Source organism: Lutra lutra, chromosome 17, assembly GCF_902655055.1.
Source record: "Lutra lutra chromosome 17, mLutLut1.2, whole genome shotgun sequence".
NCBI classification, from domain to species: Eukaryota; Metazoa; Chordata; class Mammalia; order Carnivora; family Mustelidae; genus Lutra; species Lutra lutra.
Genome location: NC_062294.1, coordinates 35,187,441 through 36,340,873, shown reverse-complemented (window position 1 = coordinate 36,340,873; position 1,153,433 = coordinate 35,187,441). Strand labels below are relative to the sequence as shown.

The following is a 1,153,433-nucleotide window of genomic DNA, read 5'->3' as shown; positions in this document are numbered from 1 at the left end:
AGATTAAGTGGTTGGGCCGAGACAACTTGGCAAGACCAGGAATAACATGGTCCTCAAGCTCCCCTAACTTGGAAACAGATGGAGAAGCATTGCTGCCTTCTGGCCTGAACCCTCAGGATATTCCCACAGGCTGATGTAGGGTTGTTTTATAGTGCTAAGCTCTCTACCGTGGGAGTGTTATGATTTCTTCCTACATAAAATATGATGTGTCTTTATACATAGTAAAACACTCATTATTTTGCATCTTCATTTTACCTTGGTACAATTTAATTTTTTATTTCCAATGTCAATCTAGGACCACTTTGGGTCTTACAAGTCAGACACCTTTTAAAATTTGGGGGGAAGTGGGTAGGCAGAGGGAGAGAGGGAATATTAAGCAGTCTCCACAGACAGCACAGAGCCCCATGTGGGGCTCAGTCTCACATCCCTAAGATCATGACCTGAGCTGAAATCAAGAGTCGGACACCTAACAGACTGAGCCACCTAGGTGCCCCACTATAGCTTTATCTTTAAAAGAATAATAATAATAGTAATGTTTGAACAGTGGCAAAAAAATATACATACCCAAGTTGTATGTGATCGCTTAAGCTTACATCACCTCTTGGCCAGGAAAGAACAAGAAACCAACAATGACCATCCCCCCAAAACTACATCCAGTGAGAAGAGGAGGAATAGTTTCTCTTAGCAAAATCAGGGTGCTTTCCCAGGTGACCTTAACCACCCATCCAAAGACAGCCACACTGATTCTGAGGCAGGGTATTTCATGGCTTCGCATCTAAAACTACTCATTCCAGAAAGCAGAGGATGATATGGAGCTGAGACTGCCTTCTCCTTCCCACCTTTCTTCTCAAATCCATGCAGAGGTGATGGGGAGATCAGATGTAGAGAGACACTTAGGGGATGAATGTGGGGTCATATTCAAAGTTCAGTGCAATGTTCAAACAACTTATTAGTGATTGCCAAGTAAACAAGCAAACAATGAACCTGAACTCAAAAATTTTCTTGGAGAATTGAAAATACATCCCTTGGAAATTCGAGATTTCAAAAAGTCTTCAGAGTCAGCACCCTGGCTGGCACCCCCACCCACCTGGTCGTGGCCCAGGGTGGTAAGAGGTGATCACACCTTGCATCTGGACTGCCAAATGGGGCCTGAGAGAGTGGCTTCCTAGTCAACAAAAGTGGGAGGCTTATTGAGTTAATGTTTTCAAAAGCTTTCCTAGCGCTCTGATGGGAGCAGCTGGACCACGGCCAAACAGCCTTTCATCTCCCAAAATAGTCTCTCTTCCTACCCCCTCCATCCAGCTGGTTCTTCTAACTTTACCAAAGACCATCGCCTCCAAGAGAAGAGGACAGGAGTCAGCTAGTTCACAGAATGTGATGTATGAACCTCCCAAGATCTCTGATCCTTTGTTCCTTTGCCTAATGCACCTTGGCTAGTTTTGCCTAAACAGCATCATCAGTGGCACATGTGGCCCTGCTCCGAAGCTGTGCCATCTGAGAAAGCAGAGAAACCCTTCTTCTGGAAAATGAATGCAAATAGATTCAAATCAACAGGAAGAGCTCAATTAGAGCCAAGTTCAGCACACTTCAGAGGTATTGCTATTTTCTCCCTGGCTAACCCCACACAGCCCTTATGAAGCAGTCTCTGACCTTGGGAGGGTCTGGGCAACAAGAGCTCCTCCAGGCAACTCTGTAACCAGGCTGGCAAACTTCCACCCATCTTGGATGTCCTCTGCAAGCCAGAAAAGGAGAAAGACTCCCTGCTTAACTAAAGATGTTTGAGTTTAGAGCCACATTTCTCTTCTTGCATACCCACAGCAACTCTATCAGGGCTAGGGTAGAAAAGGGCTCAGTGAAGACATGAGTATGGCCACTGATCTGTAGGGCCCTGGGCCCTAAGAGCCCAGGTAAACATAACCACCTGCAGAATGTCAGCTGTTCTGCCAAGCTGCTGGGAACAGACTCCTGTTTAAGTGACCTCAATTAATGAAGGGTTAGAGCCTGACAGCTGGAGAGGTGAGGCAGGACAGGAAATACAGCCTGAATGCCAGGCAACACATTTGGGGTTCAGATCTTGACACCCACTACTTGTTTAATCAACTGTGTGATCTTAGGGAGATTTTTAAATATTTTTAAGATTTTATTTATTCGAGAGAGAGAGAATGAGAGACAGAGCACGAGAAGGGAGAGGTTCAGAGGGAGAAGCAGACTCCCCGCCGAGCAAGGAGCCTGATGTGGGACTCCATCTTGGGACTTCAGGATCATGACTTGAGGCAAAGGCAGTCAATTAACCAACTGAGCCACCCAGGTGCCCCTTGAGGAGATTTTTTTTAACAATCCCGCAGGTAGGTACCACTGTTATCCCAGTTTGTAAAGGCAACAATCCTCACGTTATCTAGAAGCATTAGCAAGAAAAGAGAGGAAAAGGGATCAGCACAGTACCAAGTACCTAGTAAGTTCTCATTAAGTGTTAACTAGCAGTACCATGCTTTCTGCAATTCTTAGTTAACACTGGTATGCTAGGAAAGGTCTGGAAAAGAGCTAGTGACCAGACATTTGGGGAAGAGCTGCACACATCCTCCTCTGGGAGTCTGTCAAGACACTTTTCTGAGGGACTTCTCCCAGTCTTTAAAATGTTAAAGGCAAGTGTAATTTTGAGAAATATATTGAGTGAAATAAATTAACTTACATATTTGTTGTCACAAAGAATACTTGCAAACATCAAGATAGAGAAATATTATGAAGATCAAATTGAGAAATGCTGAACTCATACATTCTCAGCTCATTCATCTCTCCCTTCAGTAATATCCTACATACACACTCCCCCAGGCACTGGAGACCTTGGACAGCCAAGGTGCAGGCTGAGGGGTGTGTCCAGCTCACTGTTCAGATATTGAGTTCCTCTCTAGCTCATTTCCCTCCTTCCAGATGGGATCATTCCAGGCTGGAGGCCACTGTTCATTGATCCTACGTTTTGCTTTTGGACTTAGTAAGTTTTTAGTTTTGTTTTTAAATATCTAACCACATCTCTCTTTCTTTCTCTCTCTCTCTTTAATAAAAGACAAAAAACATGGAAATTGGACTGAGACAATCAGGTTGTTCATTCCATCAGTTTCATCTCTGCAACCTTTTTAAAAAAATAAATTAGGTCAGTTCGTTCACTCTCCCAATATCTGTAGACCCAGTGGAGAGCCTGTTTTTTTATTACAAAATCTAAATTAGGAAAGCACTTCCCTCCAGGAAGGAATGTTTCAATATATGGGAGCTGGGCAGTGTCACCCCCATGCAAGGATGGTCCTAACTAGCAAAGTGAGCTCCAGGACCCCCTGGAATGTCACTTGCACTATTTCTTGTGCAAAAAGAGGCCTTAGCACCTGTAAGCTAGACTCAGCCACTTCCCAATTCATCATTCCATTCCTGTCTTTCTGAATCTCCATGCTGAGCCCAAAGTCTTGCTTTACCTCACCAGGGATTATGGGGGTTCCCAGAGGTTTCAAAAAAAATCCTTAGAGGGGCGCCTGAGGGGCCTTTGGCTCGGGTCATGGTCCCAAGGTCCTGGGATCGAGCCCCACATCGGGCTCTCTGCTAAGCGAGGAGCCTGCTTCCCCCTCTCTCTCTGCCTGCCTCTCTGCCTACTTGTGATCTCTGTCTGTCAAATAAATAAATAAAATCTTTAAAAAAGATCCTTAGAAACTTGGGTTCACATCCTAAAGATGAAAAGCGGCAAAGCAGCATTTCCAATCCCTAATGCCTTTTAAACTTTCACCCCTAACAGAAAACTCAAATTTATGCCCATAAGTGGCTTTCTTTTTTTTTATTAATTTTTTAATTCCTTTTCAGTGTACCAGAATTCATTGCTTATGCACCACACCCAGTGCTCCATGCAATACATGCCCTCCATAATACCCACCACCAGATCCACCCAACCTAACACCCCCTGCACCTTCAAAACCCTCAGATTGTTTCTCAGAGTCCACAGTCTCTCATGGGTGGCTTTCTTAAGGATAAGCTGGTGACATGAGTTGAGACAGACTGTGGTGTGTAAAGAAGTCTCAATTGGCTTGTCGTATAAAGATGGTTGTATAAAGCCATTGCATTATTTCCTTCCCAGACCCCAAGCCACCTTCTTTTTTTTTTTAAGATTTTATTTATTTATTTATTTGACAGAGAGAGATCACAAGTAGGCAGAGAGGCAGGCAGAGAGAGACAGCAGGCTCCCCGCTGAGCAGAGAGCTCAATGCGGGGCTCGATCCCAGGACCCTGAGATCACCACCCGAGCTGAAGGCAGAGGCTTAACCCACTGAGCCACCCAGGCACCCCCCAAGCCACCTTCTTATAGTCAGATCTGACCCAAGTTCAAGCCAATAAAAGGGGCTAATATTTCAAGCTCTAGAGTCAGCCACTCTGGGCTTAACTTCCAGTTGTGTGAACCAAGGAAGGTAGCCTAAGATCATGGAGGCTCACTGGCGCAGGTTCTCAGACAAAAAAGCTAACAACCATCCCACCAGCCAACATGACAGATCTTAGGTCAGTTCCTGAAACATATTTATTTAGCCAACATTTATTGAGGACTGAGTATCATCATCATTAGTAATTAACTAAAGGGCACTTAGCTGCCCAAAAGAAGATGAGGTGAAAGAAAAGGCTTAGAATCAATCGAGAAACTAACATCAAATCGCATGTTGCTTTTGGGTTGGAGAGCCCCCACACAGATATTACCTCCCTTTATTTTGGTAAATTATTCCCATATTCCCGTACCACAGGGAGGAAAAACTGCAGGGGGGATGTGAAAAGATTTCCCAAGAACATGGTCAGGCAGCAGAAAATCCAGGATTAGAGGTCCAGATCCTCTGACCCAAATCCTCTGTTCCTCCCACTAAACTAAATTGTTTCCCATTAAAAACTGTGATCTCCATTCTTCATAATCTTCCCTGAGGGCCAACATTTTCACCAAGCTGTTCTGAAGGTAAGTTGGCTAATGAAGAATCACCTTGAGAAAGGCCAAAGGAATCTTGTACAAGCGACCTTCATCCTGACCCCATGTCCTGGCCCCCAAAATGATGCCGTTCGTCAGAGACAGTGAAGTAAGATTTGCCCCCAAATCTTCCTGGTTCCTTTCCCATCCACCCTGCCCAGTGGGATGGGAGCTCTGGAGCAGGTTCAGGGGCCCATTTCTTAAGAAAACTGGTGATTTTTGCAAATGGGTTAATGAAAAAAGTCAAGCCTCAAAAACAGAAAAAAAATCGGATGTAGTAACTTAAGATATAATAGGCCTGTGTGATTTTTTTAGATTAAACGTGAAACATATCTTAGAAAGAGATTTACTTGATATTTGAGGCTCTCCAGTGCAGTCGCTATAGACTACACCCTTGTTACAGCTACACTTTCCAGCTTGGGCCTTTTTGGCTCACCCGGAGACCATAGTGAAGCTCCAGAGCTGTAGCGAACAGAGGTCTGCCAGGGAGGACCTCTGCTTAAATGGCAGAGGGAAGTGTTTCCAAAAGTCCACGAATTCTTCTCCCTGCCACCAAGAAAAACCTATGACCAAGTAAGCTTGGGAAATGTTGTTCACTGCCCCTGTCCCTCACATCCACCCTTGGGAACTATCTGTGCACGCCAGCATGTTAACCATGAGCCAGAGAGGTACTCTGGAACCTTTCAAGCCCAGGTTCTCTAAACTTATTTCCCCCAAGCCCTTTTCGCAGGTAACACCTACAGAAATGGTATTCCTTGAAACACCCTTTGAGAAATACTTTCATAGTGGTCAAGAGAAATTTCCTCACCTTTTCTGGGCCTGTTCTATAACCTGGCCAATACCTACACAGCAGGATTGCTGTGAGGATTAAAATGCTTAACACAGGGCAGGGCACATGGGTAGTGCTCAATAAATAGCAGCCTTAAAACAATTGTTTTTGAGGGCGCCTGGGTGGCTCAGTGGGTTAAGACGCTGCCTTCGGCTCAGGTCATGATCTCAGGGTCCTGGGATCGAGTCCCGCATCGGGCTCTCTGCTCAGCAGGGAGCCTGCTTCCCTCTCTCCCTCTCTCTCTCTCTGCCTGCCTTTCTGTCTACTTGTGATCTCTCTCTGTCAAATAAATAAATAAAATCTTTAAAAAAAAAAAACAATTGTTTTTGAGAAATATATTCAATAAAGTGCACAAATCTTAAACCAACGCCTCAATGAATTCATATATATATATGCTCATTACCCAGGTCAACTACCCAGAACCTCTCCAACCTTGAGGTCTTCATCAAGCCCACTTCTAAAGAGCCCCACAAAAGGTAGTCAATCATTGTTCTATCATATAGATTAACTTTCTATAAATAGAATCATATAGATCTTATTTTTTAGCTTCCTATACATGGAATCGCATAGACCCTGATATTTTTTTTATGCCTTGCTTCTTTTACATATTATAACTGAGAAATTCACCCATGTCGTTGTTATGTAATGGTCTGGTCTATGAATATACAGGTGTACGCCCGTTCTCCTGTTGGTAGATACTTGGGTTGTTTGCTGTTTGGAGCTAGTATGAACAATGCTGCTATGAAATAATTTCTTGTGTCTACAGCTAGGATAAAAATGGCTGGATCTGGGACGCCTGGGTGGCTCAGTTGGTTAAGCAGCTGCCTTCGGCTCAGGTCATGATCCCAGCGTCCTGGGATCGAGTCCCACATCGGGCTCCTTGTTCTGTGGGGAGCCTGCTTCTCCCTCTGCCTCTGCCTGCCACTCTGTCTGCCTGTGCTCTCTCTCTCTCTCTCTTTCTGACAAATAAATAAATAAAATCTTTAAAAAAAAAAAATGGCTGGATCATGGGAGGGGAAATAGAGGGATGTTGAGATACAGTAGTGAGGAGCTTTCCTTTTACCAACACCTAAAATGCCCCTTCAAGACACATTCCAGTCACTGCCAAGCCTTGGTGACAGCAAGGTGACCAGCTTTCCTGGTCTTCTGAGGACAGAAGAATTTCTCAGGACATGAAAACTTCAGTGCAAAAACCAGAAAAGTCCCCAACAAACTTGGCTGAGCTGGTCATCCTACCACCCAGTCTTCAGTGCCCTCTCCTCCTCTGTATGCCTTTAATTGATCATTCCCACACTTAATGTGACTTTTTTCTAGGTGTTTCTCCACTGACAAAAGCCCCTTGAAAGCAGGAGCTAGGTCTTACACATTCTTCATGTTCTGACAATAACCAGGAGAATGCCTTATGTAGAGCACTCTCCCCGTAAGTCACTGGGTGGATAGTGACATTATTATGGAAAAGCACATCAGCAAAGCTGTATTATTCCCATTCCTCAAATGAGAACACATTCACATGGGTCATTCACGTGCTCACTGTCAGGTCATAGGAGTCAGGAAAAAGGAATTTTCACACAATTCTAGATATTGGGTTCTGGACTCTCTGCAAACATGGCCAACTGAGGCAACAAAGCAACAGCTGTGGAGGAGTTAGATGGAGGATTAGCAGATCTGTTTCCAGGCTTGAATATTAACCAGACCCATCACTTCTACAGAACACAAAACACGGTGTTAAGAAATAATGCAGCACCCACCCCACTACCTTTATCCTCTACACAGTATTAAGGTGCTATTCCCATTGCCTACCTTCCCTCATAGCAGTGATTAAGCTTCCCAGCACATCAGAATCTCCTGGGGTGTTTTTAAAAATTATCTATCCCTGAACAGACGCTAGACCAGTTGATTCAGAATTCGGGGGGGGCACTTAAGGTTGGGTTTTTTTTTTAAGCACACAAGGTCATTCTAAACCAAGTGCTGAGAAACATCATCTAATGCTCTAGCCTGGTGTCATTTTATTAAGCTGGTATGGAAACAGAACTTAAAAGGGGCTGAAACAATGTCCCTACTTGTGTGGTCTCTAAAAGTGTCTAGAGCAATAATGGGAGATTCAGACTCACATGAATTCATAACCAACCCCATGAGTGATGAAACTGAAATAATTCTGCCTTCATGTTCTAATGAAATTAGCCTTAGAGACTCTTAAGCAAAAGTGCTGGATAGACATGAGATATTCAGACATTTCCACAATCTCTAAAGTAGTATCTTCTGAGATACCTGCCATTTCTATAACCTTAAATCTTCAACAGTTGCATGTGAACAGTTGCATGTGAAAAGAGAACAATCTCTTTCCTCAAACGACTAGGTGCCCTAACACGTACTACAGAAAACTACCTGTAAACCAACACTTCTATCTTGGGGAAAATGATTTAGCTTTACTGTTGTCAATATTTGCTTTAATATTCTCAATTCTTTCCATAGGACATTATGCATTTAATTTCATAGTGTAAGCACATGTCTAATGTTACCAGTTCCTATCAGCCTGCCCTCCAGAAAAACTTTTCTGTATAGTGTCCTACAGAGCAGAATTCCACCCTTCCCCCACCATAGAATAACACCATCAGCAAATTAGTCATTACATTCCACAGAGCCAGGAAGAACCCTCCCCTGTCAATTGCTGAATCGTCAATTACAGTCTGGACACACACGCTTTACACTGATTAAAAAAAGAATTACAGCCGTTGATTCTGCTTTTGAAATTAAGGGACAACATCTATGTAATATGGAATTACAGAGACTTGGCTTAACGAAATGGTTATTTAAAAGAACAGAAAATTGGATTTAGAGGAAAACTCTGTGACCAAGACAATGTGACTTTCCAAAAACAGAGAGTATGAAAATCTGTTAGCCTTTCTAAACCCATAAGATTGAAAGACTCTAGGGAACCATAAACTCTAACCCAATATCAATACTATGTTGAAAGGCCAAAATGTTAATTTCCTTCAGCACCAGAGAGGATTTGTCTCACTAGCAAATTTTAGATATAAACACCGAGTCAAAAATAATTCTCCAATGTCTCTGAGCATTTTACCACTACAGATTTGAAATGCATTTTAGAAGCAATGACAGGGAATTAAATAGATTTCTAGTGCTATAAAGCTTAATATTACTTTAGAAAGTGTTAAACTGTCTGCTCATCTTCCTTGCAGCTCATTTGGTATCTTGTAAGCGCTGAAGAATAGCTAAGTGCTGGAGCACTTTATTAATGTACCAAAAGCCACATCACTATTAGTATGCCTAACACCTTCAGAAAGTTTTTTAGAGATCTAAAATAAAACAGTATGTGAGTTCCTAAAAGCCTTGCTGGAAAATATCACCAGCTATCATCTAGAGAGCTTCCTCTAGCTCAAGGACCAACTATAAATTAAGGATACTTGATTTTGCAGGAACATTCACAAGTAACTGCAAAGTATTATGCTTCCCATGAAAATAATGCATAGGACTTAATTAGTTTTTGGTTTTTTTTGGTTTTTTTAAAAGATTTTATTTATTTATTTGACAGAGAGAGATCACAAGTAGACGGAGAGGCAGGCAGAGAGAGAGAGAGAGAGAAGCAGGCTTCTTGCTGAGCAGAGAGCCCGATGTGGGACTCGATCCCAGGACCCTGAGATCATGACCTGAGCCGAAGGCAGCGGCTTAACCCACTGAGCCACCCAGGTGCCCCTAACTTAATTAGTTTTTAATTGCTTGTTAAATTGGTCCTTTTATTCAAAATGACCTTTAAAGAGCTATACATGATTATTTCTAATATTTCAGTAAGAAAGTTGTCAGCCCACTTGGCCTGAAAGTAGTTAAAGCTAAACTCCAGAAGTATGTACATCTGGTGAGCTCACACAGGCTTCTTAGTAAAGTAAGAGTTTGTTTGCCAACCATCCATGACCTCATCTACATAAATAAGTCTGAATGCAGAAAACTCTTAATTTTGGCAGGAAGCCCACCAAATTAGGGTTGGCTGAGATTCTGGAACATGTATGTGATCAGCTGAAAGACTTAATGCCCTGTGATACCACTCTACCCACATTCCCCATTTATTAAACATTCCAAAAATGTTATTTTGGTCAAATACTAATTGGTCTAATAAATATTTCAACAGAAATAAGCTAGAGAAACTCAAAAATTTGAGCTGGTTAACAAATGGTTATTAATAGAGTCCCTCACTTCCTTTGGCAATGGTTCCAACCAGGAAGATTCAAAAAGACTTCCAGCTTTAGTCAAGATTGAGTAACAAATACCAGATTTACCCTCCTGCCTGAGATAACTAGAAAACTGGACAAAATAAATGAGACAATGGTTTTCCAGACATCAAACAACATAGGACTGCGTGTGATACCTGAGAAGGGAAAAAAAGGGAAGTTCTATAATTACTCTACTTTTGTGCCTAGAGGCAGTTTTCAGGCCTCAATACAGGGAAGGGAAACAGACCCCAGTTGATTCATGAAGGTAAGGAGACAGAAATCAGAGTGTAGGAGACAACCAAAATTTTCCAGGGTGGAATACTGGAAGAGGGAGAGGCACAGAGAGCTCTGGAAACCTGCAGTGGGTCCCCTTGAGTATTGGTTGAGTACCAATCTATATATATGTGAGAACCACCCAAAGCTGGGGAAAGACCACCAGAAAGGAATAAATGAAAAAAAAAAAAAAAATGATTCCTACCAGCCAGAGTGAAAGAGTGAAAAGATGTTACAAGACATGGGGCACAAAATAGAATTCTAAAAGGGATAGGGGATAGGGGATGGAGCAACTAGAATAAAAGTCGCTCTGGTCCTGTCAAAACAAACCTTAAAAACAAGCACTAAAAAGATCCAACTGATTCTAAATAATGACATTCCAGAAAAATATCCCACACTACTTAGAGGAATAAAACAAATCACAGCAATAGCATAAAACTCATAATGTCCAGCACCCAATTAGAAATAATGAGACAGCAAAGAAACCGGAAAATATGATCCATAACCAAGAGAAAAATCAATCAGTAGAAACAGACCCAGAAGCAGTAGAGATGATAAAGCTAATAAATAAGGATATTAAAATAGCTTTTAAATATGCTCTACATATTCAATAAAGTAGAATATGATTGTGATGAAAAGAGAAAGGGAATATATTAAAAAGAGTCCCCCCAGGGGCACCTGGGTGGCTCAGTCAGTTAAGCATTTGCTGAAAAAAATAAAAAAAATTAAAAAAAAAATGTCCTCCTAAAATACCATCTTGGGATAAAAGATATAATACCCAGGGTGCTTGGGTGGCTTAGTCTGTTAAATGACAGACTGTTGATATCAGCTCAGGTCATGATTTCAAGGTTGATGAAGCCCCACATGGGGCTCAGCACTCAGCAAGGAGTCTGCTTGAGATTCTCTCTCCCTCTCTCCCTCTGTCCCTCCCACCCACTCAAATAAATAAATAATTTTTTTAATTGCAGAAGATAAGTAAACTTGAAGACACAGCAATAAAAAATGAAACACCACCCAAAATGAAACACCAAAAAAGGACTGAAAAATAAATAAAGCGTGGGTGACCCATGGGACAAAATAAAACAGAGTAGCATGAATGTATTAAGAGTCAAGGAAAGAAATGAGAGACAGGAACCAAAGAACAACAACAACAACAACAAAAACCCCTCACACAATGAAGTACAATGAACTCCACGCAGAATAAACATAAAGAAGTGCACACAAAATACAGGATAATGAATTGCTGACAACCAGTGATAAAAACTAAAACAGCCAGGAGAAAAAATACAGGACAGTAATCTACTTGTCAGAAACTATGTAAGCTAAATGGTAATGGAACAACATCTTCAAATACTGAAATAAACTATCAATTTAAAATTCTCTAAGCTGCAAAATTTATCTTTCAAAACTGAAGAGAAAACAATAACATTTTCACAAATGCTAGAAAAATTCACTGTCAGCAGACCTGTACTGAAAGAAATGATAAGTATCAAAGTATAATATGATACCAAATGAAAATTTGGATCTACACAAAACGAAAAATACCAGAAATGGTATATAACTTAACAAATATAAGAGATATTTTAAAGATCTTTTTGAAGAATAATAATGCAAAAATAACAGCAAAATATTGAGGAGCTTATAACATACATAAAATATTTGACAGCAATAACACAAAAGATGGAAGGGGGAATGGACCTTACATATAAGGTGACAAAATATTATTTGAAGGGGGCTGTGGGAAATGGGTGATGGACATTAAGGTGGGCAAATGATATATATAACAAGCACTGGGTATTATATAAGACTGATGAATCACTGAACTCTACCTCTGAAAATAATGATACACTATATATTAATTAATTGAATTTAAACTTTTTTTAAAAGGAAAAAAATAAAAATATATAATTTTTTTTAAAATATTATTTGAAGGTAGTACATGTATATTTTAAAAACTAGGGCAGGGGTCAGCAAACTGAAGCCACAGGCCAAATCCAGGCTGCTACCTATTTTTGTACAGTTCACAACTAAGAATGGCTTTCACAATTCAGAAGGAGTAGAGGGTGGAAAAGAGATGCAAGACCATATATGTCTATTTATTTATTTGAGAGAGAGGCAGTGAGAGAGAGCATGAGCAAGGAGAAGGTCAGAGGGAGAAGCAGACTCCCCGTGGAGCTGGGAGCCCGAAGCAGTACTCGATCCCGGAACTCCGGGATCATGACCTGAGCCGAAAGCAGTCGTCCAACCAACTGAGCCACCCAGGCGTCCCGAATATATGTCATACAGAGCCTAAAATATTTACTATCTGTTTCTTTAGAGAGAAAGTTGCTGAGCCCAGTCCTAAAGCAGGATTTCTCAGCCTTGGCACATTTGACATTGGGCCAAAATGCCATTCCATGATGGGAGGACAGTCTTGTGCATTGTAAGATGCTTAGTAGCATCCCTGGCCTTACCTAATCAATGCTATTAGCACCACTCCCAGCTGTGACAATAAAAATGTCTCCAGACACTGACAAACGTTCTTCTGGGACTGGGTTAGGAGCCCAAACTTGTCTGTGGTTGATAACTATTGCCCTAGGGCACAACTTAAAAAAAAAAAAGTATAGCTAATAAGCCAATGGTAAAGATAAAAAGGATCCATTAAAAAAATATCAATCCAAAAGAAGGCAGGAAAAAAGAAAATAGATTTTTCAGAGAAGGCATAAAAAACTGGGGTGCCCAGGGGGCTCAGTCGTTAAGCATCTGCCTTCAACTCAAGTCATGAGCCCAGGGTCCTGGGATGGAGTTCCGCATTGCACACCTCTTCTCAGCAGGGAGTCTGCTTCTCCTTCTCCCTCTGCCCCCGCCCTTGCCCATGCTTGCTCTCTCTCACACTCTCTCTCTCTCTGTCAAATAAATAAATATTTTAAAATATAATATATATAGTATAATTTTTTTAAAAGACATGAAAACTGTAGAGAGAGTCTCTCATGTCAAGCAGGAGCCCATGTCAAGCAATGACACAAGCAGTTAAGGTAGTGCAGCTAGGAGATATCTCTGGGACCAATGTCAGCTGACACCCCAGAACTGGTAATGAGCAGAACCAGAGGACTTCTGCAGAGACCCAAAACCAATTAAATCCCTTTAAAAAGCGGAGGGTTTGGGGAGCAAATTCAGACTCTTCAGACCTGACCCCACTATGTCTGACCACTTTAAAAAGGCAACTGCCAGATGGGTCTCTGAACAGAACCGAAGCCTTCCCCGCTTGAACATCAGAAGCAGTAAGTACCAAGAGCTGACCCAGAGCAGACCAAGGCCTCATCTCAGCAGCAGGCCTGCAGACCAACTTTGCGTTTGATTCGATCACTTCCTGCGCCATTCTGTTTTCTTGTTTGTTGTGTGGCTTGTCTTCTGTACTGCTTGGTGTGCCATGTAAGAAGCCAAGTTTCATCACACAGTGAATTATCATAGAGATTGGAATCCTGAACCTGCTTTATAGTTGTGAGCTAACTTTGCTTTATGATTGAAGAAAACTGATGTAGTGGAAAGACACAATTCATGTGTGCGTCATCATAGTGTGCTCATGACAAAAACACAAACCATAAAAGAAAATATGGATAAACTGGACTTGATCAAAATTTAAATTTCGGGGCGCCTGGGTGGCTCAGTGGATTGAAGCCTCTGCCTTCAGCTCGGGTCATGATCCCAGGGTCCTGGGATCGAGCCCGGCATCGGGCTCTCTGCTCGGCGGGGAGCCTGCTTCCCTTCCTCTCTCTCTGCCTGCCTCTCTGCCTACTTGTGATCTCTGTCAAATAAATAAAATCTTAAAAAAAAAAATTTTAATTTCTACTACTCAAGTTTTACTGTTAAGAAAATGAAAATCCAAGCCAAGTTAGAAAGAAAATATTTGCGGGCGCCTGGTTGGCTCAGTGGGTTAAGCCGCTACCTTCGGCTCAGGTCATGATCTCAGGATCCTGGGATCGAGTCCCGCATCGGGCTCTCTGCTCAGCGGAGAGCCTGCTTCCCTCTCTCTCTCTCTGCCTGCCTCTCTGTCTACTTGTGATCTCTCTCTGTCAAATAAATAAATAAAATCTTTAAAAAAAAAAATAAAAATAAAAAAAAAGAAAGAAAATATTTGCAAAACATATATTTGATTAAAAACTTGTATCCAGAATTAAAAACAAACAAAACTTACTACTCGATAAGACAAATAACCTGATTGGGGTGGGGGAGGGAATAGGCAAAAGATTTGAATACACACTTCACCAAAAATAAAGAAATGGCCAATAAGCACATTAAAAAGATGCTGAACATGGAGGACAAGGGGAGATGGAGAGGAGAAGGGAGTTGAGGGAAATTGGAAGGGGAGGTGAACCATGAGAGACTATGGACTCTGAAAAACGATCTGAGAATTTTGAAGGGGTGGGGGGTGGGAGGTTGGGGGCACCAGGTGGTGGGTATTGTAGAGGGCACGGATTGCATGGAGCACTGGGTGTGGTGCAAAAATAATGAATACTGTTATGCTGAAAAAAAAAGTAATAAAGTGCAAAATGTCAAAAAAAATAAATAAATAAATAAATAAATAAAAAGATGCTGAACATCATTAATCATAAAGTAAATGCAAATTGAAAACACAATGAGCTATCACAGCATACTCATTAGAATACTTAAATTTTTTGTTTGTTTTTTGTTTTGTTTTTTAGAATACTTAAAATTTTAAAGGTTATGTCAAATATCAAATATTGGAAAGGGTGTAAAGCAACTAGAATTCTCATATACTGGTGGTAGAGAAGCAAATGAGATAGCCACTTTAGAAACCAATTCGGGATTTTCTAACAAAGTAAAATGCGCACTTACTATACAGGCTAGCAATCCCACTTGTAGCGGTTTACCCCCAGAAAACCTTTGTTCAGACAAAAACTCTTACTCAGATAGTCTTAGCAACTCATCCATAATAACCAAACACTACAAACACTCACCATGGCTCATCAACTGATGAATAAACAGACAATATCCACACAATGGAAAACTACTCAACAGTAAAAAGAAACAAACTAGTGACACATTAAACAATACAGATGTATTTAAAGCACATTATTCTAAACTTGAGAAGATGGACACAGAAGATTACATATGAGTCATTCTTTTTATTATGTGACTCTATAAAAGGAAACAATGGGAACAGAAAGCAGGTCAGTAATTTCTAAGGTGTAAGCACTGGGGCAGGGGATTGCAAAGGAAAATGAGGGAAATTTTAGAAATAATAGAAACATTCAACATTGTAGTTTTGGTAGTGGTTACACAGATACATACATTTGTCAAGACCCAGAGAATTATTGACTTAAAATTGATGATTTTTTGGTATCCAAAAAACTGATAAGAGCAGATTTAAAAAAAAAAAAAAAAAAGGTTCAATAGCCAAGGTTTTGAAAAAATAAGAACGGAGTGGGAGTAAGACTACATTTTTCCCAAGTTACCTTACTAGGAAACACCTTGCTATATGGAGGGTAACCAGGAAACAGTTTTTCCAGCCACATTTGATTGAGTACATTTGGATCTAGGTAAAAGAATCTACATTTTGGGCGCCTGGGTGGCTCAGTGGGTTAAGCCGCTGCCTTCGGCTCGGGTCATGATCTCAGGGTCCTGGGATCGAGTCCCGCATCGGGCTCTCTGCTCGGCAGGAAGCCTGCTTCCCTCTCTCTCTCTCTCTCTGCCTGCCTCTCCGTCTACTTGTGATCTCTCTCTGTCAAATAAATAAATAAAATCTTTAAAAAAAAAAAAAAAAAGAATCTACATTTAGCTGGAGATTATTAGTCAGTAGTACTGAAGCCAGAGAGTCAGAAGTAGACAAACAGGGGAACTTAGCAAGATTCCTAGTAAGTGGGAAAAGGATGAACTATTCAATAGATAGTATGGAGAGAACTCACTAACCATTTAGCAAAAAAGAGTTCTGTATCATACCATACACAAAACCATATTATAGATACAGAAATGTAAATTTAAACAAGATTATAAAAGTACTGAAATATGAAATATTTTTATAATCTGGCGATAGGTAAGCTTTATGTAAACAAGTCACAAGACCCAGGTACTCCTGGGTGGCTCAGTCATTAAGCGTCTAACCTCAGCTCAGGTCACAATCCCAGTGTCCTGGGATCCAGCCCCACATCGGCCTCCCTGCTCAGTGGGAAGCCTGCTTCTCCCTCTCCCAGTCTCCCTGCTTGTGTTCCCTTTCTTGCTGTCTCTGTCAAATAAATAAATTAAAATCTTTAAAAAAAAATGTCACAAGGCCACGAAGAGCAGATGTGACTACAATTAAAATTTTTAAATTTCAGTAAAACAAAATATCATAAACAAAGCTCAGATAGCTCAAGAGATTATTTTATGTATATACATGTATACTACATATATTTATAAGCCTATATACTTTTATGTAAGTATGCTTATATGTAATATGTATAAATGCATTTATAAATCCATTTATATGTATAAATGCATGTATAAATCCATTTATATGTATAAATGCATGTATATATATATACATGCTTGCAATATAAAGGATTAAAAACACCCTATATAAAACTCCTTTTAATCAATAACAAAGTCAAGCCACCCAATAGGACAATAGACAAAAGATAACAACAGGCAACTTTCTGAAAAACGGATATATGAAAATATAGTTAGCGATAAAATATTAAATCAAATAGTCATCAGATAAACATAAGTCTAAATGATTTTTTCAATCATGAGATAAGTAATATTTTTAAGATTTTTTTAAAAGATTTTATTTATTTATTTGACAGATAGAGATCACAAGTAGGCAGAGAGGCAGGCAGAGAGAGAGGAGGAAGCAGGCTCCCTGCTGAGCAGAGAGCCCAATGCAGGGCTCCATCCCAGGACCCTGAAATCATGACCCGAGCTGAAGGCAGAGGCTTTAACTCACTGAGCCACCCAGGTGCCCCAAGATTTTTGTTTTTAAGTAATCTCTACACCCAAAATGGGGCTTGAATTTACAGCCCCAAGATCAAGAGTTAAATACTCTACTAACTGAGCCAGCCCAGTGTCCCAAGCTATTTTTTTAATTGACAGTATTATCAGAATATGGCAAACTTGTCACTCCCATATACTGTGGACAGGAGTATAAGGCAGTGCTCGTTTTCTTAGAGAACAGTCTGGCAATACCTATCAAAATTTAAATCCACAACCCATGACCCAAAAAGTCTTCAATAATTTTTTTTTTTTTAAGTTTCTATTCATTTGTCAGAGAGAGAGAGCACAAGCAGAGGGAGAAGCAGACTTCCTGCTGAGCAAGGAGCCTTATGTGGGACTTAATCCCAGGACCCTGGGATCATGACCCAAGCTGAAGGCAGATGCTCCACAGACTGAGCCACCCTTCATTCAATAATTTAACCACAGAAAATCTTAGAGATGTCACAAGTGTTGCATTGCATCCTTTTAGGTGTGTCTATTTGTTGTTTTTTGGTTTGGGGGTTGTTTTCTGAAACAAGAACTAAGTTTATTTTTTCATTTCTTACATTTGAAGTATTCCTCGATGACATCCTTTGCCTAGGTGTGTCTTTTCGTAATAAAGAAAAACTGAAAACCTGAAAGCCCATCAACACAGGGGACTACGTTAAATTATGCCTCATCCATCTCTGGTGAAACATCTGTTTTTGCCCCTAAAGCAGCCCTTCCATCTGCTTCTAGAAACAGAACCCTTTTCCTCTAGAAACTGCTCTTACACCACCTAGAGCATGAGTCAATCACAAAGCTCCACCCCTCTTAGAATGTGACTCAGTGAGAACGGAGGGTACCTTCCATCAGGTTTCTAGTGTCTGGTCAAAGGACAAGCAATACTGGCAGAACCCACCATACCCTAGAAGGTCTCTCTCCCTTCTGGGACCATAAAAACGGGCTACAGAGCGCCATTTTTCCACCACATGAGAAAAGCCCACCTGAGGATGAAGCCAACGCCAGGAATGGCAGAATTAAACGATGTAACCCCCCAACCATGCCCAAAATCAGACCTCCTGCTTCCAGCAACCAACCCTCACCAGCCTGTCTGAATTGGATTTCTATCACTTATAAATGAAAGAATTCTGATAATGGGGCGCCTGGGTGGCTCAGTGGGTGGCTCAGTGGGTTAAGCCACTGCCTTCGGCTCAGGTCATGATCTCAGGGTCCTGGGATCGAGCCCCGCATCAGGCTCTCTGCTCAGCGGTGAGCCTGCTTCCTCCTCTCTCTCTGCCTGCCTCTCTGCCTGCTTGTGATCTCTCTGTCAAATGAATAAATAAAATCTTTTAAAAAAAAAAAAGAATTCTGATAATGGAGCTTAACATAGTCAACAGAAAGACTGAGATGGATCTGTACATACATAGATTTCTATACTATGTTAAGAGAAAAACAGCAAGTTTTTCAGAGCATTATATACTATGCCTTTTTTATTGTTTTTAAAGGATATATATTTTTCTATTAATAGTGAGAACTGGGAAGAGGAGAATGTTCACTTTAACACATATAAGACTTTAAAAATAGGGGCACCTGGGCGCCTGGGTGACTCAGTGGGTTAAGCCTCTGCCTTCGGTTCAGGTCATGATCCCAGAGTCCTGGGATTGAGCCCCGCATCAGGCTCTCTGCTCAGGAGGGAGCCTGCTTCCCCCTCTCTCTCTCTCTCTGCCTGCCTCTCTGCCTGTGCTCTCTGTCAAATAAATTAATTAATTAAATCTTTAAAAAAAAAAATAGGGGCACCTGGGTGGCTTAGTAGGTTAAACATCTGCTTGTTTATGACTTAAAAAAAAAAAAAATCCCTGCTCAGCGGGGAGCCTGTCTCTCCCTCTCCCACTGCAGCTACCACTTCTTGGCTCTCTTGCCCTCTCTCTCTGTCAAATAAATAAAATCTTTTTTCAAAAAAAGACTTTAAAAATTTTGTACATTGGGGCACCTGGGTGGCTCAGTGGGTTAAAGCCTCTGCCTTCTGCTCAGGTCATAATCCCAGGGCCCTGGGATTGAGCCCCACATCAGGCTCTCTGTTCCCAGGGAGCCTGCTTCCTCCCCTCTCTCTCTGCCTGCCTCTCTGCCTACTTGTGATCGCTGTCTGTCAAATAAATAAATAAAATCTTTAAAAAGAAAATTTGCATTAAGGCCTTATCATCAATTTCCATAAAGCCTATGGAATTTTGTTCCTAGAAAATAATAAAAATAAAAACATCAAATTACAAAGCAACATAAGTAGGATTACTTCTAGGTGCTCATGAAAGTTCTATTACATTTCCTCAACCTCCCTTCAAAGAGCCAAGTCTGATAAGTGGGTATTTCTCCAATCTCCTACAACTAAAATTTGCAGAAGTTCTAGAAAATTGGGATGGACACACTGGAGAATAAACGACCTTAGGCTGAATGAATGAAAACACATTCATGAACATATCTGTGGCATAATAACAGAATAAGAAACCAAAGGAGATACTTCTAGAAAATTTCAAATACTCAAATCAAGATACAGAACTTTGCTACCTGCCATAAATCCAAGGTTACACTAAGAGCAGACCACAAGGAGAGGACATATGGTAATTTAATCAACATTGAAGACAGTCCTTCCATGTCAGTATTTTCACCTCAAATGTCAAATCCACATCCCTTCAGAGCGCTCTCTCTACCTCCTATACTAAGTCATCTAAGGTGTTCAACTCTTCACAACTGAGGGAAAAGGTACTCTACATAACTTAAGTAAGAATGCATTAGGCCTACTCACTAATAACTTATCACGTGAATAAAAATGTAAGTTTAGATTTAACTAAAATAGAAATAAAATCCAGGGCGCCTGGGTGGCTCAGTGGGTTAACCCACTGCCTTCGGCTCAGGTCATGATCTCAGGGTCCTGGGATCAAGTCCTGCATCGGGCTCTCTGCTCAGCAGGGAGCCTGCTTCCCTCTCTCTCTCTCTCTCTGCCTGCCTCTCCGTCTACTTGTGAGCTTTCTCTGCCAAATAAATAAATAAAATCTTAAAAAAAAAAAAAGAAATAAAATCCAAAAACTATCATGCTATAAAAAGGAATAAAGAAGGTATTAACTTTACTTATCTTGCTACTTGTCATTCTCTTGACACTCCAGCAAGTTACAATATATGAAATCTAAACTCCAAGATAAAGTGGAAATTTGATTGGAAAACCAATCTGATTTTTTTTAAAGTTGAATAAGTGGTTTTTAAATCAGTATTTGACTCAAGTTGATGCAGAAAACTGGGGAGGGTATGTGCTATGGTGAGTGCTGTGAAGTGTGTAAACCTGGTGATTCACAGACCTGTACCCCTGGGGATAAAAATATATTATATGTTTATAAAAAATAAAATTAATAAAAAAAATGTCATCAATATAAAAAAAATAAAAATTTAAAAAAAAAAGAAATAATTAGCATTACCTCTGCAACAGATTTAAAAAGAGTAAAAGAAAAATGCCTTTCAATGATCAAACAAAATACCCAACATAAATTCTTCCACATTTAGTAGCATCTGAAAATTAAAAATAATGTATATAAATATAAGAAATAACCATACTGAAGAAAAATTTAATACTCCTGAAACACTAAAAAGATAAAAAAAAATTTGTGTGCATTCCAAAGGACCACATATGCTACATAGCACTATGGACCAAAAGGCGTCTGGAAAAATATAACAACATTCAATTTATTATTTCATCATTTTAATTTTAATAAGTAATCATATTAATGTCCCATATACTTTTTAAAAATATAAATATTTTTCAAAAGCTGTGTTTTACAATACAACATTCAAGAACACAGAATTCAAGAACACAGAGCTGATACAGATTGTAAAAGTAATCACTGTGTGTAAGACATTAGAAATTTGATCAGAATACTGTTATAGCAAAAGAAAAACACCTTCTTTTTAATCAATCATATTCAGCAACAGTGAAAATGCTCTACAGACACATCGGCTGTGAATAACACATCTCATATGTTTCAGACCTGCCGTGCTATCTATTACTGTTTTAATGATTACACAGTTCAACATAAAAATGCACCCCACTCAGATTCTCAATAATAAGTCTGATTATGCAGATAACATCCCAATCATAAAAGCTTTTATTTTAAGACAAGTATTATGCAAATGCGGCATGGAAATCAGACTTGCTATAATTTGGGGAAAAGACAAGTGTAAGAACACTGCACATTTGATACTTACTGCATTTCTGGGCACTCATCTTGCATCCCCTGACTTTCTTCCTCATCTTTGAAGTGCTAGGTTAAAAAGTGTATTTACACTAGGAAGTTACTGACAGGCTTAATAATATGACAGAATGACATGTATGAAAGCAAGACTTTCTAGATAATTAATCTTTAAGTATTTTCTATATTATATGTTTTCATGACCCTCCTTATATAGAGGGAATGTTTCATGTGCAACATCTGCAATAGAAATAGATGTACATTTCACTCAAACCCAATCAAATTTATCAAATATAAAATATAGACATGAAGCAAACTATGATAGCAGCAGTGATTTTCGGGGCAGCATGTACAAAATCCAATATTTTGCTATCTATTTACATCATGGTGGTCAGAAAAGAAATGTGCCAAAACTCCCTTTCCCGTTCCACTTGAACTGGTTCCCCACAATTGAAACAAACATCTCCTGTGACATTAAGTTGTCATCAGCTTGCGTGATCCCCAGTTCACTCAACCTCTTCTTCTTCATCTGGCCCTTCTGTGTGGAGGCAGCAACTAGTTCATTTACAATTTCACAGTTGCCTTCGACTTGCTCAGAAAGGCTGGATCTTGCATAAAGCTCCATTTTGCCAGTTGCACACTGAATCAGCTCTTCTAGATCCACCCTTTCCGCTGTGCCTGCCTCCTCACTTGTCGGAGTTTTAAGTGCTCTATCTTCTGGAGAAACAAACAGATTATAACAAATAAAGTTAAATGTACAAAATAACACAATGAAAAATATATATATATTTCTACATTCTATTAGAGCTTTCAAGTTTTTTTCTGCCAAGGACTCCTGCTATCATCCAACTGGATTCTATAAGCTCTTTGCCATCAGTATCTCAATGAACAGCTGTCTTACCCTTTGTACCAAGGCTTTCTGACCCTCATACAGGACTACCAATTTTGAATTCTTTTCTCTTTATATCCTAGACACTCATTCACTCAACAGACCTTGTCTGGGTATTTACCACCCACAAAGCCTGATGTTAGGAGCCAAATGCAAAGATTAATAAGACAGTGCCACTCTTCCTAAAGGAACTCCCACTCTAGCAGCTAACGCCAGCGCCATCAGCGTTTATTGAGGAGCAGAATTCTAGATGGTCCTGATGCCCAAACCCCAGTGTTACTCTCATGATTGTTAAATGGCAAACTGGTTTTGCAAATGTAATTAAGGTTACTAATCAGCTGATTTTAAGATGGTAATTCAGGTGTCCCTAACCTAACCATATGGACTCTAAAAGGAGGGTTTTCTCTGGCTAGATGAAGAAGAGGAAAGCAGGAAGAAATTCAAAACCTGAGGGAGATTTGAAGCACAAGCAAAATTTGCTTTGAGGGAGGGTTTCTTAAGGAAGGTTGCTGAGACAGAGAGGTTATGAGGCAAGCACCTGAGAGCAGCCTCTTTAGAAGCTGAGAACAATCCCCGGCCAGTAGAAAAAAATGGAGAGACCTCACTCCTACAACCTCGAGGAAATGGATTCTGCCAATGATATGAATGAGCTCAGAAGCAGATCTTCCCCCCAGAGCTCTCAGATAAAAGCTCATTCACCTCAATTTCACCTTCTGAGATCCTAAGTACATAATGCACCCAAGCCCACCTGGACTTCTGACCCACAGAACTGTGGGAAGAAAAAGAACTCAGAGAAAACTGAAGTGGGTCCGAAAGGCTGACAAGGACTACTTTCCTCCCCCCATGCCAGTGCTTAATCCCTCTGACTGAGATTTCATAGTAATCTGGGTCATGGCTTGAAACTCATGAATTTCCTACTGAATTAGCTCAGCTTTGTCGCCAAGAAAAACAGCTGACAGGGAGGCATTATTTCTGCCAATAAAAAAATAGAGATAAACTCCATGATCTCCTCCAGGAAATGCAGGCTTCAAGCTGGCACACGCACTTCTCTGCCTCCATCCTTAACAAATGCCGGTGGGAGCTACTCCTGCTGTCATGTGCCCAGCTTTATTCCAGAAATGTACAGAAAGCCAAGCATGATAAGGGAACTGGGCAACCAAAGAAACCACACACCAGGGTTTTGAATGAATAGGTGAACTAGTTGACCTTGAAAGTTTCTTCACCCTGAGAGTCTATAATGTAACAGCTCCCCTAAGCTTCTCTATCTCCATTTCCAAGCATATGCAAGTTATCTTTGTTAAGGAGGAGAAGAAGACTAAGATCCTAAATCAAAGTTTAGTGCTGAAATAAAATAAACTAGATCTGGTTTTTATTTTAAAAAATCACTAAGTATAGCATACCTTTAGTTTCATCTTGGACATTTTCCTGCAGGTCAGAGAAGATTATAGGTTTCACCAAGACAACACCATAACCTTCATTATTATGTATGACATTATTCACCATGGATATTTTGGGAATGTCATAATGCTCATCTAAGAAGTCCTGTGATATTGAAAACAAATGTTTTAAGGAACTGTCATATTCAACACACCTGATTTTAAAAATCTTCTCACTTTTTTTGGGCTATTCTAAAAATAAAGGTGAGAGCTACACTTATTAATAAGTGGTAGCACAGTCTGTCTGTAAAGTCTGAGTGACACAGCATTCCTCTGTCATTTCTACAGACCTATAGACATCAAGGTATTCTCACAAAGACCCTCAGTCACCAACTATCAACATCAAAATAATTATTAAGATATATATACTGTTTGTGCTTTTCAAAAACAGAAAACAATAGAACTCAACATGGGAATTTAATGAAACATAATTATTTCTTAAATGAAACCATTCCAACTCTTTAGAAAGAGGGTGTTTTAGCAGGTACACTCACCTTAATGAGTATCCCTTCCTTGCAGTGATGGATTTCATTGTCAATCAAGGTGCACTTACTTCCAGGATATATTTCTATACCAGCACCCTACAAGTTACATTTTAAGGTATCACAATCAGTTTTTTAAAGGCAGGACTACAAGACAGGACTATTACAATCACTTCTTAAAACTTAACATGGTGTAAATATAAAGTGTTTTACAGAAAGCTTATTAGATATTTCTAATCAACATTTCCATTTGTTCCATTTCCAGAAAGTTGTCTATCATTTATCACTTTCAAAAACCATACACAGAAACACACACAAAACACTGGCTAAGATTATCAACACCTGATTACTGTCCCACTCCCTTTCATTCTGGACAAGTCAGTTTTCTGATTCTGCCAAAGAAAAAGAACAAATTATTTAACAATTTTGCACTTATTTAACGTGAACATCCTCTCTGAGAGAGTCAATTAGTTGGAGAACAGTATGAGTCTAGTAAAATATTGTAATGTAAGGATAGAAAAAAGACCCATTATTTTTAAAAACACCTTAGTTTTAAAATATTCCATTGTAACTTAAAAATCACTTCTATGAGCTAAACAATTAATGGACTCCACTACTACACACATTAAAATTAGCAGCCAATTCAAGAGTCTCATTTATATGAAGTAACCAGAAAGATCCATGCATGGCCCAGCCCTTTCACACTGTGCCTTGGGACCACATGGTACCAATTAGTAAGAAGTAATATTACTTCTATTACCAAGAAGTAATAGTAACAGGAAGAATTTATTTCCTGAAGTTATACTAAGCACTTTGGGAAGTAAAAATCATTTATTCAGGGGTGCCTGGGTGGCTCAGTGGGTTAAAGCCTCTGCCTTCGGCTCAGGTCATGATCCCAGGGTCCTGGGATCGAGCCCCGCATCGGGCTCTCTGCTCAGCAGAGAGTCTGCTTCCTCCTATCTCTCTCTGCCTGCTTCTCTGCCTACTTGTGATCTCTGTCAAATAAATAAATAAAATCTTTAAAAAAAAATCATTTATTCAAACCTCTTCTATAGTTATTTAAGAAATAATTTTTTGGAATAATTTCATACACAATATCAGATATGAAGAAGAGTTGTTATTAACCATTTATAATGCATCTATTGCATGTATATTGAGTTGTTTTTCTAAGAGTAATATATGCCATGAGAAAACATTTATTATTAATTCCCCTCTTGGAGATACAAGAACATATATGCCCACATGGCCCACGTCACAACAGTCTAATTCTCTATTAGGTAAAAGATCTGCTAATTGGGCTTTCTTCCCCAAACTTGAGGGTGAAGAATTTGGCAATCCATTAACACCAGACACAGACCAGAAAGGCCCCCTGAAAAGCTTGCTCTCTCTAGCCAGAGGACCAGGCAGCCTAGACAGACAGAAAACTTTCAGACAGTTATAGCTCTATGCCAGCCAAATAGCAAAGATAAAAACAGTGGCCCATCCCTATGCATGCTGGCAAATGCCAAGAGGAGACAATAGACTTCCACCTTCTCAAGGCTGGTGCCTAGTGGCACCCCAACTCTCCCAATGGTGTGGTGTCAGAGAAGGCCAAGCAAGAAGCCAGGATTTGCATCCCACCAGCCAGTAACAAGGCCCTACCAGCATCAGTGGAGACTACACACTCCCATCCAACAGTAACAAAGTGCCACTCCCCCTCCCCACTAGAGTGATATCAGAGCAGGCCATGTAGAAAGTCTGGACTTCCACCATTGCCCAGTGATAACAAGGCTACTGCTGTGGGGCACAGTGTCAGCAGACACCATGTGAGAAACCAGAATTTCCACCCTCTCCCAGCAGTATCAGCTCCCGCATTCAAACTGGGTATCAGTGGAGGCTAAATGGAAAACCTAGACTTACAAGTTCCTCCACCTGGCAGTAACAAGGCACTAACCTCCACTCCACCGTTTCCTATAGTGTCCAAAGCTAAAACAGAAGATCCAGGTTCTCATAATACAATACAAGATGTCCAGGTTTCATCTGAAAATCACTCACCATACCAAAAGTTAGGAAGATGTCAAACTGAATAAGATGGTCAACAGATGCCAAAACCACGATGTCCAGACATGTTAGAATCACAATGATTTTAGAGCAGCCATGCTAAAAAATGCTTAATGAGCAATTATGAACATACTTTAAAAAAAATGAAAAATGAAAGGCACATACAGAAATAGAGAGCCTCAGCAAAGAAACAGAAGATATAAAGGACCAAATGGAAATTTCAGAACTCAAAAATAACTGAAATTAAAAGCTCCATGAATGGGTTCACTGGCAGAAAGGAAAAGACAGAGCAAAGAATCAGTGAACTGGGAAGACAGAACAACAGAAATTACCCAATCTGAACAGAGAGAAAATGCACTGAAAAGGAAAAGTGAATAGAGCCTTAGGGACCTGTGGGACTATAACAAACTACCAATATCAAGAATGAATTGAGATAGCAGCACTGACCCTGCAGAAATCAAAAGATTAAAGGAATACTACAAATAACTCGAAATATGTTAATTTGACAACTTAACAGAAGAGCTGTCACCTGCCTCCCCAGGCTGGTGTGAGGCCTAATGGGCTGGGTGGGAGGTGGTACATATGACACCTGTTACACCAGCGGCCACTGCCGCCACTGCCACCAGACAGGAAAGCCCTTCACCCACTGACCTGATGCCCACTCATAGGAGCTCTGTAGCCTATGAACATATCTGTTAATTCGCCTCATACAGAATAGGTCATTTTAACAGCCCTATAACTACTAAGGAAACTGAATTCAAAATTTTAAAACTGCAATAAAGAAATCTTCAGGTCCAGATGATTTCACTGGAAAAATCTACCAAACATTTAAAGAATTAATGCAAGCTAGTGCCAAATTTGTTTTATGAAACTAATATCCTGATACCAAAATTTGACAAAGATAGTGCAAATAAAGAAAACTTCAATATCCCTCATGAATACAGATGTAAAAACTCCTCACAAAATATTAGCAAATATAATACACCAATATATAAAAAAATATACACTATGACTAAGTTGTGTTTATCCTAGGGATGCAAAACTGGCTCAAAATTTGAAAAATCAATGTAATCCACCATTTTCTTTCATCCAAAAAGAAATATCATGTAGTCATATGAAATGATGCAGAAAAAACATCTGACAGGGACACCTGGGTGGCTCAGTTGGTTAAGCAGCTGCCTTCGGCTCAGGTCATGATCCCAGGGTCCTGGGTCAAGTCCCGCATCAGGCTCCTTGCTCAGTGGGGGAGCCTGCTTCTCTCTCTGCCTCTGCCTGCCGCTCTGCCTACTTGTGCTCTCTCTCTCTCTCTGACAAATAAATAAATAAATAAAATCTTTTAAAAAAAAAATCTGACAAATGTCAATATACATTCATTATATAAATTCTTACAAAACAGAAACAGAGAACTTCTTCAACTTGATAAAGAATATCTACGGAGCACCTGGGTGGCTCAGTCAGTTAAGCGTCTGCCTTTGGCTTGGGTCAGTATCTCAAGGTTCTGTGATCAAGTCCCATGTCAGGCTCCCAGCTCAGCAAGGAGTCTGCTTCTCCCTCTCCTTCTGCCTCTCCCATTGCTTGTGTTCTGTCTGTCTCTCTCTCTCTAATGAATAAAATCTTAAAAAAAAAAAAAAAAAAAAAAGATTATCTACAAAAAGCCTACTGTTAGCCTTGCACTTATTGGTGTAATATTGAATACATTCTCCCTAATATCAAGAACAAGGTAAGGATATCCACCCTGACCACTCTTATTCAACATAGTGCTAGAAGTTCTATCAGTGCCATAAAGCAAAAAAAGGAAACAAAACCATACATATCAGAAAGGAAGAAATAAAACTGTCTCTATTTGCAGATGTCTACGTAGAAAATCCCGAGGAATCTACAAAAACAAACCTAGAACTAAGAAAAGTCAGGAAGGTCACAGGATATAAGACAAGTCAATTATATTTCTATATAGAAATGAACACGTGGAATTGAAATTAAAAACATGAGATGACTCACAATCACCTAAAAAAATTAACTATTTACATATAAATCTAACAAAATACATACAAGACTTGTATACTGAAAATTATGGAAATGCTGGTGAAAGAAACCAAAGATGTAAATAAATGGGAGAGACATAGAGTGTCCACAAGATTGAAAATTTTAACATTAAAAAAGATGTCCATCCTGGGACGCCTGGGTGGCTCAGTTGGTTAAGCAACTGCCTTCAGCTCAGGTCATGATCCCGGCACCCTGGGATCGAGTCCCACATCGGGCTCCTTGCTCAGCGGGGAGCCTGCTTCTCCCTCAGCCTCTGCCTGCCATTCTGTCTGCCTGTGCTCATTCTCTCTCTGACAAATAAATAAAATCTTTAAAAAAAAAAAAAAAAAAAAAAAAAAAAGATGTCCATCCTACCCTAATTGATATAGAGGTTTACTAGAATTCATATCACAATCTCAGCTAGATTTCTTTTTTTAGATAGAGACAATATTTTTCTAAAACTTTCAGGGCGCCTGGGTGGCTCAGTGGGTTAAAGCCTCTGACTTCGGCTCAGGTCATGATTCCAGGGTCCTGGGATTGAGCCCCGCATTGGGATCTCTGTTCAGCGGGGAGCCTGCTTCCTCCTCTCTCTCTGCCTACTTGTGACCTCTGTCTGTCAAATTAATAAATAAAGTCTTTTTTAAAAAAATCTTTTTTCTAAAACTTTCACTGAAATCCAAAGAAACTAAAATACCTGAAACAATTTTGGAAAAGACAAATAAAGTGGGAGGAATCACTCAATCAGATTTTAAGACTTTACAATAGCAGGTATTGGTAGAGGGACAACTATACAGATCAGCAGAACAGAACAGAGAACACAAAATGGGCCCACACAAATTTCCCAGATGATTTTTGACAAAGGTGCAAACCAATTTATTGGAGGAAGGACAACCTTTTCAAGAAATTATGTGGTTACAATTGGACATCTATGGGCAAATAAATAAACCTTAACCTAAAACTCACATTTATACCAAAATTTACTCAAAAATGGATCATGACCTTACGTGTAAAATGTAAATTATAAAATTTTTAGGAAAAAAAATAAGAGAAAATCTTTGAGATCTAAGGCTGGGCAAAGAGTTCTTACACTTAACACCAAAAGCACTACCCATAAAGGGAAAAATTGATATCTTATACTTTATCAAAATTTAAAACTTTGCTCTATAAAAGCCCATGTGAAGAAAATGAAAAGACAAGCTATAGACTAGCATAAAAATCTGCAGGGGTACCTACCTGGGTGGCTTAGTGGGATGAGCATTCAACTCTTGATTTTGGTTTAGGTCATGATCTGAGGGTCATGGCATCAAGCCCCAAGTAGGGTTCTGAGCTGGACATGGTGCCATGGCTGGACTTGAGATTCTCTCTCTCCCTCTCCCTCTGCCCCTCCCGCCCTGCCTATTCACAGATGTGTGCGCATGTTCTCTCTCTCTCTCTCTCTCAAAAAAAAAAAAAAATCTGCAATCCAAATACCCACCAGAGTACTAGTATCTAATATAAAAAGAACTCTCTGGGCACCTGGGTGGCTCAGTGGGTTAAAGCCTCTGCCTTTGGCTCAGGTCGTGAACCCAGGGTCCGGGGATCGAGCCCTGCGTTGGCCTCTCCACTCATCGGGGAGCCTGCTTCCCCCTCTTCTCTCTGCCTGCCTCTTTGCCTATTTGTGATTTCTCTCTGTCAAGTAAATAAATAAAATCTTTAAAAAAAAAAAAAAAAGAACTCTCAAAACTCCACAAGTTAAAAAGAACAAATAATCTAGTTAGAAAGTGGGCAGAAGTCACAGACATTTCACTGAAGAGAAGGATGGCAAGTAAGCATATGAAAAAATGTTTCACATCACTAACCACTAGGTAAATGCAAATTAAAACCATACACCTATAAGGACGCCTGGGTAGCTCAGTTGGTTAAGCGGCTGCCTTCAGTTCAGGTCACAATCCCAAGGTGCTGGGATCGAGCCCCACATCAGGCTCCCTACTCAGCAGAGAGCCTGATTCTCCTTCTCCCTCTGCCTGCTGCTCTGCCCACTTGTGCTCATTCATTCTCTCTGTCAACTAAATTAAATCTTTAAAAAATAAATTAAATTAAAAAACCATACACCTATCAGAATGGCTAAAATTAAAACAGTAAAAATACCAAATGCTGGTGAGGATATGGAGAAACTATCACCCAAACATCACTGATGGGAATGAAAATAATATAACTACTCAGGAAAAGTCTGGCCATGTCTTTAAAAAAAAAAAAGTAAACATGCAACTACCATGTGTCCTACAACTGCACTTCTGGGCATTTACTCCAGAGAAATAAAGTGTTCACATAGTAACCTGTATGCAAATATACTGCAGCTTTATTTACAATAGCCAAAACCTGGAAACAACCCAGATACCCTTCAACAGGTGAACAGTTAAATAAACTGCAAGAACCATATGCTGGAATACTATTCAGCAATAAAAAAAGAACAAACAATTGGTACCTACAACTTGGATCAAGTTCCAGAGAATTGTACTGAGTGAAAAAAGCCAGTCCCAGAAGGTCATGATGATTTACAGTTACATAACATTCTTGAAATGGTGAAATAATAGAAATGGAGAAGAGAATGATTAAAGAAGTCTGAAGGAGAAGCAAGTGGATGCCAGTCCCAAAAGGTAATATGCAGGATCCCTAGAGTGACGGGAATACTCCACTTGACTGAACAGACGTTATCCTGTTGTACTATAGTTTTGCAAGATGTTACAATAACAGAATATACCTGATCATAGTCAAAAAGCCAAGAAGCAATAGTAGTAACAGAATACAATGCAGGATTTCTCTGTATTACTTCTTACAACATTTTATCTCAGCAATTCTCTCAAAATAAAAAGTCTAATTAAAAAGCAAAAGCAGGGGCGCCTGGGTGGCTCAGTGGGTTAAAGCCTCTGCCTTCGGCTCAGGTCATGATCCCAGGGTCCTGGGATCGAGCCCCACATCGGGCTCTCTGCTCCGCAGGGAGCCTGCTTCCTCCTCTCTCTCTCTCTCTCTCTCTGCCTGCCTCTCTGCCTGCTTATGATCTCTGTCAAATAAATAAATAAAAATCTTTAAAAAAAAAAAAATAAATAAAAATAAAAAAAAAATAAAAAGCAAAAGCAACTAAACTTCAATTGCTATAAAATCATTTATAAAGTTAACAAATGTGAAGGGTCTAAAATTCTCAGAGTTAGCACAGAGTAACTGAGATTTCTTATTTTTCTTCCTTATACAACTGAACCTGGCTGAATTAATACCTAAAATTGTCTGAACCCTTTGAAGAAAGAGAACAGGAGTATGCATTTACATCTTGGTCCCACATTTTGTTTACATATTTAGAACTTAAACCTAAATTATTTCCCCAAAGGATAAGAGATTATCCTACCTTGGCACCATATAAATCCGAGTTCTTCATTAAAAATTCTGCTGATGTTCGCACTGTGACTCCTGTAGTTTCACACTGCAGCACACAATTTTCCAATGTGGTCTTACCACGGTGAATGACTAGGATGAAAACATGCAATCAAATGCTTTAAGTACTGTGTGTTTTCCAATATTAGAAATGGTCTAGAGGTGACATTAGGTGGTCTAAATATTTCTCTAGCTACCATTTAAACTTTGATACTAGAATTACGAACTCATAGTTTATAAAATAATGACTAAAATTTAAAAGCAGCATTCTTAAAAATGATTGAATTGATCTCAGAAATGCAAAATCAAGTTAAAAAGCACTTTTCATTACCAAAAAAAGTATCAGAAAGTAACTTTCATGAGTATCTTGGAAGGGAAAAGAAAAGGAGACCCAATTTAAGATTCTAGAAAACCAGTACCAGCACAATGTGAATAAACCTGTACTGAGTCTAGGGCTAAATCGAATACAAAGAACACAGACCACAATATTGGAATCTTTAAAAGGGGGGGGAAAAAAAAAGATCACAAGGAAATCAATATTAAACTAACAAATTTTTAAGAATAGGCTGAACTATTTTTTACTTTAGAGTAACTTCCTAAGTCATCATGTTATGTACATAAATAATTAATCAGCCTTTCACATACTCAAACGTGGTTTGTTAAACTGCATCTTCTAGGAACAGTAAAGTTTTCTTTTAAAACCTGGAACAAAATAACACAGGAAATATTCAGATACTTACTCAAGATTCCTTCTACAGCATCATGCTGGATAAATTTTATGCCTGAGATTTTAATATCTACACCTGTACAATCCACAAAAGTATCTCCTTTGCCCCTCTTTTCTATCACAATATCATCTGGTAGACCATACCCTAAGGAAGAGAACAAGAGCATTTAAGATGAGTGAGGGGAAATGTCTACACTAAAATTACTACAATAGATTTCTCTATTTCAAATGGCTCCAAATAATACGAGACCAGTCAACCAAGTTGCATTTAAATAAAATCTAATTATCTCCCTACATATCTTGTTTAATTTAAACTAGGGTATAAAATTTTTAATAATAACAATTCCTCAATTTGCCCCCATTTCAGGAAGACTACCCTATCAACCCTCTCAGACCAGCTCAGCACTAAATTTGTCTACAAAACTGCTATATAAAAAATAATCCTAAATACAGCTGGTTCAAAAAGCTTTAAAGCACTTAACCCTTATAAATTTTTTCCCAACTCTGAAATTCTATTATTCTAATATAAATTAGGTTTAAAAAAAACCTAAGCATTTCTCAAGATTTTCTAATTTTAGTATTCTTTTTTCCTTTACTTTTTCTTTTTTTTTAATTGTGTATGGTGACTAACAGAACACAATAATTTTAGTATTCTCTTAAACAGACCGACTTCCAATCTAATAAACTTAAAACCATTTTAATTATTGAAGAAATAGGTCTACCTTGTGAACCAATAAAAAACACTGTATCGGGGCGCCTGGGTGGCTCAGTGGGTTGGGCCGCTGCCTTCGGCTCAGGTCATGATCTCAGGGTCCTGGGATCGAGTCCCGCATCGGGCTCTCTGCTCAGCAGGGAGCCTGCTTCCCTCTCTCTCTCTCTCTCTCTCTCTCTGCCTACCTCTCCGTCTACTTGTGATCTCTCTCTGTCAAATAAATAAATAAAATCTTTAAAAAAAAAAAAAAACACTGTGTCTCTACAAATCCCAAACTAATAATACAGGCCAGACCTCTGAATGGGCTTACAAAAAACTGAAGTATCAGAAAACTAGAGAAGTTGCCTGACTTTTATCATAAAACAAAAGCACATAAACAAAGCTGTAAGAAATAACTCTCATTGTCTAAGATGAGCCTTTGCTTGAGTAAATGAAAGCAGTCACCACATCAAAAGACACAGACAAGATTTCAGGGACACTGGAGAAGAATCCCAGAGTACTCCATACTTGGGAATGCTGCCAATGATAGACTGGATGATTGGATTTTGAGTATTTTTTTTCCCTGATTCTTTTTGTCTGTAGTTGGAACATTTCTATAATAACCATTGTTTTTTTATCACCAAAAAAATAAAAAATAAAAGAATTGTCATACTGAGAAAAAAAAACAGATTATTGCATAAACATACTACATATTCTGAGTAGGGTTTTTAAGATTTATTTATTTAATTGACAGAGAGAGACAGGGAGAATGGTAACACAAATGGGGGAGTGAGAGAGGAAGAGCAGGCTTCCTGCTCAGCAGGAAGCCTGATGCTTTGCTGGGTCCCGGGACCCTGGGATCATGACCCCAGCCGAAGGCAGATGCTTAACGACTGAGCCACCCAGGCACCTATTCTTAGTAGTTTAAAACATAAAACCATCACTTAAGTGAAGATATGTTCTAAACAAGAAAGGAAAACCCTACTATAAGTACTAGTAACACCCTAAACACAGTAGGTACTCAATTATATATCTCCTGTGATAAGTGTTAGCTATAGATCAGAAAAGATATCAGATAACCTTTAATCTTACTCATGAACAAGTACTCCATAAATTCACACTAGAGATACCATAGGATTTCTCAAATTCTCAGAAATACCCTCTGTCAGTAAATCTACTAATCTTTATACTCAACTATCAGAATTCTATATAGTTATTTATTATACTTTGACAATTTCATTATTAATACCCTCACCAATCTAGGAAGAACTCTTATCCACCATAAAATCTATAATATCAATGTTATTTTCACTATGCCAAAAAATAAAGTGTTTTTATTGCAGTGATTTATCCTGCAGATGTGTTATTTATACACACACATCTATTATATATCAAATATTGGAGAGGAGAAAGAACAAAAATTATATACATAAAACAAAAAAGGGGGTGAGGTGATGTACTAGTGAACAGCAGGAAATTAAACTCCTAGCCTTGTTTCCATTAAGAAGTTTTGACAAGATAAAGATAAAGAACATAGCTTAAGCAGTTTGTGAACAGCTGCACAAGTCCCAAAATGATAAACGATTTTTTACATTACAAGCTTTATTGCTAACTTGAAGCTCTTTTGGTAAATAGTTGAACAGGTGCATCTAAATTTGACACGTTATGGAAATACACAGGACCAAGATGAACAATTGTAAAGTAACCTAAATTTAGGAATCTCTCTAAATGTACAATATGATGATGCCTGTTAACAAGTTATTTTTAATAGAATCTTTCAACATAAATGTTCTCAAAAGTACACTTTGGTCAAGATATGGAAGTGTAGAATTTGACATTCAGCAAGCTTTTAATTTTTTTTCCCCCTCTGGAGAGAGAGCACAAGAGCACAAGTTGGAGAAGGGCAGAGGAAGAGAGAGAGAAGCAGACTCCCTGCAGAATGTGAAGCCCATAGCTGGGTTTGATCCCAAGACCCTGAGACCTGAGCCAAAACCAAGATTCAAACACTTAATTGACTGAACCACCTTTAAAAGCCCCTCAGCAAGCTTTTAAAGAATTAATAAGGGCACCTGGGTGGCTCAGTTGGGCATCTGCCTTCAGTTCAGGTCATTGTCCCGGAGTCCCAGGATGGAGTCCCAGGATGGAGTTCCTGCTGGGCAGGGAGTCTTCTTCCCCCTCTGCCCCTCCTCCTGATGGTGCTCACTCTCTCTCACAGTCTCTCTCAAATAAATAAATCTTTGAAAATAAAATTAAAAGTAATTTAAAATAAAAATAAAGAATAAGATAAAAGATTTTTGGTCCACTTTCAAGTTGGACCTATACCTATGCAAAAATATGTTAAATTTGGAAACAAAAAACCATGCATCAACATATCCATAACATATAAGAAATAAGAGTAAGCAGTTAATAAAAATACTAAACTTTAAAAAAATATTGCTAGGAAAATTTTTTTTTTTTTTTTTTTGACAGATAGAGATCACAGGTAGGCAGCGAGGCAGGCAGAGAGAGAGAGGAGGAAGTGGGCTCCCTGCCGAGCAGAGAGCCCGATGCGGGGCTCGATCCCAGGACCCTGGAATCATGACCTGAGCTGAAGGCAGAGGCTTTAACCCACGGAGCCACCCAGGCGCCCCGAAAAATTTTTATTCTAGAAATGAGATTTCCTCTCCATGAACCACCTATAATCTGGAAAATATGCTTCTTCCTAATGGTCTTTTTTTCTCTATATGCTTATTTTCCCAACACATACAAATAATCATACCTCAAGTTGCTCAAACATTGAGTCAATCCCCCATATACTTTCAAAACTCTTAATATTTTAGGGCAACTCATTTGAAATCAAATGGATTAAATCATATTCTTGGAGCTTCAGCAAGCTCCAAGTGACTTACTGTTTTCTTAAGCGTATCATGCAAGAGAGTTTGGTTGCATGTTATTCCAGACTCACCTTCAAGCTCAATGGAATCAGCAATGGAGAATGTACCATGTACCATGTAATGGCCAGGACAAACAATCACAGTATCACCTTCATAGCAGGCATTTATAGCAGATAACGGATCACTATGGAACTAGAAAACAAAAACAGATTGCTAATATACACCTCCAAAATGGCAACCTACATATCACTCTAGGTACCCTCATGCTTCACTTTATAAAGGGAGCCAAAACTACATACTTAAGTATCTCCTCATAATCAACACATGCTTGGTAAGTTCCTAATGCTGATGACAGGCAGGGCTCTCACTACTACCCATTTCACAAAAGAATAGTTCTGGTAAGCTCCTGTAAATGCTTTGTAGAATTCAGGAAAACCTTGGAGTGAATTCGAAGAAAAAAAGCCACCTCAGGCAAAAAACTCCTTTTACCTGAATTTCTGTTTCCTCCTTACAAGGCTCCTGACAAAGCTTGTCCCTGAGCAGAGACCGTAGCAGACCAGTCACCATGCTGGAGGAGACCACATGCATGACCTTCTGACCATTTGGACGAATGCCCTTTGCTTGGATATTCGAATTCTTCTGATAGCCGAACACGTATCTTAGAGAAACCAACAGACCTGTCAGTTCTTAGTAAGACAGCTGGTTAGAAAAGATGCCAACTAACTAGGAATAGCAAAGACACACATACCTCAACAAAGGATTCTCAATGAGTTTTAGCTTTTGTTTCAGCTGTTCAATCTCTGAATATAATTTTAACCCTTCAACCATGGAGATGTTTTCCTGCTCGGAATCAGAGTTACAATTTGACAAACTGCTTCTCAGATTTAAAAATGTCCTGTAACTCTCCTCACATTGGGACAACAGATTGCGGTAATCAACAACAAGTCCTGAAGGAACTCGGTCTTCAAGGATATCATAATGCCTGAAAGTTTAAAAGCAAATTAAAATCCACTGCCTTTCTGACACATTTTCCTATCATTAAAACAGCCCATTTGGTCCTCAAAGACCAGGAAGAAAAGCATTTTATCGTACATAACTCAGGTACATGTAAAGTCTTTCTGAATAGCACTCTATTATAAGTGGAAGCTATTTCAAGTTTTAAGGACCACTTAGTTAAAGTCACTAATGTTTCTTGCTTTGGGGAGTTGCTGGGTTTTGTCCTTAGATTTGTGCTTTAGAAACACTGAAAGTTCATGTTTTACCATTTGTATCATTATTTAATAAAAAATTATGTTCTCATATATTAGATTCAAAATCTTAATAAGCAGATGTCGGGCGACAATCTGGGAGTGTGGGGCAGGGTGGGGAGGGAAGTATCCTAATAGTTTCATAATAATTTTGAAGATTACCATATTTATAGGATCAAAAATTAAAAATGATTCAAGCATTGGCTTTAGTCCTTCCTCACATTTAAAGCACTACAACACAAAATTATGCTGAATATTCCCTTAGGAAGATTATTACAGTATGTTTCAAAAAGGTAAGACTTTGAGAGTTGCAGAAAAAAAATATATAAAGCCGCCATTACTAAACTAGAGAGTGATTAAAACAAAATAACCTTGTATTGGACAACCTTATTGGCACTTAAAATTTATTATTAGTTTATATACCTTCTCAAACATATAGATAGAACAAAAAATATTTCTAGATGGAATAAAATAATTTATGAATGTAGTACAATCACGTTAACAGATGTGAAATTAATGGATTTGAAAATAAACTGCAATATTCTTGTCATTACCTATAGTTTTAAATAATTGCTTCATTTCTCAGTTAAAAGTTTATTGACTAGCTATGCCTGAGGCCAGAGTTTTTCAACCTTGACTGCATATTAGAATCACTGGGGAGCTTTTAAAAATACAAATGCTTAGGTCCCCATTCAGACCAATAAAATTGATCTCTAGAAGTAGAGAGGTTTTTTTTTAAGTTCCTTGGGGATTCTAATGTGCAGTCAAGGCTGAAAACTATTGCCTTAGATGATGTTTTTTCAACTTAGTCATGCTCTAAATAAGATGGGGGGAAAAAACAGAACTACATCCTAAACAAATTTTTATGAAATTACAGTTAACATTCAAACAGTATTTAAAATGAATAAAAAATAATTTTTTTCCACTTTTCAACTAAATGAATTAGGTGAAGCTTGAAAAGCATGGATTTTGTCTGCTTTGGTTAATCCATACTCATTTAAAGATATTCTAGAAATCCACTCTGCAAACAAAAAATTGGGAACCAAACCACTGACTGCTTGATCAGGTCTATTAAGTTATGAAGATTAAGACTCAAATTTTAAAATAAGTTTCTTAGCATTTCCAATATCCATGCCAATCAGCTTATTTCTTTTCATTAAAGTGATACTTTGTGGTCTAAAAGCAATGAACCAACATCTGTGTCTCAGACACAGCTTTGAAGCACAGCGTTTTGAATTAAAAAGGAAAAACATATACCTCACAGTGCAAAATCAAGACAATATGGTTTGATTCCCTTTAAATCCTGCCTGTTGATAACAGTACACCTATCTTTGCCCAGGGACCTTTTATAGTCTGCCTACATTTGATAACATTCCAGTTTCCCTACCAAGTACCATAGTTTCTTCTCCATAACTGAAAACAATTCCTCCCTTATGCTTTCCCATCTGCCAGTGATGTACAAGGTAAGTATGTAAATCATTTCTTGCTGTTTGAACATGTAAAGCTGTCAAATCAGAATACATTCCTTTCCAAGATCAATTTGCTAGATACACAATATTCACCTACCATTACATTTCACTTCAGTCAAAACCAATCATTGCTTTCTAAGGCCAAGTGTACCAAAACTAGAAAATATGCAAGCTTATTGAAATCCTGGCATTTTATTGACTACACTATGGGAAAATAGGAAATGCACAATGGAAAAATTGGAAAGGCTAAATAGAAATCATACATAATTCTAAATCAGGTAGAACCATCAACCAGACTTTTCACATATTTTTTTTTTTTACTTCGTATTTACCATATAAACCAAGAGAAACTTACTAAATCTAACTGGGTTCCACAAAAATGTAATGGGTTACTGCTTTATCTTATGTAACTAAATCATCTTTCACACAGGAAAAAAAAAATTACCTTCTACAAAATTTTCTTGAGTGCCAGTTCTAATTTTATTCTTATAGCAGCACTGCCTTTAAATTACCACTTATGAATACAAGAAAAATTACCTAGTCTTAGAGTACCATCTAGAGGAAATGTGAATGCCACATTTAACAAAATCAGTGCAAAACAACTACTTGGGTTGCACCATTAAGCTAGGGTTTTTTGTAACGTAAGCATTTTTCCCTATTAAAATATGACAAATTAGAAGAAGAATGTGTTTCACTATTTAGGAAATTTTTATGCAGCACCAATATTAACTGTTTCATATTTTCATCCATTTGTCAAATAGGATTCAAGGACAAGAACTTGACAAAACCCCCTGAAATAATTCTGTTAGTTTAACCTAGTGTGTTTTACTGTAGAAACTTAGAATAAAGCCAAATATTTTTTAAAGTTCTCTTTTAAAAAATTAAAACAAAAGAAGTCTTCTATAATTCAACCAATTTCACTATTTTTTAAACAACTGTCTTTGAATTTAACACAGGGAGGTTTTTTTGAACACATCAGCTCAACTGAGTTTTATTTTATAAAAGTTAGCTCTTTAACTTCAGTGTCCCTGAACTCTGCTGTTACTCACTTTATAAACTAAAAGTAGGTTTCTCTGCACTTGCACAAGTTTCATTTAATAACTTTTTAATGGGTTATACTATTTGTATGGTGGCCTGTTCTGTGTGTGGGCCCCTGAATATACACATACACCAGATGGGTAAAATTAAACCAGGGCAGCTATTTTTCCAACACGTACAGGTCACTAACTTACAATCTCAATCGAGGTTCAACACATCGGACAAAATAATCATACTCATCCTCCTCTTCTTCATCCCAGCTCCTCCAAATGTTTTGATAGAAAAACCTGAAATATAAATTCAAATCATTCAAATTTAATCACTGGCTCAGTGTTAAGGTTCTGGAGGTGTGCAAGCTAAAGACTAAATTGAAACAACTGTATCAGCTACAATAGAGAAAGCTGCATACATGCTAGACTTCAGTCATGAGTCATAGAACTTCTATGGATTGGCCGAAGAAATTTTTCTACAATACTGGTTCCATTATGATCTTTAATTAGAACTATTTATTGGGGTGCCTGGGTGGCTCAGTTTGTGGAACGTCTGCCTTCAGCTCAGATCATGATCCTGGAGTCCTGGGATTGAGTCCCAGGTCGACTGAGTGAGGCATCTGCTTCTCCCTCTCCCTCTATCCCTCCCCCCACCAGCTTATGCTCTAAATAAATAAAATCAAAAAAAGAGGAAAGTTTTATTGACCATCTATAATTGGGTGGATGGTAGTGCCATTTATTAAGACAGAAAAGACTTGGAGAAAAACAGGTTTAGGTTAAAAACAGAGTTGTTTTCTCCACGTTTAAATTGAGATGCCTATCTGACCTCCGAGTGGATGCTGTCAAGAGTAAAGATGAATATAACAAACCCAGAGCCCAAGGGAAAGGTCAGGGCTAAAGATATAAGTCTGGGAGTTGTCAGCTTACTGATGGCATTAAAGCAACAGATGAGATCATCTAGGGAAATAATATAAGGCAGCAGTTCTCAAACCTAGCTACATGTTAGAGCCGTCTTGGAAGCTTTTAAAAATTGGTTCTCAAACCTATTCCAGACCAGTAAATCAGAATCTTTGGGGAGGGTGGGAGGTAGATACAGAATCTAATTTTTTTAAACCTATCCAAGTAACTAACAAATTTTTATTATGGAAAATTTCAAACATATACAAGAGCAAAGAGTATCATGAATACCATGATACTATGATGAAGCTGCCTCACCCAGCTTCAACAATGATCCACGCATAGGCAATCTTATTTCATCTCTACCTTCCGCACTCACTTCTTTGCTCCTCACCCCCACATACCGACACTGGATTACTTTAAATCAAATGTCAAACATATAATATCATTCACAAATTTTAGTATGTAGCTCTAAAATAAATCTTTACATCAAGAAAAAGTTAAAATTCTTTAATATCCAAATATCCAGTTAGTGTTGAATTTTCCCTGTTTGTCTCTTCTGCTATTGTTGCTGTTGTTATCATTGGCTTGTTCAAATAAGGATCCAAACAAGGGTCAGCCACTGCACTTAACTAAATCACTTTTATTCTATAAATTATCCTTCCCTCCTTTTCTCCTTGCAATTTATTTAAGTTTTCCACACTCTGAATTTTATTGATTGCATCTTCATGGGGTCATCTAACATGTTCTTCTGTTTCTTTCACTTCTGGTAAATAGTAAGATCTAAAGACCTGATCAGGGACGCCTGGGTGGCTCAGTTGGTTAAGCGGCTGCCTTCGGCTCAGGTCATGATCCCAGCGTCCTGGGATCGAGTCCCACATCGGGCCCCTTGCTGGGCAGGGAACCTGCTTCTCCCTCTGCCTCTGCCTGCCTCTCTGTCTGCCTGTGCTCGCTCGCTCTCACTCCCTCTGTCCCTGACAAATAAATAAATAAAATCTTTTAAAAAATAAAAGTAAAAAAAAAAATAAAGACCTGATCAGCTTTAGGAAAGTTTTTTTTGGGGGGGTGGGGCCGCAAGGATACTTAAAAGGAGACACAGTGTACTTCCATTAGGAAGTATATGACACCTGGTCATCTCTTCTGATGATGAGGTTAAGAAACCAGTGGATTCAGTTTTGTCAGCCTGATCCATCCACTATAAAGTTCCCTATGAGTTTTCAACCAATGGTTGTAGCAGCCAATCATGATCATTGCCTAGAAACTTTATTTATTACAGATTGTAAAATATTGATATTCTGACCCTATCATTCTTTCCTCATGTATTAGTTGGAATACTCTTATAAAAAAACAATTCCCAGGTGATTCACCTGATCCCAGGTGAATCAGCTTCCAAGGCTGATTAAATAGAGGGAAGGGGAGCTAGCCTAGGATGGATCCCTGGGTAACTCCAACATTTTAAAGTTTTGAGCAAGAGCCAAGGTGACTAAGAAGATGGGAGGAGAGTGTGTTAAGAAGATGGGAATGACCAAATAACTAGAATGTGACCAAGAGGGAAAGCTCATCTTGCTTTAGATCAGAGAAGAGATGATGGGGAAGGAGAACAAGGAGGACTTTGATGACCTCAAGCACCTTCAGTGGTGCTATGGGGCAGAAGCATTACTGAAATGCCACGAAGTGCAGACTGAGACTACACAAAACTCTGCCAGGAAGTTCTGCTGTGAAAAGGAGCAGTGAAAATGAAGCCATCTCTTAATCTTTATTGATTAGACTGCCAGTCTCTTCATCCTCTAGAGTCATCTTTTTATGTTGTTGTTTTGTTTTGTTTTGTTTTTGTTTGTTTGTTTGTTTGTTTGTTTTTTTGAGACGGGGAGAGAGCAAGCAAGAGCAGGGGAAGGGAGGAGCAGATTGCCAGCCAATCAGAGGGCCCGATGCAGGGGTCCATATTAGGACCCTGGCCTTGGACCGAAGGCAGAGGCTTAAAAGACTGAGCCACCCAGGTGCCCCCTCTAGAATCATCTTAAAGGAAAAAAAAAAAGAAAAAGGAACCTGAGCATGCCTTTACTCAATAAAAAAAAACTGCTGGGGCGCCTGGGTGGCTCATTGGGTTAAAGCCTCTGCCTTCGGCTTGGGTCATGATCTCAGGGTCGTGGGATCGAGCCCCACATCGGGCTCTCTGCTCAGTGGGGAGCCTGCTTCCCCCTCTCTCTCTGCCTGCCTCTCTGCCTACTTGTGATCTTTCTCTCTGTGTCAAATAAATAAATAAAATCTTTAAAAAAAAAAAAAAACTGCTGGTTCCTACTCTCAGAATGAAGTTCAAAATCCTGAGCGTGGAGGTATTCCATGGGTTCACAATCTGGCTCTAGAGCACCTCTCTTAAATTCAGACCTCTTTTATGCAAACTCCCATTTCAGAAACTCTTTCAAGCCTCCATGCAACATGCTGGCAGGCTGTCCACCTTCTCCACCTGGTGATCTTATACTTACATTTTTAAGACCCCCTCAAGTAGTAAGCTCACCAGTACTGTACTGGGCATTCATACATCATTCACATCTGCACCTCCTCTGGTGTTTATTCCCTCAAGACAGAAACCTTGACTTCTGCCATATCCACTCATTATCTCCGCATTCCCAGCTCTACTCTACCACCAGGTCCCAGCCATCCCACCTTCTCAGGAAGCCTACATGTGTCCTCTCCATACCCCACTCTAGTCCACTCTCTTGTCCCTAACCTGGGCTTCCTAGTCCATCTCCCTGCATTTGTTTTCCAAAATACAAAGCTGATCTTATTCACCTTTGAATAAAAACATTTTGGTGCTTCCCCAGTGCTCTTAAAGACAAAAATGACTAACCGGCTGGCAAAGCCCTACATCTTCTAACTCTTGACAACCTCTAAGCTGGTTTCCTAAGCCTCCTCCATTACTGTCTGTTCCAGCCACACTGGCCTTTCAGCACCTTAAATTCATTCAGCTCCTGAACCTGTTCCCTCCCTACCCATGCCACAGCCCCTCTCACCTAGCCAATACTTCAGATCCAAGTTCAAATGCCATCTCCTCAAGAGACAACCATGTAATTGCCACCTAACCTAGCCTTAGGACACTCTACCTCTTCACTGCACTCATTGCATTTTCCAATCACATATGCTCTTTTGTGTGATTAGGATTCATCTCCCACCTCTAGACTGACAGCCCCTGGTGATGGTGATTGTATCAGCTTCATGCTCCAGTCACATCTACCCCTCAACTCAGGACCCAGCACTTGAATATTTATTGAGTAAACAAATGAGAACCTGCATAATTTGAACTTTTCTGGACATTAACCAGAATCTGAGCCCTCAAAATGAAGAATAAATTTGCCAGGCTCACCTTCAAATAATATCATTACTAATTCTAAATACTAGTCTTTCTACCAACTTCAATACCTCTAGAGATTAGCTCCCTGATTCTTAATTTCCTAAACTCATCGATTATCCCTTTACCTTCAAATGCTTCAAATGAAAGATTTTTTTCAAGTGAGAGAAACATAAGAGAATTGATTATATTGGTTCTGGACAGAGGCCAGTTCTTTAGATTTGTATTGCTAGGCCTAATGCTGAACATACAGGGTTAAAATTTCTTGGGTACAATTAGAAATTTTCCATAACATCTTGGAAGCAGGGCCTGAGATACCCTGCTTCTTTGTAGAACATTCAAATTAAGCTCAGCAAAAACAGGTTAACTCACTAATGGTACAAAAACTGAAAACTACAAGACACTATGCCACACTAGTTCCTAGAGAGTTCTCTAGGAACTCTCCCAGTCCCTAGAGAAATAGAAGTCCATTTTTAAATAGACAAAAGTCAGCCTTCCTTAGTGAATATACTTATAACACAGAGGATCCAAAAGAAGTACCTGTATCAGGAACTACATGACAAAAGATGATCGTTATCAAAGGGGAGGTGATTGGGGGATGGGTGAAATAGGTGATGAGAGCTAAGGAGTGCTCCCTTGATGAACACAGGGTGATGTATGGAACTGCTGAATCACTATATTGTACACCTGGAACTAATATAACACTGTATATTACCTATACTGTAATTAAAATTTAAAAAAAAAAAAAAAAGGTGTACCGTTTAATCCAGGTAGGAGCTTTCCTCCTCACTGAAAGGACAAGAAGAGCACATGTTCAAGTATGCCAAAAAAGGTGGAAAGGCATGAACATATCCCCTAAGGATCCTAGAAATGACCTAAGAAGAAACCTTCTTTGGCCAGATACATTCTTGAGAAATAGGGGCGCCTTGGTGCCTCAGTGGGTTAAAGCCTCTGTCTTCAGCTCAGGCCCTGATCTCAGGGTCCTGGGATCGAGCCCCGCATCCGGCTCTCTGCTCAGCGGGGAGCCTGCTTCCTCCTCTCTCTCTGCCTGCCTCTATGCCTACTTGTGATCTCTGTCTGTCAAATAAATAAATTTTTTTTTAAAAATCTTGAAAAATATATATATATATGTCTTATCAGTGCACAAGACATGGTGTACCACCTCCTTCACTTTCTCTTCTTTCCTCATATTCAAGTATATCAACCATAAGCCTTAGCATCCAGAACTTTTAAGGGTTTCTAAACATATGCAAATCAAACAAAGAATCTCCTATCTTTTGTTAACATTTGGGATACTGAATGAAATCCATACAGGAATTCTTAGTATTTTTTTTCAACTTTTCTGTAAGTCTGAAATTATCTCAAATGAAAATTTAAAATGCTTTTTAAATCTTTTTAATTTAAAAAAGATTCCCGGGGCGCCTGGGTGGCTCAGTGGGTTAAGCCGCTGCCTTCGGCTCAGGTCATGATTTCAGGGTCCTCAGATCGAGCCCCACATCAGGCTCTCTGCTCAGCAGGGAGCCTGCTTCCTCCTCTCTCTCTGCCTGCCTCTCTGCCTGCTTATGATCTCTCTGTCAAATAAATAAATAAAATCTTTAAAAAAATAAAAATAAAAAAAAATAAAAAAGATTCCCCTATCTTTGAATATTTTAAAATACTGCAATGACCAAATTTACAGTATGAGTTTTAAATCTGGGTATATAACACAGACTAGAATTACTGCATTTCATCCATAGTTTCTGGCGACAAGGTTATTTTTATCAACTCTCCTCTCTTCTTACCTGACATGCTCAATTGCAAGGGCTGTCTGGTCAAATATTCCAGAATCATCAAACACCACCCACAGCTCCTGCAGGGGCAACCGATGTTCCTTCAGATCGAGGAGCTCATTCATACATTCCAAGGTAAAAGAGCTCACTTGAGATTCACAGAGGTATGGGTCTGCAAGCCTCACCACTGCCTTCAAGGCTGCAAAGTCCACATCTGTGACCTGAAATTTAAAATAATGTGACTTATATGGAAATCAAAATTAAGATACATACAAAACACTACTAATAGCTTGATTTTATTATGCAGGTAATGGGAACAGGGAGCCTTCCTCCATAATATAGAAAATAAACAAGAAAGGCCTGGCTCTTACCCAAATGGAGCTTACACTGTAATTGAGACAAACAAACAAGATGGTGATGAGCATGTGACAAAGTATAACAAACAGGGGTGGTGGTCTGGTTTTGCTGGGATGGTCAGTCACTTCTTAGCTGTGATGTACAGGATGAAAGGGAAGCAGCCATCTGAAGAGCAGGAAGGTAAAAAGGCCCTGTGGCAGAGAAAAGCTTGGCTGCTGGAACAGCAGACAGGCAGTATTTTTTGCTGGAACCGAAGGAAAGAAATGGGCGGGGGAGGGGCAGCAGGAGATGAGGCGAGAGAAAAGGGCAAAGAGATGAAGACAGAAACAGCATTGGAAGGAGCTTGGATTTTGTATTCTCGAGACAATGAAAAGCCACAAAGCCAACACCATGGCTTTGGTAAATGCAATGCATTAGAGATTTTAAGCAGAAGAATGATACATTCTCTCTTTTCTTTTCTTTTTTTGACACATTTATCTTTTAAAACAATGACTTTGGGGTTGCCTGGGTGGCTCAGTGGGTTAAGCCTCTGCCTTCGACTCAGGTCATGAGCTCAGGGTCCTGGGATCAAGTCCCACATGGGGCTCTCTGCTCAGCGGAGAGCCTGCTTCCCCCTCTCTGCCTGCCTCTCTGCCTACTTGTGATCTCTCTCTCTGTGTCAAATAAATAAATAAAATCTTAAAAAAAAAAATGACTTTGACAACTTTGGGAGAGTGAATCAGGGTGGAGGTTGAGGGTTGGACATGTATGGAGGACAGGACCAATGACAACACTATTATAACCAAATTAATAGGCCTTTCCTGTCACCAAACATATTAACATAATACAAAACTTAAGTCACCAGAAACAGCTGCAACCCACTGCCTCATCCATAATCACTGCAGTAAATGATGTCATTTTCTCAAAGAGCTGCAGCAACAACTTGTATTCTCACTCCCTGGTTTAACATTTTAGGTTAGGGGCGCCTGGGTGGCTCAGTGGGTTAGGCCGCTGCCTTCGGCTCGGGTCATGATCCCAGAGTCCTGGGATCGAGTCCCGCATCGGGCTCGCTGCTCAGCGGGAAGCCTGCTTCCCTTCCTCTCTCTCTGCCTGCCTCTCTGCCTACTTGTGATCTCTCTCTGTCAAATAAATAAATAAAATCTTTAAAAAAAAAAAAAAAATTTTAGGTTAACGGGGTTTTCTGTGGTCCAGTTAACAAACACTGAGAAAAATTCACAGCTGTAATTAGAGTGCAAATTTAGTGTAAAAGGCCCAGTCAGTTGAAAAATAAGATCGTTTTTACTTTTGACAATGGGACACATTATCAAGAGATTAACCACACATCTACAAATTTGTTAGGCAAAAAAATAGGCCAGTTTTAAAATGCCTGTTTGGTTTGAGCTACTTAATGAGCTACATCTAAGAAGGTAAAAAATTAATTGAAACTCCGTTGACTTCATAATGAGGTCTCTTTATTTTTTAAATGGTCTCAAATACCTCCTCCACTTCATAGGTTTATAATCCATTCCCCTTGTCAAAGGACACTGGAACTTTAACCACCTCAATTCCCAAGTAGCTCCTCCTTGGCTGCCTTTAAAATTTGCGGAACGCTTCATACACCATGACAATTAGATGTGAAAAACATGCTATTTTCAATCAGCTCATAAACTTTAATTAAAAATAAGCACTTTGGCTCTAACAGTCTGAAGGAAAGTGCTTTTAGCTAGAGACAAATGTCTTAACAACAGAATTAAATTTACCTCAACCAGCACCTCAAACACATTAGTGTGCCAGACTGCCCGCCATCCAGATGGTTCAAGGACCTTCTCCAAGAACTCAGCTGTGAATTCTCTTACTTCAGAGGCCTTGCAGTCAGCTACAAACAAATTAAACACAGTAAGAATTGAGACTGCATAAAGCAGAGAAAAGTGAGTAAATCCGTTTTCTCAGAACTAATTGGCAATCTGGAGACTGAAATCTACTTGTAAACCGGAAAGATTAAAAGCAGCAAAACAAAAAACAAACAAACAAACAACAACAACAAACCTACTCACCTAAAATGTAATCTTGATAAGCTCTGAATCGCTCATAGAACAAAAGTTGACTTGTCTGGAATATTTCTGGAAAATGAGTCTTTCCTTCAGGCACAAAACTTGGTAAACTAGAACCTGGCTTATCATGATTGCTGCAATCACTGCATGAATCTTCATCTTGGAACAGAGCTAAAAGAACGAAAATAAGCAGGTTTAACTATCCCAGACACTTCCAGTGCTTACAGACAGCTTCTAATTTCATATCCTTGCTCAGAAATTCTAAACAAAATACAAATAAGGATTTGGGTGTGATGCTTTAGTTACCTTTATCACCGTCAGAAGAAATCAGTTTTCCAAACTTGAAAATATCTCAAAATCCAAGTTCTACTTTGAAACAATAAGAACTTAAAATCTTTCATAGGTTAAGTCTTTGTTGTTCTGTGAAGTTTTTCAGGAAGGCAGAGAAAAAGGGTTTTTTTGATTCACTGGCAATCACTAAAAATATCCTTCAAAGGATAAAGTTATGATTCTTACTATAGCTACCAACTTACAATGGTCAAATAGCTTACAGTTATTTTTTTTCCCCAAAACAATTCCATAAAGCTGCATTAAAGTTAGGAGCTAGTTTCCTATATTCCTTCACAAATGAGCTGAAGCCGCCCTTAATTTTCTGCAATATCATTCTGTCAATGGTCCCTCAATAAACAGGGATGAGAGATGCTTAATAATGCATAAGGTTTACTTCGCTAAAGGTACTTTACTAAAGGTTCCTCCTCACCAATTTCAGTGACTGTGTCTAAAGAAAGGATTAGAAAATGCTAATCACATTAGGTTTGGGCTGTATGTAATTATGTTCCATAAGGCATGATTTGATCAGTGGCATATCTAATTCTGTATAATATGATATTTTTAATAGACAAAACTACTAAATAAACAATGCTGAGGGTAACATTTAAGCTGGCAAAATAGTTTCCACGGGTTGTTTCAGGGAGAATATCTGAGACTGTTATTAACAGCAATCTTTCTCTCAACCACACCACACCCCACTGCCCGCTGCTCCTCATATTTTCTCCTTCCTTCGAATCTTTGCCTCTATTCAGGCCACCAGAACTACTTGACCCCACAAATGACCCATAGTGTACTCAAGTCTACTGCTCACATGCCAAAGCACATGAGCCTCAGAAAACATCAATACCTCACTAGCTGCGTGGCAATCTCTCTGTGCCTCAGCTTCCTCTCCTTTAAAGTGAAGATGAAGATAGCATGCCTGTTTCAATTCATTAATTCAATAAATTATCTGTCAATCACTTACCCATCAAATAGTATATATAAATGTTTATTAGAGAAATAATGCCCTCCCTGCCCACCCATTAGGACAGTTTTTATCAAAAACAATTAAGAAGGGGTGCCTGGGTGGCTCAGTGGATTAAAACCTCTGCCCTCAGCTTGGGTCATGATCTCAGGGTCCTGGGATCAAGCCCCGCACGGCTCTCTGCTCAGCAGGGAGCCTGCTTCCTCCTCTCTCTGCCTGCCTCTCTGCCTACTGTGATCTCTGTCAAATAAGTAAATAAAATCTTTAAAAAAAAAATAAGAAAAACTATCAAGGAAACAAGTGTTGGTGAGGATGTGGATAAATAGGAACTCTTATACACTGCTGTAGGCAACAAAAATGGTACAGGGCTATGGAGAACAGTATGGTGGTCCCTCAAAAATTTAAAAATAGAATTACCAGAAGACCCAGCAATTCCACTTCTGAGTATAGATCCAAAAGAACTGAAAGCAGGATCTCCAAAACATATTTCTACACCCATGTTCATAACAGCATTATTCGCAATGACTAAAAGGTGGGAGCAACCCAAGCGTCCATCAGTGGTTGAATGGATAAGCAAAAGGTGATATCTCTATACAAAGGAATATTTTTCAACCTTAAAAAGGAAGGAAATGCTGACACCTGCTACACCATGGATGAACCCCGAGGACATGATGCTAAATGAAATAAGCCAGTCACAGGAAGACAAATACTGTATGAATTCATTGACATGAGGTACTCACAGTAGTCAAAGTCATAGAGACAGAAAGTACAATGCTGGTAGCCAGGGGCTGAGAGAGGGGAGGATGGGGAGTTATTGTCTAATGGGTACAGAGTTTCAATTTACAAGAAGACGAGTTATGCGGATGGATGGTGGTGATAGCTGCACAACAGTGTGAATATATTAATCACTGAACTCTACAGTTAAAAATGATTAAGATGGTATAAGATGGTAAACTTTATGTGTATTTTAACACAATATAAAAAAGTAAAGACTACCTTACTTCGCCACAATTCTTTTTTTTTTAAAGATTTTATTTATTTATTTGATAGGCAGAGATCTCAAGTAGACAGAGAGAGAGAGGAGGAAGCAGGCTCCCCGCTGAGCAGAGAGCCCGATGCGGGGCGGGGCTCGATCCCAGGACCCTGAGATCATGACCTGAGCCTAAGGCAGAGGCTTTAACCCACTGAGCCACCCAGGCGCCCCCGCCACAATTCTTTACAGCACTTTGAAAGTACTACTTTTCACACATTATTTCACTTCATCTTCACCATTCTGAGGACCACTGGCTCTGTTTTCCAGATAGGAAAACTGAGGCCAAGTGATTTTTGCCGGTTCACAAGAGGGATCAGCAGTGGAATTAAATCACATGTATGTTTTCTTCCTTTGCCAGGACTCTTTCCACTACACAATCTAACTGAAAATGTTAAAGGAAAAGTCTGAACAGCTTAAAACATCAGGAAAGAAAATCATAACGTTATCTCCATAAAGAGGTACACAGCACTGAAAATTACACTTGGGCTCTATTTTTAGACTCTGCCCCACCCTGGCTCCCTTAACTTTGGGCGTGTCAGCTACCGTCAGTGCTCAGGGCAGCTACTGAGGCCAAGAGTTTACTATCTTCTCTTTTGGGAAAGGATTCATGAGCTCCTCTGAGATTGAGAAGAAAAAGAGGAGACGTCTCTCCACAGATGAACGCAAACAAACAAACAGACAAACCGGAAGCCCACCCAGACATCCCTGCTGGGAATTCCTGAGCGGGCCCAACCCCTTTCAGTATCCAGGAAGCGGAAGCCCGATGGGGCGAGGAGAAGGGGAGATGCCCAGGGTACCTCCCGACCATGACGTTCTGAGAAGGGGTCGGTGCCTCTCACAGTCACCGCCGCCACCCTGGCCAGCCGCTCCGGAAGGCCTATGAGACCCAGGCGCCCTCGGAGGGTCCCGACTGCCCCAAGCCACCGCGGACACGGTCGGCTGCCAGGAGGCGGCTCCTCCGGCCTGACAAGACGGGTGCTCACCTTTCTCCAGAGGCGCCGGCTCCTCCTCGACCGCCCAGCCCGTGCGTTCCGGCTGCGATGTCATTGCCTGCGACCCCAGCCCGCCACCCGCCAGCAATCCGTCAGCCATTTCAAATTTCCGCGGGCAGCCGCCTAGCTCGGGATCAAAGTGACGCAGACGCTTCTGATTGGATGGTGGGCCGAGGAGCTCAGGCCAATTAAAGGAAAGAGTACGTTGCCCCGTTTCAGAACGAGCTCCGCCCTCTCCAGCCGTCTCTCACCGGATAACAGCGCCTTTGCGCCACCCAGTGGCCGGACGAACCTCTGCTGTTCTCGCCCAAGCTCTTGGTTTTTCGTTTGCTGTGATTAACATGGACAAAATTGAACTGGAACATAATCTGAGATGACTTCTGAAACACTACCAAGCCATGCCTGGAAATGGGTGTTAGCATTAGAGGCACTGAACTGGGGATCAAAAAAAGTATTTAGACTTGTTTCCGTCATTACTAGTGGTATTACCTTGAGCAAGTCCTTCACCTGTCAGAAACTTATCTTCCGTTGTAATAGTCTATTGACCTAGGGGGCTGTGAATTTTTCATCACTACAAGTAAGACTCAGTCTTTCTCAACATCCCCCCACCTCTCCCTCATTTGCTGTGTATGCACACACAATATTTTCAAAGAATGTCAAATCAAATTTAGTAAGTAAAAGTATGGTTTATGCATAATTATTAATCAAAGGCAACTGTAATCTCCAGTGATAACTGCTAACATGTTAGTATGTTAGCAATACTGCTAACAATATTGAGTATTGTGTGCAAGACACCCTCCTGCATGCTTTACTTATACTATCTTTTTTTTTCCAGTTTTACTGAGAAATAATTGACCTACATCATCCTCTAAGTTTAAGGCATTCAGTGTGACAATTTGATTTACATATATTGTGAAATGATTACCACAGTAGGCCCAGCTCACATCCATCTTCAAAGATAGATACAATAAAAATAAAAGAAAGGGAAAAAAAAAATTTTCTCCTTGTGATGAGAGGATTTAGTCTCTTAACTTCTCTATAGATAAAACAGCACTGTTAGCTATAATCATCATGTTGTATATTACATACCTGCATTATTTGATTCAATCTTCAAAAAAAATACAATGAGAGAGGAAATACTATTATTCTCATTTTACATTTGAGGAAACTGAGTTACCAAGAAGTGAACTTGGTAACTAACCAATCTAACCCAGCACAGCCAAGATTATAAACCAGCTGAACTGTAGAAACCACCCCTTTATGCTTCAGCAGGACCATGACCCGTCAGAGCTGAGGTGGGCGGGTAATGGCAAGAGGTTACCAGAACACTATGTGGGCTGAATCCCACAGAAGGACAAGAGCCTGGTTGTGACAGTTACGCTGCACCGTGTTGTCATAGGGAAAATGTATCCACTTACTGGCTAGGAGGAAGACCTTGGGCTAATGTCCCTCAGATCCCTTGTGACTGAAATGAAATGGAGCCAGAGGAGGCATCTGTGGAAACTTGCACTTAATTCCACTAGCTTTTCCAGGAAATACGATTTCTTTGACTCATGTACAGTGTCTGACCTTAAACTTATTCATTCACTGAGCAAATATTTATTGAATTCCACAAGGTGAAAACACACAAAACAATAAAATCAAGACAAGCAACAGGCCTTGAAGATGAAGCTAGCTTTCTCATTATTGTCCCTTTAACCTTCCTGCCCACAAACACCACAGGTAGCAGGATTTCTCCTCACCTTTCTCCCTCAGCCCTGGAGACAATATAGCTCTCTTCTTGTTCAATTACCAAATATTTCATCAGCTGTCAATATATTATCCAAGCCAGTGCTTCTGGAAAAATCTTGGAAAGGGACAGGAGGCCACAAGACTTGGAGACGAAATACCTATGCTGCTGCAAACTCCATTAAGAACAAATTGTTCATTAAACTGGATGCATTTCCAAAACTTCATCAATGTTTATTCATTACTTGCCTAATTATATCAAATGTTTTTAGACTTTTCCCCTAAATGGAGACCTGTAAGTTGCACCTATTTCATGGGAGTTTGCCTTCCCTGCCCCCTCTCCCTTAGACTAAGGAGTGGACTTTTTTTTTTCTTCCTTTCCACTTGGGGCCTATCTCAATCTTCCACCTATCCTAAGTTGGGATGGCACCCATTATTCCCACTCTTTTTTATGTATTTTTAAATTTTTTTTATTTATATGAGAGATTGAGAGCGAGAGAGATCAAAAAGGGAGAGGGAGAAGCAGACCCACAGCTGCCCAGGGAGCCCAAGATAGGGCTCGATCCCAGGACCCCAAGATCATGATCTGAGGGGAAGCTAGATGCTCAACTGACTGAGCCACCCTTTTTTATATCTTTGCTCTCTTTCCCACCACTAGGTCCTTGTACTATGTCTATACAAGGACTCAAAACTAACTGCCTTCCCCAAAAATCCTTCCAAAGCCCCGTAGCAATCTTAAGATACAGCCTACGTGCTTTCCTTCTCTATAGTGCCTTCCTCTCCTGCTTTCTTGAAGGCCAGTAACTCCCTCTATCACCCTCCACCTCATAGGAGCACTGGCTGCCCAGCACCCCTCCTCGTAGTCTTTCCTCCCTTGGCCTCTGGGTGCTCACTCTCCTAGTCTTCTTTCCTGCCCTGGTTCCTCTTCCTTGCCCTCAGGTTCCCTAAACCTAGGGGTTTCCCAAGGGCATGTCCTGACTCCACCTTTCTCAGGAGGTAACATAAGTGAGTGAAGAGGGCCAAGTACGGACTGTGGCAATCACTGTGACCACACAGGAAAGTGGATTTGCTGATTCACTTGACAAATAATAAACATATAGAGTGTAGACTGTGTGCCAGACTAGATTCAAGGGAAATGGGCAAACAAGACAGCGTGGAATTCACAGCCTTGTGAGGATACACAATGAACAAATGAAAAAGGCAATTAACAAGAGTCTATTATGAAAAACAATAAAAATTAAATTTAGTGATATGACAGAGAATGATAAGTGAAGAGAAAAAAATCAGATTTTTATGTGAAAATGCCTGGTTTACAAGTAACAACTATTTTTTTTTAAACTTAAACATTATGTAACCCAGAAAAACTTGTTTCCTAGGCCACATCTGACCCATGGCCCACTAGATTGCAACCGGTGTTCTAAGCCCCAACAACTCAAAGTATAGCCCAGGGACCAGGAGCTTATTAGAAATGCAGAGTCTCTACCCCACCTCCAGATCTGCTGGATGGGAGTCTACATTTCAACAAGATCCCTAGTCCCCAAACAACATCATTCACATTTGACACAAAGCCCTTCACACATAACATCTCTCCTGAGGCCAATTCAGTTTTCATCTTCCTGCTGGAACATTTGACCTGGAATTCTTGCCCAAGATTCACATTCGCTGTGCTGTAAAACCAAACCCAAGGGCAGTTTACCTTCCAGCATACATGACACTCCTCTCACCCCACCTTCCCGGCCACAGTCCCATAGGGCCACCACCATCGCCCATTCAGGCTATCAAGATGGCATCTGGGAAGTCACCCTGTCTGAGAAGACTTCACCCACCCTCTCACTTGCTTCCAAAATTAACTGCTCCCCTTTTGTTGCTCCTACTACAGGGTCACAAGCAGAGAGGCCCAGAATGGCCAGGAAAGTGACATAAGAAAAGAAGTGGATTCTGGTGTAAGTCCTATGGGAAGTAATGAGGGACTCAGTGTTGCCATGTTGGTTTTCCAAGAGAAGTCAGAAACCCAATTTTTATAAGAAATCTCCCATATTAAAAGGTTGGCAACTAATTTTAAAAACTTAAACACTGGGCCAGCCAAATAAACATATCTGTTAAACATCAGTTTGCAACCTCAGAGATTTAATCGACTTGTGACATTGCAATAGAGACAATGCTGTAGGTTCTCTGAAGACAAGGACTTCGTCTCATCCATCTTTGTATTGCTGGCACTGAGCATTAAACTTCACTTAGTAAAGGGACAAACTAAATTAAGACTGTTCTTTTTATATATAACGTGTTAAGAGAGATAAATAGACAACAGGCCCAAAATGGAGTCACTTGGGCTAAATCCACATCACCAAACCTAGATTTAATACCTAATTGAACAGGATTATAATCGTAAGCCATTAAATCTGGAACTTTCTGGTTAGCACTAGTGAGGTAATCCGCTTGATAGACCCCTTCTGCCCCCAAAGAAAGATGAGGTCACACTTTTTCCCTGCCCCTGTCCCCTTCTGCTTATAAAATCCCCCATTTTTTTTTAATTTTTTTAAGATTTTATTTATTTATTTGACAGACAGAGATCACAAGTAGAGAGGCAGGCAGAGAGAGAAGAGGAAGCAGGCTCCCTGCCGAGCAGAGAGTCCCGTGTGGGGCTCGATCCCAGGACCCTAGGATCATGACCCGAGCCGAAGGCAGAGGCTTTAACCCACTGAGCCACCCAGGCGCCCCAAAATCCCCCATTTTATTCAGCTTTTTGGAGCTCCTTTCTACCTGCTAGACAGGATGCTGTGGATTCATGCATCATTGAATAATGCCCATAAGAATAGTCAAATTCTGACCATCACAGAGGGTAGGGAGAGGCTCCAGAGCCGAGGAGACCTCATGAATGAAATCAGGGCCCTTTTAAAAGAGAACCCAGAGAGATCCCTTCCACCTTCCATCATGTGAGGCCACAGCAAGACAGCCACCTATGAACCAGGAAGCAGGCCTTCCCCAAGCATGCCTTGATCTTAGGCTTGATCTACCAGTCTCTTGCTCTTGAACTTCCAGCCTCCAGAACTGTGAGAACTACAGTTCTGTTGTCTCTAAGCTACCAGTCTATGGCATCCTATTATAGCAGCCTGAATAATCTAAGACAGAAGCAGAACTTTCTTCAGTCCTCCCCGGCATTCAGACTATGCCTAGTTTCAAATCCTGTATCTGCCACTGACTAATTATATGTGGCTTTGGGCCAGGTGCTTAATCCTGTAAAGAATAATAGAACATGGGGCGCCTGGGTGGCTCAGTGGGTTGGGCCGCTGCCTTCGGCTCAGGTCATGATCCCAGGTCCTGGGTTCGAGCCCCACATCGGGCTTTCTGCTCAGCGGGGAGCCTGCTTCCTCCTCTCTCTCTGCCTGCCTCTCTGCTTACTTGTGATTTCTCTCTGTCAAATAAATAAATAAAATCTTTAAAAAAAAAAAGAATAATAGAACATATTTCTCATGGAATTGTCAGGAGATAGCATGAATTCACACACAGTTCCTTTATTAAGAGAGCCTGGCATGTAGTGAGTAGTGTGTGAGTGCTGGCTTCATTGTTCTGTGGCTATGTATAACTTCCTTCTCAGCCTCCCCCTCTTTGAGTGACATGGGCACATTAGTACCTACCCCAGAGGGTTCTGGCACACAGTAAGCATTCAGTAGTTACCCACTATTATCATTTTCACTGTGATTTCCAGATCCAAAGAACTGACTTTAGAAAAGAAAGATTCCAGACACAGTGCCTTTGGCTCAGCATTGTGGTCTGGTGTCCTAAGGGAGCCATTGCAAAGAATGATAATCCTGGATTCAGAGGCCACAGTTTGACCTATGACATAGCCAAGCTCACATGACAATGAGGATGGAGATGAGTCTGACCAAACTGACTGGTACATAAGCGGCCATCATATTCAGAATACCAAATACTCTACTTTCCTGCCTGTCCCTGCCTCACACATCCTTCCACACTGTCCAGAAACCCCAGTCTGGCTACTCCAGCCCTCAGGATGGAACCCCTGTTGTGAGGTTCTCAGCCCTGGAAGTCCACACCTCAGCACTGGGTCTTCTGTTCCCCCTGAACCAGTCCCCAAGCACCTCAAGGGCAAAACAATAGCTCCCCTGACCCTTTGTCTCATTGATACCTTCTGGAAGAGGGCATCTATAATGCACTGCTTACATAATTCATTCATGATAGATTGATTAGTTGATCAGTTGCTGGACTGGCGGCCAAGAATAGCAAGAACGTAATTAGTGACACTGAGCCTCAGGTTGGAAACATACAGTATCTATGCTGCGTCTGGCTTATTGACTTACCTTTATGAATGAGATCTATGTTGTATCAGCATGGATAGACCCTAGAAACACTGTTGAATAAAATTAACAAATTGCAGGGGCGCCTGGGTGGCTCAGTGGGTTGGGCCGCTGCCTTCGGCTCAGGTCATGATCCCAGGTCCTGGGTTCGAGCCCCACGTCGGGCTTTCTGCTCAGCAGGGAGCCTGCTTCCTCCTCTCTCTCTGCCTGCCTCTCTGCCTACTTGTGATTTCTCTCTGTCAAATAAATAAATAAAGTCTTAAAAAAAAAAAAATTAACAAATTGCAGATGATATGCTAAACTTACCGGAGTGGTCATTAATGCTGTCCACCACCAAATATTTCCCATTCTCCCAGGCACAAGATTCTCACTCCTTGGAATTAGGTGAGGCCATGTGACTTGCTTTGGCCAAGACATGACTTGCTTCTGGATAGAAGCTTTAAGAGACAGTGCAAAATTCATCACTTTTTCCTTCTTCCTCTCTTGGGTTCCATCAGCCTGAGTCCCTCAGTGATGCCAGTAAATAGATCCCCATTAGAGATACTTATCAAGCTTGTGTCAGAGTAAGAAATAAATGTGTGTTCAGCCACTAAAATGTTTTAATTATCTGTTATCGGAGCAGAGCCTAGCTCATGGACATGTGCTCCCACACACAAACACATACACAGCAGTTGATACAGCTTTTTAGTAAACGAATGAAATTTTTAAGTATTATTCAATAGGCCAAAGTTATAAAACTGGTGACAGGAGTGAGTCATGAGATTAGGGGTGGTAGTCGAAAGAGATTTTAGCTTGTATGGAAAATGATCTACTTTTAAAGGTAAAATAGATCTTATTTGATTTTATAATTTTTTAAAGATTTTATTTATTTATTTGACAGAGAGAGACAATACAAGCAGGGGGGAGCTGCTGCAGAAAGAGAAGCGGCAGCAGGCAGGGAGCCCGATGTGGGGCTTGAACCCAGGATCCTGAGATCATAACCTAAGCCAAAGGCAGATGCTTAACTGAATGAGCCACCCAGGGCACCCCTGATTTTATAATTTAGAAAATTACAGAATGACATGGTTATGCCCTATCGTGTCTTCAACATGTCCTTTCTTTGCTGTCATAGGGTCAAGACCATATCCTTGTCTGTTGAGCTTGCTCAACATGAGGTCTCTGTGTTCACTTAGGGCTACTAGTATTTCCAGCCCACTGCAACAGACAGACCCTGCTAATCACGGTAACAAGTAGAGGTGTCTAGCCAGCACTGGAGACAAGAATACTCCCTTGGGTCCCCAGGCAAGGAACCTCTTTCAGGTTCAGGATCCACTGCGGGGCAAGGAGGGGCCGCGAGCAGGAGTTCTTTCTGGGCATATCAGCCATATAGTGGCTGTACGTTCTCTCTCTGCACAGCATTTTTTGGGGGCATCACCTCTCACCTTGTTCAGTCCATCCACTTTAGGGATAGGCATATGAGCCAGGCCAAGCCAATCAGGGAACCCCATTCCCCTGGGTCTAGTGATTGGCTCAGGCACATGACCAAGGCTGACCTGTCAGAATTCTCTCTGGGACTTTGACTAGAACCAGAAAGAGAAGTTTTGCCTCTGGGACTACCAGCTGTGAGGGTAACATAGCTTAACACTGCCAGAGACATATTTGCCTGCCCGTGGAAGAGTCTGCCTAAATAAGAAGACACAGAAGTCAGCCAAGAACTACAGAAACAGGGAAGATTCCTGGGAACAAGAATTCATTCCCTGGATCCACCTGTGCCTAAGCCAGATTCACACAAATACATGCACAAACACACACGCAATAATCTTTCTGACTTCATGAATCAGTAAGTTCTGTTTTTCTATATTGTTTAAATTAACTGAATTGGTTTTCTGCAGAGAGGTATGTCCTGATTCATACCATGCTTCATCTTTTTCGAAGCTCCTTTGCAGTTCATGTGGTCCTCAGCATAGATTCTTCCACTATTTTACCAAAAGGGAAGCTGAGGCTCAGAAAGAAGCAACTTGCCCCAACCCTACAACACTTAGTGTCATTGCCAGGGCTGATGTCAGCATCTTGACTCCCTTGTGCAACCACACTGCCCTTGAGTCCCTATTTATTTTCTCTTGCCAAGAGTCTCTTGGCTGCCGGTTGGTGAAGGCAAGCAGGAGAACCACACTCTTCCTAGCCGGAAGTGGGACAGGCACAGCTTCCTCACATTAATCTCTCCAGTTCCGGGATTTTGGATTCACAGCTACAATTAGCACAATCCTTCTTCCGCAAGTAAGCCTCTGCTGTTAATCATTAGGTCATTAACCTTCACTCCGATAACAAGCTCATGTTTAATTCAAACAGGTCTGTTACTAAGGCAATCAGAATCTCCATCGCCTTCTGGGAAGGCATTGAGGGTGGGAGTGGTGTGGAGGACGGTGGGAGGGAAGGTTCTGGACCTTTCTCTGACTTTCAGTGAGTTTTGTCTGATCTCGAGAAAACAACACTGGAAACCTCAGACAAATCATTCTGGTGAACTCCTGGGCCTCAGTTTCTCCAAATGAAAAATGAAGAGTTTAGACCAAACTCAGCTGCAAGATATCAGAGAAGTTTCCAGAGTGGGCCATGGGCACACAGCCCTGCACCCTCCCTGTTCCTCCTCAACAGGGCAGTTATATTTTTATATGCCTTTTAAATTTTATTTTTACTGTAATATCATCAGAAACATAACCAATACATTCCTATTGTAAATTTTCAACCAACAAGGGTAAATTTCCTTGGCTACCTCTCAATTCCATTTCCTGTCTCCCTACTCCCAGAGGTAACCTATTAGTTTAGAAGAGTTTTACCCTTCCAGAGAGGTCTGTCCTGATTCATACCATGCTTCATCTTTTTCGAAGCTCCTTTACAGTTCATGTGGTCCTCACATCATCACTATAGAGTGAATGCAGCATAGATTCTTCCACTATTTTACCAAAAGGGAAGCTGAGGCTCAGAAAGAAGCAACTTGCCCCAACCCTACAACACTTAGTGTCATTGCCAGGGCTGATGTCAGTATTTTGACTCCTGATTAGTTGAAACCTATTAGTTTAGAAGAGTTTTACCCTTCCAGGCCTATTACTACATATATGCATACTCTGAGAAAATGGACAGTACTCCTTGATGTGGAGGTTTTTTTTTAAGATTTTTTTTTTTTTTTAATTTGACAGATCACAAGTAGGCAGAGAGAGACAGGAGGAGGCAGGCTCCCCACTGAGCAGAGAGCCCAATGTGGGACTCGATCCCAAGGCCCCGAGATCATGACCTGAGCCGAAGGCAGAGGCCCTAACCACTGAGCCACCCAGGCGCCCCAATGTGGAGTTTTTTTAAAATAAATATATTTAAGTAAATATATTTAGTTTTTTTTAAATAAATATAATTTTTTAAAATAAATATAATTTTTTTAAGAGTTTATTATTTATTTGACGGAAAGAGAGGTCACAAGTAGGCAGAGAGGCAGGTAGAGAGAGAAGGGGAAGAAGGCTCCCCACTGAGCAGAGAGCCAGATGCGGGCCTCGATCCCAGGACCCTCGATCCCAGGACCCTGAGATCATGACCTGAGCTGAAGGCAGAGGCTTAACCCACTGAGCCACCCAGGCGCCCCACTGAGCCACCCAGGTGCCCAAATAAATATAATTTTGAAAATTTATTTTTTTAACTTGTTATTTGAACAATATATGTTGAATATAGCCCATTTTAATATCTGGAATTCTACATTATCCTTTTCACAAGTCACTTCATTGTCAAGGCTCTGAAATAAATCCGTAAAACATTTCCGACTTTCCTATAGTTGGTCTGTTTTCTTTCACGGTTTTCCAAACCAGAAAACCACAGAGAATCACATTAATGGGTTTAACAGATAATGAAAGCAGTCATTTGTTCAAGGTGAAGGTCATTATTGCATATATTAGTTAGAATCAAAATTGTATCTGACTTTTATGTGCCTGTCTCAAAAATATCAGAAAGAAAAAGTGGAGAGTGTTTTAATGATCCCCAGAGGGCAATGTCATCCTCAGCGGAGCAGACTCATTAGCTTCTCACCAGCTCTGTAAGGTCGCTCCTAGGGAGACCTAAACTCATCGGCCCTTCATCTCCTTGGTGATGATATAACTTCCCTCCAGACTGGCAGCTGCCTTGCAGGCTCACCTCTCAATCTGGCCCTGGCTCAGTCTTTCAGATAAAAAGACAAGAAGATGGACTACAGAGCAAGGCCACTCACTGATTGGGCAACGCTATGAGCCAAACTGCTACTTTTCCAAAATCTGGAACAAGGCCCATACCTCCAGGCTATAGGACCTGGAACGACTCAATGAGGGAAGCAGGAGATGAACACCTCTTCTTTGTCCGTCTGAACCAGTTACAGAGCCACTGAGGCAACCTCTGTTGCTGTTTGGCAATACACAACAAAAGCAGACTGGTCAACTGAAGCAAAACTCAGCAACAACAGAAATAAACCATGGGAGCATAAAGAATATCTCAAAGAACTGAAGAAACGCAAAAGGACGGGAATTTGGAAAGACAGATTCCAAGGAAGCTCTGGGTTTGGAGTCAGCAGTCTCTTTGAAGGTAAAGTCTCATCCTCCCTCAGGGTGATCCTCTTCCCCAATTTTCTATCCTTACGCCATCTGCTCAAGATTCAGATTCCTAGTAGGTTTCAACTAGCTAAATTCAGTCCCATGCCTATCCTCTGTCTGGGTGAAGACAGGCACCCAGAGCAGCCCCATTAGCTCCCATGGGTAGAAATAGTTTGCAAAGAGAACTCAAGATTATACTGTTAACCAGAAAGGGGGAAGATGTATGCTGGGGAAGGGGGGAAAAAAAAACCCTATGCCCACCCTGTTAAACAATCATTTTGCAAATACTGAATTGACCCCAGTGCCCAATAGAGGTTGGATAGAAGAGGAGAAAGAAGAGGTTAGGGGAAGAGAAGAAGGAGAGGACAAGGTGAGACAAGGAGGAGGAGGGTAAAGAGGAGGAGGAGGGAGAATGAGAAAGTTGCTCTGAGAGCCCCAGGGGCCACCTCAGGCTGTAAAGCCTCCCCGTGCTAGTCCTGGGCTCAGTGACCATCCTTATAGCTGGAAATGGTGACGTTGATCTGCTGTCCCTCTGACCCACCCCCTTTGGAAGATCTCTTTGCTACTGGACATTTTTCCAACTTTCTGTGGGTTTTGTCTGGTCTTAAGAAAATAGCACTGCGGGGCACCTGGGTGGCTCAGTGGGTTAAGCCGCTGCCTCCGGCTCAGGTCATGATCCCAGGTCCTGGGTTCGAGCCCCACATCGGGCTTTCTGCTCAGCAGGGAGCCTGCTTCCTCCTCTCTCTCTGCCTGCCTCTCTGCCTACTTGTGATTTCTCTCTGTCAAATAAATAAATAAATAAATAAATAAATAAAAGAAAATAGCACTGCAGTAGAATATTCTGATTACCCATAACCACAGACTCAGATCTGCACCAAGTTGACAATCTTTTTTTTTTGACAATCTTTTTTTTAACTTGTAAGTACAGAAAAGCAGACAGTAGAATATTCTAAAAGCCCTAATTTTCTTCCAGTCTTTTTTGTTTGCAAAGATATAAAAAAAAAATCACATCATGTAATTGGAATTATGTAATATACATGTTTTGTGACCTGCATTTCTCACATTTTCCTGTCACTAAAATTCTTCATAAACATAATTTCAATGTCTGTAGAATACTCCACTTTATAATGACATTATAAATTCATTTAATGTGAATTGTTAAGAGCTTAGAGTATCTATTCAGAAGGACCTGAGGTGAAATCCCAGGTCTGCCATTTACTTATTGACCCTAGGCATATTGCTTATCTTACACGGGTCTCAGTTTCATCTGTAACTTCGAGATAATAAAGAGTGCCTCCCTCCTAGTTTGTCAAGAGGATTAGATAAGAGGACACACGTAAAGCTCTTGGCACAGGGATACCCAGGGTAAGCATTTCCACTGACTATCATTAGTTTTTTTTCTAAATTTTCATTGGTATTATTAGGGGACTTTTTTTTTCCTTCAAATTTTTGCAAATGTAAATGGTTCTGTAATGAAAATCCCAACACAGATTCCGGGAATTAGAATTCCTGAGTATGTACTTTTTCAAGGTTCTCAGTACAGTTTGCCAGACTGCCCTCCTGAAGGTCAGCCAACACCCCGCTGACTTTCGATTATTGGCAATGATGAGGGAGCAAAAGGCAAGCTGAGGACAAAAGCACAAGCTGACACTCTACAAACCCTGCCCCCCACCGCCCCAAGGTGGGATCTGTGTGACATACGTCAAGCACTCCTGGTTGCCCTAAAACTAAGGGAAGGAAAAACAAATGGTTAACTAATAGAGATCACAGTCCTGCAAGACCCGAGTCAGTTTACAAATGTCTTAGAGATTTACCAGGAAAAAGCCTTCTTATCAAGAGCCTAACTTTCAGAAACCCATGGACTCCATTTCTTGGAGCCTTAACATCAATCCCCGTCACAGTGATGTGGGAAACAAAGGAAGAAGGGAATGTAAATAAAATTAAATTTCCTTATAACCTGCAGCCCAATGGACAAATGCTTGTGCTAGGTAGAGTATAATATTCCTCCAGGAAACTTTCAACTACCCTAATGTTAATGCTTGGCTGTAGGGGGGGAAAAAACAACCTTAACTTCACAATAGCCACGCCTCCAGTAGCCTGAGGGTCTCCTTTACTATATGAAATTCCTTTGGGACACCTTCCTTTTTCCTTACCTCCCCCAACTCCCAAGTATGTAATCAGCCATTTTCCTCACCACCTCCGAGTAGCATTCTTTCTGCCCACAGGTCTTGTCCCCGTGCTTTAGTAAAATCACCTTTTTTGTACCAAAAACGTTTCAAGAATTCTCTCTTGGCTGTCAGCTCTGGACCGTAATAACCTGCTCCAGAAACTGTATCAGCAACAAGGTCTGATTTTGTCTCTCTGTGTTTCTTTGTGTACCTCTCTCTCTGTCTCTTTCTATGTCCCTGTCTCCCTCTTTCTCTCTCTCTCTCCCACCATGTTATCCAGAATCCTATTTGGATGGTGCCCTGACCCCAGCCCACTAGATGGTGGCTTGCTTATCCGAAATGCCAGAGGAAACCAGCACCTGGTGCCTGGTCACAGAGGAAGAGCCAAGATTCACATACAATTTTTCCTCTGCGATTTGAAGGCTGTTTCAATCAGCCGCATGAAGTGTCTGCATTGTACCCCGCTTGTTACCTTCATGCTTTCCTCATTTATCCATCCAGAAGGAGCAATTTCAGGAACATTCCTTACCTTCTGTGAATCATGTTAATTTAGTCTTCCTTTCTTTTTTTTTTTTTTTTTTTTTTTTTTTTAAGATATATGCCTGCCTGGCCCCATCGGTAGTTTTTCAAAGAGGTGGTTTTGTTTCTATGGCAACTGAGGGGTCTATTGTAATCAAATATTAAGCCCCATTCAATCGCAATCTTCTCATCCCCCTGCCGTTTGCTCTGGTCGTCATGCTGTATTTTCTTCCACATCCTCAATCAGGCTGTGGCATTCATTTCCCTGTATTGGGCAGGGGCCGCTCAGAGCGCTACTTTAGATGGCTTAAGAGTAGGCACTAAAAACTTTATGTCCACCTCAAATGCCAAAGGTTTCTGCATGTGCCTAATTGCCTTTTTTTTTTTTTTTTTTTTGACAGACCAAGATCACAAGTAGGCAGAGAGTGAGAGAGAGAGGGAGGAGGAAGCAGGCTCCCCGCCGAGCAGAGAGCCCGATGCGGGGCTCCATCCCAGGACCCTGAGATCATGACCTGAGCCGAAGGCAGAGGCTTTAACCCACTGAGCCACTCAGGCGCGCCCCTAATTGCCTTTTTAAAAGAGCAAAAACCTCCAAGAATTTTTCCCTCAACAACATTCTCCTGCCCTAATTGCCTTTGATTTACATATCTGACTCCAAATTGTACTAGGTCTTTCTGAGCCAACAACAATAATAATATGCTACCATCTATTGAATTCATACCATGTGCCAAACACTGTGCTGTTTTATTGTTAGTTATAATTTAATTTTTGAATAAACAATGAACTTGAAGGTTCCAAAAAATGTTTTTAAGATTTTATTTATTTGGCACAGAGAGAGAGAGAGAGTCCACACAAGCGGAGGGAGCAGCAGGCAGAGGGAGAAGCACGGTCCCTGCTGAGCAGGGAGCCCAATGTGGCGCCTGATTCCAGGCCCCTGGGATCATGACCTGAGCTGAAGGCAGACACTAAACAGACTGAGCCACCCAGGCACCCCGAAGTTTCCAAATTTTTTTTTTTTTTTTTTTCAAAGATATTGCTCCTCTTTTTTTTTTTTTTTTTAAAGATTTTATTCATCTATTTGTCACAGAGAGAGAAGCGAAAGTGAGCACAGGCAGACAGAGTGGCAGGCAGAGGCAGAGGGAGAAGCAGGCTCGCCGCCAAGCAAGGAGCCCGATGTGGGACTCGATCCCAGGACGCTGGGATCATGACCTGAGCCGAAGGCAGCTGCCCAACCAACTGAGCCACCCAGGCGTCCCCGAAGTTTCCAAATTTTAAGTGTGGTGCATTTTCAGTAAAAATATCCCTGCCCCCACTGTCCCTCCGCATGAACAACTGATTTTACATGCTCCCAGAGATATGCTATACTGTACTAGTGATGAGGGAGCAGGAGGCTGACTGAGGACAAAGCAAAAGCTGGCACCTTGCACCCCCTCTCCGTCCGCTCCCCCTCGGTAATATGGGTAGCATTCCTCAGGCACCCCTGACCGCCATAAGAAACAAATAGTTAACTTGCAGAGATCACAATGCTGCAAGATAGGAGTCTCCCTTGGTTTACAAATGTCCTGGAGATTTACAACAAAGAAGTTACCTATCAATAGCACAATTTCCAGAGGCAAATAACTCAGTTCCTCAAGCCCTAATGTCACCCTCCCCTCCATAAACAAAACTGAAGGAGGCTGAGGTGGAAGGAAATGTAAATATAGTTAAATCTCTTCTGAACTTAAATCTCACTAACAAAGACGCTTGATAGCAGGATTGTGACATCCCACCAGGAATCTCCCAACTATCTTGATGTTAATGGCTGGCCAAAAGACAACACCGATCAAGCCACAAGGCCTCTGGTATCCCGGCACCTTGTAGGCCCTCTTTAGCATATGAAAGCTCCGTTGAAACCTTCTTTCCCCTCACCTTCCCCCAACCGCAAGGTACGTAACCCGCCATCTCTCACAACCCAGGGCAGCCGCTCTTCCTGCCCACGGGTCCTGTTTCCGTGCTTTAATAAACCACCATTTTGCACCAAAGATGTCTCAAGAATTCTTTCTTGTCATCGGCTCCAGACCTCAGCCCACCGAACCTCACCTAGGTTCTAGAACTTCATCACTAGCAAATATATATGTGTGTAACCTGCACCTGACATCTCTCAGAAATCATTCCATATCAGTTCATAGAGAGCTTCCTAATTCTTTCCATGGCTAGATATCATTTCATTACATGGAAGTACTATAATTTATTTAAACAAGTATATGCTGATGAGGGAACAGAAGGCAAGTTGAGGACAAGCTGACACCGGGCAACAGTCCCCCTTGTTGGGGTCTGCCCGACATTCCTCAGGCCCTCCTGGCTCCTGGCTGCCCTAAAACTAAGGGAAGGAAAAACAAATGGTTAACGAATAGAGATCACAGTCCAACAAGACATGAGTCTCCATCAGTTGACCAATATCTTAGTGATTTACAAGGAAAAAGCATTCTTATCAATAGCCTAACTTCCAAAGACCCATAACTCAATTTCCTGGAGCCCTAACACCACCGTCCCTTCCCTGAGTGATGTGGGAAACAAAGGTAGAAGGGAAAGTAAATAAAATTAAATTTCTTTTATGAACTCCAGGCAATGACAAGGACCTAAGATAGACAGAGTATACCATTTCTCCAGGAAGCTCCCAACCTCCTTAAAGTTAATGCCTTATAGAAAGGAAAACAACCTTAGCTCGACAGTAGCCAGGCCTCAGTATCCTAAGGGTCTTCTTTAGCAAAGGAAATTCCTTTTGGACACCTCCCTTTTTCCTTACTTCCCCCAACTTCCAAGTATATAATCAGCCATTCTTCACAGCCCCATTGTAGCAGCTCTTTTTGCCCACAGGTCCTGCCCCTTGCTTTAATAAAATCACCTTTTTTGCACCAAAGACATCCCAAGAATTCTTTCTTGGCTGTTGGCTCCAGATCTCACCAACATTCCAAAACTACATCATATACTAATGAACATTTGGGTTGTTTTTTAATCTTTTGAATATTTCACGTGTATGCAAGTATGTATGGAAGAAAATTCTTAACAGTGGAATTGCTGGGCCAAAGAGTAAGTGCATTTTATCTTATTTAATTTTTATTTTCTTTTTAATTTTTTTGAAGTTCAACTTAATTGATATATAGTATATTATTAGTTTCATAGGTAGAATTTAGTGATTCATCAGTTGCATATAACACCCGGGATAAGTGTGTTTTAAATTTAAATGGATACTGCAGAGGTCCCTGGGTGGCTCAGTCAGTTAAGCATCTGCCTTGTGCTCAGGTCATGATCCCAGGGTCCTGGGATTGAGCCCTGAGTTGGGCTCCCTGATTATGGGGGATCTGGCTTCTCCCTCTCCCGTCTGTTCATCTTCTCTCTCACTGTCTTTGTCTCTCTCTCTCTCTAATAAATAAAAATAAGTAAATAGATACTGCAAACTAGCACCAAGAATATAGAAGAATGTGTATTTCCCCATTTTTTTAATAGGAGAGTAAGAGAGGAATTAGTTTTTCTGAGGTGCAGATTGTATGGCAGAGGAAAGGACTGAGGAAGGTGGCAGATGTCAAAGGAAAAAAAGTTCATTCTATCTGGTAAAGAATAAATTATTCAATGACACCTGCTCAAGCACCATAAAGAAGACTTCATTCAAGGCAAGGGCGGGCTATCATGATGAGTGTAGGGACCACTGAGGTGGGAGTTTGCAGCGGGAGGAGAGGTTGGGCTCAACTCTGATTTCAGCACATGCAGTGGAAATTTATAGCCAAGGAGCAGGCGGAGATCCATGAACAGATAAAGGAAACATCAGGTGTTGGAGGGGATTCTGGCTAAACCTGTTACAGGACTCAAACTTTTCCATGCACCTGATGTACAGTAAGCCAGTGCCTGGGACATCAGTTTTGAAGCAAAACAAATTTATCAGAAGGGCAATCCAGGGAGAAGGCAGGGGATCATTCCCCAAACTGCCTTGCTTTGTTCAATCTAGGGCCAGTTTATACATAATTAGGTAGGAATGTGAACAACATGAAGGGAGGTTTATGGGCTCCTTGGAACTTTAGGGGAAGTCTTGAAACCACCCATCTGAAGGTATGCATTCTTCTGGACAGTGAGGCATCATCTGGGACCCGAGGACCTCAGACAGTTTTAAGACAAATGTTACTGCATTGCTGGGTGGCTGTTGGTTAAGCATCTGACTTGAGCTCAGAGGTCATGATCCTTGCGTCCTAGGATAGAGCCCTGTATCGGGCTCCCTGCTCAGCTGGGAGTCTACCTGTCCCTCTCCCACTGCCCCTCCCTCCTTCTTGCATGCCCTCTTTCTCTTTCTCAAATAAACAAATAAAATCTTAAAAAAGAGAGAGAGAAATGTTACCATCTGTTTTCCATCAGATTCTTATAATCAGTGTGCAAACAAGGGAGAGAGTGAAAAGGGCAAAGTTAATAATTAACCATGCACAGAACTTAAGGAAACATAATTAAGCAAAGAACATGAGGCTAGGTTAATAATACAACTATAGTACACCTTATACTTTCTAAACGGGTCCAAGAACCAAGTGTGTGGCTTCAGACCCACCTATCATGGTTCTTGCTGAGGGCAGGGCGGGGGAATCATACCTGATCAGTGATGGTGGGGGAGATGAACCAGATTTGGAAGGTAATTAGATATCCAGGATGGGGGGAGGCAGGGTTCTGGTTAAACTGACTTAGCAAGATTCTTGCTAAAGTTGGACAATGCAGAGATGAATATGAAGACCAAAATTCAGGCCTAGCTAAGAGTTGAAGGGAGTCTGAGTGGGTTTGGTCAACGAAAGAATCTTTGTCATAGGCTCCATGACGTGTGATCCTCAAATCTTCAGTAAAATGTATTAAGCTCATAAAGTGTCTGGTGGGAATGAGTTTATCTTGGAAGTCAGTGGAAAAGTTTATTTTGCATCCAGCTGATGTGAAGCAGAAGCAGCCCTAGAGATCCAGGCATGAAGGCAGAGGACATGAGGACCCCACACAGAACATGGAGAGAGGGTTCTGGGCTTCTAGGGACTGTTATTTATGGAGTCCTAGAAGAGCTGAGTTGCTCTCCAGGGGCAAGGGGGATATTTAGGACATAACACACACAGCTGGTAGTTCATTTGGAAATAAATCTGATGCTGTCTGGAAAACATATCTGTGAATGACAAGACAGAAGTCTGTCCACCCTCCCCAAGTCCTCTCTAAAAAGATGGCTCCACCTTCTTCCTTGGAAATGCTCAGGCCAGTGGCCTGATTGAGTTTGCAGAAGAAAAGTAGTATGGAGCAGGGCAAAAGTCAGGGCGTGGGACAGGGTTGGTCACTCCCTTTGGACGTCTTGAGGTCAAACATGACTTCATCTCTTTATTCCTAACAGCGGCCTTTGCTGGCGCTGCCGTGCCACATGGGCAGCTTTGCATGCGTTGCTGAATATAATCCCCACAGCCAAACTCTATTACACTAGTTCCCAAACTTGCTTCATGCCAGAACCTCCTGGGGAACTTTACAAAGTCCCAGTGTCCAGCCATAGCTCATGCCATTAAATCAGAATGTCTGGGAATGAAAATCAGGGTCAGTATTTTTTTTTTTAAAGATTTTATTTATTTATTTGACAGAGAGAGATCCCAAGTAGGCAGAGAGGCAGGCAGAGAGAGAGAGAGGAGGAAGCAGGCTCCCTGCAGAGCAGAGAGCCCGATGCGGGGCTCGATCCCAGGACCCTGGGATCATGACCTGAGCCAAAGGCAGCGGCTTTAACCCACTGAGCCACCCAGGCGCCCCGGGGTCAGTATTTTTTTAAGACCCCTAGATGATGCACTGAGCAGCCACATACGGGAAGCATTGCTCTAGTACTATCCTTCCTTAGAGATGAGCAGACTAAGACTCAATGTGATTAAGAGCCCACAGCTGATAGCAGTTCTAGAGCTATACCTTCTAAAACCACGCATTAGCCAACAAGTGGAACTGTCTCAGATTTTCCACAGGGTAGGATTGGAAATTCTGGAGATAGAGGAGGCCTCCGAGTTCATTTTGGCATTTTACCTGTGACATTGTATTAGGGTTCTCCAGAGAAACAGAATCAATAGGACATTTATTTATATTTGTTTATTTTCAGGAACTGGCTTGCATTGTTATGGAGGCTGAGAAGTCCCCAGATCTTTACTCAAGAAGCAGGAGGCCTGAGATCCAGGAGAGCAGATGGTGTGAGGTATAGGGCAAGTCCAAGTCTCAAGGTCGGAAAAGACCCACATGCCAGATCAAAGAGTAACCCAAGGAGAGAGAAATCTCCCTTCTTTGGCATTTTGTTCTGTTTGGGCCTCCCACAGATTGGATGAGACCCACCCACACAGGGGACAGCAATCCTTTAAGCAGATTGCCAATTCAACTGTTAATCTCCTCCAGATACACCTGCACAGACACACCCAGGAAAATGTTTTTTGTTTTTTGTTTTTTTTTTTAAGATTTTTATTTATTTGACAGAGAGAGAGAGATCACAAGTAGGCAGAGAGGCAGGCAGAGAGGGAGAAGCAGGCTCCCTGCCAAGCAGAGAGCCCGATGCGGGGCTCGATCCCAGGACCCTGAGATCACGACCCCAGCCGAAGGCAAAGGCTTAACCCACTGAACCACCCAGGTGCCCCGAAAATGTTTGTTTTAATTTTTTTTTAAGATTTTATTTATTTATTTGTCAGAGAGAGAGAGAGAGAGAGAGAGCACAGGGAGACAGAGTGGCAGGCAGAGGCAGAGGGAGAAGCAGGCTCCCCACAGAACAAGGAGCCCGATGTGGGACTCGATCCCAGGACGCTGGGATCATGACCTGAGCCGAAGGCAGCTGCTTAACCAACTGAGCCACCCAGGCGTCCCTGTTTTAATTTTTATTTAAATTTTAATTAGTTAACAAACGTGCAATATGGCTTTCAAGAGTAGAATTCAGGGGCGCCTGGGTGGCTCAGTGGGTTAAAGCCGCTGCCTTCGGCTCAGGTCATGATCCCAGGTCCTGGGTTCGAGCCCCACATCGGGCTTTCTGCTCAGCAGGGAGCCTGCTTCCTCCTCTCTCTCTGCCTGCCTCTCTGCTTACTTGTGATTTCTCTCTGTCAAATAAATAAATAAAATCTTTAAAAAAAAAAAAAGAGTAGAATTCAGTGACTCACCACTTACATACAACACCCAGTGCTCATCATAACAAGTGTCCTCCTTAATACCCATCACGCATCTAACCCATCCTCCACCCACCTCCCTCCAGTAACCCTCTGTTTGTTCTTTATCCTTGAGAGTCTCTTACGGTTTGGGTACCTGGGTGGCTCAGTAGGTTAAGTGTCTACCTTTGTCTCAGGTCATGATCCCAGGGCCCTGCATCAGGCTCCCTGCTCAGCGGGGAACCTATTTCTCCCTCTGCCTGACACTCCCCCTGTTTGTATTCTCTCTCTCTCTCTCTTTCTCTCTGACAAATAAGTAAATAAATAAAATCTTTAAAAAAAAAAAAAGAGCTTCTTATGGTTTGTTTCCCTCAATCTTTTTTCCCCTTCCCATATTTTTTTGTTTTGTTTCTTAAATTCATATATGAGTGAAATCATATGATATTTTTCTTTCTCTGACTGACTTGTTTTGCTTAGCATAATACACTCTAGTTCCATCTAGGATATTGCAAATGCTAAGAGTTCATTCTTTTTGATGGCCAAGCAAAACTCAAATATATATATGTATATACCTATATATATGTACATATATATGTATATATATATACACACACACATACCACACCTTCTTTATCTGTTCAACAGTCGATGGACATTTGGGCTCTCTCCATAGTTTGGCTATTGTTGATAACGTGCTATCAACATCAGGGTGTATGTACATCTTTGATTTGTATTTTTGTATCCTTTGGGTAAATATCAAGTAGTGCAAATGCTGGTTTGTAGGGTAGTTCTATTTTTAACATTTTGAGGAACCTCCAAACTGTTTGCATTCTCACCGATAGTGTAAGAGGGTTTCCCTTTCTCCACATCCGCACCAGCACCTGTTGTTTCTTGTATTGGTGATTTTAACCATTCTGGCATCTGGCATCTCATTGTAGTTTTGATTTGTATTTCCCTGAAGATGAGTGATCTTGAACATCTTTTCATGTGTCTGCTAGCCATCTGGATGTCTTTTCTGGAAAAATGTCCATCTGTGTCTTCTGCCCATTTCTTAACTGAATTTATTTGTTTTTTGGGTGCTGAGTTTGATAAGTTCTCTATAGATTTGGGTACTAACTCTTTATCCAATATGTCATTTGCAAATATCTTCTCCCATTCCATAGTCTGGCTTTCAGTTTTGTTGATTGTTTCCTTTGCTGTGCAGAAGCTTTTTATCCTGATGAAGTGCCAGTAGCTCATTTTTATTTCTGTTTCCCTTGCCTCTAGTGATGTGTCTAGTAAGAAGCTGCTATGGCCGAGGTCCAAGAGGTTGCTGCCTCTGTTCTCCTCCAGGATTTTGGTAGATTCCTATCTCATATTTAGGTCTTTCACCTATTTTGAAGTTATTTTTTGTATGGTGTAAGAGAGTGGTCCAGTTTCATTCTTCTGCATGTTGCTGTCCAGGTTTTCCAGCACCATTTTTCCATTGGATTTGTTTTCCTGCTTTGTCAAAGATTAGTCAACCATATAGTTGTGGGTCCATTTCTAGGGTTTCTATTCTGTTCCATTGATCTAGGTGTCAGTACCTTACTGTCCTGATGATGACAACTTTGTAAGTGACTGTGTTAGCCTACCACCCAGAACCACACATCCACCTGGCTCTGCTCTACCCTTTCTCCTTGCTGCAGCCAAACTACAGGTCCAGTCATGTCCTCTCTCCTTCAGGCCTTTCAGAACTTCCCCACTGGTGTCACAGGTAAGTTCTGCATCCTGATCATGGCCAGCTGGACCGTATGCATGCTACTTTTTGCCTCCTCCAACCCATCTCCACATCTCCCTCATTCACTTCTTTCAGGTGCTCAAACATCACACTCTCCACCACCATAGGGCCATCATGCATTCTATTCCCTCTGCCTGGTATGCTCCCTTCTCTGCCCTTTCCCTTCAGCCCCAGTAAATGCCTACTCCATGTATAGGTCTGGATTAGAATGAAACTTTGACAAGGCAAATTCCTACCACAAGCATTCCTAGCACAGACAGTGGTCGTGTCCTTGATTTCACTGTAGAGAAGGAGCCACCTGCCCACACACTTTCCTCCCCACCACCTCTCGGGCCCCCCCATGCAGAAGCAAATCTCCTCAGTGCAAACACCCACTTCCAGAGGGCTCCTGGCAGGCCCTGGCTCTGCCTACTTGCATGGCAGATGAAGGCAGAGCCTAAATCCACGCATCGGCCTAGGGAGGTGACATATGGACCATGTTCCCAGCTGGCACACACTGCAGACCTGAGCTCTGAGGATAGGAGTTTGGGATCCCAGCACCTCACTGCTAAGACATTACCTGAGAGATGATATCATCCACCTACCTCATCATGGTTCAGATAGTTCTTGGAACCTAGCAGGGGGAAGGGGTTCACCCAAGGACACTTTGTCAACAACAGATTCCAAATGGGAAGCAAGTCTCTTTAATCCCATTTCAGTGCTCTTCCTCATCAACGAGGAGAGAATGACAATGAGAAGATATACCATCAAGAGGCTTCACAAGAAGGAGATACAACAAAGGAGGTGAAGCAGAAAAACATGGGACTGTTCTTGAACTCACCGGAGACAGCCCCACAGTATAAGAAAGAGCTGGATGAGACTTTGTGGTGGATGAAAGACAGACTGTGACTACGAGAGGTGCTGCTCCATGCTGGTGAGGACCAGAACTGGTGAAAAATTACTGGTTATTACCATTCATAGGACCTCTTCCAGTCTGCAGTTGGGTAAGGTCTAGGAAAACCCAGTTTCCATGTTAGTAACAGCAACTTGTATGCAGAACTTTCTGAGATGAAATTGGAAATGTCTTTTTTTTTTTTCTTTTCCAATCTTTTTTATTTAATTTTTAATTTTTTAAATAAACACATAACGTATTTTTATCCCCAGGGGTACAGGTCTGTGAATCATCAAGTTTACACATTTCACAGCACTCATCATAGCACATCCCCTCCCAGAAATGTCTTTTAAAATATTTTATCTGTTTCAAGTTTGGCAGGGAACATCCTGAAACAAAAAAGATCTTTATTCTTCCATCTTCCAAAAAATCTGGAGGACGTTTTTAAGGGTTGTTTAGTGGCTCAATTAGGTCATTAAGGTCCAGGCTCTCTCCATCTTTTCATCCTGCTGTCCTCACCAAGATGATGATGTTCCCCTCATGGTTGCAAGACAGCCAAAGTATCTCCAAGGAATCACATCACTACACAGAGAATTTCTCCTCCCTCACACCTCTATTATCTTGGATTGGATTACATTATCTTCTAGGAGCTCCCATTTTCCCCAAGAAACTTCCCTTAGGATGTGGTTGGCTAGGTCATGTTACATACCCATGTTGCAAAGGACCCCTACAAAGAAGTCCCTCAATGTTTCCACCTGTATAAGTGGAAGTGAGCTCTGGTGAGTAAAAAAGAAATGATAGTGGGCTGTTTGGATAATCAATGGACAGGTTCTGCACTACTGGACAAGTCAAGAACAAACCCATGCCCACATCATGCCAAAATCCAGAAATTTGCTAGAAAGAACTGATTATCTCCTAACAAGGACTTTCACAAAGATCATTGAATCTAAGACAAGCTTGACCTTGTGGGTTGACTCACCCCATGAACAACCAGATATCTGTTCAAGATTTTCCTCCTCCTCCACCTTTCATGGGGCTGTTTACATCAAGTTCATTTAAAGGCCCTCTGTCCAAGACTGTGCAGAAAGATGACTAAGCCTCCTTGTGAAAAGGACTAACTACCCCATCATCAGTTTCTCCTTTGGTATGGGGAAGATAGTCCAAGAGAGCAAAAGAAGCAAATAGAAAAACCTTCATCTTCACCTTAAAGCATAGTATCAGGAGGCACAGTGACCATGGAGGATTGGATGTGAATGACACTTGAGTTTTAGGCTCTGTAACTTCAAGCAGATTCCTCCCCCTCTCTGAGCCTCCATTCCTCCACTTAGAAAATGACTTCCATAATCCATTCCCTTATTGAACTGATATTATACAACTTCAGGTATATGGAAAAGCTTTGTGAAGCAAGAAGTATTGATCAGTCATTCAACAAATATTAAGTAAATACCAATTATGCACAAGATACAACACAGTGATGGATGTCCTTGTTCTCATGGAACTTCCATTTTAGTTGGAGAAAATCACAGTTAAACAAGTGAACCAATAAAGAATGTACATCTGAGAAGATATTCATAAAGAAATGTCCAAGAAATGGTTAATATCCAAAACCATAAAGAACTTATACAATTCAACACCCAAAAAACAAATAATCCACTTAAAAATGGGCAGAAGACATGAACAGACATTTCTCTAAAGAAGACATCCAGATGACCGCCAGACACATGAAAAGATGCTCAACAGCACTCATCATCAGGGAAATGCAGATCAAAACAATGAGATCTCAATGAGATGTCACCTCACCCATGTCAGAATGGCTAAAATCAAAAATACAAGAAACAACAAATATTGGTGAGGATGTAGTGAAAAAGATGCCCTCTTGCACTATTGGTGGGAATACAAACTGGTACAGCCACTCTGGAAAACAGTATGGAGGTTCCTCAAAAAATGTAAAATAGAACTAGCCTATGATCCAGTAATTGCACTACTGAGTATTTACCTAAAGACTACAAAACACCAATTCAAAGCCATACATGCATCCTGATGCATTATTTACAACAGCCAAATTATGGAAGCACCCCAAGTGTCCACTAATAGATGAATAAATACAGAAGATGGGAGATTATATGTATATATGTGTATATATAGTGGAAAATTATTTATTTATTATATATGTACTTTATATAGAGAGATATAGTGGAAATTTATGTAAGTGGAAAATTATTCAGCCTTAAAAAAGAATGAAATCTTGCTATTTGCAATGATGTGAATGGAACTAGAGTATATTATGCTAAGTGAAATAAATCAGAGAAAGACAAATACCATATGATTTCACCCATTAAAGGAATCTAAGAAATCTAAGGAACAAAACAAACAAGCAGAGGGGGAAAACGAGAGACAAGAAAGAGACTCTTTTTTTTTTTTTTAAGATTTTATTTATTTATTTGACAGACAGAGATCACAAGTAGGCAGAGAGGCAGGCAGAGAGAGAGAGAGAGAGGAGAAAACAGGCTCCCTGCTGAGCAGAGAGCCTGATGCAGGACTTGATCCCAGGACCCTGGGATCATGACCTGAGCCAAAGACAGAGGCTTTAACCTGCTGAGCCACCCAGGTGCTCCAAGAAAGAGACTCTTAACTATAGAGAACAAACTGATGGTTACCAAACAGGTGGTGGGTGGGGAATGGGTGGAATGGGGGATGGACATTAAGGAGAGCACTCGTGATGAGCACCAGGTGATGTATGGAACTGGTAATTCACTAAATTGTATGACTGAAATTACTATAACCCTGTATGTTAACTATACTGCAATTAAAATTTAAGAAATACATTACTAAAAATCCAAAAATAGGGAAAAGGATGTACATCTGGGTAGTTATAAAGACTATAAAAAATAAGTTCTGTGATGTTAGAAAGTGACTTGGTGACTTGGAAACAAGTGGGCCTTTGACATTTGACTGAAGACCTAAAAGATTTGAAAGAACCAGCCAGGAACTGATGGGGCACAGCAGACAGTACTCAGGCAGCAGGACAAGGGCTGTGCAGAAAGGCAGGCCCAGGCAGGACAAAGGCCAATGTGACTGGAGTGCAGTCAGCCCAGAGAGCAGAAAGAGGAGGTCAGAGGTAGGCAGGTCCAGGGTCACACTGGGTCTCTAGGCCTGGACTTCAAACTTTGGGTCACAGTCAGCGGTATCACGATGTGCTTTTCAGCTTCTTTATAGTTTCTGTGCTTTCTCTTATCTGCAATGAGTGTATTTAATTTTTTTTTAAAGATTTTATTTATTTATTTGACAGAGAGAGATCACAAGCAGGCAGAGAGGCAGGCAGAGAGACAGGAGGAAGCAGGCTCCCTGCTGAGCAGAGAGCCCAATGCGGGACTCGATCCCAGGACTCTGAGATCATGACCTGAGCCGAAGGCAGCAGCTTAACCCACTGAGCCACCCAGGCACCCTAGTGTATTTAATTTTTATAGTCATAAAAATAAGTTTAAAAACTGGAAACTGGGGCCCACAGAAACCTGGAGGAGCAGAGAAGGCATGAAGAAAAGGAAATTGTTCAGGGAAATCCTCTGCTTTTCCTCCAGCCTGCCCTGCCCTGCCTGCAGGTACCCTTAGCCCCTCAAGACTCCCCTGCCCTTACCTCTTGCCCCCCTCCCTCCCTCCTTCCCTTTCTCCCTTCCACCCTTCCTTTCTCCATCTGTAGAATTGTCTTTTCCCTCAAGTGGAAAACCAAAAGTCCTTCCTTTATAGGCTTCATGAACCCTAACAACCTGAGCCAGTGGTTAGATGAGGACATCCAATTCAGTCCCATCCATATTTACTAAGTATGGCCTTAATATGTGTTTCCTATCCACCTCCCAAATAAACGGTTGTCTTTCATATGCCCAGCGCCCTCACTTCCCGATAGGAGAAGAGGAATTGGCTAGAAACCAACATTCAGGGAAAGAGGCAGAGGTTGGACTGACAGCTCCTTTCTTCCTGATGCTGAATGTAATTATGGGTCTCAAACTCACAGGCCTAAGTCCCTGGAAAGTATCATCAGTTAGCAAAGACCTGATGTAAGTGGTGAGGACTGTGGAACCTCTCACTCATTTTCATGGGCATATTTATCTTTTTATTTTTTTTATTTTATTCTTTTTTTCCATGGGCATATTTATTCATTCATATCCCCTCTTCTGGTAAGAGTCAAAACAGTAAATATACAGAAAATGGAGAGAAGTAGACTTGTTGGAACTCTTTGGATCCAACCCTCCCTAAAACTAAATTCCTCATGGATATTTCATTTATGCAAATACACAGATTCCTATTTCATTTTAGCTAGGTCAGTGTGGGTTTCTGCCTCTTAGAGTGAGAGGGCTTAGGCAGATCCCTACAGATACTGTGCTTTGTCCTTCACAAGGCACTTTCATCCCCATTAACTTATCTGAGCGTCAGAATGTCCCTGTGATAGGGACAGTATTACCACCCTCATTTTATGGACAAACTGAACAGCCTAGTCCAGTTGCTGGTATACCTCCCAGCCCCGTGCTCTGAGTCCTTGTATCTCTCTGCTAATAACTTCTCTGTCAGTGCCATGAAAGCCAAGAAGTGACTTACTTCCAAATATGAATTTTTCACCAAGTTCTGTGTAGGGTAGTATGTGAATTGGTTCTATTCTCTAAAACAGATCTCCTTTGCCCTGATGTGTGGCACATTTGATAAAGGGATGATTATGCGCCTACATGAGGAATAATATTAATGTGGAAAATTAGGGGAGTGGATTTTTTTTTTTTAAAGCAAAGACCATTTTCTATTGACTTTAATTATAATGGGTTCCTGGCAATAAATTTGTAGAAAGTGGGACAGCTGACTCAGCACAACACACAAATGAGAAAGGCTTCCAGAAAAATGGCAGGTAGAAATGGCAGAATCCTTACAGCCATACTCATTTGTCACAAGTACAAATAGGACAGAGTTTCCCAGAGTGTGTTTATACAGACCATTAATCTCTCTGGACATTAGGGCAAGGTGGGAAATTTGTTAATGTCAAATAACAATGGACAGCTGCCCATACTACCCCTTTTGAAAGGATTCACTGATAAATCCTGAAGTAAAGAGAACTATTTTATTTTTTTAAATAATGATTGAGCATATAGATCTTTTTTCTTCTTTTTTTAAAGATTTTATTCATTTAGTTGAAAGAGAAAGAGTGAGTGAGAAAGAGCATGAACGGGAAGAGAAGGAGAAGCAGACTCCCCACTGAGCAGGGAGCCCAATGCAGGGCCCAATCCCAGGACCTCAGATCATGACCCAAGCCAAAATCAGACGCTTAACCGACTGAGACACCAACGCACCCTGAAGAGAACTATTTTACATGGGGTTTTCCAGACTTATTTTACCAGGGACATCTAGGAATAAAATTATTTGGCTACAAACAACAGAAACCACAATAGCTAGCTTAAGAGGAAGAAAAGAGAACTTATTGGAGGACTATATGATAGCTTGTAGAATTACAAGGTCTTTGGTTTTGTTTTTTTTTAAGATTTTATTTATTTATTTGACAGACAGAGATCACAAGCAGGCAGAGAGAGAGAGAGAGAGAGAAGCAGACTCTCTGCTGAGTGGAGACCCCAATACAGGGCTCGATCCCAGGACTCTGAGATCACGACCCGAGCCGAAGGCAGAGGCTTTTTAACCCACTGAGCCACCCAGGTGCCCCGTCTTTGGTTTTTTAACTAGCGTCTGGGAGCTTTCCATGTTGGTTTACTACTATACGTGTATTCATCTCAGTCTTTCAAATTGCTTCCTGGTATTTCATCGTATGGCTGGGTATCAGTATCTATGGCTACAAAACTTTGTGGTTTCCAAGACCAGCTGCACAGTTCTTCTGGTTTGATCCAGTTTGATACCTGACGAGCTTTCTCATGTACCTGTGGTCAGCAGGCAGGTCTTTCAGAGGCTGGATGGTCGAGGGTGGCCTCATCCATATTCCAAAGGCAGCCAGGGTGCTCCGGTTCTCTACATGGCTTCTCATCCTCCAGCAGGCCGGCTTGGGTTCACTAGCACAGCAGTGTCAGGGTTGCAAGAGAACAGGCCCCAGGGCACAAGCGCTTTCCAAGCATCTGAGTGTGTTGTGTGCCATTGGCCACGGGAAGTCCGATGCCAAACTAGATTCAAAGGGTGGAGACGCAGACTCCAACTTTGGTCAGGGCCACTGGCAACACCACATCCTAAGAACACAGATGCAGGGAAGGGAAGGATTTGGGACCAAATTTCCAATTTGCCACAGGATGGATCATGTTTTATTTATTCACTTTTTTTTTTAAGATTTTATTTATTTATTTGACAGACAGAGATCACAAGTAGGCAGAGAGAGAGAGAGATGGGGAGAAGCAGGCTCCCCACTGAGCAGAGAGCCTGATGCGGTACTTGATCCCAGGATGCTGGGATCATGACCCAAGCCGAAGGCAGCGGCTTAACCCACCGAGCCACCCAGGCGCCCTATTTATTCACTTCTATATCGATGGACATTTAGGTTGCTTCCAGCACTTCATCATTATAAGAAAGGTTGCAACAAACATCTTCTTAAATATATCTTTATATACATGTAATTATTTTGATAGATTCCAGCACTGAAATTGCGGGGTTAAAAACTATGGGAATTTTTGCCTTTTGACACAGATGTATACTGCCATCCATTAGCGAGAGCCCATTTTCCTGCATCTTTTTCAATCACAGCTCTTATCAATCACTTTAAATGATTCCAATCATCATGGGCTATAAAAGCTATCTCATTGTTGTTCACATTTGCATTAATTTGACCGCTAGTGATGGTGACATTATTTTGTATGTTTACAAGTCATGTGTGGGTCTCATAAAATACATTCCATATACACATGCTCCGGAATTCTCCATTTTGCTTCATTATTATATTTTTTGATTCCTTAACACTCTATATTATGATATTTTGATACACAATAGGACAAGTTTCTCCCATTTTTCTCAAAAATGTTTTGCCTATTTTTGTGCATTTTTCCTTCCCATGTGAATTTTGCTCAACAAACTTGGGATTTAGTTGGGATTTAATTGAATTTACAGATTAATTGAAGAATTTTTTTTTTTTTTAAGTAGGCTCCATTCCAAGTGTGGAGTCCAGTGCAGTGCTTGAACTCACCAGCCTGAGATCAAGACCTGAGCTGAGATCTAGTTAGGCATGTAAGGGACTGATTCACCCAGGCTCTCCTAATTGAAGGATATTTATATATTATACTGTTGGGTCTTAAATATGAGGAAACATTTGTCTCTACATGTATTTAGTGGTTCTTCTAAGTCAATAAAGTTAACATTTTTTCTTCACACTTTTCTTGCACATTTCTTGTTGGGTTTATTCATAAATATTTGTGACTTGTGTTGCCATTGTTAATGGGATTTTTTTGCAACAAACTTCTAATTGGTTATTGCTAGCATATAACAGAGCTATTGATTCCCATACATCTTTGAGAGGGACAGTCATCTCCCCACTGGCCATGTCTGTCAGCATCAGTCTGGAACCAGGTCTGTTCAACCATAACTCCCTGGATGTCCTTGACTGAGTCTCTTCCCATTCTGGCCTGTTTCCCCACATGTAAAATGAGTGGGTTCAACTGGATTAACTAGTTTACTGTGTTTCAAATGCAGGTTGATAGCCATTTGAGGATCACGAAATAGAAGTAGTGGGTCGAGACCAGCATTTAAAAACTAAAAATAAAACATATAGTAGAACCAAAATACCAGAATTCATCATACTAAGGGCAGTTACTATTTTTGTTAAACTGTTTCCTCACTAATATGCGTGTACATGCACAAGTGTTCAGTGTGTGTGTGTGTGTGTATACACTGGGTTATAATGTAAACAGTATTTTCTAGGTGAGTTGTGATTCAAAACACTTGAGGGGCGGCTGGGTACCTCGGTCAGTTAAGTATCTGACTCTTGGTTTCAGCTCAGATCATGATTTCAGCGCTGTGAGATGGAGCCCCACCTCTGGCTCAGTGCTCAGCATGGAGTCTGCTTCAGACTCTCTCCCTCTGCCTCTACCCCCCATGCACTCTTTCTCCAAGAAAAATTAAAAATCTTAAAAAAAAAAAAAAAAAGCTTAAGAGTCACCTCATGGTGACCCCCAAGGGCCCATCCCTGCTCTGTGGTCCAAGAATTTACATCCATGACACTGGGCCAGTTTTCCCACCACCAGAACAAACTGGTCTACGAGAGGCAAATAACAGGACAGACAAAGCAGGTATCATCTGCATAATTTATACACATCCCCTCTTCACACACACACACACACACACACACACACACACACACACACACACCCCAAACCTCAGGGAGGAGCTACCTAATTCAGCCCAACCCAGGAGATAAAAGCATTAACTGGTAGTCTCCCAACCACCTCCCCCTCACTAAGGGATTATCACTCCCTCTAGGGAAAGACTGCTTCTCCCCCATGACAATCCTGTAGTCACAACAGGTACCCAACAGGTAGCGTGCTCTGAGCCAGTTCCCCACAAGGTAGGATTTTCTATGTTGGAGAAACAAAGGGGCCCAGGTGAGAAGTAGGGAGCTTTAGGAGACCAAACTAAGACCCCACACAATTACTACCTACTGTCAACCTTGAAAATGAAGCAGCCAGTTAACTTTACCAGCAAAATGGATTTATTCAGAAATGGCAGAGAAATTGCAATTTCGACACGAAAGCTATGGCAAAACCACTGGCTGGTCCAGAGAACAAAGGAGAGGAACATTATAGGGGGAAAAAGGAATTGGGGGCCGGGGCTTTGAACAAAAGTCTATTGGAGGAAAGTGAGAAGAGTGATGACAGTTTCTCATTGGCTGGGCTGTAGTTGGGCAAGGAAAAAGAATCTTCCTCCTGTGTGCTGGGGTAGTAAAGTAGGCTTCTTCCTGCTGGAAAATGCAAGATATGAGTTGGGATCTGCAATTGCCCTAGAGTTGGTAGGGGGTGAAAGCTCCCCTTTTGGTATCCTGCCTCTATTTTATTTATCTTTTTTTTAAAGATTTTATTTATTTATTTGACAGACAGAGATCACAAGCAGGCAGAGAGGCAGGCAGAGAGAGAGAGGGAAGCAGGCTCCCCGCTGAGCAGAGAGCCCAATGCGGGGCTTGATTCCAGGACCCTGGGATCATGACCTGAGCCGAAGGCAGAGGCTTTAACCCACTGAGCCACCCAGGCGCCCCTCCTGCCTCTATTTTAAATGAGGTTTCCTCAGTTTCATACCACTGTTAAAATGTGTAAGTGGCCGGTTCAACGATGAATTAGAACAACTTTTTAGAGGCAACCTGGCAACCTGCTATGAAACAGTAACTGCATTCCTTTTGTCCCAGCAATTCTGCTTGCATTAGTTTCTCCTGAGGAAACTGTGGGACAGGTGAGAAAAGATACACAAGCAAAACCAAGCAAAACTTAGAAACACAGTTTCTTAGAAACAGATTGGGCAAATGTATGCTTAACCATACGATGGGAAAACAGTATCATTAAAGATAATAATAGTGATCTGTATTCTATATGGATGTGGAAAATGTCCAGATTTATTATTTTGTGGGGAGAAAAAGCAGCTTATACGTTGGAACAGCCAAATCCCATTTTTGTTTTTGCAAATCTGTGCGGTGTTCTGTGTGTGTGTGTGTGTGTTTTCTGTTTTGTCTGTCTAGTTCTGTGGGGGAGGAAAGAGTTGTGGGGGGTGGGGGGTGGGGGCAGGGGGCTAATTTAAAGAAGGGTCTGAAGCCTGGAAGGACTTAAGCCAAAATGTTAAAAGTGGAAGGAGGATATCTGGTAGAAATTTTACTTCCACTTGATGCCCTCTATATTGTTTGTTTTACACGTGTACATGTTACTCTTATGATAAAACATAATGAAACAATTATTCCTTTTCGGGCGGGGGGTGGGGAACAGTATTTACAAGTTATTGGGAAGACTCAGTTCTCCCTGCCTTCGTAGATGGGAGCCCGCACAGCGAGAGCCGCTCGCCGGGGCCCCTCCCCGCCACCCCCGACCTCCAGCAGTACCCCCCGACTCCTCCCAGCCCACTCCCAAGGCAAGGCCCCACTCCCAGCACGCCTCATCAGCAAGGCCCCACTCGCCGCCCGCCCGCAGGCCCCAGCCAGGGCGCCCCGCCCCCAGCGTTTCTGTCCCACCCCACGGACCGGATCCCAACCCCAGCGCCCCGGCCTACTCTCGGTCTTGCTCCGGCTGCAGGAGGTCCCCTCTCCAACCCGTTTCTAACCTCTGTGCCCCCGCGCACCTCTTGGGCCCGCGCCCGCTCCTGCCCCGCACCCCACTGCCGCGAGCTCCCCTAGCCAGCCCCGCGTCATCTCTGCCACCCACCGCAGGGAGGCCAATGCAGCGGGCAACGCGTGTGCCTGTGGGCTGAGGCACCGGCTAGGGCTGCACCCCAGGCCACACGCCTGTCACTTCGCGCGGGTGGCCGCCCTGCTGGCAGCGCTCCTGGCGCTGCCGGTGCTGGGCCACGCGCTGATCGTGGTGGCCCTCACCGTGGACCACAGCCTGTGCTCCAGCGGCAACTTCCTTAAGTTGGCCGTCGCTGACCTGCTGGTGGGTCATAGCGGCACCTGGGCAGTCCTGGAGTGCGGAACCCGGGGCTTGCAAGTCTCCCTCGAGAGCTGGGGCAACTTGGGGCACCTCAGGCCAGGACGGAATGAGCAACCCGGTGGCAGCCACCACAGGCGGCTTCTGCATCCTGCTGGATGTCCCCTATGTCCTGACCAGGGAGTGGAAGTTCAGGAGGAATCTGTAAATTGTGGCTGGTGTGCACCGCATCGGTCTTCAATATTGTCATCATCAGTTATGACATGTTCTCCTCTGTCACCACGGCAGTGAGTAGAGGCTCGACACAAATCCGTGTGGGGGACAGCCAGGGACACAGGTGGGTTCAGAGTTGCTGGGCTAGTGGGAAAAGGGAAGAGGGAAAACACCACACAGCTTCCAGATGTTTTAGGACCCCACATATTCAAAGGGAAAAGAAAAAGTTGCCAAAACTAAGTTACAAATACTGATGCCTGTTTTAAATACTTTATATAAAAGTTAAAATGCAATATAAATTGTGCCTTTCACATGATTTATTTTTATCATTATAAATTATACCCTAGGTGTTACAGTCATGAGTATGATCAGGAAGGATCCAAACCTAGGGGCCCCTGGCTGGATCAGTTGATGGAGCATACAACTCTCCATCTCAGGGTTGTAGGTCTGAGTCCCAGACTGGGTGTGGAGATAAATTTAAAAAACAAAATCTTAACAAAAAAAAAAAAAAAAAAAAAAAGAGGGGGCGCCGGGGTGGTTCAGTAAGTTAAGCATCTGCCTTGGGCTCAGGTCATGATCCTGGGGTCCTGGGATGGAGCCTATGTCAGGCTCCCTTCTCAGTGGAGAGCCTGCTTCTTCTCCCTCTTCCTCTGTGTCCTTCTCTCTCTCCCCTTATCTCAAATAAATGAATAAAATCTTAAAAGGAAAGGAAGCAAGTCCTATTGAAAGGGTCCATAGACAAAAGGACGAGACTGATACAAGGCAAAGGTCAAGCAAAGCTTTGTTTCTCGCCAAGCATCGAGAATCAAACTGACCTGCCAGGGCCGTCTCTTGCAAAGAGGTGACCCCTCCCAGCCTCACAGACTAACTTTTATAGAGTAAAGGCCATGTGGTTGAGCCTGGCCACACACAGGTGGCCAATTGAATTACATTCTACCCCATAGTAGTTATTTGAACTAGCCTATCACCCTGGTCAGAATTGGCACCCAAAAGGCAGGGCCCACATTCTTGGGTGGTTAGGGAGGTGCTTTCCTGATTGGATGTCTCCACCTGGCCGAACATGTCCTTGGCGGGTAGGGAGGTAATACGTGCGCTTTCACTGATTGGACGTTTCCAACTGGCTGGACACATCCTTGTATCTGGGCTCTGTTATTTTTGCCCAGCCTGACATGTCCTGGTATCTGTGCTCCGTTATTGGGGCTATTTAGCCGTATTTCACCAATTCTGTTTCTAAGCGCTTTCTTCTTGGGGGGGGAAGGGGCAGGTTCAATCTAAGTTTACTGCATAAACAAAATGGCTCGCTCTGGCTAAGTAGGCCCTTACACTATCAAGGCACCTTTGTCTTTCCACCCATTGTTCTCACCTTGAGTTCAGCTGTCACCCCCCGCCCCCGAGAGCCTTCCTCAGTCACCCATGTCAAATAGCAGCCCTCACACTCTCCAGTTCTCCCATGCTATTATACTCAAGCTTGTCACAGCCTGACAACTATATTTGAGGTCTGTCTGTCTTCTTCACTAGTCTCTACCAAGCTCTAAGGGGGCAGGAGTGTTGTCTTGTTTCCTGATGTTTTCCCAGTGCCTGGACCTGTACTAGATGTATGTGCTGATTTAATGTAAGCATAATCTTATCTGGAGATGTGATCGTATGTCCACATTCAAGGCCCAGTGGAAAGGTGATACGAATGCCAAGTGGATTTTTGTCCTCCCTGGTAAGTGTTCATGGCTGCCTCCCCAAGAACAGTGCTGGGTGGGAAGAGAAAATGCCCCAGCATTTCCTGGGCAGACAGCAAAGGGAAGGGTTTGCATGAGCAACCACAAGTATGGTGCGTTCACAATGGTGCTCTTTAGGCTGGTCCAGGAGTCCAGAGACCGAGGGTCCACTCTTGATTTAAGTCACTTAACACATTGTGTGATCTTGGTACATCACAGAGCCTCTTGCACCTGTTTTCCTGTAGGAAAGTGAAGGATTAAAAGCCCTTTGGCTCTAACCTCTATGATGGCTAATTCTTTTGGTCCTTATCTCCTATAAGCAGAAACTAAAGTTTTTTATCCGTGTTTTGCACATCTAGATAAGACCCAAAGAAACTAATCAGCTGCAGCAGAAAGAATCTTAAGTGAGACAGAGGGGAAAAAACAGCAGTAAAAAGAACTTTCGTTTGAGCTTTAAAAACAAAAACAGAAACAAAAAACTCCTTATATCTTTTGTCCAAGTAAACGATGTTCACTATAGAAAAATTAGAAGCTTTGGCAGGTAGGCTAAGCCCACTCTGTGGCACTTTATTTGCCTCACTTTCGGCTGGAGTTCTCAAACCATTTGGGGAGCACTCTTCAAAAAAATACCTTTTTAGATTAAATGGGCTTGGAGGGGGGCCCAAGCTTGGCATCTTTAAAAATATCTTTGGGTGGGGCGCCTGGGTGGCTCAGTGGGTTAAGCCTCTGCCTTCAGCTCAGGTCATGATCCCAGGCTCCTGGGATCGAAGCCCACATCAGGCTCTCTGCTCCGCAGGGAGCCTGCCTCCACCTCTCTCTCTGCCTGCCTCTCTGCCTACTTGCGATCTCTGTCAAATAAATAAATAAAATCTTTTAAAAAAAATGTCTTTGGGTGATTATAGGGTATTATAAGAAATAGCTGAGGACAAGACCCATTGCTTTCCCCACTATTCTAGCCAGCTCATCCTGTCTCCCATCTGTTACTATTTCTTACATTTTCACTGTATTTGACCAAAACCATTTCCCAAGTACCATTTTAAAGTGCCATTTTCTAAATTTCCAGGAGCTCAGAGTAAGCATTACTCTGGGGCCAGCTCTCCTGAGGTGCTCCATTGGTGATTAGGTTTCCTTTGCTATGAATTAAAAGCTTTGTGTACATTGCAGGCATACACAGTAAAATCACTTAATTAGCAGTATTAGCAGCACAGGACCATGTAGAGAGTTGTGTCTTCCACTTCAGTGACGTACATTCCCAAAGGGTCTTCAGTATGGCAGCCCAATTGGTGTAAAATGTCCATCTTTCGGATCTTCAAACAGCCTTAAATTTCCTGTTATCTTTTATCTCAGAACTTTTTCTGCACACCAAAAAGATACGGGGGAGGGGAGTCAAGAACATTTATTTTGTGCTTCTGCCTTTACAGATATTTTTAATATCCAATAAGAATTGATAGTTAACCTTTGAGGGTTTTTCTTTTTTAAAGATTTTATTTATTTGACAGAGAGAGATCATAAGTAGGCAGAGAGGCAAGCAGAGAGAGAGAGGAGGAAGCAGGCTTCTTGCCAAGCAGAGAGCCCGATGCGGGGCTCGATCCCAGGACCCTGAGACCATGACCTGAGCCGAAAGCAGAGGCTTAACCCACTAAGCCACCCAGGCGCCCGAGGGCTTATTTTAAGTCAGATACTGTTCAAAGTTTATATGGATTATATCCAAGAACCTATATAGATAGGGTCATGACAACCCTGTGGCCCAGGTAAAAGTGTCCCATTTTACACATGAAGAAACTGAGGCCCACAGGGGTTAAGTTGCCTAGAACAAAGAGCTAACCAAGTGGGTTTTTTAATCTAAGCTACCTCACTCCAGACAGAACCTCTGGTCTTGGTCACAGCAACATAGTGCCACCTACAGGAGCAGTAAGGGGGACTGGCTTAGTCAAAATAAAAATACTGGGGCACCTGGGCAGTTCAGTTGGTTAGGGGTCCGACTCTTGATTTCAGTTCAGGTCATGATCTCAGTGTTGTGAGATCAAACCCTATATTGGGCTCTGCGTTATGCATGGAGCCCGCTGAAGATTCTTTCTCCTTCTCCTCTGCCCCTCCCCCCTTCTCTATAAATAAACCTTAAAAATACTGAGTGAGCACTTAAGTACAAGATGAACTTAAGGCTGGAAGACGCAGTGCAACCCAGTGCTATTCTACTTGTGGATGCTGAATTGTGTAGAACATATACATGTTCCGGGAGGTGTTCCACTTACATCACCTTCCTAGATGTGTACTGACTGTTCCCTAGTCTTGGAATTCCCCATTCAACATCAGGCTTCTCTCCACCTATGAAGGGTTGCTCTCCCCAGAACCAGCATTTCGGGGGTACCTGGTGGCTCAAGTCGGTTGAGCATCTGACTCTTGATTTCAGCTCAGATCATGATCTCAAAGTGGTAACTGAGTCCCAGTGTTGGGCTCCATGGTCAGTGGAGCCTGCTTAAGATTCTCTCTCTCTGCCCCTTCCACCTCCTGCTCGTGTGCGCTCTCTCTCTCTCTCTCAAAACCCAAGAACAAAGAAAAAGGACCAGGGGAACAGACCTACAAAACACAAGCCCTAATTCATTAGATTCTAGACATAAAATTGCCAAATTGGTGTGTGTTAATTCTTAGTCCACATTTTCTTTGCATTTCTCTCATTACAGACAGGTTAAGAGTTTAACTTGCTTCAGTCCATGGAACACTGCTGGACAGCCTGGCTCTAGCTATAAAATATGGGACTGCAAGTCAAGCATTAGCGTCACGAGGCTAAAAAAAAAAAAAAAAAAAAAAAAAAAAGGCTTCATGACGCCCTGTGACTTGAAGTCACATGAAGACTCATAAAACCCTCTCTAGGCTGTATTCCAACACCCCTAACACCTGAAAGTCCTTCTGTGCTCTCCTAGAAATATATTTTATTATTGCTGGTCTGTCTTCATACCAGAAGAAAATTCTCAAAGCTAGGGACCATATCTTGTTCACCCTTATACCCAGCGCCTATGTATGGCGCATAGCAGGTGCTCAACTTTTGTTCAATAAAAAGAAATCTGCAAATTAAGATTAGCCAAACTCTGGTTAAAAAAAAAAATCAGAAGACCTTTGGTTTCTTAAATCTGGTCTCTTCACCTCACCAAAAAAATGTGAAATACTTTATACTCTATACTAACATTATTTTACCGCTGAACCTTTCTGAATTCAAATTCAAGTATTCTCAAGTCAAATCTTTACCCTTCAGCTGTATTTCACGGAACACGTGAATAAAATGAACATGTCAACTTCACTCCACAATCAGGTTTAGAGTAAAGTGACACCTGCAACGTACAGAAAGGGTTTGCTAGAGTAACAGGTTCTACAGAAAAGCTAAGCATACTTGATAGATTTTAATGGCACTAATACTACAACTTTATAGACACTTATTCCTATAAAACCTGATGTCTGTTCAGACTGCTGTAACAAAATACAATAGACTGAGTAGCTTATAAACAGAAGTTTATTTCTCACAGTTCTGGAAGCTATTAAGTCCAAGATCAAGACACTAGCATGGCTGAGTGAGGGCCCTTCCCCAAGTTCCTTACTGCCAACCTGTGTGTCCTTACAAATGAAAAGGGGCAAGCAAGCTCTCTGGGGCCTCTTTTAATAAAGGCACTAATGCCATTCATGAGATTCTACCCTCATGACCAAAGCACCTTCCAAAGGCCCCACCACTCAACACCTTTGGGGGTCAGGTTTTCAACATTAATTTGGGGGGGGGGGGGGTGGAGGGAGGACACAAACATTCAGACCACAGTATCTAACAAGTGCCAGACATCTGTCAATGGCAGGGGGAGGGACAGATGGTGAGGTGTTAAGTGAGGTGGTCATTTGAAAATGCCCATAAATTTGCAACTTCTCACTTCAAGAGGTAGAGCTTAATTCCTCTTACCACTGAACTGGACTTAGTAACTCCCTTCTAACAAACAGAATAAGGCAAAAACAACAGTATGTTCCAAGGTCAGGTCATAAAAAGGCATGTGGCTGCCTCTTTGCCCTGTCTTGTGGGTCACTCTGGGGAAGGCAGCTGCTATGTCATGAGGACACTCAAGCTGCCCTTGTAAAGGCCCACAAGGAGAGGAACAGAGGTCTCCAGATAATGGTCATGTGAATGAGCCTGGAAGCCAGCTCCAACCAAACCTTCAGATGGCTGCAGCTCCAGCCAAAATCTTGAAACACCCTAAGCCAGAACCACCAGCTAAGCTGCTCCTAAATTCCTAAGCCAGAAAACCGTGAAATGAATGTTTTTTGTTTCAAGACACTAAATTAGCCTTCTGAGAGTTTAAGTGGAGACATCATGCCTAGGAGAACAGGGTAAGGCCAAAGAAAGCAAATGGGTATAAACCAAAGAGCAGATGGTGCCTTGCTCAAGAAGTGCTTAAGTTGGGGCGCCTGGGTGGCTCAGTGGGTTAAGGCCTCTGCCTTCGGCTCAGGTCATGATCCCAGGGTCCTGGGATGGAGCCCCACATCGGGCTCTCTGCTCAGCAGGGAGCCTGCTTCCTCCTCTCTCTTTGCCTGCTTCTCTGCCTACTTGTGATCTCTCTGTCAAATAAATAAATAAATCTTTAAAAAAAAAAAAAAAGAAGTGCTTAAGTTGAGAATTGAACAAGTAAATGCTGTAATGTAAGATTGTCTATTAAACTCCATAGGCATTCTACTAGCTCCTTCTACACATCTAGCATGAAAGGGTAAAAGTCCAAAATTGTTAATAGCAACTTTATTGTTCCACTGGTGCAAAAAAGAAAAAAAAAAAATCATAATTGTATGATGCATTTCCCCTTAAATTTACAATAATGAAGGTTATACATAAATTATATCGATCACAAATTTCCTATTTTATACTATTTAGAACAAAATTATTTTGATAAATATGCCCAGAGGACAACATAGGTTCTTAATTGATGACTGAATCCAAATATGCAAAATAGAGCTTTTGGCGTTGACCATGGTGTTTTAAAATTCTCAAACATGCACTAATATATTCTAGTTTTAGGGAAAATATTACACATGGCCTTATCTTGCAATTAGAGAAAAGCCCAAGCTGAATTTCACATACAGTATCCCTTTCTTCTAAATTAATCTCAAATTGGACTAGAGAACAGAGAGACAGACACTTTCAAGTTAGTACTCCCAAGTAATGAAGGAAATTACACAACCAACAAAACAGAATAAAGGAAGAAGAGCTTCATTAGTAGCTGAGATAAGTGGTGGTTTGTTTCTGCTTTTTTATTTTAATAGACCACGTGAGTTTTAAATAGCAGATCAATCATGCTACCTGGGGTGATCAGACAGATTGAACACTTATGAAGTGAATAACTTTATTAAGGTCCTGAAGGTGAGTGTCTGGAGGTGCTGGGTAAAACACATCACAGGTAAGAACAGGAAACCTACCTCAGCATTTCTGAAAGGCACAATCTATGGAAGGGAAACCTAGTGTAATAAAACCCTTACTGGATGTACATGGAAAAGAGTATGGTGAGCCTGTTTCCTTTTTAAAGGATGAGACCTTCATAAATTGGCCCCTCAGATTCTGGTGATTCCCGCCTCAAACGCAAATGCTCCAGTGTGTTATGAAAATGTTTGTTAATCTGCTCTGTTTCTTCACTGGACTCAAGATTTGGAAGATCTTCTCGAATCTTTTGGATAAGCTGGTTCAAAACCTGAATTGTGACCTACAAGAGAATATGTACAGTTACATAATCAAGCATGTACCATATAAAAAATATAATTTAATAAAAATGTTTTGAGACTCTTGTGTTACTCTCAATAGTCACCGAAGTAATTATAAAAAGAGAGATGAAAACATCATTCCTGGTTTGAGCAACTATTGGCAATTCACCAAAAAAACAAAAACTAAAACAACAAAAAGAAAAAACAAACAAAAACAATAAAAAACAGAGCATCATGAACCAATAAAAGAAAAGCAGTATTTTATTTAACCAACAAATCTTAACCAACACTGTATTATTGCTAAAAGGATATTCCATTTAGGAATTATTCTAAATTTGTACCTGATAACCAATCAGCCTACTGTGTGTTTTTCAGACAGTGACTATTTTTTATAAAATATTCATGAACAAAAGAGATGAGAATTTTCTTACACACAATGAGTTCTTCTCTTAGAGAGATACATCTATAGACAGAAAAGGATACTAGAGAATGAAATTACCAAGATGATAAGTTTTTCTATATATCAAACCTCTGAAGAACAGGATGGAAAAATATTACCTCACTAACAATATTTTATTATAGTTTACTTACCGCATCATTTTCCTTTTCATAAAAATAGATATATCTGTTCAGAATTTCTATAAAAAGTTGCACTTGTAAAGAGGGGTCCATGCACTGATTTGCTATTTTCAGAGCTTTTTTAAGGCATTCCATTACCCTCTTGCCTCCATGAAGCTAGAATAAAAGAGTGAGGGGGTTGAGGGTGGGGTGAGAGGGTCTATTAAAGAGATTAATGGATTATAAATGTCCCATTTCACACAAAGACATAAACATAACCCTACAGTGGCTCTTAAGACATACAACAAATTTAAATCCTCTTCATTTTTTTTTAAAGCACACAGCTATACTCTACAATTATAATTTGTTTTTACATATTTATATGTTAAATGTTTTATGTTTATTACTTATATTTTTTAAAGGCAGTGGTATAAACTTGCTATATCACAATATACTCAAAGTGGGGCTTCACCACAGGACGTAACTCTCTATACATTATACATTACTGTCCATTTTATTTCTTTTAATTAACAAAGCTATTTCCTTTGTCCAAATGTTTCACCTCTAGCACACAAGGGCCATGGCAGCTATTCCCTCTTAACAATCCCCTTTCCTATAACATGGTCAGGAATGACCTCCCTCCTTACCTCCTCTCCATTTCTGTCTGTGTTTCTGCCAGACCAGAAGAGATGTGCACAGGTGCTCACAGCTCGGCCCTGGTCAGGTTTCTTCAGAAGTTTGGATGCAGCAAGTGCACACTGAGTCCTCAGAGGTTCATGATTCTCTTCACTGAAGCACTTCATCCTCTCAAAAGTACCAATGATCAAGGTGATGGCAGCCAGCTGTGCTTTGGAATCACTGATTTCATCTTCATACAGAGAAAATGCCTGGTGAATAAGAAGGAGAAGAGACCTTTACTACCATCTATTGGAGCACTTTCTAAAGTACTTCCTACCAAAACCCCCATCTTGTGAGATCCTCTGCAGTCTCTTCATATCACAACAGGCTGACTCCTCCCATGGAGAGGAAAAAGACAGCTGATACAGGAAAGAAACTGACAACCTGCAACAAGAAACTTGTTTTACCTTTTGTTTAACCCAGAGTTCTCAAACTGAAATTAATAAAGGAACTCTTCACTCCATGAAACACTTATACCAAGACCCACCTGGAAATCTTAAATCTCTTTATAGCACCTAGTAACTGATCTATTTTCCTACTCCAAACCAATCAATATAGAATTAAGTATTATAGTATTAAGGAGTTCCAAGATAGTGGGAAAGGAGTAGTTACAAATTCAGTGAAGAGAAAATCCATGTGCACTACCACTGTAAGTACAACAGGTGACTGAACATAGCAAAAGTGATTAAACAACACAGAAAGGAGAAAAAGACCATCACCTGGGACATAAATTCGTATGCCACTGTTTCATGATTTTCAAAACCAATTTCTCCAGCAGCTAGAGCCCCTTGAAGAAAAAGTCTTAAGGGTAATTCTGCCAGCTCTGCTTTGATCAAAGCACTAATAGTCTGGTGAGCAAATGAAAAAATCTTCTGGCATTTCTTTTCCCATTTGTCATCCTAAAAGAAAAAAAAATAGTTTCAATTACCTTAATTTCAAGATTAACTTGCTCAAGAATATTCATTTTATATGAAACTTCTATAGAACAAACAAGAAAAGCAGGAAAGCTGAGCTCAAGGTTCTATCATCCTCCTCCTTCTCCATTTCATTTATGAAGCACACAAGTCAAGCACATATCCACTTGTGCTTACTGGCTTTGTAATTTTTGTATATTTGGCATTTTGCTTTTTTCTCATCAGAAAATCAACACATATCCCAACTGCACAGAATTAGGAAAATAAACAAATAAATTTTAAAAATTGTAATCATCCCTAAATCTACTACCCAGCAATAAACACTAATAACATTCTGATGTTAACACCTTTTTTCTATGCAAATGTAATGTAACTGAGATGTCTACTCTGGTTTTGTTTTCTACTTTATAGTAACTCACCAGAAGCGTTAAATTGGGTTCATGCTGCATCATGTTGCATCAAATTTCTTTTTCTTCACTTATTTTGTCTTAACAATTTTCCTCATGATACTAAGTTACTGGAAATCACTTTAATGACTAGAAAATACTTCACACACTGAATATAGCATAATTTACTTAACTATTTCCTTTTGGATAATCTGTAATACCAATGAATACTAATGCTCTATATACACGCAGTTTACTGAATCCCTAATTATGTCTTAGTATAAATTCTTAGAAGTGGAATTATTAGTTCTTTTAAGGCTCCACTTACACACTGACAGTTTTTTAGAAAAACTGTAGTATTTCACATGCCCACCATTACTAGTTGAGAATGAATTCCCATTACACCACTGCCACCGCAAACCTTCTTTTTCTTTTCTCTTTACCACTATGATTTCTAAAACAGAGGTTCATTGTTGAAATTACTAGTGAGGTTAAAGTTTATCCATGTTTGACCATCCAAATTTCTTATTAAAGCAATCAGTTCTTTTCATTTTTAAGAGGGTAATCATTATAGACTCGCTGCAAGGATTAAATGCAATAATCCAAGTATATAGATAGTCTTTGGCACAGTATACGACACACAGTGAATGCTAGTTGCTACTTTCATTGTTACCAAAATCTATACATAGAATGCTAGAAAAGGGACTAAATGAACAGGTGGCATAATATAAATTGGCCAAAAGCTGCTGTGTCAAGCTGGCAGGTATACGGTTCTCTATTATTGGAAAAGTAAGTTTACTGAGGTTTATTCGTTAACACTATCCTGACTGTCCAAATTTCAGGTACACCATATTATAAGTATTTTCTATAAAACTATTGAAGACTTAAGCCACGATTCTGCTTAAGGAGTAAGTGCATAAAAATATACACAATTCATAAAATTATTCAATTTCAGGGTTTTGGAGAAAGGTTATAATGCAATGCTAGGCACTTTCATGAGTCAAAACTACCTTAAATTAGATCTCACCTGTTACGTACTTGCAACCTCTGCATGAAATTACTGTATCACTTTAGAATTGGTAAAGACTCTAAGAAAGTAAAATCATTCTTAAACTGAAGCAGTCTGAGCCAATTCTGTCATAAACTTATCAATGTCTCACAAATAATCTTTATTTTTTTATTTTAAGATTTTTAAGAATTTATTCATTTGAGACAGAAAGAAAGAGTGCATGCATGCACATGAGCAGGGGAGAGAGGCAGAGGGAAAGGGAGAGGCAGACTCCCCGCTGGGCCAGGACGACCCCTCTCACCACCCCCACCCCCATGTAGGGCTCAATCCCAGGACCCAAGATCATGGCCTGAGTTGAAGGCGAAGCTCAACCATCTGAGCCACCCAGGTACCCCTCAAGTAATCTTTAAATTACAGGAAAACTTTTGGCAGAAATCTGAAGTGTTTTAATCTTTCATTTCTAAGTGTTTTTACGTGATCGCTCAGCTAGTATATGCAATCTACCAACACCATTAGGGAAACTTAATACAAGATGTATAATGAATGATTTACTGAAACTGGAATTTTCTTATACCACTATTTTTGAATGTTTGAAATTTTCTATAATAAATTACATACACACAGAAGAAAAAAAGAAAAAAAAGTAGTGACATACTTAAAAGTAAACCCACCACTTTAGAATTCTCTTTGTAGCGAAACGCCAGCTGATAAGCTGCAAATACCAAGGGTGGCAGTGTGAAGCGAATCCGCTGATTTCCACCAGCTCCAAAATGTTTTCGTGCTGTGTTTAAAATCTGACAAAAAAAAACACAAAAAACAAAAAACAAAAAAACCTAAACATTAATCTTTCCTGCACTATAATTAATCATTTATAAAATCAAATGAGGGCTCTAAACACTGTTATTCCTAACATTTTTTACTACATCTGATGTAGCAGGCTTTACAGTAGATGCTTTGTATTTTTTAATCTCATGGAGTCAATGTAATTGATATCAGAACAGAGACAGACAGTAACCCCATTTCACAAATAAAGAAGGCTGAGGTTCAAAGAGGCTACATAATGTGTCCAGAGCTACACAACTAGGCAAGGGCAGAGACAGACAGTAACACATTGTCATACACACATGTACAAAAAAAGTCTGCTATGTTGACAGAGATTGCAGACTCTGAAGACAGACTTCTATTTAAAAGGAGATTCTAACACCTACTGCTTGAGTGACCCTGAGCAAATTATTTACCTTCTCTTAGCAGTAAAAGTTTCATTTGAAAAGCGCAGTGGTGGTTGTTATTGTTGTTGGGAAGATCAAGTAAGGCAAGTGAAGAGTTATAACACCTGACCCAAGGAAAGGGCGCAAGGGCTCAGAAAATGTTGGTTATTACTATGATGCAAAGTAACTATGTGTGTATTGCTGGTATGTCTTACCTCCTGATTCAGAAAAAAAAATGACCATTAAGTAAAAGGAAATGGCAATATACTTTAAAAGAGCCATTGTGAAATAAATGTCAGATTGTTTCAGAAAAACCACAAGTATTCATGAAAGACTTTTTAATATGTGTGACACAATGTGTGACATATTCAGGTTTTGTGAATTTCTCTAACATAATAGATGAGAATGCATTCCCCCTTGGGGAAATCAGAGCTAACGATCCTCCCTTAAAGGTCGTTCAGTGCACAGGTACAATCAATTGGCTACATGTGGAAGGCATACTTCCTACTAACGCATTTGGAAAGCAACAAAAAAAGAAAACATAAGGGAATCAGTTAAAATATCTGAACACTCAGCCAATCACTGCGTACAGATCACACACAGTGCGAGTGGGACACTGGAGTGCCCAGAATGTTTATCAGGCAAGTCAAAGATTATCACTGCCAGAAGTCAGCTTCTTTTTCACCCTGCTTATGAAGGAGTACAAGAGTGTCCTATAACAAAGTCAACAGGAGAAAGTCAGGACTCAACCTCAAATAAAAAAGTTCCTCATTATATCAGCCTATGAATCCAACAAGTTAAACTACACTTTGCCCAAACAATAATTAGACAGCCATCTGTGCTACCTTTCATTAAAATAAATCATCCAGATCAGTCACCAACATTCCTACCCAGGCAACATGTTATTCATTTCTCAAACATTTACTGAGACTAAAGATAAAGAAAGGGAAAACCTCAACTGGTTGTTCTTTACCATGAAAAAAAGGTTAAGAAAAAGCCCATTTGATTCAAGTCTTTTCATATATTTTCAATGTGGCAAACACATACAACTTTTATTTTCAAACCTTGGAAACATAAATACAACTGAATATAAGGACTGCTGCTTATACTTTAAATTTTATTATGATAAGCAACTGGACAATTCTAAAAGCAGCATAGTTCAAAAAGAAAATGAACATGGAATGAGTACTGAACATCCAACTAAAGGAAAATCGGTTTTCTGCAATTCTTAAGAAGTCTTGAAAGAAACTAGAGCAACCAACTTGTTTCCCGTGAGCTCACAATTATGCATTTCTATACAAAGTGAAACTCCGTGAATATCACTTATCTCTTCTTCAGTTGCAGTTTTTTCAAAACCTTCTAAGACCAAAGGGCATCAGACCATTTGAGGCACATCTACATGGTTTCACTAAAGCTATGAAGGTGTATGATAACTGAGTTAACTCATACCAAGTACTGCTGGTCGGGGTCCTCAGACCGCAGAAGATGAATGAATCTGCCCACAAGGCTCTGCTCATCAGCAAAGTCTTCAGGATCAGGGTCTTCTATGGGCTGATCTGGCTGGTCCTGAATCAACGTGGATACCAAATTCATTATGGAATCCACCTATAAAATGAGAGGCAGAAATCCACTGAGGTGAGACCATCAGCATGTAAAGTCACTATTAAAAGTGTTTCCAGTTAAAGACCCTAGATGTCCATCAACAGATGAATGGATAAAGAAGATGTGGTATATATATATATATATATATATATACACACACACACACACAATGGAATACTATGCAGCCATCAAAAGAAATGAAATCTTGCCATTTGCAATGACGTGGATGGAACTAAAGGGTATCACGCTTAGCGAAATAAGTCAATCAGACAAAGACAACTATCATATGATCTCCCTGATATGAGGAAGTGGAGATGCAATGTAGGGATTTGGGGGGTAGGAAAAGAATAAATGAAACAAGATGAGATCGGGAGGGAGACAAACTGTAAGAGACTCTTAATCTCACAAAACAAACTGAGGGTTGCCGGGGGGAGGGGGTAGGGAGAGGGTGGTGGGGTTATGGACATTGGAGAAGGTATATGCTACGGTGAATGCTGAGAAATGTGTAAACCTGGTGACACAGACCTGTACCCCTGGGGCTAATAATACATTATATGTTAATAGAAAAATTAATTTTAAAAAGGGGTTTCCAGTTATGGAAAGTTAACCAGTATTAACATAATTCCTCTTATTTTTAAGGTTTATGTATGCTAATACACATACAGACAAGAGTCTAAAAAGATATACCAAATATTAATTAATAGTAGTTATTCTCTTTCTGGTAGGATTATAGTTTTATAATTTCGTCTTTATAGACCTCTAATTTACTTTTCTGTAGCCCACACTTATTTTTTACTTTATTAACATATAATGCATTGTTTGGGGGTACAGGTCTGTGATCCATCAGTCTTACACAATTCACAGCGCTCACCATAGCACATACCCTCCTCAATGTCCATCACCCAGCCACCCCATCCCTACCACCCCCTTCCACTCCAGCAATCCTCAGTTTGCTTCCTGAGATAAATAGTCTCTTATGGTATGTCTCTATACACTTCTAATTTCTAATTTATATAAGTAAGCTCATTGTAACCTTTTTAAATTTTTATTATTATTTTTTTAAAATTTTATTTGACAGAGAGAGCACGCACATGCAGGGTGAACAGCAGGCAGAGGGAGAAGCAGGCTCCCCACCAAGCAGGAAGCCCGACATGGGGCTCGATCCCAGGACTCTGGGATCATGCCCTGAGCTAAAGGCAGATGCTTAACTGACTGAGCCACCCAGGCACCCCATAATCTCTTTTTTTAATATTAAATTACACTCTTCTTCTGTTTAATGTGTGAGTCTCAGGATCTAAAATCATTACTACGTTGTCTCAGTTTTCCTAATATATAGCACACTGGTATTCTCTTACCTGGTCTTGAGAGACAATTTCTGTGTTATAATCCAGAACATTACTAAGCACGTAACAACTCATGCTCTTTCTGGACTCATAGTCAAAGTACTCAAAAAGTGGGTGAAAATGTTTTAATTTCAAGACTGTTAAAATATTGTTGTAAGTGTCAACAGGTATCTTCAAAAGTCTGGTGAGCTCCTTTGAAACTGCACTACTGGTAGCAATACTAAAAAAGAAAAACAACAGCTCTTTAATGAGTAAAATTAACTTTCTCTATATACGAACATACTGATGGTATCAAAACTTGAAAGTTTTCATTTATACATTAAAACAAAGAGGTCAGGTGGATCACACCATCTCAAAATACTCCAATGACTTTCTGAGAAGATAAAGATGCCTATCTAAACACAAACACGTACTCACCTCTTAATGTTCTGTTAATACAAAGTAAGATGTAACATCTTACCGGTTGTACAGCTGGAGTTAAAATGACTGTCTAGAATTTGACATTTTTAGGAAAGCATTTTAAGTGGCAGTTAGGTTGCTAGGCAGCCAATAAACACTGTATATTCATGATGAAAATAAGTAGGGAGAAAAATCCATGCAAAACTAGCAACTCCACAAAACAGAAGAAAACCTGCTTCTTTTGCATCAGATGCTGGCACTCAAGGAAAAGCAGGCTGGATTTAAAGTAGCAGCTCATGGGACGCCTGGGTGGCTCAGTTGGTTAAGCAGCTGCCTTCGGCTCAGGTCATGATCCCAGAGTCCTGGGATCGAGTCCCACATCGGGCTCCTTGCTCGGCAGGGAGCCTGCTTCTCCCTCTGCCTCTGCCTGCCACTCTGTATGCCTGTGCTCGCTCTCTCTTCCTCTCTCTCTCTGATAAATAAATAAAATCTTTAAAAAAAAAATAAATAAATAAAAAATAAAGTAGCAGCTCACAGGAGCATTCTGTGGAGATGAGGCATACCTGGGCATTTATAAGATCTTTAGAGGTAGGGATTTCTAATTCTTTGTCTAATTTTACTTTAAAACGTACTTGGTGGGAGAAGATACAGACACATGATTTAATTTTCTCTCACATTTAACATTCGAGATCTGGAATATTTTTCAGTTCACAAAAAATGGAAGTAACCAAAAGAAGGCGGGATGGTGATTAAAAAGAGTTATAGGAAAATAAGAAATCTTCCTAATGTGGCTCAACCACAAGAAGGGAGATGAAAAAGATTATATGAGGCAAAATTATGAATAATAAGGATAAGGGGAAAGGGACTAGCTTGACCCCATGTTCAGATGCAATACAAGACAGACAATGAGGGGACTGCTGAGAAAAAGATAAAGGGATCAGAATTACACACAGTGGCCACTAGAGGATGCCACAGACTAGGACAGCACCTTGAGGCTCTCAATTAGCAACAAAATAAGACTTTTTTCCTCAATGGTATCAAAATCAAAGGTCAAATAGAGAAGTATTTTAAGCCAATTTAATTTCCACACCTTAATTATACATGTGCTCCTAATTTTTTAAAACCTATTCATCTCTAGGAAACCACTCCCTACAGAAACACTGCTTACCACAAACACAGCTGACCCATGAATATGGATTTGAGTAGTGCAGGCTGACTTACACATGGATATTTTTCTACAAATACAGTACAATAAAATGTATTTTCTCTTCCTGTAGTTTTTTAAATAAAATTTTCTTTTCTCTAGTTTACTTAATTGTAAGAATACAGCATATACTATGTAGAATGTACAAAATATGTGTTAATTGACTGTTACTGGTAAGGCTTCTGGTCAATAGTAGGCTATCAGTAGTTAAGTTTTAGGTAGTTAAAAGTTATAAGCAGTTTTTCAATTGCACAGAAGGTCAGTGCCCCAACCCCAACATTGTTCTAAGGTCAACTATTAACTTCCTTACTAGTTTGAAAACTAACTCATTTATATATCAAAGGGGTTTGAAATGGAGAGACTCTGGTCCATAGACTACTTCTAGTCCTTGAGTGCCACTACTTGATCAATGTATACAACCAAGAAATTGATTGCTACTTTCTGCACTGATTAACACCAAGCATACCAATCTAACAAATGCTAACATTTCAAAAAGCAATTAAGAAAAACAAGTCTAGGATTAAAAAGTGCTTGATGAGGGTTTTTATAAAAATATAACTTTGACTTACTGTTCAAGGTTGAGCTTATTAAATATTTCCACTGTAGTTTCTAGAACTTTATCAACATAGTCCACACGATCAGGGTAACACTTCATAGCAAGATTAATGAGAGAAACTTGTAAAGATACAACATCCTCTGAAGGCATGTCTTGTCTAGACTGAAATGTTGAGAAAACCACAGAATTTATCTTAAACAATCACAAAAGGTTCTACCAGCTCAGAAGTTTCAAAATTTTGAGAATGTAGGAGAAAAGCCACACAAACCTGTATTACTGTAGCCACCTGCTGTGAAAATATGTCAAAAAGTTTAATATCTGCTGGGATTCCAGGTCCATCTTCACGGTGGGCAAACAACGCTAATCTGAAAAAGAATATAATCTTTATTTCAACAAATACAGGGATTTAGGTAGTGGGATTATGGATGACATTTATTCTTTACACTTTTCTATATTTTCTACAAGGTATTTCTCCTACAACATTAAAAAAGATTTTAAAAAAGGACACGGAATGGAGCTGATCATTCCCTCAATTCATTTTTTAAATAAGTTTTTAATTCCATTAGAGTTAACAGTGTTTTGTTAGTTTCAGGTGTACAATACAGTGATTCAACGCTTCCACACATCACCACCCATTGCTCATCATGACAAGTGCACTACTTAATCCCCATCACCTATTCCCCCATACCCCACACTGACTTTCCCTCTGGTAACCATCAGTTTGTTCCCTAGAGTTAAGAGTCTGTTTCTTGGTTTGTCTCTCTTTTTTCCTCTTTGTTCATTTGTTTCTTAAATTCCACATGAGTGAAATCATATGGTATTTGTCTTTCTCTGCCTTACTTAGCTCAGCATAATACTCTCTAGCTCCATCCATGTCACTGAAAATAGCAAGATTTCATTCCTTTTATGGCTGAATAACATCCCATTACTTATATACCATGTCTTCTTTATCCATTCATCTATCCACAGACACTTGGGCTTCTTCCATAATTTGGCTTTTGTAGGGAATGCTATTAACACAGGGTTGCATGTATTCCTTTGAATTAGTGTTTTTGTGTTTTCTGGGTAGATATCAAGTAGTGTGATTGCTGAATCAGAGGGTAGTTCCATTTTTAAGTTTCTGAGGAACCTCTACACTGTTTTCCACAATGGCTGTACCAGTCTGCATTCTCACCAACAGTGAAAGACGGTTCCTTTTTTTCCACGTCCTCGGCAACATTTGTTTTTTGTGTTTTTCATTTTAGCTATTCTGACAGGTGTGAAGAGATACAACTATTTTAGTTTTGATTTGCATTTCCCCTGATGGTAAGTGATGTTGAGCATCTTTTCGTGTGTCTGTAGGCCATCTGGATGACTTCTTTGGAGAAATGTCTATTCATGTTTTCTGCCCATTTTTAAGTCAGATTATTTGGTTTTGGGGTATTGAGTTTTATCAGCTTTTTATATATTCTGGATACTAACCATTTATCAAATATGTCATCTGCAAATATCTTCTCTCATTCAGTAGGTTGCCTCTTAGTTTTGTTGATTGCCTCCTTCATTGTGCAGAAACTTTTTATTTTGATGTAGCCCCAATAGTTTATTTTTGCTTTTATTTACCTTGCCTCAGGAGACATATCTAAGAAAATGCTGCTATGGCCAATGTCAGAGAAATTACTGCCTGTGCTCTCTTCTAGGATTTTTATGGTTTCAGGTCTCACATTTGAGGTCTTTAATCCATTTTGAGTTTATTTTTGTTTATGGTATAAGTGGTCAATTCATTTTTAACTGAACAGTTTTGTCAATGATGTCGTATTTCACTGAATTCTTACTATATGCCATATTTTAAACCATACATAAGATTTTTTTTTTTTTTAAGATTTTTTTTGTTTATTTATTTGACAGACAGAGATCACAGGTAGGCAGCGAGACAGGCAGAGAGAGAGGAGGAAGCAGGTTCCCTGCTGAGCAGAGAGCCCGATGCGGGGCTCGATCCCAGGACCCTGGGATCATGGCCTGAGCCGAAGGCAGAGGCTTTAACCCACTGAGCCACCCAGGCGCCCCGATACATAAGATTTTTAACAGCCTGATTTTGCCATAGTCTTTGAAACTTAATCAAGTAGATCACAGATAAAAATGCATTAAAGGGACATATGTATTTGACAGCCATGATTTTAAAGAACAATCTTTAAAAGATAAATCCCATTATAGCTTCCATTAAGAGTATGCCCAATTCACATATAATTCTTGCTGTCCAGATTGAAACTAGTGATTTGGAGAATCTGCTACATCTTAGACTTTAATAACTTAGGTATTTAAAATCTAAAAAAAGGAGCACCTGGGTGACTTAAGTGTTAAGTGTCTGCCTTCATCTCAGGTCATGATTCCAGGGTCCTGGGATCAAGCCCTGAATGGGGCTCCCTGCTTGGCAGGGAGCCTGCTTCTCCCTCTCCCACTCCCTCTGCTTGCATTCCCTCTCTCGCTGTGTCTCTCAAATAAATAAAATCTTAAAAAAAAAAAACATATATATATATATATATATATATATATATATAAAGGTATTTGCAGAAATAAATCTTTACTTGGGTTCCTGGTTTCATAAGGTCAATGATGTGTAAGCTAATGAGAAGGACACATGTTATATACTAGCACTCAGCACAGTTGCCAAGAAGACACATTAGAGTCATTATCAAAAGCCAAGTTTAATATTTTTAACCAAGACCAATGCCGAAAGAAGTAAAATTTAAACCTAAGGGGCATATACTAAACATATTTAATACTTCAAAACTTTTTTTTTTCTTTTAAATTTTATTTATTTATTTGACAGAGAGAGAGAGATCACAAGTAGGCAGAGAGGCAAGCAGAGAGAGAGGGGGAAGCAGGCTCCCTGCTGAGCAGGGAGCCCGATGTGGGGCTTGATCCCAGGACTCTGAGATCATGACCTGAGCCAAAGGCAGACGCTTAACCCACTGAGCCACCCAGGTGCCCTCAAAACTCTTTTTTAAAAAAATATAATGATAGAATGATTACCTGAACATTCTTTTTTGTTAAAATTTTAAAAATTATTTTACTTATTTATTTCAAAGAGAAAGAATGAGTAAGAGAGAGCACAAGCCAGGGGAGGGGCTGAGGGAGGAAGAGTAGATCCCCTGCTGAGCAGAGAGCCCGATGTGGGACTCAATCCCAGGACCCTGGGATCACAACCTGAGCAGAGGGCAGACTGTTAGCCGACTGAGCCACCCAGGTACCCTTACCTGAACATTCTTTTTAAAACTTTTTTTAGATTTTATTTATTTGAGAGAGTGAGCAAGTGAGAGAACATGAGCAGGGGTAGGGGCAGAGGGAAAGAGAGAAGCAGACTCCTCGCTAAGCAGGGAGCCCAACGAGGAGGGGTTCAATCCTGGGACTCCAGGATCATGACCCAAGCCAAAGGCAGTCATATAACCAACTAGTCACCCAGGTGCCCCCTTTACCTGAACATTCTTAATCATCTATATCTAATGGCTACTTGATAAAAGAGACTCCAAATCAAATCAGTGCCCAATAAAAAGTAACTTTCATTACCGTAAAAAACAAATTTTGTTCTCTGAATATGTAAGAGTTAAATAATGGATCTGTATGACATTGCCAACTAAATGTCTAGGTTAAAAATATTCATTATCAGGTGCCTCGGTGGCTCAGTTGGTTGAGCGACTGCCTTCAGCTGAGGTCATGATCCCATGGTCCCAAGATCAAGTCCCGCAGCCCCAGGATCAAGTCCCACATCAGGCTCCCTGCTCAGCAGGGAGTCTGCTTCTCTCTCTGACCCTCCCCTCTCTTATGCTGTCTCTCTCAAATAAATAAAATCTTAAAAAAAAAAAAAAAAAAAAAAGAATGTTTAGGGGCGCCTGGGTGGCTCAGTGCCTTAAGCCTCTGCCTTCAGCTCAGGTTATGATCTCAGGGTCGTGGGATCGAGCCCCACAGCAGGGAGCCTGCTTCCCCTTCTCTCTCTCTCTGCGTGCCTCTTTGCCTACTTGTGATCTCTGTATGTCATATAAATAAATAAAATATTTAAAAAAAAAAACTCATTATCTCCATGCCTCCTGCTAAACCTCCTTCATGCCTAACCTAGGCAAGCACCTGGTAGATACTCATACTTACAGAACTAAACTGTTCATAGTGTAATTGCCTTAAAATCATTAATATAATAAGATGTAACAGAAGTAATTCACAAAGATGTTTTAAATTCATTAGTCCCTGGTCAGAACACTACCCTCCAGTGTTGGAAGCACTTACCTATCAATTAAAGCAATGATTATGTTCTTCACATTTACATTTTGGTGTAACTCAGCACAGGCCCGGAGAAAAGGATTCAAAGTTTGAAGGTGGAATTCATCAGGGAAAACCTGAAAATCAAATAATAATTAATTGACACAAGTAAAAGTATTTCACATTATAATCTGGACTTATGATAAAGTTCGTATTTGTGGAAACAATAGTTTTAATCTTACACAACTAAATTCAAACACATTACTTTTGAGTCTCTTTAAACATTAAACCCAAGTAGAAATAATCCACTAGACAAACTACATCTACAATTAAACTAAAACTAATGAGAACTAAAGAACTTGGAGACTACTCTTTCCTGCATTTTGGGGGGAGAAAACATATCAATACAAAGACCAAGTTATCAGTAAGAGAAAATAATTCTTTTTAATCAGGACAGCTTGTTTTTTTTTTTTGTTTTTTTTTTTTTTAAGATTTATTTATTTTAGGAAGAGTGAGTGAGTGTGGGTGAGCATACACATGGGGGGGGGAAGGGGCAGATGGAGAGGGAGACCAGCAGCAGACTCCCCACTGAACCAGGAGCCCCACATAGGGCTTGATCCCAGGACTCCCAGATCCGAAATCAAGAGTCAGATGCTCAACCCACTGAGCCATCCAGGCACCTCAGGATAGCTTCTTTTCTATTCTATCAAGACTTTTTTTTCAAAACAATGAAAATTAATGAAGGACAAAATGAGTTATTTATAAAATGAATGTCCTCACTTACCTGAATAATACACTCCATGAGGTATTCTTGAGCCAATGCATCCCTACAATTCACAACTTGCTCCAATATGCCAGTCAAAACAATCTAAAAGAAAAAGGTAAGAGTTAAAACATTATTTTTAAGTCCTAAGAAACTCCTCTAATAACATATTTAAGCTATTAATTTGAGAATCTAATTTTAGATTTTTCCAACTCATACTCACTTTTTTTTTTTTTAAAGATTTTATTTATTTATTTGACAGAGAGAAATCACAAGTAGGCAGAGAGGCAGGCAGAGAGAGAGGAGGAAGCAGGCTCCCTGCTGAGCAGAAAGCCCGATGTGGGGCTTGAACCCAGGACCTGGGATCATGACCTGAGCCGAAGGCAGCGGCTTAACCCACTGAGCCACCCAGGCGCCCCTCATACTTACTTTTTAAATTAAACTTCAACATTTTACAGAAGCATTATTTTATTTTATTATTTTGAACAGAAGAATTTTTTTAAAAAATTTAAATAAATTCTGGACTTCTCCTTAATAAGTCATTTAGGATGAAGTTTAGGAATTTTTTTTTTCCTTTATGATTTGTGCCTTTTGTGTCCTAAGAAATCTTTGCCTAATCTAACACTATAAAGATATATTTTGTATTTATTTTCTAAAAGTTTATAGTTTTAGGTTTTATCTTTAGGTCTGTGATCCATTTTTTTAGTTTTTCTGTATGGTATGAGAATGGGTCATAGTTCAAGGGTCTTGTTTGCACACAGATGTCTAATTTTTCCAGAAACATTCGCTGAGAAGGTTAAGATTACACTTTTATCAAAAGTAATCTACTATATATATGTGAGCCTATCCTGTACTATCTTTTCCAGGGCTGACAAATCTAGTTCAATGTCTGCTTTTGTAACGGACTCCCATATTGTCTGTTACTGCTTTTCACTACAGCTGCAGTTTAGTAGTTGCAGACAAAATCAAACAACATTTACTATTTGGTCATTTATAGAATGAGTTTGTCGATCTCTGCTTAACTCACCCCACTGATTTATTTATCTCTTCCACCAACATCACATTTTTTTTAAAAATTTTATTTATTTGACAGAGACCACAAGCAGCCAGAGAGGCAGGCAGAGAGAGGGGGAGGCAGGCTCCCTGCTGAGCAGAGAGCCAGATTCGGGGCTTGATCCCAGGACCCTAGGATCATGACCTGAGCCGAAGGCAGAGGCTTTAACCCACTGAGCCACCCACATGCCCCCCGATATCACATTCTTAATGCAGCTTTAGAGTAAACCTGGAGTTAAATACAGTCAATCTCAATTTAAGAAAAATTGGTATCTTAATAATATTGAGTCTTCCAATCCACAAATACAAACTGAAAATATATCTTTCAATTTACTTGTCTTTAATTTTAAAGTGGTTTTCAATGTAATATTTTTTAATAAAAATATTTTAATTTTAAAAACTCAGACTTCAATTTATATCTCATAGGAAAAGGGGACAAGTAAAAGGATATACACCTGTTTGTAACGTTCCACATTCACGCCTTCCAACTGACTGAGGCGCACCAAATTTGTTCCCACCAAAATTCTCAGTTCTTGTCTTTCTCGTTCTCTTTTCTCTCTATCTCGGCTATGTCCCTGATGTTGCATTCGCACCCACAGCTTGTTCATCTCTGCAAAGTTAAGTAGTACAAAATCCATGGAATCACTTATGTCGCCAGTTGTTTCTTCACTGCAAAGAGAGAGTTGAAACAATCTTTACATACACTATTTACACTAGAGGACCATCTTACTGTTATTGTTCACCTTTGTGCATTTCATTCTTGTCTCTTTAATACACCGATATTTCATAGAAGAAACTTTCAAATTCACTGGCTTAGTGTTCAATTTCAAGGGAAACAGACTCAAGAGAAAAAAGATACCAGGGAAAGGACACAGAACAAGTGTAAAAGAACAAAAAACTTTCCCCCATTCCCTATCCTAGGTCAACTTGTTCTCACAGCAATTCCATTAATTCAAAAAGCCTTTTAAAAAAATGATACTTAAAATGTACTGCTAACTACATCATTTTAAAAAAGATTTTATTTATTTATTTGACGAGAGAGAGAGAACGCGCACTCGCATTTGCACAAGCGGTGGGGAGGAGGGGCTGATGAAAAGGGAAAAGCAGACTCCGTGGTGAGCACAGAGCCGGATGTGGGACTCAATACCAGGACCCTGGGATCATGACCTGAGCAGAAGGCAAACACTTAACCTCTGAGCCACTCATGTGCCCTAACTACATCATTTTACTGTTGAACATTTTATGTTTTCAACTGGAATATAAGCTTTGTGAGGGAAGAAACCATGTATTTCCTGCTTATTTTTTATCTCCTGGGATAGGGAACATAGTTTTCAAAAATTTTTAACGACTGCCTAATTAAATGCTTAAAATTTGCAGTCAAATTGTAATAAAACAAAGAACCTCATCATCTTCTCACACTGTTAAATTTTTACCTTTTCTACCTTTAACTTTATTTCTACCTTTAACTTTATCACATGCATGGTAAATTTTTATATTTTTTTCTCTTAAAAAGGAACTGATACAGAAATACTAAAAACTACTGAACTGTACACCTTAGAAATAAATGAATAAACGAACTTAAAGAAGGAGTGCCTGACTGGCTCAGTCACTAGGACATGGGACTCTTGATCTCAGGGTCCTGCGTTCGAGCCCCATGATGGATGTAGAGATTACTTAAAAAAACATTTCTTTTTTAAATAAATAAACTTAAACAAAAGGAATTAAGTTCCTCAATCTAGGAACTCTGCACATAAATAGTTCACCTAGCTGCTTGCAGACTATAGCTGGCTGACCATCTACCCCTATGTGAAATACAAGTGCAATGGACGTGGATACTGGAACACTGGTCACAGCAGAGACAGGGCTCTCATTTTGAAAGGCTTTTGTTTTTTCTGTTTTGGACTTAATATGTAATTTGTGTACAGAGATAATTTAAACCACTTATATCCAGGGTATCTAGCAGTCCATAAAAGACAAAAACTGATAAGAGACATTCAAGAAACAACATGAAAATTAGCTAGTTCACAGAGTAAGTTAAGGATATGTCAATATTTCATCACAAATATAACTTCAAAATATAACCCATTTTATTTTACCTTTTTTTTTAAAGATTTTATTTATTTATTTGACAGAGAGAGATCACAAGCAGGCAGAGAGGCAGGCAGAGAGAGAGGAGGAAGCAGGCTCCCTGTTGAGCAGAGAGCCCGACGCGGGGCTCGATCCCAGGACCCTGGGACCATGACCCAAGCCAAAGGCAGAGGCTTTAACCCACTGAGCCATTCAGGCACCCCTATAACCCATTTTAAAAAATCAAATCTTCAAAGAATACTTAATGTAATGGAAAAATGCTCTCATAAAATTATATTTAATGAAAAAAACAGGTTCTAATAATCTACAATTTTTAAAAGAGCACATTTTGCATCATACCCCATATGCCGAAGAAAATATCTACATGAAATGCTACAAGTACCGGCTGTGGGTGGGAGAAATATTGATATTTTTTTTCTCTATACACTTTTCTATTCTTCTTATATATTCTACAACAAGAAGTATAACAACTAAATCAAAAGAGAAAATCACTTACTCTGTTGGCTCTCCTTCATCAGGCAAGATGTTTCTGGTACACTGAAGAAGATAGTTCCGAAGAAATAAACCTCTCAAAGGATGCTGCACACCCCGACACATTTCTACCAAATCTTTCAAAATATCTTTCCTGGACTGAGGAAATGACTTGACATATACAACTCCAACTGTGATCAACAGATAACTAGGGGAATTATAAGGGAATATCTGATTAAAATATTAATAAATAAATACTCAAATCAAGAATTTGATTATGTCTAAACATACTGAATCCAAACATATTAAGCAAGACAGGGACCAGGTTTTTCTTCTGCACAATGAAAAAATACCTAATTTAAAATATAACCCTTCCCACTCACTGACCTCCCCCAATCTATGTATGTTTTTACATGCAAATTATATACATATATATTTATATACATATACAAATATATGTGTACATACAAGTATATAAATATGTACACAAATACATATACACATACATAAGTATCATTACCACCTTTAAACATACTAGTAAGAGAATGTCACATTAATTTCTCTAGTAGTCAAGGCATTAAACAAAATAGCATGTCTACTTTTTCTATTTCCAAAATTCCTCAATTATCCATATAAAAAGTAAAATTAATTTTACCTTAAAACCTTTAAAGAAAACGCAGAATATCTACCAAAATGTTAATCTCAATTTGTTAAGAAATTAAAGAATCTTAAAATTGGTTTTTAAAAATCAAAGTGGAAAATGCAGATATCCGATTCTCAATTACTTACAGCCTTGGGATAATGTTTCCAGCATACTGTACAAGTTCATAAAGATCTGCCACTTTTCTTCCTTTAGCAAATTCATCTGTCAGGTAGACTTCCAAGTAGTGTAATTCATCAGAAATAGCCATATCTTTTAATTACGATTAAGGACTCAAATAAAGCTAAGCCAACCTAGGCAATACTCTGGAACTTTTTGGAGTCATTACACTATTGGGCAGGTATCTTAAATGTTAGTCCTTTAAGAGAACAGGTTTAAATGAAGACAGAATTTCATTTAGGCTTTCCTTATTTAAAATCAGTGTTTTTATTCACTTACATGTAGAATTTAAGAAACAAAACAAATGAGCAAAGAGAAAAAAAAAGAGAGAGAGAGACAAACCAAGAAAGAAACTCTTAACTATAGAGAACAAACTGATGGTTACCAGAGGGGAGGTTAGTGGGGGATGGATGAAATAGGTGATGGGGAATAAGGAGGGTACTTGTGATAAACACCAGATGATTCAAATAAAAACTTAAAAAACAAATAAAATAAAATGCTAAAAAAACTGAATAAGGGTTTTTAAAGATGTCCAGTAAAGCAAAGCAGTAAAAATAAGGATTACCCATCAGACTACTAGAGGGTTGTTGGTTTTTTTTTAAAGATTTTATGTATTTGACACAGAGAGAGAGACAGCAAGACAGGCAGAAGGAGCAGGAGAGGGAGAAGCAGGCTTCCTGCTGAGCAGGGAGCTAGATGCAGAGCTTGATCACAGCACCCTAGGATCATGACCTGAGGCGAAGAGAAACACTTATGGACTGAGCCACCCAGGTGCCCCACAAGAGGGTTTTGAAATGGCAAATCACTGAATTCATTTTCATTCTGGAGTCCTGCATGACAATCATCTAAGCATTAAAGAACCAACTGCCTAAAAGCCTCAATATCCTTCATGAAGGGAAAAATTAAAATGTAGCAACAAAGAAGCTTAAGCATAGAAAAATGGTTTCTGATATTAAGTTTTTCTTTTTCTCATAAAATTTACATGGAGGAGTACTATTTGGTTAAGAAAACGAAAAATAATGTAATGGCAGGAAAACACAAGAAAAAATAAAATATGGCCTCATCAAGAAAAAAGTATGATCAAAATGGCCTTCAATATTCAAAAGATACAAAGTTCATAGTAGCTCTTTGGTGATAACATAGAAGTCCGGAGCTCACCAAGCATATTAGAAGCATGTTTCAGAGCATCCATAAGCTTGTTTTTGTCCTACAGAAATACCAAGAGAATTGATGGGAATGTTTTAGTTTAAGTAAACATTTAACTTGGATTTGTTACACAGTATATAGCACTTAAATTACTTTAATCACTTATCAGGTTTAGTTTCACCTTGCCTTCTCTACTGAAAGAAAAAGATTCATGGTTCCTCATCCAGACTGCAAAGCTTTGCAAGTCTTAGGTAACTAGGACTACAAACTTCCTGGCATAACTCTAATCTTTTAAATCTCTAGTGACTATAAAAGTAACTCCATTAATTCACACTTACCTGCAATCCAGGGAGCTGGCATATTAATTCTTTTAAAGCAAGCTACTATCCTGACAATGGCTTTGTCATAGGTAAAGACTCCTCAGAGATGTCTGAATTGACCGTCCCTGTCTCTAAGTATGCTTTCCTCCTCACAATGCCCATGTGTCCCACTGAACACATATATGAAGACAATGCCTTTAAATGCAGGAAACAATATTCATACTCAGAAAGAGACAGAAACAAGCAATAACCAAGTTCCATACCCACTCATTTTCTCCATTCCAAGACATTTTTTTGTAAGGAAAAAATACAATACATATAATTGGTTAAAACAGCATATTACGAAGCTTTAGAAATTGTGAGACATTTTACAAAGGTAAGATATCATCATCAGAACAACTTATAACTTCAAGTACCAGCCTATTTGGTTCCATTTCTTAAATTTTAATGCAGAGATTCTATAGTTTCTACACAGATTACTTCCTACCCTGTCTTTTAAAATATGACAACACAGAAATTGGTGTAAGTATAATTTTCAAGCCAGTTGCTGCAAAATATAAATATAAATATATATATAGTTTCAGGATGGAAACAACAGACTTCAAGATAGAAAAAAAGCCAAAAAATCCAAAATGAAAGCATTTAAATACATTCATTCAACAAATATTAGGTACCCATTATATGTCAAGTACCCCTCAGGTTTGAGGTATAGAAGCAATGACACTAGTAACTGAATCAGATATTGGTATGGTGATAGAAGGTAGGGTCTCTTGTCCTCGGGGAGCTTCCATTCTGGGAAGACAGACATTCCTAAATCATAAATGCAAATGCAAGTAAACAGGGCTCTCTGCCGGAACTATTCCATGCAGTGCTTGAAGGAGGTGAGATGCAAGATGTATGCCAGAAGACACTGAAGATTACATTTAGTAGAAGCACTGGTGCTATACAACCTTACAAAACATACAGGTTGTATTCTGCCTCCCATATTGACATTCTTACCAGGCATCTCTTCATCTGGAATGATTGGACCTTCACAGCCTGTATGGCTTCATCCAAGAGCTTTTCCTGCTCATCCTGAGGTGACTGCTGTGTTGTAGGCTGAAAAATAAAAAAATACTTCCACTTAATGTCTCATTAGCGCTCTCTTCTAAAATAATCTGTTATTTCTGTACTTCTAGACATAGCCCTTCTCCAAGGCTTTCATAAAAGGCACATTCCAGTTCTAGATCTCAAACCCGTTTATTTATTTTTGACAATTACTGAACAAGAGCTATACCCAGTCACCCAAGTTAATAGCATAATAATCCTGAAGGGAACAGTAACATGGAGAGAATCTCTACTCTCTCAGAAACTGATCAACATTCTTGTAGCAGGTTGGCCTCAAAAAACATGTGGTGTTAGTGTAACTCCAACAACAATCCTTATGATAGGTATAGTCTTATCCAAATCTCTAAATGCCTCTTTTTTCTCTATACTACTTTTCATCTGCATTTTAGTCTAGTCTTAGATCAAGAAACCAGTTTATGAAACACTACATTTTAAGGCAATATGTAACAAGACACTAAAGAACTTAGAAATAAAGTAGTTGAAATTATTAATAGTGACTGATAGCAGAAAACCATTAAGGCATACTCTCCTCAAGTACCCACCTTATCACTTCAAATTGAGAAATCTACAGCTATAATGGACAAAACATATCTTGATATTCTTCTCTTTGTTATCAGCAAAACGCTGCTTGCAAAATTAATTAGATCTACTGGTCAAACAGAATTAACCACTTGACCCTTTACATGTATAAACACTATTTACACCTCTACTGCAGCATGCATTATACTGTAATTATAAATGATAGCCATTTTGCTATCCCTGGGACCCAAGACGTTGCCTAAGACATAATAGATGCTTCATAAACGTTCACTGTATGAACGAATGAGCTGGTTTTAGAATGTTTAGGTCATATATTTAATTTTAAAAATGCCTAAAGAATTAATATATAAGAGTGTCTGGGTGGCTCGATGAGTTAAGTATCTACCTTTGCCTCAGGTCATGATCTCAGGGTCCTGGGATCGAGCCCCGCATCAGGTTCCCTGCTCAGCAGGGATTCCACTTCTCTCTGCCCCTCCCCCCATTCATTCATTTTCTCTCTCTCTCTCTCTCTCTCTCAAATACATAAAATCTTTAAAAAAGGGATGCCTGGGTGGCTCAGTTGGTTAAGCAGCTGCCTTCGGCTCAGGTCATGATCCCAGCGTCCTGGGATCGAGTCCCACATCGGGCTCCTTGCTCATCAGGGAGACTGCTTCTCCCTCTGCCTCTGCCTGCCATTCTGTCTGCCTGTGCTTGCTCTCTCTCCCTCTCTCTCTCTGACAAATAAATAAAAATAAAATCTTAAAAAAAAAAAATCTTAAAAAAAAAATCAACAGATGAATGGTTAAGTTGTGGTATACACATATATATAAATACATATACCGGAATATTATTCAATCATAAAAAGGAACAAAGTAGTGATGTATGTGACATGAATGAAACTAAAAAACATTATGCTAAGTTAAAGAAGCCAGACACAAGACCATGTATTGTATGAGTCCATATGAAATATCCGGAATATGCACATCATCCACAGAAACAGAAAACAGACTTTGGTTCCTAGAAGAGAGAGTGGGGTAATAACTACTTAATGATACAGGTTTTCCTCTGGAAGTGATAAAAATGTTTTGGAATTGGACAGAAATGGTGGTTGTATAACACTGCAAAAGTACTAAATGCCACTAAATTGCTCACTTTTATTTTTTTTTTTTAAAGATTTTATTTATTTATTTGACAGAGAGAAATCACAAGTAGGCAGAGAGGCAGGCAGAGAGAGAGGAGGAAGCAGGCTCCCTGCTGAGCAGAAAGCCCGATGTGGGGCTTGAACCCAGGACCTGGGATCATGACCTGAGCCGAAGGCAGCGGCTTAACCCACTGAGCCACCCAGGCGCCCCTGAATTGCTCACTTTTAAATGGCAAATCTTGGGGTACCTGGGTGGCTTGGTCGGTTGAGCAGCCAGCTCTTGATATCAGTTCAGGTCATGATATCAGAGTCCTGGGATAGAGCCCTGAGTTGGGCTCCATGCTCAGCAGGAAGTCAGCTTGAGGAGTCTCTCTTGCTCTGCCCCTCCCCCCACTGGTTCTCCATCCCCTCTAAAATAAGTAAATAAATCTTAAATGATTAAAGGTAAAATGCCTCTTACACAATGAGATGGAAAGGAAGAAGGCAAAGAGTTACATATAAACATAAAAGTTAAATTTGTTCTATTATCTAAGACAATCAAAACCGCACTGAATTTGAGATTAACAAAAAACACACAAAACCCATTTTTAAATTAGAATCACTTATAAAAATGGAAAACTTTTTCTTCATCTAATTTTGGAAAAAGAAAAAACATTAGTAATATGAAATACCAAATATCTTTATTTTTTTCCTACAGCAAATGTAATAACCTATGATTCCTTGTGACTACCCTTCTTCCCAAGCATATACAAACTTCAAAGAAAAAGTTATGTCATTTAAACTAATCTTTTTTTTTTTAAAAGATTTTATTTATTTATTTGACAGAGAGAGATCACAAGCAGGCAGAGAGGCAGGCAGAGAGAGAGGAGGAAGCAGGCTCCCTGCTGAGCAGAGAGCCCGATGCGGGGCTCGATCCCAGGACCCTGAGACCACGACCTGAGCCAAAGGCAGCGGCTTAACCCACTGAGCCACCCAGGCGCCCCCATTTAAACTAATCTTAAAGGGAATCTTAATTTATATAGCAGAACTATTAGTGTAAAATGTTGGTCTTTGAGGCAAAGACAACACCAGCATCTGAGGATTCTGACTTAATGAAATGCACTAGACATCCTGGGCTAGTCCTCTGAGAACTTCAGTGACACCAAGCTATGGTCTGGATTTCTTCAGCTCTTTATCTCTAGATGCAGAAGATTTAATAATTATTAGAATCAATGGATTTCATTAAGTTCAGATGATCAACTTAGAGATAAAAATTGATACATCAGGAAATTTTTACACTTTGTCATTGTGGTAAAATAACATAATTTGCCATTTTAACCATTTTTAAATGTGCAGTTCAGTGGCATTAGGTACATTCACATTGTTGTATGGTCATCACCACCACTCATCTCTAGTATCCTTTCATCGTTCTCAAAGGAAACTCTGTACCCATAAAACAATAACCTGCCAATCTCTACCGCTACCCCAGGCAACCACCATTTTACTTTCTCTAGGAATCTGACTTCTCTAGGTATCTCATGTAAGTACAATCACACACTTTTGTGTCTGGCCATTTCAACTTAGCATAATGTCTTCAAGGTTCATCCATGTTGTACCGTTTGTCAGAATTCCCTTTTTTAGGGCTGAATAATAGTCTATCGTATCTATATACCATATTTTATTTATCTATTCTTCTACTGATAGGAAACTTGGGTTGCTTCCACTTTCTGGCTATTGCATATAATAACATTAATATAGCAAATAAAACTGTGGTTACAAAGATACTAAAGAGATGCCTGGGAGGCTCAGTCACTTAAGCATCTGCCTTCAGCACAGGTCATGATTCCAAGACCCTGGGACCGAGTCCAACATCTGGCTCCTTGCTCAGTAGGCAGCCTACTTCTCCCCCTCTGCCTGCTGCTACACCTGCTTGTGCTCTCTCTCTCCTCCTCTCTGGCAAATAAACAAATAAAATCTAAAAAACAAAAACAAAACAAAGAGACTACAAACAATTCTAAAAATATTTGTATAGAATCCAAAAGATTCTCTGATCTATAAGCAAAACTGTAGCAAAATTCTATTTTGTATCAACTGGAATTAAAATAGAAACAAATACAATATAGAAAATTACAGACTTATTACAAGATAAGCTACAAATGAAGAACTAAAGCTGTAATAAAGAAATGTATTTTTAGATCTTACTCCCAAGACAATGTAGTTATTACATAAATGTAGCCATTATGTGGCTATTCTAAGGGAGTGTCTTGATGCCTTTCCTGGGAAGTGTCACATAGAATAAGAACAGTAAGAACAGTTACGAGCATGCTCTCATTAAACACAAGCCAGGTAATCAATGTCTCCTAACTTATGGAAGTAGTCCTTCATTTACAAATGACTTTGTATTTATCAGTTACATGGATAAGAGAAAAATGGAAACACTAAAGAACCAAGATCAAATTAACGTTTGTAATTAGGCTAACGTTAGCCTGAGACCCAGGTCAAAGAGCCCCCCTAAATTCATATAATTGTTAAGTTCAGATTAAGTAATCCATCATAGACAGATCACTTATAAAACCACTTATTCAAACAACGTGCATTCGTTTCCTCTTCTATTAAACAGGGCAATAAGAGTACTTATATTACTATTATGAGGAATAAATAAAATGACCCAGAGCTCAGGACATGCTTAGTAATATGCACTTTATAAGTGTTACCATTATTATTATACACCCTCAGATACAAGCAATTACCTCCACCCATCCTAGCAACTTAGTTGCTGATCCATCTCTTCACTGATATGCTGCAGATGTAATCTAATAACACAATTATATCAACTATAAAACAAAAATAACCAATCTCACAAAGATACAGAATTTCATCACATTTAATTAAAGTACTATTTTTAAAATTATAAGGCACAAAATTACAATTGAAGTAGGGAGCATTAAGGATGATGAGGGCTTGGGAACTTCAAAATACAATCTGAACACAAAACTGGCTCCAACTTCATTTACCAATACATTTCCCCAGGAATTCTATGGTACACACCATGAATATTTACTTCTCCCAGCTTCATCTATAGGCAACACTTTTTCTTCTCCACCTGGAGAATTTTTTTCTTTTTAAAATTTTATTTACTGACAGGTGCCTCCTTAGCGCAGTAGGCACAGCGTCAGTCTCATAAAATTTTATTTATTTATTTGTGAGAGAGAGAATGCACACACAAGCAAGGGTAAGGGAAGAGGGACAAGTAGACTCCCCATTGAGCAGGGAGCCCAACTCAGGGCTCAATCCCAGGACCCCTGGATCATGAGGTGGGCCAAAGGCAGATGCTTACCCGACTGAGCCAGCCGGGCACCCCTCCACCTGAAGAATTTGTGCTTACCTTCCTCACTGTATCAGTTCACATGTTACTTTCTGCAGTCTTTTTCAAGCCCCCTGTGCAGAACTCTCTCCCTCCATGACCCCAAAACACTGAACTGACAGTGCTAATAAAGCAATCCTCTGACTGTATTACTTTAAGTTCCACAAGCATATCTCCCTCCATAGACTCTTTTTTTTCCCCCTCCATAGACTCTTAAGCTATTTGACAGCAAGAACTATGTTTGTTTCCAGTGCCCAGCACAGTCCATGATATTAGAAGGCATACAATATGTTTGATGAATTGGATCCCAGAATATTAGGACTGGAAAGGGCCAAAGAAGCCAACAGTTGTTTTCAGATGCAAAAGTGAGACTCAAAGACTGAATGACCTGCCCAAGTCACAGAAACAGTGACTGTGACAAGACTGATAATCAAGTTTCCTTTCTCAAAAATGTTCATGAGGACAGGACTGCTCATTGCTCCAAATTAATTCATCCAGCACAGAACAGGTGTATAGCAGATCAGTTAAGTGCTTTCCATTATAAAATACTGCAAATATCAATTCATAAATGTAGGGAAACAGACAAAACCTAGTTAAATTTTTACACTGTCCTTGTATCACTTCCCAATCGTAAAAATTCTGAGAAATAAAATCATCTTGTATGGCAATATAGTATATGAAGTAATACATGTCAAATATTTAATTCTACTTTCTGGCGTTAACACATCTAAAGTGAAGCCTGTTTCCAGACTTAGAGATTTATAGAAACCTGTCTACACGAAGTGAATAACGAGATAATTAAAATTGCCATACAGGACACCAACATTCAAAAACATAACATACACTGCAGACTATGTCAAAAGCCAATGAAATGCAAGTGACAACTGCCTTTGTGGAAACTTGGCACATGGATTCACATTTTGAGGAAGTTCAAGTTTACAGGCCAACAGCCACACCACGATTTGCTGCCATCACGAAGAGGCACTAACAAGAACGAATGCCTACTTCAAGCAAATAAAATACCTGGATTTCATCAATGGGGAGACAAATAGCAGAACCAGGGTGTCCAATGAACAAATACTAAAGGAAACAAAGTCTCCTTTCTCTCTGTCAGAATTCATGGATATCAAATAGCCTAAGTACTTCCAGGAAATTCACGTAAGCGAGTCCTTAGAATTCGCTGACAAACACCGCTGTGGAAGGGGACTATGAGGCCGAAAAAGACCAGGGCACCATTTGGACCCTCCAGCAGGTATTTCTTGCACAAGAAAAGGGCGTGGGGCCAAGAGAGCACTATCAAGCACAAAGGTGGAAACGCACGCAGACGAGAGAGCAAGCCGTAGGCGGGTCCCGACGCCACCCCGAGTCTCGGGCCCTCCGCACGCCCCCGACCCAGCCTGACTCTCAGACCCGTCCCCTCAAGGCGCGGCGGTGGCCGACTCCACTCAAAGGCGGCGGCAGGCCTCCACCGACTTCAAAGCCTACAGGCCGAGACACCCCCTCAGAAAGGCCATCCATTCCTGGGCAACCGCCGCGATCAGGAGCCGCCGCCCACCCCGATCTCGGATCAGCCCGCCTGCGGCCTTCCCCGGCCTGTCCTCAACCCGCAGGCCAAGCCCGGCTGGTCTCAGTCCCGGTTGGGCCGCGGGGTACCAACTCTACCCGCAAGGCTCCACGACGGTGGCAGAGCGCAAGGGTTGGGAGAAGGGTCGGCCCAGGACCCGCAGCACCTCAACACTCACCATGGCGACTCCTCTAAGCCTGCAACAAGCAGCACCCACCCCGCGCGGAGCCTCCCGTGGTCAGGTGACGCTGCGGCCTCTTCAAACCCCGCCCTCCTTAGCCCCGCCCCCGAACCCGCTTGGGGCTCTTCGATTGGCCTGCTTCTAGGAACTCAAGTCTCGCGTGTTTATTGGCTCTTCCCACTTATCCGTGAACTGACGGACCTGGGTGCCAGCCAGTCTCTCCCCAGTGTGTGAGAGAGGGCGGTAAGGTGCAGAGTAGCAGGGTATCTCTCGGCGGCAGGATGGAGCCAACAGGAAGTAAATACATCGTTTGAGGACTCTGTCAAGACGGGAGAAATGGAAGAAGGGGGAGCCGCTAGTCCGAGTTCACCTGCCCAGGAGCGTGCGGTCGTGGTGCGCATGAGCAAGAAGAAGACTAGGCTTGATTTGCGCAGCGGTCGCGGCTTCTCGTCCCAGCCAATCCAGATGCAGCAGAGGGGTGGGGCCTGGCCCTCACTGGCGGGCGCGGCATTTGCGCGCGGGTTTCGTCGCGCTGCAGCGGTTCACGCGAGTGGTTCTCGGTGCTATGGAGTCGGGGCTGATCCGGCGTTTAGCGGCACGCTTGGGTATCGCGGAGCCAGATGTGTTGAGGTGGGTTTGGCGGCGCAGGCCTCAGCGGCCTTGGACTCCTCCGGCGAGGCTCGCATGACGGGCGGCGGCGCCGCCGAATGAGGGGGGACGCTGGAGCCCGGTGGGATCAGGCCCGGGAAGAATGTCCCGGCAGTGGGCTTATCTGAACTGGCAAGAAGGGGTGATTGTAGACGTCCCTGGGGACAAATGGCTCTGTGGGATGCACGGTAGTGGGACGAGGAAAGTCGAAATTCCGGTCGTTTCGCAGATACTTCCTGAGGGTCTGTTTACAGTGGTGAACCACACAGACGGGGTACAGACCTTTTTGGAGGTCACTATGCAGTAAATATACGCCAAGAACTAGGAGGGAAACGAAACTAGGTGGTGAGCCGAGTCGAGGGAGGGAGGAGCACAGAGCACGTTCTGGCGTCTGCTTTTCCTTAAAAACAGCCACCTCCTAGATATATGTTAACTAATTAGAATTTAAATAAAATTTTGGAAAAAAAAAATATTAGAAAGGCCTCGGAGGGGGCTGCCGCTTGTGCTGAGACCCGATTGATAGAAGGTGCCAGCCATGGGAAGATGTGGGAAGAGCGATAGCTTGTGTATAAGCCCTTTGCATAATCTAGCGTTAGAAATAAAGCTACTGTGGCTGAAGTGTGAACAAGACTAGGCCCTGCCTTGCTGCTCAGTTAAATGAGGGAAGGGGAGGAAAGGACTTGTTGAAAGAGTTGAAGTAAAGACCTCCTGAACGCCGTAATCATTTAGAACAGCCGTTCTCAAAGTGTGGTTGGTTCCTGGACCAGCAACAGCACTCGTTAAAAATGCAAATTCTTGGGTCCCACTTCACGCCTACTGATCACAAACTCTGAGAATAGGACTCAGCAATCTCTTTATACAAGCCCCAAGGTGATTATCTTGTACCTCAAAGTTTGAGTACCACTGATTTAGAGGAACAGATAAAGAAAGGAAGAAGGAACCCTGGTGTAACTGCCAGCATCCGATAGTTTATGTTTGTCCCAGTAATGGAAGGATGAAAGCCGGTGTTTTTTTGTTTTAAGAAATTGAAGAACTGGGGCACCTGGGTGGCTCAGTCGTTAAGCGTCTGCCTTCTGCTCTGGTCATGATCCCAGGATTCTGGGATTGAGTCCCGCATTCTGCTCCCTGCTCAGGGGGAAGCCTGCTTCTTCCTCTCCCACTGCCCCTGCTTGTGTTCCCTCTCTCACTCTTTCTGTCAAATAAATAAAATCTTTAAAAAAAAAAAAAAGAAATTGAATAACTTAGTTTTCCTTAAATGTAGTTGGGCACAGTGGAATCTGAAGTCAGGGCTGGTTCTGTGTTAGAAAACATTGTTCCACATCCCCAAAGGATGTGTTTCTTGTTCGGATCCCCACATAAACTTGCCTAGGAATTATGCCCAGAATGAAATCTACCCTGCTGTATTCATTGTTGACCAGAATGTTAGGCAAACGTCTGGAAAAGTTTTAGTGAGCATGTTGCCCTTATAACCAGGAAAGCTGAGGAGTACTTGCGGCTGTCCCAGGTGAACTGTAATGGCCTGTCTGCACATACCACAGAAACCAGCAATGCAGTCATGTGTCTGGACCTTGCAGCTTCTTGTATGAAGTGCCCCTTGGACAGAGTAAGTAGGTCCCATTAATGTCTAAATAATCCTCTGCAACTTTGAAACTTAATTATACCTTGTAATTTCTGGTTGGACTAGACTCAAAACGCTTGTGTTTTAGAATTTTCCTGGCTATAGTGCTATATAATCTAGATTAATTTTAAAATCATTTTTGTCGAGTTGCAGAAAATTACCTTTACTATCTCGTTTCCTTGGCCAGCTCTTTCTTTACTCAAGACCATCTTTCATGCTGCTGCTAGCATCTTCCTAAAGTGCATGCTTTTAAACTAATGTGTGTTTTTCTTCTAGTATCACAGTGGTTGAGAGTACAAGCTAGGATTCAAGAAAAGTTAGATGTTAAGACCAGATTTTAATATCACTAGTTACTAGCTCTGTGAGCTTGGATTCCTCATTCATAAAGTGGGGATAAGAATATCCATTTCACTAGATTGTGAGGATTAAACCGTATACTGTATGTAACACACTTAACAGTGCATATCCCATTAAATGATGGCATTAAAAACACCATTAGCTCCCAATGGGTTGACTCCCCATTACTGTCACCTTCTCCAGCTTCTCTTGAACACTAACCTCAAGCTATACTGTTTACTTAACAGACCATGAACTTTAATGACTTAGAGCTTTGTAAATGCAACAACTTTTTTCTTTACCTGCATTTCTTTTCTGATAAGCTCCTATTTGTCTTACATGACCCTGCCTTGCTGTTATATCCTTTATGAAGATTTCCTTGACTCTCCCAGGCAGTGTTGCTTTCCCTCAGTTGTTGATCCTTCTGTTTCCCAGTTTCCCTCTCTCCCTTTCCCTGCACACATTCATCCTTCCCACCTCTACTCCACTACTTCCCTCCTTCCTTTTCCCAGTGAATTGCACATTGACATTTTCAGTGAAAAACAGATGACCATGTATGTGTCTCCTGTGTTTTTATTCACAGCTTGGCTGTAGTAACACTTGTTTTTTAAATTATCTGTGCTTATGCATGACTGTCTAGTATGAGCCCCTTGAGAGCAGTACTCAGCTCTGCTTGATGGGATTACTGACTTGACTAAATGAAGCTAAATGTTTAGATAGAGCCACTTGCCACAGAATTAATTAATTTTGAAAAGTTGACTTACTAAACAAATGTTTAAGGCCACCAATATATAGAATGATTGTGATTATGATTTTTATGATTGGTGCATTTTTTTTTTCAAAGGATTATTTAATTAAACTTTCTGGTTTAAACAAGAAGATGTATCAGAGCTGTCTTAAATCTTTTGAGTGTTTACTGGGCCTGAAATCAAATATTGGAATAAGAGACCTAGCTGTACAGTTTAGCTGTACAGAAGCAGTGAACATGGCTTCAAAGATACTGCAAAGGTATGAAGCATAAAGAACCTTAATTGAAAATTTATACTGACACATAAAGCAGAATTATCTGATGTTTTATATTCAGTCTTAAAAAATAACTAATATGGTAAGGTGACATAATGCATTATTTCATACATTTAAATAGCTTATAAATTCTGATTTACATTTTCAGTCTTTTTGAAATAATATTTTTTAACAATTCCGCAAACACTGCTTTCCCTTAGCTATGAATCCAGTCTTCCACAAACACAGCAGTTGGATCTCGACTTATCCAGGCCACTTTTCACCACTGCTGCATTACTTTCAGCATGCAAGTAAGTGTGCCTTTTAACGTTGAGAAAAGTCCACAATTTAAAAATAGATTTCTCTTTCCCAAAGAGGACTTCTACTTAGTTTATTTCAACTCAGAGTGTATTTTCCTATATAAATAATATTAGAGGGGCGCCTGGGTGGCTCAGTGGGTTAAGCCTCTGCCTTCACCTCAGGTCGTGAGCTTCAGGGTCCTGGGATCGAGCCCTGCATTGGACTTTTCTGCTCAGCAGGGAGCCTGCTTCCTCTTCTCTCTCTACCTACCTCTCTGTCTACTTGTGATCTCTCTCTCTCTGCCAAATAAATAAATAAAATCTTAAAAAAAAAAAAAATATTAGAAACAGGGGCCAATGACCCCCAGGCTCCACCTTTTATAAATGATGAAATCTGTCATTGAAACTGTAGTTTGTGATTTTTCCAGTTATATATTTTCTTAAGTACTAATTGCAACTATGTTTCAAATAATTTACGAAACACCAATGATACATTTTTACATCTGGATCTAAAATTTGGTGTTATCTTTTTGCATACTGAAATGTTACCTTGGAAATATTAATAATTGTTATTTTTGTCTAAAGTTGTCTTGTTTTATCTTGCTGGAAAACTACTTATGAAATGTAGGGGTGCCAGGGAGGCTCAGCTCAGACAGTTCAACATCTGCCTTTGGCTCAGGTCACAATTCCAGGGTCCTGGGATCAAGCCCCACATCTGGCTACCTGCTCCATAGGGAGCCTTCTTTTCCCTCTCCCTCTTCCTACCACTCCCCTGCTTGCTCTCTGTCAAATAAATAAATAAATAAAATCTTTAAAAAAATAAAATAAAATGTAGTTGGCCCTTAAAGAATGGGTTTCTTACTACCCAGCCTATTTTGGTTTTTTAGCTCTCTTAGCCACATACCTGGAAGCAATTAATTGGCATTCATAGAAAATGTCCCCTTGATTCAACAAAGATATGTATATAGAGAGGAGTGTGGCTGCTGTTGGAAAAAACAATATGACAACTCCACTTTTGAAACCAAATTATGCTGAGCAAAGAAAGGTTTGACTAGATCTAGTATCCTAAATAACAGACAAGAAGTCTGTTTTGTGTATTTCATTAGTAGTTGTTGTGGAGTGGTAATTAGGGATTTTGGAGAGGGGAAAGTAGTTTACATCCCTGTAGTACAGATGTAAGCTTCATGGATTAAAATGAGCTGAATATTTTAAAATGCTATGATCGTCATTCAGCAAATCAGTAACCTCTGAGATTTTTTTTTTTTTTTAAGATTTTATTTATTTATTTGACAGAGATCACAAGTAGGCAGAGAAGCAGGCAGAGAGAGAGGAGGAAGCATCATGGGTTCATGACCTGAGCCGAAAGCAGAGGCTTTAACCCACTGAGCCACCTAGGCGCCCCACCTCTGAGATTTAATAGGAATTCTTCGAGGCATGAAACACCAGAGCAAATGTCTTCTATGCATCCCTTTTCTTACGTAACAGATCTCATGTATATTTTTGACTCAGTCCCATAAACAGCTAAATAAATAAATTCAAAAGGCAGATTTACATAGTTATAGCTAATAATATATGTGTGGAATAAAGGGAAAACTAAACAGTTGGGAACTCTTCATAAAACATGGGCAGAAAGGAAATAAGTTAATAATCTGGTTGACCAGAGAAGACAACTATATTGGTCTTAAAAACCATAATTTGTCAAATTCTTTTGTAGGATTCTAAAACTAAAGGTGGATAAAAACAAAATGGTAGCCACATCTGGTGTAAAAAAAGCCATATTTGATCGACTATGTAAACAATTAGAGAAGATTGAACAGCAGGCTGATAGTGAGTATTCATACCGTATTTCAAGAATGTGTCATTTGAAAATGTAAACCAACTGGTAAAAGTCTAATATTTTTAAACTTGCAAAATGGCTGCTCTCTGAATTCTGTGTTTAATGTGGACTAGGTAAGTTTTTAGTGAGAAATTTTTTTGTTTTTCAAATAAAGTAGCTTAATAACCTTTAAAACAGCTGTGACTATATGACTCCATGCCTGAAAAATAGTTTCTCTGTTAACATGCTCCAGTGTTAAATGCCAGTCTCCATATACATAAACTTGAAAAGATTCTTCAGTCTGACAAGAGAAACCAAGGAAGGGAAGGCATTTGCCTTCTCCTTATCCTTATATTTGGTCAGTCAAGGTGTCTTATTTTTTTGTGTGTGTGATCCAAAATAAGCCCAACTACTAAAATTGAGAACAGGCAAAAATTTAGCCCTGATGACACTTTTGTGTTTTTTGGGTTTTTTTTTTAAAGGAGAGGCTGGAGATTCAGCTACTCCACCACAGAAGAAAAAGAAAACAATGGCTGAACCTCTAGCAAAGGGTAAGGCGTACTAACACTGGACAAAGTTTGAAATTAGTGCAATGGGATTAGTGTACAGTGGGTTTAATGCAGTGACTAGTCCTGTGCTACTTGTATGACAAGAGTTAGGTTTTAAATAAATCTGGAAAATCATTTGATAAGACCAGTTTTCCAAGCAGTCATTATAGAACTTAATAGAACTACTATGTAAGAAAACATCTAAAGCCAAACTGCTTAGGTTCAACTCCTGCCTTACCACCCACTGGCTCCATAACTTTAGGAAAGTCACTTAATTTCTATAAGCCTCAATTTCCCAATCTATAAAGTTGTAATTAATATTAGCACCCACTTCATAGAATTGTGGTGAGAGTTGAATGAGATGATGCCGTTGAAGTGATTGGTACAGCGTCTTGAAGCACAAGATAAGTGCTTGATGAATGCTAACTACAGAATGTTGTGGAGAGCTTGGAGTTTAGAAGCAAAAAACTGATGCGTTAGCTGCTGTTTCCACTTCTCATTTTAGCATGATAGTACCTATTTTTAATTAACTAATTAGATATTTCAAACAAGTTTACTTGTCAGTATAAGAATTTTGAAACACTTTGAAAATTTTCTCTCACAGAAACAGAGAATGTAGTAGAAAGCTCACATAAACTGCAAAAAGATGAAGATCTGCCACAGGATTATGAAGAATGGAAAAGGAAAATTTTGGAAAATGCTGCCAAAGCACAAAAGGCTACAGCAGAATGATTTCAGCTTCTAGACTACCTTGGATTGTAAACCAACAGTACATCTGCCACCTCAATGAAGATACGAGAGCTTTAGAATTTTGTTTAAACTTTTATAACAAGGATCCTAAGACTGTTGCCTTAATAATGAAGAAGCCAGCACTGGGGCTGAGCTCAGACTGGCTGGTGACATGAGCAACAAATTCATTAGGTCAGGCACAGTGCCTTGGCTCCCCACAGGTCTGCATTCCTACAAAATGGAATTGAAGCAATTTTGCTCTTTTGTTTTAAGCAAAAGACAGTTTCCTGTCCTATCCAGAATATCAAATACAGGCTGAATGGAGTCTTAAGAATTTTACTTGGGTTTTTGTGTAAGTTTCTTGGTTTGACTAAATCAGCATATGATACAACCTAAGTTAATAAATGTTATTTTTAAATACATTCAGGTTGGGCACCTGGGTGGCTCAGTGGGTTAAGCCTCTGCCTTCAGCTCGGGTCATGATCTCAGGATCCTGGGATCGAGTCCCGCATCGGGCTCTCTGCTTGGCAGGGAGCCTGCTTCCTCTCTCTCTCTCTGCCTGCCTCTCTGCTTCCTTGTGATCTCTCTGTGTCAAATAAGTAAATAAATAAAATATTTTAAAAAAAATAAATACATTCAGGTTGCCCTTGTCATCAGTTTGTGGGGTCATTGCTATGCCAAAAGCTAGGTCTACTCTAGTAGAAAAAAGCCATATGCTGAACCATGCTGTTCACCAGACCACAAACTCTGAAATCAGACTTCTTGGGTTTAAAACCCCACTCAATGACTTACTACCTGTCAAACCTTGAGCAAATTAATTAACTTCTTTATACCTCTTCTATAAGTAGGACTAAAAATGGTGTCTACTTCATAGAATAATTTGAAGGTGCATCGGAGCTGATACATGTAAGACATTTAGCACAGTACCTGGTATAAGTATTTAGCAAATGTTAGACTAGAGAGAGAAAAACTCACATATAAATGCCTCATGTAATGAATTACACATTAGCAGCATATTAAAAAGTCGGATGGACTGAGGGTTATTTTCTTTGACATCCACATCCTGAAGAATGTAACCTTATTAAATACTCCGTATTTTAAAACTAGAGGAAAGGGCCTTTGTGGAAGATACGTTGCTAGGGGATCTGAGGCATGCCAGGCATGATTTTAACTAAAATTAAGAATACGTGGTCTAGGGGCGCCTGGGTGGCTCAGTGGGTTAAGCCACTGCCTTCGGCTCAGGTCATGATCTCGGAGTCCTGGGATCAAGTCCTGTATCGGGCTCTCTGCTCAGCGGGGAGCCTGCTTCCTCCTGTCTCTCTGCCTGCTTGTGATCTCTCTCTGTCAAATAAATAAATAAAATCTTTAAAAAAAAAAAAGAATACGTGGTCTAATTAAATATTCCAGTACTGTAAAGAGGGACGCCTGGGTGGCTCAGTGGGTTAAGGCCTCTGCCTTCAGCTCGGGTCGTGATCCTGGGGTCCTGGGATCGAGCCCCGCATCGGGCTCTCTGCTCGGCGGGGAGCCTGCTTTCCCCTCTCTCTCTCTGCCTGCCTCTACCTACTTGTGATCTCTCTCTTTCTGTCAAATAAATAAAATCTGTAAAAAAAAAAAAAAAAAAAAACTTCCATAAAGAATGTAATAAAGAGACTACATCCAAATTTTGAAAACCTATTTAGAATGGTATCAGTAGTACTAGTGGTTGCATTTTATCTGCTCAAAGTAAGGCATAATGCCTGCTGCATAGACCTGGAGTGCTAAACAAGTAATTTCTCGTCTCCCCTGCCTTTGTAAATTCTAGATATTTAGCAGCTAAGGTCAAAGAAATACCACAATCAAATGATCCCAACATAGGCTCAATGTCCAGCAAGCCCTATGGTAGAGGGGAATAAACCTGAAAGCAATTACAGTGCATTTAAATTCTGACTCTGCCACTTTCACCCTAGGGAAATTTCAAAACCTTAAAGAGCCTCGGTTTCCTAATTTATAAAGTAGAGATACTTTCTACCTTGAAAGGATTAAAGGTAATATTTCTAAAGTAAGTGGCACTTAGAAGGTGTTCACTAAACAGTAGGTCTTGTTATTACTTTGATCTGAAATGGGTAAGTGAGGTTTTTCTTCATTTATTAAGATTTTATTTATTTGAGAAAGAGTACAAGGATTGGGGGTTGAGGGGATGGCAAGGGGAGGAGCTGAAGGAGAGGGGAAGCAGACTGCGGAGCCCTGCATGGCACAGGGTTCAATCCCACAACTCAGAGATCATGACCTGAGCCCGAATCAAGAGTCAGACACTTAACCAACTGAGCCACCCAGGAGCCCCTTTCCTCATTTTATTTTAAGAAAGTGTATAATTTTTTTATTTGGTGCCAGTATTTAGATTTCTGGCTTTGGGTCAAAAGCAGTCTATTCATTACCAAGTAAAATTAGGCACATTCACTTTTTCTTTTATTACTGTAAAATGCACCTAACAAAATTTACCATCTTACCATTTTTTTTTTAAAGATTTTATTTATTTGACAGAGAGAGAGGACACAAGCAGGCCGAGTGGCAGGCAGAGGGAGAGAGAAGCACGCTTCCCACCAAGCAAGGAGCCTGATGCAGGACTCGATCCCAGGACCCCGGGATCATGACCTGAGCTGAAGGCATCCGCTTAATGACGGAACCACCCAGGTGTCCCTACTATTTTTACCATTTTTAAGTGTACAGTTCAGTAGTGTGAAGTACATTCATATTCTTACACAACCAATCTCTAGAGCTCTTTCATCTTGCATAGCTGACTACAGCCATTAAACAACTCTACCTCCCTCCCCTAACCCTTGGCAATCACCATACTGTTTATGTCTGAATTTGTCTATTCTAGATTGGTACCTCATATGAATGGATTCATATGTCACTTATGCTTATTTCACTTAGCATTATTCCTTGAGGTTCATTCTTGTAGCATGTGTCAGAATTGCCTTCCTTTTTAAGGCTGAATAGTAGTCCATTGTAAAGATAGACCACATTTTATTCATTCATCTGTAAATGGATACTTGGTTTGCTTCCACTTTTTGGCTATTCTGAATAATACTGCTATGAACATGGATGTACAACATCTCTTTGAGACCCTGCTTTCCATTCTTTTGGATGGATGTCTACTCAGAAGTGGGATTGCGGGATCATGTGCTAATGGTATTTTTAAATTTTTGAGGAACTATCATACTGTTTTCCATAGTGTCTATACTATCTTATATTCCCACCAACAGTACACAAGAGTTCAATTTCTCCGCATCTTTGCCAACACTTTCTGAACACTTTTTATTTTCTGTTTTTTTTTTTTTTTAATTCTAATGGGCGTGAGGTGGTATCTCATTGAGGTCTTATTTGCATTTCTGTAATGATTAATGAGCATTTTTTCATGTGCTGCTGGCCATTTGTTTATCATCTATAGAAAAGTGCCTACCTAAGTCTTTTGCCCGTTTTTGAATCAGATTGTTTATTTTGTTGTTGAGAATGTAGGAATTCTTTTTTTTTTTTTTTTTAAGATTTTATTTATTTACTTGACAGACCGAGATCACAAGTAGGCAGAGAGGCAGGCAGAGAGAGAGGAGGAAGCAGGCTCCCTGCTGAGCAGAGAGCCCGATGTAGGGCTCGATCCTGGGACCCTGGGATCATGACCTGAGCTGAAGGAAGAGGCTTTAACCCACTGAGCCACCCAGGTGCCCCAGGAATTCTTTATATAGTCTAGATAATAACTAGCAGATACATGCTAGCAAATATTTTTCCTACATCCTAGATTGCCTTTTCACTGTTGATTCCATGAGAGTAAATAGAAGTTATGTTTGTGACTTTTTCCTCCTTTATCCTTAAAAGCAGGTAATGGTAATTATTTGATTATCTGGAACATTGTTATTTCTTATATGGTTATTTCTTAAGTTAATTGGGGTCGGGGAGTAGGCATTGCCTTAAAGCAATTCTTTCAAAACAACAATTTTCCAACACATTTATATTTCCAGTGATGGATGCTTACTACCTAGTGAGTACATTTCAGTGCTACTGTGTAAAGACTTTGTGGAAGCTCACTTCTTTAACACCGCCTCATGGTATTCATTTAAGTGATTTAAAAAACTTTTTATCATGAAAATTTTCAAATGAAAATGTAATGAAACCCTGTATTGATCATTCAGACCCAATAGTTAACAAAGATTTTGCCACATTTGCGTAACTGTATCCATTTTTCCTAGTCATTTAACCTACATTATTACTGCATTGCCATTATCATAACTCTCAAAATTAATAGAAATTCTATGTATTATTTTTTCAAGGTTTATTTATTTTAGGGAGAGAGAAGTAGCATGAGCCAGGAGAGGGAGAGGCAGAGAAAATCTCAAGCAGACTCTGTGTGAGTGTCAATCCCAGAACCCTGAGATCATGACCTGATCTGAAACCAAGAGTTGGGCACTTAACTGACTGTGCCACCCAGGCGCCCCTGAAATTCTATGTATTATTGAATATGCAATTTAGCATTTTATTTTCCTGGATGCCTCTAAAATATCCTTTTATTGTTTGTTCAAATCAAGGTCAATGTAAGGTCCACATTTGACATTGCATTGCTCATTTTTTATTATAAAAGCAATACATGCTCATTGTAAAAAAAAATTTCAAATTATTCAGAAAGTTATAAAGTGAAAAGTGGAACTGCCCTTACTCCCCATCACCCATACTCCACACCCCACTGCTAAGTTTCTTGCATATCCTGGAAAATTTTAATGCAAGTATAAGCATATGTCTCTCCACAAATGAGATGATACTATATATACATATACATATACATATATATATATATATATATATATATATATACACATATACATATATATATATATTCTGTAATTTTCCTGTAATAAAAGGTGGTGGTCAGTACATCTCGATCTATGTTTAACAGCTACAAAGTATTTCCCTATATGGATGTGGCAAAATTTATTTAACTAAATTCATACTGATAAGCCTATGAGGTTATTTTCGTTCAGCCATTAGCAGCAGTGCTACAGTAAACATTTTGCACAAATCTCTGTCCACTTGTTCAAGAATTGCTGAGGGATAAATTTCTAGAAATAAAATTGCTGGGTGAAAGTGTGGGTATGACTTTTATTTTTTTTTAAAGATTTTATTTATTTATTTGAGAGAGAGACAGTGAGAGAGAGCATGAGCAAGGAGAAGGTCAGAGGGAGAAGCAGACTCCCCGTGGAGCTGGGAGCCCGATGCGGGACTCGATCCCGGGACTCCGGGATCATGACCCGAGCCGAAGGCAGTCGTCCAACCAACTAAGCCACCCAGGCGTCCCAAAAGTGTGGGTATGACTTTTATTTGGACACATACCCAACGAAGGTGGAAGAATTCCATTTCCCCACTCCACCCCCACAAGCACACCAATCTAACAGGTGAAAAAAGTGGGTCCTATCTTTTAGAGTTTCTCTGCCCAGCAGTTTCCAATGACTATTCAAATGGAAAATCCATTAGAAATAGTTGATACCAGCACAGTTGCAATCTAAAAATACCAGCAAAGTAGAGAACTAAAAATATCCGAAAAATTTAGAGCTTTGAAATTTCCCTTGAATTTCAGATAAGAGAGGCTAAAATCACATTACTTCTCACTTGTGTGGGCTTGACCTAAACAAAGCCCTCCTGAGGGGATTCTATGTAAATAATAACAGCATACAGGGGGAAAAAAAATCTGATAGGTAAAGGATTCTCTCTGTATCTGCCCTGTCCAATGTAGAAGCAACTAACCACATGTGGCTAATTTATGGCTAATGCAACTCTAGGACCGAATTCCTGTTTTTATTTAAGTTAAATGTGAAAATGGATAACCTCGTTATTAGAAAACCTTTGAGGTGTTTCAAACAACTTGAGTATGTGAGTATATTTTTCCACAGTAAATTTCATGAACTCTAAATACAAACTAAGCATGTCTGATGAAAACCTCTTATCTGAACTGAAATGTATTTTAAGTGTAAAATACATACCAGATTTTGGAGATTTGTGTGAAGAAAAATATAAAATATCTCATTAATAGTTTCTATGTTGATTATAAATTGAAGTGTTTTTGATCTTACTGTGTTAAATTATTAATTTTACCAGTTTTTTTAGGGGAGCTATTAGAAATTTTTAAAGTGATGTATATGGTTCGTATAATATTTCTGTCAGTGGTGCTCTTAGATCAAGCAAGGTAGCTAACTATGTTTTTCTGGGGAGAAGATTCATAGCATAGAAATCCCAAGGGATGTAAGAATCACAGTACCTGACAGAATTATAAGGTAACTCTGGCTCCTTCTGGAGGTTGCCTTCCTAAAACCTTTTCAGAGAAGTAGCTTGTTTTAAAATAAGGCATTATCTTAAATCAGGGTACTCTCCCATGAAAGGGAGATTTTCAGCAGCTCTCTGTTCTGATGTTCATCCACTAGCTGGCCAGCTTGGAGCAGGCCTGCATATGCTGGTACTGAAAAATCTTAGTTCTCGACAAGAGTTAGCCTTCTGGAGAAAAGTTACAACTTGAGAACTGCAGCAGTAGGACTCCCCTCACCTCCTTCTGCCTCTCTCCCCACACCCACGCCCTCTGCCAAAAAAAGCAGGGTCTTTATTTGAACAAAAATCCTGAAAGGCTGTGAAACTGTTGCATGGCTAATTAAAAACTAAAAGTAAAAACAACAACAACAAAAACTAAGCTAACGGTAATTAAAACTGCTGACCTGAGAAGTTCATGAGGATAGCACAAAAATCAGGTTAGAAGCAAGAAAATTAAAAGCATTTGTTACTTTCAAATAATAAAGTGCTTCTTGTTACTAATTTTATAAGTTAAATGACAACACTGAAAGTGGGATATCCTTTTTTTTTTTTTTAAGGATTTTATTTATTTATTTGACAGAGATCACAAGTAGGCTGGGGCATGGGGTGGAGCAGGCTCCTGCTGAGCAGAGAGCCCCATGCAATGGGGGGGCTTGATCCCAGGACCCTGAGATCATGACCTGAGCTGAAGGCAGAGGCTGAAGGCAGAGGCTTAAAACCCACTGAGCCACCCAGGCACCCCTGAAAGTGGTATATCCTTACTAAAGCTGTAACAGAGCAGTTTGTTGTCTCATGATATACCATTTGTGTTTCTCTCAGAAAGCTGAACATCATTACACTCTTACCCTCTTTTCCATATTGCCTGTCAGTTCCAGATTTACTAGACCCTAAGCTTGTAACTGAAGAAGGGAGTTCAGGAGTGAGACTACCAATGCCCTGACAGGGCCAATTAGAAGAGGGTGGAGGTGTGTATAGATTTAAAAAGCACATTCAAAATAATCATAGTTCTGATTTAGCCAGGATAGGTGGTATATTTTGAAGTTTCAAAGAATATTAAAGGATGCATGGTTTGATTCTCAAAAGAGAACACAAGTTAAAACAAGTTTGAGGATCATTGGCCTAAATCCACATTGCTTTCCACAAGAGCAGGGTAGTATAGTAAAATGTCAGCTCACTCTCGAGCAAATCAAAATTCTAAGAATTCTTTGTACTGGAGGGAATAGCACTGAATAACATGCCCCGTGTAATAGCCTATTTAGTTCTTTAATCAGAGTAAGTTTAGACTTTAAATTTGATGCATACAAAGTAGAAGCTTTCCTACCTACCTAAAGCATGCCTACGCTTATCACCCAAAGTAGTTATACTTGAAAAGTAAACACAGCATTTCATCATATATGATCTTATAAGGCAGAAAAAAAGTTTGTAGGTCACTTTCCTTACAGCCACTTTTCATCCAAAAGGAAGGCAACAGCCATAACCTTTCTTTACGAAATAAGAGGAATCAATATTAGTACAAGACTGAATTATTAAAAATCTTGAATCATCACTTCATCACCAGTCTCAATAATTTCTGGGCCCATGGGAGCAGCAGTGTTGAGAATTAGGGACTAGTTGGAAATTTCCTTAGCCTGTTGGCAGCTGTCACCACGTAGAAATGTTTCTTGACGTTAAGGAGAGAAAAGAAGGAAAAAAAATATTTTTAGACCAATTGCTTTAAGAACAATAAAAGGACTTAAACAAGTTTAGCCACTTGGGCTTGTTCAAAACTGAGAACTTAATGGAGAAAACAAATTTGTGGCAACCTTCTAACAGAAGCCACATGATTTGGGGGCATTCTGGAGCAGGTATGAAGTGAGAAAATAGGTTATCCTGCCCTTTTCACATGAAAAATGGAGTCCATTGGAATACTGTTTTTCAAGTTGTGATTCACAATCCACCACTGGGTCATGAAGTCAAATTGGTGGGTTATGACCTGCACTTTTTTGAATGAAAACAAATACCACAGAATAGAAAATATCTGAGTGCATCACACTCTGTTTAGCCAATGTTGGGGTATTTTTATTTCATAGCATATGTATGTGTATGTATATTTGTATACTGGCTGGCTTTCTAGGTAAAGGCTTTTGGTTTTGTTCTTTAGTGAGGATCTGAGTTGATATCAAGATGCAGGAAAGCCACTTTCCTGGAGGACAAATGTTTTTGAGACAGATTTTATGTCCATAGAACCAAAGAGTTCGGTTTGTAAACAAAATTATGAAGCCTTTAAAACCTAATAGGGTTTCTCCAGCCCTTCTTCCTGAAACATGCATGAATCAGATCTCAAGCTGCCAGCAGGAAGTTCCAAACACTTCACTACTATTGTCGCTGGGAACATATGCTCAAACTTCATTCTGTTATTACGAGTGTCCACCTAAGTATGAACTTAATGCCACTTTTATGCCAGATGGTTTTGGTAGGTGGCATTTTTAATCAAGATAACAGGTTTTGACATGAGACACTTTTTTTCTCCTAAATCTATTTAGAATGAAAATGTAAGTAAAAACAGCTACACTTCTTTCAAAGGACACATTAAAGACACATTCTGCCTTCCTAAGAAAAAACAGATACCTTCCATTTTCTCTGAGCCATGTATTTTTGCAGTAATAACTGGGATTTGAGACGAACTTTGGATTTTGAAGCTTTGGCAGGCAAATTATTCAGCCACTCATGTTTCAGGCACTGTGTGGCACTCATTCTGCAGCTGTGAAATCAAAGAGAAGTTGAAACTTTTAGTTAGGGTTGCCTTTTCTGGTTGTCCAGAAGATAGTTCGGCTGGCTAAGAAGCCTGAGTCAGTGGAACAGATTAATCATTCAGGCAGATTTGTGCCACGTACTAAAAAGGAACTCCTCATGCCTAAAATTCCCCTCCTTAGAAGTATGAGAAAGTCATCGGCAAAATGCCCCTGCCCTCTACAGAGGGAAAGTAGCCCAGTGATTAATCACCTCTTTCAGAGGGAGCTGGGGAATCAAGGCAGGGAGTAGAAAGGCCAGCTGGGCCTGGAATTGCTCTTAAGAGTTGCTCTTAAGGGACGCCTGGGTAGCTCAGTTGGTTAAGCAGCTGCCTTCGGCTTGGGTCATGATCCCAGCGTCCTGGGATCGGTCCGCATCGGGCTCCTTGCACAGCGGGAGCCTGCTTCTCCCTCTGACTCTGCCTGCCACTCTGTCTGCCTGTGCTTGCTCTCGCTCTCTCTCTCTCTGACAAATAAATAAATAAAATCTTTAAAAAAAAAAAAAAAGAGTTGCTCTTAAGAACATGAGCCTTGAAAGAAGCTTGTCTCTCCTTCTAGAGAAAAATGTCAGTTTTGTTCATCTGAATTAAAAATATTTTTCCTCTCATAACTTTTCACAATCGTAAAGAATAAAATAGGAAAGGCCAAGGAACTATGGGCTGTCTCAGAGCTCAGATTCTTGGACCTCGCCCTGGGTTGTTTGCAATTATTTCTTAGTGTCTGATTATCAGAAAACTCCATGGTTCCACCCATGACTTGGATAGGGCTGCTGAAAACGAAGTCGGCCTTCATTATCAACAAAAGGTTTTCTGGCCTTTATTCTGGGGAATAACATCTGCATGTCTCAACTTTCTTTCAACATTAACCTACTAGAAGTGATAACTTAGTAGTAGGACTAATTTATATGTGTGGTCCTTTCTAAAACTCTGTCTAGATTTTATGCTCCTAGTTGTTTATTTTTTTAATGATTTCCTTCATCTCTTCCCCTGCTACTTTTTTAGCTCCAATGAAGTAGCAGACTAAGTAATCTTGGACAGAATTGGTAGAGGAAACCCAGCATCAGCCTGACCTTCACAGCACCCAGGTGGGTGGTCATGGTCAGAATGGCTTCAGAATGATGAGCAATGAAAGGTACCTCTTCTCTTTGACAAGCAGACGGGAAACAAAGTCTTTGGCCTCCTCCGACAGCCCTTCAAAGGTATCAGCGTCAAAGTCCCAGCTACAGTTCACAATGAAATTCATGGTCTCTGCATCTGTTTCCCCTAGAAATGGGGATAAACCACTGAGTCTACAGAGGAGAGAAAGGACCATCAGTGTGTAGAAGCCATATATGCCAACATGCAACAAGAGGGTAGAGGTCTTACAAGGTTCAAGAACATTAACCAGAACCAAGAGGCTCCCCCATTTCTTCTCTACAGGAGATAGTCCAGTGTGTTCTGTTAGGGGAACAAGCAGCAGGACTGAAAATTTAGAGGCATGAAGAGGGTTTGAATAAATCCCCAGTCATGCTCATCTATTTTCCTTTTAGCCTGAAGTGAAGAATAAACTGAGACCCAGTCCAGTATGTCCATTTATCAGGTACATATTGACTTAATTTTAAAATACCTTAGCATGTCTCCGAGGCAGCCTGGTGAGCTGAGAGACTACCCCAGGTTTTGGGGGCCAAAGGAAAACTGGCTTCATTATGCCCCTCTAGTGTGAGGGCAGAGGGACAGGACACTCTAACTGGCTGGCCTTGGGCTTCAAACTTCCCCCACCTGATGCAGTACACCCATACAAAGTGTGGGGATGCACAGTAGCAACTGCACTGTAATGATAAGTCTGGGAGCAAAGCATGACTTGATTGGGCCTCTGAGGAAAAAGCCAAGGGAGGTCACAGAGATGAGAATGCTTAGTCAGTGCACATATCTCATCTCAGTCCATCCTAACTCTGCTTTCCTCAGTCCAGAGAAAACAGTGCAGGGCAGGAAGGACAAGGTTAGATGATGCAGCAGCCCGTGTCCTGCCCTGTGCATCTCCTCTCCTTAGCGCTCTGTTGTACTACAGCACCTGTATTTCCTTGCTAGAGAGCTTTCTCTCCAGTGGAAGCTGCTTTATCTGCCCAGAAGTTTCAGGGAACCAAGGTCCTCGGCATCAGTCACAAGCAATGACTGATAAGAGTTGGTGTATAAATACCCTAAGTCCCTCCCCCGTCAGATAGAGTAATTGTGAAGGGCTGTTCCACGATGGGAGCCAGGCTCCTGGGCACTCACAACATGTAGGTAATGACTCCCACACTCCACATGTCCGTAGGGAAGGACACAAATTCATAGTTGACGACTTCCGGGGCCAGGAACTCTGGAGTGCCGAAGTTCACCTTCAGCTTCTCCCGAGGCTTGTACCTGGCGAAGAGAGGGTGCACAGGACCATGAGAGTGAACCTGGAGAGAAGATGTGGAGGCTGGTACTAATTCCAGGTGGGAGCTAGACATTCCCAGCCCTTCCTGTCTGCCATGTTGTCTAGACCTCATATCCCACCACATAATCATCATAACTCTGCCCCAACTTCAGACTTTCCTAAGTCACTAGGGAGAATCAGAAAACCACAGCACTCTTCCTCCAGGCAATTGCAACGTGAAAAGGAGAGAAGATCAATATATCTTATTCGTCATGCAGCCACACAAACAAGCACAAACAAATTGGATAGCAGCTGTCTGTGGAGGCCTGCTCTTGTGGTGTGAGCAGTTTGGTTGGTGAGATGACGGTAAGAATTAGAAAAAGCAAATATGCTCAATATCACTAATCATCAGGAAAATACAACTCAAAACCACAAGGAGATATCACTGCACATCATGACTACTATAAAACAAGCAAACAAACAAAAGACCAGAAAATAGCAAGAGTTGGCTAGGGTGTAGAGAAACTGGAACCCTTGCTGGTGGGAATGTAAAATGGTGCAGTTGCTATGGAAACAGTATGGCAGTTCCTAAAAAAAAATAAAATAAAAATAGAACTACCATATGATCCAGCAATCCGACTCCTACATATATATCCAAAAGAATTGAAAGCAGAAACTTGAGGAGATATTCATACACCCATATTCATAGCAGCATTATTCATAATAGCCAAATGGAGGAAATAAAGTAAGTGTCTACTGATGGATGACTGCATAAGTAAAATGCGGTAGACACATAGAGTGGAATATTCTTCAGCCTTACGATATAAGGCAATTCTGACACGTGCTACTTATGGGTGAACCTCCAGGACGTTATGCTAAGTGAAACAAGTCGTCACAAAAGACAAATGCTTTTGTCTTTTGGTATGGTTCCACCTTGAAAAGGCACCTAGACTAGTCACAGTCAGAGACAGTGGGTAGAATGGTGGTTTCCAGGGGCTGGAGGTAGGGGGAAAGTCACCAGTTACTGTTTAACAGGTACAGAATTTAAGTTTTGCAAGATGAAAAGGGTTCTAGAGATCGGTTGCACAACAATGAGTAATACTTAACACTAATGAATTAATTCAAAAACAGTTAAGATGATAAGTTTCATGTGTGTTTTACATAATTACAAAAAGAATAAGAATGAGAAAAAATTCTGGGGCGCCTGGGTGGCTCAGTCAGTTAAGCAGATGCCTTTGGCTCAGGTCATGATCCCAGGGGCCTGGGACTGAGCCTCAGATGGGCTCCCAGCTCAGCGAGGAGTCTGCTTCTCCCTCTCCCTCTGCCCCTACCTCCTGCTCATGCTGTCCCTCTCTCTCTCAAATAAATCAATAAAATTAGGATTTATTTGAGAGAGAGAGGGACAGCATGAGCAGGAGGTAGGGAGAGAGAGAGAGGGAGAGCATGTGTGGAATGAGAGAGAGAGCACAAGCAGGGGGAGGGGGAAGGGCAGAGGGAGAAACAGGCTGACCCGGGGCCCAATCCCAGGATGTTGGGATCATGACCTGGGCTGAAGGCAGATGCCCAACCACTGAGCCACCCAGGCACCCCAATAAATAAAATCTTTAAAAAAAGAAGAGAGAAAAATGGTTCTGAATAGGAAGATTAATAAAGGTTAGAAAAAGAGTTGATGGATGAGTGGGAAAGGGGGTGGCCAAAGGTGGTTTTTAGAATTTGTGGACTTTTAGAAAGTCTCTAGCTAAAATGTAATTAGCAACATCAAAGATGTCCTTTAGTAGGTGAGTAGATAAATAAACTGTGGTACATCCAGACAATGAAGTAGTACTCAAAGCTAAAAAGAAATGAATTATCAAGCCATGAAAAGACATAGAGGAAACAAGCCCGCAGTACTAAGTGAAAGAAGCCAATCTGAATGGGCTACATACTGTATGATTCTAACTATATGTCATTCCAAAACAAGCAAAACTATGGAGACATTAAAAGATCAGTGGGGGGGGGGGGCACCTGGGTGGCTCAGTGGGTTAAAGCCTCTGCCTTCGGCTCAGGTCATGATCCCAGGGTCCTGGGATCGAGTCCCGTATCGGGCTCTCTGCTTAGCAGGGAGCCTGCTCCCTCCTCTCTCTCTGCTTGCCTCTCTGCCTACCTGTGATTTCTCTCTGTCAAATAAATAAATAAATAAAATCTTTAAAAAAAAAAAAAAAAGATCAGTGGGGACCAGGGGTTGGGGTGGGGAGAGGAAGGGAGAGATTAATAGGTAAGAGAACAATGGATTTGTAGGGCTTAGAAATACTCCAAATGATACCAAAATGATGGATACATGTCATTACACATTTGTCCACACCCAAGAGTGAATGGTAATGTAAAGTATGGACTTTGAGTGATAATATGTCAGTGTAGGTTCATCACTGGTAACAAATGTACTGCCCTGTACTACCCTGGTCGCAGTGGGGGAGCTTGGCTGGGGGTAAGGAGTATATGGGAAATCTCTGCACCTTCCCTTCAATTTTATTGTGAACCTAAGATTGTTCCTAAAAAAAGAAAATAAAGTATTAATTTATAGAATATAATGGGCACATCCTATTTGCTAGGTTAAAAGTTTTCCCTATATATAATCTCTTCTCATTCTTACAATAGCCCCATGAAGTCTCTAAGATTACTGTCCTCATCCTACAGATAATGCAATTGAGAATAAAATGAAAATTCTGCCAATGTGTCCTGCTTCCCTTAAACCAGGGAGGTGACTTGTCAAAGAGCTTTCTCTTCCAAATTTACTCAGAGCCAGATAAGCGCAGGCCTGTGCCAACACAGCCTACACTCATCCAGTGAAGGAGCTACAAGGATCATCTTGGTAGCCTCATTGAGCTCAAAGCAAGGAGAGAGCAGGATCCCTCCTCTGGTAAACCCTGGCAACTGACTCAGGGCCAAGGAGCCCAGCTGAAAGGGACAGCTTTCCCCTGGACAACAAGCAGCTACTCTGCTCAGACAAGTCCCCAGGGAATGCCACAGCATCCTCCAGCATCTCAGGACCGATAAGAAGTATTTGATTCATTGTGTAGGGAAAGTATTTGATTCATTGTGTAGGGAAAAAAATCTGTTGTTAAGAAAATGGATCCAGAAGACTTGATGAAGATCTTAATTGTGGTTTTGTTGTAAAACAGTGTGTTGTTTTCTTTTGAAAATGTACAAAATATCTATCACTACTGATAGTATATTAATATTTGTGTAGAAATCGGTTTGGCTTGCATACTAGTGTAGATACACACATTCTAGCAAATGTATTTGCAACTATGATGTGGTCAGTGCTTTGTGATATAAATATACGTTTTTAAGTGTACTTTCGCTTTTAAAATCATGTTTGGTGTTTCACAATAAAAGATCTGAAACCTCCCTCCCTCCCCCACATAAAAGGAGAGAAGAAAAGAGAGAGGAGAGAAGACCCAGGCTCTCAGCCCCTAGAAGCCACTTTCCCAGAGGCTGCATTGTTCTCACTGCTTCATCTCGCCCCCGAGCCACATCCTGTGTCCTGTGACTTTGTCACTCACTCGCCCCACCCCACTGACACTGGCAGGGGGCATGATAGCGGGCCCATCCAAGCTAGACCGTAATAGCTTGCCTCTGGTTCCTCGGCCACCACCATGAGGAGAGAACGGGAGACACATAGAGCAGATCTGCCCTCACTGACCTGCGTCTTTAGATCCAAGCCGGAGTCCACTCGGTGATCGGGAATCAGTGATTCCCAACCATTGGCCCATGGATAAATGTTTAACAACAAGCTATCTGATTAAGAAAAAAAAAAAAAAAAAGTCCCGATTTGCAGCATTTGCCATTTTCAGTGGTATAAATACTGATTTAATGATGGCTGATTTCAAACATGATGAATGTCTGGATGCAGAGTTGGGAAGCGACGAGCTGTAACGCTCCATCCCATGGTCTTTCAACAAGCACCAATAATTGCAGGAGCAGTAAAATAATTAGGAAGTGATAACGTTTGAAAATATAAGTTCTTTAATTGTAAGTTCATACAATTTAATTGCTAATTAATGGTACGTTTTCACAACGGTTTACAAGGTTCCTTATCATGAGCTGCTATGAGTGGGTCCAGCATACCACACCCCCAGATGACTCGAAATGAGTGGATGAGAATAAATGACGGCTTTAAGCCTCATTTTGGGGGGGGTTGTCACATAGCAGTACTGTGGCAGTAACTAACACCAAAGCTGTTTCAATATATCCACCAAGACCTCCTCTCCAAATTCCTAAGGCACTCTGTGACCATAGGGTCACATATGAGGTTGCCGCCTCACAGAGGCTGGGGTGGGCACTTCCCTGCCCTGCCAAAGGATCTGATGAAATAGGTTTGTATTTCAATCTGAGCACTGGACTGGTAGTCAGGAAGCCTAACCCTGCACCCAACATTCTGGAGACCAAACTTAAACAAGATACTTCCCATCCTGCCCCCATCCTTGACCCATTAGGCCCCTACTTAGACCCACTGAAGGGTCTCACTGCCCACTGGTATAACGCTGGTCCCTCTGGCTGGATGTTTTGGCCTCTGAAGATCTGTGTGTGCCAACCCCCCCAGACCCCCACCCCTGCCTACATGATGGGGGCCATCCCCCCACTGAACACCTCAGCATCTTTAATAGCTCCACCCACAAATACCACTTTACTTCCTACAGTTTGTATTTTAGGGGGAAATTGGCTTTTCCTTCTTCTCTACAAACATTGCTTCTTCTAGCATATAAAATATACTCTCTCAACCTGCACATTCCCCCCACAGATTCCTCCTCTTAGAAGGACATGCTTCGCAGGAAGCAGACCAATCTGGCAAAATCCAACTTGCCAAATAAACCTTTTGCCCAATGGCCAGCTTGCCAGACTGCTGAGGATGTTTCTGATGTTTTCCTTTTACCTCCCAGCTGGAGTCAGTGCCTCTTCAGCCCAGCTCTGCTGAGTGCGGTTTCCTAAGTACCATGTGTTTCAGACACCTGCACTTCCCCCGTGCCCAGCAGTTTCACATGGGTAGCCTTCTCTTCAATGTGGTTCCCCGTGTTTATTGTCTTGAACTTGCCCTCCGCCTCTGGGCCATCAGCCAAATTATTGTCATCAATGCCTTTGACCAGGTTAATGAATTTATCTGACAGTTTGAGATGGACTGCCTGAGAGTTTGGGGATGGATTTTGACTAACACGTTTGGTAGGCTGTCCTACACCCTTTTTCACCTCCCCACTAGGTAACTTGATGCCTGATAGGATGATGTTCCAATTTCTTAGCAGGACATTTAGGACTCCCTAGTAACACCCTCATCTTCACTGTATCTGCCTCCCCCAGTCCCACCCTAGCTCCTCCCTTCCTGTGTGTGCCTGGTGTACATTCTCTACCAGCTCCCATCATCCACACACCCCCACCACTCCCACCCCCACCCCCGTGTGCTGGAGCTGGTTCTCAAGAGTACAGGAGAGTCAGTTGTACACATCTCCTCCCAGGAGTTGTGTTGGTAGGTTGAACTCAGCTGAAATTAGCAAAGGCTAGAAGTCAAACCCCATCTCCATCCAGCCCCCCAGAGCTGATAAACATTTGCCAGCATACTACTGCCTGCAGATAACAACACTCTGTCTATCCCTCCTTTCCAGCTGCTCAGAGAAGACTTCCAAGAATCCAGGAGCCTCAGCTGGTAAATCCTTGCTCTGAATTCAGTTTGTCACTGTAAATACTCATTTGGCAATCGGACATCTGGCAGTTGGGAGGGTACCACATACACACTGTGGGAGGCTGTGCATTCTCAGTTTGCCTCACTTACGTGAGCGTTGGTTCCTGGAAGGGCAATGTTTTGTGGCTCTCCAAAGGGCTATGATACATAAACAGATACAAAGGACAACTGCAGCATTTACTTCCATGAGGAGGGGGCCTGATGCTTAGGAAAGAAATGTCTAAAAAGACTCTTTGGAAGGCAGGGCAATGATAATAAAAAAAAATAGATTCAGGGACGCCTGGGTGGCTCAGTCTGTTAAGCGGCTGCCTTCAGCTCGGGTCATGATCCCAGCGTCCTGGGATCGAGTCCCACATCGGGCTCCTTGCTTGGTGGAGAGCCTGCTTCTCCCTCTGCCTCTGCCTACTACTCTCTCTGCCTGTGCTCTCTCTCTCTCTCTCTCTCTAACAAATAAATAAATAATCTTTAAAAAAATAGATTTAGAGACATTGCTATAGCATATAAGACATGCAAGCATATAAGGTGTATCCCAACTTTATAAGACATTATTTACAAAAATATTAAGTAATTTTTTACATCATGGATTGAATGTGATTTTGAAGCATTTGGGTTGGGGGCTTTGGCATATCGTTCATGAAAAACAGTACATTGTGTAATAGGGATCCTAAAGGTACAGTAGGAATATATGAACTTTCCTCTGCTGTTACTCTCACATCACCCTTGGCCTCATCCATCATGTTGGCATTGAAAAATGCATCTTTTGCACCTGCAAAAGAAGCAAAGTTATCACTTCACCAATGGGGAGGGACCTAGGAAGATGCCACTGTGGTTTTGACTAATACTTCTGGGAGGCAGGTCTGGACAGCAGAGACTGAGCTCAGGCAAATGGCTCTGTCTCCGCGGGGACAAGGTTTTGCTTTCTTCTCCTGTGGTGGATGGAGTGGAGGACACTGTTAGGCTTACAAAGGGACAAAAACAACTTCTTTGTGGTAAATGTCCAGCAGGGTGAGAGAAAATTTGATGAGTTGAAAATTCAGCTGCACTATGGAGACCTACCTAAAAAAATATGATTCCCAGAGAAATGTGATTCCTGGTGGAAATAGAATTCTGGAGGAAGTAGACTGTGGGTGCTTGAAGGTTTGGGGGACAGCCCTACCCAATGCCATTGTTAAGAACCCGCAGACCCAGCTGTGTGTGCCAGGGGCCAGAGTGTTCATCACACATATGACTGGATAGGATCATAAAACTACTTATGGATAAACCATCCTTCACTAGGCTTTAGGCATTTTAAGGGATTTTAAGATATTTTTTAAGTTACATGTTTACTTTGTGTAGTCAAACTGGAGAACCTAGCCACCCTCCTAGGCTGGGTCTGCACTGTCGACATATTATTCCATTTAACCTTCAAAACTGCCCCATGTCAGCAGGCATTTCATTTTATCATCATTTTACCAAGATTTAACTCAGTCTTGAGAGGCCCAGAACCACTCAGCTGGACACCACCCTACACTACTCTTATTTAAACTACTCGCTTCCCAGAGGGCAGGGATGGTTCTGGATACCTCATATAGCTCAGCACATCCTAGCTCCAGGTCTGGGGGATGAATAGAACTGATCTGACACCCCCCACCCCCCTGCACCCACGCAGTGGTCCTCTTTTAACCTGTCACACGCTCTCTGCTCAGACAGGGGGATTGAAATAAAATGAATCCCACAGCCTTTTAAGGAGAAGCAGAGTCTGAAGCATGAAGCCACCCCCACTCCCCTGGGTAGTAACAAGGCCTATCTCTGCACAATCAAAGGCTACCAGCCTGTCAGGGACAGAGCTTTCTGTGTCAGTTCCAAAACTAAAAAATCAGAGAGGATGAATACCCAACTTTTATATCAACATGGGTGGGACTGGAAGAGATTATGCTGAGTGAAATAAGTCAAGCAGAGAAAGTCAATTATCATATGGTTTCACTTACTTGTGGAGTATAAGGAATAACACGGAGGACATGAGGAGAAGGAGAGGAGAAATGAGTTGGGGGAAATCAGAGGGGGAGATGAACCATGAGAGACTGTGGACTCTGAGAAACAAACGGAGGGTTTTGGAGGGGAGAGGGGTGGGGGGATGGGAGAGGCTAGTGGTGGGTATTAAGGGGGGCATGTATTGCATGGAGCACTGGGTGTGGTGCATAAACAACGAATCTTGGAACACTGAAAAGAAATAAAATTTTAAAAAATGAAAAAAATAAAAATAATGCTAGCACACTAAAAAAAAAAAAAAAAAAAAAAAAAGAAGGCTGAACTGTGGGTAACCACATCCAAAAGAGCCACAAGCAGTCCCCCAGGAGTTTTGTCAAAGTGCCAAAATATAACTGTCTTACCTTCTGGCCAGCCCAAAGTCAATGATCTTAATTTGATGTCCGGTCTGACTGACACACAGTATGTTCTCCGGCTGGGAAAGAAAGAGAGGTCTGCTTAGCTCAATCAGCAGCCAAGAAGGTGCGCAACTCCCACACTTACGTCAACAGGCCTCAGATTCCCAGCTTCAAAGAGAATGAATGGGTCAGGACAGTGCTCCTACAGGAATTATGTAGATCACAAAAACAAAGTGGATTGGCATGAGACAATAAGGAGTGGTATGGATTGTAGGGAACTGGGGGACTTCTGCCCTGTGTAAAGCAGCTCCAGCCACTGGTCACCATGCAGGAATGCAGGCCCAGTTGCTCAAGAGAAACCAGAGTATATATCTTTATGTGAAAATTCCATGCTTTTAAATATTGACAACTCAAGTTTAAACATACGTCCATGTGCGGGAGTTAAGTAGAACACCTTTGTGATGCAGGCTTGACCCATAGGCTGCTTGTTTGAGACTGCTGGCCTGGGGTCATGGTTCTAAACCCCCACTTCCCATTAGAATGATCAGGCAAACTCTCAAAAGTCCCACGGTCTAGGCTCTAACCCTGACTAATTACATCACAGAATCTCAGGGATGGGGACCAAAGCTTCAGTAGTCTGTTCAAGGGAATCAGAGCTGCTCAACGTCAATCTCCCATTTTGTGGTGATAGCTGTGACCCATGGGATGGAGGTGGTGGTCTTGACAGGCCTCTCCTCTCAAGTTCTTCAGATCAGCTCTGAGGCCCAGAGGGAGCATGGAATGATGCTTGCTGCTTGTGCAAAACAAATTTGGATGAGGTGGAGGTGGGTGCATGTGGAGGGTTTATGGTAGAACAGCCCTGGAAACCCAAGGCCTAGTACATGAGGTCTAGGGTCTATTATCTAGGTCTGTGTCCCTAGGTGGGTCCCTTCTCATTCCTGAAACCTCAGTGTCTCCATCTATACAATGGGAATGATAACCACTTCCTGCCTTCCTCCTGGGAAGGTATGAGAATCAAATCACATAACATGGATGAAAACACCATATGGCTTTCAAAGCAAATGCCAGGTACTATTTCACCCAACAGAAGGTTTTATTGTTATTTATGGTACAATGAAGTCATACAAGTTCTCAGATAGGAGCAGGAGAACGGTAATTTAAAGTCTCCATGTCTTCTTTTTAAAGTCTAGAACAACACTGCCTGATAGAACCATAATGTGTGAACTACATATATAATTTACAAAATTTTCTAGTAACCACAATAAAAAGGTAAAAAGAAATAAGTGAACTTAATTTTTATAACAGCATTATTGAAATATAAATAATAATATAAATAATAATGATGATATCATAAAATTCATCATTTTAAAGTGTGCTATTCTATGGGTTTTAATGTAGTCAGAGAGTTATGCAATGATTATCACTATCTTATTTTAGAACATTTCTATCTCTTCCAAAAGAACACAACTCATACCCATCTGCAGTCACTCTCCATTCTCTCCCACCCCTAAATCTTATAACTACTAACCTATTTTCTGTCTCTTTGGATTTTTTGTTCTGGACATTTCATATAAAGGAATCATACAAACGCCAACATTTTTGCACCTGGCTTCTCTCATTTAGCATAGTGTCCTTCAAGTTCATTCATATTGTAGTATGTATCAGTACCTCCCTTATTCCTTTTCAGAGCTGAATAATATTCCATTGTATGGATATACCATATTTGTTTATCTGTTCATCTGCTAGAGAATATTCAGGTTGTTTTCACTTTGGGGCTATTATGCATAATGCTGCTAAGAACATTTATGTGCAAGTTTTGGTGTTGACTTATGTTTTTGATATTCTTGAGCACATACCTGGAGGTAAAATTACCAGGTCATGTAGTAACTCTACATTTAACATTTTAGGAACTGCCAAACTGTTTTCTAAAGTGGATGCACAACTTTACAGTCTCATAAACAATGTATGAGAGTTCCAGGGCGCCTGAGTGGCTCAGTTGGTTAAGCAACTGCCTTCGGCTCAGGTCATGATCCTGGAGTCCGGGGATCAAGTCCCACATTGGGCTCCCTCCTTGCCAGGGAGCCTGCTTCTCCCTCTGACCTCTCACCTCTCATGGTCTTTCTCTCTCATTCTCTCTTTCTTTCAAATAAGTAAATAAAATCTTTAAAAAAAAAAAAAAGTATGAGAGTTCCAATTTCTCCACATCATAGCCAACACTTCTTATTGTCTGTCAGTTTTATTTTTTATTTTAGCTTAGTCTAATGGGTGTGAAACAGTATGTCACTGTAGTTTTGATTTGTATTTCTCTAATGACTAATGATGTTGTGAATTTTTTCATGTACTTATTGTCCATTTGTATATCTTTATTGGATAAACATCTATTTAAATCCTTTGCCCATTCTAAAATTTGTCTTTCAATTACTGAGTTGTAAGATTTCTTTACATATTATAGATACAAGTCCCTTATCAGAGATATTGTTTGGAAATATTTCTCCCATTCTGTGGGCTGTCATTTAACTTTCATGATGATATCCCTTGAAGCACAAAAGTTTTTAATTTTGGGGCGCCTGGGTGGCTCAGCGGGTTAAGCCGCTGCCTTCGGCTCAGGTCATGATCTCGGGGTCCTGGGATCGAGCCCCGCATCGGGCTCTCTGCTCAGCAAAGAACCTGCTTCCTCCTCTCTCTCTGCCTGCCTCTCTGCCTGCTTGTGATCTCTCTCTGTCAAATAAATAAATAAATAAATAATCTTTAAAAAAAATTTTAAAAAAAGTTTTTAATTTTGATTAAGTCTAATTTATCCATTTTTCTTTTCTAGCTTTTGCTTTTGAGTCATTTCTAAGAAATCACTGCCTAATAATACAAGGTCACAACGATTTACTCCTATGTTTTCTTCTAACGATTTTATAATTTTAGGTCTTACATTTAAGTCACAATCCATTTTTTTGTGTATAGTTTGAGTGTATTATTTTGCATGTGGGTACAAGCATGGTGTCCATTGAAAAGATTATCCTTTCCTCATTGAATCGTCAGGGCACAGTTATCAAAAAATCAATTGGCCACAAATATAAAGTTTTGGTTCTGGACTCTCAGTTGTATACAATTGAGCTATCTATTCATCCTCATACACATAACCCATTGTTTTTGTTGCTGTAGCTTAGCTGTAAATTTTGAAATTGGGAAATGTGCATCCTTCAACTTTGCTCTTCTTTCTCAAGATTGTTTTTTGCTGTTCTGCCACAGAAGAGCAGGAACCCTGTCTCCCCTCTGTACCACCACCAGCACCACCACCACAAGCCCAGGTGGAGCCTGACCTTGAGGTCCAGGTGCAGGATGTAGTGTTGATGGAGGTAATGCACCCCCTCGCAGATCTGCTTGGTGAACAAGATCACATCCAGTTCGGTCAGCTGGTACTTCTCCTCTGTGATCCGGTCAAAGAGTTCACCCCCATCCACACTGCCAGGACAAAGAGAGAGGCAAGCACTGGCCTAAGGAAGACTCTCAGAGGACTAGTCCACTCTTATCACCAAGAGTCAAAAGAGGCCAACCCAGATAAGCCTGAGGCCACTGCCATCTTGGATTTCTTGGAGATCTTTGTTCTAGGCCTATTCCCAGCTCAGAGGGCAGGAGGTAAAAAGGAATTGATGGGCCGAAAGGAAGACTGGGAATTGTCTTCAGTGTTGATAATCCAGGCTCACTCTGGATACTCTAGGTCAAGGTAATAAACTAATTTGCCTACAGGAGCCAATTAGTACTTACATGGCAAGAAACCAAAATGAGCAAAAAAGACCAGATCTGAGTCAAAAGTTTTCATAAAATACAGCCCCTTAGTCTATCTTTGTTTTTTCACTCATGGTAGAGACATGACATGACAAACCTTACCAGAAGGAAAATAGCAACACAAGCACAAAAATAGATGGCCTCTGAGCCCCTGGCCTCAGCTTCAGGGGTAGTTGGGAATGGGGGGGGAGCTGTGGCAAATGAGACACTGGTTGCCCTGTCTACAAAGGTCAGCCATTAGGAGTTCTAGCACACCCTTTCTAGCTGGAAACACAGGTCTAGCATTACTAGATCTTTCACATTTTTAAGAAAAAACAAGATATCTGTGTTTCAATGTGAAATTTCCCAATTTCCAATTGTTAACATCTAAATCAAAATTACTGAAAACTGTAGGCCAAACTGACATATATCTGAGTGAGTGAGTCAGGTTTACTGCTGGTTTAGAGCAAATGGCTTTGTCCTCCATGCTCCATATTGGAGGTGATGATATTCCCTAGATAACCCAGAGAGGGCAAGGGGAAGAGGAAGGGAGAGTTTTGCCTAGAACTATGGCTCCAAGCCCCAGTCCTGAGTCCTGGCCCACAGAGAAGTCACTACTCCACCTCCCAAGATACTCACTACTCCATGACAAGTGTACAGCTGTTCTTGCTCTCAAAGGCATCATAGAGCTGGATCAAGTTCACATGGCTGAGCTGGTTCATGATGTTGACCTCATTCTTCACATCCTCCTTGCAGAGTCAGACAGGAGAGGAGTTTCCAAGAAATGGGTCAGAAAGATGAGCCAGCTATGCCTCCCAGGACACATGCATGCCCACCTCCTCCTTTTCTGCTCTTACATCAGGTCTCCAACTCATGACCCAAACCAGTTCTTAGAACAGAAGGGACTTTACTTCAATCCCCCATTCCACAGATAAGGAACCTGAGACCCAAGAAGGAAGCTTGGAAGTCCAGAGGGACCCTGCTGCCCAGGGTATGAGGTGATGTGCTGAGCAGAGTGTGGGAATCATGGAAAAGAGACAGGGAAGTTGACAGGGTTCCTGATCAGCATTCAGGGGTCTGGGGAAGCATGGGGCCAGGGAGCCAAGAAGGAAGTATAGGAGCCCTGAACGTGACCCAAGGTACTAGCTGGCCCAGGGCAGATGCCTCACCCGGTCCTTGGCACTCTTCACTTTGATGATCTTGGCTGCCAGCGAGAGCCCTGTGGACTTCTCTGTGCACCTGTGGACCTGGCCAAACCGGCCCCTGCAGAGACATTATGGTAAGGCAGGCTGAGAGCCCAAGGTGAGCCATCCTGTATCCCTGGCTTTCTGGTCCTGCCCTTTGTTCATAAACACCATGGCGATCACCTGTACCCCGGAGGCACTTTAACCATCACCCCTATATCATATGGGTTATCCTCAAACCTAGAGAAGATCTTCTTCACCCTATTGTAAGTGGTCTATGACATACCCCAGGGAACAACTGCCCTCACTCCACACCCACCCAGACCGCCCTACCGTCTCCAGCATATGGCTCCCACCCATGCCCATATACCATGTGGGCTCCCCTGCACTCACCTACTCTCTGTAGGCTAGCCAGTCACTAGCATGCTCTGCGCTCTATCCCACCCCGGGCCTTGGCTCTCGACCAACCCCCTCCTGAGAAGCATCCAGCAGCATGCCAGCTCAGGTGTCCAAGTGTCTCTGCCCCCACCCCTCCTGCTCCTGCCCCTCATCAAGGCAGAAGCCCACCTACCCTCCCAAGACATCATGCTGACACACTGTGTAACCTGCCGAGGTCGAGGTCTCCTTGACACTCACCACCCGGTGTTCAAAGGGGGCTGGTGGGGCTGGGCTGTCATCTGTTTGGGAGACAATAGGATGTGAGCCTCTAAGTGCAGCCTGCCCCACTCAGCCACCCGCTTGGGTCAAGTGACAAGCCCCTCGCCCTTCTCAAGGATCACCTCATTGGAGTCACCCATATGGCAGAGGAGCTAGCTGAATTTCAGAGAGGTGAGGTGACTGGCCCCATGGCATACAGTGAGTCAGTGACAGATGGGAGTCAAACCCAAATCTCCCATCACCTACAGTGGTGCTCTTTGCAAGGTGGAGAAGTTCTACCCAGTCTGTTCACTGATGTTGAGAGGGGATCCAGGGTGGATGGGTGCAGCCAGCAGGAAACGGAAGGCACCCTTGAACAGGGTGATCAAGCAGAATTTAATGATGGAACTGTATTTGAAGGCACAGTCTGCAGACCCCCGCCAGGGTGGTGTGACAGGGAGGCAGCTGGAGAAACAAACACTCCCTCCCTCCCTCCCTCCCCCGGAGCCCTCTGATCTCCTCACAGGGCGAACAGCCCACGAGGTAGCCCACAGCAGGTCAGCTTCGGGGGAGGTGGCTGTGTAAGTCAAAAGAGCCGAGGATGAGGACGCCCCCCAGAGATGGAAGCCGCAGACGATGGACCCCGCTGACCGTGGACTAAAGCTAAGACTCAAAAGACTATGAGTTTATTGTTGCTCCTATTGTTACCTGTTTGTGTATTGTTGCTCCAATGTTACCTGTTTTTGTAAAGTATAGGTGGGAAATTAGATTAACGGAATTAGGAAAAATGGAAAAGGTTATATAAAGCAGTGAATGGCTAACTCATCACCCGACCGTGCTTTAACCTAATGTAACCCTAACATTACTTTTTGGCCCCTGCATTATAAACGCCCTAATGTCATTTGTAAATGGTTAGTCTTACATGCTCAATATAACCCCTTACAACAGAACATAGAACTGGCTGAAAAGTCAAAGACTTGACTAATCTCCAAAGAAAAGGGGTGAATGTAAGAGCCTACTTAGCCTGAGGGAGCCGTTTTGTTGTTTATGCAGTAAAATTAGATTGACCCTGCCTCTCCCAGAGGAACTTACTTGCAAAGCCCAGATACAAGGGCAGGTCAGGCCAGGTGGAAACATCCAATCAGTGGAGCGCGCATACTGTCCCTAGCTACCAGGGAGAGTGGGCCCTGCCTTTTGGGCACTAATTCTGACCAAGGTGATAGGCTAGGGTAAATTGTAATCTCATTGGTCACCTGTGTGTAGCCAGGCTCAACCACATGGCCTTTGCTCTATAAAAGCTAGTCTGTGAGGTGGAGAAGGGTCGCCTCTTTGTAAGAGACGGCCCTGACCAGTCGGTTTGATTCTCGATGCTTGGCACGAAATAAAGCTTTGCTTGACCTTCGCTTTGTATCAGTCTCGTTCCTTTGACCATGGACCCAACAGGCTGGAAGTGGACAGTGGGCCTGGAGGGGAAACCGAGGACACCAGCATTTGGAAAAATAAAAATAGTCTAAGTTTTTGGGAAAAATCTTGCACTTCAGAGGTAGTATGAACCTAGGAATGTTGCCTGAAATAGAGTAAAGGACTAAAACAGAACACCAAACACAATGACTTGAGTGGGTTTGCATATTAAGGATTGGGCGACTCCATGGCGGGCAGTCAGCAGCTTGCATTGGGTTTCTCTGGGCTTGTTATGGTTCACTCAGAGTGTTCCACCTACAACTCTCCTGCCTCTGAAACCATATACCCCCTGCCATGAAAACATGGCTATTTGCTCTTAGTTCATCTTAATAAGAGCAGTTTTTGCTCCCCAAAGTAGAAGCTTGAATTTGCCTCGAGAGAATATTGCTCCTTCCTTTTTGTATCTGCAAAAGCAAGCCCTGAGCCCCAGATCACAAAGGTAACAAGTATGGGCTGTTGTTCCTGCTGCTGCTGTTTTCCTGGGACCTAGAAAGGCTGAGAGAGCCTGGATGCTGAGTGTGTGCCACAGAGATCCCAAATCTAGAATTTGCCTTGAAGTTTTCTTTGCTGTGCACTACGGGCCTTCTGTTCTGAGGGGCTGTAGAGCCACAAGGTTTGCACACAGGTTCTGGAGCCAGACAGGGCAGCACTGTCTCCGTGGCCCTGAGCATGTTCCTTGACCTCCCCTGTGTTTCCATTTATCCCCCCTCCACCAGCCCATGAGGGGAAACACCGGCACAAAGGCACGTGGCTTGGTACACAGAGAACCCAAGTTCACGTTGGCTTTATTACCACCCCAAGCCCCAGAAAGGACTCTGAGGTCTCCATCTGGTTTCAGTGGTGTTTTAGGAATGAAAGGAGGCCTTTGTCCACACTTGGACCGAGTCATACAGGTGGAGAGGAAGGAGCTGGAGATGTCACTATGACAGGGCAACTGCAGACCCCAGAAGTGGCAAGGGGCCCCAGGATGACCTGCAGAACACACAGCCCTTCCTTGGGGACTTCCTGAAATCCTAGGGCAGGAAATCAGCCTTCCGGCCACCACATGGGATGAGGGTTCTGACCAAGGAGAGTGTGGCCCTAAGGGCTGGAGGAGTTGAGGACACTTGGGTCACAAGAGCACAAGGATCCCTCCCACCACCACTGGGACAGAAAGCAGGTCAGCAGCCCCTGCACACCCTTCTGTACCCCAGGACGAGAACTCACTCACTGGGAGTTGGTGGCAAATATTGACATCAGTTAATAGATGTTTTTTTTTTTTTTTTTAGCAGGAACCTTCTCTGGCTCAATCCAGAATGCCACCCATGGTGGAGAGTTCAGTCAGGCTGGTGGCTTTGAGAAATCCACATGGGTTCCTTCCTCCCCTACTGTTATAGTCACCCCAAACTCAGCCCACTGCCTCTCCAGGCCTTATTCTCCAGCCCCAGCAGGTACTGGTAGGCTGTTCCAAGTCTTGGACTCTCCCAGACCTCCCTGGAAGCTGCAGGAAGGCACCCTAGGAGTAGGCGCCCAAACTCACTCACCTCGAGGCACCCAGCAATGGGTTCACTTACCCAGAACCACACTCCCAGCTTCAGCTCCAAGGGGCGTGCTCCTTCCTGCTTCAGCTCTGCCTGCACCCCCGGCTGTGCAGTCCTTCCCAGGCTCAGGATTTCCTGCTCCCATGCCTTTGTCCTGCTGCCAGCCTGTGGCTCCAGCATCACTTCCTTTGTCCCTCATGGCCCCGCTTGGTCCCGTGGTGGACTCAGCCCCAGGCCCCTGCTTCTCCTCTGGCTTTACTCCCTCATGGCTGCTCCGTTTCCGCAGTGGGGAAATCTTGCTGGCTCCTTTTGAGATCTGTTCTTCTGACTTGGTTGCAGGGGTCTGGGGCGTGGGCCCAGATGGGTCCTGCTCACCTGGATGGGCAGCTGTGGGAGCCTCCACAGGGGGCATGGGTCTGAGGCTGTCCCCTCGTGTCACAAGCATCTCCCCAGGGTTATCTGTCTCCTGTACATGGATGGAGATCCTGGGGCAGAGAAAAAACACGGCCTTAAAAGCAAGGACTTTCGAGTCACCCCTGACTTGGGTTCAGATGCCTGCTGTTGCCACTCAATGATCATGACTTATTGGTCTCAGTTTCTCATCCGGAAAAAGGGTCCTTGCATTAATTATAATAGTAAGGTAGGTTGTGTTTAGAACCAGCAGACCCCAATACCTGACTACCTCTGCCCGGACAGGACACCAGGGAGAGGCTGGATTCAGTGAGATGGTACTCTCTGCTCTCAGGATTCCAGGGGATAAGCGGCCAAGGAAGGCTGAAGTAACCTGTGATGGACGCTGGTGGGCACCAGATGTCTATGAAGGCCTTAGAAACCTGCTTTGGCCCCAGGAGGACTGTGGCCTGGAGGCAGGATACCTGGGCTCCCCTCTCTAGGCCTCAATCTCCCTTTCAGTTAAGTGAAGAAAGGGTGAACCAAGCCAACTATCCCACGGGAAACCCCAGGTCAGACATATTTTATTAAAATCAGGCAAGAGTGGGGGCCCCGGGTGGCTCAGTTGTTAAACATCCAACACTTGATTTTAACTCAGGACATTATCTCAGGGTTGTGGGATCAAGGCCTGTGTGAGGTTTCCCCAGTCAGTGGGGAGTCTGCTTAAAACACTCTGCCTCACCTCTTCAACCTCAACCACAGCAACTTCTTCCTAGGAACATTGCCAAAGGCAAGGGAAGCAAGGGCAAAAATGAACTATTGGGACTTCATCAAGATCAAAAGCTTTTGCACGGCAAAGGAAACAGTTAACAAAACCAAAAGACAACTGACAGAATGGGAGAAGATATTTGCAAATGACATATCAGATAAAGGGCTAGTATCCAAAATCTATAAAGAACTTAGCAAACTCAACACCCAAAGAACAAATAACCCAATCAAGAAATGGGCAGAGGACATGAACAGACATTTCTGCAAAGAAGACATTCAGATGGCCAACAGACACATGAAAAAATGCTCCACATCGCTGGGCATCAGGGAAATACAAATCAAAACCACAATGAGATACCACCTCACACCAGTCAGAATGGCTAAAATTAACAAGTCAGGACATGACAGATGCTGGCGAGGATGCGGAGAAAGGGGAACCCTCCTACACTGTTGGTGGGAATGCAAGCTGGTGTAACCACTCTGGAAAACAGCATGGAGGTGCCTCAAAAAATTGAAAATAGAGCTACCCTATGACCCAGCAATTGTACTACTAGGTCTTTACCCTAAAGATACAAATGAAGTGATCCGAAGGGGCACGTGCGCCCGAATGTTTATAGCAGCAATGTCCACAATAGCCAAACTATGGAAAGAACCTAGATGTCCATCAACAGATGATGGAAAAAGAAGAGGTGGTATATATACACAATGGAATACTATGCAGCCATCAAAAGAAATGAAATCTTGCCATTTGTGACAACATGGATGGAACTAGAGGATATTATGCTTAGCGAAATAAGTCAATCAGAGAAAGACAATTATCATATGATCTCCCTGATATGAGGAAGTTGAGAGGCAACGTGGGAGGTTTGGGGGGGTAGGAAAAGAATAAATGAAACAAGATGGGATCGGGAGGGAGACAAACCATAAGAGACTCTTAATGTCACAAAACAAACTGAGGGCTGCTGGGGGGGAGGGCAGTAGGGAGAGGGTTATGGACATTGGGGAAGGTATGTGCTATGAAGTGTGTAAACCTGGTGATTCACAGACCTGTACCCACTAATAATACATTATATGTTAATAAAAAAAATTTAAAAATTAAAAAAAAACACTCTGCCTCTTCCTCTGCCCCTCCCCCCCTCCCCCTCCCAGATAAATAAATAAATAAAATCTTTTTTTAAAAAATCAGGAACTCGTCGTAGAGACTAGACTTCTTGTTTCTCTTGAACAAATAGGTCTGGCTGTGTTGGGCATGTCTGCATAGCCAAGAAGCAGCTCCCCTTCCTGACAGACCCTGCTGTACCCTGGCAACGACACTGGGCCCACTTCACATCCATTTTCATTACCCAGACATTGCGACATTGGGTTTGGGACCCCAGCTAGAGGTCAGGAAGGCCTTCTGAGTCCTAATGACGTTCAGAGGAAAGGACCTGACCCTGGGAACCATTACCCCCAAGGGTTTAACACTCCCTCTCAGAGTTGCCCCTGCTGTGACTGCTCTTTACAACCCCACTGCTGGGGTCTATGTGTATTGGGGTGGGGGTGAGTGTCTGGCATGGACTGAGTCTCACAAGGGAGCCCAGCAGCCTCCTCTCTGGTCTTAACTCGGGACCATGTTGCTGGACAACCTTGGACAAGGCCAGCATCAGCTCCTTCTTCTGTCAAACAGAGACGTTGATACCTTACAGGAGTGCCGAGAGGCCACGAAGTGGGGAAAGCCCCAGGGATCCCAAAATGAGGCTCAAGACGGTGCAGCTGCTATGTAAAACCCGCTGATGGTTCCTCAAAAATTTAAAAATAGGACTACCTTATGACCCAGCAATTTCACTTCTTAAAAAAAAAATCTAGAAGAATTTATAACAGAGTCTCAAAGAGATAACTTGTACACCTGTGTTCATAGCAGCATTGTTCACAACAACCAAATGTGGAAGCGGCCCACGTGTCCATTGAGGGATGAATGGATAAGCAAAATGTATAACATCCATACAATGAAACATTATTCAGCCTTAAAGAGGAAGGAAATCCTGTTACATGCTACCACCTGGGTGAACCTCAAGGAAATTATGCTAAGTGAAATAAACCAGTCACAAAAAAAAAAGAAAAAAAAAGAAAGAAGGAAAGAAAGAAAGAAAAAAAGAAAAGAAAGGAAAGAAAAATCCTGAGTCCATTTGTACAATTCCACTTATATGCAGTACCTACAGTAGTCAAATTCAGAGGCAGAAAGTGCAGTGGTGGTGGCCAGATCTGGGGGATGGGCAAGATGGGAGTTGTTTGATGGTTACAGAGTTTCAGATTTGCAAGATGAAAGATATTCAACCCTCCTTCACTGTACACTTGCAAACAGTTCAGTTGGTAAATGTTACTTTATGTGTTTTTTCACCATGATGACCAAAAAAAAAGTGAGGCTTTTCCCCAGCCGTTGAAGGCCCGGCCCCCTCCCTGAGCTGCAGCCAGTCCTCTGAAAGCAGCACCTATTTCTGGATGCACCTGACTCGGTGCAAGCCTGTCTACAGCCAGCCTTGGGCAGGAGGCAGCCGAAGCCACACACCCCGCAGCCCTGCACCCTTTGGGAGGAGTGAGTGTGGGTTGGTGATGACAGGGTAGGTGCGAAGGGTGGCATCCAAGCCTGGCTCGGGCCTCCTCTCTGCTGAGGGCCATGGGAACTGCAGGAAGCCGGTTGCTGGAAGAGTATCCAGGTGGTCAGGTGACCGGCTGATAAAGCCAAGAGTCACTGCTGTCCCACTTGGTCTTCACACCGAGCAGGGCATGGGATGACCTCAACGCACGGCCATGCATTCCCAAGCCGTCGAGCGCCCAAGGCTTTCCGTCCTGCTGCTACACGGTGCACCCAGGGCAGGCACTGCTGACCACTTCCAGCACTGTGCTCTTCCACCTGCTGCTAGGGCCTTAGCAGCCTCGACACGGGCAGACATGGCCCATCAGAGTGGATGCTTGACTTTAAACTCATCTTCTCAAAATATACTTATGTGCTAGCTGAGGACAGGCAGGTAGTGATCTCTCCACTTCCTGAGCCCGGTGGCAGGTCTAGTGTTCCTGAAATTCAGAGAACGGCTAAAAACTAACATAGAGAACTTTCCCCTCGTGCAGAATCTTTTGGGAGTCCCTAACAAGTTCATGGAAAGTCCACCCCTATCCCTAGATTCCATGTTTACAGCCCTGACCAGGATCCAGGGAAGCCTACCAGGAATCCCTCCTTTTAGTTGGTTAAGCTCTCCCAGAGGCTCTCATTTCCTTCCAGAACAAAGGCAGACAAATGATCGGGGCTTTTCTGCCAGTCGCCCTAGCACACAGACATCAGCTCCCCTCCCTGCAGCAGGCCTAGAGCAGGGATGGGGCTGTGTTACAGATAAGGACAACCCGGGGCAGGTGCAGGAGGGCACCAGACCCTCTTAAGACAGGGAAGCACATGGGCTTCCGTGGACTGCCCTGGGGGCCCAATGCACTGTTCCACAGGGCTGGGGAACATAGGACTAGAGAGAGCTTGGCAGACAGTAGCCTCTGGCTCTTTATTATCCTGCCCTGTGTCTGCTGAGGGCCGAGCGCTGGTCCAGAGGCTGTGTTCCGAGGGCACAATCCCACCTTCATGACCCCAGGTATAATCGTCTTGAAAGCCCTACTGGATGGACTCAGCCTATACCAGTCTCCCTATGAATCCCCATCCTTCTCTCCCCAACTTAGTATTTGGGACCTAATTATATGCTGACCTGAAGAGGCAGGGTGGTACAGTGGTTGGGAGCAGATTCTGGAGTCCAGAAACCTGGATTCAGATTTCAACTTTGTGAATCCCTAGCTGTATGGCCCTGGGTGCTCTCAGCCCATTTCCTCATTTCCACACTTTCCTCCTGGGATGTTGTGAGAATACAGCAAGATGATGTCTGTGAAACATGTGGCCAATGCCAGCTCCTAGGATTGTGCCGTGAGCCCCAGCTTGTAGCTATTATAACTGCTCTGAGAGCTGGTGGTTCTCAGCCCTGCTCTATATAGGAATCACCCAAGGAGCCTGTAGAAAAAAAGACAGAGAGAAAGAGAGAGGGAGGAAGGGAGAGAAGGAAGAAGGAAGGAAGGAAGGGTAGGTGAGCTGCACTCCAGACTGAATAAATCAGACTCTCTGGGCATTGGTATTTTAAAAATTGCTTTCAGGCAATTTGAATGGGCACCAGGTGAGAAAGAGTGCTCTAAATTCCCCAAAGCAGTGCCTACACCTTCTCCTGTCTTGCCCTCAAGAAGCTAGCCGGCGCGGCAGACAGTGGAACTAGATCTATCCCAGCAGCTAGCCCCTTGGTCGTGCTCCCGCCGAAGGGCTGCCATTAACTCCGTCCCTGCCCAGCTCGGAGGAGCATCCCCTTACCTGGCAGGTGTTTCTCCACCACCTTGAGCTGCCTTGGCTTGGGCTGGCAGCCCTGGAGTGAGCCTCATGCCTGGCTCTGAGGGCTGCGGGTCAGGCCTGCTGAATGATGATCCTTGGTCTGTACTGGGCAAAGCTTCCTGGCTGGTGGGGGCCTCACGGACCCTGTTGGATGCTGCAGACAATTCCAGGCCAGTCCCAGGGTTCTCAGCGAATGCTCCAGGAGCTTTGGCTTCCGCCTCTGTGTGCAGCGGCAGGAGGCCAGGGGGCACTTGGGCTGGGCCAGGAACAATTCCTTCCTGCTCTGGTTGGGCCTCTGCTTGGGTCAGGAGGTCAGATCCTATCTCGGAAGCATTGACGGGGGTCAGCCTCTCCTCTGTCCCCTCTGGCAGGTTTGTCTTCTGGCTCTCTACAGGAAAATCAGCAGCATAAAAATGCATTTCTATATGGATGAGTCCAGCCTAAAGGTACTGCAAAGGATATGCAAAGGCCATGCAGGGAAACATGTTTATAATAGGCAGAATGGAAACAACCCAAGTGACCAAGAGCAGGAGGTTGGTTGACTAAACCACGGCCCAACACCCAGACACTGCACAGCCATACACACGAGTATCTCCAGATGTGGCCATGGACTGATCTCAAGATATACTGTAAGTGGAAAAGAGCCAGGCGGGGTGCTTCTGGGGTGCTTCTGTTTCTCTAGGAAGGGAGGATGCATGTGTGTTTGTGTGTGTGTGTGCACACGCGCGTGTGCGCGTGAACGCACATATGCAGGTGCATGTGTATAACCACTGATAACATGGCCTAAGGACACACAAAGAAAGACAAAAAATTTTGTGAATGGTTCCATATGCAAGGGAGGAAAAAAGATAGAAAAGCCAGACTTCTCTTAATACCCCTTGTTTTGTCAATTTGACTTCAGAACCATGTCAATATTACCCAAAATTGTAAAAGAAAATGAAACTTGAATAAAAGCAATCCACAAAGATGTAAAGCAAAGTGAAATAGACCTGAGATTCAAGTTGGTGGAATAGCTTATGCAGAAAAGAGCTAGTCCAAGTGACTTAAAACAGCAATATATAGTGGAATATATATATAGGATAAAAGAAAAATGAAAAAAAGGAAAAATAAATAAAGGAAATTTAAAAATTAATTAAATAAATTTTAAAAGGAAAAAATAAAAAATATATTTTTATTCTGAAACCATTATGTGTGCAACATGGAACACAGCAAACAGGGCCCCACTCACCTTCCCAAGGCCCTCTGATCTCAGCTTGCACAGCTCTGGTGCTCAGCGCACGCTTTGGCTTTGCTCCTTTCTCTTCCACTCGATCTTTGTTCTGAAAGAACAATCATCATCATCAACACCATTGTTCAGGCCACAGACATTGGCTGAACACCTACCATGTGCTTAAGGTAGAAGTGTTTAGATTACTTCACCTGGTCTCACGGTAATACTAGAGGATAGATATTGCTACTGCCATTCTAGAGATAAAGACACAAAGTCACAAATTCTTTCTAATGTGTCCTTACATTGCCAGTAAGGGAAAGACCTGACATGGCTTCTTAATTGGATTGGACGTCAAAATACTTAGACCAGGGATGGAAGATCAATTTAAAGTGTCAATTCAGATCATTCAGTCATGGCTATTACAGTGCTGGCTTGGCTTGGATTCTAAAGTCAGATTGACCCATGCCTGATTAGGGTGCTAGGGGCAAGGAGGAGGGTTGGAAGAGTGCCCCCATCAATTAATAATGCCTGCCAGGGAGCTGGGTGCCTCCTACCGTCACCCCTTTACTACACAGCAGCGTGGCCGGAAGCACAGCTTCTCTTGACTCTAGAGCCAGACCCTGCTGGGTTTAAACCCCATCTTCACCCCTCAGCCTCCCTTTCCTCATCTGTAAATGGGGAGAATAATACTATCTGCTTCGTAGAGTTAGTAAGAGGTTTGGGGGAGTTGATCTGTGGCATGTCCTGACAAATGTGCCCAGCACCTGGTAAGTGCTTGGTAGCTCTAGGGATTTTCTCCTGCCTGAGACAGGGAGCGCTCTGTGTTCAAGGAGCGAACTGATTGAGGGACAGATCAAATGTGTAAGGCCCAGAGAAGCTCTCAGCAGCTCTTCCTTTAACACTGAGTGCTCTGTACCAGGCCAGTGCTCTTACTCCTGAAATGGTAGGAACATTCAGTATTTCTAAGTATAATTATTTCTATAGGACCTGACTCCTTGCTGGGTCCCTCTGGTGCTTCTAAAGGTTTTAAGACTTGGGTACAGCCTCTAAGACTCCTCCTGATCCTTATCACAGCAGCAGGTCTGGTCAAGGCACTCACCCCTGAAGGCCCTTTCCCTGGCCTCACCCACAGATGCCCCAACTGGAGCCAAAATGAGCTTGAGACACATTTTGTTTGGCCCACACAGCATTTTCAATTTTTAAATTTGTTATCAACACTTTAAATCTAGGAGACTTTTACATTAAAATTCTAAGTTCCCTTTTGGGGCTTAGGATTGTTCTCTATGCTCATTGTGGTGTATATACTTGTTGAACTGTGTACTCACACGTACTTTGTGTGGTGTGTGCCATTTATTGTATGTAAATTATGCCTTAATAAAACTGATTAGAAACAATTCTAAGTTCTCTAAGATTCTCCTGAAAAAAATCTGAAAATCTGACAACGTTAAGCTCATGGCAAAAATCAGCTGGAGCAGTTCTCGCTAATTGGAGCACCAGTCCTCACAACTTTGGAATGCCTCCCCGGCACTGAGAAGGGTTGGTCCCACTGTTTTTCCTATGCTATACCCACTTCTCCCAATCCTACTACCTGCTCATCCCTTTGGGATTCCAGCACACCAAGTTCTGTCCTTTTGAGGGTAACAGCACACTGGAACACCTAGCTTTGCACCTGGCATGTGCTAGGCACTTAATAAATAAACACCAGCTGTTGTCATCGTGATTAACACAGCGCCATCAATGTGACCCGGATCCCCTTACTCAGCAGAGACCGCTCCCTGGACCTCTTTCTGCAGACTCTGTCCTGCCACCCCCGTAGCTGGGGGAGCTGGAAGCATTATCACGGGACGCCTCCTGTTTCACCCCGGTAGAGAGGGACTCGAACAAACTGTCCTTTGGCAGACCTTGTTGGGCTCAGCATGTCCTCTCCCTCCCTCTGCTCTTGGTGTAGGTAGGGGCACACACACACACACACACACACACACACACACAGGCAAACACACACACACACAGCTGCGTCATGTCTTCAGGGCTCATTCAGAGGAAGGAGAAGAGACCCTCGACACCATTCTAGAGGACTGGTGTCTTCTGAACAGCTTGCTTATGATTTGGGCCCAGGCCTGGCTGAGCCTGACCCTGTCCTTCAGGAGGAGAGAGCAACTAGCTTTTAGTAATAATCTAATTCATTGTTACAACCAAAATGACATCCCACTGGGCACTTCAGAAAACCCAAGGAGGACCTTCACAAACTCCTGACATCATTTTCTTTTTTTTTTTTTTTTTTGACTTCTTAAAAATTTTTTAATTCCAGTAGAGTTATTATACAGTGTTATGGGACACCTGGGTGGCTCAGTGGGTTAAGCTTCTGCCTTCGGCCCAGGCCATGATCTCAGGGTCCTGGGATCGAGCCCCACATCGGGCTCTCCGCTCAATGGGGAGCCTGCTTCCCTTCCTCTCACTGCCTGCCTCTCTGCCTACTTGTGATCTCTCTCTCTGTCAAATAAATAAATAAAATCTTAAAAATATATATATAGTGTTATGTTAGTTTCAGGTGTACAATATAATGATTCAAGGGGTGCCTGGGTGGCTCAGTTGGTTAAGCGTCTGTCTTATAGGTCATGATCCCAGGGTCCTGGGACACAGCCCCACATCGGGGTTCCCTGCTCAGTGGGGAGTCTGTTTCTCCCTCTCCCTCTGCCCCTCTCCTCCACTCATGCTCCCTCTCTCTGTGTCTCTCTCAAAAAAATAAATAAAATCTTTAAAAAAATAAAAATAAAAAAGCAAAACAAAACAATATAGTGATTCAACACTTCCACACATCACCCGGTGCCACAGAAAAATACAAAAGGTTTTAAATCTGTGAAAGATGCTGAAAATTCCATAAACAATGAATTCTGGAACACTGAAAAGAAATTTAAAAATAAATTTTTAAAAAAGATACATTAAAAAAAAGTCAAAACATTTTTAAAAAAAGATGCTGAAACTTCTAATAAAAGAAATACAAATTAAAACTATAATGAGGTAGGGGTGCCTGGGTGGCTCAGTGGATTAAAGCCTCTGCCTTCGGCTCAGGTCATGATCCCAGGGTTCTGGGATCGAGCCCCACATTGGGCTTTCTGCTCAGCAGGGAGCATGCTTCCCCCTCTCTCTGTCTCTGCCTGCCTCTCTGCCTACTTGTGATCTCTGTCTGTCAAATAAATAAATAAAATCTTTTTTAAAAAACTACAAGGTATATCATTCTATTTCTTGTTATGTTTGATATTTTCCATAATGAAGAGTTTTAAATTTTTTATGAATTAAAGAAAAAGAATTAGCACTAGAAGGCAGCTAATCAGTTGTCTTATTTGAATCTTGATTCAAATAAACAAACTACAAGGAAAATAAAGCATAAGACAATTAGGAAATTCGAACACTGACTTTGGTAACATTAAATTACTGTTTACTTTTTAGTCATGATAATGGTATTGTAATTACATTTTGTAAAAGATGCCTTATCTTCTAGATATAAATGCTAATGTTTGTGGAGGGAATGATCCAATGTCTCAGATTGGCTTCAAAATAGTCTAGAGAGACGGAAGTCAGTGGGGAAGAGATGCAATAACATTGGCCTCCTGTTACGGGTTTATAGGGTTCATGATACTAATCTCTATTTTTATAAATGTTTGAAATTTTTCATATAAAAAAATTCGTATTTTGCAAAAATTTTCAAACTGTTAAAAAAAAAAACACACGCTCAGTAAGATCTCAGTTCTCAATCACCACAGAGGCAAAGAATTAAAAAGTTGGATAATATGTTTTGTTAGCAAAATGGGCGGCAACAAGCACTCCCATATGCTACCGACAGGAGACTAAACTGAAAAAACTCCTTTGAAGGTCAGTTTGGCTCTATGTACACAACTTTACCCTTTGACTTCACCCTGCCACTTCTAGGAGTGTATGGTAGAGATAAGCTCACACTTCTGTGGATATTCACTGCACCATTATTTATATTAGCTAAAAATGACAAATAATATAAGCAAACAATGATGTGGGGCTGGTTAACAAATAAAGACACATCCCCCAACTAGGGCACACTACAACTTTAAGAACGAGGAAGCTTTCTATGTGTACATATGAAATAGTGCCCAAAATACATTAAGTTAAAAAAAAATCAAGGCCAGAATAAGGTGATTAATATTTGAGTTAAAGTCAAGAGGTGGTGCTTACAGATAAACAGACTCTGTCTGGGAGGTTCTGCGGGAAACAGGCACCTATAACTGCATGGGGGAGGAGGGTGGTCCTTGGGCCTGAGGGCTGGAGTAGGAGGAACACATGCTCTTTATACTACATGAGGCAGGCGCTTAACTGCTTAGCCATTTGAGCCTCCCAGGTGCCCCCCATGAATGTCTTTTACCACATGCATAAATCATATTACAGTGATTTTCTTTAAAGCTGAGGTTGATGGGAAACCTGGGTGGTTCAGTCAGTTAAGCGTCTGACTCTTGATTTTGGCCCAGGTCATGATTTCAGGGTTATGAGTTCAAGCTGGGTTTGAAGCCTGCTTAAAATTCTCTCTCTCTCTCTCTCTCTCTCTCTCTCTCTCTCGGGGGCTCATTGGGTTAAGCCTCTGCCTTCGGCCCAGGTCATGATCTCAGGGTCCTGAAATCAAGCCCCTGCATCCGGCTGGCTCTCTGCTCAGCAGGGAGCCCACTTTCTCCTCTCTCTCAGCTTGCCTCTCTGCCTACTTGTGACCTCTCTCTGTGTGTCAAATAAATCAATAAAATCTTAAAAAAAAAATTCTCAGGGTGCCTGGGTGGCTCAGTGGGTTAAAGCCTCTGCCTTCGGCTTGGGTCGTGGTCCCAGGGTCCTGGGATGGAGCCCCGCATCGGGCTCTCTGCTTGGCAGGTAGCCTGCTTCCTCCTCTCTGCCTGCCTCTCTGCCTAATTATGATCTCTGTCTGTCAAATAAATAAATACAATCTTTAAAAAAGAAAAATTCTCTCTCTCCCTCTGCCCCGCCCCCACATCACCTTCTCCCCCTTTAAAAAAAAAAAAATAAATAAATATAAAGTCCAGGTTGCTTATCAGTGAAAAAGCAGAAGGTCACATCTCCCCTGCAGGCAAGACTTGTAGGAGAGGTGCAGAAAGTGGGGAGCTGGATGGGGGAGGGGCATACCTTGGCCAAGGCTGTAGGGCAGGGGTGGGGGAAGGGGTCAGCAGGGTGAGCTCTGGCCTGGCTGGGGATGAGGAAAGAAGACACACTCCTGAAGCCTTGCTCCTGTGAAAGCCTCGGAACTGACACAGAGTCAAGCACAGCCTCCTATAGACCCCATCTTCTCTCTTTCCAGCGGTTGGTGGATAACTACAGTGATCTGAAATGGTGGCTCCAGGCCGTTTGAGGGTTGCTAAGTGGCTGACTCTTAGCTCTTCCCTCCCAAACAGTATTGCCTCCATACACCACACACATAAACACACACACACACACACACCCCAGCCAAACTTCCATTAGCCAGCGGGTTTGATTATGCAATCCTAGGGAACAGCCGCTCCCAGAAATGCCACACTCCACCCCCAGGCTCCGGCTCCTTCATGGCCTTTGTCCCCCAGGGGTCACTGTCAACACTCATCTTCCAACAAGCAGCTGCACACTCTGCCCACTCTGGGACCCAGCATAGGTTGGGGACAGGAAGGGGAGGGTTCTAAAAGGGGGGTTCTGTTGGGGCAAACTGGCTCCCACCTGTTTCTCACTCTAGGTGTGACAAAACCGAAAGGAGCAAAAAGAAGTCACTAGTACATCCAATAAGCTTAACTGTCCTCCTCTCCCTAATGACCCATTTACCCCCACTTCTAGTTGCTCTGAAGCTGCCCAAGTCCCCACAGACCTCACTGAGGCACTGCTTCTTCCTTTCCCTGGGAAGAGCGGCCTGTCAGGGACCTGTCTGGAAATCTACCTGTGACCATTAAGGTTCAGTCTCTCCTCTTCCCCATCAACAGGTCATGCAGATGGCATAGGAAGGGAACAACAGCTCCTAGTGCTTCTAAGCCTAGCCGTCTGGCTAGTGTCCCCACCAGGACCACTGGGTCTCCCTTTCAGCCAGAAGGGTACAGGGGTAAGGAAGCAGGAACCAACCTCCAAAGGGCCATCAGCCAGGCTTCCTTTCCTCCAGGGGACACTCCCTTGCATGATGAAATCCACCACCTTCGAGTTCTGGAACACGGCCCCCACCAAAGCTATGGCCTTGTCCACAGCCACTACCATCCTGAACAGGGCTTCAAGCCTGGCACCATGCTGGGCAGCCTCCTGCCGCACAGCCCTCACCAGCTCCAGGACCTCCGGCCACCCAGCCTGTGAGTCAACGGGAGGAGTATGGTCAGCCCCCCCCGGGCCCAGAATCTGAGAGGTCTCCAGCCGGTGTAGGCCTTGCTCCAGGTGGCCCATTCCCTGGTACACACACTGCAGTTTCTCCGTGACATCTTCTTGGAAATGCAAGAGTTTGTCCACCTTCTCATTTAGCACATTAAGCTTTTTGTCCATGGTGGTTAAGCAGGCCTTGCCTGACACCGGCAGCCCTCGGGTCTCCAGGCCCTCCTTGGAGGCTCCGGACATCCTGATGCAGGGTTGACAAGGGCGAGGAATCAGAAGAGCCTCAGACTCCTGGCTTTTACTTGGGCAGTGGTACCTGGCAGTTCATTGTTCTTGACAGCTAACCGTCTCGCCCTGCAGCGCCAACCCGCACAGATCCTCTGGGTGGTTCAGGGAGCCCAGGGAACCAGTCTCTCTCTGAGCCTTCGCCTTTGCTTATCTCCCGCTCTGCCGTGGCCATGAGTGACAGGCTGGGTCTGGCAAGACGCTTCTCCTTGGGGCCCTTTTGACATCAGGGCAGCATTTGACATTCCTCTCTGAGAGGGTGCTGATGGGCAAATATTTTAAGAATCTGCCCAAGGCAGGCAGGGGTTTGGATTGTTGAAATGAAAGGTTAGAAGAAAGGGGGTCCTTTAGGTAATGAACCAGAACGCTGGACTTTACAAGGGGCCTCAGGGATCCCAGGGCAGGGTAAGACCTTTAGTGGTCCAAAGCTCTGTGGCGCACGCGGTAGGTATCCCGCCTGCCCCAAACACTGAATTCACAAAGAAAAAAAAACAAAAATAAATGTGAGGCCATTCTGATTTTTGCCATGATAAAAGTTTTGATGCTTCTGCAAATTAAAATCAAATTTCTGGTGTCCCAACTTTGAAGGTGCCCCAAATAAGTGTTTCGGCTGCCTGTGGGGTGTACCTTCAGGTCCCTCCCCACAAGGGGCCCTCAGTCACTAGTTGCTTGTACCTAAAAATAGAAGTGAGGGAAAATGGCTTAGGCTGCTCGCCAGGTGCCATCCCTCAGGTCATGTTCCGCACAGATCTCTCTGGAGCATAGCTGCCAGGGGTCTCCTGCTACCCCCCACCCCACCCCACCCCTACGCTGCTCCTCCAGCACTGACCACACATGCAGGTGTGGGGCACCCAATCTCTCTATGCTTAAACAGACATAGTAGCAGCCTAGAGGGCAAGGGGGCCTGTGTTTCCTGTAGTTTCCAAATGTTTTAGCTTCAAAACCCTTGGTTCAAATGGAACTGTTACAGAAGCATCGATAAATAAAGCAAACAAAGGAGATGCTCAGGCTGACACTGAGGTGGGGCACCAGGAGTCACCACAGAGTCCCTAGGCTGCTGGGGAGCAATTGACTGACACCATTTTTTTCCAGGTCCTCCTACAGAGAAAGTTAAGGGAGAGGGAATTCATCCAAGGTCACCCGAGCACAAGGCCTCCTGAGGCTAACACAGCTTTGTCAATGCTGGCCCCGTGGTGTGGGGGCAGGGAGGTGTCTTTAGTGACCTGCTGAGTTTCCTCCTTCTGAATAAAAGCAATCATGAGAATAAACTTTGACCTGGAAATCTGACATCTGAAAACACCCTTAGGTCATTTTGCTATTTTAAGCTACAGGGGACTCACAAGCACGGGGTGCCAGCTTGACCACCCACCCCTCACTACCCGTCGCATTGCCGGGATAGCTGCCCTCAGCCGTCCATGTAGAAATCCAGACCCATTTCTGGGGCACAGTCCTGGGTGTCAGTGGCAGAATGGCCTGGAGCACGCTCAAAAGAACCCTGGTCTCTTAGAACAATGTGATTTAAAACAAATACATAAATAAACTCTCCTTGGAAAAAGAAATTTGGGGAACGCTGTGCTCCAGCTCCTCTAGGGGATTCACAATGCCCCTTCATGGACTCATCTGCAAAAGAAAGAAACCAGCGCCTGACCAGGGAATCCCTCCTTCCCCTGCACCTACCTCCTCATACCGCTCTGTGGGACTAGGGGTCCCTGGATCACTCTTTGGGAAGCGACGGCCCAGAGAAACCTCTGGGTCTAACACCAGCTCAACATCTGCCCTACAGCAGGTAGGGGTAATTGAAAGAGACAGACCAGCTTCCAGAAGGGAGTTTCCACCAGCGTGAACCACAGGCAGCTGCTGCGGGGACCTTCTGAGCAGCCTACATCCAGTCAAGCCTGGGCTTAACAAAGTCTGGACACAGATCTTGAAAGTCCAGCTGAACCCAAAGAAAAACAAATATCCCAGACACACATCTATAGTGAAAGCTAATTATTTAAATTACAAAAGGATTTGTCCCAGGTCTCCCTGAATCAACAAGGGGTTGCAAGTCAGCTGGTGTTGTAGAAATGTGCCTGCTGCATTCGCCACTGTTCTATGCCCGGCAAGTGCGGGGTATTCAATACAACCGGATGGAAAGAATGAGCTAAGGGGGGCCCTGGCTGAACAGGAGGCTGGACTGAGTGTCGGGAGACTTGTGGAAGGGGGAGACTGCAGCTAAGGTTTCCCAGAACAAAAAAGTACAGGGCAGAACACCTTGACAATTCCCAGAAGTAAGCCCTGGGACCTTCTGAGGAAAAGTTCGAAATATGCCAACAGGTGAAATCCTTGAGGCTTCTTTGATGGAAAGGAGCAGCCAGGAGGACCAGCTTTGAATCCCTTACATTTCTCTGCTTAGAGGAGAAATGAGTTCTGTGAGGGCTGAGGCATGGCTTCTCTCCAACTCTCCCTGATGTACAGGACACAGCAAGAACCATGGGCAATTCTTTTGGAGGCAATGGTGCCTGCCCAGAGGAGAGGAGAAGAGAGGAGGCATTCCACCCCTCAAGCCAAGTGAACACAGACCAGAGAAGAGGCAGTCCTGCTGGATGGGTACAGAGTAGCAAATCCAATGACACTTCATCTTTCTTGGGTGAAGACAGGACAGCTGATGCACTCCCAGAAAAACACGGACTGACCTCTGTTTGCCATAGGCTGGGATCAGCCCGCACCGAACCCAAGACTCTGGCCTTTCTGGTGACAGCCGGCTTTCCCCGTACAACCCCAGAGGCACTGTGGACCCTGAGGCCCCAGGTGGACTAAGAGGGGAGCAGAAATGCAAGGCTAAGGAGTCCATTCCAAAGCAGTGACTCTCCCCCTTCTCCACCTCTGCACAGAACAGGCACAGCCAAGAGAGGCCCCGCTCTCCCTGGAGAAGAGAGGTCTGTTTCTGGAGAAATTCGATGGTCCATAATACAACAGTTCTATATGCTGGCATTGGCGATCCCTGGGATCCCCTCATCTGATCATCCTCAACAAGCCAGCCAGTCAACAAGTTTCAACCTCTCACCCAGTTTTTTTGTACCTTATTCTGAAATATGCACAGATAAGAAATGATCGCCAGGTAGTCAAACAAAGCCCCCGTGATGAAAAGGAGAGTCTCCCAAAACAGAAACATAACTCTGGAGAAAATCCAGAAAACAAGAAGCAGAAGAAACAGCAGAAAGTTTCAAAAAGCCTGTCCTTAGTTGCCACAGAAAGTGCAAAAGGCTATCCCACCCATTAAAAAAGAAGGTGTTATGGGGAAAGAACAGGCATAGAATAAAAGAGAGGTCTTGAAAGTTAAAAGTATGTGGGTTAAAATTTTTAAATCCAATACGGAGATGAGAAAACAAAGTTAAGATAATATCCCAGAAAGGAGAATTAAAAGATGGTGATGCCTACTGGGGAGAGAAGAGGTGATAGACAATGGACCCAACCCCACATTTAGTTCGCTGGAGTTTCAGAAGGGGAAATGAAAGAGGGAAGGAATTTATCAAAGAAATAGTACAGTCATTATGCAGTTTTAGAACACAGGGATAGGGGACGCCTGGGTGGCTCAGTTGGTTAAGCAGCTGCCTTCGGCTCAGGTCATGATCCCAGCGTCCTGGGATCGAGTCCCGCATCGGGCTCCTTGCTCGTCGGGGAGCCTGCTTCTCCCTCTGCCTCTGCCTGCCACTCTGTCTGCCTGTGCTCGCTCGCTCTCCCTCGCTCTCTCTGACAAAAAAATAAAGAAAATCTTTAAAAAAAAAAAAAAAAAAAAGAACACAGGGATAAAGAGAAGATTACAAAGCTCCCCAAAACCTGAAAGAAAAAAAAAAATCACATACCAAGGAACTAGACTCAGGATGACATCAGACTTCTCATCCTAAAAACAACTGGCCTCTGGAATACAGGCAGGACATAGAATTCTAGGTTAGAGATTTAAAGACACTGCATCTTTGTCAGAGGACAGAAGGAAGCATTTTAAGACTTGCAAAGATGTAAAAAATGTAAGCGCTTTTTGAAAGAGACACTAAAGTGATTTATTTTTCAGTAAATAGCATTCACGGAATATTGTTCACACTATGATGCCATAATGGGGTCAACACTTCACGAGGTTAAAACAGTAATGTTGTAAGGATGGGAGAGGGAGGGGGGGAGAGTGACAAAGCTGAATCGTTTCTCTTCATAGGAAGCACACAGATCTGGTACAAAACTGATGAGGAGGAACGCAGAGGCAAACGGAGGCAAATGCCAGGAGAAAGAGCTGAAAGGCAGCCGGTGTTTGCCGCTGGGAAGCAGGACGGGAAGCAGGTTTTGCAGAGGTCCGGGTACTGCATGCGAGGGGATGTGAATATTTATAACAAGGTTGCAGCATGCCACAGTGCGGGTCTTGTTCTAACAGAATCAGATATAACCATTTTCTGAGAGATGGAGGCCAGGGGCCTTCTCTACTTCCCACGAAACGGCTGTAGGGGCCAGCTGCATACATGGAACTTCCTTAACCTCTCTGAATGCAGCTTCCCTCATCTCGAAAGGCGGCACATGACGGTGCAGTAACCACAGGGCTGTTTGGGTCCCCATGTAAGTGAAACACCTAGCACGGGGCCTGGCACATGGTAAGTCCATGAAAACAGGAGACAATCAAACTCACTAGCCCGCACCCATCCCCCGCTAATCAGCCAACAGGACAACAGTGTGTAGAGCCACCTCACTGCAGGGTGGGGGCAGGCGGGAAAGGAGGCATCTCCCCAGGCCTAAATCAGCCCCCAGGTGCCCGGCCCACCCAGGCCACCTCCCTTGCAGGCACCATCAGCTGATGTGCACTCACAAAGTGCCACCCTGTCCTCCATGAAGCCGAGCTTATTCAGAAAAGGAAATCAGAGATGAAACAGAGCTGCAGAAAGCCTCACTGGGTTCAACGCAGACAAGCTGGGGGTTAGCAGCTGCCGGGCCTTGTGTGCCCACTACGCCCTGCGTTATCTGGGGGAGGCCCACACTGACCGTCCCCAGGCTGTACCCATCAACCAAAGCTTCCTGCTGACTGCGGTTCTTGGTCCAAGAGGACCTACGTCTGGGGGATAATTGTCACCAAGGCTCCCTTAGTCCCATGACCCTAACAATTGTCCCTGAGGGCTCCTACTTCAAAGCAGACCCGCCTGGAGCCGCGCTTACCGCAAATATCTGGATGTAATCTGACGCCCGCTGCTGGCCTCTGGCGCCGGGACTGTGAAGTACCGGCGTGGGGCACAGAGTCCCCATCCTGGGGCTGCGGCCACGGTGCCAACTCAGTGTTTACTCTGCCTGGAGATGCCCAGCAGCCCGGAGTGCTGGGAATGAGGTGGGCTGGCTAGCCAGGGAGATTTCTCCAGAACTCAGGCAGCAGCGATAAGCCTGGCATTTCCGCTTATCTCTGACCCTGCCCCAGGCCCCAGAGGCATCCAGAGGCTTCACTCAGTTATCTGGTTTGCGAGGCGGTATCTGCTTCCCAGGGGCCTACTTCCTGCATCACTTAGTGAAGTGTCCAGTTGTGAAACAAACACTGTGTGGTCCAAGGAGGGAGGAAAAAAGGGAGGGGGCCTAGGGCAGAACTGACCTGCTTTCAAAACCCAGAATCATGGTATCAGAGCCCAGGAGATGAGCTGGGAATCACTGCCTTCAGGCAGCCCTCTGGGATAGAGGAAAGCCCCGATCAGCCAGAATGGGCTGGCGGCCCGCTTTTCTTCACTGGGGCTGCTTGCACGGCTGGGAACCTCGTCGGTCATCTCCAGGCCAGGAAGGTCCAGCCGTTGCCTCTGCAAGTAGAACTATTCAGGAAGCAACAAAGACACACTGTGCCCCAAGACTGCAGCATGTTGCAGTGAGGGAGAAGATAAGACCTACAGCTCCTGCCGGATGAGGTGCGGGCTCCAGCTCGGCTTTCTCCAGCGGGGGGGCTCCCTGTTCAGATCTTCCCAGAGCACCACGTGGGAGGGTGAGCCCTCCATACACCCTGGCGCACACACACGCATACACAGACACACACAGATGCTTGCACATACCCATCACTTAGAGCCCCGTGGAAGACTGAGCCCTCCACACACTGGGGCACGCGCGCGCGCGCGCGCGCACACACACACACACACACACACACACACAGATGCTTACACATACCCATCACTTCGGGACCCCCACTTACCTGCCCCCCCACACACAGGAATCAGACAAATGTCACACAATGCTTTTACTATTAACTTCCCTTCTGAGTGTAACCACAGACAGACCCTGTGCTGAGCATTTTTTTTTTTTAAGATTTTATTTCTTTATTTGACACACAGAGAGAGATCACAAGTAGGCAGAGAGGCAGGCAGCTCAGCTCAGCTCTCTGCTGAGCAGAGAGCCAGCTCGGGACTCAATTCCAGGACCCTGAGATCATAACTTGAGCCGAAGGCAGAGGCTTAACCCACTGAGCCACCCAGGCACCCTGTGCTGAGCATTTTTAGCTGCAGTAGCTTACTTAAACTTCACTACATCCTTATAGGGTAGATTACTATTTGTCATTCCCATTTTACAGAGGGGATTAATCTAGAAATTAAGTGGTTCACCCAAGGCCACCTAGAAAGCAATGGAGCCAGAATTCCAACCCTGTGGTTATATCTCACACAATCCTGCCACTTTTGGAGATGGGAGGGATCTCAGAGACCACAAAGGTCAACTCCCTCAGTTTGAAGACAGAGAATTTGAAGCGCAGAGAGGGGAAGGGACTTTCTGAAGGTCACACAGTAAGTCAGTGGCAAAGACAGGACAGGATAGCAAAAACTGTCTCCCTCAGAGTGGCTGTGGAACTCCTGCCCCACTCTGTGGGTTTATGAAGGGTGTGTGTGTGTGTGTGTGTGTGTGTGTATGCATGTGTATGTTCATGCATGTGTGTGTACATGTATGAGTGTGTGTGTCATGCGTGTGTGTAGTCAGATTAGCTTCTGTCCCACAGGCTTGACTCTGTGGAAATGAGGAGGGGGTGAAGGGGCTCGGGCTCCCAGGTACCATATTGGATGCTTATTCTTTCATAGAAAAATTTCTACAACTTGTCTCACCTGGCTATCTAGAGAGATACTAAAACAACAGCCATCAGTCTACCAAGATGAATCCAGGAACTGCGCTTAAGAACAAAACTAAAGTCAAATGGAAGGAAAACTTCCAAACTCATTTTATGAGGCCAGCATTACCTTGATCCCAAAACCAGACAAGGATCCCATCAAAAAAGAGAACTACAGACCAATATCCTTGATGAACACAGATGCAAAAATTCTCACCAAAATACTAGCCAATAGGATTCAACAGTACATTAAAAGGTTTATTCACCACGACCAAGTGGGATTTATTCCAGGGCTGCAAGGTTGGTTCAACATCGCAAATCAATCAATGTGATACAACACATTAATAAAAGAAAGAACAAGAACCATATGATACTCTCCATAGATGCTGAAAAAGCATTTGACAAAGTACAGCATCCCTTCCTGATCAAAACTCTTCAAAGTGTAGGGATAGACGGCACATACCTCAATATTATCAAAGCCATCTATGAAAAACCCACCGCAAATATCATTCTCAATGGAGAAAAACTGAAAGCTTTTCCGCTAAGGTCAGGAACACGGCAGGGATGTCCGTTATCACCACTGCTATTCAACATAGTACTAGAAGTCCTAGCCTCAGCAATCAGACAACAAAAGGAAATTAAAGGCATCCATATCGGCAAAGAAGAAGTCAAACTATCACTCTTCGCAGATGATATGATACTATATGTGGAAAACCCAAAAGACTCCACTCCAAAACTGCTAGAACTTGTACAGGAATTCAGTAAAGTGTCAGGATATAAAATCAATGCACAGAAATCAGTTGCATTTCTCTACACCAACAACAAGACAGAAGAAAGAGAAATTAAGGAGTCCATCCCATTTACAATTGCACCCAAAACCATAAGATACCTAGGAATAAACCTAACCAAAGAGACTAAGAATCTATACTCAGAAAACTATAAAGTACTCATGAAAGAAATTGAGGAAGACACAAAGAAATGGAAAAATGTTCCATGCTCCTGGATTGGAAGAATAAATATAGTGAAAATGTCTATGCTACCTAAAGCAATCTACACATTTAATGCAATCCCTATCAAAATACCATCCATTTTTTTCAAAGAAATGGAACAAATAATCCTAAAATTTGTATGGAACCAGAAAAGACCTCGAATAGCCAAAGGAATATTGAAAAAGAAAGCCAAAGTTGGTGGCATCACAATTCCGGACTTCAAGCTCTATTACAAAGCTGTCATCATCAAGACAGCATGGTACTGGCACAAAAACAGACACATAGATCAATGGAACAGAATAGAGAGCCCAGAAATAAACCCTCAATCTATGGTCAACTCATCTTCAACAAAGCAGGAAAGAATGTCCAATGGAACAAAGACAGCCTCTTCAATAAATGGTGTTGGGAAAATTGGACAGCCACATGCAGAAAAATGAAATTGGATCATTTCCTTACACCACACATGAAAATAGACTCAAAATGGATGAAGGACCTCAATGTGAGAAAGGAATCCATCAAAATCCTCGAGGAGAACACAGGCAGCAACCTCTTCGACGTCAGCCGCAGCAACATCTTCCTAGGAACATCGCCAAAGGCAAGGGAAGCAAGGGCAAAAATGATAAATTAAATAAAATTGGGATTTTATCAAGATCAAAAGCTTTTGCACGGCAAAGGAAACAGTTAACAAAACCAAAAGACAACTGACAGAATGGGAGAAGATATTTGCAAACGACATATCAGATAGAGGGCTAGTGTCCAAAATCTATAAAGAACTTAGCAAACTCAACACCCAAAGAACAAATAATCCAATCAAGAAATGGGCAGAGGACATGAACAGACATTTCTGCAAAGAAGACATCCAGATGGCCAACAGACACATGAAAAAGTGCTCCATATCACTCGGCATCAGGGAAATACAAATCAAAACCACCATGAGATATCACCTCACACCAGTCAGAATGGCTAAAATTAACAAGTCAGGAAATGACAGATGCTGGCGAGGATGCGGAGAAAGGGGAACCCTCCTACTGTTGGTGGGAATGCAAGTTGGTGCAACCACTCTGGAAAACAGCATGGAGGTTCCTCAAAATGTTGAAAATAGAACTACCCTATGACCCAGCAATTGCACTGCTGGGTATTTATCCTAAAGATACAAACGTAGTGATTCGAAGGGGCACATGCACCTGAATGTTTATAGCAGCAATGTCTACAATAGCCAAACTATGGAAAGAACCTAGATGTCCATCAACAGATGAATGGATAAAGAAGATGTGGTATATATACACAATGGAATACTATGCAGCCATCAAAAGAAATGAAATCTTGCCATTTGCAATGACATGGATGGAACTAGAGGGTATCATGCTTAGTGAAATAAGTCAATCGGAGAAAGACAACTATCATATGATCTCCCTGATATGAGGGAGAGAAGATGCAACATGGGGGGTTAAGGGGTAGGAGAAGAGTAAATGAAACAAGATGGGATTGGGAGGGAGACAAACCATAAGTGACTCTTAATCTCACAAAACAAACTGAGGGTTGATGGGGGGAGGAGGGTTGGGAGAGGGGGGTGGGGTTATGGACATTGGGGAGGGTATGTGCTATGGTGAGTGCTATGAAATGTGTAAACCTGGCGATTCACAGACCTGTACCCCTGGGGATAAAAATATATTATATGTTTAAAAAAATAATAATAGGGGCACCTGGGTGGCTCAGTGGTTAAGCCTCTGCCTTCAGCTCAGGTCATGATCTCAGGGGCCTGGGATCGAGTCCCACATCGGGCTCTCTGCTCTGCAGGGAGCCTGCTTCCTCCTCTCTCTCTCTCTGCTTGCCTGTCTGCCCACTTGTGATCTCTCTCTGTCAGATAAATAAAATCTTTAAAAAAAAAAATAAAAAATAAAATAAAATAAAATTTAAATTAAAAAAATAAAATAAAAATATTTTAAAAAAAAGAATACTAGTAGTAGGAAAGTAAAAATAAAGAAAAAAAAAGAACAAACAGAAAATGTAACCCATAGTAAAACTATACTTCCTTAGGCCATTCCTATTTACTGCCGTGACTAATAAATCTGGGAAGGCCTGTGGAAAATTCTTGTGGGCTGATATTTACCTAACCACTATTCAAAACTACTTTAAGTTGATATTCTAAGCTGATCATTTCATTGATATTAAACTCTAGAGCATGTTCCCCCCCCCAAAAAAAAAAAAAAAAAAAAAAAAGAACAAAACTAAAGTCAAGCTGGCCTCTCTGAAGAAGCAGAGAGGGAAATGACAGCTATGTGGAGCCTGGCCTGGGCTTGAGGGGTCCCCTGCAAGCTCTCAGGTGCCCAGTAGGTTTGTCCCCGACATGTCCCTATCTTCTGTGGCCGACATTCCTACCCTGGCTTGAAACCCTTCTATTTGGTCAATTCCTTTCCCCCATCCCTTGTCAACATTGTTCCCTGCCTAAACAAGGGACCAGCCTGAAAACACTAGAGAAGAACAAAAAAAACACCCTCAGGAGCCAAATCCAGACCAGTACCCATTCATTTGTTCCTTCATTCATTCAGCACTTACTGGGCAACACTTATTAGGAAATAATAAAAGCACTAATATTTATGAGCACATCTTTGTATCAGGCACTATGCTACAACTTTATATAAATTATCTTTTGCCCCTCAACATTATAAGAGGAAGGGACTATTATCCCCATTTCACAGACAACTGAGGTTTGAGCCACTTTCCAAAGTCAGTGTCAGACCCTGTATATAAATGCAGGCAGCCAGCCTTGGAGTCAGCTTACAACTGCAAGGAGTCTAACTAAAACATCTTCTGTCTAGAACCCGGCTTTGTCTCTGGGGGGCTGCCTTTGCCAAGTGCCAATTCAGAAACATAATTGTATGTGCAATTTGGAATCAGGCCAACCAGTTTCATACCGAGACGTTGTATTGCTGGTCATTCTACCAGCTCACACAGCAAGATGTCACCACCTACAAAATACTTTGACATGTGCTCACATTTACACTCATGTGAGGCGGACGGATTATAGCCCCCATCTTCCCCATGGAGAGACTGAGGCTCTCACTATGAGTCTATGCCACTTTGGACCTTGGACTTGGCTCTATAGCTCTCGGGCCTGTGTCCACAGCAGGGCAGGGTTTCTGGACCCCTCCCCACCACGACACACACACACACACACACACACACACACACACACACACACACATCAGTTTGGGGCCCTGACTCACCTGGCTTGACTGGGAGGAATCAGAGAAGGGGTTGCAGGCCTTTAATAATAGCTCACTTTTCTGAGCCTTACCAAAAGCAGACCCTGTGCTAAGCAATTAGCTGCAATATCTTTTTTAAACCCCTTGATTGTGCCAATGCTTGTGAGCTCAGAGCTCTTGTTGTGTTGTGGGAACTCAGCAAATCTGTGCGGGAGCAAAGTTAACACCTCAGAACAACAGAGAAAGTGAGAAAGTCACCAACTCCTTGACTCAAAGGATGTAGGGTGTAATGGGGCAAAATCGGAAGCTCTATCAGTATTTTCAGCCTTCCTGTATCTGATAAAAAGAATTCCTTCTTCATCCACTCAAATTCTCCCCTCTCACTCTAGCCCTGAGGAAAGACTGGTTTCGGGATTTTTGGTGTCAAATCTGACACCAAATCATTTCGGTGTCAAACGAGTGGTAAGATGTGACCTGAGGTCTGGAAGGCTGGATTTAGCTGAGCTGGGGAGCAAAGTACCAAGAGCAAAAAAGAAAGAAGGGGAGAGATAGATAGCACGCAGAGAGCAGCATTTGGCGTTGCAGAGTAGAGACTGGGGACAGTCTCAAGATGCAAGAGAACGGGAGTGAACGGAAGGGAGGGTTTGGGAAACCGTCTGCTGCAGGACAGAAATGCTCACCAGGGACCATAAGTAGGAACAGCATAGTGGCAAGGCTCCCGTGGCCCCAGCTCTCTATGGAAACTCAGTCACATGGTGTTAACTAATTCAGGTGTAAGAGGGAGGCAAAAACATGGGGGAAAAATTTGGCAAAGAGGGAAGATTTCATGGAGGAAATGGGACTTGAGTTGAGCCTTGGTGAATGGGTGAGATTTGGGGAGGCCAAAGAAAGGGCAGTTCTCGTGAGGACTCAGAGTGAAACAGAGCTCCAGATGGAGCCTGGGAGGTGGGGGTGACCGTGCACAAGTTAGCCTCAGGTCAGGAGGTGTCAACGGAGGCCCAGATGATTCAGCAGGCAGGACCCCAAAGAGAGTGGACACAGAAAATGAGGCAGAGACATTCAGACCCAAAGCAGCAAAATATAGGAACAACAATCCTTTGGAATGTTTTTAGGTAGGAAATAACACGATTAAATTAGTTAAAATTAATTAATTGGTTAGTTAACTTAAGTAATATTCCATACATCAGGAATGTATGCAATAATTACTGAGGCATGGGGAACCGACTTAGAGAGGACACAAAGCCACTTTGGGGATTTGGGAGATGTTTTATATCCTGAGTGGTAGTCAGTCACACCGGAGTGTGCATGTGTGCATACCCGTCTGCTGTATTCCACAGGCTATAAGATTTGTGTTTTGTACTGTATATAAGTTATGCCTTAATCAAGTTCGGCTAGCAGGAAAATAAGGGGGGGAGGGGAGACTAATGCACATGACAGCAGGGTGCAAATGGATTGGAAGGGCATAGGATCATCATCCACACAGAAGCTAAAATCAGCAAGTGTTTACTAGTTCTGGGGTGTACGCTGTTGCCAAAACATGGGACTGCTAAGGAAGTGGAGTGACATCTGCGAGAATAAGTCTTTGAAAGTCTTTGAAAGCAAGGGCTGACTAAAGCTCTAAGGTCCTCATTCCCTGCACAGCCTCTAGCCTGCAAGAGAAGCAGGACCCCTCCCCGCTGCAGAGACTCGAAGGACTTACGATGCTCTCCCCAGATCCACTAGGTGAAGAGTTCACCCCCCAAACTGGTCATAAAACAGCAGGTACATACATTAGAATCCCATGCTTGTTTGAAATCTACCTATGTGCCAGTATGGTGAATTGTGCATGAGAGAATTATAGGTGATCTTTATTTTCCATATTGCTTTCACGTAATTATTCTAAATTTTTTAATGTGTATTATTTGTGTTATTAAACAAGTTTGTTTTTCTATAATAGTTACCTTTTACGTGGACCCACAGGAATTACTAGAGAGACAATATGTACCAGAGAGGGGTTTAATTAACCAAGAACAGAGTCATAGACTCCCTCGGGTCCTTCCCTGACAGAAAACAACATTTAAGAGCCTTCCAGGGAGGTCTGAGATCAATTGCTTAGCCTTAAATGAACAGAACGCAGGAGGTATAACAGGTTCAGAAGGACTCCTCAGAAACAGCAAACCCCAGGTGGGAAGAGCAACAAGTCCTCTTCGCACTTTGTTTTCGAAGCAGATTTTTGGCCCGTTGCAACTTGGAAACAAAAGTTCCAGATTCCACGCGCAACTCAGAAACTACACAGTGAAAGTAACTTGGGGTTTGTTTGTTGTTTGTTTTTTTTAGAGAAAGGTTAGCAAACATTTGAGAACAATCCCCAACTACAGCATTCTCAAAAGGATTGAAGGACCCATAAACACTCATCACAGCAATAAGTTCGGACACGGTTCTGAAGTCTGAATTATACATGCAGCTCCCCAAACCTGCACAAAACCATAGACAAATCCATGCATCTAAAACTGTTAGCTTTTATTGTCACTTGTTGGTTTCGATCAGACTCTACAGGTGTTTTCCGGAGGGTCTACATGCCTCTAATACACCTGCTAAAAGCACAAACACACAGGAAGTTTATTATCTGCACTTACATACCACCTTCCATCCATGGATCCCAAGTGGTCTGTCAGAAATATTGTTTTCCTAAGTCCCCAGTGAGATGTGTAAATATTGTTGCCTCCATCTCATACTCAGATAAACTTAAATATGTGGGCAGTGAAGTGGCTTGTCAACGGTTATAACCCAAGACAAAATCCTTGCAAGCCGCCCTCTGGTCTCCCTTCCTCTGCCGACTGTCCCTTTGAGCTTTCTTGTTGGCCCTGGCTTAAATCATGCACGCAGGCCATTGTTTCCCTGGTGATGGAGGTGGCGTTCTATTTCCTGCCCTGAATTTGGCACCAGGCCCCCAGCTACAACGCATTTAGCCACAAGTGCATCAGCCGTGCGTGAGTGGGGACAGCTTGGCTCCTTGGAAACCTAAGTGGCGTGTGTCAGCTGGCTCCAGCCCACCGAGAGCCACTCCAGGCCATGCTGCTAACTCCTCCATCATTAGCCCAGAGCAACCCACAGTGCAGGCAATGATGTCTCTCAGAGCAGGGTGAACAAATGGAGACAGCTCAAAGGCAAAGGCTCCGGCCCCGCTCCAGCGCAGCCCTCTGGGAGAAATGATCCATAGCTCTCTGGCACCCCAGCCCTTAGACCAGTACGGCCCACACTGCGCTCCTTTCTATGGACAACACAGCAAAGTGTGATGGCTGTCGATTACATTCCTCGATAGGCAACTGAATTTACACTTCCAATTCCCAGTTGCACTGCTTATTCTTATGTTTCATTCATTAATTAATGTGTCCTGGAATGACCATTCAGAATCAGATCCAGAAAAATAGGAAAGTTGTTGGGGCACCTGCCATGGGACAAGAGTGACCACTTGAAAAGCACATCTCTGATGGTCACAGTCACTCTTAGAAATTGGGGGTGGAGGGGCGCCTGGGTGGCTCAGTGGGTTAAAGCCTCTGCCTTCAGCTCAGGTCATGATCTCAGGGTCCTGGGATTGAGCCCTGCATCAGGCTCTCTGCTATTCGGGGAGCCTGCTTCCCTTCCTCTCTCTCTCTGCCTGCCTCTCTGCCTACTTGTGATCTCTGTCTGTCAAATAAATAAATAAAATCTTTAAAAAAAAAAAAAAAAAGAAATTGGGGGTGGAAAATTTTTTTACGGTCAGTAAATGCCATATATTTTAACTTTAAGTTAATTTTAACTTCTTTGCCTCTCAAGTGTCTTGTTAACCTTCCAGGATGGTATGTGCATCATATGAAGTAGAGGCTGGATTAGTTGCCTTTCTTCTCATATGCTTCCAAAGCACCTCATAGGTGTTCCTATCAGAGCCCATTGCTAATAATAACACCTAATCTCTGCTGAGCATTTACCTTGTACAAGGCATCCTGCCAGACAGTTTAAATTCATTAGTTTTTTTTTAAGGTTCTAAGTATTACCATTAATATCCTCATTTTGCAGATAAGGAAACTGGCTTAGAGAAGTCACAAATCACTGTGTTCGTTTCCCATGGCTGCCATAACAAATTACCATTGATTTGTGGCTGTAATACTTAGTCTCTGCCTCTATGATCTCACTGCCTTATCTGCCCCTTTGTGTGTCAGATCTCCTTCTGCCTCCCTTTTATGATGATACATGTGATTACATTTAGGGCCCATCTGGATAAGGTCCTTCACTTAATCATATCTGCAAAGTTCTTTTTTTTTTTTTTTTAAGCTATCAAATGCAACATTCATAGGTTCCTCGGTGTGAATGTGAATGTTTTTTGAGGGGGCCATGATCTATCCTATGATTCACTCATCTAGTAGGTAGTGTCTTCAAGTTTCCCTTAACATGGGCTCCTGAAGATTCATCAGTGAAGTAGGGGTTGGAGCCTCGAGAGTAGGAGTGTGGGCTCTGGTGCATGAGGCAAATGCATAAGATTGTTCTGAGGATTAAATGAGAGAATGAATGTGAAATGCATACAATGGTGCCTTGGTGTAGTTTAGAGCTCAGTGAATTGCAGCTGCTGTCCTTTTTGTTAAAAGCAGGGGCTAAGCTAGAGTTCTGACCCAACCTGGCAGATGGAGGTCAGTGAACACCAGGCTTCTACAGATGAAGAAATATGAAAATGAGGAGAAAAGTTAGTTCTGCCACAGAGCCAAGGAAAGTCAGTGCTAACCAAACACAGTAGAATTTTCAAAACCATTTGGCATGGTACACTATAAAGATCTACAAGAACTAGCCATGCAAAGGATTTCTGCTCTTCAAAAGTGGAGAATGTGACCTTTCTCCAAAGTAGAGCTCTGGGCTGCCAAAATTTGTATTTTTGTCAATAGATATTCCTACACATTGTTATAAATAGGAGTCACCTGGAAAGTCACACTCTGATGCTCCTCTTGAGGTTAAAATGATTCCAATTTCAAGACCTATAATAAAGAGAATGACCAGTAAACCAAGAGTTTAGAGCATGGAAAGGAAAATGAGAAAAATAGGCAGGAAATAATAGGAAAAGGACAGCAGAGGGGAACAAAAACATTTGAATCTGGGTGTTTATTAGGATGATTGAGAGACGTCATGCAAGCTGCCTTGCCTCCTTGACACTGAACAAAATAAATGTGATTTGGTTCTGTTCCATTATTTAGCTGGGATAGGATAACATGAAGTTGAGCAAAGAAGTTTTAGTACTGCACCTCTAAATGTGGTCACATATTATATGTTCAACTTGCTATATTTCATCCAATCAGGTTTTTTAGTTTAATATACTGGGATTCTGGGGCACCTGGGTGGCTTAGTGGGTTAAAGCCTCTGCCTTTGGCTCAGGTCATGATCCCAGGGTCCTGGGATCGAGCCCCACATCGGGCTCTCTGCTTAGTGGGGGAGCCTGCTTCCTCCTCTCTCTCTGCCTGCCTCTCTGCCTACTTGTGATCTCTGTCAAATAAATAAATAAAATCTTAAAAAAAAATACTGGGATTCTTTGCAATACGACAAGGTTTCTCAATTTGGGTAAAACATGTGAAACAGGAACATTAATAGATTTTGTCTTTTTAGAAAAAGAAAACCCCTAAATTACTTAAATGTCAACCAGTAGGGGAAAGAATGATAGCTTTACATCCACTGCCATGAAAAGACATACAACCAAGTTAAAATTCACAGAACAACACATAAAACTGGATCCTATCAAAATTAAAAAGATAAATAACCTGACAACCAGACAGATGGACAGAGATATGTAAATCCATTAGCAATAGTTGAGGATATACACCCAATTATTAACAGCCATTAATTAGTTCCTGGGCAATTCTAGAATTAAGTTAGGGGAAAAGCCAATTTCCCTTTACAGTCTACAAGCTTTTGTATTTGCATTTTTATAAGTAACGTGTTTTTGTACATTACTTGTTTATTTTTAATAAAGATTTTTCCTTATTTATAAGATAGACGGAGATCACAAGCAGGTAGAGAGGCAGGCAGAGAGAGAGGGGGAAGCATGTGCAGAGAGCCCAATGTGGGGCTCGATCCCAGGACCCTGAGATCATGACCCGAGCCAAAGGCAGAGGCTTAACCCACTGAGCCACCCTGGCACCCCAACTTGTTTACTTTTTTAAGCTGTAAAAGATAAGTTATTTATTTTAATAGAAATATATCATTAATATACAGGGTTTTGCTGGAAATATTACTTGTGGAATAACAAACAGTAAATGTGTATTTTTTTTTTTACCTTTATTAATGAACCAGACATGCTCTCTCTGCCTTGACTCTGTATTAAAGGAACAGAAGTACAAAAGAAATACACCCATACATGAGGGAGAACAGGGTAAGAGAATGTCATATTGGGATGAGAGAGTGGGCACATAACTGGAAGCCAACAGGAGAGGGTTAATAGGTAAGGGACACCGCAGAGAGGGGATGAATGAGGGCTGCAGAGGAGGGCAGTCAGTCAGCCTGAGGGGAACTGGGCAGGCTCCCACAGTGGATCAACTGTACCCACCTGCTTTTTTTGCTGTCACTCCCTATATCTCCCGGTCCCCTGCACAACACCCAGCAAGTACAGGCAGCTGGCATCTACCCTCAGGCAAGACTGGAGTCCAAGGTTTTTAGTCCTCAACTTCATGTCCCACAGTAAAGTTCTCACTCTGGCAATCAGGGGCTCTCAGGGTCAAAATGAGTTGCCACTCCCCTCCCCACCCTCATGCCCAGAGCAGAACATGCAGTCAGATTTCTCACTGGGAAGACGATGGAGCCCAGCTGCATGGATGGACCTTCTTGCCGCCTCCTGACGGTGCATGGGAGAAGAATGAGGCACAATCAAGTCAGATGCAAGAGCATGGGAGCAGGGGCGACAAGGAGGCGACACGTGGTGCCTGAACAGGGACTTGAGAGACCAGCCCCAACGTGAGTTTTGCACGGCAGTGCCTCCCCCCACCGCCCACCCCGCTGCTGTGTTGTGGGTACTTACCCAGGGTATGGGTAATCTGGAGAGCACAAACGAGTATCACCCTTAGGGATGTTTGTTGAAAAGGTTCCTAAGGTGGGAGGAGCAAAACTCAGCGAGGGCAAACTGTTGGAGCTTTTAAAGGTAATTAAAAAACATTGCTCCTAATTCCCTATATTAGGGACTTTAGATTTACAAACATGAAAAAAAGTAAAACATAAGTAAAACTTTTCCCTACTAAAGAAAAACCAATTCCAATTACTATGCGGTCTACTGAAACTCTTATTCGCTCCATTCTGTAGCTTTTACAAACCCCTGTCTCAGGTAAAAATTAAAAAATAGGGTGGGCCCAAATAAAACAATAATCAGTATTTAAAGAAAGTTAAATTTATTGGTTTCATTAAAATAGACATGTCTTTAAAGTTATCAACATTAAATGTAAAACTTATTCTCTTAAGGTTTACTAAAGGTCAAATAAGCTCCTATTATCTCTGCTGGAATTTGTTAACAAAAAGATAACTAAACTGATAACTCATTGTCTGTCTCAGAGTTTGCATGGGTAATTGTTAAGATAGCTTTCAAAGTCTTTGTAACCTAAAACGTCAAAGTTTTACTTAAATGATAAATAAAACTTAAAAGATAACTTAAATGATAAATAAAATAAAATTTGTTGGACACCTAGGTCTTTCCCGAATAAAATAAGGTGCTAAGTCTTTTCTACTGTCGCCCCCTGCTCCCACTCTGTTGCAGCTGACTTGTTTGTGCCTCATTCTTCTCCCATGCACCACCAGGAGGCGGTACCTTCTTTCTAAAATATGACAAGACGGGCGCCTGGGTGACTCAGTGGGTTAAGCCGCTGCCTTCGGCTCAGGTCATGATCTCAGGGTCCTTGAATCGAGTCCCGCATCGGGCTCTCTGCTCCACAGGGAGCCTGCTTCTCCTATCTCTATGCCTGCCTCTCTGCCTACTTGTGATCTCTGTCTGTCAAATAAATAAATAAAATCTTTAAAAAAATAAAATATGACAAGACACATAAATATCACCAAGATATCAGCAGATCTGGAAGCTTGAGAAAGAAAGACCGAGACAAATTCTGGTGGAAACAAACATAATCAGGGAATAGAAGAAAACTTGACTCAAAAAGATGTAACAAAGATTTTATAAAACCACATGAGGTTGATTTGAAAAAAAAAAAATCAGAAAAGCAATTAGAGATTTAAAATACAACAGCTAAGGGGCGCCTGGGTGGCTCAGTGGGTTAAGCCGCTGCCTTCGGCTCAGGTCATGGTCTCAGGGTCCTGGGATCAAGCCCCGCATCAGGCTCTCTGCTCAGCGGGGAGCCTGCTTCCCACTCTCTCTGCCTGCCTCTCTGCCTACTTGTGATCTCTCTCTCTCTCTCTGTCAATAAATAAATAAAAATTTAAAATAAAATACAACAGGTAAAATAAAATGCTCCAAATTAGAATCATAAGATAAAATAAAGGAGATCTTCCAGAGCATAAGATAAAAAAAGAGAAAAATGTGAAAGAACAGATAAAATCCAGAAGTTCAATGTTCACCAAATGGAATCCCAGAAGGAAATAGAGAAAAGTCTGGGAGTGAGAGATGAGGGCTGAATGAAATCCAGCCATTTCCCCATCTCAGGGTCAATGTTTTCCAAGGGAACTCTGATGGGGGCCTCTTGGACCCCCATCAGTCCCATCAAGACTTGGAGTGGGGCTGCCAAGGCAGCTCAGATGGTTGGGCATCTGTCTTCGGCTCAGGTCATGATCCCGGGGTCCTGGGATTGAGTCCACGTCAGGTGACCTGCTTAGTGGGGAGTTTGCTTCTCCCTCTGCCTCTCTCTCTCTCTCTCTGTCTCTCATGAATAAATAAATAAAATCTTAAAAAAATAAAATAAAATCCTAAAAAAAAAAGGACTGGGGAATGGTATATTCAGGAAAGGTAGTTGAGTGTGGCCCCAAATAATAAATGTCTACTACTTTCTTTCTTTTTTTTTTTTAAATTAACATATAATGTATTATTTGTTTCAGGGGTACAGGTCTGTGATTCATCAGTCTTACACAATTCATAGTACTCACCATAGCACATACCCTCCTCAATGTCCATCACCCAACCACCCCACCCCTCCCACCCCCCTTCCCTCCAGCAACCCTCAGTTTGTTTCCTGAGATTATGTTTACTACCTTCTTAATGTAGCCTAACAGCACCAAGGAAGCCAGGACATGACCTTTGTTCATGTGGGCATTTGGACTCTAAGGATAATTCACTTGACTCATTGAGAGAAATGCTAAAATCAGGAAAGGGTGAACAGAACCCTGAAATTATTATCACTAATGACATTCCTCCAGGCAAACATCAGTCCACCTTCTTTGGATCTGATTGTTCAATTGCTTATAATTTCATTTGAACCCCTCAGCTCATTTCTGCATCTTGTTTATATGATATCATGACTCTTTCCAACACTTTGTTCTACAGAGTGTAAGAGGCACGTCTTAGGTGAATGCCTGGTTAGAAAGCATTCTGACTTTTCTAGGAATGTCCCTAACATAGTTTACATTAGTAGATGCCTGCAGCCATGTCTGTACTATGAGATTCTGGTGCCCACCCAACTAGTCATGACTGATTAACCCAAGAGCAGATTTCTGATCAATTCAGAGCAATAGAATCTTCCATCCTAGAAAGCTGAAAATTGGTCTGGTAAGAGAGAGATTCAAGAGACAGTCTTTAGGCTTCAACCTACAAAACAGGACCATAAAATCCTATATATTGACAAAGAAAGGGTAAAAAGAAGACAAAAACAAAAAAGGCACAAATGAAGAAGTATAGGACAAAAGGCACAAAAGTATTTTTATTTGTTAAGAATCAAGAACTATGATATAGGCAAAGGTAGATTCACTGGAGACTTTCAGACCTCAGCTGAAGAAGTGGAATCCATTAAAGACAGGTTTTAGGAAGCAGTCAAGACATAGAGTTGAAAGATGAGGGCATGGTAAGAACTCTTAGGGAAAGAGACTTTTGAGATGGCATCTTGTTCAGGGAAAGGTGGTAAGGTCAATGAAGAGACCATAGTAATCAAGATAAAAGCCAGCCAAAATATGAACAAAATATTTTTTTTTAAAGATTTTATTAATTTACTCGACAGAGATCACAAGTAGGCAAAGAGGCAGGCAGAGAGAGAGGAGGAAGCAGTCTCCCCACGGAGCAGAGAGCCCAATGCAGGGCTCGATCCCAGGACCCTGGGATCATGACCTGAGCCGAAGGCAGAGGCTTTATTTAACCCACTGAGCCACCCAGGCACCCCTTTCTTTCTTTCTTTCTTTCTTTCTTTCTTTCTTTCTTTCTTTCTTTCTTTCTTTTTTTTTTGAACAAAATATTTTAATCCAAAATTTGCATCTGAGGGGCACCTGGCTGGCTCAGTCAGTAGAGCATGAGACTCTTGATCTTGGGGTTGTAGGCTCGAGCCCCACATTGGGTGTAGAGAGTACTTAAAAATAAAATCTTTTAAAAATTGCATATGAAAGAAACCCTGCAACACACTTGGAAGGACACCTGCATTGATCAGGTGAGATGAGTACTCAGCTTTCTGCACTTTTATGTAATATTCCAAAACAGTTTTTTTAAAAAAGGCCTTTCTACCTACTTACTTAAATCTCCTATTTTCCAGATGATATCCATGTTGCTTTCCTGGTCACTCACAGTAATACTAAGCTATTTGAAATATATTGCCCTGTTTCCCTCCTCCTTATAAGTTGTTGTACTTCTGTTAGGGAAGTGGGGTCATACTGGCTTAGCTTTGTATCCAGACTCTGCCATGTTCCAAGTACTGACCCTGAGCAACTTTCTTAACTAATTATTTGAGCTTCACTTTCCTGATTTACAATTATTAAACACAAGCATACATGGAAAGTGTGTGGCATAGTGCCTAGGACATAATAAGTACTCCATAAATGGTAGCTCTTTTCTATTGTTTTCACTATTACTCTTTTTAATCACATTCACATGTTGCATTACCATGAAGACATAAATAATTGTACTCAGATGTGTTCAACTGATTTTTTTGTTACAAACATGAGTTGACATTTTTATGTGTTTTATATTTTTATAACCTCAAAACCACACTTAAAATTTCTAATTCTGAACTTTTTTTTTTTAGATTTTTTATTTATTTATTTGACAGAGAGAGAGAGATCACAAGGAGGCAGAGAGGCAGGCAGAGAGAGAGGGGGAAGCAGGCTCCCCGCCGAGCAGATAGCCCGATGTGGGGTCGATCCCAGGACCCTGGGATCATGACCTGAGCTGAAGGCAGAGGCTTTAACCCACTGAGCCACCCAGGTGCCCTAATTCTGAACTTTTTGATGAAGGGCAGAAGCTACATTTATCCCTTTATCTCTAACACCAAATATATATGTACCTCTCAACCCAGAAGAGGCACACAGCAAATTTGTGTCAGAGCTCCTACTACTGGAGTTGATACAGATTCACTTAATGATGACATTTGAAATTTACAAAGTAAAATTTTTCATTTGCAGGTCTAATTCACGACCATATACCAGAGAGTGAAGGTGTTTTGTTTGTTTTATGTTTTACATTTCATTGAGAGAGAAAATTTTTCAACCCAAAGAAAAATGAAGGATAACAGTGTATCACTGAAGCCCTAGGGAGCCTCACCCCAAAATCTTGTCCCATTAGTCCAGTCAATCACCCTTTTCTTTTTTTTAATCTTTTTTTTAAAGATTTTATTTATTTATTTGACAGACAGAGATCACAGAGAAGCAGGCAGAGAGAGAGAGGAGGAAGCAGGCGCCCTGCTGAGCAGAGAGCCCGCACCCCCAATCACCCTTTTCTGAAAGTTGCCATGTAGAAAGAGCAGAAGCACTCTCTGAAAACAGCCCACATACATGGGAAGCAACTTGGAATTACTGTCTGTTTCATCTATTACAAAGAAAGATCTTTCACATATGTTACACAGTTATCATAGAAACATGAAATGTTTTCCTGTGGAGCATTTTCTAGAAATGCCAGTTATAAAATATTAAAATAAATATCAAAAATTCCAGAAGATCATTTGGAGAGCAGATAGATTTGGACATTAAAACATAACTCACTCCCCAAAACAAACAACCCAATTCAAAAATGGGCAAAGTTTTCGAATAGGCATTTCTTCAAAGAAGATATATAAACAGTGAGGGAGCACATGAAAAAATGATCAACATCACTAGTCATTAAGGGAATGTAAATCAAAACTACAGAATACCACTTCACACCCATTAGGATAGATATTACAGGAAGAAAAAAAGAGAGAGAAAAGTACACACACACACAAACCAGATAATAACAAATGTTGGTGACAATGTGGAGAAATTGAAACTTTTGTGCATTGCTGGTGGGAATGTAAAATGGTGCAGCCACCATGTAAAACAGTCTGGTAATTTCTTGAAAAGTCAAACATAAAAGTATCATATAATCCAGCAATTTCACTCCTAGGTACATACACAAAAGAATTGAAAGCAGGAATTCAGACAAATACTTGTGTGCTATATTCATAGCAGTATATGCACAATAGCCTAAAGGTAGAAACAACCCAAGTGTCCATCAATAGAGGAACGAATAAACAAAATGCATTATATACATAAAATGCAATATGGCTCAACCTTAAGAAGGAATGGAATTCTGATACATGCTACAATATGGATGAAACTTGAAAACATTATGCTAAGTGAAATATGCCAGATAATAAAGGACAAATTTTGTATGAGTTCACTTATATGAAGTACCTGGAGTAGGCAAATTCAGGTAGACAGAAAGTAGAATAGAGGTTACTAGGAGCTGGGAGGAGGAGGGCATGGGGAATTATTATTTAATGGATAGTCTATTTGGGATAAAAAAAGTTCTAGAAATAGTTGTGATTATTATACAAGACTGTTGTGTCACTGAATTGTACACTTAAAAATGATTAAAATGGTATATTTTGTTATGTAAATTTTAACCATTTTTATTTAATAATTTAAAGAATTACATAAATCTGGGGTACCTGGGTGTCTCAACTCTTGATTTTGGCTCAGGTCATGATCTCAGGGTTGTGAGATCAAGCCCTGCATCAGGCTCTACGTTGGATTGAATCTGTTTAAATCCTCTCTCTCAGGGTGTCTGAGTGGCTCAGCTGGTTGAGTGTCCAAGTCTTGATCTCATCTCAGGTCTTGATCTCAGGGTCATATGTACACACACATACACACACACATATAGGGAATATTATTCAGCCAGAGAAAATAAGGAAATCTTGCTATTTGCAGAGACATGGATGGAGCTAGAAAGTAAAATGCTAAGTGAAATAAGTCAATCAGAGAAAGACAAATACCAATATGATTTCACTCATACATAGAATTTAAGAAACAGAACAAATGAGCAAAGGTGAGAAAAGGAGAGACAGAGACAAAGAAACAGACACTTAACTACAGAGAACAACGTGATGGTTGCCAGAGGGGAGACAGTTGGGGGGATGGGGGAAAGAAGTGAAGGGGATTAAGGAGAGCACTTGTGATGAGCATCAAGTAATATAGGGAATTGTTGAATCACTATATTGTACACCTGAAACTAATGTAACCCTGTATGTTAACTGGAATTAAAATAAAAACTTTTTTTTAAAGATTTTATTTATTTATTTGACAGATAGAGATCACAAGTAGGCAGAGAGGCAGGCAGAGAGAGAGAGAGGAGGAAGCAGGCTCCCTGCTGAGCAGAGAGCCAGATGTGGCTGGATACCAGGTCCTGGGATCATGACCCGAGCGAAAGGATGAGGCTCTACCAACTGAGCCACCCAGGCGCTCATAAAAAAAATTTAAAAACAAACAAATAAACAAAAGAAAAAAAAACGAAACAAAAGTATTGAGTACCTGATTTTGTGAGGCTCTACCATTCTGAACATTACTAGGCTGTCAAGGAACCCAGCAAGGGACAGCTGGGATCCAAGCTAAAGATCTAGCTGAATATAACCTGGTTATAACCCAAGCTTTCCTTGATCTCCAAAATAAGAACAGAGACCGGGAAGTTTATACATTAGGTGGATTCCCTTGTATCCCTACTTAAAAAGGAATACATCCATGTCAGATATAATGAAGGTAGACTGGTAAAAAGATTAACTTCATGACTCTAAAAGTCTGTTTTTGCTCCTCTTTCTTTTACATAATAATTATAGATGTTATTTCTTGAACACACACTTTGCTTCTCCAAATAAGTTCAATTATGGACAGCTCTATCACTATGCCCAAGTTCTAGCCTGCCCTTGAAGATGGCCTATCATATTGATTTTGGATTTGCCTGGTAAGCCCCCTCAATCATGTAAGCCAATTCCTTTGCATACATTTCTTAATATATATATTATCTAGTTCTGGTTCTCTTTCCCTGGTTGAATCTTGACTGATACAGACTTTGGTACCAGAAGTGGTTCTAGAGGAACCGAATCTTTTTTTTTGTTTTAAAGACTTTATTTACTTATTTGACAGAGATCACAAGTAGGCAGAGAGACAGGCAGAGAGAGAGGAGGAAGCAGGCTCCCTGCTCCCCGATGCGGTGCTCGATCCCAAGACCCTGAGATCAGGACCCGAGCCAAAGGCAGAGGCCCAACCCTCTGAGCCACCCAGGCACCCCCTAGAGGAACAGAATCTTAAAGATGAATTTTCTGAATTGATTCTGGGTTTTCTGGAATTGATTCTCTAATCTTATTAAAGACACTAATGACTCTATTTCTAGCACTAAAGAGGACACTAGTAGTCCATGACATGATGTGACAAGGGATATGCAAAATATTATCATTAGATACTCCTAATCGAATACCTAGAGGAAGTGAGATTCTAGGTGACCATGTATTTGTTACATTAGAATATTTTAGTGGAACTAAGGAGTGTAATGAGATTGGCTGATTGTCCTAACTGTGGTGGAGAAAGTTGAGAAGGATGAGCTCAGGGCCTCTGATTCCCAGCTTCAGTGTCACATTGACCTGAAAGGTAAATCTGCCCTTGGAGGAACGCTCATCTCCTGTAGCCTACAGTGGCTTTTCTTGCAAGTGGTTGAACTACAGTGAAAATTGAACTCTTTACCAAAAGGGTGTTTTCCCTTCAAATGAGGGCACTGATTGGGAAGGAATGGGATCTTGAAAATTGCAAGGGGGAGATGAAGCCAAGTACATTGAATCTCTCAATTCTTTGAGATCCTCTTTGCCAGCAGAATCAGCTTTTTTTTTTTTTAAGATTTTATTTATTTATTTGACAGAGAGAAATCACAAGTAAGCAGAGAGGCAGGCAGAGAGAGGAGGAAGCAGGCTCCCTGCTGAGCAGAAAGCCCGATGTGGGGCTCGAACCCAGGACTTGGGATCATGACCTGAGCCGAAGGCAGCGGCTTAACCCACTGAGCCACCCAGGTGCCCCAGAATCAGCTTTTTAAAAAATTTTTTTAATTTTTATTTTTTTTTAAGATTTTATTTATTTATTTGACAGAGAAAGATCACAAGTAGGCAGAGAGGCAGGAAGAGAGAGAGAGAGGGAAGCAGGCTCCCCGCTGAGCAAAGAGCCCGATGCGGGGCTCCATCCGAGAACCCCGAGATCATGACCTGAGCTGAAGGCAGTAGCTTAACACACTGAGCCACCCAGGCGCCCCCAGAATCAGTTTTTTGACCTTTGCTAGTCCTTCATTTCCTGAAGAAGTTGTCTTAAAAGGCACTGTTGATTCTCTTCAGGACCTGCCTCTCTCCTTACTTCAAGGCCAATAACTCGGTATAAGTCCCAGCAGGTACCAAAGGGTGAGTTACAAAGTATTACCTGCACACTGAAAGATGCACTAACACACTAAAAGACCTGTGTGACTTTTTTCAATTAATAGAGATGCAAAATATGGGTCATATGTGTGGGAATGGATCTTAAGGGTGTGGGATCACAGTAGAAAGAATATAAAGTTGGATCAGGCTGACTATATTGATATGAGTCTCCTAAGCAGAGATTCTTTTTTTTTTTTTTTAAGATTTTACTTATTTATTTGACAGAGAGAGCGAGAGAGAACAAGCAGGAGGAGCAGCAGAAGCAGAGGGAGAAGCAGACTCCTTGCTGGGCAGGGAGCCTGATGCAGAGCTTGATCCCAGGACCCTGGGATCATGACCTGAGCTGAAGGCAGACACTTAACTGAGCCACCCAGGTGCCCCCTAAGTAGAGATTCTGAATTCAGTGTTTTAACTTAAGGGGCTTGGAAAAGGATGTAATAGTATGGCTGGTTGGGTGAACCATGGATCCAAAGGTTTCGACTACACCAAATGAAGCTGAAACTTGCCTTAGTATATTATAAAGAACTGCCTTGATATACTATAAATGAAAGTATCCAAAAGCTAGGAGATATTGTTTTCTTCCTTCTCTTAGCCCCTTATCATCTCTAACATAGGATGTATTAATAATAGATTTATATCACAGAATTTAAGTTACAGGATCAAAGGAGAAAGCTCTTCTGGAATAAGAGCTAGCACATTTTTGATTGTATAAAAGGCAATTGTATTGATGAGAGACAGAAGCAGGAAAATGTTTACCTTTAGCTTGGAAGGCCGACTTAAAGTCTGCATAGTTTTGATAAGGATCAAATATATGCTGGTTGCTACATTCTTTAAGAGTATCCTGAAAGGGCCGCCTGGGTGGCTCAGTGGGTTAAACCGCTGCCTTCCGCTCAGGTCATGATCTCAGGGTCCTGGGATCGAGCCCCACATCGGGCTCTCTGCTCGGCGGGAAGCCTGCTTTCCCCTCTCTCTCTCTCTCTGCCTGCCTCTCCGTCTACTTGTGATCTCTCTCTGTCAAATAAATAAATAAAATCTTAAAAAAAAAAAGAGTATCACAACTGCTTATATATCTCACAAATAGTTAATATCAAACTGAATGAAATGTGTGGTGTCTAAATGGGATGTCTGTTCTGATTGGATGGGGGCCTCCAAATGTGGGGTGATGATTGGGTGAAGCCAGTGGTACAGGTGGCAAAAGAATTCATCTGAGGCAGAACAAAGGAGATAGAAGTTTATTGAATGCACTGCAAGGGAGCCGTGGACAGAATAGGAGAGGAGAGAGGCTGTCTGCAAAGAGGCAATGGACGGGGGCTGTTTTTAAACGGGGGAGGTGAGGAGGTATGACGATGTATAGAATTCTCCCTTTTTGGTAACTCTGCCTGGTTGTAAGTAGACCATTGGTCAGTTAGGGTCTATGGATATTTTGAGGTGGGCCACCTGATGGGCCTGTCTGTATTCAGCCAGTTGGTCACTATGGACCCTCTCTATATTCCATTGCTCGAGTCTGCCTAAAAGTGGCCTCTACAATATGTACCAGATGAATCTTGCAGAAGTAGTTTTCCAAGTAATAATTCAAAGAAATTTTTATAATCTGATATGCCCTGCATGCCCCCCTTTCCCTTTGATTGCTAAGTATGTAACCACCAGCGTCACACAGCAAAAAGTGCAGCTCTTTCTGTCCATAGGTCCTGTCCCCATGCTACTTAAATAAACTTACTAAGTTGCCCTGTAAACATCTCAAGAATTCTTTCTTGACCATTGCACTGGAAGACTCCACATCAGTATTATTTAGGCAGAAGTATAACTTTGTTATTACCTTTATTTGAGATAAAGTATAGCTTGAGATGTATAAGGGTAGCAAGCTGACAAGGGGTAGACCATGCTCTGTGTGTTCACTTGACTAAGCTATAATCCCTAGTTATTCAGACGTGAATCTAGGTATTACTATGAAGGTGTTTCATAGATAAGGTTAAAGTCCATAATCAGACTTCTGGTTTCTGACATGTAAGAGTTCTGACATATAAAAGTTCAGAGATCATCACTCCCATCCTCACAAGATCTGAAGAGACTGAAAAATCAATGACTTTTCTTGGGCTGGTTGGAGAATTGAGGTTGTGGGACAAATTGCCACCCTAAAATCTGAAGAGATATGCAAATATAGAAAATCATGTAATGATCTGTTTACCTTGAGCAGAAACTCTGATGGCATAAACAGAACATTTACATGGTAATTTCGACAGATACTGGAAGCTGTATAGGCTAGTGTGAAAGTGAGAAACTCCTGGGACTGAAGTCTTGGTGGGGAGAGAACACAGCCCAGGGTTTTCCTCATCTGCTGAGTATAACCAGTGACCTCACCTGACCATAGAATTCTGTGTTCACTCTCGCATGATTTGGGTTCCCAAACAATGTACCATACATGTTCTGGGTCATGTCCTGCTGCCCTGCCAGGGTAGGGAAGTTGATTCATGGCCCAATATACTAGCAAATATAGCATTCAGTTACAACCATCTGGTAAGCCTGACCAGAGAACCAGGCAACCACAGAGTCCATCCTCCAGGCTCACTTGGGTAGGGAACCAAACCAACTTAGCTAACTGTTCTCCGCTAGTGGCACCCACCCTCCCAATCCATCAACCCCAGAAAGGGAACAAAAAATAGACCACCTGCCTAACAACATTATCAGTAGATACACCCAGAAACCCAAACTGAGCTGGCTGATGAAGAATTGTCACTGACAAAGCAAATCTCTTAAGGAACCTGATGACTCAAATGTACAGACACCAATGTAAGGAATCAAGGATCACCAAAAAACAAAACAAAACAAAACAAACAAAACAAAACAGGTAAATATGACACCAATAAAAGAACCCAATAACTGATCTTTTTTAAAAAAAAATGGAGACCTATAAAGCATTCAGACAAGAATTCAAAATATCCTCTTAAAAAAATTTAATGACCTACAGGGCACAGAGATAGCTGAACAAAACTAAGAAAACAATGCATGAACAAACAAGAAGTTCAACAAAGCTATAGAAATCATTTTAAAAAATCAGAAATCCTAGAGTTGAAAATTACAATAATTGAACAGAAGAATTCAATAGTTTCAAAGACAGACTTAAGCATGCTGAAAAAGGAATCAGTGAAGAGGAGGATAGGACATTAGAAATTATCCAGGCAGAGGAGCAAAAAGAAAAAAGAATGGAAAAAAAGCAAAGTCTATGAGACTTATGAGACACAATGAAACAAAACAACATTCACAATATGGGAATTCCAGAAGGAGAAATGAAAGAAACAGAAAATATATTTAAAGCAAAAATGGCTGAAAAATTCCTGAAGGAGAGAAAAATGGACATCCAGATCTGTGAGGCTCAAAAAACTCCATATAGGTTGAACTCAAATAGGGCTACACTAAGACACATAATTGAATTGTAAAAAATTACAACAGAAAAAAATGAAAAACAGCAAGAGAAAAGAGAAAGAGTTACAAACAAGGGAACCCCTGTAAGACTATGGGCAGATTTATCAACAGAAATACTTCAGACTGGGAGAGAGTGGGATGACATATTCAAAATAAAAGAATGGTCCAACAAGAATACTATAGGCATCAAAAGCTATCCTTCAAAAACAAAGGAGGAATAAGAACTTCCCTGAACTAACAAAAGCTGAGGGAGTTCATTACCACTAGACCTGCCTTACAAAAACAGTAGAGGGCTCTTTGAGTGGAAGTAAAAGGAGGCTAATTAACATCATAAAAACATTAAAAGGTAGCATAAAACTAACTGGTAATGGTAAATATATTGTCAATGTTCGACTCCAATTTGGTAATGGTGTTGCATAATTTACTTATAATTCTAGTTTAAAAATCTTTTAAAAATATAGTGATGGGGCGCCTGAGTGGCTCAGTGGATTAAGCCGCTGCCTTCTGCTCGGGTCATGATCTCAGTGTCCTGGGATGGAGCCCCGTGTCGGGCTCTTTGCTCAGCGGGGAGCCTGCTTCTCTCTCTCTCTCTCTCTCTCTGTCTGACTCTCTGCCTACTTGTGATCTCTCTCTCTGTCAAATAAATAAATAAAATCTTTTAAAAAAATGAATATAGTGAAAACAACCATAAGTACAATAATCTGTTGCTAGGTATGTGATATAAAAATATGTAAATTTTAACAGCAATACCCAAAAAAGTGAGAGAGAAGTAAAAGTGTTTAGAAATTCTATTATCAGCTTAAAATAGGGTGTTATAATTTTAGGATGTTTTCTGTACCTCATGGTAACCACAAGGGAAAAACTATAGCAAGTACACAAAATAATATGACAAATAAGTCAAAGCATACTGATAATTAAAGAATCAAAACACAGAAGAGAGCAGGATAAGAAAAGAGAAAAATGAATCTACAAAACAACCAGAAAACAATGAACAAAATGGCAATGGTAGGTCCTTACCTATCGATAATTGTGTTAAAGTTTATTTGTTTAGTAATCTCTACACCCAATGCGAGTTTGAACTCATGACCCTGCAGGACACCAACGCAGGGGAATTTGGAGGCACCAGGTCCTCATGTGTAAGATGTCTCTTTGGCCCAGGCCACCGGAGTCCACAGTATTGACAACTGTGTAGTTTAGGGCAAGAATTGAAGGAGGTCCACAGTGGCTTCAAGGGCCGTTGGGCTCTTAAGTGGCACCTCCAAGACTGGTAGAAACCACTGCAGGTAGTGTTGGTGATCAGAGCCAGTGGTGTGCACACACTTGACTATAGAGGCCAGCTATAGGAGCCTATGCAGTTGCAGAAGTCACTTATAGACACACTCATAATAATGGGGGTCAGGATGGGTAGAAAGAACTAGGGCTAACTATGGGTTCACTGGGATCTATGGAGGTCTGTTTGTATGCCAATACTATATTATTTTGATTATTATAGCTTTATAGAGTTGGCTTGAAATCAGGAAGTGTGATGCCTCCTGCTTTGTTCTTCCTCAGGATTTCTTTGGCTGATTTTTGAAATTTTGTGGTTCCATAAACATTTTAGGAGTTTTTTTTCCTACTTCTGTAAAAAATGCCATTGGAATCTTGACAGGGATTGCTTTGAATCTATAGATGGCTCTTGGTAATATTGACATTTTAACAGTATTCTTATTCTGCATGGGGTATCTTCCCATCTTTTTTGTGTCTTCTTTGATTTCTTTCATCAATGTCTTGTAGTTTTCAGAGTAGAGATTTTTCATCTTCTTGCTTAAACTTACTTCAAGTATTTCATTGTTTTTATGCTATTATACGTGGAATTGCTTTATTTCTTTTTCAGAAAAGTCATTCCCCACAACTATATGGTCAATTAATCTCTGACAAAGCAGGAAAGGATATACAATAGGAAAAAGACAGTCTTTTCAACAAATGGTGCTGAGAAAACTGGACAGGAACATACAAAAGAATGAAACTGGGCCACTTTCTTACACTATACACAAAAATAAATTCAAAATGGATTAAAGACCTAAGTGTGAGATTGAAACCATCAAAATCCTAGAGGAGAACACAGGAAGTAACCTATTTATCATCAGCCATAGCAACTTCTTCCTAGATATGTCTCCTGAGGCAAGAGGAGACAAAACAAAAATAAACTATTGGGACTTCATCAAAATAAAAAGTTTCAGGTCACCTGGGTGGCTCAGTTGGTTGAGTGTCTGCCTTTGGCTCTGGTCATGATCCCAGGGTCCTGAGATCAAGTCCCACATCGGGCTCTCTGCTCAGCAGGGAGTCTGCTTCTCCCTCTGTCCCCACCCCTGCTCATGTACTCTCGTGCGCTCTCTCTCTCAAAAATAAATAAATAAAATCTTCAAAATTTAAGAAAATTAAAAATTAAAAGTTTCTGCACAGCAAAGGAAACAAGAAAACTAAAAGGCAACATACAGAATGGGAGAAGATATTTGCAAATGACATATATGATAATGTGTTAGTGTTCAAAATATATAAAGAATTTATCAAACTTATCGAGTTCACCTCCAAAAATAATCCAATTAAAAAATAGGCAGAAGAGGGGCACCTGGGTGTCTCAGTTGGTTAAGCAACTGCCTTCAACTCAGGTTATGATCCCCAGGGTCCTAGGATTGAGCCCCACATCAGGCTCCCTGCTCAGTGGGAAGCCTGTTCCTCCCTCTCCTACTCCCCTGCTTATGTTCCCTCTGTCGCTGTCTCTCTCACTCTCTGTCAAATAAATAAATAATCTTTTAAAAAAAAATTGGCAGAAGATATGAATAGACATTTTTCCAAAGAAGACATACAGATGGCCAATGGACATATGAAAAGATGCTCAACATCACTCATTATTAGGGAAATATAAATCAAAACTATAATGAGATATCACTTCACACCTGTCAGAATGGTGAAAATCAACAACAGAAGAAACAAGTGCTGGCAAGGATGTGGAGAAAGGGGAAGCATCTTGTGTTGTTGGTGGGAATGCAAACTGATGCAGCTACTCTGGAGAACAGTGTGGAGTTTCCTCAAAAAGTTAAAAATAAAAATAAAAAATTAAAAAAATTTAAAAAAAAAAAGTTAAAAATAGAACTACCCTACAATCCAACAACTGCACTCCTAGGTATTTACCAAGAGGATACAAAAACACTAATTCAAAAGAATACATGTACCCCAATGTTGATAGCAGCATTATCTACAATGGCCAAGATATGGAAACAGACCAAGTATCCATCAACAGATGAATGGATAAAGCTGTGGCATACATATATAATGGAATATTACTCAGCCATAAAAAGAATGGAATCTTGGCATTTGCAATGACATAGATGGAGCTAGAGAGTATGCTAAGCAAAATAAGTCAATCAGAGGAAGATAAATACCATGATTTCACTCATATGTGGGATTTAAGAAGCAAAACAAACCAACAAAGGGGGGAAGAAAGAGAGAGAGAGAGACAAACCAAGAACCAGACTCTTAACTGTTGAGAACAAACTGATAGTTACCAGAGGGAGTTTGGTGGGGGCATAGGTAAAGTAGGTGATGATGGATTAAGGAGTGCACCTGCTGTGTTGAGCACTGCATATTGTATAGAAGTGTTGAATCACTATATTATACACCTGAAACTAATATTATACTGTATGCTAACTAACTGGAATTTAAATAAAAACTCAAAAAAAATGGGAGTGCCTGGTGGCTCAGTCGGGTAAGCATCTGACTTCAGCTCAGGTCATGATCTCGAGGTCCTGGGATCAAGCCACACATCAGGCTCCCCCTAGCCCCCTGCTCTTCCCCTTCTTCATGCTCTCACTCTCTCTTTCAAATAAATAAAGTCTTTGAAAAAATAAAGAAAATTCATTATTCTATTAATTAATGTACAGAATGGTACTGATTTTTGTCTGTTGATTTTATATCCTGAAATTTTACTGAATTTATTGATGAGGTCTAACAGATCAAACAAAGAATTTAAAGTAATAGTTCTACAAATACTCAGAGAGCTACAAGAGAATCCAGGTTTGTTTGTTTTTTTTAATTAATACCAGAAAAATAATACAAGAACAAAATACAAAAATTCAACAAAGACTCATCAAAAGAAATACTATGTATACTATTGGAGTCCCATAAGGAGAAGAGAAGTTGAAAGGAGTAAAAACTTATTTCAATAAATAATGGCTGAGAACATTCCAAACATGGAGAGAGATTTGGTCATACAAGTTCATGAAGCAAATAGCAAACCTCCCAATAAAGAAATTTCCAGGACCAGGTGGTTTCACTGCTGAATTCTATGAAAAATCTAAAGAATTAATACCAACCCTTCCCAAACTCTTCCAAAAAGATGAAGAGGGGACACTTCCAAAGTCATTTTATAAGACCAGCATTACCAAAATAAGAGGACACTACAAGAAAATTACTGGCCAATATCCCAAATGAACACAGAGGCAAAAATACTCAACAAAATATTAGCAAACCGGGGTGCCTGGGTGTCTCAGTGGGTTAAAGCCTCTGCCTTCGTCTCAGGTCACAATCCCAGGGTCCTGGGCTCGAGCCCCTCATCGGGCTCTCTGCTCAGCAGGGAGCCTGCTTCCCCCTCTCTCTGCCTGCCTCTCTGCCTGCTTGTGATCTCTCTCTGTCAAATAAATAAAGTCTTTTAAAAAAAATTAGCAAACCAAATTCAACAATAGATTAAGAAGATTAAATATCCTGATCAAGTGGGATTTATCTCGAGAATTCAAAGGTGGTTCAAAATATGAAAATCAGAGAAAGGAAGATGCTGGAAGAGTAGGGGACCCTCATTTCATCTGGTCCCTTGAATTCAGCTAGATATCTATCAAATCATTCTGAACACTCGTGAATTCAACCAGAGAGCTAAGAAAAGAACTGCTGCAATTCTACAAATACACAAGCAACCACTTTTGCAAGGTAGAAGCTGTGGAGACCATGAATCTGAGGGGATATATTGGAAGATAAACAGCAAGGGGAGGGATCCTCCATAAGTTGGCTATAGGAAAGTTGACACAGCAGTGAAGCAGAAAATTGGAACTTTCAGAAGTCTGCTCGGTGAGGGACATCCCTGCCTAAAAGGTGCTCAGGTGGCAACACAGGGCAGAATCCTTAATGGAACAGTGTGGTCTCTGGATCCCTGGGGTCACAGAAAGAATGGGGGTGCCTGAGTCAGCAGAGTTCCCAAGCAACAGAACAGGGAAGCCAGCTACAATCAGAGAGCCCCAGAGTGGGCTCTTAGCTCAGTGTTGCCATAAACCATCAACCGCAGCACATTCCAGTGACTGCACTCCAAGCAGAGGCCAAACAAGTGGCAGGACCAACGTGAGACCCTGGTCCTTCCCCCAGGAGGACTGACAGGGGTGCACACCACAGGAGCCTGCAGAGTTTGGTGCACACACACGATTGACTGCTTTTCCCTAAGGGTTTAGTGAAGAGAAGGGGCTGGGATCTTTCAGCTCTGGGGCTGGAGATTGGGGCACCGCCATTTTTCTTTTTATCCTCTGAAGTGGCTTAGAAAACCTTCAGGGAACAAAAGCCATGTAGAGCAACCGGAAACAGTTTATGCTGAGCCTGGCCTCCTGGCAAAGGGCGGTGCAGCTCCCCGAGACCAAGACATCTGAGAATCAGTGCAGCAGGGCCCTCTCCTAGAAGACCAGCTGGAACATCAGACTAATACCAAGTTTATGTAGCACACAGAACTGAAACACTCGTGCACTAGGAGAAAATTATACAATATATAGAATTCAAGGCCGGGGCTCAGGCGGCAGTGGTGGCTGTGGTGGCACAGCAGCGAGGGCTGGGCGGGGCGTAGTTGTGGGGAGATGGACCTGGCGGGGCTGCCACAGCGGAAGGAACCAGCACTTGAGCTCAAGCCACTGCACTGGCAGAGATGCTGGGTGCTCTTCCTCTCCCTGCAGCTTGTCCTAAAGGATTCCTGTACACCTTAGAAGTGCTTGAGGCAGAGTGATAAAGATAGGCATGAAGCCTCTGCCGCACAGCTGCATGTGTAGCTACTGTTGAAGCAAATGCCTACCTAATTTTTTTAAGATTTTATTTGACAGAGAGAAAGCACAAGTAGGCAGAGAGGCAGGCAGAGAGAGGGAGGGGGAAGCAGGCTCCCCACTGAGCAAAGACCCCAATGCCGGGCTCCATCCCTGGACCCTGAGATCATGACCAGAGCTGAAGGCAGAGGCTTAACCCACTGAGCCACCCAGGCACCCCAATGCCTACCTAATTTGACAGACTTGGTGTGTTTAAAAGTTTTTGAGTTTGCAAATAAGCATATTAAATTTATTGACGGAGCCTTCAGGCAGTGAACAGTTATATGAGGACCCTGCTCCTGGAGGCAAATCCCAAGATGCAGAGGCCAAAAAGCAAACAGAATCAGAACAAAAGTTTTATGAAATGACCCACAATGCTTTGGAGAACATTAATGTGATTGGCCAAGGTTTGAAGCATCTCTTCCAGCGCCAGCACAGGAGGTCATCAGTGTCTCCACACAATGTGCAACAATTTCCGGTAGATCCAGAACCTGAAATTGATCTGGAAAACCAGAACGCATGTGCTGAGATTGATGGTGTCCCCACCCACCCCACAGCTCTGAATCGTGTCCTGCAGCAGATCTGAGTGCCACCCAAGATGAAGAGGGGGACAAGCTTACATAATAGGTGGGGCAAAGACCCCAAAGGGAAGTCCCCAAATCAAGAGGAAATCTGGTCAGGAGATGGCAGCTGTTATACTGCCGGGCAGAGCCAGGTCTTTATCCACAACTGATACTCCAACCAGCTCTGCTATGATGGAAATAGCTTGTGCTGCTGCTGCTGCTGCTGCCTGTCTGCCAGGGGATGAGGCAACTGCAGAGCAGATCCAGCGGATGGAAATAAGCAGCCTCGCCCAGACTTCCAGAGCAGTGGCCTCCAGCACCGATGGCAGCTTCCACACAGACTCTGTGGATGGAACACCAGAACCTCAACACACAAAGGCTGCTCTTGCTCACCTGCAGCAGAAAATCCTGAAGCTCACAGAACAGATCAAGATTGCACAAACAGCCCGGGATGACAATGTTGCTGAGTACGTGACTTGTCTGCCAACAATGCAGACAAGCAGCAGCCTGCCCGCATCGAGCAGGTCTTTGAGAAGAACCAGAAGTCTGCCCAAACCATCCTCCATCTGCAAAAGAAGCTTGAGCACTACCACAGAAAGCTCCAAGAGGTGGAGCAGAATGGGAGTTCCGGGCAGCCGAAAGATGTCTTCAGGGACATGCACCAGGGTCTGAAGGATGTGGGAGCAAAGGTGACTGGCTTCAGTGAAGGTGTGGTGGACAGTGTCAAAGGTAGACTTTCTAGCTTCTCCCAGGTGACCCATTCAGCAGCAGGGGCTGTAGTCTCAAAACCCAGAGAGACTGCCTCACTAATTTGGAATAAATTTGGCAGTACCGACAATATCCCTAACCTGAAGGACTCTTTAGAGGAAAGACAAGTGGATGATGGTGGGGGAAGGGTTGGGGGGGTGATTTCAAACTTTCAATCAAGCCCAAAATATGGTAGTGAGGAAGATTGTTCTAGTGCCACTTCAGGCTCAGTGGGAGCCAACAGCACCACGGGAGGCACTGCTGTAGGAGCGTCCAGCTCCAAAACAGACACCCTGAACATGCAGAGCTCAGGATTAGATGCACTACTACATGAGATCCAGGAGATCCAGGAAACACAGACCAGGCTAGAGGAATCCTTTGAGACCCTCAAAGAACATTATCGGAGAGACTATTCAGTAATAATGCAGGCCTTACAAGATGAGCGATATAGATGTGAACGATTAGAAGAACAACTAAATGATGGAACTCCATCAGAATGAAATCTTAAACTTGAAGCAGGAATTGGCCAGCATGGAAGAGAAAGTTGTATTTCGGTCCTATGAACGGGCCTGGGACATCCAGGAGGCCCTGGAGCCGTTCCAGACCCGCATCTCCAGGATGGAGCTGCAGCTGCAGCAGCAGCAGGTGGTGGTATAGCTGGAAGGGCTGGTGAATGCCACTGCCCGGAACCTTCTAGGCAAACTCATCAACATCCTTCTGGCAGTCATGGCGGTCCTTTTGGTTTTTGTCTCCACAATAGCCAACTGCATGGTTCCTCTCATGAAGACTGGCAAAAGGGCATTCAGCACTTTATTCCTTGTGGTTTTCTTTTTTCTTTTTTTTTTTTTTTAAGATTTTATTTATTTATTTGTGAGAGAGCGAGCGAGCAAGCACAGGCAGACAGAGTGGTAGGCAGAGGGAGAAGCAGGCTCCCTGGGGAGCGAGGAGCCCGATGTGGGACTTGATCCCAGGATGCTGGGATTATAACCTGAGCCGAAGGCAGCCGCTTAACCAACTGAGCCACCCAGGTGTCCCATCCTTGTGGTTTTCATTGCCTTTCTCTGGAAGCATTGGGATGCCCTCTTCAGCTATGTGGAATGGTTCTTCTCCTTCCCCAGATGATGCTGGAACGAGAAGGCAGTGCTCCCCTACCCTCTGGAGAGTGCATGCAACAAAGAATTAACAACTTACCTACTCTGAAGTTTTCTACAACAACGAAAGAGATGAGTGAATCTGTTTGCACTTAGAATGTTTTTTTTTTTCTTCAAGAAACGTAATTGCAATAGTATTTTTTAGATTTTATCCAAGAAGTTTTTTGGGCAAAAATCTTGAATCATTTTTATGTAGCATGATATTCCTTGGGATGCAAATCTTAAACAGTCCTTTAATATGAACCAACAATCTGGAGCACACTGAAGGGCATTCTAAATTGTGGCTTGAAGGACTGCACTAAAACCCACTAAAAAGATGCAAAAATCTGATTAGGGGAAACCAGTTAAACCTAAAACCTTGCCTCATCTGGGCTCTCCCCTAGCCCAGACTAACTTTACTGTGAAATCCTGCTACATTCTATGGCTGAATTTTTGTATTCAGGGTGGACTGTCCTTGTCTGTGGAAGAACGCATGGATCTCTCCCTGGCTTTCTCATCCAAGTTGGCCACTCATGCTAACCCTGGAAGTATGATCACTTTTGAACCTCGTCCCTTAACCTTTGCTAGGATACAAAAGTGAGAGCATCATGCCCCAAAGGATCACTGCAAGTAGTCCTCTAAATACTTAATTTGAAGCAAAATCCCTTGGCCACACTTTTAAGGTTTTTTTAAATATGTGTATAGTCACCAACTTAAAAAAACAAAAAATCCAAACAGCATACTTGAAGAATGTAATACTCAAACTCTCAGTGATTGCTTATGGTTTCTAATAGGATTTTTTATTGTCATTATTATTATTGGGTTTTTTGGAAAGGGTCGGAGGGCCTTTTATTTTTCTTTTGAAATAAAGAAGTGATGTTTTTAAATGACAAAAAAAAAAGAATTCGAGGTTTTTTCAAGTCCTTACTCTTTCAGTTTAAAATTTTACTTTTTCCTTTTCAACTAGCTTATTTTATCAACTCTTTTTTATGTCTTTTTAAAATTTTCATTTTTACATTTTATAGATATAGTCTTCATTTTTGTGTTCTTTTCACTGTATTCAATTTTATTTTTGTATATATGTTTTTCTTTCTTTATAATTCTGGGATGTAGTGTCTGTTAGATTATATTCTCTCTTCACCCCAGCCCTTTTTTTTGGGGGGGGGGGGGTTCTGATCTCTTTGGATTTGTCTAGTATATATTCCTGTGGGGTCATGGTTTGATATTTTTTATTTTGTTCTCTCATTCATCTATTCTTCTCTAAACAAAATAACTAGAAGGTGAAATTTGCAACAAAAGAAAGAACCAGAGGCAATAGTCTCTGCCACAGATTTAATAAATATAAATATAAGTAAAATGTCAAACCTAGAATTTAGAATAATGATTATAAGGATATTAGATGGGCTTGATAAAAAGCATAAAAAATGCTAGAGAATCCCATAGTGCAGAAATAAAATAACTAAAATCTAATCAGGCCAAAATTTAAAATGCTTTAACTGAGATGCAGTCTAAAATGGACGCTCTAATGGCTAGGGTAAAATGAGGCAGAAGAGATGGTCAGTGGCATAGAAGACAAGATGATGGAAAGTAAGGAAGCTGTGGAAAAGAGAGAAAAACAACTAATGAATCATGAGGAGAGGCTTTGAGAAATCAGCCATGCCATAACTGAAACAATAGTAGAATAATTGGGGTCCCAAAGGAAGAAGAGAGAGAGAGAGATAGAAGGTATATTTTAGCAAATCATAGATGAGAACTTCCCTAATCTAGGGAAGGAAATAGGCATTCAAGTCCAGGAGACACAGAGAACCCCTCTCAAAATCAGTAAAAACAGATCAACACCCGGATGCCTAAGAACCTTGCATTTTAGGGGTGCCGGGGTGACTTGGTGGGTTAAGCCTCTGCCTTTGGCTCAGGTCATGATCTCAGGGTCCTGGGATTGAGCCTCACATTGGGCTCTCTGCTCAGCAGGGAGCCTACTTCCCTCTCTCTCTGCCTGTCTCTCTGCCTAATTGTGATCTCTATCAAATAAATAAATAAATTTTTAAAAGGTTAAAAAAAAAAAAGAACCTTGCAAATTTATATGAAAAAAGAGAAAATCTTGGAAGCAGCTCAAGACAAGAGGCTTCTTACCTACAGAGGAGGGGACATCAGACTAATATCAGACCCATCCACAGAGACCTGGCAGGCCAGAAAAGGCTGGCATAATATATTCAGGGCACTAAATGAGAAAAACATGCAGTCAAGAACACTTTATCCTGCAAGACTGTTATTCAAAATGGAAGGAGAGATAAAGAGCTCCCAGGACAAACAGAAACTAAAAGAATTTGTGATTACTTAATCATTAATATTAAGGGAGATCCTCTAAGTGGAGAGAGAGCCCTAAAGTAACATAGACCAGAAAGGTACAGAGACAATACACAGAAACAGTGATTTTACAGGCAATACAATGGCACTAAATTCACATATTTCAATAGTTGCTCTGAATTTAAATGGGCTAAATGCTTCAATCAAACGACACAGGGTATCAGACTGGATAAAAACAAAAGACCCACCAATATGCTATCAAGAAGAGATTGATTTTAGACCCAAAGATAGCTCCAGATTGAAAATGAGAACCATTTATCATGCTAATGGACATCAAAAGAAAGCTGGGATAGCAATCCTTATATCAGACAAATTAGATTTTAAACCAGACTGTAGTAAGGGATGAAGAGGGACACTATATCACACCTAAAGGGTCTATCCAACAAGGAGATCTAACAATTATAAATATTTATGCGCCTAACTTGGGAACAGCCAATTATATAAACCAATGAATAACAAAATTAAACACACTGATAATAATACAATAATTGCAGGGAACTTTAACACCCCACTCACAGCAATGGCGATCATTTAAGCAGAAAATCAACAAGAAAACAAGGGTTTTGAATGACACACTGGACCAGATGGACTTCACAGATATATACAGAGCATTCCATCCTAAAGCAACAGAATATACATTCTTTTTTTTTTTTAAGGGATATTCAATTTGTATTTTATTTTTTTATTAAGATTATTTATTTACTTATTTGACAGAGAGACAGAGACAGAGAGAGGGAGCATAAGCAGGGGTAGTGGGAGAAGGAGAAGCAGGCTTCCTGCTGAGCAGGGAGCCCAATGTGGGCCTTGATCCCAGGACCCTGGGATCATGACCTGAGCCAAAGGCAGATGCTTAATGACTGAGCCACCCAGGCACCCCACAATATACATTCATCTTGAGTGCACATGGAACATTCTCCAGAACAGATCACATATTGGGTCACAAAGGAGGTCTCAACTGGTACCAAAAGACTGGGATTATTCCTTGCATATTTTCAGACCACAATGCTTTAAAACTTGAACTCAATCACAAAAGGCAATTTGGAAGGAATTCAAATACTTGGAGGTTAAAGGGCATCCTACTAAAGAATGAATGGATCAACCAGGAAATTAAAGAAGAATTCTAAATATCACGGAAACAAAAGTGAAAACACAACTGTTCAAAACCTTTGGGGTGCAGCAAAGGCAGTCTAAGAGGGAAGTACATAGTAATACAAGCTTTTCTCAAGAAACTAGAAAACTCTCAAATACACAAGCTAGTCTTACACCTAAAGGAGCTGGAGAAAGAACAGCAAATAAAGCCTAAACCAAGCAGGAGACAAGAAATAATAAGGATTAGAGCAGAAATCAATGAAATAGTAACCAAAAGAACAGTAGAAGAGATCAATAAAACTAGAATGGTTCTTTGAAAGAATCAGTAAGATTGATAACCCCTCTTCAGACTCATCAAAAACAAAAGAGAAAGACCCAAATTAATAAAATCATGGATGAAAGAGAAGAGATCACAACTAACACTAAGGAAATACAAATTGTTATTTTAAGAATATAATATGAGCCTGAGTGTCTCAGCTGGTTAAGCAACTGTGCTTGGCTTAGGTCATGATCTCAGGGTCCTGGGATGGAGCTCTGGGTCAGGCTCCCCGCTCAGCGGTGAGCCTGCTTCTTCCTTTCCCTCTGCTCCTCCCCCTTCTTGTGTGCTCATGCACTCCATCTCTCAAACAAATAAATAAAATCTTATTTAAAAAAAAAAAAGAACAGGGGCGCCTGGGTGGCTCAGTGGCTTAAGCCTCTGCCTTCGGCTCAGGTCATGATCTCAGGGTCCTGGAATCAAGTCCCGCATTGGGCTCTCTGCTCTGTGGAGAACCTACTTCTCCCTCTCTCTCTGCCTGCCTCTCTGCCTACTTGTGATCTCTCTCTCTGTCCAATAAATAAATAAATAAAATCTTAAAAAAAAAAAAAAGAACATATTATGAGCAATTATATGCTAACAGATTAAACAATCTGGAAGAAATGGATAAATTCCTAGAAACTTAGAAACTACCAAAACTGAAACAGTAAGAAATAGGGAACAGTCAATAATATCGTAATAATATACCGTGACAGATGGTGGCTACACTTATTGTGGTGAGCACTGAATAATGTATAGAATTGTCAAATCAGGGGTGCCTGTGTGGCTTACTTGGTTAAGCGTCTGCCTTCAGCTCAGGTCACAATCCCAGGGTTCTGGGATTGAGCCCTGCATCAGGCTCCCTGCTCAGTGTGGGGCCTGCTTCTCCTTCTTCCCTCTGCTGTTCACCCTCCTCATGTTCTGTCAAATCAATCAATCAATCTTTAAAAAAGAAAAGAACTGTCAAATCAATATGTTGCACATGTGAAACTAACATGACATTGTATCTTTGTTATATTTTAAGAAAAAACTTAAACCTGTGCATCAAGGACATTATCAAGAAAGTAAAACAACAACAACAACAACAAAGTAAAAACACAATGTACAGAATGGGAGGAAATATTTGTTAATCACCTGATATGCAGAAGATATAAAGAATTCCTATAACAAAAAACCATCCAATTTGAAAGAGGCAAAGGAGCTGAACAGACACATCTCCAGATATATAAAAATGGTCAATACGCACATGAAGATGTTCAACCCCATCAGTCATTAGGCAAATGTACATCAAAACTATAATGTGATACCACTACTAGGATAGTTATAATACTAAAACAAACAAAAAAGCACTGGCCAGGATGTGGGCAAATTGTTGAATCATGTACATTGCTGGTAGGAATCTGGGGTAATCAGTTCACCACTATGAAAAATAATTTGGCAGTTCCTCAAAAAGCAAATATAAAATAATCATATGATCCAACAATTCCACTCCTAGGTTTATAACCTAAAGAGGGATTCCAACATGAATTTGTATGTCAATGTTCTGTAATGGCATTTTCACAGTAGCCAAAAGATAGAACCCAAGGATCAATAAAAAAATGGATACATGAAAATGTAGTAGTACATAATTACATATATATAATTGTACATTTAAAAATGGTTAAAATGGGGGCATCTGGGTGGCTCAGTGGGTTGGGGTCCCTGCCTTCGGTTGTGATCCTTGTTCAGGTTGTGATCTCGGGGTCCTGGGATCGGGCCCCGAGTCGGGCTCTCTGCTCAGCAGGGAGCCTGGTCCTCCTCTCTCTCTGCCTGCCTCTCTGCCTACTTGTGATCTCTGTCTGTCAAATAAATAAATAAATCTTTAAAAAAAAATGGTTAAGGGGCACCTGGGTGGCTCAGTGGGTTAAAGCCTCTGCCTTCGGCTCAGGTCATGATCCCAGGGTCCTGGGATCGAGCCCTGCATCAGACTCTCTGCTCAGCGGGGAGACTGCTTCCTCCTCTCTCTCTACTTGCCTCTCTGCCTACTTGTGATTTCTGTCAAATAAATAAATAAAAAATCTAAAAAAAAAATGGTTAAAATTGCAAATTTTGTTATGCATTTTTTAACTTTTTATTTTTATTTAAACTTTATATATATATATATTTTAAGATTTTGTTTTATTTATTTGACAGATCACAAGCAGGCAGAGAGGCAGGCAGAGAGAGAGGGGGAAGCAGGCTCCCTGCTGTGAGCAGAGAGCCCCATGCAGGGCTCGATCTCAGGACCCTGGGATCATGACCTGAGCCGAAGGCAGAGGCTTTAACCCACTAAGCCACCAAGGTGCCCCTAAACTTTATTTTTTACTTTATCTTTTCAGTGTTCCAAGATTCATTGTTTATGCACCACACCCAGTGCTCCATTTAATATGTGCCCTCCTTAATACCTACCACCAGGCTCACCTGCCATGCATTAGGCTCTCTGCTCAGTGGGAAGCCTGCTTCCCCTTCTCTCTCTGCCTACTTATGATCTCTCTCTCTCTCTCTGTCAAATAAATAAAATCTTAAAAAACAAAATCAATGTGACCTACCATACTAACATTCTAAGGGGAAAAAAAACTTTTCAATTTACATGAGAAATACATCTGACAAAATTTAACAAATTTTCACAATAAAAACTTTCAGCAAATGAGAAGGGATTTTCCTCAATTTAATAAGGAGTATTCTACAACACAAAAACTTCATACTTAACGCTGCAAAATTGAGTATGTTTCTCCCATGACTGGAATCAGGCCCGGGATCTTCCTCTTATACTTTTTCAACATTGTGCTAAGGTCCTTGCCAGTGTAATAAGGGAAAGAAATAAAAAGCACACTGAGAAAACATTAGGAGGAGGGGAGAGACACACTCAACAAGAGGATAAAATATTCCTTAATAATACAAAAGGAAAATTTTTGAATGTGGTAAAAAGAATTTTTCCAGTTCAGCCTAGAGCCTCTATATGTCCATATTTCTCATTCCAGAGAGTTTGATTTGTATGTTAGAATACTCATTATTATAGTTGTTATCTTTGAGCATTGTACACTAACTAATAAACTAAAATAAGCAGATTAAAACAGCACAAAAAACTAGAAAAAGTATAATAGGTGTGTATGTGTGTATATGTACGTATGTGTGTGTGTGTGTGTATATATATATATGGATATATCCATATATATATATGTATATATATCCATATATCACCAAATGTAAAAACAAGACTCATAATACTCAAAGATGAAAACAAAAAAACTGAACACAAAAAATTAAAAATTCTACATATAACATTTTTTTCAACATTTTAAAAAATATTTTACTTATTTATTTGACAGAGAGAGAGATCACAAGTAGGCAGAGCAGCAGGCAGAGAAGAGAGGGGAAGCAGGCTCCCCGCTAAGCAGAGAGCCTGATGCGGGACTCGATCCCAGGACCCTGAGATCATGACCTGAGCCAAAGGTAGAGGCCTAACCCACCAAGCCACCCAGGCACCCCTGTAGAGCATATTTTTGTATAAGAAGCAAACAAATTTGATTAATTCTTTTTTTAAGATCTTATTTATTCATTTGTGGGGCACCTAGGTGGCTCAGTTGGTTAAGCCTTCCACTCAGGTCATGATCCCAGGGTCCTGGGATAGAGCCCCATGTCAGACTCCCTGCTCAGCAGGGAACCTGCTTCTCCCACTCCCCCCTGCTCTTGCTCTTTCTATCTCTCTTTCTCTCAAATAAGTAATAAATCTTTAAAAAGAAAAAAGATTTTATTTATTCATTTGTGAGAGAGCAAGAGAGCAAGCATGAGAGTCGGAAGGGTCAGAGGGAGAAGCAGACTCCCCACTGAGCAGGGAGTCTGACAAGGAACTCGATCCTGGGACTCCAGGAACGTGACCTGCAGATGCTTAACCGACTGAGCCATCCAGGCACCCATTTAATACTTTCCTATTAAGTATGCAAAGAGCTTAATTTTTCTAAATTTAAAGGATAGACATGGAGGTTGGAAGTAAAAATTACATGTGTTACTAAGACATTTTTACAGTCATAATTAGAGATCAAATGCAATTAGCAGGGTTTAGAAAGTCAAACACTTTCCAAATTGAATTCTTATGTCAGAGAAAACAAATGTTTACTTTTAGGAAACATGACAGATGTCACGACATACTGAGCATTGTTTTTTAAACTACTTTTGAAATTTCAAGAAGTACCAATTAAGTCTGGGTAAATTTTTAAGTCATTTGTAATTTTTAATTTTATTTCATCATAATATAAATTGTCTCAAGATGTTTGATCATTTCCACTGATTGCTACAGAAGAAATAATTTGCAGTATTTCCTTCTTTTTAAATACCTTACATTGAACATACCTAAGCCTTCTCTGCCCATAAAAACTTAAGAAATGTTCATGTTTAAAAAAACAAAATCAGGGGCGCCTGGGTGGCTCAGTGGGTTAAGCCTCTGCCTTCGGCTCCCAGGGTCCTGGGATTGAGCCCCGCATCGGGCTCTCTGCTCAGCATGAAGCCTGCTTCCTCCTCTCTCTCTCTCTGCCTGCCTCTCTGCCTACTTGTGATCTCTCTCTCTCTGTCAAGATAATAAATAAAAAATAAAATCTTAAAAAAAAAAATCAAATTTCAAAAACTTAAGTGCCTTCCCCAAAACATTTTTACTAGAGTAGGGTGGGTGGGGAGGTAAACATACAAATTTGTATTGTTAACTCCCAAATACCTTTTATTTAATCTTGTTCACGTTTAAGAATGAACATACCTTCAACAGATCTAATCTAATTATGGAATCATTTTAGGGCATTCTGAATAATCATATCATTTATAGGTATTAAAGCAGAATAAATTTTAGATTATGTAATTAACTTATTATAATTATGTTCTTGGGACATCTGCCAAGAGAGGTTTCTTCAACACCAATGAATGACAAGCAATATGTTCCAAGACCTTTACAACATTCTTAAGACCAATTCAGCTTTATACTGAGATAACTTATAAAAATATCAGAGAACACAATTTTAGAGAAATTTCCTGAATAGGTTACATCAACAAACAGAGAAAGCCTAATTTGCCCCTCTGCCAAAGAACTTTTTAAATAACAATTAACATCATAAGCACCTGAAATAAATTACTTCTTTACATGGTAAATTCCAGCCTAGTCACCACTCTCCTTCCTTATTGTATCTATGACTATTCTAACATGACTTTCCTCTAAGGGTCTTCAGCTTTAAAGAAACAGACTCTGACATTTTTAGATATTAATTACCTTTACAATTTTTTGTAAAGCATTTTTAGATATTAATTACCTTTACAATTTTTTGTCAAAATGAAAATAGTTTTCTTATAGTTCAAAGACAAAAATCACATTAGCATGCTTGGGAATAAACTTTATTACTAGGGCTTTAAAATGCATACAAAGAGGCGCCTGGGTGGCTCAGTGGGTTAAGTCTCTGCCTTTGCTTGGGTCATGGTCTCAGGGTCCTGGGATCGAGCCCCGCATTGTGCTCTCTGCTTAGCAGAGAGCCTGCTTCCCCCTCTCTCTCTGCCTGCCTCTCTGCTTACTTGTGCTCTCTCTATCAAATAAATAAAAATCTTTGAAAAAAAAAGTCTGTCTTTAAAAAAAATTTTTTTTTTTTAATGCATACAAGATGATAGTAGTACCTACAGGTAAATCAAAGGACTGTGGGAAAAGAATTCTTAGAAAAAAAATTCTGCTTCCTACCTACAGTACCTCTTAAGCTCCCTCTGCTGGCTACCATTTAAATAAAGTAAGAAAAAAAATAATCTTTCTTTTGAGAGGTGATGAGAGAGGCAGGATGAAGCTGACAATGCAACTATTGGAACTCAAAGGGAAATTTCTCTTAAAGCTAAATCTGACTGATAAGGCTTCTAGACTGCCAAACAGATTCAGCCACTGGGGTGGGTGTGGGGGGTACCTGAAATATGGGAAATTACTGTCAAGTTTGAATATTAAATTGATATGCAAAAATGCAAAAGCATTTACTGTAGATCAACTATAAGTAACTAGTTATCATTTATTACCAGAAAAATTAAGAATTTAAATATATTTCACAAACTTCATAGAACAAAAACACTATTAATCTATTAGTTTCAATATTAAGGTTTATTTTTTTCCAGAGTGAGATTAAGTAACAATTTAAATAATCATCAGGATGTATAAATGAACATCCACTCAGATAAAACATTACTGCTTTAAAAGTGGCTATCTAAGAAATATTTTGTATGTAATAAATATATTTTATGTTTAGGTTAACAGGCACCATCTTGAGAGCAGAAAAGGTATTTTTAACCAATAAATAAATTACATTCAAGAAAACAAGATGTTTATATCTGAAGTATGATATATCCTTAAATGTTTTTCTTCATATAGCACCCAAACTTCCCAAATGTCTAGAAAGTATCTCCCAAAATATAACTCATACCTTAAGTCATAAAAATAAAGGCCAAGAAAAAATCAATTTAAGACAAAATGTACAGTTTATATTCTTAATTCCCCATTCAATAAAATATCAATTGCCAATTTATTAAAAGTAAATGAACTGTATATATGCAATCTGTTAGTGCTGAAAATCTGAAATATAATATTTTTAAAAGTCACTCTTCCTCAAAGTACTTAAAATATTGCATCTCTGGTGGCAAACCTGAAAACTATCAAGCATTTTACTTCCCTAGTTTTCATTCTTCCACTCCCTCCTCTACCCCTGTATCCTTTAACAGCCATCCACTGTTTTTTTGTTTTTGTTTTTGTTTTTGTTTTTGGTAAATATACTTACTTATATCTCAAACACAAAACACTGACAATACTCCTTGGTAAACAAGGAAATCCCAGAACAGTCCAAGCCTATAGCTTTGCTCCCAAAGTGTGGCGCAGGCTAAATGACAGGGAAAAAAAACAATCAATGGCCCTTATTGATGCAGTCAGAATGCTCCTGAGAGTCCACAACTGTGTGAGAATTTGCTGATGTAATCCTGAAGACAGTTTCAACATATTTTGCAGACAAATATCAGAGAATAAGTCTTTGATTGATAATTTTTCTATTTATTTCTGCCAAGGCAACTGAAAACACAAAAGCCTTCTCATCAGAGAGGTTAGCATAGATGTCAATTTCCTTTTCCTGTTTCTCTGTTAAAAAAAAAAAAAGAGAAAGCTTAATGCAAATATGGTAATTAAAAAATACTTGAGGCTTTTAAGTATTTCTTTAGATGACAATAAATATACATAATACTAACAACATATATTAAATGTTATACAATACCACGCTATTAAACTGAAATTTTAAAAAAATTACACAAAGGAGTTATTGAAATGCCATGAACTAAATGGAAACTCTGTGTGTGTGTATCTGTGTGTGTGTGTGTGTGTGTGTGTGTGTACACACACTGTCTATAATATCTACATCATTTCTGTAAAAATCTCAAATATTTCTTTCTCTTCAGTAGGATAAGCTCACTGTTCCAATCAAAATGAATTTTCTCACCCTAACGATGGTCCTTTCTGAAAATCCAATAGTGCCTTTATGAATATATTAACTTCTTTACCTTAGCCCTGCTATAAAAAATAAGAATAACCAACATTTAATTCAATTTTCTCCCCTGCTGATTACAAACGCAATCCAAGTTCATGGTAGAAAATTGGAAAGTACAAAAAAAAACAAAAAAGAAAATAAAAACCACCTACATTATCTCAGAGGTAGTTGAAAACACAATAAACATGGGGTGCCTGGGTGGCTCAGTGGGTTAAGCCTCTGCCTTCGGCTCAGGTCATGATCTCAGGGTCCTGGAATCGAGGCCCGCATCAGGGTCTCTACTCTGCAGGGAGCCTGCTTCCGCTTTCTCTCTGCCCTGCCTCTCTGCCTACTTGTAATCTCTCTCTGTCAAATAAATAAATAAAATCTTTAAAAACACACACACACACACAATAAACATCTTTGTGTACATTCTGCCAATTTCTTTTTTCAGGCTCTTTTATGATTGTACTTTGGTCTGCTTTTTGTTTTGACTTTTTAATCAAAGTTAAATATATAGAGTCAAATCGTTTTTATTCAACTTGCTACAAAATATAGAAGTCTTCCTTCCCCCGTGCACGTTTCCCACACTTGACGTGCAACTACTCAACTACTTTTTTCCAGTTGTTTCTTTTTGTTTTTACTTCTCTAAGCAAAGTTTTTATGTGGTGCTACTTCTTGGTTTTAGGCATTAACTGACCTTCCACCATGAAAAGTCAGGATCTTATTGTTTTCCATATTTTAAGCCCCATACTCTTCCTATCCCATCTTCCCATTACAGTTACATCACAATTTTAGTGAGATCAATATTCAATGTTTACATTATTCTTCTATGTAAATGATTTGACTTTTACTGCACATTGTTTTTTTCCTGAAGAGATTCTTTTTCCATCTGCTTAGTTTTCATTAGTAATGAGTTGTATAGATCTTTCAGAATGTTTACACATACTAGGTATTATATCAATTTTATCTTCTTGAGTAAGTCTCTCCAGGTCTTCTGCTCCAATCTGAAATGGTTGATTTCTAGACCTGCTACACAATTAATTATCACCAAGATCTCTCTTCAACATCATGCTGGATATAAATGTCTTTCTCTTGAGTTGGACCCTGTGTCCTGGATCCCAGGACACTTTCTTGGTTTACTTCTTCCTTTTGATGCCAGGTATCCTACAGTAGCTTCCTGAGAAAGGGAGTTTAGGTAGCAAAATTTTTGAGACCGTGAATGTTAGAAAGTGTCATTAGTTTACCTTCGTGCTAATTCCTAGTGTGGTTCACTGAAGACTGATAGATTTCCTGAGTAGTATGAAGGCAAAAAATTGTCTTCCAACTAATATGCCACTGTTAGAAAGAGCTAATACCTTTTTTAACAGCTATTTAAAACATTATTGCTAAATTTACACATAGTGAAATACACAGATCTTAATGTACAAACTGGATGAGTTCTGATAAAATGTACATCTACATAACCCACACCACAATCAAGATACAGGAAATTCCTCACGCTCCTTTCCAGTCAATTCCTCCCCACCTCACCAGCAACTACTGTTCTGATTCTATCACCACAGATTCATTTGCCTGTTTTTGGACTTCATATAAATGGCATCATCTAGCATGAACTATTTTATGTCTAGCTTCTTTCATTCAACATGTTTTTAAAATTCATGGATGCTATTTGCTCTTATATGAGAGTTTGTCCCTTGCTGGGTAGTACTCCACTGTATTAATTCCAAATACCACTTCCTTCTCTTGTTCTTTTCTCCCTGAGCACTTGAAGGAGTTTCCCTTTAACCAGAGATAGGATTACGGACGATATGCTTCAGTATAATCTATACTCTTAATCATCCACTCATCTGGGAATTTGGTGGGTCATTTCATTGTGGAAAACCAATGTCCTTCGGGTTTGGAAAAATATCTTGAATTATTTCAGCGATGACTTCCTTCTCCTCCATCTTCTATGTTCTTTTTTGGAACATCAGTTATTTATAAATGTTGACCTCAAACTGATCCTCTAAATTTCTTATCTTTCCCATTCTATTTTCTCATCTCCCTCCCTTCCTTCCTTCCTTCTTTCCACCTGCCTGCCCTCCCTCCCTCTCTCTCTCTTTTTAGGGAGAGAGAGGGAGCAAGAGATTCCTAAGCAGGCTTCCCACACAGCACAGAGCCTGACATGGAACTCAATCTCACAACCCTGAGATCGTGACCTGAGCCGAAATTAAGATGGATGCTTAACCGACTAAGCCATCCAGGCACCCCTTTCATCTCTTTTTCTATTTCTTTACATTCTGGTACAATTCTTTAATTCTGTCAATAAACCTGTTAAAGTTTTTCATTTCCGCAATCTTAATACACACACATTTTTTTTAGATTTGTATTTATTTATTTGACAGAGAGCGAGAGAGCAAGAGGGAGAATACAAGCAGGTGGAGTGGGAGAGGGAGAAGCAGGCTTCCTGCTGAGCAGGGAACCCTGGGATCATGACCTGAGCCGAAGGCAGACACTTAACTAAACTGAGCCACCCAGGCACCCCTAGATTTGTATTTTAAAGTTCATTTTCTAGTACTTTTTTGACACCGCTATTCCATTTAAATATCACCTTTTTCTTGTTTTATGACTACAGTATCTTCTCTTGCTAAAAACATTAAAAATACACCTTCGTTGCTCAGTCAGTTAAGCATCTGCCTCTGGCTCAGGTCATGATCCCAGGGCTCTTTGCTCAGCGGGAAGCCTGCCTCTCCCTGCTTGTACTCACTCTCTTGCACTCACGCTCTCTCTCTGGCTTATAAATAAATAAAATCTTTTTTAAAAAATCAACAATAGTTTTAATTTTTTCTCTTTCCTGCAAAAACCTCTTTTATCCAAGTTATTGTTTTTATTTTATTTTAGTTATTTAGTTATTTTAGTTATTGTTTTATTGTTTGGTCTTAGCCTTTCATATAGATACTTTCTTCTGTATATCTGAGTAATTCTTGATAATAGTGCATATTTAAGAACGGGATCTGAAAAGCTGATGAGCTCATACATATGTGGAGCCTGACTGTGATCACCAATTTAGGATGATCTGACTGGGCCATTTGTGAAACCCCTAATAAATGTATCCTTATTTTAGGTCCTTTCTCTTGGGTTTTTCACATTTCCTAGAGAAGGTGCTGCTAATCTCCTAACTCGAAGATTCACGCCTGACCACAGATTTCAGTATTTACCCTCTCCAATTCTCAAGTAATCTTCCTGATCTCAATATAGTATCCCTGCCCTCAGTGATACCTGGTGTTACTAAGTCAGAGACTCTGTTTTGTCTAATCTTTTTAAAAGGATAAATCTGGAAGGAGGGGAAAATGAGGTAAACAGCCCTAGCAGGCCATTAAAAAACAGACTTCCAAACAATCTCATTTTTAGCCACAACTTTACCCCTATACTTCTAAACATAACTAATCCACCAACTCCTGACCTTAGGGGGCAGTTGTGTAATAAAAATCAGGGTTTTTTTTTATTAGTTTTTCCTAAAGGGGCAAACAATTTAGGTTTCATGGGTCTACTAAAGCAGTTATCACTTTCTAGAATTTTGTTGCTTTTCCCATTCCTTGTCCTTATGGAATTTGGTCCTTTAAAAAAATCCCTTTACTAATAATTACTTAGGATTTGAGGATGATGGAAAGCTTGGTGGGGTTATTCAATCCAACAACTTTAACTTGAACTCTACATAAATTTTGTATGTTCATTAATAAGATATTCAGAATTGCCCATTATATTTTAATCTTAATGTCACTCCTTTAATATCCAAAATAATCATATTTTCCTCATATAAAATGGAAACTTATCTTAAACCAACAAAAATTTTTAAGTTTAATGATTTGTTTTTATGATTGTATAAAAATATTTTGCTATCTAGATGTCTAACAAGCTTTCCTTTTCCATTCTTTCTTCTTCCTATTCTTTTTCAAAATATAGAAAAGAAAGTCAATTAAAAATGTGATTTTTATACACAAACTGTCCTTACTAAAGGTAGGGCTTGCTTCAAAGTTTTCAAGTACCCTATGAGCAAGAAATCAATAAAAACTGAATTACAGTAAATAGTTACTTAATACTAAGAAGCATACGAAAGAAGTCTGTTCTAAAATACACAGAGATTTCAAAAGTTCATATTTCTTATCCGTATTATATTTAGAGAACATGGTCGGCCTCAAGAGTTGGTAAAATGCAGCCCAAAGTCAAATCTGGCCTGCCACCTGTTTTTATAAAGTCTTACTGGAACACAGCCATGCCCATTCATTTACATATTGTCTATGGCTGCTCTCCAGCTACAATGACAGGGCAGAGTAGCAGCAACAGAAGGCTGTATGGTCCACAAAGCCTAAAATATGTATTATCTGGCTCTTTACAGAAAAAGTTTGCTGACCTCTTCCCCACCCCGACCCCAAAGCCTACCTGAAAAGATCCATTTATTCTACAAAAATTGTTTTGAGTGCCTTCCTGTTTGTATTAAAAATAAATCAAAAGTGTGTCTTACTCCGGATATAGCTTAAAACTTTTCTATTAATAAGCTCAAAATATCTGAAAAAAGATAGCTAACTAAATTCTTTTCTCAAGTTAATATGAATAAAAATTTAGACTAGCATATAAAAACTTCTAGCACAACTATCTAGATTTCATTTCCCCAAGTAAAAGACTGTCATTATCTGTTTTCTCTTCTCCTCTCACTCACCACCAGAAGCATTCCTTCTCCATTCTTTGGGTTATATTCCCTTTACTTCAACCCGAAAGAATGTTCTGTTTTCTGGGCCAAGCAGTATTTCTCTGTTTTGTTTTTTGTCTTTTTTTTTTTTTCTGTTGATTTTTTTTTTGTCAAGTTTCCCTCCTGAAGCAGTTTTTAGCATAGATTTTTCTGATCATCCCATGTTAAAAAACACATTCAAATTTTAAAAATAATTCAAACTCTCTGGAAGAGGAGCATAAGAGAAGGAAAAAGGAAATGGAGTAAAATTTCCCCAGGAATTAAGGAGTATCTAACTATTCTGCATGGAATACTGTCAAATATGATATAAGCCTTATTCCTTTAGACACACAATAGTAAGAAACCATTAACTCTGAAAAAGCTAAGGACAGCTATACCAGTGAAGTTATTTTCCCTAACAGTCATAACTTTATTGAAATAAAAGCATACAAAGCAGAAAGAAATGGTAAACAGGCTTAAAAAAGTTTTTCAATGTCTAAAATTAGAGAAATTTAAATTTATGCTTGAATATAAAAAACTGAGTGTCTGAAAAAGCAAAGCATAACTCACCAACAAGGTAAGAAATTATAAATGCATTTCACTGAAGATGAAATTATTTTGATGGAGGTTTTTAAGTAATTATAAAGAGTATGCATCCCTTTTTTCCATTAATTACAGGCTTGAAAGTCTCAATTGCAAAAGATACTCATTCAAGGCCATACAGGGTTTCATTATCCTAGTCTAGTCTCTCTACTCTTGGGTCATCTTTGAAATTTTCCATGATAAAAGGTTTTTTAGAAGATGTACAAAAAAAGAAGCTGAAGTTTTAGTTAATGTTTAAAAACAATTTATTGGCAGACATATTACTTATCAGAAAAAAGGAGAAAACCTGTAAGGAGAAATTTGAATATATTTTGGACCAAGAAGAATTTACCTAACTACCCAAATTCTGCCTCAAAGTAGAGAGGACACAATGAGCAATTTTAAAAATTCATACTGAAGAATATTTCAATAGTAATTTTAAAACTCATAGTGTAACAGTTTGAAATAAGTCTAACAGAACTCAGATTTATCTCTAAAAGCAAACCAAAAACAACCATTTTAACAGGCTTCTCTAGGTTGTCATATACAAATTATTATCTCTGAATAAACATTAGTTTATTGCAAGGTGAATTGTTCCCAATTTGAGACTTTAGCTTTTCAATAAGAATTAAATTCTGTGATTTAAAACAAAAACAAAAAACAAAAAAACAAGCATCTACCCTGGAGGAAATGTTTTCAAACTAAAATATGAGTTGTGATTTTAAGTCCAGGAGCTCATTGCCTACCAAACACTTTCTTTACTATTATCTAATTAAGATCTAGAAAAGTTTAATACTTGAAAAACAAAACTGCTTGGATTTATTCATACCTCTTTCTTCCTCATGTTTTTTGGCAGATGCAGTTTTAGGTCTTCCTCTTCCTCGTCTGATATGATCTGAATGGCTGTTACTTCGAGACCTCTTTCTGTTTTCTAAATCCTTATTTACTGTAGAATTTATCTTCTCTCGCCTAACTCTCTCTGTTCGCCTCCTCTTGGCCTCATGCTTGTTTTCTGTATGGATGAATAAAAGTGATATATTTTAGGGCTTAGCAAGAACTGTTTGCCCCAGTTCTCATTGTCTTCTTTTTCTTTCTAAATAGCACTAGAGTTTGCTGCCTGGCATATTTTATAAAACTACAACCATAACATCTATGTTCCTCACGCCCACACAGGAAAAAAAGAAGTTCAACAGAATTCAGATCCACATTAAGTCATGAGGTAGGAGGAAGTGTAACAGAAGACCAGTTTCTTTATTTGACGCCTTTAATTTCAACCCCTACATGTTCACACAATTTCACAGTGATCTTTCTGCCTTTTTCCTTCTCTCTGCTTCCAAGCTAAAAATGGTAAAGTATTAGAAAAGCAAAAAGAAAAAAATTCCATTCCTTTTTGTCCCCTACTCAAATTATAGACTGAAATATGTCAAATATACAGAAGCAAAACTGACCTTAGCCATAATACATTAAGGTCACCAATAAAAAGCAAACAGAAAACATCCACAAAAAATATACAAACACAGGGAAGTAATAAGTAGTTTTCACTTTAGCCACAGATGAGATCATTTCTGACATTCTCAGGGCATGCAGATCCCTAAATGGAAAAGCAAAAGAGGAACTTTACTCAATATGGTGATTTAATTAATGCCAAGAAGCCATCCTTTTCACTCCAAACAATTCAAAATGTTGGATAAGACAAACAACAAATTAAAAAACAAAAAACAAAAAACAAAAAACTTGCTTTAATATATACCTGAACGCAAAAGCAACAAAGAGAATTCCCCAAAACCTAAAACCACATGGTAAAGGGCCAAAATAGATAAAATTCATATTCCAAGAAGGGAGCAACTTAAAAGACTGTAATATAAGTATAGGCTCTTAATAGGCTATTAATAGTATAGATTTTTAAAAAAAGACTTTTTAAGTAAAATGGTAATGGTTATTTCCAAATACTGTACCCTTATAGAATTACTTAATTCTTTTTTTTTTTAAAGATTTTATTTATTTATTTGTTAGAGAGAGAGAGGGAGCGAGCATGAGCACAGGCAGACAGAGTGGTAGGCAGAGGCAGAGGGAGAAGCAGGCTCCCCGCTGAGCAAGGAGCCCGATGTGGGACTCGATCCCAGGACTCGATCCCAGGACGCTGGGATCATGACCTGAGCCGAAGGCAGCCGCTTAACCAACTGAGCCACCCAGGCGTCCCGAGAATTACTTAATTCTAATCTCAGACATATACCAGATGATACAAGAACACTTAATTATTCCAGATTGCAAGACAGTTGTCAAAGACAACTAGGGTCTTGTTAAAGAACCCAAGGATAACTTGAAAAGGCTCCCACTGACCACTGTAGGACAATTTGAGCATCAGTACAAACAGTAACTGTAATAATAAATTGGAACATCAGATATACTTAAAACCACATGACAGGAGCGCCTGGGTGGCTCAGTTGGTTAAAAAACTGCCTTTGGCTCAGGTCATGATCCCAGAGTCTCGGGATCGAGTCCACATCAGGCTCCCAGCTCCTCGGGGAGTCTGCTTCTCCCTCTGACCTTCTCCCCTCTCATGCTCTCTCTTACTTGCTCTCTCTCTCAAATAAATAAATAAAATCTTAAAAAAAAAAAACAAACAAACACATGACATAAATTTAAAAAAATACAAGCAAAAACGACTTGGCAACCATAAGAAGATGTGTAAGAACCAACTCCCTATTTTGAAAACTTAAATAGAATAGAAAGAAGAAAAGATTTTATCCTGCTTTTTCTATTCAAACTGTATCACTCACTGGGTAACAACAGGACAGATAAAGAGAAGTTTCTAATTTAAGAAGTACTGTGGCTAAAAAACGAAGAACGACAATAAGATAAAGATTTTATTTATTTATCTATGTATTTGAGAGAGCGAGCGAGCGAGCAAGTGAGCACAAGTAGGGGAGAGAGGCAGAGGGAGAGGGAGAAGCAGGCTCCCCACCAAGCAGGGAGCCCGATCTGGGGCTGATTCCAGGAGCCCCAGGACCATGACCTGAGCGGAAGCAGATGCTTAACTGACTGAGCCACCCGGGCGCCCCAAGTATCACCATTTTCAACGAGAAATGAACTAAAGCATGTAAGTGTTAAACATAAACAGCTGCTAAAATTACAAAAACAGAGACAAGCGGACTTTATTTGTCACCTGACAGAATACCTATTAGGTAGTCTTGTCAAGAAAATCAAATCCCATCAAGCCTTTGAATCCAAATTATAATTTATAGGAAAAATAAAAGTCACTTGAGGAACGTGTTATCCTACATTCCTACACCATGAAGACCCAAATAGCACATCCAGATGTACATGTGATAGCTTCTTTAACACACAATTTGCATGGAAAAACAAGAAAGAAAACAATAGATGAAAGAGAGCTAAAAAAAAGACATCGCCCATACATAATGTATGCACCTTACATAATCTGATTTTTAAAACTTTAAAAAAGTTTTTATGAGAAACCTGAAAATGTCAACACACGTTGGGTATTTAATATTAAGGAATTATAGGGGCACCGGGGTGGCTCAGTGGGTTAAGCCTCTGCCTTCGGCTCAGGCATGATCTCAGGGTCCTGGGATTGAGCCCCGCATCTGGCTCTCTGCTCAGCAGGGAGCCTGCTTCCCCCCTATCTCTCTGCCTGCCTCTCTGCCTATTTGTGATCTCTGTCAAATAAATAAATAAATAAATCTTTAAAAAAATATTAAGGAATTATTGTTAATTTTAATTGTGCTTACATTTTTAAAGGTCTATCTTTTAGAAATATAAGAAATATATAATAAAACATCAATAACAAATTATATGAGATTTGCTTAAAAATAATATGCAAGGGAAGGAGTAAACATGGGTATGAATGGGGCCAGGTTGGCCATTTTCTTCCTGCTCTTGAGTATGCCTAGAATTTCTCAAAAAAAAAAAAGTGATAGGTAAAGCTTTTTATAGTATGCCTTTTAAAGTTCAACAATGAATTTAGATTTGTTCCTCCGGCCACCCACCCAATTTTGTAGAGACAAAATTCTCAAAAAAGAGCTATCTCTACTTTCTGCCACTACAATATAGATGCCCACTCAATGAAACTGATCATCAAGAAGGACAAAAAATCTGTTATCAAATCTAGTAGTACCTCTCTTTAACCATCTTAATGCCATCTCTCAAAAATTCAACAAAGATGACTATTCTATAAATTATTCTTCATTTGCTTTTCAGGTTTCCAGGTTTCCCAGCTCACCAGTCATTTCCTCTTTATCTCCTTTTGCTGTCTTCTCCCCCAGGTTCTTTCTCATCTTTAATATTACAGCCCTAGACCTCTGACCTGAGCCCTCTTCTCTCACTTACATTCTGTCAAGATAATCCATAGAACCAAACATTACACTCTTATTATTTATGATGGTTCCAAAATTTATACTTTCAACTCTGGCCTCTTCCCAAAGTTCCAGACTGCCTACTTGACAGCTTTACTCTAATATCTTCCAAATATTTCAAATATATAAAAAAAAATCACTCTTGATTTTCCCTTCTCCAAAGCTTCACTATATTAGTAAGTAGCAGCACCACCCAGTTGCAAAAGCCAAATAATTTGTGATTATCTGTGACTCAGCCTGCTGTTTCTTGTATCATCACAAATGTCCACAGGTACTCCTTGCAAAATATATCGACAATTTCTTCATCTTTCTACCTCCATGGACAACACCCAAACCAAATATGTTTCCTACATAGCTGCCAAAGCTATCTTTAAAAAATTCAAACTGTATAACCCCCCTTCTAAAATCTTTCATTAGCTTTTCATTGTATTTAAAAATAAAGTCAAATTTCCTTACCAAAGACTACAGTGTCTATAAGATCTGACATTTGCCTCTCTCTCCAGTCTTCTCTCATACTGCAACATTTTGTTCATTATACTCCAGACATGCCTTCCTTTTAATAAAACAAGTTCCTTCCTCCCTTAGGTATCTGCATTTACTAATCCTTCTGCCTAGAGTTCTGATCCCAAAACTTTTAATGAGACTAGTTATTTACTCCAAATGTTGATTTATAGGTTACCTTCCCATGAGTCTTACAGCCCAAATTACCTTTTATAATCTAATATTATAATCTGTTATTTACTTATATGTTCAATCTCTCATTAGAATATAAACTCCATGAAAGTTGGGATGCCCCTGTCTGTATCATTCACAGAATCTAGAACATTATCTACACATATTAAGTAGTGCTGAATAAATAAAATCAGACAGAGCACATGCATCTACCTCCCCCTTTCTGGAAAATCCCACTGAAAAGAGAATAAACATGGGTAAAAGATAAAGAGAAAAAGGAAAATAGATATGTACTGATGGAAACAAGGATACTATCATGCCCCTGAAATTACAGAATTTCAGCAAATGAGCAAGTTCATAGATTCTGATTAAGAAACCAGAACAGTGGGGCGCCTGGGTGGCTCAATGGGTTAAAGCCTCTGCCTTCGGCTCAGGTCATGATCCCAGGGTCCTGGGATCAAGCACCGCTTTGGGCTCTCTGCTTAGCAGGGTGCCTGCTTCCTCCTCTCTCTCTCTCTCTGCCTGCTTCTCTGCCTACTTGTGAGCTCTGTCAAATAAATAAATAAAATCTTAAAAAAAGAAAGGAAGGAAGGAAGGAAGGAAAGAAAAGAAAGAAAAGATAAGATAAGATACCAGAACAGGGGGCACCTGGATGGCTCAGTCAGTGAAGCCTCCAACTCTTGCTTTTGGCTACTAAGGTCATGGTCTTGGGATTGTGGGACTGAGCCTGGTATCAGGCTCTATACTCAGTGGGGAGTCTGCTTGAGATTCTCCCTCTCTTCCTCTGCCCCTCCCTGAGCTCTCTCTAAAATAAATAACTAAATCTTAAAAAAAGAAAGAATGGAAGAAACCAGAATAGAAGACACTATAATCCAAAAGAGAAACAAAAGATGGCTCCTATAGAAGGGAGAGCTGTTCTTCCCCAAAATACTCCCAGGACAGAACAAAAAGTACAATAAGGGAGAACAGGCCACAGAGTGATAATCAGAATAGCTACAAGACTACTGCATAGAAAATGATACAAGGAAGTAAAGCTCTCAGGAACCAAGCAATGTTCAAAAGAACAGTGAACCTCCAAAACATAGACAGAAGACACAAACAAACGACAGCTTCTCATAAAAATGAAATAATATAAGGAATGTCACATTCTATCCCAGGATGAAGCTTCCCTTAATTTGGTCATCATGGAATTCAACAGTGTCTCCCAGCTCATGTAATTTATACCCAAAAGTCTGCCAACAAGCTCCTCCCAACTATACACTGAAGAGATCTATAGTCAAAACAGACTTTTAAAACAATGTAAGATAGTCATGCAAGTTATCTACACTGAAAAATCCTTCATTTATAAATATCAATAGGCAATTAAGGATCACCAGCAATTTAAGGAAAATAGAAAGTGTAATAGAGAAGGAACAAGTTAAAACAGGAAGAACAAACATAGTTCAAGAAACACGAAAAAAATAGGGGCGCCTGAGTGGCTTAGTTGGCTGAGTGTCCTGTCCAATACTTGGTTTCAGCTCAGGTCATGATGTCAGGGTTGTGGGATCCAGCCCCACGTAGGGCTCGGTGCTCAGTGTGGAGTCTGCTTGCTCCACTCCCTCTGTTCCTCCCCTATCCTCTCTCTCTAATAAATACATAAATCTTTAAAAAAAAAAAAAAAAAAAAACAAGAAAAGATAATCTAAAAACATTCTAATGCATACCTTCAGAGAGATCTGATATGTAGATTTATATCATTATATCATCTTTATATCATTAAGAATAAGATCCCTTTGCAAAAATAGAAAACTCAATCCTAAAATTCATATGGATTCTCAAGTGATCCGAAATAACCAGAAGAATCTTGAAAAACAATGTCAGAAGTCTCACACTTCCTGATTTCAAAACTTACTACACAGCACAGTAATCAAAAAAGTGTGGTACTGCCATCTGACAGATACACAGACCAAGAGACTAAAATAGCCCAGAAATAAATCCTTGAATATTTGGTCAAATGATTTTCAAAAACAGCACCAAGATGATTCAAGGAGAAAAAGATAATATTTTCAATAAGTTGTATTGGGAAAACTGGATATCCACATACAGAAGAAAATATAACTGGACCCTTATTTTATACCACATGCAAAAATTAATTCAAAATAAATTGAATATCTAAATATTAATGCTAAAACTATAAATTGTTTAGAACAAAAAGAAGGGAAAAGCTTCATAACACTGGACTTAGCAATGATTTCCTGGATATGACACTGAAAATACAGGCAACAAGAGAAAAAACAGACAACTTGGATTTCAACAAAATTGAAAACTTTTGTGCATCAAAAGACAGTATCAACAGAATAAAAAAAGGCAATTCATGGAAGGGAAAAAATATTTGTAAACATTTATCAAATAAGGGATTAATATCCAGAATAAAAAGAACTTCTACAACTCAATAACAATCCAATTCAAAAATGAGCAAAGAACTTGAATAGACATTTATCCAAAGATGACAGGCAAATAAAAAGATGTTCAACATCACTAATCATTAAAGAAATACAAATCAAAACTAAAAGTTATCACTTCATACTGATTAGAATGGCTCTTATCAAAAGCACATAAAATAAGTGTTGATGAGGATGTGGAAAAATTGGTAACTCTGGCCACTGCTGCTGCTAACTTAAAATGGTGCAGCTGCTGTGGAAAACGATATGGCATTATCATATACATAGAAATACCATAACATCCAGCAATTCCACTTCTGGGCATATATACAAAAGAAATGAAAGCAGGAAATTGAATAGATATTTGAACACCCATGTTCATAGCTGCCTTATTCACAATAGCCAACAGGTGAAAGCCACTCACGTGTCCATCAATGTATGAATAAACAAAATGTGGTATATATGTACAATGAAATATTAGAAAGGAAGTTCTGACACAAGCTACAACATGGATAAAGTCTAAAGACATTATGCTAAAGGAAACAAGTCAGACACAAAAAAAATAAATGTAGTATGATTCCAAATAGGAAGTAACTACACTAGTCAAATTCATAGGTACAGAAAGAATAGTGGTTGCCTTGGAGCAGTGGGGAAGGGGAATGAAGAGATTATTGTTTAATGGGTATAGGGTTTCAGTTTGGGAAGATGAACATAGTCCTGGAGATTAATAGTGGTAATGGTCAGGTACACAATATGAATGTACTTAATGCCACTGAAGTGTACATTTAAAATGATTTAAACAGAGGGTGCCTGGGTGGCTCAGTTAAGTCAGCTCAGGTCATGATCCTAGGATCCTGGGATCAAGTCCAAAATGGGCTCCCTGCTCAGCAGGTCGTCTGCTTCTCCCTCTCCCTCTGCCCCTACCCCCTGCTCTCTCAAATGAATAAATAAAATCTTTAAAATTATTAAAATACTGATTTTATGTTATATGTAATTTACCACAAAAATATGAAAAAAATATGATTCAATGAAAAAAGAAGAAATCAGAAAACAAGATGAACTACTCAAAATTAAAGTGCAAAAGACAAGCTAAATAATGGATACCTCTGAAAGACAGAATTATAGCTCTAGAAAAGGAAATCAATGAAATTTCCTGGAGCCCCAAAAACAACAAAAAAAGAGAATAGGTGACACTAATTGAAGAAAAACGAAGGAAAGATACAAAAAATCTAATATTCATCCATGACATAATTATTAATTATCTACCCAATATTCATTCCCCCCTCTTCATTAAGAACAGAATGTTCTGATCACAAGGGCAATGGGTCCAGCTAAAATACATACATTCAAAGACCTTCTTGCAGATGAAGTGGCTATGGAATTTTGTTCTGGCCAATGACAAGTAAGTGGAATTGGGTAAGATTTCCAAAACAATTTTTTTAAAGCTAGAATGTTCCTTTCCCTTTGCCCTTCCCTCTTCTTCCTATTGGAATGTGTAAGGAATGCCTATGGGTACAATAGCTACCTTGTAACAATAAAGATGAAAGCCAAATCTCAGGACAGAAGGAAGAAAGGAAAATAGGTCCTTGATGATACTACTGAATCACTAGTCTTGTAGTGCCAACTTCATCTTTCTTCACTAAATAGTGAAAAAAACCCACAAACTATCTGCCCAATCCAGCGTCTGTCTCTGTGGATGGTAATCCTGATATATCATCCAACAAGTATGCAATCAGTATGCCAGGAGGAAGAAAAAAAGAGAATGGGGAAGAAATAAATAATAGGTAAAAATTGCTCTAAAGATTTGAGCCCTCAGATGGAAAGGAAGAATGAGAATGACATTTAAATGTGAGTATAGTGGGGGCGCCTGGGTGGCTTGGTTGGTTAAGTGGCTGCCTTTAGCTCGAGTCATGATCTCAGGGTCCTGGGACTGAGCCCCGCATCAGGTTCCCTGCTCAGCGGACAGCCTGCTTCTCCCTCTCCCTCTGCCTGCTGCTCTGCCTACTTATGTTCTCTCTCCATCTCTCTAATAAATAAATAAAATCTTTAAATAATTAATGTATGTATGTATGTATGTGAGTAGTGAGTAATGAATGTATGTGAGTACAGGGCTCCCAGGTGGCTCAGTTGATTAAGTGTCCAACTTGGTTTTGGCTCAGGTCATGATCTCAGGGTTGTGAGATCTAGCCCCACAACAGTACCCATGCTCAGGGAGGAGTCTGCTTGGGATTGTTTCTTTCCCTTCACCACTGCCTCCCCCACAACTTGCATGTGTGCACGCATACTCTCTCTCTAAAATAAATAAATAAACAAACAAATAAATGTGAGTACACAGTAAAGGCCTTCCACACAATGGAAAACAGGAAATGTATCACCACATACTTTCTATGAAAAAAATTTTTCCCAGGTCTGAAGAAACTTTCTGGAAAATTTCTTTCATAAATAAAAACACACGAGTTAAAGAAAAAATGGTACTGAAGAAAAATAGGATTATCCTAAGAGTATGAAGGAAGGAAATCTGAGTATAACAGCTATGCACCAGACCTCAAATCAGTCAGTCTTAATCAGAAGAAGTCAGAAGATTCCACAAAAAAGTCTGAAAAATGAATATACTCATCATTATATAAACTACATGATCAAAAATGTAAAAGTACAGGCACAGAGGTAAATAAAGGTATGCATTCTTCCACCAAAGGCAAAAAAAAACACCTAAAGCCATGTCCCACATATGAATGTATAGCAATTTTAAGTGATTAGTGTTTTCTGAAATAATAAAACTAAACCTTTATTGCCAAGTAATTCAGAATTAATGTTTAATCACTGGCTTTAAAATACTACTGACAACTGGCAATAATCATTTCACTTTTTTCTCTTAACTAAAAGTGAGTATGTCATTTATAGACTTCTTGGCTTATTTATCAGCCTTTGCTTGTTAACTTATCTTAGACAATAATTTGAAAAGTAAGTTTAGGTTTAATTTTTTTATGCTTTTTTCCTTCCCCCAATTAAAAATGAGGAGGTTTGGGGTGCCTGGGTGGCTCAGCAGGTTAAGGCCTCTGCCTTCGGCTCAGGTCACGCTCCCAGGGTCCTGGGATCGAGCCCCGCATCGGGCTCTCTGCTTGGTGGGGAGCCTGCTTCCTCCTCTCTCTCTGCCTGCCTCTCTACCTACTTGTTATCTCCATCTGTCAAATAAATAAATAAAATCTTTAAAAAAAAAAATGAGGGGGCGCCTGGGTGGCTCAGTGGGTTAAATCCTCTGCCTTCAGCTCAGGTCATGATCCCAGGGTCCTGGGATCGAGCCCCACATCCGGCTCTCCGCTTGGTGGGGAGTTTGCTTCCCCCTCTCTCTCTCTGCCTGCCTCTCTGCCTACTTGTGATCTCTCTCTCTCTGTCAAATAAAAAAAAAAAAAAAAATCTAAAAAAAAAAAAATGAGGAGGTTGTTATTTATCTGACTAAATTTAATCTAAAACTCATATCCAATGAGAAACATACAGTTAAATACTAATAAGCTACTGAATTTCTTACTGTTTTAAATCTTTTCTTCTTACCTTTAGAGGAAGTCTTTTATGAACTAGTATGTCATTTAGAATTTCAGCTTACTTTTTTTAATAGTTTTTATAATTAAAATTTTAGAAGGAAAAATGTATACCCATAATTATTAAACGCAAAATAGCAGCCTTGATATCACAAAACACCTGGCATAGCCATCAGAAAAAGACAAATTTAGGGATGCCTGGGTGGCTGAGTTGGTTAAGCATCCAACTCTTGATTTCGGCTCAGGTCATGATCTCAGGCTGGTGAGACAACCCACTAGCAGAGGAGGCGGACTCTGTGCTCAGCAGGGAGTCTTCTTGTCCCTCTCCCTTTGCTCCTCCCCCGACTCTCTCTCAGATAGATAGATAGATAGATAGATAAATAAATAAATAAATATCTTTTTTAAAAAAGGAAAGAAAAAAGAAAAGTCAAATTTAAACAGTTGGAACAAAGCAGAGTTTGTTCTCATCAAAAACTGTTTCTGTCAGAATTTGGTGACTGATCAAATATTTGAAGAGTGCTCAAGGTTTGGTCTATAGTATGGATATTCTCAATTTTAGGAAACACAGTATTTCCTTTAATCCCTTTTTAATTTTATATTTTATCTTTTTAAAGATTTTATTTTCAAGTAATCTCTAAAACCAAAGTGGGACTCAAACTTACAAACCCAAGAACAAAAGTCATGTGCTCCACTGAATGAGCCAGCCAGAAGCCCCTTCTTCAATCTCTTTTTAAAGAAATTGCTTCAAATTGACAGTTTAGAACTTAATCTCAAGGCTATTTTTTAAACACTTAGGCAAACACTCAATTTAGAAATGAAATCCTGCATGAACAAGACAGTCAATTTTTAAAAATTTATCTCCATTTTATACCAGCCCCCCAAAGACAGTAAAAGAAACAACACATACCTAGCTCATTTGGCAAGTTGTCAAAGAATTAATAATTGCCTTGAAGTTCTAGGGCTCCTACAAAACACTGAGCATTTCTTAATACAGATTTATTTGTAATACTCCTCTCTTCCCCTCATCAAAATTTAAAAACTTTTAAAAATCCTTTAATTTCCGGGCGCCTGGGTGGCTCAGTGGGTTAAGCCGCTGCCTTCGGCTCAGGTCATGATCTCAGGGTCCTGGGATCCAGGCCCGCATCGGGCTCTCTGCTCAGCAGGGAGCCTGCTTCCCTCTCTCTCTCTCTCTGCCTGCCTCTCCATCTACTTGTGATCTCTCTCTGTCAAATAAATAAATAAAATCTTTAAAAAAAAAAAATCCTTTAATTTCCATAATAAGTTTTATTTAAATTTATTTTGAGCTAGATAAAGTTTATACAGGTCTAGTGTGCTCTCTATTTCTATTGCATTGTGAAGATACACAGAACATATTTGAAAAATGTGAGTTTTGAGCAATTCAAGCTTAGGTAAATTTGACTTGACAGCTTATTTTCCTCCTACATGTCACAAAGTTACAAAAGAAATTTCAACCCACTGAAATTTAAAATTATCTTTTATAGCTTTGATTTCACTTTTAAAATAAATGCAATTTGAACTTTACAGATGGCTCTCTTTCTTGTTTTAAATGTTTAATTATGTAAGTAGAAGTCTTCCTTGATTCTTTTGTTATTTAGTGATCTATCCATTTATGCATTACATGTAGAAATAATTTTGTGGGGTCTTAAAAGCAAATGGAAAATAGAATGAACATATGATACAGCAATTCTAATTTGGGTATTTATCCAAAGAAAATGAAAACACTAACTCAAAAAAATATACATATCCTATGTTCACTGCAGCATTATTCACAATAGCCAAAATATGGAAACAGCTTAAATGTCTGCTGATGGATGAATGGATAAAGGTAATGTGGAGTTTTATTCTATAAAACTGAAACCTTGCCATTTTTGAAAACACGGATGGACTGTGAGGGCATTATGTTATGTTAACAAAGAAAGATTAAATACCATATGATTTCATTTATATGTGGAATCTTAAAAAACAAACTAGAGCTCATAAATAACAGAGAACAGATTGGTGGTTGCCAGAGGTGAGGGTTGGAGGGGGAGGAGGAGGTGAAATGAGTGAAGGGAGTCCAAAAGTACAAAATTCTAATATTAATAAGTCATGATTGTGTAAATACAGCATGGTGACTATAGTTACTAATACTGTTCTGCATATTTGAAAGTTGCTAAGAGTAAATTTTAAAAGTTCTCATTACAAGAAAAAAAATTTTGTAAAACAAAAATGATTTCATGCAAGTACTGTTTTATACTTTTCCTTAAATTAATTCTTCCTTAAATTAACTTTAGAGATTTCTCCATGTCAGTATGTAAAAATCTGCATCATTCTAATTAGCACATACTGTTGTTCCCTAAAAGATGTACTTAATCATTCCCCTACTGATCATATTTGGTTTAACTTTCTGCTATTATAAACAGTTTTGCTTATAAATCCTAATAAATATTTCATGTTTATTAAAAACAGTTGTGTCTTGAGGATACATACTTGTTGATAAAATGTCTAGATTCTAGGTTTTGTGCATTTAAAACTTTTAACAACTACAGTCAGAGTGTTCTGCAAAAAAGTTATGCTGATTTACAACTTCACCACTAGTATGAGACTTCGGATTCTGCCATACTCATAAAAGCACTTGGAAATCCTTTACATTTTTGTCAGAATATGGGTAAAAAGAATGGTATTTTAATTAAACTGCATTTCCCTATTAGGGAAGTTCACTATCTTTCCAAATATATATTATCCATTTTCATTTTTCTTTATAAGTTCTCTAATTAAAACGTTAGTTCTGGATCCCACTGACAATGTTCAAGTACTTAATATAATCACAGAGATATTAAAAATTATGTACTCAATCTCCAACATACTACAAACTATCCAAGGCAAATCATACTTTTAAGAAATTTAATTGTAGAAATGAATATTTTTTTAAAGATTTTTATTAATTTATTTGACAGAGAGATCACAAGTAGGCAAAGAGGCAGACAGAGAGAGAGGGGGAAGCAGGCACCCTGCTGAGCAGAGAGCCCGATGCAGGGCTCCATCCCAGGACCCTGAGATCATGACCTGAGCCGAAGGCAGAGGCTTAACCCACTGAGCCACCCAGGCTCCCTAGAAATGAGTATTTGAGTACCTATAACATACTAAACTTTGTTTACATTAGTGATACTCATCTGCATATCATTTGGACTTCAATCCTCTAAGGCTTACATTATAAACCTATCTTATACTCAAATAAATAGCAGCTGTTCACAGAGGTTAATTAACTTGTTAGAGAGTAACAAAACTGGAATGTGAATCTGAACCCAAGGTTTCCAACCCCCATGTTTGTGCTATCCCAAACTGTTCTCTAGGCTTTGAGTACTCTTAACCCTTCCTTAAAACCCTTTCCTCCTTTAGTTTCTATGGCACAGTCTACTCCTGATGTTCCTCCATCCTTTTAAACTATTTTTTCTGTTTCTTTCCTGGTTCCTCTTCCTCTTCCAGGGAATTTCTAGGCTTTAACGTCTCGTCTTTAAGGTTGCAAGACCACTCTCAGTAAACAACAGAACCTGAGGAAATTCTAAATATAAAATAATAATGAACTGCTTCTTACTCATCACCCTGACTTATGTAACACCACTCTTCATTGGCTGTTCTCCTACAGCTGACATGTACATGTACATCTTCTCAGTTGACCTAAACTCCCTATCAACCTCCACCCTTTAAGACTGGAGTTTGCCAGAGTTTAGTTGCTGAACTTCCCTTCCTACCCTACCAACCCTCTGGGCACAAGCTCATCCATTTCTATGAGATCAACTACTATCTATTCACTGACAGCTCAAAAGATTTATCTCCAGTTGAGGCTATTCTCTGAGCATCAGACTATATGCCTAACTGGGGGGGAAAAAAATCCACATGGATGATATTTCCTAACCACATCCAAAACTTAATTCTTCATCTTTCCCTCTTCCTTTTTACATTTCCTTTCTAACCAAAAATCCAAGTCATTGGGAATAATTGTAAAATTCTTCCCTCTGGTTCAAGTGATTCTGATTCCTTAATATTTGCAGCATCTGTCCCTTCTCTCTGTCCTTGTTGGGTTTCTTCTTTACCTCGTTTCTCACCTGAATCATTGGTATATAGAAGGAGCTTGAAAATATTTACTGAATAAAAAAATAAATACATTTGTCCTGCTAAGGACAAGAACCGTCTTACTCATTTTGGAGACCCAGAACTGAGCCACCCAGATATCTACTGAATGATCATTCAGGGTTCTCATACCTGAATCAAACACTTAGGGAATAAGACCCAGAAATCCATTTTTAACAAGCTCTCTGATTCCTATATAGTTAATCCAGCCAAGTCTTTATTCTCATGATGAAAGGGAACAAACTCAAAGACAGAAATGGAATTAAATAACTTTCTTGCCACTTCTATACAGACCTAGGATAAAGAGACCTCTCACAGACATAAATATAATTTTTGAATCATCTGCTACTATAACCTAAGCACTAACTCAGCTTTCTCACTTAGTTAACATACTGCAATAGCCCACTTCTATCTTGTACACCCAATAAACTATTCTCTAGACAGCAGCCAAAACAGAATTTCTAAAAGACAAATCAGAGCATGCTACTTTCTCCTCACCACATTCCACATTCTAGGAATAGTTTGTACTCATATTTTAAGAAGAAAACCCAAAACTTCTTACTCTGGTTTATAAAGCCCTACACAATCTGGCCTCTGCCTTTCCCTCTGGCCTCATCTCCCACACTCCCCTGCTCTTACTGTCTACACTGCAACCACACAGGCATTTTAGTTCCTAAAATACACCAAACTTTTTCCAGCCCTACCATTTTTGCATTTGCTATTTCATCTGTCAAGGATGTTCTTCTCCTTGATCTTATCATGGGTAGCCCCTTGTTTCAATTCAGCCTCAGTTTAAATGTCCCTTCTCAGAGAGGCCTTCTCCAACCACTCAAAAGTAGCCTTCCAGTCACAGGCTAGGACAACAATCTATTTTAATTTCCTACAAGGCATTTATCACAAGCTGGTATTCTCCCTGTTTATTTGTTTATTGCCTATCTCATTCCCACAGACTGTAAGCTCCATAACAGTAGTGAACCTGCCTTGACAGTAGATTCATTCGTTCCTTTATGCTCAAGGCTTGAACAGTGCATAGCATGCAGCAGATACTCAAAATTTATTTGTAATCAATCTACTCTTATTTGGAGATCATCACTGTTCTGATTTTATCTAATTTCATGTTTTTGAATTTCAAAATTTAATCCATCGAATAAATCCAATTTGTCTGCATTAACGGGAAAGCAAAATGCAAAAAATATATTTTTTAGATATTCTAAATCAGATAATTATAAAAAAACCCAATACGTCTAAAAATTATATTCACATTGTTATATTTTTCCAGTCACTAGTTCAAAAAAACTTTTTAAGTCATTAAAAAGTTTACTAGCACTGAGGAGGATAAAACCAAATGTCCATCAACCAGTGAATGGATAAATAAATTGTGGTATATCCATATAAAGAACAATACTAAGCAGTAAAAAGGAATTAATTCTTACTGATAGACACAAAGATATGGCTGAATCTTAAATTATGCTCAATGAAAGAAGCCAGGCAAAAAAAAAAAAAGTACAAACTATATGATTCTATTTATATGTAAAGTTCTACAAATAATGACAGAAAGCACCTCAGTGGTTATCTGGGGGTGGGGGTATCCAGGAGAGAATAACAAAAGGGAACTAGAAAACTTTTGGGAATGATAAACATTATTCATTATCTTGATTGTGGTGACTGGTATAATCATAGGACAAAACGTATCAAGCTGCATACTTTAAATATGTGCAATATATTGAATGTCAATTACACCTTAATTAAAAATTTTTTATTTTTAGAAATCAGATCAGATCACTCCCTCACTTAAAACCCTTCAATGACTTTCCATCCTCCAATAATAAAAAACAGAAAATTTGCTGTAAGATTTATCATTATAAGGGAGTTAACATTTAAATGGAATGAAGAGCAAACTAATGTCATAAGCTGGTTACCAACAGCTAATAAAAACCAAAGGCATACTTCAATAGGTTTTAACTTTTACATTCAAAAAAGATATAAATAATATATTCACAAAAATTCATTTTACACTTCTAAATCAAAAAGCTAAATATGTGGTAAACTCTCACAATTACCTGTAGAAGGTGGTGATTTCTCTGGGTGTTTTGCATTTAAAAGTTTTCTGCTAATAAATATATAACCACAGGGACACGATTTACATGCAACAGGAACCTGTATAAAAATAAGAAAAAGTGTATTATTATTATTTTTCTATTAAACTTTTCAGTGTTTATGTAGTCTTCTGAATTGAATGATAAATTACCAAAGCAGGAATCATGGACTTATTTAAATACCACTTCCTTACTCAAATTGAGACTGGTATTGTGTCTTGTACATCTTCACATTCTCCTAATACTTTACAATACCATGTATATAGAAAATGCATGATAGGGGCACCTGGGTGGCTCATGGGTTAAGCCTCTGCCTTCGGCTCAGGTCATGATCTCAGGGTCCTGGGATCGAGCCCTGCATCGGGCTCTCTGCTCAGCAGGAAGCCTGCTTCCCCCTCGCTCTCTCTCTGTCTGCCTCTCTGCCTACCTGTGATCTCTGTCAAATAAATAAATAAAATCTTAAAAAAAAAAAGAAAATGCATGATAAACATGTGCTCATGGGAAAACAGTAACAGAATCAGAACAAGGGAAAATATGTGGAAAAAGGTAGTATTTCCTAAAATATCTGTTTGATAGCAGTTTATTAGCACCAACTGGAAAAGGGAGCATGGCTGGGGAAGTAATTAAAGTAATTCCAGAATAAAAATGAGGACCAAACAGGAAGAGTGAGGATGGAAATAGAGAAAAGGTAGATGGGCCAGACCTTTCAAAAGGGAAAATACTTCCCAAAAAGAACAAAAACATTAATTTGAAAAGATATATGCACCTTTAGGTTTATTGCAGCATTATTTATAATAGCCATGATATGGAAGCAACCCAAGTGTCCATCCATAGATAAATGGATGAAGATGTGAAACACGCACGCGCACACACACACACACACAGGAATATTACTCAGACATAAAAAAAGAATGAGCTTTTGCCAGTTGCAACAACATGGACAGATCTAGAAAATATTATGCTAAGTGAAGTACGTCAGAAAATGACAAATATGAAATTATGAAATCTAAAAAATAAAACTAATGAACAAACAAACAAAAGCAGAAAACAGACCCATAAATACAGAGAACAAACTGATGGCCCCTTGCGGGGGGGTGGGTTAGGGGAACAGGCAAAATGGGTGAAGGGAGGGGGAGGTATAGGTTCCTAATTTTAGAATACATAAGTCACTGGGTTGAAAGGTATAGCACAGAAAATACAGTCAATGGTACTGGAATAGCCTTGTATGGAGACAGATGGTTGCTACATTTATCGTGAGCAGAGCATAACCTACCTATAGGATTGTCAAAACACTATGTGGTACACTTGGAACTAATGTATGCCAACTATACTTTCCTTAAAAAATTTTTTTTAAGGGAAAACACTGAAAATTACTCTGGTTCTAATAGGAGAGGACAATTACCATTAACAAATTAGAGAGGACAAATTACCACTAACAAAAAAAGAACAGTTTACAACAACTACTTTGTGGGACAAAAGTATAGCACAAACAGAAGAGAATGTAGGAGTCAAGATCAAAGATCTTTTAGTCTCAGCTCCAGGAAGGACATTGGATAAAACTTAAGCTTTTCAAACTTCTGTTTCTAAATGTGTACATTACAAGTAGCTCCTTTCTCTATTTCAAGTCTATGATTTTTCAAAAGCCAAATGTCACTAAAAATCATTTTAAAAATGTTTTGATTTCTCCACAATCATTTCACTCATATTAACTTTAATGATCCTTGAAATCAAGACATGTCAACAAAAAGTACTCACAAAATACTTTATGGTCAGAAAATTGCAATTCATCTTTTTTTTTTTTTTTAAAGATTTTATTTATTTATTTGTCAGAGAGACAGAGGGAGAGAGAGCAAGCACAGGCAGACAGAATGGCAGGCAGAGGCAGAGGGAGAAGCAGGCTCCCTGATGAGCAAGGAGCCCGATGTGGGACTCGATCCCAGGACGCTGGGATCATGACCTGAGCAGAAGGCAGCTGCCCAACCAACTGAGCCACCCAGGCGTCCCTGCAATTCATCTTTTAAGATAAATTCCATTTGCCCACTGTTCTGCTTGTGTAAAAGTTTAGTTACAATTATAAAGCTTTTTATCCAGGATCGCCTGTGTGGCTCAGTCTGTTAAGTGGCTGACTCCTGATTTTGGCTCTGGTCATGATCTTGGGGTCCTGGCATTGAGCCCTGTGTAGGGCTCCATAATCCGTGGGGAGTCTGCTGAAGGATCTCTCTCCCTCTTCCCCGACCTCAGTGCATGCTCTCGCTCTCTCAACTAACTAAATAAATAATAGTAATAATAATAAAGCTTTTTATCCATGTATGTAAAGAATGCTTCACAGTCTGAAATATAAATACTTGATCTAATTAAGCTAAATTAATATTTTGGCAGAATTCTTTTTCTTTTCATAAAAACACTGAACAAAGGACCTCTAGTTTGCGTTTAAGAAAAATAACAATGACTCCTATAAAAATAATCACACTCCAGATAGGTCAAATAGCATGCTTTATTAAAAATGTGATGATGGGGCACCTGGGTGGCTCAGCGGGTTAAGCCGCTGCCTTCAGCTCAGGTCATGATCTCAGGATCCTGGGATCGAGCCCCACATCGGGCTCTCTGCTTGGCAAGCAGCCTGCTTCCTCCTCTCTCTCTCTGCCTCTCTGCCTACTTATGATCTCTCTCTGTCAAATAAATAAAATCTTTAAAAAAAAAAAAATGTGATGAGATGGGTGCCTGGGTGGCTCAGTGGGTTAAGCCGCTGCCTTCGGCTCAGGTCATGATCTCAGGGTCCTGGGATCGAGTCCCGCATCGGGCTCTCTGCTCAGCAGGGAGCCTGCTTCCCTCTCTCTCTCTGCCTGCCTCTCTGTCTACTTGTGATCTCTGTCTATCAAATAAATAAATAAAATCTTTAAAAAAAAAAAATGTGATGAGATTCTTTCATGCCAGGACAGAAAATGAAATGTTACAAATGTACCCAAAATAGATGTTTGTCATTTTAAAAATTTCACATCTTCATAGAAACTAAACTCGAAGGTACTGACTCATTTCCTTTATACTTACACACATTATTAAGGACATTCACTGTAATATAAATTGTTTTAAATTACTGTTATCCAAAAAACACAGAGTCATGATGTTCTTATTCAAAAGATCCTTTGCTAATTTGCAAGCATTTTCTTCCAGCTACTAAAAATGAACAAATTTAAATTTAGGTCTCTGTCTTACACATAAGAAAAAAAATCAACACATATCCTAAATTAACAGAGGGCTGCACTTAGGTATCTGAGACATGTACATATGGCTTTGGGATGAAAGAATGCACAAACACTAATTGATAAAGCTGATTTTCACTCCTTAGAGAGTGTTTTCTGATTAAGAAACATTTATGTGCCTGAGCTGAGTCACCCAAATAAAATTTTAAAATGGAAAGCTCCTTCTCTCAATCCCAACTCTAAAAAAAATACAACCAACCACATCACAACCCAAATCCTAGAAAAAGAAATATTAAATAGGGTGGACTTCAGTAATATTAATCTCTTCACAGTTTAATTTGGTTTCAAACAAAAAACACCCCTACATCTCCTTCAAATTTCAGTTGTAATGCCAACAATGATACTAACAAATGTTCTAATGCTATACTCTCAGGGTTTTGAAATAGGGGGGAAAAAAACCCCAAGGTTTTGTTTATTGATGACTTATTAATAGTTAATCAATTTATTCCTTGAAAAGTACATTCAGGGGCGCCTGGGTGGCTCAGTGGGTTAAGGCCTCTGCCTTCAGCTCGGGTCGTGGTCCCAGAGTGCTGGGATCGAGCCCTGCATCGGGCTCTCTGCTTGGTGGGGAGCCTGCTTCCTCCTCTCTCTCTGCCTGCCTCTCTGCCTACTTGTGATCTCTAGCTGTCAAATAAATAAATAAAATTTAAAAAAAAAAAGAAAAGTACATTCAGGTTGTTTTTATGTTTACAAGTAAAACAGCTAAAAACAAGTAAAAGGTTAAAAAAAAAAGGGTTAAGGAAAAAGTGCAAGAAACCAGATCCTGGTCTTACATTGTTTCACTGATTCTTAAAAAAGTTTAAAATAACCACATTATAGAGAACTCATTTACATTCTTGCTGCTAAGACAATCAAAGTGACCTACAGTAGACATATTTGCTACATAACACATAAAATTTCCTATAAATGGAAAGAAAAAGCTGCTCTATTTTTAAAAAAAAATTAAGGCAAAAACAGAAACATACACAAAAGAGACATGAAAACTAACAAGAATCTTGAATATTGCTACACACAAAATGGTTCAGTAATTTGAGCTACTGCATGTGAAACCACTCGAAAATGAAAAGTATTGTGGTTTAGATGTTTCAGAATGGTATTTTCAACCGAGACATGTAAAGGAGATGTTATAAAACAACTGAAAATCTAGTTCTTTCTTGTTTGCTGATCTCTGTACCTGTTTTTAAACCTACACACAGACACAGAACATATGTAAATCTATTTAAGTGGTGCAATCGCCTCAAAATTTAAAGATTTTACATACCCTTTTATGTTTATAAACTATTCCTAAATTCTATTTTAATATTCATCAAACAACTTAGAATAACAGTAATCTAATTATGTTTAAAAAATGACCTCTGGATTATAATTTTTTTTTAAGATTTTATTTATTTAGGGGCGCCTGGGTGGCTCAGTGGGTTAAAGCATCTGCCTTCAGCTCTGGTCATGATCCCAGGGTCCTGGGATGGAGCCCCGCATGAGGCTCTCGGCTCAGCAAGGAGCCTGTCTGCCTACTTGTGATCTCTGTCTGTCAAATAAATAAATAAAATCTTTAAAAAAATTTTTATTTATTTATTTATTTAATTGACACAGAGAGAGACAGCAAGAGAGGGAACACAAGCAGGGGGAGTGGGAGAGGGAGAAGCAGGCTTCCAGCTAAGCACGGAGCCCAATGTGGGGCTCCATCCCAGGACCCTGGAATCATGACCAGAGCCGAAGGCAGATGCTTAATGAGTGAGCCACCCAGGTGCCCCTATAATTTTTTTCTTATTTATAACTACAAAGAAGCTTGTACTCTCCAATAATTAGAAAGTTAAAATTAATCTTTTGTTTCCTTCAAACCAGTCACTTTTAGTAAAAGATATATCAATTTTAAGAATCACCGAAAGTTTTAGGGATGCCTGGGTGGCTCAGTTGGTTCAGCCACTGCCTTAGCTCAGGTCATGATCCCAGGGTCCTGGTATGGAGTCCCGCATCGCCTCCTTGCTCAGCAGGGAGCCCGCTTCTCTCTCTGCTTCTGCCTGCACTCTGCATGCTTGTGCTCTCTCTGACAAATACATAAATAAATAAAAATCTTAAAAAAAAAAAAAAGAGGGGCGCCTGGGTGGCTCTCTGCCTTCAGCTCAGGTCATGATCCCAGGGTCCTGGGATCAAGCCCCACATCAGGCTCTCTGCTCAGCGAGGAGCCTGCTTCCTCCTCTCTCTCTGCCTGTCTCTCTGCCTACTTGTGATCTGTCAAATAAATAAATAAAATCTTAAAAAAAAAAAAAAGAATTGCCAAAAGTTTTAATTAGTCCTTATATTCTCTTAAATATTTACAATAAAGAACAAAACTAACATTCAAAATTATGTAGTAGCTTCCCCCCACTCCCAAAAAATTCATATGTTTAAGTCTTAACCTCCAATCTCAAGGTATTTGGAGGTTAGATAATCAGATTTAAAGTCATGGTGGTGGGGCCCCTCGTGATGTGATTAGTGGCCTTATAAGAAGGGAACCAGAAAGCTCTCTCTTTGCCAGATCTTGGACTTCCAGCCTCCAGAACTGTGAGAAAATAAGTTGCTGTTGTTTGAGCCAGTTAACCTATGGTATTTTGTTATGGCAGCTGAGGGAAAGGGAGGACATATTGTGTGTTTATAACAAAATTAATGTATGTTTATAAACAAACTGCTGATCACATTTTGTTGTACGATTACAGGGACTCCTAACAAGTTTATTGTCCTTTCCTTTTTCTTTAACCAGGATATTAAAAACAGGTTACTTTTCCCAAAAGATTACTTTATGCCAAGTAAAACAAGGTCAAGATTTGCAGTAACTTATGCCCTACAGACACTGGAATACATAAAGCATAACATGTCAACCTTATACTTCAGCACAGTTAATTGGAACAAATGGAAATGATTTAAATATTGATACAATGTCCTGCAAAGAGACTTAAATCATGAAGTCCATTTTTCTTAGAATTTAACAAATTTAGTTTATGTGGTAAACTAAGTCAAATGGTAAGAATGGAAGTTTAACTCTACTTCGGAAAACATAACTAAATTGGTTTTTTTTTACTGCATATTCAATAAACTCATAACATCAATAAACTCTAATTCTCCTTGCACAATCTTCCTTCCTTGAATTTCTACCATGCCCATAAAAGATACTGAATAAAACATGTAACATTTTCGTTTACAAGATTTGATCAAGGCACAAGATTGCTCTTAAAGAATGTTCCGACATCAGCATGCTATTTTTAAAAAAGTCTCCAGCCATTTCAAATTACTCCTGATTTAAAGAAAAAAAAAAATTAAGGGGGAGGAGACAAGTATTCATTTTGAGAAAATTCTCTTAGTTGAAAAGAAAAAAATCACACCCAGAGCTGCACACTGGCATGAAATAAGGGCCTTCGGATGGTTTTAATTGAGAGTTTTAACTCAATAGGTTGTAAGGAACGTCCATTATTCCAGTAAAGAATGAGACATGCATAAAACTAAGAAACTGTAAAATGAGATTTTTAAATTACAACTATGACACTATTAATTTTGTGTAGAAATAAGTCATTTAAATTTCATGAAACTACATATAAATTTTTAAAAAGATCATGAAGCAGAAACGCCAAATTTTTAACAGCGGATACGGCGGCGGGTGCGGGAAGTGAAGAGAGCCCAGAAGGAAAGGGCTTCAATGGGGGCGTTATTCAATAATGTTCCACAAAAACAATGTAAAGATCCACGATTATTTCCATCAAAAATATAAGAAATATATTTAGGAGGGAAAATGTCCAAATTCACCTAAACTTCAAATCATTGATTGCGGCCCCTTTTGTCACATTTAAGCGTCCGCCCAGGTCGCGGTGGAACAGTTTTGGGGTTCACAGTATACATCTGATGGGAACAAAGCAACCCTGCGTGGCAGGAGGGGCTTTCAGAGCCAGGAGCCTGGAGCCTGGTCTCGGGAGTCGGGCACACTGGGCATTCTCGTCGCGGCAGAAGGGGACTTTAGGGGCCGTGCTCGTCCACTTAGGCCACTGCCCCCACACTCCCGCCGCTGTCACCCAGAGCCGGCCAGGCGATTCTGGGAGGCTCCGGACAGGGCGCCCGGTCCGCTCCAGACAAACCCACGCCTCCCTCCCGCGCCACGGGCCGCAGGACACACACAGTTGCCCAGCTAACGCCTCCAGGTGGGGACCAGCCACTGCAACCCCGGGAGTCCCCCTGGCATCCCCTCGGCTCAGCCCGGCCTCCCACCATGGACACCGAGCCCAAGGGCCAGACCACCCGGCGAGGCGGCCTCTCCACAGCCAACCGCCGCCGACAACGGCCGCCCGCCCGCGCACCCGCCCCGCTGGCCCCCGGGCCGGCCCCCGGAGCCCACCTGTTGGTCGCACTCGGGGCACGATTTGGTGGCCATCTTCACTTTCTTGGCTCTAGTTGCAGACATGCTCGTCTCCAGCGGCGGCGGCGGCGGCGGCTGTGGCAGTGGCTGTGGTGGCGGCAGCTCCGGCTCCTCCGGCTCCTCCCCTCGTACCTCAGCGGCCCAGCCTCCACCCGCCCGGTCCCCGCGGGCCAGACCGAGGCTTGAACGGGAGCGCGCGCGTGTGCGCGAGCCCGGGCGGAGCCTGAGAGCAGCGGGGGCGGGGCAAGGCGTGCGCCCGCCGCAGCCACGGGCCTCTCGCGCCTGCTCAGCGGGACCGCGAAGCGCGCTCCCACCGGCACAGCTCTGGTCCTCGAGAGCGTCCGGATTCTCACGAGAGGGAACCTCCTGAACCGTCCGGCAGCACGGTTATAGCCACGCCTTCTCATGGCCCCGCGGACGGCGTGGGGGCGTGGTTGGGGCGGGACTCGGCCGTAACGGGCATCGGGTTTGACCAACGATTGCACAGAAGGGCGGGCCTGGTACAGAAGGGCACGCCCTCTCCCCGGGAGGAAGGAGAACGTGAGTGAAAGAGGTGGAAAGGAAAGTGCTTACACAGGTCCTGGCATTTAAAACACTTCAATAAATGTTAGCAACTGTAATCACTGAGGAATTGTAAAGCTTTTTTTTTTTAAAGATTTTATTTATTTATTTGACAGACAGAGATCACAAGCAGGCAGAGAGGCAGGCAGAGAGAGGGAAGCAGGCTCCCTGCTGAGCAGAGAGCCTGATGCGGGGCTCGATCCCAGGACCCGGGGATCATGACCTGAGCCGAAGGCAGAGGCTTTAACCCACTGAGCCATCCAGGCACCCCATCACTGAGGAATTGTAATAGACACCTGCTGAGTCTGCTATATACCAAGCCCTAGACTCTACACTAGGACATAAAATTCATCGTTAAGTCAAATATTTATTGAAGAAAGGCCAATACTGCCCGACAACTGTAAATACTAGGAAATGCTCGCCCTCAAAAAATATCCAGACTACTGTGGTACATGGTCTAACTAGAATACAGCAGAACTGGATTGTTGATGGGAGGAGTAAATCGGTTGACTTTTTGAGCTGTATATAAAAATTTACAATCCTCAGGATGCGTGGGTGGCTCAGTCGGTTAAGCAGCTGCCTTTGGCTCAGGTCATGATCCCAGGGTCCTGGCATCAAGCCCCACATCGGACTCCTTGCTAGGCGGGCACCTGCTTCTCCCTCTCCCTCTCCCTCTGCTTGCCTGCCTGCCAATCCCCCTGCTTGTGCTCTCACTCACTATCTCTCTGTGTCAAATAAATAAAATCTTAAGAAAAAAAAATTTACAATCCTCTTGGTCTTTGACCTAGCCTTATAATCTAGCAATTCCGCCCTTAAGAATCTGTGCAAAAGATATTTTCCACCTGTACTCAAATCCATTTGTGCAAAGACGATGTGCTTTGTGGCACTGCTTGTCAGAGCAAAATGAGAAACACCCCAGATGTCTAACAACAAATTGCTTGAGCAAGTTAAGATATGCATACAACAGAATATTGCCTCAACTCTTTAAAGAATGAAATAGGCCTATGTGAACTGATACAGAGATCTCCAAAATACACTGTTAATTGGAAAAACAAGGTATAGAACTCCCTTAAGGTTGTGCAAAAATAATGCGAAAATATATTTATACTTGAATATGCATTAAGAAACTGGAGAAAAGGAACTGGGGGACAGGCATAGGACAGAGACTTATTTTTCATTTTTTTTTTTTAAGATTTTATTTCTTTGACAGAGAGAGAGATCACAAGTAGGCAGAGAGGCAGGCAGAGAGAGAGGGAGAAGCAGGCTCCCTGCTGAGCAGAGAGCCTGATGTGGGGCTCGATCCCCAGACCCCGAGATCATGACCTGAGCTGAAGGCAGAGGCTTAAACCACTGAGCCACCCAGGTGCCCCTTATTTTTCATTCTATACCCTATTGTTTTATTTGATTTTTCTACTAGGTAAACCTAGTATGGCCTTTTCCCCCACAAAGGGAAAAGGATTTGAACACAACTACTGAGGTACTGAGGGAGCCAGCAGACCCACCGTTGAAGGAGTTAGTAGTCCTAGAAAGCTTTCTAGAAAAGTTGTCACAAAAGCTGAATCCCTAAGGATGTCAAGTGGTGTTCTTAATCAAAAGTGAAGCCGTACTGGGCAGATGGGACAGTGTAAGCAAAGGCAGAGAGGTCAGCAATTTGGTGTTGTGAAACGCCAAAACCAGAGCAAAGAGTTAAGGCTGGGGAAGTGAGCCATATCTACTTATGCAGGTTTTTGCTACCATGGGAAGAAGTTCAAGCCTCATCCTGAGGGCAATGGGGCAATAAGCGTTTTAAGTTAGGGAGTAATAGGATTCTATTTGAATTTGAGAATGATTGGTCCTGCAAAATACGTCAAGTATCAGACCTGAGGAAAGAAAGGTCAGGGGCACCAGGATATCTCAGTTGTTAAGCGGCTGCTTTCCAGCTTGGGTCATGATCCCAGAATTCTGGGATGGTGCCCCACATCCCACTCCTGATCAGCAGGGAGTCTGCTTCTCCCTCTCCCTCTTTGCCCCTCCCCCATGCTATGCACACACACACTCTCTCCCTCTCTCTCTCTCTCAAATAAATGAAATAAATATAATGAAATATATATATAATGAAATCTTAAAAAAAAGAAAAAGTCAGTAAAGGAGGAGAGAGGAGGGATTAAAAAAAGAATGAAGTCCATAGTATTAGAGCTTGAGGAGCCATTTTGCTGGGGCAGGGAGTGATTAGAGATATTTCCAGGATGACTCTGAAGTTTCTACAGTAAAGGACTGGAGGAATAGAAGTAACAGTGGAAGATAGTGCTGCAGCTTTCCAAGAATGGTGGGGGGCATAAATCAGAAATCTAAGCCCTGCAATCCAGACCCTGAGGAGTTTTCTGAGAGTTTCATTTGAATAGGTCCGTTTTCTGGAAATTTCCTCAAAAGGCCACTTGGCTGGCGTAGGTGTTAAGGAAGAGGTCTTTTTTTTTTTTTAATTTATTTATTTGACAAATAGAGATCACAAGTAGGCAGAGAGGCAGGCAGAGAGAGAGAGAGGAGGAAGCAGGCTCCTTGCGGAGCAGAGAGCCCGATATGGGGCTCAAACCCAGGACCCTGGGATCATGACCCGAGCTGAAGGCAGAGGCTTTAACCCACTGAGCCACCCAGGCGCCCAAGGAAGAGGTCTTTAACTTTATGGGGTTTCTGAAATGGTTCATGTGCCAGAGACTGAGAGTTGGTTGATGTAAACTCCATCTAGGTCCCCCTTTCTCTCTAGCCACCTTCTAGCTAAGACTAGAAGATCATGGCCATGATCATATATGTGGTGTTATCTCTGGCCTATTAGATATAAACCTGTCTGCTGAGTGGGATTTTTTTGGGAAAGGTTCTGAGTTCTTGATAAAATGAACAGATTAATGTCAAAAAACTTTGTCTTTTGCCTTTTGCATTTTTTGTGCTTTGCCTTTCACACTTTTTCTTACTATCTGTGGAGTAATGAACCAGAGACCCTAAAGGTACAGAAGCCATCTTATGACATGAGACAATGAGGTGTCGTGCTAGTTATCTGCTGTTATGTAACAAATTACACCAAATTTGGTGGCTTAAAGCAGCAAACACTTATTATCCCACTTTCTGTGGGTGAGAAATCCAGGTGTGGTTCTACAGTCTCACCTGAATGCTCAGCTAGGGGGAGATCTACTTCTAAGCTTACTCTTTTGATTGTTGGCACTCCCCACTGTCCCTCATCACATCCACATAGTCTCTTCACAACATGGCAATTGTAAGCTGTCTCACAATATGACAATTTGGCTTTCCCTAGAAAAAAGAATGAGAAAGGGGCACCTGGGTGGATCAGTGGGTTAAGCCTCTGCCTTCGGCTCAGGTCATGATCTCAGGGTCCTGGGATGGAGCCCCACATCCAGCTCTCTGCTCAGCAGGGAGCCTGCTTCCCCCTCTCTCTCTGCCTATTTCTCTACTTGTGAACTCTGTCAAATAAATAAATAAAATCTTAAAAAAAAAAAAAAAGAAAAAAGAGAAAGAACGTGCATGAAAGAAGCCACATTCTTTTTATAACTTAATCTCAGAAGTGTCATCCCCTTACTTCTGCTATATTCCATTAGAAGCTAGAGGTGCCTGGGTGGCTCAGGCAGTTAAGTGGCCAACTTTGGATTTTGACTTAGTCTTTGATCCCCCCACCACCCACAGGAGTCAGGCTCCGTGCTCTGCAGGAAGTCTGCTTGAGGATTTCCTTCCCTCTGCCTTGATACACCCCCTTGCACGCATATGCTTGCACGCTCTCTCAAATAAATCTTGTTTTGTTTTTTTAAAAGATTTTATGTACTTATCTGACAGAAAGAGACAGAGAGATCACAAGTAGGCAGAGAGGGAGGGGGAAGCAGATTCCCTGCTGAGCAGAGACCTGAAGCAGGGCTCAATCCCAGGACCCCAAGATCATGATCTGAGCCAAAGGAAGAGGCTTAACCCAGTGAGCCACCCAGGTGCCCTCAAATAAATCTTAAAAAAAAAAAAAAAAAAAAAAAAAAGCTAGTCACTAAACCCAGCCCACACTAGAGGAGATTACACAAGGGCAAGAATACCAAGAGGCAGGGCTGTCTACCCCAGATGTCATGCATGGAACTATGATCAATCCACTAAGGATGAACAAAAAGCTAGGAAGTGGGGCGCCTGGGTGGCTCAGTAGGTTAAAGCCTCTGCCTTTGGCTCAGGTCATGATCCCAGGGTCCTGGGATCGAGTCCCACATCGGGCTCTCTGCTCAGCAGGGAGTCTGCTTCCCTCTCTCTCTCTGCCTACTTGTGATCTCTGTCAAATAAATAAATAAAATCTTAAAAAAAAAAAAAAAAAGCTAGGAAGTGCCTGGGTCCCTGACTGCATTGTTAAGTAACTACCCGTTATGGCCTATCTCCCTAGATTCCTTATAATGTGAAAGAGGGAAAATAGTTCAAAATAAGACAGTTCCACCCCCACCAGAATAGATAAGAAGAATAACATCAAATGTTGGGGGGGAGCAGGTATAAAATGGTGTAATCTCTTTGGGAAAAGGTCTAGGAAACTAAATATACACATAGCCTATGACCCGGTATTGACAATCTTAGGTATTTACCCAAGAGAAATGAAAACAAATGTCCACAAAAAGACTTGTGCAAGAATATTCACAACAGCTTTATTTATAATAAGATCAAACTGTGAAAAAATTTCCACAAATGTTTCAAAGAGGTAAATAGAAAAATTGTTATATTCATTTCATGGAATACTAGTCAGCTTTTAAAAGGAATGAAATATTGGTACATACAACAAAATGGATTAATTTCAAAAACATGATGCTTAGTAAAAGAAGCCTTACACAAAAGAGCACATACTATACAATTCCGTTTATGTGTAGTTCTAGAACAGCCATAACTATTTCATGGTAGAAAAAAATCAGAGCAGTGTTTGCCTTTAGGGATAAGAGTGGGGATAAAATAAAAAGGTATCAAAGAACTTTCTGGGCTGACAGTAATAGTCTGTATCTTCATAGGGGTTTGTGTTACACAAATATTTGCATTTATCAAAACATACTAAACAGTACAATTAAGATTTGGACATTTTATTGAATTTAAATTTATAAGAACAAGAGCCTGAAGGCAATATTGAACTCTAGGTAGTGATAGGTATGTTGAAGTATTTAGGGTAAAATGTGCTAATGCCTACTACTTTACATTATAGTGCATTTTTAAAAAAGGATAGCTACATGAGTAGATAAGTGATAAAGCAGAGTGAAATGTCAAATGGTACAATCTACGTGGTTGGCATACAGTTGTTCACTGTAAAATTTGGGTATTTTGTATGTCTGAAAATTTTTGTAAGTTACAGTAAACAAAATCTACTTATTTAAGCCACGGTTCATTAGGTTTTCAATGATCTGCTATCAACATATTCCTTACTTAAACTCATACCAAAACAACGGTTTTCTACAAAGTGGATGAGACTGGCCCTAACACTTATTCATTCATTCAACAAACATTTACTAGGTACTTACCATGTGCTGGACCTTGTGCTCTTGATAGGGGTATGATCTTGTGAGCAAAAAAGTCCCCGCTGTTGTGAATTTTATAATCTAGCACAGAAGATGACAAACACATACTATCACACAAATAAACATATAACTACTGTGGTTATAGTTATGAAGGAACCATCCTGGATTCCTAAGGCCATGACAAGGGACCTGACCTACGGTATGGTGGGGTAATCAGGTAAGACGTCCTGAAGGAAATGTGTGTGACAGGCAGAGTTAATGACATGAAGACCAGTAAGCAGCATGAACAAATTAACTGAGGTCAAAGGAAGTAAAAGGAGGCTACTGTGGCAAAAGCACCAACAGAAAGAGGAAGACAGAGTCCAACACACTGACAGGTCCTAGAAGAGTCCACTTTCCACTGGCTTTGGACGCTATCTCTGTGCCCAAGATCTTTCACGCATACTATTAAAGTGGCTATAGGTGCTCTAGTCTCACTTAAGCAATTAGATCAAGGCAGGAAGTTCTTTAATAACAGCTATTATGTATATAATAAACCAAAATTCAAAGTCACTTTTTTGTTTTGTTTTTAAGTAAACTCTACCCCAGTATGGGGCTCTAACTCATTACAACAAGATCAAGAGTTGCATGCTTTACTGACTGAGCCAGCCAGATGCCTCTGAAAGCCACTACTTACTCCTTTTTTTTGGTTGTTGTTAATTAATTTATTTGACAGACAGAGATCACAAGTAGGCAGAGAGGCAGAAGGGCAGAGAGGGAGGGAAGCAGGCTCCCCGCGGAGCAGAGAGCCTGACTTGGGGCTCCATCCCAGGGCCCTAGGATCATGACCTGAGCCAAAAACAGAGGCTTACCTCACTGAGCCACCCAGGTGCTCTGCCACTTCTTACTCCTTTTGCAGTCAGGACCCAAGCTACCTAAGGGACATGGTGGGAAGATGAGATGTAGCAACCTCCACCTCCACTCCTTTCTTTCAACACTCAACCAAGGAGCTTTTGAAAGCTTTGTTTTTGGAGCGCTAAAAGGGTATTTACTATCTCACATAACCAAAATACACTAATAGTAGTTCAGGCACAACTCATTCCGTGTGTTTGCTCACAATGAACAAGGGTTCATTTCTGCCTCTCAAGTCTACACCCCTTGTTGGAGGGGGTAAGGATAATTGATAGGATAATTCAACATCTTATAACTGCTCCTTTCCCTCTCTCATCACATTTCACTGGCTCTTCTTGGAAGAAACCACTCATTTGGAGTGAACAGGGATATGTGCTGACTTTTTTTTTTTTTAAGATTTTATTTATTTGACAGAGATCACAAGTAGGCAGAAAAGCAGGCAGAGAGAGGAGGAAGCAGGCTCCCTGCTGAGCAGAGAGCCCGATGCGGGGCTAGATCCCAGGACCCTGGGATCATGACTGAGCTGAAGGCAGAAGCTTTAACCCACTGAGCCACCCAGGTGCCCCACTGCTGACTATTTTAAACCAAAGTCCATCATCCAGCCCTGGAAGTCTAACGAGAGGTCTGAGAAGTGAGGGAAGGATGGATGGTCACAAAGCAACTACTACCCAGACAAAGTAACTATACAACACCACTTTCTTCCACATTGGCCAACCTTCTGTGACCATTTGACATCACCCTTGTGCTTGCTGACTTTCATATAAAGTCCTTCCCACACCTCTGGTTTTAGCCTTGTTACCCTATCAGTCTGAGCTAAGTCTCAGGCTTCATTCTTGATTCATTCTTCATTCTTGAGAAGGAATTCACAAAAACATTGACTAGATTCCTTGACTACCCAAGGATGGAGCAGTAAAATCAGCAGGTGACTCCACAGACCAGGGCACCCAGCCAGGGGAGTAAATTAGAGCTGAAAGACAAAAACACCTGCTCACAAAGCTTTGTGTCATAGTACTTGGGCTGCTTCTACCCAAAGGAAGGGACATCTTTTTTTTTTTTTTTTTTTAATTTGCAATAATGCATCCCGTGGCCTTTAATTCTTTGGCTCACAGTCAAATTCTACTTTAGGGGATTTCCATTCCATCTTTCCCTCCATTCCTTGCCCTCCCTCCTTCCCTATATGTCTCTCAAGTAAAATCCATTCCAGATGCCTTTTTCTCACCTCTTAGCTTTTAGGATTCCTTAGCTATCCTTCACAGATTAGACACAGTAGATCATCAGAAGGGAGAGAAGCAGGAAGAGAACTATCCCAGTATCTTTACCCCAACTTAATCCATGAATGCCAGAACTGCAATCTAGCTACATAATCATAAAAAGGCCATTAATTATGGTCTCTGATAGGCCACTTACATTTTTTTTTTAAATAATCATGGACGAAGGACTGGCTTTGTGTGACAGAATAAGTATTATCACTCAAAAGCACCAGTATGCCATGTCTTCTGTGTGCACGGCTCTTGTATCAGAAACATGCTTTCACTTCTTTATTCAAAAAATATCTTCCGAAAGCCTGAGAGCTTTTGCTTATTCCCCTAAAATCCTCTTTACCCAGATTTTTGCATGGCTGAGTCCTAAGCATCTTTCACACACACATACACTCTGGGTTGTTCCACATTCCTCCAATGAAGAAGCTCAAAACTCAGGGGCAGCCTGTAGTTTTCTAGTATATTAGGTATCTTTCAGTCTTCATGTTCTGCCAGGGTCTGGGAAGGTATTAAGTTGAGCCATATGAAACTGCCTTTATATAAAAATGAAAATGTTGTGTTTTTCAGAAAAAGAAAAAGATTTTATTCAACCAAAATATACACTATTAGCATTAACTGCTTTCCCTCGATGATAAATTTCTCCAAATATATTTAAAATTCAGCATTATTAAAATTTATTCAAATCCTTCCATTACTGTTCTCTATTACAGAATGCTCTGTTTTTTGGAGTTTCAAATGATGACAAATGATACATAATTTCAACTTCTTTACAATAAGATGCTACTGTTAGTTTTGCCTGAGTTAAAAGAAATGAAATACTCTCTTTGCAGACCACCATACAGTTACCAGAACCTTCTTTTTGGTTGCAATGAGGGTTTTAACACACTTGGTAACTTCTCCAACATCCAACCATCATCCAGACCATTTTCATTTTTTGTCAAAGTTTATGATATTCTCTAAAATAGGTCTCTGCTCTTTAAAATCTTAAGGTAGGAGCACATCTCTAATCATCTCAGTTTGTGATCATCCATCAGTTGGTGTTACCTACCCATTTGTCCAACTTTTTCACCTTTCCTATTGCAGCCAGGTGTCGAGAAATTGTTGTAGCAGAAACTCCTAAGTCTGCTGCAAGGCCTCGAATTGCTGTTTTGGGATTAGCTTCCACCATGGCTCTCAACTGATCTTCATTTAAAACAGATCTGGGTCTCCCTCGAGGCTCATTTTTCAGACTCAGATCCCCAGAACGAAATTTTTCGAACCACCACCGGATAGTCCTTTCACTAACAGAGCCTTTTCCGAAGACAGAATTGATGTTTCTACTTGCTGTGGCTGCACTGTGTCCTAGTTTAAATTCATATAAAAAGAGTATTCGCAAATCTTTCAAAGATATGGTACTATTCACTTCTGTGGAGGAAATAAATAATAAAAATTCAGCCATCAAAGAAAACTGAAGACCATAATATCATTATGAATACTAAACAACACAACTGAAAATAGACCTGACATCAACTTTATCAATCATGGTCAAGTTTCAACTAGTCAAATATCAGCAATTTCATCTGAAGGATACATGTTTTCATCACTGTGTTCTGCTGCCATCAGTTTATATCAGGCAGATGACTTTACAGTAGGAATACAATTTCCAGTGATTTTATAAGCATCACCATAAAAGAAATACTTCTGAACTAAAATATGAGTTCTGCTTTTAAATCTAGGAACTTAGGCCTGCCACACAATTTTTTCAGTACTATCAAATTAAGATCTCAAACCAATTTAATGCTTGGAAAAAACTTCTCCCATAACGGCTTGATAAATACCTGCTTCTGATGTTTTCTGACAGAAGTATTCATAGGTTTTCCTTTCCCCCATTTCACATGATCTGAATGACTGCTACTTCACAAGTTCTTTGTATTTTCTAAATCCTTATTTACTATGGAATTTTTCTTCTTTTGCCTAGTTCACTTTTTTGGGCTTCATAGTTAATTTTGGTGGAAATGAATGAAAATAATATTTCAGGTATATGAAAGAACTGGTTTCCATTTTCTCCTGGCCTTCATGTATTCTAATGGCCCTAGGGTCCACTGTCCAGTGGACTTTTTAAAAACTACAACCATAACATACATGTGCCCTAAACCTACCAAAGGTTAAAAAGGAGAGGGAGAGAGTTAGAGGGATTAATTCAGCAAAATTCCAATCTAGACAATGTTTGGGAGAAATCTTGGGGTAGGAAGGGGAAGTTTTTCTTTTCAGCAGCTTTAATTCTAGCCCCTTTTAAGCATATATTACTCCAATAGTAACTTTTCTGCCTTTTTCCTCCCCTATGCTTCCAAGACAATAAAGTGGAAAAGAATTACATTTCTTTCTACCACCACTTGAGTTCTAAACTGTTTGAAATAAGCTGATAATCTTCTTTACAAAAGCAGAAAAAAAAATTCTGACCTCAAACATAATATATTGTTACAAATATATATATATTGCAATTGTAAGATAAATATTAGGAAGGTGAGCAGCTTTATTTCAGCCCCTAGGTCACTGAAAGCAATTACCCTATTATTCATAAAGGGAACAGGAATAGGGAGAGAGGTTTCCCATCATATACTACTATATTAGTAGGTTTAATTAATGCAAGAAGCCACCTCTTCCACTTCTAACACACTACTTGAGATATAACCAAAAAACAAAACTTGTTTTAATACAGAGCTAAATCCAAAAGCAAAAGAGAATTTCCCAAGTGCAAAAAAGTAGGAAACAGTAAAAAAAAAAACCCACAGTGGTGAAGGGGCACATTAAGAGAATTCATATCTCAGAACTACATACAAATAATGGAACAATCTGAAACAGAGACATTTTAAGAAAAAAGTATGACATTTTAAAGCATGCCTTTAATGTTCAAAGAGAAAACAAAGAAATAGATTTCACTAAGCAAGAACAGGCCATTGTAAAAGAAAAAAACTCCCACATTATATTTAGTTGTCACATTTCCTTAGTTTCCTCCAATATCTGACAATGCCTTGGTATTCCCTAATTTTCATGACCTTGACTCTTGAAGAGTACTGATTGCTTTACCTTGTCAAATACATTTCATTTGGGTTTGGCTAATGTTTTCTAATGACTGAACTAAGGTTATACATTTTTGGCAAGAATACAAAGAAATGATGCATCCTTTATCATGGGTTTCAAGATGTGAATATGTTTTGTTATTGTGATGTTCACCTTGATCACTAAGATAAATTTTGGCAGGCTTCATCCCATTAAAATTACTATCTTTGTCTTTGTGATTAATGAAGATCTTGGAGAACATACTTTGAATCTATACTTTTCCTCAAATTTTCACTCACTAATTTTAGAATCAATTGGTGGATCTTGTCTGCAACAATTATTACTGTGTTTAGCTAATGCTTATTTTCTACTTCCCTCAATCCATCCAACCTTCCACAGTTATTAACTGGAATTTACTATAAGTGAAAACTGTTCATTTCCCCATTTATATCTATATCAGTATGGACTCATGGATATTTACTTTATTATTCCATGGGTTATAATCCAATGATTTCATTATTTCTTTTGCTAAAATTGCTCCAGCTCTGGCCATTAGAACTCTTTCGGTATGGTTCTCAAGTTCTTTCACACTATCCCCCCATTTTTTTTCTGTAAGCATTTTGTTACCTGGCATACATCAAGATGGTCCAGGCACCTTTACCAACCACTTCTCTAAGAAATGGAGAATCAGAAATAAAAAACTGGAACCTAGGTTTGTTCATTAGTCACTCTCAGTGGAAACAGCTAAGAAACACGCATAGTAACCAATACATATAATATCTCAGATTCCAAACCAACCCACCAGAGTTCATTTTAGCCTTCTCCTTTCTCTATTTGTGAGAAACCCAGTTTTTGTTATCTAAAACATATTTGCCTATTTGTTCAGTTAGAGTACACACAGAATTGTTAATCTATGCCCTTGTGACAAATATATTTACTGACTATATTACAGCATTAATGTGCAATTCTTTTTATCTTTACCATTACAGTATCCAATCAAGATGTTATTTTCCAAAACAACTTGGAATAAAGTTCTTTTCTTCCCCATCCCCTCTAATGTCACTCCTTCCTCACTAGTTCCCATATCCTCACTTTTTGGCACTCCTTTCCCACCTACCCCCTGTAGATTACCAATAATCACTCTGGTTTCCATTTTATCCTCCCAATATTGATTCTACAAAAACAAGCAGATACACATGTACTGTCTCATATCTCTTTCTTTCTTACACAGAAGACCATATACTATACTCTTGTGTTTTATTTTTGTCATTTAACAGTATATTATCTCAGAAACACTCCATATTTGTTGATACAGACCATTCTCATTCTTTCTTTTTCAATACCGCCCCATTACTCTACTGAATGGATATATCACATTTTAATCACTTTCTATGTATGGACATTTAAACAGTTTCCAATATTTCGCAATTACATTGTATAACACTGTGGTAGTGAATATCTGTGTGTATGTATTTTTATATTGTTAGAGGTGTATCTAAATGGTAGAGTCCCAGAAATGGTTTTGCTGGGTCAAAAAGTAAATATATATATATATATATATATATATATATATATATATATATAGTATTTTTTTAAAAGATTTTATTCATTTGACAGAGAGAGAGAGAGATCGCAAGTAGGCAGAGAGGCAGGCAGAGAGGTAGGGGGAAGCAGGCTCCCTGCTGAGCAGAGAGCCCAATGCGAGGCTCGATCCCAGGACCCTGAGACCATGACCTGAGCTGAAGGTGGAGGCTTAACCCATGGAGCCACCCCGGTGTCCCCATATACAATATTTTTAAGTATTGCCACATTTCCCTTTGGAAGGGCTATAACAATTCACATTTTCACCAGCAATGTATAACAATTCTCATTTTCACCAGCAATGTATGCCATTTCTCCACAGCTTCACCAACAAAGTATATTGTCATATTTTAAAGTTTTTGCCATTAATAGGTATTATTTTAATTTGCATTTAATTATGAGTAAATTTGAACTTTTTTCCATATATTTTAGGCCATTACTATGTGTTATTTTTTTGTGAGTTGTCTCTTCATATCTGATTCCCATTATATCAGACTTTTGTAACTTTGCCCTCAAATTTTTTGTTTTGAAAATCTCAAAACCACTGTTTATTATCAAGGTGAACTCCAGGCTTCATGACGGACTTATCAATAGAATTTCTGGTAGCAAGTATGAGCACCAGGGTCCCCAAACTTTTTGAAGTCACTGAGACAGGGATCAGCTTCCCCCAGCAGGGTTTGGTCATACTGAATGAAAATGGCTTTGAGCTCCTTCTTGGAAGTCTCATCAATGTATTTCTGATAATAAGGACCCCAGGGCTTTGGAGTTGTGCTAGCAGATTGTGCAAATCTGGGTCATGTGACCACTACCCTTCACACAGACTCAGATGCCCACCCCAAGAAATCATTCCCTGCCCAGAAGCAGAACAGATTCCAGAACCTTGTACTGCTGTGTGCATTGCTGGATCGTCTCCAGGGGCTGCCCATTCACCTGATAAGGCTGCTGCCCCATCTGCTACCACAGCTGTGGCCATCTGCTTGTGTCCAAGGACCTGCAGAGACTGCAGAAGGCCTTGGACTGCACAGCTGCCAATGTAGACAAGAACTCCTCACCACATGGTGACACAACCAGAAAACCTTTTGTCCCTCAAATTTTAAGAGCTGTTTCAATATTTAAAATATTGTCCTTTTTGGGCGCCTGGGTGGCTCAGTGGGTTAAGCTGCTGCCTTCGGCTCAGGTCATGATCTCAGGGTCCTGGGATTGAGTCTCTGTCAAATAAATAAATAAAATCTTTAAAAAAAAAAATATTGTCCTTTTTATGTGGTATATATTGTGAATATTTTCTCCCAGTTTCTTCTTGACAAACTTTTATTTATAGGATTTTTTACTATCTAAGAATTTTTTATAGTGAAATTTATCAGTCTTTTGTTTTACTGCTTCTGTATTTTAAGTAACAGCAAGCCTTTTTCTACACCAAGATTATAAAGGAATTAACTCATAGTGGTGGATAAAGATAGCCATTTTTTTTTAAAGATTTTGTTTATTTATTTGACAGAGAGAGATCACAAGCAGGCAGAGCAGCAGGCAGAGAGAGAGGGGGAAGCAGGCTCCCCACTGAGCAGAGAGCCCAACGCGGGGCTCGATCCCAGGACCCTGAGATCATGACCTGAGCCAAAGGCAGAGGCTTAATCCACTGAGCCACCCAGGCACCCCAAAGATAGCCCTTTTAATAATACTGCAGGGACAAGTGGGCAGATTTGGAAAATGCTAAAAGTGGGTCACTCATTATTCCATGAAAAAGAAAGTATATCATCTTTCAAAGAAGTTTCCAAAAACTTTCCAAAGTTTAGCAAAGATGTAGGGTACAAGAGCAAAAATCAGTTCTGTTTTTATACACCAGTGATGAATAACCTGAATAAAAAATTAAGAAAGCAATTCCATTTATAATAGCATCAAAATAATAAAATACTTAGGAATAAATCTAAGGAGGTAAAACATTTTTTTAATATTTTATTTATTTATTTGACAGAGAGAAAGAGAAAGAACACACAAGCAGGGAGAGGGAGGCAGAGGGAGAAGCATAGTCCCTGCAGACCAAGAACCGGACACAGGGCTTGATCCCACACCCCTGGGATCATGACCTGAGATGAAGGCAGACACAACCAACTAAGCCACCCAGGTGCCCCAGAAGGTAAGACTTTTATGCTGAAAACCCTGTTTAAAGAAATTAAACAAGATCTAAATAAATGAAAAGACAATCCTATTCATAGGCAGGAAGACTTAATATCATTAAGATGTCAATATTATCCAAATCAATCTAAAGATTCAACACAATCCCTACCAAAAATCCAACAGCCTTTTTGGCAGAAATGGAAAAGCAGATCCTCGTTTTCATAAAAAATTGCAAGGAATCCTGAATAACCAAAATAATCTTGAAAAAGAGTAAAATTGGTGAACTCACACTTCCTAACTTTGAAACTTACTACAAAGCCACAATAATTAAAACAATACGATATGGACATAAGAACAAACATAAAGACCAATGGAACGGAAAGCCCAGAAATAAACCCTACACATATGGTCAACTGATTTTCAAGAAGCGTGTGAAGATCATTTAGTGGGAAAGGATGGTTTCTCAACATGGCACTGAGAAAACTGTATATATACATGCAGCGTGAAGCTGGACATAAACCACACCACGTACAAAAATTAATTCAAAAATTGATCAGAGACCTAAATATAAAAACTAAAATTACAAAAGTCTTAAAGAGAACATTGAGGAAAATGTTCATGGCATTGGGATTTGGCAACAATTTAATGAATATGACAACAAAAGTTAAAAAAAACAAAAAACAAAAATGGGTAAACTGGACTATATCTAAATCTAAAACTTCTGTGCCAAAGATTCAATCAATAGTGAAAAGGCAACCTACAGAATGGAATATTTGCAAACCACGTATCTGATAAGGGGTAAATATCCAGAACATATAAAGAGCTCCTACAACTCAAAAACAAAATACAAATAGCCTGATTTTTAAATGAGCAAAGGACTTACATAAATGTTTCTCCAATAAAAATATACACATGGGGGCACCTGGGTGGCTCAGTGGGTTAAAGCCTCTGCCTTCGGCTCAGGTCATGGTCCCAGTGTCCTGGGATCGAGCCCCACATCGGGCTCTGTGCTCTGCAGGGAGCCTGCTTCCCCCTCTCTATCTGTCTGCCTCTCTGCCTACTTGTGATCTCTGTCTGTCAAATAAATAAAATCTTTAAAAAAATATATATATATATACACATGGACAAGGATTTGAAAAGATGCTCAATATCATTAATCATTAAGGAAAGGCAAAACAAAACCACAATTATCAACTTACACCCATTAGGATAGCTACTAACCAAAGAAAATAACAAGTAACAGCAAAGATAAAGAGAAATTGGAACGCTTGAGCACAATTGTTGGGAATGGAAAACGGTGCAAACCTCTATGGAAAACAATCATGTTATTGGCTTCTCAAAAAATTGAAAATAGAATTACCATATGATCCAATAATTCTACTTCTGGGAATATATGCAAAAGATCTGAAAACAGAGTCTCAAAGAGGTATTTATACACCCACATTCATACCATCTTTATTCATAACAGCCAAAAGGCAGGAACAACCCAAGTGTCCATCAACCAATAAATGTATAAACAAAACATAATAATTGCATATAACAGAGTATTATTCAGCCTTGAAAAGAAAGGAAATTCTGACACATGCTACAACATACATGAACTGTGAAGACATGATGCTAAGTAAAATAACCTGGTCAGAGAAAAACAAACACTGTCTGATTCTACTTATGACATACCTAGAATGACATACCTAGAATAGTCCTATTCTTAGAGACAGAACATAGAATAGACCTTAGCAGGGAGCCAGGGGGGTGAGGGCAGGAAGGAATGGGAGTTGTTTAAGGTTACAGAGTATTCAGTTTTGGGAGATAAAAAAGTTCTGGAGATTGATAGCACAAAGATGTGAAACTACTTAACACTACTGAACTACATACTTGAAAATGGTTAAGATGGCAAATTTCATATTTTTGTATGTTACAATTAACAATAAAAATCAAAGAAAAATTAGATAAGTTGGATCTCATCAAAATTAAGATTTTTGTTCATCAAAGGACACTATCAAGAAAGTGAAAAGAGGGGCACCTGGGTGGCTCAGTGGGTTAAGCCTCAGGTCATGATCTCAGGATCCTGGAATCGAGCCCGGCATTGGGCTCTATGCACAGCAGGGAGCCTGCTTCCCCCTCTCTCTCTGCCTGCCTCTCTGCTTGCTTGTGATCTTTCTCTGTCAAATAAATAAATAAAATCTTTAAAAAAAAAAAAAGAAAGTGGGGGCGCCTGGGTGGCTCAGTGGGTTAAGCCGCTGCCTTCGGCTCAGGTCATGATCCCAGGTCCTGGGTTCGAGCCCCACATCAGGCTTTCTGCTCAGCAGGGAGCCTGCTTCCTCCTCTCTCTCTGCCTGCCTCTCTGCCTACTTGTGATTTCTCTCTGTCAAATAAATAAATAAAATCTTAAAAAAAAAAAAAAGTGAAAAGACAAATGGCAAAAAAATACTTGCAAATCATACTTCTGACAAGGGCTTAATACAGAAAATATATAAAGAGCTTCTATAGCTTAAAAAACAACCAAAACAACCCAATTAAAAATGGGCAAATGAGCTGAATAGAATTTCTCCAAAGAAGATATACAAATGGCCAATAAGCCCATGAAATGATGCTTAACACTGTTAGTCTTTAGGGAAATGCATATCAAAACCCAGTAAGGTGACACCTGGGTGGTTCAGTCAGTTAAGTGTCTGCCTTCAGCTCAGGTCATGATCCCAGGCTCCCAGGATCAAGTCCTGCAACAGGGTCCTTGTTCAGTAGGGAGCCTGTTTCTCCTTCTGCCTGCCGCTCCCTCTGCTTGTGGTCTCTCCCTCTCTGACAAATAAATAAAACAAAATAAAATAAATCTTTAAAAACAAAACAACAAAAACCAGTAAGATTAACAGTTACACCTACTAGGGTGGCAATAATTTAAAAAAAACAAAAAACAAACAAACAGAAAAAGACATCAGGGGCACCTGGGTGGGTCAGTCAGTTAAGCATTAGACTCTCAATTTCAGCTCAGGTCATATCTCAGGGTCATGAGACGGAGCCCAGAGTCAGGCTCCTTGCTGGGCATGGAGCCTGCTTAAGATTTTCTCTGCCCCTCCCCCACCTCCTCCCACCTCTGCTTACACACTCTTTCTCTCTTAAAAAAGGAAAAAAGGGGCGCCTGGGTGGCTCAGTGGGTTAAAGCCTCTGCCTTCAGCTCGGGTCATGATCCCAGTGTCCTGGAATCGAGCCCCGCATCGGACTCTCTGCTCCGCAGGGAGCCTGCTTCCTCGCGTCTCTCTCTGCCTGCCTCTCTGCCTACTTGTGATCTCATCTGTCAAATAAACAAATAAAATCTAAAAAAAAAAAAAAAAAGAAAAAAGAAAAGAAAAAAATTGGAAAATCTAACAAATTTGGTAAGAATAAGATAAATTGGAACCTCTGGGCCTTGCTTGTGGGAATGTAAAACAGCACAACCACTATGGAAAACAGTCTGGCATTTCCTCCAAAGGTTAAACTCGGAACTACCATATGACCCAGAAATTCTACTCCTAGGTATATATCCAAAAGAACTGAAACCAGGGGTTTGAACAGATATCGCTACACCAATGTTCATTACAAGAACCCTAGTTGTTGCACATCAGCAGATGGATTAAAAAATGTGGTATATACATAAAATGGTAATTTCTCAGACATAAAAAATAATGAAATTTAAATATATGCTACAATATAGGTAGACCTTGAAAACATTATAATTAATAAAATAAGCCAGACGTAGAAGGACAAATATTGTATGATCCCACTTACATATGAGGTGCCTGGAATAGGCACATTTACAGAGATACGAAGGAGAGATTGCCAGGGATTTGAGGGAGGTGTGTGGGGGTGGGGCAGAGGTGTGGAGAAAGAGATTGTTTAATGGGTACAGGGTTTATGTTGGGGATGATAAAGTTTGAAGTAAAACAACAGTGATAGAGACACAGTATTGTGAATGTTTTTAATGCCACTGAATTGTACACTTACAAATGGTTAAAATGATAAATACGTTATATATATATATATTTTTTTTTTTAAAGATTTTATTTATTTATTTGACAGAGAGAGATCACAAGTAGGCAGAGGCAGGCAGAGAGAGAGGAAGGGAAGCAGGCTTCCTGCTGAGCAGCGAGCCCGATGCGGGACTCGATCCCAGGACTCTGGGATCATGACCTGAGCCGAAGGCAGCGGCTTAACCCACTGAGCCACCCAGGCGCCCCTACGTTATATATATTTTACCACAATAAAAAAAAGAAGTTGTTCAACTTTACCCTAGTGGCCTGAAATACCGCCTTTGTCATATACTAACTTTTCATACAAATTTGGGTCTAATTCTACACTTTTTATTCTTCTCTACTGGTCTATTTGTCCCTGCCAATCCCACAACAATGTTTTAATTACAGAGGCTCTATCATATATATATATTTTTTAATTATTTTAATTACGCAGGCTTCACATACCATGTGGGGCTTGAACTCACAATGCGGAAAATCAAGAGTTGCATGCTCTACCAACTGAACCAGCCAGGTACCCCAAGGCTTTATATTAATTTATATTTATTTTAATGACTAGTACAGCTATCCAACCCTGATAGTTTTCTGTTTTTCAGTATTTTCCTGGTTATTTCTAAAATCAGTTTTATTGGGATGCCCAGGTGACGCAGTCAGTTAAGCAATCAACTCTTGATTTTGGCTCAGGTCATAATCTCAGGGTCCTGAGATTAAGCCCAAAGTCGGGCTCTGTGCTCAGCATGGAGTGTGCTTGAGATTGTCTCTCCCTCTCCCTTTGCCCCTCCTTCTCATGCTCTTTCTTTCTCTAAAGTAAAAAAGTCTTTAAAAATAAATAAGTAAAATATGGGCGCCTGGGTGGCTCAGTGGGTTGAGCCGCTGCTTTCGGCTCAGGTCATGATCTCAGGGTCCTGGGATCGAGTCCCACATCAGGCTCTATGCTCAGCAAGAAGCCTGCTTCCCTCTCTCTCTCTCTCTGCCTGCCTCTCCGTCTGCTTGTGATCTCTCTCTCTGTCAAATAAATTAAAAAAAAAAAAAAATCTTTAAAAAAAAATAAATAAGTAAAATATAATCGGTTTTATTGAGATATAATTCACATCCCATACAATTTACCCATTTAAAATGTACAATTCAGTGGTTTGGGTTTTTTTTTAAGATTTTATTTATTTATTTGACAGACAGATATCATAAGTAGGCAGAGAGGCAGGCAGAGAGAGGAAGGGAAACAGGCTCCCTGCCGAGCAGAGAACCCAATGCAGGGCTCAATCCCAGGACCCTGGGATCATGACCTGAGCCAAAGGCAGAGGCTTTAACCCACTGAGCCACCCAGGCGCCCACAGTTCAGTGGTTTTTAGTACACTCACAGGATTGTGAATCCAATTTTAGGACATTTTTCCACCTCCAAAAGAAACTCTGTATCAATTAACGATTGTTTCCCATTCTCCCCCATCTCTTTCCCAGCCCTAAACCATTAATCTATTTACTGTTTATAAATTTGCCTACGTGGACATTTTCTATAATTGGAATCATAAAAGTATGTGATCTCTTGTGACCGGCTTCTTGCACAAAGCACATTTTTGAGTCATTCATGTAGTAGCATATAATAATACTTCCTTTCTTTTTACTGTCAGATATTATTCCATCGTATGGATATACATTTGTTTTTCATCAGTTGATGGATATCAGGACTGTTTCTACTTTTTAGCTATTATGAATAAATCTGCTAATAACATTCATGTATAAGTTTTTGCATCCACTTCTGTTTTCAACTCTCTTGAGTTTAAACCTAAGAGTGGAATTGTGGATCATAACTCTATATTTAATCATTTGAGGATTAAATCATTTGAGGATTGTTTTCAAAGTATCTGCATCATTTTGCATTCCTAAAAGCAGCATATGAGAGTTTCAACTTCTCTACTTCTTCATCAATACTTGTTATTTTCTCTTATTATTGCATCTTAGTGGTATGAAGTAGTATCTCGTGATTTTGATTTGCACTTCCCTAATGACTAATAATGTTGAACATCTTTTGGTGTACTTACTGGTCATTTGTAGATCTTCTTTGGAGAAATTCCTTCAAATCCTCTGCCCTTTTTTTAAATTGGGTTATTTCTATTATTGAGGAGTAAGAGTATATATTAGGGGGGCACCTGGGTGGCTCAGAGGGTTAAGCCTCTGCCTTCTGCTCAGGTCATGGTCTCAGAGTCCTGGAATCGAGCCCTGCATTGGGTTCTCTGCTCAGCAGGGAGCTTGCTTCCCTCTCCCTCTCTGCCTACTTGTGATCTCTCTCTGAATCAAATAAATAAAATCTTAAAAGAAAAAAAAGAGTATATATTAGGGATACAAGTCCCTTATCAGATATGTGATTTAAAAATAGTATTTCCGGGGCACCTGGGTGGCTCAGTGGGTTAAGCCGCTGCCTTCGGCTCAGGTCATGATCTCAGGGTCCTGGGATCGAGTCCCGCATTGGGCTCTCTGCTCAGCAGGGAGCCTGCTTCCCTCTCTCTCTCTCTCTCTCTCTTTGCCTGCCTCTCTGTCTACTTGTGATCTCTCTCTGTCAAATAAATAAAATCTTAAAAAAAAAAATAGTATTTCCCATTCTACGAGTTGTCTTGATATCATCTGGAGAAAAAAAAGTTTTAAATTTTGATATAGCCCTATTTATTTACTTATTTATGTCACTTGAGCTTTATATCTCATATTTAAGAAACACTGCCTAACCCAAAGTCACTAAGATTTACTGTTATGCTTTCCTCTAGGAGTTTTATAGTTTTGTTAGCTCTTACATTTAGGTTTATAATATATTTTGATTAATTTTAAGTTTTTTTTTAAATTTATTTTAGAGATACAAAGTGAGAGAAAGAGTACACAGCAGAGTGAGAGGGAGAAGCAGACTCCATGTTGAGTCCAATGCAGGGCTTGATCCCACAACCCAGAGATCATGATCTGACCTAAAATCAAGAGTTGGATGCTTAACCAACTGCACCACCCAGGCATCCCATATTTTGAATTAATTTTTATGTATGGCATGAGATAGGGTGCCAACTTCATTCTTTTGCATATCCAGCATGGTATATCAATACCATTTGTTGAAAAAACTATTCTTTCTCATTTTATTTCCTTAGACCTTTACTAAAAGTCAATTGACAATTTTTGTGGCTATTTTTGCGTGTTTATTTTTCCATTATGAACCTTAAAATCAGCTTGTCTAACTCAATAAAACAACTTCTTAGGATTTTTATTAAAATTGCATTGGGGTGCCTGGGTGGCTCAGTTGTTAAGCATCTGCCTTTGGCTCAGGTCATGATCCCAGGGTCCTGGGATCTAGCCTTGCATCAAGCCCCACAATGGGCTCCCTGCTCAGCCAGAAGCCTGCTTCTCCCTCTCCCACTCCCTCCCCTTGCTTGTATTCCCTCTCTCACAGTCCCTGTCTCTGTCAAAAAAAATAAATAAAATCTTTAAAAAATAAATAAATTTTAAAGAATAAAATTGCATTGATTTCATAAATTAATTTGGGAGGATTAACATCTTTATGATGTTGAATCATCCTATTCAAGAACAAGGGAGGGGCGCCTGGGTGGCTCAGAGGGTTAAGCCTCTGCCTTTGGCTCAGGTCATGATCTCAGGGTCTTGGGATCAAGTCCTGCATCGGGCTCTCTGCTCGGCGGGGAGCCTGCTTCCTCCTCTCTCTCTGCCTCTCTCTCTGCCTACTTGTGATCTCTGTCTGTCAAATAAATAAATAAATAAATAAAATCTTAAAAAAAAAAAAAAGAAAAAAAGAACAAGGGATGTTTTACCATTTGCTTAAATCTGCTTCAGTGTCTCTTAGGAGTGTTTAAAATTTTCCTTGGATAAGTTTTAGGCCATTCTTACTAAATTTATTCCTAAAGATATAACTCTCCATGTTGCTATTGTAAATAGGCTTTTCTCTAACATTATGTTCAGTATAAGCTATTTCTATATAAGAAAGCTGATTTTTATGTTAATTTTAAATCCTGATCCTTCACTCAATTCTTTTACTATATTGAGGTACTTTTATTATTGATTTCCTAGAATCCAGCTATACTATGATCTGCAAATAGATATTGTTCTACTTGTTCTTTACCACTTCTATGCTTCTTCTTGATTTCTCTTATCTAATTGTCTTGGCTACTTTACCTCTAACATAATGCAGAATAGTAGTGAAGATAGTGACAATGTTTGCCTTGTTCCTGATATGAAACTGAAATGGAAATGTCTGTAGAGGTTCCCCATTTAAATAAGATACTACCTTTAATGCTAAAATATATACTTCATCAAGTTAAGTAAGTACTCTTCAAATCCTCTTCTCTTAAGTGTCTTAATTAATTCTTCTCTTAAGTGTCTTAATTCTCTTAAGTGTCTCTATCATGAATGGGTACTTAATTTTGCCAAAGGTTTCCTCAGAATCTACAGAGGTAATCTTATTGTTTTTTCTTTATATTTATTAACATGGTATATGATACTAATAGGTTTCCTTATATTGTACTAAGACTGCATTCCTGGAATAAATCCTGCCTTAGAACTTCTGCCTTTGTTTTTTCCTCTGCCTAGAATCTACTTTCTCTGGTTTTCATATGTCTAGCCCCTTCATCTATTCAGACCTTATAAAATATCTCCTCCTCAGTGATGCATTCCCTGGACCACTCAATCAAAAGTAACCTTCTAGTTAATCTATAGGACAATACCCTATTTTAATTTCCTACCCAGCACTTATAACTATTCTCCCTGTATATCCCATATGTATACTCCTATGCAAATATCTTCAACTACTACAACAGTACTAAACCTGTCTTAGAAGTAGATTTATTGCTGTATGCCCAAGATATATAGTACCTGGCATATGTTAGGCGCTCAACAGTTGTTTGCAATAAATCTACTATCATTATGGGCTCACTACTGATACAACATGTGATTTTATCACAGGAATAAAAAAGTAGTAAATAAACTCACCTTCAAATACACTTAGGGCATAAGTCTAGACTTAACATCAAAGAGAAAGCTAGAAACTCAAACAAAATTGAAGTGGGCAATTTTTTAGATAGTCTAAATCAGCGAATCAAAAAAAAACCCTGCTAATTAAAAAAGTATGATACTAAAATCAAGGTTTCCTTTCTTCCAATTAACATTTTCTAATTAAAATTTCTCATTAAGGGGCACCTGGATGGCTCAGAGGGTTAAAGCCTCTGCCTTCGGCTCAGGTCATGATCCCGGGGTCCTGGGATCGAGCCCCGCATTGGGATCTCTGCTCAGCGGGGAGCCTGCTTCCTCCTCTCTCTCTCTCTGCCTGCCTCTCTGCCTACTTGTAATCTGTCTGTCAAATAAATAAATAAATAAATCTTTTTAAAAAATTCTCATTAAAATTTGTTACAAAATTTGGGGCACCTGGGTGGCTCAGTGGGTTAACCCTCTGCCTTCGGCTCAGGTCATGATCTCAGGGTCCTGGGATCGAGCCCCACATTGGGCTCTCTGCTCAGTGAGAGAGCCTGCTTCCTCCTCTCTCTCTGCCTGCCTCTCTGCCTACTTGTGATCTCTGTCAAATAAATAAATAAAAATCTTTAAAAAAAAATTTGTTATAAAATTTATCAGTAAAGGAGTTAACATTTAAATTGGATGAAGAATAAATCAATGTAAATGACTTATTGTATCTAATAAAAACCAAAGGTACTGGGTGTATAAGCCTAATGATTCACAAACCTGTACCCCTGGGGCAAATAATACATTATATGTTAATAAAAATAATTAATAAAAAAACAAAAGTATTCTTCAATAGATTTTAGTATTATAATTCCACCAGCAAAAAAAAAAAAAAAAAATTTAACTCACAAAAATTAATTTTAACTTTATATAATGGAAACCATAAAAAACAGAAAGGTGGTAAACTCTCTCAATTACCTGTAAAAGATGATGATTTCTCTGAGCATTTTACTTTTAGAAGTTTCCTATTAATAAATACATAACCACAGGGACAAGATTTACATGCAACAGGAACCTGGAGGGGGAAAAAAAGGGAAAAAATATTACTGCTTTACTATTTATAACTTCTGAAGTATTTATGTGTCTTTTCAACTAAGCAATAACTTACTTGAAGGTAGAGATCACACTTTTATTAAAACTCCACCTCTTCATAAAAATTATTCAAGATAGGAAATCACACCCATCCCATTCTCCTAATCCTTTATAGTTCCAAGCATATGGTAAATGTTTAATAACAACTAATGTGAGTGGCCACAGGAAGAATGTAAAGTAAAAAAAACTATTTGCTGGCTAGGGTAGGAGTCAAGATGGCAGAGGAGTAGCAGACTGAGATGACATCAGGTAGCATGAGTTCAGCTACATAGTTATCAAATCATTCCAAACACCCACAAACCCAACAGGAGATCAAAGAGAAGAACAGCAATTCTAGAAAGAGAAAATCGACCACTTTCTGAAAGGTAGGATGTGCAGAGAAGTGAATCTGAAGCAACAGAAAGACAGACCGTGGGGGGAGGGGCCAGCTCCCAGAAAGTAGCAGGGCAACAAAGCAAAAAATCTGAACTTTTAGAAGTCTGCTCCACTGAAGGACATTGCTCCAGAGGTCAAGCGGGGGTGGAGTCCATGCGGGGACAGTATGGTCTCAGATCCCACGGGGTCACAGAAGTATCGGGGGTGTCTGAGTGTAGCAGAGCTCGCAGGTATCAGAGCAGGGAAGCCAGCTACAGAGACGGAGCCGAGGAGTGAGCTCTCAGCTTGGGGTTACCTTAAACCGTAATCCGTGGCACAATTGGGCCACTGCTCTTCGAGAAGGGACCCCACAAGTGGCAGATCTGGGGAGACCCACTTTCCTTCTCTGAAGGCAGGAATCTGCTGAGTTTGGAGACTCCAAATGGACCTGTGTGCCAGAGACGGAGGTGCTTGATCGCAGGCGGGTGAGCTCAGAGTCAGCGGAAGACCAGGGAGATGGGAGTGACTGAATGCTTTTCTCTAAGGGCACACTGAGGAGTGGGGCCCCGAGCTCTTAGGTCCTCCAGGCCAGAGACTGGGAGGCCACTGTTTTCATTCCTGTGCTCCAGAGGTCTAGAGAAAGCATTCAGGGAACAAAAGCTCCCCAGAGCAACCCAAGCAGATTATTTAGCCCTTAGCTGAGCCCCTGGTAAGGGCAGCACAATTCCGCCTCAGGCAAAGACATTTGAGAATCACTACAAAAGGCCCCGCCCAGTAGATCAGCAAGAACATCCAGCTAAGGCCAAGCTCACTGATCAAGGAGAAGAACGGAATTCCAGAGGAGGGGGAAGCAAAGGATGGAATTCATAACTTTGTACCCATGATTCTTTAGTCTTGCAAAGTTAAACTTTTATTATTTTTTTTAAGATTTTATTTCTTCCTTTGACAGACAGAGATGAGAAGACAGTAGAGAGAGGCAGGCAGAGAGAGAGGGGAAAACAGGCTCCCTGCTAAGCAAAGAGCCAGATGCAGGGCTGGGTCCGCAGGCTAGTGCCTTGCCACGTCCACCGTGAAGCCCTGCAGCAGCTCCCACAAAGTTAAATTTTTTTTAATTTTACTTTTTTCTTATTCTAATTTTTTTTAACTTTTCCTCTTTTAATGTTTTTTTAACTAGTTTATTATAACAATACCTTTCTTTTAAAAAAAAAAAAACCTTTTTAAACCTTCATTATGATAGTCATTTTATCCTTCATTGTATCTAACTTAATTTTTTGAATACATATAGGGTTTTTTCTTCTAAAAAATTTTTGGGATACAAACTCTTCTAATAGATCAAAATATACCCTAATCTAGCACAGGACTTTGTTCTCGTCTCCAGCCTGGGCAAATTCTCTCCACTTTCTTTTTCTTTCTTTTCCTAACCAACTTATCAATACCTTTATTAGAATTTTTTTAAATTTTCATCTTTACAGTCATATTCCATCCCTCCATCATGTTTATCCTCATTTTTGTATATATATAAGTTTTTCTTTCTTTAAAATTTTGGGAGGTAGTTTCTTCCAAGAGACCAAAATACACCCAAAATCAAGTGGGTGGCTCTGTTCTATTCACTAGTCTAATATATATTTTTTTAATTTTTCTTAAACTTCTTTTTACCCCCTTTTTTCTCCCCGATTGGGGTCCCTTCTGATTTGGATAGCTTACATTTTTTCTAGGGTCTTTGCCATCCTTTTAGTATTTTATTCTCTCGTTCATATATTCTTATCTGTATAAAATGACAAGGTGGAAAAACTCACCAAAAAAAAAAAAGAACAAGAGGCAGTACCAAAGGCTAAGGACCTAATCAATACAGACATTGGTAATACGTCAGATCTAGAGTTCAGAATGACAATTCTCAAGGTGCTAGCTGGGCTCGAAAAAGGCATGGAAGATATTAGAGAAACGCTGTCTGGAGAAATAAAAGCCCTTTCTGGAGAAATAAAAGAACTGAAATCTAACCAAGCTGAAATCGAAAAAGCTATTAATGAGGTGCAATAAAAAATGTAGACTCTTTAAAAAAAAAAATGGAGGCTCTTACCGCTAGGATAAATGAGGCAGAAGAGAGAATTAGTGATATAAAAGACCAAATGAAGGAGAATAAAGAAGCTGAGCAAAGGAGAGACTAACAACTACTGGACCATGAGGGGAGAATTCAGAAGATAAGTGATACCATAAGACGAAAAAATATTAGAATAATTGGGATTCCAGAAGAAGAAGAGAGAGACAGGGGGGCAGAAGATACATTGGAGAGAATTATTCTAGAGAATTTCCCTAATATGGCAAAGGAAACAAGCATCAAAATTCAGGAGGCACAGAGAGCCCCTGACAAAATCTATAATAGGTCCACATCCCGTTATCTAGTAGTAAAACTTACAAGTCTTAGTGACAAAGAAAATCCTGAAAGAAGCCGGGACAAGAAGTCTGTAACATACAATGGTAACAATATTAGATTGGCAGCAGACTTATCCACAGAGACCTGGCAGGCCAGAAAGAATTGGCATGATATATTCAGAGCACTAAACGAGAAAAACATGCAGCCAAGAATAGTATATCCAGCTAGGCTATCATTGAAAATAGGAGAGATAAAAAGCTTTCAGGACAGAAAAAAACTAAAAGAATTTGTAAACACCAAACCAGCCCTATAGGAAATACTGAAAGGGTTCCTCTAAGGAAAGAGAGTCTAAAAGTAGTAGGCCAGAAAGGAACAGAGACAATATACAGTAACAGTCACCTTACAGGAAATACAATGGCACTAAATTAATATATTTCAATAGTTACCCTGAATATAAGTGGGCTAAATGCCCCAATCAAAAGACACAGGGCATCAGAATGGATAAAAAACCAAAACCCATCAATACGCTCTCTACAAGAAACTCATTTTAGACCCAAAGATATCTCCAGATTTAAAGTGAGGGGGTGGAAAACAATTTACCATGCTAATGGACATCAAAAGAAAGCTGGGGTGGCAATCCTTATATCAGACATTTAGATTTTAAGCCAAAGACTATAATAAGAGATGAGGAAGAACACTATATCATACTTAAAGGGTCTGTCCAACAAGATGATCTAACAATTTTAAATATCTATGCCCCTAACATGGGAGCAGCCAACTATATAAACCAATTAATAACAAAATAAAAAAAACACATCAACAATAATACAGTAATAGTAGGGGACTTTAACAGCCCCCTCACTGAAATGGACAGATCATCCAAGCAAAAGATTAACAAGGAAATAAAGGCTTTAAATGACACTCTGGACCAGATGGACATCACAGATATATTCAGCACATTCCATCCCAAAATAACAGAATACACATTCTTCTCTAGTGCACATGGAACATTCTCCAGAATAGATCACATCCTGGGTAACAAATCAGGTCTCAACTGGTACCAAAAGATTGGGATCATTCCCTGCATATTTTCAGACCACAATGCTCTGAAGCTAGAACTCAATCACAAGAAGAAACTTGGAAAGAACCCAGATACATGGAGGCTAAAGAGCATCTTACTAAAAACCAAATGGGTCAACCAGGAAATTAAAGAAGAATTGGAAAAATTCATGGAGACAAATGCTAATGGATACACAACTGTTCAAAATCTGTGGGACACAGCAAAAGCAGTCCTGAGAGGAAAATATATAGCGATACAAGCCTTTCTCAAGAAACAAGGGTCTCGGGGCGCCTGAGTGGCTCAGTGGGTTAAAGCCTCTGCCTTCAGCTCAGGTCATGATCCCAGGGTCCTGGGATCGAGCCCCGCATTGGGCTCTCTGCTTGGCGGGCAGCCTGCTTCCCTTCCTCTCTCTCTCTCTGCCTGTCTTTCTGCCTACTTGTGATCTCTGTCTATCAAATAAATAAATAAAATCTTAAAAAAAAAAAGAAAAGAAAAGAAAAGAAGCAAGAAGGGTCTCAAATATACAACCTAACACTACACCTAAAGGAGCTGGAGAAAGAACAGCAAAGAAAGCTTAAACCCAGCAGGAGAAGAGAAATAATAAAGATCAGATCAGAAATCAATGAAATAGAAACCAAAAAAACAGTCGAACATATCAAGAAACTAGGAGCTGGTTCTTTGAAAGAATTAATAAGATTGATAAACGCCTGGCCAGACTTATCAAAAAGAAAAAAGACCCAAATAAATAAAATCATGAATGAAAGAGGAGAGATCACAACCAACACCAAAGAAATACAAACAATTTTAAGAACATATTATGAGCAACTATACACCAGCAAATTTGACAATCTGGAAGAAATGCATGCATTCTTAGAGACATATAAACTACCACAACTGAACCAGGAAGAAATAGAAAACCTGAACAGAACCATAACCAGTAAGGAGATGGAAGCAGTCATCAAAAATCTCCCAAAAAACAAGAGCCCAGGGCCAGATGGCTTCCCAGGGGAAATATACCAAACAATTGAAGAAGAATTAATTCCTATTCTCCTGAAACTGTTCCAAAAAATATAAATGGAAGGAAAACTTCCAAACTCATTTTATGAGGCCAGCATTACCTTGATCCCAAAACCAGACAGACCCCATCAAAAAAAGAGAATTACAAACCAATATCCTTGATGAACACAGATATAAAAAATTCTCACCAAAATACTAGCCAATAGGATCCAACAGTCCATAAAAGGATTATTCACCATAACCAACTGGGATTTATTCCAGGGCTGCAAGGTTGGTTCAACATTGCAAATCAATCAATGTGATATAGTACATTAACAAAAGAAAGAACAAGAACCATATGATACTCTCAATAAATGCTGAAAAAGCATTTGACAAAGTACAGCATCCTTTCTTGATCAAAATCCTTCAAAGTGTAGGGATAGAGGATACATACCTCAATATCATCAAAGCCATCTATGAAAAACCCTCCATGAGTATTATTCTCAATGGAGAAAAACCGAGAGCTTTTCCGCTAAGATCAGTAACTCGGCAGGGATGTCCATTATCACCACTGCTATTCAACATAGTACTAGAAGTCCTAGCCTCAGCAATCAGACAACAAAAAGAAACTAAAGGTATCCAAATCAGCAAAGAAAAAGTCAAACTATCACTCTTTGCAGATGATATGATACTTTATGTGGAAAACCCAAAAGACTCCACTCCAAAACTGCTAGAACTTGTACAGGAATTCAGTAAAGTGTCAGGATATAAAATCAATGCACAGAAATCAGTTGCATTTCAGCTGCACAACAAGACAGAAGAAAGAGAAATGAAGGAGTCAATCCCATTTACAATTGCACCCAAAACCATAAGATACCTAGGAATAAACCTAACCAAAGAGGCAAAGAATCTGTACTCAGAAAACTATAAAGTACTCATAAAAGAAATTGAGGAAGACACAAAGAAATGGAAAAATGTTCCATGCTCATGGATTGGAAGAACAAATATTGTGAAAATGTCTATGCTACCTAAAGCAATCTACACATTTAATGCAATCCTTATCAAAATCCCATCCATTTTTTTCCAAAGAAATGGAACAAATAATCCTAAAATTTATATGGAACCAGAAAAGACCTCGAATAGCCAGAGAATGTTGAAAAAGAAAGCCAAAGTTGGTGGCATCACAATTCCAGACTTCAAGCTCTATTACAAAGCTGTCATCATCAAGACAGCATGGTACTGGCACAAAAACAGACACATAGATCAATGGAACAGAATAGAGAGCCCAGAAATAGACCCTCAACTCTATGGTCAACTAATCTTTGACAAAGCAGGAAAGAATGTCCAATGGAAAAAAGACCGTCTCTTCAGCAAATGGTGTTGGGAAAACTGGACAGCCATGTGCAGAAAAATGAAACTGGACCATTTCCTTACACCACACACAAAAATAGACTCCAAATGGATGAAAGACCTCAATGTGAGAAAGGAATCCATCAAAATCCTTGAGGAAAACACAAGCAGCAGCCTCTTCGACCTCAGCCTCAGCAACTTCTTCCTAGAAACGTTGCCAAAGGCAAGGGAAGCAAGGGCAAAAATGAACTATTGGGACTTCATAAAGATCAAAAGCTTTTGCACAGCAAAGGAGACAGTCAACAAAACCAAAAGACAACTGACAGAATGGGCGAAGACAGAGGAATGTTGAAAAAGGGCTAGTGTCCAAAATCTATAAAGAACTTATCAAACTCAACACCCGAAGAACAAATAATACAATCAAGAAATGGGCAGAGGACACAAACAGACATTTCTGCAAAGAAGACATCCAGATGGCCAACAGACACATGAAAAAGTGCTCCACATCACCCGGCATATGAGATACCATCTCACACCAGTCAGAATGGCTAAAATTAACAAGTCAGGAAATGACAAATGCTGGCGAGGATGCGGAGAAAGGGGAACCCTCCTGCACTATTGGTGGGAATGCAAGCTGGTACAGCCACTCTGGAAAACAACATGGAGGTGTCTCGAAAAGTTGAAAATAGAGCTACCCTATGACCTAGCAATCATGCTACTGGGTATTTACCCTAAAGATATGAATGTAGTGATCCAAAGGGGCACATGCACCCGAATGTTTATAGCAGCAGTGTCCACAATAGCCAAACTATGGAAAGAACCTAGATGTCCATCAACAGATGAATGGATAAAGAAGAGGTGGTATATATATCCAATGGAATACTATGCAGCCATCAAAAGAAATGCAATCTTGCCATTTGTGACAACATGGATGGAACTAGAGGGTATTATGCTGTGTGAAATAAGTCAATCAGAGAAAGACAATTATCATATGATATGAGGATTTTGAGAGGCAAAGTGGGAGGCTTGGGGGATAGAAAAGAATAAATGAAACAAGATGGGATCGGGAGGGAGACAAACTATAAGAGACTTTTTTTTTAAAGACTTTATTTATTTATTTGACAGACAGAGATCACAAGTAGGCAGAGAGGCAGGCAGAGAGAGAGAGAGGGAAGCAGGCTCCCCGCTGAGCAGAGAGCCCGATGCGGGACTCGATCCCAGGACCCTGAGATCATGACCTGAGCCGAAGCAGCGGCCTAACCCACTGAGCCACCCAGGTGCCCCTATAAGAGACTCTTAATCTCACAAAACAAACTCAGGGTTGCCCGGGGGGAGGTGGGGAGGGAGAAGGTGGTTGGGTTATGGACACTGGGGACAGTATGTGCTATGGTGAGTGCTGGGAAGTGAGTAAGCCTGATGATTCACACAGCTGTACCCCTGGGGCTAATAATACATTGTATGTTAATTTTTTTAAAGATAATTTTATTTATTTATTTATTTTTAAGATTTTATTTATTTATTTGACAGACAGAGATCACAAGCAGGCAGAGAGGCAGGCAGAGAGAGAGGAGGAAGCAGGCTCCCTGCTGAGCAGAGAGCCCGATGCGGGGCCCGATCCCAGGACCCTGAGATCACGACCTGAGCCGAAGGCAGCGGCTTAACCCACTGAGCCACCCAGGCGCCCCGTAAAAGGTAATTTTAAAAAAACCTATTTGCTAAAATGTCAGTCTCAGAATAGTTACAACATGGATTAGAGTAGGAAAAAGTGACTAGGAAATTATTACATTAATCCTAGGATGAGAGGCTGTTGGCCTGTTCTGCAATGCTGGCAGGGTAATGTATTTCCAAAAAAAAAAAAAAAAACAAAAACCACAAAGAGTATATTTGACAGACATTTTAAAGGGAGGAAGAAACAAGAAGTAGACACAAATTGATTACTAATGATAAAATAGAATTGAAAACTTGTGATTTCTTTTCTCATCCACCAGTTTTTCAGAGTATGTTGTTTAATTTCTACAAATTTTTTGAATTTTCTAGTTTTCCTTTGTTGTTGATTTCTAACTTTATTCTGCTGTGCTTGGAGAAGATACTTTAAATGGTATCAGTATTAAAAAATTAACTGTGGGGGCACCTGGGTGGCTCAGTCATTGGGTGTCAGCTCACGTCGTGATCCCAGCATCCTGGGATCAAGCCCTGCATCAGGCTCCCTGCTAGGTGGGAAGCCTGCTTCTCCCTCTTCCACTCCCTCTGTCTGTGTTCCTTCTCTCACTGTGTGTCTCTCTCTCAAATAAATTAATTAATTAACTTTGATTCTCACCTTATGCCACATACAAATATGGACTACAGACCTACATGAAATATTTTAAACTATTAAACTTCTAGAAAATACAAAAAAAAAAAAAAAAAAAAACCTGCCTTCAATAGTTTGAACATGAGAGAAGAAGAGGGCCAGTACTAATTCCTGGCAAGGGATCATTTACAATAGCCAGTTTGAGGGAAAGGAACATGGAAAACTATAAAATAGGTGCCAGACATAGGTTCTCCTAGTCTCCGGCAGAGGAAAGACCCTGAGCAAATCTCATAAGCTCTGCAGTTTTCTGTTTTCTTTTCTAAGGTCTTTACTACCTGAAGTAGTCTGTGATCTTCACATAGTTTTAAGTGAAAATCGATTATCATGTGACAGCTTTATTGTTATAATAAACATACAATAAACTATACATATTTAAAATGTACAATTTGACATGTTGACAATTGTATATGCCCATGAAACCATCAGCATCAAGACAGTCAATATATCCATCATCCCTAGGTTTCCTCATATGCCTTTGTAATCTACCTCTCCTTAGCATCTCCCTCAATATCCCCAAGCAACTACTGATCAGCCGGCACTATAGATCAGTTTGAATTTTCTAGAGTTTTATGTAAATGGAATCTTAAGTACATGCTCTTTCTTTGTTTAGCTTCACTTAGCATAATTATTTTGAGATTTGTCCATGTTTTTGCATATAACAAGTTCTTTCCTTTTACTGCTGAATACTATTCATATGATGATATACCACAGTTTATCTGTACATGTTGACTGTTTTCAGTTTTTAGCTATTACAAATAAAGCTACTATGAACTTCCATGCAAAAGTCTTTGTGTATATGTATATTTATTACACACACATGTGTATACACACACACACACACACACACAAACACACACACACACATTCTTTTCTCTTGAATAAATAGCTAAAAGTGGAAATGGCTGGATCATATGACAGGTCTAACTTTTTAAGAAAACTGCCAAACTGGGGTGCCTGGGTGGCTCAGCAGTTAAGCGTCTGCCTCCAGCTCAGATCATGATCCCAGGATTCTGGTCATGATCCCAGGACTCTGGGATCAAGCCTCACATGATGGGGCTCTCTGCTCAGCAGGGAGCCTGCTTCTCCCTCTCCCTCTGCTTGTGCTCTCTGTCAAATAAGTAAAATTTCTTAAAAAGAAAGAAAAAAAGAAAAAAAAACGATCAACTATTTCCCAAAGAGGTTGTACCATTTTATATTCCCACCAGCAGTGTGTGAGATGTCCAGTTCCTCCACATACTCATCAATATTTGGTATGTTCTTTTTTAGTTATTCCAGTAGGGTCTCACTATGGTAATACACATATCCCTAATGACTAATGATGTTGAGCATTTTTCTATAAGCTTATATGCTGCCTGTAAGTCTACTCTGTTGAAGTATCTATTCAGATTTATGCCTATTTTTTAATTGGGTTGTTTGTTTTCTTATTATTAACCTTTGAAAGCCCTTTATGTATTCTGGATACAAGTTCTCTAGTACATATATATGCTTTGCAAAGGTTCTTATTTGTTCTTATCTTCTTTTCTTTTTCTAAACAGTGATTTTCAAAACAGAAGTTTTCATTTTGATTAAGTCCAATTTACCATTTTTTCTTTTATAGGTCATGCTTTTGGTGTTGTAACACCAAACAATTGCCTAACTTAAGTTCACAAAGATATTTTTAGTATTTTCTGGAAGTTTCGTAGTTTAAAATTTTTCATGTAGGTCTACAAATCCATCTTGAAATATTATTTGTATATGGCGCACGTAAGAATTAAAGTTCTTTTTTTTTTTTTTTAAAGAATTATTTACTTGGAGAGAGAGAGAACGGGGGAAGGGGCAGAGGAAGAGGGAGAAGGAGAGAGAAACCTAAGCAGACTCTGGGCTGAGCACAGAGCCTGACACTGAGCGCAGAGCCTGACATGGGGCTCAATCTCACCTGAGCTATTACCACTGAGATCACAACCTGAGCCAAAACCAAGAGTTGGATGCTTAATTGACTATGCCACCCACGTGTCCCAAGTTCATTTTTTAAGATAGATATCAAAGTAACTTCTCCAAACACAACATGACAAAGTTAGAAACAGAAAGGAAAACTAGAAAATTCAAAAAATTTTAGAAATTAAGCAACATACTCTGAAATAACCAATGGATTAAAAAAACAAATCATAAGGAAAAATAGAAAATACATAGAGATGACTGAAAACAAAAATATAACCTACCAAAACTCAGGACACAGTTAAAGCAATGTCAAGCAGGAAAATTATAGAGCTGTAAAAGCTTACATTAAGAAAGAAGATCTCAGGGTTCCTGGGTGGCTCAGTGGGTTAAAGCCTCTACCTTCCACCCAGGTCATGATCCCAGGGTCCTGGAATCGAGCCCCGCATCAAGCCCCGCATCGGGCTCTCTGCTCAGTGGGGAGCCTGCCTCCCTCTCTCTCTCTGCCTGTCTCTCTGCCTACTTGTGATCTCTGTTAAATAAATAAATAAGGGGCGCCTGGGTGGCTCAGTGGGTTAAGCCGCTGTCTTCGGCTCAGGTCATGATCTCAGAGTCCTGGGATCGAGTCCCGCATCGGGCTCTCTGCTCAGCAAGAAGCCTGCTTCCCTCTCTCTCTCTGCCTGCCTCTCTGTCTACTTGTGATCTCTCTCTGTCAAATAAATAAATAAAATCTTTTAAATAAATAAATAAATAAATAAAATTAAAAAAAATAAAAAAGAAAGATGATCTCAAATCAACAATCTAACTTTACAACTTAAAGAACTAGAAAAAGAAGAGCAAACTAAACCCAAGCCAACATAAAGAGGGAAATATTAGTATTAGAGATAAACAAAATAGAGAATAGAGAAATAATAAAGAAAATCAATAAAACAAAAGTTGGTTTCTTTGAAAAGATGAACAAAATTGACAAGCCTTTTGCTAGAGACAAAAAAAGAGGGAAGGGCACCTGGGTGGCTCAGTGGGTGAAAGCCTCTGCCTTCAGCTCAGGTCATGATCTCAGGGTCCTGGGATTGAGCCCCGCATCCGGCTCTCTGCTCAGCGGGGAGCCTGCTTCCTCCTCTCTCTTTGCCTGCCTCTCTGCCTACTTGTGATCTCTGTCTGTCAAATAAATAAGTCTTTAAAAAAAAAAAAAGAGGGAAGACTTTATTACAGATATACCTTATTTTTTTGCACTTTGCTTCATTGTGCTTCACAGATACTCTGGATTTTACATATTGAAGATTTATGGCAACATTTTGTGGAGGAAGTCTATCACCACTATTTTTCCACCTCATCTGCTCACTTTGTATCTTTGTCATGTTGTGGTAATTTTTGAAATATTTTAAACTTTTTCATCATTATCTTGGTTATAGTGATCCGTGATCAGTGATCTTTGATGTTACTATTTTAATTATTTTGGAGTGCCATGAAACACACCTATACAAGACAGCAAACTTAATCGATAAATGTGTGTGTTCTGAATACTCTACCAATTGGCCATTCCGTTTACCTCCTTCTCCTCAGGCCTCCCCGTACTAAGAAGCAGCAATATTGAAATTAGGCCAGTTAATAACCCTACGATGGCTTTTAAGTATTCAAGTTAAAGGAAAAGGTACACATTTCTCATTTTAAATCCAAAGTTAGAAATGATTAAGCTTAGTACAAAAGGCATGTCAAAAGCCAAGCAAGGCCGAAAGTTAGGCCTCTTACGCCAAATAGCCAAATTATAAATGAAAAGGAAAATTTCCTGAAGGAAATGGTGCTACTCCGGTGAACATACAAATGATAAGAAAGTGAAACAGCCTTATAATTGATATGCAGAAAATTTTGGTGGTTTGGAAAAAAAAAAATCAAACCAGCCACAACATTCTTAAGCCAAAACCTAATTCAGGGCAAGGCCTGAACTTCATTCAAGTCTATGAAGGCTGACAGAAAGCAAATTAGTGGTTGCTAGTAGCTAGGGACTAGGTGGCATTGAGAATGACTGTTTGTTTAATGGAAACAAGGTCTCACCTCAGAGTGATAAAAAGTTCTGGAATTCGATAGTGGTAATGGTTGTACAATGCTGTAAAAATATTAATGCCACTGAAGTAGACCCTTTAACATGGTTCAAAGGGTGAATTTTATCTTTTTTACCACAATGAAAAAAATCAATTGTATTTCTATACATAATGAAATTGATAAAACGAAAATTTTAAAACAATTCCACTCACAAAAGCATTCAAAAAATTGAACTGATAGGGAAAAATTTACAAAATATGTTCAAAATCTGTACAATGAAAACTACACACACTGCTGAGTGAAATATTTAGAGGCAGTAAATTTCTCTTACCAAAGGAGGGAAAGTAAAATGAGGCAATTATGTTGAAAAGATAGACACTGCATTATGACATAAAAGATGTCTTACAGATGGTTTTAATTGAAGAACTTTTCAATGAACTCTACTTTTCCTAGTTAAGAATAACCAAACTTTATAGACCAAGGAAACCATTAAAAAAATTTCATGGCGGGGCTTGGGGGCTCTGGGTGACTCTGCCTTCGGCTCAGGTCATGATCCCAGGGTTCTGGGATCGAGCCCATATCGGGCTCTCTGCTCAGCAGGGAGCCTGCTTCCCTTCCTCTCTCTGCCTGCCTCTCTGCCTACTGTCTGTCAAATAAATAAATAAAATCTTAAAAAAAAAAAAATTTCATGGGGGGGCGCCTGGGTGGTTCAGTAGTTAAGCTCTGCCTTTGGCTCAGGTCATGATCCCAGGGTCCTGGGATGGAGCCCTGCGTGGAGCTCCCTGCTCAGCAGGAAGCCTGCTTCTCCCTCTCCTACTCTCCCTGCTTGTAGTCCCTCTTTCACTATGTCTCTGTCAAATAAATAAATAAAATCTTAAAAAAAAAAAATTCACGGGACTATGCCATGTTAATAAATAAATAAATAATAAAATAAAATAAATAAAAATAAAATATTTTTAAAAATTAAATAAATAAATAAATAAAGAACCTTTGCGTAAGTCTAGCACTCCCACCCTGGCAGCCTAATCGAATAACATTATTAGACAATATTGCTTATGGTAAAAATGACACGTAATTGGCATCTGGACTGGAAGGCATGAAGTTTTAGGTTTCCCTAAGTACAATAAATATAATCACGCCATTCCCGGGGGCTAAGAAACATGAAATTTCCAAGCTATGGTAGGTCTTGGAACCACTCCCGACCATCTTGTTTTCACACCTGAACTGTCATTTGGGGAGGCAGAGAAAGCCCCTGGTATGCTGTGGGGATCCTTACTGACCACAATTCTAATGCTGTTCTGATTACATACAGTGTTTCCATCTGGGTCCAGGGCAGGCCTGAACGGCTAGCAGAACCCTAGACCCCTGGTGGTCATAAAACCATTGCATGACCTTATGAACTGAGTTTATAAAACAGATACTAAAACTTCAAGAAGCCGGGGTGCCTGGGTGGCTCAGTGGGTTAAGCCTCTGCCTTCAGCTCAGGTCATGATCCCAGGGTCCTCGAATTGAGCCCCGCATAGAGCCCCGCATAGAGCCCTGCATCGGGCTCCCTGCTCAGCGGGGAGCCTGCTTCCCCTTTCTCTCTCCGCCTGCCTCTCTATTTGTGATCTCTCTCTCTCTCTGTGTCAAATAAATAAACAAAATCTTTAAAAAAATATATTCAAGAAGCCACACACAGGTAGGAATGGCAAATTCATCTTTTTAAAAAGTTAGACAAATACATACCATCTTAAGAGAGGAGTGCCTAGAAAAGTAGGGCTTTAACAGGGACTTAGTATTCAGTGGTGTTCTAGTAAAAATTTAGAACAAAGTAATGATTATTTGGGCTATGTAAAGTATTAAAAGGCATATTAAGATCACCAATTTACTGACATCTAAAAGGAAAATGTCATAATCGTTGCGGCCCCCCCCCCCTTTTTCTTTAAAGATTTTATTTATTTGACAGATCACAAGTAGGCAGGGAGGCAGGCAGAGAGAGGGGGAAGCAGGCTCCCTGCGGAGCAGAGAGCCCGAAGCGGGGCTGGATCCCAGGACCCAGGGATCATGACCTGAGGCGGAGGCAGAGGCTTAACCCACTGAGCCACCCAGGCGCCCCAGCTGCGGCCCTTTTTGTCACCGCACGCAGCTAATGAGAACAAAGCAACCCTGCACGGCAGAGGGGCTTTCGGAGCCAGGAGCCTGGTCTCGGGAGTCGGGCACACTGGGCATTCTCGTCGCGGCAGAAGGGGACTGAAGGGACCGTGCTCGTCCACTTAGGCCACTGCCCCCACACTCCCGCCGCTGTCGCCCGCTCCAGACAAACCCACGCCTCCCTCCCGCGCAGGACACACACCGTTGCCCGGCTAACGCCTCCAGGTGGGGACCAGCCACTGCAACCCCGGGAGTCCCCCTGGTATTCCCTCGGCTCAGCCCGGCCTCCCACCATGGACACCGAGCCCAAAGGCCAGACCACCCGGCGAGGCGGCCTCTCCACAGCCAACGGCCGTACACAACGGCCGCCCGCCCGCGCACCCGCCCCGCCGGCCCCCGGGTCCGGCCCCCGGCGCCCACCTGTTGGTCGCACTCGGGGCACGATTTGGTGGCCATCTTCACTTTCTTGGCTCTAGTTGCAGACATGCTCTTCTCCAGCAGCAGCGGCGGCTGTGGCTGTGGCTGTGGCTGTAGCTGTGGCGGCGGCAGCTCCGGTTCCTCCGGCTCCTCCCCTCGTACCTCAGCCGCCCAGCCTCCACCGGCCGGGTCCCCCCGGGCCAGACCGAAGCTTGAACGGGAGCGCGCGCGTGAGCGCGAGCCCGGGCGGAGCCTGAGAGCAGCGGGGGCGGGGCAAGGCGTGCGCCCGCCGCGGCCACGGGCCTCTCGCGCCTGCTCAGCGGGACCGCGAAGCGCGCTTCCACTGACACCGCTCAGGTCCTCGAGAGCGTCCGGATTCTCCCGAGAGGGAACCTCCTGAACCTTCGGGCTGCACGGTTACAGCCACGCCTTCTCACCCGCGGACCGCGTGGGGGCGTGGTTGGGGCGGGACTCGGCCGTAACGGGCGTCGGGTTTGACCAACGAATGCACAGAAGGGCGGGCCTGGTGCGGGGCACGCCCTCTCCCGGGGAGGAAGGAGAACGTGAGTGAAAGAGGTGGAAGGGAAAGTGCTTACACAGGTCCTGGCATTTAATACACTTAAAAAATGCCAGCAACTCTAATCATTGAGAGACTGTAACAGACATCTAGTTAACGGTGTGGACCTAGGGTCAGGTATTGAAAATTCATTCATTTATTTAATTAAGGCCCACTGTCAGGCAAATTAAATGCAGAAGAGCACACTTTAGGTATTTATAACCAGTACTTACTGTCCACGATGAAAGACCACTTTTTAAAAATCCATAGGTCACTGATAGTTAACTAAATTAAGATTAAAAATAAGTTACACATAGAGGCGCCTGGGTGACTGAGTCGGTTAAGCGTCTACCTTCTGCTCAGGTCGTGATCCCAGGGTCCTGGGATGGAGCCCTGCTCAGCAGAGAGCCTGCTTCTCCCTCTTCTGCTCTTCCCCTGCTTGTTCTTTCTCTCTCTCTCTCCCTCTGTCAAATAAATTAATAAAAAAAATAAATTACTCATAGATTGGAGAAAACTATACAAAATGCAATTTCATTTTTTAAATGTGAAATTCAGCAGACATAAAATTACATTTCAACAATCAGAACAGAGAGGAAATAATTTAAGAAACTGTTTACTTTGTTTAGAGAAAATTTGTCAATTGGCATTTGTTACAGTGAATGGCTATTACCCTAAGTTTTTGTTCTACAATTGTAACTAAAGCAGATATGAGTGAAATTCTATTCCCTTATTAAATGCCTGTAAGCACACTTTGAATGAATACATTGAGCATAAATATTTAAAGATTTCAGTGACAAATGATACTGTTTCTTGTTTGGTCATTTATCTAAACTTGGCTGGGTTGATAAAAGCGTTACTTACAGAGGAAAATTTATGTCTAAACTAGTTCTAAGTTCTCATCGTAAAAAAAAGCAATCTCATGGACGTATGTTAATGGAAATGGAAGAATAGATTTTAAAGCAACTTCAGTAAATTCATGGTTCATTCTTTTTTTTTTTTCATTTTTTTTCATCATGGTTCATTCTTAACCTTTACCGAAAATAAACCAATGATGTATCTTCAAAATTCATATTCAGTCCTCATAAGTGGCTAGGTCCAACAGTTTATCCCATACAGTAATAATTAAAATTTTAAATACCTTTTAATAAGAGAAATGTGTTCCAGATCTATGATTTTGCTTTGCAGCAATCTTCTTTTTTTTAATAAAGATTTTTATTTATTTATTTGACAGAGAGATCACAAGTAAGCAGAGAGGCAGGCAGAGAGAGAAGGGGAAGCAGGCTCCCCACTGAGCAGAGAGCTGGGCTCATGACCTGAGCCCAGAGATCATGACCTGAGCCCCGAAGGCACAGGCCTAACCCACTGGGCCACCCAGGTGCCCCTAGTAATCTTCTTTTAAGGGAAAGTACAATTCAAACTGTTCTAACATATTTGTAAAATATTTAATTATGTATTTTCACAGGTGTGCAATGTCAAGTCTTATTGATAATGTTTTTTTAATTTTTTTAAAGATTTTATTTATTTATTTGACAGATACAGATCACAAGTAGGTAGAGAGGCAGGCAGAGACAGAGAAAGAGGAGGATGCAGGCTCCCTGCTGAGCAGAGAGCCGGATGTGGGGCTCGATCCCAGGACCCTGGAATCATGGCCCAAGCCGAAGCCAGAGGCTTTAACCTATGCCACCCAGGAGCCCCAATAATGTTTTTAAAATATGAAAATAACAATATATAAAATCTGTTCCTCCAATTCTTCTAAGTTCTATTTTTGTTCTTCCATCTTAACTGCCATATGTTGCCTTCCTTTCTCCATTAAAATAGTAAGATCCAAATATCACCCACAAAATACTAGCAAACTAAATTCAGCACATATTAAAAGATGTATAGATCTGGAAAAAAACACACTGTTTAATACGATAACATTTTTCCAAAAAAAGAAAAAGAAGTTTTTACATCATGACCAAGTAGGATTTATTCCCAGAGTGCAAGGATGGTCCTACATACAAAAACCATTCAATGTAATAAACTATAGGAGTAGTAGTTTTCTAATATCTTTCCCTCAAAGAACCTTGATTTTGAAAACACTGGTGAGTAAGAGTATCCATTTTGGAAGTCCAACAGTCCAGCGGAGAAGTTCTAGCACATCCTCGGAGAAAGAAAAAAAAAAATCCAAAATTGGATCTGAAGAAATCCATTGCACTGAAGAAAGTAAGAGAAATAGTTTTAATTTATCTGTGTCTCCATTCCCACAGAGTGGCACAGCTTAGTATCAAGAGGAACACCTTGGCCTGCAGTTTCTCCCACAGCAGAAAGTGAGAACATATGAGTGCCCATCCTCCCCAGCTATGTGAGACACTGCCAAAGAGGTCCACCTTTTTCTTACCCCATCTGGAATACTGAGGTAAGCTGTACACCTGAACATGAGGAGAGAATAGGAACACATCAGGCAGGGCTTAGAGTGCATCATAGAGACATGGAATATGCTTAACTATTTTGTGGACTCCATTACAAGGGCCACCACAAACCACTAGTGAGGTCTTGCCTGAAGATTCCCCTACTGGCCCACAGGCATCCCTAATGTTCTCCACATAACCTGCCCCCCCTCCGCAAACACACGCACCTTGTGGTCAATTCCCTGTGTGTGCCCGTGACAGTGGCAAGTGAAAGCATTGGCAGAGGGCTCATGAACACGGAAAACTGTCCCAACTCTGCAAGACTGTGAAAAAGCAAACAAATTAGAACATTCACCGTTATCTTAGGGAAAGTAAAGCTAAAGCTGTCAGCAGTAGGTCCAGCTTTGCAAAAAGAAGGCATATAATCTTAAGAATGCCACATACACACACACACACACACACACACACACACACACACACACACAAAGAGAGAGACAAAGGGAGAGAGAGAGAGAAAGGGAACAAGAAGTGTAGAGCAGGCATACACATAGAAAAGGTTTGAGGAAATCCCAGAATCCCTAGACAGGCCGACAGAAATTATTTCTCTCCCAAAGCCAGACAGTAAAGACTGGAGGAGGTAATCACTTTTTCAAATGACAAGACAGTAATCCAACACTTCAAGGAACATGAAAAATCAAGGAAATATGAAACTACCAAAGGAAAACAATAAATTTTCAGTAACCAACCCAAAAGAAATGTAGATCTATGATTTGAATAAGATGAAATTAAAATAGTTGCTTTAAGAATCTCAGTAACTTACAAAGAAACAAAAACAATTCAATAAAATCAGAAAAACAACACGGGAACAAAATGAGAAGTTTAACAGAGAGACAGAAATTGCAAAAAAAGAACTAAACAGAAATTCTGGAGCTAAAGAACACAATGAATGAAATGACAATTGCAACATCAACAACTGACTTGATAAAAAAAAAGAATCTCAACTTGAAAACAAGTCACTTAAAATTATCTATTCAGAGATCAACAACAACTAAAAGAATAAAAAGGAGTGAAGAAACACTACATGGATTATGAAATACCATCAATTGAAGCAATTTCTAAATTTTGGGAATACCAGAAGGAAAGAGAGGGAGAAAGGGGCAGAAAACTTATTTAAAGAAATAATGACTGAGGGGACACTTGGCAGGCTCAGTAGGTTAAGCTTCTGCCTTCAGCTCAGGTCATGATCCCAGGGTCCTAGGATCGAGTCCTGCCTGGGGCTACTTGCTCAGCAGAAAGCCTGCTTCTCCCTCTGCCTGGCACTCCCCTGCTTGTGCTTTCTCTCTCTCTCTCTCTCTCTCTCTCTCTCTGACAAATGAATAAAAATATTAAAAAAGAAAAGAAAGGAAGGAAGGGAGAAAGGAAGGAAAAAAGGGAGGGAGAAAGGAAGACTGGGAACTTCCCATATCTGGAAAGAGATATAGGCAGCCAAGTTTATGAAGCTCATAGGTCCCCAGACAGATTCGACCCAAAGATATTTTCTACAAGTACATTATAATAAAAAAAATCTCAAATCGAAGAGAAAATATAAAAGAAAAAAAAAAAATCTCCTCACATACAAAGTAAACTCCATAAAGCTATCAGTGTCATTCTCAGCACAAACCTTGCAGGCCGAGACAGAGTAGGGTGAAATATCAAAGTGCTGAAAGAAGAAAACCAAGAATATTCTACCTGGCAAAGCTGTCATTCAGAAGTGAAGAAGAGATAAAGAATTTCCCTGGCTATTTAAGGCTGAGGGAGTTAATCATTAATCATCACTAGATCTGCCGTAAAGGAGTTCCTTAAGCTGAAATGAAAGGATACTAACTACTGACATGAAAACATGAAAAAAATAAAACATATTGGTAAAGGCAAGGATACAGTAAATTACAGAATACTCATCCTATAATTTGATGTTTTAGAAATCACTTAACTTTAGGGGTGCCTGGGTGGCTCAGTGGGTTAGGCCTCTGCCCTCAGCTCAGGTCATGATCTCAGGGTCCTGGGATTGAGCCCCGCATCGGGCTTTCTGCTCAGCGCGGAGCCTGCTTCTCCCTCTCTCTCTGCCTGCCTCTCTCTCTGTCAAATGAATAAATAAAACCTTCAAAAAAAAATCACTTCACTTTAATGCAAAGGTTTAAGGACAAAGCATTAGATAATGATTGCTACAATAGTTTGTCAATGGATACACAATACAAAAAGACAGATGTTGTGACATCAAAAACAAAATAGAGGGAGAAAAAGGGTAGTTTCTGTATGCAATTGAAGTTAGAATACACTGTTATAACTACAAGATGTTATATGTAAACCTCATGTGAATATTATGTGAAATATGTGAAAAAGAAGGAAATCCTGCTATGTGCAATGATAGGCAGGAGCCTAGAAAACGTAATGCTTGGTGCAATAAGCCAGACAGGTCAACACAAATACTGTATGATCTCACTTATATGTGGAACCTAAAAAACAAAACAGAACCATAAAAAGGTCTACCTCATAGAAACAGTAAAATGGCAGTTATGAGGATCTGGGGAATAGGGAAAGTGGAAAGATGCTGGTCAAAGGGTACAAGCTTGCCACTGAAGGATAAATAAGTTTTGTGGATCTGATGTACATACATCACGATGATTATAGTTAATAATACTGTCTTGTATACTTGAAATTTGCCAAGAGAGTAAACCTTAAGCATTCTCATCTCTAAAACAAAAGGTAACATAAATATGCAACATGATGGATATGGTTTTTTTTTAAAGATTTTATTTATTTATTTGGCAGAGAGAGATCACGAGTAAAGAGAGGCAGGCAGAGAGAGAGAGAGGAGGAAGCAGTCTCCATGCAGAGCAGAGAGCCCAATGCGGGGCTTGATCCCAGGACCCTGAGATCATGACCTGAGCCGAAGGCAGAGGCTTAACCCCCTGAGCCACCCAGGCGCCCCAACATGATGGATATGTTAATTAATCTGGGTGGTAATCATTTCACAAAGTATATGTATATCAAGGTACCACATTACATATGGTAAATATATACGATTTGAGTTGTCAATTATATCTTAATAAATCTGGGAAAATGGAACATACCAGATTAATAGAAAGAAGGGGGAAACCACATGACCATTTTGACTGAGGCAGAAAAAGCATGTTGACAACAACCAACACCCTTTCATGATAAAAAGACTCAACAAAAAACAAGTGTTGCTGTGTATGGGAGAAATTGGAACTCTTGTGCATTGCCTCTGGAAAGGTAAAATGGTGCAGCTCCTGTGGAAAGCAGTTTGGAGCTTCCTTAAAAACTTCAACATAACATTACCATCCAATGCAACAGTTTCATATGTGGGTTTGGACACAAAGGAATTTGAAGAACACACTCAAACAGATTTTTTTTTATAGAGGGATTTTTATTCTTCCAACTTTTCATATTAAGTGACTTCATTTTTTTTCTTCAAATTTTTATTTAAATTCTGGTCAGTTAACATACCTTGTAATATTTGTTTCAGGAGTAGAATTCAGTGATTCATCACTTGCATAAAACACCCCATGCCTAACATGACAAGTGCCTTCCTTAATGCCCATCACCCATCTAGCCAATCCCGCAACCATCTCCCTCCATCAACCCTCAGTTTTTTCTCTATCTTTAAGAGTCTTTTATGATTTGTTTTCCCCCTATCTCTTTTTCCCCCTTCCCATATCTTCATCTGTATTGTTTCTTAAATTCCACATATGAGTGAATTCATATGATATTTATCTTTCTCTGACTGACTTATTTTGCTTAGCATAATACACTCTAGCTCTATGTACATCATTGTAAATGGCAAGACTTCATTCTTTTTGATGGCTGAGTAATATTCCATTGTGTATATATACCACATCTTCTTTATCCATTTCACAGAAATCTTGGCTCTTTCCATACTTTGGTATTGTTGATAATGCTGCTATGAAATTCGGGCTGCATGTACCCCTTTAAATCTGTATTTTTTATCCTTTGGGTAAATACCTAGTAGTGTAATTGCTGGATCATAGGGTAGTTCCATTTTTAACTTTTTGAGGAAATTCCATACTGTCAAACAGATATTCTTATACCTATTTCCAGAGCACCATTCATCACAATAGTCAAAAGGTAGAAACAATCCAAATGTACATTTGTGAGTGGATAAGCAAAATGTGATATATACATATAATAGAATTTTATTCAGTCATAAAAAGGAATGAAATTTTGATATATGCTATAGCAGGATAGATCTTGAACACATGCTTAGTGAAGTAAGACAGACAAAAAAAGAACAAATATTGTATAATTCCATTTATATGAGATACCTAAATTAGTCAAATTTATAGACACAGAAAGCAAAAAAAGTAGTTACCAATGTCTCAGGGGAGAGAAGAGGGGAAATTTTTTGTGGATCTTTCCCAGTCTTATTGAAATGTACTTGACATATAACACTGTATAAGTTTAAGGTGTATAACATAATGATTTGCCATGTATATACATTGTGAAATGATTACCAGAATAAGTTTAATTAATATCACCCCACATACTGACATTCTTTTCTTGTGATGAAAACTTTTAAAATCTACTCTCTTAGCAACTTTCAAATATATGATACAATGTTGTTAACCATAGTCAACATGCTGTACATCACATCTCCAGAACTTTTTTATCTTACAACTTAAAGTTTGTATCTTTCGATCTCCTTCACTCATTTCTCTCCTCCCCTACCCCCCACCATTGGTAATCACCAGTTAATTCTCTGTTTTTATAAGTGTGTTTGTTTGGTTTTTTTGTTTAAGATTGCACATACATGGTAAGATCGTACAGTATGTTTTCCTCTGTCCGTATGACCCTCTCACCCTACGTAGGCTTCGACATCTCACTCTGACTCATACTACCTCCATCTCCATTGCATGTGTGCTTCTCACACAGCTCAGGCTCTAACACTCCACACCAGCTGCGGCTGCTGCTATTGCCCCAACACACACTGTTGCTCTCCTCACCCTTCTTAAACCTGAACCCTGTGCTGACTGCTGCCACTCCACTTTATGGATGCCTTCTTTACCCAGCTGGATCTCCAACACTCCACATCGGGTTACCATAGTTGCCCTCTTCATCCCACTTGACACCTAATAGCACATGGACCTTCCTATTATTGCTCCAACCCCATGTGTGGATACATTCTTTATTCTTAGAACCAACATCTTGCCCTGGGCCTTCAACACAACTGTTCCCACCCCCATTTGCAGACTCCGACATTCCACCCTATGCTGCAAAGATTTCTTCCTACATTTACTTGTGCAACCTCTGACCAGGCTGTTTCTCAACCCACATGGATTTAATTCACTTGGACTCACCTAATGGTTTTTGGACTGAACTGTTCAGGAAGAAAGAAAGGAAGAAAGGACAAAGGGAAGGCAGAAAGAATTGAAGGATAGAAGGAAGAAGGGAAGGTAAGAAGAATGGAAAGAAAGAAAGTTATTTTCTGTTATAGCTAACATGATTTTTTAGTTACAGGATATATAGAGTACAATTTCTGTTTTTAAATCGAGCAATTTTAGAGCAATTTTGAGTTCACAGAAAAATTAAGCAGAAGGTACACAGATTTCCCACATACTCTGCCCCCGAGTACACAGAGCCTTCCCCACTGTCAAAATCTGTCAACAGAATAATATATTTATTATAATCAATGAAACCACATTGCCACATCATTGTCACCCAAAGTTCCTAGCTTACATTATCGTTCCTTCTTGGTATTGTACATTCTATGGATTTGAGTAACATGTGATGACTTATATCCACCATTACAGTATCACACAGAATACTTACACTGCCCTAAAAATCATTCATGTTCCGTTTTTCCCTCCTCCCCCCTAATCCTCAGCACCCACTGATGTTTTTACAGTCTCCTTAGTTTTGCCTTTTCCAGAAGGCCATGTCATTGGAATCATGCAGTATATAAATTTCTAAGATCAGCTTCTTTCACTGAGTAATGTGCATTAAAGTTTTCTTCATGTCTTCTTAGGGCTTGATAGCTCATTTCTTTCTTTCTTTTTTTTTAAGATTTTATTTATTTATTTGACAGACCAAGATCACAAGTAGGCAGAGAGGCAGGCAGAGAGAGAGGTGGAATCAGGCTCCCTGCTGAGCAGAGAGTCTAATGTGGGGCTCGATCCCAGGACCCGAGATGAAGGCAGAGGCTTTAACCCACTGAGCCACCCAGGCACCCCAATAGCTCATTTCTTTTTAGTGCTAGATAATACTCCATCATTCAGTAATCATGCTATTAGCATTTATCCAAGTGACTTAAAAACTTATGTCTATACAAAAACCTGCACATGGATGTCTATATCAGCTTAATTCATAATTGTCAAAACTTGGAAGCAGGTAAGATGTCCTTCAATGGGTGAATGGTTAATAAATGGTGGAGCATCGAGGTGATGGAGTATTACCCTGAATGTGTTTAACTTCGTAAGAAACTGCCAAACTGGGGCACCTGGGTGGCTCAGTCAGATAAACACCTACCTTTGGCTCAGATCATGATCCTAGCATCCCTGGGTCAGGCTCACTGCTCAATGAGGAGTCTGCTTCTCTCTCTGCCCCACTCCCTTCCTTTGTTCTTGCTCTCTCTCTCTCTCCTTCTTTCCCAAATAAATCAATAAAATCTATTTGAAAGAAAAGAAAAAGAGGGGCACCTGGGGGGCTCAGTGGGTTAAAGCCTCTCCCTACATCTTGGGTCATGATCTCAGGGTCCTGGGATCGAGCCCCGCATCAGGCTTTCTGCTCAGCAGGGAGCCTGCTTCCCCCGACCCTCTCTGTCTGCCTCCCTGCCTACTTGTGATCTCTGTTTGTCAAATAAATAAATAAAATCTTTAAAAAAAAAAAAAAAGAGAGGCGCCTGGGTGGTTGAGTGGGTTAAAGCCTCTGCCTTCGGCTCAGGTCATGATCTCAGGATCCTGGGATAGAGCCCCGCATCAGGCTCTCTGCTCAGCGGGGAAACTGCTTCCCCCTCTTTCTCTCTGCCTGCCTCTCTGCCTACTTGTGATCTCTGTCTGTCAAATGGATAAATAAAATCTTAAAAAAAAAAAAAAGAGTCAGATGCTCAACCAACTGAGCCTCCCAGGTACCCCCTTCTCTTTTCTTTTTGATGAGTCTTGTGAAAGGTGTATCAACTTTGTTTATCTTTTCAAAGAATCAGCTCTTAGTTTCATTAACCTTTTCTATTATTTTTTGAGGATCCCATTTCATTTATTTCTGTACTGGTATTTATTTCCTTCCCTCTACTAACTTTGGGCTTTATTTTTTCTTCTTTTTCCATCTCCTTTAGATGTAAGATTAGATTGTTTGAGATTTTTCTTATTTCTTGAGGTAGGGCCTTTATTGCTACATAATTCCTTCTTGCAACTGTTTTTGCTGTATCCCATAGATTTTTAGAGTGTTGTTTTCTCATTCTCATTTACCTCAAAGTATTTCTTATTTCCTCATTGATTTCTTCATTGACTCATTGATTGTCTGAAAGCATGTTTTTTAGTCTCCACATTTGTGTTTTTTTCCACTTTTCTTCTTGTAGTTGATTTCTAGCTTCATACATTGTGGTTGAAAAGGATGCTTGATATGACTTTAATCTTCTTAAATTTATTGACACTTGTTTTGTAACCTAATATGCAATTTATCTTGGAGAATGTCCCATGTGCCCTTGAGAAGAATGTGTATTATACTGTTCCTAGATGGAATATTCTCTCTCTGTCTCTTTCTCTCTCTTTCTCTATTTCTCTATATATAAATAGGTAGATGTAGATATATAGATATTAAGTCTATCTGTTCTAATGTGTTGTTCAAGGTCAGTGTTTCTTCCTTAATCTTCTGTCTGGATGATCCATCCATTGACATAAGTGGGGTTTTAAAATTCCCTACTGTTACTGTATTACTGTCAATTTCTCTATGTCTGTTAATTTATATATGCTTTATATATTCAGGTGCTCCTATTTTGAGTGCATAAATATTTATAGGTGTTATCTCTTCTTATTGGTTTGATCCCTTTATCATTATATAATGCCATTCCTTATCTCTTAATTACAGACTTTTGGGGTTTTTTTATATTTATTTGACAGAGAGAGAGAGAAAGCAAGCACAAGCTGAGGGAGAGGGAGAAGCAGAGTCCCTGCCAAGCAGGGAGCCTGATGCAGGTTTCAATCCCAGGACCCTGAGATCATGACCTGAGCCAAAGGAAGACACTTAACTGACAGAGCCACCCAGGCAACCCAAACTATCCCCATTTTTAAAAATTCTTTTTTCTTTCTGCTGTTCAGTTTGGGAGAATTATACTAGCTTGTCTTCCAGATCACTGATTTATTCTTCTGCATCATTTTTAAAAGATTTTATTTATTTATTTGACAGAGAAAGACAGAGAGAGAGGGAACACAAGCAGGGGGAGCAAGAGAGGGAGAAGCCAGCTTCCTGCTGAGCAGGGAACCTGATGCGGGCTTGATCCCAGGACTCTGGGATCATGACCTGTGCCAAAGGCAGCCACTTAACAACTGAGCTACCCAGACACCCTTCTTCTGCCTCATTTAATCTGCTGTCATCCCTCTAGTGTAATTTTCATTTCTGTTGTTATAGTCTTCAGCTCTGATTGGTACTTTCTTATATTTTCTTGAAGTTTTTGCTGTGTTCATTGAAGTTTTTGCTGTGTTCATTCTTCTTCTGAGTTTGGTAAACATTTTTATGACCATTACTTTAAACTCAGGTAGATTTGCTTATCTTCATTTCATTTAGTTTTTTTCTGAGGTTTTGTCTTGGTCTCTCATTTAGAACACTTTCCTCTCTTTCCTCATTTTGCCTAACCTTGTGTGTTTGTTTCTGTGTATTACGTAGTAGAGATATGTATCCCAGTCTTGAGGGACCGGCTTATATTAGAGATGTTCTGTGGAGCCATCAGGAGCCATCACTTCTAAGCATTCAGAAGTGCCATCCCTGGCCACAAAAGCCACGTGCTCCAACTATGTCCCCTTTGTGGGCTGCATGTACCCTCCTCATATGGCAGAGCCACAGTTGTTGTGGCCACACTAGTGGGGGAGGGGTGTGGCCCCTGTCTCAGGTGGCTATGAAGACCAACTTTGACTGCTGCAGGTCCACTGGTAGGCACAGTTATCATTCTGTCAGCTGTGAGGGCCAGCCAACCCCAGCAGGGTACTGTGACGCTTTCAGCAGGTCATGCCCCTTGGCAATAGCAATCCAGAGGGAAATTCCAAAATGGCACCCACCACTGCTGGGATCAGCACAGCAGAATGAGCTGCAAAAAAGGGTGCTGCCAGTTTCAGTCCCTGGAGAGAGGCCCAGCTGCCTCCTGCCTTTCCAGCAGGTTCTCTGATTCATAAATGGGTCTCCTTCACCTATGATCTATGCACTTTCCCATCTGATGTTTTTCTGCTAGTTCCTAGATCACAAGCCCTTCAAGAGGGGATTTCCTGGGTACCTGGATGGCTCAGTTGGTTAAGCAACTGCCTTTGGCTCAGGTCATGATCCTGGAGTCCCAGGATCAAGTCCCACATTGGGCTCCCAGCTCCACAGGGAGTCTGCTTGTTCCTCTGACCTTCTCCCCTCTTATGCTCTTTCTTACTCTCTCTCTCTCTCTCTCTCAAGTAAATAAATAGAATCTTTTTAAAAATTAAAAAAAAGGGGGCACCTTGGTGGCTCAGTGGGTTAAGCCTCTGCCTTCAGCTCAGGTCATGATCTCAGGGTCCTGGGATCAAGCCCCACATCGGGCTCTCTGCTCAGCGGGGAGCCTGCTTCCTCCTCTCTCTCTGCCTGCCTCTCTGCCTACTTGTGATCTCTGTCTGTCAAATAAATAAATAAATAAATAAATAAAATCTTTAATAAAAAAATTTTTTTTTAAAAAGAAGAGTAGATTTCCCTAAGTTCTGTAGTTTTCCTTGAAGTATTCCCTGTTAGTTTTCAAAGACAGGTTTTTGCCAGCTCATCTCTACTGTGTAGGATTTGTTTGGGGTGCCTGATTTGGAGCTTGAATCTCTCACTCCTCACAGAAAAATTCTATGTAATTGTGTTCCCTTCTGACAGTGGAGCACTGCACCTGGAATGTAGTTTTTTCCTTAGCATCACCACATCTCTGTCTCTTCTCTCCATCTCAGTGCCATCCTCTTCATTCTGTTCATCCAAGTTCTAGGTTCTCCTTAGAGACAGTTATTCTGAATGCAGGTGTGGATTTGTTGTACCCATGGGAGGAATTTAGGTCAAGATCTTGCTAGCTACTATCTTAAAATTTCTCCTGATGTTTAACATTTTAAGGAATTGTCAAACTGCTTTTCAAAGTGGTTTTTCAAAGTACTATTTTTCTGTTGTCTCTTTAATCTAACAGTCTTTCCTTAAAAATATTGTTTTGAAAAAAAAAAAAAATATTGTTTTGAGATTCTCCTCGTCTAGCTTGAAACCCGGGCACCTTCAAGATGCCGGCTTACCACTCATCTCTCATGGATCCGGACACCAAACTCATTGGAAACATGGCACTGTTGCCTATCAGAAGTCAGTTCAAAGGACCCGCCCCTAGAGAGACAAAAGATACAGATATTGTGAATGAAGCCATCTATTACTTCAAGGCCAATGTCTTCTTCAAAAACTATGAGATTAAGAATGAAGCTGATAGAACCTTGATATATATAACTCTCTACATTTCTGAGTGTCTAAAGAAACTGCAAAAGTGCAATTCCAAAAGCCAAGGTGAAAAGGAAATGTATACGCTGGGAATCACTAATTTTCCCATTCCTGGAGAGCCTGGTTTTCCACTTAATGCGATTTATGCCAAACCGGCAAACAAACAGGAAGATGAGGTGATGAGGGCCTACTTACAGCAGTTGAGACAAGAGACTGGACTGAGACTTTGTGAGAAAGTTTTTGACCCTCAGAATGATAAACCTAGCAAGTGGTGGACTTGCTTTGTGAAGAGACAGTTCATGAACAAGAGTCTTTCAGGACCGGGACAGTGAAAAGAGCCTGGGCAGACACTTTCCACAGTCGTGAGCAGCATTTTACAGCAAGATGTACACAGTTCTTTGCCTTTATTTGATAAAATTTTATACAGAAGAGAGAAGACAGCCAAGTGAAGAGAAGTTTCTTCACTCGAAGAGCTCTTTATCAAGAATTTGGGTGGGGGAGGGAAGAATGGGTTATTGAAGGGTGATTTGAACTTTCTGTAGTATTAAGCTGGTGCTTAATAAAAATTAAGTAAGAATAAAGAAATTTCTAACAAAAAAAATAAAAAATAAAAATATTGTTTTGAAAAGAAAAAAAATTACAACTATATGGTGACAGATGTTAAGTAGACTTATTGTGGTGATCATTTAGCAATATATACATATACAAATCATTATGTTGTACATAACCTGAAACTAACACAATGTTGTATGTTAATTATAACTTGTTGATTTTTTAAAAGATTATTTTGACTTTGAATTTATTTCTTTGTGGGTTGTTTTAATGTTTGTTTGTTTGTTTGTTTGTTTATTTTATAATCTTTACCCCCTGTGTGGGGCTAGAACTCACGACCCCAAGATCAAGAGTCACATGTTCTACTGACTGAGCCAGCCAGATGCCCCTTCTTTGTGTTCTGTATGTAAATGTCATTTATGTTTTAACAGTTTTATGGTTTCATTAGTTAGTTTACCTCCACAAATAATACACTACAGTCCTTGCTATTGATTGTTAATTTTGGCTTTTCTTGACAAAACAAAACCAAAAACAGTAAAGTTTCTTTTGTCATATTAGGGTGAAAAATAATAAATTTTCCTTTTTTAACTTAGCCCATGATATTAAACTGCATATATTGTTTAAAACTTAATTAAAAACTTAAATGATTACCAAGTTAGGATCAGCTTAACTGGGTAGTTCTGGCACAGAAATTCTCATGAGGAGGTTGCAATCAAGCTATGAGCTAGAGCTCAGCCATCTGAAGCCTTGACTAGAGCTAGAGGATAGGCTTTCGGGATGACTCACACACATAGCTGTTGACAGGAAGTCCTAGTCCCCTGCCCCATGGATCTATCCACAGCGTCCTCATAACATGTCAGGGGATTCCCTCCAGATCAAGTGATCTAAGAGAGACAGCAAGGGTAAAGTTTTGTTTCCTGGGGTGCCTGGGTGGCTCAGTGGGTTAAGCCGCTGCCTTCGGCTCGGGTCATGATCTCGGGGTCCTGGGATCAAGCCCCGCATCGGGCTCTCTGCTCAGCGGGGAGCCTGCTTCCTCCTCTCTCTCTGCCTGCCTCTCTGCCTGCTTGTGATCTCTCTCTGTCAAATAAATAAATAAAATCTTTAAAAAAAAAAAAAGTTTTGTTTCCTTTCATAACTAAGTCTCAGAAATCACAAACCATCATGTGTGCTGTATTCTATTCATTAGAAGTGAGTCAACAGGGATGCCTGGGTGTCTGCCTTTGGCTCAGGTCATGATCCCAGAGTCCTGGGATCGAGTCCCAGGCTCTTTGCTCAGTGGGGAGCCTGCTTCTCCCTCTGCCTGCCGCTCCCCCTGCTTGTGCTCTCTCTCTCTCTCTGACACATAAATAAATAAATAATCTTTTTTAAAAAAGGGGTGGGGGAGAAGAAGAAGAAGCGAGTCAACAAGTCCAGTCCTCACTCAAAGAGAAAGGAATTAAGCTCCATTTCTTAAAGGGAGGTGTATCAAAGAATCTATGAACTTCTTTTTAAAACTATCATACTGGCTGGGGCGCCTGGGTGGCTCAGTGGGTTGGGCCTCTGCCTTCAGCTCTGGTTGTGCTCTCAGGGTCCTGGGGTCGGGCCCCACATCGGGAACTCTGCTTCCCCTCTCTCTCTCTCTGCCTGCCTTTCTGCCTACTTGTGATCTGTCAAATAAATAAATGAAATGTTTAGAGAAAAACAGAAAGATAAAACTATCACACTGGCTGACGACAGGGGGCCCCATTCCTCACCATGGGGGCCTCTAAGTAGGACTGCTTGAGTGTCCTTTTGACATGGCAGCTGGACTTCCACAGAGCAGGTAATCCAAGAGAGAACATGAAGGAATCCACTGTCTTTTATGGCCTAATTTCAGAAGTTATACTCTGTCATTTCTGCAATATCCTATTGGTTACACAAGTCAGCCTTTTTCAGTGTAAGATGGTACTAAATAAGGGCGCATATCCCAGGAAGCAAGGATTATTGGAGGCCATCCTGGATGCTAGCTACCACAGGTACCCAAAAAAAGCAATAATTAATTCTGCCAGGGCATGCAGAATAAGCAATAATTGATTCTGCCAGGTCTTTCTCTTTATGTCACAAGGGAAGTGACATAAAGATGGGCTTTTGGGGGGCACCTGGGTGGCTCAGTGGTTAGGCCTCTGCCTTCGGCTCAGGTCATGATCTCAGGGTCCTGGGATCGAGTCCCACATCGGGCTCTCTGCAGGGAGGGAGCCTGCAGGGAGCCTGCTTCCTCCTCTCTCTCTCTCTGCTTGCCTGTCTGCCCACTTGTGATCTCTCTCAGTCGGATAAATAAAATCTTAAAAAAAAAAAAAAAAAAAAAAAAAAAAGATGGGCTTTTTGGGTCCCACTACCCCTAAGAAAAATGGGAGAAATCAGGAGAGATCATCTAGTCTGTCCCTGACTTAAAGACAGAAAGACAGGTGTTAGAGGAGTCCACCTTCCACTGGCTTTTGATTCTATGCCCAGTTTTGCTCAAGATCTTTTATGCATGCTACTGAAGTGGCTGTATGTGCTCAGTCTCACAAGAAGCAATTAGACCAGGCAGGAGCTTCTTTAATAACAGCTATTAAGTACCTGATGAACCAAAATGGCTATTCAAAGCCACTTTTTGTTCTCTGGAATAATTAGGACGTGAGCTTCCTCAGGGAGATATGGAGAATTGAGATGCAGCAGCCCCACCTTTATTCCCGTCATTGCTTTAACATTCAGAACAGAGTCTCTACCAACCTGTCTTTTACAGCTTTTACATTTTTGGTGGGAGAACAGAAGAAGAGCAGTGGGAAGCTCAGCAGATTTTTAAAATACAAAATTTCCCATTTCTCTCAGAAAACTGAAAATAGCTCTTGAGTTATAAATTAGAAGTCTTTGTTCTTTCTTGTTTTGCTTTGTCTTTTTCCACGCCCCCAAAAAGCCTTGGAATTATCACAAGGCTTCCAATGTGGTCGTGTTTATGCTTTTTATTTTGTTATGAACTTTGCATACTTCTACGAAGGAATAGTTTGCAAACAATAATAACAAATATAAATTCAAAGAACTGTCCAGGCAAAGAAAAAGAGGATGAAAATCCTCATCTTTGGCCAGAAATAAGACTTTTTTTTCCCCTCCTACACAGACAATAATGCCCTGGGTCAGGGAACACTCATTGCAGAAAAAGCCTCAGGCTCACAGTGACTCAAGAAGCCCGCCCTCCCTTACGGGTGGATACCTCTGGACAGTCCAAGCCATGCACCAGTCTTTGCTGAGCACTGAACTCAGCCCACTGGCCTGCCCTGGACACAAAGGGGCCTCCAGAGATATCCATCCCTCGCTTTGCCTCCTTTGCTTTTTCCTCTCATAATATTAGATTCTATTTATCGGGCACCTACTCTGTGTCTCTGCTTTACATTAACTGTACCTCTTCTTTCTCAAACCCTGCAAGGTGGTATCTTGAACCTCATTTTACAGTTAAGTAAAGTGAAGCTCAAGGGGTACATTAATCAGGAATCTTTCTTTTGCTGAAACAGAAAGTTCAAACTCAAAATGGCTTAAGCAAAGAGTATTTATTAGTTCATGTAACCAAAAAAAGCTAAGCATATGATGGGCATCAGGCACGCCTGGGTCTATGTGCTCCTGTGAACCACCAGGGCCACATTTCTCTCCCTGACCCTTGTTCCTGTGCTCTTTGCAAGCAGGCTCTTCCTTTCTGGTGTTATAGAGATGTCTCAGGCAACCAAATATGCTACATTGCATTAAGTGTGGCAGCTATGGAGGTGCTCTATTTGGATTGTCCTTCTAAAAGAAGTTGCCATCCAGCGGTAAGAAGCCTCCAGTTGTACCACCTTCGGGATCCATGCCCTTCCTTGTCAACTACTAGCCAATGGCTGGGCATGGCATGAAGTCCTAGCACCTGGTCACTTCTGCACAGCACAGGACTCGACTCCTCTCTTGGTCAATATTTGCTCCAATGCTCCCTTTGGATTGGCTGAGAATGTCAGGTCTGATTGTGCCTGAAGGCTCCCTCTTTATCTTTCACATGCATTACCTTCTGCTGTAAACAAAGCTGTCATACCTCAAAACCACCTCAGCACCTTCCTCCTTCCGGAGTCAACTAACATCTCTCATCTCTCTGGCTCCAAACCCCACATGAAGCCGGTGTCCTTGGTTCACCAAGATCCCCTTAGATCCCTTTGAACTTTCAATGTGCTCCTCTAACACCCATCACCTACAGCTGTGCTCAGGCAGTGTGCTCAGAGCCTCAGTTAGCCCTTCACCCTACCTGAACATTCAGAAGGTCCAGGGCCTAGGTTCCTCCCATGCTTCCTCTCCTGACTGATAACTGGCAGATTGAGAGTTTCAAAGCTAACGCTCTCTGCTTCTAGGCAGACCTTCTTTTTTTTCTTTTTTCTTTTTAAGATTTATTTATTTATTTGAGAGAGAGAGTGAGAGCATGAGAGGGGGGAGGGTCAGAGGGATAAGCAGACTCCCTGCTGAGTGGGGAACGCAATATGAGACTCCGGGATGGTGATCTGGGCTGAAGGCAGACGCCTCACAGACTGAGCCACCCAGGCAGCCTAGGCAGACCTCCTGAAACATAACCTACCCTCCAGGGCTCCTCTGCAGCCTCAGGTCAAAACTACTACCCTATATAGGACCTTGTCTGGGATCACACCTTGCCTGACTTTCTTACCTACACTACCCTGCTTCTCCCACTTCACTTCCCATCTGCCCTGAGAGTACTTCCTTAATAAATACCCACACATGAATCCTCTTTTAGCGTGCTTCTCAAGAATCCAACCAAGAACCGGCAGCTGGGACCACAGCACCTGTCACGTGGCCTCTTCCACAGAGCAGCTCCTACTGGGTCCTCTTCCTATTTTTGCTCCATCAGGCCTAGGGGTTGTAGCGGCTTCCTACTGCCACTAACTTTAGCATGCTTCCCCAGGCTTTGATTGTTTGCCTGGGTTCCTTCCCAGTCCTTTGTAAGTTGACCTTTCATTAAACTCTCCCCAGTTACTGCTTTGGAGTGTGCTACCTGTTTCTTGACAGAACGCTGAATCATAAATACGACCATTACAGGATTTATTTTTTTAATTACCTATCTATCTATAAAATTCATAGTACCCTAGAGGTTTGAAATGAGACAGAAGTTTAACATTGTGGAATGATTGCCCTTTTCCCCTAGCCAAACACTTAGGCTCTGGGACTGTATCTCTAATAAGCCAAATTAGAGATAATATCGAAAATCTTATTTTGAAGTTCTTCCTGACGTGAAGACAGAGGTAATGACCTCCTCCTTCCAATTGGCCCTCAAAAGCCTTCCAGCTGGAAATAAGCAATAAACAACTTGCAAAAGGTGACCTCGAGCACTAGATGGCAGCCATGACCCACCAGTGCTTTTGCTCACTGAGGCCGTGGACCAGCCTGGCGCGTCGGGCTCTGCAGGTTCAGCAAAGACCAGTTTGCCGGCTGGCACTCCGCTTCAGTCAGGGTTGTTACTCCTTCAACACAGAGGCAGTCTGTGATTTTCAGGCACCTCGGGTACCTGGGCAAGGTTTCTGTTTGGATCTCCCTATACCAGCCCTCCCTCAGTGCGTCTGTTATTAGACACTCAAACCCCGATGCAGAGCCAAGGGTCTGGATCTCTGAGGAAGATAAAGGCTTGGGGAAATCCCTCTCAGTACAGGAAATAGGAGTGTGTTTAGGCTGCCTTTCCTGGCGAACTGACCTCCACAAGTGCTTTGGCTGACTTCTCCCACCCACTTTGGCTTTATTATTTTTTTAAGATTTGTTTATTTATTGGGGCACCTGGGTGGCTCAGTGGGTTAAGACTCTGCCTTCAGCTCAGGTCATGATCTCAGGGTCCTGGGATCAAGCCCCACATCAGGCTCTCTGCTCATTGGGGAGCCTGCTTCCCCCTCTTTCTCTGCCTGCCTCTCTGCCTACTTGTGATCTCTCTGTCAAATAAATAAATAAAACCTTAAAAAAAAAAGATTTGTTTATTTATTTTCTTTTTAAAATTAAATTATTTATTTTTTAATTACTTTTCAGTGTACTAGAATTCATTGTTTATGCACCACACCCAGTGCCCTCCACAATACCCACCACCAGGCTGGCCCAACTTCCCACCCCCCGCCCCTTCAAAACCCTCAGATTGTCTTCCAGAGTCCATAGTCTCTCATGGTTCATCTTCCCCTCCAATTTCCCTCAACTCCCTTCTTTCCATCTCCCCATGTCCTCCGTTTTATTTCTTATTCTCCACAAATAAGTGAAACCATGTGAGAATTGACTCTCTCTGCTTGACTTATTTCACTCAGCATAATCTCTTCCAGTCCTGTCCATGTTGCTACAAAAGTTGGGTATTCATCCTTTCTGATGGAGGCATAATACTCCATAGTGTATATGGATCACACCTTCCTTATCTATTTGTCCGTTGAAGGGCATCTTGGTTCTTTCCACAGTTTGGCAACTGTGGCCATTGCTGCTATGAACATTGGGGTACAGATGGCCCTTCTTTTCACTACATCTGTATCTTTGGGGTAAATACCTAGTAGTGCAATTGCAGGGTCATAGGGAAGCTCTATTTTTAATTTCTTAAAGAATCTCCACACTGTTCTCCAAAGTGGCTGCACCAACTTGCATTCCCATGTTTATTTATTTTAAAGCAAGAGAGTGCAAGAACACATTCTGGGGGGTGAGGGGTAGAGGGAGAGGAAGAGAATCTAAACCAGACTCCACACTGAGCACAGAGCCTGATGCAGAGCTTGATCCAACAACCCTGAGATCATGACCTGAGCTGAAACTGAGAGTCAGATGCTCAACCAACTGAGCCACCCAGGTTCCCACCTCCTTAGGCTTTAGCAAATAAGTGATAGCAGTTAAAATCATTGTACTAATAAAGACACTTTTAGTTACAAGTAACCAAAGCCCTGTGAAAATGAGCTTAAGCCCATTTAGCTATAAGCCTTTTTATTTAAAAAAATGGGAGAATTGTTTAGCCAGTAACTATGAGAGCCATACATGTGTGAATTCATAAGATTTATTTGTTTGAGTGAGAGAGAGAGCATGAGGGGGGAGAGGCAGAGGGAGAGGGAATCTCAAGCAGAACGCCTGCTTAACACAAGGCTTGATCTCATGACCCTGAAATCATGACCTGAGCCGAAATCAAGAGTCGGGCACTCAACTGACTGAGCCACCCAGGTACCCCTATACATATGTGAATTTAGACACAACTATACCCACATGGATTTTAGGCATGGTTGGATCCAGGTGCTGAAAAAAGATCATCAGGAATCTATTTGTCTCCATATCTCTTTTCCCTTTTCTTTTGAACACAAACTCCTAAGTGGTGAAAGAAATGCTTGTCTTTCTTCATAGTTTTGCTGAGACTCCCAGACTTGACTTAGGTCCAAATTCATCCCTAGACTAATCACAAGATCACTAGTCAAATGCCCATTACTAGAAGAAGGCATAGGTCAGGATGGAAATGAGGAAGGCTTGGATTCTCATGAAGAAAACTCAGGGTGCTATTACCTGGAGAAGGACACAGGACAAGCCACATCAGCAGATGCCCATGATGATCAAGCAGGCTAGTTCCCTTTTCCCTCTCCCACAATCACTTACATATCTACTGACTCATTCAGTACACCTCAAAGTCTCCTGCCAGAAAGCCCTTCCACCTTTCCCTCTACACTCTTACCCAGGCAAAAGTCCTGTTTATCCAACCTCTGTGTCCTCCTACCACACAGTCTCCTAACATCCTGTTGTTTTCCTTCAAAGCACTGATCAGTTCAAGATTGTATAGTGACATGCAATTATTAACCTAGTGTGTATCTTTCCACTACATTATACTCTTTAAAGAAACAAGATTTTGGTGTCCCAAAAGCCTAGTACAGTACAGTGACTGGTGCAGTAGTACTCAGTAAGTATGTGTTCATTCATTCACTTGATACTTATCTGTAAGACACTGGGGATAGTAAGTCCCATCAGACATGGTCTCTGCCTGGTTTCTACCCTAGTGAGGGAGACAGAGGAATAAATCGGTGCTCACTATCCAACTGCAACACTTTCTCCAAGAATGGTGGACTCAAAGGAGCCAAGGGGAGGAACATATAAATCAGAAGGATCCAGGAAAGTTTTCCTGAAGAGTCATGATGTTGACCTAACTTTAGAAAACAGAAAAATAAGCAAGATGAATGAGAGGAGGAGGATAACCTCAGAATCATGTTAGGAAACACAGAAATATAACCTAGCCTAAAAATTTCCTGGGAGAATTGATGGCCTCAGTCTCATTTCATTAACTGTCTAGACTAGGGATAACTATATAAGAATTAGGCCTTTAGCTAAAACTATGCTTTAAGAAAAAAAAAAAAAAATGAAAGAAAAGTAAAGGAAGGGCACCTGGGTAGTTCAGTTGCTTGAGCGACTGACTGCCTTCAGCTCAGGTCAGGATCCTGGAGTCTGGGTTTGAGTCCCCCATTGGGCTCCCTGCTTGGCAGGGGGTCTGCTTCTACCTTTAACTTTCCCCCTCTCATCCTCGCTCTCTCTCATTCTCTCTCTCTCTCAAATAAATAAGTAAAAGAAAAGTAAAGCGGGCAGTGTCTAAAGTAGAATTTTTTTGGAAACAAAATAAAGTTAAATTTTTTGGACTTAAAAAAAAACTAGCTTAAAAGGATAGGAAGAAGCTCTCTGATTACATCAGGAACTGGCAAGGCAACTGCCACATAGTAGGTCCTCAATAAATGTGTGAATGACTAGATGAAAGTCACTGGAATCAGTATGTTTTACTTAAAAGCAAGAGCAAAGCCAGCCAAGGATATGGCCCATTAAGAATCTTAGCAGAGGGATGCCTGGGTGGCTCAGTGGGTTAAAGCCTCTGCCTTGGGCTCAGGTCATGATCTCAGGGTTCTGGGATGGAGCCCCGCATCGGGCTCTCTGCTCAGCGGGGAGCCTGCTTCCCCCTCTCTCTGCCTGCCTCTCTGCCTACTTGTGATCTCTCTCTCTGTCAAATAAAATAAATAAAATCTTTAAAAAAAAAATCTTAGCAGACCCCTAAAGGCACACAAAAGAGATAAAGGGCAAAAGAAATTACTTTAAAGCAGGAAGATTTATATAATGCTGTGTGTGTAGAATAAAAATGTGCCCGGCTTCACATGCCATTTGCTGCCAGAATCTGAGATTGTTACTAAGAAAAGGGTGGGAGGAAGCTGTTGAGGGGAATCAGATACCAGGCCAAGACACAGCCACAGAAAATTCAACATTCGGGGTTTGAAAAGAGGGCCTGGAACACAAGCCTCTTTTGTTTTTCTGGCTTCTGTTAATTACCATGTTTGAGACCTGAGATTTAAGAAAAAAGCACTAATCAAAAGGACAATTTACACTCCATTATAGAAACAGCTCAGTCACAGTCCCCAGTTTCCCCTCTGGTTGCAACCTGAGTCATTTGTGGAATGGCCACGTTAAGCGTGGAGGAGAGCTATAAATGGTTTATAAATCAGCGTGTTGCATCACAAACCAAAGCAGTTGCTGCTCCCAAGGCTGGCAGCAAAATCATGAATCAGAGTCTAAAGTTCTAGAACAATGTTTGTGAATCAAATCTCACAATGGGTTGTCCTTAATGGCATTCTATAGCTATGCCCTCATCCCAGATCTCCTCCGTGCCAACCACACCCCGTCACAGATATGCATGGAACCTGGAAGCTCTTCTTTCCATACTAAGATGGATGAGCTAATGAAAGGGGTCACTTTCCATCACTTTATCTCATAGCCTTTGGTCAAAGGAACCCTACCCTTTACTCAATACTTGCTGTGTGGAACATTTCCTCTACTTTGTCCTCAGGATCATTAAATCTCTCTCAATAATGGCAAAGACTTTAGATCTTATCCCATGCCCATCCCTGTTCTAAGTGCTTTATGCACATATCATCAAATTTATGTCACAACAATCTTAGGGGGGAATCTTGCTATCATCCCCCACCTTTCAGATGGGGAAGCTTTGGCTCACAGAGGTTTGGTAACTTGCCTAAAGTTACCTGGCCCTTAAATGGTTGTGCCAATATTGAAACCAAGGTCATTAGGTTCCATAGTTGACACTCTCATCTACTATGTTATGCTGTCATGAAACAGAGGGTGCCATCTAAGCTAGACAGAGCTGACCCTTGTCACAGCCCCACTCTGTTAACCATGACTGGTCCCAGGTACCCCCCCACCCCCACCCCCACTCACAAAGTTCTGAAGAACCTGCCAACCTTGACCAGGCATGAGCCAATCAGAACATCAGTGTTCCCTGATCTTAGTTATTAGCTCAGAGCTGGGTCTGTGACCCAGTCAGAGCCAGTGAATGATGATGGGACTTTTCCTGGGGCTTCTGGGAGAAGGTAGTCATCTGTTCTCTCCAGGTACTGGTAAGGGGAGGATGAGGGGAGAAGCTACTACAGCACTTTCACTGCTATGAAAGGAGGCCCCCAAGAGGGAGTCAACAATCACAGAATACAGAATAAAGAGAAGAACCCTGCAGCACAAGACTACCAGGGCATTGCCAAGAGTACATAGTGTTGGGCTCATGCCATGCGATATAATGAGGGCCCCTGAAGTTAGGGAAGGCATATTGCCATGACCTAATTGGAGCCCTGAAGCCAGCAACTCTTGAAGTGCCAAATACCTCCACACTGTTCGGTTCCATGAACAAGTATATCCTTTTTTTTTTTTTAAGGAAATACTTTTTTTTTTTCCTTAAAGATTTTATTTATTTATTTGACAGACAGCAAGAGAGGGAATACAAGCAAGGAAGTGGGAGAGGGAGAGCAGAGCAGGAAGCCTGATTCGGAGCTCGAACCCAGGACCCTGGGATCATGACCTGAGCCAAAAGGCAGACGATTAATGACTGAGCCACCCAGGTGCCCCCCGGTGTATCCCTTTTTAGAAGCCAAAATGAGTAGGGCTTTTTTGCAACTTGAATCATAATGCACTATAAATCAAAATTATTTCAACAAACCTTGTAAAAAACAAAACAAAAACAAAAACAGAAGTACGTGATAGCAAAGCCAAAAAGCCCGCTAGTTACTGTGGTGTAACAATAAGATTACTGATAAAGATGGAACCATGACTCAAGGCCCTTACCATGCTAAAGAAGAGAGAAAGAGCCAAATTTCTTAAATCCTCAACCATTCTACGATTTACATTTTTGTACAAATGGACAACAGCACAGATAATCCTTCCCAACTGGCCACTAATAGATTCACTTTCATAATTACATTTAACTTTAGTTAATGTTAAAATGACTTTAAATGCTCCCAGCAAAGCAGAAAGTTGTGGACCAGACCTCTATTGAAGATAGGGCAAAGTCAGCCAGGCATCAAAAAATAACCAGGGGATTTGGGTTGGTGAGGTGGTCAAAAAGGACTTTAGCCTTATGTATGTGTTAATCTCTTATAAAGGAATGCATTTGTAAATCATTCATATAATTAAAAGTTAACTTTAAAATAGGGTTAAAGGACAAGTCATGTAACTGCATTATCATACTTTTTTGGGGTAGTGTTACGGTTTTATTAATATACATGTGACGCACACATATGCTCTCTGTGTATTCACTTCCCTCACTGTGCAGGCTGGCATTGGTCTTGGTGACTCTTATGGCCAGGTGGGCTGCTCTTTCCGTAGTGGCTTTGCGGTTCTTGGAGGAGACGTTGTGAGCAATCTCTACGCAGTGAGATTTGTTGCACTTCAATCTCCTTGACGTGTACTGGGAATTTCCAGAAGCCACTGGGTGGCATGTGCTTTGTTTTCTTGTTGCTCTCGTAATCAGCGTTGGGCATCAGGATCTGGCCCTTGAGTCTTCTGTGCCCATATTGTCAATGCTCTGGGTTTCTGCCAGTTAATGCTTAACTTTGACATATGGGTCTAGCTGATGCTGGATGAATTTCTTTGTCCTCTTTTGAATGATCTTGGGCTTCACCAGAGGTCTGAGGATGGCCATTGATGCCAAGTAGGAGATGGCTGCCACCTCCGCAGGCAGTACCAAGAAAGAGCTATCATATTTTTTTTTAAGTAGTGGAGCCCCTCAAATGGAATGTTTTATAAAACACTGTAGTGAACATCTGTTGTGTTTCCCTTCTTTGGTATAGAATTCAAAAACATGATAGCTTAAAAAAAAAATATGATAGCTTGCTTCCTGGGAACCACCTTCGCCTATTCACGCTCAACTTTGGTTCAGACGCATGGTCTTGATGAGAATATAATAAATTGATTCCAGAGCTCTCCTGGCTCTTTTTTCCCCCATGACAATTCTGGAAAGAGACAGCAGTGGCATAGTTTTTTAATCTCCCTGAATCTTCTCCCCATCTTGAAAAAAAAAAAAAAAGCAGACAGAATAACTAGATGGTAAAACCAAAAACAACTATAGACAACATCAACAACAAGGTCAGATGGTAGGGTGTCCCCACAAAATTCAAAAATACGAGAGAGTGAGCACAACCAGCACCACCACTATGAGATCTGCATTATATTCACGTTTATACAGGAGAAAGCTGAGGAAAGAAACAAGGCAACTGATGGGCAAGCAAAATTGTACTCATGGAAGGCAGAGTGGACTGATTGGAGCAAAGCAGTTGAAGTGATAGACAACTGGTTTGCCTGCTCCAATACTAGATGAGTACAAGGGGTCTCTGATAAGATCTGAAGAGACTGGAGCAGTTAGAGCAAAGTGGATTCATAAAGCTAAGTGACCAAGTTGCCTTCCACAAAACTGATGAAAAGTATAAACTAGTATTTTTTTTTAAGATTTTATTTATTTATTTGACAGAGAGAGAGATCACAAGTAGACAGAGAGGCAGGCAGAGAGAGAGGAAGGGAAGCAGGCTCCCCGCTGAGCAGAGAGCCCGATGCGGGACTCGATCCCAGGACCCTGAGATCATGACCTGAGCCGAAGGCAGCGGCTTTAACCCACTGAGCCACCCAGGTGCCCCCTAAACTAGTATTTTAAAACTAGCTAAAAGATATCTCAAAAGATACAAGATATCAAAGATTAACATGAATTAGAACTGGAAAAATATTGCAATTAAGTGACAAAACTTAGGGAAAATTAAGAATAAATAATTTATTTCAGAAATAAAGCTAAACTAGAAAAAAAACAAGAATGAATAGATATTACAGATATTGCCTTTTGAGAAATAGAAGGTGAAAAAAGGCTTTTAAATTCAGAATAAAGAAAGAAAAATAATGTGAAAGAAATTGATACATATTGGGGGGCCTGGGGGCTCAGTCAGTTAAGTGGCTGCCTTTGGCTTGGGTCATGATCCCAGGCTCCTGGGATCGAGCCCTACATCAGGCTCCCTGATCAGCGGAGAGCCTGCTTCTCCCTCTCCCTCTGCCTGTTGGCTCTGCCTGTTTGTATTCTCTATCTCTGTGTCAAATAAATAAAACCTTAAAAAAAAAAAGTGATACATATTGAAGCCATGTAAATAAGATATAACATGTTATATTAGGAGTAATTGCAAATGAAAACAAAACCAGTGGAACATGACAAACACTAAAAATATAATTCAAGAAAACTTTCCAAAATAAAGATTTGAAACAAGGCACCTGGGTGGTTCAGTTGGTTAAGTGTCCATCCAAGTCTGGATCTCTGCTCAGGTTATGATCTCAGGGTCATGAGATCCAGCCCATCTCTGGCTCCATGCTGGGTGTGGTGTCTAAGATTCTCTCTCTCCCTCTCCCTTTGCCCCTTCAACCCCCTTAAAAAAATAAAAAATAAATATTTGAAACTACATTTTGAGAAGGCACACCTTAAAACTGAAAATATTGACCCAGAAAGACAAATACTAAGATATACTCTAAACTTTAAAGAAAAAGAATAAAATTGGCCCTTTTTGTAACTAGGCCAAAAATCCAAGTGAATTATAATGGAAAGAAAATTAGATTTTCATTAGACTTTCAACAGCAATTCTTTATGTTGGAAAAAAATAGAGTTACAGATTTAAGAAATCTAGGAAAGAAAATGTGAGCCAAAGATTTTGTATCCAGCTGAATATAAAGGGCACAGAAACAAACAACCTGTTCTTGACATGATGAAACTCAAGGAATCTTCCTCAGAATTGTGGGCGCCTGGGTGGCTCAGTGGGTTAATAAAGCCTCTGCCTTGGGCTCAGGTCATGATCCCAGGGTCCTGGGATGGAGCCCCACATCGGGCTCTCTGCTCAGCAGGGAGCCTGCTCCCCCCCCACTATTTCTCTCTGCCTGCCTCTCTGCCTACTTGTGATCTCTGTCAAATAAATAAATAAAATCTTGAGGAAAAAAAAAAGGCAAACAGAATTGTGGTCACCTTGAAAAAGGGTTGGTTGTGATTGAGATGAAACATAGGAGTGCTGGGACCCCTGGGTGGCTCAGTTGGTTAAGCCGCTGCCTTCAGCTCAGGTCATGATCCTAGGGTCCTGGGATAGAGTCCCGAATCGGGCTCTCTGCTCAGCAGGGAGCCTGCTTCCTCCTCTCTCTCTGCCTGCCTCTCTGCCTGCTTGTGTGTACTCTCTCTCTCTCTGACAAATAAATAAAATCTTAAAAAAAAAAAATAGGAGTGCTTCTGAGGTAGCCAGTAAAGTTTTATATCTTGTCATAAGTGGTGGTTATGTATGTTTGGTATAGTTTTCTGTATATGTGTTTTATTTTCTAATAAAAAGTTTAAAAACAGCAAACAAAATATTAGACAATTACATTTAAATAAATTTGAATATGAGCCAAAGATGAAACTATTGTTAAATGTTTAGGTATGATATAATGACACTGGAGTTATATAGCAGAATATTCTTATTTTTTGGAGATGCATGATGAATTTACTGTAATTTACTTTTAAAATGCTCTATCAGGGGTGCCTGGGTGGCTCAGTGGGTTAAGCCGCTGCCTTCGGCTCAGGTCATGATCTCAGGGTCCTGGGATCGAGTCCCGCATCGGGCTCTCTGCTCAGCAGGGAAACTGCGCCCCTCTCTCTCTCTCTCTCTCTCTCTCTGCCAGCCTCTCTGTCTACTTGTGATCTCTCTCAAATAAATAAATTTTAAAAATTTAAAAATAAAATAAAATAAAATGCTCTATCAAGGGGCGCCTGGGTGGCTCAGTGGGTTAAAGCCTCTGTCTTCGGCTCAGGTCATGATCCCAGGGTCCTGGGATGGAGCCCCACATCAGGCTCTCTGCTCAGTGGGGAGCCTGCTTCCCCCCTCTCTCTCTACCTGCCTCTCTGCCTACTTGCAGTCTCTGTCTGTCAAATAAACAAATAAAATCTTTTTTAAAAAGACCTAGAATAAACACTCCTAAAGGAAGCAATCAACAAAATCAAAAGGCAACATACAAAATGGGAGAACATATTTGCAAATAATATACCTGATAAAGGGTTACATCCAGAATTTATAAAGAACTGATACAACTCAATATCCCCTCCAAAAAAATCCAATTTAAAATTGGGCAGAAGGCATAAACAGACATTTCTCCAAAGAAGACATATAGATAGGGAATAGACACATGAAAAGATGCTCAGGATGCCTGGGTGGCTCAGTCGGTTAAGCATCTGCCTTCGGCTGGGGTCATGATCCTGGCGTCCTGGGATCGAGTCCCACATCAAGCTCCTTGCTCCTCGGGGAGCCTGCTTCTCCCTCTGCCTCTGCCTGCCACTCTGCCTGCCTATACTCTTTAATCTTTCTGACAAATAAATAAATAAAGTCTTTAAAAAAAAAAAAGATGCTCAGACATCACACATCATCAGGGAAGTGCAAACCAGAACTACAATGACAGGTCACATCACATCTGTCAGAATGGCTAAAATAAAAAACACAAGAAACAACGTGTTTGTTGCTGACAACGTGGAGAAGGAAAGGAACCCTCTTGTTGGTGGGAATGTAAAGTAGTGCAGCAACTGGAAATTGGTATGAAAGCTCCTCAAAAAGTTAAAAATAGAACTACCCTATACAAGGGGCTCCTGGGTGGCTCAGTCATTTTAAGCATCTGCTTTGGCTCTGGTCATGATCCCAGTGTCCTGGGATGGAGCCCCATATTGGCTCCCTGCTCAGCAGGGAGACTGCTTCTTCCTCTCCAGCTCCCCCATGCTATGTTCCCTCTCTCACTATCTCTCACTGTCATAAATAAATAAAATCTTAAAAAAAAAAAAAAAACCACCTTATACTCCCAACAAAAGAACTTCCAGGTATTTACCCCCCAAATACAAAAATACTAATTCAAAGGAATGCATTCGCCCCTATGTTTATTGCAACATTATTTACAATAGCCAAACTATGGAAGCAGCCCAAGTGTCCATTGATAGATGAATGGATAAAGAAGATGTGGTGTATCTCTCTAATGGAATATTATTCAGCCATAAAAAATGAAGTCTTGTCATTTGCAATGACATGGATGGAGCTAGAAAGTATAATACTAAATGCCAGTCAGAGAAAGACAAATACCACATGATTTCACTTATGTGTGGAATTCAGAAACAAAACAAATGAACAAAGGAAAAAAAAAAAAGAGAGAGACAAACCAAGAAACAACTATAGAGAACAAACTGATGGTTACCAAAGGGGAGGGAGTGTGGGTGAAATAGGTTATGAGGTTTAAAGGGACATTTGCCATGATGAAAAAAAAGTAAAAGAATAAAATGAAATATATTTGGTCTTTGCTCTCAAAGTTCCCTGCACAGAGCTTCAAAACCTTGGGAATATCCTGAATGTTAGGAGTGTCTTTAGTTATTCATAATGAAACCCTTTTAACCTTATCTGAGTTCATGCTAACAAGGTGGCTCAAAGTGAGCCCTTGCTGGTTTCAAGGGAGTTGCCTAGAGGGTTGGAACTTTCAGCCCACCTGGCAAACTCCAGGGAACTGAAGGAGTATAGAGATTGAGTTCAATGGTCAATGATATTAAGCAGCAAGCCCAGGCAAAGAAGCCTTGATAAAAACAAGTAGGCTTGGAGATCTTATGGGTGGGGGAACAATACCGATTTGCTGGGAAGGTGACTCGCCCAGAGAAGACATGGAAATTTTGTGCCATTGCCTCCCAACCCCCACAGCGTGCCTTATGCATCTCTTCCATTTATCCATTTAGCTGCTCCTGAGTTGTATTCTTTCTCTCTCTCTCTCTCTCTTTAGGATTTTATTTGATGGAGAGGGAACATAAGCAGACTCTCTGCTGAGCAGGGAGCCCGATATAGGACCCTGGGATCATGACCTGAGCCAAAGGCAGACGCTTAAAGGACTGAGTCTCCCAGGCGCCCCTGAGTTGTATTCTTTATAATGAAATTGTAATCGTAAGAATAGTGCTTTCCTGAGTTCTGTGAGTCATTCTAGAGAATTACTGAGCCTGAGTGAGGTGTCGTGGGACCCTTGAGTTTGTAGTTGTCTCGGCAGAAGTGCAGGTAGCTTGGGGACTCTACTGTGACTAGTGTCAAAGTGGGGGCACTTTTGTGGGACTGCGCTTTTAACCTTTTAGGTCCTAAGTTCAAATTCAGCTCTGCCACTTATTAGCTGTGGGATCTTCACAAGTAGCCCAATCTCTCTGAACATCAGTATTCCTATCCATGTAATGAGCACAGTGACAAGTATGTCATCCCTACGAGATGATACAGTAAAGTGCTTAGCCCAGTGCCCGACACATTAAAAATGCTTAGTAAATATTGGCTATAATTTTTAAAATATTTTTATTAATAAAGAAGGCTTTGTACCAGGACACCCTGGTGCTAATCCAAAATCACAGATAATGTTGTAGGTAAGTATCTCTGCCTGTCACCCCAGGCATAAAATAAGAAACTCATTTCCTTTCTTAAAATACAGAGGGGTCTGAAGAATGAACAAGAACTAGAATTTTAAAAGCTAAAAGAATAAATGAGAACTATAAAGAATAAATGATGTAGTTTTGGAATATAGGTGAGGTTCAGTGGGGTTCAGTCCAGAACCGACCACCAAGAAAGAATTCTTGAGATGTCTTTGGTGCAAAATGGTGCTTTATTAAAGCACAGGGATAGGACCCATGGGCAGAAAGAGCTGATGCTCTGGGGTTTTGAGGGGTGGCTGATTATATGCTGTGGGGTTAGGAGAGGTAAGGAAAAACAGAGGTTTTTTGTTTTTGTTTTTTAAAAGATTTTATTTATTTATTTGACACAGAGATCACAAGTAGGCAGAGAGGCAGGCAGAGAGAGGGGGAAGTAGGCTCCCTGCTGAGCAGAGAGCCCAATGCAGGGCTCCATCCCAGAATCCTGAGATCACAACCCAAGCCAAAGGCAGAGACTTAACCCACTGAGCCACCCAGGTGCCCCAAAACAGAGGTTTTTTTTTTAAAGATTTTATTTATTTATTTGACAGAGAGAAATCACAAGTAAGCAGAGAGGCAGGCAGAGAGAGAGGAGGAAGCAGGCTCCCTGCTGAGCAGAAAGCCCGATGTGGGGCTCGAACCCAGGACCTGGGATCATGACCTGAGCCGAAGGCAGCGGCTTAACCCACTGAGCCACCCAGGCGCCCCCCAAAACAGAGGTTTTGAAAGAACTTTCATGTTTTAAAAAAGACACACAGGATCCCGGAAGCTTTGCTATTTATCAAGTTAAGATTGTTTTTCCTTTTAGTAAGGCATTAACAATAAGATAGTTGGGAGCTTCCTGGAGGAATGTTACATTCCTGCTATCACACGTCCTTGTCAATGAGCTTTTTTTTTTAAATTTTTTATTTTTTTAAAGATCTTATTTAGGGGCGCCTGGGTGGCTCAGTGGGTTAAGCCGCTGCCTTCGGCTCAGGTCATGATCCCAGGTCCTGGGTTCGAGCCCCACATCGGGCTTTCTGCTCAGCAGGGAGCCTGCTTCCTCCTCTCTCTCTGCCTGCCTCTCTGCTTACTTGTGATTTCTCTCTGTCAAATAAATAAATAAAATCTTTAAAAAAAATAAATAAAGATCTTATTTATTTATTTGACGGACAGAGATCACAAGTAGGCAGAGAGGCAGGCAGGGTGGGGGGGAAGCAGGCTCCCTGCTGAGCAGAGAGCCCAATGTGGGGCTCTATCCCGGGACCCTGGGATCATGACCTGAGCTGAAGGCAGAGGCTTTAACCCACTGAGCCACCCAGGCGCCCCGCAATGAGCTTTAAATCTAGAAGAAATTCAACTTTATTTACATTTCCTTCTGCCTCAGCCTCCCTCAATTCTATGGAAGGGAGGATGATGTTAGGGCTTCAGGAACCGAGTTATGGGTCTCTAGAAGTTAGGCTATTGATAAGAAAGCTTCTTCCATGTAAATCACTGGGACTTTGTTTTGCTTTGTTTTGTTTGACAGAGATTACAAGTAGGCAGACAGGCCGGGCGGGGGTGAGGGGAGCAGACTCCCTGCTGCGCAGAGAGCCAGATGTGGGGCTCCATCCCAGGACCCTGGGATCATGACCCGAGCTGAAGGCAGAGGCTTTAACCCACTGAGCTACCTAGGTGCCCTCACTAGGACGTTTGTAAACTGAGGCAGACTCAGGTCTTGCAGGATTGTGATCTCTACAAGTTAACTATTAGTTTTTCTTTAGGGCAGCCAGGAGTGGCTGAGGAATGTCACATATATTCCATGGGGTGGGGGTGGGGGGTGGGGGGGAGTGTCAGCTTCTGCTTTGTCCTCAGCTTGCCTTCTGTTCCCTTATCATAAGGCCTTGCATAAATAATTTTTTCTCTTAATTTCCTAGGTCCTAAGACTGTTTTGCAAGCCTCTCTAGGTGAAAGATTCTGTGGCTTCATGAAAGATATCTGGGAAAAGTTGGAGAGGGAACCAGCTGGAAATGTTGATTTGAGCCATTGCTTCATATTTTGTCTGTGCTTTAAGGCCCTGAATGGCTAAAAAGTCACTGAATTTGCTGCTAAGAATTCTTTATGTTGGTCGCTTGGACTGTTTCTGAAATCTTTCCCCATGACTGAAGAAGTCAAGTCCAAGAGTTCACATCCTGGCAGGATCAGGAAGCAAGCAATCAAGGAATGTGGAACAACAAACACTGTGAATGAAGGAGGCTGGGTTTGCTCCTGAAGCTTACACAACAGGCTCCTTCTCCTTCCGTCCCCTACCCTTTCCTCTCCTCAAGCTCCCATACCTCCTGGATTTCTTTGAGTCGGTTGCTAAGACCACAACATGCTGACTCTGCTTTGAAATGGTATCAATGCAATGCTGAACTCTAAGTACTGCTTTTGTGAAGTGTCTTTATTCTCTCCTGAGCTCTGTAAATTACACTTACTTTGAACATGCTAGTTGCCTTGTCTAGCTTGGCTTTGTATTTTTACGAGTGTATCTTTAACCCACTTTGCAGGTCATTTTGAAAGCTTTACTGATACGTGAGTTCTATTAGTTCAACTCAACTAATATTTGCATGTTATGGAGGCAATAATTTGCCTCAAATTGACTCAGAGCAGATGGGATCTCAACCAAATCCCCCCTAATTTTATCCTAAAATCTCAAGCCTTTTTTTTTTTTTTTTTTTTTTTGAATGAGGACTTCATTTAGAAAGGGAATCATGGAGGGCAAGGAAGGGTGCTGTCTGGTATGTGGCAGAGAGATGGAGAAGCCTGCCTGAGCAAATGCCTCCCAGAAACGCTCAGTACCCATCTCTGAAACAAGGCCATAAGCACGCTAAGATTTCCATTGTTTCCCTTTTTAAATTTTGTTGCAACATAAAGGAAATCCTTGTGATTGTTTTTTATTATGGTAAAATATACATTAATACAATTGCTATTTTGAGCCTTTTTAAGTGCATAGTTCAGAGGCATTGAGTACATTTACATTTTTCTGTAGCCTTCACCACTGTCCATTTCCAGAACATTTTCATCATCTCAAACTGAAACTCTATACCCATTAAACAACAACTTCCATTCCACCTTTCCCCCAGTCTTTAGTAATTTAATTTCTGTTTCTGTAAATTTGCCTATTCTGGGTACCCTTTATAGAAGCGGAATCACAGTATTGTCCTGCATAATGTGCCTTTGTCCTTTCTACTTAGCATAATGTCTTTAGGTTTCATTTATGTTGCAGCATGTGTCAGAATTTCCTTCCTTTTATTTTTATTTTTAAAAGATTTTTTTAAAAGATTTTATTTATTTATTTGACAGACAGAGATCACAAGCAGGCAGAGAGGCAGGGGTGGGTAGAGAAAGCAGGCTCCCTGCCAAGCAGAGAGCCTGATGTGGGGCTCAATCCCAGGACCCTGAGATCACGACCTGCGCTGAAGGCAGAGGCTTAACCCACTGAGCCACCCAGGCACCCCAGAATTACCTTCCTTTCAAAGATTGAATAACATTCCATTATATTTTGTTTACCCGTTCATCTGTCAAGGGACAGTTGGGTTGTTTCCACCTTTTGGCAATTGTGAATAACGCTTCTATGAACACAGGCGTACACTATCTGTTCAAGTCCCTGCCTTCAAGTCCTTCATGTATACAGTTTACCCAGAATGTGGTAATTTTATGTTTGTTTTTCTTTTAAACTTATTTTTATTTTTTAAAACATTGATAATACATTAAGCATAAGGAAAGATTAGTCACCAATAAGCCCATTAATAATAGAGTGCTTATTTTTCCAGACTTTCTAATCTACCCTAATATTCAAAAGGAAAAGAAACTTTAAAAATATCATTTTAGGGGCACCTGGCTGGCTCAGTCTGTAGAGCATGCAATTCTTGATCTTGGGGTTGTGAATTCAAGTCCCATGTCGGGGATAGAGAAGAAACAAAGAGAAAGAAAGATAGAAAGACAGAAAAAAAAGAAGAGAGGAAGGAAAGAAGGAAGGGAGGAAGGAAGGATGGGAGAGAGGAAGGAAGGAAGGAGACAGAGGAGTAGAACTGAGGGAGAGAGGAAGGGGGAGAAGAGGGGAGGGAAGAAGGAAGAAAGAGGGATCATTTTAGTCCTTCTAGCCTCAGGCCATCTTAGACTGCTCTCAGTTGGGGCCATCCAACACCTATGGCAAGAAGGTGGTGGCCACAAAGAAGATGAAAAAGTTGCTAGAGGCTCCAACTCATTAAGAAAAGTGAAAAGTACATGCTGGGGTACAAGCAAACTGTGATGATCAGACATGGTAAAGCAAAACTGGTCATCCTCGCCAACAACTCTCTGGTCTTAAGGAACTGAAATAGCATACTGTACCATGTTGGCCAAAACTGGTGTCCATCACTACAGTGGCAATAATATTGAATTGGGCACAGCATGTGGGAAATACCACAGAGTATGCGCTCTGCCTATCATTTATCCAGGTAATTCTTCTTTGTTTTTTTTAAAGATTTATTTATTTATCTGACATAGAGAGCACAAGTAGGTAGGGAAGCAGGCGGGGCGGGGGGCCGGCGGGGGGAGGGAAGCAGGCTCCCTGCTGAGCAGAAAGCCCCATGCGGGGCTTGATCCCAGGACCCTGAGACCATGACCCAAGCCGAAGGCAAAGGCTTAACCCACTGAGCCACCCAGGCACCCTCGGGTGATTCTAATATCATTAGAAGCTTGTCGGAACAGACCGATAAAAAGTAAATCGTGCAAAATTTTTCTTTAATAAAACAGGCCAGAGCTTGTTTTAAAACTGTTAAATATATAAGTACATATTTATAACTAAATATGTAAGTATATATATTTAAATATATAATTTTAATTCTCTCAGCAACCCTCTGAGGAAGACACTGTCATCACCTCACTGACAGGTAAGGAACTGAGGCTCAGTGAGCAGAGGTTTGCATCTGTGACTGAGGGAATCAGCTGGGCTGGAAGGGGAGGCTGGAATGTCTTCAAGCTAGAGCCAGTAACCCAGAAATCAGGTAGAAATGCAGGTAGTTCTGCAGATGAGGAGGCTAAGGCTAGAGAAGAGGACAGCGCTGGCTCAAGGTCACGCAACAGATTAGTGACAGCTTTGGAACCAGAATTCAGAACTCTGATCTATGCTTTTCCCCCTTGCATTGTACCTGTGGTTCTCAAACTTTGGTACATCAAAATTCTGATTATAGGAGGGGTGCCTGGCTGGCTTAGTCAGTTAAGTGCTGGACTCTTGATTTTGGCTCAGGTCACGATCTCAGGGTCATGAGATGGAACCCCATGACTGGCTCTGGGCTGTGTGGAGCCTGACTAAGATTCTCTCTCTCCCTCTGCCCCTCCCCCTGCTCATGCTCTCTCTCTCCAGAAAAAAAAAATAATAATTTTTAAAATTAAAAATCCCAATATAGGAAAATTCCTGGGCAAAACCGCCGCTAGAGTTTCAAAACCAAAAAGTCTGGAATCTGCATTTTAGGCAAACACTCAGGGGCTCCTGGGACAATAGAATCATTGTCGTGGGTCAAGACATTTGTTTATTGACAACTTCCACTAACTTCCACCGAGCTCCCCAAGTGTCCTTGGGAGTGAGAGATTAAGAACTACCTTTAAGTCACCCAAGCACCCAGCCTGAGCATGATTTGACATTCTGGAAGGTCATCAGTCCCTCCTTGTAGCCCCATAATGCCCATCTGTTCTTCCAGGAAGACCCTCTCATTTTTGAGAGGTGGACTGCAGCCACCTTGAGAGCACAGACCCTACAGAGTCTATTTCATTTACTCATTCACTCATTCACTCATTCATTCATTCATTCAGCAAAAATTTACTGGGAAATTTTGTGTGACAGGTAATATACTAGATTCTGGGGATGCCAGAGAGCCTGTCTGTTTCTCATCATTCCCTAGTCCAGGCCAACCCTGGACATTGTTGGTGCCATAGTCCATCCTCCTGCAACCTCAACTGCCCCTCTCCAATCCATCCTCATGCAGCAGAATTTCAAACAGGAATATGATCATGTGACTCCCTTACTTTAAGCCTTCCAAAGGCTTCTAATGATTCTTAGGATGAAAACTGAAATGCTTACATTTAGGACCTTAGGCTGCCTGTCCCAAACTGCTCACCTCTGACCCTTTTCTTCCAGCCCTGCTCCTCTCCCTCATAGTTTGCCCTGCAGTCACCGTAGCCTTCTCGGAGCTTCTCAGCAGTCCCTGGCCTGGGACATTGGTGCCTCATCACTGACACTGAGATGGAGTGTGAGATGCAAGATGGATATTAGGAATCTGCTTCTGTAGGAGGAAGTGGGAGGCAGCAGGATTGGTCAGAGAAAGAAAAACCATGAAGCAGGCCTGCCAAAGCCTCAGCCAACCTCCTGGGAAGCCTTGCAGCAAATACCGCCCCAGCACTTGCTGAGTCTCGCTCAGTCACTGAACCCAGGCTTCTCCTGCCAGGGTGCGACGGCAACCTCAGGCCAGTTCTGTGCAAGTGAGGCAGACCCTGATGGCACTGGCAGGTGGAGGCAGGCTACGGACCACACCCCTTAGTTGAAGGTAAATTCTCTCCGATTTTTTTCCAGGCAAGTTTTCCCTTGATGGGTTGAGGGCACATCCCCGTGTCTACCACACCCATCAGTACTGCTAACCCTTATCATCCTGCCAGGCTTCTCTGGGCAGGTCATAGGCTACTTTGGGAAACCTTCGCTCAGACTTACGGACTGTAAGTACTCATAAAACTGTCCTTTCTCTCCCGACCCGTTATCACAGTTTGCAATCACATGCTTGTGTGTGTGCTTATCTATGGATGTCCACCTTTCTTTCTTTTTTTTTTTTTTAAAGATTTTATTTATTCATTTGACAGAGAGAGATATCACAAGTAAATGGAGAGTCAGGCAGGGAGAGAGAGGAGGAAACAGGCTCCCTGCCGAGCAGACAGCCCGATGCGGGGCTCGATCCCAGGACCCTGAGAACATGACCTGGGCCAAAGGCAGAGGCTTTAACCCACTGAGCCACCCAGGCGCCCCTGGATGTCCACCTTTCCTAAGAAATTGTATGTCTGTGTAGGCAAGGACCATCTGTGTGACTCACTATAGTCCCAGAGTTCAGGTCAGCACCTGGCACATGGGAGGTGCTCAGTAAAAACTTGTTAAAGAATGGCGAGCTGTACCATGTCTTGCAAACAAATGACTCTTCCAACTGTGGATCATCAGGGATTTGCTGTGTATTTGGAGCTCTTGTCGCGCTCACAGAGAGACTTTCATGACTGTTTCAATGAGGTTTTCTCTTTAATATTTAGAAGCTGCTCCTGCTCCACGCCAATCTGGTGTAGAGGGCAATTTTTTTTTAAGATTTTATTTATTTGACAGAGAGAAACATAGCGAGAGAAGGAACACAAGCAGAGGGAGTGGGAGAGGGGGAAGCAGGCTTCCCACCCAGCAGGGAGCCCGATGTGGGGCTCCATCCCAGGACTCTAGGATCATGACCCAAGTTGAAGGCAACTACTTAACTGACAGAGCCACCAGGCACCCCTGTAGAGGGCAAAATTAAGCCACAGTTCACTCTATTACCACCATCATCATCACAACTACCACCCAAAAGCTTTTCTAGGGCTCAGAGCATTACAGTGGCAGTGCAAATTTCCAAACCCACAGAGCTACACAAGCCTGGTCCCTGCATGTATGGACTGAAGCGCTGGGTTAGAAATCACAGTTCAGGCTCTGCACTTGACTGTGCCACCTGAATAAGTCACTTAATCTCTCTGAGCTTCATCTGCAAGATGGGGATAATGCCTGCCTTTTTCACTTCATTGATGTCTATCAGGTTCAAATGCAGTGATAAGTATGAAAGTGCTTTGTAAATTGTAGTAGTGTGGTTCACAGGAAAGAAAGAGAGCTCTCTTCTCATGCAGTCATCACAGGTTGGCTAAGGACATAATTTGGACATTAACTTGTTTTCTACAATGATGACGTGTGAGCCCACGTAGATGGATTGTGTGCTACGCATTGTTTTCCCCAGTTTTGCAATTGGATTTGTCCTCACCTCTGTACGCCCACCCACCCTCCCAACTCCCCTGCCCCTTCTGATCTGGGGTGGAGACTACAGGAAGTGCACCAACCTGTGGGTGAACAGTGAGGGACTGTGTTTACATTTTATGTGGGTCAAGGTTAAATGTGTTTTAGAGATGGAGGTGTGTGGGTGTGTTTCTCCACAACTGAGCAGAGCAGATGAGAACATGACGTTGAAGGCAGTGGTGTCCTTAGAGAAGTCAAGCTCCTGGAGGGTATCTTTGCTTGGAGACTGGATACCTAGCCACTGGGACAGAGGTGGGGAAGCAGACAGTATCAACAGAAGTGCTGGGGGTGGAACCATTGATAAGAAGCCCAAATAACTGTCTTTGGTGGGCAAGCCAGTTTATTAATATAGGAATATTCAGAGATTTTCGTGTCTGCTGCTCCCTCAATCCGCTTTTCCCCTTTATTGGTAATCAATTTATCTAATCCAAGTATATGGCAATCTCTTGACAAGGATGAGTAAGAGAGACTCATAGCAATAGGTTCCAAACTCTTGGCCTTTTCAGAGTTACCTCACTGAACTATCCTCACAGTCCCAAGAGGTTAAGTGTGTTACACCATTTTACAGATGGGGAAACTGGGCTTACAAATGCTAAGTAACATGTTCAAAGTCAGCCAAGAGGTAAGTGATTATATGTATCTACATTCAAACCCAGATTTTCTAGTACCTTTTCCCTGCACTGCTGTGTGTGTGTGTGTGTGTGTGTGTGTGTGTGTTTAAGATTTTTTATTTATGTATTTGACAGAGAGAGAGAGATCACAAGTAGGCAGGGAGGCAGGCACAGAGAGAGGGGGAAGCAGGCTCCCTGCTGCGCAGACACCCCAATGCCATGCAGGGCTCTATTCCAGGACCCTGGGGATCATAACCTGAGCCTAAGGCAGAGGCTTAACCCACTGAGCCACCCAGGCACCCCCACTGCTGTGTTTAAAGTGTCTCCTGCCCCCTACTTTCACAAATCTAATACTGAGTGTGTGTGTTTGTTGGGGTGAGGGAGCTTTGGGCTGCTTTTCTGCAAGAAAACACCTAGACACAGAATTTCCAAGAGGGGAAGGGACCTTGGGGGCATTTAACCCAATTTACTTTGCAGATAGACATCTGAGGCCCAGAGAGGGAAAGTGATTTCTCCCTGGCTCTCTGGATTTTGGTGTCTCAGACTGGTGTTTTCCATTCCGACTCTTGCCACTCACTCTGGGGGAGCCAAGGTGCCTTTGCCTAGTAATACCTTTGTAAAAAAAAAAATTCTTCGACAAATATTTACTAGTGCCTACCTATCTGCCGGGAACCCTTAAAGGTGCTATGAATAGGATGAAGAGGAAACACGACTCTTCTGGAGCTAACGTGGTGAATGCAGGAGGTGGACCATAAGCCGGTAAGAGGTATCTAAATAAGATAATTTCAGATGCTTGCAAGAAATAAAGAGGTAATGAAGGTAGGGAGTCAGGAAAAGGCTGACCATCTGGAACCTGCCTGGTGCAGGTTTAATTTTAATTCTTTAATTCTCACAACCACCCTTAGAGGCTGACCCTTAGGGTCAGATCTCCGCTTTGCTGACAAGGAAGCTGACGTTCAGAGGGGTAAAGAGTGGCAGTCCAGTCCCAAACTCCTAAGCTCCACTTCCTACCAGCTCCCGTTGAGCGGCCACTGCCACCTTCGGGCCCTGGATGATGAAACCCGGGGCGAGGACTGCACCATCTCTCAGCCGTCTCCTCGCAGGTGCTCGGTAGTGGGTGGAGAGCGGGGAGGGGTCGTGGAGGGAGGGATGCGCTTCCAGACACACTGCAAAAAGCTCAAATTCGTAGGAGGCTGAAAGAACATTCCCTGGCCCAAACCCCCGCCCAGCTCCCCAGCCCCAGAGCGGGGGACAAAGAGCCCGCCCAGCCCCTGGCAGAGTCTGCAGACCGTTCCCGCCTCCAGCCCGGCCCCCTATCTGGCCAGCGCGGAGCACTATGGGACTTGTAGTTCAACCACTTTCCACATCGGCTCTGGAAGCGGACTGGGGAACTACAAGGCCCAGGAGCCAGTGGGAAGGCCCGGGGCGGACCCGCCGGCTGTGGGTGTGCGAGCGCAGGGGGCCGGGCGGTGCTGGCTCTGGGTGCTGAAATGCGGCTGCTGGCGCCGAAGCCCCGGGCCGGTTTCAGGCGCGCGCGGTAGCTGGGCGCAGCTAGGGGTGGCCAGGCGGCGGCAGCAGGCACGTTTCATTCGTGCATTGGGCGCAGCTTTTGCAAAACTGCTTTGGTTCTGCGGTAGCGCGGTGAAGGGTTCGAGTCGCCGGGGGATGGGCACCCGGCCCCGGAGCCAAGGTGGCTCCGCTCGCTGAAAGGGCCCTTTGGCTGGGCTTGGGGGTTGGGGCACTGGTGCCCGCCTTGGACTGTGCGCGACATATTTGTTCTTTTTCTTTTAGTGTCAAGGTTCTCCTGGGCGGGCGCGCGATGCAGCGGGCAGCGGCACTGGTCCGGCGGGGCTGCTGCCCCCGGACCCCGGGCCCGTGGAGCCGTAGTCAGAGCAGCGCGGCCGCCGAGGCCTCGGCAGTGCTCAAGGTGCGGCCCGAGCGGAGCCGGCGCGAGCGCATCCTTACGCTTGAGTCCATGAACCCGCAGGTGAAGGCTGTGGAGTATGCGGTGCGGGGACCCATCGTGCTCAAGGCCGGCGAGATCGAGCTCGAGCTGCAGCGGGTGAGCGCGGGCGCCTGGGGCCGCGGGGCGGGAGGGCCCAGGGAGGCTAGGGTCGCCGAAACCGTCAGGGGTTGGGGAGAGGGAGAAGAGTAGTTGTTCGAGGCTGGGGTCCACCCGCTGGGTCTTCCTCTCACCCCGGTGGCCAGCTCCTTCGTTCAGCCAAGGTTGGCTAAAACAAGAATGCTCTCCTCCTATCCCTTCACCCACTGATGCCCGCCCGGCACCTGGCACAAAGTAAGGCCCTCAGATACGGTTCACTTGTTGAATTGAATTCATCAATTATAATTGAGCGACCGGTAGTGCCAGGCACTGCACGTTATGTGGTTGTCCTACCCGCGGCGGAACCAAGGTCCGTGGGGGGAGGTTAACAACAACCAGTAAAGAAAGAGACAAGAGAATTTCAGATAGTGAATAAGTGCTTTGGAGAAAATAAAATGGAGGAATGGTGTAAGGGGGTGCTGGATGGGAGTGTTGGGAAGGATGGCATGTTAGGTAGGAGGAGAGGGAGGAAGGCTCTAAGACTTAGGTTTGTTCCCAAAGCTTTTTTTCTTTCTGAGACCTTTTTGGTCGTTCTGCCAGTACGGATTCCATGACAAGAGTGGAGGTGTGGAGGAGGGTCCTGAAGGATTCCTGCCTCACTGAAACCTTGATTGGCCACACATTTTGGTCTCTGGGGATACATTCCTCCCCAGTGGGTAGTCAAAGTCTTGAGCCTTTGGAGCCTTGGTAGGATGGCCCTGGACTTTCTTTGTCTTGGTGGCTGGCTGACTGTGATCTTGTAGTTTGTAGTTGCATGTAAAAGTGGCTGCATGCCCGGGAGTGATTTCCTACAACCAGGGTGACTGGGTGTTTTTAAGAGATACCTCTGTAAGATACCAGTTCTAACCTGAGTGGAATTCAGGAGGCTGAGTCAAGAGAGGCAGTGTAAAAAAAAAAAAAAAAGCACACACTGCTAAGATTTCTAAGATCTGATGAAACAGCTGCTTGCTTAAGATAGTTCTAACCCAGAATGCCGGTGGGGGAGGGTTCCTTGATCTTGTGCTCTCAGAGGCTCTAGAACTGGGTGACTCTGGGGCGAGTTGATCACTTAGTGTCCCATGAATGTATGGGAGGAAGCAGTGGTGGGATGCCCAGTTCTCCTGACGGAAAATAGTGAGCTGAACTAGTCAGAGTCCAGTGTCTCCCTCTGACTCCTTTCACAGCTAAGTTTAAGGTTTGGCTCACAGAAGGCTGGCTCGGCTTCTGTGCTTTCCTGGCCCGAGGTGTGAGGTGGGCCAGAGACAGAAAACACGAGTTTTGCCACTCTGCTCTCTGTGACTGGCCGACTGGAGTTGCCTGTCCTTGAGACAACAGTTTTCCCTGTTCAAGCAAAGCTGAGATTAAATTGTTGTGGGCTTATCACTTAAGCTAATTCCTCTGGTTTCAGAGCTGGTAAAGGCTCCAGGGATTCTCTCCCCCTTTTGCTAAATAGCAGCTTGGGTGTGGGCTCCATGAAGTACGAGGATGATTAGGACAGAAAGGTGTCCTGTCTTTGTCTTCAGGAGGCTGACTGCACACCTATTCTGTGGACCTGAGCCTCTCCCCCACCACTTTTTTTAAGGACTGGAGGGATTTTTTAGCAGGCAGAGAAAAATGTGAGAGCATTCCAGGTGGGAGCTGTGAGCAAGGATGGAAGGTTGGGAAGTTCTGGCATTTGGGTCAGGGGTTGGTGCTGTTTGAAGAGCGGAGCTATGGCAGGAGGTTACAGGAGATGAATGAGACAGAAAAGGGGGGCTGGGCTCAGGACTTTCTGGGGGTTTTGATGTGAAGTGGGGAACCATGAAGGGGTTCCAGTAGGGCACAGTTCCATGATTGCGGTGAACAAATTTCTTGATCATTTAAGCTGGAAGCACTGTGTGATTTCTGGGAGGGACGATGATGCACATTCCCATAGCCTACTCCTAAGTAAGTTGAGTTTTGTGTACACCTCCTTTCTGGTGCTTTCATTCAAACTTAACGCCTTCTTGTTTTATTCTCACATTGTCCCAGTCTAGCTGCTAGAGACATAGCTCAGCCAAGCCAGCATAGCCTCCCTTAAACCTTTCATTTTGGGAGACCCCCTGTATCTACTTTGCTAGCTTACACAGTGCCCCTTCTGAGAGAGCCATATTTTTCCCAGTCATTTTTTTTTTCGTTTTTTGGCTTGGCTCTGCACAGCTTCATTTTTTTTCTACCTCTGTTTTGAACTGCAGTGATCAAAATGGGACTGATGTTATAAAGAGTTTGATTGGGTAGAGATGGGACGGGTGAGGATTTATAGGGTGACTTGGGGTGAATCTCCTATCATCTCTTGGCTTTGGTCTTCCCTAAAAGGAGAGAGGTGGCTTGGTGGGCCCAGAGATCCCCCCCACCCAATTCCCTGCCCTGGCTTTTGTATCTCTTGTCCATCTGAAGGGGTCCTGGCCTTTATGCTGCCTTTTGGAATGATTTCCCCAGGTGCTCTGCAGATGGTACTCACTGTTTGGCTGGACACGTGGTTCTGGTGTTTGACTTTGAGGTGGCTTGCGGGGCAAGTCCCATCTTCCTTCCGTCAGTGATAGGAGTGGAGAGTGCTCAGGAAGGCCTGAGGGAGGGAGGAGAAGTTGGTTAAGTGGGTGTGAAAGGGGCCATTCAACTCCAGTCCTGTCTGTGTGCTCTCAGAGAGGCCCTGTTTCTCCCTGACCGCAGCTCCAAGCTCCAAATGGGGAGAAACTATTAGCTTTTCAGATCCTGGTGTTCACTGGGAGCAGCACTTAAAAATAAGCTGCAATTAGTAGGAGTTTTGAAAAGATCTGTCAGTTCTTCCTCAACCTACTACTTTCTTCCTTTATTGCAGGAGGGGAGGAAGTTGGCACGAGTAGAGACAGGAATGGCTCTACTTCTGTTTGTAAAGTACACATAGTTGGGGCAAAACATTCATAAATAGAGGGAAAAACTGATTGTGACTGTTAAAATCAGTGTGTGCTGCATCTACGTTGGTAAAAATGGAAGGTGCTATATAGCACATGGTTATAGTTAGCTGAGAACTAAGGGCCTATTCCCATATCCCTACTTAAGCTGAAAGGAGGGGAAGGAGTTCCCTGGGTAGGACATTGTCTCAACTGCCTGCCCCCTCCCCCCGCCCCTGCCCCCAAGCCTAGGGAGGCAGCACTGGGTGGGATGTAAGCAGGTGGATTATCTAGATGTGCTCCTGGATACTGTGAGAGGGAACTGGGATGCTATCTGCTGACCTGATGGCTCCTGGGGCTGGGCTGAGGCAAGGTCACTATTGGGTGTGTTGATCAGACCTGGATGAGTCACTGTGGGCAGGAGTCAGTCCCTGGCTCCTTGTTATTTCCCATCCTGTGTGGACCTTCAGTGCTTTTTTGGTGAGAATCTGCTCCAGAACAGTCTCCTTTATATGGGGGCCTTTGGCTGGGCAGGCTGATCTGCTGCCCATTCAAGGGAGCCAGCTCATCCCCACCCCCACCCCCAGCTCATCCATCACAGCAAAATGTCTGGGGTCTGTGGGCACCTATACCCAAGAAAAGACATGCGCAGTGTTCCCAGGCTTCTTGTCAGCAGGCCCTGAATTGGTTGAGCAGTGCAGGGGGCGGGCATGGGAAAAGAACATCCAGGGCCCTGTTCCAGGCATATTCTCTCCCTGCATTGGGCTGGCTGAGGGCCCACAGCTGTGTGTTGGTTCCTGGCCCTCAACTGTGATGGATTTTATCCCTACCAAAGAATGAACTGTGCCCATACCATGGAAATCACCTGTGCTCAGCTGGCCAGGCCTAGGGGGCTGTGGCAATTCACAGGCTGACAGAGAGACCTGTGCCAGGAGCTCAGGCCAGTGCCAATGGGGGTGAGTCAGTCCTACCCCTTTGTATACTGTGGCCTGGTCCCTCCTTCACCCCCCCCCACCTCCTGCCTGTGGGGTGAGCCCTGAGGCCACATGCCTCTCAGTCTGTCTCCAGGGTCCTGCTCTCACTCCTGTTCTAGCCCTGGAGCAGAGGGTGGTGCCACCCATGGGCCTTGGCCCTCAGGACACTTAAGCTGGGACCTCTTTGCATACTGACCAGCCCTGAAGAGCTGTGCAGAAGGGACACAGGGATTTAAAAGGCCTCTTTCCCCCCATAGGCTTTTAGAGACTTACCAAGCCCTGTTTATGAAGGTCCATGGCCAGTTCTGAGACACCCTTCCCAGCCGGCTCTGCCCGCCACCCCATGCCTTCTTGCTCCAGAATAGCCAGATAAATGGAAGGGTCTTGGAGGTGGCAGATGAGGTGGCAGAGAGACAAAAGCTACTTTTGTCCCTTAAGATCACTGTTTTTTACTTAAGGTGTATATTATTGATTTTGAAAAGGCAAAGTTTTCTAAAGGTGATTTAATTCACACATTGTGGGAGTTGGAGAAAAGACAAGGGTCAGAACCTTAGAAAACAGGGAGGCAAACCCTAAGAGACACTTAACTCTAGGAAAGAAACTGAGGGTTGCTTCAGGGGGATAAGGTAACTGGGAGATGGGCATGAAGGAGAGCGTTTGATGGAATGAGCACTGGGTATTATATGCAACTGATGAATCACTAAATTCTACCCCTGAAACTATAATACACTATATGTTAGCAAAATTGAATTTTTTATTTTATTTATTTATTTTTAAGATTTGATTTACTTATTTGACAGACAGAGATCACAAGTAGGTAGAGAGGCAGGCAGGGCGAGAGAGGAGGAAGCAGGCTCCCCACCGAGCAGAGAGCCCGATGTGGGGCTCGATCCCAGGACCCCGGGATCATGACCTGAGCCGAAGGCAAAGGCTTTAACCCACTGAGCTGCCCAGGCACCCTGAATTTATTTTTTTTAAAGATTATATTTATTTGATAGATCACAAGTAGGTAGAGAGTCAGGCAGAGAGAGAGGGGAAAGCAGGCTCCCTGCTGAGCAGAGAGCCCAATGCTGGACTCGATCCCAAGACCCTGAGATCATGACCTGAGCCGAAAGCAGAGGCTCAACCCGCTGAGCCACCCAGGTGCCCCAGCAAAATTGAATTTAAATAAAAATACATAGAATTTGTATTTTTAAAATTTGAATTTAACATGTCCTTGAGGAAAGGGCAGCTGGAGATGGGAAGGTGGCCAGGCTTTCCATCCAGGCTACCCCTTGGTCCTGCCCCCTCCTTGCCCCACAGTCGCCTTTCTCTGCCACAACCCTCCCAACCTCATCCTTAGTCCGGCTTTGTAAGATGATGATGTTTGTACTCTGCCAAGTGCTTTCGTACTGTTTGTCTCAGCCACCCTGGGTGGGGGGGGTGGTCATTGAACTTGCTGCTGATTCTTAACGCTTCTAGTGGCAAATTCTGGACTTGGGAGCTCTGTGGAATCCCCATATTTCCAGATCCCCAAAACCTCCGTCCGGAGTGCATTTTCTCATTCTCAGCAGCCGGGAGTCCTTTAGTCACCCCACCCCTGTCACGCATGACGTTGAAGTTGGCAGGTCTCTGAGTCCCTCCTCTCTGGGACCTCTTTCCTGTGTTGAACACATTGCTTGGGCGGTGACTGAGAGTTCTGCAGCCATTCTTTGCATCTTCGGTACCTTTTTTTTTTTTTTTAAGTGAAAATCAGCCCACATTCTTCTGCAAAACCAGGTTGCAAGGGAACAAGCCTAGAAGTCCCTGCTGATTGGGGGTCTTCTGGAGGGGAGGGTGGCTCTGGTGCCCTGGCCATTTATTTAGGCTGTTGAGATGGAGCCATGCTTGGGGGAAAGTTGTGGGGGCCTTTCCCTGATGTTTGGGGGCCTCTGCTACTGACCCCTGCCTCCCACCACTTTTGCCCCAAGGTCCTCTTTTTAGTCATCCTTCCTAGGCCAAGTTGGCTGGCAGGCCCTGGACCTGCAGCTGCCTCGGGGTGCTTGGTAGCCCAGGAGAACTCCTGAAGCCTTCTTAGAAAGTGGGTGGTGGTGAGCATAATGGTTGAGAAGAGTGATCTTGGAGTCTGGCTTCAAATCCCACTACTTGCATTTATCAATTATGTGATCTCAGACAAGTTGCTTAGCCTTTTGAAGCCTCGTTTTCCTCATTTGTAAAATGAGATTAATACTAGTTCTTCATGGGGTGGTGGTTAAGGTTAAATGGGGCGAGCCATGTCGAGGGCTTGGCACTATGCCTGACACCTGGTAAGGCTCAAAATAGGAGTGTTTATTAATATCCTGTGGGGGCATTGCTTGGCGAATCCAGGATCTCCGAGTCTCCAAGTAACCACCTGTTGTCTTCTCTGTGCTTAGGGTATCAAAAAACCATTCACTGAAGTCATCCGTGCCAACATCGGGGACGCCCAGGCCATGGGCCAGCAGCCAATAACCTTCCTCCGACAGGTAAGCTGGCGCTCAGGAGCAGAGGCTGCTGGGAGAGCAGGGAACTGGAGCCGGGGTGGGCCAGCCAGCTCCTCTCATTCCTGCTTCCTCCCCTGTCTAGCCCCCTCGGGACACAGCAGGCGCCAGAGTCCCACAGGGGGGTGCCATGGAAGTAGAGGCCCCCTCCAGTGCCTGATGTGCCCTGGGCCTCTCACTCAGTCTCCTCCCCTTCCAAAGTTGTCTAGAATGTCTAGACTCACTTTGGGGTTACTCTTGCGTATGAGGCTCCCAGGGATACCCTTCCATAGTCTGTGGTCTCGGATACTGAGATCAGAGCTTGGTTCATCAGCGTGTCAGAGAAGCAGCTTGGAGAGGTAGAGGCCCAGTGGGCTGGGAGGTGATACGTGGGGGTCCAGATACTTTCATCCCAAGTGAGACACCCCCCTAGTTTGAGCGTTGACTCTGCCACTTACCAGCTGGGTGGCTTTGAGTAAGGGCAAGTCACCAGAGCATTGCCTTGGAGGACAGCTGGGGGCCTCAGTGTGACATTGAGTATGAAGTGCTGACCCCTGGCCCACAGGAGAGTGTGCGGTTGGTGACCACTGTTAGCTGCTGCTCTCCTGCTTGCCTTGCTGATGTGACCCATCTTGCTCCTGAGGTCTCCAGGAGGTGGGGTTTAGTGTTTCCGTTTGGGCACCAACTGCAAGGATGCTGCATGGGCTGAAATTGTGGGATCGGTGGGCTGGTGGGAGAAAAAAATGCCAAGGGCCTCCTGAACAGAGGGAGAGACCAGCGGTGGCGAAAGCTGCTTCCTATGGAGCAAAATGTGGTCCTTAAGTGGTTAAGGTTCGCAGGCTTGGGCAAGCAGGGCAGCTGAGCCCCGGAGACCCCCGCCCTTTTCGCCTGCTGCAGGGGCTGGCGTGGCGGGGGTGACCCTGCCCTATTCTCTGGTGGAGGGGTGCAGGGACCTGACTTAGCTTGGGGAGTTCACATCGGGTCTGGGGAAGAGAACTGAGGCTGGCATTGAGCCGAGGAACGTCACTGGGGCTTCCCTCCCGTGGCCACTGCTGGTGAGCTGAGGAGCATACCAGCAGCTTGTGAACAGATGAGGCCCCAGACTGGGCCCGAAGCTGGGGAAATGGATCAGACCAAACAGAGCAGCTCTGCTGGGGAAGCGGAGGCAGAAGGCTGGACCGCCCTGAGTGTCCTAGAGTCACACAGCTCTGGAGGAGAGAGTAGAAGCCGTTCGCCACACGTGCCTGGGGCTCTGGGCATGAAGAGGCTCCTGCTGACTCAGCCTCCTCTGGCTGGCTGACTTGTTCCCAAATCCGGCTCCGGCTCTGGCTGTGGCAAATCCAGCGTCTCCTGCCTGGTGCTGGCATCCTACAGCCTTCACACGTCTCTCCTCTTCACAAGTGCCCGTGGGAGGAGGGCAGGCTGGGTCACTGCCCCTTGTACTCATGAAGAAGTGAGGCACCAGGAAGCCAGCTCCCACCTGAAGTCACCCAGCTGGTGTCAGAGCCACGAGCCCTCGCGTCCCCTCAGGGCTCTTGGCACAGCTTTTGCGCTGCCAGCTTAGGCTTGCCCGGTGAGCTGGGGTTTACCGGCACTTTTGCAAACACTTCCTTGTTTAATCCTCTTAATTTGTGAGGTTAGGGTGATTTTCTCTGTGATAGAGATGGGGAAACTGACCCGGCCTTCAGTTCTGGCCAGGAAAGGGGATGACGGTGAGAAAGGGGGCAGGGGTTGAGAGTGTGGGGGGAGGACACTCAGTCTGTGAGTTAGGAAGGGGTCTGTGCTCCTTTCAGTTGGGGTTCACCTGTTTGCTCAGCCCTGGCCCCTGCTCAGGAGCCCCCTGGATCTTGTGGCCTTGGGTGTGTGAACTGCCGAACTCTTTGGAAGAGTTAGGGCCAGGGACTGAGGGGCAGGCTCTTCCTGTTCCCCGGCTCCTCTTCTGGCAGCTCTCCCTTTGGGTCCCAAGCCCAGGTCATGATGTACCCCACCTTTCAGCATCTCCTGCTGCAAAGAGCCCAGCATGCTCCTCCCCAGCCACCCCAAGCTCCCCCCAGGCTGGAGCCCTCGTGGAGAGGCATGTACCAGAGTTGTGGTCGTCACAGTGTCCATGCTCAGGGTCCTCATGGCCCTCCTGGGGCTCTGGGGTTGGGGGTGCTGGGAGCCCAGCCCACGCCTCTCTTCCCCCAGGTGATGGCACTCTGCACCTACCCAAACCTGTTGGACAGCCCCAGCTTCCCAGAAGATGCTAAGAAGCGAGCCCGGCGGATCCTACAGGCTTGTGGTGGGAACAGCCTGGGTGAGCACCCTCCCCCTGCCCCCCATAGTCAGGTCCCGGAGGGCATGAGATGAACATGTGTCCTGAGCGTGGGCTTGGGCCCTGGCCCCGAAGGGAGAGTTATCCATGTGAGTGTGTGAATGTGTACGGGATGGTAACACGCAGAGTAAATGAAAAACAGTCTTCCTCTTCGTGTCTGCTCTGTTAACCTCCTGTTAGCTGAGCAGTGAGGTAAATGCCATCTTTTGGAGGATCAGGGCACTTGAGCTGCAGGAGCCTCCGTTGGCCTGGAGTTTGGTTTCACACCTGGGAGCCAGCTTGAGTAATTGACCCTTCTGTCAGCAGAGCGTTGGTGTGTTTGTTTTAAAGTTTTATTTTTTTTTAGAGAGCATGAGCAGGGACAAGGGGAGAGAATCTTCAAGCTACTCCCCGGAACCCTGAGGTCATGTTCTTGGCCAAAGTAAAGAATCAGGGTAACCTGAGTCACCCAGACACCCCTCAGAGCGGAGGGTTTAACCCAGTGATGGGCCTCAGTGACGGGCTAGATGAAGTGCGGTGCGTGGCTTTGTCCAGTCTTCTTGTCTGTCACTGCTATGGCAAGAGGTGATCAGTTATTGGGGAAGGGGAGTCCTGTGAGGTGCCTGTGAATCCTGTGTGATGGCTTCCTTCCTTCTGACAGTGCTGTCCACCCTCCCATTCCTTGTGTTCCCACCTCCCTGGCCTTTGGTCCCCTTTGCTGGAAGCCCACGCCCAGCCATCTGCCTCCTTAAGGAGGGAGCACTCCATGGAGGGAGGCCCTGGAATTTGGCCCCTGCAGATGTGAAAATGATACTCTCCCTCCCTTTGCTGTTGAGATGGATTTCCAGTCTCTGGGCCTCTGGCTCTTTGTTCTCATCTCCTGTTCTTTGTTCTGTTTGCTTTTGCCCCATTCCTTTGCCCCATGCCTACAGAGGGATCCAACTTTCCTCACCCCAGGAAAAATAGTTGTTCTGAGAATTTTTTTAGGACACGTGCCTGAATGCTCTGGAACGTGGGAGAGGGATTCTTGTAGCTTGGCTACGTTCCGCTTCTCTGCCACTCCCCTATCCCTCCCCTCCCTTTTTCTGCTCTTTCCCTTTAATGAGAGCCCTGTGCTTACTTTCCTTGCTGTGGTTACCCCTCCATGCTCTGCCCGAGTCTGGTCACTGTCCTTCAGGGTGTCCCTCTCAGGAAGGGACCAACTCCCCTTGCTTTCCTGCCTGCCAGACTGGGGAGGGTGGGGGCTAGCACCTTGTATGGCAAGGCCGAAACCACAAGCTGTCAGAGAACAACCCAGCAGCCCGAAGGCTCAGCCTGCAGGCTCCTCTCCTCCTGTGCCCTCTGCCCAGGACAAAGGCACCAAGACCCTGTGGCCATGGGCCTAAGATTCCTGGAAGCTGCGAGGAGAGGTAGGGTAGGGAGTGTTTGTCGTCCGCATGCCTGATGGGAATCCGTCTGCCACGGCGGGGAGGGGGGGGTTCTCTGTTCCCTGCAGGAAGCCTCGAGTTTTTGCAACTCTGTCAGCCAGGGCTTTGGAAAGGAGTTGGGGAGGCCACGTTCATGTGAGTCCCCACTTGGGGTGTTGCAGCAAGAGGAAAGTTGGCCTGCGTGTGGGGTTTTGGGGACTTGCACTGAGTTCCGAGGACCCTTTGAGGATAGGTGAGGTGGGTACTCCCTGAGCCTCTCTCCTCCTCCTTGAGCTAGGAAGTACTCTACTCAGCTCCTGGGCTTTTGAAGGAGGTGGATGTATATGCTAAAGCCCCTTGTCAGGTGTGGAGAGGCCCTGTCCTTGGGGGTCACCACCAGTCCCTGCCCATTGCAAGAGGTAGGGCAGTGTCATCCTGCGGGAGGTGTTCTGTCAACTAAGCCTACCAGCCCACAGAAGTAAGGGAAATAGAAAATGTCAGTGTGCCCAGGACAGCCCTGACCCAGGTCGGGATTATTAAATACATACACAAGGTCTTAGAGCTCATCTGGATGTGTTTTAATCGTGCCCTTTAAAATGACTTTTTTTGATTGGGAGGGACACAAACCATAAGTGACTCTTAATCTCACAAAACCAACTGAGGGTTGCTGGGGGGAGGGGGGTTGGGAGAAGGGGGAGTGAGGTTATGGACATTGGGGAGGGTATGTGCTATGGTGAGTGCTGTGAAGTGTGTAAACCTGGCGATTCACAGACCTGTACCCCTGGGGAATAAAAATATATTATATGTTTATAAAAAAAATAAATATTAAAAAAATAATAATAAAATAAAATGACTTTTTTTGGGCACCTGGGTGGCTCTTCCTTCGGGTTAAGGTTAAGCCTTTTAAGTTAAGCCTCTGCCTTTGGCTCGGGTCATGATCTCAGGGTCCTGGGATCGAGCCCCACATGGGGCTCTCTGCAGCAGGGGGCCTGCTTTCCCCCTCTCTCTCTCTGCCTCTCTGCCTACTTGTGATTTCTCTCTCTGTCAAATAAATAAATAAAATCCTTAAAAAAATAAAACGACTTTTTTAAAATTTAAGATTGATTTATTTATATGAGAAAGAGCATGCACAAGTATGGGGAGGGGCAAAGGAAGAGGGAGAGATAATCTCATGCAGACTGGGTATTTGTTGTGCACAGAGCTGGACTTGGACCTCAGTCTCACAACCCTGAGATTATGACCTGAGCCAAAATCAGGAGTCAGATGCTCAACCAGCTGACCCACCCAGCCGCCCCTAAAATTCTTCATAGAGTTCATCATTTTCTGTTCCAGGAGTAATTCAGTTCTCAGGTTGTATCTTGGATCTTAATAGGATTAAGGTGGAATCTAGACGTCCAGGGAGGTGCAGGTCCTTATCTAGCCCTCCCGGAGCACCACTCTAGGCACTGAGGGACACTGGTGAACCAGGTGGATGGAATTTCTATGCTCACAAAAGTTCATGATCGGATTTGGGAGAAACAAACATTAAAAAGAATTCAGACAAAAACTAATCTCTAGTTTTCATGAGTTCTTGGAGAAAAGGCAGAAGAGTTATGCTGTGGGTCTGTAACTAGGGATTCTAATGTAGAGGGAGGGTTTAAGCAGCAAATACGATTCAAATTCATGGGGATGGTGAGTAATAGAGAACCTGCGAATGCATGCCAGCCAGAAGAACTGTTGTGTGCCAAGGCCCTGAGGTTTGAGAACGGAGTGTAATCCAGTGAAGAGGTCTGGATGGGGCGGTGTGATGGGGCTGGGAAATTGGGCGGTGGTGATGATGGCGGTTTGTAGGCCCTGGGAGGCAGGTTGCCATCTGTCTGAGGGCAGTGGGTCCTAAGCAGGGGTGTAGTGGGGTGGGCCAGGCAGGGGGATAGGTGTTCTAGCAGAGATGCACAGAAGAAATAGGTAATGGCCCCTGCCCTCAAGGAACATACAGTCAGCATGGGGAGGCGGACTTCATGTGTCTACAGTAAATAACTGGGGAAAATGCAGGTCAGGAGAGCGGCTCAGTATGGGTCGGCATCTTTATGACCGGCCCCGAGAGAGAGACTAGAGTTGAGCTTTGACGGACCAGTGTGGTTTGGAGCATAACAGAAAGGCTGAAGGAAAGGCTGGAAGGTCCGTGGCCTGCAGGGGCAGGGAGCTTGCCAAGGGTGAAGGCCTGGGAACTCGAGGAGGGTGAGCTAGAGGCAGGAAAAAGGGGAGGCTTGGCTGGTGTGGGAATGGACAGGCCCCATGGATTAGAAGCGAGGGCATTGAGAGAAGGCAGAGGGAAAGGTTTCTGAGTATGGGAGCTCAGAAATAAGTCAGTCACTCCGTAGAGGAGGGATTCTCTAATACCAGCATTTGTACCTCTCCATTATTTTAATTTGCAGAATATTTCAGATGCAGTAGAATACTCCAAATAATGTAACAAAAGACCTTGAACCCATCACCCAGACTTGATTCATGTTCATGTTTGCCCGTGGGACCTTAGAGAATTGGCCTAGGCTCCCCTCCCTTCCCTCTCCATCTTAGCAGCTGGTCAGAAGGGAAGGCTGAGCCCAGTGATGCACAGACGTTGAGGCAAACGAGGGCTTCCAGGGTACAGGGCCTGGACTGATACTCAATGAAGCCCTAAGCCTCCTGGTGGTGGGTTTGTAGTAGTCTTAGAAGGAATAGCCTGGTTCTCTTTAAATGTGGCGTAAAATTCAAACAGTGTCCAAGGATATAGAGTGAAAAGTCGGCCTCCCACCCCTGACGCCTGGCCTCCCCTTCACTTCCCCAGAGAGCTCACCCTCACCACTTTGGGACTCCTACCAGATGTGCCTACACAAGTATATATACTCAAATTCTTCCTAAAAATAGTGGCCTGACATTAAAACAAAACAAAACAAAACACAACAACACTCTTTATAGAGATATTACCAAACCTATAATAAAATGAACCAATATTAGTATACAGCTTGGATAGTTTTTGCACATGTACACACCTGTGTAACCTTCACCAGATCATGACACGGAACTTGTGCAGTGCTGCAGAAGGCTCTTGCCATTCTTCCGGGCTTTGTGGGACCCTGTGCAGGCAGCAGTGATAAAGACACAGCAAGTCTAGCAGTAGCGATTACATGTTAACAGAAAGTGTATAAACCCCAGGAGGGTGGATTAAACAGGTATGGGCACATTTGACTGATTGGAAGCCAGGACCTGGAGTAATGCTTGACGTCTAACAGCTTCTCTGTGAATACTGAGTGTGTGAATGGGTAGGTGGGTGGACAGGTGGATGGGCAGGTAGACGAATACATAGATAGCAGATGAGTGGATGGGTGGATGGATAGGTGGTTAAGCAGCCTGCCATGATTCCACAGCCTAGAATAGTGGGAGTTGGGTCCTAGAACCCCTCCCACCTCCCTGTCCCCACCCCAGGTAATTACATGGGTGTCGCCAACTCCATAGAGCCAGTCATCCTGCCTCTAGTGACTGTCTTCCTTGCTCTCTTACAGGGTCTTACAGTGCTAGCCAGGGCGTCAATTGCATCCGTGAAGACGTGGCTGCCTACATCACCAGGAGAGATGGCGGTGTGCCTGCAGACCCGGACAACATTTACCTGACCACAGGAGCCAGTGATGGCATTTCTGTACGTGTGAGGGTGGCTTGCTCTCCAGTGTTTACCCCCATGAAGAATAGCCTTCCTAGTTAGGGACAAGGATGTGAGCCTGTGCCAGTAGGGAGAAACAGGCCTGGGAGGAGGGGTTGGCTCTCTGCAGGTCCAGCTGGAGAGGAGCCATGGGCACTCGAGGGTGCCTGTCTTTCTGGTGGCATTGGCCTTTCTCTCGCTTAGTTCCTGCTGGTGTTCCTCCTCCTCAAGGTGCTGTACTAGGTGTTCGGGAGACCGTGGGAACCGAACACACTTGGCCTCTGCTTACACCCTAGTGCCTGATCAGACCAGCATTGATATCACATAAATAAATGTCATATCACAAGCTTTCAGTTTCTCTTCTGGGTGAAGAGGACAGAGTGCCCCAGGAGGAGCAGCAGGGTGTGGGGGTGGTTGTGGGGAGCAGAAAGGTTTCTTCTCAAAGGATGACTGAGCAGAGGTCTGGGGGATATGTAGGCATGAATGGGGAGGCAGGGGATAGAGTGTGTTCTGAACAGAAGGTCAACATGTGCAGAGGCTGTGAGCTGGAAAGAGGCTGCGCATTTGCAGAAGGAGAGTCAGAGTGAGCACATGTAGCAAGGGCCAGAGTTTCCAGACGTGGTCTAGAGAGGCAGCCGGGGCCTGAGTCCTACAGGGCCTTAGTGGCCATGCTGAGGATTTAGGTCATTGTCCTAAGAACAATGTCCATTGAAGCATTTGAAGGTGGGGGGAGAGACGGATGGATAGGGGATAATTAGATTTATGTTAAGTTTTAACTTGGGCTGGGAAGGGGATGATGGATGTGAGGGAGTGTTTAGGAGATGAGGGAGGAGGTGGCTTGGGCTGGGGGTCAGCTGTGGGCGGGGTGAAGAGGGACTGTTGTCAAAATGTGCTTAGCAGAAGGGCTCTGAAGTCCCGGGTCTGAGGGAGCTGTGGTCTTGCGATCCTCTGGAGCATGCTCCTTCCTAAGCCTCATCAGTGCTGGTGCCTTCAATTCCTTTATTTTCTCTCCTCAGGGAGTGTGTGCGGACCCTTCCTTTGATGGGGTCATCTTGGTCTTTTGACCTCCAAGGCTCTTGTTTCTCCTGTTCGTTGAGTGCTTTAATCCTTTCAGATGCATTCAGCTCTTACTGGAGCCCAGGAAACGGGCCCAGCAACATTACATGCGCTGCCGTCTTTAAGTCAGCCTCTTGTGACAGTTGGGGTTTCAGTGTTGGGGCTCAGGTCTCCAACCGTCACATCTTCCACTGTGTTGTGCTGTCAAGGCCTCTCAATTCCCAGAGAAGCCCACATACACGCAGAGGTCCTAGAGCAGCCGAAGGAGGTGTCCTCAGGATTTTGTGAAAAGAATCAAGTTGTTGAGCTTCTGAGTCCAGTGGCATTCTTGCAGCGAGGAACTGGCCTGTGTGTAAGGTGGGAACTCTTCCAGAACAGGGTTTGCAGTCAGTTATTGCCACCTCCACCCATATCCCCATGGGGTTCAGGTGGCCTGGTTTCTCAGGAGTCCTGCAAACCTTGAGCCACACGGCCCGGGAAACAACCAGGTTGAAGCGCCACCTGGTGGTAGTACATAGGTATTTTATCCTGATTCGACAATCCCTTCCTTGTTCAGGGTCTGCCTGGGCACCGGTAATTACTAACAAGACAGATTGCTGGCCCTCCTCCCCTCCAGGACGTACAGAATGAACTTAAGGGCAAAGACAGGGCCAGTTTGTGGACTACTGTTTCAAAAGGCCTCTTCAAAAAACATAGGCATTGAGTGTTTTAACTACCTTGTTAAGAACTTGAAAGCATTTCATTTTGCTTACTCCTCACAGCAGACCTCGTTTTAAAGATGGGGGCAGCGTGACTCAGGGAAGTCAAGCAGCTCACATGGGGCTGCACTGAAGGAAGGCAGCGGGGTGGCTGGTAAAAGGCTAGGGTCGGGGCCTCTGGGGGAGTCTTCCTGGCAGCCCACAAAGGGTGGAGATGGGCAGGGTTCCTGGAAGCCGTGACTTCTCTGTTGCAGACAATCCTGAAGATCCTGGTGTCCGGGGGTGGCAAGTCGCGGACCGGTGTGATGATCCCCATCCCACAGTACCCCCTCTACTCGGCCGTCATCTCTGAGCTCGATGCCATCCAGGTGAACTATTACCTGGATGAGGAGAACTGCTGGGCCCTAAATGTGAATGAGCTCCGGCGGGCCGTGCAGGAGGCCAAAGACCACTGTGACCCCAAGGTGCTGTGTATCATCAACCCCGGGAACCCCACAGGTCTGTGCCCCACTTCTTTGCCAGTTTCTTGGGCGGTAGGGGCAGGGCAGCTGGTGTCCTACATGTCTGGTCACTAAAGAGTTAATGTGATGTTCTCTCTGCTCCCAGCTTTCTTGCATTTGCCAAGACTCTCCTTGAGGTTAATTATGCACAGCCTGTTCCCATTAATCACAGGCCTCACTTTACCTTTACTCCTAGTTGTTTTGCTGAACCAGTCGTCAGAATGCTGGTGTGTGCGTTTTTGTTTATCTTTGACACAGCGTTACTAGTGTACTTTGAGACTTGAGGAGGAAATGCCTTGTTAAAAACAACAGCAAACAAACTGAAACACCCTGCTTCCAGAAGTCGAAAAGCACTCCTATTTTTACATATTTAAAAACAAAAACGAAAACCCCCACCAAACGCCCAGCCCTCCCTGTTTTGATCTTTCTGGGCCACTGGCTTCATTTGCCCCCACTGCTATTTGGATGCTGAGAACAAGGGCTCCTCTCTCCTCCTTTGTTGAGATAAATTGGGTCAGGGCCAAATCGCATTGGAGTTGATTGTGGAGTCTGCTTCTTTGGAACATCAAATGATGCTTCAATCAGCTGAAAGCAGCACTTGAATTCCAGAGTGCAGAAAATGGGTGCGGCTGGCTGGGACACTCATTTATGTACATCAGCTCCCTGGAGGTAGGGGCGCAGTCTAACCAGAATGCGGGAGGAAGGAAAATGACTACAGCTGGGCTCTCTATTGAGGTTGCACATTAGAATCACAAAGGGAGCTTTTAAAAAAAATGCCAAAGGCAGGGCTGCCTGCCAGAGTCTCTGGGTATGCACCCCCCTACCCTGCCACCCCACCCCCATCAGTCAGTATTCCCTGTGCCTTGAAGGAGAACCACTACCCTGGGACAGTGGTTCTCAGACTGTAGCTTGTTAAAAAACAAACTGCTGGACCCCGCTCCAAGGTACTCTGATGTTATCAGGCAGGGCTGCAGCTTGAGAATTTGTTTTTCTAAATGAGCTCCCAGGTGATGCTGATGCTACTGGTCCAAACTTGGGTTAGCAGGTCCTATATTTTGGGAAATACTCTGTATGCCTAGTTTCTATTAGAGGGTCGGTAACTTTGTAGCCAGGCATTTACTATATCAGCTGGCTGTCTGGGAAGAAATATTTGCATTAAAGACTTCATTATTTTAGGTAAAGGGATCATGTGAATGTATATTAATATGAGTAATTTTTAAAGAGTGACTTCATGAATGGGCAGAGGCTGGTTTTGCTCTCTGGGTTCTAAATGTGTGAAAGACCAGTCAGCTCTTGGAAGATGGGGAATGGAAAATAGAAACCTACCTGAGATAGCCGGGTATCTTGTCTGGACCACACGCTGTGACCACTTGGGCTGAAAGGTGTCAAGATGGAGTGGAATGATAAGCCAGGACTCTGAGTTTTAAGACAGAAATGTAGCTCAAGGCTGAAGGGTTTGGATCCTAGAACTGTAAAGACCAGGGATAAAGCAGTCCACCTGAATCAGCATCCTTGCCCTAGGAACCTCCATCACTTCCCCAGGTCTGGGTTGGAGTCCTTCCCAGGAAGTCTCTGTCCTTGGAGTGACCTTCAGCAGCTCTAGCCCTGGTCTGCCCGCTGAGCGACCTCCCCGGAGAGCATTGCCCAAAGTTTTAAAACAAAAATTCCAGGCCAGGTTCTCTTTGGCCCAAGTAGGTTCACCTGCCTGTCCCTGAACCACTCAAATCACCAAGATTCTGGCCATGTATGTGTCCCATGCCCCTGCTGGAGTGCAGAGAGAGGCAATTCCCTGTAGAACAGCTGAGCTCTGTTACTCAAAGAAGAGAAGGACCCTGGGCAGGCTCAAACAACAGATTTTCTGGGGCGCCTGGGTGGCTCAGTGGGTTAAGCCGCTGCCTTCGGCTCAGGTCATGATTTCGGAGTCCTGGGATTGAGCCCCGCATCGGGCTCTCTGCTCTCTCGGGGAGCCTGCTTCCTCCTCTCTCTCTGCCTGCCTCTCTGCCTGCTTGTGATCTCTCTGTCAAATAAAAACAAAAACAAACAGATTTTCTCATTAGGTTTGGGAAATTGGCTTTGGTTTGGCTCAGCCTCTGGAAGACCCCTCTCCAGCCTTTCTGTGTCCCAAGCCATCCCTTCTGTAAGGTGGCCTCATGTCTCCCCCTGCTGGGCACAGCTGTGTCCTGGTCCCTTAGATACCACCACATGTGTGTAACCAGCCACTGGCTCTGGGGCATGTTCTGAGTGACTCCCAGGCACTAGAGAGAAACAAGCTCTGTCCTTGTCCTCAGGTCTGCACTGCACACCTCAGTGAAATTACTTGCATATAATGGATCTTTCTGAGGCCCTGGTCCTTACTTAGTTCCTCTTTTCACGCTCCTTGGCACTACGTGCCTGTGGTTTTGATATTCTTGCTGCTCAGATCTTCGTTTGCTTTCTAACAGGATAGTCTGTGGGATCAGAGGCAAGCCTCGCAGGGTTTGCAAGCAGGCCCGGCCCCCCCAGGTAGCCACCACCTGTCAGTCTGTGGGAACAGTGGCTGGTTCCTTGTACAATCCAGGGCCGCTGCCTTTCCGGAATCCCAGAATGCTGAGCTTCATAGGAAGCCCGGTTTGGCATTTGCTTGGCAAGAGGAGAGTTGAACCTATAGTAAAGGAGTTGATTCATTGTTTTGATAGTTCAGAGCTGAGATCTGGTTGAATCATACCGTTCTCTCGTAAGACACAACTTTTTTCCACACGTGTTCTTAATATTCTCATACAGGGAAGAATGTAGGTATTTTTATTTTTTAAAGATTTTATTTATTTCTTTGAAAGAGATCACAAGTAGGCATAGAAGCAGGCGGGGGAGGGGTGGAAGCTGGTTCCCTGCTGAGCAGGGAGCCCGATCAGGGCTCGATCCCAGCACCCTGAGATCATGACCCGATCTGAAGGCAGAGGCGTAACCCACTGAGCCACCCAGACACCCCAGTGTTTTTATTTTTAACAAAAATGTAACATAATCTACGTATTGCTCTGCATCAAGGTACATACATGTATATAAATAATGTGCATATTAAACACATATATACATATGCACATAGTTACAAGTAATATCCGTAGACTCACATACATGCATAGTAAGGAAGCAGCCTTCTTTGGTAAGTAGTCAGCAAGCTTGACTGTAGTGTTGTTCCCTGCAGGGTATGGGAGCAACTCTCACACTCCCATTGCCACACCAGTAGTAGGTGTCAGGAAACAGGAGAAGAGTTCAGACCATTTCCACCTTGCAGCATTTATTCCTTCCCCACCTCAACCCGTGGCATTTCCTGTGAACTGGGAGAGGACCGTTTTGCTTTTTGTACTCATTTCTGTAACATTGCGGGGGGAGGTATTTTCCACTGTTCATGTTGAGTCAAGTTCTCCAGGGGAGACCTCGAAGGGAAGACTGCCACGCGCTCCCCATCCTCAGTCAGCGATGCATAGCTCCCACGTGGCCCCTGACAGGAGACCCCAGAGCTGGTGCTCAGGCTGGTTCGTTCAGCACACACTCTGCAAATACTTCCTGAGCACCTGCTGAGTATTGGCTTTAAGGAAGCCGATGAGCCGCACAGACCTTGTCCTGACTCACGGAGCTTGTGTATGCCTCTTTGAGACGTTGTGGGAACTCTCCATCAGCCAGTGTGATCTCTCCATTGGCTGCTGTTGGTGTGTGGTAAGGTGTGGGGGCCGCAGAGCTGATTCACTGAACCCTTCAGGTTTGTTTGCCTGTTCTGGGCTCTAGCCCAGACAGACATTCCCCCGCGTACACACACACATACCCCTCCCGAGTTGAGTGTGAAACACATCTCCCTCCATGTGCCTGGCTTAAGTGAGTCAGACAGGTGGGGCCAACACTCAGGGGTCCCTAGAGGTTGACTACGCCTTGTCAGGAGCAGTAACTAGGGAGGGTGATCCCAAAGGGTCATGTGGGAACACAGAACACCTGAGTGATTCTTGGTGGGGTTCATTCCAAGGGACAATTTAAACAGCATTACAAGCTGCATTCTGGTTTTGTTGGGGATTTTTTTTAGGTCAGGTACAAAGCAGAAAGTGCATAGAAGATGTGATTCACTTTGCCTGGGAAGAGAAGCTCTTTCTCCTGGCTGACGAGGTAAGAGTTGCTCAGCGTTCTCCTCTGTGGGGAGTGAGGCTGAGCTTTCTCTTCTGAGGGAGAGAGCCAGACTTGACTCTTGTGTAGCCAGAGAGAACTTTCTAGGTGTTGGAGGAGTGACTCTCACCAAAGGTGAGGATGTGCCAGCCTATGAGACGGTGACCTAAATCATCTCTATATTGGTTTGGGTCTTTGGTTATAAACTTCAGAAAGTTAACCCAAACCACTTTAAAAAGGATGGTAGACATAACAGGTGTGGGTTAAGTCCCGGGGCTCAAACCCTATCTCAGATTCTCTCGGCTTCCTCGTTGGCTTCACACTTAGCCCTGCTTTCTTCCCAGCCTAGAAAGAGCATTTCCTCCTGGTGATTCCCACAAAAGTCTCAGAATCGAACCTCGAGCCTCGTTGGTGCAGCTTGGGTCACACACCCCTCACTGAACCAGTCACTTTGGCCAGTGGTTGTAGTATGCAAACTAACCAGGCCCCAGGCAAGGGGTGAGGTCTCTGCCTCTGAGAGCAGGGGAGCAGTCTTCCTGAGGGCAAGTGGAGGGACTCTCTGGAGGGGAGAGTGGATGCTGGGTGGGCATACTGCTGCATTCGTGTGCCTGCGTGTGCTTCTCTGTTTACCATCCCATTTATAGCAGCCTGTTGGGGGGGAGGGGAATCTTAATTTCATGATTGCTGCTCCTCGAAACCCCAGTTGTGGAGCCGAGGCTGCCCATTCTTTTCCTGCTTTGTGAGGAAGAAACTCAGGCTTGTCAAATTCAATTTTCGTTTCTTCACTTATGCGTAATTTCTGGTCAGTGGTTGCTTCTACCACATTGGTTTCATTTCTTTCCTCACTAGAGGAACACTCTCCAACCCCCACGTGCATACACACACTCATACTCACACAATCACAGCTTATCCACTGAATGGTTGCCATGATTAGCAGATGGGTCTAAAGTTTTGTTTTGTTTTTAATTCCAGTATAGTTAACATACAGGGTTATATTAGTATCAGGTGTTAAAAATCTTCATTTCTGAAGGAGAGAGGGGGCAGCAGAGTGACCTTGGTGCGGTGCGCAGACCTCCTCCCCTTCCCGTGTGGGAAGGGGTGGGGGGAGGAAGAGAAGGAGGGCTGTGCCTAGCTTGTTGAAGGTGGAGCTGGGCTGACTCCCCGTGGGCCCACAGGGTCCCCGAAAGCCTCAGTTCCCTAAGCTCCAACATGAGTGTGGGAAGCTCATCTCCAAGGGCAGAGCAGGGTGCTTGCCTGCTGAAGGTAGACTATATGGACAGGAAGGAAGTATGTGTGGGCGTCGCTCATGTGTACAGTCTTGAAGGCTGGCGGTGAGATGGACAGAAAAAACAGAATGGTTCCAAATGAGGATGTGGGCATAATGGGCAAGAGAGCAACACATTCGGCTCTTCAAGTGGGGACAGGGTCAGAGGACAGCTACATGAACTGCTTTCATTATTAGTCTTATGGAAAGAGGGTAAACATTGAGGGAGAAAACTTGCTTGGGCCAATAGGAGTCCCTGATGCCATCATAGGTCAGATGAGGGAGAAAGGTCTGGAGGTTGGGTGGAGTTGAGTGTGGGTGAATGGGAGAAATCAAATGGACATACAGCCCAAAAGCCTTTCCTCCTGACATGTTCTGGAAGGTTCCTTTGGTATGGCTCGTTTTGGAAATAGCATCAGAGGTTGGGCTTCATAGCATACTAGGCTGAGCCTGAGCACCCGTGCCCTCCCTGGTTGGCAGCCTGCATGGGCTCGGGCCTCTTGGGGAAATTGGGTGACTGTCCTTGTCCTGTCCTCTCCCCCAGGTGTACCAGGACAACGTGTACTCTCCAGACTGCAGATTCCACTCCTTTAAGAAGGTGCTTTACGAGATGGGGCCCGAGTACTCCAGCAACGTGGAGCTTGCATCCTTCCACTCTACCTCCAAGGGCTACATGGGCGAGTACGTCGGCTTCTACCTCCCTCCCGCTGCCTCTGGGCCTGCCCCATACCAGCGCTGCTCTGCCCTGCCCCACAGCCAGTGAACACCCTTACGACAGCGTCTGCTGATCCAAGAAGTAGGAAGGAGTCAGGCCACATCTCCCCCCCCCCCCGCCGCCAGGAGAGCCCTGTGGTGTGAGGACGGCCCTTGTGCAGAAAGGTTCTTAAAAAATAGGGTCCTGCTCGAAAGAAACGTGAGCACAGTAAATGATGCAGATGAAAGCCGGGCCTACAACAGCTTCCGGTGCTAGTGTTTTCTGCCAGCCCTGTGGCTGCGGCTCCAGCATTGGAATCTTGAGTGGCCTGGGAAGGCAGGTTAAGTGTGTGAATGCCATGAGGCCAGGGAAGCAAGCTGTCTGTGCCCCCCACCCTAGCACTGGGGGCAGAGTCTGCTTCACTCCTGTCGTGGTTCATCCAGCTAATGCTTACGGATGACCTGCTGTGAGTCCTATACTGATCTCGGCCCTGAGGGGACAGCAGCCAGCAAACTGTGGCAGTCCCTGCCCCGAACACCTAGGGCCTAGTGAAGAGAGAGAGGCAATAGACAAAGTCGTGTGTCAGGTGGACAAAAACCTAAGAAATGGGAGTGCCAGGTGGTAGGGGCAGGGTCGCTGAGGAGGAAGGAGGGAGCTGTGCAGGTATCTGAGGGAGGAGCATTCTAAGAGAGGGAACAGCGTGTGCTTTAACCCTGAGACATGCCTGGAATGTTCAGGGAAATGGGGCTGAAAAGCAGTGCATGAGGGGGAAAGTGGCAGTTGTTGAGACCAAAGAAGTCCTGGGAGTCCAGATCACTGGGCAAGATGGGAGCCCTTGGAAGATGAGAGCAGGGTGTGAACTCACCTGACTGAACGTTTTACTAAACGCTGTCTGGTTGCTGTGTTGTAGGGGCAGGAACAGAGACTTGCAGCCAAGTGAGGTACTGTGGGCCAGGACAGAGAGGCAGGGGAGACCCTGGGTCCTGATGTGTTTGAAGGTGGAGTGGACTTGATGGACTTGTGAGAGAGGAGGCAAGTTTCATTCCCAAGTTTTTTATTATTCAAACAACAGGGAAGATGGAGTTGCCATCAGTGGATGAGGAAGGCTGTGGCTGAAGCAGATTTGGGGGAAAGATGGGAGTTGTTTTTTTGATCTGTTAAATTTTCAAATGCCCATTGGATGTCCAGGTAGAGATGGATGTGTGAGTCCCCAGCTCAGGGCCGATAGCCTGCTGATTGAAGTTTGGGAGATGCGGTGAGTATGTTGTTAGATCTCTGAGCCTGGACGTCCCACAGGGAGGGAGTGTAGATAGACAGGAGGTCTAGAGACTGATCTAGGCCCTCACTGCTCAGAAGGTGGGGGAGAAAAGGAGAAACTGCAAAAGCGCTGAGAAGGGAAGTTTAGGGCATTCATGCCCCCGCCTACACTGGCGGGGGAGGGTTCTTTTATGCACCAGGTGTAAGGATGGGGGAGGAGTCTCCCTTGTTAAGCTGGAAGCCAGTGGAACTGTGAAGCTGGGAAAAATATTTTGGCCAGATGGCGACAGCTGTACCTTTGGGATGACCGCCCATCTGGCTTTATTTGATGTGGGCAGGGGTTAATTCATGCTGGTCTTCTGGTCCACGTCCTAGCAGTGCTTTATCTTTGCTAGACTCATGTGCTGTGTAGCTCTTTTCCTAAATAAGTCTGTTCTCTGTGAACTCATTTTTCACGCTCCAGTGTTTTTATCACATAACTAGCCATCTGTCCGTCTGTGTTATTGATTACCCTTTTAACAGTCTCCTGGACATAGGTGTCCTGAGTTAGGCCCTGCAGTCCTCAGATCTGCTCACTTGAGATTAGACTGCTCTTCTCAAGTGGATTTTCTGCTCATCAGCCAAGGATTAGTCAGGAAGTTCTTTCTTTCAGCCTCTGTTAGGGGAAACCTCTCCGAGATTCCAGAATTTATCTTCTTGCTTCCAAAGACGCAGCTGAGAGCTGAGATGGGAACTTGCCTTTGCCGGGTCAGTTCTGCAGGCTGATTCCAGTGGCATTTTACTGAGTGTCTCGTTGGGTCAGGGGCTCTGAGGCTGAGGGTATCGGGTACACAGAGGAGGGTGAAACTAGGTTCCTGCCTCAGGGAGTCTGCGTTTCTGTGGTCATTCGTCTGAACTTACCTATCACAGGCCAGAAGAGGGGGCATGGCTCTGGAAAGTGTGACTGCTTGGGCCGAGTTCATTCTGAAAGGTTTTTTGTTTTTTTTTAACTCAGTGCATATCTCCGCTCCCATTCATGTGACTTGACTCTGTATCAGTCAGGATCCTTGTGGTGACAACTAATGGAAAGTCCACCCGAACTGACCTATACCAAGGAGGCTTTTTCTTTTTTTTTTAAAGAATGTCGGTGAGAAGCCATGAGTCTTGAAGATGCCGATGGGCCTGGTCTCTGCTCTCTTGCTTGGTCTCATTGTCTTTCTCAGCTCTGCTGTCCTTTGGGTTGACTTTGTTTTGGGGCAGCAGGAGGTTCCAGCAGAAGTCTTCAGGCTCTGCTCATGGCCCCAGTGAATTTGGACCCGTCCCTGGAGCCAGTGTGGGCCTGAATTGTGGGCTGTTGTATTAGCTAGGCCTCAGACGAAGCTGCTTTAACAAAGAGGCCCCTAAGTACAGGGGCTAAAACAAGGTGAAAGTGTATTTGTCTGTGACGTAATAGCCCAAAGGCAGGGGAGGTCAGGACAGGCTGACCTTGAGGTCATTCACGGAGGAGGCCTCTGCCTTGTTGACATGCGGCATCTCCAGACTGCGGCTGCTCCTCCAGCATCTCCATGTCTCGGGAAGTGGGAAAAAGGCAAGAAAAAAGAGGGGAGAGCATGCTTTTTCCTTATAAGGAAGTGATATGGACTTTGCCCATGTCACTGCCGTTCACCTTCCATTGCGAAGAACTCGGCCACACCTGGCCACTCAGTGTTAGGCATGGGGATGCTTACAGAACTTTCTGGCTGACCGACTGCCCGTAGTTGAGGCCTCTCTGTGACTGGTGGGTCCTTCTCCCTTCTTCACCCCTGCAGGTGTGGCTACAGAGGAGGCTACATGGAGGTGATCAACCTGCATCCTGAGATCAAAGGCCAGCTGGTGAAGCTGCTCTCCGTGCGGCTGTGCCCACCAGTGTCTGGGCAGGCTGCCATGGACATCGTCGTGAACCCCCCAGTGCCTGGAGAAGAATCCTTCGAGCAGTTCCACAGGGTGAGTCGCCGTGTCCTGTGGCCCCTCTGTGTCACTGCCACAGCCCGGGTCCTGAGCATTCGCTTTTGACTCTGGGTCACCATGGCCAGCCTCTCTCCAGATGGCCTCCCGGGGGCGCTCATGGCTCCTCTTGCACCTGAACCACCGCATGAGGTTAATTAAAACGTGTGAAGATGCTCTGAAATGGAGGACCTCTTCTTTGTCACCTGTGAGCACATGGACACGGGTGGGCCGACACCCCGAGGGTAAGGCCTTGCGTCCTGAGAAACCTGGGCGGGGGCTTCTGTTACTAAACTGAAAAGAAGAAATGATGGGCCTGGCATTGCTTCCAGGCCATAGGCCTGCCTTTGGCCTAACCGCTGTCCTTGCAGCTCGAAGTGATCCACTCAGACCCTTTGAGCTGCAAGGGAAAAAAACCCAGCCAGCTAGTTTAAACAAAATGTGTGGGTCATGTAACCAAAAGTCAGTTCCCAGCTGTTCCAGGCTCGCATTATTTTAAAATGTGGTAAAAGACACAGAAGGTAAAATTTACCATTTTAACCATTTTTAAAAAGCTGAACAGTTTAGTACATAAAATCCATTTACACTGCTGTACAGCCGTCACCACTCTTGATCCCCAGAACGTTTTCCTCATCCCAAACTGAAACTCTGTCTCCATTGAACACCAACTCCCCCATTTCCCTGTCCCCCCAGCCCCTGCTAAACCTCAGTTCTGCTTTCTGTCTCTATGACTGGGACTCTTCTAGGTACTTCGTCTCAGTGGACCCATACAATATTTGTCTTTTTGTGACTGGTTTATGTCACTCAGCGTAATGCCCTCAAGGTACATCTGTGTCATAGCATGTGAGAATTTGCTTCCCTTTAAAGGCTGATTGATACTCCCTTGTATGCGTGGACCATGTTTCATTCACCTGCAGGCCACAGCTTCATTCCCCGGTGCAGCGGCAGTCCTGGAAATGGTTCACCTCTGAGCCAGTCACTGATTTGCTTTGCCTGGGTCACGTGCCCTATGCACAGCACACAGGCTGAGAATGGCGCCCAAAATAAAGAGTTTGGGCCATCTCTTAGAAGCATGTTCTAGAGCATTCCATCCAGGGCCAAGTCCATTCACACTTCTGGGCTGGGATGGGGTTTTCTTGTTTTCAGGAAGGACCTCCTATACAAGAACAGAAGCCATGACATAACCTATATAGGATCTACCTATTGCCCAGAACCCCCTGAACTTGGGTGCTTTGTGTGCCCTGGGGCTGTGGGCAGCCTTCGGGGCTGAGCACCCAGGGAAGAAGTTCCTGGAGGTGGATGTGTTTCGCCCACCTCCCTGGTTTGCTGTATTCATGCACACACGAGCTCACTTTTCACCCTGCTGCTCCGTTGCCCCCGCATTGAAGAGACCATTTCTAGTGGCTGGAGCCATTCCATGATGCCCAGAGATATTCTGACTCCTGTGTTTTCTGTGTCTCCTCAGGAGAAAGAGTCTGTCCTGGGTAATCTGGCCAAAAAGGCTAAGCTGACGGAAGACCTGTTTAACCAAGTCCCGGGAATTCATTGCAACCCCTTGCAGGGAGCTATGTATGCCTTTCCTCGGATCTTCATCCCCAGCAAAGCCGTGGAGGCAGCTCAGGTCTGGGGTGCTGGGCTGGGGCACACTTGAGTTTGCTTGGAATTGCTGGATTAGGGGCTGTTCTTGTCTCAGGGAGCACAAGTGCTGGCTCTGGGGACTTGGAATATTCCAGACTGTTCTGCCAGCTGGTGCATACAGCATAAAGGTGGCAGGCTCTCGGAGGCCCAGCCCTGCAGCATGCTGTGGTGAGGGGCAGAGGTGAGGTCAGCCCCAGGCGGGCAGACCCAGCGGATCTGGGCTCTGTGAACTCCAGTGTTAAGAAGGCAGGTGCCCCACGTGTGACATGATGCATTTAACGATGAAGAAGCCATGACAGCATCTGCTCTGTGCAGCGACTGACCTTGGGCAGCACCTGTCCAAACTGGAATGTAAACACGAAATCACCTGGGCGGCTTGTTTGAGTGCCAGAGCTGGCGCAGGAAGTCTGCGGAGGGCCCGGGATTCTGTGTGTGCAGCATTTTCAGGCCATGCCATAGACCGTACTTTGAGGATCAAGGGACAGAGCAATATATATATTTTTAACTTTATTTTATTTTTTCAGTGTTCCAAGATTCATTGTTTGTGCACCACACCCAGTGCTCCACGCAATACGTGCCCTCCTTAATGCCCACCACCAGGCTCATCCATCTCCCCCGCTTCCCCTCCCAAATCCTCAGTTCGTTTCTCAGATTCCACAGTCTCCCGTGGTTTGTAGGGTGTGGCAGTATTTCTGAAAGTGTTGTCCTCATACCCCCCAGACCTCCTCAGTACCCACTAAACATTCAGAATCTGGGCCCTCCCCCACTCAGCCCTACTGAGTCAGAATCCCAGGTGCTGGAGCCCAGGAACCCATTCAGCAGGTACCGCAGGTTGTCCAGACCAGAGGGGAGAAGCTCTGTGAACTAAGCCCCTGTGGAGCTGATCTCTGAAAGCCACCCTGGGCGCAGCGCTCGGGGCCTCGTCATCAGAGGCTTATGTGCTCGGCATATAGGAGCCGCCAAAGCCTGCGGCCAAGGTGTGGGGCCCAGAGGAAAGAAACGGTCAGTCCCGGGCGAGGAACAGAAGTACCATCGCCTGTGGCCATCCTTTTTTTTTTTTTTTTTAAAGATTTTATTCATTTATTTGACAGAAATCACAAGTAGGCAGAGAGGCAGGCAGAGAGAGAGGAAGGGAAGCAGGCTCCCCGCTGAACAGAGAGCCAGACGTGAGGCTCGATCCCAGGACCCCGGGATCACGACCTGGGCCAAAGGCAGAGGCTTAACCCACCAAGCCACCCAGGCGCCCCGCCTGTGGCCATCCTGAAGTAGCCTTCAGCTTCCTTGTTCCTTGCATCTGCTTCCGGCCACATCCACGGTCCTGCCTCGATCCTTGTGGGGAGGGGAGAAGGGCCCCGCTGTGGGGGAGAGCCTGACGCTGCAGTGGTTACTTGCCTTCGGGTGTTCAGTGGTGTGTTTTACAAAGCCATACATGAACCCTGAGTTCTGCCCTGCTCCCACAGGCCCATAAAATGGCCCCCGACATGTTCTACTGTATGAAGCTCCTGGAGGAGACCGGCATCTGTGTCGTACCTGGCAGCGGCTTCGGGCAGAGGGAAGGCACCTACCACTTCAGGTACCTCTGTCTCTGCACCATGGGGCTGGTCTGAGGTTGGTCTTGGAAAACTTGGGCATCTTGTGGCAGAGCACAGGCTGGCTCCAGGATGGCAGTGTGTGCAGTTCACACCCCTGCTGCAGACCCCCGCCCACCTCCATTTTGCCTTGCTGCAGAGCCATGCTGAGACCTGGGTCTAGGGATTCAGGAACACTGTGGGTAGATCCCAAGGTCATCTGCTCGACCACTCTTGCCTCCCCCAGCCCACCCCACCCTACCCCACCCTGCCCCGTCTCCATCTATATTATACCATCTGAAATACTCCTGGTAGGATGTTTCGTTTTATCTCCCTGTCCTTTCTCAGTTGCACGCAGTAGCATACTGTGTCCAGGTGCTCACAGAGCTCATCCAGAAGTCTGCAGAGATGTTGCATCTGAAACAGTGGGATGAGTTTTGCTTACTGAGACGCACTGCACAGTGTGTGCCGACCCTGCTGGGATGGCGGCCTGGGGAGCAGGGATTTCCCCACCAAGGCCTGTTCTGTTCAGAACAGCACCTTCTCCACTCACAGTGCTCTCGGATGTCTCCTGCAGCAGATGCTAAAAAAAGAAATGTCATGAGCTTAGTTAGCACCTTGGAGCCAAGACCTGACTCGGGTCGTGGGCTGTGTGCCCCGGATGGACAGACGTGTGGTTGGCCTCTCCCCTCCAGTTAGGTTCACCTTGGCAAGTTGTGACTCATTCAAGAAACAGTTAACTGGAGAGGGCTGCCTTTTGGGGATGAGGAGCATAATGGCAGTATTAGAGGAAGGAGTTAGTTACCATGGCAACTTGGGGAGTTCCTTTGGAGGGAGACTTGTGACAGAGGTTCGTTCTCCCTCTAAGATTTTAAAAGGGCCTGCCTAGCAGGAGGAACAGCTCATTCTGTATCTGTAGGAAAACGAAGTCATTCTCTAGAGAAAGTTGTATGGACCGGTCAGAATGTCGTCCTGGCCTGCCATCACAGGTGGACATGTCAGGGAGCCTCTGCTGCCATCTTACTGCTTTTGGTCCTATGTGTTACTTGGGTAGAAAGAAAACGTATGATTTGGGGTGGGGGATGGTTTAACAAGATACAAGTTCTGTCCTGGGGCTGGTGCTTTCACAGCGAAGACCAGCATCCCCCTCCCACTGCTTTCCTACACCTCCTCCTCTCTACAACTCAGGTGAAGGAAAGAGCTGCTGGGTTCCTTCCTCTCCCCTTTTCCAGAGCAACTTGTGTCCAGGCTAACTGCTGTCCTATTTCCTGACAGAATGACCATCCTCCCTCCGGTGGAGAAGCTGAAGACGGTTCTACAGAAGGTGAAGGACTTCCACATAAAGTTCCTAGAGAAGTATGCATGAGGACTGCTTGGGCCCAAAGGGAGACCCGCTAGTCAGGCCTTCCCCCTGATGCCCACCCACGCCAGACTGAACTTGCCTTCCCTGGCGACTCTGCCTCAGGCCTCACAAAGGTCACTGGTCGCTTTCATTGTCATTCTGCCCCAAGAGACTTCTTTCTTTGTGCCTTGATGTTGGGAGCACTTCTCTTCTGAGCAGTGTGATTGGGGATATCTCACAAGTCCTGTTTTTTTGAAGCAGCCAAAGTAGAGGAGACTTGCTCAGCACATGTGGCCGGCGTTCTCTGAATCCATTGTTGTTCTTTTGGAAAGGTCATTGGAGTTTAAAACAACCAGGGTATGTTGGGCGAGAGATGTTTCGGATCTGAAGAAACAAGGTGTGGGGAATGTATGACAATCATGGCGAGGACTGGAAATCCTAAACTCACCACCGTGATCTATGAAATAAAACCCTTAGTGGTGTGAAAATCTAGTTCTTCAAACAGGAGAGGCTGGAAGTCCACTGGAGGCTCAGAAAGGGCCCACCATTCTGGCCTGCTGGCAGGTGGCCTGTCTCTCAGACAAGAATGGTGAAAGTAGGAGCAGGCTGGTTACACTGGGTGCCAGGCTAGGTTGTGACAGGTGCTGGGGGCTACGGCCAAGGTTGACGGGTCCTGCAGGGGAAGAGTGGGTGTGAGCCAGGCTCCCAGTTGAGCCAGGTCTCCCCTTGGGAGCACACAGCAGGTAGTGAGGACTCTGCACAGAGAGCAGCAGGTAGTGAGGGCTTTGGGGGTGAAGCAGGCTTAGGCTGGGACCCCCGTCTGACAGTTCTCCCTGGACTTCGGGGATGCAGGGTACAGCCCAGCAATATCCCCGTCGTGTGACAGATCTGTCTGCTGTTGTGTGGATGCATCCTGCTGTTAGCCGGAAGCCGGTCTCTACCAAGGGCTCCCTTGAGCCTTTACACACATCGCCCCCTGTTGGTGACAGCGGGGACAAGGAAACACTAAAACTGTCCAGATGAGGGAGGGGCATCCTCAAGGCCTTGAACACAGTCAAGCCCTCCCCACCAGTCCCCTCCTGTAGTGTCTGTTGTTTCAAACTGAATTCAGCCCATTTCCTAGCTCACAATTGGCCAAAGTGCCTGGTAGCTTGGCTGCTGTGGACAAGTACATGTCATTGGATTGGAAGTTTATCAAACTATTTTAACTTAATGCCAAGTGTTTGCCTCCACGTTTGCTGCTGGCTCCCCTCCCAGACTCTGCATACTCTCCTGGGGCATCAGTCCTTTCTCCAGCCAGGGGAGTATCCTCCACCAAGCCTGCCACTTCCATGGCATTAGCAGAGCTGGGTGGGGCGCTGCTGACCTGCACTCCCCAAATGTCGGGGCTCTGGGAACAGCAGGCTTCTCTGAGAGCCCCTTCCCTTAGGGCCCCCTCCTACCAGTGGCCTTCCCCAGCAGGCAGTGAGGGAAGCCAAAGCCAGCTCAGGAGCCTGGGGACCCACAAAGTCCCAAACTGGAATCAAAGGCACCAGAGACACGAATATGAAGAGGCATGAGCTTTGAAGGCAGCCTCCTATGCTGAACTTTCTGTGCTGGGCCCATGCAGGGGAAGGCAATAGGAAACTGCAAACTGTCCCTACTTGCTAGCATTATAGTCCCTGTGAAGAAAGTAGCCACAGTCCCCAGTAACAAAGGGAATGTTTTGGAACTTTTCCTTCCTTAAAAATTGAGAAAATTGCACTTGTGCGTGTTGGATGGTATGTAAAAGCAGAATGTGCCCCAGAGTCATGAGGTTTCTGGTGGAGAGGTTACATAGTAGAAGCTAGTCTATTTTTTATATTTTTTGTAACAACTGCTTTTTTCATGGGGGAACAAGGGGGCTAGTATTTGTAGTCTTAACAAGTCCAGTAGTTTTTTTATGAATCTCTTCAGATTATAAATAACACCTAAAAACTTTGAAACGTTTACAAGACTTTTTAAAAGACGCTGTATGCACTTGGTTTGCTTTTAAAATAAATAAATAAAAACGTAAGAAGGTCAGCTGGCTTAGGAGGTTAACTTCATCCAGGGGAGGAACGCTGATCGTGATATATTGGGTACCGCCAAAGAAAGTCATTTGTCATTTGGGGTCGCACTTTAAATCTATACCTGCAGAGTTTCGTTGTTCACCTAGATCCACACATGGGGGATGTGGGACTGTACCTTGAGTGGCCCATCACCTCGTACCTTGAGGCCCAGCTGGTGGTTGTCCCAGTATTGTGTGGTTTTGCAGGAAGAGCTGACAGGCCTGCCTGTCCCTGTTCTCTGACTTAGATTCCCATAGGCATCTCCTGACAAAGGTACTTAATGCTAGCTCTGCTGGAAATTTCTATACAATAAAGTACATGTCCAAAATGGTGACTGTGTTCAGTTTTCCTTGTAGTTCATGTCTACCTAGCAGATCCCAGTCTAAACGCAAGCATATGTCACCAATTATACGTCTTCACTCTGTAATTTACGTTTCTAGCACTCGAATGAACATTTTCCCCCAGTTCTACAGACTTCAGTCACCGCTTCTCAATCTCCATTTCCTTCTAGAGGTCAACCCCCCAGCCCCCGCCTGCCTAGGGCTTTCTCTTGTTTGAGGTGGGAAAATGTGGATTCTTTAAATGCGATGGTGTTAAAATGAATGCAGCCTTGGCTGTCCAGTGAAAGAATGATGAGCTGTGAGGCCAGTGGGGAAAGGAGGAGTCATCTATACGGGGGATTTCGTTCCTTTTCCTCAGCCTCTCCCAGATCCGCATCAGTTTTGATGTGTGGTTTTGAAATTCAAAACTTATTTTTCACTAAACTAAACTAAAATTTGTATGTCTTTATTAAAGAAAGATTGGGAAATGGAGAAGGAAAAAAAAAGTAGGATTCTTTCAGCTGGAAGAAATGGAACCCTTGGGGTGCCTGGGTGGCTCAGTGGGTTAAGCCTCTGCCTTCGGCTCAGGTCATGGCCTCAGGGTCCTGGGATAGAGCCCCACATCCAGCTCTCTGCTCAGCAGGGAGCCTGCTTTCCCCTCTCTCTCTGCCTGCCTCTCTGCCTACTTGTAATCTCTCTCTCTCTCTGTCAAATAAATAAATAAAATCTTTAAAAAAAAGAAAAGAAATGGAACCCTGAAGTAGGAAAGAGGAATTTATTCAAGTCATGGAGGGAAGCTAGCTTAGGTTTTCCTGTTCAGTCTGTTAAATGCAAAGACTGTCTTGTCTAGCTGCGTGTTGAAAAATTCCAGGAAAGGATGTTGGCTGCCTTGGTCCATGTGCCCTTCCCTGAATCAGTCTCTGTGGCCCTGGGGGCTTCGTCTGGCCCTGTGCTTGCTCATGGAGGTAGAAAAGGGGCTTGGAATTGCCACCCCCATCAGAACCATAGGACAGGGGTGCATCATTTATTATAGGTGGCTCTTTAGAGAGGGACTGGGGGAGGGAATAGTGTGTGTTGGGTGGGTTGGTTAAGGGCCATTACCGGTTGATAACCAAGGGGACTATCTTCCCTCGTCATTCATACACTTTGGGAACGTATACATCTTGTCTGGAGACTAAACTTGGTGTAGCGTATTACATAGTTTATTAAATAGATGGGGATTAGACTACTCTATTATTTCTGGTATTGATTTGCTGTAACACACCTAGAAAGCCTTCAGCAAATGTTTGATAAGTACCCATGAGTTACAGACTCCTAGGGAATGGGGAGTTAGTAAGTTAGTAAGATGTGGTCACTGCCCTTGAAAAGCCATAGATAGAATGGCCACCAGACAGTTCAGTACTCAAATTCTATCCACCCAGTGTGCTGGGCTTGAAAGCAACATGTGGGTCAGGCACAGGAGAAGGAGGAGATGCTGTTCTCTACTGATTTAATGCCTTTGCCCACCTCTCAATGCCTTTGAGGAATGCCAGATATCTTTTGCCTTCATCTTGCCCCCAAGCCAGGAGATACCCTTCTCCCCAAGAAAAAAGAAGATGGAACTTTCAGCTAGGCACCCACCCAACTCTCTAAAGAGGCTCAGGTCAGCTGGAGTTTCCTATTGAGATTCTTTTCTCTCACTTAAAGCAAACAAACAAACAAGCACAAAAGAACTTAGCATTTTTTTTTTTGTCTCCTATGCAATTTCATCTGCCTTTGCTCTGAATGCAAAGACTGCGACCATCCCTTTGAAGTCCTTTTAAAGATACTAAATTTGAAGATATTAAAAGATTTTGAAGATTCTTAAGTATCTAGAATCCTAAGGGTAACTGACAAGTTCAGACCACAAAAGTATCCATTACACAAAAGTGTAAAACTCAAAAATACTCTGATTATCAAAGTAAACAGTCATGTGGAAAAGCTAGAAAATGAAGAAAAGTTCAGAAAATTTGAAATCCCCTTAAGCAGAGTTAATCAAGCCTAGCATTCTGGGAGATTTCCTTACTGTCCTTTTCCTGACAATATTTTTAATGTGGTTGAGATGTGTATGTGTGTGTGGTTTGGATCCTAACTTTGTCCCCCTTCAGCATCATAACATGCTAATAAAATGCCTAATGAGAAGTTTCCATGGCTACCTCATCTGCTCTACGGATTATTCCATCATTTAGTTAGCTGCACTCATAAGCATTTAGATTGCACATAATTCTTGGTTTTTAAAAATAATGATGCATAGGGACGCCTGGGTGGCTCAGTGGGTTAAAGCCTCTGCCTTCAGCTCGGGTCATGATCCCAGGGTCCTGGGATCAAGTCCTGAATCCGGCACTCCGCTCAGTGGGGAGCCTGCTTCCCTCTCTCTCTCTGCCTGACTCTGCCTACTTGTGATCTCTGTCTGTCAAATAAGTAAATAAATAATCTTAAAAAAAAAATGCTGCATAATCAGCATCCTTACCTTAAGAGGGTATCACACCTCCCTCACCCTTGTATTTAGGCTTATTGGGGAACATTCTTAGGACTGGGTGTTTGCCATAAGTTTCAAGGGCCTCACCCCCAGGCAGAGCCCAGAATGTGAGAGACCATGGAGTATACCTTACTGGTTACAGGATCACTGAGCCCCTGTTACCATCTATAAAATGGAGGTAATAAAATCCACTTATGGAGCAATAGGATAAATTATGAGCATTATATGGGGAAAAAATTGAGTGTGAGACAGAGTGTGTGAGAGTGATTTAGAATAGTTCTTGGCAAGCAGCGCTTCCCATGATTATCTCCATTTTAGAGCAGTGCTGATAGAATACATGTTTGATGATGTTGAAATTGAACGGGAAAATATGCCCTTGATATGCCAGATGCAATATGAAAATGACATTTAGAAGAAGTGAGGACCATTTGCCAAAACTTCGGAACATTCTGCTAGGCAGAGTACACTGGTTAATTATTTTTTTTGTCAGTGGTAAGTTTTTGTTTTTCGGTTTTGTGGGTGTTTTTTTTGTTGTTGTTTTGTTTTTTTGAATTTTTTTTGGTCACAGTTTCTGAAATAGAAATGCCTTGAATCCAGTTACACTAGAATCTTTTTTTTTTTAAGATTTTATTTATTGGGGCGCCTGCGTGGCTCAGTGGGTTAAGCCGCTGCCTTCGGCTCAGGTCATGATCTCAGGGTCCTGGGATCGAGCCCCGCATCGGGCTCTCTGCTCAGCAGGGAGCCTGCTTCCTCCTCTCTCTCTGCCTGCCTCTCTGCCTGCTTGTGATCTCTCTCTGTCAAATAAATAAATAAAATCTTTAAAAAAAAAAGATTTTATTTATTTATTTGTCATACAGAGATCACAAGTAGGCAGAGAGACAAAGAGAGGAGGAAGCAGGCTCCCTGCTGAGCAGAGAGCCCGATGTGGGGCTCGATCCCAGGACACTGGGATCATGACCTGAGCCAAAGGCAAAGGCTTTAACACACTGAGCCACCCAGGCACTCCAGTTACACTAGAATCTTTATGAGATAGGTCCAATTTAAAAATCACGTTTGACAACTCTAGAGTAACTTGTTTTCAGTGTGGGTCCATCTTGACTGGCTGACACCAATTAGGAACTGGGGTTACTGGACTCCTCAGTATTTAGATGGGACTGTGCTCTTCCCCACAAGACTTCTGTGGGCCTGTATTTCTTTATGGTTAAGGTAAGCTGCTATTTGCCATTGCTGATTTTAAACTTTAAAACAGGATACCCTCAGTCTTTTTGGGTACCAAAACCCAAATACACATTGGGTACCAAAACCCCGCTCAAGGAGATAGAGTACGTAAGTTAGGATTCTTTGGGCTCTACATGACAGAAGAAGAAGTTAAGAACGGGGTAAATCAAACCTGCATTTCTCAGCCTCCCTCGCTCCTATATGTGGGCATAAATGCCATAAAAAGTGGCCATAGGGACGCCTGGGTGGCTCAGTTGGTTAAGCAGCTGCCTTCGGCTCAGGTCATGATCCCAGCGTCCTGGGATCGAGTCCCACATCGGGCTCCTTGCTTGGCGGGGAGCCTGCTTCTCCCTCTGCCTCTGCCTGCCATTCTGTCCGCCTGTGCTCGCTCTCTCTCCCTCTCTCTCTGACAAATAAATAAAAAAAAAAATCTAAAAAAAAAAAAAAAGTGGCCATAAATTTAATAGGACATAGTGTCAGGTGGTAGCTGCTGGAAACTTCCCTTGCAGAAGGCTACCTCACTTTTGTCCCTTTACTTCCTTGTCCTCTCCTGTAGCTACTTGAAATGTAGCTGTAATGGGGGGCATCTAAGCCATGACAACAAGGACAACATGTCTGTGTGTAATATATACTGTGTGAGATTTAGCTTTCATTGTTGCTATTGTTTTACTCCCCCCTAGTCTGAGGACACGATCTTTTGGGCTTTCAGAAATGTTTGCCTAGATGGCTTGATTGTCTCATCATAATGTTACTTACTAGGTGAGCTTAATAAGTGTTGGAAACATTCATAGATAGCTTAAAGCTTCTCATCATTCATGCTGGGTACATTGCTCAGTCATGGAGACACAGTGGTGAATAAGACATAGACCCATGATTTATAAGGTTAACAATGACCTTCCTAAGAGAGAGGAATGAATTTGTACAACCTTTTGGAAGGACAATTTGACACTGTCAACTTTAACTATGTACATGCCAACTTTAAAATTACAGGAAGCAAGACAGTAAGGCATTACTGAAAGGACAGATGAAATCCAGAAATAGACTCGTACATTTATCACTGTAGCTTAAAAAAGACCCCACACACACATATGTACATATATATCTTTGATAAACTTGTATGGACAACATACTTCTCAGTACAAAGTATCAAGTGGAAAGAAAAGTCTCTTCAACAGATGGTGTCACAGCAAGATTTGAGATGGATCAAGATGTGAGCTAAAACTATAAATTTTCTAGAAGAAAATATAAGAATATCTTATGCCACTTTGAGGTAGGTAAATATTTCTTAGCACAAAAAGGCACAGATCATAAAAAAAATTGATAAATTGAACCACGTCAAAATTAAGAACGTCTGCTTTTAAAAGAACACCATTAAGAAATGAAAAGACAAGCCACAGAGAGAAGACATTCTCAGAACATAAATCTCGTAAAGGACTTGTATCAAGAATATACAAAGAGGGACGCCTGGGTGGCTCAGTGGGTTAAGCCACTGCCTTCAGCTCAGGTCATGATCCTGGGGTCCTGGGATCGAGTCCCACATCGGGATCCTTGCTCGGCAGGGAGCCTGCTTCCTCCTCTCTCTCTGCCTGCCTCTCTGCCTGCTTGTGATCTCTCTCTCTCTGACAAATAAATAAAATCTTAAAAAAAATATATATACAAAGAACTTCAAAATGTCAGCAACAAGACAAACAACCCAATTAAAAAACAGAGGAAAGACTTGAACAGACACTTCACAAAAGGAGATACACAAATGGCCAATGAGCACATGGGAAATGCTCGACATCATTGGTACTTGAAGGAATGCACTTTAAAACTACTGAAATACCATTCGAGTGACTAAAATGAAGAGTATTGACACTACCAAATGTCGAGGAAGAGGAACAACCACAATCTTGATCATGGGAATGGAAAATATTCCCATCACTTTGGAAAACCAGTAGCTTCCTCCACGGTTAAATACATCTACTCTATGTCCCAGCAATTCCACTCTTAGCTAGGAATTTACCCAAGGGAAACGAAAACACTTGTCCATGAAAGCCTTGTGTAAGAAGGCTTTGTTTGGGATTCCCCTCCCTGCACTGTGACCTAAATAAAACCTCTTGCTAGGCAGAAAGCTGGGGCGCCCTATAGCCCACTTCATTTGTTTCCCATCTCTCAGGAAACACTATCTTGTGCTACCTATTGTTTAATGTCTGCAAACTATTATTTGATGTGGATTTTTCCCCCAGCTCTTTAGGTTGTTTAAGGTAGTCAGGTAAATCCAGTCCCTGTTACTCCATCATGGCCTGGAACAAAGTTCTATTTCATGTCCTCACAGGGTCATGGGTTACACTGGTATACTCGTGTGTCTAAAACATACTGAACTGTCCACTTACGACTTGTGTGTATTTCACTGTATGTAAATTATAACTCAATAGACTTAATGGGGGTAGAGGGAATATGTATGTCCCTTGATCTAAAAATTCTACCTTCAGGAATTTATTCTAGAACATTTTCTCACAAGTGAAAGATATATGTCTAGGGATGTTCTATGCAGCATTGTTGGCCATAGAAAAGGGGTGGGAAGACCTAAGTATGCATTAATAAGGAATTGGTGTGTCTCTTCAAAGGAATATAGGAATAAAGGAATATAGGAATACCATGTAACTGTTCATCCAGATGAGTATATCTGCCTCTACAGACATGAGAAGTCATTCAGGATACACTATTAACGGGAAGCACCACTTGCAATTGCCTTACATAGTATGGTGATGGACAGTATTATCTGATCAGACTCCCCTTGTCTATATTCTTCCCTGGGAATATTCTTCCCTCCCTCAAGTAAGGGAGCTGCCTTACTCTTAAGTCTGTAAACCTCTGATCTTGGATGGGTCAGGAAGTCCATTCTGTAACATGAAACAGAGTCTAATTCTCCAAAAACTGTAATTATTAAAACAAAACCATGGAACTCAAGCCCCAAAGACAACATGAATCTTGCTTCATGGAGGAAGAGTGGTCTCATCAGAACCGACGTTCACAGAGAATCCGAGATGAGAGTCCATGGCCCAAAGACTCATCTCTAACTCTGCACTCCTGATTTCTTGTATTTTGAGAGCTGGTAAATCCTCCCATTTGCCCACGTTAGCTGGAGTTCAGTTTTTATTGCTTGCAGGCAAACCACATCTTCGTACATACACAGGGGAGAAAGGAGTTACCTAGATCTGGATTGTAGATGCTTAAACTACTCAGCTTGTTTTTTAGCAAAGAGAACTGGCAGGAGGAAAGGGTATGGCCACAGCTGTCCACAGCTGTAGCCAGTTTTGTTAGAGCAGGAACTGAAGCTGGGGCTTCAGCTGTTTAAAGGTAGGTCATGTGGAATTTTTAAATTACTATTATTGAAGTATAGGTGATGTGCCACATTGTATCAGTTTCAGGTGTACAACAGTGAGTCGACAATTCTGTTCATTACTCAATGCTCACCCCAATCAGTGTACTTACCATTTACCATCTGTAACACATAAAGTTATTACAATATTATTGACTATATTCCCAGTGTTGTACTTTCCATCCTTGTGATTTACTTATTTTATAACTGGAAGTTTGTTCTTCTTAATCCCTTCTATTTCATTTATTCCCTTATCCTCTCCCCTCTGGCAACACCAGTTTGTTCTCCGTATTTATGAGTCTGTTTCTGTTTTTTGTTTGTTCATCTGTTTTTGAGATTCTACATATAAGGGAAATTATATGGTATTTGTCTTTCTCTGTCTGACTTATTTCACTTAGTACAATACCCTCTAGGTCCGTCCATGTTGGTGTAAATGGCAGGACCTCGTCCTTTACCATGGCTGACGGATATTCCATTGTATATATCTCACATCTTCTTTATCCATTCGTCTATGGATGGATGCTTAGTTTGCTTCCATGTCTTGGCTATTGTAAATAATGCTGCAGTAAATATAGGGGTGCAAATATCTTTTCAAATTAGTGTTCTGTTTTCATTGGAGAAACACCCAGAAGTGGAATTACTGGATTGTGTTTTGAGCAGGGAGCAGGAACCTGAGGGGGAAACTTGAGATAGCACTGTACCTCCACCGTGTCTGTTACAGAAATCAGTCTCTCTCACTTTCTCTCTCGGTCTTTGTCTCTCAGTCTCTGCATCTCTCTCTCTTTTAAAAAATATTTTATTTATTTATTTGAGAGAAAGAGAGATGAGAAGGGAGAAGGTCCGAGGGAGAAGCAGACTCCCGGCAGGGCTGGGAGCCTGATGTGGGACTCGATCCTCCAACTCCTCCATCAAAACCCGAGCCAAAGGCAGTGGCCTAACCAACTGAGCCACCCAGGCACCTAATCTCTGTATCTCTCTTAAAGACAAGGGATTTCCCACCATAATGTTGTTCTGTCCTGAATACTTAGGCGGCAAATCCTTGAGAAGAATTCTGAGGAATTCTGAAGAATTGTTAAATTGGTAAAAAGTTGCAAGCTCTTATTTGTGATCAGGGTATTGTGTATCTGTCAGACTTAGTATTTATTTATTTATTTATTTATTTATTTTTAGATTTTATTTATTTGATATACAGAGATCACAAGTAGGCAGAGAGGCAGACAGATAGAGAGGGGGAAGCAGGCTCCCTGCTGAGCAGAGAGCCCGATGCAGGGCTCGATCCCAGGACCCTGAGATCATGACCTGAGCTGAAGGCAGCGGCTTAACCCACTGAGCCACCCAGGTGCCCCCAGACTTAGTATTTAATTGCTTAATGTAATCAGTGTGTTCCGGCAGGGGAGGGGAAGGAATGTGTAAATCAAAGAATTTTTCAATTTTTAAAATTGCTGCTTTTAAATAATAGATGTTATGCTTATCATAAAAATTAGAAGACATAGATTAGAAAAAAGAAGAGAAAATCACTCATGAAAATGTGAATATAATCTGAGTAGTTCAGAATGCAGTTTGGTGTTCATTTTGTTAGGTGTGATAATGGTATTGTAAACGCATAAGAAATGTCCTTTTTATATTTTTAAATTTATTTTATTTTTTTAAAGATTTTATTTATTTGAAAGAGAGTGGGGGGAGAGGCAGAGGGAGAGGGATAAGCAGACTTTGGGCTGAGTAGGGAGCCTGATGCAGGTTCAACCTGGGGCTCGATTGCAGGACCTGAGCCAAAGTCAGGATCATGACCTGAGCCAAAGTCAGATGCTTAACCAACTGAGCCACCCAGGCGCCCCAAAATGTCCTTTTTAAAGATGCATGTTGAAGTATGTAGGGATAAAATCCAAAGATATCTGATACTTGCTTTAAAATACTTCAGGAGAGAGGTCAGTTTTTAAAAAAAGAATAATTGAAGCAAGGTCAGCCAAATGTTGATAATGAATGACCTAGGACAATGGATGCAGAGCAGTTCATTATATAATTCTATTTGGGTGTATTTTTTGTAATAAAAACATTTTTAAACATACATAAATGTGAAACACAAAGAAAACCATCATTTTCAACTTTGTGTACCTTCTATCTGAACACTTATGCAGGCATGTATTTTCATTTTATTTTATTTTTTTAAAAGATTTTTATTTATTTATTTGACAGAGAGAGATCACAAGTAGACAGAGAGGCAGGCAGAGAGAGAGGAGGAAGCAGGCTCCCCGCTGAGCAGAGAGCCCGATGTGGGGCTCGATCCCAGGACCCTGGGATCATGACCTGAGCCGAAGGCAGAGGCTTTAACCCACTGAGCCACCCACGCGCCCTGCAGGCATGTATTTTTAAAACAGTACCATACTGAAGGCATTTTCTATTACACAATTAACATCATGTCATAAAACGTTCTTTAAAACATTGTGTTTTAACAACTACATATGATGCACTGAATGGATGTAACAAAATTTAATGGGGGCATTTTCGTGTAATTTCCAGTTTCTCACAATCATGAATGATCTTTCAGGGAACATTCTTGTATTGAATCTTGTTGCACAGTCATCATTTCCCTAAGATAAAGGTCTCAACAGAGATTGCCAGCTGGAGAAAATGTTTAGCACCAGGGGGAGCTGGTCACCTACAGGATCCCCACAGCCAGTGTTTTTTTCTTGTTTGTTTTGTTTGTTTTTTAAAGATTTTTATTTATTTATTTGACAGACAGAGATCACAAGTAGGCAGAGAGGCAGGCAGAGAGAGAAGGAGGGGGGAAACAGGCTCCCTGCTGAGCAGAGAACCCGATGCGGGGCTTGATCCCAGGACCCTGGATCATGGCCTGACCCGAAGGCTGATGCTTAACCCACTGAGCCAACCAGGCAACCCTGTTTTTGTTTTTTTAAAGCAAACCTTCACCCTCAAACTAAGCAGCTGAACCCATCTGCAATTTCCTATTTCAGCTTTATGTGATGAAAGTATGAAGGTGGGTGCGGGTGTTGCCTGGGTGGCTCAGTCGTTACGCATTTGCCTTTGGCCCAGGTCATGATCCCAGGGTCCTGGGATCAAGACCCTCAGTGGGCTCCCTGGTTAGCTCCCTGCTTCTCCCTCTCCCGCTCCCCCTGCTTGTGTTCCCTCTCTCGCTGTCTCTGTCATATAAATAAATAAAATCTTAAAATATATATATATATAAAGCAGTGCCTGGGTGGCTCAGCCGATCAAGCTAAGCATTCAGCTCAGGTCATGATCCCATAGTCCTGGAATCCACGCAAACAGTGGGCTCTCCACTCAATAGGGAGTCTGCTTCTCCCTCTCCCTCTGCCTGCAGCTCCCTCTGCTTGTGCTCTCTCTCTCTCTGTCAAACAAATAAAATCATTAAAAAAAAAAAAGTGCCAAGGCACTTGAACGATGCCTGGTACCCAGTAACTCTTAACGGAGGCCCTGGACATATACCAATTATATAATTATATTGATCTGGAGATCCTGTGTATTGAGGGGGTGAAATGGGTGGTGGGTGGGGTGGACATGAATACCAGAATCTAGTGAGAGGTGAACTTGAACTTGTTTCCTTCCTTATTACTTAATTGATTTTAGCCCATAGATGATTCTTTCTGGCACATTCCTGTACATTCACATAAGCCTTGTGGTTATTTTGATACTTCTACTGGTTTTGAGGACTAAATCAGACTCGAGCAGAAGGAAACTGAGAGACGCCTTGCTGGCTTAGTTGCTGGAGCATGCGACTCCTGATTTTGGGCTTGTGGGTTTGAGTCCCACATTGGATGTAGAGATTGTTTAAAAATAAAATCTTAAAAAAAAAAAAAAAAAAGGAACAGATGTTTAACAACTGACTTTGCTCAGAGATTGTTGAGATCCTAATTCAGAGTGCCTCAGGCCCAGGTGCTGCCTATAAGTCCCATCCCTGATAGATACACGGTTCTCTGTCAGAAAAGGTGCTCTAAGGATGACGTCTCAACATCTCATCTGGTCAAAGATGATAGTGGAAAAGGACAAAAGCACTAAGGCCAGGAGCAGAGACAACACCAACTCCCTACCCACCCCCAACACATGTGGACAATTGAGGTTTCTCAAACCCATAAAATAAAATGCTGTCACCTTCCATTCCTTTCTATATGGAAATGCTGGCACTGGCATTGTCTGGGTCATGTAATTTAGGTGAGCATGGCCCCATCTCAGGCTCACAGTTGGGCATGGAGGCCAGGCCCAGCATCCCTGCCCCCAGAGATGGGCTCAAGGATGGTGTATGACCCACATAGGACAATAAGTGCCCCATAAGGGACTTTTGCTGGCAGTGTGGAGAAAGAGTTGCTGCTTTGATGGGGTTGCTGACTTGGTTGTATAGCATCAGGTTGAAGGCCAAGCCCTCCTTGGAGTTTGGACTTGAATGAGAATCCCGTCTTCATCACTTATTGGCTATGTAATCTTTATGAAATTCCTTAATATCTCTGAGATTCGGTTTCCTTATCTATAAACTGGGGCAACAATAATTTCTACCTTCCAAGGTTGGTGTGGGGTTCGTATGACATAACATATGAAAACACTGGCATGTACCAATCATTCCATGATGTTGATTGGCTGTTATGACACCATCCACACCCTGGGATGTGGAGGCAGCAAGCTTCCATCCTGTTCAACCTGTTCCTCCACAGCACTGCTGCTCTCTCACCAAATACATATGTGTCTATGTGTATCCTTTTATACTGTGTGTACACATACACACACACACGCATATACGTATATCGACATATATATGTCGATGAGGCATCACCAGATGGTGACAATACACCTGGGATTTTAGAGGAAACCAGTTTCAAATATTTGATCCTGTTGATGGAAAGCAAGTGGCAGCTTCTGGCCACAGGAGCATAGTTCCCATCCATCTACGATACAAAAGGATCATTGCTGCTCTGGTCATGTGTTTTAAGCCCTGTCAGGAGATAGATTTGAGCTGGGCCACCTTTACATCAGGTAGGACTCAACTGGTTGCAAAGTGACAGAAAACCCAACTCAAATCGGATCTAATCACAAGAACTGAGAATGAGGAAGGTAGTCGTTTATTGGACCAGAAGTAGGCTAACTTTTCCTGCATAGGGTCAGATAGTAAATATTTTAGGCTTTATAGACTATATGGTCTCTGTTGTGACTGCTCAACCCTGCTAGTGTAGCAGAAAATCACCACATAAAATATGTAAAAGAATGAGTATGGCTACATTCCAGTAAAACTTTATTCACAAAAACAGGTGGTAGGTTAGATATGACCCATCGGCTGTAGTTTGCTGACCGCTGGTTTTAGGGGAAAACCAGAGTATAAGTACCCAGAGGAGATAGAAAAAAAGTAGCCAAAATATAGAAAATGCCCATTATAAGCCTTTAATGCTCCTGACATAGGCTTCATTTTCTGTCCTCTTCAAGCTCACACAGGAAAACGATGCTGACTAGCTGGGCTAGGGATTAGTCTACATGGAAAGAACAGAGAGATTCTTTCTCTCTTGAGTCTACTGTATCAGGAGTTCAAACTCAGGACCTGGAAGAAGGGTAGACTGCAAGCTGGGGAGCCTATGTGCTGAGGTTTTACTTCTTTTTTTTTTTTTTTTAAAGATTTTATTTATTTATTTGAGAGAGAGACAGTGAGAGAGAGCATGAGCGAGGAGAAGGTCAGAGAGAGAAGCAGACTCCCCATGGAGCTGGGAGCCCGATGCGGGACTCGATCCCGGGACTCCCAGGATCATGACCTGAGCCGAAGGCAGTCGTCCAACCAACTGAGCCACCCAGGCGTCCCTGAGGTTTTACTTCTTAATAAGCTGATTTCTTTCTTCCTTTTTAAGATTTTATTTATTTATTTGACAGACAGAGATCACAAGTAGGCAGAGAGGCAGACAGAGAGAGGAGGAAGCAGGCTCAATGCTGAGCAGAGAACCCGATGCGGGGCTTGATCCCAGGACCCTGGGATCGTGACCTGAGAGGGAGGCAGAGGCTTTAACCCACTGAGCCACCCAGGCGCCCCAATAAGCTGATTTCTTTTGTGCCAGTTCTAATTTCTTAGGCAGACCACTGGAACCATGATTGTCCGTGGATCAAGACTCTTGGACTTTCAGTGATAGGTTATTATGGACTCCTCCCCTTCCAGAGGGGTCTCACTGCTTCTTATGCCTGGTGTGTCTTTGTTAATTGCAATTACAAAATGCTTTAGATGTAAGTATGTACTCATCAGTGTTAGTAGGACGTTAATCAGCCATTGTACACTCATGTTTTGAAATGTTTTGGTGAGATAAACAGGTACACCATTGGCAAAGGCATTCTAAGGATTTTATGTGGACAATGTATTAAATGGTTTAAGGAATCTTGTGTTGAACAAGTGTAGTCATTAGTCCTCTGTGAGTAAATATGCGGAAGGACAAGGAAACTCGGTGGACAAACTCTTTGGGACCAAAGCTATTCTAATAATAAGGAGTCAGAAGGTTTCCAAAGGAGATGTCAGAGCCGGTTAGTGGAGCACTGCTTCTCCATCCTTGAAGTCTTGGATCTTTCTCATGTCTGAAACATAAGCTGTGACAAGAGCCTAACCTATGGTTGAATCTCTTCTCTTTGAGAGCAAGAAAGGAAGCATCCAAAGCATAAATTCCTATAACGAGGCCACTATAGTGGACGTCTCTAGATTGTTGGGATACTCAGGGAGGATCCAACACTGTCTTTCTGGGTACCCAGCTACCAACCCTCTCGGATCAAGCCACAGAGGACCTAGAATTTAAAGAGCTTTAGCTACGAGACATCCTTGGACCAGGATGCCTGGGTGGCTCTGTCAGTTAACCGTCTGCCTTCAGCTCAGCTCACAGTCTCAGAGTCCTGGGATCGAGCCCTGCATCAGGCACCCTGCTCACAGCAGAGAGTCTGTTTCTTCCTCTCCTTCTGCTGTTCCCCTGCTTATGCTCTCTCATGCTCTCTCTCAAATAAATAATTTTTTTAAAAAAAGTTTATAAAAGAAAGACATCACTGGACAGCGTGATGAGAAAGAGAATGGGATGAAGTGTCACCATATCTGTCATGCACTGTGACCCATATTGACAGAGCTTGGTCATTGAGAGCGTGGGGCAAAGTCTCAACTATGCCTTCAAAGAAATAGCTCAGGTCTCAATCTGCTTTTAGATGCCTAAGCAAGGCCAAAACCTTGGAGACTTGAGTCTAGCTGTATTTTTTTAAACATTTTATTTATTTATTTGACAGATAGTGATGACAAGTAGGGAGAGAGGCAGGCAGAGAGAGAGGGGGAAGCAGGCTCCCTGCTGAGCAGAGAGCCCCATGCGGGGCCCCATCCCCGGGCCCTGGGATCATGACCTGAGCCAAAGGCAGAGGCTTAACCCACTGAGCCACCCAGGCGCCCCTTGAGTCTAGCTTTAATCAGTTGTCCATGAGGGAAGCCCAATTCCCACTGGTATCAGGATTAGTACATAAGGCTTGATAGGCAGGTGCTTCCCTGGAACAGTACCTATACTGTCTCAGGAAGTGGCATTCCCAGGCATTCTGACTGACTCTTGTGTCTCCTAAAGTTAAATATATGTTAAATATAGACCCCCACTTTAAATATAGATCCCTGTTTTATGGATTTTGGTTCTACAGGGAACTACATCATAGATTTCAGGACTGAAAATTATGCCTTAATGAAGTAAAAAAGTAAGTAATCATAACTTATTTGGCGAGGAAAGTATTTCAGCATGAGATCTTTGGTACTGAAGAAGCTGAGAAACTCATTTTGGCTCTATCCTCCAATTCTAATAGGGATCTATTATTTTTTTAGAGTCCTTTTTCAGATTTAGGTCATTATTTCATATCTTCCAGATTTTAGATTAGGTTCAAAGGTCAAGAGGAACTCCTTTCATTCAATAAATAATTATTTAAGTTCTACTATGTGCCAGTGTTTTATGCATTAGAAGCTTAACTTTGTAATCTGTGCTTTGTGTACAAATGCACAAAGACATATTTATGAAGTTATTATCCGTATGATTGTTTGTAATAAGAAATAATTGGAAGCAGCCTAAGTATCTATTGTGAAAATTAATGAAGGGAAACCTCATTTAGAATGGAGTCTGGGAAGGATTCCTGGCTGGCCCAGTCGAGAGAGTGAGCAACCCTTGATCTCGCAGTTATGAGCTCAAGCCCCATATTGGGTATAGAGATTACTTAAAAATAAATAAACTTGGGGTGCCTGGGTGGTTGAGTTGTTAAGCATCTGCCTTCAGCTCAGGTAATGAACCCAGGGTCCAGGGACCGAACCCCACATCGGGCTGCCTGCTCGATGGGAAGCCTGCTTCTCCCTCTCCCACTCCCCCTGCTTCTGTTCTCTCTCTCTCACTGTGTCTCTCTCTGTCAAGTAAATAAATAAATAGAATCTTTACTAAATAAATAAATAGATAGATAGATAAACAGACTTAAAAGAAAAAAAAAGAACGGAGTTGGGAAAAATTGAAGGGGGAGCTCTCACAAACTTCTGTTACAGTTTACTTTACACTCCTGAGCAAGAAGTTCACCTTACTTCCTCAACAAGAGGGTGGAAAATTACCTCCTTGCCCACCAACACCCCAGCTAGTGAGAAACTGTCACAATTCAGCCAATGAGAAATCATCACCACCCTGAACTCTTGCTTTCCTCCAATAGACTTTCTTTGAAAGCAACCCCTCTTAGCGTCTTCATTTTTCTCTATAAAGTAATATTTCTCTCCTTTATTGTCCAGACTTGCCTATGGTTTGCCATTGTTTGTATGTCACGAATTGTTAAGTCTTCTGCTATTTCCCAAATGAACTTGATTTGTTGGTAAAATAGCTGGCTATTTGATTTTTAAGGTCAACATTATCAATAGAAGATTAGATTATGGTCCATCCAAACATCAGGACTGTGAGGTCATTGAAAAGACGACATAGATTATTGTGTCAGTATGCAAATATGGCAAATGAATAAAAAGACCTAAGAAAAGTTGTTAAATAAATTGTATCCCATTTTCACATACACAGTCACGAGAAAATGGTAAAAGTACATCTGCGAAGAGGACTAAAGATGGAAGGTTTGCTTCTATATACATTAAAAAAATCTTAAAGAATGAAGACCAATCTGTTTGCATGGATAGTCCCATTAGTATGGGATTTGAGAAGGGGATTAGTCATTTTTCAAATCTCATTTTTTTAAAGATTTTTCTTTTATTATTTGACACAGAGAGAGAGATCACAAGTAGATAGAAAGGCAGGCAGAGAGAGAGAGGGAAGCAGGCTCCCTGCCAAGCAGAGAGCCCGGGACCGTGAGACCATGACCTGAGCCGAAGGCAGAGGTTTAACCCTCTGAGCCACCCAGGTACCCCTCAAATCTCATTTTTTAATGATCATGGGCTGCCTAACAGAAAATAATTTGTAGATCACAAGAGGGGATTGGCTGTTTACACACAGATGGGTAAAATACATCAGTAATGAAAGTCCTCAACTTACCACTGTTAAAGAGCTTCTTCAGGTCCTTTTCTTTAGCCTGACTTACAGTGGTACTGGAAATTGGTTCACTTTGACCAGAGATTTAACTGAACTTCCAGAAATTAAAAACAAATGCAATTATACTAACATTCTCTAGAAGTCTGCACCAGACTATGTGGGCTTCAGAGTTCTATCAAATCCCTTGCAACTGGGGATGAATTAATCACAAGACTTTTGGAGTAATTATTAGATTACATGTATTTCTTTGTAATCAAACTCCCAGCTATTGATACTAATATAAAACGTGTTTACTTGAAACCGAAAGAACGTAAGACTTGCGAAGTAGCAAGCCAAAAAAGGAAGTCTGGGTTTATGGATCTAACTTACTCTGTGTGGCATTAAGTAAATGGGTTGGCAAGGAGAGACAAGAAAGTGAGTCAGTATAATTAGTACTTCCAGCAAAATACATAAGACCTAATTGATAAAATTGTTAACAGTAACTTTGTGTGGGTTTCCCAAGTAAAATATCAGTTACCAGGTAGGATCCACAATGTCCTTCCTACTCCTCAGAACCAGATGATTATTATATGCAAAAAAACAGCCACTGTACCAAAATAAACACTGAAGGTTCCATCCCCAGTGTTATACATTTTAGTTAAAATTCCAAAAGCACAAGTAACAAAAGAAGAAAATAGATAAATTGGACTTAAAATTAATAACCTTTGTGCTTCAAAGGATACTATCAAGAAAGTGAAGACAAGGGGCGCCTGGGTGGCTCAGTGGGTTAAGCCTCTGCCTTCAGCTCAGGTCATGATCTCAGGGTCTTAGGATCAAGTCCTGCATCAGGCTCTCTGCTCATTGGGGAGCCTCTCTCTGCCTGCTGCTCTGCCTACTTTGACCTCTTTCTGTGAAATAAATAAAATCTTCAAAGAAAAAAAAGCGAGGACAATCCACAAAATGGCAAAAAAAATTTGCAAATAAAAAATCTTGATAAAAGATAAACTGTAGGGGTGCCTGGGTGGCTCAGTTGGTTAAGCGCCTGCCTTTGGCTCAGGTCATTTCAGGGTCCTGGGATTGAGCCCCGTGCTAGGTTCCCTGCTCAGTGGGAAGCCGCCTTCTCCCTCTCATTCTACCACTCCCCTCCGGTTGTTCTCTCTCTCAAATAAATAAACAAGATCTTTAAAAAAAAAAAAAAAAAAAAAGATCAACTGTGGTATACCCAAAAAATAGAATCTTACTCAGCAATGACAAGAAATGAGTTATCAAGCCACAAAAAGATATAGATGAATCTTAAATGCATATTGTTAAGTGAAAGCCAGTCTGAAAAGGCTACATGCTAACTATATCACTCTAATTATATGAAATTCTGGAAGAGTGAGAAACAGAAGAGGTCACCATGGGTTCAGGAAGGGTGAGGGGGGTTGAACTGGTGAAGCACAGGGCTTTTTTTAGGCTGGTGAAACTATTCCATATGACACTGTAATAGTAGATACATGACACTATGCATCTGTCAAAACACAGTGAACTTTATAGCAGTGACCCTCAATGTATGCAGATTTGAAAACATCATATAGAGGTGGTGGGGGGTGGTTCCTAGGATGAAATGCAGAATATGCAACACAATCTAACTATATTACAACATATTAACAATCTCCCTGAAGGGGGTGAGGTTACTAACCTAAGTCACTTTGGAAATGAAATCTGTAAAATTGAAAGAAACTATTCTTAGCACTGTACACTAGTTCATAACTTGTTTCCCAGGTGGGCATTGGTTTACAGTTCTGCTATCATCAACCACGTATCATCGTGGAATTCAAAAACTAAGCACAAATGGTAGTAGGTAAATGGTGGGAGCAAGCTTTCTCAATGTTTCACTAAAGTAACACCAAACTGATTCATGCAAGTCGGCCAGTTAGAAACAAGTTCTATGCATGTGCCTTGAGAGTTTTAATGTTCTGCAGTGTTTCACTGAGAGAACACTGTGAAATTGTGATAGAATAAGAAATACACATTTGGTCTTTATTCCTGGTTCCCAGCACAGAGCTCTTAAAATCCTTCAATTTCCTGATAGGGGTGGGAAGAGTGTCTTTTTTATACATAACAAGATCTTTTCACCCATACCTGATTTTATGCTAATGAGATGAGTCTTGAAGGATGTTAGCTGGTTACCAGAGGAACCAACTGTGTGATTAGAAGGTCGGAACTTTCAGCCTCACCCTCCAGACCTCCAGCAGGTGACAAAGGCTGAGGTGAAGTTCAATCACAAACGGTCAAGAACACAAAGAGTTCTAAGACCATTCTTCCACCACTGGTTAAGACTGGAGTGGCAGGTAGTGGGGATAATATTCATTTAGCCTTCTGAGCTTTCTGGGCATAGTTGGTGACTTTGCCAGCTCCAGCTGCCTTCTTGTCCATTGCTTTGATGACACCATTTAATGGTAAAAGACCGGTTAATGATGATACATTGTAAGACCAGGACAATGTTTTGTGAACCATTTTGTGTGTGTGTATGTGTGTGGCAGTTTTAGGTTATTAGTTTTTTAAAATCAGTATTTTTTTTTTTAAGATTTATTTATCTATTTGACAGACAGAGATCACAAGTAGGCAGAGAGGCAGGCAGAGAGAGAGAGAGGAGGAAGCAGGCTCCCGGCTGAGCAGAGAGCCCGATGCGGGGCTCGATCCCAGGACTCTGGGATCATGACCTGAGCCGAAGGCAGAGGCTTAACCCACTGAGCCAACCAGGCGCCCCTAAAATCAGTACTTTTTAATGGAAACAACTTGGCCAAATCTGTCACTGAATTTTGAGACCCTACATTAAAACAAAAGGTTAATGGGACAAACAAAAATAAAAACCCCATAAATGGCCAATAAATTTAATCAGTTGTGCCTATGAATGAAACCTCCACAGAAACCTTGAAGGAACAGGCCAGAGAGCTTCAGATTGGCAAACACATCAAGGTGCTGGGAGAAGGATGTGCTCAGAGGCATGGCAACTCCCACATCCCTTGCTTTGGGCATCTCCTCCCTGGGGGTGTTCCTGTGTTGTATCCTTTATGATAAACTGGCAATCTCGTAAGTAGTGTTTTCCTGAGTTCTATAAGCCATTCTAGCAACCCGAAGACGGGGTTGTGGGTAACGCTGATGAGCAGTTGGTCAGAAGCATAGGCAACAACCTGGGACTCGCGACGGACACCTTAAATCGGGCAGTCTAGTGGGACTGAGTTCTTAACCTGCGGGGTCTGCCCTAACTCCAGGTAGTGTCAGAAGTGTTATGAGCAGAGGAAACAGGTTTTTCAACATGATAACCGATTCATTCCTGCAACTAGTGCTGTGAGAAATTTTACACATATAATCAAGGGACATTTCTGCAAAATAGCTGACCAGTATTCCTTAAAACCATGTAGGTCTTCAAAAACAAAGGGAGACTGTCACAGCAGAAGAGCCTTTGCAGATATGACTAAATATAATGGGATATCCTGGAACAGAAAAAGATAAAAACTAGGACAATCTGAATAAAGTATGGGGTGGGGAGGATTTGAAAACATTTCTCCTAAGATATACAGTCAGTAAGCACATGAAAAGATGGCTAATATCATGAGACATTGGGCAAATGAAAATAAAAACTGCTTCATTACCCACTAGGATGACAGATACTAACAAATGTTGGCAGTTAAAGTGGAAAAATTGAAATCTCATACGTTACTGGTAGGACTTAAAATGGTACAGACTTTCTGAAAAAGTTTTGGCAGTTTTTCAAAAGATTAAACACTTACATGTGACCCAGCAATTCCACACCTGGAACAGATCTTAAAGAATTTTAAGTACGTCCACACAAAAATTTATACGTGAATGTTCATAGTAGCATTATTCCAATGGAAAAAGCCCCAAATGCCCATCAACTGATGGATGGGTCAGCAAACGCATGGTATTGCTAGCTACACAACAGATTACTACAAAGTACTGATCCATACTATGACAGAGATAAACCTTGGAAACATTACTAAATTAACGGCTTACAAAAGGCCACATGTTGTTATGAGCCCATTTTATACAAAACGAAACTAGCTTAGTGATTGTACTAGGGGCTGGGGAACAAACAGAATGAGTAAATGCTAATGGATTTGGGTTTTTTCTTCTGGGGTGATGAAAATGTTCTGGAACTAGTGGTGATGGTTGCAAACTCTGTAAATATACTGGAAACCACTGAGTTGTACACCATTTTTTAAAAGATTTAATGGCACAGGAGTTATTTCAATAAAGTTGTTAAAAAGACTCTTTGTAATGTCAATACCATACACGCTTATTCTGTATACAGGTGCTCGACAAAGCAGAGCACGGCCGAGTGCATAACAGATTTTAACAAGGTTGGATTCTCCTTCCATATGGTTTTCACTATGGCCAAAAAAACCTGGGTAGAAGAATTAAAAAAGACTACACTGAACAACTCTAATGTTTTATAAACCTTTATTGGAAAGGCTACAAACTTTATATTGCCACTGCATTTCTTACCCTTAAAGTGGTTGTGGGGAAGTAACCTTGGATACAAAACTACTATGCTGTTGAATCTTGCCCAGGCTGGTTGTAAAATATTTTTTGTACAATGGAGGTAGAGAGGATAGGGCAATAATTTAAACCTCACAGGCCTTGATTAATGCCAGGACCCTTCCCACCCCCACCACATGCCCCCATTCAGGTTATGGTAGACCTAGAAATAAACTACAAGTACTGTGTTGAGGCTCAGGGATGGCATAATACATTTTTAAATTTTAGTTTTCACTTTTCCCTCTTTGTTCTTTTACAAATGTAAAATGTACAACTAATGTTTCTTCTCCCTAAAATTAAAGTGTGTTCTAAAAATATCTACTCTGGGAATGAAAAGAAGGTAATAGAAGATGGAAAGAGCAACACAACATCCTCTTCATAGCAGTTTTACCTGATTTTTCTCACACCAGCCTAAGAGTCTTACTTTTCTATAAGACATTAGTGATCAATGCTTCCCCCAATCTCAAATATTCAACTTAATGGAGACAGAGAATCTTTAACTTAACATTTAATGAAAACAGCATTTTAACAGGTTCTATGCAGACATGGTTCTAATATTGATTTGCTGTTACCTTATTTTTAAAAGGGGTGGTGGTGGGGAGATACAGAGGCTAGGTTAACCTGGCCCCGATGCTCAGGATCGTAACTTGTGAGTTACATAACTCAGATGTCCTTGACTGTACAAAGCATCAATTGAAGCCAATAAAGCCTGTTTCTACCAACATACCAAACTTTCTTTTTGCCTTTTAATACTATAAAATGGGCACATACCTGAGGCATAAGCTTCAGGCCAATGGGTTTTTAAGGGCTGCTTAAGAACCAGAATGAAGGATACATTCTCCAGTTTAAGGATACATTTTACAGTTCAAAGTATGTTCTTCCTTCTAAAAATGTGACACAAAGAATAATTTATACCAACTGCTTTTTATTATCGAGTTTCAGAAACCTTTCACAAGATGGTAAAAAAAAAAAAAGTGGGGCGGGACTTTACAACCACAGCTAATGTTATTTTTTTCCATTGTTCCCAGTCAGCTCCAAACCCATTGTGTGCAAAGCCCATTTTCCATGCATCTAAATGATAGATACAGGCTATGAAATTCTTTATTCTATTTGTAGCAGCTTACGCAGGTGCAGCCAAACACAAAGCTTCAGGACAAATTGTACACAAACTTTACAATGTGGGATTTGGATTTAAAATATGAAACATAAAATCTACACAAAACTGATAAAAATCAAGCACGGATACCAGGACTGAAACTTATAACCCATGTGTGAAAGGGAGTCTTATCTCCTTTCAAGTGCTTTATTCTGCTACAGAACAGTCAAAATGAAGATGTAAAGCTTTGTGGTTAGTTTAAATTATACACTCTGTAGATACTATACCAATTTTAAAAGTTACACATAGACCAACAGATGTCCATCAGTTCATCTGGACTGACCAGACACTCCAGCTGGATCGCTGAAAGCAAACCGGGCAAATGTGGAAAGAAAATCCACCTGTGCAATTTGTTTGCAGAGTTTACTGATGGGCACATTGCACTCCTGGTCCATGATGGCTGCTGCTTTCTTCATCAGAGCTATCATTATAGGCTTCACGCCTCTGACCACCTCCCGAGCCCCGAGTGCTATCAAATTCTTGAAGCTCTACCTCCTCTGTGTCTCCAATTATGTTTGGAACTTCTGGTCTAGACGGCAGAAGATCTTCTAGTTCCTTAACGAAAATCAAAATGAAACAAAAACGTTAGTTTGTGAGCTATCCCTTGGCCTTCCCTCTGGATACAATCCAAAATATATGCTTCTTTGAGAGTTAAATAAATCTAGTGTACTTTAAAGCCAGAGATGACTAACTGATGACCCACCGGTCAAACCTGCAGACATCTTTTGTACATCCCATTATTGCTTAGGACACAAAACACCAGAATTAGTTGCCAACAATTAAACACTGGAAAATTTTACCTAAGACACGCTTTCCTGCATGGAATAACTAATGCTAACCTGGGAGGCTGCCTCTTCAGGTAAGGGATCTGGTGTTCGGGGTGTTTCAATCCTCCCACAAACTTACATCCAGTCTGCTTTAATTCTTTACTATTCCCTGCTTGGCACCATCAACATTTACACCAGCAATTTTTTTTTTTTTTTTTTTTTTTTTTGAGAGAGAGAGAGAGAGGGCGGGGGGTGGGGTAGGGAGAGAGAGAATCTTAAGCAGGTTCCATATCCAGCGAGAATCCTGACATGGGGCTTGATCTCACAATCCAGAGATCATGACCTGGGCTGAAACAGAGCTGGATGCTTAACTGAGCCACACAGGTGCCCCAAGCCTTGCCTTTAATAATCACCAGGTCAGCCCAACGGTCACTCAAATGTTAAAATAGCAAAGTTTTACAAATTACATGTTCTAAGCACCAAAAACAAATCAAACGTGACAAAGGACCACCTCATTATTAAACTTTTAAGTAATTTGTCGCTTATATATAGAGAGAATACTTACAGAAAGCTTGTCTGGGTTGATCCAGTTGTTTTCAGGAAACTGCACATCAAACTTTATGTAAAGATCACCTTTTTCAAAGGGATTACGATACTGTGGCATTCCTTCCCCTCGAACTACACGGACACAACCTATTATTTGAGTAAGTAAAAAGAAAACTATTAGAATTTTAACCAAGAAGCAAGCTGCTCAGTACTTTTTTGAAAGTCACCTACTATAAAAATTTACTAACTGCAAAAACAAAACAAAACAAACAAAACAAAAAAATCCCTCCACATGGAATCCTGGATCAGACAAAAATCAAGACTTACCTGGTTCAATTACTTTTCCAGGGGGGTATTTCACCACAATCTGACGTCCATCAAGGTGCTTAAATGTGAACTGAAATCCACACAGAGCTTCAACGAGTCCTATCTTATATGTCATGTGCAAATCATTCCCATCTCTCTGGAACACCTATAAATAAAGCAAACAAAACACATTAAAAAAAAATTATGGAGCCATACCCTGTTGTGCTGTATTCCTTGAAACGATTTCAAAACCTTCATTCTACCATTCATTGTAAAAGCCAAACTGTCATCATCCCTAATTCCATAAATTTATATAAGGAAACCGAGCTATTCTCATGTAATATGCTAGAAACACCTATCAGAAAAGCGTTGGAGTGACACCTGGGGGGCTCAGTCGGTTAAGCATCTGCCTTTGGCTTGAGTCCTGATCCCAGGGTTCTGGGATCGAACCCCAAGTTGGGCTCCCTGCTTGGGAAGAGCCCGTTTCTCCTCCTCTGCCCATACCTTCCCTCACCCTCCACTGGGCTCCTGCCTTCTTTCTCAAGTAAATAAATAAAAATCTTAAAAAAAAAAAAAGGAAAGCAAAACAATGGAATTGGGAAAACTGGCTGATAAAGCATAGCTGAGGCTCCAAAAACCACAACCAGGGATATTCTGCAATTGTGGCTTATTTTCTGGCCCTGCCTCTGAGCAAAAAGTGTAGACAGTCCAGGGGGATTCTATAGAACAGATTCACCAGACATGATCGTAACAGGGGAAGAGGAGAGCTTATGTTCAACATAAAAAGCTTAACCAGGGGGCGCCTGGGTGGCTCAGTGGGTTAAAGCCTCTGCCTTCGGCTCAGGTCATGATCCCGGGGTCCTGGGATGGAACCCCACATCGGGCTCTCTGCTCAGCAGGGAGCCTGCCTCCTCCTCTCTCTCTGCCTGCCTCTCTGCCTACTTGTGATCTGTCAAATAAATAAATAAAATCTTTAAAAAAAAAAAAAAAAAAAAGCTTAACCAGTAATGCTCGGCCACTAAATGGACTCAATATCATGCTTTACACATGTTTAAGTTTTACATTTAAACTCTGTAAATGTGGGGCGCCTGGGTGGCTCAGTGGGTTAAGCCGCTGCCTTCGGCTCGGGTCATGATCTCAGAGTCCTGGGATTGAGCCCCGCATCGGGCTCTCTGCTCAGCAGGGAGCCTGCTTCCTCCTCTCTCTCTGCCTGCCTCTCTGCCTGCTTGTGATCTCTATCTGTCAAATAAATAAATAAATAAAATCCTAAAAAAAAAAAAAAATAATAAACTCTGTAAATGTGAAAAATTTGCTTAGATGAACGTAAATCAAACAGCAGTGCTAACAGTGACTAATTACACTATTAGCCTATGGCTTAAGTAATGCAAAGATAATTTAATAAACATCAAGTATGTTTCTGAGCTTTCAGTGTGTAGCAAAAATACATCCAATTGCACAAATACCTAACATAATTTTTGCTTATTAGAATTTACAACTATCTGTACTTAGCTCTTGAAATTTAAGATGAAGCAAAATTGCAATGGAAGGTCTCACCCAGATTTTTTTTCAATATGAAATAGTCTCTCCTCCAAAGAATAAAGTAGATGAACACAGGGAAAGGGAAGGAAAAATAAGACAAAAATAGAGAGGGAGGCAAACCACAAGAGACTCAGCAACAGAAACAAACTGAGGATTCCTGGAGGAGAGCTGGGATAATTGGGTGATGGGCATTAAGGAGGGCACTTCATGTTATATGCAACTGATGAATTACTGAATTCTACCCTTGAAACTAATAATACAGTATATGCTAACTAAATTCAAATTAAATACATTTTTTAAAAAAGATTTTGTTTATCTGACAGAAAAAAACAGTGAGAGAGAGAACACAAGCAGCAGGAGAGGGAGGGGGAGAAGCAGACTCCCTGCCGAGCAGGGAGCCCAATGTGGGGCTCAATCCCAGGACCCTGATGAGCCAAAAGCAGATGCTTAACTGAGCTACACAAGCGCCCCAAACAGGATGTTTTAATGTTTTTATAACTGCAAAATGCTAGTGTTTCTGAACATCTTGTAACATTATTGTTCCAGATGGCTCAGTAGGTTAAGCCTCTGCCTTCGGCTCAGGTCATGATCTCAGGGTCCTGGGATGGAGTCCTGCATCGGGCTCTCTGCTCAGCAGGGAGCCTGCTTCCTCCTCTCTCTCTGCCTGCCTCTCTACCTACTTGTGATCTCTGTCTGTCAAATAAATAAATAAAATCTTAAAAAAACATTATTGTTCCAAGAACCATCTATAACCAAATACCCTTCGGTTAAAGCTATATCAGAAGTAGGGAACAAGAGGCACCATGTTCTTAGAAGGGAGCTCAACTTAAAATGATTCCAATTGAAGATGATATCGGGGTTGTTTCAGTGGACAGGGAACTCTGGTGGAGGGGTGAGTAGGATAGAAAATTTGAGGCTAAAATCTGAACAGAGAACAAATAGGAATTCAGGGAATTTTTGAAAAACCAGGTTAATGAGGAGGAACTACCAAGAACCAGACAGTAAAAGACTTAAAGTGATGATAATTTCTGGAAAACAAAGCATAAAGAAGGGAATAACATCACCAGATACTGTGGTTCCTTGCTGTGCAAATGCACAACTGTAGCCATTATCACCAAAACATACATACACCTGTACTGAAAGATGAATCCACATGATATAAAGCAGTCTCAAAATTGAAATGTTTTCTGACTGGAAGATTTGTATGTTCTGGCTATAACACTCACCCTAATCTAATGGCCTGACAACTCCTTTAGCACAACTGCTGGTAGTGGAAAAAAAAAAAAAAGCCCCAAAGTAACTATAAGCTTTTTCATGAACTACTTGAGACTAGCCAAATTTTCTTAGAAGGTTAACATTTTCAGGGCACCTAGATGGCTCAGTCGGTTGAGCATCAGACTCTTGCTTTTTTTTCTTTTCTTTTTTTTTTTTTAAAGATTTTATTTATTTATTTGACAAAGATCACAAATAGGCAGAGAGGCAGCCAGAGAGAGAAGAGGAAGCAGGCTCTCCGCCAAGCAGAGAGCCTGATGTGAGGCCCGATCCCAGGACCCTGGGACCATGACTCTGAACCAAAGGCAGAGGCTTTAACCCACTGAGCCACCCAGGCACCCCAGACTCTTGCTTTCTTTAGGCTCAGGTCCTAATCTCAGGGCTGTGAGATTGAGCCCCATATTGGACTCTGCACTGACCATGGAGTTTTCCTGAGATTCTCTCTATCCCTCTGCTCCTCCCCCACCTCTCTGTCCTTCTCAAATAAATAAATAAGTAAGTCTTGGGGTGGGGGCCCTAGGAGGAAAGGAGTTACAAATATTTCAACCTATAAGATCCTAAGGCAGAATTCTAGGAATTACTATTTTTTACTAAGCAAGGAGCACTTGCTATCTGTAGGTTTGGCAATATCCACAAAGGGCCTAAATATATATGGTAATTTATAGATTTGCTGAGGTAAAAAATTTATCCTGAGAAAGGCTAACATAGGAGAGAGCAAGCTACAATCTAGTTAGGGAATTAATCCAACCAATCAAATTCCTAGAATCAACATTTCAATATAGCTTTACTCTCTATTAAATTCTTTAAATGATTTTCAAAATTCACTTTATTTGTAGAAATCACCATCAAATGAGGAAAAATTTTTAGTACAAACTAAAAAGGTGCCCTCTCTCTGCCTGCCTCTCTGCCTCCTTGTGATCTCTGTCAAATAAATAAAATCTTAAAAAAAAAAAAAATAATAAGGCAGGGGGGCAGTGCCTGGGTGGCTCAGTGGCTTAAAGCCTCTGCCTTCAGCTCAGTTCATGATCTCAGAGTCCTGGGATCAAGCCCCGCATAGGGCTCTCTTTCTGCCTACTTGTGATCTTTGTCAAATAAATAAAAATAAATAAAAAATAAATAAATAAAATCTTAAAAAATAACAACAACAAAAAACTAAAAATGTGGTTGACTTGTGATATAAGAAACTTTAGAGAAACTCAAGTCAATGTGATCAAGTATGATGCCAGAACCCTGTGGAAAGCTGCTATAGTCAAGAATATGGGTGATTACTAAAAAGAGGTTTCCTGAATAGCTCCAAATACCGTCTTCAAGAATAAAGGCCCTCAGTACATGCACTGGACTCCCTGCTTGGCAGGGAACCTGCTTCTCCCTCTCCCTTTGCTGTTCCCCTTGCTTGTGCTCTCAAGTTCTGTCAAATAAATAGATAAAATCTTAAAAAAAAAAAAAAAAAAGTGCAATGGTATAATCAAAATAATACATACTAGATCACGTCATTGGACCAGTTAATTATGCCTTGTATATAACATACAATATGTATCCAAAATAATTATTTTTACTTTTTTAGCATTTTATTTATTTGAGAGAGAGCACGAATGTGAGAGCACAAGCAGGAGCAGGGGGGAGGGGCACAGGGACAAGCAGACTCCCTCCCATCTGAGCAGGAAGCCTAATGTGGGCTTGATCCCAGGACCCCACGATCATGACATGAGCCAAAGGCAGATGCTTAACCGAGTGAACCACCCAGGCACCCCCAAAATAATTTTTTTTTAAAACTGCAGAACCTTTTAAGAAAAGGTCACATGGTAAACCCAGAATGTAAAACAAATCAAGAGAGCAGCACTGAAGACTGAAGTCCTATCCACCACTCACCACCCACCACCCATCAAAGGAGTTTCACAATGAAAAATGAGCTGCCTTAGATCATCTGGTCCAATGCCCTTATTTTCATAAACAAGGAAACTGGGGTATAGAGACAACAGGATTACTTAAGATTATAGTGCTAACCAATGGCTGAGCTGGAACTAAAACTGACTCCTTTTCAGTGCTTCTGACTGTACCTGCTTTGTTGGTCTACTAAACAGTCAGTTCTTATAAACTTAGCCCAACCACATAACTTCTATGTTCAGTGTTGTTCCAGAGAACCCAAAAACATCTAACTTGTATCTTAACCATGAGACCCATTTCCGAATAAAACAAAAATTAAACAAACAAAAAGGAAATTACCTCATGTTCCTTCTCTTGTAGCAAAAGTACAATGTCTCCTGGTTCCACTCCTGGGGCCTGATCTGCTTCCCCAGTGAATGTAATTCTCTGTCCATGTTTCATGCCTTTGTCTACGTGGACTTCAAGAATCTTGACTTCTTTAATCACCTTCTTCCCTTCACATTTTTTACAGCGGTCCTTTTCATTAATTACCTCTCCTAGAAAGAGAGAACATTTAAACTCTCAGCAAGAGTATTACATTGTACTCTTAAATATTTTTATTAATTAAATACATGTTTTAGATTTAACTGCTATGTAAAAAGTTTTGTTTAAATTATCATTCTTAATAACAGAAACTCACATCTTACTACAAGTTACCTGAAGGACCCAGCTACCTGGTTCCATTTCAAGAAGAAATGTTACGAGAAATGTAATACATCTTAAACAATACTTTCCTGACTCCTGACTACATTTCCTAAAAGTTAAAACAAAGCCTAAGGATCAAGGAAACAAAATGGGTAGTCAGATGCTAAAGCTTCTACAAGTGCTACTTCATTTTTTGTCCTCAGTCTTAGTTTCATGTAAGTTTAACTCTACTGCCAGAGACAGCCCAAATAAAAACTTAAAAAAATCTTTTATGGCTCATTGTTACCTTGTATATTGGGTATATGATTTTATTTATTTCCTAGACTAACCCCTGCCCAGACATCCTATTATAGATTTCCCTTTTATTTAGGTACACTATCACTGAGATATTTCCAAAACCAATAAAGAGATGGCTAAATTTTAGCTGACACTGAGTATCCCCAAACCAAGTTTAGGACAACACAGTTTCTTTTCTAAGCATTCTTCTGAAACATTTAATTAGTGGTATAATAAAGTAAAACTGAAGCTCTACACAGTACATTGTGAAAAAATAGCATTCATTTTTACTGGCTGATTACTGGCACACTTTAATGCTTAGGTAACAAGTATAATTAATGACTTCAGGGACTATTTCTAGAACACTACTCTCAAAAATTATGTTCTGTAAAACACCAGTTCCTCATAATGGTACAGAGGTAAAGATTTCAGTAAACTTTGGTTCCTTGATAGCAGGAACTGTCAGAGCTTTTAATAAGGTAAAGTGCACTAAGACGTTCCAGGAGGGGAATATAATATACAGTTTCTCCATTATTTCACCACTTCCTGGACCAATCTGGGAAAAAATGCTCTAGAACTATGCTGCCCAATGGTAGCCATCAGCCATCTGTGGCTATTTAAATTTAAAATTCAGTTGCTCAGTCACACTAAGCTACATTTCACATACTGAACAGTCTCAGGTGGCTAATGGTGACCATACTTGACACTGCATACACAGAAAAATTTGTAGAAATATTTTATTAGAAAAATTTTGTAGAATTTTTGTATATCATTGTACATCATTGTAGAAAAAATTTATTAGATGGCACTGCTCTAGAACAGGGTCTGGCAAACTAAAACCCACAGGCCAAATTGGGTATACCCATTTTTCTAAGGAATGTTTAACTGGAAGTCAGTCATGTCCATATGGTTATATATTGTCTGTAACTATAAAACCACTACAAGGACAGAGGTGAGTAGTAGTTTCAGAAATCACTCTGAGGGGGCGCCTGGGTGGCTCGGTTGGTTCAGCCACTGCGTTCAGCTCGGGTCATGATCCCAGAGTCCTAGGATCGAGTCCCGCATTGGGCTCCCTGCTCTGCAGGGAGTCTGCTTCTCCCTCTGACCTTCTCCCCTCTCATGCTCTCTTTCCCTCTCAAATAAAGTCTTTAAAAAAAAAAAATAAGAAAGAAATCACTCTGAGCCCAAGTATTTCAAAGCCATTCAAAACCTGAAGTAGTAAAAAAACAAAACCAAAAACACAAAAACCCTGAAGTATTTGCTTCTGTGAGAAGAGCTTCAATCCTCATTATGCTTAAAAGCTAGCTAGCTAAAGCGTACAGTAAAACCCTCCACTTATCAGAGTAACTGAACAATGTGCTGTCTCCCTCTTTATCAAATATAACCTTTAAAAATATAAAGGGACAAAAAACCTTTGCCCATTCTTTTGAAACTAAAGACTAACATTTCACTAAACAAATTTAGTGTTGTGTTCATTCCGCCTATGCATAACAGAATAATTACTTTCATATTTGTCTTTTAGAACTCTGTATCTTTAACAAGATGAATACAAACACATGTTAAAAAAGAAAAATTATAAGCCTCTCCAATTCCTGCATTTCCAATCCATTTCAACATAAAAGCAGAGAAGTATTGGCATGCATACCTTCTCCATTACAATCAGAACACACAGACTGCATCTGTTGTACCATTCCTGGAGCCAGCTGTCTGATCATGATGCGTACACCTCGACCCCGACAAGCACTACACTTCTGAACAGCTCCAGACTTTCCGCCTTGGCTAAAGGAAGGAAAGATGTAAGTTAGATTTTTGCCCACAGACCATTCCATTGGCCATGACAAACAGGAAATGTGCTTTTCACCTTCATCTTCAACCTCCAATGACTAGTATTTAAACTTTCAAATGTATCAGAAAATGTTCTATTTGGGTAGTTTAAATCATGAATAATTTTTACCTGGTATAGACTAAATGTGCCACTGAAAGAACAGAAATTAATTTATTTCATAAACCTGAACACACACTTACCCACTGCATGCACTACAGAGTACATTCTTGCTAAGTTGTAGTTTGGTTGTCTTGCCATTATACAGATCTTCTAAAGACACTCTGGGAAGAAAAGAATTAGGTCCAATCAAATTCTGCCAAATTCTTCTAAATATAAGATATAAATGACAGCTTGTGCAGCAAATTCTACTATAACCTTTTAAACAATTCAAAATCATCTTACATTAAGTCAACTGACGGAACTTTTATTTTGTGGCTCAAATTAGCAGAAGAATTTTATGATTATGGACAGTATATACGGTGCTCAAAGCCACAACCTATAGGATCAGGCCAACAATTTGCTACGTTGTGTTTTCTGATAGAGCTGATAACTGAACAAACTCTAGCACCACAACCTTATTCTGGCCTCAGGCAGGAGCCTCCATCTAATACAACCCTCTGAATGAGATACAATTATTATCCTCATTTTACAAGACAAAACTGAGCAGAGGTTAACTTGCCTTACTTGGTCACACAGGCAGCATAGCTCCAGAGTCCACGCTCTACTAAAGGCTCTGCTCCCCCCAAGAACAATTTTTAGAATGGTGACAAAGTTATAACTTATAGGAGTTGTATGCAACTTAGCTTGCATATGTCTCAAGAACAAAACAAAACAAAAAACAAAAGTGACCTTATCAACAGTGGGACAAAGAGGAGGAAAAGAACAGGTTTTCAACAGAGCCAAGAAGTTTAAGAGGTCTCAAGGAACCACTGACTTAGAACCAAAATTATACCTTTGAACAACCTTTTTATTTTATTTTTTTTTTAAAGATTTTATTTATTTATTTGACAGAGAGAAATCACAAGTAGGCAGAGAGGCAGGCAGAGAGAGAGGAAGCAGGCTCCCTGCTGAGCAGAAAGCCCGATGTGGGGCTCGAACCCAGGACCTGGGATCATGACCTGAGCCGAAGGCAGCGGCTTAACCCACTGAGCCACCCAGGCGCCCCATCCTTTGAACAACTTTTAACAAATTTCCAAAGGAGTCTATGATTTTTTAAAAAAGGACAGTTTAAAAGCCTATTAAAAATACAAAACTGAGGGCGCCTGGGTGGGTCAGTTGGTTGGGCGGCTTCCTTCAGCTCACGTCATGATCCTGGAGTACCCAGATCGAGTCCCGCATTGAGCTCCCAGCTCCATAGGGAGTCTGCTTCTCCCTGACCTCCTCTCTCCTGCTCTTTCTCATTGTCTCTCTCTCAAATAAGAAAATAAAATCTTAAAAAAAAAAATACAAAACTGATAAAATCCAATTCACCTTTATACAGCATATTTAAATTACAGGACTGTTCATTTCCAAACTAATCTCAAAACAATCTATGTGTATCAAGTCTCAAAAATACTATTCTTTAGGGTCTGAGAGCAATTCTTTTAATGTGGTTTTACTATTCTCATTGTGTTTTAAAATCTCCTTTAGCAGTAAAGAATGCACCTATACTATTTATTTTGTGGTATTCAAACCTTCCCAAAATCATTACCTCAAGCTAAAATTTGTATGTTCTAGGCAGTGTAAGAATAAAACACTACCAACACTTCCCAATGAGATAGCTACAACTTAATCAGACGAAAGCAATTGGCTGCATCTGTCTTTTATACCCATAACAATCTTTAACCAAATCATCTACAAAAAACAAATAGGTAGCTCTTTTCCTCCTTACATATCAAATTACACATAGTATACAAAACCACTACCTAAGAGGCCAGAAAAATACAGACACTTCAACAAACATGGCTTATGAAGGAAAAGTATGGGTAATGGTCTGGCCAAGCTGGCACTCTCCACCAATGACGCTAAACTGGCACAATCCTTTATAAGGCAATTTAGTTGTAGTTATCAGCCTCAAAATGCTGAAGCCTGCCTGGATATCTCCGCCAAGAAAAGACAATGCTGTATATAAATACAGTCAAAGCAGCTATTTATTACAGAAAAAAATTGGCAACATCCTCTAGAAAAGGTGAATGCTTAAATAAATCATGGAATGGAATATTATAAAGTCACCCAAAATGAAATCCTGTAACAACAGGTAAATTTTAATACTGTTAAAAGAAAACAGCATCTACTGTATACGTTGAAAAAATTTTAAAGTGAGTATTAAGATTTATTAAGGCACAGCAAGTACTCTCCTGATCTTATTTACCTCTTAAATCACTTCTGTATCAACTAACCCACTGTACTTGGAAGAATATCCAACTGATAATTTATTTCTAAGGATAAATTCTTTAAAAATACAAACAAATTTAAGAATGAGATTCAAACAATGTAGAAGTTTACACTTCCTCTTATCTACTCAAATATAGAAATCAGGTAATAATGAAATATTTTAAATCAACACTTGAAAGTCTCTGGTATTTGCTAGTAAAACCATTACTGATTCACGAAAAGATAAAAGACCTCACAAACTTTGCAAAGTAAAATAGCTATTTTCATACTGTAGAGGGCTCATGGGTTCACAGTCTAAGACCAAGGTCAGACACCATTCATACGCTGGCAGGTTAATGTCAGGCTAGAAGCCAGCAAGCTCCATGGAAACCAATTTAGGAGAGTTCACACGGAGGATCAAGTAATGAGTGACTGTAACATGTAAACAAACTAGTCACAGTCCCTCACTTTGTAAGTTTTTAAATAAAAAGTAACTTGGAAAATTTAAATACTTAAAAGAAAATAATCTTCATTATTGTAATTTTAAATTATATAGTAACAAGTGGCTTCAGACCAATATAACAAAACCACCCGCCTCCTCAGTAGAAACATCAACCATCCTTTAAGATCTGTAGCAAAATACAAACACCCAGGTTATCAAATTCAATTTAGTCATCCAATGAGGACAGGAAGGAAATGGAAGATTTTTTTTCTGACAAAAGACAGAACATTTTTGATACCTTTAGCTTTACTAAGCATTACTACTTGAAAAAATAGTACTCAATATTTTTTTAAAAAGAAAAATAAAAGATATTCACTTAAGTGGATGCATCATGTCTTCTCCTCTTCTTCTGCCATTTCGACTTCTACTCTGATTGCCCATGAAGCCGAACAATCCCCCACCAAAAATGTGAGAGAAAATATCATCCATGCCACCACCTCCACCGCTACCTTCCCGAAGACCTTGTTCTCCATATCTGTCATATAATTCACGCTTCTCAGGATTTGACAGTACTTCATATGCAAAACTGATTTCTTTGAACTATTATATAAAAAAAAAAAAAGGCAACAAGGAAAACAATTAGATTTTCAAGTAGAGGAGTGGGGGAAAGGCTACTGGAACCTGGAACCCAATTATTCTAACAAAAGCTATAAATTACCTTTGGTTTGATTCTGGTCTTATCTCCCACCTACGACTGCCTGGAATGTTAGCATTCCCAATACAAAACCAAAATACTCTTCATGTAAAAGTTTGGCTTAATGGGAACAGATGGGACTTTTCTTTACAAGATTCCTTTTTTCAAGCAGGGCAATTTAAAACTTAAACCTCTAAGGAAAAGTCTCAAGTAACTTACTTTGTCACCAGCATTTGGATTCTTATCAGGATGGTATTCCTTGGCTAACTTTCTGTATGCCTTCAATACAAAAGAAAAATTTAAAAAAGGTTACATACAAAATCTGATTTAACGATTTATGAATACTAAATATTAATTTTTCTGAGAAGCAATGGGTTAAAACCACAACCTTCCAAAAACATCTTTTATTCATTGAGATTGTTTGACAATCTGGATTCATAAACCGAGAAAATCTCAATACTGTTTACTAATTTATTCACCTCAATACTGTTTACTCACTAACCAAAAACAAAATATCGGAGAAATCGGTATTTTCATTATTGTCAAATGTCTCTGATGGCCAGTAACCATACCAAGACGACTCCAATGAAGGCTAAAGAAAAGATCGTTAAGTTTGTTAAAACTGTGAAACATTTTAACTAAAAATTAAGCTAAGGTTAGAGCCTCTGCTCAGGATGGCTCCTACCTTCGCTCTAGGGGAAACATCAGCCAAGAGAAGCTCCTTTTACTTTTTCATGTGGAGGATTAATTAGGGTATTAGTTAATTGGAGTGACTTCAGTTTTCGTGAAGTTGCATACATTTAGGTGGCTAGGATACACAGCACTTAAGTCTATTCAGAGACACATGAATTATATAATACAGACCAGCATTTCCGGTAAGGTAACAGGAAGTCCATTTTACTCTCAACTCTACCGTCCCAAGGCCTAAGGAGCAGTCTCATTTTTTCTCAGCTTACAAATCTGGATACTTGAAGCTCGGTGAAGACTGTGTAGGGCTCAGTCACATGCCGCAAGTGCTTTGAAATCTCGAGATCAAAGATTCGCAGCACTGCAGAGCGCAGTAAGACCTTATATTTATTTTTAGTGTACACTCAGGTGTTTGGCTGGGACCCACGGGCTACTCCTGAAGCGGGTACAGACATCTAGGCTACCTGCCCACAGAACAATACACAGACGCACGGGTCGGTGGGCGAAGGAGGAAGAAAGGGAGGCGTTTCTGCGGCTGCGGCACCCAACTGCCCGGAGGCACTGGCGGGGGCGGCCTCAACCCGCCCGCCAGGCCCTAGACCCAGGCCGGACTCGGCTCCGAAGCCAACGACCGCGGCGTAGACAACTTCTACCCCGAGGCCGAGATGCGCTGTGCGCCTCTGTCCAACCTGTTTTTCCAGGGTGATGACCTCCGCGCGGGGAGGGCCGCGCAGGCTGCAGCCTCCCGGGAGCGCCCGGCCTCCGGCGCCTGCCGGGGTAGGGAGGAAGGAAGCGTTCCCGTCGTGTTTGCGCAGGGGTGGGTTTTATTTGCTGCATTTGCGGGCGGGCGGGGCCGACAGCCCAAGGTCAGCCGAGGCCGATCTCGCTGCCGCTGCCGCCCCCCAGCCTGAACCCGCAGCGTCCGGCGCCGGCTCGTGGGCAGCCCCGTAGCGCGGCCTGGCCGCCTCAGCCGAGCAGGCCCGCGCCCCTCACACCTTGCCCGGCCGTCCCGCTCCCCACTACCTTCTTTAGCTCGTTCTCGCTGGCGCCGGGAGGGACGCCCAGGATGTCGTACAGCTTGGTGTCGGCCACGTTTGCCATGGCGGCCGGCCCGGCAGCGCTTAGGGAAGAAGGCGACGGAGCAGACGGAGCGCAGCCAGGCCCACAGCGGCGTCGGCGGCAGCGCAGGCCGAGGAAGACAGCGAGGGAAAGAGGGGCGGGGCTGAACTTTGACCCGGCGCATGGCGCGCCGTGACGTCGCTGCGCGGAGTCCGCCCCCAAGCCCTCGGCCCTGGCGGTTGGGGGTCGTGGTGGAGGACCCCGCGATAGGCTGGATTTTCGTCGGGGTCCGGTCACGCGGGCGGGGTCCAGTGTAGAAACTGAAAGAACTGTGACCCGCGCTTTCCAAGAATTTCAGCTCTCTGCGAAAGGCATTTATGGAGAGTGCTGAGGGGGATGAAGAGGCTACCCCCTCAGTCAGCTTCGCGGGCAAGAAAACCAGGCCGGGCCCCCGCGGGAGGCCCCGCAGAGGTCGTCCGCCGAATCCGAGATGCCGCAGGTGGACCCTCTGCGTCTGGTTCCCTCGGGGTTTAAGATGAAAAACAGCACCTGAGAGAGTGTGTGTGTGTGTGTGTCTTTGTGTCTCTGTCTGTCGTGTGTGTTTTGTATTAAGGAATTTTTAACCATCACAGCAAGTAGTATGTTGCATCGCAGAGTACAACAGTTAGCTACATTTTACCGATTTTGTTTCATTTGTCTCCTCCCGCCCGTACTCCCTAGTCTCCAGTGTTTTAAGGGAAACCATTTTATTCATAAGTGTATATACCCGACATGACTTTTTTAAGGCATAGCCACATTTAATGAAATTAAGTCTTTCATCTAATTCTTTGTCCATGTTTGGATTCTCACAGTTGCCTTAACGACCTTTCACAGTTGGTTTGTGGCATCCGGGTCCAAATTAGGGCCGACCCGTTGCCTCTGGATCACATGTTTAAGTCTCTTAACTTTATAGCATTAAAATGAGCCAACGCCAGAGCTCTAAAGGGTATAAGGCAGCCTGGCTGGACAGTTACCTGGTGATTGATGCCCATCAATTTACGTTCCTTTCAGAAAATGTTTGCCGTGCACCCACCACGTGCTACGATGTACAGTCACCTGGACTAGGGGAGGGGAGGGTTACAAGAGAATAAGCCACAGTGTCGGCCTTCAACTCTAACGGTTTATGGAGACACAAAAATAAGATGTTTTTATCCTTTGGAACGCAAACTCGTCGTAAAGACTTCAGCATAATCATCTCAGAATAATCTCTCTTCCTTGGCATTCCTCCAGCCATAGTTGTGGAGGGCCTTGAGTACCCTGCCAAGGAGTTTGCAATTTATCCTGAAAACTCTGGGGAGTAATTGGTGGGAAGACATGGTACTCCTTCCACCCAACTCTTCCCTTTTCTTTAAATCCTATCCAAAATGCTCTTCTTTCAGTGAAGTTTTACTTGATTCCACAGCCTGGTGAACACCACTTTTCTCATATGAGTTTCCACTACTCTTGTTGTGCCTTCCCTAGTCGTGTCAGATGTGAAATTTGAACAGTATTTTTGTGTGAGTCTGAACTCCATTAATAGGCTGTAGATTACTTAGGGGAAATTCATTCTTCTGTACCCCACAAGGTCTGGTTTTGAATGCAGTAGGCCTCAGTAATTTGTTTCCTCACTTCCTTTTCACATTCTGAGACATTCATAAAAAGCAGTATAAAGTTGTGGTGGAGTTAGATCATGTGGGTTGGTACCCTGGATCTGCCACTTATTAACAATGTGACCTTGAGCAAGTTATTTAATTTTTCGGAGTCTATTTCCTCACATGTAAAGTTAGGTTTAATAGTATTTATGTCATTGGCTTGTTTTGAGAATTAAAAGAGTTAATAACATACTTGGAACAGGAGCTAAAGCCAAATTTTAGCAATTGGTTTTTACCCATTTGCCTGTAGGCTGTTTCCACATGTCTATTCATTGTTTTTCATTTAAATACCTGCGTTTCCTGAGCGGAATTCCTCAGCTTCCTCCATTGCTTATGTGGAATGCCCCTCAGTCCTTTTTCATGATCTTACCTCTCCAGACCTCCCTGCTTGCCAGTTACCATACTTTCTTCTTCATTCATCAGTTCTCGCTTCACATGAGAATATGAACTGAAAACTGTATTGCAACCTTTATGTAGTTTACCTTATTTTACCTTTCTTTCTGCTCATAAAGAGTCAAAAAGAGCTGGACTTTTCTGTTTGTTTCAGTTTTACTCAACTTTTTCTTTTTAAAATTTTTTTAACAAGTGGAAAAAAGTCCTCACTTGGTTCAATTTTAGATATTTTAGTGAATAGCCGGGTAAATTCTCTCCTTAGCTCTAAGTTATTTTTTAACCTGTCTCTAAACTAGCAACATAGTTCACATTTTAATTTTGTTGTCATTTATTTATAATTCATTTATGAGTGTTAATTGTGATCAGTATTGTTATTTGCTAATTTTATAAGTCAACAAGTTATTTCAGAACAGTTCTGTGTGTTTCAACTGGCTTATACTCTCCTCCCTGTCATCACATGTGAGCACTAACATTTCAGCTACTGACTTTGTGTTTTTAAGGTAGCTCTTTCATTTTAGGTCCATATTTAGCTAATGCCATGAAGGGAACAAGACCTTTATCTCACTTCATGTCTCAGGCACCATGAAATGCTGAGTCATAGTCATCTGAGGGCTGTTCTCTCTGGGCAAATGATTTAAAGTTTGAGGCTGGAGTGATTTCAGATTTCTGCCAGGCTTATATTGTTGTTCAATTCCTTTTTTTAAAATTAATTAATTAATTTATTTGATAGAGATCACAAGTAAGCAGAGAGGCAGGCAGAAAGAGAGGAAGGGAAGCAGGCTCCCCACTGAGCAGAGAGCCCCATGTAGGGCTCTATCCCAGGACCCTGAGATCATGACCTGAGGCAGAGGCTTTAACCCACTGAGCCACCCAGGTGCCCCTGTTCACTTCCTTTTTAGAAATTTTTAAAATTTGGTGTATTTATGTAATTGTGAGGGGTTGAGGTGGGGAGGAGGTATTTAAGGACTAGGGAGGAAGTATATGAATTGTAATAGCTTTAAGGCCCTTTATATTGTTCACAACTAACACAGTACAAACCATGTAATCAATCCATTACTTAACAGACAGCCCTTGTATGTATGATTCAGTCAGGTCAGTTTTGGTTTTAGTCTTTTTTTTTTTTAAAGAAAATTTATTTATTTGAGAGAGAGAGAGAGAGGGAGGGTGGGAGCATGCGTGTGTGCATGCACACATGGCTTTTGGCGGGGCAGGGAGCAGAAAGGGAGGAGAGGGAAAGAATTTCAAGCGTGTGCTGATCAGGAAGCCGGTGGCAGGGCTAGATCTCAGGACGCTGAGATCATGACCTGAGCTGAATCCAAGAGTTGGATGCTTAATTGATTGAGCCACCCAGGTGCCCCTTTCAGCCTTTTATCGAATTAGTTTTGAATGTATAGGGCAGGTGATGCCAGTTAAAATATTTTTCAGGCGATGTGAAAGAAGGTGCTCATGGCTCTTGTCAAGACGATGTTAGGACTACAGGACTGATGATGGTACTACTCTGGGCAGAAAAAGTTGTGAGGTTTAGATCACTAAATTCTTTGTGCTTCCTAAACAAGATTGTTCAGTGATGGGGCAACTGGTTGTATATGGTGTATACACATGTGTGTATACATATATATATATGTATACACACATACGTGTATATAATTGTATATGGTGAATAGCCCCACTGCTAACCTATCAAACCATGTCATGTCAGACCTTTTGATGTCAATTAGCACACTGTAAACGTCCAATTTGTGAATTAAAAATGGATGTTTATGGGGCGCCTGGGTGGCTCAGTGGTTTAAAGCCTCTACTTTCATCTCAGGTCCTGATTCCAGGGTCCTGGGATCGAGCCCCGCATAGGGCTCTCTGCTCGGCGGGGAGCCTGTTTCCTCCTCTCTCTCTGCCTGCCTCTCTGCTACTTGTTATCTCTGTCTCTGTCAAATAAATAAATAAATAAATCTTTAAAAATGGATGTTTAGGGGCACCTGGGTGGCTCAGTCAGTTAAGTGACTTTTGATTTTGGTCATGATCTCAGGGTTGGGAGATCAAGCCCCACTCCACACTGGGTGTGGTGCCTGCTTAAGATTCCTTTCTCCAGGGGCGCCTGGGTGGCTCGGTTGGTTAAAGCCTCTGCCTTCGGCTCAGGTCATGATCCGGGGTCCTGGGATCGAGCCCTGCATGGGGCTCTCTACTCAGCGGGGAGCCTGTTTCCTCCTTCTCTCTGCCTGCTTCTCTGCCTACTTGTGATCTCCGTCTGTCAAATAAATAAAATCTTTAAAAAAAAAAAAAGATTCCTTTCTCCTGGGGCGCCTGGGTGGCTCAATGGGTTAAGCCTCTGCCTTCAGCTCAGGTCATGATCTCAGGGTTCTGGGATTGAGCCCCAAATGGGACTCTGCTCAGCGGGGAGCGTGCTTCCCCTTCTCTCTCTGTCTGCCTCTCTGCCTACTTGTGATCTCTCTCTCTCTGTCAAAGAAATAAATAAAATCTTTAAAAAAAAAAAAAGAAAAGATTCCTCTCTTCTTCTCCCTCTACTCCTCCGCACTGTTCACCATCAAGTGTCTGATACATACAGACCGAGTATGTATCAGACACTATTCAGGGTTAGGGATACAGTCATAAATAAAACAAAATCCCTGCTCTCACAGAACTTATATCTAGTGGGGAAGATGGATAATAACAATAAACAAGTATATAGTATTTCAGATAGTAACATATACTCTGGAGAAAAGGAAAAGGGATAAAGAATATTGGGTTAGATACTATTTTTTTAAGATTTATTTGACAGATCACAAGTAGGCAGAGAGGCAGGCAGAGAGAGAGAAAGGGGGGGGGGAAGCAGGCCCCCCGTGGAGCAGAGCACCCGATGCGGGACTCAATCCCAGGACCCTGAGATCACAACCCTAGCCGAAGGCAGAGGCCTAACCCACTGAGCCACCCAGGTGCCTCAGGTTAGATACTATTTTTATTTAGGGTATTTGGGGAAGACTTAATTGATAAGATGACATTTGAATTTCTTTTTTTTTTTAATTAAAAAAAATTTTTAAGACTTATTTATCAGACAGTATAAGAGGGAGAGTAGTAGGCAGAGGGAGTGGGAGAAGCAGGCTCCCTGCTGAGCAAGGAGCCCGATGTGAGACTCATCCCAGCACCCTGTGATCGTGTCCTGAGCCGGTCAGATGCTTAACTGACTGAGCCACCCAGGCATCCTGACATTTGAATTTCAATCCAAGAGAAGGGAGAATATTTGAGAAAACTTTCCAGGCAGTGGTCCTGCAAAGTTGCTAAGGCAGAATAGGCCTGGCTTATTAGAGGAGGAAGACCAGTAATGGCTGGGCACAGCAAATTACACAGACAATGGAAGGAGAGGTGATGAAATCACAGAAGTTATGGGAGACCCAATCAGGTCCATTACAAAGACTTTGGCTTTTATTATGTAATGAAGAGCCATTAAAAGATTGTGAGCAGAAGAAAGACCTAAACTAAGTTGCATTTAAAATGTATCACTCAGATAGTTGTGTTGAAAAGCTATTGCAGTAAAACCCAGGCTGAGAGATGACTTGGGAGAAGAGGTGGGGTAGTATTGGTTGGATTCTGGAAATATTTTGAACTTGGAGATGATAGAATTAAATGTTGGGTGGAATGGAAGTGTGGTAAAAAGAAAAGTTTACCTTAAATTACAGATGCTTGATAGACATTCAAGGAGCAGTGTTAAACGAGCAGTTAAATTGATAAGAATGGAGTTAGAAAGGGCCGTGATCCAGGCTAAAGATGTATTTGGAACCCTTTCAACATATTGATGGTGTATAGAGAGAGAAAACTGGGTAAATTCACCTTGAATTTCGCTCTTGATTCACTCTTGATAATTGCATGTTAGAACCCCTGGAGGAGGGACGCCTGGGTGGCTCAGTTGGTTAAGCAGCTGCCTTCGGCTCAGGTCATGATCCCAGCGTCCTGGGATCGAGTCCCACATCGGGCTCCTTGCTCAGCAGGGAGCCTGCTTCTCCCTCTGCCTCTGCCTGCCACTCTGTCTGCCTGTGCTCGCTCTCTCTCCCTCTCTCTCTCTGACAAATAAATAAATAAAAATCTTTAAAAAAAAAAAAAAAAAAAAAAAGAACCCCTGGAGGAGCTTTGTAAAATGGCAGTGTCTGAGCCTCTCCTCCCAAAAGACCAGACTGAATTGATCAGAAGTAGGGCAGGGCACTGAACTTTTTTTTTTTTTTTTTAGAGAGTGGAGGGTATAGAAGTAAGGGGAGAGAGAGAATCTTCAGTAGGCTGTCTGTCCAGCATGAGCCCAAAGCAGGGCTTGATCTCACCACCCTGTGATCATGACCCAAGCACAAGTCAAGAGTCAGGGAAATTTTGAGCCAAAATCAAGAGTCAGAAGCTTAACCAACTAAACCATCCAGCTGCCCAAGGGCACTGCATTTTTTAAAACAGTCTAAGATGATTCTGTTTTTGAACACTTTGTTTATACTTTTTTAAAAAAGTGTAAACAGTGTTTCTAGGAATACCCTTATAAGTCTAATTTTTGTGTATACTTTTAGTTGCTCCAGTGGGACACATTTCTAGAATATTATTTTGTCAGTTTCACACATGAAGAACATGTAATTTTGTTCTGGAGCACAGTTCTTAAAATACTCCAAAGCTATGAATTTGCTTAATAAAATTTCCATGCCTTAAACATTAGAACAATTAAACAATTTTATTAAACAATTGATAATACAGATTAGGAAAAATATCCAAAATCGTAGTGACATTTAAGTGCTAAATCTTTCTCTTAGACATAGTGCTAAGAGATTTCAACATTGCTTAATCAGAAAAAAAAAATTATTGGGCGCCTGGGTGGCTCAGTGGGTTAAAGCCTCTGCCTTCGGCTCAGGCCATGATCTCAGGGTCCTGGGATCGAGGCCTGCATCGGGCTCTCTGCTCAGCGGGGAGCCTGTTCCCCCTCTCTCTCTGCCTGCCTCTCTGCCTGCTTGTGATCTCTCGCTCTCTCTGTCAAAAAAAAAAAAAAAATATATAATTAAAAAAAAGCAAAAAATGAGTAGAATACAGAAAGCTCATTCAATTTTGATTTAGTCATCAAGGAATTCACAATCTTGGATTCAGTTTTCCTTATCAGGCACCTTCTTTCGTAGTGAATTTCATCAAGGTAAAAAATCACAATATCAAAGATACAGAAAATAAAATGTTGGTAAATGAGGATTAAGGAAACCAATTAGGAAACTTAATTGCAGGGACCCAGGAGAGAGAGAGAGAAAGATAGACAACGTAGACAATGTAGGGTAGGATGGTAATAGTAAAAATGGGGAGGAATACTGATATAGATCGATCGATCCTGGAGGTAAGATGGGTGATCCTCATAGCTGTTTCCAGATACTTCTCTGTCCTGAATTCTTAAAATTCTTAAAAACATAAAGCTTTCACTATCTAGTCATTAGACCGTATCCCCTACTACCCCATATTGCATTGTCAATTTATTCCCACTAGAGTCACTCCCCCTTATCTCTCAAAAATTTTAGCTCTTGGCTCACTCTCTCCCAATTCCACTACTGTCTTAATTCTTGACTTGAAATATACCTGCAAATAATCCTTCCAACACCCTGGCCTCTCAGTTAATTGAACTCACATCCAATGATCTTGTCCTCCACTCCCTTGGAACTACTCATTTCTGTAGTTTTATAACTTTGTCATTGCCAAACTATCCTTAATCTCATTCACTATCTTTCCATTCCTTCTAATACTCTGACTCCAACAATCTTTCAGCCACACCAGCATTGGATTTAGCAAAGTGGAGACCATTAGTGAAAAAGGAACAAGGACTTTGAAAGTATGCAGGGGAGTGATGATAAATTTTGACAGATTTGAGCGAGGATCTGTCAATGAATGGATTTTTTTTTTTTTTTAAGATTTATTTACTTGACCGACAGAGATCACAAGTAGGCATAGAGGCAGGCAGAGAGAGGGGGGGGAAGCAGGCTCCTTGCTGAGCAGAGAGCCCAATGCGGGGCTCGATCCAAGGACCCTGGGATCATTACCCGAGCAGAAGGCAGAGGATTTAACCCACTGAGCCACCCAGGCACCCCAGTGAATGGATTATTGATCTTGACCCTATAAAACTTGCTGATGGTTTTGATGTGGCTATTGAAAAGAAAAGAAGCGACAAGGTGAACCTCTAGATTTTTGACTTGACACTAACCTGGTGGTAGAGTCATTTACAGAGATGAAAAAGACTAAAGGGAGAAGCAGATTTGGTAGTTATGTGAATCAAGTATTCTATTTTGGGAGAGTTAAATTTGAAATTCTAATATTTAACTAGAGATATAGGCTAAAGAATCAGACTGAATGAATCATTTGGAACTCAGGGAAGAGGTCAGAGCTGAGATACTTCTGCAGCAGTTACCCTCTGAAGGCATTCAAGGTCTAGGGACTAGGGGGTAAGGAGACACAGGAGGAAGGAGGAGAAATAGCCACGGTTTGAGTGGCCTGTAGGTTTTTATTTGAATAGGAAGGCAAAAGTAAATTCAGAGAAGGGGATGAACATATGGGAATTTTGATGGACAGTGAATTCCAGGGGAAGAATTTCAATTTTATGGTAATTTTGGACCCATTCCACAGGAATTTAAACTTAAAGTACCAGCCAATATTGCTTTGAAACCATTTCAGATCTGCTGTGATACACTTCATAAACCCTAGGATGATGTATTACAGAACTTTAATTATATTAAAAGTTTCCAATTCTAGCCTGATCAAGAGTCCTAATACTTTCTTTCTAAATTTCTGGATCTAATAAATAAATAAATTCATTTCTGGATCTGAGGGATTAACCTGTTTCTTAAATGAAAAAGGGAAAAAAGAACTTGATTTAATCTACCATAGAAAAATTTCATTAAATGACTTTCAGAATCAACTATTTTTTCAGTTTTATCTATATATATTTATTTGAATGTTTCTTAGACTTATAAGTCCATGAATGTAGATGTCTTGCTAACAAGAAAATTAAGATTTAAAAATTTTCTTATTAATACATTTATGTAATTTCAAAGTCTAAACTATATAAAAATTATACAAAGAGAGCTCTTGGTTCCACTCCTGTCCTTTCAATCCCATTTCCCTCACCCTACATTGCCCATAATTCTTAACTTATCCTTCCTGTTTCTCTTGATACAAGTCAAACGAATACAAATTTATATTCTATTTTTACTTTTTGTTAATATGAAAAGTAGAATACCACGTGCATTGTTCTACATTGGCTTGATCACCTAATGAATCCTGAAAATTCTTCTACATCAGTACATAGAGATTTATTCAATTTTTTTTCTCATTTTTTATAGGAACATATGTTGTGAAGGCTGTATCATGATTCATTTAATTATTTATTAATAGATACTTGACTTGTTATCTGGTAATTAAGATATGTGTATGTGCCAAAGATGAAAGTGCCTTAGAAGTTATTCTTTATTTCCCATCCTTTAGAAAATAAGATCCAATTCATCAGGGGCATTCTATAAGGCTGAATCAAGTTTTGAATTTATTTTTGGTAGTTTAATTTTTAAAGGAAGTGCTTTAATCAAAAGAAATTTTCAAATTTTCTTTAGGACAGAAGGCATTAATTTCAAATATTGCATAATTAAAGAGTTCCCAGGGGACTATATAAAGTCATCAGCATCAGCATTTGCCATTTGAGCTCAAAGTCATTAGCTTTCTCATATGATTCAGGGAAAGATACCTTGAAATTGAAAGAACACTAGCTTTGAATTACAGTTTCTAGGTCAAAGTAATGGAGACTACTTGAGCTGTGGTTTAGCTGTGGACTTGGCTAGTGGACTTTCCCTACTAAAGAAACAAGCTCAGGTCAAACTAGCAAAATACACAGCAGTCCAGAGGAATTTTGGTCTCAGGAATGGAAGTCCTCTTTTCCTCTTAAAAAAAAACCATGCTAAAATACTGTGTCTCCTTAGAAAGAAGAATGCATTCTGAAATGTTAGTTCAGCAAACCAAAGATAAGCCATTTAAATGCTTCTTACCTGCCTTACCTGCTTAGTGGACTAGCAGACTAAGAAGGACCATGAATGAATAACCCGCCTTATCTAGAAAGCCATCATTTAAATGGTGGCCTGGAGTGAAGTGCCACAACCTAACTCCTGCCAGAAATTTAAGAGTTCTTTTTTCTCTTTTCTTAGCAGGATTAATGAAGGTCTAAATGTTAGCTGTGACAACGTCCCTAAAAGTTGCTCTGGGAATCCCTGCAAGTTATGGCTGCTCTCTTTTGCTGATGTGGTCGTCAGTAGCAACAACTAACATTTATTGAATACTCACTCTTGCTAGGTACTATCGAATGGGCATGACCTCTTTTCTCAAAGGTCATGCCCCATGAAACTTCCACACTGCCTGTTTTCCACAAGTTGGATTCCTGAATTGGAAGGACATTGAGAAGTGAATGTGGTTTACCATTGATATGAAGGATTCCATTGCTCTTTGAAGATGGGAGATAAGAAATAATTGTTAGGCTCCAGGATGCTCTATAAGGATAAGGGAAATGCCTAAGGATAAGGGAAATGCCATCTGTAGATATGTGCAGACCAAAGACCATGGTTCTTATGTTGTGCAGTAAGTGTTCTTATAAAAGATTTCTTTTCCCTTAGTGCCTGTGGTTCTTGGTCATGGCACTTCGAAGAATGAACAGGCAGACAAGACAAAGAGCGGTGGGGTGGGCAGCAAAGCAAAGTTTATTGAACAATAGTACAAAGCTGAAGAGGGAGGGAATCTGAGAGGGTTGCCACCAGTTTCTGAGTGTAGGGGTTTTTAGGGGTTTGTTGGTGGCTCTTTTAATCTGATTAGCCTTGCATGAGCCTGTCACCCATTCAGGTTTTTTTCATCTACCTATCAGGTGGGAAAGGGTGGAGGACTCCTTTTTAAGAATGAATTCCTCTTGGGGCGCCTGGGTGGCTCAGTCTTTAAGCTTCTGCCTTTGGCTCAGGTCATGATCCTAACATCCTGGGGTCAAGCCCCACATTGGGCTCCCCGCTCAGCTGGAAGCCTGCTTCTCCCTCTCCCGTTTCCCTTGCTTGTATTTTCTCTCTCTCTCTCTCTCTCTGTCAAATAAAAAAATAAAATCTTAAAAACAAAAAAGAGTGGTTTCCTCTTAGGGCAGGGCCTGTTGTCCCTGTCTGCCTTTCTTCCAACTATCCTTCATTATTCTGAGTGTGAAAGTAATTTAAAGTTTCCTTCCCATTTTTCTCTAAGTTTCATGGGAGCAAGAACTTTATCTCTCTTACTTGTCAAAGCATAGTAAGGAAGACTTTAATCAAGGTGGGGATGGGGGACTATATCGGGTGTGATAGGTATGGGGACCACTGGGATAGAATTTTATAGTATGAGAGAGAGATTGGGCTCAACTCTGAATATAGCATGGATAAGTGAGAATTTATAGCCAAGGAGCAGGTTGGGATTAGTAGAATGAAAATCACTAAGAGGACCCATCTGAGCTGAGGGAAGCTTCTGACTGAACTACCTAACAGGATTCTTGCAGAAGGCAGGCCATAATGGTCAGACATCATCTGGGGTATAGTGGAGGATGAGGAATCTGATGACATACTGAGGGTGATGAGATATGGAGGATGGGGGATTCTGATTAACTGATTTATCAAGATTCTTGTTTAAATTGGACAAAGAGATGACAGAAGTAAAAAAGTCAGGCCTCATTGAAAAAGAGCTCGGGGCAATGGAGTTTGCACTAAAATACTGTTCACATGTGTATAAAGCAAAAATATAAAACCCCCTGAAGAAAGGTAATGCATGCACCAATCAATTTCTTAGCTTTAGAGTATGTGCATGCTAGCATTTACCACACTGATTATGTGCAACTTGAATGTCTAACCAGTAAGCCTTAGGCTCGTAATGAGTAGAGTTTGTGGCTTTTGTCTTTCTGTTTCCTAACAGAACACCTGGCCTAGACACTGAATACATGTTTACAGAGTGAATGTATTTTTTCAAATGTATTATGTTCCCCAGCCTTTTCCATAAGAGGTTTTGTTTTATTTTGCTTTGCTTTCTTTTGAGAGAAAGTGTGCAAGCACACACACAAGAGGAGGAGGAGGGGAGTGGTCTCGCGACCCTGAGATCTTGACCTGAGCTGAAACCAGGAGTTGGACGTTTAACCCATTGAGCCACCCAGGTGCCCCCATAAAAGTATTTTAAAATCTTTTTGAGGGGTGCCTGGGTGGCTCAGTGGGTTAAAGCCTCTGCCTTCGGCTTGGTTCATGATCCCGGGATCCTGGGATCGAGCCCCGCATCGGGCTCTCTGCTCGGCAGGGAGCCTGCTTCCTCCTCTCTCTCTCCTCCTGCCTCTCCGCCTACTTGTGATATCTCTCTGTCAAATAAATAAATAAAATCTTTAAAAAAAATCTTTTTGATTATAATGTAAACACAAAGTTTTTTTTTTTTTTTAAGATTTTTATTTATTTGACAGAGACAGCGAGAGAGGGAACACAAGCATGGGGAGTGGGAGAGGGAGAAGCAGGCTTCCCACTGAGTGGGGAGCCGAACATGGGGCTCAATCCCAGGACTCCGGGACCATGACCTGAGCCGAAGGCAGATGCTGAACCACTGACCCACCCAGGCACCCCCAACACAAAGTTTTTTGTATTAAAGAAATAAACAGGGGCGCCTGGGTGGCTCAGTGGGTTAAGCTGCTGCCTTCGACTCAGGTCATGATCTCAGGGTGCTGGGATCGAGCCCCGCATTGGGCTCTCTGCTCGGCAGGGAGTCTGCTTCCCTCTCTCTCTCTGCCTGCCTCTCTGCCTACTTGTGATCTCTCTCTGTCAAATAAATAAATAAAATCTTAAAAAAAAAAAAGAAAAAGAAATAAACACATTACAAATGAGAATGGGGTTCTGCTCAGTCTGCTCTTGTGCTTTATCTATGTATGTTATAATTCAGTAAAAATTTCTTTAGATTCCTATTGACCTTTTATTATTAATATGTTCCCTATCAGTTATAAGTTGTGCATTTGAGGATTTACTTTGTAATAAGTTTGATTTCTCTTGGCTAAGAGCTTTCATGTTCTAAGTTTATAAAGTACAAAAATGGCCCTGAACACACTCAGGTCTCCACCTCCCCATTGCCTCAGCACTTTCACCCTTATACCTAGAATACCCTCATCCTTCCAGTTGCTCCCATCACAGACTCTCTAGTTTCACCCTGAACTCCCAATTTTCCATTTCCATCCACTCATTTTATTTGTTGCCTAACTCTTAAAACCAGCCAAACGAAGTGGCTTCTAACCTACTTGTCAAATCTAACTTGGTGACTGTTATCAGAGATAACAATTTTGAAGGAAAATAAAATTAATTTTTTCTGGAACTCTTTCATTTCCCACCTCCCCTACAATAGCTGACAATTGAAAGGCAATGGAAACCTTTCCCTCACTGTCTGTCCCAGCAATTACTATTCAGATTCTCCTATGGAAAGTACTGAACCCTGCCTAGCAGACATTTTTCTTCCTAAATGTTACTAAGTCTTTTGAACTATTTGTTACTTCAGGAAGTATGTGGAGTATTTATTTATTTTTTATTTATTTATTTTTTTTGGTGAGCTTTCGATTTTATTAGAAACGTATCCTGAGAACAGTTGAGAAGCTGTGCTCGTGGATGCGACAGGTCATGTTACCGGTAAGTATGTGGAGTATTTATAAAACAGATCACTCTGAGAAGACATATAAAATTTTATATTAATCTTTAGAACATCAGCCATGCTATAGTAAATACCAACCACCTTTATTTCAAAAGGCTAAATTAAACATGTGCCCACAGTCAACATGTAGAAGATTCAGATTTGGTCTAAGACCGGAGTTCTTGGGGAATTAACATCTCAGTGAGACCTGTAGACATGGTGTATATAAGGATAAAATCTACACCTACCGAGCATATTATCTCCTAATGTACAGCCACTTGATTTTCCTTTGTATCATCTATACAGCACAAGGATTTATCTCATGCATAGCAGGGAGCGTATATGGAGATTTTCTAGCAATTTTGTACAACCTATTTGTGTGTCCTCTTTTCAATATCCAGTCATTGTGATTTCATTCAGTCTTTCCACAAATTTTTGTTGAGCACTTAGTCTGTGTTAGATACTACTGGAGACTAGAGATACAATTTGTGCTTTCATGAGTAAAATGGCAAATTCCTTGCTCTCAGAACTTGTATTTCAGTTGGGGGCTGGGGAAAAATATAAAAAACAAAGAATATCTAATAGTGTCAAAAGCTAAGGAAAAGGGGTGGCTGCGTGGCTCAGCTGGTTAAGCTTCTGCCTTCGGCTCAGGTCATGATCCCAGCCCATGAACATTGGGCTCCCTTCCCTGTTCAGTGAGGAGTCTGCTTCTCCCTCTCTCTCTGCTCCTCCACCATGCTTGTGCTCTCTCTCTCACAGATAAATAAAATAAAAACTAAGGTTAAAAATAGAGAGTGGGACTAAAGAGGGCTGGGAAGGCATGGGACTGGGAGCAGGAGAAGCTCTCTTAAACAGGGTAACCAGGGAAGACCTTGCTATAAAGAAGACAACTGAGCAGAGACCAGAAGGAAGGTGAGGGAACTCACCATGCTGCTGTTTGAGGAAAGAATCTTCAAGGTAAAGGGAACAGCAGGTGCAAAGGCCCTGAATGCTGGAATGTATTACTGACCTTGGTTGATTAGTTAGTTGTTTTTTGTTTGTTTTCTTTTTTTCTTCAAGAAAGCAGCCTCTTCTGACAATCACACTGAAAGAAAATATTTGCTGTTTCAGCAGGTCATTCCCATTTAGTTACCATATACATTCTACTTTCTTTTAACTTCAGAAAGGTTTAAATGGATCACCAAGATCACAAAGTCCATTTTCAATGGAAATACATTAGTAAATAAAACACATCATCATATTAATAGATATAAAGATAGAATAGAGCCTATTAGCCTATAATACAGAATTCGGTCCATCTGTTAGAACCATGACCAAAATATGGCAGTCAAGAGGCAAGTTTGTTGCCTAGCCATAAAGGGTGAAACACACAGGGTAAAAAATGAGAGTTAGACTCTTTCCCATTGTTAGTGGAAAGTAGATGAGCTGGAAGTACATGATTTAGATATTTTGTTTTCAAATCAGCCTTTCTTCCCAAGGGATTGGTGATTTCAGTTAGGGTTCTTTGGGTGGCAAAGATCCCCTTGAGCTTTCTCAAGGTTTTATTATAAGGACTTACAAGGTTTGACCCCTGGCATCCCAGACCAGGAGCCACCACCAGGAACCTGGGACCAGGAACTATACAGCTATGGGAGCTGCATGCCCCCAATTCTAGTATCTTGCTCTGCCCTACTCTCCTTGCTTTACTTCACTTTATCTTCCTTTACCTATTCACTAATAAATAGCTGTGACTTACCAATAGCTTTGGCTTTTTGTTTTGGCTAATTGCTAATATTGCTTTTAAAAGTAAAGTAATAGGGGCGCCTGGGTGGCTCAGAGGGTTAAGCCTCTGCCTTCGGCTCAGGTCATGATCTTAGGGTCTTGGGATTGAGCCCCACATCAGGCTCTCTGCTCAGCAGGGAGCCTGCTTCCTCCTCTTTCTCTGCCTGCCTCTCTGCCTACTTGTGATCTCTGTCTGTCAAATAAATAAATAAAATCTTTAAAAAAAATAAATAAAAGTAATACACTTGGGGCACCTGGGTGGTCCAGTCAGTTGGCCATGCGACTGTTGACTTCAGCTTGGGTCACGATCTTAGGGTTGTGAGATCAAGTCCCACATTAGACTGTTCAGCGTGGAGTCTGCTTGAGATTCCCTCTCTCCTCTCCCTCTGCCCCTCTCCCCACTTATGCATGCTCTCTCTATATAAAATAATTATAATCTTAAAAAATTAAAGTAATACATTCATGAGTAAGGAATTCTTTCTTTCTCCAGACCCTTAGCCTTCTCACCCAGGAGGCAATTTCTGTTGATAACCGTCTCTTATGCTCATCACAGACATTTCCTATGTACAGATAAGCACATATGTCCCCATTTTATATACAAATAAGGGCATGGAATGCAGTTTCCCATTTTCACCAAATTTTAATAAAAATTGTACCCAGAAACAGATTGGTTTACTAATTTACCTTGCTTGGCTAAAGCAGAGTTCATGTTAGAAAAAATTCAGTGAAACAGTTTCTATTTTTTCTGTATTCTTACTCATTCTTCACTTTTGCTTCTTACATTTCCAAATCCAGTGACCAACACCCCCCCAAGATCACATGTTGAAGGGTTTAAATTTTAGGTTATAAAATAAGTCACTCGTTTTCAATAAGCAACACAACACCATGCATTTTTCATTTCAGACAACTTGACCACAGCTGTGTGTGGCCAGGAATGTTTTATGATTTCAGCTTCACACATAGGCTTTGGCAAAAACCAGATCTATTTACATTTTTGTACTGGGCATACAACTGAGGTGTGCAAGAAAAATAACTTTTTCGGGGTGCCTGTGTGGCTCAGTTAAGCATCCCACTCTTGGTTTCAGCTCAGGTCATGATCTCAGGGTTGTGAGATTAAGCCCCAAGTCTGGCTTCGTGCTCCGTGGGGAGTCTGCTTGGAAATTCTTTCCCTCTGCCCCTCCTACTGTTTGTGTACTCTCTCTTCTTCTCAAATAAATAAATCTTAAACTTTTGTGTTATTCTATAACTCAGTTTCTACCAAGACCCCTATTTGACTGACATTATGGAAATGCGCAGTTCCTCCCTTTCCTGTGGTTGTGTCTAGGTTCTTAGGGGCTTTTGTCATACCAGGAATTGAAGTGTGTTGCCCACCAGTGTCCATGAACCGTCTTTCCCCCCATCTGCATGGTCATTTGGTGGCATAGTGTGGTCCACACTGTCAGGGCCATTCTGCCTCTGTTTCCGTTGTATGCCTGGGTTTGAGAAGTAACTGTCTCTCCACAGCCGCATCCTATCAGACTCCTATGTGGCCATTTCCTTTCTTCAGTTTTGCAACTTTCCCACAAAGTGGGTCACAAGCCTATCTGCTCTTAGATTCTTGGGATTTAGTGTGATTCTTTTTGCACTTTCTGCTGGACAACATTGGGCCCCCTTTATCCAGATTCCACTCATGTCTAAACCTTCATCACCTTCCCTATATCTCTGTTACCTCCATGCCCCACCACCCAGTCTACCAGCCCTCCGTCTTTTAGTCCAGGATAGATGGAGATAGGGAGGGGGTGAAGAGCAAAGTCATTAGTTTGCTGCAGTTATTGCTCTGTTAGCATTGCTTTTAGGTTTCTGTCCCTGCCCAGCTGGCCTTCCTTTCCACCTACACCTGACCCCAGCTGGCCACAGCACATCAGCCCCCTCCTGTTATAGCATGTAAAGAAAAATCCATTAGAAATGCTCCACTTGTAAATAAAATCTTAAAAAAATATTTTTAAAAAGGGCACCTGCGTGGCTTAGTGGGTTAAAGCCTCTGCCTTCGGCTCGGGTCATAATCCCAGGGTCCTGGGATCGAGGCCTGCATCGGGCTCTCTGCTCAGCGGGGAACCTGCTTCCTCCTCTCTCTCTGCCTGCCTGCCTCTCTGCCTCTCTGCCTACTTGTGATTTCTGTCAAAAAATAAATAAAATCTTTTTTTTTTTTAAGATTTTATTTATTTGACTGAGAGAGATCACAAGCAGGCAGAGAGGCAAGCAGAGAGAGAGAGAGAGAGGAGGAAGCAGGCTCCCCGCGGCCGGGAAAGCCCGATGCGGGACTCGATCCCAGGACCCTGAGATCATGACCTGAGCTGAAGGCAGAGGCTCAACCACTGAGCCACCCAGTTGCCCCCAAAAATAAATAAAATCTTAAAAAAAAAAAAAAGAAAGAAAGAAATGCTCCACTTGGTCTGCATTATTCTCCAGAGGGCTTGACTTAATAAAATTTGGCATTCTTTTTTCTATATCACTTCAGAGGGTTAAAAGGGGCAGGGCACTGGGCACCTGGGTGGCTCAGTTGGTTAAGCCACTGCCTTCAGCTCAGGTCACGATCCCGGAGTCCTGGGATGGAGTCCCATATTGGGCTTCCACTGCTCCGCAGGGAGCCTGCTTCTCTTTCTCCCTCTGCCTCTCTCCTGCTTGTGCTCTCTCTCTCTCTCTTTGTCAAATAAATAAATGAAATCTTTTAAAAAGGCTGGGGCATGGCACTGTGTAGGCCTGAACCAGAGGGCAGTAGAATCTGTTCTTTGTCTACTCAAAGGAGGACAGAAACTCTAAGAAGAACAGTTGAGAAGGCCCAGGCAGGAGGCTGAGCTGCCAGGCCCAGAAAGTGTCCTGGATCAAGTCTTTGATACCAGGAAATGAACAATTTGGGGCTGGGGTGGTGTGGGGGGGTATGGGTGGCATCCACCTATGTCTCCCCAGGTCATACTGGTCCTCTTTACTTTCTGGACAATTGGCCTTTGTGATTTCCTGCCTTCAAATCAACTTCCCAGATATATCTTCACCCACTCCTGTTGACTTTAGACAGAGGGATATAAAACATCATCTTGATTCAGGGCTCTAAGATATGGCGGATAATTTTAGAAATACTTAGGAGAAAGTGAATTTTATTATAAAAATAGAGAAAAAGCAAGATATACATCCTATTAGGCCAAAAATAATCAGTTCCTTTTTTGTTGTTGTCTAGCCTTACCATAGATTAAGCTTTCAGGAAAATGTGAAACTATGTACAGTTTTGTTCATCATGGCATAGACATTAAAAAGTCAATATCCAGGGGTGCCTGGGTGGCTCGGTTGGCTAAGTGTCCGACTCTTAATTCTGGTTCAGGTCATGATCTCAGGGTTTTGAGACCTTTCTCCCTCTGCTCCTACCCCCCTCTCTCCCTCCCTCTCTGAAAAAGAAAAAAAGTCAATGTCCAACGTAAGTCTAAGAAGTCAGGATGAGAATATGCATCTCTGTTGTACTAGTGTTCTGCCCCGGGTGGGCTCTGTCTTCATAGCAGCAAAGTCTCACATTTCTAACTGTGCTGTCACTGCAGTAAAGGATGCAGAAAAGGCACTCTTCTCTTTTCCTCCTTCAATGCCTTTGATCCCACTATACCATCTGAGAACAGATATTATCCAGTCACAATGACCCTTCCAATTTAGGAAGTCTAAGCATGTAGTCTGAAGTCACTAGGATTACATAGCATCCCATTGCAACTGCAAAGGTGGGTGCTGGTTAGGAAGTGGCTTTACTTCTTGCCATGAGTACCAAGACCCAGATTTTGGCTGGTAGCTTCAAGAGTATTATTCCAAAGGTAGCACACTTTTAATGAAATGGTTTAATGAAATAATTTATTACTTATTCCAAACGTGTAAAGTGATGACTTTAAGCTGGTTCATTTTGCTTCATGCTTATTTTATTTTCTCTTTCTGTTTATGATACTTCAGAGAAAATAATTTAGATCAAGAGAGTAATTGATACTCTAAATCAGGACCTGGAAATTCAATTAGCTGCAGAGATACATGAATGGGGTAAATTGAGTGTCTTACCATTTGGATTGTGGCATTCTGGAGGACCTGCATGTCAACTGGATGAGGAAGCCCCTTTTCAGGCCCAGATAATTGTAGCCAGATGGAAATGTGAGTCCCATGTTGCCAGACTGCTCTTTTAGAAGAATATGAAAGTCTAGATTTTTATGTGAAAAAAAAAAAAAAAGTTATATGGGACGTACCAAATATTTGGCCTATGGGTCACCAGACTGCAACTTCTATTTTAGACTATCTGGTTTATATTCCTTTTGTTATAAAAACAAAACCAGGAGGGGCACCTGGGTGGCTCAGTCATTAGGCATCTGCCTTTGGCTAAGGTCATGATCCCAGTGTCCTGGGATCAAGCCCCGTGTCTGGCTCCTTGCTCTGCGGGAAGCCTGCTTTTCCTTCTCCCACTCCCCCTGCTTGTATTCCCTCTCTCGCTATGTCTCTGTCAGATAAATAAATAAAATCTTAAAAAAAAAAAAAGAAACAAAACCATGAGACTCTATGAGCAAGCTTCAGTAGCATGTATCAAATCAATACAAACAGAGGAATTATTTTTAATCCAGGAAAGAGAGTGGGAAATTAAAACTCCTTCCAAGGGTACCTAAGTGGCTCAGTCGGTTAAGTGTCTGCCTTCAGTTCAGGTCCTGATCTCAGGGTCCTGGGAGTGAGCCCCTTGGCTCCCTGCTCAGCTCAGTGGGGAGTCTGCTTCTCCCTCTGCCCCTCCCTTCCTTGTTTGTGTTCTCTCTCTCAAACAAGTAATGTTAAAAAAAAAACAAAAAACAAAACTTCCAAATGGTGGCAATATTGACACCTTTCTTCAGAGAATAAGAATAGAGGGAAAATTTCACTGAAAAAATGTGCACATCTTTCAGAAAAGGACATGATAAAAGCTACTTAAGGTACCCTTGGAAAATCTGAATGCATTCTAGCCACAAAGTACAGAGGAAATGCATTTGAGGATACTAATGGGATTTAAAAATTGTTTTTATAATTCCCATTTAACTAAAAAAATCCACTCCAAATCTTGGCAAATTAGCAAATGTAGTATTGATTTATTATTAGTCTTTCCATCAGACTTCAAACTTATGGTTGCGTTGCGTTTCTGTCATTCTTCAAAAACTGATAAATGAGGGATTATGGATTCCACTTTCTATTTTTTTCAAATTAAATAATAAATCAAGTGTCAAAGTCTAGAAGACAATGGGATCATGAATAACAAATATTAGGATCATATGGCCTCAAACCACTTAAGAACTTAAGAACACTTAAGAACCACTTAAGAACAATGTTTCTTCTTTCTGTTACAATTATAAAATATATTTATGAAGGAAAAAGGTATTTTGTACCTAAGCACATGATAGATGTTTCAAAGGTATTTTATGAATTATTTTAATAAAACTTGGATAAAAGTGCTCACATTGAAAAGTGGCTCAAAGGGCATAAATGGAAGGACACTGATAAATGGCAAGTAATGGGAGCACTCAGTACTCATCAACCCTCCCATAGTGTTTATTAAAAACCCAAATGCTCGAATAAGGAACAGACCATGCTGAATCTCTAACTGAGCAGACACCCTGAAGGAAATAATTATTTGGCCACCTTTTTTTGGAGGGAGGGCGGGGATAAGAAACAGTTTGTTCTATAATAGTTTTAGATTTAGAGAAAAGTTGCAAAGAGCACAGAGAGTTCCCATAAACCCCTCCCCCAGTTTCCCCTAAGATCTTATGTTGCCATGGTACATCTGTCATGGTTAAGAAACCAACTTGTTACATTACTATTAACTAAACTCCAGATTTTATTCTGATTTCACTTGTTTTTTTCTACTAATGTCCTCTTTCTGTTCCAAAGTAACACCTAGAATATCAGATTACATTTAGTTGTTCTGTTTCCTTATTCTCCTCTGGTCTATGAGAGTTTCTCAATCTTTCTTGTTTTTCCTGACTGACAGTTTTGAGAATTACTGATTATGTGTTTTATAGACTGTCCCTTAATTTGGATTTGTCTGATGTTTTCCTTAAATATAGGATTATGTGTTTTTAGGAAGAACATCACAGAGGTGAAGTGCCCTTTTCATCACATTCTATCTGGATACATGATATCAATAGGAATTATCATTGATGATGTTAAACTTAATTACGTGGTTCAGGTAGGGTTGGTCAGGTTTCTTCACTGGGAGATAACTCTTCTGTGCCCCCTCATACTCTCTTCTTTGGAAGAAAATCACTAAATGCAGCACATTCTGGGGGTGGGGTGGATGTTACCCTCCACTTCCTAAGAGTGATGGTTATCAATATAAATTCAGGGAAAAAAAATTTTTTTTTTTTGCAAGACAGAGAGAGAGATCCCAAGTAGGCAGAGAGGCAGAGAGAGAGGGAAGCAGGCTCCCCGCTGAGCAGAGAGCCTGATGTAGGGCTCGATCCCAGGACCCTGAGATCATGACCTGAGCCAAAGGCAGAGGCTTAACCCACTGAGCCACCCAGGCACCCCTAAATTCAGGGAAAATTTGTCTCTTCTCTTCTACTTATTTTTTTTTCAATTGTTTGTATCATTATGGATTCATATATATTTATTGTATATTTTTGGTTAAAATTCAATACTATTCTTTTTTGTTGTTCAAATTATTCTAGCATTGGCCATTAGGAGCCCTTCTGGGTTGGTGCCCGTGTCCCTTCGACAAGTACCCACTCTCATTTTTTTGAGTGTGTTCTGATATTATAAGATGTTCCAGACTTCTCTTGTAGTTTCCCAGCTCCAGACCCAGAACCAGCCAGTTCTCCAAAGAGCCCTGGTTTCTTTTACTGGAGAATGGTGTGTAGAAAACAAGATCTCAACATAGGATGTGCTCATTGCTACTGAGGCTCTTTGAATGGGCAGAGCTAGGAAAACTATAGATGTGTACTAACCCAGGCATGTACACAAATCTGTAATTATATCTCTGTATTTTAAGCTACCCATGAGTTCATATTGATGCTAACTGTCCTTTCTAATGCATGCCTCTACAACACCAAGTACAATACATTTTCTGTTATCTGACATGGTCAAGGAAGGCAGTGCCCTGGTTAATCAACTCTCCTAGATAAGTGAGAGTTAACAAATGAGGCTTACATGTATTTTTGATCTTCCAAAATTGGGCTAAAATGTTAAAAGGATTTCTAAGATAATAACAAATTTTCATATTGCACTTACTGTGTGCTTGGCACTTTACATTTATTACTCATTTTGTCTTCACAACTCTTCAAGTAGTTACTGTTACTATCCCAGTTCTGCAGATGAAGAAACTGAAGTGCAGAGTGGTGAATTTGCCACTTGCTACACGGTAAGTGGCCGAGCAGCCATCAGAGTCTGCTATGCTATGCCTCCTTAGCAAGCTTTAGTCCTTTTTTGAGGTTCAGGAGACAGTGGAGAGTCATGATTCTGTTCCTCAGTCCTAAGTGTTCTGCAGATGCACGGATATGCCACAAACAGGGTTATGATTGACTGAATGCCAAATAGCCAAGAGTTTTGTTTCTTTGTGGTTATCTTGAGTTGCCACACTTTCTACAATGAATATTTAGTAATTTTATTTTAAGTAAAAGCTGTAAGCATCATCCACATATGTAAAATAACAGTAGCAGGCTGTGCTGCTTCACTGGAGAGTCTCCTTCCATGTCTAATACTGGAAGGTCAGGGTTTAATTTTAATAAGGTAAAAGGCAAGTTTTTCTTATACTTGATACATTTCCTTATTTTTTTTTTTAAAGATTTTATTTATTTGTCAGAGAGAGAGGAGAGCGAGCGAGCACAGGCAGACAGAATGGCAGGCAGAGGCAGAGGGAGAAGCAGGCTCCCCGCCAAGCAAGGAGCCCGATGTGGGACTCGATCCCAGGACGCTGGGATCATGACCTGAGCCGAAGGCAGCTGCTTAACCAACTGAGCCACCCAGGCGTCCCCATTTCCTTATTTTTTTGATAAGAACCTTATATATCTCCCATTTCCTTTTGCCTGTTAGAAAGCTCATCATAGCAATTGCACAGGTCCTTATGGCCAACTTAAAAATATTAACTTTAACTTGGGTCTCAGAATATGACATAATGAGTGAATATGGGCCTCCCTCTTGCTTTAAACAGTAGATTAAATTTTTTTTTTTAAAGTTCAAATCCGGGCGCCTGGGTGGCTCAGTGTGTTAAGCCGCTGCCTTCGGCTCAGGTCGTGATCTCAGGGTCCTGGGATCGAGTCCCGCATCGGGCTCTCTGCTCAGCGGGGAGCCTGCTTCCCTCTCTCTCTCTCTCTCTCTCTGCCTGTCTCTCCGTCTACTTATGATCTCTCTCTGTCAAATAAATAAATAAAATCTTTAATAAATAAATAAATAAATAAATAAAAATAAAGTTCAAATCCAAGACCACCCTCAAAATAAAGAATTTCCCCGAGTGCCAGAAATGAAGGAAAACTCACATCAGAGTGGTGCTCAGGCAAGTCAGGGCCATGATGGCCCAGGAGACAGTGGATCTGGATATCAGCCCAAACGTTTTATTGGCCACAGTGGGATAGGAGACAAGGCCTCCGGTCATAAGTGGTGGGGGTGTTGAACCTGATCCCTGGATGAACCTGGGGTCTGGAATGGCTGCACCTTGTGATTAGGGGACCAAAAACATTGCCCACCTACCCAGGCATTGGAGCTTATCTTGTCAGGTCTCTGAGTAAAAGAAAAAAGACCAACTTGAGAAGTTCAACCCCCAAATTTCAACACATGCAACCTGATTTTACTCCTCCTGTTCGTTGTAGTAAAACAGAGTGATATAGTGACATGAAAACTAATCACAGAGAGTTGAGATGTTTTAGTGTTCACAGAAGCAAACTCAGACCTGCTCTGGAGGGAGGTCATTGTCTTATGTCAGAGCTCACAGGACATTTGCCTATTTACACACACACATGCACACACACAAACACACACACACCTGGAGAAGATGAGCTCACATGCGGAATTGATACACCTTTGGAGAATATCAGCAGACACAGCATCAAAAGAATGAGTGCCCCTGAGAACTTGAGATAATTAAGAAATGTGAGAAATGACTCTGAAGAAAAATAAAGACTTGGCCAAATACATAAGTCTTCACGTTGAAGCAGGACCTGGATGCCGAGCAGGATGAACAAACGGGACGCACCCTTGAGGTGTTTGCTTTATCAGCTCAGTTTTCATAAATTGAGTGTTCTTTTTTTTTTTTTTTTAAGATTTTATTTATTTGACAGAGATCACAAGTAGGCAGAGAGGCAGGCAGAGAGAGAGGAGGAAGCAGGCTCAATGCTGAGCAGAGAGCCCGATGCGGGGCTCCATCCCAGGACCCTGGGATCATGACCTGAGCCGAAGGCAGAGGCTTTAACCCCCTGAGCCACCCAGGTGCCCCTAAATTGAGTGTTCTTAAAGTAGAGCCCGCCAGACACAGAGTGCCATCTGGAAGGTGGGGAATGCCTTTGGGCAGCCCGGACAAAAGAAGCCTCCCCTTTCTAGATGCCTAAACAAAGAAAGATTCAGACCACAGAAGTCCCTATTACCTGAAGGAATCCTCCATAACACTCTGTCCCTCAGGGCTTGGCAGACAGCTGAATGTCTGCACAGGACACTGGATTAAGTGGTTATGGGTTGACATAGGAGGAAAGATGGAAAGAACTGAAAATGAGTACTGGGTGCAGAGACCTAGCTGAGCTGACGGGAGAGCTGCCCGCTCACGTCCTGCGCTGCATGGAGCCGTCCATGAGGTTAGCAAAGGCAGTCTCAGAAACTGAGGACAGGAGGTTGAGGATATTTGCCTGCAACACTTTCCTCAAGAGGAGACGGTGTTTGTAAGAGAGAAGACACAGCACTAAACGGTCTCTGCTGTATATAATGTGACGGTGCCTCAATTAGCTGGTTAATTTGGTCCCTGAGACAATATGATCTGCCACTTGTTTTCTTACTCATCCTTCAAGACATAGCTGCAGAGTGCCCTCTTGGAGAAACCTCTCTCCCTGCCCCCATCCCAGGTTCGGTGGTGCCCCTTCCTCAATGTGCCTTTGGTTCATGTCCATAGAGGGTCTGTCTAGTAATCCTAACAAAAAGGCCCAGTGACCTGGCATGACTTTGGACAATGGGGCCAAATGATGGGATCTCCAGACAAACAAGGCTCCCACACTCCACCCGTTATTCACTTGGTGCCAGACAGGCAGCCGTTAAGTCAGTTGCACTAATAGAAGTTGATACACATACAGTTGATTCCAGTCAGGCAAATTGAATCAGTTCATTAAGAAAAACCACAGGGGCGCCTGGGTGGTTCAGTCGTTAAGCATCTGTCTGTGGCTCAGGTCATGATCCCAGGGTCCTGGGATCGAGCCCCGCATCAGGCTCCCTGCTCTGTGGGAAGCCTGCTTCTCCCTCTCCCACTCTTCCTGCTTGTGTTCCCTCTCTCGTTGTGTCTCTCTCTCTCTGTCAAATAAATAAATAATCTTAAAAAAAAAGAAAAAGAAAAAAGAAAAGCCACAATTCAGGGACACCTGGGTGGCTCAGTCAGTAAAGCAACTGCCTTCGGCTCAGTCCTGGGATCCAGCCCCACACCGACCTGAGCAGGAAACCTACTTCTCTCTTTCCCTCTGCTTGCCACTCCCTCTGCTTATGCTCTTTCTGTCAAAAAAAAACAAAAACAAAAACAAAAACAAAACTCTTAAAAAAAAGAAAAAAATCACAATTCAACAAGTGTCTTAACTTGGTATAGACAAGAGTTAATTGTAAGTTCTGTTCTTCATTAACATGTTTTGGCATCATGTACATGGCTGTAATCATTTTATCTGCCTTTCCCAGCAGTTTTGTTTTTTTTTTTAATTGGTTTTGCAGGGGGCGCCTGGGTGGCTCAGTGGGTTAAAGCCTCTGTCTTCGGCTAGGGTCATGATCCCAGGGTCCTGGGATCGAGCCCCGCATCCGGCTCTCTGCTCAGCAGGGAGCCTGCTTCCCTTCCTCTCTCTCTGCCTCCTTGTGATTTCTGTCTGTCAAATAAATAAATAAATCTTTTTTTTAAAAATTGGTTTTGCGGGACTTTTAAAAATATATTTTCTGAAAAAAAAATTTTTCTGGCCAGTTCTGAAGAAAAGAGACAAATCAGGAGGCCCAGCAATCTATTTTTAATGTTTATGTACAGCTATATTATTATTATTTTTAACAAAAGATTTAAGCATTTATTTTAGCTGTTAAGTTATTGTTCCTAAAGGCTTTCTGTGGATGTTGGTGGAACACAAGAGGTATATACTCTTCGAATAGAGATAAATACAGCCTGTATGAAATAAATCACTGCTTAAATAGATTTCTTGACTTATTAAAAGTGGTTCTTATCATAAGCCCAAGTTTTGAATTGGGAAACGCATTTGTTAGAAGTGCAATCTGGCATGCTCCAGTACTGAAATCAGAAGCAGGGCAAGAAATTCATGAAAAATCCATTTATAAGCTCAGCGACTCTACTTTTCATAAGCAGCAACTTCTCTCCTGAATTGGTTCATACTCACAGCTCTTAGTGCAGGGACGGTTCTGCTCTAGAAAGTGCCAACACGATTCCAGTCTATTAATGCCTTGGAGAGCACAGAACTGTATTTTTAATGCAGCTCTTGGTCTAATCTTTCTGCCAGAAAGGAGCCTACAAATCTCTAGGAGCCCCAATTGTTGCTGTAAAACTGCAGGAGGACAAGGCGGTTTTTTTCTCTTGAGCCACGTGTGCTGGGCTGGGGCATGTGTCCAGTGTCTCTCTGTGCAGATGAGATGATAGATGTTCAATTTCTGCTTCTAGGAGGTTATGGTATGAGAGGGGGAACAGGGCAGGGAGTTACAGTACCTGTAGTCACAGAATAAATGCTCTCTTGGGGCAGAAATTAGTCAATAAACAAAGGACTTTCTCTATTGGGATGATAAAAGGCTTGATTTGAAATAAGACAGGCATGATCTAAAATAAACTGGTTAACTCAGTTTATTTAAAAGCAATTGGTGAAATTGAACCAAGGTCACAAACTGAGGCTTTGGGGGGCCATTTTGTTTGGATTCGGGGGAATACAATGGCTCTTTGTAAATGGTTCTCAAACCTAGCTGATCTTCAGTCACCCAGGAAACTTTTAAAATACAAATTGTTAGGCCTGTCCCTTGATGTACTGAATTAAGTGTGGGAGGGTGGGACCCAGGAATTTTGAGTTTGGGACACACGGGACCTTGGAGAAAATGTTCAAGCTTAGGACTGGGCAGATCTGATTTTGAATCTTGCCTGTGTGACCTTGAGCATATTTTGAGTCTTCTAAAGCCTCAGAACCTCTAAGAAGAACATCTTCGGGGTAAATCAATGAGACCCCAAAGATCTCAGAGGGTTGGCACAGAGGCTGGACTTTACTGGGTATTTGGTAACCGTCTTAGTTCATTTGGGCTGCTGTAACAAAAATACCATAGACTTAAACAACAAACATTTGCTTCTCAACGTTCCAGGGGCTGGGAAGTCCAAGGTCAAGGTCCTGAGAGATTGGGTTTCTGACGACAGCCCTCTTCCTGGCTCATGGATGGCAGTCTTCTGGCTGCAACCTCACATTGGCCAAAGGGGCGAGGAAGCTCTCTGTAGCCTCTTTCATGAGGGCAAGAATCCCATTCATGAGGGCTCCACCCTCATGACCTAATCACCTCCCAAAGGCCTCAATTCCTACTACCATCACTTTGGGTCTTAGGATCTCAGCATATGAATTTTGTGGGGACACCAACATTTAGTCCATAGCAGTAACTGTGGGCTGCCCTCCCCTTCTTAACTTCAGCACATGATGGCCTTTAGGATGTCCGTGGACTTGATGATACTCAATTAAAGCATAATTAGATGACAATATAGCAGGTCAAGAAGCTGTCTGAATCACAAAGAGGAAGTGTGTGACATCCTGGTGTGTTATGATAAGCTCAGGGTGAACCTGCTTAAAAATGTGGCCGCCCAACCAGCCAAGCAAGGCATAAGCCTTGAGGCTTCTGATTCACTGAGGGACAGCTGTTGCTGTGGATCCCCCAAGCATCTGAAAATCATGCTTCATGCTTATAGGCCCTCAATATTTTCAAGGTTCACTTGCTTCTCACCATAATTGGGTGGTGGGTGCCTCCAGCTACCAACCCCTGGACAGCACTTTGCTGGCCTAAGATCATCTTCAGCATGCAGAAACTGAGGGAAGTTAGGGGTATGTAGAGCCACAGAATAAACATGGCTTCCTGGATTATTCAAATCCTAGAGAAGCAGCACTATTTTTACACTAATAACAGCTGGTATTTATTGAGTGTTTACTTTGTGCCAGGCACTTTTATTCTAATAACAATCTTATGAGGAAACCCTGCAAGGTAGGTACTGTTATCATTCTTGTTTTAAAGGTGAGGAAAGGGGTGCCTGGGTGGCTCAGTTGGTTAAGCATCTGCCTTCAGCTCAGGTCATGATCCCTGGGTCCTGGGATTGAGTCCTGCATTGGGCCCCATGCTCAGCCGAGGCTTGCTTCTTCCTCTCCCTCTGCTATTTTCCCCTGCTTGTGCTCTCTCTCTCAAATAAATAAATAAAATCTTAAAAAAAAATAAAGATGAGGAAAAACTGAGAAACAGGTTAAATAACCAAACAAGTTTTTTCTTTTTTAAAGGTTTTATTTATTTGTTAAACAAGCATGGCGAGTCGTGGGCAGAGGAAAAAACAGGTTCCCTGCTGAGCAAGGAGCCTGCAGTGGGGCTTGATCCCAAGATCCTGGGATTAGGATCGGAGCTGAAGGCAGATGCTTAACCGACTGAGCCACCCAGGTGTCCCCAGACAAAGAAGTATTGAAGGGGAGTGAGGAATATGAAAAGAAAGGCCATTCCTAGCTGAGGGCACAGCTTGTGCAAAGGCCCTGGGGCAAAAAGAAACAGTGCATCTGAGGAAAAGAAAGGCCGGAATAGCTGATATACCGAGAATAAGAAAACAAGAGTCACCAGATTACACAGGTCCTCATGGTAACAGTGATTTTGTCTGTTACAAAAGTAGCAGGAAGCAATTGAGATTTCATTTTTAACTTTTTAAAAAAATTTATTAAATTTTATTTTTTTCCAGTGTTTCAAAATTCATTGTTTATGTACCACATTACATTAATTTTAATTTAATAAAAATTATATTTTAATTTAATTTTAAATTAAAAAAATTAACTTTTATTATGGAAATTTAAAAATATGTATACACAGAAGCAGAAGAAAATAAGAAGCCCCTAGTGCATCGCCGAGCTTCAACAATTAGCCATTTATATGTTTCAAGCAGGAAAGTGACATGATTCGCTAGCTTTTTATGTTCAAACCAACCAACCAACAAACCAGCCAGCCAACCAACCAACCAACCTACCTACCCCCGCTCTGGCTACCGTGGAGAAGGAATTAGAGGGAGCAGAGTGTGCATGGAGAGGATGGCTGGGAGGCCGCTCTGGTGGTCCATGCCACGGGGAGTGTTGTGGCCCAGTGAGGGTAAACACAGGGCAGCAGACAGATAAGGAGAAATGGCAATGAGGGGCTCAGGGGTGGGCTTTCCCCAGAAGCAAACTCTGATACAAGGATTTGAGTTCAAGTAGAAGACTTGGGGTTCAGGGAATACTGACAGAGAAGTGGGGAAGAGAGATGAAGATTCCAGGACCCAGCGCAACACGAATATGTAAGACCTATTGATCATAAATTATTAAGAATTTAAAAATAATGGCAGTGGGGTATTCAACCAAGCACAGAGCCTTTTAGCACCGGTGCCCTAGGCAGCCATACATGTTGCACGCTCATGAAGCCCATCCTGCCTTTGGGCTTAATCCTGCAGGAAACTGGTGAAATGATATAAAACATACACCTCAGAGAGATTGGGGGGGGGGTGGTCATTGCTTGAAGGCTGCTTCTGGAGAGGTCTAACCTCCTGGCACTTCCAGCCTGCCTTGCCTAGGAAAGATAGCTTTTCCTGGCTTCTTCCTGTAGATCCTGGCAGTTAGAAGATGAGTATCATTGTCACTGACCAGAGGTGATCAGTCCTGAGGGACACTAGCTGGATGCATCTCCCCGGGGGCGCTGAGGTGGAGGGGGTATGTCCAAAGAGACATGAAACGACTTCTAGATTTCCAGCTTATCCATTGGAAGATCAGAGGGTCCTTCACTGAGACAGGGAGCACTGAAAGAGGAGCAGGTCAGGGAAACAACTGAATATGGTTTGAATGTGGTGAGCTTGCCTCCTTCACATGGAGCTGTTGAGAAGGCAGTTGGGGTTTGGCTGTTAGGCTCAGGGGCTCTGCTGGCTCTGGGCGTGGACAAAAGTGCCTGGGGAGGATGTGCAGGGGGTTATGGAGATGCCTGGTGTCTGCAGTCCATAGGCTGAGGTCAGGCCACAGGCCAGCACTGGGGGCACTAAAACCAAAATCTGCTCCCTCAGTCCCTGTTCCTGTACCACCTCTCCAGGGGGCAGCTGGGGCCATCGCCCTCCCCAGGCTCCTGTAAGTGGCTTCTTGTTCCAGCCATGGTAGAAGCAGAGAGCAGATCCTTTAAAAACATCAGTGTCAGGCTGACCTCTTGCCGATCCCCCGTGCGCTCTCCCCAAGCCAGGCCAGGGGCTCCCTGAGGGGGAGAAGGAAGTTCTAAAATCACCGGTACAAACCCTGAAGTCGTTTTCCATCCTTATCTCCAGTATCTGTTTCCTGGGTTCTCTCTGTGCAAATAAAACCCTAAGTTTACCCATGGATATTAGAACAATGAATTTTTTCTCCCCGGATGGTGACATTGCAATGGCTGGAGTCTCACCAAATCTAATTACCAGGAGCAGTTAATGTATTCAAAACTTAGTGCGTGGGCGTCCCGATGACATAGGTATTCTTGCATATTTCAAAGTCTATTTAAAGAAAGGGTGCCCAGGCTCCATTTGTGTGAAGAGATGCTCCTGGAAGCCATTTTATTTCTCACCATTAAAGTCAATCTGAGTTTCTAAATAAAGAGGAGGATAAATGAGTTGGACCTGCCAGGCCCAGGCAGCCCTGGGCTCCCGGGCCCAGTAATTGCTTCCTTATTATTCTTTCTCATTAAAACAAAGGTCAAATCACATGGCATACAGTGTTCTCCCTTCTAGGGAAAGAAATCTCCCAAGGGGATCCGGGGAGTGGTGAGGTCCCCAATGGCAATGTGTTAGCCCAATAGCAATGCTGCTGTCCTGTTCACTCTGGAAGTGAAGGGAGGAAGAGGGGACATCAAGGCAGGGCTTTAGGCGTCATTTGCATTTGTCCTGGTATCTTGCTGTAAACCACAGGTGACCTGATGCTGGGGGAGAGCATTAGGTTACCATGGCATCCCCTGGAAACTCAATTCCTGGGGGCTGGTGTCTGTCTGCCTGCCTCTCTCTGTCCCCCTGATACCAGAGCAGGAGAACACAGATACCAAGGACTTGGAATCTGAAGATGGATAATCTGTGATATCGGAAATGACAGTCTAAATTGGTTCCAAACACAAGGATGTTGAGTAATGGTGCTGGCGCTGATCGTCTCCTGCGGCGTCACGCTTCAAAGGTTTTTCAGCCAAATAGAGAGGCCTAATAGCCATCAAACTCTTGTCCAGTCTAATTACCATAAATCATTATAAATGGGATCTAATATTGCTAGAAACATAGATGCACAGCCATGGTCCCGGGGCAAAGGGGCCAAGAGACTGTTTCGCTGAGGGAACGTGACATCATACTGTGTTTGAGGGACCAGCCTGCGCCCTTGCTCAGGAAGTGAAGGAAATCTACAAAATGTTTTGTGGTTGTTACAGGTGCCATCGAATGTGGGAAAGAACTGGAATGCAGTACCATTCCAGGAGAAAAGTCAGGGGTGGTAAGCTCTCAGTAGACAGTGTTGCAGCAGTAACCATAAAGCTAAGAGCTACCATTCTCTAGCACTGGCTTTGTTGACAGGCTTCATTCTAGGGACTTTACATCAGTTAACTACCTTATAAGGTAGGCGTGGTTTTCATTCCCATTTTACCAGTGAGGAAGTATTAAGGCATCAGTAGGCACCACTGGGTCACAACTTTCTTTAATCCATTTCACACAGTTGTTGACACCTTCTAGGTGCCTTGGGGGAAACACAGTAGGAGATCCAACTTTAGCCCCTAAGAGTCTGCCACTGTGTCCGGTGCAGGCTCAGCCCTGGAGAATCTCCTGTTCAGTGAGAGAGAGGGGACACGTCCATTTGCAACATCGTGACAAGATGGGAAGTACTAGGCTGAGTGGACGGTTCTGGGCGGACGTGGTCTTGGAGGGGACGTTGCGGGAGGGGCTCCACCTGGAGGTGGGGGAGAATGAGGGCTGGGTCCTCCAGGGCACATCCCAGGGCTCAGTCTCTCCCAGGAAGCTTTTGTTGAGTAGAAATAAACACAGCTGGTCCCCAACGCCGGCCACCAGAGGGCGGGCTGGCTTATGAAATGACTTTCCTCCACCCAGGGGAAGAAAACCGACTGAGCTTCGTGGGCAGTTTTCCTTTTTCTGTGCTCTGAAACCATGTTAAAGAGGAGGGAAAAGCAAGGGCACATCCCCTCCTCCTTGATGATAGAAGGTCTTCCTGAAAGCCCCACAGGAGCAAGGACGGCACCTTCTCAGGTCAGAGGAGAATCCCCAGCACCTAGTGCAAGGCCTGACTCCCCAAGGGTGCTCAGGAAATGTGACAAGAAAGGGAAGAGGAAAGAGGGAGGAAGACAACAAAGAAGGGAGGAAGAAAGGAAAGGAAGGAGATAGGAATAGACTGAGGGAGGAAGAAAGGAAGGAGGGAGGGAGAGAGAAAGGAAGGGAGGGAGGAAGAAAGGAAGGAGGTGGAAAGAGAAAGGAAGTAGGGGAAGAAGGAAGGAAGGGAGGAAGGAAGAAAAGAAGGCAGGGAGTGAAGGAGAGAGGAAGAAAGGAAGGAGGGAGGGAAAGTGGGAGGAAGGGAGGGAGGAAGGAAGGAAAGGAGGGAGGGAGGGAGGAAGGAGGGAGGGGGAAGACTTCCTTGCTGGGCCAGGGGCACACCTGCAGGTGATTTAAGTGTATCTAGCCCAGGGCTTGACACACAAGACTCTTGATGAAATACTGTTTGAAAAAGAGAATGAGTGGCCCCTAGGAAGAGAAGCTCCTAGCATCATTTCCATTCATACATTCAGGGTATTGAGGTTTGGTCAGCAATGAAACCTGGGGAGGAGAAGTGGGAGGGGAAAAGAAGGAAGAAAGCAGGATGGTGGAAGTGATGGGAGAATGGTGCTGTGTGACTTTGGAGAGGCTGTGTAACTTTTCTTAGGCCTCCGTGTCCACATCTGTATAATGGATGTACTTCCCACCTTGTTACGGTGTTGGAAACGGATGCGTCCCCTTTCTCCCACTGAATAGGAGGTTCTCCAGGGCTGACCCTGCCAGCTCATCTCACCACCAAACTGTCTGGCATGGGGCTTTCTTCAGGGTGGGTACTCGGACCATTTCTGAAGAATTAGATGAACAAATTTCAGGTAGACCAGAGAAGGGATCTCTGGGAGGGTCTGAGTGCAGGGCTTGGGCCAAAAGAGGTCTCCCGGAAGCTGGGTATTAGACTGTACAAAGAAACACATGACGGCCCAGCTCAGTTTGAATTTCACTGGTCAAGTGAAAAAAATAGGTGTGATCATGGTCCAGTGCTTTGTAAACTGTTAAGAGTGTACAAAAATGAGCTATTGTCAGGGTCATTGTAACTCTCTCTCTTCCCCCTAAGAAATCAAGGGACAGAATATGTGTTGAATAAAAGAAGATTTTTTAAAATAAAAGATTGTTTTTTTATAAAACAACTTGGAAGTGAAAGTTAACATCCTGTTTTAGAAGGTGACAACGAAACAAAGAAATCATCCATTGCTCTGTATAAGAAATGGCAGAGGATTTGGGGTGGGGGTAGATAGTGCAGAGAAGAAAGAAGGGTAGTGTGCCGTGGGCACTATGGGACAGAATGGCAGGAAGCTGATTTCTTAGTAATAATCAGACACCCTTACGCACACTTACTCTGTACTGGTCACCGTCCTAAATACTTTCACTGTGTACACACACATACCTTACAAAATCATTTAATCCATAAACGGTTATTTGTGATGGACAGTGTACACCTCCTTTCCCCCTACCTCCGCTTCAGTGAAGATCGTCTGGTGGAGTGTTTACGGAGGGGCTGAGTTGCATGTTGGGGTCAGCTCTCAGCAGACACACAAAGAACAGACTGGAGTGAGGCAAGAGTCTCACTCAAACTTCAGATGCCAGAAGTGGCAGGAGTAGGCCCTGAGTGCAACCATCCCCAAGGAGTCATTTGTGGGGGCAAATATCAGATTTCTCATTGACAAGAGATCTGAGACCCCCGCAAACTTAATTTAAATTTCAAAGAACAGAATGGCTTCAACTGGCATCTGGGTTATAGGAAGCCTCCGTGATATGCATTTCGCAGAATAAATTAACCCAGAGAGATTAAGAAACTTGTGCAAGGTCACACAGTGAGTGCCATGGAATTTGAACTATGTGACCTAAAAAACCCCTGGGGAAGATTTGTGCCCTAAAAATACAGTTTCTCTCACCTGGGTCCCCAGGCTGTACCACAGCTGGAAAAATTCCTTTAGCCCTTTCTTCTTATCAGTAAGCTTCCTGGATCTTCAGGTAATTTACGTTCTTTGGCCTGAGAAATGCAAAAGTGTTTCTTAGCTTGCCATGAAATACTACAACAAACATACGGCTATGAGGCCTGTCCTGGGCATGAAGACCCAGCCCGGCAGGAGGGGAGGAAGCTGCTCTCCTCAGGAGGGAGCTGATGAGAGGGTGTGGGCATGTGAGTTCTAACACCCAAAGCCTCCTCCAAGTTTCCCCAATGACCGTCATCCTCCAGGAGCTGGGGCAGGAGCAGTGGAGCACGGGGGAGGAGGAAAGTGTCCCTCATTTGCAACGACGGAACTTGGATCTATAAATAGTCATCAGAAATAGAGCAGAGAGAGAAGTCATTTGCGGGCTTTCATTAATTCAGAGTGGCCTTTTTCTTCCTGATGAGATGAGCTATTTGGTTCTCTCCAAACTGAAAAAGACAAAAACTACCTTGTGTCACCAAAACGTCTATTTCCCCTTGATGCCTCTTAGGATGGGGAGTCCCATCTTATGAGGCCCTTGTCAAGGGGCGTGTGCAGGCAGATGGCTGACGATGTGGAGGAGGGACAATGAACACCGGGGCTCCTTCCCCCCCTTCTCCTTCCAACAAGGCACCAGAAAAAAAAAACTAATCAGCATCAGCAGCCAGAGGGGGAAAATTCATTAGCAGATCTGGTTTTGCATAATTTAGTAGTTGGCATTAGCAAATTAAGTCTGCTTGGCTTTCCCCATTGTGATGGTCATTAGAGAAAACGTGAAGAAAACACAGGCTCATAATCCCAGCAGTTTTCTAGAGATGATAATCAGTAACAGCAATAATAAACTGCTAATAAGACTTCGCAATTTTCCCTTCAACTCATGTCACCCTGCTTGTTCCTCACCAACCGTAGCAGAGGAAAGCAAGTCCGGATTATTGTCCTATTTGATGGACAGTGAAACTGAGGTCTGGGAGTTGTGTGCAGCTGGGGAGGGCCTCCCTGCCTGCCTCAGGGGTGGCTGTGCGCAGGAAGTCATGACCAGGGCGTGGTCTCAGGAGAACCAGGCTCAGGCAGGACCTTCTCAGTGGGAACCTCAGTTCTCCCCAGGCCAGAACAAATCCTATTAACAGCAACAGCAACAATCATAAAGCTAACATTTGTTGAGTTACTTCCAGGCACCAAACACTTTACATACATACTATCTCAACAATAACTCACAGCCACCCACTAGGCAGTGACATCAGCCTCATCCGCTGGTGAGGAAATTGTCTGAGAGGTGCAACAGACACCAGCTGGAGTGGCTTCCTGGTCCCTAGCGAATCTCTTTCTCTGGGAATGATCGGACACACGGGGCCAATGGCTCTGCCTTTGTCACGTGGCCCTTGGCAGACCTGATTGGGCCAGGAATGGGCAGCTGGCCTGAGCTTGGCCAATCAAAGCCCCTGTCTGGGATTTGTCAGGTTGGAACAAAGGCAGGGGGAAAGTCCCCCTCTGGCGATGGCTGGCACCAGGGCAGCACCGTTCTTCCCACGTGGAAGAAGTCAGGAAGGCAGATGCAGTGATGGGGCGAGGAGGGGCAGCACCCTGTGGTGTTTGAGTCCTTCCTTCTAACTGTCCCTGAGGCACATGGCTGGTAAGAAAACTCCTTGCAGTAGAACTCTTTTTCTTTGAGCTGGCTAGATTTGGGGTTCTGTCTTTTGAAACCACAAGGCCTAAGCTAGGACCTTGCCTGGGGTCGCCCAGGAAGTATGTGGTTTGAGAGAGACTGCAGGCTTGTCCCTTCCTCACCATGGCATCCAGGGTCTCCTGGGGCTTCCTTTTCTAGCCATGTCTGGGAGGATGGGAGATAGCAGGGCAGACCTCTAGTTTTGATGTTCCGCTGGCAGTGGAGGTCTGTAGGTCCCACGCCCTGCAGGGGAACCCTAGGGAAGGGAAAATAAGTGGAAGCCAAGACTTTAGCTGACCCCCAAGCAATACACTAGTGTGGCATGGGGCTCGATCATGCTGCCCCTGTGTTCTGGGCAGGACTGGCAGAACTGGTTATTTGGGACTTTGAATTTTTGAGAAAGAGGAGGCCATGGTCATCTTGGGATTGAAGGGAAGAGCCTGGCCTTTACTCTGGATCCCAACCTGTGACCATGACTCTGGGGGCTCCCACTCCGTAAATCAGCATGAAGAGACTCCCTGCCTTCTTCCCCTACTCCCGGGCCTCCCTAAAGTTCAGGAATCTAGCAGGTGCTCTCCGGGATCTCTCTCCTCCCCATTTCCTAAGTCCTTTGTAAAAAGTTGGCCCCAGGCTCCTACCGGACCACAGAGTGCCCCCAGTCTGGCCTCCTGAGGGGGCAGCCTGAGGCATGTACCACAGGAGGTTGGCACACAGGGGCTGCTGTTAGGCTGCCGAGGCTCAGACCGTGGCTCTGCCATTGCTCCTCGTGTGATCTGTAGGGACATTCTTCAACCCCTCCATGCTTCTGGTTTCTAAATCCATAAGGAAGAAAGGGACAATTAACAGTTAGTATCTACCTTATAGAATGAGTGTTAGGACTTAAAGTCCTATTACAAGTCAAGCGCTAACCCCAGTGAGTTCAGCCAATGTGGTTAGCAATGATGGGGAAACTGAGGTAAAAAGAGGGAAAGTGATTCCTCCAAGGTCACACTCAGGTCACAGTCAGAACAGGGCTGGGACCAGAAGCCAGCCCCCACCACCAGTGAGTTAGCTCCTAGAAAGCTCCAGAGAACACTGTCCTCACCCCCAACCCCCATGCCCACCTCCTCAGATGCCTCCCACTGGGGTTTTAAATTTGGCAACTGCCATGGGAAGAGCATGGCACTGTGTAGGGGCTATGTTTCTTCAGACTGGAGTTCATGAGGTGACTGAATCTATCCTGGTGAATCAGCAGAAATTTGTGATTCACTGACATTTAGGAAAAAGCCATCAAGCCACCCCAGTCAGCTCCCTCCCTTGGAGATACAGCAACCAGGAGGCCCTATCTCCGTCTCCAGGTGGAAAGACACAGGTAAAGGCCCTAGATGCCCCTCTGGTGGGGGACCGATGGAGTCCATTGTCCTGTGCTGAGGGGGTTGCCGTGTGCACTCAGTGGCATGTGTGCAAGCTGATGTCTGTGAGCGGGACAGGGTGGGGGAGCCAAGCCAGGAGCTGACTTGCGGGAGGGTGAGGCTGAGTGGCTTGGGGAAGGGAGACCTCTCCTTTTTGTCTTCTACTTCAGAAAGCTGCTTGAATTTTTTTTTAACCAGTTCTTTTGATTCTTTTTACAATAATTAAAAAAAAATCAATTGATAAAAATAAATTTAACAATAACCCGAGAAGAGGTCGAAGGAGAAATAAAAGGATGGAAGGGTTCCAGAGGCCCTGCCAGGTCCCAGGAGAGGAGCTGGCCTTGGCTCTGGCATGCCTGGAGGTCTGGTGTGGCCACAGAGAGCCTTGGGGGGGCGCCTCCTCGGATGGGCCGAGGTCTCTGTTTCAGGAAGAAGTTTCTAGTGCACTGCATGCACTGAGGGGTGGTTCTTCCCTTGATAGATTCACTAGTCCCTAGTCCAACCCTGGTTCCCTGGGCTGACGGTCTGTATGTGGTTAGCCCTTCTGAGCACACAGGACTCAGGGAAGCTAACCCAATCCTAGAGTCCTAGGACACTGTGGTAGAATCATACATTCACTGATTAGACATTAGTGAGAATTCTAACCGGCAGACAGAGGTCTGTGTGGCCTGGCCAGCGCCTTTCTTCCCTGCTGGCTGGTGTGATGTGGCAGGTCTGGTTATCAGAAGGAGTTGTGGGCACAATGCCAGTGACTTGAGCATTGGGAGATGGTTGGCTGAGGCAGCCCCCATTCCCGGTGTGGCCCTGACATCCTCCATAACCCCTCAGGTCAGGCATTGCTTCTTTTAATTAACTGAAACTGGGCCCCCATTCCAATGGACACTGCTCAGGAGGGCATGGTCTGTCTTGGTTGCTTTCAGAGCCAGCGACCCCCTGTGACAGAGACATTATGTCTTTAGGCATGTTACTAGCACTTGTCATCAGTTTCTGATGGTTTTTGCTGACCGAGGGTCCATCTCTCGATGGACAGACAATGCATTGATTCTGCTTTGCTCTGAGAAAATTTCATAGTTTAACTCTCAGAGAGTGAACTTCCTCTTTGTTTTCAAGTCTTTGGGTGCACCCTACTTCACCCAAATCACATCCCCATTCGGCATGAGGAATATAGAGATGAATAGCACACGGTCCCCGCCTTCCTTACAGTTGGAGAGAACACAGGCCATGCTTATGACTAATGAACTACATTTCTGGGAGTCTCTTCCTGGTACAGAGGCCAAGGGGGCCAAAGGGGGCAGGAATGACCCACTTCTACTCTGTACACTGCCCAGAGGGCGTCCACAGAGGCTCCCCACTCCTGGTTCCAGAACCCGCTGCAGTGAATACACACACACACACACACACACACACACACTCACACACTCACACACTCACACACCCCAGCCCCTACCCCAACTCCCTATGCACTGAAGGCATATTGTCTGCTTGCAAGGAGGCAGGTGGCCAGTGAAAGTCATGACTGGCCCTGGTTAGGGAAGACTCCTGCAAATCTTGGGAGATTAGTGGGGCCACCATTCTGGCATCCAGTGTGCAGGGTCTTTGGCTCACCTTCCACAACTTCCCTGGTATCCCCGCTCTCAGGCTGCCCTCCCCAGGTGACGTGAAGTCCTAGGGTCACGTGGTATCTGGGTAACGCGGGCTCCAGTTGCTTTTGGGTCCTAACTCCATCTATGCTCAGCCTGGAGGTCTTAGGGATGGGAAATGGGGCTACTGTGTGCATTTTAGGAGACTGTTTTTCATGAGTTTGGTCTCAAAATGAAGGAATTGAGTTCCTAATAGTGCAATTTCACGCTTAGGCCTTCTTAGAGCTTTCAAAATCTCAACAGGACGTAGAACTTCTCTCACTGGTGGGACCTGGGGCAGACCATTTATCCCATCTGAGCCTTGTTTCCATTGTCTGTAAAGGGGAATGGAAACACCAGAACCTACCCCACAGGGTCTTATGGGAGTTAAGTAAGGAGATCCACGTAATGGCTGAGAAGTCAGTCTGTGGCCTTGTGAGGCAAGGACTCAAGAAACACCAGCTCCTCTTGTTCTGAGGGTGTGGCCTCACTGAGTTCACTGGGTAAGGGGCATCCCTCTTTGCTTCTCTGTCCCTCTGGCTGTCCTCTAGCTCATTAGTCCCCCTCAGCCCATTTCTCAGGAAGTGTGGCACTCCAGAAGGGAGGTGTCCACAGAGGGCTTGGGAGTCTCAGCTTATGGGTCACTGGAGTTGATTTGGGTGGTGATGCCCCAGCCCAGAGAAGGCCCCACTTTCTTCTTTTAATTAACTATATAATCTTTGCCTCCTGATGCACTCTCGTCAAGAAAATTACTCTTAATCATTTATGGCTATTTTCCTTTCCAATGAGTTTCTAATTCCTGGAATGCTGCCCTAATTGTGTTGGGGTCACCAAGGAGGTAATGATGGGCTGGGTGTGTGTGTGTGTGTGTGTGTTCTGGAGGGGGTTCTGGAGCCAGGAGTGGGGATCCTCTGTGGACACCTTCTGGGCAGTGTACAGGGTAGAAATGGGTCCTTCCTGCCCCGTCTCGGTCCCTCTTGGCCTCTGTGTTGTGTCTGATGTGGGGCCTGAGAGACCTGGCCATTCTCCTTGAGTCACATCAGCTGACCTAAGACATGGGCTGGGAAATAGGCCTGGGTCACCTGGTGTGGCCAGGAATGAGCCAGAGGTGGACTTGAACAAGAGGCCTTGATTTCAGCAGGTGCCCAGAGAAGACTGAGTATGACGCTCTATCTCTGGGCTCATGCCTGGAAATGCCACAGGGGTGCACCTGGGTTCTGTAGAGCAATTTCCTCTCTAGTCTCCTGGCCTTTCCTCAGCCCTCACATAGCCAGCTATTGTGGTCTCATCTGAAACAATGTCTGTGAAACCATGCATTTAATGAACTGGCTGGATTTTTATATTAAATATATAACTATTGCAACAAAATAGTTCATGTTGCATTTCACCTAAAATCATCCCATGTCCTGGCCATGGTAGCTGCCACTCTTTGAAAAATCCCTGCCTGAGTTCCAGGTGAGGGAAGAGGGGCAACAGTCCACGCCGCATGCATCTGCTAAAATACCTTTTTGCTCGCCTGGGAGCTGGGTGAGGACAGAGGCTGGGTCAAGTCATCTGCTCAGCACAGAGTGAGCACTCAGGGTGTGGGTACAGGAAAGAAATGCAGCTTTGCATTCAGATCTGGGTTTAAAAACAAGCTTGTGCTTTATTTTCTCTCCAGTTCAGGGGACGCTAATTTATTTTGATTTTCTAGTCTGCAGAGTGGGGATAATCTCTATCTTACGGGGGTGTTGGGAAAGCCAGCTGGGATGGTCTATCCAGTGCTTAGCATGGGGTGAACTCTTCGTAGATGCCAATTTCCTTCCTTTCTCTCTTCTGATATTTGATTAATCAATTTGTACCAGGCTGTTAGTGAGGAATATACCTACCTCCTCCTTCCCTGAGGGAGTCTGCATTTGCCCTCAAGGGCGAATCTCCGGCAGGGGATTCCCAGGCGACAACAGGACAGTGGGAAGGCGCTCCGGCTGAGCCTGCTGGTGGGCACCGGGGTCTCACTTCTCACACTCGCGCCATCGCTCCTGCTGGCCTGGGGGGTAAGAGTGCAAACGGACAGTGCCTGTCTCTGGGGTTGCAATCTCAGGTCCTCGGGGGCCGGGGCAGGTAGTGAAGCTGAGCACGGGCCGTACTATGCATGTGGTGGGCTGGCGGCCCTGGAGAAAGCCGAAGGGCACTGAGTTCACAGGAAAGCAGCAGTCCTTCACTGGCCAAATAAAACAGGTTTGACAACACAAACAAAGAAGAGCAGAAACAGACCCATAAATGCAGAGAACCAACAGACGGCCCCTAGAGGGAATGGGCAAAGAGGAGTGAAGGGGAGTGGGGTGAATAAGAAAAAAATATAAAGCAAACAAACAAATCAGGGGGCTGCTCGCTTACAGTCTCTCAAAGGGCTATTCCAGGCAGGAATAATGATCACAATATTTAACCACCAGAAGGCCTGGTTATGAGACACAAGCAACTCCCCATTTCAAGCTTTTCCATCCCCTAAAACTCTGGGTAGAGAGAAGAATGAACTTTCCCCCAGGCCCCAAGGCCTGAGCTGCATTTTACATCCAGTCTGTAAAGAGTCACTGTCCTCCTGGGCTCCGGCGGGGCTGCTTTCTGGGCCTCCTTGCCGGGGGCAGAGCAGCTGGGTGGTAGTTGCTTCCAGACTGTGTGGGAGCCTGAGCACGTATAGCCAACCCTCGGGCGGGGGTTGGGGGGTGGTTTCTATCCCAAGATAGCCTGGCCTGACTGCAATTCCAGTCCACTCTGCCACTCTAACTGCAGTTACAGTTCGGTTTCTGGGGCTCAGTCCTTGGGGATCTGAGGCCTCTTTATTCTGCCCTCTGAGCTCACACCTCTTTCTGAAGGGCAGTTGAGCTGGACAGGTGTGGCAGACCAGGCTGATTTAGGACCTTGTCTGAGACTTGGCTTCCTATATGCCAGGGGTGGACTGACTAAGATGCCGATCTGCTTTGGACAGTGAGAATCATGAAGGTCAGGTACTAGGGTGTGTGTGTGGCTTATATTCCCTCTGACCTGGCTATTGCCGGTCGGTGATTCCCTGTGACTGGTGACTGACCTAGCTCCAGGGATCAGCTCCTGGGGATTATCTGGCCCCTGTCCTGCCCTCCTTGAATGAAGAGTCCCTCACACCTTATGTGTCCCAGTGTCTACACTCCATGAGAACCTGTCTCTGCCACCAGTGTAGGCAGGGCAGGGAACATTGTATTTGTGTTTTCAGTAGGAGAGGAGAGGTCAAGGGGCTTACCTAAAGTCTTACAGAAAATCGAGGATGGAGTCAGGATAAGAGCACAGATCTGCGTCCAGCGCCTTTCCTCACTATCCTCCACCCTTCTTTCCCACGTCTGATGCCCCTGCTGGGTTTGAATAGACATTCCTTTCTTTTTTTGGAGGGGAGGCCAGAAGGAGAGGGAGAGGAAGAATCTTAAGCAGGCTCCACACCCACCATGGAGCCCAGCATCGGTGGGACTCGGTCTCACCACCCTGAGATCATGACCTGAGCCAAAATCAAGAGTCAGACGCGTAACCGCCTGAGCCAGATGCGTAACCGCCTGAGCCATCCAGGCGCCCTAGACACATTCCTGGGCTTCTATTAAACAGCTAGAGGGGGACAGTGAGCTGTGAACAGAGGAGAGGGGAGACAAGAGGACGGAGGTCAGCATTGTCAGAAGGGGAGAAAAGGCTGTGCCCCGAGGGAGGAGGGGTGGAGAGAACAAGGAGCAGATTGGCTGCATAAGAGAAACCAGGCGGGGGAAGGAACGGAGGCAGGTGAACGTTCAAGCAGATTTCCCACGCCAGGGTTTCCCCTTCATTTCTGCCTGCGCTCCGGGCCTCTCACCCCGTTCTGTGGCCCAGTGCTATGTGTAACGCCTGCCTTGGTTAAGACACTGCCTGATTTTGTGGCCCAGCCCTTGGAACAATCATCAAACAATCAACAAATATTTACCACTCATTTCTTAGCTGTAAGGTGCTGGATGAAGCCTTCTTAGACAACCAAGCTGACCTTTCTCTGACACTGTGCCCTGTGAGGCGCCACCAAGGATAGCAGGCCATTATTGACCTTTGATAAACTTCTTGTGTCCTGCCAAGGCCACTCTCGTCTCTTCAGCTGGCCTGATGTCCTGGATGACAAACTTGTATGTGTCTGTTTCACGTTCAAGGTGAACTGACTGAGGACAGGGCCCTCAGGTCTGTGTTGCTGGGATCCTGGGCACGGTGTTGAGTCTGGGTGGGAGAAGCCTACACAACCCAAAGTGCACGACAGTCACTCGGGGTCTCCTAGGACCTGTGGACCCAGAATGTTCTGCTTTGAGGTCATCATGTGTTCAAACTCACTTCTGTTGGTGGAGGCCTTTCCCAAGCTCTAGACTTTAGGACCTTGCCCTGTGCTCCGGCTGGTCCTTCTAATTCTTCTGCATCACTCATCACTTTTTTAAAAAACTGCTTGTTTAACACAAGCCTTCTCTAAGAGCTTCTATGTTCATGAGGACAGGGACCACGTCTGTCTAATTCACAATGGGTCCTTTATGCCTGGCAGTTGGTAACTTAATATTTGTTGAATGAACGGCAGAATGAAAATTCAAGTCACAGTTCGAGAGAGAAGTCGGAAGCCCGTCCAGGGAGAGCAGCAGCCTCAAGCACAGGTATGACATGGAAGCCAGAGAGAACATGAGGGAGAGGGAGCCACAGTCAGGTATGGGATGGGAGGTGGGGCCAGAAACTTATGGTTTGGGCCATAAACTGTGGCCCAGGCTGGATGCTAGGACGTGACCATAGTGGCGATAAATCTCGTGATGAGCTGGCCAGCTTGTCAGGGACTCCGGCTGGAACGGGTATCAGCTCCCCTGTTGTCAACCACCCCACTGGATCCTCAGGTGTTACTAAACACGGGGTCCCAGGGGGCTGATTCTGCACCTATAGATTTTCTCTCTTGGTGTGCGTGGCAGTGCTCCGCACAGATCTTGGCATTTAGTGGGACTCAGGAAATAATTGTTGACCTAAAATGGACAGAGCAAAGTTATATTATCCGTATAAAGAGAGACAGCTGTATCTGTTAGGGTTCTCTGGTTACAAGCAAGAGAAACTGACTTTGGCTAAATTACATACAACTGGAGAAGTGGAAGGAGCGCTCTTTGGGACTGATGGGAATGAGCACAGCTCTGGGAATGTGGTATCAGAAACAGTGAGGTGTCCTCATAAGGAAGAATTTGCTTCTTCTGTCCTTAGTCCTTCTAACATGAGGCCCAGGAGAGACAGCCTCCTTGACAGTCTGCCTGCAGTGGGAAGGGGGGAGTGGTCCCCAAATGAAAGGGGTGTAGCTGTTCACACTCTCATCTTCTGTGCTGACTCAATGGGAGTCTTTCCCGGCACTGACTGGGTTGTCTTGCTTGATCTATTGTCAACTCGTCCTTCCCATTGGGTTGCTGTCCTCTCCCCAGGTGTTGGACTATATACCTGAAACTTTTTGGCTTCCTGAGCTACCCTGACCTGATTCCCCCTTATTTTACATTAGCATTCATGGGTCTAGCCTTCCAACCCTTAGTTCCAGAAACTGATCCCCTCCTTGGTCAGACAAATTCCCAGGAAATCTGAGGTGTCAGCAACCGTAAATGTGACCTGGAAGTCAGAGGCCCAGTGGGGGAAAGACATGTTGTCAGTGTTGGTGAGTGACTTAACCGTAGATTCACAGGAATAGCCTTAGGCTTCTCTGTTTCCTGGACAATACATTTTTGTTTTTTTAATTATAGAAGTAACATATGTTCATGAAAGAAAATCTAAAAAGTATGTGAAAGTGAAAAGTACCCACCCCAATACACCCACCCATTTATATTTTAGACCCAAGTCTTTTGACATCTAGTTTAGCTGGGGAGGCAACGCAGCAAACTTGTGGAGAGAATGGGCTCAGGAGGTGGTAGGATGAGCACAGCCAGGTAGGAGCTATGTGACCTTTCAAGGTCGATTAGCCTCCCTAAACGTCACCTATTCTGGAGAAAAGGCAGATTGACATTTGTTATATAGTAGGTACTTAACAAATCTTGGTAAATGCTCAACAAAACTTTAATTTTATTAACATTTGATGCCCTGTCCACGCTGCCATGCTGTCTGGCCCAATTATTTCCCTGAATTCCTTAGACAACTTCTCATCTCAATCCTGGCCTTGGGGTACTATCCTGTGTCTTGGGGAGTAATTTTTTTTTTTAAGTCACTCCCTGCCTTAAAAGCAAATCTAACATCCAGGAGATGATATGGAGTGATCTGGGCACAAGTGTGGGGAGGACAAAGGCAGAGTGCATGGAAGCATCACGCTGGCCCACAGCAGCTCAGAGATGACTGCTCTCCCCTTCTTACCCCCTTTCCTTCGGAAAAGTCTTCTCCCACACTAAGTGCTTTGAAGGGGGCAGGGCCACATCTCCTGGTCCTCCCTCTCCTAATCCACAGAGTAGGCAATCAGTCCAGGTCTAGTCAAAGAGAGTATTCCAACCCGCTGCCTCAGAACGTGGTTCAGTAATTGGCAAGTGATCTCAGCTGAGCCCATTAGATTCTTCCTCCAACTTTGTCTTTGAAATCAAGGTGCTGGAAGGATGTAAACATGTACTTGCCATGCGGAGGAAACCTGCTTGCAGGGAGAGAGAATGAGATTGGTACCAAGAGAGTAGACACACACACAGATGAACCTTCAAGTGTCAAGTCCTGGGTTCCAGTCCCTGAATCCCTGGTTCTTGAAGAACTTCTGAATTATGTGAATCAGGATTCTTCCCAGCCAGGTGAGTCATGTAGGTTTCCTTTTTCTCCTCCCTCCCCCCTTAACTGAATTGTATTAGGCTGTTGTCATTTCTAAGTCAAAGTGTCCTGATTCATACAAATGTTGTTTGTAAAGGTGGGAAAGCAGTGTGTAATCATTTGTAATTTTGTCCACTCTGTCTCTGGATGAGAAGGAACATTCTCCCCAGGTGGGTAGCACTCCCAGCACACTGACCAAGATCAAGAGAACCCCAGTCTTTTGGGATTAGAGGTTGTTGATTACTTATTCAAGGCTCTCTGGAGTTGCACTCTGTCTTATTGATTGCTGATATGCTCTCTGCAGCATTCACTTCATCAAGCAGAATTTGAGTCTCTCAAGTCTTTGGAGTTATTTGAAGAAACTGTGATCCTTTCATCTCTTCCAGTTTCCTTGGAGCTTATTCTATTCCCTTTCATCTCAGGCTCAGCACTATGAAAAGGTGTAATCGTGTGAGATCCTGGAGTCTGGATGTGTATGAAAGTATATTGGCATATTCTGAGCAATCAGAATTAATAATGTGGCATCCATATCCTACTTGCTTTATCATCACAGTCTTTTTTTTTTTTTTTTTTAAAGCATGCCTGGTTGAATGGGACATCCCGGGGAGGCTTGTGTAATCCTCTCTGTCTGGTGGTGGTACAGGAACAAGTTTGGTCACATGTAGTCAGGGACACAACAGGCTCCCACCTTATTGCCAGTTTGAGGATTCCTCTGCAGTCCGAGACTGTCTTCCCATTGTCTGGGAATTCCACCCACCTTCTCATCAGGTTGTCCCTCTCTCCTTTAGGAAACTGCTCAGAACACTTCTGAAAGCCTTCTGGCTTGATTCCTTTCAGCGCCAGTAAATCCAGCATTTGTTTTTTCTTATATGTGCTTTTTTTATTTCTTTGAGCCACCGATATATTACTTAGGAGACAAGAACAGTGTATCCTTAGATTTCCTTTAAGAACATGATAGAAAAATCCAGGGATAGGGCTCAAGACCAGTTTAATGGGTTCTAGGGTATGTCTAGATTCCATCATGGAGGTGAGGATATAGGACTGGAAGGAATATGCTTTGTGGTGTTGTACTTTCTAGGATAGAAATGCTGAGAGAGCTGTGACCAATTTAGGGTTTTCAGTTTCATAAAATTCATAAGAAGAAATAAAAAGGATGTTTTTCCTACTCTTTATTTCATTTATCTCTGCTCTAATCTTTATTATTTCCTTTCTTCTGCTAACTTTGGGTTTGGTTTGTTCTTTTTCTAGTTCCTTGAGATGTGAAGTTAGGTACTTGATCTGAGATCTTCTTTTTTAGTGTAAGAGTTTGTGGCTATAAACTTTTCTCTTTGTATTGCTTTCACTGCATTCCATAAGTTTTGGTGGGTTGTGTTTTCATTTTCATTTGTCTCAAGTTACTTTGCAATTTCCTTTATGAGTTCTTTGACCCATAGTTGTTTGTGTGTTAATTTCCACATTTCTGTGGATTTTCCAGGTTTCCTGCTGCTGTTCGTTTTAGTTTCAGTCTATTGTAGTTGAAAAAGATTGTATGATTTCAGTCTTCTTAAACTTGTTACAAATTGCTTTATGGCTAACATGTGGCCTATCCTGGGGAATGCTTCATTGTACTTGAGAAGAGGTATGTTCTACTGCTCTTGGTGATAAAGTCTCCCTCCTCAACTACCCCTGTAGTTGGGTTCCTCTAAGGTGGTGATTGTCCTTAACCTTAGTAATTGTCCTCTTTGGGGCTGCCTCACCCAGTTGTAGCAATAATCTCGTGAATAGCTTAGAGAGAATCCCCCCACACTTGACATCTGATCACCCTCTATCTCTGATCAACTTCCTTATCCCCCTACATCACTCCCAGGTGACATCTGGTCACTTCCGCCTGCCTTCCTGTTCAAGTCTGTTTACTAGAATCTCTCCTTATGTCAGATGTTTCCTTTTAGTAATTTTCTATCCACTGACCCCACCCTGCTCCTCGGCGATAAATATTCACTTGTCCATGTTGTATCTGGAGTTGAACCCAGTTCAATACTGAAGTCTCTTTTCTTTGTTTGCAACAGTTCATGAGTAAAATTTGTTTTGGCAGGCTTTGTTTTTCCTTAACATTGGGAAGAGGAATTTTTTGAATATTCACAAAGATACATATAAATGTGCAAGTGACTTTTTGGCTTGATTTGTTGGCATTTGCAAATATAAATGCTACTATGATAACTTCATTGCAAACCAGTCAACCAGTGATATCTGAACAAAAAAGGATCAAGACTTCCAACCAATGTCCTAGTGGGTCTCTCTAGAGTCCTAAGGGGTCAGCGGAAGTTGTGGACCCCACCAGTGATAAAGTGATAAAAATAAAATCTTAAAAGCAGTCAGAAAAAGAGCCTCATTATATATAGAAACAACAAATGGCCACAGACTTCCTGCCAGAAATGATGCAAGCCAGAAGACAATAATAATCCATCTTTAAAATGCTGAAAGACAAGAAAAATCTGTCACCTTAGAATTATATAACCAGCAAACATATTTTCCAAAAATACTTTTTCAGACAAACCCCATGAGACCTATACTACAAATTGTATGGAAGTTCTTCAGGCAGAAAGAAAATGATCCCAAATAGATACTTGAATCTTCACAAAGAAAGAGTGCAGGAAATAGTAAATATGTGGGTAAATGTAAGTGATCTCCTTTCAATAACATTTTAAAAAAATAGTTGACTACTTAAAACAGAAGTACTAACAATGTATTGTGGGTTTTTAGCATAAATAGAAGTAATATGTATAATAACTAATAATGGAAAGGATGGAAGGGAGAAAAAGAATGCTACTGGTATAAGGTTCATATATTACACATAAAGGGAAATAAAATTATTTGAAGGTAGACTGTATAAGTTAAAAATATGTATTGAAAACCGTAGAGCAACCACTTAAAAAAGAAGCAAAACTGTAACAGCTTAAGCCTTTAAGTGAAAATAAAATGGAAAAATTAAAAAAAAAAAAACAGCCTAATACAAAAGAAGGCAGGAAACAGAAAAAGAATAAAGAGCAGATGGGACAGATAGGACACACAGAAAACGCATAGCAAGATGGTACATTAAAACCTAACTATATCAATAATTACATTAAATGTAAATGGTCTGCATTGTCTGGGTTCCAATGTGTAGGTCTATAATCATTACATTGTCAAGGATAAACGGGATAATTTCATAACAAGAAAGGGATCGATTCAACAAGAAGGTAATCTTATATGAGTTATGCATATAACAGAACTTCAAAATACATGAAATAGAAACTGACAGAAGTGAAAGAAAAAACAAGGCAAATGTACAAGTATAGTTTAAGATTTCAAAACACTTCCCTTAATAATTGATTAAAAACCAACAGATATAGGGGCACCTGGATGGCACAGTCGATTAAGCAACTGACTTTTGATTTCAGTTCAGCTCATGATCTCAGGATCATGAGATCAAGCCCAGGACTGGGGTCCATGCTCAGCAGAGAGTTTGCTCCATATTCTCTCTCTCTTCCTCTGCCCCACACTCCACTGCCTCTCTCTCTCTCTTTCTGATTAATAAATCTTTTTTAAAAAGCAGTAGATATATAGAAGTCTTAAATAATGGAATGAAGACTATCGATCAACTGAACCAAACGATATTTATAGATCACTACACCCAATAACATACAGCATGCATTCTTTTAAATTTCAAATGAAATGTTTACCAAGAGAGACCATATGCTGGGCTGTTAAATGAATTTTAACAAGTTAAAATAACAGAGATCATACAAGGTGTGTTTTTTAACCACAAAAGAATTAAACTAGAAATCAGTAATGGAAACTGCTAATAACAAAAGTCTAAAGCCAATGGTCAAAGCTTCCATCTTAAGAAACTAGAACAATAACAAATTAAACTGAAATCAAGAAGAAAGAAGAAAGCAAAATTATAGGAGTAGAAATCAATAAATAGAAAATAGACAAACAATAGAGAAAATCAATTAAATCAAAGGCTGGACCTTGGTAAAAATCAATAAAATTTAATCTAGCTGGACTGATAAAGAAAAAAGGAGAGAAGATATAAAATGTTAATATCAAGAACAAAGGGGAATCAACAAAATTAAAAGGCAACATACTGAATAGGAGAAGATATTTGCAAATGACATGCCTGATAAAGGGTTGGTATCCAAAATATATAAAGAACTGATACAACTCAGCACTCAAAAAACAAATAATCCAATCAAGAAGTGGGCAGAAGGCATGAACAGAAATTTCTCCAAGGAAGACATCTAGATAGTCAACAGACACATGAAAAGATGCTCAGTATCACTCATCATCAGGGAAATGCAAATCAAAACTATGATGAGATATCACCTCATATCTCTCCAGTTAAATGGCTAAAATAAAAAATGGAAGAAACAACAGATGTTGACGAGGATGTGGAGAAAAAGGAGCCCTCTTACACTATGGTGGGAATAGAAACTGGTGCAGCCACTATGGAAAACAGTATGGAGTTTCCTAAAAAAATTAAAAACAGAACTACCTTATGATCCAATAATTGCACTAGTGTGTACCTACCCTAAAATACAAAAGCACTAATTCAAAGGGATACATGCACCTCTATATTTATAGCAGCAACATTTACAATAGCCAAGTTATGGAAGCAGCCCAGTGCTCATTGATAGATGAATGGATAAAGAAGATGTGGTATATATACACAACAGAATATTATTCAGCCATTAAAAAGAATGGAATCTTGCCATTTGCAAGGACATGAATGGAGCAAAAGAGTATAATGTAAAGCATTATTTGATTTGAGTCATATATGGCATTTGAGAAACAAAACAAATGAACAAAGGAAAATAGAGAGAGACAAACCAAGAAACAGACTCTTAACTCTAGAGAACAAACTGATGGTTACCAGAGGGGAGATGGGTGGGGGGGAATGGGTGAAATAGGGGATGGAGATTAAGAAGAGCCCTTGTCATGAGCACTGGGTGATATGTAGAATTGTTGAATCACTATATCGTACACCTGAAACATATAACACTATATGTTAACCATACTGATATTAAAAAAAAAAAAAGAATAAAAGAGGAGTGCTTGCTTTGGCAGCACATTACACTAAGAACAAAAAAGGAGACATCACAAGAGATCTACAGAAATCTAAAGGATAAAAAAAAGAGATTATGACTGAATTAAGTGAAATGCTCACATTCTTTGAATTCCAGAACAAACCCAAGAAGAAACAGAAAAACGAAATGGTTCTGTATCAATTTCTAAAATGAATTTTCCGGGGGTGCCTGGGTGGCTCAGTGGGTTAAGCCGCTGCCTTCGGCTTGGGTCATGATCTCAGGGTCCTGGGATCGAGCCCCGCATCGGGCTCTCTGCTCAGCAGGGAGCCTGCTTCCTCCTCTCTCTCTGCCTGCCTCTCTGCCTGCTTTTGATCTCTCTCTGTCAAATAAATAAATAAAATCTTAAAAAAAAAATAAAATGAATTTTCCATTAAAAGTCTTTAAACAGGTTTAGTCATGGCTTCACTGGTGAATTTTATCAAACACGTAAGGATGAAATAATACCAATTCTATGCAAAATCAGAAAATGCAGGAAGAAGTAAATTATTTCCCAACTCATTTCATGAGGCTAGTCTTGCCCTTACACCAAAATCAAAGACATCACAAGAAATATTATAATTCAATATTCATCAACATAGATACAAAAAAAAAAACCCTTACTAAAATATTAGAAATTAAATCTAGCAATGTATGTGAAGTATAATACACTATGAAAAGTGAATTAATCCCAAGAATGCAAGTTTGGTTTAACATTTGAAAAATCAATGTAATTTTCATATAAGAAAGAGGAAAACCATATGATCATCTCAATAGATACCAAGAGAGCCTGGATAGAATCCCACACCTCTGTGTAATAAAATCTCTTAGTAAACTAGGGACAGAAAGGACCTCCCTCAACCTGATGAAAAGCATCATGAAAAATGTATATCTAAATAATACTAAATGGTGAAAGACTGAATGTCTTTCCTCCCAGATCAAGAACAATAAAAGGATATCCACTCTCACTATTTCTTTTTTTTTTAAAGATTTTATTTATTTATTTGACAGAGAGAGATCACAAGTAGGCAGACAGGCAGGCAGAGAGAGAGGAAGGGAAGCAGGCTTCCTGCTGAGCAGCGAGCCCGATGCGGGACTCGATCCCAGGACTCTGGGATCACGACCTGAGCCGAAGGCAGCGGCTTAACCCACTGAGCCACCCAGGCGCCCCCACTCTCACTATTTCTATTCAAAATCTTACTGAAAGTCCTAGCTAATGTAAAAGGCAAAAAAAAAAAAAAAAAAAAAGAGAGAGAGAGAGAAAATGCATGCATAATGTAAAACTGCTTTTACTCACAGATATTATGTTTGCATATGTAGAAAATCTAAAGGAATCTATAAAATACTACTAGAATAAGTGAGTTTAGCAAGCTTGTATATCAAGGCAGTATATAAAAATCAACTTCATTTCTATTTATTAGCAACAAGCAATTGGAAATTTAGATAATGAATCATTGAACACAGAATATGATTATATTTAAATGTTTAAAGGAAAAAAAGAGAATAAAAATCAGGAAAATTTCACATGCCTATATCTGATATAGGACTTGTATTCAGTATATATATAAGTATTATTGCACTTAAAAAGAAGACAACCCAATCTAAAAAATATATATTGGCAAAATATTTGTATAAAAGCCTGACCAAGGGAGGTAAAGAAGCACAACATCACTAGTCATTGGGGAAATACAAATTAAAACAATATGGTGTCATACTCATTAGCATGGTTAAAATTAAAAAGACTAATCATACCAAATGTCCATGTGCCGTAGAGCAGTTGGAATTCTCATACATTGCTACTGAGGTTGTAAAATGGCACAACAACTTTGGGAAAACAATTTGGGAATTTCTTAAAATGTTCAACATGTACTTATGCATGATCTATTAATCCTACACTTTGATATTGATGTGAGATATATACATATATATGTCCACAGGAAGAATTGTAGGTGAATGTACACAGAAACATTCTTCATAATAACCAAAAATTGAAAACAATCCATATGTTCAACAAAAGAATGAATAACGGGGTATACCCAACTATGGAATACTACTCAGCAATCAAAAGTTATGTACTCTTGATACACACAATAATATAGATTAATGGGAACACTATCTTCAATGAGAAAGCCAGACACAAAAGAGTACATAAGATACAATTCCACTTATATAATATGAATCTGTACTATGGTGACAGAAAGCAAATCAGTGGTGCTAGGGGTTAAGAGTTTAGGTGCTCAAGGGAATCTTTTGGGGGTGATAAAAAGGCTTTATATCTTGATTAATATGGTGCCTAGATAGGTGCATACAATTATCAAAACTCATACAACTTAAATTACATGCATTTTATTAAATGTCAATTACACTTCAACAGAGTTAATAAAGAATTTAATAATATCTGTGTTTTTTGAAAATCCCAATATGAGAATTAATCTAAAGTTATCCTGGGTTGAAAGTACCCTGGAGGCATCTCACAGAAGCAAATACAAATCCCTTGGGGGATTCCCAGAGATATAAAACTTTTTCACAGATGCATTCACAATAAAAAGAAAATTAGCAGATAAGCCACCCACAAAAAACAACTACCATGTGTGCAAGTCAACAGAAAGAATAAGTAACTACAACTTTCAAGGAATTTTGGTAATGAAATTATGGAATACAGAATATAAAATATGTATAAATTTGTTTAAAAGAGAAAAGAGAATAAAAACACAAGAAAAGAAAAAGGTACCATAGAAAGAAGAGCAGATAGATTTGGAAAAGAACTAAATTTCTTGAAGTAGTCAATATAATCATTCAAGATAAGTATTCATTGGGATCCAAGAAAATAAACTACCATGAGTTAAATAGAAGTTAGAAGTTAGATAACATGAGCTAAATAGAATATGTAGCAAATGGAAAATATAAAGAGATAGAAATACTACTGAGAGATTAAGAGACATGAAAGATAGAATTTTCTACAACAGAAGCATTTGGAACCACAAGAATAATATAAAATAAATCCATATGTAGACATATTATATTGAAAAGGCAGGGGCAAAAAAAAAAAAAAAAAAAAGAAGAAGAAAAGAAAAGAAAAGAAAAGGCAGTGGCACCTGGGTGGCTCAATTGGTTAAGCCACTGCCTTTGGCTCAGGTCATGATCCCAGAGTCCTGGGATCAATTCCTGCATTGGGCTCTCTGCTCAGTGGGGAGTCTGCTTCTCCCTTTGACCTTCTCACTTCTTATGCTCTCTCTCACTCTCTCACTCAAATAAGTAAGTAAAATCTTAAAAAAGAGAAAAGAAAAGGCACAATAGTAAAGAATATTGTATAATCATTAAAAAGGAAAAGAGGTTATAAATAAAGGAATTTAGATTTATAAAAGAAGCCAGATCATCCTGTGATAAACACTGGGGGAAAATAACTGGCAACGTGACTTTTATACCCAGATAACCTATCATATAACAATGAGGAAGAAATAAAGTTTCAGAAAAGCAAGAATTGGACGATCACTAGGTAGAGTGTCCATAAATAACTTCCAAAGAAGACAGAAGGAAAGCGAGCCAGATGTGAAGTCTGGGATCCAAGAACATATGAAGAGCAAATGAACTGAAAAACATAGAGAAAGGTCTATATATTCACTATAGAAACAAAAATATTGACCATTTGGTGGATATATAAACAAGTTAGAACTAAAATAACATGTAAGATGGAAGGGGTGACTGAAGATATTATATGATTCTTGTTCTATCAGGAAGAAAGTAGGTAGATTAATTTTAGACTTGATGCATACATGAGAAAACATGAAGGTCAGTCACCAAAGTAAGAGGTAGATATATAACTACTACTTCTCCTCCTCCTCCCCCTTCTTCTTCTTCTTCTCCTTCTCTCCCTCTTCCTCCCCTCCTCCACTCCTCCTCCTCCTCCTCCCCCTTCTTCTCTCCCTCTTCCTCCCCCTCCTCCACTCCTCCTCCTCCTCCTTCTTCTTCCTTCTTCCTCCTTCTCCTTCTTCTTCTTTTTCTTCTTCTTTTTTCTTCTTCTTCTTCTTCTTCTTCTTCTTCTTCTTCTTCTTCTTCTTCTTCTTCTTCTTCTTCTTCTTCTTCTTCTTCTTCTTCTTCTTTCTTCTTCTTCTTCTTTCTTCTTTCTCCTCCTCCTCCTTCTTCTTAAGATTTTATTCATTCGGGGTGCCTGGGTGGCTCAGTGGGTTAAAGCTTCTGCCTTCGGCTCAGGTCATGATCCCAGGGTCCTGGGATCGAGCCCTGCATCGGGCTCTCTGCTCAGTGGGGAGCCTGCTTCTGCCCCTCTCTCCGCCTGCCTCTCTGCCAACTTGTGATCTGTCTCTCAAATAAATAAATAAAATCTTAAAAAAAAAAGATTTTATTCATTCATTTGACCCACAGAGAGAGTACAAGCAGGGGGAACAGCAGGGAGAGGGAGAAGCAGGCTCCCACTGAGCAGAGAGCCCAATGCGGGGCTTGATGCCAGGCCCCTGGAATCATGACCTGAGCTGAAGGCATATGCTTCACTGACTGAGCCACACAGGCACCCCTATAACTTCTAACCAATGTAGACATGGGAATAATAAAAACCAAATTTGGGACCTCTGAGGGATGGGGTCAGAAGGAGGGAGATGAAACTGGGCAATGTTAACTAGGAGTCTGGATATGTGGGTACTCACTATTCTTTATAACTTTCCAGAAGTCTGAAGTATTTCTTTAAATTTAAATTCAACAGCTTGTGGCACCTGAGTGGCTCTGTGGGTTAAGCCTCTGCCTTCAGCTCAGGTCATGATCTCAGGTCCTGGGATCGAGTCCTGCATCGGGCTCTCTGCTCAGCAGGGAGCCTGCTTCCACCCCCCCACCCCTGCCTGCCTCTCTGCCTACTTGTGATCTCTTTCTCTCTCTCTGTCAAATAAAATAAATAAATAAATAAATAAATAAATAAATAAATAAATAAATAAAAGACTCCAACAGCTTCTGGTTATTATTTGTTAAACCCTTTAATCTCTCTACAGCAGTGGTTCTCAACCAAGGTTGATTTGATCTCTCTCCCCCATGATACCTGTGCCCATATCTGGAGATATTTTTGTCAACTGGTGGCCAGTGCTACTGGGTGGGACCTAGTGGGTAGAGGCCAAGACTGCTGGTCGATATCCCACAGTTCACAGAACATTCCCCCCCATAACAAAGAACTATTTGGCCCCAAATGTAATGGTGCCAAGTTTGAGAAATACCACTCTTTTAGGATAAGAAATTTTTTTCCTCCCCCTCCTATTTTGTATTTTATTTTTAAAGATTTTATTCATTTGACAGAGAGAGATAGACAGCAAGAAAGGGAACACAAGCAGAGGGAGTGGGAGAGGGAGAAACCGGCCTCCTGCTGAGCAAGGAGCCTGACCCAGGGCTTGATCCCAGGACCCCGGGATCATGACCTGAACTGAAGGCAGATGCTAAACCAATCGAGCCACCCAGGCACCAGTCTCCCTTCAAAGGAAATGAAAGGAAATGAATCTCCATTTTGAAAATCATGAGAAGCAGAAATGCTATCAGATGGTGACTTCATTCACAATAATTTCATGTACATAATTATTTTCAGAAAGTAAAAGTGTTTGATCAAGTCTTCAGGAAAAACATGAACTTTGTAAATAAGCAGTGTTAAAAATTAATTTACCTTTGGTTGATTGATAAAGTGCCATGAGCAAACCACCAACTACTATAGGTTGCTTTCGACTGGAAATTATGAGATGAGGTTTCTATGAAATAGTTCATTGCTTTCATTTTCTCCGTCAAGTAAGGGACAAAAAAGGTAACCGAGAAAGAGGTCTTTTGTTCTTTTGTTTTCTTGTTAGTGGCACATTAGTATTCGACAGTGGTACTGTACTAAATTCTGGGGCTGCTACTGAAATGTCGTCATTAAATTCTGAGTTTACACATCTGGCACGCTGCCGAAATGCAGCTCAGTGTGTTATAGTGTAGATTACAGTCCAACAAATCAATGCTTTTCGATTGTGGCTTTATGTAAACCTGCAATTAAAAACAGTGTGCAATCACTTCTTTGCCTACCTGATGAGGGGACGAGGAGCAAGTTGTTTTCCAGGGTGAAGAGGTGAGAATTCCATCTTGAAATAGAAGCATTCTCTAACACATCCTTGAAGACATGGCTTTTGATAAAGGCAGTTTCTCTGTATACATCTTAGCCTACTACTACCCATACTGTTCAGGGAAGTTCCTTCCTTTTCACTGACAGACTTGGAAGTTTCTTTAAAGAACCGGTTTGGTGTTTCAGTATTTCCTTTAAAAATCTCTGAGTAATTGTGGGCAACAAAACAAGAGCCATGAGACCTATAGTAGAAAGGCAGACAACTTCTAATCCCACAGAAAATGAAAAGCTTCAAGCAGCATAGTATAGTCTCTGACTACAATCTAGCATTAAGAATGGCAGGACGGGGGATGCCTGGGTGGCTCAGTGGGTTAAAGCCTCTGCCTTCAGCTCGGGTCATGATCCCAGGGCCCTGAGATCGAGCCCCACATTGGGCTCTCTGCTCAGCAGGGAGCCTGCTTCCCTTCCTCTCTCTCTCTGCCTGCCTCTCTGCTTACTTGTGATCTCTGTCAAATAAATAAATAAAATCTTAAAAAAATTAAAAAAAAAAAAAAGAATGGCAGGACGGGGAATACCAAGATTCATTTGATGCCTCTTTTGCAGAGATCAGAGTACAAGGAACAGGTACCATCCTATTTCTAGAGGCTAAGGTTTCATGGATTCATATTAGAAAAAGATTTAGGACACAATTATACCCACAGGGCAGAACAATGTCAGTAATAGCTGGCTTCAAATTCAAAGGAAAAATTTACACACAGATACAATTAAAGATACAATTTTAGCTTTATAGCAGGTAGCTGTGGCTGTCAGCCAGCTATTGAAAACAATTTCAGAAAGAAAAACTCTCCAGGGTTGGTCTTTCAATCACTTTGGCCAAAATAAAGCAAAGAAAGCCAAAGCAAAGCCAAACAAAGCAAAAAAAAAAAAAAAATCATTTTTCCAAGAAATCTCTTTTCTATCACATCAGGAAGATCTCTGTATGGAAATGTTTTGGCCACATTTCTTATTTGGGGGTTAGGGAGGATCTGGACATGAAAGGCTAGTGACTGTCCCCTCCACCTTTTTTTTTTTTTTTTTTTTTGCAGGGCATTTTCCATTGCCTTCTAAATTAGTTGTCCTAAGAATCACGTTTTTGGGGCGCCTGGGTGGCTCAGTGGGTTAAAGTTTCTGCCTTTGGCTCAGGTCATGATCCCAGGGTCCTGGGATTGAGCCTTGCATCGGGCTGTCTGCACAGCGGGGAGCCTGCTTCTCCCTCTCTACCTGCCTTTCTGCATACTTATGATCTGTCAAATTAATAAATAAAATCTTTAAAAAAAAATCACCTTTTCATGTAATGATAGAGTTGTAACCAGTCCTGCAGTCTATAAACTGTTAATGTGATTGGGAATGACCAAGATGTTGACTGAATTATGGGAATACCATATAGAATTTGAATAGAATTTTATCCTTTACTCATTTTTAGATAATTTTATTTTACTCAAAGGAGACTTGATGAGTCACTTAAAAGGGGCACTATTCAAGAGTTAGGATTTAATATAATTTACAATTCAAATGTAGAATCAAATTCCAGTATTTTACCATATTTGGGAGAGAACAGATCTAGGTAAGAGTTTTTATCTGTGGCTAGGGAGGTAAGGTAGCTGACAGGTTCATGTTGGAGGAAAACCAACTCTCCTTATTCCATGTTGCCAGATTCAAGATGATATGCCCATTGCTTTGAGGACTTTTTTTTTTTTTTTCTTTTCCAACTTAAAACATCATGTTAAATTTCATCAACTACTTTTCCCCCAGGGGTCGAGTTGGGATAGCCATTGTCCTTTTCTAGCTTTGTATTAGTTATTGATGGCTGTGTAACAAATTACCCCAAGATTCAGCAGCTTGAAATAGTACATATCTTGGATTTCTGATCAGTGATCTCTCTTGGTATTCAAGGTCTTTTACAAGATACAATCAAGGTGTTGTCTGTGGTCATCTCAAGGCTCCCGTGAGCGGAGGATTTTCTTCCAGGCATGTTGCTGGCAAGATTCGTTTCTTTGAAGGTGGGTGGATTGAGGGCCTCTGTTCATGTTAACTGTTGGCTTGAAATCCCCATCTCTTGTCCCATGGGCCTCTCCATAGAGGAGCTCTGCATATGGCAATTGGCTTCCATCTGAGTAGGAAATCACAAAACTACTAGTGGGTGAGCAAGACAGTAGCCAGCCTGTCACCTGGTCTCAGAAGTGACATGGCACTTTCGGCACATTCATTGGAAGCAGTTCCCAGATCCAGCTCACACTCAAGGTCAGGGAATGATACAGTCTTGTGAACACTAGGAGGCAGGGATCATGGGAGCCATCCTAGAAACCTACCACAAGCTTTATTCATTTTTTTATATTAAAATACATGACAGAGGAAATAAGATTGCCTTTAGACTATGAATGTAAAAACCAGAGGAAGCTGCGGCAAGTTCACTATTGTTAGCTGTGAACATTTTCAGAGCTTAACTGTCTTCTAAGAGTCTGGAAAGAACTTCCCTACAATTCATGTGACTATTTTTTGGTTCAAAACTTGTGAATACTTCTCTGAAACACTGCTTAATACAATAGGACAAAGTCATCAGTTGAAGAACAGAACATTTGAAAAGCATGGCTCAATACCTAGATTTCTGATGAAAATTCCTTCTAGCAATCAACAGTTACTCATAATGTTTCAATAAAGTATGTACCGGCTCAGTGGCCTGCTGGCACCAGATGTTACAGAGTATGACAAAGCTGGGCAGGTGAAAGCACTTTCAGATAAAAGCTGTTTCTTGATCCTAAATAACACAGAAAGTAAAATTGCTCTGTAGCTATTTGCAGAGACAGGCCAGCAGTAACTACCTTTTTCTTTCGTCTTTCTTTGCTCCTTGATCTGTGTCTGTATGATTGCAAAGCTCGGAGTTTTTGCCTTCCTTTGCTTTCTCCTCAGTGTACACCTTTTGAGAAATCTACTCATCCATCTTTGAGAAGCTGTGGCCGTGACTGATACTCTCTGCACCTCAATAGGACACTGTGTTCTAACAACCATCTCAGAAAGTCCTCACTGCCATGTTGGTGACTGGGTGTAGCACACTGCATCGGTAGGCAACCTAACACTAAATTCACCTTAAAAATTTTTTTTTAACTTCACTGGCAGATTAATTTGAAAACTTAAATGGTCTAAGAGCCTGAGGATGCTTTTACTTTTTATTGTAACTAAGATTATTTTACTTTGGAAGCTGTTGGGTAGGAAATGCCAACTTCTCCCTACAAGGAAATAAGGATTCTTTGTTAATTCTACAGACTCTGGAAAATGAGACAAGGAAATAAAAAAATAAGGTCTATTTCCAGTTCAAGGGTCATATTCTTTACTGTGAAGCATCCAATCCAGGATTCCACATAGAAGAATTCTTACATGGTCTGGATATTCATCTCTATAAATTCACTGCTTATTTTTTATTTATTTATTCATGAGAGACAGAGCGAGAGAGAGGCAGATGCAGAAGCAGGCTCCCCGCTGAGCAGGGAGCTCAATTTGGGACTCGATCCCAGGACCCTGGGATCATGACCCTAGCCAAAGGCAGACGCTTAACCGTCCGAGCCATCCAGGCACCCAAAATTCACTGCTTTAAAAAAACATATACTCAAGGGACACCTGGTGCTCAGTCAGTTAAACGTCCAACTCTAGGTTTCGGCTCAGGGTTGTGAGATCAAGCCCTGTGTCGGGCCCCACACTCAGCACAGAGTTTGCTTGAGATTCTCCCTGTCCCTTTCACTCACCCCCTCCTCTCTCTCTCTCTGAAATAAACAGAATCTCAAAAAGAATTTACTCAAGACAGTATATACTAAACATGCACCCCAGCCATTAACTTCTTGGGCTTTTGTAGTCATTAAACAAATCACAGAAGTATATGAAAAGTGACTAAAAAAAGCAAATTCAGAATTTTTAATTTGTTGAGGTATATAAAACATGGGAAATTGATTTTGCAGGGACCTAAAAAGGTTATCTGAGGTCAACTTGTCACCGTGGCTCAGAACTCAAATCATTCGCCAAACTCAAGAGATACAGCACACAAATCTTTAATTTCTAGAGTATACATTGTTTCCTTTAGATTTAATAGATGACAAAAGCAAAACACTGAAGCTTTTTAAAAAATCTAGTGCCAAACCTATAAATTGTTAACATTGTTTATTAAGAATTCACAGTAATTGTCTTGCAGTTTGCAGATGCCAAGAAGTCATGGCAACAAAATTATAGAATAGTGTTACATAGATTTAAAATAAAAAAAGTAAAATGCTTTGAAAAAAATTATTATAGAATAAATTACATTTTAAATCAGAATGACCGACAAGCTTACGTGGGACATCTGGGCTGCCGTTTAGAGCTGCTTGACCTTTAAAACTTCCAGCTAAAGCAGGGGAAAAGCAGCAAAGGCAAGGCAAGAGCACGGGACTGGTTCTGAGATGTGGGTACTCACTCCTCTTCTCTGGGCCTCAGAATTCTCCTTCGTGAAGTTGGAACAGATCATCTTTCTTAGATCTTAAAAGCCCCCAAACTCAAGGTCCCTTTCTAATCATGAACAGCATAGCAGACACCATTTTGGATGGGGGGCATAATCCCCTTTGAGAATCACTCCTGGAATCACAACTAGGCTTTTCTCCTGTCCTGTTTCATCACTCCACACACTCCTGAAACCTAATTTATCCTGTTCATCAGACAACAGCAGAACTATAAAAACGTTCAGAAGCAGGCATTTAGGAGGTTCTTTTAATGCCTAATAATTACATGAAACATGACACAGACAGACACAAAAGCTGTTAACAAGTCAAAGTGAAAGGAGCCTTTTTAATCTCTTTTGTGTCGTGAAAGGTGGAAAATCTTTTGCTTTTTGTTAAACCTTTACGTTGAAGACTTCCCTCCACAAAAGGTGCCTTTATTTGTACATACTTTAGATGTTGGGTTCATAGTTTCCTGCAATTTGTGGGCACTTGAGTGTTGAGATCTTGTGTTAAACTCAGGATCGTAGGTGAAAGGAAAGCTAGGATTGGAGATGTTCTTAGGGCCGCTCCTGAACTGAAGATATTCTCCCCTCCAGATTTGCATTTTTTCCACTGTATGGTTAACAACTGGCTTCTATATTTTCTGTGAAGGGTGTAATAACTTCCACAAGATGGCTAAAGTTCATCTTCCATTACTAAAATTTATGGCTTTTACTTTAGTAAACAATTTGTAAAGTTTTCTTACTGACCTCAAAGATGAAAGACTATATAATACAGCGATTAGCATTGTGCTGGTAATAATGCCTAAGAAAAGTTTCATTCTCTTCTCTTCCTGTAGTTGTAGTGTACCGCCAAGTAAATGTTTGGCTAAAAAATGTTTAAACAAGGCCTCATACCCATCTATACTTCGATGAAGGCCTACACTATGTGGCAGTTTAAGGCTGGCTCAGCGGATACTGATCATCTGCCTCTTCAGTTCTAACCCCCGTAAGACACAATGATCCAAACCCGATGATCCTAGACTGTATTAAAATGTGCCTTCACTACATAAAGATTTACCGTTCTGACTTCTCTCTGCATTTTGCATCTTTTTTTAAATTCTGAGGAAATGTTCTATATAAAGATCCTCTTTCTTTAGTTGAGGAGAAAACTAGTCTCTGCAGATAAGTTTGGGTCCTCTACTGTGAAAAACAAAAACTATTTCATTTCTTTTAGCAGCCAGAAACTTTAGAATCAATATTGTTGTCCAAGCTTTACTTGCTAAGTGGAGTTGCCTGAAGCTATGTAGTTCTATGCTGTTTTAATGTTGAATGTCTTCTTTAAAGGCTCTATTTTGTAGGCCTCTTCATGCCCTTTTAAAAGAAAATAGGATACACATTTCAAAAATATAGTTACAAGTGACTACAGTTAATGTAGTTAAGCATACTGTATTAGTTTCTATTACAATGTATGTGTTAAAGATGGACTTAACAGCTGTTTTTGTAATGGATATAATTTTACATAGAAAATATGCTAGTTTTCTTTCATGAGCATGAAGAATGAGATCACAGTTATATTAAATATTTACTATGCTGTTCAAATGTTGGCTGGCTACTAACTACTAGAATGCCTATTCAACATAGCTACTGAAAGAATTTCTATCTAATCTGGCTCTGGCTCATTAGTTCAATGAATACTACATTCATTTAGTCTTTCTACCTTCCAAAATTGTATTTTTAAAACAGGAAATTATGCGGACTTTAAAAAATGTTAAATCATGAATATATAGTATTTATAGGTTTTTTTAATCTCCTGGATATTATGTACTTTAAAAAACGAAAAATGTGATATAAGAAACATTTTGAAGGGGTATTTTATATGTATATTTAAAGGTCCCAGTTTTCACTAATCTGAGAAAACCCATAGATGTGGTATCTTAAAAAAATCAATGAAATTCAGTGAAACTTCAATCTCTCATTTCATTGAGAATTTACTACAAAAAAATATCAAAATGAGAATTGACCTCTTTTAAATGGCATGTCTGTATTAGTTATAATTTGATAAACAGATTTCTTTCCATATTTATCTTAAGATTCAAAATCTCAGTGCAATAACATGATTGAAGAATCATGTAACAATGTATATTTTAATATAAGATTTGTGTAGTGATTTAGAATAAATAACACACAGTGAAAAATTTATCAGAAACTAAATGCAATAACAAAAGGAAACAAAAGCTTATGTACACATTACCAAGGTCTTTACAATAAGTTAATACGTGTAGTTCCATCACGGCACATTTGTATACAAAGCCACTAATGTGAACACTGGAAGAAATCTCTCGTGTAGGTCTTTAATCTTGATTTAATAAAGTTTGTACAGTATCAAATAATATCAAAAGTCTAAAAAAACACAATGAGTTTTTATATCATGTTTATAAATTATTGTTTATAGACCATAAAAAAACATAAGGTCAAAAGTGCAGTTTAAAAAAAGTGGAAGTTGTTATTCTTGGTAAGAACTAGAAAAATGTATTGTCCCAAGTAAGAAGCAATCTGAGGGCTCTTAGAGTTTCTTAGGAATTTTCCTTTAACTATCATACAACCTTGGCTACTATATGCCATAACATAAACCAGTACAAAGGGAGCAAAATCATCTTCTTATAAAAATATCCGGAAACACAAATCTGGTGATGAGAAATGCTGTAAAGAAACATAATTACAGGCCTCCCCCAAAATGAAAGAAATGACATTGCGCACAGGAATGAATAGGCCACCACTGCATGTGACCAAATTTGGGAAAATTCAAAGAATTTCTAGAAGTTTTAATCTTTTTCAAGTTTTTAGTCATGACTGGCAAGGGTGCATATATCCCAGGATTATGAAATCTTCTACTGTAAGACAAAATATGACTTAAAGGTGATAAATCTTATCATCTACTATTCACAAAAGATAAGGACTAAGGATCCAGTAATTAAAAGGCAGCAGTATAGAAATTAGTCAAGAAGAAACAGATGGGTGCGACAGAACTCTAAGTCTTCATTGGCACTTAGCATAGTAACAAGTTATATTTTGACAAATTCTAGAACAAATGCCTGTACTGAAATATGTGTGGTACAGTAACCATTTATATTTAAGAAACCAAAATGGTAAAATCATGGACTTAAAAAACAAATTAAATTTAAAGAAAAGAAAAACAAAAGGAATGTAGAGACGAATCTTATTTTTAAACTTATTGTGGGATCAAAATGTTGACAAGCTGTATCAACCAGAGCAGTTTCTTGTTCTAAGCCTAACAGGCAGTCTGAGCCAGGCTCAGCACCACCATTCCCCTCTTCGGATACTATTTTGCTCATACCTTGTGTGTGTGTGACACCAAGCAATAGTGACTGTTACTTTGTTCATGGACTGGAGTAGGTCCCTTGATTGGTTTAACACATAGGCTGCCTGAGACAATAAAAGCTTCACCATTACAGTAGGTTAGTGGGAATGAAGGTCTTCCGAGTTCTGATAGGAGAAAAGGGTTGGCGGCTGAAGAGTATGGGTGCTCAGTAGACTGCATACGTACACACTTAATAACTAATGTCCCCTTAGTAGAAGATTAAAAATCAATGGATATGGACGCTTGTGCAGAATCTTCTCGCCCCCTGACATAAATCTCACAAGGAATCTCCTCCATTACTCTGTCTTCTAGGGCCTGTTCAGGGCACTCATGTGCCTGTTTGAAAGTGTAGCTACTCTTTTTGAAGGTGCTGTTAAATGTTTTCATTGGCTGTGGTTGTGCAAAATCATTTCGGAAAGGCAGTTCCATGGAACTCAGGTTGGTCCTGCTCTGTTTGACACTGGATGCTTGTGACCCACAGTGATGGTCATGAATGCAGCGGGAGGCGGTGGAGGAGCGCCGCATCTTCTGGTAGTTGTCCAGTTCTTCTGACAGGTCGGCCAAGTCTGCAGAAATCTCTTTGTCCCTTAGGGAGAACAGCTCATAATGAGGAGGATCAAACACTTCCTGAAATCCAGTTTTATTAAATGCAGTTTTGCAAGCCATGACCTTTTTTCGAGGCTGTTTCACTTGTACTAAAATAGAAATAATGAGAAGGACCAAGACAATCCCTGATGTGATGCCAATAATTGTTCCATGGGTTTTAGTGACTTGTTCAAACAGTCCTGCTTTTTTCTTTTCTGTAGAAAGAGAAACAATAAGCCTTTCAAAATTCATTGAGTTCTGTCACAAGTTGGCAAAATATTTTTAGGTAAAGCAGAACACGTGGGTCAAATATACTATAGATGATGCCATTTAAAATTAGGTTTTTAAACAAATAAAACAATCCCATTATGATTTCTGGTTAAACGAACCAACGACAATATAGTCGGATAGATTACCTAAGAGAAAAAGGACTTGGTTCTTTACTCAGAAGGTACATGAAGGCATACAATTTGCAAATCAAATTAAAAACATGAATCTAGGGGCTCCTGGGTGGCTCAGTTGGTAAAGCATCTGACTTCAGCTCAGGTCATGATCTCCAGGTCCTGGGCTCGAGCCCCGAATCGCGTTCCCTGCTCAGTAGGGAGTCTGTTTTTCCATCTCCCTCTGTCCCTCCCCTCACTTGTGCTCTCTCTCTCTCTAATACATAAATAAAGTCTTAAAAAAATAAAATAGAAAAATAAAAACATGAATATAGAGAAAATGCCCAAAGAAATAACTCTTGTTCTATCAGGTCAGGTGAGCTTTCTGCTCTGTGGTGTTTGGCCAACTGCCACGCTGAAGTATATCCACAGTATTCCTTCCCCCCCGCCCCCGCCCACTGTATTTCTACTGATGGCCATCAGCAAGACAGGACTAAAGTGATCAGGCTAACCCACTGAGGTATATCATCAAGATCCTACCTTTGAATGATTATCTGATAATACTTTAAGTCAAGTACTTAAGAAGCCATATCAGATCACACTAAATTCTCATAGTAAGATATTCACTGAACTCTTGGAGGATAGAAGGCAGGTAAACTTTAAGACTGAGACAGTGATTTGATAATGCCTGCAGATATTCAGTCATTACCACAAGTCATGTTTACCTTAGGTATACACTAGCAATACAGCATAGAAAATTTTATAAAATGAAAAAGCAGTTCTTACCAGCCTACTTCTACTGCTTTGTAAGACTGAATCCATCAGTACTGATTAAATAGTATTACTGTACAATTTTAAAAATACTAGTATTCCAGGTCACTTTCTAAATTATTCTGAGAATAAGGTATCTTTACAATACGAATGACTAAAATAACACATGAAATATTATGGCAGACTTTTGAACAACTTCAGATAAAAAACATAGTACATAAAAAAAAGAATACTTTCATTGAGAATAAACATTTTTTCTTTGCTTTTACCACATACCAGAGATGCATGATCTATTTAAAGGAACAGTTATATTCTATGTTTCCATTTTGGCCAAAGCAGCTATGCTAAGCACAGTTATAGAGGACATTTTAAGTGTTTCTTAATGAAGGGCAATGGCCACTTTTCTCTCAAAAAGGTTGGCCTTTGCCAGCACACTCACCTTTACAGTGATTTTCATCCCAAGGGTATGCACAGTTCTGAACACCGTTACAGACTAAAGAATTATTGATGCACATGTTGCTGTGGCAGAAGAAAGTGCTACCTGTGCAGGGAGCTGCAGGAAAGAAGAAGTTTGTTGCTAAGAACTCATCCTGGTTTACTGATCCTTCCTCCTTCCATGAGTACCCTCTGTACTAGAGACGCAGTTAAGACAAGGGCCAGTACTCTCTGACATGGTCTGAGGTAAACAAACACTTTTTACTCCAGCTGGGTGCCAAATGTCATTTTTAGTGTAATGAGAGTATGAATACATTTGCCGTGGTGCTTACGGAACTAGCATACAGCCTGGTAAGTTTTTTCAAAATGTTAAAAGAAAATGTTGGTGAGGATGTGGAGACTCTGGAACCCTTGGTGCACTGCTGGGGGAAATGTAAAACAGTACAGCTGCTATGGTAAACAGGATGGGGTTTCCCCCAATTTCCCACCGATTACTGTCTGCTCCAGCAATTCCACGCCCAGGTGCATACCCCAAACACCTGAAAGCAGGGGCTTGAACACAGAGTACACCAGTGATCATGGCAGCATTAGTCACAAAGCCCATAGCAGCATTATTCCACCAAAAGGCGGAAACAACCTAAATAAATGTCTGTTGATGGGTGAATGGATAATCGCAATGAGGTACACACATAAGTAATGGACTATTATTCAGGATTAAAATTCAGAAGAAAATTCTGACAAATGCTACAACATGGATGAATCTTGGAGACAACATGCTTGAAAGAAGCCAGACACGAAAGAACAAATTATGTATGAGTCCAGGTATATGAGGTACCCAGCGTGTCAGTTCATTGAGAGGAAAAGAGAACATCAGCTACCAGGATCCAGCAGGAGAGGGGAATGGGGTGTTTAATGGGACAGTTTCAGCTGGGGATGATCAAAAACTTCTGGAAATGGATAGTGCTGATGGGTGCACAAAGATATGAATGTACCTAGTGCCACTCAACTATGCACTTAAAAATGGTTAAAACGGCAAATTTTATGTTACATAGATTTTACCAGGAAAAAAAAAAATCACTCCTTGGAATTTGTAAATTAAAATTTTTTAAAATGATAAAGATATATGGATTATATACCATGTAACTTCGTGTTTTATGTAAACTGTTCTTCAGCCTGAAATGTCTCCTCCTTCCTTCCTGGTGACTACCTGCTCATCTTTCAAGATCACACTGAAAATGCAGCCCTCTCTGTGAAGATTCCCTCAATTCTCCTAGGTACCTAGTGTGACTCCTGTGTTCCTGTCATACTCTAAGATGTGCTTCTATTTAACACTTCTCCTGTATATGTAAACATTTGTTAAACTACATTGTGACTCAGTGTGTTTACTTCTGTTAAGAAATAAAGTCCTGGATTGGAGACAAAAGTACCAACATAGTAATAGTGTGTTTTTCAGTATAAAGACATACACACAAGAATCTGAAAGCCAGGAAGCATGATGGCTTTTCTCTCACATTCACAGAAGCCCGTAAAAATCAACTAATCATTGTGACTTCCAGAAATATAATAAAGCAAAATGTATTTCCTAAAAAATTCTACATTTAAGACAGGTATCTCATCAAAGAAAGAAAACTGAATTCCACTCTCTATTATACTGATAGACCTCAAATATTTTTATATATTTTTTAAAAGTTTATTTTCAAGATGAAAAGAAATACATAAAATTTTATAGGACTAATAATAACTGGATTTCCTCCCCTAAATATTATCTTTTTAAAAAACAAATATAGGGGCGCCTGGGTGGCTCAGTGGGTTAAGCCGCTGCCTTCGGCTCAGGTCATGATCTCAGGGTCCTGGGATCGGGTCCCGCATCGGGCTCTCTGCTCAGCGGAGAGCCTGCTTCCTCCTCTCTCTCTCTCTTTGCCTGCCTCTCTGCCTACTTGTGATCTCTCTCTGTGAAATAAATAAAATCTTTAAAAAAACAAAACAAAACAAAAAAAAAACAAATATACAATGAACCTTATCAAAACAGTGAGTTTAGTATTTCTTTCCCCTCTAAAGAGAAGGCTCTCTCTTTAGGTTACAAACACAGGAAGTTTTGGAATACAACACGATACACACTGTCCAATTGCATCACCAGTAATAAAACTGACAGTTTGGCAAACACAAACAAACAAACAGGACTGTTTGGTATCCACCTGCTTGACCCCCCCTTTGTCTATTTCTCAATTTGGCTCTGAAGATGGGCTGTAAAAATAGGTATTTATTGAGACCCCAGGAATATTATCAAAAGGATAAGAAATAAGTGTCAGTGGAGATGTGGAAAAATGGAACCCCTTGTGCACTGTTGGTGGGAATGCAAACTGGTGCAGCTACTGTGGGAAACAGTATGGAGGTTTTGAGGTTCCTCAAAAAATTAAAAAGTAAAAATAGAATTACCATATAATCCAGCAATTTCACTCTTGGATATTTATCCAAAGAAAATGAAAACACTAATTCAAAAAGATAGAGACACCCCTATGTTCACTGCAACATCATTAACAATAGTCAAGATACAGCAGAAACCTCAGTGTCCATAAATGGATGAATGAATAAAGATATAATACATAGGGGCGGCTGGGTGGCTCAGTGGGTTAAGCCTCTGCCTTCGGCTCAGGTCATGACCCCAGGGTCCTGGGATCGAGCCCCACATCGGGCTCTCTGCTCAGCGGGGAGCCTGCTTCCTCCTCTCTCTCTGCCTGCTTCTCTGCCTACTTGTGATCTCTGTCTGTCAAATAAATAAATAAAATCTTAAAAAAAAAAGATGTAATACATATATAAATTGGAGTAATGGATGGAACTAGAGGGTATTATGCTAAGCGAAATAAGTCAATCAGAGAAAGATAATTATCGTATGATCTCACTGATATGAGGAATTTGAGAAACAAGACAGAGGATCACAGGGGAAAGGAGGGAAAAATGAAACAAGATGAAACCAGAGAGAGACAAACTATAAGAGACTCAATCTCAGGAAACAGTGTTGCTAAAGTGGAGGGGGATGGGGGAATGGGTTAGGCTGGGTGATGGACACTGGGGAGGGTATGTGCTATGACAAATGCTGTGAATTGTGTAAGACTGATGAATCACAGACCTGTACCCCTGAGACAAATAAAACGTTACATTAATAAAAATGAAAATGTTTCTACAAAACAAACAAAAACTGGAGTATTACTGAGCCATAAAAAAGAGTGAGATCTTGCCATTTGTGACAACATGGATAGACTGAAAAGGTATGCTAAGTGAAATTAGTTAGAGAAAGACAAATACATATGATTTCACTTATATGTGGATTCTAAAAAAACAAAACAAATTCACAAACAAAACAGAAAGACACACAGATATGGAGAACTAATGGTTGCCAGAGGGAAGGGGATGGGGAGACAGGACTAAGTAGGGGAAGGGGACCAAGAGGAACAGTCTTTCAGTTATAAAATAAGTAAGTCACAGGGATGTAATGTACAGCACAGGGAATATAGTTGATAATATTGTAACAACTTTGTATTGTGACAGATGAAACCTAGACTTATTGTGGTGATCATTTCATAATGTATGTAAATATCAAATCACTGACACTAATACCATATTGAATGAATGTCAGTTATTATTCAATTAAAACAAAAAATAACATCCAAAATTGCTTTGCAATTAGAGGGCAAATATATAATCTCTTTAAGGCAGAATCCCCAAAAGGTAAAAGTCACCCAAGTTCTAGTTCAGCAGGCTAATCATCTACGATTAATTACTATGAGCCAGGATTTGTGAAACCCTTCTCCTTCCCCATTATAAACTAAATTGAGTTTCAGCAAGAGTTTTATCCAAATACAATTAAATATTCTCTGTAAAAAACTTTTAGACTTTCTTATTTGCTGGGTACTTACCCACTCCTGTTCAAGTATAATAACCCCTAGGTGGCTCTAATGACTCAAGAATTTAAAATAAAATACTAAGAACTGTGAGTTTGGGAAATCGTGCTATGAAACAGAGAGAAGAGATAATGATGGACTAGTAATTAATAAAAATTGTTTCTGTTATTAGTTAACCTAACTTAAAATTTTAACTGACTCCCTGGGTCTCTGCTTCCTCTTTTTAAATGAGTGGGATGGACCACCGGGTATTTCAGACATCTGGTTCTCAAAATGAGACTGGGGCACGTGGGTGGCTCAGTCAGTTAAGTGTCTGCCTTCAGCTCAGGTCTTGATCCCAGTGTCCTGGGATCAAGTCCTGTGTGGCGGGGGAGGGTCCCTATTCAGTAGGGGGTCTACTTCACCCTCTCCCTTAGCCCCTCCCCACCATTCGTGTTCTCGGTCTCTCAAATAATAAAATCTTGAAAAAAAAAAGACCCCCCCCCTTTTTTTTAAAAGATTTTATTTACTCATTTGACAGAGATCACAAGTAGGCAGAGCAGCAGGTACAGAGAGAGAGGAAGTGAAGCAGGCTCCCTACTGAGCAGAGACCCTGAGATTGTGACCTGAGCCGAAGGTAGAGGCCCAACCCACTGAGCCACTCAGGTGCCCCTCAAATAAGAAAATCTTTTTTTTTTTTAGTTAATAATCCATATTTATTTGATTTGATTTTTTTATTCATTTAATTTTTAATTTTTATTTTCTAATTAACATATAATGTATTATTAGCCCCAGGGGTACAGGTCTGTGAATCGACAGGTTTACACACTTCATAGCACATACCTTTCCCAATGTCCATAACCCCACCACACTCTCCCTACCCCTCTCCCCCCGGCAACCCTAAGTTTGTTTTGTGAGATTATCAAATAATAAAATCTTTTTTTTTTTTTTTTAAAGATTTTATTTATTTATTTGACAGACAGAGATCACAAGCAGGCAGAGAGGCAGGCAGAGAGAGAGGAGGAAGCAGGCCCGATGTGGGGCTTGATCCCAGGACCCCGGGACCATGACCTGAGCCGAAGGCAGAGGCTTCAACCCACTGAGCCACCCAGGCAACCCCAAATAATAAAATCTTAAAAACAAAAATAAAATCGATGAGACTGAAATTAGTGGTCTCAATCATGTTGATACTTCTATTCTCAGAAGAATCATGTATATAACCAGTAATTTACTCAGAGACTGAATCCACCACATGGTATCATTTAACCTTAAGTATTTCATGATTCTTTAAGAAATGCTTGGGGGCGCCTGGGTGGCTGGGATGGAGCCCTGCATTGGGCTCTCTTCTCAGCAGGGAGCCTGCTTCCTCCTCTCTCTCTGCCTGCCTCTCTGCCTACTTATGATCTCTGTCAAATAAATAATCTTAAAAAAAAAAAAAAAAAGAAATGCTTGATGGTTTCAAAGCTTATCGTTAAGGACAAAAGATACCAGTTATGTAAATAAGCCATTAGGTTGAAGACAGAAAAGCCAATGAAAAGGTATGTTGGTATTTTATTTCAGTACACAATCAGCTAGTGTACCTACCTCAGCTGTGTCCCATAGATCATAAAATTATATTACACTCAGGTGTGCACTTTAACATAACCAATGGCCTAGAGAACACACAGTAGTTTTGGATACTTCTAAAAACTGGGATTTTCTGTTTTGTTTATATGTCATACCACAACTCTTTTTCATACTATATCATATTACCTACTGACCTCTCTAATTTTACTAGTCTTATCTAGTTCACAAATGAAGAGACAGGGAACAGAAGCTATTTTCAAGATGGGCTGAGTGAGGTTATAAGCAGCACTGTGGCTTCTAGGTATTCTGATTTTGAATCAAACTATCATTAGGTCTTAAAGTTTATCCACAGAACATTGTGTGACACCGAATATTTTGATGTCTCTTTATAATCCTCAAAAGAGGGGGAAAAAAAAAAAGGTTTTCTGGTCAGTGTTTCTCATTGATTGAACAGTAAGTAGAAAACAACCTCAGTTTTTTATTAAATAATTCTTTACAACTGCTTCTCCCATTATTTAAAGCAATTAGAAAGCAGCGCTGACATCGTCAGATATTGTTTTGTAGAAATGTATTATACTCATAATTATAGATGTATTAAGCTCTGTGGATTTGCAGTGGACAAGCAGAGCTGCTTAAAAAGAGAACTGAAGTATCAGTTACTGACATGGGATGCTAATGACATACTTCAACTAAGAACTATAAAAAATGGTTGAATTATTGGAATTTATAAGTAAGGGACAAAGAGAATTGCAAAAATAGTGCCAGTTATAAACTCTTTTCTACTTACAGCCTGAGGACTTTCTACTGGGTCATGGCGTGAGAAAGAAGAAGGGTTAGGCTTTCAGTTCCCCTCCCTTTCTCATGAGATGTGGCAATGATGCTGAGAGATGGTCTGTCCCTCAATGAGGCCTGCAGGACCGCCAAAGGCAGTATGTTACTGCGAATCCCATTATGGATTTATTCTAACAAAAATAACTTCTGCTGCTTTCACAGTTGTAGTCCTAGAAATTATTTTCCTAAAACTATATCCTGTCTTGAAGAGTGAGATACATATTAGTATTCAGTGCTTGGGAAGTACTGTTCTGTATCACTCATTTTAGCCAAGTTATATTATTTTAGTCATATCTGTAATCTATAATGGGTAGAATTAGTCCATCCATATAAACCTTTTCTCAAATATTGATTGTTTTCATGAATGGATTCATAACAATTACACATCATTAATAGCTTAGAGAAAAACAAAAGAGTTTAACACTTTGAATCAATGATGAGCATATAAAAATGTACTATTTGGAGCTCTCTAATGTGCTTATTAAAAGGAGATTTCCAAACTGGGACTTTTGTTTTATAAAAACTTACAAAGTCCTTTATTTGATCACATACGTGACTTTTTTTTTTTTTTTTTTTTTTTTGGAGGGATCGTTTTCCTGTTCTTCATGGATAATAAAGCTAAATTTAGGATATGGAGCAAAGTCTTATATTTAGTGATTATTGTGAAGATATAACTTGAGGGAGACTTTCCACATATTTACTTATCAGATCTGGACTGATGGAGAAATCATTAGTGTATATAGAGAAATACCTTAACTAAAACACATTAGAGAAGAATTTTGCTTATAAGATTTGTATCAGTGATGCCCAAAATAAATATAATGTGAGCCAAAATGTGACCAAGTAGCCACATTATAAAGATCTTTAAAAAGAAGCAGGTGGAATGAATTTTACTAATAGCTTATTTAACCCAATATATCTGTGCAGAAAAGAGTTACTACAGCGGGACAGAGGCCACTACCTTTAGAAGGGTCTGTGTGCAAGGTTGGCCCTTAGTTCTGACTGATAAGGTTCATGGTGCCTAGAGTTTGTGTGAACGTCATTTATGCCGAATACCTTCTTTCCTTCTGTAGGTCCACAATTTTGGTACAGGCAACGCAGAAAGTGTCTGTGAGACCAGTTCCTAGTAAAAACCTTGGGTGCTGAGCTCGAATGGGCTTCTCTGGACAGAAACATTGTTTGTTACTGCATTTTTTGTTGCTGGAGAAACACATGCTCAGTGTGCCCTTCATACGAGGGAGCGAGTGTTGAGGAACGCTGTGAGGACTTCCCTGAGAGGACTCAGACAGTAATTCCCATTTGTTGGTCACATATCCTTAGCTGTCAGAAATCTCAGCTGTAACTATTCAAATACATGTGGAGTCCTGTGAGTCTTTCTAGCAAATCACCTAACATATGGGTGGTGTTGGGGAGCCCTGATACAATCCCCAAAACACTCTCATTTAACACATATAAAATATTCATGAGGTATTTGACATTATTTCCTACCAAGTCTTTGAAATCCAAGATTTATCTTTATAAATATAGCGCATTTCAATTTAGATGGGCCACATTATGAGTGTTCAACAGCCACATGGGGCTGCTGGACACCACTGGAAAGCACAGGTACAAGACGCCGAGAATAAATAAACTGAGGAGAAAGGGGAAACGGCTGAAAGGCTTTCTTGCTAACTGAAACTATATCTTTTTATCAAGCACTGCTTTGTAGTTATTTGAAGAAGTGAAGCAGCCTTTACATAGCGATTTTTTTTCAAGTGTGAAAAGTTGATAAAAAATTTTTTTTGAAACAGCTTATATGCATCCATAGGGCAACAAGAGGCAGCAACAGAGTTTGCTCCTGGTAAATATCACTGCTGCGCTCCTGACATTTCCAGCTACTTGAGAAACTCAATAAATCCAAAATAACTCAATACTTATTCCTCTTATCTCTCCAATTTTTATTTCCAAGTCAGTCAGACCGAAACTGTAGGTATCTTTGACTCATTCTGTTACTTTTCAGTCTGGTCAGTCACCAAATCTTGTTGCTTCTACTTCCACAACTCTCCCTCTGTCTCTGCTCTAGTTCAGACCATCTTCGTCTAGCCCCCTGACTATGGAAGTTAGCCTCCCTTCTCCATAACCTCCACACTCCAACTGAAACAAGGTTCTGATTATGTCATTTTATAGTATGAAACCCTTCAAAATTCCCCAATGCCTGTGATAGGAACTCTAATTTTAGCCTTTAATTTAAAGGCTGTCTAACTTTGGTTTTAGTCTACCTCTCTTGACATATTTTTCCTCTCTTCTTTCTTCTACTACTTCTTCTGATCAAATAAGCCTGGGCTGTATGTGTTTTGTTCATTCCATAACCTGTTTGGAATAACAACCTCAGTTATTCAACATTTCTACCTTCTAAAATCTACCTGCCCTCAAGGATAAATAAACTCAAAGCTTCAAGGACTACTTGCTTCATAATCGATGCTGTCTACTAGAAATAACCTAGATATTTAATCAGTAAGCACTTGTTTTCTGTCTCAAATAGTCTTTGTCATTGTTATTCCGGCAACTGCCCCATTTACATGTATGTTACCTCACTTGAAAGACCATCCTTTAGAGCAGGGACTGTTTCATTCATTTTCGTATCTTCATAGCAAACACAGTATCTCATATGATAAATGTTAAATAAATGAATGGAAGGCAAGTAGGAAGGCTGATTGGCTGAATTGCCTTCATAACCCAACTAGCCATCTGGCAATTCATCAAGTCTTTTAAAATTATAGATGGAAGAGTTCAGCTATGATAAAGCTTATGTAGGTCACATACGATCATGATCTTAACAAAGAATCCATGGAATAATAATATAATATCTTAAAATTATATCTCCTTCTCTTATGAGGACAATACAGAAGATACACACTTATTTTTAAAATATACGTGGCGGGACGCCTGGGTGGCTCAGTTGGTTAAGCAGCTGCCTTCGGCTCAGGTCATGATCCCAGCATCCTGGGATCAAGTCCCACATCGGGCTCCTTGCTCATCGGGGAGCCTGCTTCTCCCTCTGCCTCTGCCTGCCATTCTGTCTGCCTGTGCTTGCTCTCTCTCCCTCTCTCTAAAAAAAAAAAAAAAAAAAAAAAAAAAAAAAAAAAAAAAAAAAATTGACTATATTCCCTATTAAAAAATAAATAAATAAAATATACGTGGCATGAACATACATAGTCACCTATATTGGGGCAGTGTGGATGAGTCTTTAAATGGTAATTTTCTTCATACAGAGGTGACTGTGAGGAAAGGGACTAGTCAGAGGGATTAATCAGCACTATCCAAATATAGATTAAAGTTAAACCAAGCCACTCAAATCCAAGCCAAAAACATGATGGTATTTTTTTTTTTTAAAGATTTTAGTTATTTGACAGAGATCACAAGTAGACAGAGAGGCAGGCAGAGAGAGAGAGAGAGGGAAGCAGGCTCCCTGCCGAGCAGAGAGCCCGATGCGGGACTCGATCCCAGGACCCTGAGATCATGACCTGAGCTGAAGGCAGCGGCTTAACCCACTGAGCCACCCAGACGCCCCCATGATGGTATTTTTGAAAGCAGTTTTTCAAAAAAAAATCAAAGCTAATTAATATGATTTGTATTTATCATAAGCAAAATCAACAAAATAATTATTAGGAAGTACAGACAAGTCACTTGGATTTTTATAGGAGATAGAAAGAAAGGCAACAGAACCAACTTTTCCTGGGATTTGTTCACGTGAATTATCAGGAGTTAAAGAATCCTAAAATCTGTTCTCGGACATTTTCCACTTTTAAGCTGGGTCAGTATCTATACATGAGTTACCCCATTCTTTAATATAAAAAGGTTCTCACATGCTCACAAAATAGTAAAAATGACTTTTAAAGACGTAACCAACTCATAGAAAGACAAACACATAACCACACACACACACACACAAATCTAAAGAATATACACAAAAGGAAATTCAAATGTGTTGCCACAAAAAAAATCTAACCACAAAAGAAGGTTGTGATGAAGAAAACGAGGGACAAAAAGCTTTAAGACATTTAGAAAACTAACAGCAAAAGGGAAGAAGTCCTTCCATCTCAGTAATCACTATAAAGGTAAATGAGTTAAACCCTCCATTCAAAAAGCAGAGATTGGCAGAATAATTAAAAAAACCCAAAGGATCCCACTGTATACTGTTCTACAAAAGGCTCACTTTAGATCTAAAGATATAAATTGGGGGCGCCTGGGTGGCTCAGTGGGTTAAAGCCTCTGCCTTCAGCTCGGGTCATGGTCCCAGGGTCCTGGGATCGAGCCCCACGTCGGGCTCTCTGCTCAGCAGGGAGCCTGCTTCCTCCTCTCTCTCTCTGCCTGCCTCTCTGCCTACTTGTGATCTCTGTCTGTAAAATGAATAAATAAAATCTTTAGAAAAAAATAAAGATATAAATTGATTGAAAGTGAAAAAATGGAAAAAGATATTCCATGCAAATAGTTACCAAAAGATAGCTGGAGTGGCCATACAAATATAACAAAAAATAGATTTCAAATCAAAACTGTTGCAAGTGACAAAGAGGTACACTATATTGGTAAAAGGGGTCATTAAGAAGATACAACAATTATAAAAAAATACAAACCAAAAATCAGACTCCTAAAATATAAGAAGCAAACACTATCAGAACTCAAGGCACAATTAGATATTCTACAATAATGGTTGGAGAGTTCACTATCCCACTTTCAATAATGAGTAGAACAACTACACAGATTAATAAGCAAATAAAGAATAACACTATAGGGGTGCCTGGGTGGCTCAGTGGGTTAAGCCGCTGCCTTCGGCTCGGGTCATGATCCCAGGTCCTGGGTTCGAGCCCCGCATTGGGCTTTCTGCTCAGCGGGGAGCCTGCTTCCTCCTCTCTCTCTGCCTGCCTCTCTGCCTACTTGTGATTTCTCTCTGTCAAATAAATAAATAAAACTTAAAAAAAAAATAACACTATAAACCAACTAGACCTAGTAGATATATACAGATAGTTCCATCCAACAGCAGCAAAATACACATTTTTTTCAAGCATATATGGAACTTTCTCTAGGATGGACCATATGTTACACCACATACACACAAAAATCTTAAAAGACTGACATCATACAGAGTATCTTTTCCAATCACACTAAAATAAAACTAGAAATCAATAAAAGAATGAAAACTGGAAAATTCATAAAGATGTGGAAACTAAATTACACATTCTTAACCCACTAACTGGTCAAACAAGAAATCAGAAGGGAAATTAAAGAATACCTTGAGATAAATGAAAATGAAAACACAACACAGCAAAACTTTATGAGAAGCAGTGAAAACAGTGCAAAGAAGGAAATTTATACCTATAAATGCTACATTAAAAAAGAAGAAAGATCTCAAATCAGTAACTTAACCTTAAAGAATGAGGAAAAAAGGAAAAACTAAACTTGGAGTTCTATGCCTTTGTCAGAAATGCTAAAATTATAGAGAAGAGAAATAGAGAATGGAAAAATTAGAGAAAAGAAAAAAAAGGTTCTTTGAAGAGAACAAAACTGGCAAAACTTTAGTTACAATGACTAAGGTAAAAAGAGAAACAGATGAAAAGATTCAAATTACTAAAATCAGAAACTCAAGTGGAGACATTATTATAGATGTTACGCTATAAAAGGGATTAAAAGAGAAACTTAAAAACAATTCTACACCAACAAACTGCTAATCTAGATGAAATAGACAAACTCCTAGAAACATACATTCTACCCAAACTGAATGAAACTAAACAGAAAATTTGAATAGCTCTCTAACTAGGAGTTTGAAACAGTAATCAAACTATCTCCCAACAATGAAAAGCCCTGGACTGGATGGCTTCACTGGGAAATTCTACCAAATGTTAACAGAACATCAATTCTCAAACTCTTCCAAAAAGCTGGAGAGAAAGGGTTACTTCTTTTTGATTCTATGGACCAGCATAACCCTGATATCAAAGCCAGACAAAAATACTACAAGAAAATAAAAGTACAGACCAATATTCCTTATGCATATTGATGCAAAAATCCTTAACAAAATATTAGCAGTGAATTCAGCAACATTTTAAAAGGATCATACACCATGACCAAGTGGGACTTATTCCTGGAACATAAAAATGGTTTTATATACAAAATCAATCAATATAATATAACACATTAACAGAATAAAGAGAAAAAAATGACATAACCATCTCAACTGAATCAGAAAAAGCTTTTGAGAAAATTCAACATCTTTGCATGATGAAAACACTCAATAAACTAGGACCAGAAGAAAACTTCCTCAACATGATAAAGGCTATATATGAAAACCCCACAGCTAAAACCTACTTAAGGGTAAAAGGTAAAAGCTTTGCTCTTAAGATCAGAAAGAAGACAAAGGTGTCTCCTTTAGCTTCTATTCAATATAGTACTAGAAGTCCTGGCAAGAGCAATCAGGCAAGAAAAGGAAATAAAAAAATAAAATAGTACCCAAAATTGGAAAATTACCTGTTTGCAGACAATATGATCTTATATGAAGAAAACTTTAACAAGATTGCGTGCACATGCGTGTGCCCGTGAGTGCGCACACACACACAGCTAATAAACTAACTCAGCAAGTTGCAGGATACAAAGATAACACAGAACAATCAGGTGATTTTCTACACACTAACAATGCAGACTTGTAGACTTGCATACTAAGCAGTACAAAACACTCTTGAAAAAAATTAAAGACAACAAATAAATGGAAAGACATCCTGGGTTCATGGGCTGGAAAACTTAACATTTATTAAGATGACACTACTAAACTACTCAAAAGCAATCCACAGATTCATTATAATTTTTATAAAAAAAACCCCAAAGGTGTTTTTAGCAGTGCCTTCTGTAAGAGAAGTAAAGGGCTTCTAACCCTTTTGGTCTCAGGGCTGGGCTAAGGAAAACACAGCTGAGCCTGGGTCATCTTGTGGTGACAGGAAGTAAGAAAGTGATTTAATTAAAAAAAAAAAAAAAAAAAAAAAAAAGGAAGGGCACATCAAAAGTTGAAAGTGACAACTTGAAGGAGCTCCCAAGGGCCAAAGCTGGGACTTTGAGTAATAAATTATTGTTAGTATTATAATAATTACATGTTATATATAATTATATATACAATAATGGCATAAAATAAATACCTATAAACTCATACTGATATAAATCATTGAAGAGATAAATGAGGGGAAAAATAACTCTTCCTAATAGTAGAATTACAATTAATAAATAAAATAATAATGGAAGCAGAAAACTACCATTAGGTAAACATTACAATAATTCCTATCTCAAGCAGAAATCATTAACAGATGCTAAAATTAGTGAGCAAAGGGATATTTGCATAGTCTCAAAGACAATTATTACCTAGAAATGAAAATATCAGTAACTTTATGGTGGAGAAACCTGACAGACAGCACCTTAAGGAAGTGACCAAAGTTAGCATGAGACAAATCCACATGTACCCCCCTACCTCACTGGTGTGATGAGCTAAGAAAGGTGTAGTATCATTTCTGTGATATTGACAGAAATATGTAACCTCAAAAGAATCGAGGAAACATCAGACAAACTCAAATTGACATTCTACTAAATAAATGGCCAGTGCTCTTCAAATATATTAAGGTCATTAAAGACTGAGAAACTGTCACAGATTGAGGAGACTCAAGGACAGATATTCAGTAAATGCAGTGTGGGATCCTGCATCAGAAAAGGACATTAATGAAAAACTAGTGACATGTGGATAAGGTCTATATATATATTGGTCGATAATACTAAATCAGTGTTAATTTTCAGTTTTACCACATTATTAGGGGAATCTGAGTGAAGGACATAGAGAGGGAGGAGCAAGATGGCATAGGAGTAGGAGACCTAAATTTCACCTGGTCCCAGGAATTCATCTAGATAGTTATCAAACCATTCTGAACACCTATAAACTTAACAGATTGTTCAATTCTATGAACAGAAAAGAAAATTTGAATAGATCAAATATTTTTGATATATATTTGAATAGATCACATAAATAGATACTTTCTAGAAGGTATCATCTGACTTGGTTAGTGTGTATTTTTCTGGGGTTGTTGTTAGCCTTCCAGCACTTTGTTCTGTCATTCATCTATTCTTCTCCAGACAAAATGACAAGGCAGAAAAACTCACCTCAAAAAAAAAGAAGAGGCAGTAATGACGGCTAGGGACCTAATCAATATGGACATTAGTAAGATGTCAGAACTAGAGTTCAGAGTGACTATTAAAAAGATGCTAACTGGGCTTGAAAAAAAGCACAAAAGATAGTAGAGAATCACTGGAGAAATAAAGTCCCTTTCTGGAGAAATAAAAGAACTAAAATCTAACCAAGTTGAAATAAAAAAAAACTATTAATGAGGTATAATAAAAAATGGAGGCTCTTAATGCTAGGATAAATGAGGTGGGAGATTATCACTATATTAGTAATATAGAAGACTAATGATGGAGAATAAAGAAGCTGAGATTTAAAAAAGAGAGATAAACAACTACTGGATCACGAGGGGAGAATTTGAGAGATAAGTGATACCATAAAACAAACAATATTAGAACAACTGGGATCCCAGAAGAAGGAGAGAGAGAGAGGGGCAGAAGGTATATTGCAGCAAATTATAGCAGAGAACGTTCCTAATTTAGGGAAGGAAACAAGCATCAAAATCCAGGAGGCACAGAGAACCCCCCTGAAAATCAATAAAAATAGGTCAACACCCCGTTATCTAATGGTAAAACTTACAAGTCTCAGAGACAAACAGAAAATCCTGAAAGCAACTCGGGGCAAGAGGTCTGTAACCTACAATGGTAGATAAGTTAGATTGGCAGCAGACCTATTCACAGAGACCTGGCTGGCCAGAAAGGACTGGCATGATATATTCAGAGCACTACATGAGAAAAATATGAAGCCAAGAATACTATATCCAGCTAGGATGTCACTGAAAATAGGAGAAATAAAAAGCTTCCAGGACAAACAAAAACTAAAAGAATTTGCAAACACCAAACCAATCCCACAGGAAATACTGAAAGCGGTCCTCTAAGCAAAGAGGGAGCCTAAAAGTAACAGACCAGAAAGGAACACAGACGATATACAGACAGTCACCTTACAGGAAATACAATGGCACTAAATTCATATCTTTCAATAGTTACCCTGAATATAAATGGGCTAAATACCCCCAATTAAAAGACACACGGCATCAGAATGGATAAAAAACCAAAACCCATCAATATGCTGTCTACAAGAAACTCATTTTAGACCCAAAGACACCTCCAGATTTAAAGTGAGGGGGTGGAAAACAATTTACCATGCTAATGGTCATCAAAAGAAAGCCAGAGTGGCAATCCTTATATCAGACAAATTAGATTTTAAGCCACAGACTATAATAAGATACGAGGGAGGACACTATATCATACTTAAAGGGTCTGTCCAAAAAGAAGATCTAACAATTTTAAATTTCTATGCCCCGAACATGGGAGCAGCCAATTATATAAACCAATTAATAACAAAATCAAAGAAACACATCAACAATAATACAATAATAGTAGGGGACTTTAACAGCCCCCTCACTGAAATGGACAGATCATCTAAGCAAAAGATCAACAATAAAGGCTTTATTTTTATTTATTTTTTTAAACAATAAAGGCTTTAAATGACACACTGGACCAGATGGACATCACAGATATATTCAGAACATTCCATCCCAAAGCAACTAAATACACATTCTTCTCTAGTGCACAGGGAACATTCTCCAGAATAGATCACATCCTGGGTCACAAATCAGGTCTCAACCGATACTAAAAGATTGGAATCATTCCCAATGAAATGCACTTGAGAACAAGTGCATGTTTTCAGACCACAATGCTTTGAAACTAGAACGCAACCACAAGAGGAAAGTTAGAAAGAACTCAAATACAGGGAGGGTAAAGAGCATCCTACTAAAGAAGGAATGGGTCAACCAGGAAATTAAAGAAGAATTTAAAAAATTCATGGAAACAAATGAAAATGAAAATGCAACTGTTCTTTGGAATGCAGCAAAGAGAGTCCTGAGAGGAAAGTAGATAGCAATACAAGCTTTTCTCAAGAAACAAGAAAGGTCTCAAATACACAATCCAACCCTACACCTAAAGGAGCTGGAGAAAGAACAGCAAAGAAAGCCTAAACCCAGCAGGAGAAGAGAAATAATAAATATTAGAGCAGAAATCAATGAAACAAAAAAACAGTAGAACAGACCAATGGAACTAGGAGCTTGTTCTTTGAAAGAGTTAATAAGACTGATAAAACCCTTGGTCAGACTTATCAAAAAGAAAAGAGAAAGGACCCAAATTAATAAAATCATGAATGAAAGAGGAGAGATTACAACCAACACCAAAGAAATACAAACAATTATAAGAACATATTATGAGCAACTATACGCCAGCAAATTTGACAATCTGGAAGAAACTGGTGCATTCCTAGAGATGTATAAACTACCACAATTGAACCAGGAAGAAATAGAAAACCTGAACAGACCCATAACCAGTAAGGAGATTGAAGCAGTCATCAAAAAATCTCCCAACAAAACAAACAAGAGCCCAGGACCAGATGGCTTCCCAGGGGAATTCTACCAAACATTTAAAGAAGAATTAATAGCTATTCTCCTGCAACTGTTGCTAAAAATAGAAATGGAAGGGAAATTTCCAAACTCATTTTATGAGGCCAGCATTACCTTGATCCCAAAGCCGGGCAAAGACCCCATCAAAAAGGAGAATTAGGGCGCCTGGGTGGCTCAGTGGGTTAGGCCACTGCCTTCAGCTCAGGTCATGATCTCAGGGTCTTGGGATCGAGTCCTGCATCGGGCTCTCTGCTCAGCAGGGAGCCTGCTTCCCTCTTTCTCTCTCTGTCTGCCTCTCTCCTACTTGTGATCTCTGTCAAATAAATAAATAAAACATTTAAAAAAAAAAAAAGGAGAATTATAGGCCAATATCCCTGATGAACATGGATGCAAAAATTCTCACCAAAATACTAGCCAATAGGATCCAACAGTACATTAAAAGGATTATTCACCACAACCAAGTGGGATTCATTCTTGGGCTGCAAGATTGGTTCAACAACTGCAAATTAATCATTGTGATACACTACATTAATAAAAGAAAGAACAAGAACCATCTCAGTAGATGCCAAAATAGCATTTGAGAAAGTACAGCATCCTTTCTAATCAAAACTTGTCACAGTGGAGGGAGAGAGGGTTCATACCTCAGTATCATAAAAGCCATCTATAAAAAACCCACAGTGACTATCATTATGAATGTGGAAAGACTGAGAGCTTTTCCCCTCAGGTCATGAACAGCAGGACTGTCCACCATCACCACTGCTATTCAACATAGTCTAGAAGTCCTAGCCTCAGTGATCAGACAACAAAAAGAAATAAAAGGCATCTGAATCGGCAAAGAAGTCAAACTCTCACTCTTTGCAGATGATATGATACTTTATGTGGAAAACCCAAAAGACTCCACTCCAACTAGTAGAACTCATACAGGAATTCAGTAAAGTGTCAGAATATAAAATCAATGCACGGAAATCAGTTATATTTCTACATATCAACAACAAGATAGAAAAAAGAGAAATTAAGGAGTTGATACCATTTCCAATTCTACTCATAAGCATAAGATACCTGGGAATAAATCTAACCAAAGAGGCAAAGAATCTGTACTCAGAAGACTTACAGAGTACTCAAGAAAGAAATTGAGGAAGACACAAAGAAATGAAGAAACATCCCATGCTCATGGATTGGAAGAACAAATAATGTGAAAATGTCTATACTATCTAAAGCAATCTACACGGTTAATGAAATGCCTATCAAAATACCACGAAGGTTTCTCAAAGAAATGTTGAAAAAGAAAACCAAAGTTGTTGGCATCACAATTCCAGACTTCAAGCTTATTACAAAGCTGTAATCATCAAGATCGTATGGTACTGGCAGAAAAACAGACACATAGATCAATGGAATAGAATAGAGAGCCCAGAAATGGACCCTCAACTCTATGGTCCTCTAATCTTTGACAAAGCAGGAAAGAATGTCCAATGAAGAAAAGACAGTGTCTTCAACAAATAGTGCTGGGAAAATTGGACAGCCACATGCAGAAGAATGAAACTGGACCATTTCCTTACACCACACACAAAAACATTCAAAATGGATGAAAGACCTCAGTGTGAGAAAGGAATCCATCAAAATTCTAGAGCAGAACACAGGCAGCCACCTCTTCGACCTCAGCCACAGCTACTTCTTCCTAGAAACATTGCCAAAGACAAGGGAAGCAAGGGCAAAAATGAACTATTGGGACTTCATCAAGATCAAAAGCTTTTGCACAGCAAAGGAAACAGTCAACAAAACCAAAAGACAACTGACAGAACGGGAGAAGATATTTGCAACTGACATATCAGATACAGGGCTAATACCCAAAATCTAAGAAGAACTTATCAAACTCAACACCCAAAGAACAAATAATCCAATCAAGAAATGGGCAGAGGACATGAACAGACATTTCTGCAAAAAAGACATCCAGATGGCCAAGAGACACATGAAAAAGTGCTCCACATCACTCAGCATCAGGAAATACAAATCAAAACCTCAATGAGATACACCTTACACAAGTCAGAATCGCTAAAATTAACCAGTCAGGGAAAAACAGGTGTTGGCGAGGATGTGGAGAAATGGGAACCTTCCTACATTGTTGGTGGGAAGGCAAGCTGATGTAGCCGCTCTGGAAAACAGTGTGGAGGTGCCTCAAAAAGTTGAAAATAGAGCTATCCTATGACCCAGCAATTGCACTACTGGGTATTTACCTTAAAGATACAAATGAAGTGATCCGAAGGGGCATGTGCACTTGAATGTTTATAGCAGCAATGTCCACAATAGCCAAACTATGGAAAGAACCTAGATGTCCACCAACAGATGAATGGTTAAAGAAGATGTGGTAGATATACACAGTGGAATACTATGCAGCCATCAAAAAACTCCGAAGTCTTGCCATTTGAAATGACATGGACGGAATTAGAGGGTATCATGCTGAGCAAAATAAGTCAATCAGAGAAAGACAATTATCATATATGATCTCACTGATATGAGGAATTTGAGAAACAAGACAGAGGATCATAAGGGAAGGAAGGGAAAAGTGAAACAAAATAAAACCAGAGAGGGAAAGAAACTTTATCTCAAGAAACAAACTGAGGGTTGCTGGAGGGGAGGGTGAAGGAGGGATGGGGTGATGGACACTGGGGAGGGTATGTGCTATTCACAATGCTGTGAATTGTCTAAGACTGATGAATCACAGACCTGTACCCCTGAAGCAAATAATACATTATATGTTAATTTTAAAAAACTTAAAAAAAAAAAACCTCGCTCTATTTTTATAATTTTAAATAAGCTTAAAATTATTTAAAAATAAAAAGTTAGAAACAAAGAAAACCTAGACTTTCTGAATTTTGATGAGCATAGTTTGGTAGATTCATAATTATACACCAAACTGAATTAAACCACTGGTAATTATTTTTAATTTTGAAAATCTTGAAAGGAGTTTCCACTTTCTGCGTTCCCTATTCTGTTTACACCTCTATAATAAGGCAGTGTTGCAATTTATGTTTTAACATGGTTTTTCACCTAGGACAGTTAATTCCTTGAGAATAGGGACTCCGACTTAGTTATTTCTACATTCTCTTTGACTTGCAGTCTTTGTCAAAAGGAAATGCTCAATAATTAAATTCTGAATGAATGAAAATTATGTAAAAGATCTCAATGCTATAGGATTTACTTACGCTCCACAAAGGAAGTAAAGAGCATTCTGAATCTGCTTAGCCGACTACCTTCATCTGCCCACATTCGGATCACTCCAACTCCTGTTTTCAGCATCACATCATTGGCCACAGTGCTGCAAAATTTAGCCTTCAGATTTTCAATAGAACTGCTTCCATCATAAACTGCAACGAAGTTTCTCTTGCATTCATTTGAGTGCTCCATTTGATAATCTAGGAACCTCAAATAAATCTGTAACATTAAAACAGAGAAAAACACTGCTTTTGAAAAGATTAAAATTGAGTGTTGTATTTCTGACTATCCAGTCGACATGGTAGAAATATAGAAATATGACAGCTGACAGGAGCACAAGAGTTAAAGGCTGGAGCCTAAGAGTCAAAAGAACCAACACTGATGGTTTCCTTCTTAATGGGACCAAGCATTAAGGAACCTAAGTTTGTGTTTTGTCTATAAAGAAACTTTTTGCTCCACGAGGCTCACTGGGTCTCTTAGATAGTTTTCTTATTACGAAAGCAACCTCTTGGTACTGACAAATTGGGAAAATGAAAGAATCACTCTTGCAATCGTTGCGATTTTTTTTCAGTTTTTCTTCACATTTAAAAAACCCAAGTTTAATTTTAAGATACATACATCCTGTAACACACTGAAACCATTTTTGTCTTACCTATACTCCTCAATACCACAAACGTTTCCATGATGTCTTGTTTGTTTATCTCCTATTCTATATTGGACATTTAAGTGATTTTAAGACTTCAACCCATAAATAACAATTTTTATGTTTTCAGTCAGGAAGATATCAACTGTAGTATCAAAATAAGCACTATTAGTATCTATTTTATTTAGCATCCTCTTTCTTGAAATTTTATAGGCAGCTTGCTACCTGGTACTAAGTTCTTAAAATATGCTTGGCCCACTTTTGTTTGAAGATTTCCTTTAGACTGTAGCTTTAGAAATACTGTGAGCGGGGTGCCTGGGTGGCTCAGTGGGTTAGGCCTCTGCGTTCAGCTCAGGTCATGATCTCAGGATCCTGGGATCGAGTCCCGTGGGCTCTCTGCTCAGTGGGGAGCCTGCTCTCTCCCCTCTCTGCCTGCCTCTCTGCCTACTTGTGCTCTGTCAAATAAATAAAATCTTAAAAAAAAAAAATACTGTGAGCATTACTGCTCAGGTTGTGGACTCAGAAACACATTGTACATATCTCTAGGAGAACTGAATGAAATGATGAAATGGCTATTATTCCTTACAGGCAGGGAGAAAATGAAGGCTCAGTTTGTTAAGAATTTGCCCAAGGTTACTCAGGGTGAGGATTTGACCTGGGTTGGCCCGACTCTACCATTCGTGTTCTTTCTACCCTCTGGGGTGCCTTTTCTGCACACACGCACAGACAGTTCCCTTTTTGCTCTAGTTGCTCCTCTGTGACTCTACAATTGAAATCTTAGTGAATAGAGAATAAAAATTTCCTTTGTCGTTAAAGACATGAGTATTCATTCTAGTTTCTATTTCTGAGGTAGCAATGTGATGCCACCTCCAACTCTCATTTTAAAGATTTTATTTTGGGGGCACCTGGGTGGCTCAGTGGGTTAAAGCCTCTGCCTTTGGCTCGGGTCATGATCCCAGGGTCCTGGGATTGAGCGCCACATCGGGCTCTCTGCTTGGCAGGGAGCCTGCCTCGCTGCCTACTTGTGATCTGTCAAATAAATACATAAAATCTTAAAAAAAAAAAAAAAGGTTTTATTTTTAAGTAATCTTTATACCCAACATGGGCTTGAATTCACAACCCCAATACCAAGAGTCACGTGGTTCTACTGACAGAGCCAGCCAGGCACCCCAGCCCCTGCCTTTTAACTTAAAAGACTTCATGGGGCGCCTGGGTGGCTATCATTAAGCGTCTGCCTTCCGGCTCAGGTCATGATCCCAGGGTGCTGGGATGGAACCCTGGATTGGGCTCCCTGCTAAGCGGGAAAGCTGCTTCTTCCTCTCCACTCCCCCTGCTTATGTACCCTCTCTTGCTACCTCTGTCAGATAAATATAATCTTTAAAAAAATTAAAAATAAAAGACTTCATATAATAAAAATGTAATATCTGGTATCTCTTCCCACTAAAATACCTTGATGGCATAAAACTAAGAGCAAACAACTAAAAAATATACCTTAAAGGGATAACTTTTGACCAAGTAACTTTGGCTTATTTGAAATGATCAACTTGTTACTTACTTCCAGGAGAATTGTAGAAAATAGGTAACTAAATAGGATTACCAATTCAAAACTTCACACAAAATCTTCATGCATGTATTACATAGAAACAATAACTTTCCTTACATGTATCATTGTACTTGTTAATTTCTCTATTTTTTACATAATTTTAACATTCTGCCTATGGTTTTGTGGTAATGGGCAAGTATCACCAATACTGTGACTGTCTTCTCTATTACACTGTGAGGCCTTCCAATGAGAGAATCATGTCTTATTCTATCTAGTGTAATTCTTGCTCATAGCAAGTAATGAATATATGACCGGGTTTATAAAACTATGAACTTGGTAGATCTAAATATAAGAAAAACAAGAAATCTAAAGTCTATCTTCTCTGTTTTTTTAATCCAAAGAAACATGGTTCTATCCAAGGCCATAATAAATGCTCTTTAAAGGTATTGAACTTAAAAGGTTTAAGTCATAGGACAATGACATTCTATTGTGAATGCAGCTCAATATTGAAACAGTTCAGTTCAACTAATTTTCAGAAATTATTTCTAACAAGGGGCACCTGGGTGGCTCAGTTAGTTAAGCATCTGACTTTAGCTCAGGTCATGATCTCAGGGTCCTAGAAAATGGCCCTGCATCTCCAAGTCCAGCTCCCTGCTCAGCGCGGAGTCTGCTTCTCACCTGCCTTCTGCCTTCCCCCTGCTTGTGCTCTCTCCCATAAATAATCTTAAAAAATTTTTTCTAACAAATAAAACTGACAAATTGAAACAGGGAGGAGACACAAACTACTCTTCTCTCAGCCAAACTGCAAGACCACAGATCTGCTAAAGGCTCCTGGTCTCTTATCACTCCTACACCCTCCTCAGGGAGGTGGAGTGAGTTACCTTAATGGTGGGGAGGGATTCTAATCTCTTTTTCCTTCCCTCTTTCCCTGGACTGGAGAGTAGGCAGCAGTTACCTCAACAAGTGGGTTTTCTCTGCATATGTAAACTTTCCTTGAGCTGGACTGGCCCAGGCTAGACTTAGGTGGGAAGTCGAACTGGTGGTGGCTAGGGAATTAGCAAGTCTGATACAACTCTCTCATCAAGCTGGTTCCTCTAGCCCTCTTTTAATAAAGGAGCTATTTGGAATCTCCACATTCTTCATGTGGAGGGGAAAAAGATGCTGTCTATTGGAACAACCCTCCACCTGCCCCCGCCCAATGCAATGAGATCCTCAGAGAGCAACTATGGACATAACCTGGTAGTTACTACGTTTGGTTCCAGACGATAATAAAAAAGTGAACACTGCAATAAAGTGTGTCAAATGAATCTTTTGGTTTCCCAGTGCATATAAGTCAGCTTCTACTGTAGCCGGTTAGGCATGCAATAGCATTGTCTAAAAAAAAAAAAAAAAAAAAAAAAAAAAAGTAAATGCCTTAATTCAAAGGAAAGTCTTGGAGGGTCTTGCCTCCATGTGGATGGCTGCTGACCAGGGTGGTGGCTGCCAAAGGCTGGGGTCGCTGTGACAATTTCTTCAAATAAGAGAACAATGAAGTTTGTTGCATCAATCTTCTTCCACAAATAGTTTCTCTGCAGCATGTGATGCTATTGGTAGCATCTTGCCCACAGAACTTCTTTTATCTTTAAATTCAATTAATTGACATGTTATTTGTTTCAGGGGTACAGGTCTATGATTCATCAGTCTTATATAATACCCAGTGCTCATTACAATGTCCATCATTGTAATTTTTTTTTTCAAGGAGTGACTTTCCTAATTTTAAATTCAAAAAGTTATATGAACACAAATCTCATTTATAACATTGAGAGAAGTAGGCAAACCAGTGGATAACACAATAAGGGAAATACATTTAGAAGATCTGGTATGAAACCCAGGAATTAGCGTGTTGAACAAGCTGTACGGTTGTTTCTAATGCAAAGAATTTACCCTTTGAGAAAAACTAGGTGAATAATATTCTACATTTAAGTCCAGACCTTTTAAAAACCAAGCCAAAATCCCTGATGTGCACGGCAAACATAAAGAAGACCTTTTGACAACTCAAATTTCTCAGTGTCACATTATTTGACCATAGGAAAGGGATTTTCCTTCTTCCACTCAATAAAGTCCATCACCCCTCCAACCCCCAGCAACCCTCGGGTGGTTTCCTGAGATTAAGTCTCTTATGGTTTGTCTCCCTCTCTGGTTTTGTCTTGTTTCATTTTTTCCTCCCTTCCCCTATGATAATTCCCTTTCTCTTATTTCCCTTAGCATAATACTGTCTAGTTCCAACCATGTTGTTGGAAATGGCAAGATTTCATTTTTGATGGTTGCATAATATTCATGTGTGTGTGTGTACATGTACGTACATATACCACAGTAGAACTCCTTTTAAAATGGAGTCAATCTTCTTAAACCTGCTGCTGCTCCTTTATCAAAGAAGTTTATATAATATCCTGAATCCTCTGTTGTCATTTCAACAGTCTTCACAGCATCTTCACCAGGAATAGATTCCATCTGAAGAAATCACTTTCTTTGCTCATCAAAAGGAGCAACTTTCACATGATATAATGAGCAGTGGGCATTACAGAAGACTGATCAATCACTGACCTCTAACTCTGAAACTACTAATACATTATCTGTTAATTAATTGAATTTATTTTTTTTAAAGATTTTATTTATTTGACAGACAGAGATCACAACTAGGCAGAGAGGCAGGCAGAGAGAAAGAGGAAGGGAAGCAGGCTCCCTGCTGAGCAGAGAGCCCGATGAGGGGCTTGATCCCAGGATGCTGGGATCATGACCCGAGCTGAAGGCAGAGGCTTTAACACACTGAGCCACCCAGGCGCCCCTGTTACTTAATTGAATTTAAATAAAAAAATAAATTCATCCTAAATCCAAATTAAAAAAAAAAAGATCAACTCCTCATCAGCTCAAGTTTGAGCATGAGATTGCAACAATTCAGGCACATGTCCAGGCTCCACTTCAAAATCTAGTTCTCTGGCTGTTGCCACATCTGCAGATACTTCCTCCACTGAGGTCTTGAATCTTTAATTTGTAAAACATGCAGTATTTGTGAAGCACAGTAAAAGGAGGTATGCCTGCATAGCATTCCAGATCAAAAGGAGATACTGGATAATTGGCAATGCAACGGACTCCCTGACATTAGATCCCTGTCTTATGGTGGACATAAAATCAATTCTTAAATGTAAAATCTAACACACACAGATTAAAATTATAGAAGTGTAGTTCTATGACCTTTGGTTAGGAAAGTTTATTTAAAGCAAACACAGAAGACACAAAGTATAAACCATAAAGATTATCAATTTTATTATATAAAATAGATTTGACTTTGAGAACCAGCCAAGATGAAACACAGTATGGCTTATTTCTCTTATTGCAACTAAAAACTGAGGATAAAATATGAAAAGCAACTACATGAGGATTCCAGAAAGTAAAAGGTGGGCGTTGATGGGAAGTCAAACTTGAAGGACCCATAAAGAGGGTGACACTCAGTTTTTTCCTGGTCTCCTGGGCTGATATTCATGGAATTCAGGGAACTCAGAGAAAGCACTGCAGCCATAAGACTGAGAAAGGGATCCTTCCCAGCTGAAGAGCGCGGTGAGGCAGAGATTTCTGGCTTGTTTTTCCCACTCTATCAGCTCTGCTCAAGGTCAGCACCAGTCAGGGATCTGCATGCAGCAGCTACAGAGCAACTAAAACCCAAGAGAAATCCCATCTCTTTAATTAGCAGAACTGAGAAAGGATAGGATGTTGGGAGATTATGGAGGGAATCATCATTATTTTTTTTCTCTTCTCTTAGTCACTCAAAACTCACAACAGTTAGGAGGCAGAAACTGAAGGAAAGTTATCTTTCTGGCCACCAGAGGAAATGAGAAAAGGAAACCATGTTATCCAGAGAATGTGAAGGAACTCTTGGAGAAGAGGGAGTTAAAGAAAACGCACTAGTTCTGGCTTACCCCTAAGCTGTGTATTTATGAAACAGAACTAAAGAAACATGACAAAGGTGTTGAGAATGAGATTCTAGTACAAGCCACTGTCCAAGTCCCTGAGTGGGGCATGGCCTGGGCAAGTCGACACAGCACAGCAAAGACTATGAAGACGACAAACACTGGAACCACCACCCACATAAAATGACAAGGTTCGTGCAATCTGAATCTAATTGGGTAGTTGGTCTGACAAAAATAAAATGAATAACAAAAATCAACATTTTCCAGTACTTTTAACAGGACCCAAAGTCTCACAGTGTTATATTTAAACTGTCCAGGACATAATAAAAAAAAAAAATTACTCACATATAAAGAACAAGGAAATGTGATTAGTTCTGAAATGAAAGAAGAGTCAAGAGATTCCAGCCCTAAGAGGACTCAGATATTGGAAACTGCCAAAGCCTGGAAGATTTTTTTTTTCCTAAGAGAGAGAAAGAGAGAGAGACTTTTAAGCAGGCTCCATGCCCAGTAGAGAGCCAGATGCTGGGCTCACTCTAATGACCCTGAGATCATGACCTTAGCTGAAATCAAGAGCTGGATGCTTAACTGACTGAGTCACCGAGGCGTCTCAGAATTGCCAAACTCTTTAAAGCAATTATATAAATATGCTCCATGAGGTAAAGGGAAACACTAAGGGAGTAGAAAGACCACAGTGGAGAAATAGAAATTATGAAAAAGAACCTATAAGTTTATGAAAACTTTAAAACTGAAATGAAACTTTAAAACTGAAACTGAAAATGAAAAATATCTGAAATTAAAAAAAAATTCATTCTATGGGCCGAAGACGAGAATGGGGATGACAGAGGTAAGTCAGTAAACTGGCAAATGACTCAGGAGAAACTATCTAATATGAGATACTGAGAAAAAAGGATTGAGGGCAAATGAATACAGTCTTAAGGACCTGTGGAACTATTTCAAAAATGTCACTTAAGTCTCAGAGGGAGGAGAGGTTGCTACAGAAAAAAATATTTGAAGAAATAACTGCTAAAAATGCCCCAAGTCTGGTGAAAGGCAAAAATTTACAGATTCAAAAAGCTCAGCAAACACCAAACAGGATAAAAGCAAACAAAAAAACATGGCCTACAGACATCAAAATCAAACTACTTAAAATCAGAGATTTAAAGTCTTGAGATCTGATAGAAAAATGATGCATTTTGTAGAAGCAAACAATTTGAGTTTGGATTGCTCTTCAGAAATCATCAAAGCCAAGGACAGTGCAACAAAATTTTTAAGAAAAAAAGAAAAAAGAACTTGTGAACATCAGAATTTTGTACCCAGCAAACATATTCTTTCAGGAATGAGGGCAAAATAAGTACACACCCTGGTGAAGACTTAAGAGACTTAGAGAATTTGTTGTATACAGACCTGCAATAAAAGGAATGCCAAAGAAAGTTCTTTAGATAAAAGAGAAAGGATACTATAATGAATCTTGGAACTTCATGAATGAAAGGAAACATAAATGGTAAATATCTGGATAAATATAAACCATCAAGGATAAAAAAAGAGGCTATCACTATAGACCTTACCAACATTAAGGGAAGAAAAAGGGCACTGGGCTGGTTCAGTCAATGACGTGTACAACTCTTGATCTTGTGGTTGTAAGTTCGAGCTCCATGTAGGGTGTAAACAAGAATAAAATAAACAAACCAGTGAACAGCTCTATGACCCCAAATCAGATAACTCAGATGAAAATGGACTAATTCCTTAAAAGGAACAAACTGCCCGGATACTTCTAACAAGAAATATGTAACCTGAATGGCCATATATTTATAAAAAATAATGAATTCATAATTTAAAACCTTACAAAAAAGTCTCCAGGCCTAGATGAATTCATAAACAAATTATAACAAACATGTAAGGAAAAAATTATGCTAATTCTTCACAACCTCTTCCAGGAAGATGGTGCACTTCTAAACTCACAAGACCAGCATTACTGTGACACCACCAAAGACAGAAGAAAACTACTCATCAATATTCCTCTGATTTATAATAAAAAATATATATATTTGAATTTTGTCTCTGTTTCTGGCTCAGACCTCCCCAAACCCTTGGAATTTCCTGAGCAATAAGAGCAGTGGGAACATGCTCTATTTGGTCTCTCGTCCTCAGTTCCTGAAAATATTCCAGCCATTGAGTTGAAACGGGCATCCTGTTAATCATAACAAGTCCCTTTCAATGACAATTGACTTCCTATTAATGAGGTTATCTTCTGGAAATCCCTTAAGGATGGGGACTAGTTACTAGGGGAAATAACCATGAGTTGAGGGCTTAAACTTTCAGTTCCATGGCGATTTCCCTGGAGGGGAGAGGGGTGGGGATGGAGGTTAAATCAAGCACCAATGTCAGTGATTTAATCAACCATGGTTATGTAGTAGCCTCCATAAAAACTCAGAAGGATAAGGTTTGAAAAAGCTTCCAAACTGGTGAATCAGAATGTTTCCATATGCCATCGTGCCAGGCCCCCCACTCCATGGGGAGAGAAGCTCCTTAGTTCACAACCTCACTGTGTCTTTTCATATGGCTGTTGAATCTTACCCTTTAATATGCTCTGTAATTAACTGGTAATTTAAGTAAGAACACTGTTTCCCTGAGTTCTCTAAGTCTCTCTAGCAAATTAATCAAACGAAGGAGGGGCTCCTAGAAACCTGATTTCCAGCCAATTGGTCAGAAGCACGGGTGACAATGACAACTTGGGACGTGAAACTGGCATCTGAAGTAGAGGCCAGACTTGTGGTGGGACGGAGCCCCCAATTCTTAGAATCTGGTGCCATCTCCAGATCGATAGTGTCAGATCTGAGCTGAATTGTAGGACACCCAGCTGGGGTCTGAGAACTACTTGGTAGTGTGGGAAAAACCCCACAAGTTGGAAGCGGTATCAGAATCATCAGCCAGAAAAGCAGCAACATATAAAAAGTATAATACTTTCATGTAATCATAACCAAATATAGTTTATCCTAGGAACACAAGGCTGGTTTAAATTTTGAATAATCAATGTATGTCACCATTATAAATAGACTAAAAAAGAAAAGTTATATGATCAAAATCTCAGAAAAACCGAGAACTTCCATAATCTGGCAAAGGGCAGCTACAAAAACCCAGAGCTGACACCATACCTCATGGTGAAAATCTGAATGCTTTCCCCCTCAAACTCCATAACAAGTTAAGTCCTAATCAGCACCATACCAGAAGCTACAGAGCGCAGAAGTGTAGACTTTAAAGCTCCAATAATCAAGACAGTGTGGTATTGACAGAAGGAGACCCATACATACAAGAAACAGAATGCAGCCCAGAAAGAGATATAAAGGCAATTCAATGGAAAGGATAGTCTTCAACAAATGGTGCTGGAAAAATCAGTCATCTCTAAGAAGGAAGGAAGGAACGAACGAATGAACGAACAGCGGAACCTTGAGCTATACCTAGTACCTTATACAAAAATCAACTCAAAATGGGTCATAAATATAAAATTATAGAAGTTTCAGAAGGAAATACAGGGAACAAATCCTTATGACTTGGGGTCAGGCAGAGAGCTCTTGGAATACATCAAAGGAAAATTCATTAAAAAAATTTACAATTTGACTTCATTAAAATTAAACTTTTTCTCTGTGAGAGATACTGTTGAGTGAAAAGAAAAGAAAAGCCACCGACTGGTAGAAAATGTCTATAGATCACTTGCCAGAACAGTTCTTTAATCCAGAACTTAAAAGTAAGAGTACAGTAAGAACAGTAAGAAAACTACCCAATCTTAAAATGGGCATAGGAGACACTTTACCAAAGATTTAGACATTACAAAACTTCAAGTTAAAACCTGATGATAACTAAGTGCTGAGAACTATGTAGAGCAATTGAAAATCTGACAACACTTCTTGTGGAAATGCAAAACAAAATAACCACTTGGGAGAACAGCTTGGTGGTTTCTTACAAAGCTACCATGTGAATCAGCAGGCTCAGGGATGGATATCCAGAAAAATGAAAAAAAAAAATGTTTACACAAAACCTGTACGGAAATGTTTATAGCAGTTTTATCAATAATAACCCAAAACTGGAAACAGTCCAAATGTTCAGATGGTAAGAGTAAGCTACAGCATATCCATATAATAAAATCTGCTCAACAATAAGAGGGATAAAGCTAATTGGTCCATGCAGTAACAGGAATCTCAAATGCACCATATTACATTAAAGAATTTAGAATCACACAAACTGTGTGATTCTCTTTATATGAAGTTTTGGAAATGGTAAAACTATAGAACAAAAGATCATTAATTGCCAGGGATCAAGACTGAAGAGAACGCCTGGGTGGCTCAGTCAGGTAAACCTCTGCCTTTGGCTCAGATCATGATCCCCAGGTCCTGGGATTGAGTCCCACATCAGGCTCCTTGCCCAGTGGGGATACTGCTTCTCCCTCTGCTTGTATGTTCTCTCCCTCTCTCTCTCTGACAAATAAATAAAATTCTAAAGAAATAAGTAAAGATTGAAGGTAGGTTTTGACTGCAAAGGAAGAGCATGAGATAATTTCCCTGGGGTGATGGAACTGTTCTTGATTCTGGTGGCTGTCAAAAAATTTTCCTGTAGGTTGATATGACTGAGTGTCCTGACACAACCAAGTGTCAGCAAGGATTGAGTAAAGGAAATGCTCTTAACTTGCTTTAAAAGGATAAACTGCCAAAAACACTTTGGAAAACCTTTTGACATGCTCTGGTAAAGCTGAAAATGGTCACACTCCACAAGAACTGCACTTCTGGATATATAACCATACAAAATCATCATAGATGGGCATAATGAAAATATAAAAATCGCTACAGCATTATTTAATATATTATTAAAATGTGAAAGTAGGGGTGCCTGGGTGGCTCAGTCGGTTGAGTAACCGACTCTTGATTTTGGCTCAGGTCATGCTCTCAGGGTTGTAGACTCAGTGGGAGTCTGCTTGAAGTTATCTCCCTCTGCACCGCCCCCCATAAGCAAATCTTAAAAAAGTAAAACTAAATGTCTAAAAGGAGAATGGATAGTGATTTCTACAATTGATACAAAACTTTAAAGTATAAGAATAATGTATATTTTCATAGGACATAAATATGAAGATATAGAACTGCATATAGGAATTATAAAACTCAAACTCACAATAGGGTATGTAAGAAAGATAATGGGAACATAGATTTCCTCTATACCTGTAATATTATATAGCTTTTACTTTCTCATTTGATAGTATTTAATTTTCTAAGTGTTTAAGAAATTAAATAATATTTCTCAGATCTTGATTTTTCTTTGCCAGGGGGAGGTGGAGAATGAGATGGGCAAGAGATCCTGCTCTCTTTACCAAGAGGAGGTGGGTAATATTATGTTATTTCAAACACTGAATATTGGAGAATGTAACTTCTTTTTTTAAAGATTTTATTTATTTGACAGAGAGAGAAGAGAGCAAGCACATGCAAAAGCAGGGGAGCTGCAGAGGGAGAAGGAAAAACAGACTCCCCATTGAGCAGGGACCCGACACAGGCTTCGATCCCAGTACCCTGGGATCCTGACTCAAACTGAAGGCAGACGCTTAGCCGACTGAACCACCCAGGTGCCCCGAGAATGTAACTTTTAATAACTAAATTTTTAAAACTGAAAAAGTTCAAAATACTATACATAGTTGACATGGGAATTGTATCACATTTTTAAAACTATTGTTAAACTAGATGGGTAAATAAATTTTAGAAATTTAAAGGAAAAAATGTTAAAGACTACCTTGAGAGCAGAATACTCAAAAATGGGATAAACTAGTTAATGGGTGATGTTTCAGAAAAATCCACTTATAAATATACAAAAGAAGTCACTGGTGTTCAAGTCCATTGTTCTCAATGGCCCTTCCATAAAAATACAGGCATACTGTATTTCTCAGATACTGCATTTTTTACATATTGAAAGTCTGGCAATCCTGTGTCAAACAAGCCTATCAGTGCCATTTTTCCAAAAGCATTTACTCATTTTGTGTCTCTGGGTCACATTTGGTAATTCCCACAGTATTTCAAATTTAGAAATTATTATATGTGAATTGCAACAATCTCATGATGAAGTGTTAACGGGTGAGGAGTTTCTCATGGATGAGCAAAGAAAGTGGTTTCTTCAGATGGAATCTACTCCTGGTGAAGACGCTGTGAGGACTGTTGAAATGACAAGAGGGTTCAGAATATTACATGGACTTAGCTGATAAAGCAGCAGCAGGTTTAAGAGGATTGACTCCATTTTAAAAGAAGTTCTCTGGGTAAAACGCTACCACACAGCATCGCATGCTGCAGAGAAGTCGTCTGTGAAAGACGAGTCGATGGACGCAGCAAACTTGATTACTTATTTTAAGAAACCGTCACAGTGACCCCAGCCTTCAGCAGCCACCACCCTGATCAATCAGCAGCCGTCCACATCGAGGCAGCAAAAAGATATAGGATTTGCTGAAAGCTTAGATGCTGGTTAGCAATTTTGAGCAATAAAGCATTTTCGAATTAAGGGATGTACGTTGTTTTAGACGATACTATTGCATACTTAACAGACTACAGTACAGTGTAAACGTAACTTCTGTATGTACTGGGAAACCAAAAAATTCTTTGAGTCACTTTATTACAATATTCGCCTTACTGTGGTCTGGAACAGAACTGGTACTATTTCCAAGGTGTACCTGCACATTTGTTATGTACCAAGCTTCCATACATGTGTAGTTTTTTTTACTTAAAAAAAAAAAACAAAACAAAAACCTGAGATAGAGTTCACATATAGTGTTCTATTAGTTTCAGGAGTACCACAGAGATTCAACAATCCCATACATTTTTCAGTGCTCCCCCACGGTAAGAGTAATCACCAAACAACATTATCACAGTATTATTGACTATACTCTGTATGCTGTCCTTTTCGTGTCTGTGCCTTATTTATAACTCAAAGTCTATACCATTTAATTCCCTTTATCTACTTCACCTATTCCCTTACCCACCTCCCCCCAGCGACCACCATACATGTATAGTTTTACCTTCTAATTTTATCCAATTTTATTAGTTTGTATATCTCAGACAGTTCCATTCCATCCAACTACCACAACTTTATCTTGAAGGGTAAGCAGCCCCACATGTTTTTACTCAAAACTGTTATGGTTCTTGTGAACACTTTCTCTTCTATGTGAATTCTGGAATTAGCCTGCCATCTTCCCTAGAAAGCCCTACTGGGATTTGGACTGGAATTACTTTAAATTGATAAATTAGAGAACAATGAACATTTTTATGATATTGAATCTTCCCATCCATGAAAATGATCTCTATTTCTGTAGGCCTTCTTTTATGCATTTCAACATAATTTTAAAATTTGCTTCCTGATACCTGATTTGTTCTTATTGTAAATTGTGCTTTACAAAGTTTTATTTTCTAACTGCTTTTGGCTGTAGTATAAAGAAAAGCAACTGATCTTTACAACCGATGAACTTTTTTCCTTTCTCTCATTTTGTTGCACTGACTAGGATTTCAGAACACCAAACAAAACCTTGACAACAGGCATCCTTGACTTGTTCTGTGCTTATAGGAAGTGCTTTTAAGGTTTTACCATTAATTACAGCATTTGAATTAGGGTTTTTGTAGATATTCTTTATCATGATTAAAATGCATTCTCCTATATTGCAGTTACTGTGAGATTTTCATCAATAGGTTTTAAGTTTCATGGAGTATTTTTTCTGCCATCTACTGATATATCTGGATTTTCTCCTTTAATCTGTTAATATGGGAAACTACATCATTCAATTTTCTAATATTAAACTGTCTAAGAATTCTAGGTCATGATTTCTAAAAAAAACTTTACTAGGTTTAGTTTGTTATTGCTTAGTTTTTAGAGTCTCCCCCCCTCTCCACTCGACAAATAATCCTGGTTTATAACTCTCCCTGTTGGGGCGCCTGGGTGGCTCAGTGGGTTAAAGCCTCTGCCTTCGGCTCAGGTCATGATCCCAGGGTCCTGGGATCGAGCCCCACATCGGGCTCTCTGTCCCGCAGGGAGCCTGCTTCTTCCCCTCTCTCTCTCTGCCTGCCTCTCTGCCTACTTGTGATCTCTCTCTCTGTCAAATAAATAAGATCTTTAAAAAAAAAAACAAACCAAAAAACTCTCCATGTTGTTTAGTTTTAATAGAAAAGGCTGGGGAATGTTCTTTTTTTCTTCAATTTTCTGAAACCATTTATATAATATGTTCCTTGAGTACCTGATAAAATCCAATTTGACCAATTTTTTTGTTTATATATTTTAAGTACAAAATCAATTTTGTTAACTTGGTAAGATTTTTCAGGTTTTCTATTTCTGATTTAGTTTCTGTAAATTTTATATAACTGTATATAAATATGTGTGTATATATATAAATATATACATACACATACACATTATATATTTCAGGAAATTGTCCATTTAGACTACTTACAAATTTATCAGCAAATAAAATTACTTATATTCTTACAGTCTAAAACAGTGTGATTATGGAAAATTTCAAATGTGCAAAAGCAGACAAAATAGTATCATAACCTTGTCCTCATCCCCTAGCTTTACCAGTTATTAACTCAGCCAGTCTTACTCAAACTATAACCCTCCCACATCTGCCTCTCATATACAGAAACAAATCCCAGAGAGAATTCACATGTCAACAGTTCTATGTGTATTGCTAAAGACCACTTAAAATATGATCAGTTATATTATCAAACCAAATAAATAATTTCTTCATATCAAACACCAGTGTTCAGACTTCTGTCTTGTAGTGTTTCCTACTTTTATACTTTGAATCCACAAGTTCATTTGACTTTACATTTCTTTTAATCTATATTCACTGCTTTTTTTTTCCCTTTGTCATTTATTTATTGAAGAAACTACAGGGTTTTTTTCTCTTTTGTTCAGCAGGTTTTCTTCATAGTTTGTCATATTAAGAATTTTTAAATCTCCACTATAGTAGATTCATGACCTTTTCCATTTTTTTTTTTTTTATTTAAGATTTTACTTATTTATTTGAGGGAGAGACAGAAAAAGGGAGCACAAGCAAGAGGAGAGGCAGAAACAAACTCTCTGCTGAGCAGGGAGTTGGACCAGGACCACATGTGGGGCTCAATCCCAGGACCCTATGACGCTGAGATCATGACCTGAGCCAAAGGCAGTCACTTAACTGACTGAGCCACCCAGGCACCTCTATGACCTTTTCCATTTCTAAATATTATTTAGGTCTTTCTGACTCAATAGATCTTGGCAGAGGTGTACCTATAGTTATTTTTTACAAAGGGCCAGCTTTTGGCTTTGTTGATTCTTTTTAAAATACCATTTATTTCTGCTCTCATTAATTACCTTTTCTTTGGATTTCTTTGGTCATTCTTTTTTTTTTTTTAAAGATTTTATTTATTTATTTGACAGACAGAGATCACAAGTAGGCAGAGAGGCAGGCAGAGAGAGAGGAGGAAGCAGGCTCCCCGCTGAGCAGAGAGCCCAATGTGGGGCTCAATCCCAGCACCCTGAGATCATGACCCGAGCCGAAGGCAGAGGCTTTAACCCACTGAGCCACCCAGGCGCCCCTTTGGTCATTCTTTTAACTTGAGTTGAAACTCGCTCATTAAATTTAAACTTTTTCTTCTTCTAAAAGAAACATTTATGAAAACTCCCTTATAGCACTTTTAGCTATATCCCACACATTTTGATATTCTCAATTTTATTGTTTTAAGTGTGTTTAAATTTCCACCCTGATTTCATCTGTGACCTATTAATTACTAACTGGTATATTATTAAATTGCCAAACATATGGATTTTAAAGTTATCTTTTGGTTGCTGGTTCCTGATTTAATTGTATTTTTGTCAGAGGGTGCTCTGCATAATACGAAGCACTGGTATTTCAGACTTCTGTTTGTAGTCTAGCGTATGGATCAGAGTTTATAAGTGTTTCATGCCTGCTCGCAGAGAATGCCTATCTGCTGGGTGTTGGGAGTAGGCATGTCTCATCAGGCATACTGTGTTGTTTAAATCTGAGCCTTACCACTTTTTCTGTATGCTTGATTAATTACTGAGAGGTGAAATTAGTGACCCACTATAATTGTGGCTCTGTCAATTTTCCTCAGCAAATGTCAATTCAATTCTGTAAATTTTGAGGTCATATTAATACATAAAATTGAAAATTGTATCTTCCGGGGTGCCTGGGTGGCTCGGTGGGTTAAAGCCTCTGCCTTCGGCTCAGGTCATGATCCCAGGGTCCTGGGATCGAGCCCCGCATCAGGCTCTCTGCTCAGCAGGGAGCCTGCTTTCCCTTCCCCTCTCTCTGCCTGCCTCTCTGCCTACTTGTGATCTGTCAAATAAATAAATCTTTAAAAAAAAAAAAAAGAAAATTATATCTTCCTTGTAAATTGGTAGCCTTCTTGATTTCTATTTTAATAGCTATATCAGATCTTTTTTGGTATTTGTCTATTATTTCTTTCTTCTTTCCTTATTTTCAAAATTTCCCATAGTTATCCTAAAGCAGAATATACTTGGATTTTAATTGTAGCATGTGGTCCATTTATTATTTTTGCCCAGGAATATCTTAATTTACTCACATTCTTTTTTTTTTTTTTTTTAAGATTTTATTTATTTGTCAGAGAGAGAGAGAGAGAGCACAAGCAGGCAAAGCAGGAGGCAGAGGCAGAGAGAGAAGCAGGCTCCCCACTAAGCAAGGAGCCTGATGCAGGACTCAATCCCAGGACCCTGGGATCATGACCTGATTTGCTCACATTCTAAAATGATAGTTGAGTACTGAATTTTAGATTGGCAGTTACTTATTTTTTTTCTCAACACTTTCAAGACATTACTCTATTGTCTTCTGGCTCCTATTTTGCTATTAATGATTCTCAAAGCTCTTTTTTTTCTCTAGTTGTTTTAAAGATTTTTTTCATTGTCTCTTGTGGCCAATGTAGTGAGGTGTCAATATAAACCTTTTTCTTGCTTTGGGAGTCACTTGGGTCAATGCTTTTTGTCAGCTTGAACATTTTCTTGCTAAAATCCCACTACCCCACTACCCACTACCCCTCCCCGACCCCCTGAGCTACATTCTGGGTAATTTTCTCAGGTCTATCCTTTAATAACTACTTGAGGAAGTTCTACTTGGTGATTTGTAAAGTATACCTGGTCATTTTTCTTTCTCGTTTTTTTGATTCCTTCTTGTAAGATACTTAAAACACCTAACTTCTTAGGCATCAAAGAAACTTCTTGCTGTTAGGTCTGCTAATTCACTCATGATGGGTTGTTTCTTTACGTTTTCTAATTTTGGGTTGTGAGCTTACCTTCAGCAGTATTTTACTGATGGCAATCCTACAGCCTCTGTGGTTATTTTGAAGATTTATTTATTGTGTCTGTGTATGAGAGAGAGCACAAGCAGAGGAAGCAGCAGAGGGAGAAGCAGACTCCCTACTGAGCAGGGGGCCTAATCCCAGGACCCTAGGATCATGACCTGAGCCGAAGGCAGACACTTAACTGGACCACCCAGGTGTCCCTCTGTGGTTATTCTGTATTTATTTTTGCCAGGTGTCTAAAAAAGATTTTTGAGGCCAGGGCCGTTTTGTTAATTTGTAGACTAAGTGGTTCCTGGATTGGGCCTGGAATGTAAATCATGTATGTCTCAAATTCTAGTAAGAACATGTTTCTAGGTAAAAGCTTTAGGGGAGACCCCAGCCTTATCCTGGGACTGAGCCCAGAAAGGTAAGCTTCTTCACTGTTAACCTATTAGTGGAAGAGGTTTCTAATCTACCACTTCATAGCAATTATATATCCTTTTGAGGGTTCCAGTTTTATGTGAGGGATCTCACATAAACGTCACACAAACTGCAGGCCTTTTCTCACTGTGGTTAGTAATACCAAGCTCCCGGCAGGTCTACTGGTGAGTAGCTGGAGGATACTAAAATCAGCAAGAGGTATTTGTACCATCAGTTTCAGTTTTCAATTTATTGGTCTGGTTTCTATTTCTCTCTCTTCATTTCTAGTCCATAAGAATTACCTTTTTTTGGGTGGGGAAATCTTACCTATGCTTTTAAAAGGGTATCTGTTATATTTTACCCAATGAATCCAGATGTTTCATAATGGTCAGGTTTTCACGTTATCTAATCTATGCTATTACCATAACTCTAAATTTGATTTTTGCAATTCTTTTTAAAAAAATATTTTATTTATTTATTTGACACAGAGAGAGAGAGAGAGAGATCACAAGTAGGCAGAGAGGCAGGCAGAGAGAGAGAGAGAGAGAGGAAGCAGGCTCCCTGCTGAGCAGAGAGCCCGAAGTGGGGCTCGATCCTAGGACCCTGAGACCATGACCTGAGCCGAAGGCAGAGCCTTTACCCACTGAGGCACCCAGCTGCCCTAATTTTTGTAACTCTTTAATGGTTTATTCTCTTATCCTCACTTTCTCTTTTCACATATATCCACATTAAATATAATTTTCACTGTGAATATTCCTAGAAGTATAAATTAAGAGCAAAAAGCAAAAGTAGTCAGCAAACCAATCCCAATCTGTCAGAGTTATTTAAAAACATCTTTTACTGCAGTACTTTCCAATAACAGCTCCACATCGTTAGCAGAGGACAGCATGGAAAGAACACAGAAGCAAGACTTGCTACATTTGTGTTTTAGTTTAGACACTGCCATGACCAACTCTAAGAACTCTGACAAGATGCTTCATCCTCTTGTGGTCTGTTTTTCCTCCTCATAAAGTTCTTTATGAATCGGTAATCATATGGATCAAAACTTGCACCCCTGATCTAGGAGTACAAAGATTTTAAGACTCTCAATGTTTGTGTCATCTTCCTGAAACTATACTGCAGTGTACTTAGATCTTAGGTGGCCAATCCGATTGAAATAAAAGTTGCAGTATCAGTTTCTATAATAGTAAGTATCTCCATGAATCAAAACAATACATTATGCTAATCAATGTCTTATTATGTTCTTCTCTAAAGTGACTCAATGCATAATAATACCTTGGCTTTTGGAGTAGCTTTAATTGTCCATATGCAATCAACAGCTTGACCAGGTTTTGTTTTTTCTTCTTGTTCTACCTGACTAGAACGCACTATTCCATCAGCTCCCGAGAGCTCAAACTGGCAATCTAGAAAGAATAGAGGAACGATGCTCAAAGGAAAATATAACTGATCAAAATGCCATGAGGAAAAAGAGGTGATATACTAAACCTGGGATGGGATTTAAAATACCTCCTAGGTAAGTAAAGTCTGGATCTGTAATAGAAAAAAGAAGAAAGTGATTGGCATTGAGATAGTTTAGAGTTACATTAAGGCTTCATGTCTTATGTCTAATCCTTCATTTAAAAACAAAGCAAGAGAAAGCTTTCATAGGTGTAGAATACAGAGCACTGTTTTAAACCTGGGCATGTTTAGCTGCCTTATTTATAGGAAAAGTTTTTTAAAAATGGTAATGTTTATACTTTTGATTCCATCATGAATAACTTATTTATGCCACCTGAAAACTTGCAACCCTCTGTCAAGAACAATGGCTAGACCATTAATGGATGCATGAATCAACATAATACAGTACACACAATGGAATATTTTTTTAGCCTAACAGAGAAATAAGATTCTGATATATGCTCTAACACCGATAAACCCTGAAATGTTAAACTAAGTGAAATCAGACACTAAAAGACAAATATTAATATTAATATGGAAATAAATGATTCCATTTATCGAGATCCCTACATTAGTCAAATTCATATAGACAGTAAGTATCAGAAGCTGGAGGAAAGGGGGAACGGGCAGTTCATATTTAATGGACACAAAGTTTCGGCTTGTGTTAACAAAAAAGTTCTGGAAATGGATGGTGGTGATGATTACACAGCATTATAAATGTACTCATACACTTAAAAAGGATTAAAATGGTGAATTTTATGTTATTTGTAATTCAACACACACACACACACACACACACACACACACACACAGTAGGAGCTAGTGAGCAGTGTTTTCAAAGTGGCAGGGAAAAAATGACTACGTGATATACAAGATATTCTGTCCAGTGAAGTGGTTCACAGAAGACCAAGAACCAATAGTTCATATCAAAATAACTGATTTCAGCAAATTGGTCAGGTATTTGATTTTTATGAACCAAATCAATTAACTGAAATAATGAGACTTTAAGTGTCAAAAAGATGTTAAAAAATCTTATATATGAATCAGATCTTTGTTAACTAGTTTAGACTACCTGAAAGAAAAAAGCAGACATCAAAAACAATGCTCTTAATTGAATACTGTTTTTAAATATTAAAAATCAGGCTTTTTAATACATAAAGATTCTTGAAGAAAAGTAGCTCTTTTTCTATTAGTTTATGTATCAGAAAAGCAACGTCATATGGATTATGATTAAAATACAGACAAATTATAATAAAACACTAAGGATTTCTAGACTATATTTCTAGACTATATTCTAGACATTTGCATTTTATATTACTACAGAGTTTCTACATACATTGTGCTTAGTATCATGCTCAGGAAAACTATGTAATATTTCACCTTGAAGATGAGGAAACTGAATGAGAGAGATTATGATTTTCTTAGACCATATTTATAATGGCAAAGCCAGGACTAGCTTACAATTCTCCAGACAATTTTTCTTACCCTATCATATTGCCTCTATAATGTGGGTGACGAGCCCACAGTTTAACCATTAAAAGAAAAAATATCAAAATAAATGGGTAGGGGCACCTGGGTGATTCAGTCATTAAGCATCTGCCTTCAGCTCAGGTCATGTTCCCAGGGTCCAGGGGCCGAGCCCCGCATCAGGCTCCCGGCTCAGCAGGAAGCCTGCTTTTCTTCTCCCCTCTCCTACTCCCACTGCTTGTGTTCACTCTCTCTTTGTGTCTCTCTCTGTCAAATAAATAAATAAATCTTAACCCCCTCCCCCAAATCAAAATAAATGGGTAATGCATAACTGGCTAATTATGGCTGTGTCTAGTTATTTCAAGTCATACTTATAAAATAAATTTTGTTTAGGGATCAGTAAATCTAGAAGACTACTACTACTAATAATGAGAAGTTGGTATATTGTAAAGATTTCATATATTTGTTTGTTTTAGAGAGACAAAGAGAGAGTGCACACAAGAGGCAGGAGAAACACAGAATCTCAAGCAGACTCCATGCTGTGCGTGGACCAGCCCCCGTTGTGGGGCTTGATCTCACAGTTGAGATCATGACACCTGACTGACTGGGCCACCCAGCACCCCAAGAAATTAGTATATTTTAAATGAAATTCTCTGGTTACTGGTTATCTATTGGTTACTGGTGTTATCTATTGAGGATAGAGAACTCTTAATGAATTGTTAATACCTGGAAATAACTGGGATAATTCTGGAAATTTTAATGCAATAATGACAACATCCTAGAATAATTGTCTACACATGAAGAAATTCTGATTCATTTGGCAGGTAGCTCCTATGACTTTTTATTCCACTGCAGTTTAATTAAATTTGTCTTTGACACTTCTCTACAGAAGAGCTGAAAATGTTGTTGTCCCCTTTCAGCAAGGCTGGGTTTAGTTTATTAAGTTAAAAGAGGAAAGCCTCTGAGATGTATTCTCAATTAAGCTAAAAAATTTCCCCCCCTACTTTTTAAAATATGATAACTATGAAGAAAGTATCTGGAATTAAGGACAACCTGAACAAGAATTGAACATCCAGTTAAATACAATAAACTGTACATTGAAATAGGTTTTGCAGGATATTTAAAGATCTCGAGATATTTTAATCTAGCAACTTTCGTTCTGGCAATTTGGTGTATATAATTCCTATTTAAACTTTCAAATTAAGTTTTTTTGGTAACTAATTTTTAAAAATTTATTTTTATTATAGTAAAATATGTTATCTTTTCAGCATTGAGAACATAAACACTGAAACAACACTTAAAAATTCCCATGTTTTCAGTAAAGACAAGAAAAAAAGCTGATTATGTTGTTCAGGCAAAAAAAAAGGTAATATAATTGTTGTCACTTATGTAAAACAAAATAAAGAGATACAGAAAAACATCTGAAGGGACAACACACCAAATTGTTAAAGTGTTTTTTTATATATAGGATGGTAAGATTATAGATTTTTCTTTTCATTTGGATATATATTTTTTTAAATTAACAAATTTCTTACATGAAAACAAAAGCAAAGAGATGATATAATTGGTACACTGTTACTTTTTCATCTTGTTGGTCTATAAGTTGTTTGAAGACAGGAGCAATAACTTGTAGATCTTTGTGTTTCTGCATTAGGGATATGCAGTTTTACACCAGAGAGGCTTTGCAGGTCTCAAAGTGTTTGCACATACTACAGGGCAGAGTAAGATAGGCAGAGTGGGTTGAACGGAGACCCTAATCCAAATCCTCAGAACCTGTATTACTTTATGTGGTTAAAATTAAAAAAAAAAAAAAAAAAAAAAAAAAAGAAGAAGAAGAGTGAATATTACATTACAAAACAGAAGATGGGATTAAGTTAAGGATTCTGAGAGGGCAATGTGAGGACGGAGGCAGGGACTGGAGTGATGTGGCCACAAATCCAGGAATGCTGGGGAAGCCCCCAGGAGCTAGAAGAGGTGAGCAATGGATTCTCCCCTAGAGTTCCCAGAAGAAATGTGGAGCTGCTGGGTTTTCTGCCCTCCAGAATTCTGAGAGAATAAATTTCTATTATTTTCAGCTGCTGAATTTATAGTTGGTTAAGGCAGTCTCAGGAAAGTAATACACCAGGTATTCCCATTTTACCAATGGCAACCCTCAGGTGCAACCGTGCTGTCAGGCAAGAGAGAACGGATCTTTTGATCCGTTTGAGAGAACACAGGTCTTTTGCTTCCAAGTGCAGAGCAGTTTCTATTGCTCAATATTTTCTAGAGATTATTCAAATGAGTGGTTAATTCAAGCATTCCAATGGAAAAAACCTGCCAAAATAATTTTTGGTAAGGATTATGAAAATAAGACCATTTGTTGAATTATCTTTTAAAATACATTTATCTTGATGCTTTTAGCCTTGATATACATTATAAAACATAAAGAAATCTAAGAAAACTGTGATGCCATCTATGAAATGCTTCAAAATTCAAGTGATATAGTTCTATTTCCAATTTTTGGTTTTATTTATTCATGAAGTGATTTCCCTTTGGCCTTGCTAATTTCTTTAAAACCTTGATTTGATTAACTTGACTAAATTCTCTCTTTTCCAGACATAAGATTCTAAAACCAGAGTAAACCCACCAAAAAAAAAGACAACTTCATTACCTGGAATAAATGAATATTTTGCTCGAAATCCCAGTCCTTCAAGTTCTTCATCAGAACTAAACTTAATCCACATGAATCTCCCTGTTGATCTAATTAGTGGAGGGCTTTTCACGCCACAGTAACGATCTATAAGTGGAGAGAAACCAAATGGCCCATCTCGAACTTCCAAGTGGTCAAACCGACATTCAAATGATGGTTCTATATAATAATGTTCATCAAAGGTCAACTCTATTCTTTGACGTGGAGCAGCTAGAAAACAAGAAGCAAGCAAATCAGGGCAACACAAAGTATAAATGTCCTGACATGAGTGGAAAAAGCAAAGCAACTGCTGTTACTGTTCCACAGATAAAAATCATGAGGACTGTTATACATGAAATTCATAATTAATGTTACACTTTACATCAGTAGTAACAATGCTGCTCTGCAGAACTACAGTTATGTTTCCCTGTGGAATATGCTGTTTATTAAATTAGTTACGTGTACTTTATTGATTAAAATTAGACTACAAAAGCTACTGCTTAGTTCATGAGATACAATGAATAGAAAAACAGAAGAAATGACACGACCTAATGTAACTATGGACGTAAATTTGCATTAAGGCGTAAGAGATGCCAGTAAGTTTGAGACCCTCCCTCCCTCCCTTCCTTCCTTATTAGAGAAGTTTCTCATTTACACTGATGCATCTGGTTGAATTATATTTTAGGAGATTCAAAATTCCTATAAAATTTCAACTATTATTTTGTTATTGTGTTCCAGACATATTTATCCAGACATAATATATCCAGACATAATCTGGATAATAATTTATCCAGACATAATAAATATATCCAGACATATTTATAATTACTAGAGTTTAATTCAAATACATGTATAAATTTTGTTCAAACTGGCTTAAACTGGGCATATTACCAATGTACTCAGTTTTACAATAAAAATTCATCTGTTAAAAGACAGAAATTGGTTAATACCTTCCAAAATGTAGATACACTCCTTGTTTGGTGGATAAGAGTCAGGATAATTTGGTGAAGCAAAATGACCTCCATTGCTGGTTCGAACCCAAATGCCACACTGGGTTGCAGGAATATGCTTGATTCCAATATTTTGTCCATCTTAGGGAAAAATGGCATTTAAAATATGAATTACAGCAAAAGAGAACAGCATTCTTCTCTTTCCCCCACAATTCAGCCATACAATTGCCCACTCTATGTTACACAGATAGTGTACATAATTTTGCAAGAACCACTGCCAAGTTTAGCGCAACAAACTGAATACAGCGGAAGTGTGAGAAAGGTAAAATTGTATGCTGTGCTGGTGGGAAGAGCTTGCTGCTAGAGGACAAGTTTGCCCTGTAGGAGAGCAGGGAAATAAAATGCTTATATTTTACAAGGGCAAAGCTGTGTGGGAGAATCTGATAAATCAGTGCAACTCTATAAAATTCAGTTCCAACATAAAAATAAAAGGATCCCAGGGGTTTATCTCCGGTATGGTACCTCTATATTTAACACAAAAGCCAAAAAGGATCCAAAGATGACAAAGGGATTTTAGTTAAAGATTATAGATTGAATACATGCATTTAGTTCCCTCTCCTTAAACTCCTCTAACAGTACTGGATTTTTTAAGGGCAAAAATAACCCCCTGAAAAGGGACAAAGAGGTGCAAACACAACAACTGGCAGGATTGGTGAGCAGGAGAGGGCATGACAGGTGGTGGTGAAACTGTCCTTTCTAAAAACAGGAGGCCTGGCTAAAAGTCTTTTCAGAATCAGTCTGATTTCTAAGACCCTCCCCTACTCTACAAATCTAGGAAGCTGCTGCTCTGTCGCCACATCAGAAAATGAGATGATTCCTTTGCAGAGGATAAAGCAATGTTACAGGACCAGGAGACACCCGGCACAGCTGGGGGTGACCACACCAGCCTGCAAACAAGGAGACTAGGAATGTTACACTGCGAATGGCATTCCTGGCCTCTTCCCCCACTCAACTCCTTCAAACCCTCTAGGTGCGATGCAGAACGTCTGTCTGAGCTGGAAATGGAAAGCTTCCTCTCTGGGGATTCTCAAGAGTCCAAAGGAAAAGTGCCAGCAATACGGACTCGGAATTCCCCAGTGCTGGGTCATTCACCAGCGAGGGCCGCAGCAAATGGGTCCTTCTACACCTACAGACGGCTAGTCATCAGATTTTAGTGCGCCTCTCATAAATAATCACCAGATATTTGAGGAAAGCCTCTAACACAAACAATGAATAAAAAACAAGAAGAAAGCAAATCTGAGGAAACAAAGATTATATAAAAAAACAAACTAAAAACTAAACAAAACTGTCATTTAATCCCCTTGGATTAAAAAGAGGATATTTATAAAACAAGAATAAGGATACTTTAAAAATATTCAGAAAACAAAAATTTTCTAAAAATAAAAGAAGAAGAAGAAGAAGAAAGGAAAAATTAGTAGAAATTTTAAAGCAGAGGACCGCAAAGTATAGCTCTGGGCCAAATACAACCTGTAGCCTGTCACCATAAGGCAAGTTTACAAAGGAACACATCGATGTCCATTCATGTGCCTATACGGTGCATAGTTGTTTTCATGCTACAACAGCAAAAGTGAGTAGTTGCTCCTGAGACTGTAAGGCCTGTAAAATCTTAAATATTTACTGTCTGGCCCTTTACAGAAAAAGTTTTCCAATTCCTGGTTTAGAGGGTAAAGCTGGGGAAGTCTCAATACAGACTGAGAAGAAAACAAGAGTAGAGAGACAGATGGAAAATAGAAAAACAACCACAAGAATATTCCATAACCAAACAGAATTTTCTTAAGAATAAAACAACAACAACAAAAGAAAGAAAAAAAGGAATTTAAAAACTTAAATAAGGAGAAAAATAAAAATTTCCTAAATGGAAAAACAAAATTTTCATATGGAAAAAGCTCCATGAGTGACTTAAATTCTCAATATAGGTGTGACCAGAATTATGACAGAATTACACCAAAACAGGTGGTACAGAGCAAAGTAATAGAACACTGGTATATAGTCAGGGGTAGAATAAGTAGGTGCATGAAAGAGCTAAATTTTCATCTTCTGTGGTGGGAAAATATTGCCTAAACATGTAAAACTAAAATAATTAAGAAGTAATAGTATAACATATTATTTAGAAATATGCAGGGAAATACCAAGATTCAGCTAAAATTCTGGTTATCTCCATGGAGAAGGAAGTAGAGTAGCAGAGGAAAGAAAACTATTTTTTCATAATTAGCTATTCAGAATACTTTGATTTTTGTCATGTGTATGTACAACTTAGATGAAAGTAAAAAGTAAACCAGTAAATGTTCTAAACTCTGACATGAAAATCTGGTTTGAAAAGCACACTAGCTTATCTTCTTTCATAAACAAGGATAATGAGAACAGGTCCACAGGACTTTTAACAAGATACTGATGGAAATATTTCATTTGTCTACATTGAAAAAAGGATTTTTATTTTTGCTGAGTGATAATGCATGAATCTCATTTAATTATGGGACATAATCCATAGTGTGCTAGGAGCTACTAGTGATGCCCATTAAAAACATTTATCAGCAAGTCTTTATGTTGACAATTTACTCTAGTTAACTGCAGCTGAGCCCAATAAAATTGAAGCTGCTAGGTTGACAGAAAGCCTTAGGTCATTGGAACACCCCAGAGGGATTATGGAAATAGTATTCAAAAGTTGCAGTCCTTTCCAATAAGCCATCCCACTCACAGTCCTGAATATGTGATAAGTTATCACTGAAAGTACTTTACCTTGGGTCTTTTGGGCCACAGCAATCCCTTCGACTACAAGTATTGTTATTAACAACACTAGAGAAATAATAGAAAAGAAAAGTTAAAAAACTGAATCTATATTACATTTTACTAAATCTATAAGGAAAATCAGATGGTAAAGAAAAGATTAATTAAGGCTCCTATTTCTTACTGACAGTCAATCTCAAGATTTTTAAGGGTCAAATGTTATGTTTTGATTTACTATTCGACACTTAAGACAACCCAAGAAAAACCACAATTGATACTGTAGTCATTTATACAAGCACTAACAGTATATGGCATTTAAAGCATTTTTCAGTTTATGATAGATTTAAAACATAGTTTTTTGCAAAAAACTCTGTTGACCCCAATTATACTACATTTACTGTACTTCATCTCAAAAAGAGTTTACATGCATTATATGGCTAGCTCTACAATGTATTATGCCAGTAAAAGCTCAATTAGATTACCTGACCTGTGAGAAATTCATTACAAAGACAGAAGTAAGGGGGCAGCAGTCTCCCAGAAATCAATTCAAGACATTTTATAACTGTGTAGTACTATGTGGTGTCCTGCATTACAAAAGCCAGCATATTTAGAAAATGAAGCTTTTTCCCCAAGTGGAACATTTCCGAGACCCAGTCAATAACACATTGAGTTGTTTTGTATATGTATGTATTTTGGTTCAAATACATTAAAATTCTTTTAAACATTTTATCTTTATGAATGGTGCACTGATATCTTTCACTCCCTTTCAATGGAAATCACAGTGCCTCCAAGTCCTGTGTGAACTGGAGTTTTTATAATTCATTCAGTCAGTGAGCACTGACCGGGCACCTACTGTACCAAAGGGTAGCAGGCACCAAGGATACACAGATGTTGGGGGGCGAAATGCAGCAAAATAGTTAAGAGTATGGACTTTACTAGTTAGGGAGATCCAGGCTGGGATTCCAGTTTTACTGTGTACCAGTTGTGAAGCCTTTTTAGCTCAGTTTACTTAATTGTAAAAAGGGGATATTTCTCCAGTAGCACCAAACCTCATAAGGCTGTTTGAGAAGATTAAATGAGATGATGACACACATAGTACTACTTGTTATATGCTAGGCATTCTGCTAAATAAACGATAGGAAACTACCAGTCTTAAGGAGTCAGTCTACTGTCAAAAAAGAATTTACAATACAAGGTGAACAGAAGTTTAATAGGAGTTATACAGAAAGCATAACGGAAGCAGAGACGGGAACCACTCATTCTGCTGGGGGTTAAGACCAACAGAGTGAGGAAAGTTCCAGAAATAGAAGGTATATTCTATTTGGATGTTAGAGGACTATAATCTAGGATACAGAGAAAGAAACAGCTTAGACAAAAGCATGGAGGAGCACGATCTATGGAGGCTGGTGAACTCTGAGTATCAGAGTAGCACAGCACAAGGAGGGGGATGGTGGTATACCAGGTAAGAAACAGGATGAGGTGTGACTGTAAAAAGGCTTGTCATGCTAAAGAGTTTGGACTTTTGACTATAATGAGAAGTCATTTTGGGTTTTTATTATTATTTTTTAAAATTAATTAATTAGGGGCGCCTGGGTGGCTCAGTGGATTGAGCCTCTGTCTTAGGCTCGGGTCATGATCCCGGGGTCTTGGGATCGAGTCCTGCGTCGGGCTCTCTGCTCAGTGGGGAGCCTTCTTCCCCCTCTCTCTCTCTGCCTGCTTGTGATCTCTCTGACAGATAAATAAATAAAATCTTTTTAAAAATTTAATTAATTATTATTTTAAGGCAGGGCGGGGAGGGGCAGAGGGAGAGAGAGACTCTTAAGTAGGCTCCACGCTTTCACAACCCTGAGATCATGGCCTGAGCTGATAGCAAGAGTCGGATGCCTAACTAACTGAACCCTCCAGGAACCCCTCATTTTGGGTTTTTAAACTAGAGAATGATATTATCCCATCTGTGTTCTAGATCAATAATCCTGATGGTTTCATGTAGTCTAAACTTCCAAAGAGAAGAGAGAAAGCCATTCGGGAAGCAAAAATGATAAGGTCTTGAAGCAGAGCAGTGGTACTGGAAATGGAAAGGAGGAGAGATTTATAACATGATTCAGATGTAGAGTTAACCACAAATGGTGGCTTATAGAATGAAAGTGGTGGAAGAAATGAGGGTATTGAAGTGAAGTTGCTAGTTAAGTGACTGGTAGATGGTCATATCTTTGTTCATGCAGTAGCATGGACTGAGCATCCACTATCCAAGTCGCCAATGTAAAAAAGATAATTCTTGCCATTCAGTAGTTTATATTTTGTAATTTAATCACCAACATCTTCATCTTTAGCTTCCTGTATCCTTGCTGACCTTTGTCTCCTCTGTCTTCTCTCAACAACTTTCACTTCCCCTTCCCTTTCTTTGGTTGCCAGTAGTGTTGAAGCCCTCATGTTATATAGGAAAAATTCTCCCTTCGAACTCTTCACAACTGCACTGGATCAAGTTTGAGGAATGGAGAATTGAAACATGTTTTGCTTTTCTCCTAAACAGAATATTTATGATCAAAAAGAAAAACCTAGAGTAATATGAGGTATCTGACAATTCAGCAAATAACACATCCATTTGTATCAATTTATCTTGTTAGAGGACACTATGTCCCAAGGCTTATCATTCAGATGATACACAACTGATCAAAATTTTGTGCTCAGTATGCCTTTCCTCCTGAATCATAGGCATAACAATTTACTAATTTTCGCATTTATAATTCACAGTATATAAGTAACACAAAGCCAGTCAGACAGGGCAAGTAACAAATCACCAAACTGAAACCAGGAAAGCAACAGTAAAACTATGGTAAAAGGATGAACAGTGCCAGTAAAATTATATAATGATCAATAAAATGTGTCTACGTAAAATATCTGACTTATGAAATTTACAGATTGTGCAACTATGGAAGATCATTTTAAAAATAAAATTATAAGCCCAAATAAACCTATTATTCTTCTCTACTTTATTTAAAGGGTTGCTCACAATTTTCTTTTCCCCCAAATATTTAAAAAACTATCCACAACTCAATCAACCAAATGAGCTGTGCTACTGAATAAAAAAATTTTATACAAAGAACAGGGTGAATCTGCACAACAATCAGGGACAGAAGCATTTAGTGATACAGTTGTGACTTAATCATTCTAAATTCTGTATTGTAATAAATGGTTTCCTACTAGTTGTATAATAGGATCTTTGCAAATTGCTTGTTATAACCAGGCTTGGATTCAAACAAACTCCATTAATGGCAAACACAGGACTGACTTAGTACAGGAAGCAGGGCTGTGGTGCTTTGTTCTGTCTTTCGTTCCAACCACGTACCACTGTTCCCTTCTTCCTCTTACCCAAAGGATCAGTAATTTCTCAAATTCAGAAATACCACACATTTTGAATTCAAAGATCATGTGCCCAAGAAGGCACTAATTCTTTAAGGTAGAAATCCATGCCAAAACAAAAATTCTAAACTGCTTAACCATACTGTTTAATTATATAGATAACTGCTTGGATTTGATGCTTAAAACAGGAGTGCCCACCATTTATCCCCATGTATCTGGTTCTGGAGTTTAGTTGAGGCCCTGTAATGATGTGTGTGCAGCCTGGGTGGCTCAGTTGTTTAAGCACTGACTCTTGATTTAGGCTCAGGTCATGATCTCAGGTCATGACTGAGCCTGGCCACGAGCCCCCAGGAGATTGCGTCTGGACATGAGCCCTGTCTAGAGCCCTGCAGTGGGCTCCACGCTGGAGTGTCTCTCTCTCCCACTCCCTCTGTCCCTCCCTGCACCCCCTTCCCCTCTCTTAAAAAAAAAATTTTTTTTTAAATGGAGATTTACATGATAAAGACAGATGCTGTTCAAGGATCAAGGATACTCCTTTTGCCTTGAATCACTGTCCTATTAGCTCTACGAAAGAGTCTTCTGCCCAGGCCTTCTAGTTTAAGGCCTTACCTTCCACTGTGAAAATCAAGATCAACTTGATTCTTTTTACTGTTAATAATGGAAACCCTGGCCAATACAATAAATACTGGAAAGGAGGTAAAATTATTATTTATAGATAATGTTACTTAAAACCTAGAAATCCCAAGATAATTACTTGGAAAATTATTACACCTATTAAGAGAAGAGAGTAAGACTAAAATAAATAAACAAGTAAGTAAATTTAATACAATGGAGAAACAATATGTTTTGGATAATAAAACAATATAAAGGTAACATTCTTCCCAATAAGTCATATATTTAATTATATTTTAATCAAAATCTTAGTTTTCTGGGGGACTAAAAATATTGCTGATGCTCATCTTGAAGACTTTTTTATATTAGCTAAGGAAAGTTAAAAAATAAAAAGACATAAAATACATACAAAATACTTACTGTAAAGCTACAGTAATTAAAAATGTAGCAATGGTATAAAAAGAAATAGATGATCTGTCAAGAAACATATCCAGCCCCCACTGTACTATAGGGTCAATCCTTGAGGCTACAGCAATGAACCAAGCAGTCTTGATCCTTATTCTCAAGGAGCTTAAAGATAAGAAGATGGAAGAAAAGAAAAAGCTCAAGAAATACATATATATATTCCAGAATTTATGTACGGTATTTGAAACACTCAGTGAAAGGATAGGTTTAACAAATGATTCTGGGGTAACTTGATAATTATTTGGGGAAAAAAAAGCAGATCCCTACCTTCATGCTAAATAGAAAAATAAATACCAGACTGAAAAAACAAAAAAGGTGAATTATGTATGTATCCTTTTGAGTGAAGAACACCTTCACTTACTAAAGACAAATAAAAACTACAAATAACTGAGAAAAAAAAGATTGTTACCAGAAAAACGTGTCAAAAACTAAAACAATACAAAAATTTAGTCTAATATTAAAAAATTATGTAGATTCTACTGTTTGTCAGGATATAGGAAACTGACATACACTGTCACTGGCCTGCAAACTGGCATAACTTTTTGGAGGTTAACCTGGTAATATATATCAGGGTTTAAAAATGCACAAATCCGGGGCACCTGGGTGGCTCAGTTGGTTAAGCAACTGCCTTCGGCTCCGGTCATGATCCTGGAGTCCTGGGATCGAGTCCCACATTGGACTCCCTGCTCGGCGGGGAGTCTGCTTCTCCCGCTGATCTCTCTCTCCTCTCATGCTCTCTCTCTCTCTCTCAAATAAATAAATAAAATCATTAAAAAAATTAAAAAAAAATGCACAAATCCCACCCAGCAAGTCTACTTCTAGGTGGGAGAATGGAATCAATCACTGGGACAGTAGTGTGCACCACAATCACCTGGAGAACTTATTAAAACACAGATTTTGGGGGGCAGGCTTTACTTCCGGAGTTCTGACGTAGTAGGTCTGGGGTTGGGCTTGAGAACTTACATTTTAATCAATTCCCTAGCAGTGTTATAGCTGCTGGCCCTGGGACCATGCTTTGCAGCTCAGCCACGGCAATAAGAGAATGATAGTGTACTGCAAGAAACGGAAAGAGGATGCCCGTGTTCTCCACTGGTGATGGCAGGGGCAAGGCTGGGTCAAGAGGGATGAAGCAGGGTAGACGGCAGGCAAAAAGGAGTCAATGAGCTCATTCTGGAAATGTTGTTGAATGCTTGGTACCTATTCTCGTCATGTTGTTACAAATATTTCTTGTTTCTAAACCTCTGCACTTGCCATGGATCGCCCTTTGCTTCTACCAAATTACCTTTACAGTGTTTAAAACCTGTTTTTTCTAGGAACTTTCAAAATTAATTTTATTTGATAGCATTCAGATTTTTCACTTCTACGCCTATTAACAGTTTTCTATCTGTCTGGTTCTGTTTCTTTTACTTCTACACAAGTTTACACAAGACAGAATATATTTCTGGCAAGTATACAAACTGTTGTGATAAGTAGTTAAGGGCTAGAGTGAAGGCTATCACTGCTAGGGACCTAAGCTCCTTCTATTTTATTGTTCAGTTGTATATGACTTTCCCTTCCAAGCTCATCTTATGGTCCCACATGGATGCTGAAGTGCCAGCCATTATATCTTCATTACAGCTTCCATGCCTGTGTTAAGAGCCAGAAAGAATGAAAAAATAACACAGGACATTCCTCCTTCCTTTAAACACATTTGCCTAGAATCTACAATGATCTCAAAATAAAAATTTTAACTGAACAAAAAAAAAATCACCACTTTCTCCAAGTTGCACACACATCTAGTTGACCACTCACTGAGTCACATGGCCACACCTAACCCTAAGGAAAACTGGAAAATCTAGTGTTTCTGTTGGGTGGTCACAGGCTTAATTAAAATTCAGAGAATTACTGAAGTTTAAGATGGATATTGGGAGACAACTGGTTATTTCTGCCATGTCCTCTACCGTCTATTTCATACTCAGCAGCCAGTGACCCCTTTAAGACAGAAACCAGATAAAACTTTCATAAAATCTTCTAATACAGTCCCATTACATTTAGAGTAAATCCATATCCCCTACACTGACTCCAGATGTCCTATGTGATTTAGCATCTAACCATTTCTCCGACCTCCTGATTGCTACAGAGGCCTTCTTCCCACTACTTCAATATACCAAGTTAATTTCTTGCCTTAGGGACTAGCTTATTCCTTTCGCCTAGAACCTCTCTGCATGGCTGGTTCCTTCCTGTCATTCAGGTCTTTTAAGGACATACTGACTTCTGAAGAAGCTCTTCACTTTCTCCTTCATTCCATTTTATTATATAAATATTTTAATTATTATTTACATCACTTGATATTTTGCTTATTATTTGTCAATTCCTACTAGAAAGAGGAGCCTTGTCTGATTCACTGATGCATCTCTAGCGACTAGAAGACTGCTTGGCGCACAACAGCATTCAATAAACATCAGATGAATACCTGAAATGACTACGCATGATCCTGATTACATCCTTTCTGTAACGGCAACACGTAGCGCGGAGTCCTGCATTAGTAAATTAAGAAGCACGCATCTCGGTCAACGGTTGTCACACAGATGACCCAGCTTCTTTTATTAAGCATAAGTCAAGGGACAGAAAAAGAACTGACTTTTTTTCTTCTCAGATGTCCAGCCACTAAGCTTACTTTTCTCAGGCTGGCTCAATTTACCTCTGTTAGTATTTAAATGTGCCTCTTTCCAATAAGCCTTCCTGTTTTAAGCACCAAAGTGGAAAATGTAAGGTCTGTAGAATCTATCACGAGATGCCAGATATAATAATGGCCGTAATGTCTCTTTGCTCTTTACTATTTTTTTAAAATTTAATTTAACTTATTTATTTATTTGACAGAGAGAGAGAGAGAGGGAACACAAGCAGGGGGAGCAGGAGAGGGAGAAGCAGGCTTCCTGCCAAGCACGGAGCCCCATGCAGGACTCAATACCAGGACCCCAGGATCATGACCTGAGCCAAAGGCAGATGCCTAACTGACTGAGCCACCCAGGCACCCCAGCTCTTTACTATTTTCTATTATGAAAGCAGAATGGAGTTCGATGAGAGTCCACATACTACTTTGAGTTAGTAGTAACTTGTTTTTGATAAAACTATGTTCCACAAAACAGAGTACCCAAATTTAATCAAACTCAATTTTACTTATTAGTTAAGAAAGAGGATGGACTTGGCAAACTTTGGGATCTCCAACCTACATATGCTAATCAACTGCCAACCACTTTAAGAAAGACTAACTATAGCAGAAATGCTTTCTTTCCTGCAGAATGTGGCAACCTCCTTGCTGGCCAAGTGCTCCTAAGAGGGCAGTTTTGTATGTTCTCTTTTTATAGGAGTCTTCTTTAGACATTCACAGCAACAAATTTTAAGTTGACCAGGTCACATTTTTAAAGAGTGGTATCTCCTTACCCACTAGTGCTGTAATTTCCAACATACTAGCCCAGGCATGTTTAAACATGTTTAAACCAACATGTTTTAATGCCATTTTGCTCAGGAAGAACTGACGTTTCAGATTAGTACACTGCAATTTTGAGTGACAATAATAAACATGTTAAAAAGTATTAGTTCTGGGAGGCCATTCCGATGATCCTTTGAGAGGGTGAGGTCCCTCACCAATTACAGCAATCTGGCTCTTATCTATTATCTTTGTATAGTTTTTTTTTTTTTTAGAAGACTTTATTTATTTATTTGAGAGAGAGAGAGAGATCACAAGTAGGCAGAGAGGCAGGCAGAGAGAGAGGGGGAAGCAGGCTTCCCGCTGAGCAGAGAGCCCGATGTGGGGCTCAATCCCTGGACCCTGAGGCCATAACCTGAGCCGAAGGCAGGGGCTTAACCCACTGAGCCACCCAGGTGCCCCTGTATAGTTTGTTTTTAAGTACCCCCTCAGAAGGGTTCCTTTTGAGAAGTTCTCCTCTACGGAAAGTCTGGAAACTAATGGACCCAATAACTAATCTGAGGGTTCCCCTTTTCAAATCAAAGCATAATAACTGGGATTGCGTAGTGATTGAGGGACACATTTTTTAATCAAGAATTACTCTGCAAGGAGCATAAAATGAAAAAATGAGACTAGAAAAAAAAAAAAAACTATAGGAGACTGCTGAATGGGTAATAACCAAAAACATAACATGAGATTATTTTAAAACTTTGGATTTGAACTTGTTTTGTAATGCACATGTGTATTACAGGGCTGCTTGTTTTTTTCTAAGAGGTGAATCTGGTTTCAAAACATAGATAAAATGGATTCCAGTTTGAGGATTTACTATAATAAAATCAGTGTTTAGTCAGACTTCAATTTTCAGCCTTAAAACATTTCCCTTGTGGGGCACCTGGGTGGCTCAGTGGGTTAAGCCGCTGCCTTCGGCTCAGGTCATGATCCCAGGTCCTGGGTTCGAGCCCCGCATCGGGCTTTCTGCTCGGCAGGGAGCCTGCTTCCTCCTCTCTCTCTGCCTGCCTCTCTGCTTACTTGTGATTTCTCTCTGTCAAATAAATAAAATCTTTAAAAAAAAAAAAAAAAACATTTCCCTTGTTCCAGGGGAGAAAAGTCAACAAGTTAATTTTTAATAAGACTGTGTTAAAATTTCACGATTAAAGGGACAGCTTTCCAGTACTGCACTTAGTTTTGTATAGTTTACTAGATTTTGGATGAGGCATGTGAAAAATCAACAGGAATTAATTTTTTCAGTCTCAGGTAAGATTTTAAAAATATAGTGCTGAGGGATATTTATGCTCTTACACGATAAATTTTATAGTAGTTTATACAGTTTAAATATAACTGAATCTAATAGGATTCTTGTAAAGTGTGAAGATTGAATAAAATAGTAAAAAATGGGCTTATAATACTAATGCAATATTTTCATGTGACTATGATGCTTACTTAACTTTGACAGAAAGTTAAATCAAATTTTATAAGACCCGGAGGGATCATAAACAGTTAAAAGTGAATTATTCAGTTTTAACAACATATGAAATGTTTGAAAAGCCTAGTAGAGTTATCCTTTTGTTCTTACCGCTGAGAGTAAAACAAAAAGAATCAATGGCATCTTAAAGAAAATTACCTTCTACTTAAGATCTCACACATTCATTATGGATGATTCATTTTAGTTAAAACTGACCACGATATTGCAAACAAGGCTTTGGATAGGTAACAGCTATAATTATGCAAATATTAAATAACTGCTTTTGATAAGAACCTCTTCAGCATTAAAGCAATTCACCTCACAGAATACTTAAGGGCTGCTTTTTCATGCCTTAATGCACACCATGAATGGGAGCGCTAGGAAAATCTAGTATTTTTCTATAATTTTTAAAAATTAAAAAAAAAACAATTTTTGTATAGGTAACACACAACATTTGGTTAAAAAAAAATCAAGGGTTACAAATGGGGGTGCAGTGAAATAGAAGTCTTCCCTTCACTCTGGTCTCTATCTCCCAGATTTGCTTCTCACAATCAACTTTCATTAATTTCTTGAATCTTTCTAGACCAATTCCCCATATTTACAAGCACACACACACACAAACTTTAGAAGACTTAAAAATAGCTTGTTTCATCTCTAGCAAGCCTACAGCAGCTTAGTTTGAGCTGTAAAAATGCTCCAGCATGTAAAACAATTGTAGGTTTTAGTGTACACTAAAAAGCAAAGCCAAATACTACATTGTTTTCACTGTCAGCTCAGCCATCACCACAGCATTCTTTCCTGAAAGGCGCGACAACTAAATGCTTCACCACAGTGACCAGAGAGGGCAGTATGTACCAATGACAAAAGTATAGGCAGAAAAGCAGCAAATACCTTCAGGATTCAGGAGGACCAGCAATTCTGTCCTATCCCGCTCAGTTCCCATAAAGTTCTGCAGGTAGAGCTGTGTTTAACAGGGCTGACTTATTTCTCCTTAGGGGGCTGCCCAGATGGAGTGTCATGATGTCGATAACGGTAAAGCAATCAAGACAACGAAACAAATCTGGATAATGAACACTAACCGAAAACCTACTGTGCATATAGAATTTATTTTGGAAGAATACAACAATCTAATTTCCAAGGAATGGCTACACAAATTAGGATTTACAGATAGGAAAACTATACTAAATTATCAGAGTTTTAAATTTTTTTTAAAGATTTTATTTATTTGACAGCGACACAGCGAATGAAGGAACACAAGCGGGGGAGTGGGAGAGGGAGAAGCAGGCTCCCCGCCGAGCAAGGAGCCCGATGTGGGGCTCGATCCCAGGGCCCTGGGATCATGCATGACCTAAGCCGAGGGCAGATGCTTAACGACTGAGCCACCCAGTCGCCCCCAGAATTTTAAATTTTAATTTAGTGAAGGAATCACTAAGAATTCATGGAGTGATATGAAATACTCACTAGGTAGAAAGTCCTGGTATAAGTCTCTAAGTATACAATTGGGGAAACATTTGAAATTAAACTGCTGAAGTCTCAGTTATGCATTTAGGAAAATCTGGAAAGCAGGCAATTGTCCAGTTAAAATTAAAAGCAAAATTATATTGAATTTTCTAATAAACAAATTTGAAAAAAGTGTTAATTTGGAATGGGAAAAAACCACTCAACATTTGTCACTGTACAAATATCAGGATACGATAATCTATATGTGACACTGCTAATACGATACCTTAACTCCTTACCCAATATAAAAAAGAGGATATTTCATAGCATTGTCAACATACAGCTATTCAGTTTTCAATTTAAATCAGTGGGGGAAAAGGGAAGCCGTTTTTTTGGTGGTGATGCTGTTCCTCTGACGACTGAAAAAAGGAATTATTCAGTCCGAGTTTCGGAAGCAACTTTGTATCACAATCTTAATTATCCATGCATAAAAATTTCAATGTAAATTAACACCTCCAGGAAAATGCAAAAGCAGCTCTAGAGTGTTTGGGAGCTTTGAACGCTTGGCAAGCCCACGGTTTTAATTCCCGGTGCCACAAATCAAAAAGAACGACACCAGCGGCACGGTATTCCGAGGTCCCGGGAAGCGCCGGGGCGCGGCCGCGAGCTGCGGGCTCTGGGCCGGGCCGAGCTGGGTCTCGGCTCCCGCAGTGGTGCCGCAGCCTCCGCGGCCGCAGCAGGTGGGACCCGGCCCGGCTCGCAGGCCGTTCCGCCACCGGCCACCCGCCACCCGCCAGCGCGGGGCTTGTCGAGAGCGGCTCAGCGACGCCTCGGCCGGGGCTTTTATTGTTTGCGTGGAATGACTTTGTCACTGAATGCTGAAAAAGACCGGTCTTAGCCCCAGTTACACGGACCCCACAACTTTGCGAAGCGATGCGCGGAACTGAAACGAAGAGGCGCGAGGACACGGCTCGGAGGGCCCCGCCGGGCCGCTGCTTCCCGTTCTACCGCGCGTTCCCACCAGCGCCCCGCGGAGCCTGCCCACACGCAGAGGGCTGGGGGAGAGGCGCTCCGCGAGCAAGTCGACCCGGCTGGGCGCGAGAGCTCCGAGGTCCGCGCGGACCAGACAAAGAGGCGCGTCGGGCGCCCGGGAGGGACGCGAAGACGCCGGCCTCGGCCCGCAGGGGGCGCCGTCCGCGGCCCCCGGCGCTTACCTTTGAGGACCGCGCAGAGCTGCTCCAGGGCCATGTTCCCGAGCGGCCCGGCGCTTCGCGAGGGGCCGAGGCGGCGGCGGCGAGGAGGCGGCGGCGCGGCGCTCACGGCCCGGCGCGGCGGCAGTCCCGCACGTCCCCCATCGCCCGCCACCAGGCTGCCTCTCCCCGCGGGGCAGGGCTCAGGTCCTGCAGCGCGCCATGCTCGAGTCCCCCGGCGGGCTCCCGCGCTGCCCGAGCCCCCCGACGGGCGCCGCCTCTTGTTCCGCGGCGCTCTGTCCCATCGACTGCCCCGGAGCCGAGGCGCGCTGGCGCGAGGGACGGCACCCGCACGGGCCGCTCCTCCCGCGGCCGCGGCGCGAGCCCCTCTGAAGTGGCGGGCGCGGGGAGCCCAGGCTCATTTAAGCAGGGAGCGCGAGCGCCGCGTGCCGGCCGCGCCGCCTGCGCTCTGTGCCCGCCCCCCGCCCCCCATCTCCGTCCCCGCCCCCGTCCCCTCCCGCGTGCCCCTCGCACTCTCCCGGCCAATCGCCAGGCCCGCCCGCGGCCTCGCACCCTGGGAGGGCAGCGCGCCCGCGACCGTTGAGCTGGGGGCGGGGCGACGAGGTGCTGGGCCCAGCGGTCCCGACCCCTTCGGCAGCGAACCGCTGCTCCGAGAGGCGGGCGCTGGGGGAGAGCCCGGCCCATCCCCAGCCGCTGCTGGGCCTCCGGGATGAGCTGGTGTGAGCCCTCGAGGCCTCCTGCCCGAGAGAGGAGCTGGGAAGCCCGCCGCCCACCCCGAGCCCCGCAGCCCTTGTCCATCTCCGTCCGTCTTCGCAGATGGACTGGGCACCGACCCCTCGGCCTCTTAGGACCTCAGTTCAAGGTCAAAAGTCTGCCCCGCTAGCCCCAGCTTGATAACCTGCCTGGGGCATGAGGCGAGGATCTGGGCTGGGGCTCAGGGACAGAGGGCGCCTGAGGTTCTCACCTCCGCTTGGCGTCAGGTGAGTTAACCTGACGGCCGGCCGTGATGATCACTGACATTTCTAAAAGGCTTCCTAGGTTGCCAGGCACAGTACCAAGTACTTTGCTTATCAACTTTTTAAAAATCCTCAACCCATCTTATGCAGTAGGTACTGTTAGAGGATGGGGATAATGAGGCCAGAGAGGTTAAGTAATTTGTCCACAGTGGGGGAAGAAGGCAGGGTTGTGAACCCAGGAATTCTGCCGCAAGAGATCGCAATATTGTCCACTAAGTCATGCTGATGGGTAGCTTGACTCGGCTGATTAAAACAAAACAAAACAAAACAAAACAAGGGGGGGCCTGGGTGGCTCAGTGGGTTAAAGCCTCTGCCTTTGGCTCAGATCATGGTCCCAGGGTCCTGGGATCAAGCCCTACATCGGGCTCTCTGCTCGGCAGGGAGCCTGCTTCCCTTCCTCTCTGCCTGCCTCTCTGCCTACTTGTGATCTCTGTCAAATAAATAAATAAAATCTTTAAAAACAAAACAAAACAAAAAAAAAACAAAAAACCAAATTGGCAAACTGCATATTATCCTTTTTAAATTTTCTCCATAGTAATTATCACGCTCTGAAATCACCTAGCTCATCTACTTATTTATTCATCACCTATAGCCTATTTACCCCTACACTGCTAAAATATGAGCTGCTTGAGAGCAGGAGGCTACATTCATATAGTCACTCAACACGTACTTGCTGAGTGTTAACTATGTGCAGAGAACAATAATAGGTACCTAGCGAATTAAGGCTGTGATTAAGGCTCTACCATAGTAGAATATTTGTGCCTGTATCTGACACATAGTAGGAACTCCAGAAATACTTGTTAACAAATTACAGTTAAGGACAATGATAGGCAACTGAAAAAACTCTTCCAGGGAGGTCAACCTCTTCTCTCTTTCCTTCTGTCCCTCAAAGAAAGGCACAAAAGTATTCACAAGGTTTGCAAGTGAAAACATATTTAACACCAGTTAATAGCGAGATATTTAGCCCTTTATCATGTGCTATGGACAGTATAAAAGATGTGTATGTGTTGGTTCCCAAGACAAATCACCTACAAACCCAAGTAACTTGTGAGATTGCACAGAAAAACCAACTAGTAAATAAAACATTTGAGATCCTTTTCCACAAATATAAAGTGACATATTGGAAGACTTGGACAGTAGTAAAAGTTTTAAATGTAAGTCACAGACAATGTGGACAAAAACAATTAGGAAGAAAGAGCCTTCTCAACTTCTGGAACAGAATAGGTTCTTAATGCAAAGTTGTTGACTGAAGGAAGAATTGGTGGCTGTGATGTCATCAGAGAGTGCTTCATGGAGGAGGTGACCCACAAAGAATGGAAAGGCAAATGGAGGAGAAGGCAGAAGAGTTTTCAAGTCAGGCGAGGAACAAGGGTTAGCATTGCATTTGGGGCAAGTTTTGAGTCTGGCAGTAAAGCTAGAATAGAATATGGTGGGCTTTGATTATGGAGAGTCTTACTTAAATGATAGGCAGAGGGGTTTGCGTTTGATTCAGGTGGCCAGAGGCATAATTTTTAATAGTGGAGTTATGGAGCTCTGGAAAAACTAATCTGTCAGTTCAGTTGAGGATATAGTGAAAGGAGGGAGGGGACTAGAGCAACTGTAGTAATTTAAAAAGTATATACACAGGACTGTTCTTTCCTTTCTGGTAGAACCATTTTGATGAAACCTAAAAAGGTTTTTAATCCTCTAGGATATTGGCTGGGATATAGATTCTCAGGGAATAGATTGGGAATGCTCAATTTTAGCTCTCTTTTAAGATACCTATCTTTTGGCTGTGTTAATGTAATTGTCTATAGTAGATTTTTCAAGGAATGTGATAAAGCACAGATCATAGCTGGGACTACTGTGTGGCCATATGTTAACTAAATCAAAAGGAAAGCACTTTGAATATCTCTCTGTTGGAGAGTTTTGTATTTGAATGATTATTTCCCTGCAAGACCACCCAGTAACACTCAAGCCTGTTCCCAGGTTACCTGCCAGTTCCCAGGTAATTGGGGACTTTGTTTTCATTGCATGGTTTAGCCTCTCCCAGGTCTTCAGAGAATCTTTCTTATAGTTTAAATTTGCTTTTCTCGGGGTGCCTGGGTGGCTCAGTGGGTTAAGCCTCTGCCTTCGGCTCAGGTCATGATCTCAGGGTCCTGGGATTGAGCCCCACATTGGGCTCTCTGCTTGGCAGGGAGCCTGGTTCCTCCTCTCTTTCTCTGCCTGTTTCTCTGCCTACTTGTGATCTCTGTCAAATAAATAAATAAAAATCTTAAAAAAAATAAAAATAAAGAAATTTGCTTTTCTCTGACCAAATCCCCTGTAGCACTTGAATGGTATGTATCATTGACATACTATGAAAATGAATCATTTTAAAAATACAGCATTTTATCTCAGTGTTTGTATACTGAACAGCTTTTTGTTGTCTCTCTTTTCCACTAGAGGTAAGGAGCTCTGACATTTTATTAAATGATAGCCTAGGAAGGCAGGTTGTTATGTTTAGAGGTTTTTATGGACTGAATGTTTGTTTTGCTTAGAATTCTTATGTTGAAGTCCTAACCTCCAGGACTGTATTTGGAGATGGGACCTCTAAGGTTAAATGAGGGTGGGGTCCTGATCTGATGGGATTAGTGTCTTTATAAGAAGAGAGACCAGACAGAGCGCCCCCTCTCCTTGACACTCCAGCACAGAGGAAATGCCCTGTGTGGACAGTGTGAGAAGGTAGTGTTTAGCAAGCCCAGAAGAGTTCTCACCAGAAACCAGATTGGCTGGAGCCTTGATATGGGACTTCCAGTCTCCAGAGCTATGAGAAAATATATGCTGCTTAAGTCCCCCAGTCTATGGCATTTTGTTATGGAAGTCAGAGTAGACCCATACGGAAGACAGAGGAATTTACACATAACCATGCTGATGTACAGAAAATCTATTTTGTACTGAAGTAACATAGGGGTCTCACGTTGCTTTTCTTACAGTGTGTGTCTATGGCAACTATGATGGCAACATTTAATGAAAAGCAATATCGTATAGATTTGTTATTATGCAATTGTAGCGTTTTATAGGGAAAAGAGGAAACTAAAAAAAAAAAAAAAATTTAACTCCTATTCGTCTGCTTGGGCTACCGTAACAAAATACCACAGACTGGGGGTCTTAAACAATAGAAATGTATTTTCTCATAGTTTTGGAGTCTGGAAGTCCAAGATCAAGGTGCACATAGGATTGGTTTCTGGTGAGACTTCTCTTCCTGTCCTGTAGACTGCAGACTTCTTGCTATGTCTTCACCCGGTCCTTCCTCTGTGCCCTGAAAACTTCATGTCTGTTCCTCTTAGAAGGACACCACTCAGATTGCATTAAGATCCCACCCTTATGACCTATTTGTCCTTAATTATATCCTCAAAAGCCCAGTCTCCACATACTCTCACATTGAGGCTAGCGCTTCAGTGTATGAATTTAGGGGTAGCGGATACAATTCAGTCCCTATACGCACACACTCCTGAATCAAAATTATTCATTAAAAAAATCATTGTTAATGATTTTGAAGAAGATCTGCTTCCAGTGAGTTGAAACCAGTTCTTTCAGTAACACTGTCACCGATACTTATTTCCATTTTTCTGCTTAGTGGAATTCCAAAGCAAGAAGGTTTTTAAGAAATACTGCCTACTACCAGTACTCAAAGTATTATGTACGTACTTTAGTATAAAATACTAAAGTATTTCAACTTTATCAGGAGAATTTCTGATCATCCAGGTACTTTCATTTGATTGTGAAAAAATAAGGTCCTAATGATACTTCTTAGAATAACACTGCTAACAAACATGGTATCATTTTCCCTTCCGCCTTCCTTTGTTCGTCCCTCCCTCCCTCTCTTTCTCTTTCTTCCTTCCTTTCTTTCTTTCTTTGAGGGGAAGGGGGGTAGAGGGAGAGGAAGAAAGTGTTAATCACTCTCCATTCAGAGCTTGATCTCATGACTCTGAAATCATGACCTGCCTGAACCCAAATCCAAGAGTCAGCACTTAACGGACTGAGCCACCCAGGCATCCCTGGTATCATTTTCTTAAAAGCCAAAACCCCATTTTGAAATATCTGTTTACTTTATGCTTAAGCCTGTTTACTGCAAGCTGAAATGAATGCTGTTTTATTCCTACAACATGAAACCATAATATTAAACTATAACATTCTTCATATAGTTATTTGGTACTGTATGCTAGATAAAAGAACTTTCTTAAATGTTCAACTTAAGGGCTTGATGGACTGAATATTTGTGCTGCTTGATATCCTATGCTCTTAATGCTAGTGTGATTAGAATGTATATATATTCAACTATATATTGGTGTTATTCAATTTTCATTTTTGTAAGGAAGTTGTGTCTAAATTATTACAATTATTAGCAACAAATCGCAAACTATTTTTTATGCTGTAAAAGATATAAGATTTGTAATGAAACATATTTCTATGTATGAGATTTACAAAAGGATTTTGGAAAACTTTTGTAAGATTTTTTTTTTTTAAAGATTTTATTCATTTATTTGACACAGAGAGATCACAAGTAGGCAGAGCAGCAGGCAGAGAGAGAGGGGGAAGCAGGCTCCCTGGTGAGCAGAGAGCCCAATGCGGGGCTTGATCCCAGGACCCTGAGACCATGATCTGAGCTGAAGGCAGAGGCCTAACCCTCTGAGCCACCCAGGTGCCCCTTTGAGATTTTTAAAAAAATTGTGAAATATAATACTCGGAAAAGTGTCTAAAACTATGTATAGTTAATTATAAAGCTAAGTGACATGTAAACATCATCCAGATCAAGAAATAAAATTGGACACATACCCTTAAGCTTCTCATGTCCTTGTGTATGATTATAATCTTCTCCCAATTCTCTAGAGTTCATCACTATTCTTTTATCATTTCCTTTCTTTTGTTTTCTTTTTTTTCCTTCATAGAATATAACTTCTTTTCTCTTTTTTATTTTATTTTATTTTTTTAAAAACTTTATTTATTTGATAGATCACGAGTAGGCAGAGAGGCAGACAGAGAGAGAGAGGGGGAAGCAGGCTCCATGCTGAGCAGAGAGCCCAATGCGGGGCTTGATCCCAGGACCCTGAGACCATGACCTGAGCTGAAGGCAGAGGCTTAACCCACTGAGCCACCCAGGTGCCCTTCTTTTCTCTTTTTTAAAATGAAGTATAGTTTACGTACAATATTATATTAGTTTATGGTGTACAACATACTGGGTTGATAATTGTACACATTACAAAATGTTTAGCACAATAAATGAAGTCATCATCTGTTAACATAGGAAGTTATTACCATCTTATTATATCCCCTCTGCTGTACTTTTCATCTTGTGACATATTTATTGTGAAACTGGAATTTTTTTAAATCTCTTAATCCCCTTCACCTATTTGCCTGTCCCATCAGGCAACCACTAATTTGTTCTCTGTATTTATGAATCTATTTCTGATTATTTGTTTGCTTAATTTGCATTTCCCAAATTTGAACATCTTTTTATATGGTTATTGGCTACTTGGATTTCCTTTTTTAGTGAATGACCTATTCAAAACTTTCGCCCATTTTTTGCTGGGCTGTCTTTTAAAATAATTTTATAGAATTTCTCTATTTTGTATAAGTAATCAGTTATGTGTGTTGAAATATTTTCTTTCATTTTATGACTTGTTTTCATCCTTTCAATAGTGTCTGTGATGAACAGAAGAAGTTATTAATTTTAATACACTCCTGTATAGAAAGAATTTTCCCTTTAGTGCTTTTAGTGACCTGAATAAGAAACCCATCCTTACCCCAGGATCATGAAGTTATTTATGTATATTAAATACTAAAAGCTTATAAATTTGCATTGCACATTTTGGTTTGGTATCCATTTGTCTCTTCACTAATACTACACTGTATTAATCACTATAACTTTAAATTAAGTTTTGATAGCTGACAGAGCAAGGTCTTGTTCTTTCTCAAGATAGTCTTGGCTATCCTTGGCCTTTTGTTTTTCTGTATACATTTTAGAAACCGCTTACCAAGTTTAGCAGCTACTACAACAAAACTCCGTTGGGATATTGAGTAGAGTTGGGGATGATTTAACATCTTTACAATACTTTGTCATCCTGTCCAAAAACATGGTATAAATGTACATTTGTTGAAGACTTCTTAATTTTCTGAAGAAGTTTTATAATTGACCCTGCAGAGATGTGATATGTTTTGTGTTGTTCATGGGTAGCTGATTTTGATGAGTTTATAAATATTACCTGTTTTAAAATCCATTTTGTATCCAATTTGTTCATATATAAAAATGCAGTTGACTTTAGATACCACCAAATTGTTCTCCAGAGTGGTCTTACCACTTCTGCCTTCCTATCAGAAGTATGAGAATTCCAGTTGCTTCCATTCCTCATCCATGTCAACACTTAGAATTGTCAATATTTTTTGTTTTAGCTGTTATAGTAGGTGTGTAATTGTATTTCTTCATGATCTTAATATTCACTCACCTAACAGCTAATGGCGTGTGGTATCTCTTCATCAGTTGCCGTTTGTATATCTTTTTTAGTGACATGTCCCAGTACTTGCACACTTTTAAACTGGGTTATGTACTGCTGACTTTTTTAAAAAAAGATTTATTTATTTGTATTTATTTATTATTTACAGACAGAGATCACAAGTAGGCAGAGAGGCAGGCAGAGAGAGAGAGGAGGAAGCAGGCTCCTTGCCGAGCAGAGAACCCAATACGGGGCTTGAACCCAGAACCCTGGGATCATGACCTGAGCCAAAGGCAGAGACTTAACCCACTGAGCCACCCAGGTGCCACTGTACTGTTGACTTTTAAGAATTCTTTATACATTTTGGATATAAGCCCATTGATGGAGATGTGATTTGCAAATATTTTCTTCCCATATGCAGCTTGTCTATTCATAGTCTTGAAAGTGGCTTTGGCAAAGAAAATGTCTTTAATTTAGAAGTCAAATTTATCAATATTTTCTTTTATGGATCATACTTTTGGTGTTATTTCTAAGAACTTTTTGCCTAACTCATGACAATATTCATGAAGTTCATGAAGATATTCTTCTATGTTTTCTTCTAAAAGTCTTATAGTTTTATGTTTTACATTTACGTTTATGATCTATTTTTTAAAAAGATTTACTTATTGAGAGAGAGCGAGCGAGCATGGGGGAAAGGGGCAGAGGGAGAGGGAGAGAATCTTACACAGGCTCTGCGCTTTCATGACCCTGAGATTATGACCTAAGCTGAAACCAAGTGTTGCATGTTTAACTAAATGAGCCACCCAGGTGCCCCAGTTTATGATCCATTTTTGTTAATTTGTCATAGAAGGTGTGAGATTTAGATCGAGCTCCTTTTTTTCTTTGCCTGTATTTGGACAATTGTTCTAACTAACTCTATCTGTTGAAAAGACTGCCTTCCACTGAATCACTTTTACAAAAGTATAAAAGATCAAATAGCTTTATTTGTGTAGGTTTTTTTCTCGATCCTCTATTCTGTTCTATTGTCATTGCTCTATGTCTATCTTTTTGTCAATACCATACTATCTTGGTTACTATAACTTTATTATAAAGACTCACTGGAAGTTTTAAAATCAGTTTGATTCCTCCAGCTTTGCTTTCTTTTTCAAAATAATTTTAAGCTGTTCTACTTCCTTCACTCTTTTATGTAAATTTTTACAATCATCTTGTCTATAGCTACAAAAAATACTGCTGGGATTTTGATAGGTATGGTATTAAATCTTTAGATCCCTTTGTGGAACGTTGACATTTTTACTAGGTTGAATCTTCCAATCCATGAACACAGGGTCTTTACATTCAAGTCTTCCTTGATTTTTCATTGGCATCTTGTAATTTTCTGCATACAAATTCCATGCATGCTTCATTATAGTTCTACATAAGAATTTCAGGGACGCCTGGGAGGCTCAGTCAGTTAAGCGGCCAACTCTTGATTTTTGGCTCAGGTCATGATCTCAGGGTCCTGGGATCAAAACCTGGCATTGGGCTCCCTCTTCCTCTGCACCTCCCCCTGCTTGCGTGCTCTTTCTCTTTCTCTCTTTCCCTTTCTTAAATAAATAAATAAATCTTAAAAAAAATTCATTATTGCATCCCTTTTAAATAGTATTTAAAAAGTTTCTATTTCCAATTAATTGCTCATTATGTTTATATATTAAATGATTGTGTTGACCTTGTGTCCTGCTAAACTTGCTAAATTCACTTAGTTCTAGGATGTATTTTGTGTGTGTGTGCATGTGCGTGTGTATGTGTGTGTGTGTGTGTATAGATTCCTGGGAATTTTCTAGACACTCTTGCATCTACTAATAGGGATAGTTTTATTTCTTCTTTTCCAATCTGTATGCCTTTTATTTTCTTTTCTTGGATTATTACTTTAGTTAAGATTTCTAGTACTATGTGAAAAAGTAACCATGGGAGAGGACATCCTTTTCTTGTACATAATCATTGGGAGAAAGCATTCAGTCTCTCACCATTAAGTATGTTGTTAGCTGCAGATTTTTTTTTTTTTTTAGACTTTGTTTATTTATTTGACAGAAAGAGAGAGATCACAAGTAGGGACAGAGGCAGGGAGAGAGAGGAGGAAGCAGGCTCCCTGCCGAGCAGAGAGCCCGATGTGGGGCTCGATCCCAGGACCCTGAGATCATGACCTGAGCCGAAGGCAGAGGCTTAACCCACTGAGCCACCCAGGCGCCCCTTAGCTGAAGATTCTTAAAGAAAATGCCTTTTACAGTTAGTGAAATTCTAGTCATAGTTTGTCTAGATTTTTTTTTTTTAAATCAGGAATGGATGTTACATTTCTTAAGTTTTCTTTCTGTGTCTATTGAGAAGATAAAAGGTGGTTTTTCTGATTTATTAATATGGTGAGTAATACTGCTTTCCTCCCTTCAATAGTGAAATTAATTTTGCATTCTGGATGAAACCCACTTGGTCATTACATATTATCTGTTTTTATATTTCTGGATACAATTTGCTAATATTTTGTTGAGGATTTTTGCAGCTAAGTTATGAGGAATATTGGTTTGTAGTTTTCTTGTAATGTACTTGGTATTAGTATTAGGGAATTATTAACCTTATTAAAGGAGTTGTGAAGTATTAATTTTTCTTCTTTTTCTTTTTTTCTCTTTAACATTTTATTGGCTTATAATATACTCCTCATAGACCCTGACTCCAAGTGAATTTTAAAACTCATGCTGTATTATTTGAGAGATACTCAGCCTAACAGTCTTTAGGTTAGTGTGTGCCTGGCAGTGTTGCTGTTGATAACTGTTTCATAAAGTAAGGGAGTACTGTAGTCAGGGGATTCCTATCTTGCGTGAACTCACAAGGAGGCAATGGGTGAGTCACTTTACCTTTGTCTCACGGTGCAGATAAGTGATTTAGACTTTATACTTAAAAAATATTTACAAACTCACCAAAATACTTTGTTTCAATACACAGTATTTATTAAGGAGACATATTAACATGCTCAGATACACAAAGTAAACCACTTATACACATGCCATTCTCAATGAACTGTAAAGAAAAAAAATAACACGAAGAACAAAATTAGGTAAGTTTTTGTGTTTTATAGCCATCACATGTCCATTGCTAGAAAATTAACATTGATAATAAACTTTTCCCAGTCTTAGATTTAAGTCTTAAAGTAGCTTTTTGGTGAGGTGAAGTTCACAAAAATTTGCACTGAAGTCTGAATGTAAACTAGAGACTCTATGCTTTTGAGCATAAAAATGTGGTTGAAGATCTGCATTCTTAGATGCTATCTATAGCAGTTTCCTTTCAAGAAATCAAATGTTCTTCATTATCACAGGATCACGATCAGTGTTGAAATGAAAAATTTTAGTGCATATTCTTGGAGGGTACTATAATTTTTAGTTAATATGAGCAAGTAATAAATTGTCATATAAGATGCCAACCACTAAGAATTTAGGTTTCCCAAAGAATATGATTTCCTCATGCTTGAAAATTACATTCTATTGAGTCCATATATTTTGATAATTAGTTTTAGAAGTTTGTAAAAAAAAAAAACAAAACAACTAATAATAGTAATCATGACAAGTACCACTTATTGAGCAGTTAACTAACTCTGTGCTAGGCACCAAGCTAAGCACTCCACATCCATCATCCCATCTGATGTTTACAAACCCAAGCTGAGTAGTATTACTAGCCCCATTTGTAAACAAGAAAACTTAGGCTCACAGAGGTTAACAACCAAATTCAAACAGCTTGGAAGTGGTTGAACCAGGAATTTAAGGTAAGCCCGCTGGACTGCAATTCCAAAGCCAGAGTATCTAAGCTCTAGCCCGTGTGTCGTCACCTGCTGTGACTAAGGTGAAATAACGTTATCTGTGATACATTCACAAAGGCGTAATTTGTACTGTTAGAATAAGAAGCAAGACCAATTCAAGTGGAACACAAAAATCCCTGCTCATTTATTTTTATTTATACATATCTTTTCCCATCATCATTATTCTAGTAAGATTATAAATACAGAAACACCTGAGTACATGCAACACATTCCACAAAGTAACAAAAATGTACAGCACATTTAAATAACCCAAATTATTGTATACAAAGTGCTTTAAAAAAAGACCTTGTGACACATTCAGACCACATTTATTTGAATACTTTTCAATAATTACCAAAGGATACATCATTTATAAATAATACTCAAAATCTCTTACTTTCTTCTATTAGCCAAATTTAGTGTTTCAATTAATCAAGTGAATAACCGTTCCATTATGTAATATTAAAGGCAAGTCACATAGCATCAAAATGAAACCGATGTGCTTCTTGTCGTTTTTCTCTATCATCTGCTTTCTGAAAAAGAATTTTAGATTAGTTTATAAATAATAGGAAAATGTCAAGAAAACACTCATTTCTGAAATATAAAGTAATTAAAAAAACAAATCTCTAAGCAAATAGTAGATAAAAGATGTGATTTTATTACATAATAATCATGAAAGTTTAGTTTACAGTAGCTATTTTATAATTAATAACCCACTAATTAATTTTAAAAACCAATAAGAAATATTCCTTAAATACTTAGTTTGTTATCATTTACTATTTATTTGAAAGTAGTAGTTAACATTAGATTCTACAAGGATGGAACTATATTTTTCCCATTATAAGCACTAATAGTAATAAATGAATCTAGGTAAGGTACATTAGTTATTTTGGCCTTAATCTATTGATTTAGCATATATTCACTGACCCTCCACTCCCAGCAAAGTACTGTGCTTTGTATTTTGAGGGATTAAAAAAATCCTCAGTTTTGTATCGTGTTCTCAAAAAACTTAAAGAAAAAGCCAAAACATATTGAATAACTGTATCTCAGGGAAAAAAGTGAAAAGTGTCACTAATATTCTTGGAGAGACCTTACTTCTAGGTTGGAGTGAGGAAAGGGAAAGCTTTGAAAAGATGGTGTTTATGGAAATGGAGCGGGAGAGGCAGTCCTTCCAAGCGGGGGTAGAACAGGTGCAATCATGGAAGTCGGCAGGAGGAGGGAATATGTGAAAGCAGCTGGTAAGAAGCGAGGTTGGGAAGGTATATGGTGGAGTCACATGGAAGTTCTATGAAGGCTAGGCTAAGGAGTTGACACATTTTAGGCAGGGATTTTTGAGCAGAGGAGTGACATGACTAAGGCTAAATCTGATGATGAGTTAGATGGCAGCAATGTGATCAATGGAGCAAAAAGAGAGAGAATGGATTCAGGGAGGTAAGGCAGGACTGGACAGGACAAGGAGCTGAACCTAAAGCCCTGGGAGTAGAAATGCAGAAATGGAGTCAGCCGCATGGATCGTCATGGAAGCAGAATCAGAGGGCAACTGATCAAATTTTATAGGTAAGTAGGAAAGCAGAGAGACAAAGCTTTAAAATATTTGTTTTAAGGTGGTTGTAAGTGATCTAGGTAGAGATGTCATGGAGACAGCTGGAAATGGGCTAAGAGAACTTTAGGGACAGATGTGTGTTAGGGATATTTGAGGTAATACCTTGAAACTGTGGTTTTGGATAAACTGGCAGGAAAAGTGTAGAAAGAAGACGACTTAGGGCAGACACTGTGGTTAGGAAGTTGTAGAAAGGAGCACCCAGCTAGGTGAAAGAAAGTGGTCAAAGAGGTAGGAGATGAACCATAGTATCACAGGAGAGTATACATGGTCGAATCCGTATCTGTATTTAAACTTCAATTTTTAGCCACTGCATCATTATTATTTTAAGTCCACAATGTTTACACTATAATCAGATGATCTGAGAAATTAATAAAATTAATTTCCTTCCCTTATAGGTCTAGAGCTATGTAGTACTTCAGACTATGTTCTGACACTTCTGGACAAAAGTATATAGGATCACCATTTATTTTATGTCTTAAGTTGCAATCTTAAAATTAACTGACTTTATAAGTTTCTGTTGTCATTTTTGATGTATAAAGGAGTAATTTTTTAGGAAGAGACAAACCTATGGACATTTATCACAATTAAGATCTCTTTTTCCTAAGTTAAAACAGCTAAAATTCACAGTAAATTTAGTTATCAAAAAATTATTATGATGGACATGACAATCCAAAGACAATCCAAAAGAAAACACTTTTATGGGAAGAAGGAGCCCTTTTTTGGGAACACTGCTGGAAACTGCTAGTTATACGCTTTAATATATATTCATATTAATTCATGTACTTAATTCATATTCACATTTTCACAGAAATTAGCTTTTTCAATTTATATCTAAACTACTAGTAAATTTATGTGATAGCCTCTTTTTTCCTCCTCATAAACACTGTAAAAAAAAATCTACACTTGGACTGTTGTTTTTAATTATTATTTAGGGCTGATACTAAAGAAAAAAATGTTTAGTTTAGTACAAAGCATACTTTATAGATGGAAAAGATGTTTATTACTTTAGTTGTTACCTTCCACCCAAACCTTGAGAAAATCATTTAACCTCTCTGTGCTCTAATTCTTTATATAGCCATAGATGTTATTCCTGGAAAAACGTGTTCATGGCTTTATCAGTAGATAATAAACACAGGCTTATTAAAAAAAATTATCATTTTTCAGGCCTTCATGAAATTATTTCTAAGTTTTTCAATATACCTGGTAATTTCTGGGTGATCATTTTATTACTATTATACAGCATTGATATTTTAAATTAATTTCTTGTGATTTGTATGAATTGCTGAGAGACATTAATAACTTAAAGAGATGAAAGAAATTAAAATCAATAAGAGGACATTATGGATAGAATGTGAAAAATCACAAAATCTTAGTCATTTGAGGAAAGTTTAAAATATAGTGTTTTTAAAGAGCAATATATTACTAATACAAATTAACAAAAGTTAATGTTTCATTTAAATGAACAAACCTTTTCCTGCCAATGTAAAATGCCAATTATTGCCAAGATGAAAACACAGACACCGATGAGAGCTATAGCAGTAAGTAGAACAATGTTACTTGGTGTAAGATACAGTTTGGCACTCCAGCTGCAGATAAAAAAGAATCATTAAAATTACACATTTTAACTCAAAAATAATAAAATTCTACTAAGACTGAAAAGCAAATAGCTATTAATTAATGAATCAGTTGATTCATCCATTAATTCATTTTCCCATCTATCCATTCACTATAAATAAACAACAGCAATTAAATTTAGATAGGGCTAAGAATATTGATGATCCTGCAGAGTTCAGATATTACTCAGAGAACTGGATAGAATTTTTGATGAGATGCTTCATTATTTTTCTTTGATCCCATGAGAATTATTTTTAAGTAAACTTATTAAGGACACTTAGGACAATCTTAGACATTGTTTTTACATCTTAATTTACTTGCTGAATTTGAAACCTTGACTCTAAGGCTACATAGTTACATGATTTTGATAAGATCTCCTATCACCTTATTTTTTGACCCCTGTTTACACAGGTACTATGGCCAACTAAAACAGCCATATATCTCAGTGGGTGTAGTGAGATGGCTTGTGTAAAAACACTTGTATCATTTCTGTGTCATGTTGGAGGGTTTACATTACTACAATGATGTTGAGACTTCTTACAAAATCACTTTTAGGGGCACCTGGGTGGCTCAATGGGTTAAGCCTCTACCTTTGGCTCAGATGCTGATCTCAGGATCCTGGGATCAAGCCCCACATCGGGCTCTCTGCTCAGCAGGGAGCCTGTCCCCCACCCCCACCCCAGCCTGCCTCTCTGCCTACTTGAGATCTCTGTCTGTCAAATAAATTAAAATCTTAAAAAAAAAAAATCACTTTTAGTACCTCAGTGTTAATGGCAATAGACAGACTTTAGTATAAATAGAACTAGCTCTTTCTTTTAAAACTAGTCCATAAATAGAACTAGCTCTTTCTTTTAAAACAGTCCATACAGCACTTGGATACCTTGAAAAGCTTAAAATTGGGGTCTAATATCATCAACACTGTAGGTGGTTATATACAAAGAATTCTGTTCTCTCTGAAAATAGGTAATAGATATATTTTCATTTTAAGGTCACCTACTATTATTGCATTATTGTCAATTTCTCCCGTTAGGTCTGTTAATGGTTGCTTTATATATTAAGGTGCTCCTGTGTTGGGTGCATAAATATTTACAATTGTTATATCCTCTTGTTGGATTGACTCCTGTAATATTATGTAATGCCCTTCTTTGTCTTTTATCATAGTCTTTGTTTTAAATTCTATTTTAGTCTGATGTAAGTACAATTACCCAGCTTCTTTTGGTTTCCATTTGCATGAAACATTTTCCCCTTCTTTTCACTTTCAGTCTCTGCATGTCTTTACATCACAAGAGGTGAGTCTCTTGTAGGCAGAATATAGATGGGTGTTGTTTTTTAATCCATTCAGCCTATTTCATTCATAAAAGTTTAATAAAAGTAAGATCATACTGATGAATAGCAAGTAGCGATTGACTTATTTTGGGATAATTAAAATTTATTGATCTGTAAGTTAGCCTCTAGTCAATAAATCTCAAAATATACCTCAAACTAAAATCAATTCAGTTTTTATTATGTACATAAATTTGAAAAGAACATTTCTTCAGAAAGAGCAAGAGAAACATGAAAAATGTTGAGATTATAAAAGAAAACTATAATAGAATTTTCTAGAAATTCAAAAGTAAAAAAACTACGGAAACAAATACTGTTAGTTGAGGTTAACTATTCTCAGTACCTTACCTCATACTTAAAAAAAAAAAGTTCTTTCATGAGATTTTTTGGTAGTTATTCTTAAATAGACTTTAAAAAACTATGAAAATAGGAATCTTGGTAAGAAAAAAATGGGATGAAAGGCCAGTCCTTAATTTCTTACTCAGAAGCAGTCATTCTTCTCAATTTCTTACATATCCGCCCAGAGATGTTTTATACGTATATAGATATATATGCACATATATCTTTTTCAAATCACAAATGGTTTCTTACTATACATACTCTAAAATGCATTTTCCTTTTATTGTCTTTCGTTTATCACTCTATATTAAGAGATTGTTCTATGTCATGATATTACAACATCCAGAAGTACCATAATTTATACATTTTCCTACTCATGATACAGATTTTCTAGTTTTGTTATAAATTTCATGTATAGAAAAATAACAAACACATAATAGAGATTCATTAAAAAAATATGAACTCAGACTATTATTGTTTCTAGTGATATTGTCTTTTTTAAAAAAATATTTTATTTTAAAATAATCTCTATACCTGACATGGGACCGGAACCCACAACCCCAAAATCAAGAGCCATGTGCTCCATTGACTGAGCCACCCAGGTGCCCCTCTACTGATGTTATCTTATTTCAAGCAAATGTTGTAATAAATTGTTTTCTTAAGTAGTTTGGTTCTAAAGCCCTTAAATCCACCATAAGAGACATCCTGTGGTATGCTGGTAAACTGGCTCTCTGGGGTGGGGAAAAAGACCTGATTGGCAGTTGCCAATTTTCATATTGTAAATACTCCCATCATAGCTGATTTTAGTGTATAAAATTTTAGATGTATACAATCAGCTCATGAGCTGACATGAACTGGTTCTAGCAAAATCATTGGATTCAATTCCATCTAAAAATTTAGTAAGTAACAATACAGCATCCATTTTGAGAAGAAATGTAACAAAGCAGGACCTCACTGGTTACATATTCATAGATACATTACACCCTTTCTCTTTGGTTATTTTTTCATATTGATATCAGACTAGCCTTAAGAATAACTTACAGTCTTCCCAGTGAAATTTGAGTGTTAGTCAATACCTTTATCACCGGGGCGCCTGGGTGGCTCAGTGGGTTAAGCCACTGCCTTCGGCTCAGGTCATGATCCCAGAGTCCTGGGATCGAGTCCCGCATCGGGCTTGCTGCTCAGCAGGAAGCCTGCTTCCCTTCCTCTCTCTCTGCCTGCCTCTCTGCCTACTTGTGATCTCTCTCTGTCAAATAAATAAATAAAAAAATCTTAAAAAAAAAAATACCTTTATCACCTACTTTTTAAAAATAGTGGAATCACTCTAGTAATTAAAGAAACCTGAACAAAGATAAGGAGTTAGATTTAAACGCTATTCCTATAAAAGGAATATATTCTGCTAATAAGGTCTGTTTGACTCTAAAACTTATGCCTAACCACTGTGGGACATATATACTTCCCAAGCATTTATTTGAAAGATCAATGCTTATTAAAAAGTTCAGCATTCTGAAATTTTAGAATTTATAGCTAGTAAACTAAAGATCAGTTCATTGAAGCAGAATATGTATAAATCCCTAATTAGTTAACTTGCTGTTTTTCTAGTAAGATTTAATTTGTTCTTCATAAAAAAAATCAGGGACCTTTTATGTGGGAATGTTTAGTCATTTAAAGTGATGGGACTCATGGGAACAGAGCAGGAGCAGAGAGAGTTTTAAAAACATGTAACTCTACAAATGATTCTCAGTTGACAGTATTTTTACCAAGATCAGTTCAAGCAAGGACATTACCTTCGAGGAACATTGTGAGGATATGGAATGACAATTAGCTGGGAATTTGGAATGATTGCAGTCCACTCTTGTTTTCGTATAGACTGGAAAAAGAATTTAAGAACAATTAACATCTAGTATACTTTAAAAACAGAATTATTATTCTAAATAAATAAGAAAAAAGCTTTAAGTGCTCCTTAATTAATTGAAATCCTAGGTATGGATTAAGCTAAATTTATATATATATTAACCCCCAAACAGGGCTCCTGGGCCCTGCTGGCAAAATTTTTTTTGATCTTTTCAGGGAAGGATTATATTTGTCTCATAGATTCATTAATTTACTAAATATTTATTGAAAGTGTAGCAGGCACTGTTCATAGGGCTAATGTACAAGTGCCACTTGAAGCTAAAATTCAAGTGGAGATGAGGTATGACAAGAAATACAATAAAATGCATTTTATGTTAGATACTGAAGATGAAGAGAAAAAGCAGGAAAGAGGGACAGGAGGTCATGAGGTTTATGAAAGGTGGTGGAAAACTGTATCTTTAAATTATGCTGTGTTCTATGTAAGATAAGCTTAGATAGGTCACTACTTATTTCTCTTTTTCTATATTCTCCTTAAAGAGATTAAAAAAGATTTAATTATTTGAATTCATATAGTTGAATTTAGATATGTGAATAGTATTTATTAAGACAGATTAATTGTAAACACAATAAATTTTTACTCACCTTCTCTCCAGATGGACGGGGAATGCCAACATACAGATGATCAAGAAAATTTGCACTTCGACCTAAACCAAGTACATTGTATGGTAGTTGGAGGGCTAAATGTGCAGATTGGCTGAGTTGTCCAGCTAAATTTATTTAAAAAAAAAAAAAAAAGGATCTTTGTAAACATTGCTTTCATCAAATGTTAAATGATAAAATGTTAACAATTTAGGTGCCAAAACTTAATTCTTTTTTTTTTTTTAAAGATTTTATTTATTTATTTGACAGAGAGAGATCACAAGTAGACAGAGAGGCAGGCAGAGATAGAGGGAAGCAGGCTCCCCGCTGAGCAGAGAGCCCGATGCGGGACTCGATCCCAGGACCCTGAGATCATGACCTGAGCCGAAGGCAGCGGCTTAACACACTGAGCCACCCAGGCGCCCCCAAAACTTAATTCTTTAAGGATAAAAATGTGAAATGGAATGTCTGGTTCATTACCATTAATGGTTCACTTTTCAAAGAAAGCAGCTTTTTGAGATATAATTCACACACCATAAACATCACCCATTTAAAATATATAAGTGGTGGTTTTGAGTATATTAAAAAAGTTGTTGAGGCATAACCACAAATTTTGAATATTTTCATCACCCCATTCCCATTAGCAGTTAATCCTATTTCTAACCCTTACTCTTTCAGCTATGGGTTACCACTAATCTACTTTCTCTATATTTGCCTCTTCTGGAGATCCATATGGATACAGTCGTACATGTGTGATCTTTTTATGAATAATGCTGCTGTGCGCATTCACACTAGTGTCTGTGTCAACTTATGTCTTCCAAAATATTTGCACATTCTATATTCCCACCAATTGTATGAAAGTTCCAAGTTTTCCACATCCTCGCTAACACTTTATCTGTCTTTTTGATCACAGCCATTCCAGTGGTTGTGAAGTGATACCACATTGTGGCTTTTTTTGCATTTCCCTAATGACTAATGACGTTGAGTTGCTATTGGCTGTATATATGTGCAGCTACCTTTTTATTTCTGTGAAGGGTGGTAAGTAGTATCCTCTCTCACTTTGGATTTTAGTAATTTGAGTCTTTTAGTCTAGTTAACGGTCAGTTGAGGTGCCCCTCAACTTTTCTGTACTTTCTTTGTACTTAAAATGTCTCTTGTAGATGGCACATAATCATTTCATATATGATTATCCATTCTACCGATCTCTGCCTTTTGATAGGAGTGTTTGTTCCAATTACATTTAATGTAATTATTGATAAGGTAGGAGTTATGTCTCCTATTTACTACTGATTTTGTACAGGTCTTAGGTCTTTTTTTTTTTTTAATTTTATTTTTTATAAACATATATTTTTATCCCCAGGGGTACAGGTCTGCGAATCGCCAGGTTTACACACTTCACAGCACTCACCATAGCACATACCCTCCCCAATATCCATAACCCCACCCCCCCTCCCCCCATCAACCCTCAGTTTGTTTTGTGAGATTAAGAGTCAGTTATGGTTTGTCTCCCTCCCAATCCCATCTTGTTTCATTTACTCTTCTCCTACCCCCTTAACCCCCCATGTTGCATCTCCTCTCCCTCATATCAGGGAGATCATATGATAGTTGTCTTTCTCTGATTGACTTATTTCGCTAAGCATGATACCCTCTAGTTCCATCCACGTCGTCGCAAATGGTAAGATTTCACTTCTTTTGATGGCTGCATAGTATTCCATTGTGTATATATACCACCTCTTCTTTATCCATTCGTCTGTTGATGGACATCTAGGTTCTTTCCATAGTTTGGCTATTGTAGACATTGCTGCTATAAACATTCGGGTGCACGTGCCCCTTCGGATCACTACGTTTGTATCTTTAGGGTAAATACCCAGCAGTGCAATTGCTGGGTCATAGGGTAGTTCTATCTTCAAAGGTCTTTTTTTTTTTAAGATTTTATTTATGTATTTGACAGACAGAAATCACAAGTAGGCAGAGAGGCAGGCAGAGAGAGAGGGGGAAGCAGACTACCCCGCTGAGCAGAGAGCCCAATGCAGGACCCTGAGATCATGACCTGAGCCGAAGGCAGAGGCTTTAACCCACTGAGCCACCCAGGTGCCCCATCTTAGGTCTTTTTAATTCTATTCCTCTATTGCTGCTTTGTTAAATGTTTTTAGTGTACCGTTTTAATTCCCCAGTTATTTTTTTTTCTATTTTTTGAATTATTATCTTCATGGTTGCCATGGGGATTATAGTTAGCATATCAACTAAAATAAAAAACTTAATTCCTAGTGCAAATAACAACTTGCTCCAATATAGCTATTGGTGTCCCCCTTCCTTTGTGCTCTAACTATACAAATCATATTTTTATACATTGTCTACCCATCAACACAGGTTCATAATGATCACTTTATACAGTTGTCTTTTAAATCATATAGAAAATGAGGCACTACCATATTTTATGTTTATCTATAATCTTGCTAGTGTTTTTTCAATTAATTGTGTGGATTTGAATTACTATCCGGTTGTCCTTGCAGTTCAGCATTTCTTCTAGGGTTGGTCTACTAGAGATGAACTGTTTTGTTTATTTAGGAATGTCTAAATTTCTTCATTTTTGAAGGATAGGTTTACCACATACAGAATTCCTGACTGACAGATTCTGCCTCCTCTTTTAGCACTTTGAAACTGTCACTCCCTTCTGGCTTTTATGGTTTTTTGGTGAGAAGTCAGCTATTAAACTTATTGAGGCTCTGTTGGATGTGGAAAGTAGCATCTCACTTGCTGCTATCAATAGTCTTTTTTTTTTTTTTTTGACAGTTCGACTATGTGTGGATCTCTTTAAATTATTCTCCCTGAAATTGGCTGTGCTTCTTAGATGAGCAGATAAATATTTTTCATCAAATTTGGGTGGCTTCAGTCATTATTGCTTCAGATATTTTTATTATTGCTTCAGATTTTTATTTTGCCTCCTTTTCTCTTTTCCTTCTAAGATTCCCCTATACATATGTTGGTATGTTTGATGGAGGGTCTACAGGTCTCTGAGTTTTTTTTTTTTTTTAAGATTTATTTCTGGGGCTAATAACACTTTATATGTTAATAAAAATAAACAAATAAATAGAAAAAAGAATTCTGATCACTAAAAGAAAAGAAAAGATTTATTTATTATTTGAGAGAGACAGAGGGGGAGAGGGTAGGGCAGAAGGAGAGGGAAAAAGAGAATCTCAAGAACACTCCCTGCTGGGTACAGAGCCCAATGCAGGGCTCAATCTTACAACCCTTAGATCATGACCTGAGCCAACACCAAGGGTCAGACACTCAGTCAATTGAGCCACCCAGGTACTCCTCTGAAGTTTTCCCCTGAAACCCAGGCTGTATACTCTGTATGCTGAGATTTGGTCTGTATTCAAGTGTGCTTATTCTTTTGTCAACTCAAACTTGTTATTAAGCCTTCTACTGAATTTTTCACTTCAGTTATGATTTTTCCACCTCCAGAATTTCCATTTGATTTTTAAAAATATTTTATTTATTTATTTGACAGAGAGAGAGAGAGAGAGATCACAAGTTAGCAGGCAGAGAGAGAGAGTGGGGGAAGCAGGCTCCCTGCTGAGCAGAGAGCCTGATGCAGAGCTCGATCCCAGGACCCTGAGGTCACAACCCGAGCCGAAGGCAGAGCCTTAACCCACTGAGCCACCCAGTTGCCCTTCTATTTGATTTTTGAAAATGATCTTTATCTCCTTATTTCCATTTTCTATTTAGTGAGACATAGTTATCATACTTGCCCCTAATTCTTCAATCTTGGTTTCTTTTAGTTCTTTGAACATATTTATAATAGCTGATTTATAGTTTTTGTCAACAAAGTCCAATATCTTTGGGCACATTTTCTGTTGTTTTATTTATTTATTTATTTTTAAAAATGTGTTTGTGGCATACTTTTCTGTTTCTTTGCATATCTTATAATTTGTGTTGAAAGTGGACTTCTTATAACAACTATAGTATTAGCCATCTCCCTTTAAGGATTTGTTGGTTTTCTTTGTTGTTGTTGTTCATTTGTTTAGTGACTTTCCTGGATGAATTCTATAGGTTTTGCATTCCCTGCCACAAAGTTCTTTTCTTTTCTTATTTTTAAAGTTTTTGTCTTCACTCTGACTTCCTAGGGGGCATACTTGGATCAGTATAACCAATGGCTGGTACACAAGACTTCCTTAGAAGTGTTGTCTGTATGTCTTTTACATTTTGTCTGGAGGATTTGTGTGAGGAAGCATGTCCTCAAACTTCACGGAGTTTATAGGATAGCTTTAGCTTTCATTTCTTGCTTGAGCAGGGCCTCAAGGTAGTATATGCACGCTAAATATCTGAATGAAGTAGTTTCCTTTCTGGACATGTTGACAGCCTTCTAGATCCCCATGAATATACTGGACTTTTGCAAAGTTGCCTATGGTTACCTAGTCACTGAGGACTTCCTATTATAGTTGGCCAGGCTCTTGTTTCACTACACCTGAAATTTTAGGCTTAGGTGGCTTAGATTTTGCTAGTAGATTATGTTTTACTGCTGGGCTGAACTCCAAGTATAATAAAATAGCCCCAACATCCTAAGAATGGGGATTTTCCAGAGAGTTGCTAGTTTAGATAAAATACTGACTGTGTTTTGGGGATGGGAATTTTAATTCAGTCAATCCTGTTTACTGACTGTGAACTACTGGCTTTTCATGGCAGCTGTATTGCTGTATCACTCAGTAGAGAAGGGAGCTTGGGTGGGAATAGCCCCAAATTAAAGTGTGACAGACCCTGTAGTTTTATTGAGGATTAGTAGTTCCTCTTAGATAGACAACATACTCCACTCTGTGGCTTTGGTTAGTTTCTAGAGTTCTGAATGGTTGATATTAGCTGTGTGGTCAGTACCTTTTTTTCCTTTTTGAGGAGAACAGGGTCATGTATTCCTCACACTGGCATTCCAAAAGTCAGTCTCTCCCTATGTGCGTATATATTTGCTAGGTATTTCCTACATAATTAAACTGAACATTTAAAGGATAAGACTAATTAATACCTAAATATTTTAATATTCAGTGGGACTCTGTTAACATCACTATACATTACCCAGAAATATGAAATCATTTGAAAGTATACATAATTTTTTAAATACAGTTCTTATGTTAGAAATGGATATGTATAATGTAAAGAAACATTGAACTCTTAGGGAAAGGCATTTAAAAAAAGTTAAATAATGTATATAAAATTGTAAAGCAATAAATCACAAATTAGTAGAATCGAATGATAATGATTAAACTCGAGTATCTTGTCCTGCACAATAAATAATACATATTAACTATATGTTATCATAAAATTTATTATTACATAGTCGAAGTAAAAATCAAATATATAGTGATTTCATTACACTATCAGCAGACTGGCTTAAGAGACAAAACTAGACATATAAATTATTTTCCTATGATTACCTGACTGTAAAGAACCAAAATAAGAACATTTATTATTAATACTCTATTAAGACCATATAACATAAATTTGAAACTAAAAAGTATCTTTAATAAGAAAACTGAAAAATTATTAAAAGAATAATGAAAATAAAAGTATTCAAAATCTCAAAATGAAGAGATAATTATTATATTTTAAGATACTTTTTTTTCCAAGATTTTATTTATTTATTTGATAGAGAGAGAGACAGTGAGAGAGGGAACAAAGCAGGGGGAGTGGGAGAGGGAGAAGCAGGCTCCCCGCAGTGCAGGGAGCCCCATGTGGGACTCAATCCCAGGACCCTGGGATCATGACCTGAGCCGAAGGCAGACGCTTAACAGCTGAGCCACCCAGGTGCACCATTTTAGCAATCTTTTACTCATGTAATTTTTTTCCCTAGGCATGTGCATGCACAAACACATTAGCATAGTTTAGTTTCACTGCTTTTCACTCAGTATTATTTTATGAGTATTTTCTCATATTATTAAAATTCTTTAAAAATGGATAAGCAGGGACACCTGGGTGGCTCAGCGGGTTAAAGCCTCTGCCTTCAGCTCAGGTCATGATCCCAGGGCCCTGGGATCAAGCCCCGCATTGGGCTCTCTGTTCAGCAGGCAGCCTGCTTCCTCCTCTCTGCCTGCTTCTCTGACTACTTGTGATCTCTGTCTGTCAAATAAATAAATAAATAAAATCTTTTAAAAAGAAGTAAATAAAAATGGGTAAGCAGAGAGAAAGATTATTCCAACACTGAAATCCCACTGAGAAAACCAAACTAAAAGTTAAAAGACACTTATTATTATATATGTCTTTAAAAATTATTTTTCTAAAATCTAGACATTACCAAAAACAATTTTCTTGCCTACATTAATCCTCTTGTATCATCATTGAAAAAAATCTATTGTGGGAGATGATGGAGATGATGGATTTCTCCTTATTTTTCACTATATTTCACTATTATCACTATTGATAGTGATATCAAACTGATATCCCTATTATCAAACTATTATCAAACTGGCAAGAGTAGATACTAAACTTGATCTTAGCCAAAAGGCCAAGAAGTGATTAATCTTTCACCATTATAAATAATGTTTTAGTGAACATCCCTGCACATCAATATTTGTCTGCATCAGGATTAGTTTTTTGCATTCCTAGATATGGAATACTGGGTCATAAAGTAGGACATTCATTGGATAAAAGAATAGTCTCGTCCAAACCATAAGAGGCTCTTAATCACAGTAAACAAACAGGGTTGCAGTTTGAGGAGGGTTGGGAGAAAGGATAACTGGATGATGGGCATTAATTTAAGGAGGGCAATGATGTAATGAGCACTGAGTACTATATAAGACTGATGAATCACTGACCTCTACCTCTGAAACCAGTAATATATTATGTTAATTAATTGAATTTAAATAAAAGGAAAACAAAAGAGAATAGTCTCTTCAACAAATTATGCTAAGACACCTGCAGAATGATATAGAAAAGAAAACTTGATTTTTAAAAAAGAGGTGTACTATACATTTCTTCTACTTTTCAATTGAAAGCACCTATTACATTCCATTTCTTTATTGTTTTTTAGGGGTGAAATTCGCATAATGTACAATTATCCATTATTTAAAGTATAAAAATTAGGTGGCCTTTAGTGTATTCAGAATGTTATGCAACCCCCAGCATTCTCTAGTTTCCAAACGCTTCAACACCCCATAAATATACCATACCCATTAAGCAATATCTCCTGATTCCCTGGTCACCTCTAATCTGCACTCAGTTTCATCTTTTACTCCTTAATCTCTCTTCCTTCTGCTCTAAGATATGGGTTCTTCACTGTTCCTTCACAATTGCACAGATGCTTATACCTTCCAGCCTTGACACTGGTTTTCTCCTTTGCCAAGAATATTCTTCAAAAGATAACTATATGTCCAACTCTCTTACCGCCTTCAAATCTTGTTCAAATAGTACTTTCTCAGAGAGGCCTGCTATGAACACTCTACGGAAAATTGATGACTATCCTTTTTACCTGGCTTTATCCTCCCCTGCCCCACAGTTCTTATCACTTCCTGATAACTAAATAGTATTACATAATATACTGCCTCTTTCCCCCTACTAGAATGTAATCTCTATGAGGGCTAAGATTTAGGTCTCTTTTGTTTACTTCTATATCATAAGATTCTAGAACAGTCCTGGCATATATTAGGCACTCAGTATGTATTTTTTCACCAAAGAATGAATAAAGAATTTTACCCACCAAATACACCAAACCTGAGTCTTATAATATATTCTCAACTTAAAAATACTGCATCAGTTTATACCACATAGATCCCAGTACAGAAAATACTGTATCAGTTTATACCACGTAGATCCCAGTCTACCTAATGATAAATATATAAAAGGCATTTGTGATATCCTAATCATCAGATTCAAATGCCTATATGTTCTTTTATGACTACATCATAATCTGACTTTCCAAAACAGTTCAAATACACATTTATGTAATTAAAAAAGTAGCAGTTTTTAAAATTGATTCATTCTTATTCTCCAGGAGAATGTTAAACTGACATATAATCCTGACTGCCTAATGCTATTGTAAAATAGATTATGCTGTAATTTAAGAGTCTAAAGTAATTAAGAAGGCAGGACAGGAGAGAAATCCCACTTTAATAATTTCCATGCAGTCTGTTTTGAGGTAAGATACTGAAGCCAATTTCATTGTTCAAGAATACCAGATATGGGGGGGTGCCTGGGTGGCTCACTGGGTTAAGCCTCTGCCTTCGGCTCAGGTCATGATCTCAGGGTCCTGGGATCGAGCCCCCCATAGGGCTCTCTGCTCAGCAGGGAGTCTGCTTCCCCTCCCTCTCTCTGCCTGCCTCTCCGCCTACTTGTAATCTCTCTCTCTGTTAAATTAAAAAAAAAAAAATCTTTAAAAAAGAATACCAGATATGGGGGCACTTGGGTGGCTCAGTGAGTTAAAGCCTCTGGCTTTAGCTCAGGTCATGATCCCAGGGTCCTGGGATCGAGCCCCACGTTGGGCTCTCTGCTCAGTGGGGAACCTGCTTCCTCCTCTCTCTCTGCTTGCCTCTCTGCCTACTTGTGATCTCTGTCTGTCAAATAAATAAATAAATAATCTAAAAAAAAAAAAAAACAAAAAAGAATACCAGATATGAACTTTATCATAACTATGGCTCTGATGTCAATTTGTCAAAAATAAAACTTAAATACTGTATATATGCTGATTTAAGGGGCAGAAAAGCAAAAGGAAAACTCACTAGCCGAAGGGGGAATAAAACTAAAATTTCATCTTGGTGTGTGAGTATGTGAGTGTGTGAGTATGTGTGTGATTCTGAGTCAAAAGGACACTAATTTCTATCTCCCTGCAAGGGATTAAGCCACTGGGAATTTGCATCTAACAGTAATGTCTGTAACTCTTCTGGCACTGCCCTGGCTTGAGGAAAAATACCATCTCTATAAGAATGAGATAAAAGCACACATTCAAACAACCAATATTTTATGCAACTTTAGAGAAAAACATGCCTCTTCTTGGGAGAGAAAATTGTTCTGAGAAGTATTCATTATTCTAAAATGAACAGCTCTGAATCAAGAGTACATTGACATCAATTAAAATGGAGATGAACACTGAGAGAGGACAAAGTATAAAAACTGAAGAAAATACCCTCTGGAAGCAATAAGAATTAACAGCTATTAAATGCAGATGATATGCCAAAAACTACGGCAAGTGTTTTTTGCATCTTATTGTAGTTGTTAACAATAATTGCATGTAGGTAGGTACTATTATCGCCACTTGACTATGGGGAAATCAAGAGGTTAAATGATTTGACTAAAAACATATAGTTACTAAATGGTGGAGCTTGGGTTTTAATTTTGGCAGCCTAATTCCAAAGCCCACACCTCTCATCATCACCTGTGATCTTATTTTCAGTTGAAAAAGAAGTGTGATATTTGTCTTACTGTTCTATAAAAAGGACTTCTAAGGACACTGAATAACCCCATCCAATGACATTTGATCTTTTATGGTCTAAAAAAAATTTATTTATTTGAGCAAGTGAGTGAGATATAGGGAGAGAAAAAGCAAGCCTGAGCAGGGGGAGGGGCAGAGGGAGAGGGAGAAGCAGGCTCCCTTCTGAGCAGTGAGCCCAGCACAGGGCTGGATCCCAGGACCTTTCCTCAGCAGATGCTTAATTGACTGAGCCACTTAGGTACCCCATGATTTTTACTACTTGGATCTGTTTTTGTAGTGTCCTAGGATATGATCTGGGAATCCATAACATTTTATATGTAGTTCTTCCAGTTAACATGGCCTTTCTTAACTTTTATAAATCTAGGCTGTGGCATTGGGCTTTGTGATATTCCCTTCTATAACTAAAGCCTGGGCTATTTAAGCAGTTCTGGAAGATGGGGCTGGTGTATTTTGCTGATCTTCTACAACAGGCATCAACTTGCTGAGGAAGAGTTTAATCCAATTACATCCACGAAGGATTCGATCATGCAAAAGACTGTACTGTGGATATGGACTAGCCCTTGGTCTATACTAGAATAAGCTCAGGTTTTCTGGATCATTCAAGATAGTTAAAAGGATGGAGTGAAATTTTTAGAGGACTATTTTCACTGCCTGTAGGGGGATGCTAAAAGAAACATCATCTTTTTTTCATGTGGTGTGCATGTTAAATTCTATTTTACTATAAGGAAACATTATGAGACCATCAGGTAGGGAACTGTGTTTCTTGGTGGGGAAAACTTGTGATTTTCAGAATGGCAAGCTGGATAATAACATGAATGCTAGAGGTTAAGAAAAATGAAGTTAAGATTTTGAAAGAAAAATATGTTCCTAAATAGATTTAATATTAACTGTACTTCATTACATAGGGACTCTGATTTAAACGATTTGGCCAGCAATGTTTCCTCTTACTCATTGGCCTGTACTCTTTAATGGCCTGTTTTCAATTTTCTAGCTGCCTAAGAAAATCATGCTTCTGGTATATTGTCATGTCTGCCTTTAGTCTTTCCATTGTAAGTGAGAGATGTTCCTTTAATCAAGGTGTTCTCTTTTCATTAGGTGACTGGTACACCATCCCTCCTCCTGGCAGGGCAAAGGCATGGAGAAAAACTGTTCCAGGTACGGGTGTATTTTTTTTCTCATAACAAAGTTGTCAAGAATGATTAGGATTCTACAAAAACCAATGGATTAAAAAGGTCTTGATACATGATAAAATTAAAAATTTAAAAATACATTGGCACTTGCTTTCCCTTGCTGCTGGTGTTTTAATTGCTAACAGAGTAAGTTTCTGATATAGCTAATAAAATCTTCCTAGACCAATCACCACAGTCTCTTTTACCTAAATGCCAACCTGAGGTAATAATTTGTGTTATCTCACATGATAAGTTTCATTGTAAATATTTGCCAAATCAGATAGCCTAGATGGAAAATCTAGAAGTTAAACTGCTGTTTATGGTGTATTCTTTTAAAAAATATTTTATTTATTTATTTGACAGAGATCACAAGCAGGCAGAGAGGCAGGGAGAGAGTGTGGGGGGGGAAAGGCTCCCTGCTCAGCAGGAGTCATGTGGGGCTCTATCCCAGGACCCTGAGATCATGACCTGAGCCGAAGACAGATGCCTAACAACTGAATCACCCAGGTGCCCCTATGGAAAGCTTCTTAAAACAATTATTGGCCGCTTTTCCTGGTAGTTGATGAGTGACTTATAATGGAGAGTGAAGGCATCCACTAACATTTGACTTATTTCTTTGGAGTATTTGGAATCATATGTGAACTCAACTTCTAGAAAATTGACAAGGATAAAGTGATGAAATATGTGGGAGAACCTCCTACTAGACTGAAAATAGCACCATGGAAGGAGGTGCAGAGCTGCTTCCAGTCTAGTGATATATTCCTTTCTATGCCCTATTTCTAGGGTATAGCATTGTGGCAGACACCTAATGGGCACTTAGTAAATATTCGCTGTACTAACCAGAAGATTTGGTAGTAAATAACAAAGTCTAATTTGTATAATCATTTAACTTTAGTATTTCCTGAGGTCTTATATAATATGCCATATCAACAATTACTGTTGAAGGCATCCATTTTAATAATAATCTGACATCAACTTAGACTAGAACTTGAACAAAAAAATTCCCTGACACAGGAGACTTGTGATGTGGTATTATGGAAAGCGAACAAGATTTGAATGCCAAAGACAGTACTTTAACACTGCTTTGTTTGGTTTTTAAAGTCCCTTGACTTTCCTAAACTTTAATTTATTCACCTAAACATATACTGAATGCATACTATGTATGCCTTTTACACAGAGATGAAAAAGATATAAACCTTGACCTGGAAATGCTTAAAGATATAACAGAAAAATAGAACTTGAGTGTTTCCTCATCCTTAAAAACAGAATTACAGTCTCACTTATTGCATGGATTTGGTGAGGCAATTACAACACCAGTACTTAATTTTTTTTTTTAAAGATTTTATTTATTTATTTGACAGAGAGAGATCACAAGTAGACAGAGAGGCAAGCAGAGAGAGAGAGGGAAGCAGGCCTCTTGCCGAGCAGAGAGCCGGATGCGGGACTCGATCCCAGGACCCTGAGATCATGACCTGAGCCGAAGGCAGCGGCTTAACCCACTGAGCCACCCAGGCGCCCCCCAGTACTTAATTTTTAATGGTTAATGAAAGTGCTTTGAAAACTGCAAGGCACTATACAAATGTTAGTTGTTATTTTGATTATTATATAGCCATTCCTCATATTTTCTTTTTTTTTTTCCTTAGGTTGAACTTTAACTTCACATTCCTGAAAAATAGTGTAACACCAATTTTTCATGGAATTTTTTCTAATTTCTCTTTTGTAGTAAATCAGGAAGTTTTGGAACTCTGGTTCAAACTCCATCTGTCAACTGCTTCCCAGTTATAAATTTAGAATATAGTTTTAAATTTCTTTTTTGTTAAATCAATATATAATTCACACACCACAATGTCTACCACTTTAAAGTGTACAATTTGGTGGTTTTCAATATAGTCACAAGTTTGTGTAAGTGTCACCACTAATTCCAGAACATTTTCATCAGCCCCCAAAAGGAACCCTGTAACTATTAGCTGTCATTTCCCATTTCTTCCTTCCCCCAGTCTCTGGAAAGCCTCAGTCCCTTTCTATCTTTATGGATTTGTCTATTCTAGACATTTTATATAAATGGAATTGTATAATATGCAGTCTTTTGTGATTGATGTCTTTCACTTAGAATATTTTATAAGGTTCATCCATGTTCTACAATGTTTTGTGTTTTTATGGCTAGATAATGTTCCATTATATTGATATACCACATTGTTTACCCATTTATTAGTTAATGGGCATTTGGTTCATTTATATTTCTTAGCTATTGTGAATAACTCTGCCATGAATATTCATATACAAGTTTTTTTTTTCATATACAAGTTTTTATGTGACACATATTTTCAATTCTCTTGGGAATATTATCCCTAGGAGTGGAATTAATGATTCATATGGTAACTCTATGTTTAACTATTTTTGGAATTGAGTAGTTTGATTTTGATAACTGCTTTTATTTTTTTTTTTAAAGATTTTATTTATTCATTTGACAGACAGTGATCACAAGTAGGCAGAGAGACAGGCAGAGAGAGAGGAAAGGAAGCAGGCTCCCTGTTGAGCAGAGAGCCTGACACGGGGTTCGATCCCAGGACCCTGAGATCATGACCTGAGCTGAAGGCAGGGGCTTTAACCCACTGAGCCACCAGGCGCCCCTGATAACTGCTTTTCTTAAAAAAAAAAAAAAAAAAAAAAAAAAAGATTTTATTTATTTTGAGAGGGAAAGTGAACAAGCATGAGTGGTGGGAGGGGTAGAGGAAGAGGGAGAGAAAGAATCTCAAGCAGACTCCATGCTGAGTGTGGAGACTTACAGGGGGCTCGATCTCACAACTGTGAGATCATAATCTGAGTTGAAATCAAGAGTCAGATGCTTAACCGACAGAGCTACCGAGGTGCACTTTGATAACTGTTTTTCTACAGCTTAATGGTCAAAGCATCTAATGAAGGTATGATAAAAAATACTGCCAGTGCATGTAAAAAATAATCTGAAGGGAAACAATGAAACAAATCCACAACACTCATAAAACCAAATTGCACTGGGCGTTACTGACTGTGAATGTCTAATTTAATGGTCAGTGCTCCTTTACATTAAGGAGGTAAACTTTTCTGAGGTTGTGTACAATTATGTTTCAGCCGTCATTCTCTGGGTTAGAAAGACAAACTCTGGTTTCCGAAGTGGACAATGTGATATAAATGAGCTAAATAGGAAAGCTTGGTTTATGCTTTAGTGCACTTTATTTTTCATGTTGGAGACCTCTCTCTCTTTCAGAGGCAAACCACTTAGCCATAGCATTTTAGTCAAAACTGTGTTTTATAGTGACAAAAAGCACACGGGAGTAAAACTGCTTAGTTCTAAAATAGGGATAAACGATACATAGCTACTTAAACCAAAGATGCGAGGTTATTTTTTAGTCCCAAATTGCAAGTTAGGTTTTTCACTAAAATATGTGATTTAAAAATGTTCATTAGACTAAGTAGTTATCACATGTTAGATGACTGGAGAGACTTGGAGACAGTTACTTGGCTATAATACATATAAAACACAAAAATACCTTATAATTTTTCTTTTACCAAAGTCATTTCTTTTCCCAAGCACCTTCTTCCTGGAGAACATAATTAAAGTTGTGACTGTCAGGAAGCATATTCTCTTCTACTCTTAAATCTTTCACCTTCTGCTTCAGTGTATTGCTTTCCCTTTCCTGTCTACTAAGTCTGCACTTCCCAAACACACCTTTTTCATAAAGGTCCATCTCTGTAAACTCTTTCACATTTGGCTCTCAAGCAAAGCAGAATACACTTAGCAATTATTTATTGTTCTTTAATGAACTAACTGAAAGTTTAGTCGCTTACAGCTATAACTATTGTATTTCTCATGGATTGTGTAGGTTGGCCGGGCAATTTCTGTTGGTTGTGACACTCTTGTGGCTACCTTCAGCTGGAAGGTCAGCTGAGATGGCTGAGTAGACCTCTCTCCTTTTAGACTTCCATTCTCAAGGAGACTGGACTGGGCTTCTTTACATGCAGTCTCAGGAGAGCATCCCAAGAGAGCAAGTATCAAGTATAAGATCTTATTAAGGTTCCACTTGTGTCGTGTTTGCTGATGTCCTCTTGCTTAAGCAGAATCAATAGTGGAAGGGACTACATTATCAGTTATTGGGGGCCACTGGTGTGGCAGTTTACATCTTAATGGTCATTGAACTAAACTATATTTTTTCCTTTTCTCTTTGATGTTTAGCTTGGGAATTTTCTATTGACACCTTCAAGCTTACTGATTCTTTCCTCAGCCATGTCCAAGCTACTGCTGAGCTCATCAAAGGCATTCTTCATTTCTAGCGTGGTGCTTTTGGTTTCTAGAATTTGCTTTTTTCTGTTTGAGCCTTTAGGATATTAATCATGGTTATTTAAAATTCCTAGTCTTACAATTCCAAATTCTTTGTCATAACTGATTCTGATGCTTGCTTTGTCTATTCAAATAGCCTCCCTCTCCGCCACCCCCTTTTTTTGTCTTTGAGCATGCCTTGTAATTTTTTTGTTGAAAGCTGGTCATGTATAGTATGAGGCTTTAGGTTTATCTGCCTATGAGTTAGGCTGCATTTATTGGTTGCTGTAGCTGTGGGTCAGAAGCTGAAAGTTCCTCTAGTGTCCTTGTTTTTGTCTTTTACCTATCTCCTTAGAGACTCCTTTTTAAAAGGGAGTCCTTGCTCAGCTGTAATCTTCTGTTATTATACAGGAGACTGATTAATGTAGTGGTAAGATGTTCAGGGAAGGGTTAAGTGTTCTATAATTCTACAGTTAGGTCTCACTTTGGCTATGACCCTGGACTGGGACCTTAACAGGTGCTTTTTAGGTTCCTTCTCCTCATTTTTATCCATTCCTGATGGTGAGACAGGAAGACTAGATGGGGCCAGAGTTGGGTAGTTTACTTCCCTCAAATCAGTTAAGTTCTAAAAAACCCAAGTTGGTTAGGCTTTTGTAAAATAATTTCCCTTGAGATCAGGTTTTTGTTAAGGTGACTCTGGGAGTCTTCAAAAATGTTTAATTTTCCCCTTGTCCAACAGAAGCACAAGAGGATTTTTTTTCAGATCTTGACTTTGAGGACCTGGTGTAGCTCCTCGATGAGAAACTCGTGAAAGTGAGGGGTCCCGTAAGCCTGTGCTCTGGGAGTTTTTAAATCTCTTAAACTAGTCTCAAGCTCAGTCTCCAGCAATTAGACATTACCCTTAAAATGTTCTTGCCGGCCCCTCTGTGACTTCTGTTCTGTTAAGCTGTGTTTCTATGTATTTCCCTCCTTTGCAGTGGTTTGCTTTGTATCCTCAATTCTTTGATGGGTCAAAAAGGAGTTACTGGGGGCGCCTGGGTGGCTCAGTGGGTTAAGCCGCTGCCTTCGGCTCAGGTCATGATCCCAGGTCCTGGGTTCAAGCCCCGCATCGGGCTTTCTGCTCAGCAGGGAGCCTGCTTCTCTGGGAAGGCTTCTCAGAGGCTTCTCAGGGAGCCTCTCTCTCTGCCTGCCTCTCTGCCTACTTGTGATTTCTCTCTGTCAAATAAATAAATAAAATCTAAAAAAAAAAAAAAAAGGAGTTACTGATTTTCTTTTTGTTCACCTTTTTTACGGGGTGAAGATAGGAGTATGAATTACAAGTCCTTTATCTGTTGAACTGGAAACTGAACTTATTAAAGAGATTTTTCACTCATTTGTTCATCATTCTTTCATTCTCTCCTTCTCCATTGTATTTTAAAATTTACTTCAAGAACTGGGAAATCAGGTCTATTTTAAGATTGTTTATTGATTTTTAAAAATTACAAAAAACTGAAATAAGTGTAACTCATATTCTTAATTGCTACTTATTGTGACTGCACAATTAAGTAATGTATTATAATGGTTAGTAAACTCTCTAAATTAAACTTAGAAATAACAAATATTTTGTGTAAAGAACAATAACTATCCTAAATTCTAGGCCATTTACCAAGTGTGCAGAGATAGTAGAGCAACTAAATGAAATCAACTGGAACATCTGTCTGGGATACTAGACACTTTCCTAAAAGCACTTAGGAAAGTAAGAAGAACCTGTACCCCTGGGGATAAAAATATATGTTTATAAAATAAAAAAAAAAAAGGAAAGTAAGAAGAAAATATTCAAAGATATTATAGCTTTTGTGTATAGTATAGATTTCAAAAACCAGAACAAGATTTTATTGTCATATTATTTCCTTTTTGTGCTACTCCTAATTAAGTCACATTTCTCATATTTTGATTTTGATAATGCAACCTCTACCTTTCTTCTTATTCATTTTTTTGGGATACATATTGTGCCAATCCTTCAAATGAAGACTACCTTCACAAGGTGTCACCTGTCAATCTGTCCACAAGAGTCTCTTTTCTTTGAACTCCTATAGAACTTACTGTTGCCACTAATTTGACACTTACTGCTTTGCAATTACTGTTTATGAAGATATTTAAAAATATAAATATTTACCTTTATATTTTACATAAAGTTCCTCATGGCAGTATCTGCATCTTAATATTTTTGCACATTCATAGCATTTGGCAAACTGTCCTGCTCAGTTATCGAGGTAAGGGCATCAAAGTCTTACAAGTGATGATATGGAATCCTAGTCTTTCTTAGGACTCCACTCTAGATTCCTAAATCTTATAAAAGAAGGGGCCAGTGGATAGTGATATCATCATCTTCCAGAAAGTTATTCTTCTTCTGATAGATCCTTTATTAGTGGCTTATCATGTTAGAGCAGTATTATCAACAATAGCCAAATTATGGATGTCCATTGGCTGGTGAATGGATAAAGATGTGGTATGTTGCTCAGCCATAAAAAAGAATGAAATCTCTTGCCATTTGCAATGACAGGGATGGAGCTAAGGGAATATTATGCTAAGCAAAATACATAAGTCAGAGAAAGTGAAACACCATATGATTTCACTCATATGTGAAATTTAAGAAACAGAACAAATGATCATAGGGGAAACAGAGGCAAACCAAGAAACAGACTCTTAACAATAGAGAACAAACTGATGGTCAGGAGAGGAAGAGTAGATGGGGGATGGGTTGATTGGGTGATGGGGATTAAGTACAGCACTTGTGATGAGCACTGGATGTTGTATTTAAGTGATGAATCACTAAATTGTACACCTGAAACTAATATTATACTGTATGTTAACTAAGTGGAATTTAACTAAAAACTAAAAAAAACCATGTTATTTTTCTTGTTATCTCTACAAATAAACTGTAGATTTTTTGAGGATAATGAATATATTTCATACGTTATTTTAAATTATTTTTTGTCTTTTTTAAGGTAATCTCTACATCCAATGTGGGGCTTCAACTTACAACTCTGAGATCAAGAGTCACATACTTCTTAAAGTGCCTAGGGTTATAGCTAGTACTTACATATTCAATAAACATTTTTTGGTGTAATAATAAAATAAATCTTCACAGAGCAAACCACCTTCACTGTGGAGTTTACTGTTTACATGCAGAGTCCCAACCCTGAGACAACACTCATTAGAAATCAGTCAGTTCTTGAACTTGTTACTTGTCAGTTTTCAATCATTCTCTTAATTTCTTTTCTCTTGTTTTGTCTTTTTTTTCCTTGCTCATATTTATTTCATAGTTTTGTATTTCTAAATGTCTTTCTGATTTATTCTTACTGTTCCTTATCCTTTTTTTAACATCATGTCTTCTTGAACTCTATAAATTTGGGGGAGGGTGTTACAAAGTCACTGATCTTTAAAGATACAGTATAAATTTTATAGCCTACTGTTGTTTCCCTGAAAGAGGTTATCATACAAAGTCAGTGATAAAGATGGGCTCCTGATTTTCATTTCCAGGAAAGGGTCAATTTAAATAACAGAACACTCCCAATTCCCCCCACCCATCTCTTAGGGTATTGTTGTCACTGATATCAGTTATCTATATCAGTTATCTATAATCACCCAGTACACTATTATTAGCTTATTATTTTTTAAGATTTTATTTATTTATTTGAGAAAGAGACATGAGACAGAGAGAGAAAGAGCATGAGGCAGGGTGAGGGACAGAGGGAGAAACAAGACTCCCTGTTGAGCAGGAAGCCTGATGTGGGGGTCAATCCTGGGACTCTGGGATCCTGACCTGAGCTGAAGGCAGATGCTCAACTCACTGACTCACCCAGGTGCTCCTTTATTATTACTTTAAACAGTTATTTTTGGATCAACAATGAAAAATAGGTCTTATCTTCATTTATTCCATCTCTGATGTTATTCTTTTCTCCTGTAGATATGAGTTTATGACCTATCATATTCCTTCTTGAAAAATTATTTTTTAACATATCTTGTGGGACAGATCTGTTGGTGATGAATTCCCTCAGGTTTTGTTTGTCTGATAAAGTGTTTTATTTCTCCTTCATGGTTAAAAGATAGTTTTGCTGGATATAGAATTCTAGGTTGGTAGTTTTTTCTTTCAACACTTTAAATATTTTACTCTCTTCTTGCTTGCATTGCTTTCTGAAAAAATTTGGCTACAATTCCTTTTTTTTTTAAAGATTTTATTTTTATTTATTTGAGAGAGCGAGAGAGAGATCACACACAAGGAGGAAAGGTAGAGGGAGAAGCAGGCTCCCCGCTGAGCAAGGAGCCCAATGCGGGACTCAATCCTAGGACCTTGGGATCATAACCCGAGCTGAAGGCAGATGCTTAACAACTGAGCCACCCAGGTGCCCATATACAACATTTTCTTTACCCATTCACCTATCAGTGGACACTTAGGTTGCTTCCATATCTTGGCTATTGTAAATAATACTGTTGGCTACAATTCTTATCCTTTTTCTGCTATAGGGAAGGTAAGGTATTTTTTTCCTTGGCCTTATTTCAGGATCTTCTCTTTGTCTTTGGATTTCTGCAGTTTGATTATGGTATGCCTAGGCACAGATTTGGTATTTATATTTCATGTGTTCTCTGAGCTTTCTGAATCTGTGGTTTGGTGTATGTCATTAATTTTGGAAAATTCTTGGCCATTATACTATCTCTTCTCTTTGGTTCTTCTGACTTTCCAATTGTACATATATTTCACACTTTCTCCTTTATTATTATTATTATTATTTTTGTATTTACATTTCAGTTTGGGGAATTACTGCTGACTTGTCTTTAGGCTCCCTGAGTCTTTCCTTGTCCATGTCCACTCTGATAAGCCCATCAAAATCTGTGACATATCTGGGCCTGTTTCTGATGTTTTTGTTTACTCAGACTGTATTTTCTCTTCTTTTTTATCTTAAAGGATTTTATAGATTTGAGAGAGACCACGAGAGAGAGAGAGAGCAAGATGAGCAGGGGGGGGAAGGGTAGAGGGGGAGGGAGAAGCAGGCTCCCTGCTCAGGGAGCCCAATTGCGTGGCTTGATCCTAGGACCCTGAGATCATGACCTGAGCTGAAGCCAGAGGCTTAGCTGACTGAGCCACCCAGGTGCCTCCAGACTGAATTTTCTTTCCAGGTAATTTTTCAGTAGGTGCTAGATATGATATATATGATAAGGGATGTTACAGAACCTGAAGTTTTTAGGGGCGCCTGGGTGGTTCAGTGGTTCAGCCTCTGCTTTCAGCTCAGGTCATGATCTCAGGATCCTGGGCTGGAGCCCCGCATTGGTCTCTCTGCTCAGTGGGGTGCCTGCTTCCACACTACCCTCGCCTGCCTCTCTGGCTACTTGTGATTTCTCTCTCTGTGTCATATAAATAAATAAAATCATAAAAAAAAAAAAGAAAAGAACTTGAGGTCTTTAGTGTGATACAGGAAGGTTGGAGGGTGTCAGGTAAATGCCATTCCTTCATGAAGTCTTTTTTCTTGGAGAGTTGGCTTTTGTTACGGAGAATGCTCTTGGCATAAGGGGTCATTTTTGGCTCTTCATCATGAGAACCTATTGGAATTCCTGGAAACCCATGAAGTTGTGGGACCAGTTTTAATAAATACTTGACAAAATTATTTTCTCTGGTTTTACTGCAGTGTATTTGCTCCACTGATTTTCTGTTTTGAGGTAGAGGTAGAGGTGATAAGCTCTGTTGTATAATTTTTTCCTTGGAAGGCTCTGAGATTACATTTTGGTAGGTAATAGAATCAGACTGTTGTTACTGATTTAACTTTAAGAAAACAAAATATTGGTTCTGTAACATGAATCAAGTCATAAAGAAAATAGCAAAATAATTCAACCATTAACTATGAAACTGTCTCATGTTCTCTATACATTTACTTGAAATAGTTATAGTATGAGTAACTCTGAACTAAAATATTAGTTTTCAAATTTATCAGTATATTAGAATGCCACATTGAATTACTTAAAAGTTTCACATTTTCTACATAAAAAATTTAAGTGGTATATCAATCTCAGAGGGATCATGCTAATTATTTACTTGTATATTTCTATACAATAGAGATTACAATTAGAAACAAGTAATCTAGGATGGTTAATCTCTAGGAAAATAATGCCTTGAATAGATACAAGAGTGTTGATAACAACTGTTAGTAACAACAACATAAATTTATTTCCTATGTTGTCTTCTTAAATGTCATTACACTTGATATAAAAACTTCCAGTTGGGGGGATATGAAGAAGCTGAATGAGGTGTTATAGGTCATTTAGGTCCCTAAATACCTATCAAACATCATACCAGAGAAAAAGAGAAAATACAATACCTACACATAAATCTTTGGGTATATTCTTAGTTATAAAATATCTTATTGATCATTCTCAAGATGCAGTCCTTGGATACTGGATCACCTCTTAGTAACCTGTTAGACATACAAATTCTCTGGTCCTATATTAGACGTACTGAGTTGAAACTCAGTGGTGGTGGAGCTCAGCAATTTGTGATTCACTTCTTTATTTGCTTATTTATTTTTTAGAGAACATGCATGAGTGGAGGGGGTGTGGCAGAGGGAGGAAAGAGAGAATCTTAAGCAGGCTCCATGCCCAATATGTGGAGCCTGATGTGGGGCTTAATCACAGGACCATGAGATCATGATCAAGAGTTGGATGCTTAACATGCTGAGCCATCCAGGCACCCCTTAATTATTTTTCTAGGTAATTTGATGTATGGTACAGTTTGAGAGCCATTGCTCTAAAAAAAAACAAATACATATTAGAAAAATGCAATATATAGATTAAAAATAAAACAGATCTATTGAATTTATCACTAGTTTATTAAATTCCTTGCTCTATTTCCCATATACTACTTTTAAAAGCCCTATGAGATAGTAGTGATGGACACTGAGGGTTTTTTTTTTTTTTAAGATTTTATTTATTTATTTGACAGAGACAGCAAGAGAGGGAACACAAGCAGGGGGAATGGGAGAGGGAGAAGCAGGCTTCCCACAGAGTAGGGAGCCCAATGTGGGACTTGATCCCAGGACCCAGGGGACATGACCTGAGTGGAAGGCAGACATTTAACAACTTAGCCACCCAGGTGCCCAGATACTGAGATTTTTAAAAGAAAAGAAGTTTGGGAACCACTGCAATAGGGAGATTATTTTTTCTATTTTTAATGAAAATATTTTTTCCATTTTTAATGTACAAGATACTGGATAGTGGGACCCAAAGACTTATTTTAAAAATAAATATATCATTTTAAAAAAATTAATAAAATTTTATGAGAAGGAAAATAATTTACATTTAGGACTAAATTTCCATTTTGCATACTACTTAAAGCTAGGAATATCCTTACTGAATTTATCTTAGTAGCAAGTCCTTAGTCTCACAGTTTATTGATGGTAAGACAACATGAATCCAGAACCAAACCTAGCATGGTGGAATAACATGAGGACCAGTGAAATATTTATCAGTGAAGCTATAAGACAGAAAAAAAAAAAAAAAAACCAAACAAACTCTAAATTTGTTTCACAGGGGTGCTCAATATATTTTTTATTTTTAAGTAATGTCTACACCCAAAGTGGGGCTCAAATCCACAATCCCAAGACCAATAGTTGCATGCTCCACCAACTGAGCCAGTCAGGTGTCCTAGGGGTGCTCAATATATTTTAATTTGTCTTAAAACCAATCATGTTATTATCTTTTCTGATAATGGTCACTAATCTTTCTTGTGTTTATATTTGTATCCTCATCAAGGGGTTTGGCACAACGCTTTGACTGCAATGTTAGTAATTAAAAATATACACAGAACTGAGAAAACAACCAGAAGAGTGACAGAAGAAATTCCACAACTAAAGGAATAAAAGAGGCTACATCAAGGAAGTATGGAGACACGGTTTAAGGGAGGAATGGATCATGGGTGCTGTGGAGGGGAGGGAGTTGTGATCCTGGAGAAGGGCAAGAGGAGAGAACACAGGGGAATGCACACGGAGAGCCTTCTCCCAAAACCACTGGCATGGAAAATGAAAGGGGCTGAATTTAATAAGTTCTTGCAATCAATGGGGCTTAATGTTTGGAGCTTTAAAAAATGTCAGTGGGCTTGGCTGGGATAGAGCCCAGAAGGCAGTGTGCTGCTCCTGGAGAGAGGGCAGGCAAATAGCTGGGGCCAGAAAGCATGGAAACGGTGATGGGGGAATGCCTGGTACACACAGGGGAGACTTACTGCTCTTCTGTGTCCCTGAGAGGAAGCTTTTATAGAGATGCCTCTCCAGGAACAAGGGACCTGGCTGCTACCATTTCCCTACCCCACTGTCAGCATATATACAGAGCCACTTGCACTGACAGTGGCTGCCTAACTTGCTTAGACCAAGTCCCACCTGTGCTCTGGCAAGACTGCCCTTCTCAGTCAAACTTGCCTTAGTCCCAGTGCAGGGGGCCCCTTTCCCCAGAAGACCAGCACAAATCCCTGTAGACACCACATCTCCTAATCAGAGAGTTCTGTAGAGCCCAGTTCTGGTGGAGTTGGTGTCAGGTCTCATTTCACAAGCAAACCAGAGCACATCTAGTTAAAACTCGCCACATTCAGGCCAGGGACCAAACACAGCCCAGAGCAGGCAAGGAAAGTCTCTGAAGACAACTCGCTTGAAGGACACAGTGACCAAAACACAACAGCAGAGCTCATGATGCACAAACTAGAGATACTCCTTCAAGTGTAAGGCTCTGGACACTGAATGACCTCTTCCTCATAAGGCCATTACCTTCAGGAGCAGGAGACATAACTGGCTTTTCTAACACAGAGAATGCAGAGACTTTGACAAAATGCCAAGACAGGAATTCATCCCAAGTGAAAGAAAAAGATAAGCTCATAGCCAGAGATCTAAGTGAAACAGATATAAGTAACATTTTCGATGGGGAATTAAAAGCAACAATCATCAAACAAATCAACAAACAAAACAACTGGGTTTGAGAAAAGTAGAAATCAGTGAGACCCTTACCATAGAGCTAAAAGAGTTAAAAAAGAATCAGAGCTGAAGAATGCAATAAATGAGATTGGAAACAGGCTTGAGGCAATAAACAGCAGGCTGAAAGCAGCGGAGGAATGAATAAGTGACCTAAAGGACAAAAGAATGGAAAATAATTATGCTGAACAAAAGGGAAAAGAACTATGCAACATGAGGACAGATTTAGGAAACTCACTGACTCCATCAAACATAATAATATCAATTTTATAGGCATCCCAGAAGAAGAAGAGAAAAGGGGGAAGAAAATTTATTTCAAGAAAGAATAGCAGAAAACTTTCCTAATTTGGGGAAAGAAACAGATATCCAGATCCAGGAGGCACAGAGAACTCCTATCAAAATCAACAAAAGCAGGTCAATGCCAAGAAATGTTGTAATTCAATTTGCAAAATATAGTGATAAAGAAAAAAATCTTAAAAGCAGCAAGACAAAAGAAATCCTTAACTTCCAAGGAAAAACCATAAGTAAGCTGGAGATTACACAACAGAAATCTGGCAAGCCAAAATGGGAAAAATCTTCAGCCAAGAATAATCCTATCCAGCAAGGCTATCATTCAGAATAGAATGATAGTTTCATAGACAAAAACTAAAGGAGTTCATGACCACTAAACCACTCCTGTAAAGAAATATTAAAAGGTATTCTTTTAATGCAAAGGAGGGACCAAAAGTGACAGATAAAAATGATCAGAGAAAATCTCCAGAAATAACAAAACAAATAATAAAATGGCAATAAATATTAATCTATCAATAATTACTTCAAATGTAAATGGACTAAATGCTCTAGTCAAAAGACAAAGGGTGTCAGAATGGATAAAAAAACAAGACCCAACTATATGTGCTATCTATGAGACTCATTTTTTTTTTTTAAAGGAGACTCATTTTTTACCTAAAGACCCCTGAAGCTTGAAAGTGAGGGGATGGAGAAACATTTGTCATGCAAATGGGTGTCAGAAGAAAGCCAGAGTAGCAATACTTATATTAGACAAACTAGACTTTAATTCAAAAGAGTTAAAAAGAGACAGAGAAGGGCACTATATAATCCTAAGGTGACAATCCAACAAAAAGATATAACAATTATAAATATTTATGCCCCCAATATTTCATAGAATTCAAAGAACATTCTAATTGACTTTTAGCATTTAAGAAACTAGTTTTTGGTTTACGATTACAATGAGGTATATACTACTATCCTACTAGAGAGAATCACTGGTTTCAGTTTGCCAAAAGAAAAATTTCCTATTCTAATTCTGAACTGAATACTTTCTTTCATTGCCTTCTCTTAAAGATGGACATTTTATTAACAAATCAATTAACGTATGTATTTCATAAAAGGTATGCTTAAAATCTTTTCTAGATGAGGGGCGCCTGGGTGGCTCAGTGGGTTAAGCCCCTGCCTTCGGCTCAGGTCATGGTCCCAGGGTCCTGGGATGGAGCCCCGCATAGGGCTCTCTGCTCAGCAGGGAGCCTGCTTCTTCCTCTCCCTCTCCCTCTCTGCCTTCCTCTCTGCCTACTTGTGATCTCTGCCTGTCAAATAAATGAATAAAATCTTAAAAAAAAAAAAGAAATCTGAAATAATTTTACTTCATCCTCTGTATTTTTTGATTCACTGAATCTACACTTAGATATGATTATGTTGCCACAAGACTAAAAAATTTAAAAAGCAGTCTCATGACATGAATACATAATACATGTATGTGAACTTAATAGAAAAGAAAATGAGCAGCAAAATAGATTTTGAATTCATCTAGAAAAGATTTTTTTTTTAAAGATTTTATTTATTTATTTGACAGAGAGAAATCACAAGTAGGCAGAGAGGCAGGCAGAGAGAGAGAGGAGGAAGCAGGCTCCCTGCTGAGCAGAAAGCCCGATGTGGGGCTTGAACCCAGGACCTGGGATCATGACCTGAGCCGAAGGCAGCAGCCCAACCCACTGAGCCACCCAGGCACCCCATCTCCATGTCTTTTTGATTTCCTCTTTTATTTCTTGGTTGACCCATTCATTGTTTATTAGCATGTTATTTAACCTCCGTGGATTTGTGTTCTTTTAGATATTTTTCTTGTGCTCGATTTCCAGTTTCCTAGTGCTGTGGTTAGAAAAGATGCATGGTATGACTTCAATCTTTTTGAATCTGCTTTGTCTGATATAAGTATTGCTACCCTGGCTTTATTTTCACTTTCATTTGCATGATAAATGCTCTTCCATCCCTCCACTTACAATCTTCACATGTCTTTAGGTCTGTATTGAGTATCTTGTAGGCAGTATTTAGATGGGTCTTGCCTTTTTTTTGGGGGGGGGTCTTGCTTTTTTATACTTTCTGTCACCCTACGTCTTTTGGAGCGTTTAGTCCATTTACATTCAAACTAATTATTGATAAGTACGTACTTATTGCTATTTTGTTATTTGTTTAATGGTTGTTCTTGCCGTTCTTCTGTGTTCTTTTTTTCTCTTGCCCTCTTCTCTCATGGTTTGTTGGTTTTCTTTAGTGATATACTTGGATTCCTTTCTCTGTATTTTTTTTGCATATCCCTGGTTTTTGATTTGTGGTTACCATTAGGTTTGTCTATAACACCTTTCGTATGTATCATACTATATTAAGTTAGTGGTCACTTACATTTGAATCCGTTTTCTACTCCTATCCCCCTAAGTTTTAGGTATATGGTGGCATACTCTAGATTCTTTTATTCTGTAAAACCTTTGGCTGATTTTTATAGATATTGTTGATTTTACTGCTTTTGTGCTTCCTTTACTTTTCTTACTCCTACTTTCCTTCCCACTTAAACAGTACCCTTTAACATTTTGTTGTAGAGCTGGTTTAGTCATTATAAATTCCTTTAACTTTCGTTTGTCTTGAAATCCCTTGCTGGATTTTTCTCTCAGCACTTTTAATATCATGCTACTCCCTTTTGGCCTGCAAAATTTCTGTTGTAAAATCAGCTGATAGACTTATGTGGTTTGCCTTGTAACTTTCTTTCCCCTTTGTGCTTTTAAAATTCTCTCTTTTTAACTACTCTTTGCCATTTTAACTACTGTATGTCTTAGTGGGGATGTCCTTGGGTTGATTTTGTTGGGGGCACTCTGTCTTATGGATATGCATTTGCTTTTTTCCTCAGATTCAGGAAGTTTTCAGCTATTATTTCTTCAAATACATTTTCTGTCCCCTTTCCTTTCTCTTCTCCTTTTGTGAATGTTATTACTCTTTGTGATATCTCGGAATTCCCTAAGTCTATTTTAACTCATTATTATTATTTTTTCTCTCTCCTGTTCAGCTTGCTTGCTTTCCACTACTCTGTCCTCTAGGTCACTGATCCATTCCTCTTCTCTTTCATTCCATATAGTGTATTCTTCATTTCAGTTCTTGAGTTCTTCATTTTTGATTGGTTCTTTTTCATTTTTTTTTAAATCTCTTTGTTAAGGGTCTCACTGAGGTCCTCCACTCTTTTCTCAAGTTCAGCGAGTATCTTTAAGACATTACTTTAAATTATCTATGAGGCATATAACTTATCTCCATTTTGTTCAGGTCTTTTGCCGTGATTTTTGTCCTGTTTTTTCATCTGGGACATATTCTTCTGTCTCCTTATTTGGTTCAATTCTCTGTGTTTATGTGTTAACAAAGTCAGTTACATCTGCTCTTGAAAGTAGTGGCCTTATGTAGAAGAAATCCTGTAATGCCCTGAATTGCAATGTCCCTTGTTCACCAGAAGCTGGCACTTCAGGGGTGTGTACTACTGTGTGTGTTGTGTGCCCCCTACTGTTGTAGCTGAGATACATTTGCTTTCAGTCCAGTTGTCTTTTAGTTTTTTTTTTTTTTTGCCTCTGCGCAGGTTTTGATCCCTGTGTTGTTAGTGGATCAGTTTGGGGTTGCCTTGGGCTTGAGTTGAGTCACAGCAGGGGTTTGCCAGGGATTCAGTAGCAGAAAACTGCCCAGAACTTTCCATGTGTTGTCCCCTGAGAAGCTTTGGGTAGGGCCTGTAGTCAAAGCCTGTCTGCTCCAGCCCACTGCTTGGGCTGCAGTTGCACTGGTATGTATGGTTATCTTTCCTCCCAGAGGTAGGGGTCACCTTAAGATTTGTTTATTTATTTGAGAGACAGAGAGAGAGAGAGAGAGGGACAGAGAGAGACAGAGAGTGAGTGTATCCATGAGCTGGGGGGGGTGCGCAGAGGGAAAGTATATCAAGCCGACTCTGTTCTGAGCACAGAGCCCCATGTGGGGCTTGATCCCATGATCCTGAGATCATGACCTGCCCCTCCAGCTCAAGCTCTGAGATTAGTAAACAAATCTTCCTCCTTTATACTTCTGGCATTTTTCCAAACTTGCTTCTATGCTGTATCTCCTTGGATTGTTTGTGTTCTCTTCAAGGGAGACTCAATTTCCCATTGCCCTTCTGGCTCTGCCAGAGTTGAACTGGCTGATTTCTAAATTTCTAGATGTTAAGGCCCGCTGACTTCAAGAATTTATGAAATTATGCTCCTCTGGTTTTCAAAGCCATATGTTATGGGGATTAGTATTCCTCATGTGGGTTCCCCATGCCTGGAGTGCTTGGTCTGAGGATCTGTTTCTTTCCCTTCTTTGAATCTGCTATGTCCCTTCCTCCCACAGTCCTCCACATTTTTTCAGCTTCCAACCACATCAATGCCCTTCCTGCCTGACTGAGCTAGCCAGGTGCCCCCTTTTCATGTATTATTAATCAGTGGTATATATTTTTTTTTAGAGAATTATCTATCCAAGTTTTAGTCCATTTTGAACTATTTTTGTTTCTGTTATTGAGCACTGCCACATGATTTAAGATTTCTGCCTGAGGCAATACCTGTATCTAAGTGCTTTCTATTATATTTCATTTAATAGTTACAACTGCATAGCAGCCTTTGAAATAACTACTCATTCCCAGGGTAGAGAATGAGAAGAATTAATGCTAGAAGAACATTAAAGAATATCAATTAGCTTGTTAAGCAATAGCAGACATATAAAAAAATCATTACAAGGTTTGAATCTGTATCTTTTTTGTTCTTAATATTTAGTTATTGAATCTGAGAACTAAGCCTAAGTCTGCCCATGTTATGGAATTGTTTTCTTTCTGTTTTCAATTCAAAGAAGTCCTTCACACCACTAATGTCTCCTTCCTTAAAGTACTTGAGTGTAGTAGGTGATATCTTCTTAGGTGAAAAAGATAATATAGCTTTTAATAATGAACACCCATTCTATCTAATCTATTAAATTATTCAGATACCACTAAAAGAAATTCTAAAATATTTATTGATTAAAGAATAAGTACTTCCTATTACCTACTTTAACATAAAGGAATAATAATAACCACATGAAAACATTTGGCAGGGCATACTATTCGGTTCTTAGTGTTCAGCTAATGAGTGAGTATTTTGTTTCTAAACTTTGAATATAACTAAACTGTTATTTCTGTTTTGTACAGTAAAACTGGCTATACTATGTATTACTGAAAAACTTTAAAAAGTATTTCTGCTGGGGTGCCTGGGTGGCTCAGTGGGTTGAAGCCTCTGCCTTCGGCTCAGGTCATGATCCCGGGGTCCTGGGATCGAGCCCCGCATCGGGCTCTCTGCTCGGCAGGGAGCCTGCTTCCTCCTCTCTCTGCCTGTCTCTCTGCCTACTTGTGATCTGTCAAATAAATAAATAAAATCTTTAAAAAAAATATAAAAAAAATAAAAAGTATTTCTGCTTACATGGACAAGCTTTAAGGATACCAAGAGCAATACAGTCAAAATGATACATTTAATAAAACAATCTGTTCATACATTTTAATTTAATCATTTTATTCTTTAATTAAAATGTCTATTTAAATGTAGTTTTAATTGTTGAAAATGTAATTTCTTTGGTCTTAAATGAAGAATGTTAGAAAGTCTAACAGTTTCAAGGTTTATCTATTATCTTCTTCAGAATGTACTAGGAAAATGGAAATCTATATTCATTAAATCAAGGAAGAAAGAAATGCAAGAGCAGAATGCCAGGGTCATACATTTTCCTTGTTTTAATTGAGAAATTTTCTATTCTTCCTTATGTATCAATATATGTACTATTATGATACTAGAGTGCTTTTTAAATTCTCATGTATTTAAGTTTCAAAAACTTGATGAAATATATACAGCTGACAGGAAATTTTCCACCTAATGTTATAAATGAGGCCATCCATGTACAATACTCTGCACAGTGCCTGGTCAGAGTAAGTACTAATAACTGTTGGGTATTATTATTACTTAGGCGTATCCTCAAATTCTAAGGACATAAAAGATAATGATGATGTCCCTCAGGAACAAACATCAAGCAGTGTGTTAGAATCACTGGGTCTTGTAAACCTGGCGATTCGCAGACCTGTACCCCTGGGGATAAAAATATATGTTTATTAAAAATAAAATTAAAAAAAAAAAAAAAAGAATCACTGGGTCAGTAGACTCTTTTCCTGTCACTCAATTACAAAAGAAAGTAGGATGAACAACTCAGGCAGTAGGAAGTTATTTAGGGATATAAAAAGACTTGCGCTTTATTTATTTATTACTATTTTTTAAAAGATTTTATTTATTTGATAGAGAGAGACACAGTGAGAGAGGGAACACAAACAGGGGAAGTGGGAGAGGGAGAAGCAGGCCTCCCGCCAAGCAGGGAGCCCAATGTGGGGCTTGATCCCAGGACCCTGGGATCATGACTTGAGCTGAAGGCAGATGCTTAATGACTGAGCCACCCAGGTACCCCAGACTTGTGCTTTAGAAAGATGAATTTCTACAAGATTTCTAAGAGATTTCAATAGCCAAAGAAGCTAATCTCTGATGTTACTGAGAACAAACTGTTCAGATAAGTGTTATCTAAATTTGGAATGAGCAATGTCAGAGATTATGGAAAGATGAGAAAATATTGATCCATGACTTAGGTCTTTGTGGGAGTAGTATGGGGAGCTATGAGGTATTATGTTGAGTGGGTACAAGCTCATTACTGGTCTATATCATGTATTTGTTTTTTGTGGCCTTTAATTCTCCTGTTGTATTCATGGTCTAGAAAGTCCAGACTAGTAACAGAAAAAGCTCATGAGAGAATAACAATTTAGAATTTGTGTCAGGTAGAGCTAGCCTAAAGAAGGAAATACTTGAGTAAATTGTTATATTTATAATTAAATCAGCTCATCTCTTCTTTAAATTTACTTAGTTGATTTTAACTGATACTGAGTTTAAGGTAAGGAGTGGTGAAAAATTAAGAAGATGCAGAATCTAGTGTTTTCAAACAGTTTTCTATTTCAATTTTAGACTCAACTTATAGTAAATAATTCCTTGCACTGGCAATGTTTTATTTAAGCATGTGTAAGAAAATCATCTCAAGAACTTTATTTCATTCCTGAGTTTGTTCAACGTGTATTATTTCCTATATTACAGCATTGTATACATGATATATTTGTGAATTTCAACCTTTATTGCAGCAGATAGTAGCTTTCCATGGTTTGTATTGTGCACAACTGAGGTTGGAGGAAAACATGAAAATTGAAAATAGTTAAGTCTTTAAGTAAGACTAAAGCAATGAGAAGGAATACATCAGTGGTATTACTGAGTAATGAATGAGAATTTAATCAAACTCCTTTGTAACAAATCTATGTAAACAGTAGACATAGTTTGTTGGTTTACTTACAACACCTTGTGGGATGGCAAAACATTTGCTAGCAAAGACCACAGAATAGACAAAGTATATTCTTTCTCCCACTTTCTGTTTCCAAAGCTGTTAGGTGGTTTTTCCTTTGGTATTAGGATCTGTATCGACTGTAATACTGTACTAGAAATCAGCTTGTAGATAGAATTTCAGGAGGCAAAACTTTTGTTTTTGTTGACACTACAATTTATGGGTTTTTTTTTTTTTTGATTCTTCTAGAATATGACTTTGACTCATCTGCATTTTCAAAGATGGGATTTCTAATAGCTGAACAGTTCAATAATTTGCAAACTTTCTTACAGTTTCACAGATTCTCTGTATTTCATCATTCAGTCACTCAATTTTTATAATTATATCAAGTGGGTATTTCAGTTATTGCTTATAGATATTCCACATCTTCCCACACTCTTTCTTTTCTCTCATTCTGGTGAAAGAAAAGCATCATCACTAGGCAAGTCCCCCTCCTTATCTCTGTCAGCTTGGCTATTCCCATCAGATCTTTAGTTGATGGGAGATTAAGGAAAGGGAATGACTCTTCTTACAAAAATTCATTCTTTCAGAGAAGAATGTTGTGGATTTCCAGGAAGCCATAACAACTCTTTCCGTTTTCTGTTATGAATTATGATTTTTGACACAAAATGTAAGTTTAGTTAAATATTGCTTAAACTAAAATTTTTGGCTGAGCTATGAGTTTGACAATTTAAAACGTGATTAGTGGTTAAAATAAAATGATTTGCGACTAAAAATATTCTTTTATGGATAATTACATGTGGATAAATGGAACATGACTATACTTTGAAGATAATTTCAGAAAATATATATGTTAGAAATGAACATAAAGGATAAAATGTTTTTGACATTGGAAGATGTGACAATTATTGGTTCAAATGGAGAAATCTGAAGGGTTATAAATTAACATTATAGAAAGGCAATGTGCTTATGTGTTATAATAAATCATCTTCATCAATAACATAATGTGAATATGAATAATAATCTAATGTGAATATGAATTCATCAATATGAATTTTGTAATTATAAATGCTTCTTTGCCCTCTGAGATGCTGTGCTGTCAGTATGACATACATTTTAACTGCTCTTATATTTGAGGCATATGATGAAGTGTGCATAGAAGGTGAGGGTTACTTATGTTTTTCTCAGACATGTTAATAAATAGTAAACACAGAGGACTAAAGGGAAAGTTATTTCCTTTCAGATTTAAAGAGCAGGACTAAATAAGTAATTTAAGGGGTTAAAAAAAATCTTAGGTCTAATAATGCTATTATTCACAAATGACCAACAACTTATTAGTTTATACAATTTTGCTACCATGCTCTAATCTACTAAGTTTTCATCAAATATTGTTGAAGGAATTTGATCGTTGCAGATCTTGGCTAATTTACAAGACCAGTAAACAAAATCCTAGATTCTAAACCAGAGTTGTTTAGTTCCTAAAATTGTCATGATAAATGTAGCTTAATTTTTGCAATCTCTTAGAGAAGCTATTGTTATTTAAAAAATTAATGAGTACTCTGTAATGTACCTCTTTAACAAGATTTGGCTATTCATACAGTGCTAGGTAGTGGAGAAAGATCAAAGAGTATTTGATTAACCATGCTAAGATCCCTGGAAGCAAAAGTATGATTAAGGCAGGCCTTTTTTTTGAATAATTCTAAGGCACATTATTGTCTCTGGCTGTGGCTTTCATACTTTTTACACCGACAATAAATACTTAACATTACTATGTGGTCAGAGAAAATACTCTGGTATTTTCTATTGTTCTATTTCAGTCTATTAAATAAAAAGTCCTTGTCATAAGCCACACCAAATTAGTTTTATCCCACTAATAAGTACCGACCTTAGTTACTTTATAGGAAAACCAGGGTTGCAGCTTCTCAAGTACATATATGTGGTCATTCTCTTTCTACAGCAGAAAGTTCTCTAGTGGGACTAGATGGGTTGGAAGGTATGTATGGTTTAAACAAGCAATATTTCTGTGGACTTCAACATGCTTAGCATTTAAACAAGGAATTTTCACCCTTTGAGATTTGGAGGGGGGGGTTTCATAAGAGTACTTCCTGAATCAATTGAATTAAGTGCTACTTCCCTATTTAGAACATATATTTATGCATTAAATGTAGCACATGCTTGAAATATTTAAAATATTTAGTATTATTTATTACTTAATTTCTTTCTTTTTTTAAAAAGATTTTATTTATTTGACACAGAGAGAGAGATCACAAGTAGGCAGAGAGGCAGGCAGAGAGAAGGGAAGCAGGCTCCCTGCTGAGCAGAGAGCCCAATGTGGGGCTCAATCCTGAGATCATGACCTGAGCCTAAGGCAGAGGCTTAACCCACTAAGCCAGCCAGGTGCCCCTATTACTTACTTTCTTTTTTTTTTTTTTTTTTTTAAAGATTTTATTTATTTATTTGACAGACAGAGATCACAAGTAGGCAGAGAGGCAGGCAGAGAGAGAGAGGAAGGGAAGCAGGCTCCCTGCTGAGCAGAGAGCCCGATGCGGGGCTCGATCCCAGGACCCTGGGATCATGACCTGAGCCGAAGGCAGCGGCTTTAACCCACTGAGCCACCCAGGCGCCCCTATTACTTACTTTCTTAAAGGCAATATATGATCAGTGTAGTAAAATGGAAAGATGAAAAAATACAGAGAGGAAAATCCCACAACCAAGAGATAATCATGGTAACATTTCTGTGTGTCATTTTTGTTTTTCTATTTTTCCTATACATAGGCAAGCTTATAAAAAGACACATATAATTTGGATTATACACGTGGATGTGCCTCCCTGCAAAATATTATATCATAAATATCTGTTTGTTGAATCAAAAATTATTTTAAAATATGTCATAGGCTGGAAATTATTATTATAAAATGGCATAATTTATTATTTCTCTACTGGACATTTAGAGTTTCCAAGATTGCTAATGCCTTTTAGTTTTATGATTTTTTGCCATGAAAATTTATGCACTCATTTGATTTATGCATTCAACTGCATTTATCTTTTCTGTAGATATTTTCTTCTTTCTTTTATGCCCATAAATTCCTTCCCCAATTCAAGGAAAAAATATAATTACTCTTAAATATTTAATTTAGTAAGAACAGACCCAATGTTCCATTACTATTTTGGAATAGACTAAAAGAAATCATGCTAAGGAAATATACATTCACTTAAAAACAGCAACGGGTACTGAATATTACTGAATAAATTTTTATTTTATTTACTTATTTATTTTTTAAAGATTTTATTTATTTATTTGAGAGAGAGAGTGAGAGAGAGCATGAGAGAGGAAAAGGTTAGAGGGTGAAGTAGACTCCCCAAGGAGCTGGGAGCCCGATGCGGGACTCGATCCCAGTACTCTGGGATCATGACCTGAGCCAAAGGCAGTTGCTTAACTAACTGAGCCATCCAGGTGCCCTCCTGAATGACTTTTTAGCACACAGTAAGATATTCTACCAGGTATCAGTGCCTGTTTGTAGTAGAGATTCATTAAATATATATTTTTGAATGAATCAACATTCACAGAGTTAAAAAACATTTTCCACATCTAATTTAAGAATAATATTTTAAAATAATTTCATTTGTTGTAAAATTTATTTTTTTTAAATAAATTTAAAAGGATTAAAAGTAGTAAGTAATTAATGTATCTAGTAGGTAGTGAATCTCTTAATATCTTGCATCCCCAAGATAAATGTTAACAATTTGATGAATATCCTTCTAGCTTTTTTCCTACGGAGAATATTCATTTAATTGCACAAAAATATATGTACAAAGATTTTACTGTTATATTATAATATTATATTGGAGAAAAGAAAAATAACAGTGGCATGTCCAGAGTAGTTACTATATCAATATACAAAATGATCCCCAAATAAATTGCCTGTATGAACAGACATGGAAAAATTTATATATCACTGCATGAAAAAAAAAAGAGGAAGATGGGTCTTTAAATTTTTTTGATCTACTGTTAGGATATTGAAGAGTTTTCCCCCATTTTAAACCATTAGTGCATTTGGCGATAACTACCTACTTGATGATGTTAAATAAGCAATTCTTTCAAAAAATAGATGAATTAAAATTGTTAGTATTTTAGTTAGCATTTTTCACTAATAATTGACCAGTGAATTTTTGGCCTTGCCAAAGTTATGCTTATTTCGTTAAATAAGTGGCTTCATATTTTTTTCTTGTGTTCTGGAACACCTTACTTGGCAGTGGAATTATCTACATCTAAAACTCAAAAACAATTAACCAATAGGGGGGCCTGGGTTGCTCAGTGGGTTAAAGCCTCTGCCTTCAGCTCAGGTCATGAACCCAGGGTCCTAGAATCCAGCCCCACATCAGGCTCTCTGCTCAGCAGGGAGCCTGCTTCCCCCTCTCTCTCTGTCAGCCTCTTTGTCTAGTTGTGATCTCTGTCTAGTTGTGATCTCTGTCAAATAATAAATAAAATCTTAAAAAAAAATTAACCGATAAAAGATAAAAACAGCCAGTCCTATAAACTTTTTTGTAGCTTGATATGCACCTGAATGAAAACATACATAAGTAAAAAAAGAAAAAATAAGTAACTTGTTCAAATTCTCTTATCCTTATTTGTTTCCTTGATTAACAATGGTGTATTAAAGTGTTTGATTTTAGTTGTGTCTGTCAATTTCTTCTTGAACTTAATTAAACAGGTTTTGTTTTATGGAGTGTTTCTGTGCTGAAGCAGTATTATGATTGAGAGTCTTAAATGTGTACAATTAGCTAAAAAGGAAATTCACTCTGGTATATTTATGTTAGGCCATTATATAAAATGAGAATGGCCATATAATAAATTTTCTTTTTTTTTTTTTGTTTTCTTAGTGCATAAAAGTAGAGGAGTAACAGTAACTATTTATATTTCTTCATGATTAGGACTCTAGGAATCTCAAAGAAGCCTACCGATATGTTAGGGTTCCTTTTCTTACTTAGAGAGTTGAAATTAGAACCGTTCTATCTACTGTGATTTGGACCTCATCTCAGTCAGCTGGCTATCTGTCAAAAGCAGACATCCTTTGTTTAGTCTTATTTCTTTTTTGTTTTGATTGCATTTCCCTTTATTATTTATTCAGGTATATAACTAGAAGTTTCTCTTTATAGTCACTTATTAAAAAGCCTCTATGTAACATTCTAGCTTCTATTCCACATATGAAAAAGCTAAAACTAGTCTAAGTCGTAGACTGGATTCCTAATTTTTACTTCTAAAAATAGCTTTGTTAACTAATTTACCACTTCATACTTTGTACAAGATAACTCGGTAATTTCTCCAAATCTCTCTGTTACTTCAACTGAAAAATAAGGATGATGATTTGGCTCCATCACAATAAGGATATATGAGGAATGAATGTTAATATATTTGTCATGAGGACCTTTTTGTAATCTACTGATATGCAGGGACTATAATAGAAAAAGTGAAGATTTTATAAAGCATGTGAAACATGGGCTCCTTGCTCGTCAGGGAACCTGCTTCTCCCTCTGCCTCACCTGCCATTCTGTCTGCCTGTGCTCGCTCTCTCTCCCTCTCTCTCTCTCTGACAAATAAATAAATAAAATCTTAAAAAAAAAAAAAAGCATGTGAAACATAATGATAATTTTTGTCATTCAGCTTACCTTGCCAATATATTGATTAAAGGTGTTTTTGTGTATTGTATCTAGTCTTACCTGAACCATTTTTCAGATATCCATTTGCATCTACAGTTGTATACATGATATAAGGTCCAGGCTGATTTACTCCAAAGGGCTGCAATAAAAAAGGAATAGTAAAGTCTAGGAAAGTAAGCAAATCATTTGAAGTTTCAGGAAAATCTATTACAAATAAAGTAAAACATTCTTGTATATATAATATTCTTGTATATATAATTATTAATAATTGGCAGTACTTAGAGAACATTTCCATAAATAGATAACCTGTTAACTAATAAAAAGAAAACCTCTGTTAGTAAAAACACTTTAAATGTATACAATTAGCTTTAAATGATTTGTTAATTGCATTTACAAAGTTCATTAATTTTATTACATATTTCTAAGATCCACTATTATCTCTTCTTTATCACATAAATGTGAATATTTAAAAAAACTTTTTTAAGATTTTATTTATTTATTTGACAGGCAGAGATCACAAGTAGGCAGAGAGGCAGGCAGATAGAGAGAGAGAGGTGGAAGCAGGCTCCCTGCTGAGCAGAGAGCCCGATGCGGGGCTCGATCCCAGAATGCTGGGATCATGACCTGAGCCGAAGGCAGAGACTTTAACCCACTGAGCCACCCAGGTGCCCCAATATTTTTAAAAATTTTAAAAGATTTTTTTATTTATATATTTGACAGAGAGAGAGATAGAAAGAGAGAGGGAATACAAGCAGGAGGAGTGGGAAAGGGAGAAGCAGACTTCCCACCTTGCTCTTGAGCAAGTAGGACCCTGAGACTGTGATCTGAGCTGAAGGCAGCTGCTTAATGACTGAGCCACCCAGGTGGCCCTAAATGCGAGTATTTTAAGCAAAATTTTCTTTATACTTTTGGTTCTACCCAGAATAGAGCTACAAAAATTTTATTATAACATTTCTGTAGAATCTAGCATTGCTCTTCCCTTCTGGGATGGATTGGACATAGTTTACATTTTCCCAATAAATATCAAAATGAAAAAAATCCAACCATAATAATTATAATGGAATGAAAAATATCAATAAGCCACTCCACCACATTTACTCTTTTGCTCTAGACTTATTTTACAGTTAAGTTACAATGGTGAAGTTTTTCTCCAATTTGTATATTGTTCCTTATTTCTGGAGCATCCCTCACACATGGATACAATGATTTATTCTCTTTAGATATCAAGGCTAATTAAATAGGGTTACAAAGAAACTAATGTCTGCAGTGGGCATCCTTAGATGACAAAATGATCAAGAAATTGTTTGAACACTTCACAGAATTAGAAATTCTACTGTTCTTCCAAATAAAGTAGGGAAAAGTTAACAAAGACATGTAGATAGTCTAATGATGTGCTAGAAATGATAGTTAAATTAATTTCATTGCTGTGACAATTACCTGATTGATATTTTAAGAACATTGTAAGTCCACGGGCTTTTAGTGACCACGAGAAAACAGGTTGTTTTAAGAATGGAATTACTCGGGGCACCTGGGTGGCTCAGTGGGTTAAAGCCTCTGCCTTCGGCTCGGGTCATGATCCCAGGGTCCTGGGATCGAGCCCCGCATCGGGCTCTCTGCTCAGCAGGGAGCCTGCTTCCCTTCCTCTCTCTCTCTGCCTGCCTCTCTGCCTACTTGTGATCTCTGTTGAATAAATTAAAAAAAAAAAGAATGGAATTACTCAAGATATAATTGAATAAAGATTCATGAAGAGTATCACACAAATTTATAATAAAAACAACCTTATCAGTGAACAAAGAATATTATACTTTATACAACATACTTCTTCAGTGAGAGAATTACCAAGATTCCTTATCTATATCCCTGATTTGCAGATGGGCAAGAGAGAGCATTGTTCTTTAGATATGAACAGTTTTTTTTTAAGTTTTAATTTTTTAATTTTTATTTTTTAAAGATTTTATTTATTTGACAGACAGAGATCACAAGTAGGCAGAGAGAGAGAGAGGAGGAAGCAGGCTCCCCACTGAGCAGGGAGCCCGATGCGAGGCTCGATCCCAGGACCCTAGGATCATGACCTGAGCCAAAGGCAGAGGCTTTAACCCACTTAGCCACCCAGGTGCCCCTAGATATGAACAGTTTTAAGGCAACTACAGATAGTTGCATAGAAGTTACACTATCTTCTTCATACAATTATTCTTTTTCCTGTACAGTTTTATCATGTATGCAAAATGTTAAAATATATTTGATTATGCCTATTTTAATTTTTATGTAAATGGAACCATACTATATGCATCTTTCTGTGACTTGTTTTTTAAAATAGATTTTTTGAGACACATCCATGAGTAAGCATGTAGCTGTATAGTTCAATTCATTGCTACAGAGTATGCCAATGTATGATTATAGCATAAATATTTTTCATTCTACTGTTGATTGACACTTGTTTCCATTTTTCTTTTGCCATGATAAACATGGCATTCTCATGTATGTCACCTGATGCACAAGTGCTAATGTTTGTCAGGAGTTATGTACCCAGAAGTAGAATTGTAAAGTCAAAGGATATATATGTATGTATGTTCAAGTGTACTAGGTAGTGTCAATTTTTTAAAGTTTCTATTCAAATTCCAGTGAGTTAACAGTGTAATATTAGTTTTCGGCATATAATATAGTGATTGAACACTTCCATACATCACCCAGTGCTCAACATGAGAAGTATACTCCTTAATCCCCAAAACCTGTTTCATCCATCCCCCCACCTACCTCCCCTTTGGCAACCATCAGCTTGTTCTCTGCAGTTAAGAGTGTGGATTCTTGATTTGCCTTTCCCATTCCCTTTCCCCACACTTTGCTCCTTTGTTTTGTTTCTTAAGTTCCACATACGAGTGAAATCATATGGTATTTGTCTTTTTCTGACTGATTTATTTCGCTTACCATAATACTCTTTAGCTCCATGTCATTGCAAATAGCAATTTCTTTTTTTATGGCTGAGTAATGTTACATTGCGCGCGCGCGCGCACACACACACACACACACACACACACACGCCCCCCATGTCCCATCCCCGCCCCCCAAAATTCGGTTAGAATTAGAGCCAGAGTTAGGGCATGTGCCTGATATCTTGCAGTTCAGAGACATTCACACAGCTTAGGGCTAGGGTTAGGGCTAGAGGTAGGGTTAAGATTTGGGTTAGGTTGTCTCTGGCATTCTGCAGTTCAGCGACATTCCCAGGGAATGAAACCCCAGACTTCTGCTGGGGTGAGAAAAGACATGGAAGTCATTCACTGAGCTGAGGCAAGCAGGGAATTAGAGACTCTAACACTCTTTAAAAAGATATTCAATTGTTCCTTCTGTTTTTTGTTTTCTTTTTATCCTCCATGTTGGTAGGTAGCTATTTCATTATTATTTTTTAAAATTTTAACTTAAATTCCAGTTTGCTAACATACAGTGTATAATATTAGTTTCAGGTGTATAATGTAGTGATTCAACATTTCTATACGACAACAGGTGCTCATCACAAGTAGTACCATTTTTTTTTAATCTAAAGTGGTAATACCAGTTTATATCTACCAACTGAATGTTGCTTCACATGCTTAGCAAAAAACATTGCTAATGGGGTATACACTTCTTAATAGAAATTATGAGTTGGGGGAATTGGAAGGGGAGGTGAACAATGAGAGACTATGGACTCTGAAAAACAATGTGAAGGGTTTGAAGAGGTGGGGGGGTGGGAGGTTGGGGAAACCAGGTGGTGGGTATTAAAGAGGGCACGGATTGCATGGAGCACTGGGTGTGGTACAAAAACAATGAATATTGTTATGCTGAAAATAAATTAAAAAAATTGATTAAAAAAAAAGAAATTATTTCATCTCTCCTACGTTTGTTTCTTTAAACTTGTCTCATTCTAGTGAGGCTTGAAATAATATTTATGAAGCCATATTTATCACTGTGTTACAACCTCAAATTTACTTTATTACCCATAGTCCAGTCTATGTACTGGAAGATTGGAATCTTGATCTATAAGCAGTATTTTCAGTGAACTTTCCCAAATGTATTCTTGACTATTTTTTGTATTTCACACTTGAAGAATTTCATAGTACTATCCATGGTATCTTATTTTATAGATTTACTTAGGCGAGTTTTCTCTCTTGTCTTATATTCATTTAGAAAATCAGTTATCAGCATGTCTCTGTTATAAGTCTTAAAGCTGCAGTTCATTTCTCACCATGCGCCGGCCACTTTGATATTTAAAGACAAGATCTAGAAATCCAGATTCGATTCCTCCACACAGTAGTTCTCAGTGTGTGGTGCAAGGACCCTGGAGGTCTCAAAACCCCACTGTGAAAAGTGCAGATAATCAGCAGTGGCACTAAACTACTGTTATTCAGATTTGGGTATTTCAATTTACCCAACATTTTCTTGAAAATAACAAAGTGAGTCTGTTACTTTTAGGAAAATTACTGATAGTATTTGTGGGTAATGATAAAATTTGAGCTTCTAAATGAAAATTGGAATTATAGAAAACCTGTGTAACACACTGTGAGCCTGACATATTAAAAACTTTTCTGATGAGATCAGCAGTGATATTAACAAGTGTGATTTAAAAAAATTATATAATGAAACATGTCAATATTGGGAAGATCTGCATAACTCAATAAACCAATATTTCCCAAATAATTCAAAGCGTGATGTTACTAAACCATGCACAGGTAAAAGAACATTCAGAAATCAAGACAGACCAATGGCTTTTAATGTAATAGAGTAGGGAAGAATCTTTTCTGGAATGGTACAGTAAGGACTTCAAAAAATCTTCTTCACAAAAGTAATGAGAACACTGGCAAAAAAAACTATCAAAATAAACTTTTTTTCAGAACTCTGGAAATTACAAGAAGGTTTTCAAGAATATGAGGAGTATCTCTTCAACAAGAGAGCTGAATATCAGTAAAAATAGTACACTTTGCTGCATTTTAATTTGCCCTATTCCTATAACCTTTTCCTTAGCTCCAAAGTAGCCTTGAAAACCAATAGCTCTGCAACTACATTAGCTGTGAAAATGAAAAGCCTAGCAGCTAATGGATGGTCTGGCAGAACAGGTTAGGAGCTCATCAAAACCCCATCCCCAGAGCATTGTCACTATTTGATGTGTCTGGCAGCTTTCTGACAAACTCTGTTCTTAGTATTTACCTTTATTTGGCAAGACTGAGAGCTTGTTCTGTGTGGACAGCCTTATCAAGCTAGAACATTTGTTAAAAACAATCACTAGCAATTGTTTATTTGATATTAGTTTGGGCTAATGAGAGGTTGAACAAATCTTAAAAGGAAAAATGTGAATGAGATGTTCAAAGGGCTTTGAAACACTGACATATTCCTGGAGATCTGGAAGGTCACACACTTGTATAACACTGTTTCCAGACAAAAGACATGAAAAGGCCCTAACTTCTCATCTCATGTCTCATTAAGGAAACATCTGTCCAGTCACATCTGACCATTAGGCTAACTTGAGTAGGGACTTCAATGGCTACACACAATAGAGAACAAAGATTTTAAAGTATTAGTCCAGGAAAATGACTGGAAAAACAGCAGCAACAACAAACAGCAGCAACAACAATAATTCCAGGGGAGAGATTTCTAGGATTAACACATTATTATTACAAAATGTCTGGTTTTTAACAAAAAATTATGACACAAACAGGAAAGTTTGGTCCATACATAGGGAAAAAAAGGTGTCAATAGAAATTGTCCCCAAGATGGGGCACCTGGGTGGCTCAGTGGTTTAAAGCCTCTGCCTTTGGCTCAGGTCATGATCCCAGGGTCCTAGGATTGAGCCCCGCATTGGGTTTTCTGCTCAGCAGGGAGCCTGCTTCCTCCTCTCTTTCTCTGCCTGCTTCTTTGCCTACTCGTGATCTCTATCTGTCAAATAAATAAATAAATAAATATTTTTTAAAGATTTTATGTATTTATTTGACAGGCAGAGATCACAAGTAGGGAGAAAGACAGAATACATCACAGTCAAACCTCACTGAACACAGCATAGTCAAACAGTTGAAAGTCAAAGGATTTTAAATGTAGCAAGAGATAACCCATTTATGTACAAGGGATTCTTGATAAGATAACAGCTGATTTCTCATCAGAAACCAAGGAGGCCAGAAGGTGTAGGATGATATATATTTAAAATGTGAAAGAAAAACACTGTTAGCCGAGAAGTCTAAAATCAGCAAAAAATATCCTTCAAGAATGAAAGGGAAATCAACAACCTGTGAAGTAAAAACTGAAAGAATTGGTTATTAACACATCTAGCAGGAGATACTAAAGGGAGTTCTTTTGGCTGAACTGAAAGTCCACTAGACAGTAACTCAAATCCACACACAAAAAAAGTACTAGAAAGGTAACTCTAAGTAAATATATGTGATGGCATAAATATATTTTTTTGGTAGCTTTCCCCCCTATCTAATCTAAAACATGCATAAAACAAAAATTAAAAAAAATGTTATCAGGAACTTAATACCTGAGGATATAATTTGTATGACAACAGAAGTGCAAAAGAGGGGGGTGTAAACTGAGGTATACTGGAGTAAAGTTATTTTATGCTACTGACATTAAGTTGCTGTTAATATGAACTAGACTGTTTCTAAGATAGAAACTAATTCTCCAAGAAACCACTAAGAAAGTAACTTTTAAAAAATAGAGTATAAGAAAGTAGGGAATTAAGATCATACCCTAGAAAACATGTAACACAAAAGAAAGCAGTCATGGTGGAACAGAGGAAATAAAAAAGGTACAAGACATAGAGAAAAAAAAATAGCAGACAGAAACCTCCCTTATCAATAATTATACTAAATGTAAATGGATTAAAACAGTGCAGTGCTGTCATAAGGCAGAAATTAGAAGAATGGATAGAACAATATGATTTAACTATATCCTGTCTACAAAAGATATGTTTTAAGTTCAAAGACAACAAATAGGTTGAAAGTAAAAGCATGGAAAAGATATACCATTAAAATAGTAATCAAATGAGAGCTGGAATGGCCATACTAATATCAGACAAAAATTGTTACATATACTTTAAGATAAAAATTGTTACTAGAGACAAAAAGGACATTTTATAATGATAAAAGGGTCAATCAATCAAGAAGACATAAGAATTACAAATGCGGGGGTGCCTGGGTGGCTCAGTGGGTTAAGCCTCTGCCTTTGGCTCAGGTCATGTTCTCAGGGTCCTGGGATTGAGCCCTGCATCGGGCTCTCTGCTCAGCAAGGAGCCTGCTACCCCCTCTCTCTCTCTCTGCCTGCCTCTCTGCTTGTGGTCTCTGTCAAATAAATAAAATCTTAAAAACAAACAAACAAACACAAAAAGAATTACAAATGCACCTAACAAGAAAATTCCAAAATACATAAAGAATTGATGGGACAAAGAAATAATTCAACAATAATGGTTGGATATGATTATAATTATTAGTATACCAGTTTCATTAATGTACAGAACAGTGAGGCAGAAGATCAACAAGGAAACAGATGACTTAATCTTATATAGAACACCGCACGCCCCTCCAGCAGAATGCATATTCTTATCAAGCACACAATGAATGTTCTCCAAGGGGGATCCATATAGTAGACCATAAAACAAGCCTCAATAAATATAAGTTCACAAATGTGTGGAAGTTAAAGAACAGACTACTAAATAACCAGTGGGTAATGTAACAGTAGGGAAAATTCACTGATAATGGTTTCAAATTCCACATTACAAGTAACCTTTAAGTAACTGCCACTTGTTCAGTTTTGGTATAGTATTAATTATCTGAATAGGAAATGAAATAGTCCTGTTTTTTACTACACATCTGTGAGAGGTTAAATTTTTTCCATGTGTTTCAACCAAAACAATAAAAAACTGAATGCAAAAAGAGACAGAAGAATCTTCTGTGTCTCCTATTATGCCAGATATTAGAGATTTGAAAAAAATTTAAAGCAATACCACTCTTAACTAATTTTTTATTTTGGAAAATAGTTATTTTTTCATAAAATACAAGTTATGTTAACTTATAATGGGTTTATTTTTATTTCAAAATGAATTAATTAGGGACGCCGGCGTGGCTCAGTGGGTTAAAGCCTCTGCCTTTGGCTCAGGTCATGATCCCAGGGTCCTAGGATCAAGCCTCTGCTCAGCAGGGAGCCTGCTTCCCCCCCTCTCTCTGCCTGCCTCTCTGCCTACTTGTGATTTCTCTCTGTCAAATAAATAAATAAAATATTTTTTTTAAAAATGAATTAATTAGAAATATTAACAGTTTTTGTTTTAATTTCAAATAGTGTAATATTGGTAGACATAACTCAAAGAAGAACTCTGAAAAACTCAGACCAAGAAGTTTGAGAACCACTGCTTTATACTATGTGAATAATGAATAATTTAAACCTGACTTTGCCTTCCTCAATTGAAATGATATGACTGATATCTCTGTGTATAAGTCTTTTTGTCATAGTGTTATACATGTTTCAGAGTTTTTTTCTTTTTTCCCAAGATACTGCCATTTAGCATTTGTATGAATGTTTAGTAAAAAATGTACTAAAAATGCTCATGTTCAATTGAAAGGATTAAGAATTTCTGAAATAATCCCTCTAGTTCACAAAAGAATTTATGCATACATCTTAAAATCTTTATGAAAAACCCGAAAAGCTAATCTGCAAGGAGTCCAAACTATGGGAATATTAATCAGCAATGATGCTAACACATCTGAGTTTCATATTAATTTCTTTCTCACACTTCCTCTGAAATAGATTGTTATTGTGCTATGGACTGGATGTTTGTCTCCACCCAAAATTTGTATGTTGAAGCCTTAACTCCTAAAGTGATGATATTTGGAAGGTACTTAGGGTTAGTCAGGTCATGAAAGTGGAACCCTCAAGACACCAAAGAGTTTGATCTCACACTGCTTCCATGTGCTTGAACCTAGGAAAGGCCACATGAGACCAAGGCAAGCCAGGAAGAGAGATTTCATCAGAACCTGACCAGACTGGTGAGCAAAATCATTTTGCTTAAAACCAACAATATTTATCAAGTTTGCCTTCTAGTTTTCTTTACTGTATTATAGGATTCTAAAACTACATGAATAATTTATTTGCAAGAAGGTATGTTTGAAATGAAATTCTACTCCTGAGTACACAAATTACTGTGTAAGACAAAGTTGGCCTGCAGGAAATCCCTTTTCTGAAAGTCCAGTGCTGTGGTTTTCAAGCTTTAGAAAGCATGGGAATCACCTGCAGGGACTGTTAAAATACAGATTCACTGGCTGCGCCCCAGATGTTCTTATTTCATACGTCTGGGTGAGGCCTGGGAATGTGCATTTCTTAAAATTCCCAGATATACTGATGCCAGGGGTTTGGGGACCCCTCATTAAGAACCCCTGATCTGCTGGGACTATACTTTTTATACCTTATAAAAATCGGCAGCTTGTGAGAGTATTTAGGGTAATCCAAACTCTTATTTTTTTTTAAAGATTTTTTTAAATTTTTTTTTTAATTTGACAGACAGATCACAAGTAGGCAGAGAGGCAGGCAGAGAGAGAGACAGAAGGAGGAGGCAGGCTCCCTGCTGAGCAGAGAGCCCGATGTGGGACTCGATCCCAGGACCCTGAGATCATGACCTGAGCCAAAGGCAGAGGCTTTAACCACTGAGCCACCCAGGCGCCCCCAAACTTTTATTTTATGATTGTATTTGATGGACTACAAGAGAATAAAACCATTGATTGTATTGGATGCATAAAAAACTAATGTTGGAAACACTTATTCCTTTCAGAATGTGGTGCAGAATTTTTTTTTATTATCTTATTTTATTTCATTTTTTAGTAGCACTGCACCTTTCTTAACCAATACAAATTCTGCAAATTAGTAAAACGAGGATTCACAGAACTTGAATTTCACAGACTTGAAAGGCAGTTGGAGACTCAAGTTGGGAATCTTTAAGTTTTCTGAATTGTATGATATAATCTGCAATGCTTAGATTTATTTTAAATTATTTAGCTCCAAAAAGTATGATCTGGAAGTATTTATTGTGTAAGTGCTTTCACATGGCTTACACTATTATAACAATAGCATACTCATTTTTCATCTGTAACTACAAAATAAAATAGTATGACCTTTTCTACTTAAGGGCAAACTTAAGGCTGTTTATCAGGTATGTAAGTGAAGTGTAGTATCATGTTAGAATATGTGTGGGAGTAGAATTCCGCTGACAAGGAAGCAAGTAGAATATATCAGCAAATATGGATTATTTCAGCATTAAATAACCTTTATTAAATTTTCAAGCAAATTTTATTTTCCAAGCGATTTAAATTCAGAGAAAGAGAATAATCATGAAGAGGGGGGCACTTTTACTTTGAACAAAAAATATAGAGTATTTCAGATGAAAGAATCCTGTAGTTTATGCTGTGTTACAAAAGACAGTTTAAAATTATTTGGAGAGAACATCTCTGAAAAGGCAAATATTTGATTAAATGGATATTTAGGGGGCTAGCTTAAAAAGTATAGGTGAACTGGTCAGAACACTTAGCTAATCAGATAAAGATGGAAATATCTTTTACTTTCTTTTGTTATTATTCTAGCCCAGGAGTCTGCAAATTTTTCAATTATGTTGAACATAATTTTTGTTAAATTCTAATGTTTTGAGTGTTTTCCAGATACATGGGATAAGGAAAAGGTACTTATTATACATGGGAATACTTTTAATAATATATAAAGTAAGCAATCTCTTTTAACTACTTATATTAAGTGAATAATTATGGACTTCTTTACCATTTCATGAGCGTTTCTTCCTTTTTACAGTGAGACATCTAAGTTCCTGAGTTGAACAGAAAAAGGCGTAGGTTTTAGTATGTCCCCCCACCCTGGTTTGTAAGTGGTGGAAGCAGGCTGAGTCAAGGTCTAGGAATGGATCTGGTGATGCTTTGCAGGTCTTTAATTTCATATGAATTTTCCAGATACACTTTTGAGGATGTAACCTGTGGTAAGTGGCACAATAATCTTAGTTGTTTAAGTGCAAAGAGTTCTTGCTTAAGGAAACGAATGCATATTAGAGTTTCTATAAAATGAACTGTTTTCTCTTTCAATTTTTTTCCCCTACAGAATGCATACTGAGGTCAACATTCCCTACGACACATTCCCATGGAGACCTAATATGCAGGATTAGCAAGAATACAATGTATTAAATGTTTTTTTTTCCGAGGTGCTTATTTTCTTCAAAGACACTCCTGATTTGTTTTTGCTATGGACATTTGATTTCCTAAATAATCCAAATCCATTCCTCTCTCATACTTTCACCACATCCACTCCTCTCCCATCCCCCCAGTTTTAATTACCTAAACTAGGTATGTTTTCCTAGTTATAAGGGTTCCTAACACTGGGTACTTTTCTTTTCAAGTGCTCATCATTCTTGTAATTCTTCATATGTCCTGGGATTGTGAATTCCATGAAGTTGGGCACAATTTTTGATTTGTTCACTACTACATGCCCATGTTTTATAGCAGAACCTGGATCATGTAGGCGTGAGGTGGTTTTATGTCACATTATAGGTAAGGTCACAAGAACTTACCTCGTAGTAGCCCCAGGCCCTAGAGTTCATGTCAACAGTAGGCACTAAATAAATGATGGTTGATACCCTTGCACATATTATTTTTTTTCTACCTGGACTGCTCTCCTTCTGCTTCTATACCTACTAAAATCCTAGTCCTTTGACTTAAGTCATGGTCACCATGGGAGATTCTACAGGTTGCCCATTTTACCACTTCAGGTGTTGCCATTGACATAGACTGTGATGTGAATGGTAGCCTCGAATTGTGCAGTGTGAAGTCCCCCCCAGCTCAAATGTTTCCTTCTACTAGTATGGTTTGCTGGATATAGACTGTGATCTCCATGATGTCCCTGATTTTTGTCTAATCTAGCACCTAGAACATAGCAAAAAGTGAATAAATATTTATTGAATACATGAATAACTTCCTCAGTCATAAAGAATCATTTGTCCTCTATGTCTTACACCTTGTCCTTCCTTCCAGCTTGGCAACTTTTTTTTATGTGGAATGATGTTTGTAAGTACCTCATGATTATGACCCAGTTCCCAGTGATTCTGAAACTTCTTTTTATACTAGAATGGGAGGGTTTTAGAGAGCCTGTAATTATAAGATTGAAGGCATTATGCCACATCCACACACAGGCAGATCGACTCTCCATAGAAATTTCTGAAAATTGGGGTGTCTGGGTGGCTCAGTCAGTTAAGCATCTGACTTTTTTGATTTTGCTCAGGTCATGATCTCATGATCTCAGGTTTTGAGAATGAGCCCTGCATCAGGCTCCGTGCTAGGTGAGGAGCCTGCTTAAGATTTTCTCTCTTCCTTTCCTTCTGCCCTTCTCCCCACTTTCTCTCAAAAAAAAAAAAAAAAAAATCTGGAAATTGTGCATGTTTTAATGTGACCTGGAAGTTTCACCTCAGGGTGTGGTACATGTAGTTCTGGCCACAAACCATGACTTCTGAGTACTGTTTTGAAAGTGAAGGCTCTGGAAACTTGGATAGGAAGCATGAATAAGCCCTAAGGGAGGACAGTTATACTCAGAGGATGCCAGTCCAGCCCTAAACATAAGGTACACCACGAAGCTTTGATGGCTTCACTTATATGAAAGGGTGGTGTCCCATGTTCTGAAGAGTTGTGGGAAGGGAGGGACTGTGTCATAAGCTTGGGTGACCAAAGCTTATATTTTCAGCAGAGATATGTGAGATATGTGATTTTATGTTCTGTGTATTTTGGGGTCTCAGTTCATATAGGAGAATTTATTTTCTTGCATTCACTTTTACATCAGTCTCAATTTTTGTTTTTATTTTTAAGGCAGAAACTTTTTTGTGGAAAACATTTCATAAATTGATTTAATAAATTTTGATAAGAAAAAATTAAGACATTAGCTATTGGGAATGCTGAGCCCTGTACCCCATTTAGTAAGTTCACTTTCTGTGTGAAAATCTTAGAACAAATCTCTCGTATTGTCCTTTCTTTCCTTTTATTTCTATTTAGTTTTCTTTCTTTCCTTTTAAATGTCATGTTTCATATTGGTTTGAAAAAATTCAGATAAATTAAATTAAAAAATATTAGTGACCTTTCAATTTTTCCACACACCAAGTAACCAAGGACTATATTTGGGTCATTTTTCTTGTTCTAGAATGTGTCATATTGATGCAATGCACTTTGGGTGTTGTATTATATAGATTCTTTTAAACTAACTGTCCTCTGTATGCCTGTTGACTTATATAAAATGAGGGTTGGAATATATCTTTTTTCTTCATAGATTATCTTTTTCAGTAGCCTAGACAAATCTTAGGTTTTTATGTTAGTGTCAAGTACCCAATTATCTAAGGATTTGTGTCAAGATCTTGGTTCCTACAATAGAGACCAAGTATATTCTACATCATTGACTCTGGATGGTAAAACTGGAAGAACTTTTAAGACATATTATGTTAGATGATGGGCGCCTGGGTGGCTCAGTGGGTTAAGCCGCTGCCTTCGGCTCAGGTCATGATCTCGGGGTCCTGGGATCGAGTCCTGCATCGGGCTCTCTGCTCAGCAGGGAGCCTGCTTCCCTTCCTCTCTCTCTGCCTGCCTCTCTGCCTACTTGTGATCTCTCTCTGTCAAATAAATAAATAAAATCTTTAAAAAAAAAGACATATTATGTTAGATGAAAATCATTATTAGCTTAATTATGCACTAAAATTTATGATTCTAAAATACTAGAAAAATAACTGACTATGGTCTTTTGTCCAAAGGCAATTTTTTGTTTATCTTGTGTTTTTTTAATAAACATGGATATTTATAACCAGATATTTTTATAAACATGGATATTTATAAACACGGATATCTTCATTAGGGCTAACTGTATTGCCCAATTTAGTTCAATATTGAATTTTTTGTATTGTTTCTTACTCATTTCTTCAAGACATTAAATTCCATAAATTATTTTCTATTAGCAATAATCGCAGCGTGGATAAACCTCATTGGCTATGATACTGCCATTGTGCAAAGCTCGTAAATTATTTTCTTAAAATATGGTTATTTTCCTGTTAAAGCTGCAAGGTATTTTCCTTTGTAAAGGACTATGAACTATGAAAAGACATCAAATGCAGAAAATGTTTGTCATTTTTTTTTAATCCCTGGTACAGGAAACATGATATTAGCACTGTCAGGTGTAATAAGCAAAAGGCAAATACTCAGAATTAAAGGTAGAATGATATTTTAAAAAATATATCAAATAAATCTGTTGGGATCACTAAATATTTGTTGTAGCAAAGGCTGGTGTCTTTTAAAGGTGAGGAGGTGAAACGGTACCAATTCAGATAACTCACTTAGTCAAAATAAAGGCAAAAGAGAAACATACTTGGCTTATACTTTCTCAGACTAGTCCTGCATAGAACAAATAAAAGCCTGAGAATATTTCTGATTGAAAAGATGAAAAAAATGTTAAAGACATCTTGTTCTGCTACATATATTATCAATCTGTTTGTAGTAACAATTGGAACATCTGTGTCTCATAATGAGGTATCTCTGAGAACATAAATAAGGGACGTTTTCCCTTTATATCAGGCCTTTGCAGAACGTATTTCTCTTGTGAATAGCTTGTAATTTATTCTCCAAATGTTCAAACTTAACAATGAATATGTGATTGTGGTTAAGAGGTGGTATAGTAAATTTATCAATAAAGGCTTATTAAAAAAAGGAAACCAAATTTTAGGAAAAGCTCATTTTTTTTTTAAAGATTTTATTTATTTATTTGTCAGAGAGAGAGAGAGAGAGATCACAAGTAGGCAGAGAGGCAGACAGAGACAGAGGGAGAAGCAGGTTCCCTGCCGAGCAAGGAGCCCGATATGGGACTCGATCCCAGGACGCTGGGATCATGACCTGAGCCGAAGGCAGCCGCTTAACCAACTGAGCCACCCAGGCGTCCCTAGGAAAAGCTCATTTATTCATACATAAATATTTTATTGTGCTACTATGTGTCAGGCCAATGTGTTGGGGTGTAAGGACAGAATATAAACAAGACCCAGTCTCCCTTCTTCAAGAACTGAACACAGATAATTCACCAACATACAGAGCAGAAGTGGTAAGTAGCAGGACTACGCTAAGAAACAACAGATGTGTCCAATCCTGTATCACTGGGGAGCCGGGGAATCAAAGGAAATACTGTCTGAAAGCTGACCTGAAGGTCATAGGAAGGAATCTAGGAGAAGGTGGAGAAGAGGAGGATTCAGGGTAGAGAAATAACATGCAAGAGGCTGGAGATGAGACAGCATGGCAGAACACAGTAGTTCGTGCGGCTGACAGAGTTGGGAGTGGGTGCGAGAAGGAATGGCATGGGGTAAGCCTGAAGAGGTAATCAAAAGCTCTGTCTCAACAAACTAGGTATGGACCATTTCTCAAGGACAAAGAGAAGCTACTGAAGGTTTTTATTTTAAAAAAGACCACTGTGGTATCTTTTTGAAGGATGGCTCAGATAACTTCAATTGTCAGTCAAGAAAGGATGGTGGCCTAGAATAAATGATGGTGAGATAGACAGAAGGGAGAATAATAATCTAGTAGATCTGGAGGGTAAGGGAAAGGAAAAAGTAACCAAGACAGGGAACATGGAAAGTGGACTGAGTTTCTGTAAGACACTTACATATAAAGGTCTGAAGCTCAGGACAGATGGCTAGAAGTAATCAGTATCCAAATGGCAAAACAACAACAACAACAACAACAACAACAACAACAACAACAAAACCCACCAAAACAAAACAAAAAACACCAAATAGGGGAGAGGTTGAGAAAACTTAAAGAGTAAAATGCAGAGTGAGAAGAGAACTTAGGATGAAAGCCTGAGAAGCATCAATATTTAAAAGATGGGCGGACAATGAGATAAAAGGTGGAATTTCATATGTAAAATTTAAGAAATTTCCTGAAAATCATGCCTTTGTTTCCTTCTTCCTTCTTACTTGCTTGAATGCAGATGTGGTGGGTTTAGCCATGACAACTGTCAGAATTGTGTGATCTTGGACAATATATGTATTATCTCTGTGCCTTGGTTACTTCATGTATAACATTGGGAAATGTTATGATTGTCAGGGTATTAAATGAGACATAAGGAAAAAAAAAAAAAGGTGGGCAGAGGAAATGTCCATAAAGGAACTGGGAGAATGGCGAGAGAGGTAGAAGGGGAGCTAGGAAGGATGAATGTAAAGGAAGCCAAGAAAAGTGGAGTGTCAGGAGAATCAAATGTAGGTCAAATGCTAGATTATAACAGTGGGTTAAGGATATGGAAATAAGTAACTGGAGAGATCCAATGGTGGATGCCTTAAGTTTGGCTGGGAAGAGAAAAACAGGTTGGGTAGTAGCTGGAGAGGATGTGGGGTTTTAGAAGGTATGCATATATGCTGTTATGGATAAAAGAGATTTGAGCACTCATTAAGTGCCGAAGGGAAGGCAACAACAGAGAGGCAGAGGTTGAATACACAGAATAAACAATGGAATGAGGTCCCTGAGAAGGATGTGGGACCCACAGCATAAATGGTACATTGATAAGTAAAAAGAAATAGCAAAGGGTAAGGGTGTGGATAAAGGGATTACATTTAGTGCTATAGAAGACAACTGACATTAAGTACTGTGCTAATGTTCTAGGACACAGTGGCAGGCAAAACAGATCCTCCCTCTGCCCTCATGGAGCTACTGAAAAGGAATATGCATAGATTCTTTTTATATAGAGAGGATTAAAGGAATATTTCCAAAGCTTTTGTTCAATGGGAGAGTATTCATATGCCTGTTTATAGACTCAAAATCTTTAAAGTGGAATAGTTACCACCAGGCTTTGGGTAAAAAAATCAGCAGTTGACAAGAGAAAGAAGCTATATAATCTCCACTAACAGACTATATGTTATACTGAGGATAAAAGACTCAAAAAGTTAGTTTGGTATTTAAAGAGATAAATTAGGAAATAGATTTGCAGATGCTTATGGTAGATTTCACTAAAAATATTGATATCTTTCACACCCATATTTCATAAACTTGTGACATATACTTACATGATAAGAGAAAGTCAAAAAGTGAAGTGGACCACTAGTCTTGAAGGCAAACAGAATACCAGTATCTCTCAAATATTTGGAACTCACTATCCTTACTAATATAGGGACATTATAGAGGCAGAGAAATAACCATCTACCATTGACAAATAATAGCAGATACACTTTTTGAGTACTTATTGTATATTAGGTCTCTATTATGATTTGCCTACATTAAATCTCTTAATAAAAACCTTAGTGGGGGGGCACCTGGGCTGCTCAGTCATTAAACATCTGCCTTTGGCTCAGGTCATGATCCCAGGGTCCTGGGATGGAGCCCCACATAGGCCTCCCTGCTCAGCGGGAATCCTGTTTCTCCATCTCCTACTCCCCCTACTTGTGTTTCCTCTCTTGCTCTCTCTGTTAAAACAATCAATCAATCAATCTTAAAAACAAACAAACAAACAAACAAACAAAACCAAAACGTCAGGAGGGAGTATGGCAGGCAAAATAATGGTCCTCTGAAGATTTTCACATCCTAATTCCCAAAACCTGCTGATAACCTTATATTGCAAAAGGGAATCTGCAGATGTGATTAAGGATTTTTTTTTCTCTTAAGAATGTCGGAGGTGCCTGGGTGGCTCAGTCATTAAGTGGCTGCCTTTGGCTTGGGTCATGATCCCAGGGTCCTAGGATGGAGCCCACCACTGGCTTCTCTGCTCAGCGGGAAGCCTTTTTCTCTCTCTTCCACTCCCTCTGCTTATGTTCACTCTCTTGCTATGTCTCTGTCAAATAAATAAATAAAATCTTAAACAAACAAACAAACAAAAAGAATGTGGAAGGCTTCACGAATTTGCATGTCATCCTTGCTCTGGAGTCATGCTAATTTTCCCTGTATCATTCTAACTTTAGTATATATGCTGCTGAAGTTAGCACACGTGATCAAGGATCTTGGGATGGAGAGATTATCTTTGATTATCCAGGTGGGCCCAATGTAATCACTTAGGGTCCTTATAAATGAATAAGGAAAGCAGGATGGACTAGGGTCAGTGATCTGAAGATACCATATGGCTGGATTTGGAGATGGATAGAAAGGCCATGAGACAAGGAATGTAGATGGTGTTGAGAACTGAAAGGCAAGGGAATGGATTCCCCTTAAAGCCTCCAAAAGGAGTCCTGCTCAGGGAAGTGTATTTGGGCTTCTGACCTCTAGAACTGTAAAAGAATATATTTGTGCTGTTTTAATCTGCTAAGTTTATGATAATTTGTTACAGCAGCAATAGGAAGCTAACATAAATGGGTATAATTGGTTTCCCCATTATACAGATGTGGAGAATGAGGCTTAACAAGAGTTAAATAACTTTCCCAAAGTTCCTCAAGATAGTTGAAGAGATTCTGATTTTATATTCTTATTTTCCCTTTGAAGTGGGAAGCAAGGTCAATTATTGAGAACTGGAAGTTGGGGATGGATGTAAGAGGAGATTGGAAAGGATACGAAATAGTTTTTAGAAAAAATGGGAGTTTCTGGTCTAATATGTAAAGTCCTTATCTTAGAGATACACATGGAAGTATTTACAGAATATAGGATATGATGGATTTGCCTTAAAATAACTTAAGGGGGCGGGCTGTGAATGGAATTATTAGGTGGGGATATATGATGGTGTTGAAACTGGGTGGTAATATGGGCACAAGGAGTTTTATTATATTAATCTATACTTTTATAGATATTTAAAATTTTAAAAAAGCAAAAGAATGTCAAGGTTACAATCAATAAATGACACAGAGGGAGATATGTTGATAAAAGCCATGAAGTATTGTGGACAGAAATAACTTTTAAAATAAAGCAACAGAGAACCTATTAGTGGTGACTCAGAAAAAGTGGGATAGGGAAGAAGGGTCAGGGAAGGTGAGAACGATGGATAGCCAATGGGCACAAAAATTTTTTTTATAATTTTTATACATCATATATATATATATCATATTTTTAATATGATATATATTATACTGGTATTTTATATATATCCATTTAAATATACATAGTGTATATATATATATATATATATATATATATATACATACACATAATATATATACATAATAACATCAAACTGAAAACATTCATTATTATGCACAGTTTATTGCATGTCAATTATACTACAATAAAACTGTAAGAAATAAAAATAAAGTGATACTGATAAAAATGCAAGGAGTGGGACACCTGGGTGGCTCAGCTGGTTAAGCAGCTGCCTTCGGCTCAGGTCATGATCCCAGCGTCCTGGGATCGAGTCCCGCATCGGGCTCCTTGCTCAGCAGGAGCCTGCTTCTCCCTCTGCCTCTGCCTGCCATTCTGTCTGCCTGTGCTTGCTCTCTCTCCCTCTCTCTCTGACAAATAAATAAAATCTTAAAAAAAAAAAAAATGCAAGGAGAGTTTCTGGTCTGACATGTAATGAACTTTAAGTTGTGACTCTTGTCCTCACAAAAGCAACAAAAAAAAAGCTGAAGAAAGTAAAAAGCAACTCTCCTTAGATTCAGAGAACTGTCACAGGGCAAACCACTACCCTGAAAACTGGAGAGATGGGGTAGATACAGAGAATCTATCACAGTTTACTGGGAGCAGAGGCCTAGAAGCAGGAGACTGAAACCGTAGCCAGTATGGTAGGACACTTGAAATGTAACTGACAAATTACTGGAAGCTCAATATGAAGCAGTTTGAGAATCCAAAACTCTGGGGGAGGGAGGGAAGCAGTCTCAGAGGAGGCCTGCGTAAATTTTACCCTCAGAATCCTGCCAGATTACTGGGTGAAGACTAGAAAACAAGGAGGGGAAGTAACCATTCTGAAATATGCCCAGATCTCTTTGTTCTTCACACCTTGCCCTCAAAGGGAAAACTATTTCACCAGAGCTTAAGTTACTTAGGTTCTACCGAAACCTTTCCATCCTGGGGGAAAGGAAATGCTTAACTTTATTTAGTGCCCTCTCACCTTCCTGCCTTGCCTAAGGGGGAGTGGAAGCTAAGAAGCACTTGTATTCTTCACAGCCCAGGGACATAGGCTCACTAAAAGTCCAGGACCTAATCACAGGACTATAGTTCCTTATTACCACATCAATGGGCTCCTGTCTAATAACAGGATTACAGCTAAAAGCACTGCAAGCCTCAGATCCTGTTTAAGGATAAGTCTGTAGGGAAACACAAGACTACATGGAGACAAAAAAGATAATTTAGAAAAATGCTGCCTCTGAGAACACAGCTACCACAAACAGAAAATACAGTTATTAGAGTTATCCTAGCTAAACAGACATAAAACCTCATATCAAAGGCCTATCTGCCTCATTTCTGGCTTTCAACAAAATATTTCAAGGCATGCTAAAAGGCAGAAAAAGTCTGAATAGAGAAAGCAAGAATTGGTACCAGACTCAGATATGGCAGCAATGTTGGAATGATCAGACCAGAAATTTAAAGTAACTACAACTATGATAAATATGTTAAGAGCTCTCCTGGAAAAAGTAGACAACATGCAAAAACAGATGAATAAAAGCAGAGAGATGGACACACGAGAGTCAAACAGAAATGATAGAAATAAAATACTTTAATAGAAATGAAGAATGCCTGGACACAGCTGAGCAAAGAATCAGTGAGCTTGAAGATCAACGGTAACTTCCAAAACTGAAACACACAGGGAAAAGGTAATGAAAACAACAAAAATACCTAAAAATCTATATCTATGCATATCATATTCAATCAGCAGAAAACCAAAGACAAAGAGAAAACCCTGAAAGTAATCAGAGAAAACGAATGGGAGGGCACCTGGGTGGCTCAGTTGTTAAGCATCTGCCTTTGGCTTGGGTCATGATCCGGGGGTCCTGAGATGGAGGCTCATATCAGGCTCCCTGCTTGGCGGGAAACCTGTTTCTCCCTCTCCCACTCCCCCTGCTTGTGTGCCCTCTCTCTCTGTATCTCTCTCTGTCAAATAAATAAATAAAAAAATCTAAAAAAAAAAAAAAAAAGAATGGGAGAAAAGATGCCTAGGAATCCACATAAAGACTGATACAATTAAGAATGCTTATTTCTGGCTGAAGACTATGAACCAGTTGTGGTACCAATTTGCAAAGCTGTTTATTTTTTTCCTTTCGGAAATGCCCAGAAGCCTAGGTCTAGTACTGAACAAGGTAGGTAGCTGGACTAACCCAGGGCTGTAATTCTGCCAGGCATGCACAATGAAAGAAGAGTGCATTATGGGAGTTAAAAGCAATGGCAGGAGTGAGGCTCTGTATGGCAGCTAAAAGAGGAAGATAAAGGCAAGAAGTCAAGAGACTCATGGTCTTAAAGATGAACAGGTACAGTAAGGGGAGAGGGCTGGGAAAACAGGTTGTGGTCAGATTGCTGAATGGATGGCATTATAATTTCAAAACTGTAATAGTTCTAGTAGATAAGGTCCAGAGTATGGCCTGGGGTTTTCAGAACAGAGATGGAAGGAATTTGGGTGGGTCTGGTTTCTGACTTGAATAATTCTTTCCTCTCTCCACGAATCACACAGACTGTCTGCATCAGGTGGGAGCATACTGGCAGCAGAAGAGCTCTTCAACTCATAAATAACTCGAGTGGTAAAGAATATCACATTAGGTGCGTTTTCCCTCTTAGTCTCACACAGGGTCATACTTAATATAACACTTTCTGCTATGATCAAGTGGATCTAATGTCAATATGAAGAAGGCCCACTTTTTCATGAAATAATAAATAATTTTACAAGTGGGCACACATTTGATATATGGAAAACTGTGGAAGTATAGTATGCATTTGTTTCTTTTAGGTTGTCATAAAATTTTGATCTATGATATCAGTGGGGAAAGAAACTGATCTATGTGAAGGCAGTTCAACAGGATCTGAACTTCAAAAGAAAGTAATAAATGGATGAATGGAAGGCAGATGTGTTACCTGCAAAAAAGCCCAAAGGTGCTGGACTGTTAGCATAATCATTGTAAGAATAGCTCTGCATGCTGAATTTTAGGTACATGGCTTTCTAAATGATTATGTTCTCCCTGAAATTAAAATTGCTTTTATTTTAAGATAAAGAGAATGGGAGCATTATTGATCTTAGAAGTATAACCTGCCTTAATCATGCTGCCTTTCCTATTACCTTTTCTCCCAGCACTTGTGGGTAAAATGAGTGGATTCCATTTCAATGTTTCAAAGTTCTTTGCTTGACCATGTAATGAATATGGTCAATGAGAAAAAGGAGGAAGAGGAAACAGACCCTGACCTGGAAGAGGAACAAGGGTCTGAACATTTCATGGAATGGATAGACAATACCTGAATAACTGAATTAATTTTAGCCTCTGGTTAATTACATCTACACTTTAAAAATTTTTAAAAAACAGACATATTTTTTAGAGCAGTTTTAGATTCACAACAAAATTAAGTGGCAAGTTCCCCTACATCTTTTGCATTCCCCTCCCCATTGCCTCCCCCACTATACAACTATATTTTTATAATATGAAAGCAGATGGATTTGACCAGGCACTCACATTCTTTCATAATGGATGTGGGGATGCATTGTCTAGATGTTCTCTTCAGTACTGAGGTACTTATTCCCTGAGCTACTCTGAGTCACAGCTGGGTTCCTACCTGGAAACCCTTTTCATCCAAAGGAAGCTGATTCGTACCTATTATAAGTCTTTCCTGAGGACTACATGCATGCAGTGTCTGATTGATATGGGAATGCAAAAGCCTGACTCCTCTGCCTCTATTTGGGCCATCTCTGAAGGGCCATCCTACCTTCACAGCACCCCATGCATCACAGACCAACTTCTCCTGCCAATTCTTTCCTACTACTTCACAATTGTTGCTCCTGAGTTGAGTCTAAATTAAATCTCTGCATACAAATCTCTGGGTCAGGGTCTGTTTCCATATATCTTAAATATGTAATTTCCCAACCATACGCACAATATCGGTTATGTAGTGCTTAACTGGGGTAGTAAAAGTATGAGACTATTACCAGAATGTCTAGCTATGTGTTCTAGTTCCACTACTTAATAGCTCTATGACTTTGGGCAATTTAATTTCTCTCATCCTCAGTTTCCTCATCTTTACATGGGGGGTAATTCCTTATAAAACAAGGGTTACTATGAGGACCCAAGCAGGGATATATCAACATATGCATATGCACATACACACACACTCAAAATATAATGTAATATTCTTATTACTATTTACATGAACTGGCAATTTCAAAAACTAAGCCTAATTTATTTTTACACCTTATTTCACCAAAACATTCCATTAGATAGTATTAAGACTATACCAAAAAAATTCATTAATTGTTTACTATATGCTTGACTCTGTGCTACGTACCACGCATACAAAGATGAGAGCTTTCCTGACGCCAAGGGATTCCAGTCTAGTGTAGAGAGGCATTTAATATAAACAGAAGTGAGTTCAAGTATTATATATGCCAAAATGGCAATAGTGTACCCATAAACAATGGGAGGGGTGCTTATTTTTCCAAGCTATCAGAAAAGGCTTCATAAGGGAGGTGAACTTTGAGGTGAGAATATTTTAGGCAAGGTATTTTATTCTCAGTGAAGTTTCTTTGAGCATTGAAGGATATTTTAATCACTTCTAAATAATAATAATTTGAGTGTAACCTATAACAACTATTTTGTGTATACCTATTATACAGAGATTTTTCACAGAAAATTTTACAATTGAGAATTAAGTTTACTTACTGTTATCTTACGAGGACAGTCATTAGAACAAAGACCACTGAGAACTGTGGAAAAATAAGAAAAGGTGATTATTACTGTTACAACCTAAGCTTATATTTAAAGTGAACTCTAATTCCCCCCTCCCCCATAATCTATTAATGTGCTCTACTGAGTCATAATCACAGGCAAAAACCAATTCAAGTCCTTTAGATCTGGGTAAATCAAGTTTCTGTTGTTCACTTTACAATGATATTGTAAAAGCCTTTATTAAAAGTTAAGATGCTCCTGTTTTGTGAAATATATAGGTGAGATAATTAATTATAGTTATATCATGCCATACCTACTCTTGGTTGTATTTTCCAAGTCGTTAGCTAAATTCTAAGGATGACTTAGATTCTGACAGAGAAGTGCCAAATGCAAACCAATTAAAATGTGTACTGAGAAAAACACATTTAGCATTTTATATCTCAAATTAGACTTTTCCCACTTATCTAGTCAAAGTTTCTGGGTCAAAGATTTTGGGTACCCTTGCTAATTAACTTTATGGAGAACACAATTATGAAAGAATTGATGGGTTTATGACAAATACACAGAAGTAATTTAGTGACATGTTTATTCTATAATCACCAAAGGGGAAAAAAAAAAGGAAAAGGTTAGAATGTCTGAATATTATTTGTATAAGTAACATGAGTTTTGAAACACAGTTTTTTTTACCATCCCTTCATGTGATGTGCCACCTTTGAAGGAAGTTGACATTATGTACTATTAAGTATTCTATATGTTATACATTAAAGAGATGACTGACATTTGTGCTCAGTAAGCATGAATTATCTCAATAATAATTATAAATATTTGTTAACTCAAACATATCCATAGGAAAAAGGTATCTTACATTAATTTATATTCTATGAATGTGAAATGACAATCATAACAGAAATACTTAGGCTGGGCATATAAAGTATAGACAAAGTTTATAAAGTATATATAAAGTATATACAAAGACACAAAAAATAAGCATGACATACTTCATCACAAAGGAAGAAACCTGTTCATTTGCTATAGTACATTTACATGAACTACAATCTGAGGAAACACTGAAATAAATGTTTTACATTTGCAGAACAGTTTTCAGTGTTTAAGTTTCTTATCCCAGAACACTACCTGGTTCTCACTCTTTTATTATCCCAACTTTCTATGACCTAATTTCTCCTCCTTTGTTTCTCTTCCCTAAACTCCAGGTAGATATTGGTACTTTTTTTTTTCTTGTCATAAAATGATTTTCATAAACTTCATTTAAATCAGTATCTTTTTTTTAAAGAAGATTTTATTTATTTATTTGACAAGAGAGATCACAAGTAGGCAGAGAGGCAGGCAGAGAGAGAGGGGAAAGCAGGCTCCCTGCTGAGCAAAGAGCCTCATGCGGGGCTCTATCCTGGGACCCTGAGATCATGACCTGAGCCAAAGGCAGAGGCTTTAACCCACTGAGCCACCCAGCTACCCCTAAACCAGTATCTTGATGAACAGTAATTATTTTCTCACAAGTCTGTCTTTGTATTAGTATGTAAGCTCTGCATCATTTTATCCTTATTTTCTCAGGGCCTAACCCAATGTATTTGCTCAATAAGTACTTGTTGAAGGAGGAAAAAGATGGATTATTCAATAAATGGTACTGGATAATTGGGAATTATCCAGTATCTATTCCTGGAGGAAAATAAAGTTAGACTTCAACTCAACAGAAATATTACATTTGGCAAGGACACAAATAATATAAAGAACTCAACAGAAAGATTACCTAATTAAAAAATGGGCAAAGGATCTGAATAGGCATTTCTCCAAAGAAGATATAGAGATATACAAAGTCATGAAAAGATGTTCAGCATCATTAACAATCAGAGAAATGCAAACAAAAACCACAGTGCAATGCACATTTGGAATATCCAAGATGGGGAAGTAAACTGAATAAATGTCTGAAGGATGAGTAGAAATACATAAAATGTGAATATATATATATATATATATATATATATATATGACCATTATTTGGCTTTAAAAAGAAATCCTGTCACATGTTACAACATGGGTGAAACTTGAGGACTTTATGCTAAGTGAAACAAGCCAGTCACAAAAAGACAAATACTGTGTGACTCCATTTATATAAGGTAACTAAAGTCACATTCATAGAAACAAAAAGTAGCATAGTGGTTCCCACAGGTTAAGGGTGAGGAAAAGAGGGACGGTTGTTAAATGGGTATACGGTTTCAGATTTGCAAGATGAAAAAGTTCTGGAGATCTGTTTCACAACAATGTGAATATACTTAACATTACTGACTGCACATTTAAAAATGATTAAGGTGGTAAGTTTTATGTGTTTTTTTTTTAAACCACAATAAAAAATTGGTTAAGTTGGTAAAAAAAAAACCAAAAAAACAAAAAACCAAATGAAATAAACTCCCAAGATACCATTTCACACCTATTAGGATGGGTATAATAAAAAAGTCAGATAATAATCAATGTTGGTGAGGAGGCAGAGAAATGGGATCCCTCACACAATTCTGGTGGGGATGTAAAATGGTCCAGCTGCTTTGGAAAACAATCTGGCAATTCCTTAAAGGATAAACTAGAGTCCTCATTTAACCCAGCAATTCCATTCCTAGATATATCTCAAAGAGATATTAAAATAGAAAAATTAAAATATATGTCCACATGAAAGCTTGTACATTAATGTTCACAATAGTATTATTTGTAATAGCCAAAATTCATCAACTGATAAATGGAGAAAAAGGATGTGGTATATTCATATAATGGAATATTATTTGATAATTAAAAGGAATAAAGTATTGATAATGTTACATGGATGATCTTGAAAACATTATGGTATGTGAAAGAAGTCAGTCACAAAAGACCATACTTTATAGGATTCCATTTTTATGAAATGTCTGGGATAGGCAAATCTATGGACAAAGAGAATAGTGGGCCTAGGGCTGCGGTGAGTTGGAGCAGCAATAGGGGATTGAAGGTGATTACTAAAGGGCATGGGGTTTCTTCTGTGGTAATAAGCATTTCTAAAATGGATAGAGGTGTTGGTTGCAAAATTCTGTGAATACACTCAAAGCCACTGAAGTGGGTGAATAGTATGGTATGTGAATTACATCTTAAAGCTGTTACGCTACAAAAAAGACATAAACATTTAAAAACTAATGACAGGGGTGTAAACTTCCTTTTAAACATACATTACAAAACCATACTATTCCTCACATACAAAGAGCTTCTAGGTATGCATTCAAAGATGATAATCCAGTAGGAAATGAAGGATATCAAGAAGCAATATCCCAGAAAAGAAAATGCAAATAATCAAAACCATAAACAAAAACACTCAACCTCACCCGTCAGGGAAAAAAAATCAATTTTATACCTAACAGGCAAGAAATAAAAGGCCAAGAAAAATGTCTGTAGGAAAAAAAACAATAAAATCAAAGATAAATGACAAACTAGGAAGAATATTTGCAACACATGTAACAAAAGATTAACTTCCTTAATATATATTACAGTACATTTATAAATAAGACAGTGAAAAAACATAAGGACTGTTTGTAGAAATAAAAATACAAATGACTCTCAGACATATGAAAAGATGCTGAACTTTACGCGGTATAAGAAAAATGCAAAATAAAAGAGACAATACCTTTCACTTATGTGATTGGCAAAAATCAAAAAGTTTAACAACCCATTGGTTGGTGAAGGTGTTAGGAAATATACATTTTTATATACTATAGATGAAAGTATAAATCGATACAATTTCTATGAAGGGACATCTGTTAAAATAAAAAATATACTATAAAGTTTAAAATGAGGCAGAATTAATCTGTGGTGTTTGTTGGAAATAAAAACTGGTTATCTTTGGGTAAAGTGGGTTAGTAACTAACAGGGGAGCATGAGGAAGCTTCTGGTTGTTGGTTATATGTGTTTCTTGATCTGGCAATAATTACACAGGTACATTGTATTTTGTGAAATTAGGCCTGTGTACTTAGGTAGCTTTTCTATATGTATACTTCAGTAATTTTTTATTTAAAACATTCACATTATTTTTTACTAATTCTATTTTTAGAAATTTATCCACCAGGATATTCTCTGTGGCATTATTTATAATGACAATAACGAGGGATTGAAATAGCCTTGGTATCTATTTAAAAGAACTCATTATGTTGTAACCATAGTTAAAATAATGAGGCAGCTCTAGATTATATTGCTGTGGTATACTCTCCAAGATATGTTGTTAAGTGAAGAAAGCAGAGCCTAGAACAACCATTTATGTAAAATAAAAGTATATACACATATATGTTTGTACATACATAAAGTATCTTGGAGAGACACAAAGAAGTTGTCTTGGGAAAAGGAATTAGACCAAGGAGATGGGGAAAGAGACTGACTTTTCACCACTTACTCTTGTATTTTTTTCATCATTTGCATGTATTACTTAAAAACCAAATTTATTAATGAAATAAAAATTTAGAGCTCTCAGATTAATAGGTACTAAACTGGACAGTGTCATATGCTGGCGGGAATGTAAATACCTATAGCTTTTGGGAATGGTAATTTGGTAATTTGATATTATTTATTAATATTAAAAACCCAGCCCCTCAACTCACTTAATTTCATGTCCATGAAATATTGGAAACCAGCTACGTATCTACATATCTTCTAGAGAAAATACTAGATAAACTGTGGAACATGTACAGTATTATGGAATGACATGGAGCTATTGAAAGAATGAAGGAGGACATCTGGGCTCTTTCTATATTCTGACTATTGTGGACATTGCTGCTATGAAGATCAGTGTGCACGTACTCCTTCAAATCACTATGTCTGTATCCCTTGGATAATAAAAAAATGAGATCTTGCCATTTGCAATGACATGGGTGGAACTAGAGGTTATTATGCTATGGGAAATAATTTAGTCAGAGAAAGACAAATACCATATGATTTCACTCATATGTGGATTTTAAGAAACAAAACATGAACATAGGGGAAGGGAAAATTAAAAAAGACAAAATCAGAGAGGGAGACAAGCAGAAACTTAACTCTAGGAAACTGCTGGAGGGGTGGTGGGATGGGGTAACTGGGTGATGGGCATTAAGGAGGGCATTTGATGTAATGAGCACTGGGTGTTATATGCAACTGATGAATCATTAAATTCTACCTCTGGAACTAAATAAAATAAGTTCCTCCTTCACTCCCCTAATGAAAGAGACCTGTAAGTAATGACTTGAAAGAGTGTTTATGCTCTCTTGGTGAGATAAAAAAACAAGATGCAGGCAAAAATGTTTAGTAAGATTCTGTTTACAAATATACATGTTGGATGAATCTCACAGACATAATGCTGAGATAAAGAACGCAGAGGCATAGGGTGTAATACTATATGCTTGCTTTTATATGACATTCAAAATAGGGAAAATGAATCTGTGGTGACCGAGATCGTAACAATGGATATACTTTTGCAGGGAGTGTTGACTGGGTTGGGGGACCTTCTGGGGTACTGCAAATATTTCATCTTGATCTAGGTGTGGCTAGAAGGGGGTATATCTATATAAAATTTCACCAGGCTGTGAATTTCACCTGTGTAAAATTTCACCAAGCTCTCTTCCTCTGTACACCCACCACTGTAACTGTTCTTCTCACGTCACACCTACACATCAAGGTGGTCACCCTGGATCTGACCTTTTCATTATGTACATCCATTTTCTTCCCTCTGAACACTGCTATAAAATTTATCTTCTTCATTCACACAGTTATGTGAACAAACGATCAATCTGATGAAAAATGTAAGGAGTAAGTGTGATCGTTTTATGTGTCAACTTGACTTGACCATGGGGTGCCCAGGTAATTGGCCAAAAATTATTCTAAGTATTTCTGTGTGAGCAGTTTTGGATGAGATTAATATTTATTTATTTATTTTTTATTTATTTTTATTTTTTTTATTTATTTGACAGAGATCACAAGTAGGCAGAGAGGCAGGCAGAGAGAGAGAGAGAGAGAGAAGCAGGCTCCCAGCTGAGCAGAGAGCCCGATGTGGGACTCGATCCCAGGACCCTGGGACCATGACCTGAGCAGAGGCTTTAACCCACTTTAACCCACTTTAACCCACTGAGCCACCCAGGCGCCCCAGAGATTATTTAATTGGTAAAACGAGTAAAAAAGATCGCTCTTCATAATGTGGATGGGTGCCATCCAATCAGCTGAAGGCCTGAATAGAACAAAAGTCTGACCCTTTCCCAAGTTAAGAATTCGCTGGCCAGATGGACTATACACTAAAACATCAGGTTTTTCTGCCTGACAAACTCTCTCCCTCCCTCCCTCCTCCCTACCTCTGTATGTACGTGTGTGTGTGTGTGTGTGTGTGTGTGATATATATATACAAAATTGGTTCTGTTTCTCTGAAGAACGCCGACTAATACAGTAAGTTTCTGCAATTATTAGATTGCTGACAATCATCCCTTTGCCACAGATGCCCATTCATCAGTGGATACCATCAACATTTTTACTGAAGCGGAATTAATTTCTCCTTCTTACTATCTGCTCATTCTGTATTCTGTGATCATGGCCTTAACCTGTAATGTTGTGCCACTAGCCATTTTGGTCGTTCCATCTTTCTGGAACTAGGTTCTCTCTTACCATTTTCACAGAAGCCTTCTATGATCTTAATAATCTTATAGTACATATAATTCAAGTACAAAGCACTTTTCACTCTTCTTTAGCTATATTACATGCAAACATCTTCCTCTTTCAAATAGACAGATTCCTTTTAGCAATAAATGCTTGTTATGTAAATGGTGGTTTCCAAAACCACCTTCACACACACACACGTGCATGTACACACACACATGTGCATGTGCACACACATTTTGTAACAGCTTTCAGATATAATTCACATTTTGAGATAGCATTCACCCATTTACAGTGTCCTATTCAGTGGTTTTTAGGGTACTTCCAGAGTTGTGCAACCATAACCATAATCACTTTTCATCACTTCTAACAAGAAACCCTGTACCCTTTAGCTATTAGGCCCTAGTCCTCCTATTCCCACCCTCAACCTAAAGCAACCGCTATAATCATCTATTCTGTCTACTTACTTCTCTGAATATTTTGAGGATATTAGAGAAAAAATTCAAAAATGTAGAAAAGTAAAAATCACTTGTGATTCAACCATCCAGATATTCTTACCAATTTGTTGTAAGATATCACACTGTCATAGACTGAATGTGTCCCCGCAAAGTTCATAGATTGAAGTTCTAACCTTTGTGCTGCCATATTTGGAGATGGGGCCTCTAAGGAAAAATTAAGGTTAAATGAGTTTTTAAGGGTGGAGCATTAATCTGATGGGATTAGTGACCTATTAAGATGAGACATGAGAGGGGCGCCTGGGTAGCTCAGTGGGTTAAAGCCTCTGCCTTCCGCTCAGGTCATGATCCCAGGGTCCTAGGATCGAGCCCTGCATCGGGCTCTCTGCTCCTTGGGGAGCCTGCTTCCTCCTCTCTGCCTGCCTCTCTGACTACTTGTGATCTCTGTCTGTCAAATAAATAAATAAAATCTTAAAAAAAAAAAAAAAGATGAGACACGAGAGAGTTGCTCTCTTGCTGCTCTCTCTCTCTCACTCACTGCACGCACAAAGTGGAGGTCATGTGAGCACCCAAAGAGATGGAGGCCACCTATAAACCAAGAGAAGAGGCCTCAGAATGAAACCTACTTTGCTGGCACCTCAATCTTGGAATTCCCAGGCTCCAGACTATGAGAACCAAATTTCTCTTGTTTAAGCTGCCCAGCCCATATATGGAACTTTGGTATGGCAGCCTGAGTAGACTAATACACAAACTTAAAAAAATTTACATATATGAAGACATGCTACTCATAATTTTGTAAGCTTTTTGGTTGACATAGTCCAATCTTTTCCTACATTATTAAATATGCTTCTATCACATAACTACATGGTATTCTACTGTATGTGTGGATAGATATATGGATAAAAATAAACACCCATTCTTGGGGTGCCTGGGTGGCTCAGTCAGTTAAGCATCTGCCTTTGGCTCAGGTCATGAATCCAGGGACTGAGCTCCCTGCTCTGGTGGGAAGTGTTTCTCCCTCTGCCCCTCCACCTCTCTTCTTCTCTTTCGCATGTGCACGCATAAGATCATAAATAAATAGATATATAAAATATACACCCATTCTTATTAGGACATTTAAGTTCTCCTCCACTCTGTAATCTAACTTTGTCTTCTTTTAAAAACACCACTGGGGAGATCATCCTTACAGATATAGTATATTATACACAAATCTTTGGCACATCCCTGATAATTTTCTTGGGATAACCACAGAATTAGAATTGTTTCTGAGTGTAATCTTAAAGCTTTTGGTGTATATACTGAAATTATCCTTCAGAAAGGTTATCAGGTGTCTTTTTAGTAAACATTCATTGAGCTGGTAAGTGCCAAACTCTGAATAGGAATTTGCTTTCATATATGCTCTTCCTTAATCCTCACAGAAAGATTGGGAGATACCTTTAGTTGACCCCCACAATCTTCTTCTTCTTCTTTTTTTTTTTTTTACAGAAAAGGACAATGACGCTTGGGCCAGTACATCACTCAAGGTCACAAAACAAATGGAGCTCTTATGAAAGAACACGTGGCTACTAGACACTAACTCATTTGAAAAACACATTATCCTACTTTTATGGGAGATGGAAAAATCGATGAAGCAGTGGATTATTTTATTTTCTGTACAAGATAAATTGTCTGTGTCTTGTTTAGCATAGTTTGAGAGTATTTACTCAAAATTATATAATAGTGTGTTTCATTTTGTATATAGCAAGCTAAAAATTTTGTTCTTGTATCTATTTTTGTTTTTTAAAGATTTCCTTTGTCAAATTTAAATTTTCATATTATAGCAATAGGATCAAGATAAGATTTAAATATATCATACCTATATACATATCATACACGTTATACATATGAAACATACATATGTCTTATAAGAGGAGATATCTACACAATACAATAGAATACGCATCTCCTTGTTTTCTGCAAGCATAGTTGCAAGAAGGAATCATAATAATCCTTGCGCCTATTTAATATTCTGGTTGATAATATTGTTTAATTAGGAATTCAGAACTCCTAAATACTATTATGAAGGTTAATCTTTTCTTAGCCTGAAATTATTATTTCATCAACAGAACAACCCTATTTTTTCCAGTGACGTCTACTTAGTAACTGCAGCAGGTAGGGCAGACTTAGACTGTATGGTTTCTGGGCTCTACTAGCTCTGTATATTTGACATGAGGTAGAAAAAAATATCTTTAGCTACTTTCAGTAATTATATTGTTTTCTCAAAGAATACTATAGAAGAATGGAATTTCACTTTTAGCTTTGGCTTTATCACAAATCCCTGTTTCCCTTTAAGTTTCCAATCATGAAAAAGGGACACACCTACTCACATACACACTTCTATCTTCTTCCTCTCTTGAGTTAATAAAATAAAAAAAAAGTCTGAAAAACATTAGGTTTCTTCAAATGTACAGGCTATATCAGGAAAATTTTTATTTTTATTTCCCTACTATATTATTCTGTATATTAATGTGACAGGCTCATCAGTACAGTTTAAATCATAACTTAATAAAATTACATACAACTTCAAAAAGAAAGGAAGAACTAAATTAAATGCTGAGAAACACAATCGAGCATACATTTAATATTTGTATTTGTAGTTCATCTTGTTATTAATAAGGGTTTTTTTGTTAGTTTCTGTTCATATCAAAATATACCAAGTTTACAGGTCACGAACGTTCATCAAGAATAAATTCCAAGGGACGCCTGGATGGCTCAGTTGGTTGGGCAGCTCCCTTCGGTTCAGGTCATGATCCCAGCATCTTGGGATCAGGTCCCACATCAGACTCCTTGCTCGGCTGGGAGCCTGCTTCTCCCTCTGCCTCTGCCTGCTGTGCTGCCTGCCTGTACTCTCTCTCTCTCTCTGACAAATAAATAAATAAATAAAATCTTAAAAGAAAAAAGAATAAATCCCCAAATGATTATTTAACACCAACACTGGCTAAAATCCATAAGATCTGCTCCTTTCAGGCATCCTATTCATATAGTACAGGAAATGTCATCAAGTGTGTAAGCCAGTGCAAAGTGTGGGCATGGGCGAATTACTTCACTTCTCTGTTTCACAGTTTTAGAAAAATCTTAATAATACTATGGTTGGATAAAATCATTTTCAAGGGTTATAAAAATTTCCATATCCTAAGATTCCAAATTGGTATCTATCTTGCTAGTAGATAGTTTCAGGTGCTTAACATCCTGTCCCAGCACAGATGGAAGTGGTTTGGTTTTAGACTCTGCTTTGTTTATGTTTGCTCACATATGTCAGAAATGCATAGCAGAACCAGGAGTATAACTCATTTTGTAAGATAATATTCTGTTTTCTCTTTCCCTGATATGCAAGATCCTACTATTTTAAAAAGTTATAGATTCTAATGTGTTTCACTAAAAGTGATCATATATAGGTACTATTATATGAGACAATCCATGTAAAACACTTGGCAGAGGGCCTGGCATGTGATAAAAAGCATATATTGGCAGTTGCTGTTTGTTTGTTTTTAAAGATTTTATTTATTTATTTGACAGAGAGAGAGATCACAAGTAGGCAGAGAGGCAGGCAGAGAGAGAGGAGGGGAAGCAGGCTCCCCGCTGAGCAGAGAGGGGATTTGGGGCTCGATCCTAGGACCCTGGGATCATGACCTGAGCCGAAGGCAGAGACTTTAACCCACTGAGCCACCCAGGAACCCCTAAAACTATATGGTTTTAAGTAAAACAATTTTCTTAAGCAACTGCAACAACTGGGAAGGTGGGCTAATATAAAGAGCCCAAATGGAAAATGGCATTTCAGAGGGTAGATAATGGTATATAATTCCAGCATTCCACTATTTGTGTTTTTCACCACGGTGAGCTTCTTAAAGTATCTCTCTTTCTCATTTCAAGTGTCAATGAATGTTTTCCTACTAACCAGCTGATCTTGGCTGAACCACAGTCTAATTTTTAGAAAGTTAAGAATTTTATCCATTTCATAAACTTTTGTAAAGTATGAGTATGTATTTGTGACATATTACAAAATCCTATACAGATTTATTATAACATTTTATTATACACTTTTATTTTATTTTTTAATTTTTTATAATACCCTTTTATTTTTTTATTTATTAAAGATTTTATTTATTTATTCGACAGAGATTACAAGTAGGCAGAGAGGCAGGCAGAGAAAGAGGGGGAAACAGGCTCCCTGCTCAGCAGAGAGTCCGATGTGGGACTCGATCCCGGGACTCTGAGATCATGACCTGAGCCGAAGGCAGAGGCTTATTAGCCCACTGAGCCACCCAGGCGCCTCTATATTACCCTTTTAAATAGACTGTTTAAATAAAGAGTAATTCCTAAGACCCTTAGACTTTAAAAACTATAGTTGTTATAAAAAAGATCATTGGAATTTAGAAGATAGTCCATTCACAGAATTAAATGAAAATCTGTAAATAAAATACTTAATGAGCTATTTGAAGTACTGGTTACTAGCAGATTAAATTGGTTTAAAACTAATGACTAATGGAATGTACAATTCCTAAATTTTAAATTTTAAAGTGACAATATATAGGATTTTTTCTTTAAGATTTTTATTTTTATTTTATTTTTAAAGATTTTATTTATTTGACAGCGAGAGAACACAAGCAGGGGGAGTGGAAGTCAGAGGGAGAAGAAGACGCAAGCTCCCCACAGAGTAGGGGGAGCCCGATATGGGGCTCGATCCCAGGACCCCGGGATCATGATTTGAGCTGAGGGAAGCTGCTTAACCGACTGAGCCACCCAGGTGCCCTGAGATTTTTATTTTCATCTTTAAGTAATCTCTGTACCTAAGGTGGGGCTTGAACTCACAGCCCTGAGACTGAGTTGCATGCTCTATGGACTAGGCTAGCCAGGCGCCCTGACAATACTTAGGATCTTAAGATTCTATTTTTTAAAAAAAGATTTTATTTAACAGAGAGTGAGAAAGAGAGAGAAAAAGAGTGCACAAGCAGGGGGAGTAGGAGTGGCAGAAGCAGGCTCCTCATGGAGCAAGGAGCTCAGTGAGGGCCTTGATCCCAGGACCCTGGGATCATGACCTGAGCTGAAGACAGATACTTAACCAACTGAGCCACCCAGGCACCCCTTAAGATTTCATGTTAAAACACAATATATGTCATAGCTTATGTATTTTTAAAAAAATTTTTATTAATTATTTTTATTAACATATAATGCATTATTTGCCCCAGGAGCTGGAGCCACTCACACCAAACCCAGCCCCCTGTGTCCTGCAGGAGCATCATTATTAGGGCAAGTCCAACTGTGAGCCAGTGCAGTGGGCCTCTCCCCCAGAAGATCAACACAGGCCCCCTACATGTATCAAGTCCACTTACCACAGAGTACTCCTAAGAGTTGGCTTCAGTTTTGGTGGAAACAGGACCAGGCTCTGCCATCCCCACCTCCCCTGCCTTTTTACCCTTTCTTTTTTCTTTAGAATCATGATTATAGTTTCTAATATTTTAGATCAGCCTTCTTTTTGTTTTATTTCTTTCTCTTTTCTTTTCTTTGGAATCAAGCTTATAGTCTGTTTGCCTTTTTCGTTCCTATTCCTTTTCTCTTTTTCTTGGATAGGTTTGTTTGTTTTGTAATCAGGCTTATCTTAACAAACAAATCAAAGCACACCTAGTTAAATACCCAGACACTCCCCACTGCAAGCAAGGAGTAATCCTGAAGACTGACCTGTGGGAAAGAGCAGCCAAAACACAATAGCAGAGTGCACAGAGCATAGCAGCAGAAACACTTCTTGAAGGGCCAGGCCTTGGACAGTGTATGACCTCTTTTAGCATTACGCTCAGAAGCAGGAAACATATAAGCTTTTTTAGCATTAGGCTCAGAAGCTTTTTTAGCATTACAGTCAGAAGCAGGAAACATAACAAGCTTTCATAATACTCAAAGGACGGAAACTTAGCCAAAATGACAAGATAGAGGAATTTTCCCCAAAAGAAAGATCAAGAAGAAATCAGAGACACAGACTTGCTCAAAACAGATATAAGCAATATATGTGAGTAAGAATTTAGAACAACAGTCATAAGATTACTAGTGGCTCTGGAAAGAGCGCAGGACACCAGAGAAACTCTTGCGTCAGAGATAAGAGACCTAGAAACTAGTCAGGCTGAAATAAAAAAAATGCTGTAAGTGAGATGCAAAACCAATAGGATACAATCACAACAGGAGGGAAGAAGCAGAGGAAAGAATAGGTGACATGAAGATGAAATTATGGTAAATAGTGAACCAGAAAAGAGGAGGGAAGGAAAATTATTAGATCATGAATACAGACAGACTTAGGGAACTCAGTGATTCCATAAAGTGCGGTAATATCTATCATAGGAATCCCACAAGAAGAAGAGCAAGAAAAAGGGGCAGAAGGGTTATATGAACAAATTGTAGCTGAGTACTTCCCTAATTTGGGTTAGAAAATGGGCATTCAAATCCAAGAGGCACAGAGAATTCCCCTCTAAATGAATAAAAGCAGGCCTACACCAAGACACATCACAGGGAAACCTGCAAAATACTAAGAAAAGAGAGAATTCTGAAAGCAGCTAGGGACAAAAGGTCTTTAACCAACAAGGGTAGATACATAAGTTTAGCAGAATTACCCATAGAAATTTGGCAGACCAGAAGAAAGTAGCATGCTATATTCAATGTGTTAAATGGAAAAAATATGCAGTCAAGGCTGCAACTGAGAATACAAAGAGAAATAAAGTGTTTCCAAGACAAACAAAAACTAAAGGAGTTCATGAACACTAAAGCAGCTCTGTAAGAAATATTAAAGTGGACACTTTGAATGGGAAAGAGAGACCAAAAGCAACAAAGATTAGAAAGAAAAAGAGACAATTTACAGGAACAGAGACTCTACAGGTAATATAATGGCACAAAATTCATATCTATCAATAATCACTCTGAATGTAAATGGACTCAATGGTCCAATCAAAATACATAGGGTATCAAAGTGGATTAAAAAAAAAAACAACAGGACCCATTGATACTATGCTTACAAGAGACTCATTTTAGATAAAAAGACATCTTCAGATTGAAAGTGAGAGGTGGAGAACCATGCTAATGGATATCAAAAGAAATCTGGAGTAGATATCCTTATATCAGACAAACTAGATTTTAAACAAAGACTGTAGTAAGAGATGAAGAAAGGCACTATATCATAATAAAGAGGTGTATCCAACAAGAAGATCTAAGAATTGTAAATATTTATGTTCCCAACTTGGGAGCAGCCAAATATACAAATCAATTAATAACAAACTTAAAGAAACTCATTGAAAACAACACAATAATAGTAGTGGACTTCATTAGCCCACTCAAAGCAATGGACATATCATGTAAGCAGAAAATCAATAAGAAAACCATGTCTTTGGATGATACTCTGGACTAGATGGACTTAATAGATCTATTCAGGGCATTTCATCATAAAGCACCAGAATACATATTCTTTTTGAGCACACATAGAACACTCTTCAGAACAGATCACATACTAGGTCACAAATCAGGGCTCAACCAGTACAAAAAGATTAAGATCATACCATGCATATTTTCAGGCCACAATGCTGTGAAACTTGAAGTCAGCCACAAGAAAAAAATTTTGAAAGACCACAAATACATGGAAATCAAATAACATCCTATTAAGATTGAATGTGTCAACCAGGAAATTAAGAAACAAAAAAATACATGGAAGCAAATGAAAGTGAAAACACAAAAAGTCCAAAAAACCTTTGGGATGCTGCAAAGGTGGTCCCAAGAGGCAAGTATATTGCAATACAGGTCTTCCTCAAGAAACAAGACAAGTCTCAAATATATAACCTAAACTTATACCTAAAGGAGCAGGAAAAAGAACAGCCAAGAAAGCCTAAAACCAGTATAAGAAGAGAAATAATAAAGATTAGAGCAGAAATTGATGGCATAGGAAAAAAACAAAACCAAACCCAGGAGAAGAGATTGATGAAACTAGGAGCTGGTATATTGAGAAAATTAAAAAGAATGATAAACCTCTAGCCAGATTTATCATCACTAACAAAACAAGTGAGGTCACAAACAACACCACAGAAATACAATTATATGAGAATATTATGTGCAATTATATGCCAAAAATTGGGCAATCTGGAGGAAATGGATAATAAATTCCTAGAAACATAAAAACTACCAAAACAGAAACAGGAAGAAATAGAAAACCTGAACAGACCCATAACCAGCAAAGAAATTGCTGTAATCAGTAATCAAAAATCTCCCAATAGAGAAGAGTCCAGGGCAAGATGGCTTCTCAGGGGAATTCTACCAAACATTTAAAGAAGAATTAATACCTATTATTCTGAAATGGTTCCAAAAAAATAGAAATGGAAGAAAAACTGCCAAACTCATTCTATGAGGCCAGCATTACCTTGATCCCTAAACGAAAGACCCCACCAAAAAGAATTATAGACCAATATCCCTGATGAACATGATGCAAAAATTCTCAACAAAGATACAAGCTAATCAGTCCAATGGTATATTAAAAGGCTATTCACTACCGCCAAGTGAGATTTATTCCTGGGCTGCAGGGGTGGTTCAATATCCATAAATCAATCATGTGATACACATTAATAAGAGAAAGGATAAGAATCATATGATCATCTCAATAGATGCAGAAAAAGCATCTGACAAAATACAGCATCCTTTCTTGATAAAAACCCTCTTCAGTATACAGATAGAGGCAACATATGAAAACATCATAAAGGCCATGTATGAAAGACCCACAGGTAATAACATCCTCAATGGGGAAAAACTGAGAGCTTTGCCCCTAAGGTTAGGAACATGACAGTTATGTCCACTCACAACGCTATAGTTCAAAATGATGCTGGAAGTCCCAGCCTCAGCAATCAGACAACATAAAGAAGTAGAAGGCCTCAAAATTGGCAAGGAAGAAGTCAAACTTTCATTCTTTGCAGGTGACATGATACTCAATATACAAAACCTGAAGACTCCACCAAATGATTTCTAGAACTGATACATGAATTCAGCAAAGTCTTAGGATATAAAATCAACATACATAAGTTTGTTGCATTTCTATACACCAATAATAAAGCAGCAGAAAGAGAAATCAAGGAATCGATCCCATTTACAATTGCACTAAAAACTGTAAGATACCTAGGAATAAACCTAACCAAACAGGTAGAAGATCTGAAAACTACAGAACACTTGTAAAAGAAATGAAGACCCAAAGAAATGGAAAACCATTCCATGCTCATGGATTGGAAGAGCAAATATTGTTAAAATGTCTAAGCTACCCAAGGCAATCTACACATTCAATGCAAACCCCATCAAGATAACAGCAGCATTTTTTTACAGAGATAGAACAAACAAATCTAAAATGTATATGGAATAGAAAAGACCCTGAATAGCCAAAGCAATATTGGAAAAGAAAACCAGACCTGGAGGTATCACAATTCCAGGTTTCAAGCTGAATTACAAAGCTGTAATCACCAAGACTGTATGGTACTAGGATAAAAACAGACACATAGATCAGTGGAAATGATTTAGAGACCCCAGAAATGGACCTCCAACTCTATGGTCAACTACTCTTTGACAAAACAGGAAATAATACCCAATGGAAAAAAGACTGTTTCTTCAACAACGAATGTTGGGAAAATTGGACAGTATTATGCAGAAGAATGAAATCGGACCATTTTCTTACACCATACACAAAAATAAATTCAAAATGGATGAATGACCTAAATGTGAGACAGGAATTCATCAAAATGCTAGAGGAGAACATAGGCAGCAAACTCTTTGACCTCAGCCACAGCAACTTCTTACTAGACATGTCTCCGGGGTAAAGAGAAACAAAAACAATAGTGAACTACTGGGACTTTCATCAAGATAAAAAGCTTCTGCACAACAAAGGATAGAATCAACAAAACTGAAAGGCAATGTATGTAATAAGAGAAGATAAATGTAAATGACATACCAGATAAAGGGCTAGTATCCAAAATCTATAAAGAATTTATTAAACTCAACATCCAAAAAATAATAATCAGTTAAGAAATGGGCAGAAGACATGAACAGACATTTCTTGAAAGAAGAGATACACATGGGTAATAGACACATGAAAAAGTGCTCAACATCACTATCAGTGAAATACAAATGAAAACGACAATGAGATACCATCTCATACCTGTCAGAATGGCTAAAATTAACAATTCAGGAAACAAATATGTTGGCGAGAATGTGGAGAAAGGGGAATCATCTTATCCGTTGGTAGGAATGCAAATTGGTGCAGCCACTGGGAAACACAGTATGGAGGCTCCTCAAAAAGTTCAAAATAGAGCTACCCTATGACCCAGCAGTTGCACTACTAGGTGCAACTTATCCAAAGGATACAAACATAGTTATTTGAAGGGGTGAATGCACCCCAATGTTTCTAGTAGCTCTACCAACAATAGCCAAATTATGGAAAGAGCCCAAATGTGCATTGACTGACGAATGGATAAAGAAGATGTGGTACATGTATACAATGGGATATTACTCAGTCATCAAAAAGAATGAAATCTTTCCATTTGCAAGGATGTGGATGGAGCTAGATTATATTATGATAAGCAAACTAAATCAGAGAAAGACAAATACCATATGATTTTACTCATATGTGGAATTTAAGAAACAAACAGATGAACATGGGGAAGGGAAGAAAAAATAAAATAAGAAACAGAGAGGGAGGAAATCATAAGAGACTCAACTCTAGAGAAGAAATTGAGGGTCAATGGAGGGAAATGGATGAGGGATGGGTTAAACTGGGTGATGGGCATTAAGGAGTATAGTTGTGATGAGCCATGGGTGTTGTACGTAAATGTTGAATCACTAAATTCTACTCCTGAAACGAATAGTACATTATATGGTAACTAACTTGAATTTAAATAAAATCTTGGAAGAAGAAAAACTAAAATGAAAAAACCTTGCCTGGATTATATGTGACTCATATTCATTCTATGAAATTTTTTTTTTGTTTTTGTTTAAGACATGTGAGTATAAGGCAAATGTCACAATCGAGTATCATATGGGAAATAAAAGCGACTGTCCCAGCTATTTCTGTCATTCACACATTAATTTAGACAACTTATGGAAACCTTTTTGTCTGCTGATTACCTATCTTTCATTATTTTAGTAAAAAAATCATATGCTCATTAAAAAGAACTTAGATACAGAAACTTATAAAGTAAAAAGTGAATCATCTTTCAACTAATTTTGATCCTGTTCACTACTTGTGCAAATCAATATTAAATGTGGCAGGCATATGTTTTACACACATATAAAGTTGTTAAAATTTATTCTAAATTCAGGAGGTCTTAGCTTAAAACCGTATTTGATTCTAGGTAAACATGTCTGAAAAACTTTTAGTTAATTTAAAATGGAATACATATATTTACCTTCCTTAATCCCTAAGTATCACTACGATGATTAAAAAAGTCTGAAAATAAAAGGGTGTGGTCAATGGCAGCTATTTTGAGGAATTTCTTAAGGGTATTAATTAATGTAAGTAAATAATATTGAGCAAATAGCCAATTAATGCTAACCATGTCACAGAGTCAGTGGGCCAACAGTGGGTGGGGTCCCTAGCACACCCTTGAGAAACCTTGAATCTTAGGGTGAGGGTTGAGAACAAGGGCAAGCCATGATGGGGCCAGGGGAGCAGGGAGGAGATGAAGGAGTCCTAGAACTGAGCCAAGGATCACACAGGGAACAGATGTATTTGTCACTTGGAGGTTCCTGCTAGCTAAGTAATTTGGGGGATTTGCTGGTATTCCTAGATAGGGTTCTAAATAATTTTAGATTATTGCCAAAACACCAACCCCCTGAATCCACATAGTGAAATAACACAAAAAGGTTCAGCAAAACAGTGGGATTGTTTAATAAACTGCCTCCCTGTAAATCTCCTAATCTTCTCATTGGAAAGCACAACTCTGTTCGTGTTTGATGATCCCCCCAGGTTGAGGCCAGAGGAATAAGTTAGAGACTCTGGTAATATCCCTTGCTAGTAATTCTCACAGAAGTGGGGGTGCATACTGGGTATTTACCCCAAAGATATAGATGTAGTGAAAAGAAGGGCCATCTGTACCCCAATGTTTATAGCAGCAATGGCCATGGTTGCCAAACTGTGGAAAGAACCAAGGTGCCCTTCAACAGACGAATGGATAAGGAAGAGGTGGTCCATATACACTATGGAGTATTATGCCTCCATCAGAAAGGATGAATACCCAAATTTTGTAGCAACATGGATGGGACTGGAAGAGATTATGCTGAGTGAAATAAGTCAAGCAGAGAGAGTCAATTATCATATGGTTTCACTGATTTGTGGAGCATAACAAATAACATGGAGGACAAGGGGAGTTAGGAGAAGGGAGGTGAGGGAAATTGGAAGGGGAAGTGAATCATGAGAGACTGAAAAACAATCTGAGGGTTTTGAAGGGGCCGGGGTGGGAGGTTGGGGGAACCAGGTGGTGGGTATAGGAGGGGGCACGGATTGCATGGAGCACTGGGTGTGGTGCAAAAACAATGAATACTGTTACGCTGAAAATAAATTAAAAAAATTAAAAAAAAAATGAAAGGGCAAGAGTTAAACACCCAAAATAAATACATACATATTTATAAAAAAAAAAAAAAAGAAGTGGGGGTGCAGTTCACCACCCAGGCATCACTTGTGTGCTTTTCTCTGAGAACTCTGAAGCCACCAACTTGTTAAATAATTTTTCACCTCTGGTTAGCTCCCAGCTTTCGAGCCCCAAGGAGCTCCTGCACAGGGAGGGGAAGAAAGGGAGTTGTGGCAATTGTCTGCTAAGCAGAATTGTATGTGATGCATGTGCTTTTCACACCCATATTACTTACCAACACTAATTCTTTTTAGAACTATAAGCATAGAAAAATTCTCAGATGCATGAAGAAAAACAACAGCTTAAGAGAAAGAAAACCAAAGTGAGCAATCATACAAATGGTCTCCACCTAAACAAGAGAACATGAAGGAGAAGAATTTGAAAGATTACCATACTGTTTGCAAGAAGTAAACAGAGCAATATTAATAAAACTCTATACAAACAAAATTAATGTTGATATAGAAGAGCAGTATTATGCTTAAAAACATTTTAAGACATATTCAGAAAATATATTAACCTATGTAAACCTTCTGAAAATCACGTGAGGAAGTATTCTCCCAAAAGAGATAGGAATCAGAAAAAAGAAAGGGAAAGAGGTGGCATATAGGTAAACTGATGGCAATAAAGCTAGCAAAACTTGTTAAGTTTATTTTTTTTAAGATTTTATTCATTTATTTGAGAGAGAGAGCGTGTGCGTGCAGGAGAATAGGAGTGAGGGGAAGGGGGAGAGGGAGAGGGAGAAGCAGACTTCCTGCTGAGCATAGAGCCCAATGCTATGCATGGCTCCATCCCAGGACCCTGAGATCATGACCTGAGCCAAAGGCAGATGCTTAAATGACTAAGCCACTCAGGCACCCAAAACTTGTTAAGTTTAAATAATCATTGATAATTTGGTTTTGAACAGTTTAAGAAAGAATTTGTAAAGCAGAAGGCAGAAAAGGTAAAACAAAATTAATCATCCATAAATAAACTTCCACATTATTTCAACAGAATCTTGATACAGGCAAGGAAATAAAATATTTCTAAATATCTCGTCCTATTTGGGAAGTAAATGGAGGAAACACTGTTACAATTTAAAAAGTGTTAGGGAAATTCAGGTTCATGTATTTGTTAGAAACTGGAGTTAAGTTCTGATAGAACTAAATTAGAATGCAGAACCTTCCAGTGCAGCTGATAGGAATAAGAAAAAACAGAGCTAGGAATCGGTTCTGATTCAAGAGAGCTAGGGAACCCCACAATTCTGTAATGCACAGGGTCCCCCATCTTCACAGAAGTGCTTGGAATGCATTCTGTGGATCTGCAGTGTCATAGAGTACCACTGGGAATAGGCTGAAGGATAGTTTTCTGTCACCAACTTCCTCAATTTTCTTAACTGAAAAACAGTGACATTAATTAAACATTAATTAAGCTGGTTTGAGCATTAGAATAACAGAATAATTTTAAAGCAAAATCAACTCTGGACATTGTAGATGGTTTTGAAAGAAGAATTACATCCTAGTAACTGTCTGACTTAAGGCAAACAATAATCAAGGGAAAAAGAGGAAGACCACTTCAAAACAACTAGGTTATCTTTCCCATATGATTGTTTCAAACTGGTATCTAATTTCCCATGACCTTTTTATAAAGCATGTTCTTAATATTTATGTTAATATCCTTAGTGCAAAGTTATCCTGTTTCCTAAAACTAAAACCTCCTGCACCAAATTGGCTATGTCTGGGTCTGAACTTGCGGATGTGTGGAAAAAACCTTCTCCTGGATACTGTTAATTAGATGCTAGTACTACCCAGTGGTCCCCATTCTGACTTAGACTAGGAAGTCACAGGCTACAGATTCTCAAGAGATCCATCAGTTTTTAAACTTTCTACATGGAACTTTTCAAATTACACAATATTAGAAATATAGAAAGAACCCCACTCACACTTCACACAGTTTCAGCTGTCAACAAAACATGGCCAATCTTGTTACATCTACATTCCACTTCCTACTTCCTTGGGTTACTCTATTTTTATTTATTTTTTTAATTTGAAAAAATTTTAAATTAACATATAATGTACTATTTCTTTCAGGGATATAGGTCTGTGATTCATCAGTCTTAACACAATTCACAGCACTCACCATAGCCCATACTCTCCCCAATGTCCATCCCCTAGATACCCCATCCCTCCCCACACCCTCCCCTTCAGCAACCCTTAGTTTGTTTCCTGAGATTAAGAGTCCCTTATGGTTTGTCTCCCTCTCTGGTTTCATCTTGTTTAATTTTACCCTCCCTTCCCCCATGATCCTGTCTTGTTTCTCAAATTCCTTATATTAGTGAGATCATATGATAATTGTCTTTCTCTGACTGACATATATTGCTTAGCACAATACCCTCTAATTCCATCCACGTTGTTGTAAATGGCAAAAATTCACTTTTGGGTGGCTGCATAATTTCCATTGTATATATGTACCACATCTTCTTTACCTATTCATCTGTTGATGGACATCTAGGCTCTTTCCACAGTTTGGCTACTGTGGACATTGCTGCTATAAACATTGGGGTGTATGTGCCCCTTTGGATCACTACATTTGTATCTTTAGGGTAAATAACTAGTAGTGTGATTGCTGGGTCATAGGGTAGCTCTATTTTCAACTTTTTGAGGCACCTCCATACTGTTTTCCAGAGTGGCTGCACCAGCTTGCATTCCCACCAACAGTGTAGAGTGTTCCCCTTCCTCTGCATCCTCGCCAACATCTGTTGTTTCCTAACTTATTAATTTTAGCCATTCTGACTGGTGTGGGGTGAGGTGGTGTCTCATTGAGGTTTTGATTTGTATTTCCTGATGCTGAGTGATGTGGAGCACTTTTTCATGTGTCTGTTGGCCATCTGGATGTCTTCTTTGCAGAAATGTCTGTTCATGTCCTCTGTCCATTTCTTGATTGGATTATTTGTTCTTTGGGTGTTGAGTTTGATAATTTCTTTTTAGATTTTGGATACTAGCCCTGTATCTGATATGTCAGTTGCAAATATCTTCTCCTGTTCTGTCAGTTGTCTTTTGGTTTCGTTGACTGTTTCCTTTGCTGTGCAAAAGCTTTTGATCCTGATGAAGTTCCTTGCCCTTGCTTCCCTTGCCTTTGGTGATGTTTCTAGGAAGAAGTTGCTGTGGCTGAGGTCGAAGAAGTGGCTGCCTATGTTCTGCTCTAGCATTTTGATGGATTTCTGTCTCACACTGAGGGAGTCTTCCATCCATTTTGAATCTGTTTTTGTGTGTGGTGTAAGGAAATAGTCCAGTTTCATTCTTCTGCTTGTGGCTGTCCAATTTTCCCAACACTATTTGTTTGAAGAGACAGTCTTTTTTCCATTGTACATTCTTTCCTGCTTTGTCGAAGATTAGTTGACCATAGAGTTGAGGTTCCCTGGGTTACTTTAAAGAGACACCTCAAACATGTCATTTCATTTTCATGTAGTCTCTTGTCTGATTATTTAATTTTTTAAGTAAGTTTACTTTTTTCCTGAGCAGGGCCATTATGTATTTATTTATTCTGTTACTATAGTTATAATTTATGGTCTACTGTAAGGAGAAAAACTGCAATAACTTTAGTAGGACTAATTGTTTTATTATTCAACAGATATTTATCAAGGGTCTGCTATATACCAGATATTAGTATCAATGGATAGAAGTAACTGAATATGCATATTTTGACTTCATACAAAAATAAATATTCTAACAACTAAACTGAATTATAAACATGTGTGTTGTTTTATGAGGACGTGAGTTTTGCTGCTAGGCATTCAAGCAGAAGCTGAGTGAGATGTTGCATTAAGGTGCACTTGGGCAAGGCCTTTTGAGGCCTTTCCCATCTCTAGGATTCCCTGATCTTTCTTTAATTTTTAAAAATATAAATGAATAAATATCAAGGAAGGACTGAATATCCTAAATTATATGTATGCATTTTTCACATGGACAATTTCCAGGTGATCAATATAAACAAAGTGTGAGACCAGCTTCTACTTCATACTGAGAAACTGCTTTCTCTCTTTAGCATTATTATGATTATGATTACAACTGGGGATCTGAATCCCAGTGTAGGAAAATCCTTTATGTTCCAATTTACTTCTATTTCACATGACTGATGACCTCTGCTCTAGGACAGTCTAAAGGTGCACATAAGGGAAGTAACAGCATCATATGCCCTTATATTAACTAACATATTTGTGAGTATAGTATAAAAATTCAAGCATATTTTTTCAAGCTTTACAAAACAAATAATTTTAAATATGAAAGCAGTTTTAAGGCTGGAATAAAAGAACCTGTTGAGTGCAGGGTGAACTTGATTTGTCCTAACCATATACAAATTAGTATCTATTTCACTAGAATTCCTTATTACTCAATAAGTAATGTCTATTCTAGGAAGCATTAATCTTCAATCTGTATAGCCACACACATAAATATTTCACATTTAGATGAACTAAGCAATAGTTTTTTTTTTTTGAAATCTTTAAACGTGAGAAAATAGTTTCTTTGAAGTACATTGGCAAAACTCAAATCAAGGACACAAATCCTATAGCTATCTCATTGAACAGAAAAAAATACTTTGAAAGAGAATTATTGAGTTTTAATATAAATTTTTGAAACAACATTTATTCTAGGTTGGAACAAAAAGGATATTTTCACAGGATCCCATTAAGGTCATGAGAGCCCCTCTCGTACTACGTGATATTTTTTCTGTACATTTTTGGTTTATAAGCCTGGGAAATTAAGTAAGTTATTTTTTTGAATTTTTTTAAATTTTTATTATTTATTTATTTACTTATTTTATCATGGATAAATTTTGGATTCTTTTAAAATTTAATTTTTTTTCAGCGTTTCAAGATGCATTGTTTTTGCACCACACCCAGTGCTCCACGCAATACGTGCCCTCCTTAATACCCACCACCAGGTTCACCCAAACCCCCACCCCTCTCCCCTCTAAAACCCTCAGTTTGTTTCTTAGAGTAAGTTATTTATTTTTTTCAAGATTTTGTTTTTTTTATTTGAATGAGAGAGAGAAAGAGAGAGAGAGAGAGAGCGCACACACACAAGCGGGTAGGGAGGGGCAGAGGGAGAAGCAGGTTCCTTGAGCCTGATATGTGGCTCGATCCCAGGATGCAGCAATCATGACCTGAGCTGAAGGTAGACACTTAACTGACTGAGCCACCCAAGTAAGTAAGTTATTTTCTAGTCACAGAGAATCCTGAATATAGGTAGACCTGAGAACTTAAGCTAGGGTAGGTAACTCACTCACTAAGGCTCAATCTTCTCTTTTCTGGAAATGAACTACTGACTACCTATAGCTCTAGCATCACAAAACAGGTAAAGGTGGGAATATGCCCTTGAATTCGAGTTTCATATTTTGGTAGAATGTTTTCTAGAGACAGAACATGGGGTCTGAGGCATCAAGTGTTGCCTGGGTACTAGAGGTAATACTTTTAAATTAAGATAAGATAGCCAATCCATGCCTTGAAAAGTACCTGGCCATACATTTAACATGAATTTCCTGAAGGCCTCCGATATGCCAGGCTCTGTGTTTGGCATTCGGTAATCAAAGACAAATAAGACATGGACACTAATCTCAAGTTGTTTAGAATACTATTAATACCCTATGAGAGAAAGATGTTAAGCAGGTGACCATAGTAAATAAGTCTGGATTTCAGAGTGCTTCTCAAATATCCTGGAATGGATGGAGTTGGGGGTAGAGAAGAGATTACGTATTATATTAAAGTAAATGGGAACTAGGAGTGTGCTGTCATTTACGAAGGCTGATTCTAATGATCCAAGGGCATAGAACAGATATATTGAGATGTATGCTTCAGCTGAATCTTCCCAAGGCAACTAGAGTTTGCATTAGTCAATGGCTATACTAGACTTACTTATTTATCTGAAGAAGATCAAATTCCAAACTGTACTTATTTCAACAGTGCTTGTTTCAATTCAGTGAATTGAATCAGGTTATTCTAATTACACATACATTTAGGGTTAGCAAACATTTTAAGGATTCCTTATCTTTCAGATGAGAAGGGGATTAAAGTTGAAGGAAAACTGCTGAGGAAAAAAAAATACACTTTAAAGTAGATACATTAATAACAAGCCAAATATACAGCAAAGTTTAAGTTTTCTTTAGCTCTAAAGTAGCCAAGTAATTCCTCCTTCAGAATGGCAAAGGAGTGCCTACAATCATATAGATAAAAAGTGTAGAAATGGGTAGAATATCAGTATTCTGAGATTGTGGTAGTAATGAAGATGGGAGTGACTCTTAGTTCACTCAAATTAGAATGAATATGCTGGTTAGAAAGGAAAATTACATTTTCTGTTATTTATAAATACATGTGTCACCTCATTAACAATTAACAAATGACTGTCTTGATGGCTGTCTTGGTGTCAACTATAATAATAATAACAACACAAACACAGTTATCTTCCAACAGCAATTCAGGATAAAACTCTCAGCAAAGCAGAAACAGGGTAAACTTACTTAACACAATGCAGAAATACAAAAACCTACTGATAATATCCTACTTAATGGTGAAAGATGGAATGCTTTCCCCCAAGATCAGAAACAAGGCAAGGATGTCCACTGGCACCAATCTTATTTAACACAGTAATGGAAATTTTAGCCAGAAGAAGGAAAAAAAGGGCATAGATTGGAAAGAAGAAATCAGAGGTTTCCATTTAATTGTCTAAGTAGAAAATCCTATCGAATCTTAAAAAAGCCTCCTAGAACCAATAAATGAGCAAGGTTACAGTGTACAAGAGGAACACACAAAAATCAACTATTTCTATTTATTAAAAACAAACATGCGGAAACCAAACTTAAAAACACAATATTTGTAATCACTTCAAAGAAAATAAAATATTTAATCATACACTTAACAGAAAATGTACAGGATCTCTACGGTAACATGGGTGTCAGTTGGAAATAGGAAACAATGAGCAAATTGAAGAAAATATACTGAGGAAAGTAGAAGCTGAGTTTCTCACTGCTAAAGAAGATACCTATAGACAGAAATGATTAGAAAGAACCCTTGAAATGCTATGTTAGATTAGAAATGGAAGTATGAGCATAAATTCATGGTTTTATAGTAAGTAAATGTATGCATACATATATACATACATACATAGATGGGTATATTTCTGTGTTGTGTATGTGAAGCCGTATCTGTATTTCCTAGCTCTGTCCATTGGGATAAGCTAGAAGAAATGACACTCAGTAAGAATCAGTACACTGAGAATCTAGAATTTGGTTTTTAAATACCATCCACTACAAAAGGAAACAGGGCTCCTTGGAGAGACATCAGATTCTAGACTTTGGGAAAGAGAGGCATAAGATGAATCTGGAGTATCTTTCTTTCCCAGAAAACATGTCAAAAAGATACAGAAGCCAGTGTGAAGGAGCTTCTACTGCTTCTATTGGGAACACTTTGAACATTAAATGATTTTATGTACTGAACATAATATGAATACATACATATAATAAATAATAATGAAATACATATATTTGATAAATGAATACATAAATACATGGAAGAGAAAGAGATAGTAGAATGCCAACTAATAAATGTAGAAGAAAATCACTAACAACTATCTCAGAGAAAGCAATCACAAAGACGGAAATAGTGAACTTAAGGTGGAGAGACCTGGTGGTCAATAAGATGACCAGAAGATTAAGATTAACATTATGGTTGTGTGACAGGTCAACATCACGTGCTTCCTGATAAAATGCATGAGAAGTACACAGCAATTCCATGCAATGGAATTTCTGCAAAGAATGTCTGACCTGAGTGGAGAAAGAGAAAACAGGGTTATGCTACAGAATGAAACCTGTATTCTTTAAAATTGGTAAGGACCTGAAATGGAATTGTTCCAGACTGAAGAAGTCTGCAAAGATGTGACAATGAAATGCAACAGGAATTCCTGGATAAAATCCTGGAACAAAAAAAAATCATTGTTGGGACATTTGAAGAATTTGAACAGGGTCTGTATATATGATGGTAGTGTAACAAAGTTGATTTCCTGATTCAGAGAGTTGTATACAGGTTACGTAGCAGTCAGTTCTTATTCTTTGGAGAATTTGCATTGACAGAGAGAATACAAAATTAAATGCTAATACATTAAAAATAAAATATATAAAACAAATACTCACCAATCACTTTAACAAAATAAGCATCTGCTTCGAAGTTATTTTTAAGTGTATGGATGGCAAAATCATTTTTTGTATATCCTTTACTTAGTACTACAATGTCCAAGATTCCCTGGAAAACACATACACAAAAGTTGTAATAAAAAACCAGCAACTGAAAAAATAATGAAAATACATGCATGGTCATCATGTAAATATAAACTTTATTCAACTTGATGTTCAAAATAAAAATATTAAAAAATATAAAACCTTAAGAAAGAGAGAGAGGCAAACCAAGAAACAGACTCTTCTCTCTAGAGAACAAACTGATGGTTACCAGAGAGGATGTGGGTGGGGGTGGGGGAAATAGGTGATGGGGATTAAGAAGTACACTTGTCATGAGTACTGCATGTTGTAAGGAATTACTGTATTACTATATTGTATACCTGAATTTATTACTACACTAAATGTTAACTGGAATTTACATATAAACTTAAAAAAAAAGAAAAACCCGGGGCGCCTGGGTGGCTCAGTGGGTTAACCCTCTGCCTTCGGCTCAGGTAATGATCTCAGGGCCCTGGGATCAAGCCCAGCATTGGGCTCTCTGCTCAGTGGGGAGCCTGCTTCCCCCTCTCCTTCTGCCTGCCTCTCTGTCTGCTTGTGATCTCTGTCAAATAAAACAAAACAAAACAAAAAAAAACCCCAAACAACCCCAAACCTTAAAATAGTAAACTATAAACAGAATGAAAAAAAAATCTGTAATTTTAATCTCCAGAGATAAGTATTATCATTTTTGTATATTTCCTTCCGGTAATATTTGCATGTATTTTTATTTTTTTAAAAAGATTTACTTATTTATTTTAGAGAAAAAGAGAGTGTGCAAGCAGGGGGAGGGGGCAGAGGGAAAGGAAGAATCTCAAGCAGATTCCCTGCTGAGCGTGGATTGCCATGCATGACCTGAGATGCATGACCTGAGCGGAATTCAAGAGTTGGATGCTTAACTGACTGAGCCACCCAGGTGCTCCTGCATGAATTTTTAAAGAACTATGAAATGGACTGCTAAATTGTTTTCAACCATCAGAGGAAGAGAGCACTTTTTTATTTGCCCTGGTGACCATGACATATTAACATTATTTCTCCCTAAAAAAGGACATTTTGCTCATTTTATTGGGGAGGGAAAAGCTATGCTCATATTTAAGTTTAAATTTAAATTTCTACTTTATTGATTATTTACATATTAAAATTGTTTTGTGTATACTTGACATACAGTATTACGTTAGTTTCAGGGGTACAACATAGTGACTCAACTGTATACCTTATGTTATGTTCACCACAAATGCAGTCCATTACGCTGATTCTTTTTTTTTTTTTAAAGATTTTATTTATCTACTTGACAGAGATGACAAGTAGGCAGAGAGGCAGGCAGAGAGAGAGGGGGAAGCAGGCTCTCTGCTGAGCAGAGAGCCCGATGTGGGGCTCGATCCCAGGACCCTGGGATCATGACAAGAGCCGAAGGCAGAGGCTTTAACCCACTGAGCCACCCAGGCACCCCCATTACACTGATTCTTAATGATATTGATCATTTATCATATTTTTTTGTGTGTATTACCCACACATGTTTTTTCCGTAAATTGACTATGTTCTGTTTCTTCAGTGGGAGTTTTTTGGGGACTTGCATCAGTTTGAATAAACACTTTTTATATTAAAGATACTATTTGACTCTTTCATAGTAAATTTATTTCCCAGATTTAAAAACAGTGTAAAATTTCATTTAATGTTTTTTATGTACAGAAATTAAAAACCTCTTTGTAGGGGTGCCTGGGTGACTCAGGCAGGTAAGTGTCTGACTCTTGATTTGGGCTCAGGTCATGATCTCTGGGTTGTGAGATCAAGACCTGTCCTGGGCTCTGTGCTGGGCATGGAGCCTTGCTTAGGATTCTTTCCTCTCCCTTTGCTCTCCCTCTCCACCGCAAAAAATTATTTGTAGTCAAATTTCTTGATTTTTCCCCTTATGGTACTTTTGTCAATTACTTTCATGTTTGTCAACTGTTAATAAAAAGTGAAATAACATGAGATTTGGTAGCAGAAAGAGGAAAACAGGAACATGGACAATTCATATAATTGAGAATTAGTCAGTTACAACACAACAAGACAAAACTGAAAATGTTACAACCAAACCAAACCAAAACCAAAAATTATGTTAGGAGGAGATATAAATGTCCTCATGGACAGTGAATCTTTCTTTAAAAATAATTATTTTATAAGGATATACTGTGATATATTAACCCTAGAATTTAACACATTTTTATCAGAATTTGTTATTTTTCTGAGTGGTAAACTGGCTTTTCACATTAGAATGGAAGAAACCAGGGCCCTGAGGGCCTTTCATTATCATCTGGCAACTGAAGATGGAGTCACAGGCATCTGCAGAAATAGATGCTACTTCTAGTTCACAAAGTTAAAAGGGGGTACTGCATTCACTCTTCTGTGATCTTGTGTAGGTTTACTGTTGGCTATGCTTTTGTCTACTGGTGAACATGCACATTTGCCAGCCTCAGAGCATGATTCTCTAGTGGTTAATCTAAATAGCACAAAATGAGATAAAGGCATTTTCATATTTCACTGTACTGATCAGCTAGTAGTGTCAATAAATTTGTTCCCTGTGCCATTTAAGATTAAAAGGGGCTTTCTTTAATTAACTCATTTGTTTTCATTATCTCATCTACATTTTCTGGTCAAATAGGGTGAAGTGAACGTGAGATGAAGTGGATGGCAATTAGACTCCAAACACAGAGGAGAGCTCTGAACTCACATCTTCATAAATGTCAAAGAAGGTGGCAACCATGGCATCTCTGATTTGATTTAGGTCCATCAGCTCCCAGTAGACTTTAAACATACGATGTGCCCCCTCACAGCTTGCATTGTTGCAAGGAACATTCTCCAGTAAAAAGGCCTGCTGATTGCTGTAAGATAAAGGAAAGGCATTTAGTTAATAGAACACATCAGTTCTGTCTAGTATCAGCTGTGCTGTATTTCCTAGAATCAGAGATGATAAATAGTATATAGTGGAAATGATATGAAAAAAACCCCTACATTTTACTGATAATTGTACTGTATCACGCAAAAATTAAATTGTTGGCTATCCTATGTGAGCCTTTGGCAAAAATTCTCTAAGGCTACCTAGTTGCTGGCCTCTCTCCTTTTCAATGAAGGTTCCAGGTCTATCCTTTCTTCCTCCCTTGCTAATTTAGTCACTGGCCCTGTGGTTTCATTATTGAGTTCCTGGACACTGTCATTATACCTTCCGATGTGTATAGCTCTTCAGATGAGTATATGCATTTTACATGGAACCATCTGATATTCCCAAGTCTTGGAAACCCAAAGTAGCAAATCCATAATAATCCAATTTCAACTTCCAGACAGGCATTAGGTTGGATATTGCTGAGCTTCTCTCAGACAAAAGCACTGTAATTTTCATAGTTATGTAGTCCTCCCTCTTATATGCTACTCTGTAGGAAAAGTGGTTATAAGCTTAGATTTTGGAGGTGGAGTACCTGGATTCAAATCCTGACTGTCCTTTAGCAGCTATATGACCTTGAGTAAATTAATTTCCTGGAGACTCATCTCCTTATTTCTAAACGGAGTAATAAGAGTACTTACAGGATTGTTGTAAAAATGAAATACTGAAAAAAAAAATGAAATACTGAATGTGAAGTACTTAAAATAATTCCTGTCATCCAGTTACCTCAGTAAAAGTGTTGGTATTATCATCATTCTTATTTCTATAGTGTAACACCATGCCATGCAAAAATATTTCCTCTAGAAATAGGAGTAACTTCTGTAGTGTGATTTTATGTAATGGTTCCTATAATAGGCATTTCCCAGTGTACAGAGTCCTTTACTTCCCTCTACTTATACAAAAAAATAATAGATTAAAGGTCTTAAATTTTACTACTGCTCAATTTTATCTAATAAAAATTATTATTTTTGAGAGAGGGCGAGTGGGGAAGGGGAGGGGCAGAGTTAGAGAGAGAATCTTAAGAGGCTTAGAGAGGGTCTGCATCCACCACAGAGCCTGATGTGGAGCTCGATCTCAGGATCATGAGATCATGACCTGAAATTAAGAGTCAGACGCTTAAATGACTGAGCCACCCAGGTGCCCCTCTAATAATTACTTTAAATAAAACTAAAAAGATATTTCATTTGAGATATTTTCATATTTTATATGTAAATATTACTTTGGGTCTGGACAATTTATAAAAGAAAAAAGCTCTATTATAAGGAAAATTTCCTAGTGTTTATAATACAGTAAGGGAACCTACGTATAAAACTTTCAATTTGCATAATGTACCAAATATATGATTGACTTTAAATTACTTTTCTAGATAAAAATTCCAACACAACTAGTTCCTAAGAACAAATCATTAACGAAGGAGAAAAAAGACCTCCCAGATTATAATAATTACCTGAAAAATGTTGAAGGGACTTTGCTCAAGACCTAACATAATTTCCAGGTAATTTAACCATCCTACTTTTTTAGCTGAAGAATTTTACTAGATATTTCACAAAAATGAAGAATATTCTATTTGGTTATTAGGAGATTATATTAAAACATGAGAACATGTGATAAAGGCAGCTTTTCTACAATCTTCTGTAACTAATGTATTATACTGGCCAACCTTTTCAGTCACTGTGCCCCACTAACTTCCCTTTTCAAAGTGCATGGATTTCATTATTAGAACTATGGCTGCAACTTTAAATACAGAATACAACCGACAACAGAAACTAGTTGTAGTTGTACAATTTAAAATGTCATTTTAATTTCTGATATGAGTTTGTAAAGATTATAAATGCCATGCACCATGGTTCTTGTCTCATTGCTCACTATCTTGGTTTTGCACTATGGAACTTGGGGTCTGTAAAATTTCAGCTAAGTGTTATTGAACCCTACACACAGAGCCCAATATCTCTCTTTTATAAATAAAATTCCACTTAACCACAGGAAGGAAGAATCTTGATCCATTTGGGTTGGAAACCCATGAGGAGAAATGATCTTGCTTCTTTTGAGTCTGTCTCTTGATGTGTTACTGGCAATTACAACCAGTTTATCTTTTTAAAAACTGTTTTTTTTTTCCAAAACTTACAAAGTTATTGTGAAATTCAAGTAATGGAAGACATTTAAAAAATAAAATTCTTCCTTTCCAGGGATAACCATTGTTATTTGGTATATATCTTTCCCAACCTTCTTCTGGGAATATATAAATATGTAAGTATATATAGCCTTAAAGAAACCCATTTGGGTTCTACTACACAGATTTTTCTGCAACTTATTTCTTAACATTCAATCATACAGCATAACAGGGCAAAGGGGTATGATCTGAATGAGAATTTCTGATATTCATTTTGAAAAATCCCCTCAGAGAAGTGGTACTAGTTTATAAATCCCAGCAGCAGCCCATCAAATTACCTGGTTCTCCACATGTGTTTTCTTTTCAATGGATACTCCACAATATGTTTAAGCCATCACTAGTTTTAACACCCTGCTTTTGATAGTGTTCAATCATTATCCATTACAGTGTACCACACATTCACACACATATACTATTTGCCCTTGGGAATTTGTACAAAGGTTTCCAAATGATAGTCATTGGTCAAAGAATATGCATATTTTAAAAGTCCATAGGTAAAGCTAAATGGTCCTTTAAAAAATGTACCAATTTGTACTTCTCGTAATATATGAGTATATCCTCCATATCTTGCCAATGTTAATATCATTGCTTCTTATATTTGCCAGCTGGGTAGCTTAAAAATCTCATTCTCCTGATTATAAAAGCAGCTATAACTTAAAAAAAAATTTTTAAGGGGCACTTGGGTGGCTCAGTTGGTTGGGCGACTGCCTTCGGCTCGGGTCATGATCCTGGAGTCCTGGGATTGAGTCCCACATCAAGCTCCAGCTCCACGGGGAGTCTGCTTCTCCCTCTGACCTTCTCCCCTCTCATGCTCTCTCTCTCAAATAAATAAATAAAATCTTTAAAAAAATATATTTTTAAATATATATAAAATATATATTTTTATAGGTACATATTTATATATATATAAAATATATATTTTTATAGGTACATATAAAAATATATATTTTTAAAAGATTTTATTTATTTATTAGAGAGAAAGAAAGAGTGTGTATGAGGGGCAGAGGCGTGGGAGTGGGGTGAAATGAGGAGGAGGGAAAGAATCCCAATCAGACTCCCAAGCTGAGCTCAGAGCTATGACGTGGAGTTTGATCTCAGGACCAGGAGATTACAACCTGAGTGGAAACCAAGAGTGAGACACTTAACTGATTAAGCCACCCAGGCATCCCTGAGTATTATTTTTATATTTATCAGCTATTTGTATTTCTTCTGGGAATTGGCACTTGAGTATATTTTTTCAATTACTGATTTTTAGGACATCTCTGAGTGTTAGTCGAATTAACATTTTACCTATTATTCTTATATCATTATTTGCAACATAAGGACAAAAATAGTGTATTAATTTAAATGGCTGTTGTAAGGATTAAATGAGAAAGTACATGATAAAGAGTTCAGTAAAGTGCCCGAAACATAGCACAGCATACATTCAGTATCTGCTCTTGTTGATATTTTATTATTATATGTGATGTTATTACTCATAGATTGCAAACATTTTGTCCCGGCCTTTTATTTTAAGAATTTATGGGTTCTTAAAAAAAATTTATGGTGTTCTTCACTGACAAATTGATAATATGACATAGTCATTTATGTCAATATTTTTCTTCATGGCACTGTAAGAAATGTTAAAGTAAGTCCATCATCAGATGGGAAATGAAACCAGATGAATACTACATTTACACAAAGGAATGAAGAGCAGTGAAAATGTTAAATATGTGGGAAAGTAAAAAATATATAGTTTTTATTACTGAAATCTCTTTAAAGATAACTGATAATTAAACACAGTGCAATGTGAAAGACATGAGGAGATATAAAATGTGTGAAATGGCAGCACCAAGGCCGGGAGGGGAGAAATGAAAATGTGATTCAGCAGATTATATGGTTCTTCAACTATAAGTGAATGGCACAATATTGTTTGAAGATGGACTGGGATGAGTTAAAGACTCAACCAGTAAAATGACAAGATTTATAGTTAATAATTTAACAAAAAGACAAAGTATCATCTTTAAAAATGCTCACCTAATTCAAATAAAGGCATGAAGGGGAAAACACAACACTGCTGGTGAGAGTATAAATTGGTACAGCCCCTGTTGCAAGCAGTATGAGAGCTCTTCAGAAGAATTAAATGCAGAATTATCATAAGATACAGCAAACCCAATTTTTAGGTGTATATTAAAAGGAACTAAAATCATAATCTCAAAGAGATATTTGAAATCCCATGTTCACTGCAGTAATATCTACAACAGCCAAGTAAGGAATAGTCTAAATGTCCATCAATTGATGAATGGGTAGAGACAATGTGGTGTGCACATGTGTATATGTGTGTGTGTGTGTGTGTCTGTACGCTGGAATATTATTCAGCTTCAAAAAAGAGACATTTGAAACAACATGGAGGAACCTGGAGGACAATACAAGTGAAATAAGGCAGATATAAAAAGACAAATACTATATGATCTTATAGGTATAATATAAAAACACTGAACCTAGAGAGTAGCATGTTGGTTGCCAGGGGTGGCATTTTCAGTTATAAGATGATTAAATTCAGGGGATCTAATGTACAGCATGGTTAACTACAGTTAACCATACTATACTGCATACTGCAAGTTGTTGTTATGAGAATAAAGTTTTAATGTTCTCACTACAATGACATGAAGAAGAAAATGGTAATTACATCAGATGATGTTAACTAACATTAATGCAGTAAACATTTTGCAATATACATGCATGATGATAAGTTTATCATCATACTATATACCTTAAATTTACACAATGTTATATGTAAGTTATATCTCATAAGGCTGAAAAAGGAAATTAATAACATCAAAAATCTCCAAATAATTAGATATTAAATGAAATACTACTACTAAATATCTATGAGTAAGTAAAAGTAGGAATCAAACTGGAAATTACAAAGTACTTTGAAGATACAACATATCAAGCATTTGCAGTACGTCACTAAAATAGATTTCTGAGGCAAATTTATAGCACACTAAGTACTTTATTAGAAAGGAAGAAAAGCCTCAAAACAATGACCTCAGAGTCTTTCCTAAGAAACTGGAAATAGAGGAGCAAATGAAATGTGAAATAAGCAGAAGAAAGGAACTAATAACACAGAGGAAAGAAATGAAGTAGAAAACAAAAACAACAGAGAAAAATGAATGAAACCAGAAGATAGTTCTTTGTGGAGAAAATTTTAAAACCCCAAAATTTTCAATTGCAATGGGGGAAGACACAAAGTACAGCTAAATGGTGAAGAGAGCGGTAACACCACTACAGAGTTTACTGGTATTAAAGATAATAAAGGAATGTAAAAAAAAAACTGTACCAATATAACTCACAAGTTAGACAAAATGAATAAATTTCTTGGAGCTCTCAAGTTACCAAAGCACATTGAAATGAAATGGGATAAAAAAAGAAATTGAAATTGTAGTTTTGTATCTTCTAATAAAATCTGAAAAAAAATCCAGGCCCAGATGACTTCACTTATGAATTCTACTGAATATTTAGAGAAGAAAGAATACCAATTCTACACAAACTTCTCAGAAAATATACGAGGGAGACATGCTTCCCAACTCATTCTCTGATACTGCATTATACAGGAATATTAGACAGACATCACAAAAAAAGTACAGACTAATATTCCTCATGAACACAGGAGTATTTTAACAAAATTCTAGTAAATAGAATCTAATAGTACATTTGGATTTTGCTTTGCATGGTACAGTGTCCACTGAAACTTGTGCATTTTGGAACCATGTCTCTGCTTCATGATTTGCCAGACAACCATGCAAAGAGAGGACATGGTTCTGATATGGACATGTTTCAGAGACCAAAGTACCTTGCAAAGTGAAGACTGTGTGGGTACATAAAAAAAATAAAATTATGAGCAACTAGGGTTTATTGCAGGAATGCAAAGTTGTTTTAATATAATAAAATAAATCAGTGTGATTCAGCAGATTAATAAAAATAGGAAAACCATACAATCATCTCAATATAAGATAGAAAAATTATTTGACAAAATCCACTACCCATTTCGGATTTAAACTCTCAGCAAACTAGGAATAGAAGGAACCTTCTCAACATGATATAGGACATCTACAGAAAACCTACAATATCATACTAATGATGAAAGACGATGTTGTTCTTCTAAGATCCTTGTTTCTATAAGGCAAGGATGTCTGCTTTCACTATTTCCATTCAACATTGTACTATAGGTTCTAGCCATTGTGAATGACAAAAAAAACAATAAAAGGCATCCAAATTAGAGAGAATTGAAATTATCTTTATTCATAAATTGTATGACCACCTATTTAGAAAACCCTATTATATCTAGAAAAAAACCTACTACAGAACTAGTAAGTTGAGCTAGATAGCAGAACTCAAGTTTAATATACAAAAGTCAACTGTATTTTTATATATTAGCAAACAATAATCTGCAATTGAAACTAAAAAGCAGGACTGATCTTACCACTGGTGAAAAAATAAACAGAAACACATATACACAAACACACAGACACAGAGTTCATGGGTCCAAAGACTCAATATTGTTAGGACGTCAACTATCCCTGTACTGATTTACAAAGTCAATGTATAGAAGTTGTCCCTTATCCACGGTTTCACTTTTAGTGGTTTGGTTACTCCCAGTCAACTGTGGTCCAGGAGGAGATGAACCTACTTCTCACATATATTAAAAGCTCAACTGTAGTCTAACAGTATATCACAACATCTACATTATTCATTTCACTTCAACTTATCACATAGGGATTTTGTCATTTTACATTATCACAAGAAGGGTGAGTATAGTACAATAAAATATTTTGAGAGGCAGAGACCACATTCACATAACCTTTATTATACTTTATTATAATTATATTTTATTATTAATTGTTACTGTTAATCTACTTTGATTAATTTAGAAATTAAACATCATAGTTATGCCTGTACAGGGAAAACAGTATATATGGTTCAATACCATCAGCAGTTTCAGGTATCCATCAGGGGTCTTGGCACACAGTCCCCATGGATAAAGGGGAGGGATACTGCCATATCAATCCAAATCTTTGCAGACTTTAAACAACATTTTTTGGGGGGAAGATTTGAAAATAGCTTAAAATTCATAGAAAATACTGAAGATCTAAAATACCCAAAATAACTTTGAAAAAGAATAAAATTGGAGGACTTACACTATCTAAATTTACTACTCATTATAAATAAACAACAGTCAAACCATTCTAGTACTGCTGCAAAGATGAACAACAGATTATTGGAACAGAATAGAGTGAAGAAATATACCCACTGACACACATATGGCCAATTGATCTTCATCAAAATTTAAAAGCAATTGAGTAGAAAATGAATTATTTCCTTCCTTTTCTTCTTCTTTTTTTTTTTTAAGGAATTCTTTTCCACAAATGGTTCTGGAACAGTTTACAAAAACATAAATTTGGATCTGTATCTTGTACTATATAGAAATATAACTCAAAATGGATCATAAACCTAAATGTGAAATGTAGGACTTCTAAGAAAATTTCTAAGGGAGGGCATAACTCATTGTGGCTGTAGTTAGGTAAAGATTTATTAGATATGACACTAAAAATCATAATCCATAAAAGAAAAACTGATAGACTTTTAAAAAATTAAGCACACTGCCCAGAGTACAAAACTGACAGACTTTTAAAAAATTAAGCACACTGCCCAGAGTACTGGCCCAGATAAGCCAGAGATGAAAAAAATATTTGCAAATAATAATGGTAAAGGATTTGTATATAAAGAACTTTCAAAACTCAATTAAGAAAACAAATATCCCAAATAAAATATGAGCAAAAGATTTGAACAGACATTTCATAAAAAATCTATGAAAAGCAAATAATTACATGAAAAGGTGTCACATAATCATCAGCTATTAGAGGAATTGAAATTAACACTACAAAGGGCTACACTACAAATAAAATAACTGAAATTAAAAAGACTGACCATACCAATGTTGAAAACGCAAACCAACTGGAACTGCTTGGCGTTTTCTTAACAAGTTAAACACACACTTTCCCAAAGACCAGATATTCCATTTCTTGGTATTTGCCCAAGACAAATAAAAACTCCTGTCTACACAATGGCTTTTTACAAGAATGACCATACTAGATTATTTGTAATAACCAGATCTGACAAAAACCTAATGTTTAGAGGAATCAAGATGGCGGAGAAGTAGCAGGCTGAGACTACATCAGGTAGCAGCAGATCAGCTAGATAGCTTATCTAAAGACTGCAAACATCTACAAATCCAACGGGAGAAGGAAGAGAAGAAGAACAGCAATTCTAGAAACAGAAAATCAACCACTTTCTGAAAGGCAGGACTGCCGGAGAGCAATGGGAAGAGAGACCGCGGGAGGAGGGGCCAGCTCCCGGCAAGCGAAGAAGCAACGGAGCGCTAAATCAGGACTTTTTTTTTTTTTAAAGATTTTTATTTATTTATTTGACAGAGAGAGATCACAAGTAGGCAGAAAGGCAGGCAGAGAGAGAGGAAGGGAAGCAGGCTCCCTGCTGAGCAGAGAGCTTGATGCGGGGCTCGAACCCAGGATCCCGGGATCATGACCTGAGCAGAAGGCAGAGGCTTAACCCACTGAGCCACCCAGGCGCCCCGAAATCAGGACTTTTAAAAGTCTGTCCCGTTCAGGGACATCGTTGCAGAGGCTAAACCAGGATGATGCCCACATGGGGTCAGCATGGCCCCAGGTCCTGCAGGGTCACAGAAGGACCGGGGGTGTGTCTGAGTGCCACAGTGTTTGGAGGTATTAGAACGGGAAAGCCAGCTACAGAGACAGAGCCGAGGAGTGAGCTCTCAGTTCAGGGTTACCTTGAACCGGTTGCAGGCTCGGTGAGCTCGGAGCGCGGCTGGAGGCCAGGGAGATGAGAGTAATTGGGCGCTATTCACTGAGGGCACACTGAGAAGTGGGGCCCGGAGCTCTCAGCTCCTCTGGGCCAGAGACTGGGAGGCTTCCATTTTCTTTCCCATCCTCCGAAACTCTACAGAAAGCATTCAGGGAACAAAAGCTCCTGAAAGCAAATGCGAGCTGATTACTCAGCCCAGCCCCTGGTAAGGGCGGTGCAATTCCACCTGGGGCAAAGACACTTCAGAATCACGACAACAGGCCCCTCCCCCAGAAGATCAACAAGAAATCCAGCCAGGACCAAGTTCACCTACCAAGGAGTGCAGGTTCAATACCAAGGAGAGCAGCGGAATTCCAGAGGAGGAGAAAGCAAAGCACGGAACTCATGGCTTTCTCCCCATGATTCTTTAGTCTTGCAGTTAATTTAATATTTTATTCTATTTTTTTCTTCTTCTGCTAAATTTTTTTAACTTTTACCCTTTTCTTTTTTAACTAGTTTATCTAATATATATATCTATTTATATTTTTTCTTTATTCGCTTTCTTTTTTTAATTTTTTTTTTTTTCCTTTCCTGAACCTCTTTTCATCCCCTTTCTCCCCGCCACGATTTGGGATCTCTTCTGATTTGGTTAAAGCACATTTTCCTGGGGTCTTTGCCACCCTTTTAGTATTTTACTTGCTTCTTCATATACTCTTTTTTTTTTTTAAAGATTTTATTTATTTATTTGACAGAGAGAGATCACAAGTAGACGGAGAGGCAGGCAGAGAGAGAGAGAGAGGGAAGCAGGCTTCCTGCTGAGCAGAGAGCCTGATGTGAGACTCGATCCCAGGACCCTGAGATCATGACCCGAGCCGAAGGCAGCGGCTTAAGCCACTGAGCCACCCAGGCGCCCTCCTTCATATACTCTTATGTGGACAAAATGAAAAGGCAGAAAAATTCACCACAAAAAAAAGAACAAGAGATAGTACCGAAGGCTAGGGACCTAATCAATACAGACATTGGTAATATGTCAGATCTAGAATTCAGAATGACGATTCTCAAGGTTCTAGCTGGGCTTGAAAAAGGCATGGAAGATATTAGAGAAACCCTCTTGGGAGATATAAAAGCCCTTTCTGGAGAAACAAAAGAACTAAAATCTAACCAAGTTGAAATAAAAAGAGCTATTAATGAGGTGCAATAAAAAATGGAGGCTCTCACTGCTAGGATAAATGAGGCAGAAGAAAGAATTAGCGATATAGAAGACCAAATGACAGAGAATAAAGAAGCTGAGCAAAAGAGGGACAAACAGCTACTGGACCACGAGGGGAGAATTCGAGAGATAAGTGACACCATAAGACGAAACAACATTAGAATAATTGGGATTCCAGAAGAAGAGGAAACAGAGAGGGGAGCAGAAGGTATGTTGGAGAGAATTATTGGAGAGAATTTCCCCAATATGGCAAAGGGAACAAGCATCAAAATCCAGGAGGTTCGGAGAACCCCCCTCAAAATCAATAAGAATAGGTCCACACCCCGTCACCTAATAGTAAAATTTACAAGTCTTAGTGACAAAGAGAAAATCCTGAAAGCAGCCCGGGAAAAGAAGTCTGTAACATACAATGGTAAAAATGTTAGATTGGCAGCAGACTTAGCCACAGAGACCTGGCAGGCCAGAAAGAACTGGCATGATATATTCAGAGCACTAAATGAGAAAAACATGCAGCCAAGAATACTATATCCAGCTAGGCTATCACTGAAAATAGAAGGAGAGATAAAACGCTTCCAGGACAAACAAAAACTGAAAGAATTTGCAAATACCAAACCAGCTCTACAGGAAATATTGAAAGGGGTCCTCTAAGCAAAGAGAGACCCTAAAAGTAGTAGATCAGAAAGGAACAGAGACAATATACAGTAACAGTCACCTGACAGGCAATATAATGGCACTAAATTCATATCTCTCAATACTTATCCTGAATGTTAATGGGCTAAATGCCCCAATCAAAAGACACAGGGTATCAGAATGGATAAAAAAAAAAAAACCATCTATATGTTGCCTAAAGAAACTCATTTTAAACCCGAAGACACCTCCAGGTTTAAAGTGAGGGGGTGGAAAACAATGTACCATGCTAATGGACATCAGAAGAAAGCTTGGGTGGCAATACTTATATCAGATCAATTAGATTTTAAGCCAAAGACTATAATAAGAGATGAGGAAGGACACTATATCATACTCAAAGGATCTGTCCAACAAGAAGATCTAACAATTTTAAATATCTATGCCCCTAACGTGGGAGCAGCCAACTATATAAACCAATTTAATAACAAAATCAAAGAAACACATCAACAATAATACAATAATAGAAGGGGACTTTAACACTCCCCTCACTGAAATGGACAGATCATCCAAGCAAAAGATCAACAAGGAAATAAAGGCCTTAAATGACACACTGGACCAGATGGACATCACAGATATATTCAGAACATTTCATCCCAAAGCAACAGAATACACATTCTTCTCTAGTGCACATGGAACATTCTCCAGAATAGATCACATCCTGGGTCCTAAATCAGGTCTCAACCGGTATCAAAAGATTGGGATCATTCCCTGCATATTTTCGGACCACAATGCTCTGAAGCTAGAATTCAATCACAAGAGGAAATTTGGAAAGAACCCAAATACATGGAGACTAAACAGCATCCTTCTAAAGAATGAATGGGTCAACCAGGAAATTAAAGGAGAATTGAAAAAATTCATGGAAACAAATGATAATGAAAACACAATGGTTCAAAATCTGTGGGACACAACAAAGGCAGTCCTGAGAGGAAAATATATAGCGGTACAAGCCTTTCTCAAGAAACAAGAAAGGTCTCAGGTACACAACCTAACCCTACACCTAAAGGAGCTGGAGAAAGAACAAGAAAGAAACCCTAAACCCAGCAGGAGAAGAGAAATCATAAAGATCAGAGCAGAAATCAATAAAATAGAAACCAAAAAAAAAAAAAAAAAACAATAGAGCAAATCAACGAAACTAGGAGCTGGTTCTTTGAAAGAATGAATAAGATTGATAAACCCTGGCCAGACTTATCAAAAAGAAAAGAGAAAGGACCCAATTAAATAAAATCATGAATGAAAGAGGAGAGATCACAACTAACACCAAAGAAATACAAACAGTTATAAGAATATACTATAAGCAACTCTAGGCAAACAAATTTGACAATCTGGAAGAAATGGATGCATTCCTAGAGACATATAAACTACCACAACTGAACCAGGAAGAAATAGAAAACCTGAACAGACCCATAACCAGTAAGGAGATTGAGACAGTCATCAAAAATCTCCAAACAAACAAAAGTCCAGGGCCAGACGGCTTCCCAGGGGAATTCTACCAAACATTTAAAGAAGAATTAATTCCTATTCTCCTGAAACTGTTCCAAAAAATAGAAATGGAAGGAAAACTTCCAAACTTATTTTATGAGGCCAGCATCACCTTGATCCCAAAACCAGACAAGGATCCCATCAAAAAAGAGAACTACAGACCAATATCCTTGATGAACACAGATGCGAAAATTCTCACCAAAATACTAGCCAATAGGATTCAACAGTACATTAAAAAGATTATTCACCACGACCAAGTGGGATTTATTCCAGGGCTGCAAGGTTGGTTCAACATCCGCAAATCAATCAATGTGATACAACACATTAATAAAAGAAAGAACAAGAACCATATGATACTCTCAACAGATGCTGAAAAAGTATTTGACAAAGGACAGCATCCCTTCCTGATCAAAACTCTTCAAAGTGTAGGGATAGAGGGCACATACCTCAATATTATCAAAGCCATCTATGAAAAACCCACTGCAAATATCATTCTCAATGGAGAAAAACTGAAAGCTTTTCCGTTAAGGTCAGGAACATGACAGAGATGTCCGTTATCACCAGTGCTGTTCAACATAGTACTAGAAGTCCTAGCCTCAGCAATCAGACAACAAAAAGAAATTAAAGGCATCCAAATCGGCAAGGAAGAAGTCAAACTATCACTCTTTGTAGATGATATGATACTATATGTGGAAAACCCAAAAGACTCCACTCCAAAACTGCTAGAACTCACACAGGAATTCAGTAAAGTGTCAGGATAGAAAATCAATGCACAGAAATCAGTTGCATTTCTCTACACCTACAACAAGACAGAAGAAAGAGAAATTAAGGAGTCAATCCCATTTACAATTGCACCCAAAATTATAAGATACCTAGGAATAAACCTAACCAAAGAGGCTAAGAATCTATATTCAGGAAACTATAAAGTACTCAAGAAAGAAATTGAGGAAGACACAAAGAAATGGAAAAATGTTCCATGCTCCTGGATTGGAAGAATAAATATTGTGAAAATGTCTATGCTACCTAAAGCAATCTACACATTTAATGCAATTCCTATCAAAGTACCATCCATTTTTTTCAAAGAAATGGAACAAATAATCCTAAAATTTATATGGAACCAGAAAAGACCTCGAATAGCCAAAGGAATATTGAAAAAGAAAGCCAAAGTTGGTGGCATCACAATTCCGGACTTCAAGCTCTATTACAAAGCTGTCATCATCAAGACAGCATGGTACTGGCACAAAAACAGACACATAGGTCAATGGAACAGAATAGAGAGCCCAGAAATAGACCCTCAACTCTATGGTCAACTCATCTTCGACAAAGCAGGAAAGAATGTCCAATGGAAAAAAGACAGCCTCTTCAATAAATGGTGTTGGGAAAACTGGACAGCCACACGCAGAAAAATGAAATTGGACCATTTCCTTACACCATACATGAAAATAGACTCAAAATGGATGAAGGACCTCAATGTGAGAAAGGAATCCATCAAAATCCTTGAGGAGAACACAGGCAGCAACCTCTTCGACCTCAGCCGCAGCAACATCTTCCTAGGAACATTGTCAAAGGCAAGGGAAGTAAGGGCAAAAATGAAATATTGAGATTTTATCAAGATCAAAAGTTTTTGCACAGCAAAGGAAACAGTGAACAAAACCAAAAGACAACTGACAGAATGGGAGAAGATATTTGCAAACGACATATCAGATAAAGGGCTAGTGTCCAAAATCTATAAAGAACTTAGCAAACTCAACACCCAAAGAACAAATAATCCAATCAAGAAATGGGCAGAGGACATGAACAGACATTTCTGCAAAGAAGACGTCCAGATGGCCAACAGACACATGAAAAAGTGCTCCACATCACTCAGCATCAGGGAAATACAAATCAAAACCACCATGAGATACCACCTCACACCAGTCAGAATGGCTAAAATTAACAAGTCAGGAAATGACAGATGCTGGCAAGGATGCGGAGAAAGGGGAACCCTCCTACACTGTTGGTGGGAATGCAAGCTGGTGCAACCACTCTGGAAAACAGCATGGAGGTTCCTCAAAATGTTGAAAATAGAACTACCCTATGACCCAGCAATTGCACTACTGGGTATTTACCTTAAAGATACAAACATAGTGATCTGAAGGGGCATGTGCACCCGAATGTTTATAGCAGCAATGTCTACAATAGCCAAACAATGGAAAGAACCTAGATGTCCATCCACAGATGAATGGATAAAGAAGATGTGGTATATATACAAAATGGAATACTATGCAGCCATCAAAAGAAATGAAATCTTGCCATTTGTGACGACGTGGATGGAACTAGAGGGTATCATGCTTAGCGAAATACGTCAATCGGAGAAAGATAACTATCATATAATCTCCCTGATATGAGGAAGTGGAGATGCAACATGGAGAGGTTAAGGGGGTAGGAGTAGAATAAATGAAACAAGATGGGATTGGGAGGGAGACAAACCATAAGTGACTCTTAATCTCACAAAACAAACTGAAGGTTGCTGGGTGGAGGGGGGTTGGAGGTTGGAAGAGGGGGTTGGGGTTATGGACACTGGGAGGGTATGTGCTATGGTGAGTGCTGTGAAGTGTGTAAACCTGGCAATTCACAGACCTGTACCCCTGGGGATAAAAATATATGTTTATAAAAAATTAAAAATTAAAAAAAATAAATTATTTTGGAGTGCCCGAGTGGCTCAGTCACTAAAAAAAACCCAAACAAACCAAAAACCTAATGTCTAGCAACATGTAAATGGATGTAACAAGCAAATTGTGATATATCTGTACAGTGAATACTCCTCAGCCATTAGCATCAATAAACATGTAACAGTATGGATGAATCTCAATACTAAATGCTGAGTGAAGGAGCCCAGACATAGAGAGCATACAACCTACGATGCCATTGATATAAAATAGTAGAAAATGCAATCTAATCTACAGTGACAAAAGGAAAACTGGTGGTTGCCTGTGGGTTGAGTAAAGGGTAGATGGGTGGAAGGAATGGAAGGGTAGGTTGCCAAGGATTAAAAAGAAACTTTTTTGAGTTCTGTATATGCTTTTTATCTTGATTGTAGTGTTATTTACATAGGTGGTACATGTTAAAACATATCAATGTACACACTTCAAAGATGTGTACTTTACTTTGTGTCAATTAAACCTCAAAATAGATGGTACTCCTTCATTAGAAAAACCAAAACACAAGCAACAAAAAAAAACTAAACTTGACATCATCAAAATGAAAAACATTTGTGCTTCAAATGACACCATCAAGAAAGTAAAAAGATGACTCGGCATGACAGAAAACTTGCAAATCATTTATCTGACAAGGGACTTGTCTGTAGAATATATAAATAATTATTGTACTTCAATAATACAAAAGCAAAGAACTCAATTTTAAATGTGGGCAAAGGATCTAAATGAACAGTTATTGAATATACACACACAATGGCCAATAAGCACATGAAAAGAAGCTCAAACTGCAAAACACAATTTCATATTCATTAGGATGGCTACAATAAAAAGGACAAATGCTGGTAAGGATGTGGGAAGATTGGAACACTCATACACAGCTGGTGGTAAAGTAAAATGGTACTTTGGAAAACAGGTAGTTCCTCAGAGGGTTACACATAGCACTCCATTCCTAAGTATGTTCAACTTCTAGGTATGCCTCAGAGAAATGAAAACACATCTCCACAAAAACTTGCATATAATGTTCATAGTAGTATTATTCATAACAGCCCCAAGGCAGAAACAATGCAGATATCATGTTCATTCATCTGATGAATGAATAAAATGTGGTATATCCATACAATGGAATTTATTCAAAGACAGAAAGAAATGAGGTACTGGCACATGCTATCAAATGGATGAACCCTGATAACATTATGGTAAGTCGAACAAGCCAATCATAGAATATTACATATTGTTTGATTGCATTTACAAGAAATGTCCAGAATAGGTAAAACTAGAGAGACAGACTAGTGGTTTCCTAGGGCTGGTGAGATTGGCAACTGATGACTAAGGTAAGTGGGATTTCTTTTCAGGATAATGAAAAATGTTCCAATATTGATTGTGGTGAAGGATGCACAACTCTGTGAATATACTAAAAGCCACTGAATAGTAGACAATGAATGGGTGAATTGTATGGTGTGTGAATTCTATCTCAATAAAGATGTTGATAAAAAATATTATTACAGAAAATTTTAATTAAAAAACCTATGGGAATTGTTTAAAAGACACAACATGTAAAATTCACATGTCAAATGCCTCTTCTCTGAATAGGCTGGTATTTTTACATCTAGCATGCAGCCTTTTGAGGCTGGTTTTAATTTCTCTTTCAAGTCTATAAAACTGGTGTTGTTTTTTGGCACATTACCATTTGAGAAAGCAAGGTTTATTCTAGGTTGTTAATATGCTGTGTGTGTCTGTCTTATTTCTCATTAAGAAAGGTAGCTAATGGATCATTTAACTTGAAGTTTGATTTTCTCCCTGGCTGATCTTAGAGCTTGTGTGTCCAGTTCAGTCATTTCTATCTCCAGTGAGTTCTGCTTTTCTAGATTGTCCTTAACTTTCTTTCTCTTAATTCCCCAATTTCATTATCAGCCTAGGCTCATATGGAATGAAAAGAGCTTCAATTTGAGGATATGTCTATCTTTCTGCATAAACCTTAAGAAAGGCAGCTCTACACACAGAAGAAAAAGTTAAGAAAACCAAATACGTCTATTAGGAATCCTCTAAAAATAAAACAATTTTTAAAATTTTTAAATTGCTGCTCTGAAACCATGCTGCCAGCTATTGGTAAATGCAGAATCCTCAGCTAAGTCAATATAACAACATAAAACTTTCACTTTGAAATACTAAAAATTATTGAGGTTTCTGTAGTATAGACTGACAACTGGAGATGTTCAAAAGAGGTGATAAATTTGATATCTAGAATAAAGTTCACTTGAATTCTGGGTAAAAGCAGTACATTTATTAGCCAACAGCATCTAGGATACTTTTTTCAGTGGGTAAATAGTAAATGTTTCTTGAATCCAAGGAGGAAGCAAGCATATTTTGTAGAGCTATGCCGAGTGAAAGGCTGTTAAAAGTTCCTGTTAAATAACTGGTTAGAAAGGATTTTGTCATGTTTTAATTCAAACTTTATTCAAAGATGTCTTATACATTGGCCAATTTGGTAGCCACTACATCTCCTTTCTAGGTATTATGATATTTGTGTTTTTTATTATGAAAAGAAATAAATGGTCATTTTATTTGTTAGATATTTGGACTTCAGGAGTGAGAAAATTCATGGACATATCACAACTTATAATGTACACATGCCAAAGGAACAAAAATTGGTTGGGAAATTATACCAGTTCTGGTTTAGTTGTTAATACTATAGGATGCAGATGAGTTGGATAAGGGGAAAGGGAGAGAGAAAACGAGGAAAGAGGGAAATAAAGGATGACCTCCACATTTCTGATTTGAGTAACCAAGTGAGCCACCATCTGAGATGAACAGTACACTAAGAACAGGTTTAGGAGAGAGAAGATAATTTCAGGTTTGGGTGCCAAAGGTAGAGCATTCAGGTAGCAAATCTTTATTGCTATTCCTAAACATTTATTTGTCTAATTATATTGTAGGTTTTGGACTTCGGAGAAAGGTTTCATTTGAGGAAAGCCTTTCTTTTTTTCCCCCCTGCAATGCCCATCCTTACCAACCCCCCACCATCAAAAGAGAAAAGAACATTCGAACTGTGTACAACCAGGTGTCTACAAAGAGCCCCACACTGTGAATCAGCGGTCAAGGCTCTGATCCCAATTCTACCCCACACAGGGGCTATGACCGTGGGCAAGTTGCTTTGCTTCCTGGAAATCATTTTCCCCATCCCAAAACTTAATGATTTCCCCTCCCTCTCTGGTGTGTGAGGGTTCAACTTCAATGTCAACACTGCTAGGCAACCATTAACTAGATGCTCAGAAGAAAGAAACCTGTGTTAAGCTAGGCTTGCAACAGCCAGCTCTAAAGCCAGGAGCCTGTTTCAAAAATTACCCCTGCCCCTTCTGCCGTGTGATATTGCATAAATTATTAAATCTCTCTTGGCCTCAAATTGCACATGTGTAAGAAGGCTAAAGTCACAATTGCTGTGGAACTCAGGGGGCCTAAAACACCCAAGCCCATGGCTGGTATATTACTCCTTGTTGCCTAGAAGGGGAAGATCCATCAGGCACAAATATACACAAGTTTAAGGTCGAGATAAAGGGATTTAAAAATCCTAAGCTTATTAAGTGGCAAATTGAAATAGTCAAAGTAGACAATGAACATGCAGAAGAGAACAAAGGGCTGATAACAGAACCCTAAGAAACACCAAACTCTCAGAAGAGAACTTGTGGAAGAGACTTCTCAATCAACAACAACCAAATGTAGGCAAGAATCTGATAACATAAAGACTGTGAAGTGTCCACTGGATCTGTCAATTAGATAGAAGTCACTGGGGCTAAATGAAAGGTTTAGAGGAGTGGAGTGGGCAAGAATGACGGTTAAGGGTGAAAAAAAATTTTTTGTTTTTTTGAGTTTGGAGAGACTTATACCTATTTAAATAAAGAAAGGGGTGAAAAGAGAGTGGAATAAGAAGATTTTGAAGGCAAAGGAGAGGGGATACTTGTGCACCAGAGGATACAAGTGGAATTGAAATGGAGAGGGTATCACACAGGGACAGAGAAATCAATGAGGAAACTGTTACAGTAATTCAGGGTAAGGAGAAAATGACGACCTAGGGAGGTGGCAGTGATGATGAAAAGTAAGGAAATGTGCAATCACATTGTGTAAGAGGACTGTCCCTGCTTGGTGAAGGACAAAGGTAATTTAACTGTTTTAGCCTAAAATGACTGGGATCATGGTAATATCTTTGCAGTAAACAGGAACTTAGGAGAAAGGGTTGGATGTAAAGAGAAGGGGAGGTATGATTACATTTGGATATTTATATGACAGAGAAGACAAGGTGTGAGATACTGATCTGGGAGTTATTCACCTAGAAGTTAAGATGACTTGTTCTATAAATCTGAATGAAATACCCCAGGAGAGAAAGGTAGGAAGTATCAACAGTTGAAGATTCTACCTCGTGGAATGTCCTCGGGGGCAGATAAAAGAGTAAGACAAAAGCCAAACCAACAACTCAGTGATGGAGAGAAACTTGTCATTTAATATCAGAAATGATTTTTTTGAATATGTGAAACTTAAGCTACATATGACATCTCATGTGACTTTTTTTTGAGTTATGGTACAAGACAGTGCAAGCATTCAATAACTGAAGGTTGGTTAAATTAATGTAATGGAATGTTTTACAATTATTAAAGTAAGAAAATAATTATTGACATACAATTGTTTGTAATATGTAAAGTAGAAAAGCATGTCACAAGACAGTATTAATGCTATGATCTTGTTTTGTAATACAAACAAAATGTCACGTACATACTCTTATACATACTCATGAGCACATAGAAGCTTAGAGCAGGTGTGGAAGGATGTATATGCAAGGATAATGGAACTTGTCTCTGGGGAGGCAGGGTTTTAGATATGTTTTACTTTATTTCTTTTGATATGAATCTATATTTCTGTAGTAAGCAGAAAATAGTGTTTTCCTATAGTAACCACTCACTCTCTCACATCACCTATTTTAACTCATTGTATAGTCTCAGAACTATGTTTTTCCTATTTTTGATTTGCTTGTTTATTGCCTACCTTTCCTAAATTTCTCTCTCTTATTCACACTATATTGTTAGCATCCAAAGATTGCTTCAATACAATAGGCACTCAATAAATATTTAAGTAAATGTTAGTAAGGATTACTTTTGTAATAAAAATAAACACTAGAAGATTAACTTATTGTTAAATGTTGTTTCTCCTAAGTTCCTCTATTTTAGAAGTGACCAAATAAGTTAGAAGCTAAGGAAAATGGTGGAGATGTAGTCTGCTTGATAAGGACTTTACCCCCAGTAACACTCTGAATCTGAGGACAGACACTTCTCTGGGCTGCCTAGTGAGATACCTCACAAGGCCTAGCGTAGCCTGGACTGTTATACGAGAAAAGACAACATGACAAGTTGACAGGACTCCTTTTTATAAAAGAATAATCTCAGAACACACACAAATGTTGCATCCTCCAGGTAAGCACCTTGTGATGCTTTACACTTATTTCAGTGTCATTGCTTACAGTGCTTTTGTCATTCCTCTTTGTGGATGCTTTCAAAAACTACTGAGTCTTCTGTCATCCTCAGTGATGGTAAATCTTCAATGTGAGCAGTAAATGTGAACTTAAGTGTTATAGTTAAGGTCAGTAAATAGGTTGGTTAGTATAATACGTGTACAAAATCAAAGTACATATGAAACAGTGAGACTTATGTAAACCTCTTTCATGGACTTATTTTTATTGAACTATAATTCATACACCATAAAGTTCACCATTTTAAAGTGTTCAATTTAGCAGTTTTTGGTATGTTCACAAGGTTATACAACCATTGCCATTATCAAATTCCAGATTATTTTCATCACTTTCATATGAAATCCCATATGCATTAGCTATCACTCCCCATATAGATAATTCTTACAGATGAATTTCTGAAGTGTTTTAAACATTATTAAAGAAATGTCTATTCTACCAAGGTGACTTCTCTGGACAACTGATTCATCTGGTTCTATTATTTTTAGATAAATACCAGTCATATACATTTATATTTGGGGATACCAATGAAATTCAATCAAGGAAAACAAACTGTTCTATCTCCAGCCATATTTTCATTTTACACCATGTTATAAAACCAACTTCTATGAAATACCATTAGTTCATGAAAAGTAAGAAATCCAATGTACTTGATTACCTGTGAGCAAAAGAACTAACCACATTTAAGTTCAATTTTATCTTCTTGGGAAAGCTTGATAACATGCTGAGTTAAGATAATTATGTATCTTTAAAAAAGGGCATTGCACCATCAATGAGAAGGCATTAAAATAAGATTAAACCAGGAATGTATACATAATCACCTATTAAACCCTTTATTAAGCAGAGGGCAAAACATTCAGATAATTAACTAAAACTTTGAAAGAAAAAGGAAATGTAACACAATTAATGCTTCTATAAAACTGAAAACTTTTTCCTAGTCAGGTCTTTCTTGGCCTTGAATGACCCTGAGTGACAAGATTTAAGCTCATCATCCTAAATTACTTTTTACCATTACTCAAAGGTAAGATAAAATTCTCTGTTCTTGGGATAATGATGGCTTTAAAACTGCCAAGTAATGGTATACCTATGTTAATGAAAATTTATAGAAAATATCACTAAATAAACTATGACTCCCATGTTAGGAGTGCTAACACATCCTATCAACCCATGACTTCTCCTTTGCTCTTTAGAACTCTGTTTCAAACTCTACAAGATATGAAAAATGACAGTATCTACCATTCTCATTTTGGTGATCTACTTGGTTTCTGATGTTCACTTATCAGAAGGGAGGGAAAGAGTTTCTAAGACCTCTGAACATTTATTATTATTATAATTTTTAAAAATTTTATTTATTTGACAGAGAGAGACACAGCAAGAGAGGGAACACAAGCAGGGGGAGAGGGAGAAGCAGGCTTCCTGCTGAGCAGGGAGCCCAATATGGGGCTCAATCCCAGGACCCCGGCATCATGACCTGAGCTGAAGGCAGATGCTCGACAACTGAGCCACCCGGGTGCTCCAACCTCTGAACATTTTAAAAAGCATTTTAAAAGCTTGGTTAACATGGATTTTATATACCAGATTTCTATTATTTTAGCAGTTTCCCTTACTTGGATTCAAGTTCCTAAAATCTTTTGATAAATTTCCCACATATACCTGTGCATATATCAGTATGTTATTCTCTCTTTAGTTGACAATAGTTGTCCACTTCCTGGAAGGACAAGACTGAAAAGTGTATTTTTTTGGAACATGAGAATCCCAGGCCTCTCCTTTGCTATTTTAACAAAGGGGCTAATGGCTGTTTTCTTTAACCTATGGTTGGGATAATTATATAGCATGGCCTTTTTATGTGACATTGAAAGGGGGGAAAATTTCTTCAACTTATTAGCTTTTTTGTATTACAAAGGGCACCATTTTTGAAATGCCAATCATGAGCCTAAACCAAAATGCTAACAAGTAAATATACTATAACAGGTATTTATAAAATATGGTAAATTTTATATGCTGGAGTTGTAACTTACGTAAGTATAGGTGCTCAGATCAGTAAAGTGAAAATCATGTACATATTGGAGTTGATCCATATACATTTAATGTCCTGAATTCTACTGTATTTATAATGCTTGACAGACTGAGGGAATAAAATATAATCTGTTGTTCAATAGTTCCAGAAATATAGTAAAAAGGCTAGAAAAGTGTATTTTCATATGTATTTTCTATCTCATTTTACAGTATAGGTGTAGGGAGGATTACACAAATCCATATATAAATACACAAATACATAAATATTTATAGGTGACTTGATGAATTTTTAAGAGTACTTTTGCCACTTTTAGACTGATTTCAATGCCTAAATTATGATTTTGCCATATACCAAAATGAAAATAGTGATCTGTGGACAATGTGATTATGGATGGTTTTATTTTTTTATTTGTATTTACTACATTTCTATAATTTGAAGAACATATAAAATAAAAAATGCTATGCTGCATTTACATTTATTTTTTAATATGTAACAGAAATCATGCCAGTTTGTTACATATTAAAAAATAAACTACTCTTTTTAATTAAAACCTAATGTATGGTCATGAACAAATAAACGATGCCAGAAAATACCATGACTACTTAACATTGTAATGAAATTCCTGACCAATGCAGTAAGAACAGAAAGAAGTTAGAGTTATAACCATTCTGTAGTAAGACCACTAACTACCTTTATTTTCAAATGAAATGTCTATATACATGGGAAACCCAAAAGAATATATAAACTATTAGAATAAAGGAATAAAGAAAGACTGGTGAATAATAAAATCCATATGCCAAAATCAACAGCCTTCTCACATATCAATATATTTACAATGAGCACAATACCTGGAAACTTAAAAAGGAAATTAGATATGGCCATTTTAATCTGCAATTTTAAATGGTAATAACAAATGAAATTGGATTTGTAACTACAAATTTGAATTTTCAGGCTGTTAAGAATTCGATGACTTAGTACAAAACTGCTATCTCATATGGCAGCCTGTAGGCTACAAATGGCTACTGAGCAACTGAATTGTGGGCAGACTAAAATTTTTTTTTAAAGATTTTATTTATTTATTTATTTGAGACAGAGAGAGTCCGCAAGAGAGACAGCATGAGTGGGGCGGAGGGGGAGAGGGAGAAGGAGACATGGGCTCCCCGCTGAGTGGAGAGCCTGATGCCAAGCTTGATCCCAGATCCTGGGACAATGACCCGAACCAAAGGCAGATGCCTAACTGACTGAGCTACCCAGGCACCCCAGACTAAATTCTATAATGTAAAATACACATCGGATTTGGAAGAATTAGTACACACTCATAAAACAAACACTACAGTAACAAAGCTGTGTTTTAAAGAGTATGTTATTTACATTTCTCATTCTGTAAGGAGATGACCGTGTGTGAATTTTAGCTCTTAGATTTGGGAGGGAGCTCAGAATTACCTATAATCAATAAGAGTATCTTAGGCAAAAGGGTCACCTTTAAAGTTCATCACAAAATCATATATAAAAACTAAGGCAGAAGAAATTTGTTTCAACTTTATTATCACATATTTATTCTTTTCTTTTTTTTTTTTAAGATTTTATTTATTTATCTGACAGAGAGAGAGAGAGAGACAGTGAGAGAGGGAACACAAGCAGGGGGAGAGGGAGATGCAGGATTCCCACAAAGGAAGGAGCCCGATGCAGGGCTTGATCCCAGTACCCTGGGATCATTACCTGAGCCAAGAGCAGACGCTTAACGACTGAGCCACCCAGGTGCCCCCACATTTTATTCAAATAACTTCTTCTTACTTCCTGATACTCCTACTGTCTAAAGAGAGCTAAAGTTTATATCTATTCATTTCTGGGTCCTGAGTATTGTTTCTAGGTTTGTTTAAAGCAAACAATATTTAGAGAGATTACAAATGGAGATTCTGTATATAAAAGTGTCAGTGCATAATACAGGATTCACAGAGGTCTCAAGTGTATTTGAATGATGTGAAGCAAATGTGACAAAAAGTTAGGATTTGCTAGAGTATCAGAGATTTGCAAGATGGAAGGAGTCATTTACAAATGTTTCTTACCAGACATAAGGACTGATTTAGTCAGTCCGATTCACAAACAGACCAGGTAAGTAGTGCTGCCTCATTTGATATTTCAAATGGAAGAGTACTATACACAAGCACCCAGAGCCCAGGTGGAATGGATGACAGACTAAGAGAAGGGAAAATAGGCAAGCAGACTTCCTTCCATTCCTGCCTGAACAGAAATTTGGCTGCTATTTTGTTACAGACTTGTTACACTCAGGCTTAGATAAAGAGAATTTCTGCCTAGAAAACAATTGTAAAACTTGGTATTTTAGAATCCCTGATGCTGCTACTGCAGGAAAAAAACCGGCAGTCACAATGGGGAGAAAGGGACGGTTACAATAAGTGAGGGGAAAACAACTAGGGTAGCAACAGTGATTATCAGCTAACAGAAATCAACATCACACGAAATACTGATAGCACAGCATCGTAGTCTATAAGAGGATAACTTAAGAAATGGTGAGTACCTATGAAAGTCCTGAAATTTTATTCAAGGTTAAACCTTCACAAAATCTTAGGAACCAGGTTACATACATTCTGAATCTTGCTGTTTTCTTACTGTTGAGTTTAGAGTTCTTTATATATTATGGACAGAAGTCCTTTTTGAGTATGCTACGCAAACATTTTCTCCTGATCTGTGCCTTAGAAAAGTTTTCTTAACAAGATCTTTTGTAGAAGCAGAAGTTTTGAATTTTGATAAGGATCAACTTATCAGTTTTGTTCTTTTATTATTTATTATTTCATGTCTAAGAGCTCTTCATTTAACCCTCAGTCACAAGAATTTTCTCCTAAAAGTTTTGTCCTTTTACATTTTACACTTAAATTTAGGGCCTCTTTAATTTTTATGTAATATGTGAAGTTTTAGGTCAAGAAGACTTTTAATTTTTCCCAAGGAATGTTCAATTGTTCTAATACCATTTGTTGAGAAGACTATCATTTCACTCCTGAAATGCTACTGCACTTTTTGTCTAAAATCAGTTAGTTGTACTTGTCTGACTTCATTATCTGTGTTGTTGATCTATGTGATCTATGATCTATCTACTGCTTTGCCAATACTACTGTTACTATATAGTAAAATCTTCTACTCAAGTAGTGTGATTCCAATAATTTTATCCTTTTTCAAAACCGATTTAGCTCTTCTAGTTTTTTGTCTTTCCACATAAATTACAGAATCAGTTTGTCTAAAAAATCCTATTGGATTTTGATAGGAATGACATTAAATCTACAGGGAAATGGGGAACCACAGTATCTTTGCTGGTGTTGTTTTCCAAATTCAACAGTGTCATGTCTCTTAATTCAGTCTTCTTTGATTTCTTTCATGAATATTTTGGAGTTACTGGCATATGGACTTTAAAACTTTTCACACTTAAGTATCTCATTTCTGTACTTTAAATTGCATTGTGTTGCTCATTGCTATTTCCAACTGTTAGCTGCCAGCTTATATATTTTTTTAATACATCAATCCCATATCCTGCAACCTTCCATGAGGTTTTTTTCCCTACATTCTTTGAAATCTTCTACACAATCATGTCAACTACAATAGAGGAATAATAATTTCTTCCTTTATTTCCTTGTATCTCCTTTTCTTGTCTCACCGCACAGTGTAAGACTTCCAGCACTATGTTTAATGACACTGACTGTTGAGAGTATACATACTTGCCTTGCTTCCAACTTAAGGAGAAAGCATTAGTCTGCCTTTCACCATTAAGAATAGGGTTAGCTGTAGATTTTTTTTGTAGTTCTTGATCATGTTGACAAAATTCCCTATGTTCCCATAGTTCTGTGGGATTATATCATGAATGGTTGCTGAGTTTTGTCAAATGACTTTTCTGTTAATTGATATGATTTTTTTCCTAATTTTAGAGTATTAAAGGGAGAATATAACAATTTTTTAACAGGAAACTAACTTTGCTTTCATAGAATAAACTCCACTTGGTCGTGATGTTATTCTTTTGATATACTGCTGGGATTGTGTGGTGTAACAGAAAAAATATATTTGGTCTTTGTCTTGTCCTTGGCACATAGCTCCTAAAACCCCTGGAATTTCCTGTGTGATAGGAGCATCTTTTGATATTCAAAAGAAACCCCTTTCAACCATAAGAGTTGAAGTGACTCTTGGTGACCTCTTCAATGGCTTCAGGATGGGAGCTGGATGCCAGAAAGTACAAAACTTGGAACCTCCTGGGATGGGAGGGACAGAAACTAGAATCAATTGCCAATGGCCAGTGATTTAATCAATTATGCCTAAACAAGGGAACCTCCATAAAACCCCTAAACAGGAGGGTTCAGGGGACTTCCAAGTTGGCGAACACAACTATCTATCATTAGGGTAACTCACCTCAACTCCATGGGGACAGTTTCCTGTGCTTAAGCCTCTTTTCAAATTTGATTTATATACCTCTTCATCTGGCTATTTGTTTACATGTGTAATAAACTAACAATAAGTTTAACATTTTCATGAGTTCTGTGACTGTTCTAACAAATTATTAATCCTGAAAGTCATGGGTGTTGTAGGAATCCCCAGATTTGTAGCCAAGTCAGACGTAAGTGCTTAGAGACTGGGACTTACAAGTTGGCATCTGAAATGAGGACATTCCTGTGAGACTGAACCCTTCAGCCTGTGGAGTCTGACACTAACCCCTGGCAGTTAGTATCAGAATAGGATTGAATTTTGGGGGACACTCGATTGGTATTGGAGAATCAAAGAGATTTAATTTGCTAACACACTGCTTGGCAATTTTGTATTTCTATTCATGAAGGATATTAGTCTGTAGTTTTTTATTTTTGGATTCTGTGATTTGGTATCAAGGTAATGTAGGTCTCTTAAAATGAGTTGACTCTGTCAGTGAAACCACTTGGATCTGGAAATTTCCTTTTCAGAAGGCTTCTACCAAAAAAAAAAAAAAAAAGGATTTTAAAAATAGTTACACAATGGTTTATAACATCTGTTACACCGTGGGTAAGTTTTAGTAGTCCACAGTTCTCAAAGAATTGATCCATTATGCTCAAGGTCAATTTGTGCATGTAGAGTTGTTCACAGTAGTCCCTCATTATCCTTTAAAGTCTGTGAGGTCTGTAGTGATAGCCTCATATTCATTTGTTATTGGTACACCCTCTTTTCTTTTTTTAAAAATCAGTTTTGCTTGGGGTTACTGATCTTTTGAAAGAACCAGCTTTTGATTTGGCTATGTCTACTGTTTTTCTGTTTTAAATTTTCTTGAATTCTTCTTTTATCTGTATTATTTCGTTCTTTCTGACTGCTTTGAGATCATTTTTGTTTCTTTTTCTAGATTATTGACTTAACACAACTATTCTTTTCTAATGTGATTTAGTGCTATAAATTTTCACATAAGAACTGCTTCATTTGTATCCCACAGATTTTGATATTTTGTACTTTCATTTTCATTTAGCTCAATATATTTAAAAAATTTCCTTCAGACTTCCTCTGTGACCAACATACTATTTATAAGTGTGGTGTTTAATTTCCAAGTGTTTACAAGCTTTCCTGTTATCTTTAATTGACTTTTAGTTTAATTCCATCATGGTCATACAAGTATAGGTATATTTGTTTAGGTTTGTTCTATCTTGGCAAATGGTCCATGTGTTTGCATGAAAAGAATTTGCCTTTTTCCGATTTTGCACGGAGTCCTTGTTTGGTAAGTGGGAATAAGATCTTAGTTAATAGCATTATTCAGTTCTTTCATATCTTGCTGACTTTGTGTTCAATGGTTCTACTGATTAAGAGAGCAGTACTGATGTCCCCCACTATATCTGTGGATTTGTTTATTTCTCTTCTTAATCTTACTAGTTTTTGATTCATGTATCTGCAGCTCTGTTGCTTGAAGTATACACATTTAAGATTTCAGTTTCTTCTTGGTGAATTAATACTCCTTTATTTTTGTAATATCATTCTCTGTCCCTGGTAATTTTTTTGGTCTGAAGTCTACTTTACTGATACTAAAATAGTTACTTTAGTTTTCATTTAATTATTGTTGGCATGGCAATCTTTTCCTATTTATTTTGCCCTACTTATATCCTTATATTTGAAATGCATTTCTTTTAGATAGCATATCATTTGGTCATGATTTTTTTATCCATTCTGTCAGTTTCTGTCTTTTAATTAGTATGTTTTAACCACTTACATTTAATGTAAGTAATGTTAAGTAAGTAAGTAACGTAAGTAATGGTTTTAACTTTGCTATGTTTTAACTTGGCTAATCCCTCTGTTGTCACCACTGTTTTTCATTCTTATTCTCTTTTTTGCCTCCCAGTTGATAATTTGAATATTTAAAAAATATTACATTTTATTTACTGTTTTTGAGTATCTGTACCTCGTTTTTTCTTTCTTTCTTTACTGGTTGCTGTAGTGATTACATTAATATACAACATACATCACCATGCACTAGCATCATTTTATCACTTCAACTGAAATCTGGAAAACTTTCCGGTTAGTGTATTTACCCTTCATGACAAGATTTTCTTGAGTGTTATACATTGAGAGCCCTTTCAGAAAATGTTACAATAATTTGCCTTCAACCATCAAAGATAGTTTAAATAATTCAAGAGGAAAAGAATAATCTATTTTATTTACCCAGATATTTAGCCTTTCTTTCCTCATTATTGATATTCCAAGTTTCCTTCTTATATTATTTCTTTTATTATTTTCTTTCTGTGAAGAATTTCTTTTAATAATAATTTTACAGCAGGTTTGCTGACTACAAATTTTCAGGCTTTCTTCCACTGAGAATATATCTTCTATTGAGGATATATTTATTTAACTTTCATCCCTGCTAAATATTTTTGCAAGGCATAGAATTCAGGGCTTATAATTCTTCTCCTTCAGCCCTTGAAATGTGTCAATTCCCCTTGTCTCCATGGTCCCTGATAGAAATATGTAGTCACTTGGAATACTGTTCTCTTAAAGGCAATGTTTCCTTTTTTCTTTGATCACTTTTATGATTTTTCTTCATCTTTGTTTTCATAGATTTGCTCATGATGTAGATTTCTTCTTCTTCTCCTTGTCCTCCTCCTCTTTTAGAGGGGGAGAGAGAAAGGGAGGGCAGGGGCAGCAGAAGAGAGAGAATCTTAAGCAGACTCTGCACTGGACATGGGGCTCAATGTCACAATCCTGAGATCATGACCTGAGCTCAGATTTAGCTGGATGCTTAACTGACTTAGCCACCTAGGCACCCCTTGATTTCTTCTGAATCTGTTTGAGGTTTGCTCATTTTTGATCTGTAGGTTTATGTCTTATACTAAATTTGGAATATTTTCTCCCATTATTTCTTCAAATGTTTTTCAGCCCTGCATTCTTTTATTTTGTTGAGTCTCCAATGACACGAATGTTAGATCTTTTATTACTGTAATAATATGAAATTAGAGAATGCAATTACCAACTCACTTTTGTGGACTTCAGTTTGAAGTCCACAAGTGGCATAGGCTACTTAGGGGCATACCCAGGACTTCAAACAGATTCAATAATATCCTTCTCCAGCTCCCTTCTCTCCTTAATTTTCTCTGCACAGTCTTGTTAGTAGGTAGCAGGGAATGGGCTCTTTGCTAACATTTCATTACATAGGTAGGGATAGTAAACAGCATTTCATTTTCCCATAGTTTGTAAACCACATGGGATACCACTTTAGTATGGTCAATGGTCAATAGGGCTTTGCTTCAGTCTTTTCACTAGGTGAGAAGGGGAAGAATTTCCCTTTTGCTTGTTAATGCATAGTTGGCATAGTCCACAAAGCTCTACTCCTCAGTTTTCTTGGCACCCCATGAAGAGGTAGTAGAGTCTATCTGATATTCATTTGAAGTACAGTAGGTGCCATGGACTTAATCATGTCTCCCCAAAGTTAACAGGTTGAACTCCTAACTTTCAATGTGACTGTATTTAAGGACAGAGCCTTTAGGATAATTAGGATTAAATGAGGTCAAGAGTGGGGCCCTAATCTAATAGGAGATTGGTTTCCTTATAAGAAGGGGAAGAGATACCAGAGATAGAGGAAAGACCATGTGAGAACATAGTGAGAAGATGACTGTCTATAGAAATGAAGAGAAGTCAACTTTGATGGCACACTTGTTTTGGACCTCTAGTCTCCCAAACTGTGAAAAGTAACAGTAGGTTTGGCCAAAAGGGTTCCATTGTAAAATAGTTCTCCATTTTCCCACTCCTTTAGCTTGAGAGTCTTAGGGCTTTTTGTTTGGTCTTTGCCCACTGGCATTTCTGAGCTACAAGCTACTTTATCAACTAGGTCAGGATATACGAGAAGCAACAAACAAAACCCCCAACTAACTAGGACAAAAATAAAATAAAAAAAAAAAACTAGGAGACTCATAACAGGGTTGTCCCTCTAAGTTCTGAGGTTCCTAGCCAGTCCACTTTCTTTTCTCCACTTTTGAGAGTCTTATTATAATTGTTTTACGTATTTTTAGTTATAATCAGAAGGGATAAAGTGCATTTTGATTATTCTATCTTCTCTGAAATTGGAAGCTCCCATTTACTTTTGAATCTACTCCAACTAGACTTCAATCCTTTGAAAACAATCTCATCCAAGTTACCAAGAGCTTTTCATTGCTAAATCTAATGGTGAATTCTCAGACTTTCAGTTTATCCAGACTCAGCAACATTTAACATAGCTGATTACTTCTTACTCCTTGAAACTCTTCTGGAAGCCATATTATGATGGTTTTCCTCACTGGCCACACCTCCCCATTTTCATTTGCTAGTTCTTCTTTTTCTAACTTGTAAATGTTAGAGGGTCCTATAGTTGTTATGAGACTGCTTCTCTGCCTATACCAATTATCTAAATTATCTCATTCAATCTTAAAGTTTTAATATTATATATAGGCTGATTCCCCCCCCCACCCTTTTTCTTTACTTCAGCCTTATTTTATCTCTCCTGTGCTTCATGTTTACATATCTAGCTATCTATACAACAACTCTTCTGGGGAGGCTACTGAACATCCCAACCAAAGTATATCTAAAACAGATCTACATAATCCTTTCTCCAGTGCCCAAACTCTTTCTCCTTTAGTGTTCCCCATCTCAGAATATGGCACCCCCATCCATGCAGCTAGCCAGGGCAAAAACCATGGAGTCATCTTTGACTCCTCTCATTCTCTTAGTCTTTACATCTAATTCATAAGAAAAGTGTTGGTTCTATCTCCAAATATATTAGCAAAACTTATCACTTCCCCACACCTTCACTGCTATCAACTAAAGTGACCATTGTCTCTTGCCTACAGTTGTGCAGCAGCTTCCTAATAGGCCTAACTTATTCAAATCTTGCTCAGTCTCACCCCAAACCCATCCTCCAAAAAGCAGCAAGAATAATTAGAAATGATTCTTTTAAAATTTAAATCCTGCATCTATTCAAATCTCTTAAGTGTTTCTATGATACTTCAAGTAAAATCCAAAGTCTGACTGTAGTCCATAAAGCTGTAAATCATCTGGCCTCTTGCTACTTCTTTAATCTCATTTCCACTATTTTCTGGATCACTCACTCCAGTCATACTCATTTTCCTGGAATTTCTAACATGATATTTCAAGACCTTTTCCCTCTGGCTTAGAATGTTCTTTAAGTAGATAGTCCCATGGCTTTTTGCTCATTGAATTCAGGTTTCTGCTCAAAAGTCACTGTTCCAAAAAGACTTCACCTGATTTCTATGTCCAAAATTATCTACCATATCCTCATTGTCTACTTCTACTCTGTCACATATTACCTTGCTTAATTTTGTTATCCTTGGCATTGTTTACATTTTATATTTACATATATTTGTTTGCAATCTGTTCTTTCCATTATAATGCCAACTGTAGGAAATTAGGGACTCTGTTCATTTCATGCTGTTATTTTCCAAGTATAGAATAAGGCCAGGAACATGGTACATCCTCAATAAAATTTGTGTAATGTGTGAATTATTGATCAAGTTTTATGATGCAGCAGTTCTCATATGATTATCTCCTTATAATTTAAGCTTAATCTCAAATGTTATTATTTTGGCAATTCCTTATTTGACAAACACGAGTAAAGTAGACATCTTGGCCTCAGCCACAACCACTAGAATGTAAAACTCAATGGGAAACAAAGGCTTTGTCTTTTCTTCTTCCTGCTCTTAACACCTGAAAAAAAAAATGCCCAGCACTATTTAGGTTCTAGGTGAATGAAAACATGTACAAGTATAATCTGCATAAGAGAAAAGATACCTTCATAAACTAATATAATACAAAGATTTAAACAGAAGAAAAAGAAAACATATATATCAGTTCAATTGACTAAAAGAATATTTTAGGTGTTTTTGAGGTTACTATGGTAAGGAAAGACTGAGGTTTTTTTTTTCCTTCTCCTAGGTAACATATATTATAATGCCTCCATTTTTGCAGATGCAGATAAACTCTCAATATTCTCCTATATGTTGAGGAAAATATAATTTATCATTTTAACAATTTTAACGTATACAGTTCAGTTGTATTATGCACATACATACTGTTGTATAATCATCACCACTATCCATCTCTAGAACCTTTCTTATCTTCAAAAACTGAAACTCTATATGCATTAAACACTGTTTCCTCACTCCCTTTTCCCTTCAGCTCCTTGTAATGACCATTGTGCTGTCTCTATGAATCTGACTATTCTAATATTTGTCCTTTTGTGACTGGTGTTTCACTTAGCATGTCTTCAGAATACATACATATTCATACATATTGTAACATGTGTCAGAATTTCCTTCCTTTTTAATATTCCATTATCCAGCACATTTTGTTGATGTGTTGATGGTCACATGGGTTTCTTTCCCCGTGGCTATTGTGCATGGTGCTGCTGTGAACATGGCATACAAATATTTACTGGAGTCCAATTCTTTTGGATACATACCCAGAAGAATTGCTAGATCATGTGGTAATTCTATTTTTAATTTTCTGAGGAACCACCATACTGTTTTCCATAGCAGCTGCAGCAATTTACATTCTCACCAGAAATGTAGAAGTGTTCCGATTTCTCCACTTACTCACCAAAATTTGTTCTTTTCTTATAAAATAACAGTCATCCTAACTTGTGTAAAGTGATATCTTATTATGGTTTTGATTCGCATTTCCCTAGTGTTTCATGATGTCAGGCATCTTTTCATGTGCTTATTGGCCATCTGTATATTTTTTTTGGAAAAATGTTTCTCCAAGTCCTTTGTCTGTCTTATGCTTTTATTGCTGTGTTGATGATTTGTTGTGAGTTCTTATATATTATAAATACTAACCTCTTATTTATGAGTTACAAATATTTTCTCACATTCTATAGGTAGCCTTTTCACTCTGTTGATAAGTGTCCTTTAACACACAAAAATTTGTAATTCTGATGCAGTTCATTAGGCTGTTTCTGCTTTTGTTGCCTGTGCTTTTGGTGTCATATCCAAGAAGTCATTGCCAAACTGACTTATGTTTGCATAGTGTTTTATAGTTTTAGCTCTTATCTTTAGGTTTTGATTAATTTTGAGTTAATTTTTGAATACAGTATAAGGTAAGGGGCCAATTTCTTTTTTTTCTCCTTCCTTCCTTCCTTCTTTCCTTCCTTCTCTCTCTCTCTTTCTTTCACATGTGGATATTATTTTCCCAACACTATTTAACTGTCTTTTCCTTTGAATGGTCTTATCATCTTTGTTACAAATGGTTTGACCAATATATGTGAAAATTTATTTCTAGACTTTCTATTCTATCCTATTGTCTGTCATTATGCCAGTAACATACTGTTCTGATTACAATGGTTTGTAAGTTTTGAAATCAGGAAGTCTGAGACCTACAACTTCGTTCTTATTTTTCAAGATCGTTTTGGCTATCCCATTTGGTTTTGAAAATTTAGTATTTTATTTTATTTTTAAAAGATTTATTTTATTTTAAAGAGTGAGTGAGAGCATGGTGGGGGAGGGGCAGAGGGAATCTTAAGAAAACTGTGCACTGACTGTGGAGCCCAAGGCAAGATCTCAATCTCATGACCCTGAGATCATGACCTGAGCCAAAACCAAGAATCTGATAGCCAACTGACTGCACCACCAAGGTGCCCCCCAAATTTAGTATCTTAAATACCATCCACCATCTCATATATGCTGTCATCTGTATTTAGTTCATTTTATGGCAACCTCAGTTTGCTCATCTATAACGTGGGGTAACAACAATTAGCTTACTAGGATAGTAGCAAGGATTAAATGAAATATATTTAAATATCTTATCAAAGCACTTAGGACACATCATCAGTGCTCAGTAAAATTAACAATTATCATGAGAAAAATGTACCAATATACAACTTGTGGCAGAAAGAACATCGGTCACCCAAAATGCCCACACTGTAATCCCCAGGACTTCTGAATACCTTGGCTTATAAGGCAAAAAGAACTTCCAGAAGTGATCAAGTTAAGGATCTTGACATATGGAGACTATCCTGTGTTATCTACGTGGGCCCAATGTAATTACAAGGGTTCTCATGAGAGAGAGGAAGAAGATCAGAGTTAGAGCTAGAAGGACACGTGAGGTCAGAAGCAGAGAGGAAGAAGGTGATGTGTATCATCAGAACTGCTGATGTGGGCCTTGGCAGAATGAGAATAGTTTCTAGAAGCTCAAGTGTGTCAAAGAATAAATTCTTGACTTGAGACTCCAGAAGAAACCAGACCTTGTAACACTTGGTTTTAGCTTTAAAGGACTCATATAGAGGGCGCCTGGGTGGCTCAGTGGGTTAAGCCGCTGCCTTCGGCTCAGGTCATGATCTCAGGATCCTGGGATTGAGTCCCGCATTGGGCTCTCTGCTCAGCAGGGAGACTGCTTCCCTCTCTCTCTCTCTCTGCCTGCCTCTCCATCTACTTGTGATCTCTCTCTGTCAAATAAATAAATAAAATCTTAAAAAAAAAAAAGGGACTCATATAGAAATTCTGACCTTCAGAATTGTTGCAGAATAAATTTGTGTTGCTATAGGCTACTAAATTTGGGAATTTGTCAGGGAATCATAAGCTAATTTATTAGTAAGAAACTAATACATATTTTGATACCAGAGGTAGGGTGGTGCTGGAACAAATATCTAAAAATGTGAAAGTGGCTTTAAAATTGGGTAACTGGTAGAGGCTGGGACATGATTTTTAAAAAGCCTCCATTACCTTGAACAGACAGCTATTTGTAAGAATATGGATGTTAAAGACTGATGGTGGGGTGCCTGGGTGGCTCAGTCTGTTAAGTGTCCAATTCTTGACTTCAGCTCAGGTCATGATCTCAGGTCATGAGAATGAGACCCATGTTAGGCTCTGCACCCAGTGTGGATTTACATTCACATCGGTAAAATACATAAAGTAAATTGCCCTCTCTAATGTATGCGGGCCTCATCCCATCAATTGAAGACCTGAATAACTCATCCCATCAATTGAAGACCTGAATAAAAATGGCCGAGTAAGTGGGAACCCCTCCTGAACTAAAACATTGGTTTTTTTTGGCCTTTGGATTTGGATTAAACCATTGGCTCTTCTTAGGTCTTGAGCATGCAGAATTTTTTTCTTTTTAATATTTTATTTTTAAGTAATCCCTATACCCAATGTAGGGCTTGAACTTGCAGCCCTGAGATCAAGTTGAGAATGCCAGAACTGGAACTTACACTGACTTCCCTAGTACTCAGGCCTTCAATCTAGGCCTGAAATGACATAAGGCTCTCTGGGTCTTGAGCTTGCAAACTGCCAATCATAGTACTTGTTAGCTTCCATTCTCACATGAGCCAATTACTTATAATTAATCTCTTTCTCACCATCTATTTATCTATACATATCTCATTGGTTCCATTTGTCTGGAGAACCCTAACACAAAGATACTCTGTTGGCTCTGACAATGGAGAAATAGGCCACGAACCAAGGAATGTTGGCAACCTTGAGAATCTGGAGAAGGCAAGGAACAGATTCTTCCTTATACCCTGCAGAGAGAAACAGCACTGAGAACACTCTGATGTTAGTCCAGTGAAACTGATTTTAGATTTCTGACCTGTAGATTTCTGACCTCCAGAATTGTAACAGAATAAATGTGTTTTTTATAAGATACTATGTTTGTGGTGATACACTAATACACAATACAATGTCATCTTGGTATCCTTCTACAATATTGTGTCAGCCACCACCTGAAGCTTGGATAAATAAAACATGGTCTATCTCTACACTGTGGAAGATTATTTGGCAATAAAAAGAAACACTATAGTAAGTGAAAGATGGCAAAAAACCCCAAATATTGTATGAATTCATTTATGTCAAATGTCCAGAATAGGCAAATCTAGAGAGACAGAAAGTAGTTTAGTGGTTGTCTATTGTTCCCTTGGGTTGGGGTGGGGAGCGGTAATGGCTTAGAGGTATTGTGGTTTCTCTGTGGGGAAATAAAAACATTCTAAAGTTGACTGTGGTGATGGATACACAATTCTATGTTTATTAAAAGCCATTAAACTGAATACTTTTAAAAGGTGAATTTTATGGTATATGTATTAGTAATGGTAGGAAACAATTATACATTTGTAAAAAAAAAAATGATGAAGGGGCGCCTCTGTGGCTCAGTCATTAAGCATCTGCCTTCAGCTCAGGTCAGGATCCCAGGGTCCTGGGTTGGGGCCCCACATTGGGCTCTCTGCTCAACGGGAAGCCTCATTCTCCCTCTCCCGCTACCCCCGCTTGTGTTCCCACTCTTGCTGGTCTCTTTATGTCAAATAAATAAATAAAATCTTTAAAAAAATGATGAAGCAGTATAGAAGTATCCTCAAATCCTAGCAAAAAACACAGTACAAATATAAGATATACCACATCTCTCTAGTCACAGATGTATGCAACTTACTTAAGCAGACACTGTGACCATTACAAAGTAGCTTTAGAAAACAGTATTCTTTCCTCATACAAATGTTTCAATGCTGACAGAAGAAGCTAAATTTTAATTTCTCTGATATCTTTTTCAGGTGCAATGTACAATGTCGCCATCATCTAAACAGATGATAAATGTTTTCATAATAACTTTTTCTTCAAACAAATAAAATCTGAATACCTATTTCATTATACTCTTCAACCACCTGTCAGATCGTTTCAAAAGGAGGCAGATAAACTGCCCACTTTCCCCATTGCCACTCTAATTAGAATTATTCTCTGTGTTCCTTAGAGAACCACAAGAGAAATAAATGTACATTTTCTGATACACATCTTTGAAAAAAATTCATGTACATGGCGTAACCCACTGATATAACTCACATATTATAAAATTCACCATTTTAAAGTGTATAATTAAGTGGTTTTAAGTATATTCACTCTGGTGTGCAATCATCACCACCATCTAATTCTAGAATATATCCATCACCCCAGAAAGAAACCCCATACCTATTAGCAGTCAGCCCCAATTCCTCTCTGCCCTCATCTGCTGATAACCACTAATCTTTTTTCTGTATCACAGATTTGTCTATTCTGGAAATTTTAAATAAATTAAAACATATATGCGGCCTTTGTGTTTGGCTTCATTAAATTAGTATAATGTTTTCAAGTTTCATCCATGTGATTCAGTATTTCTTTCCTGTTTTTAAATAAGTAATATCTCACTGTATATTTATCAATTCATCTGATGATGGACATCTGGGTTGTTTCTACTTTTAGTTCTTATGAATAATGCTTCCATATGTACATTTTGCTTATACAAGTTTTCAACTCTGTTGCATATATATCCAGGAATAGGATTGCAGGATTCCATGGTAATTGTATGTTCAATTTTTGAGGAATTGCTAGTGTTTTCCAAACCAGCTGTATCATTTTACATTTCTGCCAGTGGTGTATGAGAGTCCCAATTTATCCACATCCTTGCAACATTTGTTACTTGAGTTTGGATTTTAGCTGTGTTAGTGGGGATGAAATAGTATTTCATTATGGCTTTGATTTGTATTTCACTAATGACAAATGATGTTGGGCATCTTTTTAAGTGTTTTTGGTCATTTGTATAAGATTCACAGCTTGTTATTAAGATGAAAAGTAAACAGTAACTTCTATTAGAACTCATGGATACGGTTAATGTCTCAACTTCTTTTCTGTCTTATACAGTATGATACATATATAACACCTTCAACTATTGACATCACTTCCTTAGGAAAGTCTTCTCATTTAAATCCCTCTAGAATAGAAGAAATAGTCTTGCTGTACATTTTTATAATTTCTTGCACTTTTCAATCACAGCACTTAACTTTAAGATTTATGCAGTTAGTCAGATTGAAACACCATAAGGATATGTTTATGTCCTACTAAGTTCTGTATCATCAGATTCTAGAGTAAGTGCTCCCTTCCAAGTGTAGGAAAATTATTGATACTCAGCACAATCAAATGGAAAGTTAAGTACACTGAATCCAGAACTAATTAATTAGTCTATTCATTTCCACTACTAACTGAGTGATTTTAGCTAAGTCACATAACTGCTCTGAGCTCTAATCAATTCATAAATAAGGGAAATGGATGACATGATTTTAAATTTCCTTTCAACCCTAAAAGTTTCCTTTCAACCTCTAAATTTTTAAAAACTATAGGAAAACAGTACTTTATATGCCTTTATAAAGGTAAATAAAACTCATGAATAGAGAGAATTCCTAAAAGACAATGGGAACAAAACACACAACAAAAGAAAACAATGCTCCTTAGACAATCCTCCTCCCTATATCAATAATAGTCAAAGGTGATTCTCGGTATAGATTTTCACTGAAAGACAATTGATTAAAATATTAATATTACAGTAAAGGCAAACCTATAAATGCTTTAGTGAAATTTATAAGAGTAGAGAAATCTGAATTTTGTCCTTTAAAAAGTCATACCATGTTTCCCAAATATTTCAGTTAACAAAAGTATTACCAAGGAATAGACCTCTTCTTTAGTTATGATCTATATTTTTTGATGTTATTATTATTATTATTTTTAGCAATGTTAATGTCTAATATACTGTATAATGAAAGGAGATTATACTCTACCCCAAATCTCAATATTGCAATTTCTAAATGTTAAAAATTTAAACACGGCAAATACTTGCTTTAAGTAATAAAAAACTGTTACCAACAAATAAGGATTAAAACAAAGGCTTAGCTTAATAAAACATTTTATAGTTTCCTCTTACATATATATTATCTTGTTTTGACAACTTCTCTGTAACATAGCTTAAGTATTTGCTTCATTTCATAGATGAGGAAATGATGACCCAAAGTCAGGATTCTAAAAAAAATCTATTTCATCAAATCTAATTCTCATCCCATGTGCCCTGCTCTTTTGCTGCCTGGTCTACATTTGATGTGTTTGCATACTGTGGATATTGGGGATGAAGAATACACTTGGTCTGAATCAAGCCTCTCCTCTGTAAAAAACAAAACAAAACAAAACAAAACAAAACAAACAAAAAAACCAACCACAAAACAAAACATCCCTAGCTCTTAAAAATTCTATTGAGATTTAATTTAATGACAAAGATACAAAGACAATGGGTAACAATGCTAATATATATTTTATCTATTCTTTATGACTGTACCTTTCCCTTTGCTAATGAAGAAAGTGAGAAAAGGTGATAGATTTACACAAAAAGACAGATCTTGCTTCCACAGACCTTTAATTTTTTTTGTTGTTGTTTCTTTAATTCATGTGTAACAACACTGAAAACAGTGACCCACTGTAGCATTTAATCTATCAGCCTTAAGAAAAAAAGGTTGCATATAGAGGATCTGCAAAGACTCAGAAAAATTTCAAATTACTTCTTGAAGTCAACAGAAGAAAATTTTTTGCTAATACTTTTTAACTCTCCCTCATTTTCCTTTGGAAACTGGCAAACCATTCTACCTTTAGGTAGAGTATTCAAACTGTCAGAGAGAATTTTAAGACTACTGTTTTCTTAGTAAATATGTTGTCTTTTGAGAAAGATTTCAATCTGACTAAACCACTTAGATTTGAAAAAAAATTTACATTATATGCTTAGATTGATGGGTTTTAACTTATATATTTTAAATTTCTAACACATAAACATACTGGGCTTAGAGTTGTGGTTCAAAGTTAGCCATCAGTTCTCTCCCTGATAATAACATGTCAGAAGCTACCTAGCTGCTAACAGGTCTTTTGGAACTAAAGTCAACATTCATATTGTTGACAGCCTAGTTTAAATACAGGCTTCTTAATCAGGTTAGCTTGAGAGGGAAGTGGGGAAGGAATGGTATTTCATAAAACCTCACAAGAAATCTGTAGGGGAGGCATAACTATACTTATCTTATAGATTTGGAGATACACAGATAGGATACATACCTTGCTGAAGGAAACAACTCCTAAGTGGCACACTAGCTTTTAAACTGGAATCCAAAGTCCATGGTTTTGTCTTTCTCTTCTAAGCTGCATTTAGAAATGAGCTTTTCTTTTAAACTTATGGGATATATAATGTAGTGAAAGAAGTGTATATTTTATTTCTTCCTTCATTAATACATCTGAACACAAGTACATACCTAAGAGAGGTCTGAATCTAAACCCTGCCTTGTTCATGGACAAATAGGAGAATCATTTTCCATTCTGTCATCCTGTGAAATGGATTCCATAGTGCCAGTCTACCACCATTAGTCTAATTCATATAGTTGGTTAAGAATTACAAAAATACAAGTTCAAAATCTTTCACGTTTCTGCTTTATGAAGGAGCACAGTTATTGTTCTTTAGAGATCATGAAACTGCGGCTACTGTTCTAGTAAGGAAGCTAATTTAAATGAAATAAAATGGATTTTTATAAATGTAATATACTTATATTATTCCCAGTACTCCTCCACCATTTAACTATGTATGTTAATGATTCAACAACTAAAAAGCTTACTTTACTCTATAATGTATAGTTTAATGCAAAAATTGGCAATGTACTCATTGATTATATAGGAAAGGCTTATTGGAATTTATCTTGGTAGCAAAACTATGTAAGTAATGAAATTTATCATATAGTCTGGGAAGACAAGCATACACATTCATGTATCATTCACTACTCTCTGTAATTAATGAAGTGTGCTGCCCTCTACATATAAAATGCTTATAAAAAATGATCCTCCTGGGGCACCTGGGTGGCTCAGTGGGTTAAGCCTCTGCCTTTGGCTTGGGTCATGGTCTCAGGGTCCTGGGATCGAGCCTGGCACTGGGCTCTCTGCTCAGCAGGGAGCCTGCTTACCCCCTCTCTCTCGGTCTGCCTCTTTGCCTACTAGTGATCTCTCTCTCTCTCTCTCTATGTCAAATAAATAAATAAAATCTTAAAAAAAAGAAAATATGGATAAAAACTTTATGACAATATATACTCAATGGAATGTTACTCAGTAGAATGAAATCTTGCCATCTGCAATGGCATGGATGGAGCTAGAGTGTATAATGGTAAGTAATGTAAGTCAGTCAGAGAAGGACAAATACTGTATGATTTTACTCAGATGTGGCATTTAAGAAACAAAGAAATGAGCAAAGAAAATGAAAGAGAGAGAGAAGAGAAGCCAGGAAACAAACTCTTAATTATGGAGAACAAACCAATGGTTACCAGAGGGAAGGGGAGGGGAGTAGGGAGAAACAGGTAATGTGGATTAAGGAGGGCACTTGTGATGAGCACCAGGTGATGAATGCAGTTACTGAATCACTATATCATACACCTAAAACTAATAGAACACAGTATGTCAACCATACTGGGACTTAAAATGTAACAACAACGACAAAATAACTCACGAGGTTTAAAAGAAAAAAGGCCCTTATGACCAAAACATTAATTGTTTGGATATTCTTCTAAGGATGACTAATCATAGACTTAAAATGAATTTCAGATGCAATTCCTTGTTCTATTGAATAGAATTAATGTCCAGAATAAATAATCTTACATTTCCTTGTTTTCATGTGCCACTACACCTTTAAAAGGAATAATACATTCAGTTCAGAGGTTTCATTTTACATTAAAATTGCTTCACACAGTGGGAGGGGCAAGATGGTGAAGTAGGAGACCCTGTTTCAACTGGCCCCATAAAGTGAGCTACATATCTACCAGAACACTCTGAACACCCATGAAATCAGCCTGAGAGGTAAGATTATACACTTCTGGATCTCTGTGGTGGCAGAAGACAACAGTGGAGAGGTAACATGGAGTGGGAATGCTCAGACGGATATTGGAGGATAAGCAGAAGAGGGAGGGAGCCACCCGAAGTGACCCGTTGGAAAGTAATACCACAATATGAAAGTGCCCTGTGGTTGGGGACCAGCATTAGCTTGGAGTCTGGTTGAAGGCATTCATAAAGAGCAAAAGATCTGAAGGGGGTTACTGGTGGAACTGGGCTGTCACGGGCCTAAGCCCACAGACCCAGGATGGCCACCGCCAGCGACCAACTGTGCCAGACAGAGTGAAGCACAGCTTCCAGTCCACTAAGCAGGACTGCACCACTGCTCAGCTGGGTGCAGTCCTGCCCACACGTGAGAGCTTCTGGAGTGGGCGCCAGCTGGTGCTCTCTAGGCACACAGTCTCCTGCAATCTACACACCCTGCGCAACCGTGGACAGTGAGCACACTCCCGCCTGCACCTGAGACAGCTTGGTGTGGGTGCCAGTTGGCGTTCTTTAGGACCCGGTCTCCTGCCAGCAGCCAAGGGTCTGGATGCTCCCAGCCTTCACCTGGGAGAACCCGGCACGACTTGTGGTCGGGATTCCTTGGCCGCAGCCATCTGCGATCTGCACAGCTGTGGGCACTGAGCATTCCCTGCGTGAGCCTGAAACCCAGACAGCAGTCCTGGCAAAGGCAATCACCGGAAGCGGGCTCCATGGACCAATATCACTTGTGGTTTTAGCGATATGGGGCTGCAGAGACAAACGGGTGCCTCAGGTGACCACTGAGGTAGTGGCTGGGGGTGCACAACACCTGTGGGAGGTTGTGCTGTTCAGAAAGTTTGCAGAGGCGGAGTCTGTGTGTTCTGGACCACCCAGAAGGGAGCAGACTGAGGCTTCTCTCTGAGGCAGAGGTCTGGGTGCAGTATGCTTTCCATTATAGCTGCAAAAAGCCACCAGAGACGGCTCAGGCCATGATCTCAGGGTCCTGGGATCGAGTCCTGCATCGGGCTCCTTGCTCCACAGGGAGCCTGCTTCTCTCTACGCCTCTGCCTGCCACTCTGCCTGCTTGTGTGTGCTCGCCAGCTCTCTTTCTCTCTGATTAATAAATAATTAAAATCTTTAAAAAAAAAAAGCCACTAAAGAACAAAAACCTCCAGAGAACAAAAGCCTGAAAAACTAGTCTCCACAGAGCCCTGGGGCAGGAGTACTCAACCCCAGCAAGACTGACTGAAAAACAATGTGGCAGGCCCCTCCCCCAGAAGGCAAGCCAAAAGAATGAGAGGACAACCACCACATGGTCCCCATAAAACTGTAAAACCCCAACATCAGGGGAAAATAATATATGAAGCTCCCAGTATTGCCCTAAAACCTGTATATTTCACAGATACAACTTTTATTTTTAATTTATTCTCATGATTCTAGTTCTTTTTAATTTTTTTAACTTACTTGCCATTAAAACGAGAGGTTTAATACGACATATTTATAACAACATTTTAACTTGAACTGTTTTCATACATATAGCTGTGTTTTTTTTTCTTTTCTATTTTTTTTAATATACTTACAGATATAAGCTTCAAGGTAATCCTCTTTCCATAATCAATACTACCCCTATATATAAACCAATTTTAATCACCCTTTATCTCTGGAAAGTTGAGTCCTTTACCAAATATATCAAAATACACCTAGGAAGAACTAAAATAACTTTCCTCACCCACATCGAGGATTTATAACCACCGTTCCATCTTCTTCTTCTGTCAGTGTTTCTGTATATTTGTTTTTGTTCTGGTATTATATAAAACTTATTCTTGTGGTTCATTTTAGCTGGGTTCTTTTTTTTTTTTTTTCTTTACCATTTACTTTTGTTGGTCTTTTTGTTTGTCCATTTTTATTTATATACCTTATAAATCTTACTTTTGGGGCTCATTCTGGCTAGGTTTTCTCTTCTCTCTCTCTCTCTCTCTTTTTATCCTTTTTCTTTCTTTTTGGTGGTGACTTCTAATTGCTCTAAAACATTCCGGGATGCACCTTGCCTGGATCATGGTTGATATATTCAGTTATCCATCCCCTCAACCAGCTTTCATCAAAATGACTAGGAGGAGGAACACTCAACAGAGGAAAAATTCGGAGACTGTGCCCTCTCCATCAGAACTATTGGATATGGACATAAACAGTATGTCAGAGAGGGAAAAAGGGTAACAACTACCCAGGCAATGGCTAGGTTGGAGAAAACCATTAGTGAAAACATAGAATCTCAAAGGGCAGAAGTGAGAGCCTATCTGGCAGAAGTTAAATTTGCTATCAATGAGATTCATTCTAATCTAAATACTCTAAAAGCTAGGGTAACTGAGGCAGAAGATAGAATTAGTGATCTAGAGCTCAAAATGATAAGAGAAAAAGGATCAGGAGGAGGCCTGGTACAAACAGCTTAGAAACCACGAAAACAGATTTAGGGAAATAAATGATGCCATGAAACATTCCAACGTCAGAATTACTGGGATCCCTGAGGGGTGGAAAAAGACAGAAGACTAGAAGATACAGGTGAACAAATTCTGGATGAAAACTTTCCCAATGTGGGGAATGGAACCAGTGTTCATGTCCTAGAGGCAGAAAGAATACCCCACAAGATCAATGAATCTAGAAAGAGCTCGAGACACTTAATTGTGAGACTGATGAATCATAATTTTAGAGAAGAGCTTCTGAAGGCAGCTAGGGGAAGAGATTCCTTATGCACAGAGGAAGGTCCATCAGAATAACATCAGACTTGTCCACAGAAACCTGGCAATCCAGAAAGACTGGCAAGACATATTCACGGCACTAAATGAGAAGAACATGCAGCTGAGAATACTTTATCCATCAAGGCTGACATTCAAAATGGATAGAGAGATAAAGAGCTTCCAAGACCAGAAGGTTTAAAAGAGTATGTGACCACCAAGCCAGCACCACAAGAAATATTAAGGGGGGGGGGGTTCTATAAAAGAAGAAAGACCCAAGAGCGTCACAGAACAGAAATTTATGGAGATAATCTATAGAAACATGGACTTCACAGACAACATGATGTCAATAAAAATGTCTTTCAATAATCACTCTCAACGTGAACGGCCTAAATGCTGCCATAAAACGGCACAGGGTTGCAGACTGGATAAAACGACAGGACCTGTCCATATGCTGTCTACAAGAGACACATTTGGAACTTAAAGATACATTGGGACTGAAAGTGAAGGAATGGAGAAGTATCATTCTTGCCAACGGGCCTCAAAAGAAAGCTGGGGTAGCGATTCTTATATTAGATAAATTAGATTTTAAACTAAAGATTGCAGTCAGAGATACAGAAGGATACTACATCATTCTTAAAGGGTTTACCCACCAAGAAGATCTTACAATTGTAAATATTTATGCCCCCAATATGGGAGCAGCCAACTACATAAGCCAAGTGTTAATCAAGATAAGGACTCTTATTAAAATGAATACATTAATAGTAGGGGATCTTGCATGCCATTCTCAGCAATAGACAGATCATCAAAGCAGAAAATCAACAAAGAAACAAGAGCACTGAAAGACACATTGGAGCATGTGGACTTCATAGATAAATAGAGAATATTCCACCCTAAAACAACAGAATATTCATTCTTCTTGAGCACACATGGAACTTTCTCCAGAATAGACCACATACTGGCCCAAAAATCAGGGCTCAACTACTACCAAATGATTGAGATTATTCCCTGCATATTCTTAGACCACGATGCTTTGAACCTGGAACTCAACCACAAGAAAAAGTTTGGAAGAAAAGAGGACTCAAATTAATAAAATTATGAAAGAAAGTGGAGAAATCACGACTAACACCAAGCAAACAGAAATAACCACCAGAAAGTATTATCAACAGTTATATGCCAATAAATTAAGCAACCTAGAAGAAATGGATGCATTCCTGGAAACCTATAAACTTCCAAGACTGAATCTGGAAGAAACTGACTACCTGAATAGACCAATATATACTAACAAGATTGAAGCAGGGATCAAAAACCTCCCAAAAAAACAAGAGCCCAGGACCTGACAGATTTCCTGGGGAAATTCTACCAAACATCCAAGGAAGAAATAATACCTATTCTCCTGAAGCTGTTTCAAAAATAGAAACAGAAGGAAAACTTCTGGATTCTTTCTGTGAAGCCAGCATTACCCTGATCCCCAAACCAGGCAAAGATCCCATCAAAAAGGAGAATTTTAGACCAATACTCCTGATGAATATGGATGCCAAGATTCTCAACAAGATCCTAGCTAATAGGATCCAACAGTACATGAAAAAGATTATCCACCATGACCAGGTGGGATTTATCCCTGGGTTGCAAGGGTGGTTCAACATTTGCAAATCAATCAATGTGATAAAACAAATCAATAAGAGAAGAGAGCAGAACTACATGGTCCTCTCAATTGATGTAGAGAAAGCATTTAACAAGATACAGTATCCGTTCCTAATTAAAACGATTCAAAGTATAGGGATAGAGGGAACATTCATCAACTTCATAAAATCTACCTATGAAAAACCCACAGTGAATATCATTCTAAATGGGGAAAAGCTGACAGACTTCCCTTTGAGATCAGGAACACGACGAGGATGTCCATTTTCACTACTGTTGTTCAACACAGTACTAGAAGTCCTAGCAACAGCAATCAGACAACAAAAAGAAATAAGAGGTATTCAAATTGGCAAAGAAGAAGTCAAACTCTCTCTCTTTGCAGATGACATGATACTTTATATGGAAAACCCAAAAGACTCCACCGCCAAACTCCCAGAACTATACAGCAATTCAGTAATGTGGCAGGATACAAAATCAATACACAGAAATACGTTGCTTTCTTATACACTAACAATGAAAATATAGAAAAGGAAATTAGAGAACTAATTCCATTTACTATAGCACCAAGAACTGTAAGATACCTGGGAATAAACCTAACCAAAGAGGTAAAGGATTTGTACTCAAGGAACTATAGAACATTCACGGAAGAAATTGAAGAAGACACAAAAAGATGCAAAAGCACTCCATGGATCGGAAGAATAAACATTGTCATAATGGCTATAGTGCCTAGAGCAGTCTATACTTTCAATGCCATCTCGATCAAAATTCTACCAGCATTTTTCAAAGGGCTGGAACAAACAATACTAAAATTTGTATATTTGTATGGAACCAGAAGAGACCCCGAATTGCTAAGGAAATGTTGAAAAAGAAAAACAAAACTGGGGGCATCACGTTGCCTGATTTCAAGCTTTACTACAAAGCTGTGATCACCAAGATAGAATGGTACTGGCACAAAAACAGACACATAGACAAGTGGAACAGAGTAGAGAGCCCAGATATGGACCTGCAACTCTATGGTCAACGAATCTTCAACAAAGCAGGAAAAAATATACAGTGGAAAAAAGACAGTCTCTTCAGCACATGGTGCTGGGAGATTTGGATAGCTATGTATAGAAGAATGAAACTTGACCATTCTCTTCCACCATACACAAAGATAAAGTCGAAATGTATAAAAGACCTCAACGTGAGGCAGGAATCTATTAAAATCCTAGAGGAGAACATAGGCAGTAACTTCTTCAACATTGGCCACAGCAACTTCTTTCAAGACATGTCTCCAAAGGCAAAGGACACAAAAGTGAAAATGAACTTTTGGGACTTCCTCAAGATCAAAAGCTTCTGCACAGCAAAGGAAACAGTCAACAAAACAAAGAGGCAGGCCATGGAATGGGAAAAGATATTCGCAAATGACACTATAGACAAAGGGCTGATATCAAGATCTATAGAGAACTCCTCAAATTCAACAGCCACAAAACAGATAATCATGTCAAAAGATGGGCAGAAGACATGAACAGACACTTCTCCAAAGAAGACATACAAATGGCTAACAGAAACATGAAAAAATGGTCATCATCATTAGGCACCAGGGAGATTCAAATCAAAACCACATTGAGATAACATGTTACATCAGTTAGAATGGCCAAAATCAACAAGACAGGAAACAACAAGTGTTGGAGAGGATGTGGAGAAAGGAGAACCCTCTTACACTGTTGGTGGGAATCTAAGTTGGTGCAGCCGCTTTGGGAAAATAGTATGGAGATTCCTTAAGAAATTAAAAATAGAGCTTCCCTATGACCCTGTAATTGCACTACTGGTATTTACCCCAAAGATACAGATGTAGTGAACAGAAGGGCCATCTGTACCCCAATGTTCATAGCAGCAATGGCCACAGTCGCTTAACTGTGGAAAGAGCCGAGATGCCCTTTAACAGATGAAAGGCTAAAGAAGATATGGTCCATATATACAATGGAATATTACACCTCCATCAGAAAGAATAAATACCCAACTTTTCTATCAACAAAAGAATGGAACAGGAGGAGATTATGCTGAGTGAAAGAAGGCAAGCAGAGAGAGTCAATTATCACATGGTTTCACTTACTTGTGGAACATAAGGAATAACACGGAGGACACTGGGTGGAGAGGAGATGTGCTTTGGGGGAAACTGGAGGGGAAGATGAACCCACGAGAGACTGTGGAATCTGAGAAATAAAGGGAGAGTATTGGAGGGGAGGGAGATAGGGGTTGGGAGAGCCTGGTGCTGGGTATTAAGGAGGGCACATGTTGCATGAAGCACTGGGTGTTTGCTTAAACAATGAATCTTGGAACACTGAAAAAGTAAAATTAAATTAAAAAAATTGCTTCAGACACAATGATGATCATGTCCCTTGAAAATTCCACATATATAACTTAGAGCAATTATAATTTCAAATCAAATCCTTAGAAAATTTAAGTACAGAGTCTCCATAACTTTCTACAATATTTAGGGACACTCACTAATAATATATGTTCCTCTAAAAATCAGATTTCTAGATGACATTGTTTGGTGTTAAAAGCAACAATTTATCTGTTTTTTGTTTTTTTTTTTTTCCCCTAGGGAAGTTGTTTTGCATCCTGTGCCTGGTAGGAAATGTGAAGCTGAATCATCATTAATTCCAGAGTGAATTAATGCACAGAGGAAAACCTGTCGGTAGATAATGATTCAGGAGATAGTAATGAATAAGGGCCAAAAAATATAATTAATCATAGGAAGAAAACAATAAGGTATTAAAATTTAGGAAGAGTCCTATTAACAGAATCTGCAAAGAGTCAGTCTAACTATAAATTTAACTATGTTGGTTTATTTACTGGTACCTGTACTTAAGGAAAACAAGGAGTTGCAGCACTCAAAATCACTGATAATGTAGTAAATATACATTTTATGTATATGAATAATATCAATAATCATGTTTGAATTTTCGTGCAGTTATAAACAAACAACAGTAAGGCAATATTCACTAAAAGTCTGTGTGTGCTGGGTACTCACTAATTCCTTCACTTAGTTTTACTTCGTTTAATCTTCACTACAACTGCAAGAGACAGATACAATTGTTACTCTTGTCTTACAGATGAGTTCATGTAATATGCCTAAGGTCAGATGGGTGATAAGTGGCTGGACTCAGATTGAAGCTGATGTTCAGCTCTTAAGCACCACGGTTTTCAGTCTGAAAATGTAACTGGGTCATTTGGTTTTAAAAATTTTGGCCTTACAGGTGAAAGGGAGTAAGAGATAAGGCCTCCTTTATGGAAAGAGTACGTCACAGGAATAAAAGGACTGTATAAGGAATATTGGTCAGCGGTATTATAATAGTGTTGTGTGGTGACAGATGGTAGCTGCACACTTACGTTGTGCTTGTGCTGCACAATTATGCTCACTTGTGGTGAGCACAGTATAACGTATAGACTTGTCCAATCAATAGGTTGTACACTTGAAATTAATGTAACATTGTGTATCAACTATATTCACATACAGAAATTAAACCAACAAGGAAATAAGATTTCAACTATTTCCAGGAAAAAAAAAACAAAAAAATTAAAGAGTACAATCACTCTGTCCTCTGTATGTGCCTCTATTATTGAATGTAATATAGATATTTCAGTATTTGCTTTCCAGCTTGTCTCTATCTCCAGAATGGAAGCTTCCTGACTGTAGGGATCGTGTGTAATTACACATAAAAAAGGCTCAGCTAATATTTATTGAATTGAATATTAAATTGTACTCTTTTTAAAGAAAAAAATTTTGGCCTTTTAAAAATAAACTGTTTTTGAATGAAAAACATTTTTCAAATTTTTGTTTCTGTTCTACAGAAAATAAATTTGTGGAAAAGAACAGGTATTCTAAGCCACTGGAAGTTTAGTTACGACATGAACAATTAGGAACCAAACTTATCATGTTCCTTATTTAAGGTACTCTACCATATTTAGGAGCTATTCAGTTAACAAAGTATCAAATCAAAGAATTTCTACAAATATTTCTCACTTGACTTAATTTCCATACCTTCCAGATGTATTCTTCAGTATGGCAAGGGCATCTGGATAGCCATCCATGTTATAGTCTCCAATATGAAGGGTAATTGGAAGTGGTATTTCAGTAGGTCGTTGTTCATGCACAAATGGCACAAAACCCCAGAGTGTGCCCTTGTTGCTGAACTCCTGTAGGACTGGAACCCACTACGGAATAAGAGGAAAAAGATTAGATTTTACAGTTACTTTAGAAAAAAAAAATTCACCATTTGCAAAACAAACAATTAAAAGTCTTCATAAGCATCATCTTACTTAAACTTCTTTATCTTTACAAGCTAAGGATATTATAATTTACTTTGACGAACAGATAAGTGATAGGAAAATAAAGGAAAAATAAAGTCCCATTTAAATTTCATCAGTAATCATTTTTCCTTGAACTGGTACAATAGAGCCTTTGAAAAATTTTCACAAAATCACAGAATCTTAGGTTTGAATTGATGTTGATTCCTATAGTTGAATCTCCCCATTTTAAAGCTGTGTTGAGTGGAAATGTAATTTCAAGAATATTTTTTAAAGATTTATTTACCTATTTTAGAGAGAGAGAAAGAGAGAGAATAAGGGGGAAGGACAGAGGGGAAAGGAGAGAGAGAATTTCAATGAGACTCTGGCTGAGAATGAAGCCCAGCAGGGGGCTCGATCTCAAGATCCTGACGTCATGACCTTAGTGGGAATGAAGAGTTAGACGCTGAACCGACTGAGCCACGTAGGCCCCAGCAAATGAATATTTTTTTAAATGAGAGCAAACTGTAATATCATCTAGTACTGATGTCCTTTCAGAAGGATCAGCTTAGGAAGAAAGAAGATGACAGAATCTCCCTTGTTCCCGTTTTGCCTTTTATACATGATGATGACTTCAGTCAATATCTTCAGAGCCAAGAGTTCTGAGGTTCTCTGACAACACCAGCATTGAAGAAGCTCTGCCTGTCCAGGGGGATGAGCTTTGTCACCAAAACAGCTGGAATCTACTTTTAGTAAGTTCTTTATTTTTATATTGATTATAATGAAGAGAACAGAGAGAATAAAGTTGATTTCAAAAAGAGCTTTTGGGGCACCTGGGTGGCTCAGTGGTTTAAGCCTCTGCCTTCAGCTCAGGTCATGGTCTCAAGGTCCTGAGATCGAGTCCTGCATCAGGCTCTCCGCTTGGTGGGGAGCCTGCTTCCCCCTCTCTCTCTGACTCTCTGCCTACTTGTGACCTCTCTCTCTCTCTCTGTCAAATAAATAAATAATCTTTAAAAAAAAAAAAAGAGCTTTTGGAAATCCATTTCTCTTTTGAGTACCCTAATCTACTCAAGCTAATGCAAAGTAAAAATCTGAAGAGAGGAAATCATACCATTAAAATTATAAATATGCCTAAAATTAGTTAAAAGTATGGATACTGGCACACACCCTAGAGATGTTCAAACCAGCGCAGCTGGCTTGAAATGACAGCAGGCTAAACCGGTTTCTTTTAAGCCGGTGACTCTATATGGCTTCAAGTCAAACAATATTAAAAATGGTTTCTTGAAAAGGGATTAGTACATTGGGCACCCCAAACATATTCTAGGTTTTCCAAAGAAAGCATAACTTGCCAAGGAAAAAGAGAAAATAAAGCTAACAATAAATACATATTTATAGGAAATAAGCTGTTTAAAAAAACCTCATTTACATCTTAGATTAATTTTTCAATCTTTCCTAAGAGCAAAAAAATATTATTATTATTATTATTATTTTTTTAAACAGCTTTTTTTTTTTTTTAAGATTTTATTTTTTATTTGACAGACAAAGATCACAAGCAGGCAGAGAGAGAGAGAGAGAGAGGAGGAGGCAGGCTTCCCACTGAGCAGAGAGCCCGATATGAGGCTCGATCCCAGGACCCTGGGATCATGACCCAAGCCGAAAGGCAGAGGCTTTAACCCACTGAGCCACCCAGGCGTCCCCCAAAAATATTATTTATCATCAAAATGTTTTAATGATTCATTTGACTTTGAAAAAAATAGTTGGTTTTTGTTTTGGAAGAAGATGGGAAATTTCACAAAATGCTGTTATCACAAACTTTTGAAAAGGTTGATAGTTTATTAGTGAGGATAAAGTGTTCTTATTAAGGTAAATGTATTAAGGTCTAAAAAGTAAAAAGATTTTTTTTTTTTTAAAGATTTTATTTATTTATTTGACAGAGAGAAATCACAAGTAAGCAGAGAGGCAGGCAGAGAGAGAGGATGAAGCAGGCTCCCTGCTGAGCAGAAAGCCCGATGTGGTGCTCGAACCCAGGACCTGGGATCATGACCTGAGCCGAAGGCAGCGGCCTAACCCACTGAGCCACCCAGGCGCCCCAAAAGATTTTTTTATTAATATGATATCCTTAACAGTCACCAAAGAACTGTGACATTATCTTCCTAGAGAGAGATGACTGTATAATTTGAAAATATCTTACAGTAGTCTGTTGCTTGAAGCCAGGCTATAATTACTATGTTTACTTATACCTATGAAACATGATTAGGTGTTACTTGACCTCATGTTTTCAGTGATTAAAAACTTAAAAAAGCTTAAGATAATAAAATTTATAGGTATAGAAGCTAAATGTTTTTAGACTACTCATTGTATGAAGATTTTTCTTTAGTGTTTTACTACAAAATATGGTTTCCTGTAAGGGTAATAATTTCTTATCTTAAGATAGAAAACAAAACTGATTAATTCCAGTACTATAATAATACTGGTTTTCTCTGGTAGTACTAACGATAAGGAAAAATTCTCAGTGTTATGACCTATCACTGCCACAGTAATTTGCTATGACCATTGGATTCTAAACTGTTTATCCATAAGCTACAGGTAAAAAGTTAGCTTGAGAGAATGAAACAGATCTATTTAGCACAAATAAAGACAAGATTAGCCTTGACAACAGATGTGATGTTCTTCTCCATAACCTTTTGTTATAGTTACAGTGCATTTTACAATATTCCTAGCCTGTAAAATGCTAATGGGTCATTTAATTACAGGACCAAGATTGGTCTTCTTCACCAGAAATGATTATAACAGTGCTGTCCCTCTCAATAAATAAACACAAAAATGTTCAAATTCATTTCATTAAATTAAAATGAGGAAGTCAATAATTTATATAGGGTTTCACTGTGTTCTGATTATTCAGATACTTTTTCTAATCTCGGAAGATTTTCTTTAAGAAGGTAACTATATTGACATTAAAAAACAAGCTGATATACCTGTTTTGTTCCAGATCTTGCTAAGTAAATGATGCTTTTCTGGCAGTTTTTATCTTCACAGCCTGGCAGTAAGTGATCCATGTGTCCATCTCCATCTGCCAAAAGAAAATTTTAAGAGTCCATTAACAGCTACAAAATAAAGTGTTCTTGTATGGCAGATTACATTTCCTATTTATTCAAAGTCTGCATCAATCTGGATAAATGAAAGAAATTGACGTATGACTTTGTTATAAATGTGATTCAATTAAAACAATTACTCTGGCCCTTGCCATCTATTACCTGGATTGTGTCTTGTTTTAAATTGCTCACTTCTCTGTAGTTAAATATTTATCCACTGTTGGGAAAAAAAAAACCCATTTTAGGCTTTAATGTTAAAATCATAAATTTTTAAACAATGTGGCTTTTGACTTATTTACATAATTATCATTGCTGCTGCAGGAGAAAAACAAGCATGTCAATAGTAACTCATTATTATATGGCTTATTTTAAATGTGTCTTTACATATAATTTATCTTCACACATTCTCTTAAATATCTTTTACATAGTATGAACTTTAAGAGTTCTAAAGCTCTCAGCACCCTGGCTTTTAAAAGGCATTAATAAATTTTTACCAATAAAAAGGCAAACGAAGAGAATATAGATGTCATTTCCAGCTGACTAGATTTTGGGGGTGCTTGGGTTACTCAGTTGGTCAAGTGTCTGATTTTGGTTCAGGTCATGATCTCAGGGTTTTGGATTCTTTTATTTTTGGTTAAAGATTGTTAGTATGTATGTATGTATGTATGTATTTATTTGTCAGACAAAGAGAGAGAGGGAGAACACAAGCAGGCAGAGCAGCAGGCAGAGGCAGAGAGAGAAGCAGGCTCCCCGCCGAGCAAGGGGCCCCATGCAGGACTCAATCCCAGAATCCCGGGTTCATGACTTGAGCCAAAGGCAGCGGCCTAACCATCTGAGCCACCCAGGAGTCCCAGGGTCTTGGATTTTTGTCCCTCTGAGCTCCCCACCCCCACTCCTGTTCTCTCTCCTACTCTCAAATAAATAAATAAATAAAATCTTAAAAAAAAAAAACAACTCACAAAACTGCACAATGTTTTGCAAAGACCTTCAGAAAAGAGGTTACTGAAGAACCTGGAATCAATTCCTTTAATGGTCTCTCCTACCTACTGCCCCTTACCTGATAAGGTTTAAGATTTTGATGTCCTAGAATTAAACTGAACAGTGACATGCATAGTTGAATAGTCATTTAGATTTTAAATTTTGTGTTGTTTCATTCACTCATTTGCTATATGGTTTAACATATAATGTATGTCTGAGACAAGTGCCTTCAGTTTGAAGGAGATAGAAAAGATTAGCTATAGAGAACTACTCTTGCACGTGTAGGGTTATGTATTAAGGAAATATAAAATTTTAACAATCCTATCTTCAGTAATATATTCAAAAGGGAAAAAATAATTTTAGGCTGAGTGGGCTAAAAATCTAGTCAATGGAAGTTTACCACAGCAAGGAAAAATATAAGGTGCAGCATAGTGAAAAATAAACTTTTTAAATTTAATTTCATGGTTTAGTTACTTATGACCCTTACAATTAATGTCATTAGTGATAATGAACCCTACACAGAGGAGTAAAACATTAAGTAAAATAGTTGAATTAATAATGAAAGTATGGAGAACATCTGCAATTTGACAGGATATAGATTCGGACTATTGAGAAAGAAGTTGAGAGAGAGAGATGAAACTCTAGGCAGGAATACTTGGAAAGGAAAAGGCTTTTCAAGGGCATAAACATATATCATAGTCAAATAAAAAAAAATAGCCAGCCAAGTAAGAATGAATTAAATGCAAAATATGATTTATAAGCAGGATCTAGGAATATCACAGACTTCATTAAAAGCCAAACCATTTTACTGCAAATTAATGGGGGGACCAATTAGAAGACCATTACTAAGTCTCTGCCCTTCATTTTTGCCCCATGGCAAAATACTCAGGTTAGATTCTGATTTACACTTTTATTTTTTCCTACTTCCTTTCTTCCAAGTAGTTTCCTATTTCCTACAAGTATTTCAACTATGACTTGGCGGATATTTAATGCTGGCAAATAGCCATCTAATAAACATACAACAAACTCGTGATAATTCCTAATCATACCTTTTAGTATAAATTATCAGCAGTATTTTAGATATGGTCATAGATATGGAGAACTTTATCAGAGAATGTCTTCCTTGTGCCGTCAGTGTTATTTTTTGGTATTTAGGGGAAGTAATAGAAAAGCTGTCTGAGAGTCCAACTTCACACCCAAAGGAAATATTGAGTACAATATGGGTCTTCTTTAAGGAATGTGTCCAAGTTCAGAGACTGATCCTTTCATCAGCATGACTTCTTCATAGTCACATTATTTCTTAGAGAGTTTGCTTAAATGAATATTAGTTGAGTAGAACAAGTCGTGACATGACAAGTCATGACAGATACACTATGAGTGTATAATGGTGAAGAATACAATCCATGCTAACAAAATGTGGTGCTACTGCTTTAGTTTGTGCTAAATGGCATGCAGCTTTACTCACTATTGCATTTAGATTATCGGAGCTGATGTCAACAATGTGAAAAAGGCCAACTGGATCTAAATATGATTACGCAGAGAGTTTTGACCTTATGGACACCCTGAAAGAACTGCAGAGGTTCCCAACCCTAGCTCCATACTTTGGACTGTAATTTGAGCATTTTCACCAGAGAGGTTGTACCAATAAATGAATTATCAAATACTCCGATTTTTGCCACTCTGGTAAGTGAAAATGATATTTCATAGTGGTTTTAATTTTTAGTTTTCTTATTAAAATGTTGTTGGTCTTTTTCCTGCCAATTTGCAGGAGTCATTCTATATTAAGAAAACTATTCTTTTGTCTGTGATTTATTAATGTTTTTCTTTATAGCATGTAGGTTTTCCTTATAAGTTAAAAGAACTCTGAAATTCATAGACTTGGGGACATTATTTTTGCTTTTAGGCTTTTGATTCACCTAGAATTTATTCTGGCTTTACCTATGAGTTATGATTCTACTGCACTTTTTTATCCAGTTATTCCGTATCACCTGCTGAATGATCTAGTTTTCACAAAACTCATTATTTTTGTATTATTTTTCTTTATCTGTAAAATGATCAAAAGGAACATAATTTAGCTACTGCAAAGGGTTATTGAGAGGATTAAATGTGGGGGAAAGAATATGGAAAATACTGTAAAACAGTAAATAACCATAATGGAGTACATTATCTCTATGCATCCTTTATCATTACGGTATGTTGTGTGTACTTAGGACAGTGGTATACTATGCTTAGAAGGAGGCAACAGAGTTAAAAAAGACAAGTAACTTCTAGAAGGACACACTGATTTTTCTTTAGAGTTCTCACTTCCAGGACACATTTACTGCTTATAGTAGGAAACACTGAAACATTTGGTCACGGAAAATTAAAGTAACAATTTAGGATTTAATGAATGTTACTCCATAGATGGAGAAAAAAATATAAGTAGAATGGTAGAGTATTTAGATCTATAACCTGGAACTCTTGAGTTCAATAACAAAAACAAATCAGTAATTTCTGAATTACAGAGTAGAACAAGTCATGACAGCTCAAATAGGGAATAAGTCAAATGCCTCCTTCCACCATCTGGAAAATTTACTCATGGATGGCTACAGCATGAGCAAGATATAAATATCACAAGTCATACAACTAATTAATGTTAGAATGTTCTAAATAGAATTCAAGGATTTAACTTTTAACATGGGCAACACAAGGCTGAAAGATTTCTGTACAGGGCCTTTAAAACTGAATTTTTTGCTAAAAGACCCAGAATTTAAGTAGAAGTAACATATTCCCCATCACATTTGTCAACAGGCATGTGAGATATACGACAGATAATGTATTCACATATTAAACTACATTTTTTGTGATTCATATAAAACTGAAAATACACACGCTAAAATAAAAAGCCATTTACTGAAAAAACATTTCCTTATTTCCATTGTAATATATGAAATATATCACTCTATATTTTTCAGAACACATCATTAACATACTGAAATTATTGACACAGAAATAATTTGAATCTTACACAAAACCTATTATAATAGCCAGATTAGGCTTTCTAAGAAAATAAAACTCAGGCTTTAAAAATAAATGGTGAGGGGCGCTTGGGTGGTTTAGTGGGTTAAACCTCTGCCTTCGGCTCAGGTCATGATCTCAGGGTCCCAGGATGAAGCCCCGCATCAGGCTCTCTGCTCAGCAGGGAGCCTGCTTCCCTGTCTCTCTCTGCCTGCCTCTCTGCCTACTTGTGATCTCTCTCTCTCTGTTAAATAAATAAATAAAATCTTGGGGCGCCTGGGTGGCTCAGTGGGTTAAAGACTAAATAAATAAATAAAATCTTAAAAAAAAATAAATGGTGAAATATATAAAAGAGAGGGCATGAATGAAAATATTTAATTTCTTCAGTTTTTTAAAAAAAGTTCATAAACCAAAATATGACAATGGGAGACTGCTGCTATATTATTTTTAAAGATGAGGAAAAAATGAATAACATATTATCACATTAACATGTGAAATGTATAGTTAATTTCTTTAAAATATTCATTTTTAAATGACAAAATGACAGAATTATGAATACATACATCAGTTTACTTAATTTTGTTTCAGATGTTGAATAACATACAGGTTGATTTTTAATTGTGTTCATATAAACACAGTATTAATATAGTTATGTGGTTAAAGATGAGCCTCCAAAGTGCTAGGGCCTTAACAATTTCACCAATAACAAACATATATTGTCAAAGGATATGAATATGATCAAAACAGAAAAATTATAATTCTTTAAGATACTGCTGGTTACTATCAGACATGGTAATGCTGGAAAGCATGAGGTAGGACCAAAAATACACAAAATGAATCAAATCTGCTTTAATATGTTTAGGCTTTGTGAGTAGATAGTCATGAAATAGGACTTTCATGACAGAGTTCTCCTGTCAATTCTATTACTTGTTTTTATTGATGATACAATATTTTTTGTCATTTCAATACCTAAGTATCTATTAGGCTTTAATGTCTTCAGGATACTCATCTTCTGATGCTTTCTGTTTTGCTGAATATACTGGTTCTTTGACAACTATGTCTTAGTTTTTTTTCCTTACTAAAAATTTTATAAAAGTCATAGCATATTCCACTTTCTCTTCTGAGTTTTCCTTGCTCTATTATATGAACAGAGGTAAAAACCAACTGTTTCGGTGAGAAGGATGTAATAGGGTAAAGAGGCCTAATTCCTGCCCAGTCACCACTAGGAACACAATAGTGGAAATGTCTCCTAAACATTCTGCATGGTAATGATCTTGTTTATTTTACATCTGAAACTAGGAGGAGGGTATGGGGAGGAAGGTTCAACATTATTTTTAAGATTCTTATGATTAAATCTACAATTCTGTACCTATTATTTTGTATTACCAAATATGCTATGAAATTTTAATTCTTTTATGTTTTGTTACCAAAAATGAACACTGTACATTTATTTGTGTATAGTAAAATTTTTACATAATGTTCATGTATCATTTAAAATGAGAAGGAATATTCCTATTAATAATGCATTAAGCATTTTGAATATATCTTTAAATATCAAACCATATATTATTTAAAACCATGTTGGCAACATAGTAGGAAAAAGTCTATTCTATTTGTTATATAACTGATTAGCTTACTTTGACATTCTCCTTATTTTCCACTGTGTTGAATAATATTTAAAGAGTATTATTTTCTCTATTTATTTCAGAGTGCTCCCAACATAATATGAAATTGTGTGTGTAGGGATCATTTTAAGGTTAGCTCATTTAAATGAAAGTGATTAAAATTTTCTTTCATGTCTTTAATCCTAGTAATAAAGTAACCTATCAAGACAAATTATCAGCCAAGTCAACCTGTAATCTGAATTCTAAAATAAACAAGAAGCTGAAACAAGATCCTATTTCTTGCTTTATAAATTTATCAATGTTTGTGGTGTAGGGGAAGGAAAGGTGGCTGCTAGTCTTTTCCTGTCAATACAATTCTGCATCCAAAATAAGGCCTTCACTTCAAAAGAACAAAATACATTTAAATATGAAAATCCACACTTGCAAAAAGGGCAGCAAATGACTCAAACTCTTGTTTTGATAAGAATAAGGAAGCAAACAATGATAGTACAAGTAAAATTAGTTTATTTAGTACGATATTTATACTCAAAAAGCTTTAAAAAATGCTAATAGTTAAGTATTTTATATTTGGTCAGAGAGCAGAATCAAAATGCATATGATAAAAGTTGTCCCAGAGAATTCTTGGGATATGTACACATGTTTGGGTGTAGTAGAAAAGACAGTGGATTAAGAATGGGAAAGATTTTGTTTTTAAGATTGTTAGGTTACTAAGGTACTTGGCCAACTCAGTTTTTTCAACTGTAAAATGAAAAGGTTAGATTCCATGACATTCTAAAATGCAATCCATAGAATTTAAGATGGTGGAGAAGTAGGACCACCCCAGGCTTTCCTTGTCCCTTGAACACAGCTGCATTGAGGTCAGATCACTTGGAACACCCAGCAAATTGATCTGAGGATTGGAAGAAGGATCTCCACAGTTGGAGGGAGACAGTGTGCCAGGTGGGAGGTGCACGGAAGTGAAACGGGGGAGAGAAAAACTGGATGTGGCAGAGGGGAGGGAACCCTTTTTGCGGGAAGAGGAAAGGTAGAGAAAGAGAAAGGGGTTGAGAGAGTGTGGCACTGGGTTCACACAGGAAGAAAACCTCTCCAGACCACAGACTGGGGAGCCAGGAGAACCGAATGTTGCAGTATATTTTTGCAAAGAGTGTGTGTTGCTCAATCTTTGAGGTTTTGTAAGTATGAGACTTTCACCAGAGGTTTGGTTCACACTCCTGGGGAAAAGGAGGGCTCTGGTCCAAGAGTGCACATAAACTTGTGTAGGGATCTCTTGGGTTGCACTGGAAGGGATCATTCCCCTTCCTGGAATACAACAGGAAAAAGGTACATTGCTTCTTCAAGTACAAAAGACCCTGTAGGTGCCAACATGTGGCCTTTCATTAGCAGGGCACAAAGGTGTGCAAGAGTGGGTGGATAACCAGGACACTGCTTTTCCAGGTGCCACACCATAGATTCCATGCACTGAGCAGGTGTGGGGTGGTTTTTTTGGGACAAAGGTCACTAGTCACAGTGCAGCAAAACTTGATTCCTGAGGAGCAAGTGGGTCAGTACTGTGTTGGCTCCTTTAAGATTTGGAATTTTAAATCCCAGCTGTGACAAAGATAAAACCCAGGAGACTTGTGGTGTTAGACAGCCCTGCTTTTCTGTGAGGGCTCCCTGAATAGCAGCGGCCTGGGGGGTGGGGAGATGAGAGTCCTTGTCTGGGTTGAGAGAGTGGGGTGCCATTTTACCTTATCACCAACACAGTGGGACATCAGAGAGCAGCACAGCAGTCTCAGTGGAGGTGGGAACCTCTTAAGTCAAACACCATACCTCCTGTGCTTGGCAAGTGTATTTTTACTGGGGCAGGAGTGACTCTCCCTGCAGACTCTCCCTGCAGCAGGCCTCTCCCCCAGAAGAGCAGCAAAGGCAGCGTGCTGCATGCACAGAGTTTACTGATCAGTGCTTCAAAACATCTCTTCAGTTCTGGTGAAAATAAGACCAGGCTATATTTTAATTTTTTTCCTTATACTTTTTTCTTTTTCCTTTGGAATTAGGCTTTATAGGGTTTTGTTAGTATGCTTTTTTGTTTACTTTTCTCTTTCTCTCTTTTTTTGGATCAGGCTTCTGTTTTTCTTTTCTCCCCTGCCACCCGCCACCTTTGGAATCAGGCTTACAGTTTTTTGACTTTTTAGTTTTTCATTCCTTTTTCCGTACTCTTTATTTTGGATCAGGCTCCCCCCACTTGGGCTTATTCTAACAAACAGATCAAAGAACACCTACATAAAGGTCCAAATACTCCTCACTACAAGCAAGGAGGAACTCTGCAGAGGACTGACCTGTGGGAAAGAGTAGCCAAAACACAACAGCAGAGTACACAGAGCAGAGCATCAGAAACATTTCCTGAATGTCCAGGCCCTGGACAATGTAAATCTTCTTTTAAATATAGCAGTACTTTGAGGTACAGGAAACATAACAAGCTCCCATAACACACAAGAGACAGAAATTTAGCCCAAATAACAATTATAGAGGAATTCTCCCCAGAAGAAAGGTCAGAGGATATCAAAGCCAGGGACTTGCACAAAACAGATATAAGCATATACCTCAACAAGGATTTAGAACAATGGTTTTAAGAACACTAGCTGGACTTGAAAAAAGCACAGAAGACACCAGAGAGACTCTTGCTGCAAATGTAAAAGACCTAAAAACCAGACAGGCTGAAATAAAAATGATATAACTGAGATGCAAAACTGGATATAATCACAAGGAGGACTGAAGTAGTGGAGGAGAGAACAGGTGATATAGAAGATAAAATTTTGGAAAATAATGAAGTGAAAAGAAGAGAGAGGGAGTGAAAAACCATTAGATCATGAATATAGACTCAGAGAACTCAGCAATTTGATAAAGTGAAATAATATTCATATCATAGGAGTTTCAGAAGGAGAAGAGCAAGAAAAAGGGGCAGAAAGTTTATCTGAACAAATTACAGCTGACAGCTTCCCTAATCTGGGGAAGGATATGAACATAAAAATCCAAGAGGCAGAGAGAACTCCCCTAAAAATCAACAAAAACAGGTCAACACCATGGCATATCATAATGAAACTTGCAATATACAAATATAAAGAGAGACTTCTGAAAGGAGCTAGGACCAAAAGGTCCTTAACCTACAAGAGGTGGACACATAGGGTTAGCAGCAGATCTGTCCACAGAAACTCAGCAGGCTAGAAGAAAGTGTCATGTTATAGTCAACATACTATATGGGAAAAATATGCAGCTATGAATACTCTATCCAGGGTGTCATTCAGAATAGGAGAAATAAAGATTTTCTAAGATAAGCAAAAACTAAAGGAGTTCATGACCACTAAACCAGCTCTGCAAAAAATATTACTCTGAATGTAAATGGACTCAATGCTTCAATCAAAAGACATAGGGTATCAGAATGGATAAAAAACCAAGACCTATCTATATGTTCCTTACGAGAGACTCATTTTATACCCAAAGACATCTCTAGATTGAAAGGCAGGGGATGGAGAACCATTTATCATGCTAATGGACATAGAAAGAAATGTGGAATAGCCACGTTTATTATCAGACAAACCAGATTTTAAACCAAAGACTATAAAAAGCGATGAAGGAGGATACTATATCATGATAAAGGGATCTACCCATAAAAAGATCTAACACTTGTAAATTCTTATGCCTCTAACATGGGAGTAGCCGAACACATACATCAATCAATAACTAACTTAAAGCAACTCATTGATAATAATACAATAAAATAATAGGGGACATTAACACCCCACTCACAGCAAAAGACAGATCATGTAAGTAGAAGGTGGATTTAACAGATATATTCAGAGCATTCCGTCCTAAAACAGCAGAATACACTTTTTTTTCGAATGCACGTGGAATATTCACCAGAATAAATCACATACTGGGGCACAAATCAGGACTCAACCTGTACAAAAAGATCAAGATCATACCATGCATATTTTCAGACCAAAATGTTATGAAACTTTAAGACACCCACAAGAAAAAATTTGGAAAGACCACAAATATACGGAGCTTAAACACCATCCTACTGAAGATTGAATGGGTCAACCAGGAAATTAAAAGAATTAAAAAAAATATATGGAAGCAAGTGAAAATGAAAACACAACATTTCAAAATCTTTGAGATGCAACAAAGGCAGTCCTAAGAAGCAAATATATAGCAATACAGGCCTTCCTCAAGAAGCAAGACAAGTCTCAAATATATATTCCAAACTTACACCTAGAAGACCTGGAAAAAGAACAGCCAAGAAAGCCTAAAACCAGTAGAAGAAGGAAAATAATAAAGACTAGAGCAGAAATCAATGGTATAGAAAAACAAAATGAAACAAAACAAAAACCCCAGGAGAACAGACCAATGAAACTAGGAGCTGGTATATTGCAAGAATTTAAAAGAATGATAAACCTTTAGCCAGACTTACCAATCACTAATAAAACAGGTGAGATCACAATCAACACCACAGAAATACAATCATAAGAGAATATTATGAGCAATTATATGCCAACAAATTGGGCAATCTGGAGGAAATGGATAAATTCCTAGAAACATATAAACTGCCAAAAAGGAAACAGGAAGAAATAGAAAACCTGAACAGACCCATAACCAGCAAAGAAATTGAATCAGTAATCAAAAGTCTCCCAATAAACATAGTCAAGGGCAAGATGGCTTCTTAGGAGAATTCTACCAAATACTTAAAGAAGAACCAATACCTATTCTATTGTCCACAAGGGCCAAAATATGGAAAGAGCTCAGATATCCATGGTCTGATAAATGAATATAGAAGGTGTGGTAGCTATATATAATGGAATATTACTTAGCCATCAAAAAGAATGAAATTTGCTATTTGCAAGGATGTGGATGAAACTAGAGTGCATTATGCTAACTAAAATCAGTCAGAGAAAGACAAATTCCATATGATTTCACTCATATGTAGAATTTAAGAAACAAAACAGAGAATCATAGGGGAAAGGGGTAAAAATAAAATAAGATAAAGGCAGAGAGGCAGGCAAACCATAAGAGACTCCTAAATACAGGGAACAAACTGAGGGTTCATGGAGGGAGGTTAGTTAGGGGATGGGGTAACTGGGTGATGGGCATTAAGGAGGACACTTGACGTAATGAGCACTGGATGTTATACACAACTGATGAATCACTAAATTCTACTGCTGAAAGTAGTAATACACTATATATTAACTAAAATGAATTTAAATACATCTAGAAAAAAAAAGATGCTTTCTACACAGTATTGTTTTATAGAAAAAAAATGTTGAAATAAAATGCCATGCACAGGGGTGCCTGGGTAGCTCAGTCAGTTAAGCATCTGCCTTTGGCTCAGGTCATGATCCCAGGGTCTTGGGATCAAACCCTGCATAGGGCTCCCTGCTCAGCGGGAAGCCTGCTTTGCCCTCTTCTTCTGCCTGCTGCTTTCCCTGCTTGTGCTCTTGCTCTCTTCCAAATAAATAAATAAATAGAATCTTTAAAACTAATGCCATCCACAGTCCACTTTCACAAAGGCCACAGTATAGTTTAATAGCATAGGCTCAGGTGTCACAGGGACCTGGGTTCAAAACTTAGGTATCACTTAGTAGCAGTGCAACTTTGGGCAAGTTACTTACCATTTCTTTGCCTTAGTTTTTTTTTATCTGTAAAGTGCACCTTACCTGAACAGATCCTTGTAAATATTAAATGATGATAATCATGACGTTAGTAAGCATTCACTGAGTGTTTACTATGTTCAAAAGTCATAAATTTTACACATATATTATTTCCTTTAATATTCATAACAAATCTTATTGCGTTATTTTCCTATATTGTTACCTCCATTTAACAGAAGAAGAAAAAAAGTTATCAAGATTAAGTAAGTAACTTGCCCATAAAGAGTGAGTTAGTAAGAGGCAGAACCAGAATACATAAAACCCAGGCAGACTGACTCTGGAGCCCCTATTCTTAGACACAGCCCTTTGCAAAATGCTTGGCACACAGAAGCTTAATAAAATGATAGATATTGTTCATACGATGAACACTCAAAGGAGCAACATGCTGATACTAAAATGTCAAAGACTATTGCTTTTACATAAAATAAGAGACATCTCTCCCAGCAAAATAAGGAAGGACTATGGTTATTTTCTTTCTTCTGGAGAGAACGCATGAGGGTCTTACCTCCAAAAAAGGTCGAAGATGGCTCCTGTTAAAATGAACATTGATAATAACCACTTGGAACTTCTGCCTAAGCTCATCTTTCACTGAAAAATGTATCTTTGGGAAATTCATATTTGAGATCCTTTTATAACTGGCAATATTTTAATTAGACATGGGTAGTTTAGAAGTATTAGTAAAGAATAAATTTCAGAAATATATGGACTAATATAAAATATTCTTTTGGAAAATATACTCTAGTCAGGTTAATTTTGAAATTTTCATGAAAAACGTATTTTAGAGGATTTTAGTCATTTGGTTGTATAATCAATGCGCTAATTAGCACTCTTCTCAGAAGATAAACATCTTTAATTCCCTTCACAACTATGGAGTAGTTATAATTTCCATTGAGCACCATATTTTATTTAGGACAGCTATTAAACAACCAAATATGCATCCTTATTAATACTGAAGAAGTTATTAGGACATCAAGCTCTCACATCTTGGCTCCCTATCTTTAAGAAGTTCATTTTCCCACCTTATAATATTAATAAAAGATTCTTCTACATGGAATGTCTTAAACAGTGCTGGCTTGTTCTGGTTCTGACTGAGTTTTGTTTCACTGTTTGACTGTGAGCCTCTTTTCAGAAGGATGGGCATAGATGAAATAAACACTGGTAACAGTGATAATACCTACTCTCACAAGATACTCATTTTCGAGATTAAAATCTTTATTATCCATCCTTTTTGAAGGAGAAATAGGAAATCAAACTTATAAAGTTGCTAAGTTCATAAGCAAAGTGAACTAAACAATGAATTCTATAGTAATTGTGATGTCTAATTATGTCCTTGGCATTACTAAAAGTAAAATAATCTACTTAATAAGAGGTATAAAGAGCCCTCATAACACTGGTGTTTAAGTCACATATTTTCCTAATTATTAATCCCTTTATTTTAAATAAAATCAGATATGAAAGTGAGTACACTGCTTCTGTCTTCAGAGAAAAAGCAATATAAGAAAAGTTTGAACAAAATCTGATAATCTAGATGAACAAATTCTGAGAAATGCACAAATTACCTAAACTGACTCAAGAACAAAGAGAAAATCTCATCAAACCTATAATAAGTAGAGATTGAATTATTAATAAAAAACTTTTCAAGTAAAAAAAAAAATCAAAGCAGATAGCTTCTTTGGTGAATTTTACTAATATTTACAGAATTAACACCAAATTCTCAAAACTCTTCAAAACAATAAAAGGAGAGGGAACACTTTCAAGTTCACTGTATGAGGCCAGAAGTACTCTGGTATCAAAGTCAGATAAAGACATCAAAAGAATGTTATAGATCAATATTCCTTATGATTAGTGTTACAGAATTCCTCAACAAAATACCAAGAAGCAAAATCCAAAAGTGTATTAAAATGATTACACACCATGAGTAAGTGGGATTTATGCTAGGAATGAAAGGGTGACACAACATAAGAAAATCAGTTAAGGCAACACATCATAGTGATAAAACAAAGAATGAAGACCCACACGATCATCTCATGTGACACAGAAAAGTCGTCTTACAAAATCCAATACTCTTGATAAACTTTCTCAAAAATCTGAATAGAAGGGAACTTCCTTAACTTGATAAAGGGCATTTAAGAAAACCCAGAGCTAACAACATACTCAATGGTAAAAACTTTCCCCCGAAGTTCAGGAATAAGACAAGGATGCCTACTTTCACCACTGGTATTCAACATTGTACTGGAACTTCTAGCCAGAGCAATTAGATAAGAAAAGAAATTAATGGTATTCAAATTCAAAAGGAGGAAATAAAACTATCTCTATTTCCAGATATGAAACTATATGGAGAAAACCCAAAAGGATCCACAAGAAAACTACTGTATATAACAATGAATGAATTTAAGGAAGCTGCAGGGCACAAGATCAACTCAGAAAAACTGGCTGTTTTTCTATACACCAACAATAAATAATAATAACAACAACAACAATAGGCAACAAAAGCAGAAATAAGCAAGTGGGACTACATCAAATTAAGAAGCTTCTGTATAGCAAAGGAAACCATCACCAAAATGAAAATGAAACAAACAGAATAAAAAAAATTTGTAAGTCATATTTTTTTAAAAGATTTTATTTATTTATTTGACAGAGATCACAAGTAGGCAGAGAGGCAGGCAGAGAGAGAGAGGAGGAAGCAGGCTCCCCACTGAGCAGAGAGCACAATGTGGGGCTCAATCTCAGCACCCCAGGATCATGACCTGAGCAGAAGGCAGAGGTTTAACCCACTGAGTCACCCAGGCACCCCTGTAAGTCATATTTAACCACCAATTAAAACAAAAGTAGATTAGCGGTTGTCTGGGGCAGGGGGTATCAGTGCAGACTACCTATGGGCATGAGAAAACCTTGTGGGTCAATGTAAGTCCCAAAACTGGGATTGTGGTCATGCTTGCACAACTGTATCACACTTTACTAAAACTCCCTGAACTCTACACTTATAATTAAGATGGAAGACTTTCATGGCATGCAGGTTAAACCACAAATTATTAAAAATTTAAAATAATTTAAGCAGACTCCTCTCAAAGGAATTATTCATTAAACATTTACTAAGTGCTTACTGTGTGGCAACCACTGTTTAGAAACTGAAATATAAATATGAAAGTTATTCTCTGTCTCCAAAAATATTCCTGAGGAAGTTGGGGAAACACAAGTAAATAAATACCTGCACGGTGCTCAAACAGGGAAGGTACAGCAGGACCAACCTGGAATTGGCAAGTCACTCTAACTTGAAACTCCATCTGATATCATCACCTTATCAATCCAACAAACACTTCTAGAGAGTCTATTATGTGTCAGGTATGGTGACTGGCTTGTTGAGAATAATTATTAGGACCTGAAAAGTGAGTAGGGATTAGGAAGGTAAAAGAGGAGGAAGGGGATTCCAGGCAAAGGAAAGCCCACATACAAAGGCTTGGAAATGAAATAGGAAAAGAAGTATGATATAGTTGGGGAACTGTAAATAGATCAGTGTGTCAGTAAAGTCTTCCTGTAGTTAAGTAAAGAGAAATTAGACCTAAATGAGCCTGGCGTGCTACAGTGAACACTGGACCTTACTCTAAGGGCACATGGAGCTGTTTAAGGACTTTACTTTTTATTTATTCTATTTTATAAAATTTATTCATTTTGGAACACCTGGGAGGATCAACCAGTTAAACATCTGACTCTTGATTTTGGCTCAAGTCATGGTCTCAAGGTTGTGATATCAAGCTCTGTGTCAGGCTCCAGGCCCAGTGTGGAACTTGTTTGAGATTCTCTTTCTCCCTCTTCCTCTAATCCCTCACTCCCTGCTTGAGCATTTTCTCTCTCTCTCTCTCATAAACAAACAAATAAATAAAAATTATTTTATTTATATAAGGATTTCAGATTTATTTTTTGTAGAAGTAGCACTACAGGATGGAGAATGGTTCAGAGAGCAACAAGAAGAGAGTTGGAAGATCAATAATCTTTCAGTAGGCTAGGAGAGAGATGAGTTAAAAAAATGTATCTGCTTAAAAGGATAGTTTAAAGAAATATGAAGGAAGTAAGATCTATGTACTTTTGGTGGTTTGAGAAATATGGGGCAGTGAATAGGAAGTAAAACCTTAGGTAGACATTCTAGGAGTAGCAGAGGAGAAAAGAGAAAGGCTTTAAAAAATGATTTTGTACTAAGAATTCCTCTCTTGAATCTTCTGGAGAACATATTGAATAAAAAAGATATTAAACTATAAGTAAATAGTCTAAAATATCATTATCATTGCAGCTCACATTTAGTTCAGTATGTATCATGTGCAAGGCACTAAAGCAACTAAACATCATTTTATTTTATGATTCTTACAAATTTAGTTTTAATTCCATATTATAATGAGTAAATAGTTGGTTATAAAGAGTTTGAATAACTTACCAAGAACTGAAATTTGAATCTAGATCTATGTAAATCTAAAGCCCAAGACAAATCTTTAATAGCAAAATAATACTGCTATAAGTGATCTGTAATAGATTTAAGATAAAATACAAATTATATTTTATAAGCCTTCGATCACTTTTAATAGGTTTGTGCTTAATTTCAAAGTGTCTTACTTACAATGTACTACATTCCTATCCTCTGCTGCTGCCATTTATCATAAAATATACCATTGTTTTCAAACTTGCACCTTGTATTGCCTACAGTAGACCCACTTCAGTCCTAAAGACACATAGAAACTGAGAAAAGGGACAGAAAAAGATATTCCACACAAATGGAAATAAGAAAAAAAAAAGAGCAAGGGCAACAATATTATATCAAACAAAACAGACTTTAAAACAAAGACAGTAGTAAGAGACAAAGGGCACTACATAATGATAAAGGGAACAATCCAACAAGAGGATAGAACATTGTAAGGCTTATGTACCCCAAACTGGAGCACCTAAAGACATAAAGCAAAAACTAACCGAGCTAAAGGGAGAAAATGACAGTAATGCAATAATAATAGGGAATTCTAACACTCCATATACATCAATGGATAGATCATCCAGACAGACAGAAAATCAACAAGGAAACAGTGGCTTTGAATGACACATTAGGCTAGAGGGATCTAACAGGTATATAAATAGAACACTCCATCCAAAACCATCACAATACTCATTTTTTAAAGTGCACATGGAACATTCTCCAGGATAGATCACATTAGACCACAAAACAAGTTTCAATAAATTTAAGAATAAAATAATATGAAGCATCTTTCCTGACCACGACAGTATTAAATTAGAAATCAATCATAAGAAAAAATGTAGAAAAAACACAAACACATGGAGGTTAAATAACATGCTATTAAACAGTGAACGGGTCAAAGATGAAATCAAAGAGGAAATAAAAAAATACCTGGAGACAAATGAAAATAAAAATACAATGGTCCAAAGTCTTTTGGACTCAGAAAAAGTCATTGTAAGAGGGATGTTTATAGCCAATATAGGCCAATATAGGGTTACCTCAAGAGACAAGAAAAATCTCAAATAAACTATCTAACCTTATATCTAAGGAGCTAGAAAAAGAAGAACAAATGAAGCCAAAGCTAGTAGAAGGAAAGAAATAATAAAGAATAGAGCAGAAATAAATGAAATAGAGGCTAAGAAACCAAGAGATGGCTCTTTGAAGAGAAAAAATTGATAAACCTTTAGTAAGTCTCATTAAGAAAAAAAAAGAGAGGACTCAAAGAAATAAAACAAGAAATGAAGGAGAAGGAAAAAAAACCCAACACTATAGAAATAAAAATAATTATAAAAGAATATTATGAAAAATTATATGCCAATAATTTGGACAACCAAGAAGAAATAGAAAATGTAACAGACGAATTGCTAGTAATGAAATTGAATCACTAACACAAAACTACCAACAAACAAAAGTCCAGGTGAATTATACCATATATTCAAAGAAAATTATAACTCTTTTTCTCAAACTACTCCAAAAAATAGTAAAGGAAGGAAAATTATAAATCCAACATTACCCTATTACCAAAACCAAACAAAGACACTAGAAAGGAAGAAAAGTATAGGCCAGTATCTCTGATGAACATAAATACAAAAATCCTCATGAAAATATTAGCAACTGAATTCAGCAATACATTAAAAGAAAATCATTCACCACAATCAAGTGGGATTTATTCCAGGGATGTAAGAGTAGTTCAATATTTGCAAATCATTCAATGTGACATATTACATTAATAAGAGCAAAAATAAAAACCATATGATTAACTCAATAGATGCATAAAATGCATGTGACAAAATATAAAATTCATTCATGGTAAACACTCTCAACAAAGTAAAGGCCATACATGAAAACCCCACAGCTAACATCATTACTCAATGGTTAAAAAATGGAAAGCTTTTTCTCTAAGATTAGGAACAAGATAGGGATGTGCATTCTCAGCACTTTAAGTCAACACAGTACTGGAAGTCCTAGCTAAAACAATCAGACAAGATATAAAAGGCATCCAAATTGGTAAGGAAGAAGAAAAATGTCACTATTTGCAAATGACATTATACTACGTATGAAAACCCCTAAAGATTCCACCAAAAACCTATCAGAACTGATAAATCAAGTCAGCAAAGTTGTGGAGTAAAAATTAAAATACAGAACTATGTTACATTTTATACACTAATAACGAAGTAGCAAAAGTAATTATTAAGAAATCAATCCCATTTACAAATGCACCACAAGAATAAAATACCTAGTAACAAAGTTAACCAAGGAAGGGAACGACCTATACTGTGAAAAGTGTAAGACACTGATGAAAGAAACTGAAGATGACAGAAACAAATGTAAAGATATTCCATACTCATGGATTGGAAAAATTAATATCATTAAAATGACAACATTACCTAAAGCAACTTAAAATTCAATGCTATCCCTATCAAAATACAAACAACATTTTTCACAGAATGAGAACAAACAATCCTAAAATATGTATGGAACCACAAAAGACCCCCAAATAGCCAAAGCAATCTTGAGAAAGAATAACAAAGCTGAAAGAACACAAAATTGGAAATCTCAGATTTCAGGACATACTAGAAAGCTATAGAAATCAAAATAGTATGGTACTGGCACAAAAATAGAAATCAATGGAACAGGATAGAGAACCCAGAAATGAACCCATAGCTACATGGCCAATTAATCTATGACAAAGGAGGCAAGAGTATATAATGGAAAAAAGACAGTCTTTTCAATGAATGGTATTAGAAATATCTGATACCTACATACAACTAAGTGAAATTGGGCCACTTTCTTGCAACATATACATACAAAAAGAATAAACTCAAAATGGATTAAAGACCTAAATGTGAAACTTGAAACTATAAATCTCCTAAAAGAAAACACAAGCAGTAATCCCTTGGACATTGGCCTTAGCTACATATTTATGGATATGTCTCCACAGGTAGGTAAACAAAGGGAAACAAACTATTGGGACTATACCAAAATAAAAAGCTTTGCACAACAACAGAAACCATCAATAAAACAAGGGGTAACCAACTGAATGGGAGAAGATATTTGCAAATGATAAATCCAGTAGGAGATTAATATCCAAAATACAGAAGTAACTTACACAACTCAACACCAAATAAATAAATCATCTAATTAAAAATGGGCGAGGATCTGAATGGACATTTTCCCAAAGAAGATACCCAGATGGCCAATAGATACATGAAAAGGTAAATCAAAACAACAAAGAGGTATCACCTTACATGAGTCAGAAAGGCTAGTATTAAAAAAACAAGAAATAGCAAGTATTGGCAAGGATGTGGAGAAAAAGGAACCTCTGTACTACTGGTGGTAATATAAATCGGTGTAACCATGTGGAAAACAGTATGGGGGTTCCTCAAAAAATTAAAAATAGAAATACTATATGATCCATTAATTCCACTACTGGTTATTTACCCAAAGAAAACAAAAACACTAATTCAAAAAGATATATACACCTTTGTGTTTATTACAGTATTATTACAATAGCCAAGATATGAAAGCAACTCAGGTGTGCATGACAGATGTACAGATGAAGAGATCTGGTATACCTACACACACAAAGCAATGTTATTCATCTATAAAAAAGAATGAGATCTTGCCATTTGTGTATAGATGGACCTAGAGGGTATTATGCTAAGTGAAGTATGTCAGACAGAGAAAGACAAATACTGTAGTACTTCACTTATATGTGGAATCTAAATGAACAAACCAAAAGAAAAACCCAGACTCTTTAATATAGAGAAGAGGGGCACCTGGGTGGTCTGTAGGTCTGTAGTCTCTTAAAAAAACCCCAACTATATATATGTGTATGTGTGTGTGTGTGTGTGTGTGTGTGTGTGTGTGTGTGTGTGTGTATGGTGGGGGGAGAATAAATTGGTTGCCAGAGGGGAGGTAAGTGGGAGGACAGTGAAAAGGATAAAGGGGATTAAGAGGTACAAATTCCCAGTTCTAATGTAAATAAATCAGAGATGAAAAGTACAGCACAGGGAATATATTCAATAATATTATAATAATGTACAATGACAGATGGTGACTACACTTATGGTGAACTTTCAATAATGTATACAATTTTTGAATCTATGTTGTATACCTGAACCTAATATAACACTGTATGTTAATTATACTTCAATAAAAACAAAAACAGCATACTCTCTCTAATGGGGATCTGCAACTATGAAAATAATTAATTAAAATAAATAAATAAATAATAATGAATTAAATTTTTAAAATGGCAGCTTATTTTGAAAAGATTTTATGAGATGTAAACTTAATGGACATTCTTAATACATGACAGGTATAAGCAAACGTTTCAAATAAAGACTACTAAATTAAAGGAGAAAAGAAATCATTTGTATAACATGAAGTAAAAAATTCTTGACTTAAAAAATATGAACTAGGAGAGAACATAAAGAATTTATATAAGAATGTGTTTGAATAAGTTGAGAGAAATCTTGTTCTCAAAGGATGAGTCACAATTTAGAAGTGAGTCACAGTTTCAAACACTGACTAAATAATATGGATATGTGGCTGAAAACCAAAAACAACTGTAGTAAGGGGAACAACCAAAATCAAAGGGAGAGCAAGGAGCTTATTTCTAGGAAATGACCTCCCACTAGTACTCAGAAAATTAATGGTGAAATGGCTTTACACTAATAATTAGTAGAAATTTATCATATGATAGAGATATCTGAAAAGCTGTGTTAATTTGAGATATTAACGTATGTGAGTTTTAAAATCAAAATCACTAATCCTTGTGTTGATTTTTTCTGAAATCCATAAGCATTATATGTTATATAATCACTGATATGCATAACCATATTTTTGAGATGGATAATTACTTGGGAAAGTGGTCAGATAAAGAAAAGTTCACCATTAACATTTTGCACAATTTTATAAAACTGAAACAGTGCATACATACTAGGAGGTCACAGTTGATGGCCGTCAACAAGTATGGTCACATATTCTAATAAGTAATTCAGGAGAAGTGGCACATAGTGTTTAAGAACACAGCTTGTGAGGGGTGCCCAGGTGGGTCAATTGGTTAAGTGTTGGCTTAACCTGATTTTGGCTTAACCTATTTCGGCTCAGATCATGATCTCAGGGTCATGAGATGGAACCCTAGGTCGAGCCCTGTGTTGGACTCTGTGCTGTGCATGAATTCTACTTAAGATTTTCTCTGTCTCCTCCTCCCTTTGCCCTTTCCACACCCCTCACTCCTGTTCTCTCTTAAAAAAAGAACACAACTTATGAGATAGAGCCAAGGATCATGTCCCAGCTCTGCTACTTACTATCTCTGTGCCCTTGGATAAGTTTCTTAACTTCTCTGAACCGTTACATATACATATACATATACATATACATATACATATACATATACATATACATATACATACATCTGTCTCATGAGGATAAATAATACTGCTCACCTCAGGGAGATTTGGGAGGACTGAGATAAATGTAAAAGAGTTCCTGCTAAATAATAAGTACTGTTAAGTATTAAGAAAAAGAAGGGGCACACCTGGGTGGCTCAGTGGGTTAAAGCCTCTGCCTTCAGCTCAGGTCATGATCCCAGGGTCCTGGGATCGAGCCCCATATGGGGCTCTCTGCTCCACGAGGAGCCTGCTTCCTCCTCTCTCTTTGCCTGCCTCTCTGCCTACTTGTGATTTCTGTCAAATAAATAAATAAAATCTTTAAAAAAAAAGTATTAAGAAAAAGAAGTAAACAAACATTTGGAAAATACTAAACTCTTACATCCTTAAATGTTGCTGAGTAAAGAAACATGAAACTTTCTTATGAGTAAATTAAGAATACATTATTTTTGTGAGGTAATATGATGATAGGTAGGGAAAGGTTAAGTACAGATAATGTTCATTCATCTCTGTGTGTAACAGGGAATGAAAAGAACTGACTTACTATTGTGTAACAGAATAGGAAAATGGTATTGCTTTGTGAGCTGCTATGGGAATGGATTGCTCTGGACAAAGGAAAAGTAGCAAATGGCACTTTCATCCACCCACCCACTACCCATCCACCATCTACCTAACTACCAATCCACCTGTCCAATCCATAAGTCAACTCTTTATTCAGTGAGGGTTAATTAAGCACAGAAGAGCTGTCTGTGTACCTACCTACATCTAAGAAGTACATCTTTGCTTTTGATATTAATGGATGGGGCATTTACACAGAATGAAAAGGCAGTATTGCAGATGGAAGAAAATGGGGTTGAAATGAAAGTCCAAGTTGTTTAAAAATGGAATAGGACATTTAAAAAAGGGGTGGCACTGGGACCTTCAAAATTTATTCGAATGCTTCTTTATTGCTCTGACTGATAGCAAGGAATTCTCCTCTAGTGTAATATACCAAAGAGGAATGAATTTCACCGTCTTTCCTCTTTCCTAGGCTGTATCTGTCTAGAAGGCCTAGGAACAGGCAAGATCTTTAAACAATCACTTTCCTGGTACTGTGGCAATCAAGTAAGGAAGAGAGAAATGCCTGGTGAACATCATAGGGTAGTTATGTGGGTTGCTCCGCTATCACAGATTCATTCTACTAACTGGGCAGGCTTAGAGAGACAAGTGCCCCAATTAAGTTGTGGGTTATATTAATGTAGTAAAAATATCACACATTAAATTACAAAGTAGCAATGTAATAATGTAAAAATAATTATTTTAAAGAATTCTTAAGTACTTTAAATTCAGTATCCAAAGGGTCAATTATACATTCTAATACCTTGCATCACTAAAAAAAAATAAAAGAACAGTGTAGTTTTGAGAATACAGAATGTCATCAGAGGTACAGCTTTACCATAAAAACCTCTACCTAGAAAGAAGGCAAGAATTTAATATATGTACAAACCTATACATAAAGGCTTTAGGGATTTCGGGTCCTAGTTTTTTCTCATGCTGTGTATCTTAAATGAATACAGCTTTAATGCTGCTTTAAATGCTGAGTATGTATAAAATCAGGACTCTGAAGCAGCAATTTTATAATTTGTATATAAATTACCATTTCCAATCAAAAGCATTCAAAATATTTTATCTGAATCACATCTGGCATCCGTGACTCACCAAGATAGATGCCTCAGTCTTTGCTAGAAAGTAGAAACTCAGAGAGTAATCACTTTTGCTATGGCAACCACTGCAGTGCAATTGCCACAGTGACATGGAATGGAACAAACTGGACTTAGAATATTCTAGGAACCTCTCCAATCACCTTATGTTCCGCATGGCAATGTGTAAATATACAAATGATTTCGGTTTTACCAAAAATTTATAATAGTATTGTCTTTGGTGGGATAGGGGCAGGTCAAGAGGAGGGAAACAAAGGTTCAGCAGGTTAGAGAGAAAACTGTTTAAATTGGTTGCTTTTACTTTGATCATGTCAGAATAAAATGGCAGTAGAAGGACCCAAAATATATTGAGAAGCTATGCAAATACTTCAGTTTGTTTCAATGTTAAATAATATATACTATAGATAATACACATTGTCAGAATTCAGGAATTAGAAAAACATAACTATAAGGACTAAGAATAAAAATTTATAAGGACCCAGGAGGTCTCCTGAAATCAGTACCCATCTATTTTAGAGATTCAGAACACTTTTTTTTTTTTTTAAGATTTTTATTTATTTATTTGACAGAGAGATCACAAGCAGGCAGGGAGGCAGGCAGAGAGAGAGGAGGAAGCAGGCTCCCTGCTGAGCAGAGAGCCCGATGCGGGGCTTGATCCCAGGACTCTGAGATCATGACCTGAGCCGAAGGCAGCGGCTTAACCCACTGAGCCACCCAGGCGCCCCGAAATTCAGAACACTTTTTAGTTGAAGGACTTAACTTTAATCAAAATGAGCAAAAGTAATGTTAGATCAGTCCTCATCATAAAAATGACATTTAGACATTCTGGTTTAGTAGGATTATAGTTAAAGATACTTAAGACATATCCTAAATTTGGGCTCAATTCTTACAAACCAACTAGTAAATAAACTAGAATGTATTTTCATTTATTTGAATTATTCATTCAGAATTGTTCATTGAGTATTTACAATGTGACTGGCACTGCTCCAGGCCTGAAATGAGCAGTGAATAAAACATACCATATATGGAGTATATTCTAGTGACAGTACATGAGTAAAATGCACAGTATGTCAGACAGTGATAAATGCCATGAAGAAAAATAAAGAAGGAAAGGAGATAGGTGTGTTGGGGGGAAGGGCAGAATTTACATACAGCGATCAGGGAAGGTCTCCTGAATAGGGTGATATTTCAGCAAGACTAGAAGGGTATCAGGAAGTGGTCCATGAGAAATATCAGGAGGAAGAACATTCTACAGAGAATGAACAAAGGCAGAAGCTCTCAGAGAAAACTGTGCCTGGCCTGTTTGAAGAATACAAAGAGGCCAGTGTGGCTGGAATATGGTTATATTTACACTATTAGGAAGAAAGGTGGGGTACTTTGCAGTTACTCCTCCATTCATCCATCATCCATCTTCTAAAAAGCATTTAAACAAAGATATACTGATACCCAACTCTGTGTCTCTCTAGAGTTTGTACCTCCCATTTGTATCTTGTTTCAGTGTCTTACAGATATCTCGAACTTAACATGCCTGAAACAGAACTATTAATTAACAGAAATCCAAATTTACTCTTCCTACTCCTTTTCTACCCTAGTGAATGTGCCTAGGTGTCACCATCCAGACAGTTATTTAAGCCCAACACCTAGAAGTCATCCTTTCTTCTTCTCTTCCCTCCAACATCCAATCTATCAGCAAGTTCTGTCAACTTTGTCTCTAGCATCTAAATATGACAGCTTCTCTTATCTCTTAATGATTGCCCTGGTCCAAGTCATCATATCCTTTTGCCAACTCTCCTTGAAGCTTTCAATTACATCTACATTAACCTAAACTCTTTACCTAGGTCCACAAGGCCCCAAAGACCTGGCCAAGTGCCAGCCTTCTTTTTGTTCCTTCAGCATTGACTTAGGTGTTATCACTACATGGAATACTCTCCCAAGACCTCCTGTGACTTCATTGAAGTCTTGGGTCAAATATGACCTCCAATCAGCTATGGAAAACAGCCCTTCTTACTTCCTAATATAGAACTTTATTTTCACTTTCTAAAAATACCTTACTAATTTAATTCTTCTTGTCTTTTCCTTCTCAGTTGAATTTTAATTTATAAGAGCAGGGTTCTTATATGCTTCACTTGTGGTATATGCCAAGCAGGTAGAAGAGAGCAGTCCAAATAGTAAGCACTCAGAAAGTATTTTTGAATAGATTAACATCTTGTACATCTTTCAGTATAAAACAGGAAGAAAACTGGATGGAAAAACAACTGATCACTATACAATTTTAAAAATACACTATTTGAACTGATATGTCTGTATCACAAAATTCAAAGGAGAATACAAGTATTATATTTCAAATTCCTTGAATCCAGGAATTACATCTAATTTGTCCGTATTTCATATATTAAAGTATTCTGTATTTGTATCTACTTAATACATTTTGACTGGTGACGAAGGTGCTATGGTAGTACATTTAAGAGAGAGTATCTGAAACCACAAACATTTCTCTGAATTCAGTTGTAATTCAGTGTTAAAAAGTGTTACTTTTTGATGAAAAAACAAATAAAGCTACTTAACAAAAGAGCAGCCAATTTCCAAGTATAAGAAACAAACAAACTCCATTATTAAGTCTTTGGAATAAAAGGCAGTCTTAAATGACTTATAGTGAGACCAAGCCCAGAAAACATAGCACCTACAACTTTCCCCTATATAACTCTTTTATAATATAATTGTCATCTATTTGAAAGCATTTGATTTTAAAAATTCTTTTGTAAAAGAGAATATAAACATTCAATTCTCTATTCACATTCAGACTAAATATGAAATTTAAATTTTTGTACATGGCTCATATGACTTACTTTTATTAACAGATCAAGTACTAACAAGAAACAACTTTCATTTGACAGATTGTTATTGAATATACCTAATTCTAAAACAAGAGAAAGTATTAATGTCATGTTATTTTGAACTAAGCATTTCAGCTCTATCATGGTTAATCTGGAATTAAAATTTGAATTTTTACCAAGCAGCACACAGACTTCATGAAATAATTTGATTTTGGGGTTTCCCTCTTTTTCTCCTTCACTTTAATAACCATCATTAATTAATTACTGGGCTAGGCAATGGGGATACTCGGTAAGATTGGGTCTCAATCATCAGTGATACCATCTATGTTAATAATGTCCAAGGGTGACCAGGTTTTGAATTTTCATCAGCCCCTTTATTTCTTATAAAATTATTTCTTATAAAATTTCTTATAAAATTATTTAGATGACCTGGTTGACAATTCCCAGGCTTCACCAACATTCTAGGTATTCTCCCTTCACTTGAAGAATAAAGTGTGATCTTCTTAGGATGATCTGATATACATGAGTTAGCCTCAGATTTGGATATACAGATTTATGAATTATGAGATTTAAAATGATTCAATTTATAGAAAATGCTAACATTCTATTAAGCTTTCAATTCTCCCTTTAGTTTTGTAGCTACTGTTATAGCTTTTTATTGATTTCTACTACATCTGGCATGCAAAATTAATGTTTTCTCTAAGTCTGGTTATAATTCTATTTGATAGAAAACAATGTACCTTATTTTTCTTGACCTTTTGGTCCTATGTAATTTAATAAAGAGATACCACTGTATTTGTAGAAATTCTAGAATATGATATTCTGACACAACTCTAACATATAGTTTAAAAGGGTTAACAGTATGATAGGACACAAAATAAGCTTTCTAGAAGTTGACCGCTTAATTATTAGAGGCATCTATGGGTTGCAGATCTCCCAAGTACCTTACTTGACACTAACCAGTAGCAGCACTATTTATGAGCTCATTTTAAGGCTCAGAGACTGCCAAAGAGTTTTACAAACAATACCTTTTGGGTCACTAGAACCCTTATAACCTGTAAATGCAAAGGCCTTTTCTTGTCATAATAACGTCAGTGGTTTCGGACCACGTTTTAGTTCTTCTTTTTCTCTTATTCCTCTGTCAAGCTATTTATATTCTCTTTTTTGGAGGGCTCATTTGGGTCTTGACTTCTTAACTCTTGGAGGACTATTAAACTTACTTTGCTTTATTCCTGAACCTACATTTCCAAATGTTCCAGCTTTGTTCTCTTATTAGTATAATTAACATGTTGACTTTAAGGTATCTCTAAAGTATTCAAACCAGCTTTCTCTTCTAATTACCTTTGTCTATGAAGGAAGTAGACAAAATAATTCCTTTAGTCATTCAGAAGCTTTTGTTTTTAACTCTCTAGTGTCAAACCAATCACTAAATTTACTGATTGTTTCTTTGCAATATTTCTCACACTTGTCCTTCCAATTTATTGACAAAATTAGTGCATGCTTTTACCACTTCAGACCTGGCCTGTCTCCTGACCAGTTTCTATCCCCAGAAAACCCACTATTTTAAGACTTTAAATTTGACTCTCTTTTGATACAAAAATCTCAGGCATATCAGAGATTTTCATAATTTTCCCCTGAATTCCTATTCTATGTCCAAGAAGCAATACCTTCTGCATATTCCATCAGACCAGAAGATTTTTATTTTCTGAAGTTAATATAAAAAGGTAATAATAAGGGGCACCTAGGGTGGCTCAGTGGGTTAAGCCTCTGCCTTTGGCTCAGGTCATGATCCCAGGGTCCTTGGATCAGCCTTGCATTGGGATCTCTGCTCAGTGGGGAGCCTGCCTTCCCCCTCTCTCTGCCTACCTCTCTGCCTACTTGTGATGTCTCTCTCTCTCTGTCAAATAAAGAAATAAAAAATCTTTAAAAAAAAAGGTAATAATAAAAAGATGTTCAAAACTTCTTCTACTTCCCACTGCTTTCACAGAATAAAATTAACATGTGTTCATCTGCTATCATATGGTAATTCAATGTGTTCTCAGTCCATTTTTATAGTTTTTATATTTTTACAGAAAATCTCTTCAAGCCTAAGTGGTTTATTTACCAGTTACTAACCATACCCTGTTTTTATGCCTCTATATATTTTTAGCCAAACCTCAGAGTTGTTTCAAAGTCCAGTCTAAAATCTCACCTTTTTTGTGAGTCTTCCTACCTTTTCTCAGCCTAAAGTGATTTCATTTGCCATAACACTTTGCATCTTGTTTGTGGCATTAATTCCATATTTAACAGGGAAATATAGTCTGGTTTCACTTATGTTGTGGCAGTTGTTACTCTAGTCTTGTGCTTTTTTTTTTTTTTTTTTAAACATATAATGTATTATTTGCCCCAGGGGTACAGGTCTGTGAATTATCAGGCTTACACATTTCATAGCACTCACCATAGCACAGACCCTCCCCAATGTCCATAACACAGCCACCCTATCCCTTCCTTCCCCCACCCCACCAACCCTCAGTTTGTTACTGAGATTAAGAATTTCTTATGGTTTGTCTCCCTCCCCGGTCTCATCTTATTTCATTTTTTCCCCTTTTTACCCCCCTTGACACCTTGCCCCCTGACCTGTCTCTCAAATTCCTCATATCAGAGAGATCATATGATACTTGTCCTTCTCTGATTGACTTATTTTGCTTAGCATGATACCCTCTAGGTTCCATCCATGTCATTGCAAATGGCAAGACTTTGTTTCTTTTGATGGCTGCATAGTATTCCAGTGTGTGTGTGTGTGTGTGTGTGTGTGTGTGTATCACATCTTCATTCCTGTGCTTTTTACAAATTTGTCTTTTGTTTTCCCAACTAGACTATACATTTCTTTTCTTTCCTTTTTTTTTTTTTTAAAGATTTTATTTATTTGACAGAGAGAGATCACAAGCAGGCAGAGAGGCAGGCAGAGAGAGAGGAGGAAGCAGGCTCCCTGCTGAGCAGAGAGCCCGATGCGGGGCTCGATCCCAGGACCCTGAGATCATGACCTGAGCCGAAGGCAGTGGCTTAACCCACTGAGCCACTCAGGCGGCCCTAGACTATACATTTCTTAAAGGCAAGGACCTTACATTAAAATCTATACTTTCTTATGTGGCATTCAGTACAATATTTGAAACCTAAGAGAGGTCTAACTTTTGCATTTTGTTTGTAGGTGTTAAAGATCTTGTTAAAATTAAAGATCTGTTAAAGTACATGATGCTCTCTAAAGAAGTTCATCCAACTCAGAGGACAGGATCAATTGCATATAAACTTAGAAGTACTACACCAAAAAAATAAGACACTTTAGGTACATACTTTGGTTTCTTTCTTGCCATTGCTGACTATTACTCTTCCATAATTTACTTTTTCATTATTAAATTAATATATTAATCTAACCACACAACAGAAAATCTGAAAAACAGAATAAGATAACCTATTAAACTGCTTTCACACAACCATTACTACCAGTTTGATATATTTTTTTCTAATTTTTTAAGATGATTGCATTGTGTAACATATTGTTCTAATTTCTTTTTTTTTAATGGTTAATATGACTGAACACTTAAATGTGTTTTTTTCTTCTAACAGAATCTTCATAGCCATCATTTTTGTCAGCAGTATAATATTCTATGCAGTTTTATTTAGCTGATTTCTGGAATAGTATGTCTTTGTCTTTTTTTTTTTTTAAGATTTTATTTATTTATTTGACAGAGAAAGACATAGTGAGAGAGGGAACACAAGCAGGGGGAGTGGGAGAAGGAGAAGTAGACTTCCTGCTAAGCCGGAAACCTGATGCGGGGCTTGATCCCAGGACTCTGGGATCATGACCTGAGCCGAAGGCAGACACTTAACAACTGAGCCACCAAGGCGCCCCTGTCTTTGTCTTATTAAGGAAATAAATATCATTATATTTAGCTTGAATAATTATCCTATTTTTTTTTTGGCAAAAGCTCCTGCTTTGTGTGATTTCAAATCATTCTACCTACCTCCCTTTGGCTATACCAGAATAGCCTGAATTTAAAGTACACATTTTTAAATCTTTAACAAAACATTTTATGTTAATAACTAAAAATTTCATCATAACTGAACGACAACTTCTGTTTCTAGAAAACTTAAGTGAGCTGGAAGCCATTAAACCCTCCTTTCTTGTACAGGATTCTTCCCGTGAGCCTATTATTTATTCAAGCATGCACTTTTTTAATTAAAAAAAAATTTTTTTTTAATGCATTGTTACCCATTTGGTAAAGAGTGAATTTCTGAAATCATGCTGATTTCCTGGCCGTTAACCTCATCTCTTGGCTTGGTTCTGAGAGAGAGAGATAGATAGAGAGAGAGAGTGAGAGAGCATGCACATGCGCATGCACGTGCCTTGCACAGGGGAGTTAAGGATGGAGAGCAGGATGCAATTCACAGATGTATTCAAATGTACAGAAAATGTGTATTTTGTGTATATTAATATTTATAACCTTATTCAATGTCATCTGCTTTTTTGGACTCATTAGCAGTCTTGTTTTTTGATAATACCCAACTAAAAATACAAGGATTTTTAAAAAGACATTGTGGGATATTCACTTAAAGCTTACCAATATATTTAAAGTGTTTACTGAAATTAGGGAGATTCAAATGGTTTTAACCACATTGAGATACCACCTTACACCAGTCAGAATGGCCAAAATTAGCAAGACAGGAAACAACGTGTGTTGGAGAGGATGTGGAGAAAGGGGAACCCTCTTACACTGTTGGTGGGAATGCTAGTCGATGCAGCCACTTTGGAGAACAGTGTAGAGATTCCTCAAGAAATTAAAAATAGAGCTTCCCTATGACCCTGCAATTGCACTACTGGGTATTTACCCCAAAGATACAGATGTAGTGAAAAGAACGGCTATCTGTACCCCAATGTTTATAGCAGCAATGGCCACAGTCGCCGAACTGTGGAAAAGAACCAAGATGCCCTTCAACGGACGAATGGATAAGGAAGAGGTGGTCCATGTACACTATGGAGTATTACGTCTCCATCAGAAAGGATGAATACCCAACTTTTGTAGCAAAATGGATGGGACTGGAAGAGAGTATGCTGAGTGAAATAAGTCAAGCAGATTGAGTCAATTATCATATGGTTTCACTTATTTGTGGAGCATAACAATTAACATGGAGGACATGGGGAGATGGAGAGGAGAAGGGAGTTGAGGGAAATTGCAAGGGGAGGTGAACCATGAGAGACTATGGATTCTGAAAAACAACCTGAGGGTTTTGAAGGGGCAGGGGGTGGGAGGTTGGGGGAGCCAGGTGGTGGGTATTAGGGAGGGCACGTATTGCATGGAGCACTGGGTGTGGTGCAAAAATAATGAATACTGTTACGCTGAAAAGAAATAATTAAAAAAAAATACGTATATAAAGATCCCCCATGCCTTAACATGAATTGATAAGCTAACATCTTGTTAGCTTCCAAGTTTTTGCAATTATAAATAAAACTGTTATAAACAAAACAAAACAAAAAAAATAAAAAAAAATAAAGTGTTTACTGATATGTTACCTAAAGTCATTAAAAATAGTGGGGATATATAGCTATGTTCCTTAATGGACTGCATCCTATATTCTGCACATTTAAAAAATACTAATATTTAAATGTCTATGTTTATGGTTAGAAGAATTAAAAAAAATTAAGTAAAGCTACTAACAATTTTGTTAAAAACAAGGCTAAGAAAAACAATCTGAGGGTTTTGAAGGGGCGGGGGTGGGAGGTTGGGGGAACCAGGTGGTGGGTATTAGAGAGGGCACTGATTATTGCATGGAGCTCTGGGTGTGGTGCAAAAACAATGAATACTGTTATGCTGAAAAGAAATAAAAAACAACAACAACAAAAAAAAAACAAGGCACTTTATCATACAAAACACACAATTACAAAACAAGTAACTTCAATTCGGACTTTTTTTCCTCCCAATTTGGGGATTCTTAGGCAGAGGTTAAAGGGAGGTATATGTGCCCTCTGATAATCCTATAACGCATATATACTTTTTTTTCTATAGAGAGACTTGTAAAAGTATTTGTCATTAATCCAGCTAATCAAGTCAGTCAGCAAATCTAAAAAAATTATTTCATGTATTCTATAACTTGAATATTAGTTTATTAAAGACTATAAATCAAATACGAGAAATCTGTTCAAAATCAAAGTAATATTCAACATAATGAAACTAAAATACAGCATAACATAGAGATGTATGTTCATGTTTCCATCAAATAACACTATTAAACTTGCTTTAGGTGCCTTAGGATTCATCCCGAGGACACTGAATGATGAGTTGATTTAGTCAACTGAGCAAAGAGCAGTAATAATAAACAATAAGCAATAAAACCAGGTAAGCCTGATGAAAAGACTCATACAGTAATTTCTTGTGATCTTACTGTGTGCTGGACACTATGCTTTACTCACATTGTGTTATTCACTGTAGTCTTGTGAACTGGATATGATCGTCACTGTCATTTTATGAATGAGGAAACTGAGGTCTCTGGACATGATGACATGTCATCTGGATTCTGAGGAATAGGCTGAGGTGTTTATTGGCAGAATGAAGGAAAAGCAGGAGTGAGTGAGTGAGTGAGTGAGCTTCAAACTCTTAGATGGTGGTCATCTATACTACTTTCCCACTGAATACCAAAATTCTTTTTAATAAATGGCAAATGGTGAAAGCCATATGTGTTTTAAATGTTCCTAACTGAAGTAAACTTGATTTACGGTATAGAATCTTACGGAAAACAGAGACGCATGTGTTCTCATGCGGCAAATTCCTAATAGATGTTATTCTTCTTTGGAATTAAGATGTAAATAAAAATGGTTTTATGGTGATGTAAATAAAAAGTTTCAAGAGGTCAGGTTAACTCTGTTTGTTTGTTTGTTTGTTTGTTTGTTTTTGGTTCCATAATCTAGATATATATGAAGACTTCACAATAATTACTATTTGGTATTCTCCAGAAAAGCCTCAATAGACTTCCTTGTTTTGCATGTTACTCCTGCAAAAAGGAGTCTTTGAAGTTCAAATTACACTTTAAATGTAAATGTCATAAATTGCTCCTTGTATTAAGGAATTGACCACCTACCATGCATAATACTAGAAAAGACATCCTTAAAATCTTTAATACTCCTGAAGACAACAAAATTATATTCAGGTATAGGAAATTAATATGACTAGGTTAGAGAGAGGGGTGGAATTTAGAAGTTGAAAAGAATCTTACCAAAGTCTGCAAATGCGGACTGTCCGACCACCATCATATTTTGAGGTTTTTCAAATATAGTACTGAGAGAGAAATTTCCATCCTGTTAATGGCAGAAAATTTTGGGTTAGACTATCATAATTCATTCATTTGTCAAGTGTGAAAGAAAGCATTTAAACTGAAGCAGGGAAATAAATAATTTAAGGCTTTTGTTGTACTGTACAAAAATTATTCTACTTTCCTATAATACCTTTATCATTAAAAAAAAAAAAAGAAACTGCTGTGAGTTGATAAAGATTGCCTGGAGTGCTTTTCTGCTGTCCCTTTCAGTTGTATATCCTTTACTAAATCTTCTTTATAATTTCAGATGTAATGACTGTCTTCTACTTTCAAGTACCATGGAAACAGTAGTATATTTGGTATATTCTTTATATTTGGTAAAATAAAGAAGTATGAAAAAACATTCCTACCTCGAGGGAGCTTACAGTCCAGTTGGGAGATAAGATATGTCAGGGAAATAGAACTTCTGAAGGTAATATATATAAATGGTACAAGTAGCAAAGACACTATGTTTCACAGATTTCAAAGATTTCTATTGGGCATAATTAAGAAAAAATTAAGATTCAAATGAAATGAGAATTCCACAGATCCTTACAGAGCTAATTACTTAGCAATTCAAGTTTATGTATCATTGAGAAAAGGGAGTAAAGGATTAAGACTGGCAGGTACTAGGGGTGGCTAAGCTAAATATAACCCATTAGAGATCATTTGTTTCAGTTACTCTTTCTAAAATGGAGAGTTACACATCTTACTTATACAAATATGCATTTCTTTAAATTATTCTTTCCTTTCTATAATTTTAGGTGGCAATACCAGGAAAATCAGCCAAACACTGAATTTGGGATCTGAAGCACTCTTTTTATCACTGGCATCTTTATTTACTATTAGACATATTGACTCTGATTACTACATACTTTATACAGATATCTATATATTGAAAAATATTTTAAAAATTATTTCCCCCCCTAAGGATACTGCAGATATGCAAATTAGTTTCTTTCTTTCTTTTTTTTTTTTTTTAAGATTCTATTTATTTATTTGACAGACAGAGATTACAAGCAGGCAGAGAGGCAGGCAGACAGAGAGGGGGGGAAGCAGGCTCGCCGTCGAGCAGAGAGCCTGATGCGGGGCTCGATCCCAGAACCCTGAGATCATGACCAGAGCTGAAGGCAGAGGCTTTAACCCACCGAGCCACCCAGCGCCCCACAAGTTAGTTTCTTAAGAAATCACTTCTGATATTTACAAAGAAAGGCATTGCTGCATTAAAAACATGAAGACCAAATGCTTGAGGAACATGTGTAAATGGGTAAGATCTGTCTTGTGACAGACAATTTTCTAAACATTTTAACACTATTATCTGCATGCAGAAATATGTTTTCCCTACAATTACTAATATATCTGATATACTTTTTGAATGATCTTTCTATAGAAATCTTATTTACAAAGTGTCTTATACCTTATGAATCCCCTCCAGTCTTACCGATACCTGAAATTACATTACAGATATATCAAAGGTGCCCAAGTTCTGATTGAAGTGTCAGGTGTTTTTGCATTTTAGAAAGACCATAGCACTGGGTACAGAGTGGACATAATGGTTCTAGAGATTCATTATAGAATGAATGGAAAAATCTCTTTTAAAATACATCAGCTTCATGTAACATAATGTAGAATATCAACTCATTATACCGATTCAAGTGAACAAACTACCCCAGTGAAACTATGTTAAACTTAGTAAATATACCTAGAAATATTTCTGGATATAACTTTACAAAGTATCTCCATCAAGAAACACTAAGTACTTCCCAGGTGATGGCCTTCCATGTCTAAGATGCCACATGAACCCTGAACCTCAATAGAAGTAAAGTAATACTTCCTTCCAACCGCTGGAGAAAGAGAATATATTCTTGGTATAGTCTAGTAGAAAGGTCACTAGACATGGAGTTAGATAACAGGGGTTCTAGTCCTGCTTTCATTGGCAAGTCATATCACTTTGGGAAAGCCATTACTGCTCTGGGTCTCAGTTTCTTAACAGTTTAGTAGGGGATTAATGTACTATCTACTTGAGCATTCTAGAGAGGATCAGTGCAATGATAGATTAGAAGTATTCTGCAAAATGTGAACTTATCAAGCTCTTACATGGTATTTTTATAATGGCAGTCCTGTGCTTTTATGAGCTGCAAGTGCTTTTATCATGGGCTGCTTTTTGACACTAATACACTATGTTCTATCCCATTCTTTACCATGCTGTTCTTGCTGGCCTTCAATGTGTCCCTACAATCCAAAGTTGGCTTAATTCACTAGGGGTTCTGCTGCAGTTATGTCTTTTGCCTTTCCTTTTGCCTATAACCATATGAAATGACTGTACAATGATTTAAGCGTAGAAATTTTAGAGACAGATTTCCTAGTTCAACTTCTAGCTCCACTGTTTGCTAGCATTCAGATTTGAGTAAGTTAGTTCTAATCTAAGCATCTGTTTACTTATCTTGAAAATGTATTTTTTTTAAAGATTTTATTTATTTGACAGAGAGAGAGAGATCACAAGTAGGCAGAGAGGTAGGCAGAGAGAGAGAGGGGGAAGCAGGCTCCCTGCTGAGCAGAGAGCCCGATGTGGGGCTTGATCCCAGGACCCTGAGATCATGACCTAAGCTGAAAGCAGAGGCTTAACCCACTGAGCCACCCAGGTGCCCCTTGAAAATGTATTTTTACAAAGCTTTTGTGAGGATTAGTGAGATAATCCATATAAAGTGCTTAGTAGAATATATGCATATATTCACTATTATCACAAGTAGGAACACTAGTAGTAATACCACTATTTCTGCTACCAAAACTACCACCTACTATTGAAGCAGGTAACCCACTGGCATTGACAGAGGAAACTACCTGCCATTTTCTGTTTTAATGCCAACCACAAATGCAATGTTGTAACAAGTATCTTTTTGTAGATGACTACCTATGCTTTGGCCTGCACACGTTTTGTTGTTGTTGTTTGCTTGTTTGTTTGTTTTTAGGGAGAGAGAGAAAGGGAGATAGGGAGGAAGGGGCAGAGGGAGAGAGAATATTAGGCAGGTTCCAGTGTGGAGATTGATGCAGGACTCAATCTTATTACCTGAGATTCTGACCTGAGCTGAAATCAAGAGTTGTATGCTTAACTGACTGAGCCATGCAGGTCTGCCCAGCCCACGTGTTTTAATATTTAACGTTAAAACTCTTCTATGTACAGTGTTTGAAAAAAATGACCAAGAAGCAGTATCTGATGACTATTTTGTGTCTACACTTTTATTCATATACAGCAATGATTTTCAACCGGGGGTGATTTTGTTCTCCAGGGGACACTGGACAATGTCTGGAGATCTATATGACTGTCATAACTGGAGCTAGCTACTAGCATCTAAGTCAGAGACTTACAACCTAGTAGACAAACAACCTACAGTGCATAGGACAGAACTCTACAATGAAGAATTATCTGGCCTCAAATGGTAATAAGGCCAAGATGGAATTCTGACATAAAGGGTGATGGGTAAAGCCCAATGACTTTGCCATTCTTGTCCTAGCTGCTCCCCTTTGTGACAATTATTTAGTCTCTTCTTTGAGTTCTAGTCTTACAATTCTAACCACCTCCTTGATACATCTCTTATCTGAAATAATATTTTCCCTGCCTCAAAACAGGTATTTCATTCATCTTATTTGTTACTAGTCACTAATAGAAAACACAAGTTAACCTTTCATTAATGGTCTTTCTCTCTAACATTTATCCTTTGTAGGCCATTTTTGATACTTTAGTCCTTTAATCATTCATCTTTTTCAGGTTATAGTTAATTCTGCCTAAATTATCTCCCTGCTTCTAGATTTTCCATGCAAACTTATCTGATATGGAGTAGCAAGATAACTTCAATAATGAAAGCTCTTTTCATCTCACCTTCAGTCCTAAAACATTTAAAAGTTTCTCAGTAAATACTTAAAAGGTCAAATGACTTAGTTTAGAAGTCAAGACTTCTGCTGATCTTACCTAAACCAATTCTTCTAATCTAACTTTTCAGTATCTTTTCATGCTCTGACCCAAACCAGCCACATTCTAGTCTCTGAATGTTCTGAGTTTCCCCTGTACTTCCTTGCCCATTTTTGTCACCTGCCACTTTTTGTCACTTCCAACCATTAATATCCTGCTCATTTATACTGGCCACTTCAAATACCACATCTTTCTTGAAGTCCTCCCTGATGATCCTAAGTAGACCAAATGGAAGCAATTGCTCTTTGAGCTACATGTAGCATGAGGTTTGTATGTCTCATCAAACTAATCAGAATTCCCCACACTCACATCTTAGCCCTTTTGGCCTATAAACTCTCTTAACTTTTCTGCCTCCTAGAGTACCTTCATGGGACTGTGTGGACAACTGCATTCTAACAAGATTTGCTGATGCTCTAGTTCTACTACCTAATAGGATTTCAAGGTTTTTTTTTGGTTAATAGTGAATACTACAAATTGTTTCCCCAATCTCTAACTGAAAATAATCCTCCATTTTATAAAACCTACACTTTATCTAAACTAATTGAGTCTACATTTCTCTTAATTTGTACCAGTGATTTTTTAATTGTTAACATGGGTACCTTACTGATCCAGCTGTTTTGCAGCAAGAACAACCCTTAGTCTCTATTGTCTAATAGCCAATTCATTAACTTTCTTTAAAGTCAACAATAATAAAAAGGATCAAATCAAAATCTTGTCTCTTCTTGATGATTTTTCTCCTACTACATTGCTTTACTATGTTTTATTCAGCAGGCTGCCACTACTTTCAAGATGAGACAAACCCAACTTCCTTAATATGTAATAAGAGAGAGTTAGACAAATGGGAAAACAGAGGAATATTTTTTGAATGAAAGAACAAAACAAAACCACAGCAAAAAAAGCTAAATGAATGAAGATAAGCAGTACACATAAAGAATTCAAAGTAATGATCACAAAGCTATTTAGTGGACTTGAGAAAAGAGTGTAGAATTTCAGTGAGACAAGAGATTGAAAATATACAATGACACTAGTTAAAGAGGATGAACTCAATAACAAATTAAAAATGTACTAGAGGGAATCAATAGAAGATTAGAAAAGGGAGAAGAATGGGTTAGCAACCTGGAAGACAGAGTAATGGGAAGCAACCAATGGAAAGCAAAGAAAAAAAAGAAAAATAAAAAATGGGAGAAGACTTAGGGAACTCAGTGATATAATCAACTGTAATAATATTTGCATTACAGGGATCCCAGAAGGAGAAGAGACAAAGGGGCAGAAAATTTGTTTGAAGAAGTAACAGCTGACAACATCCCTAATTCAGCGAAGAAAACAGACATCTAGATCCAGGACACACAGAGACCCCCAAACAAAATCAATGCAAGGAAGTCCACACCATGGCACATAATTAAAATGGCAAGAAGTACTGATAAGGAGAGAATTTTAAAAGCAGCAAGAGAAAAAACAAACAAACAAAAAATGAAAAACCTAAACCAGTTACATTCAAGGGAAACACATAAGGCTATCAGCTGATTTTTCAGCAGAAAGCTTATAGGTCAGAAGGGAGTGGAATGATATATTCAAAGTACTGAAAGGAAAAACATGCAACCAAGAATATTCTACCCAACAAAGTTATCATTCAGAAGACAAGAAGAGATAAAAAGTTTCCTAGACAAACAAAAGTTAAAGGAGTTCATCACCACTAACCCAGCCTTCCAAGAAACGCTGAAAGGGAATTCTATGAATGGAGAGAAAAGGCCATAATTAGAAGTGAGAAAATTATGAGAACAAAGATTTCACAAGTAAATACAAATATAATAAAAGCAGTAGATTAATCACTTATAATGGCAGTAAAAGGTTAAAGGAAAAAAGCAGCAAAATCTATTATATTTATAAAGACCAGTAAAGGGATTCATAAAATAAAAGGATGTAATATATGATATCATACACAGAAAACATGGGGTGGGTGGTAGAGTAAAAATGTAGTATTTTTAGAATGGGTTCAAACTTAAGTGACCATCAACTTAATACAGATTTTTGTATGCATAAGATGTTATATATGAACCTAATGATAATCACATAACCAAAAATTTGTAATTGAGATACAAAAAATAAAGAGGAAGTAATCTAAGCATATCACTAAAAAACCCATCAAATCGCAAAGGATGACAAGAAAAGAAGGAACAGAGAAGAAAAACAACAACAACCATAAAACAAGTAACAGAATGGCAGTAAGTATGTGCCTATCAATAATTATACTGAATGTAAATGGTCTGACTGAATACTTCAAATAAAAGACAAAGGGTGACAGAATGGATAGAAAGGCAAGATGCATCTATATGTTGCCTATAGGATAATCATTTCAGACCTAAAAACACATGCAGATAGAAAGAGAAGGGACAGAAAAACATTTACCATGTAAATGCAAGTGAAAAGAAAGCTGGGGTTGTAATCAATACTTATATCTAATAGAAGAGACAATTAAAGGCAAAGACCATCCAAGAGACAAAGAAGGACACTACATAATGACAAAGGAAACAATCCAACAAGAGGATCTAACAATCGTAAATATTTATGCACCCAACATGGTAGAAGCTAAATATATAAAGCAGCTATTGACAGACATAAAGGAAAAATCAACAGGAATACAATAATAGGGAACTTTAATATCCCACTTACATCAATGGATAGATCACCCAGACAGAAAATCAACAAAGAAACAATAGCTTTGAATGATATATTGGACCAAATGGACTTTACAGATATATATTCAGAACATTTCACCCAAAAGGACGAGGAATACTCATTCTTTTCAAGGGCACATGGAACACTCTCCAGATTAGATCACACATTGGGTCATTAAACAAGTCTCAATAAATTCAAATAGACTGAAATCATATCATGTATCTTTTCTGACCACAACAGTATGAAACTAGAAATAAGTCACAAGAAAGAATTTGGAAAGAACACAAATACATGGAAGCTACATAACATGATACTAAACAATGAATGGGTCAAGGAAGAAATCAAAGAGAAAATAAAAAAAATACATGCAGACAAATGAACACGAAAACACAATGATCCAAAATCTTTGGGATATTGCAAAAGTGGTCCTAAGAGGGATGTTTATAACAACAGAAGCCTCAAGAAACAAGAAAAATCTCAAATAAACAACCTAACCTTACACCTCAGGAGCTGGAAAAAAGAACAACTAAAGTCCAAAACCAGTAGAAGGAAAGAAATAACAAAGATTAGAACAGAAATAAGTGAAATACAGAAAAAACAAAACAAAACAAAAACAAAAACAGAAAGATCAAGGACTCAAAAGCTGGTTTATTGAAAAGATCAACAAAAATTGATAAATCCTTAGCCAGACTCATCCAAAAAGCAACCCACTCCTCTGAAAAATAGAGAACTCAAATAAACAAAATCAGAAATGAAAGAGGAGAAATAACAATGAATAGCACAGAAATACAAAGGGTTATAGGAAAATACTATGAAGAATTATATGCCAACAAATTGAACAACCTAGAAGAAATAAATTCCTAGAAAACTGTAACTTCCCTAATTTGAATCAGAAATAGAAAAATTGACCAGACTGATTACCAGTAGTGAAATTTAATCAGTTTTCAAAAAACTCCCAACAAACAAAAGTCCAGGACCAGATGGCTTCACAGGTGAATTCTACCAAACATTAAAAGAAGAGTTACTACCTATTCTTCTCAAATTTTTCAAAAAAAAAAAAAAAAAATTAGAAGATGAAGGAAAGCCACTCAATTCATTCTATGAAGCCAGCATTACCCATAACAAAACCAAAGAAAGTATAAAAAATAAAAATTACAGGACAATAACTCTGATGAACACAGATGCAAAAATCCTCTACAAAATATTAGCAAACTGAATCCAACACTACATAAAAAATCATTCACCTTGATTAAGGGGATTTATTCCAGGGATGCACAGGTGGTTCAATACATGCAAATCAATCAATATGATATATCACACTAACAAGAGAAAGGATAAAAACCATGTGGTCATATCAGCAAATGCAGAAAGAGCATTTGAGAATGTACAATATCTATTCATGACAAAAACTCTAACACAGTAGTTTTAGAGGAAACATACCTCAACATAATAAAGGCCATGTATGAAAAACCCTGGTTAATATCATATGCAATGGTGAAACACTGAGCTTTTTCTCTAAGATCAGGAGCAAAAAAATAATGTCCACTTACCACTTTTATTCAACATAATACTGGAAATCTTAGCCACAGCAGTAAGACAAGAAAAAGAAATAAAAGGCATCCACTGGTAAGGAAGAAGTAAAACTTTCACTATTTGCAGATGCCATGATTATACATATATATGTATATACATATATATGTATACACACACTCACACACACACTAAAAGTGTATCATAAAACTACTACAACTGATAAATGAAAACAGTAAAGTTACAGGATACAAAATTAATATACAGAAATCTTGCATTTCTATACTCTAATAATGAAGTAGCAGCAGCAGAAGTTAAGAAAACAATCCCATTTACAACTGCACAAAAAGCAATAAAATACCAGGAATATACTTAACCAAGAAGGTAAGTGACCCATACTCTGAAAACTATAAAATGCTGGTGAAAGAAACTGATGATGACATAAACAAATGGAAAGATACTCCATGTTCATGGATTGGAAGAAAGAATATTGTCATAATGTCCATACTACCCAAAGAAATCTATCAAAATACAAAGAACATTTTTCACAGAACTAGAACAAACTATCTTAAAATTTGCATGGAACCACAAAAGACTCCAAATAGCAAAAGCAATTTTGAGAAAGAAGAGGAAAGCTGGAGGTATCACAACCACAGATTTCAAAATATAGTACAAAGCTGTAGTAATCAAAACAGTATGATACTGGCAGAAAAATAGGCACATTGATCAATGGAACAGAATACAGCCCAGAAATAGACTCACATGTATATGGTTAATCTATGAAAAAGGAGGAAAGAATACACAATGGGAAACAGTCTCCTCAACAAATGGTACTACATAAACTGGGCAGCTACATGCAAAAAAGAGTGAAACTGAACCACCTTCTTACACCATACAGAAAAATAAACTCAAAATAGATTAAGGACTTAAATATGAGACCTGAAACCATGAGACTCCTGAAAAGAAAATAGGCAGTAATTGCCTTGACACTGACTGTAGCAACAGTTTTCTAGATATGTCTAGAGAAACAAGAGAGACAAAAGCAACATTAAACTATTGAGACTATACCAAAAGAAAAAGCTTTGCACAGTAAAGGAAACCATCACCAAAACAAAAGGCAACCTTCTGAACAGGAGAAGGTCTTTGCAAATGATATCCAATAAGGGGTTAATATCCAAAATATATAAATAACTTACATAACTCAACACCAAAACCCCAGATAATTTGATTAAAAAATGGGCAAAGGGCCTAAAAAGACATTTTTCCAAAGACATAGATGGCCAACAGATACTTGGAAAGATGTTCAACATAACTAATCATCACAGAAATGAAAATTGCTATTAGATACCACTTCATATCTGTCAGAATGGCTTAAATCAAAAACAGGAAATAAGTGTAACAAGTGTTGGCAAGGATGTGGAAAAAAGGAACCCTCTGTGTATTGACTGAAATGCAAATTGGTGGGGCCTCTGTGGAAAACAGCATGTAAGTTCCTCAAAATATTAAAAACTGAATTACCATATGATCCAAAGATTCCATTACTTGGTATCAACCCAAAGAAAACAAAAACACTAATATGAAAAGATACAGACACCCCTGTGTTTATTGCAGTGTTATTTACAATAGCCAAGATATGGAAGGAACCAAGGGTCCATTCATAGATAGATAAAGAAGATGTGGTATACATACACAATGGACTATTACTCAGCCATAAAAATGAATGAGATCTTGCCATTTGCAATACATGGATGACTCTAGGGGGTATAAGGTTAAGTGAAATAAATCAGAGAAAGTCAAATTTCATATGATTTTACTCATATGTGGATTTAAGAACAAAATGAACAAATACACACAAAGAAACAGAGACAAATAAAACAGTCTCTTAAATACAGAGAAGAAAATAGTATTTGCCAGAGGGGAGGTGGGTGAAGGGATGGGTGAAACAGATAAAGGGAATTGAGTACAGTTATCCTAAAAAAAAAAAAAAAGAGTACAGTTATCCTGTGAGTACTTAGAATTGTATAGAGCTGCTGATTCATGATACCGTATACCTGAAACTAAAATAACACTGCATGTTAATTATATTTAAATAAAAAAATAATAATCTAACCTAGGGAAAAAGAAAATCAGCCTAGGCTGAGAGGACATCATATACTTAATAATTTTATATACACCTTATATTTATATGTAATGGGGTTTTTTTAATCTTCCAGATGGATAGAGATTAGTCAAAATGATTGATTTTCTTCATACTGTTTCCAAGGTCACCTAAAAACAAAGGTCCCCCAGCAGGGGGAGATTTAATTTACAGTAATTATTAAGTATATGACAATCATATTTCTATTATCAGTAAAACTAATATAATTACACTTTTTAAAAAGTAGACAAAAATAAATCTTTCTGGTTTGATTGTCTATCTCCCATTTCCCATATTAAAAAAAAAAAAGGATAAAATTGTTTACTGTAGAAGTCACACTTAAAAGCCCTGATCTTGTCTATACATAGCTTTTCCACTCAACTGAGTTTCCTTCTATGAAAAAAATTTGAGTCATGACCAACATCACTGACTATACTTTAAGAGATGCCTGATAATGAATTTCCTTCCACAAACTGCATGATAAATTTTTGAGATCTGCTTATTTTTCATCTGTATTAAATAGACGGGAAATCAAGAGATCTAAAATTAAAATTTGTTAAGTATCTATTGTGTGCTTGGCACTTTACACACATTATTTCATTTAATTTTTATAAACATATGAAGCACTCTTATTCCCATTTTGTATAGGAGGAACGTGACGTTTAAAACTTGACCATTATTTGATCAATGTCAAATGTTGGCCAATTTGGCCTGTCCTCAAATCCTATCCTCTACAATGCAGCCTGAAATTCAATTTTAAGATTTGGAGTGTTCTATTCTTCATTAATTAATATTTAATACAGTCTATGCCAAGCTAAAAGTAAAATAAAATAAAATCATCACATTAGTGTGGAGATCTTCAACTTGCCATTAAAATATACATATACTGGGAAAGACTCCTTAATTCTGGTCAAGTTGGCAGTAAGTTTAGTGCATGTTGTTCTTATTTCCTTTATATAAGCCTGAAGGCAAGAAGGAAAAATTAGTTTTTTAAAAAGGGTTTTCTTCAATAAACCATCATGCTGACAAATTAAATGACAGTAACCTCTCTCAACAGCTGACAGCCTAGCAGGGGCCCTGTTAACATTCACATTAGGGCAGACTGATTGGTTTAATTGGCAGTCATGCCTAAAAACCTGCAGAGGAATTGATACTGAATGAATCATTTCCTTTAGCGATATTCAGCAGTTTGAATGCAGCAATGCAACTAAAGGCTCTTAAAGTTGTTCTATTTATTGTTGAAACCAACCGACCAAGTGATTACTTTCATTTTATTTTCTAAAATTGTGTGCTTTTTACTGAAAGCCATCATTTAAAAATGCTTCAAAGAAAAGATTTCTTACCACATTTTCCCATATCTCAAACTGGAAGGTACTAGAGGCAGACAATGTCGTGAGGAATAAATCTAGAAGGAAAATAATAGAATCGTAAGTTTTGTTACTGATGTATACACTTGAAACAGGAAGAAATGCAATATGTAAAAACAGTTATTAATAGAGTTGTACTTAAACATATTTTACATTATATTTTAAGGAGCTTGATCCTGTGAAAGAAAAGAAAGCAGATTATCCTGTACTAGTACAACTAAGGAAAATGTATTTAAAGGCAACATTTGGTATTATTCCTTCGAAAGCATTCTTTATTTTTAAGAGCCGTTATGTGTATTAACCTTTTTTATCTTATACATTTTTATTTTAAAGCACACTATATTTTAAACAAAATATTCAAATTAGAATCACATTGTGCTTTCTCACCTAAAAGCTATGCTTCCTTATATATCATAGTTGGGCTTAAGTGTTATTTTAAATCACAGTATCATAGCACCTAAAATCTTTAGTACTTATGTTAAATGAACAATAAATTGTATTTCAAATTTTGAATAGAAGAATTGTCTTCATGTAGTCCAACTAAAAAAAATTTATTTTATTGGAAAGTGTAAGATTTTTAATAAAATTTGTTGAAAAATAATAGGTTGACAGTCAAATCACCCTATTAATCCGAAGGCCAGGTGAAATGCAAATCTATTCTAGTAGTAGTATTTATTATATTTGCATAGTGGCAATTTTACTTAGCAAATACATAGTTTCAAAATGATGAGCTGACTCATAAGAGTATTAAAATAACATTACTTTTTCATGCTTTAAAAGATGGGAATTATTCAGAGTGATATGCAGACCATAACTATTTTAAAGAAAAGATTTTTTCTGTCCTATTAAATATGTTTAAGAAAACTATCCTTCACATTTTAATGTGTTTTCTGTAGAGATTTCATATGAGTTTAATGAAGCTCATTTATGAAATAATTATAATAATAAGAATTTTCATAGAATCCCCAGAAAGCTAAGTAATTTCTTCTCTGTTACAATTAGTTGTAGTTAAACTCCTGATTCCAAGTAAGTGAAACTATCCTTTCTGTCAGTATATCAGATATCTCTTGATTTATTTTTACCACACTAAGGATGCTTTGCCTGTCTTTTTGAAGTCTTTTATGAAGATAATTTCTTGCTCATCTAGGGAAATTCCCAAACAATACCTGAGATTTGTGAGATGATGCACCTACAGCCAAATCCTCTCCTTTTCCCATATACCCTCCACATTGCCATTAGCATGATGAAAAAATAAAAGTGCAAATCTGATCTCATTCCTTCTCTTCCAGTATCTCTTCTTCCCATGTGAGGAAGCCTACTTACCTAACTCTCCATGCTCATTTCCTGCTACTCTCTCACAAGAAACTGACTCTCTGTAGTTCCCTTTTATGTCACAGCCATCTGATGTCCCCACTGTTCCTGAGGCCCTTCCTCTCCCTAGGCATAGCTTTCCCTCCATTGTTATTCTACTATGATATCTCAATTGGCATGGTCATTACAAGATCCTATGATATTCCAGTTTCATATCTGTCTTTCCTGAGCTTCTTGAGGGGAGGAGTCATGCCTAATTGTTTTTTTTTTTTCCTTTTTATTTATTTATTTATTTGACACACAGATCACAAGTAGGCAGAGAGGCAGGCAGAGAGAGACAGGAGGAGGAGGCAGGCTCCCTGCTGAGCAGAGAGCCCGATGCGGGACTCGATCCCAGAACCCTGAGATCATGACCTGAGCCGAAGGCAGAGGCTTTAACCACTGAGCCACCCAGGCGCCCCGCCTAATTGGTTTTTATATCTCTGTGGTTTCTATGTATTTGGAAATGTGTTTGAATAACTGTTTTACAACTAAATGATACCATACACACACACACCCCACATATATACACATATACATGTCTACAGACATATGTAAGTGTGTTTATGGGTATATATGTATATATATTGTATTTAGTTATATAAAATATACAGCGGTTCCTGAAAATTTGCTTGAACTGTCTATAAATAGTTACTCTATTGCATCTTTAAAAAGTGTCTTGGGAAAAAAAAGGGTTTTATGTTAGAGCATTTCATTCAAAATATGTATGACTAATTATAGTGACTCCTGTCTTAGGAATGTTTTAAAAACTGTTAATTTTTATCTGAAAATATGAGCCTGGTAATGGGTATTATGGAGGGCAGGGATTGCATGGAGTACTGGGGTTACATGCAAACAATGAATCATGGAACACTATCAAAAACTAATGATGCTCGGCATCAGGGAAATACAAATCAAAACCACAATGAGATACCACCTCACACCAATCAGAATGGCTAAAATTAACAAGTCAAGAAATGACAGATGCTGGCGAGGATGCGGAGAAAGGGGAACCCTCCTACATTGTTGGTGGGAATGCAAGCTGGTGCAACCACTCTGGAAAACAGCATGGAGGTTCCCAGAAAGTTGAAAATAGAGCTACCTTACAATGCAGCAATTGCACTACTGAGTATTTACCCTAAAGATACAAATGTAGTGATCTGAAGGGGCACATGCACCCGAATGTTTATAGCAGCAATGTCCACAATAGCCGAACTATGGAAAGAACCTAGATGTCCATCAACAGATGAATGGATAAAGAAGATGTGGTATATATACACAATGGAATACTATGCAGCCATCAAAAGAAATGAAATCTTGCCATTTGCAATGACGTGGATGGAACTAGAGGGTATTATGCTTAGCGAAATAAGTCAATCAGAGAAAGACAACTATCATATGATCTCCCTGATATGAGGAAGTGGAGATGCAACGTGGGGGGTTTGGGGTGTAGGAAAAGAATAAATGAAACAAGATGGGACTGGGAGGGAGACAAACCATAAGTGACTCTTAATCTCACAAACAAACTGAGGGTTGCTGGGGAGAGGGGGGCCGGGAGTGGGGGGTGGGGTTATGGATATTGGGGAGGGTATGTGCTATGGTGAATGCTGTTTAGTGTGTAAACCTGGCGATTCACAGACCTGTACCCCTGGGGATAAAAATACATTATATGTTTATAAAAATAAAAAAAAAATCAATAAAAAAAAGTCTTTAAAAAAAAGAACTAATGATGTACTGTATGGTGACTAACATAACAAAATTTAAAAAAAGTTAAAAAAAGGAAAATGTGGGTAATCAGCATAAGAAAGTGATTAGGTATTAACATCCATAGACATTTCTAAGAATCACTTATAACCATGTCAGTGCAAGCTCTGAGCTATTTGACAGAAGTAAAGTGGATAATTACACTATTATTACACAATACAGGTGAATTTGTTCAAACTGAAAACATTTACAGTGTTGAAATTCTGAACGCATTTGAGAAGACATGAGGGGGCATCTTTCTGACAAGGGGTCACAGGCTCGTTGCCCTGATAAGCCAGTTAGCTTTGTAGGATTGGAAGAGCTATTTTGTTACCACATATGACCAAGCAGAGACAGTTAGGAGGGAGGGATGGGTGGTTACCAGCAATCTATTACCCTTCATGGAAAAACAACACAAAATGTTTTTTTCTGATGGCGCTGCACTAGTCTCAATACATTTGCATAAAAAGTGATAAATCATGAGCTTTCTGCTCTTCCATTCATAGTTTGAAAATTTAACAACTATAACCACGTTTGCTGATTCCATTTTCATAGCTACATGAGCTATTTATTAAGATTTCGAAATACAGTAAATTTGGATGAGGGATTGGAAGTATCTTGTAAAATAGATTAAAAAAATTCATTTCACTATTCAATTATGCAAAAAAGGTTATAGGAAAAATAAATGATTCATTATGTGGAGAAATAGAGACAATTAATAATCACCAATTCAAGATGAAATCATACCTCTGACTTTGAAATGAGAATGAAATAAAGAAATGAAATTAAATAAGCTAGGAAAAAAATTAAGTCAATAAAGCAACCAACTTCTCACCTCCTACATGGCTAAGAGTAATTCATTCACATAATATAATGGAAGGAAATGTAGCCAATGAAACTGTAATAGATGCTGTGACATGCCACCCAGATCCCTTCTGCACAAAAGACTTATTCTTTTGCTTATTGGAAATGCGGCTGGCAGATAGCCCTACTCAGTTGCCCTTTCTGAACAGCTCTAGGTGAAAAGAATTGCTTTGCCAAAGGCTGCATCCCTTTCTACACTAGGCTGCATTCAATAACTGGTCAGTTCGGAGAAATAAAGGCTAGACCCCCGCCACCATCACTCAGGAAAACTCTGCAGGGCCACAAGGCATTCAGAAGACCAAGGTCTGGTGAGGTTTTTATTTGACACTAAATCATAGCCCAACTCTGCTTCCTTCCCATTTCCTCCAGTAGTACTGACTATAAGAGCACTCCCTAAAACTTCTTGCACACTAGTTTCTATTTCAAAGTCTACTTCTCAGAAAATGCAATCTACAACTGTTGATATCAGAAGTGACCTGAGAAAGCAAATACTAAGATTTTGAAGTTGGATCACCTCAAAAGAGGCTGCTAATAAGGATTTTTTTCACTGGGGTTAAAGAGTGAACAGATGGCCATACTATCTTTTACTGGTATTACTGGGATGGTATTTTGGTGGAAGGGAATGCACTAGTGGGTGTGGTATTTCAGGCTTTTTGAGAAATATACTGACTATAAACACTGACTATAAAGACAGTGGAACTGGATGGCTATTGCTAAGCTTACCTGAAGAAACAGAGGAGAGACACAAATACTAAGCGTGACTGATGAGAAAGTAAAAGCCATGTGTGAAAGCAAGAGGGCCTCTTGAGTAGCATCTAAAGAGGTTCTCATCTTCTGTAGTAGGAGGGCAAAAATGAGCTGAAGACTAAAACCAGGATTTAATGGTAAGAATAGAAGATCTCGAAGAAGAGGCAAGATGGAGAAGTAAGAGACCCTGTTTCAACCGATCCCCTAAAGTGAGCTAAATGTCTACCAGAACACTCTGAACACCCATGAAATCAGCCCGAGATGTAAGATTATACATTTCTGGATCTCTACGGGGGCGAAGACATCAGTGGAGAGGTAACATGGAGTGGGAATGCTGAGACTGATATCAGAGGATAAACTGAAGGGGGAGGGAGCCACCAGAAGTGACCCATTAGAAAGTAATACCCCAATATGAAAGTGCTCTGTGATTGGGGACCAGCATTAACGTGGAGACTGGTTAAAAGCACTCAAAAAGCACAAAAGATCTTAAGGGGCAACTGGTGGAATTGGGTGGTCATGGGCACAGGTCTAAGCCCAAGGTCCCACGACAGTCACCACCGGTGATCACATCTGTGCCAGAGAGAGCCAGGTGAGGCCTCTGTGGTCCCTGAGCCCACAGCATTCCACTGCTTGCATCACTGCTGGGCTGGGTGCACTGCTGCTGGAGCCTGTGAACTCCAGCCTGTGGTCTCCGGCCTGCAGCCTTCCGAGACCTATGCGATCCCGGGGTCTGAGCATATCCAGCCCATGCCTGAGAGAACCTGGTGCAGTCTCAGGTTTGGGTCTGTCGGCCTGCAGCCTTCCGCAACCTGCATCTCCACGGGGTGGAGCATGGGCATGGATTCCAGACAGCAGTCTGGCAACGGTAGCCACCCAGGCTCAGACTCGCCTAGACCAATATCACTCACAGTTCTCATGGCACAGGAATGCAGAGACAACTGGAGGTCTCGGGCAACCTCTGACCACTGAGATGGTGGCCGGGAGGGCTGCGGTGTTCAGCGGAGTTTGCAGAGGGAGAGTCTGTGTGTTCTGGACCACCCAGAAGAGGGCAGACTGAGGTTTCTCTATGAGGTGGAGGTCTCAGTGGAGTCAGCTTTCCATTAAATCCCAGAAAAGCCACAAGAAGTCACCAAAGAACAAAAGCCTGAAAAACAGGTTTCCAAAGAGGCAATCCCTTGATAGGGGGTAGGGCAAAGCAGCCCAAGCAAGACTGACCGAAAAACAACATGGCAGGCTCTTTCCCCAGAAGGCAAGCCAAAAGAATGAGAGGACAACCACCACAGTGTCCCCATAAAACTGTAAAACCCCAACACCAGGGGAAAACAATATATTAAGCTCCTGGTATTGCCCCAAAACCTGTATACTTCACAAATACAATTTTTCTTTCTTTCTTTTTTTTTAAAAATTCATTCTCATGATTCTTGTTCTTTTAATTTTTTTAACCTACTTACCATTACAACTGAGGTTTAATACAACATATTCCATAATAACATTTTAACTTGAACTTTTTTCATATATATCCCTGTGTTTCTTTTTTTTTTTTTTTATACATATAGATATAAGCTTCAAGTTAGTCCTTTTCCCTCTTCAATACTATCCCTATCTATAAACCAGTTTTAATTTCCCTGTATCTCTGGAAAGTTGAGTCCTTTAACAAAGATAAAAAGACTCACCCAGGAAGAACTGAATTAACCTTCCTTGCCCACATGGAGGGCTTATAATCATCTTCTCATTTTATTCTTCTGTTAGTGTGTTTCTGTGTTGTTGTTTTTTTTTTTTGTACTATATAAATCTTATTCTTGGGGTTCATTTTGGCTTTTTTTTTTCTTGTATTTTACTTTTGTTGGTCTTTCTGTTTGTTCGTTTTCGTTTACGTACCTTACAGATCTTACTTTCAGGGCTCATGCTAGCTGGGTTTTATTTTTTTTATTATTTTTTTTTTTCTATTTTTCTCTCTCCCTTTTCTTTCCTTTTGGTTGTGACTTCCGATTGCTCTGAAACTTTCCAGGTGGATCTTGCCTAGGTCGTGGTTGATATGTTCAGCTATACATCCCCTCAACTACCTCTCACCAAAATGACTAGGAGGAACACCCAACAGAGGAAAAATTCAGACTGTGCCCTCTCCATCAGAACTATTGGATATGGACATCAATAGTATGTCAGAAAGGGAATTCAGGGTAACAATCATCCAGGCAATGGCTAGGTTGGAGAAAACCATTAGTGACAACATAGAGTCTCTAAGGACAGAAGTGAGAGCTGACCTAGCAGAAGTTAAAAATGATATCAGTGAGATCCAGTCCAATCTAAATACTCTAACAGCTAGGGTAACCAAGGCGGAAGATCAAATTAGTGATCTAGAAACACTAGGGAGGGGATAGGGGGATGTAGGAGCCTGGTGGTGGTCATTAAGGAGGGCATGTATTGCGTGGAGCACTGGGTGTAGTGCATAAACAATGAATCTTGGAATACTTAAAAAATAAAAAAAAATTAAAAAAAAAAAAAAGGAATAGAAGATCTCCAAAGAAGGTTGAATTCTCAACCTAAGCTGGTCTGGTATGCTAACGTCAGGGCCCTAGTTTGGAAAGAATGATACCTGACTCATGAATTAGGAACATGTGGGTGATGAACCTGAAGTCTTTAGCCCTCAGATTGACTTGAGTCCTCAAAGCTTGCATAAGTGGCCCAGTTTTCACTCTTATAGTCTGGTATTCACTCCTGTTTGAACATGATGTTTTCCCTAAAGGCTAGTGCTCTCTCTTGTTTAAAGATGAGGGAGAGGATTCTGCTCCCATTGGAAAACATGCTCCCAAGTTCCTATAATTTGTCTCATATTCTCTCCTGGCCACTAGACCACAAAGTGGGGTTAAGTTACAAAATAATATGGCCAGGAATGTGATGTACACATAAGGGAAAAAGGAACTATAGCCTGAATTAAGTCCAGGATCTAGCTAACATGTAGTGGCAGGAGCCAGGAGAATATGCATGAGACTATATTCTGAGATTGCTTGAACAAGATGGGGGCAGGGAGAATGAGGTGTAGGGTGGGGTAGAAAAAAATACCTGGGGTTGGGGTCAAGGTTTTTACACTGGATACCTTACATCCTAGAAGAGGTAGCAATTCACTTTACAGGAGCAGACCACACACTGGATATGGGTTTATTCTTCCTGTCTTGAAAACTAATTTTTTAAAATGTTAAATGAAACACAGTATGATGATAGATGAGATCACTGGTATTTACTTGAAGAAATAATCCTTAACAAAAGATCATGAGTTAGTGAAAAATTCAGGATATAAGCCCCAAACTCAATTAAATCCCTTTTCATTAAAATCTTGTAACAAGTAAAAAAGTGAAACTATTCAATGCACATGCAGTTTCTTCCCCAGAAAATATACATAGTTGAGTAAGTGTATACAAAAACATTAAATAGTATTGCTTCAATTATTTCCATTCATAGTTTGAAAGGATTAAGCTACTGCATTTTTAAATACTGCCAAGCACTGCACAGCCTTCCTTCAAGCGAAAAATCTTCTAGTTAAAGTTGGCATCAAAAGGAAGCCCACTTAGGAGTCTTAAAAACTAAAATTGGAAGTTCAACTATGCTAACTATACCACGTTAGGAAAAACGCAAACAAGGCTTTATGATTGTGATCAAAGTTTAAAGTTAGATAGTAATGGGCACTTAACATCATTTTGATATACTATGTAGGAAGGAAGAGGTTAAAAACTGTAATTTCCAGCACTGTATCCTTTCAGTGTGACATCTTGATGTTTGAAAAAATATTTTGATGGAAGTTTTTAGAAAGTATTCATAATGTCATTTGGAGTTCCTGCATGAAGAAATTCTCCTTGAATGATGAAAGTCACTGTACTTCCAAGAGAGTAAATATTATGGTCCATTTGGAAAAATAGAGTTCATAAGACTTTTTTAGTATTTTCTGGAAGTTTCAGGTATTTCCACAAAAAATGGTTCAAAGCAGTATCAAAGTTTGTGCTGTTTTAATCTTGAGCACGGAGGACATGCCAAGCTCATGTTTACATCTGTACTATAGAACACCTGCTCTACATCTGTTCTTTAGTACTGTCCAGTCTTTCTTAGGTCTGGTTAATTAGTGAAGATGAGCATAAGTATGTAGAATAAAAATATCTTCCCCCGGGACGCCTGGGTGGCTCAGTTGGTTAAGCAGCTGCCTTCGGCTCAGGTCATGATCCCAGCGTCCTGGGATCGAGTCCCACATCGGGCTCCTTGCTCGGCAGGGAGCCTGCTTCTCCCTCTGCCTGTGCCTGCCATTCTGTCTGCCTGTGCTCGCTCTTTCTCCCTCTCTCTCTGACAAATAAATGAATAAAATCTAAAAAAAAAAAAAAAAAATCTTCCCCCCGCTTCCATTTGTTCATAAAAAAGCACACTGAAGTCAACATGACGGTTGAAATTGTGAAGACAAATGAGCTCTTCCCCTTCCCAGCGGCTGTTTAACTGCACTCTGTGTTCAGAGGTCATCAACACACAGGCTGTAAGGCATGAGGCTCCAACTTAAACAAGTTAATGGGTCCTGGTACAATGAAGATGATCAAACAATAAAAAGTTACAGAGCACAAAAACTGACCACGAATCTCAGGATGGATGAGATGGTGGGTAGTAGAGCTAGATGAAGCCACAAGATCTGATCACTGACTAATGAAGACATCAATTAATTAGCCCCAGGCAATTACTATTATGGAAATATGGTTTTTAAATATGAAAAAATATATTTTAAAAATACTGAAACCTAATTCAAAATATGTTAAGCAGTATGGGCAAAAAACCAAAAACATTTCTGCAGAGGCTCCAGTTTTAGCCACAGGTACTAGACTGAAACATCTGATATACTACTGTTTTGCTTACATATCTGTGGGCAGAGAACCAACCGTATTTCTTATATTCCTATTTCAAATAATAGTCCCAAATCATATTCTGTACAAATGAATTAAATTTAATAACATATGAGGAATCTGTTTAAATGGATCTCCATTCACAAAACAAAGTTTAAGGAAGAAGTATAAATTTCTAGGAATCATTTTTCAATTTCATTTTTTAAAGACTTTTATTTATTTATTTTAGAGACAGAGAGTGAGAACATGAGCAGGGGGAGGAACAAAGGGAGAGAGACAAGAAGACTCTGTGCTGAGTATGGAGCCCAATGCAGGGCTCGATCCCATGATCCTGAGATCATGACCTGAGCTGAAATCAAGAGTTGGACGCTCAACAGACTGAGCCACCCAGGTGCCCCTCGATTTCATTTTTTAAGTTATACCCTTCTATCTAAACTTCCCCTTCCTTTCTTTTTCCTATCCCGAAGCACTGGACTCCAGCTGAAGATTCACTATACTTAGCAGAGAGCTCTGACTACCTCAAATGTAAGAGACTGTACACAAGGTACAGAGAGACTTAAGACATCATACTCTGGCCCACAGGCACACATTTTAAGACTGAAAGCCCTCAATCCTGGGTAAACAAGAAACAACTCCAACACCCACCTTCTCTCATCAGTCAAATCATTATCAGAAGTTCTTTTGTTGTAAGGGGGGGAAAAAAAGATTGGATTTATCTCAGATTGTGTAGGAACATGAGAATCTCAGGTGAAAACAATAAACTCTAAGTAACAGGCTGCTGACAGCAAATGATGAGGGGGGCCTAGTATGACCCTAAAATTGAATATTTAAGGGAATTATAATTTCCATTTGATGAGGATTATTAACAAATGAAGAATGGATATATTTTACTTACATTTTTACTATAGGAAATTTATTTTCAGAACTTGTATGAACTTTTAGAGAAATGTAATCAATCATCAAAATAAATTAATGATCTTCAAAGTCTTAGCAGTATTTTGAATTCTACTGTTTTATATTTATCTTTCAATTTAAGTCACATATTTCCTCTACTCCTAAGAGGTCAGAGTCTTAAAGAACCTGGGGGAATTTGCAGTTTTAATGTTTTTAACCTTGTAATGGTTTGATGGGTGAACAGGCATTATGATTCAAACTTCCAATATGAGAAGACACTTCATCTTCTAGAAGAGTCTTCTATGTTCCAGAAGGTAAAGAATTCATTAGAGATGATAATATTTAATGATGGAAAGAACAGGAGAACAGGAACTTGGCATTAATCACTACTAAGATTTTCATACTTTCTATCAGCTCTCAGTAAGTAAATTTACTTGAATGAAGGTTTTATACCAAAAATTTTAGACCTGCATTTGCCCTGATGTTTTTTTTCTCAGGGCAGTCAAGTCAGTCTGCATCCATTTGGTGTATACAATAAGGTCACATACATTTGGTTTATACAATAAGGTCACCTACTTCCATTAGATACTTTCATTCCAAAATTCTGATCCTTTATTACCATGTCCACTTATGTCTTACTTACAAATTTATAAAGATATTATACTCGCCAATTGTTCAACAGCTACCTACATAGCACTAACATGGCATGTTGGATTTTTGAGTACTTATTTCCTTTGGATAAAAAGATTGCATGTCCAGGAAAACAACAGATGTTGGCAAGATTGTGGAGAAATGGGAACCCTCTTACACTGTTGGTGGAAAGGCAAATTGGTGTAGTCTCTCTGGAAAACAGTATGGAGGTTCCTCAAAAGTTAAAAACAGAACGATTCTACAATCCAGCAACTGCACTAATAGATATTTGCTCAAAGGATACAAACATACTGATTTGAACGGGCACATGCACCCTGATGTTTATAGCAGCATTATCAACAATAGCCAAACTATGGAGAGAGCCTAGATGTCCATAGACTAAGGAATGGATAATGAAGTTGTGATTCTATCTATCTATCTATATGTATCTATATCTGAACACACACACACATCATATATATGCAATGGAATATTAGTCAGCCATAAAAAAGAATGAAATCTTGTCATTTGCAATGAGATTGACGGAACTATAGTATATTGCATGAAGCAAAATAAGTCAGAAAAACACTGTATGATTTCACTCATGTTTAATTCAAGAAACAAAACAGATGAACCATATGGGGGAAAAAGAGAGGCAAACCAAAGAGAACAAACTGAGGGTTACTGGAAGGAAGTGGGTGGGTCATGGGTTAAATGGGTGGTGGGTATTAAGGAAGGTACTTGTTGAGATAGCAATTGGTGTTGTATGTAAGTGATCAATCATTAAATTCTACTCCTAAAACCAGTATTATACTGTATGTTAACTAAGTGGAATACTTATTTCTTCATTTATTTGTTTATACTAAATATTTTATCTATTTATTTGTCAGAGAGAGAGAGAGAACAAGCAGAAGAAATGGTAGGCAGAGTCAGAAACAGGCTCCCTGCTGAACAAGGAGCCTGATGTGGATTCAATCCCAGGACCCTGGGATCATGAACTGAGCCAAAGGCAGACACTTAACCAACTGAGCCACCAGGCATCCCATTAACTAAGTGGAATTTAAATAAAAACTTAAAAACAAAAAAAAGAAGAGCAACTCTTATGTATAGACTTATGAGTAAAGCAGAAATTTAAAAAAAAAAGCAGAAATAAAAAAAAGTCAGTCTCTACTGATGTTAAAGGACTGTTAAAGGGCTTTAACTGTATCTTTTATGCATTTCTGTCTCCTGAGTTGTTTCATTTTTAAGAGAATTCTTAATTTTCCAACATGATGGGATCCTACTCAGGGGATTTGGGTTAGAGAAGAAAACTTAGTTTTGCTCACAAAAATACTGGCTAGACATTTAAAATCAAATTCAACTTGACAGTAATTTATTTCTCAAGTGGCATGACTCAATCAAGGTGATGAATGCTCTAAAATTTGAGTAGCACCTGTTGGTATCTCTGACAATGGCTACATCAGATCCAACTGTAAACGCAGTACATATGGTCAGAAAAGCTTAGTAGATTATTCCTTTTGTAAATCCATGGGCAGGACAGTTTAGCATACAAAATGAGTTATTTAAGATGATTTAAACTCAAAGGAGGGGCAAGATGGCAGAGAAGTAGGAGACCCTGTTTCAACTGGTCCCCTAAAGTGATCTAAATATCTACCAGAACACTCTGAACACCCATGAATTCAGCCTGAGATGTAGGATTATATACTTCTGGATCTCTATGGGGCAGAAGACACCAGTGGAGAGGTAAAGCAGAGTGAAACTTGGATATCGGAGGATAAACAAAGGGGGAGGGAGCCACCAGAAGCGACCCACTGGAAAGTAATACCCCAATACAAAAGTGCCCTGTGACTGGGGACCAGCATTAACTTGGAGACTGGTTAAAAGCACTCAAAAAGAGCAAAAGATCTTAAGGGGCAACTGGTGGAACTGGGCGGTCCTGGGCACAGGCCTTAGCCCACAGACTGAGGATGGCCACCACCCAGCAACCACCCATGCCAGAGAGACTGTGGCGGAACCTCGAGTTCCTGGTCCCTCAGCTTCCAGAGTTGTGCGGCTTGCACCACCACTTGGCTGAGTGCACTCCTGACCCCTCATGACAGAGTCTGGTGGTCGCTTTCTAGAACCACATCCTTTTGCGCTCTGCCTGTACTGCATTACTAGGTCTGAACCATACCTCCACATGCACCATGCTAGCTGGCGGTCTCTATGCCTGGCTGAATGTCTGGACGCTCACAGCCAGCGCCTGAAGGAACTTAGCACATTCTCTAGCCAGGATCCCTCAGGGGCGGCGACCTGAGAAACCATGAGTTCTGGACCCCAGACAGTAGCCCCCTCAAAGGTAGCCACCAGAAGCAGGCTCTCTGGACCAATATCACTCCTGGTTTTAGTGGCACAGGGTTGCAGAAACAAGTGGGTGCTTCGGGTGACCACTGAGACGGTGGCTGGTTGCGTGTACTGCCTGTGGGAGGTTGCACGGTTCAGCGGAGTTTTGCAGAAGGGGAGTCTGTGTCTTCTGGACCACCCTGAGGGGAGCTGACTGAGGTTTCTCTCTGAAGCAGAGGTCTGGGTGCACTCTGCTTTCCATTATACCTCCAAAAAGCAGCAAAAAGCTGCCAAAGAACAAAAACCTCCAGAGAACAAAAGCCTGAAAAACATGTTTCCACAGAGCCCAGCCCCTTGATATGGGGAAGGAGGACTCAACCCAAGAAGAATGCATGAAAAACAACCACCACAGGGTTCACATAAAACTGTAAAACCTCAACATCAGGGGAAAACAATATATTAAGCTCCCGGTATTGCCTTAAAACCTGTATATTTCATAGATACAATTTTTATTTTTAATTCTTTCTATTCTTGTTCATTAAAAAATTTTTTAACCTACTTACCATTACAACTACAGGTTTAACACAATATATTTCATAAAAACCTTTTAACTTGAACTTTCTTCATACATATACCTCTATTTTTTTCTTTTCTATTTTTTTTGATATACATATAGATATAAGCTTCAAGGTAATCCTCTTTCTCTAATCAATACTACCCCTATATATTAAACAGTTTCATTCTCCTTTCTCGCTGGAGGTTGAGACCTTTAACAAAGATACACTCAGGAAAAATCAAAATAACCTTCCTCACCCACAGGAGGGTTTATAACCACCCTCCCATCTTTTTCTTCTGTCAGTGTTTCTGTGTATTGGTTTTTGTTGTAGTATTATATAAATCTTATCCTTGGGGTTCATTGTGGCTGGGTTCTTTTTTCCTCTTGTCATTTACTTTGGTCTGTCTTTTTGTTTGTCCGTTTTTGTTTGTATACCTTATAAATCTTACTTTTGGGGCTCCTTCTGACTGGGTCTTCTCTTTTCTCTCTCTTTTCATCTTTTTTCTTTCTTTTGGATAGTGACTTCTGATTGCTCTGAAGTGTTCCAGGGTGCACTTTGCCTGGACCGTAGTTGATATATTCACTTATACATCCTTTCAACTACCTCTCACTAAAATGACTAGGAGGAACATCCAACAGAGGGAAAATTCAGAGACTGTGCCCTCTCCATCAGAACTATTGGATATGGACATAAACAGTATGTTGGAAAGGGAATTCAGGGTAACAATTATCCAGGCAATGGCTAGGTTGGAGAAAACCATTAGTGACAACATAGAATCTCTAAGGACAGGAGTAAGAGCTGACCTGGCAGAAGCTAAAAATGCTATCAGTGAGATCCAATCCAGTCTAAATACTCTAACAGCTAGGGTAACCAAGGCAGAAGATCGAATTAGTGATCTAGAAACAAACTGATAGAAAAGAAGGATCAAGAGGAGGCCTGGAACGAACAGCTTAGAAACTCTGAAAATGGAATTAGGGAAATAAATGATGCCATGAAACATTCCAAAGTCAGAATTATTGGGATCCCTGAGTGGGGTGGAGAGAGAGAGAAGACCAGAAGATATAGTTGAACAAATTCTGGATGAAAATTTCCCTTGTCTGGGGAATGGAAGCAGCGTTTGTGTCCTAGAAGCAGAAAGGACACCGCTCCAAGATCAACGAATCTAGAAACACCTCGAGACACTTGATTGTGAGACTGACAAATCATAATTTGAGACAAGAGCTTCTGAGGGCAGTGAGGGGGAAGAGATTCCTTACATACAGAGAAAGGTCAGACCTGTTCGCAGAAACCTGGCAAGCTGGAAAGGGCTGGCAAGACATATTCAGGGCACTAAATGAGAAGAACATGCAGTCAAGAATACTTTATCCAGCAAGGCTGACATTCAAAATGGTTGGAGAGATAAAGAGCTTCCAATCCTGGCAAGGTTTGGAAGAGTATGTGACTACCAAGCCGGCACTACAAGAAATGTTAAGGGAGGGGGGGTGGTTTCTATAAAAGAAGAAAGAACCGAAGAGTGACAGAGAATAGAAATTTACAGAGACGATCTATAGAAACAAGGACTTCTCAGGCAACATGATGTCAATAAAAACGTATCTTTCAATAATCACTCTCAATATGAATGGCTCAATTGCTCCCATAAAACGGCATAGGGTTGCAGAACCGGATAAAACGACAGAACCCATCCATATGCTCTCTACAAGAGACACACTTGGAACCTAAAGATACATCCAGACTGAAAGTGAAGGAATGGAGAAGCATTGTTTATGCCAACGGGCCTCTGAAGAAAGCTGGGGTAGTGATTTTCATGTTAGATAAATTAGATTTTAAACTAAAGACTGTAGTCAGAGATATGAAAGGAAACTACATCATTCTTAAGGGGTCTATCCACCAAGAAGATCATACAATTGTAAATATTTATGCCCCCAATATGGGAGCAGTCACGTGTTAATCAAAATAAAGAGTCATACTGACATTAACACATTAATTGTAGGGGATTTTAACACAACTCTCAGCAATAGACAGGTCATCTAAGCAGAAAATCAACAAAGAAACAAGAGCAATGAATGACACATTGAGGCATGTGGACTTCATAGATATTTATAGAACATTCCACCCTGAAACAACAGAATATCCATTCTTCTTGAGGGCACACGGAACCTTCTCCTGAACAGACCACTTACTGGGTCACAAATCAGGGCTCAACCGATACCAAAAGAATGAGATTACTCCCTGCATATTCTCAAACCACAATGCTTTGAAACTGGAACTCAACCAAAAGAAAAAGTCTGGAAGGAATTCAAACACTTTGAAGCTAAAGACCACTCTGCTTAAGAATGTTTGAATCAGGAGGAGGAGTCAAGATGGCGGAGAAGTAGCAGGCTGAGACTACTTCAGGTAGCGGGAGATCAGCTAAATAGCTTATCTAAAGATTGCAAACACCTACAAATCCAACGGGAGATTGAAGAGAAGAAGAACAGCAATTCCAGAAACAGAAAATCAACCACTGTCTGAAAGGTAGGACTGGCAGAGAAGTGAATCCAAAGCGACTGGAAGATAGACTGCGGGGGGAGGGGCCGGCTCCCGGGGAGCGGCGGAGCAACGGAGCACAAAATCAGGACTTTTAAAAGTCTGTTCCGCTGAGGGACATCACTCCAGAGGCTTAACTGGGGTGAAGCCCAGGCGGGGTCAGCGCGGCCTCAGGTCCTGCAGGGTCGCAGAAGGATCGGGGGTGTCTGAGTGTCGCAGAGCTTACCGGTATTAGAACGGGGAAGCCGGCTGCAGAGACAGAGCCGAGGAGTGACTCTCAGCTCGGGGTTGCCTTGAACCGGTGGCAGGCTCGGTCAGCTCGGAGCGCGGCCGGAGGCCAGGGTGGCGGGAGTCATTGGGCGCTGTTCTCTGAGGGCGCACTGAGGAGTGGGACCCTGGGCTCTTGGCTCCTCCGGGCCGGAGACCGGGAGGCCGCCATCTTCATTCCCGTCTTCCGGAACTCTACGGAAAGCGCTCAGGGAACAAAAGCTCCCGAAAGCAAACCCAGCAAACCCTAGCGGATTACTCAGCCCGGCCCCGGGGTAAGGGCGGTGCAACTCCGCCTGGGGCAAAGACGCTTGAGAATCACTACAACAGGCCCCTCCCCAAGAAGATCAACGGGAAACCCAGCCAGGACCAAGTTCACCTACCAAGGAGTGTAGTTTCAATACCAAGGAGAGTGGCAGAATTCCAGAGGAGAAGAAAGCAAAGCACGGAACTCATGGCTTTCTTCCCATGATTTTTTAGCCTTGCAGTTAATTTAATTTTTTTTTCTTTTTCTCTTCTTCTGCTAAATTTTTTTAACTTTTACCGTTTTCTTTTTTAACGTTTTTAAAATAGTTTATCTAATATATATATATATTTTCCTCTTTTTATATTTTTTCTTTATCGGCTTTCTTTTTTTAATAGTTTCTTTTTTTTTTTTTTTTCCTCTTTTTTCTTTCTGAACCCCTTTTTATCCCCTTTCTCCCCCCTCACGATTTGGGATCTCTTCTGATTTGGCTAAAGCATATTTTCCTGGGGTTGTTGCCACCCTTTTAGTATTTTACTTGCTCCTTCATATACTCTTATCTGGACAAAATGACAAGGAGGAAAAATTCACAACAAAAAAAAGAACAATAGGCAGTACCAAAGGCTAGGGACCTAATCAATACAGACATGGTAATATGTCAGATATAGAGTTCAGAATGACGATTCTCAAGGTTCTAGCCGGGCTTGAAAAAGGCATGGAAGATATTAAAGCAACCCTCTCGGGAGATATAAAAGCCCTTTCTGGAGAAATAAAAGAACTAAGATCTAACTAGGTTGAAATCAAAAAAGCTATTAATGAGGTGCAATCAAAAATGGAGGCTCTCACTGCTAGGATAAATGAGGCAGAAGAAAGAATTAGCGATATAGAAGACCAAATGACAGAGAATAAAGAAGCTGAGCAAAAGAGGGACAAACAGCTACTGGACCACGAGGGGAGAATTCGAGAGATAAGTGACACCATAAGACGAAACAACATTAGAATAATTGGGATTCCAGAAGAAGAGGAAACAGAGAGGGGAGCAGAAGGTATATTGGAGAGAATTATTGGAGAGAATTTCCCCAATGTGGCAAAGGGAACAAGCATCAAAATCCAGGAGAGAACCCCCCTCAAAATCAATAAGAATAGGTCCACACCCCGTCACCTAATAGTAAAATTTACAAGTCTTAGTGACAAAGAAAAGATCCTGAAAGCAGCCCGGGAAAAGAAGTCTGTAACGTACAATGGTAAAAATATTAGATTGGCAGCAGACTTATCCACAGAGACCTGGCAGGCCAGAAAGAGCTGGCATGATATATTCAGAGTACTAAATGAGAAAAACATGCAGCCAAGAATACTATATCCAGCTAGGCTATCATTGAAAATAAAAGGAGAGATTAAAGGCTTCCAGGACAAACAAAAACTGAATTTGCAAATACCAAACCAGCTCTACAGGAAATATTGAAAGGGGTCCTCTAAGCAAAGATTTACCCTAAAAGTAGCAGATCAGAAAGAAACAGAGACAATATACAATAACAGTTACCTTACAGGCAATACAATGGCACTAAATTCATATCTCTCAATACTTACCCTGAATGTTAATGGGCTAAATGCCCCTATCAAAAGACACAAGGTATCAGAATGGATAAAAAAACAAAACCCATCTATATGTTGCCTACAAGAAACTCATCTTAAACCCGAAGACACCTCCAGGTTTAAAGTGAGGGGGTGGAAAAGAATTTACCATGCTAATGGACATCAGAAGAAAGCAGGAGTGGCAATCCTTATAGCAGATCAATTAGATTTTAAGCCAAAGACTATAATAAGAGATGAGGAAGGACACTATATCATACTCAAAGGAACTGTCCAACAAGAAGATCTAACAATTTTAAATATCTATGCCCCTAACGTGGGAGCAGCCAACTATATAAACCAATTAATAACAAAATCAAAGAAACACATGGACAAGAATACAATAATAGTAGGGGATTTTAACACTCCCCTCACTGAAATGGACAGATCATCCAAGCAAAAGATCAACAAGGAAATCAAGGCCTTAAATGACACACTGGACCAGATGGACATCACAGATATATTCAGAACATTTCATCCCAAAGCAACAGAATACACATTCTTCTCTAGTGCACATGGAACATTCTCCAGAATAGATCACATTCTTGGTCCTAAATCAAGTCTCAACCGGTATCAAAAGATTGGGATCATTCCCTGCATATTTTCAGACCACAATGCTCTGAAGCTAGAACTCAATCACAAGAGGAAATTTGGAAAGAACCCAAATACATGGAGACTAAACAGCATCCTTCTAAAGAATGAATGGGTCAACCAGGAAATTAAAGAAGAATTGAAAAAATTCATGGAAACAAATGATAATGAAAACACAACGGTTCAGAATCTGTGGGACACAACAAAGGCAGTCCTGAGAGGAAAATGTATAGCGGTACAAGCCTTTCTCAAGAAACAAGAAAGGTCTCAGGTACACAACCTAACCCTACACCTGAAGGAGCTGGAGAAAGAACAAGAAAGAAACCCTAAACCCAGCAGGAGAAGAGAAATCATAAAGATCAGAGCAGAAATCAATGAAATAGAAACCAAAAAAACAATAGAGCAAATCAACGAAACTAGGAGCTGGTTCTTTGAAAGAAATAATAAGATTGATAAACCCCTGGCCAGACTTATCAAAAAGAAAAGAGAAAGGACCCAAATAAATAAAATCATGAATGAAAGAGGAGAGATCACAACGAACACCAAAGAAATACAGACAATTATAAGAACATACTATGAGCAACTCTACGCCAACAAATTTGACACTCTGGAAGAAATGGATTACTAGAGACATATAAACTACCACAACTGAACCAGGAAGAAATGGAAAGCCTGAACAGACCCATAACCAGTAAGGAGATTGAAACAGTCATCAAAAATCTCCAAACAAACAAAAGCCCAGGGCCAGACGGCTTCCCGGGGGAATTCTAACAAACATTTAAAGAAGAACTAATACCTATTCTCCTGAAACTGTTCCAAAAAATAGAAATAGAAGGAAAACTTCCAAACTCATTTTATGAGGCCAGCATCACCTTGATCCCAAAATCAGACAAGGATCCCATCAAAAAAGAGAACTACAGACCAATATCCTTGATGAACACAGATGCAAAAATTCTCGCCAAAATACTAGCCAATAGGATTCAACAGTACATTAAAAGGATTATTCACCGCGCCAAGTGGGATTTATTCCAGGGCTGCAAGGTTGGTTCAACATCCGCAAATCAATCAATGTGATACAACACATTAATAAAAGAAAGAACAAGAACCATATGATACTCTCCATAGATGCTGAAAAAGCATTTGAAAAGTACAGCATCCCTTCCTGATCAAAACTCTTCAAAGTGTAGGGATAGACGGCACATACCTCAATATTATCAAAGCCATCTATGAAAAACCCACTGCAAATATCATTCTCAATGGAGAAAAACTGAAAGCTTTTCCGCTAAGGTCAGGAACACGGCAGGGATGTCCGTTATCACCACTGCTATTCAACATAGTACTAGAAGTCCTAGCCTCAGCAATCAGACAACAAAAGGAAATTAAAGGCATCCAAATCGGCAAAGAAGAAGTCAAACTATCACTCTTCGCAGATGATATGATACTATATTTGGAAAACCCAAAAGACTCCACTCCAAAACTGCTAGAACTTGTCCAGGAATTCAGTAAAGTGTCAGGATATAAAATCAATGCACAGAAATCAGTTGCATTTCTCTACACCAACAACAAGACAGAAGAAAGAGAAATTAAGGAGTCCATCCCATTTACAATTGCACCCAAAACTATAAGATACCTAGGAATAAACCTAACCAAAGAGACTAAGAATCTATACACAGAAAACTATAAAGTACTCATGAAAGAAATTGAGGAAGACACAAAGAAATGGAAAAATGTTCCATGCTCCTGGATTGGAAGAATAAATATTGTGAAAATGTCTATGCTACCTAAAGCAATCTACACATTTAATGCAATTCCTATCAAAGTACCATCCATTTTTTTTCAAAGAAATGGAACAAATAATCCTAAAATTTATATGGAACCAGAAAAGACCTCGAATAGCCAAAGGAATATTGAAAAAGAAAGCCAAAGTTGGTGGCATCACAATTCCGGACTTCAAGCTCTATTACAAAGCTGTCATCATCAAGACAGCATGGTACTGGCACAAAAACAGACACATAGATCAATGGAACAGAATAGAGAGCCCTGAAATAGACCCTCAACTCTATGGTCAACTCATCTTCGACAAAGCAGGAAAGAATGTCCAATGGAAAAAAGACAGCCTCTTCAATAAATGGTGTTGGGAAAATTGGACAGCCACATGCAGAAAAATGAAATTGGATCATTTCCTTACACCACACACGAAAATAGACTCAAAATGGATGAAGGACCTCAATGTGAGAAAGGAATCCATCAAAATCCTTGAGGAGAACACAGGCAGCAACCTCTTCGACGTCAGCCGCAGCAACATCTTCCTAGGAACATCACCAAAGGCAAGGGAAGCAAGGGCAAAAATGAACTATTGGGATTTTATCAAGATCAAAAGCTTTTGCACAGCAAAGGAAACAGTGAACAAAACCAAAAGACAACTGACAGAATGGGAGAAGATATTTGCAAATGACATATCAGATAAAGGGCTAGTGTCCAAAATCTATAAAGAACTTAGCAAACTCAACACCCAAAGAACAAATAATCCAATCAAGAAATGGGCAGAGGACATGAACAGACATTTCTGCAAAGAAGACATCCAGATGGCCAACAGACACATGAAAAAGTGTTCCACATCACTCGGCATCAGGGAAATACAAATCAAAACCACCATGAGATACCACCTCACACCAGTCAGAATGGCTAAAATTAACAAGTCAGGAAATGACAGATGCTGGGGAGGATGCGGAGAAAGGGGAACTCTCCTACACTGTTGGTGGGAATGCAAGCTGGTGCAACCACTCTGGAAAACAGCATGGAGGTTCCTCAAAATGTTGAAAATAGAACTACCTTATGACCCTGCAATTGCACTGCTGGGTATTTACCCTAAAGATACAAACGTAGTGATCCGAAGGGGCACGTGCACCCGAATGTTTATAGCAGCAATGTCTACAATAGCCAAACTATGGAAAGAACCTAGATGTCCATCTACAGACGAATGGATAAAGAAGAGGTGGTATATATACACAATGGAATACTATGCAGCCATCAAAAGAAATGAAATCTTGCCATTTGCGATGACGTGGATGGAACTAGAGGGTATCATGCTTAGCGAAATAAGTCAATCGGAGAAAGACAACTATCATATGATCTCCCTGATATGAGGAAGAGGAGATGCAACATGGGGGGTTGAGGGGGTAGGAGAAGAGTAAATGAAACAAGATGGGATTGGGAGGGAGACAAACCATAAGTGACTCTTTATCTCACAAAACAAACTGAGGGTTGATGGGAGGGGGGTTGGGAGGGGGGGTGGGGTTATGGATATTGGGGAGGGTATGTGCTATGGTGAGTGCTGTGAAGTGTGTAAACCTGGCGATTCGCAGACCAGTACCCCTGGGGATAAAAATATATGTTTATAAAACTGTAAAAAAAAAAAAAAAAAAGAAAGGATGAATACCCAAGTTTTGTAGCAACATGGACGGGACTGGAAGAGATTATGCTGAGTGAAATAAGTCAAGCAGAGAGAGTCAATTATTATATGGTTTCACTTATTTGTGGAGCATAACAAATAGCATGGAGGACAAGGGGAGATGGAGAGGAGAAGGGAGTTGAGGGAAATTGGAAGGGGAGGTGAACCATGAGAGACTATCGACTCTGAAAAACGATCTGAGAATTTTGAAGGGGTGGGAGGTGGGAGGTTGGGGGCACCAGGTGGTGGGTATTGTAGAGGGCACGGATTGCATGGAGCACTGGGTGTGGTGCAAAAATAATGAATACTGTTATGCTGAAAAAAATAAAATTAAAAAAAAATTAACCTTAAAAAAAAAATAAAAAATAAAAAAATTAAAAAAAAAAAAAGAATGTTTGAATCAACCAGGAAATCAAAGCAGAAATTAAACAATTCATGGAAACCAATGAGAATGAAGAAACATTGGTCCAAAACCCTATGGGATACGGTAAAGGTGGTCCTAAGGGGAAATACATAGTTATGCAAGCCTCACTCAAAAAAATTGAAAAATCCAAAATACGCCAGCTCTCTTTACACATTAAAGAACTGGAAAATCAACAACAAATTACGCCAACCCCACGCAAAATGAGGGAAATAATCAAGATTAGAACAGACATCAATGAGATAGAAACTAGAGATGTAGTAGAACATATCAATGAAACTAGAAGCTGGTTCTTTGAAAGAATCAATAAGATCAATACACCACTGGCCAAACTAATTCAAAAGAAAAGAGAGAGGACCCAAATTAATGAAATTATGAATGAAAGGGGAGAGATCATGACTAACACCAAGGAAATAGAAATAACCACCAGAAAGCATTATCAACAGTTATATGCCAATAAGTTAAGCAACCTAGAAGAAATGGATGCATTCCTGGAAACCTATAAACTTCCAAGACTGAATCTGGAAGAAACTGACAACCTGAAGAGACCATTATCTAGGAACGAGACTGAAGCAGTGATCAAAAACCTCCCAATAAACAAGACCCCAGGACCTGACGGATTCCCTGGGGAATTCTACCAAACATCCAAGGAAGAAAAAATACCTATTCTCCTGAAGCTGTTTCAAAAAGTAGAGACAGAAGGAAAGCTTCCAGACTTTCTATGAAGCCAGCATTACCCGGATCCGAAAACCAGGTAAAGATCCCATCAAAAAGGAGAACTTCACTTATTTGTGGAGTACAACAAATAACATGGAGGACAAGGGGAGATGGAGAGGAGAAGGGAGTTGAAGGAAATTGGAAGGGGAAGTGAATCATGAGAGACTATGGACTCTGAAAAACAACCTGAGGGTTTTGAAAGGGCGGGGGGTGGGAGGTTGGGGGAACCAGGTGGTGGGTATTAGGGAGGGCATGGATTGCATGGAGCACTGGGTGTTGTGCAAAAACAATGAATACTGTTATACTGAAAAGAAATAAAAAATTAAAAAAAAAAAAGAAAAAAGAAAAAGGAGAACTTCAGACCAATTCCCAAGATTCTCAACAAGATCCTAGCTATTAGGGTCCAACAGTACATGAAAAAGATTATCCACCATGACCAGGTGGGATTTATCTCTGGGATGCAAGGGTGGTTCAACATTTGCAAGTCAATCAATGTGACAGAACAAATCAAAAAGAGAAGAGAGAAGAATCACACGGTCCTCTCAACTGGGGCAGAAAAAGCATTTGACAAGATACAGCATCCACTCCTGATTAAAACACTTCAAAGTACAGGGATAGAGGGAACATTCATCAACTTAATAAAATCTACCTACGAAAAACCCACAGCGAATATCATTCTCAATGGGGAAAAGCTGACAGACTTCCCTTTGAGATCAGGAACACAATAAGGATGCCCACTCTCTCCACGGTTGTTCAACATAGTACTAGAAGTCCTAGTAACAGCAATCAGACAATAAAAAGAAATAAAAGGTATTCAAGTTGGCAAAGAAGAAGTTGAACCCTTTCTCTTTGCAAATGACATGATACTTTATATGGAAAACCCAAAAGACTCCACCCCCAAACTCCTAGAATTCATACAGCAATTCAGTTATGTGGCAGGATAAAAAATCAATACACAGAAATCATCTGCTTTCTTATACACTAACAATGAAAATATGGAAAGGGAAATTAGAGAATTGATTCCATTTGCTATAGTAACAAGAACCATATGATACCTTGAATAACCCTAACCAAAGAGGTAAAGGATCTGTACTTGAGGAACTACAGAACACTCATGAAAGAAACTGAAGAAGACACAAAAAGATGCAAAAGCATTCCATGATCATGGATTGGAAGAATAAACCTTGTTAAAATGTCTATGCTGCTTAGAGCCGTGTATACTTTCAATGCCATCCTGATCAAAATTCCACTGGCATTTCTCTTTCTTTCTTTTCTTTTTTTTCCTTTTCTTTTCTTTTTTTTCTTTCTTCCTTCCTTTCTTTCTTCTTCCTTCCTTCCTTTCTTTCTTTCTTTCTAAGATTTTATTTATTTGACAGATAGAGATCACAAGTAGGCAGAGAGAGGAGGAAGCAGGCTCCATGCTGAGCAGAGAACCCGATGTGAGGCTCGATCCCAGGACCCTGGGATCATGACCTGAGCTGAAGGCAGAGGCTTTAACCCACTGAGCCACCCAGGTGCCCCTCCACTGGCATTTTTCAAAGAGCTGGAAGAAACAACCCTAAAATTTGTATGGAACCAGAGGAGACCCCGAATTGCTAAGGAAATGCTGAAAAAGAAAAACAAAACTGGGGGCATCATGTTGCCTGATTCAAGTTTTACTACAAAGCTTTGATCACCAACACAGCATGGCACTGGCATAAAAACATAGACCAGTGGAACAGAGTAGAGAGCCCAGATATGGACCTGCAACTCTATGGTCAACTAATCTTCAACAAAGCAGGAAAAAATATACGGTGGAAAAAAGACAGTCTCTTTAATAAGTGGTGCTGTGAAACTGGACGTCTATGTATAGAAGAATGAAACTCGATCATTCTCTTTCACCATATACAACGATAAATTCGAAATGGATAAAAGGTCTCAATGTGAGGCAGGAATGTATCAAAATCCTACAGGAGAACAGAGGCGCAACCTCTTCGAAATTGGCCACAGCAACTTCTTTCAAGACATGTCTCCAGGGGTGCCTGAGTGGCTCAGTTGTTAAGCATCTACCTTCGGCTCAGGTCATGATCCCAGGGTCCTGGGATCGAGCTCTGCATCGGGGTCTCTGCTCCACGGGGGTCTGCTTCTCCCTCTCCCACTCCCTCTGCTGTGTTCTCTGTCTAGCTGTCTCTCTCTCTGTCAAATAAAAAAAAATCTTCAAAAAAAGGACACATCTCCAAAGGCAAAGGACACAAAAGCGAAAATGAACTTTTGGGACTTCCTCAGGATCAAAAGCTTCTGCATAGCAAAGGAAACAGTCAACAAAAGAAAAAGGCAGGCCACAGAATGGGAAAAGATATTCGCAAATGACACTATAGACAAAGGGCTGATATCAAGATCTATAAAGAACTTCTCAAACTCAACAACCACAAAACAGATAATCATGTCAAAAGATGGGCAGAAGACATGAACAGACACTTCTCCAAAGAAGACATACAAATGGCTAACAGACACATGAAAAATGGTCATCATCATTAGGCACCAGGGAGATTCAAATCAAAACCACATTGAGATACCATGTTATAGCAGTTAGAATGGCCAAAATCAACAAGACAGGAAACAACAAGTGTTGGAGAGGATGTGGAGAAAGGGGAACCCTCTTACACTGTTGGTGGGAATCCAAGTTGGTGCAGCCGCTTTGGGAAAATAGTGTGGAGATTCCTTAAGAAATTAAAAATAGAGCTTCCCTATGACCCTGTAATTGCACTACTGGGTATTTACCCCAAAGATACAGATGTAGTGAACAGAAGGGCTGTCTGCACCCCAGTGTTCATAACAGCAATGGCCAAGTTGCCAAACTGTGGAAAGAGCCAAGATGCCCTTTAAAAGACAAAAGGATAAAGATGATATGGTCCATATATACAATGGTGTATTATGTATGCCTCCATCAGAAGGATGAATACCCAACTTTTGTATCAACATGGATGGGACTGGAGGAGATTATGCTGAGTGAAATAAGTCAAGCAGAGAGAGTCAATTATCATATGTTTTCACTTACTTGTGAAGCATAAGGAATAACATGGAGGACATTGGGAGAAGGAGAGGAGAGTGAGTTGGGGGAAATCGGAGGGGGAAACCATGAGAGATTGTGAACACTGAGAAACAAATGGAGGGTTTTCGAGGGGAGGTGGGTGGGGGGTTGGGTGAGCCTGGTGGGGGGTATTAAGGAGGGCATATATTGCATGGATCACTGGGTATGGTGCATAAACAATGAATCTTGGAACACTGAAAAAAAAATACGATGATTTAAACTCATAGTCACTCAAAAGGAAACTTCTAACAGTAGGCAGTTATGCCCCATCCTGTTTCTGAACTCTTGGTTTGCGTGCTGCTTTCTTCACACCTGGTGTCAGTCTCCTTCTAAGCACCAGAGAGGGACTTTCTACTCAATGGGATAACAGTGGCTTTAATGAGAGAATCTGTCTACATGGTTTCTATGTTTCACATTAGTGTAACATCCTGGAAGGGAATATTTTTGCTATATCTAAAGCAATGTAGTGATAAAATGCTTCAAGTGTAATAAACTCCAGTAAGTTGGAAAAAGTAAAGCAAAGCATTAACCTCTCTGGGCTTCATTTCCTTGTCTATAAAATGATGTGGTTAAACTAAATGATCTTTATCATATCCACCCACTCGTTCAACATCTTTTTAGCATCTCCATGTGCTTGGCACTCAGATATTAGAGAAACACAAATGAGGTATGCTCCTTTCCTTTGAGTAACTTTGTGAGGGAGACAGATGTGGAAACAGACAAATATCATGTGGCAATGGCTCTGCTAGAATTACGACTGTGTGTGATGGGAAGTGAGCTGATGGAGATACTGCTTAGATGTATTCACAGGAACGTGATGTCTGTGTGGTCAGAAACTTAACAGGTAATCACTTTCAGAAGTTATAATACTCTTTTATCAGTGACTTGCTAATACTATCAACACATATTTTATAGTATATAAAACTCCACACACACACACAGAGTAAGTTAAAACCAATCAAATCATTAAGAAACTTTAAGTTATAGCAACTGATTAAAATAATGAGACACACTCATGGCCTCTCCCTCATTCAGAAACAAGTATTAGGTAAAGCTTATCTTACTGGTGTAACGTACACCCCAAGAACACTTGACAATTATAAAAACGGCTCATATTCCCATTTTAGCTATACAAAATCTGAAGTTAATGATAATTCTGTAGAAGGAAATAATTTTGTCAAGAATAAGGAACTGATTAAAGTAGTCCCCAAACCTCACATGTGACGTTATAAATGTATTTCTCATGAAGCAGAAACAAGTACAGTATGATTAAGCATAAAAATTAAATGGATATTAAGTGTATTAAAGCTTCCTTTCAAATAGCTACATGAAATAATTTAAAAAACTTAATGTTAACTCCAAAAGTACATCTTTAATGATATGGAAAGTAGACAGCTTGTAATGGAAATAGTAAACCTTATAGTGTCTATTAAACCTCTAATTAACCTTCTTTTAAATCTGTCTTCTCTGCTGTTAGAATAGGAGAATGTTATTTATAGGTTATGTTAAGAGTGTTCACATCAATAAGAAGAGATTTAACCTTTCTTTTTTAATGTCAAAGGGTCTTACATGAGAATTGGAACTTCATCATTTAAAACTGAAAACCTAATTAAAATACTGTGCCAAAAATAAGAAAAGGCTTGTTAAGCCAGATAGGGAAGTTCTAGTGATGCTTTGTAAATCTGTCATATTTACTTATAGAATAATATCTAACATTTCCAAAATAATCCCATACAGCATCCATTATGAAACTTCATCCTGAAAATGCTCTATCAGAAAAGGCAAACAACTAAATTCAAGCCCATAGGCTTAAACAAAAATCACAATTTGGCACTAGGATGGACTCCTTTTAGGTTGGCAAATGCCTACTAAATGTGAAAGTTTTATCTCTGTAGTGCCACAGACCTGCTCCCCAGCAAAACAAGCACAACTGGGAAAAATCATCTAAAAAACCCAATTTTAAGTCTCTGAACATTGTTGTAAGCCTATAGCAAATAAAGAAATAGCTCTTCAAAAAAAGAAAAAGAAAAAAAAATATATATCCAAACTCAGTAAGAATAGTGAGAATTTGTGGTGTAAGAACCACAACCAGCTCTCTTCCTGTCTCTCCTAGCTCAGTGTGATTGAAACTCTGCTTTAGGCAGGTATAGCCAAAACAGAGAGTTCCTTTCTCCCCAGCTACCGATCAAACTATTCCTCTATGCCAATCTTTTCTTCTAGAGTAACTAAGAGTTATGGCACATATTTCAGAGAGGCAGGTGCCTGCAGTTTTCAGGCCCACCCCCCAGCAATGTGTTGCAGAGGCTAAACTTCAAGTGAGTAGAGCTGAGATATTAGGGACTCTCTTCTTCAACTCAGCCCCCACTCATGGGATGGAGGATCTTCCTTAGGCACAGCGCATTTTAAAATAGTGGTGATCATCAGCATCTTAGCTTATTTGTAGGTTGTTCGTTCCATGCCAGTGAGTAAGCCAAGAAGATCAGAAGCTACCACCCTCAACCTGTGCTCTCCTAGAGCAGGTGTGTCATGCAAAGAAGTACCTCACTGTCCTGGCTCCTAGGTTTGGAGCCATGGATCAAGGATTTTACCCAGGAGGAGAGGCAGGCTGTATACAGAGAGCTCCCAAGCTCTTGTCTAAGGAACTGACTCTATTTGAAACAGAAAGTTGGGAAGTTCAAGACTAAGGGCAAACTCAAAACTAATGAAAGAAAAACAATTAGAGGAGGCTGTCTGCTTCATGAAAGAAATATCCTAAATGACAGACTGGAAAGAACTTAGGAATGAGAACTTAGCTGAGAGAATAAGGAAAGAAGAAATAAGAACCTAGCTGGGGTCTAAGTAACCTAAAACACTGACCTAAAAAATTAATCTGCAAAGGAGTCCAAACTTAATTATATCAGATTATGGAGCAATTTATGCCCAAGGTATTGTTGAAAATAATAGAGCGATGAGCTGGTAGTTAACCTAACAGTTGAGTGTGATCAGGGAAAGAGAAAAAAAGAGTCCCACTAAAACTACTGTCACCCAGGGTGACTGTGCACACATCCAAAGCTGTAGCTTCTGAGGCTGAGGAATATCAGCTGACCAGAAGAGGGAAAAGAAACAAAACAATACATAGAGAGAAGCAGAGCTATAAAAATAGTGGCACTGTCATTTTAGGACAATTGGAGCTTAGATGCTCAGGAAGTAATATGGGAGGTCACCTGGTCCCCAGAGTTTCCTGGATCTCTAACAACAGCCACGGACACATCCACCTACTGTATCTGCTCCTTTTCTGACTACATCATACACTTCAGGTTGCCTGAGCCTTTATTCCTCCACATAATTAGATGATCAGTAGTGTAATAATACGCAGTACACACAATACACTATCCAAAGGGCTGTGCTGATGTTGAAATGTTCTGAGAGTTCAAGAAAAGGTCCTTAGAAGACTGGAGAGATCCTGCAAGAATGACAGGCAAAGAGGAAATGGACAAGTTTCATAGTGCTTACAGGATTATCTTTTGAAGTTTATTCACAGGTAAGAGTGACTGAAGATGAGAGGATTCTGGGAAGATGGTGGAGGAGGAAGCACCAAGAATCTGTTTCCCACCAAGGACAATAACTGCACTGGCAGAATCTGCTTCATGTAATTATTTTGGAATTCTGTAGTCTATCAAAGGCTTTGCAATTTCCACAGGAAGACACTGATGGTAAACTACACTTAATTTTGTTCTACTTCAGCTCTTAGCTCCTAGCTCCTAGTATCAGCATCCCACCCCTCATCCCCAGTTCCACAGAAGGCAGTGTGCACAAGCTGGTGTGGGCACAGAGAGCTTTGTCCTCCAATTACTGAGGATCTATTCTCTAATCACTGACTGCTAATTCTGAGGTACAGGCAAGCAGGACAGCAGCAATCATTGTTGTACGTCTCTCATTGTTGCACCCCTCACTACCAGCAAATATAACTTCCAAGGGATTTAAAGGGCTCCCCTGAGCTCCGTTTTTCTCTTTTTCCCAATTTAGGAACCAGACATTAAAAAGCAGGACATTAAAGAGCAATTGAATATATGGGAAAAATTAGAAAGTGACCACACATGCTCAGGAAAAGGCACAGGTCTAGAAAAGAACTGAGAAGTCCTTAAGTTCATAACTCAGGGTGTCTCTTGGCACTGAGAGAGCCTACAATAAACAACAACAACCAGTAAGTTCTGGGGAAGGAAGAGAATCTAATTTCAAGATTTAAAACATTATTAGATTCAAATGTCCAGTGTTCAACAAGAAATCACAGTGCATACAAAGAAAAAGTAAAGGACAGCCCATTCAAAGGAAAATAAAATCAACAGAAACTGTCCCTGAAAAAGACTTGGTCATAGATCTAGTAGACAAAGATTTTCAAACAATCATCTTAAAGATGATCAAAGAACAATAGGAAGATGTGCAGGAAGTCAATAAAACAATGTTTGAGCAAAACAGAAATATCAATAAAGATCTAGAAAACCTAAAAAGAAACCATGATTAAATATTAGAGTGAAAAAGTATAGTAAATAAATGAAACATCTACCAGAGGAAATTAAAGACAGATTTTAGCAGGCAGAGGAAAAAAATAAAGCAGTAAACTTGAAAGGACACTGGAAATTACTGAGTCTAGAACAGAGAGATAAAAGACTGAAGAAAAAGGCACAGTCCCTAAGGGGCCTGTGGGACACTGTGGGAGTCTCACAAGGAGAAGAAAGGGGTATAGAGAAAATGAAGAACGAATGGCTGAAAGTTTCCTTAATTTGATGAAATACATGAATATAAATATCCAAGAAGCTCAATGAACTCCCAAAAAGATGAATTCAAGAAGAGTCACACCAAGACAATGTAATCAAAACTTTTACGACAGAGTTAGCAATTAATCACATAAAGAGGATCCTCAATAAGATTAAAATATTTTAAATAGAAACACTGGAGGTCAAAAGGGCAATGCACCAGTAAATTCAAACTGCTAGAAGAAAACAACTGTCAACCAAGAATCCTATATCCAGCGAAACTGTACAACAGTGAGGGAGGAACTAAGACATGCAGATGAATAAAAGGTAAGGAAATTCATGACCATTAGACCTACTCTGAAAAAGCCTCTCCAGGGAGTCTTTCAGGGGGTAATAAAATAGCATTAGACAATGACCTGAAGCCATATACTGAAATAAAAATATTAGTAAAAATAAATACAGCTAGTGTTTAATTTTTAAATATTTTTTATTATTTTTTATAAGCTAGTGGTTTTTTTTCTAAGATTTTATTTATTTATTTGACAGATACAGCAAGACAGGGAACTTAAGCAGGAGGAGTGGGAGAGGGAGAAGCCGGCTTCTTGCTGAGCAGGGAGCGTGATGCAGGGCTCAGTCCCAGGACCCTGGGATCATGACCTGAGCCAAAGCCACACTCTCTTAATCAACAACCTAACTTTACAACTTACAGAACTAGAAAAACAAACTAAATCCAAAGCTAGCAGAAGAATGGAAATAATAAAAAAAGAAAGAAAGAAAGAAAGAAAGGAAATAATATAGATCAGAGTAGAGATACACAAAATAGGGAACAAAAATAATAGAAAAAAATCAATGAATCCAAAAGTTGGTTCACGGAAAAGATTGAGAAAATTGGCAAATCTTTATCTAGATGGACTTCAAAAAAAAGAGAGAAGGCATAAATTACTAAAATCAGAAATGATCACAAGAACATTACTATCATAGCTATGAAAGTAAAGGATTATAAGAGAGCAGTATGAACCTAAACCATGAAGAAGTAGAAAAATCTGAACAGACCTATAAATAATAATAATAAAATCAGTAATCAAAACTCTCCCAACAAAGAAAATCTGTAGATGTGATGGCTCCACTAGTGAATTCTATTAAATATTTAAAGAAGGACTAATATCAATCCTCAAATGTTTCCAAAAACTTTAGAGGAGGGAACATTTACTAACTCATTCTATGAGATCAGCATTACCCTGATACCAAAGCTGGATAAAGACATTGCAAGGAAAAAACCCCAAACTGCAAGCCAATATCCTTTATAAAAACTAATGGAAAAGCCCTCAACAAAATTCGGAAAACTAAATTCAGCAGCATTTGAAAGAGATTATACCATGATCAAGTGGGATTCTTTCCTAGAACACAAGGATGATACCACATATGAATACTGATCAGTATATTATATCACTTTAAACAGAATGAAGAAAAAGGACACCTGGTCTTCTCCACTGATGCAGAAAAAGCATTTGGCAAAAATCAATACCATTTCATGATAAAAACACTTAAACTAGAAATAGAAGGAAACTACTTCAACATAAATAAAACCTAGTGTGAAAAACCCACAGTTAACATCATATTCAATGGTGAAAGACTGAAAGCTTTTTCTCTAAGATGAAGAAAGAAGTAAGAATGATCACTATCACCACTTCTGTTAAACAAAGTACTAGAAGTTCTAGCCAAAACAACTAGGCAAGAAAAAGAAATAAAAGGCATCCAAATTGGAAAGAAAGAAGTAAAATTATCTCTGTTCACAGATTATATGATCTTATTTATAGAAAACCCTAAATATTCCACAAAAATTATAGAATAAGTGAAATTAGCAAAGTAGCAGGATACAAAATTAACACGCAGAGGTTGGTTGCATTACCATACACTAACAATGAACAATCCCAAAACACAATTAAGAAAACAATTTCATTTATAGTTGAATCAAAAAAATATAATACTCAGGAGTTAACCAAGGAGGTAAAAGACCTGTACAATGAAAACTATAAAACAATTCTGAAAGAAATCATTAAGAAGACAAACAAATGGAAACACACATGTCACATTCCGGGATTGGAAGAAAATAATGTTACAACAACAACAGCAACAAAACAACAAGCATATGGAACTTTGTAAAAATTTAAAAAACATTTTTGCATCAAATAGTAAGAATAGAGTATGAGGCATCCCACAGAATTGGAGTAAATGTGGCAAATCATGTATCGATGAGGGAGAAAGAGCTCAAACATGTAAAAAACTCAAAAAACTTAATAATGACAACAAGAAAACAACCCAATTAAACAAGGGCAAAAGATTAGAATAGACAGTTCTCCAAAGAAAATATGCAAATGACCAATAAGTATGTAAAAAGATGCTTAACATCAGTAAACATTAGGGAAACAATTACAACAAAGTATCTTTACACCCACTAGGATGACTACTGTGGAGAAAAACAAAATAACACATGTCAGCAAGCATGTAGAGAAATTGGAACCCTCTTACACCGTTGTTGGGAATGTAAAATGGTAAAGCTGCAAAGAGGGGCAGTTCCTCAAAAAATTAAAAATAGAATTACCACAGAATCCAGCAATTCCAGGTATATACCTAAAAGAATTAAAAACAAGGTCTCCAAGAGATGTTTCTACACCCATGTTCATAATAGTATTTTTCATTGTAGCTGAAACATGGAAGCAACCTAAGCACCATCAATCAGTAGATAAACGTGGTATACATACACACACAATGGAATATTATGCAGCCTGAAAAAGAATGGGATTTTTGACATATGCTATAACATGGATGAATCTTAAGAATATAATGGTAAATAAAATGAGCCAGTCACAAAAAAGGCAAATACTTCATGACTCCAGTTATATGAGGGACTTAGAGTAGTCAAAATCACAGACACATAAGGAGAATACCTTATGTAGTTGCCAGGGGCTGGGGCAGAGGAGAGTAAGTTAGTGGTTAGAGTTTCTACTTTACAAGATGATAAGAGTTATGGGAGGACTGTAGTGATGGTAGTTCTGGATTATGAATGGATTTATTATCAATATTATTATCAATAAATTATCAAAAAGTATAATTAAAAAATAGGTAGTAAATTTTACATGTATAAATAAAATGCAAACATTTAAAAATTCTTGTAAAAAAAAAGAGTGACTTCATATCACAAGAAATAAAAGGTTTTTTATTAAATACAAGACCATGGGATTATAACAAGCTTCAACAAACATCTGGCTCTTTTATGTTTTGGGGATTAATAAAACTATGGGCAACCATAACATGTTAACAGTTCAGTGTCATTTAATATATAAAGCTTTTAATTTAAATCTCTTTAGGTAAATAGAATTCTCGATTACCACAGTGGATTAGGATTCATCCTTTGGGATATTAAAACATTTTACATACTTTGGTATATATGTTGGAAGTATCATTTATTCTAGTACTCATACTAGAAATGGTTCTGTGAGCAATAGCAAAGAATTTACTCGCTTGTAGCAAGCTTTAAGAAGTCATTATTTTATGTGTAGTAGTTCATACACTAAATGTTTTTATAAAAGAACCCATTATTTCTTTCATCTGCATTATATTTTTAATGATCATGAAAATTAACTTTGGTTTAAGAAGACAGAAACATTTAAAAGTTAGATCTAACTGAGCTGTTTCACAGATATATTTTTAAGGAAAAAAAGTGTGTTTGGCCTACTAATCTTTTTTTTAAGAGATTTATTTATTTTAGAAAGAGCAAGTGCATGTGCATGCAAACTGCGGGAAAGGCAGAGAGAAAGGGAGAGAATCCTCAAGCTGATTCTCCACTGAGCATGGAGCCCAGTGGGGTTCTCAATCCCAGGACCCTAAGTTCATGACCTGAGCCAAATTAAGAGGTGACCACTTAACCGACTGAGCCACCCAGGGGTTCCATACTGATCATCATTTTTAAACTGATTAGAAATAGTATACACTTTTATGTCAGCTGATCGCTTGCAATTCTCAGGAGTCAAAAGTACCTCTATCTCAGCTTACTCTGTATTCCCGAAAGCTTTGTTTTAAATCTGTCATGACTTACTGACATAGACTAATTCTAATGTTTATTTCAGAAATAAAAATTCTATTTCACCTTAGGTAAAGGCCATGGTGGGTGGGGGGAGGGACCACATATAATACTTTAAGAATGCTGACAGGATGCCGTGTCCCAGGCACTATGTGTTTTCTTAGGGTGGAAGGGCTAAGGTTCTATTATTCGCCAGAAGCTCTGTAATGAAAGTTCTTTCAAAAAAAAAAAAAAAAAAGATGGCCTCTTACTTTGTACAAAGTCGTCCTATATACACTTTTAGCTCATTTAAAACACATTTTAGTTACTTTGTATTTCTAAACATGGATACTGGAAGCGTTCTCAAATATTCTCAAAGCACGCCACAGGCATGACTGATACTGAGATCCTTGGTGCTAAAAAGAGTGCAATGGATTCTTTAGTCAGTAAAAATTAGTTTCTTATTACTCCATAATTTCAGCTAGCCTTCCAAAAAACATCAATGGGAAACTGACTCTCTTCGTTTTGGAAGGAAGGTAGGCATGGTGTATCTAAATACTTATTTTTAGGCATTTGTGTTTTGGATGCCAATATACAATATGAAGAGTCTGTTATGATTACAGATAATTTCTACTAAGATAAATGAATACACCTTGGTCAAAACATTTTTATGTGACTTAATCTGAATGTTGATTTTATAATCCTTTTTTTGGGGAAATTTTATAATTTTAGCTGTGCCAATTTAACAGTTTTAAGGCCCAGGACATTTTAAAAAAATTTTTAATTTTTTTAATAAACATATAATGTATTATTAGCTCCAGGGGTACAGGTGTGTGAATCGCCAGGTTTACACACTTCACAGCACTCACAGCACTCACCCACTCACCAAGGACATTTAATGTTAATAGTCTTTAAGTTCATAGTACACCAGCTATAATGGATATAAACTGACTTAGTTCATGTTGAATATGACTAGATAATAATTCAAACAATTTAAGCTACTTAATATACATTTACTACATAGGTTATTAAAAATATAATGAGCTACCACAATCATTTAAATTTTTTGGCACAACATGTGAGGTTTGGAGATGCTATAAACTGTCATTCAGATTAAAAGACATAGCACCTTACATATTCTAATTCTACTGAAGTGCTCAAGTAAACAAACTTGTTTTGAAAGTCTATATTACAGTCTAAACCTATGAAAAGCTAACTAGTTAGTTAGATTTAAAATGTCAGCATGATTCTGTTAATTAGTGACAAAGACTGAAAGAAATCTTCAGGTGATTAAGAATCACTGTTTAGGGTACTTAAATATATGGAAAACATATAATAGAAACAAATCATGTAATTTTATTTTCTTTATTGTATAGTCAATAAGAGCTGAGTACTAAGAGTACCAAATACTACTTTAAAGTAAAATTTCCAAAGTTCTATTAATATAAAAATACCCGATTTCCTAATGTTGTCAAAAAAGCTGAGTTTCAAAAACCTCCTTGCATTTTTGTAGAGAATACAGTATTATTGCCTTGTGTCTATCGTCAGCAGTATGTGATCCTGGATATCAAATTAAGAACACATCTATATTCAGAAAGCAGGTGTGAAGAAATATCAAACCATGCAACATAATCTGCTACTAAATGTCATATCAGTCTCCTGGTAAAAGACTGCCTAATGTTTTAGGTATCTGATGACCCAACTTACATCTGCTCAGTTCAAAGGATATTTTGTTACTTTAGTCTGCTTGAGAATGTCAGAAAACTTTCAACTATCCCTTTTTATTTTCTTAAGAATATGGGTGAGGGAGAGGTCTACATTTGTCTCTGAAGCCACTCAGAGCAAATACATTGCTAAATGCCAAGATGAACAGGTAGAGCTGTTAGTGGTTGTTGAAATGTGTACATGGCTTTCTTCTCCAAGGGTAGCTGGAGGGGAGGATGAGGAAGGGGATAGGAACAGGAGACCACCTGACATATATCAGAATGAGAAAAGACTTCAATTTCAAATTGTGACAAAGTGAAGAAAAAGTTCAGGAAATATGAGAGAAGAAAATGAGGCTTTGACTTTAGAACAAAAGACTGAAATCAGGAACAGACTCCTACCTCAATGATTTTACTGTTTTTCTTGTTGAAAGAGCTGGGTTTAGCTAGGATTAGATTGTCAGACTGTTGGAGAATGAGAGAAGCTAAGGTATTTGGAAGAGATTGTTGTTGTTTTTTTTTTTTTTTTTAAGATTTTATTTATTTATTTGACAGAGAGAAATCACAAGTAGGCAGAGAGGCAGGCAGAGAGAGAGGAGGAAGCAGGCTCCCTGCTGAGCAGAAAGCCCGATGTGGGGCTTGAACCCAGGACCTGGGATCATGACCTGAGCCGAAGGCAGCAGCTTAACCCACTGAGCCACCCAGGCGCCCCGGAAGAGATTGTTTTTAATGATGCACCATGGCCAGGGAGGGAGTGAAGGTGGGAGGGGGGATAGGTGGACAGAAAGCACTAGGGTCAGTCAGTGGACTGGAGGTCTCAGTAAAGTCCAATAAATGTTGCAGGGAAGGCACTTAAGGCAGGCAGCCTAGAAGGACAGGAGATAGTAGCAGGAGAGTGGGACATCTGATTAGTGATTTTTGGGATGGTATATTTTCTGGTACCTACAAGGTACAGGGAGTTAACTGAAGTCTCTGAAGTGGGAAGGTTATGATGCTGGGTTGGGGTTATCTCTGTGGACAATGAAGTCCTCTAATATGACAGCAGCAGTTAGATAACTATCTGGGAGGCATTATATCTCCAGGAAACTGACCAACTGGTGTTAGTTGTTAGTAATGTTGTTACTTAGGTGTAATGTTGTTAGTTAGGTGTTAGTAATGACGAATGGAAAATGGCTGGCATAGCTAGGTGGCAGAGCCTCAAACGAGTAGATGTGCAGAGACTTAGGGCAGAAATAATCTGTAAGTGTAATTTGCTTCTTGTCTGGAGACATTTTTGGTTACATAGAGGTATTTAAAGGATAGAGGCCAGGAATACTCCTAAACCTCCTAAAATGCACATGACAGTTCCTCACAACAAAGAATTATTCAGCTCAATATGTCAATAATGCCACAGTTGAGGAACTGTGAGGTACAGGAAAGAGCATAAACAAAGGCATAGCAATGAGGAAAACTAATGCATGCTTAGTTTTGTGCACCTGAAGTATAGGATAACAGCAGGGGAATTCCGGAATTAAAGCTGGGAAAGGAGGCTAGGGCCACACATACGCAGGCTAAGGAACCAGTGTCTAATTTAGAGGATAAAGAGGAGTTACTGTAAGTCTCTGAGAAAAAAAAATATGTATATACAACATCACTGATATGGGGTGGGGGTTACATATGACTGGAGCCTTAACAGTAATCTCTCTTTTCAGTTTACATGTACTTTTTTTTTTTCTTTTAAAGTAGGCCCCATGCCCAGCATAGAGCCCAATATGGGTCTTGAACTCAGGACCCTGAGATCAACACCTGAGCTGAGATCAAGAATCAGATGCTTAATCTGCTGAGCCACCCAGGGGCCCTAGTTTACAAGCCCTTTTAAGCATGCCTTTAATCACTCTTTAACACTTCACTGAAGTCTCTTCTTCACAGAAGAGTAGGCCTTGGAGGAGAGACACTGTGTCCCACAGTTGACCAGGCACACACAGTAGTTTAGCCTAAAGTTCAGACTTTAAACTAACTACACTACTTTTTTTTTTTTTCAGAGTCAGTTTTCTTTTCTTTTTTTTTTTTTTTTAAAGATCTTTATTTATTTGACAGAGAGAGAGACAGAGAGAGAGGGAACACAAGCAGAGGGAGAGGGAGAAGCAGGCTTCCTGCGGAGCAGGGAGCCGGACATGGGTGGAGCTCAATCCCCACACCCTGGGATCATGACCTGAGCCAAAGGCAGATCCTTAATGACCAAGCCACCCAGACATCCCTAAGCTACACTACTTTTAACAACACTGCTCCTTCTTCAATTACTAAAAATAGAGAAAACATGAAAAACCTTTATTTTCTCTTTCTTATTTTCAGTGTTTATTTAGAGGGACTGAGGAACAAAGAAATGGCAAGAAACATGATGCAGAAAAAGAAAAAAAAGGGTCTGAATTAGTATGTAAATACTTCTTGGGCTGTCTGGGTGGCTCAGTGGGTTGGGTGTTTGCCTTTGGCTCAGGTCATGATCCTAGGGTCTTGCGATCAAGTCCCACGCTGGGCTCTTCGCTCAGTGGGGAGCCTGCCTCTCCCTCTCCCTCTACCTGCTGCTCTATCTGCTTGTGCTTTTTCTCTCTCTCTGTCAAATAAATACGTAAAATCTTTAAAAAAAAAAAAGAAAGAAGTATGTAAATACTCTCTGCCTGCCTCTCTACTTGTGATCTCTCTCTCTGTCAAATAAATAAGTAAAATCTTTAAAAAAAAAAAAAGAAGTATTTTACTTTTTTTTTAAAGATTACATACTTTTTTTTTTTTTTTTTTTAAGATTTTACTTATTTATTTGACAGAGAGAGAGATCACAAGTAGTCAGAGAGGCAGGCAGAGAGAGAAAGGGAAGCATGCTCCCTGCTGAGCAGAGAGCCCGAAGCGGGGCTAGATCCCAAGACCCTAAGATCATGACCTGAGCCTAAGGCAGAGGCTTAACCCACTGAGCCACCCAGGCACCCAGTATGTAAATACTTCTTAAAAAAACCAACTGCAAAGTGTACTGCTTAATTCTGGAAATATTCATGAAAGCTAAAACATGGGTCACTAGACTTCTTCATTTTAACTCCTCTTCAAGAAAAAAATCTTTAACTCAAGCTTCCAAATTTGTACCATTTTTTATCTGTTCTGCAAATTTGTTTTGCTCACTTCAGTTAGTAGTTACGTTCTATAATGATGGTAATTTATAAAAGGCTGAATATAACCAAGGCAGTCTGTTTCCAAAAAGAAAATATTACCTTGATCCAGGTTGCCCTCTCTATTTCTTTCCCTGAAAATAAGCTAGATACCAAACAAGGTCACCAAGGCAGTAATGCCCCCAAATAAATCAGATCCTTCCTGACAGATAAAGAATTTAATCCACAGGCAGGCATTCTTTCTAGAATGATAACCATAATGCCAAAATGTCACTTATTCCTTCTCTAGGGTACCGAATGGAGCCTTAGTGACATTAAAGAGCTAATATGATTACAATTACAATATGCTCATTCCATACTTAGGGAAAGCTTGTTCACCAGACAAAAGAAGTGTAATTCTTCAAACCACATGTGTGGATCAGACTAGATAACATCCACAATGGAAAGAACTTTCCATATCAGGAAGAAGAGAGCTGCTTGCTCTCCCTGCACTTTTAATCAGTTCAGGTAAGTGTTTCCCTTTCTGTGCAGATCACATTTTGAAGGCTAGGACTATTCTGACAGATGGCAGAGAGTGTAAGATGTTGCCAAGGTGGAACTAAATTAATTTGTATCATCAAATAATAGATAATAAATTCAGTGAACATGAAATAAAAGGTAAATGGAATAATACTAGTTAAGTGGATTTTAGAGAGCTACAATGTACATTTCTTTTTTAAGCAAAAAACACTTTAAGAGATATACCATAGAAGGGACGCCTGGGTGGCTCAGTTGGTTGGTTAAGCGGCTGCCTTTGGCTCAGGTCATGATCCCAGCGTCCTGGGATCGAGTCCCACATCAGGCTCCTTGGTCGGCAGGGAGCCTGCTTCTCCCTCTGCCTCTGCCTACCTCTCTGTCTGCCTGTGCTCGCTCACTCTCTCTCCCTCTGTCTCTGACAAATAAATAAATAAAATCTTTAAAAAAAAAAAAAAGAGAGAGAGATACCATAGTAGAGAGTAGTAACCATCAAAAAATTCAGAAACCTCACATTCTTTCCATTTCTTATCAGATACAATAAAGTTTCCCTTCTTTTTCATGCAGTATACTGTTATAAAGGACATTTTTAATAAGCTGTTATTATACTCACATTTCCCTATAACAAAGATTTTGTTTTACCTCATAATTGTATTTTTATCTAACTGGAAAGTCAGTTACCTTTTTATAATATTTTCAGGACTTGAATACCACATATAACAGTATGTCTCATGTCTCTTGATATTAACCAAGCAATCTCTGTCAGTGGGGTCATGTTGTCCTCTAGGTATGTGTGCTTTTATTGATAAAAATATTACAGTGATAATCAGAGGGCTTTTTAGTTCAATCTGTTCATGTATTAGAATGTAATGAAAGAAAAGCTAACCTTATTGTATACTTGTTTGTATACTACAGGCACTGTGCTAGATACTCCACTTATATTCTCTAATTTTATCCCTTACTCTGCAATGTAGGAACTATTAACACCCTAATTTTTCAGATGGGGAGTATGAAGCGTAGGTGAAATAATTTGTTCAGCTGGTCAGTGGTAGAGGCAGGATTAAAACCCAGACCCACTGGACTTTCGAGCTTATGTTCTTAAGCACAATGGCACACTGTCCTCCTTTGCAACTGGCTTTTTCTTACTTTCATTCTTTCCTTCATCTTTCAAATAGGTATTGCTAGGCACCAGCACTGTGTCAGGAGCTGGGGCTAGAATGATGAACAGGGCGGGCAGACAGACAACTCTCTTTAAGAGCTGACAATCTCCTAGTGGAAAAAGACAAGTAAACGAGCAACTACAATAGTAGCTGTTACACTAGGTTCAGAGAAAGTTTCCAGAAAAAAAAGAGAATTCTCATTTGAGAGCTAAAGGATATGTAAAAGTCAGCCAGTTGAAAGGAGGTAGGAGAATTCTGAGTATCTTGGGCAGAAGAAATAGAAAGTAAGTTCCATGTGGAGGAGTACAAAGAGATGGGGTTTAGAGAAAGCTAACAAGGGGATTAGACAGGGCAGGGAATAGACTAGCAAGGGTCCTGGATGCTGTGATAAGGAGCATGAAATCCTTCCTGTTGGTTATGAGGTGCCATTAAGAGATTTTAATAAGGGTGTGATAAGATCAAATCTCTACTTTAGACTCTAGGATGTCGTCTGGATACTGGACTTGAAGAAAAGGACATTGGTGGCTAAGAGATCAGTCAGGAGACTGCTAAGGTACAGTAAGTAAGATACGATATGGTCTAAAGCTGGGTAGTTGAAGTAGTGGTTTCCAAAGATTGTTAGGAGGCAAAATCACGAAGATTTGGTAACTGATTAGATGTGAGGACTGAGGAAGAAAGGGAATAGGAATGACTCTTGTAAATGGCTTGGCAGCTGGTGAGGGGATGTTGCCACCAAGACAGAAAACAAAGCATGAGATGAGGTTTGGGGGGTAAGATAACGTTCTGTTTGGGGCATATGGAGTTTGAAATGCCTATGGTTTGCAGGAGTGGTAAAATCTGTAAGAGAGATCTAGATAGGAGACATAAATTTGGAAGTTGGTGGCACATGTAATGTAGCTGATTTGGGCCACAGAAAGGAACCACCAAATCAATACAGTGCCCAGGAAGAGTGTTTATTGTAAAAAAGGGGAGGGGATAGAGGACAAAATCCTGAGCTTTACTCATATCTATCAGTCAGAGAGATAAAGAGAGCCCATGGAGGGTTCGAAAAAGAAAGAAAAAGAAAGCAAGTGTTATGAGGACAGAAAAATTGTGTCAGATGCTGCCTGGAGGTTAAATCAGAGCCAAAAAGACAGGGAATTATGGTGGGAGTTCTGGGAGATAAGTACTAGGTATGTCAAAGGGACTGGTGCCTAAAATGAGGTGGGGTTGTTGGTACAGGGGATGATTATTAAAACAATTAAAGATTAAAATCATTTGGGAAAGTCTTTTGTGCAATGCATTATTTATGTGGTTAATTACAAAGGATCATTTATTAAAAAAATCAGTGACCTCAGGAGAAATTATTGAAAGCACAATTTTCAAACTTGTCTAGTCAAGACACGTTTCAAAAGCCCCACTGCAGCTTTCCCTCATCCTTGCTCCAGTTTCCTTTTTCCTTGCCTCCCAGTTTGAGCCATATGGTCACGCTGCAGCTTCCCACGCCCACTATAAAGCAGGTTCTTCTGATATTCTTTCACTTGCCCACGTATTTCTTTGTGGTTTAGTTGATAGTTCACAAAGACACATTTTCTTATGTATTTTCTCTCTTTCCCAAGGGGCTACAAAAAAACAGAAGACTAGGGACTGCCAGTTCTGTTCACATAGGTACATGATAACTGCTCAATAAACATTTGCTAATTGAATGACCAGAGTAGTAGAAGTAGTAGAATCATTTTAGTAGTAGAATCTGAAACTAACTGAATCTTTATATAGTGTTTTCAACCAAGGGCCATTACCTTTTATTGGGTCATGAAATCAATTTCATCAACATTTTAAAATAAGTGTACCATACACAATATGAGTAAGCCATTTATATAGAAATGTTTATACATGTATAGGTATAGACCTATAAACATACATGGTATAACTATGTATGTATAGGTTATGATGTAAAATATTTTCTTACTACTGCTCTCAGCCAGAAACACTCTAAAGACACTGTATCAAGCTATGTGATACCATCCCTATTTTTATAAATAAGGAGACAGTCTCAAAAAACCAAAAGACTTGATCAAACTCCAAACTGAGGGGGAAGAACCGAAAGACCAACCTTTTTGGGTGCCACAGCCATGGTTCTCTACAGAATCTTGACTCTGACCACCCAGAGCCAGTGTACACAGTGTTAAACAGTGTTCACTTAACCTTTTGATTATAAATCAAATTATAAATTTGATTTGATTATAATATATCTGGAGTATATTTCCATTTGGTACCAAATGGCCAACTGACTTCAACTATGTTGTCTAATCTTAACAGTTTTTATAGGCTAAATTTACTGGGTAGTGATTTAAATGACCAAATTGATCATGTATATAAGGAGATTATGTTTTCAATTTTAGAATCATGAAACATGAGTATCAAATGCCTTTACAAAGAATCAAAGAACAGAGGTACAACATATCTCACACACTGAAATATAGTTGTGTTTTTAATGTAGGTGGAAAAAGAATCATACTTCATGCAATAAATACCAAAAACCATTTGAATCAAAGGAAGAAATTCCATGTCACTATTTCTATACAATAAATAACATATTGCACTAATATAATAAAAAAAAGTAACTTAAAATACATATACATATATATTTTAAATCAGGAAGAGACTTTATAAATTGCTTATGGCCAACACACTGGTGTCTCTGTGGAAATGCAACTAATGTAATAAGCACTCATTATACTTGATCCTTTTTCTTCCTTTTTTAAAAAAGATCACATTTGTGCTATTTATGGCATTTGGTCCTTTCTCTGCTTCATAATGGAAGGCAGCTATGCTCACCACTATACCACCAACGCTCTCTGCTTCATAATGAAAAGAAAAAATAAAAGCTCATCTTTGTCAAAACACACTGAGTCAACAACAACACTGAGCTTACTGGAGTACCTTCCATTACTGCACTATAAGAACTTGGTGTCTGAAAGTTAAACTCCATATGGAAACAACCGAAACAACCAGATAAATACAGAATGTGGGACATTCTATAATACAAGTGGCTTGGACTCTTTAAAAAGTTAATATTATTAAAAAAAAAAGGCAAGGTGGCAGCTAGATTAGAAGAGATTAGAGAGAAATAGCTATAGGTGAGTTTTGACTGGGACCTAAATAGAAAAAAAAAGGTAGTTATGAAGTGGATTTTTGGAACAACTGTAAAATGTGAATACAAATGGATTATTAAATAATACTGTGGAACAACTACTAATTTTCTTAGATGTAATAATGGTATCATGGTTGTATAGGGGAAAATCAACTCACTTTCAAATAGTTCAGGAAAATTCTTCACATACATATGCATGTATACGTATATATATGAAAATAGAGCAAAATGTTAAAAATTGTTCAATGTAGGTTAAGTGTATTCTAATTCTAATAGTCTTTTAAATATGTGTGAATGCTTGAAAACTTTCAGATTAAAAAGCTGGGAAAAGAAAAACAAGAAGTCAGTGCTAAATGTACTAGTCTTAAGTAAGCCAAAAGCAGATTTAGTGCTACATAGCACAGTACACTGGCATTACAGCATGTGTTTACTTAAAGTTTAAATAAACTTTAAACCACAAAATTTAAGTTTTAGATCAACAAAGTAAAAACCTTAAATCCACTGATGGTAGTGGTATCTTACAGATAAGATGCAACATCCACTGAAAACAGAGAATCTCTTCACAAACCAGAATGTGGTAAGTGGCATTTATTACTGGGTTACTTCCCAATCTGTGTTTAGTGGCAAGACTTACTATGTTAAAAGAGATACATATGTAAAAATTATTACATACGTAATAATACATATGATATAAGATACATATGATATATACATATGCATATGATATAATACATATAAGATACGTAAGTAAAAATTATTCAGCTATGATGTAGATGAAGTAGATCTAAAATACTGAGATTGAAAGGTTTCTAAGAAATGAAGTGAAACAAGGAAATGTCAAAATGGTATATTGCCTCATTTTTGGCAATCATTTTTAAAATTGTGAAATAACTCATAAAATTTACCAAAGATATAAAGAGTGATAAACATTCAAGTATACTGTGCTCCCTTAACAAACAGATCCCTCTTGCCACTCAAATCCAGTGCATCTCTGCTGTATCTTTTCTTCTTCCTCCTCACCCACAAGGTTACTTTCTGATTACTTCCCCACTCTTCATTATAGTTTCATTATACACACCCATACATATGCCATGCGTTTATTATTCAGTTCTGCCTAGTTTTGAACTCTACCTAAAATCTCTTCTGAGACTTTTTTTTGGCTCAACATTGTTTCTAAGATTCTTTCACGTTAATGTGTATAATAATTTTTCACTGTGTAATCAGAGAGGTCTCAATAATTTTTGCAGAACAGATGAGTGTAAAATCTTATTTTCTGGTTTTCACTTAATTTCTCTGATTTCCCTAGATGCTGAACATGTATGTTAATTGGTCTTTTCTGTTTGATCTTTTGTGATATGCCTGTCCATATTTTTTCCCTATTTTTCTAGGAGGCTGCCCATTTCCTTGATTTATATGAGTTCTTTAGTTTGGAACTCAATTCATGCTTTGTTACATATGTTGCAAATATCTTCTCCCCATCTGTGGCTGGCTTGTCTTTCTATTTTATTTTAATGATATTTTCCGATGAACAGAGGTTTTATGTTTCAATGTAGTTCTTATCATCATTAAAAAAAACAAAACAAAACAAATCACATATGGTTTCTTTTGTGCATAGAATATGCTTAGAAAAACAATCTGGTCAACAGAGACTAAAGAAGTAACAATGTTAATATCTACAGTTTCAGGTAATGTGGGACTTTTATTTTTTTGCATCATATGTCTGTAATGTTTGAGGATTCAAAACGAGCTGTATTATTTCATTCTTAACCAGGAGACCTTCTAGGGAGTTTATAGATAGGTTTCAGGGTGTTTGTGAACAAAACATTTTATTTTTATGGGTATTTTTCTTCAGAGAGGTTCTGTAACTTTTCCTAGATTCTCAAAGGGATTTAGGACCACAATAATGTTAAGAATACAGCTCTACACAGTTATATAAATGTATATAATAAACTGAAAGTTTAGAGGCAGAGTCTCTTTCTCAGGTTCCATGGTGTGACTCCCAGGGAAGTTACCTCTCTGTGTTGGTTTCATAATATAGTGATGAATTTATTTATTTATTTTTAAAGATTTTATTTATTTATTTGACAGAGAGAGATCACAAGTAGGCAGAGAGGCAGGCAGAGAGAGAAGGGGAAGCAGGCTCCCCAATGAGCAAAGAGCCCAACGCGGGGCTCGATCCCAGGACCCTAAGATCATGACCTGAGCCTAAGGCAGAGGCTTAACCCACTGAGCCACCCAGGCCCCCCAAGTAATGAATTTAATAATAGAATTTGCTCCATCAGGTTGTTGTGAGGATCAAATATGTGACCACTTACTAAATAAATAGAGTACTTAAACTGCTTACAATATGGGCCAGGCTCACATAAGTGCTCAATAAATGGTAGTGATTCTTCTTCTTATTAATTCCTGACTCTATTTCAGATAAAAGCTAAAACACATTATGGTGGATTCAATACCTTAATGGACTTTTTTGGGGGGAAGGACTGAGGAAGGGATAGACATCCCTAGATTAAGCCCACCGACCAATAATAGGTACTAATATTATAAAATAAACAAGTGTAATAGTGCTACAACAGACTAATATCTCTGTAAAGTCTCTCTCAGAAGTGTTTAAGAATGAACTGTGTAAGTAACAGAGAAGTTACAGGATGCTAACAAAAAAAAATTTCCTATTACCTTGTCTCCCTGGTGCCCTATCCTTATCAGAGACCATAGTGATAACATCAGAAACAACTGCAGTTTTTAGTAAACAGGTCTCTTCATCTTTGCTGATAAAGATCAACTATTATTTAGAATCGAATTTGAATCCGTTCAAACTGAATGCATTTAGAAGGGACTTATAAGATAACCTTATGATATCTTAAGGGTTGAAATGGTTTAATTTGTATTTTTTAAAAAATGGACAGAATTCTTGAAAAATGTCTCCATTATTTTCTACATCTGCTTAGATAAAATTTTCATAGCCAAAACTCCTAAGCTTTGCATATAGTTCTGAGAAAACCCTTGTGGAGTTTTAAAAGAGAACCCATTTAATAATACATGTTTGAACTTCTGCAAACAAATACTATTTTCATCAAGAGCTTCCTCGGGTTAGCTGTTAAATCTTTAGCTGAAAGAGTCCTACCAATTAGGGACAGTTTGAGCACTTAAAAATACGCTAGCTGTCTTCAGATTCTGTTTTGCTGCCCAACTTGTGACTATTTATTCAACAGATGTCCATAAGTCCCTATTTGGTGCTAGGCACTGTTTTAGGTACCGGAGACATGAAAGTGAATAGAACAATAATAATAAACAATAGTCCCCACCCTCATGGAGTTTATGTTGTAGTATGAGAAGACATAATAAAAAATAAGTATATAATATTTTAGCAAGGGAAAAGGATTTAGAGGAAAACTAGAGAACAAAGGCAAAGGTGGGGGGTGCTTGTGAGTTGCAGTTCTGAATACAGGACTCTATGACAAATAAGATGACATCTGAATGAAGATGTGAAGGAAATGAAGTACATTAGAAGAAATAACCCAAAAGAGGTGATATAGATATCTGGGAGAATAATATTCCAGGCAGAGAAAATAGCCACTTAACCCAAGCTCTGCAATTGGACCTTGCTTTGTAGTGTTTAAGGAAATCACGGTAGTGTGTCTGGTGTAAGGCATCAAAGGGAAAAGAAAACGACCTTGGGTAAAATTATGTGGGCCCAGCTGGCCAATTTACAGACATTGGCTGGATCTCTAAATCTAATGAAGAAGCAACTGGGAGACTTTGAGAAGAATGATATGACCTGAGCTATATTTTTAAAGGATCACAACAACCCATGTGTTAAAAAGAGACTATAGGGGGACAAAGCCAGAAGCAGAAGCAGGGGAAGAGTAACTGGAGTAATTCAGATGAGAAATGATGTTGTCTTGAACCAGGATTGCTACAGTGAAGGTGATGAGAAGCGGTCAGGTTATGGATATATTCTGAAAGCAGAATGAACAGTATTTCCTAAGGATCTGTTGTGGGATGTGACAGAAAGAGGTGACGAGGATGACTCCTAACATTTTAACAGAATAACTGGAAAGAAGGGGTTACCGTTAAGTAAGATGGAAGATTTGGGGCTGAGGAGGGTTGAAGGGAAAGATCAGGGATACAGTTTGGGAAACACCGTCTGAAATGTGTTACCAGACAGATATATAGATGTGGAGATGGCTGGCAGGCAGCTGGATATGTGACTTATAAACTTGGGAGTCATTAGCATGTAGATGATGCTTAAAACCATGAGATCACCAAGGTTGTGCAAAGAAAGAAAGACACAAAGAATCCTGTGTAGTTCCACCAGATGCACAACAAACAAATGCTCTTCAGCAATGGCATGCACCTGGGTCTGAAATTCTGCTGCATTTTAAAACATTTAAGATGTAAATCAGTGTATTTAAAAATCAAATTTAAACTTCTGAATCCAACATGAATAAAGGGATATCTTGCTATAATAATATCCTTGAGGTTCATGCTATTATAGCATTTGAGTCTAGTGATCTTGTTTTTCATCTTTAAACCCTTGGTTTCTAGCATAATGCCTCACAGAGAAGAAAATCAGTGATTACTGAAACTGATGAATGAGGGAAAAAGTATTTGTGATAGCAAGAAATTTTCAGGTCATGTTGAAATGCAAATCAACACCATGGGTTATTACCTCATGCCTATTAGAATCCTTGTATATGGGGCGCATGGGTGGCTCAGTTGGTTAAAGCCTCTGCCTTCGGCTCAGGTCATCTCAGGGTCCTGGGATCGAGCCCCGCATCGGGTTCTCTGCTCAGCAGGGGGCCTGCTTCCATCTCACTCTCTGCCTGCCTCTCTGCCTACTTGTGATCTCTGTCTGTCAAATAAATAAATAAACTCTTAAAAAAAAAATCCTTGTATACTGTTGGTGGTACTGTAAATTGGTACAGCCACTATGGAAAATGGTATATGGAAAGTCTTCAAAAAATTAAAACTAGTGCTTCTATATGATCCACCCAGTCCACTTCTGGGAATACATCTGAAGGAAATGAAAACACTGTGCTGAAGAGATAGCTGTACCTCCATGCTCACTGCAGCATTATTTACAATAGCAATAAATGGAAAGCATCCATCATTGGATGAAAGTGTCCATTGATAGATGAAATGATAAAGAAGGTGGGGTGTATATACATACACAAACACACACACACGGAATATTATTTAGCCATAAAAAGATGAAGAAATCCTGCTATTTGCAACAATATGGATGGACCTTTAGGGGATAATGCCAAGTGAAACAGGTCAGAAAGAGTAAGATAAATCTCATTTATATGCAGGATTTAAAACAACAACAACAAGAAAGTAAACCAAACTCAGAGATCAGATTTGTGGTTATCAGAGAGGGCTGTTGGGGGGAGAGATTAGAGTAAGATTGTCAAAAGGTACAAACTTCCAGTTATAAATAAATACTAGGATGTATTGTACAACATGATGACTATAGCTAACACTGCTGAATAACACATAGGAAATCTATGAGAGCTAAGAGCTCAACACAAGGAAAAAGTATTTTGCATGTGTGCTTTTTTTTAATTTCCTTGTTTCTTATATCTATATTAGATGATAGCTATTAACTAAACTTATTGTGGTAATCATTACACAATAAATGTTAGTCAAATTATTATAGTCTACACCCTAAACTGATATGGTGCTATACATCAATATATCTCAATAAAATAGGGGGAAAAAAAAGAAATTTTCAGGTCATGTTTCCCTTGTCTTCCCAATGACACAACATTTGCCTCTTTAAATGCCTAGCAGGCCCCATCCACCTTGCTCAGGGAAATGACAAGGAAGGCATTCTAAGGGTGAACTTTCAAGTTCTAAAAGTAAATACATGGCTAATGCCCATGTAAAGGGATATCTTTCCAGTTTTATAATAAACAGACATAAAGAAAATGGTAGAGTCCCTGGGACCAAAGGTTATTTATTTTATATCAACTCACAGACCAGCCTCCTAGTCCTTTCATTTGGTTGCCTTTCAGGGCTAGATGCCAGAACCATGGCAATTCTTTGGCAGGAATGAAGTGGTGGTGGTGGGGGGGTTGCTTAGAGAGATGGTTATAATCTAATTTGACTTTACACAGCCAAGATCTTATCTTTGATTGAAAAATGTAAGTATGTATCAAGATTATTACATGACTCTTTTTCATTACTTTGTATAAGGACCCCAGTCAGTCAGAGACACCCATTTGCCTAGGACAGCAGTTTTTTTGGTCTCAGGATCTCTTTCTGCTCTTACTGAGTGAGCTTTTGTACATGAGTTGTGTCTATCATATAATAGATATAATATAGATATAATCTACCAAATTAAAAATTAAAGTAGACACTTTTTTAGAATAGGAATGTCTTAATTAAAATAATTAGCATTTAAAAATGATTACTAAAGTTACTAAAGTTATGTGAAGAGCATATTTTATATGGTCAAGAGTCCAGGGTAGACTCTGCCAAATTTACGTTGGAGATTTATTCAACAAGCATTTATTGAACTTGGGCATTTGGTCACACACCATTAAAGCAGACATTTTAAAAACATAAGAATACATAAGCACACACACACAAGATGTCAAAGTAATGAACACACTACATGTTTTAAAGTTTCTGGGAAACTCCACTGTGTCATGATGAGAGAATGAGAGCAAAGAGAACAACAGTGAAAAGAATGTAAGAGAATGAGGGTAAAAAGGCAAATAATGTCTTATGGTTTTTATAAAAATTACTTGGCCCTCCTGGGCAGCAAACCCCACCCCCTCAGAAAAAAGGGTCTTTGGCATCCTCAGGGATACCCAGACCACACTTTGAAAACTATTGGTCAGGGGTAGATTTGGGTTACCACAGCAGAACCATAAAAAAGAGTCAACTATTCAGCTTCTGACCTCCAGAATAGCAGTTTTTGAGTCTCCAGCCAGAAAAAAGTACTGAAAGTCAGGCTCTGTTGAGAAGGAAAAAGAGTACTAAATCCCCATAATTCTATTTACACATTAAAAGCCAAACCTAGGTAAATCATAGGTAGAAAGAACTCAAGCCTGAATGTGAGTTACTAGGGAGGTAATAAAAAGGCTGGGAGCAAAGAGGAGGAGTCAGAGATTGGAAAAAGAGATTCAAGGCCAGTTTCCTTGACCACCTTTCTTGGCCTCAGTCAAGGTTCAACCTGGAGAAGGAAAACACTAAGAACAGAGAAAGTGATGAAGCTGAAGGGAAAGATGAATACAGACCTGCACGCTACTTCCTACTAGAACTCAAGGAGGAGCCTGGCATGTGAAATGACAGCTATGTACAGGGGTTATTCTTAATGACATAAAAGGCAGTGTAGAAGCCTCACCTAGAATTCTCAACTCCCCCCCTTGACTTTCATTTGTAGAGAAGAGACTTAAGATCATAAAAGTTAGCCAAGTTGAGGGTCACTGGTCCTTGCTTGGGCTAGTATGGTATAAGTCAAGTAATTCCCAAGACACAGGGCACTTGAGGGACAATCCAAATCAGAGGGCTGAATGGAAGGGGTGGAGCTTCAGAGGAATCCATTCAAACAGTGAGATTCAAGGCAGAATTAAGTTAGGCGGGCAGACTATGAGGCTCTGACTGAGTCAGAAAAGATCAGGAAGGAGTTCGCCAGCTGCCTACTTCAGCAGCAAATGCCAGCAGGGTACCTAGTGTATAAGGGTCATCAGTGTGGTGGTATAAGGACTTCAGAGCACACAAAGATCTCTCCTTCCAATTCTTTGAGGACTTATGAACCTATCCTTAGGCTTACCCAGTTGCCATTCATGCTAGAAGGAAAAATAGGGTAAGACCTAGAAAAAATGAAAATTTAACTGAAAAATTAAAACACTAAAGAGCCCAAGATAATTTTAATTGTGAAGTTTAAATTTCCTTTCTCCCATATGTGTCCAAGGCAACAGATTTTAGAGCCTTGATTTTAGAAAATAGGCTGTTTCCCATGTATACCTATGTTGTAATCTGTTACAATTTCAATGGCACTATTTATGATACTCTTTTTAAAGTGAGTCATCTTTTATTCAAATATAAGAAATTCTCTGTTTAAATGACCAATGATTGGAACTGTTTCTTTATTTGCAAACCTATAGGAAGGAAATATGACCCACATGCTCTATAAGGGAGGACACAGATAAACAGTTAAGTACTGGAATTACTGGCAAGAAATTGAAGGAAGCCTGTGCTGCTGAAGAAGGAATCCTCAGAGGCCATTAATAAAGATATAACAAAACTATCAACTAAAACTAAAGACATAACAAAAATATCAACAAGAAAATGCAACTGAAAGATTAAAAAGCACCAAAAATATTTTAAAAACTTGTTTTAAAAAATCTTACACACAAATGGCATTTTCAAAGCATGACAGAAAACTTAAAAACCATGAAAGAAAAATGTGATTAGGAAACATTTAACAATTCTATACGTCTAAAAAATGCTAAATACAAAGTAAAAAGTTATACAAACACAAGCTAGAGATATGTATAGCATGTATCACAAAGTAAAAATAGTTTCCTTAAGGTAAAAGATCTTTTATGTGGATGAACTACAGGGTATTACGCTAAGCGAAATAAGTCAGTCAGAGAAACACAAATACCATATGATTTCATTCATATGTGGAACTTAAGAAATAAAACAGATGAATACAGGGAAAGGGAAGGAAAAATAAAACAAGATGAAAATAGAGAGGGAGGCAAACCATAAGAGATGCTGAACTCTGGAAAACTGAGGGTTGCTGGAGGGGATTGAGGTAACTGGGTGGTGGGCATTAAGGAGGGCATTTGATGAAATGAGCATTGGGTGTTATATGCAACTGATGAACCACTAAATTCTACCTCAGCAAAAAATAATACAGTATATATTAACTAAACTGAATTTAAATAATTAAAAAAGATACCAGAAAAAAGAACTTTTATAAATTTTAAAATAAAAAACTCCAACAAAAAAAGGGACGAAGTATATAAACAGACAATTCCAAGAGAAAGAATCACAAATGGCTAATAACTATATGAAAAGCTGTTTAACATTAATAACATTTCAAGAAATGCAAATCAAAACAAGGTATGATTTTATATCTGTTAGACTAGCAAAAAATGGGAACATTTAAAACAACAAATGTCATGTCCACTTTTTCTTGTATGCCTGAAATAATCCATAATTAATACATATACACTTCAGAAAATAAAAGATAGAAAATACCCAATGTTGGCTAGAATGAGCACTTTCATATACTTTTCATGGGATTGCAGTACAGCCTCTGAAGGGAAACTGCAATATTTATGAGAATAAATAATAAAAGTTTTCTATGTTCATTCTAGCTTATCCTTTATTCTCTTCCACATATTTAATATATTCTCTGATAAAAGACAGTTAAGGGAAAGAAAAGCACATGTACAACCTTAATTACAGTGCTGGGAATATGTGATATTCCCATGTTTGCATGCAAATACAAGATGTATGAACAAAAATGTTTAATGGAGTACTGTTGCAAAAAAAAAGGAGAAGCATACAAATGTCCATCAAGAGACAGATATTTAGTCAAATTATAGTATCTCTATATAATGGAAGACCCCATGTCATTTAAAAAAACCCAGGTAGATCTATATGTTGCTTATATCAGATATGTTAACATATCTGAATTAAGATAGATTCACAATTATACACAAAATGTACTTCCATTTGGGTAAAAAGGGAAAGTGTGTACCTATGCAGAACATTTCAGGCAGGGCAGAGGAAACTGAAAATAGTGGTTGCTTTTCTTTGAACTGTTTGAGTTTCTTACCATAATCACGTTACTTTTAAATAATTTTAAAAATATATAAATACACACATAAATAACTGATCAAATAAAAAGAATACAGGATTCATAGCCCTCTGTTCTTACCAATCAAAGCTCACTTTTTTAGAGCTCAGCCATTTCCATAGTCTCAACAATGCAGAAGATCCAAATTAAGGTTCTGAACTTGAACTGTATTCTCAAGTTCTAGGGTAAAATTGACAATGATTGCTTGCACGTATGTCCCGCCACCCACCACAGTCTCAAAGACCTTTTGTCTAAACTCAAATTCTCTCATACCAAATCTTCCTAAATTCTCTACTTTGCCTTAAAACTGTGTTATTCTATCAATCAAAGGACTTCTACAATCAGTGGAAACTGACTCATGTAGCTACCATTTTCTAATAGTCTTCAAGATTTTCAGTTCTTTACTACCCCCAAATATTCTGTATTTCTTAATACATTATTCTGATCATCTCATTTTCTTCAATAATCCACCTGAAGAAAATAATCTTAGAATCTTAGTCCATCCCCCATATATAGCAGAAATGACTACACATCACTTGGAGTAGACTCTATTACATTCTTTTATTCCTACAGAAGAAAACCCATCTTGTCCCCATTTAGGTGACTGAGGAAAAGATACCTGCCTTCAAAAATGAAAAGAAATACCAAAATCTAGGTTCTTGCTATAAAATAGAACCTGTATCAAAAGTCAGTTGAGAAAGAAGATATTTACAGGTGAATGACTTGGGACATGTGGACCATTTCACCTCTCTTAACATTCCAAGGACCTTTCCTTGCTCTGGGCCAGATTGTGGGTTCTACTGACGTGCTCTCCTACAGAACTGCTTTCACTAAATTAGGTTTTAATGTTATGTTTTTAGTTTTCATGTTTAGTTTTTTTTTTTTTCTTTTAGAGAGAGAGAGTATGAGTGGGGGTGGGGGAAAGGGAGAGAGACAGTCTTAAGTAGGATCCATGGCAAGTGTAGAGCCTGATGTGGGGTTTGATCTCATGACCCTGAGATCATGACCTGAGCTGGAATCAAAAGTCAGATGCTTAACTGACTGGGCCACCCAGATGCCTCAAGATTTCATGTTTAATTTCAGTTTTTTGTGTTTTTTTTTTTTAAGATTTTATTTATTTATTTGAGAGAGATACAGAGAGAGCATGAGCAGGGAAAGGGCCAGAGGCAGAGGGAGACGCCGACTCTCCCTTAAGCAGGGAGGGAGCCTGATGCGGGGCTCTTTTTCAGGGCTCCAAGATCATGACCTGAGCCGATGGCAGACACCTAACTGATTGAGCCACCCAGTTGCCCCTTCATGTTTAGTTTTAATTTTCATTTAGTTTCATGTCATTTTTAGTTTTCATTTTTCAAGACAGCCTTAAATAACAGGCAACTGTCAGCAATACATAAGACAATACACCTATGAAACTCACATACGAAAAAAATTCGATTTCATACTAATTTGAGAAATGGATGTTAAAGGTATAATGAAATTTTTTTCACTTATCAAAATAGTAATAAACTTAAAAAGTAATATGCAAGTTTTGGGAAAGGTGGGAGAAAGAAGCACTCTCTTAAGTTTCTGAAGGGCAATGTGGCTATGTTTTACCTTAAAAATCTTCACACTTGTTTAACCAGGTTATTTTACTTTCAGGACCTCTCCTTAAGGAACTTTTTTTTTTTTAAGATTTTATTTATTTATTTGACAGAGAGAGATCACAAGTAGACGGAGAGGCAGGCAGAGAGAGAGAGAGAGGGAAGCAGGCTCCCTGTTGAGCAGAGAGCCCGATGTGGGACTCGATCCCAGGACCCTGAGATCATGACCCGAGCCGAAGGCAGCGGCTTAACCCACTGAGCCACCCAGGCGCCCCTCCTTAAGGAACTTTTTAGAGATGTACACAAAATAAGTCACCAGAGCTCTATTTAGAATAAAAAATGAGGGGCGCCTGGGTGGCTCAGTGGGTTAAGCCACTGCCTTCGGCTCAGGTCATGATCTCAGGGTCCTGGGATCGAGTCCCACATCGGGCTCTCTGCTCAACAGGGAGCCTGCTTCCCTCTCTCTCTCTCTCTCTCTCTCTCTGCCTGCCTCTCTGTCTACTTGTGATCTCTCTCTGTCAAATAAATAATAAATAAAATCTTAAAAAAAAAAGAATAAAAAATGAAAAAAAAAAAAAAAACTACTGTCCAAAAAAAGGATTAAATAAGCTATGCTAGGGGCGCCTGGGTGGCTCAGTGGGTTAAGCCGCTGCCTTCGGCTCGGGTCATGATCTCGGAGTCCTGGGATCGAGCCCCGCATCGGGTTCTCTGCTCTCTCAGGGAGCCTGCTTCCTCCTCTCTCTCTGCCTGCCTCTCTGCCTGCTTGTGATCTCTCTGTCAAATTAAAAAAAAAAAAAATTAAAAAAAAAATAAGCTATGCTACAACCATACAATGGATAAAAGTCATTAAAAGTCACAGTTTAGGTAATTATAAAAAAGTCTAATAAAAACGTTTAAAAAATATTTGTCATGGGTAACTCAATTACTACATTATATCTTGTCTCCCATAGGAAGTCCCACTTATAACAAGAATTTCTTCTAGAACTAATTTTTTAGAAAAGCTTTATATTTTCTTTTTTTTTTAATTTTTTTATTTTTTCAGCATAACAGTATTCATTATTTTTGCACCACACCCAGTGCTCCATGCAATCTGTGCCCTCTACAATACCCACCACCTGGTGCCCCCAACCTCCCACCCCCCACCCCTTCAAAATTCTCAGATCGTTTTTCAGAGTCCATAGTCTCTCATGGTTCACCTCCCCTTCCAATTTCCCTCAACTCCCTTCTCCTCTCCATCTCCCCTTGTCCTCCATGCTATTTGTTATGCTCCACAAATAAGTGAAACCATATGATAATTGACTCTCTCTGAAAAGCTTTATATTTTCTAACGAATGAATATACAGCATATGATGGATAATGAGAAGCATATAACGCATTTTTTCGGTGGCCAAATTCTTAGCTCAACTGTGTAGGATTCTAGTCCAAGAACAGTGGGGCTGTCTGTCTCTTCCTACTGTCTCTCTTGTTATTATACAGCAGTTTATAATTAATATATAATTACTTTATATATATTTATATACTTACACATTTATATATATAAAGTAATATGTAATTATTTATTCTGCCACATAACATGGCTAGACTGGTAGACTCTCCCAGAAAACTAAATGTTCTTTGAGGACTGCAAGCATTTCTTCTCATCCTTGTATTTCACATAACAAAGAGCAAGGGCTTTGCATGGAGAAGGTATTCAATAACTTTGCTGAAATGATTTTAGCAGCAGAAATAATGTTTTGAAAAACACAATATTAATAATGACAATTTTTAATATTTCCCTGTGTATTTTAAGTTAACTTTAGAAAGAGTACTCAAAGAGATTTTCTTTACTGGTAAAAATGGGATGAAGAACAGAAAGAAATATAAGGTAAACAATTAGAAAGGAGGAAGCAAAATGATCTCTGCATACAGACAATATGAGTTTATTTGTAGAAAACCCTAAAAATTCCACAAAAAGCTGTCAGAATAAATGAATTTAGCAAAATAGCAGGACGCAAAATTAACACACAGAAATTGATTGCATTTCTACACATTGACAATGAAAAATCTAAAAAGGAAATTAAGAAACAACTTCATTAACAATAGAATGGAATTAACCAAGGAGGTGAAAGACGTATAAAGTGAAAAGTAAAAAACATTGCCAAAAGAAATCATTAAAAGACATAAGCAATGGAAACATATTCTATGTTTATTGACTGGAAGACAATATTATTAAGATGTCAATATTACCCAAAGTGATCCACAGATTCAGAACAATCCTTAACAAAATCCTAAGGGCATTTTTTGCAGGAACGGAAAAATCCATCCTGAAATTCATAAGGAATCTCAAAGGACCTCAAATAGCCAAAACAATTTTGAAAAAGAACGAAGCTGAAAAATTCAGTTTGATTTCAAAATTTACTGAACAGTTATGATAATCAAAATGGTGTGGTATTGGCTTAAAGACAAATGTATAGGATACAGAGCCCAGAAATAAATCCTCCTATATATTGTCAAATGACTTTTGACAAGGGTGCCAAGATCATTTCATGGGGAAATGACAAGTTTTTTCATGAATGGTGCTGGAAAAAACCAGGTATCCATGCAAAAGAATGAGGCTAGACTCTTATCTAACACAGTATACAAAAGTTAACACAAAACAGATCAAAGCCCTAAAGGGACAAAAGTATGTAAGTATAAAACTCTTCTGAGAAAATATAGGGCAAAAGCTTCATGACTCTGGACTTGGCAATAATTTCTTGGGTAGACACCAAAGGCACAGGCAACAAAGAAACAAGAGAAAAAAATGGGCTTAAAAATCTTTAAAAACTGGAGTGCCTGGGTGGCTTAGTTGGTTAAGCAACTGCCTCCAGCTCAGGTCATGATCCCAGGGTCCTGGGATCGAGCCCCACATTGGGCTCTCTGCTTGGTGGGGAGCCTGCTTCTCCCTCTCCCTCTACTGCTCTGCCTGCTTGTGCTCTCTTGCTCTGTCAAATAAATAAAAAAAAATCTTTAAAAAAAATTTTTAAAAAACTGCTGCATCCAGAAACACTATCAACAGAGTAAAAAAGCATCCTCAAAATGAGAGAGAATATTTGCAAATCTTATCACTGATGAAGAATATTCTGAATAGAGAATAACGCAAACTCACCACCACCAAAAAAAAAAAAAAAAAAATCCAATTAAAAAATGGGCAAAAGGGGTGCCTGGGTGGCTCAGTGGGTTAAGCCGCTGCCTTCGGCTCAGGTCATGATCTCGGAGTCCTGGGATCCAGCCCCGCATTGGGCTCTCTGCTCGGCAGGGAGCCTGCTTCCTCCTCTCTCTCTGCCTGCCTCTCTGCCTACTTGTGATCTCTCTGTCAAATAAATAAATAAAAAAATCTATAAAAAAAAATGGGCAAAGGACTTGAATGAACGAACATTCTTACCAAGGAGATATGCACATAGCCAATAAACACACAAAAAGATGTTCAACCTTTTTTTTTTTTTAAAGATTTATTTGAGAGAAAGGGTAAGGGAAATAAGGGAAAGAGAAAGAGAATCCTTGAGCAGATTCCCCACAGAGTGTGAAGCCCAACACAGGGTTCAATCCCCAGACCCTAAGACCATAACCTGAAGCAAAACCAAGAGTCAGACCCTTAACTGCCTAAGCCATCCAGGTGTTCCAAGATGTTCAACATTATTTATCATTAGGGAAATGCAAATCAAAACTATAAGAGATACCACCTTATACCCATTAGGAGGGTTACCATAAAAAAAACCCCAAACAAACAGAATATAACAAATGGCAAGTACGTGGAGAACACTTATGCACTGCTGGTGGGAATGCAAAATGGTGTAGCTGCTATAATGGCAGTTCCTCAACATATATAAAAAAAAAAAAGAATTACCATATTGGCTTGAAATTCCATTTCCAAAAAAACCGAAAGCAGGATTTTTAAGAGACGTTTGTGCATCCATGTCCACAGCAGTATTACTCACAAGAGCTAAAACGTGGAAGTAACCTAAGTGTCCTTGAATAGATGAATGGATAAACAAAATGTGGGATACATGGGGCGCCTGGGTGGCTCAGTGGGTTAAGCGGCTGCCTTCGGCTCAGGTCATGATCCCAGGTCCTGGGTTCGAGCCCCACATCGGGCTTTCTGCTCGGCGGGGAGCCTGCTTCCTCCTCTCTCTCTGCCTGCCTCTCTGCCTACTTGTGATTTCTGTCAAATAAATAAATAAAATCTTTAAAAAAAAAATGTGGGATACAGAAGAAGGAAACTATGACATATGTTATAACATGGATAAACCCTGAGGATATTGTGCTAAGTGAATAAGTCAGTCACAAAGTAACAAATACTGTCATGATTTCACTTATTTGAGGTACTCAGAGTAGTCAAAATCAGAGCCAGAACATAGAAGAGGGGTTGCTAGAGGGTGGGGAAAGGGGATGAGGAGTTAGTAATTGGTGTACAGTGTTAGTTTTATAAAATGAAATGAGTCACATGGTAGGTCAACATTATGAGTGTATTTAAAACTACCAAATTATACACTTAAAAATGGTTAAGATGGCAAGTTTTTTTTTTTTCATTTACTATGGCTTTCTTCATTTGAAAATAAAAATATACTATTTTATAGTTAATGAGTCTAAGTTCAAAGTCTGAATATAATAACTTGGTAACTTATTTGATATACATATATACTTGTATTTTATATTTATTCTTCACTTCTTTTTTTATTAACATATAATGTATTATTTGTTTCAGGGGTACAGGTCTGTGACTCATCAGTCTTACATAATTCACAGTACTCATCATAGCACATATTCTCCCCAATGTCCACAACCCAGTCACCCCATCCCTCCCACCCCACACCTCTCCAGCAACCCTCAGTTTTTTCCTGAGATTAAGAGTCTTTTATGGTTTGTCTCCCTCTCTGTTTTCCTCTTATTTCATTTTTCCCTACCTTCCCCTATGTTCCTCTGTCTTGTTTCTCAAATTCCTCATATCAGTGAGATCATATGATATTTGTCTTTCCCTGATTGACTTATTTCGCTTAGCATAATACCCCCTGTTCCATCCACGTTGTCGCAAATGGCAAGATTTAAGATGGCAAATTTTAGAAGTATTTGACCACATTAAAAATAATTGGAAAAAAATTAGGGAGGAGGAACCAAAATCCAGCACTTAACCTGACTGTCTGAGCTGTACTTCAGGTAACTAAAGAGATAATGATGGAATTTGTCTTTTTTATTAGATAGAAAATTCCAGATAATAATACATACAGATGAATGACAGATTTAAGGTGCCACAATTTTGGAACTCCTATTGAAATACTGGACATGCTCTCAAATATCAATAGCACCTAAAACCATTAGGACAACATTACAATGAATGGTCCATGCTGAGGAAATCTGAAACTACTGATCAATCTTAACAACACAAAAGAGACAGAATTTAAATCACATGTCTCCTAATGAGCTGAAACAAATAGCAATATCTAGGAAGTATTCTTGACCAAAAAAAGAGAAGTCTCATTCTGATCAAGGTTTCAAATTTAACTACTGGTTTAAAAGAAATACAGGGGACAGAGTCACATGCTAACACCATGAGGACAGAAATGGCAAAATCCAGAGTTTGAGACATTCTGTAACACAAAAATGTTTTTTGATTTTCATTTTTTTCAAAGATTTTTACTTATTTGAGATACAGAGTGAGCAAGCATGTGCATGAGAGCAGGGTGAGGGGTGGAGAAGAGGTGGGGAAAGGGCAGAGGGAGAGGGAGAAGCAGGCTCTCTGCTGAGCAGGGAGCCAGATGCGAGAATTGGGTTTAATGCTGGGACCCCGAGATCATGACCTGAGGAGAAGGTGAAAGCTTAACTGACTAAGCCACCCAGGTGCTGCCAGATAATGTTTTTTTTTTTTTAATATACCTACATACCTTGTTTAGCTTTTGATTTGATAAAAACATTTAGGAGATAACTGGGACATTTTCAATAGTGAATAAATATTTGATGATATTAAGAAACTATTGTTAAATTTTTTTTAGATATGAAAATGATCTTTTGGATGTTAAAAATAAAAAAGTCCTTATCATTTAGAGATACAGATTAAAATATTCATAAATGAAATGATACTATGTTTGGGATTTCAAATTATCTGGAGCAGGAGGGACTTGATGGTTGTACCAATGAAATAAGATGGGCCGTATGTTGATAATTGTTGAAGCTAAGTGATAATTAAAAGTAGAATAGTGTATCATATTATTCTACTTTTCTATGTTTAGAATTGTTCATAGTAAAAAGTTGTAAAAAGCCTCTGAAAAATTTAAATTATAAGCTAAATATTTTTCTTACAGTTAAATTTATAGCATTTATTAGTAAATTAATTTTTAAATGGAAAGGGAAAGAAACATCAGGCAACAGGTATCTAAATTATCATGAATTTGTAAGTGGAGAATCCAAATTTTGATGTGGTTAACAAACAACAAAAGCAACTAAAGGTTTATTTATTATAACCAATACTTTTTTTTTTTTTTAAAGATTTTATTTATTTGAGAGAGAGAGAACAGGGGGAAGGGCAGGGGGAGAAGCAGGCTTCCCACTGAGCAGGGAGCCCAATGTGGGCTCGATCCTAGGACCCTGGGATCATGATCTGAGTCTAAGGCAGACCCTTAACCAACTAGGCCACCCAGACACCTCTATGTCCAGTACTTTTTTTTTTTTTAATTAATTTTATTTTTTATAAACATATATTTTTATCCCCAGGGGTACAGGTCTATGAATCGCCAGGTTTACACACTTCACAGCACTCACCATAGCACATACCCTCCCCAGTGTCCATAATCCCACCCCCCTCCCAACCCCCCTCCCCCCATCAACCCTCAGTTTGTTTTGTGAGATTAAGAGTCACTTATGGTTTGTCTCCCTCCCAATTCCATCTTGTTTCATTTACTCTTCTCCTACCCCCTTAACCCCCCATGTTGCATCTCCTCTCCCTCATATCAGGGAGATCATATGATAGTTGTCTTTCTCCGATTGACTTATTTCACTAAGCATGATACCCTCTAGTTCCATCCACGTCGTCGCAAATGGCAAGATTTCATTTCTTTTGATGGCTGCATAGTATTCCATTGTGTATGTCCAGTACTTTTAAAGTGTATCTAATATCACTGACTTCCTTACAACCTTTTAACATTTTGGTTTTACCATTCTATTTGGTAGGATATGATTACTAAGAAAAGAATAAATAAAATCTTGTAATTCTTTGGGAGTTCAAAAGAAATATTTTACATTTATGTGTAACTTACCTGCTGTAAAATCTGCAGTCAGATCAATAAATGCATGAGAATGTGGAATTCGCATTTTACTTTTAGTGGTCAATGCAGGATGCCATGATAAATTCCTAAAAAAAATAGAATTTTCTTAAGGCAAATATCAAATAAGCATTGTTTTAAAACAGAAAAACCTCTGCTTGCAAGGTATTTTTAAAATGTATTGATTTTTGTTGAGATATTTCTCATACCATAAAATTCATTCCCTTTGAGTATAAAGTTTCATGCTTTTTAGTACAGTCACAGTTTGCAAACTTCACCACTATCAACAGAAAAATTTCTTTATCTCAAAAACAAACCCTGTATCCATTATTTACTTCCCATTCTCTCCTCCCTCTTGCCCTTGGCAAGTACTAATTTGCTTTGTATCACTATGATTTCCCTACTCTGGAAATTAGATATAAATGGAATCATCTATGAACTTTTATGTCAGGTTTTTTTCACTTAGAATATAATTTCAGGTTCATGCATGTTGTAGCATGTGTCAGTACTTCAATCCTTTTAATGGCTGAATAATATTTCACTATATGGTTATGCTTTTTGTTGATTCATTTGTCTTTTTAAAAAAGATTTTATTTATTTATTTATTTGACAGACGGAGATCACAGTAGGTAGACAGAGAGAGGCAGAGGCGGGGGGGGAAGCAGGCTCCTTGTTGAGCAGAGAGCCCAACATGGGGCTTGATCCCAGGACACTGAGATCACGACCTGAGCCGAAGGCAGAGGCTTAACCCACTGAGCCACCCAGGTGCCCCTATTCATTTATCTTTTGATGGACATTTGGCTTGTTTCCACTCTTGGCTATTATAAATAATGGTGCTATGAATATTTATGTACAAGTTTTTATGCGGACATATGTTTTCAATAATTCTTTTGGGTATATAAGCATTGCTGGGTCACATGGTAACTATATATTTAGCTTTCTGAGGAACTGTCAAACTATATTCTAAAGTGGCTTCACCTTATTATGTTCTTAACTAGCAATGCCGGAGGGTTCCAACATCTCTTTCTTTGTCAACACTTTTTATTTATTGTCCCTTTGTTTTATTATAGTTATCCTAGATGGTGTGTATCTCATGGTTTTGACTTGTATTTTCCTGATGGCTAATGATGTTAAATGTTTTAAGTGTATATTGGCCACTTGTACATCTTTGGAGAAATGTCCACTCAAATCCTTGGCTTATTTTTAAGTTAGATTTTTATATATAATGTTTTATTTTTAGTTGTAAAAGTTCTCACAGTCTGCACATTGGCTTTTCACTTTCTTGAGAGCATCCTATGATGTACAGAAGTTTTTTTCATGAATCCTGTTCATTTATTTTTTTTTTTGCTGATTGTTCTTATCTTATCTGTTCTTATCTGTCATATCTAAGAATCCATTTTAAAATCCAAGTTCATACAGATTTACCCATATGCTTTCTCCTGAGAACTTTATAGTTTTAGCTCTTATATTCTTTGATTCTTTTTTAAGTATAAGAAAAAATGATCTAATATTATCATAGATGTTTTTTCTAAGACAATGAAGAATGATGATTATCTCTTATGAATATTAATTCCAACATTTTGAGCCAAAGAATAAATTTAGAATCTTAAACCATATATCAAAAATTAACTCAAAATGGATCAAGGGGCTAAAACTATAAAACTCTTGTATGAAAACCTATGGGAAAATCTTCATGACCTTGGATTTGGAAATGGAATTTTAGATATAATACCAAAAGAATTCAACAAGAGAAAAAATAGATGAATTAGATTCATCAAAACTAAGAACTTTTGTACATCACAAGATACTATCAAGGAAGTGAAATGAGAATTTCATAGAATGGGAAAAAGTACTTGTAAATATCTTATGTCTGACAAAGGTCTAGTATCTATACATAAAGCCTTTACAATTCAACAATTAAAAAAACCTAACTAAAAAGTGGGCAAAGGACTACATCTAAGAACATACACAAATGGCTACTAAACACGTCAAAGGATGCTCAACATTGTTAGTCATTAAGGAATTATGAAAGAAGACCATAATGAAAAACTACTTCACAACCATAGGATGGCAATAATCAAAACCAAAAAAGAATAAGTGTTGGGGAGGAAGTGAATAAACAGGAAATTTTGTATACTACTGCTGGGAATATAAAATGGTGCACTGCTTGTGGAAAAGTCTGGGAGTTCTTCAAAAAGTTAAACATAGAATTACCACAAGACCCTGCATTTCTATACTCAGGTATGTACCCAAAACAGTTGAAAACAAGTATTCAAACAAATACTTGTACATGGATACTCTTAGCAGCACTATTCACAATAGCCAAAACCTGGAAATAACCCAAATGTCCACCAATGGATGAATGGATAAACAAGATGCCATTCATACAATAAAAATATTTTATAGCCAAAAATGAAAATACCCTAAGTACTGATACATCATGGTACAACATGGATGAACCTTAAAACATTATGCTATGTGAAAGAAGCCAGACATAAAAGGTCACATCCTGTATGATTTCATTTAGATGAAATACCAACAATAGGGAAATCCATAGAGAGAGAAAGCAGATTTAGCGGTTGCCAAGGGCTGGGGGTAGGGGAAAAGGGAAAGTGATTGCTTAATGGGTACAGAGTTCCCTACAGAAATGATGAAAAGCTGCTGGAAGTAGGTGATAGTCACAAAACATTGTGAATACACTAAATATCATTAAATTGTACACTTCATATGGCTAATTATACATTATGTAAATTTTGTTTAATTATAGAAAACAATCATATAAAGTTTTCAAATATCCCTCATTCAGTTTCCTTTAATGTCAACATCTAATTTAACCATAGTACAATTATCAAAACCAGGGAGGTCACACTGGTAGATTATTATGAACTACAGAAGAGCGAGCAAATTTAAATAAAATAATTTCTCAATTCATCATCAGTAGAACACACTCCATTATCAAAGTCATTGTCATTTATCAAGGCCCTACTTTGCTTTTCTTACTGGTATCCAAGTACACTCTTCTCAACTAATAGCACTTTTTAAGATGTAAGCTCCTCTGAGGGACCCATCAGAGGCTCAATAGGTTAAGCATCTGACTCTTGATTTTGGCTCTGGTCACGATTTCAGGGTCATGGGATTCTCTTTCCCCCTATTCCATGTGTCTCCCCACATGTTCAGGCACGCTCTCTCTCTCTCTCAAAATAAATAAATAAATAAATAAATAAAAGATGTATGCTCCCCTGGATATCCTGATTCATAGATATTTCTATCTACATAGTCTAACCAGGATATGGCTCCCATATAGTGGCTGAAATGAATCATGGTCTAATTAGCTAATACTTGCTAGACTGCATCATAGTATTAAGTAGCATTTCATATTCTTCTCTACCTCTAGTTAGAGCATGCTATTTTTTTTTTCACAATACGATGTACCAGTGACATATGGAAGCATAGATATGTCATCTCCAAAGAGAAATTTAAGGCTAATTAATAAGTCAAACTTATTATATCAATATATCATCTAAGTGACTGGATAGCAAACAAGATTTATTTATTTTTTTATTTTGTTTATTTATTTATTTTTTTTAGATTTTATCCATTCATTTGACAGAGAGAGATCACAAGCAGGCAGAGAGGCAGGCAGAGAGAGAGGAGGAAGCAGGCTCCCCGCTGAGCAGAGAGCCTGATGCGGGGCTCGATCCCAGGACCCTGAGATCATGACCTGAGCTGAAGGCAGCCGCTTAACCCACTGAGCCACCCAGGCGCCCCCAAACAAGATTTATTTGAACTTGGTTTTAATGTGTTGGGAAAGCAGAGAGAAACAATTGACTAATTTTCTCTTGGCAGGTGGAGTCTGGGAAAAAGAATAAGCATTCATCAGGAGGAAATTTTCCCTACACAAAGAATCCATGTTCTACAAACAGTAACTTCTTCCCAATATCCTCATATACACTTTTTAACATACAGTAGGCCTCATCTGTTGCCTCAAAAGACAGTAAAAACAAAGCTAAGCAATGTTTGCATAACCCAATTTCATTATTTTAATGAAAATCCCAAAGTATAAGGTTATGACCATAAAATATGAAAGTGAGACACTGTATTCAGCATTCAGTGTAAGGTAATTCAATGCCAAGCATTCATGTCATGTTTTTCTTTCACACTTCACAAGGTTAGAAATGCCTAAAATAATTTCAATCAAGTCTAATTTAGTAAGGCCAGTTCACTTCTTTTTTTTTTTTTTTTTTTTTTTTTATTTATTTGACAGAGATCACAAGTAGGCAGAGAGAGGAGGAAGCAGGCTCCCTGCTGAGCAGAGAGCCCAATGTGGGACTCGATCCCAGGATGCTGGGATCATGACCTGAGCCGAAGGCAGAGGCTTTAACCCACTGAGCCACCCAGGTGCCCCCAGTTCACTTCTTTTTAAGATAGACCATTTATTCACAGGTTCTTTAAATTCTGAGCATTAAAGTATTTTTAATTACTAATAAAATAATCAGAGGCAGGCTAGAGAGATTCTACAACAAGTTTAACCCAAAGTCATTTCAGAAGAGTTTCCTAATGTTCCCAAGAAATTTGTAATTATAGGCCAAAAGTGAATTAAAAAATATAAGCTTCTACAGAATTGAGCTCAGTGAGGTTAATCATGTGGTTGCCTTTAATTACTACCTGAGAAATTATTGATTTCATTCCTTAAAAATCTTTTTATAAGTTTGCTTTGAAATAAGTTATAGTTAGAATTCTAGAAAACTTAACTAACTCCTAGAAACTACTTGACAAAAATGTACATTTCAAATAAAGAATTTAGAAGAGCAATAAACCAAAAGTGATAAAGTGGCAGACTAGGGGCCAAATTCAGCATAACAATGTGTTTTATTTGGCTCTATATTGTTTTAAATATTTTGCATTCATTGGTAAAAAATAAAAAATCAGATTTCACATAAAAATCTTCTTTCCAGCTTCTCTTGAAATACTAGTTCTGGCAACCAACTGGCCGTTTTCAGACAGAGCTATAGTGCCTATGGGCAGCCAAAGTCCCCACATTTCCAAACTGCTTCACTCACTTTGGTTTCCTTCTGGGTCTCTTTAGACATTTGAGTTTGCAACTCCTAACAAAATATTAATTATAATCTTCCTTTCTGGACTCTTCCAATCAATATTCAAGGTCTTCACAGTACTTTAAGTTTTATACTGTATGTTGCCTATACTCTGTTAAATTACAGTTATGTCTCTTAAAAGGCAATTAACTGATCCTTATATTTTATAGTGGTAAAAGGGGGTAGAAGGGAAGAGCTATTATTTCTTTTTGTGATGCATTTTAAGATAGTTGAAAATTAAATGTATATACAGTTGTATATCAAAACTTTATTTTTTAAAAACTTAAAGTTGAAAATAAAATTCATTTTCCTCTACCTTTACTGTTGTTCTTTGTACACAACAGTTTTTCAATAAGAAGCAACAGAAACCATCTTTATAATAGCAACTGTATTCATATAAACTATAACCTTCTCATTTACATGCTCAAATCCATTTGAAGGCCAAGGTCACAAACTATTCTCATTACAAAGGAAGAAAGAGCAGAGATGAAAAAATGGGCAGTTCTGAGCCATGTTGAGTCTATTTGTTGACATTTCTTGACCTCTATAGAAAACTCCAATTATTAGCTACCCATCACCCCGCCCCACAGGAAACATAATTATGTCAAGGTGTTCTAATTTGTGAGCACCATTACCCTTAATCTCAAAGAATAGCATTTATCAAAGGATGAATTTAAATGTAATTAATGTCAACTGTAGCTTTTGGTTGCCTATGGTAACTGCTCTTTGAAATGACTGATAATCCACCCACTTTTCAATGATCAGTATATAATGAATTATCATTATTTTAGATATCCAGATAAAAGCAATTACCAGGAGGAGATGGGTCTAGTATGCTTTTCTAAGCTCTCTAATTCTTTAGTCCACTGGTCTTCAAACATTTTCACTCAGATAGGCCCTAAAGGAATTTTTAAAAACTATGTATCCCTTTACACATTTAAGATCACTTCTAAAAAAGTAATCTAAATATTCTCATCAGTTTAAACTGCTATCAAATATGTAATTTTCAAATCTCTTAGAATTATTAAGATTGTAAAATAATTGTTCTTAAAAAAGTGTACCCAATGGACTATAAATACCATACTGAATTTTTACCCACCATTATCCACACACAAAAAGCGCATGAACAAGACTGCTGGAAAAGATGGGGGAGTAGGAGGACCCTAAGTTCACTTCATCTTACTTATAAAACTAGATAACACTCACATCAGTATAAATAACCCAGCAAATGACCCAAAGATTGGTAGAACTACAAAACTAAATATAAAGAGGCCACATCTAAGAGGGTAGGAAAGGCAGAGACAAAGTGGGGAGCCAAAAGGTGGGGAGCTAAACAGACCCACAGGACTGTTCACAGGAGGGAGGGATACTGTAGGGAGAGAGACTCTTACAGTAGGTAGACTTCACAGGGAAGACAAATCTCCCTACCATTTGGCTTTGAAAACTAGAAGGGCCAAATTTCATGAGTTCTTACAACCAGCAGGACTTAAAACTTAAAACTTTCGAAATCACTGGGTTCCACTCTGGGGGAGCCATAAAGTGAGAGAAAATGGAGTTACTGCCCTTAAAGAGACAGCACAATAAACAGTTTGAGGAGATACAGCAGAGAAGCAGTAGTTTGAAAAGTGCTACAGTCATACTGGAGGGGAACTGGTCTATATTAATCTCAGAGTGTGTGCTAGAGGGACAGGCTTCCATGGAAGACTTCTCTAGGAACAAAGAGATTGGCAGGTGGTATTTCCCTCCCCTGCCTCCCAGCATAAATACATGTACATCTGTGGGAACCAGCGCAGTGCCAACACTCCAACCTAACTTGCAAGTCCTGCCCTGGCAGAACCCTTCCACCAGAGGATCTGAGCAAACCTTGCTAACACTGCACACTCACCTCCATATACTTGTGGATCCACTCCCTCCAAACCAGCTGGCCTTAGTACTGGTGACTGCAGCATCCCTCCTGCAAAAGACCTGTTTGCAAACCTTGCAAAAACTGCAGGCCTGATCTGACAAACTATGAGGATCCATACCTTCAAATATGCTGTTGGGTAGAGCACATTCAAAACAGTGCCAAGAGCCTGGCAGTATGCAAGCAGCCTCAACAAAGCCCAGAACAACTCCAAAGTAACTCCTGCCACAGAGAGAGGGAAAGATAACCACACGTGCTAGGCAGACTATGGACCCAGCCATGCTGGGGCAGACAGCTGGTCTGACTGCAGATCCCACTCACCAATTGAAGCTTCTCAGGGGACGACACAGGGAAGGTACTCTGCAGTTTGGTGCTACTGCATCTTTGACAAATGGCTGGTCTGACTCAACTCAAGCCCAAGACAGCTCAGACTGGCCCATTAGCAACACAGGGACCAAATACTGCCCAGCACAGGCAAAGAGAGCCATTGCAGATTACTGGACTGAAGGCAAAAGCCAGCTCAGCCAGAAAAGGAGGGTACAGGCAACACACATAGGAGAAAAATACTCCTGAAGTGTCAGGTTCTGGTAAACAGGGGACACGGCAATGCAGGGCACGAAATGATCTTTTCTTCATAAGGCCATAACTTTCAAGAGCAGGAGATGTAGCTAACACTGTTAACACAGAGAAACAGACCACAGAGTTAGACAAAAAGGAGACAGAGGAATATGTCCTGAAGGAAAGAAAAGGACAAATCACAGCAAGAGATAAAAACAAAACAGAGATAAGTAATATGTCTGATAGTGAATTTAAACTAATGATCATAAAGATCCTCACTGGGTTTGAGAAAAGAGTTGAGGACTTTAACAATGAGACAGAAAATATAAACAAGAACCAATCAGAGATGAAGAACCAGTAACTGAAATGAAATATACATTAGAAGAAATCAATAGTAGACTAAATGAAGCAGAAGAATAGATCAGCAACTTGGAGGACCAAGTAATGGAAAGGAATCAAGCTGAATAGGAGAGACAGAGAAAAAATAACACAAAATGAGAATAGATTTAGGAAACTCAGCCAACACCATCAAATGTACTAACGTTCCCATTATAGCAATCCCAGGAGAAGAGAGAAAAAAGGGGGCAATTTTATTTGAATAAATAATAACTGTAAATTTCCCGAATGTGAGGAAGGAAATACATCCAGACTCAGGAGGTGCAGAGATCTCCCAACAAGACCAATCCAAAGAGGTCCACACCAAAATACCTAATAGTAAAATGCCAAAAAGTAGTGATAGAGGGAGAATTTTTAAAGCAGAAAGAGAAAATAGTTATAAGCAAAAGAAACCCCATAATGGTATCAGCTGGTTTTCAACAGAAACTCTGGAGGCCAGAGGGAGGGGCATGATATATTAAAAGTGCTAAATGGAAAAATCTTCAGGCAAGAATACTCTATGTAGCGGCTGGTCCAAGTGCAGTCGTGTTTACATTAATTGATCACAGCCAGTTACAGATTTCTTGGGGCGCCTGGGAGGCTCAGTGGGTTAAGCCTCTGCCTTAGGCTCAGGTCATGATATCAGGGTCCTGGGATGGAGCCCCATATTGGGCTCTCTGCTCAGCAGGGAGCCTGCTTCCCCCTCTCTCTCTGCCTGCCTCTCTGCCTACTTGTGCTCTCTCTCTCTGTGTCAAATAAATAAATAAAATCTTAAAAAAAAATACTCTATGTAGAAAGACTATCATTCAGAATAGAAGGAATGATAAAGAGTTTCTCAGACAAATTAAAGTCAAAGGAATTCATGACCATTAGACCAGTCCCACAAGAAATCTTAAAGGGGACTCTATATGAGAAAAGGACAGAACATAAATAATAAATAAGAAAAGTAGGAAAAACAAGAGCAGAAAAATAAGTATCAATCAAGGGACTCACAAAATCGAAGCATGTAAATTATGACACTATATACATAAAATGTAGGGAGGTGGGGGACAGAAGCAAAGAATGGTTCAAACTTAAGCGATCATCAACTTAAAATAGATTACTATATGCACAAGATGTTACAGACAAACCAGTTGGCAGCCACAAATCAAAAACCAGTAATAGATATATAAAAAATAAAGGGAAAGTAATATAAGTGTACCACTAAAGAATGCCAACTAACCATGAAAGAGAACAAGAGAATAAGAACAACAAACAACCAGGGACGCCTGGGTGGCTCAGTTGGTTAAGCAGCTGCCTTTGGCTCAGGTCATGATCCCAGCGTCCTGGGATCGAGTCCCACATCAGGCTCCTTGCTTGTCAGGGAGCCTGCTTCTCCCTCTGCCTCTGCCTGCCATTCTGTCTGCCTGTGCTCACTCTCTCTCCCTCTCTCTCTCTCTGACAAATAAATAAATAAAATCTTAAAAAAAAAAAAAAAAAAAGAACAACAAACAACCATAAGACAATGTGGGGATTTACAGTGCTCCAACAGATAAAACCTGACTTGTATATGCCCCGCTGGATGAGGCCCATTGAAAAGCAAAAGAACGCTGGGCCTCCTCTCAAGTTTCTTGGCTGAATGTGGCCAGATTCTTACTATGGCTCAAGGGTTTCATCCAAGGAGTAAATGCTTAAGAGCAGGCATCTGTAATGGTCCTGTACCACACTAACTCCTTGCCTTGCACGTGGTATATTAATTAAACTCACAATAAAAGCAGAGACAGAACTTGGCTCAAGGCCTTTCACCACTAGAGCGTCTGGCCCCCAGGCCTCTCCTTTCTCCTACTAAGCTTTTGGGAGTAATCCTTTCATTCACTGTCTCAGGGTTACAAAATAAGTAATAAAATGGCAACTAAGGATATAACTATCAATAATAACTTTGGATATAAGTGGACTAAATGCTCTAATCAAAAGACACAGGGTGACAGAAAAGATATAAGACCCACCATTATGGTGCCTACAAGAGACTCATTTAAGACCTAAAGACTCATGCAGACTGAAAGTGAAGGGATGGAGAAGCATTAATGATGCACATGAAGTAAAAAAAGAAAAGGGAGCAACCCTTATAGTGAACAAAATAGACTTTAAAACAAAGACTGTAACAAGAAACAAAGAAGGACACCATATAATTATAAAGGAAACAATCTAACAAGGTAATATAATCGTAAATATCTATGCATCCAACCTGGGGGCACCCAAGTACATTGAAAAGTTAATAACAAACATAAAGGGACTAATTGATAGTAATACAATAATAGGACAGGACTTTAATGTCCCACTTACATCAATGAACAGATCATCTAAAGAGAAAATCAACAAGGAAACTGGCTTTTAATTGCACATTGGACCACATGGATTTACTAGACGTATTCAAATATTCCATCCTAAAACATCAGAATACATATTGTTTTCAAGTGCACATGGACCATTCTCCAGAATGTATCACATAGTAGGCACAAAACAAGTTTCAACAAACTGAAACAAGTTTCAACAAACTGAAAAAGATTAAAGTCATGCATCTTTTCTGACCACAACAAGATGAAATTAGAAATCAACCACAAGAAAAAATATAGGAAGAGCACAAATACATGAAGGTTAAATAACATGTTACTAACAATGAATGGGTCAACTAAAAAATAAAAGAGAAAAGCAAATACATGGAGACAGGGTGCCTGGGTGGCTCAGTCAGTTAAATGTCCAACTTTTGGTTTCAGCTCAGGTCATGATTTGAGGGTTATGAGACTGAGCTGTGTCAGGCTCCACCTGCTTAAGTTTCTTTCTCCCCACTCCCTCTGCCCCTCCCTTACTAAAAAAACACATGGAGACAAATGAAAATGAAAACACAGTGCTCCAAAATCTTCAGGACACAGCAAAGATTTTCTAAGAGTAAAGTTTACTGCAATATGGCCCTACCTCAAGAGAAAAAAAAAAAAAAAAGCCAAAAACTCAAATATACAATCTAATCTTATACCCAAAGGAGCTAAAAAAGTACAAACAAAACCCCAAACCAGAAGAAAGAATATAATAAAGATTAGATCAGAAATAAAATAGAAACTAAAAAAGCCAACAGAACATATCAATGAAACCAGGAGCTGGTTCTTTCTAAAGATGAATAAAATTGACAAACCCTTAGCCAGACTCATCAAGAAAAAAGGGGAGGGGAGAGAAAGAGGGAGAGGGAGAGAGAGGACTCAAACAAAATCAGAAATAAAAGAGAAGAAATAATAACTGATACCAAAGAAATACAACCTATTGTAAGAGAATACTACAAATAATTATATACCAACAAACTAGACATTCTAGAAGAAATGGATACATTTCTAGAAGTCTACAACCCCCTAAAACTGAATGAGGAAGAAAAAGAAAGTTTGAACAGACAGATTACAAGCAATGAAATTGAATCACTACTCAAAAAACTGTAACAAACACAAGTCTAGGACCAGACGGCTTCAAAGATGAAGTCTACCAAAAACTTAGAGAAGAGGTAATATCTATTCTTCTCAAACTATTAAAAAAAAAAAATAGGAAAGAAAACTTCAAAATTCATTCTATGAGGCCAGCATTACCCTGATACCAAAACCCCATAACGATGCCACTAATAAAGATAACTATCAGCCAATATTCTTGATCAACATAAATGCCAAAATTCTCAATAAAATACAAGAAAACAGAGTCCAACGAGACATTAAAAAAAAAATCATTCACCATGATCAAGTGGGATTTATTCCTGGGTTGCAAGTGTGGTTCAATATCCACAAATCAATCAATGTGATATATGACATTAACAAAAGAAAAGATAAGAATCATATAATTATTTCAATAGATGTAGAAAGAGTATTTGACAAAGTACAACATCCATTCAAGACAACTCTGGACAATGTAGGTTTAGAGGGAACATAGCTCAACATAATAAAGGCTATATATGAAAAAAACCAAAGCTAATACTATCTTAAAAAGGGAAAAACTGAGAGCTTTTCCTCTATAGTCAGGAACAAGACAGGGATGTCCACTCTCAGTGCTTTTATTCAACATAGTACTGGAAATCCTAGCCTCAGCACTCAAACAAAAAGAAATAAAAGGCAACCAAATCAGCAAGGAAGAAGTAAAACTTTCACTGTTTGTAGACGACATCATACTATATATGTATATAAAACCTGAAAAATGGCTAGAACTGATAAACAAATTCAGTAAAGTTCCAGGATACAAAATTAATATACCAAAGAGGTAAAAGACCTGTACTCTGAAAACTATAAAACATTCATGAAAGAAATCGAAGATAACACAGAGAAATAGTCTTGTGAATCAGAAACACAAATACTGTTAAAATGTCTATACTGCCCAAAGCAATCTGCATATTTAATGCAATCCTTATCAAAATACCAGTAACATTTTCACAGAGGTAGAACAAACAATCCTAAAATTTGTATGGAACCACAGAAGACCATGAATTAGCCAAAGCAACCTTGAAAAAGGAAAGCAAAGCTGGAGGCATCACAATCCCGGACTTCAAGTTGTATTACAAAATTGGAGGGGGAGACGAACCATGAGAGACTGTGGACTCTGAAAAACAATCTGAGGGTTTTGGAGGGGTGGGGGGTGGGACAAAGCTACAGTGATCAGAACAGTAAGGTATTGGCACAAAAACAGACACATAGATCAATAAAACAAATAGAAAACACAGAAATGAATGCACAATCATATAGTCGGTTAATCTTTGACAAAACAGGAAACAATATACAATGAGGAAAAGACAGTCTCAACGAATGATGTTGGGAAAACTGGACAACATGCAAATGAATGAAACAAGACCACTTTCTTACACCATATACAAAAGTAAATTAAAACTGGATTAAGGGGACGCCTGGGTGGCTCAGTTGGTTAAGCAGCTGCCTTCGGCTCAGGTCATGATCCCAGCGTCCTGGGATCGAGTCCCACATCGGGCTCCTTGCTCATCAGGGAGCCTGCTTCTCCCTCTGCCTCTGCCTGCCATTCTGTCTGCCTGTGCTTGCTCTCTCTCCCTCTCTCTCTCTGACAAAAAAAAAAAAAAAAAAAAAAAAAATCTAAAACTGGATTAAGGACCTACATATGAAACCTAGAACCATAAAAATCCTAGACAGAGCACAGGAAGTCATTTCTCTGACATTGGCTGGAGCAACATTTTTCTTGATATGTCTCTTAAGGCAAGGGAAACAAAAGCAATAATAAACTTTTGGGACTACATCAAAATAAAAATCTTCTGACCAACAAAGGAAACAATCAACAAAACTGAAAGACAACCTACTAAAAGGGAGAAGATATTTGCAAGTGACAATGCTCATAAAGGGTTAATATGCAGATATATAAAGAACTTATAAAACCCAACACCACCAAAATTAAGAATCCAATTAAAAATGGGCAGAAGACATGAACACACATATTTCCAAAGATATACAGATGACCAACAGACACATGAAAAGGTACTCCACATCAGTGATCATCAGGGAAATACAAATCAAAGCTATAATTAGATATCACCTCGCATTTATCAGAATGGTAAAAATCAACCACACACAAAGAAAACAGATGTTGGTGAGGATGTGGGGAAGGAGGAACCCTCTTGCACTGTTGGTGGGTATGCAAACTGGTGCAGCCATTGTGGAAAACAGTAAGTTAAAAGTAGAAGTACTCTGTGATCCAGCAATTTCACTACTAGGTATTTACCCAAAGTAAACAAAAATATTAATTCAAAGGTATGCATGCACCCTGATGTTTACAGCAGCATTACCTACAATAACAAACAATGGAAGTAGCCCAAATGTCTACTGACTGACTAATGGATAAGGAATATGTGGTATGTGTACACACACACACACACACACACACACACAATGAGCTATCAATCATCTATAAAAAAGCATGAAATACTGCCATGTACAACAACGTGGATAGAGCTAGAAAGTATCACGCTAAGTAAAACAAGTCAGTCAGAGAAAAGATAAATTCCGTATGATTTCTCTCATATGTGGCATTTAAGAAACAAATGAGCAAAGGGGAAAAAAGAGAGGCAACCAAGAAATAGACTTCTTCTTTTTTAAAGATGTTATTTATTTATTTGACACATGGTGGGGGGAGAGCAAGCACAAGCAGGGGGAGTGGCAGGCAGAGCAAGAAGCAGACTCCCTGCTGAGGAAGGAACCCAATGTGGGGCTCAATTCAGGACCTAGGATCATGAACTGGAGCCAAAGGTAGCCGCTTAACCAACTGAGCCACCCAGGAGCCCAAGAAATAGACTCTTAAGTATAGAGAACAACCTGATGATTACCAGAAGGCAGGTGGGTGAGGTGATGGGTTAAATAGGTGATGGGGATGTAGCTGTGATGATAGCTGTGTAGCTGTGATGAGCACAGTGTTATATCATTATATTGCACACTTGAAACTAATATTACACTGTATGTAAGCTAACTGGAATTTAAATAAAAACTTAAAAAAAGAGAACTACAGGCCAATATCTCTGACAAGTGAATATACATACAAAATTCCTCAACAAAATATTAGCAAACTGAATCAAAGAGCATATTAAAAAAATTCATTCACCATGACCAACTGTGATTTTTCCTGGGATGCAAGAGTGTTTCAATATTCACAAGGTGATACATCGCATTAATAAGAGAAAGGACAGGGGTTCTTGGGTGGCTCAGTCAGTTAAGCGTCTGACTTCAGCTCAGGTCATGATTTCAGGGTCCTGGGATTGAGCCCTAAATTGGGCTCTGCACTCAGCAGGGAGTCTGCTTGTCCCTCTCATTTTCCCTCTGCTCCTCTTCACCCTCTCCCTTCATCCCCGGCTTATGCTCTCAGTCTCTGTCTCAAATAAATAAATAAAATCTTAAAACAAAAAAAGAAGAGAAAGGATAAAAGCACTATGATCATCTCAATAGATGAATAAAAAGCATTTGACAAGGTACAACATTCATTCATGATAAAATCCCTCAACAAAGGAGTTCAGAGGGAACATAGCTTAACATAATAAAGGCCATAAATGAAAAACCCATAGCTAACATCACACTCAAAGGTAAAAAACAAAAAACAAACAAACAAACAAACAAAAAACAAAGACAAAAACAGAGAACTTTCTCCCTGTGGTCAGGAGCAAGACAAGGAAGTCTATTCTCACCACTTTTATTCAACATGGTAGTAGATGTCTTCGCCACAGCAGTCAAACCACATATAGGAATAAAACGCACCCAAACTGGTAGGGAAGAAGTAAAACTTGCACTATTTGCAGATGACATGATATTATATATAGGAAACACCATACTCCAGCAAAAACTACTAAAACTGACAAATCAATTCAGTAAAGTTGCAGGATACAAAATCAATGCACAGAAATCTGTTCCATTTCTATATACTAATAATGAAGTAGCAGAAAGAGAAATTATGACAATAATCCAAATTACAACTGTACCAAAAACAATAAAATACCTAGGAATAACTCAACCAGTGAGGTGAAAGACCTGTACTCTGAAAACTATAAAACACTGATGAAAGAAATTAAAGACAACACAAACAAATGGGAAGACAATCTATGTTCATGGATTGGAAAGACCGATATTATTATAATGTCCATAATGCCTAAAGCAATCTACACATTTAATCCAATCCCTATCAAAATACCTACAGCATTTTCCACAGAACTAGAAAAATCTTAAATTTGTATGGAACCACAAAAGACCACAAAGAGCCAAAGTAGTCTTGAAAAAGAAAAACATGGCTAGAGGCATCACAAGTCCAGATTTCAAGTTACACCAGAAAACTGCAGTAATTAATATAGTATGATACTGGCACATAAAGAGATACACAGATCAAGAGAATAGACTAGAAAGCCCAGAAAGAAACCCATGATTAAATCATCAATTAATCCTCAATAAGGCAGGAAATAATACCCAAAGGAAAAAGATAGTCTTTTCAAGAAATGGTTTTGGGAAAACTAGACAGTTATATGAAATAAAAATGAAACTATATCACTTACTTATATCATACACAAAAATAATCTCAAATGCATTAAGGACCTAAATATGAGACCCGAAACCATAAAAATCCTAGAATAGAGCACAGGCAGTATTTTCTCTGGCATTGACCATAGGAATATTTCTCAAAATATGTCTTTTGAGGCAAGGAAAACAAAAGCAAAAATAAATTCTTGGAACTACATTAAAGTAAAAAGCTATTGCAAACCAAAGGAAGCAATCAACAAAACTACATGATAACCTACTGAATGGGAGAAGATATTTGCAAATGACATATCTAATGAAGGGTTAATAAGTAAAAGTATATCAATAACTTATACAACTCAATCCAAAAAAGAAAATAATAATCCGGTGACATGAATAGTCATTTCTCCAAAAAAGACATCCAGATGGTCAATAGACACATGAAAAGATGTTCAACATCACTCATGATCAGGGAAATGCAAATCAAAGCTACAGTAAGTTATTAGTTCACACCTGTCAAAATGGCAAAAACAACACAAGAAACAGTGTTGGCAAGAACGTGTACTCTTGGTGAGACTACAACAGATGCAGCCATTGTGGAAAACAGTATGGTGGTTCCTCAAAGATTAAATTAGAACTACTCATAATTGCATTAGTGGGTATTTGCCCAAAGAATACGAAAACACTAATTTGAAAAAATATAGGCAACCTTACACTTATTGCAGAATTATTTACAATAGCCAAATTATGGAAGCAGCTAAAGTGTCCATTGATAAATGAATGGATAAAGAAGCTATAGTGAATACACGCAAACACCAAAAGGAATATTATTCAGCCTTAGAAAAGCCATAGGAAAGAATGAAATCTTGCCTATTTCATCAACATGGATGAATCTAGAGAGTATAATGTTAAGCAAAATAAGCACTTAGAGAAAGACAAATACCATGATTTTATTCATATGTAGAATTTAAGAAAGAAATCAAAGAATAAAGGAAAGAAAATGGGATAAAACAAAAAACCAATCTCTTAAGTATGGAGAACTGATGGTTACCAGAGGGGAATGGGTAAAATAAGTGAAGGAGATTATAATTGTCTTGATGAGCACTGAGTAAGGTATAGAATAGTCAAATGAGGGAGTTTCAAGGATGGTGGAGGAGTAGGAGACCTAAATTTTGTCTGGTGCCAGGAATTCAGCTAGATAGTTATCAAACCATTCTAAACACCTACAAACTCAAAGGAGATCAAAAAGAATAGCAGCAATTCTATGAACAGAAAAACAACCACTTTCTGGAAGGTTGGACGTGCAGAGAAGTGAATCCAAGGCAGAAGATGGCGGAGGAGTTGCAGGCTGAGATGATATCAGGTAGCAGGAGTTCAGCTAGATAGTTATCAAACCATTCCAAACACCTACAAATCCAACAGGAGATCGAAGAGAAGAAGAGCAGCAATTCTAGAAACAGAAAACTGACCACTTTCTGAAAGGTAGGACCTGTAGACAAGTGAATCTGAAGCAGTGGGAAGATAGATTGTGGGGGGAGGGGCCAGCTCCCAGCAAGTGGCAGAGCAACAGAGCACAAAATCCGAACTTTTAGAAGTCTGCTCCACTGAGGGACATTGCTCCAGAGGCAAACCGCGGGTGGAGCCCTCTAGGGGACAGTGTGGTCTCAGTTCCCAAGGGGTCACAGGAGGATTGAGGGTATCTGAGTGTAGCAGAGTTCACAGGTATTAGAGCGGGGAAGCTGGCTACAGAGACGGAGCAGGGGGGTGAGCTTTCAGCTCGGGGTTACCTTAAACTATGATCTGTGGCACAGTCAGACCACTGCTCTTTGAGCAGGGACCCCCAAAATGGCAGATCTGGGGACACCCCCCCGGAAGAGTGGCAGGGATCTGCTGGGTTTGGAGACTCCAAATGGGGCTGTGTGCCAGAGACAGAAATGCTCTGTCACAGGCCGGGTGAGCTTGGAGCGCAGTCGGAGGCCAGGGAGATGGTAGTGATGGAGCACTTTTCTCCCAGGGCGCACTGAGCGGGCCGAGCTCTTGGCTCCTCTAGGCGGGAGATTAGGGGTCCGCCATTTTCATTCCTGTCTTCCAGAGCTCTATGGATAGCATTCAGGGAACAAAAGCTCCCGAGAGCAAACCGGAGCAGATTACTTAGCCCAGCCCCTGGCAAGGGTGTGGCAATTCCGCCTTAGCAAAGACACTTGAAAATCACTACAACAGGCCCCTCCCCCAGAATATCAGCAAGAAATCCAGCCAAGACCAAGATCACTGATCAAGGAGAGCAGAATTGCAGAGGAGGGGAAAGCAAAGCATGGAATTCATGGCTTTCTCCTCATGATTCTTTAGTCTTGCAAAGTTAAATTTTTTAATTTTATTTTTTTCTTATTCTAATTTTAAAAATTTTATTCTTTCCTCTTATAACATTTTTAACTAGTTTATCTTAACAATCCTTTCTTAAAAAATATCTTTTTGAACGTTTATTATTATAGTCATATTTTATCCTTCATTGTATCTAACTTAAGTTAGAGTTGTATTCATTGTTATCTAACTAAAGATAAAGTTAGATCTTTTGTATACAAATAGGGTTTTTTATTCTAAAAAACTGTGGGATACAACTTCTAATAGATCAAAATATACCCTAAATCTAGCACAGGGTTTGTTCTAGTCTCCAACCTGAGCAAATTCTCTCCATTTTCGTTTTCTTTCTTTTCCCAACCAACTCATCTTATCAACTCCTTTTCTAGTTTTTTAAAAATTTTCATCTTTACAGTCATACTCCATCCCTTCATCGTGTTTACCCTTATTTCTGTGTGTGTGTGTGTGTGTATGTGTATATATATATTTTTTCTTTCTTTAAAATTTTGGGAGGAAGTTTCTTCTAAGAGACCAAAATACTCCCAAAATCAAGTGGGTGGCTCTTTTCTATTCACCAGTCTAATATATATATTTTTCTTTTTCTTTTTTTTAGTTTTTTTTTTTTTTTTTTTTTTACTTCTTTTTACCCCCTTTCTTCTCCGCACGATTTGGGGACTCTTCTGATTTGGTTAATGCACATTTTTCTGGGGTCTTTGCCACCCTTTTAGTATTTTATTCTCTCATTCATATATTCTTATCTGGATAAAATGACAAGGTGGAAAAAGTCACCACAAAAAAAAAAAGAACCAGAGGCAGTACCGAAGGCTAGGGAACTAATCAATACTGATGTTGGTAATATGTCAGATCTACCAAACATTTAAAGAAGAATTAATACCTATTCTTCTGAATAATACCCACCACCACTTTCACTCTTTGTAGATGACAGGATACTTTATATGGAAAACCTAAGAGACTCCACTCTAAAACTGCCAGAACCCATAGAGGAATTCAGTAGAGTGTCAGGATATAAAATCTATGCACAGAAATCAGTTGCCTTTCTATACAACAACAAGACAGAAGAAAGAGAAATTAAGGAGTCAATCCAATTTACAGTTGCACCGAAAATCACAAGATTGCTAGAAATACATCTAACCAAGGAGGCAAAGAATCTGTACTCAGGAAACTACAAAGTAGTCAGGAAAGAAATTGAGGAAGACACAAAGAAATGGAAAAACATTCCATGCTCATGGATTGGAAGAACAAATTTTGTGAAAATGTCTATGCTACTTAAAGGAACTGTGCATTTAATGCAATTCCTATCAAAATACCACCAACTTTTTTCAAGGAAATGGAACAAATAATCCTAAAATTTGTATGGAAACAGGAAAGATCCCTAATCACCAGGGGGATGTTGATAAAGAAAACCAAAGCTAGAGGCATCACAATGCCTGACTTCAAGCTATGTTACAAAGCTGTGCTCATCCAGACAGCATGGTATTGCACAAAAACAGACACATAAATCAATGGAATGGACTAGAGAGCCCAGAAATGCACCCTCAACTCTATGGTCAACTAATCTTTGACAAAGCAGGAAAGAATGTCCAATGGAAAAAAGATAGTCTCTTCAACAAATGGCATTGGGAAAACTGGACAGCCTCATGCAGAAGAATGAAACTGGACCATTTTTTTTACACCACACACAAAAATAGACTCAAAATGGATGCAAGACCTCAATGTGAGAAAGGAATCCATCAAAATTCTTGAGAAGAACACAGGCAGCAACCTCTTCGACTTCAGCCACAACAACTTCTTCCTAGAAACATCATCAAAGGCAAGGAAGCAAGGGCAAAAATGAACTACTGGGGCTTCACCAAGATCCAAAGCTTTTGCGCAGCAAAGGAAACATTCAACAAAACCAAAAGACAACCAAACGAACAGAAAAAGATATTTGCAACTGACATATCAGATAAAGGGCTGATATCCAAAATCTAAAAAGAACTTATCAAACTCAGGACCCAAAGAACAAATAATCCAATCAAGAAATAGGCAGAAGACATGAATAGACATTTCAAAGAAGACATCCAGATGGCCAACGGACACATGAAAAAGTGCTCAACATCATTGGGCAACAGGAAATACAAATCAAAACCACAGTGAGATACCACCTCACACCAGTCAGAATGGCTAAAATTAACCAGTCAGGAAACAACAGCTTTTGGCAAGTACGTGGAGAAAGGGGAACCCTCCTATATTGTTGGTGGGAATGCAAGCTGGTGCAGCCACTCTGGAAAACAGTTGGAGGTGCCTCAAAAAGTTGAAAATAGAGCTACCCTAGGACCCAGCAATTGCGCTACTGGGTATTTTCCTTAAAGATATAAATGTAATGATCCGAAGGGGCATGGGCACCCACATGTTTATAGTAGCAATGTCTACAATAGGCAAACTATGGAAAGAGCCTAGATGTCCATCAACAGATGAATGGATAAAGAAGATGCATTATATATACAATGGAATACTATGTAGCCATCAAGAAAAAGAAACCTTGCCATTTGCAAGGACATGGATGGAACCAGAGGGTATTATGCTAAGTGAAATAAGTCAATCAGAGAAAGACAAGTATCATTTGACCTCACTGATATGAGGAATTTGAGAAACAAGACAGAGGATCATAGGGGAAGGGAGGGAAAAATGAAACAAGAGGAAACCAGAGAAGGAGACAAACCATAAGAGACTCTTAATCTCAGGAAAAAACTGAGGATCATTGGAGGGGACGGGAGTGGTAGGGATAGGGTGGCTGAGTGATGGATATTGGGGAGGGTGTGTGCTATGCTGAGTGATGTGAATTGTGCAAGACTGATGAATCACAGTCCCATACCCCTGAAACAAATAATACATTATATGTTAATTAAGAAAAAGAAAAAAAAAGAATTGTCAAATGATTATACTGTATACTTAAAATTAATAAAACACTGGATGTTAACTATAGTAGACTTTAAGAAAGATATGAGTGAATGAGGTCTTTTTTACTTATATATCTCTCTCTTTTTCACTGACCTTGTACTTATATTACATTTTTCTTACAGAACTTTATCATGATATACAATATTCTTACATCTGAAATTTGTTTGCTGATTGTAGTGGTTACTTTATCATGTTTCCAAAGAAATGAATGTCTAAAATTAATATATAAATTAATATTGGTATTTAAGTTGGTTTTGTTTACATTTTCAAGCTTGAGAGGGACAGAGATAGGGACAGAGATAGTAAGAGACAGCATGAGCAGAGAGGAGATGGAGAAGCAGGCTCCCCACTGAGCAGGAGGCCTAATGCAGGGCTTGATCCCAGGACCCTGGGATCATCCAGATTACCATATATATTCAAGTATTAAGAGAAATCTCTTTTCAGGCACCTGGGTGGCTCAGTTGGTTGAGCATCTGCCTTTGGCTCAGGTTATGATCTCAGTCAGGGTCCTGGGATGGAACCCAGCATCAGGCTTTCTGCTCAGTGGGAAGTCTGCTTCTCTCTCTGTGCTCTCCCTCCCAATCTCTCTCTGAAATAAATAAATAACATCTTTAAAAAAATCTCTTTGAAGTTGAATTATTTTAACTCTTAGTGTACAATTGATGAAAATAATTTGATAATTTACTGAAATGTAAAATTTTATTAGATATGCATTTTTTAAAAAAATTGTATTTATTTATTTGACAGAGAGAGAAAGATCACAAGTAGGCAGAGAGGCAGGCAGAGAGAGAGGGGGAAATAGGCTCCCTGGAAGCAGAGCACCCAATGCAGGGCTTGATCCAAGGACCCTGGGATTATGACCTGAGCCGAAGGCAGAGGCTTAACCCTCTGAGCCACCCAGGCACCCCTAGAAATTCATTTTTTGAAGAAATGATCAGACTTTTAAAATATATTATTTTTTGTAATAACATGACATTGCCAGAATGAGACAGGATTCAGCATTATGTTTATTTGTATGTTTATTTATTTATTTATAGATACAAATGCAAAGAAATCTTGTTCATGTTAATTTAAATTAAAATCTCCCTAGATGTTAAGATATGATAACTATATTGTGATTATGTATTTTTAAAATCTTTATTAGAGATATTATAGAGATACATACTGAAATATTTATAGACTAAAAACATATTGGGTGTGGGTCAGAGGAGAAAAATGAGGGGAAAGATATGAAAGAAACAAGACTGGTAAGAGTTGGTAAGGTAAGTATAGCTGGCTGATAGGTACATCATACAGAAATTAATTATCCCATTCTCTATACCTTTGCCTACCTTTAAATTTTCTCGTAATAAAAGTAAAATAATATTAGAGCTGCTGATTTAACTCACTGTATGTATGAAAAATGTCTGCCATATAATCCAGTTAGCAAATCCAGTTCTCACTGTCAAACCAATCTCCAAATGAATTTCATTTTCTCTCAGAGTTTGACTTCAGTTTCTCAATTCAAATATATGTGTTAATGTGTCTTTCAAGGAATATCATAAAAGTTGCTGAGAAAAGTACAGAATATGTATTGTGGGGTAGATTACTAAAAGCAGTCAAGGTTAAAATAACAGTTTTTATAAAATTTATCTATTTTTATAAAAAAGAAGGTAGTAAAGGAACATGCTGTTTATTAGTTAACTTAACAGCAATGCAATACAGCTAAAATAATTTATAATACAAGAAGTATGATAAAAGACAATAGTTCTTCATTAAATGTGAATGAATATTGATCTCAGATATCTGGCTTTTGAAGTAATTCAATAAAAACCGAGTACAAAAAGTTTTTTAAAAAGGGTATAAAAATGAGAACTTTTTTATTTCTTTACACAGAAGAAAGTTTTCCTGTGAGTATAATAAGTGAGAAAGGTATAGACTATAAAAAATAATCTGGCTAAGGAGCAGCAGGTAAATTTATTATTTATTTATTATTTATTTTTTTAAAAGATTTTATTTACTTATTTGAGAGAGAGACAGAGTGAGAAAGAGAGAGAGAGAGAACATGAGCAGGGTAAAGGGCAGAGGGAGAAGCAAATTCCCTGCTGAGCAGGAAGCCTGATGTGGAGTTTGATTCTGGAACTCCAGGATCATGACCTGAGCAGAAGGCAGACACTTAACTGACTGAGATACCCAGATGCCCCTATTTTTTATTAATAAGAGAAAGAGAATAAACATTCCATAAGACATAATAAGATCCTTTACTTTAAATGGAATTTTTTGGTATGATTTGATAAAAGTTTTCAGCTATATGATAGAAAAATGCATATCAAATATGAAGGAAATTATGTAAAAGTTTTATCCATAGGTTTCGTAGTCCTAGTGAACATTCTAGTCACGTATATAATAATCATTGTCATCACCCAAAACTACATTGGGATGAAAGGTACCTTCTTTCCAGTTAATGTTGTGTTCTAGTGCTAGAGTACTATGAAAAGCTTAAAGGTCTGCTATAGGAATTCGGTGTTTATTATGGATGCTTTTTGGTCTGCTGTCACAGGGCTCTCTCTGAACAGTAACAGATTTTTTACAACTGTTACGGAATGGAAGAGGCAAAGTCATTAAAACAAAAGCTGTCATTACTCCCACAACCTTAGTCTACCACATCTAAAATCAGAATATCTCACTGTGGATCAAAATGCTCCCTTTTGCAGCCAACCTTCATCTTAAGAGACACAGGTATTAGGAAACAGAAATACTGGACATACAGGCACATCAATTTTAGGTAGGAGTACTATGAAACGTGATTTACTAAATGATCTGTTTGCATATTCCTTGGTAGGTCTTAATTCATGGTAAAGTACATAAACAGACTACTGTGATGTGTTTCCAAAGATGGCCACATTATTTCCCATCCTATATGCTCTTTTGCATTTTAATTCTGCCATGCCCACATCCATAGGGGACTCTGTAATCCTCCAAGATTTCCCTTGAATATTTGCTAGTTCTTTGATCTGTTCTGACCAATAGAATGCAGCAAAAGTCAAGTGATGCTGTTTAACTTCTAGAATTGGATCTGGAAGAGAGCTATAGCTTCTATCTACACCTCTTAGGAAGCTCCTTCTTGTAAAACAGCCACTATGCTATGAGAAGTCCCAGCTAGCCATGTTAGCAGCACCACCAAAGGCCCTCTGTGACTACAGCAATGGTAATAGCTATACAGAAATGAAGGCAAGAGTCCAGACTTTAGGGATGCCTGAGTGGCTCAGTCGGTTAAGCCCCTGCTTTCAGCTCAGGTCATGATCCCAGGGTTCTGGGATCCAGTCCCACATCAGGCTCCTTGCTCAGTGGGGAGCCTGCTTCTCCCTCTGCCTGCTGCTCCCCCTGCTTGTGCTCTCTCTCTCTGACAATAAAAAAAAAAAAGGTACAGGCTTTTGAATTGGAAAGACCAGGATTCAAACCCAGATCTACCATTTATTTATAAATTCTGAGCACTTGTAGTGGTCACTTCACCTTTGAATTAGCCTCTCTAAGCAACCCCCTTCAGAGAGCCTCTTTAGCCACATAAGCTATCTGCTGTGAGAAAAAATACGAGACAAGTGATATAACATGTCAAGCCAAGTGTCACTCAGTAGATATTTAAAAAACCAGTCTTGTTTAAAGTTTTCTTTCTTCTCTTCCCTCACCATGCAATCCCAGGCCTCAGAGAAGACAGATCAGTTGTGCAACACCACACTATGCCTCTTCTGGAGAGACTGAGTGAGGAGCAGATCTAGGAGAGAATTAAAAAAGCATCCCTGGAGAACAAAGTTACCCTGGTGATACCTTATGGGTCATTCACTCACTCTGAGCCTCTATGAGAACTCAAAGGTATGGGAAGGACCAGATAAATCTTAAGGACCTCACAGAAATAACATCTTATGTTCACAGGAGAAAATGTGGAGATTTCTTTCACCACCCAGGTGCCCCCATCTCCATCATTTGTAAGTGTACAGTTCAGTGTATTCTATGCTTCTTTTATTTTTTATTTTTTTTGAAAGATTTTATTTATTTATTTGACAGAGATCACAAGTAGGCAGAGAGGCAGGCAGAGAGAGGGGGAAGCAGGCTCCCTGCTGAGCAGAGAGCCTGATGTGGGACTCGATCCCAGGACCCTGGGATCATGACCTGAGCCGAAGGCAGAGGCTTAACCCACTGAGTCCCTCAGGCGCCCCTCTATGCTTCTTTTAAAGTGGATTTTTTTCAATATATATGCAAGTAGTAATTAAATAATAATAAAAAAAACAGTCTGCCCTCAAAGAAGGAAACAAAAACTTGACATATGCTAACAGAAATAGGCTGAATCCAAGACATTTTAAAATATCATCAATATTCATGATGAAATGTTACTATCAAATTTCTTTGCACAGAAACTACAAAACTATGTGTTTCTTAAAAAAGTTGCAAATGGTTACCACAAAGAATACATATATAAAAATTTTAGATTTAACTAAAGGCAAAGTTGACTAAATTTTAAGAATAACATCTTAAATCATTCACTTACAAATAAATAAAAATTCACTTACATACGATACTGCCAACCAATACCTATAAAAAAGTAGTATAATCAATCACCAGGGAATTGTAGGTCATTTGACCCCTCAAACATCCTAGTGGAACTCCAGGAAATAAAATTAGAGATCCTCGGGGCACCTGAGTGGCTCAGTCACTCTGCCTTTAGCTCAGGTCATGATCCCAGGGTCCTGGGCTCACTGCTCAGCTGGGAAGTCTGCTTCTCCCTCTCCTGCTCCCCCTGCTCCTATTCCCTCACTCACTCTCTCTCTCTCTGTGTCAAATAAATAAATAAAATCTTTAAAAAATAAAATAAAAGTAGAGATCCTTAAGTGACATGCCATTCGAAATAATTACATCATATTCAATTTAGTCATCTGCTAAAGCTTTTCACTATTTCTATGGCTTAATTCTGAAAAGAAAAAGGTTTAGATGAGAAACAATGGGAAAATAAAATAATTTATGTACAACAGGAAATTTCTTTAGGAATATAGAAAAGTTAGAAAACTGTTGTATTGTTTCTATGGAAATAATAGTAAAAAACTAATTTCTCAAGTTCTAATAGATTCCTTTAAACAACAATGTTCCAAATATAAATGGTATATAAGGTGAGAGGGGAAAAGGCTAATAGGGGAATTCTATTATTTTCATATCAGAAAATATGAATCATCTCTAGCCACCTTTTTTGTTAAGATTATGAATACTAATGCTGATTACAAAGTTAAAAACTACTTTGACGAGTTTTTCGTCCCTTTGGTGTTATAAATCTATAATTTTCAGATTTTTCTAAACAATAGATTTAAGTTACACAATATCATATCATTATTTCATTAAGAAACATATTTGCAACATTTTCTGTATTGCATCAGCAAACCAACAAAATCAGCAGCATACACGAAGGGTGATTAAATAAATCAGTTATGGGTATGAAGTGAGAAAAGAAAAGTGTACTTGGAAAAATACGGATTTATGCCTCTTGGATTGAGAGTAGCTAACTATATTTAAATAAAAGATACTAAGTGAAATAAGTCAAGAAGAGAAAGACAATTATCATATGGTTTCACTCATATGTGGAACATATGGAATAGTGGAGAACCACAGGGGAAGGGAGGGAAAACCGAATGGGAGGAAATCAGAGAGGAAGACAAACCATGAGAGACTGGACTCTGGGAACCAAACTGAGGGTTACAGAAGGGAGCAGCGTGGGTAGCTGGGGTAACTGGGTAATGAGTATTAAGGAGGGCATGTGTGGTGATAAGCACTGGGTGTCATACGCAACTAATGAATTGCTGAACACTCTATAAAAATTATCAAAAACTAACGATGTACCATACACTGGTTAATTGAACATAAAAAAAAAAGTTAAAAAAAAAACCTTTCGGTTCTACATTTTGAAATAATATAATTTTCTGTTCCACTGTAATGATAGCTATAGTCAATAGCAGAAATAAAAATAATTAAATAAATAGTAGATAAATATTTTTTTCGGCAGTGGAGAATAATATCCATCCATATAACTAACAGTTAAAAATGGATGCTTTCAGTGCCATTAATATTCATTCAAAATTTTTATGCAATCACTTGTGAACTAAATGGAGTATATGTCAAATTAGTTATCTATTACATACCTACATTAATATTCCCAAGTACACAACTTGGGTCTGAACCAGAAATATGTCTGAACTCGGTATGAGTCACAAAAATTTGAACAGACCAATATTATATTTGGCTTTGATTAAAATTACAGGTACAAATGCTTTCACTTCAATACTAAATATTCTGAATGCTTATGCAACATCAGTTTCAAATTCCCTTTTATAGAAAATGCTCATTAATGATAACCTCACATCACTGCAAAAGCTCCTCTAACACTTAATGGCTAGGTGTTATTTCTAAGTAATGGGGCACACGATTACATTATTTCAACTCATTATAAAGTGAGGTTGAGACACAAACTGAAGCATCACCTTTGACCATTTAACATAGTTCAATGATCTCTGGCACCCAAGTAGATTTAGCACCCTACTTTCCCTGTTAGATAGCCCCCACTGTACCAATTAAAAAGGATCCTTCTGCCTATTACCACTGCCTGCTTAGACTGACCATGTGTACATTTACTCCAGCCAAACCAGTCATGTTAATTTTATTTGTGGTCAATCTCCTATTTCCATGCTGGCATTGGACCGGGTTATGGCTGTGGGCTTTTCAGCACAATCCTATGCGAGCATTTAGTACTCTATTTAAAGATCATTGCAAATTTCCCATAAAATTAAGGTTCTGCAAAAACCTTAAAAAAAAAAAAAAAAGATAATCTTGGGTCTGCCATGCCCATAAAGCACAACATTTAAGTCAAAATGTAGGTTAGGTTTCTTGATAAATAAGACTAGGGTGCCAGTCAAGGTCTCATGAATAGTCCAAAATGTCAATGCTGATGGCTTTTTTACTTATGTACCAGTACATATGTCTATACCTTGTAAAAGTGATATGGCCTAGATACATTTTTCTTATTTTAGTAACACATTAATGCTTGCTCCCATAGGGATACATTAAGCTTTTTGTTGTCTGGAATCATGATATTGCTAGGCTATATTATCCTAGCAATGCTATGGACAGGAATTTTCTGTCAGTTTATGTAATTTCATTCTTTAAACTGGCATCAGAATAAATCTTGTATATAAACTTGTTACTTATAACACAATTAGCTATTATTGTTTAATCTGTAAATGAAAGTATAAATGAGAATAAAGGAGAATATTACTCCAGTATACTGAAATATACCAGAATATAGTGTCTAAAAAATAAAAGTGAATATGTCTCTAGGCATAAGTTCTTAAAACTATTGTTTTTCAGTAAGCCTCAGAGAAAAAAATCTAATGCAGAATTCAGAACAATAAGCTATGACACTATCACACGATACTCTCAATAGTTTTCTTATAGATTAAGTAGAAAACCCATAAAGATATTAGAAATTTTACTCTCTGAATTAATGATAGCTGTTTCAATAGTTTTAATTTCTAAGGTCAAATTACATATTAAAAGTATTCCAAGTATTTCTTTGACTAAAGTGGAGATTATTGTGAAATAAAGCAGGCCTGAAGTCACCATCACGTTCTCAATCACATGTATGCCTTTATTTATTTATTTATTTTTAAGTTTTTATTTTTAAAGATTTATATATTTATTTGAGAAAGAGAGAGTGTGCACAGATGAGCGTGGCAGGGGGAAGGCCAGAGGGAGAGGCAGAGAGAGACTCTCAAGCCAAATTCTTGGTGAGCACGGAGCCAGACCTCATGACCCTGAGATCATGACCTGAGCCAAAACCAAGAGTCAGAGGCTCAGCTGACTGAGGGACGAGGTGCCCCGAGTTTTTATTAATTTAAGTAATCTCTACACCTAACCTGGGGGCTTGAACTAATGATCCCAAGATCAAGAGTTGCATGCTCTTCCAAATGAGACAGCCAGCGCCCTCCCCCACCATGTATGCCATTAAAGAGAGGAAACAAAAAGACAGTTTCCTGAATAGTCCCAACTCAAAGCAAACAAGCAGGACTGGCAGTGGCAGGAGTGACCTGTGCCTTCCTCCAATCCCACCCACACTCAGTTCTGCCTAGGCAGGGCCACAAGGGCAAAGCAAGATCTCCAACCAATTGGTCTCAAATGCAGGTCTCTATTTCAGATATTTTTCAAATACTGGGGAGAAAAACTATGTTTGTCATTCAAGATTCACAGTAAGTCCCTCAAAGATCACTACCACTAGCATTAAAATACCCATATTCCTTATTGAAAACCCTCAGAAAAAGTGACAGGAAATGTGACAGTTTCTTCTCATAATACCTTAAATTTTGACAATTTACTCATCTATGGGCTGTGAATCACATTTCAAAAGGTAAATATAAAAATATATGACTTTTCCAAAACACAGGAAAGAAATTCATTAGATTTTCAAACACCTGGGGAAGACAGATTATTAATAAAGGTAATTCACTGCACTTGCTGGAAAGTCAAACAAGTAAATGCATTCTGTACGTTTTTTTTCCCCAAAGATTTATTATTTGAGAGAGAGCAAGAGAGAAAGAGAGCTCGCATGGATGCACACATGTGTGTGCAAATGGGGGGAGGAGCAGAGGGAGACTCTTCAGCAGACTCACCACTGATGGTGGAGCCTGATGTGGGTCTCTATCCCAGTACTCATGAGATCATGACCTAAGCTGAAATCAAGAGTCGGACACTTAATTGACTGAACCACCCAGGTGCCCCATGTTCTGTATTTCTGAACTAAATTTCTGTCTTATCAGACAAAGAAAAAATTAACCAAGCTAAAGGCATCTCATGAAAAGTAACTTGCTATAAAAGTTAGGAGGCCAGTTCTATTTAAGTGTAGAGGAATTATATCTTTGAATTCCAAGATTCCAAAGTTTTTTTGAAAGAGTGGCACGCATGAGTAGTAAGAGACTCCTAGCACACATATTTGTCAAAGATAAAGAACACAAAGTTTCCAGAGTGCAGAGAAGGAGTGTTTACATTCTCAGGCAAATATTGATTGCTCATTGAACAAATAAAATGGAGAAGGAACAGGCTTATCAGTAAAAGTCTCCGAGCAAACATGACTAAGGTAGAGAATTCAATCAAGACTGCAGGCATCTTTTTAATTAAAGTTTTCTTAAAAAACATCTAATGAACCAATATTCAAGTGGGGAACTGTAAGTTTATATCTTTAATTTCCAAGAAGATAAATGGATTAAGCCAGTTCCACCTAGAGAGCAGTTGCAGAACAAATCCCAAACTGTTTAAGAAAGCCTATTTGATGACCAAATGCCCTTTTAAAAGTCTTTAGGAGCAAGGATTTCCAGTAAGGTGAGTTTTCTCCTAATGGTTAATGCAATCAGTTCACATAGGCACACAGATCCCGTAGCAGCAATAAGTACAATTAATGACATGGTTATAATCATATTTACTCACCCTCCCAATAGTATCTGTGGCTGACTGGATTCATTTGTAATACCAAATACATCAGGAATTAAATCACCATTGAAGCTGAAAAGAAAACATTAAAAACATTAAGCAGCTCTTTCATAAAATTCTCATGTTCTAGCTTTAAAAGGAAAATAACCTTTGGGAGGTGTGGTTGACATCGCAATGCTCACCAGTTTCTGCTGTAGTCAATAAAATGTTAGCAGAAGCGTAAGACGTGTTAATTCTAGGCAAAAGCGTTTATTATTTATTACTGGACCATCCAGCCTGCTTTCAGCTTGCAGTGGCAATGAGAAGACCATGTGTTTCATGTGGTCTGGCCCCAAAGATGATGGGGCCTCTGGCACCTGACTGATGGCACAGAGTTGAGCCTACTACAGACCCACACTGGACAGGCAGTGTAAGCAAGAAATGAACTTTTGTTGTGAAATTTTAGGGCTGTCTATAGTTTCTGCATAACTTCGCCTATCCCTGAGTGGTAAGAAGACAACACGTATTTCAGACCCAACCAATGTAGTTAGACAGGCTTAGGAGAAAAAGCCCACAAAAGTAATCCCCTGCTGGTTTAAACATTCATACTGTTCATTAAGTACTGCAACAAGAATGAAAAAATACACAACTATGAAAGCTATCAAGCCGAGGGCCTTTAAGATGATCAATCCATGGATTTATAGATCAGACTTCAAATGGCCACTGACCTACTGATATATGATTACTATTTTAATAACTGAATGAAAGGCAGCAATGGAAACAAGAAAGTGGCTGTATACCGCTTTAGCTCCCCAAATGATCTCTGTATCATTACCAAAAGCCCTGACAGGAATTTGGATTACACTTAATCTAGTATATGTATGTATTTGAGAAATAAATGATAACACTAAAGAAGAGCTTTAAAAAAAGGTAAGTGTCGGGAGTCAAGATGGTGGAGAAGTAGCAGGCTGAGACTACTTCAGGTAGCGGGAGATCAGCTAAATAGCTTATCTAAAGATTGCAAACACCTACAAATCCAACGGGAGATTGAAGAGAAGAAGAACAGCAATTCTAGAAACAGAAAATCAACCACTATCTGAAAGGTAGGACTGGTGGAGAAGTGAATCCAAAGCGACGGGAAGATAGATGGCGGGGGGAGGGGCCGGCTCCCGGCCAGCAGCGGAGCAGCGGAGCACAAAATCAGGACTTTTAAAAGTCTGTTCCGCTGAGGGACATCACTCCAGAGGTAACCGGAGTGAAGCCCAGGTGGGGTCAGCGCGGCCTCAGGTCCCACAGGGTCACAGAAGGATCGGGGGTGTCTGAGTGTCGCAGAGCTTACCGGTATTAGAACGGGGAAGCCGGCTACAGAGACAGAGCCGAGGAGTGACTCTCAGCTTGGGGTTACCTTGAGCCGGTCGCAGGCACGGTCAGCTCGGAGCGTGGCCGGAGGCCAGGGTGACGGGAGTCATTGGGCGCTGTTCTCTGAGGGCGCACTGAGGAGTGGGGCCCCGGGCTCTCGGCTCCTCCGGGCCGGAGACCGGGAGGCCTCCATCTTCATTCCAGTCTTCCAGAACTCTACGGAAAGCGCTCAGGGAACAAAAGCTCCCGAAAGCAAACCCAGCAAACCCGAGCAGATTACTCAGCGTGGCCCGGGTAAGGGCGGTGCAACTCCGCCTGGGGCAAAGACGCTTGAGAATCACTACAACAGGCCCCTCCCCCAGAAGATCAACGAGAAACCCTGCCAGGACCCAGTTCACCTACCAAGGAGTGCAGTTTCAATACCAAGGAGAGCGGTAGAATTCCAGAGGAGAAGAAAGCAAAGCACGGAACTCATGGCTTTCTCCCCATGATTCTTTAGCCTTGCAGTTAATTTAATTTTTTTTTCTTTTTCAATTTTTTTTCTCTTCTTCTGCTAAATTTTTTTAACTTTTACTGTTTTCTTTTTAACGTTTTTTAAATACTTTATCTAATATATATATATATATATTTTTTCCTTTTTATATTTTTTATCGGCTTTCTTTTTTTAATAGTTTCTTTTTTTTTTTTTTTTCTTAACCCCTTTTTGTCCCCTTTCTCCCCCCTCACGATTTGGGATCTCTTCTGATTTGGCTAAAGCATATTTTCCTGGGGTTGTTGCCACACTTTTAGTATTTTACTTGCTCCTTCATATACTCTTATCTGGACAAAATGACAGGGCGGAAAAATTCACAACAAAAAAAAGAACAAGAAGCAGTACCAAAGGCTAGGGACCTAATCAATACAGACATTGGTAATATCAGATATAGAGTTTAGAATGATGATTCTCAAGGTTCTAGCCGGGCTTGAAAAAGGCATGGAAGATATTAAAGCAACCCTCTCGGGAGATATAAAAGCCCTTTCTGGAGAAATAAAAGAACTAAAATCGAACCAAGTTGAAATAAAAAAAGCTATTAATGAGGTGCAATAAAAAATGGAGGCTCTCACTGCTAGGATAAATGAGGCAGAAGAAAGAATTAGCGATATAGAAGACCAAATGAGGGGCGCCTGGGTGGCTCAGTGGGTTAAGCCGCTGCCTTCGGCTCAGGTCATGATCTCGGGGTCCTGGGATCGAGTCCCGCATCGGGCTCTCTGCTCAGCAGGGAGCCTGCTTCCCTCTCTCTCTCTCTCTGCCTGCCTCTCCGTCTACTTGTGATCTCTCTCTGTCAAATAAATAAATAAAATCTTTAAAAAAAAAAAAAAAGAAGAAGAAGACCAAATGACAGAGAATAAAGAAGCTGAGCAAAAGAGGGACAAACAGCTACTGGACCACGAGGGGAGAATTCGAGAGATAAGTGACACCATAAGACAAAACAACATTAGAATAATTGGGATTCCGGAAGAAGAGGAAACAGAGAGGGGAGCAGAAGGTATGTTGGAGAGAATTATTGGAGAGAATTTCCCCAATATGGCAAAGGGAACAAGCATCAAAATCCAGGAGGTTCAGAGAACCCCCCTCAAAATCAATAAGAATAGGTCCACACCCCGTCACCTAATAGTAAAATTTACAAGTCTTAGTGACAAAGAAAAGATCCTGAAAGCAGCCCGGGAAAAGAAGTCTGTAACGTACAATGGTAAAAATATTAGATTGGCAGCAGACTTATCCACAGAGACCTGGCAGGCCAGAAAGAGCTGGCATGATATATTCAGAGTACTAAATGAGAAAAACATGCAGCCAAGAATACTATATCCAGCTAGGCTATCATTGAAAATAGAAGGAGAGATTAAAAGCTTCCAGGACAAACAAAAACTGAAAGAATTTGCAAATACCAAACCAGCTCTACAGGAAATATTGAAAGGGGTCCTCTAAGCAAAGAGAGACCCTCAAAGTAGTAGATCAGAAACAGAGACAATATACAATAACAGTCACCTTACAGGCAATACGATGGCACTAAATTCATATCTCTCAATACTTACCCTGAATGTGAATGGGCTAAATGCCCTAATCAAAAGACACAGGGTATCAGAATGGATAAAAAAAACAAAACCCATCTATATGTTGCCTACAAGAAACTCATCTTAAACCCGAAGACACCTCCAGGTTTAAAGTGAGGGGGTGGAAAAGAATTTACCATGCTAATGGACATCAGAAGAAAGCAGGAGTGGCAATCCTTATATCAGATCAATTAGATTTTAAGCCAAAGACTATAATAAGAGATGAGGAAGGACACTATATCATACTCAAAGGAACTGTCCAACAAGAAGATCTAACAATTTTAAATATCTATGCCCCTAATGTGGGAGCAGCCAACTATATAAACCAATTAATAACAAAATCAAAGAAACACATCGACAAGAATACAATAATAGTAGCGGATTTTAACACTCCCCTCACTGAAATGGACAGATCATCCAAGCAAAAGATCAACAAGGAAATCAAGGCCTTAAATGACACACTGGACCAGATGGACACCACAGATATATTCAGAACATTTCATCCCAAAGCAACAGAATACACATTCTTCTCTAGTGCACATGGAACATTCTCCAGAATAGATCACATTCTTGGTCCTAAATCAAGTCTCAACCGGTATCAAAAGATTGGGATCATTCCCTGCATATTTTCAGACCACAATGCTCTAAAGCTAGAACTCAATAACAAGAGGAAATTTGGAAAGAACCCAAATACATGGAGACTAAACAGCATCCTTCTAAAGAATGAATGGGTCAACCAGGAAATTAAAGAATTGAAAAAATTTATGGAAACAAATGATAATGAAAACACAACGGTTCAGAATCTGTGGGACACAACAAAGGCAGTCCTGAGAGGAAAATATATAGCGGTACAAGCCTTTCTCAAGAAACAAGAAAGGTCTCAGGTACACAACCTAACCCTACACCTAAAGGAGCTGGAGAAAGAACAAGAAAGAAACCCTAAACCCAGCAGGAGAAGAGAAATCATAAAGATCAGAGCAGAAATCAATGAAATAGAAACCAAAAAAACAATAGAACAAATCAACGAAACTAGGAGCTGGTTCTTTGAAAGAATTAATAAGATTGATAAACCCCTGGCCAGACTTATCAAAAAGAAAAGAGAAAGGACCCAAATCAATAAAATCATGAATGAAAGAGGAGAGATCACAACGAACACCAAAGAAATACAGACAATTATAAGAACATACTATGAGCAACTCTACGCCAACAAATTTGACAATCTGGAAGAAATGGATGCATTCCTAGAGACATATAAACTACCACAACTGAACCAGGAAGAAATAGAAAGCCTGAACAGACCCATAACCAGTAAGGAGATTGAAACAGTCATCAAAAATCTCCAAACAAACAAAAGCCCAGGGCCAGACGGCTTCCCGGGGGAATTCTACCAAACATTTAAAGAAGAACTAATTCCTATTCTCCTGAAACTGTTCCAAAAAATAGAAATAGAAGGAAAACTTCCAAACTCATTTTATGAGGCCAGTATCACCCTGATCCCAAAACCAGACAAGGATCCCATCAAAAAAGAGAACTACAGACCAATATCCTTGATGAACACAGATGCAAAAATTCTCACCAAAATACTAGCCAATAGGATTCAACAGTACATTAAAAGGATTATTCACCACGACCAAGTGGGATTTATTCCAGGGCTGCAAGGCTGGTTCAACATCCGCAAATCAATCAATGTGATACAACACATTAATAAAAGAAAGAACAAGAATCATATGATAATCTCCATAGATGCTGAAAAAGCATTTGACAAAGTACAGCATCCCTTCCTGATCAAAACTCTTCAAAGTGTAGGGATAGACGGCACATACCTCAATATTATCAAAGCCATCTATGAAAAACCCACCGCAAATATCATTCTCAATGGAGAAAAACTGAAAGCTTTTCCGCTAAGGTCAGGAACACGGCAGGGATGTCCGTTATCACCACTGCTATTCAACATAGTACTAGAAGTCCTAGCCTCAGCAATCAGACAACAAAAGGAAATTAAAGGCATCCAAATCGGCAAAGAAGAAGTCAAACTATCACTCTTTGCAGATGATATGATACTATATTTGGAAAACCCAAAAGACTCCACTCCAAAACTGCTAGAACTTATACAGGAATTCAGTCAAGTGTCAGGATATAAAATCAATGCACAGAAATCAGTTGCATTTCTCTACACCAACAACAAGACAGAAGAAAGAGAAATTAAGGAGTCCATCCCATTTACAATTGCACCCAAAACTATAAGATATCTAGGAATAAACCTAACCAAAGAGACTAAGAATCTATACTCAGAAAACTATAAAGTACACATGAAAGAAATTGAGGAAGACACAAAGAAATGGAAAAATGTTCCATGCTCCTGGATTGGAAGAATAAATATTGTGAAAATGTCTATGCTACCTAAAGCAATCTACACATTTAATGCAATTCCTATCAAAGTACCATCCATTTTTTTCAAAGAAATGGAACAAAGAATCCTAAAATTTATATGGAACCAGAAAAGACCTCGAATAGCCAAAGGAATATTGAAAAAGAAAGCCAAAGTTGGTGGCATCACAATTCCGGACTTCAAGCTCTATTACAAAGCTGTCATCATCAAGACAGCATGGTACTGGCACAAAAACAGACACATAGATCAATGGAACAGAATAGAGAGCCCAGAAATGGACCCTCAACTCTATGGTCAACTCATCTTCGACAAAGCAGGAAAGAATGTCCAATGGAAAAAAGACAGCCTCTTCAATAAATGGTGTTGGGAAAATTGGACAGCCACATGCAGAAAAATGAAATTGGATCATTTCCTTACACCACACACAAATATAGACTCAAAATGGATGAAGGACCTCAATGTGAGAAAGGAATCCATTAAAATCCTTGAGGAGAACACAGGCAGCAACCTCTTCGACGTCAGCCGCAGCAACATCTTCCTAGGAACATCACCAAAGGCAAGGGAAGCAAGGGCAAAAATGAACTATTGGGATTCTATCAAGATCAAAAGCTTTTGCACAGCAAAGGAAACAGTGAACAAAACCAAAAGACAACTGACAGAATGGGAGAAGATATTTGCAAATGACATATCAGATAAAGGGGTAGTGTCCAAAATCTATAAAGAACTTACCAAACTCAACACCCAAAGAACAAATAATCCAATCAAGAAATGGGCAGAGGGGGGCGCCTGGGTGGCTCAGTGGGTTAAGCTGCTGCCTTCGGCTCAGGTCATGATCTCAGGGTCCTGGGATCGAGTCCCGCATCGGGCTCTCTGCTCAGTGAGAAGCCTGCTTCCCTCTCTCTCTCTCTGCCTGCCTCTCCATCTACTTGTGATCTCTCTCTGTCAAATAAATAAATAAAATCTTTAAAAAAAAAAAAAAAAGAAGAAATGGGCAGAGTACATGAACAGACATTTCTGCAAAGAAAACATCCAGATGGCCAACAGACACGTGAAAAAGTGCTCCATATCACTCGGCATCAGGGAAATACAAATCAAAACCACCCTGAGATATCACCTCACACCAGTCAGAATGGCTAAAATTAACAAGTCAGGAAATGACAGATGCTGGCGAGGATGCGGAGAAAGGGGAACCCTCCTACACTGTTGGTGGGAATGCAAGCTGGTGCAACCACTCTGGAAAACAGCATAGAGGTTCCTCAAAATGTTGAAAATAGAACTACCCTATGACCCTGCAATTGCACTGCTGGGTATTTACCCTAAAGATATAAACGTAGTGATCCGAAGGGGCACGTGCACCCGAATGTTTATAGCAGCAATGTCTACAATAGCCAAACTATGGAAAGAACCTAGATGTCCATCAACAGACGAATGGATAAAGAAGAGGTGGTATATATACACAATGGAATACTATGCAGCCATCAAAAGAAATGAAATCTTGCCATTTGCGACGACGTGGATGGAACTAGAGGGTATCATGCTTAGCGAAATAAGTCAATCGGAGAAAGACCACTATCATATGATCTCCCTGATATGAGGGAGAGGAGATGCAACATGGGGGCTTAAGGGGGTAGGAGAAGAGTAAATGAAACAAGATGGGATTGGGAGGAAGACAAACCATAAGTGACTCTTAATCTCACAAAACAAACTGAGGGTTGATGCGGGGAGGGGGGTTGGGAGAGGGAGGTGGGGTTATGGATATTGGGGAGGGTATGTGCTATGGTGAGTGCTGTGAAGTGTGTAAACCTGGCGATTCGCAGTCCTGTACCCCTGGGGATAAAAATATATGTTTATAAAAAATAAAATTTAAAAAAAAAAAAAAAGGTAAGTGTCTCCTTAATATAGACATTTTTCTAAATTTCTGGCGAAAAGCCCATACCATTCATATTTGTCAATCAAGTGCTACCCTGAAATAGTTACCTTAATTCTTTGAGTAATGACATGGCTACAGTCAACATAGATCCATAATGGATGCATTGAAAGCTACTGAAACAAAAAGACAAATTTCTTCCTCTTTCTAAAATACTGAATTTCTTTTTTTTAAAAAAGGATATTTATTTATTTGACAGACAGAGATAACAAGTAAGCAGAGAGGCAGGCAGAGAAAGAGAGTGGGGGAAAGCCGGCTCCCTGCTGAGCAGAGAACCCGATCCGGGCTTGATCCCAGGACTCTGGGATCATGACCTGAGCTGAAGGCAGAAGCTTTAACCCACAGAGCCATCCAAGCGTCCCTTGAATTTCATTTTTTTTCTTTTCTCCATCATGGCAAGTAAATATCATACAGTCAAGAGTGTAAGACTATCAGTTTCAAAGGGGGAGTAAATTTAGTGTCAATGCTACTTTGCAAAGTGGTCTCTTATGTGAGAAATTTTATGTTTTTAAATTTAAAATCATTCAAAGGGAAGCAAGCACATACTTACTCCATAATTAGTGGTTCATCTTGAAAAGTCCTATTGAGTACAGTCATATTATTAGGATCTGCGTAGAAAGAAAATATATAAATTGGCAGGTACTTTATATTATATTTGATATCTACACTTGGGGTAAAATATCTATTCTTTTCAAAATTCATCTACAATTAATTTCAACTACTACTATTAACAAGAAACTATAAATCTAACTTAAATGGACACCAAATTTGTAAAGACAAAATACTGGGGTTCATTCTATATTTAAGACCATCATTACAATAACTTTCTTTAGAGGCTTCAATCAAAACCTCTTAGGTGAGTCTTCTTTAAATACAATTTTGCACTGGAACAATTGACAATATGCACAAAACTACTTGACTCTAAAATGTCCAAGCTTACATACATGAAATGCTTCTTCATAGTGCTGTTTCTTTAGATATTTACTGACAATGAATTTGAAGTATTGAGACTACTACTTATCTTCTCAAATGTTACAGAAAACACAACTGTATCCCTTCCACACTGCCTTGAGAAGTCTGGCTCCATGAACAAAGTTACCTATTTAGGTATAACTAATTGGCTTTTCAGGTAAGTCTTGAAGGTTTTGGGGGAGACTCTCAAACTCCACTCCAACCTTTTTGTGTTTTCCTGTAATGGGGAGACCAGAAACCCAAACTAGCATTTCTCACATATCCCTGCATCTGAAATTCTGAATAAAATGTGAGCCTTGACAATCAGATACACTGAATTTTGGAAGGCAGTAGTTCCACTTCAGTGTTTGATCACTGCATTTGTGAGTATCAAGAGGCAGGGTGCAGAGCATCTATCTGGCTGGTGAGGGTCAGAGCAGACAGTGTCATTCTAGCAGCTGCTGTGCAACTGAAAGTGTTCTGATAGTAAAAAGCCTTCCTTGATGGCTCTGGGGATTGTTCCTGAAAGTTCAACCCAGGGTCTGTTCTTTAGCTATCCCAATGATTCTATAGGCCTTAAACCCTTTAATAAATCACTCTCTCCTAAGATAGCAAGAGTGGAATCTGTTTTCTAGAACTGATTTCAGATTAGCCCCTGACTGAAAAATAAAAATCAGAATTTTTTTACAGACTCTTAAGAAATTCATTACTGAACTGATTTCAGAACAGTATTTTGTTATATTTACCTAGGAATAATGGGCATATTTTTCCTTTAATATCCAGTGATAAACATTCAAAACTCTTAAAAAACAAATTCACCTAATGTTTGATTTTGTCCCCAGAAGATAACAGCTCCCAATTCACTGCTGGCATGATTTTTGGGAAGATATGTCAGAAGGACATCCATTTGTGAATCTCCATCATAATCCCCAGGGACTACACTCGTTATCAGTGCACTGTGATTCCTAAAAGAAACAAACATTTTAAGGTATTGAGTCAAGCTATAATGGAAAAGGACACCTTTATATTTGTACTACACATAGATACTTTCAATGTAAACTTTAAAATCACAGAACTGATTCTCATTTCATTCTTTTTAAATTTCTTATCATCCTTCATATATTTAGGCCTCTTTGATCTACAAAATAATTCAGGATGACTGCAGAGACAAATCTGAAATATTTCAAAAGAAAGCACAGTTTTATGTTCTTACACTAGCTAGTATAGTCCTTTTACTTTGTTCTTTTGCAAGGACACCAATGCATTTGGCTGGTTTATAAGAAATGGAGGCTCATAATCAACTGTTAAGGCAATAAGGGGTATCACTGTCATTTTATTGGTTAAAAGTTTATTATTTGTAAAATATTTAATTTTTTATTTTAATGCAGATGTGAAGATTAATCATTTTATTTTTGAAAAATATTCAAGATTCACAATGGTAAATAAGTTCTTTTTATCAAACCTGGCAATATGCTATCAAAACATACATGCCTAATTTTATATTTTAATAATGAAATAATTCTGAAATTATTTATATTAACCTTGAGAACTTAAAACATGTCTTCTTATAACATTTGAATGACCCAACCAAAAAACAAGCCTTAAACTCAATCTTTATTTAATTCCACTTAGAGCAAATAGCAAGATAGCAAGTTTTCCAATAGACTAGAGATAATTACTTTGTAAATGGCATCAAGAATCTAAAAATATATATAACAGATTTTATTTAGGGTGAAAATGAGAAAAATACTGAAAAGGTTAAGCAAGGTTAACAGGAGAGAAGAGAAACAATAGTATCATAATGCATCTACCTATTATGTCCCATACATTACATCAATGCTTAATAGCTATTAACTGAAAATTTTTATCACCTGAATTATCATTCTCATTGAACTGCCTAGAAAACTGAGGTCTGGAGCGATTAAAAAGCTAAAGCTAAAAGCTAAAACTGAACTAGCTAACTAGCTGATAATTAAACTGAATAGCTGAAATTCAAATTGTGTCAGCCTCTAAAACTAAACTTCATCCTGATAAAATCATTTTGGTAATGCTAGTTTCCTCAAATAATTCCAACAATACTTTAAGTTTTTCCATGAAAATACCTGGTTTTTAAAAACGATGCTATAGCAATCACCCATGCTATGATGTAGCAAAGTGTATCTAATTGTGGAGGTCTCTTCATCTGCATGTGCATACAGAAGCATACTCAGTAACACATACTGAACAAGGTGGGCATTAATACCTGTCTAAATATATTCATGATTTGAGGGCAAAAAGTACTCTAGAAGAGACAGGAATGTATGACAAAGGATTAGTTGGGAATTTAACCTAATCAGGTTATATGGCCACAAATGCACAGCTTCTTTATGGCTGTAAAAATAAGAAGTAGAACATTTAAAGATATGAGATTGACATATGTGTGTTTTGTTTTTTTTTTTGAAGATTTTATTTATTTATTTGAGAGAGAGAGAGAAAGTAAGAGAGAACATGAGAGGGGAGAAAGTCAGAGGGAGAAGCAGACTCCCTGTGGAGCTGGGAGCCCGATGTGGGACTAGATCCCAGAACTCCAGGATCATGACCTGAGCTGTAGGTAGTCGCCCAACCAAATGAGACACCCAGGCGCCCCGACATCTGCCCCGTTTTTCTTTTCTTCTTTCAAAGAAACGACTAAAATGATACTGAATAAAAGTTTTTTAAAAATATATAACCCTCAAAAACAAAGAGATCATAAAGGGAGATAGGGAGTGGAAGGAATGCTAACTGACTTATGAGCACAAGAAAACTATAAGCTAAAACGTTTTAAGAAAAAGGCTTAAGAATGAAAGTTTTTGCCCAGAAGAACAGCTGAGAAGCTCAGAATTTGCAGTCATCAGAAATTATGAAAGACAAGAGTGATGCAAGAGGCTGAAAACAGGTTTATCTGAAAGTCTGTATTGTGAGTGATGGCCCCTTGTCCCTCTCTCTCAATAAGACAAGAACCAAGCAGTTTATTAACCAGGGATTACAGATTTAACTTAAAGCAAAGGGTAAGGTTTGGGACTAAGCTAAAAACAGAATGTTAATAGTAAGTCTACAGAAGGAACAATCTGACCCTTGCCCCCAGCTCTATCCTATTCCTTGGATGCCAGGCATCCAGGAACATACCCACAGGGCAAGACAGGAGATAAGTCGCACCATGCAAAGTTTCCAATCAGCTTGTTAGTGCCATACTATTAAGTATGATATCTCCACTTTTTGAAGAAAACTATGAATATTCAAGAGAGCCAAAACAAATAGCAATAAGGAAATGGAAGAAAAGAGAAATAATAAGGGGAATAACGAATCTTCAAAACTGTACTTGAAGACATAAGGAAGTATGTCCATAAAACAAAAAAGGAACAGCATGCTAAGAGAAAAGAATAATAAGAGAACAAAGAAAACTTCTTGGAGATAAAAAATAAGACAGCTAACAAAAAATTCAATAGAAGGCTTCAAGTAAAACTGAGAAAACCTGTAGGGCGCCTGGGTGGCTCAGTGGGTTAAGCCGCTGCCTTCGGCTCAGGTCATGATCTCGGGGTCCTGGGATCGAGTCCCGCATCGGGCTCTCTGCTCGGCAGGGAGCCTGCTTCCCTCTCTCTCTCTCTGCCTGCCTCTCCGTCTACTTGTGATCTCTCTCTGTCAAATAAATAAATAAAAATCTTTAAAAAACTGAGAAAACCTCCTGGAAAGCAAACAAAATGAAATGACAAAAACACAGATAAAATAAAGGTATAAGGGTAGTCCAGTAACCAACTGATAAGAATTCCTGAAAGAGAATAAAAAAAATTACTAAAGAAATAAGAACATTTCAGAAAGTACCCAAGGTTAGAAACCTCCATTTTGAAGGGGCCCACCTAATACCCAGTATAACAAACGAAAAATAAACCAAGACACATCATCATGAAATATCAGAGCAAAAGGGATAAAGAAGAGACCCTAAATGCTTCCAAAAGTAAAAATAAAACAAGTCACATTAGAAGGATTAGGGAGAAAAAAAGCACTGTATTTTAAAATAGCACCCTGTGAAACTAGAAGACTATAGGCCAATCAAAGTATTAAAAGTAATAAAAAATTGGGGACTTGGAAGGACAAAGCATATACTGTTTCTTAGGAATTTCCTGAAGGATGCACTCCAGTGAAGTAAATGAAGACGTTAAGAATAAAATGGCACAGGATCCAAAAAAGAGGGATCCAACAAAGAATGACAAAGGGAAAATCCCCAAATACTAACCTTGCAGGAGGCTTAAAGAATGAATCCAGAGGGGGTAGAAGTGTAGAGGACTCAAAGGGGAAAACAAAAATGTACAATTGGTATTCAGCCAATACGATGGAACGTGTACCATGAAATTAAAGATAAGAACACAGAAAACTATGCAATTGAATTTTCAAAAATCAACCATTTACTTCAGGAGGAAAAACTCTGCATAAATGAAATAAAAAATGGTGGGTACTGAAGTGCACAGAAACTACATGGTCAAAATGTAAATGAAGTTTACTAATTTAACTAAAAATATGATATAATGAAACTGAGATGATGGGGATAATTTGAAGATGGCAAATCCTCATCTATGCTAACAAAAATCCAAGAGAAGATGATTAGTGAAGAAATTACAGTGTAAATGCTTATTTTAATATGGAAACAAACCTCAGAAAAATATCTGAAGGTTTTGTAAGTGGTTGCATCTGAGAGAAGAACATGGGAGTAGGAAAGAGCAAAGAGGAAAGGGAAGAGGAAAGGAAAGAGGAAAGGAGAGTTATTTTTCCTTTGAAAAATATTCTAAACAAAATAAAAACAATTTTCTAAATTTTAATAATATATAAGACAACACTGCATTAATCAAAGAAAATGAAACAAACTGCCATTTTTTTTTTAAGTTGGTAGAAGTTTAGTCCTTTGTAGTTCAAACATTTCTTTCCAAGAAAAATCACTTCCAAGCAGGTCATTTCTTGTATATAATATTTACCTACTGTTCCCTGCCCATGCCAAGCATGCTGACATTCATTACTAGGAAAATTTCTCAAGAAGGACAGTTCCTGTTTGTTCATTTAAAACTTTCAATGTTCTAATTCAAGGTCTTTTTTTTTTTTTTTTTAAGATTTTTTATTTATTTGACAGAGATCATAAGTAGGCAGAAAGGCTGATGGAGGAGCAGGGGGGGTGGAAATTAGGCTCCCTGCTGAGCAGAGAGACTGATGTGGGGCTTGGTCCCAGGACCCTGAGATCATGACCTGAGCAGAAGACAAGAGGCGTTAACCCACTGAGCCACCCAGGCACCCCAAGTTTTTTTTTTTTTTTAACAAATGTCTGAGTTTAAATATTGTAGAGTCTGAGCAATCATTAGCCCACAAAGGGACTTAAATATTTTTTAAACTGTTTCCTAAGTAATTTCTTATCTTTCTACAAACCAATTCACTCTGTAAATGGTTAACAAGTAAATCAACTTAAAATATCATTTTTTTCATCTTTCCTTTATTTTTTTTTTTTAAGATTTTATTTATTATTTGACAGAGAGAGACACAGCAAGATAGGGAACACAAGCAGGGGGAGTGGGAGAGGGAGAAGCAGGCTTCCGACTGAGCAGAGAGCCTGACCTGGGGCTTGATCCCAGGACTCTGCGATCATGACCTGAGCCAAAGGCAGAAGCTTAACAACTGAGCCACCCAGGCGCCCCTTCATCTTTCCTTTAAACAAGAACCTGTAATGATTCCCTACTTTTCATGGGATTCAGTTCAAACGCTTTGTGATAACCTTATCATAGGTTCCTAGTCCTCCCTGATCTCATCTTTTTGGTCCGTAACTCTCCAAAGTATATCATCCATTTCAGTTAAGTAAAACTTTCCATCTCCACTTCACAACATGCTTACTGTTATCTCTTGTTAATGCTGTGTCCTCAAACTTAAAAGCCTGCACCTAAATTATACTCAAGGTCACTGAAATCCTGTAACTTTCTAGAGGTTTCCACTTTAGTCTGCACTAACTCATTTTTTCTTCCATGAACCAGTCATCAATCAATTCTTGCTTCTTGATGTTTCAAAACTGTGCTGGCTCATTACTGATGATGATCACTGAGTTTCAGGCCATGTCAGTGATAAAAAATAAAAATAAGAACTATTATTTGAACAAATCTAAAATTCAGCTTGATTTAAATTCCTTCAAAATAAACCTTAAAAAACCCACCACTTACCAAGCAAAAAGAAATGAGCACAGAGATCACTGACCTTTTCCCAGTGCAAATAAAGGCCCCCTCCCACCCTCAACACATAGTTGACCTGATGAACCTGTGAATGAGCTGTTGTCATGTGCACACTCAGGATGAGGGACAATCTCCAACACATTCACGAAGGGGTATTAGATTGCAAGAGAATGAAGGATGTTTATGCAGGAACAAACCTAATTTACTCAAACATATTTATTTTTTTAAAAAGTAAGTAATTTTTAAACTTTGGTATACTCAATATTTTTCCTAACAAATCACTTGCTACCCATACCTCATAACTAGTGGTTTTGCGTCAACACAGTTGCGTAAAATTGATTCAAAGACAATTCAACTAGCTATTGCATATCAATCATTACAATGATTGTTTTTACAGGAAAATATACATTTGTACTTACTTCAAGGACACTTTTACTTTGGGCTTAAAATAGGGTGCATTCTGGTCTGCCAAAAAGATGATTAAATCATTTCCTAAAAGAAGTGAATATATATTAGAGAAATATTTCCAGGTAAAACCTCTTTAATCAGTGGTTACAAAAAGCTTTCTGGGTGCTGTTCTTAACAAAAAAACTTTTATTTTACTCCAATTCCTCTGCCCTCTCAAGGTGAGTCCTACTTGTCTGATGGAATGGGGATACCTAACAGTATATCACAAATTCAGTGTTAAAGTGGCACAGAAACAGGAAGGATGAACACAGAAAATGAAGCTGATCAGAACAAACTGAGGCCAATGGCTTCTGCCAGGAATCAGATCAGGTGACTTAAAAGAATATATAAAGAACACGCCTTTTACCCATAGTATATGTCAAGCCTTGTCTCCCCAAACCTACCAACATGACCTCTTATAAAGCTGTTGAGTTTATCACACAGATGCATTGCCCCAGGAAACAGGAACTCCTACTGTAGGTATCTAACTAGTAACAAGGACATGATTACATATTTAAGAAAAAGTTGAATCTTCTAAGGTCCTCCTCTTGTGGCTTCTATGGAACCATCACCCAAGTTGATGCACTGGAACTCCCTGGATGCATTCATGAGAACTCACTGGAACACACTTTTGAAAGTGCTTAATTAAACCCAAGTCAACTTTCTGAATTCAGTTTGGATGGAATAGCTACAGGTTTGGCAGTATGCACCCTTCTTGCAATAAATACATAGTCATACAAAGATAGGAAAATTATCCACAGTCCACAAGAGACTTTGGTATATTTGTAAGAGCCACAAAAAACCTGGACCAAGATCCTGTTAAGCTCTGTATAAACCTGCTTCACCTCCTTCCTTCATGGCCTTGATCTACCCAGTTCTGTGGGTACTCAAAATGTTAAGACCCTTCGATATCCATTGTCAGCATCAAGATTTATAATAAAGTTTGTTTAGTGATGATTAAAGCAAAGAACTCCTAAGAACCTCAAGTTGACAAGGAAAGCAGAGATTTGGAAGATTAGGGTGGTGACCGAAGCGAGGAAAAGGTCAGGTGCTCATAAGACTACACAGCTCAGGAGGGAGAAGAATCCGCAGTTAAACATTGATAAACACTGGGTTTATCAATGGTCCCTTCAAAATGGTTGTGTGAGCTGTGAAGTGTTTGGGGCACAGGGCGGAGAGGGGGGGCGAGAGGGGCGGGGGGGACGAGAGTGGATATAGTAGCTTCAAAGCTGGGACCCTGAAAAAGGGAGGGGCGGGTGAATAAGGCAAATGAGGAGGTAGGGATGAGAAGAAACTGTCAAGTTGCATCTTTCCCAGTTCATTAAAGGGGAAGAAATATCTAAGGAAGTAAAGCAGAAAGGAATGAAGGGATTTGGGGAGGGAAGGCAGAGGGAAGCTAAAAAGACTCCTGGGAATCAGGAAGGACTTGGGAAAGCAGGTGATTGCATGGGGAGCAGAGGGTACTTGGGTGAAGGCCTCAGGCTTCTCAGGAACAACACAAAACCCTGGGGTGTTTCTAGGGCTCTTGTAGGTAGATCAAACTGTGGGGTGGCCAGGCCAGCATCCGGGGCTGGAAAAGATGGAGAAAACGGGCAAGCTGCAAAGGATGCTGGAAATTAAGGGAGAGACAGGGTTGGGAGAGAAGGGCTGGGAAATGCAGGAGGACTGGCCATCCGGGCTAGGGGTGTGGGAACACCGGGAGGGGCACAGGGACAGCGGACAGAGGGAGGGCCGGGCAAGCACTGACTTTCCCGCAGCACGAAGAGGTCCGTCTGCTTGTCGGAGTTGAGGTCTCCGAAGGCCGCCAGGGTGCCCCATGCCTCGGCCCCAAAGAGCTCGGCCGTGACGTTGTGCAGCGCCCGTGCCGGGACCGGCCCGACTCCCAGCAGCGCGAGCCCCCCAAGCAGCGGCGCCAGCAGCACCCAAGAACTCGGCAGCCGGCCCGCCGCCGCCATGGCAGTCCCTCGGCCCCCGCCCGCCGGCCCAGTGCCGTGCTTGACGGCAGCCGGAAAGCACCGTGCCGCCGGCCGAGAAAGAAATCTCACAGCCGAGATGTTCCCACGAGCCGCCACCGGTTCCCCTCTCACTCTCCTCTAGAGCTAAACCTCTGGCGCTTGGGAGGCCGCGGAACTAGGTTGAAAATCGCCCTTGCGCTCACTTCCGGCCGGCGCGCCTCTCGACAGTGTCGCGCGGGGGGTGGGGGCGGGGCCGGCCCGGAGGAGCTGACAGGCGGCCCCGGGGGCGGTGGCCAAGGCGGCTGCCCGAGAGCGGTGGTGGGGTTGGTGGGGCTCATGGCTGAAGTGAGCTGGAAGGTGTTGGAGCGAAGAGCCCGGGCCAAGCGCTCAGGTTTGGCTGGCTGGAGCGCCACCCCCTTCCTCAGCACCCGGGTGGTGCTCCCCCTCAAGCGCCTTGGACGGGAGGGTGGTGGGGGTTCTGGGGTTGAACCTGTGCCCGCGTGTGTCCCCTTAGAAAGCAGAGGGCGGTCCGTGGCCTTCTTGCTCATGTCTACCCCCATCCGCACCAGTTGGTGGCCCCAACTTTACCACATGTGTTTTTCCCCAATGCTATTTCGTATGTGTCCCCCCCCTCCCTCGGAAAGTAGGTGGTGGTGTCGACTAAGCCTTGAGTCTTTAGAAATCAGGTGGCTGCCAGTTTCCTGGGGGGACTGCGTCCTCCCTCAAAAATCAGCTTCATTCTTAGATGTGACTATGATCTGATCCTAGAAAACTGGCAGCAGAAATGTGTTGCCTTATTTCATATCTCCCTTTTACGTTCTTCACAAGTTCTGTGAGTTTTCTATGAGGCACGAATCGAGGGAGGAAAGGGCCTTACGCTGTGAAGGGGGTCACGTTGAGCATGCTTAGGGCTCAGAAGGAAGCGGGCCCCTTCCCTGGGCAAGTGGCCCCAGGACTCATAGTTCCCATTGGTGCCTCCCAAATCCAAAGCCGCCGGGGTCAGAAGACGCTGCGCAGGCAGTTACAACAGTTGGAAGTGTCCTGAACTGACTTGTTCAAATTGCAAAGTCACGACTTTGAAGTTAGCACTTGTGGCTGATCACTCCTCTAGATAGAATTGAAACTTCCCTTATTTCTGGCTGGCTGGATATAATCTTGAGCTAAATGTGTGCCTATAAACAGAAAAGATGTGTGGAATGACAAGTGTTCAATTAAGAATCTTCCTTTTTAAAGGATTGACGTTATTATATGTCAGTGTTGAGAGATGCTAATGTTAAGCAAGGAAAGGCATGGCCCTCAGAAAACCAGTCTGCATTTGCATTGATATTGAGAGTTTTTTTTTTTTTTCTTCAGCTAATATGCCCCATTTGTTTGGGGTGTTTTCAATTTATGTATTTTTTAGTTGTCTGTTGTGTGGTTTGCCTTTTTTTTAATTTAAAAAATGTGTCTAATTTCATAAATCATACAGGAGAAAGTCATTGAATCTTCCTTGCCAATTTCATTGTTTTTAAACTTTATTTTAAAAGTTTTGCACTACTTACTTAGGTTACAGCAAAACTACCAGGAAAGTATGAGAGAATTTTTTAACAAGTAGTCCTTAGTACATTTCAGAGTCATTACAGTTATTTGAATTAGTCACATGTATTGTTGTTTCACAATTTTAAAAATTTTTGTGTCATATTGAAATATTGATTGACCACTAACAATGTCTACCTGGGCTATAAAAAGTGTTAATTGTATTGAACACATCTGGTCAAAGAGAGTAACCTGAGTTTTCTTCCAGGGAACTGAGCTCTGCCCTCAACGTCTATTTTACAGCATTTCTCTTTTCTCTTAATAAGCATATAGGGTATATTTTCTTCTCCAGGCTTTATTTTTTCTGAATTGCATGTCATAACAGTAAGCTTTGAAAACCTACTTTCCCTTTCTTAAGTGAGAAAAAAAAAATCGGATTTAACTTTTGTTGAATGCAGTCACTTAAGTCCGGTTTCATGTGCAAAGGGGTTAAGTGCATAGTATAAATGTTAGATGTTACAGTGTGTTTATATCATGGTAGTAAAAGATAGTATTTAAAATCATTCCTCCAAATTAGTTGAGGTTTCAGGTTCTAACTCAAAGTGTTGACTATAAAGTTTATTGTATGAATTAATGACTTCCTATGTTATTAAAAACAATCAACCTGATTCTGTTTGTTACTTTTAGAAGAATATATAAACTGAGCTTAGTTTGAAATATATAACCTGACTCTGAGATAGATGCCACTGCAAAGTTCTGAGCATTGTTACATAGTAGCGAATCACTTCACTGCTCAATAGAGGATGCTACACTTGTGTAATGTTTAATAAGTGGATATTATATATTTTCTGCCTCATCCATATAAGCAAATGTAATTTATCAAAGCAAAGAAAATCAAATTTTCAAGTCATTAAAAAGAAAATAAAATTATAATGAGCCTCGATTATTGCCTTTGTTGCACACTGCATCATGTTAATAACTGCTCACACTGCTTTCAATTAATCTAATGCTGATTGCTTCTAACCTTCACTAAACAGTTTTGAAAATTGCTGTAGTTTAGCCTGCGACGCTTATGATTAGAGTCAACAATTTGAAATGGCCAGCTCACCTGATGCCATCGTCTCTTCTCCTCCAGCTTTCTTAAGGTCTGGTAAGTGTGTAGACCCCAAAAGGGTCACTTGGCAATTTTAAATACCTTTGTTTCTGAAGGTTGGTGTCAACCATATGATATCATCTTGGTTTTATTTCCTCTTTGGTGGGCCCAAGCCTGGCATCATTTCTGTTTTTGTTAGACTCAAGTTTGTACTATATGTTGAATGTGGCCTATAGTGATATTGTGTAGGGCATGAGAAGTGTAAAAAGGATCCCCTGTCTTTACCCTAGCAATATGTGACCAGGTTCTGGGAACCTCAGTGCCAGGGATCCTCAGTTGTAAAATGGGTACCTAAAAAGTTTCTTAAGTGATTATCATCTTCTTGGATAATGGAAGTAACTTTTTTAAATTAGAAATTTTTGGTTAGTGTTACAATTATTTCCTCATCTACTACCTGTGAAGTAGGGTTTTTTTTTTTTTTCTTCGTTTTTTTTTTTTAAAGAGAGAGGTGGATGGAGGGGCAGAGGGAGAGGGAAAGAGAGAATCTTTTTTTTTTTTTTTTTTAATTTATTTTATTTGACAGAGATCACAAGTAGGCAGAGAGGCAGGCAGAGAGAGAGAGAAGAGGAAGCAGGCTCCCTGCCGAGCAGAGAGCCCGATGTGGGGCTCGATCCCAGGACCCTGGGATCATGACCCGAGCCGAAGGCAGAGGCTTTAACCCACTGAGCCACCCAGGCGCCCCGGGAAAGAGAGAATCTTAAAAAGCCTCCATGCCCAGCACAGAGCCCAGTGTGGGGCTCTATCTCACAACCCTGAGATCAGGACCTAGGGTGAAATCAAGAGTCTGATGCTTAATTCACTGAGCCACTGAGGTGCCCCTGTGAAGCAGGTATTTTTGTAAATATGATTTCATAGACAGTAAATGGAAGCTCACAAAGGTAAAACAACTTGCCCCAGATCCCAGACTATTATGTTTTAAGGCTATGTGCTTTGCCTTCTACCCCTTGACATGTTGGTATAAGGGCTGGAGGAGATATTGGCACAGTGGCTCTTGGACATGTTGGTGAGACCCTTTGCAAGCTGGATGAAAGCTGATTGCTCCCCTCATGAGTCCCTAGGATTTGGAAAACATATGCAAGGAAGTTTATGCATCCAATGGAGACCACATTTGTATTCTCATTAGGAATTCAGGTCTTTGGCTGTATTTAGTCTTGCTTTACAAAAGTAGGAAAGGCCTTCTTTAGGGCTTTTTTCTGTATGTAGTGTCTCACCTTGGCCATTTAAAATCTGTTCATTGTGTGAACACTCTTGGAGAAGCCTTTTGGCAAGAGGATGCTTTTCATCTCAAATATGCCTTAAGCAGAATATTCAGCCTCAGGACTCATTAACAGGTAAATGTGAGATGAGGCAGCCCAAACCCTGACAATAAAGCCCAAACCTTTATTTCCATTTAGATTTTAATTCCTGTTTTGGCAAAATCTTGAAATAGGAAGGAGCTTAAGGAAAAAATCACAGAAAAGAATGCTCATATTAAGGAATGAAAATGATCCTTGTCTTCAGCTGTCATCTGCTAAATAACAAAATAGTATATAATATATAACATCGACAGTTGATTTCTGGTTTAATCTTTGAACTAAGAGAACAAGAAGACATATATCTTTGGACTGTGTTTTCTGTATTTTAAGCACCAGGCTCAGTTTTCCATTTTGGCTTTCCTAGTAAGGGCTTGGTGGGTTTCCAGCATTAGCAAAGTCATTCAGCAGTTATAGGGAAAGAGAATACTAAAGATATGCTTTTATGCATCAATAGTCCTGAAAATTTCAAAACATAAGAACTGTGCTTTAGCATTACATAGGGTATTTGATATACAGATGCTTCATATACAAGAAGCATTTCCAGTACCATATCATTAAATTGAAATAGAATGCACCAAGAGACAAAATAGAAATATACCAAACTTCACAGTTTTAAGCTATGTTAAAGACCTGATTCCTTGTGAATTACTTTCAACATTTACACTTTTGGGGGGGTTCCTCTAACCAAAACTTAATAATGACTCCAAAATCTCCTTAAATCTTTTATCTGCTAAACACTCTGAGTGGTTTGCATTTATAATTTATTTACTAATTGAGAAATACTGCTTTGGAAATGATTTATTTTCCCTATTGTGATTTCTTGGACGTTATCATTATACAAGAGTGTTTTAAGGAATAATTTCAGGGGTGCTGGGGTGGCTCAGTTGGTTGAGCGACTGGCTCAATTTCATTTCAGGTCGTGATCTTTGGGTTCTGGGATCAAGCCCTGTGTCAGGCTCTGCACTCAGCAGGGAGTCTGCTTGAGGATTCTTTCTCTCTCTTCCTTTGCTCATGCCGTTGCTTTCTTGTCCCTCTTGTCAAATACATAAGTAAATAAATCTTTAAAAAAGGAATAATTTCATTTAACAGTTATTCTGAAGCATGTCCTTGGTTGACAGCTGAGCTTTTCTCTGGTGTTTTTGGCTAGATACTATCCGATGTTACAAAAAATGAAAGCTAGTACCTTGATTTTGGAAAATTAACTTCTAGTGTACCTAGATTGTTTTATGTATTGTAACCCTCTTTATTTCTCCTGAATTTATTTCTATTATTTTGTCTTCATTCCCACTCTTTACTCAATTTATTGTGTGTGCATGCTTAGTTGTGCTCTGACTGCTAACGTGTCCATAAGTGCTATGGTTAAATATCATCTCTTTTCTTTCGACTACTTAAATCCAAAGAGGTATCTGGGGGTACAGGTTTTTCTTTAAAGAACCTTGGAGTAAAATATACAAGACCTTGAATTTATAGGAAAATTCCACCAGCAAAATAAATTATCAAATTAGGAAAGGAGTGTAGCATCCATTCCTCAGATTGCCTCCATCTTTCATGTGACTGCTACAGTTATAAAATATGTTAGGTTAACAGAGCTAGTCAGCAATAGCAGTCACATTGGTATTGTGGTTGAATTATTAGTAGTAATTGTTAACAGCATTTTGTAGTGAGCTAAGAAGTGTTTTTACTTTTATTCTTAGATAATAATTTTGAAAGTTACTCCTTAAAATGAAGTAGCCTATCTCTATCTTGGCTCCCTAAGTTTACCAGCATCTAAGTGAGTTTATCAGCATAAGACTTGAATTTTTTCCTGATTTCTTTTTAGGTTCTTTGATTAATTTCCTTTTATCAATTTGATTTGATGAGCATATCAGTACCTGGTAAAGTTTTATTATATATTCTGGGCATAACTCAACTCTATTTTACATGTTTGACTCCCTCTTTTTTTCTTTTTCTTTTTAAAGGCATTATATGATAGCCTTGATTTCAGCCTAATGTAACAGACAATTAATCAAAAGGTTTCTTGTGGCTTAGAGATACCATATACCTGGGTTCCTGGACCACTGTGGGTTATAGCCCCTTTGAAAAGCCTAAGGAAAGAGTACACATTTTGTGTTCAGCTAAACCTGAATCTCATCCTGCCTTTGTTGTTTACTGTTGTTTGATCTTGAGCAAGTTACTTTACATCCTTGAGAACTGGCTGCTTTCTCTATAAAAAATAAGGGTAATAAAACCTACTTGGAAGAATTATTATGAAGATTAAATAAGATGTTATATGCAAAACACTTGCTATTTAGTAGCTGCCCAATAGATTTTAGTTTTTATCTTTCCTAACATGGTCTTTTATAATATCACTGATAAGTATTTAAAAGTAGGACTTCTACAAAAACAGATGAGTTTGCTTATCTCTCTCATTTTGATATCTAGCCTCTAGGTAGCCATTTGATTAAGAAAACTTGTCATGCTAAAATACAATTAGCTTGAATCAGATTATCCAGAATCTGGTTCTCATTTGAGTCCAAGTCCATTTCATTTTTGTCAATAACACAAGTCTAAAGAAATTTTTTACGACAGTTTCCATGGAAATTCCTATCAGACAGCAGGGAGAGCAGTCATTATTTTATGTATAGTTAGACTTTATTTTTGTCTTATATTGGATATAAAACGGGTTCCCTTCAAGTAGGATGGAATTTTCTGAAACACTTGTAAATTGGATCCTGCTGGGAGCGCTGATCGCTTCTTAGTAGGTCTTGCCCTGTAATCTTATAAGATTTAAGAAACAGAGGACGTACAATGTGGCTTAACTCTCCTGGCATGAATCTCATTGACCTTAAAGTTTACTTTCTCTCTGTATCATTATTCTTAGCAGAGATGATGCTTTAGATTCTATAAGTGAAATAGTTTCATGATGAGTACAGTGTCTTGTCTCACTGTTTCACATTGTTACAGAATACTCACAGTGTGCATCCTAAAATCTATTTTCCTCATGATGTTTTCTTTATCATCAGTCTTCTGTGCGGTGAGAGAAATGATAAGAGGAACTTCCAGAATTCCTGATTCTGATCCAGGTGCCTACTTGAACATTTCCAAATGAGTATATGATGGGCATCTCAAATGAAACCTGGCCAAAATCAAACTCTTACTTCTAATTTCTATTCCTACCCGAAACATGGGCCTCCCTTAATCTTCTTCATCTCAGTAAACTACTATTTTGCTGGCTCTTCAGGCTAAAAATATAGAGGTTATTCCTTTATTTTCATCCTTTTTTTTTTCAGTTCATTTGTAAATCCTTTCTACTCCATCTCCAAAAATGTATACTAAAATCTGTCTATTTTTCTCCAGCTGTACTCCTGCCTCCCTAGTTTAAGCCACTTTCATCTCTGGTCTAAATTACTGAGATAGCCTGGAAAGAATTCATATTTTTCCCTTACTACAATCTGTTCTCTACCTTGCAGTGAGAAGATTCTTTTAAACATGTAAGTCAGATCATGTCACTTTCCTGTGATAATTTATTACGTTTAAGCATAAAATCCACAGTCCCTTCCCTTGGGTGACCCAAGGCACCTGATGTTGCAACTCTGTAATCTTCTCATGGAACACTGTATTCCTCACCTATTGCTTTTCAGCTATACTGGCTTGGTTTGGTTGCTTAAGGGACAATTTTGTTTCAGTTAGGTTCTCTGTAATAGCTATTTCCTCTGCCTGGAAAGCCTTCTCTCCTGCTGTTTGGTAGCTTGTGCTTGTCCCTTTCGGTTGTCTGTTAGGTTCTCATCTTAAGCTTAAGTCTCCTTAGAAAGGCCTTTTCTGCCTATCCAATCTAAGTGGCCCCCAGACACATCACTCTTAATTCTAATTCTCTTTAGTGTACTTCTCACTGTTTGATATTTTTCTCTTCTCTTGCCTGTCTCATATGAGAGAAGAGATTTCATCTGTTTTGTCCTCCTGCACCCCTAGAGCCTAGAAGAGGTCTTGTAGCATAATAAATGATCAGTAAATCATATTGCTTAGAAAATTTTATTACTTATCACACTTGAGTCCCTCCTGCCCCTTTTGAGAGACAGTGTCATTGTGTGCTTAGTATATAGACTTTAGACTCATGCTACTAGGCTCAGATCCCAGGATGATATTTATAAACTGTGTGAATTGTTTTTTTATCTACTTTTCCTCATTGAATAGTAGAGATAATAGTTATCCTTTGTAAGTCCTTTTGTGAAGATGAAATAATGCTGTGACGTAATTGGTGGTTGTAGTAGTGGTACTAATAATAACAATAAAGACTAATGTTGATGGTGTTAGCAGTGACTATTTTAGTAGCTAATATTTATTGAGTATTTAACATGTGACAAACAGTGTCCTTTTCGGTGCTTTTCATTTAAATCTCACAACAATCTTTTGCTATAGGTACTATTACTTTTCTCCTAAAAAAAAAAAAAAAAAAACCCACACACAGAGAAGTAAACTCACATAAAGTAATGCAGCTAGGATATAGACTTTGGCAGAACCACTGCTCCTAACCACTGCTGCCTTTGCATTCTTCATTATGCATAGTGCTTAAGTGTTCCATAAATGGATGGCAGTGATTATTAGTTGTATCTTGATTATGTTCGTCACTTTTCTCTCATTTCAGATTAACTAATGTTTATGGGGTCTCTCTAATGTCATGGGAAGTTTATAGTATACAATACTGGCTTTAGAGAGCTCATGGCCCAATGGAACTTTATGCAGAGCTACAGATGACTTTAGTGCTCTTGTAGATATACAATCTCTGTCTCTCTTGGACTCTTCTAGTTGTTTCCTACTTAACTTTGCTGCCTATGGCCATCATCTGCCATTATACCACCTCTAGCAAGTCTGTTCTACAAGTTACTGTTTGGATTATTTTTCTAAAATAAAGAACTGATCTGTTACTCCCTTGCTTAACTACTCATTAGCTCTCCATCTCCTGCAGCATTAGTGTGAGACTTCAGTGAATTCTTCTTTGGAAGTGACATTTGAGCTGAAGGAGGAAGTGGAAATCAAATGAGAAGTTAATATGAAGATTCTAGTCTAGGTTCTGGGGGATAGATAGAGCTGGACATTTAAGGAGCACTGAGAAGGCCAAAGGACAAAGCATTGTGAATGACAGAAATAGGAGAGAAAAGATGGCTGGGATGGGCAGGGCATTGAAACCTTGAAGATATTTGGATTTTATTGTAAGTGAGAAGGAAAGACATTTAAAATTTGAAGTAATAAAGTGATAAGACTGAGTAATGTTTTGTGAAGATCTTCTGGCTACTAAGTATAAAACAGTTTGGAGAGTGGTAGAAGGTAGGGAGTGGCTGATGACAGAAGCCATATTTTATGTGTCTGTCTCTGATGCTTAACACAGGGCATAATGCCAAGCATGGGTCCTTGTTGAGTGATGAATGTCTATGAAGTTGACTCTTTCATCAGTCTAGATTCAGAAAATGTGATCACCTCGATTATGTATTAGAATCCATTTGCCATTTATTACATAATTTTTGATTCAACAGACTGACTTTTTAGAAGGAAGCCCAATTCAACAGATTTCCTGTGTGTGTATATATATATATAGTAAATTCTTATAAATATATATCTTATTTTATGTCATTATAATCTTTGTCCATATTTTAAAATGACAGATTGGCCATTCTATTTCTGAAGAATAATCTGCAAAATTGTGCAAAGTTCTGCTGTATCTTTTTTTGGTTCAAGCTGGAAGAAGCATATGGAGATTTGATTTACCTGTCAATAGATCTTAGACTCATGGCAGATATAAGTATTTTATTTTTACTGTTAAACACACAGTTAGAATATGTCTTTTATGATTTTGAAGGGGGTGTATTTTCAAATCCCTAAGTAGAAAACAGATAACAAAATTGTAACTGCATGTTATATACTTGGTCTTGAAAAATTAGTAAGTGCTTTTTGATGGTTCATTGTAGTTTTCTGTGATTTTTAAAAAAGATTTTATTTATTTATTTGAAAGAGAGTGAGATCACAAGTAAACAGAGAGACAGGCAGAGAGAGGGGGGAAGCAGGCTCCCTGCCAAGCAGAGAGCCCAATGTGGGGCTCGATCCCAGGACTCTGAGACCATGACCTGAACCAAAGGCAGAGGCTTAACCCACTGAGTCACCCAGCTGCCCCCTGTGATATGTTTTTAATAAATTCACGCTTGTTCTCATTTTGTCACATTAGGCCTTTGCTGCCTTGGTTAGAAGTGGTTTTTGAAAGATGAAAAAATTTGTTCCTGTTTTCTATTTTGTTCCTTCTTTTCCTTACCAAAATGATATGACTACACCTTAGTCCTTTAAAAACAGTTATTCCTCATTTTTAATTTCCTGATTTCATAGCTTTCTTCTCTTTCAGTTTATATTTTATGAATTTCTTGAGGAAGTTGCTTTTTATAGATCAACAGTGACTTCCAAAATCCACAGTGCAAGTCTTTTTAAGTGTATAATTGAAGTTGGCCATTTTTATAGGTTCTGATATATGTCTCATGGGTTCTTGGTTATCTTTCAAAATACATATCTTAAGTGTGTATTGAAATTGGCCATTTTTGTAGATTCTGATATAGGTCGCATGTATTCTTGGTTGTCTTTCAAAATATACATCATTAGTTTTCAACTTGTTATATAAAAATTTTAAAAGCTATTGTTGTATTTGCTAATAAAGCAATAATCAGTAACCTCACACCATTTCCATGGCCTGCCTTTTTGGTCATTCAAGATTCAAGTCCTATAGCTCAGGACTGAATTTTTGCAAGTATTTATATCCTAGTCATGAAGATGAACAGCCATGATGTTATTTGGATAACAGACGGAGTCTTATTGCTAAAGCTGTGAAGGTATTCTGACAAGGAGAGGCACAGGGTTCGGGATTGGACAGTTGAGCTTTGGACGGTATTTTATCATATATGTGTTTGTTCCTGGTATATTTTAAAAACATATTCATATCATTAGGTGCTTAACTTGTACTTTCTATTACATTTCTATCTTCCTATCGCAGTTGAACCAGTGAAGAATTTTCTATGTTTAAATTCTTTTTCTTTATGTGGTTCTATTAACTTTTAAGCTTGGTCGTAAATATCTGATGGTTGCTTATAGTTATAAAAAATTAGTTTGTCATAAACATCACCTTGGCTTGCTGTGGCTTTAATCAGTGAATTGTTTTTTCCATGAAATTTTCAGCTTATAGGCAGTTGTTTACTTGTTTGTGTATATAATTTTCATCTGAACTTTTAATAGTTTATGATTTAAAAAAATGATTTCAGACTCTTCTTTTTTCCTTTCTGTCTTCTAAATATATTTCTTTCATGACTTTGCATCTGTAACCAAATGGAAGTTGTGCAGATTTAATTCTTCAGAAACTAAGGATGAGGGAATAAACCTCTAAACTTACTGTGATCTGTCATTTTAAATATTTTGACATAAGCACTAACTGATGATATAGTGTGCTGGTGGAAATTTTGTCATGTCTCAAGTAACTCTTGTGTGTGAGTGAGAGAGTATGTGTGTGTATAACTTGACCGTAGACCTTGCTATCCTTATGTAGGTGGCCTTACTGTGTCCTCTCTCCTTAAGTAACAACAATACATTTAATAAGTTTTGAACAACAGAACATCCTGTGGTGATTTCAAAGTAGACAGCACTGTTAGGTTTTTATTCTTTGTTTTTTGTTCCCTTAATTATTTATTTGTTTAGAGTAGGGGAAACAGCAGAGGGAAAGGGAGAGAGAATCTCCAGCAGACTCCCTGCTGAGCATGAAGCCTGGCACAGGGCTCCCTCTCAAGACACAGAGATCATGACCTGAGCTGAAATCAAGAGTCAGAGGCTTAACCAACTGAGCCACCCAGGTGCCCCAGCACTCTGAGGTTTTCACCAGTTTGGTGAAAGATTTATGTAGGTGACTTTATCTGGAAATTTGTAGTAACAAATCTGGAGCTTTAGAGAAAATACATTAAACATCAATGAGGCTTTGCTCATGATGGAGTATAGGACATAAAGTCATGCCCCACTGGGTGACATTTCAAACTTTCATACTTCTAAATACATTTTTAAAATGAAATTTATTTAAAAATAATTATTTTAAAAGCTTCTTTAAATATAATTTTATTTGGACTTATGTTGTGCTTTGGTAGAGAGTATTAATCATTTCACTTGATATACTTCCGCTTAGATGGGAGTTTTCCTGTTCAAACTGAGCCCCTCACAAATATGGCTAATATATGCTAGTTGATTTTAGATCTTTAGCTTTTGTTTGTTTTAAGCACCTTTAAGTGGTCTACTGATGACAATGGAGTTTCATGTTAAATATTTTTAATATTTAAAAGATAATCATATCAAAAAATGGGCAGAAGATGAACAGACACTTCTCCAATGAAGACATACAGATGGCTATCAGACACATGAAATAATGTTCATCATCACTAGCCATCAGGGAGATTCAAGTTAAAACCACATTGAGATACCACCTTACACCAGTTAGAATGGCGAAAATTAGCAAGACAGGAAACGATGTGTGTTGGAGAGGATGTGGAGAAAGGGGAACCCTCTTATACTGTTGGTGGGAATGCAAATTGGTGCAGCCACTTTGGAGAACAGTGTGGAGATTCCTCAAGAAATTAAAAATAGAGCTTCCCTATGACCCTGCAATTGCACTACTGGGTATTTACCCCAAAGATACAGATGTAGTGAAAAGAAGGGCCATCTGTACCCCAATGTTTATAGCAGCAATGGCCACGATCACCAAACTGTGGAAAGAACCAAGATGCCCTTCAACGGATGAATGGATAAGGAAGAGGTGGTCCATATACAGTATGGAGTATTATGCCTCCATCAGAAAGGATGAATACCCAACTTTTGTAGCAACATGGACGGGACTGGAAGAGAATATGCTGAGTGAAATAAGTCAAGCAGAGAGTCAATTATCATATGGTTTCACTTATTTGTGGAGCATAACAAATAGCATGGAGGACAAGGGGAGATGGAGAGGAGAAGGGAGCTGAGGGAAATTGGAAGGGGAGGTGAACCATGAGAGACTATGGACTCTGAAAAACGATCTGAGAATTTTGAAGGGGTGGGGGGTGGGAGGTTGGGGGCACCAGGTGGTGGGTATGGTAGAGGGCACGGATTGCATGGAGCACTGGGTGTGGTGCAAAAATAATGAATACTGTTATGCTGAAAAAATAAAAAATTAATTAAAAAAAATTTTTTTTATTATGTTCAGTTAGGCAACATGTAGTACATCATTAGTTTTTGATGTAATGTTTAACGATTCATTAGTTGCATATGACAAGCAGTGCTCATCACAACACGTGCCCTCCTTAATACCCTCATCTGGCTATCCCATTCCCCTGCTCCTGCTCCTCTGAAATCCTCAGTTTGTGTCTCAGAGTCCAAAGTCTCTCATGGTTTCTGCCCTTATCTTGTAAGGTTGGTTTAGTAGTGATGAACTCCTTTAGCTTTTGCTTGTCTGTAAAACTCTTCTTGTTTCTCCTTTAATTCTGAATGTTAAGCCTGCCAGGTAGAGCATTTTTCATTGCAAGTTTTTTCCTTCCATCCATTCTCTTCTGACCTACAACGTTTCTGTGGACAGTTTTAGGGGGTTGGGTTGTATGTAAAAAATTATTTTACTCTTGCTGCTTTTAAGTCTCTATCTTTTTGTTTATTTGTTTGTTTAAAGATTTTATTTTTTTTTTATTTTTTTTTTTAAAGATTTTATTTTTAAGTAATCTCTACACTTACTGTGGGGCTCAGACTTAACAACCCTGAGATAAGAGTTCATCTCAGCCAGGGGTTCCTAAGATTCTCTATCTTTAAATTTTGACATTTTATTTTATTTTATTTTATTTTTAAAGATTTTATTTATTTGTCAGAGAAGGGGAGAGAGAGCGAGCACAGGCAGACAGAATGGCAGGCAGAGGCAGAGGGAGAAGCAGGCTCCCCACCGAGCAAGGAGCCCAATGTGGGACTCGCCAGGATGCTGGGATCATGACCCAAGCCGAAGGCAGCTGCTTAACCAACTGAGCCACCCAGGCATCCCTAAATTTTGGCATTTTAATTATGTGTCTTGGTATGGCTCTCTTTGGGTTCATCTTAATTGTAGCTCTCTAGAATTCCTGGATCTTGATGTCTGTTTACTTTCCCAGGTTAGATAAGTTTTCTGCCATTATTTCTTCAAATAAGTTTTCGATCCCTTTCCGTCTTTTCTTTCTAGGACTCCTATAATATGGGTATTATTCTACTTTATGTTGTCCCATAGGTCCCTTAAATTATTTGTACTTCTTAAAATAATTTTTTTCCTGATTTCTTTGGATGCGTTCCACTGCTTATCTTCTAGCTCACTGATCCTTTCTTGTACTTTGTCTAGTCTGGTTTGAATCCCTCTAGTGTATTTTTTTTTTAAAGATTTTATTTTTATTATTTATTTGACAGAAATAGAGAAAGAGATCACAAGTAGGCAGAGAAGCAGGCAGAGAGAGAAGGGAAAGCAGGCTCCCCACCGAGCAGAGAGCCTGATATGGGGCTCAGTTCCAGGACCCTGAGATCATGACCTGAGCTGAAGGCAGAGGCCCAACACACTGAGCCATCCAGGAGTCCCACTCTAGTGTATTTTAAAATTCATTTATTTTATTCTTCAGCTTTTGACTTCCTTTTGGTTTCTTTCTTTCTTTCATTTTGTTTGGTACTTTTTTATATTTCCTATCTGTTGAAGTTCTCTCTATATATATCCATTCTTCTTTCGAGTTCAGCTTTGTCATTACTTTGGTAATTACTTTGTCGTTACTTTGGTCATTACTTTGCACTCTATCAGATAAATTGCTTATCTTTGTTTCGTTAAGGTTTTTTTCTGAGGTTTCATCTTGTTTTGTTTGGAAGATATTTCTTTATTTTCTCATTTTACTGACTCTCTGTGTTTGTTTCTATGTATTAGGCGAAGTAACTACCTCTTCCAGTCATGGACTAGTTGCCTCATATAGGAGATAAACCTTATGGTTCAACTTTGCCCTAGCTCTTGGTTGTCTGTCAAACTTTGTGATTGTCTAAGCAGTCTGGTTTATTCTTGATAGGTGCCAGTTGTTGAGGATGTGTCAAGACCTGTCAGTATTCCAAAGGGAAGGACCTCAGTCAGCATCTAGGTTCAGGCTGAATGGGTGCCATGCCCTCAGACAGCAACCTTTAAAGTATGAAAATATATACAGTCTTATAGGACTATAGTTATTAATCCTGCTAGTATTGTGTTCTGGGCTTCTGGAGGTGTCCATGGGCAATAGTTGCAAAAATTGGGGCCCCAGACACATGTATGAGCTCCTTACTGGTAGGTGTCAGTGAGCTGTAGTGAAGCTAAGGAAGTAAGCAAAGATTGTTTTCCCCAGTCTACACTTCCCATGATCACCTCTATAGTCTCTATATAGTCTCTATATGTGTAGGAAACCTGACACTTGCCCCTCATGTTTAAGCTCCAAGACCAGTAAATAGGCCCTTTCCATAGAAATGCTTGGGATGTGTTTCGGTAACCTGTCTGGGCAGTGCCCTTTGGGTGGTAGGCTGATAAGAAGTGTCTTTCCAATTGTTTTAGTCCCATGGGGCCCAGAAACACAAGCCTCCCTGGCCTCCAGAGCCAAGTGATCTAGGGGTATCCCCTATGTGGACTGTGTATGCTTGTTGGCTTTGGCGAGGTAGCAGAATAGTCCAGGGCTGCAAAGCACTCCAACTGTAGTGAGACAGCAGGAGAGTGCAGGGCCAGGGTGTTGCTGTGAGTTGTAGCAAGGGAGCTGGAGATGTAGGGCCAGCACATACCTGTTGTAGAGAGGCACTGTGAGAACACAGGGCCGTGGTACACCTGCTTACTTTAGAAGAGGAGTTGTAGACTTCGGGGCGAGGAGCATGCCTGCCAACTTAATTGGGACAGTGGGAGAGTGCTGTTACTGTGCACGTTCTCCCGCTCTAGCAAGATAGTGGGAGAACTAAAGAATGGGCTAGTGCTGGCACTAGCAAGGTAAAGTGGGAGTGCTGAGAGGGCTCCCACCATCGCCTCTGTCCCCAAAAAGAGTGCCAACAGGCCCCAGTCCTTTGTCAGACACTAAGATTAGCAAATGAATCTCCATACATAGTGTAGGCGATTTTCAGACTTGGTTTCATGCTGAGTCATAGGAAGAATGTGTCTGAGGGAACTCTGTACGACCGGAATCTCATTTCCATGTAGCCCTTTGAGTCTCCTAGACATAAACACTATCGGTTTTTCAAAGCCAAACATTTGGAGAGCTTATGTCACTGATGCAGGTCCTAAGGATTGAGGTCCTGATGTGGAACACAAATGCTTCACTACTCAGTGAAGCTCTGTGTTTTTGAGATCCCTTCAAAAATTGGGTCACTGCACTGGGGATGAGGTTTTTTGGTGAGACCATGTCTCTGTCTAACCTACCTACCTCAGCGTGTACCTTTTATCCTTTGTTTTTGAGGAGCAGTTGTAGATTTGGTGTGTCCATGGTTGGAGGGATCTTCTATGCTGCCATATTTTAGTGTCCCTGCTAACCTCCCTGCACATGGAATTTTTCTATCAGTTTTTATCATTGTTTTTGTCAGTTCAGAGATCCTTGTGTTTGGTTATGTTATCTTGTTTTCATGGAAATATATAATGAAGCTCAATTAATTTGTTATACCCACTTAATCCCAATTCTCAATAGGCTTGTAGCTTTGATAATAATCATTAGCGCAATAACTACAAGGATAAAAAAAATCATAGCAGAATGTAAAGTTAATTATCATAATTTGAAGGAATAAAAACCATTTAGGGATTAGGTATTATCACTGGACTCTTTCTGCTGTGTATTACACTATACAGTATTAATATTTTACTTAACACCTGTATCAAATTTAAGCTTTTCCACAGTCTTATTCTATTTATTAAATATTTCTTGAATTTTTCTTCCCCTTTGCCTCCCTGCTGTTACTACCGTAATTCAAGGGTCTTGGATGAATGTTTTAACCAAAACATTGGTTAAAATGGATTTTTAACCAATGGACTCTTGTGCCAAGGGCTCACCAGTTTATGCAGTCATTCACGGTGCCAACAGAGTTTGTTATGTTAATCACCATACAGGACATCTTTAATTTTTGATATAGTGTTCCATGATTCACTGTTTGTGTATAACACCCAGTGCTCCACGCAACATATGCCCTCCTTAATACCCATCACCAGGCTAACCCATCCCCCCAACCCCCTCCCCTCTGAAACCCTCAGTTTATTGCCCAGAGTCCAGTCTGTCATGGTTCATTTCCTCCTCTGATTCTCCCCCATTCATTTTCCCCTTCCTTCTCCTAATGTCCTCCATGCTATATCTTTTTAAAGGTTTGATCATATGATGCTCTTGCCTAAGCCTCCCCAACAGCTCTCCATTATTGAAAAGATAAAAATGTGAACCTAGAACCTGTTGTTTAGCATTCTCCACTGTTAGATTTCTAGATACCTTTCCAATCACCCCTCCCTCTTGCATTTTCTTCCGTAGTGCTACTAATCTCCCAGATGGGGCATTTTCTTTCTTGCTTCTGCAACTTTACAGTGAGGTTCCTTCTGTTTTAGATAGCCTTTCTCTGAAAAATTTTGTGTACTCCTATAATCTTTTATTTTGTTCCAATGATCTCTTATCTTTACGTATTTTCTGACTACCCCCTTCTTCTGCATCCCAGTTTTCATTGAATTGTTCTACTTATTCTTTGGCACTTTACACATGCTTCTTTTAGCTCTGATGTTCCTGAATTGCCATAATTATATATCCATCTCCTCTATAGGTCATAAGTTCTTTAGGTTAGACTGAATTGGTTATAGTTTTATATCAGTAGCCCCTGATGTAGGCTTGGTTTTGGGGTCTTAAGGTTGATGAATCATTCTAGAAAGAATTAGTTCAGTTTTGATATAGAATAAACTTGTCAGCACTCTATATTGTCTAATCATTTCTCCTTTATGTTTGGTAAATAAATTTTGGTGAGTTGATTTTCTAGGTGTTTCATACTAAATAGATCTTCCTTATTGGAGAAATCCAAAAAGGTTCAAAGTTCAAATTCAAAAAAAGAAATCAGTAAGTGAAGCGAAATAGTGATCTTAGAGGATAGTAATTTCATGAGTTGGGCACTCTTTGATTGTTCTCTACACTTGTGGACAACATCTGCAGAGCCAGTCCTGCCTGGCCCTAGCTGCCTTTGTCTCTTTGCTTAAGAACCTTGAGCAATCTTTGTGTACTGAAATTTGCTTTCCCTGAAGTGAAGATGTAAGAAATCATATAGATTGTTCATCCATGTTGTTATCAAGATGTCAGTCATCAGTAGCATGTTTATTTTTTCATATACAGAGAAGGACAACCCTATTTAATTGGCCTTGTCTATCACAGTATAGACTTTATCTAAGATACCAAAAAACTTGAACTTGGCATTTAAGTTTCAAGAATATGGAAATGAAAGACAGTGATATGATACCTTTTTTTTTTATGTACCCTTTTAAATGAAGTGGGAAGAAATTAGCTTCCTAAACATGCCATCTAGAGGAAGTATAACATTTTTCAGAATAAAAATGGTATAAAATATATTTCTAATAATACACTAGAGAAAAATCTCTCTTTTCATGGTGGACCTCTTCAAATCAAGTCTGTCAGTTATTATATATGTAACTTGTAGAAGAGAGCCCTTTTTATTCCTGTGCACTGCAGATGTCTTGAACTAACAGAAGTAAAGGGAAATGAAATCTTGGTAAAGGACAGTTGTGTAGGTATAATGTCTGAAACAGATAATTTACACGGCTAATATGGACAAAGTGCAGTGATACACACTAGAACTGCTTGGAAAACAACTTAGTGCTTTGGTAAAAAAAAAAGTTAAAGCAATATTTCTGACTTAAATTTTACTTGGAAGCAGGTTATATATATTGCTGTGAATTTATGTTATTTTTATAATTAGAAATGAAATTCTCGAGAGATCTTAAATAATAAGTTTATACTCATCTCTGTTTTGTTTTACCTCAAACAAACAGGCAAACAAGAAAACCAAAGCATACTTCAGTGTTTAAGCCCTGGCTCTTCCACTTGCTAGCAGTGTGACTTTTGAAAAGTCACTTAACCTCAGTACCTTTGCATCTGTAAAATGGAAATAATAATACTACCTCCATAATAGGTTTGCAAGGATTGAATGAAGCCATGTTTATAAAGCTTTTAACATAGTACATTGCACATGACAAATGCCCTAATAATGTTAACTGTTTTTGTTATGATGCTGGTAATAATGAGATTATATTATTCCTTACCTTTTTGATCTCTTCATGTTGAAAGTGGATTTATGTGTTTATATTCAGTCTGGTATATTGTCTATTGAGTTTGGGTGTCCTGGTAAATTATATTAACATTAAGCAGTGTCCTTGTCTGGGACACAGAGGCAAAAATAATTAATGTAAATTAGACAAAAATGAGACCCCTGAAGAGGGAGTCGGAAGATCTTGTTTCTGGTGTTAGTTCTTCTCTTAACTGGTTCTCAACTAGCTCTTCATTCTTGAACAAATTGTGAATTTCTTTCATAAAATAAGGGACTTAGACCATATGCTTGTTTCCATTCCTTTCTGCTTCAAAATATTATGTCTCTTGCCCATTGATGTCAGGGTAGTCAGGGGAGAATATTTATAGGGTTTCAGAACCTAGGCTGGGTGATTTTAAGGCAGATCTTATGAGAGGGGGATCTGGTTGGATTGGGCAGAGTTGATGACATGATAACTTTGGATCAGTTATTACAGTGATTCAAGGTCTGGAGGCAAACCTCAGTGAGCAAGATGTTACTCTTGATATTAAGCTGTTTTAATTGGTTCATAATCCTACCTTATAGGAGTTGTAGAATTGGATTTTCCTAAGACAACAAAGCTGCAGGTTGATTTTAATCCCCTCTTCTTCCCTCTCTTTTTCTCCTCTGTTTTTTGCAAGATGGAGTTACTACCTCTGTAGAGTCTTGGATCTCCTTAAAAATGGAGACTTCATTCAGCAGGTCTGAGATGAGGCCTGAAAGTTTGTAATTCTAGCAAGCTCCCAGGTGAAGTCCTGCTGCTGGTGGTTGGATTACCATTTGGACAGCGAAAGTCTACTAAGTACCATTCTTGTTGAGCAGTTTTTTATATCATCTTCATCTCTTATCTGCCTTGCATCGAGACTCTAGATTTTGGGCTCTGAATTATGCATCCTTGTGTTCCCAATCTTGAACTTACTTTTTGGATAAATATGTCATGATCAGCATCACTGATTCTCATTAGGGACAACTCCATATTTCCTATGTGTGACCATGGCTTGCTTCTGCAGCTTCCTTTCACTAGTATGGTTCTCTGCCTCTATCAGTTTTGTAATCTGCTCCAGGCTCAGACTTTTGCCTGGATTTACCTGGACCAAACCTTTTTACTTAGCTGAGCTGGGACATTTGAATTGCCAGTTCAGGGCTCCCATTTTGAGGCTATTGCTGTACATTAATAACATAAGTTAAAATTTCCAGCAGATGTCATTAAAAATGACTGGGTATTATTCACTTTTCCTTCTAGTCTATTTACCATACATGATTTCAATAATTATATTTCATGATCTCTTCTGTGTCCTAAGAACCATGTAGTCTCCATTTCAATAGGCAGCTCTGTTCAGAATGCAATGACCCCCTCATTTTTAGAGAGTTTTGTAGCCAATTGAATGAAAATGAGAGGCATAATTGGTCAGCACTGGAAGTTAAGCTCATTTGTTTTCCCCCACAGTCCAGTTTATTTTCCCTAAGTATTTCTTTGAGAAACTAATGTGCTGATTGTTTTAAGATCTTTGCAGAGGCCTCTGATGGTAATGGTCGTTTTGCAGGCAGGGTGGGGAGTGGGGAGGATCTGGCCTTTTTCATAACTCATGCAGCTTATCGTTTAAAGCAGAATGATGTCAGTTAACACTGACTTTAGATTTTTTTTCTAGTCATCCTTTCAAGATAATATTCAATAGTTTATAGAATGAACATAAAAATGAGGGTAGGTGCTTCAAATAATATATTATAATTTTGTTTGAAGAGAAGAGGAAATAGCACAGTCTTCAAATTAACTACAAAAACCATCAAGTTCAAGGCTTATTTCCATTATGGCTTCATGTTACAGTAGTGGTTTAGTTTCATTTGCAATAGTATAAGCTGAATACCTTAAATATCCATTGTCATGACTCCTGTTTTCATTGCAATTTTTTGGTACAATAAAATCCTTATAACTAAATTATAATGCAAATTAAAGTACAACAAAATTTTAATAGTCTTAGTGTTCACCCAGAGTTACATTCTTTCAGTTTTGTATTACATAAAAAACTAACAGTCCATAAAACATATGGTAAAGTTAAGCTATACTTAGAACAGATGTGAAAAATTTTAAGCCAAAGTAGAAGGCTTGAAAAGTGTATTGCTTAATGAATACACTTAGAACTTAAAGAAAGCCTATTCTGGTATTCAGTTCTATAATGTTAAACATATGTATTAGAAAGTAGATTAATTTACATTTTAATATCTTCATTATTGCATGTGTGTGGCAGCCTAATACTCATCGTATACTTTTTTTTTTTAAGATTTATTTGAGAGAAAGAGCGAGCACAAGCAGTGGGAGGGTGGAAAGAGAGGGAGAGAAATTCTCAAGCAGACTCTGTGAGCTCTGGGCCCGGTTTGGGGCTAGATCTCATGACCTGAGCTTAACCTACTGAGCCACCCAGATACCCCACTCATCCCACACTTCTTAATGAGACTTGATTTTTCTCCCAAGGGTCTTAAGTTTGCTTTGTCTCCCCACAGACAGCATGTTTTTCTGGTGTGTTTGACAATTGGCTCTGATTAGACCTGGAGGTTGGTAGTGGAATTAAGATTAGCTCTGAATAGTCATTCTTCAGAAATATTCATTTTGGTTATAAAATTTTATTGAAGACCTATTAGCATCACTGTTATGTAGCAGAGGGTCACATTTCAGTGGCGCATTTCTCCCCTTTCTACTCTAAGTCATGCTTTCTCTTCTGGATAGAGAAGTTGATAATCTTGGTTTCCTATAGCACTTGGCACTTGGCACTAAACTATGTATAGCAAACCAAGAGTATTTTAATATAAGATATACAGTTCCCATTCCACTCAGTTATCTTGTTGCTGTTTCTTAAAAGTTATTGATAATGTAAATTGCTGATTTAAAATCACTGTGTGGAGTATCCATTCTTGCATCAATCAAGATGTTAACCTGACAAAGCTAGTTAATCAAGCATTCCTTGATTTCTTCTTTTGTGACTAATCCTAAGCTAAGCGCTGGAGGAGATTTAAAGATTTAAGGAGGGGAAAGGGAAGACAATTGGTATTTAATATACACTGTGCTAGTTGCTTTACTCAAAATATTTCCCTTAAGTCTCACAACAACTGTGGGAGGTTATGTAATTCTTACCACTTCACAAATGAGAAGACGTATCTCAGAGAGAGAGTTCCAGTCCTGAAAGGTGCAATGTATAACAGCTGTGATTAGAGTCAAGGTCTGTCTGTTTTCAAAACCCATGTTCTTCTCACAGCCTCTTAGATAATAAGATATTCTCCATTCAGGAGTTTCCTTACACTTTGGAGATGAGGAGGAGGGGCTGTAGAGAGCAGAGAGAACTTTCTTTTCCTTGCTTGAAGTTTAACTTTATTCTCTAAAGAGTGAAAGTTGGCTTTAAAATATGTGGCTTGGATTCCATACAAGAAAGTTTGGTCAGTTAATTATTTTATTGCAGGTGGGTCTCAACAGAAGGTAATTCATTAACGCAGACCCTTAGGATAGCCTTGGAACAAATCACCAAAGTCTGAGGGTACAAAGTTGGAAATGGCAGTGCCATCTCTGCCCTGTTTTACTTAGTGATCTAAACTTCACTGCATTTTGGTGAGAAAATGAACAGCTTTCATTATCTACAAACTTTATTTTATGAATTGTTTACAAACTTACAAACTGTTTTTTAGTAGTATTTCCAGTTTTTATTCTGGTTTTGAATGTTTTCGTTACCATGGTAAGCTTACTTTGCTAATTCATAGTTTATAGTGTTTTTTTTTTTCAATTAAAATTTAAGACCTCCTCTATTCATGCCTATTATATAAAGTGTTGTAAGGGAAATTTTTAATTAATAGTAATGACATTCATATTAAATGCATTTCTGAATTTTACCAAGACTAGAAATACAGGCCAGCCTTCATCAAAATGTAAATGATAAAGGGAAATGGGTCAGTTCCATTTTTCAAAGTGCTGAATGGCTTGAAAGTACTTCTTTCATGCTTGTATAGAATAACTTGTGACATAGCATAATGCCTAGTATCACGTGTTTTTATCACTGTAGTAACAGAAGATATAATAAAGTTAAATATTTCTTGTAAAGACTGGGCATGGTGTATAGTGAAGTTCTTTTTCCCCCCTTGGTGTACTTCAGTTATTATTGAACTAAAACTCTATCATTTAAGTCTTAGAAGTTTTGAATTTAAAATTTTTACTTGTACTATAAGTATGAAATAATGATGCTGGGTTTCTCTGGAGAAATCTTATATGTCCAGATTAGCATTATCTTTTATATAGTGACCCACTTGTAAGTCTATATACATTCATTCTAGTGATCAAATAATTTTTAATCATATTTTTTATGATTTCATTTAGCTCCTCCTTTATGAGCAACAGAAGAACAGAACAATATAAGAGAAGAGTAGAACAAGTTGAATTACTTTATGGTGACAGCTTAGGTTATTGATTAATGGGTCTTACTTTACTTCATCTGCCCTGATGAATAATTTTATTCATTGCAGCTGATTATGAGTAAATCTTGGCAAATTTTAGATATCAGAAGATATTAATTTCATTTGTTCAATAAATATTTTTGAGTGCTTACTTGGTAAACCAAGCACTGTTGGCACTGGTTGTAACAGTAAATGAAACAACCACCTCAAGAAAATTTAACAACTCGGGGGCGCCTGGGTGGCTCAGTGGGTTAAGCCGCTGCCTTCGGCTCAGGTCATGATCCCAGGTCCTGGGTTCGAGCCCCGCATCGGGCTTTCTGCTCAGCAGGAAGCCTGCTTCCTCCTCTCTCTCTGCCTGCCTCTCTGCTTACTTGTGATTTCTCTCTGTCAAATAAATAAATAAAATCTTAAAAAAAAAAAAAAAAGAAAATTTAACAACTTGTGCTACTTCTGAATGCATTTCTTTCTTTTTCCCATAGAGAGGAGTTCCAAACACTTTTTTAAAAGATTAGAGTTTTTGGAGTATAGCTCTTATCTCACAGAAATCATACGAATTCATGGTACATTATAACAAGGTATGCTACTAGACTATAAATAAGAACGGAAAATGAAATAGCTAATTGAGTGATTGGAATTCATAAGGTCAACACATGAAACATCAACTGGATTTAATATCCTTAAATAGATTTTATAGGCTATGCTCCTTTTATAAAGGTCACTGGAAGAACTTAATACCTTTTTATTAAAAATAAAATGGGAATAGTGGAGTGGCCTTTTCGCATCTTATTTGGATAAGTTGAACAGGCAAATTTTAGTTCATTTTTATAAAACTGTGTTATTTCATATTTGCCATTTCATATTTTACATTTAAAATATATTTCTTACCTACCTTGCCATAAGAAACATGAAGACTTAAAAAGTTGAGGGTTCAGATGAACTGTGAAAATAAATTTGCGTTAAAAATATACATTCTTGCATATATACATATTTATTATTTTGAGGCAACCTCATAATTTTGAGGTTTTATAGTATAGGGAAAAGACCATGCCTAGAGTTTGTCTTCAAAGAGTCCTGTGTTCAAATTCAGCCTGTTATGTAATGACTTCTTTGTGCCTCTATGCCAACCTCAGAGCTTTGTTAGATGAGGAAATGGGATATTATGTATAAAATATCTTCTACAACACATAGTATTAGGGATTCAAAATTTCCATTTATCATTAAAAAATTATATAACTAGTAAATGAATACAATTTTTTTTTTTTTTTAAAGAGTGTGAGCAGCTGCAGACCACAGAGGGAGAGAGAGAATCTTAAGCAGGCTCCACACAGTGCAGAGCCTAATGCAGGGCTTGATCCCATGACCCTGAGACCAGGACCTAAGGTAAAATTAAGAGTCAGACAGTTTTAACCAACTGAGCCAACCAGGCACCTGTAAATGAATACTGTCTTATGTATTATTTAGATAATCAGAAATATAGAGAGTAAAAATCACCATCCCCTCCTGAGTAGTAACATTTTTAACAGTTTGGTGTGTATCCTTTTCCGGCATTTTAAAGTTCTTAGTTATCTGTATTGTATATACATTTGTAAACATATATGTATAGTTTTGCAACAGGTAGTATCATACCATGAATCTTATTCTATGAAGTTACTTTTTCACACTAATTTTTAGGTTTTTCATGATATAAGAGATCTACCTCATTCCTTTAAACTGTTTCAAGGTATCATTTAATGGAAGTGTCACAATTTATTCATTCCCCTGCTGGGGGTACGTTTATTCCTTAATATTTTGAATTTTTGTGCATGGTGGAGGTGAACAGTAAAGAAAATCATGGTTTAAGTTTTGTGGTTTTTTTGTTTGTTTGTTTTGCAAGGGGCTATTGGTGATCTTGTGGAGTCATGTATAGTATATTCATATCTTTTAACTCTAAAAGTTAATATGTGTACATGCTCAAGTTAGAGAAGTTTTCCACTTTGTCTAATTATGGAAGTCTGAAGAAGTGTTACTTAATCATTAATTCAGATGATGTGGTTGGGGCAGTAACAGGAGATAGGGTAGCTTGTGAGAAGAAGATTGTAAAAGTGTTCATCAAAAGTTTTCTGAAACATGTTTTTGTCAGCTTTTTTCTTTTTCCTTCCTTCCTACCAAATATTACTGCCATCTACCACTTACTAGGTGTGGCCCCTATCATCTATCAGCTTCTAATGTAGTATAACACATTAATCAAAGAGTGAAAATAACATGTTTTGTGACAAGGAAGAGTTATAATTGAAGTATTTACAAAGTGTTATAAGAACGCAGAAGATGGCCAATTAACTGTGGAAATTCAAGAAGGCCTCTCTCTGATCATGTGATTCATCAAGTTCAGTTCAATAAATATTTACTGAAAACCTCTTAGTACCAGCATCAGGGATATAGAGTAAGAATGTATTGGAATAAATTGTCTCTTCTATAGTAGTATATTTCTTGCTTTTATCAGTGAGGAGTAAAGAGAATTTTAAGATGAAGAAATTATCTTCTTAAGTTAAAGATGTAACTTAAATTTTAAAGTTGCTTGAAAATATATTGTATTAAATAGAGATTTGTAGGTAGGATAAACGTATAGACTATTGTACTCTGAGAACTCTTACTGTCTTAGCAGCCCCCAAATTAATGTTTTAGTAATTTACTGATAAACCACAGGTTTTTATTGTAATTCACTGATAAACCACAAAGGTTTGCACACAAAATTGTGTGTTCGTATATAAGGCTGTCTCTCTGCTCTCCACGGCTTACCTGCTCTCTAGCCTTTTCTGTCCTTCTCACCTTTTCTACATGCATATGTGAGCATGATGAATATACAGATCTCATGAAACTATGGGGTATTTGATCCTCTACAATACAAGGTCTTCACATTCTGCTTAGTTCTTAATTATCTTGTGGAACATGTTAGCTCTTGGGATTTTGGTTATTTACTGCTTCTTTGTGTATACTTTCTTATTAGCTTAATAGCCTCTGTACCTTGGTGTCTTCAAAAAAACTACTCCTTAGGCTTTCAGAGACTTGTTCCTAACTGAAAAGTCACAACTCTTTTTTTTTTTTAAATTTTTTAAGACTTTATTTATTTATTTATTTGACAGAGAGAGATCACAGTTGGCAGAGAGGCAGGCAGAGAGAGAGAGAGAGGAGGAAGCAGGCTCCCTGCTGAGCAGAGAGCCGGATGCGGGGCTCGATTCCAGAACCCTGAGATCATGACCTGAGCTGAAGGCAGAGGCTTAACCCACTGAGCCACCCAGGCGCCCCTGAAAAGTCACAATTCTTAACACGCCCTTTGTCTATACAGTTAGCAGCTTACCATGAGCTAATGCAGGAGAAGATTCTAACTTCAACTTGCTCTATTTCCGAAGTAAGACATTCATTAAAAAGCACAGATACTATACTTTTTATATACTAATTGATTTTTTCCTTGGGCTAAGGTTTTTACCTTCACAAGTTTTGTGTATTTTCTGCTAGAACCCAAGACCCATGGAAAAATGAAAGTATGCTCTTTCCTTCATGTTTTAATTTTGTGTCAGTATTCAGTATTGAGTGCTACATAAAATACTTTTAAAAAATCAGTATATATTGCCTGAAGCATTTTAATATTCTGTAATCTAAAAAAAAAAAAAAGAACCAATTTGATCTTTTTAAAAGTCTGGACCTCACTATTTAAAAAGTGGTTTAGGGGCATCCAGGTGGCTCAGTTGGACAAGCATCTGACTCTTCATTTCAGCTCAGGTCATGATCTTGGGGTTGTGAGATCAAGCCTCTATGTAGGGTTCTGCTTTCAGGGAGGAGTCTGTTTCTCTCTCACCCCCTCTTCCTCTGCCTCTCCCCCTGCTGGTGCTGTCTCTCTAAAATAAATACAAGATCAAACAAACAAATAAATAAATAGAAGCAATTTAGAAAACAGATTCCCAATGAATCAAATACCTAAGTGGGAAAAGTTTTTTACATAATAAAAAGCTTAGCAGTAAATTGAGGGATGACTCTGTATGTAATCTAGGAGTTGTCAAAAACCCTTTTTATTTAATATTTAAGTTTTTATTTAAATTCTAGTTAGTTAACATACAGTATAATATTAATTTCAGGTGTACACTTCCGTGCAATACCTGCAATACCTGGTGCTCATCACAAGTGCACTTCTTAATCTCCATCGTCTATTTCACCCATGCCCCACTCACCTCCCCTCTGGCAACCATCAGTTTGTTCTCTACAGTTAAGAGTCTAAGGGCGCCTGGTTGGCTCAGTGGGTTAACCCTCTGCCTTTGGCTCAGGTCATGATCTCTGGGTCCTGGGATCGAGCCCCACATCGGGCTCTCTGCTCAGTGGGGAGCCTTCTTTCTCTTCTCTCTCTACTTGCCTCTCTGCCTACTTGTGATCTCTCTTTCTCTGTCAAATAAGTAGATAAAATATTAAAATAAATAGAAGAGTCTGTTTTTTGGTTTGCTCCTCTCTCTTAATTTTTTCCCCCTTTGCTCATTTTGTCAAAACCCTTTTAAAAAGAAAGGAAAACTAAAACTAAGTGAGGAAAGAGATATATTTGACTCTTGGAAGTTTTTATATTGTAGTGTTAGTATACTAATGAAAGCTCAGGGGAAAATATTTGAAATGAAATATTAAGTAGCAAACAAAATACACAAAGAGCTTTCAGAAATTGATGGCAAAAACACTAACAAAGCAATAGCAAATGGCAATAACATGTAGGCAGTTCGTAGAAGAGCAAATCCAAATCGCTAGTTTGCAAAGATTTTCAGACTCACGAATTCTATGAGAAACGATGAACAAAAGTAAGACACTCAGATTTGAAAAACTTTTTTTTTTTTTTTTCCCGAGAGAGAGCACAAGGAGAGCGGTAGAGGGAGAGGGAGAGAGAGAATCCCCAGCAGGCTCCATGCTCAGTGCAGAGCCCAATGCAGGGCTCAATCTCATGTCTCTGAGACTATGGCGTGAGCCAAAATCAAAAGTCGGACACTCAGCCAACTGAGTCACCCAGGTGCCCCTGGAAAACTTCTATAAGAATGAAGCACTTATATCTAGTAGGAATAGGAATTGTTTTAGCCTTTAGGAAAAATGCAGTTTGCCATTATTTTGTACAAAGTACATTTATTCCTGAATTTAATACTACTGGGAATTTAGATTAAAGGCAGGCAAACTTCTAAAAAGGGCCAGATGGTAAAAAATTTTAGGCTTTTGCAGACCATTTGGTTTTTGTCACAACTGCTCAAATCTACATGACATCACTGAATGCAGAGTTGGAAAGAGACATGTTGTAACATGCTGTTACATAGTATTTCCAACATACAGATCTATAGGTATAAATCAATTCAAGAGCCTATATAACAGTAAAATGTAGTAAAATTAGGAAGTGATGAGTTTTGAGTACTTATTACCTTTGTTTTTAATAATTATCATTGTACGTTTTTATAATTTTATTTTCATGTATTTGTTTCATAACCAGCTCCCAAAATTCCTGAAAATTTAATACTTGACTCTCTCCAGCGAGTATTAGTTGGTTCTAGCAAACTACTGGTTGTATCTATGTATAAGGATGTTTTGCAGGATTGTTTTTGATGGCAAAAATAGAAAACAAATTATATACTCACTGATACAGGAATAATTGAATAAGCTGTACTGTATTAAAACCCTGGAATCAGTCAAAGAAAGAATCATTGCCTTTTTTGATTTCCTTGTGTGTTGTCAAATGAGAGGAACAAGAGGCAAGGAAGGGTCTATTTCATGACTCCATTTTTATAAAACAAGCATTGAAAGACTCTTCCCTCATTTATGCATATGTGTTTTGTTACATAGATAAGGAAAAAGTATGGTTACCTGGGAATGAGGACAGAAGAGGGCAAGAAATGAGATAAGGGAAAAAAAAGGATGATAAAAAACAGCCTATATACTATGACTCCACATGTGGTAAATTTTATTCATGTTTACAAATATTGCTTAAAGAAATGCTTGAAAGGAATGCACCAAAATATTAATGATGCCTATTTTAGGCTGGTGGAATGTTGTATTTTTTTAATCTGAAAAGAAATTATTTTAATTGAGGGAGAAGATCAGAATCCTATAGGCCTTTCTAAGGATTTAGATTTATAATAAAATTTCTATTTCGTAAAAGGGCACACTTGGATCTGTGTTCAATAAAATTTACCCTGTTAGCTATATCCTTTCTTCACCTAAACCTTTTCATGTGTATCACTTCAAAAAAAACCAAAAAAACAAAAAACAAAAAACCCTTGGTATGTAGTATCTTATTCCATAAGACACATAAGACATGTGTATAAGCTTTGGAGCTATGATAATATGTCCATAGGTTTGTATATATGTTTATGACTTCGTGTTCTCCTAGATTTCAGTTGTTATCTTCATATTTACTTGGTAGTTCATTATTTGCAATTGCTATCATTTTCAGAGTTTGCAATGCAGGAGTTTCCTGTTCTCTTAGCCCCAGAGGGGGACTGAATTTTCCTATCCTTTTTCTTTTAAGAAACTCACTACTCTAATTTGTGTTACTCTTATTCAAAACCTTATCTTACTACTAATCTGTGAATCCTGGTAGCCTACTAGATGTGTAATCCAGAGTTTTTTGCATACACTGCATGTATTAACTGAATGACTAAATAATGGTATTTATCTTAGTCTATCACCATATGTGGAAAAATGATAAAGGTACTTAAGGGTTCATGAAAGCCTTGATTAATAGCATTTTTGTGTAGACCCTATTAAAGGGCTTTCAATCATATACTGAAAAATTGTATGCCCAAATAATAGACAATTGATACTGTTTTGGTTTGCTGATCTGTTTTCCATCTTGACTTCCCTTTTGAGTCCTCATTTTTATTCTTTTAGTGGTTGCTGTTTGAATTACGAGTGCTGTTTTATGATTGCTTAAGAGCCTCCCCATAACACTCAGAAAGCTTCTTGGTGTTTCATTGAGCCAAATTCGTAAAATTTGTACCTTTATTGTGCTCTTAGTATTGTTTTCATCTCATGGTAATTTTTTAGGAAACTCCTTGTTTAATCTCCTAAATAATAATCCTTTCCTCTTTCATGATAAGGCTAAGTATTAATCTTCAAGAAACAACTTCTGCCTCTCCTTGTATTATTCTGTGTCAGTGAATGTCTTTGGCAATAATGTGTTCTGAAATGAAGAGTAGATTGACTGTATTTTCCTAATACCAAGACAATTGACAGGGAAAAATCAGATGAACATGTTTAAATTCATTTTTACAAATTGGAAAAAGATAATTTTATTTTACTTTGTGATGTTTGAATATAGGCATAATTCAACTGGGATAAAACATAAAAGGAAAAATTCACATTTAAAAACTTCATTTTGAACTCTAAACATTTTTAATGTTTTCTGTAATTTTGCATCTTTTTCATTGTCTTTGGGAATTCATGTTCTATTGATTGCTTTCTCCTCCACATTTTTATTTGTATTGAAGCTCTTCAGGTGTCTAATTTTTTTTAAAGATTTTATTTATTTATTTGACAGACAGAGATCACAAGTAGGCAGAGAGGCAGGCAGAGAGAGAGAGGAGGAAGCAGGCTCCCTGCTGAGCAGAGAGCCCAATGCGGGGCTCGATCCCAGAACCCTGGGATCATGACCTGAGCGGAAGGCAGAGGCTTTAATCCACTGAACCACCCAGGCGCCCCCAGATGTCTAATTTTTGTTTAAAATGTTACCGTTGATTACTTTTCCTTTGACTCAGATTTGTGGTACTTTTTGCCATAAATTGTGTGGAACCATCCTTGTTTAATTTTACACAGTTACTTCAGAAGCAATACAATGGTGATCACTAAAATATTAACATTTATCTAGGCAAGCTGTTCTTAATTCACCATGGGTTTGCTTTGAAGATGTAAGAAAGCATAAGAAAATATTGGTTCTTAGTGAGTTAGGTGATGTTACTTTTATACTTTTCTGCTATGCTTTGAACATCTTCTCTTTTAGCTCTTACTACAGAGGTATTTATTTTTCTGAAAAGTCTGGTTTTCCTTTTGTTTATCATAGCTTTAATGAAACTCCATTGGTGATTTCATTGTGGAACATTAGATAACAGAATCATTTTAATCTTTTTTGGGAGTTGAGGGGCACCTTAGATGTAATAGCACTTTTAAAAATAAATATTTTTTACCCTAAAACCATGATATAATGACATTAAAACAGTCTTTGAAAATAAATTCACCTACAATTATTATGGTAAATATAAAGTTGGATTTTAGTTTTTTATATTCTACCTCAATTTTTATCCATATGCACATATATTGTTTTACCTATATGTAATGAAATTATATGCAATTTCTGGTGATTTTTTTTCCTAGCAAAATATTAACATTTCTAATCAGTAAAAATAGAAATAACATTCATTCACAGTCCTTCCGCCCAGCAAAGGTGTCTCCTTTAATTTTTGTATATGTGTATTCACAATTTAAAACTTCTGATGATATGTATCTGATTCTATTTTATTAATTATTGAATGAGCTTCACAGAGAGGTTGTAGACACCCAGAGCTTAGCACTTAACTTGTAAGCAGTGGCCATATTCCTTTTTCCAATCTGCCAGGCTGCACATATACTGATACCTGCCCAGAGCTATTGAATGCAGGGAGGTAGAAGCCATGGCCAGATCCTTGCCTCTTGTGCAGGAGTTCCTGATGCTTTCCTGTCTAGGTTGGTAGGCCTCCCCATTCTTCTCTGTGAGACTAACATTCTGGTTGATGTCATTATCTTTTTTAGGCAATTTCTTCAAGTCATTTCATATTCCTGTTTTGTTGCATAAATCACCTCTCTTTCCACCAGAGGATAATGAGATTATTTCCTTAATATATAGATCTTTCCTTTCTTCTTTCATAGTGTTTATTATCTCCCTAAACATAAAGGAATTTCAAATACCTAGGTTTTATACTAGCATACTGGGCATAGCACTTTTATGAACAGAAATGCTTTAATTTTTTTTTAGAAAAACATTCTTAATGCATGCCAACACAGTCCTCTTCCAACCCTAGGTAAATTTTAGGGGCACTCTTGTGCTATGTTGATAGGCCATATGATGTATATTACCTGAATCCCAGAGGTGGGTTAGTTGTGACCTTGAGATGTTTATAATTTCTGAGTGCTTCTAACAAGAATGAGAGACAGTACTTAGTCTGATGGCTGGAGGTTCAGGTGTCTTCCTTTCAGTCAGTAGTTGAGAATGCACACTAGTCAAGTGAACAATTTTCTGTATCCATTTTGTGGCAAATTATTATAATTATTGTGTATTCTGTAGCTTTTGAGCAGTATGCTCTGCTAATACATTGGAGTAGTTTTCATGGCTGAGAAGTAGAAATGGTTTCTGCTTTAGTCCAGATAATAAGGCATGAGTTTTATCTACTTAGGAGAAAGTGGAAGCTTCAGAATTTCAGTATGAAAACTATCTGAATATTCATGGAGTGGATGACCTTAGAACATGTTAGCATTATCTTTTTCCTTGAGGTTTTTGGGATATGATCATTTGACAGAAAGTTGCCTGATCATGAGCATAAAGAATAAGGTTTGGATTTCAGGGCATTCTAAGTAGATATTTCTCAAAGGGAACTGAAATTATTGAACTCATGACTAGCACATAAGTATTACTGGTATTTGAATTGTTGGGATCAGTATATGTATATATATATATGTCAGATTAACTGCCAGGGGTGAGGGTGGGGTTTCCGTAACATTTAAAACTCTTCTATACTTGTTACAAGGGCGATTTCTTCTCTCTTCTTCCCCTACCAAAAATTTGACCAGTAATACAATGCGGTAGCTCACATATAAAAATGAAAATTAGATTAAGTAGTCCTTTTTCATTTATTTAGAAGTTTTCTTTGTTTATCTCAGTGAAAATGATTGAATTTGATGGGTTTTCATTTTTCTTTTAGGCTCAGTTTATGAACCTCTTAAAAGCATTAATCTTCCGAGACCTGATAATGAGACTCTTTGGGATAAACTGGATCATTATTACAGAATTGGTAAGCAAAACTTGAGGAAAATGTGTCCTTAGGTAGTTAACATTAGTATTTACCCTGCCTTCTATTGCACATATTATATGCATGATGATATTCTTTCATTGGGATGTTGGGATAGTGTCATTGCTGAGGCAGCTATATATTCCAATTGCATATTGATACTGGGACTATAAAAGAATTCCAGCAAGTCATCTGTCCCTTGAATAATTTTTAAAACCATTACCAATGTCTTCTGTGTCCTTTTAGCCCTCCTAAACATTACCAGATTTGAGAACTAGAGGCTGCTTCTTGATTACTACTTACATAATCATTTTGTAGAAGTGTTCCTTCCTCATTTACCTATTCTTGGTTCCCAAGTAGTCCTAAGGCTTTTGTATCTATTTCTAATTCACTGAGAGACAAAAGATAACCTCAGGTTAGTATTACTAAAAAAAAAAAAAAATGGTTCCCTATTTTATTTGTTACTGTTTTGCCGAAGGCAGCCTGGCAGATTCTGCTTTTGAATGTGAGTAATTGACTTTGCGATATGTATGCACGGGATTCCTCTTTTTCATCAGACTCTAAGTTAGAAAAGCTTATTAATTTTTGCCAGTTTGCTTCTTGTGCTATTTATATGGACTTGTATGGAAAATAATATTAAATTTATTTATTTCCCCTAAGATAAGGGTTTTTTTGTTGTTTGTGTTTAGCTCATGTAAAACCTTAATTCATGTTATTTTGGTCACAATTCTGGAATATATTCTTATGTGGCCCTTCTATTATCATTGTAGCCATGACTAGATAAAGAAATTTAAACACCTTTCTAAAGAAATGTCAGTTGTTTACTTCAGACTATAAGGACTAATTCTTTACTCGGGGGAGAATGATAAATATACTGGTATTCTGAAAAAAATGGTAATGATAACATCAGTTTTGTCTGAGAAAAAGAAAAAGAAATTCTTTAAGTCTTTGAAGGAGAAGAGTGCTTTAGGTCCTTAAAAAATTGCTCTAAAAGAAGGTGTCATATGTCAATCTAGATTAATTAAATGTATTTTACAGAAAAACAAATTTATAGTTAGGAAAAAATAACTTTTAGGAAATGTAGTTTTCGTGGGTGTATGTTTATATTTCAAGGCTCTTTTATAAAAGGTAATAAAGCATTAATTTCAGTTTTTTTAAGTAAAATGTTCTCCAAATATTTATTTACTTATTTTCATGTCATATAAGGATAGGATTTGATTTTGACATATTAATATATCTCCAGCCTGTGTAATATAATATATTATATTACATTATAAATATATACATATATATATATAATATTAAAATGAATACATTCCTCTGAAGACAGGACACAAGTTAGTCATCAGTGGAAAACAAGATTTGGATTTAGCGACTAATGCCACTCTTTGTTGTACATTTGCTTTGTTTCCCTATTGAACTTGTTGTTGAAAATATACTTCCTTTTTATTGGTCTTTTTTTCTTTTCTGTACCTGATATTGCCTTACAACACTTACTGACATTAGGTAGGCTATGCTAAAAGGTTTTTAATTGCTGATTAGCTGAGTTCTTTCCTCAAAAGTAGAAATACCCTTCCTTCAGGGTGGATTCCCACTTAAGTTGGAGTGATCTACATGAAGCAGTTTCTGCATGCTAAAAAGTTGCATATTATAGGTAAATTTAGGAACAACAGAAATGTCAAAAGTAGAATGAGGAAACTAAAGATTAAGATCTTCAGCCCAAGGAAAATGGATGGCTGTACAATTCATTCTTTTTCTTGTGTTCCATTCCAGTCAAGGCAACATTGCTACTGTATCAAAGTCCAACCACAGGTCTCTTTCCCACTAAAACATGCGGTGATGATCAGAAGGCAAAAATCCATGACAGTCTGTATTGCGCTGCTGGGATCTGGGCTTTGGCTCTTGCATACAGGTAAGCTGGTGTGTGTGCTTCTAGTAACTTTAAGTCTGGATAATAGATTTTTGTTGGCCTAAGACAAATTGGGCAATTGTTGGGCTTTGCTGCTGATTCACTGTGTAATCTGTGAGTGCTCATATCTATCTAGGCCTCTAAACGTTTAAGTTTTCTTAAGAGTTTATGCAAGACTAATTCTGACATTTTATGACTTTGTCACCAAAATTTTTTTCATCTCTAGATATTTAAGTCATCATTTGTTTTTGGCAGAATGATCTCCCCATTCTCCTTGATTTGGTTGCTTTCAATCAGAGGGACATGATGGCTGATCGAATTTTGCAGATGATAAAACTAGGGCCCAGGTAGTTAACAGATTTATCCAAAGTTATACAACTAGTTAATGATAGAGCAGGACTCAGTCCCATTGCACCCCACCCTAGTTTAGAATTTTACCCCCTACAATTTCACTGAGGTATCATTTGTTAAATAAGGCTATAAGTCAAATAATTATTTTATAAAGTAAAAAAAAAAAAAATCCCTTCACAATATAAAATATATTCTTACTTTATTTTGTTATATATGGAAAACTTCCAATGTGTGTCCTGATTCATAGTCTATAGTAATACATTTTAACTGTTATTAAGATTAGGTTTCTGAATATTAATTTGCTGGAGGTGAGACATATGCATATACTTTTTTTATTATGTTTAGTTAGCCAACATATACTACATCATTAGTTTCTGATTTAGTGTTCAGTAATATATTAGTTGAGTACAACACCCAGTGCACATTACATCATGACCGCTCCTTAATTACCCATCACCTGGCTACCCCATCCTCCCACCCTATTCCCTTCTAAAACCCTCAGTTTATTTCCCCAGAGTCCATAGTCTCTCATGGTTAGTCTCCCTCTCTGATTTCTCCCATTCAGTTTCCCCTTCTTCTATGGCCCTCTGCGCTATTCCTTATGTTCCACATATGAGTAAAATAATATGATAATTGTCTTTCTCTGATTGACTTATTTCACTTAGCATAATACCCTCTAGTTACTTCCATGTTGTTGCAAATGGTACATATTAATCCTTTCTGATGGCTGAGTAATAGTTCATTGTATATATGAACCATATATTCTTTTATTTTTTTTTATTTTTTAAAGATTTTGTTTATTTGACAGAGACACAGTGAGTGAGGGAACACAAGCTAGGGGAGTGGGAAAGGGACAAGCAGGCCTTGCACTGCACAGGGAGCCCGGTGCGGCGCTCAATCCCAGTATCCTGAGCCTGATGCTTAACAACTGAGCCACCCAGACTCCCTGAACCATATCTTCTTTATCCATTCATCTGTTGAAGAGCATGTCAGCTCCTTCCACAATTTGGCTACTGTGGACACTTCTCTCTATGAACATTGGGGTGCATGTGCCCCTTGTTTTTACAAAATCTGTGGGGTAAATACCCAGTAGTGCAATTGCTGGGTCAGTGGGTAGTTCTTTTTTCCCTTTTTAAGGAACCTCCATACTGTTTTCCAAAGTAGTTTAACATCTTCCATTTCCACCAACAGTGTAAGAGGGTTCCCCTTTCTCCACATCCTTGCCAACATTTGTTGTTTCCTGACTTGTTAATTTTTGCATTCTAACTATTCTTTGGTGGTATCTCATTGTGGTTTTGATTTGGATTTCCCGATGTTGAAAATTTTTTATGTGTCTGATAGCCATTGGTATGTCTTCTTTGGAGAAGTATCTGTTCATGTCTTCTGCCCATTTCTTGATGGGATTATTTGTTTTTTTGGTGTTGAGTTTGAGAAATTCTTTTTTTTTAAGATTTATATATTTATTTATTTGACAGCAATAGAGATCACAAGTAGGCAGAAAGGCAGGCAGAGAGGCGGAAGCAGGCTCCCTGCCAGTCAGAGAGCCTGATGCGGGGCTCAATCCCAGGACCCCGACATCATGATCTGAGCCAAAGGCAGAGTCTTAAACCACTGAGCCACCCAGGCGCCCTGAAAAGTTCTTTATACATCTTGGATACCAGCCCGTTCTCTGTAATGTCATCTGCAAATATATTCTCCCATTCCGTGGACTGCTTTAGTTTTGTTAATTGTTTCCTTTCGTGTACAGAAGCTTTTAATCTTGATGAAGTCCCAAAAGTTCATTATTACTTTTGTTTCCCTTGCCTTTGAAGATGTTCTTGAAATAAATTGCTTGGCCAATGTCAAAGAGTTACCACGTATGTTCTCCTCTGGGATTTTGATGGATTCCTGTCTCATACTGAGGTCTTTCATCCATTTTGAGTTTATCTCTGTGGATGGTGTATGAGAGTGGCCCAGTTTCATTCTTCTCTATGGAGCTCTCCAATTTTCTGAGCACCATTTATTGAAGAGACTGTCTTTTTCCATTGGATACTCTTTCCTGACCATTAGTTAAAGGTCCATTTCTGGGCTCTCTAGTCCATTCCATTGATCTATGTGTCTGTTTTTGTGCAGTCCCGTGCTGTCTTGATGAGTACAGCTTTGTAACATAGCTTAAAGTCAGGCACTGTGATGCCCTCAGCTTTGGCTTTCTTATTCAACATTCCCCTGGCAATCTGGGGTCTTTTCTGGCTCCATTCAAATTTTAGGATTGTTTGTTCCAGCTCTGTGAAAAATGTCAATGGTCTTTTGATAGGGATTCCATTGAAAATGTGGATGGTTCTGAACAGCATAAACATTTCCACAATGTTTATTCTTCCAATCCATGAGCACGGAATGTTTTTCCATCTCTTTGTGTCTTCCTCAGTTTCTTTCGTAAGTGTTCAGTGGTTTCTAGAGGGTAGATCCTTTAACTCTTTGGTTAGTTTTATTCCTAGGTATCTTGGTCTTTGGTGCAGTTGTAAGCTGAATTTATTCCTTAATTTCTCTTTCTTCGGTCGCATTGTTAGTGTATAGAAAAGTGACAGATTTCTGTGCATTGATTTTGTATCCTGCTACGTTGCTGATTTGCTTTATGAGTTCTAGTGATTTGGAGGTGGAATCTTTTGGGTTTTGCACATAAAGTATCATGTCATCTATGAAGAGCGAGAGTTTGACTTCCTTGCCAATTTGAATGCCTTTTATTTCTTTTTGTTGTCTGATTGCTGAGGCTAGGACTTCTACTACTATGTTGAACAATAGTGGTGAGAGTGGGTATCCCTGTCCTATTCCTGACATTGAGGGAAAAGCTCCCAGTTTTTCCCCAGTGAGAAGATATTTGTTGTGTGCTTTTCATAGATGGCTTTTATGAGATTGAGGTATGTTCCCTCTAACCCTCCATTGTGAAGAGTTTTAATCAAGAAAGGATGCTGTATTTTGTCAAATGCTTTTTCTTTTTCTTTTTTTTTAAAGACTCTATTTATTTATCAGAGAGAGAGAGGGAGAGAGAGCAAGCACAGGCAGACAGAATGGCAGGCAGAGGCAGAGGGAGAAGCAGGCTCCCTGATGAGCAAGGAGCCCGATGTGGGACTCGATCCCAGGATGCTGGGATCATGACCTGAGCCGAAGGCAGCTGCTTAACCAACTGAGCCACCCAGGCGTCCCTCAAATGCTTTTTCTGCCTCAATTGAGAGGATCATATGGTCCTTGTCTCCTCTTTTGTTGATGTGATCTGTGAATGTTGAACTGCTCTTGCATGCCAGGAATAAATCCCACCTGGTGGTAGTGAATAATCCTTTTAATGTACTGTTGGATCCTATTGACTAGGATCTTGGTGAGTATTTTGGCATCCATCCATTTTCACCAGGGATTTTTGTCTGCAATTCTCCTTTTTGTTGGGGGTCATTGCCTGGTTTGGGGATCAGGGTAGTGCTGGCCTCACAGAAAGAGTTTGGACTTTTTCCTTCCATTTCTATTTTTTGAAACACCTGCAATAGAATAGGTATTATCTCTTCTTAAATGTTTGGTAGAATTCCCCTGGGAAGCCACCTGGCCCCGGACTCTTGTTTTTGGGGAGGCTTTTGATAACTGTTTCTATTTCCTTGCTGGTTATTGTTCTGTTCCAATTGTCTATTTTTTCCTGTTTCAGTCCTGATAGATTATAAGTTTCCAGGAATGCATCCATTTCTTCCAAATTACCTAGTTTGTTGGCATATAACTGCTGATAATAAGTGCTAATAACTGTCTCTGTTTTCTTCGTATTGGTCATGATTTCTCCCCTTTCATTCCTGATTTTATTGATTTGGGTCCTTTCCCTTTTCTTTTGGATAAGTCTGGCCAGAGGTTTATGGACCTTATTAATTCTTTCAAAGAACTAGCTTCTAGTTTTGTTGATCTGTTCTACTGTTTTTCTGGTTTCTATTTCATTTATCTCTGCTCTAATCTTTATTATTTCTCTTCTCCTGCTTGCTTTAGGTTTTATTTGCTGCTCTTTGTACAGCTCCTTTAGGTCTAAGGTTAGCTTGTGCATTTGGGACTTTTCTACTTTTTTTGGCGGGGGGGTACTTTTCTACTTTTTTGAGAGAGGCTTGGATGGCTGTGTATTTCCCTCTTAGGACTGCCTTTGCAGTATCCCATCGGTTTGGGACTGATGTGTTTTCATTCTCATTAGTTTCCATGAATTGTTTAAGTTCTTCTTTAACTTCCTGCTTGACCTGTTCATTCTATAGCGGGATGCTCTTTAACTTCCAAGTGTTTGAATTCCTTCCAAATTATTTCTTGTGATTGAGTTCCAGTTTCAAAGCATTTTGGTCTGAAAATATGCAGGGAATAATCTCAGTCTTTTGGTATCAGTTGAGACCTGACTTGCGACCCAGCATGGGGTCTACTCTGGAGAAAGTTCCATGTGCACTTGAGAAGAATGAGTATTCTGTTGTTTCAGGGTGGAATGTTCTGTATAAATCTACGAAGTCCACCTAGTCCAATGTGTCATTCAGAGCTCTTGTTTCTTTGTTGATCTTTGGTTTAGACCATCTGGCCATTGCTGAGAGTGGAGTGTTGAGATCTCCTACTATTAATATAGTATTATCAATATGACTATTTGGGTGAAGAGTTGGTTTATGTAGTTGGCTGCTCCCATGTTGGGGGCATAGATATTTACAACTGTTAGATTTTCTTGTTGGATGGACCCTTTAAGTACGATATAGTGTCCCTCTCCATCTCTTACAACAGTCTTTGGTTTAAAATCCAATTTGTCTGATATGAGAATTGCACCCCAGCTTTCTTTTGACATCTGTTGGCATATAAATGGTTCTCCATCCCCTCACTTTCAATCTGGAGGTGTCTTTAGTTTCAAAATGGGTCTTTTGTAGACAGCATGTGAGTGGGTTCTGTCTTTGTATCCAGTGTGCAACCCTGTGCTGTTTCATGGAAGCATTTAGGCCCTTCACGTTGAGAGTAACTATTGAAAGTATGAATTTAGTGCCATTGTATTGCCTGTAAAGTCCCTATTTCTATAGATCGTATCTGTAGATTTCTTGTCTGTAATGCTCTTGGGGTCTTTCTTCTTTTATAGAATCCCCCTTAACATTTCTTTCATGGCTGGCTTGGTGGTCACATATTCTTTCAGTTTCTGCCAGTCCTGGAAGCTCTTTGTTTTTCCATCTGTTCTGAATGACAGCCTTGCTGGTAAAGTATTCTTGCCTGCATTTTCTTCTCATTTAGTACTCTTAATATGCCTTGTCAGACCTTTCTGGCTTACCAGGTCTCTGGACAGGTCTGACATTATTCTGATGTTCTTTCCTTTGTATTTAAGAATTCTCTTCCCCCTTGCTACTCTCAGGATAGTTTCCTTGGCTGTAAGATGTGCAAGCTTCATTATTATATGCCGGGATGTTGGTCTGTTTTTATTTATATTGGGAGGTGTCCTCTCTGCCTCTTTGTCAGGAATATTTGTTTCCTTCCTTAGATTAGGACGTTCTAAGCTATGATTTCCTCAAATATACCTGTTAGTCGTCCCTCTCTCTCCTACCCCTCCAAGATCCCATTGGAACTTTGTATTGCATCACTGATCTCTCTAAGTCTCTTCTCATGGGTTTCTAGCTGCCTGTCCCTATCCTCCTCAGCTTCCTTCCCTTTTGTCAGCTTATCTTGTAGATCAGTAATTCATTCTTTTGTTTCATTTATCCTGGCTGTTAGAGTATCCAATTTAGACTGCATCTCATTTATAGCATTTTTAAGTTCAGCCTGATTAGGTCTCATTTCTGCCCTTAGAGATTCTGTATTGTATTCTGTATTGTCACTAATACTTTTCTAAAGCCTAGCTATTGACTTTATAATTGCTATCCTGAATTCTACCTCTGACATCTTTCTTATATCTATGTCCATTAGAACTGTGGCAGAGGACATTGTCTCTGGTTCTTTTTTTTTGTTGGGATTCCATTCCTGTTGAGGGATGGTTGAGGGAATGTTCAGAGTCCAAAATATCAAACGTGAACCAAGCAAGATGCACCCTCAGAAAATCTAGAGTGGTTGGAAGCCACCACCAAAAGAAACAAAGCCAAGATGAAACACAAGAGTAAAAATTTTAAAATAAAAAAATTTAAAATAAAATTTAAAAATTTTAAAAAGGCAAGGGTGAGATAAAGTAAAGGGGGCTGTAATCTCTCAGTGTGAACAGTGTAGGTTGTTCCAGTGTTCCTGGGTGTATTTTGGTCTGTTTGTTAGAGGACACTACTTACCAAAATTACAGGGAAAGTAAAACTTGTCTATATATAAAGGTAATATTGAATAGGGAAAAAGGACTGCAATGAAGCATATAGTGAAAAAAAAAATATAGGTGTGAAAAAGTACAAGTTAAAAAGCTATTATGAAATATAAGTTGATATATTAAATATCTAGTTATAATGAGAATAAGGTCAAAAATTTCAGAAGAAGCATAAAAGAAGGAATAAAAAAGAGATTTGGTTCTGAAAAATAACAAGCTGTGAGACAACGCATGGAGCTCTATATAGTAGTTTCTCCTGGTGTAGGGATTTAACGTTTTTATTGGGACTCTAGGGTTGTCATCCTCTTACTCTTCCAGCCTTTCTTCTGGGGGAGAAGCCTGCCACGCTATTTTTCACACAACCCTGCTTGGGCAGAGTTACCCTGCTCCCTGTCAGAGGGATGGGCTCAGTGGAAACGGGTCTTTGTGCTTTTGTTCTCTGACTGACAGAAGAGTTTACACAGTTAATTGTAGAGAGGAGGCCACATCAAAAAGAGTGGGAAGGGCAATGACATGGGTGGGAGTCAAACCCCCTTGTGAGACTAACCACAAAGGAGAGGGACACCATAACCACAGAGAATTGAGAGGATCAGACTCCATACCAGGCACTCCAGGCATAGGGGACCCTCACTGGCAAGATGAGTCCCTATAACAATGGGCTTGGAAAAATGTATGGGGCTTAACTTCAGGAGTTTGTACAATTAGCAGAGTTCCATTCGTACATTAAAAATTAGTACATTTTGCTGTAGGATAACTGGTATGTGATAGGAAACTGAGTTCCTGCCTTTAAAGAGCCAGCATAAAGGGCGCCTGGGTGGCTCAGTGGGTTAAAGCCTCTGCCTTTGGCTCAGGTCATGATCCCAGGGTCCTGAGATCGAGCCCTGCCTTGGGCTCTCTGCTCAGCAGGGACCCGCTTCCTCTTCTCTCTCTGCCTGCCTCTCTGCCTACTTGTGATCTCTGTCTGTCATATAAATAAACAAAACCTTTAAAGAAAAAAAAAAAGAAAAGAAAGAGCCAGCATAAGTAACATGGTTGAGATACAGCAAAGAAGGAACAGTTTAAAAAGGTTTTGGGGTGTCCATAAAGGAGATTTATTTATAAATATCAGAATAAGTGCTGGAGGTGCAGGGATCTTTAGGAGACTTCTCCAAGATCAAAAGAGGTGGCAAGTGCCATTTCTTTCCCCCTACACAACTTAGAACGTGAAACACTTGCAGAACCAGCAAAAATACTCTCCACTTATCTTGCTAGCTCCAAGTGCCCTGCCCTTGTGTTCTCTTGGACATCTGTTCCATCCAACCAGCTCCATTTGGCAGGGATATCTCCAGAGTACCTCCTGCCACAACATACCCTGCAAGTACTCCTGGGAGAGACTGCTAACATTTTACAGTGACTCCTGCCCTGGAGAGTGGGAAAAGATAATCACATACCCTAGTAAGTCCATAGTTCCAGCAGCTGAACTTTATAGCTAGCAGCTCAGAGATAGTGCCTTGCCAATCAGTGTTACTGCAGCCTTGGCCGACAGATTGGGGCCAGGCGTCTGGTTTGACAGTCAGCACTAACTACTAACAAAAACCTGTCGGGACAAGAAAAGGAGGTCAGTGTGACCTCACACAGGTCAGTGTGACCAGTCCCAGCAGGTTGGCTGAGGGCAAGCATCTGGTCTATAGATGACACTATTGCAATACAACCCCAAATGCAGCTGCAACCTGGCCCCTTAACAATACGGAGGCAAAACCCTACTTGGTGTATTAACAACAGGCAAAATAGGGCATTGCAACTGATAGGACTGAAGGCCAATACAGCTCAGCCATAATAATGCATACAACTTACATGGGCGACACCACTAAATGATGCGTCTGGTTTTGGTGAATAGGGAGCATTGTGTTATAGGGCACTACAGGACCTTGTCTTCATAAGGCCACTATTTTTAAGAGCAGGAGATGTAGCTGACTTTTCCAATTCATGGAAACAAACAGACAAAATGAGATAGAGAAATATAACCCAATTGGAAGAACAGGACAAAACCACAACAAAAGAGCTAAATGAAATGGAAATAAGCAATATGTCTGATAAAGAATTCAAAGTAATGGTCATAAAGATACTCACTGGCCTTGAGAAAAGAATGGAGGCTTTCAATGAGGCCTCCAACAGGAAGAAAATGTAAAAAAGAACCAGTCAGAAATGAAGAAGTCAATAATTGAAATAAAAAATACACTGAAGGGAATCAATATAAGAATAGAGGTGGCAGAAGAATGTGATGATCAACGTGGAAGACAGGGTAAAGGAAAGCAACTTGGCTGAATAGCAAAAAGAAAAAAAGCATAATAAAAAGTGGTAATAAGCGATTTCAGCAATATGATCACATGTAACAATGGTCACCTTATAGGGATCCTAGGAGGAGAAGATAGAAGGGGTAGAAAATTTATTTGAAGAAATAAAATGAAAAACTTCCCAAATCTAGGGAAGGAAACACATGGAGATTTGAAAATCACGGAGAGCCCCCAATGAAATTAACCTAAGGAGGACCATAACAAGCCACATAATAAAAATGGCAAAAAGTAATGACCAAGAATTTCAAAGGCAAATAAGAGAAAATAAAACAGTTACAAATAAGGGAAACCTCATAAGGCTATCAGCTGATTTTTTCAACAGAAATTTTGTACGCCAGAGGAGGGTGGCATGATATATTCAAAGTATTGGAAGGAAAAACCTGCAACCAAGAATATGCTACCTAATAAAATTATAATTCAGTATAGGAGGAGAGTGAGTTTGCTAGAAAAAAAGTTAAAGGAGTTTATCCCCACTAAACCAGCCTTCTAGAAGTCATTAAAGGGAATTCTTTGAGTCGAAAGAAAAGGCCATATTCAAAGATAAGAAAATTATGAAAGGAAAAAAATTCACAGACAAATGCAAACATGAGAAAACTAGATTAATCACTTATTAAACCAGTACAGAGGCTAAAGGAAAAGAGCAATAAAGTCAATTGTATCTATAAAAATCAGTCAAGAGATTCACAATATAGAAGGATGTTATGTATGACATCATATACATGAAACATGGGGAGGAGGGAGTTAAAATTCAGTGCTTTTTGAATGGATTCAAACGTAAGTGACCGTCAACTTAATATAGACAGTTGTATGCATTAGATGTTATATGTGAACCTAATGGTAACCACAAATCAAAAACTTATAATAGATACACAGAAAATAAAGAGGAAGAAATCCAAGCATAAAACTCAAGAGGAAGAGAAGAAGAAAGGAACAGAGAAGAGCTACGAAAACAAGCATAATATAAGTAACAAAATGGCAATCAATATATACCTGTCCATAAAGTACTTTAAATGTAAATGGACTAAATGCTTCCATCAAAATACATAGTGCGACTGAATGGATGAAAAAGCAGGACCATTATCTATATGCTACCTATAAGAGACTCACATCAGACCTAAAGACACATGTAAATTGATTTTGTAGATAGAGAAAAATATTTATCATGCAAATGCAAGCAAAAAGAAAGCTAGTTTAGCAATATTTGTATCAGACAAAATAGACTTTAAAACAAAGACTATACCAAGAGACAAAGAGATCATAATGATGAAGGGAACAATCCAACAAGGGGGTATAACAATTGTAACTATTTATGTACCCAACATGGGAGCACCTAAATACATAAACTATAATATAGACAAATGGATAAACTGACAGGAATACAATAATAGTGGGTGACGTTAATACCCCAATTACATCAATATAGATCATTTGGACAGAAAATCAGCAAGGAAGGAGTGTCCTCGGATTACACATTGGATCAGATGGGTTTAACATATTCAGAACATTCCATCCAAATTAAGTGGAGTACATATTCTTTTCCAATGCGCATGGCATAGTCTCCAGGAGATATCACATTGTTAGATCACCAAAGAAATCTCAATAAATTCAAAAAGACTAAAATAATGTTATGCATCTTTTATGACCAAAACAGTATGAAACCAGGAAGTAATCACAAAAACAAAATCTGTAAGGGACACAAATACATGAAGATGAACTAACAGTCTACTAAACAATGAATGCGTGTTCTGACAAACAAAATCAAAAACTACATGCAACAAATGAAAATGAAAACATGAGGTGACACAAATACATGAAGACAAAATAATATTCTACTAAACAATGAATGGCTCATCCATCAAATGAAATAAAAAACTACATGCAAGCAAATGAAAATGAAAACACAGGGTGTCTGGGTGGGTCAGTCAGTTAAACATCTGACTCTTGGTTTTGACTTAGGTTGTACTCTCAGGGTTGTGAGGTCAAGTCCTCTCTACTCTGTGTGGAATTTGAGATTCTCTCTCCTTCCTCTGCCCTCCTGTTCATGATGTCTCTCTCTCAAATAAATAAATCTTAAAAAAAAAAAAAAAATGAAAACACAGTAGTCCAAAATTTGGGGGATACAGCAAAACCTGTTCTAACAGGGGCAAAACCTCAAGAAAAATTTCCAATAAACAACCTAATCTTAACAACTAAAGGAGCTAGAAAATGAAGAACAAAGCCAGTAGAAGAAATAGTAAAGATTAGAGTAGAAATAAATGAAATAGAGACTAAAAAAACAGTAGATTAATGAAACCAAAAGGTGATTCTTTATAAATCTCAATGAAGTAGGTAAGCCTTTAGCCAGACTTTAATAAATAAATAAATAAGGAGAGGACTCAAAATAAAAAATGAAGTAGAAGTAACAATAACACAGAAATACAGTGGATTATAAAAGAATATTATGAAAAACTATGTGCCAACAAATTGGACAACCTGGAAGAAATGGAAAATTCTTAAAAACATAAAACCTAACAGAACTGAAGCAGGAAGAAGTAGAAAATTTGAACAGACCAATTACTAGCAATGAAATTGACTCAGTAAAAAAAAACAAAAAACAAAACAAAACAAAAAAAACCTCCCAACAATAAAAGTCCAGGACCAGAGAGTTTCCAAGGATGAATTCTACCAGATATTTAAAGAAGAGTTAATACTTATTCTTCTCAACTATTCCAAAAAAGTAGAAAATGAAGGAAATCTTCCAAATTCATCCTATGAGGTCAGCAGTACCCTAATATCAAGCCATATAAAACACTAGAATAAAACTACAGGTCAGTATCTCTAATGAGCACAGATGCAGGGATTCTTAAGAAAATACTAGTAAACTGAATCCAACTATACATTAAAATAAAGTAACGATGATCAAGTGGGATTTTTTTCAGGGATGCAAGGTTGGTTCAATATTTGCAAATCAATTAATGTGATATAATCAACAAGAGAATGGATAAAAACAACATGATCATCTCAATAGATGTGGAAAAAGCATTTGATGAAGTACATTATCCATGCATGATAAAAGCTCTCAACAAAGTAGTTTTAGAGGGAACATACTTCAGTATAATAAAGGCTATATATGAAAAATCTGCAGTTAACATACTCAGTGGTGAAAAACAGAGCTTTTTCTCTCAGATCATGAACAAGACATGTATTTCCACTCTCACTACTTTAATCAATATAGTACTGGAAGTCCTAGCCGCAGCAATTAGTCAAGAAAAAGAATGAAAATATCCAATTGGAAAAAAAAGAAGTAATACTTTACGTATTTGTAGATGAGAAGCTATATATAGGAAACAGAAACTATTAAAGCTTTACCAAGTAACCCCTAGAACTGATAAATGGATTCAGTAAAGTCCTAGAATACACAATTAATATACAAAAACCTATTGGCTTTCTATACTCTAATAATGAAGTACCACATGAGAAATTAAGGACCTGTCCCAATTACATTTGCATAGGGAAGAATAAAATTCCTAGTAGTAAACCTAACCAAGGAGATGAATGACCTATACTTCAAACACTATAACTTCTGAACATAAGTTAAGATGACACAAATAGAAAAATATTCCATGCTCATGGATTAGGGGAACTGATATTGTTAAAATGTTCATACTACCCAGAGCATCTACAGATTTGATGCAATTACTATTAGAGTACCAACCACATTTATCACAGAACTAGAACAAATAATCCTGAAATTTGTATGGAGTCACAAAAGACCCCAAATAGTCAAGTGATCTTGGGAAGTAAGAACAAGTTGAGTATCACTATAGCAGAGTTCAAGATAGAGAACAAAGCTGAATAATCAAAACAGTATGGTACTGTCACAACAGTAGTCACATAGATCAGTGGAACAGAATTGAAAGACCAGAAATAAACCCACATTTGTATGTTCAATTAATTCTGCAACAAAGGAGACAATAGTGTACAGTCAGGGAAAGACAGTCTTTTCAGTAAATGGTGCTGGGAAAACTGGACAGCTACATGCAAAAGAATGAAAACTGTGCCAGTTTCTTACACCATACACAAAAATAAACTGGAAATGGATTAAATACCTAAGTGTGAGACCTGAAACCATAAAATTTCTAGAAGAAAACGTAGGCAACAAGTTTTTTAAAAATGACCATAGCAACATTTTTCTAGTTATGTCTCCTCAGGAGAACCAAAACAAAATTAAACTATTGGGACTATACCAAAATAAAAAGAATTTGCGCAGCAAAGGAAACCAGCAGCAATGCAAAAAGGCAACCTAGTGAGTGGGACAACATCTTTGCAAGTGATATATTTGAGAAGGGGTTAATATCCAAAATATATAAAGAACTTAAAACATTCAACACAAAAAACCCCAAATAGTTCAATTAAAAAGTGGGCAGAGGATCAGTATGTCCAGTGAAGACATACCCATGGCTAACAGGTATATGAAAAGAAGGGCATCATCACTAATCATCAGGGAAATGCAAATTAAAACCACAATGAGATACCACTTTACACCTCTCAAAATCTAATATAAAAAACAAGAAATTATATGTGTTGGAGGATGTGCATAAAAAAGATCCCTTGTGTGCTGTTGGTGGGAATGCAAATTGGTGTAACCTCTGTGGAAAACATGGAAGTTCCTCAAAAATGTTAAGTAGAATTACCGTATCATTCAGCAATTCCTCTACTTGGTATTTAGCCAAAGAAAATGACAACACTAGTTCAACAAGATATGTACCCCATTGTTTATTATAACATTGGCAATGTCATAGATACAATATCATTGTTTCCATGCCTAGAAACATCCCAAGTGTCCATTCATTGATGAATGGATAAAGAAGATGTATTATGTGTGTGACACACACACACACACACACATATATATATATATACACACACACACAGACACTCACACTGGAATATCACCCAGGCCCAAAAAAGAATGAAATTTTGCTATTTACAACAACATGGAGGGATATAAAGGGTATAATGCAAAGTAAAATAAATTGGAGAAAGATAAGTTCCATATGATTTACTTATGTGGAATTAAGAAACAAAACAAATGGACAAAGAAAAAAAGAGGCAAGCCAAAAAAAACCCACAACAAAACAAAACAAAAACCATACTTTAAAAAGCAGATAACGAATTGGTGGTTGCCAGATGGGTGGAATAGATAAAGGAGATCAAGAGTACACTTATCTTGATGAGCACTGGGTAACATTTGTTGTTAAATCATTATATTGTATTCCTGAAACTAATGTAACACTGTATGTTAATTATACTTCATTTAAAAAATGAAAAAAGGAATAAAATGTTATATTAGTCAACAAAAAATAAACATGAAATTCAAATCCAATCCTTGATTGGATCACACATTGAAAATAAATCCTAGGGGCACCTGGGTGGCTCAGTGGGTTAAAGCCTCTGCCTTCAGCTCAGGTCATGATCCCAGGGTCCCGGGATAGAGCCCCACATCAGGCTCTCTGCTCAGCGGGGAGACTGCTTCCTGCCCCTCTCTGGCTGCCTCTCTGCCTACTTGTGATCTCTGTCTGTCAAATAAATAAATAAAATCTTAAAAAACACAAAACAAAAAACAAAAATATAAATCCTAGAAGGTGTATTTTGAGTATAATTGGATAGATTTGTTATAGTGTATATATTAAATAATTTACTAGCAATATTAAATTCCTTGGATATAATGATAATATTGTTCTACAGGCGAATGTCTTTGAAGACAAATTTTTGAAGTGTCTGAGGGTGGTGATTTTTGTAGTTTACTTTCAAAAAGTACAGAAAAATTATAGAGAATGCAAGCTAATTTTAGTAACTGGGGAATCCAGGTGAAGATTAAAATGTTTATTCGTTGTAACATTGTAACATAACAAAAAATGTAATTTTTCTATGGACCTGAAATTTTTCTGAATAAAATTTTTGGGGAATTTTGCTTGAAAAAATATAATATATAGGCCTTTTCCCAGAAAATTTCAAATATTTGATAGAGAATTTCAAGTCCTTTCTTTGTGGGCATACTCTATGTATAACTCCCTGGATAATTTATCTTCTTATGTATGTAAAGCATTACATTTATTTTTTTATTACTAGCAAGGGAATTGTTTCCCTTTTGGAGAAATGTAAGAGTACTTATCACAGAATTATTTAAGTCCTTTTTACTTTTGCAATATTAAATCATGAAAGGATTTGTTTAGAGAATTTCCATATAAAATTAATAGACGTTTTGTTTCTAATTCTACTTGTTAATGGTAGTGAAGTCATACAGATTACATTAGAGAGAATTCTTAAAAAATTAAGCTGTCAATATTTTATTTTCAGAAACTTATATTTACCTCTTTTTATTAATGAATGCATAATATAAAATTATTAATTTTTTAAAATTGTGTGTAATTTGATTTTTCTCATTGCATTGGTTTTCAGTCTTATTAACAATCTCTTGAAACCTCGTATCTGTTTGGATTTGTGTCTGTGTGTGTGTTTGTGTGTGTGTTTGTGTAGTGAGTGCTTAAAAATATTTTATGCACATGTATATTTTATATGCACGTAAGAGTATAATTAGTGTTATTTAATTAATCAGATATGGTCATTATTTTGTTTTTAGAGACAACGAGATGATTTCTTTGCAAAAATATACTTTAATTTTTTGAATATAGTATTTAATTTTTTGAATATAGTATAATATAATATTACAGGTCCACATTATAATTTTGTTGAGGAAAGAAAAATTGACTAGCATGTTTGACTTTGTAAAATGTCTATAGGAACGCCTGGATGGTACAGATAATTAAACATCTGACTCTTGGTTTTGGCTTGAATCATGATCTCAGGGTCCTGGGATTGAGCCCTCTATCCAGCTCTGCACTCAGTGTCGAGTCTGCTTGGGATTCTCTCTCCCCCTGCCCCTTCTGGTCATGCTTTCTCTCTCTCTCTCTCTCTCTCAAAATTAATTAATTTAAACATTTTAAAAAAATAATAAAATATTTATGTCATGTTGCAGTTCCCAATATACCAGTGTTTATTTATATTTTTAAAAGATTTTATTATTTATTTGACAGAGAGATAGTGAGAGAGGGAATACAAGCAGGGGAATTGGGAGAGAGAAAAGCAGCCTTCCCGCTGAGCAGGGAGCCCGATGTGGGGCTCGATTGCAGGACTCCGGGACCATGACCCGAGCTGAAGGCAGATACTTAATGATTGAGCCACCCAGGCAATTATTTTATTTTATTTCATTATTTTTTATTTGTTTTTTTCAGGCAATTATTTTAAAGACAAGTTTGGCCCTAGTGTACCAGTATTTAAAATTATAGCTGTATTATATTATATATAACTATGTATTTAGTATAATTAATATAATTAAACATTTTTATATTTTATTATATAGTTAAAATTAATTTAATTATATATTTATTATTTTTGTTTACATGATTCAGTTTAAAACTGTTTCTGAACCTACTCAACTACACAAAATCTGTTAAATGAGTTTTGATTCTGTACTTTATGCTTTATTAAAAAGTATTATGTAACTTTTTTTCATTTTTCTGTTTCTGATATAATTTCTAGAGAAAAACATGACTTTAAATTAGGGTTCAAATATGGAATTAAGTTTTCTTTTTATATTTGAGAAGAGTAAGTGATATTTTGAAAAGAGTATTGACTTGAAAGAGTATGTGTAGACTGTCTAAATATATATGCATACATATATTGGAAGAATGAGAATGAATAGCAAACATTTGCAGCACTGTCCAAGGGAGAGAGAGAGGTAGACTTCCTGCAGGAAATCAGCCCATTTCTTCCTAGTGTTAGATTTATAGCTGTTAAAGGAGTTGAGTTTAATAGGTGGTCCTAACTAGTTTTGGTAAACAATCAGGTTACGTGACTCTTTGAACAAAACAATATTGATTTTATTTTCCTTTAAGCTTGATTATAGGGAAATAATGCACTGACAGGATTCAAGTATCCAGTTTCTTTCACTGGTTTATATTTATAAGTACAGAATTCTAGTTTAGGTATAATAACAAGACTTAATATGGTAGAAATATTTGAACAACACTTGCACATAGCTTATGATCAGTAAATTCACAGATGAAGTTTAAAGTTCTTTAATTTATTCATTTTTTAAAATAGAAGTATTTTTCAGAGCCCATTAAAACTTGAATTGACATCCACAGGGCTTGTTGGTTTTTTGTTTGTTTTGTTTTTAAATTTTATTTTATTTTCAGTGTTCCAAAATTCATTCTTTATGCACCACACCCAGTGCTCCATGCAATACGTGCCCTCCATATACCCACCACCAGGCTCACTCCATCCCCTATCTCATCCCCTCCACAGGGCTTGTTAAAGAGAGTAGAATATTGCCAGATTCTGGCAGAAAATAGAGAAATTATTTTGGATCATCAGATTCACTTTAAATCTTTGAAAAGGTAATATATGTAGACTTGTTGCCTAAATGTTTTTACTCACATAAAACTATTCATTTACTTTCTCAGAAGAAAAATATTCTTCTGGTTTCTGTTTTATTTGCAGAAGAACAGAGAAATAGAAGTTCAATGAAATATAAGATCTCTATAATGGGTGATTTATTCTGGAATATTTTTGTTTTGGTTAAATGGTTGTTGAAATTAGGGGCAGAGAATTACTTTAAAAGACAAATTTGGAAAAATTTGATTTGTTTTTGTTTTTAGATGAAGTAGGAATTGGAAACAGATTTCATTGAGCTCAATCTATCCAAAGTGTGCTGTTTCCTTCATCTATCAATTCCTGGTCCACTGTTACCTGTGCCATAATTTGTCTCTATTAAAACACTTGTGTAGCACATTAAACAGAAAAATACAGCATAGAGCAAAATCATGGTAGTTGTACTGTAGTGTTTGCATATGAAGGGAGGAATGATGTTCTAATGACAATTTACTTTTGCCTGACATTGACAGTGCTATGTTAAAATGATCATTATTCCTTCTAGTACTGGTATATGAGGTGTGCAGTTGGAAAAGGAGGTAATTGTAGTATACTTTTTAAGGAGACAAGTGAAACTTTTTATCAAGTGTGGGTGATTGCCAGGTATTTCCATTAAGATTTAGCGAACCAATGAATAAGTTACTTTCATTTGCAGTAGTGGGTAACACTCATTACTTTTTGATCATGGTGAAAAAGGAACTTAAGGACAGAAGGACATCTTAACCTTGCTTTATGGTTAGATTTTAGCTGTTTTTTTTTTTCTTTTTGAAAGCCAACAATATAAACATTGGTTGATTGATTTTAAACTATGAGCCAAGAGTATAAAACTGCCCAAATACATCATGTTTCATACTGGATATGTGTTTATTTGAAGACATCCTTGACTAAACTGCCCACCCTGACATTATTAAACATATGGTAGAGCAAAGAAGGCATGTGTCCACCTTAATCTGTGTTGCCTTGAATCCAAGTGGCCATTGCATAACCTAAAGGGATTGATACTAAAAATTGCCTCTACTCTATAACAGCAAATTCAAAAAATCTCTTGGTAGATTTTTCCAATATATCATATCCTTTAAAGTTTCAGCCAAGTCAATGTAGAAATATTGTATGCTATTTCTGAAGTAATTGGCTTACTTCCTTAAAAGAAGGAGAAATCAACACAGGTTTCATCTCGGGATTTTTTTTTTTTTTTTTTGCAGCATTTCTACATCTGCTGGAAAAATGGAGTTTCACTGTTACAGAATTAGTAGATGTCGCCAGAACATAGGATTAGTCAGATAGTTAAATACTTAATTACCAAAAGCTCTGCTTCCTTTTCAAATGCATTTCCAATTTGTTTCATGAGTTATCTCTCTCACCCAGGCGCATTGATGATGACAAGGGAAGGACCCATGAGCTGGAGCACTCCACTATAAAATGTATGAGAGGAATTCTCTACTGCTATATGCGTCAGGCCGATAAGGTAAAGCACTGTAGTGTGGACTGGAATTCTCACATCATTCTGAAGGATTAATTTAACCAGTATAGCAATAGCATCTTCTGAAGAAGAATGTACTTTCAAAAGGTAAAGCCACATCCTAGGGCTGTCTAGATAGGTTAAAACAGCCTCTGCATTCCCAGCCCAGGGTTTGAAATACTGAAATTGAAGAAACAGATTAAGTGAGAGGTGATTGAGAATTGTTATTTAGGATTGAATTTGTTTGTATTTCACATCTGGTGTTTGCTTGATAAAGACTCAGTTTCTCAGGAACCTTACAATACCCATAAGTCTAACGAATATTATATTGCTTAAGAAAATCCTTATCAAAATTCCTTTTGCACATGTGATTGCCCTGACTTAAGTGAACTTCAGTTTATTTTTGTTTTTTAGATTTTATTTATTTATTTGTCAGAGACAGAGAGAATGTATGCGCACAAACAGGGGGAGTGACAGGCAGAGGGGGACGCAGTGTCCCCTCTGAGCAGGGAGCCTGATGTGGGCCTTGATCCCAGGACCCTGGGATCATGACCTGAGCCAAAGGCAGGTAGATGCTTAACCGGCTGAGCCGCCCAGGCATCCCTCAACTTCAGCTTAAAAATACTTCATAATTTACATGTAGAGAGGACAGAAATGATTGGCTTAGAAAATAGCAAATTTTACAGGTTATTGTGGAATACATAATTGGTAATTATTATTGTTATTATTAAAGTAATATACATAATAAGAACTGTAAGTACTATGTAAATATAATGTAATATTTCTCCTACTCACCTACATCCCTCTGTCCCCAGGTCCTAATATATTAAGTGTCCATATATCAGTGAGTATATCTTAGGCCCCCAAGACTACCAGGTTTGATGGTTCATGAGCAAAGATGCACATCAGTAATTACACAGGCGATTTTGATCACTTAATATTTTGTATGTTTTTAATCTTGTGATTATTAGATTTTTTGTGATCGCACATTTTCTTCCTAAGATCTGTATCTGAAGTCAAAGCTAACAAAGAATTATATTTTGCCCTCAGAATGTGACAACAAAAAAATGTTATTTGGCAGAAAAAGTAGATTTTTTTCACCAGCTGATAATAGAGATATGTAATAAACCTATAGTTGTCTGCTGAGATTTGATTTTATAAACCATTATTATAAAGGTTTTTCATTTGTTGAAATAATATCCTATTGGTGTACTTGAATTAAACTAGTGTGTTATATATTTTGAAGTAATTGTGATTAAAGATTTTTTTTTTCTTCTGGGAAGTTTACTGTGAGAAGTTTACTGTTTATTTCACATTTATTATTTCATGAATGCCTAATGTCTGTGAATTAACTTTTCTCTTAAGGAAACATTGTGAGAGCCATGAATTTCGTATTTACTAAACAAACTGACAGACTTAAAATTAGTATAGTTTATCAAAAGGGAGGAAATAAAGAGTTCCTTGTGGCTTATTTAACCAGTTGTTAATATCTCTTTCTAAATATCATTGAGCCTTACTAACCAGTCTTCACAATTTTTTTTTAAGATTTTTATTTTATTTATTTGACAGACAGACATCACAAGCAGGCAGAGAGGCAGGCAGAGAGAGAGGAAGGGAAGCAGGCTCCCTGCCGAGCAGAGAGCCGGATGTGAGGCTCCATCCTAGGAACCTGGGATCATGACCTGAGCCCAAGGCAGAGGACCCAACCCACTGATCCACCCAGCGCCCCCACAATTTTTTTTTTTTAATTTAAATTTTGTTAGTTAACATATAGTGCAGTATTGGTTTCTGGAGTGATTCATCACTTACATGTAATGCGCAGTGCTCATCGCAACACGTGCCGTCCTTATACCCGTCACCCGTCTAGCCGGCCCCCCATCAGTCATCAGTTTATTCTTTGTCATGAAGAGTCGCTTATAGCTTGTTTCCCTCTCTCCTTTTTTTTCTTTTTCCCCTTCCCATAATGCTCATCTGTTTTTTTTTTCTTCAATTCCACGTATGATTGAGATCAAATTTGTCTTTCTCTGACCAATCTTCACAATTCTGTTTTCTTTTGAATACAGCTTAAATGGGACTTAAGATGTCTTGAATTTCTTAAATTATAAAGGATTAGCGTTTCTTTCCTTTATTTAGTTATGATGCTAGACAATTAAAATAAGTGTGGGGGAGCCTGGGTGGTGCAGTCAGTTAAGTGTCTGCCTTCAGCTCAGGTCATGATCTGAGGGTCCTGGGATTGAGCCCTACATCAGGCTCCCTGCTTAGCAGGAAGCCTGCTTCTCCCTCTGCCTCTACTGTTCTCCCTGCTTGTGCTCTTTCTCTCTGACAAATAAATAAAATCTTAAAAAGTAAGTGTGAGTTTTAAGAGAAGGTATGGGGCGCATTAGGGTTAGGTATTTATACTTACCACCAAATATAAGGTTTTACAGGTTTTAAAGCAGTTTTTATAGTTGTATTTTTTTTTTTTTTTTAAAGAGAGAGCTCATGCACATGTGTGTGAGTGGGGAATGGTGTAGAGGGAAGGAGAGGGAGAGAATCTTAAGCAGGCTGCCTAGCTTGGAGCCTGACACAGAGCTTGACCTCACAAGCCTGAGATCATGATGTGAGCTGAAATCAACATCGGACACTTAACCACTCAGGCACCCCTGTAATCTTTCATGATCCTATAACTTTTTATAGTTAGAATGGAGGATATTATCATGATTCACATATGACTCTGAGGGAGTGACTCTGAGATTAGATTTAACCACACACAGCCAGCTCACTGCTTCCTACCAAACCTTCACCTTGTTGATGTTTACAGTTTCCTTCATGATTATGTAGTAGCAGGGAAGGTTACCATATTTTAAAGTTGTGAAATATATATCTTTTGCCTTTTTCTTAAAACTAAAGTGAAGCGTATTTGTAGTAATCATTTGCTATTTGACACTAAGATTCATCTTCTTTGTCTTCTGAAGTAAAATCATGATATACTTCTTGACATATTTTCTAAAAAATACTATATAAAAGAAATATTTTATTTCATTATGCACTTGAATGAATAGAGTTGTCCTTTGTTTTGCAGAGTTTAGAGCAATCTGATTTCTATTACTATCGTGCTACTTGTCTTAAAATGCCTACTTATTCATATTAGGTGTTTTTCTTTTTTTAACTTCTAGATGTTCATATACTTATTCTCTCATTTACTCTATTTTCTAACACTCCCTAAGGAGAAGCATTCAGAATTTTTCAAAATAAATTCAATTTGCATTTAGTATTTTGGAAGGCACAGATTTCCTTTATAATGGACTATGAATGTTGCTATCCCTAGCTGTCTACATAAAAAATTTGTCTAAAATGTTATTGAGTAGTTTCTAGTTCAGATTTAATGATTTTTAATGAAAAATCATCAAATTTTATAAAATTTATCATTCCAGCATTCCCTTATGAGATGATTTTTTCTCACTTAAATGCTATGTTATTTTACAAATTAAGAATGGATGACAAAATACTCACCTTTTCCTAAATGATAAACTGTTTATTCACAATGATTTAAGTTTTCAGGAAAAATCTAAGTAAAATACAAACAGCAAAAACATTATTCTAGCTTTTTTTGGCCTAGAAAATTTTGCTTTAATCATTCTTTATTTTTACTTGCCAAATGCCAGACATATAAAATAATGATTAATGTCACCTTATTTTTGACTGATTTCAAGGATAATTGTTGTCTATAATTCACATACACTATGTCCCATTAATTTTCAAAGCTTGTATAGTTTGGGTCTTATTTTTTTCTGAAATTTTAAGTTGTTTGTCTTATAACAGCTGCAAGACTCAAAACATGGTTACATAATTTTCCGTTTGAGTATCTTTAATCATTTAATAGTTGCTTTTCCCCTGACACAGTGATTAAATATAAATTCTCATGCTGGGTACTTGTGTGTCTTGAAGACAAATGACAAACACTGCATTATCAACTGTAGCAATAACTTTATTAAACAGTTAAGACCTTATCCTTTTGAGTCTCTATCAAGTAGGCAGAATGTATTTTAACTTAACCATATTTTTGTCTAAGAGCCCAGACTAATAATGTTCAATACCTTGAGATACTAGTATGAAATGACCACATTTAATTTCTATTTGTGTAGTCTCATACTGTGGCTGCAGTTTCAGATACTGAGAAGGAGTACATAGTCCTCCTGAGTACATAGTCATTGTACATAGTACACATAGAAGATACACATCCCTACCTTTGTCCTTACCCTTTCATTCCTGAGTATCTACTGGTAGGGCCTAGCTTTCATTTTGTTGACTTGAATGATAGGGAGGGCTGTGTATTTGTCTGTGGGATATTTACAGGCTCTTGGGGGTGGGGAGGGGATGCAAAGGTGTATTAGCCCTCTAGCATGGCACTGTCCAGTAAACTTTCTTTGATGACAGAAATGTTCTGCATTAATGTGTTGAACAATGCAGAAGCTACTAGTCACATATGGTTACTGAGTGTTTGATACAGTCAGTATGACTGAGGTACTGAATTTCTGAACTCTGTTTAGTTGTAATTTAGTTAGCTGTTTGTTGCTAGTGGCTGCCATATTGGGTAGTGTAACTTCTAGAGACCTTAAGATAGAGACACAGACAACTAATAAAAAGAAGAGAGAAGAAGTTACTGAAGGATAAGAACTCTGTGTGGAGTCCAGAGGAAGGAATTTAAGGAACATTTCAGAAGGGACTTTATAAAATAAGATTTTTTTGGGAGGTAGAATTTTAAGGATGAGAGAAAATTTGAAGGTGAAGAAAAGAACTTGGTTCTATGTACTTCATTAGCCAAGTGAAACAATGCAAAGTCATAACATCGTAGATATTACCATCACTTATATATTTTAAAAGGAAGAAAAAAATTATTTCATTTACATATAGCTAGGTGTTATTCTATTCATTGTCTGTTTTTATTCATCTTATACTTCTAGGGGCTAGCATAGTAATTGACATATGATTGGTATCTGTATATAGTCACCAAATTGAATTGAACAGGCCCTTAAAAAGTAGATGGATTTCTTTTTTTTGTCCTTGGAGTTTGTTAGATCGCTTAGTATTTACTTAGTGTCCTAAAATGGTTAAACTTTATATGCAGTTAATAAATACAAGTGTGTTATGTTCTCTTGGAATTGATGACTTAGTAAGGAGAGTATATGTGGCAAAGGAAATGAAAACCTGTTAAGAACGTAGGTTAAAATTTGTCATCTTCAGAGAAAGAAACAGCATTTGAAGTTTTGAACACTTACTTAGAATTAGAATTAGAATGAGGTCTAAATTCATGGAAGCATTTCCAAGTGGCAGTACAGTGGGGTGTAATCCCTGAAATCCTGTCCCACAGAGTAAACTATTATTTGACCCTAAAATAAAATGAATATAAAACAATTGTAAAAGCTGTTGCTACCATATTCACAAGCTCCATATTACACTTCATTTGCTATTTTTGAAATATCAGCTATTCAATAATTATGTTAACTGTTAAGTTAGTAGTTATATGAGTTTTGTTGGTGTGTTGTTTCTTTAGAAAAAGTAATATGTCTGCTTTGCTCTGTATTCTGCCTTTAGGCTATAATTTTCTCTTTTAAAAGGTTTCATGAAAAATAATTTATAATCTCTAAAGTTGGATGATAATGTGAGTTAGTAGCACTATTTGAATTTTGTATTTGATTCTAGGTCCAGCAGTTTAAGCAGGACCCACGCCCAGCAACCTGTCTTCACTCTGTTTTCAATGTGCACACAGGAGATGAGGTCCTCTCCTATGAGGAATATGGTCATCTTCAGGTAAAAGGAGAAGTCTATAAGTTTTCTTCTTCTCTGTGCATAGTCTATATCATAGAAGGTTTGGGGATATTTGCAAGTTTTAGAAAGCAGATTTCATAAATTATTCAAAACAGAAGTAGAAAACCAACCCTAAAATGAGGAAGTGAAATGGTAGATACCAGGGCTGAGTTAGTAATTGTGATTGAGCATCAACTCAGACTGAGGTCTTGGTCTGCAAGGAGTAAAGAACAACTGGATAGCTTATAATATTATTCCTATCTCAATGAAGCTTGTACTTACTCTCAAATTTAGAAGAATTTCACCATTTAGGAACTATGGAATAAAAGACAGTTGGCAGTGATATAGCAGCAAGTCAGAAATTTTTGTTATGTGACAGTTCAGATTTGGTATATCAACCTTCAACAAAGCTATCAGCCTATCATTAAAATGTATTCCAAAAGGCATTTCTGGAGTCTATAAATTTTGTCTCACATATTATATTAAATTTTATACCGAGGCTAAGAATGCATTATAGGATTTTATGTTTTGTTTTCACTTCTTTTTCTCTTACATCTGTGTATTACTTTTAGCTGCACATCCTGTTGCCTTGTTTTTAGAATATAAATATTATATATGCTATTTAATGAGTTTTTTTCCTGCTCATCATTTGATTCTGCTGTCTTTAGGACAGAATACTTATTATTCATATATTCTTTACTAAAATAAGAGTATGTCTTTTTTATAGTCCCTTTCTCTCTAGAGATCTGAAATGTCTTACTTTAGTATGACTCCTCCAGTCATAGAAAGTACAGTGTCCCCATTTCTATGCAACGGAAACTCTTACACTGATTTGTAACCAGTTCCTTGGAGAATTAGTATTATATGAATATGTAGTTGCTCAACCTTCTTCTTATAATTGTGACATAATTAGGTTTTATGTATCTTTTGCTTTGACAAATATGTTTACTGTCTGAAATAGGGTTTTCAGAAGATAGTGGCTCATTTATTTTTGTTTCCTAGAACTTAAGCTTGGTGCCTGCCTCATGGTAGATTTTAAATAAATGCTGGTCAACCTGTTATTTGGCTGTTTCTGTACCATTTGCCACTTACTGTACTTTCTCATGGAAGCATCCTGCAAGTCAAAGCAGAGGGCTTTTGGAGGTGTAGCTATAAATGCCCGACCATAGCAGTGACATTTCTTTGAAATAATTTCTGACAGGCCAATGTCAGTGCTATAAGAAAATATTTGGGTGAGCCTGGCAGTGGTTTGAAGCTTTTCTCTACCATGTTCTGAGAAGGGTCACTCGAAAGTAGTATGTCAGTCTAAAAAAAAAGTATGTCAGTCTAAAAAACCCTAAAATTCAGAATTTATATCTTTGGGTGGGTCTGGCTCACTTGGACCTTGACAGCACCCTGACACCCCCTGGACTTTGCTGAAAAGTCAGGAGGCGTCCAAGACAGCTCTGCTTCCTGAGAGAGGCATCAGCACTGCGAGGTCCTGGTGGTGGTGTTATGTAGTTTTGTAGTATACATTTTTGCTGCAAGAATTTTCACTGCATGTATTTTCACCGCATAACTAATTGGCTCTAAGGCAATTTTACTTTGAAATATAAAATCACAAAAAATAAAAGGACATTAAAAGGGATATTCTATAGCATGAAAAATGAATGACAAAAGTAAAGACTTTATTGTGAAATACAGGACACTAAATATATTTAAAATGTGTGTAAATTCATGACAGTATTGTGCAAATAACTGATTTTATTTTTTGGATTTTACCTAAGCATTTGTTTTTAAAGTCTTTGGTTCAGAGTAATATATTTTTCTTTTTTGCTTGTTGTTTTGTCTCCTCATTTGCATTATGCTTTCCTTTTTTCACCAAAATTTCTTCCTTCATTAAGAGGGGTATTACTTTCCATATACTAGGATGCATATTTGTTTTTTTTTTTTAAGATTTTATTTATTTATTTGACAGAGAGAGATCACAAGTAGGCAGAGAGGCAGGCAGAGAGAGGGAGAAGCAGGCTCCCTGCTGACCAGAGAGCCCAATATGGGACTTGATCCCAGGACCCTGAGATCATGACCTGAGCCGAAGGCAGAGGCTTAACCCACTGAGCCACCTAGGCGCCCCCAAGGATGCATATGTGTAACTGAGCTTTGCACTGCCTTGTAAATGCCGTCTACACTGTTGTTTGTTTGTTTGTTTGTTCTTGGCATATTGTCACATCTCTGTTCATAGACACTCCATAGTTCTGCGGTAAATGTGGTTTCAAACATCTGCATCATTGTATAGACCATTATGAGGACTAAGATTTAATATAGAAAGTACGAATTGCAAAAAGATACTTATAAAAATACAAGATTTATATAATATGAAAGTGGGAGAAATGGAGAAATGAAACCAAACTGTCAAATCAGACTGTCTACCAGGTTTTTGGTTTTGTTTTTGTTTTTTTCTTTTACAGCAAAATTGCCTTATGGCCAGTTGGTGATGTGGAAAAAATGTACCCACTGAAAATATTTGTGGTTAAGTGCTTTCGGCAAAGATGTCTAAGGCAAAGATGATTAGGAAAATACCCAACACACCTGGTAGCACAGGCCTGCTTTGTCCTGGGCCTCTCGGACACAAATAATTTTCTGCCCCCAGTTTCTGTCAGTTACTTAGTAAGGATTGGAAGAGAGTCAGGGAAGACATGAGCCACCAAGGCTATTAGAGAGTAATGATCTTCTGGATTAGAATCATATCAGGACAAAATTACATTGTGCTTTCTAGTTGATTTTAACTCGTTATCATTTTCCTAGGTAAATGAAAAATTTTTTACTGCTTCCTATGTATTTATTTATTATATAGCAACTTTATTGAGATACAATTCACAAAATTTACAATTCACCTATTTAAAGTATACAATTCAGTGGTTTTTATTACAGTTAGAGAGTTGTACAACCACTATCACAGTTAATTTGAGAACATTTTCATTACCCCATAAAGAAATTTGGGCTCATTAGCTGTCATTCCCCATCTTCTCAAAAGCCTCCTGCCCTAGGCGATCACCAGTCTACTTCCTATCTTTATGAGTATTACTATTCTGTAAATTTCATAGACATGGAATCATACAATATATGGTCTTTTGTGAGTGTCTTTTTTCATTTAGCATATTCAAGTTTTGTCTGTGTTATAGTATTTATCTTTCACTACTTATTTACTTGGCATCCCATTCAGGCTTCTGTGAGAATCTTTTTGTTAAAGTAGACATTATTGTCTTCATTTTTTTTTGTTTATATCATATAATGTCTATCTTTAATAGATGAACTAAAAGGAAAAATGACTCATTTGCTTATAAAACTCATTTGTTCTTAAATGTATTTTATATGCTATATCATTGATTAAAATTAATATGTCCCTGCAGTTGCTTACATAAATTCTGCATTCTCTGAGAATAATACTGTTTTCTGGATGCACTGCCTGTTGTTTATGGTGTACTGGCAAAGTCCTAATGTCTTACTTGCCAAATAACTTTTTCATTTACATACATTTGAAATGAATTGACATTACTTAGCTGCCTGTGAGGCAAAACTACTTCAAAGTAGACTACTTTAGACCCAGCATTTGAAAATGAATCTTAGAAAACAAATGTTACAGAAACAGTTCTATTAGCAGCCATTTTTCTAATCAGGTATTAACCACCACAGTAAATTTGAGGATTCTGGAGTTTTATATTCAAAGCTGGGATTTTATGATGAGCTAAATAGCTCCTTTATTTCACAATAGGAAAGGCAATATTTTTTATTTGCCACTATTAGAGAAAATGACTTGTAATTTTAGCTCTTACATATAATTTCATAACATAGTCTTTTTGTTTTTTCCTTTAACCTTTTAATGTTGTTTGTTTTCAGATAAATACGGTGTCACTCTATCTCCTTTACCTTGTGGAAATGATTTCTTCAGGACTCCAGATTATCTATAACACTGATGAGGTATGAATTGCCCAAATTTTCTAGTACTAAATTTCATCTCTGAGAATACTTTTTTCTTTTACTTTTTAAAACTTAGTTTTCGTTTTATGAAAATGGCTTATTCATATAATCAGATACTTGATTTTAGATGTTGGATCAAGAGTCTTTATATTAAAAAGCAAAGCACTTTAAAAATGAATGAAATATAATACATAGGTGTAAAACTTTACACCTATGAAAGCTCTGCTTCAGGTGATACAAATGCAATAAAAACTTGTAACTTTCAGAAAATTTTAGTAACAAAGTGAAATAGCATTTGCAGATTTTTTAGCGTAATTATGTTTTTGCATATCGTTGCTTTTTGTAACCCATTTTACAAGTAAAAAGATACTTTTATCATGTTATTTTTATTATATGGACCTCATATATTTCTATTATATGAGACCACAGTAAGGTTCTTGATGTTTTTAAAACATAAATACAATGTTATTAGGAAATTTGAAAAGAATTTATATCCCAAAAATGAGAAGCATTCCTTTCTTAGCACTAATGCTTGAACATACACACATGCTGACATGTTTCCAAATATGCCACAGTGAGAGCAAAAAATTACTATTATTGAAATGTTACATACAATGAGAAGCCATCAAAGAGTAGGTATGCTCTATATGCTTGTTATTATTTCTTTCCTGTGATCCATGTAGGGAGAACAAATGCATCATGTAATTAACATCCAAATCATCATTGGACTGCAATGAGGGTGCTGTAATGTAGTCCTGTCCTTTAGTAGTTCATAGTCTTTGACATCCTTCTGGTTGTGCTTTTTTGATAGTAAGTATAGTCTATTCATTTATTTTAAGATTTTATTTATTTATTAGAGAGAGCACAAGCAGGGGGAAGAGCAGAGGGAGAGGGAGAAGCAGACTCCCTGCTGAACAGGGAGCCAAATGTGGGGCTTAATGCCAGGACCCTGGGATCATGACCTGAGCGGAAGGCAGATGCTTAACCAACTGAGCCACCCAGGCATCCATGTAAAGTCTATTTAGATGTACAGATAAACAGTAAAGAAGAAATTAAGAATACCCACTTATGGTTTCCTTTGTTTGATTCATCAAAGAATTACATGTTTTTATTTCATCCAAATACCTCTTTTTTAATAATATTGTGAAATAGTGGTATTCCAAGATTTGGGGTAAGAGAGGTGTGGAAGACACCTATTTCAGACCAATTTAAGCAGCATTCTAAAGCGCAAAACAAATGGAAGAACTTAACTCTGACTAAGGAAAGGGAGGTTCCCAGAACCAGCTCATTTAGCTTTTCTTAGAAACTCCAAAGCACTGGGAGAAGTATCCAGCACAACATAGTTTGATAACCATTATATTAAGCAGCAGCTAACATTGACAGTTGCAAGTAATTTCCCATTAATGTTACTGATGGAAGTGGTGAAATTGCCTTGGTTAGTGGTAGCATTGTTTTGTTTGGTATTTTATTTTCATTTTTAATTTTTAACATTTTGTTTCTTGCTTTCTCAGTATCCACCTTAGTTCATTTTATTATTTGTTTTCTTTTTTAAAGATTTTTATTTATTTATTTGAGAGAATGAGTACAATCTGCACAGAGAGGCAGAGGCAGAGAGAGAAGCAGATTCCCCACTGAGCAGGGAGCCCAGTGTGAGGCTCAATCCAAGGACCGTGAGATCATGACCCGAGCTGAAGATACACGCTTAACTGACTGAGCCACCCAGGCACCCCATACCATGTTTCATTTTAAATCTTCAGATGTCAACTGACAGTTTTCAAAAATGTGATACTGCTTTAACTTTTCTATTCTTTCTTTGTATGATTTGAATATATTTAAGCAAGTTTGATATCTTCTTTTTTTTTTTTTTAAGATTTTATTTATTTATTTGACAGACAGAGATCACAAGTAGGCAGAGAGGCAGGCAGAGACAGAGAGGGAGGAAGCAGGCTCCCTGCAGAGCAGAGAGCCCGATGCGGGACTTGATCCCAGGACCCTGAGATCATGACCTGAGCCGAAGGCAGAGGCTTTAACCCACTAAGCCACCCAGGTGCCCCTTGATATCTTCTTCTTAAAAGCTGTATTTTCTATTTTTTTTTCTTGTTGACTTTTTTTCTTACCCTTACATTTTTTATTTGGCAGATATAAAAGTTTTATGTAGCTAATTTCAATAGGCCTTTGACTTGTACACTTAAAATCCTAGAATAATAGAATGTATTCTTGGGGCTCACCATCTTTTTCTTTGATTTTTTAATATACTATGTCAAGAATTATATGGAGAAGCAGTAATTGGGCCTGCATAGAATCTTTCAGGGAATGAAATTCCTTTTATCAAGGTATTTCAGAGAAATGAATCCTTTGAAAGGTGGTATGACTTGGGACCATTTTGTTTTTTCAAATCGTGCCTTATACCCTAACTGGCAAGTTCCGTAGTCCTGTCTCTTTTCGTTATTCCCAACCGTATAACATCTCAGGGCAACCCAAGGACCTGGGAAGGAAGTGGGAATGCCACTCATTTCTTTCTTTACTGTCAAATTTTTAATTTGCCCAAGTCTTTATCTTTTTAGGATTGAAGAATACAGAGCTCACGCACACTTGACACACATATATGTAATATACATATTATATTGTCAACACTTTGGTTTATTTTTTATTTTATTTTTTATTTTTTTAAAAAGATTTTATTTATTTATTTGACACAGAGAGATCACAAGTAGGCAGAGAGGCAGGCAGAGAGAGAGAGAGGGAAGCAGGCTCTCTGCTGAGCAGAAAGCCTAATGTGGGGCTCGGTCCCAGGACCCTGAGATCATGACCTGAGCCAAAAGTAGAGGATTAACCCACTGAGCCACCCAGGCGCCCCATCACTTTGGTTTATTTTTTAATAAATCATTTTCCTTAACAGCTTATCACCATATCTTTACCAATTCTCTTGTTTTTATAAACTTTGTACACACAAAGGCTTAAAGGGGAGAAGGCTTAAGGGTACCCCTCCTAACATGCTGTGAAAATATTGAGTGCCAGTGTTTGAGCTTGTGAGCCTTGCCGGGGAACATATTTGCTGAAGGCAGGGAACAGTAGGGCATGCTCATTTTCTAGCGTCTTTCATTGCCCACATATATGTCATGTTCTGTGGTTACCTAGTCTTAACTGGTGTCTATGGAAGTATTCTGTGCATATTTGGGATACTGGATTTTTATTAAAAATGAAAACTGTGGGAGAGGCATACTTCCACAGTTCTTCCCTGGCACTCTTATTTGCTTTCTCTTCCTCATCTGGAGAGAAACCCCTAATGTATGTTAAAGTTATGTATTTTAAAACAAGTTTATAGCTATGTATATAAACAGGTGCAAATTGCCAATAGTCCTTTCCTGATGTAGTCATACAGAACATGCTTAATTCCTCCAGCATTCAGTTGTGACGTGTGAAATGTTGTCTTTACCATGCAAGTTCATTAGGGAGTTAATGCCCAGGGTGTTTATTGGGGTCTGGTCACGTATACACCCTCTTTCTAAAGTTACTAAATTTCTAACTCTCAGGAAAGCAGGTGTTCAGCACAACATGTGTTTAGGCAAAAAATACTGTTTGCATTAACAGTTCAGGCACAGTAAACCGCAACTGTGGCTTAATAAATTATTCCTTCATCATGCCTATCTACAAAAGAATACTTCATCATATATTATTCATCTTAATTACAGGAATTTATAGCTTATATATAAATGATAAAAACTATTTAAATGTTAGAATATTTAGAGCTCTTTGTATTAGACAAATGAACAAGCATAATTGTTCCTAATGAATCAGAGTATATATTATCATTTTTTGTTTATTTCAACCCAGATAGGAAAATTATATGTGAAAATTGAGCCTGATAGCCCCTTATGTATGAGAAATGTTAGACCTTTGTGAGTACTTCAGAATTCTTTAGTTGTGAATGTCAAATGAGAAAATACAACTACGTCATCTTTTCTATGATGCAGCATAGTTTTCCAGGTTCTTTTATTTCTTCTTAGGTACTCTTTTCCTGAGGTGTCTTGGCATCTTATGATCTTCATAAGTGTTGTTAACCAAATTTTAATGATGCCAGTTTACTTAACTACACATAAATCAATCAGAGAATAACAGTTATTATATGATTTAACTCATATGTGAAATTTAAGAAACAACACAGAGAAGCATAGAGGAAGGAAGGGAAAAGTGAAAAAAGACATAATCTGAGAGGGAGATAAACTGAAAGACCTTTTACCATAGGAAACAAACTGAGAATTACTTGAGGAGAGGAGGATGGGGGAAGGGTAGTAGGGTGATGGGCATTAAGGAGGGCATCTGATGTCATGAACACTGGGTGTTATAGGCAACTGATGAATCACTGAACTCTACCTCTCAAACTAATAATATACTGTATGTTAATTAATTGAATTTAAATTTTAAAAAATTTAAAAACCCATTATTAAAATCATCAAGTATAACTTTTTTTACTTTGTTTCTTTGACCTTTATTAAGCATATGTTTTAAGAAAACATAAATATTAAATCATAGTTCTTAATTCATATAACAGTTTGAAGGAATAAAAAGATCCTAGTATAATTAAGTACTCTGGTTTCTTTGTTGCAGTGAATTGTATTTTACAAGAAAATTTTCTTTAAATTTAAACCCTCAAATATATTGGCATATATTTTTTCATAATAATCCTTTTATCATTTTAACAACTGTTGTTCTGTAATGTTGTCCTATTTTTCAATTCCTCAATTTGATAATTTGTGACATCTCTCTTTTTTGCTTGGTCTTGCTTAAAGTTTTTCAGGTTTTTTTTTTTTTTTAAAGATTTTATTTATTTATTTGACAGACGGAGATCACAAGTAGACAGAGAAGCAGGCAGAGAGAGAGGGAAGCAGGCTCCCTGCTGAGCAGAGAGCCCGATGCGGGACTCGATCCCAGGACCCTGAGATCATGACCTGAGCCGAAGGCAGTGGCTTAACCCACTGAGCCACCCAGGCGCCCCAAGTTTTTCAGTTTTATTAGACTTTTTAAAAAACCAGTTTTCTGCCTTTTTGAGTTTCTCTACTATATGTTTTTTGTTTCGTTCATTTCTACTGATATCTTTATTTCTTTTCTTCTACTTTCTTTTTAATTTATCCCTTTTCAGGGTTTTTCTTTATATGGAAGATCAGATTATTGATTTTTTTTGCTTTTTTTTTTCTGCCTTATGTATATACTTAGGGCTTTAAATATTCCCTGCTTAGCTTCATTCTAAAAGTTTATGCTATAATCTTATTTTCATTCAATAAAAGTATTTTCTAATCACCATTATGATATTTTCTTTTACCAGTGAGTTATTTAAAAATATATTTCTTAATTTCTAAATATTTGGCTATTTTCTATCTTTGATATGACTTATAGTTTAAATCTTAAGTGGTCAGAGAACATATTCTATACAGTTCTGATCCTTAAAAATTTGTTGAGATTTGCTTATGACCCAGCATATGGTCATTATTAGTTAGTATTTCATAGAAATACAACAAAAATGCTAGTGGGCTCAGTGTTCTTTATGTTAATTAAGTACACTGTGTTAATCAGGCTATTCATATTTTTTTATGGGTTGTGCAGTTTTCTGTCTGTTATGTTCATTCAGTATCCAGCTATGATTGAATTTTTTTCTCAATTTCTGTAACTTTCTGATTATTTATGTGTGTATATATACACACATAAGTATATATGTAAAACTACATGCATATGATTTAAAGTTGTTATACTTCTTTTGAAGAAATGAAATTGTTTGCATTTAAAAAGAATTTAAAGAAGACAATAAAAAGAGCAGAGAACATGAATATACTTTTTTCCCCAATTAATAAACTGTGTTTTAGAGAAGTTTTAGGTTCACAGCAAAAATGAGAAAGAAGTACAAAAAGCTCTGATATACTCTTGCCCTCACACACCATAGCATCTTTTTTAAAAATTTAATTTAATTTTTTTCAGTGTTTCAAAATTCATTATTTATGCACCACACCCAGTGCTCCATGCAATACGTGCCCTCCATAATACCGACCACCAGGCTCACCCAACTCCCTCCTGCCTCCCCTTCAAAACCCTCAGTTTGTTTCTCAGAGTCCACAGTCTCTCATGGTTTGTCTCCCCCTCTGATTTCCCACCACTCACTTCTTCTCTCCATCTCCCAGTGCCTTCCATGTTATTCCTTATGCTCCACAAGTAAGTGAAACCATGCATAAAAGTTGTTATACTTTTTTGTTGAGTTGACAATGTCCCATTTCAACTCATAAAATTTCTTTCTTAAAATCACCTTTTTTTAACTAGAGCAGTTTCTTTTGATTAGTATTTCTATAGTGTATCCTTTGTATCATACAGGTAATGCTGTTTTTAAAATCTAGTCTGCAGTCTTTTCTTTTTAACTGGAGTACTTAGTTCATTTACAATTTAATGTAAATTTTTGTCTTGGTTTCAGTCTTTCATATTTCTATTTGTTGTTGGTTTCATCGGTTCTTTGTATTTTTTTTCTCCTTTCTTATATCATTTTGGATTCATTAAGTATTTGTTACAGTAGCATCCCTCCTTCCATAAGCTCATTAAGCTTTATTTTATTATTCTTTTAGTGGTAATTATAGAAATCATAGTATCCTCAACTTACTAGGATCTACTCAATATTGACTGTTTTTCAGACCATTGAAAACCCTTAGCACATTTTAGCTTTACATACTATTGTTGACATTTATTTTAATTCTATGTAAGTTTTTAAGAATTGTTTTTTTAAGAGAGAGCGAGTGGGCAGGGAGGGGCAGAGGGAGAGAGAAAGAGAGAGAGAGAGAATCTTAAGCAGACTCCACACGCAGCATACAGCTTGATGGGGGGGCTCAATCTCATGACCCTGAGATCACGACCTGAGCCAAAATCAAAAGTCAGACACTCAGCTGACTGAGCTATCCAGGTGCCCCAAATCTACATGTATTTTAAACTACACAAAACATTAATACTATTGCTGTATTCAACAATATAGAACTGTGTATCCATTCATATACATACAACCTTTGCATGTACCGTTATAATGATCATCTTTCTTTCCTAGGTTGTTCTGTCTGGGATTATTGGCTCTTCCTGATTTACTATTTTTCTAAAAATGTCTTACTTTTATTTAATTTTTAAAGTGTATTTTAGGTTGAGTTATTTTCTTTGAGTACTTCAAATATGTCATTACATTAACTTTTGGCTTCTGTTGTTTTTTGTGTGAATCCACTGCAATTCTGTTGTTGCTTTTAGGAAAACATTTTCTTGTTGGGCAACTTTAAACTGTTTTTCCTTGCCTTTCATTTTTATTAGTTTTACTAAGATGTGCTAGTTGTGCTGTTCTTTGTATTTATAATCCTTCTTGGTATTTGTAGAAGTTTTCATATCTGAACTTAATGTCTCTCCTAAGATTTGGAAAATTTTCAGCTGGTTTATACTCAGATATTGTTTGTGTTACATTCCTTTTTTCTATTTTCCTTTTTTGAAGCACCAAATACATAGGTGTTACACCTTCTCCCATATCTTTTCATCTTGTCCCATATCTTTTCATCTCTTTTTTTCTATCCTTCTCTCTATGCTTTTTACTATTTCTACTTTGACTTGGAATTTTGTTGGTTTATCTTTACTTACATTGTTGTATGTTCTAATATAGATAATTGGTTATTAAAACTTATTAATTGAATTTTTAATTTTAGGTATCATACTTTTTAATTCTAGAATTTGCATTTGATTTTTTTAGACTGGTGCCTTCTCCTGAAATTCTCATTTTTAATAAAATTTCTCTTTTGAACTTAATTATTATTATTGTATTAACTTCCATGTTTGGTAACTGCACTGTATGGATTACCTGTGGTTTTGTTATTATGATCTATTTTCTTACATCAGTTTTGTAATTTTGTCTTTTTTCTTGCATGTCTGTTATGGCTCATAACTGTTTGTTTGTTTGTTAGTTTTGACAATTTCTTGTTTTACTATTCATGTAGTTGTGAAACTATCACGTTTAGGAAAAATGACAGGTTACCAGTCATTCCCCATTTCTCTCTCCCCCTTCCCCCGACAACCACTGATATTTTTCTCTCTATGGATTTGTTCATTCGCACATTTGAAATTAAGGTAATCATATAACATCTAAATTTTTGTGTATGGATGACTTTTTCATCTAGCATATTTTCAAGATATATCCTTGTTATAGTGTGTATCAGTACTTTGTTCATTTTAATAACTAAATATGTTGCATTGTTTGTATATTCCACATTTTGTTTATCCATTTATTAGTTGCTAGAGATTTGGGTGATTTCTACTTTTTGACTGTTACTAATAATGCTGCTCTGAATATTCATTCATGTGCCAGTGTTTGTGTACTCTCAGGTATACACCCAGAAATAGAATTGCTAGATCATATAAGTGAACCTAATGTCTAATTTTATGAGGAATTGCAAAACTGCTTTCCAAAGTGATTGCATCATTTTACGTTCCCTTCAGGAATGTAATAGGGTCCATGTTTGTTCTTCCTGTTTTTTGTTTATTTGTTTTTATTATAGCCACTCTATTGGGTGTGAAGTGATATCTCATTGTGGTTTTGATCAGCATTTCCTTTATTACTACTGATTTCATATTTGTATCATTTACCCATTTTTAATTGAATTGCTTAATTGTTGACTTATAAGAATTTTAAAAATATATTCTGGATACTAGATCCTTATCAGATATATAACTTTTAAACATTTCTTCTATTCTGTGGGCTATCTTTTCATTTTCTTTATAATGTCCTTTGAAGCATAAAGTTTTTAAAAATTTTGATGAAATCTAGTTTATCTAGTTTTCCTCTTGTTGTTTGTGCTTTAGGTTTCACAAGTCTTTCTTAATTTCTCCCAATGAGGTTTTGTAGTTTTCAATATGTGGTTTTCATTCTTTTTAAAATTTATTCCTGAATATTTTATTTTGTATGCTATTGTAAATGGAATTTCTTAATTTCATTTTCATACTGTTTATTCCTAGTCTTTATAGAAACAGTTGATTTTTGTATATTATTCTTTTATCCTGCAACCTTACTGGGCTTGTGTTTGTTTTATAGTTTTTATAATTCCGACTAAGAGGTTTATCATATTACTAATTTTTTCAAAGAACCAGCTCCTTGTTTCATTGATCTGTTCTTTTAGTTTCTATATCATTTATTTCTGCTCTAATCTTTATTATTTCTTTCCTTCTGCTGGCTCTAGGCTTCATTTGTTGTTCTTTTTCTGTCTCCTTTCGGTGTAAGGTTACGTTCTTTGAGATTTTTCTTGCTCCTTGAGATAGACCTGTATTGCAATATACTTCCCACTTAGAACTGCTTTTGCTGTATCCCAAAGACTTTGGACTGTTATGTTTTCATTTTCAATTTTTTCCATGTATTTTTAAATTTCTTCTTTGATTTCCTGGTTGACCCATTTGTGGATTAGTAACGTGTTGCTTAACCTCCATGTATTTGTGGTCTTTCCTGATTTTTTTCTTGTGGTTGGTTTCTAGAAACCAGAAAAGGTGGATGCTGTTGGAGGACAAGGGGAGATGGAGAGGAGAAGGGAGTTGAGGGAAATTGGAAGGGGAGGTGAACCATGAGAGACTATGGACTCTGAAAAACGATCTGAGAATTTTGAAGGGGTGGGGGGTGGGAGGTTGGGGGCACCAGGTGGTGGGTATTGTAGAGGGCACGGATTGCATGGAGCACTGGGTGTGGTGCAAAAATAATGAATACTGTTATGCTGAAAAAAATAAAAAATTAAAAAAAAAAAACAAACAAAACAAAAAAATAAAAAGTACTTAATAAAATCTGTGGACCATTCTAAAAAAAAAAAAAAAAAAAAGGTGGATGCTGTGATTTCAGTCTTCTTGTATTTGTTCAGGCCTGTTTTGTCACTTAATATGTGATGTAGTCTGGAGAATGTTTCATGTGTGCTTGAAAAGAATGTATATTGAATCCCTGAGGATTTTCTGTATAGAATACCATGTCATTTGCAAATAGTGATTGTTTACTTCTTAATTTCCAATACAAATCTCTCTTCAGTCTTTAACTTACCTAATTTCTCTGGCTATACCATCTTTCTCTGGCTATACCATCAAATACAATGTTGAATATAAATGGCAAGAGTGTACATCCTTGTTTTATTTCTGATTTTAGGGGGAAAACTTTCAGTTGTTCAACATTACATCTGGTGTTACCTGTGGATTTTTTTTTTTTTAATAGATCCCCTTTATCAGGTTGAGGAATTTTTGTCTTCCTAGTTTCCTGGGTGCTTCATGAAAAGGTGTTGGATTTTTTCGAATGCCATTTGTGCATCTGTCAAGATGATCATATGGTGTGTTTTATTCTATTGATGTGGTATATTGTAGGGATTGATTATTTCATTTCAAACCAAAAATTGGGATTAAAAACTACTTGTTCATGGTGTATAATCCTTTCTATATGTTGTTGTATTCCATTTTCTAGTATTTTTATTGAGTATTTTTTACATCCATGCTCTTAATGAATATTGGTGTGTCCTTTGTTGTTGGTGGTGGTTTGTTTTGTATTTGCTCTTTTCTTGTGACATCTCTGTCTGGGTTTGGTATTAGTAAAATAATGGCCTCATAGAATAGATTAAGAAGTATTTCTTCTTTTGTTTTTTAGAAGAGTTTATGAAAGGTAGGTATTAATTCTTCTTTAAATATTTGGCAGAATTCAACATGAAGCTAGATAAGTCTGGGCTTTTCTTTATGGGAAGATTATTTTTATTATGATTTCAATCTCTCTACTTATTATATGTCTATTCAGATTTTCTGTTTTTTCTTTACTTGATTTTGGTATATTCCCTCTTTCATTCTTTATTTTAGTATTTTGAATCCTATCTCCTTTTTCTTCATCAGTGTAGCTAAAAGATTATCTGTTTTATTGGTATTTTCAAAGAATCATTTTTTAGTTTCATTGATTTTTCTCTACTGTTTTTCTATTGTCTTTTTATTTCTCCTCTAGTTTTAATTATTTACTTCTGTTGGTTTTGGATGGGCTCACTTGGTCTTACTCTTCTATAAGTTTAGATTATTGATTTGAGATTGTTCTCCTTTTCAAATATAGGCATTTTTAGGTATAAATTTCCCTCTACAGCCTGCTCTTCTGCATCTCATTATTTGTGATATGTTGTTGGTTTGTATTTGTTCATCTTTGTGTATTTTCTAACTTCCCTGTGATTTCTTCTTTGGTTCATTGATTATTTAGTAGTGTAATATTTGATTTTCACATATTTGTGAATGTACCAAATTTCCTTTTCCTTCTGTTACTTGTTTATAATTTTATTCCATAATCACAGAACAATTTGGAGTGATTTTAGTAAAATTATTGAATATCATTACTCTCATTTTTATCTTTTTTTTTTTCATTTTTGTCCTTTTCAACTCAAATTTTGATTTTGGTTCCTGTTAATAATTTATAATTTCTTTGTTGATGCTATATATATCTATATATATATATTCAAGATAAAATTGAGTAGAGTTAAAAATGGACTAGTATGAGGCATAAATCTACAAAATGTAGTTTGTGGAAAAAAATAGAAATTAAAAAGCAACTTAAGAACGTAAGTTGGGAAATAAGAGTCTCTTTGAATTGGGAACAGTGTTTAAAAAAAAATAGAAAAGAAAGAATAAATCTTTTAGCTACACTGATGAAGAAAAAAAGTAGATCACCCTGCTTTGTCCACCCAGAGAGATTATAGTATTTCCCCTCCTCCCATTTTTTAAGGTTGTTTTGCATCCTCTTGGCTTTCTTTGTATATCTGTAGTAGCTTTTGACCACTTTTGATTTTTTTAGGGTGCATTTTGCTTGAGTTGTGGCTGATATTTTGGACTCTATTCATTCACTAAACCATCCCTCAACAGAATGACTAGGAAGAGGAACTCCCAACAAAGAAAAGAATCAGAGACCATGTCCCCCAACTCATTGATATGGATATAAGAAAGATGTCAGAGATAGACTTCAGGATAGCTATCATAAAGTCAATAGCTAGGCTTGAAAAAAGCATTAGTGAAAATATAGAATCTCTAATCTAAATAATATCTAATCAGGCTAAACTTAAAAATGCTATGAATGAGATATAGTCTAAGCTGACTACTCTAACAGCCAGGGTAAATGAGGCAGAAGAGAGAATAAGTGATGTAGAAGATAAGCTGATGGAAAGGAAGGAAGTTGAGGAAAACAGAGATAGGCAGGCAGTAGCCCATAAGAAAAGGTTTAGAGAGATTAATGATGCCTTGAAACATTTCAGTGTCAGGACTATTGGGATTCCTAGGGGGTGGGGGAAGAGAGAAGTCTAGAGAGTATATTTGAACAAATCATAGCTGAGAACTTCCCTAATCTGGGGAAGGAAACAAGCATTTGTGTCCAAGAGGCAGACAGGGCCCCTTCTAAAATCAGTAAAAAATAGATCAATACACTGACCTGTAATAGTAAAGCTTGCAAATCAAACAGCTGAAGAAACTATCCTGAGAGTAGCTACGGAGAGGAGATTCCTTACATATGGAGGTAGGAATATCAGAAAAACATCAGACCTTATCCACAGAAACTTGGCGAGCCAGAAAGGTCTGGCAAGACATATTAAGGGTGCTAAGTGAGAAGAAAATGCAGCCAAGAATACTTTATCCAGCAAGGCTGTCATTCAGAACAGATGGAAAAACAAAGAGCTTCCAGGACTGGCAGAAACTGAAAGAATATGTGACCACCAAGCCAGCCATGAAAGAAATATTAAGGGGGATTCTATAAAAGAAGAAAGACCCCAAGAGTATTATAGACCAGAAATCTACAGAGACGATCTATAGAAATAGGGACTTTACAGGCAATACAATGGCACTAAATTCATACCTTGCAATAGTTACTCTCAATGTGAAGGGCCTAAATGCTTCCATGAAACAGCACAGGGTTGCACACTGGATACAAAGACAGAACCCATTCACATGCTGTCTACAAAAGACCCATTTTGAAACTAAAGACACCTCCAGATTGAAAGTGAGGGGATGGAGAACCATTTATATGCCAACAGATGTCAAAAGAAAGCTGGGGTGCAATTCTCATATCAGACAAATTGGATTTTAAACCAAAGACTGTTGTAAGAGATGTAGAGAGACACTATATCGTACTTAAAGGGCCTATCCAACAAGAAAATCTAACAGTTGTAAATATCTATGCCCCCAGCATAGAAGCAGCCAACTACATAAACCAACTCTTCACCCAAATAGTCATATTGATAATACTATATTAATAGTAGGAGATCTCAACACTCCACTCTCAGCAATGGCCAGATGGTCTAAACCAAAGATCAACAAAGAAACAAGAGCTCTGAATGACACATTGAACTAGGTGGACTTCGTAGATATATACAGAACATTCCACCCTGAAACAACAGAATACTCATTCTTCTCAAGTGCACATGGAACTTTCTCCAGAGTAGACCCCATGCTGGGTCACAAGTCAGGTCTCAACTGATACCAAAAGACTGAGATTATTCCCTGCATATTTTCAGACCAAAATGCTTTGAAACTGGAACTCAATCACAAGAAATAATTTGGAAGGAATTCAAACACTTGGAAGTTAAAGAGCATCCCGCTATAGAATGAACAGGTCAAGCAGGAAGTTAAAGAAGAACTTAAACAATTCATGGAAACTAATGAGAATGAAAACACATCAGTCCCAAACCGATGGGATACTGCAAAGGCAGTCCTAAGAGGGAAATACACAGCCATCCAAGCCTCTCTCAAAAAAGTAGAAAAGTACCCCCCGCCAAAAAAAGTAGAAAAGTCCCAAATGCACAAGCTAACCTTAGACCTAAAGGAGCTGTACAAAGAGCAGCAAATAAAACCTAAAGCAAGCAGGAGAAGAGAAATAATAAAGATTAGAGCAGAGATAAATGAAATAGAAACCAGAAAAACAGTAGAACAGATCAACAAAACTAGAAGCTAGTTCTTTGAAAGAATTAATAAGGTCCATAAACCTCTGGCCAGACTTATCCAAAAGAAAAGGGAAAGGACCCAAATCAATATCAGGAACGAAAAGGGAGAAATCACGACCAATACCAAGAAAACAGAAACAGTTATTAGCACTTATTATCAGCAGTTATATGCCAACAAACTAGGTAATTTGGAAGAAATGGATGCATTCCTGGAAACTTATAATCTATCAGGACTGAAACAGGAAAAAATAGACAATTGGAACAGAACAATAACCAGCAAGGAAATAGAAACAGTTATCAAAAACCTCCCCAAAAACAAGAGTCCGGGGCCAGGTGGCTTCCCAGGGGAATTCTACCAAACATTTAAAGAAGAGATAATACCTATTCTATTGCAGGTGTTTCAAAAAATAGAAATGGAAGAAAAAAGTCCAAACTCTTTCTGTGAGGCCAGCATTACCCTGATCCCCAAACCAGGCAAAGACCCCAACAAAAAGGAGAATTGCAGACCAAAATCCCTGGTGAACATGGTTAAATGCCAAAATACTCTCCAAGATCCTAGTCAATAGGATCCAGCAGTACATTAAAGGGATTATTCACTACCACCAGGTGGGATTTATTCCTGCCATGCAAGGGAGATTCAACATTTGCAGATCAATCAACGTGATAGATCACATCAACAAAAGAGGAGACAAGAACCATATGATCCTCTCAATGCAGAAAAAGCATTTGAGAAAATACAGCATCCTTTCTTTTTTTTTTTTAAGATTTCATTTGTTTATTTGACAGAGATCACAAGTAGACAGGCAAGCAGAGAGAGAGAGAGAGAGAGAGAGAGAGGGAAGCAGGCTCCCTACTGAGCAGAGAGCCTGATGCGGGACTCGATCCCAGGACCCTGAGATCATGACCTGAGCCGAAGGCAGTGGCTTAACCCACTGAGCCACCCAGGCGCCCCTACAGCATCCTTTCCTTTCTTGATTAAAACTCTTCATAGTGGGGGGTTAGTGGGAACATACCTCAATCTCATAAAAGCCATCTATGAAAAGCACTCAGCAGATAATCATTCTCACTGGGCAAAAACTGAGTGCTTTTCCCTTAATGTCAGGAATAGGACAGGGATGCCCAGTCTCACCACTGTTGTTCAATGTAGTAGTAGAAGTCCTAGCCTCAGCAATCAGACAACAAAAAGAAATAAAAGGCGTTCAAATTGGCAAGGGAGTTGAACTCTTGCTCTTCATAGATGACATGATACTTTATGTGGAAAACCCAAAAGACTCCACCTCCAATTCACTAGAACTCGTAAAGCAAATCAGCAATGTGGCAGGATACAAAATCAGTGCACAGAAATTGGTCACTTTTCTATACACTAACAATGTGACTGAAGAAAGAGAAATTAAGGAATAAATCCCACTTACAACTGCACCAAAAACCAATATACCTAGGAATAAAACTAACCAAAGAATTAAAAGATCTACACTCTAGAAACCACTGAATACTTACGAAAGAAATTGAGGAATACACAAAGAAATGGACAAACATTCCATGCCCATGGATTGGAAGAATAAACATTTTGGAAATGTCTATGCTGCCCAGAACCATCTATACTTTCAATGGAATCCCTATCAAAAGACCATTGACATTTTTCACAGAGCTGGAACAAATAATCCTAAAATTTTAATGGAATCAGAAAAGATCCCAAATCGCCCTCTCACCTTGGGCAGAATAAGATAGCTATAGTAGGCTCTAGTTGAGTATTTCTCTTCTTTATGTGGAAGGCTAGAGCTGACTGGAGTTGGTATTTCCCTTTCCCCAGGTCAGTTAGGGCCTAATAGGCAAGGTCTCATTAGTCAAGGTCTGGTTAACTGATTTGAGGCCTTGTTATGAAAAACAAAATGTTCCAATGTATAGATTTCCCCCACAGTCTGAAAGTAGAGTGTTCCTATGGAACCTTTTGTAAACCTGAATCTGTAAAGTGAAGATTATCCCCCACTTTCCCAAAGTTTGTATTACACCACTTTGCTTTCACGAAAGACTTACGTTAGTATAGTAATGGCTGTTTTTGTTTGTTTGTTTTTGTAAAATTGAAAACCCTCATTGGATTTCTTTCAGTTAGTGAAAACAGGTAGTAATGTAGGTCTTTTGTAAAAGTGAACTAGCTTAAGAACATTTAGAAAGCACAGATAGTTGTATTTCAGAATGGTTTCTTTTCCCCTCTCCCTGCTGGAAGACATAGGAGATTTTCCTCAGACATTTTCTATGGGAACCTGGTGGAGTTTTTGCAGGTAAATCTCAGTATATAGTGGGGAAGTACTTATGACTTCCTCCTGGAGCTGTATACTCTCAGAGCTTTAACTCTCAATTTTTAACTGTGCCTCTACCAGCACAATTACAGTTCAGGTTTTACCACCCCGGCCCTGGTTCCCAAGGTGACTTCTGCTCGTGAGTCTCTACCCCAGGAAGCCATGGCTGCCTGTATTCACGTGTAGGTCTCTTCGGTCTTAGGGCAGCAGTATGCTCTGTCTCCACACCCCGCCCCCATACTTTATGGATATAAGTAGGGCTGTCAATTTTTCAGTCTGTACAGCTTTTTACTTGTTAGGAGAGAGTGGAATGGCAATTTCCAGTCTCTTTACTTGTAGAACTAGAATGTAAATGGTATTTTAGTTTTCCTCACAGGGCTTGTTAGCCAAAAATGCCTTTCCAGCCATTTATACCATGTAGGTATTCTGAGCAAACTGCTTACTTGGGCCTAGTCCTGTCCTAAAGCCCTCCTAAGAGAAGGAAGGAACAGGAATATAGATTATATACTTGAGAAGTTTGTTATGAAAGGAAGGAGGACTTAGATGTTTTCAAATCTTTAAACTTGGAAGTATTTTCTGTATGCGTTATAGAATCTAAATAATTCTAAAGACCATAGAAGAGCTAAAGTTACCAGGTTTTGTGACAAGGACCAGGATTTTTCTACAGGCAGGTTTTCCTAGGGTGTATAGGCAAGTTAGCAAGAAACTGGGAAAGCTGGGAAGACCCTCAATAATATTTAAACTAAAAAAAAAAAGTTTTCTGTAGGTATGTAATGCTTCACTCTTACGTAGGGAAGTTATGGGACAGGTGTGTGTTTTGTGGAAATCTAGAATTATCTTATGCTCTGTTCTATTTCTTTGAGACTCCAACACCCTTATTGCTTTTTTCTTCACTGAAATTCAACTGTTTTTGACCCTAAGGGCAAACATTTCTGTTGGGATACAGGGTGGAAATGTCAGGAATTCCGACATGAACCACAAGATGAACCATTCATGTTTTCTGAAAGCATCTGGGTAGACTGCTTTCTGATCAACTCTTGAGCAATGCCTTTGTTGACTCTGGGCTTAAATACTTTGTAGAGATCCTAAAGAACAAAGAAGAATCATTTTAAGAGGCTGTGGTTTTCTCTGCTCTGATTTCTCAAATAACTCTTTTCTTTGCTTTCTTCTTTTATAATTTGGCACAGTTTCTGGTATACTGGTGAAATCTTGCCTTGGCTTTTTAGTATTATTAATGTGTCATTTTTTAAATTTTGTGTATATTTGATTAACTGTAATTTCTAAAAATACAATAATTACAATGGTGTAAAGAGGTTTTTCTTTTTCTTTTTTTTTTTTACTTAAATTCAAGTTAGCTAACATATAGTGTAGTATTGGTTTCTAGAGTAGAATTTAGTGATCCATTACATATAAATAACACCAGTGCTCATCCTGACAAGTGCCCTCTTTAATGCCCATAACCCATTTAGTGTACCTCTCCCATCCATCATTGTGTCATTCTTAAAAGTACATACATTATATTAATTATATGTATGGGGAGAGGTGGGAGATACATATTGCCACTTCAGAAGGGATCTCAAGATGGAGGATAGTTAGGTAAGTGCACATACTCAATTTGTGATATTGAACCAAACATGGTAACTAAATTTAAAGCATTGTAATTAAGGCCAGTAGTTCAGTTAAGATACTGTCTTTCTTAAAATGAACAGTTCTTTAAAATAAGAACTGACCATAATCTTTGCTTTCTATAGTTACTTTTGAGAGTTTAACTTTCATTATTTGTCTGAAATCTTTACCAGGGAACTATGACTCTTAGCCTGTTGGTTGGTGCTCATTTCTATTCATTAGCTTTGAGTTTGTAAGAATGGGTATCAACAGTTGTAGAAAAGACCAAAAGAATATTAGATTCCAGGATTAATAGACTCAAGACTCCAGGTTAATCTTAACGAGTCAGTTAGTGGATTGACTCATTTCAGAACTGAGAAATACCTTTTTATCTCTAAATTTTTAGATTTATTTAACATTTTATGTGAACATTTTAGATAACAAATATTTATTATAAAATGATGCTTTATATTTTTCTTAATTCTCAAGATACCCAGTGTCTATGAACAGTAATATATACATTGCTGAAAAATTATAAGTGGGAGCATTGACAGGGTTTAAATTTCATTTCTGTACTGTATATTATGTTCTCAGTTGAGGTTTCATATTAGAAAAACCAGGTATAACGGTACTCATAGCAATATAAAAAACAGTAATTTAAATATACTAAGAAAGTATTGGTATCAAGTATATAATTGGATTTCAAATGATAATCTAATTGCTCTTATCAGTATCTAAAGTTCCTGCTACTATATGTGTCCTTATGTTTCATTTTTTATTTTTTAGGTCTCTTTTATTCAAAACCTTGTATTTTGTGTAGAAAGAGTTTACCGTGTACCTGACTTTGGTGTCTGGGAAAGAGGAAGCAAATATAACAATGGCAGCACAGAGCTACATTCAAGGTAATTTGGTGATTTTTGAGTTTTTTAAAAAAATTTAAATGTGTGGAATTTGAATAAAAATCAAAGTATTAGATTGCAACTATCGTTTCTATGTTAACTTTCATCTCTTTTTTTCCTAAATATGATGCAGATGAAATTCACTTAAAAGACTCTCAGGGCCCAGAAACAGATGGAAGAAAAAAAGCAGGATATCTTTCCCAACTTCCCGTGGTTTCGGTACATGCATATCGGCCTCTAGTCCAAGGATTGGCCTTCCTGCTCAACCAGTTATTTCTCTTTTTTTCTTCTTGAAATGATACCATTTGAAAGATCAAATACATTAAAATTGCCAAATACCAAATGTATATTCATTGCACATGAAATTCCCTTCCATATTGTAGAGCTGGCCTAACCAGATACCCACACCCTTCATAAAAAACTTAACATTTATTGTTTTCTGTAGGAGATGTGATCAACATCTTGCATTCTGGTTTAGTGGGGTTCATAAACAACAATAGCTTATGACTGATGTTAGTGGTGTATGAATTTCCTTTACTCCTTAAGGTTAGGGAAATAGCTTTAGTGACTGACTGCACCTTTTACTGAAAAGTTTAGCTCTATTGCACCAAAAATAAAATATCTAGGAATAAAGTTAACCCAGGAAGTTAAAGAGCTGTACTCCAAAAACTATAAAACATTGATGAAAGAAAGTGAAAATGACCCAAACAAATGGAAAGATATTCCATGCTCGTGGATTGGAAGAACCAGTATTATTATATGGCTCATACTACCCAAAGCAATCTACAGATTTAATGCAATCCCTATCAAAATTCTAATGAAATTTTTCACAGAACTAGAACATTAATCCTAAAATTTCTATGGAACCACAAAAGACCCCCAATAGCCAAAGCAATCTTGAGAAATGTGAACAAAGCTAGTGGTATCACAATTGCATATTTCAAGATATACTACAAAGCTATGTAATCAAAACAATATAGTACTGGCACAAAAATAGACATAAATCAATGGAACAGAATAGAGAGCCTAGAAGTAACCCATACTTATATGTTTGATTAACCTGCAACAAAGGAGGCACAATTATACAATGGGAAAAGATAGCCTCTTCAACAAATAGTATTGGGAAAACTGGATAGCTACATGAGAAAGAATGAAACTGGACCAGTTTCTTATACTGTACACAAAAGTAGACTCAAACTGGATTAAAGACCTGAATGTGAGTCCTAAAACCATGACATTCCTAGAAGAAAACCTAGACAGGAATTATTTTGACATTAGTCACAGAAATACTTTTCTCCTCAGGTAAGGGAACCAAAAACAAAATTAAATTATTGGGACTACACCAAAGTAAAAACTTTTTACAGTGAAGAAAACCATCAACAAAAAAGGCAACGTACTGAATGGGAGAAGATATTGCAAATGGCATATCTGTTGAGGGTTTAATATCCAAAATATATAAATAATTTGTACAGTTCCACTTCAAATAAACAAAGAATGTGATTTTAAAAATGGGCCAAGTACCGGAATGGACATTTTCTCAAAAAAAACCTACAGAGACGAACAGAAACATGAAAAGGTGGTCATCAGGGAAATACAAATTAAAAGCACAATGAGATATAATTCTACATCTTTCAGAATGGCTAAATCATAAACACAAGAAGTAAGTGTCGACGAGGATGTAGAGAAAAAGGAACCCTTGTGTGCTGTTGGTGGGAATGCAAATTGGCACAGCCACTATAGAGAATAGTATAGAGGTTCCTCAAAAAATTAAGAATAGAATTACTATATGATCTAGTAATTCTGCTATTGGGTATTTACCCAAAGAAAACAAAAACACTAATTTGAAAAGATACGTACACTCCTATGTTTACTGCCGCAGTGTGTACAACAGCCAAGATATGGAAGCAGCCCAAGTGTCCCATCAATAGATGTATGAATAAAAAAGATTATATCACATAGGATGTGATATCTATATATATTCCATTATATTCGTATAATGGAATATTACTCAGCCATAAAATAGAATGAGATCTTGCTATCTGTAACAGTATGGATGGACCTAGAAAGTATAATTCTTAGTGGAATAAGTCAGTCAGAGAAAGACAAATACCAAAGACAAATATGATATCACTCAAATGTGGAATTTATAAAACAAAACAATGACAAAAAGAGACCAAAAAAACCAGAGAACAAACTTGGGGTTGCCAGAGGAAAGGTTGGGGGATGGGTCAAATAAAGGGGATTAAGAATTCACATATCTTCTAATTTTTTTTTTTTTTTTTTAAGTAGGCTCTATATCCAACATGGGGCTTGAATTTATGCCCCTGAGTTTAGGAGTCTCATGCTCTACTGACTGAGCCAGCTAGGTGTCCCAAGAGTATATGTTTGTTTGTTTCTTTCTTTCTATCTTTTTTAAGAGAGAGAGTGGGAGGTGAGGAAGTGGAGGGAGAGACTATTAAGCAGACTTCATGCCCAGCATGGAGCCTAGTGCAGGGTTCGATCTTACAACTTTGAGGTCACTACTTTAGTGGAAATCAAAAGTCAAGACGCTTAACTGACTGAGCCACCCAGGTGCCCCAAGAATATACATGTCTTGAGCATTTAGTAATGTATAGAATTGTTGAGTCATTGTGTTGTACACCTGAAACTAAAATAACACTATACATTAATTATACTTGAATTTTTTTTAAAAAGTATCATACAATTAATTAGGCTTCTCAATTTCACACTAAAAGATTTAAGATTTAAAGGTTATCAACTATAGGTTTAGATCATTGGGACTTAAATGAACTGTAGAAACAGTTTAGGAATCATTAGTTAAGAAGATATACTTTTTTGAATAGAACGACTAATCATACACAAAAAAATTAAGCTGATCTAAGATACTTAGTAAACTAAAAATTGGCTCCAGATCACTAGCTCCTCACATATCCTCATGCCTCAGTTTCCTCATCTACAAAATGAACCAACAACAGTTTCTACTTTATAAAGTTGTTGTAATGATGGAGTTAACATATACAAATCATTTGAATACCTAAGCAGAAGTAAGCATTAGAATGCAAGAGTACTTACACATTTCAGAGTATGTTAATAACAAATATTGAAACAAAGATTTTTCTATTAACTTTAGGAAACTAATGTATACACATTTTTTCTATAAGTTTATGATTTATATGAGGCATTTTGAAATACAGAGCAGGATAGTAGCAATCAGGAAAGAAGTCAGTGGAGTAGAAAAATGATTTGTGGGAAGTTCATTTCAGGCATTAAGCAAATTCTGGAAAATACTAAAAATAGGAAAATAAATAGAAAGTTCTGTTTCAGCTATCATTCAAATTAAGTTCTTAACACTCCAGATTATCAGTCAAATTGCAAGAAAGTAGATCTAATTAGAAAAGGTGATTTTTAAAAATCTATCTTCTTTTCAGTATTTATGATTTATCAGTACCCTTCCCTGCTTTTTAATAACCATTTAGTATATTCCATTGTGAACCCACTGACATTCTCAGTATATAATATTTGGAGTAAGGGTTTTTCTGTTTACTGTTTACTGTTTTCTATTTTTCTGTTTTCTGTTTACTGTAGTAAACTCAGGAAGAACCTTGGGTAAAGGTTACCATTAACCCTAAAAAGTGAGGGTATTGGAATGTCCCCAGTGAAAAAATAGAGAGGCTCCAACAAATTTGCATGTAACAGAGGTGCCAGACTTTTAAATTGAATCATTAAGGATTTTATTTCAAGACTCAGAAGATTATTATGTGATGTTCTTTGCTATCTTTTGCATGCAAAGTCAATCTTAATTTGTGGCAGGTCAGTTTTATTCAAATGGATGGGAAATTGAAGTTTGCCATTTAGATTTGGATAGTGGGTTTTACACATTTAACATTGATTTCCTAATTTTCTATGGTGTATTACTTTACAATTCCCCAGAAGAACTTTAAGCATTTTTTTCCGCCAAACATTTCTGAACTCCGATCTCTACAAGCGTGTTTTGGATGTGTCATGTCCTTTTGGTGCCAAAAGGGTGTTTTGAAACTGCAGGAGATCTGAGCCTCATGGCATTCATGGGCTCAGTAATGGCAATGGTGGTAGGAGGCTGGTAGCCCGCACTTACACATGGGTAGTAGAATGTAGAGCTGCTACTAGACAGGGACACTTTAGCTATCCCAGAACTATCTGTTCTAGTTGGATGTGATCTTTACTGCTTAATACAATATCCTTGTTATATCCGAAAGCTGTTCTCAGGATGTTTCAGACATTGTGAAATTCTGTACCCCTTAAATAGTATATGATAATTGCTCCCATAAGTAAGTATTCATACTGTCCTTTGTCTTCTAACTTACTTTTCCTCTCTTCATCTCTGTGCTATACAGTCCTTCAGCAGGAGTCAGTAAAAGAGCACAATCTGACTAGTTCCTTGGTGCTCACTAAAGTTTTGACCAGAGTGACTGGCTTGATAAGCGTTTCTTCTTTCCTTGCCTTGCACACATCCCTTCTAAGTTGCACCTTGATCAAAGAAGATTTCTGCCTCTGGGCCCACAATATGCATCTTGTAGTATTCTGAGGTCAGAGGCTCCCTCTTCAGCATATAAGCTCAGCTGTTACTTAATAATTGAAATCTCTGGTTCTGTACAGTTACAGAATATTTTTTATTTAGGCCACACCAGGAACATATTACTGCCTTTTATACAGAAGAAAGTTAAAGGTTAGAAGGCTTTGTGCTTCTCCCCCTACACACACCTTAAATAATACAAATCACTAGGTAGTAGAGCTAGAACTGGATTCCAGGTGTTTGGCCCCCAAATGGAAAGTTGTTTCAACTATATTGTGTTGTAATTTAAAGTCTTAAAAAGTTTCCTAAAGTTTGAAATAATAGCAGGGTGTGCAATCTTGGTGAAATTTTGGAAAGTTTTAAGGATAACTTTAAGTAATCATTAAAGTTTGATGCAGCTTAATGCTTTGGTTAGTCCCTTGCCGATCTGCCCTTTTCAGCCCCAGATTTGCTGGTATCTATTTTAGTTCAAATTCTTTAATTATTTAGTATTTCTTAGATATACCCCAAAGTTTTTGTAAAAAGTGATCTCATTACATTTATCTGAACCCCATTCTAGCAGCAACCTCACCTTTTTTGAGGGCTTTAGTAAAAGGGTCTATTGCTCTAAGCTTACAATGAATCTTTTAAAAAACATTTCCTAAGTAACCATCCCCAGTTTTCTGGTTTTTCTGTTGAATCTATTTTCCTCAAGCAATATGTTCCTTTCAGTTTCTGCTAAGGTGTCTGGAACCGTATCAGATAATTCTCTTTTCTCCTGTTCAATCTCAGTCTTTGAGCAAGTTCCTATACATTTAAAAATCCTCTTCTTTGATTTAATTGTATTTTCTTCCATATATAATTTTGGTACATATTTATTGTAGCACTAATTCTTTTTTTTTTTTTAAGATTTTTTTATTTATTTATGACACAGAGATAGCGAGAGAGGGAACACAAGCACAGGGGAGCTGGAGAGGGAGAAGCAGGCTCCCTGCTGAGCAGGAAGCCCATATGGGGCTTGATCCCAGAACCCTGGGACCATGACCTGAGCCGAAGGCAGATGCTTAACTGACTGAGCCACCCAGGTGCCCCTGTAGCACTAATTCTTAACCCCCAAAGTTAAATATCCAAGTAGTCTTCTCAACTTTTCCAAGTTTAATTTATGTGTTTTTATCTTAATATTTTCCCCTCTTCATTTATATAAGGACATTCTAGCTCCTCAGGCTACCTTTAAACTCTTTAAACCAAAAGTCTGTTTTGGAGACAAGAGGAGTCCTCTGTAAGATATGATTGAATCTCAAACCTAACCTTGAATTGTTTTGGTTATTGGGAAGCACAAAGGAATACTTAAGCATTTAATGAATTAGTAATGTAGATATATACCCAAATGGAAAGATAAGTTTTTGAACATTGACTCCTAAAGAGAACTTTACATTTAACAGCATAATTTCCTTTTTTTCATTTTGCTAAATCTTGTATTTGCCATATAAAGGAGACCGTAGAAGCAAAAATTTAAATCATTTTTTCCAAGTTTTTTTTTTTATGGTTTTATGTTCTAATCTCTTGCCTTCTCCAATAAAGAAAGCCATCATTAAAATATCAGATAAGTAACTATTGTAACACCACTTAGTTTAAGATGCATTTACTGTCCATTTTTTTCTATATAGTTCTTGTTATTCGAAGTTACTTAGTCTTTTTCAGTCATTTTTGGTGTTCCAGTCATTGAGTTACGATAGAAGCAATTGTCCATCCATTGTGCTACATTTTATGAATTTTTACCGTACGAAACAATTCATGAACATCCAGTACAGCCTCAGTTTTTGGATTCCATGGTGGGTTGTAAATCACTTAGTCCAAACCCATCCTTTTTTCTAGTAAAGCTTGATTTATGTAACAAATCACATTACTATAACAAATCGCATCCCAATATCCCAAGAAATGTTCCTTTTAGCCCTTTTGAATGAATGTTGAGGTAACACCTTGTAAGAACAAACTAATGTATGTTCTATTGGCAATAGTTCCCTAATATTAATCTATTCATTAGCTAACCATAAAATAATTTTCAGAGAGTATCTTGTGCCAGTAAAATATTTTTAATTCTTACAACATAATGTATTCTATTTGCCAATAAAATGTAAATCACATTAGGAATATGTTTGTGTTTCTAAATAGCTTGCTTTTGCCAGAGATTCAAATAACCAGTGGTTGATAAATTAATGTATTTGTGAATTTCAATTAAGTCCAGTTATTTAACCACTTGCATCAGGAAAGCAGGTTAAAATGGACAGAAGTCAACATTTACTGTATTCCAGGCACAATGTCTTTTTCTTTTGTAATGGCTTATTAAGACAATTTCCAAATTCATCTCTTAACTGCTTTTATGTACCATTGTTAAAGACAGACCTTGGGCTGACTACATTATGTATTTCCTTTAGTACAGAGTTTCCTTTTTATTTGCCTTTTGAATAAGTTATTTTCTCTCACTTCTCAAAATACTGCAAACAATCTTAATAACACATATACCTCACTGTAAGGAGGAGTTTCTGGTATTACCAAGGTTAGATGCATGTAAGTGCTTGTGCATTAAACCACCACATATTCCACATATCCTGGGACAGAATTTCTTTAGGTTCCAGGCTTTGTAATTTCTCTAAAATGTCTTTGGATATGAACAGAGACCACTGTCCTTGTCTTGAGTATACCAGTAGTACCATGTGAAATATTATGGAATTTGTTTAACTGGTGGAAGCAACAAGTACTTCCTTTACTGGTGTTGAAATGCTAGACTGTAGATTTGAGTCAGTAGGACAATAGCTTAAACCCAGATTATTAGCTCAATTGTTCTTGAACACTAGGGTAAAGTCAGCATCGATTTTAGTGAAGACATACAAAAATGTAAAGATATCCTGTGATCAATGTAATCTAACCACAAATCCAAGTGTCTTTTTGCAGAAATTGACAAGCTGATCCTAAAATTCATATGGAAACACAAGGGACTCAGCCTAGCTAAAACAGCCTTGAGAAAGAACAAAGTTTAGTTCACACTTTCCATTTCAAAATTTACTACAGTACTATGCTTATTATATGTAGAGTAATTGCCACAATAATTAAATACTGTGATACTGGCTTAAGAACAGATATAGAGATCAATAGAATAGAATTGACAATTCAGAAATAAGTCCATACATTTATGGTAGTTGATTTAGGTGAAGGTGCAAAGACAATTCAGTGGAGAAAGGATAATTTTTTTTCAGCAAATGGTGCTGGGACAACTGGATATCTACATGCGAAAGAATGAATTTGGAACCCTACTTCACACCATATACAAAAACTAATTTCACAGACCTGTACCCCTGAATCAAATAATACATTATATTTTAATAAAGAAAAAACTAATTGGAAATGGATCAAAGACCTGTATGTAAGAGCTGAAACTGTAAAACTCCTAGAAGAAAACAGAGTTGTAAATCATTGTGACCTTGGATTAGACAAGAGTACACTTTAGATGTAACACCTAAAGCACATGCAACCAACAACAACAAAATGTTCTCTCTACAAGTTTTTGTGTGAACAAAAGTTTTCATTTATCTGGGATGAATGCCCAGTAGTACAGTTGGTAGGAAGTTGTCGTTTAGATTTCAAAGAAACTACAAGACTGTTGGCCAGATCCCTGTATCATTGTACTTTCCCACCAGCAATGTATGAGTGATACAATTTGTCTCCATCTTTGCCAGCATTTGGTGTTACCATTATTTTTTTTTTATTTTAGGCATTCTGATTCGTTTATACTGGTATTTCATTGTGATTTTAATTTGCATTTCCTAGTGGATAATGAATGATGTTGGATGTCTTCATGTGCTTAGTTGCTATCTGTAAATTCTCTTCAGTGAAATGTTTCTTCATGCTTTTTGCTCATTTTTACTTGGGTTTTTTCTTTATTGTTATTTCTTGATAGTTTTTAATTCTAGATACCAGTCCTTTGTCAGATATGTGTTTTGCAAATATATTCTCCCTACTATAGCTTGTCTTTGTATCCTCTTAACAGAGTCTAAACAGAGCAAAAACTTCTAATTTTGATGAGATTGAATTTATCAATTTTTCTCTTTTGGGTTGTACCTTTTGTATAAAGTCAGAAAACTTTTTGCCTGACTCTAGATCCTTAAGATTTTCTTCAACAACTTGTTTTCCAAAAGTTGTATAATTTTATGTCTTATATTTAAGTTTATGATCCATTTTGAGTTAATCTTGTTTGATGAGACTAAGGTTGAAGTTCTTAATCCTTTTTTCCTTTTTTACCTAAGAATGTCCAATTGTTCAGTATCATTTGCCTTTGTTAAAAAGATTATCATTCCAGGATGCCTGTGTGGGTCAGTAGGTTAAGCCTCTGCCTTTAACTCAGGTCGTGATCTTAGGGTCCTGGGATCGAGCCCCACATCAGGCTCTGTGCTCAGCGGGGAGACTGCTTCCCCCTCTCTCTGCCTGCCTCTCTGCCTACTTGTGATCTCTCTCTCTCTCTCTGTCAAATAAATAAATAAATAAATCTTAAAAAAATAAAATAAATTTTACAAAAAGACTATCATTCCTCCATTGAAATGCCTTTGTGCTCCTGTTAAAAATAAAGTGGGCATATTTGCATCAGTCTCTTTCTGGGTTCTATGTGTTTATCCCTCCACCAATACTACACAGACTTGATGTGATCTTGTGATATTTCTTCTTTAGCCTGTTAATATTATGGTGGATTACATTGATTGATTTTTGATTGTTGAACCTGCCTTGTGTCCCTGGGATCAACTCCACTTGGTTAGTTATGGTCAGGGTAATTCATTTTATATGTTGCTAAATTCTTTCTGGTAATACACACACACACATGAGGGATGATGGTGTATAATTGTTTTTTGTGTATTGCCTTTGTCTGGTTTTAGTATTACAGTAATGCTAGCTTCGTAAAATAAAACCCAAAGTACTTTCTTTCCTGTTTTCTGGAAGAGAGTATAGGTTTTAACTTTTTTTTTTAATGTTTGATAAAATTCTCTAATCAAATCAGCTAGGCTTGGAGATTTATTATTTTTTTGGCCATTTTGAAAATATGGATTAAATATCCTTAAAAGTTATGAGGATATTCAAATGATTTATTTCATATTGGGAAGTAATAGTAGTTAATGCTTTTCTGGGAATTGATTGATTTTTTTAGTAAGCTGTCAAATTTATGTATGTAGAATTATTTGTAGTGTATTCTTGTTACCCTTTTGATGTCTGCTATGTCTGTAATGATATTTCCTTATTTATTCCTAATATTGGTGATTTCTATTGTTTTATTTCTTTGATAGCGCTGCTAGTGATTTATCAGCTTTTCATTAGCTTTTCAAAGAATCAGTTTCATAAATTTTATTATTTTCTATTTTTAATGTCATTGATTTCTGCTCTCATCTCTCTATATTTTTTAGTTCGCTTTGGGTTTATTTTGCTCTTTTCCAGGTTCTTTATGTTAAAGCTTAGATAAATAATTTGAGGCTTTTTTTTTCTTTTTTCTAGGATATGCATTTAGTGTTATAAATTTCTCTCTCAACATTGCTTTACCTTTGCCACACAACCTTTGGTGTTCTATTTTCCTTTTCATGTTAAGTATATTTTTAAAATTTTACCTGAGACTTCCTCTTTGGCCTACGTGAATTGTGTAGATGGGCATGTATTGTTTTGTTACAAGTGTTGATAGATTTTCCTGTTGTCTTTCTATTGTTGATCCTAGTGTGATGCCGTTGTAGTCAGAGAACATGTTATGATTTCAGTTCTTTTATATTTTTCTCATGGCAGAGAAGGAGAGAGAAAGGAAAATCTCTGGTATCTCTTCTTATAGGGATACTAATGCCATCATGAAGGCCACATCCTCATGACCTAATCTAAACCTGATTACTTTCTAAAGACCTCATCTTCAAATATATAAAAGTGAAGGTTGGGACCTTAATGTATGTGTATTTGGGGGGCATAATTTGGTCCATAGCAATAGGTTATAAAAATATTGATTAGATTCCACTGGCTAAAGGTTCTTCTCTATCTTTGCTGATTTTATGTCTAGTCATTCTACTAATTGTTGAGAGAGGAGTGTTGAGTCCCCAACTATATTTGTGGTTTTGTCTCTATGTCCTTTTAGTTTTGTCAATTTTGCTTCATGTATGGTGCAGCTCATTTATTTGATGCATGCACATTTAAGATTGCTATGTCTCCTTGTTGAATTGACCATTTAATTATTATATAATATCCCTCTCTGTCTCCAGTAATTTTCTTTGCTCTGCTGTCTACTTTATGTGATGTTAAATAGTCACTCTTGCTTTTTTTCTTCTTTTGGTCGCTCTTGCTTTTTTTAAATTAATGTTTGCGTGATATTTCTCTTTTTATCCTTTTACTTTCAGTCTGCCTATATTGTTAGAATTCAGTTGAGTTTCTTATGGATGATACATCATTGGGTCATGGTTATTTTTGTTTTTTGTTCTTTAAAAGATATTATTTATTTATTTGAGAGAGAGCAAATGCAAGCACAAATGGAGGTGGGGGAGGGACAAGTGGAGAGGGAGAAGCAGACTTCCTGCTGAGCAGGGAGCCCAAAGTGGGATTCAGTCCCATGAGTCTGAACTAAAGGCAGATGCTTCACCAACTGAGCCACCCAGGCACCCCAGATCATATTTTTTTTTAAAAGATTTTATTTATCTATTTATTTGACAGGCAGAGATCACAAGTAGGCAGAGAGGCAGGCAGAGAGAGAGGAGGAAGTAGGCTCCCTGCTGAGCAGAGAGCCTGATGCGGGCCTCGATCCCAGGACTCTGGGATCATGACCTGAGCTAAAGGTAGAGGCTTTAACCCACTGAGCCACCCAGGTGCCTCCCAGATCATATTTTTAAATCAACTCTGCCAGTCTTTCTTCTAATTGGTATAGTTAGATCTTACTGATATGTTTGGGGTTAAGCCTGCCATTTTATTTGTGTTTTGTGTTTATTCTCTCTGTTTTTCATTTCTCTGTTTTTCTTCTTCTACCTTCCTGTAAGTTCTTGAACATTTTTTAGAATTCCATTTTGATTTATGTATAGTGGATTTGAATGTGTCTTTTTGTGTAGCTTTTTAGTGGTTGCTGTAGGTATTACATTATTTATACACAACAGGTCAAGCTTATTGATATCATCATTGTACCAGTTGGAGGGAAATAGAGAATTACTTTTGCCCATCTATAATATAATATCTTAAGTATTTCCTCTCCAATATGTTTACAACCACAGTTTCACAACTTTTGCTGTAATTATTACACATAATTTATAAAATGTAAGAGGAGAAGAAAAGCCTGTTATATTTACCCATATTTTGCTTACCATATTCTTTCTTCCTTTTTGATTGTTCTTTTCTTTCCCTCTTTCTATCATTTCCTTTCTATTTTGAGAACTTATTTTAGTCACACTTTTAGAGTAGATCTGCTGGTGACATATCTCTTATTTTTCTTCTTTCTGAGAATGTCTTGCTCAGATAGATAAATTGATAGATAAACGAATGTATTTACCCATGTAAGATCCCGAGTTGACAGTTCTTTTCTTTCAGTGCTTAAAAACTTTCATGGCACATCCTTTTAGCCTTCATGGTTTCTGATAAGTCACTGTTATTCAGTTGTTTTTCCTCCTATAGGTCAGGTGTTTTTCTCTGGCTACTTTCAAGATTTTTTTTTTTTTATAAGATTTTTAATTTTTAAGTAATCTCCACACCCAGCCGGGAACTCGAACTCAGAACCCTGAGATCAAGAATTGTTCACTCCACCCACTGAGACAACCAGGCACCCCTTTTTAATATTTTTAATTTGCATTAGTTTTCAAGACTTATGGTGTTTCCTAGCATGGACATTTTTATTTTTATTTTTATTTTTTTTAAGATTTTATTTATTTATTTGTCAGAGAGAGAGAGGGAGAGAGAGCAAGCACAGGCAGACAGAATGGCAGGCAGAGGCAGAGGGAGAAGCAGGCTCCCCGATGAGCAAGGAGCCCGATGTGGGACTCGATCCCAGGACGCCGGGATCATGACCTGAGCCGAAGGCAGCTGCTCAACCAACTGAGCCACCCAGGCGTCCCTGGACATTTTTATTTTATTCTGTTTGAGTTAACTGCTTGAATCTGTAGCTTTAGTCTTTTGCTAATTGGGAAGTTTTCTGCTGTTATTTCAGGTACTTTTTTTAGCCCTGTCCTTTCTCCACTCTCCTTCAGGGAGTTCAATGATATGAATGTTAGATGTCCCACAGGTTCCTGAGGCTCTCTTCATTTTTCTTTTTCTTTTTTTTTTTTAACAGTTTATTTTCTCTCTTTTGCTTTGTTTTATCTTTTAATTTAGTTATTTTTTCTTCTGTCTTTTCCTTCCTGCCATCAATCCTGTCTATTGAGCTTTTTGCTTTGATTACTGTATTTTTCAATTCTAATATTGAATTGAAATTGCTGAGACTATCTGTTTCTTAGCTGAGGCTTTCTGTCTTTTCATATGTTTCACTCATATTTATGATTGCTCAATGAAGCGTTTTTTATCGTGGCTGCTTTAAAATTTTGTCCCATAATTCTAACATCTTTTTCATCTCAGTGTTAGGATTTATTGATTGTCTTTTTTATTCAGTTTGAGATCTTTCTGTTTTTAGATATGATGAGTGATTTTTTTTTACTGAGACATAGACATTTGGGTATTATAAGACCCTGAATCTTTTTTTTTAACTTTTTACTTTAACTATATTTTATTGATACCACTCTGTTAATGGCAGGGGACAGGAGCATCACTGTATTATTGCCAGGTGAGAATGTATTGCCAGGTTTTTTGTTGACACCCAAGATGGAGATTCTTTGTTATTTCTGGGTCTGGATGGGATGTATAGTTCCCCAATAGGCTTCCACTGATAACCTGCCTAGCTGGAAAGGATACGAAAGGCTGTAGTCTCCTTACAACTGGACATTAGTGAAAGTCATGACTCTCCAGTGGATCTCCTCTGATGCTGTCCCAGCAGGACAAGGAGGTTCATTTCATTACTGATGGGTAGGAGTAGAAATATAGACTCTCTGTATAATCGTCACAGTATGAGGAGCCTTCTTACTACCTGTTGGGAATGAAAAGTCTTGGCTTCCTCCTTGGACTTTTGTGACACCATCAGAGCTGGGAGGTTTGGTAAATGGGTATGGTTCTTCATTATAGACTTAGAATGTAAAAGTCTAGGTTTTCTACTCAGCCTTTATAGGACTGGGTGGGGCTAAGTCTACAATTTTTTTCTGAATGGTTATTGTCTAAAAGTTTTTGCTAGGCTGCTCTTTTCCTGGTCCTTTGGCTAAAGAGAGCAGGCTTTTGTTGGGGCTTTTTGTATATGCACCTACTGGCATTCCTAGTTGTTGGCTTCTTTAAGTCTGTTATATATGAGGCAAAAAAGTGTTGTTTCTAGCATCTTGAGGTTCTTAGCCCATCTGTCTTATTTCCATTTTCTGAGCCTTTTTATGTTTGTTTGAAAAGTGTTCAAGGTTTTTAGTTGTATTTAGTGAGAGGAATTAGGGAAAGTGATGTCTACTCCACCTTTCCATTCACATATTTCAAAATAAGTTTCCCACCTTTTTTCCATTCTTTCAAAATAAGTTTCCCTATCCTGTAATTAAAGTAGTGCTTACCTGAGAACATTTCATGTAAACAACTCATAGAAAATGGGTTTCATTGTGACATGAATAGCTTAGAACAGTGGTTCTCAATTTAAAACACATTCAAGCACCTAGAGGTCTTTTATTTTTATTATTTTTAAAGGATTTTATTTATTTATTTGACAGAGAGAGCGATCACAAGCAGGCAGAGAGGCAGGCAGAGAGAGGGGGAAGCAGGCTTCCCACTGAGCAGAGACCCCAATGCAGGCCTCAATCCCAGAACCATGGGATCATGACCTGAGCCTAAGGCAGAGGCTTAACCCACTGAGCCACCCAAGTGCCCAACACCTAGAGGGCTTTTAAACACTAATTGTTGGATTCCACTCCCAGAGAGGAGTGAGAACTGACATTTCTAATAAGTTCCCAGAGAATGCTATTGCTTTGGGGACCATACTTTTGTAATCACTGCTTTAAAGAAATGCTTAGATGATGATAGACCATTATTTTCAAAAGATATTAATGGCATATGTTGTTGCTTTAAGTAAAAAAAAAATTACAGTAAGTGCAATAAACTAGATATTTGATCTAAAATATTTAAAGGTTAACATTTATAAGATGACAGTGTCACCTTTTCTTCAATTTTTCTTTTTTTGCTTTTATTTTAAAGACTTTATTTATTTGTCAGAGAGAGAGAGAGAGAGAGAGCTTACAAGCAGGGAGAGCAGCAGGCAGAGGGAGAAGCAGACTCCCCACTGAGCATAGAGCCAGATGTGGGACTCCATCCCAGACTGTGAGATCATAACCTGAGCCAAAGGCAGATGCTTAACTGACTGAGCCATCCAGGATCCCAACAGTGTCACATTTTTAATGAAATTGGGATCTTTCCATTTTTCAGCACTATTGTATATGGCATTTGAGAGGCCAAAGGAGTACACATTTTATGCAAAGAGAAGAATGTGGCAAAAAATGAGAGGTGTGGTGATCAAGTTGTTCTTTGAGTATAAAATAATGCCTATTTTATTGGACCCTAAGCTAAGAGTGTTTGAATGGGTATATTAAGCTCTTACTAAACTCTGGTAAGTGTATGACATACAAGATCTTTTTTAAGGCTCAGTGTTGATGGCAGGAAAGCTCTGTTAAATTGATCTGAACTAATGATGCCCAACCTGGTTATTATTGAGTACATGTCATCATAATACACCTTCCTCTAAAGTTCATCTTTTTTTTTCCCCTTGTGTTAGTGAATATAAATGATACTGGGATTAAAACTACTCCCATCAATAGTATGACTGTTTGTCTAGATCAAGGTGAACTTAGAAATATTTTCCCCAGAAGATCACTAACCATAAAAAAGAAAAATTAAAATAGTGAAATGTCAGATTAGAGTCTCTTAGACATTATTTTTCTCATGGAAGTTATTATAAGTGTTAATAAAGAAACTTACTTGTGAATATTCATTAGATAATCGTTCTTATTTTGTAGCCAGATATCAGAATTCTAAAGGATTTTCTTTTCTCTTTTAGCTCTGTTGGCTTAGCAAAAGCAGCTCTAGAAGCAATTAATGGATTCAACCTCTTTGGCAATCAGGTAAAATAAAACAGGAATATCAACAATAAACTGATTATTTTGTTGAATTGCATGATTAATTAATTTGGTCATTTGTCAGGTCATTCCTTATGATCGAAGAATGTCTGAAATTTATGTAGCAGCTCATGGTTGATCAGCCTTTCCTTTGAATATGATTTTCCAGTTAAATCATATTTTTCTAACTAAAAAACATTGCTTAATTTAAAAATACCTTTTGAAAAAGAATTCTCATTTTCTTTGTTCGGTAACTTTTCCCCCAAATCTCTTATTGCACTTTCACATTTTCATTTCTCTCTCTCTCTCTTTTAAGTAAGCTCTATGTCCATCATGGGGCTCAAACTCACAACCCCAAGATCAAGTGTTGCACGCTCTACCGACTGAGCCAGCCGAGACCCCATTTTCACATTTTTAAATATTCTTGATATTACAAATCATATATTTTCTGTGTCAGTTCCCATGTTGATTTCAGTATGATATATATCAATGTTTTTCTCACACAGAGGGGAATTTGTGTAATATGTGCAGCCAAAGAATTGGAAACTTTGATCTTAGCTTAACCCTCAGCTAGCTGTAATTTTATGTTTAAATCTCTTTTTCTTTGGGATAAAAAGGAAATCCCGAGGGTTGCCTTAAATTTTCATAAGATGTTTAACCAATTTCTACACCTAATCAAGTGACCATGGACTGATTTGTCAATGGAAAGCAATAATATATAGGAATACAGGTTACTTTTCTCAATCAAGGAGTAGGCTAATTTTCTTTAGCAATCTCTGGATTTTTAAGATGGGAGGGTAAAGGAAGTTTCCAGCTGATACTATGATTAACCCTAAGCTATTAAAATGCTAAGTCAGTGGAGATACATTTTAGGAACTTATTCAGATCTGCAAAATGTGACATGGTTTCTGTTATGGCAGTTGTAATTTAATTACAGGTCTTGAATTTAATTTAAGTTCAAGTTGGCATATGGCAAAAAGGAGTGACATTGTTTTTTGAGTCAGGAAATAGGATCATTGTCTGCTCTGTACCCCTACCAGTGAGCTCTATAACTTTGATACTAGGATCTAACATAGAAGGTTTTCATACAATTAAAAAACAATTAGTTTAGTGCTTGGCAAAGATTAAACCCTCAGTAAGTGTTATCTCTCATTACTATTAGTGGATTAACGGTAATTCTAAAGAAAGGACATGAGGAGATTGGACTGAAAAACCTCTAGAGGGTGTCTCAAAGAGATGGAGAAGACTCATGGACTAAACCAGTAGTGTTACAGCAACAGTCTGAAAAGATGCAGGTCTTGCTTTTCTGTTCTCCATGGCCTACCAAATAGTGGCTGAGTAGAGTTGTATGGTTGGATGTTATGAAGTAGTGGTCAGCTTTGTTTTTGCAGCTGTGCCATCTCCTTTGGTATACTCGAATCTTAGCATATGTAACTTATGTATCTTGTGTATACCCCCTCCACCTATCCAGATACCCACACACATAATTGCACCTTTCCCAACTCCCTATCTCTCAGGGCTCTGCCTTCAGCATGCTTTTCCCAGAAAGCTCTCAGAGATCTCTTAGCCATAACTCTAAAAGCACTGAACTGCTTTTTAATGCATTCTGATTTTGAGTTATAAAGTATATTGTCGATATCGTTACCCAGCCATAATTTCTCAGTCTTGACTGTGCATGGGAGTTATCTGAGGAACTTAACCAATACTGATGTGTGGGCTTTAGCTGTAGAGATTTGAATTGGTCTGGAGGAGGCCTGGGTATTGAAGTTTTCCTGTACTGCCCAGAAATTCTAATGCACAGCCAAGGATGAGAACAACTGCTCTAAGCAAGTTCATTCTTTTTTTTTTTTAAATTTTATTTATTTATTTGCCAGAATGAGAGCGAGAGAGAGAGCGTGAGTGCACAAGCAGGGGGAGTGGCAGGCAGAGGGAGAAGCAGGCTCCTCACAGAGCAAGGAGCCTGATCTGGAACTTGATCCCAGAACCCTTGGATCGGGACCTGAGCTGAAGGCAGACACTTAAATGACTGAGCCACCCAGGCGTCCCAAAGTAGAGTTCATTCTTGACCTTGTTTAGCTTGTATTTCTGGCAGAGTTATACACCAAATGTTCACTGACTGGACTATTCTTTGATTATTTCAGGTAGAAATTTAGATAAATAACGCTTTATTCCTGTAGCCACACAGATGTTACCTATTGCAAGTAGAACCCCTCTTTGTCTTCCTTTTTTTTTTTTTTTGATAATCAGAGTTAGTTTTGCAAATTCCCATCACTATAGCAATGAAATTAAAAAGGTACCTGCTAAACAGTACCACATTTAAAAATTATGTAATCTTTTTAGTGTTTTATCATCTTATAATATTGCTTCATGTGCTTAAAAGAGCTGTGGTCTCTAAAATCAGTAGCTAGAAAAAGAACTAATATAACAAAGAAAGTTTTTGTTCAAACGAAGAAACCTCTTCAAGTCATAGATCTTTGGATCTGGAAGGGCCCTTCTCTCAAAATGAATGGTTGGAGAGTTGAGATGGCTTTTTGCAGGTCATGAAACAGAGGCAAACCCAGGTATTAAACCAAAGCCATTTGCTAATGAATCTGGAATATCAGCTGTTAGTACAGGAAATCATGGGTCTTGAATGCTTTCCACCTTTAGAGGTGTCAGCTATGCTAATTCTTGGAAAACTCTTAAGGCTTTTCTTTCTTTTTTTTGAATTAAATTAACTAAGATTTTTACTAAGATAGAATTGATATATAACATTAATTTCAGGTCTGAAATTGAATTAAAGTTTTCCTGTACTGCCCAGATATTTGTACATGTTGCAAAATGATCACCACATTAATTCTAATTAATCAACTATCATCCACCAACATACATAGGTAGAATTTTTTTTCTTGTGATAGGAAATTTTAAGATCTATTTACTTAGCAACACTCAAATATACAAATACAATATATTAACTATAATCACCATGCTGTACATTACATCCCCAAGATTTATTTTATAACTGAGAGTTTGTACCTTTGACCGCACTATTTTCTTCTTAATTATTGAACTTTTGAAGGAGGAATTCATATATTGAACAATGTGAAAGGCTTGCCTTTTGCCCTTTGTGTACTTCAGTGTATAAGATGAATGTTAATTTTTATTTTTATGGGAATTATTGGGTGGGAAAAGCTTTTCATTTTCATTATGACTATCTTGTATTTCTACTTCCTTTCTTTTTTTAAATACTAGACTTGCTTTATTATTCAAGGATAAAACCCATTATTTAAATATTTACTCGATGAATAAAATCTTAAAAAAAAAAAAAGAAAGGGGAACGCCTGGGCAGTTCAATTGGTTAAGCGTCTGCCTTCGACTCAGGTCATGGTCCCAAGGTGCTGTAGTCAAGTCCTACGTTGGACTTCCTGCTAAGCAGGGAGTATGCTTCTCCCTCTGCCCACTGCTTCCCCTTCTTGTGCTCTCTCTCTCTCTTTCTGACAAATAAATAAGTAAAATCTTTTAAAAAATAAAATAAAATGTTTACTCTGAAACTATTTTCAAAACTTATTTTCTTTTGTGAAAGAATACCTAAGAAAAATGTATGATAAAATGGCCTAATTTCTTTACTGAAAAGTTTATAATAAAGGCTAGTTTCTAGCATTTAGAAATATAACTCATATAATCCTCAATGTGAGAATTACATATTTCACAATGATTTCAAAATATATCCTGTATAAATATGACAATATACAGAAATATTATTAGATGTAATACTTAAATAAATCATAATTTACACTCTGCAAATATCATTGGCATTGTTAGCAATAGTTCCATGATTCCTGGGTCTGAGTCTCAGCTCTGCTCTTCTAAAACCCTGAGAATTAACTCTCGGGTTCATCTCTTTCTGTAGTTTGAAAATGATCTTTTGTAGAGAAAAGAAGCGTGGCTTGTGGGAAGGGCTACTAGAGGCTACTGTTTGGTCAGTATGTAAAAGCTGCCTATTTATACATCCATGGCCACCCATAGCCATGGTACAGAGGGGTAAGGCCCATCAGCAAATATTATTTCTGTAAGAAAACAGATTTCCAGGATCTATCACAAAGCTAAGAGATAGCCTGATACTGAACTAGGGAAGACTGTGGTGTCATCAGAGTGGTGTTGGTTTTGTTTTCAGAAGAATAGAAATGATTTCATGTTTAGTAGATATACTAACCAGTTTCATTGTTTGGTTCTTTGATGCTGGATAAAGCCATCAAGCCCATTAGCTCAGGTTCAAAGAAGTGATTAATGAGGAAAAGAAAGACCCAGACAGTCCTTCAAATCATTTCACTTTGAATTGAAACTAAAGAGATCAGTAGTGTCTTATAGTCATAGATGTCACCCTTGGTACCATCTCAGAAATGTTTGTTGTGGTCATGAAACCTGGGGTAGGTGGTTCAGTGCAGATCTTACCCACCACTAAAACTCAAGTCCCCATGATGGTAGTCAGGTTGAAACAAATTCTAGTGTATTTACTAGGACTCAATTGCAGAAACTCAATTTGGGGATTAAAGTTTGAACTACCAGTCTTAAAATATGTTCTTTTGCTGGAGTTAAGATATTATGGCAGAATTGTGATGATTTCAGGAAATGGAAGAGGAAAATAAAATATCCAAAGCTAAGCAGGTATTTTGCAGTGACTTATACATATAAAACATCCTTTCATATAATGTGTCTTTAACTGGTGAAATTAAGATACTAACAGATGAGCTGAGGCCAGAATCTAAAAGGTGATGACTGGAGAGATTGCTCATATTATGAAAAGTGTTCAAAGCAATGGAGACATATGTAGCTTCCTTTCAAGTTTACAGTCCTAAAATTAATGTGTCTGATAATTTAAGGAAGGTGATAATTAATTCCATATGTAGGTTTTCCTTGATGGCTTTTAGAAAAAGTTGCTTCTGATTAGGAATAGTGACCCAAGGCCTTGGATGAATCTTATCCTCCTGTAAATCTGAGTTATATACCTAAAGCATGGTGTATTTTTTAAGAGGTTAGCCAAACAATACAGTTAACTAACCTTGATCTCAGTGTTAAAATATGGTAAAATTATGAGATTGTTTTTCCTTTTGTGCATATTTCTTAGAAGCTGGCAGAGAAAGAGACCTGAAACAAATACTTTGAATTTAGGTTAATAAGCCATTGATTTTGGCCAGAAAATAGAAGTTGGCGGTTTGTATTAATCAGATAATGTCAGGAATTGCCAAACTTGCCATTTCACTTCGTTATTTATAAGTTTCCTTACTTAGATTGTATCTTTTAAAAATTCAATTCAAGGCAGACTGATTTGGCATGCAATTAACTTTATTATCAGCCTAAAGATAAACCATAAATCTGATTTTCTATACTCACAGATTCCCAACATCTCATACCCATTTATTTCTCTGCTCCTTTGTTCTAACCACCCTCCTTGCTCCTCTTTTCCCCAAAATTCATCATTCTAGTTACCTTCTCCAGAAAGTTCCCCAAGTTCCCTATTGTTTTTCTCCTATTAATTTATTATCATTAGTAGCCTTTCATCTAAGCCAGTCATTTGGTACATAGTTGTGTATTGCCAGGTACTATTGCATCAAGCTTTTGTTGGGCTCAATTTTGTGGGTAGAGACGAGTAGTTGCGACTTACAAATTGTAGGAAGGAACAGTTTAACATTAATCTCATTGTTGAGAGTCAGCTTCACTCATTCGTTGTTCATTTTTTAATTATCAGAATTAAGAGAGATTTAAGAAATGATACTATGAATGAAAAATTATTCTATTTTATGAGCTAATATTCATGTATGAACAGGTTAACAGGAAAAATATACATATATTGAATCTACTATTTGGATGTAGGACCCAGTAGTCCTAAATTTGGGGTGTCAGTCTAGGTGATTGATTTGAGGTATTTTAGTTTCAGGGTGAATACATCTTTGAAGTTGGTGTAAATTTGGTCGAGATTTACATGAAAGTTATGAGTTCTCGTCTTCCTTTCTCCATGTATTTTTCTGAGTATTCTCTTATAGTAGAAGTAGTCTGTATTCTAATTTCACTTCCTGTGTTTTCAAAATATTTAGCTCCCCAATAAAAGAACAAAACCATGTTTACTTATAACTATGCCCTTGAATATGGAAAATACTAATGGCTAAATAGTAAACTTTTAAAAACTTAGTTATCAGACCAATTGCCATTTTTTTGTTACACCTATCTTTTTTGTTTGTTTTTGGTTCTTACATGGAAAATATTTTTTAATGTGGGAATTGTATAACTCAGTAGTTAAGATGTGAGCTACCCTGTCAAAACCTGATTTTTGAACCCTTGCTCTGTTAAGCTAGGAGTTAGCATCTTCTTCATTAAAATGGGGATAATAATATCTACATATTGGGGATTAAGTGAGATAATCCATGTGAAGCATAAAGAACAGTGCTTATCATGAATATTAGCTAGCATTATATGAATTATTATTATTAGAGATATTCCTATCTTCATATTTTAATCAAATGGTTTTTACAGCTTTAATTCCAGATTGTATCTAAGTTTATATAGATTGATCATACAATCAGTGTTCTTTTTAAGACTGTATAATTCAGATTTCGTGCATCCTAATTAATTCTTGCTTTATTCCTTGCCAAAAATGCTAGTTAACCTATTTTTATCTTTATTAAAACAAATATCCTTAATTGATTAGTTGTCTTGTAATCACTACATTTTGAATTATAAAAGACTAAGAAGAAATAGGGAAAATGTAAGAATAACATTTATATTTTATGATTATAAAATTAATGTTTATTGCAAGAAATTTGAGGAATACTGAAAATATAAAAAAGAAAGTTAAAATCATCTGTAATGACACTCTCAAATGCAACCAATGTTAATATATTTGTGAGATTTCTTACAGCCAAAATGTCCAGCATTCTACATGTTCTTTTTTCTTGATTTAGAAAATGTTTTGTTTTGTTTTTTTTTCTCTCGTTCCAGGGCTGCTCTTGGTCGGTTATATTTGTGGATCTCGATGCTCACAATCGCAATAGGCAAACTTTGTGTTCACTGTTACCCAGAGAATCAAGATCTCATGTGAGATATTTTTATAATAAATGAATATGAACTACTATTTATGATTGCTTCCTCAAGCAAGTGCTTAAAATGTTAGAGGTTGCCAGAACAGATGAGGAGAGAGAAATGTTTCCCTTTGGTCCCCTGTCTTGTGGAGGTTTCATTCAGGAAGTGGGGAAAGCTGTGGGCAAACCTACTTTGTCCTTGGCTCTTCTGTAGAACTATAGAAAACTAGACCTATTTTTTGAGGGGGGGTGTAGAGAGTAGCAACATTATACCAAAATGAATTTTTTGGTCATAAAGTATTAGAAAAATGTTTTTCATGATTTATATTTCTTTTGAATATCAAAATTACCTGCTTTGTTTCTTTTCTCTCATGTGATTCATCTTTAAACTTTTTATGCCTGTAATACCTGATTACAGATTTTTCTAGGGGCTATTTGTGGCTCTATTCTTGAAAAACACCCCAAATAAAATAATTATTTAAAAAGTACAATTTGGGGGCTCAGTGGGTTAAGCCTCTGCCTTCAGCTCAGGTCATGATCTCAAGGTCCTGGGATCAAGCCCCGCATTGAGCTCTCTGCTTGGCAGGGAGCCTGCTTCCCCCATTCTCTCTTTGCCTGCCTCTCTGCCTACTTGTGATCTCTGTCAAATAAATAAATAAAATCTTTAAAAATTTTTAAAAAATTAAAAAATAAGAAGTACAATTTTATAGAAATACGACGAGATTATGATAAAACAGAACTCAAAAATAAGCCAGTAATAATATAATATCCACTCATTATTTCACCACTCCATTATAGTTTTAGGATGATAGCATTTGAGTTTATATGTTTTTACACATTTTTATGTACATATGTAATATTTTTATTTTATAAAACTGGAAGAATATTATTTATACTGCTTGGTAACCTCGTTCTATGAATGGACATATTTCCCTATTTATAAACATTTCTATAATATACATTTTAATGGCTGCTAATTTACTCAGCTAATTGTTGGACATTCAGATTATTTTCTGTTTTTTACCATTATAAACCAATGTTATGACAGACCAAGTTATAAATAGTAATTATCAGTGTTAAATTTTTACACATTGCCTTAATTAATATCTTTGCATCCAGTGTTGAATCTTGAAAATACTCCTTATTAATGGATAAAGTTTTATTGGTTCACCAAACCATGTCATATAAATGTCTGTCTGTCCCTTGGAGCACAGCAATCTCACTGTCAGTTAGATAACCTTATTCACTTTTCATCTCCCTGATTCTCCTTTGGCTATGCTGATCATATCACTGCAGGCATTTACATTCCCTTCTTTTTCTTATTGCCTCCAGAACACAGATGCTGCCCTACTACCCTGCATCAGTTATCCTGCATTTGCCCTGGATGATGAAGCTTTGTTTAGCCAGACACTTGATAAAGTGGTTAGAAAATTAAAAGGTAAATATGGATTTAAGCGTTTCTTGAGAGATGGATATAGAACATCATTGGAAGATCCCAACAGACGCTACTACAAACCAGCTGAAATTAAGGTATCAAAAAATATTTCATATCATAACAGAGTAGTCAAAAACACCGGTTTAGGAAACAGACTTTTTGGGTTTGAACTCTGGCTCTGCCAGTTACTAGCTATTTGGCCTTGGGCAAGTTAATAAACCTCTGTGTGATTAATATTTTTCATTGGTAAAATAATAATAGCTGCTATTATTTGTCCTGTTACTGAGGTTCTTATGAGGATTCAATGAGTTAACATATGTCTAAAAGTGCTTCAAATGGTTCTTGACGCAGAGTAAGTGATAAGCATTAGCCTTACTGGCAGTGAGGCCCATTTGCTCATATTGGGCTGGGGTGATTCATTGGATGAATAATTTTTCGACTGAACTTTCAGTACTTTGCCTATCTGCTCCATACTGTATGCCTTATATAAAAGAAAATACCAATTTGTGATGCAACTTTCAACCTCTTAAGCAAATGCTCTTTTTTTCTATTTCACGTGGACATTTCCCTTTGAAATATAGTCCTCTAAATTTTCAGTTTTAAAACATTTATTTCAAATGCACATACATACTATTTTATCTAGGTTTATTCTAGGAATTTTTAAGCTGTTCAGAAAACTGTAACATTCAAAAAAAGGGTAAGCATCCATCCACATTGCTGAAGGTTTTCCTTTAGTGGTATAGATTGACAATTATTTTTGTTAACATGGTCATAACTTTAAAGATAGTTAGGGACTTACGAATCTCTCTATATAAAATGTTTAGGCAAGATTGTACCTTATAATTTGTTAGGCAGTTAAATACCACTCTTTTAATATTTAGTACACACTTAGTTTTGCTGGATAACTAGAGATTATCATCTTATTTAATTTAACAACTGACTATCATCTGGAAGCATTAGGAGCGATGTTATTGTGTACATATTTGAAACTTACAGCAGTCTATTAGGTTGAGTCAAAAGATCCATTTATTTCTTAAACACCTTCAGATATTTCTTCTCTACTTAATACATTTCCTGAGCTGATTTGTAGCACTTATATTTGAATTGGACCTGCTGTAACTACCACCCTGCAAATTTTCATCTTTGGATCAGTCCAGTAGAGGTTCTGTGTCTGTGTATCTGCTGGTGAGCACCAGTGTAGAAAGCCACAGCTATAGTCAGATGCCGCCCCAGATTCAGAACACCCATCTTGGTTCAGTCCTCACTGTTGATTTGACCTCTTGTCAGTAGTGCTGTGTGACTCTGCCAGGAACTCCCTTACAAGCTTTTCCAGCTTTTTCCCTATTTGTATTCAAGTTCCCAGACTACAATTCTTACTGGGTAGCCTTTCTTTTCTATTTGCCCTCCTCCACTGCACCTCTTGTTCATCCAGTCTTGCCTCCATCTCTGTCTCACAGAAGGTGCTTTCTGTTCTTCATCCTTGAGCTAACCCTCCATATGTACACCCCATCCTCTTCTCTTTTACTTCTTGGGTTTCTTACTCTCTCATTTGTTTTCTTCTCTGATAGAAGGATGTCTGTCTCTATTTCTTTCTTTTTTTCCTCCTCATCTTCCTCACTTCTCCCTTCCTTCTGTCTTGCTCTCCCCCAACTCCAGTCAGCTTTTTTCCCTCAGCATAAGCACAGTGGTGTTCATTTAAAACCAAAACCAAAACCTTTATTCCTCTCTTCCTCCAGTCTTCTCTCTCTCCTTATAGCCACACTTCTGAAAAGCATAGTCTGTTCTTGGTGTGTCTCCTTGTTTGCCTCCTACTCACTGCTTTATGTTATACTCCTCTTTGTCTTTAGCACTTTCCAGTAGCCCTGTTGGCTTCAGTCAGTTTAGGTCACTGGGTAGTGGAGGATTTTCTGACCTTCTTTCACTGAATATCTCCTTGGCATTTGTATGTTTTCATTGAGTCTTCTTTCTTGGAATATTCTCCATTTTCTGTGATCGCATTCTTCCTAATCCTCTTCTGTCATTGTCTTTTCAGGTTCTTCTTCTTCCACCTCCTAAACATTGCTCTTCTCCCAAGTTTCATCCTTAGTCCTATTCTTTTTTCATGCTATCCATGCAATCATAGCTTCAGCTATCACTCTTAACCCCAGATCTCCCCTTGGGTGTACTATGTGTATCCAGCTGCCTTTTGGACAAGTCCCACTCTTTTGCCCAAGCCCCAAACCTGAGAGTCATTCTAGGCTTTTCTGTCTCATTTAGCTCTCTTTGTCACTCCCCAGGCCTAGCAGATTTAACTTCCTTTAAATCTTAATGTCTGTCCCTTCCTCTCTATTAACTCCTTGGTTTAGGCTAGTGATTCTTAAGCAAAGGATTTTGCGCCCCAGGAGACATTTGATATCAGTAGACGTTTTTCATTGTCACAACTTAGTGGGTGCTACTGGCATCTGGAAGGTAGAGGCCAGAGATGCTAGTAAAGATTTCATGCTGCGTAGAGCAGCCTGGACAACAAGGAATTATTTGGCCCAAAATGTCAGTAGTGCTGAAATTGAGAAATCTCAGTTTAGGCTATCATATTTTCTCTGGATTGCTTCCAAGTAGCCTTCCACCTGGTCTCCTTTTTCTTGCCCCAAAACTCTGTTCAGTACTGCCAGCTTTCTAACTAGTAAGTAAATCTGATAAGTAAATCTGATTCTGTTCAGTATTCATCAGTGCTTCCCTGTCACTTCAGATCCAAGTCTCAGTCTTTTAGCATGATTCCCAGGTTTTTCCTGATCTGGCTGGCCTGGGCCGGGCCACCTCTTGGGCATTAATTTTCTCGATTTCTTGCTTGCTTGTTCCAAAAATACTGAATTGCTGGTTATTTCTTTAGCAAACTTTGTCCTTCCATGCATCTGTAGTTTGTACTATTGCTTTCTCTGCACAGAGTTCCCTTAGCTCCTCTCCCCAAAGAAATCCATCAAGTCTTAATTGAAGCATCTCCTTTACTATTATCCCTTCCCAACCCTTGGGCAGACTCAGGTGTTTCCTTTCCTGTATTTCTGATGTACCATGTATAAACATTTCATATAATACTATAGTAGTTTATTTACATGCCTGACTCCCCACTCAGCTAGGAGCACTTGAGGGCAGGTTCTCTATTTATTTGTTTTCATAGCCCTCTGTCTAATTGGTGCCAGGCATTATTAAGTACTTAGTAAATATTTGTTGAATGAATGATTACTGTGTGATGGATTAAATGAATGAGATTTTGAGTAACAATAGTTCTAAGATTTTTTTTTTTAGAAGCAATTAAGCTACTTACATCAGTCTAATTTTGTTATTACTATATACTTCTATGTATATCCTATATGCTATAATTCATTATACTATACAGTATGATCTATATACTTCTATATATCTTTGTTCTAACAGTTATCCCATATATAATTAATATATTCTAATTAATATAATTGTTCTAACTAATATAATTAACTTCAGTGAAATTTTTAATATTTTATTTTATGTTTTAGCTATTTGATGGCATTGAATGTGAATTTCCCATATTTTTCCTTTACATGATGATTGATGGTAAGTGAGCTTTTCTAAAATTTAAACTACGGGATATAAGTGGTTTAAAGAAAAGCAGATGAAATATGACCCTTTCAGCTAGCAAAATAGACTATACTTCAGTGATGTTAACTGCTCTGCATTTTTATATGCTACTCTTCTGCTTCTGGGTGAATATTAAATCATTTAAAGAGTTCAAAAATACATTGAAGTATTTAAGAAATTATAAAATATATTTTCATATTTGCAAAGAGAAATTTTTATGGATAGTAATAATGGGTATTGTAATCTTTGACATTGTGAATATCTATAACATTTATACTTAAGAGTAGAGAAATTTCAATTAAAGTTCAATAATCAGTTCTAAATGTTAACATGACCTAAAAACAATTTCATGGAATAATATACATATTTGCATTACTTTTTTCCAATTTTATTTTTATCATTTACATACAAAATTAACAAAATAATTATAACTGGGCTAATAGATTTTTTCTTTTCTTTCTTTTCTTTTTTTTGTTTAGAGAGAGGGAGTGGAGAGGCAAGGGCAGAGGGAGAAGGGAGATCTTAACTAGGCTCCATGCCCGGCATGGAGCACAACATGGGGCTCGATCTCACAACCCTGAGATCATGACCTGAACCTAAATCAAGAGTTGAACGCTTAACCAACTTAGCTATCCAGGTGCCCCATGGACTAGTCGAGTTTTCTAAGGCAAAATTTTTGTGGTACTTATTGAGCTCATATGCTATTTATTGGTTTTTATATTTTAAATTTTAGGAGTTTTTAGAGGCAATCCTAAACAAGTAAAGGAGTATCAGGATCTTCTGACTCCAGTACTTCATCAGACCACAGAAGGTATAGTTGGATTGTTTGTCAAGAAATTCTTCCTAATATTTCCTAAATGTTACTTTGAAATGTATAAATTACTCCTTTTTAAATATAACAACTTATATTAAATTATAAAAAATGGAGCCTTGAATGAATTGTAAGGAATAATCTATTAATTTGTTATTATAAGTGTGTTTTTATAAAAGGAGTTCATTGGGCAAGACAAGGTTGAAGAATAAATTTAGGTGATTATGGTTGTAGTAATTACAAAATACTTTTCCAGGTGGGCAAAGTTTCTTGTTCTACCTACTATGAAACTCCTTCACTCTGTGAAGTATGACAATAATATAGAGTAGCTGTTTTCTCTCCCAGTCATCAGAGATGCTATGTTCAGGTGAACGCTGCCCCCTCCAGAGGGCTACCTTAAGAGGTTCTGCCATAGCCTAAAGGTACTACTACTGCCAGGAACAGATTTTGGCCTCATCTTTGGAGTTACTTCTTGGACCTTTAGCATATTATTTTGAATATCAGCCTAGTGCTAATAATTCATCCTTTGAGGATGGGTTTAATACTTTAGAAGTGGCTAAAAGACTCTTACAAGTAGTATATTGGTTTTAGTTAAACACCAGCAGGGCCCATAAAAGAATATAACTGATTTTCAGTATGACTAGAAAACTAATAGTTCCAAAAAAGAAGCTCTAGATTCTCTAGATTCTTTGGAGCTCTAGATTCTTTGGAGATTAGTATTAGTAAAATAAGAACATATTCTCTTAAGTAAACAGCTTTGAAAACCTTTATCTGAAAGTGAAAAATCATGATGTATGGCTAAAACCTGGGTGGTCCTATGGACCGTTTCCGCAAACTTGGAATTACAGCACTGGGCCTCATTCCTCCCTCCGGAGAAGTTTGTGATATTTTTTACAGTTTTCCACAAGTATTTTCAAATAAAAACTTCACAATGTGTGCTCACCCTTTAAAATACTTGTAATGTTAAAGTAGCAAAATATTTGTGAATAAACCTTGAATTCCAAATAAATATTAATTTTTGAAACCAGTTATTAATATCTTTATGCTCCAAATAATAATTTATCCAATGTGAGAAACAATGTAATGCATGCTGTAATGAATATAATGTTTGAAATCGAATCCCTTGAATCATATCTGTTAGTATTCAGTGGTAGATCATTGATGCATTGAGGGGGTAGTTTTAGTGTACAACAGTTTAGTCTTTGTCATGTTCAGAAAGTGATGTTAAAACTCTTCTTTGTGTATCAAAGATCTTTTTACTGGTTTTAGATATAAATATCACTATTGATTGCCTTTCTGAAAGGAGCTCAAGGAATGGAAAAGGCAGAATTCTAGGTCAATCACTGTGATGTCAGGATCCCACAGAAACAACCAGGGTGCCTGAACCAATAGAGTGCCCAAACGGTGAAGTGGGGAAAATGGTTATAGTCAGTGAGCCCAAGAGGCACTCTCAGCTCAGGTCACCATAAACTATGAGCCAGGCCAGTAGCGAGAGCACTCTTTGCCTGCACACCAGAAAAAGACTGGGACATGTGGGCCACGTTACCAACCCCTGGGAGGGTCCAAAGAGCTGCACCATGACCAGGCAACAGCTCTCAGGGTGGCAGCAGCTCTGGAAAGGACAATAAAGCAGAACCCAGCTGGCACATGGGAGTAGTGGAGGAGGGTGTATCTGTGCAAGCCCACAGACCCTTCCAGTCCCAAAGATACAAAGTGCAGAAATGCTCATGGGTCTCTAGGAATGCTCCCAGGAGAATTGCAGTCCCTGTCACCCAGGGGTTTCTGTAGAGCTTGGTGCACACGGAAGTGAAGACAGTTTCACTTAGAAAGTTTACTAAAGAGGGGTCTGTGATCTTGTGGCTCTGGGCCAAGGATCCAGTCAAGGCCATTTTTGCTCTGACCCTCTGAAGAGTCATGAAAAGCCACCAAGGAACGAAAACCACACAGAGGACCAGCTCACCTTGAGGCCATCCTCCTGACAAGGGATGGTGCAACTCCACCCAGGCAAAGAAACCCGAGAAGCAGAACAGGAGGTACCTCCCCCAGAAGACAGACTAGAAGAATAGGTGAATGATAAGCTAATAGATCTCAAGGGACTGTAAAAGTCCAGCACTATATAGGAAAATAATATATTGAGCTCCAGGTGTTTCCTCACAACTTGCTTTTCCTTTAGTCTAAAATTTTACTTTTTTTTTTTTTTTTACATTTTTCCCATTATAACTAGATCCTTATTTTACCAATTTATGTTTTTAAGTTGCTTTTTAACCTTTTTTTCCACATCAACATTTTATAGATTTATGCCTCATTCTAGTCCTTTTTTCATTCTATTAAATTTTATTTTATTTATTTAAAAATATTTTTTAAAAAGACTTTATTTTATTTATTTATTTGACAGAGGGAAATACAGCAAGAGAGGGAACACAAACAGGGGCAGTGGGAGAGGGAAAAGGGGGCTTCCCGCAGAGTGGGGAGCCCTATGTGGGACTCAATCCCAGGACCCTGGGATCATGACCTGAGCCGAAGGCAGACATTTAACAACTGAGCCACCCAGGCGCCCTAAATTTTATTTTATATATATATTAACTTTGTTTTCTTTGCATATTTGGGATGTAGTGTCTTCCTTTTTTTTTTTAATATTTTTTATTTGTTTATTTTGAGAGAGAGACAGAGAGACAGAGTGAGAGAGAGCATGAGAGGGGAGGTCAGAGGGAGAAGCAGACTCCCCATAGAGCTGGGAGCCCAATGTGGGACTTGATCCCAGGGCTCTGGGACCATGACCTGAGCCGAAGGCAGTTGCTTAATCCTGGAGGGCATGAAAAGCCAGCAAGATACATTCAGGGTATTAAATGAGAAGAACATGCAGCCAAGAATACTTTATCCAGCAAGGCTGTCATTGAGAATGGAAGGAGAGAGAAAGTGTTCCCAGGACAGATGGAAAGAATATGTGACCACCAAGAAATATTAAGGGGGATTCTGTAATTGAAAGGAGACCCCAAGAGTAATGTAGACCAAAAAATAACAGAGATAGTCTACAGGAACAGGGACTTCACAGGTAATTCAATGGCACCAAGTTCATTATCTTTCAATAGTTACTCAATGTAAATGGGCTAATGGTCGCATAAATGACACAGAATTTCAGATTGGCTAAAAAAGCAGGACCCATCCATGTGCTGTCTACAGGAGACTCATTTTGTACCTAAAGACACCTCCATATTGAAAAGGGGATGGAGAAAAATTTACCACTCCAGTAGACCACAGAAAAAAGCAGGGATAGCAATCCTCATATCAGCCAAACTTGATTTTAAACAAAGATTCATAAGAGATGTAGAGGACACTATATCATACTTAAAGGGTGTATCCAACAAGAAGATCTAACAATTGTAAATATCTATGCCTCCAACATGGGACCAGCCAATTATATAAACCTATTAATAAACACAACAAAGAACCGTATAAATCATAATATATTAATAGTAGGAGACCTCAAAACTGCACTCACAGCAGTGGACAGATCATCTAAGCCAAAGATCAACAAAGAAACAAGAGCTCTGAATGACACATTGGACTAGATGGACTTCGTAGATATATACAGAACATTCCATCCTAAAACAACTGAATACTCATTCTTTCTGAGTGCATGTGGAACTTTTTCCAGAATAGATCATATACTGGGTCACAAATCAGGTCTCGACTGATATGAAAAGATTGGAATTATTCCCTGCATATTTTCAGACCAAAATGCTTTGAAGTTGGAACTCAACCACAAAAAAAAAAAAGAAAAAAAAAAGGGAACTCGAGTACTTGGAGGTTAAAAAGCATCCTGCTAAAGAATGAATGGGTCAATCAGCAAATTATAGAACGTAAACAACTCAGGCAAACCAATGAATATGAAAACATATCTGTTCCAAAGCTATGGGATATTGCAAAAGCGGTCCTTAGAGGGAAGTACAAAGCCATCAGAGCCTCTCTCAAGAAAGCAGAAAGGTACCAAATGCACAAGCTAAACTTAGACATAAAGGAGCTGTACAAAGAGCAGCAAATAAAACCTAAACCAAGCAGGAGAAGAGAAATAATAAAGATTAGAGCAGAAAACAATGAAACAGAAACCAGAAAAACAGAACAGATCAACAAAACTAGAAGCTAGTTCTTTGAAAGGATTAATAAGGTCCATAAACCTCTGGCCAGACTTATCCAAAAGAAAAGAGAAAGGACCCAAATCAATAAAATCAGGAACAAAAGGGGAGAAATCACGACCAATACCAAGAAAACAGACAGTTATTAACACTTATTATCAGCAGTTATATGCCACAAACTAGGTAATTTGGAGGAAATGGATGCATTCCTGGAAACTTATAATCTATCAGGACTGAAACAGGAAAAAATAGACAATCGGAACAGACCAATAACCAGCAAGGAAATTGAAACAGTTATCAAAAACCTCCCCAAAAAACAAAAGTCCAGGGCCAGGTGGCTTCCCAGGGTAATTCTACCAAACATTTAAAGAAGAGATAATACCTATTCTACTGCAGGTGTTTCAAAAAATAGAAATGGAAGAAAACTTCCAAACTCTTTCTATGAGGCCAGCATTACCCTGATCCCCAAACCAGGCAAAGACCCCAACAAAAAGGAGAATTGCGGACAAAAATCCCTGATGAACATTGATGGATGCCAAAATACTCACCAAGATCCTAGTCAATAGGATCCAACAGTACATTAAAGGGATTATTCACTACCACCAGGTCGAATTTATTCTGGCATGCAAGGGCGGTTTAACATTCGCAGATCAATCAGTGTGATAGATCACATCAACAAAATAGGAGACAAGAACCATATGATCCTCTCAATTGATGCAGGAAATGCATTTGACAAAATACAGCATCCTTTCTTGATTAAAACTCTTCACAGTGGAGGGTTAGAGGGAACATACCTCAATCTCATAAAAGCCATCTATGAAAAGCACACAGCAAATATTATTCTCACTGGGGAAAAACTGGCAGCTTTTCCCTTAATGTCAGGAACAGGACAGGAATGCTCACTGTCACCACTATTGTTCAACATAGTAGTAGAAGTCCTAGCCTCAGCAATCAAACAACAAAAAGAAAAGGCATTCAATTTGGCAAGGAAGTCAAACCCTCACTCTTCATAGATGACATGATACTTTATGTGGAAAACCCAAAAGACTCCACCTCCAAATCACTAGAACTCATAAAGCAAATCAGCAATGTGGCAGAATACAAAATCAATGCACAGAAATCAGTCACTTTTCTATACACTAACAATGTGACTGAAGAAGGAGAAATTAAGAAATAAATTCCACTTACAACTGCACCAAAAGCCAAGATACCTAGGAATAAAACTAACCAAAGAGTTAAAGGATCTATACTCTAGAAACCACTGAACACTTACGAAAGAAACTGAGGAAGACACAAAGAGATGGAAAAACATTCCGTGCTCATGGATTGGAAGGATAAACATTGTGGAAATGTCTATGCTGCCCAGAACCATCTATACTTTCAATGGAATCCCTATCAAAAGACCATTGACATTTTTCACAGAGCTGGAACAAATAATCCTAAAATTTTAATGGAACCAGAAAAGATCCCAAATCGCCAGGGGAATGTTGAAAAAGAAAGTCAAAGCTGGGGGCATCACAATGCCTGACTTCAATCTATGTTACAAAGCTGTGCTCATCAAGACAGCACGGTACTGCACAAAAACAGATCAATGGAATTGCCTAGAGAGTCCAGAAATGGACCCTCAACTAATGGTTAACTAATCTTTGAGAAAGCAGGAAAAAATATCTGATGGAAAAAAGACAGTCTCTTCAATAAATGGTATTGGGAAAATTAGACAGCCAAATGCAGAAGAATGAAAGTGGACCATTTTCTTACACCATACACAAAGATAAACTCAAAATGAATGAAAGACCTCAGTGTGAGACAGGAATCCATTAAAATCTTTGAGGAGAACACAGACAGAAAGCAACCTCTTCTACCTTGGACATAGCAAATTCTTTCAAAACATGTCTCGAAAGGGAAACAAAAGCAAAAATGAACTATTGGGACTTCATCAAGATAGAAAGCTTCTTCCCAGCAAAGGAAACAACCAATAAAACTAAAAGGAAGTGTATGGAATGGAAGAAGATATTTGCACATGTTATTATAGATAAAGGGCGGGTATCCAGGATCTATAAAGAACTCGAGCTGAACTCCCAGAAGAGCAAATAATCCCATCAAGAAAAGGGCAGAAGACATGAACAGACACTTCTCCAAGGAAGACATACCAATGGCTAACAGACACATGAAAAAAATGCTTCATGGCACTTGCCATCAGGGAAATACAAATCAAAACCACAATGAGATACCACCTTACACCAGTTAGGTCTGCAAAAATTAATAAGACTTGAAACAACAAATATTGATGAAGATGTGGAGACAAGGGAACCCTCTTACACTGTTGGTGGGAGTGCAGGCTAGTACAGCCACTCTGGAAAACAGTATGGAGGTTCCTCAAGACGCTAAAAATGTAGCTACCCTACAACTTAGCAATTACACTACTAGGTATTTACCACAAAGATACAGATGTAGTGAAAGAAAGGGGCACATGCACCCCAATGTTTATAGCATCAGTGTCCATAATAGCCAAACTGTGGAAGGAGCCCAGACATCCTTCAGCAGATGAATGGATAAAGAAGATGTGGTTCATATATACAATGGAATATTGCTCAACCATCAGAAAGGAGGAATACATTTACATTGACATGGATGAAACTGAAGGGGATTATGCTAAGTGAAATAAGTCAATTGGAGAAAGACAATTATCATATGGTTTCACTCATTATGTTGAACATAAGGAATAGTGCAGAGGCAATGGGGAAGGGAGGGAAACTGAATGGGAAGAGATCAGAGACAGAGACAAACCATATAAAACTCTTGACTTTGGGAAACCAACTGAGGGTGCAGAAGGGGAGGTGGGTGGTTGGATGGGGTAAATGGGTGATGGGCATTAAGGATGGCACATGATGTGATGAGCACTGGGTGGTATATGCAACTAGTGAATCCCTGAACATTATATCAGAAACTAATGTTTTGTACTATATGTTGAATAATTGAATTTAAAATAAATAAATAAGGAAACAAACAAACCAAATATCTCAGTTGATAGATGTATGAAGGAAAAAAATTTGGGGGAAATCTATGCCATTTTATTAGGAAAAATGAATTTACCAAGGGTTGATAGTACAAAAAGTCTTCTTTAGCATTCTACAAGAGTGTTGTTTTTTTCTTTATGTTACCCACAAAGATTTTAGGCTTTAAATGATAAATTTTAGTTTCTATCAAGGAATGTATTTATTTATTTATTTCCAAGATTTTATTTAAATTCAATTCAGTTAACATATAGAGTATTATTGATTTCAGGAGAAAGATTTAGTAATTTATTACTTGCATATAACACCCCATGCTCATTACAACACGTGCCCTTCAAGGAATGTTTTAAACAAGTTGCTCACAGAGGAGGATGGATTTTTTTTTTCTCTTCAATGATATTAAATGGCAGATATTGGATTTGATGTTTAAAATGAGGATTTCTTTGTTTTAAGCAATGGCTCAGGGTTACAATTCTTCATTTGAGATTACACGGTATCTCATTTGTAATGCTTCTACAGGCTAATCCTATTAAAGAAAACTTGTATGGCTCTAATGTTTGCATACTGTATTTTTATTGATTCATTTAAAGGTGTTAAAATTAAATGTTGTTAAAGGAGATTATGTACATATTATTGGCTAAAGCATAGCATATGCTGTCAAATTAGTGTTAAAATCAAGGAGCTTTTTCCATGTTTTTCACTGGCAGTTTCTGAGGCCATTATATCCAATTTCCTGTAGCTGATCAAATCTCTTACTTCCTTTACAACCTGTCTCTCTCTGTTTTCTAACATTTCAGTTTCTTGAGGGGAAAATTTGGGGAGGACACTGATCTTTGTATTTTAAATATGTATTTTTAAACTCCATAGGTTATCCTGTCATACCAAAGTACTATTATGTGCCAGCTGATTTTGTAGAATACGAGAAAAGAAACCCTGGTAGTCAAAAGCGATTTCCTAGCAACTGTGGCCGTGATGGAAAACTCTTTCTTTGGGGACAAGCCCTTTATATCATTGCAAAACTCCTGGGTAAGTAGAGAAGTTTGGGAACATTTTTTTCCCTTGATACCACGCTGTTAGAAATAAGTATATTTTTGCTCTCATCTTTCTTGGATTTGGGTGGTGTTTCCTACTGTTAAGAGGTCTTGGGGAAGTTTCTTAGTATGTAAAGTAATATTAATATGTCTGTTTCACTGAATAATGATGGACAATTTCTGGGAAGAACGTCAAATAGGTGGGAGTACCATTATGATCATTTAGGGGCTTCATTCAGCTTGGTGGATAGGTTTCTAGCAGGAGGCTGTGGAAACTTTGAGTTACTTTTATATAACATAACAAAAATTCTGATTTTATGCTTGCTCATAGCTTTAGTAAACCACTTGTCAAAAGGAATTGGTTATCTCAAAGTTCTCTTCTTTCCCATAAATATGCATTGGTAATTTACTCAGTTAGCTTAGAGGCTTAATGGGACCATTATTCATAATTTTTTGAGGATTTTTCAGCTTATCCCAAAACTTCTGCCGAATATGAGTACTCTTTGGACACATTGAGATGAAGGCTAATTTAAGGAACACACACACAAAAGCATTATTATGCATCTTTCTGCATCATTGCTTGCTTAAATTTCAAATATTATTAGCATTCCCATCAAAAAGGCTATCAAATTAGAGTCAGAATTTCTTAATGGCAAACAAATTATGAAACAGGCTGATTGTAAATACTGTATGTACCCACACTAAAAGAACTGCTTACCATGTGAAGTATGTTGTTGTCTTTACTGTTCCCAGTATTGCTGCATAAATGCTAAATTTGTTTGTGTTGTAAGAATAATCATCTTTGGTTTCTTTCTTTCTTTCTTTTTTTTACATTCCATTAGGGAAGAATATTTCAGATTTCCAATTCAAGCTTTACACAAATGACATATAAAAGCACACAGAAGCTAACCAAAGAAGAGAAAATTAAGTTAATGCTGTTTTCAATTTGCTTGTTACCTAACTACATTTTCCAGGTCTCCATATATACTTAATGCTAATTTAAGAACCTGTAGAAAAATTTTCTTCTTTTAAGGGGACAGCTTTTTGTTAAGGAGTTGATATTATTTATACAGGTTTTGCTTTTAGATTTTCCAAAAGAAAAAAATATATATATACCTGAAGTAGTTTTCTTAGAATCAAGTCAAGTTGGCAAGGTTATCTCTGGTTAGAATGTTATTTTCCATCTCACTAGCATGAATCCAAAGAAGCCTTCTGGTGATACAGTTAAATAAAACATGTTGTAGTAAAGGAGTAGTTAACTGATCTAAGGATAAGAATTTTAACATCTGAATCATAAATTTCTATATTTTGGAGCTTGGAAATTATAATTGAGCTTGATGAAATTTTTCTGATTCTGAGGTTGAAAACTAGAACTTGGGATATTGAGTTTGAGATCTAAATCTTTATCATCCTACTTTTTGATCTGTATCTAGTCTGTGATTAAGTGCTAGGAAGACTGCTATTTGAGCAAAGTCTGTGGATAAAATTGAGGGGCTAATGAATTGGGAATGCAGAATTGACTGTACTATACATAAGCAACTTGGGCTTTTAAAAAGGAAGAAATTGAAAATAGAATCAGTCAGAAAAAAGCATTGGACCTTCCTTACTCTAAAATAAATGTATTGAATATAGACAGATTTTGATTGTAGATAGCATTTCCTTATGTTAAGATGAGTGTGAACAGAAATAGTCCAGGCCAGACCTTCTCATCTCTGTTTCATGACCAAAAAGAAGAAAAACTTCAAAGAAAGAGTCAATTTCTCTTTTCCCTGCTGAGCTCCTAAAAAGGCAGTTGAGAACATACAGAAGGTGTGTTGCAAACTATGAAACCACATACTTTCTCTGTTGCTGAAAAAGAGATGCTACATATTCATTAGCACTCTGACCTAGCTGTGTGTCATCTGGTTAACAAACTCACTGGTTAAGATGAATAAGATCTCAGAAGATTGAATCATTTAGTTACTCTTAACTATTATATACTTGCCCCCAAGAACATTAAACTTCTATGGATGTTATTGAGATTCCAGATGCCACATTTACTAACAAAGTCTTATTTATTCATTAAAGGGGCTTGGTTGGATATCTGCTTGACAGCATTTTGTGGGTCCATTTAATTGGAATTAACTGAAAATAATAGAATAGTAAATCTTTGAAATTATTCTATGATATATGACTTTTACTAATTCAGGTCAGTTTGTATCCAGTGAAATCTAGTAAGAATATTTTCCTTATATATATGTATATATATATACCCTAATGAATAATTATGCAACAAAACTATGTGACTTTCATCCCATTGTTAGAGCAAAAAAACTCAATATGCTGTTTCCTGGCCTAAGACCTGAACTACCTAGTGTATTCTTAGAAAATAATTATTACAGTATTTTTTTTCTTTAGAAAATTCAGATTTTAAAAAAATCAGTAGCTGCTATAAAATAAGTCAAAAATTATAAATATTAATTTTATTTATTTATTTATTTATATCTGACATAGAATTGCTATTACCGGAATACTATAGTCTAATATTTTCTTACAGTATTACATTGTAGAAAATATTAGAGATAATTAAAAATAAAATCAAGTTTACATCTGATCTTCGGGCAAAACATGATGATTGTTAGTATTTGCTGTCTATCCCTTGTTCTTTTTTTTTATATAACTTTTTTTTATTATATGTTAGTTTTTGATGTAATGTTCCATGATAAACATGCTTATTTTAAACCAGATAAGACATATTTTAAGATATAACATTTGACTTGTCTTAGAATAAAATGATCATTAGCTATACCTTTAATCATCATTTAAATTTGGAAGTTTAGAAACCTACCATAGTAGAGATGATCAGTCTCTAGAACACAGTATATCTTTTTTTCCCATATTTTTAAATTTAAATTTAGTTAATTAACATATATTATTGGTTTCAGAGGTATAGGCCCTCTGATTCATCAGTCTTATATAATACTCACTGTTCATTATATTACATGCCCTTCTTAATGTCCATCACCTTAATATCCTTCCTCCAACCCTCAGTTTGTTTCCTGTGATTAAGAGTCTCTTATAGTTTGTCTCCCTCTCTGGTTTAGTCTTGTTCTAATTTTTCCTCTCTTCCCCTATGATCTTCTGTTTTGTTTCTTAAATTCCACATATCAGTGAGATCCTATGATAACTGTGTTTCTGTGATTGACTTATTTTTCTTAGCGTAATACCCTCTAGTTCCATCCACGTCATTGCAAGTGGCAAGATTTCATTTATTTGGATGGCTGCATAATATTCCATATATATATATATATTTATATATATATATTTATATTTGTGTGTGTATACACACACACACACACACACACACACACACACACACCACATCTTGTTTATCCATTCAGCTGTTGATGGAGATTTGGGCTCTTTCCATAGTTTGGCTATTTTAGACATTGCTACTAAAAACATTGGGGTGCAAATGCCCTTTCAGATCACTACATTTGTATCTTTGGGGTGTACCTTTTTAAGTGTTTTGCAAAAATAACTTCAAAAGTATTTATCACATAAAAGTCACTTGAAAAACCATGATCTTTGGATTGGATTTTTCTTTTGAAGTTAAGAAAACAGGAGAAATGTAACATAAGGTTAATGATAACTAACTCTAAAACTTCCCCAAAGTCATTACTTAACTTTAATATATTTTCTTATTCAGTGTTTTTAAAAAGAGAAACTAAGAGACCATGTTTCCTGGTCTTAGGTCAGGAAACAGCTTATTGAGTTTAGCTTTAAAAAAATCTGACTTCTAGGGGCGCCTGGGTGGCTCAGTGGGTTAAAGCCTCTGCCTTCAGCTCAAGTCATGATCCCAGGGTCCTGGGATCGAGTCCCGCATCAGGCTTTCTCCTCAGCAGGGAGCCTGCTTCCTCCTCTCTCTCTCTCTGCCTGCCTCTCTGCCTACTTGTGATCTCTGTCTGTCAAATAAATAAATAAAATCTTTAAAAAAAAATCTGACTTCTAGACTTTAGCTTTTCTTTTCAATATATTTTTAGTTAACTTCCCTTATATCCTGTACATCAGATATTCATGAACATGACCTTCATTTAGGCACCATTGTAAGATGCCAAATCATTAAAGATTAGAGCATTATATACTGTATAACTTAAGATAGGTGGATAGAAGAATTTTTTTAGGATGGATACTTTGAAAACAATAAATATCAAGAGTTAAAATGAGGCATGTTCTCTGATTAAATTTGAAAATATTGAGCAATTTTTTAAAATATTTAATTTGTTTTAGAGACAGAAAATGCATAAGTGGGGGGAGAGAGAGAGGGAGAGTATCTTCAAGCAGACTCCCCACTGAGCACAGAGCCCAATGTGGGGCTTGATCTCATGATCCATGAGATCATGACCCAAGCCTAAACCAAGAGTTAGATGCTAGACCAGCTGTGCCAACCATATGCCCTAAAATATTGAGCAATTTTAATTAACTACAACTTTCTCTCCAACACACACAAGCTCCCAGAATATTCAGGTGAATGAAAATTCTCTTGAATTTCACAAAGGATTTTTTTTCTTTTTGAGGGAGGTGTTATTGAATTTCCTAGGAGTGTTAATAAGAGATGTCTAAAGTGATAAAATAGATATATGGGTATACTGAAGTATGCAAAATGTTATATACATATAAAATTCCCAACTTAATTTTTTGGGTGTCTAATGTTCTTTGGTAAGTCATTGTTTGGAATCCAATTAATTTTCTAGTAGAAACTATATTTTAAATGATTATTGACACCCAGCACATTTGTAACCAACCATTTGATATAGGTTATTTCTCTGATATAATCATCTTTTCCCTTCACTTCCTTCTCTGCTAGTTTCTCTTCCTGTTTTTCTTTTCATGTTTTTCTTGGACTGTGATGGAAAGATTAAGAGTTTTAGAGTCATGAACTTAAGGAACTGGACAGTTCAGCATTTCAGTGAAGTTTCTGCTACTTATCACTTACATGACTTGAGGAATTTTCTTAACTTCTGTATCATCAGTTTTTTTTAAAATAAGGATTAACTGATGAAGAAATATACATAAAACATTTACTGTGGCACAGATACATACTTAAATGGCTCTATTTCCTGTACTTCCTTCTGTCCTCCCTCTCTCAGCTACCATTTAAGAGATAGTATTTGTTAAAATGTATTTCATAGTTCTTATTAACCAGACAACTCAGGATGCTCATGGGCCCTCCTTGTAGGTACCCCCATAGTCACAAAACATCACAAGAATAAAATGCTTCCCTAGTTGCTACTTAATCTTTTGTCTTCTCCATGATTTAGCTGCTATTTGTAGAGGCCGCCTGTATGCTAGTCACTGATATCCAGTAACTCTACAGCAAGAAAATGACAACCTAGGAAATATATACTACTTCCTAATTCTAATATTTGTAGCTAACGTAAATTCATTTGCATTTGATTTCATTCATGGTATTTTTTTGCCCAGTTGACGTCCCATATAAAAGCTACTGATTAAGCCTGGAAACCTAATGCTTTTTAAAGTTAAATTTAGTGATAAAGTGCCCCCTAGTGTGCACGAGGACAAAAGAAACTGGTCTTGATTTTCTTTCTTTCTTTCTTTCTTTCTTTCTTTCTTTCTTTCTTTCTTTTTTTTTTTAATTTTTATTTATTTATTTGAGAGAGAGAGAGAGACACAGCAAGGTAGGGAACACAAGCAGGGGGAGTGGGAGAGGGAGAAGCAGGCTTCCAGCTGAGCAGGGAGCCCAATGCAGGGCTCCATCCCAGGATCCTGAGCAAAAGGCGGCTGCTTAACGACGGAGCCACCCTTGGCACCCTGGTCTTGATTTTCATTGGTCTCTTGACTTCAAAAGCAGTTGACTCCTTACTCAGTATAGCACAAGGTTTTGGTACTGATCAGTTAAAGATAAAATGAACAGATAAGAGTATACAGATACATTTCTACATTGTGGTTGCTAAGAGATTTCCCAGCTGTTACACTTCAGGAAACTTCAAGCAGAAAGACATCGATTTCTAAGCACTTTTGTTATCTTTTTCATGGTATCTGTGTGATTGCTAGTGCCCTGAAGTGGGATTTCTGGGCAGTAGGCATTATAAACATCTTGCAAGCACATGTAATACAGTATGACTCTAAAAGCTTCACCTAAGAAGATTTTCTTTCTTTAGCTTATTATATAAATTTCTGGCTTTCTTAAAACTAAAATTTTTAGTTAAATTTTTACTAAGGCTAGGAAACTTGTATAAAAATTTATGATCCCACCCTTAAATATATTAATAAAATTGAATATAAAAGCAGTAATGCCTGGGGTCTGAGAAGACTAAATACATCAGACTGTCCCAGAAATATTAATAATACCTGCCTTAAAATGTATCCGACTCTGTGCTCTGTCCTTTGTAAGTTTTAACCTAGGTAATCCTCCTAGCTTCGTATGACATATGGATACCATATGTCATAACTGAGGCTCAGAAGAGTTTAGCAACTCATCCAAGGTTACATAGCCCGTGACTGATTTACTGATTTATTCAGGAATCTGCAGGGTGATTGTATCACCTCTAACCTTTCTGGCAATAAATATGCTCATTAAAAATAAAAACCTTGCTAACAATAAAAGATATTAATTTGTATCCTGTTTTCATTTACACACTTATTTTTAAAAAACTATTTCTTAGTCATTTTTTGTCCTCTATGAATTGTCTAGTTTTCTTTGCCCATTTAACTTTGATTTTTATGGGTTTTCTTATCAGTCTGCATGAATGTTTTATGTATTAGGTGTATTGACCTCTTTGGTATTTTCCTAGTTTGTTTGCCTATGAATTTTTTTTGCATTGCTTTTTGATGAACAAAATTTAAAATCTTTATATAATTAGATCTATCATTATTTTTCAATTTAATTCTGGCCATGGAATTTAACATTTAATTCTAAGAAATCCATCCCTGTTAGTCGATTGAGTTAAAAACATTTATAAATTTGAATTTTTTTTGGTATGGTATCTGAGGTTGAGGATCTACATTTTCTTTTTCTCTGTAGCTTATTTCTTAATACATGTGTTGCTAATAGGTGGCACTGCAGCTGAGAATCAGTTAGGCTTAGAAGCACATAATTTTACCCTATAAATTATCTGCTGAGCCTATTTTAGTGTGTCCTATATAATTTTGGTGTCATGATAAAAAATTACTTGCTCTGTTAAATATCTTTGAATTGTCATTTTATTAAAGAAACAAAAATTCTTCTTGATATTTTCTTTTTACCCTCAATAATGATTGAAGTAAACCTGGTGTATTTTTCATAAAATATCTACACACAAAAAAATACAAATATTAATGAACCTAATCTGTTGTCTGAAGATTTAAAGACAGCTGTTCCTATTTATAGAAATGCTTATCTGTGAAGTTTGTTACCATACTATGAAATGTAGAAAACCGTTGGTCTTATATCCTTGTTCCATTATTTTCATTTTAAATATTCTGTAGTTGGTTGGGCACACATTCCTTCAGGCTTTCACTCTTCACCAGAAAGCCAGTACCATGGAACTGGCACAGTGAGGAGCTCTGTTTTGCCTCCTGAATGTCAAAAATCAATGCAGTTCAAAAAAATATGTTTATAACATGATCTTTTTGAGGTATTAGTCACTTTTACCATTATGAAAATTAAAGCAGTGATTACAGCAATTGACGTTTCCAAATTTGTTAACCCAGCAGTTTATTATTTTGTTTAATAAGTCTCTTGAGCACCTACTATATGGCAGATGCTGTGCTAGAAAGTGGGGAATAGCCATGAATGAGAAGCATACGGCCTGTGGGGTTATAGATGAGCACATGGTGGAAGTTCGGATGTCAAGCTGGATATACAGATCCAGCTTGAGAAATGAGAAATGAGAAGGAAATGCAAATAGAGAAATGAGAAGGAAATGCAAAGAAATAAGCTTTTTCAAGAGACTTGGTTAACTGATCCATATCAATTTTACTAGATTAGCATTTATGCTTTCCAAGGATATAAGATTTCCTAATTTTTCTGTCATTTATAAATGACATAATAATAAAGATAGAATTTTATTTCTGTAGAAAGACAGTGAAACATTAATTATGTAAAATGCTTGTTGATAGTGGAAATTTTTTACATCCAATGATCAGACAAATGAGATAGGGAAATAATTTGGTGCTATTTAGAATATCATTGTACTAATCAACCCTGCATCATGAGCTCAACTGATATTAATAAATAGAAATAATATGGCGGTATTTGCCATAATTAAGCCTACATTGATTTGGTTAAAATTTTGCAAAAGTGTATTTTTTTTCAGAGGTAGAAGAATATTCTGTGATTTGAATAGGAAAAATATAACATATCAAGGTCTAAGTTATTTGTTTAATGTTTTCTCCTATTGGTATATTTTCCATCTGTGTTGTATACAATGTCAGTGTTCTTAAAGGGTAAAATTAGTCTAGGCTATGAGTGCAAACTCGAGAGAGAGACTGTGTTTGAATCTAAGCTCTGTCATTTACTTTCTGTGTGCAAGTTGCTGAACCTCTCCGTGCCTCCATTTTGTCATCCGTAAAATGACAAGACTGTGGTGAGGATTAATGAATTAGTATAAATGAACTGCTCAAATGAGGCTAGGAGCAGAGTGAGCACCTGGTGAGTGTTTCTGTTGTTCCTGTGACAGAGGCACAAGTGGCTGCACTGTTCCTCCTTTCTCTTGTCATGCTATCATTAATATCACTTTTATTATTATTAAAAACATCTTTCAAGAGTGACTAAAAACACCTTTCGTGATTCTGTCTTTTGGATAACATTGCATACATGCCCTGAAGTTAACCCTAGAATAGAAATACCTGTATAATGAGAAACATTACCCCAGCTGCAAGGAAATTTACAAGCGTTTCTGTGGTTGACTTTCTGCTCTGTTTTTCAGAATTATTCACTGACTTGAAGAAGTACCTAAAAAACTATGGAAAATGAGGCTGTTGGGTTTTTTGTGTTTTTTTTTGTTTGTTTTATTTTACTAAATATTATACACAGGTAAATTTATATGACATTCAGCATGGTGTCATTTTTATGTAATCAGTAAAGAACTGAAGATCAGATATGAAATGAAGACTTTTCATAGCATAAGTGCAGCAAAAATTGTGCCGATTCACTTTGGAAGAAGTTAGATTCTTTTTTTTTTTTTATGTTGTTATTCAATTACCTTTACATGTCTCAGTATAATTAAGATAACATTATTCATGTGCAGTTGCTGGGACAGTGTATGCCTGTGGTAAATTTGCATAGATACTGCCAACTTGCACTCCAACAAGGTCATGCAGAATTACACTTCGAAGTTTTCTTTTCACCACCCTTTGCTAGCATAGTCCTCTCCACGTCCATGGAGAATCCCTGTTGAGCCTTAGGTTCTGACTCTCTCTAAGGGGTGTTACAGTAGAAGACAGCAGAGAACCACTGACTTAATACCTTCTCCTCACCCTCTCCTTCCAAACTCTAAATTACCTTCATTATTATGCCCTTGGATTTTTTTTTATTCTTTTTAAATTTTTAAAAAAATTTTTAAATAAACATATATTTTTATCCCCAGGGGTACAGGTCTGTGAATCACCAGGTTTACATATTTCACAGCACTCATCATAGCACATACCCTCCCCAATGTCCATATCCCCACCACCCTCTCCTGTCCCCTCTCCCCGCCAGCAACCCTTAGTCTGCTTTTTGAGATTGAGTCTTTTATGGTTTGTCTCTCTCCCAGTCCCACCTTCTTTCATTTTTTCTTTTCCTACCCCCCAACCCCCCCACGTTGCATCTCCACTTCCTCATATCAGGGAGATCATATGATAGTTGTCTTTCTCTGATTGACTTATTTCGCTAAGCATAATAGCCTCTAGTTCCATCCACATCGTTGCAAATGGCAAGATTTCATTTCTTTTGATGGCTGCATAGTATTCCATTGTATATATATACCACCTCTTCTTTATCCATTCTTCTGTTGATGGACATCTAGGTTCTTTCCATAGTTTGGCTATTGTGGACATTGCTGCTATAAACATTCGGGTGCACGTGCCCCTTCGGAGCACCACGTTTGTATCTTTAGGATATATACCCAGTAGTGCAATCGCTGGGTCATAGGGTAGCTCTATTTTCAGTTTTTTGAGGAACCTCCACACTGTTTTCCAGAGTGGTTGCACCAGCTTGCATTCCCACCAACAGTGTAGGAGGGTTCCCCTCTCTCCACATCTTCTCCAGCATCTGTCATTTCTTGACTTGTTAATTTTAGCCATTCTGACTGGTGTAAGGTGGTATCTCATTGTGGTTTTGATTTGTATTTCCCTGATGCCAAGTGATATGGAACACTTTTTCATGTGTCTGTTAGCCATCTGGATGTCTTCTTTGCAGAAATATCTGTTCATGTCCTCTGCCCATTTCTTGATTGGATTATTTGTTCTTTGGTTGTTGAGTTTGCTAAGCTCTTTTTTTTTTTTAATTTTTATTTATTTATTTGACAGACAGAGATCACAAGCAGGCAGAGAGTAGACAGAGAGAGGGGAAGGGAAGCAGGCTCCCTGCTGAGCAGAGAGCCCGATGTGGGGCTAGATCCCAGGACCCTGAGATCATGACCTGAGCCGAAGGCAGAGGCTTAACCCACTGAGCCACCCAGGCTCCCCTGCTAAGCTCTTTATTGATTTTGGATACTAGTCCTTTATCTGATATGTCGTTTGCAAATATCTTCTCCCATTCTGTCAGTTGTCTTTTGGTTTTGTTAACTGTTGTCTTTGCTGTGCAAAAGCTTTTGATCTTGATGAAATCCCAATCGTTCATTTTTGCCCTTGTTTCTGTTGTCTTTGGCGATGTTCCTAGGAAGAAGTTGCTGCGATTGAGGTCAAAGAGGTTGCTGCCTGTGTTCTCCTCAAATATTTTGATGGATTCCTTTCTCACATTGAGGTCCTTCATCCATTTTGAGTCTATTTTTGTGTGTGGTGTAAGGAAATGGTCCAATTTCATTTTTCTGCATGTGGCTGTCCAATTTTCCCAGCACCATTTGTTGAAGAGGCTGTCTTTTTTCCATTGGACATTCCTTCCTGCTTTGTCGAAGATTAGTTGACCATAGAGTTGAGGGTCTATTCTGTTCCACTGATATATGTGTCTGTTTTTGTGCCAGTACCATACTGTCTTGATGATGACAGCTTTGTAATAGAGCTTGAAGTCTGGAATTGTGATGCCACCAACTTTGGCTTTCTTTTTCTTTTTTTTTTTTTTTTTAAAGATTTTATTATTTATTTGACAGAGAGAGACACAGCAAGAGAGGGAACACAAGCAGGGGGAGTGGGAGAGGGAGAGGGAGAAGCAGGCTTCCCACCAAGCAGGGAGCCCGATGCAGGGCCTGATCCCAGAACCCTGGGATCATGACCTGAGCCGAAGGCAGATGCTTAACAACTGAGCCACCCAGGTGCCCCTGGCTTTCTTTTTCAATATTCCTTTGGCTATTCGAGGTCTTTTCTGGTTCCATATAAATTTTAGGATTGTTCTATTTCTTTGAAAAAAAATGGATGGGATTTTGATAGGGATTACATTAAATGTGTAGATGCTTTAGGTAGCATAGACATTTTCACCATATTTGTTCTTCCAATCCATGAGCATGGAATATTTTTCCATTTCTTTGTGTCTTCCTCAATTTCTTTCATGAGTACTTTATAGTTTTCTGAGTATAGATTCTTTGCCTCTTTGGTTAGGTTTTTTTCCTAGGTATCTTATGGTTTTGGGTGCAATTGTAAATGGGACTGACTCCTTACTTTCTCTTTCTTCTGTCTTGTTGTTAGTGTAAAGAAGTGCAACTGATGTCTGTGCATTGACTTCATATCCTGACACTTTACTGAATTCCTGTACAAGTTCTAGCAGTTTTGGAGTGGAGCCTTTTGGGTTTTCCACATATAGTATCATATCATCTGCAAAGAGTGATAGTTTGACTTCTTCTCTGCTGATTTGGATTTGATTTAATTTCTTTTTGTTGTCTGATTGCTGAGGCTAGGACTTCTAGTACTATGTTGAACAGCACTGGTGATAACGGACTTCCTTGCTGTGTTTCTGACCTTAGCGGAAAAGCTTTCAGTTTTTCTCCTTTGAGAATGATATTTGCAGTGGGTTTTTCACAGATGACTTTGACAATATTGAGGTATGTGCCCTCTATCCCTACACTTTGAAGAGTTTTAATCAGGAGGGATGCTGCACTTTGTCAAATGCTTTTTCATCATTTATTGAGAGTATCATATGGTTATTCTTTCTTTTATTAATGTATTGTATCATATTGATTTGATTTGTGGATGTTGAACCAACCTTGCAGCCCTGGAATAAATCCCACTTAGTCGTGGTGAATAATCCTTTTAATGTACTGTTGGATCCTATTGGCCAGTATTTTGGTGAGAATTTTCGCATCTGTGTTCATCAAGGATATTGGTCTGTAGTTCTCTTTTTTGATCGGATCCTTGTCTGGTTTTGGGATCAAGGTGATGCTGGCCTCATAAAATGATTTTGGAAGTTTTCCTTCCATTTCTATTTTTTGGAACAGTTTCAGGAGAATAGGAATTAATTCTTCTTTAAATGTTTGGTAGAATTCCCCTGGGAAGCCGTCTGGCCCTGGACTTTTGTTTGTTTGGAGATTTTTGATGACTGTCTCAATCTCCTTACTGGTTATGGGTCTGTTCAGGTTTTCTATTTCTTCCTGGTTCAGTTGTGGTAGTTTATATGTCTCTAGAAATGTATCCATTTCTTCCAGATTGTTGAATATGTTGGCATAGAGTTGCTCATAGTATGTTTTATAATTGTTTGCATTTCTTTGGTGTTGGTTGTGATCTCTCCTCTTTCATTCATGATTTTATTTATTTGGGTCCTTTCTCTTTTCTTTTTGATAAGTCTGGCCAGGGGTTTATTAATCTTATTAATTCTTTCAAGGTACCAGCTCCTAGTTTTGTTGATTTGTTCTGTTGTTTTTTTAGTTTCTTTTTCATTGATTTCTGCTCTGATCTTTATGATTTCTCTTCTCCTGCTGGGTTTAGGCTTTCTTTGTTGTTCTTTCTCCAGCTCCTTTAGGTGTAGGGTTAGGTTGTGTACCTGAGACCTTTCTTGTTTCTTGAGAAAGACTTGTATCGCTATATATTTTCCTCTCAGGACTGCCTTTGTTGTGTCCCACAGATTTTGAACCGTTGTATTTTCATTATCATTTGTTTCCATGAATTTTTTCAATTCTTCTTTAATTTCCTGGTTGACCCATTCATTCTTTAGAAGGATGCTGTTTAGTCTCCATGTGTTTGGGTTCTTTCCAAATTTCCTCTTGTGATTGAGTTCTAGCTTCAGAGCATTGTGGTCTGAAAATATGCAGGGAATGATCCCAATCTTTTGATACCAGTTTGAGACCTGATTTAGGACCCAGGATGTGATCTATTCTGGAGAATGTTCCATGTGCACTAGAGAAGAATGTGTATTCTGTTGCTTTGGGATGGAATGTTCTGAATATATCTGTGATGTCCATCTGGTCCAGTGTGTCATTTAAGGCCTTGATTTCCTTGTTGATCTTTTGCTTAATCTGTCCATTTCAGTGAGGGGAATGTTAAAGTCCCCTACTAGTATTGTATTATTGTCAATGTATTTCTTTGATTTTGTTATTAATTGGTTTATATAGTTGGCTGCTCCCATGTTAGGGGCATAGATATTTAAAATTGTTAGGTCTTATTGTTGGACAGACCCTTTGAGTATGATATAGTGTCCTTCCTCATCTCTTATTATAGTCTTTGGCTTAAAATCTAATTGATCTGATATAAGGATTGCCACCCCAGCTTTCTTCTGATGTCCATTAGCATGGTACATTGTTTTCCACCCCCTCACTTTAAATCTGGAGGGGTCTTTGTGTCTAAAATGAGCCTGTTGTAGACAGCATATTGATGGTTTTTTTTTTTTTTTTTAGATTTTATTTATTTATTTGACAGACGGAGATCACAAGTAGGCAGAGAGGCAGGCAGAGAGAGAGGAGGAAGCAGGCTCCCCGCTGAGCAGAGAGCCTGATGCGGGGCTTGATCCCAGGACCCTGGGATCATGACCTGAGCCGGAGGCAGAGGCTTTAACCCACTGAGCCACCCAGGAGCCCGGGTTTTGTTCTTTTATCCATTCTGATACCCTTTGTCTTTTGATTGGGTCATTTAGCCCATTAACATTCAGGGTAACTATTGAGAGATATGAATTTAGTGCCATTGTATTGACTGTAAGGTGACTGTTACTGTATATTGTCTCTGTTTCTTTCTGATCTACTACTTTTAGGGTCTCTCTTTGCTTAGAGGACCCCTTTCAATATTCTTGTAGAGCTGGTTTGGTGTTTGCAAATTCTTTCAGTTTTTGTTTGTCCTGGAAGCTTTTTATCTCTCCTTCTATTTTCAATGATAGCCTAGCTGGATGTAGTATTCTTGGCTGCATGTTTTTCTCATTTAGTGCTCTGAATATATCATGCCAGTTCTTTTTGGCCTGCCAGGTCTCTGTGGATAGGTCCGCTGCCAATCTAATGTTTTTACCCTTGTATGTTACAGACTTTTCCTGGGCTGCTTTCAGGATTTTCTCTTTGTCGCTAAGACTTATAAATTTTACTATCAGGTGATGAGGTGTGGGCCTTTTTTTATTGATTTTGAGGGGTGTTCTTAGCATCTCCTGGATTTTGATGTTTGTTCCCTTTGCCATATTAGGGAAATTGTCTACAATAATTCTCTCAAATATACCTTCTGCTCCCCTCTCTCTTTCTTCTTCTGGAATCCCAATTATTCTAATGTTGTTTCATCTTATGGTGTCACTTATCTCTCAAATTCTCTCCTTGTGGTCCAGTATTTATTTGTCTCTCATTTGCTCAGCTTCTTTATTCTCTGTTTTTGGTCTTCTATGTCACTAATTCTTTCTTCTGCCTCATTTATCCTAGCAGTAATAGCTTCCATTTTTTATTGTACCTCATTAATAGCTTTTTTTATTTCAACTTGGTTAGATTTTAGTTCTTTTATTTCTCCAGAAAGGGCTTTTATCTCTCTGGAGAGGGTTTCTCTAATATCTTCTAGGCCTTTTTCGAGCCTGGCTAGAACCTTGAGAATTGTCATTCTGAACTCTAGGTCTGTCATATTACCAATGTCTGTATTGATTAGGTCCCTAGCCTTTGGTACTGCCTCTTATTCTTTTTTTTGTGTGTGGTGAGTTTTTCTGCATTGTCATTTTGTCCAGATAAGATTTGCTTTTTCCTCCTCTGGAATTCCGCTGTTCTCTTTGGTGAGTGAAGTTGGTTTTGGCTGGGTTTCTTGTTGATCTTCGGGGGGAGGGGCCTGTTGTAGTGATTCTCAAGTGTCTTTGCCCCAGGTGGAATTGCACTGCCCTTACCAGGGCCCCGGCTAAGTAATCCGCTCGGGTTTGCTTTCGGGAGCTTTTGTTCCCTGAGCACTTTCGATAGATTTCCGTAGGATGGGAATGAAGATGGCAGCCTCCCAGTCTCCGGCCCGGAGGAGCCGAGAGCTTGGGGTCCCGCTCCTCAGTGCGCCCTCAGAGAAAAGCGCCCAACCGCCCCCGTCTGCCTGGCCTCTGGTCACTCTTGGAGGAAATCGCTCAATGGGTCGCACTTGGAGAAAAGCGCCAGGTCGCTTCCGTCTCCGTGGCCTCCGGCCGCACTCCAAGCTCACCCAGCCTGCAACCAGTTCAAGGTAACCCCGAGCTGAGAGCTCACTCCTCGGCTTTGTCGCTGTTGCCGGCTTACCCACTCTACTACCTGCGAGCTCTGCAGCACTCAGACACCCCCGGTCCTTCTGTGACCCCGCGGGACCTGAGGTTATGCTGACCCTGTGTGGGCTTCCCCCCGGTTTAGCCTCTGGAGCGATATCCCTCTGTGGAGCAGACTTTTAAAAGTCCTGATTTTGTCGCCCTTGGATTTTATCCATAGTTGCCACAAGGAGCTACCAGGTGGAAGGGGATTCCAGTACAACAGTATAAGAGCAGTTGAAGCCATTGCTTTCATGCTTGTTAGCACTCCATGAAAAATGCCCTGTCTCAGAAATCTATCAGAATTTAGTATCAGGAAACACTTTGTCTCCCCTTCATGAATTGGTTTCCTTTCTTGAGAGAATGTAAATACACTATTTTGAGACCAGCTTTATTGAACATAATTTACATACTATATCTTAACATATTCAAAGTTTAAATGCAGTGGTTTCTAATTTATTCACAGAGTTGGATAACCATCACCACAATCAATTTTAGAATATTTTAATCACCCTTCAAAAACCTCATGCCCATTTACTCCCCAACCACCCCTAATCACTTCAGCCCCAACACTGGATACTGCTTAATCTAGTTTCTATCCCTGTAGATTTGCCTATTCTGGACATTTTATATACCTTGAATCATATAATACCTGGCCTTTGCACCTTGTTGTCAAGGTTCACTGATGTATCATAATTCTTTTTATGGTCAAAAAACATTGCATTGTATATATATACCACATTTGATTTTTCCATTTATCTGGTGATGGACATTGGGATTGTTTCCATTATTTTGCTTTTATGAATAATGCTGCTGTGAACTTTCATGTACAAGTTATTGCTTGACATTTGTTTTCATTTCTCCTGGGCATATACCTAGGGGTAGAATTGCTGAGTCATTTGGTAACTCTGTGTTTAACATTTTGAGTAATTCCAGACTGTTTTCTAAAGTAACTGTTCCGTAATGCATTCTATCTAACAATGTATGAGGATTCCAGTTTCTCTGCATCCTCTCCAACCATTGTTCTTGTCTGCTTTTTGGTAATAAGCATCCTAATGAATATGAAGTGGTATCTCATTGTGATTTTGATAACCATTTCTCAAGTGACTTAATGTTGTTGAGCATCTTTTCATGAACTTACTGGTAATTTGTGTATTTTGGGGGGGGAAGTGTCAGTTCGGGTACTGTGGCCATTTTTAAATTGCGTTCTCTTTTTTTATTGAGTCACAAGATTTTTTATATATATTCAAGACAGAAGTCCTTTACAAGATAAATGATTTGTAGATATTTTCTCCCATTCTGTGGGCTGTTATTTTACTCTTTTCATTGTGTCCTTTGAGGTCCACAAGGTTATAATTTGACAAAGTTCAATTTATCTCATCTCTTCTTTGTTACTTATGTTTTCATTTTGTAGTTTTGCCCGCCTTGAATGAGTTTGAAAGTATTTTCCCTACTGTTTTGGAAAAGTGTGTGAAAGATTGATTTTACTTCTTCTTTAACTGTTTGGTAGAATTCCCCAATGAAGCCATCATGTTCTGGGCTTTTGTTTTTTTGTTTGTTTTTCCAGGGTCTCAGTCACTTGTTAAAATCTGTTTATTGTGGTGCCTGGGTGGCTCAGTTGGTTAAACATCTGCCTTTGGCTCAGGTCATGATCTCAGGGTCCTGGAATTGAGCCCTGTGTCTCTCTGCTCAGGGGGAGTCTGCTTCTTCCTCTCACTCTCCCTCTGTGTGCTCTCTCTCAAATACATAATTAAAATCTTTAAAAATAAATAAATAAATATAGTTTATATTAGATTATCTAAATTATTGGCATACATTTGTTTATGGTATTATCATATACTCCTAAAGGTCAGTGATAATGTTCGTAACTTCCATTCCTGATTTAATAATTTGAGTCTTCTTTTTTTATTGTTCAGTCTAACTAAAGTTTTGTCCACTTTTTAAAAATTAACATATGGGGCCCCTGGGTGGCTCAGTGGGTTAAAGCCTCTGCCTTTGGCTCAGGTCATGATCCCAGGGTACTGGGATCAAGCCCCGCATCAGGCTCTCTACTGAGCAGAGGATCTGCTTCCCTCTCTCTCTCTGCCTGCCTCTCTGCCTACTTGTGATCTCCGTCTGTTGAATAAATTTTAAAAAAAGAATCTTAAAAAAAAATAAAAATAAAAAAGATTAATCTGTTTAAAATTAACATATAATGTATTATTTGCTTCAGGGTTACAGTCTGTGAATTATCAGCCTTACATAATTTATAGCACTCACCATAGCACATATCCTCCCCAATGTCCATAACCCAACCACCCTATCCCTCCTCCCAAACCCCCAGCAACCCTTTTATCCACTTCTGAGCTTTTCAAGAATCTACTTTTAGTTTCACTTATATTCCCTCTTGCTTTTCTCTATTTTATTTCATTAACTTCTACTCTAATCTTTACTATTTCCTTCCTTCTTCTTGCTTTTGATTTAGTTTTCTCTTTTCATCTGCTGTCTTAAGATGTAAAGATAAGTTACTGATTTGAAGTTTTCCTTCTGTTTAATATAGTTTAGTATAGGCATTTATAGCTCCAGATTTTCCTCTGAGCATTGATTTAACCACATCCACAAGTTTTGGTATATTGTGTCTTCATTTTCAATCATCTCATCAGAACATGTATTAGAAATTATTTTCTAATTTCCCATTTGTTTTCTTCTTTGATCCATTGGTTATTTAGAAGTATGTTAATTTCCATGTATTTTGAATTTCTAAAATTTCTTCCTATTGACTGATTTCTAATTTTATTCTATTGTGGTCAGAATCATACTTTGTATAATTTTAACTCTTTAACTCTTTAAATTTATTGAGTATTGTTCTATGGCCTAGTATATGGAAGATATTCTGCTCTTGTGCAGGAGGATATATATTGTGGAGGAGGATATATATTGTGCTCTTGTTGGATGAAGTATTCTGTTGCTATTAGGTCAAGTTGGTTTATAGTGTTGTAAAGATGCATTTTTGACAATGTCATTTCCCTTCTTTTTTTTTTCAGCTGATGAATTAATCAGCCCTAAAGACATTGATCCTGTCCAGCGCTATGTCCCACTACAGAATCAGCGTAACGTGAGCATGCGGTTTTCCAATCAAGTAAAGAGATTTTTTTTTCTTAATTTAGACTCATCTAGAGACATTTAAAGATTAATTTTAAAAGAAATTTTATTCTGAATGGGTTTTTATTTCTTTTTCTGAGGGCAAGGCTTTTCTCTTTTCTGGTTAGTTAAGATTTACTTGTGGTAAAAGATTACTTGTCAATGAAGAAGTATGAGTCAGATGTGTCAACAGGATGTCTTCCAGGCAGGCATTTTCATCTTCACAGTGGTTGAGTTCAAGGTGTTAAATGCCTTCAGGAGGATACAGTATGTATGTGTGGGCAAGAGGATATATGTGGGGGAAGTGGGTCCCATGAAAGGCCCTGTGCTTAATGTCTGTCCATTTCTATGTCTCTGTGACAGGACTGAGTGACTGACAGAGTGTTCTTAGTTATTTGGTGACATGTTGGGTGAAGGAATAATTTAAAATTTTTTACACTTAGTAGCTATGGATTCAGACTGTGTTGTGTCAACAAAATAAGTGTTTGCAGGATCAGCAAGATTGATGTTGATTTGAGCAAACCCTCAAGTATTAAATGATACCAGTAATGAGGACTGTTAAAATGAGAATGTTGTGGATTCGGGAAACTGCCTGAGGAGAAAGGGAATGAACCTGAGTGTGTGCCTGGGATTCTAAGCAGTTTACATTGATTTAATAAGAATCACAGCACTTCCAGAAGATATGCTTATAAAATCAAAATGCTTCTTTTGGGGTGCCTGGGTGGCTCAGTTGGTTAAGTTTCCAGTTCTTGATCTCAACTCAGTCTTTACCATGGTCGTGAGTTTGAGCCCTGCAGTGGGCTCCATGCTGGTCATGGAGCCTACTTAAAAAACAAAATAAAACAAAACCCAAAATGCTCCTTTTATTTAAAAAAATATATTTAAGAAAATATATATATATATACACATACATACATATATGTAATACACACACACACACATACACATACACAAATAAATCCTTTTTTTAATGAGAGTAAAGGAGAGCCAACTAGGTCCTTTGGATTCTGTCAAATTATTTCTCTCTGTTTCTTTTGCTGGTCTTCAACAAAACATGTAATTACTCTGAGTGGTTTATAGATGAGAAGTTACTGAGAAGTTATTTGGGAGACTCATAAAGATTTTCTCAAGAACATGAAATCCCTATGCTAATATGTGTTAGAAATTTTTCACTGGCCTGTTGACTCCTGTATAAGGTGAGGATTTGGCCTTTATCTTAGTTACCACTAGTGTCAGTGCAGTACAAGGATACATTCTGTACAAATCTGAGATATGAATTTTACTTGAAAAAATGGTAAAATAAGGAATACATTTAACTTCCTATTACCCAGTTCTGTGACTCTGAGCCATTTTTAGACTAGTGTGTGTATCATTTACATAGCATTTCACATGTGTTACCCACTTCTGTAGGGCAATGAAATCACAAAGACTTTTCTAGAAAATAAAGTAATAGATTACAGATTTGAGTTGTGGGGATAGGAACCAGAGAGCATCAAAACACATAACTAATAAAATCAACAATTTAAACAGTTATATAAGGAAGGCTGTGGCTCTGTGTAATTTTTGACAGGCAGAATGCTTCCAACTCTTTCTCTCCCATTCAAGAAAGCTTATTAGAGTACAAGTGAGTGAGAGTGAATTTTATAGGTTTATTTTTTTATATTGAAATCATTTTCTAATGCTGCTACTAAATTATCTATGCCCTGCTCCCCAGGTGGAGCCACATCCTACATCAGAGACTTACTATAGGATAAGGACAAGGGCTTCTCTCTTTCAGCTTCATGAGGATTACATCTGTGCAGAGTTGTGTACAGTTTCTGAGAAAGAGATAATGGGAGGATTGGTAGCAGAAAATTGCTAGGAGCCATCATGCCCCACCCTGTTGGCAGCTTGGTTGTAGTGATTATAAAGTGGTGAGGTGCCTTTGCCACTTTCTTGGCCTTTTAAGCAGTAGCCAAGACCAGATATGACCTCGTCTGTTGCTGGGACTGGGTGGCATTGACTGATGAAATACAGAAGTCAGACGTAGACCTCTCCTTAAAATGTTGATGTCAGGGGCACCTGGGTGGCTCAGTGGGTTAAAGCCTCTGCCTTTGGCTCAGGTCATGATCTCAGGGTCCTGGGATCGAGCCCCTCATCGTGCTCTCTGCTCAGCGGAGAGCCTGCTTCCTCCTCTCTCTGCCTGCCTCTCTGCCTTCTGCCTACTTGTGATCTCTGTCTGTCAAATAAATAAATAAAATCTTTTAAAAAAATGCTGATGTCAGAGACCTCTTGGTCATTATTATTATTATTATTATTATTATTTAAGATTTTATTTATTTGAGAGAGAGAGATAGCAGGGGAGAGGGAGAAGCACGATCCCTGGTGAGTAGGGAACCCGACATGGGGCTTGATCCCAGAACCCTGGGATCCTGACCTGAACCAAAGGTAGACACTTAACCAACTGAGCCACCCAGGAACCCCTCTCTTGGTCATTATTGACCAGGTCAGACTTTGCAATTAACTTATCTGTGGGGATTGACCAGGTGCTTTAAACCCTACTAAACAGTGAGAAAAATAGAGAAGAGTAGTAAAGTTCAGATAATTTCTGGAAGTGAGAAAAGTCCCTGACTTTGAAGGAAAATATGTCAGAGGTCCCTGTTTATCCTTTGCCTCAGTGATACACTAGATGAACTCAAAGGATTTAGAAGCTCTGATGCTTACAGTTATGGTTTATTACAGGGAAAGGATGCAAGATAAAATCAGCAAAGGCACTCAGGGCAAGTCTTGAGGAAACCAGGCATAAGCTTCCTAATGTCCATTCCTAGTGGAATCATGTGAGACACAATTACCAGCGACGATGTGTGAAAACACGTGCAAAGTGTTGCCAACCAATACTTGCTCAAGCTTGAGTGTCCTGGGTTTTTATTGACAATCAGTCATGTAGGCATGTAGCACCTGCATGATTGACGTTGGTTATTCAAGCTCTAGCTCCCTAGAGGTAAAAAACAAAAATCAAAAAACAAAAAACAAACAAAAAAACCAGATGTTCACCATAAATCACATTGTTGGTGATAAACCTTCTGGACAAACTGGTACCGTATGGTCCATGGCCTTAATTAAGCATGCAAAAACACTCTTATCTGACAGATCCTTCCAAGAAGCCAGCCAAGGCCCCATCCTGCAAATATCCCTTTCTTGGGATTGTTCAGAGTTTGAACAACCCAGGTGTGCTGAATCAATGTATTCCTCTACAGAAAGGTATGGCAGAAGGAAGTTTCTAGAATCCAGAAAGCAAGGAGAGTGCCATAACTGTAGAATTGTCCACTCCTTCAGGTATACATAAGGCTATTGGCAAAATGTGGTATCATCTGGGATGACCTTCCTCACTACTCTGTCACTAGTCAGAAATTGCTGTTTCTTTTGGTGTTACTTAGAGAATAAAACAAATCCCCTTTTATAAGTCAGTTTAGAGGAGTAGAAAGAAAAGTATTTTAAACAACAGCAGATATACTTTATAGTATTGTGAGATTTTGACCCTACCCCCAGAAAAACCTCCAAAACCCACCTTTTGGAGATCTTCGAATGTCAGTTCCTAGGGACCAGAGAACATGTTTCATTTATTTTTGTAGCTTTAGTACCTGTGATAGTATCATAACACCTATTATATAGAAGGTAATCAGTGTTTAACTTGAATGTTTGAGTGTACTTGAAGGTATGTGTGGGAGGAAGGAATGTCATGGGAAATAGTGGACTTCTCATGCAAATGTCCCTAAATTTACATGCTAACATCTTTCCTAATATTTAAACTTGAATTTCCAACTACTTGGTGGTCATCTCTCCACAGATCTAGTATTTAAAATCCAACATTTCTGGGTATATACTTATCTCCAGCTCATCTAGTTGTAGACATTAAATATGTACAGGTTTTGCATGTCAATCATATCTCATAAAGTTGATGAAAAATAAAACATATTCTTTTTTTTAAAACATATTCTTTTAAATGAATTCCAAAATTTAAAAAAAAATTTATTTTAACTCTAATTAGTTAATATACAGTGTTATATTAGTTTCATATTGCACATTAGTTTCATATTGCACACCTGAAATATGATAATCAACATTTCTGTAGATCACCTGGTGCTCATCACAGCAGGTGCCCTCCTTAATTTTCGTCACCAATTTAACCCATCCCCCACTCTCCACTCCGGTAACCATCAGATTGTTCTCTATAATTAAAAGTCTGTTTCTTGCTTTGACTCTCTCTCCTTTTTGCTCTCATTTTTTTCCCCTTTGCTTGTGTGTTTTGTTTCTTAAATTCTACATATGGGTGAAATCATATGCTATTTGTCTTTCTCTGACTTATTTCACTAAGCATTTTATTGTCCAGTTCCATCCATGTCATTGCAAATGGCAAAATTTCATTCCTTTTTATGGCTCAATAGTATTCCATTGTGTATATATACCACATCCTATTTTTCCATTCATCAGTCAATGGACATATGGGCTACTTCCATAATTTGGCTGCTGTAAATAATGGTGCTATACACATAGGGGGGCATGTATCTCTTTGAATTAGTGTTTTTGTATTCCTTGGGTAAATACCCAATAGTGCAATTGCTGAATCATAAGGTAGTTCTGTTTTTAACTTTTTAAGGAAACTCCACACTGTTTTCCAGAGTGGCTACACCAGTTTGCATTCCCACCAACAGTGCACGAGTGTTCCTTTCTCTCCACATCTTCACTAACACCTGTTGTTTATTGTGTTTTTGATTTTATCCATTCTGACAGGTGTGAGGTGATATCTCATTGTAGTTTTGATTTGCATGTCCCTGATGAGCAAAAACACATTTCTAATACCAAATGTGTTATCTTCTCTCTTCACATCTGCCCCTCTTCCCATAGTGCTTGTCTTGGATAAGGACATTGCTTTCAGTGGTCCCTTCTCATGCCAGTAGCTCTTCTGTTCAGATGGGTCTTATATTGGCTCTGCCTTCACAGTAGCATTCATATTTGTCTCTCCATATTTAGTCCCACTGCCAGATACCACTTAGACTTGATTACAACTCAGTGGCATGGTTTTAATACTCTCTCTCTCTGACTCTAGCCTCTCTGTTTATTCTCTGTGCTTGAGAATACATGATCTTATAAAGTTGGGTCCATTAGTGGAATTTCCTGCTTAAAAGCTTCCATGATGGGGCACCTGGGTGGTGTAGTCAGGCAAGCATCCGACTCTTGGTTTCAGCTCAGGTCATGATCTCAGGGTTGTGAGATACAGCCCCATGTCAGGCTGTAGACTGCATGTGTACTTTCCTTCATATTCTCTCTCCCTCTCCCTGAGTGTTCTCCCATTTGCATGTACTCTCTCTCAAATAAATAAATAAATCTTAAAAAACAAAAAGCCTTATTCCTTATTCCTTGACTCCTTACTCTCCTCAGGATAGATTCTAAACTCCATATCCTGACATTTGAGGCCCTACAGAGCAACTCAGTTTCTTGTTTTGCAGTTTCTCCCATTTTCTCCCAGTCCTCCTGTACTACAGTCTCAGCAGATATGCCGAGCTAATAAAACAACTCCCCTCACCCACTCCTGGGACTCTACACTCAGTGCAACCTTCATCCCAAAGCCTGGCCTCTTTTTAGTCAGAATCCTTAAAATCCAAGCCCCAGACAGAGCCTCTTTTTTTGAATACATATAAAGATTGTATAAATGCATTCTGTAAGAAGTGAAATACTGCAGCTGAGATTACAGTGCAATTGCATTACATTACTTTGGGAGTGTTGGCCATTCCACCATTTCCTGATCTCCAGAAAAGTTGTTTTTTTTTTTTTTTAAACCATACCTGTTTTCACTTCTGTCTCCAAATTTCTGAATAATGTAGATGTAACTCTTTTTGCTTGATCTTTTATTTTTGTATAGTTTCTGTTGTTTGTTTGTAAGGGGTATACCTCAACCGCCCATCCATCTTAATCTCCTAATATGGAGTAGTAATTTTTAATTCTTCTATTTATCACTTTTGCTACCTATACATTGTAATGAAATTATATTTTTGGGATCATATCCTTTTGAGAACTTGTCTTTATTTTTGGTGTCCTAAAATTTCTATTTTTATGTGGGTCTTGTTTGCATTTTCTCTGCTTGGCACTTGGGCCCTTTCAGTTTGTGACTTTCTTCAGCGGTGGGAAATTTCTTAAATTATTACTTTCCTTTTTCTATTCTTTCTGTTAGGATTCCTTTATTAGTCAGATCCTAGTCCTACAGGAATGATCCCCTGAATCTCTTCCCTTTTTTCTTTTTTTTTTCAGATGGTTTCTGTTTCTTTGTTTGTTTGTTTTGTTTGTTTGTTTGTTTGTTTGTTTGCTTGGTTTGCTTTTTGGATTTTTTTTTCAATATTCAGGGACTCTTCCTTAACTTTTTGTTCCAGCTCTTCTGCTGAATTTTTTTCAAAGTTATATTTTTAATTTCTAATAGCTCATCTTTGTTCTCTAATTATTCCTTTTATAGCTTCCTGGGTTTTTATTTAAAATTATTATCACAATTGTTAACAAATTTACACAATCAAAAAATCTTGAGGTGTCAATTTAATAAAAATTTTAATCTCACCACGGTTGTTCAACACAGTACTACAAGTCCTAGCAACAGCAATCAGACAACAAAAAGAAAGAAAAAGGTAGGTATTCAGATTGACAAAGAAGTCAAACTCTCTCTCTTCGCAAATGACATGATACCTTACATAGAAAACCCAAAAGACTCCACCCCTAAATTACTAGAACTCGTACAGCAATTCAGTAATGTGGCAGGATACAGATCAATGCACAGAAATCAGTTGCTCTCCTAATCACTAACAGTGTAACTGTAGAAAAAGAAATTAGGGAATCAATTCCATTTATAATAGCACCCAATACCATATGATACCTTGGAATAAATCTAACCAAAGAGGTGAAGGATCTATACTCTAGAAACTACAGAACACTTATGAAAGAAAATGAAGGAAGACAAAAAAAGGTGGAAAAACATTTCATGCTCATGTGTTGGAAGAATAAACATTGTTAAAATGTCTATGCTGCCTAGAGCAACCTATACTTTCAATGCCATCCCAATCAAAATAACAATGGCATTTTTCAAAATGCTGGAACAAACAATCCTAAAATTTGTATGGAACCAGAAAAGACCCTGAATCGTCAAGGAAATGTTGAAAAAGAAAAAGGTGGGGTCGTCACATTGTCTGATTTCAAATTATATTACAAAGGTGTGATCACCAAGACAGCATGGTATTGGCACAAAAACAGACACATAGATCAATGGAACAGAATAAGGAGCCCAGATATGAACCCTGAACTGTATGATCAACTAATCTTCGATAAAGCAGGAAGAAATATCCAATGGAAAAAAGACAATAAATGGTGCTTCAATGAATGGTGCTGGGAAAATTGGACAACTATATACAGAAGAATGAAACTTGACCATTCACTTACATCATATACAAAGATAAACTCTAAAAGGATGAAAGACCTTAATGTGAGACAGGAATCCATCAAAGTCCTAGAGGAGAACATAGGCAGTAACCTCTTTGACATCAGCCACAGCAACTTCTTTCAAGACACATCTCCAAAGGCAAGGGAAACAAAAACAAAAATGAACTTTTGGAACTTCAACAAGATAAAAATCTTCTGTACAGCAAAAGAAACAGTCAACAAAACAAAGAGGCAACCCATGGAATGGGAAAAGATCTTTGCAAATAACACTACAGACAGAGGGCTGATATCCAAGATCTAGAAAGAACTCAAACTCAATACCCAAAGAACAAATAATCCAGTCAAGAAATGGGCAGAAGACATGAACAGACACTTCTTCAAAAAAGACATACCAATGGCTAACAGACAGATGAAAAAATGTTCATCATCATTAGCCATTGGGGAAATTCAAATCAGAACCACATTGAGATACCACCTTATACCAGTTAGAATGGCAAAAATTGACAAGGCAAAAAACCACATATGTTGGAGAGGTTGTAGAGAAAGGGGAACCCTCTTACACTGTTGGTGGGAATACAAATTGGTGCAGCCACTTTAGAAAACTGTGGAGGTTCCTCAAAAAGTTAAAAAAAAGAGCTGCCCTATGACCCAGCAATTGTACTACTAGGTATTTACCCCAAAGATACAGATGTAGTAAAAAGAAGGGCCACATGCACCCCAACGCTCATAGCAGCAGTGTGCACAATAGCCAAACTGTGGAAAGAGCCAAGATGCTCTTCAATGGATGAATGGATAGACGATATGGTGCATATTTACAAAAGAATATTACTCAGTCATCAAAAAGGATGAATACCCAACTTTTGCATCAACATGGACAGAAGGAGGAGGAGATTTTGCTGAGTGAAATAAGTCAAGTAGAGAAAGTCAATTATCACATGGTTTCACTTATTTGTGGAACATAAGGAATAGCATGGAGGACATTAGGAGAAGGAAGGGAAGATGAAGTGGGGGAAATCAGAGGGGGAGACAAACCACGGGAGACTGTGGACTCCAGGAAACAAACTGAGGGTTTTAGAGGGGAGATGCATGGGGGGATGGGTTGGCCCAGTGATGGGTATTAAGGAGAGTACATATTGCAAGGAGCACTGGATGTTATATGCCAACAATGAATCATGGAACACTATATCAACAACTAATAATGTATGGTGACTAACATAACATAGTAAAAAAATGAATTTAAAAAAATTTTAACTTTAAAAAAATGATTTCATTTATTTATTTGACAGAGAGAGAGAAAGAGGGAGGGAGAGAGAACACAAGCAGGGGGGAGTGGCAGATGGAGAGAGAGAAGCAGGTTCCCTGCAGAGCAAGGACCCAGATGTGGGGCTGGATCCCAGGACCCTGGGATCATAACCTGAGCCTAAGGCAGACGCTTAAATGACTGAACCACCTAGGTGCCCCCCAAGTTTTTTAACTTTTAATTTTGAATAAGTATAGGTCCACAAGTAATTGCAAAGAAATACCCAGAGAGAGCTTTTGAATTCTTCACTAACATTCCACAACGTTAACATCTTATGTAACTATAGTACAACATGAAAAACAGAAAACTGTTGATACAATTCATAGAGCTTATTCACATTTTCAGTTATACATATACTCATTTGTGTTTGTGTGTGTATAGTTCTGTCCATTTTGATTACATGTGTAACTTTGTGTAACTACCACCACAGTCAATATACTACAATGTACCATCACCATATTATCCTAAGACTTCCTTGTGTTACCCTTTTACAGCCACTGCTCCCTCACTGCTCTCCTTAACCCTAGGTAACCACTAATCTGTTTTCCATTTTATAATTTTGTCATTTCACAAATGTTATATAAATGGAACTATATGGTATATAACCTTTTGAATTGGCTTTCTTCCCTCAGCCTAATTCCAAAGAGATAGATCCAAGTTACTGCATATAACAAGTTTGTTCCTCTGTATTGCTGAGTAGTTTTTCATAGTATGACCATACCATTGTTTCAAACCTTTCATCTGTTGAAGGACATCTTGTGGATTACTTAAATTTTTTTAGAATTCTATTTTGATTTACTTAAAATGTTATTTAGTATATTGATTTTTAAAATTTTCTTAGTGATTCCTCCAGGAATTACCATATACATAGCTATATAAAGTCCCACTGGTGTCAGTATTTTAGTTTGAGTGAAGTGTAGAAACCTTATTTCCATTTAGTTTTTGTCCCTTTTTTACTTTTTAAATATATTTTTAAAAGTATTTCCTCTGCACTTATTGAGTAGCACATCAGATTGTGTGAAAAGTTTTGCTTCAACCATAAAATTTTATTGAAGGCATTCACGAGGTAAGTCTATTGTGCTTATCTCAACTTTTACCATCCCCTTGTTCTTTTCTTTCTGAATATCCCAGCCTTTTTCTGTTATCATTTTCTTTCTGTTTAATGCTCTTTTTTTAGACTTTATTTGTGAGTAGTTCTGCTGAACATAATTCTTAGTTTTCCTCTGTCTGTAATGTCTTTATTTCCCTTTCATTCCTAAAGGTACTTTTGTTAGTCACAGAATTTTTTGATTGACATTTGTTTTCTTTTAGCACTGAGAATTATTATGCTACTTTCTCTGGCCTCCTAGTTTCAGATGATAAATCCTTTGTCAGTTCAAATTTGTGTTTTATAGTTAATATGCCATTTCTGTCTGGCCAGCATCTCCTCTGAGTAGAAGGCTAGGAGGCACCAAGCTCAGCTGATGTGGGTGGATCAGCCCACTCACTGGTTCCCCAGGTGTGGAACAGGGGTTGGGTAGACTTGTCACTGCTGTGAAGCTCTGCTGAAGGCAGATCAGCCTGACTGCTGGTGCACTGGTTGTGGAGTGGGGGTTGAGATGGCTCTCAGAGCTTTGCTGCTATTATTGTATGTGAATTGGATTGCTCGCTAAAGCGCAATGTACGGAGCAGACATCAGGACAGTTCATAGCTGATGCTATGGTCCTTTTGGCCCACCAGTGGCCTGTGTGAAGCAGAGGTTGATGGGCCCACTCCAGCTTTGAAATTTCTTCTGAAGGCACATTGGATAACTAATTGGTTGGGAGCTCAGCGGAGGCGCTAGGGTTGGATCCCCCAACTCAGTCTCTGTTGTGCTTCCTGTTTTCTAGTCCTTTAGCCAGAGAGAATAGACTTTAATTGTTTTTCTTTTTCAGTTTATGCTTGTTGATTGTGTTAGGTCACAGGCCTCTCTGGTGTTCTGCCCATATGTGGATCTCAGAAATCTGACCACATTGCGTCAAGTCCTGACATTCTTAGCCAGTCCAGCCTGACTGCTTCTTTGCAAATCCCAGAGTCATCATTATCCATTGAATTATTTTCAGGGTGAATAATTGTATTAAGAGCAGTAGGGAAAACTGAGTCTAGGCCATCATGTTTCCACCTCCCTACCTTTGGATAGTTTATCTTCATATGTCTTTCTGTGAGTAGAAATTAGAGTTAAGATTTCTTCTGTTTCTTGAATCATCTTTTTCTCCCTATTTAAAGCTTTATTGAGATATAATTAATCCTACCCAGTTCACTAATTTAAAGTGCATAAATCAGCAGTTCTTAGAATATTCATCAGAATTAATTTTAGAACATTTTCATCACCCCCAAGAGAAACTCTGTGGTCTTTAACAGTCACTCTCCACTTTCCTCTCCTTTTCTCTTTCTCCTCACCTCAGCCTTAGACAACTACTAATCTACTTTCTCTCTGTATGGATTTTCTCTATTCTGGAGATATCACATAAGAGGTTTCATATAATATGTGGTATTTTGTGAGTGGCTTTTTTCACTTCACATAATGTTTTCAAAGTCCCTCAATGTTGTAGCATGTGTTTGTATGCCATTCCTTATTATGGTTGAATAACATTCCATTGTATGTATATACCACATCTTATTTATCCATTCTCCTGGTGGTGGACATTTGGATTGTTTCCACTTTTTGGCTATTCTGAGTAATGGTGCTGTGAAATTTGTACAAGTTTTCATGTGGCATGTTTTCATTTTTCTTGTATATCGTGGAATTGCTAAGTCATATGCTAACTCTGTGTTTAACATTTGGAGGAACTGCCTGGGCTGTTTTCCAAAGTGATGACTGCACTGTTTTGCACTCCTACCAGCAATGTATGAAGTTTCCAATTTCTCTGTATTCTTGTCAACATTTGTTATTATCTTTTTGATTATAGTCATTTTAGTGGATGAGAAGTAGTATATCATTGTGGTTTTGATTTGCATTTCCCTAGTTACTAATGTTGTTGAGGATCTTTTCATGTGTTTATTGGCAATTTGTATATATATATTCTTTGGAAAGTTGCCTATTAAGGTACCATGGTCATTTTTAAATTGGGTCACTTGTCTTTTTATTATTGTGTTGTAAGTGTTCTTTATATATATATGTCCTAGATATCAGTCCCTTATATGATTTGCAAATACTTTCTCCTATTCAGTGGACTACCAGTCTTATTTCTTGATTGTATTGTTTGAAGCACAGAAGTTTTTCATTTTGATGAAGTCTAATTTGTTTTTTCTTTGATTTCTTGTGTTTTTGGTATAATATCTAAGAAACCATTGCCGAATCAAAGGTCATGAAGATTTATGCCTGTTTTCTTCTAAGAATTTTAGAGGTTTAGTTCTTACATTTAGGTCTCTGATCCATTTTGAGTTAATTTTGTATATGGTGTGAGGTAGGCATTCAGTTTCATTCTTTGCATGTGGCTATTCAGTTGTCACAGCAACATTTGTTGAGTTTCCAAAGCGATTTTAGTCTTTTTTCATTACTGTGGTGCAATATACATTACCTAATATTTCTCAATTTACCATTCATAAGTGTACAGTTTGCTGGCATTAAATACATTTACAGTGTTGTATAACCATCACTGCTATCTGTATTCAAAATTTTTCATTATCCCCAACAAAACTCTTTTTATTTATTTTATTTTTTATAAACATATATTTTTTTTTAATTTTTTATTTTTTCAGCATAACAATATTCATTGTTTTTGCAGCACACCCAGTGCTCCATGCAATCTGTGCCCTCTACAATACCCACCACCTGGTGCCCCCAACCTCCCACCCCCCACCCCTTCAAAATTATCAGATCATTTCTCAGAGTCCATAGTCTCTCATGGTTCACCTCCCCTTCCAATTTCCCTCAACTCCCTTCTGCTCTCCATCTCCCCTTGTCCTCCATGCTATTTGTTATGCTCCACAAATAAGTGAAACCATATGATAATTGACTCTCTCTGCTTGACTTATTTCACTCAGCATAATCTCTTCCAGTCCCGTCCATGTTGCTACAAAACTTGGGTATTCATCCTTTCTTTTTTCTTTCTTTCTTTTTTTTTTTTTTTACAGCTTTATAAACATATATTTTTATCCCCAGGGGTACAGGTCTGCGAATTGCCAGGTTTACACACTTCACAACACTCACCATAGCACATACCCTCCCCAATATCCATAACCCCACCCCCTCTCCCAACCCCCTCCCCCCATCAACCCTCAGTTTGTTTTGTGAGATTAAGAGTCACTTATGGTTTGTCTCCCTCCCAATCCCATCTTGTTTCATTTACTCTTCTCCTACCCCCTCAACCCCCCATGTTGCATCTCCTCTCCCTCATATCAGGGAGATCATATGATAGTTGTCTTTCTCCGATTGACTTATTTCGCTAAGCATGATACCCTCTAGTTCCATCCACGTCGTCGCAAATGGCAAGATTTCATTTCTTTTGATGGCTGCATAGTATTCCATTGTGTATATATACCACATCTTCTTTATCCATTCGTCTGTAGATGGACATCTAGGTTCTTTCCATAGTTTGGCTATTGTAGACATTGCTGCTATAAACATTCGGGTGCACGTGCCCCTTCGGATCACTACGTTTGTATCTTTAGGGTAAATACCCAGCAGTGCAATTGCAGGGTCATAGGGTAGTTCTATTTTCAACATTTTGAGGAACCTCCATGCTGTTTTCCAGAGTGGTTGCACCAGCTTGCATTCCCACCAACAGTAGAAGGGTTCCCCTTTCTCCGCATCCTCGCCAGCATCTGTCATTTCCTGACTTGTTCATTTTAGCCATTCTGATTGGTGTGAGGTGATATCTCATGGTGGTTTCGATTTGTATTTCCCTGATGCCGAGTGATATGGAGCACTTTTTCATGTGTCTGTTGGCCATCTGGATGTCTTCTTTGCAGAAATGTCTGTTCATGTCCTCTGCCCATTTCTTGATTGGATTATTTGTTCTTTGGGTGTTGAGTTTGCTAAGTTCTTTATAGATTTTGGACACTAGCCCTTTATCTGATATGTCATTTGCAAATATCTTCTCCCATTCTGTCAGTTGTCTTTTGGTTTTGTTCACTGTTTCCTTTGCTGTGCAAAAGCTTTTGATCTTGATAAAATCCCAAAAGTTCATTTTTGCCCTTGCTTCCCTTGCCTTTGGTGATGTTCCTAGGAAGATGTTGCTGCGGCTGAGGTCGAAGAGGTTGCTGCCTGTGTTCTCCTCGAGGATTTTGATGGATTCCTTTCTCACATTGAGATCCTTCATCCATTTTGAGTCTATTTTCGTGTGTGGTGTAAGGAAATGATCCAATTTCATTTTTCTGCATGTGGCTGTCCAATTTTCCCAACACCATTTATTGAAGAGGCTGTCTTTGTTCCATTGGACATTCTTTCCTGCTTTGTCGAAGATGAGTTGACCATAGAGTTGAGGGTCCATTTCTGGGCTCTCTATTCTGTTCCATTGATCTATGTGTCTGTTTTTGTGCCAGTACCATGCTGTCTTGATGATGACAGCTTTGTAATAGAGCTTGAAGTCCGGAATTGTGATGCCACCAACTTTGGCTTTCTTTTTCAATATTCCTTTGGCTATTCGAGGTCTTTTCTGGTTCCATATAAATTTTAGGATTATTTGTTCCATTTCTTTGAAAAAAATGGATGGTACTTTGATAGGAATTGCATTAAATGTGTAGATTGCTTTAGGTAGCATAGACATTTTCACAATATTTATTCTTCCAATCCAGGAGCATGGAACATTTTTCCATTTCTTTGTGTCTTCCTCAATTTCTTTCATGAGTACTTTATAGTTTTCTGAGTATAGATTCTTAGTCTCTTTGGTTAGGTTTATTCCTAGGTATCTTATAGTTTTGGGTGCAATTGTAAATGGGATGGACTCTTTAATTTCTCTTTCTTCTGTCTTGTTGTTGGTGTAGAGAAATGCAACTGATTTCTGTGCATTGATTTTATATCCTGACACTTTACTGAATTCCTGTACGAGTTCTAGCAGTTTCGGAGTGGAGTCTTTTGGGTTTTCCACATATAGTATCATATCATCTGCAAAGAGTGATAGTTTGACTTCTTCTTTGCCGATTTGGATGCCTTTAATTTCCTTTTGTTGTCTGATTGCTGAGGCTAGGACTTCTAGTACTATGTTGAATAGCAGTGGTGATAACGGACATCCCTGCCGTGTTCCTGACCTTAGCGGAAAAGCTTTCAGTTTTTCTCCATTGAGAATGATATTTGCGGTGGGTTTTTCATAGATGGCTTTGATAATATTGAGGTATGTGCCGTCTATCCCTACACTTTGAAGAGTTTTGATCAGGAAGGGATGCTGTACTTTGTCAAATGCTTTTTCAGCATCTATGGAGAGTATCATATGGTTCTTGTTCTTTCTTTTATTAATGTGTTGTATCACATTGATTGATTTGCGGATGTTGAACCAACCTTGCAGCCCTGGAATAAATCCCACTTGGTCGTGGTGAATAATCCTTTTAATGTACTGTTGAATCCTATTGGCTAGTATTTTGGTGAGAATTTTTGCATCTGTGTTCATCAAGGATATTGGTCTGTAGTTCTCTTTTTTGTTGGGATCCTTGTCTGGTTTTGGGATCAAGGTGATGCTGGCCTCATAAAATGAGTTTGGAAGTTTTCCTTCTATTTCTATTTTTTGGAACAGTTTCAGGAGAATAGGAATTAGTTCTTCTTTAAATGTTTGGCAGAATTCCCCCAGGAAGCCGTCTGGCCCTGGGCTTTTGTTTGTTTGGAGATTTTTGATGACTGTTTCAATCTCCTTACTGGTTATGGGTCTGTTGAGGCTTTCTATTTCTTCCTGGTTCAGTTGTGGTAGTTTATATGTCTCTAGGAATGCATCCATTTCTTCCAGATTGTCCAATTTGTTGGCGTAGAGTTGCTCATAGTATGTTCTTATAATTGTCTGTATTTCTTTGGTGTTTGTTGTGATCTCTCCTCTTTCATTCATGATTTTATTTATTTGGGTCCTCTCTCTTTTCTTTTTGATAAGTCTGGCCAGGGGTTTATCAATCTTATTAATTCTTTCAAAGAACCAGCTCCTAGTTTCGTTGATTTGTTCTATTGTTTTTTTTGGTTTCTATTTCATTGATTTCTGCTCTGATCTTTATGATTTCTCTTCTCCTGCTGGGTTTAGGGTTTCTTTCTTGTTCTTTCTCCAGCTCCTTTAGGTGTAGGGTTAGGTTGTGTACCTGAGACCTTTCTTGTTTCTTGAGAAAGGCTTGTACTGCTATATATTTTCCTCTCAGGACTGCCTTTGTTGTGTCCCACAGATTCTGAACCGTTGTGTTTTCATTATCATTTGTTTCCATAAATTTTTTCAATTCTTCTTTAATTTCCTGGTTGACCCATTCATTCTTTAGAAGGATGCTGTTTAGTCTCCATGTATTTGGGTTCTTTCCAAATTTCCTCTTGTGATTGAGTTCTAGCTTTAGAGCATTGTGGTCTGAAAATATGCAGGGAATGATCCCAATCTTTTGATACCGGTTGAGACTTGATTTAGGACCAAGAATGTGATCTATTCTGGAGAATGTTCCATGTGCACTAGAGAAGAATGTGTATTCTGTTGCTTTGGGATGAAATGTTCTGAATATATCTGTGATGTCCATCTGGTCCAGTGTGTCATTTAAGGCCTTGATTTCCTTGTTGATCTTTTGCTTGGATGATCTGTCCATTTCAGTGAGGGGAGTGTTAAAATCCCCTACTATTATTGTATTCTTGTCGATGTGTTTCTTTGATTTTGTTATTAATTGGTTTATATAGTTGGCTGCTCCCACGTTAGGGGCATAGATATTTAAAATTGTTAGATCTTCTTGTTGGACAGTTCCTTTGAGTATGATATAGTGTCCTTCCTCATCTCTTATTATAGTCTTTGGCTTAAAATCTAATTGATCTGCTATAAGGATTGCCACTCCTGCTTTCTTCTGATGTCCATTAGCATGGTAAATTCTTTTCCACCCCCTCACTTTAAACCTGGAGGTGTCTTCGGGTTTAAGATGAGTTTCTTGTAGGCAACATATAGATGGGTTTTGTTTTTTTATCCATTCTGATACCCTGTGTCTTTTGATTGGGGCATTTAGCCCATTCACATTCAGGGTAAGTATTGAGAGATATGAATTTAGTGCCATTGTATTGCCTGTAAGGTGACTTGTTATTGTATATTGTCTCTGTTTCTTTCTGATCTACTACTTTGAGGGTCTCTCTTTGCTTAGAGGACCCCTTTCAATATTTCCTGTAGAGCTGGTTTGGTATTTGCAAATTCTTTCAGTTTTTGTTTGTCCCGGAAGCTTTTAATCTCTCCTTCTATTTTCAATGATAGCCTAGCTGGATATAGTATTCTTGGCTGCATGTTTTCCTCATTTAGTACTCTGAATACATCATGCCAGCTTTTTCTGGCCTGCCAGGTCTCTGTGGATAAGTCTGCTGCCAATCTAATATTTTTACCATTGTATGTTACAGACTTCTTTTCCCGGGCTGCCTTCAGGATCTTTTCTTTGTCACTAAGACTTGTAAATTTTACTATTAGGTGACGGGGTGTGGACCTATTCTTATTGATTTTGAGGGGGGTTCTCTGAACCTCCTGAATTTTGATGCTTATTCCCTTTGCCATATTGGGGAAATTCTCTCCAATAATTCTCTCCGATATACCTTCTGCTCCCCTCTCTGTTTCCTCTTCTTCCGGAATCCCAATTATTCTAATGTTGTTTCGTCTTATGGTGTCACTTATCTCTCGAATTCTCCCCTCATGGTCCAGTAGCTGTTTGTCCCTCTTTTGCTCAGCTTCTTTATTCTCTGTCATTTGGTCTTCTATATCGCTAATTCTTTCTTCTGCCTCATTTATCCTAGCAGTGAGAGCCTCCATTTTTGATTGCACCTCATTAATAGCTTTTTTGATTTCAACTTGGTTCGATTTTAGTTCTTTTATTTCTCCAGAAAGGGCTTTTATATCTCCCGAGAGGGTTGCTTTAATATCTTCCATGCCTTTTTCAAGCCCAGCTAGAACCTTGAGAATCGTCATTCTGAACTCTATATCTGACATATTACCAATGTCTGTATTGATTAGGTCCCTAGCCTTTGGTACTGCCTCTTGTTCTTTTTTTTGTTGTGAATTTTTCCGCCTTGTCATTTTGTCCAGATAAGAGTTTATGAAGGAGCAAGTAAAATACTAAAAGGGTGGCAACAACCCCAGGAAAATATGCTTTAGCCAAATCAGAAGAGATCCCGAATTGTGAGGGGGGAGAAAGGGGATAAAAAGGGGTTCAGAAAGAAAGAAAAAAAAAAAAGAAACTATTAAAAAAAAGAAAGCTGATAAAGAAAAAATATAAAAAGAGGAAAATATATATATATATTAGATAAACTATTTAAAAAACGTTAAAAAAAGAAAACGGTAAAAGTTAAAAAAAATTTAGCAGAAGAAGAGAAAAAGAAAAAAAAATTAAATTAACTGCAAGGCTAAAAAATCATGGGGAGAAAGCCATGAGTTCCGTGCTTTGCTTTCTTCTCCTCTGGAATTCCGCCACTCTCCTTGGTAGGTGAACTTGGTCCTGGCTGGGTTTCCCATTGATCTTCTGGGGGAGGGGCCTGTTGTAGTGATTCTCAAGCGTCTTTGCCCCAGGCGGAGTTGCACCGCCCTTACCCGGGGCCGCTCTGAGTCATCCGCTGGGGTTTGCTTTCGGGAGCTTTTGTTCCCTGAGCGCTTTCCGTAGAGTTCCGGAGGACGGAATAAAGATGGCGGCCTCCGGGTCTCTGGCCCGGAGGAGCCAGGAGCCCGGGGCCCCACTCCTCAGTGTGCCCTCAGAGAACAGCGCCCAATGACTCCCGTCACCCTGGCCTCCGGCCGCGCTCCGAGCTGACTGAGCCTGCGACCGGTTCAAGGCAACCCTGAGCTGAGAGTCACTCCTCAGCTCTGTCTCTGTAGCCGGCTTCCCCGTTCTAATACCGGTAAGCTCTGCGACACTCAGACACCCCCGATCCTTCTGCGACCCTGCGGGACCTGAGGCCGCGCTGACCCCGCCTGGGCTTCACCCCAGTTAAGCCTCTGGCGCGATGTCCCTCAGCGGAACAGACTTTTAAGAGTCCTGACTTTGCTCCGTTGCTCCGCCGCTCGCTGGGAGCCGGCCCCTCCCCCCGCGGTCTATCTTCCCGTCGCTTTGGATTCACTTCTCCGCCAGTCCTACCTTGCAGAAAGTGGTTGATTTTCTGTTTCTGGAATTGCTGTTCTTCTCTTCAATCTCCCGTTGGATTTGTAGGTGTTTGCAATCTTTAGATAAGCTATTTAGCTGATCTCCCGCTACCCGAAGTAGTCTCAGCCTGCTACTTCTCTGCCATCTTGACTCCTCCCCCCTATAAACATATATTTTTATCCCCAGGGGTACAGGTCTGTGAATCGCCAGGTTTACACACTTCACAGCACTTCACAGCACAGCACTCACCTCCCCAATGTCCATAATCCCACCCCCCCTTTCCCAACCCCCCTCCCCCCATCAACCCTCAGTTTGTTTTGTGAGATTAAGAGTCACTTATGGTTTGTCTTCCTCCCAATCCCATCTTGTTTCATTTACTCTTCTCCTACCCTCTAACCCCCCATGTTGCATCTCCTCTCCCTCATATCAGGGAGATTATATGATAGTTGTCTTTCTCCAATTGACTTATTTCGCTAAGCATGATACCCTCTAGTTCCATCCGCGTCGTCGCAAATGGCAAGATTTCATTTCTTTTGATGGCTGCATAGTATTCCATTGTGTATATATACCACCTCTTCTTTATCCATTCGTCTGTTGATGGACATCTAGGTTCTTTCCATAGTTTGGTTATTTTAGACATTGCTGCTAAAAACATTCGGGTGCACGTGCCCCTTCGGATCACTACGTTTGTATCTTTAGGGTAAATACCCAGCAGTGCAATTGGTGGGTCATAGGGTAGTTCTATTTTCAACATTTTGAGGAACCTCCACACTGTTTTCCAGAGTGGTTGCACCAGCTTGCATTCCCACCAACAGTGTAGGAGGGTTCCCCTTTCTCTGCATCCTCGCCAGCATCTGTCATTTCCTGACTTGTTGATTTTAGCCATTCTGACTGGTTTGAGGTGATCCCAACAAAACTCTTTACCCATTAAACAATGAGTTCCCCTTTTCCTCTCCCTCTAGCCCCTCATAACCTCTATTCTACTTTCTGTCTCTATGAATTTACCTATTCTTGGTACCTCAAATAAGTAAAGTCATGGAATATTTGCCTTTATGTTTTTGCTTATTTCACTAAGCATAACGTCCAAGATAGTTTTTATGTTTCCTTAATGTGGGGGTTCTCTTTCACCCTTCTGGTTATTTTGTCATATAGCTGGTAATTCATTTACCTGATTATGCATTACTATGATAGACAGTCTGGTTATTCTCAATATATTAATTAGTCTCCTCCACCCTCCACCTCAACAAGAGGTGAGGAGGGTATGATTGGAAGCTTTGTCTCTCAGGGATCTTGTGGGAAGCAAACTAGACCCTCACCACCTTTACCAAATGCCAAAATGTGAAGGGCTTTACTTTGAGGAAGCTATTGCCTACACTAGAAGCATTAACTTACCACAGCCAATTTGTTCAATATATTAAGAGAGAACCCTGTTTTATTGATGACTGTAGTTCCCTATGTGGGGCATGGAGCTGGCTCCTATGGCCTTCAATCAGTTACATGTTATGCCCCAATTCTCCTATCTGCCCTCCATTGTAACTAACTGCAAACTAAGTGCCCCTGTGGAGCCCTTCTTTTTTGTGGGTCACCTCCTACATCTGTGGCAGCATTTTGATAACACTCTGGTATGTTGGTATAGTTTGGGTTATATAACCTTCTGGTACTGTACTTTATTCATTAATGCACTTCCATTTACCATCTTTTGTACCGGAAATGTACTGATATACTTCTTTGATGGCCCTCTTTCTATGCATTGCTATGGCTTTAGTCTTCTATGTTTATTCTAAATATCTTTGTGGTCATTTCTGTAAGGCTAAAGAGAGATAAGAATTAAGTATCTGCACTCACTTTGCTGTCTAGAACCAGAAGCCTAGGCCTCACCTCCTATGCTTGAGTCTTATCTCATTGTTGTTAAGTATCTTTTCTCCATCAATACTCTGTGCTGCTTCAGATCTTGCTTGATGACCTTAACACTGGGATCTGAGCAGAGTAGGTGTTCATTAAGCAGTTGTGATGGCCACAAGTAGATGCAAAACAAGTAAATTAAGTGTGAAAATTATTCATATTGCCTGGTATAGAAACATTTAAAAGAGAATAATTTCCCCCAAACTGTTAGTCTGTCCTTTTTGTTCTTATAAGTAGGGTAATAGTGTCTGCTTCACTTTCCCTGCTTTCTTATGTCACATTTGATTTGGAAAAGATAAATTATATAAAAGACCATATTATCCAATCATCCCATAGATTACTCCCTGAAAGCAAGTCTTGTGGGTTTGGAAACTATGCCATTAAGTCTGCCTTCCTATAGTCTTCTTCATACTCTATGTTACAGCACTTGCCACACTACTGTAGCTGTTAGTTAATAAGCCTGCCTCTGGGGCAGTGGTCTTCAGCACAGAGAATACATCATATTCTTGTCTTCTAGGGCAAGAAAAGGGAAATGAGAGAGATGAAAATAACCAGTATTCATTGTGCTCCTGTTTATAGGCACTGTTCAAAGTGTTTTATAGTATTGTGTGTGATTTCTTTTTTTTTTTTTAAGATTTTATTTACTTATTTGACACAGAGAGAGAGAGATCACAAGTAGGCAGAGAGGCAGGCAGAGAGAGAGGGGGAAGCAGGCTCCCCGCTGAGCAGAGAGCCCGATGCGGCACTCAATCCCAGGACCCTGGGATCATGACCTGAGCCGAAGGCAGAGGCTTTAACCCACTGAGCCACCCAGGTGCCCCGTATTGTGTGTGATTTCAACAGTCTTCTGAAATAAATATTATTATACTAATTTTACAGATAAACCTCTCAGAGAGGTTTAGTATTGTTCCAAGGTCACACTTTTGTCAAGTAACAGAACCAATATTAAGGTGTTAACTGAAGAAGGAACGTAGGAAGAGATGTCAAGCCTTTGGAAGCAGTGATTTTCATAATGGTGTGAAGGAGTTAACAGAGGAAGTAGCTTGTTTCCTCAGCGGCCTGCCTTAGTATCACATCACAGAAGAATGGTTGCATCCGTGCCTTTAGAACACTGAGAGGCCTGTGGAAATGATCTGAAAATCAAGTGCAAAGATGTTACATTAGTACAAAATGTAGACTGGTATACATTATGATGTAGAACACTTATCATAGTAAGGGGGTCTAATTGTTACTTTCTTCTTCCTTGTTAGCATTAGGATGAGACCAAGTACACAAGTCTAACCATTAGTAATTTAACTAGGGATTTCCCTTTTCCTTATCCAAAGGAAAGTACTTTCAAGAGGTTAGCAAGCTTCTTTTTTGAGTGGTTAGTCCCCTCTCCTTTCTCCCTAACTTGTTTCCTACTGGGGGTCCGTCATTTTCTGTTGCCTAGGTAATTCTGGTGCTGGCAACCTACTGATTATCTGTGAATGAAATTTTCATTGTTTACACTATAGCACCTCTGCTATTTTAATATGAGATAATGGTTGCTTGAAGGTGGTGTTTGTTTCCAGCCTTTGCTGCTCCTTCATATTTGGAAGAGGTCTAATTACTGCGTGAGCTAAGCAGCTGGCTGTGTATATTTCACTGATTCTGTATTCTGCACTACAGTTGTCCACTGGGAATAAGGTCACTCTGTAGAGGACATCCGTTTATAGCAACTGGGTGGTGGGTTTCTGGGGTTGTGTAGCAAATTGACTTTATTTTAAAATATGTGTTATGCTAATCAGAACACAGAGGATTTCTGGTAAATAGGAAAACACACTTAATTCTTTATGGCAGGATTTGCAGGATTCTATCTGAAACCAACATATTTAACAGGTTATAGCATAAGACCAGCCAGGAATTGGGTTTTTTTTTCTTTATTTTTAAGTTAATTTGAGAACAGTTGAGCTTGTTTCATGACATAGATGTTGAATGCAACAGAATTTTTACATAAATAAGCCATTCCAATATCAAAGAGTCATAGACAAAAAAGTACTCTGATATTAAAACGTTATTTTAATATTCAAGGGTACAAATAGGAGATTTTTTTTTTAAAGACTTTTTTATTTATTTATTTGACAGAGAGAGAGGTCACAAGTAGGCAGAGAGGCAGGCAGAGAGAGAGGAGGAAGCAGGCTCCCTGCCGAGCAGAGAGCCCGATGCGGGACTCGATCCCAGGACCCTGGGATCATGACCCGAGCCGAAGGCAGAGGCTTTAACCCACTGAGCCACCCAGGCGCCCCAAATAGGAGATTTTTATTGCTGCCTAGCAAAACAATTAAGTGCACAGCTTCTGGAAACACAGTCCATGGATTTGAGTCCAAGCTTGGGCAAGTTGATTAACCTCTGTGTAACTTAGGTTCCTTACATGTAAAAATCAGAATATTATCTCAAAGACTTAATACAGTTTAAAAGCTTAGAATAGTTCCTGGTTTATAGTTAAGTACTCAACAAATGTTAGCTCTTTTTTTAAAAAAGATTTTATTTATTTATTTATTTGGTAGAGATAGCAAGAAAGGGAATACATGTGGGGGGTTGGGGAAGGGAGAAGCAGGCTTCCCACTGAGCAGGCAACCCGATGAGGGGCTCAATCTCAGGACCCTAGAATCATGACCTGAGCCAAAGGCAGACACTTAATGACTGAGCCACCCAGGTACCCCAAATGTTAATTATTTTTATTTGCATGTTGACAGTTCCACTTCAGACATAGTAGTTAATCAAGGTGCCCAGTATTTAATCAAAAGAAAAGGTACAAGGTTTTGTTGTTATTAACATGGTTCATGGTGGAAACTGAAACTATGAGAGCAGACAATTTTTGGAAGGCCAGGCCTGAGGCTTGGTTCTTTGCCAGGGTATGGGGAGTGCAGATGTTGAAAATAAAGGGACGTGCAAAAGAAGGGCAGAACAAAGGCATCTGGCAAGAAGGTAAAACAGCATCACTGAGTGAGAAAGTATGGAGGATCTTGACTTTGAGACAATGGTTCAAGAAGGCAAACTACCTAGTTGACTTGGAGGAATAGCACAGCACTGGCAGAATTCCAGGTATGAGTCTTCAGACCTTGCATGGTTCACCTGTGGGGTAATCTGGGGAAGGTCTCCTAGTGTATCTCTAATACAGTTACAGTTCTCTAATCTATAAAACTATTTGGCTGGGTATGATTCATAAAATTCCTTCTAGCACTTCTGTTGCTGGCTTCCATGATCCTAGGTTATTGGTAATCTTTGAGTGATTTTAGTGAATAGTGTGCCCAGAAGCCAGATTGTAGGGAGTTAAAGAGTGATTAAATGGTAGAAGACCATCTGTTCAGGAACTGAGTTTGCTCCAATCCAAGAAAGGTTATAAGCTTCTCCTAATATAGTAGATTCATTTTATAGTATTCCTACAATATGGACTTATACCTGCTTCCCTTTTCTATTCTTGTTTCAAATCTGTTCACAGTTTTTAAAGGTTTATTAATCTTCAGTGATTTAAGGAAATTTTGCATGAGGCTCAGTTTTATTTGGTTCAGTTCATTCTAATGCTCCCAAATAGTTTAGTCAGTTTAAGACATAATTTCTACTTAAAGGATTAAAAAAGCTCCACTTCATTAGCTTGGCAAGGAAAGAAAGTGTTTGTGTAGGTCTAAAAAGCCAAATTTATCTACAAGCATGGGAATAAATTTGAGTACTCAACAGAAGTTCTTGTGATTATCATAATAAAACAGAATAAAATAGTCAAGGCATCAAAAATGCTTCTGAAAGCCTAGCCTGCATATGCTATAGCTACACAGATGTTCTATTCAGGTAATACTGTGTGTAGTCCTTAAGGGAAGTAAGAGTTTCCTATCAACTAATATTTATACCATGGGCAATGAAAATTTAATGCCTTAATCAAAAATATCCAGAACTGTGAAAAATGTTAAATTGGAAATAAAAAAACTGAACTTAAACACATTTAATATTATCATTCTAATTAACCCACTGAACTTATTAAAAGTTCCAATAATAGACATGAGATATGAAATATTTCATCAACAAGATGAAGACTTCTTTTAGCTATGGCTGAAATATAAAAGAAGAAAAATAGATCCGAGTAAAAAAGCAAGGCTTTTAGTCCAAAATAAAGGTGTATAGGAATATTATGATCCAATGTTATTTTAATGAACCTACTGCAGGTCTCAGTTTATGCCTCTGCTCTGGTCCAACCCCATGGGCCTACTTATATTCCTGGCATTTTACTCTGAGAAAAAAAATCATATTTTCTCAAAAATATAAATAAATTTATGAACTTACCTATGACTTGCCTACTTCCCCCTTTTTTCCTAATTTTGAACCTACTCACAGTTTTTATTTTTTTATTTTTTTTTCAAAGATTTTATTTATTTGACAGAGACACAGCAAGAGAGGGAACACAGGCAGAGGGAGTGGTAGAGGGAGAACAGGCTTCTCACCAAGCAGAGAGCCTGATGTGTGGCTTGATCCCAGGACCCTGGAATAATGACCTGGCCGAAGGCAGACACTTAACAACTGAGCCACCCAGGCGCCCCTCCGATCGCAGTTTTTAAATGTCTGTTGATCTTTGAAGAAAACCTTACCATTTAGTCCTATTCTAACCCCCTCTTATTTAATGAGCCATTTTACAAGGAGATGCCCTCTTCTAAATCAGAGGACTGGGGTTTAGGAGCCCCTACCTCCCCAAGGAGTGATGTTCTCTTATGAGGTCCTTAGAGAGTTCCAGGTATTTTTGCCATTGTACTGGTGAATAAAATATGAGTATTTTTGATCAGCTACTTGAAGCAATATTTTACATTTATGTCATAATTATCATGATAGACCAGATCATGTGTGTTGAAGCACCCTTGAGAAAATTCAGCTTCACTTTTATCATTTTCCGTGACACCCAAGCTTTGAATCTGAGAAGTAGACTAGCACATTTAATATGCCAATTAAAATGGATTGATCTACTTTGACAGTCTTTGGAGAAAAGGCCAATATGAAAGGAATGCTTTTTAGTCATAATAAGAGCTTATTTTCCAAGCTGCAGAAGTTCTAAATTTAGGATGAAAGTCAGTACTTACTTACTAAATCATGTACATATTTATACAGATCTCAGTTACAAACATGTACACTTATTGGCCTCTCATTTTTCAAATTAATGAAGAAAAGGGCTTATATTTTGTTTTCTGAAAATACAGGTGTATAAAACTTTTGCACAAATTATTTTCCAGAAGATTAAAGAATACCACATACATATGTGATATATTTTTATTTTTATGAAGGTGACATAGTATAGTGGCTTTATATGATACAGGATCAGCTATTAAACCAGTCTCACCTGCTGATTAACTGTGTGACCTTGGACAATTTAATTGATCTTTCTAAGCCTCACTTTCCTCATCTATTAAATAGTGATAATCATTTCTAACTCACAGTGGTCATATATGATAAAATGATAACATATGTAAAGCTCTAAAAATGTCTGACACTAAGAGCTAAATAAATATTATTGAAAAATAGCAACAAAAGAAAAATATATTTTATCCAAAGTTTATTTTATAAGTGATATACTTTATCTTTAAAGACAATGAGAAAAATTCTAGAAAGTCTGGAGAAAAACATTATATTTTCAACACTTTGGCTTATTAATATGCATAGGCTCCCTTATTATGTGTTTGCAGCCTTGTTGGATATTCAGTTCTGGAGTCACTAACACTTATTTATACTATCAGTTATTTTTCGCACTATTTCTATAAAAGATTATCTTAAATATCTATATATTGTTTTTTCATTTGGCTATATCAAGCTTTCCTTTACCAAACACCTAATCATTTATATTCTAGAAGTTTATCCTAATAAGAGATGATTAAGATTTGAGGATTAGGGGCACCTGGGTGGCTCAGTTGGTTTAATGTCTGCCTTTGACTTAGGTCATGATCTCAGGGTCCTGGGATAGAGCGCCACCTCTGGTTCCTTGCTCAGCAGGGAGCCTGCTTCTCCTTTTCCCTCTGTCCACCGCCTCCCCACCCACCCCCTCGCCCCGCTTGTGCTTGCTTTTTTTCTCTCAAATAAATAAATAAATAAAATCTTTAAAAAAGGGGATTTGATGTTTAATACATCATTATTACATTTTTAAGACTACTGGTATGGCTAAATTGCTATTTCATTAAAAGGTCTCTACTTAATGCTTTTCTGTTACTACATGAAATATTTTATATTCCATAATGTTCATTAGCTAATGAAAATAAAGCAAGGGATTATAAGATAAAACAATTTAAGTTTACACTTAAATAAAAATCATAAAAATGAAATCACGTCCCCCAATTTTTCCTTTCCTAAGACATACTTGATCTAAACATATTGTTTTAGACCTTTGCCCAGATTTGGGAGTCTTTTACTTATTAATTGAATGTGTCTGTATAAGCCATAAAACTACCCACAACTGTAACAGAGAGGAGTTGATTTCTTCTTATTTCACTGATCAAGTTCAAAATTTATGGTTTTATGTATTATATGTTTTCTTATATTTATTGCCTATACCTTACATACATGATAGAATATTAAGAGAGAAGTATTAAGATAATATTAAGATTGTCAAGAGTGTTTTCTTTAACTCCCTCATTTTGTAGAGCAGGAAATGTTTCAAAGAGAAGTGGCATGTCTAAGGTCGCACAGGTACAGATCTGAAGCTGGAACGCATGGGTACTGAAGTGTGGCCAGGTGAGCCATGTATACCATGGTTACATGATGGTGTACATAGTTATATGGTGGTATATATGGTGGGTACAGTGTGGTGAAAGATGTACACTTACTGCATGAGATTAAAGACTAAAACTACTTCAATAACACTTGTTAAAGATGATAAGGCAGACTTTATTCAGGACCATCATAGGAGGTATAGGAACCATTGCAATGGGATTTTACAATAAGAGAAGAGAGACTTGGATCATTCTAAATACAGCTTGGGCAAGTAGGAATTTATAGCCAAGGATCAGGGTAGGAGTCAGTGGATGCAAAATTACCAAGAGGAAATGTCACAGGGAAGGAGGATTCTGGCTAAACCAACCTAACAGGTTTCTTTGTTGACGATAGGCCAGAGTTATCATGTATCATCAGCTGAGGGATGGTGGAAGATGAGGAGCCTGATGAGAATTCAAGGATAATCAGATATCATTAGCAGCATTCTTGCTAAAACTGAATTTTACAAAGCATATAGCTGAGCCTAAGAGAAGTTTCAGGAGCTTGACTAAAGTTTGGTCAAGCAAAGAATCATTGTTAATCGGGCTTTTATTACTAATGCCATTTTTTATATTCTCATCATTCCTTAATTATGACTTAGATTAGTTGGAAGCAGCATGACTTACATTACTGCATCTCTCCCACACCAACAACTAGCATATAGCTAGGCCAACAAATAAATATTCATTTATCAGCCAATTACCTACCAGTAGGAATGTGAAACCACTATGTAGTTTCTGCCATGACTTTGCTTTCTCCTAAGTTGGAACATTTTTCCTTTATTTTTGCTTTTTGATTAGTCAAATAGTTTGACCTTGTTGATGATCATCATATATAAAATACTTCTTGTATAAAATTCTATAACCTCTATGGATTAAGCATGATAGTTTGTCTACTTTGTAGAAGATGAGATTTTGAATTTGTGAAGAATTGGGAAGGATGTAAAGGAAGCATTGGCCTCATTAAGGAGCCATTTAAATGTATTTTTAAAATTATATTCAGCTTAGAAAAACTTAATTTGAATATTTGATGTGTTAAATTCCTTTTATCTCTGTGTATGTCTCTGATTAAGCCTGTCCCTATATACATGCAAACCAGTGTTTTAATTTAGACAGTTTCTTTTTTTAAATTTGGAATATAGTTCCATTTTGAAAATTAGCCATATATTGAACTTTGATTTGGAATAGTTACAACTTAATTGTCCATTGCCGTTTTTCAGATTGCATTATCCTGTTGTATACCATACTTCTTAAGAATAATATTGAATTAGAAATGTCAGACTGTAAGGTCTAAGAAATATATCTTTCAAAAATTACTTTCAGAAGCTAGGAGAAGACCATATTCCATTAATGCATATAGTTTTCATATTATTTATTTTCAATAACAATTTTATTTGAGAAATAGAGAATGAGAGAGAGAGAAAGAGAGAACATGAGAGGGGGAGGGGCAGAGGGAGAAGCAGACTCCCCACTGATCAGGGAGCCTGATGCGGGACTTGATCCTGGAACTCCAGGATCATGACCTGAGCCAAAGGCAGATGCTTAGCCAAATGAGCCACCCAGGAACCCCTGGGTGATGAAGATGAATTTTAAGGGACACTGTGTAATGGTCAGATAAATGGACATTGATTATGACTCTTCTAATAATATTATTTACAGGCTGAAGAAACTAATAAAATCAGCCCAAGAATATATGAGTTCAATGTGGTAATGAACAATGAATAATCCTCTGTAGCAGAGCGTGAGCCTTTCATGTTGTACGAGGGCAAAATTGTTAAAACTGGAAGATAGAGTTTTAAGTTCTCAGAAGGGTCCAGAAACATAAAGATTAAAGCTAAATTAATGGATTCTAGTACATACTGACATCCTTGTCTTTTCTTCTGAATCCCAGAAGTCCAAGGAAAGCCCCCATGATAGGCAGTAACCTGCTCAACTTTTCCCCTCAACCTTTTGCATGTTCTATATTGATATCCATTCTTTCTTCTATATTTCAGCCTTTTTCTCTCTACTTATTTTTTCTCCTGAATCTATAAACATGTTTGTCTCCTGACCAAAAAAACTGAAAAAACTATTTCCTTGACTGCGTCTCTCTTAAGGACTTAACTTCCATTGTCTCCTTCTCTTTCAGACATTGTAGAAAAGTACTTGCGACTATCTCCCATTTCCTCAACTTCCAGTCACTGCTTACTGTACACAGTTTAGCTGCTTCTGTCATCCCTCCACCAAAACCACTTGCAAAATGTTTCTTTTTCTTTTTTTTTTTAGTATTTTAAATTTTTTTATTTTTTTCAGCATAACAGTATTCATTATTTTTGCACCACACCCAGTGCTCCATGCAATCCGTGCCCTCTACAATACCCACCACCTGGTGCCCCCAACCTCCCACCCCCCACCCCTTCAAAATTCTCAGATCGTTTTTCAGAGTCCATAGTCTCTCATGGTTCACCTCCCCTTCCAATTTCCCTCAACTCCCTTCTCCTCTCCATCTCCCCTTGTCCTCCATGCTATTTGTTATGCTCCACAAATAAGTGAAACCATATGATAATTGACTCTCTCTGCTTGACTTATTTCACTCAGCATAATCTCTTCCAGTCCCGTCCATGTTGCTACAAAACTTGGGTATTCATCCTTTCTTTTTTCTTTTTTTTTTTTACAGCTTTATAAACATATATTTTTATCCCCAGGGGTACAGGTCTGTGAATCGCCAGGTTTACACACTTCACAACACTCACCATAGCACATACCCTCCCCAATATCCATAACTCCACCCCCTCTCCCAACCCCCTCCCCCCATCAACCCTCAGTTTGTTTTGTGAGATTAAGAGTCACTTATGGTTTGTCTCCCTCCCAATCCCATCTTGTTTCATTTACTCTTCTCCTACCCCCTCAACCCCCCATGTTGCATCTCCTCTCCCTCATATCAGGGAGATCATATGATAGTTGTCAAAATGTTTCTAATGATTTTATTTTCTTTTTTTTTTTAAGATTTTATTTATTTATTTGACAGAGAGAGAGATCACAAGTAGACAGAGAGGCAGGCAGAGAGAGTGAGGGATGCAGGCTCCCCGCTGAGCAGAGAGCCCAATGCGGGGCTCGATCCCAGGACCCTGAGATCATGACCTGAGCTGAAGGCAGAGGCTTAACCCACTGAGCCACCCAGGTGCCCCTCTAATGATTTTCTAATTGATATATCCGGTGATCTCTTTTCAGATTCAAGTCTGTTTGGCCTCCCAGATATTCAACACCATTGAACATTCCCTCTTCCTTTTAAACTCTGTTAAAGTATAAAAGTAATCTTTCTTTTCTCTCTTCTTCTGTCACTACTTTTCCCCTTCCAAATCCAGTCCTGCCAATTCTATTTCCTAAATATTCTTAAAATCTTTCCACTTGCTCCTTCATTCTCACTGCTATAACCCACGTCACCTTGTGTCCACTCTGCCCTCTGCAACCCATGTCTATATAGTAGCCATCATAATATAATTCTTGGGTGGGGCCTGGCCTATATAGTATGTTCAATATATGTATTTATTACTATTATTCTAAGAAATGTAAATTACATTGTCTTTTTCATGTTTGAAACCTTTTTTTTTTTTTAATTTGACAGACAGGGATCACAAGTAGGCAGAGAGGCAGGCAGAGAGAGAGGGGAAGCAGGCTCCCCGCTGAGCAGAGAGCCCGATGTGGGGCTCGATCCCAGGATCCTGGGATCATGATCTGAGCCGAAGGCAGGGGCTTAAATCTACTGATCCACCCAGGTGCCCCTGAAACCCTTTTAGTAGCTTTTCATTTCACTTGGTTGAAAACCAAATGCCTCGTTGCCTTAGTAAGCACTGCTAGGCCTTAATTCCACCCCCATCTCTTATCATTCTTTTGCTTGCCTGTTATGTTCCAGACACTCTCCTCTCAGTTCCTCAAGTCCTTCAAGGGTTTCAATCTTAGGACCTTTGCACATGGTATTCCTTCTGCCTGAAGTGCTCATTTGTTTTTGAATTCAGTCTCAAATTTAATGACACCCTGAAAAGAATTATTTTCTGGCCATTAAGCTAAATTAGCTCCTATATCTTCAGTCACTCTGTTATATTACCCTTTACCTTTATCCAGTTTTTTATTGTTTTTCATTATTTAGTTACTTATACATTTTATTTATTAATTGTCTATCTCTCCCAGACTGAAATATAAGTTTGATGAGAGAAAGATTTTGTCTTATTTGTCTGACACATAACTGAAGAGAAATATTTACTAAATAAATTCACGAATGGCAAGTTTTCATCCTTTAAGAACCAACAGCTAAGATACTTTTCTATAAAGTTCTCCTTAATTTTCTGAGTTTAAATTAGATGCTTCCTCTTTCGTCTTCAGAGCAACCATTAAGAGCACTGTATTTAGTATCCTACTGAACTACAAGAATAGTTTGTCTTCTCTGTTAAATGGGGAGTTCATGAAGAATAGGAGTAATGTTTCATCTATCTTTCTGCCATTCCTAGTAACTGCCATGATGTCTGGACTAATGAATGAATGAGCAAACCCTCTAAGGTGGGAGCATTTCTAGTATACAACATTGTTGAATTGTACTCTCAAGGGTATGGAAGACCTTTAGGTTTACTCTGCTAAGAGTGATGGTCTGGTGTCTCCTCTGCAGTCAGGTCCTTTCTGAGAATCCACACTAGAAACAGTTTGGCCTCAACCAGTGAAGATAGCTATATATGGTTAAAGGTTTGCTGGCTTCTAGAGCTTCCTGGATACCTCTGTAGCTGTTTGATCTCTAAGCCAGCAGCCATAAATCTTGCCACAGTTTTTCCCTTGCACTGTCTTACTAGTCCAAGCTTCTTGTCCTTGGGATGTGCATAAAATACTGAAAGAGAAAGTAGCACAAGTTTTTGTACTCCTCTTCCTTTAAGACCACCCTTCTTAGGTGGCTGTCACATTGGAATGACTGCATATGTGGCCTGTCCATTTCCACTTATAAGTAGAGTCACGTACTTAACATTTCTCTAGTGTACTGAAACGTTGACTATATAACCAGTAAGATGAAGCAGTCTGACATATTAGAGAGAACTCTGGACCAAATCAGTCCCGAGGCCTGGATTTGGACCATTTCCTCTGGCTGGGCTTCAGTCTTCTTACCCATCAAGTGGATTACTGATTTTTTATCAAGGAAACCTATTTTTCACACAAAATCTTAGGCAGAATCTCAGCATATACAATAGTTCAGATTTGTGCTGCTCTATGTTAACTATCCTGGAATTAAAATTTTAAAAAAACCAGAGCAGCAACAACAAATACAACAAAGTTATGCTGCTCTGGCTTAAGTGGAGTCTTGCCACCCAGTCTCTCCCATAGACACTCTCACACCTTTTTCATTACCCTTTTCCCCAAGTTCTAGGTGATTAAAAACGGTCCCTTCCATCTCTGACCTTTTCAGCTCAGACATCAGGGTACTGATCTACTCAGTACAAGCACCTGAAAGGGAAGAACCAAAGCAAGTTGGCTTGCTCTGCTTGCTTCCTCCACCTTCACTCCGCCCCCATGATTCTAAAAAGATGGTTTCCTGTCATCTACCTTTTAGAGGCCTTTCATTGGTGGTAATCCAGGAACTGAAGCCCTTTGAAAGGACAAAAACCCTGAGAGGGAAATGACCAGAGTTTTGGAAACTCTGCTTCCCTCTTTTGCCTCTGCCTCCACTGTCTCATCTCATTTTATCAGTTATTCCTGATGTGTTGCTATAAGTTTCCCATAATTTGTTCCTCCCTCTGGTTGTGATTAAAGCTGTGTGGACACCATGAGTCAGGCTTTCTCCATCTGGGCCCATGTAGCATTTTAGCATTGTTTCCAAGAAGTAGCAAGATCTTTGGCACTGTCATTTCTTTAAGATAAAAATATAGAAACATCCAGTTACAGCAAGTGCTTAGAAAGGAGGGAAAACAGTTTTACAGATCAATTCATTGTGACAAAGTGATGATCAGTATTCTCTTCCAAGATAATCGCAGTCATTGAAAGGCCTGCTGTCAAAAGACATTGCCTGATTTCTTCATTCCGGCATTTGAACCTATGTGTGTGAGATCTGGGAATTCTTTTTTAAAATTCATTTGTTTTCCTCTTAAGTAGAAAGCTTATATTATCATTAATGGGGCGTGTAAACAGAGGATCCTACAGGGCCGTTTCTTCCCTGGCCAGCTCTCCTCTTGAGCTGAGTTTAGCTCTTTAACCATGCTTGATGTTGTTATTCCTCTGGTATTTCTACTTACCTTTTCTCTGCTTCCCTATTAATTTTCTCCATGTTGCTGCTTTGGCTTGGTTGGAAATGTCAGAACAAGATGCCAATGTGTTCCAGTCAGGATGTGCCTGTGTTCAAACTGCTGTATCCTGTTACTTGGCTCCTACAGGAAAAATACTGCGGGTGCAGTGTCTCCAGTTGGAATTGAGATGTAAAAAGCATCTGCTTGGTTTCTTCAGCTAATGAGGTTTTGCTGAAAAATGAGTGTAATGAAAAAATGCTGGGTGTTGGCAGGACCTACTGATGAAGGCTAATGAGCATAAATGAGTTTCTGTAAGGCCCCAAAAACAGAGGCATAGAATGTTTCAAATGTACTACCCTTGAGGCAAGACTAGCCTTGGATGAGGTCCGACCCATTTATTTGTTGGATTCTTTTTTCTTTTCTTCTTTCTCTTCTCTCTTGCCCTTCTTTCAGTAAAAGACATATTCAAGCCTGCCACAATCGATTATTTTAAGCAACATAGGGCATTTTAAGAATAAAACTACTGCACTAGGGTTCAATATGATGTTCCAAAAGGAAGAATTATGAATTCTATATACTTGTATATGTTATTTATTAGAAGAGATAATTTTTAATTTAATTGCCAAGAACTTCAGAATTATATTTTATCAAAAAGCAGATAAGAAAATAGGTTTTGTAGACAAACTTAGAGTTGAGTTTTCTTAAAAACCTGATCTAAAGTGGATGAAGAGTGGACTGTTAGTGGGTCGCAAGGTTTTTGCATGCCACTGTGCCCCCCATTATTTTATTTTTGTGTGTCAACTTTATTGGGACACACAGCACCAAATATTTGATCAATGTTCTGGATGAGGGAAAGGGTATTTGGGGAGAAGACTAACATTTAAATCAGTAGACTGAGCAAGTCAGATTGCTTTCCCTCATCTGGGTGGGCTTTATCTATGAAAGCCTGAATAGAACAGAGAGGTAACTCTTCCCTGAGTAAGAGAGGATTTTCCCTGCCTGATGGCCTTAAACTGGGACATCAACTTTTTCCCTGCTTCTGGATTTGAAATGGGTATTGAGCCTCCTGGCCTTCAGATGAACTATACCATCAACTCTCCTTGGTCTTCCACCTGCTGATTCAACCTGTGGGTTTGGGAACTTAGCAGACACTGTAATTGCCTGAACCAATTCTTTATAGTAAATCTTTTTCTGCCCTTTATTCACACATATACACCCTATCAGTTCTCCTTCCCTGGAGAATCCTAATACAAACCACAACAGCAGTCAGCATATAATCTATGAAATACATGCTATGACATGTGCCATGCTGACTTTGTGACTTTGGACTTGCACATACCTGCAGTCAGGTTTAAGCTCTATCACTGGCTATACATACAATATATATACAATATATACAATATACAATATATATATATATACAATTTGACCTTTGACAAATTATTTCACCTATTTCCTTATTGGTTTCCTGATCTTATAATATGGGAATTCTTGTGACACTATATAACATAGAGCTTAAATAATACATCTTTAACAGCAGGCTATCAAGATATTTTAATTTTTTGACATTCTAAGCTATACTGCAAAATTAATCAATAACATAATATAAATCTTACTAATAAACTCTTGTGTTATTTCCATTAATTAGTTATGCAGTTGTACCTTGGAAATACTGTGGTTTTGACTTCAGACTATTGCAATAAACCAAATATCTCAATAAAGCAAGTCAAATGAAGTTTTGGTTTCCCAGTGCATATAAAAGTTATGTTTATACTATACTATAGTCTGTTAATAGTATAATAGCATTATGTCTAAAACAATGAATATGCCTCAATTAAAAAAAAATACTTTATTGCTAAAAAAAATGATGACCAGCATTTGAACTTTTTAGCGAGTCATAATCTTCTTGTTGATAGAAGGTCTTGCCTTGATCTTGATGGCTGCTGCCTAATTAAAGTGGTGGTTGCCGAAGGTTGGGGTGAGTACCGCTATTTCTTAAACTGAGACAATAATGGGGTTTGCCACATTGAGTGTCTCTTTCATAAATGATTTCTGTGTAATGTATTTGGTAGCATTTTACCCACAATAGAACTTCTTTCAGAATTGGGGTCAGTCCTCTCAAACTCTGCTGTTGCTTTATCAATTAAGTTTATGTAACATTCTAAATTCTTTGTTGTAATTTTAATAGTCTTCATAGTATCTTCACCAAGACTAGATTTCATTTTATTTTTTTATTTTTTTTTATTAAAATTTTTTTTAAGATTTTTATTTATTTATTTGACAGAGAGAAATCACAAGTAAGCAGAGAGGCAGGCAGAGAGAGAGGAGGAAGCAGGCTCCCTGCTGAGCAGAAAGCCCGATGTGGGGCTCGAACCCAGGACCTGGGATCATGACCTGAGCCGAAGGCAGCAGCTTAACCCACTGAGCCACCCAGGCGCCCTAGATTTCATTTTAAAAAACCACTTTCTTTTTCATCCATAAGAAGCAACTCCTCATCCATTAAAGTTTTGTCTTGAGATTACAGCAATTCAGTGACACCTCCAGGTTCCACTTCTAATTCTACTTCTCTTGCTCTTTCCACCACATCTGCAGATACTTCCTCCACTGAGGTCTTGAACCCCTCCAAGTTATCTTTGAAAATTGGAATTAGCTTCTTCCAAACTCCTGTTGATGTTGATATTTTGACCTCTTCCCATGAATCATAAATGTTCTTGATGGCATCTAGTATGGTGGATCTTTTCCAGAAGGTTTTCAATGTATTTTGCCCAGACCCATCAGAGAATCCCTATTTGTGGCCTCTATAATCTTAACAAATGTATTTAAGTACGACTTGAAGGTCAAAATTACTCTTTGATCGACTGAAGAATGGATGTTGTGTTAGCAGACATGGAAACATTAATCTCATTGTACATCTTCATCAGAGATCTTGGATGACCAGGTACACAGTCAATGAGCAGTTACATTTTGAAAGGAATCTTTTCTTCTGTGCTGTAGATCTCAACAATGAGCTTAAAATATTCAATAAACAATGTTGTAAACAGATGGGCTGTAGTCAAGCTTTTGTTGTTCCATTTATACTGTACAGGCAGAGTAGATTTAGCATTATTCTTAAGGACCCTAAGATTTTCAGAATGGTAAATGAACATTGGCTTCAGTTTAAAGTCATCAGTTGCATTAGCTTCTAACAAAAGAGTCAGCCTGTCCTTTGGAGCTTTGAAGCCAGGCAATGGCTTCTCTCTAGGTTTGAAAGTTCTAGATGGCATTTTCCTCCAATAGAAGGCTGTTTTATCTACATTGAAAATCTGTTGTTTGTTGTAGCCATCTTTATTATCTTAGCTAGATCCTCCAGAAAACTCGCTGCAGCTTCTACATCAGCACTTGCTGTTCACTTTGCACTTTGATATAATAAAGATGGCTTCTTAAACATCATAAACCGATCTCGGCTAGCTTCAAACGTCTCCTGCAGCTTCCTCACCTTTTTCTGCCTTCATAGAATTGATGAGAGTTAGGGCCTTGCTCTGAATTAAGTTTTGGCGGAGGGAATGCTATGACTGATTCGATCTGTCTAAACCACTGAAACTTTCTCCATATCACCAATAAGGGTGTTTCACTTTCAGATCATGTGTGTGTTCACTGGCATAGCACTTTTTATTGCCCTCAAGAACTTTTCCTTTGCCTCCACAACTTGACTAACTGGAGCCTAGCTCTCAGCCTATGCTGGTTTTTGATATGCCTTCCTCACAGAACTTAATCATTTCTAGCTTTTGATTTAAAATGAGAAACATGAGACTTCTTTTCACTTGCACACTTAGAGGCCATTATAGGGTTATTAATTGGCTGGATTTCAGCGTTGTTGTGTCTTGGGAAATAGGGAAGCCTGAGGAGAGAGAGAGAGAGAATGGGCCAGTCGGTGTAAATGAGAACGCACACAACATTTGTCAGTTAAGTTAGCTGGCTTTTATGGGTAGGTTTGTGGCACCCTAAAACAATTTTAATCATAACATCAGAGATCACTGATCACAGATCAGCATAACAAGTATAATAAAAATGAAAAAGTTTAAAATATTGTGAGAATTACCAAAATGTGACACAGAGACATGAAGTAAGCAAATGCTGTTGAAAAAAATGATGCCAATAGTTTCACTCGATATAGGGTTGCCACAATTCAATTCGTAAAAAACTTAATCATCTGCAAAATGCAGCAAAGGGAACTGCAATAAAATGAGATATGCCTATAAAAGGACATCTGTGTATCTTTCTGTGCTTTCTCCTAGAAAATATTCAAACTCTTTTTACTGTCCCCTTCCCAAAATTGAATCCTACTGATTTTTTCTGATAACTGTCTTCTAGTGACCCAAATAATCTAATGATAGGAATGCCTATGAAAGATTTAGGTTAAGTGCCTGTTCTGCTCTTATAAGCAAAATTGAAACCTGATATTTAATGATTCCACTATGTAAAATCCACCATAACCTTGTCCAGAGATTTGTTGCAAATGTTGACTAGCCTTAAATGACAAAAGATGTGTAAAGATGACATTAATAAGAAGGTACATTTATAAAGGGGGAATACCAAGGAGTTATAACAAAAAATGAGCTTGTGGGGCGCCTGGGTGGCTCAGTGGGTTAAGCCTCTGCCTTCGGCTCGGGTCATGATCTCAGGATCCTGGGATCGAGCCCCACATCAGGCTCTCTGCTCGGCGGGGAGCCTGCTTCCCTTCCTCTCTCTGCCTGCCTCTCTGCCTAATTGTGATCTCTCTCTCTGTCCAATAAATAAATAAAATCTTTTAAAAAAATGAGCTTGTTTCTTTTTACTAATATATAAAAAGTGCATCACGATATGTAATTACTTAGTGGGAAAGTAGCTGATAGTATGCTGTTTTTCATCTAAAAAGTATGGGAAAATAAGAATGTAAATGTTTGCTTTTCTAGGTAAACTCTGGCAAGGGGCATTAAATAATCCTAGCAATTACCTGGTTGGTAGACAGTGGGGAACTGGCTGGATGCTGGGGCCACAGGTAGGAAGGAGAGACACTTCATTGAAAACTTGAATAATTTTGAAATTTTAAACCTTATGAATTAATTATCTATTGAAAAAATTAAATTGAAAGAAGAAAAGGGGAAGGAAACCATCAAGGCACATTCACATTAAAGTTTATCTGTATAACCTTTGAAAGTTGTATTACACTGTTTTATTTATAGTTCCCAGCTGCAAATCTCCTAGCTTTGCTGCTTTGACCTGATTTGGGTAATTTAAAAACTAGAATCTAGACAGATGTACCTGCAGTGTTTTAATTACCGTAGTTTTAAATTTTTAGCAAGATGAGTTACAGTGTTAATACAGGTAGTGCCTATCTTATGGGCAACTTATGCTATAAAATTTCCTCTTCTACTACGGTACACTTAAACAAGGTGAAGATGCTAAATTTTGTGTTATGTGGTTTTTATCAGAGTAAAAAATTTTTTTTTAAACCTGACTTGATTCATTTGTAAAAACGGAAGTTTTATTTTTTTTATTTTTTTTTAAAGATTTTATTTATTTATTTGACAGAGAGAGAGAGATCACAAGGAGGCAGAGAGGCAGGCAGAGAGAGAGGAGGAAGCAGGCTCTCCGCTGAGCAAAGAGCCTGATGCGGGGCTCGATCCCAGGACCCTGAGATCATGACCTGAGCTGAAGGCAGAGGCTTAACCCACTGAGCCACCCAGGTGCCCCAAAACGGAAGTTTTAAATCAGAGTATTTCTAACCACAGGTTGTTGGTCTTCAGGAAATATGATTAAGATGACCTGTGTACATCCTTTGATAGTTTATATAAATATGTGTACACCAAATTATGATTATTTTCCTTTGTTAAAAATATACTGTTTGTATTTGCAAACATCTGTTTTGTATATTCAAGGGATAATTTATATATTGTTAATAAATATAAACGACAGTACTTTAAAAACAAGATTCTTCTTTCAGACCACCAAATGAGCACCAACTGTCTTTATTTTAATATAAGGTATTGTATACAAGCGAGGTAAGAAAAGTGAGCATGAGGGGCCCCTCAAGGCGTTCACTCTGTAGTTCATTCTGTACAGACCGCTTATAAGCATGCAAAAAGCCTTTCAATGAGACAACATGAGTATCGTCAAGTAACTCATACAGACATTACCTGCTTTTGCTGATAGGGAACAGAAGATATCTGGACACCCTGATGTTTGGTGAGTTTATGGAGGAGACTATGTTGTGGGTCAGGATCCGGATAGACAGGAACAAAGGAGCAGTTAAAATGTTGAAGTATAGAAGGACAGTAGACAGAAACTTGAGATGGATAGGAGTGAACTGTTTTTAGTGGCGCGCTCTTAGGCAAACAGATGGGAGATAAATAGGGAACCATAGGTAGTGGTTATATTGTAAAGGTCTTTTGGAAGTTGGACCTTTATTTGGGAAACACTGGTTTTAGAGTAAGAAGTGATATCCTAAACATTACATAAATATATGTTTACTCACCCATCTTTCCTCCCTTATCTTCATTCATTCAACAAGTATTTTTTGACCACTTCTGTTATGTAATTCACTGACATAAGAAAATTAACCTGACTATGAAATACAGAAGATGGGCAGATGCAAGTATGAAGCAGAAAGTTGAGGAAGCATATTATAACCACTCAGAATTATGGTTGTATTTCTGGGGTTGATGAGAAGGCTAAAGTTTTTTGAACACTTAAGAGGATATGTCAGACAGTGTGTTAAATGCTTCTATGTGCTCTGTATTATCCTCATAATCCTATGAAGTAGATACTTTTATTATTCCAGTTTACCAGTGAAGAAAGGGAGGCTTAGCAAGGAATACTGACAGAGAATGGCAGAATAAATAGTATAGATATCATGTGTTTAGCAGATCAGTTTGGAAATGTATTACATGCCCTCTTTTGTTTGATTTTCCCCCTCCATGTTCGGCAGCTTACATATCATTATTCCCACTTTACAGATAAACACACAATTGAGAAACTTTCTTGAGCAGTCATTCATCAAGTAGTAGGCACCAGCTATATGCTCAGGTACTGTTTTAGGCAATGGGGACATAGCAATGGAGACAATAGATCAAGGTTCCTGTCCTCAGGGAGTTACTTTCTGGTTGGAATGAATAACATTGAATATTTAAGTAAATAATGCAATATAATTTCTGGAGCTGATAAATACTAAGAAGTAGACAAAATAAGATAAAATGATAGAGAGGGGATGGCTGTGGTAGAGAGAGAAGACCTTTCTGAGGAAGGGATAATGGTTAAGACCTGCATAACAAGAAGGCATTCACAAAAAATTGGAAAGGAAAGCTGGCTTGTTCAAGGGACAGACAGAATCCATTGGGGCTAAAACATGGTAAAGGAAGGGAGGGAGAATGAGAAAGAAGAGGTAGGCTAGAGCTAGATCATGCAAGCCATGGTAGGCCATAGTAAGCAGTTTGGTTCATATTCTGTGGGCAAAAGGAAACCACTGGAGAGTTATAAACCGAGTATGTATATATGTTTGCATGGGAGTAGGATGGAATGAGGTGGTGGTGAGATGGTATGATTTACACTTTTTTTTTTTTTAAAGATTTTATTTATTTATTTGACAGAGTGAGATCACAAGTAGACGGAGAGGCAGGCAGAGAGAGAGAGAGAGGGAAGCAGGCTTCTTGCTGGGCAGAGAGCCCTATGTGGGACTCGATCCCAGGACCCTGAGATCATGACCTGAGCCGAAGGCAGCAGCTTAACCCACTGAGCCACCCAGGCGCCCCTGATTTACACTTTTTGAGAAAAAAATCCTCATTGCTGTTTGCAGAATGGACTGCTGTGAATGGTGGGGTAAGACTGAGGTAGTTACAACTGTTAATTGACCAAGTGAAAGATCATGGCAACTTTGAGTAGGGTGGTCGCAGCAGTGAAGGTGGACAGAGGTGGTGTGTTTGAGACATGCTTTAGAGGTAGAACCAATATGACTGGTGAATTAGTAGCACCTTAGAGAGGCAGATACTATAGTGTTTAAGAGATAGATGATACTGCCCAGATTTGGATTCCCCCTTTGCCACTTTTATCTGTGTGATGTTAGCTAAGTTTTTTTTAACAACTCCATGCCTCAGTTGTCTCATTAGTAAATAAGAATAATAGTTACCTACCTAGTATGGGCGTTATGATGATGATTACATAGTGCTTAATAACTTATCTTTTTTTTTTAATTTTAATTTTTATTTTTATTTTTTTTTAGTTTTAGTTTTTTATTTTTTCAGCATAACAGTATTCATTATTTTTGCACCACACCCAGTGCTCCATGCAATCCGTGCCCTCTACAATACCCACCACCTGGTGCCCCCAACCTCCCACCCCCCACCCCTTCAAAATTCTCAGATCGTTTTTCAGAGTCCATAGTCTCTCATGGTTCACCTCCCCTTCCAATTTCCCTCAACTCCCTTCTCCTCTCCATCTCCCCTTGTCCTCCATGCTATTTGTTATGCTCCACAAATAAGTGAAACCATATGATAATTGACTCTCTCTGCTTGACTTATGATGAGTGAAATAACTTAATAACTTATCTTTTTGTTTTTGTTGTTGTCAGGAGGTTTGAAGGAAAAGGGAGTCAAGAATGATTTACACGTTTTTGGCCAGATCAAATGGTCACATAGTGTGGGACCTTAAAGAAATAAACACTTTGATGATGAGTGGTTTTAGGGATGGAATTCAGTGGTTCAGTCTTGTTCATGGCAAATTGAAGGCATCTATTAGATGACCTGGATCATGCAGGATCAAGTGATAAGATTGGATTTGTATGTGGATCTTTCCATTTTAACATCTGAGTATGAGCAAAGGTGCTGCTGTCAAACTGCCTGCGTCTGAATTCTAGCTCTGCTGTTAGCTGGCTCCATATCCCTGGATAAGTTACTTAAGCTTTTTTTGCCTCAGTTTTTTTAATCTGAAAAATGGAAATAATGGTTTGTTAGAACAGTGCCTTGCACACAGACTGTTGAGTGTTTTGTGAAGTAAACACTTCTGTGTTTAATACTTTCCAATCCTGAATACTGCTACAGAAATGAAAAGAAGATTCAAGAAAAGAAGATTCGTACTTTTTGAGGGAAAGATTAACAGGATTTCGGTGACAAATTGGATATGGAGGATAAAAAACAGGAGTGAAAGGTGATTCTGAGCTAGAGTGAGCCTGTTTAGGGTGGAGGTAGGGTCGGTGAGGAGTTGAGTTCTGGAACTTTTAACTTTGGAAATAGCCAGGAGAAAATGTCCAGAAAGTTAAAAATATGGGCACTAGAACTCAAGAGAAGGTTCAGGACTAGAAATATAAATATGAAATTATCTGCTTAGAGGTCATAATTTTAACTCCCAGAGTAGTTGAGTTTGGTGAGAGAGACAAAGAAAGAGAAAGAAATTCCATGAGTAGAAACCAAGGACTTAAGTATGAGGTTTTCAATCTCTAAAGGCAAAGTAGGTTAGATGGCAGAATGCAAAATTATAGAAGCAAGAAGGTAAAAAGAAGATAGCTATAGTCTGTGTTTGAGAATAGAAGGAGAGAAAATTAGAAAGTGGTAACTTACCTGAGGATTTCTTTTAAAAGATGTTTGGAATTCTTTGGGGAAATAACTAGCCATATAAAAATGGAGTAATAGATGGTCTTCATGTCTTAGAATGGTAGAAGCCTAGGGTGACTTAGGTATTAAAGCAAACCTCAACAAGGAAGAGAGGAACAGGTGTTCTAGGATAGATGTAAAAACAGTAAATACAACTACAGTAAGTATTAGTGTCTTTATTTTTGTTAGGTGTCAATACTGTGCCTAGCACTTTGTTCCCTCCCTAAATCCTCAGCAATTCTCCAAGATAAGGGCAGTTGTTATTATTATATAGGTGAAACTACCCAGGCTGAATTCTTTCTGGGGTAGAAATGGGGTGCAGTGTCCCATTTGCGCTATGGCAAAGGCCTAAGATCATCACAGAAAGTTTTTGAATTGTAACTTTCTGAAATGCTGAGTTTTTACAATGAAAAAATTCTTCAGCCACTAATAGTCGCCTAACCAAATACTTATTATGATTCAACATGTGTTGTGGGCATTTTAGATCTGAGTACTCTGTCATACCAATGGAAACAACATTATCCTAAAAGGTCTGTGATACAAAAAGAAAAGATACCAATTTGCCAATCCTAATCTATAAACTGCCTTATTTATTGTTATTGAAATGTTATCTGCATTCTTGTATATGTATTCACTTGCTTTTTATTTAAGAATCCCTAATTGTCCTGAAGATTATGGGTAATTTGCCCACTCTAAAGTTACTTCTTTGATGAAGTAAATACTAGATTTCATCCGAGAGAAGTTGGCTTATTCATTTGGTGTTAGAGATCTTGATGAGACTGTGAATATTAATTTTTTTTTCTCATCCTCCTAAGTAACATTAACTTTTAAGGTCTTTATCAAATAAAAATAGAATTTATGGCATTTTTAATGTGTATTTATTTTTGTTGGGTTGTTATATTTTCCCTTATATATTCATTTAAATCACATGGAAGTCTTCCCAAAATGGCATTTTCACGATGATTCTGGGAACCATCCTTTTGAATGTATGATATTTACTGCTGATATATGTATTCTGGTGTTTCTTGCTTTCCATCATACATAAATTCTAGTGACATATTGAATACCATAGAGGGGAACTGACTGATGGTAAATCAGACATTTTACAACATACTATTGGGAATGGAATGTTGGATTCATTACTATGAAGAAATTACATTTGATGAGTATTTTTCAGAGCTTCTTAATACTGTAATTTATTGATGCTTCTTAATGTTCTCTGTTAATTAATACAGGCTCAAAATTGGGTTCATTTTAACAATGTGTAATATATGCTATAGTGAATTGTTTCCACACATGCACAAAAAGAGTAACAAATATCCAACAGTATCTTTGATTAGAACTATTAAGCCCAACAGCTTGTATTTAATGAACAGTGTTAATTACATAGTCAACTGGGTAGTTCATTCTCTACTATAGGAACTATATATTAGAATAAAGCTATTTTGATATATATGGTGCCAAAGGAAAATTGGCTAACAAGAAAGAGAATAGCCTTATATGTGGTTAAGATGTCAAATGAACAATTTTAACTCACAGTCATTATTTTACAGAGAATGCATAAGTTGGGTTTTTATTTTTAGTTCCTTCTCTTCCCTTCAGAGTTAAATGATGGAAAATGACTCTCAGTCCCAAAAGTACTCTTATGCATCATTCAAAATAGGCCTGACAAGCTAGCCCCTCTGGTAAGGGTGAGATTTATAGCTTTCTGTTCCTTGGTGTTCCATTACTCTGTCTACACCATCAAATTGATTAGTAGGCAGTGGAGAGCAAGGAAAGAGAGGTGACTGCATGGAGCCAGTAGGTGTCCATCATTTTAATGAACTGATTAGAGATGGTTAATACTGTCCTTGATTCTCATTGTAGCTGAGGATGGCCAGATCTTTTAAAATTTTTCTCCCCCCCTCCCTTATTCTATATTACAGGGCCCACTGGAAAATGATTTGGTTGTTCATGTAGCACTCATAGCAGAAAGCCAACGGTATGAAATCCAGATGGGTGGTGTGTTCCTTTGGGAGGAAGGAGGGGGGCCTTATTGCTTTATGTTACGATATTGAGTATGTGGTAGAGATTAATTTCACAGACCCCTTGACAGGGTTTCAAGGAGTCATTTATGTCACTTTAAGTGCCAGAACAACATTGCTTTCATGTTTAAAATAATTTTGTTTTAGTTGATGTGAATATTAAGGACTGTGTGACCTGTGCCAGTGTTGCCTGGGGTGTATTTTGGAGGAGTTAGTGCCACAGATACCGGGAGTTCCCCAAATCAGTGCTTGCTTTTTCTGCCAGCCCCCAGAGCTCTCACCTGATGCCTAGTAAGGAACCCTAGAGGGGCTCTGGATCCCAGCACAGATGGCATATTGCTCACATTAGTAAATTAAAATGTTCTCCAAGCTAGCATAGTCTTCCTCCTCCCCACCTCCTTCTCCACCGTTCTCCACACTCCACGTGCATTGCCTAAAAAGGTCTCTTCCCTTTTTCCCTGTGTTTTTTAGCCTTCAAGTTTTCCTCAACACGTATGGTATTCAGACTCAAACTCCTCAACAGGTAGAACCTATTCAGATTTGGGCTCAGCAGGAGCTGGTGAAAGTAAGTGATTCTACTTCTTTACTGTCAATTTTGTAGAGGTACTAGTGCATGAAGATTAGACTTAGTTTATAGTCAGGTAGCATAGTTAAAATCTGATTCTGAGATAGAGTCATTAATCCAGAAGTCTTTCTCATTCAGTTGAGAAACCTACCTTATCAGACATTGTTACTAAAAAACCCTTGCATTGTGTGTGTGTACATTATATTCATAGGTCTACTGATTCTTACTTCTAAAATCTATTACTGAACTAGACTGAACATTTAAATAACAAATTAACCTGAATTTTAGTGCCTTGTGTTTAAAATTAACATTTACACTGGACTTGGTAATTTTCCCTTACATTAACTATTAAAGAAAATTTCTCATTGGAATATTTATTGGTAATAACTACTTCCATTTTTCTTTTGCCTTACTATTTGGGGTCTGAAGTAATTCTCAGCCCTTTGGTTTGCTCAGTCTCAAAGTAACAGCTGAGTTCCTTCTTAATGTTGTTATGTACGTATTTAGATTGGATTAAAGGGTGACTTTGGGGGCCTTTTGCATGTAATACTCTGCAGAAGAATTCAGAAATGCCTGTTTAGGAATATTCCTGCCCATTAGTGACAGGAAGTTGTTGACTTCCATCAGTTATTTATTTATTTATTTACTTACTTATTTATTTTTAAAGATTTTATTTATTTGAGAGAGAGCTAGAGAGAAAGTGTGTGTGTGCATGAGCAGAGGGGAGGGGTAGAGAAGGAGGGAGAAGCAGACTCCCCACTGAGCAGGGAGCCCAATTCCACTAGTTATTTATAAGCCATCACTTCTACATAGCAATTGTTAAAAACAATACAGGAACAAACTCTGAAGTGTTTGATGTAAGTGTTTAGAATTTTCTCTCTCAAATAATCAAGATTAGCTCAGTTAGGTTGATATAAACATTTGTGGTCAAAGCCTTAATGCTACAACAAGGAATTCAAGCTTAGAGAAGTGTACTTTGCATGGGAGAAGGCAGGGCCTTAGAGCATCACTGCTGATTGGACAGGACTTTGTCCATTGGCAACAAAACCAGAACCTAGGTGTCAGATCACCCTGAATACTAGCTCTTTGAGGGCTCTTAAACCTCTTCTAACAAATTTAGAGATCTTATCCCCTCTGATTAAAGAGATAAGGCTGAAAATTCAAGGATCCCTAGAGTAGGTAACACTTTGAAATCATGCCAACATGTAAATGGGCTTTGTGGTAGAAGAGGAGAGGGACCAGAGGATTCACAAGGCAAGGAGAGAGGCAGCATGAAGTGGGGAAAATCTAAGTCTCTAACACTCTATTATTACTGGCTATATTTGCTGATATACTTTTTATGGTTCTTCACTGAAAGCTCCAGAGGATAGTAACAAAGATTATTACTCTTTGATAAACATGTGCTCAAAGCAAATAAACTTGACTCCATTTTTTTCAAGCCTAATTTATATTGCAACTTTTTTTTTTTTATCTTAGGTGAATCTGTACTCCACCAGACAATATGCAATCAATATTTTAAAGATAAACATGGCTTTAAATGACTTAAATGTGACATTTTATGCATTCATTGATTAGTGAACACCTGCTATGTGCAGAATTTGGTGTGGGGCACTCAGATAAAATGGCTCTGTGCTCTGTCCCTGTTCTCAGTAAACTCTGAGTCTACTGGTATGACAGGAAAAATAGTTAATTACAATCCACCTAGATTCGTGCTATCATAGATGTTTAACAAGGTGCTGTGGAGGTGATAGGAAGCATTCCATTTAGACTAAGGTGAAGACTTGGGGCACCTGGGTGGCTCAGTCGGTCAAGTGTCCAGCTCTTTGTTTCAGCTCAGGTCATGATCTCAGGGTCACGGATTGAGCCCCGAGTCAGGCTCTGCACGGGCCGTAGAGCCTGCTTAAGAATCTCTCTCGCGGGGCGCCTGGGTGGCTCAGTGGGTTAAAGCCTCTGCCTTCGGCTCGGGTCATGATCCCAGGGTCCTGGGATCGAGCCCCACATCGGGCTCTCTGCTCGGCAGGGAGCCTGCTTCCCTTCCTTTCTGTCAACCTCTGCCTACTTGTGATCTCTGTCAAATAAATAAGTAAAATCTTAAAAAAAAAAAAAAAGAATCTCTCTCTCTCTGTCTCTCTCCCTCTCCATCTGCCCCTTCCCTCAACTAGTGCGCACGTATGTGCTCTCTCTCAAAAATAAAAATAAAAATAAATAAATAAATTGAAAGAGTAACGTGAAGAGTTCTAAAAGGACCTGACTTATTTTATGTTTTGTTGTTTTAAAGATGGTGTGAACAAATGGGTATGTGGTTTGGGTAAAACGAGACTTGGGGCCAAGAGTCCAACTTCCCTAATCATGTGTCAAGATAGAAAATTCTCTGTGGCTACAGCCTTTGTGTTCCAAGCTAGCTGCTCTTTGGGATTCATCCTCTAAGATATACTGCCTAGTATATTGCTTCTATAAGCTTATCTTTAAAAAAAGTTAATTCTTGTGTAGTTAACATACAATATTATATTAGTTTCAGGTATACAATAGTCCCATATATTACTCAGTGATAAGCCCACCTTTTTTTTTTTTTTAAAGATTTTACTTATTTATTTGAGAGAGGGAGAGAAGAGGGAGAGTGAGAGAGAGCATGAGAGGGGAGAAGGTCAGAAGGAGAAGCAGACTCCCCAAAGAGCTGGGAGCCCAAAGCGGGACTCGATCCCAGGACTCCAGGATCATGACATGAGCCAAAGGCAGTTGATTAACCAACTGAGCCACCCAGGCACCCTAAGCCCACCTTTTAGAAGTAAAAGTGTGCCCTTCAATCTCAGTTAATACACATTCTTATGCCAGTGGCTTATCTTTCTCAACTTGTTTCATTTACAATGCCAACTTTTAAAAGGTCATTAAACTAAAGTTAACTAGACAATAAACTAGGCAGAAATTGCTTTACAAAGAGAGGGAAAGCCCAAAACGCCACCTTCTACAGAGAACTCACAGTTCAGGTTTATTTAGAGCAAAGAAAAAAAACTTTTGATCGTACTAGAAGAAACTCAGCCATAAGTTTGGAATCTGTACTCAAACTACACATGCGAGGAGGACAATATTCTGCTTAAACAACTGATTTGCTGCTGCCATTTGTCTACTGTTTGTCTAATATTAACAATTATAAACAGAGCAGTGCAACTAGTATTTGGAACAATCCTTACAGTGTTACAGTGTCAGGCATAACATTTCACTTCTCTTCACACCACTGGTTCTCTTTGCGTACCTGGGCTTCCTCTTCTTCAGTAAAGTCATTTTTGATATTGAAGGTCTTGCGGATCTCCTCAGGAGTTTTCCCCTTGATCATATTGGCAATAGTCTTGCATGTTACATCAAGCAAACCTTTGATGTCTAAGTAGTTCGCAGCCAGAATAAGTTCAAACAGTGTTCCTTGGTCAACTTTCAGGAATTCTTGGTCCCAAACAGGGATATCATCTGTCCGCTTTTCTTTGTTCTCATCATCCTCAGGAGGAGGGGGGTCATCCTTGTGGTGGGTGCACCACTGAATGACCTTTTTTAATATTGCTGCATTAACATTTGGTAGAGGAACTGGATCATCATCTCCTTCATCGTCCATTCCCAAATCTTCCAACATGGTCTTGATAGTCACAGACTGTTTGGCGATTTCAACATCAACTTCAAATATCTCTCCATCGGAACTCTGCAACTTAATTGAAGGCATGGTGCTCGGTCTCAGGCCGACTGCGGGTCGGAGGCTGATAAAAACACAGCGGCCTCGGGAACGTGGGGAGAAAAAAGGAGAACAAGGCCACTTATCTTTCTATTCTGAGGAGCTATACCCTCCTTCAGCTCACTCAAGAGATATGAGAGCAGACAGCTGAGAGCAGGACTTACACTGTGTGTAGTTAATGTTTCATGATGTGGCGACTGTGGTGTGATTCACTTCACGGGGAGATGAATATAGTGTGATCTAGAATGAAGTTCTGTTGTTTATCCATTACAATATACTATTTCAGTGGATTAAATGGTGTGGATGTGTACAATGTGGGGACAGTTTTATCTGCACCCTGGAATGTGGGGAGCATTCTAGTCTGTCTACACAATTGTCAGAGACCTACTGTACCTTGGTTCAGAAAATTAAGGAAAACCCTGTCACTGTAACACCGTAGTATTTAAAGGAAATCTAGGTCAGTACATTTTAACTTGTACATAGTTAATTAATCACTTGTCCAAAAGAAGAAATCTAAAATAGTTTAGACATACATTCATTTCTGAAAATTTGGAAAATATTTGAGAGAAAGGGGGCTCCATCTAGCATAGTATGCTATAGTTTCAGGGCAGCTATATAGCCTAATGCTTATAGGGTACTTTTTCTGGCCAGTTGATTTTGTCTAAAATGAGAGTCATTATTCCAGAGTCAGTATTCACAGCCCGGGTGGCTCAGGAGGACATTCAGTTGCTCCCTCATTCCTCTATCAGGTATTTCCTGAGCACCAGCTATGTGCAAGGCACAGTGCTAACCAGCTGAAAGGAAGCTGTTCTCTAGGAACATAGCAATGCAGAAGGAGAAGGAGACACCGAGCTAACTCTGACATGGGAGTGTACACAATAGCATAATGACCAGAGACTTATGGTGATGACATTAATTTTTAGGTACAGTGAGGTTCATATTTGAAGCAGTTCAGGGGGAAACAGGTTAGATTTCCTTCTCTCATCAAATTGAAAAATAAATTCCAACGGATTTAAGATTTAAAATTTTTTAAGTGATATAAACAAAATCTTTAGAAGAAAAAATAGAACAGTTTACAACTGGAGTGGAAGTCCATTCTTAGAATAATGCCAGCACTAAAAAAGTCTTTAAGGAAATGATTGACAAATTTAACTAAATAGGGCTGAAGATGGGATAACAACCTGGCACATCGTAAGTGCTTGTGAAATTTCCTAGTAGGAAAATGTTTAGATTGAAATACCGCACGCTGCAATGATGTTTGACCTACTCTGCAGTCATTCTCACATTTCGTAACAACATTGAAGATGAGCAAACTGAGTAAAATATTTATGCAAAGGGTAATATTCTTAATATACCAAGATCTCTTACAAATCAAAAAGAATGAAAAATACCCAATAGAAAAGGGAACAAGTGGGAAAATTTATAGAACATACAAGTAGCCATGAAATATATGGGAAAGTGTTCAACCATAAAATATTTGAATACAGTAGTTTAAGATGAACTTTCTGACTCAAGGGAGTAACTAAAAAGGCCTATGCACTATTAATGGTAGTAATTTGGTCCACTATTTCTGCAGGGTGACTAACCTGGCTTTATGTTTCAAAGAAAACATATTCTCTTTGATCCAGCAAGTCTAGGAAATTATTCTGCTGAAATAATTGTACACTCTCCAGAGATGTTTATTGAATTGATTTTGAAATAAAAAACGTTGGGAACTACCTTCATCAAGGGATAGGTATTAAATAGGGTAAGAAGGCATCTTATTGGGTGAAGTGCTCAGCTTTGGCAGTGGTTACCTTCTAATTCATTCCAAATCCATCTGTTTTTACTTTGTAGAAATTCTAGAAGTTTCTGTTCCACTGTGGCACCTTTTTATGTTTTCCAATAGTGAGTGCTATAGATATTTTTAGGGGTCTTTATATTTCTTCGGTCATTTAGACATTGAAATGTAGAGTACATGCATAGACTCAGTTTACCATCTTGAAACTGGAACACAACAGTACTAAGTTTTAACAAGTAAGATACCAAACAGATACAGATATATATAGATATATAGATATAGTTTATTAACTTGTTTATGTAAATATATGCACATATTGATATGTGTATGTAATATGGGTATATATTTATGTATATACTTTTAAAAAATCTGTAACCCTATACTTCAGGTGTTTTCTTAGGGCTTACACAATAAATTACACATCCTTCAATATAAACCAAAGTGCAAGAGTTGGATAATGAGAATAAATAGGACCATTCACTTGGAGCACATGGTTTAAATTTTTCATCAAATTTATGTAATCAGAAAAATCAATAAAGACATTTCCATTTAAAAAAAATTTTTTTTTTTAAGTTCTGGAGCTTGTTTTTTTTTTATATATATATTTTTTTATTTTTAGTTTTTTTAGTTTTTTTATTTTTTCAGCATAACAGTATTCATTATTTTTGCACCACACCCAGTGCTCCATGCAATCCGTGCCCTCTACAATACCCACCACCTGGTGCCCCCAACCTCCCACCCCCACCCCTTCAAAATTCTCAGATCGTTTTTCAGAGTCCATAGTCTCTCATGGTTCACCTCCCCTTCCAATTTCCCTCAACTCCCTTCTCCTCTCCATCTCCCCTTGTCCTCCATGCTATTTGTTATGCTCCACAAATAAGTGAAACCATATGATAATTGACTCTCTCTGCTTGACTTATTTCACTCAGCATAATCTCTTCCAGTCCCGTCCATGTTGCTACAAAACTTGGGTATTCATCCTTTCTTTTTTCTTTTTTTTTTTTTTTTTTTTTTTACAGCTTTATAAACATATATTTTTATCCCCAGGGGTACAGGTCTGTGAATCGCCAGGTTTACACACTTCACAACACTCACCATAGCACATACCCTCCCCAATATCCATAACCCCCCCCTCTCCCAAACCCCTCCCCCCATCAACCCTCAGTTTGTTTTGTGAGATTAAGAGTCACTTATTTTAATTCCATTATAGTTAACATAGTGTTATATTAGTCTCAGGTATACAATATCATTAATCAACAATTCCATATATTACTCAGTGGTCATCAAGATAAGTGTCATTAATCCCTATCATCTATTTGAACCATATCCCCCACCCACCACCTACTAGTAACCCGCTATAGTTAAGAGTCAATTTTAGGGCACCTGGATGGCTTAGTTGGTTAAGCAGCCAACTCTTGGTTTGGGCTCAGGTCATGATCTCAAGGTCCTGGGATTAAGCCTCTCATGGGGCTCCAGTCTCCTTCTGCTTGTGGCTTCTTTCTCTCTCCATCTCCCTTTTTCCCCTCCCTTGGCTCATGCTCTCTCTGTCTCTCTAAAATAAATAAATAAATCTTTAAAAAAGTCATGTGCTTTTTCAATAACAGTCCGAGAGCATTCCTTTTACTCCACATCCTCACCAACATTGTTGTTTTTATTGTGCTTTGATTTTAGCCATTCTGACAGATGTGAGGTGATATATCATTGTGGTTTTGATTTTCATTTCTCTGATGATTAGTGATATTGAACAACCTTTGATATGTCTGTTGGAAACTATTTGTATGTCTTTGAATAAATGACTGTTCATGTTTCTACTCATTTTTTAATTGGATTATTTGTAGGTTTTAGTGTTCACTTAAATAAACTCTTTATATATTTTGGATACGAACCCTTTATTGAATATATAATTTACAAATATTTCCTCCCATTCAGTAGGTTGCATTTTAGTTTTGTTGATTGATTGTTTTGTAGAGGCTTTTTATTTTGATGTGTTCCCAACATTTCCATTTTGATGAGAAATACTTGAAGGTGGGAATCTAGTAGGAGATGTGAGACCCTGAATTTTAAAACTTTAGCCAGTTTGTTGTTGTTGTTGTTGTTTTATATCACACAGCAAGCATTTGTCTCTTTGTATTCTCTTATGAATTGGAAAGAGCATGCAAGTTTGCATTTGACAATGCAAGGACAATGTCAAATTTTACAGTGTTTCTAAGCAGATCTCCAAAGATTTACTCTAAAATCTCTCAGTGCCCCCAAATCTAAGTCATCATTGGCCAGTTTTTCTAGCCAATTCATTGGCTTCATTGTTTTCCTGAGGGTCTGTTGAGTAAGGTTTCCCTGGCCACATTTCCTCTGGAAAGATCAGAAATTAGCAGGGTTTTAGTCAGGGGGAATAAAGGGGCCAAAAAGGAAAGCATTGATTCTTCTTGCCTGACTGATTTACAAATTTATGTCTTACAGGCTTATTTCCACCTGGGTATCAATGAAAAATTAGGACTCTCCGGAAGGCCAGATAGGCCCATTGGCTGCCTTGGTACATCAAAGGTGCTCATAAAATTTCCTTGTGGAGCAGTGTTCAGATCATAATACCACAGAATGAAACGATGCTTGACCTGCTATGTATCCATTCTCACATTTCATTATATACTTGGGCTGATTGTCTGAATTATTATTTTCTATAAGTAAATCTTACTGTTAGTTTTGTGTGATATCACAGAAGTCTTCTAGGAAAGAATAAGCTTCTCACTGCTATATTATTTATGAACATTGTAAGTTACCTGATTTTGACAGTATTTATTCAGAGGCTTTTTCTATCACAGTAGAGGTGGACTACACTTTAGTATACTGATCTTACTGATCCAATCAAGAAACTTAGAAATATCTTAATCACTTTTAATTTTTATTAGGACTTACACTGCTGTACCTTTGCCTTTGGTCTTGTTTTGTACTTTTTAAAATTATCTCTTACAGATTTATCGCATTCTAGGAAAGACTGTGGTTTGTTACCCTATCATCTTTGACCTAAGTGATTTCTACATGTCTCAAGATGTTTTACTGCTGATAGATGACATAAAGGTAGCTTCAAAACCCCTTTTTATTGAAATTGGATGACTGTGTTTCTACTGATTTTATCATATGTTATTAAATTGAGTGCTTCTGGTGTCTGTGACACTGGGTTAACACGCTGTAAAATATGAAAGTAAAACAATGTCTGCATGGCTTTAGAGAAAGAGTTAAATTGCTTGCAGCATTAGAATAATAGATGGAGTATGTCTTATATAAAGTTGTGTGACATTGCTTGATAGACCATTCTACAAATGGAATGAAAAGATACAGTTTATAAAGCAAAGGGGAAACCATTTGGAAACCATGTTCATATGACAGCAGTAATTTATCTCTTTTTGAACAAAAGTTGAGTTGGGAAAGTAATTTTATTTTTATTATGAAGAATGTCAAGTAAAACCTCAACCAACTCATAACATCTCGTCAGTTAAAATCTCCTCCAATCCCTTTTCCATTTGCGGAGTAGAGAAGCTTAGAGTCATGGTTTAGAGCATGAAGTCTGGACCCAGATTACATTTGTTAGAATCTTGGCTCTACTGTTTATTTACCAGCTGTGTGATCTTGGGCAAGTTACTTGACTTCTCTGTGTCTCTCTTTTCTCATCTGTATAACTGAATAATAATAGAGATATTCTGAGAATTAAATGAGTTAATGTATATAAGGTGCTCAGAATAGTGCCTGATATATGGTGAAGTGTTATGTAAGTCTTTGATATGATGACGACGATGATGATGACAACAGTAGAAATTGAGTCAAAAAAGAACTCTCCATATTTATGATTCAGTCTCGTTTCTTCTATCTGCTGTAATAAATGCACAGTAATGTGGGATAAGGATTAATCTTCTGGATGACAACCCTGGATTGATTTTTCCTCCCGGGACCATTCCTTTTTGTTCTTCTTTAAGTATTTATTTTAATTCCAGTTAGTTAACATACAGTGTTATATTAGTTTCATAGGTACAATATAGTGATTCAGTGGTTCCATACATCACCCTGTGTTCTTCACCACGAGTGCCTTCCTTAACGTCCATCCCCCAGTTCATCCTCCCACCCACCACTCCTCTGGTAACCATCAGTTTGTTTTTTATAGTTAATGTTTCTTGACTTCTCTTTCTCTCTCTCTTATTTTTTTTTCCCCTCCAGGGACCATTCTATTAGGCCACCAAAATGGAAGGAGTCTTAAAATATATGTAATCTGATTCCTTTTAAGAACAAAGTTTAAATTCAATGAAGTTTCAGACTTAAATTTGTATATATTCATACTTGTATACATGCTTGTATCAGAACATTTCTACCCCTAGTACTTTATATTATCCAGGGATTGACTGTGAATTATCTTGATATATCAGAGTTTTGTTGGCTATTTTCCACAAATGGTTAAACATCCTGATCAGCTCAGATATAATGCTATTACATGCTACCTCATTCTTGTGTTTTGATAGAATGCACTACAGTTCATTAAGCAATACTGGAAAATGCATGGACGTCCAATTTTCCTTGTTCTCATCCGGGAAGACAATATACGGTAGGTTGGCCAAAGAAGTGAGGTGCACCCATCTCACCTGCTTTAACACTGTAAACCCTTTAGAAGCAGGCCCTCTTACTACTTTTATGTCTCTGTCAGCATGTAGCAGAGAGACTTGCATATGTGAAGGATACATAGTGTAAGATTTTTTATTTCTCATTCTGTTATTAATAATGTACTTTTTGTTTGTCTGTTTCTATTTTTTAGAGGTAGTCGATTCAACCCCATATTAGATATGTTGGCAGCCTTTAAAAAGGGAATAGTTGGAGGAGTCAAAGTTCATGTTGATCGTCTACAGGTAATCTTCTAAATTTCAGTGTGTTTCCGTTTCAGGACAAATAATACACAGAGCCATTTTTCTTAATATGTTCTGTTTAAGGTTTTTGTCAAGGTTATTCTGTGCCTACCTTCCTATCCCTATTGTAACCATCCTGTTTATTTTATCTCTCCAGTCTTGTGCTTGAACAATTACAGTGGTAATTGTTCTATAGGAACAATTTAGCCTTTAATAGTTCCTCTCCAACATCTGTTTTGCAGTTGAGGAAGCTGGGGTCCAGAGTGGTGAAGTGACCTGCCTAACACCCTAGTCCAAGTTACCTAACTCCCTGGTCCAGTATTCTTTTCCATGCTTCACAGTAACATCCAGCCTGGAGAGGATCCTCGTTTGATTTAGGACCTCACAGCATTATCTTCATAATTCCTAAATGAGAAAAGCCCCTTGTGATTCCCTGCTAGCCTCCCTGCCCACAGGTATCTTGTACTAAACACTCTGTGCTTCTGCCAATTCAAGTTGATTACCCTGTTCTGACTTTGTGAGGTTCTGCCCCTCTGCTTATGCCATTTCCTCCATCTGGAATATCCGTCATTCTTTCAAGATGTCTGCACTTTAAAATCTTACCAAACTTTAAGACCGGTTCTGCAAACTCACCTAGGTCAAACGTAACAGTACTTTTCTGGAGATCCTTTGATGACCTTAAACATGAACTAGTCAGATTGTAGTCTGTCATGGACTTGAGTGCCTTATTCTCTACACACACACACATAAAAATGTGATTATCTCATAGGGTCTTCCGTGTAGTAGGTTCTCAATAATGAGTAAGAAAGAGGAAAATTTACAGAGGGACCTGTAAGTGGCATGTTTACATACTCATTCTGCTAGTGCTTGTGTTTTGTATACTTTATTGGTTTTTACCTAAAATTTTTTTTTAATCTTTTCCCCCTTATTTTCTATCACTTCCTGTTGCTGTTGTCTTTTTGTCATGATTTCTGTAAAAATTTCTTTTGTATTTATCATGCAGCTTCTTTGTTAAGTTTTATATTCTGGCTATCATGTTTTTAATTCCTCCCTTTTCATAATATCATGTTCATATTTTCTGGATATTATATTTTATCTTTCTGAGATTATTTACTAGAGAACTTTTGAAATTTTCTTCTCTGCCTGATCTCTGCCTGATCTCTTTCTTTAAAAAAAAAAAATTCTTGTTTTTATTGTGCTCAGTCTTTCATGTTGGAGGCATTTGTGAGTTGTGTGGTAATCTTTAGCTATCCATTCATTTTTAAGAGTGAAAGAATAAATTTATTGGAAGCTCTATGTTTGGGAACAAGGATTTTTGTCACAATGATGTCATTTATCAGGTAGTCTGATAGCAAGGGCTCTTTTTGTTGGGGGAAATCCCAGGTGCCAATATCTGGAGTTTTTTTTCTCCTCGGTCCTTCAGTTTCCAAAATAAACATCTAACCTCATGCCTAAAGAACATACATTTTGCTTTCATATCCTGAGTACAGGGTTGTGGAAGGAGCCAGGGCATCTATGTTTCCTACTCTCTGCTGTGCCCCGTCCCTCCCTTGAGTAGAGAGCCTTTCACCAGAGAATAAACTTCTTTTCATCTTGCAAAACTGAAACTTTGTACTTATTAAACAATAACCCCTCATCCCCCTACCCTAGCCTTTGTCTTCTCTTTAATATAGTAAATGAAAATGACACCTATATGCTTCTCTTTTTATTTCAAGCCCTTTCAGATCTCGTTGGCCCATGTTCCACAGTCTCTCTCATCACTGGACCCCAACCTCCCTCCCTGCCTCATCACCCAGGATCTTTCCATGTAGCTCATTCCCAGCCCTGCTTTCCACTCCTAAGTATACTGGGTACTTTCAAAATCCCTGTATGTAACTGGATTTTTTTTTCCTGCTCATGTTGTTATTCTCTTCTATCCTTGCCTTTTTCTTTTTTTCCTTCTAAATATTTTAATTTTTTAATTTAGGTCAATGTCACCTCTTTAGTGACGTCTCCAAGGTTGGAATTAATTTCACATTCCTGTTGTTTCTGTGGCATTTTGCTTGAACCTTTGCTATACCTCTTAATTTAAGTATAGCTAGTTTCTTGTGTCTGCTTCTCTCTGTATTGAAAACTTTTTCAGGCCAAGCCTGAGTCATCTCTGTATTTCCAGAGTGCTCTGTTCACTACTATTCTCTTTTAGGAAAGACACGAATATTGGTTCATTGATTCAACATATATTGATTGAGATCCCTCTCTAGGCACTGGGGATAAAATGGTGAAAAAAATATACAAGGCCTCTGATCTCATGGGACTTAGTCTAGTGGGGGAGCCAAATCAGAAACAAAGCCAGGGAGCAATGCAGGATGGTAGGATGGAGTGCGGTCTTAGGTAGGATGTTCAGCTGGAAAGGACCTTGGTGGGACATAATTAAGTATCACAGAGCAGGATACCTTTTTGAATATTATATTCCATTTAACATATATATAACAATGTTAAGTCATTTGATTACCATCAGAAGTAATGTATTAATGCCTAGTAAATTAATTATAAGTGTAATTTTTTTTATAAAACTAATTTAGGAGACTTTGTTAACCAACTGAATTTTTTTTTATCAAAAGCTCTATAGAGACTATTAGTGGAATTTAGCATTTGCCTATTAACATTTACCTTATGAGCTTAATCAGTATATAGAGTGGGTAGGCTAATAACAGAAAATATTAAATCAAAATTATTTTTCAGGATGCCTGGGTGGCTCAGTTGATTGAGCATCTGCCTTTGGCTCAGGTCATGATCCCGGGGTCCTGGGATCGGGTCCCGCATCGGGCTCCTTGTTCAGTGGGGAGCCTGCTTCTCCTTCTGTGCCCTGCTCCCCCTGCTTGTGCACTCTCTCTCTCTCTCTCCCTCTGACAAATAAATAAAATCTTTAAAAAAATGTATTTTTCTTATGTTTTCAGTATTAGCTATTAGATTTGAGCATCAAATAATTCTTGACTCTTCTCCTTCATTCATATCCCACATTATTACAATCCATTATCAATTCTGGTTTTCTTTACCCTCAGATTATATCCTGAATCTAACTACTTTCCATCACTTCTAACACTAACATCACAGCTCAGGTTACCATCATGCCTCACCTAGATTTTTACAGTAGTCTTAATTCCTACTGGCCATAAGACAGTTATCCTCTACCTGCTCATAAGGCAGTTATTTATATGACATATCATAAGCCTTTACTGACTTTCTTTCTCATACAAAGTGAAAACAAACCAAAGTCCTTCCAATGGTCTTTGTACTATCCATGATCTGAACATTTTTTTCTTTTTCTTTTTTTTTTTTTTTTAAGGATTTTATTTATTTATTTGACAGACCGATCACAAGTAGGCAGAGAGGCAGGCAGAGAGAAAGGAAGGGAAGCAGGCTCCCCGCTGAGCAGAGAGCCCGATGTGAGGCTCGATCCCAGGACCCTGGGATCATGACCTGAGCCGAAGGCAGCGGCTTTAACCCACTGAGCCACCCAGGCGCCCCTGAACCTTTTTTTCTGACCTCATCTCCTACCACTCTGTCCTGTCTACTGTGTTCCATATCCTTTCTTCTCCTTATTGATCCTAAAACAGACCAGGCATGCTTCTGCTTCAAGAACTTTGCACTTCAGGAACTCAGCCCTGCACAATCTTCCTTAAGATCTATATTGTTGACTTCCTTCAGCTTCCACGTACATGTCACTCTATGAGAGGAAGTATTTTCTGATCACCTGTATAAAATGGCAAACCTGCCTCCTCCTACTACCCTACCCCAACACTTCTCATCCCCTACCTTTCTTATTTCTACCTTGTACTTAACATCATCTGACATAGCATATTTAGATTTTTGTTTGTTTATGTTGTCTTCTTCCTACACAGCTAAGGTCAATTTCAAAAGGGCAAGGATTTTGTGTATTTTATTTGCTCTGTATCCTTAATACCTAGCAGAGTGCCTAGAATATGGTAGGTGTTCAATAAATATTTGTCTAACAAATTAGTCAACCAGAGAGAAAGATGTGTAGATCTGAGCCTAAATCTTAGGAAATATCACTCAACGGACATTTATTATGCCCAACGCTGCTCTCTACCTAGGCACAGACTTCTCTCAGACCCTGACTATTGCTGCCACATGAAAATGTGCAGATTGCTTCCATGTTTGGCCTTCCTCACTCAAAGTCTGAAAGAAGGCTTTAGTATGATTGCTGGTAATATGTCCTGACATTTATAATAGGTTATTTGTTGATGATCTACTTTGTTTATGAGCTTTCTCTAGAGGAGAAGGCAGTACAGCTCTGGGTGGTTAGCCAACAAGTGCAACATTCCCTGTGTCATGTTGCTTCATATTTGAAAAGAACAGTGAGAAAATTGAGAAAGTAATATATGTAAGACAGTTTTGATTGAAGAATTGACTTATTTTTAAAATAATTTATGGCTTGTTTTTTATGCATAACATTTCTCAATTTTATCTGACAGTTCATCAGATAATTAGAAGTGACACATATTGCTAAAAAACCATTGTGGGTTTTCATTCATTTATGCTCTTCGCATGAACCCCTGACAAATAAAAACTGTGTTTGAGTTTGGCCTTATTTAGTTTGCTAACCTATAATCAGGAACTAATGAAAAATAAAATGACCAAATATGGGTTGCCAGAATGTAGAGAAGGATTGGCCTCAATAATCAACAACTTCCTGATCCTGAAAAATGGAGACTTTGGCAGTATCCTATCATTAGATAGCCCTGAAATATATACGGTAACAGAATCCAAAGTGCAATTTCCTATCATCTTTTCTCAAAACAATTTTAGTATTTCTTGTTTTTTTAATTTCAAACTATTTTTTTTACTTTTTTTTTAAATTTTATTTTTTATAAACATATATTTTTATCCCCAGGGGTACAGGTCTGTGAATCGCCAGGTTTACACACTCCACAGCACTCACCATAGCACATACCCTCCCCAATATCCATAACCCCACCCCCCCCCAAGCCCCCTCCCCCCATCAACCCTCAGTTTGTTTTGTGAGATTAAGAGTCACTTATGGTTTGTCTCCCTCCCAATCCCATCTTGTTACATTTATTCTTCTCCTACCCCCTAACCCCCCATGTTGCATCTCCTCTCCCTCATATCAGGGAGATCATATGATAGTTGTCTTTCTCCGATTGACTTATTTCGCTAAGCATGATACCCTCTAGTTCCATCCACGTCGTCGCAAATGGCAAGATTTCATTTCTTTTGATGGCTGCATAGTATTCCATTGTGTATATATACCACCTCTTCTTTATCCATTCGTCTGTTGATGGACATCTAGGTTCTTTCCATAGTTTGGCTATTGTAGACATTGCTGCTATAAACATTCGGGTGCACGTGCCCCTTCGGATCACTACGTTTGTATCTTTAGGGTAAATACCCAGCAGTGCAATTGCTGGGTCATAGGGTAGTTCTATTTTCAACATTTTGAGGAACCTCCATGCTGTTTTCCAGAGTGGTTGCACCAGCTTGCATTCCCACCAACAGTGTAGGAGGGTTCCCCTTTCTCCGCATCCTCGCCAGCATCTCTCATTTCCTATTTCAAACTATTTTTAACATGTTAGTAGATACTGAATTTTAACTCTAGCTTAAAAATAAATGCATATAATTCTCAGAACAGAGAGACTCATGTTGACTTTCCTATTTACTATGATGCATGAACTTGTAGCATGATTTATTTGTTCTTTTTAAGAGGGTTTTGTTGTATATGAAAACCTCTCTGATTTTAGAATGCTCATTTAAGAAATTAAGAATTTGTGTGTACTTTTTAAAATAAACTTTTTTTTAGTATTATATACTTACAGAATTGCATATGCACAGATCATAAGGGTATGGCTTCATGAATTTAAGAGTTGTGAATTTTTTCTCAATCACATTTCAGACACTAATATCTGGAGCCGTAGTAGAACAACTTGACTTCCTACGAATCAGTGAAACAGAAGAGTAAGTCCCTTTGGGTTATTATTAGAAAAGCAGGAAACTAGAATTAGAAATGTAGGAAATCTAAAACTTTTTTTTTTTTTTTAATTTCTAGGCTTCCAGAATTTAAGAGTTTTGAGGAACTAGAACTTCCCAAACATTCAAAAGTCAAACGACAAAGCAGTACCCCTAGTGCTCCTGAACTAGAGCAGCAACCAGATATTGCCATTACTGAATGGAAGAACAAGCCCACCCATGAAATTCTTCAAAAACTCAATGTAAGGAAGATGTAATTCCCACCTGACTCTGAGTGAGGTTGGCAGAGCAGGAATTCTCAGGGCCAAGCCGTATTTCTTTTGTCCTCTCAAAGAAGGTAGATGCAAGTGCCTGGAGGTAGATGGCCTCTCTATGGTAGAGGCAGTAATGAGAGGTTGTTTTCATGGTCTAACATTAGCATCGATGTCTTAAAGATGCTTAAGGAGTGTGGATGATTTGAGTTGCCTTGGGTATGAAGGTATTATATGAGCCATTAAAGAAGTTATGTCAGGAATAGTTGCCTTTGGGATCTCCAGACTTCTCATTTGGCACTCTCCCATCCTTTTCACAACTTGGATCTTCTCTCTTATCCCGTGCTTAGGTCTTAATGCTTGCTGTAAGTCTCTCCAGTCATTGAGGAAAGCACTCCTATGACCATATTCATATGAATATTATGTGAACAACCTAATACTTGACCTTCCCTAAGAGTATTTGCATTTTAAAAGAGGTGGGGTGAGAGTGGGTTATACTACTTATCCAAGGAAATGAAATTCTAATGATAGAACTATAACACTATGACATCTTATTGGGCTATACCACAAATTTGAGCATGTAGGTTAACTATGTATCCTACTAGACATCTTTTGTTCTTGTTATTGATTAACATTATCTATAGATTTCCATAAACATGAGAAATATGGTAAGCATGGTAATCATAAAGCACATAGCTGGGTGCCATAATACATAAAAAGCATTCTATGCATGTCCCCTGCTTTTATCCATCTCATAACATGTTGATAGCAACATGGTCTCTCATTTATGAATAAGCAAAAGGAATGAGATTGAATGACTTGGCCAGATCAGAGAGTGGCAAAATCAAGTGTTAATCAGGTATTAATGCTTGGAGACAATATATTTTCTGTCCATTGCTTATCTTGTTTTCTGGAAAATTTGGTTATTAAATACTACTACATCAGGAAACCAACCTGTCTACTCTCTGTCTCCAAGATACCTAAGATAAATAGTTGTTTAATGTCATCTACTGCTTGGTAGTATATCAGCAACATTTTATTTTTCTTTATTTTTTTTTCTTTAATATTTTTCGTTAATTCTTTAATAATAGCAGATTTCCTCTCTGCATCAGGTGGTTGCCTGATTAGTTACTCCCTATGGTAACTTTTGTATCCATTTTATTCCAGTTACTCACTGTGATTTGCATTTTTAGGACTGTAGTTGTCTGGCTAGCCAAGCCATCCTGCTGGGTATACTGCTCAAAAGAGAAGGCCCCAACTTCATCACCAGGGAAGGTAAGTATACATGTCTAAGAGAACATTTTTAAATAATGAGACCTTATTTTTTTCTCCATTAAACCATTTTTTAACCTTTAAATGGAAAATGTTTATTCATACCCCCTAGAGTGGTATAGACTGATGTATGAACTCCTAAATTGCTTTCATGCAGTGATGTTTGATTGTTTCTCTGATTGTCTGAATGGTGGTAAAGCCTGATTCTGCCTGAAACTGTTAACCTCTGATGACTCTTTCATAGTTCTTTATTGACAGTTTCTGTTTCCAGTTTTATTTCCTGAATGTTTTTAAAGATTTTTTTTTTTTTTTTTGGACAGATAGATCACAAGCAGGCAGAGAGGCAGGCAGAGAGAGAGGAGGAAGCAGGCTCCCTGCTGAGCAGAGAGCCCGATGCGGGGCTCGATCCCAGGACTCTGAGATCATGACCTGAGCCGAAGGCAGTGGCTTAACCCACTGAGCCACCCAGGCGCCCCAGACAAATGGAATTTCCTGAATGTTTTTAAGAACAACATTAAATCATTATAGCTATAAAAATTAGCTCCCTCATGGTCTTCAGCAGCCAATGGAATATGGCATTTAATAGAATTGATAACACAAATTGATAACAAACATTGATAACAAAATTGATAACAAAATTTAATTGTTATAATTGATAACAAAAATTAATCATTTCTCTCTCTTTTTTTAAGATTTTATTTATTTATTTGACACAGAGAGAGAGATCACAAGTAGGTAGAGAGGCAGGCAGAGAGAGAGGGGACAGCAGGCACCCCGCTGAGCAGAGAGCCCAATGTGGGGCTCAATCCCAGGACCCTGAGATCATGACCTGAGCCGAAGACAGGGGCTTAACCCACTGTACCACCCAGGCACCCCAACAAAAATAAATCATTTCTAATCGTGTCCTCTCTGCATTAAGGATGTGACCCAATTACCCCTGAAATCTACACTTGTATGTTGAGGCACTCTAAGGAATTCTTGAATTCTCCATCATGGTCTGCTTCTAGCATTTTATTACATAGAATAATATAGAATACATTTCAAGATACTCAAAGTTTTTGGCTCTGTCCTCTGTTAGAGGGGCATGTTGATTTGTTTAGGATTAGAGATTGAGTCAGGATTCTAAACAGCAATGTAATTAATAAGATTTATAGTTTTAGGAGTGAACTAAATATAATTGTTTATTCATATAAGGTATAGCTAGTTTTTGCATTATTGTAGTAAAGAGATAAACTTCTTGAATATTATATATGTCAACTGAGTAGTCTTAATTTTCTTAACTGATTAAAGGCAGAAAAACTTTAAACAAACTTCAAACAGAATCCCTCGTGTTTCTAATTAGTCTTGAAACTATAAGCAGAATCCCAATTATATTGAGAACATTCATTGAAATTTATACTTTAACAATGGGAGTTTTAAAAAGCAAACATTTTTTTAGGAACCTAGAATGTGGAATGGTTATTTTAGTAGTGCTTTAAAATAAAACAAAGTTTATAAAAAATAGTTTATAGTGAAAATGCTGAAAGGATATTTTTATAAATAGGAATAATACTTATCTTTTGCTTAGATAGTTAAAAGACTAAGTTTTTAAATCCATAAAATCTTATATGTTGAAAATCATAAGCATCTACAGAATCTGAATATAATTTTACCTAATTTGTTATAAAGCTATAAAAATAAATTCATAGTAAAATGATAAAGATCTTGTTCTCTCCCCATGTTTCCTTTTTGCTGCTCTGCCCGTCACCATCATTAATTTGTTTACAAGCTAGTCATGAAGCCAGATCACATGTAAATTGTGGTCAAAGAATGAAACCCAGTGGTGTCTTCTGAGGATTAGTATGTATTGGAATGATCATGCACGTAAGAGAGTCTCCGTAAACTTTCATGGGACAAATAAATGAATGATCGTGTATATTCAGAGTCTGCAGTACTTGTTCAATTTTCTGTATTCTGTTTATTTTCTGCACTACTTAAAATAACTTTTATTTTTATTTGTTAAAAACAGATTGCATATTAATTAAGAAAGTAATAAATTTCAAGAAATAAAGTACTAACCAAAATCATATACTCAAACTAAATATTAATTATGGCTGGGACATTCACATAATATATTGGGTTACCTGTTTAAATATGTCAGGTAGTTCAGAAGACTGTTGGATGTGGGATTAACTCTAGTAGAACAAAATGAAATACAAGAGTGTTTTTTTGAAAGAGAATAAATGTTATGTATTTAATTAAAAGGATTTTTTTTTCAACAAAGACTCTATTATCCAATGTCTAGGTACCATTTCTGATCACATTGAGAGAGTCTATAGAAGAGCTGGCAGCAAAAAGCTTTGGTTCGTATTAGTGTCTTTGTCATTATGTTTTATTTTTTGTGTTGTCATATTTAAAAGTATAAAGATAATGGGCAATCTTAAAGATGGTTATTTATCCTAATTTTTACTTTGAAACTCCAAGGTTATGGCTGTGATTCTGTCTACTTTCTAAGGGTCTGCCTACATTCCATTGTATTGTGGCTCTCCCAAGTTATTAAAAATAATGTCTGGGAATAAGGACCTCCACAGAAACAGAACCTGGAGAGAATATTCACTGGAATGATTTGCTAATGACTCTTTTCCTCATTGCGTCTCCTCTGTCCCAGCAAGGTGCTTTAGGTTCTACTTTGTATTTCATAGAAGGCCATGAAAAGAGACCAATGGTTCATTTAATCATAAGCAAAAATAATAGAAGGCAGTTCTCTCTCTACTTAAGTTGAATGAATCCCAGTGATTATAGTTGCTTCATGTAAAATAACTAATATGTTCTGCAGAAGTAGTCTCCCCGGGAATGGGAAAAAAAAAAAAATAGGGCAAGATGAGATAAAATTGTTTCAGTTCACAATGGGGTAGGTATGCCTAGATGCATAGCCCTCTGTATTTTGAAGCAATTCTAGCCATTTTACTAGCAGAATCTAATATTTTGAAAGTAAGAATACATGTATTTTTTAAATGACCCATTATTATCTCATTTTGAAAAAAACATCTCAAACTATGTCATAAGAAATTCTCTTAACCTCAACAAGCCTCAGGTTTCTAATCTCTAAAGTAAGAGGATTTAACAAGACCATCTCTTAGCAGTATATCAACTCTGTGATTTATAGCAAATATACCATTCCAACCCAGAAGAAATACTATAATAATCCTCTGGCTAAATCTCAAATTTGCACTGTAAATTCTCAGCACAGTAAGACATACAAGCCAATAGATGTTGCTTTTCAGCCAGTATATTTCAAATGTGGTCTATAGTCTAATTTTTTGCTAAGTGAACTTGTTTTTACTTTATGTTATTATTCTTGGATTTTAGATAAAGAATTAACTAGCAGATATTTAGAGTACTGACTCTTATGTTTAAAAGAACAAACTCCTGGAAGTTTATTTACTGTATTTTCCCTTTTATGGCTTTCCACTGACACACTTAGGTTGGCGGTACGCTATGGGGCTGCCTTTACCCAGAAATTTTCTTCCTCTATAGCCCCACACATTACTACTTTTCTGGTACACGGAAAACAGGTAACATACACGGAATGTGGAAAAATTGAAGCTGCTTGAAACGTGTGGGCTTATTTGCATTCTGAGGGTTAAGTATGTCTTTTGGTCTTAAAATGTGTGGATGAAAGCTTCTCTAAAAGTAAGAAGCGTTTGTTTCACTAACTTTACCAGTTATTGACTTAATTTTCTACTAGTCCGTCTATGTTGGAATTAAGGAATATAGATACTTTTTATAAGTCAGCTTCCATGGATATCCTGAAATATAGGAAACTGTTTGAAACCTACATTTTCATTTTATTTTCTTCCTCTAAAAGTTCCACTTGAATTTTACTTTTGAGGGAAAAATGTCTTATGTATTGCATGTGCCATGCTTTAAAAAAAAAAAATCTGTTCTCTCTAGAATCTGAGACTTTTTCGGAAATGTAAAAATAGCAATGTGTGTTCCTTCCTCCAACATTCTGGCTCTATCAAGAAAAAAAATGCTGGTATTTCATTGTATCACTTCCTGAAATTGACTACTTATCGAGTCCCCAAATCCAGGAATTTGGTTATCTAGGCACCAAAAGAAACATGACTTAAAGTGGTTATAGGAATAGAAGACATTTATAGTGACAGACTTAATAATGAATTTTTTAATTAAAGATTTTGTTTATTTATTTGACAGAGAGAAATCACAAGTAGGCAGAGCAGCAGGCAGAGAGAGAGGGGTGGAGCAGGCTCCCTGCTGAGCAGAGAGCCCAATGCGGGGCTCGATCCTAGGACCCTGAGATCATGACCTGAGCCAAAAGCAGAGGCTTAACCCACTGAGCCACCCAGGTGCCCCAATAATGAATTTTTTAATGCAAAATCAGAATAGTCACTTAATAACTCCTCCTAACTCTACTCCCCTTCAAAGGGATGGTTAGGCTCCTTTTCTTTCTTTTTAAATTGATAATGGCATGAATCATGCTGGTAGCAGAGATAAGGATGAGGGGTTCCCTTCCTAATTCTGGATGGTCCTACAGTTGGGGAGACATCAGATATGAGGTCCAGTGTCTTGGGCTCAGTATTTCCTCCAAATTATTATTTAAGAACTTAATTGTGCACATTTTTCAATCTCCCACATCAGGGCCCCCATTCATTCACCATCTTTTAGATTTGTCAACCTCTGGCATGCTCTTTTCTTTGCCCCCAGGTCGGTTGTGCGCTGTGCAGCAAGTCTTTTAAGTAAAGTAGTGGACAGCCTGGCCCCATCCATTACTAATGTTTTAGTGCAGGGCAAACAGGTAAGTATCTGACTTTCAGACTCACTCAATCACATCCCAAAAGCTTCTGGATAAGACTCTTGCTTTTAAATCTGGCAAGCCTCAATATCCTAGGCCTCTCAGCCGCATTAACAATGGCTCAGGCATTTCTATAGAAGGCTCCTACAGAAGCAAAACCTAGTCTTAAAGATGCACATTCACTAACTAGACCACCCCTTTTGCCTGCTGTATCTTAAGAGATGTGGTTTCCGACTCCTGTGTTGAGATCAGTGAGGCTGCTGACCCAGAAAATGCAATAATGCCAACTAAAGTACTCCAGACAGGTTTTGGATAGGCAGGGCCAAGACAGGTGAATAGCGAAGGGTACATTTTTCCTTCTACTCCACATGAGATTCTTCTCACTCTGAGAAATGCTTTGACTCTCCAGATCTTTAACCCTTTAGGCCACTTCTTCCTATTGCTCCTCCCCTCCCACAAGGGCCAGCTCTTGTTAGCTCCTCTCCACAGAGCCGTCTCCAGTTAGCAGTGGTCCCTTTCTCCACTGGCTTCTCATGATGGACCTGTGACACTTCTCACAATCTGTCTAGGATCACAGTTCATTTCCAAGTGTCCCAAGGTAGGCTGTGAACACCCGGAAGTCAGGGCCCAGGTCTTTTCCAGGACCTGTTCCAGCATGGGGTCTGGCTTGATAAATGTGGCTTGAATTGAGCCTGTGCATGTGGGAATGCAGAGTGGGATGTGGCTGCTCATTTTTGTTTTGTTTACCATTAGCTCTAATTACCTGGCTGAATCATCACTGGTTGGAGTGAAAACCTATTTGCTTTCTTTCTCTTCTCTGGGAATATGTGTGCTTTATCATGCTTTCCTGACAGTTGGCCTAGGGATATAATAAGCTTTAATAATATGAAATACTTTAACCCTCCTTAATAGAATCAGCCCATTGCTCATATTTCAGGGCTCTTAATTCATTAAAACTGAAATTATTTCATCTTGACATCCAGATTAAAATGTTAGAATAGTTAATTCTTTTATCTTGTAATATTTATTAACAATGAAAAAGTGATTGTACTAATTAAAAACTCCTGAGGAAAAAGTTAAATCATTTCTCACATATGTTATTTTCTCTGTTTTCTCCAAATTAATAGAATTTTCATCCTCATTCATCAGCTACATAGACCAAGGTACAGGAAGTACCTTATCCATTGCTCTAACTCTCCACAGTCCTCATATCCAGCCACAGTCTCATATTGCTGCCCTGGACTGAGTTACCTCTGAGAGAAAGTAAATGGGCTTTGGGAAGCTATTTTTCCTTGGATTTTAGGTCTCCATAGTATATCTGAAAATATAGTTAATTCTACTACATATGAGTATATGAGAAGATTTTGGAGATCTTTGAGGTCACGGCATCTGACACTTGGAGAGGGGTGGGTTAGGGTTAGTCATGTCCATTCTGTGCATTAAATGGAGGAGACTTGCAGCCTGTGATCCTGAGACTCTGCCCCCCATATCCTAGAGGTTTTGTCGTGAGGCTGTGGCTGGACCACTGCCTGCCAGACCAGCACATCTCCTATGGAAACATTTATAGAGCCGAGTAAGACTGGAAGCCTGACAGCCCCATTTCAGGTGCATGAAGTCCCTTTACTGACTGCATCTTACGACTTTACAAAAAAGAAATGAGGATAGAGCATTCAAAGTTTGCATTCACTCATTTATGAAATACTGCCCTGAGAACTGAAGTTAATACTGTTCCTACAAAGTGCTTCCAAATCAACTCAAGCTCTCTGGAATGAAACAGTGGTTTAGTCATCACTGCTTCCAGAGGCAGTGATGTGCCTTCCCTTTGTTTTCTTCTTTACACACTGACATTTTAATAAAAGTAATCACACTTGGACTAACTGGTTAGTACCACTTGTGATATAATAAACCAGCAGTTCTCAGTTTTCACTTCCTCATAAAGTTGGGGCAAAAGACCCCGTGTTCTGCTCTCTCCCCTCAACTCAGAAAACACAAGCACCCTTTGATATACTTTTCATTTTCCTGCCTCTCATAATTGTGCGCTGTCCATGGAAGAGAGAGGGAGAGGGGTAATCAGGAGGAAGGAGGTGCTGCAGACTCCTCTGGGGGGCAAGATGCCAAGGAGAGAGGAGAAGGACACAGAGTATTCCTCTTGCGAGCATGAGCAACACTCTCTGCTTTGAGTTTTTGTTGTCATTTCCCTCTGTGCTTTCTCATTTCCTAGGCCTGTGGGCAGCCTCGTTTATTCCCCTCCACAGGTGAGAGATAGATCAACAAGTATTTTAATACTCACTAGGTGCCTAACACAATGCTGAGATAAGTTGGGGCTACACTAGAACTATATGACCTTGCATCTGCCTTTCAAAAGGTGATAGTGTGGTTAAAGAGCAAAAGTTCCACATGAGAAACCATAAAAGAAGTGAAAAATATACTCTCAACTACTAAATTGTGTAGACTGTGCAGTAAAGTAAAACTATCCAATGTATTTTGGTTTCTCTGGGGAGTTTCTAGTACTAAAGTCATTCAGAATAATTTTCTCTTAATAGTTATTTATATTCCTTCCCTGCTTTTATCCACTCACCTTCACTCCCCTCACTGGGACCCTTACCTGCCCTTATATTTTAGACCAGACTGTGAACCATCATGAACTCCAGTGGGAGTCACGCTTTGAAAGCCATTTTAATAAATAGCAGGAACAGTTATTCTACCTAATTCCCTAGTTCACGTAGAGTAATTTCAGCCTGCCAGTCATCCTGAGCCTTGAATTTTTTTCTTTTATCTTTTAGTAGCTAGGACATTTTTGCAATAAAAATCTGCCACTTATAGGTAACTCTGGGTGCCTTTGGGCATGAAGAAGAGGTTATCTCTAATCCTTTGTCTCCGAGAGTGATTAAGAACATCATCTATTACAAGTGTAATACCCATGATGAGAGGGAGGCGGTCATTCAGCAAGAACTGGTCATCCATATTGGCTGGATCATCTCCAATAACCCTGAGTTATTCAGCGGCATGCTGAAAATTCGAATTGGGTGAGTAAAGTGCTTTGCATTTGCCTAAAGAGAATTGCTCAAGTTGTCTTCCAACAGACATGGCCTGCCCCAGGCCTGATCAGTATCTAGGAAAGCACATCTTTCCCCAGAGTAATAGAGGCAACATCTGGGGGTATGAAGAAATAAATACCTGTGGTCTGAAAGAATATTCCTATTTTTTTTTTTAATTTCCATATTAAACATAATGAAGTAACACTGTTCTCTGGTAAAATCAAACTCCAGGGATTTAAACAACTGCATCATGCTTAAAAAACAAACAAACAAACAAACAAAAAACCACCACTAAGCGTAACACTTATAAAAATTCCTGTAAGTAAAATGGTTAAACCTTAAGAGAAGAATGATTTTCAGTAAAACTGGGTGTCAGGAAGACATACTGGAATAAAAATTTTTGTCCTTTTCAGAATATTCTACTGCATCCATTTTCTACCAGAATCTGATTTTTAATCATTAAAATCTTAAGTGTTCTGTTTGGAGGAGAAATTAAAAGTAAGGGTCTGGTGAACTTGAATCTTCTTAATCAAGATTTTTGTGAGGCAGTGTGGTCAGGCAGGCTGACCCAGCTCTGGCATTCAGTAGAACTGAGTGGAAGTCCTGGTTGCCACTTACCAATTTAGTGACTTGGGATAAATGATTGAGCCTCTCCAGCCTCACTTTCATACCAGGCTCATTGTTTTATGTGAGATGGAATGAGAGAATGTGTTTTAAAAACCTACCACAACCAAATAAAGTATAAATGTTTCTTTAATTTTTTATCACATACATGATTATCTCCTAATTGTCAGAATCAAACAATACTGAAGCATATAGAGTAATCTAATATATGGCCAGTTTTGGGGTGGGGGTGTTCCTCTAGGGTTTAAAAAGAATTTAGAGTTTGTCAGGCACAAATATATGTGAATGTGTGAGTGAATAAGTGTATAGCTTGCTGGTAATATAATTAGATTATTAGTATCTTTACTATTTCTGTTCTGCTTGATTCTCAATATTTGGTAAAAAATTTTTTTTTAAATTGCTCATTTTAATTATGGATTTATCTCCTCCTTGCATTTTTTTTCAGTTTTATTTTGTATATTTAAAATTTTTTTGTCCATATTACTTTATAATTTTAACAATATATCTTCCTTTGTGCCATTTATTTTCTACTTGAATTCTTTAAAAAAATTTTTTTTAATTTCAAATATCTACAAAATTATAGAGACTAATACAATAAAGCCTCTGTGCTCATACTTTCACTCAGCTTCAACAATATCATCATATGGCCAATCTTATTTCACTCATACCTCCCAATTAATCACCCCACCCAAACCCCATCCAGGTTTAAAGCAAATCCATCATTTCATCTCATCTGTAAATACTTGAGTGTGTATCTCTAAGAGATAAGGACTTTTTAAAAATGTAACCATGATACCATTACAATGCATAAAATATAACAAATTATTTTCTGTCTGATATTATTCCCATGGCTGCTTTCTTCTTTTGTCATTATTAGCTTAATATACTGTCTTCTCTTTACCTTTAATGTTCTTTTTTCATTTAGTATAGATATATCTATTATATTCAGCATCTATGCTGAATTTATTTTTAATTCAATCTGACATCTTTTCATAAAAATATGTATTTTATATTTGTGCCATTTCTTTTCTATTTTGACTTATTAATTCCTATCATTTTGTTTTCTGTTTACTGCGCTTTCTTTTTATTTTTTCCTTATTTCTTTGTGTTGGATTGATTTCCCTTTCATTTCTTAGTTTTAATTTTGCACATGAGTATGAAGCACTTTATAAAAAACGATTGCACCATTTTTCCTTCAAAAATTACATATAAAAAAAACTAGGTGCTTATTTGGCAGCATCTGCATACCTCATGTTTCAACAATTCTCATTCTAGGAATTTAGACATATTTTATAGCAGTCTTCATTTCAGTAGTCTTTGAAATAGTGAAACCTTGGGAACAGCCTAGATATCCATCAGTAGGAAATAGTTTAAATTATTATAGCCAGAGAGTAAAATGCTGTTCAGCCATTACAAATAACAAGAGAAAGTCTTTACTGACATTTATAAATGTCCAAGATAAATTAAGTGAAAAAATAACTAAGTTGCAAATGTATTATTCTGTTTTTTAATAAAAGAGCAATAATAATACTATACATTATGTGTATAATGCATATATGGGGAAATCTCTGAAAAATAAACATAAAATTGGTGTCCGTTATTTTCTCTAGAAGATTTCTACTTTTAAGTTATATTTTTCAGTTGTATTTAAAGTTTTTTCATTTGAGGTTATTATTTTTAAACTGTTGGCCTGATTTCAATTATAGCTTATTTCAGGTGAATTTCCCAATCTTTATCTCACCTTTCTTTTGATCAAGAAATGAATTCACTCAGCATAGAACTTGACCTTAATTTTTATCCCTTAAAATTGTTCCTTTCAAAGATTTAGAGGTGTTCCAAATCAGCTATAAGAACTTGGAATCATACCCTGATTTGTTCAGTCTATTTGCTCTAGTATTTTTAACTCCAACCTCTTGACTACACATAAGGATATAGAAATGGGTCTTTCATGTAAGTTGTCTCTAAATGAAAGGATATGTGATTCTCTGTATCCATACCAGGTATTAGAAGTACTCTATTGTCCTAGGCTCAGGCATTTCTCCGAATCTGACTGAGAAGCAAAGGTTATAACTTCCAGAGCACATTGTTTGTAATAAATGTTCTATACAGGAGAGCCTCTTTAAGTGATAGTCATCCTTGCAGAGGTTCAAGCAAAGCCTAAGAGTAAAACTTAACAGTTTCCCCAGATTTTACTTCCAATACTGTGTTTTTCAGCCTGTTAGTAGTTTTTCCTTTACTGCTTATTCAGCATTTTAGGCTAATTTATGTTCTTCTAAAAACTCATTGGAATTTTCTTTTTTTAATTCAAATCTGACCTGAAATTTCTCTTCACGGAAATGAAATATGTTTAATTTATTCTAAAAATAGTTTTCTTCCTGTTTTTGTATCTGCTACTCTGTATGTTCAGTGCCTTCCATGAGAAACAATATACTCCTTTTTCCTTAAACTGTGCCACCCAAAATAAAAATGTCAGGACAGCAGCATGTGACTTAGTATTTAACGATAGCAGAAAACCTCCTAATGAAGATTTGCCATGCAACTTTAATTATTCATTGTCCTGAAACTCACCCTGGAATTAATCAGGGCATTATATTTCCACTGTGTGTATTAACAGTGTCCCTGCCCAATTCATTAGTGTGTATTTCCCTCTCACGTGGGACTCACAGGTTTAGCTTTAAATACTGGTACATTTTCAGTTGGAGAGAAGTCTATTTTTTCTTAATAAGGTATAATTTATTTGAGAAATTTACTTCTGCTAAGGAGAGGGACTGCATCTTATCTTCCTGTCTGTGTCAGGGTCTAGCTCACAAGAGATGCTCAATAAAATTTGACAGATTATTTAATGTATAGGTTATAAGCAGTTTCAGATAGCTTGCTTGAGCCAGTGGGGAGAATCTAGGAAACACAAAAGATAGCATGTTTCTGTGGTCATTAGATAAAGAAATAAAGGACTCTTACTTTTTTTTTTAATTACTTCCTTTAAGTTTTTTTCCTATTTTTTAATTTAAATTAAACTAACATATAGTGTGTTATTAGTTTCAGAAGTAGAGTTTAGTGCTTCATCAGTTGCACATAACACCCAGCGCTCATTACATCATGTGCCCTCCTTAATGTCCATCAACCGGTTACTGCATTCTACCACCACCCCCCAATAGCAACCCTCCATTTGTTTCCTATGATTAAGGACTCTTTACTTTTGATAAATGTACTTAATTTGTACAAGCCATGTACTTTAGGAAATTACCAAGTTAAACAGGGTCTTGTTTATATGAAAATCCACTTATACATGTAGAAGGTAGAAGGATATAGCACTTTCCTCCCTTCTTTTATTAATGGAATGGCATAGCTAATCACATCAGTATGGTTCAAGTTGCCTTATCATGGTACCTCCCTAAATAGCATTCCTAATAAGGATTTAAGGGCATATGCATCTGAATAAAGTGGTTATTGTACTCAGAAGTTGACTATGATAAACTATTTCCTCCTCTTCTTCCAACATAACAAATATTATTGATTGATTGCCTATTATATATCATGCAATATGCTAAAACACTTCACATATATTATCTGATTTAATTGATTCAACAACTTTGAGGTAGGCACTAGTACCTCCATTTTAAAAATCAACAAACTGAAGATTCAGAAAGCTTAGATGACCTTAGTCAAACCAGTTTGTCAAAGTGGGATTCATACCCAGATCTGCCTAACTACAAAATTCTTGTTCTTTGATCCTAAGTATTAATTTTTCACTTATATAAACTGTTGCTGTTTTCTCAGGGAAACAGACATTGCTGTTTTCCTAAAACCTTATGACCTTTATGGTCTCTTCTACATGATTTCAACTTATGATCCATTTTGTATTCAAGTATTCATGTAGCAACTGTGATGTACATTGGCCCCAGATAGTTTTCGTCTTTTGTTTATCACTCCTCTACTCTGGCATCAGTACTGTTTAACATACAGTGCAGGGCACACCAAGAAGCCTGAATAGTTAGAAGTTAACATAAGAAATGAGATTTTGCCCCTTTATTCATCACGAGACTAAGCCAATGGAGATGATGTGGAACTGATTCTAAATTAGCTCCTCATACACTGCAAGAAATGTATAAAATACTGTAAAAGTTTAGCAAAGTAACTCTCCCAAGGTCATAAGACCACAAACCAGGATTTGAACTAGAGTGAATGTCTCTAGTGTTCATGTTTCCCCAGCCCCTATGCCAGCTCATTTGTCTATAAAATAGGGAAGCTATCCTTGCTTGGGCTTCCTCATTGGATTGTGCAGATTCTGGATAAGGAATGTGAAGATGTTTTGTAAAACTTCAACAATATTGCCATGACATTCAGTAATTTGAGGTCCTCTATCATGTGGCTTTTTGGAGTACAGGTATATCTAAGGATATCTTTTACGTGCCAGAAATCCCAAGAAGGAGGAACCTCTCCCATCCAACATCCATTCTCTCTCTCCCTTTCTCTCCTCCGCTCTTTCCCTCCATCTTTCTCTCTATTCCAGTCCGAGGCTTGCAAAGACTCTCTGCTGCCTAAGATATGTTCACCATAGAGGTATCCCTTTCTGCCATGGTTGTTTCTCCTTGAGAACCCAATGCAGTGATCCCCAAGCATTTCATTCAAAAAACTTAACTCAGAATCCCTTTTGGATATACTTTGTTGCCATGTGACTTGGTCTCACGCGGCCATCACTTGATCATCCCTCATGAAATACTTGGTAGACCCTATACCTGTGCCCATAGTGCTCTTCAGCCACATTAACAGAAAGTTTGGAACCTTGTTTCTATTCTAGGGATATCAGACAACTTTAGAAAAGTACTATTATCGGGTCTATGGGGCTTGTGATAGTGTTCTTCTGAAAAAGAAAAAGATATTTTTGTATCTTTTTAATATGTTTTTATTGTACTTTATCCTTAAATCAATTTTACTCAAACCTCAGCTCCATAACTCAATGGCTTCCTTGCATGTTAGTTTACTGCCGGCCGCAGAAACATACTTACATGTTTCTTTACAACAGTTTACCTTAAGTTAGTCCCTAGAAGGTTTTAGTTTGTTTAATGATGAGCAAATTATTCATTCATAGGGTCCTTGAATGTCAAATTTCTTATAAACTGTTAAACTTGTTGCTTCTGTAAGTCTCCCCTTTCTGTATTATAGTGATTCCAGCATGATTTTAAAAGAAAGGGGAATGTTATGGAAAATACAATTTTTTTTTTACTTCCTTAAAGGTTAAAGCATTTCAGACTCATTCATATCTAACTTTTTACTATTGTTTCTCTTGTTGATTATGAATAAAGAGATTGATAGTTCAGTCAGCTTTTAATACCATCTTCCGCCTGAAATGCCAACATTCACTAGGCTGCATGCCCATAAGAAATAGGAACATTTATTTTAGTCATGGTACATTTATCCAGAATTCCTCTGCACTACGTGTACTTTTATCTCTCTGTTTTAACCTTTCTCGCTGAGGTTTTGGGGTTTTTAAAATTTATTTATTTACATCACCCACTGCCTCATTTATTTATTTATTATTTTTAAATTTTATTTTTTATAAACATATAATATATTTTTATCCCCAGGGGTACAGGTCTGTGAATCGCCAAATTTACACACTTCAAAGCACTCACCATAGCACATACCCTCCCCAATGTCCATAACCCCACCCCCCCTCCCAACCCCCCTCCCCCCATCAACCCTCAGTTTGTTTTGTGAGATTAAGAGTCACTTATGGTTTATCTCCCTCCCAATCCCATCTTGTTTCATTTACTCTCATTTCTTTAAATCAATGCTACCATGTTTCTTTTCTCTTTCTCCCAAGGTTAATTCTGCCAATGCAGTTTCTCAACATTACTGCTATCAGGTACTCCTGTGAACAAAATTAACCTGCTCACAGGAATGGTATTCTAGTCTGATAATGATTTGATTTGCTGTCTCATTATTGATTTGTGCTCCAGCTTTCATGTTGAAATAGATAAAGTTCCTGACAGGCCTATTACTGTAAAGACCTCCAATCAACTGCTTTCTGCTCTAGGTCTGTCAGTCAGGCTTTAGTGGGAGATAACCCCTGAGGATATATGTTATCAAGCCTTTTTCATCTCCTTTTCATACTGCCAGGACATCCTCTGTAAGCAATTATGCTTCAGACATGTCTTGTCTTCTGATGCCCACATCTGGGTCTATGGATCACACATCTGATGCTTAGAGAAAGCCATTGATGTCATAGCTACTCAACTGTAACATTGCTTATGCAGTAAAGGAAAGAGGAGATAATTAGAGGTCTGAGTTCATTAGCATGGCTTGATACTCATTCAGAGGTCTCTGTTTTTGACATTTTATATTTATATGAAGTGAGGAAGTGAGATGATGGAACTCTCCTACCTCTGCTCTGATAATTTCAGGGGTAGAGTGAATGAGTCATTGTTCTCCAGTTACCAGACAGGAAGCTCAGTTTGCCTTATCAAATTATCACCCTCTCTGTATTAATATCAATCAAGTGTCTTCCTGCGCAATTTTCCCATCTCCTCTCATATGGCTTAGTGAATGCTTGCAGAGAGTTATACATTCACTTGTTTAACAGCAAACTTGGCAGATACTTCTTAGTATCTTCAAATTGGCTCAAAATGATTATTTTTAAAGTTGTGTCTTGCTATGAATCAGAGGCATGTTTTCAGAAAATGTCAGCTGTTCTCATTTACCAGTGATGTCAGATTTCCATGTACTTTGTAGTATATTTCACTCCTTGATCGGGGCATGTAGAAAGAAAAATACCAATATATACACAATATGTTTATTAACCTCACAACAAGAGAGTTTTTAGAAGGATAATGTTATCCCTAGGACTATATAGGGATACTATCTACCTTATCATACTTCTCCAGGAATGCTGAAGAATTCATTGTCCTCAAGTCAAATCTTGGCACACATGAAGGTTGTGCTGGTCAGTTGTGTGTATATGCCACTCTCTCACTTGCTTATTGGCAAGTCGAGCATGTCCTTGGTTCTTTAGACAGACTGAGTCTATACGGATGTGGTCCAACGATAACCTTCATTCTTTTGACCTTCCACATTTGCTTGCTTGCTTTTTCTTTCCCTATTTTGCATTAACTGCTTCTACATTGTAATGTCAAATCAGATTTGATGACTTTGTCAGCGGGAATGAGGGTAAGAAGTGAGATGCTCTCATGCAAAGGAATTAATGCCCTTTTATATTAGTAGTTCTAAAAATGGATTAAATGTCTTTGAATTTTTTAACTATGTTTCTCACTTGGTAATTTACATTCTCTGTCTCTGACTGTTGTATAGTAGTTTATGTCTAAGACTTTTGCTGTTGTTTAGTCCTTTGAAGAATTTCAAGCTAAATAGATTAGTTTAGCCAATATTTTTGAATGAATAAATGTATTTTAATAATTTGGCTGATAAGTTATATTAATTTGTGCTAGAGTGAATGGAAAACAGTCACCTTCTTTCTTTGGTGACTGTTGAGTATGATGTTTTCTGTAATTTGGCTCACAGAACTGCTGAGATTTTATGAACAGAAGGAAAAAACCCTAGGGGAAGTTTTTAGATCTCCAACTATCTTTATTTATGGTACTAAAGATTTGAAAAGGTAAATATGATAAACAGTGGTCAGTTTTAATAATTCAAGTTTTAGAGGACTTTAGAAGGTTAGTGTTTTTAAAATTTTAAAGTTATTTATTTGTTATTTATTTTAGAAGGGGACACGTCCTGAACTTAAGTGGATATGGCCCTTGCTTAAGTAACTCCAACACTTCAGTGTAAAAATTGTATTACCTTTCTCCAACCTGAATATCAGAGGTCAAATAAAAGGAGTTTGCTAACATTTTTCATGACTCTATAATTTCAAAAGCTTTTTAACATGCATTGTCTTATTTATTCCTCAAAATAATTCCATAAAATGAGCTGAACGAGTAATATTCCCATTTGAAAAATAATTTGCCAGTGGGACACAGTTGATGAGTGACAGGATTGATATTTAAGCCTATCTTTATTATTTTTGCTTTTCATCATAGACTAAATGTTTAATAATAGAATAATTTGGTAAATTCCCACATGTCCATGATTTAAATGGGTATAGGCAATTGTTAGCAATTTACATTTGCCTTGCTTTTTTTTTTTTTGGCTGTAGATTATAATGCAAATTCCAGACATTTTTGCTTTTACTCCTCAATATTTAAGTAAGTATATATATCTTAAAAAGGACATTTTCTCAGTAATCACAATACCATTATCACATCCAACAAAATTAGCAATAATTCCTTAATATCACCTAATACCCAGTTCCTATACACATTTTTGTGGTTGTCCTCAAAATAACTTAAAAAAAAAAATTGGGATCCCAAACAAGGCCCACACATGGCATTTGTTGTTATGTCTCTTCAATCACTTTTAATCTAGAATAGGACCCCTTAACCCAGAATTTTCTTTTCATGCCATTGACTTGTTGAGACCAAAAGACAGGTCTTCAGATTTTAAATTTGATGTTCTTTCTTTTACAAAGTTGCCTCAAATGTAAATGTGAAATATTAAACAAAGAAAATAATAGAAGACTATTATAACCTGTAAAATTAACAAGTTTTTTATTTAAAGAGAGGTCCATGGAGCAGTTTATTATAACTGAAATGTCATTTTAACAGGTAATTTCATAAACAACTTTAACATCACAGCATCCAAAGTAACTATATTCTTGTGGCTTTTAAGCTGATATAACATTTTGACTAAATACAGTTCATAATAATGAGGTTGAAGATAACATAGTTTTAGTCCAGCTTTTCTTTTCAACCTATTAGAGAAATAAAAATGGTAACTCTTAATTCACTCACATGTTCTGTTGTTTTATTTTTTTGTTTGCAAATGCTTTGTCATCTTTATTGTTCTTACCAGTGAGCTACTATTAAATATTTATTATGTACTATCAACAGAAATATTAGTAAGAATATATATATTAAATAATTATGTTCTGTCCTTATAAATCTCTCATGCATCTCAGTTAAATTCCTATCTTCCAGAAATGACAACAACAAAGAATACGTGAGAGGATAGGAAAAAGAACTGAGAGTTGCCTCAGCAGATGGCAGTGAGATTAGAGCAGTCAAAGAAGAGGGGCATTTGCCTTGTGGCCTGTGGGCTGGCCCAGCAGGCTGAGACATATGCCAGGCTGATATCACCTGGGCTCAACTGGGAATGCTTCACAGTTTTCTTATTCTTTTCCTCTGAGAGGCATTAAAGGTATCCCATGAGGATGCATCAGTGTTGTTTTGCAAAGCAGCCTTGGCAGAAAGGACTTTAATCTTTTGATTATTTCCACCCAACTTTTTCATCCTCTGTACCTGCAATAGCCTTGTGGGCTGTCTTTCGAAGTGTATCAGGACAAAGATAATGACATATTTGAGTGCAGTCACTTAGGCACTTTAAATCTTCACTGCTGTAACTAGACGTTTCTTCCAGTGGTTTGGCTACACAGCTTCCCTTTGGGAGACAAAGTAGCATGGGTGAATGAAGGCACATTCTTTCTAGTTGCTGAGCCGCACTGTCTCTGTTTGTTATTCAGTGTTCACCGAAGGATTTAAGGGTAAAGCTTGGGAATCTGCTGTGTAAAACTAATTCCCTAGCTTTTTCTAATGGTGTGTAGAGTTCTGGTCCCCTAAGGCACAGTATTATTTCCATGATTTTCTTTGGTTTGCATAACTGGTTTATCTGAGTTCTTTCCTCAGAATACAGTAAATGAAAGAAATGAGACAAAAGTATAAAAATACTTATTGAAAACTTCTTAAATCAAAAAGTGAAATAATTTACATATAAAATAATTAAATATTTTACCTTGGAAAATACAAGGCACACAAGTAGTACTCCAGTTGCTTAAGTAATGACATTAAAGCTTCTTCTGCAGTAAAAGTAATTATTTTATGAACAGCATTCATCTATTAAAGAATAGATTCTTTAAGAATAGGTACATGAACAGCATTTAAATATCTGTAAAGGAAGGATGCCTAGGTGGCTCATTTGTTAAGGGTGTGCCTTCAGCTCAGATCACAATCCCAGGGTCCTGGGATGGAGTCCTGCATTGGGCTCCCTGCTCAGCGGGGAGTCTGCTTCACCCTCTCACTCTGCCTGCTGCTCCCTCTGCTTGTGCTCACCCTCTCTCTCTCTCTCTCTGTCAAATAAATACATAAATAAATAAAATATTTTAAAAAATATATCTGTAAAGGAGATTCTTCTGAAATCTATTGGTTAAAGTACATTCTCTAATATACTCATATGATTGAATTATAACTAACTGTGTTCTTGTATTTCAAAAGAAGATACCTCTGTCCCCTCCAATCACAAGGGAATGACTGCAAAGTAAAAGAAATAGGTGTAAGTGCTTACCCTTCCTGGGAAAGGAATATTTATGTAATAGCATATCTCAGCCCATTTCCAATTCCAATGGATTGTTTCTATCCTGCTTGTTTTTTGCATATATCTAGTATTATGAAAATAATAGTGTAGCAGCTATTATATACTGTATACTTTCGTACCAAATTGGTAGAATCTCATTTAAGAAGAACCTAAGTCCTTACATGTTTTCATATTTACTACCTAACTGCACGTGCAAGAGCAGGGTTGTTTTTTTTTTTATAATTTTTTTTATTTTTTCAGCATAACAGTATTCATTATTTTTGCACCACACCCAGTGCTCCATGCAATCCGTGCCCTCTACAATACCCACCACCTGGTGCCCCCAACCTCCCACCCCCCACCCCTTCAAAATTCTCAGATCGTTTTTCAGAGTCCATAGTCTCTCATGGTTCACCTCCCCTTCCAATTTCCCTCAACTCCCTTCTCCTCTCCATCTCCCCTTGTCCTCCATGCTATTTGTTATGCTCCACAAATAAGTGAAACCATATGATAATTGACTCTCTCAAGAGCAGGGGTCTTTTTAAAGATCTGATCATGTCATATAATCTTGATGGAAGTAATTATATCAACGGTTCAGAAAATTCAAATGGCTTTTTCTTCATTCACCTTTCAATGGGTCAGTGCTGCTAAGGGTATTGCTGTAAGAAGCACAAGGTGATTTTATTTCAAGAGTTATTGATTCATACTTTTCCTGTTTTGTTTTAGGTGGATCATCCATGCTATGGAGTATGAATTACAGATCCGTGGTGGAGACAAGCCAGCCAGAGACTTGTATCAGCTGTCACCTAGTGAAGTTAAACAACTTCTGTTGGATATTCTCCAGCCTCAACAGAATGGAGGGTAATGAAGACCTATTGTTACCTCTAGGACACTCTGGATTCATAGTAACATTATGCTTTGATATATATATGAAATTAATAAGGTGGTAATAAATAAAATGCAACAGAGTATCAGAGGTCACCCTATGAGGTAGATAGTGTATACAAAGATACTAACCAAAATGTCTATCTTCACTTGTGATTTTGTTTTTTTTTTTTTTTTTAAGATTTTATTTATTTATTTGACAGACAGAAATCACAAGTAGGCAGAGAGGCAGGCAGAGAGAGAAAGGGAAGCAGGCTCCCCGCTGAGCGGAGAGCCCCATGTGGGGCTTGATCCCAGGACCCTGGGATCATGACCTGAGCCAAAGGCAGAGGCTCAACCCACTGAGCCACCCAGGCGCCCCTTCACTTGTGATTTTGTGTTGATTTTAATTTTTTACTCTTTTCAGGTATAGTTTATCAGTGTTTCTTAATTTTTATTATTTTGTATAGAATGTAAAACTTCATACTGTGTTGATCAATTCCCTTTCTGAATCTTTGTAGCACTTACCATCTCCTCCCAACACATTGGGATAAAGATACGAGTTTGGTAATGTTATTTGAATAAGTTACCTGTGACTGTCTCCCTAAGTAAACTAAAAACTTATTCAGGGCTAAACCATTTTATAGACATAACTTGTGCTAAGCTTAGAATAAGAGCAAAACAAATACTTGTCAAATGCATCAAATTGAAGAATATTTTATTATAGAAAGAGACTTAATATAATTATTTAGGTAAGCATGTATTAGCACTATTTGTGTGCCTGATATTTTCTAAGGTGGTATTTATATCCTTAGAAAAGAAGTCTTCAACAAAAGTAGATCTGAGCAAATGGGAAGATATCTTTGTTCTTAAAGAGGAACACACAACATTATAAAGATATCAGTTATAAACCCTACACCTAAAGGAGCTGGAAAAAGAACAGCAAATAAATCCTAAACCCATCAGTAGAAGAGAAATAATAAAGATCAGAGCAGAAATCAATGAAATAGAAACCAGAAGAACAGATCAACAAAACTAGGAGCTGGTTCTTTGGAAGAATTAGTAAGATTGATAAACCCCTGGCAAGACTTATTGAAAACAAAAGAGAAAGGACCCAAATTAATAAAGTAATGAATGAAAGAGGAGAGATCACAACGAACCCCAAAGAAATGCAAACAATTATAAGAACACATTATGAGCAACTATATGCCAGCAAATTAGACAATCTGGAAGAAATGAATGCATTAAAGAGGTATAAATTACCAAAACTGAACTAGGAAGAAATAGGAAACCTGAACAGACCCATAACTAGTAAGGAAATTGAAGCAATCATCAAAAATCTCCCAACAAACAAGAGCTCAGGGCCCGATGGCTTCTCAGGGAATTCTACCAAACATTTAAAGAATTAATACCTACCCATTCTCCTGAAACTGTTCCAAAAAATAGAAATGGAAGGAAAACATCCAAACTCATTTTATGAGGCCAGCATTACCTTGATCCCAAAACCAGACAAAGACCCCAACTAAAAGGAGAATTATAGACCAATATCCTTGATGAACACAGATAAAAAAAATTCTCGTCAAAATACTAGCCAATAGGACCCAACCATACATTAAAAGGATTATTCACCACGACAAAGTGGTATTTATTCCTGGGCTGCAAGGTTGGTTCAACATCTGCAAATCAATCAATATAATACAATACATTAGTAAAAGAGAGAACAAGAACCATATGATACTCTCAATAGATGCTGAAAAAGCATTTGAAAAAGTACAGCATCCTTTCTTGATCAAAACTCTTCAAAGTGTAGGGATAGAGGATACATATCTCAATATCATCAAAGCCATCTATGAAAAACGCACAGTGAATATCATTCTCAATGGGGAAAAACAGAGAGTTTTCCCCCGAAGGTCAGGAACACAGCAGGGATGTCCACTATCACCACTCCTATTCAACATAGGATAGAAATTAAAGGCATCTGAATTGGCAAAGAAGTCAAGCTCTCACTCTTTGCAGATGATATGATACTTTATGTGGAAAACCCAAAAGACTCCACTCCAAAAATGCTAGAACTCATACAGGAATTCAGTAGAGTGTCAGGATATAAAATCAATGCACAGAAATCAGTTGCATTTTATACACCAACAGCATGACAGAAGAAAGAGTAATTAAAGAGTCGATCCCATTTACAATTGCACCCAAAACCATAAGATACCTAGGAATAAACGTAACCAAAGAGGCAAAGAATCTGTACTCAGAAAACTATAAAGTACTCATGAAAGAAATTGAGGAAGATAGAAAGAAATGGAAAAACGTTCTATGCTCATGGATTGGAAGAACAAATATTGCGAAAATGTCTATGCTACCTAAAGCAATCTACACATTTAATGCAATCTCTATCAAAATACCAAGAATTTTTTTCAAAGAAATGGAACAAATAATCCTAAGATTTATTTGGAACCAGAAAAGACCCCAAATAGCTAGAGGAATGTTGAAAAAGAAAGCCAAAGTTAGTGGCATTACAATTCAGACTTCAAGCTCTATTACAAAGCTGTAATCATCAAATATGGCACAAAAACAGACACACAGAGCAATGGAAAAGAATAGAGAGACCAGAAATAGACCTTCAACTCTATGGTCAATTAATCTTCGACAAAGCAGGAAAGAATGTCCAATGGAAAAAAGATAGTCTCTTCAACAAATGGTGTTGGGAAAAATGGACAGCCACATGCAGAAGAATGAACTGGACCACTTCCTTACACCACACACAAAAATAGACTCAAAATGGATGAAAGAACCCAATGTGAGACAGGAATCCATCCACATCCTTGAGGAGAACACAGGCAGCAATCTCTTTGACCTCAGTCATAGCAACTTCTTCCTAGAAATATCACCAAAAGCAAGGGAAGAAAGGCAAACAAAGAACTATTAGGACTTCATCAAGATAAAAAAAAAAAAAAAAAAGCTTTTGCACAGCAAAGGAAGCAGTCAACAAAACTGAAAGACAACTGACAAAAAAATATCTAAAGATATTTGCAAATGACATATGAGATAAAGGGCTAGTATCCAGAATCTAAAAAGAATTTGTTTAACACCCAAAGAATAAATAATCCAGACACGAAATGGGCAGAAGACATGAACAGACATTTCTGCAAAGAAGACATCCAAAAGGCCACCAGACACATGAAAAAGTGCTCAACATTCCTTGGCATTAGGGAAATACAAATCAAAACCATAATGAGATACCACCTCAGACCAGTCAGAATGGCTAAAATTAACAAGTCAGGATATGACAGATGTTGGTGAGATGAGGAGAAAGGGGAACACTCTTACACCGTGGGAATGCAAGCTGGTACAGCCTCTCTGGAAAGCTGTATGGAGGTTCCTCAAAAAGTTGAAAATAGTGCTACCCTATGACTCAGCAATTGCATTACTGGGTATTTACCCCGAAGATACAAATACAGTGATCCAAAGGGGCACATGCACCCCAATGTTTATAGCAGTAATGTCTACAATAGCCAAGCTATGGAAAGAGCCTAGATGTCCATCAACAGATGAATGGATGAAGAATATGTGATGCACACACACACTGGAATAATATGCAGCCATCAAAAAATGACCACATGCCCTTTGCAACAATGTGGATAGAACTAGAGGGTGTTACACTAAGTGAAGTAAGTCCATGAGAGAAAGACAATTATCATATGATCTCACTGATATGAGGAATTTTAAAAGCAAGACAGAGTGTCATAGGGGAAGGGAGGGAAAAATGGAACAAGACAAAAGCAGAGAATGAGACAAAGCATAAAAGACCCTTAATCTCAGTAAACAAACTGAGAGTTGCTGGAGGGGAGGGGAAGGGAGGGTTGGGGTGGCTGGGTGATGGACATTGGGGAGGGTATGTACTATGGTGAGTGCCATCAATTGTGTAAGACCGATGAATCACAGACCCGTATCCCTGAAACAAATAATACATTATATGTTAATTTAAAAAATGATATCAGTTATAAATGTAATACAGTAGCAAAAAAATTCCAACAAGCTGTTTATGGAGTTAGACAAGTTAATACTAAACTTCATATGGAGAAACAAACATGCAAGAATAACCGGAACAGCATAAAAGAAGGACTTGCCCTAACAGACAATGAAATGTACTATAGAGCCTCTATGATAAAAAGTGTGATGCGGGCACATGAACACATAAATAGGCCAGCTGAACAGAATGGAAAGTCCAGAAATAGACCTTCAACCCATATGGAAAGTTAATGTGTGATAGAGGTGACATCTCATGTCACTGGGTTAAGGGTGAAAATTATTTATAAATAGTGGTGGGACAACTGGATAGCCATTTAGGAAAAGATAAAGTCAAATCCATACTTTATACTGTACATAAGAATAAACTCCACAAATAGATTTGCTATCTAAATGTAAAAAATGAAACCACACCAGCGGTAAAAGAAGACATACCACTTTAACCTCAGTATGACAAAGGCTTTCTAACTAGGGCTCAACTCTAGGGGTATTAAATGATTAATAAGACTATATAAAAATTTAAAACCTCATTTTGCATGGCAGAAAATATATAATCTCAGAAGACAGCTGAGAAACTGGAACAAAACATAGGCTAGGGCTACTATCCAAGAATTCTTAAAAACTCAGAGACAAAGAAGCAAAAACCCAAGAGAAAAATGGGGAAAAATATGACTAATCTATTTATTTAAAATATAAAAAAACAGACCTTAGATTGAAAAGATGAGAGAAATGTAAATTAAAACATGTTGGGATACCATTTCTCATCTATCAGACAGACTGGAAAAAGTTAGACAGTATGACAAACATTTGCTGGGGCTGTAGGGAAACAGACACTATTAATTCCAATTAGCAAGTGTAGATGGAATGATTGAAAAGTAAAGTCACCATTAGAGAAATACAGTAGTAACAATTGTTGCAGGCAAGAACCATCATGGATGCTAAATTTAGTGGATGGAAATATGACGAGAATGGAAAAATTTGCTTAATTCAAAAGTATTTCACTCAAGATACTTTTTAATTGCAAAAGGAAAAATAGTAACTTTATAGTGAGGGAACCCAGTAGACTCCACCTTAATCAAATGATCAAGGTTAGCATCCCAAGAATAAGACACATCAGTATCATGTACTCCCTAATACGATATACCAAAAAGCACAATCACTTCTGGGTATTCTTGCCAAAAATGCATAATCGAAGTCTAATCATGAGAAAACATCAGATAAACCCAGACTGAGGTGCATTCTGCAAAATAATGACATTTCCAAAATGTTAAATTCATGGGAGATGAAAGAAGATTGAGGAACTGTCACAGATTGGAAGAGCCTACCTAAGGAGTCTTGGAAACCAGATGCAGTGTGGGGTCCTGGATTGGACCCACAACCCAAACAAGGACATTATTGGTAAAATGACATAATGTGAATAAGGTCCATAACTAATAATATTGTGTCAGCATTCATTTCCTAGTTTCGAGTATTTTTATGTAAGATAACAGAAGTAGGAGAAGCTGAGTATATGGGAGCTTCATGAATTACTGTTTTGACTTCTAAGTCTAAAATTTTTTAAAATAAAAAGCCAAAAAATAAAGAGAGCTCCTCAAAAATAATGCATCTCCATTGTGAGTTTTCATGTATTTCTACTTTCTTTGTTGTTCTAAGCAAACTTTTCCCTTTTATAACCATGACTTTATAGAACTCTGAAAACATCTTTTTTTTTTTTTTCTTATTGCCAAACAAAGGGAATAGGAAAAAAATCAAATGCAGAGTACAGGGTATTCAGTTTTGCACCCTCATTATCCAAAGTAAAACATCACCGAGAAACCCCTACCCCTTTGGCCTTCTTCTCTTTGGCGTAGCGCTGAACCCAGCCACACAAGACTAGGTCTACCAAAAACAACAACAACAACAACAAAACCAAAACCAACAAAACCAACAACAAAAACCAAAAAACCCCAAAAAACAAAAAAACAAAAAATTAAAACCCGGCATCCCAAAAAGGATACCTCACTCATTTGTGCAGTTTTAAAACTTAATTGGTCCTCTTTTATCGGAACAAAAATGTCTTTTTTCATTATACTGTCTCCTGTATAGCTATTTTACTATCTAGAAATATTGTTGGTCACATGCTTACCTTGTGGTTGATGGCATATTTCATTCAGTACTTGTTTCAATATCCAGTATAAAAAATACATATTTGTTCCTATCTATAGCTTTTGGAAGAATATACTGCTGTGTCGTTTGTGTATTCTTTTCAAATTATGCAAATTCTGCATCTTTAGCAGTTTGTGAAGGAGTATTATATCTTTAAGATGTATGTAATACTTAATCCATGAAAATAAAAGATCTAGAATTTTGACTTCTCACTATGGTATGATTATTATAACATGTAAGATCATATAGATGATTTTCCAGCACTAGTACTTTGGCCATATTTAAATAGAAAAATAAATCGAAGGTTTTAGGTATAAGGTTTAAGGTCATTTCATTAGGTACATAATACTTTTTTGAGCCTTCATTACTTACCAAATTTTTATTAAGCATCTTTCTGGAAGAGTGTATAGGAGTGATCAAACCTTACAATATCCATGCTTTCATGAAGTTTATATTTTATTGTATATAAGGACCACATGAAATTATTTTGAAATTGGCTGCTTCTGTGTTTTTAAATGAGCTTCTTTGCATATTAGGAACTCCTTTGATCACATAGTAAGCAACCTTATAACTTACTAGGGACTATTGTTTTGCCTATTAAATTTTTAAAATCTTGGGGATTTTCTCCTTTCCTGCAAGCTCTATTTTCACTATGAAATATTTAGTAACCCCTGTAACACATGGTAGGTATGCATCATTGATGGATTTTGGTTTTTGTTGCTCACCCTATTGAAACAATTAATCTGTATTGAAAGTTCTACTCTCTATGAGAACAACCTTGCTTTTCAGCTCTGAGGCATTTTCTTTTGGTCTACAGATGTTGGCTGAACAGACGTCAGATTGATGGGTCTTTGAATAGAACTCCTGCTGGGTTCTATGACCGAGTATGGCAGATCCTGGAGCGCACGCCCAATGGTATCATTGTAGCTGGGAAGCATTTGCCACAGGTATAGCCCCACTGTATTTGTGTCATTTAAGGGACCTAAGGGCGTAGGGAATTCTTTCCCCTCTGCATTGCCAGTAACCTTTCTCCTTATTCCATTTTCTAAGAGTATTTAAAGGAAGGGTATCAAGATACCTGAAGGGAAGAACTACTAAAAAATAAGATACCTAATCAGTTGGGCTAGAAATTTTTCCCCCAGTCTGAATTACTTTAATTTTTTAATTTTAGTGCCCCTCTATACAAAAGCCTTGCTTTTTCCATTTCCATTAAGCAAAATGGATATTTTGCTTAAAAGTTGTATTTAATAAAAAAAAAACTAATGATGTACTGTATGGTGACTAACATAATACAAAATTTAAAAATATTTTTTGTATTATTATATTTCATATGTTTCAGGGAAGCTCTGTGTTTAAAAGAACCATATGTCTAAACTTTTTGCCAAGCAGCTGTCCTTCTTTTATTTATTAGTGAAAGTTAGGCTTTCTTACGTTGACATAACTGTGAGTGCAGGTGTTCCTTTACCACCAAGTGATAGTGAGCCAGTGCTGGAGAACCTCACAAGGAATAAAACATACATTCAAAAGACAGAACCAAATCAGACCAAAAAAACAAAGTGGCTTAGTAATGCTGTGGAAAGGGAAATGACTGGATTTTGGTGAATGTAAAAATTGTAATAACTTTTTAGATCATAGAAAATCACTTAATTTACTCAAGATATAAACTCAGCTTTGATCCAAATGAATTAGGGCTCCCTCCTTCAGATGGCTTCCCAAGTTATATAAACTGGCTTGCTTCTTTGATTTGGTTATTTTATTTGATACTGACATCTAACTCATTCTGCTTATACACAAACAAGAATAACCAGGCCTTTTGGAAATGGAATACTGTATTTGTTTTTTGTGTTGAAATGTCAACCAAATTACTTTTGATGAAGTTACTTATTCGAATATAGTATTCTTAAATACACATACCCACACCTATTTTGTTTATATGTACACAGTATTTCTGGAAGGACCCACGAGACACTGGTAGCATTCTTTTCTTTGCCTTGGGGAAGAGAACTGTGGTTTGAGGGCACAGGGTGGGCTTTTCACTGAAAACCTTTTTTTAGCCTTTCAAATTTGAACTAGGTAAATCTATTACTTGTTTTTAAAAATGAATAAGAACTGTTAAATTATTCTTTATACTAGTCACAAATTGTTGAGTGCTTGTATTTGGTTATGAATATAGGGGCTCCTTTCCTCTCCCACATGCTCTGTGACCCTTGTATGAGGCAGCACTATCTCCTGTGAACATAGAACAGGCCTCCATTATTCCTACTCTGCTTATGCTAGGCCTCATGTCTGCACACAGTGGACTATGGCAACCTTTTGTTAGCTTCTTCCCCAGGCCCTGCTAGAAGCTACCAGATTTTAATTGTGTGATTGCCCAGGCCACGTACATTTTGTATCCTCTCTTTGCTAACAAAAATAACAGTAGATGCATGTTAAGTATTTTTACATGCCAGGCACTTTTCTAAGTGCTCCTTTAATCCTCACAAAATGTTCTTTTGAGGTGGGTACTTTATTATTCCCACTTGACAGATGAGGAAACTGAGGCATAGCTAAGTGGTTTTCCCAAGGTCATACATCTAGGAAGTAGTTGACCCTGAGTGTGACACATATCCCCTTCCCTATCCCTGGTAATTTTGACTTAGCCTTTTGTCTTAACTTCTCTGCTATATTGCCTACCCCATGTTGTTCCATAGAGTGGGAAGTAGAGCAAGCTTGATGTCCCTTCTCTAGGTTTATCATAGTTGCACAATAGCCAGGTTGACTTTTCAAATGAGATCTCTTAAAAGGAAATTGATATGAAACCATGACAGGGTTTTTCTTTTTTTCTGTAGCCCTACTAATCCCATTGCTTAGACATCTAAAGAATTATAATTACTGTGTTTAGCAACTGGGCTCACTTTCCCCAAACTAGGTACTGCCTGTAAACATTAATAATATGTTAGATTGTACTGAATATAGAATACAATAGCTGGACCATATCAAATTATAGAGGTTGAACTAGTTTGCTGTCATTTGATTTCAAGGGGACATTCCTGCTGGGTCCCATTAAGAATAGTAAGTAGATACACATTGTTCTAAGGCTATGATTAAGTTCACTGTAAGTCATCATTGAGGTGGAAGCAAATAAATATGACTCATCATTTCTGCATCTCTGGTAATAAGTCTGGTGACTCCATCTGCTTTCCACCATTCAAACCTAAGATTTAGAGTCTTCAGTCCTTTGAGGGTTAGCCATCATGCCCAGATTTGGATTTGCATTTGAATTTGAGTTTATTTGCTGCTTTCATTTGGTTTGTGAAAATGTTTGTGAAAAGACTATGCAGTACTCTTGTCTTAAATGAAGTAGAAAAGGTAGAGTAAATTATTTTAGTTTTGCTTTTTTTCCTGTGTTTTCTTGCCATTTCTACATGCAATGTTGGTTTTGTTTTTTTTTTTTTTGCTTATTTGTATGCATTTTTATGCTGCCAGCTCAGAAAGGACCTGCCACAGAAATGATGTAAATTCAATATCAAGTGACTTACATGCTGAAGTCTGACAGCAAGCATAACTTCTTGTGTTAATTCTGAAAGCAATATGTACTCTATTTGTTGTCTCAATTTTTCGCTGTTCCTTTTGTGTGTTGAAGTGGATTTCCAATATAGTCTCTTTCCCTTAACATTTGTGTAGTGAAGATAACTACTAAAAACAGGAGGTTTAATACATCACAATAGTCAGCTGGTTGGCTTCAGTAGTTTGACATATATAAAATCCAGTCATATTGCTGAAAATGCTCCCTAAGGTTTTATAAAACCTGAAAAAGGTTATTGATTAGAAAATGAAATTCCTCTATTAAGTGGGAACCACAGTATAACAATGCAGCATGTTAATATTGGGTTATTTTTTTCAGCAACCAACCCTGTCAGATATGACCATGTATGAGATGAATTTCTCTCTCCTTGTTGAAGACATGTTGGGAAATATTGACCAGCCAAAGTACAGACAGATTGTTGTGGAGGTTTGTATCTAGAAATGCAGATTGCTTAAAAAGTGCTTTCTGGGGGCACCTGGGTGGCTCAGTGGGTTAAAACCTCTGCCTTCAGCTCAGGTCATGATCCTGGAGTCCTGGGATCAAGCCCCACATCGGGCTATCTGCTCAACAGGGAGCCTGCTTCCCTTCCTCTCTCTCTGCCTGCCTCTCTGCCTACTTGTGATCTCTCTCTCTGTCAAATTAAAAAAAAAAAAAAAAGTGCTTTCTGTCTGTTCTCTGAACACTAACATAAAGGACATTTCTCAGGGGAGACCAGGAATTCCACTCTTTATCTAACCTGGATTTCCTCTAGTTGAGTCTTAGACAATATAGCCATCCTTAACCCAAGCCAAGGTACATAAATAATTCAAACATCTTAAACCCTTCAGTGTGGAAAGACTGCCCAGCTTTTTCAGTCACCCCTCAATGGCAAGTGCATTAACATGCATTAACTTAAAAAACAGAGAAAGTGGCTTTTTCCTGTTTGCTTTAATTTCATTTTTTTCTATTTATAGAAATAACACATGACTATTATAGAAAGTTTTAATAGTTTAGAAAATTATAGAAAAGAAAGTGGAAAAATTTCTCCATACCCACTAGGAATAGATCATCAGTGTTGATATTTTGAGGGACATCATTCCAAACACCTCCCTGAACCTCTAGAGAAGACATGTAATTTTGTGCTGTATCATTTTATATAAAGTTAAATGCTAAAATATACACACACATGCATGGTGTATACATGTGCTCTTTTGCCATTTTAAAGCATTATGCCAAATATGGAGAGAATCCCCATAATGAATGGATTTAACATGTAGTACATCTTCACTTTGTCTCTTTCCTTGGGGATGACTCCATCAGACTGTGCTTCTTGTGGGTGGGTAATATGTTTGGGTGAGGCAGAAGCTCTCAGTAAGTGCTGGATCTGGCACCTGAAATCCAGTCAGAGTTGAGTGAGATTCAGTCGTACCTCAGCTGTGCCAGGATTTAGAGACAATATCAGTCAATTACGTAGCATGTGGGAATGAGGCAGCCTGGGGTTAGGAAGAGATGGGATTATTGGAAGGGTGAATGCCTTTCTTAGCTGTTAGCCATTCAGTGTCTAGTGCCCAGCATTTAGGACCTACAATGGACATGGAGGTCCTTCTTATTGACCAAGTGAGGGTCCCCTTGCAGAAGAAATTTTTCTTTAGAACTAGAGCAAAACTTCAATTCTCCTGGCTAAAGCCATCTCCAAGGTCTCCCATGTTGTGACACCTGGGTTTTTTTCTGAAAGTGTTTCCTTTGTTTTTTTCACGTTCTGTTTTGGAAGCATTTAGAGAGAGTACAGTCAGGAAGATTCCCAAACTGGGAATTATGAAGTCTTTTTTCCTGTTTCATGTACAAAGAAGGAGTCATAATTATCGTCGGTAAGTCTTTACCAAGCATTGTATACTCAGACACAATCTTTGTGTCTAGCAGTTTGCCATCTAAAGTGGAAGTTACTACTTCGGTCGAATGTATGAGAGAGCCAAACAACAGGATGATGCATTAAACTAAGATATGCAGACCAAGTAGTACTCAGAACATAAAGAGATCAGGGCTAGGTGTATTTTTTAAAACATAACCATTACCTGAGAAACACTATAATGTCACAGAATTATACTCACTTTAGAGTCTTGGGTTCCAAGTCATTTGATCATGAGCCTAGATCCGGAGTCTCCACTGAACTCACCTGCTTTCCTTAGCTTTGTTGCCTACCACCTCTTGTAGGGCAGGCTGTGCTCCACTGGACACTGGTGTTGGTGTCTTGCCAACAAGGATTAATGCCCAAAGCCCAGAAAGTTCAGACACCTTGGGCAAAGAGAGCACAATGTACTGTTGACAGGACTGGGAAACCATTTTTCTTATTTCATTTAAGTGACCTAAAAACATTTCTGCACAGCTACAAATATATACACAATGAAAAAAATGTGCAGTTTCCAAACAGAACTTGTGCTACTAATTTGCAAGATTAGAAAGATTCCATTCACAATGATCATAGTCAATCATTGTATAGAACACACTGTGGAATTCAAGGGTCATCCATCAATCTGAGTAAAGAATGAAAACATGTCCAGACTGTGTTGCTTTTATGGTTCATATAATTGGCTTTCAACGTCTGTCTCTTCTAGTTACTAATGGTTGTATCCATTGTACTGGAAAGAAACCCTGAGCTAGAATTTCAAGACAAAGTAGATCTAGACAAACTGGTAAAAGAAGCATTTCATGAATTTCAAAAAGATGAGAGTCGACTAAAGGAAATTGAAAAACAAGTAAGTAGAGAAAAAAGCTTTTTTTTAAATTGTCTCAACTCTTCAAAATATCCCTAATCTCTTACCGTTTAACTTACAAAACAGATTTATAGAGTGCAAAATGGAGTACTTGAGGGGCAGGGAGAAGTCTGACTTACTCGAGAAATTAGTGGTACTTTTTAGTTAATTACTAGTCAGTTCAGCTATGAAGCTCTGACTAAAAAGGAAACTTGGGAAGATATAAATTTCCTTTATATAGTTAGCAGTTAAAATGTGTTTTACCAGAAAGGAGCCATAGATTCCAGAAGGCTATAAAATTAAATTCTGGGGAGGATGGGAATGCGTAACAGGCTACATTGGTGCTGTGTATACTATCTAATATAGTCCCTTCCAGGCACTCTGTTTAATATTTTATGCTCATCTGTAAAAAGGTTCCCTAAGTAAATAAAAATTATCAGCAAAGAGGAGAATACTAAAAATGTCTGTCTGTGTTTTATATGCTGAGAAGATGCCTTAGGAAAATGAAGGAAAACCTCAAGAAGGTTCTATTTTCCATGAGGAAATCTTTCTGCGAATTTATTTTTCCCTCTAGGCTGACACTGATTTTACCTGTCAACTCTTTACAAACAAAAATCAAACAACTCGCTTACTGTTTTCCTTTGTAGGATGACATGACTTCCTTTTATAACACTCCCCCACTGGGAAAAAGAGGAACATGCAGCTATTTGACAAAGGTTGTGATGAATTTGCTGCTAGAAGGAGAAGTCAAACCAAGCAATGATGACCCATGTCTGGTTAGTTAGTGAGGAAGGTGTGAGAGGCTCAGTTGAGACATATTTTCTAGCAGTGTGTTAAGTTTTGTGTTGAAGCTTAGTTCAGGCTGCCATTTATGTATGGATTGATTTTGTTGCTAAGGTGGTTTGGCATACCCTTGGCAGTTACTGGACCTCTTGCATGCCATAGTCAATCTAATGGTAAGAAATGCTTTAACTAGGTGGAAAAAATTTCTCATGATTATTATGCCAACTATAATAATCTTTACTGAACGATAGAAATGGCTAATGAATTAAAAGTTCACCATTGCATGTTTTATGATCAAATAACTCATCGAAATGAATCTTTGTTCTTTGGAATAAATTCCCAACTTACTGCCATTAAAATGAATTTGCCAGCTAGAAGTGCATACAGGAAATGAAAAGATAGAGAAAGAATGGTGAACTTAACGTAGTGGCATTGTCATACTAGAAAAAAATATTAAAATCATAAAAACAAATCTGCCAGCTAATGTTTTGATTTTCAGATACTGTGTTGTTGGTAATATTTTAGTATACAGAGCTGTTGTACAATTTTTACCTTGTAAACATGACTGTGGTTTTGTATTTGTGCTGACCTTAGGGGTTGGGCTAAAATACAGTGTAATCTATACCTGATCAAACATTTTCTTTGAGCTCTTACTAAAAATATGGCATGTGTAAGATTGTTCAGAAGTATGGACTGTTAACCTAGTTTGTACTAATAAAAACAAAATTGAAAATCATTACTTTTTTTCCTGAATTAATGAGTATATCCAGACACACTTTTTATTCTCCTGTTCACAATATTAAGTCTATTACTCCTGAATATTTTCAGCTTAATTGATCTGGAGTTGGAGTGGAAGAAAATCTATGGTATCTACCATTACACATATTTTGCTATGAAATTTACTTAAGCAGACTTTAAGAAAAATAGAAAATGGAGTAAATGTTTAGGTTTTATGAATCCTTACTGGGTGTTACAGTACAGCCCATTAGTTTGAGCCATGGACCAAAAGAGAGTCATTTTTCTGACCAGTCTTATTATAGAGTATCACCATAATATGGAAATATCCACTTATTACAGAGTTTCACCTAAGAAGTCAAACTTGTTACATAAAGGAGGCAGCCCATTCCATAGTCTTGAAAGGATCTAAGAAACATAGGACAAGTGGCTTTAGTAACAAGTCAAATTGATATCAAAGACATGGTTGTGTGAGCACATGGAAAAATCTGCAGAGTGAAGCACATTTCTCATAACTTTGAGGTATACTGCCTGGATCTTACATAAGAAATCATACACGCACTGGTTGGCAAAAATGGGAAGAATGAGGTAAAAATCTGACCTTATAGAACATCTTAAGGAGAGGGATATGACAAAGAAGACAATTACTTGATAAATTAAGACAATTTATGAAAACATGGTAATGAACCTAGTTTCCAAAACAAGCATTAAAAAACTTAAACTAGAAGCCCATGGAGAATTGAAGACTGATGCTTCATAGCTGGAGAAACTGGAAATAGAAAGAAAAAAAGCCCTTGGAATATTTAATATTTGCTGAAATCTAGAGGAAAGTAAACTGTGTTGTATTTTTAAGAATTTTTAAAAAGTCTGATAAGCTAGGCAAAATTGCCAGAAACCTGTCACTGCCTTTATTGAAATCAAACATCAAATGCCAATATATTTCCTGCATGAGTTTTAGTTTGCTGCTTAAATGCCGCATATGCAGGATTCTGGTTTTCCCATGCTGCTGAAGGCATTCAGGATCTGTGACATACGGACCAACTTTGTGTTTTGATGAGATTCAAAATTTATTGTACTGAAAGATGTGTTGGGATCAGTAAACCTTGATGTACACCTCTACGGAAGCCAATGTCTGTTTTCTAACTAGGAAAGCAGAACATAATAAGAATTAGAACACAGAACTCATATGAATTTTAAAAGTCCCATTTGGCCTACAGAGCTAAAATATTTTAACAGCTGTACTAGGGACTGACTGAAAATATTAGCACATTTATCCAGGCATAACAAGATTTAAATCTGATTTAAAACTTCCTCTATCACAATGGCAGATCCACTGTGGAAGTTTATTGTACAAGCAACGTCTGTTGGAAACTCCTGACTGAATATCAAATTCAACTACATTTCCAGAGCTATCATTTTAAGAAACATGGTGTTTTCCAGATTTCCTTGTATTTTATTTAAGTCTGAAAAAGTCATATTTCAATTTAAAAAAATCAGAGTGTGGGATCATCTTGATGTCATCTTCAATATGTGATAAACTTATGGTGCCTTATGGACACGAAATAACATTTATAGGACACCTGAATAAATTTAGCTTTTTGCCACAACTCTATAATGAGTAGGTTCAGACGTGCTTGTTGCCCTTCATGAGCATGCATATTAAATAGATGGCGTATAAAAGCAGAGAAGTCAACACGGTATGACTACCCAGTTGTAGCAGCACAGAGAGACCATGTTTAAATCAAGGAGAGCATGGAAGTAGCATGGTAGTATGCAGCCAGATCATAAAACTACTCTATTCCAGAAACTAAAAACATGAATGAAAAACGAGGGAGGAAAGATCAGCAAAACAAAACCAGCCGTATTCAGATGAAGCAATACAATCCCCTACCAAAAACTCTATAAAGCAACAGGAAGACAAAAGGCTCATTGGATTCATATTTGGCTCCTGTACTCTGGCCTCCCAGAAGCTGTACAGGGCGAGGACAAGACAGTAGATAAATTATGAAAAACCTAATGCATTTTGAGGGAATCAGATGAGTGTTGAGTCAGCGTCTAGGGGAAAAAGACAGTGTCCTTCCAACGTAGAATTCCTTCCCCCTCCACATATACCACCATTTGCACTATTCTCCAGCAGGGCTGCTGCCAGCCCACATGACATCTGTGTGAGTTAGAAAAAGGCAGCCTTTCTGGGCACACTCAGCCCTGTGGGCACAGGGTTAGGCACCTTTGTGCTAAGAAAAATGTCCTTTTACTGAACAGATACAATCCCATAGCAGGACACATGGCTCAGAGAGCCAAGAATAAGCTGGATTTCAGCCCCCAGTTGCCCTCTTAACTGGGCACCTTAACTGGGCACTGCCACAGTCATGCTCTCCAAGGAAGGAAATTGCTATTGAGAGTGGCTGTTTTGATTTTTCATGTGGGGTGGGGTAGATGAGGAGCAAGGGTGACCACAATCCCCTACAACCAATTATCTACAACAATAAATGGTCTGAGAATAGGTACTGCAGACCTTGACCTGTTGCCTGAGAGGGGGCTTATGGGCAGTGGTGATTGGATTTGACGACTATCTTTTTTTCTCTGAAGTCTTGTTTTAACATTATGAGACCTGAATTCACTCTTTCTAATCAAGGGCATCCTGTTTCCAAGGACAATGGCTTATAGTATGAGACTGTTCCTCCAAACAGGGCAAACTTTGGACCTTACTTATTATTGCCAGAGAATGAGGGACTCAGCTGGAAACAGCTAGAAGAGAACAAAAGAAAAGCGTTCAGATTGGGAAGAAGTTCAGAAGACCACCGACACTGTACCTGGGTACCCACAAAGTTGCTGTGCCAATCTCAAGAAAGATGGAAAGAAGCTGCTTGTAAACTATGTAAAAATACTACAGGAAAAAAGAATAGATATAGAACTCATTCTGAATATACTCCCTCTGCAACAAATGCCCTATACTCAAAAATAAAGAGAAAAGGAATTGATGAAAGAAGAAAGCAAAGACAAGACAACACAATAAGAAAGAAAAATAGAGTTGAGGCAACAAGTTTCACAAATTAGAAACAGCAAAGAACAAAATATACATAGCTGAAAACCGAATTGTTGACTGACAAGGAAAACGAGATAATTCAGTCAAATGCTGAATATCAACTATACGCTGGACACTGTTCTGGCATGGTAATGGGGGGGAAAAAGACAAATTTCCTCTCACAGAGTTTATGGTCTAGTTGATGTTGGGAACATGGGTGACACATAGTAATAAATGCTGTGAAGAAAAATTAGACAGGAGGGGGAGGGAAAGAGTGACAAACATTATTAGTTTTCCTGTGGTTATGGAGAGGTCTCTGATGTGGTATTTCATAAGAGAGATAATCAGAGTAAATGCTGATGGAAAAGGATAGAGATGGAGGTGGACAAGGTTGATCCAACATAAATAAAACTGGTATCCATCAGTACAGAAGGCTACATTGGCACAGAAGAAAAAAAATTCAACGATATAAAGTTTTCCCTAAATAAAGAAGAACTAAATCTGCAGGTAAAGAGAACAATCATGTTCCAGAAAAATCTGATACAAGATGAGCAACATTGAAACATCTTGGAGAAGTAAGCCCCCCAAATCCATCATCTTTAGGGCTCAACTCAGTAAGTGTGATCTAAGACTTTTTTTCCCGGCCAGTTGTAAAGGCAAAGAATTCTTCAATGTACAGTAACTCAGGAATCATAACACCGTGAATCTTTCTTGAAAATAATACTTGACTAAATCCAGTCAACCAAGAGAATCAACGTGAATAGTGAAGTAATGGAGGAAACATAATACGTAAGAACTGCTCATAAATGATTAATCCATTGAAGTATCAATAGTAACAACAATACAATTTACAGTCACAGAAAAGAATGTAAAGGTGTCTTGAAGAAAAACTTAGCAATTTAAAATGATGTAATTATGGGCTGGGACAAAAAGCCTAGAGCTGGCTGACAAAACTCAGTAGTGGCTGAGAAGGAAGTACAAGTGAGCTAATTTCCTTGTTTTCCACAGCAAGGAATATTATTCACTTCATTTTTTAAAGTTAATAAATCAATAAATTAAGGTTTTTTTTTAAGTTTATAATTTGAAATGCAAGTATTTTAAATTACCACAAGGTGCCAGGTAGGAGAGGTGATGTTCAGAAAATTGACCATAAAGCATAAGACAGAAAACAAAATGACAGTCCAAGATCCCTTGTAACTATGGCTCTCTACTTTACTGTCAGACAACATTTAATTAAAAGTAAAAAAAAAAAAAGGCATTAAATCTGTAACTAGAATACAAATGGCCTAAATCTATATACAGAACAAAGCTTCGTCATGGCAGAAATTGCTAGACGTCCATCAAAATCCATTCTCCACTTCCATAGTAGCAGAATTATAGCTGGGCCTATATGGCTACTCAGATGTACCACACATTCTATTATCTTCTCACAGAGTATGGGTTTGTGACTTCAGTGGAATGCTCTCCAATGGGATGTGAGCAGAAGTAGTGAATGGTACCTGTAGACCTGGTCCATAAACCTCTGTGCTTGCCTGCCCTGTGCACTCCCCCTACTCCTGTGGGCTCAGATGACAATAAGCAAGGTGAATGTGGTAGCCATTTGTGGACAATGGCCAAACTGCCTCAGTGTCAGTCCATGACCAGTGGTGAGGCAGGCGGTCTGTACCCCCTCCCTGCCCCATCTGCCAGGATTCTGTCGGGATACAGAAACTCCCATCAGTTATTTAGACAAAAAGAATGTAATGTAAAGAATTATTTAACCAGATATAAAGTATGAAACTGAAAGTGAGTGTATGTGAGCAGTTCCCTCTAGCCAGCAGCAAGATACATAAAGCAAGTGTCTGAAAATGCAAAGAGAAACAAAAACATAATCATTAACTTGCCTGTGATGAATAAAATCTGCAAACAAATAATGACCCCATGGGAATAATCACTAATACATAAATATCTAATTCTATATCCAAACTACAGAGATTATATCTTCTAGTTTTCCTGAAACATTTTGAAGCTGTCCTTATTTTGGGTGCCAGAGAGAATCTCCATGCATTTCAAAATTAGAAATAATGGAGGGGTGCCTGGGTGGCTCAGTCTGTTAGCGTCCGACTCTTGATCTTGGCTCAGAGTCTGATCTCAGAGTTGTGAGTTCAGACCCCACATTGGGCTCCATGCCCAATAAAAGTAAAGACTGCATTCTCTTATGTCCAGTTAAAGAACAAAAAAGGCTTCAGTTTAATAACCAAAATAGAAAAGAAAAAAAGCCAACCTCTCATAAATTTTGAAATTCTTTATTGAAACCGAAACTGAAATTTCAGAATATCTAAACTGTGATCAAATTACTACATAAAAGATGACTATGACCATATTCAGACAAAAATTATAGTTCTAAACATAGTACCAAACAAGATCAAATGGAAATTAAGTACTCATTGCAAGAAAGAAAATAATCAGGTGAAACTAATTCAAAAACAAAAAGAATAAATCTAAGAGCTGTTTTTTTTTGTTTTAATTTCTTTTTAAAGATTTTACTTATTTATTTGACAGATAGAGATCACAAGTAGGTAGAGAGGCAGGCAGAGAGAAGGAGAGAGAAGAGGAAGCAGGCTCCCTGCTGAGCAGAGAGCCAGATGTGGGGCTCAATCCCTGGACCCTGGGATCATGACTGGAGCTGAAGGCAGAGGCTTTAACCCACTGAGCCACCCAGGTGCCTCTGTTTGTTGGTTTTTAAAGAAACCATCAGATCGCTATACCACCAGTTAGCCTAATCAAATAAGAACAGTGGCTAATAATAGGTTGCATTTACTGAGCATTTAATATACTAGGAATTGGGCTTAGTTCTTTATATCGAAGTGCTCTATGTATATATGGCACATAGTGCCATACATATAGTGTGGAGTAGAAGCTATTCGTATCCTCATTTTACATATGAGGAAACTGAGGAACAGAGTTTGAGCCTCTTATCCAAGGTCTCACAAATAGTACGTGACTGAACAGTGAGATTCCAGATCACAAAATTAGAACTGAGATAATTATTTCTCAAATGCAGAGGAATTTGAAAAATTTTAAGGATACATAGTCATTAGAAAATTCTCAAATTTGTAACATGACTCGTTCAAAGATGCTTTATTAAGAACCGAGCTCATCTATTTTTGTCCCCTAGCCCCTGCCCATCTTACAACAGCATCAGTGCCTCTGTGATGTGGGGACATAGGGAAGCAGTTTCCCTGAACTGCTGGAAGCCCTGCAGCTCTTGAGAGAAACACATTTACTCTGGAATCTGGCTTAACCCTCCTTCCTCGCAGAGAGATCATCAGAGGCATATCCATCTGCAGAAAAGGCAGGTCCCAGTTCCATCTTGTTGAAAGCACTGAAGGGTTCTAAATAAGGACAAAAGTTCCCAACACCGCATGTATTTCACTTCCTTTCTGAGCCAGGGATACAATGAGAATGAAGAAACTCAATACTATATCAGTCACTCACCATCAAGTGCCCACCCCGCCATGTTCCCATGTTTGGTAGAGAAATACGGCTCGAGTGGGTAATTAATTCTCCCATCTCGTGCGCTCAGTACGGTGAACTACGGGGGCAGGTTTAAGTGGCAATTTCAGTTCGAATACCGGCCGAGGCACCAGTAGAGATGATAAGTTCATAAGGGGTTTGGATAATTTAGAGAAGTGTTTGTTTTCTGAGCCTGGGTGTGGGTGCTTGTAATCAGAAGTCTTTCATGCAGCACACGTTTCTAGCTCTTCAGATTCAATTGTTTTTTGATGGAGATATTGCAAATTACGGAAGCACAGCTCACGACCCAGGAGTTTGGCGGCGCAATCAAATTTTTCTTCTAGTCCACTTCACGTGCCAGTCTGCACTGAGAAGGAGCAGGATGAATCCACAAGAAATGGAGTGTTTGAATCTGATTTTTTCTCCTACCTGCTTATACTGAAAAAAAAAAGGGGGGGGGGTGATTTTCCAGCCTTTGAAATCGTTAATCTGCCCTCATTTAAAGGATTGTTTCATTTAAAGCTTTTTTTTTTCCTGGTTCTGCTTTTGTTGGTGTTTCTTATTGACCTACGTTAGAGGACAAAGAATGGTGTAGTAGTGAAAATTCCTTGACTCATGTTTATTTTACCCCAATTTAGAAGCTCACGATTGCCAATTTCATCCTGGTGGTCAATATTAATTAGCATTCACCTTGCACACAGCCATTTCCTGGTCTCCAGCTTAGAACTGTGAGAAAGGACAAAAACTGGGAATCTGAGAACTTGGTCTCCTGCCACAGATCTTTCCTTTTCTGAACGCTGTGGACCACTGGCTGATCACTGATGCTCTCTGAACCTCAGTTTCTTTATCCTTAAAATGACTGAGTTGGGCTAGAATTTTGCAAGTCCCTTCAACTCTACCATTTTTTTTTTTAATTTTTAAATTTTTTTATTTTTTTTCAGCATAACAGTATTCATTATTTTGCACCACACCCAGTGCTCCATGCAATCCGTGCCCTCTACAATACCCACCACCTGGTGCCCCCAACCTCCCACCCCCCACCCCTTCAAAATTCTCAGATCGTTTTTCAGAGTCCATAGTCTCTCATGGTTCACCTCCCCTTCCAATTTCCCTCAACTCCCTTCTCCTCTCCATCTCCCCTTGTCCTCCATGCTATTTGTTATGCTCCACAAATAAGTGAAACCATATGATAATTGACTCTCTCTGCTTATTTCACTCAGCATAATCTCTTCCAGTCCCGTCCATGTTGCTACAAAACTTGGGTATTCATCCTTTCTTTCTTTCTTTTTTTTTTTTTTACACCTTTATAAACATATATTTTTATCCCCAGGGGTACAGGTCTGCGAATCGCCAGGTTTACACACTTAACAACACTCACCATAGCACATACCCTCCCCAATATCCATAACCCCCCCCCCTCTCCCAACCCCCTCCCCCCATCAACCCCTCAGTTTGTTTTGTGAGATTAAGAGTCACTTATGGTTTGTCTCCCTCCCAATCCCATCTTGTTTCATTTACTCTTCTCCTACCCCCTCAACCCCCCATGTTGCATCTCCTCTCCCTCATATCAGGGAGATCATATGATAGTTGTCTTTCTCCAATTGACTTATTTCGCTAAGCATGATACCCTCGAGTTCCATCCACGTCGTCGCAAATGGCAAGATTTCATTTCTTTTGATGGCTGCATAGTATTCCATTGTGTATATATACCACCTCTTCTTTATCCATTCGTCTGTTGATGGACATCTAGGTTCTTTCCATAGTTTGGCTATTGTAGACATTGCTGCTACTAAACATTCGGGTGCACGTGCCCCTTCGGATCACTACGTTTGTATCTTTAGGGTAAATACCCAGCAGTGCAATTGCTGGGTCATAGGGTAGTTCTATTTTCAACATTTTGAGGAACCTCCATGCTGTTTTCCAGAGTGGTTGCACCAGCTTGCATTCCACCAACAGTGTAGGAGGGTTCCCCTTTCTCCGCATCCTCGCCAGCATCTGTCATTTCCTGACTTGTTAATTTTAGCCATTCTGACTGGTGTGAGGTTGATATCTCATGGTGGTTTTGATTTGTATTTCCCTGATGCCGAGTGATATGGAGCACTTTTTCATGTGTCTGTTGGCCATCTGGATGTCTTCTTTGCAGAAATGTCTGTTCATGTCCTCTGCCCATTTCTTGATTGGATTATTTGTTCTTTGGGTGTTGAGTTTGCTAAGTTCTTTATAGATTTTGGACACTAGCCCTTTATCTGATATGTCATTTGCAAATCTCTTCTCCCATTCTGTCTGTTGTCTTTTGGTTTTGTTCACTGTTTCCTTTGCTGTGCAAAAGCTTTTGATCTTGATAAAATCCCAAAGTTCATTTTTGCCCTTGCTTCCCTTGCCTTGGTGATGTTCCTAGGAAGATGTTGCTGCGGCTGACGTCGAAGAGGTTGCTGCCTGTGTTCTCCTCGAGGATTTTGATGGATTCCTTCTCACATTGAGATCCTTCATCCATTTTGAGTCTATTTCATGTGTGGTGTAAGGAAATGATCCAATTTCATTTTCTGCATGTGGCTGTCCAATTTTCCCAACACCATTTATTGAAGAGGCTGTCTTTGTTCCATTGGACATTCTTTCCTGCTTTGTCGAAGATGAGTTGACCATAGAGTTGAGGGTCCATTTCTGGGCTCTCTATTCTGTTCCATTGATCTATGTGTCTGTTTTTGTGCCAGTACCATGCTGTCTTGATGATGACAGCTTTGTAATAGAGCTTGAAGTCCGGAATTGTGATGCCACCAACTTTGGCTTTCTTTTTCAATATTCCTTTGGCTATTCGAGGTCTTTTTGGTTCCATATAAATTTTAGGATTATTTGTTCCATTTCTTTGAAAAAATGGATGGTACTTTGATAGGAATTGCATTTAAATGTGTAGATGCTTAGGTAGCATAGACATTTTCACAATATTTATTCTTCCAATCCAGGAGCATGGAACATTTTTCCATTTCTTTGTGTCTTCCTCAATTTCTTTCATGAGTACTTTATAGTTTTCTGAGTATAGATTCTTAGTCTCTTTGGTTAGGTTTATTCCTAGGATCTTATAGTTTTGGGTGCAATTGTAAATGGGATGGACTCTTTAATTTCTCTTTCTTCTGTCTTGTTGTTGGTGTAGAGAAATGCAACTGATTTCTGTGCATGATTTTATATCCTGACACTTGACTGAATTCTGTACGAGTTCTAGCAGTTTTGGAGTGGAGTCTTTGGGTTTTCCACATAGAGTATCATATCATCTGCGAAGAGTGATAGTTTGACTTCTTCTTTGCCGATTTGGATGCCTTTAATTTCCTTTTGTTGTCTGATTGCTGAGGCTAGGACTTCTAGTACTATGTTGAATAGCAGTGGTGATAACGGACATCCCTGCCGTGTTCCTGACCTTAGCGGAAAAGCTTTCAGTTTTTCTCCATGAGAATGATATTTGCGGTGGGTTTTTCATAGATGGCTTTGATAATATTGAGGTATGTGCCGTCTATCCCTACACTTTGAAGAGTTTTGATCAGGAAGGGATGCTGTACTTTGTCAAATGCTTTTTCAGCATCTATGGAGAGGATCATATGGTTCTTGTTCTTTCTTTTATTAATGTGTTGTATCACATTGATTGATTTGCGGATGTTGAACCAACCTTGCAGCCCTGGAATAAATCCCACTTGGTCGTGGTGAATAATCCTTTTAATGTACTGTTGAATCCTATTGGCTAGTATTTTGGCGAGAATTTTTGCATCTGTGTTCATCAAGGATATGGTCTGTAGTTCTCTTTTTTGTTGGGATCCTTGTCTGGTTTGGGATCAAGGTGATGCTGGCCTCATAAAATGAGTTTGGAAGTTTTCCTTCTATTTCTATTTTTTGGAACAGTTTCAGGAGAATAGGTATTAGTTCTTCTTTAAATGTTTGGTAGAATTCCCCCGGGAAGCCATCTGGCCCTGGGCTTTTGTTTGTTTGGAGATTTTCGATGACTGTTTCAATCTCCTTACTGGTTATGGGTCTGTTCAGGCTTTCTATTTCTTCCTGGTTCAGTTGTGGTAGTTTATATGTCTCTAGGAATGCATCCATTTCTTCCAGATTGTCAAATTTGTTGGCGTAGAGTTGCTCATAGTATGTTCTTATAACTGTCTGTATTTCTTTGGTGTTCATTGTGATCTCTCCTCTTTCATTCATGATTTTATTGATTTGGGTCCTTTCTCTTTTCTTTTTGATAAGTCTGGCCAGGGGTTATCAATCTTATTAATTCTTTCAAAGAACCAGCTCCCAGTTTCGTTGATTTGTTCTATTGTTTTTTTTTTGGTTTCTATTTCATTGATTTCTGCTCTGATCTTTATGATTTTCTCTTCTCCCTGCTGGGTTTAGGGTTTCTTTCTTGTTCTTTCTCCAGCTCCTTTAGGTGTAGGGTTAGGTTGTGTACCTGAGACTTTCTTGTTTCTTGAGAAAGCTTTGTACCGCTATATATTTTCCTCTCAGGACTGCCTTTGTTGTGTCCCACAGATTCTGAACCATTGTGTTTTCATTATCATTTGTTTCCATAAATTTTTTCAATTCTTCTTTAATTTCCTGGTTTGACCCATTCATTCTTTAGAAGGATGCTGTTTAGTCTCCATGTATTGGGTTCTTTCCAAATTTCCTTCTTGTGATTGAGTTCTAGCTTTTAGAGCATTGTGGTCTGAAAATATGAGGGAATGATCCAATCTTTGATACCGGTTGAGACTTGATTAGGACCCAAGAATGTGATCTATTCTGGAGAATGTTCCAGGTGCATAGAGAAGACTGTGTATTCTGTTGCTTTGGGATGAAATGTTCTGAATATATCTGTGATGTCCATCTGGTCTAGTGTGTCATTTAAGGCCTTGATTTCCTTGTTGATCTTTTGCTTGGATGATCTGTCCATTTCAGTGAGGGGAGTGTTAAAATCCCCTACTACGATTTGTATTCTTGTCGATGTGTTTCTTTGATTTTGTTATTAATGGTTTATATAGTTGGCTGCTCCCACGTTAGGGGCATAGTATTTAAACTTGTTAGATCTTATTGTTGGGACAGTTCCTTTGAGTATGATATAGTGTCCTTCCTCATCTCTTATTATAGTCTTTGGCTTAAAATCTAATTGATCTGATATAAGGATTGCCACTCCTGCTTCTTCTGATGTCCATTAGCATGGTAAATTCTTTTCCACCCCCTCACTTTAAACCTGGAGGTGTCTTCGGGTTTAAGATGAGTTTCTGTAGGCAATATATAGATGGGTTTTGTTTTTGATCCATTCTGATACCCTGTGTCTTTTGATTGGGGCATTTAGCCCATTAACATTCAGGGTAAGTACTGAGAGATATGAATTTAGTGCCATTGTATTGCCTGTAAGGTGACTTGTTATTGTATATTGTCTCTGTTTCTTTCTGATCTACTACTTTGAGGGTCTCTCTTTGCTTAGAGGACCCCTTTCAATATTTCCTGTAGAGCGGTTTGGTATTGCAAATTCTTTCAGCTTTTGTTTGTCCTGGAAGCTTTTAATCTCTCCTTCTATTTTCAATGATAGCCTAGCTGGATATAGTATTCTTGGCTGCATGTTTTCCTCATTTAGTACTCTGAATATATCATGCCAGCTCTTCTGGCCTGCCAGGTCTCTGTGGATAAGTCTGCTGCCAATCTAATATTTTTACCATTGTACGTTACAGACGTCTTCTCCCGGGCTGCTTTCAGGATCTTCTCTTTGTCACTAAGACTTGTCAATTTTACTCTTAGGTGACGGGGTGTGGACCTATTCTTATTGATTTTGAGTGGGGTTCTCTCCTGGATTTTGATGCTTGTTCCCTTTGCCATATTGGGGAAATTTTCTCCAATAATTCTCTCCAATATACCTTCTGCTCCCCTCTCTGTTTCCTCTTCCTCTGGAATCCCAATTATTCTAATGTTGTTTCGTCTTATGGTGTCACTTATCTCTTGAATTCTCCCCTCGTGGTCCAGTAGCTGTTTGTCCCTCTTTTGCTCAGCTTCTTTATTCTCTGTCATTTGGTCTTCTATATCGCTAATTCTTTCTTCTGCCTCATTTATCCTAGCAGTGAGAGCCTCCATTTTTTATTGCACCTCATTAATAGCTTTTTTGATTTCAACTTGGTTCGATTTTAGTTCTTTTATTTCTCCAGAAAGGGGCTTTTATATCTCCCGAGAGGGTTGCTTTAATATCTTCCATGCCTTTTTCAAGCCCGGCTAGAACCTTGAGAATCGTCATTCTGAACTCTATATCTGACATATTACCAATGTCTGTATTGATTAGGTCCCTAGCCTTTGGTACTGCCTCTTGTTCTTTTTTTTGTTGTGAATTTTTCCGCCTTGTCATTTTGTCCAGATAAGAGTTTATGAAGGAGCAAGTAAAATACTAAAAGGGTGGCAACAACCCCAAGAAAATATGCTTTAGCCAAATCAGAAGAGATCCCGAATTGTGAGGGGGGAGAAAGGGGATAAAAAGGGGTTCAGAAAGAAAGAAGAAGAAGAAAAAAGAAACTATTAAAAAAAAAGAAAGCCGGTAAAGATAAAATATAAAAAGAGGAAAAAAAAATATATATATATATATATTAGATAAACTATTTAAAAAACGTTTAAAAAAAGAAAACGGTAAAAGCTAAAAAAAATTTAGCAGAAGAAGAGAAAAAGAAAAAAAAATTGAAAAGAAAAAAAATTAAATTAACTGCAAGGCTAAAAAATCATGGGGAGAAAGCCATGAGTTCCGTGCTTTGCTTTCTTCTCCTCTGGAATTCCGCTGTTCTCCTTGGTAGGTGAACTTGGTCCTGGCTGGGTTTCCCGTTGATCTTCTGGGGGAGGGGCCTGTTGTAGTGATTCTCAAGCGTCTTTGCCCCAGGCGGAGTTGCACCGCCCTTACCTGGGGCCGCGCTGAGCAATCCGCTCGGGTTTGCTTTCGGGAGCTTTTGTTCCCTGAGCGCTTTCCGTAGAGTTCCGGAGGACGGGAATAAAGATGGCGGCCTCCCGGTCTCCGGCCCGGAGGAGCCAAGAGCCCGGGGCCCCACTCCTCAGTGTGCCCTCAGAGAACAGCGCCCAATGAGTCCCGTCACCCTGGCCTCCGGCCACGCTCCGAGCTGACTGAGCCTGCGACCGGTTCAAGGCAACCCTGAGCTGAGAGTCACTCCTCGGCTCTGTCTCTGTAGCCGGCTTCCCCGTTCTAATACCGGTAAGCTCTGGGACACTCAGACACCCCCGATCCTTCTGCGACCCTGCGGGACCTGAGGCCGCGCTGACCCCGCCCGGGCTTCACCCCAGTTAAGCCTCTGGAGCGATGTCCCTCAGCGGAACAGACTTTTAAAAGTCCTGATTTTGCTCCGTTGCTCCGTTGCTCCGCCGCTCGCCGGGAGCCGGCCCCTCCCCCCGCGGTCTATCTTCCCGTCGCTTTGGATTCACTTCTCCGCCAGTCCTACCTTGCAGAAAGTGGTTGATTTTCTGTTTCTGGAATTGCTGTTCTTCTTCTCTTCAGTCTCCCGTTGGATTTGTAGGTGTTTGCAATCTTTAGATAAGCTATTTAGCTGATCTCCCGCTACCCGAAGTAGTCTCAGCCTGCTACTTCTCCGCCATCTTGACTCCTCTCTCAACTCTACCATTTTATCAATTCATCATCCATTTATGTAACTGTGTGCATCCCTTTTCCTTTAAACGGAAGCTTCACTCCTGTGTCACTAGGTGCTGTTTTTCAAAGAGCACCTATTCTCTTGCCTCAATATCACCTCAATTCTCATAACTCTCTCTCATATATGTACACATATACATATATATATACATAAACATATACATATACACACACGTGTGTGTGTGTGTAAATAAATAAATTATATCTCCATCTGCCCACTGGAAATTTCCACTTATCTGACCATTTTTTCATCAAGCCCTCTTTGCATGGTTTGTTTCATTTAACCCAATTTTCTTTCCCTGGAACTACACCACTGCCAAATTGACTATATCCTCCACTCACCCAGTATGAGGTCTCAAGTCTAATTACCATTCCTTTCTAGCCACTCCAAAACTGAATGTAAACATTTTGTTCATCTTGTAAATAAACCTTCAATGACTCCCTATTGTGGGGCTTTCTGAGTCAGTCCAGGCTGCTTATGGTCTTCAAAACAGACACAAATGTGGTCTCCTTGTCTGAAATGTATTCCTGTCCTTCTCTCTTATTTACTTCTTCTGTCCTCATGACCCCTCCTCCTCCTAGTCGTCTCTGTCTCAGCATGCCCAAGGATGCCACGGATTCCAAGCAGTTACAGAATATAGACTCTCCACTGGTGCACTTATTATTTCATGAGGCCAGTGTTTTCTGAAATATAAGGTGAAATATAAGTCTTCTGTGGCCTGGCACTCAATAAAGACTAAATAAATTGGGTGCCTCCACCCACTACCAACCTCAGGGCTAAACATGTAGCAGAAGCTGAGTAAATGCTTGTTGACTGACAGAAAAAGAGAGTGGATAATAACAATTTATTATAGATGGGATTTTTTCCAAAGGGGAATGTTACTGTCCTATTGTCTGAAAATAGAGACTAAGGACTATTTTTGTAGTTTTATATATGGTTGTGCGGTGAGAGAGAAATTCAGTTAACCTGTACATGTTTATCTCATCTGGAAAAGGAAAGGTAAAAAAATTGTAAGCTCCATGTGTCTGAGAACTGCTGATGAATGACTATAGTCATCTGAAAGCAAAAAGCTGAGAATTCCAACTTTGCTTTATAAAAATAGCTTTGGAGTCACATTCTGAAACTGGAAGATTTTACGCAAATTAATAATACAAGTGATTTTTCAACTTCTATTGAGCAGGGAAGTAAATAACTAGAACTAGCAGAGTCAGCAGTTAGTTAAGTGGTTCTCTCAAATGCATCAAGGGCAGTGCCATTAATTTTCTCTGTTGTGGAGTGGAGGATGATCCCAACACAATTCCTTCTACTTTTGGCCCAGTGCCCCGTATCCTTGACAGGAGTTTAGTTGGCAATGGTTTGGTTAAAATACATTATGCCAGTGAATTTTTCCTTAGGTTCTTTAAGAAGAGACCCAAGACAGCAGTACATAGTAGTAACTGGAGAAAACACTTGCCTTGGGTTACCTTGCTTTACCATTAAATGGAGGAAACGCATGCTCATCCGTGGGTCTCTCTTGGCTCCCCACTCTTCATCAGATGCATGAGGGAAAACTCAGAGGGTCATTGTGAAGAAAAGGTGGGGTGATAAATGAGAAAGTGCCCTGAAAAAGGTGACACTGTAGTATATAGCACATCATTATTGAAGTTTGCTTGGTATAAAATAATAGGTGTGCCTAGTAGTTATTCTATTGCATAATTTATAAAATGAAGCCTCAACTATGTACAGGCATTGTATTGTGGTACATATGGGAGACTGACTTTAATGTGCCCATTTGGTACTAGAATAGTGACCACACAGGCCTTTGGCCCAAAGCTCCCGTGCAGGCCAGGGATCTGGGTGAATCTTTACCAAATCCTTCCACCATTAATGATTCATGACAATATCAGCCACCTGTTCAAGGCCCTTTCCCAGCCATTATCCCCTTTCACCCTCAGAGTCACTGGGCCTCCCCTCTGGGGTGTGGTTCCCCTCCTCTAAAAGTGATGGCGCACATACAGCCCTGTCGTCCCCCTGACACGACCATGCTGGAGCTGCGCCAAAGGCCAGTCCCCTGAACTCTGTGACTAGAGAAAGAGAACAGCTGTCTCTTTCATAGTTCCTGAGGCTCTGTGAATTTTATAGACATGGGGGCCAAGAGTCAGGTAGCTGCTGTTCTCCTCTGTTGCTACCCGTCCGTTTAGTGACTTCATGTTGTTGCCTTTGGGAACATGATGTCTTGCAGTGACCCAAACACCACCTCTCTGGAGTGATATTATGCTCCTGATCTTCCTTTGGCTGTTTATTATGTCTCAGTGGGTCTGTCCGTGGGAATTGTCCATTTGTTATCATCCTGAGAAGGTGGAAGGTGGACACCTCTGAGAGGTGGAGGAATGGTAAAAGGGTGTTTTGTTGTGTGAAGTATACACTGAGGTCTCAGGAGTGCAAGGAGAAAGGCTTTGGGCAGGCAGTAGGAGTAGGGGTTTCTATGAGGTTTCTGTTTCCAAAACACATGTTTAATGAGTGCACATATGTGTGTGTGTGTGTGTGTGTGTGTGTGTGTGTGTGTGTGTGTGTGTTACCCAGGAAGGCAAGGAGACAAACTCATCCCAAGCCCAGTGCCTGGTGAAGAGATACCCAATGAGGCTCTTTTAGAATATTGTTCTTGCTGCCAATGTGACATGGCTCCATCCCTGGCCATGGCAGATACCAGGGTTTGCCTCGGGCTCCTCAGGACAGAAGCAGACTTCTCTTCCAACTAGGACCAACCCCTGCAGCTGTGCTGGTATCTCACCCTCTCTGGGCTTCTCGGGCACTTGACCATCAGCCCTCTCTTCTCTCTTCCTCTCTTCACTGAATCCCTCGTTTTAGCATTAACATATGCTTTCATCTCTCCCGTCTTAAAACAACCTTCCTCCCTCACTCCCCATGGCCCTTCATCCAGACCAACTTTATCCTCTTCTTCACCCATCCACAGACAAATTTCTCAAAACTATCTGCACATGTTCTATTTTTTCACTTTCCTGTCTGTCTCAGAAATGACTCTTAGTAAGGTCATCAATAATTTTCATGTCACCAAGTCCAAAGGACATTTTCTTTAGGCTTCATCTCTTTAGCAGTGTTTAAACAACCTCTCCCACCTTAAATCACCATCTTCCCTTGGTTTCCAGGCCACTATATTCTCCTGATTTACCTCTTCCTCCCCGGAAGCTCTCAGGGGCTTTACCCAGAGTATCCTCTTCTATCCACCACTAAAATGTTGGCATTTATCCTTGGCTTCACCCAAGACCCCCTTCTCTAGTCCACTCTCTCTCCCTGGATAGGGATGTCATTGATCAACAGCCTATTATACAACAGGGACTTCTGTGTTTCTATCTTTAAACCTCTGACATCAGACCCATATTCAACTACCTAGTTGACAGTGCAGTCTATGGACAGACACTTCATTATCAGTACATCCAATATTGGACCTATAATGATCTCTCTCCCAACTCTTAAAATCCCGTTTTTCTTCCAGTTGTCCTTCCATAATCCATATACCCAGGCATGGAGGCATCATATTTGGGGTTTATCACTACCACAGTGAGTCAATTACTAAGGTCTTTCAATTCAGGTCCTAACAGACCTTGAGTTGACTCACGGCTCTCATTTCCATTGGGTTAGGCCACCATCATCTCAGAGCTGAACTTTTGAGATGGACTCCTAACTAGTCTTCCTGCTTTGTGTCATGCTTACATCCAATCTATTCTCCAGTCATCAGCAGGCAAAGTACTTTTGTGGGGGTTTTTTTGTTGTTGTTTTATTTTTTTACTTTTAAAGATTTTATTTATATATTTGACAGAGAGAGAAAGGAACACAAGCAGGGGCGGTGTGAAAGGGAGAAACGGGCTTCCCGCTGAGCAGGCAGCCCAACACGGGGCTCCATCCCAGGGCTCCGGGATCATGACCTGAGCTAAAGGCAGACGCTTAATGACTGAGCCACTGAAGCACTCCGGGCAAAGTACTTTTGGAATGAAAATCTTACAGGGGGCTTGGGTGTTGAGGGGGAGAGCAGAGAGACTTGAACTCTTCAAAAAATTAAAAAAAAAAATCGTTCTAAGATAAAATTAAAAATTCTTGTCTCCATTTCTCAGATTCACCACAGAGCCTTTCTCCTGTTTTCTTGGCTGCCTCCTTGCTTTTCTCCTTTAGCCAGGCTCTCTTCTAGTCATCTATCATCCTGCAATTCAGTTGTCACTTTGCGGGAAGCCTTTTTGGAGCCCCAAGACCAGAAAGTTCCTGATGTTTCATGCTTCATTCTTTCAAAGAGGTAGAAACAATGATCACAATTGCAACCCCGTAATTGATGAAGGGATTAGCTCCTTAACACCTTACACTACCTTAAAAAAAATAAATCATGGTGATGGTTGAAGAACTCTATGAATATATGAAAAGCCATTAAATTGTACACCTGAAATGGAAGAATTGTACAGTATAAGAATTATATCTCAATAAAGGTGTCTTATTTAAAAAAAGGAAAGCCTTATATGAGAATGGAAGCTCTAGAGGGAGCAGGGAACTTGTCTCTCTTGTTTATCATTGTGCCTTGCACACACATAGTATGTGCCCAAATATTGACTGAATGATGGTGAAGAGTGTGAGTACATAACAGGGCTGCTCTCCTGAGTCAGGCTGGACTGCTAAATGTTTTGTTCTTTCTTTGGATTTGGAAAAGAAAGGTTGGCTTTGGTCTATTCCAGCCTGATTGGTTTTTTTTGTTGTTGTTGTTGTTTTTAAATTTTTTTTTATTTTATTTTTTTTTATTTATTTGACAGACAGAGATCACAAGTAGGCAGAGAGGCAGACAGAGAGAGAGAGGGGGAAGCAGGCTCCCCGCTGAGCAGAGAGCCCCATGCGGGGCTCCATCCCAGGACCCTGGGATCATGACCCGATCCGAAGGCAGAGGCCCCAACCCACTGAGCCACCCAGGCGCCCCTCCAGCCTGATTGTTTTAATCCTTTTTATGCAAATGCCCTCAGACCTCTGTCACGTCACAAGGGGAAGAAGCAACCCTGAGCTTATAAGTTCGAAGCCCAGGAGAACCTGAAGTTTCTGTGTTTCTCCTCTGAAAGCCTGCCTCTGGCAGCACCAGGCCAACTCTCCACCTGCAGTCACAGCCGGGTGATGGCAAGGGTCTCAGTCCTCCGCAGTGTTCTTACCTACAATTCCCAGGGAAATACAGCTGAATTATTACTGCCATTATCATTATGGTTTTACATCTCCTGAATAGTTTCTTTGTTGTTTGGCATGGCTCCATGGAGGTACCACACATGTTCACGTCCCCGCTGAGGAAATCCTATGACTTATAAAAATCAGTTAGTCATGGAGGGAACCATGGGAGAGAATTCAGATCGACTGTATACCCTTCTTCCTACAAAGTATTAATCTTTATTTATTTTTGAATTCCTCTAAAGGGAACCAAACACAATCAATGAGTCGGACCCCATTTGGTTCCATCTCTTTCTACTTTCCATTCTGGATCACCCACTCGAGATGAAGCAAAAAACGCTCCAGGGAGCATGCCCACGGTCTGCACCATAACTGAAAAAACTGCCTTCTTTGGCTTCCCCGGGTGTGCATGTGGCAGCTTGGGACAACATCCAAATAGATGTGTAAGAAGAGTAAGTAGGTAAATGTACTTCAGAAGGAGATTCCAACTGCGATTTTTTTTTTTCATCACAGGCTCTTTCCCAAGCAGTGCATCACTCCAACTTTGAAATTTGTCTGTGCACAGACTGCTTGAGACGCTATTTTAAAGTCTTTCCAACTGAAGCCCTTTGTGGCTTGTTTATGTAAGATATTAATGGGGCTGACTGCAGGATGCATTTCTGGGTAGAAATTCCCACGAATGAATGTAATGGCTCTGGGGCGTGAAAACTAGAACCTCTGTTTTTTTTTTTTTTTAAGATTTTATTTATTTATTTGACACAGACAGAAAGATCACAAGTAGGCAGAGAGGCAGGCAGAGAGAGAGGGGGAAGGAGGCTCCCTGCTGAGCAGAGAGCCCATCGCGGGGCTCGATCCCAGGACCCTGAAACCATGACCTGAGCCAAAGGCAGAGGCCCAACCCTCTGAGCCATCCAGGTGCCCCTCTGGTTTTTACTATAAAGCAACTTCCTACAAATTAATTCTGTCTTCTATCAGATGCAAGCCAGGAGCACAGCAGTGGTGGGAGCCACAGTAGTGACTCTTACCAAGACGTGTGCAGAATTGTCTCTAAAGCTTTGCCAGGTTGGTGTATTTCCACATGTACTTGCCTGGGTGCTGAGATCTTTGAGTCTCCTAACAAATTTATCCATTCATTCATCCAAAAATGTTGGTTGAGCACATTATAGGCACTAGGGGGTCTAGTGGCAAACAAGACAATTGAGGTCTCTGTCCTCAAGGAGCTTATATTCTAGTGTGGAGAAACAGAAAAATAAGCAAGAAATATAGCAATGTCAGAGATTGATGATAAAAAGAAACAAAACCAGGACAGTGATTAGAGAGTTCTGGAGGGAGCAAAGATATTTTAGGGAATATCAGAAAGTCTTTTATGAGCAGGTAGCATTTGAACCAAATGATGGGAAGGACCCATCCAGGTGCAGATTAGAGAAAAGAGCAATTCAGGAGGAGGGAACTGTGAATGCCAACGTCCTGGGGCAGGAGTGAGTTAGTTGCATGCATAGAACAGAAAGAAGTCCAGGGTTGCTGGACTGGAATGAACAAAGGGGAATAGGTAGATGTGAGGTTGAGACAGGGCTGGAGCTGAATGTTGTACAACCTGCAGGCTTTGGCTAGGGGATCGGTTTTCTAAGTGCAGTGGGAAGACATTGGAAGGTTTTAAGCAGTGAGTGTTGGTGGTGACACGAATGCCTTGGAGGGAAGAAGAATCTGGGGGACTCATTGCTGGGTCAGACACAGGGATGGCCTCTGGTAAGGCCAAGCTCAGTTGATATTGTGCAGCCCCTAAGCCAAGAGACAGAGACACTAGCATTCACCAGACCACCCCGGCCCCCCCTGGCCCTGGTTAGCCACTCGGCCTATAAGTTGAGACTAGCTTTAAGACAAGGCAACTAAAAATCAAATGTTCCTTTAGCTGTATATTTAATCAGTGCCCTCCATCCTTTCCAATTTGTTGTGGCAACTTATATTGGATTCCCGAACTCAAGTGCTATTTCTTTTTAATGAAGAGGGTCTGGCCTTAATTAAGATGATGGGGCCACATTTACAGTTAACATTCTACCTTGGAAACTGCTGCCACCAAATTGCTGGATGCCTGAAGCCTGCCATCCACCTCTGAAAGCAGCTTTCCTCGTGCCTCCCTATCAGGCAGGCACCTAAGGGCTTCGAGGGACCTCTTGTTGAAGTGCAGGACAAGGCCCTTCTGTGACATTTGTCATGGTTCTTAGAGGCAGAGAATTGCCAATTAGCCACATAGGCTGCTTTTGGAATCCAGTTCAAACATCATTTCCTCAAAGTAAACTAAATTATAAATTTTTTGCTGATTGTAGATAAGAGATAGGAGCATTTTAAAATATATTGCTCTTTTCCAGGGGAGGAATAAAAATCTTGACACTTGAAAAATAGCAGCAACCAACCATCATGATGTTTTTCCTATGATATGCAGGAACAAATCTTTATGTTCTTCGCAAATAAGGGTAGTGTCTGGGTCAGAGTGGAGTGTGGGAGGTGAAAATGACTTTGTGATGAATTTTGGTCCCACTTTATTCTCTGCCTACTTGTGATTTCAACTCCCACTAGTGTTTTCTGGTAAGCTAATACTGAATTATAGCATTCTTTTCTTTAGCAAGGTCTCTTAACAGTTAGAACTAAGGTAATAATAATGGGGGGCAGAAGGAGGAAATGGACCTTTAACCAGCTTTTATGTCTGTGATAGATGGAGAGAAGAGGGCACTTGGTTAGCTTTGAGTGAAGCCCAGGGACAGGGCCTGGTAAGAGGTCTGACAATTTTAAAATCTATTCCGCACATTAAAAAAAAGTTAATCATCAAATTGTTTTCATGATAGTCCCTCAGAAGCAAGACATGATTCTGCCTATTTTTCAGGGAACCAGCAAGGAGGGTTGGGTAGGTAAACTCCATCACTGCATTGGAAGATGGACACAAGAGGAAAGGACAAGGAGTCAGATGGTGGAAGAGCAAAAAACATCTCTCTCTGCATATCCCAGGAATCTTTGCTTGATGAGGGTGGAAAAGGTGCTTGCTGGGGGCAGCCTTTCCCAGCTAAGGAAAGCAAGAGATGCTTTAGCAGGGCTTAAGAGCCTTCCCTGCCCCTTTCCAGAGGGACTTTCTCATCCAGCTGCCCCCTTGGGTTCATTTTCCACCTCGAGTAGCCCTTTAGGTAGAAAGCCATCCTCTCCAGGAGATTCTTGCTAAATGCATGCTCTAGGCTCGTGGGAGCACATCAGTTACCTGCACCGACATGGATTCATCACACAGGCTGCGTGGCGACAGGGCCGAGAGATAATTTCCACCCATTTGCTCTTTCATTCTCATCTCCTCTTTGTAACCTCTTCTCTCCACTCCTCCAAGTACCTTTTCCCACCAGCTTTGCAAGCCCGAGTTTTGTCCTTTAGGCCCAGCTCGCCTACAAGCATCATATCCAACCAGTTCCCCTCTTGTTCAGAAACATTTCTTGAATCCCCACTGTTTACAGAGTAGGGTTCAGACTTCTGAAACTGTGTATTAGGGAAAACCCCAAAGCTGTACTCTGCAACCGGCTAGCTCTCTGATAAGGGGAGAGTCATGCATCCCATTTGGTTCAGAAGCAGGGTTGTCAAGGGTTGTCAAGACGACACCCATCCCTGTGCCTATGGCTATGGGTGCGGATGCCAGAGAATGTTTATCTCCTTTTTCCATGTTACAGTCTTCAGATTTGTTGAAATGTCAATTTCACGAACACATCTGGGCTTCTCTATGTGTTTACCCATTTCCAGCTAAATTCTGAAGGGATGTAGGGGGAGAGTGCACAAACACAGTATGCTGAGTTGTTTTCTGCCACTGTTTGAGGCTCCTGTCTGTGAAATAGGCAAAACAATACTTAGCTCAGTGGCTCATAACATGAAAGTGACACTCCGCGTCGTATCTGGTCCCAACACTTCATTTTATTTCCCTCCCCAACCCCTCTTACAGCTGTGTAAGCTCAGCAAGTGCCTAGAAGGGTGCCTTGAATATTGGAAGTTCTCAGCTCTCTGCGTGAGGTCAAATTGCAGTCAGATTTCAACCCTGGACCGTCTTCTCGGGTAACATGCCCAGCTCCCCTCCAGTCGTACAGCCATACTGGCTCGACTGCCCGGGGTCCGTCTTGTTCTGCACACCTGGCCGTCTCTGTCCTTCATTGTTTTTTCATTTTGTTTTTCTGTGCTTGTGGACTCTTTTTTTTTTTAAAGATTTTATTTATTTATTTGATGGACAGAGATCACAAGGAGGCAGAGAGGCAGGCAGAGAGAGGGGGAAACAGCTCCCCGCCAAGCACAGAGCCCCAATGAGGGGCTCGATCCCAAGGACCCTGAGATCATGACCTGAGCTGAAGGCAGAGGCTTAACCCACTGAGCCATGCAGACATCCCAAAGAGAGAGAGAATGAGTGGCGGGAAGGGGCAGAGTGAGAGGAGAAGCAGGCTCCCCACTGAGCAGGAATGTGCTTGTGGACTCTTGAGCATGGGAAGAAACTTGATTCTCGTGAGCTGTTGAGACCTTAAGAAAATCAGCCCCGTTTTCCATGCCCTCAGTAAGGAGATTCTCACTCATCCACGCACGCTTCAGTTTCAACTTCCTAACAAAAAGGAGTTTCTTCGTCAAACACGCTGTCACCCTCGCCCTAGTTCCACCTCTGACCTCGGTGTGTAAACTTACAGAAATCAGCCTTCCCACGCCACGGTTGGCTCACTTACAAAATGATGCAGGAAGGGGTTGAAACGCTCCCCAATCTCCATTTCCCAAGCCTGGGTTTTTTTTTTTTGTCCCCTTGTCTGTGCCTCATCAGAGACGAACAGCACACTGTTCTCTCACGGAATGTAAAAGCTCTCACTGAATCTCCTTCATGACACTGCGGGGGCAGAAGGAGCAGCAGCACCCCCAGCCGGTGGCTGAAGATGAGTCTCTGAACTCCGAGGTTGGGTGGTAGTCGGAGCGCCCAGCTGTAAGCAGGCAGCAGCTCCCGGAGCTGGCCTGGCACCCTTGCCTGGGGGAAGGAGCTCCAACAAGCACCCGCCACCTTCGGACTGTTTTCTCTGGGCGTCTTGCGGTCTTGCTCTCGCACCTAGACAGGCCCTGTGTCTTTCATCTATGTGAACACAGAATGTGGACAAAAAAGCCATTGAGAAAGTGCCACTTTGTGGGCATGTCAGCCCTCACGCTTCTGAGTAGGACTAGAATGAAGGATCCTTTGCTCCTAGCCCAGATATGCTTTCTAGGATGGACACTGTGTCCCACCCTGACCCTTCCATCTCCGCACTGGGGGTGAACTACAGCGCTTTTTACTTTTGGGTGGTGGTCTCACGCATAAGTCCTTTTTCTTATTTCCAGCTATTTTTGTAACTCTTTTCAAAGTTTTCTGCGCTCCTCTGGTCTGGGAAAACTTAAACTGATAGAGATGTCACCATACTAACATGATTCTGATTCCTTTTGCTCACTTTGCTACAGGATGTTGTCTTTCCTCGCGGTCTCTCCGTGAAAAATCGGAAAATGCATCTCTCCCAGTTTTGCTGTCCTGCTTCTTTCTGCTCGATAAACACAGAATGCTCTGCCCGATGAATGGCCTCAGCGGCCAGCCTGCCATCCTTCAGTGGGTTTCTTGGGGAGTGGGGGAGTAACGTCTCAGCAATTTAATTTCATCTCTGCTCTCCAATTGGATGTGGCAGATGGCTGGCCCTGGGAGCCAGCGGATCCAAACTGAGTCTCTTGCAGCACACCCTGTGTTCAAGGTTCATCTTGTTCAAGGGTACGGTACAAAGAATGGAATCTTAATCAAAGTGAAAGCCATAGGTGATGAGGGCTTCCATTTCCTCCAGCTCCATGTTCCTCTGCCTCCAGCCCCAGCCTCACTGTGAGCACAGCTCCGCCTCTGAGAAAACAACAACAACAACAAAAGGCAAAAACCATTAGACCAGATTTCCTACCCAATCCCTCCTGCCTGGTTGAGTTTGGGTGGTAATTCCCATTTAATTACTGCTATATCACCATCGTGGCAAATGATCTCCAGTTGCTTCTCACATCCATCTGTTGGAAGTTGGTTTAGCTAAAGCTCCCGTCTTTAGCTTCTCCAATAAAAAACCGAAAGGAGATTAAACCGAGGAAGATAATGTAATAAATAATAATAGCCAGCACTGACTGAATATGCTGCATGTCAAGTAATGTGCTAAGTATTTTGCATGAATTACTACTTAATTTATTCCTCATTGCAACTTTATAAGGTAGAGGGGAGTATCCCCATCTTAGTGATGAAGAAACCAAGTCTCAGTGGGGTTCAACAGCTTTGTCAAGGTCATACAGCATCAGAATTCAAGCCCAAGTGGGTTTGCTTCCAGAACCCATGCTCCTAACCATGTCTCAGTTCTCTGGGAAGAGCAGAACCCAAGACTTGTATTCTCAAATTGTCCAATGACATTTTCTTATTCTGCATCTTCTCTCTTGCCTGTCTATATGCAAGTGATTCACCCACTCTGAACTCCAAGGTCAGGTCCCCATATGGATGGTTAAAAGTAAAGGTATCACATGCACTGAGCACTTTTTCAACGTTGTGTCAGCCACAGAGTAGAGATTCAGAAAATGCTAGTTACATTCTTAAGCGGAATCTACATGGATGCTTGATTTTTATTTATAAAGAGACATTTGGATGTACACATACTGTGAAAGATCTCTTTTGAAAGTCACTTTATCAAATGTAAAGAATGGTCTTGCTGGTGAATGATATGGCCAAAGAGGTAAGCTGTTTCCTCTCAAAGATTTATGTTTTAGTAGCCAAGGCAAGCCCACCCAGCTTGGTCAGCCTAGAGGGTGAGAAACAATGAGAGGCCACATGTAACTTCACAATGAGGCATTCATGAACATATTCACATTTACCTTCTTGGGTCGAGCCACATCCTCTGCTTGTGAAGACCCTGTGGGAGAAGAGTCTCGTTTCACTTTTACCCCTCATACACCTAGGATAAATTGAACCCTTTGTGGTTAGAGCCTGTTCAAGTCCTGGGGCTTCCTTCTTCAGTTTATTTTTCCTCCTGGTTTTCCTGGGGTTTGTTTCAAGAGAGGCTTGAGAAATCATGCAGTGTAATTGGATGACTGGTGTACTTTAATTAAGGCAGAGAGATGCAACGTGTGGCACATTTCAGGTTGATTGCAATAAGGCTAGGTGGTTGTCTGCTAGATAAAGCTTTGGAGAGGCTTATTTTAATAGCCCGCAAAGTGAAATTGCCATCTGTAGGTTGGTCTGTGCTGTTAAAACTATGGGGTTACATTTGTATGTAAAAAGTAGTGAGACCTCTGAATGATCACCCCTTAATCTAGCCCCATGTGGGTCATGTCTTAATGAATAATGATGACCGGTTCCCTGGTAGTTGGGAAACGCTCATTGCGTGGAATTAAATGATCTCCTGATAAATTTTAAATCAGTCTGGTTTCCTTCCAGCCCTCATAGCTATCCTCTCTAATCATGTAGTTTGTGCCTAGTTGAATATTTAACTAATTTTACTACTAGATTAGTAAGAGCAAAATTCAGGAAGTTAAGAAGGAAAGTATCCTTAAAATTCAACATATTCCTAGCTCAGATGTAAATTACTTTTAGATTACTTAGCATTTTGGAAAATGTGCTACAATTGTATTGAAAACCAAATGTGCAAAGATAAAGTTTCCCTTAATCTTAAAAATAAAGGCTCAGAAAACTTGGAAGTATAGATAATTATAAGATATGTGCATGGCTAGACTGGAAGCAAGTGCTATTTTATCACAGTGATACTTATGCATCCAGATGGCATCCCACAGAAAGCTTTCTAAGAATTGCTATTCACAGGAACTTATCAAGGATGCTTTTGTTGTGTATTCCTGATTCACTTGTCTGGGTTGCTCTTGTCTTGTTGGTAACACTTGGGACTATTTCTTTCTCTGGGAGCTCACCTGTCCCAGATTGTGTCAGCTCAGAATAATGTAAAGAAATGACAACAGTGACCTATTACAAGCTATCTCTCAGGAGACAGGGATGATTCCTTGAGAGAAATATAGCATTGTCCTTGTGTGTGTATGTATGTATGTATGTGTGTGTGTGTGTGTGTGTGTGTATGTGTGTGTGTGTGAAACAGAGAGACAGGTTTTGAAGAAATAAGGCATATTTAATAAACAAGGTCCTGCATACAAGTGGCCAACAGATACATGAAAAGATGTTCAACATGATGAGATATCACACATGTTTGGATGCCTCTTATCAAAAAGAAAAGCTAGCAAGTGTTGGTGAGGATGTGGAGAAAAAGAGAGCCCTTGTACTCTGTCAGTGGGAATATATATTGGTACAGTCCAGTGGAAAACAATATGGAGGTTCCGGAAACAACAACAACAACAACAGCCTAGAATGACCAACACAATGATTCAACAATTCTATAGATTGCCTCAATGCTCGCCATACGTATAGTCACCATACAATGTTATTACAATATTAGTGACTGTATTCCCTATGCTGTACTTTTCATTTCTGTGACTTATTTTTAAAAAGATTTTATTTATTTATTTGACAGAGAGAGCACAGAGAGAGAGAGAGGGAGAAGCAGGCTCCCCACTGAGAAGGAGCCCGATGCGGGGCTTGATCCCAGGATCCTGAGATCATGACCTGAGCTGAAGGCAAACAATTAACAGACTGAGCCACCCAGGTGCCCTTCTGTGATTTATTTATAACAGCAAGTTTATACCTCTTAATCCCCTTAATCTATTTTGCACATCCTGCTCCCACCCATCACCCCCTCACCTCTGGCAACTACCAGATGTTTTCTGTTAAGAGTCTGTTTTGGGGGGGCCACTTGGTGTTTCAGTCAGTTAAGTGTCTGACTTTGGCTCAGGTCATGATCTCAGGGTCCTGGTACTGAGCCCTGCCTGGAGCCCTGAATGGAACCCAGTGTAGAGCATTGGGCTCCACGTTCAGCAGAGACTCTGCTTCTTCCTCTTCCTTTGCCTCTCCCTCTGCTTGTGCATTTGTGCATCCTCGCTTTCTCTCATATAAGTAAATCTTAGAGTCTGTTTTTGTTTGTTTGCTTTTTTTTAAATTCAAGTAGGATTAACATACAGTGTTGTATTAGTTTCAGTTGTATAATATAATGATTCAATGATTCTATATGTTATTCAGTTCCCCTTCACCTATTTCACCCATCCCTTCTGGAAACCACAAATTTGTTCTTTATATTTAAGAATTTGATTGTTTGGGGTCTCTTTTTCTCTTTGTTCATTTATTTTCTTACTTTCCACGTGTCAGTGAATGATATGATGGATGAACCTGGAGAACATGATGCTAAGTGAAATAAGCCAGATCGCACTTGTATTTGGAGTCTAAAATGACTCACAGAAACTAAGAGTAGAATGGTGGTTGCCAGGAATCTGGGGGGAGGAAGAAATGGGGAGAGGCTGACCAAAGGGTGCAGATTTTCAGTGGTGCAAGATGAATAAGATCTGGAGATCTAATGTACTGCATGGTGACTATAGTTAATGATAATGCATTGTATACTTGAAATCTGCTATGAGAGAAGACTTAAGTGTTCTTCCCACACACACAAAAGAAAAGGTAACTATGTGGTAATAGATGTTGATTTTGATTGTGGTGATCATTTCATAAGATTCAGAGTATATATCAAAACATCAAGTTATACACTTTAAATAGATACAGTATTATTAATTATATCTCAGTCATGCTGTTATAAACAAACAGGGTCTTTTGAGGTCTACTTGTTTTCTCCCATGGCCTTCCCTGCCTTCCCAGTTCACAATGGCTCTGCTGTCCCCTAACTCTGGTAACTGTTACCATTCTCCTTCTGAACCACACCTTCTCAACCTCAGATTTACACACTACTCTTCTCAAGTATGTCTATCTTGTCTCCCTAGCTAGCCTCTTAGCTCCTTGACAGCAGTAACTACATAGGAAATGGCTTCTCTACCTCTCATAATACCTAGGACAAAGATTCATACATATGTCATGTATTTAGCTTGCTGGCCTCATTATTAGGAGGGAAAAGAAAGCAACTTCCTTTGTCTTCTATTTACCTTACTAAGTAAGGCTGATGTAGATCTGGTTCTGCATATGAATCTTGCTCATGTTTGGGCTGCTTCTTATTATAAGCAGCCCCCAACCTTCCTTAAAAGCCATGATGGCCTTAAATTGGGATTATGTGGCTGGTTTTATTCCTTAACAAATTCAAGTTAGCTATAAAGGCTAGGAGGAGTTTGCAGAAATCTGGTTTTCATCCTGTATGACAGGGAGCTACATGCAGATAATTTTCTTTTCTACAAAGCTGTCTGCTGTTAAATGATTGAACACCACTCATAATTTGTTAGAGGAGGGGGAGGACCAAGTCTGTTGTGCATGTGGTATCTTTTAATCTTTTAAATGCTGACTCTCTTTCTGTTCTTTTGCCACTTGAGCTCAATTTTAAACTGATTTTCAGAACTAGCAAGAATATTGAAAGAATATTGAAAGTAGTTCTTCTCTGAAACAATTCAGTTTTTCTTTTTTTTTTTTTTCTGAAAGAAAGAAAACAGTTCAGTTAGGAAGCTTGCAGAAAACCTTAAGTTTTGTAATGCTACTATTATTTGGGAAATCATACTAATTTTACAAGATGGACATATCTGAGAATAAGGATGTGTAGATCAGCACTGCCAAAGGGTACGGTTCAGATGGTAATTCTTACTAATTCATAAAAGTTATCTAAATCTTTTTTTTTTTAAAGATTTTTTTTTTTTAAAGATTTTATTTATTTATTTGACAGAGAGAAATCACAAGTAGGCAGAGAGGCAGGCAGAGAGAGAGAGGAGGAAGCAGGCTTCCCGCTGAGCAGAAAGCCCGATGTGGGGCTCGAACCCAGGACCTGGGATCATGACCTGAGCCGAAGGCAGCGGCTTAACCCACTGAGCCACCCAGGCGCCCCTTTTTTAAAGATTTTATTTATTTATTTATTTATTTGACAGAGAGATAGCACAACAGGCAGAGGGAGAGGGAGAAACAGGCTCTCAGCTGAGCAGGAAGCCCTATGCCAGCCTCAATCCCAGGACCCAGGAATCATGACCCGAGCCAAAGGCAGATGCTTAACTAACTGAGCCACCCACGTGTCCCAGAAGTTATCTAAGTCTTAATCAGTATATTAGTGTTATTCAGAACATGAGCCATTGTTCACATTTAAATTTAGTTTCCAAATTAAGATGTTCAATAACGTGGGGATGGAAATATAAAAGGAGAAGTGGTGGTGATACAATTAGGAAGTAGATAGAAATCAGTGTCAGATGCCGATCACGGGGACAGCCTCCGGAAATGCAACACCTCCAAAGAGCTCGCTCTGTTTCTGCTCAGCTTCCTGACCTCTCTAAGTAATTCAACATCACCAATATGGCCCAATGGAGGAACAAAGTCTTTCTAGTTTAGCTTAACCATTTTCTAATTTCTATAGACTCAATTTCTTTAGAAATTTAACATTGATCTTGAAATTCCCTGGGCTAGATATGTCAGGTAGATATTGCTTTGCAACAAATCACTCCCAAACAAATCAATCATTTATGTAACTCATGATTCTGTGGGTTGGTTGGTAGTTCCTTTAGTCTGGTCTGGGCTTGCTCATACACCTTTGGCTCCTTTGGTCAACTATGGGTCAGAGAGTTGACTGCAGATACTGGCTGGGACTTCGCAAATGTTGGGAGTCAGCTGGATGCCAGCTAATTTAAGAAGGCTTTGGGTTGTCTGCCAGTTCAGATAATCCAGCTTGCTCCCACTGCAGTAACAGGGATCCAAAGACAGAGAAGCTGCGCACGAGGCCTCTTGATGCTTAGATTCAGACTGGCACAGTGTCACTTCTGCCCATCCCATTTGGGCAAAGGGATTCACCAGGTGAGCTCAGATTCAAAGGGTGATGTATTAGGCTCTAACTCTGGAAGGGAGGAGCCACAAGTCATGTTGCAAAGAGCATGGATACAGGGAGGGTAATGAATTATTAGTTTGGTTTTCATTTGCAGTTTATCACATTGGGAGAATTTTATACATACACAGATACAAACAAAAAAGCTTATTTTAGCTACTAAATGTAGGGGCAGTGATCAGAGTACAAAATTAGGTGTCAGAATTTAAGAAGATGTTTTTCCTGTACTCTAATTTTAGGTGTCCATTTTCTCAGGATTTGACCTTGGTTATTTTGTTGTTGTTTCTCTCTCTTCTCGTTTGACTGCATTTTCAAAGAATCAGGTTTTTCCTGATGCCTGAGATCATTGAAGATGCAGGTCTTAAATATGTATTTAGAATCTTTGTACTGTGTAATTGATTACTTTTGGCTATAATAGTTTATTTTTCTAAGATGTTTATACTCAATGTTTCTTTACACCATTTAACAAGGCCCTGTCTTCTTATTTAGTACCAACAAATTAAATATGTTTTTGAAACATTGTTCTGGGTGAAAAAAAAAATCTGGCAATATTTGTGAACCTTCAATATGCAACTTTTATGAAAGTCTTTTTGATTTGATTTGATTTAATTAAATTCCAGTAAAGATGCAGTATAATATTAGTTTCAGTGTACAATACAGTCGTTCAACACTTCCATACAATGCCCCGTTCTCATTCTTAATCCCCATTACCTATTTCCCCCATACCCACCTCCCCTCTGGTAACCATCTGTTCATTCTCTATAGTTAAGAGTCTGTTTCTTAGTTTGCCTCTCTCTCTGTCTCTTTTTCCCTTCACTCCTTTGTTTTTTTTCTTAAATTTTACATATGAGTGAAGTCATATGGTATTTGTCTTTCTCTGGCTGACTTATTTCACTCGGCATTATACTCTCTAGCTCCATCCACATCGCGTGCCTTGAGACTGCAGGCTGGGGGTTGCCAAATCACAGACCAAGGCAGATACAGTCTGACTGAAATCCTGGGTGTGTTATCTCAGAGCCAAGAGGGAGTGGGGGAATCCTATGGCAGAACAGCAGTTCCTGACATTTGCCTCATGGTAAAATCACCTGGGGAGCTTTGGAAAAAAGTGCCCAGGCTACATTCCAGACTCATTAAAATAGAATCTCTGAGAGTAGGAAACAGATACCAGTATTTTTTTTTCCAGCATATATGTTTTTTTATTTTTTATAAACATATATTTTTATCCCCAGGGGTACAGGTCTGTGAATCGCCAGGTTTACACACTTCACAGCACTCACCATAGCACATACCCTCCCCAATGTCCATAACCCCACCCCCTCTCCCAACTTCCCTCCCCCCAGCAACCCTCAGTTTGTTTTGTGAGATTAAGAGTCACTTATGGTTTGTCTCCCTCCCAATCCCATCTTGTTTCATTTACTCTTCTCCTACCCCCTTAACCCCCCATGTTGCATCTCCTCTCCCTCATATCAGGGAGATCATGTGATAGTTGTCTTTCTCTGATTGACTTATTTCGCTAAGCATGATACCCTCTAGTTCCATCCACGTTGTCGCAAGTGGCAAGATTTCATTTCTTTTGATGGCTGCATAGTATTCCATTGTGTATATATACCACCTCTTCTTTATCCATTCGTCTGTTGATGGACATCTAGGTTCTTTCCATAGTTTGGCTATTGTAGACATTGCTGCTATAAACATTCGGGTGCACGTGCCCCTTCGGATCACTACGTTTGTATCTTTAGGGTAAATACCCAGTAGTGCAATTGCTGGGTCATAGGGTAGTTCTATTTTCAACATTTTGAGGAACCTCCATGCTGTTTTCCAGAGTGGTTGCACCAGCTTGCATTCCTACCAACAGTGTAGGAGGGTTCCCCTTTCTCCGCATCCTCGCCAGCATCTGTCGTTTCCTGACTTGTTAATTTTAGCCATTCTGACTGATACCAGTATTTTTTAAAGCTCCTCAGGTAATTTCAATGTGTAACCCTCTTTATGAACAAATGAATTAATCCAGGAGGTCTCAGTCTTTGATATGTGGACAAATGACCTGGAAATTCAGATTCAGATTCAAATTCAGATTCATCAGGTCTAGGGTGGGACTGAGATTCTGCATTTTTAGTGAGTTACTGAGTGATGCCAATGCCCATTGGTCTTCAGACCATACTATGAATAACAAAGAAGATCTAAAGTCAAGATCACAAGTAGCCCACAGATAGTTTTGTGGGGTTTTTTTTTGTTTTGTTTTGTTTTGTTTTTTTGGTTCATCTATTGCATAGTTAAACACAAATTGAGTCAAATGAGAGATTTCTCATAAAAATTCTTATTTCTGATTTCTCATGAAAAAAGTGTAAGCTCTCACAACACAAGCTCTGTGTTTCCACAGACTAATACTGAAGAGCAGCTGCCTCTGCAAGGGATTCACTAAGGGAGGCTTTGAAGTGCTTTTCTCTGTGCTTGTTTATGAATAGGATAAAAGTGTCTTTTCCCATATGGACTGGCAGATCGATATATAACACACAAGTACACATGTGTATGCTTCATGAAGGCAAAACCAAGCAATTAAATGGGAAAAGGTGAAAGGAGAGGAGAAAAGGAGTAATTCCTTAAGACTTAGAAACGTTTGTTTGTAAGGACACTATTGGTTGCCTCAGAAGCCAACTTGGAGCTATTTACAGTGGGAAATGAGTGAGGAGGTAATTTATTATATAAGGGCAGCTCATGGATCCATGATGCAGCTGGGTTTCAGAAAAGAATAGGGGCGCCCGGGTGGCTCAGTGGGTTAAACGTCTGCCTTCCGCTCATGTCATGATCTCAGGGTCCTGGGATTGAGCCTCGCATTGGGCTCTCTGTTCAGCAGGGGGCCTGCTTCCCCCCTTTCTCTCTGCCTGCCTATTTGTGATCTCTCTCTCTGTGTCAGATAAATAAATAAAATCTTTAAAAATATATATAAAAGGAATAAACCTAAAGACATGGATGTCACCAAGGAAGAACTCTTTGCCCTCATCTTGGCTCCCCTCTTCACAACTTTCTCATTCCATCAGTTCTATAGTTCATCTGGTATGAGACATGGCCACCAGCAATAACTGGGTTGACATGCTGGGGATCTTGCTATGAGTCCCAACCCATAATCCCAAGGAATGGATTATGACTGGTTCAGCATGGAAGATGACCAGAGAGTCTTCTGCTTCCCTAAGGAAACTTACTGCATTTGAATAGGAAGTTGAACCCTCCCAATGCAGAAAGGGAGAACTAATGCTCTGGAAGTCTAGTGTGACCCAACCTGTCCTGGGGGACAGAGGCATGGGGATAGACATGAAGGTCTATGGACTCCTTCACTCATGAGCTATCTTCGTCCTTTACAAAAAAGAAACCCCATTGCAGACTCAACTATCATGATAACATTAATGTTTAAGAGGGAAGTAAGGGCAGCACTTAGCTAGCTCCACTAATTTCTCCCCTCCCTAGAACATACTGCAAAGCAAGAAAATGACATAAAGTTGTCAACTCCTTACAGCCCCCTACAGGCCAACTTTTGTTATGAGTGTGACAGTGTGGGTGACATTAAGTAAATAACTCATAGAAATCATCTCCAGAAATGAAATCAGGGGAACCCAGTCCAAAGTACACAAGGTGGAGATGCTCCTGCTGAATTTCAGAAGGAGAGGAAACTAGGTGAAATGTGAAAAGGGAAGAGAAAAGAAAAATGTTAGTAAGCCAGGTTATTGAGGAACCTGAAAAGTGGCTCATAAGAGGGTACATTTACTCTCCTATAATGAGATCTGGGATTATCTGTAAAAACATTTAACTCTGATTGTTTTAAAGAGAAGAGATAAAATGTTTAATATGTGGCACCCTGGAGTGTGCCATTTTTCCTTATTTCAAATGATAATTCTAATGAAACACCTATAATGTGTAAGAGATTAAGTCGTACAGCTTCCCATCAGAGAGTGCAATTGAGAGCAACGGCACAGATGTTGTATATTCAAATACTAGGTGAGAGCAGATTTGAGGAAAAAGGAATAAAGTGCCTAACATAAGACTATATGAATACTCCCACCTGGCCCTAGGACTCACCTGTCTGACTTTGATCAAGATGTTTCATAATACATAAGACCAAGTTCTGAGTCTACCATATAAGTAAAAATATACCCTAAGGCTCTTTCTTGGGATCTGAAAAAATGTGATTGTACTAATAATTATAATGAGTCATTGGGCCCAGACCAGTGGTCCCAGACTGTTGCCTTACAAGGCTGAGAAAATGCACATCAATATGTAGGGAGGAAAAAATGAAATCCCTTTTGTCCCAGGGTAAAATCTTCAGTTAAGCTTGTCAGGGGTCCTCAAGCCTATCTGTGTTTGGCTGTATTAAGTCTATAGGTAGTGACCATTCTCTCTGGAAAATTAAAAGTGGTACCTTTCCCCAAATAATCTCAATTTAAGTTTAATCCCTACAAAGGCCCGGAAACTTCTCCTGGCTCCGTTTTTTTTTTTTTCCTTCTCCCCTTCCTTCCCTTCCTTTACTTAGAATTAGGCCTGTAACAGTGCATTAAAATAAACCTGAGTGGTACCAGAACAAGAGTTTATTTTCATTGAGGCATGGCTTCTTTCTACAAGGAAGCGTATTCAGACAGCTAAATCCTGCTTGGTAAGGTCTCCAAAATGAGAGCAGGAAAAGAACTACCTACCTCTTATTATCTGGGCTGACTTTGCTGGCTCTCTTCCCTTAGCCAGTGCGTAGGACTCTGCTCTATTTGGCTTAAACACTCCTTCTCCAACAGGCCAAACTGCCCTTTCATTTATGCTGATTACACTAACATTTGCTCCACATACTTTCCAGCTATTCCAAGTAGGTAAATCCCAGCAATCTCCAGCTTCTGCCTTTACACATGTTGATTTTCAAGAGTCTTTCATGGAAGAGAAAACTTCCACCTTTCCCTGGCAGGAAGTAGGTCTTTGCACCTTCTGAAGAAATCAATGGATGGAGAGACAGTTTGAATCACTCTCTTCAATAATGATTTCTTAAATTGTCCATAAACTCAGGATCCTTGTGACTTCTGAAGTAGTGAAAGCTTTCAAAAATGGATCTAAAAATATTTCTTTTTATGCTTCTTCTAAAGAAAAGAACAAGGAAATGACTAACCACATAAAAAGAATAGAGAAAAAACGGAAAAATTAGGTGAACAACAGAATATCTATAAATAGATATGGATGGATCGATGTTGTGTGGTAAGAGTGAGCAGTAGAGGTATGGTAGACAGGGTATTCTAATAAATACTCACTAAGTTTATGAGCTGGGAGACAGAGACACAGGTGAGGTAAAAAGTTCTAGAGGCCTTAAAGCGAGGATGTCTATGAAATAGATTATGGTGAGAAGTAAAAGCAAAGATCCCACCTTATTGTGGTCATGTAGAAACCACGTGTGCCATGGGGCTGCTGCAATGGCTCAGTTAAAATTAAAGTGAGATTTAGACTGAAAGCACTAAACACGATGAAAAAAGGGATATTACATAATGGTAAAATGAAATACGTAACTTAATCTCCACTTTTTTAATGTTTTTCCAGGTTTCTTATAATTGATCTCTGGTTTCATATCATTGTAGCAAAATTTTTTTATATATAATTTCAGTCTTCTTGAATTAATGAGACTTGTATTACAGTCTAACATGGGATCTATTCTTGGAGAATGTTGCATATGCACTTGAGAAGAACGTGTATTCTACTGTTTTGGGTTGGAATGTTTAGTATAGTTCAATTATGTCCATCTGGTTTAATGTGTCTTTTTTAAAAGATTTTATTTATTTACCTGACAAGAGTGCACAAGCAGGGGGAAGGGCAGAGGGAGAGGGAGAAGCAGGCTCCCGCTGAGCAGAGAGCTTGATGTGGGGCTTGATCCCAGAACCCTAGGATCATGACCTAAGCCCAAGGCAGATGCTTAACTGATATAGCCACCCAGCCACCCCTTAATGTGTTGTTTAAGGTGGATATTTCCTTATTGGCTTTCTGTCTAGATGGTCTATCCATTGATGTGAGTAGGTATTAAAGTCCCCTACTATTACTGTATCACTGTCAATTTCTCCCTTTAGGTCTTTGAATATCTACATTATATATTTTGGTGCTCTTCTGTTGGTGCTTATATATTTATAAATGTTATGTCTTCTTGCTGGATTGATCTCTTTATCATTATGTAATGGCCTTCTTTGTCTTTTATTACAGTTTTTGCTTTAAAGTCAAATATGAGTATAACAACATCTAGATCCCGTCCAGAATACCATATTATACTTAGTCATCATGTATCTTCAGGCTCCTCTTAACTGTAATAATTCCTCAGAATTTCCTTGTTTTTGATAACTTAGACCATTGTTCATTTACTTGTTTTATTTTGGTAACAGCCTTACTGAGATATAATTTACATACCATACAATTTATATACCATTTGAAGTGTACAACTCAGTATTTTTTTAATATGTCCAAAGAGTTGTGTAACCACTGCTATAATCAGTCATCACATTTATCACCCTAAAAAGAAACCCTATTCTTTTTTTCACCCCCCCAAACTTCCTAGCCCTTCAGCCCATGCAACCATTAATCTACATTCTGTTTCTATGGATTTGCCTTATCTGAACAGTTCACATAGATGGAATATAATATATGGCCTTTGTTGCTGGTTATTTTTACTTAGCAAAGTGTTTTCAAGATTCATTTATGTTGTAGCGTATATCAGCACTTCATTCCTTTTTATGGCCAAATAACAATCCATTGCATGTATATACCACTGTTTGTTTATTCAGTCATCAGTTGATGGATGTTGGGGTAGTTTCTTTTTTTTTTAAGATTTTAGTTTATTTATTTGAGAGAGAGAGAAAGAGAGCACACATGAGCAGGGAGAAGGAGCACAGGGAGAGAGAGAAGCAGACTCTCCATTGAGCAGGGAGACCAACATGGAACTCCATCCCAGGACCCTGAGCTAATTGACTTTATGTCATTGGTAGCACTTCCTGTCAACAGTAAGCTATCAGTAACTAAGTTTTGGGGGAGTCCAATTTGTACATAGATTTTTGGGTGGGCAACAAGCTTAGCATACTTAACTTCCATATTATTCAAAGGTCAACTGTATTTTCAATGAACAATCTGAACATAAAATTAAGAAACAAACCTATTTGCAATAGCATAAAAAAGAATAAGATACTTAGAAATAACTTAACAAAAAATATGTAAGATTGTACTATATGAAATTGAAGGAAATTAGTAGTAGTATTCATAATCATCATAAAGTAGAAATGACCCCTAGGCACCTGGGTAAGCAACTGCCTTCTGCTCAAGTCATGAGCTTTGTATCTTGATAAAGTCCCAATAGTTCATTTTTGCCCTTGCTTCCTTTGCCTTTGGCGATCTTTCTAGGAAGAAGTTGCTGCAGCTGAGGTCAAAGGGGTTGCTGCCTGTGTTCCCCTCAAGTGTTTTAATGGATTCCTGTCTTACATTTAGTCTTTCATCCATTTTTGAGTCTGTTTTTGTGTGTGGTGTAAGGAAATGGTGCAGTTTCATTCTTCTGCATGTGGCTGTCCGATTTTCCCAACACCATTTGTTGAAGAGACTGTCTTTTTTCCATTGGACGTTCTTTCCTGCTTTGTCGAAGATTAATTGACCATAGAGTTGAGGGTCCATTTCGGGGTTCTCTATTCTGTTTAATGGATCCATGTGTCTGTTTTTGTGCCAGTACCATGCTGTCTTGATGATTACAACTTTGTAACACAGCTTAAAGTCTGGAATTGTGATGCTGCCAGGTTTGGCTTTCCTTATCAACACTTCTCTGGCTCTTTGGTGTCTTTTCTGGTTCCATACAAATTTTAGGATTATTTGTTCCATTTCTTTGAAAAAAGTTGGTGATATTTTGATAGGGATTGCACTGAATGTGTAGATTGCTCTAGGTAGCATAGACATTTTCACAATATTTGTTCTTCTAATTCATGACCATGGAATATTTCTCCATTTCTTTCTTTCTTTTTTAAAAGATTTTTTTTATTTATTCATGAGAGACAGAAAGAGAGACACAGAGGGAGAAGCAGGCTCCCCACTGAGCAGAAAGCCCAATGCAGGATTCAATACCAGGATCCCCAGGTCATGACCTGAGCTGAAGGCAGGCACTAAACCATCTGAGCTGCCCAGGCACCCCATTTTTCCATTTCTTTGTGTTTTCCTCAATTTCTTTCATGAGTACTCTCTAGTTTTCTGAGTACAGATTCTTTGCCTCTTTGGTTAGATTTATTCCTAGGTATCTTATGGTTTGGGATGCAATTTTAAATGGGATGGACGTCTTCATTTCTTTTTCTTCTGTCTTGTTGTCAGTGTGTAGAAATGCAACTGATTTCTGTGCATTGATTTTATATCCTGAAACTGCTGAATTCCTGTATGAGTTCTAGCAGTTTTGGAGTAGAGTTTTTTGGGTTTTCTGTTTAAAATATCACATCATTTGCAGAGTGAGAGTTGGACGTCTTCTTTGCTGATTTTGATGCCTTTTATTTCTTTTTGTTGTCTGATTGCTGAATTAGGACTCCTAGTACTATGTCGACCAAAAGTGGTGAGAGTGGACCCCCCCCGCCATGTTCCTGACCTTAGGGGGAAAGCTCTCAGTTTTTCCCCATTGAGAATGATATTCACTGTGGGTTTTTCATAGATGGCTGTTATGATATTGAGGTATGTACCCTCCATCCCTACACTGTGAAAAGTTTTGATCAAGAAAGTATGCTGTATTTTGTCAAATGATTTTTCAGCATCTATTGAGAGTATCATATTGTTCTTGTCCTTTCTTTTATTAATTAGTATATCACATTGATTTGTAGATATTTAACCAACCTTGCAGCCCAGGAATAAATCCCACTTGGTCATGGGCAATAATCCTTTTAATGTACTGTTGGATCCTATTGGCTAGTATCTTGGTGAGAATTCTGCCATCTATGTTCATCAAAGATGTTGGCCTGTGATTCTCCTTTTTGGTGGAGTCTTTGTCTGATTTTGTGATCAAGGTAATGCTGGCCTCATAAGATGAGTTTGGAAGTTTTTTCTCTATTTCTACTTTTTGAAACAGCTTCAGAAGAGTAGATATTAATTGTTTGGATAATTAATACAATTAATTAATTGTTGGATAATTAATTGTTTTTTAAATGTTTGGAGAATTCCCCTGGGAAGCCACCAGGCTCTAGACTCTCGTTTATTGGAAGATTTTTTATTACTACTTCAATTTCCTTACTGGTTATGGATCTGTTCAGGTTTTCTATTTCTCCCAGATTCAGTTTTGGTAGTTTATACATCTCTAAGAATGCATCCATTTCTTCCAGATTGCCTAATTTATTAGCATATAATTGCTCATAATATGTTTTTATAATTGTTTGTATTTCTTCAGTGTTTGTTGTGATCTCTCCCCTTTAATTCATGACTCTATTAATTTGGGTCCTTTCTCTTTTCTTTTTGGTAAGTCTAGCCAGGGGTTTATCAATCTTATTAATTCTTTCAAAGAACCACCTCCTAGTTTCGTTGATCTGTTCTACTGTTTTATTGTTCATTGATTTCTGCTCTGATCTTTATTATTTCTCTTCTCCTTCTGGGTTTAGGCTTTATTTGCTATTCTTTCTCCAGCTCATTTAAGTGTTAGGTTGTGTACTTGAGACCTATCTTGTTTCTTGAGAAAAGCTTGTATTGCTATATACTTCCCTTTTAGGCTTACTTTGCTGCATCCCAAAGGTTTTGAAAAGTTGTGTTTTCATTTTCATTAGTGTCAGCGGGATGCCTGGGTGGCTCAGTTGGTTAAGCGGCTGCTTTCGGATCTGGTCGTGATACCAGCATCCCGAGATCGAGTCCCACATCATTTTCATTAGTGTCCATGAATTTTTAAAATTCTTCTTTAATTTTCTGGTTGGTCATTCATTCTTTTGTAGGAAGCTCTTTAACCTCCATGTATCTGAGTTCTTTCCAAATTTCCTCTTGTGATTGTGTTCAAGTTTCAAAGCATTATGGTCAGAAAATATGCAGGGAATTATCCCAATCCTTTGGTTGAGGCCTGATTTGTGACCTAGTATGTGATCTATTCTGGAGAATGTTCTATGTGCACTGGAGAAGAGTGTGTATTCTGTTGCTTTAGGATGGAATGCTCTGAATATGTCTGTGAAGTCCATCTGGTCCAGTGTGTCATTCAAAGCCTTTGTTTCCTTGTTGATCTTCTGTGTAAATGATCTGTCCATTGTAGTGAGTGGGGTGTTAAAGTCCCCTACTATTACTGTATTATTATCAATGTGTTTCTTTAATTTTGTTATTAATTGGTTTACATAATTAGATGCTCCCATGTTAGGGGCATAAATATTTACAACTGTTAGATCTTCTTGTTGGACAGACCCTTTAATTATGATATAGTGTCCTTCCTCATCTCTTATTTACTTTGTTTTAAAATCTAATTTGTCTGATATAAGGATTGCTACCCCAGCTTTCTTTTGAGTTCCATTAGCCTTATAAGTGGTTTTCCACACCCTCAGTTTAAATATAGAGGTGTCATTTAAATGTAGAGGTGTCATTGTGTCTAAAATGAGTATCTTATAGACGGGATATTGATGGGTCTGGGTTTTTTTTAATCCAATCTGATATCCCATGTCTTTTGATGTGGCATTTAACCCATTTATGTTCAGAGTAACTATTGAAGGATATGAATTAGGTGTCATTGTATTACCTGTAAATTCACTATTTCTGTATATTGTCTCTGTTCCTTTCTGCTTTATATTACTCTTTAGGCTCTCTCTTTACTTACAGAATCTCTTTACTTACAGAATCTCCTTCCTGCAGGGCTGGTTTAGTTGTCACAAACTCTTTTAGTTTCTGTTTGTCCTAGGATCTTTTTATCTCTCCTATTCTGAGTGACAGCTTTTCCAGGTAAAGTATTCTTAGCTGTATATTTTTCTCATTTAACACCTGAATATATCATGCCAGTCCTTTCTGGCCTGCCAGGTCTCTATGGATTGTTATGCTGCCAATCTAATATTTATACCCTTGTAGGTTATGGAGTTCTTGTCCCAAGCTGCTTTCAGGATTTTCTGTTTATCTCTGAAATTTGCAAGCTTCACTATTATACATTGCAGTGTTGATATATTTTTTTTGTTTTTGAGGGAGATTTTCTCTACCTCTTGGACTTGAATGCCCATTTCCCTCCCCAGATTATAATCTATAATTTGCTCCAATATTGTTTCTGCCCTTCTCTCTCTCTCTTTCTTCTTCTGGGATCTCAGTTATTCTAATATTTTTTTTCTCTTTATGGTATCACTTATCTCTTGAATTCTTCCTTCATGATCCAGTAGTTGTTTATCTTTTTCTCAGCTTCTTTAGTCTCCATCATTTGGTCTTCTGTATCACTAATTCTCTCTTCTGCCTCATTTATCCTAGCAGTTAGAACCTCCATTTTTATAGCAGCTCATCAATAACCGTTTTGATTTTGACTTGATTAGATTTTAGCTCTTTTATTTTCCCAGAAAGGGATTCTCTAGTGTCTTCTATGTTTTTTTTTCAAGCCCAGCTAATATCTTTAAAATCATTATTCTGAACTGTATTTCTGACATTTTAATGATATGCATACTGATTAGATCCCTGGCAGTTCTGCCTCTTTTTCTCTTTTTTGAGGTGAGTTTTTCTCTCTTGTCATTCTTGCAGAAAATGGTCAGTTTTCTATTTGTAGAATTGCAACAATTCTTTTCTAGATCTCTGTTTGAGTTCACAGGTGTTCAGAATGATTTGATAGCTAGCTAGCTGAATTCTTGGGAACAGACAAAACTAAGGTCTCCTACTCCTTTACCATCTTTATTTTTCTGACTACATGTTTATAATTGTTATATCTTCTAAGTGGATTGATCTTTTTATCATTATAAAATATCCTTATTTGTCCCCAGTAAAAATTTTTGTCCTAAAGTCTATTTTATCTCATATATGTATAGTCACTCTCTTTGTTACTGTTTTCAGGGTTTGTTTTTTGCCATGATTTATTTTTGACCTATTTGTTTCTTTAGCTGTGCTTTACTCTTGACCCATTTGCTTTTAAAGTGAGTCTCTTAAGCAGCATAAAGTTGGATCATATTTTTAATTCTATTCTGCCATTTTCTACCTTTAATTGGAGAGTTTGATTCACTTACATTTAATGTAATTACTAAATTTATGTCTAGCATTTTGCTTTTTGTATTCTCTTTATCATGTCTATTTTGTTCTTTGTTTTCTTTTGTTTTTCTTTAATCGATTTTATTTATTTGAGAGAGAGAGAGAAATAGAGAAAGAATGAGAGAGAGTACAAGCAGGGAGGAGAGGGAGAACCAGGCTCCCTGCAGAGGCTGAGCAGAGAGCATGATGTGGGACTCAATTTCAGGACCCTGGGATAATGATCTGAGCCTAAGGCAGACACTTAACTGACTGAGCCTCCCAGTTGCCCCTGTTCTTTGTTTTCTTTATTACTGTCTTCTTTTGTGTTAAATAGATTTTTAGTGTATCATTTAACTTTCCTTATTTCTCTGACTACGTATTTTTTTTTAAAGTTTTATTTATTTACTTTTTTAGAGAAAGAGAGATTGGGAGGTCAGGGGGTGGGGGTGGGGAAAATCCAAAAAAGCTCCCTGTCCAGCATAGAGCCCAACTTGGACCTTGATCTCATGACCTGAAATCACAATCTGAACTTAAACCAAGAGTCAGATGCTTAACGAGTTCCTCCACTCAGGCACCCCATTATATATTTTTGAGTTATTTTCTTAGTATTTTACCTGAAAATTACCATTTATAGTCTTAATTTATAATGATCTTTGATCAAGATCAACTTAATTTAGATAGTATGTAAATCATGGCTTCTCTATAAGTTCTATTCCCCCACTTCTTTATGCTGTTATTGTCACAAAGTACATCCTTGCACATTGTTTGCCCACAACCTAGATTCATAATTCTTGTTTTATGTAGTTGGTTTTTTTTTTTTTAATCAGACAAGAAAAAAAGGAGTTACAAACAAAAAATACACTTGTAACACCATTTATATTTAACTATTTAATTAATTTTATTGGTGCTCTTTATTTCTCCATATGGACTCAAGTTACTCTGTAGTATCTGTTCATTTTAACCTGAGGCACTCTTTTCAGTATTTCTTGTAGAGAAATTTTGCAAGTGATAAACTTATCATTTTTGCTTATCTGGGAATATCTAAAATTCCCTTTCATTTTTTGAAGAATAATTTTGTTGAATTCTTGGTTGATAGGCTTTTTTTTTTTCTTCTAGTAGGTTATGCTATTGCATTCTGGCCTTCAAGGTTTCTCTTCTTTTCTTTTTTAAAAAAATATTTTACTTTTAAGTAATCTCTACACACAACATAGGGCTCAAAGTTACAACTTTAAGATCAAAAGTTGCATGTTCTACCAACTGAGCCAGCCAGGTGTCCCTGGCCTCCAGGACTTCTGATGATAAATCCACTTATAGTCTTATTGAGAATCACTTTTTGTGAACAGTAACTTGTTGTTTCACATATTCTTTTTGTCTTTAGCTTTTGACCATTGATTATGATGTTTAAGATTAAGAGGATCTCTTTGAATTTATTTTACTTGGAATTTATTGAGCCTCATAGATGTGTAGATTCATTTCTTTCACAAATATTTGGTAAGTTTCCACCCATTATTTCTTTTAACATTCTTTCCACCCTTTTTTCTCAATCTCTCTTCTCTCTTTCTGGGATTTTCATTATTTTTGTGATTGTGTGTCTAATGGTGTCAACAAAGACCCTTAGAGGTCTTTGATATTCTGTTTATTTTCCTTCTTTCAAATTTTTTTCAGACTGAATAAACTCAATTGATCTATGCTCAGGTTTGCTGATTCTTTTTCCTGCTTATATTTGCATTACATCTTATATTGAGCTCATCTAGTGAATTTTTAAGTTCAGTTAATATTCTTTGAGCCAGGTTTTCTATTTGGTTCCTTTCTATAATTTCTATCTTTTTTTTGGTATTTTCTACTTGATGACACACTGTTCTCCTGATTCCTTAAATGCCTAGAACCTATAATCTATGGATATTTGCCAAGGGGTTCTGTGTGCCTGTTTGGGAATATCTTCAACACTCAACCAGGTGAGTTGCAACTTTGTCGCTTTTGCTGCTTACCCAGATTTTCAAAGTCAATCTGTGGTGAGAACTTAGGACTTTCCTTAAGTTTCTGGTGTTTCCTGAACATGAATACAGCCCTACACATGTGCATGACCTTTCTGCCCCATATGAACATCTTATTCCTCAGCTTTTGCTTTCAGGCTTTTTGGTTAGGCTCTAGTTTGCCCCATATACTATTCATTGCCCCAGGAAGCCAACATTTTAAGATGTCTGACAAATGTCTTTCATGGAGAAACTGTTAACACTGAGCTAATTTCAGTGATATCAAATGGAGACAAGTCTTTCAGGGAACCACTAGGTTGGTCAAATAATGACTTGTCCTTTGTCATGAGGCTTTGAGGAAGAGCTCAAGCCCCATTTAGTTCCCTCTAGTACTAGGAATACAGGTTATTATATTTCAAGGCCTTAACAATGCTGAAGAGTGGGAAATGCGAAGTTAAAATGTCACAAACTTCCTACTCTTGCTGAGATTGTGTTTCTTTCTTTCTTTCTTTTCTTTTCTTTCTTTCTTTCTTTTTCTTTCTTTTTTTTTTTTTTTTTTTTTTTTTTTTTTTTTTTTTTTTTGGCTAAATGCTCTCAAATTTACACCAAGTACTCATTTAGTTTCCAGAGTTTTAAGAAAGTTGATTCTGACTATTTTTGCCATTTTCCCCCATTGCTTTTATGTAGGTCCTTATTCTGCCCCCCCTTTTTTTTGATATATCAATCTTGACAGTTTTGAGTACTAGTCAGATATTTTGTAGACTGTCTTTTAAGTGGGATTTGCCTGATTTTTTCTCATGATTAGACTGGAGTTATGATTATTTTTTGGAGAAATATCAGAGGCAATGCTGTTTCCTATTAGATCATGTCCAGGGAACATGTTGTCTGAGTGAATAGCATGCAGATATCAACTTTGGTTACCTGGATAAATGTTTCTTTATAGGTAAGGTTACTTTCCATATTGTGCTCTGTGGAAGAAAGTCATCATGCATAGCCCACACTTAAGAAGTGAGAGCTATTCTCCATGTTCTTGAGAGTAGAGCTGTTACATAAATATTTGGAGTTCTGCATGGAAGATTTGTCTATTCTTTCCCAATTGCTATATATTCAACCACTTATTTATATTCGTATGTATCATTAAAATTTATTTTATTCTGTAAGTTATAATTTCTCATTATGTATTTTGTTGTTCAAATTTGTTCTAGCTTTGGCTAGTAGGTAATTTCAGTTGACCCCACTCTCCCTTTGAGAAAGATTTTGTTTTTTTGAGAAAGATTTTTTAAAGAAAGTATAAGGTGGAATTTGATTACACTCAAACTTGATTCGATAACTATAGATAGAACTTTACATCCCTCAAATACAAAATGGGGTTTTTCTATATTCATGCATATGTTTAAAAAATGGACTTGGCCATGAAAAAAACCTTAAATTTTTCTGTCCATATTCTCTGATTACAACACAATAGATATGGAAATAAATAATAAAATAGTGATTTTTAAAAAATTTAATTACTTGCAAATTAAGAAACACATTTTTAGAAAACACCTGAATTAGAGAAAAAAATTTAAAAATTGCTAGTAAAATAAAATGACCCACTACAACAGAATTCTCTAGAGCTTTAAATGTCTTAATTAAAAAAAAAAAAAAAAAAAAGATGAACCAGGAAGAAATAGAAAGCCTGAACAGACCCATAACCAGTAAGGAGATTGAAACAGTCATCAAAAATCTAAAAACAAACAAAAGACCAGGGCCAGATGGCTTCCCAGGGGAATTCTACCAAACATTTAAAGAAGAATTAATTTCCTATTCTCCTGAAACTGTTCCAAAAAATAGAAATGGAAGGAAAACTTCCAAACTCATTCTATGAGGCCAGCATCACCTTGATCCCAGAACCAGACAAGGATCCCAACAAAAAAGAGAACTACAGACCAATATCCTTGATGAACACAGACGCAAAAATTCTCGCCAAAATACTAGCCAACAGGATTCAACAGTGCATTAAAAGGATTATTCACCACGACCAAGTGGGATTTATTCCAGGGCTGCAAGGCTGGTTCAACATCCGCAAATCAATCAATGTGATACAACACATTAATAAAAGAATGAACAAGAACCATATGATACTCTCCATAGATGCTGAAAAAGCATTTGACAAAGTACAGCATCCCTTCCCGATCAAAACTCTTCAAAGTGTAGGGATAGACGGCACATATCTCAATATTATCAAAGCCATCTATGAAAAACCCACCACAAATATCATTCTCAATGGAGAAAAACTGAAAGCTTTTCCGCTAAGGTCAGGAACACGGCAGGGATGTCCGTTATCACCACTGCTATTCAACATAGTACTAGAAGTCCTAGCCTCAGCAATCAGACAACAAAAGGAAATTAAAGGCATCCAAATCGGCAAAGAAGAAGTCAAACTATCACTCTTCGCAGATGATATGATACTATATGTGGAAAACCCAAAAGACTCCACTCCAAAACTGCTAGAACTTGTACAGGAATTCAGTCAAGTGTCAGGATATAAAATCAATGCACAGAAATCAGTTGCATTTCTCTACACCAACAACAAGACAGAAGAAAGAGAAATTACGGAGTCCATCCCATTTACAATTGCACCCAAAACTATAAGATACCTAGGAATAAACCTAACCAAAGAGACTAAGAATCTATACTCAGAAAACTATAAAGTACTCATGAAAGAAATTGAGGAAGACACAAAGAAATGGAAAAATGTTCCATGCTCCTGGATTGGAAGAATAAATATTGTGAAAATGTCTATGCTACCTAAAGCAATCTACACATTTAATGCAATTCCTATCAAAGTACCATCCATTTTTTTCAAAGAAATGGAACAAATAATCCTAAAATTTATATGGAACCAGAAAAGACCTCGAATAGCCAAAGGAATATTGAAAAAGAAAGCCAAAGTTGGTGGCATCACAATTCCGGACTTCAAGCTCTATTACAAAGCTGTCATCATCAAGACAGCATGGTACTGGCACAAAAACAGACACATAGATCAATGGAACAGAATAGAGAGCCCAGAAATGGACCCTCAACTCTATGGTCAACTCATCTTCGACAAAGCAGGAAAGAATGTCCAATGGAACAAAGACAGCCTCTTCAATAAATGGTGTTGGGAAAATTGGACAGCCACATGCAGAAAAATGAAATTGGATCATTTCCTTACACCACACACGAAAATAGACTCAAAATGGATGAAGGATCTCAATGTGAGGAAGGAATCCATCAAAATCCTCGAGGAGAACACAGGCAGCAACCTCTTCGACGTCAGCCGCAGCAACATCTTCCTAGGAACATAGCCAAAGGCAAGGGAAGCAAGGGCAAAAATGAACTATTGGGATTTTATCAAGATCAAAAGCTTTTGCACAGCAAAGGAAACAGTGAACAAAACCAAAAGACAACTGACAGAATGGGAGAAGATATTTGCAAACGACATATCAGATAAAGGGCTAGTGTCCAAAATCTATAAAGAACTTAGCAAACTCAACACCCAAAGAACAAATAATCCAATCAAGAAATGGGCAGAGGACATGAACAGACATTTCTGCAAAGAAGACATCCAGATGGCCAACAGACACATGAAAAAGTGCTCCATATCACTCGCCATCAGGGAAATACAAATCAAAACCACAATGAGATATCACCTCACACCAGTCAGAATGGCTAAAATTAACTAGTCAGGAAATGACAGATGCTGGCGAGGATGCAGAGAAAGGGGAACCCTCCTACACTGTTGGTGGGAATGCAAGCTGGTGCAACCACTCTGGAAAACAGCATGGAGGTTCCTCAAAATGTTGAAAGTAGAACTACCCAATGACCCAGCAGTTGCACTGCTGGGTATTTACCCTAAAGATACAAACGTAGTGATCCGAAGGGGCACATGCACCTGAATGTTTATAGCAGCAATGTCTACAATAGCCAAACTATGGAAAGAACCTAGATGTCCATCAACAGAAGAATGGATAAAGAAGAAGTGGTATATATACACAATGGAATACTATGCAGCCATCAAAAGAAATGAAATCTTGCCACTTGCGACATCGTGGATGGAACTAGAGGGTATCATGCTTAGCGAAATAAGTCAATCGGAGAAAGACAACTATCACATTTTCTCCCTGATATGAGGGAGAGGAGATGCAACATGGGGGGTTAAGGGGGTAGGAGAAGAGTAAATGAAACAAGATGGGATTGGGAGTGAGACAAACCATAAGTGACTCTTAATCTCACAAAACAAACTGAGGGTTGCTGGGGGGAGGGGAGTTGGGAGAGGGGGGTGGGGTTATGGACATTGGAGAGGTTATGTGCTATGGTGAGTGCTGTGAAGTGTGTAAACCTGGCGATTCACAGACCTGTACCCCTGGGGATAAAAATATATGTTTATAAAAAATAAAATTAAAAAAAAAAAAAGAAAGACAATTCTTTAAGGGAATAAAATATTTATCATATAAAGTTATAAAAAAACAAATAAACTAAGTAACTAAGAAGAGGGAATTATCAGGATAAAGTTTGAAAAAATGGAACAGAAAAAAGAAAGAGAAATAAATACAGAAAATGTTTCCTTTAGAAAAAAAAAGCAAAACAAACATTGCAAACATCAATAAGATGAGACAGAGAGCAAAAATAGCCAAGCTTTGGAATGAGAGAGGGGACTATAACCATTTAAAAGTCACAGAAGTATATTGCCTGCAACTCTATGATATTCAAATTTAAGACCTAAAAAAATAGATCATTCCTAGCAAGGTAGATATCATTAAACTTTCCTCAGAAATTGGAAAATTGAATAAAATATTGACCATAGGAAAAGCTAGACTTTTATTCACATTCTATCACTGGTAAGGGCACCAATAAAGATAAATTTAACCTTTGGAGAACAGATTATTCCAATATGATTTACATATTTCAGGCCAAGGGAAAATGAGAACCTCCTATATATTTACTTTATGAAAATAGCATAATTTTAACACCTGATTGTGATAATTCTCATGTAAAATATACTGACAACCAATATTGCTTGTGAATATAGAGCCAAGGCTAAACTCTATTTGCTATTTTTTTAAAGAATTTTTTTTGGGGTCACAACAATAACTCTAAGTATGATTTACTCCAGAAATGGAAAGTCAATATTCTAATCTATCAATGTTGTCCATTATAATAATACAGTAAAGAGAAAGCTATATTATAGCAATAGACGTAGAAAAGACATTTGATAAAATTCAGTAGCTATTAAAATTGTAAATAAAATAGCAATAAAAGGAAACTGCTTGAATTATGACTACAAAACATGGTTCAAAAATACCAACAACGGGCGCCGGGGTGGCTCAATGGGTTAAGCCTCTGCCTTCAGCTCAGGTCATGATCTCAGGGTCCTGGGATCGAGGCCCATGTCAGGTTCTCTGCTCAGCAGGGAGCCTGCTTCCTCCTCTCTCTCTGCCTGCCTCTCTGCCTACTTGTGATCTCTCTCTCTCTCTGTCAAATAAATAAATAAATAAAATCTTTAAAAAAAAATACCAACAACAAACATGAATTTAATAGCAAATAAACTGATTTCATTAACAAATAAACTGATTTCATTTGATCTAGCAGTAAATAAGGGATACTTGCTATGATTAGTTCCCAAAACCTGTAGCAAAATAAAGCATGAAATAAAACTGAGGTGAGTGGTGGAAAGAACAACAGTGCTTTTGAGAATGGTATCTATAAACTTGGGAAATCAAAAGGTTGGTTTTTGTAGGTTTCTTTGTTTGCTTTCTAAGAAGCTATCAGAATTTGTCTTTTGTTTTCTTTTTGTTTTTATATTTAAATTCCATCTAGTTAACATACTGTGCAATATTAGTTTCAGGTGTACAATATAGTGATTCAACACTTATATACAACACCCAGTGGTCATCACCAGTGTACTTCTTAATCCCTATCTCCTATTTAACCCATCTCCCCACCCACATCCTCTCTGGTTATCATCAGTTTGTTTTCTATAGTTGAGAGTCTATTTCTTGGTTTGCCTCTCTCTTTTTCTCCCCTATCATCATATGTCATTTCTTAAATTCACATCTGAGTGAAATCATACAGTATTTGTCTTTCAATTAACATTATATTCTACGGTTCCATTCACATAATTGCAAATGGCAAGATGTCATTCTTTTTTATGGCTGAGTAATATTTCATTATATGGAGAGGTATATAGATGGATATATGCCCCACATAAATAATGAAAAAATGAATTACATTATTTTTGGAATCAGTACAAAGAAATATGAAAACATTGTTTATAAAAGACAGGTTTTACAGTATTTAGAACACATTTAAAAGAAAGGCACTGAACCTATTTGGAGATAATTATAAAATCTTACTGATAATAGAAAGGTCTCCCCAAGAAACTTGTTCTTGAATATAAAGACTTATTGTTAGTGTTGGTTCATTTCAATTGAATATATAAACCCTGTGCACTTTCAATTAGTAATACAAATAAAATTTTTAAAATATGGATGGATAATTCTAGTATCTAAAGAATAAATGCCGGGGAATAACCTAGAAAGCCCTGAAGGACAATCATGAAGGAGAATTTGCTTTTTAATATTATGTCACAAAGTCACTGTATTTAAATCAATGTGATACTTGTATGGGAATCTATCTATCTAGATCTACCTAATCTAATTTAATCTATCTAGATCAGAGAAATAGAAAAGAGATTTCAAAATAAATACTGATGCTTGAGAATTTAACATATGACAAAAATGGTAACTTCTACAGGAAGAGAGGTTATTCAAATTAGCCATCCAGCTAAATTGACTTTTACTTGGTACCATATCCAAAGATAAGTTTGTCATAGACTCTGCCAGGGTTCCAATTATCATGGACTAAGGCCATACTGGGTAACCTGCCCACCCTCCATTCCAGGAAATGAAATATGGAATTAATACAAAAAGTAACTACTTGAAAGTATGGGAGGATATAAGAGAAGCTGACAGATTCTAGTGGGAAGTGTGTATTTACTTGGAGTGGGGAAAATGTGAAGCTCCCTATGGTCTTCTCTGTCCCTTCACACAATGGTGCACACAGCAACTGTGGGGATACATGTGGGAAAACTTGCTTTCTTTCAACCAGAAGATTGAAGCTGGAATCATGTGAAAACTGAAGAGAGTTGGGAGTGGTGATGTGCCCACTCTCTGACTCTCAAACTACATATATGCATAAGACTCAAAGCAGCTCTGTTGAAGACAAAAGATCTGAACTAAGAATACAGCTACTTCTCAAGAGGCAGAGTTTGAAGCTTAAGAACTAAGCAAGAATATTGTCTGCTAAAAACACTTACAAGAAGAAAATAACAGAATCCAGAGTTTTTACAATTTAACATTCATTATGTCTAGGATATAATCCCAAATTATTTAACATAATTTAAAAAATGGAACATATTCTCAAGAGCAAAAAAATCAAGTATGACACTCAAGATGAAAAAGATGTTGCAACTAACAGACAAGATAATTTAAGTGACTATTATTACTGTCCTTAACAAAGTAAAGTAAAACATATTTTCAATCAATGAAAATTTTAACACAGAAAAGGAAATCTCAGCAGAGGAAAAAGAAACCATAAGGGTGCCTGGGTGGCTCAGTCATTAAGCATCTACCTTCGGTTCAGGTCATGATCTCAGGGTCCTGGGATCGAGCCCCACATTGGGCTCCTTTCTCAGTGGGGAGCCATTTTCTCCCTCTCCCACTCCGTCTGCTTGTGTTCCCTCTCTTGCTGTGTCTCTCTCTGTCAAATAAATAAATAAAATCTTTTTTCTTAAACAGTAAAAAGTAAGCAAATAGAAATTCTAAAAATGAAAAATGCAATTTCTGAAGTTAAAAATTTATTGGATGGACTTAAAATCCAAATGGATATGACAGAGGGAAATGATGACTTTGAAGATAAAGTGATAAATATTATACAAGGAGAAGAACAGAAAGATGATGGAGAAGAAAAACCAGTTTGATGTGTTGTTATTTTTAAATACCTTTCATGTCCCTACTTAACCATGTTCAATCTCCCTCTAACTTTTTGAACATACAGAATGCAGTTATATTGACTATTTCAACGTCCTTGTCTCCTAAATCTATCATCTGTGTCACTTCCAGTCAGTTTGATTGATTGACATTTCTCCTCATGAGTTACATTTTTTCCACTTCTTTGCATGCTTCGTAATTTTTGAATGTATGCCAGACTTTGTGATATTTTCCTTGTTGGATGCTGTACATTATTATATTCCTATGAATATACTTCATTTTGGGATGCAGTTAAGTTACTTAGAAACAGTTTGATCCTTTTAGGTCTGACTTTAAGTTAAGAAAGAATAGAGCAATGTTTAGCCTAGGGTAAAATTTTCACCACTGAGATAAAACTCTCCAGCATTCATTCTACTAATCCTAAAATATAAGGATTTTTCCCCTCCAGATGGTCTGAACAGGAACTATTCTGGCCTTGGTAATCCTCAAGGACCCCCCCTCTCCCCCACCCCCAATCCTTTTGATACTTTTCTCATACCCATGTGGGAAGAATATTGGGACTCTCATAGATCTCCAGAATTCTCTTTCCTTGTAGCTCTCTCATCTTCAAGACTCTTCCCTGCTAATTGTATCTTCTTTAGCATCTCTGGATCCCCACTCCTTTTCAACTTAGGAAGACAGTTGTGCTCCATGTGGGTTGTCCCTTCCTGTGTTGCTGCCTGAAAATTCTCCCCGGGCTATAGCTAGAGCAATTGTAGTAACTCTTTCATTTGTTTCTCATCTTTCAGGGATCAGTGTCCTTCTTTCTTGATGTTCAATGTCTCGAGAAAACTTCTTTCATATATTTTGTCCAACTTGTTAGTTGTTTCAGGCATAAAAGCAAATCAGTTTCTAGTTACTCCGCCTACTGTGGGCCCCCTTAGTAGTCACGCCCTCCCAGTTCTGGACTCTACATCTGGGATGCTCTAGTATCTGAGAAGATGAAAACCAATAGGCTTTTTAAAGAAATTGACAAGCAGTTTTAAAAGTTTATAAGAATAAGTTTATTAAGAATCAATTTGGAAGACTTAACCTCTACCTGATTTCAAAACTTACTGTAAATATATAGGAATCAAGATTGGCATAGAGATAGTCATATAGACCAGTGAAACAAAACAAAGCCCAGAACTAGACCCACGATTATATGGTCATTTGAGTACCAAGGAAAATCAATAGACATAGGATAGTCTTTTTAACAAACACACTGGAATAATTGTATATTCATGTACAGAAAAAAGGAACTTACACCCTTACCTAACATTAAACCAAAAAAAACTAATTTTCAGTGGATTATAGACCTAATTGTAAGAAATAAATCTATAAAACTTCTGGAAGAAAACATAGGAGAAATCTTTGTGACCTTTGGTTACACTAAGGTTTCTTAAACAGTATACAAAAAGCATAAAATACAGGGGCGCCTGGGTGGTTCAGTGGTTAAAGCCTCTGCCTTCGGCTCAGGTCGTGATCTCAGGGTCCTGGGATCGAGTCCCACATCGGGCTCTCTGCTCAGCGGGGAGCCTGCCTCCTCCTCCTGTCTCTTTCTGCCCGCCTCTCTGCCCACTTGTGATCTGTCAAAAAAAAAAAACAAAAAAAACCCAAAAAGCATAAAATACAAATGAAAATTTGATAAAATAGACTTCATTCAGATGAAAAGCTTTTGGATTCTAAGAGACACAGTTAAGGAAAATAAAAGTGCAAACCAAAGACTGGGAAATTCTTTTTGCAAAACATGCATCAGAAAAGGACTTCTATCTAGAGTACAGAAGGAACTCTTACAACTCAAACATAAGAAGTCAAATATCCCAATTTAAAAAAAGGTACTTCTAAAACAAGGATCAAATTTGTGAACAGAGATTTTATAAGTGAAGATATATGAATAACCATAGGCATATGAAAAAATTCTCCACATCACTAGTTATCACAAAAATGTCAATTGAAAACCACAGTGACATGCATACCAGAATGGCTGAACTGAAAAATACAGACAAGAGCAAATGTTGGTGAAGATATGGAAAAATTGCAAGTCTCATTCATTGCTGGTTGAAATACTAAATGGCATAGTCACTTTGAAAAACAGTCTGGTAGTATCCTTAACTATATGATATACACTTATCATATGACCCAGATGTTCTACTTCTAGATATTTACCCAAGAGAAAGAAAAAATTTACATACACAGACATGTATGCAAACGTTTATAACAGGACAAGCTATATTAGACAAAAACTGGGGCGTGGATAAATAAATTGTGACTAATCTGTACTATGAAATTCTGCACTGCAATAAAAAGTAACAAAATGTATTCAACATCATCATTGAATCTCAGAAACATTATGGTAAGTGAGAGACGTCAAACAAGAAGTCTATACTGGATGATTCCATTTATACATGATTTTAGAAGAAGGCAAAACAGAAAACACCAGTGATTGCCTGGGACTGGGGTGGGGGAAATAGAGGGGTCTAAGAAAGCCTTTTATGGTGATGAAACTGCCTCTATCTTGATTGTGACTACTTTATCTCATATAATTAACCACAATTCATCAAATTATACACTTAAAATAAATGCATTTTATCTTATATAAATTAGACCTTAACTTTTAAAAATCAAAAAAGGAAAAATAGGTTCCTCATGATTTTAATGTCTAAGTGTAAAAAGCCAAAAAAAAAAAAAAAAAGGAACTCTTACAAGAAAATCTTGCAATGTAAGGATCAGAGAGAACATCTTAACTAAGAGCAGAAACTTGGATGCTGTAAAAGGGATGATAATAACCTTGTGTAGCTAAAGAAGCAATTAAATTCAATGAATAAATAGATCAGGAAAAAATAGTGTAATGTAAGTGCAAACAAGGTATAAACTGTCCATATTATTCAAAGCGTTTATCCAAAATGAGAAGAAAAATACAGCACTGTTAAATAATTGACTAAGGAAAAGTCATAGAGGAGCAAATGTAAATGGTCACAGATATATGAAAAGACTCTTAAATTCCCTGGTAACCAGGATAATGAAAATTTAAAGAGCAACGAGATAGCAGTTTACATTCGTTAGAAAGAACTACACACTTAATACTCTGGCGATTGAAAGAAAATAATACTCTCATATTCCTGGTGGAAATGTGCAGTGTTATAGTCTTTGGCAGAAGCAAATAGCAGCATTTATTAAAATTAAAACACATATATCATTTAACCTTACTAGGCTTCTCCCAAGAATGCCAATAGAAATAAAAGCAGATGTATTAAGAGACATGGGCACTAAAGTGTTTATTGCAGCATTGTTTCTAACGGCACAATACTAGATTAAAGTGGATGCTTGTCAAGAAGGGACTGGTTGAATAAATCCTTCTGCATGTGTTCTACATTCTATTGAACAATCAGTAAAATGATTGAATTAGAGCTGTAGTAGGTGACTTTATTTCACCACTTTTTGTTGAGTAAAAAATACAAGATACAGACCACTTTTTTTTTTTAAAGTATTTATTTATTTATTTGACAGAGATCACGAGTAGGCAGAAAGGCAGGCAGAGAGAGAGGGGGAAGCAGGTGCCTTGCTGAGCAGAGAGGCCGATGTGGGGCTTGATCCCAGGGATCATAACCTGAGCTGAAGACAGAGGCTTTAACCCACTGAGCCACCCAGGCGCCCCCACTTTCTTTTTCTGTAAAACAAAGACTAAAATCTCACTTTACATACATACATTCCCATGTTTGCATATTTGTGTATTTGTATAGTATTGTGAGCATGAAGGAAAACAATGGAAGGACACATACCAGATTTTTAAATCCTTCTACACACCTATGCTGTGTGGGCTGATATATATGAAGGTAAGTGTAGGGCCAAGCAACAAGGCAAGGAAGCCAAAAAACAAAGTCTGCATTTGGAAAGCATTTTATATCACCAGATGTGTATTGTATTAGCCAGAATAGGTTAGGTTATTCTTCAGTGGTAAACAGACTAACAGTTCAGTGCGTTAATATAAAAAAAAAAAAAAAAAAGACATTTAATTCTTGCTCACACCAAGTCTGAGGGTCTGGGAGACTCTCCAGAGCAATTTTCTCAACAGGTTGGCTTAGATCTCCAGGCCATTTAGATTTTATGGAATCTTCCTATCAACCTGTGTTTTTGTTATTGCTGCAGCTGGGAAAGAAAAAACATGGAGTATTGTGCACTGGTAATTAAAGGTTTTTGCCTGGATTTGATGCGTGTTGTTTCCCCCTCTTCCTCCCCCTCTCTTCTTCTCCTCCTCCTCCTCCTCCTCCTTTTTTTTTTCCAAGCCAAGGCACACAGCCATACATGAATTCATGGAGCTAAGAAAATCTATTCCTCCTGTCCTCCTTTGGAAGGGGAGGAGAATTGGAAATATTAGTGAGCAGAAATATCTACTATATATACATTTATGAAATTATTGTTTATATAGTATTAAGAAATTTAAGTTTTAAGATGTCTTTGAAATAACTTTATAAACAAGCAATTTATAAAATATAAAAAATGGTCAAAAGAAATGAAATTACACATATTTTAGCAGATCAGTTAAGATTATAAAGAATGATAAGACCCAGTGATGATGACAGTGTGGGAAAAAAGGTTCTCATATGTACCTGGTGTGAAAATAATTTTATACATTTCTGAAATATCATCAGGCTGGATATCAAAATGTAATCTTTGAATTATCTTTAATATAACTTATGAAAATTTACCCTCGAAAATAATCGGATGGGTGCATCAGTAAAGAAATGTTCACTGAAGCATTATTTATGATTACTAAAGGGAAAACAGTCTAAAAGTACATTTATTAGGGATGAGTTAACATATGGTAAATGCATATAATTAAATACTATGAGAGCCACTAAAAGAGACAAGGTGAATTTAATTTTTTTAACATAAAAATATTCAATGAATATGTTTTGGTTCTCTAATTGGTTATCTAATATCTAATTTTAAACCTGAAACTTCAGGTTTAAAACAATGATTTTACTCTGTTTATGATTTTTGTACCTGGAATCAAGAAGGGCTTAACAGGCTGGTTTGCTATATGTATTCACTTGTATCCTCTGGGGTGGAAGTTTCCACTTTCAAGGCAGTTTATCTCTCTCTCTCCTTCTTTCTTATTCTTTCTTTTTCTTTCTTCTTTCTTCTTTCTTTCTTTCTTTCTTTCTTTCTCTTTCTTTCTTTCTTCTCTTTTTTCCTTCTTTCTCTTCTCTTTCTCTCTTTCTCCCTTTCTTCCTTTCTTTTTTTTTTTTAAGATTTTGTTAATTTATTTGAGAGAGAGAGCACAAGTGGGTGGGAGGGGCAGAGGGAGAGGGAGAAGCAGACTCCCTGCTGAGCAGAGAGCCTGAAGCAGGGCTCCATCCCAAGGATCCAGGGATCATGACCTGAGCCCAAGGCAGATGTTTAACCAGCTGAGACACCCAGGTGCCCCACAAGGCAGCTTCTTAATCTACATGTCTGGTGCCTCAGTGAACTTTGGTTTCTTGACCTCTCAACATAGAATCTCATCTTCCAGGCCACCTTGGACTTACAGGGTGGTGGTCTCAGGATAGTCTTAGCTCTTACACAGTAACCAGCTTCCAAGGAGTAGAAAGTGGAATTTGCTAGTTCAGTTAAGGGCTATGTACAGAACTGGTATCATATGGTAGTCTTATTCAATTGATGGCAATAGTCCAAAAGCCTGCTTAGATTCCAAGGGGTGGAGACATAGCATTTCTTGATGGCAGAGCAGCAAGGACACTTTCAGTAAAGCATACAGGATGGGGATATTGTCGTAGCTGTCTTTAGAAAATACAGTCTGCAATAGTATCATATGATTCAATATATGTAAATATGGATATTTCTTTATATTTAAAAATCTAGAAAAAATATAAAGACAAAACAATGTTTTTCTGGGGGTAGCAATTTTGAGTAGACACTAATATTTTAGATTCTTCATTGATTTTTTATAGTAAGCAAATTACTTTTATAATCAGCAAAATTTTTAATTTTTAAAAATCCCAATTTTGATATGAAAAAGAAACAGGTTGTTTAAAGTTGTTTGCTCACAGAATTTGCAAAATGAGCTCAAAGCATGCACTTAGAAGGGTGACTTTTTTCCCCTGTGGAAAATTTCAGGAGGAACCTCTACATTTAAGTTTCCATATTTGCAGATAGAGTAGGAGTGATAGCTTCTTGGCAAAATTGAATTTAAATAATAGATTTAAATAATAGAAGCCATTATTCAGGTTGAGCTTAATGCAATTCCCACCCAGCTGAAAGATTCAGGCAATGAAATGGAGCACATAAAAGCCTGACAGTTGCCTCATGCAAATTATGTTGTATTAAGAACTTAACAAAAAAATTAAAAATTAGCAGAACGGAAATTTCAAGAAGGAAGGGGTGAGGGGTTATGCGACCTTTTCAGGAGTCAGAAAAATGATCTCAGCCTTCAGTGGGCATCTGACTAGTTCCTACTCTCTATTTTCAGCATCATCATTCATGTAGCTGTGAGTTATCAGAATAACAACAAACGTGTATATTCGAAGATTTTTCATTGCCTTCAACCATCTTCTCAAACATACCCAGAAGTCATAATGCTAGAATTACACTGACACAATCATTCCCATGGAAACAGAGCCTGGTGTCATAAACATGGCATTATGACTTCTCAGCAGGAGGAGGCAGATGGAATTTTGGCACTGAATCTGTAAGATTTATTTAAAAACACAAATGTCTTAGAGAATAACATCAAGGCAAAAAAAAGAGGGGGGGTGGACATGGATTTGCCCCTATAATATGCATGGCTTGTTTTTTGTTTTTGATGTTTTCCAAGGATTTGTTCACCTCTGGCAGGACTCAATTTTGCCTATTTCTTTTTCATTATTGTGCTTAGCACAACATGTTCTCAGTTTATTCATTGGCGGTTCATCTTGGCAGAGGTTGCATTTTCAGATGGAGAAGTTGAGGCTCAGAGAAGGGAACTGACTTGCTTGTTAACAGACCTGTTGAAGCTAGAGCCCTTCTCCTGATTTCCAATCTACACAGTTTAGTTTCCCTTTCACTGTCTCAGTTTCTCTTTGAGTACATAATTTATACACCAATTACAACATTGCTTTGGCCACTCTAATGAGATTCCCTCTCACATAAAAGTTTTAAACAGGATAGAAGTTTTTCTCTTTCTCAAAGGAGGTGTTAGGGACTCAGTCCCGGGTGTCAGAGACTATTGGGCCAGGGACCCTGGCTGTTTCTATGTCATCTTTCTGCTCTCTCTACTAGTTGACTTATATCTGTTAGCGTAGCATATTACACACCAGCTCTGCATTTCATATAGAGGAAGGAGAGAGAAATCTCTCACATTTTAAGAGCACAATCTGAAAGCTGTACGTATCACTTCTGTTTTCATTTTATTGACAAGTCCTAGAGTTGTATCTATACAACTAGATTAGTCCTAGAGTTGTATCTATAGTTCTACAGCTATGTGATCAGCTAAAAGTGTGTGAACTATTAGGGGAAAAGAGGAGAACACATACTGGCAGTTACCAGTGTTTTCTGCCACATTTTGCATTCCCTTCAACAGAGGGTTGTTTTCAGGGGGCTGTCAAATAATTTCTTTTTCCCTAATGCAATGGTTGGAGATTGATTATGGTATTTATTTTCCTGAGGATATTTAAAATGGTAATTACTAGATTATTACAGAGATCCCAGAATTGACAAAAAGACTGAACATCAGACCCAAGATCAAGGCGTATTAATTGACTATTAGAGATGTATTAGGATTAAAACAGAGACCCTGTAATTCAGTAGCTATAAAAACAAGTAAATTACTTTTTTTCCCTAACAGTCTAAGATGTGTGGTACAATGTTGGTGAAGCTTCGTTCTGTGCTCTATACAATGTTCAGGTTTATTATAGTGCTTCTGTTTTCAACATATGGCTTGTAAGGTCCCTCTGCCTACTGCCATTTCAGTCTCAGGAGGGAAGAGAGAATAGTTCAGGGTTGGGGACTTTTTTTCAATATGTAAGGCAGGAATTTTTCTTCTCATTCTATTTATGAGAACTTAGTCATTTGGCACCATGGAACTGGGAAATTTGGTTCCTAGCTGGGTTGCTATATCCCATATTCAACTCCATTACTATGGGAGGTGGTCATATAGATATCAATGGACAGCTACTGGTTTCCTCTGTAGGGATGCACAGTTGGAATAACTGAGCTCCAGGAACTTCTTTCTTTCATTCAAGTATCTTTTCACTAAGAAATAGTGAAATAGAGATAGAGATAGATAGAAATTTTTGATAAGTTAGTCTTAGACCATGTGTATAGTGTACCCATTGATAGCTACTGGGGAAGCAAGAGGAAAGTTCATGGAACCTCTTTGTGTACCTGGATTATATGCCCACCAAAACTGTTCAGAGTCAGTATTGCTTAGGATTTTCCTTCAAGGATCCCTTGGTTCTTGAAATTTTCCTTCTTGTTCCCATTGTGTAGAGCACTACTATTACCTCTTGACAGTTAGGATCAATGACCCCAACCAATACAACTGCTTTTTCATTGTTTTTGTGGTGTTCTGAGTAGTTCAAAATAATCATGTGCAATTTTTAACTTTCAGATTAATGTAAGCATTATTGCAATCTCCAGGCAGAAGACTTTTTCTCTTAAATTCGAAAACCTCTAACTTTAACAGAGTCCAAAGTTACAGAGATGGGAAGAAAATGTTATAAGTCTGCCCAATGAATCATAATACTTTCTGGGTCATCAGGAAATAGTACTGGCCCACAGCTGGAGTCCAGCAAATTCTGAAAGATCCCAGGATTTCATTTCTTTATTGATCAGTTACCCTGATCTCTAGTTTCATTGGCCTATGGCAAGGAGGGAGATTCCCAGAACACAACTGTGCTATATCAATATTTTTACTCAGTGTTTCCTGGTTTCCCCTTTATTCCAGGTGCTTTAGATCTATAAATTGATTCAGGCCTTGGAATTAAGTAATAGGCTGCAATTCTTTTCATAGTGACTCAAGTAAGTCTTGCTTGCTTTGGACAAGTAAGACCATAGAGCTGTTCATCTGTTTTGGTCCTAGAGACTCCAGTGGTAAATTGTCCTCCATCAAATACTATTTCATATATTTCTAATCGCCACTTGGGCTCTGCTGCCTGTTACCATGCTCAGCTAACAACAACGTTTAACTGCTGCTGACTCTGTTCTCTCACTCCTGGATAGCATCATCCTCCTGGAAAGAGTGTCTCCTTTGAAGTGTGGCCTTTCCCATCTTAGTCTACTGCCTGCAAAAGATAGCTTCTATATCCTTTTCAAAAGTAAATATATTCCTGTGCCAGAAATGCAAAGCTCATTGAACTTTTTGAAAATAAACAATGTATGATTTATTAACAGACTAAAAAACAACAACAAAAAATTTTAATAGATGTATAAAAAAGTATTTGACAAAATCTATCATCTAGTTACGATGAAAAAGAAAGAAAAGTCTTTCAGCAAACTTGTAAAAAAGGCTATTTTCTTAACCTGATAGAGGGCAGCTACAAAAACCCTCATATAATAAATGTCATATTTAATGGTGAAAAACCAAATACTTTCTTGCTAAGATCTCATCAATTTTATTGAATATTTTGTTGGAGGTCTTAGCCAAAACAAGAAGGCAAGAAAAAGAAATAAAAGGCATCTGGATTGAAAAAGAAAAGGTAAACTGTCTTTATTGAAAGATTGCATGATCATCCATGCAAATAATCCCATGAATCTATTAGAACAAATAAGTGAGTTTAGTTAAATTGCAGGATAGAAGATCAATATAGAAAAATCAATTTTATTTTTACATATTTATAATAAAAATCAAATTAGAAATTTAAAAAATGATACCACTTAAAATAGCAAAATATATGAACTGTCTTAGGGAACAAATTGACAAAATATGTGTAAGATGTGCACCAAAAACTACAAAACACTGTAGGCAGAAATTAATAGAATGATATACCATGCTCACACATCGGAAGACTCAATTTATTAGAATATCAGTTTTCCTCAACTGATTTCTAGATTCAATTCAATCACAATCAAAACCTACAGGCATTGTCTATAGAAATGGACAAGCTTATCTAAAATTTTACAGTAAAATGCAAAGAACCTGAAATAAACAAAATTATTTTGAAGAAAAAGAACAAAAAGAAAGGACTTCATTACCTGTTTTCCAGATTTACTATAAAGTTTCAAGAATCAAAATGGTGTGGTAGTGACCTAAAGATAGATACATAGAATAGTGAAACAGAATTGAGTCCAGAAATAGACTCACCTATACATGACCATTCAACTTCTCACAAATGGTGCTGGAAGAAATAGATAAACTCACAGGGCAGAGAAAACACTTGACCTTTACCTCAAATCACATATAAATACACAAATATAGATAATAACAAAAAATAGAGTTTAGACCTAAATATAAAACCTATGATGATAAAAGTTCCTGAAGAAAACATTAAAAAATCTTAGTTGCTCTGTACTTGGGAAAATTTCTTAAATATGACACAAAAAGCACTCTAAGTCATAAACTGTTTTCAAAAGATACTGTTAAGAAAACTCTTTAGGAGGTAAGTCACAGACTGAAAGGAAAAAAATTTCAAGAAAAAATATGAAAAGAGGGGCACCTGGGTGGCTCAGTGGGTTAAGCCTCTGCCTTCAGCTCAGGTCATGATCTCAGTGTCCTGGAATCAAGCCCTGCATTGGGCTCTCTGCTCAGCAGGGAGCTTGCTTTCCTCTCTCTCTCTGCCTGCCTCTCTGCCTATTTGTGATCTCTGTCAAATAAATAAAATCTTTAAAAAAAAAATGAAAAGAGGGTGTTTATCCAGAAAATATAAGGAACTCTATTCAATAAGAAGACAAAACCAATTTTTATTTTTTTAAAGATTTATTTATTTATTTATTTATTTTTATAAACATATAATGTATTATTAGCCCCAGGGGTACAGGTCTGTGAATCTCCAGGTTTACATACTTCACAGCATTCACCATAGCACATACCCTCCCCAATGTCCATAACCCCACCACCCTCTCCCAACCCCACTCCCCCCGGCCACCCTCAGTTTGTTTTGTGACATTAAGAGTCACTTGGGGTTTGTCTCCCTCCCGATCCCATGTTTCATTTATTCTTTTCCTACCCCCCAAATCCCCCACACTGCATCTGCGCTTCCTCATATCAGGGAGATCATATGATAGTTGTCTTTCTCTAATTGACTTATTTTGCTAAGCATAATATCCTCTAGTTCCATCCACGTTGTCGCAAATAACAAGATTTCATTTCTTTTGATGGCTGCATAGTATTCCATTGTGTATATATACCACATCTTCTTTATCCATTCTTCTGTTGATGGACATCTAGGTTCTTTCCATAGTTTGGCTATTATGGACATTGCTGCTATAAACATTCGGGTGCACATGCCCCTTCGGATCACTACGTTTGTATCTTTAGGGTAAATACCCAGTAGTGCAATTGCTGCGTCATAAGGTAGCTCTATTTTCAACTTTTTGAGGAACCTCCATGCTGTTTTCCAGAGTGGTTGCACCAGCTTGCATTGTAGGAAGTGTTCCTACACCTGTAGGTGGCTTCCCCTTTCTCCGCATACTCACCAGCATCTGTCATTTCCTGATTTGTTAATTTTAGCCATTCTGACTGGTGTGAGGTGGTATCTCATTGTGGTTTTGATTTGTATTTCCCTGATGCCGAGTGATGTGGAGCACTTTTTCATGTGTCTGTTGGCCATATGGATGTCTTCTTTGCAGAAATGTCTGTTCGTGTCCTTCTTGATTGGATCATTTGTTCTTTGGGTGTTGAGTTTGCTAAGCTCTTTAGAGATCTTGGATACTAGCCCTTTATCTGATATGTCATTTGCAAATGTCTTCTCCCATTCTGTCAGTTGTCTTTTGGTTTTGTTAACTGCAAAACCAATTTTTAAAAACAGAAGTGGTTCTTTCACTTCTGAGAAGATAGAATGGACGTACTTTTCTCTTTCTCCTTTCATAGTACAACTAAATCAATGGTCAAACATAAAGCAAACAGAAGACTCAGATATGGAGAGAGGAAAGCAGACCTCTTTACCCAATGAACAACATGATGATGAGTTCCCTGAATTTTCTTTTGGCCTCAGGTTTCTCAGACTTGGAGCTGAAGAAGCTAGCAAATTGGAAATAATAAGGGATGCAAATTTTAAAAAGTCCCAACAAAGGTCCAGGAAATGGGCAGTCTAGCAAGATAGAAAGCATATGGCTCTACTCCAGCCAAATACCATAGCAAAAATTATGGCTCTTACCCCCACCCACCCCATCAAACCTTGTGAGAGCCTGGTGGGGAGCTTAGACTTCCACTCTCATGAATCTATAAAGAGGCACATCTCCCCTCCATCATCCCCAATGAGCTGGTGTCAGGGAAGACCAAGTAGGAATGTGGGACTTCATACCTGCTGGCAGCTAATGTTGGCTAACCCCTGTGGTATTGGTAGACCTCCTGCATATCCACTCCACCCAGCAGTTATAAGGTACCCATTGTTGTCAAAGCAAGACTAGTTGGTGAGTTAGGACTTTCACTCTAGTGCAGTGGTAATGATGCTGTCCCTGCCACAGTGTCAGTGGAGTTGGGAAACTGGACCTCCCACTGCTATTTAGTACTACTGAGGAGCCCTCAATGCACAGGTGTCTTGGAGCCTGTGTGGGAACCTTAGACTTCTACTCCCATCTGGTAGTAACAAGGCAGTGCATCTGTTTCACCTGCCAGCAGTGTCAAAAAAAACCCATCAAAAAAACATCTAAAATGATATCCTGTTTCATAACGCAATATGAAAATGTCAAGTTTTCAATGAAAACTCATTTGAGTTTTGAACTCTCATGAACACTCATCATATCAGGAAGAATAGAACGATTTCAAATGGAATCCATTAGTACATGTCAACACCAAAATGATAGAAATATTAAAATTGACTGACAAAGATTTGAAAGCAGCCATGATAAAAAATGCTTCAATGAGTAATTATGAACATGTTTGTAATAAGGGAAAAAATAGAAAGCACCAGAAAAGAAATGGAAAATAGAAAAAAAAAAAACTAAATGCACATTTTAGAACTGAAAAATGCAATAATTGAAAGAAATATCAGTGGATAAGATCAACAGC

At 38.9% G+C, this 1,153,433-nt stretch overlaps 13 protein-coding genes, 3 long non-coding RNA genes, 1 other non-coding gene and 2 pseudogenes across 24 annotated transcripts; 5 read left to right on the top strand and 14 right to left on the bottom strand.

The window, feature by feature from the left end:
• Positions 1-21,603: 21,603 nt before the first annotated feature.
• On the bottom strand, positions 21,604-51,629 carry SHCBP1 (SHC binding and spindle associated 1). Its single transcript, XM_047712212.1, has 13 exons — positions 51,481-51,629; positions 48,174-48,341; positions 47,880-47,995; positions 45,796-46,004; positions 39,976-40,068; positions 36,776-37,009; positions 36,517-36,685; positions 36,099-36,219; positions 32,477-32,608; positions 31,711-31,829; positions 24,282-24,368; positions 23,752-23,893; positions 21,604-22,179 (listed from the first exon to the last, which is right to left on the bottom strand). The coding sequence occupies exons 1-13, from the start codon at positions 51,587-51,589 to the stop codon at positions 21,854-21,856; spliced, it is 2,025 nt and encodes a 674-aa protein (XP_047568168.1). The 5' UTR covers positions 51,590-51,629; the 3' UTR covers positions 21,604-21,853.
• A 40,157-nt stretch (positions 51,630-91,786) lies between these two features.
• On the bottom strand, positions 91,787-121,466 carry VPS35 (VPS35 retromer complex component). The gene is made up of 17 exons (XM_047709822.1): positions 121,363-121,466; positions 114,510-114,608; positions 113,155-113,251; positions 112,014-112,137; positions 111,250-111,432; positions 109,121-109,334; positions 107,634-107,717; positions 106,877-106,986; positions 102,891-102,987; positions 102,636-102,784; positions 100,476-100,683; positions 98,968-99,123; positions 96,982-97,104; positions 94,721-94,900; positions 93,971-94,210; positions 93,357-93,500; positions 91,787-92,767 (listed from the first exon to the last, which is right to left on the bottom strand). The coding sequence occupies exons 1-17, from the start codon at positions 121,363-121,365 to the stop codon at positions 92,588-92,590; spliced, it is 2,391 nt and encodes a 796-aa protein (XP_047565778.1). The 5' UTR covers positions 121,366-121,466; the 3' UTR covers positions 91,787-92,587.
• Positions 121,467-121,568: 102 nt separating this feature from the next.
• On the top strand, positions 121,569-128,783 carry ORC6 (origin recognition complex subunit 6). The gene is made up of 7 exons (XM_047709823.1): positions 121,569-121,995; positions 123,487-123,616; positions 124,812-124,975; positions 125,191-125,280; positions 126,983-127,095; positions 127,567-127,635; positions 128,237-128,783. Exons 1-7 carry the CDS (start codon positions 121,931-121,933, stop codon positions 128,362-128,364), a joined length of 759 nt encoding a protein of 252 aa, XP_047565779.1. The 5' UTR covers positions 121,569-121,930; the 3' UTR covers positions 128,365-128,783.
• Positions 128,784-132,865: 4,082 nt separating this feature from the next.
• On the bottom strand, positions 132,866-133,488 carry LOC125088624 (uncharacterized). Its single transcript, XR_007123740.1, has 2 exons — positions 133,207-133,488; positions 132,866-133,150 (listed from the first exon to the last, which is right to left on the bottom strand). It is a non-coding gene; the product is annotated as an uncharacterized LOC125088624 (long non-coding RNA).
• Positions 133,489-134,496: 1,008 nt separating this feature from the next.
• MYLK3 (myosin light chain kinase 3) lies at positions 134,497-183,938 on the bottom strand. Of its 5 annotated transcripts, XM_047709816.1 has the most exons (14): positions 183,718-183,937; positions 169,317-170,304; positions 163,230-163,320; positions 161,984-162,389; positions 156,493-156,944; positions 153,414-153,519; positions 152,828-152,921; positions 152,298-152,407; positions 151,214-151,355; positions 147,909-147,979; positions 139,706-139,834; positions 138,589-138,741; positions 137,293-137,425; positions 134,497-136,345 (listed from the first exon to the last, which is right to left on the bottom strand). In XM_047709816.1, the coding sequence occupies exons 2-14, from the start codon at positions 169,791-169,793 to the stop codon at positions 136,286-136,288; spliced, it is 2,424 nt and encodes an 807-aa protein (XP_047565772.1). In that variant the 5' UTR covers positions 169,794-170,304; positions 183,718-183,937; the 3' UTR covers positions 134,497-136,285. The 5 variants fall into 5 exon arrangements, with proteins under 5 accessions (XP_047565772.1, XP_047565776.1, XP_047565777.1 ...); XM_047709820.1 differs by lacking the exon at positions 169,317-170,304 and having other exon boundaries at positions 183,718-183,936; XM_047709821.1 differs by lacking the exon at positions 169,317-170,304 and having other exon boundaries at positions 183,722-183,767.
• Positions 183,939-206,982: 23,044 nt separating this feature from the next.
• Positions 206,983-208,831, top strand: LOC125089494 (transmembrane and coiled-coil domains protein 1-like; annotated as a pseudogene).
• Positions 208,832-218,695: 9,864 nt separating this feature from the next.
• On the bottom strand, positions 218,696-250,659 carry LOC125089277 (UPF0547 protein C16orf87). The gene is made up of 4 exons (XM_047711398.1): positions 250,251-250,659; positions 242,598-242,694; positions 226,236-226,418; positions 218,696-219,734 (listed from the first exon to the last, which is right to left on the bottom strand). The coding sequence occupies exons 1-4, from the start codon at positions 250,314-250,316 to the stop codon at positions 219,616-219,618; spliced, it is 465 nt and encodes a 154-aa protein (XP_047567354.1). The 5' UTR covers positions 250,317-250,659; the 3' UTR covers positions 218,696-219,615.
• A 4,803-nt stretch (positions 250,660-255,462) lies between these two features.
• On the bottom strand, positions 255,463-290,672 carry LOC125089276 (histone-lysine N-methyltransferase SETMAR-like). Its single transcript, XM_047711397.1, has 4 exons — positions 290,283-290,672; positions 275,121-275,217; positions 259,529-259,884; positions 255,463-258,978 (listed from the first exon to the last, which is right to left on the bottom strand). Exons 1-4 carry the CDS (start codon positions 290,346-290,348, stop codon positions 258,955-258,957), a joined length of 543 nt encoding a protein of 180 aa, XP_047567353.1. The 5' UTR covers positions 290,349-290,672; the 3' UTR covers positions 255,463-258,954.
• A 13,005-nt stretch (positions 290,673-303,677) lies between these two features.
• On the top strand, positions 303,678-304,459 carry LOC125089149 (actin-related protein 2/3 complex subunit 3-like). The gene has a single exon (XM_047711079.1). It carries the CDS (start codon positions 303,707-303,709, stop codon positions 304,241-304,243), a length of 537 nt encoding a protein of 178 aa, XP_047567035.1. The 5' UTR covers positions 303,678-303,706; the 3' UTR covers positions 304,244-304,459.
• A 27,838-nt stretch (positions 304,460-332,297) lies between these two features.
• Positions 332,298-365,147, top strand: GPT2 (glutamic--pyruvic transaminase 2). Of its 2 annotated transcripts, none has more exons than XM_047711077.1 (12): positions 332,298-332,448; positions 332,662-332,932; positions 339,206-339,295; positions 341,477-341,585; positions 346,510-346,643; positions 348,652-348,895; positions 352,946-353,025; positions 354,831-354,967; positions 358,025-358,199; positions 359,665-359,820; positions 361,298-361,410; positions 362,681-365,147. In XM_047711077.1, the coding sequence occupies exons 2-12, from the start codon at positions 332,690-332,692 to the stop codon at positions 362,769-362,771; spliced, it is 1,572 nt and encodes a 523-aa protein (XP_047567033.1). In that variant the 5' UTR covers positions 332,298-332,448; positions 332,662-332,689; the 3' UTR covers positions 362,772-365,147. The 2 variants fall into 2 exon arrangements, with proteins under 2 accessions (XP_047567033.1, XP_047567034.1); XM_047711078.1 differs by having other exon boundaries at positions 332,407-332,560.
• A 20,991-nt stretch (positions 365,148-386,138) lies between these two features.
• Positions 386,139-401,917, bottom strand: DNAJA2 (DnaJ heat shock protein family (Hsp40) member A2). Its single transcript, XM_047711377.1, has 9 exons — positions 401,687-401,917; positions 400,196-400,255; positions 399,659-399,882; positions 396,689-396,769; positions 396,309-396,442; positions 394,043-394,239; positions 389,030-389,174; positions 388,722-388,849; positions 386,139-387,944 (listed from the first exon to the last, which is right to left on the bottom strand). The coding sequence occupies exons 1-9, from the start codon at positions 401,762-401,764 to the stop codon at positions 387,753-387,755; spliced, it is 1,239 nt and encodes a 412-aa protein (XP_047567333.1). The 5' UTR covers positions 401,765-401,917; the 3' UTR covers positions 386,139-387,752.
• Positions 401,918-463,631: 61,714 nt separating this feature from the next.
• On the bottom strand, positions 463,632-529,156 carry NETO2 (neuropilin and tolloid like 2). 3 transcript variants are annotated; one of them, XM_047711282.1, is made up of 9 exons: positions 528,744-529,152; positions 516,755-516,811; positions 513,959-514,099; positions 512,991-513,239; positions 508,943-508,966; positions 508,712-508,839; positions 489,574-489,802; positions 469,493-469,606; positions 463,632-468,117 (listed from the first exon to the last, which is right to left on the bottom strand). In XM_047711282.1, the coding sequence occupies exons 1-9, from the start codon at positions 528,775-528,777 to the stop codon at positions 467,537-467,539; spliced, it is 1,557 nt and encodes a 518-aa protein (XP_047567238.1). In that variant the 5' UTR covers positions 528,778-529,152; the 3' UTR covers positions 463,632-467,536. The 3 variants fall into 3 exon arrangements, with proteins under 3 accessions (XP_047567238.1, XP_047567237.1, XP_047567239.1); XM_047711281.1 differs by having other exon boundaries at positions 508,922-508,966; positions 528,744-529,151; XM_047711283.1 differs by lacking the exon at positions 469,493-469,606 and having other exon boundaries at positions 508,922-508,966; positions 528,744-529,156.
• Positions 502,330-504,789, bottom strand: LOC125089222 (uncharacterized). The gene is made up of 2 exons (XR_007123883.1): positions 503,861-504,789; positions 502,330-503,638 (listed from the first exon to the last, which is right to left on the bottom strand). It is a non-coding gene; the product is annotated as an uncharacterized LOC125089222 (long non-coding RNA).
• A 10,005-nt stretch (positions 529,157-539,161) lies between the features above and the next one.
• On the bottom strand, positions 539,162-850,724 carry ITFG1 (integrin alpha FG-GAP repeat containing 1). Its single transcript, XM_047712521.1, has 18 exons — positions 850,305-850,724; positions 848,530-848,602; positions 842,718-842,863; positions 841,498-841,555; positions 833,200-833,274; positions 802,454-802,548; positions 738,435-738,496; positions 726,704-726,785; positions 693,639-693,733; positions 690,419-690,591; positions 639,057-639,207; positions 636,269-636,377; positions 608,359-608,402; positions 584,658-584,736; positions 547,401-547,525; positions 546,692-546,774; positions 543,097-543,214; positions 539,162-540,558 (listed from the first exon to the last, which is right to left on the bottom strand). The coding sequence occupies exons 1-18, from the start codon at positions 850,510-850,512 to the stop codon at positions 540,499-540,501; spliced, it is 1,836 nt and encodes a 611-aa protein (XP_047568477.1). The 5' UTR covers positions 850,513-850,724; the 3' UTR covers positions 539,162-540,498.
• Positions 553,761-553,905, bottom strand: LOC125090081 (uncharacterized; annotated as a pseudogene).
• Positions 602,465-602,571, bottom strand: LOC125090046 (U6 spliceosomal RNA). The gene has a single exon (XR_007124157.1). It is a non-coding gene; the product is annotated as a U6 spliceosomal RNA (small nuclear RNA).
• Positions 850,725-850,772: 48 nt separating the features above from the next.
• On the top strand, positions 850,773-1,086,860 carry PHKB (phosphorylase kinase regulatory subunit beta). The gene is made up of 32 exons (XM_047712520.1): positions 850,773-850,903; positions 853,065-853,177; positions 884,154-884,243; positions 886,014-886,152; positions 904,954-905,053; positions 910,730-910,837; positions 914,711-914,791; positions 933,441-933,556; positions 949,231-949,294; positions 956,261-956,356; positions 957,673-957,870; positions 961,282-961,339; positions 962,097-962,174; positions 970,189-970,347; positions 989,127-989,221; positions 1,034,602-1,034,657; positions 1,035,172-1,035,265; positions 1,043,218-1,043,301; positions 1,043,728-1,043,832; positions 1,045,263-1,045,345; positions 1,045,553-1,045,643; positions 1,051,552-1,051,613; positions 1,051,705-1,051,867; positions 1,053,070-1,053,151; positions 1,055,433-1,055,490; positions 1,057,856-1,057,946; positions 1,060,767-1,060,969; positions 1,072,733-1,072,867; positions 1,079,865-1,079,994; positions 1,082,931-1,083,038; positions 1,085,204-1,085,344; positions 1,085,989-1,086,860. The coding sequence occupies exons 2-32, from the start codon at positions 853,123-853,125 to the stop codon at positions 1,086,124-1,086,126; spliced, it is 3,261 nt and encodes a 1,086-aa protein (XP_047568476.1). The 5' UTR covers positions 850,773-850,903; positions 853,065-853,122; the 3' UTR covers positions 1,086,127-1,086,860.
• On the bottom strand, positions 1,026,875-1,029,316 carry LOC125089986 (uncharacterized). Its single transcript, XR_007124120.1, has 3 exons — positions 1,029,233-1,029,316; positions 1,028,050-1,028,163; positions 1,026,875-1,026,954 (listed from the first exon to the last, which is right to left on the bottom strand). It is a non-coding gene; the product is annotated as an uncharacterized LOC125089986 (long non-coding RNA).
• Positions 1,038,229-1,039,058, bottom strand: LOC125089985 (S-phase kinase-associated protein 1-like). The gene has a single exon (XM_047712522.1). The coding sequence runs from the start codon at positions 1,038,969-1,038,971 to the stop codon at positions 1,038,480-1,038,482; it is 492 nt and encodes a 163-aa protein (XP_047568478.1). The 5' UTR covers positions 1,038,972-1,039,058; the 3' UTR covers positions 1,038,229-1,038,479.
• Positions 1,086,861-1,153,433: the final 66,573 nt, after the last annotated feature.

Bases quoted from the DNA above. Each gene is read 5' to 3' on its own strand.
- SHCBP1 (XM_047712212.1), bottom strand. From the start codon at position 51,589: ATGGCTGACGGATTGCTGGCGGGTGGCGGGCTGGGGTCGCAGGCAATG. The intron at 47,996-48,173 runs GTGAGTAGGTTT...ATTTGTTTGTAG, and splicing joins TTATCAAGATTACATTTTAG to CTGACTGCAAGGCCTCTGAA. The intron at 23,894-24,281 runs GTGAGTGTACCT...TCAATATCACAG, and splicing joins AGGAAGGGATACTCATTAAG to GACTTCTTAGATGAGCATTA.
- VPS35 (XM_047709822.1), bottom strand. The intron at 106,987-107,633 runs GTAAGTGAGGAC...TTTGATTTTCAG, and splicing joins TCATGGAGTGTATTATTCAG to GTTTTCCCTGATGAATTCCA. The intron at 99,124-100,475 runs GTAAGAGAATAC...CTCATTTTATAG, and splicing joins AAATTGTCTCTCAAGACCAG to GTGGATTCCATAATGAATTT.
- ORC6 (XM_047709823.1), top strand. From the start codon at position 121,931: ATGGAGTCGGGGCTGATCCGGCGTTTAGCGGCACGCTTGGGTATCGCG. The intron at 123,617-124,811 runs GTAAGTAGGTCC...TTTTTTTCAAAG, and splicing joins TGAAGTGCCCCTTGGACAGA to GATTATTTAATTAAACTTTC. The intron at 127,096-127,566 runs GTGAGTATTCAT...TTTTTTTTAAAG, and splicing joins GATTGAACAGCAGGCTGATA to GAGAGGCTGGAGATTCAGCT.
- MYLK3 (XM_047709816.1), bottom strand. From the start codon at position 169,793: ATGTCCGGAGCCTCCAAGGAGGGCCTGGAGACCCGAGGGCTGCCGGTG. The intron at 152,408-152,827 runs GTGAGGCATCTG...TGACTCTGCAAG, and splicing joins TGAAGAGTGCCAAGGACCGG to GAGGATGTGAAGAATGAGGT. The intron at 147,980-151,213 runs GTCAGGCTCCAC...TTTCTTTCCCAG, and splicing joins TCCTGCACCTGGACCTCAAG to CCGGAGAACATACTGTGTGT.
- LOC125089277 (XM_047711398.1), bottom strand. From the start codon at position 250,316: ATGTCTGCAACTAGAGCCAAGAAAGTGAAGATGGCCACCAAATCGTGC. The intron at 242,695-250,250 runs GTGGGCTCCGGG...ATTTTTATACAG, and splicing joins GCCCCGAGTGCGACCAACAG to GTTCCTGTTGCATGTAAATC. The intron at 226,419-242,597 runs GTAATTGTGAGA...TCATCCATACAG, and splicing joins GAAATCACCACCTTCTACAG to AAAACAAGCATGAGGCCAAG.
- LOC125089276 (XM_047711397.1), bottom strand. From the start codon at position 290,348: ATGTCTGCAACTAGAGCCAAGAAAGTGAAGATGGCCACCAAATCGTGC. The intron at 275,218-290,282 runs GTGGGCGCCGGG...TTCCCCCTCCAG, and splicing joins GCCCCGAGTGCGACCAACAG to GTTCCTGTTGCATGTAAATC. The intron at 259,885-275,120 runs GTAATTGAGAGA...TTTCCTCCACAG, and splicing joins GAAATCATCATCTTTTACAG to AAGTGAATAGTACCATATCT.
- LOC125089149 (XM_047711079.1), top strand. From the start codon at position 303,707: ATGCCGGCTTACCACTCATCTCTCATGGATCCGGACACCAAACTCATT.
- GPT2 (XM_047711077.1), top strand. From the start codon at position 332,690: ATGCAGCGGGCAGCGGCACTGGTCCGGCGGGGCTGCTGCCCCCGGACC. The intron at 341,586-346,509 runs GTGAGCACCCTC...GCTCTCTTACAG, and splicing joins TTGTGGTGGGAACAGCCTGG to GGTCTTACAGTGCTAGCCAG. The intron at 348,896-352,945 runs GTCTGTGCCCCA...GATTTTTTTTAG, and splicing joins CAACCCCGGGAACCCCACAG to GTCAGGTACAAAGCAGAAAG.
- DNAJA2 (XM_047711377.1), bottom strand. From the start codon at position 401,764: ATGGCAAACGTGGCCGACACCAAGCTGTACGACATCCTGGGCGTCCCT. The intron at 400,256-401,686 runs GTAGTGGGGAGC...TTTGTATTGAAG, and splicing joins GCGAGAACGAGCTAAAGAAG to GCATACAGAAAGTTAGCCAA. The intron at 394,240-396,308 runs GTATGCATGCCA...CTCTCTTTCTAG, and splicing joins TTCTGATTGTAATGGAGAAG to GAGAGGTAATTAATGAAAAG.
- NETO2 (XM_047711281.1), bottom strand. From the start codon at position 528,777: ATGGCCCTGGAGCAGCTCTGCGCGGTCCTCAAAG. The intron at 508,840-508,921 runs GTTTAGTATATC...TATTCTTTCTAG, and splicing joins TATTTTAAATCCCATCCCAG to ATTGCCAGTTTGAGCTCTCG. The intron at 468,118-469,492 runs GTGAGTGTGCTG...CTCTTTCTACAG, and splicing joins GGATGAAAATCACTGTAAAG to AAAAGAAAAAAGCAGGACTG.
- ITFG1 (XM_047712521.1), bottom strand. From the start codon at position 850,512: ATGGCGGCGGCGGGCCGGCTGCCGAGTTCTTGGGTGCTGCTGGCGCCG. The intron at 848,603-850,304 runs GTCAGTGCTTGC...CACTTCTTTTAG, and splicing joins CCTCTTCGTGCTGCGGGAAA to GAAATGATTTAATCATCTTT. The intron at 608,403-636,268 runs GTGAGTATTTGT...ATTTTTCCACAG, and splicing joins TTATTTTGTTAAAGTGATTG to TTCTCAGTGGTCTTTGTTCT.
- PHKB (XM_047712520.1), top strand. From the start codon at position 853,123: ATGGCCAGCTCACCTGATGCCATCGTCTCTTCTCCTCCAGCTTTCTTA. The intron at 949,295-956,260 runs GTAAAATAAAAC...CTCTCGTTCCAG, and splicing joins TCAACCTCTTTGGCAATCAG to GGCTGCTCTTGGTCGGTTAT. The intron at 1,045,346-1,045,552 runs GTAGGTTGGCCA...TCTATTTTTTAG, and splicing joins ATCCGGGAAGACAATATACG to AGGTAGTCGATTCAACCCCA.
- LOC125089985 (XM_047712522.1), bottom strand. From the start codon at position 1,038,971: ATGCCTTCAATTAAGTTGCAGAGTTCCGATGGAGAGATATTTGAAGTT.